The following is an 859,119-nucleotide window of genomic DNA, read 5'->3' on the forward strand; positions in this document are numbered from 1 at the left end:
CCCCCCATTAACGCGATGATCCCAGCGCGAATGCGTCTCTGATTTTGACGTCTATCAATCCATACTCGTTAGGGATATTCCTTCGGCGGTACGGGCTGGCCTCCTATGCATATGTCATGTTTTTCATCTAGCGTACCAGAGCCATTAGGGAATTACCTCCGGCGCTATGCTTTTTTTGGTCTGGCGGACTTGCCCGTTAGTAAGATCGGCGAAATTGCTGGATCGATACTGGTTTCGGGAAATCGTCCATCCCGCTGACCAGTTTCTTTCCCTTCCTCGCATTTACTTTATCTCGGCTGTGCTGATAGTTTCAGATATTGAACCCTGCGTCGCGTACCTGCCATCTGCATTCGCAGTGGCGTATCCGTCGCTGCTGCGGATGCAGTTTGGAAAGAGAGCAGCTCTGACATACTACGGATCGCGTTGGAAAACGTTTGCTTCATGCAACGTAGGATTAAGTACATTTATTTTCTAGGCAGCCTTCAAGCTGTTCTTGCAGACCTTTTGCCTGCGATAGCGTAAAGCGCTATACCATTCCTCTACCGCAATCTAGGTGACTCTTTAGCGTAATATACCCGCTCCTGGTTCAGGATCTCTTCTTTTGCCGAGGAGATGCTAAGGTGCGTTTTATCACTCGCTACTGTATTGTCTCTCTTATCAGAGGTTGGTAGAGTCTCGCTGCTTGCCGACCCTCCGCCTAAATGTCACTGCTTGATTATACGCAAAGACTTCTTCCTTTTACTGTCTACAGTAGGTGGCATTAGTACTTGCTATCCCGTTTGTGTATATTATTTTTTTGTACTTTCTATATCGTGCGCCCTGCTTACGCATTGCGAACTCTGTCCGCTACTTCACTCTACGTTCGTGTTGCCGATCATGAGAAACGCGGTATTGACCTGTTCTGGAGCGACTGCTCTTTCGGGGCCGCCTGCATTTGCGATCGAATTTTATCAAAGTATTGCTTTGGATTCAATGGCGTTTCTAACTTCCAGTATGTGTATTGTACTGATGTTTGCGTTCAAGGCAGAAGCGTCCGATATGTTGTTCACTTAAAAAATGTCAGAGTTTTGTAATTTGAGGTTGTGGGTTGTGGATGTCCTGGGTTGCCTAGTTTAGGAACAAACGAGACATAGTAGCTATTGCTGAGGACTAGGAAAAGAAGAGGAAGCAAAATGGGGAGGCGCTACGACGAAGGCTGCAATAGTGACATCTGTACGACTATATGGTTTTGTGATCCTGTTGTCTCCAACTTATCAATGATCCGTACAACTGAATGTTCCGAGATGCTTTCAGAAACCGCGTGGATTCGCACTCCAGGAATGTTTGTAGCTCTTGTTTAGGAGTGACGCATTTGCAGATCGAGCAGCATCGCGACGTAACGCACATCGCAAAAGTGGTATTTCCGGAATAGTTTTTCAAAGAGAATTCTATCAACCACATGATTTCTCCGAAAAGGTAAGCATCAATGAGAAGAGAGCGGGCGGATGCCTACCTCAAAATTTACGAGAAATTCCGCGACAACGGTGCTGGACACAGGGGTGACGCAGATATGTACGAATACAGGGCAATGGGTTTCCTCACGAACGCGAGGAACCAAAAAATCTTAACCGTCGTCTTTTCCATGAATGGCGCCCCCTTTGCCCTCTACGCGGGCCTTCTTCGCGAAGGGATGCGGGCAATCATCGATGTTATCAGGAACGATCGCAAGCATGAACAGGAGACCATATCCGTCGACAAGGTCACATCATGCTGGTTAACAAATGACGCTTCTGTTATCCGCGCCACTAGTCTAAAGCATCGTTCGGTCTTGGGGCTTGTCAACGCATGAGAAATATTCTCAGATATGAGTAAAGACGAAGAGATATATTACCCTATCCTCATGTCCTACTCCATGCTTTTGGACCGAGAACTCGAACGCAAGGCCGAAATGGAGCTGAGTATGGATATAATGAATTGCTGGAGAAATGGCACTGAAGACCTTCTCCCGTTGCGGTTTATTTTTCGTCCGGTTATGCGAGTTCAAGTCACATTTTGTGAATATCGACTCTAGATTTCTTTAGGCCTTCAAGAAAGAGATTTATCCAGTGCTCGATAGAGGCACCAAAGAGGTCACTGGCGAAGACCGGGACACCTACTGGAAGAATATCTTCGATTGCAAGCGTCCGATACCGGCCAAAAGAAGGTATTCACGGGGGCCATCGATGACGATGGGGTATACATATTGGTTCACTTTCAGCGGTTGCAGGCACTTCGTCCTATCCCGTCTCCGTTACCGCCCTTGCCGAAGCACGAAAACAAGACGAAAGGCCACGGGACGTATCATCTACACGAGAACGACTTCGTCGTCGGCCTTTACTCCTGGAATACTGACGTCATTACCATCGCTGTACCCAAGCGTTCCTAAGATTTTACTGAATGTTGCTTACGTCAGAAAGGCATGCGTCTTTTTCAGGTTCTCGAGATCGAGGTACTACCGAGAAGCGGGAATCATGAATCCGGGGAAGAAAATTGAGACCCTAAATGCAGGAGTGAAAGAGTATCTGAAAGTAATTAGCGAGGTGACGAGCCGACGAGCGGACTCTCAGGCCTGTCGAGAATTCATGGAGGTTCGTTTTGTCCATTGGGATTCGCTGTAGAAGAAGTATAAAAGGCCCCGGTGGGTAGTCTACCTATGAGTCCTTACTGTGGTAGGCAGCGTTCATTCGCGAAGTTTTTCAATGCGTTGAACGCCTCCAGGAGAATGAGAGTCAGTGGCTCATAGTGGCCTATGGAGCAGGGAGCAGGGCTCCGAAAAATGGGGACTACGCCAGCTTCGTCGACGAGGACATACAATGTGTGTGCACGGCGTTTTCTTACAATCCCTGTAGATGGGTTCCGAACATTGTGTACACACCATGCGCTGGGCTGTATACTTCAGAGAGTGGAGATGGAAAAGTGTCATCGCAGCCCTGGGGAATTAGCAAAGTACGGACCGCTGACGGAACTGCTAATGGAAAGAAGGGCGAAAGTTCCTGGACTACTTGCAATAGCAAGTATAACGAATGAGGGCAAGAAACGGATGGGGTTTGTAAATCGTGCCTTTGATGCCGCATTCAATTTCAGAAGAAGTGCGGTGCTGGAGAAAATACCTCCAGAGTCGACATGAGAGAACTTTGTTTGACAACCTCTCAAAGTCGAACTATATGAGACAAGATTGGACGCAGGAGTAGGTGGCCGGTCCAAAAAGACGGGGGGCGTCTGCATAGCAATGGGAGACTTCTTGCTAGGGCGGGCTTCTCGCCAATACTGTACACCGCTGGCGCCGTTCGAGTGTAAAAGGCGGTGGTGGCCTGGACGCTCGGACTCGTCGTCGGTGAGCACCAGACGTTTCCGAACAGTAGCCGAACAGTAGCCGAACAGTAGCCGAGCGGTTCCAAAGCACTGCACCAGTTGCCACAGGAGCGACGCCCAGGCACACGACCGGGTCTCGGGAAACGCTGCAGTTGCTGGTGTACGAGCCGGTGCGTACCCGCCGAGAACGAGCTGGTCATCTTCGTCCGTGATCCCGGCACTCAAAGTGCACTCAGGCCCAGGCAGCTATTACCTCCTGTCCCTGGACGCGCAGGATCGCCGTCGGAGCGTACGCACTGTAAAGCACGTCAAACGTTCAAAGAGCTAGCTACTCGGCGAGTAGTTTACGTTCTTCAATCAAGCGCGGAGCAGCAGCAGCAGCGTCGAGCGCCTGCCTTTGACAGCGGCCTGTCCGCAGACGACTGCACACGCCTAACCGCTGCCCCTGGTGACCCCCGAGGCGGGACACTTTGGTGATTCCTGCGCCGGCCGTACTCCCACGGACCTAAAATGGCGCCTGCTGTCAAGCGAAGAGCCGCGGACGCCACCGCCGCTTCGCTACCCGCCTCGTCGCCGTCAGCTGAGCGTGTGCAGGCGGCAGACTTGGACGTCATGCATCAGGGCCGCACCAAAGAGGACACACCACAGCATGAGCACCCGGGCGCTGACCCGCAGAAACAACAGGCATCACCACTCGAACGACTAGTGCTGCGCTCGACTGCGCACGTACGCGCGAACCCGGACGCCTGGCTCACGGGTGCGCTCGTGCTGCTTGGACTGTGGACGCGCCTCTACCGGATCCGCTGGCCACCCGAATGCGTCTTCGATGAGGTTCACTTTGCGTCGTTCGCACACCACTACCTCAATCGCACCTACTTCTTTGATATCCACCCGCCTCTGGCGAAGCTCACGCTGGCCGCAGTCGCGAAACTCGCTGGTGACGTCCCGAATCGCGACTGGTACGTCGACAAGGTCTACCCACCAGACAGCCGGTACTATGCAATGCGCGCGTGCGCTGGCGTCTTCGGGGCGCTCCTGCCTCCGCTAGGCTTCCGCATCGCCCGCGGGATGGGTATGTCGCGGATCGCAGCCACTAGTGTGGGCGTGTTTCTGCTCTTCGACATGCTGAACCTGATCGAGGCGCGCCATATCCTCACGGACTCGCAGCTCATCTTCTACGCTGCGCTATGCATCGATGCGTTCGTGCGGCTGTGGCGCACGCCTCCAGCGAGCCGCGCTCGACGCTGGGCTGCTGTGCGCGCCGGCCTCGCGAGCGGTGCAGCGCTCTCAGTGAAGTGGACCACGCTCGTGGTGCCCGGCCTCTTCGGCCTCGAGTCGGTTGCCGGCGCTGCGCTCGCCGCCGAGCCGCTCGAGTGGAGCACCTGCGCGATCGTCGCCGCAACAGCCCTGCTCTTGTACGTGGCGCTCTGGTACCCGCACTTTCGGATTCTGATCTATAATGGACCAGGCGGTGACTTTATGAGCGCCGAGTTCCAGCGGACCCTCATTGGTCGCGACGGCTACGACCCGCAGGCCCGAAAGCCGCCTTTCCTCAAGCTCGTCTGGCAGCTCAACAAGGAGATGCTGCTGGCGAACGCGCGCATCCTCGATGAGCACCAGTGGCAAGCGCGCTGGCACACATGGCCATACGTAGGCCGTGGCCTCCTTTACTGGAATCGCTGGCAGGAGGGTACGTTGGATGCTGACGGGCGACCGCTGCGCCCGCATCACGCCATGCAGATCTATCTGATCGGGAATCCGCTGCTGTTCTGGATGTGCTTGGCAGCGGTGCTTGGTACAGTGGCGGCAATGCCGTTCTTGCTGCGCCTGATTCGCCAGCGGAAAAAGCGTGGAACGAGCACGGACGCATGGGAGCGCTACCTGCGGCTGGCAACATTCCTTCTGCTTGGCTATGCGCTCGGCATTCTCCCGTACATGCCGATCCAGCGAAGTACGTTTATCTACCACTACCTGCCGTCGCTGTTGTTCGCGGAGCTGCTTTTTGCGCACGCGGTCCTCGATCTGCCGGCGCTACCGTCGGTGCTGCAGCTGCCGCTCGCCGGTATCGTCTGGATCGTTGTCTTCTGGTGCTTCTGGTACTTCCGCGCCTGGGTCTATGGACACATCGCGCTCACCGCCGACGACCATGAGGCCATGCGCTGGATCAAGTACACGTCCAGCGTAGGCGACAACAAGGGATGGCACTGAAAACGACGTTATGGGAATATGCAGGCGACACAGCTCAGCAGCGTGCCCTCGAAGGAGCGCCTCGAGTGCGCAGCGGCGTTGCCAGCGGGAAATTAACCGAGGCGCACGCATCGCGCGCGCCCATGCGTGTCACGGGCACGCACCTCGATGCGTGCATCGATACCCTTGACGCCTCCATGTGATCGAATCCGCTGGGGATGCGCATGTGTGCATGCTCCAAGTGTATTTGTGACATGCGTGCCTCGAACGATCCTTGTTTGTGACGCCTGCTTGTGCGTGTAACCGCTGGGAACGCATACCTGTTGTTCTTCCAAAGACACGCACTAGACGCAGGCCTGGAAAACGCATCCTCTAGGACTTGTAGGCAGCAAAGTGGCGCACTGTCGAGCACGTCGGCACTGGGAGCGTGCTCAGCGCACGCAATAGAGCGCACAGTCTCGACTGAGGTGAAGAGGCTTGCGTCATAGATTAGTTTGTGAACTCGAATCTCTCGGCGACTGGATGCGTGGACTTTACTGACTGGCAGCTGTCGCCCGTATGGGGGGCCACAGCAGGGTGCAAGCGTGACGCTACAGTCGCTCTCTGAGAATGGACGCTACTGTGTGCTCATCAGCAGGGCTCAGTGCGCCACGACTGGTGTGCAACGCCACCGAACGCGTTTTTCGTCATAAAGGGGCGGTGTCCGTGCATTGGTGTCTCGGATATAGCACCATCCGCAAGATGCATCGCGCGCGCTCCTCCGCATTCGGATGAGCAATCGCTTCTAGCCATGCTGCAGCAGCTGATGCGCTCGGTGAATGCACGGGAGTGCCGTCCATGCCAGCGCCATCTAGGTGTCCGCGCACGTCGGGGCCGATTCGCACTGCGATACCAGGTGGCTCCGTGGCTTCGCGTCCATCGGCCCGCCATCCAAACCACTGCACCTATAGACGACTCGGCATCGCCCCGCTTCTAGCACACCGCCACCTGCTCGTGCACCCACGTTCTTGGCTGATTCGATATGACCGCGCCACCTCCGGCTATGCTGTCCAGTACGCGCAATCTGATTCCGTTACAGCGCCGTGCGCTCAAGGGTAACGCACATAGACTCCGCCCGGACCCGGCATTGACATCGACGATGCCCTCACTCCGGAGCTGGATGGCGTCTGCGGCCAGGGCCGACACGCCATGGGTGCCGGCACCTGGAGGCGGCAGCCGTGTTCCCCGTTGAGCGTCACCTGCAATGCGTGCGGCCGTGCGGCATACGTATTCGAATGATGCAACAATCCCGCAGTCGGCAATTCCCGTCTAGTGGAAAGCATTCTAAATCCTATCAATTCCAGAGATGCGCAGGCGCCGAGTGCGCCCAGAATCCATACGCAAACGCATACAAAGCGTGATGCACGGCAATAGACGCCAAACGAATGTTCTAAGCCCTCTGCCGTTCAAACGTATGCTGCGCGGATCGCACAGACCGCAGCGGGCAGCGCCAGCAGTGCAGCCGCAGTGCAGCGACATCACTGCCGAGAGATAATGAACGCGATCAAGAGTCCTACGAGAACACCGCCAACCGTCGCTACACCCGTCAGCAACATAGTGACGTCAACCTGGTGCAGTGGGCCCACGTCCAGGAGGACCGGCTCACGTGCGCCTATCACGAGGAAGCCCGCTTGAGCCAAGGACATACCTGCCAGTGCGCTGCGGTCAAGCGACGCTCGCAGCTGCACAATCGCAGCCTGCGGGCGCCCAACACGGGACCCTTGCAGAGCACTCGAGCTCCGGTGTCTCTGCAGGACTTGCCCGAGCACCCACGCTTGTTTGCGATCTTGCAGGCTCGCCGGGTGCAGCGGTGTCCAGCGCCGAGGCAGCACCTGCGACAGCGGCGTTCGTTCGGCACCCGAAGCGAGCCTCTCGCCAACTACAGAGAAAGCATGCAGTTGCACAAAGGCCACGTCCACGGGCAGTACCTCGAGGCAACAGGACGCACTCGCTTCCCGACCCTTGCCGGCCGAGCAGCTCGTTGGCGCTGCCATAGCAGAGGCCTCAGCACGGTATCGGTATCGGTATCGGTATCGGCACTGGCACTGGCACCGGCACCGGCACCGCTGCACACGCTTCACGGCAGTGTCCTATTCTGTGCCTGTTGTCGATCTGCGGGCGTAGCGCAGCACGCGTTGGCGACGCGCTGCACGCAGCGCATGCATGCACGCACGCACGCACGCATGCATGCATGCATGCATACAGCGATCCATGCACTTGGGTGATGTTTCCAAGTTCAGCGCCCGTACCCGTAGTCTACGGGGTGTATCCATAGATAGATGCATGCGCAGGCATAGGCGCGTGCGTGTTCGTATGCGGATGGGCAACGGCTGTGTAAAGCACAGATCAGTGTCTAGCGCTGATTCGCATCTGTTCGCATGTGCGGAACGCAATCGTTGGTGCCGCAGTCAACATCAACGCCGTCGCCGTGGATGCTTCGGTTACAGGTGCGTCGATCGCAGCGAGCCTTTATAAGGGCTGCCTTGCATCTCCGCGAAACGCAATTCACATGCCGCAGTAGTGTCATGGGAGCACGCATCGCGCGTGTGTGTGGATACAGTGACGTGTGGCGCTGCTAGAGGCTGCCTAGCCAACTGCCGCCAAATCCAATGGAATGCTGCATCATTGGGCAATGTCGCGTACACCATTCTGTCATTCCAGCAACAAGGTGCCTCATAGAATCTGCGGAACGTTCTGCCTTCTGAATCCTGCTGCGCACACAGATGCACCGGTAGATACCCTGCACACTGCACACGCATCGTGCATGCACTTCTACCAGCGGATACGAGCAGCGTCGGCATTCACCGCCGAACCGGAGCATATTCTATGTGAATAAAGCGCCCACACCCTGATCACGAATCAGAGGCTGCAGCGCCACCCAGGTCGGCCGGGTCCAGCGTGACGCATTCGCTAGCCGATACGCGACTCGTGCTGCTCAGTTGCAGCTGCTCGTTGTGCAGCCCGCCTGCGCAAGTGCAAGTGCTGCACACTGTTGCGCTCACCGCCAGCACAGAGCGTCGCATCCGAGGGCGTCCGCGCAAGGCACACGACCCGTAGCGGCCGCCTGTCCCGACAAGGACAGTCGCAAACCGCACGCTCGCCGATACTGATCTGTGAGCAATCACACAAGTGCAGGCTGTACAGTCTCGCAACGATCAGTCGATTGATGCGTGCCTCCACGAGTCAGCGCAGAAGATTCTATCCACTTTCAGCAGTTTTATAGAGGATAGCACGATGCTCCAGATGCGAGTCTATGGGATATCCGCATTATTATAGGCAATGGCACGTATCTATACAGTTTACTCTGCATAAAACTTGAGTTTCTATTCCAGGTAACCCGAGCTCGCCCACTCGAGTTTATCTACCACCACCATGCCGTGATTCTGGCGCTGGGCCCTCAGAACGACTGCGCGCAGACTCCTCAGCGCGAAGGCGCAGCGCCTCTAGCAGCGCCTCCAGATCGTGCCGCCAGTCGCCCGCTGGTGGTGGCTCGATGCCAAACGCTGCGAACAGGGGACCAGCATCGCCGCGGCTGCGTCTCAGCGCAGTCGAAAGCGCCTCCAGCTGCTGCCGAAACGCGGCAGATTGCAGCACGCTCTCCAGGTCGATGCTGGATGGCAGGTACTCGCGGCACAGGGCAGCGGATGCAGGTCCGAGGCCCGGCTCGCGGAGAAGCCGCTCCAGCGCGGGGCCCCAGCGCAGAAGCGCCCCGAGGTCAGGCGTATCATCGGCGCGCGCCTGCGGCTGTCGACTTGCGTCATCCGCAGCATGCACAGCATCGGAAGCAGCGCTGGCCCCCAGACGCTGCAGCGCGTCTACGAGCGACTGCCCAAGCGCGGCGGACGACGGACGCGTCGCGCCGTCAGGTACCTGCGAGCTGAGGCCTGGCCCAGGTCGGGACTCTGCGTCGCTGAGCCGCACCTCATCTGCGTGATCCAAGCCAGCAGGGTCGTCCAGGGGACGACACTCGAGCGCGTTGCGCAGCCGCTGTGCCAGCCGCACGTCCGCGTCGCAGCGAGGCTCTTGCAGCCAAAAGAACAGCTGTAGATCCGACGACGCAAAGCCCAAGACGAACATTCTACCAGTCCGGCAGGCGTGCACGCGCCGCCAGTTCGCGTCGCCGGGGAACACGATCAGGTCCTCCTCGATTGCACGGGTTGCGCGGTCGAGCCACTGGAAGTGCACGAGGCCGTCCGCGGCTCGCACGACACGGACGCAGCCCTTGCGGCCGTCCGAGTGCACCAAACCACTGTCCAGGTACGCGCGACCTGCGCGGAACTCCACCAGTACCTGCTCTGGAAGTTCGTCCATCTGGCGTTCCAAGCTTGAAACACGGCCGTCCCGCACACCAAAGTCACACTCGCTCCGAGCAGCAAGGCTCGACAGTCAGCCACGCGAAAGCCGGTGTAGCGCTCACGGGCTGTCCGGTCATGGACGCCGCACTAAAACGGCGGCAGTGGCACCAAGACCGAAACTGATAATAAAAGCTACTCCACCGACAATGCAGTACACGCTAGACGGTGCAGCAGCTTGCACCGATACGAAACGTTCAGAAGTACTACGAGAGGCGACACACGCCGCGCACGAACGAGGTCAGGCGCTCTGAATGCCGCTCCGGGCATCGAGCTGGGAGGCGCCGGCGCGGCGCCGCCTCTGGTGACTGCAACCCACGAAGGGCGCAGCTCACTCATGGGGCGCGTCTCGGGCCCTCCTGTGTGCCGTTACACTGATGCCCGCACGTTGCAGCGCATGACTTGGCGAAGATGTATGACGAGCCGTGCATGACACCTGACGGCGAGCATAGCGCAGCGGTCAAGCGACTGCAGATTCCCGATACCAGAGCGCTCCGTCCAAGTCCCTGGTGTGTATCACAGCGACATGCTGCCCCCGAGGCTCTCGTAGACGCAGCGTGTGCGTGTCCGGTGCCTCTCGCATCCATGCGCATCACAGAGAAGCGCGAGTGATTGCCAGCGCACGCACATAGTACACGTGTCCAGTGCGTTGCTTCCGTATGCACGCATCCCGAAAGCACCCCGAAAGGAAATCCAATTGCACCACGTGAACCGGTCTCGTTCACCGTTACGCTCTGTTCGATACGAGAATGTATGAGCAGTACAGCGAGCAACCACGAAATCAATGTGCTGTTACCAGCGATGTGGCATAAAAGCATCAGCGAGCACATTGACCCCTGTGGAATCGCTCCGTGGGAATATTGCCCTGCACGGCTTGGCAGGATCGTCCATCACAGGAATCGCACCGTGCATGACGCTGGCGTTCCGTCGCCATCGAACGCACCTGGTGTACTACGAAACCACCTGCCCGGCATGTCTCTGTCGTATCAAGCAGCGCATCCATCAATGAGTGCGCAGCTATTCATCTGAAACTCGCTGCCAGCAGGCCGGCATTCACGCCGCGTACCGATCCCGTGCCGATCCCGTGCCGATCCCGTGCCGATCCCGTGCCGATCCCGTGCCGATCCCGTGCCGATTGGCGGCTGGCGTGCAGCATGCGCGTGCGCCATCAATATCGGAGGAAGCAGCACGAGCAGCAGCAGCAGTAGCGGTAGTCGTAGCGTCGTGGGAATCCGCCAACTTGTTCTCCCGCTCATTCTTGCCCCGTTGCAGAGGCACGTAGGCGTAGAGACTCACTTTTAGGTCGTTTTCTGCAAAAGAACGCACTCGGTGTTCTTAAAGTACTCTCACGGGCTTTTGCATACCATCCCCGACCGTGCTAGTCCTTGCTTTATCATGGTACAGCTCTTCTCACTGGCAGGCTTTATCATTACGTTTCGCGAGATCCTCGAGGCCTGCATCGTGGTTTCGATCTGTCTGGCATACCTGCGGCGCACCAAGAATGAGCGCTACCTCAGAGACGTCTGGCTGGGCGTTGCAGCCGGCGTCGGTGTGCTCATCGTCATTGGAATCGCATTCGGCATCGTTTTCTGGACGCGCGGCCAGAAGCTGTATACGGGTCTCACTGAGCTGCTCTTCGAGGCCATTGTCCGACTGGTGGCGGTAGTGCTCATCACGTGGATGATCTTCTGGATGCTCAGCACGGCCGCGCACATGCGCCGCGACCTCGAGGGCGGGATAGCGCGGGCGCTGTCGAGGCGCGGCCGATGGGGCGTTGCGCTGCTCGTCTTCACGTCCGTGCTGCGTGAGGGCGTCGAGCTCATCGTATTCCTGTTCGGAATCACGGGCGGTGTCTCGTGGAGCTCGATTCCCATCGCCGCAGCCGTCGGCGTGGCCGTTGCGCTGGTCGTTGCCTGGGCAATCTACCGCGGGGCGCTCGCCTTCGATCTGCGCCTCTTCTTCGCGCTGTCGTCGCTGCTGCTGATCGCATTCGCTGCGGGCTTCCTGTCGACGGCCTTCCTGGACCTCCAGAAAGCGAACCTGTTCGGGGCATTCACGCGCAACGGCAACGAGGACGAGTCGATTCCATCCACGGAGCGGCCGTGGTGGAATGCCGCGCTCTGGTCCACCGAGGCCTGCTGCGCGGACGACGGGAACGAGTTCTTCAACCTGCTGCACGAGCTCTTCGGATACGTGGATGCGCCGACCTTCGTCTCCACTGTCGTCTACTTCGGTTACTGGACCCTGGCTGGCGTGCTCTGGATCATCGTTGAGCGACGAACCCTGGAGCGCAAACTCTGCCAAATGCACACCGGGTACCTCGTATCGACTGCGTTCCTGGCGGTAGCTGCCATGGTGGGGCTCGTCGTCGCCGCTCGCAGCCCGACATGGAACGGCATCCTGGTGACGTGCCTGACTCAGGTGCTGGCGATCATCGGTGTAGGTGCCGCCAGCGCGCCCCATGCAGCGCTACCGCCGCGTGCGCGTTTCGCCCTCCAGGGCTCCTGCTGGATAGGCCTCGTGCTGGTAGCGTGCCTGGCGCTGGCGCTGCAGGTTGCACAGGCGATCTGCTCGCCGCAGATTGGCGCGTCTCAGTACTGCTCTATCCCCGATTTCTACTATTGGTTCGTCATCTTCTCCCCGGACTGGATCGCAAAGACACGGGACGATAACAGCTTCCACGCGCTCGCGGTGCTTACCGTGTCGATATGCTTCACGATGCTGTTCTGCCTCGGACAGGGCCTGGTCGGCTTCTACGAGTGGAAGCGTTCGGCGCTGGCGATGCAGCGTGCTGGACAAGCGCCAGCGGCTCTCGCCAAAGAGGCGAATACATCGTCGGATCTGGAAGGCGGGAAATCCACGCCGCTCGATGACTCCTCGATCGATGAGCTTACCTGGGAAGCGCTCGATTCGACGCAGCCTCCGCAGCACGCGTCGCAGATCGAGATCTCGGCGAGACGGATGCTGGCGGATTGAATCAGGGCGCAGCGCGGCACCAGGTCACCGCCGACGACTAGGCGGTACTCATAACAGCGAGCGCAATCCATGTGCAACGCGACGTATCGCACTTGCCGATTCAAAGAGAATGACAGCGCCTGTGGTTACCCGTCGCGGAGCCGTTCGCATGGTGATAGCGTCGGCATCACCTGACACCCACTCCGTGGCGCTATGGTGCTTTGCCAAGAACGCGCCCCTGGTTGCCACAGCGTTGCGTACCAGCGAATGGATCATGCGTCGAGCGCTGCTCTGGTGCGATCATAGACAAGTTCACGTCGAATACTTTGCGCACCGCTGTACCGCATACCGATGACTCGTCTAGCATGCACTGCTACCGTACAGTAAAGAACGCTCGTGCAATGCGTATCCCGTTTCTCGCTATCCTGAAAGACAACGGCTCCTCGAGCACACAATATCTCAGCATGCAGGAGTCGAGACGCTCTCATCAAGCAGCGCAGCGGCTCCAGCGCCCTGCACGATTGCCCGACGAAACGCCTGGGGCGCGCCCCGATCAAATACCCGAGACACGCCATGCGCGGGAAACCTGGGGCAGTACTGTTTCGCCTGCAAGTAGGAGGGTGCACTCAAGTGATATCCAGAACTTCCCGCAGCCTGGACACGAGTGCCAACAGGTCGCTTCAAGTATGCCAGACGAGAGCGCTCAAGTTCGTTTTCTGATAGTCGGACGCACCGGTTGGATCGCCAACATGGTTGCAGAGCTACTTGAGCAGCGCGGTGAGCGGTACGCGTTTGCGAGCTTCCGTCTCGAGCAGCGCGAGGCCTGTGAGCGCGAACTGGACGCGCTGTGCCCACAGCGGGTCCTGAACTGTGCTGGGGTCACTGGGCGTCCGAACGTCGACTGGTGCGAGGACCACCGGCGCGAGACCGTCCGCAGTAACGTACTGGGCGTGCTGAACCTGGCGGACTGCTGCGCGTCGCGCGGGATCCACCTCACCAACTTTGCTACCGGCTGTCTATACCACTACGACGACGGCGAGCACCGGCCGACGGCTGAGGGCGGCAGGCCCTTCACGGAGGACGATCCGCCGAACTTTTTCGGTAGCTACTACAGTCGCACCAAGGCCATGGTGGAGGAGCTGCTGCGCAGCGCTTTTGACAATGTGCTCATCCTGCGACTGCGCATGCCCGTGAGCGACGACCTGTCGCCGCGCAGCTTTGTCACGAAAATCGCACGCTACGAAAAGGTTGTGAATATCCCCAACAGCATGACGGTTTTGACGGAGCTGCTGCCAGTGGCACTGGATATGAGCGAGCGCGGCCTTACGGGCGTGTACAACTTTACCAATCCGGGTAGCATCTCGCATAACGAGGTCCTGGAGCTTTACAGAAAATATATCGATCCAAAGTTCCAATGGAAGAACTTTACGCTCGAGGAGCAGGCAAAAATCCTCAAGGCCGGCCGCTCCAACTGCGAGCTCGACGTCCGCAAACTGCTGCGGGACAATCCCGGTGCCCAGATCCGCGAGGTCCACGCCGCCATGGAGGAGGTCTTTCGGCGCATGCAGGCGAAGGGTGTCAAGCCGCTGGTGGCGCCCTAGTATAGCACCGCAGGTGGCGTACTTTGCGGCAAAACGGTTACGCACCGAGTGACGGGTCGATGGCGTGCGCTCCCAGGGACGACTCGCTTTGCGTGCAGGGAAGCGACTGCGACTGCAGGCGCGCTAGCACAATCCTGTACTGGGCGAAAGGAACGGAAGCGTCATTGGCACCAGGGCACTTACTGCCGTGTAAGGCACCTTTCGACGCGGACCTCAAGGCTGACTGCGAGGCGTTCTGGAAAGACTTGCTCCGATAGGCTAGCTCCGCTGTGGCATCCGCTACAGGCGAAATCGGATACCGGGATGATCCAACTGCAGCGCCCTTCTAATAGTGATCCGTGTAAATGACGCAAGCCTCTGAAGAGAGTGCATCAAAGTGGCGCAGGCATTTGTTCCTGGCGTTCATGTGTGCCTTCGAATGCAGCATCCAGGGGCCTGCAGGCATTGGCTGGACGACTGCCTGCTAGCAGCGGTCAGGATTACAGGGATCCAAGGGACTCGATACGTGCATACGTGCATTACTGCATTCGTGCATGCTTCCATACGTAAAAACGTGTGAATGCTGGTGAGCACTGCGCGAATATGTGCACGCGCGCACGCTGCAGCATGGGAACACAGCGTTCTCGCCACGCTCTGGCTGGGATGTCTGAGCGACGGGAACGTGCTGTCGATGCTGCCACATAAGCAGAGTCCGTCAAGGCCGACACGCTCGAGACAGCGCTCATGAATTGCATAGTGGAGCGGATTCACGTGCGCGAACACAGGAACGAACACACAAACAAGTCCTAGTGGCAAGGCGAGTTTCAACAGATCCCCGAAAGCGCCCACACTCCGTACCTGCCAGCAACATCACTGTCGGTCGCTATCGCGCTGCTGCCCACAGCGCGAATGATGCACACATATCTCCTTGGATTCATGCCGCCAGCCTCTGTGTTGATCCTTCTGCCCTACACCATGATGGAAGCGCGCGATCCACAGAGTGCGCGCGCAATCGCCGCCCGTCGCATCAGCGATGCGTGCGCGGTGGCGACGCTGCTGCCGCCATCATCGGTCGCATACCTGGGACACGTGTCTCGCTAGAGATGGATCCTGTTGAAACAGAAACGCGCGCTACGATCGTGGCGTTTACCGTCTGTGCAGGCAGAGCTCGGAAGTAGCCGGTGCGTGTGGTTGTGTGCGTCCGAGTCGAAAGGCGCACGTTGGCAAGATAAATGTCCTCGCAGAGCACGGCGCTTTCGAACGGTGCCAAGTCGGTAACCGGTGGACAGCCCGACGGGAACTCGGACGCGCGGGTCGTCTACGGCGACCGTCTGCGCTTCGTGCCGCGGAATATCCTTGTGACTGGCGGTGCCGGCTTTATTGCCTCGCACGTTGTCGAACGGCTCGTGAGTCGATATCCCCATTACCGCGTGACGGTACTGGACAAGCTCGACTACTGCTCGTCGCTGAGCAACCTCGCGCAGGTGGCAAACCGACCAAACTTCAAGTTTATTCGCGGCGATATCCGCTCGCATGACCTGGTGCTCTACGTGCTCCAGGAGGAGTGCATCGATACAGTGCTCCACTTTGCGGCGTGCACGCACGTCGATAACTCGTTCACGTCCTCGATCCTGTTTACGGAGAACAACGTGCTGGGAACGCACGTTCTCCTGGAGTGCGCACGCCAGTACGGCAAAGTGCGGCGCTTCATTCACGTCAGCACCGATGAGGTGTACGGCGGCGAGAGCAACATGGAGACAGAGTCATCGATCCTGGCACCCACGAACCCGTACGCATGTAGCAAGGCCGCCGCCGAATTCATTTGCCGCGGCTACGTCAAGTCGTTCGGATTGCCGGTGATCATCACACGCGGCAACAACGTGTACGGGCCGCACCAGTTCCCCGACAAGCTCATTCCCAAGAGTATCTGTCTGCTGGCGCAACGCCGGCCCTGCTTTGTACACGGCTCTGGTGAGCATGCACGCAACTTTTTGTACGTCGAGGACGCGGCGAGCGCCTTTGACACCATCCTGCATTGTGGCGAGACCGATGAGGTCTACAATGTAGGCTCTGAGATCGAGAAACGCAACATTGACGTTGTGCACGACATTATCGATCTCTTCGGCCTGTCTGCCGAGGCGAACCGCCACATCGAGTTTGTCAAAGATCGCACCCTCAACGATATGCGCTACAGGATCGACTCGTCGAAGCTGCATGCGCTTGGCTGGAGGCCGCAGGTGTCCTGGGAAGAGGGCCTGCGCCGAACCAAGACCTGGTACTGCGATCCGAATAACCTGAAGCGCTGGCCGAATTATCTCAGTGGCCTCGTACCGCATCCGAGTCTCACCGAGGAGAAGCACTAGGACGGCATTCATCGCGTACGCACTGTGCATGCGGCAGGCGAGATTTCGAGCGACACTGCCGCTGGTCTGTGCATCACAGACGGCGATCCGCAGAGCAGCGTGGCATAGGATCGCCAGCGGATGCGCCTTTTGTACATGTATGACGGTTACAAGCGTGTCTCAGGTGCGCCTTTCTCGACAAGTCTGTAATACGAGGCGCTTTCGTGTCGCCTGCAACACAGGACGCATCTGAAGCGATGCGCACCGACGAAAGCGCGCATACTCTATCGACCGAGGGTCGTGGGCTTGCGACCTCATGATCTTGTGCCGGTTGCAGAGCGTATGTTACAACACACGACAGCAGCAGGGCAGTTGACGCAGCACAGGTTCGCGCGCGGCAGGTACAGCGAGCTCTGGGCGGCCTCGGTTGCACCGATACGCTCTGCGCTTGACGCGCTTCTGTTGCATAAACGTGTACTGAGGCTGTGCTCCAATAACCTGCAAGACGCCTATGTCCCATGCCACGCGGTTTGCAGAGGTATGCTTTCGTCGAGTTTGCGTCTGGAAGCGCGTTGTTACGGGTGCGGCGGGTGAAGCGTTCCGCGTCAAGAACTAGCCGCACACCGGCACGCTGTGCTGTGTCAGAGCCGTCACCAGCGTCACCGTCCAGTGGCGACCAGCCGACCCAGACAGTGCGTGTACGACCTGATGAGCGGCCGCTGCGGCTGAATGCGCTACAGCGCTGGATGCTCGGCCGACTGAGGCGAAGCCTCGAGCGTCTCTCCCCCGGCAACGTGCCCAACCTGCTTAGGAGCGCCGTCGCGCGGGCGCGTGGTGCCCCCGCGGATCCACCGCCCTTGGACGATGACTACCTCGCTCGGACCATGAGATTTTATTTGAACGCTCAGTCACGTTGCTTGCCCTTCAACGCTGAGAACGAAAGGCAGGAATTCCGAGTTTCAGCTCCGTTCTCGTCTTTTGCATGACCCGCTAATTATCACACCAAGAAATCGACTCCCTCGCGAAAAGAATGCGGCTAAACTGCGACTTCACAACCGCCATGACACCGGCAAAAAGAGCATTCATGGGTTTGGCATACTACCACATCTTCATGCATTATACACGACGGAAATGAAGAATTCAGAAATAAAGCCTTCGAGGCAGCATTTTATGAATCGTTTACAAATCTCGAGATACTGAACGTGCATCAAGCATTCTCTGCAAAACACGTCACTCCTCTGAGTGGCTATTTTCCCAAGTGCATTCTCTGTTCATAAGTATACCACAAGCTTTGAAAACATGTGCATCTGATAGTGATGCCGCTCACCTATTTCAGAGAAAAATTACACACAACCATATTACCAACAATACCCCTTATCAGAACATGCAGTTCGCTTTCGATCCTTCACGAAGCATGTGCACTTGATGCACCTTTCAGCTCGTCGACGACAAATATCAAAGTCTGCTGCATTCGAAAACCTCTCTGAAAGGATTTTTCATAACCCATTCGAGGGCTGCGGTGGCTTGGGGTCCTCAGATGCGTTTGTGGCTGCTGCGGCGGCAGCGGTCAGGTCGTCGAGAAACGCCTCGGGCGAGAGCATCTCGGTTGTTCCGTAGATAATCTGGCGATCGTCGTGGATGCGAGTGGTGAGATTCTCCCACTCAATAAAATTGCCACCTCCGACCATAAAAACGATCGCTTCGGTAAACGATCCACGCGGCAGGGATGAGGCTTTGTTTGTGCAGTGCCCGTCTCGTGCAGCAAGTGGATCCAGCAGTAATGAGGCTGCACGTTCTGCAGCTGCACCTGGGTGCTCATGTTCCGCGCCCCGCGAGGCCGAATCCAAGTCATCGTCGGGCGAGGCGTTCCGCATCCACGAGTCGACAATACTGGCAACGATTCCGCTCCGCGTCGTGGGAATCAGGCCCTTCACGGTGCTCGCCAGCTGCGTCAGGCCTTTGTGGCCGTGCTCATAGATTCGAGTGACCAGCGACTCGAAGATTTCCCTGCCTCCACCTGTCGCTGTCGTGAGGCGATCGATCATGCGGCTGCTGCTTTTGCGTGCCGGCGACGGACTGTTGCCGTCCCTGTGCGTTGCAGCGGGGTCGAGCTGGCGCGGTGTCGCTGCGCGCTGGCGCATCACGTAGCTCAGAGCGCTCGTCTGACAGCCACAGATATCGAGTACATGACGGTATTCTGCGAGCTTGGTCTGCGGAATTCCTGACGGCGAGAGGATCTGGTACATAAGCAGCAGCCGCAGGCAGTCGCGGGCTCGCTGACTCAACGACGAGGCGTCCGCGGAGGCCGTACTGGAATGCGGTTTCGCTAGAAGATCGGCTTCCCCAATGAATCGGTCTAGCGAGTTCGATTGCACACTCGAAGGCCTTTCCAGCAGTGAATCCTCGAGCTGAAACAACAGGTCCAACTTCCGTGCCTTGATCTGCTCCAACAGTGCGGATGCGATGTTCGTATGCATATCGAGCTGCCGCTTCCATCGAGTTAGTCGCGGAAGCTCGGCGACGGCGTCAGCAATCTCCCGAGTGCTTGTGCCGGTTGCCTGCATATAGGCCTCGAGCTGCGTCTCGTCTGCCGTCTCCGCGAGCAGCTTCTGGACATTGCTGCCTCCGCCAGTCCGTGCATTGATCTCCTGAACCTGCGCACGGTACGCTGTCAACGCTGTTTCGATATGCTCCGCCACTTGCGGGAACGGCAACGAAGCATTTTCGGCCCAGAACGGATCGGCCTCGTCATCGAGGTCGTACTGCGTCCGCTCTGTGCCGGGCTTGGTTGCCGGCATGCTGACTCGGCTCAGCTCGAATGGCAAGAGCTCGTGGATTAGCGCCTCATAGGTCCATCCGTGGTGCAGCATGATGGCCAGGTCGACGTCACGGTCGAGCAGCGCCAGCAGCGGCCTTCGCAGTGGCGGCAGGCCGGCTTCACTGTGTTCGCGGAACAACGCCGCCCCGCCTGGCGTATGCATATACTCCCAGATTTTGGCGCACAGTTGCAGTGCGACTCGCTCCGATGCGCCGCGTCGCAGGCAACGTATATACGGCACACATCTTAGGGTCACGCAAACAGCAAATAAACTATCCACAATAGTCGCGATCGTTTCCTGAATCGCCTGCTCATCGGCCTGTGCACTGAACAGACGCTGGAAAGAGCGCCGCGCTATGCTTGGCGGCATGCTGAAGAGGTTGCGCTTCAGACAAACAAAGCCGCAGTACAGGTCCACGACGCGAGTAACGGACTCGATGCGCCGAGCTCGAGCCAGCGCCTCGGCCAGACGCTCAAGCTCGTCGCGGCTGATAGCCGAAAGAAAATATATACTGCAGTGTGCGTATCGATCCGCAGCACAGTCTCGGACAATCGTCTGAATATTCTCGTGATTCGGCTGGATCAGGTAGACAGCTGGGACCTCGGGTATGACTTGGCGCGAGCTCTCTAAGTTCAGGTGTAACGTAACGCCGCACGTTCGTAGTGTTGGCACCTTCAGCACAGGAGCAAGCACCTCGCGCGCCGTTTGGTCGATGACGAGCACCTTCCAAAAGTCTCTGTACACGTCTTCCGCGTCCAAGTCGTCTACGGTCGCCGCGGCAGCATCGTAACCGGGGTTCAGTTGTCCATGCAGTGCACCGTTGGCAGCGCTGTGTCCGGTAGCGGCCTCAGCGCCGCGGAGCGGGTTACTGAGCGCCTCGCAGAGAACAGCTTTCTGCCGATCCCGCAACGAGAACCACGTTTTCGCCAATGATTTGAGCTGCGTGGCGAGGTCCGAGTGACGACTCGGCTCTGCTCGCGTTAGCATCGTGGCCTTTTGAGGTTGACTACCAGCAGGTAGCAGGCAAGGAGGCAGCCGCCTGCCGTCAACGCCTCCATGAGTCTGTGCGTACGCTGGGATTGCTGCGGCGGCGATCCCGCCACAGTCGAGAGCACCTGCTGCTCTCGGGAGCGACTCGACGTTCACGAGCAACAGGAAAGAAGCAGTCATCAGCGATATGATATATAGGACCTTGACAGCAGAGGAGCAATAAATATGAGCAGGCTTCTCGGTCTGTCTGGTCCCTGTCATCCATATATGGTGCTCCCGTAATGAATGAAGAGCGAGCAATCTGAACCGACTTTTTAGCATGTTCAATCTCTTTCAATCATATAATGTGCTCCTATGGCGGATAGAGACCGTCCAATCTCATGAAACTTCTTTCGACGATCCGCTCCTGTCTGCAATGCAACGTGCTTGCCAAGGATCCGTTCTCGGGTGGTGCTTGTCGATCATTTGCACCGTATCGCGTACGAGACTCCATCCATCGAGGCCTGGACTTGCAGCACAGCTACATGAGCACATAGATACACGTCCATTGTCGAGGCTCAACTGCGGTTCGGTTCCGTCTCTGAGTGCGAAGTGCGTCGCCCGCACCGCAGCATCCGCCATGCTGCATCCATGACACGCATGTGTGCTCGGATGCGTGCTGCACGGGACACGTGTCGCTCTTGACACACGTCTCTGGGATTCAGCACGGCAAACATACTCTTCTGGGCTGGAATACGCTCAAGTCGAGGTATATGCGAACTGGACCGCAGATTAGCGCGGCAGCAGTCACGAAGTGGACCTGCTGGCAACGCCAGCGCCAGCTGGAGCGCATGGCCGTGTGGATTGTAGCGAGTCTTGCCGCACCTGGAGCGAAACAGGTACGTGAGGCTCGGTATGAGCACCGGCTGCGCTTCTCGACCGAAGCGGTGCCGCTTTGGAAACTCACCATGTTGTTGGTGCGCCTTTATCACAGCAGCTGGCACGCGGGATCGCGTGAAAGCACTTACTTGCGAGAGCTCTTCTATCGGCTCGTTCCTGTTTTCGATAGCCAGCAGGAATTGACGCAATACCTGGATCGTTTACTTGCCGCTGCACGAATCTCTCGTTTCTCATTGGGTATCATTGCCGAGTCACGCGGATGGGTGTTTTTCGGTAGCGGGATCCAGCTGCAAAAACGGTCTATCGAAAACGAGCGACCTCGATATGTTCAATCAGAAGCCGCCAATGCAAGGCTGTGCACGCCCCATCGCGGTCTCATGCCGATTCCAGATGACATCGTGCTGGACCCTGGGGCGTATCAGCTGGTGGTGGAGCCCCGCCAAGATCTAGTTGTCGTCATCCTCATCGTGGAAAAGTTCGGCGTATTCCGCTGTCTCGTGGATGAAGGATTTGCCTCGATCCTGCCGGTACTCACGATCCTTGTCACTGGCGGGGGCCAGCCGTCGCTGGCAACGCGTGCACTGGTGGCCCAGATAGCGCGATGCTTGGAAGCGCACCATGCTGCTTTTAGGAGCACGAACGCCCCGCATACGTATCCCCGGTTCGACATCTACGTCATCACAGACTACGATCCATACGGCCTCTGCATTGCTCGCCAGTATCGCCGATCTCTGGCTGCAGCGCTGCCGCAGTTCACTGCTGATTCGAAGTTCACCCGTCTGCCACGCTGGATAGGCCCACGCGCCTGCCACCTATTCCGAGCCCGATCAAGTCGTGCGAACTGCGAGTTACTCCGCGCCAAGTCCGAGGCAGACCAATCTCCACTCATGCGCGGTCCGATGCCATCCCAGCGGGCACTGGTACTCGCACGAAACATCTTTGCCGAGGCAGTCCTTCAGGGCGATTCGCTCGTTGCCGAGGAGCTGCACAACATGATTGGCTCGCAGCTGTATACCGATCCATCGATGCTGAAACTGGCCAGGAACCTGCCCTGGATTGACGGTTGCCCCGGTGCCGCTGGGGATGGTATCGGTACCCATGACTTGCATACCCTGGTGCTGCTCCTGGGACCAGGGGGTTTCGCGCGTGATTTTTTGCCGCGCTTGATCCTGGAAACGAGGCAGGAAGAGCTTAGAAAATCACTTGGGCTATGATGTGTGCGCTGCGCGTACCGCTGCGACTACTCCTTTCAGTACGAGCGCCTCTATTTCGAAGCCAAGAGGTCCGAGGCTTCCGCTGGTGTCCTCGTTTCCAGTTGTAGTGCGTGCACCGATTCAGCAAGCTCCTGGTCCAAAATCTGGTAGACACGTCGGTGACGCTCGCGCAGAGAGAGGCCCACAAACTGTGCGGAAACAATAGCAACGCGAAAGTGCGTCTCCCCGTGCGCCGGCTTGCTGGCGTGGCCCTCGTGCAGGTCCGACTCGTCGACCACCCGAAGTACCTGGGGCTGCAGGGCACTCCGAAGCTTCGATTCAATTCGTTCACGAACAGGTGCCAGTGTTCGCATGACGGCCCGCATTCGCTAACGCTGTGCGTCTCGAAGGGTGAGTGCTCTGCTTACGCATCCACCTGCCCAGTTGGACGCTGCCGCACCGGTTTTTTTTTGCATTCCCCAGGCGCCTACAAGAACGTGCCCGACGGGACCCAGCAATGCGTCCGGTGCGATCACAATCGGATAGCGTCAGGACTAGCCGAGGCCATCAATACTTGATCAACGCGAACACTGAGCGCTAGGCGCTGCCCTGCCGAGCCTTCGGTCGGGTTGTGCAGAGACTGACCGGATTTCAACAGATATCAGCGGCTCTTGATCATTGCATGTCGATGGACATTGCAGGGCGCGACGTCGACAAGACGCCTACGGCAAGACCTTTCAGGTTCAGGTACGCACGATGCAGCGGCATACGAGCACATATGAAGAGCTGTTGAACTGGATTCGCCGCTATTAGTACGGAAGTCTGCGCACTTACGAGTAGTCATGCACATGCATCAGCTTAGAATGCACAGACAAGCGACATGCGGAACGAGACGCGCATGCGTTCCTGGGAACCTATCCCTTGACACTCGTATGCCATACGAACATCCAAGCGTATTCACTACATTGCATACGTGCAGCCACATGCATAGATATCTATATATGCAAGATTACACACAGACTTATATCCAGAAAGATGAATGCCTCGATAGCTCCACATACGGAAGCAACGCTTTGCTCGATCCTAATCTAAAATTCGAGTGCAATCAGAAAAACACAGGAGCTTTTCGTGCGGTCAAGGAACCAGTGGCGCTGCGATATTTCATGGACACGAAAGCGCAGCAACTCGATTCGGATCAGGAACCTGAACTCACAAAGCTTGCTGAACTTCAAGTACACGAGCAAGTCCGAAAGGCAGCGTTTGCCAAGTGTGACGATCAAGTCCGGGCATACGTTGCCTGCAGCCGTGAACGCACGGTTTCCGTTGTTTGGGCGTGCCGAACACTGCTGAAGTCGTTGAACGAGTGCGTCCAACAATACACGGGTGCAGAACAATATCGATTGCAAAGAATCGAGTACGCCAAAGCACACCCGAACGCGGTCAAATCGTGGAACCGTTCGAGTAAAGTCGAGACACCCTAGACAAGCACGCGGATACTGGGCACAACGAGTAGGACGCTGTGACATGACGGGCCTAGAAGACGTTCGCGTAGCGACCGGAGCGTCGCTTCGGTAGCGTTCACTGGTGACGTGGTCGTTTTATGCGTCTCTATCGTCTGGTGGCGGGGGAGGTCTGCGCTGCTCCACATGAGCAGCACGGAGCGCATGGTATCAGTCCAGGCAAGTGCCGCTCAGGAGCCGCTTACACACATTTCGAGGCATTCGTGGGCGATGTTCAGTAGACAATGAGCCAGCGACCGTGGTAGCGACGACGCCTACCGAAACGTCGCCTCCAACGAAGGCGCCACGGAGCATACGCGCTAGCACGGAACTGGTGGTGTAGCACCAACGTGATCGAAGTTCCAGGAGACTTGCCACATGCGAAAGCGCTCTCTTGGCGGAGGCCGTTCATTTTCCGCACACGCTTCGATCGAGAACGCTGTGTACTGTCCGCGATGCCGGACTTGAGTGGCGATACAGACGGCGGGCAGACATGCGTAAACTCGCTAACGTTTGGAGAATTACAGGCACCACCGTTAACGGAAATCCGCCCCGCGCTTATTTTGGTCTTATTCTGTTGTGGTGATCCCTGGCGCTGGTGGCGAGCATCGGGCTCTCTTGCCTCAGATCTTGAGGGTTCGTTTTCCTGAGCAGGCCTCGCAAGAGCCGCATCATCTTCGAAGGCGTCGTGCGAAGATACGCTGCGAGCCGGCTGCACTGAATGCGTCTCCTCGGTCGCCTCGTGACTTTCTTGCGCATTCATCGCAACTACCACGCTCGATGCACCGATTCGAGGCTTTTCCAGCTTCTCGATATCGTCAGATGGGCACCCTGCATACCGAGTACACAGCGGAGAGCGTTGTTCGTCGTTCCGTTTCGCTGCTTGCCAAAGTTTCCTTTCCAGTTCCGTGATTCTCTCTGATGCAGCCCCAGTACACGCCGCACTTGTACCTGCGTTCTCCGAACTTCGCTCTGCGCAAAGCGAGCGAGCGCTGTCAGGTGTGTCCAAGGTAACAGCCGGCATCGCGGTGGCTATCGGCTTCTGGAGTGAAGCCGGTGTCAGCTCCGAGTCCATGTGGCACGCCTTCGTTGCACGAACATGTGGCGTGCCTTTTGATGTTCGAGACGGAAGCGGGCTCGGCACATCAAATCCTAGTCGACGGAGCTCGCGTGCCGCCCGCGCCGTCAAGGGCACCGACTCAACGCCGCCGGCACAGGTCGGACCCGAATGAACACCCAGTCCGAACTCTACAGACGGGAGTCCAGGCGATTCCAGCGCAAGAACTTTTATTGTTTGCTGCGGAGTGACACAAGCGGACGACGTTCCTGTAGGGTCGCCCCGGCTGTGTGCTCCACGCCGTTCACGCTGGCCTCTCCCGGGTGTTTGTATTTCCACGGTTAGTCTGTCAGCTGACCCCAACTCCAGGGTATCCTGGCTCGATACTGGACACCCGTCCTCGGTCTGGTATCTTTTGCTCCTGGAGCGTGTGATCATCTTCTACACTGAAGGGAAACGAAGCACTGCTGGCCCCTGCTACACTCGCGAGGCACCCAAGGCATCCCGGTTCTGCAGGTAGCCGGCGGCTCGGATGCCTCTGTTGGCCGCGCTGGATCGCTAACCGCCAGAGCGGAAATGTAACGGCGCGAGGTTCGATTTGTCTCTGGGCGCTTTGAAAGCGCCTTTCGCACAGCGGCGCTCCCTCCGCAGGTCACAACACGCCAGACCTAAGCGGTGACTTAGTCTATGGAACATTGTGCGATTTGGCCTGCAGGTATGCTTCCGACTGAAGACTCGGAGGAAGCGAAGTGTACAGATCCGTCAGCGGAGGAATAAGGTATTTCAAGGTGCAGCTTCGAAGCATCTGGAATGCCGTGCTCGTATCTATGGGCATTGGGAGGCACGTGGCGGATAGGTTTTGTACCGGTAGACGGCAGCAAGGCCACATATTTTTATACGGGGACAAGATATTCCGGGATCGGCACGAACATGCTCATGTATTAGCGCTGGCGCATGCTTTGCACCAATGGAAAGTCCAAGGATAGTGCTTTCGCCTTGATCCGCTCTTCCGATATTCGAGGCCCTGATACGGGTACCACAGAGCGAGAATCCCTACCCGTAGAAAGTTATGTTTCCAATGCTGTGAAGATAAACTATTGAAAGGAGAACCTTGCCGCGCCGACGGTTACCAGAAGTTCCTCTGGTCTGGCGCACTTGGCGTCGAGATTGGATTCTCTCTATCGTCGGTTGTCGCAAGCGCACAGTCGGGATACTTTCATGAGATTCACCGCTCGTACACCATGAGAAAATGCAACCTGAACAGTTAGTATGCACGCCGGGATCTCCCACTATACTCGACTGATGCGTGCAACGCTTGCTCTCCGTTGGTCTAGGGCGTGCACGCTGCGCCCTAGCATACGAACCGCTACAATTTCCGATTCAGGACTTGTCTCTTGGTACGAGCCTTCGGCTATGCCATACCGAACTTAGCAGCCTCGCGTAAGCTTTCCACAAAACCGTCCTTGTCTTACTCCTGAGTAAATTTCGTTACATTGACACAGCGGAAACGTGGCGCACCTACCCAAACCTCGCCTGCATATCTGCGAAAACGCCTCGTAGCCGTTCGTGCGCCATTGTCCTCGAACTTATTCGCCAACCTGGTACTTGCCGGCTTGCGATGCCGTTTGCGTGTTATGCGCAGCAAATGCATCCTACGAACACTACAGGCGGCGACAGTGCAGGCAGTACCAAAGTATGGGCTGCGGGAGTGCTGGTTCTATGACTTTGGCGATCGACTCCTTCCGTACGAGCCGGTGCACCGGTGGCAACAGCAGCTGCGTGCGATCCGACTGGGGCGGAGCGGCGAAGCACCGGCAACGACGTTGCGGTTTCCGGACGCTTTCATGTTGCTCACGCACACGCCAGTGTACACGCTAGGGACGGCTGCAAGCCCGGGTGACCTCGGTTCTGCGCTGCAGGAAGCAAGCTGCGCAGTTGTTCGTACGGAGCGCGGCGGCAAAGTTACTTACCACGGACCGGGTCAGGTCACTGGTTACGCTATTATGAACCTGAGACGATATCGCTGTGACCTGCGGTGGTACGTTTCCTTGCTCGAGGAGGTTGTGATTCGGTGTCTGCGCGACTTTGGAATACCCGGCGAGCGACGCAGTGATCATCATGGGGTCTGGGTTGCCGGGGGAACCCGCAAAATTGCCTTTATTGGCGTGAGCGTTAGCCGTTGGGTCACCTGCCATGGGTTTGCCCTGAATGTCAACCGGGAGGTGCTCCCACCGTTCCGACGTATCGTTGCATGCGGTCTCGATGGCAACACCGTGACTTGCATGCAGGATCTGCTGCCGCATCCGAACACCTGTTCCACAGAGCAGGTGCGCAACTCACTTGCCACGCACTTTAGTGAACTGTTCGATGTTGCACTGAAACCTTACGCACCTTCGGCGGCGTCGGGAACAGATTCGCGATCAGGGACTTGATAACAGCGATGAACGCTATCCTGTTTCGAACGCTGCCGCCATCTTAGGAACTCGACTGTCGATAGCGATGCCCAGTCGCTTGTTCTGTAGATGCAAAAACACGACACGATTTGGGTTCATGCCAGGTGCAATTGCGGCAGAGAAGACGATGACGCGAGTACACCTGCGCCAGCGTTAGGAAGCTAATCAGGCACTTGTCTGGCAATCTCGTTGTCGCTGGAGCGTGGCACCCCGAAGAAACGTGGTTTATGTGCTGCAAAAAAAAGCCCGGCTTTGCAACGCTGCTGATTTGTTGGCGCTTATGGCCGCAGTAAGCGCCAGGCCTCTGGGTAGACTTGGCAGATCAAGTCGTAGGGTCGGATCGATGCATCCAGAACCATTTGTGACATGCATCCGGCTTTGGCGCTACAGCGTTGACAGCGACGTCGGATCACATCTACAGCGCTAGCCACCGAAAGCATTCACAGAATTCCGAGCTTTTCTGAACCAACATACGCATGGGCGCCTGCGCAGCTGAAACATGTTGGCATCGATGGAGGTACGCCAGCCGGTGATCCGCCGGGCGTACGCGAGTGATCTGCAGCTGTGATCCTTCATATGTACATGAAAGAGACTAAATGTTCAACTATGTACTGTTGGCTCTCTAGCGTAAGAACTAGAGCGCGAGGCCTTCTTTGCAACAAAACCGTTTACCTGGGAATCCGCCTAACGAAACACCAAGGTATTTCGAGCTGTGTTCTGGGCACTCTTTTGCTGGACAGGTCCCCGCCCGCTGGTACAAGCACCAATATCAACAACTTCGTCGTTCCCAATAGGTCAGTGAGTGGCGTAACCACGGCGGACTCGGCACAACTTGTTCTGCCAGGATGAAACGAACTGCGTTCGCACCTGGTTTGCCGCTGAACCGAAGAAGACTTGTGAGGACAGCGCCGCGTGCAACGGGAGCTGGTACGGCGCGTAAACCTGCACAGCGACCACTCGTGGCAGGCACTACTGCGTCCAACGGCGCGGCACCAGTCAGGGGTATCGCAACGCGCAAGAGACGTGGAGGTGCGCTGCCCGGTGACCCCGCTGCACCCAAACACAACGTCACGATTCTAAACTACCGCGATGATGAGTCTCTGACGCTCGCTGTTCCCGAGGACCGCTACATATGGTGGTATTTCCGGGAAAATGGTTATGAGCTGCCGTCATCGTGCCTGAACGGGTGCTGCACCACGTGCGCCGCCAAGATCGTTCGCGGCAGTCTAGAGCAGCCCGAGGCGCTCGGACTCACACGAGAGTTCCGTGACAAGGGCTATTGTCTACTGTGTGTAAGCTATCCGCGTTCCGCACTCGTGCTGGTCCTTCAGAGCGAGGACGAGGTCTACGAGCAGCAGTGGGCAACAACTTTCGAGAGCGGCGGCAAACGCTGGGGCGGCCTCATCCCAGAGGAAGACTAGGCGCTGCGAAAATCGCTGGTGAATGCGGCAAGGGTTCCACGGGAGCTCGCTTTGTTCTCTGACGCACCACGTGTGTGAAATAGATATCGAGGAAACACGAGAAGCCGCATTTGTTTCGGACGTATCACCGAAAATACGCCACGGTCTGCAGAGCGCCAGCGCCGCGTTCCAAGGAACCGGCCCCCTTCTTCTTTACCAAAAGGTTGCAGGAGCTTCTGTAGCCTACCGCGAACGGCTGCCATTCAGACCGTGCGAAAAAGCAGTACGACTGGACAATGATCTGACAGTCGCCGCACCTCTTCGCGCTTTACTTGCGTTTGCTGAAACGCTGCGCCGTAGATCTCTATATCAAAGCGAATATAGCTGTCGACGATGTGTGCGGCAGCACTGGCGCTACAACAGAAGTAGTCTAAGCGCCATCCTCGATTCTGGAAGTAGTTCTGGACATGCCGATACCCGATGTAGGAGTAGGCGCGGACAGATGGATGCAGCCAGCGGAACGTGTCCAGGAGTGCGCATTCCTGCAGGGTTTGCGAAAAACTCGCCCGCTCCTCATCAGTAAAGCCCGCGCTGCGACGATTGCCCTCCGGGTTCCAGATATCGATTTCCTGGTGGGCGCAGTTCAGGTCACCGCACCAGATGATGGGTTTCCCAGTGCCTTGTCCAAGGCGTTTCAGCTGTGCCCGAACTGCTTCGTCCCATACGCGAATGCGATAATCAAGGCGCTTGAGGCCCTCGCCGCTATTCGGTACGTACATGCTACACACCACACAGCTTGAAAACTCGACAATGATGACCCGCCCCTCAGAATCTTCTACGCCGAGCTCGGGATCGAACCCGTATTGGACTCGAACGGGCTCGCCAAGGCAAGAGCCTTTTCGCAGAAAGAGTGCCGTCCCAGAGTACCCACGCTTGCTTCGACACGGATGGAAAAGGCAAGTCTCATAGTGCTCTTGGAGCGCGGACTTGATCGCTTCAGGAATAGGTTCTGACACTTTTATCTCCTGAACAGTGAGCAGGTCCGGGCACTCGTGCACAATGAACGCGTCGAAAAGGTGTTTCGATCTTGAGAGCGCACTTCGCAGTGAAGCAATGTTGTAGGAGGCGAGCTTTGCGACTTTCGGGTCTTGCGGCGCACCCCAGGGGCGTCCGCTCGAACTGATCGGTACATCTGCAGGACTTTCCTTCCCGGTGTCTCTCAATTCGCCGCGACCAGCGTTTTGAACAGCGTTTCCTTTTTCAGCTTTTTTTTCATCTTTCGGAGAGCGCTGCACTGTTTTGCGTCGTTTCCTTTCACCCTCGCCAGCCATCGCTAGTGGTACAAGTGGAAACGAAGCTTGCTTCTGTCTGCGCGCGCTCACCAGGAGGCGTGCGGTATCCGGGTTGACTGCCGCTCGGGTACTAGAGGCCATGCCTCGTATGAGTGGCTCGATACCCACCGCCGTTCTAAGTCGAACGACAGCGGTGTACAATAGTGGCGGCAAACGCGCCCTAGACATAGCGTCTCCAGCCGAGGGGCAGACGCCTCCCAGTTTTTTTTCGACAGGCCACCTACTGCTGCTTCCAATCATGTCTCAAATAGCTCGACTTTGAGAGATTGTCCAATAAAGTTCATTCTTGTCAGCTCTGGAGGTCTCGTCTCCAGCGCTGCACATCTCCTAATATTGATCGCGGCATTAAAGTCACGATTCACGAATTCCATGCGTTTCGTGTCATCATTGGTTGTACTTACCAATGCAAGGGGTCTACGAACTTTCGCCCTCCTCTCCATTTGCTCCTCCGTCAGTGGTCCGTACTTTTTTATATCTTCAGGGCTCCGCTGACACTTTTCCATCTCCACTGTCTGAAGTGTACATCCCAACTCGTGGTGTGTATAGGACGTTCGGAACTCATCTATCGGTATCGTAACGAAACGCCGTGCACACTCTTTGTACGTTCTTGTCGTTGGAGCTGGTGTACACCCTTTTTGGGTCTTCCATCGCCCTGCTCCGTACGCGACTACGAGCCTTTGATTTCATTCTCCTTCAGGGCACTCAACCCAATGAAAAAGTTGGCAAACGCCCGCTACCTCCCACCGTATAGATTCATACGCAAACGAGCCCACCGGGGCTTGGTATACTCCTCCCATAGCGCCTCCCAGTGAGCAACACGAACTTCTATGAATTTCCGAAAAGCTTTAAAGTCCGCTCCTCGGCTCGTCACCTCGCTCGAAGCTTCCAGGGGATCTTTCATTCCTGAATTCCACGTACAAATTTTCTACCTCGCATTCATTATACCGGATCCTCGATAGTATCTTGCTCTCGAGAACCTCAAAAAGACGCATATCTTTCTGACGTAAGTTACCATCAGTCCCATCTTCCGCACACTTTGGTACAGCGATGGTTATGATGTTCGTATTCCCAGGGTCCACGCCAACGACAAAGTCGTGATCCTGCATCTCCTGCATCGCAAGATCCGCACCCTTCTCATCTACATGCTTCGCCACGTCAACGACAAGGTCGTCATCCTCCACTTCCTTCGTCGCAGGATCCGCATCCTTCTCATCTATATTCTTCGCCACGGGCGAAGCCGAGGACGGACCAGGAGGCGAGCCCGACGGCGCTGGAGGTGCAGAAGAACGAGGTTGTCGTTGGCGTGGACTCTGCGAACACGAACATCGTTACCATCGCAGCACCCAAGCGTGAGGAAGATGGCTCTGACGGCAACTTACGTCAGAAAGACATAAGTCTATTGAAGCTCTCATGAGCGAGATATTACCAAGAATCCGGTATAATGAATGCGACGAAGAAAAGTGAGACATCGAACTCAAGAGTGAAGGGAATTTGGAAGCGATCAGCCGGGTGACGAGCCGCGGAGCCGATATTGAAGCGTTTCGAGAGGCTATGAGCATTCACGCAGCTCATGACGAAAGCCTTTGGAAAGAATGCACAAAGTTCAGGTGGGCTCGTTTGCGTATGAACCTGTACTGTTGGAAGCAGCGAGCATACGCCGGCTTTTTCAATCAGTTGAGCGCCCTCAAGGAGGACGGGAGCCAAAGGCTCGTAGTAGCATACGGGGCAGGTCGATGGATGACCCACAAAGGGTGTATACCAGCTCCAACGACAAGAACGTACAAGGAGTGCGCACACCGTTATGTAAAAATACCTTTAGATGAGTTTCGAACATCTTCTACACACCACGAGCTGTGTTGTACACTTCAGAGGGTCGCGATGGAGAAAAGCCAGCGGCTCGCTGACGGAAATGCAAATGGCAAGGAGGGCGAACCTTCGAGGACTACTCGCTTTGGTTAGTAAAACTAATGATGGCAAGAAACGAATAGAGTTCGTGAATTGAGATTTTAACGCCGCCATCAGTGTAAGGAGGTGTGCAGTACTGGAAAGAAGACCCTCGGAGTTGGCGAGAGCCAACTTTGCGGGGCAACCTCCCAAAATGGAGTTATACGAGATGAAGTTGAAACCAGTAGCAGGTGGCCAGTTGCGGAACGCCGGCACAGGCGTCTGCACATCGATGGGTAGACAATCGGTCTACGGCAGACGGTGTGCCAAGTGCCACCATTGTACACTGGCTTTCCAGCGTTTCTCTTTTGCAAGGCGTTTGGTGGTGTTTCCAGAGACGAATTGTTTACCAAAAACGTCTTCTATCGATCTTCGAAACCAACGTGCTGCTTCCTCTGTGCGGCACGGGGCGTACGCTATGCGCTTTTCTGCTGATTGACAGCGGAAGCGACGAGTCCGGTTACTGCCTTGAAGACTTAGACGCTTTAGAGAGACCATCATATCGATGGTTTCAGTTTTCTGACCTCCTCCTAACCACCACGCTCGGATCTCTGTTGCAACGGCACGCGCAGCAGCTCTCATGGCAGCCAAAGCTGAACCCGGGCATCGAGAGAGTGGAAAGCTGCATCAAAGGTGGCGCAAAGCCAAGGGAGCCGGTCATCTGAGCAAGCTTGCATCACCTGCAGAGCTGCGAGCACTCGTCCAAGCGAAACTGACACCCGAGGAGCAAGTGCGTTTTGGGATGCAGTGTGCAGGGCTGGCAGCCAAGGCACTTGAGGTACTCGACAAGTCGCTTACATCTTTAGAGCAAGACATAGAGAACGAGTCGTGTGACTGGGAAATAAGATCGGACGCTGCTGTGGACCGTGTTGCGAGACGATTCCTTGCCGATCTCGAACAGCTAAAGCAAACTGGCAGCACGCGTCGACTCACCCAACTCAGTATTTGGCGTCGCATCAGTCGCTATGTCTTACTGGCGGAAATGCGAGCATGAACTGCAGGCTGAAGGCAGTCCTTTTGTGAGGCAAGTCGCGAAGATCGCGGACCAGGCATCCAAGACTCCGGGATACCGCCAGGTCGTTGCCTGGGAGCATCTGGAAGAGCTTGCAGACGCGGCGACTGCAGATGGTGTATTCGGTTCGCAGTCGCGGTCGATGTCACGTATCTTGCGTCGCCCAGAAAGTCGGTTTGGACTCTTGCTCACGAAACTAGAGCTTGGTGAGGAGCTCTGCACACCCGAGGAGCGGCGTTTGATGCTAGCATTGGATACCTCTGATGCGAGACTTGAACCCGAACGCATGCGCTCGAGGAAGAGGGCACCTGGTGGAGCGCAGGATGGCGCCTCTGCAAAGCGCGACCACGGGAGGTCTGCATCCGTTTCGTCGTCGTCGTCGTCGTTAGATCCAGAGCACGGGGACGACGTGCACCCAGCGGCCAAGAACGCGTCGTCCGTGAGGAAGAAAAGACGACATCATCGGCGACGATCATCCAACAAAAACGAAACCGGGGAGAATCCTCAGTGAGCCAGCATTTGAGCGAGAGTGCCGCCGAATCATCGCCGTGCCCTGGCCCAGTGGATATCGCATGATGCCTCGTTTACAGCGGTTCACCCATGATCCTGGGTGGTGATTATCGCCGCCGGAATACCTCAGGACTAGATCGCGGATCGTTGGAAGCTACGCTCGCGTCCATCGCGTGTACCATGTGCTGCAAAAGTGGTGCTTGTCTGCAGCTCCACAAAGAGCACATGATCGCGTGCTGTGCTGCGAGCACCACGGCGCCGGCCTCTGTCGGCAAACGCGCTCAAAGGCGTACTCGCGACAAGCATGAATTCAGCAGGAATATTGGCGCTGGTTGAGGCACTACGACTGACTATCGAGAGACCAGTCTCAGCAACCGCAGCACTCGCCGATCACTGGGGCGCAGCTTAAACTCCAGCATCGATGCGGCCGCGTCAGAGCCAGACCTGCAGACTAGTGGACAGAGCGCAGCATGCCTCATTCTGGATCTCGCAGAAGTACCCGCCAGAGACGCTTTTCAGGGTAGCCAGTGGCGGATCGCGTCTATTTCGCTACCGGGAATTCGGACGGATTCCGCGTCCAGTCGACCGGGGACGGTTCACGCTCTCCACTCGGACGTCAACGCGTTTCACTTTGGTGATGAAGGTGCTGCATCCATCCACCGACCAGTCTGCATGACGATTCGAAGAACATCGGGCGGAACCTTTGATGCATACCTCTGGAGCATGATTCGCAGAGGTGTACTTTTTTGCAGGTCGTCGAGGTAGAGCGTGTGGCGAGAGCCACATATTTGAGCGACCTCGCACCGGGCGTGATCCAAGACACCATTCGGCTGATGCTCAAGCGTGCCTCGCGTACCCGACATGTCGCTGCTCACCTTCGTGATGCTGGTGTGCTTCTATGGGTAGCGCACTTGCGCCCGTTTGCGAAGCGTAGCGGACCTTGAGGACAAATGGCACGCTCCAGCAGCCATGCGCTTGCATAGGTCATGCATTCATCATGTGCTGCTTTCCAAAGCAGCACCCAGGGCGTGGTCATCAAACACGTCGTGGAAATCCCAGAACTGCACATTCCAGCGGGGTTGGTAGCGCCGACACCAGCGCTCAAACCCCTGGATATATGCGGGTCGCAGGTGCGCATCCAAAGCGTTCCGGAACGCCACCATGGACTCCTCGATGATCGAGGGATCCATGAGAATGCTCCCCGACAACGGATCCAGCATCACCTTGACCGGAACATGCTCATAACCCCAGAAAGGCAGTTTCGTCCCGATATCGCCGACCGCTGCCCATCGGAATGAAAACGGCACATGTCGCTGGAACGCTGCGGCGAAAGCGCGATTCCCGACTCGAGGCGACCCAAAAGTCACACACATCACCAGATCCGATGACAGACGCAACGACTGTGAATTCTCAAAACACGTCATATCGAGGGCAGCGATGCTTGCCAGAGCCCCGCCGAGAGAGTGACCTCAAAAGATCACCGGTTTGTGGTTGCAAGATGCACTATCCAAGGAGTTCATCGCACTACACGGTTGCGCTTCGCTCGCATCTGCTGCTGCTGCTGCTGCTGCTGCTGTTACAAAGGCCCACCTAGTTCCTCGTCGGTCCCACTGTCATGAACTCTGAACTGGATCAACGGGACACCGCCTTCTCCAGAGACGAATTCTCTTTACTTTTGGCGGAACCCGCGCTGAAGAGCCTAGAGCAGCGCTGCACCGACTCTGAGCTGCGAGAGTGGCTCTCGCTTCTTGTCGCACACTACCGAACTACTGAGTACCCCGAGCCAAGGTTTCTCGATGATACGCTGGAAACGCTACGACGATGTATAGCAAATGCCGTTGAAGAGAATAGAGAGGCGCAACTGCCAGAGGGTGATATTTACGATAGCGCTGGGGAAACGGCTGGGCCGCTCGCTCTAGAGTTGCTGCTATCAAGCCTCGATCTCATTGCCAAGTCGGTTCTGAAAAATGCAGCTCTCGAAATGCCAAGAGACCACGGAACAAGCGAGGCGTCGGATCGATCAGCCGCGTCAAAAGCTGCTGGAAAACACGCTAGTGCCGTTCGTTCAACGGCATCCACTGCGCTGAGGCTCTTGAGCGGCCTCTTCTCTGCAGACGATTCCCGCGTGGGGCCTGCCACCAGTGACGCGCCCAGCGAAAGCGCGTTGCATGTCCTTCTACACAAGTTGCCGTGCTTGTTACAGCTCGTTGCCGACGGCTACCGTGCAAATCCCGCGCTCTACCGCCGCTGCAAGTCCTTTGTGAATAGTTTTCTAGCGGAACACCTCACCGCGTATAGTTGTGCTTTATGTATCGCTAGTGCGGATATTTCGGAAGGAAATGTTCTTCCAACGTCAGCTTCGCTCGGTTTTCTCGAAAGCATCATCAAGCTGAGCACCGGATCCGATACTGTGCCTCCAGCTGTTCTCTGCGCTTGTATCAGTAAGCTGACGACTGCGATTGCGCTTGAGCAAGCGCAACAGGGACAAGCATCGTCCCGGAACGCTGGAGCGAGCCAGTCAATACTTACGGATCCTTCGCTATCAACGTTGCCTCGTGCTGGACTAGCGCTATCTGAGGTGGCGAGCGGGAAGGCATCGAACGCTCCCATGGCTAATTCGAAGGCGCTAGCAGCTGAGCACAGGCAAAGTGCGCTCCAGAGTCGCGAGCAGCGTCGTGTGCTCGCTGTGTTTCTCGCTGGCGTTAGCGCCGAAAATTTGAAACGCCTACAGAACCTCCATGGACATGCGCTCATCGTGCTGCAGTTGTGGATTGATCACATCAAGCCCAGTGACTTGGCCGCGGATGAAATGCTCTCAGCATTCTCCATGCTCATGGATGCTACGATTCGGTACTATCGAGAGCCAGTGTGCCCGCTGCTGCTTCTGCAAGCAGTGCAAAGTTTCGTGTATCGCTGTTCTTCAGAGAGGGCCAAGTATCCTCTAACTTTTCTTGATCGTATTCGCGCGGCAATTGAGACGGTCATCGGAATTGCCGGTGAGGACTGGCAACCGCTGGGCGCCCGCGATCCACAGCAGACGCAACATGAGCGCAGCGTGCGATTCGCGTTTTCCAGCCTCGGGTTGGAGTTCCTGACTGCGTATGCGATTCCTCTCGTCGAGGCCGTCTTTCGCGAGGACAAGACAATGCGGAGGAAGCTCATCAGTGCAATAAGCGTAGTAGCATTGCGCATTCTCAAGGCTCCATCGCCGGAAGACCCCGAAAACACGCCGCCGGCAATCGTCAGGGAGCTGACGGCGGCATTGGACCCGAGGCTGCACAGCTTAGGTCGGGGACTTGACGCTATGGCCTACGACTGTGACATTCAAATTTATGCGGATGTAGCAGCGGGCTGGAGACCTTGTTTCGAGGGAGACCTGCAGGTCGCGTACAAAACCAGGGCCGCTCTGCTCATCTACAAACTTTTAGAACCGTCCATGTTGGATGATTTCGGAAATGAAGTCACTGAATCCAGTGAATCTGGTGGGCGCTCCCAATGGCGAGTGAAGGACTTGCAGGAGCGACTCGTTTCCGCGTTTGAAGACATCGCCTTTTTTCGCTTTAAGAATCGAATGATGCTGCTTCTGCTTGGTCAAAGCCTGGGGGCAATTTTTCGACATAGTGACTCGCTCCAGATCGCTCTCATCGGTGAAAGCAGCACCCGCAACCAAAGCCAGTCGGTAACCACAGCGGCACTGTTCCAGGCGCGAGACGTATCCGCCGATGAAGCGCGCTCCCTGCGGCGCATCGCTTTCATGCTCTTTCATAGTCGCGTGGGTGAATTTACGTCCCAAAGCCGGTCTCTACTGCGCAGAATTGAATCCGACTGGCGCAAAAATGACGCGAAGGTGTCCGCGGCCTGTTTCCTGCTCCTTCGTGTCATGCTTCTGCGCTTTCCGCCCGAGCATCTGCTTGGCTCGCGGGCGACACTCTTGTCAGAAACCTTACGCATATTACGTGGTGCAACGGGAGAACCCATTGCTGCTCTTGGCGCTATCAAATTCGTGGATCAGCTCCTTTTGCTGAATATGCCCGAATTCAGCTATGTGCTACCCATGTTCTTGGCAATCGAACCTTATGCCGACGGATTCGCGCCCGAGCCTTTGCTTTCCAGGGGCATATTTGCGGAAAACGAGCCATTCAGGAAGCCTGCGCAGAGCATCGGCACGCTCTTGCCTCCGTACGCTGTTGGCCAGAGCGCGAAGCGTCAGGGAAAGCCGATTCTCGTCGAACTGGCCGCAGGCGTCGAGGACTTTGGTGATGCACTGCCCCCCGAGGCCGGTAGACCTATCCGAATAGATCCTCAGCGGTTTCTAAGATCGAGGCAAAATCACTTATCAGTCAGTGCAAAGGAGACTCCCCAGTCCTCGAGGAGTGTATCGCCCACTGAGGCGCTACGAGCTCTTCGTAGTTATGCGCTGCACCTGGAGTCTTCCAACGAGCAACGTCGTTGCGTCTATATCTTAGCCCTTTGCTATGTGCGTGCTACCAGGAACCAGAGAAGAGAACTCGATTCTGATATGAATTCTACCGCTTTCCAGGTGCTCTTGGAGGGAATCGTCTAGTGGAGTCGTTTGTTTTTTGGCATTACATGTGCAGTTGCACAAGTGACAACGCACATGTTACACCCGTGGCAGAATAAAGTGGAGCAGGTCGTTTCATCCAACACAAAGGAACAAGCTTGAGTTTGGAATTCCGTCCACGATCATCAACTCCAGCCTATATGGGGTTTGTTCTGTAATTAGATTCTCCACCGTTCTCTTACGAGCGGATTGCAATACCTTGGACGTCTCTTGTCCTCTAAAATCGTTTACAGCAGTCAAAGGGTGATGACGGCAGCGCTCAAGTCCAGAGTTCACAGCATCCTGCAGTTTTTCACGTATTGCATGCATAGACGCAAGTCACAGTTCCCATGTCTTCTTCGTACACATCTGAGTGCGTCCTTCACACCAGTGACACTCGGCTGTGGTCAGCAGGCGATCGAATACGTGCTCGACAACGCCGCCCCCACGAGCTGTCCTGCAGCGCGTGAACGCTCGGGGCATCACTCGGTGGATGCCCTTGACGCATACTGAAAGCACCCAGCGAGGCGCTCGCTTCCGTTCCCGAGCCCCGTACCCTACACTGGGATCATCCGCTTCAGCTGAGCGATATCCTCAGCGAGTGTTGTATCGGCTGTGGGCGCAAGCGCACGCTGTTCCATTCGGCGGAGGAGTTATGGAATGCAATCTAGTCCGCCATGAAACGTGTACAGAAACGTACGTTCAAACCGGAGAACAAGCCGATAGACTCCGATCCGTCGACGCTTGTCTCGTACGTAGCGGTGGCGCATGCCCTACTGGTACCGAGTGCTGCGATGACCCCAGTCCGCTTCAGTCCACTTTTCCATGCGAGAACAGGAGAGACGAGCGCTTCTGGCAGCAGCACCAGCAGCACCATAGTGCCCTGAGAAGCATCACGCTGGTACTGAATGTCGATTCTTCACTGGTCATCACGAAAGGAGGATTTGTTTTCCGAAATGAATCGATCATTTGACGTGACAAGGCCAGTGGACGTTCAGCAAGCGCTCGTGAACAATGCGTCAGAGGACGACACGTCGGGGTTTCTCGCGTTGCGAGCCCCGCTGAACGACTCGCAGTGCGCACACGAGTTGCCTTGAGCCCCAAAAGATAAGATCGATCATGTAGAGACTTCGTGATTTGAACATACTGCATGTCAGAAATGGAGAAGCGTCGAGATACGTGCGAATGAAGTATATCATGGTGTCACTGTATCGGTTGGTTGACGAACGCACGTACGAAAGCGTCGTGAAGCATCGTGATATCGGTGACGCCAGGAAATCCAGCAGCCGGGCGTCGAAGAGACCCCCGCGACCAGACCACCGATCATCCTAGAAGTACGAATGAATCCGTGATCCCCCATTGCTGTACCTGGGCTCTCGATGCTGGGCATCTAGAAACGTTCGGAACTACGTCGCCAGGCATGCATGGAGCGTGCAGCTCAGCACTCCATTCTATACTGACACATCTGTAGCAGCGCTGCATGCTGTCCGTTGACGTGTACGTTTGCCCATCGCATGCACCACCACTACGGCTGCTACTTCAGTTACCACCACCAACCCCAAAGTCTTGAATCGGAAACGCAGACAGGCGTCTTCACATCGGAGCAGCGCATATTGTAGTGGGACGCCCTCCGAATAGACGTTGTTTAGAGGCACGACGCCCTGTTCGTAGAAGCAAGGATGTATCCATTTGTCCACTTGTGATTCGTAGACTGGCACGAGTTGCAAGCTGCTGTCCTCCAGATATCCGTACTGCCGCCGAGCGGTGTTCATCATTTCTACAAGTAGCCGCGCCTCGGTCTTAGAAGCATTGTCCAGTGGCAAGGTTGACTTTGCCTCGGAAACGATGCAGGCTAGCAATCCCGGTTGCGTGCTGTTGTCTAGAGAACGTCACCTGGGTTCCTGGTTCCACCACGAATCTCGTGCTTTGGGACATACTGCTTTGGAGACCCTGGAACGTTATAGCATCCACGGAAGCACTGCAATCTTTTTCCGAGATATCTGTTTTGATCAGTGCCCTATCAGGGAGATGCTTGCCCGATGCATCCAACTTCGCTTAGGGACAAGCTGCTCCGAATTCCATGTACTGGAGCCGATCTTCCGAAAGACAGTATCCAGCTCGATGCATTCGTCGTGATCAGAGGAAACTACTCCCCGCCGAACTGCAACAAGTGTGTACAAACACCTGCCCAGAGGCACGGTTGTGGAGCGTATCGGACCTCGGCACGAAAGCCGCGGAGAGCTCTACAGCCGCACGGTGGTCTCTTGATCCGGCTTCCCACTCGTACAGAAGCACGGGTCTGTCTGAAACTTCTAGAACACAGCAGCACCTGCGGGGGAACTGTGGTCACGTCTCTGGTTACCGTTCGTATTCGTGGATTGTAGACACCACTGGTTTGACGCAGCGTTCCGTCAACAGGTACAGTAGCGCTAGTGCGGAAGCGTCAAGCGTACCGGACGTTGGTGCGCGGCACTGGCCTTTCGGGTCTGGACCTCTTTATGGGCAACTGTTTTGGAACAGAGCAGCGGACAAAGCACCGCGTGCACCCAGAAAGCAGCTACCGGACGGAGTCCACGTCGTCAACCGTTCGACGAACGCCTCAGTCTGGCCGCGTCCTCGGTAGTGCAGCAGCGGGTGCAGACGCGCCAGCGCCCACCGAGCGACGAGAGGTGCTCGCGAAAGCCGCCGAATCGCGGACCCAGAAGTATCATAAGACAAGAGACAAGTCTGCGGGAGTTGAGCGGAAGCAGATGCGCGGACCTCGGGAACCATTGTCACCGGCCGAGCAGCGCCATCAAGAGGAGCTCGTTCGAGGTTGGCAGTCGTGAACGAGCTGGTGCCCCTCCATAAGCTTTGCTCGCGCGTCGCCAGGCACCGACTCGACAAAACCAAGCCCCGGAACAAGTAAATGCGATCAAAGTGAGGTCAGGGCTTGTTGTCTCTGGAAGCAGCTTGCGGCCTTGCGCTAGACTCGACCGACCTGGAGCAGCGGACGTATCGCCCAGCGGGAGGAACCAGTGCACGTACTTCCACAACTTCCAAGGTCACCAGCAAGGCATCCAAAGCAACGGACCATGGCATTGGATTGCGTCGCGTAGATGCTCGTACGGGCATCACCAAGCCGCCATTTCGGTGGACGATGTCCACGATTCGCACCGCTTTCCGATGTGCATAGGATCTTGCCTCGAAGTCCGATGCGAACGCTGGTATAGCGCTGATGGAACACGAATGCAGCTTTCGAAGACGCCAGACCCATGCCTTGGTGATGAACGACACCATTCGTGTATCCGGACAAGTCTGGTTCAATCCACGGACGCTTGACCAGGAAACAAACATTGCATGGCGCTTGCATAGCTCCGACACGGTATGTGCAAACAGGTATGGTTTACGTCATCAGCCCTGGGTCGCATTCGCGGTACGCACACTCCGTTCCATCCACCTTCCACGCCTTTTTTCAGCTATAGAGATCATCGTCCGGTGCATTGTTGTTGTTGTTACCAGTGCCCGCGAGGCCACCGCTACCACCACCACCACCAGCGCCTGGTGCCGAGCCCGGAGCGCCACCGCCACCGCTACCAAACCGTGCTGCTGTCTCCGACGATAGACCTGGACCGGACCCGGTTCCAGAAGCATCGCTGAACTTGAACTCACCGAAACCTCGACTCTGTTGGATTTGTTGCGCGAACATCTCGTATTTGCGGATATCGGCATCGTTCACCGAGCGCCGTGCATGGCGCATCGCCTCCTCGAAATGTGCCCGAGTCAGCAAGGCATCGACGGGCTCCTCGTCGAGCACCGGGACGGCAGTCGGGCCGCTGTCAGTTTCCATGGCCTGAATGTCGGCATCTGCACGCTTTTTCTCGATCTGCTTACTGATAGTCTCGCGAATCGCGAGTTTGCAGGCGCGTTGACAGATTTCGGTGATGTCGGCGCCGGAGAAGCCCTGAGTCGCGGTGGCCAGCTCATCAAAGTCCACGTTTTCGGCGACAGGTGATCGCCGCAGATTCGCCTTGAAGATAGCCACTCTAGATTTGTGGTCGGGTAACGGCACGTAAACGAGCTGATCCAAACGACCCGGCCGCATGATTGCGGAATCCAAGGTATCCGGGCGGTTGGTGGCGCCGATTACGAAAACGTTCTTTCGCGCGCCAACACCGTCCATTTCTGTCAAGAGCTGGTTGATGACGCGATCACCGGCACCTCCAGCGTCGCCCAGGCTGCCACCCCGGGAGCGAGCAATGGCGTCCAGCTCGTCGAAGAAGAGCACGCAGGGTGCTGCCTGTCGTGCTTTGTCGAAGACGTCGCGAACGTTGCTCTCACTCTCACCGAACCACATGGTCAGCAGTTCGGGTCCTTTCACTGAAATGAAATTAGCCTGGCACTCGTTCGCAATCGCCTTTGCTAGCAGCGTCTTACCACAACCTGGTGGTCCGTAAAGAAGGACCCCGCGGCTCGGAGACAGACCATATGCCTCGAACAAATGCGGATACTCAATCGGGAACTGCACAGTCTCCTGTAGCTCCCGCTTGACATTCTCCAGTCCACCGATATCCTCCCAGGTCACATTGGGCACCTCAACTGCAGTCTCGCGTAAAGCGCTCGGATTCGTGGTGCCCAGAGCAAAATTGAAGTGCTCCTGCGTCACTGCAAGCGAGTCGAGCACTTCAGCATCAATCTTCTCATCTTCCAGGTCGATTATGTCCATCTTCTCTCGGATGCATTGCATGGCGGCCTCTGTGCACAACTGCGCGATATCCGCGCCCACAAAGCCTTGAGTCTCGTGTGCGATGCGTTCTAAATCAACATCCGGGTCCAGTTTCATGTTCTTCGTGTGGATACGCAGAATCTCCAGCCGTCCGTTCTCATCGGGAACACCAATGTCGATCTCGCGGTCAAAACGTCCGAAACGCCTCAGTGCAGGATCCACTGAATTCGGCCGGTTCGTAGCTGCGATGACGATCACATGGGAGCGGCTTTTCAAGCCGTCCATCAGCGTCAAGAGCTGTGATACGATGCGCCGTTCCACCTCGCCGTGCGACTTTTCCCTTTTCGGTGCAATAGAATCGATTTCGTCGATAAAGATGATGGAGGGGGCGTTCTTCTCGGCCTCTTCGAATGCCTTGCGTAAATTCGATTCCGACTCACCAGCCAGTTTGCTCATGATTTCTGGCCCGTTGATGAGAAAAAAGAATGCTCCTGTCTCATTGGCGACTGCGCGGGCAATGAGCGTTTTTCCGCAGCCAGGCGGCCCGTACATTAGCACTCCCCGCGGTGGCTTGATCCCAACGCTCTTGAACAACTGCGGATGGCGCAGCGGCAGCTCCACTAGCTCTCTGATCTGCGCAAGTTGCTTGCGAACACCTCCGATATCATCGTACCCGACGTCGTCCAGACGCTCCTCGTCCTCTCGGTTAATGGGTTCACCCTCACAGTGGATCACTGTATCTGGAGCTACTATGCAGTATTCATCAGGATCCGTCTCCACGACCTTGAACTCGACCGAGCGAAATCCTCGCACGAGGAACGTGTCGCCCTTACGAACAGGGCGGTACGCATCCAAGAAATAAGGTTTCAGGTAGACGTCGAAGAGGTTTCCAGTCACCCCTTCGACGGTGTCCGCAAACGGAAGCACGTGGATACGCCGCCCGTACTTCACGTCAGGCAGCGTATGCACGCTTACCAGGTCGCCAAGGCGCACGCGCAGGTTGTTGCGCACCACCCGATTCATACGAATCTTGGCGTCTTCGCACTCCTCGTCGGCCAGGACGATGCATACAGTATCACGACGCTTTTTCCCTTTCAGTAGCACCGTATCCCCACGAAACAGCTGCAGTTCTTCCATTTTCGCCGGCGACAGACACACGATTGAGTTGTCATCTTGCGTAGCCTCGTCGACAATCAGCCGGTTCGGAGCCTTCTTCCGGTCCAGAATCGCCGTAAGGTAGTCACCAGGCTTTTTCTTTTCCGTAGATGGACCAGCAGCATCAGTTCCCAAAGCGGGATCCTTGCCTGTATCGTGCTCAGACGGCGTCATACCTTTGCCCAGTTACCGTTACAAGCGGTCGAGCGCTTCACAACGCGAATGCTGCCCGCACGCGATTCAGCAGGCGTGCGTGTGTGCGTGTGTGCGTGCGTGTGTGCGTGCGCTTTGTATGGATACATGCATGAAGCAGGTATGCTCCGGCAACTTTGCGTGCGGCTCGAGTCGGTACTCTGTACAACGAGTGCATCACATGAATACGGAGTCCTCGTACATCGACAGGAAAAGTATATGATCGCACGCGTAGGTATAAAAAGTATATCAGTGATCAGCGCAGCTTGTCTTGCAAAAATGCCGATCAGGCTCATTCGGCATGTCTTTCATATCAATTCTGTGACACCCCTGGTGCGGTGCATCGCAGGGGACCGAACAGACGATGGAATGTAGCACAGAGATCGTAGGCAAGTCGTCTGCAGGATACGTATTCCGTAATGAACAGTGCGACGAGGACAAAATTCATCCTCCCGGTCAGTCGTACCACAGTATTCAAGTGGTTGAGGAACTTTGAAAGAGCGACGCATATACGGACCGCACCAAAAACCGATAGTTTTAAAGATTGCTTGTGGTCAATGGTGGCGAACCACCCGTTGATCACGTTAAGGAAAGCAAAAGCGACGATCGTAGCCACCACGCACATCTCTGATCCTAACAGCTTGTTCGTATGGTCCTGAATACAATGGGACGCAGCTGCAAAAAATGTTCTAGTTCACATACGGCCATCTTCCACCGAAATCGCAACGGCAGCGTTCATGGATCGTCGCGATCAGTATGAAGCACAGTAACGTCGGTTGTTTCTTTCATCCGATGAGACTTTCTTCGAACGAAACCGTCGGAGTGTGTATGGGCATTCGCGGAACACGGAGACCGTTGTATGTAGAATCGAACTCGAAAAGCAAGATGACATCACCATCTATTCTTGATGTGGTGGATTCATTTGGCGGCCTCAGTTTTGCTCCCAGTGAGGGCTCGTGCAAAGGCACCAACCACTTTGTCGAATCATTGAATACTTTTCGCTGAGGTCTGGCGACGACCTTCTATTCGACAACGTGGATTTTCTCCAATTTCCTCGAATTCGATTTTTGCCGATGGTATCGGAGGTAGAACTGCTTTTGATTCCTCCGTACGCTCCGTGGTTGAACGCCATCGAAGGTGCGTTTTGTATCGTGAAACATTATGATAGCTTCACTAGGCGAATCGCGGAAGCGTTCAGCGCACGGTGACACGGGGGAACGTATCGTCGCTCGTGAGCAAGTGCTTATGCTTGCGGGAGGCTGCTCATCTTAGAGCCTAAGGAAAACCCCTCAGAAATATATTATGGGATGAGCTGGGGTCTACATGTCAGAAGGTTGAAATGGAGAGAAGCCAGCGGGAGCGCTCTAGTGACCGGAAAAGACGTTGAGCTGACACAGCACCAAATGGTACTGAGGGCACGAGGCCGCAGCATCCTTGAAATGATTAGTTCAGTCAGAGACAACGCACGCCAGGAGTTCGTGAACCGAGACTTCAACGCCGCCATCAATATCAGACGATGTGTGGTGTTGGAGACGGGACTCGAGGAGCTGAGAAGATCCAAATTTGTGGGGCAGCCTCTTAAGTTCGAAATCTACAGGGAGAAAATGAACCCGATCGGAGTCGGCCGGTCGAAAACGGCTGGAAGGCGTCTCTGCATCGATTCATTTATGCACGCTATGGTCGCGGGACGTGTTCTTTCCACTGAACACATAAGCATTTGCGATCTTTCCGTAGCAACGGAAAACCATCCGAGAAAATGTTTATATATCGCATCGTTTAGTAACGATCAAGCCCGACGCTCACTCCGGACGGCTGTAGAACGCATGCCGTCCTCTGTTTCTACTGTTCTCAGCGGTGCTGTTCAGCAACGATGCAGCTGCATGGGCGACTCGTGCTCATCGCTCGCCCAGGGCGCGTCGGTTCCCAATGGATTCGCCTCAGTGAAGACCCGTCGTGAAACAATGGCACTCGGGTTAAACGCCACGAAACACACCGGGGGCTTAAGAGATGGAACTTGGCCATACGTGCATCCATCGGATTGCTGCACTTCCCAAGCGTATGGTGCATGGAAGCCTCCTGTGTCACATGGTGATCGCTTTCCTGGTTACCGACCGCGCTCGCGCACTGAGAGGCATCTGATTAGATCTACTGATTCCACAACATCAAGAGATTAGCAGGGTGCATTCAGGATCTTGCGACGGGGCGCTGTCCGGCGTCTGCCTTGCGACAAGCAGACCCGTACCTCGTGTCGCATGTCGCTGCGGACAGAACATGCCTTCGTCTCAAGGCAGGATCGATGCGGTTCCCAGAGCCGCTCCATCGCCCACGCAATCCGCACGAGCGTGTGATTCGAGTCGACGAGTCGCTGCGGCTCATCGGGTCTTTCCTCGACGTCCAAATAAAAAATTGGCTTTAGTCTGGTGCGAATAAGGCACGTCTCGAGATGTACGCAGCTGCATCCGCAGGCCCGAGAATCACGATCGCGCATCCAAGCGATGTTGTATAGATACAGCGACTTTTTGTGCCATAATATCCATAAATGGGTCATTCCAGTCATGATGGATCAGCGCTCCTTGCGCGCTCGAGCGGACCTCGGCGCCTGACACGTTCGGGGCGGTAGGCGTTGCGCGCGACCCAGGCGACTCTGTTCATGCTGAAATAGATGTATATTTATAATCTAATATGTATATAAAGGACACATGATGCAGTGCACAAACCGGGCGCCGGCATCGCACCGTACCGTAACTGTGGATGCTAAGCTTACGCTATTACGGGGCGTCCAAGTCGGTACTTGGAACCTGCACGTTGGCGTCCTACGACTGGTCACAGGAACCCGCAAATGGGCCAGCAGCAAAGTCGTACGCTGCGGAACCCGTCAGGGCACCTTCAGGATGCCAGTAGAGACGAGGAAACGGGAGCCGTTACCGACAGTCCCAAGACTAATTGTTGTCCGCGTTTGAGCCAAACGCTGGATTCCGGTGAGGCTCAAGGAGCCGAGACCTTGCGCGACGCTGCAGGACCGAGCGAAGGCTCTGGTGGAGCGACGGTGGGGAGAAGTCACCACACCACCCCGTTGCTCCGGGCTACGAGTGCTGCTGCTGCGTTGGCGACGGGGAACCCTCGCGGGGGCGCAAGCGAGCCCGGAGGCCCTGGTGAGGGTGTCCAGGGAACCATAGGGTCACCAGGGCTCACATATAGCCGTTTTCATTTGATGCAGATCGCAGCAGGTCGACCACTTGATGCCGTGACCATAGTGGAAACAGTCTACGGCAGAATGGTCGGGCTCGGAGCACCAGCGCCGCCCGAGCTTTCGGAAGCAAGGACTGCGTCCAGTTTAACTGTAGGTGAAGCGAACATGAACCTTTCCACTTTGCAGCCGACTTCGTATCCAAACACGTTCAACGCTGCGCTGCCGGCTGTGGAGCCTCCCGTACTCGTGCTCGATGAGTCGTCAGAGCCGGTCGCTGGCTTCCAGCCCTTGCACGGGAGGGTTGTTTCCAACTCGGCCACCACTGTTCATGAGTCTGTACCAGTTCAGTACGCTGAGTCAGATGCCAAGGCTGGAATAGCGCAGAGCGCGGGGGTTCAGATTGCCCGGCTACGTGCTCACGCCCGCCAGGAAGCAGCAGACGACTCGAGATCGAGCGCTTCACCAGAGTCGTCGGAAGAGGCGGGGGCACTCTCGGTTTCGCTTCCTAGCTCGCCTCAACTATCACGCATTAGTAGCTGGCGCAAATCGCAGCCGCGAGATCACCGCTTCATGAAAGACGGAGTGCGCTACTCCAGATCAATGAGGCACCAGTCATCGAGTCTGAGTCTTCGATCCCTCGGAAGGGCGGATACGATGGATGATGAAGCAGCACGGGAGCCGTCGCTTCTAGAAACCGGAACACCTAGCCAGTCACAGACTTGCTTTCAGGTCAGATCCGAGGAGGAAAGTTTCGCCGGTCCTCGGACCGTATCCGAGAAAGGTATGCGTGCGGCTCTTTCCAATAACGCAACTGGGATGGCAACTATTTTGGAAGCGAAGACGAGCATGGATCCCAGTATCCAAGCAGAGCAAAGCGCCGCGATTTCAGCGCAGCTAGAATCTGCGCCTCCCAAAACGAGCCTAGGGTCACCGCCGCGTTCAGCGCCTTGGCGTCCAGCGGACACTGCAACGGAATCAAAAGAGCTTCGTGTTGGTGCGTCTGGTGATGGATATGCCCCCGAGGTTCACACTGCGCAAGATCACGCGCTGTTCGGGAATTATGCCGCATACGCACCTGATGCGACCTTCAGCTTCGCCACGGCAATTCCGGTATCGGTGGCGACCTTGTATTTTGCAGACCCCGACAAGAGAGGAATTTTCTATGAAAAGAGCCTGGCATCGATTCTCCACAAGTGGCAGCGGTTCCGCGAAGAGTGCCGACGAGATTTAACGCTTCGCAGCCGAACGCGTCTACGAGCATTGAAAGCGGCCGCTCTGTTCTCAACTTCCGTCGTGAAAAGCCGTGGCATCCTCACGCTGAAGAGTGTTCGACGTTGCGTGGAACATGTCGACGTGCGCCGCATTTATCTGGGGCAAACGAACAACAGAGCACAGATCGGGCCAGAGGCGGCCACATCGCTCGATTTTGACACATGGAACGACACCGAGGGGGATCCGGACGCAGATTCTGCAAGCAGCGACAATCAGGCGAACGCCGAAGATGAAACAGCGGAGGATGATGATGAGGAGAATCCACCGCAGCAGCAACAGCAACAGCAGCAGCAGTCCAGCGAAAACGCTGCAGCGTATGCTGCTGGGCGTGTTATGCAGGATCTGCCAGGCTCAATGCAGCACGCCAGCGCATCGAGCAGCGCGGTACCTGCCGCGGATCGTGTGGGCGCCTGCGATAGTCATCAGGATGACCAGGATACGAGAATGAGTGATGATGAAAGTGACGAGGACGAAGACTTTGACGAGAGCGATGATGAACGTAGCTCCTTCGAGGATTCGGACTCGACCTCGAACGACTCGAGCGTTGTGCTACGGCGGACGCCCGCGAATCACGCCTCTCATGGTGTAGCAGCTCGTGATCAGCGCTCTGCGCCAGCTTCTGAGGCACCCATCGCCCAAGCAGCGGACTCAGCGTCCGCCCCGAACAACCTGCTCGCCGAACGGACACCGCAAGCGAGCAGCAGCGAAGCGTACCGACAGATGCAGACGAGCGCGAGCGCCCAAACGAGCACCACGTCTGCCACGACGACAGCGTCGTCGACCACTGCTAGAGCGCAACGGTCCTCTGCAACCGGACGCTCGCGGGAATTAGCCCAAAGCGATTGGATACAGGCTCAAGTCAAAGAGGTCGAGCGACTCGAGCGCCGCGCAAACCGCTGGCAACTCTACACCATCCACAAGCTGCTGCCCTGGGGCGAAGATCGAATCTGTGACAAATTTGATCAATTCGATCTAGGGGCCATCCGCCGCACGCGCTCGTGGCCAACGATGGACCCGCACGACGCCTCCGCACACGTGGATCATACGGCGTTGATGGCGGGAACCTTCATTGAACGTCAAACAGCAGCTGGATTTGAGCATTTCGACCTGACCGAGGCGGCGATCAGTCTCGAAGCAGCTGCGCGCATGCTTCGCCACGACATTGTGAAACTCGCAGAGATCATGGAGGACAACGACGAAGAGCGCAAGAACTTTAGCGTATGGCTCTTGCGCTTGGCGACTGGTGGTCGGATTCGGAATGAGCTCCAGACGCCTGAGACGCTTCAGGGGCTGCGATGTGCGAATCCCTCGGTATCGAGTGCGGAGCAGTGTACGCTTCACACGCACACACAGAATGGGCGTGCGCCTACCTCGACGCCTATGGCTAGCGCTAGCCTTGTGGGTGCGAGCACGCGGCAGCTTATGCCCGCTGCCGTGCCCCCAGGTGCATGTCTCGACGAGCGTAGCACGATGCGTTCCGCAGAAGATGAAATCCAGAGCGGCAACATCGTGGACATGCACGGCATAGCGGCGGTTTTGCGAATGCTCTGGGAGGACTGCATCGACGTCTTCGAGGCAGATTTCGCGAACCGGCGCCACGATGATCTCGCTTTCCCGAACGATGAAACTACGGAAGCGTTTCGACGCCTCTTGGATAACATTGTGGACTCGTTCTCGCCGGCAGCGAGCCTGTCGGTATCGCATCGGGATAGTCGCCACTTTTTGACGACGGAGGAATTCATGAGCCTCGCTGATCTCCTAACCCGTATGTATGTTCGCCAAAAGAATCGAATGGAATGCGTTGGACGCTACGAGATTGGTCGGCTACTAGGACGAGGCTCCGAGGGGCGCGTTCACGTCGCTCGTGATATCTACACCGGGCGCCGGTACGCCATCAAAATGATCCGTCGAGGCAAGTTTGTGGAGTTTGCGCGTATCGATCGTGAGGTGCAAGCAATGCAGGTCGTTGCCCGCCATCCCAACGTGATCCATCTGCACGAGGTACTCGAATCCCGCCGCAACGTCTACCTCGTCATGGAGCTGTGCGGAGGTGGCAGCGTGTACGAGTTCGCTTACGCCCGCCTGTGTCGTACGTCGGAGCAGCTGGATCGCAACAAACCAGAACCGCTACTAGATGAGGCGGAAGTGCGCTTCCTCGTGCGTCGACTTGTTGAAACGGTGGCATTCTGTCATGCACATGGGGTCAGTCATCGGGATCTGCGGTTGAACAACCTCATGCTCCTGGATAGTGGTGAATTGAAAATTGCTGATTTCGGACAAGTTGGACTGTTCAGTGCCGGTTGGGATATGTTCGAGACGAACCTAGTTGGCTCGCTTTATAACCTCGCCCCAGAACTGGTACAAGGACAAGTCTATCAGAGCACCAAGGTCGACGTCTGGTCCTGTGGTGTGATCCTCTACTGGTTACTCGAGGGTCATCCGCCGTTCCCCGAGGAGGATCTCAACCGACTCATTCCGGCGATTGTGCAGTGTCGATATGCGCCGATGCGCCTGGCGTCGCCCTTGGCCCAGGACCTTATTCGCAGGATTCTGGTACCGCCAGCTGAGCGTCCTGAAGCGGCAGCGCTGCTCGCGCATCCCTTTTTCACTGGTGTCGAAGCCGACTCGCCGGCCGCTGCGGACACAACGCCCAAGCCAACGACAGCGTCTGCTGCTGCTGCTGGGGGAATGTCTGCCGCGGCTCCAGACGGTACTGTCGCCGGTACAAGTACTGCAAATGCGGCGAATGCGCTAGGCTATTCCAGAGTCCGTGGGAGCGATCCAGCATGGGAGCGGCCTCTCCAGATGGATGTCCGCGATTTCGCCCTCTGTGACGCCTCCATTCTCCAAAGCATCGAAGCGGACGGGGGTTCGCTGGCCCTACAGACCATGTCCAGTGTGCTGAGCGATGGCGACATCCATTTTCATCCGGGTCTCTGTGTAGAACTGCATCGCCGGTATCGGTGGACGCTGCGCTGTTACTGGCCCGAACATGACATCAAGTTCAGTGTTGCACTGGTAGCGGGGCCACCACGTGACGATGATGGCTACCTCTGTTGCTGTGGCGGCGAGTTCCAGTATCATCGACGTGCGTTTGCGAGTCGCGCACAACGACCACCGCTGGTTTATACGCTCTCTTTTCGCCGGCGCGGTGGCGGTAGCCTCCTCTTTATGCGTGCAGTTTGCAAAATCGCGGATCGTTTCTATCAGCGATACCGACGTTTGCTGCAGACACCAAACCGCTGGAAGCTTGACACCTCGGACCAGAAAACGCTACCAGTTGGCGTGGAGGTATCGCCGGAGACCAACGAGGCACCTGCTGGTGCTGCAGTCGGTATTGCCGGTGGACGGGGCTCGCTCGAGTCCCGCTTGAATCCGTCGCGCTTCTCGCGTCCAGTTCGACGACTTTTGTATCGTTTGCATCTGTCGAGTGCCGCGAGTCGACGTGGTACCCCGAGTCAAGCGCAGTCGCCGACGACGAATAGTGGAGCGCAGCGTATTCCCTCAGAAAACGACGATGCTGTCTAAAAGGCAGGCGAGAGGAAACGAAATTATGTCGTGGCGATGCGTTTTCATTGGTATGGAGCGTGGTACTGCAAGTACCTTTACCTGGATCGAGGGCGCGCAAACCACGCACGCCATGAACGGAGCAGGCATCCGCGATACCCTGTACAAACAGTGGGAAACCTCAGCACATCCTTGATCGTTTGTGTGAGTGCGTGTGATTCATTCGTTCGTTCGTTCGTTCATTCATTCATAACTGGCCTGGAGAAGCGATGTGCGTTCGCCGCCTGCAACTGGTTGCATATCTGGTGCGGTACCCGATTCCGTATCCCCGGTAGGTGCGAGTATCGCAACTTGCTCGTTCGTGGCGTCGATGGGCAACGACGCTGGTCCAGTGACGAAAGCTAAAGCCTCCGCCACGGAGACGGGCTCAACACACGATACACGTCCACGAATCGTAACGCCGTAGCAGCGATCCGCAACACGAACGAGTTCCGGGCGAAATGTGGTGAGAATCAACTGTGGACGCGAGACGGATGAACGTGCTGCAGACGCTTCGGTTCCATGACCAGCATCAGGGCCTGGTTGTCGTTGCTGCAAAAGCGCTGCGATGCGTTCGCGCGAGGCAGCGTCGAGACTGGCGTCTATTTCATCGAAGAGATAAAAAGGGGCAGGGTCCAGACGTTGAATGGCCAGGATCAAAGCCAGGGCTACCAGGGTTTTCTGGCCACCGCTCAGCGCCGCCATCAAGCTGAAGTGATCCTCCGATGGAAAGCGCACACGAATAGCGACCCCGGCAAAGTCCACGTTCGTGTCGGTGGTATCGGACGCAGTCGGATGCGGACCTCGTTGCATGACGAGCTGGGCCGTACCACCGGGGACCAGCTCAGCGAATACAGCAGAGAAGAGTCTGGCGATTCCTTTGAAAGTGCGTTGCAAGTCGTTGGCTCGTCGATGGTCCAGGGTATGGATGAGCGTTCGGATCGAGTCGTCGCCACGATCGAGTTCCTCAAGGCGGGTGCGCAGCTCCTCGCGTTGGTTCGCAAACACCAGATATTGTTCGAGCGCTTTCTGGTTAACCTGGCCCAACTGGCTGAGGCGGGTATTTGTCGCCTCCAGACGTTGCATGAGCGTTGTCAGCGGCACATGGGCGAGCTCGTGATGTTGGGCGGGAGCAGGTCCGAGTTCCCGCAGTTTGCGCTCGGTCTCCGCTTTGCGTTGCTGGAGATGCGTATGACGTGCGACGTGGATTTGTAGGCGCTGGCTTTCGGTGGCGAGGGCCTCCTTGGCTACGGGAAGTTGTGCCTCCAGTGAGTCACGCTTTCGAGCGAGGGCGTCAAGTTCGGTGGCTGTGCGCTGAAGCGCCTCAGCGATGCGATCCTGCGAGACTCGCTGGGCCTGGAGCACGCTGCCAAGCGTCTCGAGCTCTCTACGCAAGCTCGTCTGACGTGTTTGTAGCTCCGCTATAGACGGAGGCGCTTCATCCGGATCGCTCTGCAACGCGACTGGCACAGAGATGCCGGACGCTGAATCGAAGAGCTCCGGTGCATCCTCGAAAGTCTCGCGAAGAAAACGTTTCTCCAGCTCCCGCAACTGACGCTCGATGCACGTTTCCAACTCGCTTTCAATCTCGACGAGACGCTGCTCGAGGGTAGCACGTGCTGCAGCGACTGATTCTAGCTCTTTTTCGAGTGCAGCAAGCCGGGCAACGAAGGCATCTGCAGAAATCGCTGTCTGCGGTGTAGGTGATGACGATGAGGATGAGAGTGCTGCGGTCCGTTCCGAAAACTCATCGCGCAAGCTGCTGAGCACCAGTTCATATTCGTGAACATGTCGCTGCAGGGTTTGCATGCGCTGCCGTTCAGTCTCGAGCGCAGCCTCAATGGAGAGCTTCTCACGATCCAGTTGGGTGAGCGCACGTTGATGGTCGCGCAACTGATTGAATAGGTTGCGCTTTTCAGCTTCGGATTTCTGGAGTTCGTTCATCGTCCGCTGAATCTGCGATTCCAGTGCGGCAAGTTGTGCTCGGATTTGCTCACGCTCGGACTCAATCTGTTGAATTTGGATGCGGATCTTGTCGTAACGCAGCAGCGAGGCAAGTCGAGACTGGCGCCGATCCGTGTATCCACCGTGCATTGCCCCGCGTTTGTTCACAAGGTCGCCCTCTAGGGTCACGCAAGGCACATTGTACCCGCGAGCCAGTTTCGATGCGATTAATATGGAGCGAGCAATGAGCGTTCCAGCCACCACGCGCTCAAATACAGGGCTGAAGCGCTCATCGCGTAGGCGCAGCCGCGAAACCAACGGAACAGCCTCTTCGGTGGGTGGCGGGCTCATAGAGTTGCGCTTCGCGGCGTCTGATGCATCGTCTCGTACCCGGTTCAGAGGAATGAAGGTTAACCGGCCTGCATTGGCTTCGCGTAGCCTTTGAATGAGATATGCCGCGGTTTCATCGGTATCTACAACGATGTAGCAGAGCGCCGACCCCATTGCAGCCTCGACGGCGACGTAAAACTTTTCATCCGTCTCGAAGAGCGTATAGAGTGGGCCGTAGATCGTACCGCTGTACTGCAGGTTGCAGATATACTGATACGCGTTGAGAAACTTGCTTCCGACCGACATGCGTTTGCGGCGCTCGCTCTCCGTGAGTTCGGATAGCAACGTAGCACGCGAGCTCTCGAGTTCTGCTTCTCGACGCCATAGTTCCTGACGTGCTCGATGCGCTTCGTTGCGCTCACGTTTTAACTCGGCTAGACGCGCATTCAACGCGTTCAACTGTTCACGATCCGAGGCAAATTGGGTTTCATTAGTTTTGCGACGCTCGGCTATACTCGATAGCTCAAATTCAAGACGATGAATTTCTCGTTCCGTTTCCTGCAACTGGGATCGCGTTTCATGTCGCAGCTCTTCGTTCCGTGCAATCTCGTTATGGAACCATGCGTTACATTCATCGACTGTTCTAAATTGGACGTCTCGTGTTTCTCGTGCCTGGAGCTGCACAAGCTCCTGTTGCGTCATAGCCATCGCGGTCCGCAGATGCTGTTCCTGTTCTCGAAGACGTTCATACTCTGGAAGAATGCGATCACGTTCAGCGCGGCGCTGCTGTGCTGCTTGCCGCAGTGTCTGGATTTTTTGCTCCACTCGATCCAGCTCGATCGTCTCATTTTCTAGCTGCTGCGTTACGAGCGCCAATTCAGTTTCCAGCGCACTGCGCTGCTCTGCCGCTTTGACTAACTCCAGCTTCACCGAGCTTTGGTCCACCTCGAGACGCGCTCGTTCCCTTTCTATCTCGGCTATACGCTGCTCAATTTCCTCAAGCTCTACCTCAAGACGCCGGCACTCCTGATGCATCTTACCGAGTTGAACGCCTTCATGCTGTCGCTCATGCTCCAAAGACTCCAGCTGGGTTTTCAGTTCGGTGAGCTCGCGCTCGTATATAGCTCTCTCCAGCGAGCGCCTTTCGCGGTCAACTTGCTGATAAGCAACCAATTGCTCCTTCTCATTTTCAAGTTCCTGCAGCCGTTTCTCAATATACTCCAGAATCTCGCGGATCTTTGCTCGCTTTCCGATGCTCTCTTCAAGGATGCGGAGGGATTCGGCACGCTTCTCCTCATAGGTGCGTGTGCCAGCGATTTCCTTCAGGAGCTCAAGTCGCTGATCGTCCTTCATCGTACAGAGAGCAGCGACCTTTCCCTGTTGCACGATATAGTACGGATTTGAACGAGAGAATCCGGCACTCTCAAAGAGAGCCGTAACCTCAGCTCGGGAGACACTCCGACGATCAAGCAGATACTCGTCTTTTTGCAACCCAAACATTCGCCTGAGCACAACCCGGGAACGTTCGATTGGCAGACGCCCGTCACTGTTATCGAAAGTGACTTCTATGAACGCAGATAGCACACGCCCAGATGGGCCTTCATGTAGAAGAGCAGACCGCTGCTCGGCGTTGAGACCGGGTCCCGCGTCCCCAAGTAGCAGACGCACGGCTTCGAGCAGGTTCGATTTTCCTGAACCATTGCGCCCGACAACGACGTTTAACCCTTCGTGAAACGGACCGATAAACGTTTCGTCCTTATATGACTTCCATCCACAGATTCGGATCGAGTGGATGTGCATGAGCCTTGTCCTCTGCCGGGCAGTTGTGAAAGGGCCCGCGATAGCGCCTCTGGAACTAACGAGGACTCGGTGCAGGGCACACCCGAGTGCTCCGCGCCAATATCGTACCCGCGCGCGCGAATGGCGCCGCGCATTTCGATTCGCCATGGAGGTCGACATGGACGCCCGTTATCAAGTTGGTACAATTGTATAAAATATGGAATATATGGATTAGGTACTTTTCAGAATGGAAATGGACGGTGCTCTGACCGTACTAGGTTGCACGCACTCGGGGTTTATGTATCTTGACACGATCATCAACTCCAGCCTATATGGGGTTTGTTCTGTAATTAGATTCTCCACCGTTCTCTTACGAGCGGATTGCAATACCTTGGACGTCTCTTGTCCTCTAAAATCGTTTACAGCAGTCAAAGGGTGATGACGGCAGCGCTCAAGTCCAGAGTTCACAGCATCCTGCAGTTTTTCACGTATTGCATGCATAGACGCAAGTCACAGTTCCCATGTCTTCTTCGTACACATCTGAGTGCGTCCTTCACACCAGTGACACTCGGCTGTGGTCAGCAGGCGATCGAATACGTCCTCGACAACGCCGCCCCCACGAGCTGTCCTGCAGCGCGTGAACGCTCGCGGCATCACTCGATGGATGCCCTTGACGCATACTGAAAGCACCCAGCGAGGCGCTCGCTTCCGTTCCCGAGCCCCGTACCCTACACTGGGATCATCCGCTTCAGCTGAGCGATATCCTCAGCGAGTGTTGTATCGGCTGTGGGCGCAAGCGCACGCTGTTCGATTCGGCGGAGGAGTTATGGAATGCAATCTAGTCCGCCATGAAACGTGTACAGAAACGTACGTTCAAACCGGAGAACAAGCCGATAGACTCCGATCCGTCGACGCTTGTCTCGTACGTAGCGGTGGCGCATGCCCTACTGGTACCGAGTGCTGCGATGACCCCAGTCCGCTTCAGTCCACTTTTCCATGCGAGAACAGGAGAGACGAGCGCTTCTGGCACCAGCAGCAGCAGCAGCAGCAGCAGCACCAACGCGCCCTGAGAGGCATCACGCTGGTACTGAATGTCGATTCTTCACTGGTCATCACGAAAGGAGGATTTGTTTTCCGAAATGAATCGATCATTTGACGTGACAAGGCCAGTGGACGTTCAGCAAGCGCTCGTGAACAATGCGTCAGAGGACGACACGTCGGGGTTTCTCGCGTTGCGAGCCCCGCTGAACGTCTCGCAGTGCGCACACGAGTTGCCTTGAGCCCCAAAATATAAGATCGATCATGTAGAGACTTCGTGATTTAAACATACTGCATGTCAGAAATGGAGAAGAGTCGAGATACGTGCGAATGAAGTGTATCATGGTGTCACTGTATCGGTTGGTTGACGAACGCACGTACGAAAGCGTCGTGAAGCATCTTGATATCGGTGACGCCAGGAAATCCAGCAGCCGGGCGTCGAAGAGACCCCCGCGACCAGACCAGCGATCATCCTAGAAGTACGAATGAATCCGTGATCCCCCATTGCTGTACCTGGGCTCTCGATGCTGGGCATCTAGAAACGTTCGGAACTACATCGCCAGGCATGCATGGAGCATGCAGCTCAGCACTCCATTCTATACTGACACGGGTACAGGAAAGCGCATCAAGACAGCGTTCTCGATTTACATCGGCACTGAGCTTTAGGTGATTGCGAGATTGCAATCGGGGCTCCCAACGGTGATTAATATGCAAACCGTTAAGCTGATGTCCGCTTCGAATAACTCACCGCCGACAAGACATGGAACCACTCATCGTCCGGGAACCATGTTCGGTTCGGGACCCGGGAATGAATCCATACTCTTGGATCTGACGGTAACGCAAAGAGTCTCGGTTGCAGGAGTCTCGCCAACAAAGGGCATCTATGATTTTTTGTCTGAGAAAGACTTTTGTCAGTGCGAGCAATCAGATTCTCCGTATGCTACGGTATGTGCTCTGGTATTTGAAGCGAAAGGATGGGTGTCGGGAACAGAGCAGATTACCTTGGAGTAGATGCTCCCACATCTTCCGAATATTGCTCCATTGGTTCTCGATTTTCGCCTTTGCAATGCAAGATACCAATGGCGACACACCTAGTGAAGAGAATCTCGTTGTTCAGTGCACCCATGGGGGGATTGAGCCTTCTATGGAGGGAAACTGGCGCTCGACAACCCTTCTCGACGCTCAGTGGTCGATCGCTGGTCACGTATTTCCAAGAGCATCCTGAAGCGGACTGTTTCATTTACCAGCTCGTTTTGAGGAGCACCAAAGATACTCCGCCATCTTTATTCATCCTTATATATGGACAGCCAGCACATGTAGAATCCGAGCGGAGAATCGTGCTCTGGCACGAACTATTGGGAAAGCGAACGCACCCGGCGGCACCCGGGTCGGAAACAGCCTTCAGAAAGTCGACTAGACTGCCACGGTACAATACAACGTCCTATTGATCGATCACCTCATTGGGGTAGGTTTTGCTTCCATTTGTTGCCGTAGTCGTTCGACGAAGCGATGCTCCGAGAGACGCTTTCCCAAAAGTTCGTGAAAGCATTTCCAGGCAACGGCGCCAAGCAGGCGCGCAAGACTCGCATCTCTCGCAGCGCTAGCTCGACTTGTGTCGCGCAGCTTGCCTGCCTCGATGAACAACGAATCCTGTTACCAATTTGAGCGATCAGGGTAAATGAGTAGACGCTCAGCTTGTATCTTTTCCAGAGGAACGAACGGATCCTCGGTTAGCACTTAGTCTCTGGCGCGCACATGTTGCAAGGGTAATGGACACTCGAGAATCCACGAATTCGGTCTCTGGACAGCTCACAACGATTCAGCGTGACAGGTACTACTTCAACTCTGAAACGTTTCCTTTTGTTGAGTGAGGCGAGCACTCATCGCTCCCGTAATAAGCCTCTGCGTTTCGATCCAAAACCAATCATGTACGATGCAATGCATGACGGTCTCGTACAGAATCGCGCTTCTTTCTGCGTCCATCCGTGGCTCTTCATCACCGCCCATATCAACACTACGGAAAATTCATACCCAATCGCTTCTTCGGCAGTGTTTCTTAGACAGTCTACAGATTGGAGTGGATTGACAAGGAGACAGCCGCGTAAATGGAGTCTGATAATGTCTGATATAGGTGCACATCGTTCAAGACAACGCCTACGCGATGAGTGGTTCATTAAGCTGCTGAGAGCAGAATTCTTAACTTGTAGAGACAGGTCCATTTTCTCGTAATGTCGGTGACAGCATAAAGTCATTCCGCAACCTTTCGACAACCTGCAGGAAACATTCTTTTTGTTGAACACCTGCGACAAAAAGAATCAAAAACAAAATATACATGCTGGTATGAATAGTGCAGAACTCAGCATTCCGCGTACAGCGATATCCGGCAGGCAAAACCTCTTTCGTGATCTTTTCATGCGGTTCAGCCTGCACATATCGGCGCAACGCCCGCCGTCGTGCATGAATTCAAAATACCTGTCGTTGTAGCATACTCTATTAGCCGCAAATTTGCAGCCAGATTGCATGCCGCAAGCGGTTCACGAGTACAGACTCAGACGCTTGTTGGCGATTTGATAATGATGTCGCCTGGGCTCTGCCAGGTCCACGCACTTGTTACAACAGCGCTGCCGCGTTGTCCGCCATATTGCAGCTCGCGATAACGAGGCACTTCTTCTAGGCACCGCAAGACACAGCCAGGTGATCCGCCTTGATCGGAGGCATCTCGCCAGTGCGACTTGAACACGGACATGACGAGATGTTCGAGTTCTGCAGCGGTGCAGTTGCAACTCGTTATCACGAGCATCGACTTGTTTTTAATTGGGTTCAGCCATTCGAATATGCATCGACCAATGTACGCATGTACTTTCGCCATGTCGCCGCTGAGAAGGATGGCGTCCAGAGTGCCCTTGTCGTGCACGATTTCCACATGGCCGTCGCTCGTCGGCGGCGAATACGTAAGCACGTCACTAACCTGGAGGTCCAGCTGAACCTCTTTTCGGACTGACTCATCCCAGAGCTGGACAAAACTTCGTTTCGCGACCCGAACGCCGTAGATGGAAGCGTCAAAGCCATAGAGGCGTCGAAAACCGTACTTGTGCGCAAGTTCGCGTAGAAACTCACCGTTACCACAGCCGACGTCGAGCAGCCGCAACCGCTCGACGTCACACCCAGCTGTCTGTTGAAGCCAACGACCGAGATGCGGTCGTGTCCAGCGTTGGAACCAATCCTCGAGAACCTCAGGGTTCTCTTCGAACTGCTCCAGTTCGTTCGCGTAGAACGCTTCCCAGTATTGCACATCGCCGAGTTCGCAAACACGCGTAGCTTCCTTAGTGGACGCACTTGCCTGCAACTGGGACGCTGCGCTCACATCGTGATCTCCTAACTGGTCCATTCGTGAACGCAGTACCTGTGCAAGAACCCAGCGACGACTGCACACCCGTGCGGAGCCACAGCTTTCAGGGAACGTTCCAATGCCTTACAGCTCACTGACGCAGATGCACGCCCGGCGACAAGCAAATGACGATTTGATCCATGGAACAGTGCGATGCATGCTACCGGAGAGCACGAGCAACCACGACAGAATCTACCCCGATGCAACGCTCTCCAGGAAAAACCTCATGTCACTTTGCATGTCGACTCCCGTGCCAGCGTCGGGTAGAGCGTGATCCCGGGTCGAACGGCACGATACCGGCTGGAGCACCTGACAGAAACCCCAGCGCCCCGATCTCAAGGAGCGTGAATCATTATGGATGGGGCTCAGCTGCTGTCGGTAACAGAGAGCGGACTGCAGATGTCATTCCCCGGATAAGTGTGCATATCTGGGACTGTTCCTGGTTGACACGTGGGAGCCGTGTGCATGCAACCAGGACGCACACCCGATCCACAGGATCGCCAGCTCGTACGCATGCATAGCCGTCTGGGCCGGTGTTACTCGACGCGGCCTGCAGAGTCGAGGCCTCTGTACTTGCAGGATTCTATATATCGACGTGCATGCATAGACAAAGCCAGATTATCTTGTGGTATAAATTCGAACCGGTTGCGTGATGCGCAATCCAATAGAGACTTCAAGGGTGCACGAATCGGTTGGCGCTCTGCAAGCGATACACACAGCAATTGCACGATCCCATTCAGCTTGTCTTTCTTTGTCTGATCTCTGTGGATGAGAATTTTGCTCGCTTTTTGTCTCTGCGATGACAACGCGATCGCAAAGGATCGAAAAAATCTCCAGCTGAACCTGCTTTCCTCGTGCTGTCTTTCGAGTAATGAAGGCGAGCAACCACAAAATTGACGCGTTGTTCTCCTGTTCAATTCTCTCAGAACGAGGTCCCCTGGTTATTGTTTGAGACAACCTCACGAGGACGGAAACTCTGGCTCTTGTTAAGAGACTTGAACGCCGACGCGCGATCCTGGCTAGACGCTCGCGTCACAGTGTTATCTATGTGATCCAACGATTCTCAAAGATCCGCTCCGTCATTGAACCGCGCGAGAACGTTCGCCGCCCTTTCAAGGAAAAAATCCTTATTCGGTACGCTCGCTTAGCTAGTGACCGTATCGCGATTCTTCATACCATAACATGGGCGTGCCTGCAGCCGCCGATGCATATCCGGTTTCTACAGATGGACAGCAGTCTATGATTTTTGACCCGTACACGCGGAGTGCGAGTCGCAACAGATGAGACGCATCGTGGGCGCGCATGTGCACAACGGCCTCGAGCCTCTTCCCACGCACGTGCGTCGTTGCGCAGCCGTACAATTACTGCACCTTGAGAACGATGGCGTACGCAGCGTCAAAACAACTGGCAGCGCTGGGCACGGCGCCAGCGCGACCCCTGTTGCTGCGTCAATCTTTCCTCCGTACCTCATGGGCACATTCGCATGAGACTTGTCGAGCCTCGTGACGTCTGGAGAGGAACACCAATCCCAGCGTCTGGTGCCGGTAGGAATCGCATAGCCGGTGTATTCTGTTTCGAACGACGCATCTGATACGGTAAAAGACAGGCATCATTTCTGCCTCGGCTGCATGCCGATGGCATGGACCGACCAAGTACGGTAGACGAGGTGCGGAACGACTGCACCCTTCTTGGATTCCAATGGAACAATGCATTCCTTACTCTCTCCCTGCGTTGAGATTTCTTGCCCAACTTTTTTTAGATACATAGAATTGCCACTCAGAGTGAAGCAAAAAGGACTTGCGTTTTCACAGGTAGCTTGAGCATTCTTAGTCTTTGATTTCTTCGATGCATCTTGTTCAACGCTATATTAAGGGAAATCGTTACGTTACCGAAATCAAGATGTTTCGAGACAGAATCGTACAAGGATTTATGAAAGAAGCGACCTCATAAACCAATGCAAATGTACAGGTCTAAACTCTTCTCCCTTCCCTTATGTGCACTATGCTCAAATCACGCATTCTTCAAATTATCGATCTCGCAGTTCCACGGCAGCTCGTGGGCGAAGCGAATCGCGCCCCTGGATTGACGACAAACAAGAATCGACGTCACCCTTTGACGACTTGTTCACAAGCTCATGCCGAATGTTCACTAAACTTTTTACGTCAAACAATTCATTCCGTTAGAAAAAAGCCCTCATCTCTTTTTGGCCATCAACGACCCGATACTCAGTTCCAGCATGATGCCTTTCAGAGTCCACGCTCTCAGCGGATCCTTGCTCTTCTGTTCGCTTGGAAACGGATCTTTGACTCGGATTTGAGCCATCGCAGCGACCGCTCCCAGTGGAGCGAGCGTCATCGCTCTGTTCCATGAAAGCGTCGACACAACGGCATGTATCGACTCGTTCTCCAGCCTGGACCCTGCTTCCGATACCTGTTTCATCATGCACAAGAATGCGTTCCCAAAATCCTCTACCAAACGGGACAGTGTGCGCTTGCGTGCGCAGCGGACAGTTTACCCACAGACTGGGCGCCCGGAAACAAGCCCATCATCGTATTGCACGGCACTGCACAGGAATGGAGGTGCGAATCGACTTGAGCCTGCTCTACTAGTCATGGACATGTAGCGAGCGATGACGGAAGCGTTCAGGCGCCACAGGGCAGCCTGCGAAGGACGCCGTATAATGGACATACGGGAACACCTGACCAAAGCAGCGCGTCACCGCTGCGAAGCGTCCACTGAAGCTATCGACATAGACGATGAAACTGGCAAGCGAAACGTCGATGCCAAAGTCCACTTGTGCATAAAATACGGCGGGAACGTGCTTCGACTGCTGGAAACGAAGCTGGACGGGAGGACAGACCGGTGGATTCAAAACCGGATACAAAAAAGCGAAAAGAGGAAGCAGTCGACCATGAAGCCTGCCAAATCTGAGGTTGAATTTCCTTGTGAGGAGCTTTCCAATCATGAACATATACACCTGCTTTCGGTCAGTGAACCTGTCCCATTCCAATCTCACATAGGTGCATGCTGTCTGTATCTGTCTTTCATCCTATGTATACATATGATGATGTCCACATGCATGCAGTGCGCCACTGGTACTGCACGGATCATGGCCAGATCGACTGCGGCGTGTGCGCTTGCGCGGATGCAGGTATTTTTTAGTGGACAAAACGTTTACATAGGCCAGCGTTCTCCGATTATGTGCTTTTTCCTCTCTTTTTGTGGGGGTTCAGTGCACGGTGAAGTATCCATCAAACGCCCTACCTCCAAGTTACACTACCCATACTTCTTCTCGGATTTTCAGGTCGTTTCATACGTTCTGTTTTGTGCCTAGTACCTGCCCTAATCATCCGCCTTTGCGCTTGAACCGCTGGGGCGGATAGTTCATAGAGACAGAACGGCGTTGCCGTACCACACAGAGGACGTCAGCTCGAGGCGCGCGGATGCAGGTGCCTGCGCGATCGCTCGGCAGCGCGGCGCGAATGCCGTCCGGATTGGCGCATTGCTCCGTGTGGGCTGCGGCACGCACGCACGCACGCACGCACGCTTGATTCCTGTATATCAGGCACGCATACAGGGCACGTCCTCGGGTGCAGCGTCTCGACTCGTGTTGATTGTCGAGCAAACGCTGGCTGCAGCTCTTTGGCAGAAACTTCAGTATTTCACTCAGTTCAGAGTGCTTTTGCTTCGCTCTAGACGCTGCAGGATGCAGGGTGTCCGCGCGGTCGGCCTCAGCAGCGTGCGACGTGTGTACGCAGCGGCGCGTGCACACGTGCAGTCGAGCACACCTGGTGGTGGTGGTGGTGGTGGTGGTGGTGTTGGAAACTTCCTGTCCTCAAGCAATGAAAAGGCGCTCGGAGGTGTGCGCTTTGCAAGTTTAAAAGCCGTGAGGAACCGCATGCGTTCCATAGCATCGATCGGCAAGATCACAAAAGCCATGAAAATGGTGGCTGCTGCGAAGCTTCGCGGTACACAGGCCCGTCAGGATCTAAGCAGACCTTTCGCGGCAAGCGTGCGTCAGTTCTTTGACTTGCTACCACTTGAGAAGCTCGGTTCTGAGACAAAGGCCGGTGTGGCGGAGCCGAAACGACGTCTCTTGGTCGTTATTACTTCGGATCGCGGCTTGTGTGGTTCAGTCAACACCAACGTCTGCCGTCTGGCGCGCCAAATGCTCCCGCATGGCGCAGCAAGCCCCGTCTCCGATGGTGTCGAGACCAACATCATGGTGATAGGCGACAAGGGCCGGGACGCGCTCCAACGCACGAGTGCAGCTTTCTTCACGACCACGTTCCGGGACGTTTTCAAAGCTCCAGTATCTTTCCCACAAGCCGTGATCATTGCCGAGGAAATTCTAGCGCAAAGTCCTGATGAGGTCGTCATTTTCTACAACCGTTTCAAGTCCGCGATTAGCCAGGTGCCAACGCAGCAGCCCTTACTGGGCCTGCAACTGCTCATGGACAACGCCAGCGTCTTTGATGGCTACGAGTTCGACTCAGACATGGATTCGTCGCAGGTAATGGTGGATCTTTTCGAGTTCGAAGTAGCCACACAGCTTTACGGGGCTTTACTTGAGAACGCGACCAGCGAGCAAGCAGCGCGAATGTCGGCGATGGACAACGCCTCGACGAATGCTGCGGAAATGCTCGACAAATTAACCCTTCAGTACAACCGCGAACGTCAAGCTGTCATTACGACAGAGCTTGTTGAAATTGTTGCCGGGGCCTCTGCGCTTCAAAAGTAACGGATTACGATGCATGCTAGGCAGATATTTAAAAATGACGTTCACGCGACAGGTCTTTTGCACTCGGTGGGAGCGTACGAAACCTGTCACCAGTACGAGCGAAAAAGCGACAAAAATCCACAGGATTTCGTGCAGTGCACGGGTTTCTCGCTGCTAGCATGGTGCGCGATAAGCACACCCCGGCAGCGTCATTCTATTTTGCATGTGACGACTGATCATCGGCCTTTCACCAGTTGTTTCAACGGTGCCTGCAGGGGAGCGTGGCGTCGTGTATCCGCGCGCAAATTTGGTTCAGTCCATTGGAAATGTACAAACGCAGATCATTGCTGCGCACAGCTCACTCGCTGGGCACCACCGGGGATCCCATTCGCGCCATGATCATCGTCGGTTTCGTAAATGTCACGAGGGCCTTCATCCATACCTGCTCGCAGTTGCGATTCATCAAAGTCGATGAGCTCAACGTCTTCCTTTTCGCTGCCGTCGACGCCATCGAGCTCCGGTTCTGCGCACCGTTGGCCGAGTGCCTCTTCAAGTGCTGGTCGATACTTCAGTTCGATAGTACGCGGAAATTCAATCTTGAATTTGACTACAAGGACGCCATGCTGGGTTGGTCTCCGATAAATTGGCATACCTTCTCCGGCAATGGTTTTGAGCGGCATCGATCCATCAATGACCTCACCGGGACGCGACCGCACCACAAGCGTGCGATCATCGAGCGTCCGTATCGTAAAACAGACACCGCATAGTGCCTCGACCAGCTTGATGGGTTGTTCCATCAGCAGCGTGGAGCCTTGGCGCTGAAACACCGGGTGAGATTTCTGCTGCAGAACGACAACGATATCACCAGGCTCCACACCGGGTTCCTCGTCGGCCTCGCCTCTGAGAACAATCTTTTGTCCATGCGACATGCCTTTGTCGATATGAACTTCAATCACGGCGCGGTCTTCAATAACGCGCTCACCCTTGCAGGTTGGGCACTGGTACTTGCGTGGTACGGAACGTCCAGAGCCACTACATTCAGAGCAAACGGACTGAATTTGCTGCACCATTCCCGGAGCAAGCTGCCGTATTCTAACCTCCATTCCGGTGCCCCGGCATCCACTGCAGGTAAATGACACGTTGCGCGGGGCATCTGGACTGGCACCCGAGCCTTTGCACGCAGTGCACACGCGTTTGCGCTGAATCGCGAGTTTTGTCGTTTTGCCGTTATACAAGTCTTCCAGGCTTACACGCAGCGGATGGACAACGTCTTCAGCCTTGCGTGGTCCGCGCGAGCGACCTGCGAGACCACCACCGAATAATGCTTCGAATATGTCCATGGGGTCACGGAAGCCGGGCATACCGCCGCCTTCTTTGAGGCCTTCTTCACCGAGCTCATCGTAAATTCTGCGCTTTTCAGGATCCGAAAGCACCTCATATGCGACTGTTAGCTCTTTAAACTTCTCTTGAGTATCGGCATCAGGATTCTTGTCCGGGTGCAGTCGCAGGGCCATCCGCTTGTACGCTTTCTTGATTTCCTCTGTGGTAGCGTCACGGCTTACCCCGAGCAGTTCGTAGTAAGCGGTGTTATTCACTTGCCCCCTACCGGACAAACGACCAAACATTTTTTAAAGTTTCTTTTCTGTTTCGTTCTTAAGGGCTTGCCACGAAAGTAGCAGCTTTTCTTCAACGAAACGCACTCGAGGGTGTCCGTACGGTAGAAGCCCACAGAACCCAGCAATGTTCGAGCAACTGCTGCTGCCGCCGCCACGAATATGACCGCCGCCGCCGCCGCCGCTGCTGGCGCCACTGCCACTGAGCGCCCACCGGCGCATTCTGGAATCGTCGACGTTTGATGCGCGATGCGACGATCGCAAAGCATTTCAGTGGACTATGGATCATCTTCGAAAGCGGGATACACACTGACTTACGGAAAAGCGTCCATCATGCTGCTGCACCCTATCTCCGATATCCGTTACCTGTTCCCGGGTGTACTGGTTATTCTCGCAGGTTCCACTGTGCGCCTAAGCTGTCTTGAGCACCCGCAATAGCGCCTGTGCCGTTGAAGCAAATGCATCACGGGGACAGAACGGCTTTGACCTACAACTGAGGGCGTCGGCTCAAGGCGTGGTTTGCGCGATACGGGTCCGGAGTACATAATCATGCTGGGGGCCAGCAACCTGCGCAGACTGACCTGCTGCCCGCGGCAGCGCGAAGCGATAGACTAGGAGTCCACTAGAATCAGAGCGACGCTAAGACGCAGCCTAACTGCCCCTAATCCCGGAATAAACTGCGTTCCGGACGAGTTGTTCAGATCTCGGCACGGCACCCGCGAATGGGTGGAACATGAAGCAAGCGCCTGGCGGACTCGTCCGGCCCGCGGGACCTTCCGCCTAGGAGGCAAACTTTCGACAATATGGAAACCTTTTCCCCTGTTTTAAAGTTTACCGTAGAGGGGGAAAGAAATATGTATATACATGCTGGTGCATCGAGAGTCTCTGTTCCTTATTCTTAATAGGGCGCTCGATACGCGCACCTGGGAGATCTGGCTGTAACGAGACACGACGCGCATCTCGCCTTTGAAGCGAAACGCGATGCTCATAGTTAGCGTGCTAGTCTATCGTACAAGATGTATTTGCGTTACAGTCGTAGCCAAGTATAGTGTCTCATCTCAGTTTTGTTTCAGCCTTCAAGTGGCTATGTTCAAGTGATCATTACGAGTTTATAACATACGCGTTCAAAGTGGGTTCTTCATCAAAACTAAAGATAGAAAGTTCTGGAAAAGGAAGTAGAGGATCCTGGAGGGTGGCTGTAGCCGGCCGCCGAAAAACAAAACGAAAAACAGTGCCGAGCAAAGAGCAACAGGTGATGACGAAGAAGCAGGAGGGTGAGCCAGACATCAGAAGCTGCCCGAGAGACGACAGTACGACGAGATGGATATGAAAGCGTTTCCTCTACGCCTAATCAAGGATTCCTACGAGCAAAAGTAGCAAGAGGCTATCAGAAACCGTGCCGAGTCGTACTCCAGCAATGTTTGTAACGCATCTTTTCGGACTAATGCATTTGGTTAATGGGATGGAAGAGGACGTGACGGATATCATAGCAGTCGATATTCCGGGTGAAATTTTCAACAAGACCTTTATTCGTCACATGATGCTTGGCACCGGGGAAACGTCGAGGAGAAATGAACGAGTACACGCCTTACACGAAAATCACGCCGAATACCGCTTCAACGGTACTAGATACAGGGGCGACGCAGATATTTACCGCCACGGGACAATGAAGTACCTCACGAATTTGAAGAACCAATTCACCATGAACATGAAAGGCTTCATGATACGCTCCATCTTTGCGCTGTACCCGGGCCTGTCTCGCAGAGGGACACAGGCCATCATCGACGGCATCGCGAACGATAGTAAGAATGAACAGAAGATCGAATTCGTCGACGATAAGACATCACACAGGAGAAAGAACGAGGCTTCTGTAATCCGTGCGGCAATTAAAGAGCACCGTGCAGTCTTGGGCCTTGTCAACCCAGCAGAGAAGCTAAGAAATATGAAAAAAGATGATGAAAGATGTTATCCCCTAATCCTGCGCTATTTCGTGTTTCTGGAGCGAGAACTCGAACGCATGCTGGAGATGACGCTGAATGAGGAAGAAAATGAAGAGTCGCAGAAATGGAAGGCTGTCCTAATGGAGAACCGCTTCAATGTCGTTCCGTTATGCAACATCAAGTCACAATTTGTGGCTATAGACTCCAGCGTCCTTCATGGCATGATCAGGGAGATCTGTCCGGAGTTCGATGTTAGCAGGAAGGAGAACTCCGGTGAAAACCGGGAGACGTACTGGAAGAATATCCTCGATTTCAAACGTCTCAAAACGAGTAAGCAAAAGGTATTCACTGGGTTGATCGAAACCGATGGGGTAACCATTTGTGGACACTATCGGATGTTGATGGCAGATCGTCCTGGTCCGTCTTCGATATCGCCCGTGACGAAGCATGAAATAAAGAAGAAGGTGGATCCTTCGACGCAGCAGATGCAGGAGAACGACTTTCGTTGTCGGCCTTGACCCCGGGAACACGAATATCGTTACAATCGCAGGACCCACGCGAGAGGAAGATGGTATCAAAGGCAAGTTGCGTCAGAAAGACATACGGCTTTGGAAGTTCTCAAGAGCTGGGTACTGCCGAGAGTTTGGGTTAATGAATCCAAGGATATAGAATGAGAAGCGGAACGCAGGAGTGAAGAAGCACCTAGAAGCGATCGGTAGCATAGCGAGCCGCGAAGCAAACTGTCAAGCTTTTCGGGATTTGATAGAAACTCAAGCTGCTCATCAGGAGAAGCAGTGGAAAGAGTATACAAAGCCCCGGTGGGTTCGTCAGCGTATGAACTTGTACGGAGGGAGACAGCGTACATTCACCAACTCCTTCAATGATTGTACGCCCTCAAGAAGGACACGAGTCAAAGGCTCGTAGTGGCTAGCGGAGCAGGGCGCTGGGCGTCCAGAAAATGGAAGCATACCGGCTCCATCGACAAGAGCGTACAAGGAGTGCGCAGAGCGTTTTGTCACTGAATTGGTGGATGAGTTCCGAACGGCCTACGTGCATCATGAACGGGGGTTTACACTCCTGCCAGTCGAGATGGATGGTGCCAACCGAACGCTGAGGATACAGAAAAGTACGGAGAGCGGACAGAGCACAAAATGACACAGTGAGCGCGAGTTCGAGGACTCCTTGCACTGGTGAGTACAAGCGGTGGCATGGAACGCATGCAGTTTGTGGACCTGGACTTCAACGCTGGTATTGATATCAGGGGATATGAGGTGCTGGCGCGGAGACCCGAGGAGCTGACACGAGCGAACTTTGTGGGCAGCTTCTCAGGGTCGAAGCGCACAAGGAGAAACTGAAGCTTACAGCAATCGGCCGGTCGAAAAAGGCTGGGAGGCGTCTGCAGGTCGGTGTATATAAATACACGCGACAGACGTACGGTACGAAAACACGTCGATTAATGCCTGTACGCCCGGTGTACGCATTGAGGGGGCTCTTCGTTCGTTTGACGGAACGTTCGCATTGAAAGGAATTCCCGCTTGTGCGCTTGCTATCGGCGCTCGGAGAGTTCAGCCGGGAATGCGTGCTGCAGAAGCGCGCGCAAAAAGTTCATAATGCATATAGGAACAAAACTGCCCACAATGTGTGTTGATAAGAGGTAAACATAATAACATGGGTCATGCTGGTGAGTTCGAGACGCTTTCTCTGGGACACGGGATAGGTGATTCGCAGCGTTGCAGAGTATGGTTGTCTTGTAAGTAACAGAGTTCTTCAGTGGCTGTTGGAGCGCTGCATCCACTGCAGACTGCAATCTCACCCGATCGCCTGCTTGGGAAAGGCCGACTTGTTTCCATGTTGTTCAAATTTTCCAAAAGACTTGTGAAACGTTGTCATGTCGATTCGTCATAAAACCGGTAAAAATCAAACAGTAAGTTGGAGGTACAGGTCGCGAACCCAACGAGCTGGCACGACGTTGCAACGATGTGTAAGCACGCGTTGAGCGGTTACCTCTTGCCTCTACGGTTTTTTGGCAATGATTTCCGGTGCAATGGTCAACGAGTGCTCGTTCCATGTAAACATTGCTTATCCTGCCTGGTGGATAGCAACATCATGAAGCCAGCATATTCTAGGTGCAGGCGCGGGTACCTGCCGAAAAATGACGCTAGAGTCAGATGAGTGTCCCTAGGTGTCAATGCAGCAGGCCGCTAAAGCATTTCGTTTCGCTTGGTCTTCGAGAAAGAGACGCAGGGCATGTCCATCTGCATGACCAGCGGTTGCAATTGCATGCACCGGAGGTTGCATCCACAGGTCAATACTCAAATCCAGGAGCAGCAGCTTCCGAATGGTGGATGAAAAACGCCAAAGTCAATGCCAGAGACGCGCTGAAAACCGTGTTGATGGACGGGATGTGTACACGTGATCTCAGATCTCGATCAGGTTCCACGAAATGCTCCGTTCCTGTTTTTGTGTCGATTTCGCCCCAAAACCTGCATCCGAACCATGTATACAGTGCACAGAATGAGGGCAATCATGTTTAGCTGCTGCGCGTAACGTCCAAACCGCTGCCCAAGATGCCTGTGAAAACTGCTTCACGCTAGTTTTTCGTTCCCTGGCGCCGCAGTTAACGAGCCAGACGGTAGAATACTCGAGTTCCACGAGTGGTTGAACCAATGCGCCTGCCCTGGCGTTTGCGATCGACCAGTATCCCTCGGGAATGCGCTTCAGGCGGCTTAAGTTCGCTCCTTTTCACTTGCACATCCTCGCATTTCGTTGCGATCGGTTGCGTCGAGTTGTGAGCACATTTGCCGAATATAATCCGTACTGCGTCTGCAGCTTGTGCATTTGCTACCTGCTCGTCCAATGTCACCACAGTAGCCAGGTTCCGTGCGGTCGCGTCGGAGAATCTCCAGCTCGCTGGACGGACAGAAAGCCCGGCGCCGCTCTCTCTCGTAGTTTGTTCCTCATCTCGCCATCTTTTCAATACGTTTCAGCGGCAAATGTACGGCATAGATGAGGCATCACACGACAACAGTCTCAAAGTTTGAATCAACGGTACGCTTTAAAGATGTAGAGCACGATGTGTTCAAGATTTATCAGCTTTCGTCGACCGCATTTGTTTCAATTCATGTATCACATTGCGGAAAACAAGTCGTTTTCGTTTTTAAAAGAATTCAGAGCGGCAAGCAGCCTCGAAAGTGCCAGGGTCTGGCGCCGCCTTCTCCGCTGCTGAGTAAGCAAGAGCGTTTGCACCTGTCATCACGCTCCAGAACGAACACTTACGTGTCAGGCGTGCCTTTCGGTCTCGCGACGGCATCTTGACCTTTCTCGCGTACTTTGATCATCAAGCGCTTCGGAGGCGGTCAGCGCGCTTTCATAGGGCACGGCCGTACGCAGGTTCATGAGTCGGGCGACGTGGAGACCAACCCGCATCTCATTTAAACAGTTTGCGTCTAAGGAGGGTGCGGTCGAACCTCGTGGTGCGCTTCACCGGTATATACCGCCACAGCACTGCCATCGAGCTGCCCATAAGCGCCATCCACACCACGCTCACCGCTGAGGGCACCCGAACAGCAAATTCTTTGAAATGGAGTTTCGCGAGCAGAAACCCAAAGGCAGAGCTCTTCATCGCAGTTTCGATAGCAATTGTTCGACAAACGACTTCATTGTACCCGAGAAAACGGGGGATAAAGTAACCAAGGCCACCGCCGAGTAAGTGCAGTAGAAATACAGGGATCTGGAGCGAGAGGCCCGCTGCGAGAATAGGTTGAGCCACCTGTGCAACTGCACTGCCTACCAGAAGACACGTTGAAATCACGCCTATCAAGGGAGAGAAAGGTAAAATCCGCTGTACAATGCGATTCGCATAGCGATTCAATAGCATGCCCGTAGCGATCGGAGCAAGCACCACCTGCAGCGTAGAGAGGGCGATCCCCAGGGCATCCACGGAAACGACGGCACCGATGAGGACCTTGCAAAGGAACGGTGTCATGAAGATGGCACCTATCGTGGAGCACGTTGTCATCATCACGCTAAGCGCGACATTTCCATTAGCAATATAGGTGCAGAGATTGCTCGCTTGGCCACCATTGATGGAACCGACGAGCACAAGGCCGGCGATTAGCTCCGGGGAGAGCCCCATCAAGTGCCCTAGCAGCAGCGCCAGTAAAGGCATAAGGGCGTAGCATCCAAGGAAGCCGACGCCGATCGCACCAGGGCGTCGGAGGACTCGAGCAAAGTCACGCGGCGTCAACGTAATGCCCATGGAAAGCATGAGTATGGCGAGGCCTAGCGTAAAATACGAAGTAGACACCCAGAGGAAAGTCTCTGGGCGCCGCAGAGCAATGACAGCTGAAATGAGCGTCCAGAGAGGAAAAAGATTTGTCGCCAGCGTCGAGTACCGAACAAAGCGCTCCCATAGCGACGCGCGCACCGGACTGGAGCTTTCCAGTGTTGTTGAGGGCGCGAGTGCGCTACCACCGGCAGCCGATCCGAGCGGTGACCCCGCCGCACCAGACCCTGATAGAGAGGATTTCGCCTGGAGCTTTTGCATGTCGTCTCGATCACTGCTACCAAACTGACATCCACGCAGTCGCAGAGGAGCCGGCAGCGCTGCGACTGGTTGCTGCCGCGGGACGCCCTGCCGCAGCGACTTGCCCACTGGGTTGGTGCGGCCTGACCATCGAGTCGCGGGTGACCAAATCCTAGAGTAGCCAGCACAAGTTGTTAAGAAACTTAACTCACCTAAATGTAAGCTGTAGCGTGGCATCGCTACCAAACCGAACCAACGTCAAGGTAGTGTACCTTTCGTACCTGCGTCAGGCGTTCCGGGCACTTGAAGCGATGCCGCCGGCGCAGGCGCAGCACCGCTTGTGTCCATTTTTGTATCCAAACACCGTTGTTCGGTACGGCAGTTGCGTACTCGCTGAAGCTACGTATGGAGTCAGGTGCACCGAACCAGACTCCCTAGTACAAGGGATTTCTATAGAAGATCAGGAAAGAGACCCCGGAACTTGTAGAGATCAGCTCAGATTCAAATGGCCTCGGAGGAAAGTTGTCGTCGACGACAGAGGTCAGAGCGCTGTGGCGACAGAGGCACTGCGGGCGCTTGACCTACAGTGGGCGCCTCCTGCGGCGCAACCAGCGTTGGCGCTGCTGTTGCCCTCCAGATAAAGACCGGTTTTGGATTGCCATTGCGGGCGTTGGCTTGGCGCAAAGTTTATCCGACGCGGACCGAAGTCTCGTCGTCGGTTTGGGCTCTAAAATGGATGCGCAGGCGAGCCTGCTGCCGGGAGCGGTGCTGGATGGCACGCTGAAGGAGCTCGGCAGCCAAAGCGAAGCCTCGACGTAGGCCGCGCTAGCCTGCATCGTTCCAAAAGAACGGTGCCGTGGTCGACCTGCACCTGCCTCGCCTCAGCATCTACCGTCACTGAGACGGTGCGTCTGGCGCGAATGCCTCCATTAGGGCGCGGACGCGTTCAGCATCGACACCGACCGCACGGCGTTCCTCCACGGAGTAGTGGCGATGGAGGACAGCAACAAATTCGCTTAGCACTTCTTGTACGTTTTCCCGCAAGATCTCGGTCAGGACTCGACTTCCATGTGGTCCAAAGAGACGTTGCCAAAAATCCAGGATTTGCCGTAAAGCAACAGGTTGCGTTTCGAGGTTCGGATCGATGGGGACGCGGTCAAAACGCAGCAGAACGGTAGCCCAGATCTCTCGAACGCAATCGACCGTTGCAGTAGTGCCAGCTTCCCCCTTCAGAGCGGCAACATTGCTGGATGCCGCCACCTCAGCGAGAAAAACAAGTAGAGGCTGTAAAAGTTCTCGAAGTGCACGAAATACCACAGCTTCGTATGCAGCTCGGAGCTCGTCTCTTAAAGTTTCCTTCGAGTTGAGGTCCATACGTTTTGGAATGAGGTCTCGCACAGAGCCGAACAGATGACGAAGACTCACCTGACCTCGAATGATACGGGAAACCCCTGCGCGGAATTCGTCAAACGATAAATATCGGAGTTGTCGCTCTTGATCCACGATATCGAGTTGCTCAAAGAGCATAAGATTTTGGTGCAAAATCAGCAGCTGCTTGAGATAGAAAAGCTCCGCACTGTCACTGGTGGCGGCATGCGGATCCAGACGAGGCGAACTCAGCGGGCTGCGTTGGACACTGCCCTGTGTTTGACCAGGCGCCGAGGCTTTTCGCAAACTCGCTAGCGCTAACACGGAACTCTTGTCGGGTTCAAGGCTCTCTCTAGAAGCCGGCGGCTCTAGCAATGCAAGCCTCCTAGCTGCCGTTTGCAGATTTCGAATACAAGCTTCGATGGCCTCTCGGGCGAGACCCGCGAACACCAGGGCGTCAATGCGACCATGGAGAAGTGCCAAAACCTGAAGCGTAAGCAGTGTTGCTCGATAGACCGCCGACGACGGTGTACTAGTCACTGGCTGCGTGTTAGGGCCCTCCAGTGACAACTGCTGTGGCCCATGTCCCCGATTAGGACGTTGGAAATGAGCGTAGAGAGCCTGCAGGTCTCCGTCTGATGGCTGAAAACGGAGAATTTGATCACGAATGAATAACTGCGCTCGATAGATTGTGCGCTCACGGGTGTCCGCCAATAACGAAGTAACCGGCTCTGTAAAGCATGACGCAACCAGATCTGAAGTCGAACGCGAAAGCTCAGTTTCCATCGCTTCTTTCTGCAGAAAATCAATGCATCGAACGAGCGCGTCAAGATCACTTTCCTGCAGCACTCGCGGCAGAATGTAGATCGAGATAAGGTCAGCGATTGATCGCAGCCACTGACGGAGCGCAGATAAGGGTTGCGCTTTTGCCCCAAGAGATACACGAAGCAGCATATCCTGGGTAGTCTCGGATGAGGGCAGCATCAGAGCCTGAAAGAGCTGGAGCTCCATGGTACAAACTTTAAGCAGCATCGTCGTTGTCGAACGTGCTGCGAGATCCAGCTCTTCAGCGCTTGCAGCAAGTCGTGCCTGCTCTTGGGCCAGCGGAAGCACGAGTCGTCGTCGTTGCTCCACAAAAAGCATCTCGCATTTTGCGAAGAACTGCATGGTCTCAGGAGAATCGGCGGGTGCCAGGTTACAGATGGCATCCATGAACTGGCGAGTCTGCTTGCTTAGCTGCCGGAAGCGAAGGTTGACGATTGCATCTTCGCGATCAGGAGCTTGTAGCCGTCGCTGGTCGGCAGGTAATCGGGAAAGCTCCATAGCAAGGCCTGACGTTAGGTGTCTCACCAGGACTCCAAGATGCGAACAAGTGAGCTCTCGCGCTCGCTGCAGGATTTTTTCGAGCCGGTCATGTTCCGTGGCGCTCCAAACGCTGTTGCTGCTGTTGCTGCTCCCGTGTGCTGCAGCCAGTTCCGCTGAGTGTGCGAGAGCACCGCTGTGCTGCATACGCTCCTGGCACATACCCAACGCAACGAGCACGTCGTGAATATCGTTACCTACACCGTCCGCATCCAACGAAGAGGTTCGAAGCGAGGCCATCTCGACCGTATCCAGCTTCTGACTTAAGCGCTCCAATTCTTCCCATAACTCCAAGCGCTCACGCATGCTTTGTGCTTTTCGTTCCAGCACCGTCTTCTTTGTGTACGCGTCCTTGAGTGTAGCTCGAAACATCGAGAGATCTTTTTGTGCTTGCGTGCAGCGAGTCTCCATTTCCTCAAGAGTGGTTAGGAAACTTTGTACTTGCTCGAGGGCGTTCCGCACTCTCTCCAGATCCACTTCTATGTCGTGCTGAATGCGTTCGAGAGCGCTGCGTCGTACGTCCTCTAGCTGTAGATCAATCACGTCGAGTTCGGTGCCGAGAGCCGATTCTTGTTCAGGCGTAAAGTCTCCGGATGTATCCGCTCGGAAAACGCTTGATTCCTGATCATCTTCTGCGACTGTTTCGAAGAAATCGGCCCTGCTGAAGAGCTCACGCGCCCTCAGGAACAGTTGCTCTTGAGTCTCGCGTAGTGCGGGGTCCCCGTCGTAGACGGCATCAAGAGACTCCCACCGCGCGAAGGTATCCTCTGCAACTTTCATACAAGCAGCAAGCGGTGGAAAAGTTTCTCCTAACCTTGAAACGCGAAGGAACTGAAATATTGGCAACGAAGCACAGGCTCACCGTGAAAGAAGCACCGGGTTTCGCACGAGCGACGTGGTCCTTACTCGCGTCGGATTGAAATGCATCACTAAACTGCTCGTTCCGTTCCAGATTTGCGTTTTTTCTCCGAATTTTTTTTATAGATCTATAGCATATACACTCGAAGTGCAGCAATTGGGACTTGCGAACTTCCACGTCGATTTAGAATTCGCGGTCGTCTTTGCATGGTGGCAGCTTCGATTCTTTGCCTTTGGAATTCGGTACGTCCCAGGAATCAAGATGATTTGCGACTCCCTCAAGGAAGGATGCGTGAAATAACCGATATCATCATCAATGCATGCGTGAACGTCTCCGCTAATCTCCTTTCTTTACGCGTAGCACGCCCAAATCCTGAATTCTAAAGCTTATGCATTTTTCTGTTTCAGGGCAAATAATGAGTGCTGCAATTCGTGCCGCTCCATGTGCAAAGAAAAACGCCCAAAGTCCTCACTTGATTACTTGTTCATAATCACATACTAAAAGTTAACTGAGCTTATTAAGTCAAAGAGTCGATACCATTCAAAAGACAAATCCTCTTCTCTTCGCGCCCATTAAAGAAACGGTATTCGGTATCAGCGTGATATCCCTCATCGGATAGGCCCCAGAGGATCCCGCCCTGTCTGTTTCCATGGAAAAAAATCATGAACTCGGTCTCCAGTCATCCCAGCGTTCGCCTTCAGTGGCGACCGCGTCACTACTTCGGAAGACGGGAGCTTAGATGGACCGAAACTTCGCGACATGATCTCCAGCCTGGATTTTCATTCCGGTACATGTTTCAGTATGGACAGCATCGCGCTCCATGAATCCTCTGTCGAATGGGGCAGCGTGCGCCTCCACCTGCAGCAGACAAAGCAGCCGCCGGGGCCAACTTCCAGACGATGCCCGTAATCGTAGGGTACGGCACTGGGCGCGGAAGCGGAGCAGCATATCCTGGGAAGCCTTCTGTGCCTGTCAGGGGCATGCACCGATCCATGAAGCAGGCGTTCGCATACCACAGGCCGGAGCCCTGATGAGGAGGTATGGTGGGCGTACGGGCGCACCTGATTACGCTCAAGTGTCATCGCTGCGATGGACGCACCGAGGCTATATGGAAAGAAGATGGAAACTTCAAGAGCAGCTTGCATCGCAACTACCGTCTGTGTATGCACCGTTTCGACTCCAGTCTGAAGCGGCAAAATCGGGGCTTAACTTTGCCAAAAACATCCTTCCGTTGCTGACAAGAGAGCTGTAGTGAAAGGAGAGATCAGCGTGTTTGAAGCCAAAGATAAAAGGAGCAGGATGCAGTCGCAGAAAAGTCCTGCAACGGCTGGTGTTGATGACAATTGGACGAGGCCCAAACTCTAACATGTACATCTGAGTTAGAGAACTTCCATTCCATTCTGACACGATTCTATGAACGGTACGCGCTCTGTGGTATTTCGGTTTGCTCAGCGCTGTGGACCTCCGGAAATACCCACGCATGGGGTCTAAATTGGCAAACATTGTATTTCTAGGATTCATGCACCGTCCGGACCCGTGTCCGACGACTGCTGCGGAGGCCGGCAAAATGTCGCTCTCTACTGGAAGCGGTTTCCCCCAGATCGACGGACACACGATGAACATGACGATGCCAGGTTACAGTGAATGCGCGTGCGTTTCCGAAGCGGCTAAGAAATGTGCTCGAAAAGCGCGCATTCCGAGATGTTCAGTCATCTATACATTCAGAGATCAAATACTTCAAAAGGCGGAGACTCCCAAACCTCAAATGGTCGTACATACGGTGCTGCAACAAGCAGCCGATTCATATCGAGTGCCATGAGGGTCTTATTCACTGCTTTTTCGGAAGCAGCTACGTTCAGAAGCAGATGCGCCAAAGTGCTTCGATGTATGGTTCCAAAACCGACCTTGCTTTCACTGACAATAGCACGGCTGTCGGCGTCACCATGCTCGAGCGCGCCGGGGCGCACAATCGTATACGGCAGACCACTCTCACGGACATACTGTTCGACTCGAGATAGTTCCAGGAGAAGCGGCCTTAGTACATCAAATGCCTGCGACGGTATAGCGTCTTCAGAGTCACCGCAACCGAGTAAAGTCACGAGAACCAGTCGCGTTTTCGATCGGGGCTCGTTCGTCTCCCCTTGCGCTCGTAGAAGGTCGATCACGACCTGGTTTTCGCGAAAGATGCTTCGTCTCCTCAGTCCTAGATCGTCATCGTTTATCGAAAAGAGCGTTCTCGGGTTGTAGTGTTCCAGATCTGTTGCAGCGCACTCCAGAAAATCTACACCTGGACCCGGAAAGTGCAAACCAGCTCCAGCGCTGTGGCTCTCTATCGGGTCACGCGCACCGATAACACCGATAGCATCTGGCCGAAGAGATGGATCAGGTGTACGGGTCAATGCACCGACGAGCTCTTGACCAAGCGGCGAATTCGCGCCTGTGACGCAAACTCGTCCGAGTTTGCTGCGCGACTGTTGCATAGACAAACGTTGCTGGCGAGCCCGTAGCTCTCTTCGAATGCCTAGCGAATCTCGCTCTTCCAAAGCCCTAGAGATACACGGCAAAAACGCATAATGCTCTGTTCTCAACATAGGTAACGAACAAGCACAGGAACGGGAGTTGCACTTCAATGAGCTCCGCAGCGCTTGCGCGTGAGATTCTCACGCGTAGCGACTTCCAGGCGGTGCGCGCTGAGAAAGACCCGCTGATCGGCACCGGCAATGCAGACACAGAAGGCAGCGTTCTCGCTGCGAGACTCGTTCGAACAGCTTCAACGTGTTGGACCAGGTTTTCCTTATGAACAGCTTTTGTCCAGGTTCTGGTGCAAACCATGGATAGCTATGATACGTAATCTGCGGGCCGTGACATATGGGAATCATCGAAAGTACGGTTCGTAGTAAACGATAGCAAGAATCAGCCGGTGTGATATGCGAGGGACACCCTCGGCACAAAATTACGGCCTTCGACCACAAAATTGTTCCACCTTCAGGTGAGTTTCATCAAGTGCGTTTTCGCGGTGTATAGCAGACGCGTTCGAGGTGGGTTCACTCTAAGAAATAAAAAATCCATAGGAGAGATATGGGCGAAGAAGTCGGGGATCTGCTAGGGTCGGCATCGCCGGCTGCAGGAAAACACGAAGAAATCCTCTTTTCGCTGACCATGGGGCGAAAAAGAACAGCAACAAGAGCGACGATACTCGAGGGAAGGTGTTTGCCCAACGAGATGATGACGAGATTGTAGTGGCATATATGGCACGAGTATTAGGAATTTTTGCACCTGTGAATTCAGTCAGCGTCAATGCACGCATGGAGTTTGTGACCCGACACTTCAACGATGCTATTGGTATCAGACGATGTATGGTGCTAAAGACGAGACCCTAGGACCTGCCACGATCCATCTTTGTGGGGCAGCCTCTCAGGCTCGTAGTGTGTGAGCAGAAACTGAAACGGATTGCAGGCGGTCTGTCATAAAAAGGCTGGGTGGCGTCTGTGAGTGGGTATGTTTATTCACTTTGTGTTCGTGGAAATGTTTCCGTTTCACTGACTGTCTTGGACCAGACATCATCCTGGGTGCTCGCATTGCGCTTCGAAAGGCCATATGACGTGATGGGGTCACGGCACCGCGGAGCACTGGCACGTCCACTTGACGACCGCCACTTCGGACGGTGCGCCCTGACTCGGCCTCCACAGAGAGGCACCCCGGTGCTGCCGCATCGCCCTGCATCCACAACGGCGGCATGCAGATCGCCCCAGCCAGCGTCGCTGTGTGTGGATCGTCGCGCATGCTCGGATCGCGCGATCCGCTCGCCTTCAATGCGACAGGTGCTCCAACGCTTTGCCACGTGTCCGTTGCTGAATGCGTGCAGTCGCGATCGCCGTCACGCACGCACGCATGCACACACGCGGGCGTATGGCGGTATTGAGGCGTTTGCATTGGCGGGCGCTCTTTCTGGCACTGCAGCCGGGTCCAGCGACAGGCACGTGGCTCAGGGAGCAAGTAGTAACGCCTCACCAGCATCGAGCTTGCGACGTGCAGGAGTGTACGCGGTGCATCGATGGAGACACGCCTACGGACACGTGTGCGACATTGGACTCTGGCAGTGAGCTGGCCTAGTCAGAATGCACTGACGGAGAGATGCAAATGCACACCTATAAAGCATGGATTTCGGCGAGCAACCAGGAGCATTTACAGTACACCACCCGAAAGATCCATGCAAGCAAACATTTCGCAGATACTCTGGGCGGCAACCAGGAAAACTGGACGTACACACATCCAGATCATACACACAGACCTGCGTCCCGCCCAAGGCCCTAGCTCGAGACCCCCGCCGAGTCGCCACCGCTGAGCCAGCGCGTGTGCCACCGCCGCCCCGGATCGTCCAGACGCTCGTAGCCGTGCGAGCCGAAGCAATCCCGCTGGGCCTGAACCAGCTGGCTTGAGCGCAGCACCGCCTGTCGATACGTGTCGTAGTACGAAAGGCTCGCGGTCAGCGCCGGCGCCGGCACACCCAGCGATGCCGCCAGCCCGACAACACGCCTCCAGCTCTCGTGGCGACGTCCAATCTCCGCAGCCAGGTCAGCGTCCAGCAGCAGATTCGGCAGGCTGGGGTCTCGTCGAAAAGCGCCCTCGATCCGCTCAAGCAGCTGTGCCCGAATAATGCAGCCGCCCTTCCAGATGCGCGCAAGCTCCCCGAGATCCAGCGACCAGCCCTGCTCGCAGCTCGCTCGATGCAGCAGACTGAGACCCTGCGCGTAGCTACAGAGCTTGCTGCAGAAGAGTGCGTCCTCAATAGCAGCGATCAACGCTCGCTCCGCCGATGCATCCGAACGCGACGTCGACGCCGACGCTCGTACAGAGCCAGACGCTAGGGCGGCGACACGCTCGGGAGCTGTGTCCGGTCCAGTTTCAGCTACAGCGCCAGCGGCTCCGGGTGAGGCACCGGCGGCCGCCAACTCGGAGGCGTGCCCCGTACCCGAGAGCCGCTCGGGTCCGCGGAGCACCCGCGACGCACGCTCGCGCTCGTCCTTCCGCGCTGAGAGGAAGCGCCCGTCGAGCGCGGCAGCGATGGTCGGCACCGCCACGCCCCGCCGCAGTGCCTCCGTCATCGTCCACAGGCCAGTGCCCTTGCTCTCACTCCGGTCGAGGATTTGGTCTACGAGCGCTGGCGCCGACGCTGCCGACGAAGACGTGTCAGGCACGCGTAGAATGCGCGCGGTAATCTCCACGAGGAAGCTTTGCAGGGCGCCCGCGTTCCACGAGGCAAATACTTCCGCAGCCGCCATCGCATCCAAGCCAACGGCACCCCGAAGCAGGTCGTATGCCTCGCCGATCAGCTGCATATCGCCGTACTCGATCCCGTTGTGCACCATCTTCACATAGTTCCCCGAGCCGCCCGGCCCAATGTAGGTAACGCACGGCCCAGAGCCGGGTACCTGCGCCGCAACCTGCTCCAGCAGCGGCGCAAGCTGCTGGTACGCCTCCCGTGAACCGCCCGGCATCAGGGAAGGCCCGTAGCGCGCACCCTCCTCGCCACCGCTTACAGCCCATGCCTACGTACAGGAGGCCGCGTGCCGCGACAGACGCAGCACGTCGCTCCGTATTCTCGTACCACTCGTTGCCGCCGTCCACGATGATGTCGCCCGGCTCCAGAACCTCAGCCAGCGCCTCGACGGTTGCGTCGACTGCGCTCCCCGCCTTCACCAGCAGGAATACCCGCCGCGGACGCTTCAGCGAAAGCGCAAACGACCGCAGGTCCGCAAAGCCGGTAACGCTCCCGCTGGCTGTCGTGTCATCTGCCGCGAGCTCCCGCTGCGCCCGCTCAACAGTCTCCGCCGTCCGCGCATACGTTCGATTGTACACAGAGACTCGCCAGCCGTGCGACGCTAGGTTCAGTGCAAAGTTCTGACCCATGACCGCAAGGCCAATGACACCCGCGTCCGATATTGCGCGACCTGCAGGATGTGACGACGCGCTTTCCCGGACAGCACTCGACGGAGACGAGCCCTCCGTCGCAGACATGACGGCAGCACCACATGCTTGTGCGCGGCGGCCTCGGAGCAGGCACCAGCGAGCGCTTCGGACCAAGCTCAGGCTCCATGTCGGGTACGTACGTCTGGGTGTCCAGGAGTGCGCACGCGGAGGCGCCCAGCGTCCGAAGCGCACCGCAGCGACAGGTGCAGCGGCCCAGCACAGCGCACCGCCACTGGGACTCCGGCGAGTGCCCGCTGTCGTCGCCATCCTTGAGACGATCCACAGGTGGTTTGCGTGACCGAGGGCGGCCGGCCTGTTCACCGGGTGCGCCTCCTCGGTCTGCCGCGCTCTAGACGGGGCAGCGCGCAGCGACTGGCCGTCTGGTGCTGCTTCCGGGACTCCTCAGCTGCCGATCCTGTGCCCCGGCGCGAGCACTCGGCAACTTGACGTCTGGTGCTCGCTCAAGTCTCTCACGGTCACTACGACAACACGCACGCTCAAAAGCTGAGCACAGCGAAAAACAAAACCGATCCGCGATGCACGGGGGTGCTGCAGATCGATGCAGTCCGCGTCACGAGTTCTCGCAGTAGCACGAATACCACCGACAATAACAGCAGCAGCAGCAGCAGCAGCAGCAGCAGCAGCAGCAAGCAACGCAACGTACTCGGTCCACAAACAGCCGCAGTCAGCGACGAATGAGCGGCTCGCTCAGTAGCTCGCAACTGCAGCTCCAGCACGAGTACGCAACGGATCGCAGACAGCCGCCACGAGGCCGCAGCGCTACGCACAGCGCGCGACGCACCGTCAAGCGCTATCCTGCGCTGGCGGCCGTCGCCGCAGCAACGCAGGCGGATCGAATGCGCACGGGTATATATATGAATATGGAACCTCAATCATCACTTGCGTTCAAACCATAGCTGGAAACACCGCGTCCCATCTCGAATCGCGAAGTTAAGCAGCATTGGGCTCTCTGAGTACTGTGATGAGGGATCGCACGGGAAACGGGAGTGACGCTAGTTCGCTTTTGCCACCACGTCGCGCTGACCTGTTCTAAAGCGCGCAGCAGCAGACGCGAGCCGGGTAGTCTGGCGGGGAAGCACTGTGAGGCCGGCTTGCTCCGGAATACACTTGCAACCGGTGGTCCAGATCGACGACGATAACGAGTGGGTAACTGCGGAGGCCTGGTTGCATAGAGCGATCTTGCAGCGCTACGGACCGCAACACCTGCCGATATTCTGGAGGAGGTGCGATCGCCCCCGCACGACGAACCCCGTAGCACCCAGAGGGAGTACGCACCCGCGCTACACCATGAATGCTAAAAAGGGCGGCAGGGCAGGGGCTGTCGCCCCGAACGCGTATTGCAGACAAACTAGCGCGTCACGTTCCGGTGCGTCACATGCACGCAAACTCGGGTGCCGTACGTATTCATGGTGCTCGACACGCATTCTTCCCTATGGTAGTGTCAGATTGGAATGAAACACTGAATTGGTCGTTCGGTTTCTGCCTTTCCACTTTTGGATTCGATATATAGCTTCGACATTCCAAGCGCAGGAATGCTTGCGTACTGATTTACACGGCTTTCCTGGAGTCTGGGTCGTCTTTTCAAAACGACTTGTTCGATCCCTCTCTCTATTGTTCGTTACGGAAGCTATATCAAGATGCTTCGCCACGCTACGGACAAAGGGCTCCTAAAATAATCGTTTTCATTATCCATTCCGTGCGTCCATGGCTCCGCTGCTCTCCATGCTTTACTTGTAGCAAGCCCAAATCCCGAACTCTTTTACGTTGCGATCTTTCCGTATCTCGTCAACTTGTGCGCGTAGCAATTCTTACCGTTGGATCGATGAGAAAGGGCCATAAAAGTAATACCCCGACACATTGTTCACGAAATCATGTCGAAACCTCACGGAACCTCACACGTCAATAGTTGATTTCGTTCGGGCGAGGAATCGTCCTTTCTTTCCGGTCATCGATGAAATTGTATACAACAACCGTGTGATACCTCTCAAGGGATACGCTTCCGGTGACTTCTGTTTCTTATTTTTGCATGGAAATGGGTATTGGCCTCGGGCTCTTGTCCTTGCAACGATCGCTTCCAACGGCGAGACGTCTCTGCTTTGCGCGGAAGGAGTGTCGACGAATCGAAATTTCCCGGTCTCCTATCCGGCCTAGATCCTCCATCTGGTACTTGTTTCATCATGAACAGAATCGAGTTCCACAAACCCTCTGTAGAATCGAATAGCGTGCGTTTGGTCGTACAGCGAATATAACAATCGTCTTGGAGGATCGCTCAGAAGAAGCCGATGATCTTCGGGTACGAGACCTGGCCTGGAAACAGAGAATCGCATGGTGCAGAGCCTCTGGTGCCCGTCGAAGGCATCTACCGAGCGGTAAAGCAAGCGTTCACCCGCCACAGGGCAGCGTCCTGAGGCGAAGGATCGGTAGACAGATGGGAACACTCGACAACAGCCACGAATCACTCTTCCACAGGACACATCGAGTCTGGATTAAAAGAGCGTGTAAACGCCAAGTGATCCGTAGATCGCACCTTTTGCGTGCACATGAAATGCCTTGACAAAGACCTTAAACAGCGAAAACGGGACCCCAAAGCTGCCATCAACAACCCTCGGCCGCTGACAACAGAGCTGGCGGAAGAGGAGAGACCAGCGTATTAAAAGCCGAGGCCAAGAGGGAGGAAAAGGAAGCAGCTGCATGAAAAGCTCGCAATGGCTGGCATTGATGAAAGCGGGAAAGGACCCAAACCTGCCAGTGTACACCCGAGTTAGGTTTTTGAACCCGTTCTATTGTGGTCTGAGATGGGTGTATAAACGGACCCAGAGAGTGCGAAACCTCCACTTTAAGATTTCATACAATTCATTAACATGTCCCTGGGGAATTAGGGCTTTTACAAAAAATGACTCGGCCTGTGCAGCGCAGTCTGCAGAGTATAAAGTAACATCCTCCGCTCTTTCAGAATCGTAGTTGACCAGGCTAGCTCGCAATGAGCAACGTTTTTGCTACAACCTACTCCATAACGTGAGCAAGAACGCGCACTTCCTGGTTGGCTCCATCAATTCCCGGGAAACATCGCTATAAGGTGCGGGTACCTGTTGGCGAAAGCAAAATCTCTTGCCCTTGCACCCCAAGCAGCTCTGAAGCTTCAGGATCGCACTAGAGTTGGCGGATCTCGTCTGCGCGCAAGCCGCGGCCGAAAAGATTTGCCCAACACCGTAACACAGAGCTAAACTATCCAGCAAACAATGTTTCTGTGGGCTTCGAGCCCGTGCTTGGTAATCGGACGTGGAGCGTTCCCTCTGGGGAAGAGTCGCTCGCTGACCTGTGGAGCAAACAGGAGGAGAGTTTCGTCCCTTGGAAGCATAGATTCTTTGGGAGCAACGCTGGGTATTGCGCTCACTAGGGAACGAGGGAAGAACTCTAAACTTGCGACGCTTGTGCGGCGCCGGCTCCCAGAAGCTCGCATATACGAGCTGCCGTGCATCGCTCATAAGGTTCGGACAGATGCAGACCGCATCGTTCAGCTGCTGGCATCCGACGCCGATTCCATAGACTGGATTCTCATAACGTCACCGACCGCGGCTGAAGTTTTCGCCCAGGTCGTCCGGTCTGCACAGGAGCGTGGACTTCAACGGCTGCCACCGATAGCGTCTGTGGGTGCAGCTACGAATACGGCGCTTTTGAAATATTCCTTGCAAGCGAACTTCATACCATCGCGTGCGATTGGTGCATGTTTAGGCGACGAGTTACCCGTTGAGAAGTTGCCCAAGGTGCGTATTCTGTATCCGACCTCTGCGAGCGCGAGCGATGAAATTGAGAAACGTCTCCGCTCGCGAGTTCCCGCGGTAGAATTCATTCGCATAGATATGTACGATACCATCGAGGCGAAATGGACAACAGAGGACATTGACACTGCACGAAACAGTGTCGACCTTGTCACATTGGCTTCGCCTTCAGCTGTAAAGGTTTGGGCCCAGCGGGTTGGAACCAAGCAGCCAGCTGTGTGCATCGGAAAGACCTCAGCAGATGCAGCGAAAGAGGTCGGATTCAGCGAGGTGTACGCACCGTCTGATCCGGGTTTAGAGGCCTGGGTGGATACGCTCGTGCGAGTATTTGAACAGAAGCGCACTGAGACTCGAGGATAAAGTTCCGCGTAGTGCGCCACGACGCCGGTCGGACTGCGAGCATCAACCGTTGGATAGCGTGCAACCTTGGCACATGAAAAGTCATGCAAGGTACGATGGATGGCGCGCACACTGACCGGTTGGCGTGTATGGTTTTCCGACGCAAGCAGATGATCTGGATGCGCGTTATTCTCAGAGCAGCGCATTCTAGAATACGTGTATAGGCACGGCCTTTTTATTTTTTTGTTCTCTACCGCGTATTCAGCAAAAGGGATGTGTTCTGCAGATTGGAGAAAGGTTGTGGAATATGTTTTTGAAGTCACTGCGAGATTGCGAAGAAAGACCTGACTCGTACGCGTGGACAATGCTATTTTTTAGCAGGGGGATGGACGAACTTTGTCTTTGTGTTTATGCGGAACATCATGCGCCCAAAACAGTACGGATCAAACTATGTCGACGACAAGACGATCCTCTAGTCAATCCATCCCACTCCATGCGTTCCCTTGGAAACACTTCGAAAGAATCCATAGCTTCCGAAGTTTCCCTATCATTGATATGTGCTTTGATGACGAGACACCGGTGGACAAAGAAAATGCACACTTGTTTAGGAGACCTTTGCGCGTTAAACAACACACATCGATTTCGCGCTGAAATGCGAGCACTTAGATCAAGAGGGAAGGGTGTTCGTCGCACTCGATGAGATTTCACTCGTGGAAAACTGTAGACCAGTATATGGGTACGCTAAGCGAGGCGAACGGCTGTTCGTAAAGAAGAGACAGGCGAGCAGAACAACAACATCCCGCCTAGCGGCGATTCAGTCATATGATCGCCTGCGAATCGCTGAACAGATAGGATCCTTCAGCAGCGCATACTTCGTGGACGCACGATGTGGCTCCTCCGTTCCGCATTCCTCTGCCTTGCTTGTAAACCACGTCGCATTCGATTGCTCAAATACAGCTGTGGAGTACGAAGCTGAAAGGAATATTGAGATGCTCTCCGTGTCGGCCAGTTTTCCCTGCCCAGCTCTCTTTGAGCGTATCGTCTCTGTTGCCAAAAGTCATTCGACGCGTATTGATAAATAGCAGAGTCCTTCGCGCTTCTGACACGGAATTTCTTCGATAAGTCGGTCTCTACGTTCATCAGCCCTGAATCCATCCGCTCCTCCTCAGCTCGTGCACGGATGAGAGCGGAAAGATGAGATTCAGGCCATGGGGGTCGCGCAATGGAGACGGTAACGAAAAGGTACTCAATGAGTAGTAGACAGACATACTGAAAAGGAATCTCGGTCAAATCATCAGTATGATGCGTCAGAATCCTGAGGGAAAATGGAATGGCGTATAGCGGCCATCTTCATGCAATCCTAGACCGTACACGAGAAGGAGAAGAGACCGCCGGACGTAGAAAAGAAAGATCCTTCCAAAGGAAACGTGCATGTACAGTAAGTAGAACGAGTCGGAGCAGAAATACCAGTCTGGAAACTTGTCAAAGCGCTCCTAGTAAAACACGTCAACGGGGCCAAGGTCTCAGAAACGCAACATGCAGGGCGTCATTGGGGATTGCGTCGATCCGTACTCGAGAAAGCCTCGCCTAGCTTACCTCGCCTTTAAACAGCTCGTTAAGAAACTGTTCGCACGAGTTCTGGACACAGGGCTGCCAGCTGTCCATATTACTATAAGATTTTTCAATCGAACCTTTCGCGCGACAACATAACTGTGTCCCCGGGCATAAGATGCAGTAAGACGAGAGTGTATACTCAGTGAAGAGCACGAACGCTTTCCAATAGATTTTGACACGTCGCCGCACGACGTCGACGACGGGAACATCGAGACAGCGCCGGCGCCAGGGAGTATCAAACGAACCGCCAAAACGAAAACCGTATGCGGGTCGCTGTCGAGCGCCTCATGATGCGCAACCTGTGAATGAAGTACCCATACCTCACTGAACCAGAAAGATGGTGACTGATCCAACGCATTCTTCGGGCGTCTATGGAGGCAAATGACGAATAGGGCTTCGCGGGAGTGCATGCGTTGTTACCGAGTTCAGAAGCAACAGTTCCACGAAAACGAGGCTCTCTTCATATGGTCCAAGCTCAGGATGTTACCCTCGGCCTCGGAGCAATGCACGTCGTATTCAACGGATGGACGATACACGATGTCTTCTTTGCATGTATACTTCGCTACATGGTTTTCATGAACGCAGCCCTGCAGTGCAAAGCAGACTTCCTCATGGAACCCGAATGCCCCGCCCGTCTCGAGCTGCTTTTCGACATGGTCCCTGTACGTGGCATCAGGACCATTAGATAACCGTGGGCGCTTCTGTTCGGTACCAAATGGCGTCCTCAGTGAGCCGTGGCTGGTGCCTGTGAGCAAATACGAGCACTCAGCCGGTGTCAAGAAGAGCACACAGGGTGCTCGTTCAATTTTTCTGGTTTACAGGAAGGGAACACAGAGAGGTTTACAGGTTCTATGGAGACCGATGGAATATCGATCTGCATGCAATTTTGTAGAACTATGCCCGAATCGAGCAACGAGATGCATTCTTATCCGTTTACAGTAGTTGAAAAGAGAGGCATGTAACGGGCGGAAATCTCGAATAGAAGAAATCCATGGCCGTCGTCAAAGCTTTGAATCACAAGGCTAGTGCCTGCTGCCTAAGCATAAAGCTGATGAAGCTGCTCAACTTTCCCCGAGCTGGATAGCAACAAGAACCAGGCATGATGGACTTCAGAAGGGATATCAGCGAATGAAATGTCTGGGCCAGGACGCAGCTCGACTTTCGGAGCACCGCATCAGTCGGGGAGAGATACTTTGTACGCTTCGTTCAGAGAGAAAATGAGCGCCTGACTGGCACACAGAAACGATCTTTGATGGGCGTGCATGAGACTGCGCTGAGGTTGCAAACGGTCTCGGATGTACAAATGCAATAAGCGTGCATTCGACAACTTGTTTGGTCAGTTGGAGACGGAAATGACCGATAAGCTGCGTCGTTTGATGGTAGCCTATGGCGCTAGACGTGCTGTAGCGTGCGGTCGCTGTATTCCGGCGACCCCGCGACGGAAGCATACAGCGAGTGCAGGAATCGATGCTGTAGGATTCCCATCAATGCGTTGACGGCGACATTCATGCACCACGAGCACAGGTGCACGTCGGAAAATGCCAGAGAAAAGGAAACTGCAATACAGAGCGACGCGCTAGATGGTTTCCAGAAAGCTAAGCAAAAGTCATATGGCAAGGAATAGGAAAGCGAATGGCTTGCTATGTTGTAAATCAACCTGTAACCATGCGCGCAAGAACTTTTTGCAACCAGACTCGCATGCCCTGATCAGCAACCGGTAATGTATCGTGCTTCCCAAGCGTCCAGCGGCTTTGAGTCAAGCGATTTCTCGAGAAAATGGTTTCGTACTCAGCGTACGCATTGTGCTGAAACACTGAAGGTATCTAACCAAAAAAACCAGTTGCCAGGAGAGGAACGGAGAAAGACTTGCCTCGGGTAGTGCAGTGGTAGCGCACGGCCGGGCGATCCACCAATGCTAGAGCACCTTCTATACACAACAGCAACGATTTCTCTGGGCAATTCCTGAGCAATAATGGTGTTCCATCATTCAATACCACTGAACGTCAACTCCTGCCACAGGCAGACCTTACTTCGAGCCATCGTGCGCCAGGTTCTATGTCGGACGAGTGCCACCTGCCCGTTTTCCAAACATTAGATGTCACACAGAGCTGGTGCCTTGAAACCTTTTGCCAATATCCTAGGACCAAGACTTACAGGCATACGCTCGCGTCTTCCGCCAGCGACGACTGAAGGACGCGTTGCTGCATTGTGCTGCGGCAACTCGGGTTACTCCGTGAAACCAACGGTTACTCATCGAATCCCTGTCAAGTAGGTTCCACAAAAGCGATCAGCTGACGAGCCTAGCAAACGTGACCGCCACGGAGCGCCAGAACCAGATGAAGGACCGAGCCTCCCTCTATGTTATACTCTCTTGCGGAACGATCGTCGGCGAGCTGTTTTCCTCCAAAGATCAATCGTTGCTGCTGCGGCGGTATGCCTTCCTTTTCCTCTATGCGCTCCTTGATCCTCTGTATAGGGTCATGCGGTTCAATATCTAACTCGACCTCCTTGCCTGTTAAAGTCTTGACTTTAACCAGCATCGTTTCGCTGGGTTCGCTTCGTAGCTGGAAACAGAACAGTTTTCCAGGATATTGATGCGGTGGCCTGCACGCTGTCCCAGCCAGCATGGGGTGGTGGGGGCGTCGTCCACAGCGCGCGCCTTTTCCGCGCCATACTTCGCAACTTCATTTGGAGCTGCAAAGGTGAAAGGAGTCGCGGATTCACGCTGTACACCTTGTCACGGGTCCTTGTTTGATTGTGTCTGTTTACTGGAAGCAGAAAGAGGTCTGACGTGCGACAGCACTCTGGAGCTGATAAAATGAATTAGCAATGCGAAAGGAATTGTCAAGTTCAGCATCCTCTGACCTTGTGATGGAGGCGGCCTGCAAGTGCCACGAACCGAGTCACCACCAAGTTCGTGGCCTCGAAAGCTCCTTTATTACTGTACCATCGCAAGCATTATTCCGTTTATTGTCGAAGAAAGAGCTAGGCAACGAACGACGACAAACGACGATAAACGTGAAGTCTCGCTGTTACACCTTCAGCATCTTGTACGGACAGGGAGTTCGGTACGCGCATAGTGACGTACGCCAGAGACTTTCTGTTTCTGAACGAGCGTTTCTAACTTTCAGTAACGTAACTGATAATAGATTGTTTTTAGAAGTGACTCAGCTGCATGCTAAAACGTTGCGAGCGTGTTCAGAGCATGGGATATCTCACAGGGGCAGGGTGTCGAAGCTCGCGGAATCCGATGCCCCAGTGGCGCCTGTGGAGGGGGCCGCCACCCTGGGCGATCCCGATACACACGCAGTCAGCTACGAAGACGCTTTGGTCGAATTCCGTGAAACGGGCGACTACAAGCGTCTTTGGAGAGATATTCGTGCGCTGCGAGAGGCGCAAACTCCGATTGAGAACGGCCAGCTGAATACCCTAATGATGGCATGCATTAGGCGGAAGAAGCCGGATGTTGCAATTCGCATTTTCCATGAACTGGAGCCTTTGGTTTTGGGCTCTCCGAATATCGAATGCTACACGACGCTGATTGTGGCATACGGTCGCCTTCGTCAGGCCGACAAGGCTGTCGAAATACTCAACGAGCTGCAAGCTCGGTGCCGAACATTAAACAACGAGGAGCAGAGCGACAACCTGGCATTGTGCCCGTCGCTACGCACCTATAATGCGGTAATGAATGCATGCGTGGCCGCTGGGGACGTTGACAAAGCTCATCAAGTGTTCGGGGAGATGGTTGATGCTCAGGGCATTGCACCGAATGAAGTCAGCTATAACATCCTCCTCAAGTCTCATGCGAGGCGCGGTCGCGTGGAGGCAATGCAGCTGGTACTTGACCAGATGCGTGCAGCGGGCTGCGCGCCGTCGCTTGTGACCTATACCACTTTAGTCAAAGGCTACGTGACCGCTAACAAGCTCGAAAAAGCAGAGGAAGTTTTGAACGATATATTGTACAAGAAACGCCTGGAGCCGGACAGTCACCTCTTCAACTGTCTTCTCGAAGGCTATGTGCGAGCAAATGATTGGAAAAAGGCGCTTAAGCTCGCGGATACAATGCGACAGCATGGTACCATGCCGGATGGCTACACCAATACGCAGCTTGTGAAGGTTTGCATACAAGCCGGCCGCTTTGATCTGGCAGAGAAAATCGTAGAACGCATGCCACGGCCGTTGCCTTTGCAAATCTATTCGATGATGATCAGCGGTTACGGTGATAGTGGTCGCCTCTGGAGTGCCCTGCGCCTCGCGAAGGAAATGCGTAATGATGGGGTTCATGAGAACGTTCGAACCGTTTCAGCGCAGATGAGCGCTTGTCTGCAGGCACGAGAGCCGGCGCTTGCGCTCAGCGTCTTTCTTCGAGTGATGCGCGAGGATCCGTCTTTTGTGCCCGATCAGGTCATATACACGCTGCTTATTCGAGCGAATGGTCTGCGAGCAGATGTTGACAGCGCTTATCAGATTTTTTCACTGGTGAAGACCAAGTATTACACTGTTCGAACCGAGGTCTATAACGCGCTCATAGAAGCAGCGATGCTTAGTGGTCGAGACGATCTCGCGCTATCGGCACTCGATGAACTTATCGAGAAGAGTCCAGGCGTGAACGAGCAGACTTTTCAAGATTTGACTTGTGTCTGTCTCGTCGACCAGCAAAAGCAGTTTCGATTCCTGTCTCAAGTATGGAATCGTTTGCGGCCTCTAGGGGCACCAATAGATGGCCGCTTCTACGCTCGCTTTCTAGAGGTTACGAGTCATGTGGGCGACCTGGAGCTGGCACGAACCCTAATCCGTGATCGTTGGGCCGGCCACTTTTTAATTAATGGTGCAACAGCACAAGAAGTGCGTTCTCTGGAAGCATATGTAGCCGGACGGGAGGCTGCTTGAAAACCAGGAAGCCGGGCTTTGGGGGCGTTGTTGGTACCAGCACTCGAGACTAGTCTGCCTGTGCGCGCGCGTGAAGTGTCTTGCGAAAGTGTCTGTAAAGTGCCGAGGGTATTGCTGAAGCGTCGACGCGATCGCAGTTTGTGCCCTAGCTTGGGACAATGCGTGGCTCCAACGGGCGAATGACGACCCCGCACGGCATTTCGTTACGTAGGCCCAGCAGCAAACGTTCGAGACGACTCGTTTTAAGCTTGCTGAATGTCGCTGTCTTGAAGCTTCATGCGCGAATGGATGCCCGTACTTGTCAAGATTGGCTGCAGACAAATCGCTATTCGAAGGCGCTCGCACCGCAGGTTCTGCATACGCACCCGACATTGCTGGTGACCAAGCACAGAAGAGGACGATTGCGCGCTTATCGTGCGGAGAAGGCAAGTGATCTGCTTGGCGTTGCGTATCCTGCACGTCCCCAGAAAGCACCTCGGTTGGGGCTACAATTCTAGCGCCGCTCATGACTTGGTCATGAGCCTCTGAAACGGTTTATTTGGAGAATAGTGATCGGTCCTGTTGGAGTCTGAGACACTCGAGGGAGCCAGCGTGGTGTGCGCTAACTTATGCCGATTCCAGTCGGTGTGCGTGCCGTCTGGAGGTGGCGATGGCCGTCTTAACGCACACAGACGAGTAAGCTTTCGCTCGGAATGAGCGTGCATCGCACGTCGTCTCATGAGCGAGCAGGTCGGGTATCTGTGGCGCGGTTCGCAACCCCGCGCTCTGGGCTCGAATGCAGAAGGGATTCAGTGCTCTTCGAGCACGGGTGTTCATGTGATTCTAAATGGTATATCGGCAGTTACTGGGGCAGCATGCAAGCAGATATACTGGAGAGACAGCTTGCGCACGAGTGATAGAGCATCGCATTCGGCGTCTGTACCCAGAGAAGACCGTCCAGCTTTTAACAGCCTCCGCAATTGACAGGATACCATCGAGGATCATTCCGCCTCTGACGGAAAAGTCCGTAGCATGCGGTGCTACTCCATGAGCGCACGAAACACGGATGCACCCCGTGGACAGCCTGGCCAATGAAAAGCGCTATCCAAACAGACGCATGCGTAGACCTTAGGTCAAGGATTGCCGATGGTAACCTCCATTGTTTTCGCCACATCAGCGCAACTTTGGGCACGTCGTTAGACACCGACGATTCCATATTTGCTTTTTTTCTCACAGGAACGACAAAGTTCCGCCGCAACCAGCGAAAATCATCGTTGATTCATACTCGTCTCTGTGCTCAGGAATTCATTGTTTTGGGGGGAGGGCTTCTACCATCAATGCTTTTGGCTGGCATTTTCAGCGCCTGCTGCAACGGAAACGCGACAGTCTTCTCGAGTAAACGTGGAGCCACTGGGGCGCTTGCGCCTCTGGTAGTTTTGAAAGCTGCCTAGAGCGTTTACGCTTCTAGGGATTCGCTCGCGGGCGTCTAGGGCTGCCCGACCGCCGGTCAGCGGAAGCAGGCCTCGGCAAGGCGAGGCGTTGGCTCCAGAGCTGACTCTATGCACGCCTCAGACGTGCGAACTGTGCTGAGGGATGTAGATGGGCTGCTCTTTCAGCGGCCGCCGTGGAGAGTGCTCGCGAAAATTCTTCGTCTAGAGCCCCGAAATCATCTCGTTGCCCAGAGCGTTGCCCCAATTCCGGGGGATTTTCCTGTTGCGTCGGTCGGTGCTTTTATTCTCGAGGCCATGGGGCAAAGTGGGCTCGCTCTGCTCCACGCGAGCTCGCAGCGCGTCTCCGGAACGAGCGTCGTGGCTCGAATCAGTGGCTTCAAGTGGCCGCGAGACCTCCCCGCAGCTGTAGTCGATCACGGAGTTGTGGTAGAGGTGAAGTTGGTGCGAGTGAGGGAGAGCGGGTTCGGACTTGTTCGCGCCACCATAGCAAGCAACGCTGGACACTCGCTGCATATTGGACCAACCGAGATACTGTACAAGATGCTTTAAAACAAAAGCTCCTGCTCAAGACGAATGCGACCTGTTCTGGAACAATATCTTTCTTGCACATTTGACGTCGTGTACGTAAGCCGCTTCAGACGGAGCGTCTGTGCTCACGATGGACTTGTATCCGCGTCGGGTATCCGCTGAAACCGATACGCTTTGATTTTTTCCCCAGAGAGCCATGAAGAGCTCGAATCGTATTTCATGGAATGCTGAAAATGATATGGGGCAGGACTCTTTGATCGCTCGGAATGTACGCAGACATTCCAAAGCGGACGTCCTGATGAAATCTGCGGAGACTCAAATACTGCTTTGGAATTTACAGATGCCATGTTTATCTGCGAGTCCAGCGTCTCACGCAGCGATTCGTGCCCTAGTGAAACGCGACATTAGAGGCGGTTTCTCCGTAGGCCGTGTCAGCAAGTATCATGTCACTAGTACAACTCGAAGCGAGGTCGCAGAGGAAACGCGTTCATTGCAACATGTGAGCGCTTCGCAGACCTGCAGGCGAGTGTGCTCAACACGATATAGTGCCCCGCCTCTCCACCTGGGCCTCTGCGAACGTAACGCGATTTCACAAGTTCCCCGAGAAGGCCAGGGGCAGTCCAGGATCGATATCCCCGACGCATGCGTTCCATACGGGTTGAAGGCGCCATGTCCCAAAGTTCTTGTCCCAAATCGTGGCGCATTCTGCTAAGCTAAGGCGAAAATGCTCACGAAATCCCTGTTGGAAGCTATTCCGCTTCACCACGACTCTGCCGACTGCAATGAACCGGAGAGTCGCATGCCACGAAAACGTATTCGCTCGGGGTTACGTTTGCGCATTACACCCGCGGGGCCATAAACGCATCCGGCATTCGTTCCACGGTGTACTTGTGCTGCGCGATGTACATAATAGGCACACCGGGAATTTTCCGCAACCGTCGCCGCAAATCCCGATCGCAGGTGGCGACGATGAATACACGATGGGCCATAACCCGCTCAACTATGCAATCATCTGCATAAGTCCCTTTGTGTGTGCACTTGAGGCGCTGCACCAGCGAAGCGTCTCTGACAATACGCAGTGCTACGCGGTACTTGCGTCCGAGCTTCTCGAGTTCTGCAACAACACAGTCCGTCACACAAGCTTTCGCGGGGGCAAACAGGCAATCCATTAGACCCTTTTGAAGATCGATTCGGTTCTGAATAGAAAAATTGATGAAGTTTGTGTCGATAAGCACTCGAAAGGGTGGCCCGAGCGCCGTGTTGTACTGAAAGAACAGCTCTGGAGGCACTGCGCCCAGGCGCTCCTCATCGCGAGGTCGCTGAACAAGTGGTGCCAGCTTTTCTTTAGATTTTTCCTTCTGAATAATCCGCTCATCCTTTGGATTCAAAACTCTCGTAAAGCCGCTCTCGAGACGCCGCTTTCTGCCCATGGAAGCGAACAGCGGACACAGGTCCAAACCAAGGTTCGCTCGCTTGGAGCGCTCACCGGCGCGCTTGCAGCCTGTGGATCGCACATCGCACGCGTGTGTCGAGGCTGTGCATCCTTGTCGACGTGCGCGAGACCGAGCGGAGCACTTGTATGTCTATCGGTGGCGATTGAGGTGACCGCGAATCGGGTATCTTATGCCCATGTCAGAAGAGAGTCGAACGTCTCCACTAGACTATCTCCGCGCAAGCGCTAAAGTTTGGGTATCTTCCGATTGACATGAACCGTAGCCCTTGCAGCGCATGCGTGCAAGGGCTACGGTTCATGTCAATCGGAAGATACCCAAACTTTAGCACGTGGATGCCCGATTTCAGGGAAAGCGCTACATCTGTCTCATTCCGATATCGGCGTAGATGGCAACTGCAATCCCGCATCGAATGGAATCTAGTCATTCGCATCGATGCAGGTGCATCGAGAACGGCATACCGCCTGCGGCATGCGATACATCCGCTGAGGCCGGAACGTTGTCCACTGCCCAGGTGGCGCCGATGCCGGCGTGCCGAGCCGTCGCCATGAACGCTCGTCGCGTGCCAACGCAATATTGCGGATTCCAGGTTTGCAGCTCAGGTGCTGTGAGCCGTGCATCGTTTGCTTGAACAAACAGGTTCGAGGAAACCTGAGCTTGAAAAGAGACTTTTTGTAGAAACTTAGCACCGAGTGATACGCAAACTTGACATGGCTTTCGCAATTTCGATCGGCTTCTCCGGCACCAAGATGCAGCGCAGCTCGGTGGCTAATTCACGGGCGAGCTCGCTGCGAACCCGGCGCTTGCACGCGTTCGCCGGGTTTCCGCTTGTTGGAGCTCGTGCATCTGAGTTCTCGGGGGCACATCCACTTGGTCGACGGCAAGCGCTGAGGAGCATGGGGCAGCGTCATGGAATCCAGGGCCTCCAGTGCCGGAGCGCAGCGATAATCGTGAATCCTCCGTCGGGTGGACACGCCTCCATCGGTCTCTACCTCGCGCGGCAGCTGTTATCTCTTGATTTAGAAGTGTATCTGCTTGTGGCGGGCCAAGAAGACAAATACCGCTCCAAGCAGCCGAACAGCGCCCTCTTGGGTCTTCGCGAAGCGGAACCCCACGCAGCGTCTTTCCATATCTCGTTCGGTGACGCCGACGATCCCTCGATACTCATGAATATGGTCCAGACACGCCGCCCATCGGCGGGACCAATCGCAGCCTTCATAGATAATCGATCGCAGACGTTGGATGAGGCCCTTCTGCTGCATAAATTTGCCATGGGACTCAACGCGGAACGGTATCTCTACGTGAGCTCCTGCGGCATCTACGAGCCGGGTGACTACGCGCCATTCATCGAGACAGACCAGGTGAGGCAAAGCGCGGGTCAGGCGCAGGTGGAATCACGTTTTTTGCGGGACAGTGTGATCCCATTTGCAGCCTTTCGTCCGATGTATATCATTGGCAAACACGCGGCGAAACTTGACTATACAAATTTCTTCCTCGACCGAATCACGAGGAAACGACCCATACCTTTACCCGGAAAAGGCAATGCATTTGTCAGTCTGACGCATGCTGAGGATGTTGCCAGCATGCTTGCTTGTGCTGTACTAGCGCGACCGGACGAGGTGTCTGGCCAAGTATTCAACGCAGTGTCGCCGCGGTATGTGACGCTCAAGGGACTCGCAGAGATGTGTCACCGCGTCGTTCACGGCGACAAGTCGAAACCGGAGATCATCTATTACGATCCGGTGAAGCTTGGCATTGACCCCAAGGAGGCAACAGGTCTACCGTTCCGGGTTTCGTATCCATTTATCGCAGATCCTGGCAAAGCGATGCGTTTGCTCGCTTGGCAGCCGCGTCACGACCGCACGCTGCAAAATGATCTGCAGGAAATGTACGAGGAGTATCTTGAACTCGGACTGCACGAGCGTCGCGTCGATTTAACCAACGATGATCGAATCGCGCGCAGTGTGGGAGCAGCTGCGAAAGCGGCCGCAGCGAAGTAAGGGCGAAGACCCTAATGGGGTTTTAGAAAAGGAATTCTAAGCGAAGCGGCATGATTCCGGGCAGACGAGGATTTCGTGCGAGGCGGCTGCCGTATCCAAATATCTATGACATGTAATTCACCGGGGTCACCGAGCCGTATGAGATCCGCGAATCCGGCGGCACACGCGAAAGGATGCGTTGCACCGATCTATGCGAGGCTTGTAGTCGACACAGCAATCTCATGATGGAAACAACGAGCACCGCGCTTACTCATGCATCGTATGCACGCTCCCAAACCGGCAAGATTATCTTTCCAATGAAGGACGCCGAAGACTGCGTATTCTACGGAGGCAACGTTGTTCGTGGACTCATTGCATTCTTAGCGACGACCGAGAATGCAGGTGTGATCCACATCGTGTGTGTGTGTGTGTGTGTGTGTCTCGGCAAGCCCCAAAGCCGCACGCATCAAGGGCTCCAACTGGAACTGCCAACGCTGGCTGGAGTTCGGGACCGTTCGCGCATCTGCTTTGTTCGCCATGCGTACGATTCGCTCTGTGTTCCATCGGATCCGTCGAGGTGCATGCACATTGCACAAGTTTGTGCGAACCACAAGGCATGCTGGTGCGAATGACCAGATGGCGCGAAACGCTGAAGATGAGAATTAGACACGCAAGAGGGAGATTATGGTGCTTTTAAATAAAGCGGTCTTCGGGTCTGGAAAGTACTCGATTCCGTGAGCTCTGGCTGGTACGATGCCGCCACCGAGGCGGTGTGCGCACATTTGGAAACGACGACGCGGGTGTGCTCCTGCCAGCGACGCACGAGATCGAAACTAGTTGGTAGATAGTGTTCACAGACGTAAAGATATGCTCAGTAGTTTCGAACAATGGAATACTGTTATTGTTCATGAAATCTTCAGGAAAATCTTCTAGGCATTTGCATAGGGCGTTGCAGCCTTGCTGGATCGCTGCGCCGCAATCGTGCATAGACGCAACCAAGGATACACGACCTCTTCTCATGGCTAGCAGTTTGTACTCATCGGAAATCCTCGGGATTTCAGCGCAGAGCCCAACTTGACTATGGAACGATTTCCTCGAAAGCTCGATCGACGGAAAGCCGCTGGATTCTCCATGTACAAAAAACATTGCCAGATGTTGATCGAAGCATTCACGCACTTTAACAGTTGTCGGCTACAACCAAACAACGCAGCTTATCGGTCATTTCCCACATATTCCAACTCACTGAGCTAGTTCGTGAATGCACGATTTTGCGTCCGTGGAATCGAAACTGTTGGCGAGTCAGGTGCGGAGTCATGCACGCCTATCGACGATCATTCCCGTCAGCTATTTGGAGGTTCATATTCTCTCTCCGTGGGACCTCAAAAGTATCCCACGCCGCTCGATACATTGCACACAGCGTCGCAATGCATCATGATGCCGTCACTCCATTTGCCTGTGTGCCGCCTGGCGTCCATCGTACCCGATTCTCAATGATACTGAGCCTTTGAGAAACTGGGTAACCTCATGTATTTCCCATTCAGGTCATTGACTCTGTCTTCTTGACTCGCATATGCGGGCACAGAAGTGAGATTCTTCAAACGTGGATCCACGCGCACCACATAGCCCTTCGCCTCACGAAACTTGAACTGTTGAAAATGGAAATCGATGCGCGACTCAGCCCTGGGTGTCAGAAAGTGCATGCATATTGATATCTCGACACTCTTCATGGTATCTGTTCACTTCTGTTCATTGCTTCGCTTCAAATGTGGAACATTGAACGAGCTCCGCCAGTGATGCTGGCGAATTCGTACGAATGTTTCGTGGTTGCTCGCAACGACTGCCCGCAGACCACTGAGTAGGTGGTAACACAGAGTAAACAGGTAGCTACGATTACGGAATATGGCTTGACACACAGGGGTCACATCCAGTAGGAGCTTTTGGAAGCAGAGGGCGTGCTCAGATCCGAGGAGAAATTCTGCTTTGCATTGGAGAGTTCTGGTCAGGGAAACCACGTAGCGTAAACTGAAAGCGAGGAACTCATCACGTTCCGTCCATGCATTGGATGTGACGTCCATTGCTCCCAGGCCGAGAGCAACTCCATGAGCTTGGACGCTCTACAGCCCGTCTCGTTCTCGGTGCGACATCGCTTCTGGACTCGCTACCGACACAAGCGCATCCGCCTCAAGCTCTCCATTTGCCATCATGGACACACCACGAATATTTTAATACAGTCCCCAATTTTCGGGGCAAGCGAGGCTAGAACAGCCTCAAGGTATTTCTCGCGGAGCGCTTGATACTGACTCGCATTTGATGTTTGCGGTTGGTCTGATACCTTTCGGCACCTGCGATGAAGGTGCTCCGGTCGCCGGCGTGTCAGAGAAGTCGGGGACGCGGATGTACAAGTCCCGAATCCTGCGCTCAGGCTGTAATGCATCTGCTGGACGGAGTATCACTTGTGCTGTCGAATGAATTTTTATTCGAAAAGTATCGGGAGAATCTGGACATTGCCCGCCCTGTGTACACAGCGCTTTCGAACAGTTGCTTTCCTGGATACGTCAGGGCGAAGGAAGCTATGTGATCCGTTATAGAATGAGAATTTACTCGATTCCGAATGGTCGCCTCCATTGTATACTGTCGAATATGCTCCCCGTTGATGAATTTTTTCAGATGACCATTAAAGTGTATTCAAACTAGTCTCTCGTGGACGAAGATTACTCTCTTCTGTCCCAGTCCGGGCTATTTGCAGGACGATGCTTCTCTCTATTTTGTGGTGATTCCTTCTCCTTCCCTTTGGTTCGCTTTCTTGTTTACCCTTGGCGTCGCATTCTTTTTGTCGCTAGGCTCTATATCAGTTTTTTCCAGGGGATGCACAGGCACTGGGTAGACGGTAAGATTAGAGGTCGCCTTTGCTGCGTATGGAACAGTCATCTATTGCGAAAGTACTTTTCGTCTCCTCCTCCGTGGCGAGCACGCCCACGGATGGAATGCGCTTTTCTGCTCGATCCTGCGCACGAGCAGAGGAGCAGCGCAACTATCATTGTCTAGTGAAGTTAGAGAACTACTTGTTGAGAACCGATCTGTCAAATAGCTTCGGCGCAAATGATTTGAACCAGCTATCTATTGATCAGCCCGCGAAAAAGTCGCTTTTGACGACAACGAAGGCGTCTTGCGCACGACTTGACCATGCACCATAGGTTGGTTCGAAGCGCAGCTTAACACCAATCACAGCGGCGAACCCCTTGACCGCTTATCAATGATGGGCAGTAACCTTGTGCTGCAAGAGGATAGAGAAACATGGGAAGGGGAAGTCATCAATCATTTCCGCAAAGGATGAATCGTCGAGCGACCTCGTCCGTCTCGCGATTTTTCCGGGCCGCCGCACAGCTGAATCATTTCCTGGTCTGATCTTGTCATCCTTTTCGATTACTCCTACCTTCGACTTATGGTTAACCATGCATGAAAGCATACATGCAGGTTTACGATTCACCCAAAAGAAGTCTTATTGAGTGGGACGGAAACTCATTCCTCCTACGATGCACGTTCCTGGTTCACAACAAAACTGATGGGATGTTCGTGAACATCGACGGCCTCCAAGAGAATCGTGGGTTCTTTGTCTATCCGCCGCTCCTCATTACCATTCGTATCAAAGGTGCAGAATTTTCACAACCTGTGATTTTTTGCTAGCGTTTCTAATAGAATATATGCAATGGAATTCATGGGCAAGAAGAAATTCTTGTTGATATAGATAGATACGTTCTGTTTCCGATGCAAGACGCTCAAGATGTAGTATTCGACAGGCGTGGTTCATCCACCTGCTTCCGGTAGCAGAACTGACTTGTACACTTTAGACCGTATTGTTCAAGCTCCCAGTGGCAGCTGAAAGCCTCTCCTCCACGGCTGTCCAATACAACGCACACATTTCTGATACTGGATACCTGCGAGACAAACAAAACGAAAACAAAAAGGTCTTCCTGATACAGGTATTCCGAAATTCGCTTTCCTTTATACAGTAGACTGGAAGCGTTTCCCTGAGCATCGCCGAACGATGTGGTCCATCGTGACCGGAAACCGTTTGTTTGGGGTGCTGTCTACAACGGGTACCAGGTTTCCGGCCGGGGCATACCTCGCCAAGTCGAGCGCTGCAGCGCCGCAGATCTCTCGCGAAGGTTCACGCGGTACAATTCGTCGCTTTAGTAGTGATACTGACAAAGAAACGGGAGTCAAACAACCAAGTGACGACGAAACATCGCTAGAGTTTCCGCACGCCCTCAACGTACACTATGACGCGTTGAACGCGCCGCCGTCTCCAACGAAACAGCCGCTGTCGGTAGCGAACGACCCGCCGGCTTCGGCAGCGAAAGCAGCCGCCGCTGCTCTGGATGCACTGCTGAGCGAGACAGCGGCGGCTCCACTGCCAAAGACACCGACGCGCGAGTTGACTTTTCTGGAGTCTGTGGACTTGTTTTTCGATGAAGCCGCGAAGCTTACCACGGTATCGCCGGCCCTCTTGGGACATATCAAGGAATGCAACAACCTGCTTGAGTTCACGTTTCCTATTCTACGCACAAACGGACAGATTGAACTGATCAGAGGGTATCGAGCCCAGCACTCGCATCATCGTTTGCCTACAAAAGGCGGAATTCGGTATGACGTGCGCGTGTCGGAAGATGAGGTGAAGGCGCTGGCTGCGTTAATGACTTTCAAGTGCGCAACGGTAGATGTTCCGTTCGGTGGCGCCAAAGGCGGCGTCGTCATCGATCGAACCAAATACGATGACATGGAACTGGAGCGCATCACGCGTCGCTTCACAGTGGAACTTATCAAGCGCAACGCAATTGGGCCCGCGGTCGACGTTCCAGCGCCCGACTATGGAACCGGGCCGAGGGAAATGGGCTGGATGAAGGACACCTACGAGGCATTCAATCCGAATGATATTGATCGTATTGCCTGCGTCACCGGGAAGCCAATAAACTTGGGCGGAATCCGCGGCCGCGATAACGCCACGGGCCTCGGTGTTTTCTTCGGAATCCGTGAGTTCCTCGCCCGCACAGATGTGGTCGAACGATACGGTATCCGGAAAGGACCAGGAATTGAGGGAAAAGATGTCGTGGTCCAGGGTCTGGGAAACGTCGGGTACTGGAGCTCGCGTTTCATGTGCGAGCTAGGCCGTGCCCGAATCGTGGCGATCGCAGAGCGTGACGGATTCCTCGTCTCCCGATCGCCGAATGGCCTCGATCCGACTGACGTGAAGCGACATTTCGCGATGCACGGCCACTTGCGCGGCTACGAGGGTCCTCTGAACGTTGGCCAGGGCCAGGTGGAGTACGTTCCGGGGGATCCTTGCCAGGCGCTTGAACTCGAATGCGATATTCTCATTCCCGCGGCATTGGAAAGCGTCATCCATGGCGGAAATGCATCGCGGATCCAGGCGGCCGTCATTGCGGAAGCGGCCAACGGTCCTGTCACCTATGCAGCAGATCGCTATTTCAAAACGAGTCGCAAACTGGGTGTCGACTGCCCGCTCATCATTCCCGATTTGCTTCTGAACGCCGGAGGCGTAACAGTCTCCTACTTTGAGTGGGTGAAAAATCTTGGTCATCTTCGTTTCGGGAGAATGACGCGCCGCGTAGAGGAAAAATCCATGCGAGCGATCGCGAACGTGTTGGAACGGCATGGCATGAAGCTGGAAGAGCGCGACCTCAAGGAGCTCGAGGCTGGTGCCGACGAGGCTACACTTGTTCGAAGTGGGCTCGAAGACACCATATGTGCTGCTGTCGAAGAGACTTGGAATACGGCAAGAGAAATGAACTGCGATCTGCGACTCGCAGCGTACTGCAATGCCATACGCAAGATCGCTTTAGATGTAAGTTGGTGGAGAACGCGGCTCCTCTGCTGTGCCCCGCAGATGTTTCAAAGCGATCGGCAGCTTAGGAGCTGGTGGCAGTCAAGCCAAGTGCACAGAACAAAACTAACCAATGTGGGAACGGATGATTGCAACCCGGAATCAGTATGCTACCTCTGGAATTTTCCCGTAAATTTCTTAGTAATCGTAAAAACGTGGCTCAAACCGAGAATTTGTTTACGGCGAAATTAGTTTCAATCCAGAAAACGTACGCTACGGATGAAATTTTCCTCAAATATTTCGAAGAAGTCTTAAACAAGGCTCTGTTCTGGATATGGAGATAGACGTATTTTCAGCACACGGTGCATACGCAATCTTCTCGTATGGGGGCAACACACGCTCATGTTCATCGATGTGCTGCGTGCATCCGCGAGTGGCCTGGCTAACCCGCGCGCGAGAGAGAAAGCAACGCTGCGAATTCGAATCAGAGCACCATGCGAGCCGCATTCGCCTATTCAAGAGACAGAGCGCGTTCATTGCAAGGTTGCCTATCATGTGTGCTGCTGTGCTACGGCGCAGGGATATGGGCCTACCCTATGGACCGGCTCTCCGGTGCTCGTAACAGTTGCGACGTGTTCGGTAAAATCCCGGGAGACGAGCATTTTCAGCGCATCGCAGCCTGGATTCCGTGCGACGCTCGCGACCCGCGGTGCGCTGCAGCGCTGCCCAGCGTGTCCCGGAAGAAAGTTTCTCGCTCTCCATAAGTCGATGCTTAAAAGCGCTGTCGAAACACCGTGAAGCTTGTGCTGACCAGGCAGAACCAGCTATGCTGCGCATCTGGAGGATTCCCGGATCGATCGACCTTCTTTCCCTTTCCGAAACTCAATACCAAATGTGTGTGCTCATGACAGTATATTTAGAACAGTCGAGGTTCAACTTTGTTTGTTTGCAACATTCGCGCAGCCTGGTTGATTCTGGTTCGAATGACCAATCCTTCTCCGTGAAAACAGGTGCACGAAATTGTATCGAACATCTCGGGTAGCGCAGCGATGGTGTAGACGCAGACTGACGCCACGATACTTACCAGCCGCTCGTGGCTGCACTATCCCTTGAACCGTCGGCATCCAAAGCGTAGCCGCGGTGCATGCATACTGTCCTCAGGTTCGGGCTGTCCTGAACGAAATCTGTACCTTCACAAGAAGCTCGCCCATCGTGACCCTGGGAAGGCGATTCGAACCGGATGCTGCAGGATGCACGACCACCGCCCGCTGCGGCGGCGTGAACCGATACAGCGATGCTTTCTTTATTCTGTAGAGGCAGATATGCTATCCACGTATCCCCGAGAGTGTGGTTGCCATTGGCATCTGGGCAAGCAGCCAAATTTCCACATCAGGTCCCGCCTCGACGCAAGCGTGCTTCGGGTTGGAACTCCAGATACCCCGCTCATCCACGCTTTCCGCGTCACGTCGTTCAGCACATGCTGCGCAGCGATGGGCACCGGCGCCAACAGGTGTCGACAGCGGCCTGCGCCTCAAATCGATCATGGAGATGGAGGCGACAAATGGGACAATCCGAACCGGAAGTCGAGCGAGATGCGAGTCTGCAGCGGCATGGCGCGCGCGCGCAGATGCGATCAGGAATTCGAAAGACGATGTCTGCGGCTTTTTCTTGGCGCTTTCCGCAGCGTGATCGAGAATTGACGTCCATGAACTCACAAGTAATGCACGGTACGAAAAGAGTTGGAGCTCCTCACGAAAATGGGTTCGAAGATATTGCATTCGGAGAAACTTTCTCTCCTGAAATCAAAGAGAAAGGCGGCACGAGCGCAGTGATCGTCGGGCTTGACGGCAGCGAGCGTGGCGACACTAGGGTGCGTTCTCACGTACCTGCTATTTTTAAAGCGGAGGAAGCTGACCGTTATACGCTCTTCCCCATCAAGCATCCGAAGATTTTCGAATTTTATAAGAGGCACGTGGCATCGTTTTGGACAGCAGAAGAGATTGATCTAGCGGCGGATATGGATCACTGGCGGAACCGTCTCACGGAGGCTGAGCGCTATTTCGTTTCACACGTGCTGGCGTTCTTTGCAGCTTCAGATGGAATCGTCCTTGAAAACCTCGCGGAGCGTTTCATGCGCGATGTTGAAATTCCTGAAGCTCGCTGCTTTTATGGATTTCAAATCGCTATGGAAAACATCCACTCGGAGACGTATAGTCTGCTCATCGATGCCTACGTGAAGGACCCAGAGGAGCGAACGCACCTCTTTCGTGCGATGGAGACGATGCCTTGCGTACGGCGCAAAGCATACTGGGCAATTCGGTGGATCGGCAGCGATGCTAGCTTCCAGGAGCGCCTGGTCGCCTTCGCGGCGGTGGAGGGTATCTTCTTCAGCGGTTCGTTCTGCGCCATCTTTTGGTTGAAGAAACGTGGACTGATGCCGGGTCTTACTTTTAGTAACGAACTCATCAGTCGCGACGAGGGTCTGCACTGTGATTTTGCTTGCCACCTCTACAGTATGCTGCCTGCAGAAGAGCGCGTCCCAGCGGAGCGTATCCACTCTATGATTCGAGACGCGGTCGAATGCGAGAAGGAATTCGTCTGCGACGCACTGCCAGTGAGCCTAATCGGCATGAATCAGCAACTGATGAGCGCATACATTGAGTTTGTCGCAGACCGCCTGCTGGTAGAGCTCGGATACGATCGTTTGTGGAACACACCCAACCCATTCGACTGGATGGAGCTTATCTCGCTCCAGGGAAAGACCAACTTTTTCGAAAAGAGAGTCGGTGAGTACCAGAAGGCCAACGTTACCACCAGCGCAACAGACAACGTCTTCGCGCTCGACATAGAATTTTGAGCCCCACTGGTACCACATTCTAGAGGAAGCGCCCGTGAACCGATCTATCGAGCATTGACTCACCTACGAGCCTGCGATCGAGGCTTCGAACGGTACGACACTCGAGGGCGAACCATTCGACTTTGGTCTGGTTCTATACTCGACGTTCGTTGTTGTAGAAACGGGCGGCGAACGCTCCTTCGCACCCAGAGCCCTTCTGAATGGTGCGTATCATGTACGAGATTTCGGATTTATGCGTCCATCTGCAAACATCTGCATCTTCTGTGCTACTCAGATAGAATCGACATCCAAGCGACACGCTTGTACCCCATGATAGGTGCAGTTCTCGAGCTAGCGACTGTTTCCAAAAATGAGTTCCGCTCCTCTGCCCAGCTTCTCGAGCTGTTGCCTCGTCCGTAAAACGCAGAATGAGTCAATGTTGCGTGTCCCCGAACGCATGTCACAATCGGCGTACGTCTGCGGAAACCAAGCACCCATGCAAGTCGGCAAGTTCCAAATATCGCTGCCGCCGCTGCGCGCACCCGTTCGGGTGAGACTCGAAAAGCACGGAAACTCGTGTGCGGCTGAGAGGTTCGTTCCCTCGGTCAGCAGCGTCGTTTCTCCGCTGTGATGAGCGACGAAGCCGTCCCCCGATGAAGCGCTCTCAGAGAACCGCATGCCGCATATAGCGCCACATAGACGCGAAACCCACGGGAACGCCCCACGCTGGGCCCTGCGCAGTCGGCACTGTCGCGTGCGCAGCGCCGTTGCAGGCGCGAACGGAAGACTCGGCACGCACCGGGTCGCGTGAACGTACCGGTCGTGTTGAAGAAAAGTTCGGTATATGGGTAATAGATTAGCGCTCTGGAACGGAGTGGTGGTCGCTTCCCTGACTGCTGATCAATATCGCACGCCCGCAAGCTCCTTACCTATACTCTTCATGCATTCCGCTGTTGAAATAATCGGCCTGTGGGATCAGCGGTGCGTCAAGCATCCAGCGCTGTAGTGAGCACGCACTCGCTATTGCCTGTTCATTCGTGCGCAGATCGGCAGCTTCGTGTTGCACTTGAAGGCTTCGGCGACTCGATGCGCTGCAACGCTGGATCGGAGGAACGCGTGCATGAATGTCGCTGCAGGAATCATGCATACTGGACACTCCGGACATGCGGCAGTGTGTGCACGCGATCTTCCGATGCGCCAGCCAGCTACTGATCGCGCCTATAGCACGCGGACACGTATGCGCTAGCGTTCCGTGCAGAGCCATCCGTCCAGGCGCGCACGATCGCTATGCACCAATGAATGAGCGCTTTCTAACATTTCCGCACGCTCTGAACGTTTTTGTACAAGCGTTGGCGCGGGGACGGCTTATGCACTCGTTGAAGACCGGTCGCAATAGCACTGCGTTTCAAGAGGCGTGTCCACGGCCTGCGCAGCGAGAAGCTGCAGTTTGTTTGGTCAACAACTAGCACTCGCAGCGTGAGCCATTCAACGTGTACTGGCACCGAGCGAAAACGTCCACAACGATTGCAAAAGCTGCGTTATATTTCACCCCTTGTCGAATGAGCGCAGTGTCGCAGTTTACGCTCCGTTTTCTATGAGTGACACAATCCACCGGATAAAACACTTTTCTCGTGGCAGCCGTCGATGTTGCGTCGTGCTCCAGGATAAGAACGGGCCGTGTCCGCTGGTAGCACTGACGAACACCCTCCTTTTACGGGGAAGCCTGGCCCCTTTTCCTGCGGACATGGAGTACGTTTCGAGCGACTGGCTCTGCAACGTTCTCGCTGAATACCTTTTCGAAAAGCAAATACCGGCTTTGAGCGCGAACGCTGACCGGGTCGCTGACCTTGAATATGGCGTTGCGGACGTTGTCCAGCTTCTCCCGGTGCTTCAGCACGGCATGGATGTGAATGTCGGGTTCAGGGACTGCACGGATTACGAGCTAACTGCAGAGACGACCCTTTTTGACGTTTTTGGGGTCCTTCTGCTTCACGGATGGCTCGCTGACCCCTCGGACCAAGACGCCTACGAAGCGGTGTCAAGACGGCGCTATAACGCAGCGCTGGAAGTGCTCTTGCAGCACCCGACAGACGCGTTATCGCAGATGTGCTCGGAATCGGAGCCGGGAGCATCGGCAAACCTGGATGTGCTTCGCTCGTCGCCAGAAATTGCTTCGGCGCAAGTGCGAACCGAGATCTTCGCGAAAACTGCTCGCGCCGCAATATCCACAGATCGTGCCGCGGGAACACGTTCAACGGTCGAGAGCAATCCCTCTTGCCAGACGAGGCGCACTGCCGCAACGATGTCTCCAACTAAGGAGGCTCAAGAAGCTGAAGAATCCGAACGAGGAGCGGAAGCAGCTCATATACGCCGCTTCATAGAGAACTCGCCGACGCAGCTTACGTATCGGGGGTTGATTCGCCTGCATGAAATTCTGCGCGAGGGCGAGTATGCAGTGTTCTTCCGAAACAATCACTTTTCCACCATAACGAAGCACGACGGTGTCCTCTACGTGCTCGTGACCGACGAGGGCCTGGCCATGACTCGAGGGGTGTTTTGGGAACGATTCGATGACCTGGATGGGGATACGGTGTTTGTCGATGAGAACTGGGAGCCGGCGAATGCAGCACGATGCATGCCAGACGCTCTCGAAAGCGCCTCAGCAGCGAACCGCTCTGCAGCGCATCGGACTCAGACCGGCCCTGTCGCAGGCGAGCGGTATGCAAAAGACCCAGCGATGCGTGCTTTTTCGCCGCCACGCCAGAAACCGGACGCCTCAGCGGGAACTTGGACGCCAAAAGCGCTAAAACCAACCTCACAGAAAAAGACAGCAGCTACAACGTGTGCGGGTCAGTCGCCAAGGCACTCTCGGTGCAGCGTGCAATGATTGTGCTGCAGAAAGGAGGGCATGCATACAAGTTTATGCTTTGCGCTGAGTCGATGCAAGGTTGCTGGTTAGGCGCGTCGTGCCAGCATCCAGATACATTTGTTATCGAGAGCAGATGCTCTGGCGCAAGCCATGCACTGAAACGAAATCGTTGCCAAACCGTGATCTCCCGTGTGCGTCACCTGTTGTGGTGACACCGTCGGAAATGAGTGCAATCGCGTGAAACTCGTTTCTCTTTCAAGAACGGAATCGCGTGCCGTTTACGCAGCGCCCACGCGCCTCGCATGCAGCAGTTTCGTCGTCTCCAAAGCGATGGTGAGTCATGCATCACGCTTCACGCGGAATGCAACACAGCCTGAGCATAACTTGTACCCCGCTGTGGTGTGTCGTGCGCGAAACTGCCTTCACTCACTGACGTCGCGACGAGCAGTCCGTGGTGTGCGTACACGGATCATGAGCAAGCCCCAGCTCAGAGTAAAATGGAACAGGTCCACTGAGCTAACTCGTGTATAGACGCTCAAGTTTGTGTCTATTTTCACTGCCATGAACACCAGCATCTGGAAACTATGTCCGCGACTGCTTCCTGTTCCTGTATTGCGCATCACCGGCTTTGACGACGCCGGTCGCGCCAGTCCGCCCGCCTCTATTCTCAACAGTCGAAGGATGCTGAAAACAGCGTCCGCGTTCCGATTTCGCCGTTCACCGCTGCTTCCGGCACATCGCATACACACACAAATACGGAGATCTACGCTAGCCGTGTCATTTCCATCTTGGTTGCATACAGCCTCGGTACGCGCTTCACAGCGCCGACACCGCGCTGTGGTTACCTGCACTCATTCGTTCTCTGCACGTCGACCTGCGTCGAAGACCACCCTGTGGCGCGTGAACGCTCGCTTCATCGCTCGGCACACGCCGCTCACGAGTGTAGAACGCTCAGCTCGATACACACCTCGATAGCAGCGCCCAGAGCTGCACACACTACAAGTACAGGCCTCCTCTGGGCGATCTGCTACGTGCGTACTCTATCCGCTACAGGTGCAAGCGCACGGTGTTCGATTCGATAGACAATTCGTGTACTGCGATATTGTCCATGATCAAAGAGGTGATCGGAAATCCAGTCCAGACTGGAGAACAAGTCGACACGTTTCGATCGGTCTATAGTCCTTCTGTGGATCACGGTGACGGACGTTTCACTGGAATGAGTCGCAAGGATGGCTCACGTCCGAGCCCAGGGCCCTTTTTCCGCGCAAACGCACGCGACGGGATCCTCGAGGGGGCAGCGTATCCCCCGGGAGCTACGAAGCTGCCGCTGCTGCTGCTGCTGCTGCTTCCGCTTGCCGTTTCGTTGATGGTCACATCAATCGGAGGATATGTCATTCGAGTGGACTCGATAATTTGGCGAGACGAGCATAGAGACCGTTCAGCATGAGCTTGTGAACGAGGCGCCAACGGACGACGTCGATTTTTTGTTTCTGTCGTCCATCCAGCGGAACGATTTGCTGCACCCACAAGTTGCCTTGAAACCGAAATATCGAGAACCTGAAAAATGCGCCATTTCAGCATGCCACATGCCAGCAAAGGGCGAAGCGTCTGTACTGGTACGTATGCATTTGATAATGATATCGTTTAGGTTACGAAGCGCTGTTCGAGTGCGTTGCGAAATCATCTCGATTCTGATGAAGTCGGGAATTCCAGTGGCAGAGACAAAACACAGTCATTTCGACGAGACGACCGAGACTCCTTCTAACACCTATGAATCTATACGCCCTTAGCATTGCGTGTTGAATGCCGATGCCGAATGCCTCCAAAAAAAACACAGGTTCGGAAAAAGCGAAATCCAGAAAGAGCCTAACCATTGCACTCTCCCATATCATCTGATGCTGGTGAAGACGCACTGGTGCGACGCCCAGCGCTCCCGCTCATCTCCATGACCGGTCATCCGCTGTGAAGTCAATCTCGAATGCGGGTCCATTGCTGTCACCATATCCATTGTTTACAAACGATTATCAGAACCTTAAGACGAGATCGGTTCTTTGACATCTCGACTCGCGGCCGGTGCAACGCGACGCAGTTTATTGGCAGCACGTTCCATGCCTCGACGGATTTGCTCCGAGATCTCCTTGTACTTGGGATGGTACTCTTGGAGGGATTTCACTTCCAGCGTCTGACTCTGCATGGTGCGAATTGCCGCAGCTGCCGCTCGTGCCGCTGCGATGGTTGTGATGATGGGTACCTTGGTCATCAGCGCCGCGCGACGAACGTTCCGAGCAGAGTCCGCAGGCACCGACGGCGTGATGATGAACAGATCGATATCGCCGTTCTTGATGGCGTCGAGAACATCGGGACGCCCTTCGCCGGCCTTGTGAATCATCTCTACTCGAGCGTCATCGATACCAGCAGCGACTAGCGCAGCGTGTGTGCCTCGGGTGGCCAGAACTCGAAAGCCCATATCCAGCAAGTCGCGAACGAGCGCCGGAGCTGCTGCTTTGTCTGCGTCCTTCAACGATAGCAGCACCGTGCCAGACTTGGGTAGCGGCGTTCCGGCAGCAGCCTGGGACTTTGCATAAGCCGCTCCAAAAGAGTAGTCGGTGCCCATGACTTCACCAGTCGAGCGCATCTCTGGACTCAGAAGGGTATCGGCGCCAGCAAATTTGTCGAATGGTAGCACGCTCTCTTTCACAGATATCGCTCGCGGGAGAATCTCCGTCGTGTACCCGAGTTCGTCGAGGTTCGCACCCGCCATCAGCATACTGGCGATCTTGGCAATCGGTACGCCGATCGCTTTGCTCACGAAGGGTACGGTGCGCGAGGCCCGGGGATTCGCCTCCAAAATATAGACGTCGCTGCCCTGGACTGCCCACTGGATATTGATCAAACCCACGACCTGGAGGCGACGAGCGAGCGCTGCAGTCCACTGACGAATCTGCACCAGCACCTCATACGGCAGGGACACGGTGGGTATGCTGCACGCGCTGTCCCCACTGTGGATTCCCGCCTGCTCAATGTGCTCCATGATACCGCCGATAACCACGCGTCCGGTGGAGTCTGCGAGCGCATCGACATCCACCTCTGTCGCATTAAGGAGGAATTTGTCGATCAGGACAGGATGCTCGGATTCCACGACGACCTCTTCGGCCATGTACCGTTCGAGCTCACTTGCGGAATAAACGATCTCCATTCCTCGACCGCCGAGAACATAGGAAGGCCGCACCACAACCGGGTACCCGATTTCCTCAGCAACGCGCTTGGCATCCTGGTAGCTGCGGGCAATGCCATTCTCTGGCTGGCGAATGCGCAGCTCGCGCAGTATCGCCTGGAACCGATCCCGATCCTCGGCTGCGTCGATCGAGTCCGGACTGGTGCCCAGAACCCGCGTGTACACACCTGCAGCTTTCGCTTCGTCGCTGTTCAGGTATTCTTGCAGAGGAACAGCGAGCCTCAGTGGAGTCTGCCCGCCGAACGTAAGAATGATGCCATCCGGCTTCTCCGCTTCAAGGATCGAGATAACATCCTCCAGTGTGAGCGGCTCAAAGTAGAGGCGATCGCTGGTATCGTAGTCGGTCGATACGGTCTCGGGATTCGAGTTCACCATAATGGTTTCAAAACCTGCATCGCGGAGCGCAAAGCAAGCCTGACAACACACATAATCGAACTCGATGCCTTGCCCGATGCGATTCGGACCACCTCCGAGGATTATGATTTTCGGCTTGCTCGGGTCCGAGGGTGGAACCTCGGATTCCATCCCAGCAGCGATAAAACTTCCATGGAAGCTGGATCCATCGCCTGTGGTGCCGTCGCTGCGCAGATCGAGGACACTGCCCCCGGTGGTACTGCCATCGCCATTGCCCCCGACAGCGTCATCGTCCCAGGCGTTGCAGGACTCGTACGTTGAGTACAGGTACGGCGTGTAGGCCTCAAACTCTGCACTGCAGGTATCGACCCGTTTGTAGACAGGGCGGATACCCAGAGATTTGCGATAGCGACGGACCTCAGTCTCTGTAACGCCCAGCTTGCGAAGTGCAAAGGCTATTTGTCGATCACTGAAGCCGTTCCGCTTCAACGTGAACATGGTGAGCCGATCGATATCTTGAAGCGATTTTTTGCTGCGCAGCGATTCGCCCAAATCAAAGAGTTCCTTCATGTTCTGCAGGAACCAGTGATCGTAGCTGGAAAGCGCGTTGATCTCGTCTACGGTCATGCCAGCCTGGAAGGCCTGCCGAACTCGAAAGATGCGATTCGGCCGCGGTATGCGCAGCGCTGCCTCGAGCTCAGTTCGAGATAGAACCTCTTCGTCTTTGGCGTCAAGGCCCCAGCCGTGTCGCCCAATCTCGAGGGAGCGAAGACCTTTCTGAAATGACTCCTTAAAGCTACGCCCGATCGACATGGCTTCCCCAACGGATTTCATCTGCGTTGTCAGGACGTCGCTCGTTCCGGGGAACTTTTCGAACGCAAAGCGCGGAAATTTGCACACTATATAATCCAGAGCTGGTTCAAAAGCTGCAACGGTGTCTCGCGTTATGTCATTTTTGATTTCCGGTAAAGAGAGGCCAGTTGCCAACTTTGCAGCGACCTTCGCAATCGGATACCCGGTTGCTTTGGATGCTAGGGCCGAGGAGCGGCTCACTCGAGGATTCATTTCGATCACGATTACATTCGTGGTACGCGGACAGACCGCAAACTGGATGTTGCTGCCGCCGGTCTCGACACCAATCTCGCGAATGATTGCGATTGACATGTCGCGCAGGCGCTGATACTCCTTGTCGGTGAGCGTCATCGTTGGCGCCACCGTGAAGCTATCCCCCGTGTGAATACCCATGGGATCGACGTTCTCAATGCTGCAGATTATAACGACGTTATCCATCTTATCCCGAACAACTTCAAGCTCGAATTCTTTCCAACCCAAGAGAGACTGTTCGACTAATATCTGCGAGACGGGAGAGGCCTCGAGACCGCCAGCGGCAATTTCCTCGAACTCCTCGCGATTGTAGGCGATGCCACCGCCAGTGCCGCCCAGTGTGTACGCTGGTCGGATGATAAGCGGGAAACGACCTATCTGTGCAGCAACAGCCCTGGCCTCCTCCATGTTGTTTGCGATGCCACTGGGGCAGCACGGTACATCGATCCGTTCCATGGCTTCACGAAATGCTAAGCGATCTTCGCCTTTCCGGATCGCCTCCAGATTCGCACCGATTAGACGCACATTGTACTTCTCGAGGATGCCTTTTTTGGCAAGTTGCATCGCCATATTGAGGCCGGTTTGGCCACCCATGGTTGGGAGAAGCACCTGCGGGCGCTCTCGCTCGATGATCATTTCCAAAGCCTCCACCGTGATCGGCTCGATGTAAGTTCGGTCAGCGGTTTCCGGATCAGTCATAATCGACGCCGGATTGCTGTTCACGAGCACAACTTCGTATCCAAGAGAACGCAGCGCCTTGCATGCTTGCGTCCCTGAGTAATCAAACTCGCATGCTTGCCCTATACGGATCGCTCCAGAACCAATGACAAGCACTTTGTCAAAGTCCCGTTCTCTGTCTTTCGGAGGGAGGACGTCCAACCACGGCGGTGTTGGAGGTCCGACGTTCATCCAGCGTTTGTGACCATCGACACCCTCCATGCGCAACCCGTATGAACCAGTGGGACCGGCTCGTGAGCGTTTTTTGAATTGCGGCACCGGTGCAAACGTAGAGGCTCCGAAGAACAAGTTCTCGCCGCTGAAACTTGTAGCGCCCGGTGCTGCGACATAGAGGCGCCTTCCCCTTTGACCCGTGGGCCTCGCTTTTCTGGAAGCTGACCCGCATCGCCCGTGAGCCGTTGCGGCCCTTCTGTCTATGGATACGACACCGGTTTGGTGTTGCACAAAGGCCACCGACCGTTGCGAGGGAGACGCCCGCTTTCCATCCGCTTCTCCCGGAACAACGAACAAGAAGCGGTTCTTACGGGCACTGCTGCAGTTGATCGTTTGCATCAGACCACAGATCGGAAACCAAACTCCTGAAGTACCGCTTCAGTCTGTCAGCGGCGAGTCTGAACGAACTGTTCTCAACAGAAGGTTTTCCATGACCAACGGTTGGCTGCGCGATGAGGCCACTGGCGTCTACCACAGCAGCGAGTCTCATTTGTCGCAATTGCGCCGTTGTGTTGCGAATGAAGTGCCGGACGATCTAGGGCGACGGCGGCGTTTCGGCAGCGTCGATACGCCCGTGGATGCCCAGCGCGCGCTCCAATGAGCTTTCGGATCTGCATGCGCTGTTTCTCGTTTTTCAATTCCATTGCGTTCCACCCGCCGGTGTGTGTTATCAGATGCTCTTTCGCTGTTTATAGCAAACGTGTTCGATGTTCGTTCATGTGAAGACCTAAAAAATCCAAGGGAAAACGATGGACATGAAAATCGGAGATCCTGGGACCCGGTCACGCCGGCTGCAGGAAAAACACGCAAAAATTCCTACGCTCGCCGACTATCGAGCGATGCAACGGAAGAACAAGCAGAACGGAGATATGAGAGAAAAAGAGTTTGCCCGACGAGACGATTTGGAGGCAGTAGTGACAATGTGGGCACGAGCTCTAGGAATCCTCGCGTTGGTGAGTGCAACCAGAGGCAATAGACGCATAGAGTTGGAAAGCGAGACCACAACCCCGCCATCAACACCGGACGACGCGTGGTGCGGAAGAAAAGACCCGAGGAGCTGACGCGATCGAACCTCGTGGACAGCCTTTCAGGATCGAAGTATATAGGCCGAAACTGAAGCTTATAGCAGGCAGCCAGTCCGAAAAGTTAGGGAGGCGTCCACGAGAGGATGTACATATTTACCCTCTACGATCGTGAAACGTGATTCGTTTTAATGATCACATCTGTTGCTTGGGGTCAAGAATCCATTTTTTAGCGAAGACTTGTATCGTGTAAGCTATGCAGGAATACGTTTTCATAGAATTGTATGGAGCACGTTGACGACAACCGTTGTGCTGACCTGAGAGGGACGGAATTCGCGGAAAATGGCTTGGATTTTTATCCAGGTGTACTTACGATCCCCCGTCTGAGCGGATGGAACGTAGTTGAACTGCTCAGCATTTGCGGGCGTACTTGCGCCGAGGGGGAGCTCCAATCCTACGCATCAATTCCATGTTAGACGAGTTGCAATATGCCGGCGGGTGAAGTTCTGACCCAGGACCATGAAATAAGCAAAGACTTGACAACAAGTGTCCATTCAAGCGATGACCAGGGAAGAGATCCGATTTCCTCCGTGGGCGCCAGTTCGATCGAGGTTGTCGGAAACGTGCTTACCTGAACGAGGCCATGCGTCGGCCCCGTAACCAGGGCCAAAGCACGTCGTTTCAAGGCCTGCAGTGGAGAGCGCGCTCCGACCCCCGGTCTTCGGGACCGTCAGTCGTCGAAGCCGCCCCCGTCTTTTTCATGCAATGCTCCTGCATGGCTTTGATAGTGATGCAAGCTTGAAGCTCAGTGCGACGTCGAATGCCCCGACACGTCTGCTTTGCGCGAACCCCCGGTCTGCGGGAGCGGCAGTCGTCGAAGCCGCCCCCGTCTTTTTCATGCAATGCTCCTGCATGGCGTTGATAGTGATGCAAGCTTGAAGCTCAGTGCGACGTCGAATGCCCCGACACATCTACTTTGCACGATCGAAAGTGCTGCGCTTCCCCGCAGCCGCTGCGCAGCGATGCGAAGCGGCACGTTGCATGCCTGGGTGCCGCCCGCGAGCCCCTTTCGGACCCATGGATCATTGGGCAGACTTGGATGCCCCCACATGCCGGATGCTTTCCGTCAGAACCCCGTACTCATACTGCAAGCGCGCCCGTGAGCCCGAACCTCGTGCAGCAGACGCTGTCGCCCATGTGCACCTATTGGTGATGTGTCCGCGACAACAGCTAGGCTCGATGTCACCGCGGATGCAAGCTCGATGCTCGTCCGAATGCATTTCTGTTCCTGTGCGTATAGGGCTGGATCACGTTCCGAATACATGGACGGGTGCCACAGACTGGAAAGCGTACTCTATTCAGGGCGATCTGTGCGCTATATTTTGAGTATGACGCACATCAGTCCCGGAGTCGTATGAAAAGCTCTAATGCGTTCGAAAACAGGCGGAAAAGGCTGATGGAAATCCGCCCGCGGACGCGATGCGCTCGGGCATTCGCCACAGAACAATGCTTTCGCAACGGCGCCAACGTTTCACTGAGCACGACTCGAACGCAGAGCGTATATCGTAAAATTTCTTTGTCGCAAGCGCTGGCTTCGAGTAACGGACCCTTGTCGACATCGAATACTCAGCTTTACGCTTCACGCTCTGTGCGATAGCAACTGAATGAATGTCCACCATTCGAAAACAAGCATGTCCAAACAGGCGTTTCCCGCACTCGTACATGAATGTGCAGCAACACAACAATGCAATCAGGTTCATGGAAGATATTCGCATCTACGCAAAAAGAATCATGTCTCGATCTGCACCGCTGATCAGGTGCGACGATCGATACAAAGTGCGATCCGAGTACCCGGAATGCGTTCCGCGAGCCGGCGACCTTTGCAGCAATCCGGAAAAGCAACGATCCTTGTCGGTCTGATGCTACGATCGATACAGAACGCGATTCGTGTATCAGAATCGCCATCTATGCATATGGCCCTGCGTGCGATCGAAAAACAAAGCAACGATCAGCTTACGAGTCGCAGCCGGTATCACCTGAAACTCTGAGGCGCCGCCAGAGCTTGGCCACAGAACGTCGATTGCCCAATGCTGGAGATGCCGTCGATGCTCGATCCCCAGAGGGCCGCACGCAACCGCTTTCAGCCAAGTCGTTCGACGAGCTCTGCCACAAGCAATCCGCCTCATGCGCTAGCGCGGCGCAGAAACCCTGTCTTGTTCGATCCCAAAGATGGCTCGAATGCCTCGCAGCGTAGCGCGTTCCATCAGATTCGTGACAATGTCCATGAGCAAGCGCTTGCCCTCTCGTTTGGATCCAATCAATTGCAGAATGGGAAGGAATTTGCGACTGTCTACTGCATAGGGCAGGAGGAGCGATTGGATGCTCGGGGTCTCTGAGACACCGCGAATGCTGCGTGCCAGAGCCGAATTCGCAAGCGCCAGCGAAAGCGCCTTTTGAAAATATATCATCGACTTGGTCGGTACCGGTCGTTTGCCTTGCAGTAACTGCGTGTTGTAGCTGACGGTGTCTAAAATAAGCTGATCAAACTCGTTGACCAGGTCTTCGGCCAAATGTCGACGGATAATATCACCGCGCGGACTCAGGATGAATTCGAGAAGTTGGCTTGCAACAACGCTGAAGTCGTATTCAGAGGTCAGCGATGCTGAATCCAGCAGGCTCTCGAGGCGACTCCATCGAATACGGCCGTCCTTGAAAAGAAGCACGGACAGAGCGTTCTGAAGCTCTGGTGCGGGATCCGTCAGCAATCGCGATGCAATATACGGATACGCATTGTTGATGATCTTGAAATCTCGGCGGACTTGGATAGCGAGTCCCTCCAAAACGCCGAGGCAACGAATAATTGCTGTGTAATACGGAGGAAGGCGGAATGGAAACTTGTACATCACTGAACCAAGCTTGTTGATTACCGACTTGAAGTTCAATTCGGATACCGAGGCATCCAGTACGTCCGGTAGAGCCCGATTCAGGGCAGCTACCAGTGGTGCAAGATCAGTATCAGGTGGAATGAAGCCTAATCTCACGTACAATCGGGCGAGTGATTCGAAATCTCGATTCACCATATGCATCACGGCCTCAATGATGCCATAGCGTTGCGCTGGTTCTACTTCACTGACCATGCCAAAGTCAAGCCAGCACAGCTTGCCATCTCTCGTGGCGAGTAAATTACCCCCGTGCGGATCGGCGTGAAAGAAACCGTTCTCAAGCATCTGGCGCAGAGAACACTGAACCATGATCTCTACGAGTTTCTGCGCTTGGGCGTCGCTCAAACAGGGCGAGTTCAGGCGAACTCCGTCCACCCAAGACAGGGTTACGACGCGGCGACGGGTGTACTGCCAGTAGATCTTGGGCACGACAACATCCGGGAGCGAGCCGTATAATTCCCGGAAACGTTCCGCATTCCGTGCTTCGTTCAGGTAATCGATCTCTTCGAAAATCAACTTGCCCAGTTCGTCGATGATGGAGACGAGATTGATATCTCGCCGCAGGAATGTCAGCATACGACTTAGGATGCCGCTCAATTCGCGGAGAATGTAGATATCCAGCGATATGATTTTCTCACAATCCGGTCTCTGGACTTTCACCGCAACCGGCGTATCCTTTCCATCTCGTAGATATGCCTTGTACACCTGTCCTATGGATGCCGCAGCAACCGGTTCAGGTTCGATTCGAGAAAATATCTCATGAACAGGTGCCTGCAACTCTTCCTCTATGATTCGATATGCATCCTCATTCTTGAAAGGTGGCAGGCGATCTTGCAACTTTTGCATCTCATCGAGATATTCGGGAGGCAGGAGATCGGGGCGGGACGCCAGCGCTTGTCCGGCCTTGATGAACGCAGGTCCCAAGTTTGAAAAAATCTGCAAAAATTCCGCAGCACGAATCTTTCTTCTCTCCTGCTCTTTTCCCATCTGGATGTCTAGAACCACTCGACCTATGAACACGAAAAGTGGTGCCGCGATTCGCGCCTGCCTTGTGCGGACAAGCAACGTCTGCCGAGCATACTTCTCGCGCAACCGCTCTGGGTCGTATCGAACCGCAGGCGCCGCTGACTTGACGATGGTCTCGTAGTTCCAGGCGCTTGCGTCGTTCCCACGAGCGTCCATATGCATGCTGGCCCGCTCTTCGACACGTTTTATGATAGACCGTTCAAAATCCGCCGTCTGAAGAGGAGCCGCAACAGACGCCCTGCCTGTCAAGGCGGTGCTCGACTGTCTCGCGGTTTCACGCACGAGCTGGAGGGCACGCTGCGCCTCCAACAGGCGCCAGGAGCCAGTAGGCACCGTGTCTGCGTTGTGCTCGGGCACGTGGTTGGAGCTCGAACTGCCTGCACCTGGGGATGTGGGCCCTGCTACGCTCGCGCGTTCCGTTGCAATCATATACAGTCGACGCGAATTGTAGACTCTTCGGTGACAGTTGCCTAGACCTGACTGACTGTACGGTCGCTCTTGATAAAGTCGACGTCCAAGCTCGCAATGCGCCCCAGGCGACGTTCCTGTCGGCAAAAATAGCCGCTGGATGCCGCTGAACTGGACGAAAAGCAGATAAAACCGACGCGAGTGACTACTCAGTGAACGAGTTGCATGCGCCATAGCACTGTCTTCACTGTTGAAACAAGGAAGCAACCGCTCGTGAGCCGAGTCAATCAACATATTGATCGACCTAGGCACTTACAAAGAGGCACAACCTGTCCGGTTTTAGCCAGGGTCTAGACCCCCCCAGCGCGAGTTCCTATTGTGCTCGAAGTGCGCTCCACAGCAGATATGCCACAAGCAGGTACGCTTTCTGAATACGGTCGCTGCGATGCCCTGCCGCGCGCTGCCCGCATGGATCACCTTTAGGAAACATCCGGATTCGCAGGTAGAGGCCTTGGGAAGCGTACCAGAATATGTAGCTTACTTTCCGATCTCGCTTTCATTTCATTTTGAATGTAGAATTGCAAGTACAGATTGCGGCCTTGATCTTTCCTAGTCTGCTGACATGACGTGGCCAAGGACGCATTAGAGAGAAGCTGGCAGAGGAAAATACAGAAAAGGCCTGGCGATCCAGGCTCGTGCAATATACTGATCTCTTGGTCGCACCGTACCGACTCCACGAGCGCCGTACTCATCGAAGAAAGCGCTGCAGTCCCCAATGGGTACATTTCGGGTTGGTACAGGCCAGATGTTTCAGTGCTTCCGCAATCTTTCCACCCGCTGCATGCAATTGATATGGCAGAGACGCAGCTTCCGCTTCGATGTCGTGCGATTCCAGCATCCCGGAATAGACCTATACGAATGCAACGTTTACGCATCAGACAAGGTTCCGTCAATGTATATTGAATACTTGCAACGACCAGAAATGCGTTCAACCTGCCATTGCACTGAGAAAGATCTGTGGAAACACAGCATCCCCATTTTTTGACTGGATGCGGCAGCGGTCGTGCCTACAAGTTGGCGGCAGAAATCTCCTGAAACGTCTCCATGTAGCCAATGATGCGCCCATGGCTGGTTCTCCACGAACATCCGCAGTTCCCTGCACTCTGCTCATCATAGACTGCCATTCGGCCGAGTGACCCTTACAGAACCCATCTCGAAGCACCGCAGCTGCTCATGTAAAATAGGGAGTCTCATAGGCTGCCCGCTGTTTTACTGCATTTCCAAGACGACTCCCTAAACTGTGTAGCTCGTCGCCGTATCACTCCTGGTGCAGCATTGTCGCCAACGCGTGCACATTTTCTGGCACGAACTGCGTTGGCGTCGCTCCAGCGCTTACTGGAGATTCCGTTGCACCCATGTCCGACTAGAAAGAGACCGTTCCGAGCAGTATTCTCTGATGTAGACTCTAGACTTCAATTTTCTACTCACTGCCATGAACACCAGCATCTGGAAACTATGTCCGCGACTGCTTCCTGTTCCTGTATTGCGCATCACCGGCTTTGACGACGCCGGTCGCGCCAGTCCGCCCGCCTCTATTCTCAACAGTCGAAGGATGCTGAAAACAGCGTCCGCGCTCCGATTTCGCCGTTCACCGCTGCTTCCGGCACATCGCATACACACACAAATACGGAGATCTACGCTAGCCGTGTCATTTCCAGCTTGGTTGCATACAGCCTCGGTACGCGCTTCACAGCGCCGACACCGCGCTGTGGTTCCCTGCACTCATTCGTTCTCTGCACGTCGACCTGCGTCGAAGACCACCCTGTGGCGCGTGAACGCTCGCTTCGTCGCTCGGCACACGCCGTTCACGAGTGTAGAATGCTCAGCTCGATACACACCTCGATATCAGCGCCCAGAGCTGCACACACTACAAGTACAGGCCTCCTCTGGGCGATCTGCTACGTGCGTACTCTATCCGCTACAGGTGCAAGCGCACGGTGTTCGATTCGATAGACAATTCGTGTACTGCGATATTGTCCATGATCAAAGAGGTGATCGGAAATCCAGTCCAGACTGGAGAACAAGTCGACACGTCTTGATCGGTCTATAGTCCTTTTCTCCCCTACCTCGCCTCTGACTCTTCTTCTTCTTCATTTGCTCCTCTTCGCTCGATGCTCGACGAGAGGAGGAATCTCTCGTCTTATTCCTGCCGCCGGCGATGGAGGCCCTCCAGGATGCTTGAGTTTTAGATCCATGCCTTTCACTTGGGTTTTCCATTTCTTCAAACGAACGCACTTCGAATGCATCTGCAATGAACCGCGAAAAGCCTGTCACACCGGTGTCGGGTACGCGCGAGATTCACCGCATCGCTAACCGAATCCGGCAAGCGAGCGCATCTTCATTTCGAGCACCGCTGAGGCCAGGCCTTGTAGAGCTCGAGTTCTGGGGCTGCGAACGCGTCGCTGGTGGGAAAGTCGCCACCAAGCAGGGCTGGTTGTGGCTATGACCTTCTGTAGACATTACGTCTACTTTATAGCGCCGTTTCATACGCGGCGTGAAACGCGTGCGTTCCTCAGGCCGCACCTCGTGAAAAAAGCGAGCCAGCAGCTGTGTCCGCAGCAGCAGCTACCGCAAAGTACCTACAAAAGCCGTGCGTTTCAGGCGTCGGGGACAACGCCCGGCCCACAGGTCCCGAGTTTACCGGAAAAAGGTGAAACTGGGGCAAGTTCGGATCGCTGGCAGCGACTGCGGCCGCAAATACTTGCGCTGCCTCGTTCGTGCGGTGTCTACTTTTTTCGGGACCGCAAAGGTCGTCTCCTGTACGTTGGCAAGTCGCTATGCATTCAGGAGCGTGTGGCCTCATATTTCCGAACCTCTTCCGTCGAACAACGAGGTAGACAAGTAATCGCTGCTCTAGACAGCGTTGATCGAGTGGAATACTTCGTGACTGGGAACGAAGTGGAGGCGCTCGCCGTCGAGTCCAACTTCATCCGTGAGCACCAGCCCCCCTACAATACACTACGCAAAGATGACAAACGTTTTCCTTTTGTGCGCGTCACTTGGAGCGAAATGTATCCGCGCTTGGTGGTGACTCGCCAGAGGCCCCGCGTCAATCAGAACACTCGCGGTCGAGATCGCGTATATGGGCCTTTCGTCGATTCAAAGCTCCTCAACCATGTGCTTCGCTTTATTCAGCGCACTTTTCCGATGCGACAGCGGGCGCAGCCTCTTTTTCGGGATCGACCTTGTCTGAATTATGACATTGGTGTATGTCCGGGAGTCTGCCAGAAACAGGTAGACACAACGACATATCGAGAGGCTGTTCGCAGGGCCGAGCTCTGTTTGCAAGGCCGCGTAACACAGGTCTTGAGCGAATTACAAGCAGATATGCAGCACGCAGTTAAGAAAGAGGATTACGAACGCGCTGCAAGTCTACGCGACGCGATGCGGGCGCTGCAGCGGATAGCCGTCGAGTCAACGGTCGGCGTCGTTTCGAACCTGACACAACGGGTTCTGCTCATGAATGCCGATTTTTCTGCCGATGTCGCCGCAGCGGCCATCACGCAAGATGGAAAGATTGTATCGATTGAACTTATCCAAATGCGGGATGGTATGGTGATGAATCGATTACACTTCAGCCTTCGCGTTTCACCTCTGGTACGGGACACCGAAATGACCCACGCGCAGGGTTCGCGGGAGCAGTTGGATCACATCGCAGCTGCCGTATTACAGCAAACGCTGATTGAGCATTATGCAAACCTTACGGATGCTAATGAGAATCCGGATGGGATTCTGGTTTATCCTGCTTTACAGGATCATTCGATCTTGGAAAAGTTATTTCAGGAGCGGTGGCGCTCCCGTCGAGTGCGTGTCGAAACACCTCGAACAGGATTACGGGCAGAGCTCGTACAACTGGCGAAAGAGAACGCGGAGGCGCATCTAAAGGATGCCTACAACCAGATCACGAACGCGGTGGGTCCGCTCGAAGATCTGGCCATGCGCCTTGGCCTTGCGCAACGTCCATTTCGAATCGAATGCTTCGATATCAGTCATCTCAGTGGGACGTGCGTAGTCGCTTCGCAGTCCGTCTTTTTAGATGGTGTACCTGCACCGCATGCCTATCGTCGCTATCGCCTGAATCAAAACGATTCTGACCCTGCGAAGGGCGCGAACGATCTCCTGAATATGCAACAGGTTCTGCGACGTCGTTTTCGACGTGCCGCAGAATCGGCGCCTGTCGACTTGCCGGATCTCGTGCTGATCGATGGTGGCATTGAGCAACTGAAAGCCGCATGCAGCGCCCTCGAAGCATGCGGACTCAGTCCACGGACAGGAGCGCCTAATCTCATCGCCCTGGCGAAGCGAGATGAAGAGGTCTTCACCCTGCATTCAACGAGCCCTCTACAGCATTTTCGGGATGGATCCGTGGACTCGATGGCGTTGCGCCTGCTTCGCCATATTCGTGACGAGGCGCACAACTTTGCCCTGCAATACCACCGCCAACTGCGAAACAGGGGCACTATGGCTTCCGTCCTGGAACGCATTCCTGGTTTAGGACCTGTGCGTATTCAAATCTTACTGAATCATTTTGGTTCGTTCGAGGGAATTTTCGGAGCTGGTTACCAGCAATTGGCAGCGATTCCTCGGATCGGAGAGAAGTTGGCTCAGCGCATTCATGAGTATCTGCATGAAACGACTGGAAACTAGGAACGCATGCTGCGTGAATTCGAGCTCAAGTGTCTTAAATACTTTCTTCAGATATTTGAAGAAATGCATCGCCACGAACATTGTGTTCGCCAATCGATCTGCCACCAGCGATTTCCGAATCCCTGACCGATCCACGGCACCGCGGAGCGCTGGCACGTCCACTCGACGACAGCCACTTCGGACGGTGCGCCCTGACTCGGCCTCCACAGAGAGGCACCCCGGTGCTGCCGCATCGCCCTGCATCCACAACGGCGGCATGCAGATCGCCCCAGCCAGCGTCGCTGTGTGTGGATCGTCGCGCATGCTCGGATCGCGCGATCCGCTCGCCTTCAATGCGACAGGTGCTCCAACGCTTTGCCACGTGTCCGTTGCTGAATGCGTGCAGTCGCTATCGCCGTCACGCACGCACGCATGCACGCATGCGGACGTATGGCGGTATTGAGGCGTGTGCATTGGCGGGCGCTCTTTCTGGCACTGCAGCCGGGTCCAGCGACAGGCACGTGGCTCAGGGAGCAAGTAGTAACGCCTCACCAGCATCGAGCTTGCGACGTGCAGGAGTGTACGCGGTGCATCGATGGAGACACGCCTACGGACACGTGTGCGACATTGGACTCTGGCAGTGGGCTGGCCTAGTCAGAATGCACTGACGGAGAGATGCAAATGCACACCTATAAAGCATGGATTTCGGCGAGCAACCAGGAGCATTTACAGTACACCACCCGAAAGATCCATGCAAGCAAACATTTCGCAGATACTCTGGGCGGCAACCAGGAAAACTGGACGTACACACATCCAGATCATACACACAGACCTGCGTCCCGCCCAAGGCCCTAGCTCGAGACCTCCGCCGAGTCGCCACCGCTGAGCCAGCGCGTGTGCCACCGCCGCCCCGGATCGTCCAGACGCTCGTAGCCGTGCGAGCCGAAGCAATCCCGCTGGGCCTGAACCAGCTGGCTTGAGCGCAGCACCGCCTGTCGATACGTGTCGTAGTACGAAAGGCTCGCGGTCAGCGCCGGCGCCGGCACACCCAGCGATGCCGCCAGCCCGACAACACGCCTCCAGCTCTCGTGGCGACGTCCAATCTCCGCAGCCAGGTCAGCGTCCAGCAGCAGATTCGGCAGGCTGGGGTCTCGTCGAAAAGCGCCCTCGATCCGCTCAAGCAGCTGTGCCCGAATAATGCAGCCGCCCTTCCAGATGCGCGCAAGCTCCCCGAGATCCAGCGACCAGCCCTGCTCGCCGCTCGCTCGCTGCAGCAGACTGAGACCCTGCGCGTAGCTACAGAGCTTGCTGCAGAAGAGTGCGTCCTCAATAGCAGCGATCAACGCTCGCTCCGCCGATGCATCCGAACGCGACGTCGACGCCGACGCTCGTACAGAGCCAGACGCTAGGGCGGCGACACGCTCGGGAGCTGTGTCCGGTCCAGTTTCAGCTACACCGCCAGCGGCTCCGGGTGAGGCACCGGCGGCCGCCAACTCGGAGGCGTGCCCCGTACCCGAGAGCCGCTCGGGTCCGCGGAGCACCCGCGACGCACGCTCGCGCTCGTCCTTCCGCGCTGAGAGGAAGCGCCCGTCGAGCGCGGCAGCGATGGTCGGCACCGCCACGCCCCGCCGCAGTGCCTCCGTCATCGTCCACAGGCCAGTGCCCTTGCTCTCACTCCGGTCGAGGATTTGGTCTACGAGCGCTGGCGCCGACGCTGCCGACGAAGACGTGTCAGGCACGCGTAGAATGCGCGCGGTAATCTCCACGAGGAAGCTTTGCAGGGCGCCCGCGTTCCACGAGGCAAATACTTCCGCAGCCGCCATCGCATCCAAGCCAACGGCACCCCGAAGCAGGTCGTATGCCTCGCCGATCAGCTGCATATCGCCGTACTCGATCCCGTTGTGCACCATCTTCACATAGTTCCCCGAGCCGCCCGGCCCAATGTAGGTAACGCACGGCCCAGAGCCGGGCACCTGCGCCGCAACCTGCTCCAGCAGCGGCGCAAGCTGCTGGTACGCCTCCCGTGAACCGCCCGGCATCAGGGAAGGCCCGTAGCGCGCACCCTCCTCGCCACCGCTTACGCCCATGCCTACGTACAGGAGGCCGCGTGCCGCGACAGACGCAGCACGTCGCTCCGTATTCTCGTACCACTCGTTGCCGCCGTCCACGATGATGTCGCCCGGCTCCAGAACCTCAGCCAGCGCCTCGACGGTTGCGTCGACTGCGCTCCCCGCCTTCACCAGCAGGAATACCCGCCGCGGACGCTTCAGCGAAACCACAAACGACCGCAGGTCCGCAAAGCCGGTAACGCTCCCGCTGGCTGTCGTGTCATCTGCCGCGAGCTCCCGCTGCGCCCGCTCAACAGTCTCCGCCGTCCGCGCATACGTTCGATTGTACACAGAGACTCGCCAGCCGTGCGACGCTAGGTTCAGTGCAAAGTTCTGACCCATGACCGCAAGGCCAATGACACCCGCGTCCGATATTGCGCGACCTGCAGGATGTGACGACGCGCTTTCCCGGACAGCACTCGACGGAGACGAGCCCTCCGCCGCAGACATGACGGCAGCACCACATGCTTGTGCGCGGCGGCCTCGGAGCAGGCACCAGCGAGCGCTTCGGACCAAGCTCAGGCTCCATGTCGGGTACGTACGCCTGGGTGTCCAGGAGTGCGCACGCGGAGGCGCCCAGCGTCCGAAGCGCACCGCAGCGACAGGTGCGGCGGCCCAGCACAGCGCACCGCCACTGGGACTCCGGCGAGTGCCCGCTGTCGTCGCCATCCTTGAGGCGATCCACAGGTGGTTTGCGTGACCGAGGGCGGCCGGCCTGTTCACCGGGTGCGCCTCCTCGGTCTGCCGCGCTCTAGACGGGACAGCGCGCAGCGACTGGCCGTCTGGTGCTGCTTCCGGGACTCCTCAGCTGCCGATCCTGTGCCCCGGCGCGAGCACTCGGCGACTTGACGTCTGGTGCTCGCTCAAGTCTCTCACGGTCACTACGACAACACGCACGCTCAAAAGCTGAGCACAGCGGAAAACAAAACCGATCCGCGATGCACGGGGGTGCTGCAGATCGATGCAGTCCGCGTCACGAGTTCTCGCAGTAGCACGAATACCACCGACAATAACAGCAGCAGCAGCAGCAGCAAGCAACGCAACGTACTCGGTCCACAAACAGCCGCAGTCAGCGACGAATGAGCGGCTCGCTCAGTAGCTCGCAACTGCAGCTCCAGCACGAGTACGGAACGGATCGCAGACAGCCGCCACGAGGCCGCAGCGCTACGCACAGCGCGCGACGCACCGTCAAGCGCTATCCTGCGCTGACGGCCGCCGCAGCAACGCAGGCGGATCGAATGCGCACGGGTATATATATGAATATGGAACCTTAATCATCACTTGCGTTCAAACCATAGCTGGAAACACCGCGTCCCATCTCGAATCGCGAAGTTAAGCAGCATTGGGCTCTCTGAGTACTGTGATGAGGGATCGCACGGGAAACGGGAGTGACGCAAGTTCGCTTTTGCCACCACGTCGCGCTGACCTGTTCTAAAGCGCGCATCAGCAGACGCGAGCCGGGTAGTCTGGCGGGGAAGCACTGTGAGGCCGGCTTGCTCCGGAATACACTTGCAACCGGTGGTCCAGATCGACGACGATAACGAGTGGGTAACTGCGGAGGCCTGGTTGCACAGAGCGATCTTGCAGCGCTACGAACCGCAACACCTGCCGATATTCTGGAGGAGGTGCGATCGCCCCCGCACGACGAACCCCGTAGCACCCAGAGGGAGTACGCACCCGCGCTACACCATGAATGCTAAAAAGGGCGGCAGGGCAGGGGCTGTCGCCCCGAACGCGTATTGCAGACAAACTAGCGCGTCACGTTCATGTGCGTCGCGTTCTAGTCCGTCGCACAGCAACAGGAGCACTGGAAAAGATCATAAGCCAGCATGCTACCGTGCAGCGCACTGTACCGCCTTCGCTTTACGTCATACGGAACTAGACAGGAAAGTTGCCACCACGCCAGCCACGACTCCATCGATGCGAGCATCGCGCGTGCGCACGCGTGCCCGTCGCATCGACCCCTAAGCCGCCGTGTACCGAACACAACTGCCTCCGTTCGTCGCGAATGCGCAGCAACCTTCCCTCTGACACAGAAAAACACATCGTGTCCATCACAGACGCCGGTGACAAGGCCGCGTATAGCACCAACGAACTCGCCACGAATCCGCATCAGCATTGTTTGCGAGTATCTCGCGCCACGGTCCATTCCGGGATCGAGGCATTCAACGCCGTCGCCGGGGATGCGCCCAGAGTCGCCGTGCTCGAGAGCGCCTCGCGTCGTGCAACTAAATTCAAGCGCTCTGCGAAAAGCTCCTTCCGGTAAATCTCTACCTGCTCCCGCTCCCGAAGGAACTCCTCTTCGAGCTGCTCAAGTACTTTCATCTTTTCTTCGAGTTTCCTCACCTGAGTCTCGATCGCCTGTTCAGTAGCCCGGTGCAGCTCTAGATGCTCAATGGCGGCGAGCTCCGCGGCCCGAGTGGCCGCAGCGCCAAGCGCCGTTGCCGCAACGGCCTGGATTGCATTCGCATCCGCAAGCGCTTCCGGTGGTGCGTCGCTTTTCATGATCGCTGCCAACGCGGCCCGGGCAGCAGCAGCAGCGACATCCGGCGAGACGCTGTTCGCGAGAAACGCAATATGCGCCATCAAGGGGTTTCCGGCGTCGGCGAAGAGCGGCGGCTCGTTTCGTTCGGTCTGCGCCGTCTCGCCAGCTACAGCGGGTACCGCTAAACGACTCAAATCATCCTCGAGAAACGGATCTTCAATGGGTAGACGAATGAATTTGGTGATGCACGCATCGCGGGAACGAGTGCCAACGTGCTGAGCAACCGCATCCCAGTCATCACCGTATGCCTCGATTCCTTCGAGAAGCTGCAGCACCTCAACATCAGTCCAGTCGTCCGTGCTCGGAGCTGTGAGGGTTCCAGTGGCGCTAGCCGCCGACCCCAGCGATAGAACAGGTCTTAATTCGATGAAATCTTTTCCATTGAAGTCCTCGGGAAACTTGCCCTGATGGTAGCATTCGGGGCACAGGTCCATATCGGCCTTGAGCAAACAGTGGTACCGGCGTTGGGAGCAGTCTCTCCCGCACACGTCACACTGGTACTCAATGGCTGCCGCTGCGGCATATAATTCACGGCGCGTTGCCATGGGCGCCAGATGCATGCGCGATTTCGGAATACGCGACCCGTCGTCAAACAAGAATATGCGAGGAAGTCCGCCCTCAAGACCAGCTGAGCTTGCTGCCAGGCTTCCCGAGCTGGTGGAGATAAGCGTCGCACCGGAACCCGAAAACCCGCCGCTAACAGTCTGTGGGCGCGTCTCGGGTGCCACTCCGTAGTTAATCAGGCCCCACTGCTCCAGAAAGGCGTGCACACGCATGACGGCACCCACATCGCCAGCGAGATGCCTCCGAACAGCTGTGCCTGTTAGGTAGCGGGTCGGATCCTGCCGCCACGTGTCAATCATAAAATTTCGGTAAAGCATGTATACTTCGGGCGTTTTCGAAGCAAATTTCCCAGAGAAAAACTCCGGCAACGCGCGTCGCTCAATGTCGTGAATCGCATCGATGCGAAACCATCGGCTGTGCGCGGGAACACGAATCGGCGACTTTTCACCAATCGCCGTGGCAGCAGCCGCAGCCGGAAGCGTTTCCCGCTCCGCGAGGCCACCGAGTGCCTCGGCGACGCGACGCGGTGCAAGCGATTCTCGATCACGTGGCGCGTGTGCTGCCGGCCCCGGAAGCGCATCCTCTTCGGCTGCCGCAGCGTCATTCCGCTCTTTTCGTCGTTCGCGTAATGCTTCTCGCTGCTGTGCTAACCTCTTCTGTAGCTGCTCATCCCGCGAAGATGCAGTTACATTGCGCATGCGCAGTGTCGCGTCATCTGGAACTAGCGGACGCACCGCTGGGCGTGAAATGCGCGGTGCAGCGCCGGCCGCAGCGCTTGGCTGCTCCGCATCGACCGCAGCGCCAGTCTCCGTTGTGAACGTGATCGGGCCAGCAATATTCGGTGCCGGAACTTGCTCCGCGGGTGCATTGCTCGAGCTTCCCGCGTCCTGGCTCGCTATCGGCGGTGCCAAGCGAACCTTGATCTTCATCGGCTCTGCGGATTCCTCTCGGACGGCGCGCACCGTCACCCGTTCTGGCGTGCCGTCTGGCTCCGGCTTCACGGGACTCGGTTCAGCGGATTTTCGTTTCGACGGCGTCGGTGCTGCGGTCTTCGACTCGGATCCTCGCAGGTGGCCATCGATGCGCGAGGCCGATGGCGGTTTCCACTCATCGACATTGAGCTTCTCCTCTTCGGGTATTACCTCATAGTCGTTTTCATTGCACCACTCATTGAACTTTTCGCAATCCTCGAGAAATCTTTTCTGCACATGCCATATTTTGCCCTCAATCACTCCGGAGAGATTCTCCTCCTCTCCGTGCAGTTCGCCGTCGGGATCTTCTACCTCCTGAGCGGGAATCCATGAATCGTACGAATCGGGAAAGTACCACCAGTGCGTCAGTACTTGATTCCCTTTCCTTTTCAGACTCACGCAGTAGTCCTCTGCCTCGGTCTCAGCCTCTGTCGTGCCGGGTGGATCGGGGTACACAATATGTGTTGCCTCGCGAGGCGACGAAACGACGGACGCACCATGCTTCCTTGCAATGGCGCTGAGGCGGTCAATCTCCGCCGAACCCAATGCCGGTGCGAAAAACAACCGCGGCATCTGGAGCTGTTTCCGTTTTATCAGTTCCCGCTCAACTTCTTGGAGCATCTCTAAAAAAACTCCAGTCATATCGGGTTTGTGGAGATCAAAACGCCGTATTCCACGAGCAACCCTGAACCGAAAACAGCACTCGAGAATCGTACGCAATGAGCCGTGTGCCGAATAGTCGTGAAAGAGACGATTCGGCAGTTTCGTCATGAAACCCCGAATTTCTGGCGGCTCGACGGAGTTCCGTCCGAGAACCCGCTCTTGAAACTGAAGCAGGTTACCGGTCAGGAGGCTCAGCGCGCGCGGGGAGACGTCCACAGAGTCGCCGGGTCGAAACCCCAGTTGTTCCGGCGGTTCAGCGTTTAGCTGTGCCGAGATTGCCTCGAACTTCGCAATTTGATGAGGATCCTCGTAGTCTTTCATGGATATATTACAGGACTTTACCCGCTTCCGCCGCGAATCCGCAGGTCTCTGACCTTCAGCTGACGGAAAAGCAGTGTCTTCCCGCGCATCCGCTGCAGCTCCTGTGCGCACTTCTTCAGACGGGGTAGACGTCGACTTGTTCCCGTCCGGGATGTGTGTTCCGTTGCCTTGCTGCTCTCGCGCGGTGCGGGAGCGTCTCTTCCGCGGGGGAACCATGAAAAACACGTCACAGAGTTACTAGCTCCACCGAAAGACTTTCAATAGTCGATAGCTTGAATATCAGTATACAGTAGTGGCGAGCTGCGCGCCCTAGATCATACGTCTCCAACTGATGCGCAGATGCCTCCCTGTCTTTTTTGGACCGGCCATCTACTACTGGTTTCAACTTGTTTCCGTAAAATTCCACCTGGAGAGGTTCCCCCACAAAGTTGGCTCTTGTCAACTCTGGAGGCCTTCTTTCCATCACCGCACATCTCCTGATATTGATAGCGACATTAAAGTCTCGGTTCACAAACTCCATACGTTTCTTGCCATCATTGGTTGTACTATCCGATGTGATTAGTCCACGATCTTTCGCCATCCCTTCCGGTGACTGCTTCGTCAGCGCTCCGTACTTTGATATATCCACAGGGCTCCTCTGGCACTTTTCGATCTGCACGCTCTGGAGTGTGCAACCCAGCTCATGGTGTGTATACGATGTTCGGAACTCATCTACAGGTATCGTAACGAGACGCCTTGCGCACTCCTTGTACGCTCTTGTCGTCGGAGCTGGTGGACATCCTTTTTGGGTCATCCAGCGCCCTGTTCCGCACGCTACTACGAGCCTCTGACTTTCATCCTCTTTGAAGGCACTCAACTCATTGAAAAAATTCGCGAATGCACGCGGTTTCCCACAATACAAGTTCATACGCAAACGAGCCCACCGGGGCTTTGCATACTCATTCCACAGTGCATCCCAATGAGCAACGCGAACTTCCATGAATTCCTGACAAGCTTGAAAGTCTGCTCCGCGGCTCGTCATCTGGTTCATAGCTTCAAGGTGCTCTTGCATTCCTGCATTTCACGTCTCATTTTTCCCTCGCATTCAGTATTCCCGACTCTCGGTGATATCCCGCTCGTGAGAGGTTTAACTGATGCATGTCTTTCTGGCATAAATTGCCTTCAATACCATCCTCCGCAAGCTTGGGTACTGCGATGGTTATGATATTCGTATTCCCAGGGTCCGCGCCATCGACAATGTCGTTCTCATGCACTTCCTGCGTCGTAGGATACACCTGCTTCTTTTCTTCATGCTTCGTCATGGGCGATATCGAAGACGGACCAGTACGATCTGTCTCCAAGCGCCGATTGTGTACATATATGGCTACTCCATCGCGTTCGATCATCCCCGTGAGTACATTTCGCTTGTCCTTTTTGTGACGTTTGAAATCGAAGATATTCTTCCAAGTACGTCTCCTGCTTTGTACCGGTGAACTCTGTCTTCCTTACATCGAACTCCGGACAGATCTCCTTCATGATGCCGTACAGGATTCTGGAGTCGATCGTCACAACGCGTGACTTGATGTTGCACAACGGCAGGACGTTGAAGTGCTTTCCCAGAAGCGCAGCCTTCCGTTTCTCCGACTCTTCATTTTTTCCCGCGCCTACGTCCTTTCCAGTCTTGCGTTCGAGGTCTCGGTCCAAAAACACGAGATAGTGCAGGATTAGGGTATAGGATCCTTTACCATATTTTTCCATATTTGATATTTTTTCTTGTGAATTCGCCAACCCCAGTACCGCAAGGTGCTTTCGAATAGCCGCGCGGATCACAGAAGCTTCATTCCTTCTCCTGCGTGACATCTTCCCGTCGACGAGTTCGATCTCTTGTGCATTCTTACTCTCGTTCGCGACGCCATTGATCATGGCTCATCTCCCTTTCCGAGCGAGACCCGGGTACAGCGCAAAGACGGCGCGTACCATGAAGCGTTTGGCGTTCATGGTCATCTGCTTCCTCAGGTTCGTGAGGTACTTCATTGCCCCGTAGGCGTAGACCTACGCGAGTCACCTCTGTATCTAGAACCGCTGCAGCGGTATTTGGGGTAATTCTCGTTGAGGGCATGCACTCGCTCATTTTCGCCGACGTTTCCCCTCTACCAACGATCAAGTGGCAAATAAAGGTCCTGCTGAAAAAAATCCTCCGGAACCGCGACTGTTTTGATGTCTGTCAGGTCGCGATACATCTATTTCACCAAATGCATTAGTCCTGAAAGAGCCTTTACATTACTCACGGAGTATGACACGACACGGTTTCTGATGGCCTCTCGCATCTTTGCCTTGTACGCATTCTTGGTATGTCCAAGAGGACAGACTCTCACCACCGACTCTTCGTACTGTCGCCTTTCTTGCAGCCTTTGATGTCGGGCTTCCTTCTTTTGCTCCTTCTTCTCGTCCTGTTCTTCTTTGCTTAGCACTATTTTTCATTCTCTCCGTAAGTCGGCGACACTGTGCCTCCGGGATCCTCCACTTGCTTTTCCATACCTTTCCTTTTTAATTTTTTATGAAAAATAACGCTCGTTAAACGCGTCTGGTAGAAACCGCGAAAAATCACTTTCGTTCACTGACATTAGGATTAGAACACAATTGAATTGAAAAACTATACGTTTCCACAACTTTAATGCAAATACAACTTGACCGGTAGAGCAACAAGACAACGAATGGTCACGAATGCATTTCCCTTCAAAGGCGACATGCGCGTCGTGTCTCGAGGCTGCCAGGTTTGGAGATGCGCGTATCGAGCGCGCTATATAGAACAAAGAACAGAGACTCACTTGTAACTAGCAACGAGATAACGAGTTCTTTCCCTGTCTACGATCAACGTCAAAAATGGGGAAAAGATTTCCATATTGTCCAAAATATTCCTCATAGGCGGACGGTCCCGCGAGCCGGACAAGTCTACCAGGCTGGTGCTTCCTGCTCCCCCAGCGGCAGGCGCTTTCGTGAACTCCGAGCAGCGCGTCCGCAACGCCATTCATTGTGGAATTACAAGTCGGCAGAATGCTTCTGGGCGTGTCGCCCTGGTCGCAGAGGGCTCCTAATACGCTGCTTCACGCTGCCGCAGGCAGAGGGTCTGTCTGCCCAGGTATCAGCCTCTCAAAATGATATTTAGCCCTGATTCCGTAGCAGATGGAGCACGCCTCGAGCCGATGCCCTCTGTGGTATAAAAAAGCCGTTCTGGCTCTAAGAACTATCTGCTCCAGCTGTTCAGGCGCAAAGGCGGATACGGAAAGGCAGGCACTAGGCACACGATAGGACATAGGAAACGACCAGAATATCCGAGAAGAAATGTAGGTAATGTAACTTGGATGTAGGGGGTTTGATGGATACTTCACCGTGCACTGAAAAAAAAACACACGAAAAAGTAAGAAAAGAAAAATGCGCTCCATCGGGGAACGCTGGCCTGCGTTTTGTCATCGCATCGCGCCGGCCGCCAGGCAGGCTCCTGCCCAGCAATCGCGTCCCTGCGCTACTGGCCGCAGCGTTTCGATGCATCGCATCTGTTTCACCTCCGTGCACTGCTGCGGATCTGATGCGCTCCGCGAGATCGCAGCGCGCAGCCGCCACCGGCGTGCTGGAGCGCGTTATCAAAATTCAAATAGCAGCAGCGGAGGCTCTGCGTACGCTGCTGGCCGTCGTCGTGCATCAGCGCTGCGCCGTCGCAAACGCTGCCTACGAACCTTGAAGTTGGCTTGTTGTGTGCTTGGTTTCGTCGAGTGGTTTCGTAGGAGTCTCGACATTGTTAGGCCCGATATCCGCTCAAGTTTGTACTCGCAAAACGTCAGTTTGTGAAAAAGTTCTTGCTGCATAGCTTCGTATACGAAAAGATATTTGAGAGAGTTCTGCACCATGAAAACTCAGCAGCGGCCTGTGCTTGCTTATGCGCACTATATCTCGGACGACTTGAAAACCGGCAAGAAAGGGTCGGTGACGCTAGAAAAACCAGCCTCTGGGTCACCCATTCTCACGCTGGTTTATAAACTGAGCAATGATTTGAAGGTTTTCGCAACGGCGTCTGTGAAGAACTTCCAAGCGTCGAAAGTAGGTGGGGCGGTCTCGCTCCGTAACGTGAAGAAAGTGCGAAGCGGTGTGCTTGATATGGTTGTCGACGTTAAAGATGAGGACCGCCGAACAACTTACACGTACCAGACGGTTGTTGACGACAAGAACAAGTACTCTCTGGCTGTTTCTGCAAATGGTGGCCCGCTCGGCGTCTTTAAAAAGGAAGAGGAACGCAGGGCCCATATCAAATGGGACGCAACCCTTGACGATATCGATGCGCTACAAATCAAGTACTCTTTCGCTTCGGACAACGATGTCGATGTCAAGTTGACTCATCGTGTGGATGACAAATGGAGCTGGGATGCCACGTATCACTACAAGAACGAGTCGTTCAGCGCGAATCTCATTCGCCGGATCTCGGACGACAAGAGCCTGAAAATCGGAGGCAACTTTCGGAGCAAGGCCTATCAGGTGGAATACAAAATCGGGGCGGAGGATGGCGGGCCCTATATCTTCACCCTTAAGGGAATGGTGGATGAGAACTCAAAACTGCGTGACACGCTCAACCAGTCAGAGTTTGGTCTGAAGAAACGTTTCGATTTTTAACGTAAGTTTTCAAATCCCTGGCCGGAGGCTGTACTGGGAGTACACGGCTAACTGAAATAAAGATACGTGAGACCGTCGAGTCGACCTCTTGACCATTCCAGCAATGCCAAATTTGTTGTACCATGCGATGCGTTGAAGCGCCACGCGGGATGTTGCATCTCCAGCGCGGACGCATCCGCTTTGCCCCAGGTGCTGCAACTTCAGAGGTTACCAGTCAAACCGAAACAACGCGACATTAAGAAATGCACTCCCGTCGTCGCTGTCATTCACCTGCTAAAGATGCCGCCTGCCCGCTATCATGCTCTTGCAGCGCTTCTAACAGGCGGTGCATACGCTCCTCGTACCTCTCGAGCGCAAGCGCGAGCGCTTCGCCCTCAGCCATCGTTAGGTCGGCTAGTTCCGCTGCGTCGCGGAATGCGGTGATCTCCTCGCTCCATAAGCGAAACTGCTGCTCTCGTCCAGAGGCATATGCACTCCAGCCAGAATCACCGCCGCTGTTGCGATGATGATCCGAAACTGTAGGCACATCTGGTGCGTCCGTAGGCCTCGAGGCAGCACCAGGCTGATACGACGGGAACGGCTCATGGCCGCTGCACGGACGCAAGGTCTCGTGCTCTGGCGTTGCTTCCGACGGGTCCATCATTGGCCCCGCTCCTCTCAACAACAGCATCGTGTCGTCGACCCCAGCACCACTTTCCGAGTCGTCAGCCGACGGCCGCGGCGGCGGCACGTACATACTGGCAATTCGAACGGCATCCCCAAGGATGTTCGTACAGCAGTGACGCACGGCCCGTGAGCTCGCGGGCTCTCGCATGATGTTATCCGAGTCCAAAAGAACCTTAATGGCGTGTTCGAGCTGAGCCTCTGTTGGCACGTCTGGCCCATGGAGCTCGTAGTCTGTCTCATTCGCCTCGGTATCCGAAACTGTGTCGCCTGCGCGACTTTCAGTCGACGCTCTGTCGGAAGGTGTACTTGAAGATGACCCAACGCTCTCAAAGTTATCCTCAGTAAGCGAGCTCGAATCAGAGCTACTAAACCGACACGAGAGGCGGTTGCCGTGCGCGTCGACGGTCTCCCAGGAAGGCTTCAGATACCAGCGCAAAACGCGACGCCAACGACGCTCCTCGCACGACGTGGCGGCCTCGACTGCCCGAACCCACTCTCGATAGTCGAAGCGGTCGTCACCATATTCCATGGATTCGCTCCAACAACCATTACAGAGCAGACCGTGTGCCCTAGTGCACGCAAAGTTCCGTCACCCGAACCGCGTCTATGCCAGCGAAACGCATCTAAAGCCCTAGCCCTCAGCGACCTGACACGGCTTCCTTGCTGACTGCACCTCTACGAAGCGAGCAGTACTCAGTGGTGCGAAGCGCAGTCGACGAGTCAGAGAAGGGACAGCAATGCTGGAACTGGATCCTATTTGAAGCCACGGTGAATACAACCGTTCTGTAAGCGTTGTTGCGCGCACGCGTTCTAGTCTTTCAACTCGGTTCTGTGACACCCCAGGGAGATGGAACCGAATGCTATTCCGCATTGTATGGCAGGAGATCGAAACCACGATGCACAATGCTGTATAGGTCGAAGACGAATTGCCTGTAGCATCTATTCGTTACTGAACAGTGCAAGGGGGACTACATTCCTTCTTCAGGTCAGTCATACAACAGCACTCAGATGGACGAGGAATACTGAAAGGGAGAAGTGCATGCGCTTCGTACCAAAACCGTTGTTCTCAAAGAGTGCTTATGGTCAGTGGTATAAAACAAACCATTGAACACCTGACGGAAAGCAAAATCAACGATAGCAGCCACCTCGGATGTCTCTGTCTCTCAACAGCTTGTTCGTGTAGTCCTGCAAACACTGGAATAACGTCGCAAAAAAAGTCCTAGTTCGATCAAGATCAACTTTCACTGAAATCGCGCCTACAGCAACCCTGGAACGTTGTGATCGGTATGAAGCAGAGCAACGTCGGTTTATTTTAGTCGATTAGACTTTCCTCGGGTGAAATGGTTAGAGCGTATACGGGTATTCGCGAAGCAGATATCCCATTCTATATACGATTGACCTCGAAGAGAACGAGGATTTCATCTGTTCTAACTGTGGTGGATTCATTCGCCTGCCTCGATTTCGCTCGTAACGAAGGCTCATACAACAGTACCAAACACTCTGTCGAATCGTTGAAGACTTGCCCCTGTCATCTAGTGACGTCCTTCAATTAGGCAACATGGTATATGGCCTCTAGCCTTGGGTTCGGACTTTTGCCGTTTCTGTTGAGGCCGAGCTGCTTTCCATTCGTCCGTACGCTCCGAGGTTCAACTCCATCGAAAGAGCGTTTTCTATTGTGAAGCGTAATAATCGCTACATCCTGCGAATCGCTGAAGCGTTTCGCAAATTGTGACAACAAGGCATATGTCATCTTTCTTCCGCAAGTCCTTTTTCCTCCGGGAACCTCCGCACCTCTTGGCATAAACGAGAGCATTCATTTTCAAAAGTAAAAACTCAAGGAAAATGTATAGAAATGTAAGCCGGGGATCCTGGCTGTCTGGGGTGCCTGACTGCTGGAAACAAAAGGAACCCATTTCCATGCTCACAGGAACAGGAGAGAACCACGAAAGCACGAGCAGGAGACCAGACCTCAAAACTTGCCCAAAAGGGGAGACTACGACGAGCCTGTAGTGAACGTCTGCCTTCCTGGTCATACAAAACATCCGTACAAACAAAGGTAGCCTGTTACGCGAGGAACGCTCGCTCCGCTTCCCGCGCCTTGACACATCTCGTCACGCAACGATTCGTACGAGCTGTGGACGAAGGGATGCCAGCTGCTCATGTTTCTCTTCAGCGTCTCGATCAAACCTGCACGCGACAGCACAAGTGATGCTCGTTGCAGCAGATGCGATGAGCCCTGGTCGTGGAACCTGAGGGTTGCACAGTCGCCTCCCAGCGTCTGCTGACGAGTGGACGCGTTGGCTAGTTGCTGCGTCGCATCGCTGCTTCAGGAATCCATACGTCTGCAACGCACATGCCAAAACGTATCGAGCCTAGCCCAGCAATCGTGTGCAGATCGCTGCGGGGCGCTTCATGAGGCGCACCCTGCCGCCGATGTCCTCGTTGCACCCGGGCCTCACTGGCCCGAAACAATGCGGAAAGCTAAAAGGGACGCTACACTCTAGATCGTAAAGAAGCGTCGAAATAGCGCTCGCGGATGATCTCGTGGCAGGTGCACACGATACCGCGCTGCTGTCGCCTCTGACTTTGACTCGACGGAGGCTAGAAGCGAGCAGTCGCCAACTTGCTCGATAAGCTGGAGAAGCGAACGACCGAGGAGTCGCGTCGATTGTTGCTTGCCTACGCAAACGGACGTGCTGGTGCGTCCGCGTGTCGCACACCAGCGCCCTCGACGGGAGCGTCCAGCGAGTACACAGGGATCGCAGCTGGGCGATTTCCCTGCAAGCGTTCGCGACGATACGGAAGCATCACGAGCGGGTGTGCGCAGCGATGCTCGCCGAGAAGCCAATCGTGAAACAGAGCCAGCTGCACGAGATGGTGCACGGTACGCTGGGCGGGCGCCAGACTGCGAGGGAATCAAAGGCGGGCCTCCCTGTACAGTGCGAGTCGACGAGCAACAACGCAGACAGGCGCTCGCTGCACCGAGACCCGAACGCCTCGATCAGCATATGGACGAGTCACGTGCTTCCTGCGCGTCCAGCGGCGTTGTGTGGAACCATTCTTTGAGGTGATCGTTCCGTACACAGTCTAGACATTGTGCTGAAACGCTCAAGTCTATCGATGAGGAGAAATCGATTGCCAACAGAGAGAGCACGGAATGACCCATCGGGGGCAGGGCGCTGGTACGGTACGCGTCGACCATGCATCAAACCTGGACCAACATGGACATATACATACCTGGAACAATATCCTACCCTATCCGTGAACGATCATCGTGTCCCAGTATTCGACATTCATGCATATACCGTAAAACTGCACGCTTGGATAGTGCCTTTGGCCTTCAATCCATGCAAGCATCGGAACGGCATCCAGCGAGAGCTCAAGATGGCGCCTCACGTGCAAAGCACGAAGGACTGCAATGCGGACAGCAGGCTGGGCGCTGTCCACCGCGCGTTCCTGCCAGCTGCGCAAGCGCCGCCATCGGCTCGAGCTGCAATCTCCACACACGTGCGCGTACCGTAGCGCTGGAAAATGTTCGGTCAGTGTTCTGGGCGCCGCTATGTCGAGTGTCCTGGAAGACTTTGGTAACGTTCTTGATTCAAGTCGTTGTGGGTATTGTGGTGACAATGAGCAATGTACAGATAATACTGAAGGAGAGCGCTGCGGGAGTCTCGCAGCGCATACCGAGCGTCGAAGGCGGCGTCTCCGGGGAGCGCTGTGGGCGCATCGCCTTCGCCTCGAGGACTACCGCGTGCTCATGGACCATGGTTGGCGCCGTTCTGGTTGCTTCTTGTATTATCCAGATAACGATCATGGGTGCTGTCCACAGTACGCTGTTCGAGTGCCGCTATGGGATTTTGAACTGACTCGCTCTCAACGACGCGTGCTGCGACGCTGGCAAAACTTTGTCTCGGTGCAAGGCGACCTCGCAGAACGTTGTTTCATTTTCTACGGTTTGACCATTAGCTCCAATTTGGAGAGCGCGAAACCATTACCTAGCGCAAAGCTGAACAAGACCGAACTGCAGCCTGTGGCCCCAAAACCCGTTGATGACCGTCTGGAGCAGTTGCGAATACACCTGGAACCGTCTCTGCAGCGAGTCCCGGTGAAAAGACGGCAAGTGAGTGGAGGCGCCCATTTCACCACCGCCATCGCCTGGAAACTCGCTTACGAGCATCGAACTTTTGTGACGCAAGAAGCAGAGCAACTCGCAGCCCGTCTCTGGGATCGAGGTGCAGCTCAGTTGGGGATCACCAGGATGGAGGTCTCCAACGGACACGTGAACCTTTACGATAGTCTGACGCAGAGCGCTACAGAGACGGAATGCCGAAGCTCCAGGAATCCATGCGCTCGTGCGGAACTGCCCGATAAACCCATTCGCTCGAAACCGGTACTCCGGATGGAGTTGCTCCCAGCAGCGTATCGCGAGGATGCTTTTCATTTATATTGCAAATATCAACGGCGGGTCCACGGCGACACAGACGAAGAGCTCAAGCCAGATCGATATAGTCGTTTTCTCGTCGAGCATCCTTTTCACGACGACGGAAAAGGTCGGCGACTCGGTGTCTCCCATCTCCATTTTTACATCGATGATGTGCTTGTCATTGTGAGCGTTCTCGACATGCTACCGGGTTATTTATCGAGCAAGTACTGTTTCTACGATCCTGACCTTCCGTCTCGTTTATCGCCTGGCATATTTGCCGCGTTATGTGAAATCCAACTGGCATGGACACACCTGGGCGCCAGTCATTATTACCTTGGGTACTACATCCATAGCTGTAGCAAAATGCGGTACAAGGTCTCCTTTCGCAAGGCGCAACTTCTTTGTGGTCACTGCTTTCGATGGCAACCGTTCGCGAATGTTGCTCGTGACGCTCTCGATCGGGACGAGCATTGCGTTGGCTTCTGCAATAGATCCAGAGCAGCTACGGCTACGGATGATGCGAACGGTGCTCCTGGTGTTGGCGTTCGTGGTGTGGAGGAGCGTCATTCACGAGCCGCCGACGCCCGACTCGAGAAAGTCTTGGTTTGGCTGCTGGACGCTTCGGGTTGCTCCGCGGCATTGGCACCACAGCCGTTGTCGAGCGTGGAAACCGTCGAGCTCAGGGAGCGAATCCGTGCGGCTCTGCAGCGCTTGGCCGCAATGGTTCCTCCCAGCTTCTTGGAACGAATCATATACCTTCCGCCAAGGCAGGTGTTTTCCTAGAGCAGCTCGCTTGCCAATTTGCTGAGCTCGCTACGTTCGCCTTTTTCTAATGTTACGTGTGCATAAAGTGATTGTCCCTTCATTCGTTCGATCAAATAAGAGAGACCATTGCTATGTCCATCAACATAGGGGTTGTCGATCTGATGAAGATCGCCGCAGAGAACCACTTTGGTCCCTTCGCCAGCTCGGGTTATGATCGTTTTGACCTCATGTGGGGTTAGGTTTTGGCTCTCGTCCACGATCAGAAACGTACGACTGAGCGATCGTCCTCGGATGTACGCCAGGGCCGCGATTTTGATCCGCTCGCTTGCCATCATATCATCGATCTCGCGGCTGCGCGCGGTGGGCACAACTTTGCCATTATCTTTGGTGTGCAAATGCGCAGCTTTGATGACGCCGAGATTGTCGTAGAGTGGCTGCATGTAGGGCGCGAGTTTTTCGTCCAAGTCGCCTGGGAGGAAGCCGACATCGCGGTTGCCCAATGGGACAATAGGTCGCGAGACGAATATCTGCTCGTAAAAGCCGCGACTCGTCATTTCCAGAGCGGCAGCCAGACAGAGCAGGGTTTTCCCGGTGCCAGCGACGCCGCATATGGTGACCAGCGGTATCGATGGGTCTAATAGGACGCGCAGCGCGAAGGTTTGCTCCGCGTTACGCGGCATGATTCCGTATGCTGAGACTCGATCAACTCGCTGAAATGTGAAATCACCGCAATCCTTGGACATCGCGAATGTAGCAAGCACCGAGCTCGACGCATTTCGAAGGATGAAATGCTCGTTCGGAAGGGGCTTCATTGCGAACGAATCTTCAGCAGTAGCAGCAGGAGCAGCAGCACTTGCTGCTTGCGGTGCGCAAGTTCCGTCGGGTGCGACATCATTCTCTTTTGACGCTGCTGGGTTCGCGAGGCTCCGCTTGTGCATGATTTGTTGTCCGAGCCAATGTATAGCGCTCCGCGCGGTCTCTGATGGAACAAATCCGACATCGTTGGTGGATTTCTCAGCACAACATGCACTGGCGTGTGATCGCATGAGCGAAGTGAACTCCGCTGCGGTCAGTCCTTCTGCTCGCCCAACTAGCGCTTCGATCAGTTCGTTCGGTACGTTTTCGATAAGTCGCTGGCCTAAATATAGCTTGCTAATGCTCTCAACCCGATCCTGTTCGTAGTCTTCGGCATGGAGGCCCAACGCACGAGCCTTCATGCGCAGGTTCACATCCTTGGTGACTAGGACCACACGCTCGTAAAGCAACCGCTGGCCCGCATGGTTTGTTTGCAACACCGATCCATACACGGAATCGGTGAGCTCGCCTTCCTCCGGAGGCGGCGTCCACGTTGGTGGCTCAGCCGACTCTGCAACAGCAAGCGCGTGGACAGAAGCCAGTATCCGCATGTCGGGGCTGTCGTAGAAAAAAAGGCGCTCCATGCGAGCATCTCTGCAATGGAGCGAAATACGCACCGATCCGTGCTCGGCATTCTCCTTGTTCAGCGGGACGCCCTGAACTAACCAGTCTCGAGAAGACGGTGAAGCGGCCGTAAGATTCCAGTCTCCAGTCCCGGAACCATCTCGCGCGGAAAATTTGCTCCCCCGCAGGTGCGCGCTTGCGCAGTCTTTCGATTCTGCGGCAGGCTGGTCGTTCCGCGCAGCACGGCTGTGAAGTATAGTCATTTCGTCGAGCATCCGCAGAAACTCTCGAGCGTGAAAATGAATCTCCTCGTTCCCACGCTTAAACTTATCCAGCTCTTCTAGAACGGTGATTGGCAAACAAATATCGTGATGACCAAACCGCCACAGGCATGAAGAGTCGTGCAGAATAACGTTCGTATCCAGGACGTAGAGCCGGCGCCCGAGGAGAATCGGCGGTGTTCGATGCATCCCTTGCTCCCCGTTTGCGCTAGCGGAGGCGACATCTTCTGCTGCTTCTGGTCCGCGTTTTCGTGCCGAACGTTCACGGTACTGCTGTACAATGCCACCGAACCCGACCCCAGAGCCAACCGGAACCACGCCGTGCAGCGCAACTGCACGACCGATGTAGCGCATATCGCGGGGACCACCGCCTCGACCAGACGAGGCGTACACGTGTCCAGGACGCGTGAATGTGCGACAGGAGTGCCGGGTTCGGCTGCGGAGGCCCCGACCTGGAAGCGGGCTTGTACTTCGGAACGGCACCGCTTGACCTCCGTGTACGCTCGTGCAGCTGTACGCAATCAGCGGTCGAGCCATCGTTGTGCCTTCGCACGAGCACGCTTTTCAATTCCGCAGTTACTGAGGCTCACTGCCAAAAGACAAAGCTTCTAAAGTGCTTCTATACTGCAAGAAGAAGTCTGCGTGCCCGCAGCGGGCAGGCGTGCAACGTGCGTACCCTACTTCAAGAGGAGCACACACACACACACAAGCCTCGGCAACGAATCGCTGAAGCGCGCGCATGGACCACTGTCGGGTGACGAGCTTCGCATCTTCGCGCCTGGATTATGAACCTGTACATCAAGGACATTCGCATGACGTTGCGCGCTCGCCAGCCACAACACGCTGCAAGTCCGTTGCGTGCGCTCCCGGCGTTGTGCATAGCGTGATGTACGAGGGCGCTTCACCACGAGGAACGCGCGGTGAGTGAAATACGATGCCCCTAGGCAGTGCTATGTATTGGTGGTGTTTTGCGGATCTTGGGTGTCCGGTGCGGCACGATGGCTGTTTCTGGCGACGTCGATAACCAGTGCGCACCCTGTGATTGACGACTCTGCGCAAAGAAACCTCCATCGAATACGTCATGCATCTTGTTCCTGAAGACGCGGCCCTTTCGAGTACCAAAGGCTAGGGCGGACCCCGTATCTAGCATGGTGTGTTCGGAGTCTGGCCAGCGCACCTCATTGATTCATATGCTCGCTGAATTCCGACGTGGTGATCATTCTGGACCTCATAGAGCTCGCAGACCTTTTGAACAGAATCATATTTTAGGCCATTGAAGGCGGCTGCGAGCGTCAATACCGTGGTAACTTGCAACGTTCACCGACGCGCACCATGACGCATACCGGGGAGCGGCGCACGTTGTCGCCGCGCGCAGTATGGAAAGCTGTGACCGTTTGTACCAGATATATACAGAATCGAATGACCCGTTCACTGCGCCTGCGCCTCAATCCGCATCATTGACATCACGCGCTCTTGCAGTAACGATGATGAGACTTGAGGCTCGGTCCATGAAACCCTGCACGCTAGACGGAGCGAGTGATCCAGACCTACAACGAGCCAATGAAGCTTTCGTGTGGTCGACCGCACCCGGTGGTGAACGAGCAACTGGCGCTGTCCAGCGCAGAGAGTCGTACACTAGGCAGCGCCACTGGCCGCGTCCGTGGCGTCCCGCATTGAGCGCGGACAACTGGCGCAAGTGTCGTTTCAGTGCCGCAAGGGGAAGCCCGTTTCTATCTGGGAGTGCACGTGCACTCGAGACTTCGTTGCACAGCCGCTACCCTGCGTTGAACAGTGCTGTTCCAGGTGGCCACGTGTCTATGCAGTATGGGCAGGCTGCGACTGCACGAGACGCGAACGAGGCCCGTACCGGCGTCTACCAACCTAGCATAGAAGCAAAGCTTAAAACACTAACTGAAAAGGTTAAACTTGCGTGTGTGCAGTGCAGAGCGCCGCTGGAACTAGATAGCGCTAATCGTTTGCGCTGCCCGAACGGTCACGGCGAGGCGAGCTGGATTCAGGTCAGCGAAAAGAGCAGAGGTGGCGGCTTTTGGGACCTGACACCGCAAAGGTTCCGCTACAACGTAGATGAACGTCCTCGAGGACCTTCTGTGGAACTTCGTCGAGACCTCTTCCAGAGCCCTTTCGTCGCCTTTTTGTACGAGCGTGGGTGGCGAGACCAGTTCCGATCTTCGGGATTTCCCGGCCCCGATGCTGAGTTTCGCATCGTTCAGAGCTTTTTCAAGGGCGCAAACTGCGTTATGGATCTAAGCTGTGGTTCCGGACTTTTTACTCGTCGCCTTGCGGCTAGCGGGGATTTTGACCACGTCATCGCTGTGGACTACTCAGAGGCAATGCTGCGCGAGTTGGTCGAACGAGCGGAGCGCGAGCCGCTACCTGAACGCATCGGTGGCGGCTTTGTGTCTGATCGTATCACTGGCATCATTCGCGCTGACGTGGAGCGTTTACCTTTCGCCAATGAGTCTATCGACTGTATTCACGCTGGTGCTGCGTTGCACTGCTGGCCCTGCGTCCAGGACGGACTCCATGAAGTGTATCGGATTTTGCGGCCCAGCAAGGGGCCAGGCTCCGGTCGTTTTCTGGCAACGACATTCCTGTGGTCGACGTCGCCGTTTGGACTCGCGGTCCGTGAAGGTCGTCTGCTTAGCCCGAGCGCCGGGTATCGCTTCTTCGATGCAAAAGAACTTGAGTGGCTTGTGAAGAGCGCTGGTTTCGAGCGGGTAGAAATTGAGGTGATTCGTCAATGTGCGATCATTCGTGCCTGGAAAGAACCGAGGGCACGGCACGGATAGCGGTGCACCACTACAAATAGATCTGTGAGGCGTATTCATGTAGCGTTCTCGCGCTTGAAGAGCGAAGTGCCATGCGGTGCGAGACTAGGGCGAGAAACCGTTTACATGAGCGGTATTCCGGATGACACCCAGTGGGTTTTACAGTGAGTCTCCGATCAACATGATCTGAAGCACGCAATGCTGAAATAGCCAGCAATACTGCGAATTAGAGGCGGGATCCTTGAAGGATGCTCTTCCAAGCGCGACCTGTATGTGATTGGGTGCGTTCGTAGCTGCTCGTTGTATCCTCGTGTATAAATGTATATATCGGGAGTTTATCTGTGCGCACATAATGGAGCGACACAGGGCGGGCTTTAAGCCGTTCATGCCTTCGGGAGAGAACGACAGCCTGAACTGGTCGACTGCCAGCTGCGAATGGCACGGAACTTTCCGCGCTAACGACGGGGAGGGCGCAGGAACCACGTCTCCTAGGCACGCAGGCCGGGATCGAAGAGTAGGACTGGGATCGCGGATCGGTGCCCTACGGTTTCGATGACGTCCCAGATTTGGAAATCGTGAAACATGCTCTGAGAATCAACTTGGAACGCTCGTGTCGCCTTGCTTACCGCGAATTTCTCGACATGAAAGACGACGCTAGTGTCGTGGCGGGCGCATGAACCTGGGCGCCGATCATGAAGGGCGTGTAATGAGCAACCAGGCGGTATATCAGCTAGACGAGCAGGCCTCGGCAAGTCAGGGAACGCGTTCAAGACAAAGTACTCTGAACATTTGCCGGCTATCACCGTGTAAGCGGATAGAACGCTGCTGTGCGTCGCTGGGGATTCTGACGAGTGGCAAGCTTGTGTGTGGTTTATCATCGATGCCGCAGTCGGATGTATACTCAGCCCGGCGAATTCTGGAATGCCCGCACAAATACGCATTCATCAGAATTTGTTTCTTTTCAAGCCGGTATTCGACGAACGGGATATCCCGAGCATTGGAGGCAGATTGCAGAACGGCTTCATGCAGTCACTGCTACCTTCGGAAAACGTCCATACTTCTACAAGGGAATCATTCCACGCTCAGCAGGTGGATAACAGACCCGTCTCGTAGTCCCTATGATGAACGCCGGGCTCTAAATCCAGCAAGTATCGAACACTATGTACGCGATATTCTCCTCGTTAGTCGACTCCATTCCGTTCTGAAGGATCTCTAGGAAACGCTATCAGCGAAGCGACAGGATGTGGACGATTCTTCCCGTTGATATGTCCGATAATGAAGCGACACGGATGGACAATGAAAAAGCCCGCTTCTATGGAAGACCATCGCGCCTTGAACGATGCACTATGGACCTTGCATTGAAGTGCGAACGCTTGTGATATGAGGGAGCTTGGTTCGTCTCACTCGAAGAGACGTCATTCGGGGCCAATGGTATACCTGCACATCGGTATTCGAAGAGCTGCATACGGTTGTTCTCGTTGAGGACATGGGCGAGTATTTCGAAAACATGCGGCGATGCAATTGTGTGATCTCCGAAAATATCCTGTAAATCGCCAGACGTTCGGGTTTATTCAACAACTTATCCTTTGTTGAGGCATTCTTCGTGGCTACTTCTTCCCGCTTTCTTTTCTTCTGCGCTTCGCCGACAACGTCGATTTTCATCCCTTGCGAGCGGCCAAGGAGTACGCAGCTGGACCTCGTGGCAAACTGCTCTTCCTGGCAGCCGCTTCCCATCGTTCCCGCCAGTCAAAGTTGCCTACTCTGTTGCCAAACGCAGTTTCTGCTCTCATGAACCCATGGATGAGTTGTTCGTATCCGTCACGTCTGTCTTCGACCAGTCGCTCTGTACCTCCCGTAACCCTGAAATGCTCTGTTGCTGTTCTGCTTGTGCCCGGGAGGGAATGTTCGAAAGCGCAAGCATCGCTCTTACCGCCCAGCAGATGCATCTGAATCCCTGGGGGAAAACGGAGATATAAAATAGCTACCAATACTATTACATCGCAGCAGGAAAAAAGCGGGCAAGAATGGAACACTATACAACTGCACTGGACAAGGACGAAAAAACGCTTCCGGAAAGAGGACGCTAAAGAACAACCAGGGAAAACTGCTGGAGCGGAATGACCAGTCTGAAACTGTTGTTATTGCCGCACTACAAAACCGCATCAACGGGAGTATCCTCCAGGACACGAAATGCGGGACGTCATGACGGAACGTGCAGCCTGTTACGCGAGGAACGCTCGCTCCGCTTCCCGTGCCCTGACACATCTCGTCACGCAACGATTCGTACGAGCTGTGGACGCAGGGATGCCAGCTGTTCATGTTTCTCTTCAGCGTCTCGATCAAACCTGCACGCGACAGCACAAGTGATGCTCGTTGCAGCAGATGCGATGAGCCCTGGTCGTGGAACCTGAGGGTTGCACAGTCGCCTCCCAGCGTCTGCTGACGAGTGGACGCGTTGGCTAGTTGCTGCGTCGCATCGCTGCTTCAGGAATCCATACGTCTGCAACGCACATGCCAAAACGTATCGAGCCTAGCCCAGCAATCGTGTGCAGATCGCTGCGGGGCGCTTCATGAGGCGCACCCTGCCGCCGATGTCCTCGTTGCACCCGGGCCTCACTGGCCCGAAACAATGCGGAAAGCTAAAAGGGACGCTACACTCTAGATCGTAAAGAAGCGTCGAAATAGCGCTCGCGGATGATCTCGTGGCAGGTGCACACGATACCGCGCTGCTGTCGCCTCTGACTTTGACTCGACGGAGGCTAGAAGCGAGCAGTCGCCAACTTGCTCGATAAGCTGGAGAAGCGATTGACCGAGGAGTCGCGTCGATTGGTGCTTGCCTACGCAAACGGACGTGCTGGTGCGTCCGCGTGTCGCACACCAGCGCCCTCGACGGGAGCGTCCAGCGAGTACACAGGGATCGCAGCTGGGCGATTTCCCTGCACGCGTTCGCGACGATACGGAAGCATCACGAGCGGGTGTGCGCAGCGATGCTCGCCGAGAAGCCAATCGTGAAACAGAGCCAGCTGCACGAGATGGTGCACGGTACGCTGGGCGGGCGCCAGACTGCGAGGGAATCAAAGGCGGGCCTCCCTGTACAGTGCGAGTCGACGAGCAACAACGCAGGCAGGCGCTCGCTGCACCGAGACCCGAACGCCTCGATCAGCATATGGACGAGTCACGTGCTTCCTGCGCGTCCAGCGGCGATGTGTGGAACCATTCTTTGAGGTGATCGTTCCGTACACAGTCTAGACATTGTGCTGAAACGCTCAAGTCTATCGATGAGGAGAAATCGATTGCCAACAGAGAGAGCACGGAATGACCCATCGGGAGCAGGGCGCTGGTACGGGCCGAGTCAGCAATCCACCAAGTCTAAAGCATCTTATATACACTCCAGGACCCATTCTTTTAGGGCATTGCCGAACGATAATTATCTTGCTCGATTATGGAACCACACCGACTATACTCGAGGCACCCGCGGTGCATCATTGTGCTCTACCACTAGGTGCCGCGTTGATTGCACATGCTGCATCGCGATGCTCGTGATTCCATGAACGAGGCCCCGCTCCAAAGCGACCTTCGCAGCGTCGCCTCAGAGAGCCGCTACCGCGCGCTAAAGCATGCCGACACCTATCGTTCAACGCGGGCTCCCTGACCACCACCATGTCAACGTTCCGTCCAAGAACACTCGTACGCTGAACAAGTCTCGGGCATTGGCGCACGATCTATGTCCTTCTTGTACTGGTTTGTACAGATAGCGGACGTTGATTGCTTGCGCACTGACGCGTTTGCGTCACCGAGATTCCACTATCATCGTTTTTAGTCTACGATGCGGTGTTCTCTGGCTTCACGGGTGTTGCAGGTCTAGGGCTATGCGCTCGCATGAAATACCCGGCGCTCGTGCGCAAAAACTGAGTTCTCCTAGCGCGACACCGGATGAGTTCGCCCGAGCCGCGTTGCGTCTTTCTTGCGCCGCCATCGTGGGCGTACGTGCACGCGCGCTAACCCAGCCCCGACTGCGCCGGAAAGCGCTCTTCTATATAACCAGAGAGAGCTGCGAAGTCATCGTTGACGTCTGTGAGTCATTTATTCAACGCATCGGATATATTGCCGCAAGGCTGGCCGAGCACAGCGGACGATCGCAGGTTACTATTCTGGACGTGCTCCAAACACTGGACGACTGGATCGCACCGTGCGGAGGTGACAGCTTTCGCGTGTCGAGCCTCGTACAGTACGCCGCAATCGAAGAACTGCTACCACCTCGTGATTTAGAACCGTTCCCGCGACGGCGTTTGCCGCGGAATGTGGAGCGCAAGACCCAGGAGCCCAGTGCTCTCGAAGCAGCATGGAGCGCGGACGCGGACGCTCGTGAAGATGAGCTCGCTACCGACGACTGTCTTCTGGATCTCAACAGACTGATGTGGGACAAACGCCTTGCAGGTGACGGTGAAGAGAGAGGTGATTCTGAGGCGATAAAATTCAAGCCAGAGAGTGCCAACGAGCCCGGCAGCGGCGTCGTGAAGGAATCCGGAACCGTCACAGCGTCAGACGCTTCATCAGACGAGAGAAGCCGAATCGCAGATGCGACGCTACCCTCCAAGAGTGCTGGAGATAATGCTGATGCACAACAGAACCCTGAACAGGCTCGAGTACATGGTGCATGCATCGAACGATGGATGCCGCCGTTCCCACCGCTGCACACCTATATGGATACGCCAGTCTACGCCGCTCCGGAAAACGAATCGGAAGTGGACAAGTTGCGCAGGCTCAATGAACAGCGATTACAAGTGGAGAACGCATTAGCGCGTGCTCGGGCTACCGGGTACCGACCTATCGAGAATCCATACCTTCAGTTACCCACGGTTGGGCGCGATGTCACCAAAGCCATAGATATGCGGCCTGAAAGCCGACAGCAAGTACATGCAGCAGTAGGATCGCGGACGTTATCAGCGCGAGAGCCACTGGAAAGCGAAATTGTCACAGCCCGTATTCGACCTTCGAATCAAGAAGTTTCCGACAAGGCTGAGCGCATTCTTGCGGAAAGCGGCGGGGTCACCGAATCCGCACTACCGTCGTCTGAGTACAGCACATGAAGCGGCTTGATACGGCACCGCTTGGGAGCGAATGCGTTTTGTACGTGTATTTTTTCTCAGGCGTCGTACCAGACCTCCAGAATCTACTCGTGTCCAGTACGTGTACGTTGCGTTGAAGAGAAGGGCTCGTTCGTGCGATACTCCGGGAGCCGAGTGCCTGTAGACGCGCCCAAAGCGCAGCTGCGGACGACCGCTGAGCCAGAACGGCTTTGGCATCTCCTTGCGGGCGCCGGTGTGAAGGGCTCCTATTCAGGACCGAGGTTGCTTGTACGGTTTTGGAGCGAGCGCCCCAGTCACAGTAGCGTTCGATATGCGCGATTGCTCCTCAGATGCATTGAAAAAAAGGGGTCCAGCAATCGCAGCTATGCCCTGCGGGTGAGCGGCATAGGAAAATGCTCGGAGCAGGCTGCTCCCGAGCGCGCCCTCATCTAGTACTGAAGACGCAGCTGTGCTGGGATTTCTTACGAACGCGTCCGACAATCTGCATGATAGGTCACTTCAACGAGCTGCTCGGTGACCGAGTCTTGGTTCCGCACCAAGCGGGCGACTGGGCGATCTCCGAGAGACGGCGACTTGTAGCCCGACTTGATCTACGGCGCTACGGCGAACACATTGGCATTGCCGTGCCTTCGAGCATCGCGCCTAAACTACTCCATTCGGAGTTGTATCAGATCCGACGCATTTCGTTTATTACTAGGTCCGTGTTCCCTGGGTACGAAGGCGAATGCCCTGACGATGCCCATCATCACCAAATGTGAGTGACTATTGTGCAGCTTTATGTGCCTGGGATCCGATCCGCAGGCTGCGAGCAACGACGCATCATTGCGTCTCCAGGGGCTCGAGGAAACGAAATCTCATGCAAACCGCACCAGGACGGCTCCGTACATACAACGTGACCCAAGCAAGTCGAGCTGCAGAGTGTCCTTACGCAAAATCAGACGCGACCTGGATCCCAGCGCTTCCTTGAACCCAGCAATCGGACAGTTGACTTGTACTTAGGAAACGCGGGAACGATCGTTGCGCTGTCGTGCGTACACCTTGTTCGTGAGAAATGCATCAATATCCAGATCCTGGAGCTTGCGCAGTTTGTCCTTGCTGAATCCCGTTTCGAAACGTGTTGCGGGGAGTTCCGGTCTTGTTCGCGTTTCGGACTGCTGATCGTCCGCAAGCGCCGAGCTCCCAGCGCGCTCACGAGACGTCGTGGCACCTTGCAGCACCGGAGTGACAGGTGAGGGACGCGTTCCGGACCCGTTTCTTGCGGGCGGTGTCACAATCGCTGGGGTATCGCGCCCGCGTCTGGTATTGTCGGGCGGAACTACAGAAGCTTGCAGTGTCGACGCGGTAGCACGTGCGTCTGAGCACGGACTCGCCCGCAGACGTCCGGGCGGCGGCTCGGTCGGCGTAGCTTCAGCTGAGCTTGTACTCGACATATCGCTGTGTCGCATGAAGTGTAATGTACCGGGACCCGGCCACAAACGCGTCTGTGCGACGCTTGCATCCCCGATAGCTTTTCCAGCGTTGCTCTCGTTATCTTGTGTCGTTAGGGTTGCTGGGATGGTGCTGGTGCTGGTGGTGGTTGCATTCGGCGGCCTTCTGGCGGCTTCTGCCGCAACGGACTCGTTCTGCTGCAAGCGCACAGCAGCAACGGGATGATCGACCACAGCCGCAGCGGCAACGGTGGTGTCCGAGGTCGCCCTTGGCGATGCATGTGCTGCCCTTGTCGTCACTGCAACGCTTTCGACTGCCGCATGGTGCGCTTCATTTACCGCGCTTTGCGGCGTTTCAGACGATTGAGCCCCGTCTGCATTCGAGCAGACGCATCGGGGCGATGTTTCATGCATCCCTCCACAATCCGGTCGTTCACGAGTGAAGGATTGCCTTCGTTCAGCGAGCTGCCGCAATGATGCCGTGGCGCCCGCGGGCTCGCATGGTGCCTCACCAAGTTGACAGGTTTCGGAAACACGGAATGTCGAGCGCCTATCCTCTGAGTTGCTATGGAGATTTGAGGCTGGTACGGCCATTTGGGGCTTTCCTCGCCTCCCGTCGTTCTCCAGTCGACCGGTACAACCGCGCTGCGACGTACGCTCTTGATGCGGTTGCGCGGGGTCCGCATGCACTCTTCCTGATTCGGGTGAGGCGCAAGCGCCAGATCCGACTTCATATCGAACTTCATCAGAAGATGTAGCTTCGGCAACTTGCAAGTTTGCAGCCAACAAAGAGCCCCGTGACTCCAGTGCCGCTTCTCGTGCACTCCCAAGGGACCCAGGAGCTCTCGCTAGCGCCGCATGAACTGCACAGCAAGCTGGGCGCATGTGTTCGTCCCGGGCGTGGTCAACAGCAGCAGTGCTCGTGCTTACCTCGCTCGTAAAGAAGCGACGCCTTCGTTTGCGCACCGCGCTGGCTTCATCTAGCGCCTGTAAGAGACGCTCAGCGGAGAGCTCGAGCGCCAGCGCCTCCTCCACCCCGTAGAGAACCGCGCTCCCGACAAGAAATGGATCAAGTTCCAACGGCTCAGGACTGTTCGCAGTACCCGCTGCGAATCGCAACGTACTTCGACCAGAAACACCTTCCAAAGCGGTTCCGCCACCACCTTCATCCTGACTGGGAAGTGACCGGGAACCCGCAACTGCTGCCGCAACACCACCCGACCTGCTGCCTGTTAGCTTGTCGGTACTTGGTGCAGTTACCTGGCAAGCTTCAAATCGCAAAAGATTTGCGCTTGCAGGTAACCTTTCTCTCTGAAGGAATGAAACAATAGCATTGAATACTTGCTCTCTAAGAAGCTCCTCCATCCTTTATGAACGCCAAGGCAGTTTCGGCACAGCGACTTGCTTGAGGGCGCGTGCGCGCGCAGTGCACCACGGAGACGCTGCGTTGACGTTTGCGCTAGACGAATGCATCTCTGAAGGCTCAACGGGGCTTCAATTTGTTCTGGAGCTTACGAAAGGTGGGAGATTATCGCGGATTATAACGTACGTTGACGCAGATCCAGGTGTTAGCGCTACTGGAAGCTTGTACCACGGATCAAGGGACATACAGACTGGTGTTCGAGGTGCTGTGATCGTTTCCCTATTCTTCAGTTGCTTTGCGCTATACCCGTGGAATCGCGGTTCGTTTCAGCGATCTGACGTCCGGAAAAGTCTGGTACTAGCGGTTGGGGAACAACGTCTGAGGGTCAGGAGCGTCTGGCAGCACCGGCAGAGAACCATTGAGCTCTTCCGGTGTTACGGGTTGCTTTTGCGTGTTTTGGAAGGCTGTATAGGCTTGCGGACCCTCTCACCCACACCCAGACGAGGTCAGGTTAGAGGTGCTGGGCAGCGTTGTCGTGGCGAATACCAAAGTGTATGAACAGGTTCAGTCGGCTGTGCGCCGCACGATACCGAAGCGGATCGGAACGAGCGTGTTTGCAGCTACTGGCGCCCGAGCGCTTGGAATGAAGCAGCACTTGGAGCACAGTTCGTGACCTTGAACGACGCATCTGGCACCCTTTTGAGCTGCGAAGGCCAACTGGGGCTTGCAAAGATGGATCGGGACGAGATATCATGGGTCGAGTACTTCAGCATGTCGAGCAACAAGACACCTATTGTTTCAGTATGCGATCGGGGCACGGGTGATAGAAGCGAAGCTTTCGCGGGACAAGTGTCATTGCGGAGCAACGCTTCTTTCTGCGCATTGCGGCCATTGCCCAGGTGTGCACGGCGCCCAGGTCAGTGCTGTCCACGCGCAGCTTTTTTTGCTGGTACGTCTGCACTTCCAGTGCGCTCTTCGGGCTTTTCTCTTGTGGAATGCGGTTCCTTTCTGGTATCGTGGCTGGGCAGGCGCCCATGGAAGGCAAACAGATGCCGGTTTGCTTTATTTGCGAAACACGAGCGAAACTTTCCAGACGCATTCCAGAGCGGGGAGCGCCGAAGCCTCAACCGCCAAAAAACGCCAGCCGCTGGATTGAAAGGTGCACTGTCGGACCTGTTGCATCGGGTTCCGAACCTGCTGCCTGCCAGGGACCGGGATCTGCGGTCCGATCTGGTGTCATGTCTCCAGCGTCTAGGCCGTGTAAGTCTGCTTTCATTCTTGCTTCTCTTTATAGACGCGTATTTGTCGCTCGTCGTGTTCAGTATAGGCTTGACGAGCACTGCGCTCTTCATCGTATTCCCGGGCACGGAGGAACGGCTTCGTACTCGCACCAGAAAGGCACTTGCACAAGTCGGCTCAAAGATATGCGCATCTGCCGGGTCGCTTGGGCGGCGGTGTCGTACTGCTCTTCTAGATCAACTGCGCAAGTTACTCTAGCGCTACCGGGCAAGCAAGTCACGGTTTATGCCAAATGGCGCCCTGCGGTGATCGCTCATGCGCAATTCAGGCGGTTCGGCAACCAGGCGTAAAATCAGCAGCGGGATTGCATGCCTTGCCGCATATATTCATCTGGTAGCGCTTTATGTGAGCAGAGCGGCACCGGCTTCCAAGCAAGTCATCCAGACAGATGTTCTCTTATATTCAGGATCTTTCGCGCTATCCAAGGAATCCCCGATAGCGCAACGGCCATCAACATCCGGCAGAGTGTTCATCGTTTCGCGCCATAACTTCAAGCATCCATCACCGATACTTCTCGTTGGAGACCGTCGTCCGTTTGTCCGACAATGCGGATGGCGCATGTCGGCCGCCAGCGCCAACTGCGGTGCCCAGAGTTCCGGAGCGGTCGGACGGAAAACGCTTTTGAGCACGAAGCGTGCCCTGGCAATGTCGCCTGTTTCTCAACCCGCCTGCATCAGCGCTGTTCGTACCGTTCACTGAAAGCGTAGCCATCCATTCTATGTTTACAGCGGATGGATGTACATTGCCCGCGATTTGAGAGGAAACGCAAACCCACTGAACGCGACATCTTTTGCGCGTATTTCCCCTACCTGATTCAAAGTGCTTGCAGGACGATGCCCATATCCGAATAAAATGCAACGGATCCTCCAGCTGGGGCGCGCACGTTATAGTTTGTGACTCTTCCCATTTTCATCAGCACCAGCTTTTGCAGGCTTTTTCTACGACTGCTTCCTTATCTTCTCTGTTATCTCCGCCTGCAAATAAGCGGGTGTCTACTCAATTTCCAACTCCGTTGTCAGCAGTCGCAGGATGTTGATGTCAGCGATCATCGACAGATTACGCCGATTCGGACTGCTGTCTACGCATTTGATGCACAGAGGCTGATTTTGATCTACGGTTCGCTTGCAATTTTCATCTTTTTCATACACAGCCGCGATCCACCATTTCCAATTGGTGAACCTCGGCTGCGCTCAGGCGTTCTCAAATGTTTACGATACGCCCGCCTCCGAGAGCCGCACAGTGACGCACAAATGCTTACTCGATCGCTCCGTTATGCCCGTGACGGGTACCGTAGGCTTCATTCGATGCCTTCTTCCACGTTCACGCCCAATGCCGTCCCCTTCGATAACGTCATTCTTCTGGGCAATGCTTCTTCGAGTATGCTGTCCGCTGCACGAGCAAGCGCACGCTGTCTCATTCGAAACTCGGTATGCGATTTGCACAACTATCGGAAACTGTACTGCAGTGTCTCCTTCAGCAAGATGTCACATGATTCTTTTGGACAAAAGGCCCTCGCTGCGCATGAAGCGCTTGCGTGCTAGCTTTTCTCTTCCGACAAGCATGCACTGATTCGAAAAATAAGATTCTTTAAAATTACTGCACAATCGACAGCTCCACGGGGCGACGTTTTACGTACGCACCCTGGCGTTCCACGATCGCTCTCCAAGCGTCGTCCTCCGAGCGGAAAACAACACACGCTAGAGGCCGAGCTTTGCGTACAGGTACGGCATCTGCAACCTCGGTTCCTTCAGCGGCCAGTTGCGCCGCGGCATCCGTCTGCTCCGCGGTGCTCCCTGAAGTGTCCTCTGTGTGCGTATCCGCATCCGCTTCGACCTCAGCTGCGCTATCATGAAGGCGCACCTCCTCAACGTCGTAAGCGTTTACAAACAAGCGCCAAACGTCAGCAGCTTCTACCCCTCTTGCGAGGTTCGAGCAAACAACTGCTCGGCCAACGTCGGACACTCGAGACAGCGCCGGTCGGTGGAGTTCCCTCTCCAGAAAAGACTCGGGCGCCAGCGAGACCGCAGAAAACACAGAGCGAGCTCGTCGACCACGACCGAACGGTTGAGCACCCTGCTCGCCCGCAGCGCCGCCACCGTTGCTGGAACGCGAGCCGCGGCCTCGCTGCTGGTAGTCCAGAAGGCGCTGTGCAACTCGTGCAGCCTCTTCAGGATCCCGGAACTGTACCAGCCAACGAGCGCGATCCGAGTTACGCCGATTTGATCCTCGAAAGATCTGCGCTACTGCAGCCTTTTGCCAAACGTCCCCATAGCGCTTGAGGACGTACTCCACGTCAGATCGAAGCGCGTACTTTGCCAGTTCCAGTAGAAGCACGGGGCGGGCGCCGACTGTCGTCATCTTATGCTCACAACCGACAGTTTTAAAGTTGACGACGAGCTAGGTGAAGCCGTTCGAGAAGCGTCCGCGAAGGCTCGGAGGCAGCAAGCTCGAGTACTCGAGGTTTAGGTCCCGCGGCCTGAATATTTTTCAGGTAGTAACACGACGTCGATCACAGTGCGGACGGCATGCGACGACGGACCTCGGTTATGAACGTTGAGTTCTAAAATATGCATTAAAGTTCGATAGGTACATTTTAATATCATATCCATCCACTCTTGCCGCGCATAGGCACCTCTGCGCGCCCTGTAACCCTCATCGAAAGGTGTAGACGGCCCGCGGAGCTTCGGCTCCGTCTTTCTCATGACCGAGGACGGCAGACCAGTTGTGATCGATTCCGGAGCACTTTACACACGTGTAGATTTCGCTGGTAATGATGTGCCAAGTGTAACAGTGCGAACGGCGTCTGAAACGCCTGTAAACGGCGTCAGCGTGGAGACCGATCCCGGTCGCAGCGCCGGTGCGATTCCGGACTGGGAGAGGCTCGCTGGTTTCTGGGACTCGGTTCTGACGGAGAGTCTTGGGACCAGGGCAGAGAATCAGCCACTCTTGGTCGTTGATTGGGCAGAGTCAACGAAGTTCTCCAGGGAGCTTCTGGCACAAGTCGCTTTCGAAACACTGGGCGTGCCGGCGCTTTACCTCGCAGCACCTGCAGTTCTCGCACTATACGCTGTCAACCGAACAACGGGCTTATCTATTGACGTAGGGCATACGAGTTTGCGGATCGCGCCTGTGTACGAGGGTTTCCAGTTTGGATACGCGACGACCACGCTGCCGATCGGTGGAATCGATATCGAAGCAAGGCTCAGAACGCTCGTTCTTGAAACGCACATCGGGGATGCGACCACGACACGAGCGTTAGACACGCTTGACTGGCGCGTACTAAAAGAGGCCGTTTCAGAAGTCCGGCCGAAGCAAGGCGTAGACGGCGAAACGTCAACGTTCACTGCCAAGCAATATGCAGTGGTCGAGGGGCGCAGCATCCTCGTCACCCCGGACCAGTACCTCGGCTGCACCGAGATGCTTTTCACGCCGGCGACCTCTCCCGATGGGAAAAACAGGAGCACATTCACGGAGAGGGTTCATCTAGCGCTTATGCAATGCGAGCCGGATATTCGGCGAGAACTTGCCGCGAATATAATGTTATATGGAGGTGGCGCTGCGCTCAAAGGACTCGCAGAACGTCTTCGTAGTGAGCTCGTTGACGTATTGCCGTCGTCTATGCATCCGAATGTCGCTGTTGCGCATGACCCTTCGACCGTCGCTTGGCGTGGGGGATCGATTCTTGCCTCCATAACGATGTTTCAGCAGTTGTGGGTCACGAAGCAAGATTATAACGAACATGGGCCGCTCTGCATTCTGCGAAAAGATACGATGCGATGAGTTCGAGTACGTGGCAGCTACAGAGAAACGCACCCACGTGACGTAGAGGATCTGCACGTGATCCATGAAAGCTCTTTCATGGGTCCACAGTTTTCTTGTTGTAGTGGATCATGGGTGACGTGAGCTGTGCCTTGAATAAGGACGACGAAAATTTGAACGCGCTGCATGATGATTCCATCCATGGAATAGGAGATCGCTTCCGGTCCTAGTTCCTGAAACGGGGAAGTCAACGCGGCAATTCAGAAAGAGGTATCTCGGTATATAAGGAGGCGACGTTTCCTCAAGGTGGAAACGCGGGCCGCGAGCGCTCTGGTCTAGAATTTTTATGCAACCCATGAGCATGGGCAATTTTTTAAACCTGCCTAGAAGAATGAAGCGGATCTCGCCGCTTCCACGTGCGCCATTGCAGAGTTTGAGCAGACGAAACCACGAGCCGAGAACGAATACGTGTGAATTTTTTGCTTTCTCCAAAACATACGCATTTCACAAACTCCTTAGCTGTTTCTGGTACGAGCCAGTCCACTGTACAGGTGCACGCTAGTTCCTGCGTTCTGCCTTGTAATCCAGACACGATGAAAGTCACTCGCGGGCAGGTGCGATGTGCACTACACACGTATTAGATTAAAACGGAACACCGAACGAGTCGCGCTGCTCCTGCCTTGCGATCCTTTTTCCGAATTTGTTGCGATGAACTGCCTTGACATTCGACATGCAGTAATGAGAATTCGTGGATGCGTATGTAGACTTTGGATGCTAGGTCGTCGTTTTGGAGTGACTCGAATGACGCTATGCCGCTGGAATGCGCGCCGTCACCAGCATCCCGATGATTCCCGACGCAAGCGAACAAAAGCGCTTAGAAGAACTGGTGTCGTTTTCCAGCGCTTACGTGCAAGCCTCCAGTGCTCCCCTTTTCGTATACGTAGCATGTTCGAATCCCGCATTGTACCAGTTTTCGATCGTTCTGCTTCAAGGCAATGCTTGGACGCAGCGATTCGTGCCACTGGATCGGGGACGAAAACTTCTGGAAGTCGATGCTGGACAGCTTCTTCATAGGCTCATGAGGAATGTTCACTAGATATCTTACTTGCAATGATCGGTTCCGTTCGGATCCTAAATCATCCTCACTTGGAAGCTATTCACGGAACTACATTCGACAGCACCCTGATCCGTATCACCGTGAATACTCCAAGATACTCACGTCTCGTTTGTTGGCATGGAAGATGATCTTGGACTCGGGCCGCAGTCATCGCAGGGATCGCGAACAAGAAAGCGTGCGTCACCGCTTAGCACGAAGGGAGCATATACGGGCCTAAATTTCCCGGCTTGCACTCTAGCCGAGACTTTCCATCCGGTATTTTTTCCATCCCAGACATCATAGCGTTCCACAAAACCTGTATTAAATGAAACAGCGTGCGTTTGCGTCTGCTGCGGACAGAGCACTCGCCGTGGGGATTGTGTCGAAGAAGCCCGCGATCCTAGGTCGCCACACTGGGCCCAGAAACCGAGGTAGGCGTCGCCTTGAGCATTCGTTACTCGTTACAGGTATAATTCGTGAGCAATAAGGCATGTGTTTGGATAACAAAGGGAGGTCTCGGAGGGCGGTGTCTGTGGGTGTGTGTGTGTGTGTTTGGTAGACATATGGGAAAACCCGCCCACTGCCAAGTGTCTCACAGCCGCGACAAACGCCCCAAGGCCATGTACAATAAACATGGAAAAGGCAAGTGAAGGGTAGATCGGAATTTCCAAAATTGCATGAAATGCGAAGAGCTAATCCGAAGAGAGCGAAATCGGAACTTGAACGCTGCCATCGACATCCCTCGACACCTGAAGACTGAGCTGGAGGAACAGGAACAACCGGCATATATAGAGCCGGGGATATGCGAGAGGAAAAGGAACCATTCGCAGAAGAAGCCCGCTAATGCTGGTACTGATAGTGACGGGGAGGAATCCAAAGGTTTGCACGAATGTCCGGTTTCGATAAGTGGACCCATTCCATCGTATACTGGCATTTGTGTATCCGGCACCAAATGTATGTTCAGTTGAGCAGAAACGCTCTGCGAACATAGGGTAAATGAATACCCACTCGCGCATGCCTCCCAACCTTTTTCGACTGGCCCCTTGCAATCTGTTTCAGCTTCTCCTTGCTCACCACGACACTGAGAGTTTGCCCCAGAAATTTGGATCGCGTCAGCTCCTCGGATATCGTCTTCAGCACCGCACATCTCCTGATATTAATGGCGGCATTAGAGTCTCGGTTCACGAACTCCTTACGTGACCTGCCGCTTGTCGAACTTGCCGATGCAAGGCGTCCCCGAACTCGTGCCCTCAGTTCTACTTGGTGCTCTGTCAATTCTCAGCGCTTTTCTTTCGACGAAGTGCTCCGCTGCCTTCTCTCCATCTCAACCTTCCGAACTGTACATTCCAACTCTTTTCTTATATTTTGGAAAAACGAACGCACTTGCTTATGCGCTTACGAGAGGACCTTCCCAGCGGGAAAAAACTTGCCCGAGAACGATGACATGTGCGCCGGTGTGTCATCTTGCTGAATACTCCAGCGATCCGCTCAATGGAGCGATCATTGCGTATCACGATAGAAAACATTCCCCCGATGCGGTTGAGCCACGGAGTATGCGGAGGAATGAAAAACAGCTCTACTCCCCGACAGAATCTGCACAAACTCGGACATATCGGGAACGGTGAAATACCACGTTTCCCAATAGAAGGACATCGCCAGAGGTCTGGGCAAAGTCGTCCACGCTTCGACAAAGTGATTGGTCCTTTTGAATGTAAATTCTCTACTTGCGAAACTGAGACCGCGAGATGAATCCACTGCAGCTGGAAACGATGATGATGATGTCTTAGTTTTCTTCGTGTTCAATTGTACATACAATGGGCCCCCTCTGCGCGAATATCCATTTACGCTCTGAAAATTTCGTCCGAAGCAAGTCTCATCGACTGAGAAAAACAAATCGACGCCACTCTGCTTCATACCGATCGCAACGGTCCAGTAACTTTGTTGCAGTCGCGATTTCTGTCGCGGATGGCCGTGCCTGCATTAGGACTCTGCTGCGATTGGTCCCCAGTGTTTCCAGGGCCATACGAACAAGCTGGTGATAAACAGAAACGCCCGTGGCGTGTCTTATCGGCGCTATTGCTTCCCATACGGTGATCCATGGATCACATTCTACAGTTGACCGCGAGCACACGCTGTGAGAGTACCAGTTTTTGATGCGGAGCGCCTGTGCTTGTTCTTTAATCTTCCTCAGCCATCTGCGTTCTATGGTATGACCGACCGGAAGGAGGCATGCAGCCCTACTTGCACTGTTCAGTAAAGAATGCATATCCCACGAGCAATTCGTCTACAGTCTGTACTGTGCACTCCAGCATGATTTCGATCAGCTGCTGTACACCGCAGCAGGCGTGTAAAAAAATCGAGTTGAAAGACTGGAACACGGGCGTAAGTGCACCTGCAGCGGATCGCTTCGAAACGCGCACATACGCGGCAGGTATCCGAGGTTCTGCTCGGTGAAGCGTCTTCGTTCATTCGCGAACGCCTCACTGGACACTATTAACACAGATCTTGGGAGGTAATGGATCCACCTCCCGAGTCACTGCGTTCTGTGTGGTGTGCGATTCTCTTCCGAGCGCTAAAGGCACTCGAGCAGGCCAACTCGAACAGGAGTTCTTTTACTGCGAGGGAAATCATCGACTACGTCGACGCACACTGGGATCAAGTTGCACAGGGTGCAGAGTTCCGTCGCAAGTTCAGTGTGGAACTCACAAGAAGACTTCAACCAGACAGTGCTCTCGTCGAGTTGGACAGGAACCCAAGTGCGCTTGACGCTGAGCAGACGCACGAGGCATATTGGAAGCTTCGGCTGGGTGTGGACTCCTATGACTGGAGCCTGATAACCGAGGAACATGCAAGCCGCCTCGCCGATGATCTGGACCTAGAGCCTGCGCCCAAGCGGGCTCGCTCTACGTCCGCGGAAACGAAGAGCACCGCTTCACTGCTGTTAGCGCCAGCACCTGGAACAACTGCATCGGGGTCGCCAGAAACCCCAACTGAACCACAACGCGTCGCGACTTTGGCAGACATCGAATCATCCACTGGTCGCACTTCTGCTGTGTCGAATCGAGCAGAAGAGAGGTCTGCGTCTGGTCCGGCGGGCGTGCCGCGCACCGAAGGAAACACCAGAACACGACACGGGGGGCATTCGGCCCGCTCCGCTGCAACCGATGGTGGACAACGTACCATTCGACGAGGTGGACTTGTCGCCCAGTTCAGTGAATCTGTGCTGGCTCGTTTAAAAGCCGGTGTGCCCGTAGAGGAAATCGATCCCTTAGAGCTCATCGATGATGCCGCAATTCTGGAATGGAGGAAACCGCCGCGTGGGGTGCCCTACACCCTAAGCGAGCACCAGCGAGATCCAAAGCTTCAGTTATCGTCGGACCTCTTAACGGTGACTGGAGAGCGCGGCTTCCGCAGTATACGCGGTATTCATGGCGTTGCGACTGGTGACTGGTTCTTTGAGATCCAGGTGCTGGCAGGGGAACCGCCACCGCTGCCCTGCCACGAGAGCGTCGTCGATCGCGATGGAGTCCAGCCTCATATAAGAGTCGGGTTCGGCTCCTGCCGGGCTGAGGTATCCTTCCCGGTCGGTTGGGAAGTTCACGGCTATGCGTATCGGGATAAGACTGGCGACAAGGTTCACGACTGCATCCCGGAGGCATACGGTTCCTGTTGGGGCCAGCTCGGTGACGTGATCGGTTGTCGAATCTGCCTGCCACCGAGTCTTGACGCTCGCGAAGAGGCTCTTATTCGACGACTCGATGATGCCTGGTTTGATTTCAAAGGCATGAACATGGGTCTCGGGAGCAAACCGAAAATGCCACCGCCAACAGAGCTCCTCTATACCACGGACAGAGAGTCAAGCCATGTCGCCACTGGTACCTATATTGAATTTTTCAAGAACGGTGTCTCGCAGGGTATCGCATTCCGGAACCTAATACCTGCTGTATACTATCCGATGATTTCTCTGTACATGGGAGCCAGATGTCGAGCCAACTTTGGAGCGGAACCTTTCCGCACGAGCATTCCCCCAGGCTGTCGAGGTTTTTGCGAGTCAACGCCGCCACCGTGGACGTTGACCCCGGAAGCAAACGCGGACTCTGCGACATTTAGGTCTGACGACGGTCACACTGGTCCGTATGTCCCGGGAATCAGCACAATAGAGACACTAGAAGCGTAGCAGGGAGGCACAGCGCATTGGCAGCTTAGACTGGACGTTTTCTGGGCCAAGACCTCTCACAGCGAGTACCCTACTTTACGTTCTAGGATACATGGCTGTAGCGCTGTGCAGCGAACAGAAAAGAACAAACTATACACGACCAGAAGACGAGAGCAATCCCGCTTCTTCGTCCAGATACGATCTACAGGATGTTGTGCGCACGATGGCCATGGAAATCATCGAAAACGTGACCTCCCACGACAGGTCGCAGCTTTGCTTGCAATGTGCTTCTGGTACGAATAGCTAGTCTCTACTCTGTGAAAGTAACGCAACGATTCATGTCGAGAACAGGACATCGAGCTTTGATTCTGTCTGGAACGGTGAGCTCTGTTCGTTTAGTATGATTCGAGCTCTGCGTTGAAGGCATGCAGCGTCCTCAGCACTGCGGCAAAAGAAAGCGCAATTGGCGCGCTTTATTGAGGTAGATCTTTATGAAGCAGCGTCTGAGGAAGCACTGCGCTGCGCGAACTCTATTGAGCAACGCTCTTGTTACTGAAGCGCCAGTCACAACACAATGCCCCTGTCTGTGAACCGCATCAACCGGAATGGAGTGCTGTTGTCAACAATGCGCCAGACATGAAACGATACTAACAGTCGGAAAGCATGTCAAACGAAAGAGGAGAGCTTTCATCACTGAGACGCCAGAAACGAAACAATACTGATAATCGAAAACCGAGTCAAGCGGGAATGGATACCCTATTGATTGTCGTTGTTGCTCAGGGTCTGATTTCAGACCCTGAGCAACAACGAAATGGACTGTCTCATACAGTGCACGCGTGTTGGATTTTCTCGCAGAGCAGACCAGAACAGAACAAGTGCATGCGTCAATGCACCATGCCTGCAAGTGGCGCACCAACCCGTCAAATAGACTCGGACGAGGCTTGTGCTCGGCAACATTCGAGAGCATCTGATTCCTGGAGGGCGCCGATCCAAAGGTCCATGGTAGGTGCTCTGGAAGCGGTTGCTTCGGCAGCGGCCCCGGAGGCGCTAGACGCACGACACCAGATCCCAGACAGCAGTCTATCCGGTGTCTTTCCGTTTGAATGATGTTGCTCTCTGAATAGCAACATATCCAATACACCAGTCGTCTAAGAAGTCTCTTTTTCAACGAAAGTAGCTGCTTTGCGGGCAACGTACGGACGGCACGTGTTTCATTTCGACAGCGAAACGCGCTCTTGAGTATCCATCGAGCATGCGAAATACAAGATCCGCTTCAGTCTCTTTGCGCGAGGATTCGAATCCCATCGGAAATGCCGACTCTCAGCGCCGTCATCGATCTGATACAATTTGCGCTGCAACTTTTTACCGCATTTAAACTAACTTGACTGTATGATGGGTTTCTCCGGCGAATTCCGACGAGCGACGTGGATGACCTGTGAACAGCACCGACCTCGCACCAGGCAAGTTTGCGTCAGGCGCAATCACCAGGCGATCGTTACGCGACGCGTCGAGTATCCTCACAATCCTGGATGCTCGTGCCGGAATGTCCCCACAGCTGCCGCGAATACCGGTGTGCACTGCGCTCCAGGCATCACTTTGGGGAGCAGTCGCAAGGACTCGCCGGCTCGGCACCTCGTTCGTGCTCCAGACGGGCCCTGCGTTCCCGCAGTTCCTCCTCTAGGCTCGCCCGCTTCGCTACAAGCTCCGCGAGTTCAACATGAGGTGGCCGATACCCCGGTCTCACCGGTTGAATAGGTAGCCACTCGGGCCACTGGAAGCTTTCAGTCTCGTTACGCACAGCTGCTGAACTTGACGCGGGCGTTCGCTGCCGCCAGTGCCCCACCGTGGACAAGGACCAGTGCACAGCACCGCAGAGTGCAGCCAAAGTGAGCGCACTCTGAGGACATCGCCCTGGACCACTAATACCGAGGCCAACGAACCACCCAACAAAAGCTCCAGCGAGCACCGAGTTCCACGGATCTTGAACGCCCTGCCGCCGTTCCTGGAACACGCGTTGCAAGGCAAAAAACGGCACTCCCGCTAGTACAAATCCAGCACTGCCGATGACGGCAGCTGTTGATACACGGTACCCTCGAACCGCTGCAGTTACGAGTCCAGAGACGGCACCCGCACCCGCACAGAGGGCTCCGCGCTCTGCGAGCTCCTCTTGAACACCCGGTTGTTGCAGGGTACGAATAACAAAGAGCTTGTCCATACGCTGCGTGCTTAACAGTATCCCTCTCCCTATTATAGACGAAATCTTTCTTACATTACAGCAACAGGCACGACATACTCGAACGGACCTAGGTCTCCGGAAACCGCTTGCCCGGCACAGCGAGCAGCAAAGCGCATGCTGCCGTGTTATGCGGAGCAGAGGGTGGCGTCTTGCGGGTCACCGGAGCTCCGCACCCGAAGGTTGCACGTTTTTTGGAATAGGTGGAACGTGTGCGCCTCTTTGGCAAGCTACGTATTTGCACTTGCGGACCCGTAGCACGTTCAGAGCCGGAGGCTTCTTTCTACCAGCTTCAACCCTGACTCACAAGAACACTTGCCCGCGTTGGGAAGCTGCAGCGCTGCCGACCTTGACGTCCCAGGCGCAGCGCCACCGCCAACAAAAGCAGCAACCTTCTGAACCCATAGACGCCTTTGGTGCCACCATATACTGACACGTCTAGTCTCAATGGACACAACGATGCGCAGGGTGTGCTCGCGGTGGCAGCTGCTGGAGCACTGGCGGTACCTGCGAGGTCTCGGCGAGCGCGCTGCTGCGCCTCGTGACTGGCAACCGGGCCGAAACCAGTTCAGGTACCTCATTCGGGGACAGTCGCCTAATCATTTTAGTCCAAATCGGGTATACTGCACAAAACAAGCGGGAAACTCGGAGAATCATCTGCGACGGATAACCATACGCGACATTCAGAGAATGCATGAGGAGCGCGTCCCTATCTGCATGGTGACGGCATACAGCTATCCACAGGCACTGCATGCGGATCTCGCGGCGGTGGACATCGTTCTGGTCGGTGACTCTTTAGCCATGGTCGAACTGGGACATGATACGACTCAGTTTGTGACCCTGGACGACATGCTGCACCACTGTCGAGCGGTTGCGCGAGGATGCCGACGGGCGCTTCTCCTCGCGGATATGCCTTTTGGAACCTGTGAGACGTCCACTGCGGATGCACTCCGCAACGTTACCAGAATGATTCAAGAAGGACACGCGCACGGGGTAAAAATAGAAGGAGGTAAGCGCATGGCACCCGTCATTGAGGCCTGTGTGCATTCACTAGGTGTTGCGGTAATGGGTCACGTTGGGCTGCGGCCGCAGAGCTACAGCGCTCGGGGTGGATTTCGAGCCTTTGGTACGAACGCTAGCGAAGCAGCGGAGCTTCTGGAAGATGCACTGGCATTGCAGGAAGCAGGCGCTTTTGCCCTGGTGCTGGAGTGCGTGCCTGCGCGTCTCGCGACTGCAGTAACAACGGCGTTGCGTATTCCAACCATTGGCATTGGCGCAGGTGGCGGTACCAGTGGCCAAGTTTTGGTGTATCATGATTTATGTGGGATGATGACCCACCCACATCATGCCAAAGTAACGCCCAAGTTTTGCAAACGCTTCGCGGAAGCTGGTGCGGAGATTCATCGTGGGTTAGTCGACTATCGAACAGCGGTGAAGCAGCGTCGTTTTCCAACTGCTTCGTACGCGCCTTATCAGCTTCCTGATGCAGAATGGGAGCGTTTCGGACGATTATTTGAGCAACTCACAGGGCAGGGTCTGCAGTCGATAAGTGCGCCGGAAGATGCACAGACGGAGCGGCTTGACCCGAAGCATCCGTTAAGCAAAGATACCTCCACAGACGAAACAGAATATCTCTATCGTAGCTGAAAAATGGTTGAAAGCACTCGAGGCGCCGCCTTCGTCAGTGCAAACGGATCATCTCGATGAGCAGTTGGCGCAAACCATTCCCGCATGGATTGAATTCACGTTTAGGCCTCATCTGGACCGGGCTGTAGCGACATGTCCATGGATCCTCGCTATTCCGTCCCAGAGGCTGCAGTATGCGGCCATGGACCGTGTCCTTCCCGAAACGAAGACACGCACTGTGTGTTTCCCACACGAGCAGAGAAATCCCTGGCGATGGCGGGTCCCGGCTTGGAATCGTACACGAACGTTGACGTGAATGATATCAGTGAAGGAAATCGTGTGACGTCAGAGGCCATGTGACCGCTGCATCGTTCGTATTTGCCGACGTTCGACGCTTGCTGCGGCTCCGGTCAAGGCATACTGAGAGCAATGAAACCAACCGCTATCTCGGCGACGCCCGAGCAACTGCAGCCTGCAGTTCATCCTGGGCGATACCCTAGTCGCGCACCAGGCATCACCGTTTACCTGGTTCCTTCCCGACAACAGCTCATGGTGTGCAGCTTCTAGAAATACGGTATTTCGGATGGGCTGCCTCGATAACGTCAAGATGAACAGAATCTGTGTGCTGTAAAGTTCGTAGATTCACGTCAGTCTTTTGGACGGAACACTATGATGGATATTTCCCTGATGGATGGTTCCTGACTCCCATTCGCAGCTACAGCAGCAGCAGATGCACGGAGAAGAGTGCTCGCTTGGGGGATACTTTGGATGTTGACAGCCAGCCAGTCAGCGTTCCGTGCCTCTGGACACAACCAAACGCTATGGATATTGTTAACTGTGACTCTGAGGTACTGCTTGCATGACCAGGTTTCAGGCACGCACGAGGCACCTATTGCATCCTTTCGGTTGCGAGAAGCACGCCGAGAAGAAGCGAACGCTCTTCGACGACCTGCCGAAGGCCGCTGCCTCATATCCGAAGCTCGCCTCGTCGCTGTGCGCTTGAAAAACGGCGTATGGACTTTTGACGCAGCAGTTTACGCGGCCGCTCGTTCCGAAACAAAGACTTTTGTTCGTTTGCGTGCTTTATCTGAGGGTAAGCTGGAGCAAGTACAGACGCGAGAGCAACTCCAAGCAGAACGACTGTTCAGGGTCGGAAGCCCACAAGTCGGCTAGACGCCGACTCGCCCCAAGTCAGTTGGCGAGTTCGAGGCTCTTGCCCAAAGCACTAGCAGCACGTCGCCCAATTGTCTAGAGAATGTCTGCACCGACGATGGAACGCGATGTGCCTGACGTGTGCGGAGAGTGCGGAAGTACGGATCTCGTCGAGGACACCAAGAACGGGGACCTCGTCTGCGCCCAGTGCGGTGTTGTCGCTGCCGAGCTGCTCATCGACCTGGGCCACGAGTGGCGAACTTTCGAAAACGACGATTCGGCATACGATCCGAATCGAGTCGGTGGGAGCATAAATCCCCTGCTAGACAGTGGCCTCGCCACCTCAATCTCACAAGGACCGGCCGGTGCCAATGCCCTGAACGAGCGTCTAGCTCGAGCGCAGTCACGAAACGTGCTTGATGCGAACGACCGCTATGTCACGGAGTGTTATAACCGAATCTCTTACCTGTGCGAGCGCTCTGGCCTACCGCAGCTCGTGAAGGATCGTGCTTGCGAGCTCCTCAGACTCTACTACGATCACCTGACGTTAGGTGCAGACGGGGTGCGAGCTCGTGCTCGTTTTCGTGAGGACGAAACCGCCTCAATTATCTCTGCAGCACTGTTTATCGCCTGTCGCAATGAAGGCTTTCCACGCACCTTCAATGAAATCTCGGTCATCGTATCTGTCGCCAAGTCTCGCGTTGCGGCATACGTGAAGGCAATGGAGATGTCGATTGGCGAGGCAGCCAAAATCAGTCGGATTCGCACCACAGACGACTTTGTCTCCCGTTTCTGCTCCTATTTAGAGATCCCGAACATCGTGCGCTCCCTCGTGAATCAGGTCGCACGGGCAGCAGCTGAAAAAGATGGCATTCATGGTCGAACACTGGTATCGATTGCGGCTGGTGCCATCTATTTCGTCCTGTTGTTATGGCGGGAGACGTGCCCACAGAGCATTCCAGCAACGTTGCGAGTGAGCGATGAAGCGCTCGTGAACCGAATCGCTGAAGTTTCAGGTATAACAGAGGGTGTTGTGAAGACGGTTGCGAGTCGAATTCGGCAGTACCGGGATCGGGGTCTGCTGCCCCCGGACTGGGTCCGTCGCTTCCCGTCGAGGCTTGAGCCAGAGCTTCCGACGTCTTCGTCTGAGCGACAAGATCCCACGGGGAACGAGCTAATTCATGAACAGTCGGCACCAACGGTGTCATCGAAACGTCCACGTCAGGGAAGCCACTGATTCTGTGCGGAAACGCACCAGGTCATCGGAGGTCCGTCGAGCATCTCACGATCGACTGCGTTGCTTCGTGGTACTGGATGCAACCCCGATTCAGCGCGAAGCGTGCTTTTCTGCGAGTCTATGGCACTATGAACTGGTCTTTGTTCGCGCCTGACTCGAATGGTTTTATGTGCCGAGCGTTGCGTGATTCGAAGGAATCCACGGATGCGGAGACTGTCTGCTTGGACCCGGTGATCGAGGCGGATCAGCCTCGCACGCTCGGAACAAAACCTATGCAGCTGCAAAAGGTCGCGATTCCGTTTCCAAACCTATTTGGGACCAGTGAATCTTTTGGGAACAGGAACTTGGAGCCAAACCGCTCCGACCACGAAGCAATTGGTCCGCATGTATCCGTATGGAATACAACGGAAACATTGATTCGAAATTCACGTGGATTTTCCTCGCGCGGCTACGGCGGCGAGCACAAGGTACCAGCGCTGGCGATGACACAATCGAGTTTTGAATCGAGATCTGCCTCGATCATATAGAGCGTATGTTCCTGGGACTAGAACTACAGCTTGAGACCAAGCGGGGCTTTTTTCTGCGTTGCTGATGCGCCCTTCAACGTTTGTTTTCGATTGACAAGAGCGGTGGTGGAGGGATTGATGCAGGGCAGCCTCGGGCACGACCATGAAGCTCAGATTTTGCAACCGCCAAAATATGCGATGGTTTCCCTCTCTATGCATTGAGGTCGTCTGCAACGCCGCTTAGTACCTGATGCTATGGAGGATGTGGATAATGAAGCGATGATCAGTAGCAGCTACTGCTTTGGAATCATTTCCCTGAGTGGGCGAAACAATGTAGCTGCTTTGAACATCAAGCAGCAGATATAGAGAGCATTTTTTGTTCTCTGCAACTATACGTCCTAAACGACGTGCATACCGAATGCGCACAACGATGTCTTGCCAAGCGAGGTAAGCTTTGCTGCGTGCATCTCGAAAGACGATCTGACATTGCTCCGTCCGGAAAGTTCACCGGAGCGTTCGCGCGAGTCGCTCCCGTCCTCCAGCATGCTATTGTGCGCATCCAACTCTCGCAATAAAAACGATCCAACACAAACTGCTGAATAAGCAGGCATCCGTTTTCATCCTGAGCATGGCCGAGAAACAACACGGATCTGTAGTCACGCCGCGGAGGCCGAGCATGCCACGAGTTCGTCTCCAGCGAGGAGCAAACACACAATGCTCGGCGATATCAACGCTTCGCATGTGACAATTCCTTCAAACAAAATTGCCATATAACAGCACCATCCCCTGTAGAGCAGACCGCTGTACTCCGTATTTCGCCACGTCAGCCGACAAAGCTGTCTACCCCAAAGAGCAGGGCAAGAGTTCCGTACTGGTGCGAGCCATATGTTCCGACACACAGAGCCGACCTTGGTCAGGGGAGCGCAGCGTCCGAACACGTACGTTATCTGGTCCAGTTTTGAACAAGCTGGGAAGCGAGGTTCTTGGCTGCTCAGGAGCAACTATGTCGCTCTGACTTGTTTACACCCAGAGACGCGTTCGCCCCTATGACGGGCAGCCTAGGTGGCGTCAACACTCATGAGCGTCCCGACGTCAAGGCAGACGAGGCCAGCAACCGCAACACGACCCCGACTCGAAGTCTGCAAAAGATCTTGGATTGTATCCCCGGATGATATACCCCCGAAGCTCGTTTTCTGGTCACTAGCATGTCCGGCAATACCCGGAGCTGTGAGTCCCGAACAAGTGCACCAACACGCCTTTTTTGCTTTCCGTATATTTCTCTCGTCAGTACTCGATAACAGGAATGTTTTCTGTAGACTGGAGAAAGCTTGGGGAAAGGCTTTGTGCCGGCACTTGTATCTGGCGAAATGAACTATCTTCCAAGTACAGCGCAATCTCATTCGACAGTGAGCGAGCGGGGATGAACTAGCGTTCTCCCAGTCCGTCTGACGACCGTCGTGCACTAAGAACTGAACTTCATCAAACGCCATCCGCTCAACCGTCTGCTTGTCAATGCATTGCACTGCATATTATCTCGAAGAAATGCTGTCGTGGGATGCATAGGATGAAAAGTCTTCGTACTGTTGATATCAGCGGCAGTGAAGCGAGACGCACGGACAAAGAAACCGGTATGCACGTATGGAGAACCGACTCGGATTGAACTCCTTACAATCGATTTCGTACAGAAACGCGAACGCCTACTTCAAAAGCGACGGGTGTTCTTCGCACTCGATGAGACCGAATTCGGGCGGCATGGTCGACCTGAATACTGGTCATCAAGAGTAGGCAAGATTCTGTCTAGAAAGAAGAGAAACATGCCCGAATCACGAGTACATCAGCGCTGGCGGCGACGCAATCTCGTGGTCGCCCAAACATCGCCAAAACAGTACGGGATCCTTCAACAACCCATGCTTCATCAAACCACTTCAAGTGACCTCCTTCTCCTACTCCTGTCTCCTGCTCTTACATAACATCACTTTCCATCGCTCGACAGAGGTCAAGGAGCACGAAGCTGCGACTGAAGCTGAGCAGCTCTTCGGACGAACCCATTCTGCCATGTTCATTCCAGTCTCAGGCGTCTTCTCTGTTGTCAAACACCATGTTTACGCTCACAAATCCATAGACGAGTCATTCGCATCCGTGCCACCGAAACATGCGAAACACCATGAGGGATCATGAAGCTTCTCTCTGGAAACAAAAGTCTCGACCAGCCTCTCCCGCGATGTCGCACCTCGTCCAGCAACTGTTCGTAAGACGTCCATAGGAACGCTGTCAGCTGTCAAGATTTTTCATGAATTTTTATCAAGCAAACGGTCATACGATAACACAGCCGATGCTCGGGACAGAAGATGCGATACGACCGGATTACTGGATCCGAGACTTGCACATACGCTTCCCAGCGTATTTTGACACGTCGCCTCGCCACTTCAGCGATCGGATGATATCCAGCACAGGTGCCAGAACGCATGAAACGAACCGCAGAACCCGAGTTCCTGTGCAGGTCAATGTCGAACACGTCAATGAATGCACGCTGTTGGCGTTGCGCCCTAATCTCACTGGCCCAGAAAAGTGCGGTCCGCTCGTGGTGATTCTCGGGGCGTCCATGGAGGTAAACGACGACGACCTGTCTGCAGAAGACATCGAGGCGGCAGCGAGTTCGGAGGCGCGTTAGCCGCCACGAAAGCAGGACGGCACTTCAGATCATCCGAGCACAGGGTGTTGCCGGCAACCGAGGAACTCTGAGCACTGCATCCAGAGGATGGTGGAAATCTGATGCCTGCCTTGCTTGCATGTTGTATCCATGCGGTTACCCAGAACAGTGCCTTCCAGGGCAAAGCAGACACCCTCGTTGAATCTGAGCGCCGCGAGCCTCGTCAGCGGCCTAGGCAATGTGATCTCCATATCATGCCTCAAGGCCTGGTTTATCACGATAGACACGTCTGTACTGCACTGAACCGCTTCCTAAATGATACACGGCTGGTCTCTGCGAGCAATTGTGGACCATTCGAAGAACTCTGCACAGAGCATTGGCGGCGCTTTTTCAAGCTTTCTCGCTTCCAGAGGAAAATTGAAAGCAGGTTAGAGCATTCATGGAGACGGGCGCTATATCCATCGGCATACACCTCGTGAAACCTCGCTCTGAGTCGAGCAATGAGACTCATTGTGAACCGTGCAAGGTAGATGACGAAAAGGACAGCGTGGCGGTCCGTCGATCCTGGGCTGAAGAATATCGCGACCGTCGCCGTGCCCCGAGAGCAAGTGGACTCTATCAAAAGGCCTGAACCGAACGCGGATGAAGATGTTCAGCTTTTCCCAGCGCTCGAGTATCATGGATAGACGAGCGTGATAAACGCCCGGAGGCATGCTAGCAACGAAAATTCTGGTGTCATGACCCATTTCGACGCTCTGAGAAACGTATCGACCAGAGGGAATGCAATGTACGCTTCATTCCGAGCGCACATGTGCGTCCAAATGGCTCATGCAGACGATCCTTGGCACAAGTACATGAGACAGCGCTGGCGCTGCCGATGCTTTCCACTGCACCGAAGCAAGAAGCATGCTTTCGCCATCTTCAATGCGTTTTGGAAAGAAATGACTGACAAGCGGCGTTATTTGGCGGCGGTCCGTGGTGCTGACCGATATTTAGGGCGCCGAGGCCGCATTTCTGCTTCCTAGACGAGAGCGTGGAACGACTGCGGGAATCGATTCTGCCAGATTCCTATCGATGCGTTCAGCACGACATGAACGCAACACCAGCACGGGTGCACACTGAAACTGGTAGAGGAGAAGCCGGTGAAACCGACCTGCATGCACAAGATGGTGTACAAGAAGCTGAATGAACGTACGATCGCGAGGCAATGAAACCTGGGATTCTCCGCACGGTGCGATGCCACCTGCAATACCGCGAGCAAGCACTTCCTACAAAAGAGACCTGAACACCTTGACGAATATTTGGAAGTAGCTCGTACTTCAGAAGCATCCAGTGGTTTTCTACCGAGCGAAATTTCGAAGGAATGTCTTGTACTAAGTGTGAGCACTGTGGTGAAATGCTGAAGACTTTCGCTGAAAGAAACGCCGTGGCCTGGAGACGTGGGATCGGATTCTCGACTCGAGCAAGGAACTCATATGGTGCAGTGCAGCAACCATGAAAAGCTGGATTGCCGTGAATATCCCCCGGGAACGTTTCTTCTGCGCAATACGTGGACAATCACTATGTTCGATTATTCCATCATTCCGAGTATGCATTGGAAGCGTTTCTGACAAGTAGAGGCGGCGCTGCAGCGCAGCAGATCGCTGCATGTGTTGCGCTCAGTGCAATGCGATGCTACAACACCGCAGCGTATCCGGCACCCGTGAAACGCGGTGGTGCATAGACGGGATCACTTGCTTAAATTCACTCACGAACGAAAGCAAAGTCTTTTTTGTTTGTAGAGAAGGCTTCCCTGCACATAACGATGCCGGGCTCCGATTCAGTGTCAGCCACTTTGTACGGCTTGGGCGGCAGCTCGACGATCCAGCTGTCGAAAGGTCACCCGAACCCGCGCCTTTTGCCACTGAGCGCTGTATACGAGGCGTTTGGTCAGTCTCGCGTACGGCCAGACGCTGAAGTGAGCCATCTTCAGTACGGTGCCCCGCAGGGTCCGCTCGCACTGCGTGAGCAGATCGCTCTCCTGCTGCACAGCGAGACAGGCTCGAGCACCGCTACCCCGGAGAACCTGATGATCACCAACGGCAGCGGACAGGCTCTCGATATGGTCTGCTCCGTGCTTTTATCACCGGGAGATTTGGTCGTTGTCGAAGACCCGTCCTACTTTTTGGCGTTCTATACGTTCCGGGACTACCGTCTGAACGTTGTCGGCATTCCGGTGGATGCATTCGGCATGCAAGTCGCTTTACTGGAGCAGCGACTGTCGGAAGATCCCACGTTTCGACCAGCGCTCGTATACACGATACCTATCTGTCAGAATCCCACCGGCATGACCATGTCCAGAGACCGAATGCGGCGCCTGGTGGAGCTCTCGCGTCAGTATTGCTTCAAGATCGCTAGCGATGAAGTGTATCTGCTCCTCAGCTTTAATAGCGACGAACAGCCGCTATCTCTGCGCGCTTTTGACGATGCAAACCAACCCACTGTGATCGCCATGAACTCGTTCAGCAAAATACTGGGACCTGGCGTGCGCCTTGGATGGATCGACGCTCATCCACGGTATATAGAGCGGTTTCTGCAAACCGGTCTGTTGCTGAGCGGTGGTGGACTCAACCCCTTCATGTCTGCGATCGCCACGGAGTTGTTACGATCGGGGTTCCAACGAGAGCACATCCATCGTCTGCGAGCAGCTTATGCTGCAGCGTGCAAACAGCTCTGCGACAGTCTTGATGATCATCTGGCAAAGCATCCGAAGTTGAGAATCAAGTACCAGCGACCCAGGGGTGGTTTCTTTGTCTGGATAGAGCTGCCATCCGAAATTGACGCAGCTGCGTTCCTCGAGTATTGTGTTCATGAGCACGGCGTGAGTTTCTTTGAGGGCATACGTTTCACCACGGACACGAGCCATCATCGCAGTGCCTTACGCCTGAGCTTCTCCTGGCTGGAGCCACATGAGTTGGCCGAGGGTGCAAAACGCCTCGTAGAGGCACTCGCTGCGTATTCGCAAAGACGCCACGGTCCAGCGATCTGAACAGTAATGCGTCAAGCAACAGAGTCGTTGGCATGTGCGGCGCCAGGGCAACTTTTCAGGAAGACTGGAGTTTGCTCGAGGCGTCTGATGCTTTGGTCATGGGTCATCGGCATGGATGTAGGGGACTTGCGGAGTTGATGTATGCTCCAGTATGTCACAGAGATATCGTGCCTGAGCTGCTGTATCGAGGCGTTTTGTTTGGGGGCCTGGCGGACGCCATCACCGAATCTCGTCGATCAGGCGCTGCTCTGACGGGGAGTCCTTGAGCAAAAGACGCTGGGGTTCCCCGCAAAGCCCCGATCCAAATCCATGTGGTTCCGCTTGGATTGGCGCACGGACTGGAGCTTCACGCTTGCATCGGAAAAGGACACTAGCTGAGGTATCGGATACACTGGCCTTGGTTCCGGCTGATGACCAATATGTGAATGCGTTTGATGGATCCAGTCGTTGCTGTGCGTGATCGTCGCACCGGACTGGGTGCTGGACGGCTCAAATTTGGAACAGTGGACGCGGTAACGCCGAGCGCCCTCAGTGGCGGCTTGTACCAGGTGCATCGTACGCAAAAGAACGGTCACAGTCGCACATGGGTACATTGCCGACGGCAGCGTCGTGAGATGGACACTGGGTCGGACGCTGCACCGACAACCGAGCGTCGAGTGCTTGCGACTAGCGTCGCGAACAAGCCACTAGGGCCGAACCATAGACGAATGAAAGTACAGCACTTGTCCCGCAAGCGACGCATCTTGTTCGGAGTGTAGAAATGCTGGACCAAGGAGGACTGGCAGGACTGAACGGGTATCCGTTCTGGGCCATAGATATCGCGCCGTCGCGCACTAGCTTGGATGCGGGGAACAATAAAGATGTCGTTGTTCTAATACTCTACGCATTGAGCGGGACTTGAGTGCATGTGCGGATTTGATTTTTTGCCATAGTATCAAATTGCATACAATGGTACTCTCGGAGGCAACACCAAGTCGTCAGACAATCGCGTCCGATGCAAGAAACACATGAGCTTGTTTGCATCCGCGTTCAGGATTGAGCAAGAATCCTTCGGAAATGCCAGCGATGCGGTGTTTTCTCTGCCGGTTCTTGCCCATGCGTCGGAGAGCAAAGCATGCGTCGTATCCGTCAATGCCGATGGGTATCCTCACTGAAGCTCGGTTCTGACCAAGCGCACACCTTGAGCATTCGTCCGCGTGCATCGAAGAGACCTCATCCCTGACATGGTTCTACGATACTCGTTTCTATGCCCGTGTGTGGGCTCGTTCACGTTACGGTATACTTGATATGCACAACGCGCAATCGTAACGCGAGTTGCATCCTCAGACCAGCACAGAGACCATGCGTTTTCTCCAGTTTGCGTTTTTCTGCGAAGAATGCAGACAGAGCGTAGGCTTAGCTTCCCGCAATCGAACGTACCGTGTCAGACGCAGCCATTATGGGTATATATCCGAGTACCTGCGAGCTGGCACACATCCCATCCCGCATTCCAGAGCACGTGGTCAACGCTGTGGCGGGCGTTTTTTTTTCAAACGCTAATCTCGCAATGGAGCCTTGCTGAAGCGTCGCCCTGGACGCACCGCACCCCAGGGGTTGCGTGATGTCGCCATAGGGCCTGCGAATGGACCATGAACTCCGTGGAAGGGGTGGGCGTTGTTGGTTTGCTCGGAACTGAACGTGATCATGCAATACGACGGATGCTCGCTTCAGTGCCGATCTGCATCACGCAACCGGGTATCGCTGGTCAGTGCTGATGATCCGTCGATCGGAAAAACGGCTGGATAACTTTTTGCACACGCACCTGCGCTTTAGCACCGCGCTGCGACTGACGTGAACCAGGTCGTTATATACGCTGGCTACAGAGTGTACGTTTCTGCGCGTTTGCCCGGCACCATGACTTGCCGGGAAAATCCTCAACTGCTCTCGAGGACGCATCGCATGCGCCCTTACGGTTTCGCACTCACTTCGACATGCCGCGCAGAACTGCATCTTCTGGAGCAAGTCAAGCTCGAGTAGATACCTCACATGCGCATTCGTATCATCGGGAAAGCGCGATGCTCGCACCGCCTCCCTGACTAGCGAAGGCGCACGAGCACCGACTCCCTGCGACATCGTCCGCCGTACCACAGACGTGATGCGAACGATGAAGCGAAGCATATATCCAGCAGTCAGCTATTGCTCGAGCCGACGCCCTCCGCTGTATCGCAAAGCTCATGCGTCTCGGAACTGCGTCAGCACCAACGCAACAGGTGCTATCGCAGACGCTCACAGCAGGTACAGTGCACGACAGAGCACGGGCAATGGCCTGTATCTCCGATGGAAAATATGGATAGTGGAACTTGGACGTAACGCCTGCAACGATGGACGCTTTCCCGAATGCCGATATCCATCGCACAAAAAACAAGAGTATGCCTATCAGGCGAAACGTTCTGTCAAGCGAAAAAAGAAACAGCCAGCTGTGGCGCGCAATCTCGCGACCTGCGTGCGCGTGCGCGACTCCGAGATGTGCACGGGAGGGTGCAGTGTATGCTTCAGCGCACCCGCCTCCGGTCAACGTTTCCGGGCGACGCACTGGATGAGCTGCTTCACTACGAATCGGCAGCTCTCAAGCTGAACGGAATAGCACACCGTCGATACAGCAGCGCGTGCTGGTCAAGCGACGTATACGGCTGCCTGAGAGCGGTGCTTGGAGTTTTGCACGCCTGCATCCTCCTCTAGCACAATAGACTTGAACCTTGAGCGTATCCAGCACCAGTCCGGCACTAGACACGGCCGTTGCCAGCTATGCTTCGGGTATTTAGACTGAGACTTTTCGGGTGGGGGCATTTTCAGCGGAGACTGGACCGAAGCGTGCCGCGTTACTCTGTGGAAGTCTACGGGCAAACTCGCTCGCTTGCGACGCCTGCCGGAGTCGCGGGGGCTCAAACCGCGGCGCACTTGTCTGTGCTCCAGGCGACAGTCGCGCGGTTTGCCCGAGAGCAAATCGCACCGGCGATTTTCTCTCGAGAGCAGCAGGGGTGCATTGAACCTAGTCTTTGGCGAGCTCTTTTTGAGCAAGGGCTCATGGGCATGGAAATTCCGTCCGACTTTGGCGGTAGTGGACTCAGCTTTGTCGAAACCTGCGCCTCCATCGAGCAGCTATCGAAGGTCGATCCCGCTGTTGCGCTCGTTGTCGATATCCAGAACACGTTGCTGAATCGTGCCGTGCTGCACTTTGGCACCCGCGAACAGCAGGCACTGTGGTTGCCGCGTCTCGCACGAGATACAGTGGGTTCGTTCGCACTGAGTGAACCAGAAGCAGGCTCCGACGCGTTTTCTTTGCGCACACATGCCGACCTAGAGCAAGCTACATCAACAACATCCAGACGGTACGTTATCAGCGGCTCAAAATTGTGGATCAGCAGCGCAGCAGAAGCACAATGGATGCTGGTTTTCGCCACAGTAGATCCAGCTCAGAAGCACCGAGGCATCACTGCGTTTGTGATCGACAACGTAGACGAAGCCAAGGCTCTGGGCCAGCTCCAGATCGGCCCCAAAGAAGACAAACTCGGTATCCGCGCGACCTCCTGTTGTCCGGTGCACTTTCACCGGTGCGTCATCGATGCCGATCGCCAAGTCCTCGGTGGACTAGGCCAAGGCTATCGGGTCGCAATGCGAGCGCTCAACGAAGGACGCATCGGCATCGCGGCCCAGATGATCGGCCTCGCCCAAGGTGCTCTGGACGCTACGCTTCCGTATCTGGAGACACGTTGCCAGTTTGGCCGTCCGCTGATCGATAATCAGGGCCTGCAGTTCCAGATCGCACAGGCGGCAGCAGAGCTTGAAGCCGTTCGCGCCCTAACATTTCAGGCTGCTCGACTCGTTGATGAGCACCAGGGTACATCGGCAGCTGCACATCTCGCTGAGATAGCTCGTCAGGCGGCATCGGCAAAACTCCTGGCTGCGCAGACTGCCTGCCGGTTGACGCGGCGTTGTATCGAGTGGATGGGCGGCATGGGTTTTATTCGGCAAACGCTTCCTGAAAAGTTCTATCGGGATGCAGTCATCGGCAAAATTTACGAAGGAACGGAAAACATGCAATTAGCAACGATTTTCCGATTCCTTTCCGCAACGCACCACACCCGTCATGATTCATAGCAATCGACGATGCAAGAGACCTCGAGCGTCTGCGACCAAAGTTGCATGGCCGCAGTTCTTCTACGATGAACGAACTTCTGCAGATCATGCCGGAGGCACACGAGGTTTGCATCGAGAAAATACGCATACGAGGGAACCATTTCATCAAGAACTACGCGCACGACGGTCTAGTTATGCCGCTTGGGCCAATCGAAACATCGGTTGTGCGCTGGTCAAAGCGTCCGATGTTGACCAGTTCCTCTGGTCAATGCTAACGCAAACACAACGTCCTCGTCCGGCAGTCGCACAGCAACCGTGAGTAAACCTGTTTATAGCTTTTCTCTGCAAAATAACCAAAGTCGACTTCTTTCGATGCTTCGCCAGAGTCGCGCAGCGAGTCGCCAGCCCGGTGTGCCTTTTCAGCGAGAGCCGCCAACAGCGTCTGCGTGGGTACCTCGACGAGCACCTAAGCGCTCACTCGCCGTCTCGTGGCTCGGATTCCACATACTCCAAATCAAAACGATTGGACTATGAACAACGGGAACCTCGCCACTGGGAGCGATATCCGCTTCCGTTGAGGCAACCGGCACTGCAACGCCTTCGTGCAACGCGCGCTCTTTCGAACGCGCGCTTCTGTAGCCACCGTTTCCAGGCAAGCGTTTCTCCAACGTTTTCGCTAGGGTGGTATTTTACGTTGCGTTTTCCGCTCCGCTGGTGACGTCACTTGCAAGTGCGCGCATCCACGACCAGCAGTGGTCACTCACGGGGTAGTGCAAAGTCGCAGACGCTCCTGGGCAGGCAAGGTGTCGTTTCGCGTCACGAGCACCCTGCCGTTGGACGTGCAGCGCGGAAACGGAACCTTCAGGGTCTGGCGGCTTCGAGCGCGACACAGGCACACCGCTAGTGTTGCTTGTGCGCCTGACTCGAGTCCGAGCGGTGGATGCACCAGGAGACTCTTCCGAGCTGGCCAACTTGAATGAGCGCGTTCGCGAGTGAGCCCAGGTGCACGTCACCGTCGCAGACACTTCCAGAAGTTGCGCTCTACGCTGATGGGCAAGGCTCAGCTCCGCTCTCGGAACAGGAACTCGTCCACGGAGCAGAAGACTGGGCGCATATTGCTGCTTTTTATAGGCTTTTAGAAGAGAGACGACGTCGCAACAAGTACCTTTTGCAGCGCTCTGTACACGCGGGTCTGCACCGCTGGGCACGACACCTGGTGGCTCCTCAAGAGCGGTCCCGAAAACGGACGCAAAAACGACGGGATGAACCTGGTCATCCAGGTCGCCTGCTAGAGCGGATTCTGCGCGGAAAATTACTATGCTCCTTGGGATTGTGGAGACCGGATTCTACTCGAGACCGACAACTCACCGGAGCAGATCGTACCTGTTGGCCGAACCTCACCGAGGATGCGTTCATTGAGCGTCTGAAACTGGCTTTTCGAAGTGAGTCTGAGGAGCTCGTACTCCACCTAGGGCCAGTATTCGTTGATCCCAGTGCGAACAAGTTCTCAGCGCTGACAACGAACGGCATCGCAGCGCGTATGCCCAGAAGCGCCCTGATGCGAGTTACCGTGGGTATGGGCATGATCGCACTCAATCAGGAAACTATGCTCGATTTTGAAACTTCGGTTCCTCCAGCGGACTTGAAATCACACAAGGGTATCACAACCGAGATGGCTCGGATGCGAACGATCGTGCAGCGATCGTTTCGTGTGCCCGTGGAGCCCAGAGCTCCGCTGCATCCGGAACACTGGCCCGCTGCAATTAGCATACCGGAGTGCTCGTTTGTAACACTCTGTTTCGACTTACGGAGCGAGCTTCTAGGCCTTTTGGGAGCGATAACTCCCACGGAATATCCGATTTTAGAAATACGGGCGGAATTGCCGCTTCTAATTCCGGAGCGAGATGCTTATTCAACGAATGGGTTACCCGACGGGTTGGCAGCTACGTCGTCGGATGTGCCCTGTGGGCAGGTGTGGCGAAAAGCACTAAAACTGTGTGATCCTGCAACAGGGCATTGGATGCCGAACCAAATATACTTGCTGGAGCTCCAGGCCGATGCCTCTGGTGCAGTATGGGTTCCAGGGCACGCGCCTCAACTCGCGTTGGGAATCGAGTGGCGGCCCCATCGAGAACAGCATCCCGGGTATGGAGCGGCGTGGAGCACGGGCACGAACCAGCGCCTTAAGATACCAAAACGCGCCGAGATGCTGCAAGCACCCGCCGTTCGCGAGCTCCCCATGCGTCCCTGGGAATCCGACAAGGTCCAGGCGAAGTACAATGGATGGCAGTCGAACTCCGCTGACACGAACGGGCTCGTGGAGCCAGCAAAGGCGGCTCCTCTGCTGCGCTACCGTATTTGGCGCTCGCCACCCGCGCACTGTACAGGAGTCTCGATGCGGAACGGCTACAAAGGCGCACGATCCCATCAGGCATTGATCACAGTTGACCGCTCCACCCTGACGTGCATTTGGTGCGGGATTCGAGTCCGGCACCTGCTGGCACTTATGCTACACACCTGGAAGCGTCACATGACTTGGCGATATACTGGCCATCGTTTGAAGATCTGGTACCCCCGCTCTCAGCAGAGAATGACGAGGCATCAGAATCCCGTCACCCAGGGATCAATCTAACGCTATTCACGGGTGGCTCAGAATCGAGCGATACCCAGTATCCCGCATCCATCATCCATGTGGCTCCAGCGCCTGCTCCAGATCGCCAAACGCAGCACGCAATGCGCTGCCTCGCAGACGCCGTGCAAACAATGGCGCGCAGGTGCCCGCGACGCGCGCCCACGCACGTATGGATGCGTGCGATGCGCGTGCACTGCGCATCAGACGCGCTGCGAGTCGAGGACAGCAGCGCTGCCGTCGCCGTACGGCATCCAGGGGTAGATCGCGCACACCGCAAGGTGCGCGGTGGTCGCGTCTGCAAGCGCACGGATGCCGCGGATGCACTGGCATGGACGCCGCCGGAGCGAGCACCCGCCGTAGGTTGTGCGTGCGCGGGAAAGCGGGGCGCGTGCACGCATCGCGATCCGCACCGGCACGCCGCTGCACGGACCAGCGATGATGCCCATGCCTCCGCCCGGCCAGCGCTGCAGAGCGATCTGCGCGAAGGTGCGCAGCAGTTGCCCGGCGACGGTGGACGGCGCTGCTACCTGCGCGCACTCTCTACGTTATGGGATCGGGATGATTCATCGGATGTGCGTCGCCAGTGCTGGCTGTTTCTCAGCGAACAACTCACTCGCGCGAGCGGAAACCTGCTGCGTAGAGACCAGCCGGTGCGGGCGGCTCGCGGACAGCGCAGCACGAGTGGTCGCTTGACGGCGTCGGAGGAGCACGTGGCGAGCTCGGGGGGATTCGATGCAGGCGGGACAAACTTGGACAAGCATCAAACGGACGTTCCTGCAGGCCCTGCAACGAGGAAACGGCGTGCGGCAAGAGCAGCACCTGAAACGAAAGCGAATCCAGAGACGCTTCGGACGACGCGCATCCTGGCCTCCACGGATCGCTATGCTGGCAGTGTAAGCGTTCAACGTCAGCAACGCCCGCTCCTGGACACGTATGGAACGAAGCGCGAACGACCGATGAGGGGCTCTTCACGAGCATCCAGAGCTAGCGGACGTTCTGCGCATGATTTCGCTGGGGCGACAACCACCGCCGCTGGCACCGGCGCAAAGCTTATTTCCAGGTCGAGAATATCCGTTGTGGCTGCTTCGCCTGGCCAAGGCGCCGTATATGCGAACCTGCCGGACGTGCAGCCATGTGATCGATCGACGCGAGGCCGGCGTCAAGGCAACGCGACAGACAGGCGCCAGAAGAGAACGCGGTCGGCGCCAGCTCTGCGCCAAGCGCGAACGCTCCACTCCGGACGCCTGCGACAACGATGCGCCTGGAGAACGTCTACAAGCGAGACAGTACCGATGACCGCCGCTGCGAACGGTGCCACAGCGCCTGCTTCCAGAGAAACGCCAAGAGAGCGGCCCGGAAAAGCTGCAGCAAGTAGCGATTCGCGTCTGTTTGATCGTACGTACTACCATTCGTTCACGTTTGCGCCAATGAGTCCGGATGAGGTGCTCGCCGCCTACGACTCTGAGCTGGAAGAAGTCGACGACGCGTGGCTTGTTCAGCTCTCGGATCACCGCATTGACCAGTTTCTTGATGTGCTACCCGTCGAAAAGGTGTTGATGAAAGCCTGGAATGCATTTTTGAAAGAGGTATACCCAATCTTAGGTGACCGTTCCGTGCGGGACGCTGTCAGGCGTTTCGCACCGTGGTTTGTAGCGCGGCTGCGGGTGAACGCCTCCAGCTCGGCTTGTCATCCGTACGAGGCGCTTCGCACCGCGTTTCTCATGCATTTACGCGCTCTCTGGCAATTTCATTTACTCGGTTCTGAACAGGTTGCGGAAGCGATGATTGCGTTCGATCGTGCGTGGCTGAACGGTCAAGGGCCGGTCTTCGCAGCTGCGGCTGATTTGCAGCCGCGCCTTGGTGAAGGCTCCACCAATCACACCCATGCAGGCCTATCTCCAAACTCCCTGCCCAGGTCTGATCACGCAAACGGAATAGATGGTGATGCGGAGCTGGATCCAGAGAATCCTTTATGCGCTTGTGCGTCCGTGCAGGCTTGTTAGCATCCGTTCGGAACCAGGGTCGATTTGTCCCAGGTTTCAGACCGGAATGCACGAGCGAGACAAGATGCGGATGATACTTAGTTGCGTCGCCAACGATGTTATTAGCGGAAATGACCTTCAGGCACCATAGCCAGTGCGCCAGCTAACCCGTTGCCATTTCTTGTTCCACGCAGTGATGAACGAGCCCCTGAAAGCGCACAGAACCTCGGTCTCTGGCAAGGTATGATGAGCGCTGTGGTAACGCTGCTGCTCCATCGCGTGCGTCCTGTCGCTGCTGCCTGCTGCTTTTCTTAACGTTGTCGGGGAACAGGAATGGACGGCGGTACAGGGAACGGGTTGTGCAAAGCCCCGGAACGCTCGTGGCGTTTCGTACACGCCTCTCGTGCCGACTCGAGCGCTAGACTCGTAGCAGTAAACAAGATAACGTAACATTTTGTGAACATGTTGGCAGATGTCACGCAGGTTGGGAGCAGTCACGTTTGTTATCTCTGCGCGTTTCGAGATAACGCGCCCGTGGACGACCCTGTGCTCAGCACGGGGCGTGCTACTTGACACCATCTATACTTGCATCCACAGGTCGAGAACGTCGCACGCAGTCACTGCGTCTACATCAGTCGGTTTCCAGTCAGCGTACCCGAATCCGGCCCATGTGCTCCGTTTCGGAAGCGTGGCATTCCCATAAACGCTGCACGGTGCGCTGCACTGGGCAGAACGCTGAACAAGCGTGCACGCAAAAAGACGATCACGATGACTTGTTCCTCGTCAGTGCAGTCTGCGTACCTGCATTCCCGTCAACAAACCGCCACAAACGGAACAGGGTGCCTCAGGTGCAGAGGCTGGAGCGTCGCGGCAGTACGCATCCGTCTCCCCGACTAGTCGCATGCAGGTACTGGAGCGCATCGCCCATGACGCATCCATTCCGAATGCTAGGATCTATGGTCAATCTACACGTTTCGTCCTCTGAAAAAGAATCGCCCATGACGCATCCATTCCGAATGCTAGGATCTATGGTCAATCTACACGTTTCGTGCTCTGAAAAAGAATCGCCCATGACGCATACATTCCGAATGCTAGGATCTATGGTCTATCTACACGTCTCGTGCTCTGAAAAAGAATCGCCCATGACGCTGCGGCGAGCCAGCAGCGGTTTTTTACGAGGCATTTTTGCTGTTTGGGGTTTGCGCTGCTTAGAGACTTTTTGAAGTTTTCGGCTACAGTGTCCGCAGCTGGTTTCCATGGACTTTCGTAGTGACGCTCTACAGGGAAAAGTGGCAGTGATAACTGGTGCGAGCCGCGGCATCGGTGCCGCCATCGCCGAGTGCTTCCTCGAGGCCGGTGTCCAGGGTTTGGCGCTCATTAGTCGTACGCCAAGCGAGTTTGTGACTCAGTTGCGGAAACGAGCGGAATCTCGCGGCACAAAAGTGGGTTTCTATTCACTGAACCTGGCCGACACGGAAGCCGTGGAGCGAACAGCGCGACAGATCGTACAGGACTGGGAACACGTTGACATTCTTGTGAACAACGCGGGGATAGCGCTCCTGAACCCCTTGACAGAGCTGAGCACCGTGGACTGGGATCTCACCATGACCGTGAATGTGCGTGCGCCTTTTCTGCTCTCGCGGATATTCGTTCGGGAGTCAATGATCCCGCGAGGCGCAGGAGGCAAGATCATCCATATCAGTTCGGTAGCGGCATTCGGCGGTGTACCAGAGCACGCGGCCTATTGTGCATCCAAGGCAGCGCTCAACTCGCTGACAAAGACCATGGCCGTAGAATGGGGTCCATACGGAATTCAATGCAATGTCGTATGCCCGTCAATCATTATGACGGACATGGGACGCCAAGTTTGGGAAGATCCCGAGAAACACGGCCCGGTACTGGCGCGGGTACCGATCGGACGTTTTGCCAACCCGCCAGAAATTGCTCGGGTGGTGCTCTTTCTCGCCAGTCCTGAAAACTGTGTGGTGAACGGGCAGTGTATTGCTCCGGATGGTGGGTACACCGCTGGCCTCTGAGTCGTGGAAACTGCATACCAGCGGAGAGGCTGTGGCTTTCGCTCGGGCGCACTGCATGACACAGTTATTTGATTCCAAAACCGCGTCTCGATCTGGGCAGTACTCCGTGCTGTACGGGTCGTGACCGTTGGGAGTATGCCCCACGGATATTGCGTATTATCCGCAGCCGACGACCGTCTGCACCGCCATGACCCACACGGACAGCGGTTTCCAAAACTCGCCTCCATACGCTGTACGGTACTGGATACGCTGATAGCGTTACCGGTGAGCGCGGGCGATGCGTCTGCTCACGGAGACAAGGAATGACTGCGGATAAGCGCGAGCGAACTCCGAGGCGCCACTGGGCACACCAGGGCGCAGGTCGCGGCTCCAGAGCCATGAATCTCGACAAGGCCGACACCGAGTCGTCGCCGGCACCCAGGCTGCCCAGCGATGCCGTTCCCACTCATGGTGGTGCTCTTGTTCCGAACTTGAGTGGGATGGCGTTACGTGCGCAACGATGCCCTCAGGGTGGCAGTATCGCTCATGGTGGAGCGTGTGCCCACACCAGTTGTGGAACAATGCAATGCAGAGACGCATGTTGGCCAAGGCGCTCAGCATGCGCACCTGGATCATCCAGATTGGCATATCCACCCGAAAGCACTGAAAAAGCATTTTGGATCAAGTCGGCGCAGATCTGGTTCAAGAGGTTCCTTGGTGCCGCTACACACCAAGTGTTCTCCAGGAACGGGCACGGCTTCGGACACCTCCAAAGCGTAGTTCAGGAGAAAGCGTCGACTGGTCACCGAAGCAACCGTCGAGTGTCCACGTTAGCTCGTCACCATGTAGGGAATGCAACCTATCATTCACATTCGAATACTAGTGGGAGATTGTAAGGTCCCCGGCGTTCACGTGCGGCACCCGCTGGCACGGTAAAGCGCTTGTTCGCGAACTGCGGTGAAAACCTGACCCTGGTTCGTATCAGAACACGAGCTGCTCACTGTGAATCACACTGCAGTCATTGTGGCGACGCAGTTCCCGGAATCCCGATACACCTACTCTCTCAGCGTCCAAGTGGAGAACAGGTCTGTGGCTGCCTCTTTGCGGTAGAGCAGCTGCCTGAGGAACTGGAGTTGATGGGAGGCGATCGCTCGCATGGAGCACAGCGCTGGCGCCTGGTGACCCTGTATCTGTGCAACATCCCAGGCTCGTGGTCACCAGACGCACATGCTAGCGTGTAGGCGAAAGGCCCAGCGAACCGAAGGAGCCGTCTAACACACCGAATCCTGTACCTGCCCGCTGGTGAATGCCGAGCAAATGCCCGTGTCGATGACCCGCGGCGCGTTCCACACACAAGTGTGAAGCAGAAACTCGTTACCCGGGATTCATTCTACCGGCCAGTTTTCTTCAACGCGTCGTGCTGCAGACACAGGCAGGCCTGCATACGCAGACTATCCGAGCCCAACGTGTAGACGAGACCACCCGACACGCTCTGGCGACGCGTGCAACACGCCTCGAAGCGACGACCGTCGCTCTATGGCAAAGTTGTTCTGCCTGCGTACTGCGTCTGCACCGTCGCTAGCGACGCTACTGCGGACGCGCTCAACAGACTCGACGCACGATGGAGCATATGACATGATCAGCATGCTCCAGGGAATGTCCCAACAGTGGCTAATCGTCAATGCACGCAGGGCATGGAATGGTGGACGCTTCCCCGATTGCTGGGACCGATCGTGTAACCAAGGATCCCTGGTTTACGTCAACGTTGTATCAAACATAAAGTAACTGTTGCTGTGCGCAGACTTGCCGATCCGAACGAACAGCCGCTTTTGTAGAGGCGCCTTGCGGCACGCGTTACCATATCGGGAGCAAACTGGAAAGTTCCGACGAAAACGCAACACTGAACTGCTCGCGCACTTGCTACAATGATCTATTTCTTCCAAAACTATTTAGATGTACAGCGTCAACATTTGAAGTGCAGCCGTAGGTGCTTTCGGATGCATAGGTGGTTGTGGGATGCTCGGCTGGCGTGCCTTATGTCGCCGGGATCAAGATGATTCGCGACGCCCCCTGAACAAGGATTCGACAAACAGCCCGTATGATGATCCAGTTCAGACGTACAAGCTTGCACGCTGCCCTTTTCGGTACGTGAAGCACATTCGATTCACACATACTTCAAGTTTTCGATCATTGTGTTTCAACGTAAGTAGCGGGCGCAGCAAGTCGCGCCACAGGCCAACCGCGAACAACAACTCGACGTCGCACCTCGCCGACTCGTTCACAAGTTCATGCCCAAACTGCACTGAAATCGTCATGTACAGTGATCGATTCCGTGTGGAAGAGAACTCCTCATCGCTGTGTGACTAGCAACGAAGCGAAATGCCACACCAGCGTGACACGTCTTCCGGGGTATGCTCCCCGATGTCCTTGCCTCTTCTGTTCGAAGGGAGAGGTCACGGGCTCGGACTTGAGTCCTCACAACGATCGCTTCCAATGCGAGCGAACGCAGACGGATCAGAATCTCTCGACTCGATCTCCAGCCTAGAGCTCTCGTACGGTACATGTTGCACCGAGCGTCAGCGTCGTGTTCCACACATCCCTTGTCGAGTGGAACAGCATGCGCTCGCACGTGCAGCGGACAGCGTACTCGCACATTGCATCCCCTGCGATGATGCCCCTTAGCATAGAGTAGCGGAAACGGAGGAAGGCATCGACGGGAGCATTCTGGACTCGTCACGAGCATGTACCGAGCAATGAAACAAGCGCTCACGCACTACAGAACACCACTCAGAATACGAGTCGTAGAGTGTACATGGAGTCTTTCATCTTAAAGGTGTCTCAATTCCAGGTGCGCGTATTCGGTTACGCTTCTCGCGTTTAGTAGCACATCCATTCGGAGTGCGTTCATTTCCAAACATGCTCAGTCCAGGGGAAAACTGTGAACATGGAAGTAGGGGATCCTGGAGGCCCGTCACCGCCGGGTGCCGAGTCAACGGAAGCAATCCTCTTCTCGCCGACCTTTTAGCGAAGAAAAACACCGGAATAGACGGGAAGAGGTGTTTACCCGACCGAACGATGACGATAGTGCAGTCGTACTCAGGGCACGAGTTCGAGGCCAAGTTGAATTGCTGAGTTCAATCAGAGGCAATAAACACAAGGCGCTTGTCATCCGACACTTGAACGCTGCTCTCTATACCAGACGATATACGCTGATCAAGACGAGACCTACAGCGTTGAGGCGATCTACCGCAATAGGGCAGCCTCTAACGCTCCAACACCAGAAGCAGAAGCCAAAACCTTCACCCTAACACGTCGACATACAAACCAGACAAGCGTTTATCTATCTATCTATCTATCTATCTATCGGTGTACACATTCGCACCCGCACTCGCACCCGCACTCGCACCCGCACACCCTCTACCGTGATCATCGATCGACGTCGATCGGGCATCCGTTGCGTTCGCGTCCAGTGCCGAAGCCGATCACTCGATTCGTCGCCCGATCTGGAGGCAAAGCCACATCGCGGTGTCGCGCGGTCGAGACACGCGCACACCTACCGCTACAACGCGAAACGTCCGCGATCCGTTATCGTGCAAACGCGCCGCTCCAGGGCGCCTCCATCAATGCAAGGCGCTGCTAGAGACCTGGAGAATGTTTCTTCAACGATTTGGGGTGTAGTGAGCGCTGCTCTATCCCTGCAAGGGCAGCATCTTCGGAAGGCTACCATTTTAGGTTTCCTTTTACGCGTGCTGCTGACAACTGAACTCGTGAGAGGTGGTCTCTCGCACGCGGTAACAGGCTGGGCAAACGCCAAAGGTAGACAATTGCGTAGTGCGTTCCGGAGGGAGCACTGGCGTCGGAAAATGCTCAACGTACCCGCACCTCCCGCTACTACCGCTGTGTACTCAGTGCGTCTTGCGACTTGCGTTGTAGGAATTATTAGTTCGCTTCTGGTGTACGCGTACTTGCAAGAACGCATCATGGCGTTGCCGTTGACCACGGACGCCGCCGGCCAGCCGGTGTTCTTTAGGGACTCGTTGTTCTTGGTACTGCAGAACCGTCTCTACGCTGCACTAGCAGCGGTCTTTGTGCTTTTGTGGCAGGGCGACCGCAGTGGCATGCGGCCGCAAGCGCCCCTCTACAAATACGCCTCTGTCTCGTTGAGCAACGTGGTTGCGACCTGGGCCCAGTACTCTGCGCTGGCTTGGGTGTCGATGCCTACACAGACGCTGGGCAAGTGCGCGAAAATGATTCCAGTACTCGTTTGGGGCTCTATAATGAGCGGGAAACGGTATACGCTGAGCGACTACGGGGTCGCAGCAGCAGTCGCTGCGGGATGCACGCTTTTTCTACTGGCTGGAAACATTCAAGCGAAATACAGTGCAGAGCAGAACTCGCTCTATGGGCTAGTGCTTATGGTTGTGTACTTGGCGTTTGACGGGTTCACGTCGACGTTTCAGGAGAAACTTTTCAGGGGGTACCCTATGTCGACGTATAACCAGATGCTGTTCGTCAACTTAACCTCTGCCTGCATTAGTTTTTTGGGTGTTGCAAGCAGTGGCCGACTCGCTGCGGACCTGCAGCTCTGCTGGCAGTATCCACGACTGTTCATCGATGCAAGCGTTTTGAGTGCAGCAGCAGTCATTGCTCAGTTTTTCATCACCTACACGATCAAAGAATTCGGTGCCCTGGTCTACGCGACCGTCATGACGACCCGACAAATCTTGACCATCCTCCTAAGCAACCTATTTTTTGCGCACGGACTTACTGTTCAGCAGTGGTGCGGAGCTGCGATCGTGTTCAGTGCTCTATACCTGAAGAGTTACACACAGCAGATGTCGCGACGAGCGACGAAACCTGCTGCAGCACCCCTCGATAACGATAACGGACCCGCGAGCGAGGAAAGTAAGGCCTTCCACGTTGCCGCGGTTGCTCTACCCCAGACTGCGCAAGAGTGCAGAGCACTAGCACATTAGTCCAACGAATGCGCATTTCGAGTCGTCGCAGGCGGTGGCGGTGGCGATGGCGGTGGATCAGCAGCTGAGGAACGTCGGGGATCGAGTAACCCGCTGTGCCACCAGAGGCGTTGTCGACAACGTGAATGTGCTCTTCGATATCTGGACTCGATCTAGGCGCCCAAACAGTTCAAGTTGATGTGTTTAAAATGGATAACCAGTGCTTTCGCTGCACCGGGCACTGGATCCGCACTGCAATGCACAGGCGCTTGCTCGTGAATCGCGCTCCAGTCGATGCAACGCCGAGAGCGCACTGCACATTCGCCTTCAAACGTTCAGGTCCCTGAGGTGACCATCTCGTTATGAGCCGTGTTTGGTGCTTCCATGGGCGTTGTGATCGTTGCGTATGTGCAACAAAGTGCGCATCGTGCATCATTTTCGACCCGACAGCAGCGCTGCGTCATTGTTTTACGGGTGGTGTATGCACGAATGCGCAGACGCACTGCGCGACAGGCTGTGCCTCGAAGAGGGCTCGCGACCTGCGCTGCGGTTGTCGATCATGAAACGCAGTCTCTACACGATATCGCAAGCTCGCAGCCTCTCTATCCCGTATAGGAGCGCGCATTTCCGGTACCAGCAGTCGCACGAATCCGGCAGCAGAGGTGCCCGCGAGCACCGCTGCGCCCGGCAAGGTAATCGGATGGAGTACGTCGACCCGGTTCGTTGAACGGACCTGGCGATCCAGGTGGCTGCAGCGGGCGTTCGCATCCCAGCACTCGCACCAGCAGCATCGAGCGTGAAATACCTCATGATGCTGGTCCGAGCGCGCGGGGCACGGTGTCGTTTAGCGCCCAAAGAGACGATTCAGGAGGCCGCGGCGAGCATCTCGCCGCTCGGGAAGCTCTGGATACTTAATCTGCTGGAACGCCAAGTCCAGCACAAATGGTTTGCATACCATCGCTCGGAACGCTGGCGGCATTCTGGCGATCTCATCTGGCGTTAGCAAGTCGATCGGGTGTTCCTCCAGGTAGCATCGCGATGATAACGGTTTTTCCGCTATCGTTGTGCGCTCGAGACGCTCTGCGATGCCTGCCTCCGCCAGCGAATAGAACACACTCGCCCGGACTTTGAGCGCCCGAGCCTTCGTATCCGTCTCGGTAAGCGCGTTATCATCGAGAGCGACCGCGCTCAACAGCTCGCGTCGCTCACGTGATGGCGCTGGTGCAGTCACTGCAACACGCGCCCGCAGCTCGGCTACCAGGCCCAGTAGCTGCACAGCGAGACCGTAAACTTGAACCAGGCCTTGTTGTGCGCCTGTATCGCCTTGCAGCTGACTTGAACTTGCTTCCCATTCGCTCCAGCAGCGTTCCATTTGGTGCTGCTTCTGGGCTAGTTGCAGGAAAGCGGCAGCAACCTGCGTCGCCTCAAGCAATTGCTCATCGATCCCAAAGAGATCGCTGATTTCCTGAACCCAGACGAGCGCCTTGTCATATTGCTGTCGTCGATAGCATCTCTTCAGCAGCAAGAGCGCCTTTCGGTATCGCCAGAATGCGGTCACGAGTCGCAGTTCGTCATCTGTTGGACGCTCCGCCACCAGCGACTCGAGGTGCCGTTGCACACTTTCGAGCAGGCGCACCGCCTTTTGTGTCCGTTTCGCTTCGTAATGCTCCGCCTTGGCCAACAGCTCCAGAAGCGAGACTGCCTGCTGCTTCGATGTCGAAGTAGGTATCGCCCCGGTCGTGGCAACGGACGCGGACCCGGAGGTGCCGTCCCCGGTCAAGGTGCGCTGCGCTGGTCGGCCGCTTTCGAGCCACGCCAGGGTGAGGTGCGGAACGCGTACCTGGTGCCCGCACCAGTCGACTGTTTGCGTCGGCATCGGCAGTAGTGTTGTCGTCTCTCCTGCCGACAGCGTCGATATCGAATACCTTTCGTGGACGAGTTCCGGCGGCATGTTTTCCAGTTTCGTTCTCGTAGACAGGAGCTGTGCCTGGAGCCGCTGAACCAGCGCGATATCAGGCCAGGCGTGTGGGTGCGGCACGTTTTCGCTGTCCACTCTGGTTTCGCAGGCTCGTGCGGTCCTTTCCAGTTCCTGGGCGCGTTGTCGGTACACCTGCTGGATCCGTTGGGTCAACGGCGCCGAAAGCGTCGCCTCGATACCAGCCATGCAATCGTAAAGCGTCCGATACAGTTGCGCTGCAGTCCCGATCCGGTGGAGTGCCCCCGGCCCCAGACGATGCCGCTCACCATAGAAGAGACTCCATAACCAGCAAGCATATGCAACGAGCTCCGTCAGTGTCCAGCTCGAGAGCTGACTTCGCGCAGCAACAGCAGCATAGGCAAGACGTTCAGCCAACAGCGCTGCTCGTCGAAGGCGACGTCGATAGTAGCGCCGAAGTCGCTGTGCTCGACGCTGCTTGGTATCCACCAAGGACGGCAGCTCCGTTGCAATAGGGCGATTGGTGTCAGCAGCGGTATCTAAACGCGACACCATGGCAAGCAGCTGCTCTTTCGCATCCATGGCTTGTGCCCAGGCACGTTCCGCTTCCAAAACGCCTATCTCTATGAACCGCCGATCGTTACCCGCATAGTCGCGAATGATGTTTACGTCGATACGCGCTTGTGCGTACTGTGACGAACGACGAGAGAGTGAGCAGGTATATGCCAAGCGTACGCGGAGGCTTCGCAGTCGCCTCGTGCAGTACTGGGCGTAACCGCAATAGTCGCTCAGCTCGCCGCCGTGCCGTTCTTGTACCCGGTGCAGGTACCACAGGATCGCCCAGGCGCCTTGCAGACCTCTCCCGTGCTCTGGCTGCTGACTCGCTCCCACGAGATCTTTGTTTTTCCGCAGCGCGGGCACTGGAGCAACTCGCTTGACACCACTCCGCGCGGTCTGCTGACGTTTCCGCTCCGAGCTGCCGCTCCCGCGTAGACGACGAGACTTGGTCTCCGGTAGTGGTCCAGTCTCGGACTGCATGATCGTTTTCCCTTCAGTACGAGAAGGTGCACTTGTTGCCTGCTGAGGAGCAACGCATACACAGCAGCAGTAGCAGCAGCGTTCTCCGCAGAGGCGCTCCGGTCGCAACGCCGCGGCCATGGAGACGAGTTGCCAGGTCGCAGCGCCTGCGATCATCGCGCTCTGCAACCTGAACGTATGCTTTCGAATGAATACCAGTACAATTTGGAGTTTTTCCAGTATAAGCTACATGCAACTGGCGTACAGGCCATATGCCGTGACGTTTACGGTGGCCAGGACTATCTCCCTACGCTTCTAGCGGAAAGATATGGCTCGGAAGGCTCGTCTGTCGCAAGCAACGACCCATGTGTGGAGCGGTACTACGTGTTGTGCAGGTCGAAACCGAGCGCCGTCCACAGAGAGGCTGTTGCCGACGCTGAAGACACCATTGATCGAGTCGATGCACCTCTTGTTGCAGCGGTAGGTGGGTACTTTCTGCTCTCTCCTGGACACTACTGGATCCAAGGCGTTCGCGTTGCAGCGGCGCAGCGGGGCAAGGGACTCGGTCTGGGGATCACGTCGGCTGTGGTGCGAGCACTGGAACAACTTGGCAAGAACTCGCAACAGACGCTACACCTCTGGTCCTGTACGATAACGGACAACAAGCCGATGCGTCGCATCTTTCGAAAACTTGGTTTTGTCGAGTTCCAGAGGTGTTGGCTGTGGCCGAGTCCCACGTTCATGCAAATCCTCCGGAGGATCGATGAACGCATCGCCTCAGCACCGAACCATGTTCGTGAGACGTTTGCAACAATGCTGAAGGCTACCCGCTGGGAAACGCCTGCAGAGGAATCCTCTGAACCCTGCATCATCGACGCATCCACAGATCAGAGGGTCTCTATGCAACCCGAGTCGTTCTGGGAAACGGTACCCAGTCCGGCCAGTGCCTTTGAGGCGCTCACCCGACACCGGCTCTGTGTTCCACTTTACTACTGGTGCTTACCGCCCGAAGCACTCGAGAAGGGTGCGATCTCTGTGGACTGGCTCTGGATAGGCCAATACAAAGGCGAGGACCGTGCTCTCGGTTGGATCTTTGTGTATCGGGAGCCGCTGATCCAAACGAGCGATCCAACAGTGGCGGGAGTGATTGCCTCTTCTTGCAAGGTACTGCTGTCAGCTGTACAACATCTGAACCGCATGTTTCCTCGGTTCCGAACGGTCATGGATACGAGCTTGTTCCCGTCTAATGAGTGCCGTATACCTGAAGGCTTTCGTCGCTGGTCAGCGGCATCCCAAATGGTAAATGTGTATCGAAAACTAGAGCTGAAAAACGCGGAATCGGAAGCGAGGAGCGATTGCGTCGGGCAACGCCCTGGGGCGTTCGCATGCCTGACACCTCAGTGTGCCGCAGAGTGACGCTGCGGAGCGTACGAGCGTCAAGGTACGCGTCGCCTCGAAGGGTATCGAATCGTTACCGACTGGTTCCTGCCGGATATCAAAACCGCTCTAGTATGCAGATTCGATCAAGGGTATCGAATCGTTACCGACTGGTTCCTGTCGGATATCAAACCGCTCTAGTATGCAGATTCGATCAAGGGTATCGAATCGTTACCGACTGGTTCCTGTCGGATATCAAAACCCTCTAGTATGCAGATTCGATCAAGGGTATCGAATCGTTACCGACTGGTTCCTGTCGGATATCAAAACCCTCTAGTATGCAGATTCGATCAAGGGTATCGAATCGTTACCGACTGGTTCCTGTCGGCTATCAAAACCCTCTAGTATGAAGATTCGATCAAGGGTATCGAATCGTTACCGAATGGTTCCTGCCGGATATCAAACCGCTCTAGTATGAAGATTCGATCAAGGGTATCGAATCGTTACCGAATGGTTCCTGCCGGATATCAAACCGCTCTAGTATGCAGATTCGATCAAGGGTATCGAATCGTTACCGACTGGTTCATGGCGGATATCAAACCGCTCTAGTATGCAGATTCGATCCGGGGTGCGCAGCGAGGCATCCATCGCCAGGACAAGTATGCAATCGCTCCGAATTCGTACCAGCTGGGTACCAATTGCTCTAGTGAGAGGATTTTTGAAGCTCTAGAACGGAATCGGAGACGAAGACTCGACGCAAGCAACACGACTTTTACCAAGTGGCGTTGATGCGTTTCTGCTTTCAATATCGGAATCGAATGGTGCCCGTGCGAATGCCGGTGGCTTTGCTGATTCGAGGAAGCATGCCGCCAGTTTTCCTTAGCTCTCAGGCGAGTTCATCAGGTAAAACCCTCGACAGCTGGACGTCCAACAAATACCATCCCCGGAGACGCCCTTGAGAAAGCGTCGCGGAATCCTCGACAAACACAGGATTGCATACGAGCGCAGGCTCACCAGTTTTCGGCACAACATGCAGGCCGAGTCGTTCGAGCTGGAACCAAGTTGCTGGTGCCCGTAGAGTACCCCTTTTCCGCGACGCAGTCCAACGTTTGCGCTGCTTTCCGCGAGCCCTATCGAACAGAATTTCCTGCGCGCATTGCCGGTTAACGCAGGAGTTTGCAGCAACCTCGAACGATCATGAATGACGGACAGCGGTCGACGCAAGCGCAGCCGCTTGATGAAAAGTGATGCTCTCCCGAACCAACACGCTGTTTTGAAAGCTCAACGTCAGAATGCCCAATGTCGTACAATGGATTGCATCAGTTCACGGTGTACCTTTTCACAATCGTTTAGTGTGCTCATTAGACATCGACGAGCGACAAGTGATGATCCGTTTGTTGCGCAAACTGCCCAAATCGTAAACGCCAGCAACGCTTCCTACGTCGACGGCGATACATTTTTCACGACACCGACTTCGGCAGGCCGAAGCACCCGATCATGAATGCGATAGCCGGCTTTGAGCACATGCAAAATGGCCCCGTCGGGTAGCGACGGTGACGGTTTCGCCGCTCCAGACTGCTCTGAGGTAGCGGAATCAGCTACCGGGGCAGGTGCCTCGAACACCGCTTGGTGAACCTCGGGATTGAAGGGCTCACCAATTTCACCGTACCGCTCAATACCAAATTTTTGCAGGGTTCTCTGCAATTCCCGTTCTGTCGCCGATACTCCCTCATACAAAGCTGTAAGAAGACTCGCTAATTTCGCTGATTCTGCTGCCGAAACCGCACCGCCTGCGCCAGTGCTATTCGATGATGAACTCACTTCCAACTGCTGCCGCGGGACCGCTGCCAATGCTCGATTCAAGTTATCCGCAACATCCAGTAGCTCTTTCGCAAACGAAGAGATACTGTATTTCCGGGCTGCTTCGACGTCCCGCCGAGCAATCATACGCACGTTCTCCATCTCGGCGAGCAGCCGAATCGCACGATCCCGTAGTGTCGCAATCTCCTGTTCCTTCTCCTGTAACAGACCTTCGAGTCTCTGCACTCGTTCTTGTGCATCGGGAGTTCCAGTGCTTTGTTGCGTGTTTTGATCTCCGGAAGCGCCAGGGGTCGGCTTTGCCGTCGCCGGGCCCTGCGACCCGGTGTCAGCACCGTTCGTGCCGGCTGCTGATCCGCCTTTTGCCGTTTCATCGTAACCGAAAACTTGATCCGCAGTGGATTTACGAGAATCCGAACAAATCCTCCGCCAATGAACAGTACCAGAACGGTGCTCGAACCCTAGTGCCGAGCCACGCCGCGTTCGCACGCTGCCGAGGCGCCCGATGAGCGCCACAGCGAACCTCGAACGCTGTCCAAGCATCCTCCGCGAAACGCACCAAACTCCGAAAGCCACGAGTCAAGCCGCACAGTTTAGACTTCCAGTTCTCTGGTATGCTCTTCGAGGTCAGTTTTCAGCACACCGTAGCAGAGGATCACCTGGCTTTACGAGACGCTTTCGATGCGCTTCGACTATAAAGGAGGCGATCCGGACGCCGCGGCCGCTCCTCGCGACGGTCACCAGCGCTGCTGCTGCTGTTGCTGCTGCTGTTGCTGCTGCTGTTGCTGCTGCTGCTGCTGCTGTCGAGGCGTCTCGCTGGTATCCGGTCAGAGCAGGGAGGTGAGCGCTACTCGGACGGGCATATCATGCCGTATATGGCAGTTTAGACCTTAGCGCTGCTGAAGAAACACTGCAGTGCGGAGCAGTAAGCGGACAAGGACATGAGCGACGTTCTATGACTTTTTTCGCCGCGGCTCCGATGACGACGACTGCAGCGGTGCGTCCCGGATGAAGCGGCAGGCATAGAGGGCGATTGCTGAAAAATGTGCGTCACAAAGAGTTCTCCAGTTGGAATCGTTGTGATATGTACAGATCGCGGGCAGTGGTGCCAGGAGTAACGATGGATCGCGTTGGAAGCATTTTGGAGTCGAAGAGGCGATGGCAGATTTGGATCAACGTTACGAGAAATTTGGAGTTTTGTCGCAAGGCAAAGTTTGACACCATGCAGGTTGTTTGTGGCATCTAGAGTTGCCACATATATAGATGAAAGACGCATGCTTTAGCCAGAGTGCTTGAAAGCACTTGAAACTGTTCCACTGGCACGCACGACGATGAAGGTTCACTGTTGTTCTGTTGGTTGGTGTCCGTCGCTCAAGAGCTGCGTGCAATGGACTCACTTGTAAACACATCCGTTCAGGAGCAAGCATCTATTGTGTGAATAGGTGCATCACGATGCTATCTGCCGGGTTGCACTGTACTTGCGCCTCTGAGGGCTCTGCGACCGTTTGCGCTGTTCAGGCGCTTTCATGTTGACGCAGTTTCACTTCGCCGAGACGCCTGAATGGTTTTGTATGCTACGTGCACCATTCATCAAACTACATGGTCCAAATATGCGTATACCGTACGATTTGTCGAGTCGTAGACAAGCACCAGTCTTGCTGGGCAACCCGATATGTGCTTATGCGCTCGCGGATATGGCGGGCGTCCGCTTTCTCTCTCGCTCTCGCTCAGTCATGCGGTTGTCGTACAGGGATTGATACGACAAGTGCGTGGAGCACGCTTTGACATCGATGATCCGACAGTTGTATCGCAGGAAATCAGCCTTCAAGCTCATGAATCGCCCTGACGCCTGCAGTCGTGGCCGATGTGACCAGTACCTGCGAGCGTACATGGCCCGCTGCATGAATCCATGAAAGGTGCGCTTCGAGTCACTGACGAATACAGGAGCAGCGTACCCGGCAGTCGCTGACTCCTGCGTACATCGCGCATTGTCTTGTAGAGCACTTCGTCTACTGGGAACGCGATGTCACTGTGCCGGGACGCAGAAAGTCCAGCCTGCAAAAGTTGGTACCTGGACACGGTCGAGGCCTCCGCCGAAATCTCCCATATCTTCAAGATTTTGCGGGGCACAAGCTCGCGAGTCCAGTCTCTACGCCAGGCTGCCCACGAGCAGGAGAAACCGAAACAAAGCATCCCCAGCGCTTCGTCACATTGTGCATTAAACGGAGGCTGGCAGGTTATCGCTCACCAGCGGATGCCCGCGAGTGACGGTCCCGTGCACCCGGTGGCAGATCCCGGAGCAATACTCCTCAGAGCGTCGAGCGAAACCGGTATCCGAATCAAATAGAACGCGTCTTCGAACTCGGTGTACAAGTTGCTGTTCTTGTCGATAGAGAATTTGCGGAACCCGATGTTGCCTCTGATAAAACGAGTAACCGATAAAAAATCCAGTCAGGACAGCAACGCAAGATAATTGATTCGTCTACGCTCCCTTCGTGCTAAGCGGTGACGCACGCTTTCTTGTTCGCGATCCCTGCGATGACTGCGGCCCGAGTCCAAATTCATCTTCCATGTCAACGAATGAGACGTGAGTATCTTGGAGTATTCACGGTGATACGGATCAGGGTGCTGTCGAATGTAGTTCCGTGAATAGCTTCCAAGTGAGGATGATTTAGGATCCGAACGGAACCGATCATTGCAAGTAAGATATCTAGTGAACATTCCTCATGAGCCTATGAAGAAGCTGTCCAGCATCGACTTCCAGAAGTTTTCGTCCCCGATCCAGTGGCACGAATCGCTGCGTCCAAGCATTGCCTTGAAGCAGAACGATCGAAAACTGGTACAATGCGGGATTCGAACATGCTACGTATACGAAAAGGGGAGCACTGGAGGCTTGCACGTAAGCGCTGGAAAACGACACCAGTTCTTCTAAGCGCTTTTGTTCGCTTGCGTCGGGAATCATCTGGATGCCGGTGACGGCGCGCATTCCAGCGGCATAGCGTCATTCGAGTCACTCCAAAACGACGACCTAGCATCCAAAGTCTACATACGCATCCACGAATTCTCATTACTGCATGTCGAATGTCAAGGCAGTTCATCGCAACAAATTCGGAAAAAGGATCGCAAGGCAGGAGCAGCGCGACTCGTTCGGTGTTCCGTTCTAATCTGACGCAGGCATTATAGTGCGCTTGGGGTTCAAGAGCTCCTGGTGTGCAGCGCTCACGACGCTTTCGCTGGGACTGGAGCGTTCCATTCACAGTCTGCACGTTTCGTGCACGCGGAGCAAGACGGAGTTCAGTTCACTGTAGACGCTACTTTGGCGATTGGGACGGTGTGAAACTGCCTGCACCCGTGTTTCTGCCTCCGAAGCTTCCCACTGGTGAAAATGCAAGCAGCGGCCGCTCTGAGCTCCAGCCAGAACGGTCCCACGGAAGCGCAAGGGGTTCTCGTCGGGCACCCTGTGCTCCAGGAGGCGCCCATTGAGGCGTCTGTGGAGAGTCAGCTGGAGCAGCTAGCAAAACGGGAAGATGTCACTGCAAGCCGCGTCTACTACGCTGCGAGAAGCGCAGTGGTGCACATCAGTTCCATGGAGTCGTTGCGAGCAGCGGCTCGTCGAGGATTCCGGAAACTATGGCCACCGTTTCCCTACGGCCCCGAGTCACCGGACGACGAGGACGATACCGAGGACGAGGATGCGTCGGCAGCACGTGCTGCCGAACCCTCTGAACCTGAGCCAAAGCGTGGACTCCCAGAGCCGCCTCTCGCTAGTCCACACGAACGTCCGGAGGAGGAATGGATCCTTCGGGGAACTGGAACAGGGTTCTGTTTCGACGCTGACCTCCACATCGTCACCAATGCGCACGTCGTTGCGGGCGCCTCACGGTACTGGGTACGGTTCATCAGCGGTGATCAGGTTCCAGCACAGGTGCTGGGCCTCGACTCAGAGCATGATATTGCGGTTTTGCAACCGCGCTGGGAGGGCGCATCCAGCGACCAGAGTGCCCCACTCCGTGAGCTAGCGGCGCTACCATCCGATGCACCACGAACGCTTTCCAACGCGGTGGCTAGCCGCTGGTCGCAGGGTGCGAACCTTACAGTGCGCAAGCGCCTCCTCGAAACCATTCAACCGCTCCGTTTCGGTGACTCTACCAAGTTACTCGTGGGTCAGCGCGTATTCGCGATCGGAAACCCGTTTTCCCTAGAACACACGCTGACTGCCGGCATCTTGTCGGGTGTCGGTCGTGAGGTTGCCTCCCGCCGATCTGGAGGTATTCCCATGTTTGGACTCTTGCAGACCGATGCTGCGCTCAATGCCGGTAACTCGGGTGGTCCACTGCTCGACTCAAATGGCTGTGTCATTGGGATGAACTGTGCGATTGCGAGTCCTAGTGGAGCCTTTGCGGGTGTCGGGTTCGCGATACCGATTCATACCGTTCGACGAGTTGCAGAGGAGATCCTGACGCGTGGCCGCGCTTCTCGCCCGGGTCTGGGCGTCACTTTCGCGCCGACTGCACTCACGCGTCGACTGGGTATTCGTCGCGGTGTGCTCATTTTAAACGTGCTCCCAGATGGACCAGCTGCAAGGGCGGGGCTGCGGCCCACCAGGCGGCTAGAGCGACTCTATCTCGGTGATGTGATTCTCAGCGTCGATAACCATCCGGTGAACGACGCCGTTGATGTGATGCGCATCCTGCAACAGAAACGCGTTGGTGACACAGTGAAACTCGCTGTGGCGAATGCATCTGAGATACTCGCGCTGCAGGGCGGTACCCAAGCATGGTCAGACAAGTTGCCACCGGCAATGAACCGAGCGCATCCATCGCCTTCGGAGGAAGAGGCCATTCGGGAAAAGTGGAAAGGGCTTCGGGTTCGTGAGGTTACCGTCCAGCTCGCAGACATTCCGAGAAGAGCGTGGCGTATCGCTTCGAAACTCTGAAATGTCCGTGAGTCGCCGCTTGTACGGCATGCCTCCATGGGGTCCAGCGGCACCAGTTGCGGGCCCTGGTTACGTGAACGTACCGAGAGGCTTTTTTGTCAGACACGGGAGGGTCACTATGCGAACGATACGTTACTCATGAATATGTTCATAAACCCCTGGTCCAGTTGTATGCGATTGCAGGGTACGTTCGTATTCGGATGAGGCCAACGAGCGACTCCAGCAGGCGACATCGTGCGCTGCGCACCCGGTGTTGTCGTCGACTCGGTCGGTGAGGATTCGCTGCTGAGGCCCCGCGGTATCGCGCTCTCAACAACCAGCACAAGCTTCGCACGCTGAGCGACAAAAGCGCAGTGCCTCAGCTCTAGAACCTAGATCCTATGTGCTCTGTTTCAGTACTGCGTTTCGTGAAAGATGCGTTGAAGAGACGTACCTGAAGGCTCCACCTGGTTTCCACAAAAAAAAAGCGACGCTGGTCCCGGAAACGCCCTGAATACTGCTGCTGTACGATTCCATCGAACAGGTGCTGGTTGCTCGCCTTGAGCATCGAATGCAGAGGACGCAGGAACACTCGAGGAGTCGCTCGTGAAAGCGTTCTCTAGGGAGAGCGCTCCGACGCCACGACCAAAATAGACGTTACAGTCAGTGCACCGAATAAAACAGGAAACCGTATTCGTTGAACCGAAGGCTGCCACTTGCACGCAAGATGCCTCGTGGTGTCGATAAGGAACACTTACCCACCAAAGTCTGCGAGGTGTGTGGACGTCCGTTTACGTGGCGAAAAAAGTGGGCTCGATGCTGGAACCAGGTTTCGGTGTGCTCCAAGCGTTGTCAACAAGAGCGACGACACCAGAAACGACAAGAAAAAGCGTCAGACGCGGATGGAAGCGTTTCCACGTTTTCGAGTGTCGCTTCGCAGGGTGCACGAGCACTGGCGCTTGCTGCACTGCGGTTTGCGATCGTGGTGGGGTGTCGACAAGGGTCCAGCGCTGGGCGAACACTTGGCTGGTGTCCTTGGCGACTGGGCATTCATTGAGAAGGTGCAGGGGAGACACACACGTTGTGACGGAAAACGTTTTGCGTCTGCTAAAAAGTTTTAGCGTTCGGGAAACCGGGCGCATCGTGATCGAGTGCAGCGAGAACACCGAACAACCCGCAAACCCTTGCATATGCGAATCTGTCTTAGCGTTCAGGAACTGGTCTCCGCATCCGTCGGTTCGGTATCCGTCGAGTCGGGCGTTGGCTGTCGTTGGACAAGCGCAACTTTCGTGGTGGAACCTGCCGATTCAGGTGCCAGGTTCTGGTCGCCACTCGGGGGGTTTGTAGCCTCCTCGTGCGAAATTGTGCGACTCTTTTTCTCCGAGAGAATGATCAAGCGCTTATTGCGCTCAATGGTGTTCTCGATCGGACATTTTTCCAAACTGATTTTGGGAAGCGATCGATTCGTCTCCACAGGTTCGTTCGATGCTGTTACAGTTACCTGAACGGCTGGTGTGCCTCGTGGCTGACCGGTCTCCAGGCGGTAAGCACCTGCTATAGCTTGTGGCCCTGTTGATGGCTGCTGCACCGTCGCTGCAACCGACAGCGACGGTGCCCATGAAGCATCAGCAGCAGTTGTAGCAGCAGCCAAGGTGTCCGCATCGGCAATGCCCTCTCGACGGTCCAGCCCGGCTGCGGATCGCAGCAGAGGATTCACCTGGTTCGGAGGCCCGGGATCTTTGGTCATTAGTTTCGAGGCTACGCTTGGCAACTGATGAGCCCGTGACATTCCTGCACTGATCTGCTCAGTGCCGGGGACTGCTGCTTCCGCAGATCCTCCTCCTCCTCCTCCTCCAGCATCTAATCGGTGCAATGTTTCTGCCCACGGTTCAGGTTGCGTCGGCACCATGCCCATTACGCCCGGAGCCTGCCCCGAAAAGGCACGCTCACCAAGAGTACGTGTTTCAGGGTAGGCTGCGTCTCGTCGCGACGTCACCTGCGCAGGTATCTGAGCATGAGCCGGATACGTGCGATGCAGCGGCGGGAAAGTATCCTGACGGCGGCTATCCGGTGGATAAGACAGGCCTTGCGCAGCCGGCGCTGACGGCAGTATCGCCTGGCCGGTTGTTTTGGGAGCGCTCCGCCCGGGGGCACTGGTGACTGCCTCACCAGCCTGAAGCGTTGAACACATAGCCCGATATCGTTCCAGGTAGCTGATATTATGGGGATTCAGACTCATGGCGCGATGGTAAGCACTGCACGCATCAGCAAATTGTCCATAGTTCTCGTAGAGGATGCCGAGGTCAAACCAGACCTCCGCAAGTCCAGGATTCAAGCGAATAGCCCGCATATACGCATCAGCAGCATCCGAATACTGTTGAGCCTGGTAGTAGAGCACACCAATTGAGCACCAGTAACTTGCGTTATTCGGCTCCCGTAATACTGCTTGCTGGTACGCGTTGCAGGCCTCTAAATGCTGCTCACTGAGGGCATAGGCGCGACCCAACAAATACCAACTATGTGCCCGATTCGGATCGAGTTGAACGCAGCGCCGAAGATGCTCAAGCGCAATGGGTACCTCATTCAGCAAGATGAGCGTCCAAGAGAGCTGCTGCAGTGCATCGACATCTCCGGGGTCTGCGATGAGCGCATTTTCGAAGGCCTTACGCGCTTCTGCTAAATTTTGGCAAAGCATGTATACGTGGCCAATCTCGCACCAGGTTCGCCCATCTGATAACGCGGATAGTTCTTCGTCGAGAACCAGGTCGAGGAGCGCGCGGCGAGCGCGGAAGAGGCGCTGTCTCTCCAGGGTTTCGTACTCTTTCTGAGCCATTCCGAGCACCATTTTTGTGGCAGCAGATTCACGCTGTCGCCCATTGTTTGACCCTGATGGTAGCAGCGGTCCATTGCCACGAGCTGCGCTCGTATCCGTAGTGAAGGAAGTTGCTCGTCGATTGGCAGTGCTCAGTGGTGCGGTCTCGTTGCCGATACGCAGTGTACTCGGTTGATCATTTTCGACAGCGTTGCCACTGTGCCGAGTTTTCTTCGTCATAAGAAGCGCTGCGCTACGTTCTTCGACGCGGTATTCAAGAGCCTGTGTGAACAGGGCCAAGGCTGCATCATAATCTCGAGCCGCACATTTCAAGGTCGCCAGGTAGAATAAAGCAACATCTCGGAATTCGTCATTAACGGGCAAAAGTCTTTGGGTGACTTTGTATGCCTCAGCGGCTTCTTCGAGCTGCCCGTATAGCTGATACAGAATGCCTATGCCAGTCCACACGAGGGGATCCTTGGCGCTTTCGGGATCAAGCTCCATGCAGCGTTGGTAGGCCGCAAATGCACCCGGAATCTTGTGGCGCAGAAGGAGCGCTTTTGCGAGAGCCAACCAGCCCAGACGAAAGCGTGGGCAGGTTTCCAGGAGGAGCTCTAGTCGTTGCTGGGTTTCCTCCAGATGACCGCGCCGGTAATCAATGAGACAGAGACGAACCAGGGCAAGCTGGGCCCCAATGTCGGTTTCCAGCATTCTCAGTCGTTCTGGAGACGTGCCCGAAAGGATCGGCTTCGCGATCTGACTGTACATTACTCGAGCTTTCTCAAAATCACCAAGGCATTCGAAAAGCAACCCTGTATCCAAGAAAACAAACTGGTTGTTTTCAAGCCGCGACGGATAACAGGACCTGTTCCAGAAATTCCGGCCTGTGGCAGCGGTACCAGTGCTCGTGGGCTCCCGTTCACTCGCGCTCCCCAGTTCCGGAGATACCCTGTTCAGAGACGGAATCGTATTCGACCACTCTCCCGGCTTAGGTGCGTCCATGTTCAGTCGCTGGAATGCTGGAATCGTTCCGCACCAAAAGCACCTCTACGAAACCCGATGGAACCCTCCGAAACACCGAGCGCTGTCGCTACAACGGCCCTGCAGCCAAGCTGATGCAACAAAGCTCCCACAATATGCGCTCTGGCAGCGCACGCAACCCAGAAGTGACAAAAGTATACAGCTCCTTCGAGTCGAGTCGCCAGATAAAGTCTCCAACTTCGAGTCGCGAAAACTTCACAGATTCTTTTTCAGAGACAAGGAACAGTCAAGTCTATGAGCATAAAACCGTCTTCGCAACTTTTTGTGAAGAATTTCAAAAGCGGTATAATCACAGCGCTTCAACAGAGTGCTGCGAGTGCAAACACGTTGCAGCACGCAAGCAACCTGCACCGGTGCTCCCAGTCCGCAAACGCTCCCAGGCGAAGATGACCTCCTGCTCCCCTCAGCTGTCGATTTCCTACCAAAACAAAGAGAGCAAACACGCTCTGCGTGCTGCCGTCCCCAAAACCTGGCGCACACGCTCGCAAACTTCCGGGTACGCACCGCGCGCAAAACAGTGCACGCCAGCGTCCGCTTCAAGAACGCTCCGTTTCCACACCTCTACTGTACGAATAGAAGTTAAGCCACTGCTCCAGTGTAAAGTCAAACCTCAGCACCACTGTCGGTATCAATATAGATGATACAGAACAACAAGCGCTTTTCGTTGTACGTCCCAAAAAGGACCTTTCCCAAAAGTCTCCAGTGAGCAACGCTTCAACTGTTACATGCGAGCTGGATACACATGGAACGCAGCGCTCGATTCACCGCGAGGCGAACGCTGCCGCGCGGCGCGCAATCTTCGCACCCGCGATGCCTTGACGCGCGCCATCTTACGAGAGCGTCGAAATCGCCCTTCAAAAACGTGACCATTTGGATGAGACGTGACATCTACGGTGATCCCGCGGATACATCGATCTGTAACGATGCACACGGCGGCAGCGTCGATGACGGCAACGTCGATAACGACGGCGATGACGGCAACGTCGATGTTGGATGCCAGCGGCGTACGCGTTCTCGACATTCACGCTAAAATATGGGAAGTAGGCGCCACAAAGCAAATTTTTCTGGTTGCGCATAGGCTACTGGAATCAGCGGAGAGCACTGTGTTTATGTTCGGGCGCTTCCAGATTCTCTCATACTTAGAGAATCGATAACCTTTGGAACAGAGGAACTTGTGGATCGAGAGAGAGCATCCCTGCTGCAGAGCGCAGTGTGCACAACGCGGACGTGTCGAGAGAGACCGCCGCATCGGTAGTCCCCGCAGCCGCAACTGAGTATAGACGTGTGAGTCCTGTGGCAGGTGATCGCGCCCGTTCGTAATGCTTACCATTGTGATACCCTTCTGGAGACTGTGGCGAGCGTCGGATGACCGCTTGGTTCCCAGGCTTGGCGCAGTGCGGCGACATGGAGTTTCGCTCTGGGATCATTCGGGGCATAGTCCATCTTCTCGGTAAGCGCTACGTGAGACCGAAATAGGATGCAACGTTTGGACAGGCGAGGGAGCTTCGAGGTTCTTGATCATGAACCTTTGACGCGAGCATGAACGCAGTGTTTCTGGTCTGGCCGTCGTGCGTTCACGTGCACAATATGGCCGGTTCGCTATTTTGTTCATTATATGCGCTGTTCCCCGCCGATTTACCTAGTGGACGTAACGCGCGACTTGTTCATTATCTTTTTTATTTTACCGCCGGTCCTCTGCGCGCTTTCGACTGTGCAGATTGAGCACCGTCCCGAATGGCGACGACTGCGTTCATCCTGCGCCTTTCCAAACTAGCTACCATACGCGATGCGGCATTGCTCGCTAGACACAGCTCTCCCTGCAGCTGAATGCCCCGATACCACGTGATTCGTATTTTGTCTTCCAGTCTACATCAAATAGACTCTTTTCGAGCTTGGAGCGACCGCCGTCCTCCTTGAGCACCAACGATATACCCATTGGCGAATATGCAGCACCGGCAGCGGGTGCCGGGCACTGCCGAGCACCCAGCTGCGGCACAACGCGACTCTGCAACCAATCAGTACAGAGATGCCTCGCTGATTTCACATGCCTCCGCTTCTACTTCGAGACACTGCACTTGTGTATGAATGCCCGGTGCTTCCAGGCATTCGAGATTCTTCTAGATTCCAGGGCACCAATCTGCATCTTGATGAATCTGAATGGACACTTTCATCCGGTGCTGCACGCATGCACGAATGGACACGTGTCCATGCGTGCACAGACAGCACGCATGGACAGCACGCATCCGCATGCTGCAGTGCCGCTTATGAACTGCGTTGAGCTTGTAGCACCTGGGTATGCTCTTTTACGTTAGGAGCTGCTCGCTTAGAGAAACTCTACCAAGGTAACCATTCTGGGCATCTGGGTTTTTTTATGTCGCTTCGAGAGACGGTTTTATGCTCTGGCCAAGTACGACATGACGAATGCTTGGTGTTCCATCGAGTGGGAAGCGCGCTTTGTGCAGCGTGTACAGCAACGGCGCGCTTCTTCGTCGTAGTTTCGGCGCTCGTCAAGCATGACGAACGTCCGCACACTCTAACGTACCGTTTGCGCGCATCTGCCGCGTATAGCTATAAACCGTGTGCTGACGACGAAATAGTCCCGCTGGTGGCAGCGACTCGGCAGCGACCTCTGCAGCGTGCGCCGCACTGCCCGTGCGGAGCCTGCGTTCGCGCCCCGCCGCTGGGATTGCTGTTCAGTGCGTAGTCAGCAAGCAAGAAATAGACGGCCTCGCACGTCCACACTTGCCGGACGTTTGCGAGCTACTGGGCCTGCAGCTTGCTAAAAACACTCTGATGGTCGGTTTGAGTGACTTTTGATCTCGTACCAAAGGCACATCCATTGCCTAGAGCTTTGGGGTGCGTTCCGGCCCCGATAAGCGCCAAGGCGTTTACAGCGAGCGGGACGCGGCAAGCGGGTGTGCTCAATGACCTCTGCAGGTTCCCGAGCTAGCACCGATGAGGATGTAGGTTTGGAGCGACTCCTGGGACCGGTGCAACGTACCTGTTACGACGCATGGCTGTCCAAATGCCTTGCTGCGCGGTGCGGCTTCTTCGAGGACGCCTACATCGCGCTACTGGATCCGATCCAGAGGCTGGCAGCTGATTCGGCAACATCGTGCCCGCAACGGCGTGGAGAGCGGCAGCGGTTGCCGTGTCAGCACGGCGGTTTGTCAGCAGCGATTTCGGACGGCAGCCAGCGGCACGCATCGATACCCACTGTCGACCGAGGTGGCAAGCCAAGCGGAAGCAGCGCGCCGCACCCAGGCCGTGGCAAGGCGTTCCGAGAAGCTGCTGGCCCAGATTTCGCGTCATCGTCATATTCAGCGTGCGGCGATGTAGACGACGGCGAGGGCACGCATTTGAATGCCGCGGGGCATCAAACGCTGGTAGGAGGCCAGCGAAACGGGCATAACGGCGCTGGGACTGCGCAACTGCTGAGCCTAGGCCAACGAGTACCGCGGTCGTTGCGTGTAAATAGCAGTGGCTTGGACGCGGTGCTCCTGCACGGCACGTACGCTCGGGTCATGGCGCTGCGTCACATCATGGACACAGTCCTCGAGCGCCTGCGGTTGAAAGCGGGCGCGAGCCACCAGCCACCGATGCTGCAGTTGCTCTCGCTCGGCGCTGGACTCGATAGTATGCCATTCTGGTTACTAGAGCGGTCGCGTCAGGCAAGCGTGGCGGCGTCTTCATCACACCGAGAAGTGCCGCTGCCGCAGGTTCGCTACCATGAACTGGATACCGAGCAGGTGGCGTCGCTCAAGGCGTTGTGCATTCGACGGCAGGCAGCGCTCGCTCGCGCCATCCAAGCACCTGTCGCCGACGTGCAGGCACGCGGTGCGGGAAGCGCGGACGCATACGCGGGAGTCGCCGTCGCTGGCGCGCAGGCACCCGATGTTGCATCCAAGGTGCAGGTGGTGCTCGAAACCCCGGTGTATGCGCTGATCGCGGCGGACCTCTGCAGCGGCCGCTCCGTTCTCGGTGCTGCTCTCGAGCGCCTGCAGCGACATGGAGGCATGCGGCGCGAACCGAGCTTCACGCTCATTCTCCTGGAGTGCGTTCTGGCGTACCTGTCGCCGGCGGATACCGTGAATGTCCTAGAGGCATTGCGCGAGCAGTTCGCGAACCACCCGGCACTGCTGGTGTGCTACGATCCGATCGGCCTGGACGACGCGTTCGGTCGCCACATGCAACAACGCCTAGAAGAACGCGGTGCTCCGCTGCAAGGTCTGAATTGCCGCGCGACCCTGGATGAGGCTGTTCGCAACCTTGAGTCGTTGTTTGCACCTGGAGCGGCATCGAAGCATCCGGGCCGCGGCATGGATATGATGGAGGTCTACCAGCGACTCCGGGACGACGCTTGCGAACGGAGCAGGATCGAGCGCATCGTTGCACTCGATGAAGTCGAAGAGCTGCGCCTCTTGATGCGTCACTATGGACTGATTTGGGTGAGTAATGAGCATGCAGAAGTATTTGACTTTTTCAAACCTAGCAGATTCCAAGGCTCAGCGGTCGACGCCTAGCCGGCAACAGCGGTATTCACAAGCGGCAGCTGCGGCTCGACACCGTGGACTACGCGCAAGCGGCCTTGTGCGGGCAATGCTCTACCCACAGCAGTAGCAGCAGCAGTAGCAGCAGCAGCAGCAGTAGCAGCAGCAGCAGCAGCAGCAGCAGCAGCAGCAGCAGCAGCAGCAGCGTCCGATCGTAGACGACATGTCTAGCGATCTCAAGCCGTCCTCCGTGGTGAGGCGGAAGCAGCGATGCAGGCCTGCGCCTCGCAAAGACTCCGGTAATGACCATGCTGCACAGCATCCTGGATACCTGGTGACGCAGAGGCGGTCGCTGCTGCTCCGGGAATGCACCATAGCGAACACGCGCACAGCCGTTCGCAGCGGCGCTGGTCGAATACAACGCCCACCTGCACGGAAATAACACGCTGGAGAAGCACCAGATGGAGTTACCAACAGGCTGCGAATTCGCGGTATCCGTTGTCGTCGTCGCACCTGAGACGTGTTCTGCTCATTGGCATGCCCGAACGGAAGCATCCGGACTCGATTTCGTTTCTCCAGTGCACACCGCAGCTGTGAGATCGTTCCCAGCAGTCCATGAAGCTCGTCAGTCTTCGCATCCGCAGCAGTGCTTTAGGCTAGCAGGTCTCAGCGCAAAAGGCGCTGCGCGTTATGCTCCACTCGGCGTCGTTCTAGGCTGCGCGTTGGCGTCAACTGTCGTCGATGTCGGTGCATCGTGCGGCGTCGCGATGTCAGCCTGTGGCACCCGCCTTGCACCCGTTAGCTTCATTCGAATTCACGCGTGTCTGGGACACAGCTTTGTAGGCAGCGGCGACGAGTCCGGTGGCGCTTCGGCACTGCCAGCAGCAAGCTGCGGTGCCGATGCCATTCCTCCCCATGGCGCCAGACGCATCGCTCGTGAGTGCGAGCTTGCACCAGACCGGGTTGGGGACTGCTTTTCCTTCTGCCTGCTGTTTTGCTCTATGCATTTTCCGCGTTATTCACTGAGCAAGACTAGAAACCTCAAGCTCAGCACTCAACGTCGCGGGCATAAACTTTCGCGTCCAGAGCCCATGGAACTATGCTTGTTGCGGGGAGCGCGCATTGGCCTTCCGCGCGGCGCTCACGTCCTCCAAAACCAGAACCTCTTTCCGTAACTCGCTTCTTCGCAAGAAAGGTTGCAAGCATGGTGAACTTTCAAGTACAAGTCAAACAGGCCCGTACTGCTCCATGGAATTCGTGCGATTCCACAATCTCAACGTGTCGGCAGCTGCGGTTCACCCCAGGTGCTCTCACGGTAACTTGGAAAGACCCAGCGCTGTGCAACGTTGAGCTTCACTTCGACGCTAGACGCAAGGCCAGCAAGAACTCGCGTTCCGCGAACTCACTTGTCTACCTAGCTGCGTGTCGCTGGTTCCGCGAGGCTAGAAACACTTTCTCATTCTCGAACTTGAGCTGCGAACGTTTTGCGTTACCCAGTTTAGCGCTTGTCCGCGCGGAGCTCAACGCGGTTACACAAGAGCCCCGTGACGCCCAAGTCCTTTCAAAGTGTGCTCCGATTGAGGCTTCCTAGCGATCCGAGAAATGACACATAATCTTCCAGCGCATATCTGCAGAAACGGTGCAGCAGTTGCAGACGGTGGGTGTCGCCACGAGTGCAGCGCTGTTGTAACTAGACATTATGAGACAGAAAGACATATCCACCTCGTACGCCACTTCACACAGGCCTCTGCGCTTTTCACCAAGTTTTCGTAGATCCGTTTAACCCAGTTCGAACTTCGATTTACCATGACCAGCGGTCAGGGCGGGGGCGGTTCAGCTACACCGGAAGAGTCTTCGGTTGTCGGAACGCTGCAAACCGCATCGAACGATGCGGTTCAGAGAACGCTGGATCGAGCAACAAAGCGAACTCGTAGGACGGACGCCGCAAACGCCGCTGCAGCACCGCAAGCACCCACTCGCATAGTGCGGGAAGCTCGTCGTGCAGCACTGGAAGCTCTGAAGCGATTGAACGTGGCGGATGTTGAGGTCGCTGAAGAAAGCCCAGACACGAAGCCTCCGCGTCGCACTGTTCCAACCACAGCCCTGCAGGAGAATCCGCGCGCACTCTCGCCCGCAGCGGACCTCGAGAAGGATATAGAGTGGGAGTCTGCTTGGACAGAGGGTGCGGCAGAGCAGCCATCTCCTGTGCAAACAAAAGACCAGCTAGAAGTTGTTCTCGAGCTCGACGAAGAGGGTACAGATAGCGCGAGCGGGGTGTCCCGTTCGCAAGCTGACTCCACTGGCTCAGACGCTGATCATAGGGCTGCGAAGCGCCGGCGAGGATCACTTGCAACCAAGCGAAAAATGACCAAGACATTTTCCGCTGCAGAGCGTGCCAATGCTTTACGCATACATCGCATACATCTTCTATGTATGCTGGCGTCGTCGCTCACTTTCGATCGACTTTCCAGTGCGGCAACTATCCAGGCCCGCGCACTCTCCCTAGTTCCATGCGAGGTAATCGAGCGTTTTGACCGAATCCCTGAAGATGCCCTTAGGGAGACTTCGTCTAGTCTTGCAGAGGCTTTGACGTATTTTGTGGTCTGGTTTGCGTCGAACTACCGGCAGTCATCGTTCCCCTGTGAGGTATGCTGCCCCGACGAATCAGGATATTCAGTGCCAGTTCCACGCACACCACATACCCGTCTAGAGCACGCTATGCTGCATGGCTTGGGTGGTGAACAAGAGCTGGTTGCTCTTGCATGCGCCATGCTACGAGCGTTGCTCGGTCGTTTGAACTTTCAGTCGCAAGCGCGGCCTGAGGGCAAGCGCGTGCAGTCCGCCCCAGTTCCCGATGGCAGCACTGTGCTGCTGAAGAGATACGGACTCGTGCGATTCGTTGCAGGCCCAAATATAATTGGCCGCAAACCCGAGCACTTGGAACTTGTCGATCAGGGATCTGGTTTACCGACTTGGCAAGCACGACTTTCGGCCATCCTGGAGCATTGGTTTCCTCCAGCTCCAGCCGATGTGCCTCCATCGAAAAAGCAATGTCCATTGGAACCACCACTCAATCGGAAACGACCCGGTAAGCCACTGCGGAACTCTCGATCGTCGCACGGTCTACAGCAGAAGCATGCGATGCAGGCACATGGAGTCGAAGCGCAGCCGCCCGCGGTACACTCGAAGGCGTCGACTTTGGATGCAGACACTGGAGAAGCCTCGTTGCCGCGACGCGCCCTTGAATCGCCGCAAGTGCGGCAACGTGACGTTCATCATCAGCAGCAGCAAGCTGGACGCGGCCTCTCGACAAGCAAAACCCAAAGAACGCGCCAGAACTGGCTTACGCGCGACAGCAAACGTACCGCAAGTGCGCTCGAGTCCGCTGAGCGCTACTCCAATCCAAGAGGCAATACGCGTTCGACATACTTATGGGCGTATCAGATTCAATCGGCTTTTCTCGCGCCGTGGAGAGTGGGCGTGAACATATCTCCGCAGGTTGCCCATCGTCGCACAGCCGAGTCGAGCGATCGGAGCTCGCAGGCCAGAAAGACGGGTAGATTATGGTCCTTGTCTGTTCCTGGTCGATGGAATCTCACGAACGCGGATCCTTACCGAGTGCCGCAATACTGGCTGGAGGTATGGGATCCGACTCAACAGCACTGGATCCATCTCGATCCGATGCGATGCTTGGTCGACGACCCGCTAGCCGTCACGGTGCTGCCTTGGTGGACCCGTACGACGCGGCCTCTGCCCCGGTCCGCGGCAACTGGCCAGCGGGATCGGCACCTGAATCCGTCTAAGACAAGATCCCTGAAAGGAGACGTTTCCAACGAACCACGGGAAGAAGACGACGGTGACGGTAATCGTATCCAACGACCGAAGCGACGCTCATCAAGGCTGCGTCCCGATGCAACATACAATGAGATGGATGGGCGCAGTGGAGATCGCTCACAGAGCGAGAGCGACACGGCGTCGAGCGAGCTCGAGACTCCCGAGCTCCCCACGAATCGATGGAAACGGGAGCGTGCCGAACGAGTTGTCCCGTATATCTTCGCGCTGGAGCATGGATTTGGACGTGACGTCACCCGCCGCTACACAACCCGGTTCCAACCTGTACTCGAGGCTCGCAGTCTTGACGGTCATCGCTACTGGACCGAGGAGGTGCTCCCAATGCTGAGCCCCTTTCAGCCACGCACACACCTGATTGAAACAGAGCACGACGCTATCGACGACGACGCGTTCAGGGAACGCAGCACGCTCTGGAATGCACTGGACAATTTGGAGCAAAATGAATTTTGGGGATTACATGAAGCGGAACCCATTCCTCGATCCATTTCTGCGCTGAAAAATCACCCCGCTTTTGTGCTTGAGGAACATTTGAAAAAGTATGAGGCGATTCATCCGAAGCTTGCCATCGGAAACATCCAACGCATCCAGCCAAACGGACGGATTCAAACTATACCTGTCTACCGTCGACGAGATGTTCACCTGTTGCATACCCGGGAGCGCTGGTTTCGTGAATGCCGAATCGTTCGGGAGAGCGAGCTGCCCTACAAAATCGTGCAATCGTTCATGTCCCGTTTTCGACAACGTCGTGAAGAACGACGTAGAGAACGGCGCCAGCAAGCACCTGAAGAGCTCGAGGATTCGTCGACTGCCACCGCAGGTCCGACGGAACTATTCGGTATTTGGCAGACGGACCCCATGCCGCGACCTCGAGCTGAAAATGGTATTGTCCCTCGATGTGGCCTGCGGGGCAATATCGAGCTCTGGACGCCGAATCACCTGCCTCTGGGAACAACGCATGTCGACTTGCCTTTCGCTGCCATGTTTGCGCGCCGTCTCGGCTTTGACTTCGTACCAGCGATGGTCGGTTTTGAGGTACGAGCATGCGGCTTCGTTCCAGCTATTCGCGGTGTCGTCGTCTGCACCGAAAACGCTGCAGCGCTTACGGATGCATGTGAAGCAGAGATCAAGCGGCGACGAGAACGAGCCGAAAAAAGGATGCGAGAGGACGCGCTGCGACGCTGGCGACAACTCATTCGGACTATTGTAGCGAAAGAGCGTTTGAGGAAACGATATGGCGGATTTCAGGTCCAGGACACGAATGCAACGTTCTCCAGTCGCAAAGCGGGCAAGCAGACGTCTTCATCGTCTGCCGCGGAACCCGCGAAACGAGAACGCGTGCCTGCCGCAACCGCTGCAGGAGCAGACGACGACGCTGATCAGCGTGCCGCCCATGAACACGAGTGGGTCTTTGTGGGCGCTTCGAATTCCCAGGATGCTCTCGGGCGCAAGCAGTGTGCACTCTGTGGTCTCTGCGTCACCTACGAGTCTCTGTTGTGATCATTGGGATCGTTCGAAACGGAGCGGCGTTTGCGGAACGCACGGTTTGTCGAGCGTCCGGTTCACGACAGATGCCAGGAACGCGTGCGTCGCAAGGCGTACGCGAGAAACGTGCTTTCCGGCCAGAAGGGTTCGAGTTTTTTATGCTGTACGATGGATGCATTGAGCGTAAGAGTTTCTGTACCATGGGTTTTGTGAATGGCCCTGGCCCAAGTTAGTCAGCATCAAATAGAACGTGAACGCTCATTTTGGTGCACATGCTATTGTTCCCAGTGCCAGCAAAAGCATCCTCTGCAGGCTGATTTTTTTGCGTATGCTTCCGTTCTCTTCTCGATAGTCTTCGGATTTGAATACGTGAGTCTCTCCTTTGTTTCAAGCTGCTTTGCAAACAGAAATTGGATGTGCATAGCAATGTAAATGATCCGATTCCACAATTAAGCTATTCTCGAGGCATTTCATGGAGATGCAAAACTTGCGATCGACGCCTCGTTTGCCATAGTCATCAGGTGTGTAGAGAACCTCGGTGCGACCTCCGCACCAGCAGTGACACTTGATTGTGGTCAGGCGTTTGCATCTATGTAGTCCGAGCCTCCTGTTCCGAGCGCTGCTCTGCGGCACGCGAGCGTTTGCTTCAACGCTTGGTACATGCCCTCGACGGGTGCAGCGAGCTCCCGTCCATGCCCTAGCTCAACGCCGCGCCCACTACCGTTTTATAAAGATGTCGGGCATGTTATGGACGTTCCACGTGACACATACGCGGACGAAAGCACACGCAAGCGAAAGCAGTCCCGTTCGCCAGCGGATTTGTGAACCGCCAGAGCATCGATGGAGTATTCAGGCTCGAGATCAAGTCGAGACAAATTTCGATCAGCCAACGCTCTTTTCCTATAAAGTTTTGACGCAAGCTACCCTCATAGCAGTTGCCACGACAAGTGAATTCCGAGTCCAAAACGCTCTTCCATCCAAACAGAAGAGACGGACGCTCGTGATACCATATCGTATGAAGGGGTCTCATGCTGGTCCTATCGAATGCTGCTTCGTCGACGGATACAAACTGAGGACGACTTGCGTTTCGAATGTCACTGATTCCTTGAATTTACATATTCAGGGAACATTCGGCGTGCGCTTGTTAACAGGTCATCCGGAGACGACGATCAACTTTTCTTCGTCGTCAGTCCGGCGGTGCAAATCGGGAAGCCCACTTGTCACCCTGAAATACACAGATCAAAAACATGACGAATGCGTGATGTGCGCACGCTGCATGTGAGGAAACGAGAGGCGTGGGTGCTTGTCATCGACTGTCGCGGCTGGGCATCCCGGGAAACGTTGCAAGAACTGAAAATCAGGACCAAATCGCGTATTTCCGTATTCCATTTTCGTCGGATACTCGTGTAGGCGGATGCAATGTTCCTTGCGAATTCACAATGCAAGCACATAACCACGTAAGCAAACCGCCACACTTGTATGCATAAAGGCCCGTATGCTAGCATGCAAAGGTGACGCTAAGTTCGGCACAACTGCCGGTCAGTGCGCCTGCAGCGTACCCCCGGAGGATGTCCACGAAGCGCGTTGACGAGTGCTGTTCACTACGCGCATGCTTCGCAACCTCACAGATATGAATATTTACCGTTCGCGGCTTGGTTTCGCGCAAAACAGCTTTAGGCAGACGAACATTGCGGTTTACTGACAGAGACATATCGATTGGAAAGCGTCTAGTGAGTCCTGATGATCGCGCTCACCATCGGTCTGGAGCCGCTGAATCAGAGCACGTGCTCTCATCAACGGGAATCCGTTGCTTTTCCTGGTGCTTGCGCGCCATGCGTCCACCGTTCAGTAGCGCGTCTGGCCGGGCGTGTTGCCTGCCGGCTTTCGTAGACGAAAACGCATACTGGGCGTGCACCAAAATCCACAGCAGGTACGGACATACGAATCCATACAAGAGACCTGGGCGCCTGTCCTCGCGAGCGTATGGTGCATGCCATTTTACGTCACTTGTTTAAGCGTAAATACCTGTTCGCAAAGTGGGCAAACTGCGGGTTGATCTTTCCGCACTTCGAGCCAGTAGAGGTCGTGATCATTGGGTGCAGCGGGACCCGTGCAACCCACGATACGGCTGTTGTAGGCGCTCTCGACCATAACCGGAGCATCCATGGTCCCGAAAGGCCCGCGGATAACTTCGTTGTGTTTGAAAAGGTCGGGGTACTCCAGCTCCAAACGCTCCAGTCCGGTTGCTTGATCCTCCGCGGTGGGCATCGCTCCAGGCGGCGCTCCCCGAACCGGCGGCTGCAAGTCCGTGGCTTCATCATTTGATGTGTCCATAGCTGCCGAGGCACGCGGCGGCGACAGCGAGGCACTCGAACCGCTGGCTTTGGTCGCGATGCTCGCGCAGCAGGGCACGCTCGGCTGTAGCGCTGACCGCCTCGTACGCCCACCAGGAACTAAAAGTCCACTGCTACGCCACCAGAACCAATACCCTTGCGGAAATGTCTTATCCTTATGTACGGGTACGTCAAGGATCTCAAGGTTGCGCCAACGCGTGCTCGTGCTCGTTGCGCGCGCTAATGTGCGCCTTAAGAGCGCATCCAAGCCACCGCACACCAAGAACCGTTGCATGCTGGCGTGTCCTCTATTCGAAACAGCTTACCACTGCGAACAGCACCGTTGAAAGCCCACGACGTCGGAACAGCTTACAAGGTTTCGTCGCAGTCCGTGCTGGTCTACCAAAGTCTCAGGGGGTGCTCTGTGTATCTATGTGGAATGCTCACGACTGACGTTCGAGCGAACATTGCCCTGCCGTCGCGATGGCGATCGGGCGGAGGAACGGCACGGCGGCGGCGCAGCATGCGACGCGTCTATGCACGTATGCGATGCATCTATGCACGTATGTGTGTGCGTCTATGCATGCGTGCTGTGCATCTATGCACGTATGCGATGCATCTATGCACGTATGTGTGTGCTTCTATGCACGTATGCGGCGCGTCTATGCATGCGTGCGATGCATCTATGCACGTGCGTGCTGTGCATCTATGCACGTATGCGATGCATCTAGGCACGTATGCGACGCGTCTATGCACGTATGTGTGTACATCTATGCGTGCGTGCTGTGCGTGTGCGTGTGTGGGCGTTCCAGACTATGCGGTGCGTTTGCTGGTCGATATCGCGAGTGAATGGGGCGCTCGTGATCGCCCCTGTGCTGTGTGCAGTCGTGGAGGTTGTGCAGAGAGCGACGTAAGCGCAACAACTGGGAGCAGGTAGTCAACGGTGATGATAAACAAGATGAACAAGAAGAAGATAATGATGACGACCATCATCATCTACGACCGCGTGCTTTCTTTTGCATCATTTCTCGTCAGCGTCGATGCTGGCTGCTTGGCTTTTCTCGCGAACTATTGTGTGTTACGATGAGGCAAAGTCGTGCTGTCCTGGTGCGGCGCTAGCAGCATCGTTGCGTCGATCAGGCCTCGATACCTCTGTGGAGCGCATTGTTCTGCGTTTGGTGGAATCTGGACATGTATGCGTGTGCGCAGGGAGGCTCTGGACTTTGGATGAAAAACTCCGTGACCACGAGAGGCGGAATGAGATTCTCGCCTGGAGCACCGTACTAGTACTGAACGGTTCAGCATTGCTGCAAAGCTGGTGCGCCACATATTGATGTATATTGGAAACGGTCATCGTGGCCGCTCAGTGGCTGATAACCATGTACCATTATTCGATAGTACTGCGTTTAAAAGAAACGTTTAGTAAATGAGTCTTTTTTTCGATAAACGGTGTCCCTCAAAAGTCGATTGCGTTCCCGAGAGCGTCCAGCTTGAATCCCTGGACAAGGCCAGCGATCGTCTCCGCGGTATCCAGGTTCACGAGGTACGCGCTGTGCGCCTGCATCATCAGGAGACCACGTTGGGCCTCCTTGGTTCATCTACATGCCCATATAGCGCTTCAAGAATCCCATCTCCATACGACATCATTGTGTTCGTTTCAAACCTTGTACTTGGGGTAGTTGGCAGCTGCGCGCGCAAATCGTTCATAGTAACGAGCTGTTCTCCCGAGGCGATCAGCACTTGAACGAGTACTTGTTAACGTCTGTGCTTTTGATGCGGTGCGGTGATTTCGTCGAGTTTTGCAAGTTGCACTGCGCGTACCGTGCAACGTGTTGTTGGTAACGACCAACAACGTGCTCCGCATCGACGTTGCCCGCAGCTTCTGTTCGCAAGCGATGCTGACCTGGTACTATCCCTTACTAGGCACACGCACGACCAAGATACTGTTGAAGCCAGACCTCTGCGAGGCGAGCTCGGTGCTGTGCACAAGGCGGTCGTATCTCGCTGCGGATGGAGCTGTGCAAGAGGAAAAGGCTTAAGCGCCCTTTATCGTTCTTATGAACTCGCAGCGGGCGCTTGGACACCGCTCACCGGAAGCAGCTCGAGACCAGTTTGGGCCCTGAACGGATACAGGCTCGGTGCATTACACTCGTGACCTTAGCCCGTACTCTTAGGACTGGTGCTGCTCCTGGGTCACGAACGGTATTCGTTGACAGGCTCGACGCGAGTAGTGCAGCGTTCGCAGACGCTGCGTCCAAGACACAACGAACCCGCTACACCGAGCAGCAGCAAACGCACACCTGTAACTTGCGTCAGGGGGCACCGAGGCGCCTGGCACCGAGTGCTGGCATTCGCACAGTCACGTTTCTTGGCACTCCATTGCATTCATAGGCGAGGGATCCATACGCCATCATGAGCTGTAGAGTGCGTTTACAACTTCAGTATCCATGCACAGCGCCACACCTGCACCGGCCAGAGAGATATAGAGCCATACCGCCAAGTAGGCTCTACATAGTTGCAAACCATGGTGACTCGATAGCAAACACGTGGACGTGGCTCCTAGCCAGGCTTTGATTCAACAATGAGCGATCACAGCGATATCGTTGAGGTTACGCGCCTCCAGTGACGACCCCGAGTGGTGCACCCGATCTACACGCCGTATCGCTGCCGCTCACGAACAGGATGCCTCTCGAAAGCTGAGTTCCAACTCATTTGGATGCCGCGCACAAGTCATGATGCCCTTCTTCACGTTTCGATACGTTCAAAGGCTGCATGATACGCGATCTGAACAAAACGACTCGATCTTAGCGTGGCTGCGAGCGTCTATTCGTTCTGGACTCGATTGCCTCCCAGCGGACGCGTTCGTTGCTAAAAATGCCAAGTGCAAGCACGGCTGCGGAGGGTATGCGTAAGCGCCGGACGCTGCGCATGTCACTACATGCGGAGGTCGGTAATAGCGACGGTGCCATTGCTCAATGCAGCTGCGACTTTTGATCCGGTTGCATTCCATGCCACCTCGAAGATACCGCCTTGGCAGCGCAGGACTCGAATGAGCTTGCCGCCCTCTCGCAGGCTCCATATCAGCATGTTGCGATCGGAGGAACCGGACGCGAGGTACTGGCCACACGGTGAGAATGCAATGGAGAACACGGGCCCAAAGTGACGTGCCAAAGTAAGCGTCGCTTTGGCAGCTCCGTGCGCAGGCTCCCAGATACGCACTGTGCTGTCGAAAGACGCAGATGCGAGGTAGTGATTGGTGCCCGGGCTCCATCGCACGGTGTAGACCTCTTTGGTATGGTCAGTGTAGTCCTGAACGAGGTAATCACTACTTGAACTGACATTCTGGCCGTTGGATGTTCTCGACGCAAGCGATACGCTTGTTCCGCTCTGACGAATAGGTCGCCAGATTTTGACGGTGCAGTCGTCAGAGGCGCTTGCGAGCAGGGTACCCGTCGGGTCCCATTTGATACTATTGACTTCGTCTTGGTGCCCGCAGAAGACTCGAAGCGGCTTTGGCTCGCCAACGCGCCACACATAAATCATTTTGTCGCTGCCGGATGACGCGAGCGTGTCCTCGCTCTGCCAGTCCACGTCGAGAACTGGTGCTCGATGAAGCTGTACCTGTTGTTCCATTCGACCAGAGAAAGTGTCCCAAATGGCGACGCTGTGATCCACGCTAGATGTCGCCAGTCGCTTCCCTGTGGAGTTCCACTTCAACGAAAGGACCGGGCCAACATGAACCGTAAACATTCGTTCCAGTGCGCCCGTGCTGCTCCAGACGCGGGCGGCTCCGTCGTACGACGCGGTCGCCAGGTGATGACCATCGGACGACCAGTCCAGAGCGGTAACGTCACGGGATGGAGCGCGACGTTGACGCGCATTGCCCGGAGCGAGCGGCGCTCCACTCGTGCTGTTGACAGTGACCTCATCTGTTCCACTGGACAACGTGGGACTACCCCGTGGTTGACGTTCCTCCGAACTCTGATGACGAAGCTCGAGCGGCGGCGCGACAGCGGTTCGTCCCGAAGGCCCAGCAGGAACTGCCCAGATACGAGCAGTCGCATCGCCGCTCCCACTTGCGAGCAGGTACTCGTGGACGGGGTTCCAGGCTATGGCGAAAACTTCCGCAGTGTGCCCGTAAAGAACGGTGACTTCGCTGTCGTGAACGGTGTAAAGTGTCTCGGGCGCTGCTGCGGTATCGGGACCGGTCGCGCTGCGCCGAGCCGGAGCCTCCACTGCAACCACGTTTCGACGTCGTTTGGGCCTGTTGACCAGCGCCCGATGTACGTCAGCAAGGTTGACAACTACCGGAGTCCTTGCATCTTTTTTATCCGCAGAACTGACGGTCTCGGGGGCAAGCGCACCGTTTTCCTCGCAGCTTGTGCTACGTTTGACGCGCTCTGCGTGCAAGCGCGCAACGTGCGCTTCAATCTCAGCGTAGCTGACGCCTCGCTGCAGAAAACCCAAAAGAGCCCCTGGTGGAACTCCAGTAGCATCAAAGTCGTTTTCCAGCACAAGCGCCTCGTGACCAAAAGTAAAGGCCGAGTGGGTGTAACCACTCTCCAATAGGTAGCGAAAGACTAGGTAGTTGACCTCCTCGGACGTGATAGTGTTCGACATGCCGAGGTGTGCAACCCGGCGTCGGGCGTCCCTGTCCGAGCCCCTCTGCGGATATGAAGCTTGTGCCCCAAAGAAAGTAGAGTTTTCCACGAAAGTGTTCGAAAGCTTCCCAACAGCAGCTCACAAACGAACGCAGTTGCCTAGCAACAGCAGAGACAGCGGCAGGTGCGCGCCAGCGAGCAGTTGGGTGCGGGATATATCTGTACAATAAGGACATATCAAATGCAATCATCTGCGGCGCATCCACTGCGACGGATACCGGCTTTCGCCCTGCAGTTTGGGTTGCGGTGAAGGTATGGACCCAGGCAAGTCCACGGGGGCAACAAGTGGGACGCTTTCAGCCGTGCTTGTTTTGAAGGACGGTACCGACAAGGTGTTTAACCTGCACGGGTTCCGAGTGTGTGGAGCGCGCAACTGTAAGCAGCTTTTTTGTGGTCGTCTGGGGCGTTGTCCTTTCCACGCTGCGCAGTTTCTTGCTGCAGACGACTGGCAACGTGACCAGCTGGACTTGAGCGAGCCGCGGGCGGCACAAGGACCAGAAGCTGTTGATGCGGTTGCTGTTGCGCCACGTGAGCAGCTGGTGTGCCGTTCTGGCGCAACAGCGAGTACAGCGGTCGGAACTCTACGTCAAAGCGACAAAGGCGAGCTCGCCGGTGCCCCCGGGTCCCGGGGCAGCGCTGCGGAAACATCTGCGCGGCCGACAGTCGGCGAATATAGCTTATCGCAAGGGCGAGGTGCCGACTACTTGTCAGAGGACGCACGTAGGTGCGCGCTGAAGAGCGGGGCAGCAGTCATTTTGATCGCAGGTGGCAGAGAAGGACGCGAGGAGGAGCTCTGCGGACCGGCGGCGCTGCGCTTCTGGGAAGCGTGGCGGGCAACGAGCCACGCTGAACCGTCTCTAAAGCGGGCTCGTTTTAAACGAGCATGGAGCTTGCAAGAGCACGCTCGGTTTCTCGAGGCTCTACGCATCTATGGTAAGGGGAAATGGAAGGATATCGCCGCGTACGTGGGTACCCGCAGCGCAGCCCAGTGTCAGAGCCACGCGCAAAAGTTTTATGATCGTGCGTTCGTGCAGCTGGGGTCTCAAACAGATAGCGGTGCTTCGTGCCTCGGAACGACGCTGTGCGCTCCGTCGAGGACCTCTCGCAAACGAAGCATTCACGACATGCGCGATCCGCACGCGATCCACCTGGAGCTGGCCCGTCAGCGGCAGGCTCAGCAGCATCGAGCAGAGCGGGATGCTCGGCGGACAGCAGCGCAGCGGAGGAAACTGCTGGACGCCGAGGCAACCCGCATGGAGGCGCAGCTGCGTTCGCACCTGGACGCATTCGTTAGGGAGCACGCCGAGCAGCTGCCCACGAAAAGAATCGCATCAAACATGCGTCGCAGTGTCCAAAAATGTATACAGGACTGGAAACATAAGCATCTAGAGGAGGCATCGGAGACTGCAACCGCCAGAGAGGAGTCGTCTGTTGTGGATGCTGCCTCTGACGATGAACTCGTTCCGCTCGTTTTCATGGTACCCGAGGAGGCGATGCCAGCAGGTTCTCATGTGGTACTGCTGCGAAAACCGATTGTTTTGAAACAAAGCTCCCCGTCTACAAACGTTGCAGCCGAGTCATCGTCGCTGCCGTTTCCCTGATTCCGACCATTCGATGTCAGACGGCAAGCGGCGACAGCCGCGACGCCTATCAGGTCTCGAGCAGGGCGTTGCGGTACCGTGTTCTTGGCGTTGCTGGACAGGATTCGGGGACTCTGGTACCAGCGACGACCAGCTTGCCCTGGTACGCCCGTGCATCGGCGCGCCAGCGGCAGAGGCGAGATCGCGGGGTGGTGACCGTTCTGTGCCTTGATGTGCTGATTTGTACGTTTTTGTTGATTAATATTCATAAACGTTACGTCTTGTTCCATGTCGACACCAGCAGAAGCACTCGCCAGCACCGGCACCAGCACTAGCCCTGCGTCCTCGTGCGCTTTCGAACTTGCACGCGTAACTGTCGCTTCGAACGTGTTCATTTGAAAAACCCGACCCCTGCACCGGTATGACGCCATGCCTCTAGGGCGCACTCGCTCGGAATCGAGTCCAAACTCGTTGGTCACAGAGAACGAAACCGTTGGAAACCAGCCAGAGGGAAACCGAGGCGGCGTAGCCAGGGTCACGAGGCGAGCGCTGCGTCGTAGTGCAACGGCCGGCGTTGCGACCAACTCGACCGGGACTGCCGAGTCTGCAAACGCACTCAGCGAGTGCAGCATACCAGGCGAAACGAGCTTCGAGCACGGGACGCTGCGTGAACCTGGTCAGCGGTCAAGCGACTCCAGCCTGGAGCGTGCGACGCCCACCGCAGCCAGTGACCTTGAGCTCGCCTCGGATACGTCTGACGAGAGCGCACTTCGCCGAGAGCGCTCCGAACGACATCGGATACAACGAAGTCATGCCGTTTCTTCTTCTCTAGTGGCTACTGAATACGACGCAGTGGGTGGCAAGGCCGGAAACACACCACGTTCAACCCTGTCGCCTCAGGCGAGTGCGTCGAGCGTCAGCGACGAGGCTCTGGACGCCGACCTGAGTAAGCACGTGGACCTGGGTCGAATTCCGCTGCCGCGAAACTTGCAGCTCATAGCGCAGTCACAAATACTGCATGAGCCGCACCTGGGCTCCATCGTCGACGTGCGCTATAATGATGAACTTCAGCAGCATGAATACTACATCCATTTCGATGGATGGAATAAACGGCTGGATGAATGGCTAACGATCGAGCATTTCGACCTTTCGGATTTGTCAGAGCGTCTCAGGGAGCATTATCGTCGCGAGCGAGCATCCCAGGCGAGGCGCCGCTCGCGTTCTAGCGCTACGGCGAGCAGTGGCAAACGTTTGCGCAAAGCGGAGCATGCCACCGCCGCCGACGTTGCTTCTTCCACTGCTGCTGCTGCTGCTGCTGCCGCTTTGGGTAACGAGTCTCGTGCAGATCAACAACAAAAGGCTGCTTCAGGCACTAGTGCTGGCGCAGACCTGCCTGCGGATGTGGTCACTCGGGTGAAAAACCTCCACAGCATCGTCATCGGACGCTGGGAGATGGAGACCTGGTACTATTCGCCTCTTCCACCAGAATACCGCAATTTGCGAACACTCTACGTGTGCGAATTCACACTCAAATTCTTCCGTACCCGAGATGGGCTTGAGCGACATCTCGCACGAAACACGCGATGGTGCCCACCTGGACGGGAGATCTATCGCAAGGACCATCTCGCGGTCTTCGAGGTCGATGGCGCCCGGAATCATTTCTACTGCCAGAACATCTGCTACATATCCAAGCTGTTCCTGGACCACAAGACCCTCTACTACGACGTGGATCCGTTCCTGTTCTACGTACTATGTGAGATTGATGATTGGGGATACCACTTTGTCGGCTATTTCTCCAAAGAAAAGGCCAGCGAGGAGAACTACAACGTTGCCTGCATTCTCACGTTGCCACCCTACCAGCGCAAAGGGTACGGCAAATTCCTCATTGCGCTCAGCTATGAACTGAGTCGACGCGAGGGTATCCGTGGTTCGCCCGAGAAACCGCTCAGCGACCTCGGATTGCTCGGCTACCGCAGCTACTGGAGTCAGATCCTCATTGATCTACTGATGAAAGCGACTGGTCCGCTGAGCATAGAGGATATTGCCGATCGCACAATGATGAAAACCGAAGATATCATTGGCACACTCCGAGCACTGGATCTCGTGCACTACCACGAGGGCCAACACGTCATCGATTTGAGGCGTGTCGAGCACATGGATCTCGGTAACCGTGGTATGCCCTTCGATCCTCAGTATCTTCGTTGGTCGCCACCAGTCGAGCGCAAGCGGCGCAAATCATGAGTCCTTTCCGATTGGTATTCGGCAACGCAGACAGACGGTGTATCGATGATGAGACGGGCGTTTATCGGAAAGTGCGCGGAAGAAGCGCAACACACATACCAGCGACGTGGCAAGATGATGCCTCGCTGCTGCGCGGGTGTATCGATACCGTTTGGTATGCACCATAGATACCCGCGTGCACTGCACGGCGCCTTTGTTCCGCGAATAAGGCTCCAGTCTAGACACCGTTCCAAAACGTAAAAAGCTCTGAGCGCCGCATGCTGGTATCACCGCGAATATGCCGGTATCTAGGAGCGTCGCTGCGGTATCGGCTCGTGTGCAACAATGCCGCAGTGCGGTGGTGTGTTGCCGAGTATCCCCCACTATGAACTGCTCGCATACGACACCTGAAAGCGAAGACCACCAATCCGCCACAACAGGAAAGCGGGTTCATAGCACAATATACCGAGCTCGGGAGCGGGTCTCAGGCTTGTTCGGTGGCGCCCGCGGTGGTGCGCTTCAGCGTCTCCATACATTCGGAGACAGGGCGACGAACCAGCGACCCCTGGAACCAGCAACAGTCCGCAGATGCACCAAGCGACTGCCCGTTGTTTCCACCCTATGCCTGCGTATGTCGCTCGAGCTGGCGAAGTCGCCGTCGTCTGGTTTTCAGTAGTGGTGCATACTCTGGTTGCTGGCGCTCCTCGAGCCACGCCGGTTGCCAAACCGCAAGACTAGCCAGCTCCGTCGTGTCACTGCCAGTGCTGGGCTTATCTGCACCGGAGAGGGAACCTTCTGGCAGCAACTCGCTCAGACGGATCGACTGCAGTAGCTGCGGATCGAAGGCGGCAAGCGGTACACCAGCGTGTGCCTCCAGCTGCAGCGCAACTTCCAGAAGTGAGCCGGCTCGACAGTGCGGACGGAACGGCAGTGCCAACACCTCCGTGAGATCTGCAACGTGCCCGAGACACGAACTCGGTAGACGAGCGCGCCTTAGCGTCTCAAATGTCTCCCAGAGTCCGTTCTCTTCGAGGACACGTGAGCGATCGTCGGTAACGGACCCCGCCATGCTGCTCGACTCGACGTCCGACGCCTTCTCCCGCAAGAGTGTTTCCAGCCAAAACTCAGTTTAGCTCGATTTCTCTATTTTACCGCACAGTCTGGACGGTTCCGAGCTACTCTACTCGAGTTGTGTAGCGTGAAGAGACGGAAGCGCCGCTTCGGGCCCTGCCGCCCCAGCCCCGTCAACGCGCTTTCGCACTGGCGTCGATGGAGGCGACGTTGCGCGAGCCGCAGGCACCTTCGACAACGCAGTGCCGCTTCTCCAGCGGTTGGTTGCAGCGACGACCCCTCTCCTGGTACCGGAACAGCGTCAATCGGGAGCAACTTGCGGACAACGAGGCCAGCTCCTGGCCCTAGTCCATTCAAGGCGTGCTGCACGCGCTTCTGTCTCGTGCATCTCGTGTGTTGTATAGGACGCTGAGGTGCCATGGCGGAGCCGCTGGCTCTGTTTGCGCTGGATCTGCAGCAGCCAAGCGCCTTGGTAGCCGCAACCTCAGGTTATTTCACGCAAGAGGAACCAACTGGTACGCGGGACTTGGTGCTGGTCCGCCAGAGTGGGAGCTACGGTGCGACAATTGAGTGCTGGGCTTATAACGCGGAACTGGGAAAACTACAGCGAGTTCAGGCGACGAGTGCCGCTTTCGCCGAGGCTTCCAACGGGGTCACGTTCGCGCATATTTGGCACGTTGCTCCGGTACGCAGCTGGAGTGGACCTGATCACTTGCTTGTGGTTTCAGACTCTGGCACGCTGAGCTTGCTGAAATGGTGCGGCTCGGAGGCCGTATCCGCGGGTAGCATTCGTGCTTCATTGAGGCCGTGGTGCGTCGAGCAGGCTGCTGCCGCTGATGCCGATGTCACATACGACATTGGCTGGAAATGCGTCAGCAGCGCTGTCTTCAGCAAACCGGGAGCACGAGCGAGTCGCCCCGGTGCTTTCCTAGCAATCGATGAACAAAGTCAAGCCTGTGCACTGGCTTCGTTGGACGGATCGATCTGTGCATTTGCGCTTCCGCAGCACACCTCGGAAGCCTCGACTGCATCAAAGGCTGGTCATCGATACTCGGGCAAGAAACGGAATCCAGCGGGAACCGTACTTTCTCGATCAGCGACGTCTGTGCAGACGAGTCGCGAGAATCCTGTCCGTCGTTCATCTCGACGCCGTAAACGCCCACTCGGTGCGGACGCAGCCTCCAGCGTATCGAGTGTGGAAGCTGGGGCGATGCACCCCGGCAGTCAGCGTGCGGCTAGCGACAGGCGTGCCTCGCGTCGAGACAAGCTGACGGAAGGTACCAGCACCCATTTCACTGATGATAACGACGACGACGACGACGACGACGACGACGATGACGATGATAGTGATGATGATGATGATGATGATGATCATGACGATGATACGAATGCCCGGCTCGGAGACGGTGCTCCATCTGGTGACGCAGACGAAGACGGCCATGAGGATCCCGGTCGAACGACGAGAGGCTTCTCCGCCCCCATCGAGTGGTCGACCGAAGATCGAATGGCGCTCGGTGTAGGCACATGCTTCGGACTTGTCGCGCTACCGTGGTCTCGTGCAGAGAACGAGTCGCTGTTTGTCATGCTCATGGATCGCTCACTATCGACAGCAACAGTGGCGCCCGGACCTGATCGTCGCTTGCTGCTCCTGCTGGTCGACCGTAACGCTCAAACCGTACACGCCAAGGCGATGAGCAGCCCGCTGGACCCCAGTGCATATGGCATCTATGCGCTCTCTGACGGAATGCTTCTCATTGTATCGCGCTCCACCGTTGAAGTCTGGTGCTTTCGCGGTACCCCGGAAGCGAACGCGAATGAAGAGCCATCGTCAGGGTTTTCGGCAAATGCGGGGACGTTCTCCTGCCTCGCGAAGCTTCCACACCGAGCGCTGCTTACCAGGAGGTCCTCGACGAGAGACGGCGCTCATGATATCACGGTGCGTAACGCCTTGTTCGACAGCGCACACCTCCAGGCAAACGGGGAACCTTCGGGGAGCGTTCTCATAACAGCAGCCGCGCTCTGGGAGGCAGCTTGCTCAAGGGAACAGCTTTGCGTGCTCCTTGGCGACGAAGATGGCTATCTATTCCGGTTGACGATTGTGCTCAGGCCCGTCGAGGACGGCATCCAAAGCGAAGCACTTTCCGTGCGGATGTTGGGACGCTTCCACGCACCCGTTAGCGCTCTCTGTTTCCTGGGCGGTGATGACATTGCAGCAGCCGCGGTCTTTGTGACCCTGGAGCAAGGGGATCATGCCGTTGTGCTCCTCGATAGGCCGCAGCTGCAAGCTGGGAAGCGCGACTCGCTTCCGGTCGCATCCGCGCTGCCGGATACGAGCAGCGACGGCACCTCTGCGTCCAGAACGGAGCACCTGGCGGGCCTTGACGACGCCATGAGCAACAGCAACAACACGCTGAGCATTGTCGATACGATACCTGGTCACCATCCGGTGATCATGAGTTTGCTGTTGCGGACGGATCGCTGCTGCCAAGCTGAAGCAGCACAAACTGGCTGCCTGCCGACCTGGCAGTTACTGGGAGCGTCAGCTACCGCTGATCCCAATGAAACCCCCCTCCGTATCTTCGTACCAATGCGGGATACAGTAGCACTGGCACAGTCACCGGTGGACGGTCGAGCACAGCGGGTCTTCGCCCTGCCGCCGCTGCTCCAGCGTTCTACCACGGAACCGGCTGCAACGTTGCCGCCTGAATCAGTCTCCGATACCGCAACTGTTGCTCTCCTGGTGCTCTCGTTTACCCAGCAGACGCGAGTGTTTCGCTTCCAGTCCCTGGCGCTTCACGAGGAACACACGCTCGGTTTCGAGCACAACACGAGCACCGTTCATGCAGCACTGCTCTGCAGTGACTGGTCGCGTAGCGCTTGCTGCTGGGTTCAGGTTCACAGCCATGGGGTGCGCTTGATCGGTGCGGCGTCCTCGGACTCAAGAAGCGCCTCTGTGGTCGACGTGTACACCGCCAGCACGCAGCAGCCCATTGTAGCGGCCGATAGCACTCTATCCCAAGTGCTGCTGCTCCTCGCCGACGGTCAACTGGTCTACCTGGTAGCTTCCGACACCGATTCGGATTCTGACAAGCAATCCAAAGTCAGAGGTAACGCTTCTCCGCCGGCCATGGAGCTCGGATTCGGGCCCCGGAGTGCTTTACAAAGCGCTGCGGCGGCTAATGCGCCCACCGAAGCTCCTCCACGAATACCACCGTCGCCAACGAGTCGTGCTGTGGCCTGCTGCCTGGTGCCGCTGGATAATCCATCATGGTCCTCGTATTTGGTTTACGTCGAAGCGGGTGCATCTCCAGTGCTGCGCATCTGTCAGGTGCCGGAGCGAGCGACGCACGCTCCCGTGCAGTGCCTGTACAGCGTGCTTCTGCCGCAGCTGCCAACCGGGATAGCTGCAGTGCACACCGCAGGCACAGCGTCGCTTGTCGACCTCTGGGCAGGCCTCGAAGACGGTACCTTGCTGCGCGTTGAGGCGGTAGATGTGGCCGAGCTCCAGATGACAACAGAGCGAGGCACACCACGTCTGCACAGGTATCACCTCGGAGCGGCAGCCGGTCTGCGCCTGCGTCGCGTGCTGGTGCCACCAGCGCTCGGCACAGAAGCGTTGCTGGTGTTGGGCTCGAGTTCCTGGTTGATACCACTCTCGTCGTCGTCGTCGTCGTCGTTATGGACGCATCCGTACCCCATTCACGCTGGGCAGCTACTCGATGCCGCCAGTTTTCCCCTGCCGCAGATGTGCTCCACCGTGGATCCCGAGACGCACTCAGAGGCTGTTGCGGTGTTTCCAGCGGCAACAGCGATCGCAGCGCTCAGCGAACAGGGTCGCACGCTCGAGTTTCTCAGCTTTGCCGCCGACGACTCGAGCTCTAACCTGCTCACCATTCGCCCAGTGTCGAAGCCGCAGCCAGCAGATGCTGCTGCATCAGGAACCACTGTGTCACGGAAGGTTGTCCGCAAACTCTGCTGGATCTTTCCCAATGAACTTGCCGCCATTGCGATAAGTACAGAAGGCGAACGCGGACCCCAGGTTCAGTTGCAGCTGGTACAGGTCCCCGGATCAGAACGGGTAGCGTCGCAGCACTTGTCATCGAGCGACATGGAGTCGCATGCTTTCTGGCAGCATTTGCGGCTTGACGGAGGTGTGCGTATCGCCGGTGCACCCGCCTGGGGCGGTATACGCGTCACCAGTATGATCAGCGTCGATTTACCGTCATTATCATTACCATCGTCAGATACAAAGAACGAACAGCAGCTTCACGCTGCCGGTCGAATGCCTGTTGCCCTGCTGGTTGCCGTTGCACCCCCAGCTGCTGAAGCGGAAACCGCGCCGGAAAGCGGCGATGTAGCGCGGGCGTTCCTCCTGACGTATCTGGTGGAGCGGCAGGCAGCGAGCGATGCGCCCTGGAAACTCGTCCTGACTGAGCGCTTATCGTTTCCCGAATCCATTGGTGACCTATCTAGGGTTGGGCGGCACCTCGTGGTTGCCCACGGCAATCGTCTGGCACTCTATACGCACACGCGTTGCGGCTGGCGCCCGTTGACCGTGAGTAAGCGCGCACTTGCCTCTCCTATCGTCGCACTGACCGCTCACGAAGCACTGTGTCGTATTTTCGTCGCTAGTTTACATCACGGCATTAGTTTATTCAAGTACTATGTACAAGAGAATCGACTTGTTCTAGTGGCTGAGGACATGCAGCGGCGCTGGATCCATCGGCTCCAGCTACTCGATGCAGATACCGTTGTTGCCGCTGACAAGTTCGGCTCCATCGCGGTGCTGCGTCTGCCGGTTGAGTCCAGTGCAGCGATTGAGGGTGATCCCAGTTACGGGCGTCTGGCTGAGCGGTACGGAGCCAGTCCCGAGTCAGCGCGTTCTTTTGTGGCGCGTCTCATGCCCGAATGCTCGGTCCATGTCGGTAGCGTGGTGACGAGTCTCCATGTTTTCGGCTACGGAGCCGCCACCGATCCAGATGCAACCCCAGCATCCGCACCCCGATCATGGACAGAAGCGGAAGCAATCCTCTACGGTACCGTGAGTGGAGGATTCGGGATGTTGATTCCTTTTCGAACGCGAGCCGAATGGGATATTGTGCAGCGCCTCGAACGAGAGCTGCACTTGTTCTGGGCGAAATGCTGTGCACCCGGGCACACAATGGATGCAACGCATACCCGGAACCTGCTGCACGCGTCCGTGCTGCGCTTTCAAGGAAGGATCGAACCGACACGCCATGTTGTCAACGGGCACTTGTGTGGATTATTTGCCCTCTTGGATCCTGAGACACAGCGGAGCATTGCGGCACGTGTGTTGGGTCTCCAGGAACCGTCGACACCAAGCGAAGAACAGCGAGCGCTGACGCTCCTGCTCAGCACGTTGCATCGACTGTATGCACGGGTGCTGTGGCCGCTTGGACACGAGGTTCAGGCGGCTCCGTTGCATGCGACGTAATGCCGGTTTCCTAGCGATTTGCATGGACGCGGTCATGCTGGTACCGCGTCAGGCACCTGGTGCACGTCCAGTGCCCAGCATGGATGACGGGATCGCGGCAGTGAATCCGACGAAAGCTCTTGGACGGATTTCGATGCAGCCATTCGTCTACGTCGATGGTCCGGCTACTGTCGGAGAATCGCTGGTGGAAATGTTTTGCATTTGCGCCCGGACGAACCCAGAACAGATCCCTGAACTCTTCTGATAGGCATGGAATCAACGTAATGAATACGCATTCGCTGGGAGCGACTCAAGCATCCTTGCGAAGCGCTCGGCGTCGAAGCGGGTCCTATCGATTCACGTCCGGAAATGATGCAGCAGCTGCGGTTGGGTATTCTGCGAATTACGATATTAGGCAGCGTGCTGGCTTGACAGATCCGTGTCCATGGGAACGCGTACCTCAGGTAAATCCAGCCCGCTGCGAACATCAGATACACATAAACTGGACGTGCCGCAAATCGCACAATCCGCAAGATCACCTATTCACCCTGAGCGCCTCTAGCATACGGAAAGCACTCGTATCGTCTGGAGCTTGTAACCAACAAGCACTCCAGCAATGAGGTCCAGCGTACTGCGTCGCGATCGGATTTCGACCGGAGGCTCATTCGCAGAACTTGTCACAGAAACGTCGTCACCACTGATGCACCAGTCGATGTCTCTCGGAGACAGTGACCTGGGACTTTATGTCGCCGTCCTGCTGTCGGTAAGTCGCCTCTTGTTGCTGGCGATCATTGAATCCACAGAACTCGAATCGCAGCGACTGAGGCTCTGCTTCTCGTAGAGTAGCCCATAGTTCTCGCAACTGCGGCAGCTCGTCTACGTGATAACAAGGCAGACGTTGTAGCGAGCGTTCCATTTCCTGGATTCGCTCCTGACGGGTGCGCTGGGCGAATACGCGGTTAGCAACTGGTGCCACGCTCTCCGCCGACACCGGTGTCGATGTTGGTGTATCCTGAACGACCCAAAGGCCGTTACCGTTGCCACAACCACCCGGACACGCCATGACTTCCACAAAATTCCAGTTACACCGGCCGGTATGCTTATATTGGCGAACGATGTTCTGGATGTTTCGAAAGCCGTACGCAGTTGCTACCGAGTACCTCAATTGCAGGTCGTCGTCTGCGATGACTGGCCGGAAATTCACGACGAAATCTCCCGAGCTCCGATGCTGGTAGAGCAGCAGCTGCCGTAGGTCGGGGTTTCTTTCGCGGACAGCGGCTGGTTCGAGCACGGCGTCGCTCACCCTGTGCTTGAACACGTACTGCGCAACATAGCGAAATACTTCGACGGCGTAACCCCCGGAGAGGCCTCCAAAAGTAGCCCACCACGCGCCTCGAAACTTTGTCAAAGCCGACACCTGTTGCGATATACGAAGCTGGCGTCGAGCATCGTTCGGCATATGCGGCGGGGCGCGCTCCGCCAGCTCGAGCACCTCTGTCGCCGTCAGCACGAAAACGTGCTCCGAGTCCTTTGCATCTCGCTGACTCTCCAGCTTCTTGTCATAACATGGTGCGATGCTTACAGTCCAGGCATGCTCCCCGAGTTCATGACGGACCAAGAGCTGCATCATCGCTTGTGGTGACTTTGCGGTCGCCAAACACGATACCAAATGGGGTTGTGTTTTCTCTACATAGAATGTCCATCCTGGACAAGCACTTGCAAAAAGCGGTTGCTGTGCTCCTGAACCATCGTTCTGGTCAGGTTGCAGCCGCTCGACAGCTTGAGCGCAGGTCTCCAGAACCGAGAGGCAACGCCCAACGCTATTCAGAACGACGGCGAAGGCGCCGAACTTGTCAAAGATAGTTTGGATCCTCTCAAGTACAGACTCGATTTCGGCTAGCTTCCACACCGATGCCAGCGAAGCCACAACTGCCGGTGCGACAACGACAGCACCAAACGCGTCCGCGCTCTGGCTGCAGGCCGTCACAAAGTTGTCCACCGAGTGCGTTGCCAAGAGAACGGTTTCTGCGGAGGTAATGCAACCGCTGCAGGACAGACAGTCGGATAGCGTCACTCGAGCAACCGGTGTGTTCGTCTCGCCGTTCGCATCGTGAGCGTTGTGCGAGTAAACTGGTGCGGCAACAGAGCCGGGAGGTGGTAGCCCACCCTGGAGCGGCAGGACGCACGCCGTAGAGCTCGGGAGAAAATCGTCAAGGTCTGTAACGCGCAAGCCCGTCGAGAAGCGTGATTGTTGTGTGTCCCTGGGCATCAAAGCATCTGTCTGGTGCACTCTGGTTCAGGTCTCCGGGCAAAGCGCGGTTGAGTTTCCTGTTCCAAGAAAGCGCTGCAGCACCTCGCAAGCGAAACGTGTCGATAAGAGACGGGTACGTTTCTATGCGCGCGGGCGCGGGTGCCTCTCGGAAACCGCGACAGTGCGAGGCCCCCGGACAAGCCTACCCAGCAAAGAGGACAATCATGGTAGTTGTACTCGGGAATACTGAAGCGTGAAACAGTTTATGGAAGCATTTGCACAGGGCAAGGTCGCAGCGTGAAACAGGCAATGGAGACACGCGAATAAGGTGGTCTTTCCACTCTGACAACCTCTCTGGTGTTGCACTCCCGCTGCACAGTGTAATCGAGGATCGAAATCGCTATGCAAAGAACCACGTAGATCGTAGTCGCATTGCCTGTAGGATAGGTGTATATTCTTTGCTGAAGAATCTAAGCAAGAATGCATATTTCCCCCTGAGGTCAGAAGTACCGCATTACTGAGGTGGTCGAGGAATACTGAAAGAGAGCGCTATATGCGTTGCGCGCCAAAAACCGATATTTTCAAAGTGAGCTTGCGGTCCATGGTAGAAATCGACCCCTTCGTTACCTTGGGGGAAGCAAACACGATTATACTAGACGGGACGGGCGTCTCGGCTTCCGAAAGGCTTGCTCCTGTGGCCCTGAGAACACTGGGATACAATCGCAAAGTCCTAGTACACTCACGGCCATCTTCTACCGAAATTGCAACGACAGCGTCCGTGGAACTCAGCGATCCGTATAGAGCACAGGGACGTCGATCCATTTTTTCAGTCGATGAGACTTGCTGCTTCCCCTGATGTCTGGCGACATCCTTCTTTTCGACAACGTGGCATTTCACCATTCCTGTTGCGTTCAAGGCCTTCCCGATTCCATCGGAGTAGAGCCGCTTTTGGCTCCTCCGCACGCTGCGAGGTTCATCGTCATCGAGGGAGCGTTTCTGCTATCGGGAAACGCAACGATCCCGCCACTGGGTGAATCGCTGAGACCTTCGGCACACGGCGACACGCCGGGGCATATCGCGTCTTTCTTGCGCAGGTCTTTCTCGATCCCAGAAGGTCCTCACCTAAGGGCATAAAGAAGCGCGTTCTTTTTAAAAAACTTTTTAAGAGATGAGCTGGAGTGCACGCCTCAGAGTGTGGAGATGGAGACAAACTAGCAGGGTGCCTCGGCGATGGAAAAGCGCGGAAACCTGACATAGTAGGAGATAGCGCACAAGGCACGAGTTCGAGGAATCCTTGCATTCATGAGTTGAACCAGAGCCGATCATCGCATAGAGTTCGTGACGTCTGTGTCCCTGGGGTCTCGGCACCGTCCCGTCGGGTAAAACACCTTTTCCCGCTTATACGCCCTCCTATTCTTCTTCTAATTCTTCTCTTACTGGTTGGCGAGAAGTGCATTTTTTCCGTTTTTTCCACCAGCCAGCGACACCGCGCCTCCAGGATCCCCGACTTGCACACCGATACATTTCCCTTGGATTTTTCTTTCTTCAAATGCACCCGATCTGAACAAATCCCGTATAACCCTCGGAAAAAAAGCATGTAATGCCATGCACCTAAAAGTGGAACACAATTGATGTGACTGGCTGGAACGCGTCCACCGCCGTAAGGCGTGTCACGCATGCAGGCGTCACGTGACACGGAGCGGCGGCGGCGTCGCGGCGCACTCGCTCGCTACCACAGCGTCTTCGTCGGGATGGATACTCCTCAGCGCTGGTGCCTTGGTTGCTGTGGAACATGTCTCTTGTGTCGGAAGGGGTCGCTGTTGGCAAACAGAAGGGGCACCAAGTGACGAAACGGGTGCTCCCAGTGCGGCCTGCACAGCGAAAGGGTCAACTGTCAAAGAGGACGCAGTTTGTGCGGGCGCTCATCAGGGAGGTTGTTGGGTTCGCGCCCTACGAGCGACGAATCATGGAGCTATTACGGATCGGCAAAGACAAAAGGGCACTCAAGTTTGCGAAGAGACGCCTTGGTACCCAGACCAGGGCCAAGAGGAAGATCTCGGAGCTCGCAGACGCGTTACGGAGGCGCTGAACGTTCACCACGGGTCGGTGCACGTCAAAGGCGCGTCGGCGACTCTTCCGAGGAGCTGAACTCGATCTGACGCCAGAACTTGGGCGTGGGCGGTGTGCGCGGACCTTTCGTCGTTGTTATCTTGCGTGCCCGTCTGGAGCAGCGCTGAATCTCTCTCTGCATATCTGGGGGATAACTCCCAGCAAGTGTCGTAAAGAACGCTTTGCACGACGGGCATCGACAAGTGGAATCTTCGTCAGCGGACTTGCGGGCGTTCGGTGACGTGGTAGGTGCAGCTTCGGCGCGTTGGTAAGTTGTTTGCTGCTGAGCAAGTTCACGCTTCGTGAGCTGTGCGTCCGGTCTGCCAACGTCAGCAGGCTGCGGCTGGTCCTCTGCTGGAATCGCCCTGGGCACGCGCTCCCCGCCCAGTTCAGTGAAATGCATTTGGGGTTGACGAATTCCGATTGCTCTCGTATTCGCAGTCCCTAATCTAGCTGGCGTCTGATAAGCAGTAGCGCAGAGCTGGCGCTCAGCTTGTGCAACATGCTCCAAGCATGATCTGGAGCCTGCAGACGCAGATGGAGGATCAGGAGTCGCTCTCGGCGAACTATCTGCCATCGGAGCCACCGTAAACCATGTACTGCTTGGCGCTGCGGCTCGGAGCGATGGAAGGGGCGTGTGCTTCGAGACGTCATCACCGTGTGCGGTAAATTCTCGTAGACATTCTCCATTCATCTCGCCGAATTGCACAGAATCTATTTTGTCGCAGCACAAAGCGTCCGCATCTGGCAGGGAGCATGCCGTCACCCCGGGTACTCGATACTCACTTTCATACGTTGCCTTCAAGGGATGCACACGTCGCCGGTAACGGCCGGTGCATCCGAACGGCCGTGCTGCGCACTCCAGAGTCAAACGTTCCTCTTCCTCTTCAGTGCTGTGGCGTACTGGGTCCGCCTCAGACCGACGACATTGTGGCACCGCTGCATCCGTCGCTGCCGCAGCGGAGTCGCCACGCGTACCACTGCCAGGTGAGTCCGTGCAGGTTATCGAGTGCTGTTCTGAGCAGGCGACTGAACGACGATACTGCCGCTGGCATCCGCGAGACGCTGCGCTGTAGAGCGGATCTTCGCGCTGCTCCCTCAAAAAGAGCGTCTTTAGGGACTGCACAATAGCATATACACGCTCCAGCTTCGCTTCGATGCACCTCAACTTGGTCGCAACCTTCCCGGACGCAATAGTCCGCATCCGTCGAGGGATACCAATCTGCCCGCACTTCCGACGATGCCTAGTAGCTCGCCCGCGCCGGCATTCGCGTCCGCAGCATAAACGCTCAGCGTGTCTGGTGCACGTCGAGCCTCGGGCGAACGCAGTGCCCTCAGACAGGGCGTTGGGCTCCCCCGGGGCACTTTCTCGAGCAAAACCTCTCCCAGTAACCATAGCGTCTTGCATGAAGCCCCCGTTACTCCTTGTTTCCAGTCTGAGCTCCTGGTTTGCACCACAAAACAGAGCGTCTCGAGCACGTCTTTCACCGAGGGAAAGAAAGCGGTACTTGCGTGGACGCTTTGCCGAAATGGCGCGAACGACGCAGCGGCAACGGCGTGACGCGGCGCGCTGTACGCCTCGCCACTCGGGGGTGTTTTCAGCGTCTATTCAGTCGATGAAACCGGAAATGTCCAAGTCTATCGTGCGTTTGGTGTCCGATCTAGAACGGAACTGTAGAGCACTCGATGCTGCACAGGTGACGCAAACGCTACGGCGAAAGCGTGCACGTTCCCTCTGCCGATATGTCGCTGGCAGCGGCTACCTGCTACCTACACAGGGACTCGAGCTCGCTGAACTGGACGCTACTGCTCACACGTGGCCTGATCGGGACGAGGCGTACGAAGCACGGCGACCGTGGAGGCATCAGCTGCAACGGCAGGGGTCGGTCCTCTTTGCTGACTACATGGAGCAAGTCGGGTGGGCTCGCCTGCTCGACCAGTGTCTCTGTGGACGCAGTGCCGCCACAAGCGAGCCACTGGATGCTGAAGCGCGTGCTGTGCGGGAGCGGCGTAGAGTTCGCTGGCTCCGGAATTTGCCGCTGCAGAGCGCTGCTGAGCGGGCTGTCAGCAGTGACAGCGCGCAGCAGGCAACTGATGCAACGCTGGCGTACGCGCTTGCCTATCACCCGGGCACCGAGGTTGTTGCCGTTGGCGACCAGGGCGGTCGCGTGCGGCTGATCGACGTAGACCGTACCGTGCAGATCGCATCGGAAGAAAACGGTCCTATTGGAGTGTCCCGAGAGCGAGCTCTGTACGTGGAATCTGAGAACCTGGTTGCTTTCTGGAATAGTTGCGAGAGCAACCGGGCAGTGTTTGACGTCGCTTGGCTACCGGGGGCGACGACCAACGCATCCGGACTGGCTGCAGCTTACGCCTCAGGAGTTGTCGATATCGTGGACGTCTCCACGTGCAGCGCATTAGGTCATAAGAATCGTCAGCGAGGCTGGAATCGAGACTGGCGTTATTTTCAGGATTACGGAGGAAGCGAGGCGCCTTCGCCACCGGTACGCGTTGCACGGCTGTGCGGACACCATGGCGCAGTGCGAAGCATTGCTCCGCTCCCGGAGGATGGAGGTCGCATCATCAGCACCTGTGGACGAGACGGGAACATCTTCGTCTACGATCTGCGCAGCTGCAGGCGACTTGCGTCGAGCTCCAGTACGGCGCTTTCCGGAGATAATAAGACACGTAACGCGCTCCTTCCTGTGCGCGCTGTGCAGCTGGGGCATTTTCGGAACCCTGCGGCTCGTCGACTCGTGGAGCGGGGCGTAGCTTCCCGGGCTGATCTCCTGGCACCCTCACCTGATCGAGCGATCGCAAGCGTTGTCTGGCTTGGACCTGATCCCAGTGCGCTGTTATCGGCAGGTGCAACGGATGGATTGCTGAAGGTGTGGGATTTGCGTCAAACATGGTCGACTTGTCCGTTGCTCAGCCCTGAATTCGAAGGTGGCTCGCTCAGAGCACACAGACGCCTCGCCAAACCGGTGACAACGGTGCAGCTTGCCCCAGGTAACGGCATCGCACATGCGCACCTGCAGCACAGCTGTCGGCGCCTTGCGGTGGCCACACTGCGTCCAGGTGCACCCGAACGTGGCACAGTCTTCATTCTGGACCCGTTGCAGCTCGGAAATGCTCGTCTCTCGAATGGAGTTGTACAGAGCATTCAGGCACCGCTGTGGTCTCATTATACTCGGGTGCGCCCAAGTCCCGATGGTGCGTACGTTGCCTTTGGGTCCGGTTGCGACCTTATTGTTGCGGATCTGGGGAACCTGCCCGCAGCACACTGGGAACTTCCAGCGCAAGTCGCTGGCAGCGATGCGTCGCCCGATCGAGACGATAGGTTCGTTCGCATAGCCTGCACCGGGGAGGTGACCGCCCTGGACTGGAGCTCACGCTGCGACGGACGCATCGCCAGCGTTGCCGACCTGGAGCCCGTGAAGATTACCCAGTGGACCATGGCCGCCGCCGCCGCCGCCGCCCTGCACGAGCAACGCTCCCCAAGCGTCATGTCGTACGCATCGCGAGGCGAACGTCGGTATCGAAGCCACGCTGATCGTCATGCCTCAGGCGATGCAGAACCGAGTCGATCAGGGCGAGGAGCACACGACCAAGCGTCTGAACGCGTTCGCCGTCCGATACCCTGCCAGTGTTGCGAGCAAATCGATGTGGAGCCTGAGCGATTGGTAACCAGGCTTCCATGTCCACGATGCATGCATGAACGCTTCTGCCCAGTACCAAGGGTAAGACGCTCTCGTTAGCGACCAGCGCATGTTGGCGTCTTGTCCTCATGAAACGGAGGCATACTCCGAGGCATGCAGACCGGCAGTGGTGCGGGTCGGCGCTCTGGACCCGGGAACCGGCAACGTCGTCCTGAGCATTGAGCCTCCGTCTACAGACTGATGTCATGAACTGAAGCGGGCACGGTCGGTACTCGTTCGAAACGAGATACTGCAGGATCTGCCACGAGCACGTGTGAAGCGCTTTTTTCTGGCGCCATCCGAACGATACTCGTTGAGCACATAAGCCGGTGAGTAGTACGCGCCCTAGTTATCTGGAACATGCGTCGTTCAGCTTGACGAGCTTACGCTGAGGCGCAAGGGCCTGCTTTCGGCGTTGCACTGGTGCGCATCATAAAATGAAGCGCATGCTGCGTTCTTCATCTTTTCGCACGACGCTTCATCGGAAGCGTGTTGTTGTCATGCGATAACGCATTGCGTAGGTCGAGCGGACGACACTACGCGCGGAGAATGTGGATGATGTCCCGGTGCTTCGTTGTTTGCGCCTGGAATGCACCACCGGACATCGCTGCTCCGCTGGCACCAGGAGCTCTCGTACAGCACAATGGACACGCTCCCGGGAACCGATTATAATCGAGCTATCGGGGATGCTTTGGCAAGTGCAAAACCATGCAGCAATCCATGAAAATCTGTCGCTCGCAGTGATGGAGCCGGGGTCTGCATTCTCAAGCCAAGACCAGCCTGATCTCTCGTCGTCTTCGTATGCAGATTAGTGCACGGTGTCGCCCGCAAGTGGCTTGGTGACGAGCAGGCCCATTCCTGGACGCCAGTGCATCAAGGAGTGAAGGATCGGCAGGATCGCGGATCCGTTTGCATTCGATGGCGAAAATGCCTCTCTTTTCGTTTCTTGGTCATCAGAGCAACTTGCCTGAGCACTGGCGTGTCGGGGATAAACACACAGGAACAACGAATGATGTCATTTCGTAATTGCCTAGCAATTATCCACCACATCCGTACTTGGTGCGATTTATAGTGGAATCTAGGCCTGCTGCATTGCTGACTGGTACGCCATTCGTGTCGTACCCTATGCTAGGCTTCTCGTGGCATGTGCGTTTGCCAATGATGTCTTCATCAAAAGTCTGTAGCGTTTCAGCCGAATGCCTCCGCGGAGTACGAGACGATTCGTTCGAAACCTGGCTCGATGCATCTTCGCTGAACGCTCCGGAAACACGAAACATATCCGGATATTGATGCAGGTGTTCAAGTCTCGGTTCAGATAGCGCTTGCCCGCATTTTCACTGGTACACGAACATCATAGCGAGACTGTGACTTTGCACTGCACTGATGGCAGCTGTTCCGTTACCCCACTCGAGACCGTCTCGAGCATGCGTCTCTGTTTCACGCTCTTCTTCCTTACCAGTCAAAGCGCGCACACTCGTACCCGTGGTGTGTTGTGGTCTTTTTATCGAGTCGTCGAAGGGTGTCACGCAGCATCGACCCCTGCACTTGTCGTCATCGCTCGCGTCGATGGGCCAGGAGTGCTGCGACTGCGCGCTGAATCATGTCACGTTGCACAGACTGACACAATACAACGCGACTTGTTGATCATTTCTATCTAGAGTTCCTTGAAAAAGTTGGAGAATGCACGTATCTTGCCTCCAGAGAATCGATGCACTCGTCGACCGGAACGCAGCCACACAGACTCGTGTCAACAATCGTCCGCATCAGCCGTTTCAACGCTCGTGTCATCTACGGATGAAGCGTTCGAGGAAACTTCCTCTATTCGATACGGTATTCAGAGCGTCGATGAAGGTGTTGACCTGAGTCCATGTTAGCCGGGTCCGCTGGTAATATCCAGCCTTCGATCATGCTGACTCCCTCGTCGTGACCCAGATGGACGATGACGGCAATGACGTCTCGGGAGCTTGGATCCATGCCCATGACGAACGCTGTCTCTTCATAGACCTTGAACAGGTGAAAATGAGTCGTATTGGTCGACTCTGGCATAGGTTTTATCAAGCCCACGAAGACTGATATTGTATCGATCGAGATGGTCCCTGGAAACTTTTCCATTACCTCTAGGTAAACTGAGATATCCCTTGGACACGTTCAGGGGATGCTCTTCGGAAAAGTTTGTCGAATGCGTTACAGCTGCTCGTAGAGACATTTGTGGCTCGCTGTGGTGCCCATACAGTCCAGTCCATATGTATCTACGGTGATATAATCGACCATGTCATGAATTTGAGGGATCAAACACACGAAGCGCTCGTGGAGGCTGAATCCGCTTGGATACGGTGCGGACGTCTGCTTCGCACTCGAGGGCTTTGTTCAGGAACACAGATTCATAGTGCAGGATGCAAGGAAGATACGCATCACCAGGTTTCAACCAGCGATGACGTACAACGGTCGTCGGTCTCAGCCCGATGGGAACTCAATCCGCTTGGACGACGTGCAGCGACACTTGCTCTCGTTCGGAAATCGATTTGGTGCTTGCAACCACATCGCGCTCTTCTGTACTCATAGTCACACAAAGGATGTCGTCCATCAGTCCCTTGCTTTCAGGGGTCCGTAACGTCTGGGCACGACGACCGCATACTGTGCCTCTTGAAGCGATCGATATTGACCCGCGCATGCCTTTGAGGTTTATTCGGTACGTTCGGCAACTGCACAGTAGCTGTTCCGATCGCCGGTATGAAGCAGCGAAGCGGCAAGGTATTCTGAAAAGGCGTGTGTGCAGACCTCTGACGCTTGGATGAAACCACGTTCCATCTCCTGCACCGAGCATCAACTGGATCGTCGCTAGAGCAATGGATTGGAAACATTGCAGAGGAATGTGGACAGTCAGTGGCCCTGCTTCCGGAACCCGTACCAACCGCTTGCTTGACGAGATGCGCCAGTACCGCTATAGGCAATGTCTCGTCGAACTACGCTCTTTTCGCTTCGGTGTCATGGAAGCGAACGACTCGTCTATTGATCTGTAAGCGTAACAATACCATTCCACAACAGAGGAGCCGCCTTCCACGGGAGACAATAAGGAAGAATACGCTGGTACGAAGAGCAGCTCGATACCAGATTCGGTTGCGCACACCTCGACTGCTTTTGCGCGATCAAAAGCGACAGTGTCCGAAACCCGCCCAGAAGCATACCGGAAACAGAAGCCATCCAAGATGACTCCGACGAAGCATGGAGTGTTCAACCACGCTGTCGATTTCGCGATTCCCGGAAAACGACACAAAATTATATCGCCGCTAGCGCTGGTGTTTTCGGAATGCACGCTTGTTTTCTCTCGCTACGATCATAGTTTTGGAGCGCCCCGGATACCCATATCCAGGTCTACCGTCCCTGCCGAATCAAGTCTCATCGATTGAGACGAGATCGCGTTCATCCATCCTATCATGCGCGTTCACGTTTCAGAGCGAAATCGATCCAACTGCTCTTCAGTGCACGAGGTTTTCCTCTAGAGACGTACGTTTTTCGTTGCCTATGCGCATTGCTTCATCACCAGTCAGATGAACAGCACAGAGACATTACATCCCGTAGCGTCTTTGGTACTGCAGCTTAGAGAACATATGGATTGTCACACATTGAAGAAAACACAGGCGTCTAGCGAGAGCTTGATACCTCGTATGCCAGGTGCTCTACGTCCAGCATAGGACCGACGAGGAGCGCTCTTCGTCCGCCAGTTGACCGGAGAATGACTGACCTTTAGAAACAAGGCCGTTCTTCGTAAGCTACCAATGACTGCATCAAGTTTCTCAGCGAGCGTTCTCCAATCAAAATGGTGCATTCCTTCTGTTTTGTGTCTGCGAGAAAAACAGACGTGAACGAGCCTCACGTTCTCGTACTTGCACGCCAGCAGGCTCTGCACAGAGTCCAGCGCTTCTGCAGGCTACCGAACGTGCATGCGTACAGCATCCGAGGCGCTACTCTGCGGCCACACCAGGCATACGCCGTTCCATCGCCCGTGAACGATCCTGTGGACCAGTCTTGTGCGCGGACACAAGCGGGCGCTGCAGCAGCCCCTGATAGATCAAGTCCCGCAACCCCACAGCGGGGCACTCGATACTCCAGTTGATAGCGACTGCAACACGTCAGCGCACTCAAGTCCGCATCGTATCGCGTGCCCCAGCAGGCAGCGCTGCTTCAAGGTACCAGGGTATTTGGCTCAGGCTGCATTCTCAGGAAAGTCGTCCATCGTCGCTGTGCAGGTGCTGAGCGCCTGCACGGCGATGCGACGCCTCCATAGACCGTCGAGCACGCCGCCCAGACTTTCAAGTCTGTGTGTGTGTGTGTCTGTGTTTTGGATTCGTGCTGTTTCTACCCATGGAGGAGACGACTTTCATCATGATCAAGCCAGATGGCGTACAACGACGTTTGGTGGCACCCATCATAGCGCGTTTTGAGAACCGTGGACTAACGCTTGTTGCGATCAAAATGGTGAACACCAGCGAGGCCCTGATCGATCAACACTACGCGGAACTGGTGAATAAACCATTTTATCCAGGGCTGAAGCAGTACATGCTCAGCGGTCCGGTTATTGCAATGGTTTGGAAAGGTAAAGCTGCTGCGGCGCTGGGTAGGGCGATCGTCGGTGCAACCAACCCGAAGGAGTCTGCACCTGGGACGATCCGTGGCGACTTTTGCAACGACGTAGGGCGAAACGTCATTCACGCCTCAGATAGCGTGGAGAGTGCGAAAAGGGAGATCGCACTCTGGTTCAAACCTGAAGAACTGGTGCACTATGTGCCGTGTGACCTGGGCTGGGTCTACGAGAACGTTTCTTAGACGTGGCTCGGTCTGGGAGCAGCGGCTGCCAGGCTTTTTCGCTGGCGCTTGTTGCCCGGGCAGGTAAAGGATTAGGTGCGAACCGCTCAAATCCTAGGACAGCACCTGTAGGCTAGTAGAACGTCCACGAATAGCTCGACAAGATGGATGTCACGGTTTACGGCACCAGCGTGCGCCAGTCAAAGGAACGGCTGCTTTATGCTGGATACCTGCGTTTGCCCGCAAGAGTGCTGGCGCTCTGAACTTCATTAGCGTACGTAAACTTGGCGTTTGACAATGCCCATGACGCGTCCGTGAGACCGTGTGCATTGCGTAGGCTCCGCGGACCCCTTGAAACGAACAGTATGCAAACTGAACCTGCTCAAAGGAGATCACTCCCTCTCGCCTGGTGCCGGTATCGAATGTGCCGAGGCGCTGCGGCGGTACAAGCGCAGGATACGCTCACACCAGCCATTCTAGGCGTCGACCCGACGCGCTTCGAGGTGTCGCAAAGTCGTATGGTATTCGTACAAGGGCGACGATGTGCTCCATAGTCTGTGGCTCCTCGAATCGATAAAGCTTGTGCGCTATGAAGGACCTTGAGTCCAGGGCTCGTCCATGGTGCTTGCGTCTAACGAAGACCCAAAGTCGCTTGCATGGTGCAGCGCTAGCATGCGCGTACCGGAGAAACGCAGTTCGATGCATCGATTCTGAACCATAAAGCACAACGGACAAGCCAGCGTGTGCGTCTGGGACCCAAACTGGGCGCTCGTTAAGCCCGTGCGATACCATGCAACTTCACGCGCAGGTATCCCGAAGAAAAGCCGGCCCCGAGTTCGAGATTGCAGGACGCGCTCTACGCCCTTGGCATAGGGGGGCTCGTCATCAGCGCACCATGGAAGGCGGTACCCAGACGACAGACGAGGCTCATTCGCAACGGACGTTCGTATTCGCCGCCACTCGGCTGCAGCTGTCGTGGTCATTGGCCAGCAAACTAAGGAGTCGCTCACTTTCCTGACCCAGAGGTGTACGGCTCCACCGAAGGCATGGTGCGCTGGTAACCGTCGCTCGGTTGGCAGCGCACGCTTTTGTGCGAGGCCGCGGTCCCCGGACAAGATGTAGACGCGGAGTTGTGCGGCGACCCGGACGACCCCATAGGAAAAGCGTGCATACGATGCCCATAGTTTGCGTGCAACAAGTCAAGGCAAAATGTGCTTTTCTTATGCGTGCATCCGAGCGCTGCAGAACGTAAGCGGAGCTCGCACTCCGCTTGCCTCGCTTCAACCACCAGTCGCCAAGCGCGCTCCGTGCCATAGTGAACTTCCGGGAAAGCAGTGCCCCCGCGTCTGAAGCAGCGCTCGACTCAAGTAAAACAGTTTCTTGTGCTTGACGCTCCCGCACGCGTTCCTTGCGACGCAGAATCGCCAGATGACGCCCGTCTAAAACGGAGCTGGACCGAGGCCGGCAGCCCAGCGCGCTTCCCCCACGGTGTAGGGTGCCTCGAGTTCCAGAAGCTTCTCTCTTCGTTTGTGTGGTTTCGAGACCGAGTGCTCATCAAGAGCATTCCTGCTAATAAAGTAACGACTACAGACGACGCAGCGAAACTGACCGAGCCCGGGTAGGTCCCAGTCTGCTTCCGTCTCTGCGGCAAACGGGCCCCGTTCGCGGAGTTCTTTGTGGATCACGTCCAACTCCGGACCGCGTTCACGTCTTTTCCGAGCTCTTTTATTCGATCTCTGCCGACTCATTCCCCAGATAAAAACGCAGTCAAGTTGAAAGGATATCGAGTTGCAGCAGGTGCAGACGCCCGGTGAGACAACCCCGCAATCATGGACGCCTCCCGTTGACGTTCGACGACGGCGCGAACCGGACCTCTCTTCCTGGGTATATTCCAGGCACGTTCCAGAGGTGGAAAGGTAGGAACACTTGCTTCAGGAGTAGCAAGCGCGTACTCGTGGAAAGCTTTACAGACCGCATCCTTCGACGCAGATACGTCCACCATGAGTTCTACCGTGGTTCGGCCCCAGGCTAGCCTCGGAACCCGCGGGGAGACACGTCGCCTCATGCGGGAAGTTGAGCGAGCAGCTCGTTACGGTGAGCTTCGTCGTTGGCGGAAAGAGTGGGTGACAATCGGTAACGTGCGCTGTTACGCCTGGGTGCACATAACTGAGGAGGAAACGACGAAACCCGAAGAAAACGGCTCTGAGCGCGAGACAGCCGACGAACAAGCGTCATCGGAAGCAACACCCATGGACGATAACCCGCAGGCACGTGCAGCAGAAAGCGTTATGACTGCGAATGTTGCGTATACATCACAAAAACGACACCGAGATATGCTGGAACAGTCCAGTGGCGTCGGTGGCCCTGCAAGACGCGAGCAGAGTCTCTCGTCGTCGGTGTCGTCTACCGTTGGTGGCGACGTTGATATAGCTGAAACTGGCGAAACCTCTGCCCAGCTGTCCGAAAGAACTACCACAGGCAACGCTCGGATCGCTGCAGGTGTAGAGGAGCTCAACATTGCTTCAGCACCGGATGCACTGGGATTCGGTTTACGATCCGAGACTGCAGTTTCCGGCTTCGACGATGCCCACCGGCAGCTGCCCGAACACGTCGCCGCGTCAGTGTCCAGCAGTGGACGCTGCCCACGAGTTTCGAGTCAAAGCGAGGTGCCGAGTCCTAACTCGCCTGAGATGCACCCAATCGCGGAGATCAAATTCGGAGGTAGTTCTGAATCAGGTGCAAAGGACACTGCGAATGACGAGCCCATGCTGCTTGATGGCGAATGAGAACGCATCGGGTGTAGCGTTTCCCGCTGCGACTGCAATGCAAACCGATACAGCCTGGAGCAAAAGAAGCGACCAGCGATAAGCGCCGTGCCTGTGAAGCTGGCGAAGCAATACGAGCATTCAACGAGCCGCGGGCAGTTTCAGCGCATCCTAGAGACGGATACCGCAGAGCACAAGCGGCAGCAGTGCGAGAACCCTATCGAATGTTGCACCACCTGATGCCCTGGTGCTGGATCCAGAATCCAGCGTGAATCCTGGCGATCACTGGACACTCCATTCAACTGTCTGGGCAATGCGCAACCTTCGTAGTGAATCGCAGGGCGCTGTCGACGACAGACCCTACGTGACACTGTGCGGTTCATCTGTGTGTCGGCTCGATGGAAGGCCAAGGTCACTGGATGCACGACAAGATCCATACGGGCATCTTGTTTTAGATGAGGTCTCTGAAACAACAAATGCTGAAGCATGCTTCTCCGTTCTCGGAGCGCAAAAGAGGTGGTGATGGTGGTGATGGTGGATCGACCCCTGGGTGATGCTGCATGCGACGTTGGTTTCTTGCTACGCTCTAGCAACGTTCTCAACGGTGTGTGATGCTGAATCCAGCGGCGAGCTCTCGGAACAGACAAGCATGGACCCGAGTAAGTCTCCAGCCGATAACCCGTCTCGCGGACTCGTGATGCCACTGTCAAGCGCGAAACGTTCGCCAAGTGATCACGAATCAAGCTCGGAGACGCGCAGCCTGTCAGCCTACCTGGTATACGCAGACAGGTAACTTGATCCGATCGCTCAGCTTGGAGGAACGAGACAGGCCCGAAACGCCTCTTGAATGGCTTGCCGATCCAAATTGCGTCCAATGAAGACCAATCGATTGATTCGAGGATCGGTTCCCCAGGGTTCCGAGGCCATACTCTCGAAGAGCATGTGGACGCCCTGGAATATGAACCGCCGATCCGTTCCAGCGATGCTTAAAATCCCTTTCATTCGAAAGATATCCTCGCCGCGCTCGCTGAGAAACCCACCGAGCCATTCGTTCAAACGGTCCACGTCGAGGTCGCCAGGTTCACAGATACCAACGGAGCGAATTGTATGGTCGTGGACATGCGAAGCATGACCGTTCACTGGTGCTGCCTCTCCGTGATCATCATGGTGATCATGGTGATCATGGTGATCATGGTGATCATGGTCGTCCTCAGAAGAGGTCTTTTCCATTGCCAGGAAAAAGGGATCTCGCTCGGTAATTCTTTCCAGATCAAAGGCTCGCATGTTAAGGAGTTCGTCAATGGGTACCTCTGCGCGGACGCAGCGGATGATTGGGGCCGTCCTATTCAGTGCGCGCAGCGTTTCTTCGGCTTCTCGGAGTTGAGCCGGCGTCACCAGGTCGATTTTGTTCAAGAGCAAACGATCCGCAAAGGCGATTTGCTCGACAGTTTCCCGTCGTACCCCATGTCTTGGATCCAGATGCATTGCCAGATGCTTGCCGTCCACGACGGTGATGACGCCGTCCAGGCGCAGAAAGTCGGCAAGCGTTTCGTCCAGAAAGAACGTCTGGACGACGGGCGTGGGGTCCGCCATTCCCGTCGTCTCGATGAGAATTCCATCGTACTTTGTACTCCGGGTCAACAAACGACGCAGAATCCGAACAAGGTCGCTCCGAACTGTGCAGCAGAGACAACCGTTATTCATTTCGAAGATTTCATCTCCGCCCTCTAAGAGGATATGGCTTTTCACGAGCTCATCGTCGATACCGACCTCACCAAACTCGTTTTCAATAACCGCGTATCGTTTGCCTTGCTGGTTTGCCAGGATGCGGTTGAGAAGCGTCGACTTCCCGGATCCCAGAAAACCAGTCAGGATGCTGACTGGAATTCTCTGGTCGACAAACGCGGTCGAATCAGGACGCTCCTGGTTATCCTGGCTCGCATCCGGTGCTGGAGACGGAGCTGGACTCGACGGCGCTGCAGCACTAGCCCGAATACGTAAGAGATCGGGGCGTAGCTGCTGGCTAGCCAGCCGTAAAGGTGCTGTCGTGAAAACGCAGTTCCGGGTCCAAAGGAAGCTCCCGTGAAAACCCGTAGGAAGTGGTTGATACGTCCTACGATGAGCGCTTGTTGTTGCGAAGACAAACATGCTGTTCACGGTGTCTGAGCACTGCAGCAGGAAAACGCCGTTGCTCAAGTGCGAGACAAAGAACGTATCTGTCGATTCGGGGCGAAGCGCCGGCGGCGGTGTCGTCATCGTCGGAGCGACATCTTCGCAGCGCAACAACGGCAGCGTTTGACGTCGATCTCGATATCCTTAACCCGGGGACGGGTTTCTCTCGTCGTACACCACAAGTTCAAGAATATTCTGTGTATAGGTTCGAGTACTCGACAGTGGGGGCGTTATCGCAGATGATCCTGGCAGTCTCGACAGAGATTCATGCTGGTAGATATATTCATATTCGAATAAACCGGAACAGGTCCTCGAACATAGGCATACACGCAACTGTTCTTTTTTTCAACTGTTATGATCACCGACCATTGCTGGATATTTCTGCGACTGCTTCCTTATTTTCTCTCTTTTTTTCGCTTCCAATACACTTGTCTCTTATTTCCCTCTGGCTCATTGGTCGGTAAACGAATGATGTTGACGGAAACGGTACATTCTTGATGACGCTGTTTGCAGCGCTTGTCGATGCAGGTCAGGCACAGATCGTAGTTGCGACTGACGCATCGCTCGCCAGGTTCATCGTTTTTATGTAAAGATTCAGTGTGCGCTTTGCAGCCGTGCCATTTGAATGTGGTCAGGTATTTCGGTTTGTTCACCGCACTTCCTCATCCAGAGGCTGCACTGTGGTACGTGAGCGCCTGCACCATCGCTCGGCACATGCGCTTGACGGGCACTGAAAGACCCACCGTCATGCGCTCCTCCTTTTCCGCGCCATGTACCGCATCCCACGCTCACGGGCTTCTTCTGGGCGATGCGCTTGGCTCGTTTCCAGTCTGCTGCACACGCAAGCGAACGATGCACTATTCGATGAAGGATTTGCAGAACGCGATGTCGTCCATGATGAAACAAGTGCCGGTAGACAAATCCAAGCTGAAGAAAAAAGAGACAAATTTCGATTCGTCTACGGTCCCTTCAAGCAAATCGCTGCAACACCGTCTCATGGAACCGATCGTTACGACGGCTCAAGTCCGAGTCCAAAACCATGCACCATTCTAACAGGCGAGATGCGAGCCTCTAGGATCATATCAGTGAGACGCATCATGCTGCTGCCGTTAAAAGGCGTTGCGTCGATAGCCACACAGAGAAAAAGATTCGCCTTTCAAAGGGAAATTATTCATGGGCATGAACGAGTCCTTGAACTTTCGACATGAGCACGTGAATCAATCGTCAAGAGACGACGCTCAGTTTTCCATTGGTCCATCCAGAGAATCCAATTGCTGCACACACGAGTTGACTTGGCAAAGAGATATCGAGAACTTGAGGAATGCATGATCTTAGCATGGTAGACGTAAGAAACGTAGAAGCTCGAATGCTTGTACGTATGAATTGGATGATCATATCGGTTATTTTACGATGCCTTGTTCGACGACGTCGTGAATCATCTTGAGCACGGTGACTTGATAAATTCCAGCGGCTCCGAGACGAAGGAGCTTCTCCGAAAACTCCACTGAGCATCCCAAGACTCCGTATGAAAACCATGGCGCTCACAGCTGCGCTTCGAATGTCGAGTCCGCACGTCTTAAACTAGGCCAGAACAAACTCGAAACGCTGGCGCAGAGCGAGCACTTCAGAGGGCCATTTTATTCTGATAAGTGTGTGTGTGTGTTTGTAGCGTATGCACCAATTGCTCTGAGACAGACGGCTCTCCGAGGTTGTCGTGGAAAGCGCGGGTGGCGACTCCAGTCCGCTTCTCCAGGGGGCATCGCTGCGACCGCGAGCAGCACTGCGAAGCGAGGGTCGCAGCCGGTGTTTGCATCGACAAACGCGAAAGCTGCGACTCGGCAGCCGCACGCCATGCAACTTGAGTGCTCGCTGATGTGGTGGTGGCGGCGGCGGCGGCAGTCGCTGTCTTGGTGTCGAAGCTAGAACATCGTTGCCCGCAAACACCAATTTCAATACCAGAAAGATGGACCTGCGTCAGATCAATTGTTTGCAGCTCACCCATGTGGACCAGGCTGATTGGAAACCTCGCTACCCGAGTCACGTCGACGTGCAGCCTGGATCATCGCAAGTATCTGCTAATGCTGCCTCGACAAGCTTACCAAGTCTTTTCTGTTCCCTTTTCAGTAGTTTCTTCTGCTCTTTCTCGCGCGCTCTAGCTTGCTCCTCTTCATAATCGGCAAGAGCCTTTCGAGCGGTTCGTAGCATGTCCAAGAGCTCTGGCCGTTTGCCCCTTGTTGCTTCAAGTTGCCGCTCTGCGTCCGCAAACGAGAACCAACGCCTCGGCCGTTCCCTGGACTCTTGCCACAGGGGATCACCGGGTCTGCGTTCCAGTTCCACGAGCATCAGAAACATAGTATGTTGTTCCCCGCTCCAAGGTCGCCATGTGCCAAGTTTAGCGAGTACTGTACCCTCGACACCGGCTTCCTCGCGCGTTTCGCGAACCGCAGCTTCTTTGGGGCTCTCTTTTCGCTTCACTCCTCCTTTCGGAAACAGCCACACTCGCGGGTCGTACTTGGAGCGAACCAGCAAAACCTCATACCGGTCACAGGGTCGCGCACTGGCTCCGGCAACTGGCTCGGCAACAGCGCTCGAAGCCACGGGCCTCGTGGGGACACAGCCCGCGACTTTTCGCCCTGAGCCGCCCATGTACTAAAAACATTCACTGTTTCGCTTCGAGATTATATGTAAGAAGTACAAACTTCCATGAACGACCAGGGTTTGCAAAGAAAGCCCTTGCCGAGTGAAGAAGAGTCCCTGGAGTACTCAACAGCGGTGCATACGCATACCAGGGATCGTGTCTGAGCAACGAAACGCTGAGGCGTAGCGGTGTCGGGATCCCCGACGATTAGCTGGTGGACCTCGCACCGCGCGATGCAATGCCCTCTGGAATGCTCGGTACCCTAAACGCATGGACATGATGGGTATCGCATTGCTCCGGATACTCCGCGATCCTTTGATACTCTCGATCACTTTCGAGGCATGGACATGATGGGTATCGCATTGCTCCGGATACTCCGCGATCCTTTGATACCCCCCGATCACTTTCGAAGCATGGACATGATGGGTATCGCATTGCTCCGGATACTCCGCGATCCTTTGATACCCCCCGATCACTTTCGAAGCATGGACATGATGGGTATCGCATTGCTCCGGATACTCCGCGATCCTTTGATACTCTCGATCACTTTCGAAGCATGGACATGATGGGTATCGCATTGCTCCGGATACTCCGCGATCCTTTGATACTCTCGATCAATTTCGAAGCATGGACATGATGGGTATCGCATTGCTCCGGATACTCCGCGATCCTTTGATACTCTCGATCACTTTAGAAGCAGAGACATCATGGGTGTTACGCTTTCGTTCAGCTTGCGCTCGGGCAGCGACGGCTACGATGCGACGCTCGCGGGCGCTGACGAGATCTGGGCGATGTGCTGTGGCCTGCAGCACAGAGGAGTTGCTTGCTAGCACTGAAAACGTGGTTGTTGAACTGTGGTCTCGAACGTTGCGCCAAACAAATGCAGTCATTCACTGTTGACGGACTTGAGTCTGTATTGAATGATGGATCGAAGTTTGCATTCGTACTTAGCAACCCGCGATGCTCGCTGGTGAGCCAGAGCGTTCAGCTGGAGCGAGCGCAGCTCACGCGCCGTCCTATTCGAAGACGCCGGTGCGTGCTCAAAATCAACAGCCTAGCGCAGCTTCTCTTCGCATCGTCTTGGGCAGCTTACGGGTTCCGCGAGCTTGAGCGCCGTTTAGAAGGGCGCCTCGTAACAGCGGGTGCCAGAAGACCCGTGCACGCGGGCGGCGTCGGGGTACCACCCTCGTTTGCCGGTTCGCAGTACCAGACTGTGGTCGTGTGGCTTCGAGAAGGTGAAAATCTAAGGCTCCACGACAATCCAGTCATAGAAAAGGCACTAGCACTCTCCAGAGAGGGAGCCAGTACCCCCGATGCGGGCAGATCGTCAGGTCCCGACCAGTCTTCGTGGTTGCCGACACGTTTGTTGCCCATATTTATCGAAACGCCCTGGGACAAGCATGGACGACTGCGCACCTGGCGACAGCAGAAACAAGTTAGGGAATGCGTTCAGTTCCTTGGGGAGGCGCTCCACCAAACCGGCAGTGGACTTGTGTGGGTTCGCGTCTCTGACACACACCTGACGCGTCTCGAGGATATGGCCAATTTGAGGACTGCTGCGCTCGTGGAGACCCTTGCATCCCTTGAGCTTCACTCTCTGACTGCGGTGACGTATCCTTGCGGCGGGACCCGATTACAGGGTCTCGAAGAGGAGATACTCGTTCAGCGCCTTGGCTCCAGCACAGATGCTGACGCAGCAGCGAATGCTCTGCAACGCCGTGCTATGTGTCGCGCGATTCGGCTCGTCAGCGTTCAGGATACTGCGAATACGCTGTTCGCGTTGGCGCGGCTCCCGTTCTCGATTGCAAAGATGCCCGATGATTGCGATGCGTTTGCGCAGGCCCTGGACACACTGGGAGAGCCCGAGCCAAGCCAGCATGCACCGGTCTCATTACCGCCTCTGCCCCGCGAAGCACTGGATTCTCCTTTTTACTACAATCCCGAAATCGTATCCGGAAAACCCCCGATGGTCGATTCCCCTGATGCACACCAACCCTTTCATGAGCAATTCGTTCTCGAAGCGCTTGAAGCGTATGCCAAATCCGAGACGCCGCTCGTCATGATTGCTGATGATACGATTCAAACACGGAGCCAGGGCATCCTTGGGGTCGCCATGGAGCTGGGTTGCCTCTCGCCGCGGCGCTTCTGGCACGCTATTCGAGAGCATCTTCCGACAACATCCATTCGTCGCCAGTGTGCGTGGTTTGATATCATCCTTCACGATTTCGTACGTTTATTGACATGGAAACGTGGTATTCACCCAGCATGAATCTTTCTGATACGCTCCGTGTCGCTCAGGAGCGTCGCCTGATTGCATGCGTACGCAGTGGATTGTGCTAGTGCATCTGAACAACATGTTGCCTCATCTAACTGGTTTCTAAAGCAATTACCGGGACGCATTCGTCGCTCGTGAAGAGCGCCATCGAAATCGAGTGCTAAGCGTCACTACTGGTGCCTCTGGTCCATTGCGTGCTCGCGGAGGAGCGCAAGCGACACCACACGCAACGCGTTCTCGTGACAAGCCTCGAGGATGACCGGCGGTGCGACCCCTGCGTCATACGCTTCCTTCCATCGCGATGCGCATAGACACCACTTGTCCCCTGGTCGAAGTCCGGGAAAGCCAAATTGCAGGGCAGGCGTCGACAAGTCGTTCCCGCGCGACGCAGTGAAAGCCAGAAACTCCGCCGTAACGCGAGCGCACACCGTGTGGGACCCGATGTCCTCTGGACCTGTTGCACAGTAACCGTCGCGATAGAACCCTGTCCGAGGCTGGAAGCAGCAGGGCGCGAGCGGCCCCCCTAAAACGTTGCGAGGCCGGTCTGTGTTGCCGTTCGGGGCAACCATGCGCACTGGCTGGAACGCGAGCGCCCGCCACGATGAAGCTGCCCAGTCAGCCGAGCTCAGTGTCTGCCGAGCTGGCGGGAAAGAAAGCGAGTTAGCGAACGGTAGCGCGTTACTTCTCATAGAACTGGTTTCTTAGGCCAATGAAACCCAGAAAGTCCCACGAAAGCGATTTTATGGAGCCCACGACTGTTATTGCACCCGAGGTTCGTTCGTCGAGCTCGTCGGCCAGCGTTGCATCCGGTGAAACGATGCGGCTCCCGGTGCCGGTATCCTGTCAGGCAGGCAGGCGCGCGTGGGTGCAAAGCCTCGACCCGGGATTCCTGGGGCAGGTCCCGCTCGCTGGGATGTTCGAAGCTCATGACGTTTGCTGGTATGTTTGGCTGTATCTTGATCCAATGAGAAACGAGCGCCCATTTCAGGTACCTGGCGAATATTCCGCAGCAACACGAGATGTGCTCGTTTCGGATGCCTGCTGGTGCGCAGTATTGCTCGTTCTCCACAAATTTCGATGCAGTCTGGGGGCACCACTGTCGGAGCAATTGCAAGGCTGCGCATGATGCTCGCACAACGGATGCTTCCATGCTCTGCGACGCCGAGCCGGTGCTCCGCGGAGTCCTGATATATACATACGCTGGAAACCAGTGCTCATGGAAGCATTGCATCCGAGCTTCGCATTGCGAGCGACGCACAGGCCTGTGCACCGACCTGGGAGCGGTTGCCGCGTCATCTGGAGATACACGCAGTAGAGCATCTCGAATCAGCTGTATGTATCCATCGAAAAAGCAGCAAATATGGTGGAAAATCCGCATAGTCACGTCGATGGCAAGCAGGGCGCTCGTTCGCACACGCCAAAAGCATTTCGTACGACCTGAAACATCGTCGCCGAGGGCATTCGAATCATAAGCATCAACACTTCCCGAAATAGCCATAAGTGTTGCGCATTCGCGAGATCACCGGCTCAACGCACCATGCCTACACTGCCAGCGACTGGTGCCTCGATTCCGAGCGGCGTGATGCGATCGATGGGTAGTGCTGGTCGCCTGTTCGTTACTTACGTGCAGAGCGTTGCGGGAAACGCGGATTACGCGTCGACGTGTACTGCTGACAGGATCATGAACGCCAGAGAAAACAAACATAGATGATTGCCACCAGGAATACGGCATGATTGAGTGGCATTCATCGGGTCTGTTTTTCTGGCTTTGAATGCCCTCGCTGCCGTACCTGTCGGGTCTGCTGCTGATGGGCATGTTTGATTTCCGGAAGCAGAAGCCCGCTGAACAAGCAGTGAAGCATGTAGGGGAATCCATACGCACGGATGTCAAGTCTTCCTAGTCGTTATGATCTGAATGGGAATATCTCGAGTGCAAACGGCCGGACACGGTAGCGCCCTGAGTGCAGGTCAACAGCAAGATGCAGGATCTCGCGATGCAACCTGGTTCAAGGTCGATGCACATCCGCGGTTCTTCTGTCACTAGTCAAACACATTCGCACCCATTGATTGCAGGAATGAAGATTCATGGATGTAGACGCTGAATCTACCTGCATCGTTGCGATAGCGGAGCGCTTTCAATCGATGCAGTCAGCACACGTGTGTGGCTGGAGTATCTCGGGGAAAACACTGCGACGTTGCGTGCGCAGATGGAGCCTCTCTTCCCAGGGGCGAAATACGTATGGTGATTCTGCACGGTCGAGTAGAGGATCATGGCAATATTCTGGGAAACGCAAGCGTTCATGGCTTCGTGCGCTGCGTACGTGTCCCAGCGTGGATGGATACGCACACGTGTGACTCCAGACACTTCAAAGTAGCCCTGTTTCTGAACCTAATCGCTCTGGAATGGAATCACAACCCAAACCATGGCAATCGCGTACCGAGACGATCGATCAATCCCTGAACATACGGCTGTGCCGAATCCATCTGTCCCTTGATTCATAAAACGAATACGGAACCACTAACGATTGTAGCATTTTGCAACAACAATAGTCCTCATCGAAGATACTCGCACCTCGATTCATGATACGTATGCCTGGCGAACAACAATTGCGGTACTGGGCAACAAAAGTCCTCATCGAAGATACTCGCACCTCGATTCATGATACGTATGCTCGACAACTGACAATTGCAGCATCACGCATCATCTGTTTGAGATATCGTGCATTAGGAGGCAGCATCAATGTACGCAGTACGAACAGCAGGCGGATCACCCGTACGTGGACACTCCAGCGGGGCGTGGCGGCTCAAGCGCGGGATTCTCGGCAGCGGTTGCGCGCTCCAACGCCACCCGGGTTCGTGCGTGGCTGGGGCCTCCTCACGGGTCTTACAAAGGGTTCTCGGCACTTTTGTTCTTGTTTATGAATCACGATCCTAGAAAAAATTCTTTGCATAGTATAAGACGGCATGGAGGAGAAGTTTCACCCGTGAGGCTTGATACTCGGCAGCAATCACGTACGAGGTTTCTGCGTCCTGTGCGCAGGTGGTACGTTTGGCTGGGACTGCCTCTTCTGGGACTGGCCCTACTCTGTGTGCGGTGGTGTCCCTCCTATAAAATTGGAAACCTTTTGGATGATCATCAGGACTTGAGGATCATTTCGTACGCGTACCGAGAAAGCTCGCCACATGAACTTCGGAACCTGGAGTTCTTCCTTCGACATGGAGTCTATGCTGACCCGAAGAGTCTCTTTTTCATCATAGTAAACGGTGGGACTTGCACACCCTGTGAGTCCGCTGACGCCAAGCGGCCAAACGTGCACGTACTAAGAAGAGAAAACTACGGCTATGATTTTGGTGCACACGGACACCTACTGAACCAGCTTGAGATTCAGGGACAGCTGCAACGTCTGAAGCGCCTCTACTGCATCAACGCTTCTGTGCGGGGTCCGTTCCTGCCCAAATTCTTTCGTGATCGGCCATGGACTGCTGCGTTTGACAGCCTCATGCGAGGAAATGTAGCAGCTGTTGGAGCCTCGCTCGTCTGTCTGCCAAAACAGGATGCTGGTGGCCCAGGGGCGCGGCTTGAAGGTTTTGCTTTCGCGTTGAGCGCAGAGGGCATGCTGGCCGCTCGACGAGCAGGTGTCTTCCGATCGTACCCTAGCAAAAGGGACGCTATACTATACGGTGAATTTGGCTTGACGCGAGCCCTTTTCCAAGCCGGTCTCTCTGTGGACACGCTCATGACCAAATACCAGCGAATATGGAACGCATCCAATGAGCTGGTAACCTGCAACCGTAACGTGTTCCCTAGTCGCCACGGAGCGGTCGATGGCGTCGATCTTCACCCCTATGAGACACTATTCATGAAAACACAATGGATGATGAGCTACCCGTACGTGCTACTGTACTCAGAGTGGATGGATCATCCGGATGCACCGGAGCTTCCAGATATTCATAGGTACTACCACTTTCAGCATGATGATCAGGTGCATCCAATTGAACCTCCACGAGTCGCCTCGCCCCTGATCGGCGATAAGAAGCTCGTTCTGGTGATCTGGGATACGCCCAATTCGTCGGTTGAGTGGGAAAATATCGAGCACTTGCTTGCAAGTATACGGCTCTCGGACAGCATAGACTACCTGTTGGTTATTCGCGATGGCCAGGTCGCTGCACGCGTTCGAGAAAAACGTGTGGATAGGCTTCCGAACGTGCGTATCGTCTCCGAAATCCGTAGTTCGTTGAACAGTCTTTGCATGCAAGGCCTCACGATTTTGCGCACGAACAGCCGATATTTAGCATACAATTTTTTTGTCTTCATCACACAACATGCGCGCGGACCTGTAGGTGTCTGGAGCAGCAACGACCAGTGGATAGTTTCTTTGGAAGAACACCTTCGCACGAAACAAGTTGGGCTGCTGTTCTCATTCATTCATCTTTCGGGTGAAATGCTCCAGCCGGATCCGAGTTTTTTCTGCATGGACCATCGCGGCCTGCATCTTTTGCTTCGAGGTAGCGTTTGTGACCGCACCGACGTGGCAGGCACGCTACTTGGTATGAAACGAGTGGCTTCTGATGTATTGGGTCGCTCGATCGGGTTCAGTTCGTTGCAGCCCGGAACGCCTGTCCTGCAGAATACGGCGAGCCTGATGGAACCGAATTTGAGACAGATCTTCAGTCGTCCTTTAACCGAGCTATCATCAGAAGAACTTTCAGATCTGATCTTTGTTCCCGTTGCGACCATCAACAAGCAGGATTCGGATTCTGAGCGGATCATTGCGGAACGACTTCGAGAGCTTCCCGGTCCCTTTTCGACGAAGCTGTCCACACAAGTCGCCACGAACACAACGTCCATGATTTCATGACAACCCAGTCGGCGTCTTGCCGAAACACAAGCAGCGCTTGAGCGTTGTTGATGGCACTGCGTCGGCCTACGGGTGCGGAGCGTACATCCATCGCCGTCGCCGATCTGTTCATGTTCGCTTTGAGAGTCGCCTATGAGACAGGAGCAGCGATTGCCATCGCTCGGATTCTCGTCCATGTTGTACCCTGCAAGAATGGAGCGCAGCTTTTTGTACAGGAGATGTGATAAAAACCTCCTATATCTGTTACGAAGCATGCGTCACGTGCAGCACGCAACATTGGTGGTGTCTTCCATCTCCGCGGACGGATCCCGTCGCTTTTCTCTGTTCAGCAACCTGAACCCGATTCCACGGAATGCGGCTTGTTTCAGCATCGTTCAGGACAGCATCACGATCGTCATCAGCATCACGATCATCATCAGCAGCAGCAGCAACGGTGGTAGCTGTCGTGTCCCCGTGGAGACCATACCTCCGGCAACGCGTAGCCGACACACCCGCTGGTGTACAGTTTGTCTGTAATTTCAAGAGCGCTCACCGAAACGCACTGGCAGCAAATCAGACAGCGATGCAGGAGATGCAGCGAGGGTGTCCATCTGTTCTCGCCAACCGCAAAGATCCACGAGGCGCTCCACTGAATGTTGCGCATCATCGGCGATCCACAAATCCAGTGGACGTCTTCCGATAGATCCCGAAGGCGAGCGGTTCAACAATATACGCGGTGTTCGCTTCGGGAGCTGTTCCGGGATCCATCGAACAGGTGCGACCGTGAGAGATGTTCCCATAATTAGGCACAGGTTGCAGCGCCACAGGTCTGTCATGAGCGATCGAAATACACGCCACGGCAGCTTCTCCCCGAAGAAAATAATGGCCAGTTTGACATAACCAGCCTGGCAACGCGAGCAACGCGGAGGAGCTGCTACAGCCTCTCCCGAAACAACCTGGCGTAGAAGCAGCTTCGCATCATAAGCGGCACCACAACCGGGAGCTGTGCAGTGTGCCCGTTGCATCGTGCCGTGCGCCTCAACAAGCAACGATTCTGGGATGCCAGCCAAACGCTCGAGGCCATCAACGTTCTGCGTATAACATCGCACCAGATAACCACGTTCTGCGAGGCATCGCACGAACCAGTGTGCTCGAGTGGGCTGTAAACAGCCGCCGGTCTCCCGCAAGAGCTCGTGTGCTAGTGAATAAAACGCCTGCGGCTGTGTCCGAAAATAGTCAATATCGAAAACACGAGAAGCGTCCAGCTGTCCCTTTGTTTCCAAACGAGCGTATAGACCCGTGGTCGGTGAGCGGAAATCCGGGATTCCCGCTGCAGTCGATACGCCAGCTCCAAGGATAACCAGCACCCGCGGTGTCCGGTCACGTCGCGTAAGCGCTGTCGCCACGTCTTCGAGCTGGGTGAACGATTGCCGCCTACCGTCTGCTCTGGGTGCTGACTGGCACACCCACTGCCAGAAGTTCGCGACCCACATTTTCAAAGCAACGCAACACACGTTGTCTCGTCGAAAGGAGCGCTCCCAGGCGAGCGACACCCAGATCGCGAACGCAAGGGTTTCCACTCGACAGAACGTTGACGCAGATCAGCGTTCTCTGATTTCCTATTCAACAGAGCGTTTACGTGGACCGTGGATCCCAGATTGCGTGATGCATATTGGTCATCGAAATAGCGTCCGTCATGCTGTACGCTACGTCCAAGTCCCATTAGCCATATTTAACCTTGAATGTGCTCGTCGTTTCGTACGTTCTGTTACGCGTCGAGTCTGAGGCGATGGTCCGCCATGGCGCCCACAGCGCTGGTGTGGATGCGCCACAGAGACAGAGCGGCATTGCCACATCACTGGAAGCGACAGCTCGTGAGCATCTCGACCGATACGAAGCTGGAGATGCCGGAGCAATCACCCGATGGCGCTGCTGCAATCACGCCCGCAGACAGTTCTCGCACGGGATACGCACCGCGTATACAGTGGATCGCCGAGTCCAGCCCATCTCGTGATAGAACGCACCAGTGAGCGCGCAGTTAAACCAGCATAACCGACGTTGCCTGGATGAATCCTGTGCCTCTTCTGGACTCGTATGGAGTGCGCATGAAAACGGCACAACAGGTGTTACCTCAGAGATACGGATTCGTGATATCGCCATGTACCAGCTTAGAACCGCATGTAGTTCCGCAAAGCATACCATCACAGATGCACTGCTTCGGCAGTATCCACACGGAAGCCTCACGTGCCGCTGCGGAAAAAACGCGGGAAATTGCGCGCGATCCATTTTCCCTTCGATGATTCGAATCGCGTCCATCGCTGCGACACGCCCCCGAGGCCTACAACGCGTTGCCGAATATCTCATTCTAAACGATTCGTTAGCGAATAGTTTGTCCGTGTCAGCTCATTCGTTGACGAGTACTGGATCATGGGTGAGGCGGTCGCACGGAGCACGAATGCTGCTCAGCAGGATCTATTGCCCTCCGACGGTACGACGAGAGCCCGGGTGCTTCAGTCAGAGAGTGCGCAGACAAGGTCATCAATCTCGGAGAAGCTGCTGCATATGACTCTTAGAAAAGGTGTGCGTTGGTATCCGAAGGCTCTTTTGCACAAGACAGACGAGCCACCGTCTCAGCCAGAGGGCGAACTCGCTCCGAAGCGAACCACAAAACTGTCGCTGTTCGAGCGTTTTCGTGACTTATGGAGCAAATGCAGCCTCAAAGAGCAACAAGTTGGTATGTGCATTCTCTACAAGGTACGTGTATTGCGTCTTGAACCACTTGAGGGACGCAGTGTGCCACCGCCCCTGTTCCAGGCGCTCCGCGTTGGCTCCAAGGACGTCGACGGCGGAGACGCCGGATCGCACGTACAAAGGTCGCTATGGCCGTCGACTTTGTGGAGAATCTGCCTTGTAGCCATCTGGGACACCTCTCTTTTGGTCATGGAGGGTGTAGATTCCATCATTCTAGCGATGCCTGTGGTTGCCCCGGCTCTTGACTGGGGCCAGTTCGATTCCGGCCGCGACGCCGATGGCCGCCTTCGCACGCTGCCGCTGAGCGTCTGTCAGCTCATTTCGGACCAAGCTGGGCCAGGGAGCCTGCACGAGGACTTTATCGGGGCCAGCACTGAATTAGAAGATGAAAAAAAGGCATCCGGGTCACCGATTCTGGTTCTCGAGACTCCGTTCCTCGGTTTGGTGCTACAGTTTTCCTGTGAAGCAGAGCGCTCGCGATTTGCCGCGGAATTCGATGCAAAGAAGCGGGCCGCCATGCGATGCGTCCAACTCTATCACAGCGCTGTTCGCTTCGTGGAGTGCCTGTGGCTTCGGTATCGCTGGCGAACGCTCGTGGATGCTTCTGCAGTTCGCTTCGAGAGATTCCGGGGTCGTAGGGATCGTTCGTTCGCCACGTCGACCAAACCGATGCCCGCTGTGGTAGTGGCGGAGCGTTTCCAAGCGCTCTATCGCGCGGTCCAGGCGAGAAAGCTCAGAGCGCGTCTGGCAGTGGCATGGCAGGTTGCTCGCCAGAAGGGCATGAATGTTCGCATTGAAGGACAATGTCACGTTGGCGCTTCGCTGGTTACGAAAGCCTGGCTCAAAGCGGGGCGCGCTCAAGTCCAGTGGCTCCGCGCTGGACATTGCGATTCAGGCCCAGACTCATCTAATCGTGCGGATCCCATACCCGGCGCCAACGGCAGGGTCTACACATGCAGCGGGGAGGACCTCTCGCACGCCCTCATTGCACGGTGGATCGTGTGCAGCCCCCGAACTGGGGAAACCATAGACCAATTTGAGGTGCAGACAAGGCCGGTGACGATCTCCGCTTCGAGCAAAGAGGGGCTCCTGCTCCAGCGCTTGTTCCAACTGCCACAATGCCGAGTGCGCTGCGTCTACCATCAGCTCGGCGACCAGCAATCGACAACGTTGAAGGACAACGAGACATATCTAATGGTTCTCCGCTCGGATGATATCTGTCTGTATCCTCAGGAACCCGAGCGTGAATCACGAGATTCTGCGGAGAACAGCTGCCAGCGACCATTATCGGTGTCCACTGGAGCGGACGTGGCCGGACCTTGCCTGTTGCGTTTCCCCTATCGAGCGCTGTATACCAGCTCTGATGTGTTCGTGCCTGCATCAGGACCACTTCTGCTCGTTGCGGACCTCACGCATCATATATATTTGGTGCTGGCAGCGCGCTCCTTTGCTGAGCGCAACGTGTTGATTTGCATCATCCAGCAACTGGTGCGAACCGCTGCGCCTTCGGTGCACGTCATGATGCCACCAGCAGGAATCGCCCGTTTTGCTTTACAGGCAGCAGAAGCTGCTCAACGCCTTACAGCGAGTAGCCCTATGCGACGTCAACACCAGCCACAACAACCACAAAAACAAGCGCCGCAAGTTATTCGGCAGAGCGATGCCGAGGACTCCGACTCGGAACCCTGCCCCAGTTTTGAGTCGAGTGGCCTCTGGGATGCGCCCATGCTGCGAATCAGCCGAGACGACCCAGAGATGCGTCGAGAAGGTCGTTCCATGGAACTGGCCCGTGCCGGTTGGCAAGCCTTGGGTCGCGGCTTCGCAGGACTCATGCACACAGGCAAGACCATTGCGTCGCGAACATCCTCGGAGCAATTCCGAAGTCTCGCGTCCAGAACGCGCGCCAACGATACGAGTCAGCGCGTTCGTGCCGCGATCCGGAAGCTGTATCAGGAGCATGTACGTGGCCCGCAAACCCGAGTCTCCTAGGCGAACGCAAGCACTCCTCAGCTTTTTTTCTGTTATTGGCGGTACATATGGAGCTCACGAGAGGCCTTTCGAAATGATGTAGCATCGAAGGAGAGCTCGCCCTTGGCACCTCTGGTGCACTGCAAGTATGACACGGATTGCTTTGGCGGGAGCTTCCTATCCCTACTCGATCTCTGTACGAAGAGGAGCACTGCATGACTGGGCGTATTTCCTGTGTGTCTGCGCGTACCTGAATCATTCAGGAACGAACGCTCTGATCAAGATCCATGTTTCTACTCGACATCTAATCGAAGAGGCTTCGTGCATGACTTGCCAGAGATCTCGTACTTGCCTGAACGCGAGCCATTCTGGAACGAATACCCCGTTTTCGAAAAGCAGTTGCGGGCACAATATTGAATGGGATACCAACTTCTTTACTCGCGCTATTCGTCTCGGAACATCAAGATTTGATCCAGCAGGATACGCTCTTGGAATGCACGCGAGGCTTCGTCTAGCTGAAGAAGCGATACTGAGCGCCGAGCCCCCGAGCCTTCTTCCGTTTCGTGCATTGAGGCCTCTGGTCGCTCTCACGCCTCGACGTGTTGGTGCTGCGCGAGTACGCGCGCACGGTGCTCTATGCGAGGCCTGCTCCGACCCCGATCCTGGGTTGCATCCAACCGCCGTATGTGTGGACGGACCCGGTGCATCTTGAGTACTGCGCCCTAAAAAACGGAACACTGTGCGGCACAGTTCATCCTCACAAGCGAACTGCTCGCGAAACGTGCTCGCATTTCGGCGTGATTTGCATGCACCCACTGCGCATATTGCTGGGGTGCAGACGCCCTGCCCTGGCGCTCCGCTGCGCTGCAGGTGCCAGACTCGCTTGTTGCGAAAGCAGTTCCTCGAGTTGCCTTGCGCGGACGGACGCCAACAGTCCGAGCAGCTTTGCGCTGGCCTCCCGTCCAACCAGATAACAGTATCATCGGCAAGCGATACCAAAGCAATCGCAGGCCTCGTGGGCGTTTCCGAGGACTCGCGTTCGAGCCCTGTCTCTGGCGTGGGACAGGGGCGCCACGCGTGCATGGCCATCATGACCCATAACTGCCCAATTGTTCACATCATTGTTCGGTGAGCCTCGTTGCCGCACACACGTTTCCGAATCAAGCGACTCGACCGGGTCCATGCCAATCCTGCCGCGTATACCCCGTCCCTGTTCCTGTTACGAGCGAGATGCAAATGTCGATCTCCTTCACAGAAGCGCCGTTGCATGGGTGGCGTCCAGTGCGGACTCCTGCCGATTCGTGCTGCTGCCGCCACGCGGCTCGACGTCGCAGCGATAGGCGGCGAGCCGATGTCGATGAGGCGCACGATGCTGGCGAGCATGGTGAGATATATCCATTTATAATCCTAAAAGTTCTGAATATACCGTTTCATACTGTTTTTCGATTTGATCGAAAGGCGTCATCACCCGTTTCTGTCATCCTCCGATTTGGACGACAGGCATCTTATGGCAGCCTGCAAACTCGAAACCTTTGAACCCGACTGGGATGGTCATGGACTCTGGTGTATTTTTGCAGACGGCAGTCTCTCTCTGGCGTTAGTCCAGAAGGACTCTGGTCTACCAGTGCCTCGGCTTCATTTAGACGCAAAGCTTGTGACCCAGGGTTGCCGTTTAGCGGCGTTCCCCAACGGCTGCTTTGTTGCTGAGCGCTCTGGTAGAGTTGCAGCCTATGTATTGGACGTTGCCGATGCAATCAAGGCCAAAAAACTGGTAAAGGCATGCTGTATGGTTGTCGAGAACGGTCGGACGCCCCAGGTTCTCAGCGTTGCAGTTTGCCCACAGCAGCCTCGTACTGGGAACCTTCGCCTAGCACTTCTCTATGTGAGTGGTGCCCCTGATCCAGTCATCTACGCCGCCCATTGGGACGTTCCGACTGCGCGTGGCAGGCCGCAGACGCAAGTGTGGCAACGTTGGCGAGAGGCACCCATACTCGACGGATTTCTGGGCGTCGACGACGGATACACCTGGCTGCTGTGCGCAGACGGTTATCTGCTTGTCCTAGACCAGCAGCTGCGAATTTGCAAACGCTTCGAACTGCCGAGTGCAGCGCCCTGGGATCGCATGCGCCCTGACACACCGTCTCAGCGACTTGTTCTGGGCTCTGCCACAGGCTCGATACTCTGTTGTTCGGTAATGTTGACCCGCAGCAACAGCCTCGATGCGCATAACGTATCCGATTCAATGAACGGCCTTGAACTGGCATCTAGGGTGATTTGTAACAGGGAAAGCGGTGCAGGTACTCTGGCCGATACATCGACCAGGCTGCTGAGCGATTTCTGTGGCGCACGAGGATTCGTCCTCGCTGGTTTCAGCGACGGTACGTGCGAATTGCGGAGCGAGGCATTCGATGTCGAGTTACAAGGCGAGCGTGCTGGAGCCTACTGGTCCTGGCGCCAAGAACCGGTCCAGATGCTGCGCGTGGATCGCCAGCAAACCAGAATCTGGGCCTGGTGTCCGGGCGCTGCCATTCTACTCTGCTGGAACGCCAGCTGTCTGCCGGTTGTGGCTTCGCATGGTGCTCGGGACGGTTCTTCAGTGGCCGCTAGCCGAGAAACGACGACGATGAGTGCGTTCGAGTCGCAGCGTCAGCGAATGCCGACCGATTTCGTTGTATCTGCATCCAAGGTCGTGACTGCTTCGGACTGGCGTCGCACGAGCATGCACCATACGCACGAGACTGGATCCGGTGCCGATGAAAGAAGCACGCCACCAATGCACACCGGATCGGAACGCGAACGCCATGACACACGCCAGCTGGCGAGTGCTGCGGAGGCCAGCCCGCGAAGCGGCTGCACCCTCTCGCCGGAGCCTTTCCAATGCCTTCAGGAGCTCGCAACAATTCTGGATACCCAGCGGGCAGCCATCAGCACATCGCTCGCAACATTGGACCGGCGCCTTCAGCAACTGGAGGGCGCGCCCCGTCTACAACGTCATCCAAGAGCAAGTACCGCTGCGGACGCCGCCGCGTCTGCACAGCAGTCCGAGCAACTTCCCGGAGCGTGCTGCGGTCCAAGTGACGAATACTCGCTGTCGTGGAACGCCATGGCGCTGGTAATCCGTGATTTGCGCCTAACGCTCACGGAACTGCGCATCCAATACGAAGCCCAGTGTCAAACGGTGTATCGATCTATCGATGCGCTCAGATCGGGCAATAGCATCGCCGGCCCGAACTCGGTGCCTGTGAGTGGTGCTCGTTCCCCAACAGAGGCGTTGGGTCAAAGCGAATCGACCGTATTGCAACTTGAGCGTAGCCTGCTTTTGCCGTTACAGCAGAGCCGTCATTTGCAGCATGAACATGATGAACTCTTCCAGGAATTACTCCTGGAGAACGAAGCACTCCGAAATCGGATGCGGGAACTCAACGAGGCCCTGGAGACAGTTGCTGCAGCCAATCAGGCGCTGCGTCGGGAGCATGCCCAGCAAGCGCGGCAACTCGCTGACATCCAAGCAGAGCGCTGTCGCCTCGTGCAGCAGCTCCGAAGCGCTGTCCGTGCTGCACGATTCTTCTCTGAAACGCGTCCGGAGCGCGCTGAATCCGAGCTGCGTGAACCCATCTGCGTTGTCCATGGATCCACAAAGACGGCAACGAGTCGAGAGGACTCGTTTCCCTGACAGGCATGCGGTACGAGCGTTCGTTTCGTGCAATGGAGTGATCGGTCGGTGTTCCGAGTAAGCTTCGCTTGTACTGATTCTGATCTGCAGCGTTTTGTAGTATGTGAAGCATGAACACGAACTGAGCGATCACGCACCTACTCGTGACGAATATGAACGACGCAACAACTTGTGCCGAGTCCATACCGTGCACGCTGTTGTTGTTGTTGTTGTTGTTGTTGTTGTTGAGATCATACGCTAAGCTCGAACCGGCTGGCGCACTTGGCGATCGATCAGTCTATCGCATGGTGATAGCGTTCAGCTTGACAAGTGCTTGCGCTGCCTCGGAATGGTCAACGTGCACATAGAGACACCGTCGGTGTTTAGAAATCATGCGCTACAATAGATAGAGAGCTAGATGGATAGGATGCGTCACGAGCAGTGCACTGCTGCTCGCATGCCATCAACAGTACGGTGTCAAAGTCATGGTGCTGGGTGAGCTTCACTAGGATCACCTCAAAAGGCGCCTTTCCCAAGGAGCGACTCACCACCAGGCTTGATCGCTGCACTGGACCAGCGCTGGGTGCAAATGCTCAGCGCCAGTCAAATCGCATCGAGGTCTTCTGGATCCATTTCTACGAAATGTCGGTGTTTGTCGTTGAATATATAGATGCCAGTCAAGGGGTCGAGCTCAAAAAATTGAGGTTGCCACGTCTCTCCGGTCTGTTCGCGAAGGCTTCGAAGCTCACGCTCACACGCCTCAACTCGACGTTTCTCGACCGTCGCTCGTTCAAAGTCATTTCGTAGAAGCGCATCGGCTGTGGCCCGCCATACCGTTCGCGCAAACTTGGGAGGTTGCTGGGGTTCCGGTGGTATCCAGACCTGGATGCGACACCGTTCATAAACATCACCTGCATTGTAGAGCAATCGAGTCTCACCATTGGTAAGATCCTTCAAATAAATACAATCGTCCCAACGTCCGTAGAAGCGGTAGCGTTTTTGCTCATGGACGTACAACTTGCCTTCTACAGCGTGTTCGCTGCCACGGAGTCCAGCAAGAGACACTCCGCTGAAATCGAATTTGGCGAGAAAACCGAGCTTGGGGCAATGAAAGATGCACTTTCCGATGCACTCTAGCTGCTGTTTGCCTACACCCAGAATGCCCGAGAATACCATCGCCGGGCGCGTCAGAATGTATTGTTCAACGTCTTGGGCGTGGGTGAGCTCCATGAGCGCGTGCCCAGCCATTTCAATCTTGAGAGAGTTTCCGCCGAAACTCGGGCGCGGCTCCATAACCGTATGGATACGAACGCCAAGTCGACTATTCCGCATGTGCATGGCGGTTCGCGGTGGATGGTGCGATACCTGTTCGCAAAACAATGACGTAATGCCATGCGACGCCTCTCGGTGGGGAAACGCACACATGAACGTCTCGCCGAGGACGGGGTTAAATGGTTTCCGCAGCGAGCACTGGTTCGGAAGCCCGGATAGAAAGTACTGCATGCCCTTCAGAAAACGCTCGAAAGGATCGGGCTCGGTGGCCCAGGCTGCGAGCAGCTCTCCGTAGCGCATCGCGAGTGCTACCTTCTCTGTCGCTGAGAGCGGCTCCAGCAACCATGCCGGTAATGAGATGCTTGGCAAGAGTTCGCCAGCTTTGAGGTTCCGGAGAACCTGTTTGGCTATCTGGACAATGGAGATAGGCGTTTGTTCGACGGTTGCGCTAAGGCTCGTCGTGATGCGCTCGTCTCGTCGAAAGCCCCGTTCGTAGAGCGCTCGCTCGGTGGCGCTCCACGACTCCGAAACCTCTGCAGGCGTCTCTGGTGTCTGGGTCACAAGCGGCAGTCTATCGGCATCAGAAACACTGGCATCGGCATCGGCATCGGGGGAACACGAGCCAGGTCTCGGGAACGGACTTGCTATGAAGGCACCCGCACCCGAAAGATTCGCCAAATCACTGTCTGACAGCGGTTCGTCGGCTGCATCCAGAAACTCCGTCAGTGTCTGAGACAAATCTTCGGTTTCTAGTGTCTCGGCAGTCAGCTCCTCGCCACTGTCGCTGCTGTCGAGTAGGTTGCCGTCCGCCTCCAAGGCGGCCAAGACTTCGCGCCAGTCGCTCGCAGTCAAGAAACGCTCAAGACTCCGACTATGTCCCCGAGTCCTGACGTCATCGACCGGGACTCTGACTGTGGAGTCCATAGCACCAAACCGGCGCCCACCGCGACTAAGCACCTGGGAGCCCACTGCGGTTGCCGCTCACAGGCTGTATTGGCAAGTTGCGTGAAGAATCCCGGGTACGGTTTTGAGCGCTTGGCGGCGTTGGGTGGCGTCGTTTCGACATCCCTGCTGCCTAGCTGCAACCAGCGAGGATTATGGGTTTGTTTAGGGACTTTCAGCTCAAGTTTGTTCCATTCTCGTCGCGTATCATCGAGCGCTTTTTCGTAGTGCATGGCAGGAGATCGTAATCACCATGCAACGTGTTGTATAGAGAGAAGGGAAATTGAATGAAGGACATTGATTCTTGACTGAACTGAGCAAGGAGGACTGCGTTCTTCACTCAGGTCAGTCATACTGCAGTACTCTTACGGTTGAGGAACACTGCAAGAAAGACGTGTATAGGCTTCAGAGCAAAAACCGATAGTATGAAAGACTGCTCGTGGTCAACGGCAGAAAACGACCCGTTGATTGTCTTTTTCGGAAAGCAAAAGCGACAATAGGAGACGCCACGGGGTCTCTATTCCTCACCAGCTTCTTCGAGTTGTTCGAAAACACTGGGATACAGTCGCGAAAAGTCGAGTCCTAGTTTACGCATGACTATCTTCCATTAATCAGAAAGTCAACGTTCCTGGGACGTCATTGTCGGTATGCAGCACCGGGACGTCGCTTTGTTTGTTTCAGTGGATGAGACGTCATTCGGACCAGAGGGTCGGTAATCACACGAGTACTCGCGGAGAGGGAGCCTGTGTTGTGTTCAAGGGAACTGTTAGAGAACGATGACGTCAGGTATTCTAGGGATGTTGGATTCTTTTGGATGTCTCAGTTTCATTTGTAGAGAAGGCTCATACGATCGCTGTCTCGAATCATTGAGGTCTTTTCCCAGGCACCTGGTGACGTCCCTCTATTGGAAAAAATGGTATTTCACCGTTCCCGTGCGTACGAACTGTTGCTGATTCTATCGGGGGTAGAGCTGCTTTTCATTCCAAGGTGCTCTCCGTAGTTCAGCCCCATCGATAGAGTGTTTTCCATTGTGGACCAAAATTGATCGCTCCACTCGGCGAAACGCAGAAGCGTTCAGCATACGGTAACGCATCGGGAGTACACGTTTTCTTTCTTCTGGAAGCCCTTCCCCATCCGGAAAACTCCTTACCTAAGGGCATAAAGAAGTTCGCTCATTTGAAAAATGAAAAAATTTACGTGAATGCTATGCATCTGGAAGTCGAGGGTGCTGAAAGTTACTCATCGCCGGTTTTGGCGAAAATTAGGAAAAAAATCCTCTTCACGCCAACCACCAAGCGAGCAAGAGCAAGTGATGAAGAGCAAGAAGAAAAGAACAAGAGCGGATATGAGCGAGAAAAGGTGTTTGTCCGACGGGACAATGACGCGAATGTAGTGGCACAGAGGGTGCGAGTTCTAGCAATTCTCGCTTTGGTGCGTTCAACCAGCGGCAATGCACGCGAGGAGTCCATGAATCGTGACTTCAACGCCGCCATCAATACCAGATGATACGCGGTGTTAAAGTCAAGACCCGAGGAGCTGACGAAATCGAACTTTGTATGGCAGCCTCTCAAGGCCACAGTGAGCAAGTAGAAACTGAGGCCGATAGCAGGCGCCGGTCAGAAACCACAGGGAAGCGCCTGTGAGTAGGTTTCAGTTTACCCTACGGTGGTGGCATGTTTTCGCTCCGTTAAACTTTTGGAAATGCTCAGTAATATCGAACTACAGATCACTATGAGATATCATGAATTCCCTGAAAAAAATCGTCTGCGTGTATGTGCACGGCATTCAAGTCTTGCTGGAAGGCTGAAACGCGTACCTGACCGGTGCCTTGCTCCCAGCAGGCACCGAATACACGCTCTCCTGGCCACTGATTTTCTGTATCACAAGCCTTCCAAATTTCAGCACAATCCCCGAAATGAGTACTGAACGAATCTTTCTCAAGTTCGGTCGCCCCAAAGTCGCTGGGCGCTTTGCAAGCACGAGGCGTTCTCGATGCCGACCGAGGCGTTCAGGTTCCAATGACGAAAGCGCTCGAGCGTACCGTTGTCAGTGCAAGCACACCATACCAAGCGTCTAAGCGCTTCGATTGTCTCGCAATATGAATTTCAGTCTTCGAACAGGATACCATATCAGGTATATTGCTCCATTCTGTTCTCTTGTTCTCTATCTGTTTCAGTGAGCACCCGTGCTCACTGATGCTTTTATGTTATCCTGAACGCCTCGAAGGGAATCAGACAGAATCGAATCCAGGACCTGTTCTACGACCTCGTCGACGGTACCGCATTCCAGCCTTTTCGCACTGCAACACGTCCAGCCCTGTGGGCTACCATCAAACGGAACGATTCGTCGGTCACTTGGTTTTCCAACGCATCATGCTCGTTGGCGAATGCATGCTTTCTGTCTCCATATAACAGATAGCGTTGGCGACCCCAGCGCTCTCCCAGGTATTCCAGCCAAAGATCGTCTCCGAGCGTCCTCTGGACGCACAAGTACTCTCTAGACGAAGCGTACATAGCAATTCGCTCTGCGCAGTAGGGTCCACGGAGCGTCGGCAAGACTCTGTTCAAAGTCATTCCCCTTGCTTGTATGCCTCCTGGCGCCGATTATGTGCGAATGTCGTAAATATCGAGCCCAGGAAAAGTTGAGCAGCTTCATCTGCTTCTCGTTTACATCGTTGCCTGCCTCCGTGCCCCAGCCCTGGCGATATGGCGACAGCTGTGATGCCCGTCAACCCGAGATCTACACCCTCGTCGAAGTCTCTCTTGTCGTCTACCTTTAGCGGTTGATCATGACTTTCGTTGCTCGACTCAGACCTGATTTTTTAGAGACTGAATGCAGTATGACGTTCCGTCAGTCTCCATCGTTTCTGCGAGCCTCTTTTCATTTCTGCCATGTAATCGAGCAGCGTTGAACGAGCGCCGTCAAAGCTCCTCGTAAAGTTTTTCGGATGCTTCACGCTTTGTCGCAGAGGGACGATCTTGCTTCGCAGTGTGCTTTACTCGGCGAGGTGGCAGGGTTGTGGTCACTCTACTCCATAATCGATCTTTGTCTCCTGGAAAAATACGCACTGAGTGGAACGTTGGATTGGAACCTGGCTCGTCTATCTGTGTATTCACGTATATGGACAAATCCTCAAATCCTTGTTCGTAACCTTCCCCGTCGTGAACACGCCCAAGGATCGAAGCGCCTTATTCGGTACCCTCCCGCGCACCATGAGCAGTAGCGCAACACAGCATATTAAGGCTAATCGATGAAGAGAACGAAATGTCGAAGAAATTCCGTGTCATGGTTGCGAACGGCTCGTGAATTCAACTGTGAGCTCTAAAACAGAGTTCGGCAACAGAGCGCATACCTTCGACTGGATGCAAACTGGGCGAATGTGTCTGCGCGAAGAGCAGCTCACTGCCAGTATGCGCTGCATACGCCATGAGCGCTTTTAGTCATGGAACGCCACGTTGTCCAGAATAAGGGCGGAGGAGTGTGCGAAGCGGAAGTCACAAAGTGTGCCTCGACGAAACATGCGGTTTTGAACGATCCTATCTATTTGGCGACTGGCAGATGATCACAGACTGGCATCGCCGCTGGCGCGGATGTTGTCGGATACTCGCTTGTTGCTTCTTCACGATCAGCAGCCTTCCCTTCTTTCAATACACATATTGAGGTCTGCTTTTTCCCCAGAATGAATTCTCATTGAATGAGACCATCATTCGTCTTATGAGTTATAAGCGGTCGCAGATCAGTGTGTGAAATCTGTAGTGCATTTGCCAGCGCACGACCGTGTCGCAATAGAGGCGAGCATTTTTCTTCGTCCGTCGATGTCTCTTCTTCACCGCTCGAGTTAACGGTACGGACACTGCATATTCTGCGGCTGCTCTGGTTGTAATTGTTCGAGAACACATGCATTGGAATGGATAGAGGACAAGGCAGTAATGTTCATGGAGTTTAACTTGTTCTTTCGCGGATACACGACGTTTGGAACGAGAACCATCAGAGGGGCGCTTCAACCACTTGCTGACCGCACAATGACTGGCCGCAACGAGTAATACCGTTTTTCGCGTGCCTGCAACGACAGGATCAGGTCTTTCCGCTGACTTTCTCCAATCCATTGGATATTTTTTCTGCTGAATATTTGCCAGGAAACCAAACCAAAACAAAAAGCACATTCTTATTCACGTGTTCGAGAATGCACTCCTCTAAGCATACTGCTTTAGCGAACAGTGGTTCAAGCACTGCTGCTGAGCTTGGTACTTGCAGCAGCGAAAAGGCGTTATTTACCTGTAAAGTGCGTTCGATTCGAAGGAGGCACGAGGCTTGCACAAGCGCGTCCAGTGCGGATTCAGCGAGTCTGTTCAGATTCGGTGCATCGGTCACTAATCGAAACCATAGCTTTGTCCTTCGGTCAGGCTCGCGTGAGCGCAGAGCGCGAGGACCGCTTCGGCCTGAAAGGCTGGATCTAGCGGCCCTCTACGAGCGTCCACAACAACGACTCAGTTCCTCGAGGGGTCCGACTTCGATCCAGAAGTTTTCTCTTATTCGCCCCAGTGCAGTAACGGGAGACAGAGAGGAAGCGCGGCGACACGAAGATCGCACCACTGTTGGCGACTTGGTTAGACCCTTGAATCTGGGACGCTTTCTACTTGCAATAACTTTGCTTCAAGAACTTTGGAAACGGGTCTGAGTGTTTTTCGCGCGCTGCGTGCGGTGACGGGTCTTGCGAGACAGCTCGCAAACCAGCCGAAGCTGGTGAACACGGTGGAGGGCATTTGCTGCCCAGACACGCACTAACTGCTTCTGCACCTGCAGCTGTTCAAGCTGACTCCGGTTTTGAGGAACACATATCGACTGGGGCGTGTTACCGTGCTCGCTCCCCAGCAGGGGAAGAACGGTCCCAGAGCCCGCCCCTCATCTGCAGTACCAACGAGGCCTGTACACCCTATGGGTCTGTACTACTGCAAACGCTGCGGTGAAGTGCTCTTCAGCGCCAAGGACCTCGTGGGGCACAGCAACGGTCGTGACCAGCAGAGCGGAACGTGCACATCGCTTTTTACAGAGCCCTTGGACTGGGTCGATGCGGTCGGAAGAAATCAAGGTCGCATCTACTGTCAGCGGTGTACGTTTTGCGTTGGCCGTTTCTGCTGGAGCGGCATGCCCTGCTCGTGTGGTGAATGGGTTCGGCCGGCTTTCCAGTTCCATTCTGCTCGCATCGAAGTACGTGGTGTGGTCAAGCTGGTTCCGAAGCAGCACTAACGCGTTCTACTGCCCACTTTTCGAGCTCATCGAGCACTTGTTCCTCTGAAAGGTGCGATTCAGGTCCGAGCACCTCCTCAACAATGCTGCGCACACAATCGGCAAACTCCGCAAGCCAAATGGCGTTCTCTGCTTCTCGCTGCAATTGGCGTATGCGTTCCGGGAGTAAACGGTAATCAGGTACTTGAAGCATGATTTGCAAGTCGGTGACGAGTTGTCGGAGCTCCTGGTGCCAGTCAATCTGCGAATCAATAGTGCCTTCTCGTTGGGGCGCCCGAGCTTGCGGCTGTAATGATCCACCGACTCGCTGCTCCTGTTGCGACTGCCGTTCGGGCTGTTCTCGCTGCCGCTGCTGCTGCTGCTGCTGCTGCTCTTGTTGTTGTTGTTGTTGTTCTCGGCGTTCTCTTCGCTTACGTTCGATATATGCACGATATTTGAGCAGTTTAGACTTGAGCCAGGCAACCTGTCGATTGCTTTTCAGAAGGGCTTGCTCCATTTCCATTAGTGCAGCCTCAGCAACTCGAGTTCGGCTGTCTGCAGGCGGCGACTCGCTGAGCAGACTCTGAAGCAGCATTCCTCGCCGCTCGTACTCAGCAAGCACTTGAGCGAAAGCAGCACGCACGGCAGCATCTGATGGCGCGTCCTGCAGACCTCCGCTTAAAGGCAAAGCTTGGAACCCCGCTTGACCTAACAGTCGATTGATGATGCGCCAGGAAGGTTGCTGCTGCTGCTGCTGCTGCTGCTCCTGCTGTGCGTTGTTGTACGTGGTGCTGCGACCGGCACCCGGGAGGTCTAGCCCAGCGCGAGCAGCGTCTCGAGGTGGACCCAAACCCCCAAATCCTGTGCGACTTTGGAAAGCGCCGCCACCGCTACTGATTCCAGTCGTCTCGCGGGGCAAGGGAACGGCTGGCGCAAGCATGAAACTATGCCAACAGCCTGTACGCAAGAAGGCGGTGCTGGGAACTGCGTAACGGCATTGGCGTTGGAGGGCGCGAAATCTTCCATCGCATTTGCGTCTTGCGGCAGCGGCGACGCTACCTCGTTACGCGAATGGCGCGCGCGAAGCGTGCGGGTGCGCGGCGGTCCCGCCCGCCCCCGTGAGCAGCACCAGAAAGCGATATATCGGCGGTAGAGAAACAGAGGAGTTCGGGTCTTTACGCGGATACAGGGGAAAGATAAAGCGTTCATGGAGGCATTGGGGTACCTTTTTCTACTATATGTTGAAGACGGGCGACTGGGGAGGTCTCGTCAGTGTCATCGACGTTGTGTCCATGGAAAGCGTGTAAAGGTTACAGGATAAACGTAGGAGCATATACAGAGTAACTGGGGCTTCTTCCTTGCTGTCCGTAGAAGAGGGGAATTTCGGGAGGCCTGGGTGGTTCTCACCATCTATTATTACGGAAAATGCGAATACGTTGCTGCGCAAACAACTCGAATGGTGCAGCGCCGGATTTCATCGATAAACTGCACAGTTCAAACTTTATCACTCGTATTCTGGATATCGTTCTCTAACCGGAGCAAGAACACAGCACGCGCGACAATGCACATGTATGAACGTCCTGTGTGCTCTTTTATTGATGGAATGAGCTCCTTGCGTATCATCAGACGCTCGTGGGTGCACATGTGCAGCCGCATCTCTCGCTGCAGGTAGCGCAAGCGATGTACAAGCGTCAGGGCTCGCGAGAGACGTGAGCACGCGCTACCAAGGCGCCTCGCAGTGCCGCGTATCGCTGGTGTGGATGCGTCGTGCCATGCAGACGCTGCGGATGCGCTTCGGAACAGAATCTGGACCTTGGTTCGTATGTTTTTTTTCGGCCCTGAAAGTCCTACAGCATCAAGTACCAGCACAATCGATAGTTCGTGTGCTCTCCAGCTCGATTGACTGCCCCGGGTATGTATCAACAGCGAGGGCGAAGGGTATGGTGAGGATTCGGGCCCGCCACAACGCGTCGAAGCCAGAGCAATCACCCAAGCACGTCCTTCGTATGCGGCGGAGAAAGGCGCAGCCTGATACGCAACGATGTTCTTGTGCGCTGAGCATTTGGAATCTCAACTAGAATATTTCCTTCCACTCTTAGGCAGAAAGAAAAAGGATTTATTGCAGGACGCTCTGTATACAGCTTGGGCACTAGAATGTGCATCGAGACAAGATTGAGACGCTTTGAACCCTAGCAATATGAGCAACCATGTATGTGCCGAGTCCCTGTAGAGCCGGTCTAGATCAGGGCGCTTGCATTGTGTTTGCAAGGGTGCCGCGCGATCCCGGAAATGTTCGCTGATATCGCAATCCTGCTGCTGGATATGATTTCGCCCTGAGAACATTTCTCCCATTTGAGGTGATCGATGGAAAGTCTCTTGGTTCCCGCTAGAGAGACATTGAAAATTTGGAAGAGCCGCGCTAAATGCCGAGGAGAATGAATCATACACAGCAAGCATGAGCCAAGGCGCCGAGAGATAGCACGTCCGCACACAGAGACATTGACCTTGATGCAATGGTTATGAATCTGATTGTATGGATTTTTCGGAACCGGCACAAGGAGTCCATTGCAAGTCCAGCTCGCTGGGCCAGGTCGCCATCAAGACGCGCTTACAGGCATCGAATACCAAGAAGCCAGTGACGCGGACTTGTAACCGAGATACCTATTCAGTAAACGCGAGTTTCCGAATGGCGACTACTGCAGAACGCAGACTGAATCGTGAAGACATGCGCACACACACACACACACACACACTCCGAGACACTGTCCAATGTGAGGACGCATCGAGCTGCGGCCTCGACTGGAATACATTGCATCGCGTATCTGCGACGACGCTCTCGTCGAAAACCCGGCAGGCACACGTGCCACACACACATACACCCGCACATCAGTAACCGCTCGCATGGAACAATGTACCCGGCACCATCACACATGGAACGAGTGAATGGAAATGCCCATCATCTCGCTTACTGTCAACGTGCCTTATTCGCAACAGATATGGGCATGTGATCGAATTCCCAGCGCTTCAGAGCGCATCGAATCTTTACAGATCCGCAACGAGGAGCGAGTGCAGGACACTGGCGAGCGCTTCCACATCGCCTCTTGCGATCGAAGCCATGAGCTTGCCACCGATAACGATGCCGTCGGCGCCAACGTCACGTAACTGTTCAACTTGTTCAAGCGTCTCAATGCGTCCACTGCCGAGGCACACTGCTCCAGCGTTGCGCAAATCTACCCGGTACTTGTCCATCAAGTCAACAGCGCGACCCTTAACAACTCGTCGACGAGCGCGATCCACATCCGTAAACACGTAGATACCGGCTCCTGCCTCGAAAGCGTACTGCAGCTCCTCTTCCGTATGGACCTCTACGAGCACCTCCATCCCGAGAATGTATGCCGCGTTCAGGAGTTTCTCGAGGTCCGGCAGGCATGCACCGGCGACCAAACAGGCGGCCTTGGCACCGGCCTCTGCGGCCTCCGCCAGCTGCAGTTCGTGGACGATAATGTCCTTGTAGATGATAGGGGGTGCTGTGCTCGGGTCCTCTCGGTGAAAATACCTCCAGTGGCGCGCAAAGTCTGATAGACTTGCACAGTCTTGATCGTAGAGTTCCGAATCGACGCTAACCATAATCCCGTCGAGTCCAAATTTGCTTCCAAGTGGTATTTCCGCTCTTAGATCCGAAAGTATCTCGGCAGCGGCGTACATATTCAAGGCGTGAAACTCTCGCGCAGGTTCAGAGGTTGCTGAACGTCGCTTGAGGTCGACCACCACGGAGAGACGACCGCGACGTCTTCGCAACTTGGCACGGATATCTCGCGACGGTGCCTCTGACATGTAGCTTAATCGAAACGACAGGGGCTCTCTATTGCTCAGTTCATCGCGCACGTACTCGAACTTGCGCATGACGTCCTTTTCGAGCGCACCAGCAGGCAGCCAGTCCACTAGCTCCTCCTGTTGCGCCGCAAGGGGCTCTGTCATCATGAGGGTGCCTCGCTCTTGTCCAGCTCGCAAAGAACAAGTTCGCTTATGGAATCGTATCCGAAAACACGCTCCGACACCTTTGGGGTCTGTTGGACACAGCGTTACGCAGTGTCGGTGTGCTTTCCGGGCAGGCCGAGCTCCGACCAGACCAGCGCTGGTAACCGCAAAAGCAGGTGAGGCTCGGTGTTGTAAGGTGTTCATGAGGCTGCGTGCACAGTCATACGCTCTTGAGCGACATAAAATACCCGTTACAATGTAGCAAGGAAGCGCGTTCGCTTGTCAGGTCCCACACAAGCGTGCGACCGGGTCGTTTCGTTCTGCAATGAAACGCGTCAAGCCAGGCGCCTCGTGGCGAGCATGACGCCCACAGCTGGAGCGAGGAGAGCGTCTGTCGCGTTTCCAGTGCGCTTTTCAGGAGCCGTGGATCCCGCTTTCCGTCTCGCTTGTAGAACGTTCACAGAACCTCTGAAAACAGGAGAGTTTGTATCTGTACGTCTGGTAGGCTGGTGGCCTATGCGGTAGATGCCGTACTTTGTGCAAGGGAGTGCGCGAACGTACGTCGCGGTAGCCACCAGCGGGACCGGAACACCGGCCTCTACTGCTGGCTCTCCGGTAAGTCTTGACTTGGGACCACGTTCGTGGCATGCGTATCGGGGACAGAACGGGGAAGACAACTGCCCCGTCCACCGACGAAATGAAGCAGGTGCAGTTTGTTCAGAGCAGTCAGCGCCAACGCATGCAACGGACGCGGTTCCTGATTCTATTTGGAGTCGTCTGCTATGGAAAGCGCCAACCACAGCGACAAGACGTCGCACAGGCGAGGAAACTAGCGGAAGCGTATTCGGAGCGTTCCTCGCAAGCGGAAGCGACCAGCGAACACCGTGGCAGTCCGCAGCGGCACTGGCACTATTTTCTGAAACGTTGCTGCTGGTTGCCAGCACCGATGCAATGTCCATCTGGCTCGCTGAGCGCATACTTCAGCCGGTTAGCCACTTTACGGATCAAGAATTACAACTTTCACGATATGGTCGAATTCGACAGGCTCTGTGGGGCCCATCGTGCCCATCTCGGCTCTCTGGAATCGGCCTTAGTGCCAGTGTTGCACTGCTCACGGAGAAGGGCATTGTGCTGCTGCTGACCCTGTCGGCGAAGGACGCCCCAGCGAGCCCCGAGGAAGCACTGCGCCCATGGTGGAAACTCGCTGACGACGACGCAGCTGTAGAGGTAGACGATTGGCGTCCAGATAAAGCTGACGGGGGTGCTATCAGCGGCATCCAGCCAAGTGCCGAGGCGCGGAACACGTCACAGGCGCAGCCTCTGGACGAGTCCCTGCACACTGATCATATTCGGTGCACTTGGACGCTTGCTTTGGAACATGTCGCATCGGTGGCATTGTCGGTTGCCAAGGAGGACGCCTCTTTGACGTCACATGCACTAGCGATGACAGCATGTCCAGCGGGGGTGATCGTAGCCAGCGCAAGCGGCTGGGTCGAGTGCATCAGCTGGAACGCGAGCACCATATGGAAGGTCGAAATCTTTGGGGAGACCCTCACAGACGAGCAGCTACTCCTCGAGGATATTTCCATTTCCTCCAGAGAGGTACACGTGCACTACGATCAACAGCTGCGTTTAGGAGTCCTGTGTTTCCAGCAACAATGGTTGGTGCTCCTCCAGCTCGATTGTGGAGGATACTGTCGACCACATTGTGCAGCCCCGAGCGTTCGTTTCTATCGATATCCTGGTTTATGTTGCGTCGCCTTGGAGCCGCGGCACGGACTCGTTGGCTTAGGCATGGCAGACGGCAGTGTTCGTGTGCACCACCTGGAGTCCATGGCGCTCGAGTCGGTTTGCTCGGGCGCTCCGGGGCAGCAGCACGCTGCCCAAGTCACTCGACGCGTCAGGTCACTTTCCTGGGCCCCAGACGGTGAGGCTTTCGCACTCGCCTGGGATGAGCGAGGCCTGGCGATATGGAGTCGCCACGGCTGTCGACTGTTCAGCTCCAGCAGCTGGATAGGACCGCAGTCGCAGTCGCAGTCGCAGAAACGCCTGTCTGCAGTTGCGGTTCCCGCTACTCCCGAGCAGGACCCGCTACGTGTCCGTTCAGTGCACTGGCATCCTACAGGATTATCGATTTTTGTACAGTTTGCAGGAGAGGCTCCGAACGCGAACGCAGCGCTCTTTGGCGTACTTCCTCTGCTGCGCCTGACGGGAGAGTTTGGAGGCTCCAGTGTCTGGGAAGGTAACCGCATCTATCCAACCGCATGTGCTGTCACGGACGATGCGGTGGGTATCGTCTCTATCCAGCGGGAGTGTGCAGATTACCGAACCTTAGGTGCACAGGTCGCACAACTATTGCTCCAACAGTGCGCTGAAGGTGTTGTGCATGGGCGTCGCTCCACGGCTACCGGGTGGCACTGGATGACGCTTGACGAAGCGTATTTGCGACGAGCCTGGCCGATTCGCCATGTTGCCTGGCAGGCTGCGTCATCGTTTCTCGCGGTTTCTGGAACAAGTGGGGTAGCGCTCTGGAACCCTCAGCGTCGACGCTGGCGCTGGACGGAGCCAACTGTACGCGGTGCAGCGGGCATCTGCATCGGCCTCGCTTGGCTGGGGCCGTTCCTGCTAACAATTTGGCGAGAAGATGCACCCTATGAGCTTCTCAAAGAAGAACGTTTCAGGTACTATGCACCTACTAACGTGCTTGCGCAAATCGATGATGCCGACTCGAGAATGTCGGCACGGAAGACGAGTTCTTATACGCTTCGTGTTTTCCATCGCAGTAAGCTAGGTGAAGAGCGGTTATCGAAACCGCTGCGTTTCCGCCACCGTCCTTTGAAGATTGATGTCCTAGAGTCCGGAATCGTATGGGTATACAATAGCGACTCTGTGATGCGAGTCTACAGGTTCAGCTGGGAGCAGCGGCGGCCTTGGAGCAGTTCCGTAGACTGGCGCTTTGTCCATTCTCTGCCTCTTCGTGTGGACTACGGCATCCAGCAGACCAGTGTTGACGGAGAGTGGCTCGAATCCTTTCGAGTGCTACCTTCACGGGTCCTGTCGCAGGGCGGAGAAACAGAGCACGCTTTTCTGCTTCCATTCGGTGCATGGCCTGGCTCGATTCTGCTGAGTAAGCCTCACAGAGCGGCTACAGAAACCGCAGAATCGCTGGCGAGCTCGCGAGCTGACCAGCCGTTTTCGACGCAGCATTCGCCACCGTCTGCTGACTCGGGCAGCATGACGAGTCCTTTGGACGCGAGTCGCGAACACAGCGCACTGTCTCAGGCTCCGGACGGCATTCCCCGAAGCATGCTCCTAGTCCTAGGCAGTCGTGGGACACTGTTTATTGTGGATCCCCTGACCCAAGCAGAGGACGTGCTTGCGAGCGCGGTCATCCGTTACTGGTTCACCGCTGACTTGCGGAAACGACACTCGGTGCCTCAGCCTGCGCTTTGGGTCAGCACAGCAAACGGAGTCTATGCCATGAGCAGCGCACGTTTCACACTGCGACATTGCATCGAGTTTGATGCGGAAACCTTTCTATGTGGTATGATGAGCTCCATCGATGCCCTGGTCGGGGTCACGGCAACTCGTGTGCGCTACTGGGACCTTGCCGACCTTGACGGGCAACCGTTTCTCTACGAGGCATCCCTGAAAGCGTGGCCCGTACTCCCGATGATCCTGAAATTGCTGTTAGAAGATGGTGCTGACGATCTCGGCGTCACACACGTTGCTTTGCGAAACGCCCAGCAGCCGCAGTTCATGGATGCGCTGGAATGGCTCCTGTATCGCACAGCAGTAGCGGAGTCGAAACCAAAAGGGGACGACCAAGAACAGCTTTCCCTGCGTGTCGTGCGTATGCTTCGCAAGTTCGGTGAATACGAGGACATTGTGGTGCACTGCGCTCGCAAAACCGAGGCATACAAGTGGCCGTCGCTTTTTGCGCTGGTTGGCGAACCCACTGCCCTTCTTGAACAGTGCTTCCTTAGTGGCCGCCTGCGTACGGCAGCTTGTCTGCTCATTGTGCTTCAGGAGCTTCACGGATTGCAAGCGAGTGCCTTTCAAGCGCTGCGACTGTTCCAGGCTGCATTGAGTTGTGAGGATGACGCACTCGCCAGGGAACTGATGGGTTACCTGGCTAGGATATCCGCTGATGAAGTCATGTCATCCGGGAGTTGTTCCGCTCGCGAACATGCCTCAGCACACATTCCGCAAGGCGGAGCTGCCCGTTCCGAGAAACGAGACCACACCGCAGGGCAGAGCGCCTCGCGTGCTGGGAAAGTCTCCGGTCAACTCGTAGAATCGGGAGTGGATCACCAGTTTTTCCGAATGGCGGAAACGTCGTTGTTTACGTACGCAACGGAACTGCTCTGGCGATTCGAGCTCTATCGGCTGTGTGTGCTTGCTGAGCGGTTGGGTTTCTCGCTGACCGAGTGGTTGCGTCGCAACTCCACCAGTCACCGGGAGTTTCGCGACTTGTACCTGGGTATCACTTCAGCACGGCAACAGTTCCGGGTTGGTACGCCATCATCAGCAGCCGTCCAGCGCGCCATACTGGATATCCAGCATGCACGAGAAAAGCAACATGTCCTGTTATCGGAACTCGAGGCGACCCGGCGAAGACTGCAAGCTCTCAACCCGAGTCTGGAACATGCAGCCAAGAACGTGCAGAAAACTGCCGCTGCTGTTGATCATTGTAGGAATGATCGCGATGACCATGGAAATGATGTTGGCACTGGCACTGATCACACCACTGGTATGCGTTGTCGCCATGACTTTGCCGCTGACGCAGCAACTGCCTTGGCGATAAGCATTCCATCGCTGATCTACCTGAAACGACTCGCGCAGGCCGCGTACGACGTGGACTATCCCAGTCTCGGGCTCATTCTTGATACTCTTTTGCTGCATGGGCAGCGAATTTACCTGGTACTCCAAAGCCATCCTCATTACCAGGAGCCATACCTGCTTGCACTGCGCAAGTTTGATGAACCAAGTATGAGCGCATTGCTAGGGGCGCTTCAGCAAGCGCTCTAGTTTTGCGGTGTCTTGGAGATACCAGGTTGCGCGTATCTTGGCACCGTTCGCGCACTGGCATACCATGACTGTCTAAAGCTTGCACTGGTACGAGCAGAGCACATCGACGGTCAGGTTCAGTTGCATCAGACACGGGTCCTTCTGGGAACAGCACGCGCTCGGCAAACGAATCGGATTACCCGAGACTGCTCCAAAGGCTGGGGATACGGTCTCTGAACCCAGTCTGGGACGTTGTTTGCATAGTGGTGTGCGGCTCGAGCGCAAACCTGCACTCGCTCGAGCGAAACCTAGCGCAGCCACCGAGCCTGTAAAGAATACCTCAAGGCCGCAGGTTCTCCATCCAGAAAAAAAACGTCGAGACGAAAGCCATCGAAGAGGTGCACTTCGCGGGCTGCTTGCCTAAGTGAGTTCGTTTGTTCTTGCGTTCTGCGTATGAGCTACCCTCGTCCATCCTTGTCGCGAGATGCAGTGCCTTCTTGGATACCCTGCGCGGGACAACGACTCGGATACGGGATACCGAGTCCTGTGCACCGACCTCGATGGGTGCAGGTCCACCGACGGTTGTATGAGCACCGGGTGTGCCCATTTCGAGACGAACGACCACAAGTTTAACGTTCGGTCATTGTTGTTGTCCTCGGGTGACGCGAGCTGACGTTCCGAACTTGTGTCCACCGGCGCTTGAGTGCCTCATGAGTATTCCGCCTCGAATCCAGGTATCTTCCTGGGCGCTGGGATTCCGGCGAGGTACGAATGACAAGGAGTGCTGCACAGATAGTGCAGGCAGGTCTCTCTTAGAAGAACCTGTGGCACCACATTCGCGAAGCAGCGTTGTTCATTGTGGCTCTTCAAAGGCACACGTCCGTTGCGGGCGATAACGAAACGAGACTCGTTTCACTATCGTACGCATCGTTCGACACCTGTGACGTCAGTTGTGCTCCATTGCAGCTCGCCAGGCGCAAGACATCACCGCGGGTAGAAAGCACGCTGATATTAAGAAAAAAGTGGCAAGCTTCCAGAAGCGCTCTCGTGACTGCAGCACGCTGCGACGCTACAACACGATGCGCCCTGCTCTCTGCGAAACGATCCATGAAGAAAATAACTCAAGCCTCACCAATTGCTTTTCTGGCAACAGACACATAGATACTCCGGAGCAAGAGTGCCGCTTTGCTATGTTGAGAGCATCATCCTGCTGAGGTGTTTTCTATAACCAACACCAATCACGTCGCGTTCTTTTCCCTTATACGCTTCAGCGTGCAGCCGACGACGAATATGTATCCGAGAACATTCACGTTCTAGTCCACTTTTTTCCCCTAAATACTGGAAAGCGCTGCTGACGAAAAATCTCTATCCTAGCATATCAAGATTAAGTCTGTTCTTCTCCCTGTATGCTGTACAATGCTCCGGAACCGGACACTGTGTCCGAAAACACTCAATTCCGCTTGTTTTCCCTGTATGCTTGATAGCGCTTCTGAAGAAGCGATGCACATTCCGTTGGCGTCAGTGCCGGATTTGCTAGCTGCTCCTCGATCTGGAATTCCATGATTTCCCCAAGCAGAGGTCCGACGGGCAGTCCAGGAAGTAAACGACGTACTGCGTGACCATCAAGAAGTGGTTGCAGCTCGCAAGCTCGATCCAAGCCGGTCTCCTTGATCTTGTCACGAAACACGAGATACTGCTGCACGATGGGTGTCTCTGAAGCGGTGGACTCTGTCGAAGCAGCTGCGCTAGCCATTGATGCGCCAGAATCGAGCCGCTCGTCCAAAGCCAGCTGAAGGAGCAGCGCTGCTTGCCACCAGGAACCAAGCGATCGAATCAGGAGTCCTACTTCAACCCGACAGGATCGCTCATTCCAAGCGAGCGGCTGCAGCACGAGTGTCCTAATCTTGCTGCACGCGGATAGCATGCTGAGAATCGCTTTCTTCTTCTGTTGTTGTACGCGCAGCGCATCATGCAGTATGTAAAACACAACAGAGCAGCGTTGATCCCTTTTGATTACATAGGAGATATCGAACAAGGGACTGAGGCAGGCTCCCAGAAGTAGCATCTGTCGAGTTCCGTCCTGCTGCCAAAGTTCAATACCCTCCTTGAGCCAAACGCTACCGAAGCGCTCCAGTCGCTGCACTCGCGTGAGTGCAAGCTCTGTCCAACGGTCGGGATAGGCGGATTCAGGAATCGACGGCGGCAGCGGAAAGAGGCACTTTGCCAGGCCCATGTCAAACAACAGCGAAAGTGCCATCACGGGTTGCGGGCCTCCCAACATCAGTTCCAGCTCCGTTGCGATACGCTCGCGACTCACCTTGCTGAGGAGCGCCTCTCGAACCCGGGGGCTAGAGGCCGCCTCCAGAACCTCCGGTACGACGGTGAAGCCGAATCGACTTGCAAAGCGAACTGCTCGCAAGGCTCGCAAAGGGTCCTCCAAGAAAGTCGTCAACGGTGGCAGGGGTGTACGGATCAGCCCGGCAGCCAGATCCGTAAGCCCCATCCGAGTCCAGTCTTCCACCTGCTTCGTGTTGATGTTGTAGAAGAGGGTATTGATCGTGAGGTCCCTGCGAAAGGCGTCCTCCTCGGGGGTGCCGATCGCCATCGAGGGAATACGCGAGTCGGCAGCATACGATTCCTTCCGCAGGTTCACAAAGTCGATCCAGTGATCAAAGAGACGCATACGGGCAGTCTCTAGGTGCTTGCTTTGCGCAGGGTTCACGCGGATCACGTGAACGGACCCTTGCTTCTGACCGCGCTCAGCGAGGAAAGCGTCTACGCGCTCTGCAAACTCCCTTCCGAGCATGTTGTCGAGTGCGATATCAAGGTCTATCTGGTCTGCGCAGATACCGAGCAACTTGTCGCGAACCCAGCCTCCGGCGACTCGCAGCGTGCAGCCAAGGCGATAGGATGTATTCACTTCGAGCAGCAGAGAGAAGATTTGTTGTTCAATAGAACTGAGCTCGATCTGCACGAGCAACGGACGGTTCAAGTTCCGTTCAGTTCCTGAAACACGTTGCATTGGGCGGGTTTGGTTTTCGAACGCAGCGAGACACCGCAGTTGCAACCAGGTCTTCCGGAACCGATGAGCGCTTCTGGTTGCTATGGAACTACACAGGAGACGCTTTCGTGGAAGATTGTGGAGAGACAAGTTGCGGAACCCCGGTATGAGGAAGCAGCACTGCGTCGTATGCGTCTCGCGATGAACTGGTATGCTAAAAGCGGTATCACGGAAGACCCACGCCACGACTCGTGGCGTTTGCTTCGGTAGCGACAGCACCTGCCGCTGCTGATGCTGCTGCTGGTGCTGGCGGTGGTGCTGGTGCTGTGCGTTTCGTAGTGAAACGCTTGAAATGAACGGAACGACTCGGGTGGGTAAGCCACGCAGCACACGAGTCGTAGCCACTGCGTGTGTCTCCTCAGAGCGGTACTCGCTATGTTTGGTTCTCGGCCAAGAGATGTTTCCGCTCACCTGCTGAGGATTCAAAGGTGTTTCAGGTCGCCGGGGGACCAACTGAGAGGTCAGCGTTTCCGTGAACCGAGACACGCCTCTCTTGGGGCTCGTCCAAACGCTGTTTCCACTGGCCTGCTGCAGAGCCAGAGGTGTTTGTGCTCGTTGAATAATCGCTCGGGCCAGTCTCCCTCTGGAACCGCTGCTATCTGTGCCGCTTTCCAAACGTTGCAACGCTCTACCCAGAGCAGAGTGCATTCAAATTGCTCACGAACTAGCCCGACTGCCGGCCCAAACAAGCCCAGAGAACAGCAGAGCACAGGGAACTCTTGACGGCATTCGAGCCGTTGGCCTTGACCCGTTTCCAGCCGCGACATCCACCGTTGGCTTTCAACGCCTGGACAAACGGACGTTTTGAGCACTGGACGTTTCAGGCACCCTTGGGATCGTTCACGAGCACGTAGACCTTTTGACACGAATAAAAGGCTTCTTAAGCGCGGAACTTGTCAAGCACATTCGTACTCGGTCACGAGGAAACACAACCTCTCTCTGAACACAGAGTTTTAGAAAGAAAGGAGCTTTGCGACCGTTTTGCTTCATTCCCCCGGACTTTACACCGAAGTGTACTGCAGACCAAGCTCCAAATAAGTTTCCCGTCAGGCAGTGCGCTTGCAGCCTCCGAGTTACGCTTGCTATTGGGCGTATTACTCGCACAACGCTTTCACGAACGACTCGGTTGCGCAGCAGCAGATACTTTTGAGGTCTGCTCGCTCGTACGCACTGGGTACGTTGAACGAGCCGCTCGGTTGGGGATAACATCTGCGTTAGCGCGCTGCGACTAGTTCGTACCTGTCACTGTCCTCTGTTGCACATTATTTTCTGGTCCTGTTGGGCCACCCGTAACGCGACGCTACCAGATGCGTCTGTATGCCCTAACGATACTGCGAAGACGCAGTGATGAAACCGAGCCGACGCTTCTGAGCGCTGCCTACGAACTAAGCGACTTTAACTACTTCCAGCGGAGTAGCGTACGCGAGTTTGCTGCCTTCTTTGCAAAACTGATTGCGAAGCGAGTCACACTCGGAGAGCGCCTATCTGTGGATCACGAGAACTACGTATGTTACGCTTACGCTCGTGTGAATGGCGTGATCGCAGTTGCGCTATGCGATGCGGAATATCCACAACGCGTTGCATTTAGTCTCCTGGGGCAGGTCCTGGATGAGTTTCGCCGAACCTTTCCCGAGTCGCAGTATCTCCAGGTACCTGCAGAAGCGATCCAAGTACGAGAGTTTCCGTACCTCGCGGATCGTCTCCAGAGGTACCAAAATCCCGTGGAAGCGGATCCTCTAATGCGGATCGAGAAAGATCTCGATGAGACGAAATCCACCCTGCATCAAACTATCGACAGTATACTGGAGCGCGGCGTCAAGCTCGATCAGTTGGTGGACAAGAGTAACGATCTTTCATTGCAGAGCAAGATGTTTTATCGCACGGCACGGAAACAGAATAGCTGTTGCAACCTGTCGTAGGTGCAGCTGGTTTCGAAGAATGAGCAGAATACGCATCATGGTTTGCTGAAGGTGAGCGCCGTATGAACCTCACCTAGAATAGACCGGCAATGATGCTTGCAGGTCACTGGCCTTCTTCTCCGAGGAATGCCGTTGAGCGGCATGCTCTTTCCGAAACCGCAAAATCTGCACAGGATCGACGCTTGCCCGTTTCTCGCGTTGATTCCTGCTAGAAGCTGTGTTTTCTTCCAAGTATGCGCTGTCGGCCCATTACGCGCACGAGCGCAACAGCGCTGTGGCAGTGGACTGCAAAAGCGCCCGAATTGTTTGACACGTCGAGACTCGAGAGCTGCTCGGAAGGATTGGCCTCGTCGCTTTGTGGAAGTATATACGCGCATGGCGCTGCCGTGCCTGTGTACTCGGTCCTTATGATGCCGTGGTGCAAAACGCAAACTGTAGCTGCATCCCCGGTATGAGATGCATGTGTGCGAGCCCTGCATAGGGAATCTGTTGCCGGAGAATGAGCGGCACTCGCAGCGCGAGCAGCAGCACTTGTATTTCAATCGTTTCCAATATAGATGAGCATGCGTCTTTTGAAGTATGCTCTTTACCAGGGACGTCTGTTCGCTATCGAGGTGCGCGCTGCGAAGCATCTTATGACCAGTTTCGTGCAGAAGGAGCATGTCCCTTGTCGGAGCGCATGCGGGCATCCCATGACGACGCAAGCGGGCGAGCTTGCGTCTGTAAGAATCTACTCCTGGGAGGTGTCCACTGACTTGCCCAGCGATGAACACCTCGGAACGACCATGTTGTTATGGCGTATCCAAATCCGCTACAGCTGCAAGAATGGAACGTGCTCAGGAAAGTCGTATCTCGCAACTGTCCGAAAGCGTCAACAGCCGAGTTGAGAACTGCATCCGGATGCGCGCTGTGCACAAATAAAAGTATGAGTTGTTTCGTGCGAAAAAGCTTCAATCACAGCTCTTTCGTAGCAAGTCTCTGGTAGCGTCTACAATGACGTCAGGGACGCAATCCCCCCCTCAGAGACGCTACGCAGTAGCCAGCCGGCTCCGCGACTGCAGCTGAAGATTCCACACACTTCATATGCGTTTCTCACGGCGTAGTGGACCAGTCTCCCTCTGTTGCACCAGAGGCGACGCAGCGGCTTTCCGGCGGTTGCACCTGAGCCGGGCCATAATTCCCGTAGATCGGCAGTACGAACTGCTACTCGCCAATTCACGATAAAAGTTTTGGGTCGTCCGAACGCTACAAGGGTTTCCGGCGAAGCAGCACGTGAGGCATCGTGAACTGGATCATCCGATCTGAACGCATGATCGATCACTGCGAAAGCCTCGAATAGTACAGCGTCCAGGTCACTCGACAGGCATCAGCTTCACGCTCGAATTCAAACCGGATCAGGTGTGTTACATAGACTGGTATCGTGCCGAAGCATTCTTTCAAAAAACCATCATCAGTCTCTGGGATATCAGGAACAGCGCTTTGCTATGTACAGTGCGCAAGATCATCATGGAAACGAGCCGTTGTACTGGATACGCTACGCAGGTCATGCTCAGAGTTTCGTTCGTGAAGTTCATGCCTCGATGATCGGTTGCGCTGACGCACCGCTGCGAGGCTAGGCAGAATCAGCAATCCCGCCACCGGCGAAACGCTGCTTGCTCCTCAACGGCGGCTTAATGGGTAGCCATCGCAAGCGCGATGAGGTCGGTACCTCGGTGATCGGTGGTGTCCATGCTCCCCGGGCGAGGCTCTGCAGATGCAGCGACGCCGCCGCTTGCTCATTGGACTGTGCTCTGTAGAACGCACACCTTTGCTCCTTCAACAGGAATTCCAAGAGAGCCCAAAGACTGCATTTCACAGCGCGTACGCTTCACCGATCGGAACGACAACCAGTCAGGATTGCGTCCTGGAGATGAGCGCCAACCTCGGTGCTCCCTGCAGGCACGCACCAAAAGCTGCATCAAGATGACGGTTCATAGTCTCGCGAGAGGTCTATGCCCGTACCCTCCAGATGCACATTCGTCAAGCGTATTCGTCTCGTGGATGATGACCCAGATGACCTCGCACCGGGTCGAGCGCGCCGTTTCAGCTGGGGTGGTCGCTGTGCACCGGTCGGTGCCAGAGCAGCTCGCACAGCCTCATGATTGCTTCCTTGCTTCAGACCGCGCTGGAGCAAGTAATCGTACACAACGCTGGAATCTGGGATTGGAATACTTTGCCAGAGTTTGCGCACTTGTTCACTTATGCGGACGTACAGCGTCGGATCATTTGGGAACAGAATCACTTCCTTCGTGTGTTCGCTGGGACGAAACGCGAGTATCAGCGGCGGGTTCCGCTCATATGCCAGTTCTCGAATATCTCGCAAGGCGTCCCGGTATGAGTCCTGCAGTTCCGAAACTGGAATACCTTCTACCGAAGTTTTGAGCAAGTTCAGCAGATCATCGCGGTTACGCAAATAGTATTTCGAGCGCCAGCGCCAGCGCCCGTCCGACTCCAGTAAGACGCGGGGGTTCCCGACCAAGTTCACCCACAGCTCCGAGTCTCGTTGCAAGCGTATCTGCAGGGCTTCCTCTATCTCTTCAGGTGAAACTGGTCTGAGCTCTTTTTTTAGATACCGTAAAACCTTGTGGAGCTGCGCACCGAGCGGTTCACTTGAAAAGGGACCCGCAACGACTTCGCCCGCAGCAGGCGGGTTGATATCGCCGTCTCCGGGTAGTGGGGTGCGGGTCAACTGCGTCATCGGCGTCAGCCGCTTAATCTACAGCGATCAGTATACAGCTGATGAGATTGACGGCCCAAGTAGGGTTCTGTGGAGTGCGGTTCCTTCCTGAAGCCCCGGAAGCTCGAGAGACGCCTCGCCACACCCGCGCTCGGCGGTACTCGAGTGCCCTGAGTGATACCAACCACCACCACAGTCAGTGTGTGCGTGTGTGTGCAGCGTCCAAGTCAACGTCAACTGCACTGTGGATCGCTCCACTTGATCCACAGCCAGAGTTCTTGAACGCTGGCACGTGTCGGCACCCGAACCGCCTCAAAGGTCCAGCGAACGCTGCTATGGCTTGACGGAGCCGGCGCTCGGCGAAACGGAGCGCTGCCCGCCAGCGTACCAGGCGAACGGCCATTTTCAACGGTATCTGCTGCTGAACATACGTTGTCTATTCTTTACGCTTCGCTGTTGCGTGCCTTGAGCTGCATTCTGACGATGCGGTGGTTGTCGTCAGGTTGGCAGCGGCTAGTCCATAGCGCATTCTCGAGGAGGTTCGGAAGTGTTTCGGGTAAAACCGGTAAAGTTGCCGCTTCTCGCTTGCCGGTGCTGGCTGCAACCGTAACCACGCTGAGCCTGTCCTACTACTGGGTGCAGCGGGAACGTCTCGTGAGTCGTCAGTGGTTCCTTACAAACCTCGTTGATGTTCCAAGTGCAAAAATTGGGTACCCCGTGCGAGCTAGTTGGAGTGAGGGTCCCGACACAAACGCAGCCGCAGTGCACTCTTGGCGTCTGCTCGAAGAAAAACTGCGACGTGAGGAGCAGCGACTTCATGGACCTTCTCCAACGTTTCAGATATACACTGCTGCTGATGGTAAGAGGAGCGTCACGTTCACATTGCGCCTTGACGACCCGAAACCGCAACAACCGCATGTTCGCCGTGCTGCTCCCGGTGATGACTTGCTTGCGGCGTTTGCTACCGTGCTAGAAGCTCTACAGGAACTCCAAAAGTCAACGACAGACAAACAGCCAGGTAAGGATGAGACACCTGCCTATGCGGTCTCTGTGAGTGCTCAGAGCTCTGCAACGTCGACGACCGTAACCGCACGATGTCCAGAGGGTCAGATGCTGCATGTCTTTCTGCCGCACGTGGGCAGCTTTGCCGCAGAGCTTTGCTACTCGAAACCAGCGGATCAGGGCGCACTCAGTGATCAGGAGATTACCGCACTGGTCGAGGCGTATCGCATCGTCGCACGAGGACTCAGCAGTGCTGGACTCGAGTTCGCTACCGGTAATGGAGACAGGGCATCATCGGCAGCCTCTGGAGGCGCGCCTCCATCAAAACGACCCTGGAGACGCTCACGGGATGACGTTAGTGTGCGGATTGTACAGGAAAAATTGGAAGCGATGGGCGTGGATGTTTACTTACCGAGCGCATTCCGGCCCAGAGAAGGTGCCGATGAGGAGCCGCCCGCCGCAATCGACTGGACGACACTTGCCGGCTACGATGACATCAAACAGCACATCGAGGCATCGCTGGTGCTCCCGCTGCGACACCACGAGGTCTATGACGCAGTCGCCAAGGGTACGCGGCGGATATTCAGCCCGAATCGGCCTCGTGCAGTGCTTTTTGCTGGGCCTCCGGGCTGTGGGAAGACCTCCACAGCGCGAATCATTGCGGAGCAAGCAGGAGTCCCTTTTATCCATGTGACCCTCGAAGCCGTTGTATCGCGCTATTACGGTGCCTCGGAGAAGCAGCTTTCAAGCATTTTCGACCTGGCCCTCGAGCTCGGTGGTGGCGCCATCCTTTTCATAGACGAAGTCGACGCTCTGGGTACTTCTCGAGATCGCAGCGACATGCACGAAGCGACGCGTCGAACGCTGTCCGTCCTCTTGCGACGACTAGACGGTCTGCATCAAGATACTGGGAAGCGTTTGCGCATGCGCAGTTCTTTGTATGATGAGCAGCCGTTCGGTCCGCCGACGTCGTTGGCTCCACCGCCACTGGGCTCAACCGAGTACGCAGCCACAGATGCTGACGGCTGGTTTGTCGTTGTCGCAGCCACAAATCGTATGCAGGATCTTGACCCTGCGCTCTTGAGCCGATTCGATGTGGTGCTGGAGTTCCCTCTTCCTGACTTTGAGACCCGCCTGTCCATCTATGAAATGTACGCCAAGCAGCTGAAACCTGATGATGTTCGAAAATTAGCGGCCGCCACGGAGGGCTTTTCGCCGCGCGCGATCCACGACAGTTGTTTGGCTGCAGAGCGCCTTTGGGCAGCGGGGATTATTCGCGGCGAACATGCTCGCAACAGCCTTCCCGACGTTAACGCGTACCTGGCAGCACTAGAACTCCGCAGCGAGCGTTCGTATCCAGGAGCGAGCTCTGGTCGCGCACCTCGCCCAGGACTCTGTGATGGTCCAAGTTCTGATGCGGCACAGTACATTCATATGCCGAACTGTCGGTACACTCCACAGGCAGTGGATCAGGTCTGAGACGTTTTCGGTCCGGCAGTACGCATCGCGCCTGAGCACTTGTCGAGCTGGTGGTGGTGGTCGTCGTCGTCGTCGTCGTGGTGTATCCCGTCGGCTGCGGATCAGTTCTGGGCATTCTCGCGCATCGACTCATGTCGGATTCATATAGAACGGATCCATTAACTCTGTCGCACACTCTAGCGTTTGGGCCTCGTTCCCTGGTCATGAATACCAGCACTTGCGGGTATTTTATGCAACTGCTCCCGCTTTCCTATCCCTATCTCTGACTTTAAATACGCTGGTGTCTCCTTTCCTTACAGCTTCGTTGTACGAAGACGAAGGATGTTGATCGTGAGATTGGAGCCCCAACTTCGCAGCCCCGATCTGTTGTGCAACTATGCCATGCACACCCGGGAGTTGCGATCTACGGTTCGCATGCCACTTGCATCTCCCTAGTATACGGAAACAGTGCGCCCTTCACGGCTGCGAAACTTGAATATGGTCAGGGGTATCCCATGGTTCCCCGCTGGCCCTCCGAGCACCACTACATGGCGCGTGAACGCCCGTTTCATCGCTCGGTACATGCCCTTGACGGATGTAGGAGGATTGTATGGAAGCGTCGCTTAGCGTCTGCACCCGGTGGCCGTTCCAAGCGATCACGGGCTGCCTCTGGGTGATACGTGCTCCACTTACGTCCTCGGTGCACTGCATATGCAAACACGTGTAGTCGCATTTTTATGACGTGACTTGTGGAACGCATCGTTGTCCATCATGCAACAGGTATCGGGAGGAGAATCCAGGTTCGGGATCCAGTCCAGCACTACCGATTCGTCTGGACTCCACTCCTGCAATGCAGAGTCAGACGCTGCACCGGCGGCGGTCGCTGTGATGACTCACGTCCGAGTCCGAGGCCACATCGACGCAAAATGAGGACTTGAGAGCGTCCGGGAGCATCGCCGCTGCGTCGAGTCATGCTGCCGCCACACGTCATTTTGTCGATGCGCGCCACGAGAAAACGACGCGTGTTTCCAAAGCAAGCGATTGGTTGGAGTGAAAGGTTCAATAAATTAGCTGAATGAGGTTGTGAGCAATTCGTCAACCGCCAATGTCGAGAATTTTTTGTCGTTCATCCAACGGAGCGAATCGCAGCGTCCTCGAGTTGCCCCGGAATACAATGATCAAAATCGTGGGGTGAACGTGATTCGAGCATGCCACAAGTAAGGGGAGAAGTCGAGTGGAGGCTCTTGTATAAAAATTCTATTGTGATCTCCGTTATCTTACGAACTCTTACCCGAGAGGCGTCGCGAATCATCTCAGTTCCTGTCACCAAACGCGTCCCAGCAACACGGAGTCGGACACGACACTTCAAATCGACGACAGAGCGTCCTAAAACTCGTATAAATCAGTAAACACCAACTGGTCGCACATCGGATCATGAGAATGCACATGTAAGAGTGAGCGAAAAGAACGAAGTGCAGAAACAGAGCGCCCAGTACAATGGACAATTTTCATTTGAAATAGCTCGTCGATGAAACAAAAGTTCATGTAAGATAAATGAATTCCGGCAGGGAGATGCTTCTCAGCCTTTTCGGTAGGCCCGCTGCTATTGGTTTGCGCTTCTCCTGGTAATCATCGAGCCTGAGAGGCTGCCCTACGATGTTGGCTCGCGTCAGCTCTGCGGGCTCGTCTCCAGCACCGCACACCGTCTGATATTGAAGGCCGCGTCAAAGTCCCGGTTCACAAACTCAACGCGTTTCTTTCTGTTGGTGTAACACACCAATTCAATGAGTCCTCGAACTCGTGCCCTCATTGCCATTTGTTCTCCTGTCAGATCTCTGTACTCTTGTAAATCCTCCGGGCTCCGCTGGCACTTTTCCATCTAGACCTCCTGATGTGTACACCCCAGCTCATGGTGCATATAGAACGTTCGGAAATTCATCAATGGGTATTGTGACAAAACCGTGTGCGCACTTCTTATACGTTCTTGTCGTTGGAGCTGGTGTACACCCTTTTTTCGACATCCAGCGCCCTACTCCGTATGCTACTTCGAGCCTTTGATCCTTGTCCGCCTTGAGGGCGCTAAACTCACTGAAAAATTTCGTGAATGCACCCTCTTTCCTCCGTACAGTTTCATGCGCAGACGAGTCCACCGGGGCTTTGCGTACTCTTGCCACAACTCCTCGTCATGAGCAGCTTGAGTTTCTATGAATTCTAGAAAAGCTTCAAAGTCCGCTCCTCTGCTCGCCACCTGGCTGATCACTTCCAGGTGCTCCTTCACTGCTGAACTCAACGTCTCACTTTCCATCGTCGCATTCATTACTCCCTAGTCTCTATCGTATCTCGCTCTTTCGGACTTTAAGGAAACGTACGTCTTTTGGGGTAAGCTGCCGTCGATACGATATTCCCCATGCTTGGATGCTGCGATGGTCATGATAGTCGTGTTCCCGGGGTACGGGCCGATTACGACAAAGGCGTTCTTGTCTATCTCCTGCGTCACAGGACCCGCCTGCTTTTTTTCATCGTGCTTTGCCGAGGGCGATATCGAAAACACAACAGGACGATCCGCCTTCAACAGCCGATCGTGTACACATATGGCTGTTCCATCGGTTTCGATCATCCCAGTAAATACCTTTTTCTTGCTCGTATTGAGACGTTTGAAATCGAAGATATTCTTCCAGTCCGTCTCTCGGTTTCCGCCGGTAACTCTGTTTTCCTTACATCGAACTCCGGACAGATCTCCTTCATGATGCTGTAAATGGCGCTGGAGTCGATGGTCACAAAATGTGACTTGATGTTGCATAACGGAACGACAGTGAAGCGCTTCTCCATTAGGAAAGATATCCGTTCCAATGAACCTGCTTTTTTCTCAAACCCAGCTGCATCCCCGCCTTGCGTTCAAGTTCTCGCTCCGAAGAAAAAAGAAATAGCACAGGATGAGGGGATAGCATCTTTTTCCATCTTTCTTCATATCTGATGCCTTTTCTGCAGGGTTGACACGCCCCAAGATTGCACCGTGCTCTTTCATAGCCGCACGGATTACAGAAGCTTCATTCTTGCTTCTGCGTGATATCCTCTTGTCAACTAATTCGATCTCCTATTCATGCTGGCAATCGTTCGTGATGCCATCGATGATGGCCCGTATCCATTTGCAAGAGAGGCCCGGGTAGCGTGTCAAGACGCAGCGTATCATGAAGCGTTTGAGATTCACAATCATATGGCTATTCCGGTTCGTGAGGTCCTTCATCGCCCCGTATTCGTAAATAGGCGAGTCAGCTTTGTATCGAGTGTCGTTGACGCGGTATTCGGCGTAATTTTCGCGCAGGGCATGCACTCGCTCATCTCTCCACAACAGGTCCCTTGTACCAAGCATCAGGTGGCTGAGAAAGCTCTTGTTGAAAAATTGTTTCGGATTCTCGACTGTTTTTATGTCCGTTACATCCTCTTCCAGCTCCTTCACCAAATACATTGATCCAGTAGACGCTTTCCAAGTTCAAATCGAGTAAGACGTCACATGTTTATGATCCACTCTTGCATCTTTTGCTTATAGGGATCCTTGATGTAACCTCCACGAAAAGCTTTGACCACCACCTCGTCGTATTGTCGTCTGCCGTCTAGCTTTCGAAGGCCGGCCTCCTGCCTCCGATCCTTCGTCTTCTCCTGTTCCGCTTTCCTCGGCACTGTTTTTTCGTCTCCGGCAACTGGTGACATCAGACTACCTGGATCCTCAGCTTCCATGTCCTTAACTTTCCTTTAATTATTTCTGAAAACGAACGCTCTTTGAATGCTTCTGCTATAAATCGCGAAAATCACTTTGATGCCCTAATCTGAGAATGGAACACAACTGCATTGAAAAACGATACTTTGCTATGGGTGTAACGCAAATATATGTTGTACGCCAGAGCAACATACTGATAATATGGATCGGGTTTCTCTTCAACGGGGAAATGCGCTTCGTCTCTCATGCCGGCCAGGTATGAAGGTGCGAGTATATACCGCGCTTTATCGAAAAAAGAACAGAAACTGACTACCAACTAGAAACTCGATAAAAACTTCGTTCCAGCACTGAGATACCCATTATAATTGGGAGCATTTTCTGTATTTTCGAAAGTCTTCCTTCTAGACGAGGGTCCCGCGAGTTGGACGATTCTGCCGGGCTAGTGCATCATGATCCCCAGTGGCGGATGCTGTAGTTAGACCTGGGCAGCTCATCCGAAACGCAATTCATTCTGGGGCTATGAGCGGTTATGCCGTGTCTGGGCATCGTTCAGGTCTCAGTGGTCTCCTATCACATGGCTTTGCACCGCTGCATAGAGTACGTCTATTTGCACAAATTGGAGGCTCTCATCTTGATGATGGATCACGATTCTGTGACTAATGAACCACATCTTGAGCCGAGGCCTTCAGTGGTACAGCAATGCCGATCTGTATCCGTGCAGCACCGCAGCACCGGAATAAGCGCTATAGCGGGTGCAGGAAAGCGGGTATTCGGTGCACGATAGATCATACAAAACAACCAGTATATCCGAGAGGAACTACGGATGATAGAACCTCGAGGTGGGACGCAGCTTTATGGACGCTCCCGAATGCCAGTATCCATCCCGCACGCTGGGCTCCGTAGTCTACGGAAACGAATCGCCAAACCAAAAATTCAGCAAAAAATCCTCAGGACAAGTCAGTACAAATTTATCAATAAAGATACTAAATGGAACCTGCCGCTGGATCGCTCCTGTCTGAAGCGCTGACGAAGCACTTGATTCGCAGCGTTGCGTAGCCTCCCCGCTGAGACGCAGTGCAGCGAAGCAGGTCCGTGGCTCCTACCTACCCGAAATAGGGTTCCTGTTCCGGTTAGGAAAGAGTGAAGGTTGGGTAAGCAGAATTCATGAACGTTTTCGAGGAGGAAATTGCGAGAGCGGTGGCTCTTACCGAACGGGCAGTGCTGACGCGGGAGCCGCGCCTCATCGCCCGTGTCCTGCGCTCGCTGGGGAAGCTAAGACGGTGCTGGAACGGAAGACTCTTTGAGCATCGTACCAAGAAACTTGAGGCCCTTGTTGCATCTGAAATCATTGCGGTTGATCTCTTTCCAGAGGACGCCGAGGCGCTGAAAGAGGAGCAAAGAAAGAAGCAGCGGGCACGTCAAACGTCCAGTACCGGCGCTGAGCAGACCGGCACCGACTCGACGAAGACGGGTCAGAAAACAGGAACGCCCGACGAAGCATCAGAGACACCAGTCGAAGAGACTAACGGTAAATCCGAACGAGAGCTTGGCGCTGTTCAGCGTTTCGAGTACGCGGTGAAGGACCCGGTGCTCGCTGCACAGCACGCGCATGCCGCACTTCGCCGGCTACTGGAGCGGTTGGAGCAAGGCGACCCGAGCGCACACAACGCAGTCTTGCTCGAAGATGTAGATGCGGCACTAGAACCGCTCTTGTCACGTAACCAACGCGCCGCCGCTGCGGCGAAGGGCCTTGGCGTGGTGCAGCCTTTGGCTGCTACGCGGTCCGAGGCTAGTATGATCTTGTCGAACGGGGTTTCGACGGATTCGCAGCCAAACGAAACAGCTGCTGCTGGACTAACGAAGCAAAATGCAAACGCTCGCCAAATGTCTGGAGTATCGTGGCATGCGCTTCAACCGGAGAGCCTCGTGCTTTTGCATCTGCTTGTCGTCTACTACCTGCTCGACGCACATGGTGACCATAAGCTGCAGCTCCGTGCCGTGGACTGCGCGGATCGCCTGATTTCGCTCTTGGATCGAAGTCCTCGGCGACATACCATGGACGAAATCGCAGCACGCTGCTACTATGCTTTTACGCTGGCCTACGAATGCGTTGGACGTCTTTCGGAATGCCAACCGCGCTTGCTGAAGGCTTATCGCACTGCTTGCGTTCGTCGCGATCACGCTGGTCAAGCCGTGCTCTTGAATCAGCTGCTTCGCTCCTATGTTCTGGAACGGCGCTACGCGCAAGCGGATCAATTGTACAATCGCGCTCCATTTCCCGACATTCGGAGCAACAGTCAGCTGGCTCGCTATTTCTACTACATCGGACGAGTGAAAGCTATACAACTGGATTACACAGAGGCATTTCGTTGCTTGAATAACGCGCTGCGCAAAGCGCCTCAGCACATGGCGACTGCGTTCCGGATAACGATTCTGCGATTGCTGGTACTGGTCCAGTTGCTCATGGGCGAAATTCCAGAGCTCCAAGTATTTCTTGGAGAGCGCTACGCTCCTGATGCTGCTGTATTTCGGCGAGCCATGTACCCTTACTTGCAGATTGCAAACGCAGTACGTCGCGGTGATCTCCAACGTTTTCAGCAAGTACTTGAGGAGAATGCCACCTGCTATGAACAGGACGGCAATGGCTATCTCGTTCGGCGACTTCGCCACAATGTCATCAAGACTGGACTTGCTCGCATCGTGGCTGCCTACGCCCGCATTCCTCTGAAGGAAGTTCAGGAGATTCTGGGCCTGGATGATAGCTCCAGCACCGAGAATGTGGTGGCGAAGGCCATTCGTGATCGGGTCATTCGGGCAAATATTGATCGGGATCAACAGTGTCTCGTGTCGGCGAGCCAAACTGACCAGTACCAAGGTCGCGAGCCGGCACGTATGTTCCATGAACGGATTCAGTTTTGTATGGACCTCCATGAAGAGGTACTTCGCGCGATGCGCTTCCCAGACGACAAAAGAAACGAAGCCAACCTCGAGATCTTGCGCGAGATGCAACGCGATGAGGCCAAGATCGAGCAGGCGCTCGCTGAAGGAGCAGAACCCGGCGACGAGGACGATACCGATGATATCCTCTAATAGTGCTCAGCTATGACGTATAAATGATTTCGCATGGTATTCGAGAAGCACACCAGAGGGTCCTGCATCCATGCCGTGCGAAATGCATGGTGACTTCGGCGTTGACCGCACGCCTATATTCAGAGCAATGCGGTCTGGAGCACAGCTGCAGTCGCGCGTTTTTGTTGGCTTGGTTTTTTGACGGGCTTTCGGAAGAGAAATCTATCTTTTAGAGTGGAGAAAACTGGCGGAAAGCTTTTAGGGTGTCATTGCTAGCTGGCGAGAAATGGCCTGACTTGCTCAAGCCAGACATTTTACGGTCAGCAACTGGATGAACCAATGTGCTCTTGGTGCCTATTCTGAACGTTGCGTGCCGAAAACGGGGCAAACGGAACCCAGTAAACACATGGTTATCTGCTGATCAATCCATTCCATTGCATACGTAATCTGGGAAACACCACAACAGAACGCATAGTTTGTGATACTTCCGTGCCGTTGGTCCCAAACGATGATGAAATGGTGTGGACGGACAAGAAAGAAAGTACTTTTCTCTTGATGATCGACGAGATCTGAACAACATATGACCGATTTCGTAGTAAGAACGGAACCGCGTACCACAGGAGGCACTAGTCTTTGTCTTACGTGGCGAGAGTTTATCCGGGAAAAGTGGTAGACCTGCATATGTGTACTGAACTAAAGACAAATCCGATGTTCGCAAAGAAGAGGCAAACGAGCATTCCGAAACCATCAGCACCAGTGGCGATGCTATCCTATGGTCGTCAACAAGTCGCCAAAAGGATACGATCGTTCTATAGCGCATGCTTCATCGACGCTTTGTGCGACATTATCTTCGCATACTCCGCTAGTCTGCTCTCAGAGTGCGTATCATTCCGCAACCCAGAAGTATTTGAGGACTATGCTGGTTAGATTGGTGCTCAGCTGATCTCTGTGCCAGGCTATTCGCGATGGAGCACACCGGTCGAAGGCGAGTCCTCCTATGCCGAACGTCCTTTCTATGCTGAAGAATCAATAGACGGGTATTTCGCATTTTATCGAAAGCGAAAGCTACGGGACGCTAGGAATGATCGAGCAGCTTCGTACTCGAGGGAGGCTCATCTGGCATTCCTCGCCTCGACGTAGCTCGCTCAGCAAATATCCGCAGGAGCTCTGGACGCAGCTCTGCAAGCTGTCCAGATTCTTACGGAATTTATCCATCAAACTTTCGTGCTTGAACACAACGCATGTTCGAGACAGAAGATGCAGCACGGCCTGACCGTTGGACCAGAGATTTGCACATGCGCTTCGCGGAAAATTCTCGACGCTCCGCAGTGCGACGTTGCCGGTCGAAGCGTCTCCAGCACAGGTGTCAAAAAGGTTCAAACACGCCTGAAAATCCTAAACTGTATATTGTTCAATGTCGAGGGCGTCGTGAATTTCGCCTCGTGGGCGTTGCACCCGCAGCACACTGACCCAGACATATGGGCTCTGGAGGAAGGAACTCTTGGCGTGACAACGGGCGCGAATGACGAGCTGTTGCCAAAAGAGATCAAAGAGGTAGCGAGCATCGACGAGATGTTGCAGCCAGAGCGAGCGTCGCTTCAGATCATCGGATCTTATCGTGTTGCTCTTGATCTCGGAACGATGGGCGTCGTATGCAAAGGACGCTTCAAACATGAGGTCTGCCTTCCATTGACAAGCCGTACTATGACGTTTTCCTGAACAAAGCCCTCGAGAGCAAACAGGATGTTCGCCCCGATGCCGAGCGCTCGGATCTTGCTCAGGCGTTTATTTAATCTGGTATCTATGTGGCACTTCAAGACCCTGCGGATCAGTGTAGACACTTCTGTATTGTACGGAATGACCTGTTCAATGCGGCACGGCTACTCTCTTGAAGCAAATATAAAGCTTTCGAACAAATTCGCAAGCAGCATTGGCGGAGACGATCCAAGTTCCTCGTTTACGAGGGGGGATTCGGAACCGAGTCTCTTTCCAGGAGGTGCGCACTCGCCAACTTGTTCAATATTCTCGAAATGGAAATGACCGATAAGCCGCGTCGCTCTTATTGGCAGCGAATGGCGCTGCCCGTGCTGTATTCCACGAAAGCCGCACCCCGACTCTACCGACGACAGCGACAAACGTTTGCAGGAATCGATTCTGTACGATCTCTGTCGATAAGTACAGGGCGCCGGATACCTCCCATGACCGGAGCATATGACCACGCTGAAACTGGTACAGAAGCAGAGTCGAAACCGAACCGCAGTCACGAAACGGTCGACTCTCATTTGAGCTAACTCCAGGTATCGAGACAATTTGAGTTTACTGCCCTGTTAAAATGTGATTGCGCAAGCAACCAAGCGCACAAGCATATGCTGCATCGAGACCTGAACGCCTCGATCAACATTGCGAAATGTGTCGTGCTGCAGGAGCCTCAAACGGCACTGTGTCGATAAAACTTTCGATGGAATCTTCTCGGGCTCCTTACAGGCGTTCTGTTGAAATGGGTAAGACTTTCAATGAGAAACAAAAGTATCAGCCATTAGAGGGGCGATTCCTTGCCCGACTGTATCCGGGCACTGGTATGAACCTGGTCAGCAATCCAGCAAGGCCTGGACGCCGTCTCTCTATATTCGGGGAACGAGTTTCCCGAGCGACTGGTGAACGACAATCCGAATCCGTTCTGCCATACTACTTAGCGTGCAAGGACCGAGCGTCCACGAAACTGGTCGTCGAGTGGAACCCATCGCTTTGAGTACATACGCTCATGGATGGCGTGCGGAAAGCACTCGTGCGCTGCCGGCCCTGTGCAGCATTCATGAGCGACGCATCGCTTCTAATGCTCTCGCCTCCACGAACCAGATTGGAAGCACTCGTGCTCTGCGGGTATCGTCTTACACCCACGAGAACCCGACCCTGACAGAATGGTGGAAGCAGCAGCGTCCACCGCAGAACGATAAACGCACATGGTGTCGCACGAAAGACGCAAATGATCGTTTCGAACGACGTTTGTGTGCTCAGGATCGTCTTGCGAACATCTGTTGCGAAACCCTTCCCATATACCCACCCGGTTCCATATCCAGAGCATGCCTCTAAGCAGTGCAGAGCTGTAACTGCAAGCGCGCCCTACACAAACACCCGTGGTATCTTGCAACGATCAACAGTCGCTGCCGCCTTCGGATGCTTCTTGATGGCACGAATCGAGCAGCCGAAGCGAGCTTCACTGCTCATCCGCGCTTAGTGAGGTCTCTGCATACACGTGATCCGCTAAACGTTGTTTTCATAGATGCATGTAAAGCGCGTCCACCAGGACCTGGACATGCCCCGCGCCAAAAAGTCTCCGCGGATTGCGGAGCGCTTTCTGTGAGCTCGCCAGCGACAAGCGCTTCTTGTTGCAGAGTCATGCTGTACTAGGTCTCTTTATTCGTGTGGCGTTGAGCGTGAGTACGCTTAAAACAGTACCGAACTCGCCATGAGGTTCGCTTGTACACAACGCGCTCCGGTTTCGCGTGGAAAGCTTTATCGCCGGATCTGCATCGAACGCAGCTGGGCGCCGGTAGAGGGCGCTCATCTCCATTGCCGCCAGCGTCTATGATCCATTGCACATGCAAACTGGCACGCTGTCCAGTCCAGGTAGGTTCCGACGCTGTACGCGGCAGGCAGGCAGTTTGGACACTACGAAGGCAACGACCGTCCGAAGCGTGCATCGAAACCACGATAGGTTCGCGTTCACACAACGGGTAGCTCATCCTCTAGATCGGCGTACGAGAACAAAAAGTCTTGCCTCACTCTTTGACACCACATTTGGTGATCAAAGTAGACATATGACCCTGATTCATAGTCATCGGTCGTGAACCGGGGCTCTTCATGGCGCTGGAACCACGTCAAGTATCGTTTGTGGAAACGCCAAGCATGGCGTTTCAACTCAAGAGCAGCGAACAACTGATGCCGTGGATTCTGTGGGAAGAAGAATATGAAGAACAGTGTGTCTGGATCGAGACGCTCGTACAGCTCTGGACTGTCCAAAGCTGCCAGAGGTGACTGCGGAAACGACCCGTGAACCGGAAACGGATTTCTAGGCTCATACCGAACTTGTTCTCGTTGCAGGGGCGCTGCAGCAGATTTGTTCTGGCGGGATGCTCCTATTCCCGGGTTGGTACCGTTGGCTGAAGGCGCTGTTAGATAGAGTGCACCTTCTTCTAGTTGGCGCAGTGCTGTCAGCAGGGTTCGCGAGGCGATAGGGTCCGAGTCCACCAGTGCGGCATCGCCTGCGAGAAGCGCTGCTTCAAGTCCGCTACGTTCAGATGCATCCCGACCGGGGTCTTCGGGCGCCATCGATGCTGTAGCCGCTGTTGCAAATGCGTCACCACGGGAGCCCTGCAGATGGCCAAACTGCTGTGCCAATGGGACGCTTGCTCCGAGTCCAGCTGCCAGGGAAGACACATTCATAGACACTGCGGATCCCTCGGGTGCACAGGTTCGCGAGTTCATCTGGTCTCCAGATTTCGATGGGTACGGGGACCGGAAAGGCGTTGCGGCGGTTGCCACCGTAGCTCCTGCACTCGTCCGAGAGTTCGACTCCAAGGACCCGCGATCAGCGTTGTCGACCTTAGAGACCATCACCGCCGCTAGAGCGTTAGCATGTGTGTCTCTTCCAGGTGGCAATCGTTGAACACTCGTTGGCATCTGGGGAGTGCTCTGCAACCCGAAAGAACCAAGCAAAGTGCTTGGATCCGTGGGTGTTGGCGTCTGGGGTGCAGCGCTCTGCTTCGATAACAGTACCGTAACAGGCTGTTGCTGGTTTGCCCAGGCCGAAGTCACTGGTCCGGCGGTGCTGCGCGGTCGACCAGGACCTCCGGATGCGCCACCATCCGAGCCCAAAGCTCCGCCAATGGAAAGGTCTTCTTTGGATGCTGCCGCTTTGTTGTTCTCCTGTTCCGATGGAGGTCGTTTCGACTCGGATACGTCGCTGTTTTTTCGTCGCGAATCCTCTACGGGTGTCTGCGCTACACCTGCGGCTCCTGGTGTCGATGAATCTCGAGGTCGCCGTCCATCGTCCTCAGATTTGCGCTTCGCCTCACTTTCTTTTCTTTCAGCGTTTTCTGCTTCACTGGGCTTGCTCTCCGGCGCATGCTCCGTATCCTCCTTTGGCTTTGGAATATGAGAAACCTGAATCTCAACCGGGACCTCGAGCGTAAGCGCGTCGTATATACCCTCATCCTCCAGAAATCCATCTTCCGTATTCGCCTCGACATAGTACTCAACACTGTCTCTGATTTCATTCACGTCGTCACAATCGGCCGCATCGTTATCGAGCGCCCTAAGAATTCGCTCGAGCATCTCTATATGATACTGGTGTCGCGCGATTTTCGCTCGCAGAGCATCCACAGCCATATGATCAATCTTCTTCTTCTTCGCGCTACTGACGGAAGCCTCAATATCCGCTTCGCGTTCTTCGATTTGAACTTTGAGCTTCTCGATGCAGTCTCTGACCCATTCGCGAACCTCGTTCTTCGACTTTTCAAGGGGGTCTGCCCGGTCCTGTGCCAGACCTTCCTTGCTGAACGCCTTCGTTTTCGTTTCTCTCTCACAGACTTTAAAAGCTTCCATTTTCTCTTCAATCTTCTTCCGGGCAACATCGATTTTGCTTTTGTCTTTGATTGAGGGGTCCGCTTGCCACACTTTGATTTGATCGCGAAGACGTTGCAGTTTTTTGATCTGCGACTTCAAGTCCGCTTCAAACTTATCCCTTTGTGCAAGGTTTTGCGCAGCGTACACCTTATCCCAGATCTCGTTGAACAGGTCCAGACCTTCTTCGACTTTCTTGAGCGTGCGGTCGATTTCCGCTTGAAGTTTTCTGTTTGTTGCCATAGCACGGACCTCCTTGAAGACGAAGAACTCCACCGATATTCATATAAAACTAGCGAGAGCCGAGGCACCAGCTCCTACCACAGCGCCACTCTCTAGTCCGTTGCGTCCAGTGCAAAAGCTGCAACCGCGACTTGCAGACCGAAAAGTCCAGTGCCTCGACACGGTACGATGTTAGCGAGCGCGTATGGGCGGCAAGCATCCGTTTGAAGACTATGGCACTTAAATGGACAAAGCAGTCGATTCTGCAGTTTTGTTTCGCGCATGGTTGCGCTGGATCGTCGAGATTGCGCGAGCGGGGCACTTGTCGACGAAACGCGTCCAGCGTAGTCAGCGCTTCGCAGGACATGAAGCATCACTGGACGGCATGGAATGTTTTTCGCCATGTGGACGGAGTGCGCGAAACGCGGGTGTTTCCATCGCAGCAATGATGACCTCGCTTCAATGAAATGACGCGGCATTTGAAAACTTTTGTCCAGAGGTTTACACATCGACCGTGCGTGTAATCGTTCGAGGAGCAGCGACGTCACTTGTGACTTTTGTGCAACCGATGCGCCGTTGAATTCGAATGACGCGACGCTGTTTCGTTCAGAGGATATTCGGGTTGCTCTCTGGAGAGAGCGTAGGGCGTCGCAGGTTCGAAAACGTCGCATCAAGTCTTGAGCATGGCTTGACATGGTACGGATACGGCTGCATCATCAAGCATGAGATGAGCTGCTGTGTGTTCGCGATGCAGGATACATGTGGTTTGGAAAATATTTTAGGTCGGCCGCAGCTGGTGAAATTCTGGACCGTGACCCAATGAGTCTGTGTTGGGAGAAGTGCAACGAGCATGTTTCTGCAAATCCGTATGGGAGGAAATCGCCCGATACGGAAGAAACCGGAGGATAAAGACTGACGAAAGTATTCAAGCCCTTGGTCAATACCAAATCGGTGTGTTAGAAAAAGGTCAGCACCGTCCCGAATGGCGACGACTGCGTTCATCCTGCGCCTTTCCAAACTAGCTACCATACGCGATGCGGCATTGCTCGCTAGACACAGCTCTCCCTGCAGCTGAATGCCCCGATACCACGTAATTCGTATCTCGTCTTCCAGTCTACATCAAATGGACTCTTTTCGAGCTTGGAGCGCCCGCCGTCCTCCTTGTGCACCAACGATATACCCATTGGCGAATATGCAGCACCGGCAGCGGGTGCCGGGCACTGCCGAGCACCCAGCTGCGGCACAACGCGACTCTGCAACCAATCAGTACAGAGATGCCTCGCTGATTTCACATGCCTCCGCTTCTACTTCGAGACACTGCACTCGTGTATGAATGCCCGGTGCTTCCACGCATTCGAGATTCTTCCAGATTCCAGGGCACCAATCTGCATCTTGATGAATCTGCATGGACACTTTCATCCGGTGCTGCACGCATGCACGGATGGATACGTTTCCATGCGTGCACAGACAGCACGCATGGACAGCACGCATCCGCATGCTGCAGTGCCGCTTATGAACTGCGTTGAGCTTGTAGCACCTGGGTATGCTCTTTTACGTTAGGAGCTGCTCGCTTAGAGAAACTCTACCAAGGTAACCATTCTGGGCATCTGGGTTTTTCTATGTCGCTTCGAGAGACGGTTTTATGCTCTGGCCAAGTACGACATAACGAATGCTTGGTGTTCCATCGAGTCGGAAGCGCGCTTTGTGCAGCGTGTACAGCAACGGCGCGCTTCTTCGTCGTAGTTTCGGCGCTCGTCAAGCATGACGAACGTCCGCACACTCTAACGTACCGTTTGTGCGCACCTGCCGCGTATAGCTATAAACCGTGTGCTGACGACGAAATAGTCACGCTGGTGGCAGCGACTCGGCAGCGACCTCTGCAGCGTGCGCCGCACTGCCCGTGCGGAGCCTGCGTTCGCGCCCCGCCGCTGGGATTGCTGTTCAGTGCGTAGTCAGCAAGCGAGAAATAGACGGCCTCGCACGTCCACACTTGCCGGACGTTTGCGAGCTACTGGGCCTGCAGCTTGCTAAAAACACTCTGATGGTCGGTTTGAGTGACTTTTGATCTCGTATCAAAGGCACATCCATTGCCTAGAGCTTCGGGGTGCGTTCCGGTCCCGATAAGCGCCAAGGCGTTTATAGCGAGCGGGACGCGGCAAGCGGGTGTGCTCAATGACCTCTGCAGGTTCCCGAGCTAGCACCGATGAGGATGTAGGTTTGGAACGACTCCTGGGACCGGTGCAACGTACCTGTTACGACGCATGGCTGTCCAAATGCCTTGCTGCGCGGTGCGGCTTCTTCGAGGACGCCTACATCGCGCTACTGGATCCGATCCAGAGGCTGGCAGCTGATTCGGCAACATCGTGCCCGCAAGGGCGTGGAGAGCGGCAGCGGTTGCCGTGTCAGCACGGCGGTTTGTCAGCAGCGATTTCGGACGGCAGCCAGCGGCACGCATCGATACCCACTGTCGACCGAGGTGGCAAGCCAAGCGGAAGCAGCGCGCCGCACCCAGGCCGTGGCAAGGCGTTCCGAGAAGCTGCTGGCCCAGATTTCGCGTCATCGCCATATTCAGCGTGCGGCGATGTAGACGACGGCGAGGGCACGTGTTTGAATGCCGCGGGGCATCAAACGCTGGTAGGAGGCCAGCGAAACGGGCATAACGGCGCTGGGACTGCGCAACTGCTGAGCCTAGGCCAACGAGTACCGCGGTCGTTGCGTGTAAATAGCAGTGGCTTGGACGCGGTGCTCCTGCACGGCACGTACGCTCGGGTCATGGCGCTGCGTCACATCATGGACACAGTCCTCGAGCGCCTGCGGTTGAAAGCGGGCGCGAGCCACCAGCCACCGATGCTGCAGTTGCTCTCGCTCGGCGCTGGACTCGATAGTATGCCATTCTGGTTACTAGAGCGGTCGCGTCAGGCAAGCGTGGCGGCGTCTTCATCACACCGAGAAGTGCCGCTGCCGCAGGTTCGCTACCATGAACTGGATACCGAGCAGGTGGCGTCGCTCAAGGCGTTGTGCATTCGACGGCAGGCAGCGCTCGCTCGCGCCATCCAAGCACCTGTCGCCGACGTGCAGGCACGCGGTGCGGGAAGCGCGGACGCATACGCGGGAGTCGCCGTCGCTGGCGCGCAGGCACCCGATGTTGCAGCCAACGTGCAGGTGGTGCTGGAAACCCCGGTGTATGCGCTGATCGCAGCGGACCTCTGCAGCGGCCGCTCCGTTCTCGGTGCTGCTCTGGAGCGCCTGCGGCGACATGGAGGCATGCGGCGCGAACCGAGCTTCACGCTCATTCTCCTGGAGTGCGTTCTGGCGTACCTGTCGCCGGCGGATACCGTGAATGTCCTAGAGGCATTGCGCGAGCAGTTCGCGAACCACCCGGCACTGCTGGTGTGCTACGATCCGATCGGCCTGGACGACGCGTTCGGTCGCCACATGCAACAACGCCTAGAAGAACGCGGTGCTCCGCTGCAAGGTCTGAATTGCCGCGCGACCCTGGATGAGGCTGTTCGCAACCTTGAGTCGTTGTTTGCACCTGGAGCGGCATCGAAGCATCCGGGCCGCGGCATGGATATGATGGAGGTCTACCAGCGACTCCGGGACGACGCTTGCGAACGGAGCAGGCTCGAGCGCATCGTCGCACTCGATGAAGTCGAAGAGCTGCGCCTCTTGATGCGTCACTATGGACTGATTTGGGTGAGTAATGAGCATGCAGAAGTATTTGACTTTTTCAAACCTAGCAGATTCCAAGGCTCAGCGGTCGACGCCTAGCCGGCAACAGCGGTATTCACAAGCGGCAGCTGCGGCTCGACACCGTGGACTACGCGCAAGCGGCCTTGTGCGGGCAATGCTCTACCCACAGCAGTAGCAGCAGCAGTAGCAGCAGCAGTAGCAGCAGCAGTAGCAGCAGCAGCAGCAGCAGCAGCGTCCGATCGTAGACGACATGTCTAGCGATCTCAAGCCGTCCTCCGTGGTGAGGCGGAAGCAGCGATGCAGGCCTGCGCCTCGCAAAGACTCCGGTAATGACCATGCTGCACAGCATCCTGGATACCTGGTGACGCAGAGGCGGTCGCTGCTGCTCCGGGAATGCACCATAGCGAACACGCGCACAGCCGTTCGCAGCGGCGCTGGTCGAATACAACGCCCACCTGCACGGAAATAACACGCTGGAGAAGCACCAGATGGAGTTACCAACAGGCTGCGAATTCGCGGTATCCGTTGTCGTCGTCGCACCTGAGACGTGTTCTGCTCATTGACATGCCCGAACGGAAGCATCCGGACTCGATTTCGTTTCTCCAGTGCACACCGCAGCTGTGAGATCGTTCCCAGCAGGCCATGAAGCTCGTCAGTCTTCGCATCCGCAGCAGTGCTTTAGGCTAGCAGGTCTCAGCGCAAACGGCGCTGCGCGTTATGCTCCACTCGACGTCGTTCTAGGCTGCGCGTTGGCGTCAACTGTCGTCGATGTCGGTGCATCGTGCGGCGTCGCGATGTCAGCCTGTGGCACCCGCCTTGCACCCGTTAGCTTCATTCGAATTCACGCGTGTCTGGGACACAGCTTTGTAGGCAGCGGCGACGAGTCCGGTGGCGCTTCGGCACTGCCAGCAGCAAGCTGCGGTGCCGATGCCATTCCTCCCCATGGCGCCAGACGCATCGCTCGTGAGTGCGAGCTTGCACCAGACCGGGTTGGGGACTGCTTTTCCTTCTGCCTGCTGTTTTGCTCTATGCATTTTCCGCGTTATTCACTATTTCCAATTTCTGTATCTGGAAACAGTGCAGTACCTCGCGGGCATGACGGACGCCGCAGCAGTTTTTTCTGCTCGGTGTTTCGCAGGTTCAAGACGCAAAAGCCTTCGGTTTGCTCTGGTCTGCGCCCCAGTTCAGTCTGCGTAAACCTCATAGGCTCTGCTTTCGTTGACACCCGTTAGGGCACAAGGTAATACCTTTCAAGTTTCGGAAACTTGTTGCGCATAGCGGAACGCTTTTCCTGTCGCTGTGGCAAAGCAGTGTCAGGGATTTCGCCGAAGATCAAAACCTTACCAACCAGCTCCTGTTTCCATCGCCCGAAACAGATCCGAACCGGGATCCGGTACGAAGCACGTTCGCAACCTGGATAAGAACGCAAGGCCTAGTTAGATGCAGTGCGAAGCCAAAAAACGTTGTTTCTGTTCGCTCCTAACGTATTCCAGCAGTCTCAGACGATAACGGAACAGGTCTTCTAGCTCTGTCGCACACTCTAGCGTGCGGGCCTCGTTCCCTGGTCATGAATACCAGCACTTGCGGGTATTTTATGCAACTGCTCCCGCTTTCCTATCCCTATCTCTGACTTTAAATACGCTGGTGTCTCCTTTCCTTACAGCTTCGTTGTACGAAGACGAAGGATGTTGATCGTGAGATTGGAGCCCCAACTTCGCAGCCCCGATCTGTTGTGCAACTATGCCATGCACACCCGGGAGTTGCGATCCACGGTTCGCATGCCACTTGCATCTCCCTAGTATACGGAAACAGTGCGCCCTTCACGGCTGCGAAACTTGAATATGGTCAGGGGTATCCCATGGTTCCCCGCTGGCCCTCCGAGCACCACTACATGGCGCGTGAACGCCCGTTTCATCGCTCGGTACATGCCTTTGACGGATGTAGGAGGATTGTATGGAAGCGTCGCTTAGCGTCTGCACCCGGTGGCCGTTCCAAGCGATCACGGGCTGCCTCTGGGTGATTTGTGCTCCACTTACGTCCTCGGTGCACTGCATATGCAAACACGTGTAGTCGCATTTTTATGACGTGACTTGTGGAACGCATCGTTGTCCATCATGCAACAGGTATCGGGAGGAGAAACCAGGTTCGGGATCCAGTCCAGCACTACCGATTCGTCTGGACTCCACTCCTGCAATGCAGAGTCAGACGCTGCACCGGCGGCGGTCGCTGTGATGACTCACGTCCGAATCCGAGGCCACATCGACGCAAAATGAGGACTTGAGAGCGTCCGGGAGCATCGCCGCTGCGTCGAGTCATGCTGCCGCCACACGTCATTTTGTCGATGCGCGCCACGAGAAAACGACGCGTGTTTCCAAAGCAAGCGATTGTTTGGAGTGAAAGGTTCAATAAATTAGCTGAATGAGGTTGTGAGCAATTGGTCAACCGCCAATGTTGAGAATTTTTTGTCGTTCATCCAACGGAGCGAATCGCAGCGTCCTCGAGTTGCCCCCGAATACAATGATCGAAATCGTGGGGTGAACGTGATTCGAGCATGCCACAAGTAAGGGAAGCTGAACTTTGGAGGTTCGCACACAAGTACTGTACAGTGATATATATTACTTTACAAATCCTTCGCTACAGGGCGTCACATTTCGTTTCGATTCCCATGACGTAAAGCATGTCAGCAACACCGCGTCCAAAACGTCAATCCGAACACAACACCGAGTATTGTTCACCTACAAATGAATCCGTAAGCCTTTCTTCCTGTCCTTGGCATGTCAAGTCCGTACATCTAGAAAAACGTCGGATTTTATTCTCAAGGCATGAACAGAGCCAGCAGTTTAGCGTTTCGTTTTCATCCGAAACGAGTACTGCAGTGCGATCAAGTGCAGCACCAGCATGTCAGGCGTCCATAGCAGACCCCTTTCTAGCCATACTCCTCGAAAGGATGTTGCTGCATACGCAACGCTGTCGATTCCGACACCTTCATGGGTGCCGCATGTACCAGCTGAGCAAAAGTGCAACCCCACAGGAAACCAGGTGCACGCCATGGCGCCTTCTGTACAAGGACGCGCGATTCATCGAAAAGCCAACATATAAGAAAAGAAAAATGCGCATAATCGGAGAACGCTGGCCTAAGTAAACGTTTTGTCAATGGAAAATCGAAAAGCCAACGGGCGCCCCTGGATTACCATGCATCGTCGTCGTTGTGAAAGTTTCGCACTGTGGCGTTTCCTTGGATACTGCTCGGCGACGATTCATAACTTTAGTGTATGTCATGTGTAGCGGTGCCACCTCAGAAGAGAATGACGGTCACATCATGGAACAGGATAGCTCAGCTGCGGTTGGTGGTAACGAGTCAGCGACGTCCGCTCAGTTGCACGGCATACCTGTGGTTTACCTCGCAACGGATGATCAGGCTCGCTTCGCAACCGCGGACTTACGCATTCAAAGTGTTCCTGGAGTGCCCCAAGAACTTGCTGACACCTTGGAGCGCGATTACGCCATCACGCACCTCTTTCCATTTCAGAAAGAGGTGCTTGCGTATATCCGAAGCACCGCGCTGACGCACTCGGGGGACGTGCTGCTTGGCGCTCCCACTGGCAGTGGCAAGACACTTATCTACGCACTCGCAGTTCTTCTGGACTTGTATAGCTCTGCATCGCTGTTCTGCGTGCGGGCACTGGTGGTCTTACCTACGCGGGAACTCGCCCGCCAAGTTGAAGGCATCTTTAGGACTTTGACGGCTTCTGCAAAACTGTCCGCTCGCGTGGCCGTTTTATCACTTCTGAGGGAGCGTGTCCCTCGGAGCGATCTCTTGAACAGGCAAGCAGTATGCATTACAACACCAGGGCGGCTTGTGGAAGCGTTGGATCGGCATGAGCTCCTTCTTGCCGACTTGCGATGGCTGGTCATCGACGAGGCTGATCGGCTATTTCGTCAGTCGTACCAAAACTGGTTAGAGCGGCTACTCCAACGAATAGACTGTGCACGGCGGGTGCTAGATCCACCGTTAAGGCGTCTCAGAAAGCTGCTTTTCTCCGCCACGCAAACGAGGGATGCAACCCATTTGGCTGCGCTGCGCCTTCATCACCCGGTTTACCTCCTGTGTCACGCGTCGACCGAAGGCGCTCGCCAACCATCGAAGTTGCGCAGGGGGCTCATGGACCAAGTACCTGCAGGACTGACCCTGTGCTCGCTGCGGTTTCTCTCCGAGGAGGATAAGCTGCGCTTCCTCCTTCGTCTCATTGTGTGTGGCCCGGACATCCTCGCCACGCTGAGGGATCCGTCTGACCAATCGAGTCGCCCAGATCATAACCGTATGTTGATTTTTGTGAAATCTGTTGAAACGACCCATCGACTTTGTCGATTCGTACAGCTCGCCTCGAACTGGTTATGGCTGAGGCATTACCCGAGTCCAGTATCTACTCGGGACCGGGGTCCGCGGCTGCTCGCAGAAGAGATAAGCAAACAGGTCTCCGAATCAGCACGTGCGGCGACGTTGGAGCGCTTCCAACGCGGCACGACGCAGTGGTTGATCTGTTCCGATGTCATGGCTCGGGGCATGGACATTGCGGAGGCATCGCATGTCGTGAATTTCGATGTACCAGCACATCCAACAACTTATCTTCATCGAGTTGGACGCGTCGCACGGGCAGGTCGACCCGGAACTGCCTTAACGTTTCTTTTGCGAAACCAAGTGGGGTATTTTCAGTCTGAAATCATTGCACGGGTGCGCAACGATACCCAGAAGGACCTCGGAATCATTCGTGCAGAGCATATTGTCCCTGATTTGAGACGCGAACCTTTTGGTTTCGGTGTCGAGCATATCCTTCGTGGTACCGCATTGATACTTGAGCTTGAGCAACAGGCCCTGGTGGCACCACATCAACCATTGAGTCTTGTGATTAGTGCGTATGTTCGCGAGCAGGTTGTTGATGAGCCTGTGAATGAGGTGACGGAGATGCGCGCGGGAAAATCCGTGAAGCGAATGAAGCGCGCGCTGAGCATCATCGCACTTCAGAATTGGTGCGACAAGTCCGAAACCTTCGCATAGGGCACACGTACTCGGCAGCGTCGTCGAATGCACAGGCTACTGCTGTGATGTCATATGGTTGGTGGTTGTTTTCTTTTTGGGGGGGAGCGTGCTCTACCGCAACTGTGGTATGTTTCCCCATGCTGCATCAATGTTGAAGCATTATTAGGTGTCTAGCTCGAGCCACGCGATGATTATCGTTTGGCGAAGCGGCGGCATCTGCTGAGTGCAATGCACATATCAGCTTTGACGTATCCATTGCAATATTACTTTGGAATGTGAACGCATATGCAATTCGAGAAGAACTCGGCCCGGTTTCGCGACGCCTGCAGTGAAATGGCATCCGCAAGCACGTGGGCGGAGGTATGCATCGATCCGCGCTCAGCCGTCATTCCTATGCATTGAAAGCCAACACTAGGATCGGGATCACGCAGGCACGTGAACAAGAACCCGATTCAGCCGTACCCATTATCGCTTGCCACCGGTTCGTGCGAAGAAGTGCAAGCTACAAGTCGCTTTGCGTCGGTCTGGTAATTTGCCAGCCCAAACGACCACGAAATTCCTGGAGGAATGACTCCAGGGGCACGCAGCACATCCAGTACCTTGATGAGCGCAGCATCTCAGTTCGTGCATGTTCACGACTCGCAAGGCATGATGGGAAAAGTTCGGCCAATCGGAAATTTACTCCTAGTCCAGTATCCGTGATCGTTCATATGCTTGCGTCTAAAAGTCATCGATCTAGATGTATTTTCAATGTGTATGTAAAATCACTGAGCATCCGCTATCATGATGCATGCTTGAGGCCTCTGCGCCTGCTTTGAGTCTTCGTGCAAAGTCCGGCGGCGTCAGGTTGCCTCATGGTACACAAACAGAATCCAGTCGGCGAACAATCGTGCGTCCCGCTGCCTGCCGATTATCGGCTCCTCTGCTAAAGCGCACGTCATGCCCAGGGATCAGCTGGGCGACTCGAGGCATCCGCGACTTTTGTGCAGGCATATCCTTGAGCGGGCGCTTCGTCCACGTCTGCGACTGCTGCTTACCTCGTACCTTGAGAATACCCGCACGTGTTCGCGAATAACGCTCTCGGGATCGATGCTTGCTTTCGGGGAATCCCCGGGCGGAACGGATTCCGGCGCATACCTGGGCACGACGTGAGCGCAATCGTCTGTTTTGTCGAGAGCCACAAAGCGAGGAGGATTCTTCTTTCGAACAGAATCGATCACTGGACATGGCAAGTTTAGTGAAAGCTCGACTTGAGCGTACGAGCATACCGTCACGGGAACAAGTCGCGTATATTTCTCGTCCATTCAGCGGCGCTAATGACACCGCGCAGTAGTCGCCCTGAAAATGATAGATTCTTGAAGAATGCGTGATGTGAGCATACTATATGGAACAAAAGTACGCGATTAGCGACTTGTGCATGTGAATTGGCTAAGGATATCGGTTCATAGTCGAACTCTTCTTCAGGTACTTTCGAATCATCTTCATTACGGTGACGTAACGGATTCCAGCAGCTAGAGCTGATACGAGTCATCTCGAAAAAAAACCCCCACTGAAAATCTTGAATTACCCATGAATACGCATGCTCGTATTGCGGCACGTCGACCCTCGAACCTGAATATCTAACACTGGTTCGCGAGAAATCTCAAGACAGGAACAGAACGTACAGACCAGCGTTCCATGTTCATGATCAACGGGTACAAGGAGCGTATCCAGCGACCTTTCCAGTGTTCAGCGAACGTTTGCCCGCACACCAGCTATACGGTATTGTCAGTCGCTACGGAGCGTCTGCTCGGAACGGGCCGTGCGACGCCTGCTTCTGCTGCGTCAATGAAAGACCCCGCCCTGGTACGCAGACGCGTCAAGTCGTGCTTTTTCGGGGTGAACGAGCTGCCCGCGACTTGCGTTTCGAACTGAGTGGATCGGCTTGTCCGGCTTTTCTCATGCGGCTGCGATGCCTGCGCGTCTAGTCTGCGCAAGCTCCATACGTTCCCGAGGCTGGCTCACTGAGCCGCTGGGGAGGCTCGCTCAGCTCGTTTTCGTCGTGTCTGGCTTCTACGTAGGATATGCTCTCGTTCTAAACCTGTTGGACTGGTTTGTACTGGGTAACGCAGGAGACCAAGGTTCTGTATTCGAGCGCATCTTCAACGCTGCGAGTCTGGGTTTGGAGAGCGTTCCGGCTATCGCGCACGCGTTGGCACTCAGCCTGGCTTTACTTTGGAGCGGCGTTCTCACTTACTATGTTGTGGATCGAGCTCGACAGTGCGTGGACTACACGACATCGCTCCTCGCATTTCATGTCATAGCGTGTTGGGCTAGCTTCGGTTTACCAGCTGGGCTCCTATGGTGGTGTTGGGTTTTCATGATTGGAGGTGGTGCCGGCCTAGTCGCAACGATTCTCCGACAGCGCAAGGACCTAGCACCGATTGCCATTGTTACCGCTGAGAACGGACACAACAACATGGCGCTTCCGTAACGAAGGCGGGTACGTGGTGCTTTTGGTACCATTTTTGGAGTCCGCCATAGCGCGGGAAACCAGTCGGTCTATTGTACATGCTTGAGCATGCATTTCCGCATCTATTGAAATTGTTGCCACCACCTCTGCGCAGCGTCTTTCGTAGAAACACTGTGATCCATGGAATAGCTTGGAGCGCTTAACGCTCGGGCATCAGCACCCGTGCGCACCTATGCAACGCGAAACCTCCAGTGCAGTCCAATCCGAAGATGTTGCGACGCCTTGGTGTCAGGCGGTGCGCATCCGTCGCTAGCGTGTATGCGAACGCAGGAGCTGGTAGGTCCACTCTTGGCGGGACGCTCTCGTAGCATATATTGGCAACTGTCAGGGTGTCGAATATGCACTTTGCGCATCGTCTCTGGAAAGCATGCCCGAAAGCGTGGTACATGAGAGTAGTCAGCAGCGCTTATGCCTGCCGAAGGCGTCACTCAAAGCAGTGAACGGGGTCATCCGTGTGAGCGCCGACGTCTCTGTTCATAAGTCGACAGGAAGCGGCATCATGGCAGGTATATCTCCCGCATGCGGCGCGTACCTGCGCGTGGGGTTGTGTGCCACGGTGCCGAGCTGCATCCCTGCCATGACGCATACAGGAACAACGTCATCGAGCCGCTGATCTGACCAATGTTTTCTGCAAGCACCAAGGATAAACATGCCCGATACCTTGCGTGCCGTCATCGAAGCGCGCCTTTGATCCGAACACGGAGCGGTTGATCCAAGCTGTCGTCCGTAAAAGCGCGGAAAGGTCCCCAGATCGACGACCTGCTCTGGGGCATTCCACGCAACACCCAAAACCATGCACATGTCACTTTCAAATGTTGTGCAATTGCGACATTGTCGTCTCGGTCTGCAGGTTCACAGAGGAAACGCTTTTGCCAGTAAGTGCTCGTCTCTATCGTGAAGCACTGCAATGCACTGCACCATCGGCTGCAGGTTCATAAGAGGCGATTTTGCGCTACGAATCTCTTGTTGGCTTCAGCACGATGCTGCATCCATCCAGTGGACGTTGAAGCAGGATGGCTATCCGATGGTGTTCTCGGCGCTCCTATTTTCCTTCGAGCAGTTCATTTGTCCAGGACTCTGCATGCAACGGATTCAACGCATGCGCTGATGTTCGTGGAGCACGTCCAACGCCTCTATCCATGCCACTACGCTCTGGTCACTCGTGACCAGCAGCAGTTCTCGTTCAAGAAAACGTTCGGAAGCAAGCGGTTGCCGTTCAGCGTCGCGCCCGCGGTCATTGGAATGTAACCAGTTTTGCTTGTACCTACCGGGATGCTCGCGCGAGCAAAACGCGCAAACGTCCTTCACATCAAGTCGAAGCGCGCAAGACGTCTAAAGATGCGCATCATCCGCACCGTTCCGGAAAGCTAGCTGAAGCACACTTTTCAGCGAGACACGCCCTGCAGGCGCTAACGTAATCTGCTGCCGGTTGGCAGCGAACGCGCTCAACGAGATCTTCAGCGAATGCATCTCGCTCTAAATGAAAACATCCCCGTCGACGCAGTTCCGTGAGCACCGCCCAGCGGTGCTGCCAAGCCGAGTTGTTCAGCGGGTCACGTTCGAGTTCGCGAACAGTGGTGCTGTTCCACTCTCGCCAGAGCAGATCTTCGTTTATAAGTTGCGGATTTCGAATCAACCACTGCCGATGACTGTACAAGTGATAGTTTTTCGCGTTTTCCGGGTCCGTGAGCAGCGCATCGAGCCGATCCAGCTCCTCTGCGCCGAGCGCTGACAGGGCTGAGGCCTCAAGCGCTTCACACTCGGTGAGACGCCTGATCAAAAGCACACGCCGGTGGTGCCAAACCTGGTAGTTCTTGGGAAACCTGCGGCACCACTGATCCGCTTTGGCCAAATCGTCCTCGCCGAGCTCCCGTGCGATCTCCCAGGCAGTATAGTCCGCGGGGTTCAGTTGGAGGACCGGTTCCAGGCCAGCGTCAGCGATCCGATCCCGAGCGCGCTGGACACGTTCCACGCCACGTATCCTCATGACAGCGCTTCTAGCGCTGCTTGATGGAAGCGTTTCAACCCAAGTGTGCGAGCCTGAAAACGAACGAACACCGCTCTGCAGCAGATTGTCAAACTGACTATGAACCGCGGACGCTGCGGCATCGGTTTGCCTTTGTGGCCGCGCTCGCCGCCGCCAAGACTTTGTTGCAACACACGTCGTGTTACCGCTGCGACCCGCTTCGTATTCGAGCGATACTTGGCTTGGGTACGATCATCATCGACCCTGAGCTCTATGTGTTCGTGGAAATCATGGTCAGAGAAGCGAGTGTTCTGAGTTATATTGAACAGCGGAACGCGACTATCGATCCTCAGTTGCCCATGGATAGTGTTCTCGACGTATACAGATGAAGCTCGATCCTTTCTGGGGTGCACAGCGGCACCGTGCCTGTTTCCTGCTCCAGCCGAGAATCTAATCCTCTTTTCCAGGTCAATGACTTTTTTACATCGGGTGTCTGCAGCGTCTCACAACCAGGCGCGTACTGAGGCCGAAATGATTCCCTGCAAAGTTCATTTGACATGAATGTATTGGGGGCTCCAGAGGCACGACATGTTGCCGGAAGTCGATTTTAGGCGGTGAATTCGAGGTGCGAAACTAGCTTTTGTGCGTTTTTGCTCATGCCATCTCAACATAGCACGTCTGTCATCTCCGATGGCTACGTCGTCTGATATTTGCTCACCCTGCCGCACACTATGCCCTGCGTTCCGATGTGTTCCGCGCATCTCTCCCGAGCCTGTACCAGCGTGAATATAAGCCCATGAAGCGTTTGTGCTGTCCTGAGCACACTGATGGGGATCGATTCCCGCAGTTGTTGTATGCTCTCGTCGGCGGTGTACGAGTACAGCCCTTGTGCACTGCGGCGCGTCCAGCGCTATGGACTTGTACACAACGACTCGACGAATTCTGCCATATGCGTTGCGAAATCACTAAAGAACCTGGCGAATGCATGATTCATGGGTCCGTACAACCGAAACCGGTCGCTCTCCCAGCGCTGTCTCATGTACTCAAGCAAAGAATCGTCGGCCTGAGCCATCTGGATACTCTGGTGTTCTCCCAATCGAGCGTTTACAGTACATCCAATGCTCGACACGGTACTCAGAGCGTTTAAACGAACCCTGGGGACGTCATCCCTGTTGCTCGTACGCCTCCTGGCGTCTAAAACGACCGGCGCCTGTTGGTACCGAGCCCTCGAAAAGTTCAGCAGGTTCATTCGCTTTCCCGTTTATCGGATCTGTGAAACGATAAACGTTTCACGACCGTATCGTGCACACATACACCCATTCGCAGCCGCCTTTCAGCCTTTTATGAAAGAATGACTGCTATAGGCTTTCAGTTTCTCCTTGCACACGTCGAGTCGGAGAGGCTGCAGCAAAAATTTGTATCTCGTCAGCTCTGCAGGTCTCTTCTGCGGCACCGCATATCTGCTGAAATTGATGGCGGCGTTGACGTCCCGGTTCACGAACTCCATGCGTTTATTGCGTCTGGTAGATCTCATTAGTGCAATGGGGTCTCGGATTCGTGCCCGACCCCCATGAGCGACTACAGTCTCGTCAACTTCCCGCCGTGCAACCAGATTTTCTCGCCAATCAGCATTCTTCTCCTTCTTCTTTGACACTTGCGCTTCTTCGCTGGATGTTCGGCAAGCAGAGGTTTTTTCCTTTGCGTCGAACGCAGACACAGCGGGCTTCCGGGATCCTCTACTTGCATTTCGGTACCTATTCCCTGGATTTTTCCTTCTACATGAACGCACTCCTATATGCTCTTGATTGAGGACCTTCCCGGATGGAGGTGGACTCGATGCAGACACACGAAATCTGTCCCGGTATCAAGGTGAGTTGAATGCTTCAGCGATTCGCCCAGTGGAGCAAGCATTCGTATTCTCGACACTAGAAACTCCTTCGATGACGTTGAAACTCGCAGAGCTTACGTAGGAAACAAAAGCAGCTCTAGTCCTCGACAGATTCAGCAAAAGCTCGAACGCGAGTGGATTGGTAAAATACCGTGTTGTCTAATGGAAGTACGTCGCCAGACGTCAGGGAAAAGTCTTCTGTGATGCGACATAGTGGTTGGTGCTGGTATATGAGACTTCGGTACAGAGGAAACTGGAGCTGCCGAATGAATCCACTGCAGCTAGGAGAGCTGCTGATGTCATCGTTCTCTTCGAATTTGATCGTACATAAAATTGGCTCTTTCACCTCGAGTATCCAGATACGCTCCGACCGTTTCATCCGAAGCAAGTCTCATCGACTGAAGAAACAAATCGACGTCGGTCTATTTCATACCGATCGAGACGTTCCAGGAATTCTTTCGTTGCGATACGAGTAAAAGATGGCCGTGATTGAAACTGAACTCTACGTGCGATGGTGTTCCGGTTTTTTCCGGACCATAGGCACAAGCTGTAGAGAAACAGAGACCCACATGGCGTCTCCTGTTGTCGCTTTTGGTTTCCGTTAAATTAGATCAACGGGTCATTTTCAAACATTGAACGCAAGCAGTCTCTGGAACTATCGGTTACTGGCGCGGAGCGCAAATACTGCTTCTGTTCAGTGCTCCTCAACCATCTGCCTACTGTCGTGTGACTGACCTGAACGAGGGATGCAAACTTCGCAGCACTTTTCATGAAGGACTATATATATCCTACAGACGATTTATCCACGGTCCATACGGTATACTGCATGGTGATTTCGATCTCCGGATATACACTGCTGCGGAGGAATCAAACACATTTGATTTGAAAGAATATAATGGGCCTTGATGTTCGAAACAGGGACCGAATCGAATACAAGCTTGCAGCGTCTTGGGCGATAGGATCCTCCGAGGGATTCCTTTCCGGTCTTAAAGGTACTGTCCAGCAAAGCGCAATGGCACGAGATGTTCCTAAGGCAGACCTCATGTTTGAAGCGTCCTTTGCATACGACGTCCATCGTTCCGAGATCAAGAGCAACACAATAAGATCCGATGATCTGAAGCGACGCTCGCTCTGGCTGCAACATCTCGTCGATGCTCGCTACCTCTTTGATCTCTTTTGGCAACAGCTCGTCATTCGCGTCCGTTGTCACGCCAAGAGTTCCTTCCTCCAGAGCCCATATATCTGGGTCAGTGTGCTGCGGGTGCAACGCCCACGAGGCGAAATTCATGATGCCCTCGACATTGAACAATATACAGTTTAGGATTTTCAGGCGTGTTTGAACCTTTTTGACACCTGTGCTGGAGACGCTTCGACCGGCAACGTCGCACTGCGGAGCGTCAAGAATTTTCCGCGAAGCGCATATGCAAATCTCTGGTCCAACGGTCAGGCCGTGCTGCATCTTCTGTCTCGAACATGAGTTGTGTTCAAGCACGAAAGTTTGATGGATAAATTCCGTAAGAATCTGGACAGCTTGCAGAGCTGCGTCCAGAGCTCCTGCGGATATTTGCTGAGCGATCTACGTCGAGGCGAGGAATGCCAGATGAGCCTCCCTCGAGTACGAAGCTGCTCGATCATTCCTAGCGTTCTGCATATCGCCTCTTGCGAGATTCTCCCGTTGGTTTGTTTCAATCGAGAATCCTTGACAACGTTTGAAGACTGATATTCGCCCCACAGAAATTTTTCTATCCGGCCCCTCGTCGTCTTCTTTTCGCGAGGATGATTCCCTTCTTTGCTGAGCGGTACCTTCGCCTTGCCCGTTACTTTTGCGGGACGGAAAGGGTTCGGGTGCGATGCACCAGGTACGTTTTCCCAGTGACTCAGACGAACTGGATGGACGATGGGAATCAAGTCCGCGTTTCCCATCTATGCATCTATCTACTATTCCGCGTGCATCTTTTCGTCGCCTTGCCCGACGCGCGCATGTGCATGAACCCAAACGCACCATTCAGTGCTGTCCAACGCCCGAGCGGAGCAGCAAACAGTAGTTCTGGGCTGGTGAGGGGAGAGCGCGCGGCGTCGCAGGGAACGATTCGTCGAATGACGTCATCAATGATTCGAACGACTCGAATGTGCGTTGTTGAGCGTAATCATGACGTTTGACAGCAGAGAAGACGCCTTCGACTCGACTGAAACGGAGACCATAGGCTAGCATGAAGGGTAGCTCAGCTCTACTCTGAGTTACGTGCAGCATGCCCTTGTTCAGGTGATGGAAAGCGACGTTGTCGAACATTGAGACGGAGGAATCCTCTTCGGATACAATACGAAGTGTCCTTTGTCGAAGGATGATGAGCTGGTGAGTGGCCCTGTCGGGTTCCGGATTTTTGTCCGCGACCGTACGGCTGAGGTGCCGCAGGAGCCCCCACATCGAAATGCCCGCTTGACTCTTTCGTGCGAACAGCGGTTTTTCTTACCTTGAGTGCCCATACGCGGCTCTCGCACTCGTTCCGGAGGCAGTTTCATCGAACTTGACGAGCACCCGCACCAAGTGTCATCAGCATTTGCGTTCCTCCAGGAAACCGATATTGCGTTGTGCACCGCATACAGGTCTCGAATAGAGGCCCGATTTTTCTTCGTAAATGCGTTTCTCTTCGACATGGCTCGTACCAACGGTATGAAAAATTCACATCTGGTACATGCTTCGTATTTCTTCGACAGCGTACAGAGTGGAATGGGTGGACCACCATCCAGTCCTGTAGATAGCGTTTGAAACGTTCTGTTCAGCGTACACGATATTCTGGATAAGAACTGGAACACTGGTGGTTTATCCGCCTGCTGACATCTGAATGACTCGACTATAGAAATAAAATCGTTTTTCGCAATCTACCTATGACAGTATAAAGTCTGTCCACGAGACCGCTCTCCGGTTCACAGCGTACGTACCTTTTGAGGCATACCTCGGGAAAATGCACGAAAACAAAACAGGGCGTATTGTTAGTTGCACCAGAATTTACGATTCTCTGTGTAAATCTTGCAGGTGTGCTCGTGTCACGGGAACTCCCCAACAAGGGAATGCTCGTTCCGAATGTCGCCCAGACTCGCTGCCAGAGCCCAAGCGTGCATGGCATGAGATTCGGAACGAATGTTGGTGTGGAGGCTCGCCGTTTTCCACGGTGGCCGCAGCTGGTGGCCAGTCTTTTTTTGGGGTGCTGCCTTTCGCACTCGCGATATACGTGTTGCGTTTCTGCACATTTTGGCGCTTAGGAACGCAAGGGCGCTCACGGAAGCGAGTTCCCGCGCAAGGGACTGGTGCCTGAACACACGGGTTGCGTCCGCGTAAATCGATGCTGACGCTCTTGCCTAACTTACAACTATATCAGAATGAAACAGAACCGGTCTATGGACTGTGTCGCACATGCAAACCTTGCGGCCTGTTTCCATTTCCAATACCACCAGCCTGTATGAGATTGTTATACATCTGCTGCTTTTCCTGTCTCTGTTATCTCACGCTTTGCATACTGGGGTTTAGTTTAGCTCGAGCTCCGTTGTCAGGTGTCGAAAGATATTGGCTGTTGCGTTCAATGCCCGATTTCCTTGCAACCGACTGTTGTGGACATATTTGCTTCACAGGCGGAAGTTGCGATCTGGGCGTCACTCGCATTTTTACGCTGCTCTGCAGGTAGGCACGGTGCATCCCTCGCAGCGGTGACACCTGCGAGCGGTTTGATGTTCCCGTGTATCCACCACATATCCCACTGCTCCGAATGCTACTCTGTGGTGCGTGGACGCTTCCATCATCGCTCTGTGCAAGCGCTTGACGGGTACAGAAGGCTCGCGTCTACGCCCAGTTCCGTTTCTGCGCTCGATGCCGTACCCTGCGAGCACGGGCTTCTTCCAGACGATTTCGTCGACGAGTACGCTGCCGTCCGAACACGAGGGCGCGAGCGCTTCCATTCCGTAGAGGATTTGTCGATTGTGATCGTGCGCTTGATGAATCAAGTACCGGAAAGAAAATCCATGCTAGCGATGATGCCGCAAACGACGGATCCGTCTAAGCTAGCATCGTGCCAGTCAGTGACGCACGCTTCACAGGAAGCGATCGCTGCGATGATTCAGGTACGAGTCCATGACCTCTTCCATGCAACATGAAGAGTCGGAAACCGCCAGGAGCATATCCCGTCAGATATTTATCATACTGCTGTCGAATCCCGCTTGATCGATGACCACAAAGAGATGAGAATTCATATTTCGAACAGAATCTGCAATTTGAAGCAGCAAGTTCAGTGAACCTTCGGCATAAACAAGTGAAGATACTGTCAAGCGGCGACGGCCAGTTTCTTCCTCGTCAATCGAGCCGCGTGAATTACTGTGGCAACGAGTTGCCTCGAAACCGGCGGATCGAAAAGATATACAATACGGCATTTCAGCATGCGACATGTAAGGAAAGCAAGCGACTGGAAGCTCATTGGTAAGCATTGGCTGGCGATCTCTGGAACAATACGAACTATGTTTCGAGTGCATCGGGAATCACGTTGATTCCGATGAAGTCATGAATTCCATCGGGAAAGCGTCCTCGGATCCACCCAGAATACTCAGCAGAACATCCTAAAACTACCAGTGAATACGTAAGCCCATACTGCTGGACTTGGAAAGCAGAGTCTGTGCAATGAAACCTACTTCCGAATAAAATCCATGAACCGAGCGAGCAGTTCAGAATTGGATCTGACTCTGGCACGGATGTAGCACGTCAGACGTATCGAAGTAGTCTTTGCCCCCGTAACCCTTTTTTGCGGCTTTTTTCCGAGTATCCGCATAAAACCTGAGGGCGTGCTGCCGGTGCTGTAGTGCGCAAGCTGTTCCAACGATAAAAGGTTTTCGGCTACGGCAACGCCGTCTACTTTCCGTGGCACCAAGCGCTCGGCACTGTCACCCAATAGGCTCCGGGTCTTCGAACGCGCACTCGCAGCGAGACGAGCGGCTTTTCCCGCCAGGTGCTTCACTATTCTCGGTGTTATGCGGGTAATGCACTCGACGGGCCTGGTCGAAACACATCTGGGACTCTATTGATGAGGACGGTCTTGTTTCTTAGAGGCCAGGCTGTGCGAACTTGGAGTCACGCATCTCAAAGCAGGGTCCTGAACTGGTGGAATCTCCGCATGCCAACCGACGGAAATCCAACCCTAACCACGGACGCCTGTGTGCCTGAACGCACGTCCCCCGACCATACCCGCAGTTGTGCACGTCGCTTCCCGTGCTTCATCTACGCTTGACAGGGACTTGAAGGTGCGATCGTCCGGTCTGTTTTTGCAGAGCACAGTGGCTCAAATTTTTACATTTTTTGGTTTGGTTTTGGTTTTTGGTTTGTCGCTCAGCCTAGGCTCACGCACAGTACAAAGACTCATCAACTGCAGGTGGGATCGGAGCGATCTTGGTCCCCAGCTCGTGTTCGATTCGGTACAGGTTCAAGCGATCGTCTTGCGTTACGAGACTGATCGCCAGACCGCGGTGTCCGTACCGTCCAGAGCGCCCGACTCGGTGCAGGTATGTTTCTGCGTTCTTCGGGAAGTCGAAGTTCACGACCACGTTCACCGCTTGTACGTCGATGCCGCGTGTGAAGAGGTCACTCGAAACGAGGTTTCGGCAGGCGCCGTTGCGAAAGTCATGAAAAACACGAGCTCGTTGATACTGCGGCATCTTGGCGTGGATATAATAACAGGAATAGCCCAGTTCGGTTATTTTCTTGGCGAGAAGTTCCACCCGCGAAACCGAGTTGCAGAATATGATGCTTTGGTTGATTCGCAGTTTGCTGAAAAGCGTGTTCAAACAGTGAATTTTGCGACCCTCATCCACGAATGCGTAATATTGCGTGATTCCCCGCAACGTCAATTCTTCCATGAGATTCAGTTCGTAGGGTTTCCGAAGGTGTCTGTCTCGGAAGCCCTTCACGGAAATCGGAAACGTTGCTGAAAACAGCATTAACTGCCGATCGGGAGGCAGTTGCTTGGTCACGATCTGTTCGATGACGGGCGTGAACTCCGGCGAGAGCAGCTTGTCGCCCTCGTCCAAAGCACACATCTTGCACTCATTTAATTTGGCTATGCCTTTCTCGGCTAGATCCAGGACTCTACCAGGCGTGCCGATCAGAATATGTACGATTTGCTCTAGCCGCAGGATGTCATCCCGCAGGGAGGTGCCCCCGGTTGTCGTCATGACCTGCAGGCCATCGAGACGTTTGCCGAGCGCTTTCGCAACTGCAGCCGTCTGAAGGGCGAGCTCACGCGTCGGCACCAAAACAAGTGCTTGTATCGCGTTCTTTTTCGTGTCCAGTCGCTCTAGGATCGGGATAAGAAAAGCTCCTGTTTTACCAGTGCCGTTTTTGGCGCGGGCGAGTACATCGCGCCCGGCCAACGCTACCGGCACCGCCGCTTCTTGGACCGGAGAAGGCCGCTCCCAGCCCATTTCAAAAAGCCCCATCAGCAACTCTCGACGTAAATAATAGTCCTCGAAACTGTTTCCTCTCGTAGCCGTCACATCCTCCGTGCGATAACGCGTGTCCTTGGGCGGAGCCTGGAGGTTACGGCGCCAGTCCTCGACCTGCGAAGGCGCCGCTGCGGGGCCAACACCACCACCAAGTCCCACAAACTGCCGAGTTTGGGGATGCATAATGCGTTGTTCACCGGGCGGGACGACCCCAACGGGAGCAGCCGCCCCGCTCGGTAGTTGCTGGGACCCCGCGCGCGTCTCAGGTCCTCTGAGTTGCTCAACTACCCAGCCTGGTGCTGCCGTACGCTGCATGAATCGTGACTGTAAATAGTTTGTGAAACGTGCTGGCGTATCTTTTCCCAAAACTAAGACAAAAGAACGAGGCAGTAGTCCTCTATGAAGCTAGCTTTCTCAGAGGCAACTGTCCGTAAAAATGCCAAAGCGTTTCACAGAATAGCTGGACTTTGGCGAAGGCTGCGACGCGAGTGCCGGCCATTCGCCTGGTACTGCCCTGGTGCGTATGCCGGAGGAACCGGTCTCCTTGACCGCAACTTTGAAACTGGGGTACGTGTGACCAAGACAGAGTGTTTCCGGCTAGAGTCGCGTTTATAAACGAATGATTGCGTCCGTTGGAGCGTTTTAGTGCGTGTAGCTTCCCAAATCTGCTTGAAAGTACTAGGGCTCGGTTGCAGGTCACGTGGCGCAGAGCACCGGAAACTTCAAATGTTCACGTCCAGCACACAGAGATCATTGATTTTGCAAGGCGTGACGCAAGATACGCAGCGTTCAGGGTTTGGAATGAAAACTGACGAAGTTTTATACGGGTGTTTAAGAACGGTGAAAGCGTCGAAACAGGCGCGAGTTCGGAGCACGAGACTGCCTGGAACTTGAAGCGCTTCCTTCACTCGACGTGGGAGGAGGACTGCGGGGTCTCTGTGCAGAGACCTTTTCTCGTTTTACCTGTATTGGTAGTCTTTGAGCTACTGCGCTTTTAATGCGAGCGCGTTTTTGCCTTGATGCAATGGGAGCAACGTAGTGCGGCTCTGGAGGAGCCTTCTGTTATCGTGTCCGAAACGATCGTTTTTTAACACACACATATCTACATGGAACGTGTTTCCGGATTGTTGCATTTCCTACCCTAGTAACAGAAATCATCGGACCTTTCTGCAGAGGCCTTTTCTCATCTTCTTTGTACGAGTGCTTGATCACTGAACACCTATCCAGTTTGAGCGCGATACCCGATTGGCGTAAAGTTCCGGAACCTGTTACCACTTCCGAGCAAAAATAAATGCAGGGGTTCGCGGCTCACGCGCTCTCTTTAGGGTTCCGCTACGCAACTGCCATGCTTGCGACTAGACTTTATTGGACGGTACTTCGGCTTCAAGTACCGGGGCAACGCTTGCAAATTCGAGCTGCACGGAGGCAAAACTCCTATGGTTGCGATGAAACTTTATTCGATGAAACGTCGGCATCGAGTGCCAGGATGCTGTCTGCATCCTCAAGTTGCTGGCACACATTTTGCACGTTCGAATATGAAACCCCGAGGTACGAACCAAACTAGGCGCCGACGCGAGGAGTTCTCAACGGAAAGAGCGGGCTGGGGTACTGCTCAAGTCTATATTGTGCAGTAGCTGCTGTGCCACGATTACCATGAGCAATACCACAACCGTGGCTGGCACTGGGAAGGATGCAAACTCGGAACGCCTGCCCGGCACTCGGTGGGCGCCTATCGCGGCCTCGCACTCTAGCCGATGTAGGAACAATAGAGTCACCAGTTCGTTCCGGGCGTCCTCGAGAGCGCATCGCAACATGCTAGCCACATGAGATTTGTGGGGAAGATGCGACATTCCGGGTGAGCCTGGCTGTGCAAGCGCGCTTTTACTCGCCTGGAACGAAGCGCGATGCTTGCCCTGCCAAGTAAACCCTTGGTGTATTTCCGGACCACCTTAGCCACGAATACTACGTCATGTGGATTTTGCGTTTCAGGCTGGGTATCTCTCGGGCTCGCAACAAGCGACCCAAACGCAGTCAGTCTGCCGAATTCTCTGCTCACCGGCTCATGAGCGGAAACCGCACGTCCTTTTGGATTATGAGGAATCGACGCTCGCTGCTGCAGCGAGCCTGAAGCATCCATATTTCCGTATCTTCAAAATAAAGTTCGCCGCTTGTTTTTTTCTACGACAAGCGGAACCGGAATCGATGGGTGCTTAGGTCCCAGCGTCGCAGCACATCAGCAGCAGCACCGAACGCTCTGTGATCGTCCACGTCCATAATATGTTCCCAAGTTGGATGCTATTCGGCCCGTACATTGTGCCGGATTCCATCATGATCCATCAACGCTGTATGTAACCAAAGCGTGCACCACAATTCCTGTTCGAGCGCTAGTTCGTACCAGATAGTCTAGACTGGTCGACCTGCTCCGAGCTCGATCCACAAACACGCCGTCTGCGACACCCCTTGCAAATAGCGCACCCAGATGGAGCAGCTTCGCGATACCCCGTCAAAGCGCCAACTCCACCGCCATCACGAATGAAAACGCATCCACGCCCGCCTGCAAGTTCTAATCTTCGAAACTGTTGAACATTAATGCATGTTCTGAAAGACGCTGTGTGAGTTCGCTGTAGCAGTGAGATGTTTATATCGCTCACCAGAACGTTTCCTGTGATCATGCATCCCAGAATGTACCATGAAGACTGGCATTCGGCAGAGCGTCCATCATGTTGTACCCTACCTACAAGGTTCCATGACTCCGACATGCTCCCCGAAATACCAAGAGACTGCCGCTTGCGCTCAGCAGAACGTTTCCTGTGATCATGCACCCCAGAATGTACCACGAATACTGGCATTCGTGAACACTGAGCTGCATTGTCGCGCTTCCGCCAACGGTCGATGCGTACGAACGATACTGACGCGCGCAGCGCCGCCTCGGCGATGCCAACGATGCGCGCTGTTCTGGGCGGCGCGCGCCACCGGCGATCGCCACTCGTAACCAGATACGGCATACACGAACGCGACGATTGAGGTGTGTTGGCTCAGAGGTGAGGCATACCACCGGGTTATAACGTTTGATGCTGGCTCACTTTGTAGCCGAGCTTCTATCTGGAACGCTGGGTCAGTATGTAAAGATCGATGAACGCCAAATCTCTGTGGGTATATGGTCCGGTCAGCTGGAGCTTCACGAGCTCCAGCTGGTACCTGAAGCTGTACAGGTGCTCTTCGAACGGGCTTGTGGGAGCGCTCCCTTCCATGTCCGTTCTGGTTATATTGGTCGAGTATGCGTTGAAGTGCCTTGGAAAACCCTGAGTTGGTCGCAACCCCTGCGCATTCAAATTGAAGACGTGTGCGTTCAGCTTGCGGCGCTACCGCCGGATTCCTGCTCGACCGAAGCAGCTACTCGGAGCCAACGGATGCAGTTGGCAGAGCTAGCAACAGACGCATCCTTGCGGGAAGCGCAGCTCCGAGCTTGGCTCATGGTATTGCGCGAGGCAGCTTCAGAGGCTGAGAACGAAATAGCCGCTAGGTTAGCCTCGGCTGCGCGAGCGCTCGCGGTTGATCCGAAATCGAATAACACCAACATCTCCGGTTGGCGGAAAAGACTCCTTCGTCAAGTCGTTGCAAACATGCAGGTGCAAGTTGGGAATATATGGGTTATTTTCGGTATGGACGCGTCTGAGAGCGGCTCGTGCACCTCGCGAGGCGTGCAGCGTTCTGCAACCGGTGACGCCGACAACCGCTGCACGAACGGCAGCGGTGCCTCTGCGGCAGCGGCCAGCGAGGACCCAGCGCGTTCACGATTGGGAACGGTGCTGGAACCCAGAGAGGTGGATGCAGGGACTCGGGGGGTGAACGCACCAGCACCAGAGTCGAAACAATCGAACGCTGCCGCAGAGACGGACGCACCATTTTCCGTACAGTGTAACGAATGTGCACCAGAAATTACCCATGAGGCATCGGAAGACTCGTTCACGAACGTCCTGGATATCGAAGCCAAGGCGGGAAGCACGCCAATAGGCGGACAACGCTCTGAAAACATCCATGTTGACAGAACAGACGGCAAGAGCGTCCGTGGTGCCGCGCGAAGACCAGACCAGCGTAGCGACGAGCTGCTGGAGCTTGCCAGCGCGCTTCTCGATGTAGAATACTCGCCAGACGCTACGACGAGAGCGGTGACTCCCGAAGCGCACAGTTCTAGCACTGAACAGGGACGGTGCGATGCCTTGCATCCTGTAGCGCGGAACCTGTCTTACGCGGTACCTCCGGAGCCGGACGCTCGTCCAGACGACTTCTTGGACGCGTTCTCAGCTGTCGCTCAGGATGCGCGAACAACACCGGCAAGTTGCCGAGCAGCTGCCGGCGCCCAGGCGGTGCACCCGCACCAGTCCCAAGAACATATCATCGCACTGCACCTGTACCTCAAAGCATTCGAAATAGCTCCGATCGTAGATGCGTCGGGAGCCCCAGACACGTCGACCGTAGACTCGGACGTTCTCGCGAAACGCGTTGCATTTTCTGGTCTTATGCTGTTGGCTGCGTGTGGTCTGAACGAGCTGAATCGGCCGCTCTTGAGTCACGAACCGCCGACGTCATCGCAACTCTCTGACGTCTGGGGCCTCTTCGAACAGGTTCGGACGCAGTCGCAATCGGCGGAAGCGTCTGCAATGCTGTCGCTGGTTCTGGCGCCCCTGGAGATAACCATGCACTTGCGTCTCACTGGCGGGTTGCTCTCGCTCACCAATAGCGATCCCAGATCGGTATCGCAGCTGAACATCCACATTTCCGCCGTCAAGTGGCATCTGGAGCGCGAGCTCCTTGAGCAGCTTAGCCAAGTGATCCACCGGTGGACTCGCTGCGCCCCCCTGAACAGATCCCGAGGAGCATCGAGCCCTCGTACTCGCTGGTACGATACCCTCGAAGCAATTCGACCCGGTTTTTGGCTCCGTCAGCGATCATCTAAGATGAGAAGGCCCGAAATCGTCCGTCGACGAAGAAAAGAACGCGAACAGTACGTCACCACTCGGTATCAGTCGCTCCTGAATCGCCTTCTGAGTCCTTCAGATCCACTATGGGCACACATCGAGCGCAAAGAGACCAACCCGGAGCTGTTGACGCTCCTCGAGCACAAACTCAATCTCGAAACGATTCTATTTTACCGCCATCTGGCTGATCTGCAGGTGCTATGGCGACTGCGCAGCGCATGGCCTGCGAGCACCGCCCCGGCGGCGGCGGCGTATCCGGGAGCGCCCCCCGATACGAGCACGCACCCGATGCGTGATCGCCGCGGAGAGGCGCTCACCCAGGTGACGTGTCCCGTTGACTCGACACGCATGCTGGGCGACGCGCTGCATCACGTACCAGCTGCGATCGCTGCTGCGGATGCGCGCGCACAAGGCACGCGCAACGCCGCCGCCGCCGCCGCCGCCGCCGCCGCCGCCGCACCAGCAGGCCTTTCAACGGTGGCCGGCTCTGGGAGCGATGGTGCAGCTGGGGTTCATCCCAGAAGCGCGGCTAGTGATCGGCCCGATGAATCGTCTCGCTGGCCGCTTCGGCTGATGAAGCGTCTGCGCTTAGCCTGGGCTTCGACTGCACGTCCACCGGCTTCAGGGACGGTCGTCCGCGATACAATCCATTCGAGAATCTCCGATGTCGAGGCCAGCACTGATGCAGAGCATCGTTCGGGAGGGAATGCGGATTGCACAGCGCACTTTTCCTCGGCGACGGCAGCAAAGGCTACAGGCGCGCTGCCCAGCGATGTTGCTACGCGGGCGTGTGTCGGCATGGTGGCTGTGAATCGAAGCACCTCGACGCTCTGGATGCCGTCTGTGAGTCCGTGGCATGTTGCGCGCTGGGCGGAGCTCTGTGGATACGACTACCCGCCAGTGACGAGTGCGGACGTTTTGACGTTTGCGTGCAGCACGGCAATGTGGCCGTTGAGCGGTTCGCATGGGATGTGCACGGACCGGAGCGACATGCCAGGGGCTTTAGCAGCAGCTCGACGCGCGTCAAACGAGTACTCGTTGCCACCGGCGACTGCAGAGGAGGGCGCCGAGCCGTCCGCAACGGAAACGGCATCGACGACTGGTCGCCTTTGGGAGCTAACCATTCGTCTAGAAATGTTTCAGGGCGAGCTCTGGGAGGCCGCTGCGAACGGAACAGGCCTCATTTTGACAGCACAGGGCCTGGAGGGCACCTTCCGGGCACCGGATACCGGCAATCTTAGACTGCAAACCTGTCACCTGGACTTTATCCAGGGCAAGGAGCGCTGGGTGCTGCTTCAATGGCAGCAATCGACTTGCAGCACGCTGGAGAGTTTGTATTCGAATCGATCACATGCGGCGGTAGAACCTGCTCCAAGAGGAGTCAAAGCGGCAGCGACAACAAGTGCAGCACCAGTAGGCTCACTAGGTCCAGAGCCCGAAGCTGAAACAGCATCTTCTGCAGCAGCGGAAGCGGAAGCGTTAAGCACTGCTCGCACCGACGCTGGACCGGTTCTGCAGGTGCGGATGCAACGACGCCGGTTGCCGCCTCTGGACGCATTTCGAGAGTCAGGGGTTCTTGGTGGCTCATCTGTACAGGACGGAGGTGAAAACTTCAGCTCTTCGTCGTCGTCGTCGTCTTCTGCCGAGACACCAAACGATGCAACGCCAACAACTAACGAGTCTTGGAAACGCGCTTTGCAGGTCTCACGGGGTATCTTCGCAGCGGAGCTGCTCGAGGAGCCCGACCTACGTGTCGCAGGCGGCTGGGCCGAGTCCGCGATGTTGACTCCAAAAAGTAGCTGGTTGTTCCAGGTGGTGCTCCAAGCCCCAGAACTCCGTCTCTATGGACAGGCACCGCTCGTCGAATGGATACAACGTTGGCGACTTTTGGGCAGGTCCTTGGTGTCGCTCGAGGAGACGTCCAGACGTCGTTTTAGGTGCAGGCGTGCAAGTCGAGTGCAGCCTCATGTGGAAATGAAGCCTTGGATTGACGTTACCTGCCGGATAGAGAGGCCATCGCTCTCGGTTTGGGAAGCGAAACCGCGGGCGGCGCTGCCGGAGAAACCACTGCTGCGCCTCAGCATCGAGAGCGTGACGCTTGAGAGCGGTGCATCGGCACAAGCTACATCGAAGATTGCGGCAAAGTCCATGGAAAATAGCTCTGCAGCACCACTGAATTGCCAGGAAGCAGCACTGTCCTCTGCAGCGACTGGACTGGGATCGCGGCGGCAAGAATGGCGTTGCGTTTTCGAAGCGCTTCTGTTGCAACATCGACACCAGCATCCAGACCAGTCGCTGTTGACGCTGACTCGCGTCGCAGTCAGTTGGCTTAACCGAGGTGCGCACACCGCGGCAACGCGCACGACTCACCCGTTCGGCTCGTTTTCACTGCCGATGTTTTCGTCGTCACCGTCGTCTTGGAGAGTCTCCGGTCGATCCGGTACCGACGTCGACGGTGGCATTGTCGATACCTGCTTCCTGGTGCTGGAAACGTGGCAGATTCACTTGACACCAGCCGCTCTGGAGGCACTCGAGACCACTGCTCTGTCGCTACGTTGCGCTCAGTCAGTATCCACAAGTGGATGCGCCATGACAACGATCTCGCAAACGCCCACGAGCACTGCAGCCCGGCACGCTGCTGAGCATCCGGAGAAGCAGGCCGAGTCGCAGACGTCCCGTTCCATTCACAGCCGAGGATGGCGCGCTTCAGCACAACGGACTGGGCTCTCGTTGAACGCGCTCAGCGGCACGCAACGGAGACGTCGCCGGACGCATATAAATGCGCAGCTCGCTCGGGGCAAAGTGTACCTGCATCTTTTGGACAACCAAGCGACGACGATATCCGCGTATGAGTGTATTCTGGAACCGGTGCGGCTTCGAGCTGACTTGGACGTTGCCATTCCCGAGTCGACCTGGCTCAGTGGCCAGCATACCGGTGCACTGAACCGGGTAGCCAGGGTCCGTGAGAGCGACCACAAGCTTCATGTGTATTGGGAACTCGACACTGCAGGATTGTGCTTCCTGGGTCCAGTTCGGAGCGGTTATTTGCGGCTCGAGGGCATGCACTGTTCAGGCGCATGGCGAGACTCGCGTGAGCATCCCGGATCGGGAGTCTTGGAGGTCGGCATCCAGCTGCGGACGCTTGCAACCAATATGAACGGCGAAGATGGGTATCGCCTCGCGGGTGCTTTCCGGCGTCGTTGCGGACTGGAGCGTTCGGATACCGTGGAAGCTTTCCCAACGGAAGCAAACTGGAGTCAGCAGCAGCAGCAGCAGCAGCAGCAAGACCTGCAACGATCAGCGTCTGGGCAGGTGTTGGCGAACAAGCGCGCTCCGCGTCGCCAACTGGAGCGTCAGCCGATGCATGGATCCGAGGCGTCACTGACAAGTGCATCGGTTGCAGCTCTAGGTGCTACTCGTGAACTTTATTCCAGTCCACAGAAGGTGTCGATGGCCGCTCGTGGTGCCAGCAGCGGAGCGGCTGCCTCGATCGGTAGTTCATCGACGACACCGGGCGCGTATGCCGACACCATCCCAAGAGAAGATGAAGTAGAAGATGGAGAATATCAAGACACGGACGTTGCGGGTTCCTCTCTCTTTCGCTTTATCCAGATACGTTGTGACGTCACAGATATGGTGCGTGTTCACGGAAGCAAACAAGAGGCTCCGGTCGTGCGACTCGAGGCTCGTGGCTTCACGCGAATGCAAATGAACCTTGCGCTAGCTCCTTCAATGCCGGCACTTGTGCGCGTAGCCGGTTGTCTACAGGGCGCAGACCTTATTTATATGGGCAAAGATGCGAACCAGACACTTGTTCTGGGGCGTTTTCAGCCCAAGGCATCATCCGATTCATCTTGGGATGATCGCTGGCAAGCACAGGAGCTGTGGCTGGCGAACGCGCCTCTCCCGTGCGATGATGATCCCGAGGACGCAGCGGGAACGCCACCACATCCAAATGCTCCGGAAGCTGCAGCTGCTGGGGCAAGTCGCGACTTGAAAATCCCGAATTCGCCAGCTGACCGGGACTCCACCGCTCTATGGACTAGAGCGCGCAGTATGCCGGCTCGTGACGCCGAACCCGGTTCTGCAGCTGCTTTCGCGACGGCACCTTCGCCCTGCAGCGCGACAGATGCCGAGGCCGAATCTGTGCATCGCCTGGAGCAGACTGACCTACACCAGGGCAATGCACCTGCAACGAGCACCGGCATGCTCACAATTGCCGCTGACTTGGAGCATCAGTTCATGGAGACGGAGCACCTGGTACCTTCCTTGTCTTGGCGCTTTGTCCAGCAGACCGGTGCTCGGACGGCATTAGTCCATTTGGGTAAGTTGGACGGTGTCTATCTCCACGGCTATTGGAAGCGACTCATCCCCGAAGTGGATGCTTTTCTGCAATCTTTTGTACCGGACGGGCCACCGAGCATGCCCTCGATCATTGAGGTTCGCCTCCATCGACCACTGTTGCGCTTTCCTGCAGGTCTTGCGTGCAGCGCTGACGAAGCGAATGCCCTTCATCTCCGCTGCGGTGGTACGTTGACCTTCCGCCGACGCACTTGTCCGAAAGAGACGCAAGGGAACCGAGCACCAGCTGCGACCGAGGCTACTTGTTCAGCTGGCGTCGTCGAGGTTGAGCAACCGCTTGTGCACTCGTCGTCGTCGTCGTCGTCGTCTATGTTGGTCGACACTGTACAACAGCCGCTAGCGCAGCAGGAGCCGAATCAACGCGGCGCTGACGCGGGCGCTTTGGTAGCATCCGACAATATCGACAACGACGACGACAACGACGATGACAGCGTTCCGTGGCACCTGGAGTCCTTCACGGACCTGGAACTGGTCACCGTGCACCTGGGCGGAGACCTGCACCAGATCGGATCGGTGGAGCACTGCCGGCTGTGGATCACGGAAGACGAGGACACGGGCTGTTCGCGCTTCGCACTCCAGTGCACAGGCGATGTGGAAACTTGTATCTGCGAAGCAGACTATGGCCCGTTTTGGTACATCGTCTGGAATAACCTGAACAGCGACGTTCCCTGTCAGGAATGGGGCATGCGGAATCCAGCAGGAGCGGGTTTTGTTCCATCAGGCACAGCCGAACGCGGTGAGCCCTCATTATCGTCGTCGCCTGCGTCGCAGCTACCGCATTCCACAACATCGAATGGCAACGCATTTGAGAGCACCTGGACAAACGCCGCCGAGCTTCTCGATCCGTTGCTGTATCGTTTGGAGGTTTTCCTCCCTTGTTGGCAGGGATTCTGCAGTCACGGCGATAACCCGAGTGACGAATCGACGCGTCTGGTGTGGTTCCAGCTGAATGAGGTGCACCTCAGTGCCGATCTGTGGGGCTCTGGCGCCTATGCGACGTTTTTCTCCGCAACGTCGCTACGCATCGAAGACGCGCGATCTTTGATGAAGGCTGTTTCCCCGTTGTGGCCTTTGGTACGTGATGCACCCGGTTTGATCGAAGCATCCAGAACGAGCGACAAGCACCGCCAGAGCGCCAGGCAGAGTTCGCTATCCCCGGTACCCGACATGAGCGAGGAGGCGCGTGCGCGCTGTTCGCGACTGCTCCTGCGCTATCGACGCCAGGCACCAGACCAGAGGGGTGACCAGCTCACACATATCGCCATGGATCTACGATACCTCGAGATGCTACCGGTTGCGCAGGTATTGCGATCGCTTTCGTTCCTGGCGACACCCTTCGGGAAATTCGAAGCGATGAGCAGCCCAGTGCCGACACTTGCGTCTTGTCGTCGGCGAGTCGAACGAACCCAGGCCGTCGTCACCTGTTCGGACTGTAGCGTCGTGTTTCCGGCAACACTGGCGGCACTTACCAGTCAAGAACAGGATGTCATGGAAGCACAAGGTGATGTGATGTTGACCTGCACCTGGCAAACGAATCCCTCGCAGTTTCATTACGAAATGTTTCTGGATCACTTTCGACTCTGCATGAAGCGATACGACCCGTGTCAAAGCCGAATTCCGCCACACGACAACCGCCTCGTCTCTGGTGTCCGCACGACATCGACTCCAGGCGCTTCAGACTCGGAGACGAACGCGGACGGTTGCGTGCTGCAGGCTGCTACACTCACCAGTACCAGTGCCAACAGCAATACAAGTGCAGTGCCGGACGCTGTCGGTGCCGAAACTGGTACTGGTGTTGGTGGCGGAACGCTTGCGCCCTCAGTGGAGCTCGTCTACCCGTGCGCCATTCGGATGATGTACATCGATACGGGTGATCCGGAAATTCCACCCCAGTTCGACCTCTCGGCGGCGATGTTGCTGATGCGCTTCAGTCAACAGGATCTCGTGCTGATTGCCCAGATTGTGGAGGCATATCGCCAGCACCCGCACGAGGTTACCGACTGGGAACGCCTTCTCTGGCACGATGAAGCGGCCGGGGCTGCAGGGGCGCGCCCTCCGAGAACAGGGAGCGCTCACGCTGCTGTCGAGCCAGGGGCTATCGAGCATGCGACGCCACTTCAAACTCGACTCGCGTCTAGTATGTCGCATACGGAGGGCCGGGTATTGTCGGCACTAGCGCTGGAGTCGACACCAGGTCCTGCGGTTGGAAATGAGGCCGCATCGCAGCCGCTGACTGCGCTGAATGTTGCTGCTTCTGGCACTGGCCGGCATCCAGGGCGCAACGACGACGACGACGACGACGACGACGAACATGGATCGACACCTGGTACGAGCAGGCGATCCACAGAAGCAACCGAGAATCCCTCCAAGGTGCCAGCTTCGACGTTGCCAGAGGCGACGAATCTCGAAACGGCATCTGCATGGCATCGCTGGGTCAGTGGACGGACGCGTTCATTGCCTACCATATCCCCAGAGGTGATCGAGGCCGCACTGCGTTCCGCCGAAGCACCCAGCGGCACGGATGCTGCTAGCACCTTGCAAGCGACTTGGCGACGTCGTGCTGGACGCATGCACCGACGACTGGAGACGATAAGCGGCGCGATGCCTGCAGCAGCAGCAACAGCAACAACAACAACAACAACAACGACCACCACTGGTGCGACTTCAGCAATACACCCTGAATCGGCTACCAAGCATACAAGCAACACCACTGACAAGTCTTCGTCGACGACGAAGACAAAGACGCGGATCGAGGCCCGCTCGTCTGCCGAACGGCTTGGCGAGGCAGCGCAGGCGTCGAGCACGCCTCGTGCCGCTGCTGGTGCTACTTCATCATCAACATCAGCACCAGCAACCAGAGTGCGTTCGCTGCGGATTACCATTCAGGTTGATACCCTGGTTTGTATGCTGCTACACGAGGACGCTTGGAGCCAGCCACCGAGTGCATCGATGAGGCCCGGGGGCCGCTCCTGGTATCAGGCAGTGATAGCGAATGAGGTCAACGCAAGCGAGTCGCCTATGGTCAGCTACCTACCCACGGTCGTGCTCTATGGCGCATTCTCGGTACAGAGTCGGGAGCCGGCAGTTAGCGATGCACAAGGCGCTCTCTGTATCGATATCTTCAATGACTATTTGGGAGCGTGGGAGCCTCTCGTGGAACACTGTGCTGGCTGTCTGCAATGGAATGAGCAGGAGCTGCCGCTCACCGGGGAAGTGTCAGAGCTCGGCGCTGCAGTGCGCTCGACAGGTGCCAGCGCGGACACCGGCACTGCTGCACCAAGTGCCGGTCTGCGTCCTCGACATCGACTATGGCATCTGGTTGTCGCTGACGCCCTCGAGATGAATATCAGTGAGGCCTTTCTACCGGCGCTCGATAGACTGGCAAAGGCAGTGGAACAGATCGTACACGACTGGCGTGCATTGGCGACGCAACCGAAAGCAGGTCCCGAGACGCCAACCAGCACGGTGCACTCGCCATCGATGGCACTGCTACCAGTATCCGAAGCAGCGCTGGTGACAAGGTGCGTATCCAGCGAGATGGATCATCAGGAAGCACCTGAAGACGTTGGAATAGCAGCAGCAGCAGCAACAACAACAACAACGTCAGCAGCAGCGCCAAGGAAAATCGATGTACAGGAAGCCGGTGAATACGCTGCAGCATCCGGAAGAAACAAAACATCACGCGACAACGGCGATGCCCCTGACAGAACGGAAGCGGCTGCCGAATCCTCATCTCACAGCGTCTGGCTGCCGGAGACCAGGCAGCAGCCGAATGCCGGACCTGGTGTGCGTCGTCACCCGCGTCCAACGTTGGCAGCCCTGGTGATTCACAACTGTACCGGTCTACCTTTGCTGATAGAATCGAAAGCGTTGCGAACACGTAAGCTTGCACTGAGCTCTATGGCTGTCGAGGTGCGGCTCACCGATCTCTACACGGATACGAATCTCGAGTCGTCGGAGCACTTCCAGGCCTGGCGCTCGCATTTGACAAAAATGCTCGATACATTGCGCGCTTCCGCAGCAAAGAACGTTTTGTTTCCCGGCAGCGCCAGCTCTGACGAACTAGCAAAGAGCACCGCTTCGGGCGACGGAGCACGCGCAACACGAAAGCGTTCCCCCGACATGCGCGTGAACCGGAACGCCGCTCCCGAGCCGATGGGCACTGGCCTATTTCGACCGCTTGCTGCGGGTCTTGCGGATTGTGTACTGCGGATCGCTGGCTTTCATCCGGTTCGCGTGAACACTTGTCATTTCGGCACACAGACCTACACGCTGGAACCGGACACGAGTGCATCGGGCCTCGAGTTGACCGCTGCCTCCGCAGAGTGCTTGCGCTCATGTACCCTGATATGGGAACTTGGTGTCCTGAATGGAGCCATCACGGGGGTGGCACGTTCCCTGCTTCGTTTCACGAACCAGCTTCAGGTCCCGCTACAGATTCGCTACGAAATGGCCACGCCAGCGGCAGCGCTTATCGATTGGTCGCGGAGCCTGCATCCGGGAGCAGTTGCGGATAGTCCACGGGTGGCGCTTTTGGCACCCGGCGAGTCGTGGTCACCACCGCTGCTGGCGCGCCTGGATCGGCTGCAGGTGCGGCCCTGGTGTCGCCGGTGGTGCTTGCCGGTACCCGCGACGCAGTCGAGCGCTTCCCAGGGGGCAGCTGACGACCCCAGAATCGAGACCAGTGGCCACCTGTCAGCTGATCAGTCGCTCGATACCTCCATCACAAGTTCCTTTGGTGACTCGGAAGCGACCTGGTCGGCACCGTTGCCAGACGTGAGCACGCTCCGGATGCTGGTTGCCGAGTCCTACCAGCGACGCAAGCGCATGCGTACCGTCGGTGCCGCTGCCTCAGCTTCGACCGCTGGAGGTGCGGCGGAAGTGCTCATGGCGCAGCAACGCTCGAGTTTGTTGACGTTACAGGGCGCGCGGCTCGGTTCACTGCCGTTTCATGTGGACTTGATTCCCCGTATCAGCTCGTATGCACGCTTCTCGCCAATGCAGCACGACTGGGTGGATTTGTGCTTTCGAGCGCCGCTGGTGCTTGCCAATCTGTTGCCAATAGCGGTCGTGATTCGGCTGCATCGTGCTGGAAGCAGTACACCACTGTGGACGAGCGGGATACTCGCGGCCGGTCAGTCCGCTGCCGTCCATATAACCCGTAGTCTGAACGGACTATTTTTCTCGGTAGCTCTGGTGCATCTCATCAACACGAATAGTGCCTTGGCATCTGATTTGGCCGTACAGCGGAATGCGCCCATTTCCCGAGAATGCGACGACGCTCCGGACGAGACAGCGGACTCACGCTATTCCACGGACTCGGAGCGAGTCGACGCTGAATGCATCTGGTCGGAGCCTATACGTTTGCCACCGAAATGGCCCTGCGAGGGCTCTTTTCTCTGCCCGCGCGTGTTCGACTGGACCATGCTAACGTTCGAGGGTACCTGGGAGACACCAGCTCTGGATCCGCATGCGGTTACGGTGCCGGTGGCGAGCCAGCGCCTCCAGCTCTCCGCGAGCTGCTGGTTACAAAATCGCTCTGACTGTGCGCTCTGCATTGATCCGGGGTTTGTCGGGGATCGTCTGCCCACTAGAGGTCTCACTCAGCGGCGAAAAGCAAGCGCCCTGCGTCAGCACGCCCGGGAGCGCAGTTCTGGCGCCGACTCGATCATGTCCGCCAAGGCGAGCATCGACAGCGAATCCACAGCGGCAGCGTGCGCCCCGGACGAGCGCTTCATCCTCCTCAATGCCTGGATCGAAGGCCAGGTGCCGGAGCCGTATCTTCCGCTCGCTGTGCAGAGCTTTCGTCTTGCCGTCATTGAGCAGCAGCTGGGAACTTGGTCAGATCCGATCTTCGTTCGAGACCTGGATCAGGTACAGGTGCTGAACCTGCCGGAACGAGTTCTCGTCCTGAGTAGCCGCCCGGTGAGTGATCCTTTTGGGAACAGCCTTGTTCTGAGCATTCATAATGTGGCGCGGATTGTGAATCGCACGCCACTTCCCTTTGAATACGTCCAGACGCTGCAGCATTTGCACGTAGAGACGCTTCTGGAAGGTCGCCCGTCCGCCACCGTTGGCCAGGTACACTCGCTAGATCCTGGTGCAAGTGCCGCACTACACTGGGAACTGGCGGATATGGAGCGGCATGGCGTATTACGCATCCGACCCGCTGGCGATGCGCTGCCTGCAGTGGCGAAGGCTGGCACGCGAGTCAGCGCTGGTGACGCAGCTGGCGGCCTGCTCCAGCGGACAAGCGCGCGCGTGAAGGCGCACACGCCGAGCGCATCTGCCGCTGCCGACGCAGCAACCTGTTCACAGCAGCAGCAGCAGCAGCAGCGTCGACGTCGCCATTCTCCAGCAGCAGCGCGCGTCCCTGAGGATGCCGACTCGCCAGCAGCGGCATCTGGACGAGCACCCTCGCCGTGGCTATGGAGCTGCGGGATTCCCATCGGCATGACAGGGCATTACGCACTGAAACTGTACCGTCCCGATACGCTGCACCAGTACATCGCGAAGCTGAGTTTGCAACCCAGTCCTGACGGTGTTTGGATGGTGATTTTGGATCCCGAGGATCCCGAGCACCCGCCGATGCGTCTCCAGAATATCTGCACCCGCTACGCTGTTGCATACCGTCAACTGGACGCGAGTCGGCGCTTTTGGCTGCTGCGTCCTGGTTACGCAGCACGCTACGCCTGGGATAATCCCTTCACGTTTCCCAAGTCCCGTCGACTATTACTGGAAGTCGAAGAGACGCGATTCGCCTTGGCTCTAGATGGACTCGGGGAATGCGTCGCTGTCCTACCCCTTGGGCCGCACTGTCCGTCGTTGCAGGTTGCCATATCCTTGGATGGTCCGACCAAGGTCATTACACTGTACGATGATCGCGAGATTTTTCATCTCTTTCGTCAAGGTATCGTAGCGGATGCACTTTTGGTAGCACGCGCAGCGGCCCAAGCGACTGGACGTGCACAAGCGGCAACAGCGCCGGTACCGGTCGCGCTGTCGCACCGCCGCCCTTGGCTGATGCGGCAACAGAGGCGCAGCTCTTTGCGTTGGTTTCGCCGCTACGGCTTTGTGCGACCCAGTTGGCCCGAAGAGAATGAGGTTGACTCAGATGCCTTCCAGCACTTGGATTTCTTCTTTGAGCTTGAGCGGATCGGGGTGTCGTTTCTGACCATGGAACCGGCCGAATTAGCGTATTTGACCTGTCATCGCTTACGTGGCGGCTATACTACGGATTACAAAGGATGTGCGCTGGAAGTCGGCATCGAACGCATCGAATTGGATGATCAGCGCAGCAGCTGTGTACATCCCAAGGTTTTGCGTGTGCAGCCACAGCGCCTGAGACCCTCACATGCCGCTGAATCGACAACCAGCGCGAAGGACGATAGCGCAGCGGCATCAACGAGACCAGCAGCAGCAGCAGCAGCAGCAGCAGCAGCAGCAGCAGCAGGGACAAGAACTGCAGTGCCTAGGGAACCAGCAGACGCGCGTCCATCGCTCTCGCGTGGCCGCGTGTCTGCTGCAGAGGAAGCTCTCTACCCAGCGCTCTATCTATCCTTCGAGCTTGGAGCGCCCTACAGCGGCGACGTATGGAATGTTCGCTTCGGTTATGTGGCGCTTCAGACCATCGAATTATGCCTCGAGGAGGGTTTCATTCGTGCAGCCTGGCCCTTTCTCCAGTTGCTTGTCGCCAATGACGTCGACGAGCCCGAGCACGCTGTCACTAGAGACATCTCGACGGTGCCGCCAGCGTCCGCATCCGAGCCCGGCCGTCAGATCTATTTCGAATACCTGTTGGTGAACCCGCTGACGCTGCGTGTGAGCTTCTTCATCAGCCCTATCGCATCGCAATCTGCTGAACAAGACGTCCCTCCATATGCACGCTCCGTGCCGAGTGTGCAGTTGACGCCCTTGAACGAAATCCATGGATCACGCTTCCGCGCCGGTAACGCAACGACAGGCGCTGGGCTGGAATTCGATACCCCTGACGCAAACTCTCCAAGCACGAGAGACGCAACGCAGCAGCAGCAGCAGCAGCAGCAGCAGCAGCAGCAGCAGCAGCAGCAGCGCGCACAACCGGCCCCGTCACATCCGGCGAGCGATGGTGCATTGGTACTGGCACCTGAGCGAAGCTCCGTAGAGACGGCTCCTGCTGGAAACCGACAGGCGTCGCCAGAGCGTTCCAGACAGCACAGTCGTGCACTCGACCGAGGACGGGACGCCAGTGACACGTTTTCGGCATCTGCCTCGGCAGCGGTGCAGCACTCGCTGAGTCGTCGAATTGGCTCTGGAACAGGTGCGCTCGCTGGGGGCCATGTCTTGCACACAGGCTCGGAGCAGAGCGTTCGCCTGGGTGGCGGCGGAAATCGTAGCGTTCGCGGGTACCGCACCATTCTACGTCCATTACTTGCAGCACTGGGAACCGTCGAAGATGCATCGCTCAGTGCGCGTGCGCTCCTCCTGGAACATTATCTGGATTCGGTGGGTCACTGGCTAGAGTTCATCCAGGAATTCTATCTGCTGCAGTTCAGGGCGTCGCAATTGCAACTGCTAGCATCCAGTGATCTGCTGGGCAATCCGACGCGTTTGCTTGATTCGGTAGCAGAGGGAGTTAGCGAGATCTTCGAGACACCGCGCCAAGCAACCTCCAGTTACGACCTGTTGCTGCGCCTCAGTCGCGCGAACATGGGCCTCTTCACCAACTCGGTGCGGGGTCTCTTTCGGACTGTGTCGGCGGTCTCTGCGTCGTTGTCACGCGGCCTCACTGCCATGACCGGTGACTCGCAATATATTCAGAAACGCGAGGAACGCCGACGGGATGCGCCGAGTTCTGTAGCCGGTGGTCTGCGCAAAGGACTCGTCTCTTTCGGCTATGAAATGCGAACCGCGGTAACCGGGCTGGTACGCGAGCCGTACCGTGGCGCACAGGCGGGCTCGGTTTCGCGAGGCATTCGCCGCGCTCTCGTGCAGGCAGTAATCCGCCCTGCGAATGGTTTCCTGGACCTCATCATGCATCCAGCAGCGAGCCTTGGTGCTCGTCCACATTACCAGCGTCTGCCGGCCGGGAGACGGGTCCGGCCGCCGCGCTGCTTTGGACCTGGCCTTCGACTTGTGCCCTACTGCTTCGAGGATGCACAAGGCAACGATCTATTGTGGCGTCTGTTGGTGCGCAAAGCGACCTCATCGGCGAGCGACCCGTACCCGAACCTCGAGTTCTACGTGGGTATGGTCCGCGTAAGCGCGTCAGCGATCTACGAAGCAGCACCTCCGCAGAGCTCGACTGCAGCAGCCACTCGCGCCTTTGCACTGGAGCGGCTCCCATTGGGGCCGCGTTACGGTGTGGTGCTCGTATCCACCGAGTCCATTTACGGTCTCGTGGTTCATTCCGAGCGTCCGAGCAAATTTCAGTCCATCTGGCAGGTTCCCTGGTCGGAAGTGGTGCAGGTTGTCGAGAGCCTGCCCGCGAGTCCCGCCGTGGTCAAGGTACTTCATTCAGCAGCACCATCATACCATCGTTTTTGGCAGCGCATTCGCAATCGTTATGCGATGGAGCGGGTTCAGCGGCTCAGCGAAGAGCTCGAAAAACGCCAGGAACGCGTCAAAGCTACAAAAGCTGCCGCGACGCCAGCCACTCCACGGACAGCGGCTCTGGCGCGCAGTCAGCGCAGTGCAGCGGTGCAGCAACTGCGCATCGAGTGCGCGTCCATTGCTCAGCGGGATGAATTGCTTCAGATGTTGCGGCAAGTGTTCTGTACGGTTGCCCGTGGCCGACTGTTGACGAGTCAGGCGTCAATGGCGCCACCGTCGCCCGGTTGCACGTTCCGTCTGGACGCTGCCGGAAAGCGCGAAACCGAATCGCGTCCTTCTACGGACGCTCTATCGATAGCAACCGTAGCTGATCAGCATGAACGGAGCACGCTCTACTCCAGCGGATCGGCAAAGCCTCGTGCCGCGAATACGAATGTATCCAATTTTAAGAGCGGGCTGCCGCCGGTGGCCAGTACATCGGCACCGCCACTGGTGCGCTCAGGCCGGGTAGAGTCAGAGCCAGATGCACCGGAACCGGGCTCGATTTCTGCCGGCATTGCCGACGTTATGAGCTCGGAAAACGCCCACGGACTGTCCGCGAGCAGTGGCAGGTCGGATGGTGAGAGCCTCAGTCCAGTGGTGCGCGTGTCAGCGTGCGCTACTGCTTCCGTTGCGGGGCCAGAGCGGGGCGTTGCAGCCGAATGCTCCGCACAGCCGCCAATTGAGACACCAACCTGGTACGCGCTGGACAGCTCCCAGCCGCCGCTTCCATTAGCGGAATCGACTGGCGGGACGGGGGTCGCTTCTGGTGTTGTTGGAGTCCCCGTCGCGAACACAATGGGATGCGTGATTGAGAACCGGTCCGACACAACCTTTGTTCTGGTTTGGCAGTATCTTGATGGAGGATTCTTCCTGCAGGAAGCGCCGCCAACGATCTATGCGCAATCACGAGCGAAATTTGTGATCTACCGCGCGGCACAACCGCCCAAAAGACGGTCACCGTTGCGGCGGCAGCGGCAACGTCAGCTGGAGCAACATCTGCCAGCAACGTCGTTCGAGTCCGCTGCCATTGCCACTGGAGCGTTCGCAGCGCCCGGTGCAGTGCGCGGTTCCAGCGACGTAGCGCCGGACATGCCTCGAAGCTCAGATACGGCGCTCGTTCCTGAGCAGCATTTGCGTGCTCGTCAGGTGCAGCGGCAGCGGCGTCGCGACCAGCTGGGCCTGCGAAAGCTCTCTGGCATTATCCTGTACGCATTGGCAGATCCCGATGACCAGCAAGCGATCTACGATGAGCGTCGCTGGATAACGCTCGAGTTTGGCGTTTCGCGTCGTGCGGTGCCGCGCGCGCATGTGCGCTGTCCACCGCCCATGGTCTCGACGCTGCTATTCCAGCGAGCGGCGAGTGCGCTGCAAATGCTGTGCGTGCTTGAGGCAATGGAGACGCCAACGAAAACGGATCGCTCGACAGCGTCATTGCCGACGTCAGGGGCGCTGAGCTCATCAGCTGCTGACGCCGCAGGACGTGCTTCAACGAGCTCGGAACGGAGTCTCCGTTGGCGAAAACGCAGCCCTGCGGCTCGGAGAGAGAGGCTGCAAAATGCCCGAATAGTTGCATCGGAGGCGGCGGTTCAGAGCCATCACGACGCTGCTTCAGTCTTGTCGTCGACTTCGTCTGATTCCGACGACATTGATGTGGAGAGGAGTGTCCTCGAGAGCTATGAACCCAGCACGATTATGGGGCCGCCCGAGTCGCACAGCATGGCCACTCGAGTGGCCGCGTCTGACGACCCGGTGTTGCCCGCGCCTGCAAGTCGCGAGCCCGAGGCGTCAAGGCCGCGTTCGCGCAGCCACTCGCGCCCCGGAGAGCGCCTCCGATCATGGCTGAGACGGCGCGGCGCTGCTGGAGCCTCAGCCACTGTCCCTAGCCGGTTGGATAAGCTCGCAAATACCCAATCGGCTCGTGAGGGGACTGCGACCGCCGGCCTTTCGCTGACGGCGTCACAGGCGTTGACCACAGCAGCATCCCCGGACTGCACGGCACTGAATTACGAAAAGGGTGTCGGCGAGCGTGAGCCAGACCTCCAGCGACAGTGTGACCGCGCACTACAAGCGACAGCAGCTGTAGAAGAAACAGAAGCAGATGAAGCAAACGCGCGGGCTCCGGAGGGTTGCACCATCCGCGTTGCTGCCGAGGTTCACAGTGACTCTGAGGACGGCTATTTAGACGCACCACTGGCACTCGAAGATGCCGACCCCATGTAAGGAATCCTGTATATGTTCGATAAACGCATCACTGGTGTGAATTTTTTTCATTGGCGATTGCGAATGACATGAAAAACAGGAAAGCTGTTTACCAAGTAACAAGCTCGGACGCTGATATTATTGCGTAGAGACACGCATGCAATGATGCTGTGCTGTCCCGAATGCATGCAGCTACACGCATGCAATGATGCTGTGCTGTCCCGAATGCATGCAGCTACACGCATGTGATGATGCTGTGCTGTCCCGAATGCATGCAGCAACACGCATGTGATGATGCTGTGCTGTCCCGAATGCATGCAGCAACACGCATGCAATGATGCTGTGCTGTCTCTCGATCCATTGTTGCCTTAAACTGAACGTGCACGTGCAGACGAAATGACGCTGAAGTGGCGGGGCTCGGCACGGGATGTTCGCTACCGCTGCCGTTGCCACTGTTGCTGGGCTTGGAGCCTCTCCCCGGAGGCATGCCGAATAGCATCGCTGACATGAACAGCGCCGTCCTTCGATTTCGGGTCGTGCATCGTGATGTCGATGGGTCCCACTTCATTGTTCTCGATGCCACACTCGATCACATGGCGGACGCCCACCGCACCAAAAGCCGGTATAAAATCATCTTCTGGAATCATCAGCTCATGAATTGAGTGCGGCAGACAAGAGCATCGATCCGCAGCGTCGAAGACATCGAACGGCTATGCAGACCCAATCGTCGACGGCCTCGTTGCCCGCCTTGTAGTCGCCAGCGCATGCTTTCCGCGAATCATGCAGCAACGATGCTCGGCAACCATCATGACAACAGCAGAGCAAGCAAGCTCACACAAAATCGCCTCCAGAGTCCACTCGAGCGCAATTCGCATGCATACCGAAACTTTTGTGAATACGCACCATATCCGCTGCGCGGTTCAATTTGTGAAACGAGATCATAGAGTCGCGCTGTTGTGGTGGAGCTGTCTCCGGCGGGCCGTACCAAAAACCCGCCACATTCAGTATTTCCGCGTCAGGGCAAGCCCGCACACACGCAGCCAAGTCCTTGTCCTCACCATTATACAGACGACATGACTGGAATCGGGATACGAGCGTGGCTACGAGCGCCCGGCTGAGCACGTAACCAGCACCGCCCATGGCATACTCAAGGATGCTCGGTGCAGCGCGGCGATCTTGCGAGGCATTCGCCGCTTCAGCGTGGACAGGATCGAGCGCTCCCCAGAACGTTCGTACACTTCCCAAATAGAGCGGCCGCGCTGGATCCAAGTGCTGAAGCAGTGGAAAGATCCGATGAGGCCGCAAGTACGCATCATCGTCGATTTTCAAGAAGAACTGTATAGTCGACGGCAGTTCCTTCCAGGCATAGCCGAGCACCTGTCGCGTGCGATTCGACTCGGGTCGAAAGACACCCTCACGTGGTCGACCCCGTTCGAATCCAAGCCGAAGACAGCTGGGTTTCGGCACCGAAAACCATTGGTAGTCCACACTGGCTGGGAGCGGCGTCGCCCATGCTGGCCACGGTGCGTCGCTAGCGATGAGAACGTTCGCTCCAAAGCGAAGCGCGTCCGCCGCCCACGTGCGAAGTTGACTTTCAACGAGCGCGACGTGGCGCTTAGGATCATCGCAATAGTGACGATTGTCTGAAGTACAGGTCACGATGCAGATTGCCAAGTTTGCAAAAGCGTAAGGCTCCAGTAAGACCGACGGCCTGTGATGACAAAGCGCGTCCCAGTGCTCGGCTTTGGGCCAGGGCCAAAGTAACCTACCGCACAGACCAGCACATGCGACAGCCAGAAGCAGCAGCAGACCACGAAAGCGTCGCGTACGTGAGCTATGCTTGCCTAGACGCGGCTTTTGAGGCATCCGAGCGCCACGCTGAGGCGAAGCGGTGCAGACGCGAAGCACGACCCTGCCCCTAGGCGCACCGTGGAGCGGATCGCGGGGCGCCGCCGCTACGATGCGCCAGTTTCGCGTGCACCTGTTCTGCGCTCCTCATTAAGAGGTTTCGAAACATCCAGCGGATTGTCTGTGTTTCCAGGTCCACGAGAAGCCACCTGTGATAGACAACGCTGCCCGGTAGACGAGCAAACGACGGCATCCGTGAGGATGATAGCGCAACGTATCTACTCCGTCTGGATACTGCAACCTTACTCGGCTGAAGAATTCACTCGCGGTGCCATGCAACTATCGTCGCCTGGAGCAGAGCAGCTATCTGAAAAATCGTCCTCGCTTTCAGATCCTGATACCCAGCATCGACTGACCAGTGCTACTCGTTTAGCAGCATCGAATATCAATGAGTTGACCTCGGGGGTGTCGAGCTCACGGCGGGTATCCATCGCAGCGCCAGGCATGCCACCGCATGCCCCATCTGCTGGCAGGACATCTTTCCGCTGTTTTGAGACAGTTCCCCAGTGTTTTCAGGCCCAGACGGAAAAACTGGTGCGTAACAGAGACGCCTGTGGTGGCTATTATCGTCGCTTTTGCTCTTGGTGCGGTGATCAAAGACCTGCTTTTGCACCATCGAGCGCAAGCAGTCTTCGAGAATCCCAGAGTATGGCGCGCGGGGCACATGTATTGCTTTGTTTTGGTGCTCCCGAACCATCAGAGTATCGTGGTATGAGTGACTTGAGTGTCGAACGCAGTGCTCCTTGCACTGTTCAGTAAAGCATATATATCCTACAGGCAGTTCGTCTTCGATCTAGATGGTATATTGCATCGTGATGGCGATCTCCTGCTATACACTGCAAAGAAGCATTCAATTCCACAAAGCAGAGAGTGAAACGAAATGGAGTTGAAAGGCTTCAATCTGAGGCTGTTGCGAGAACGATTTCGTCCAGAAGCCCGCAGATGTGCGGTCGCGAGCGCGTCTGATCATCGTGTGATTTTCGCGGGCTCGGTTCACGAGGGCTTCGCAGCGTCCAACCCATACGTAATCGGTTTCGCTTGTCATCTTATTTTATACTTGCATTCAGAAAGGTACGAAACCATGTTTGTAGCACTCTCTGCGAGTATTTTTTCTGCTCGAACAAGAGAAAATTGTCGTTCGTTTGCTACGCATCAATATCGCTACCGTCTTCGCCGTTTCTCTACCAGCCATTCGTCACTTGGAGTCGTCTGTGCGCGACTGGCGACTGACTGGGAGCGTGCGTTGCCACCGCGTCGTCTTGTTGGCGACTGGGAGCTTAAGCGGGAGCTGGGGCGCCCAGATATGGACTTACGTGTACTGGTCGGTCTGCGTCAAGAGTCGCGAAACGAATCGATTTTCGGTGTGCTCATTGGCGTCGTTACTCTCGCTGCATTTGCCCCGGCTCTGGCACAAGCCAGTTCCGTGCAGGGCGCCCAACAGCTCCAGAACGTCGCCGCTGTGGTTTCTCTAGGCGGTATGGGTGCCTGGGCATTCGACACGCTCGCGCTCCAAGGGCGAGTTGCCGCCTGGCTGCAGAAGCGCTGGCTCACTGACCCAAAACGAATCGCCGTGCACGAGGCTGGACACGTGCTATTGTCACACGTTCTCGGATACGAGTTAGAAAACTATTCACTGGGGCAAGACCGCACGAATCTGCTGGCTGGAAAGACGGGTGTTGTACTTACCGAAGGCCTACGAGCGCCGACGTCAGGCCCGGTGTCAGCGAGTGAGTCGTTTGCGCTTCTGTCAGTAGCAGGCATTGCTGCTGAGGCAATTTTCTTCGGGGATGCCGAGGGTGGCATGGAAGATCTGGCCACCTTGTCTCGATATTTTCGTCGTACAGAGCCCTTTTTGAACGCAGATACGCAAGCGTCTGTGCGATGGGCCATGTTGGCCGCACTTCGTATCTGTAACATGCATCGCGCGGAGTTAGAGCAGATCGCCGAGGCGCTACTCCTGGGCAAATCAGTGAAGGAATGTGCAGAAATAATTTTTAGGGAATGCCCGAAGCCACTCGCGGAGCTTGCGCAGTAGTGCCGCAAGTAGCAGCAACAAAATCCTGCAGTAAATCCCTGTCGAATTTCTCGTTGACGATGATAGCATTCGTATCAAACCCGCGCTCCAAGGCTGGAACGCGCGCTTGCAGATCCCTCTCCGGAATACGACAGTGCAAAACAGTGAAACTGAATATTTTGACGGATGCAGTTGAAGCGACATCTTTCACAATCCCCAAGTCCTTGTCCGGATGCTGCTGGGTGTTCGAGCTTAACGGCACGCGCTGAATGCCACCTGAAACCTCAGTGGAATCGAGCTCCGAGGAATACCGGCATTTTACTCAAGTTTATATACGAGGCCCTATATAGAGCGCATCATCGCAGAGTTCTCTCTATGTCGCGCGGTCCCCTGGGCGGCAAAACCAGATACAGCTGAGTGCATTGCTGGGTACCTTCGCCGTGGAAAGCGCTTGCATCACGCATGAACCTGCGAGCCGTAACACCAGGCCCCCAATGACAAGCGCCGCTCCGCAGTCGCACTTGTTGGCATAGAAGCGCATCAGTGGATACTAAACTGTATTCTCGCACCGCCAAAAGAACACGGCTAGGAGGAAAACTGGGGAAGATTTTTCACAAATGCGTTTGCATGACCGCGAGGCTGATTTGAACGACACGACTGGCGCTCGGAGGCGTGCTCGAAGCACAGCGCACCTACGCAGTCGCTATCGCAACGTCTTGAAGGCGAGATCCGTACAGTGGGCCAGACATCAGCAGCAAAACGCACTGGTTGTTCAGCTGCGACAACAGCGATGTAGCCGCTCCGTGTGCACAGTATTCCGGTGCCAATAGAACCCAGTCGTGTTGTGCATAAGCACTTTGCAATCAAAGTCCTGCTGTTCACGGAAATCACCGACCAAAAGCGCTGCCAGCGGAGCGATATCGCATTCGCAGCGGAACTTACGCCACAAAGTCACTTGATTCGCCTCGCTTTTTGATGCTCGCGTGAAAGCCGATGACAGAGGCGTCCCGAGGCACATTCCATCAACTATTTGAACCGAGTCACGCCTCTGAGCAAAACCGCATACCTCCAACAGCATCACAGTGCACGATGATGCATGATCCTCACGATGAGGTTTTCAAGAGCCCGCCAGGAATGCTCTCGGAAAAACGAACGCACACCACATCGCAGCAGCGATACGCAGCGAGTAACCGATCCAGCCTATGATTCACAGGTCTCAGTCGAGGGTCGCTATCACCTTGGGCGATTCATGTACGCGGCGTTTCCACCGAAACAGCCCCTGACTGAAGAGGCTCTCAGCAGCCCATATGTTTCAAAACAGCAAGTGCCTGTGTAGCTGAAAACCGCATTGACGAGTACATCCGTGGCATCGCCGCCCACGCGTCGAAGAAAAAGAGCTGGGGATCGATACACGTGAAACCTCACAGCAGTCACATCACGATGCGAGGTTCCAAAATATGTTCCGTAACGGATTTGTGAGGAAGGATAACACCTCCGTTCACACAAACCTCATCCTTCACAGCGACGTCTTCCCCCAGGACACTCGTGTTCTCTATCCTGACCCAGGAACCAATCGTTGATCCCCAACCAATAATAGAATTCGCTATCCAGGTGTGTGACTTGACCCGCGAACCCGGTAAGAGAGTGCTCGACTTGATGCGAACGCCCTCCTCGATGATGCAGCCAGCGCCGATCACTACATCCGGTCCGATACGACAATCCTTTCCTATTTGCGCTGTGGTATCTACCAGCACATTTCCGATGAACATGGGGCCCGCGGCAAGCTCCGGTGAGCCTCGCAAACGAAGTGACTGCAGATGCAACGACATGCCTCGGAGATAGTCTTTCGGCTGACCGATATCGGCCCAGTAGCCGGATAGCTCGTGCGCGTACAGAGCGCCATCCGCTGCCAAAGCCGGAAATACCTCCCGTTCAATGCTCATTGGCCGCAGCTCTATATATTCGAGAACAGATGGCGATAGGAGGTAAACGCCGGCATTTGCCATATTGCCGACCCATTCCGTCGGTTTTTCCCGAAACGCTTTAACCTGCATCGTTTCTGCGTCGTACAGTACGATGCCGAACTTACTGGGCTCGTCTACTTTGGTCAACAAAATAGTGGCTTTTCCACCGTGTCTTTGATGTGCAGCAATCATCGCGGCAAGCGGGTAGTCACACGTTACGTCAGAGTTGAACACAAAGAACGGCTCGCTATCGCCGAGCAGCGGTTGTGCGAGCTTGAGTGGACCAGCGGTGCCCATAGGCTCCGTTTCCCGCGATACAGTTATTTTTATGCCAAGCTTCTTTTGTTCTCTTTGTAGAAAATCGTCCATCACGTGTGGCTGGTAGCTCACTGCGAGTATAACTTCCGTTACGGAGACCTTGGCAAGTGCCTCAATTTGGTGCATCACCATCGCTTTATTACAGAACTCTACGAGCGGCTTGGGATGCGAAAGCGTTAGCGGGCGCAGCCTTGTGCCATAACCCCCTACCAGTATGAGTGCTTTCATATGGGTCGCCAGAAACTTTGAAAAACTTCCTGTCTGGCGTGGCTGGCTTCCAAAGCCTCAAAGGCGATTTCGCAGGCGAGTCGAATGCGCACTGCGCTGCAGGGGGTCTGCGTGGATGAGGGGCTCTAGTGGCAACCCCGGAAGGTTTCCAAATCGAACCTCGTTGTCCGACGGTAAGAGTGATCAAGAACTCAAGGCATACGTAAATATCTGTGGAATAGTGGTGGTCAGCTTCGTGAATAACGACACCGCCCAGGCATCCTAGGAAAGCTGGGTAGCTTCATCCATTCGATCCTGTCATATAAAAAGCTACTGCGAAAGTCGCTTCTGCGTTACAGCGTCAGATGAGCAGCCGATTTTCTAGCTGAGCATGCACCACATTATGCGTCGTGCATGCCGCCTCGAAGCAGCAGCTGCAGCAGCGGCAAGCTTGACGTCTACAGTCGGCTCGCGAACCGACAGGGGTGCCATGAGGCCAGGCAAACGCCGCTTCCTTGGTCTCTTCGGGGGTTTGCATCGATCACGTCGCTAGCGATACTTAGCAGCTGTATGCCGACAGGAAAACTCATTCGCGTGCATGACGACATAGCTGATACGATGATCGCTTGGCATCCAAGTTCTTCGACACATTTGCGCACAGGGAAATGGAGCTCAGCCCGAATATCTCTCCAGACCCGTCGCACTCGACGCTGTCGCATCAGCAGCTGTTCATTTGTACTGCTATGCGACGCCACTGTTTTGGCGACATGCCTCGCGCGAAAATGGTTCGTACCTCAAAAGCTCGACGGATCGCGAAACGTTCACTGGAACAGCCCAGATGTCTGTTTATGTCGCAAAATATTGAAGACCCTGTTTCCGTTAGAAACCATGGCATATTCCTCACCATTAGTAGACACGAATCATGCTCTGCACTTCCATGCCAATCATCGCCGATATGCACCCAAACAAGTCTTCACGGTCAGCGACTTGCTCGATTTCTTTGGCTGGTATCGGGTCCAGCCACAACTGTCCCAGACATCCGCAATATGCGCCCCAACACGCCTTCGCGATCAGCAGTGTCTTCGTTCCAGAGGAATAGCATCGAGTGCAGCGCATCCGTCCACGAATACAGTAGCCTCTAGGCGGCAGGTGACATGCTTGATATGACACCGCAGTGACGTCATCGGGACTCTTGTTGACAACTGCAAGCATATTAGACACCAGAACAACGAACAGACACAGGCTGCACGAACTGAACGCGATCTCTGGTCCAATGTCCCGCACGCTCCGTCCTGTGCTAACTGCGGGCGACAGGCCCGAGCAGCTGGAGCACTCTCCCTCTGTAGTCGTGCGTCTACTACGCAGCGAGATGCCCTGTGCCCCAGCTTCGCTACAGCTGCTCAGTTCCGCAAGTGCAACATTCTACGTTCTCTACTTCTTGTTCACGCAAAAGAGTGGGGTACTCTGCGTCCTGGCTTAGCCCGAGTCGCTCAGTTGCTCGAGCGCTTCGTTCCACAGCGGCTGCAGGCCTACCCGCATTGCCTGCCGGAACACAGACCGACGACGACGACGACGACGACGACGACGAGTCTTGGGTTTAAGTGCATATTCCCCCAAAGCAATGCGAAACGTATGGTCATGGCCAGGCGGCCGTAAATGACACGATACCGTTCGAGTTGCTGGCTGAGTGAACCCTCCATTTCCTCGAAGAATCCTAGAATTAAGTTGTCAGAAATGGGAGCTTCCCGTCAACTCGCAGCTTCTATACTCTAGTTACAAGCAGCGTTCACACATTCGTCAAGAAAGGGGCGTGTCAACTACACCGTGTACTCGACGGTAAAGTACTTCAAGCAAGCGTAGGCTGCGCTCCGCCTGCCCGCCGGGCGGTCAGAACGCAGCAGCAATCTCCCGGCCGTGCTTTCGCGCCTTTACGAAAGCATTCTCGTGGAAACGCCCTCCGATATCCGTAACAGACAACGGAACCGACTGCTCACTGGCAATGACGACGTTCTGGCGCTGCGGAACGTTCAGAAGACCTGTGAATGCGTTGTGGAACGTATCCGTGCGTGCAAAGTCGCCCCGCCAGCGTCAGCTGTTCCCAGTAGACGAACTGCAGGGCGCGCTCCGAGGACGCAGCGTCGCACCACGGGCACTCGAACCCGCTTACCTAGCCGCTCTGAGGGTATTCAGAAGTATGGGCCCGCTCCCAGTGTCGATCTTATTGCCTTCATCCGTGGCTACCACTCCAAAGTCAGTACTCGACAAAGATAGGATTCTTTCCCGATACTGTTCGTGTCCTGCTGGAGAGCGAGATAGAGGAGTTTCCATAGACCCCAGATGGACACCTTTCGTGCTCACAGATATCGGTGAAGGGATCGTCGAAGTCGAGATTCTACGTTGGCACGTCCAAGAGGGCGACTACGTGCGACCATTCGACGCCCTTGTCGACGTTCAGTCCGATAAAGCGACCGTTGAAATTACCAGCAGATTCCAAGGCGTCGTGCGTCATATTCCTCATCGAGTAGGTGAACTGGCCAAAGTTGGGGAAGCGTTGTGCTTCATCGAAGTTTCGGACGATGCACCGTCGGCAGAGACGCTCACACAGGCGCCCGACAAGCTGGCCAACACTGGCGTTGAAAGTGTGACTACTGCTGGCACCAATGCTGGCGCGTCTGCGGAGCCTGCTGTCCGTACACCTGGCGAGCTGAATCACGATGAGGTCTCTAGCTCACAAACACCATATCGAAAGCGAGTTCGGACCACACCGGCGCTACGAGGCCTCGCACGCGAGCGCGGCATTGACCTCGCGAAGGTTACCCCGTCAGGCCCCGGGCGACGAATCCTACCAAGTGACATAGAGTTGTTTCTCGGGGCTCAGCAGGAACGAGGCGCTCCGGCGCTCTCCGAACAAAATACTCCGGCAGCGCTAGGCCTCTCGAATGCAACCACGAAACCTGAGGTTGGCGGTACAGCGGTCGGTTCTGGGTCAGCGGGGTGGCGAAAGGCCCTCATGCAGCGGGATCGACCTACCCTGGGTGAACATGTTACTGCAGTGCCTATTCGCGGACTGCGTAGAGCAATGGCAAAGTCCTTGGCCGCTGCGGCTGTCGTTCCGCATCTCGTGTACGGCGAGGAGGCCACGGTGGATCGACTCATTGATCTACGACGAGAGTTAACATCATTCGGAGAGCATCGACTTGGAGGCAAACTCACGTACATGCCATTCTTTATCAAGGCAACGTCGGTGGCCCTGGAGGGCTTCCCCATCCTCAACGCAACCTTGGATAATGTTCAAGACCCAAAGAACATCCTCTACCAACGTGACCATAATATCAGTATTGCGATTGATACGCCCGATGGTCTGATTGTTCCGAATATCAAGAAAGTGCAGCAGTTGAGTGTCTTTGATATCGCTCAAGAGCTGCGCCGTCTGCAGGAACTCGCCCACGCAGGCAAACTCAACCAAGACGACCTCTCGGGGGGCACATTCGCCCTCAGCAACATCGGAAGTATCGGTGGTATACATGCCAGTCCCGTCATTATGGTTCCCCAGGTGGCCATCAGCGCCCTTGGACGGATTCGACGGGTTCCTCGTTTTGCGAGCGACCAGCCAACGGCAATGAATGAGCGCTACACCCCTGGGTCTTTGGTGGTCTACCCGGCTCATGTAATGACCATCGTCGTTGCGGCTGATCACCGTATCATCGACGGTGCGACTGTGGCCAATTTTTGCGCTCGCTGGAAGCTGGCAATCGAGTCGCCCACAGCTTTACTTCTCGGAAACGGCCCATAATCGTATTCGGAGATATGCGGGCTCAGCAGCCGCGACGGGGTCCAGCTGCCGTCCCAGGCCGCGCACACGGAAGCGCTGCGACACGAAAGCGGTAAACCGAAGAAAGCCACAAATCCTCGGGCTACTTCATGAAAACGAATACGGAGCGTCTCCTTGACCGTTAGAGTCCGTTATCGCCTTCGATGGTGGACCTGCCTGAGCAGCGGTATCCGTAGAGGCCTGTGGGGAGCGTGCTGGTTCCACGGGCTCCTCAAAGCTGCTAGTTTCGGCTAGTACGCGTTCCACTACAGCTGGTTGCGAATGAGCTCCTGTGATCGCTGCAAGCTCTCCCTCTAACCGGATGATATCTCTGCGAACACGATCAATCTCTTGTTGGTACCAGGCGTGACTCCACTTGAACTTGAGAATACCACCACCAAGAATGGTTAGCCAGAAAAGGGCCAGGCCGCGGCGACTCTGGAAAGCCTCTACAAGTCGTAGCGACCATCTTCGACCCCACTGCATATGCTCGCAGCGCTGCTGCAACTTGCTCGCCACAGCAATACCAGAAACAAACTTGCAACCCCGTTACTGTACGCGGAGAAACTGTGACCAAGTCGTTGAGGCGTGCGGGCCTTGTCTAGAACCGGTACCTACTTAGTGCACATGTGTCCGCGTAATTGCTGAACGAGTCCCGTTCCACCCAGAACACAGGGTACTCCAGACGCTCGGGATTCGGGATGCATACTTATGTATCGAGATCGACTGCACCAGGATACCAGCTTTCATGTGTTCGATTGTCGGACTCCTTCCAGTGGAAAAACAACTGAAATGCACATTCCTCCTGTACTGGCTATCTCGTAAAGCCATTCTCCTTCGGACGTGAATGCAACCTTCACAAGTGCAGACGGATTACACGTGGAGGAGTACATCGTGGAATTTCTGCGATAGCTCATCCTTTATATTTCTGTTCATTTTTCTCGCAGATATCCAACGAAAGGAATGCATCCCACAATGACAGGAAAAGTTGCGGGCAGACCTCATGCTGTCACAGGTAGCTGGCGAAGAACGACTGTAATAGTCCAAGACAGTCATTCTGCGGACAGCAAGTGAATGACACAGTCTTCTGGGGGATCATGTCTCGAACATCATGCATACAGAACAGATCTTCTCAAATTATATCTACATGACGGTCTCTTCGTCAATCACTTCAACTCCATACAATAGCTAAAAATTACGGCCAAAGAAGGTACCTGATATGAGGTTTTCGCGCTACTAATACGAGCGCTGAGAACGGGACACATCTGGGTAAAAAAGGAACGATGCTATGGGAGAGCGTCGCGCTTTGAACAACATACTTTCGATTTAGCACTGGAACACGAACGCTCTTTACAGGAAACCCGAGTCTTCGTCTCACTCGGTACAGCTTTTTATGGAGAAATTGGCAGATCTGTCTGCGGGTGCGCAATCAGAGGCAAACCGCTGTTCGTAGAGAATCGGCAAGGGTACATCCTCACAACACCCGTCCTAGCGATAATCTAACCGACTGAGCGCCCACAGACAATCAAGCGGAGGGGATCCTTGAACACACCATGCTTCGTAGAAGCCCTGCGCGTGGCTTCTCTTCTCACATTCTTCGGTCATGCTTGTGGACGATGTCGTTTTCCATCACTCAAAACCGGTCGAAGAGAATGCTGTTGAGATTGGTGCAGAGCTGCAGCTCATGCCTGCGTATTCTACCGAGTTGGACCGTGTCAATGCGTCCGCTCTGCTGTCGAACGGCATTCCTACGCTAACGAATCCTTAGACGGATCGTTGGTAGCCATGTCGCTGTTCTGAAACAGCTATTCTCTGACTTTACCAGCGCTCGACAGCTCCGCTGGTTTAATGCTCGTGCGTTGGAGCGAGTGGAAAAGCGTACCTTCGCCCGTGGCCGTTCTCGCAACGGAGACGGTGACGAAAAGCATTTGGAAAATAGTAGAAGCATTCATAGATAAGGCGGGTATCCGTCCAGCGTTCACGCAGGGCGCATGAATCCCGACGAAGATGTACGGATACGGAGTAGGGCAACAACATCAATGCCGTTCCTCTTGGTGAAGCTGAAGGCGAAGGGGCTGGTCATCGCGAGCAAGTTCGAATCATTTGAACAAGTTCGCGAAGAGCAATGACGGAGCGCGTCCAAGACTTGTGTTCTCCAGTAAGGGTACGGGACGCATTTTTCGCGGACGATGAAAACCGAAGGATTATCGATATATGTGCACTTCATAAAGCCTATGGCTTACTCGTGCAGAGAGACTTATTTTCATCCGATCAAGCTAGTTGGAGAAAAAACAGTCCGAGGTTATCGAGGGCCCTGGGTTCATGGCTTCACGGAGTTCGCTGTACCTCCAAATCTAGAAGAGAGAAGAATAGGGAGCTGTCGCTGAAAAATCCCCGAAAGGCTGGAGCTGATTCCACTAGGCAAAATACCAAACTTTATTAGGTACGTCCGAGTTAGCGGACCCTCTTGATTCCACTCTGACACAGGCGTAAGCATTGACTATAGCTAAGCTTCTTGGCACGGCGCCGTGAGGTAGCCCCCAGCGGTCTCGCAGACCTGGACGAGGAGTGCGACGATTCAGCGTCCGCCTTATTTAGGTTTCACTTATATATTCCGATAGGTTCATATCAAACTTGCGGGCAACGTGTTCCGCGAGTTCGCGGCTCACGTAGCATCGGAGTCGCTGGCGCTCCGCTGAACGTGCCTGCGTTACGGAAGAAAAGAAACCCTGACCAATAAGACCCGCGAGTACAGCACCGGTCGGCGGTGTTGTACTCCATCGAATAAGGCTGTCGGATTCTCTGAGCTCGGCATCCATGCTGCGTTCTGATATGGCCTCCAGGAGGCGTTGCAGACGCTCTAATGAGAATGACCTGGTCTTGCGGCCGGTTTCCTCATGGACGCGTGGGCCGCGCCGCCTTTTACGCCCCGCAACGCCACCTGCTGCTTTTTCAAACAGTTTTCGATCATGACTTGGCGGGATATGAGCAGCAAGGTATCCGGCGAGCACTAAAGCATTCGAGAGGCGGGACTCTGTAGCAAGCATTTCCCGCCAAGTACGCTGTCCATGAAGAGCGTTCATCTTCTCGATACATTCTTTCGATTGCTTTGTCGAACGTGCATAGACTCCTGCGACCGCTTGTCGAAAATATGGTAAGCAAGCCGAGTACGCACCTGCGAGCGAAGCGGCGTGTCCGGGACGTGGGCGCCAGGCTTTTGCGTATTTTGGATACAAGACATCGCTCCAGTAGGACAACTCATTCAAATCGTTTGTGAGGTCGTGACAAACATCCAGTAGTGTATCCACGAAAGCATCTGCACACAAATCTCGACCAGAGCTCTCGGGTGTCTGCGGCCGTTCCGCTTCACGAGGCTGGACGGCATTTGCAAAGGCACAATGTTGCAGCAAGATATCCCGCAATGCCGCTCGATCATAGGGCGGGAAGTAAAGCGTCCAATCTGGTGCATAGGAAGACTCAACAGGATCGAATAGACGTGAGGGTGGAAGGCGAGACTCTACGAGCACGCTCCAGCGTAACAATGCGCCAGTGGTTGTGGCACCACGGCACCGATCCGCGAAAAATGACAAGCGTCTGAGTGATGCCAGAATGCGGGAAAAGTCGTCCAAACCACGAAGCCACTCTATACCTTCCAGGTGCAAAACGAGGAAAACATCTCGCTCTTCGAGCCGCTCCAGCAGTTCTAATAAAGTATGCATGAAAAGTGGCAGGTTCCACCTCGCTGGTGGCTCCGGAACAGACAGCTCCCGGGCACCTGCGATCGCGTAAACCTCACGAGCAACTGCAGCCATGAACTGCTCGCCGCTCACAAGTGTTCGGCAGTCTACGTGAAGCCAGCCTACGGACGGCTCAGAACGCTCTAGCATCGCACGCACAGCGGCCAAAGTCTTGGTCTTCCCGGTGCACGCCCTACCGTGCAGGTGGATCCAGGTACACGTGGGGAAGAGCTGGACCGTGGGGCACTCCGGCCCCTCATGGTTCGCAATAACCAGCCCCAGGGCAGCACAGATGTTTTGAAACTGCTCAGCACGGTGCTTTGGAACCTGCTCCCAGCAGTCCCATTCCATCAGCACCTGGTAAAGATTTCAAATTGTCTACCAGTCCCGGAAACAGCCTTGAATCGCTCGGTCAACCGTGAAACGCTTACGTTGCCGATCGCCAGCAACGCAACGTTCTCAAGTGCCTGCGATTAGAAACCGGATATGCCGGTGTACGAGCGTTGAGCAACCAGGCAGCCGTGTTAGAGCAGGTTTGTAATGTGTAATATAGTATAGGACAAAGGCGTCAACACGCAGACCTTTCCGGGCGCGCGGGAGCCCAACACGTGTTCGGCCCAGCGTCCTTCGTGCCCCGAGCAGACACTTATATATTTGCACTCGACGATCGATACGCCTTAACAGAACCTTCGAGTCGTGTAGAAGCTCCACAGGTATCCCGTAGAGAGCCCTGGGTGCACCTTGTAAAAAGCGACAGCACGCAGTCAACCCAGCACAGCAGAAAAGTTTGCCGCTCATTTCCCGCCAGCATCGACGCGCAACATCGCCGCACTTTCGATACGAGAGCGCTTCGCTGAAGGCGTTCAGGCAAGTCACGAAACACCTGCAGAAGCGCTCCTTTTATTTCACTGCTGCAACCGAATCCGGAGCAAGATTGCGAGAAAGTTGATTTGGACTGCGCTAACCGTCGCGAGCAGCTGTTGTAGGTTCGTACTGTACCAGAATTCTGAAGCTCTCGTCGCCTACGCAACTGCGGGCTGAAGAACACCGCGAGAAAGTTGCATCACCGTCGGACTTCACGTGAAACATAGGGGACACGTACCACTGCATCTTTGAGTTGTTTGCCTAGGTTTTAAGTTAGGTTCAAAGGGATTTCGGGGCTCGATTCTGCACAGTGAGTACTTGCTGGGATTTCACCTGCGTCTAGAGTGCAGGCGTGCTGCATCCGAAACTCAACCGTAGTTACTTGCGCGCGTCGCTCCTTTTAGAATTGAGGTAACGCACCGCATATTTCGTTGAACGCGAAAATTTGGTGTCTCTGTGGATACCCGGCGGCGGGAAGCTACCTGCGCAAGAGCGCATATACTAGCCCGGAACGCGGTGCGGCTTGCTGCCCTTCGATCGTCGCGGTATTCGCGGGTTGATTGCGCTCCTGGGCACTCGACAGGAACCCGTACATCACTAGAACGGCCTTCGTTTGGAGTACTTCGTGGCCTTCGTGAAAAACCTTTTATTCTCAGAGGATTTCATGCGCAGTCTACCTGATACGAAGCTGCTCGTAACGTTGCGTAGGTCGCTGCGAGGCGTCCCAGAGCGACAACGTCGTATTTTGGAGGCGCTCGGTCTTCGACGAATCAACCAGACGGTATTGCATGAGGACGGCCCCGTTACATGGGGAGCGGTTCGCAAACTCATCCATTTGGTGGAACTCGAACGCGTCGCCGCTGCGGAGGCAGCTCAACGCCGTCGTCAGAAAAATGGCGTTCCGCCGTCGCCTCATCTCTAGAACACACGGCTCGGTTGTGGTGTTTAATTTTCGAGCAGGAAGCAGCTTGGCATGCCGAAACGCTCTTTACGTGCTCACTATGATTTACGTCGGATACGCGTTGTTCCATATCGACGTTAGTCGCGCGCGAGATTCAGCGTCGTACCAGTTGGGGACCTCACAAAACGCCAAACATTTTCTTCAGTTTCAAGACGAGCTGCCAGTCATCTTTCGTAAGCTCGTCTCTGTAGAGCTCTTTCAGCAAATCAATCGCTTTCCGTGTGATTCGGCTATATAGTTTGAAGGTGTGATCGAATTGTCGGCCGTACATCACATGGCTTGTTTGGCGACTGCTTACTTTGATGGCCACCAGATCTCCCCGGCGAGCTTGCGTAACGGATTTCTTGTTGGATTCGATGCTCAGCACCCGTCCAATGTCAACCATGCGACTCGTTTCCTCGTGCACAGCAACGAGACTCGAGCCACAGCGAAGGATGCCCTCGTCGATGCGCACACCCAGAATCAGTGGATCCCGTTTGTTGAATATGCTGTCTGGCAGGATCGTTGCACAAACGGGAAAGACAATATCCACCTCTGCATCTCGTTTCTTCCGCTCTTTCACTTGCTCCATATACTTTCGGAAGTGATCGAACAAGTGATAGATGATGTCCGCGGTGAAAATCTGGACTCCGAGGTTCTCCGCCTCCTCGCGCGCTTCCCGTTCCACTTTCACATCAAAAGCTAAAATAACGGCATACTCAGGTCTGTGTTCCAGCATGGTTGAGGCTCGAACTACATCACGTTTGTGGACTGGACCGATATTCACACCGCTGACAGGAATCTTTGCATCCTTGCGGAGAAACTCCAGTAGTGCCTCTAGCGAACCGAGCGTGCTCGCCTGCACATACACGCCCACGCCCGAGGTGTCCACGGCAGCAAGGGTTGTGCTCAAATCAGCCATTACTTCTTCTTTGAGATACTCAATTTCATCAGGGTTCCGAGCCACAAACATCTGCGTCCCAGCGACGGCTTTCTCGAGGCCCTCGGCACTGATCTTGACGCCCTGTGCTGCCTCAATGCGCTTATGGTGGATATATTGCCCCTTGACTCGCAATTCCTTCATTGGATGCGGCGTCAGTAAAGCTCGAATGGTTGTGACGATGGGTCCATCCAGCCCGCACACCACAATCGTGTCGGCCTCGTGGAGAGCGCCCCCAGTGAGCACCACATCGATTGTCGTTCCGAGGCCGTCAATGACTTTCACCTCCAGAACCGTGCAGTACACAAAGTCTATGAACTTGAGACGCTCTACAAGCAGCCGCTGTGGAAGCTGAACAAGCAGCATCAGCAAATCGGGAATGCCCTCGCCGCTGATTGCCGAAGTGGGCACCAGGGATAAATTCCGCCGATAGTCAGTGTTCTCCCAGTATAGCTCCGCATTAAAGCCGATTTCCGCGAAGGCGGTCTTCGTTTCCCTTACCCGGCGCTCAAACTCAGCAGCAGTCGACGGATTCTCTTCCAAAGCCTGCCGAATGGGGGCCATCGGGCAAGGCTTCCAACCGTATAAGCGATCCACCTTGTTCAATGCCACGATAAAAGGAGTCTTCCGCATCTTCAAGAGCTCAATCGATTCAAGCGTCTGCTGTTCGAGCCCATGCATGATGTCCACAACGAGGATGGCGATATCGCACAACGACGAGCCCCGAGAGCGCAAATTCGTGAACGACTCATGCCCGGGGGTGTCGATGATCAGCAACGACGGAATTCGGTACGTCAGCTCGGGGTTCACTTTCGCTGCTTCCTGACGAACCGCTTCAATAGGGAAATAGGTAGCACCAATTTGCTGCGTAATGCCGCCAGCCTCACCCTCTTGAACATGGGTGTGCCTTATTTTGTCCAGTAACTTGGTTTTCCCAGTATCCACGTGTCCCAGGATGCAAATAATTGGTGAGCGCAGTCGATCAGCGGACGCAGCTGTCCGTGCAGCAGCCTCATCAGCAAGGCGTTGACGCACAGCGAGCTGTCGGCGCTCTTCTGCGCTAAGGGCAGGGCCTGAGGGCTGCACCCGAGCTGGCTCACTGAAGCGCACCTTGCCCGAAATGGCTTCTTTCTGCTCAGCGTCGTCGTCGACACCGCTTTCTGAAGCAAGCGATAGCACGTGCTCGTCTTCTCCAGAACCCGAATCACTGAATGCATCCGTCAAGTGCGCTTCGAAGCTATCAGGCACAGCCGCCACTCGGGCATCGCTGGCAGCTGCGACTGTTTTAGTCGAGTCGGAGGCCGTTGCAGCAACCTGCGCTGCCGCCTTGACACCTGTAGAGGTCGTCTGCTCCGAGTCCGTGCCAGTCGGGTCCTTGGGCCTGGGTTTCTTCTTGCGGTCGTCATAGACTCTTTTTGATCGTTTGGTCGCTTCTTGCGGGAGCGTCGCTGCAGCGATTGCACCGCTTGCCATGCTCAGTTGAATGAATGCTTCTACGCGTTGCTTTCGTTGACGTTCACTCTTCGACAAGAGCTTACCCTCGCGACGGAGCTGCTCGCGACGGGCTCGTTCGGCCTCCTTCTTCTGACGTCGTTCCTCTTCTCGTTGTCGCGCCTCTTCCTCTTCCCGTTGCTGACGCTCGCGCTCGCGGGCCAGGCGGTCCTCCTCTTCTTGACGGCGCCGTTCCTCTTCCTCTGCTCGTCGCTGCTGCTCTGCCAAGATACGACGAACGATCGCCTTACTCGCATTGGAAGGAGCACTGGATGGCAGCTCACTGGATTCGGCTACTGCCTCAGCTTTTTTTGAAGCTTCCTTCTGCTTCTTCTTCAGCCGCTTCTTTTGTGCAGCCGTCAGTTGCTGACTCTGTGCCTCTCCGACATGATTCCGGTCCTCTATCTGCGCTTCCGCAATACGCTCCTCAGCTGCTGATTGATCCGACAAAGACTGAGTTTGATCTACAACTGTGCCAGCTTGCGACGTATGCCGATTTTTCGGATCCGAGACGGGAGACGCCCCGGGTGATTCTTGCGCAGCAGGTCTCTCTTGCACCCGAGGTGCATCGCCACCTGCAGATACCACCTGCTCCCCGTGCTGGGCTTCATCAGCCTGGCGACTGGCAAGGTCTGACGCATCGTGCCTTTCTGCAGCTTCTGCTGCAAGCAGCTCTTCGAACGATGCGTCTTGATCGTCGATTTCCTTCTGAGTAGCTTTTTTGGCCTTCCGTTTCTGTTTCTTGCTCGATTTCGTCTTTGTGGATTCCTCCTCAACTGCTTCGAGCTCCGCGAGAATGGCCTCAATTTCGGCATCTTCCTCGTGCGACACCCCCGTATTCCCTTTCTTAGCGGAGGAGGAACGTTTGGTTGTCGTGTTGCGGAGAGCATCTGTGGGTGTCCAGGTACTGGGCACCGCACCGGCCCGCGCATAATTCTTCTCTTTCGAAGTTGTCCCTGAAATCTCTGTTCCCGAACTAGTGCCGATCGCGTTACGAAAATCTTGCGGAACCGCAAGTGCCCCCGAGGCAGGGCTTCGTGAACCGTTCAACGAGGTATTATCACCGGTCCTACCACTTCGCCTGTGACTCGACCGGGTCGAATCGCTGCTCTGGGCGTCATCAGCGTCGGAGTTACCCTCGTCCGAGAGGCCAAGTGCTGAGAAAGCTGCAAATATGGAATTTCCTGGAGCGCTTTCGCCTATCCCAAGGTCTTCGTCGACGTCGGCGGGTCTCGGAAGCTCCCGCGAGACCCCGCGTCGACCGCGTTCCGGACGGTGAACTGTCTCCGTCTTAAGGTCTGACAAGCTTTCCTTATTTCGTTTCCCCCTAGAGGCGTCAAGAGAAAGAGTAGTGACTCCCTCGTTCCCTAAAGATTGTCGGTGATCAGTTACGTTAAAAGTGGAGTCCTCTCCGTCTAGTGCTGGTAAAGCGGGCGCTCCAGACTTCTTCTTCTTCGCCTTTTTACCGCCCTTGACGGCCACAGGCATCTCTATATCCGGTTCCATGACAGTATCTACGTGCGCTTTACGTACACTGCACCGCCGCGGACACCATCAACGCCGTTCTAGGTCGAGCGACGCCAACCGTGCACAGTAGTGGCGAGAAAGCCGTCCCAGACGGGGCGTCGCCAACCGACGTGCAGACGCCCCCCAGTATTTTTGGACCGGCCACCTACGGCTGCTTCCAACTTCTTCTCATATAGTTCCACTTTGAGAGGTTGTCCAATAAAGTTCGCTCTTGGCAAGTACGGAGGTCTGTTCTCCAGCATCGCACATCTCCTTATATTGATAGCGGCGTTTAAGTCACGGTTCACAACTCCATCCGTTTCTTGCCATCATTAGTTGTGCTAATCAATGCGAGTAGTCCACGAACTTTCGCCCTCCTTTCCATTTGCTCCTCCGTCAGCGGTCCGTACTTTTTTATATCCTCAGGGCTCCTCTGGCACTTTTCCATCTCCACTCCCTGAAGTGTACGACCCAGCTCATGGTGTGTATAGGACGTTCGGAACTCATCTACAGGTATCGTAACGAAACGCCGTGCACACTCTTTGTACGTTCTTGTCGTTGGAGCTGGCGTTGTTCCTTTTTGGGTCTTCCAGCGCCCTGCTCCATAAGCCACTACGAGCCTCTGATTTTCATCCTCCTTGAGGGCACTCAACTGATTGAAAAAATTCGCGAACGCGCGCTGCCTCCCACCGTGTAGATTCATTCGCAGACGAGCCCACCGGGGCTTTGTATACTCCTCCCACAGAGCATCCCAATGCGCAACACGAACTTCCATGAATTTCCGAAAAACTTCAAAGTCCGCTCCGCGGCTCGTCACCTCGCTCATAGCTTCCAGGTGATCCTTCATTCCTGAATTCCAAGTCTCGATTTTCTTCCTCGCATTCATTATACCAGATTCTCGATAGCATCTCGCTCTCGAGAACCTCAAAAGACGCATGTCTTTCTGACGTACGTTACCATCAGTACCATCTTCCGCAAGCTTGGGTATTGCGATGGTGATGATATTCGTGTTCCCAGGGTCCGCGCCAACGACAAAGTCGTCATCGTGCACTTTCTGCATCGCAGGATCCGCCTCCTTCTTTTCTTCGTGCTTCACCGCGCCAACGACAAGGTCGTCATCCTCCACCTCCTGAATCGCAGGTTCGGCCTCATTCTCATCTTCATGGTTCGCCGCGCCAACGACAAGGTCGTTATCCTCCACCTCCTGCGTCGCAGGACCCGCCTCCTTCTCATCTTCATCCTTCGTCACGTCAACGACAAAGTCGTTATCCTCCACCTCCTGCGTCGCAAGATCCGCCTCCTTCTCATCTTCATGGTTCGCCGAGGGCGGAACTGGCCGATCTTTCTTCAACCGCCGATAGTGTACACACAAGGCTACTCCATCGATTTCGATCATCCCAGTGAACAACTTTTGCTTGTTCACTCTCAGACGTTTGAAATTGGAGACGTTCTTCAAGTACGTCTCCCGGTTTTCGCCGGTGAAGTTCTCCCTGCTGACACTGAACTCCGGACTGATGTCCCTCATGATGCCGTAGAGGACGCCGGAGTCGATAGTCACAAAACGTGACTTGATGTTGCACATTGGAACCACGTCGAAGCGCTTCCCCATTAGGAAAGCCTTCCGTCTCTCCCACTCTTCATTTTTTTTCTCACTCACCTTCGTTTCTGCCTTGCGTTCGAGCTCTCGGTCCAGAAACACGAAATATCGCAGGATGAGGCGATAGTATCTTTCCTTATCTTTTTCAACGCTGATATCTTGTCTGTTGGATACGCCAGCCCCAGTACCGCACGATGCTCTTTTATAGCCGCACGGATCGCAGAAGCTGCATCCGTGTTCTCGTTTGGCGCCTTCTTGTCGACAAATTCGACCTCATCTTCATGCTTGCGATCGCTCGTGATGCCGTTGATCATCGCCCATTTTCCATTGCGAGAGATGTCCGGAGACAACGCAAACACGGCGCGTACCATGAAACGTTCGAAGTTCTCTGTCAAATGGTTCTTCAGGTTCGTGGGGTACTTCATCGCCCCGTACGTGTAAATATCCCGGTCACCCTTGTATCGAGTACCATTGAAGCTGTAAAGGGGATATTTTTCGTGGAGGGCGCGCACCCGCTCATTTTCCCTCCGCACTTCCCCTGTGCCGAGCATCAGCTGACGAATAAAGGTTTGTCGAAAAACTTGTCTGGAATCTCGACCGTTTCCATGTTCGCGACGTCTTCGTACATCTCCCTTGCTAAATGCATCAGTCCTGACGACGCCTTTATAATATTCTTGGAGTATGACGCAACACGTTTTTCGATAGCGTCTCGCAACTTTTCCCTGTACGGATCCTTGATATGTCCAAGAAGAAAGGTTTTCACCACCACCTCGTCGCACAGTTGTCTCTCGTGCCGCCTTCGACGTAGGAGCTCCGCCTTTCGGTCCTTCTTCTCTTCCTTTTCTTCTGGACTCGGCACTATTTTTTTCTGGCAGCCGGCGAACCTGGGCCTCCAGGATCGTGCAATTGCTTTTTCATAGCGTTCCTTTTTTCGTTTTTTTATTTTTGTATTTCTTGAACGCTCTTTAAACCCTTCTGTTATATACTGCGAAAAAACATTTGACTAGACTTGTTAAAAGTTTGAAACAAAAACGAACTGAAAACTATATTTTTGTTCGACTCCAACGCGAATACAACTTTTACAGCTGAACAACACACCAGAGATCAGGATCGCGTTTCCCTTCAGCGGCGGCACGCGCGTCGTGTCGTATGCCTGCCTGATCTCCCAGGAACGCTCACTTAGCGCACTGCGTGCACCGCGCGAGACGCCTCACCGATCGATGAAGGACACGTGTCCGACACCCCGCCTTGGCACGTGCGTGTTCGCATCGCGCTGGAGCGAAAATCAGGTGTCGTAGCTCGGAAACTCACGTAGAGTAATCTCTTGCTATAGGCTCTGTCGCTGGTGCGCGTCGCGGTGCCGCCCTTGACATACAAGGTAATATTGGGGCCTGGCACGATACCTCGCGATGATTCCAGCTGGCACGCTCCGCCATGATCGATCATCTGGAGCACGGCGAGGCGCCCGGGCGAACGCAGGCGCAACCCAGCAAGAGGAAGACGTCATGGTAGAGCATTGTTGAATCTAACGAAGAATCCCCGAGTGTCGGATGGTTACCAAGTGCTCAGGACCGCGAGTGTGATTCCTAATGGTGTAGGATTTTGGAATCTAACCTCTGATCCCCAATGATGTGATGGTTATCGGCATCCGGGAAGCAAGCCTACATGGCGCACCGAATCCTCCCAGTCCTCTTTACCGTTATCCAAGCATTGATTCGGGGATAGCGGTCCGTCCACACGATCCTCCGTTCCAGCGACAGCATGGCGTCGCAGTGTCGCTGCGGATTCCCAGGCCGAACGTTGGCGAACGCAGCGGCTGGTCCGAGACTGCGATTCGCCTCTTGTAGTGAACACTCTCGAACTGGGCCAACCGAGCCCTACGAACGGATACGTTGATTCGCCAGCGCACGACGGCGTCAAGGCGCTCGCACGCTCCATGACACGCGCTTTGTCCATGGACTGTATGTACGGACAAAATTGTACCCGCAGGTTCAGCACCGCGCAGTCCGACTGTCGATTCCAGTAGGGATGCTGCACCAGGTTCTCCGTCTGCGAGCAGTGATTCGCATGCGAACAATAGACACACTGCTCTGGTCGAAGGTTGGGCGCAGTAGCAGGCGAATGGCGTGCGGCTGTGTATCGATTCCGCGCGGAGCGCTGCTGCAGGAACATTTGCCGGGTTCAGCGCGCTGGTCAGTACTCTATGCAAAGTTTTAGATGCTGTGCCTGCAGGAAGCAACTTGGCACTTTGTAGCCGACCGCAACGTTCAAGCTATTTTTCATCCTTGCAGAGCAGCAGAAACTGAGGCTTGATCGCAGCGATCAAGCCCCAGTTTCGCCATGTTCGGTTGGTAGGAATGCATCGCTTGCGCGGACGGAAGCTGAGATCTGCGATCCTTTTCCCATCGCCTTCTTCTTTGCATGGTACCCTCGGTGTGTCCTGCGCAGCAGTGACACTCGGTGGAGGTCAAGTGCCCAAATGTATCCGCAATACTTTCTCTACCAACGGCCGTTCTCTGGCACATGAGCGCATGTTTCACTGCACGGTACGTGCCCTGGACGGGTAGAGAAGGTTTCCCTACATGCTTTACTCCGTTTCCGCGCTCGGTGCTGTACCCCAGGATCACAAGCTCTATCTGCGAGATACCCTCGGCGAGTCTTCCGTCAGCTGCGCACGCAAGCGCACGCTGTTCCATTCCATGGAGGATTGTCGGAACGCGATGTTGTTCATGATGAAACAATGAACGGGACGAAAATTCGGGATGGAAATCAAGTCGAGAAACTCCGATCCGACAGCGCTGCCTTCACGCAAAGCGCTGACGCATTCTCCGCCAGAAGCGATCGCCCCGATGACGCAAGCGCGAGTCCAGGGCGCTTTTTCGTGCAAAGAGAAGTGACAGAAGCCGCTGCGAGCAGATCCCGCGACTGGTATCCTACTGCTATAGAATGCAGTTTCGTGGGTATTCAGAAAGACTGGAGAATTTGTTTTTCGACAGCATCGATTATTCGACCCGCCAAGTTCCATCAACTTTCGGGATAGGCTTGAACAGCGGTCGTCAATGCAAGACTGTACGATTTGATCCGCGGTAATCCGGAGCGACGCGCGAGCAGCTGCACCCGCGAGTTGCCGTCGACCAGGAAGACCGTAAAAAACTTGAAGAATGCGTGATTTGAACATGCTACACGTACGAAGGAAAGCCTCATAGAGACCCTTATTGATGAATCCATTAATTTTGTCGCTCATTTTACGAACCATTCTTTGCGAGCTTCCGCGAATCACCACGATTCGCATGACGTAACCGATTCCAGTGATCGAGGGTCATCTGTGCCATTCTGGAAAACAAATGCAACCACGAATCCTAGAACGACGTATGCATCCCTAACCTCTCATTGCCACGCTTTGAATGCCAAGGCTGTACAACTAAAACAAGAGCTGAAAAATACAAAATCGGAAACAGAACGAACAGTTCAATGATCTCCTCGAATCTGAGACACATGGAGGAGCTGGATTTTGGCTTCATTCCATGGCAGTGGCGCCAAACGTGGCTACGCTCCGCCACGCCCCGACCCGCTAAGGCGTACGTCGGCCTCGCGGGAATCCCTTCTATCCTTGGCTTTTCGAATATCGACTCGGCAGATCCCTGCGGTGCCTTTGCAGCGTCCTGATCAACGAGACGCTCTCCAGAGTAGCGGTTTGTGTATACGTATTCGTGGGTTGCTTCATGCTCGGGGGCCCACCTGATGCTGGGGCGCAAAACGTCAACCCCGACTGACGCTGCCGTAGCGCTTCCAGTTTGGCTGAAGCGAGGTCGCTGCGTCGAGGTACGCACCGCAGAAGGACTCTGGGAGAGCGGCACCGTCCAATCCATTCGAGAACGTGACGGTGAGACCTGGATTAAGCTGCGGCTTTTTGGGAAAGAAGCAAGTTATCCGCTTCGTAACGTTCACTTGCGCTGTGGTTCCCAGGAGTTTCCCACACCTATCGAGGACGAACGGAAAAAGACTGAAACCCTAGGGTGCAAAAACGGCACGGTTTCGGTAACCAATGCTCACGCTCCAGAGTGTACGGGCTCGGTGTCGAGTTCGCCACAGAAACCGACACGTCCTTGTTTTGCAGCTGAACTTTTGTCCCAGAGGCGCTCTCCTGGCCCTAACGCTGAAAGCATCCCCGTGCTGGCACCGAATACCCAAAGCCTCGACGAGGTGCTGCTGCAGCGCTCGGACTGGCAAGAAGCTGCAAAAAAACTAGTGGAGTTGTTCGCGCTCAATGACTTCACGCTCTATGCCTCACTGCTGAAGATCGACTTGACAACAGATGCGGTCTGCTTTCAAGTATCACCGTGTCTCGACCGCGTTGACGTGCTGGAACTCATTGTCCACGAGTGTCGGGCGCAGCGCTCACAGCGCCTCAACGCGATATCATTGCCGTCCGCTGGGGTAACTGTGCAACAGCCCGCATTGCCAGAAGCTGTATTCGCAGAGCTGCTCTCGACAGTCACTTTTCTCTGTGATGGCGAGCACCCAGAGACAAAGCACTTGCTTGCCTGCCTGCAGAGGCGCGGAGAACTGCTTGCGACGCTGCAGGCATACATCTGCGAGCGCTTGCATGACTTGGTTGGTGCTGACCGAAAAGCCGCACGCGCACCGCAAGAGGAACGGATGACGAGCCCAGAGAAATCGTCGAGGCTGGTAACCGATGCATCCAGTGGCGCTGCGGAGCATCTGAAAGTACCGCAGACCCTGGGCGATCCCTCTTTCATCGCTTTGAATTTGTTCATTACTGCATCAAATCTTCTCGATACTGCAATCCGTGACCTGGCGAAGGAGCAACGAGCGCTTCCACCTGCGACCTCTGGGCAAGAGCGGAACGCGTCCCTGGCTCGTGGCGTTCTGGAGGCGCTCCTCCCGTCGCCTGCGTTCATGCAAAAGCATCTCGTGACCGTACTCGATTGGGTTGACCTGCTCCAGCAGGAGTCCTCCACGAGTCCGAAAAGCGTCATGGGAGAGCGACTCGCGGAGGAACTCGACGAGCATCTGCGGCTATTGCTGGGTGGCTGGATGCTCATGACCGACTCCGACCTGGCGGCGCTTTCGGTTGTGGTCTCGGATCTGCGGATTGCGCAACACTTCTTCCGTCTCTACTCAGTGGAGAGATTACTTGACTCGCTGAGCCGCAGCGATCAAGAACGACTCCGAGGTGAGACAGATGAGGTCGATCCGGCGCTCTGGGCGATGGTGCGCATCTGGCCTGATCTTGTAGCTGCCCAGGAGCTGTGTTGGTTGCCAAACAGCGGGTACACGCTGCTTCTGCACTGCCAGAAGATCTGCAAGGAGGCCTGGGGCACCAGTTCGGCCCGGCAGCTGGAGCGCTACGGCGCAAGCACCCTCAGGCATCAACTTTTGGAGACCTTCACCCGTCTGTGTTGTGCGGATTCCAAGCTCGTGCTTCGAGCGCTCAGCGAAGCGAGTGCAGTATCGACCTGGGCAGACCTGCTGAGGCGTCTCTGGGAACTGCTGACAGAGGGCCTGCGCGAAGACGACATCGAGGATTCGTCCAGCGACGAGACTCTCACCGAAGACGCCCTTGCACAACAGACGATGCGCGTTGTTCGAGATGCCTTCTTCCCAGCGGTGATGCGCTTTCTGGCCAGCTGCCACATAGCCTGTTTGCGCGAATCGTCCGAGCTGTTTCTGCAACGAGTCTGCAATGCCTTGGGCTTCTCCAGTCGCCGCGGACTCGATCGACTACTGGCGGTTCTCCGGCGACTGCCGCTTGTCGCTGGACGCCTGACCAATACCGACGATCGCGCTGCCTACATGGTGCTCCTCCACGGATTGGAGAATCGGCGACGGGAGGCGTCGGTTGCAGCGGGCTTGCACCCTCTCCACACCAGTGTAGAAGCAGTGGACGTGTCGCAGGAAAGGCCGTCGACAGCACCTGACGCCGCTGAGCCTTCCACTTGTCTCCGACTGCCAGACTGGGACTGGTCCCGTTTGTCCGCTGGAGACTTTGGCGAGCGTAGCTGGTATACGCTGCTCTCCTACCGACTGGCCATTCTCGAGGACAGGAAGCAGCGGATGCTGGATACGGATAACGGGAAACCGTCACCGTTTATCCATTTAACGGCGAACGAGTATCTGGTTCCACCGTCGGTTGCACCAGCACATGCCGATGTGTGTCAGTGCATTGGAGCATGTGTACCCGGTGTCTGCCTGAACAGCACTGTGTGCGTGGAATGCAATCCGGCGACATGCCCAGTTGCTCGGTCGCGGAGCAGTACGGATCCGCAATGTGGCAACATGCGATTCCAGCGACAAGCCTATGCTCCTGTGGAGCTCTTCTTCAGTCCAAACGGCCGAGGTTGTGGTATCCGCAGCCGAGCGCCGCTCAAGAAAGTGACTTTATCGTGGAGTACATGGGTGAAGTGATTGGCCCGACGGAACTTGCTCGCCGGAAGCGCGATCACGCCCTCGAACGACATGTCTATTTCATGACGCTTGACCAGAGCACGTTTCTCGATGCAAGTCGCAAAGGAACCTGGGGTCGGTTTCTGAACCACTCGTGCGAGCCGAACTGCCACACGCAGAAATGGCTCGTGCTTGGCAAAGTTCGCGTCGGTATCTTTGCCAGTCGTGATATCGCGGCTGGCGAGGAGCTCACCTTCGACTACCGAATGGAGAGACGCGCTGCTGCTGCTGCCGCCCCCGAGGAGACGTCGCTGCTGCAGCGGGTATCACCGCGTCGCGACCTGGATCTTAATGAGAGCGACGCTTCTGTTCCGATTCGGTGCCTCTGTCAAGCAGCCTCGTGCAGCGGTTGGATCAGCGGGGGACCCTACGCCAGCGCGCTCGACGAACAACAGGCGATGGATGCGGTTGAGCATCGCCGTGCTGCCTCGTTGCAACGCATTACCGAGCAGATTGCGGGGATCAGAAAAGCCCTAGGGCCTCGGCAGGCAGCACAGACGGCCAAGTGGGTTACCGCGAGTGCTGCAGACAGAATTCACACACTGGCGGTGGCAACGCTCAGTCGAGCACAGGAGACTGCCAAGTGCTTCGACACGTTTGCAGCGAAACGGAGGAACTGGACACGTTGGGACGCCGAACTGCTCTGGGAGGTTTCCGTGCCCTGGCAGAGTCAACAGCAGGGCGACATTGACGACAAATACGCTGAAGCGTATCGTACTCATCGCAAGGAGCCCGAGAACTGTCCACATTTTGCGGAGCTCTATGCAAGGGCCCAAAAGTTCTGGGAAGCTCGAGACTCGGCAAGTGTATCCGCAGCGTCGCCCGCGAACCACTGGGTCGTGATCGCGCTTCAACAGAGTATTCGCGCTTTGTTGAACACTGCTATTGGCCAGCCAGGTTCGTACCATCGCATATGGAGGATCGTGAACGCGGGTTTCACGCTCTTAGATCAGCAGAGGCGTGTACACGTCGTGAACGGACCCGCGAGCATTGCACACGTTCCCGATGATCGCTTCCTGGAACTCTATTGCGAGTCGGAGCAGACACTGCGTGTGGAGCGTGGTGAGAGAGGTCAGCTCCAGGTGTATGGTCCAGTAGCCACGTTGCAGGAGTATCTCGCGAAAAATGTCCCAGAAATACAAGCGCAAAGGTTTTTATGGCATCCAGGCGGTCGGAGCTGTTTCCGGATTTCCGCTGGAATGCAATCTCAAGCTTCTGGTGCGGTCTGGTATCATAACATTGAACCAGTCGATGTGGATTGGTCACTTGCTCAGTATCTGGAGGAATGCGAGCGAATGGCTGCCGCTCAGGTTTAGGAGAGCGCGATCTGGCTTGCTAGGAAATGATACGTACCGGCACTGGACGCTAGTACGCGAAGCTACCCAGGCAATACTTAGGGAAAGCGTGCTCCCCTGGCAAGCGATACTTGTTCGGAAACGAGCCGTCCAGTGCGCTAGATGCCGAGACCTTTACTTTGCTGCAACGCACGCTGGCTAGGTTCCAGATGATAGCGATGCCGCCGAGCGTTGTGGTATCGCGTTAGCATTATTTTGGCGCTATGCAGTTACAATCTGGGCATCGTCTGCTTCGGACTGACCACAACGCCAAAGCGCTTGTCGAGCAGCGTTGAACGGCTGTGGCTGGCAGTAACCCGCGAGAATCCGCGAGCGAAGCAGCGGCCGCTGCTATTGCGGTACCAGGAAACTCGCCAGCGGCGGCGGGTGCTCCTTGGAAGCTGCACTAGTCCTGCTCCCCGTCAGCGGGTCCAGAAGCAAGCCTTCCAAGCGAGAGATGATCACTGGACTCTGGTGCAGCTGGACCGGCTAGTCGATTGAAGAGGCGCCCACCTGCAGATCGTAACCGAGGCCTGGAGCAATGATCCCGTTTGAGGGATGCTTGGTAGAATCCAGTGCACCCGCTACAGGCAGTTAGACGGCTGAAGTACGGCACCAGAGCGGGTCGACGGGACTGTGGAACTCTTGCACCAGAGCAGCCATTGCGCAAACCGGCAGGACTTGCTTCGTTCTACTCTCAGGTCAGACTGAAACGGAACAAGTGCACGAACGCGGGCGTGCACTCTAAATTATGGGTCTCCTCCATTATTGTCGACGCTTGTCTCTAGAGGATTCTTCTGCGACTGCCTCTTTTTCCTCCCTCATAGCTGATGATTTACATACACAGGTTTCTCCTTTGACTCCTATTATGGAATATGCGGTTGAAGCATTTTGACAACAGTGCTTCAGTACTGATTACGCTGCTTCCGGCTGTTTCTTTCGTCTGTCATGCACAAGCGAAATTGCCGTCTCCGCTTCGCTTGCCATTTTCGCCTTCATTGGATGCAGCCAATGTGCGCCCTTAACAACGTTAATATGTGATGATGCTCATATGTTCCCAAATGTCCACCATATCTTGTATTCAAAGCCCTGCTCTGTAGCGAATGAATGCTTGCCTCACAGCTCGGTACTTGCCCTTAACGGGCACAGAAGGTACCCCTCGATGTATCCTACAGTTACTTCGCCCGGTGCCGCACCATAAGATCATGGACTTTGTCGTCACAATGATTTCGGTTAGTACTCTGTCCGTTAGCATCGAAAGTGGACGCTGTTCAATTCGATAGAATATTCGTATAATATGAAATTGTCCATGATGAGAAAAGCACAAGAAGGAGAATATAGACTCGAGATCAAGCCGAGCAATTTCCATGGGTCTACGCTCCCTTCCTGCAGAGTGGTGACGTGCTTTCTTCCAGAAGCGATCGTTTTAGGGACGAAAGTCAGCGTCCAAGACACTTTGCCACCCAAATAGAAGTCAAAAGAGCCTGTGCGAGCGATTCCTGTTGCATGTACCAGCTCCTGTCGCATGCCGAGTCGTCTACGGCTACAAGGAGAATCGGATTTGTCATTCGTGCGGCATCGATTATTTGACGTGAGCAGTTCAGTGAAGTTTCGGCAGGAGGTTTTGAACAAGTATGAAAGACTCGTCGTGCATTTTCTTCCTTCGCCAAGCCAGAGGCGCGAATTACTGCGCCCACAAGTTGCCTTGAAACAGAAAGATCGAGTACATGGACAATGCGTGATTTTAGCGTGCTAAACGTAAAAAGAAAAGGAGAGTGGACGCTCGCGCAAATGAAATGGATAATGATGGCGGTTATTTTACTTACACCTGCTCGACGGTACAGCGAACCATATTCATTCCGATGATGATCCGATTTCAGCAGCCAAGAGTCGAAGAATTTATTCCGCACAGACGACCGAGAATCCTCAACCTACACATGAATTTGTAATCCCTTATTGCCGTTCTCTGAACGGCGACGCTGTACACCTAAAAAGGTACCGGCAAAAACTCGAAAGATCCGAGCAGTCCGAGCAGTTGAGGAATCCATTCTAATCGGGCCTGAGAGCGGAGTGCTATGTGGAAAGGCTTTTCCAGCGTGCGCGACATTGCATTCTAGGAGATTCACAGATGATGGTGCATCAATATCCTCTGAGACTCTTTAGAGTGGTGTTTAGCATTCCGCGCGGGGACGTATACGCGATATAGCCAGCAGAGAGGCGCCAACTGCTCGCTCCGGACTCAGTGGAACCAAACCGTTTCACGAGCATGATGGGCGAATTGATATCCACCCGCAGACGCCTCCTAGCCCTTTCGACCCGCCCACTGATATCGGCTCCAGCTCTTTCCTGGACGATTCGGGTCAAACAAGCTGCTCCACGAAGTTGGATCGCTTCAGCACCTCGCCTCTCGCCTTCAGCACAACATATCGTCTGGTATAGACAGCAGCGCTATACTTTCGGTTCACAAATTCCATGCCTTTATTTCCTCTGGATGGACTCACGTATGCAAGGAGTCCTCGCTCTCGTGCCCTCAGTGCCATTCGTCGTTCTGTCAGCTCTCGGTACTTTTCTGTCGCCGAAGCGCTCCGCCGCCTTATTTCCAGCTCGACTGTCTGAAATGGACGTCCCAGCTCATTCCTGACCTTTTCAAAATGAGCACACCTCTTCGTGTCCCTCGGTGACAACCCTCCCAGAGGAACACGTACTTGCGGGCGAAAGACGACATGCGCCCCGATGTGTCACTGTGTGCTGAACGCTGCACCGATTCGCCCAGTGGAGCGATCGTTACGTTTCGCGATAGAAATCACTCCTTGGATGAGGTTGAACCACGGGCGCTACGGATGAATGGGAAGCAGGCCTAGACCTACAGAATCGGCAACGGCTCGAACGCAAACGGAATGGTGAAATACCACATCGTCCACTCTGAGAACGTTGCAAGACGTGAAGGAATAGCCTTCGATGGTTTGACAAGGTGGTTGGTGCTGTTGTATGCAACCTCTCTACGAGCGAAAGCGAGGCAGCCTGTTGAGTCCGCGGCAGCAAGATTAGATGATGATGATGACGTCGCTCTCCTCGAGCTCGATCAAACATACTGCAGGACCCCGCCGCGAATATCCATGTCGGCTCCGACGGTTTCGTCTCAAGGAGGTCACATCGACTGAAAGAACAAACCGCGGTGTCCCTGTACTTTTTTTTACCGATCGCAGCGTTCCAGGAACTTTATCGTTGCGATTTCAGTGGAACATGTCCGTGACTAGACCAGCACTCTGTTTTGGCGATTGTTTCCCGGTCTTTTCAGAATCACACGAACCAGCTGTTGAGAAACGGAGACGCCCCTGGTGTCTACTGTCTTCGCTTTTGCTCTCCGTACGCTGATCAACGGGTCGATTTTCTACCTGTGACCGCTAATTGCCTTTGAGAAAATCGGTGATTGGCGCGGAGCACACGTACTTGTTTCTTTCAGTGTGCCGCAACCGTCTGAGCACTGTGGTATGACTGATCTGAACGATGAATGCAGTCCTCCTTGCACTGTTCAGTAAAGAACATATCCGAGAGGAAATCCGTCCACGATCCATGCAGTACAATGCATCGTGATTTCGATGTCCTGCTATACAGTCCTAACAAGCATTCGATTCCACGCAGCGGGGGGTTGGAACAGAACTGAGTTGAGAAGTAGAAACAGTCCGCCACTGCGCAGACAGAGGCTTCTGTCAATTCGCAATAGTACTACTATAAGTTGTATTCGCGATGGCAGCGAATTCTTCTTCCGACACGCGCGGAACACGAACTGCGGCTTGTCGTCGAGCATTAGATGGGTAACCGGGCTTCTGCCCTGTCGCTTAGAAACACTTGTTAAGATTTCTAGGAATATCGCGGACGCGCTCGTCATGTACGACCCGAGAGGCCTCGCAAAGCCACGCGACAGAGCGAGATTTGCCGCTCGCCACGATGCCTCGTTCCATTATTCGCACCAGAGATAGCTTTACGTTCGATGTTTTGCCCGGTTTAGAAGACTTTGACAAGGTCGGAGACAAACGTGTGGCAGAACTGAATACTCGTGACGAGCGAAGGCTTTGCCACTGTAAAAGATACCCCTTGTTTGGTATGCGTGTCCTTTAACCATCGCTTTCCAACAATATCGACGCACGATTGGCCCTTGCCCCGGAGACTGAAGCTCATTGGCGATCAGCTGGCGGGGGATACGCTTGGGAATTCGCTCGAGAGTGGAAAATGTTGAATAGAAACTGCGCGATTCGGAATCATGATCTCGAGATCTTCAATGACTGCCATCAGCGATCTATCTCTTTGCTTTGAAGAAAGCCCTGTAAAAAGATAGGGCGGCAGAGATGAGGTACTTGTAGACAATGAATCCCCGATTCATCACGTATTGGCTGCGACATAAATTGACACAGGTCATTCAGTCTGTTGATCTACAAGCCCGTCAAAGGAGGATGCCGACATGTGAAAGCGTTTTCGTAAATTCTAATGGGCCAAGGCAAATTTTGCGCAAAGGCATGAGCGCATCTCATGAATGAGCATATAAGCTAGTGCATTCGCACATAGAGCTATTGAATACCTGCAGCGTCGCATTTAGACCGCCATGCTGCGTCTCAGGGAAGCAAGTTCATCCTCGTTTGCTTGAGGTGCATGAGACCGTCCGGAAGCTGCTTCCCCAGCTACTGTGGAACGCGGTAGCGGATCACGTGGTACAGGTGGCGCGCGTGTTGCCAGTTCCATTTCAGGAGACCACTTCGATTCACCAAGCCAAGGCGCATTCCTAGAGGATTCCTCCACAGGTTCTTCATGATCCTGGAGATACACGGGAACGGAACCTTTTTCTGTACGCATCATTTGGTCCTGTGCCATTTCCGACTCGAGGGAGTCAAGCTCAGCTAAAAGCTCCACATCGTCAAATTCGGCGTCAACGTGGTAGGAACGTCCGAGAACCTCTTGCACCTCGTCTGTATCCTGAAGCACGTCTGCAAGCTCATATGCAGCGTCCTCAAGACGGTCCACGTTCGTATGTTTGAGCTGCTTTGCAAGCTGCTTCCGCGAGACTCGCATTTGCTGCTCAGACTCTCGCGCCATACGGAGGTTTTCGTTCGCAAACTGTACCTGATCCATTGTTAGCGTTTGGTTTGTGTAGACCCCCATTTGGTTTTCGAGCATTTTCCGATGTTTCAAGCAGAGCAGGGCGCGTGCTTCGGCCGTGCGGTAGGCAGCGCTTCCCTTTGGTGCCGTCCGCATCTGCTGCCGACAACGAAAGAGCTCCTTCTCTATCGTCTCCAGCTTGCCTCGAACCAGCTCGCTGCGGCTATTCAGACGACTCTGGTATTCCTCTTGTGTTATAGGAGGTGCCTTCTTTTTCCAGAACATATCGAACAATGTTTGTTACCGCCGAGAGTATAAGCGACAAGTGCTACTGCTGTCGAGCTGAAGGCAGAAGTGCGCGCACGCGTGCGTGTCTCGGCTATGCGGCCAAAACAGACAGCACCTGAGATCTGTAACGTGCCGTGCGCAATCCGCATAAATCACTCGTGAGGCAGTTTCCTGTTCACTATCACGGGTGTGATCCATTTTTTCGGTACAGTTGGAGTGCATCTTGCTTCACGATACCATGCAGCAGTGACAGTGATGATGATGATCATGATGATGATGATGATGATGATGAATTCCCATGAACCTCCGGTGATGATTCTCGGTAAAAATGCTCGACGTCTTCCTAGCAATGCAAGCTGTGTTCATGTATATCCTTTCACCTGAATTGTGTGCCAGCTCTAAGCTCATGTCATTAAATGCTTGCTCGCACTTTTTAGCAGATGCGTTCGATATACGTTCATTTCTACGAAAAGAAACTGTAACGGAAAGATAAGAATACGGATCTCAGGGATTTCAATTGGTCGCTATTGCCGATTGCCTGAGAAAACAAAAAAATCCTGTCCTTGCCGACCATCGAGCGACGGGGAGCATTTTACGACGACTACGGAGAAGAAAAGGGGGCATATGCCAGATGAGATGTTCGTCCCACGGGATGATGACGAGCCTGTCGTTGCACAGAGGCTGCGAGCTCGGAGAATCCCTGCATTGATGAGCACCATCAGCGTCAATACAGGCAACAAGCTCATGAACGGAAACCTCAATGCCCCCATCAGTATCAAAAGATATGCGGTGCCGAAGACGAGACCATCGGAGCTGACTCGCGCAAACTTTGTAAGGCAGCATCCCAGGCTCGAAGTGTGCAGGGGGAGGCTGAAACCGACGATAGGGAACCGGTCGCAAAAAGGCTGGGAGGCGTATGCGAGCGGTCGTATAAATGTTTACCCTTCCTTGTCGACGAACGTTTTCGTTTTGAGATCATACTCATATTGACTATTTCGACACCAGTATCACTCATGAATCGCTCAGCAAAATCATACGCGTTTTCTACAGATATGGCGCATCAACCGTCCGGGAGTGCTGAACAGCACCACGCCTGTCCCGCCTCTGGATGAGAATCATTCAATCACGCCACGCATGACAGCCGATTCTTCCCAAGTCTGATTCGCCAGCGCTCGGGGACAACGCTCACACGGTATGCTGAACGATTTTCACATAGTTTCGCGCGACCCAAGCCTGCTGGACGCTTCGGCAGCTCGGCACATCTCCGGATGCTGATAAAGGCGTTGATGTCTCAGAGCAGCAAAAAAGGATCGCACGCATCGCTCCCGGCAGAAGAATCAATCCGTCACAGTCCGATCGCCTCGCACTGCGGCGTCTGCCATAGTCTGGTAAACTCGGCTTGCCCCGTTTCGGGCACCCAGCTCACTTCTATGCTCGTCTTTACTCCCTGTTCCAGCGTGCACCAGTGCTCGTGGTGCGCGTGCGTCATCCTAAACGCGTCGATGGATACCGCACAGAACCGAGACATGCACTCACACTGCGCTCTCGTCCACAGGGCACGAGTGCGGCCTCTGCACACAACAGCACATCCAGCGCTATAGGAAGCACCGAAGTGACGCGCATGATCGGTCGCTTCCATTTCGAGCGCACTGCACGAGCAGCTGAATACACGCTGCGTGCCGCCGTACAAAAGCGTCGTGGACGACGCGAGCGCGGTCCCAGGTACGCCCGCCACCGGTCTCCCGCATGTGGGACTCGGGCCTGCACTGGCTCTCCGAATGAAGCCTACAAAGCGTGACCCCCGCCTTGATACGGTGCGGGGCGCATCGAGACGCGCGCTGGCGCCTTCGTGACGCTGGCTCGTAGGCCCTCTGGCACACGTATTGCCCAGCCGCACATAGCACCGAGCACTGGAATCGCTGCGCAGCTTGATATGCGTTCTGTGCAGGTCTTTGGATACGTCCCGTCGATGTGGAAGCACCGCGACGGCCACGAGTGCCTTCGGTGTGAGACCCATGCGCATGCCAAAGGCTCTCTCTCCAACCACGATGAACGCTTCGCCGCGAGTCTCGCTGCTCGATTCAGGGCTCAGACTGGCAATATGCACGTAGACTGGTATTCCGTCGGTCTCCATGGTACCAGGAACCTGCTTTCCGTTTCCTCACTGTGAGCAGGCAACCCTGAACATGCTTCGTTCGTGCTCTTAGCAGCGTTGTCCACAGAGACCAGCGGTCGCTCTCTGCGCAGACTATGCAGTACACTGCAAGATTGTCGACCGCGACGCAGAGGAACTCTCGGCGACGCATATGGTGGCTGTCCCAGGTGGTCGCTAGAGGAGGCTGGGGCGCTCGCATTCGGAGAGCAAGGGCGCTTTTCTCTCGCGGAACCTGTTCATGCTGAGGCTGTAGCACAAGGTGCGAGGAGGGCACGTACCACGTTTCAACCAACCCGTGGGTACGATGTCCGTCGGTATCAGGCTGCCAGCAATACGATGAGCTTTGAGGATCGGGATCGACTTGTGCGCTCTCAGTGACGTTTCCTCGGAACTCGCGACCACCTCGATCGCTTTCGGCACCAGAAGCTCCTCATTGACCTTCTTCGATATGCGAAGCATTCTCTCCATGTGTCCCGACTTTTCTCAACCAGGAACCTGAGGGTTTATCGCGCCGGCTGCGCGTTGCTTCTATTGCATATTTGCTCGATGGACACGCTGCTGGTGTCTTTTTGCGGCAATACCAAGGTGAAACAGTCATATAATTCAGCGCGGGATCCAACACAAAATTCTTCTACTTTTTACGCCGGTCTGATCGCACCGTGTGCTACAGGCAAGAGCGGAACGCTCTAACAGACGAAAGCTTATGGATGATTCCGGGTCCTCTACATACATACGCCTGCTTTATGTCGCGCAAAACCAGTGCCCAACCATTGAATGGGCTACAAACTCACGCAAGTCGCTGCTGTGAGCGCTTCCGTGTTAGAGTTTCACCATTGAATTCCGAGGCTTCTCTCTATCGCATACAATGTCACGAAGAACAGATCGTTTAATTTGCCTTTGCCAAACCTGCTCGTGTTCTTCCATACCAAGTCATTCTGCGGGATCGACATCAGGGCCATGCCTCCAAAGCAGCAGTTCTTTGACGATCTGGCAGAGCACAGTCCCAAAAGCCACCTTCGCGGGGACTGCATGCGCAACTATAGCATCCACTGGGCGCCAAGCGTTGCACCATTCGCAGAACACGCCAACAAAACCCCGCGCGAGCTGTCCAGTACCCGGCGTGACTGATCTGATGACAATCTCCTGCTTGCTTCCCGTGAAACGAAGGGATCCGCACTGTCGGCCGCTCATCTACTGTGCCTTACCTTCGATGACGCGATCAATCAGACCATACTCGACGGCCTCCTGCGCTGACATGAAATTGTCTCTGCTCATATCCCGGATCAGTTTTTCGTACGGTTGTCCAGTCATCTTCGAGTATTCGTACGTAAGTGCATCTCGAATGCGCAAAATCTGCTCTGCCTCAACTTTGAGGTCTGACGCCTGCCCTTGCGCTCCGCCGAGCGGTTGGTGAATCATGACCCGAGAGTGCGGCAGGGCAAAACGCTTGCCCTTCTCCCCGGCAGCAAGCAGAAAGCTCGACATAGACGCAGCAAGGCCAACGTTTATTGTCACGACCTCGGACTTGATATGTCGCATCGTGTCGTACACTGCAAGACCCGCTACTACGGAGCCTCCGGGTGAGTTGATGTAGAGATAGATAGGCTTTGTATTGTCCTCGGAGTCAAGATAGAGCATCACGGCGATAATTTGGTTCGCAAGCTCGTCGTCTAACTCGCTCCCTAGAAAAATGATACGTTCTCGGTACATACGGTTGTAAATATCCACCCACTCAGCCTGAGTTCCTCCCGGAACACGAAAAGCGACTTTCGGCACTCCGACTGGCATCATGTAGATCCGGGCGCTGGAACTGCGACTTTCCCGAACACGGAAAGTCCGCTTCGCACAACTCCGTTCACCTCCGTGCAAGAAGCTCCGATTATGCCAGCCTTCATAACCGCTTTGACGACCACCATACTTCCCCACGAACGGCGGGGTCGCGAAACCTAGAGAAGTCATTCCGTGTGCGTGCTTCCGTGAACAACCCACACGAACAAACGCTGCCAAATGCTTTATCCCCACAGCTCGTGGATCTTTCACACCCTCCTCGCCAGCAGCATGATATGACATTCGGGGAGTGCATCAACGTGCGGCGGCGGCGGTAGCGGCGGCAGCGGCGGTGTCATTACAGAGCGCAGCGCCCATCACTGCGATTGCGTGTGAGCGATGGTGCCCTAAAGAGATCGCTGTGCACTGTTTCGGTCATCATCCCTGATGCCTCTGTGTCGATGTTTTCTCGTAGATGTCAGCAAAACGATAGACGCTTGACAGCCATAGAGGGTATATGTATCTACTCGCATGCAGACGCCTCCTAGCCCTTTCGACCCGCCCACTGATATCGGCTCCAGCTCTTTCCTGGACGATTCGGGTCAAACAAGCTGCTCCACGAAGTTGGATCGCTTCAGCACCTCGCCTCTCGCCTTCAGCACAACATATCGTCTGGTATAGACAGCAGCGCTATACTTTCGGTTCACAAATTCCATGCCTTTATTTCCTCTGGATGGACTCACGTATGCAAGGAGTCCTCGCTCTCGTGCCCTCAGTGCCATTCGTCGTTCTGTCAGCTCTCGGTACTTTTCTGTCGCCGAAGCGCTCCGCCGCCTTATTTCCAGCTCGACTGTCTGAAATGGACGTCCCAGCTCATTCCTGACCTTTTCAAAATGAGCACACCTCTTCGTGTCCCTCGGTGACAACCCTCCCAGAGGAACACGTACTTGCGGGCGAAAGACGACATGCGCCCCGATGTGTCACTGTGTGCTGAACGCTGCACCGATTCGCCCAGTGGAGCGATCGTTACGTTTCGCGATAGAAATCACTCCTTGGATGAGGTTGAACCACGGGCGCTACGGATGAATGGGAAGCAGGCCTAGACCTACAGAATCGGCAACGGCTCGAACGCAAACGGAATGGTGAAATACCACATCGTCCACTCTGAGAACGTTGCAAGACGTGAAGGAATAGCCTTCGATGGTTTGACAAGGTGGTTGGTGCTGTTGTATGCAACCTCTCTACGAGCGAAAGCGAGGCTGCCGGTTGAGTCCGCGGCAGCAAGATTAGATGATGATGATGACGTCGCTCTCCTCGAGCTCGATCAAACATACTGCAGGACCCCGCCGCGAATATCCATGTCGGCTCCGACGGTTTCGTCTCAAGGAGGTCACATCGACTGAAAGAACAAACCGCGGTGTCCCTGTACCTTTTACCGATCGCAGCGTCCCAGGAACTTTATCGTTGCGATTTCAGTGGAACATGTCCGTGACTAGACCAGCACTCTGTTTTGGCGATTGTTTCCCGGTCTTTTCAGAATCACACGAACCAGCTGTTGAGAAACGGAGACGCCCCTGGTGTCTACTGTCTTCGCTTTTGCTCTCCGTACGCTGATCAACGGGTCGATTTTCTACCTGTGACCGCTAATTGCCTTTGAGAAAATCGGTGATTGGCGCGGAGCACACGTACTTGTTTCTTTCAGTGTGCCGCAACCGTCTGAGCACTGTGGTATGACTGATCTGAACGATGAATGCAGTCCTCCTTGCACTGTTCAGTAAAGAACATATCCGAGAGGAAATCCGTCCACGATCCATGCAGTACAATGCATCGTGATTTCGATGTCCTGCTATACAGTCCTAACAAGCATTCGATTCCACGCAGCGGCGGGCTGGAACAGAACTGAGTTGAAAGACTATAACCGCGGATCGGGTCGCGCGGTCTGTACTTCGGCCTGAACTGCAAAGTTCTGGAGGCACGACTAACAATATTGCTGTTCTACATACTTTGATCAGCAAGTTCCTCGTTTTACTTGGAAAGGCCATCGATTGGCAACCACAGCGGGCAGGACGACAGCCAAACGAACATTTCAACAAACGATATAGTACAGAACTCCGTCCAGCTCTGGCTCACGTTACCTGGTCAACGAACACTACGGCCGTAACCAGGAAAGGTACGGTCTGAACTTGTGAAGCAAGCGACGCAGTGTTCGGCGGGCGCTTTGAGCTTATTGGGAGCTTGGGCACAGCACCTGCATTGTGTACCAGAGCCGTGATAACTCTGGACTGCCAACCGTGCGCCGCAGCCTAGATACGCGCTCCCAGAGAAGTAGGTGCCAAATCATGACTTGGGCTTTTCTCGGTTTCCTGGCACCCCTGCCGGCTTGGAGGTGCGATCATCATAAGACGATAGGTGCTGGCAGCTGCAATTCGTTGCATACGGGGGGCGCTCACTGTTCCAGGCTGCGCCGTGCGGCCCTTGTGCGGGTACCAGGTCTCATAAATCCTGCTCCGTCTCTGTGGTATGCTAAGCGGCGCAGCTGCCGGCGCAGTGAGAGGTCAGCGCCTCTGAATCTGACATCCTCATTCGCCTCCCTGGGTGTTTTCCCGGAACTCGTTACAGCACTCGATGCGGTGGGCATCCAGACCCCAACTGCCATTCAGACCCGCGCCGTTCCTGCGATTCTCGGAGGAGCCAGCGTTATCATCGGATCTGCGACAGGTTCAGGCAAGACCCTTGCCTACTTGCTCCCAATAGTACAAAGACTCAAAAGCGAAGAACAGCAGGTCGTCTCGGAAATGCAGACAGAGGAAGCGGCTGAAATGATGCGGCGTGGGCGGCATCCCCTGCGCAGACCAGGTGCACCGCGAGCGTTAGTCATTACGCCGACTCGAGAGCTTGCAGAGCAAGTGCTTGGAGTCTGCAAGCACCTATCGCACTATATCAAAATTCGTGCGGCTTCGGGTCTGGGCGTCCGTCGCATAGTTCGCGCGCAGTTGGAAGAGCAGCCTGTCGACATCCTGATCACGACAAGTGGACGTCTACTGCAGCTCCTGGACGAGCAACTCATTCGACTGCGATCTGTGCAAACTGTCGTTCTCGACGAAGTAGATACACTGCTGCTGGATGAGGGAGGATTCCACGACGATATTCGACAAATCATGGGAAAAGCCCGCAATACGCAGCAGTTCATCGCCGTCGGAGCGACGCACCCCACTGCAGCGCAGAAGCTCTACAGAGAGTTCTGTCCAGGTGCAAAACCCATCACTGTGGATCTCCACCAGACACCATCGAACCTGCGTCAGAGGTTTATTCGTGTGAGCGGTGCGAACGGCAAGACCGATGAAATCCTCGCGCTTCTCAAGGAGGAGACTCATAAGAAAACCCGTTTGCTCTCCGGAGGACGAGTTATGGTGTTCTGCAATACGGTCGACAGTTGTAGATTTCTGGACTATTTTCTGCAGGAGCACGGCTTCACTACAGCGAATTACCATGGTGACATCCCGAAAGACAGGCGCGAAGAAGAATTTCAAGCTTTTGTACGAGGCGAACGGCAGATTCTCGTTTGCACTGACATTGCGGCACGGGGACTCGACTACGACCACAAGATAGATCAAGTGATACTCTTCGATTTTCCGCGCACTGCCATAGACTACTTGCATCGGGCCGGGCGCACCGCTCGGGGTCCCTCGGGAACCGGCACCGTTACCTCTCTCGTAACAAAAAAAGATTTGCCACTAGCGAGCTTCATTGAGGACGCAACTCGCATCGTAGGTGTAGACCTCGTGCAGTACTGCGAGACCAAAATGCGTGAAGCCGTGAAACGAGACGAAAAACCCACGAACGTGAACGCGTCCAACGCGCCCCGCTCCGGTACTCGCCCTGGATCACGTACACGTCCTGGACCTGGTGCACGTCCTGGACCTGGTGCACGTCCTGGGCCTGGTGCACGTCCTGGACCTGGTGCACGTTCTGGACCTGGTGCACGTCCTGGACCTGGTGCACGTCCTGGGCCTGGTGCACGTTCTGGGCCGCCAAAGTGAACTCGTGGACCGCTAACTGCCGTTTACCTCTACTAGACTCGACCCCCAGGTGCGTGTCATCAAATGCATTTTCGCCATTTACAGCAGATGTGTTCGAAGTGCGTTCATTTTGTAGAAAGAAAAGGCCATGAGATAGGTATGGACGTTGTAGTCGGGAATCCTGGAGGACCGTCATCGCCCGGTTCGACATAAATGCGAAAATATCCCCTTTTCGCCAACCATCAAGCGAAGAAGCGCAAATGAAGAAGCTGAAGAGGGGCAATATGCCAGAAAAGATGTTTGTCCCACGGGACGATGACGAGCCTGTCGTTGCACAGAGGCTGCGAGCTCGGAGAATCCCTGCATTGATGAGCACCACCAGCGTCAATACAGGCAACAAGCTCATGAACGGAAACCTCAACGCCCCCATCAAAATCAGAAGATACGCGGTGCTGAAGACGAGACCAGCGGAGCTGACTCGCGCAAACTTTGCAGGGCAGCATCCCAGGCTCGAAGTGTGCAAGGGGAGGCTGAAACCGACGGTAGGGGGCCGGTCGCAAAAAGGCTGGGAGGCGGCGTCTGCGGATAGATATTAATTTGCACTCCATGGTCGTGCAGCTCTTTTGCATCACTGACTTGTGGTGTGTCTTAGGGTACAGTGATTCCCGCTTCTTCATGGGCACCACCGGCGTCAACAGTCGATGTTTGCTGCGCGAGCGTCAGGCACGATGCGTGGTTAGAATAAAATGGAACTCTGAACAGAGCGCTCTGTTCCGTCGTTGACCTTTTTTCCTAAACGTTTTTAGTTGCGCAGCCTCGGCATTCAAAGTGCAGCAATAGGAAATCGGGGATTCATACGTAGCTTTAAGATGCTCCGACGTCTCGGTGGAACGGCTTTTTCTCCTCTGTTAAACTGTCATTTCTTCGGTCGTTGGAATCAAGATGATCCACGACGCCTGTTAAGAAGGGTCCGCAAATTGCCCGATATCATTATCGACTTCATTCCAAAAAGCTTCCGGTGCTCTCCTTTCCGCACGTATACTATGCTCAAATCCGGAAATCTTCTATTTATCTATGTTTCTGTTTCAGGGCAGGTCATATGCGTGGCAATTTGCGCCGCTAGATAGACGACGAAAGAGTCAAAGTCGCTTCTCGATGAGTATTTTGACAAGCTTATGCCGAAGGTTTTCTGAACGTCTCACGACAAATAAACGATCTCAGCCGGATGAGGACTCGTCCTCTTTATGTGGACATAGAACAAACTGCATTCCGTAACAACGTGATATCTTTCACGAGATATGTTCCTGGGGGCTCTCGTATTTTCTCTCTGCATCAGAAAGGGTCAAGGACTCGGATTTGCATCCTCGCGGCAACCGCTTTTCGTGGAAATTCCGTCACCTGTTTGTACGGAGGGAGCGTAGACGAATCGAAATCTCTCGACTTGTTCTCCAGCTTATATCTGCCTTCCGTTGCGTGTTTCGTAATGGAGGAAATCGCGTTCCGAGACGCTTATTTCGAATGGAGCAATGCACTATTCCGTGCGTAGCGGACAGAGGACTCGTCGAGGGGATCACCTTCAAGAAGCCCGTTATCATTGGGTACGACATCGGGCGCGGAAACCGAGAAGGTCCTGGCAAGTAGCGCTTCATAGCTGCCATTGGCATACACCGAGCATTGAAGTGGGCCTTCTGGCATGAAAGGGCAACGCTCAAAACAGGAGAAGCGATGGATGTCCGGGAATGCCTGACCAGAGTCATATCCTGCCGTTGGAAAGGGCACGTCAAGGCAGCGCACAAAGATGATGGAAATATGAGGTGTAGGGTAAATCACATCTGCCGTCTGCGCATGAAATACGTCGACAACAGCTGGAAGCAGCTAACTCGGGACTGCAACGCAGCCATCAACATCATTCGGCTGTCGATAACCCAGCTGGAGGGAAACGAGAGACCGACGTATTGAACGCCGGATATAACAAAGAGGAAATGAAGCAGTCTCTGATAAAAGCTGAAAAGGCTGATGTTGGTGACAGTGGGTATGGACTCAAACTTGAGATTGCACGCACGAGTTAGGAAAGTGGACCCGTTCCATTTTATTCTGGCAAGGATGTAGACAGCTTCGCGCATTATACTTCCAGCGAGATACTGACAAGGCAATGCGGACTACAGGCGACCAGAGCCGCAACCACGCGCGTCGCGAATACCGCGGGGACTCACTGGCATATAACAAATAGGACAAGGACGCATTTACACATGAGAGAGTGTGCTTCGTTCTGTGCTTGCCGCTTTTAAGCCTTGAAACGACGGCGAGCAAGCGGTCGAATGGGATCCATACCGCGCGTCTGATCAAAGCGTCGTAGCTCGAGGGCACGTTTCGCGTAGGTGTCGGCACGTTCCTGATTACAGCGACGTCGTTCGAATGCAGCCCATGAATTCCAGATGGCTGGATCCTTGGGAGAAGCGTTCACCGCTCGCGCGTAGTAGTGTTGAGCGAGGTCGTCGTTACCGAGATCGGCCTCAAACCGCGCGTATGAAGCCCAAAGCCACCCAGCTGAGCGGTCAACTTTGAGGCCACGCTCAAAAAGATTGCGCGCACTTGTAACGTCACCGCATTTCCATTCCATCAAGGCCCAGCTGTGATACAGAGAAGCAGTGTCTATTGGGTATCGACTCTCACTGTTGGCTGCACTGCAGCGTTCGATCCCCCTCGAGTAGATGTTGCGAGCAGCGTCTATGCGCATGTCGGCCTGCTCTACCAAACCCAGATACTGGTAGGCGTAGGGGTATCCATCGTCCACCTCGATAGCCCGGGACAGCAGATTCCGTGCAGTCTTCAGATTTCCCAGACGAAGTTCGAGTTTTGCATATTCGCAATGAAGACGAACATCGCTCGGGAAGCGTGCCACTGCCTCTGCGTAAACGCGTCTCGCGCTGCGTAAGTTCTTGCACTTTTCTTCGAGGCGTGCATAGGCCTGCCACAGCGCAACGGGGCCACCGACGCCGTCAAGCTGGATGTTACTGGGCTGCGGTCGAGCTCGTGCCTCAGCGAGGCCCTTGATGTAGGCTTGTCTCGCCGCACTAATATTACCGAGGTATTCCTCCATTTGTGCGAGCGAGAGATACGCCTGCATAAACGAGGGATCTGCCGAGATTGCCTTGAGGAACGAAGCCCTTGCCTTGGCCGGATTTCCCTGCTTAAACTCGAGAACACCTACTGCGTGTAGCAGATGTACATTCTCGTGCTCATTTTCCAGGGCTTTGTCTAAGAGGTTGCGCGCGAACTTGCTCCGTCCATATTTGTCTTCAAGGACAGCGAGCGATCTCAGGAGGCGAGTGGAGCTCGGGTCGAGGCGAAGTCCCCGAACGAGCAATTCGTATGCCCGTTGGACGTTGCCCAGTTCATCCTCCATCATCGCCCAGGAGTTGTATGCAGAGAGAAATTTCGGTTCAACCTCCAGGGTCTGTGCGAAAAGCTTTCGAGCGCGTTCCCAGTTCCGTAACAACTTTTCGAGGTCTGCTAGGGCCTGGATCAGAAAAGGGTTACCAGGATTGGACTGAATACCTCTGCGAAGCGTATTTCGAGCCTGATCAAAGTGACGCTGACGCTCCCAGCCACGTGCGAGAAGCATCCAAACCTTCCCTTCTGACGGGCACAGAACAAGCGCTTGTTCATAGCGTGCTACAGCGACCTGCCAGTGACCAGATCGTTCCGCTGCCAGAGCCTCGCTGACGAGCCGACTCGATTCCAGCTTCCTCGCGACGGTTATACTTTCCCTTGATGGCGCAACAGGCTGCAGCGTTAACTCCGCTCGCACGAGTGGCTGAGAGCTGGCCGCGGGTCCCGCTTCACCGCTAGCGTCCAAGTCGGGGTGCGCCGCGTCGTTCACCGCTGTGACGGGACCAGCGGCAAGCAACAGGGAACTGCGCCGGCAGAAACGCCCCAAAATAGGGAAACTAATCTTTCGCCGACACGTTCGAGGAACACAGGAAGCAGGTGTGAAACCGTTTTCCCCGCCCAGCCCCAGTGCCTTCGACTGCCAGTGTGGACAGCTCCCCTGCCCCGCATCTCGACGTACTAGAGCGTTTATAAAGCCAAGAGACGAGCTGCTTCGAGAAAAATTCGCATTATCTAGACTACTTGACCGCCCCAAGAATTGGTGCTCGGCAAGAGACATAACGCGTCGCTTCCTCTGCCTGAAGAGCGAGTTTCGTACCCTGACCTCCAACGACAATAGACGCTTACAGTCAATCCGCTTGGACGCGATTCTACGTTTGTCCACCATATTGTCCATTTCATGCCTATTTATCCATCATTTTTCTGGTGATCGGCTAGCGCGCGCCCCCTATGGCATAGCGATCAGAGCAGGTCGCCGCCACTGCCGCCTCCAGCGTGATGCAGGCAGCCGCATCACAGCTGCGACTGGAGCATCACCTAAGAATATCAGCAGTGCTGCATTCCCAACTGCGTACACGGAAACGAAGCGACGGTCACCAATAGTATGCTTGTACACACGATTCGAAGAGGACCACTGCTACAGTCCAATCCAGAGATTGTTCGAGAAGCTGAGAAACAGGCTTTTAAGAAACGTCATAGGATATTGTGCACCGCTGACGCCCTTAGTGCCCCATTGTAGGTGAGAGCGCCGGTCATGAGCCAGAAAGGATCGTATGCTCTCTAATATTGACTATTTCGACACCAGTATCACTCATGAATCGCTCAGCAAAATCATACGCGTTTTCTACAGATATGGCGCATCAACCGTCCGGGAGTGCTGAACAGCACCACGCCTGTCCCGCCTCTGGATGAGAATCATTCAATCACGCCACGCATGACAGCCGATTCTTCCCAAGTCTGATTCGCCAGCGCTCGGGGACAACGCTCACACGGTATGCTGAACGATTTTCACATAGTTTCGCGCGACCCAAGCCTGCTGGACGCTTCGGCAGCTCGGCACATCTCCGGATGCTGATAAAGGCGTTGATGTCTCAGAGCAGCAAAAAAGGATCGCACGCATCGCTCCCGGCAGAAGAATCAATCCGTCACAGTCCGATCGCCTCGCACTGCGGCGTCTGCCATAGTCTGGTAAACTCGGCTTGCCCCGTTTCGGGCACCCAGCTCACTTCTATGCTCGTCTTTACTCCCTGTTCCAGCGTGCACCAGTGCTCGTGGTGCGCGTGCGTCATCCTAAACGCGTCGATGGATACCGCACAGAACCGAGACATGCACTCACACTGCGCTCTCGTCCACAGGGCACGAGTGCGGCCTCTGCACACAACAGCACATCCAGCGCTATAGGAAGCACCGAAGTGACGCGCATGATCGGTCGCTTCCATTTCGAGCGCACTGCACGAGCAGCTGAATACACGCTGCGTGCCGCCGTACAAAAGCGTCGTGGACGACGCGAGCGCGGTCCCAGGTACGCCCGCCACCGGTCTCCCGCATGTGGGACTCGGGCCTGCACTGGCTCTCCGAATGAAGCCTACAAAGCGTGACCCCCGCCTTGATACGGTGCGGGGCGCATCGAGACGCGCGCTGGCGCCTTCGTGATGCTGGCTCGTAGGCCCTCTGGCACACGTATTGCCCCGCCGCACATAGCACCGAGCACTGGAATCGCTGCGCAGCTTGATATGCGTTCTGTGCAGGTCTTTGGATACGTCCCGTCGATGTGGAAGCACCGCGACGGCCACGAGTGCCTTCGGTGTGAGACCCATGCGCATGCCAAAGGCTCTCTCTCCAACCACGATGAACGCTTCGCCGCGAGTCTCGCTGCTCGATTCAGGGCTCAGACTGGCAATATGCACGTAGACTGGTATTCCGTCGGTCTCCATGGTACCAGGAACCTGCTTTCCGTTTCCTCACTGTGAGCAGGCAACCCTGAACATGCTTCGTTCGTGCTCTTAGCAGCGTTGTCCACAGAGACCAGCGGTCGCTCTCTGCGCAGACTATGCAGTACACTGCAAGATTGTCGACCGCGACGCAGAGGAACTCTCGGCGACGCATATGGTGGCTGTCCCAGGTGGTCGCTAGAGGAGGCTGGGGCGCTCGCATTCGGAGAGCAAGGGCGCTTTTCTCTCGCGGAACCTGTTCATGCTGAGGCTGTAGCACAAGGTGCGAGGAGGGCACGTACCACGTTTCGACCAACCCGTGGGTACGATGTCCGTCGGTATCAGGCTGCCAGCAATACGATGAGCTTTGAGGATCGGGATCGACTTGTGCGCTCTCAGTGACGTTTCCTCGGAACTCGCGACCACCTCGATCGCTTTCGGCACCAGAAGCTCCTCATTGACCTTCTTCGATATGCGAAGCATTCTCTCCATGTGTCCCGACTTTTCTCAACCAGGAACCTGAGGGTCCAACGTCCACGGAGCGCTCCATTTTGACCTTGTCCCGCGCACGGTTTCGGTTTTCGAGGTTGGTCTGATATTTCTGGGCACGTGCGCTGTAGGTTTTTTTCGATCGCCGACGAGGCATGGCGACGCATGAACATCGACCGGACAACATGTATGAACAAATCGCGGGTTTGACAGTCAGGCCGTGTTGCATCTTCAGCCACACGCGCCAGTTGCGATGTCGCATGAGAGTTTGACTGAAAAGCTCTAGTGGAATGTGGATTTCCAGCAGCAGTGCTTCTGGAGCTCCCCAAAAGACACTTGATTTGCGAATTTTGTTCACGCGGGGGAGGCCAGGTAAGCCTTCTTCGAATGCGAAGCATTTCGAGCCCCGATGGCGCCCTGAATTTTATACTTTGGAAGATTCTCGCAGTTGAAGTTTTATCGTGGGGAGACGCAGAGCACGATTTCAGATTTATGTTTCTCCCCCGAACGCTTCCCCTTCACGCTGCTCGTTCTCCTCTGTTCAAGCGGATCTTCCTCTTCTTGCAAGTCGGTATCGTTTCCCATATTTGACCCTGGGGATACCATGCATAAGGTCGCTATGATCTTCAGCCGTTCCTGTCTTCGGGATTCAGACGCACCTGATGGACGGTGGCACAGTGGCGCGTCTCTTCTATACATGTATCTGCTATTCCTTACGTACCTTTCCGTCACTGTCTCGGTTGCAGGCGCACCAGCGCAGCGATGCACGCCTCCCTACTCCATCCCGCGCACAAACAGTGGAGAACCATGGCAGATCAGCGCTGGCGAAGTTAGGGCATGTCTTAGCGAAGAGCGGTGCCATGAATGTCAACCGCTGGTCCATTGCTCCATGAGCGAAAACGCGGCGTATAACAGCAGCGAACAGAAATTTTTCTGGATTGAGCGCGGGACCACAGACTGATATGAAGCGGTACTCAACTCGAAGCTCAGTCGCGTGCTCTTTTGACGCCTTAGAGCAACGAAAAGCGACGGTGTCTAAAACGAGTATATGCTGCTGGACCATTCTGTCTGTTTGCATACCTGTAGGCAACGAGACGCCTGGATCGCAACCAGGGCTGATGTTTTCTTGATGATCACTAGCGTCTTCTTCACGAACACCGGATTTCCCGCCTTCGAGTTCCCAAATTCGGGTCTTCCATTTCTCCCGAATGAAGTTTCATCGAGTGAGACGATCGCAGTTCGTTCCTGTGGTCCAAGTTCGCGTTTCTTTACGAAACACACAGTGCGTTATTGAACACGCGAAGATCTCCCACAGATACATGCTGTTTTCTTTGTCCAGCTGTTTCTTTCCATCAACATTCTTATCAATGGTACCGAAAATGTCCAACCTGTGGTTGCAGTGGCAGCATTTCCTAGCATACCTATGGAGTGGCGCAAATTTTCTAAGCGACATCCACGTAGGTAGAGCCTGCGAATATCTGGTTTGGCTGCACGACGTTAATAACAAATACTTGAAGACGAGCTGTTCATCAATATTTTAACCGTAGAATGACGATCGTATAGTAGCAAGGCCGTATTTTGAAAGCTAGACGTGACAAGCCTCCCTCTTTCCATGGCCTTTTTCCAGTGCGCAGGCTACAAACTTCGTCGCGCCGCTTGCACCCGGGCGCAACTAGCGAGCGGCAGGAACGCGCTCTACACATATTCCCAATCTCGTGGAGCACTGGTGTTCGTTCGTCTGAAAAACCTGCAGTTTCTGTGTACGCACGTGCGCCATTGTGCCCACTCGCTCGATAGACATAAGTGGTCTTTTCCTGTCTTCATCCTCAGCCAGAAATTAGGTTCTTGTTTCACTACCGTCGAAAGCTTCTTTTAAGCAAAACAGGTAACGCGCGGATGCCACTAGATAACGCGGCGCCGACCGTTCATCAAGTGGATCGCTCCACACGGAAATGGCCACCTGCACCAGGGACTCCCTTTACAGCACAAGTTTTTGAAGCGATTCGTGACATTCGAGACCCAGAGCACCCAAACACGCTCGAGGAGCTCGCTGTAGTGACTCCCGAGTCCGTTTCGGAGAGCTCTCGGCGACGGTTTCTTCTGGTATCGTTTACACCAACGGTCCCGCACTGCAGTCTAGCTGCCCTTATTGGTCTTTGCATACGCCAGCGGCTTGTTGACCTCGGACTTTCGCCGACCTGCGTCTCTGCACTGCCCGAAGTGGGAAAATCGCCGTATGCCCTGCGACTAAAAGTGCTCGTAACGCCCGATACCCATGTGCATTGGCAAGAAATCACAAAACAGTTGAATGATAAGGAGAGAGTGCTTGCCGCACTCGAAAATGCGCAGCTTAGCTCTATGGTCAGGGGTTGTATGCCGCTCCCATGAACCGCATTGTCGAAGCCTTTTCCAGGATCCAACGGCCTACTATCGCCGATGCCCGCAAGGGTACAGCAAAGCCGCTCTGCCTCCGTGCGAATTCTGCCTCAGTGCTTTCGACGCTGCAGCAGAAGCTGACGATAGGCTCGGATCCCGCAGGATCGTTTGAACGAACGAACGAACGAACGAACGAACATTTTCAGAGGGAAGTCCGGGTTGTGGCCAGAGGACTTGAGGGAGTTTGGAATATAGTGCCGGTCGTTTCCCTGGTTGCTGTCACCGTCGTGGACTCAGAGATCCTTGATTAGATACAGCGATCCTGCACCTGTAAAGACTCCAGAGGTCTATGCTTGGGCGCGGAGCGCTCTCGAGTGCAGCCATGGTAGGCAGGCATGCGCTTGCGCGTTTCTGCGTTGCTCCATTGAAGCGGTACAGATTCCGTTTATGTGTAAGGCAATAGAGATCCACATCTGCAGGCAGCTATAAAGAGTATATGTGGAATGGTGTCTCTGGGAATAGCAATGGAAACGATTCAGATCCCCGCGCAACGCATACCAAGTTTGCCGACTTGAGCTCTGTTCAAATGTAAAGCATACGCTGGCATGCGTGCATCATATACAGACTCATCTGCATACGATACACCATGTCTTTCGGTACTCTAGTACAGCAGTTTCGCGAGATCCAAACCTCGGCGTAGGAATCAGGTACTTTTCGCAACGCAGTGGATCCAGTGACATATCCAGCGATTCAAGAGCTTATTGGAGGCCGCGCTTTGCGTTCATACCATATGAGGCAGTTTGCGGTATTTGGTCCCAATCAGGGTATACAACGTGTGACTTGTTTATCATTGCCAGTCCTCGCTGGTGCTGCATCCCCCAAGCGCGATTCTCCGCGATATTGGCAGGAATGTGAGATTCTTTTCCGTCGAACAATCGCAGCTAGTGCTCGAGTGGATCTCAAAGCGCTATCGGGTGCATTCGGGTTCAGTGCCGTTGCTCGACTTGCTAAGAAAAGAAGACGTTGCTTGCTCGAGCTCCATGTAAAAGCACTCTTCTAAGAATTTTCCTTCATTCGAGAAGAAGCGCGTGATATCGCTTGTCCATACCGTTTCCCTAGGTGCTCGTCCCGAGACGATCATCCTAAATCGAACTCGAAACTCTGTCGCGTACTGTGGCACTCGATCGAAACGAAAAAACAGGCTCATACGGTCAGAGCGTGGTGGCCGGGACGTCTTGCAACCCCGGAACGACCAGCGTTCAATCCGGAACAGGACGACGAGCCACGCAAATACTGTACATCCGGTCACCAGCGTCAGAAACAGAATCGATTTACCTTGTTCTGCAAGAAAAGTTTTGTTCGGCGTGATCAAGCCAAGAGCGGTGCCAAGGAGCGCACCACAGCTTGCAACGGCCACGAGCCACTCTGCAGCTGTGCAAGGCGTAAAACGGTGTTGCGCAACCAGATAGCAGATGATTTCGCGTTCCACGTGTCGACAGAGACTGATAAGATCGTCAGGGAAACCAGGAACAGGAGCCATCGACCGGAGGAATCAAATGAGGCGTAACGTAACGCTGCACCAAGAACGGTGCGCGTAGACACACAGTGTTTAGTAGAACGATGAACATGCTACGACCACGCAGGGTAAATTGATGTTCAGACGCAGACGCCTCCCCATCTTTTACGACCGGCCACTGGTATCAGCTTCTGCTTCTCCTTGCGCAATTCGAGCCTAAGAGGTTTCCCCATAAAGTTCGCTCTTTCCAGCTCCGCGGGTCTCATATTCAGTACTGTACATCGTCTGACAATGACGGCGGCGTTGAGGTTTCGGTTCAGGAACTTTATGTGTTTCTTACATCTATTAGAGCTCTTCATTGCAAGGAGTTCTCGAACTCGTGCCCTCTGTGCCAGCAAAGTCTCGTCATCATCCTGGCCGGGAAACACCTTTTTTCTCGCCTATCTCCCATCTTCGTCTCCTTCTTCGTCGTAACATACGCTTCTTCGCTCTATGGTCGGCGAGAGGAGGATACTATTCGTTTGTTTTCCGGCAGCCGGCGATGATGATCCTCTAGGATCCCCGGCTTTCATGTCCAAACCTTTCCTTTAGATTTTTTATTCTTTAAAAAGAGACATACATCGAACACGTCAGCCATGAACCCCGAAAAGCACCTGACGATATTCACTTGGGAGTGGGACATAGTTATCAAAAATATATAGTTTCAGGCGATTCTGTCCGGTTTCTCTGAAAATCGAAGCGCTCTCGAGATTGCGCACGCGGGGCCAATGCTTCGCCGCGCCTGCAGTGCATGCTCCTGCTGAACGGTCGCTGCAGGGGTCACGAATGCGCCAGCGCAGCCTAATTGGGACACCAAGCCCTAGAGCTCGTTACGTGCATATACAGTTCTGTCCATAAATGAACAGGAGCTCGCTCGCCGAGCAATAGTCACGCCAAGCGTGACGCGGCGGATACTGTTCTCGAATGCCGGTTAGTGCGCATGATAGATTTTGTCGCTGGCGGTGTTTGAACCGTCAACGCATTCAGCGAGGCAGCAGTGCGGCTCTGAACCTTGCACTTTTCATTTACACGGCAACAAACATGCGAGCTGGCACTGTGACTTTCGTGGCCTCCCTTGGTAGCCTGCGGAATTTCGGGACTTTCGCGGTGGCGGGACCGAAGCAAGCTGCACCGCGGCGGAACTCGAGCGAGGCCCGTGTGTGGTTGCGACGCTCGCCCTCAGAACGTCGAGTACCCAAGTTTCTCGTACGAGCATCTTCGCAGGAGGATAAAGATACAGGTAAAGCGGGGGACCGTGGCTCTTTTGGCTCCAACGAGGAGGCAGCGTCTGGTGTCGGGAAACCGCAAGGAAGAAACAACTTGCAGCCGTCACTGGACCTGGGCTTCAGTTCGGAGTACTTGACCTTCTTGGATAGCGTTGAGCTTCCGGAATCGTTTCCGAGTTATTCACACTGGTTAAACCTGCCGAAGGGGAGACCGGAATGCGAGCAATGCCGCGGAGCAGGCGAAATTTTATGCCCGGTGTGTGAGGGCAAGGGTTACTACGCTCTTGAGATTCTCGGCACCGTAAGTGCTGGACAGTGCGGCATGTGCCGCGGTACGAAGAAATGTCCGTGTCCGACATGTAAGGAGCATATCTATCTCGCGATGAGCGACCACGGGGCATTTTCGCGCAAAGGCAGTGAGACAAGCACTGACGAACAGGTCAGCCGTTTCGGTGTCTCCTGATATTCGCAACTAGCCACAACGGGAACCAATGCTGCTTTACGATGCTAAGGAACGTGGGTGACGAGATGAACAGCAGTTTAGTCCCTATACAATGGAAGTCGAGCCTGCTCAGCGCTACTGAATGGCACAGTATCTTTAGACGGAGACAGCTCGGAGTTCAGGAGGCTCACTTACTCAGCTGCCACCTGGTGCCCCCCCCCCGTGATGGTTGCTCGAATGCTTTTACAAGTCCTGTGGATCGTCGTCGTCTTCAATCTGGTCTGTGTTGGACTTGATGCCATCCAAACCGACTTTCAATGCAAATATGCCTGTAGTAGCTGCCAGCAAGGATACTAGAACGATTACGAAAATCGGAATACTGACCATCAACAAAAGAGCAATCCAAACAAATGCCGCAGTTATCGCGCCTGCACACGAAACGAGTACAGTAAGGGCTGCACAAAGGACAGCGTACAGAATGCTAATAGTTATCGTTAGCAAGTATACCAGCAAGGTACACACGAGGACAGTCGTCACCCATGCGCTGTATTCGTTAACCAACGAACCCGAGCGGAGCTCTTCCGCAATGAACTTTGACCAGCGACCGAGAGCTTTGGAGGCATGCACACGAACTCTATTCATGTTCGGGAAGCGTGTGCGATATAGCCCCACTCTTGTAGTCTCTGCACTGGACAGTTTTGGTTGCGACGAACTTGAATGCAAATAAAGAGGGGTTTCAACGTTTTCATGTCCTGCCATTTTTACGCATAAAACCGGCGACTGCTCAACTGTTCGCCTTATCAGCGCGGGCTTTTCGTCGACCTCGCTAGTCGGGGCTTCCACGGAAACCCAACTGTCCACGGGCGCCTCCCCGTCCAGGTTGCCTGAACTAGTTTCAGTTCCAGCGAACGCTTTCGTGCAACGAGGTGCTTCCTGCCTGTCTGCGTTCGGGCTTTTTTGGTTTTCAGCAGTCGCGATGCTGTTCGAGTGTCCTCCTGTCTGTGGCTCGGTGCGGGGCCGTTCTGTTCTGGACTCTGGCAGTTCGCACTGTCCCCCCGGTTCCGCAAGGTGCGCGGATACGTCCATCGAAGTAAGTAGCGCTTCGAATGCGGAGCCTCCAGTTCACGACACTGTTACACAACAGCAAACGAAAAACCGAAGCAGAGTCTGCGTCTCCAGAGAGCTACACAACCCATTTGGAAACGTTTGCAAATGAACGCGGAAGACGATGGTTGTTCGCGTGCGCGCAGCAACGCGGATTCTTCTGCTTGAGAGAACGTTCGTGCTGATCAGGGATATGCAACTACACGAGAATTATCGTCAACCGGGAAAGCGTCTATGATTCTTCATCCTGGACCAAGTTCCAGCTGCTACAAACCGTAATCCCCTTTCGATGTAGTGAGTCGTTCGTGAGTTCATCGAAGGCCGGGGGCCTGCCGTGAGCGCCCGGAATAGCTGCTCGGAGATATCCGCCTGGGCCGTTGTCCGAGCGCGCGATATATCGCTGGTCCCCGAAATAAGAATCTTTCTAGCCTGCACAGTGTTTCCAAATGTACATTGTTTGGAATCAATTACTAGGCCAGAAAACACCACATCAGGGGCTAAGATTCGTCGAAAAGTCACATATACACCGGGTGCGATCGCAACTCACATGACTGCACGTTCGCAACAAGAGCGAAGGAATATTATGTAGCCACATAAGTTAACCCTGCGAGTTGCAAATCGCAGTTGAAAACATAAGAAAAAGAGCCCAACGCGGCTAAGGATCATGACCAAGAAAGGTTTTCTGTCTTCCACTTCATTTCCTCGACTTTATGCTTGAGTGTCGACTCCGCAGGCATCGCGACCTGTCCGTGTAAGGGCGTGACTAGATGATACATTCGTCCTGGCGTCTACCGAAACCTTCATCGAAGCACCGCGACCGTCACTCCAGATCCCCCATCTGAAGGGCTCGCTTCCTGGAAACTGTCCACATGCGGATGGCCACGCAGGTACTCTCGCACAACGCTCTTCAGCCGTCCAGAACCGTGTCCATGAATGATCCAGAGCGATCCCATCTGCACACTGCGATCTATCGCAGAATCCAGAGCAGATTCTACTTCGTGTGCCCGCATACCCCTGAGGTCCACGGTGTTTCGGTCAGTGCGCACCAGCACTGGCGAGGAGAGCCCGCTGGCCGGCTTCTCAGCTTCGACACGACGCCGTGGCGATCGTTCCGTGGCCATTGTGGTCGATGCTTCAGTCGGGCGCTGAACAGACACGACTTCCTGGACAGCAATTGTTGCTGTCAGGTTCCCCAGTGCAACACGTATACGTCCATCGGGAAGTTTCTGGGTCACCCGCAAGGGAGATGATCCGAGCTTCGGTACCATGACATAATCATTCGTGTCCACCGTTTCCGGGTTGATTTCCCGATCATCGTCTCGTTCCAATCCCGCTAGGGCCATTGTTGCTTCCGCGACTTTTGCTTCCAGGGTATTTGCAAGGGTGTTACCTTCCGACGATGCCATTTCATTGCGTCGAAGGCGCTGCAGTGCTTCCCGAAGCTCCTGACGCACTTGTTCTAATTCCGCTTCTAATGCCCGCTTAACTTCTTCGATTGCCTCCTTGCGATGTCGCTCTAGTCCTGCAAGTCGCTTCTCGTGCTCCTGTCGCATTCGCTCCATTTCCCGTGCTTCTTGGCGTGCTCGTTCCAGGTTCTGAAGCTGCTCCACGCGAATCTTTTCAACCTGCTCCATGAGGCGGCTCATATTCTGCGGAGAGCTCGATCCGCTCCCAGGACTCAGTGGCAAAGAGTCCGGGCTCGAGCCTACACCGACCGATCGTTCGAGTAGGTTTTCCGCTTCTTGCAAAATGTCGTGATCGAGCCCGAGTCTGCGGGCAACCAGCAGCGCATACGACCTCCCCGCTACACCCCAGAGAAGTCGGTACGTAGGTTCCAACCGGTCCGTGTCAAATTCAACGGAGACGTTTTCGTATCTAGAGGGTTCCATAAAAAAGAGAGTCTTCAGTTCACTATGATGCGTTGTCACAAAGACGAAGCGAACGTTTTTCTTCTCGACCAGGTAGCGAACAAGGGCGATGCCAAGCGCAGCTCCCTCAGCCGGATCCGTTCCAGCACCAAGCTCATCCAGAAGCACCAGCGAGTCCGCAGTCGCACACTGAAGAATCTCACCTATTCGTCTTATATGGCCGCTGAATGTTGACAAATTTTGCTCTAACGACTGTTCATCTCCAATGTCTGCAAGTACTCTGTCAAAGTACGGCACAGTGACATCTTCATCGAGTAGCGTGGTCGGCGACATATTCGGATCAGCGTGTCGCCGAGGAATCGGAATGCCGCTCTTTGCCATGAGCACTATGAGACCGAGGGTCTTCGCCGCTAGGGTTTTTCCTCCGGCATTCGCTCCAGTCAGGATGGCGGCGGAAGCAATTCCCCGTAAATGAAAGTCAATCGGTACCACGCTCTCCATCGATTTGAGCGAGCGCCACAAAAGTAGCGGATGGCATGCACCGCGAATGTCCACTGGCATCTCACTATCTGCAGCGAAGCGCACCAACGAAGCGCCGATATGCCGTGCGTAACGGGCTCGGGCCACCGAGAAATCAATGTCAATCAGGGCCTCAAATGTGCTACTGAGCCGGACGCTCGCAGCATGCAGTCGCTTACTCAGCTGATTCCAAATGTCGCGTTCGATTGCGGATTCCCTGCGACTGAGGCGACGTAATTCGCTATTCAACTCCACAATCGCATGCGGCTCAACGAAAACAGTGCTCCCAGTGTTACTGTAATCGTGCACGATTCCTGGTATTCTCCGCTTGTGGGTCGCCTTCACTGCAAGCACCTGGCGATCGTAGCGCGTCGTTGGCGTCCGATCCTGTAGAGCATCTCCTTTGCTCTGAATGATTCGCTGTAGTTCGTCTTTTATTCGCTCTTTAATTCGCTGCAACTGCGTTCGAACTACTCGAAGTTCATCGGATGCAGTTTCGCGCGGACGACCAGTTTCGTCGAGTGTCGCAAATATCTCTGATGCTGCCGCACTGACGGGCTGAACCCGATCTAGAATACTTTGCAATTCTGCTGAGCACTTCTGCACAGCAAGAGGTTCTGTGTGCATCTGATTCGTACAGCTAGTGCTGTCAAATGCTGGTGAAGACATGTATGCGTCCGGGGAGGCCGAACTCGAATCCATGAGGCATTCCGCGGAAGCCTTTTTCAAGTTCGCCGCTACCTGCACGAAATTGGCAATGCGAAGCAGCTCTTCTCCTTCGAGATTACCTTTTTTGTGGAGCCTTTGAATAAGTCCCTCGACATCCGGGAGCCGTTTCAGAACCTCAAACGGCGAGGTTGGCGTCCGCCTCTCAATAGTCACAACTTCAGCTGTTAGTTGCATAAGTCTTTCGCTTTGCTGTTTCGTTAATGATAGAAGATGAATCATTAGCCCTCTACTCAGGAGACGTTGCCTGCCCGTTTGCGTAAGCGCTAAACTCGACAAGCACTCAAGCACTCGGCCAAACTCCAAAAGTTCGGCTGTACTCTCCATAACTAGGGAAACCTGCTCGACCTGCTCCATCCCGAGAGAAGCAGTATTTGACTCTCGTGAAACCACCGTCTGGCCCAGGTTTTCTCCAGTTACACCCATAGCAGCGCCAGCTGTTGTTGCTGCTGCCGGAACGCTATCTACGTCCGCCAAGAAGGCAGCATTCGGCCGCGCGTGCACTCGCTCTTGAGAAACACCGTGCTCTCCAGAGTCAACTGAACTGCACCGGACATGAAGCTTGCTGAAGCTGTAGATCGAGCCGGCCACATAACCGCGTATACGGGCACTAGCGCAGAACCTTGTTTTCAGAAGCGTAAACGAAGCACGGAGCTTCGCACGTCTGTTCTCGACTGCATCCAGCGCCTGGCAGCTTTGGCAGTAAGAGACCCCAGTGCTGGACGTTTGGTTCCAATTCCGAGCGCTGATTACACTAGAGCTCTCAACTATGTACATGACTCGAAAAAATCAGAAACAAAATCTCAGTAGACGAGGATTCACCATATCACGCTGCAGAAGTGCTGCTCCACAGAAGTAATTCAATCGCAGCGCGTTGAGAAGATTGATCAGTCCCGCCGAGGCGCTAGCGACGCCATCGAAAAACACACTTTTCAGACACTGTTGACGAATTCTGTTATGTCTGTTTGTACCAGAAAAGCTCTGAAATAACAGCAACGAAGAGCGGTCGCTACAAAATACCGCGGAACTCCACAAGACGCACTGCACCTCCAGGTTGAGCTTACAACGCCTCGTTTGCGATGGGCTCTCGAACGCCTGCCACAGGCACAGCGTTGTTCGACTCCGTACTACGCTTGGCTCGTGAGAAGAGTTTGGCAAAATGGCCGGACACGGAAATCCGTAAAGCGGTTTCCTGGGCGCTGCTTGCAGCGAATGAGGCAGGGCGGACTGGCAGTGAGCACGGGTACCCTGAGTTGGACGCACTGTTGCGCGCCTGGTTAGAGGAGAACCCTTCTTGGCAATCAGAGTTCTTGGAAAGGTTGCATACAGTGCTTTGTGACCCGAACGTTTCCCACGCTTGCGCCCAACCGCCACGTTCGAGGCAAACGAGTAACTCGTTCGAGGAATATGCATCAAACCTTTGTGTGACGTTGCTCGCAACCAGACTGAGCAAAAACGTTCTCAACAATCAGGTTTCACTTGTGCTAGACCCGTCTCACATCAAGTGATTCGGATGTGCGCTTTCCGATGTTTTGCGGTGCTCAGAAGCTTTTCTTAGTCGAACAATTTAGTGAGTTTTCCACGATGCGAGAGAAGAATTTTGCAGTCACGTTCGTAGGGCTTTACGAAACTGGGACAGCCAGGGGCGATAGGTGAGCGATCCAGTGCAAGAGCAATGTCAGAGGGGGCGACTTTTTCGAAGCACGCGTTTTGCGCAGAAATCTTGGAAATGAGGTCGAATAGTCGAGCGCGCTCTCTGTGGAAGCATTACGAGCTCAAGACGGGCCAGGCCTCCACCCGTGCTTCACATGGACGTCATCGCCTGGCCAGGAGCTTTCTTTCGTATGTTCAGTGGCAGGCATATCGAAAGACAGTGCAGCAGCAGCAACTGGTCTCGTTTCCGCTCCCGCTACTTTCGAGACCTCGCTCATGGTCGTTAAGCTAAGCTCCAAATAAAACCAAAGATGTCATAAATGGTAGCGCACCTGCTTTAAATTATTCTGTATTTCACAGGTCATGAAAAACGCCTTGCCTTTATCACGGAGAGTCGGTTCTCTGCTCGCAATGCGATGGCCTATCCCGGTTGTGTACCCTGGGCAGCACGATAGAACCGCTGATTATGCGGGTCCATTTCTCGGGGGGCAAAGTCGGATGTTCCAGGTTACTGTTCATGCGTTCCGCATCATGAGAAGATAGATACAGGGTTAATGAGTCTTGTCCATATAGTCTTTCAACTCAATTTGGTTTCATCGCTGTTGCGGTGTATAGCAGGGGATCGAAAATCTCTATTCGACGCACTCTCTAGATCGTAGACGAATTGCCTTAAGGATATATGCTTCACTGCAGTGTGCATGGATGGCTGCGTACCTCCTTCAGGGCAGTCACATCGCAGTGCTCAGATGCCTGAGGAATACTGAAAGGAAGAAGTGTATGGGCTCCGCGCCAAAAATCGATATTCTTAAAGACTGATTGGGTTCAATGGTAGAAAATGACCCGTTGATCACCTTTTACGAAAAGCGAAGGCGACTATAGTAACCACTATGACCGTCCCTGTTCTCAAAAGCTTGTTCGTGTTATCCTGAATCACTGGGATACAGTCGCAAAATAACTTAGTTCACACACAACTATCTTTTATCGAAGTTGCGACGAAAGAGTTCCTGGAACGTTGCGATCGTTATGAAGAACAGGGACACCGACCAGTTTTCCGAGTCGATGAGACTTCCTTCCGAAAACACGGTCGAAGCATATGTAGGTCTTCGCAGAGAACGGGCTCGTTGTATGTATGATCGAACTCGAAGAGAACGTAGATATTATCTGTTCAAGCTACTGTGGATTCATATGGCGGCGTCAACTTCAACGCTGCAGAGCGGGCCGTACTACCTAGTGGCGCTTGTGCGTTTTTGAAACCATGAGTTTCCAGAGCTCTGTTTTGCAAAACTCCCGAGAAGATATTTCAGAGAATGCCGTAAGAGCTAGGAGCTCGTCCGTTGGTAGTGAAGGGGGTCGTACGAGCCAAACCGTTCTCGGAGTTGCCCGTCTGAGGAAGGTTGCCGTACAGCAAGTCAGCCGCATTTGGCACGCTGGAAGATGGCAGAATCTTCCAGATTTCACTCGTTTACTTCTCATTGCTCTTGTTTCCACCTATTGTCTGAGTTGGTACCCGCCGTTCACGCAGTTTTTCTCGTTTACGCCGGCTGAGACACTAGCAGGGCTGCGGATCTGGAACGTGGTCACGTACGGATTCGTTGAGGTTCACGCGCTACACCTCTTTTTGACGCTCTTGGTACTCGTCACCGTAGGACGATCTTTAGAAGAAGTTTGGCGAGGATCGGAGTCTCCCGGCGGCTCAACGGAGCGCTTGTTGGAGCTTGCTATGTACGTGCTTTTCATCACAGCTTTCGCGAGCGTGCTGTCGTTCGTTATCACTTTTGGCGCGTTTTTGTGGTGGAAACTCCGTCCTGAGTACTTGTTTGCAAGTAGCGCTGGTTTCTATGCAGGAAATGTAGCTTTACTTGTCGCGTATGCTCGATACCGACCGGAGCAGACGTTTCCGAGCCTGGGCACTCTCGCTCGTTTCGTTCCAGTCCGTACGTTTCCTCTGATGTATGTGAACACGATCGTATCCCTCGTTCCGTTGGTACCGACCCTATGGCTCTCGGGATTGGTGACCATTTGCGCCTTTGTCGGTAGCTGGGGATACTTCCGATTCGCGAAAAAGTTTCAGTTGCCAACCCCGGAGGTCGCCGGGGCTCCCGCCGAATTCCCACTGTACATGTTGCTGCCAGAATTCGTCATGCACATCCTCCAGCGTGTTGGAATCATGCGAGGCGCATGCGGGGACCCCGGGACAACCTCTTTAGAAGATGGATCCACTGAACAACGGGATGATTCCGCCCGAAGACGCGCAACTGCTGCGAGCCTTCTAGATCAGCACCTATATCGTTCCGCCACCAATCAAGACGCAGTATCCCCGACGAATGTGTGAAGGTCTGTTGAACCCGCTGCATAACGTTGGTGCATCAATCGATATCTCTTTGAACGGCGGCTTCTGTGGCTGACCGTCGCTCTGCCAGCGCGCGCTGTACTCGAACTTAAGAGCGCACAAAGCTTTGCTCTCCCTGGATCAAACTCGATCAAGAGGAAAAATCGAACGCGCACTTAGTCGTTCGCTCCGGAGGGACCATCTTGCGGGGTTGAGCGTGGAGGCTTGCAGCAGAACTTGGGATGACCGAGAACCTTGCCGACTTTCCGTCCGCCGCAACCGAGCAGCTCTTCATCCTACATGGTGTCTGAAGCTATTGACGCGACATCGATGGAGACGAATGCCGGTCTGGGAGATGCTCCAGCACGTATGCTTGAACTGATCAGGAAAGTACGGATCTTGGGCTGGAGTGCAACGATCCCAGAAGCTCGCTTGTCCGGGCGCGCCTGCAACTTATCAGAGGATATCATCGCCTTGCGGACCGAGCCGACGAAACTAGTGGCTCTCCTGCGCATGCCACTCTGCGCTTGAGGATGCATGTGCCTCGCTGGGAAAGGCACTCATCGCATGCTTTCAATTTCCGGTACAGAGGCGAAAGGCGCTCCACATATGCGTACATTTGCCGATTAAGGATCGTGCGGCTCCCGTCGCATGCGCGTTATCACCGTTCGAAAAGTGCGCAGGTGCTGCAAGTTCGGGACTTGTGATCATATGGTGGAGTTTTATCGTCATCGTTCTTCTGGTGATGGCCTTGTCATGATTCGTGTCACCCGACAAGAAAGGTAGAGTGTAGGTGATGGATGCGCACGGGCTTTTTCGTGAAAATCAACCAGTCGGGCAACGCTGATTTGGCCTACAGGGGACCAATGTCGACCAGAAATGGAATCGGTTGCGTTCACTCCCATTCTATTGTTCCGGGCGGCTTACTCGTGACGTCATAAACAATGCGATTCACGCCACTGACCTCGTTCACAATTCGCAGTGAAATTCGCCGCAGCACCTCGAAAGGAAGAGGATACCAGTCGGCAGTCATGTAATCCGAGGTAGCAACCGCTCTCAGCGCAATGACCTCTTCGTATGTCCGAAAATCTCCCATGACTCCTACAGCTTTGCTGGAAAGGAGCACAGCGAATGCTTGTCCAATCTGTTCATACAGCCCTGCACGGCGCAATTCATGCAGAAAAATAGCATCTGCTTCGCGCAGTTTGTTCAAACGTTCGGAAGTAATCTCACCGAGAACACGTATGGCCAATCCCGGTCCAGGGAAGGGGTGACGATAGACAACCTCCGCCGGTAAGCCGAGCACTAAGCCAAGCTTACGAACCTCATCCTTAAACAGATATCGAAGCGGTTCAATGAGTTTGAGCCGCATTCGTTGTGGCAGACCCCCGACGTTGTGATGCGTTTTGATCGTGGCACTCGGGCCCTTGTGCGATATGGATTCGATCACATCCGGATACAACGTGCCTTGGAGCAAAAAATCGGCTGAGATTTTTCGCGCCTGCTCCTCGAAGACCTTGATGAACTGATTGCCGATGGTCTTGCGTTTCTCTTCCGGATCGGTAACCCCTGCTAGCGCATCCAAAAAGTGCGTAGATGCATTAATACAATCAACCTGAACATGCATTTGGTCTCTCAGCATCGCCATCACGTCAGTCGCTTCATTTTTGCGCAAAAGCCCGTTGTCCACAAAGATTCCGCGAAATCGATCTCCAATCGCCCTGGACACGAGCAGCGCTGCGACCGTGGAGTCGACGCCACCGCTCAGCGCACCGACAACGAGCGCATGCTCTCCTGTTTGCTCGCGGATTGTCCGAATCGCTTCTTCGAGAAACGCTTCCATGTACCAGTCACCTCTGCAGCCGCATACTGCCCGGCAAAAATTAGCCAGCACTTCCGTACCGTGCTCAGAATGACTCACCTCCGGATGAAACTGTAGTCCATATATAGGTGCAAGCACCGATGCATGCGCGTTCGGCTGCCCGTACACGGCAGCGTAGTTGCAGTTTTCCGTGCGGGCAATGGGGTAAAAGCCCTCGGGCAGCGAAATCACCCGGTCACCATGACTCATCCAGACCGAGCAGGAAGTCTTGAGGCCGTGAAATAGCGCGCCACCGTCAGCAGGATCTTCGACTACCTGGAGAGTGGCATGTCCGTATTCTCTCTTATCGCCGCACTCCACCTTCCCTCCGAGCTGGTACGCAATCTCCTGCATACCGTAGCAAATTCCCAGTATAGGAATACCAAGGGAGAATATGCGCGCGTCGAGGTGCGGTGAATCAGACTCGTAAACAGACGCAGGGCCACCAGACAGAATCAAACCCTTCGGTTTCAGTTCCATCAGGCGCTCTGGTCCAACATCGTAAGGGTGAAGCTCCGAGTAAAACCCGATGTCCCGAAGGCGCCTCACAATCAGATGCGCGTACTGGCTCCCAAAGTCGAGGACCACGAGTAGATCGTGCCCCGCGTGGATCGAGTTCTCCAACGGCTCTGTCATACGAATGTTCAGAAGTGTGGGTGTTCAAGCTGCACCCGCGGTACAGTTGTCGTTGCGTTCCTGCGTTTCTCGGCGTCTGCGTGGTGCACCCACATCGGATTAAGGTGGAACGATGTATTTCGCATCCTGGTCCAGCCTTTCGATTCCCTCCGAACTTTCTTTCTCGGTGTACTGCCTCGGTATCCAAATTGCACCATCAAGCGATTACGGATTCTTATGTAACTTTTGGATTCGCTGTCACCCTTTTTCGGAACTGTCTCTTCGATACGTTGCCGCCGGAGTTCATTACGTCACCGGTATCAAGTTGCTCCATGACACACACGAGGAGAAGTTCGTACACTTCTCCACAGCATTACCTACTTCTCAGGCACAGGAATCCATTCTTCCGTTTTCCTTGCAAACGGCAAGCTCAAATCACGCTTTCCTCAAGTTTTCGGTGTTTCTGTCTCGGAATATCTCGCAGGTGCAGCAATCGGTGCCGCAAGACTGACGGGAGCAAGAAATCGATGTCGACCCTTGACGACTTGTTCAATAGCTGAGGCCGGAAGTGCACTGAACTACTCACGCCGAAGAGTCGATTCCGTTCGAAAGGAAAATCTCCCTCTCTTTGTGGACATCCTCGAAGCGGCACTCGGCAGCAGCATGACGTGGCTCAATGGAACTGCACCCCAGGGCTCTTGTGTATTCTGGTTCCATGCCAAAGGGTCTTGGACTCGGACGATGGTCATTGCAGCGATCGCTTCTTCAAGAACGCGCATCACGGATTCGCAGGAAGAGAGCGAAGACGAATCGTCCTTGCTCGAATTGATCTCCTGTCTGACTATTCCTCCCGGTTCTTTTTCACCATAGACAACATCGCTTTCCACGAATCCCGTATCAAACGGGACGGCGCGGACCTGCGCATGCCGCGGACAGAGAACTCGCCGATGGCACCTCCTTGAACAGGCTCGTAAGTCTTGGGTACTGCAGTCGGCGCGGAAACGGCGCTCGATATCGAGGTGACCATGCTGCTCCCGTGATGGGCATTGACTGAGCGCTGAATCAAGAGCTCATATGCGACAGGGCGGCGCTCGGAAGCTGACGTGTGGAGGAGAGATCGGAGCACCTGCGCACCGTCAAGCGTGATCGCTGCAAATGGCGCTCGTGGGCTCAGTGCAAAGAATGTGACAACGGCAAGTGAGGCACTGATCGCGGTCTCCGCATGAACATGAAAAGCGTTCACTTAAGCTGGAAGTAGCGAAATCGAGGCAATAGCGCTGCAATCAATTTTCCTCCGCTGTTTAGAAGGAGCTGGAGGAAATAGAGAGACCTGCGTATTTCACGCCCAAACCAAGAGAGGCGAAAAGGAAGCATTAGCAGAGAGAGCTCGCCAGGCAGGTGTTGATGGCATTGGAAAGAGACTCAAACTTTAGAGTGTGCGCCCGCAGAGGAGGATCGCTCCCAATTTATTCCAAAATCGCTGGTGGACTCAGAGGATTCTGCGTAGCGATGTTTCCTTCGCAAATGCAGACAGCGGTCCATCCGATGGCTGTTATCGGAAATCTTTCGTCCTCCTCGAGCCGACCACCATCGGGACATATGCAAGGTGTCCTTTCTAGATTATGTCTTGAGGCGTTCTGGATCAGGCCCCTGTTCTATCAGTGAACACTGTTCGCTGTTTGGAAGAACACGGAAGTGTCCAAGTCGGCAATGGGGCCGCCTCCTGCTGCAAGATAGGATCTATGCATCCAAAAGACTTTAGTAAACTGTGATGATCCTCTAACTTAAAGAAAGCTTCTAGGCTAGCGTTCGTGCTTGCACTTGGGTCTCTTTGTGCTGTCAGGGAGAGCGCAGACGTCCGAAGGACTCGAGTCTCCTGCATCGTCCACTCTCATGAAATTCGCGGCAATCGCGACATCGCGCGAGTTCCGATCTCCCTGCAAGCATCCTATACCCACCAGGCTACCTGATTGAGGGTTTGCTATTGCTCTTTCTGCACGGGGAACGGGTTGAAATATACACCAAAAACGCTGCTTGACTACTGCCAGTATTGTTGAACCAGCGTTTCATGCTGCGATACCTTCGGGTGTTGTGTCTCCGCGATTGGCTACTCGACCACACTGTTGCGTGGAGACAGTATGCTCGAGTTCGACGCAGCTTGCCGCTTACGGTTACTTTCACACCTCTCCAAATTGGTCTTCCATGCGCGTCATTTGCAACCCGTGGAGACCGAGTGTGGAGCTCGACTATCCGCAAGCGCACGTTTTCAACGGAGAACGAGAGCTCGCCGAGCACGACTGACGTTGCTCCGGGGCCTGCAGTTGGAGACCGAGCACAACGCAGCACGACGCCCTCGCTCTATCCTGGAGGTGGAGACAAGCTCTCAGGGAGCGTCTCCAATTCTGCAGGCGTCGTGAAAGCCACTGAGGAAACCCTGCGGCAGATGAACCTGTTTACTGCGATTAACTCGGCGCTGTCGTGTGCACTTGAGAGTAACCCCAAAGTTCTCGTATTTGGAGAAGATGTTGCTTTTGGTGGTGTATTTCGTTGTACAAGTCAGCTTCAGAAGCGATTCGGCAGACAGAGAGTCTTCAATACGCCTCTGACAGAGCAGGGCATCGTAGGTTTTGCGGCCGGACTGGCAGCGATGGGTTATCGCCCGGTAGCGGAGATCCAGTTCGCAGACTATATATATCCCGCTTTCGATCAGATAGTGAATGAGATCGCGAAATATCGCTACCGATCTGGAGGACAGTTTAATTGTGGTGGAGTGGTTATCAGAGCGCCTTACGGCGCGGTCGGCCATGGAGGGCACTACCATTCGCAATCTCCTGAGGCTTATTTTTTGCACACGGCCGGTATCAAGGTCGTTATACCCCGCGATCCGTTCACCGCAAAAGGCCTTTTGTTGCAGTCGATCGCTGAGGATGATCCGGTCATCTTCTTCGAGCCCAAGGCACTTTATCGAGCAGCCCAGGCAGAGGTACCTCTCAGCAAGTATGTGTTGCCACTTGGCCGGGCTGAGATCGTTCGCCCCGGGACGGACATCACCTTGGTGGCATACGGAGCGCAAGTCCGCGTGCTTCTCGAAGCAGCCCAAGTCGTCGCCAGAGAAGACAAGATCGAGGCAGAGGTCATAGATATTCAAACGATTCTGCCGTGGGATGAAGCGACAGTGTGCGAATCCGTTGCGCGCACCGGGCGATGCATCGTCAGCCATGAGGCGCCGCTTACTGGTGGAGTCGGTGCCGAAGTTGCCGCTCGAATCCAGGAGGAATGTTTCCTCGACCTGGAGAGTCCGGTCATGCGCGTATGTGGCTATGATATGCCTTTCCCTCTTGTCCACGAGAAGAACTATTTGCCATCCGCAGAAAAAGTTGTGCAGTGCATTCGAGATTGCCTGAATTACTGAAAGCTGCATAGATCTCCATCGAACGGCGCTAACGACGAATTAGACCTCATTGTTTCATCCTCGCTAAGGATTTGCACGGAAAAAACTCTTTCACGAAGAGCAAACCAAAGCGCGCCTTGGAGAACAACTTCATTCCGAACCAGTGCCCTGCGATATCGCCGTCAGCAAAGTAATGCAGTCTCCAAATGCGAAGCAATCACCGAGCAACAAGCGCCCGCGAGAAACTCAAAAGGCTACAGTTTATGCGCGTTCGGCAAGGTCTTTGAAATGCTGCGCACTAGCCCCCAAGAGGCGAGGATGCATCGCGAAATGCTGCCGCATGGACGACAGACCTGGTCATGGCGGACTCTCTTCATTTCTTGCTCTGTATGTCATACGTGCGAGGTATCCGACTCGATCGCTGGATCCATGTCACTCGCACCATTTGTTGGCTTGTGCGCTGTAGCAAACGCGTCTCGCAGTACTCGAGCTGCAGCCTCTGCAAAGTCGCCTTGCCGAGGTTCGAGCCCTGGCAGGAGCCCCGAGCTCAGCTGGGATCAGCCTACTTCCCAGACTTTTTGCCTCCACGTTTGCCACTGCCTTTACGTGGAGGGCCCCGCCCCTGCGCTCGCCAGACTTGCAGTTTCCGCCACCAGCGCTCCTGTTTCTCTGAAAGCTTAATCTCACAGTAAGGATTTTTCTCGAGACGCTCCGGGTACCACGAGAGCAACAGTGGTCCACGATACTGCTTTTTGAGTACGGGCACACCCGATCGTCCAGGAGAAGCGCCCGAGAACCTGGACTCGTGGAATACCTGGGCACGAAGGACCTCTACTGGCTCCCCTGTAGCAGGAATAATACCCTTCTCCAACGCTCTAATTTTCGCCTCATCTTCCACGGAAAGCTCTAGGACTGACGGCCTCTTGCATAGCGTGCGAATGATTCTCCTCGTGAGACACTGCATACTCTCGGCGCTTTAAAAGCGCTCGCGCTTCACCCTGAAGCAAATACCTTAACTTGCTCGTTAAGCGATCAGCGTACCAGAATCCAAAACGCTTGAGGGGCAGCTATGGCTTAGCGCAAACTAGATGCGCTCGCACACATCGTTGCATGTGATTGTTCCGAAAAGCGCTGCGGTGTTCGCTGCAGTAAACGGCACTGCCCAACGGGGACTTTACTAGACCCTGAGAATTTTGAATAGAGCAACTAATACAAAGTTCTTTTCGTGGGGTTCTCAGTATTCGCTTTGCTGGAGCTACGCCAAACAATAGCAAACTGAGTCTCCGAGGCAGCTGCGGACAAGGTAATCCCCGAGCTTGCGCTACGAACGATAAATAGCACGAGAAGCTGCAATTGCGCAGTTCATGTGGGCGTTTTGGAGTGGAGCAGAGCTTCTTGCGGTGAAAAAACGAGCGAGGGAAGCTGCTAGGCCACTCCAATGCTGTGTTCGCGGGTCCGCTCTTCAGGAGGGCATTAAAGCAGTGGCGATCGGTAAACACGGCGCCAAACCGGTGCCGGAATCGATTCTGGAACCATTAAAAGTAGAGCTGGAACGTGTTGAGCATCAATTGCAGGTCTTTAAGCGGCAGGGACCCAATATGGCAGCGGATGACCCCGCAAGCTCTCTGAATATTGAGCAAGTCGCGCGACGAGCCTCCTTCCTGGCATCGTTATTTTTGAAATACGAGTTGCTGCCAGCGGAGGCGCAACTACTGCAGCATTGTATACCGAAAAGCACGGCGTCCTTGCGTTTGGGCCGAGAGCGCTGTGACTGCTTTGCAAGTGACGTGCTTCAAACGCTGTGCACGAACCTGCTCCCCGAGTCCAAAGCGTTTCGCCTTGGCGTCAAGTTACTGAGCGCTCAAGTCTTGTCGCGTGAAGAAGCTATGGAGCTCGCATCCATCGTTTTGTCCTGTAATGCAAACACGATGGAGTCTCCGGCAGTCGATATAACGGATGTGGTTTCGTTTCGCGCGCTCACGATGCATACCATGCGGGTACGCCATGAAACCTCGGACGAACTACTCGGAATGGCGGAGGCAGCGAACAGCGCGATGAGCCCTTCGTTTCGCCCTCACCAGAGCAGCACACAAAGTCGACCTCCTCAACGCTATGTGCAACTGGCCGAACCCTTCGATGGCTTCGAACGTCCGGGATGCCTGTTAACTACACCTATTATTGCCTGGCACTTGCAAGAGCGCTGGGGAATCGCGAACGTTGTAGGCGCTATGGGCGACTCGCCTGGGCCAAAATATGGTCCGAACCTCAAGTCGGTGGCACTGGAGCTTTCCCGAGCGCTCGGGCCGCATTCCACTGCGGTGAATTTTGCCCAGAATCTCGATGATATCTTCAAGGGGAGCAGAGCAGGCAGCAGATGCTTCAACCTCGTTGACCAAGCAGTTATTTGTCCAGCACTGTACGATCTTCTGCCGTTACGACGCAGCATCGTCAAACGCCCGGGCTGGTCAACGGTTGAGAAATTTGTAGGCTGCGCTCCCGAGCAGTGCAGTGTACTTATCGCCTCCGCTTTCCATCCGCCATACACCAAGCGCATGATCGAGGTTTCCATGGGACTTGGGCTCTCCGGTGCAATCATCATTCGCAAGGGCATCGAAGGGACGCTCTCAATCGCCCCGGACTCGAACTTTATCGAGCTTGCCTGTTGTGCTCGTCGGGCGGATCACACTTATGAGCAAATCGAGTTGAAAGTACAGCCTTCAGTCGAGCGAGTGAAGACGTCGTCGCCGGCGAACGCAACCGTTTCCGCAACACTGACTGCAGCGGAAAACGCCCGGCTGCTGCGGAACTACTACCAATCGCGTACATCATGCGGCGACGAGCAGTTCGACCGGATAATTCAAGCAACACTTGCATGCGTGGATGCCGGTATGCAGTGGCTCATGGAGCACATACACGAACAAGGCCTTGCTGGTGAAGCATCGAGCAGCGTGCCCCCGTGCGCGGGGGGATGAGCGGTGCTCACGTGCATGGGCTGTTCGTTGGAACGAGCCCGTGTGCGCTTTTTTACTGTTGAGCCTATGCCTCAATATCCGGTACTTCCAATGGAATATAACCATTCATAAACTTCCGATTGTGGTAAGAACTTTCCCTGGACGAGTTGGCGCTCGAGAAACACTTCGCTACGCCGACACGGCGAGTGCTGGATATTTGAATGCTTCTGCCTTCGCTGCCGCCAGTCTGCGGCACCCACGGACTCGTTTCGTTTCAAGTTTCACGATTCTGCAGTGTTGCTTTGCTGACGTTCGCAAATCTGGGGTGCTCGTGCGATTATTGGGGTCAAATTGTTGGGACAGCTCGTGAACGCTCTCTTTGCAGCGTTCGCCGAAAGATGCTCCAGAAGACTTGCGCGCTTTCCTGAACGAAACCGCTGTCACCGACACTCTTCGATTGCTGGGGCCGAATTCCAGCGAGCCGGTTGTCAAGTTGCGTAGGTTTCGTTCCCGATTTCCTGCTGCAGGCACGTCATTATCTGTCCTAATAGGTGGTCTTCAACACGTTTGCCGCCCGAGATGGGGAGCACCGTTTCGGACTCGGAACCGGCGCCGCAGGCAATCCTTCGGGGTCACACGAGCCCAGTGACAGCGCTCTGTCTGCTGGGGCATAGCGAACGCGCTCTCAAGTCAGCTAAGCCACGCTCCGGTGTATGGGAAGACGCTCCCACAATAAACTGGCCCCGTATTGTCGTCTCAGGAGACTCGCGAGGTAACCTGCTGGTTTGGGATCTAGACCTCGAGCAGGTCATCGCTAACCAGAAACAGAGCACTGAGGCGCCACTGCTCTCCATTGAGGCAGCAACCGATGAGCCGAACCTTCTCATAACCCACAGTCGCGATGGTTGCGTCAGAGTCATCCAGATGGACCAGTTATCGAGTTCCGTGGCGGACATGAGGCATGCGGCTGGTGAGATGCTGGAGCCTTTTCCGATGTCCAGAGGACGAGTGCTATTTCGGGGCGAACCGCACGGCTTCTGCCGCCCAGGGATCATCGAGTTCGCAGCATCCGATCGCATCCTTATAGCCACCAGTGGCGGTAAAAATCATGAATCCATCTACCTGTGGGATGCGCGGGTCAGCAGCGAGAAACCCGTTGGTAAGCTCTGTCGTGAAGGGACTCTGGAAGCGAGGCGATCATCTTCGACCACAGCTGGTGGCGATGGGATTTCCGCGCTTTGTTTATGTATGAAAGCCTTGCCTGCAGAGCGCACACTTCTCGCAGGCTACGAAGATAATCACATGTGTGCCTGGGACTATCGCGGACGTTCCGATTTACCGGTTGCGGAGGTTCCCGTGTTCCGGCACGCTCAACCGCTCCTAGCGCTGGACAGCATCCGTCCGCTCGCCGTAGACGGCTCGGAGCGGTTCTATACTCTCGCGACGAGCGGTTTTCATGGACAAGTTGCTATGATGCGCTATGCACCAGCGACAGCCTGCTTTGAGACCACTGCACAGCTCACTGTGGCCAACGCGGCGATCTCCGAACTCGCCTATCGTCCGAGTGATACCCGCATACTCGTTGGAGGATGCTCAGATCACGGTGTTCGGGTACTTTCGGCCAAGTCGCCGTACAGAAAACTCGCACTGTTGCGAAAACACCGCGGTGCCGTTCGATGCTTACGGTTTGCTGACTTTGGTTCAGTCTTCGCGACCGGTGCTGACGACTCCGCTATCGCCATCTGGACTATCTATGATACCTCATTTATTTCCAATGCTTAAGGAGGCGTGTCGTTGCATCAGGCGGTGCAGATGCGCGAGGCGGCTCAGTGCATTGCTTGATAGAGCCGAAAAAGGAGCACCCACAGGGGATACGATCGATGCAAGTACTCCAAAAGCTCCATGAAGGGAAAGCAGGTTGTGCAAGTGAACCAGCAACGCAGTCACACTGGTTACGGCGATTGCCAACCCTGACGCACGGCGCGATAATATTGGCACTTTGTTTGGTGGTCGCCCAATGATTCCTTCCATTCTCCACAACAAAAGGAGGTAGTTGAGCGTTAGCATCAACATCAGCGCGGCCGCCTGAATGCCGTACAACCAGAAGAGGTCAGCGTTCGGGCCAATCCGGCCATGTCGTGGCAAATAAACTGTCCAGAGAAAGACGATTCCTCCAAAGTTGTCCGTCATTCGATTGCTCAAAATCCATGGCCCTAGGAAGAACCAAAATAGGGCAAGCGTCAGTGAGATGGCAAGTTGTTTTGCGCAAAGCTTCATCCGCCGGAGGGTCTCACCGTGACGCACCTGGGAAGGATGCTGATGCACAGCACCATAGCTTGGCTCTGGGTGCAGTCCGCACTTTCTCATGAGAACGAGGGCCGCGGATAAAACCACAAGCGCTGCACAGCCGATCAACAACGTCATTACTCGAAAAAAGTGAGGCATATTGAGGAAAAGAATCAAGCGGCACAGATTCGAGGCACGGCCCTCTTGGGGGACGTTCACTATGCTCTGGGCATCGTCTAGAAACGAAAGGATCTCCGTCACTGTGTCCGGTCCACAAAGCAGTTCATCAGGACTGTTATTGATTCGCTGCAGGCTAACTCGTACGTCTCTGCCGGCTACCTCACGCATCAGATTCTTTCCTATAGTGTACAGGCAAAAACGTCGAGACGGCGGGCAATACCGACTTGCTCTTCCGACAGGAACTCCATCCACTGTGACCTCAAAATCCGGAGAAGAACACGCTCTAGACCGGAACCAAATCACAAAATAAAGCTCGGAATTAGCATAGTCGTGAGGTTTTCTGCTAATCTCTGAATCCGCAAAGAACACTGGAGCCCGCATCCACACTAGGAGCCACGGTGGTACCTCGTTTCGCTCAGGCTTTGTGCCAGTTCGTAAGGAGAAATCCCGGAACCCCAGGGCTCCCATGGTGGAGCTCGCGATGATAACTCGGAAACGGCGCTCGTATCGCAAGTCGGCAAGCTCCAGATCAAGGAGACGTTTTCTTGGAACAACAGAATAGAGTCGCGGACAGAGGCCCATGAGCGTATGCAGGTGCCCTGACAGGTACACGAGCGGCCGGTTTTTTGCTGCCTTCCCCAGCGTTGAATGCAGGTCTAACTCAGTGTTAATAAATGATGATGGATAGTGAGCAGCAACGAACACAAAAGCGGAATCAATACCTTGATTCAACGCGCCCAACTCCAGATCTTCTCGTTGATCTCCACGTAGACGAGAAAGATCCCCGAAAAAGTTTAGAGGTCGGTGCAGGCTTGGTTCTGGCACTGCATCTACCCGCATAACAGCGTAGCTGCCGTTATGGAAGCTAAACCAACTGAATCGCGGCTGAAGGCACGAGACATTCGCTAGTGAATGGTACAACTGGCAATGTTGGCCGTAGTAGCGGTTTGTTCCCGCGAGTCGCGATGGCACACCAAACATGTCGTGGTTTCCCGGTAGATCAATCCAAGCGGTTTCCGCTGGAATGATCCCTTCCACCCGAGCTCTTTGGACGATTTCGGAGTACTGCGACCATTCGTCTACGCGCTGCTCGGAGAAGTGGCCAAGGCCTCTCCGCCGCTTCGCATTCGTGATATCACCGGTAACGATAACAACATCCGGCGCTACGAACGGTATCGCATCAAACACAATTGTCTTGAAATTATCCAGCGCGTCCACGTTCTGGTAATCGAGGTGAATATCGCTTATCTGCAGAACGGTGAAGAAACTGTCTCGAACTTGCGCTGGCAGCGATGCGGCGGAGCTTCGAGACGCATTCTCCGTGAAGCGATGCTCTGCTGCAGTCTTTTGCTGATCATGCGCAAGCGCGAGGTGTTTCTCGAAAATATTTCCCAAAAATCCATAAAGCTGGAGGAGTAAAATCAATCCAAGGAAGAGTCGGAGCGAACCCAGGCGAAAACCAAGCATTCGAGTTCAGCTCCGTCGAACGCTGTCCTCCGGGGCAGCGCTGACTCGTGCTTCACGTGCTTAAAGCTACAACGCAGACCACAGTTTTACAGTTCAAACTTGTTTACTGCACAGGCCTTTTATCCAGGCTGCGCGAGTCACTCTAAGGATCTCAGCTTCTGTTGCGATGCAGCTGTCCTTAACTGTCAACCTTTGTTCCCGTTCAAACGGTCTCGGCGTGGGTGCGTAGCAGGATAACAGCTTGCTTTCACACCGGCCACGGCAATAGTCTCTAGAGATACGTCAAGAACTTCCGCTGCAGTTCAAAACAGATGCCCGCTGATCCCAGTCACCACTGAAGCAGCAAATCTTTGCTCTGCATAGAAACGCGCTCGCGGAGACAAGGGCTTTTAGTTACGCCATTTGCACTCTACCCCCAGGTGCGTGTCATCAAATGCTTTTTCGCTGTTTAGAGCAGACGCGTTCAAACTGCATTCTTTTGAAGAAATAAAAACCCAAGTGAACGGAATTGATATAGAAGTCGGGGATCCTGGAGTGCCTTCTTTGTCAGTTTCGACAAGAAAATGGCAAAAATTCCTCTTCCCGCCAGCCATCGAGGAAATAAGAGCAAGTGACGAAGGAAAAAAGAAGAAACAAAGGTGAGCCAGACGAGAAAAAGTGTTCGCCCGACGGGACGATGACGAGACTAATGGCACAGAGGGCGCGAGTTCCAGCAATCCTTGCGATGATGAGTTCCACCAGCCGCGATAAATGCAAGCAGTTCGTGGATTGATACTTCAACACTGTTATTAGTATCAAACGTTGCGCGGTTCTGAAGAAGAGACCCGCGGAGCTGAACCGATCGAACTCTGTGAGGCATCCTCTAAAGCTCGAAGTGTGCAAGGAGAAACTGAAAACGATAGCATAGGATCAGTCACAAAAGTATGGGAGGCGTCCGCGCGTGGATATTTATTTATCCTAGGTGAGGTTGGAACATTTTTCTGTGTCACTGACATGCGTAGTATGCCGAAGCTGTAAACGTAAAAGTATTTCGGAAAAATCTCAAGGCAGGAACAGTGCAAGCAGTTTGGTGTTACATTTTAATATTGCGCCTCTATCGTGGCGCGCTCAATTTCCAGAATACATTTACGCAACTCAACCGCTGTTTCCAGGTGGAAACCTATTTGGCGTGGAGCACCCGCAGTAACCAACTTGAACTTGCGCGGTCTAGTTTCCGGGGGTGCTTTGCGTTCCCTCAGTTTGCTTCGCTGCCTTCGAAGCTCGTGCACTGGGTCTTAAATGCGCGTCACCGGGGAGCTGCAGCCTGCACCGCTCGACTCGCAAACAAAGGATGACACACCTTCAGCGGTGAGCCCGCAAACGCCAGCTCAGTCTGCATTCGGAGCTCACGAGCAACGAGAGGCTCCTCCAATCAAGAGAAAGCGTTTTCGCAACTCGAGCGTGCGGTCCTCGAGCAAGGGTGAGCAAGGAGCACCACTGAGCGAGCTACATATGCTCGAGAAGGGCAAACGGGAGCTAGAGGAGAAGCTTGCGCGAATTGAGCGTCAGATTTATGATATGGAAACCTCCTACTTGGAGGATACTTGGATACATGGAAACGTTGCCCGCGGCTGGGAAACACTTATGCGCAAAGGATCGCGTTTGCGAGATGGAGCTGATGCAAGCGCACGAGGTTCCGCAGCTTCGCATCCGCGAACCCGGAAGATCCTGGACAACGATCGAATCTTTTCGCGCTCTTCGGCAACCTCTCCTGTTGGCAGAGCTCACGGAGTTCGTCATCCGAATGCGGTAGGCCTTGCTGGAGACGGACTCTCAAGGGATAACCGCAGAGGCGTTCCTAGTCGACAAAAGAAGAGACGACCAACAGTATTAGGCGTGCCAAGCATTCGCATCCCCTTGAATATCGCTGAGAACTCTCCAGCATCTTCATGAATACTTTTCTTGGCTTCGCGAGCGTACTACGTACTGTTCATAGCGGCTTCTTGCGGGATCATGGGCCCGGAAAAGGACCGTCAAAGATTCATTTATATGCTCCAGCTCCTTTGATGGTGCAAGATCGGTGCTTTGAACCAGAGTCACCCCGGATGTGCGATTGCTGCCGCAACCCTGAACTAGGCCAATGCCCTTCCTCAAACTTTAATGTGTGCCATTAACCTTGGGCAAGTGTTTTCTCTATGGCGTAAGGGATAGATCTGTTCCAGAGTGTGTCGCTGTGACATACTCCGTTCACTTCGATCCTTTACTGCTGTGCTCAGATGGTCGCGAGGCATCATATCTTGCGCTGAATTCACTGCATGTCTAGTGCGATGGCTCGTGCCCGATATAAGTGGTCGTCCTTTTTTTGGATGTGCAATCACAGGATTAGTTATGTGTGCGGTTGCAGATCTGTTGCTTTCCGCCAGTATAAAAAATCTGCGCGCTTTCCATTTTCATTCTAAGAGCTGAATACCGATGTTGTCAAGCCTCTCGCAGATTCGACGTAAAGGTTGACAGATGTTTTCGCGTAGCGCTAGCTATATTCGTCTGCTTCGCATTTGCTGTCCAGGAACTCAATCTGGTACAGTAAAAGAGCGCAGGTACAGTCCCCGTCAAGACGTATGCAACTATCAATTGTATGCCAGATGGTAGGTGGGTTCTCCGCGTGCGTTTCTGTCTCGAATCGTCTAAGCTATATGACTCATAGGTGGATGCACGCATTCGGTACGAGCGCATGCACCTTGTTTTAGTCTTTCACCTCAATTGCGTTCCATCCCCAGCCGTGTGTCATCAAATGCTTTTTAGCGATTTGTACCAGATGCATTCAAAGTGCGTTCATCTAAAAAGAATATAAAACCATGGAAGAGGTATGCACACGGAAATCAGGAATCCTAGAGATTTGTCATCACCGGCTGCCGGCAAACAATGAAAAAATCCTCTCCTCGATGTTACTCGAGCAAAGACAAGCGAATGAAGAAGAAGATGGTGATGAGGGGATATAGGCGAGAAATCGTGCCTGGACGACGGGATGATGACAAGACTTCGGTTGAACGGAGGGCACGACTTCGAGGACTCCTTGCAGTGGTGAGTACAATCAGCGGCACAGCAGGCATGGACTTCGTGAAACGAGATTCCAACGCTGCCATCAGTATCCGACGATATGCTGTTCTGAAGACGAGACCCGAGCAGTTGACGTGATCCGACTTTGTTAGGAGCCTCTTACGCTCGAAGTGTGCAGGGAGAAGCTGAAGCCCGGAGCACAGTCCTGTCCAAAAAGGCTGGGAAGCGTCCGTGGGTGGATAGTAACGTTCCCGAATCGCTCTCCAGCTTGGATCTTCCTTCCGATACGTGTTTCCTTGGAGACGATATAATGTACCAGAAATCCTCCATCGAACGGATAGGCGCCCTCTTCATAGTGCAGCGAACAGCGCCTTCGACGAGGTATCGCTCAGAAGACGCCCGTGATCTTTTTTGGACCGCACCGGGCGCGGAAACGGTGACGGGCACTGCGGAGGGCGTCCTTTGCTCTCCGAGGGCGCGTGCCGAGCGCTGGTGCGAGCGTTCACGTGACGCATGGCAGGCCTCGGAGGACAATTTGAGATGGAGCTATATGAACACGAGGCCACAGCGAATTGTCATCGATGCGCAAGGCGCAGCGTGGATAGGCACGAAGAAGATGAAAGAGCCAAGCGAAGCGTGGATCGCGAATAGCGCCGGTGCACGCGATGCGTTGACAACACCCGGAAGGAGCGGGATTGGGACGTGAGCGCGGCCACATGCATCCTTCGACTGCTGAAAGTGAGGCTGGCACCATATGAGGGACCGGCGCTTCAAATGCTGGAGGTAAGATATAGGAGAATGATGCAGTCGCGGAAAAATCCCACAAAGGCTGGTGTTGATGCCAGTTGGAAGAGGCCAAAATTTTAGAGCGTGCATCTGAGTTAGAGGGCCAGTTGTATGTCATTCTGACGTGGGTCTAGAGGTCGAGGTCATGAAAAATATGTCTCGCCTGACAAAGACGAGGTCACAGAGCCAGGCTGGCCTCATGCAGAGCCGCTCCCGAATTCGCCATACTCCCCTTCGATACCAAGTGCTCGTGCGAGGCGGCTACGAGACGCGCCCCATACGTGAGGCGCTCATCGGGGTGCTGCGTCAGGTAGGCGTGGGGTAGCGCACTCCCCGGCGCCGTCATCAGGGTCGTTCTGATGCCGGATGCGGCTGGGGGTGCGCTGCTTTGAAGGAGTCTTCGCGCTATTCTGCGCAGCAACGACGAGACATTCCTCGAATATTTCAGCGAAACGCTTGCGAGAGAACCGCACCTGACGCACTTCTGCAAATATGGAAGTAGCAGTTACAGTTTCTGGAAGATGCGACAGAGTGTACGCACAGTCCTCAAAATTGCCGCGCAAAAGACAATCCTGCAGCACTCTAAGGATAGCAAGGGCGGCCTTGAACAGAAAAGCATCACCGAGAAGAAAAAACGCATCCCATATGCGAAGAGCATCATCCAAGGGAAGCACTCGACAGTAGAGGGACATGATCCAGCTGATGATATACATGTCGGACTCAATTCCTATGGCATCAAAGTGAGCTGCCAGTACGGGATTCTCCGAAAAAACTAGTCTCTGTTGCAGCAAAAGATAAGCCTGCACTTCGGGATTCTGCATTTTGTAAAATGAGGACAGGCAGCGGGACTTGGAGAGAATGTTCGCAAAGCAACAAAACGCAGTCGGAGCATCTAGATACAGCAATAGCGCAGCAGCCAGGTAGGACATGCCCTGCGAATACCCGAATTCTGGACGAAAATGGGCGTATGCCTCTAAAAGGCGCCGAAGCTCGCTCTGAAACGGCGAGCCTTCCGCGTGGAAAAACCCCAGCTGTGGGAAAGTGCGAGGCAGATCGAGAACGATCGCTTTCTGGGCAGCTGGACAAATGCCTCCGTCCATTCGCTCCTTTTGGTGTGTAAGTAATGTCTCTGCCTCACCACCAGCGCCGCCCAAATCCCCATCTGCTTGGCCGATTGTAGCGTCCTGGTGATGCAACGCACGTCGAGTCCTTTTCGCTTGTTCGCAAAGGACATCGAACAGACCCGGAGCGATTTGCATAGCATTTCCAATCAACCGAGGCCAGGCTTGTCCGCGGACGTTCGAAGGTATTCCTTCAAAGATCAGGCTCCGAATGCGTTTCGATTTCAATCGCTTTTCCCAGTTGGGGATGATATCTTGTTCCCATTCTTGTGCTAGTTTTCCCTGGTACTCTTCCCAGTCCAGTAGCTCTCCGGAAGACTTGAAGGTCCTCAAAACATGCCAGCGTGAGTGATGTGCACTGTTCTGCGACTGCTTTGCACTACCGGGAGTCGCTGTCCGCTCCGCAAGGGGCTCGGCAGGCTCGCCTCCCCTGAACTGCAACTCGCCGTCCTCGCTTTGCCATAGGCGATTGCGCAGGCGCCTCCAAACGGAACCTGAGCGAGAGCGCAGCCGTCTAGACGCACTGATCCACCCCACTTCCTCAGTTTCAACGTTTGAGCAGGCGTCATTTCGGAAAAAGTCTGTGGCGTTCACCACCGTGAAGCCCGAACTCCGCGAGCACTCAGGATCCAACGCTTGTTCCGGGACAGGAATCGGCTCCTCGCCGAGGTCAACCTCGCTCCAAAAAACAGGTCCCTGCACCTCATTGCGTTGAGCTTCCTTCCCTGAGCCCATATTTCTTTCCGCATCCAGGAGTACCTCCGTAAACAACACTCATAGGGCACCCCTGCAGGATATCTGCGAAACCCATGTAAATTAAAATGTAGTATGGAATTGCGCGCTCTGCTCCCGTCTTTCAATTTATTCCAAACACTCTTTACATACGCAACCTCAACACCACAAGTGCAGCAATAAGGGACCAAGATTCATATGCGCTTTAGGATTCTCGGTTGTCATTTCGTTGCGGATCCTTCGACTCCTTCCCGCCGGAACTCTTGATGTTAGCGGAATCGTGATGGTTCGTGAAGCCTTCAATCAAGGCTTCGTAAATTAATCGACGTCATGACCCAAATCATAACTAAACGCCTCCTCGCTTGGCCTTTCCTTACGTATAGCATGCTCACATCGCGCACACTCCAGGCTTTCTATGCCTCTGTTTCAAGGTCAATGGTGCGCGCAGCAATTCGCACCGCTGGGTTGACGACGGAAAATACCTGACGATGACTGCTGCAGACTTGTTTACGAGCTCGAGCCAAAAGTTCACTGATCGTCTCATGTCATATAATCGATTACTTCCGCAACACGACTCCTCCTCTTTTCGTTTCCATCAACGAAACGGCATCCGGCTGTGTCGAGATATCTCCAATGGGTATGCCCCCGGAAACTCTCGTATCCTCTGTTTGCATCGGGAAGAGCCGTGGAATCCAACTTCGGTCACTGCAGCGGTCGCTGCCAGTGGAGACAGCGCCACGCTTTGCACGAAGGGAGCGTAGATGGGTTCAAATTTCTCGACTGGCTCTCCAGCTTGGATCTTCCTTCCGATACGTGTTTCCTTGGAGACGATATAATGTACCAGAAATCCTCCATCGAACGGATAGGCGCCCTCTTCATAGTGCAGCGGACAGCGCCTTCGACGAGGTATCGCTCAGAAGACGCCCGTGATCTTTTTCGGACCGCACCGGGCGCGGAAACGGTGACGGGCACTGCGGAGGGCGTCCTTTGCTCTCCGAGGGCGCGTGCCGAGCGCTGGTGCGAGCGTTCACGTGACGCATGGCAGGCCTCGGAGGACAATTTGAGATGGAGCTATATGAACACGAGGCCACAGCGAATTGTCATCGATGCGCAAGGCGCAGCGTGGATAGGCACGAAGAAGATGAAAGAGCCAAGCGATGCGTCGATCGCGAATAGCGCCGGTGCACGCGATGTGTTGACACCACCCGGAAGGAGCGGGATTGGGACGTGAGCGCGGCCACATGCATCCTTCGACTGCTGAAAGTGAGGCTGGCAGCATATGAGGGACCGGCGCTTCAAATGCTGGAGGTAAGATATAGGAGAATGATGCAGTCGCGGAAAAATCCCACAAAGGCTGGTGTTGATGCCAGTTGGAAGAGGCCAAAATTTTAGAGTGTATGCCAGCTTTAGTGGACCTGTTCCATTGTATTTTTACATGAGTGTACTGTACAAGAATATCGCATCGGGGTGAGCCGGCGCAACGAAGCTGCATGACGATGTGGCCCGCTTAGCGGATGGAATCCGATAGATGACAACAGAGGGGCCCTCTTCCATCGAAAGTGCGCTGCTATGTTGGTTAAATACGATATTCTCTGTTGATTCCGCGACGTACAGCGAAGCGCGCTCAGTATTTTGGAACAAACCCTCAAAGTCGAACGGGGCTTGTCCACGACCCAGTGCCCGAGACGCGGCTGGGAAGGATTCTGTTGTTTTGGAGAGATTTACATGCTCGCTGCCCGTTCTCTGCAATTGTCGAGGTTCGAAGACAAGCCGCTTGACTCTTCGCGGCTGAACCTGAAGTTGAGAAATGCCCCTGCGTGCGATGGTCCATTATTTGAATAAATTCCTGCAAACAACGCCGAGTCTCCCCATAAAAGTGGAAAAGCAGTTCGGGGTCGAATCACTGGTGCTGTGGCATACGAAATGGACTACGTTGGATAATCTCTTAGGAAGCTTTTTGGATCCTACTCTAGGCATTCTCAAGTCACTGCGCTCGTGAAAGAAGCGCCAGATTTGTGAACACCAGGCCTAAAACGCAATGCCTGGGAACGCGATAACAGTAGAAGCGCGGTTTCTGGTGGCGGATCGTGGGTCACTAAGATGAATCATATTTATCCCTACTTGTACAGATTGTTCAGGTGGATTCGTGGCAGCCGCCAGCACGACGATCTCGAACCGCCAAAACCTGCCAACCTACGACGCTGTCGCACAAGAGACTGGGCACCTTCTCCAACTGCTGGATGGGAAACGTCGGGAGCTCTGCCAGGCAACGCAGGAGAACAGCCGCCGGTATTCTTGCTGGCAGCCACGAGTCCCAGGCTACTGTTTGTGGTTCGCTGTTCGCGGCTTGCCTCGGACTCGAGACACGTAGTTCGTTGGGCCACTCGCCTGGACAAGAATGCGGGGCCGGCTCCTCTACACCCAGATTTGCAGACGGCACAAAGATTGAGCGGCGTCTTGTTGGCAAGTTCACCTCGCCTACGGGCCTTTACTCTCGGGAGCTATGGGACGAGCGGAAGGTCCGGCGGCTGATCTTGCACAATCGCTTAGCACCACGTTTCCCGGGTGCAGAGTTCCCTGTTCGAGTGGTCGTAGAAGACGGAGTCAAGCGCATCAATATGGAGGGTAAGGGTCTATGTCCTGAATATATTCAACACGAAATGGTTAGTGCGCTGGAAGAGTGCCCGATATGCTTCTTGTACTACCCGTGCTTGAACACAACACTCTGCTGCCACAGGGGAATATGTACGGAATGTTTCCTTCAGCTTCGCCCACAGCGAGTCGTTGCCCACACGACAACGTCGTCGTGTCCGTTCTGCAAGCACGAGCTGATGGAGATCGTTTTCCATGGTGCACGATCGGAGAAGGAAATGGATCAGCTTTACGAAGAAGAGAGTCGCGTAAGAGAAGCAATGGAACAGGCACGGGCTCGCCAGGAAGCCGAAGCAGCGGAACGGAGGCTGGAGCTCAGGAGAATGCGAGTAGAGCACTGTATATCAACGCTGCGGGCCGTTGTGGCTGCCGCAGTCCATGAACGATTCGCACAATGGCTCAATTTCGGTGGCGATTCTTTGCATGAAGCGAGCCGTCCGCAATCAGACGCAGATTGGAGAGCGTCTCTTCCAGAACCACCGGAAGACTTGCAAGACTTTATGAACATATCGACTGCGCGGAAAAAAATATGTACATCTTTGCGTCGAACAAAATCCAGCCCGGTTATAACGAGTCGGACGGGTATTTCGGATCATATAGAACACTCCTATGAGCGCCATCTAGCACTTGCGCAAGCTCACGGATGGCGAGGAAAGGACCCCCTGCACAATCGGACTGGAACGTTCAAATCTGAACAGCCGCGAGGTGAACCTAATAGCGAGACCCAACCAGCTACATGCAACCATTCTGAACTGCAAATTCTTCCCCTGGAAACGGTACCGAACCAGTACACGAGTTCGCGACGACCTTCGCTGTCTTCTCCAGGGGTCTACGCTTCCTCTTCTCTTAATACGGTACCTGATTCGTCTCGTGCCCAAGATTCCGACGTGCTTACGCAGCAGATGAGGCGTTTCGCTCCGGATGCTTCACCTGGGCAAGTCGCGATCAGCACTGATCCAGAAAGATGGAACTACAAACGTCGAAGATCAGCACGTTGCGTGAGCGTCTCCTCGAGCGCGGAACTTCTTTTGACTGTGAATTTGATGTGCCACAATACCTCCGAATCCGGTGCAACAGGAAGGAATCGCAGAAATGAACAGAGCGATACGTGCGAGCTTCCCGCCAGTGCGTTTTTGCGTCGATGGACTGGATCCAGCCGAGACCTCTACTTTGCCTGGGAACAAGAGGAACTTGCTCTTCTGCATGATATGGAGGCCAGAGGGCTCTTGGACTGGGCCGAGGAAACTGACATTACTTATGAGGAGCTGCTGCTAATTGAAGCAATCCGTAGAAGTCTCCTGGGGAACACGTAAACGCGAGACCAGGATGACCGAAGTGGCCGTCATCCGCTGCAGAATCTATGTACGCTTACCGACCGATTTGTGTGCAATACCCCAGTTATCAGCGAATTTTGCCAGAATGCGTTTTGACAGAGCGAGAATCGCTCCATGTTCGCGAGCAGTCACTTTGTCAAGATCGCAAATGCCCGCACTCCTTAGAGTCGAGGCTCCCGTTTCTGATGCAGTCGCGAGAACGGCAGAACTATGGGTTGTTTGGATTCCACGCAACAAAGATCACGAACACAAATGACTTTCCAATACTTTTAGCAGGATAAAGGTCGATTATAGGCCTCTAATACGTTGTCAGTTGCTGGACACCTTGTTGATCATGCACCAGCTCAAGCACGTTGGACAGACTCGTCGAACCAGTTTGCGCGCTACGCTGACTAGCCTCGAAACTGGGAAGTGTGCAGATAAATGTTGCATCATTTCACACATATGTCTAACACAGCAGCTCTTTTGTCAGCTTGTGCACCTCATGAATATATTCAAGCATACATGTCAGATGGCGTTTGAGAAACGGGTCCGATCGGCGAAGACGAGGGCCCGCATGCACGCAACCTGCATGGATTGTCGGCGGCCTCGCAGCGCGTCATGGAGGCGAATACTGTGCTTGTTTACCTCTGATAACGACTGGTCGTGTTGGGATATACATGGGCAAAAAGGAAGAAACTCTGCGTGGTGCTCCCACATCGGATTAAGGTGGAACGATGTATTTCGCATCCTGGTCCAGCCTTTCGATTCCCTCCGAACTTTCTTTCTCGGTGTACTGCCTCGGTATCCAAATTGCACCATCAAGCGATTACGGATTCTTATGTAACTTTTGGATTCGCTGTCACCCTTTTTCGGAACTGTCTCTTCGATACGTTGCCGCCGGAGTTCATTACGTCACCGGTATCAAGTTGCTCCATGACACACACGAGGAGAAGTTCGTACACTTCTCCACAGCATTACCTACTTCTCAGGCACAGGAATCCATTCTTCCGTTTTCCTTGCAAACGGCAAGCTCAAATCACGCTTTCCTCAAGTTTTCGGTGTTTCTGTCTCGGAATATCTCGCAGGTGCAGCAATCGGTGCCGCAAGACTGACGGGGGCAAGAAATCGATGTCGACCCTTGACGACTTGTTCAATAGCTGAGGCCGGAAGTGCACTGAACTACTCACGCCGAAGAGTCGATTCCGTTCGAAAGGAAAATCTCCCTCTCTTTGTGGACATCCTCGAAGCGGCACTCGGCAGCAGCATGACGTGGCTCAATGGAACTGCACCCCAGGGCTCTTGTGTATTCTGGTTCCATGCCAAAGGGTCTTGGACTCGGACGATGGTCATTGCAGCGATCGCTTCTTCAAGAACGCGCATCACGGATTCGCAGGAAGAGAGCGAAGACGAATCGTCCTTGCTCGAATTGATCTCCTGTCTGACTATTCCTCCCGGTTCTTTTTCACCATAGACAACATCGCTTTCCACGAATCCCGTATCAAACGGGACGGGCGGACCTGCCATGCCGCGGACAGAGAACTCGCCGATGGCACCTCCTTGAACAGGCTCGTAAGTCTTGGGTACTGCAGTCGGCGCGAAAACGGCGCTCGATATCGAGGTGACCATGCTGCTCCCGTGATGGGCATTGACTGAGCGCTGAATCAAGAGCTCATATGCGACAGGGCGGCGCTCGGAAGCTGACGTGTGGAGGAGAGATCGGAGCACCTGCGCACCGTCAAGCGTGATCGCTGCAAATGGCGCTCGTGGGCTCAGTGCAAAGAATGTGACAACGGCAAGTGAGGCACTGATCGCGGTCTCCGCATGAACATGAAAAGCGTTCACTTAAGCTGGAAGTAGCGAAATCGAGGCAATAGCGCTGCAATCAATTTTCCTCCGCTGTTTAGAAGGAGCTGGAGGAAATAGAGAGACCTGCGTATTTCACGCCCAAACCAAGAGAGGCGAAAAGGAAGCATTAGCAGAGAGAGCTCGCCAGGCAGGTGTTGATGGCATTGGAAAGAGACTCAAACTTTAGAGGGTGCGCCTGACATAGGTGAGTTCGTCAGTTCCACTTCATTCCAACACACGTGTACCGATGTTTTGCTCAGAGCAGTTTTTTAGAACATGCATACCAGTAAACGTTCTTTATTATTGTTTTTCCTCGGAGGCAACCGATGAAAAGAATGTACTCTCTAGATTGGAGGGCGCTCGCTCGAAGAATTTGTACCACCACGCAGGCTACTAGTGGACGACCTCACTTATACAAGCTAGTCACTCTGTGTTCAGCATGTGCACAAAACATGTTATTCGCAGTCCTTATCCTATAAGATGTGCACCCAAGATAGAGCTCAGCAAGCTCCTTATATATGGCCTCCTACAGATCAATCTAGTCCATTCTACATGTTCTCTAAGAATATTGGTAGAGTAGCCAAAGGATATGAAATTTGAACACTACTGGTACTAAGGATGATTAAGAGATACGGATGCGTAAAGAGACAGGATCGCTTTTCAGGAACATCTTCTCGCGTTTAATATCTTTGTACTGGTGTCATTCTGAAACGATAATGTTTATTGCAGCAGACTCTGTTGCTCGACTCATTGACGAATACTTTGTTCGGGAGAGTCAGTAGAAATGTGAATTGGTAATCCTGAGGGCAACCCGCCTTTAATTATGAAGAGACAATCGATTAAGGTGACATCATCAGTCGAAATGGCGATTCAGTTGTGTAGTCGCGAAAAAAAAAGCTCGTAATTGTTATGATCGACCAACTCATCCTCCTTTTTCGAAGCACATGTCATGGGTTCTCCATTCCAGATTGTTCTCCCACATTCTTAGGTAATATCCCTGTCTATAACTTACCACCGGCCAAGAAGTAAGCAGCCACTATTGGTGTTAAGCTGCTCCTTGTGCCAGCCTATTTTTCTATTTTCAGTCTGGCCGTTGGTGCCTTCTTAGTTGTCGCGTGCTAATACATCGCCCATGATTGAATGCACAAGTCTAACTCATCCGTGACAGTTCGCTTCGACGAATCGTTCTTCGAGAGGTTAGTCTCTGCCTAAACCAGCCATGAGCTTCCGGGTTGCTTCTCTGCTCCTGAGCGGGACTGAGCGAAAGGTGCGCTCTGGTAGTTAGGCCCGCTCGCGATGCAAAAAGTGTCGAAATCTTACGTCAAGACTTGGAGATGTAAATATGGAAAAGGCGAGTTTCGATCCCACTGTCTGCTCAGTTCTTCTGAATCCCAGAGCAAAACAAACAGATACTGGGCGAAGCGACCAAAACCATGCCACACCGCAAAATAAATTGGAACGCTAAGAAAGAGTTGGTCCCTGAGAGCAATTATGAAGCATCCATTCAACTACTCGAAGAGCAGCGGCGGAGCTCCTTCATGGTTTCTCCGTTGCACCGAGGAGATGGAAAGCGAATTACAGGCACAGAGAAGACCGACGAAAACGTAGTCTGCATTCACTTCATGGAACCGAGGTCTGAGTCGAGTAATGAGACTCAGCTGCAACCGTTCAAGGCAGACGAAGAGAAACACTCCAAGGTGAGCGTGGATTCCGAGTTGAAGGGCGTCATGGCCGTCGCCGTGCCTCAAAATAAAGAGGACGGGACCAAAGACCGTACCGGAATGCAGATGACGCTACTTCATTTCCCAGGGCTCGGTACGATCGACATTCGGGAATCATTCACTCCAGAATGGAGAGCGGTGGGTTAAATGATGGCGTCGGGAATGATCTCGACGCTCTGAGCATTGTATGGAGGAGAAGAGGGTGCTTAGCGCAGTTCATTCCGAGCGTGGATGAGCGGTCAATATACCATGCGGGTGCGTCTTGACAGGAAAAAAATGAGACCAAGCTGGTGACGCCTACGCGTTCAGATGTACCGAGGCCAGAACGGTATATTCGTCTCCCAGTGCAGTCAGCTGGAGAAGGAAATGATCGATAAGTCGCGTCGACTCGTACAAGCCTATACCGCTAGATATGCAGTACCGCGCTTGGACTGCACTCCTGCTACTTCAGAGGGAGCGTAGAGCGAGTGCCTAAATCGATTTTGTACGCTTCTCGTCGACAGGTTCAGGACGAGCTACACGGATCCTGAGCATGTGTGCTCGATGACACAGATAGAATTGCACAGCGTGAATCAGAGATGGTTCCATTATATGTCGCATGGTAGGTCGAACAAATGTAAGACGAAGAGCAAATAAAAGGTCGGAGGCATTCGCTGCTGTAGTTCCACCAGCAGCAATGCGCTCAAGCGCGTTTTGCGCAGAGACATCAACGACTCGATCACGATCCGAAAATGTTTCGTGCTTCTGGAGCGTCCAGTAGCTTTATGTTGAGCGAACTGCCGATGGAATCTTCTAGTGCTCGGTGCGGACACTGAGCAGGGACGTTGTAGACTAGCGATGGGAAAGTGTATGGCCAAGAGAGAGCATTCGATTCTCGACTCGACGAAGGCACTAGTGTGGTACGGGTCAGCAATCCGGCATGGCTCGAGCGCCTTATACACATACATCAGGAGCCCTTTTCATGGGCAATTGGCGATTGATAATGGCGCACCGTAATCCGATAGTGCAGAGTATTCGAATGCCGCCAGGAAATGGAGTTTCGATCAAAGCCCCCGCCTATGTTGTTATGGATCTGGACGTCAAGCAGAAACCTTATGAGCTTGCTGACCGTCAGTATTGAATCGCCCGCTACCAAGCTGCTTAACTAGAGAGCGTATCCATCGGCGGAACCTAGTGCCTTCTTTTTCAGCGTACGAACAGATCTACGTTGCTTTCTACATTGCTTCGGCTACCCGCGGAGCGCAAAAGCGCTTGAGCCCATATGCAGCGCTCCAGGATTTCAGCGGGTGAAAACGCCGCGTTCGTTAGGTACCGAAATAAAATCTAGTGGCTGAAGTTTCCTCTTCCGTGCGTAACCTCTTCGACCGCAAAACTCAAAAACTCCTTCATTGAAGGCAGGCTACCGCATCCAGCTTGTTCACGTTTTTCGTTCTCGTGCGATCAATGGAAGTTCAAAATATCTCATCGTTGAAAAAGCTTGTCGTGCGCGTAGCGCTAATGACTTTTTCATTACTGCCGAGGAGCGCTCGAGTCCGGTAGCTCAAACTTCACGTCCGACAATACTTGCTAAGCGCTCGGCCCAGTTGCTACCGGCCATGTGGGTTACAATCTGTAGCGCATTCTGCAGCTTCTCCGTTTCACCCAAACCACCGAGAACAGCACACACGGAGCTAAACTTTTTCAGTAAAAATGCAAGCGCTTTCTTCTCCGAAAAATAGTACAATTTAGGTAGTCGTTTGCCGTCGCTATCCTCGCGTTGATTCGTCGCCCCATTGTCGAGGAGCAGCCGCGCGACGACGTCTTCGTGTAGATATTCGAAGAGCCAGCTCGAATGCTGTAGCGCGTCGACAAATTGAGACCAGGGCTGAGGCGTATCCTCACTAAAGAAGTCCTCTATCGAAGAAAACAGTAACAGGACCGGATCTTGTGGAACCAAGAGTTGTAAGGAGCCATCTAGAACGGTATACCCAGCGGCAGCGTTGAGTCCGGCCTTGCCATCAAGAGCATTCGAGGACTCTATTCGCTCTGCCTGACGACTGCAAACAAGCAACCAGCTGCCTTTCCCCAGCTCAGCTCGATAAAGTCCGAAAAGCCTCCACGGCTTGTCGACTTTATCGTCTAGCCGAACCTCCCACAGACATACTCGGAATCGCGCTCCTTGTGCAGCTTTCCGTGCTGACGGCAACTGGAGGCAGCGCTCACGAACGATCAAGTTTTGTCCTTCCAACTCTTTGGGCGTCAGGTATACGCCATATGCCTGGCAGTTCATGAAACAGCCAACAACTCTTGGTGGGTTATCATGCCAGCACACAACAATCCTACAGAGTAGTGCCACAGATTCGCTGCTCCGTGGGACAGCTACTACTGAGCGGCATTCAATTCGAGACAAAAATGCCCCTGGAATGATGCGGTGAAGGACGTGCGGCGCAGACATGTCCCGCCACCGCCCGCGGACGGCGGTCGATGCAGTCGAAGCGCCACATCGTTCAAGATTCGCAGAGTGCGGCTTCCTCAAGAGCGAAAGCGCTTCGCTGTTCAAGTTTGGCCTTGCTCCAGCCGAATACTTTCTTCTACATGGTTCAAGAAGAATACTATTCGGTTGCTAGAGCGTTGCGCTCCGTACTCGCGAGCGGCACGCTTGACGGAGCGCGCGACTTTCGTTTTCGCTATGGCGAGAGCGCGCTCAGCGTTTGGTACGTGCCGATCCTGACTTGCGTTCTATACTATGTTTTTCAGAGAGGAATACAACAATATATGAAAGAAAGGACTGCTCCAAAGCTGAAACAGCTTTTGTTTGTCTATAATATGACGATGAGTTTCGGCTCGGCTGCTCTTTTTGCGGCTCTTACCAAACTGCTGTGGTCTCGTTGGCAGTCGCTCTCCTTCCACGATATGATATGCTCGAAGCAGATGCACGAGGACGGTAGAGTGCAGCTTCTGTACTGGATGAACTACTTCTTTAAGTATATTGAGCTAGCTGATACGCTTTTTCTCGCAATTAGAAAGCGCAAAATAATATTCCTGCACTCGTACCATCATGCTGCGACGCTGGTGCTGTGCTGGTCTCAGCTAGTGGAGCACTCCGCTGTTCAGTGGGTCGTCATTGATCTGAATTTATTTGTGCACATCATCATGTACTACTACTATGCGGTATCTGCGCTTGGAATCAAGCCCTGGTGGCGACGTTATCTGACCAAACTGCAAATATCTCAGTTCGTGATCGACTTGACTGCCTGCGGCTACGCATACGGCTACTATGTGGTCTACGGTTGGGGGTCCTGTTACGGAACCGTCACGGGGGCTTACATGGGGATCGGAATTCTCTTTTCGTATCTCCTGCTTTTCATCAAATTCTATATTGAGACATACAAAGGATCGAAGTCAGCCACGAAACTGAAGGTTTGAGATGATCGCGTTGCGATAGGCTGAGGTGCTCGTTCAAGAGCTACGGCCCGAGACCCCGTGCCCCGCGAACGAATGCTCTCTCGTAGAGTTCTCATGAGAACCGCGGCTGAACTTTGAGCAATAGTAGCCTAGGCTGTCACCAAAGAAACAATAAACATCGGTAGTTTTCGAATCGTACCCACATACAGCACCTACGTGGCCCAATATGAGAAGTCGGCGCTGCTGTAGACGCTATCACCGAATACCTGGCTATGAGCCAGTCTAGCAAATCTCACTGTCTGCAACGCAGGCGGCCTGCGCTTTCGTCTTCCCTGATTGCAGACGGCTCTCGCGCATTCAGGGTTGGTTTGCTTGAAATTGTAGATCTAAGCCCTAGAATATGTTCTTTTACCGCATGCGCGTATGAAGTGGAGTGGTCCATCTAGACCGTTCTGGATGCGTGCCGTTCGCCTTCGAACAGGGATCAGTAGGCACGCTCGCTCAGATGCGAAAACGTTTACGCTAGTTCGAAAAGAAGAAGCAGTCTACACCACGTCAGAATGACATACACCTGGCCCTCTAACTCAGACGCACGCTCTAAAATTTTGGCCTCTTCCGACTGGCATCAACACCAGCCTTTGTGGGATTTTTCCGCGACTGCATCATTCTCCTATATCTTACCTCCAGCATTTGAAGCGCCGGTCCCTCATATGCTGCCAGCCTCACTTTCAGCAGTCGAAGGATGCATGTGGCCGCGCTCACGTCCCAATCCCGCTCCTTCCGGGTGGTGTCAACACATCGCGTGCACCGGCGCTATTCGCGATCGACGCTTCGCTTGGCTCTTTCATCTTCTTCGTGCCTATCCACGCTGCGCCTTGCGCATCGATGACAATTCGCTGTGGCCTCGTGTTCATATAGCTCCATCTCAAATTGTTCTCCGAGGCCTGCCATGCGTCACGTGAACGCTCGCACCAGCGCTCGGCACGCGCCCTCGGAGAGCAAAGGACGCCCTCCGCAGTGCCCGTCACCGTTTCCGCGCCCGGTGCGGTCCGAAAAAGATCACGGGCGTCTTCTGAGCGATAACTCGTCGAAGGCGCTGTCCGCTGCACTATGAAGAGGGCGCCTATCCGTTCGATGGAGGATTTCTGGTACATTATATCGTCTCCAAGGAAACACGTATCGGAAGGAAGATCCAAGCTGGAGAGCCAGTCGAGAAATTTGAACCCATCTACGCTCCCTTCGTGCAAAGCGTGGCGCTGTCTCCACTGGCAGCGACCGCTGCAGTGACCGAAGTTGGATTCCACGGCTCTTCCCGATGCAAACAGAGGATACGAGAGTTTCCGGGGGCATACCCATTGGAGATATCTCGACACAGCCGGATGCCGTTTCGTTGATGGAAACGAAAAGAGGAGGAGTCGTGTTGCGGAAGTAATCGATTATATGACATGAGACGATCAGTGAACTTTTGGCTCGAGCTCGTAAACAAGTCTGCAGCAGTCATCGTCAGGTATTTTCCGTCGTCAACCCAGCGGTGCAAATTGCTGCGCGCACCATTGACCTTGAAACAGAGGCATAGAAAGCCTGGAGTGTGCGCGATGTGAGCATGCTATACGTAAGGAAAGGCCAAGCGAGGAGGCGTTTAGTTATGATTTGGGTCATGACGTCGATTAATTTACGAAGCCTTGATTGAAGGCTTCACGAACCATCACGATTCCGCTAACATCAAGAGTTCCGGCGGGAAGGAGTCGAAGGATCCGCAACGAAATGACAACCGAGAATCCTAAAGCGCATATGAATCTTGGTCCCTTATTGCTGCACTTGTGGTGTTGAGGTTGCGTATGTAAAGAGTGTTTGGAATAAATTGAAAGACGGGAGCAGAGCGCGCAATTCCATATCAAATTTTAATGCTATGCCAGTAAAGTGTGCGCTGGAACTGCACGCGGGCGCATTGCGCAACCTCGAGAGCCTCGCAGGATGGCGATGACCGAAGTTGAAAATTGCTCGCTGACAATCAAAGAAAGAGAGTCCGTGACGTCCACCGGTACAGGTGTCGAACACTTGTTCTGTTTCTGGGGCTTAATATTCGGTGCAATGCATCGATCTGGGGCTCTGTGAAATTCGATAGCATGAATTGCGGGAAATAGCGGTCTCGGATACAATTTTTTCCGTACCCCCAAGCGAGGACGCCTCTAGGCTGATGTGCGTCTCCTATCGCCTCTTAATGGACCGACGAAGCCTTAATAGTTGTGCAAGGGCCGTGCAACGCGGGTTCTCCCGCAGAGCACAGCGCAGGCGACGAGACGCAGCAATCGCTCCGAACAGAACCCGCAGCGGTGCCTCCAGTTTCGCAAAGAACGATTGAGCCAGGCTCTACACCATGGGCATGGATGAAACGATCAAACGCTTTCACTTCACGGGGTGGCTGCTCCGCAAGCACTCGAAGCTGGGGACATGCAAAGCGGAGCCGAAATCTCCGCCCTGGTTGTAGAGAGCTGCGGCACGGCGGGAGGATGCCTCCGGTGAGCTCCATCGCTCTCGCCGAGCAGACAACATCACCGATTGTTTTGATAGGAGGACCTTTGGTTCCAATTACATAACTGCGAACTGGCGAATAATGTCGGCAATCGGGAGAATGTTCTCGATGGCGAACCGGTGCTGCCGCAAAGCTCACCGGTAGGTTAGTAGCCTCGGGCGGTGATTGCTGTTTCAATCGGAGCGATTGAGGACGCGCTTCCCGTGCTATCATTGCTACTAGAAGACCTTGTGTAGTTCCGCACGCGCTGTGCTGATTGCATAGCGTCATCAATCATGGCTGTGGGAACCAGATGGTTCATTCTGAGCAGGAAACTTTCAGGACTGCCTCCGCAGCGTCCTCGCCTCGAGGCGCTGCGAGCGCTGCTCCAGTCTGAAACCCCGGCTTTTGAGTTAGCTACCGATGTGCCTGCTCAAGCAAGCGACCAGCTCGAGTGCTCCAAGCCTCACCGCGTCGACGCATACGCAGTGCAGAAAAAGCCTGAATGGCTGCAGGTGCGTCCTGCTGGTGACCACAAGTCCGTGGCTGAGTACAGGCGGCTCTACCGTGCAGTGCGTGACTTGAACTTGCACACCGTATGTGAGGAGGCCCGGTGTCCTAACATTGGCGAGTGTTGGGGCGGTGGAACTGCGACAATAATGCTTATGGGAGACACTTGTACCCGAGGTTGTCGATTTTGCAGCATTAAAACTTCTCGAAGCCCGCCACCACTCGACCCAGCCGAACCGGAGAATGTGAGCTCTACTATTTCTCGATGGGGTCTCCGCTACGTTGTTCTCACGAGCGTCGATAGAGACGACCTTACTGACGGGGGCGCTGCGCACATTGCCTCAACCGTGAAGCTTTTGAAACAGAGAGTGCCTTCTATTTTGGTGGAGACGCTTACTCCGGATTTCGGCGGGTCTACGTCGGCTGTTCACACGGTCGTTGAGTCCGGAGTCGATGTTTTCGCGCATAACATTGAGACTGTTGAGCGACTTCAACATGTTGTTCGTGACCGGAGAGCCGGTTACAAGCAGAGCCTGTATGTTCTGGAACAAGCCAAGGCGCATCCACAGCGTGGCAAGGAGATAGTGACCAAGTCCAGCATCATGCTGGGCGTCGGAGAGACCCGAGCAGAAGTCAAGCAGAGTATGATGGATCTTTTAAATGCTGGGGTCCAGATTCTTACATTGGGACAATATCTGCGACCGTCTCGAAAAAATATGAAAGTTGAAGAATGGATTCATCCTGATGAATTCGAGGAATGGAAACACGAAGGTGAGAAACTCGGCTTTCTTTACGTAGCATCGGGCCCACTTGTCCGTTCTTCGTATAGAGCAGGTGAATTTTTCATAGAGTCTTTGTTCCGGAAAGAGCACAAACAAAGCGCCTCCAGGGGAAGCACCTCCTGGGAGAAAAATATTGGGTCAGGCACAGTTGCTGAGGCGGAACGACAGTATCAAGAGAATTTATCGCAGAGACCCTCACCTGTCGCCTAGCTGGATCTCGAATCTTTGGAGTTGGCTCGGTAAGCCTAATAATGGCACCCGCACGCTCGAAGGCTTAGTACTCTTGTTCATAGCAATCTCTGCTTTTATCTTAAATTAGGTCTCTCGGAGCGGCCCGCGAGATTAAGCTCCCAGAATCGACCTGAAGGAACGATTCCCTTTCTTCATGCCTTAAACTACCTGAATATGAACGAGATTTCCCGAAAATATGCACGCTACTGGCGAGCTAACGACGGTGTGAACCACATCACATTTGCTGTACGCTCTTCTGTTTCCAAAGCGGTGGGCATTGGGTTTGATTGAAAAGTGCTACAAAATGAAGAAATACATAACAATAAGTTATGGATTTTTTGAATTCATCTAGTATTTATCTTCGATCCTAGCCTAAAACAAACGTGAATGAGCGCTCAGGAGAGGTTAACTTGTCGGAACCATGAAACGATACAATCGCATCTCGGTACTCGTATCGCCTTGCGCAAAGCGCGTGGCTTCACAGTGCTCTGCAAGACTCAGTATAGCAGCGCTTACATGTCACATCGGAGTGCGTTCTTTGTGCTCCCCGGTGAGGTGACTGGAAACGCCGAAGAACTTGCTTATAATGCTTCTGGCGTGTTCTACAAGTGGGACTTGGAGCTGCGTTCGCTCTACGCTGGAGTCTTAACCTGCTCCGAGCAGTGCGCAACTTCTGCAAAGGCTGCGCAACGACTAGCAACAGTGCAGTGTGACCTCGAAAACCCCAGGGGTGACCAAAAAGCTAGCGCACTTATACCGAGACCAGGAAAACGCGTCATTGCTGTTGTTTTGAGGGTCAACAGACGCCAGGCGACTGCACTGATTCTTCATGTGGGGACAGTTCCAGCGAAAAGCGAATTTATAGGTGTTGTCCGTCAACAGGATATTCAGGAGGATAACTGGGACTCGGTGCGCGTCTACGACCATTTGCAACCGGGCGACCTTATTGCAGCGGTCGTGCTCTCAGATCTAGAGCAGAAGCACTATTACCTTCGCGTGGCATCGATGCCTTTTTTAATTCGGCGATAACGTCCCGGGGTCTGGCAACTTTTACGCTGTCGTGGAAGAGAAAAACTCTAGTCTTATATCCGCTTGCTGTTGCAGTGAGCAGGAGGATCGGGCTCGTGAGAGGAGTTCCAACGGTCCTCGTCACTATGAAAGCGACCTTTTCCAATGGAATGGAGTGACTGAAACGACGGAAACGATCTTCGCTCACAGCGTTGGGCGCGGAGGCTGCGAGTGCCAGTACATTTTGGCAGCATCGAAGGCACACTTGTCGACGAGATCGACGCGTTAGCGGCCAGTTGTTTGCTAAGTTACAGGCAAAGCGAACAACGTTTGGAATCGAATCTAGATTTTCGAAAACCCCCAGCCTCTTTTCAAAAAAGTTTCTTGTTTTACTGTTTACATCAGAATCGAAGCAAGTCATACCCATTACCAGGTTTTGCAAAGGCATGACGCTCACACGGAGGCAGTGCGCAAGGAGATGTTCCGCGCTGCTGATTCCCGTGATATGCGAAGCATCTGGTTGGTTGAATATGGGCCTCTCTCATGCAATTTCAGGAGCGTCACGGAATCGCCATCACTGAACACAGAGAATGGCTCGCTCATCCCTAGTGTCAATGAGGAGCGAGTTTCGTTCGTCTCTAGCCCGATGTTCGCCTTAACGCCTGTACGAAGCACCACAAATGGGTACTGAACCCGAATGCCGTCCGTCCCCTTTGAAACGGATGCATCTTCTGGAACCATGCGATTCTCAGAAAGGCGCAAGGCTCTTACGCGTTTCGTGCCACTCGTATTGGAATTTTCGTCCCATAGTGTATATCCAGCATGTAATTCAGATTCCATGAGCTCGTGCTGTGCCTCGTGATTTTGGTCCAAACTCGTGGTCTCCTCTTGTCCAAACGCTGAGGCACCATTGCCGGCGGGAAATCTCTTGTGCGACGGAAGGCCATCAGGGCATATGTCTTTGTCGAGCGTCTCGCAAGACTTTTCTTGGCTGTTTCGTGTGATGAGATTCATAAATGCAGCCTGCTGCTCTGCCAAATCTCTGGCGATTTCCTGTTTTGTTTGAATGGAGGCCCTCAGTTCCTCGACGCGGAGTCGCAAACGCCGTATTTCGGTGTACCGAGGGTCGATGCGCTCGCCTGGAATCCCACGCCAGTGCACGCTACCATTTTCACCTTTTTCTATAGTTCCAGTGGCAAGAAGTACGTTGAATATATCATATATGCGGCGCCTAAGAGTCCGTTCAGCACAATTTCGCTCATCAGTGTAACCGTCTTCGCCGTACCTGGGGCTTGCAATGGTGCGTCCATTCCGCAATGGTGAGGCCTCGTGGGCCACTACGCACGCTAACCTATCTTTGCGCGCGGGCGACACCTCATGGAGTATGCCTTCCAGGTTTGCAGCGCTAGTTCGCTCTAATGTTTGCCCTTGCACAACGTCAGAACCAAGAAATTCTTCCACGAGCTCGTCAGCGATCCTAGCGTACGTCGCGAAACCAAGCAAACGAAGCTTCCGGCAGAAAGAAACGCTCAGTAACCGAAGTCCCTTGGAGGAGCGAGAAGGTGTCGGCTTTTCAGCCAAACAACCCCGCTGACGCACAAGAGGTGTGCTTTGAGTGGCACGAACCGTTCGATTATCCATGGCGTTCCTGAGCGAGGCACTGTAACCTCTACAGGTAACGATTACGGATGCTGCGTCTCGTTGGCTACGGTGTCTGAAAAGCGATAAAGACACCTTTTCAAGGGGCGGATGCTTCCGCAACCGTACCTTGGCGACAGCAGTCCAATAAGAAGCTGCGCTGGCTGGTCTTGCGGCACTGCAAACTACCCTCAGAGCACATTGGCAGGTAGAGCGCGCCCCTGCGACGTCCGAGAATCACCCGCCTCTGTACGCGCGCGAAAACAGAGCGCTGCGACCGGAGTTGCGATTTCGATGCCGCGCAGCGCCTCGACGGCAACGCGGGTTATCAGCGTAATCGTGCGCGGCAACTGTTCATGTGCGTAGTTCAACGCGATTCCTCATCGCTCAGGCGGGTGCGTCTACGCGGAGCGGTGTTTATTCGTTGCTCGATCATGCAGGGGAGTGCGAGCGGTGGCTTCCGAGTACGAGATGGAGCACAATTACGTTTTGCTTCTTGTGTGGGGCCCTTCGCACGGAAGATTTTGAAAGTTCACCGTTGAGAGCGGCCTACCGTTCGGATGTTGCCCTCAGAGTGTAGATGGTCATCGCTAGCGATAAATGTGGATGCTCCTCGCGTGTAGAGCTTGCTGGCATGGACGGAAACCTGAGTGTTTATCACGGTTTTCACATTCACGCTTCAACCTTGACTGTCGATCTTAGGGCGGGATTTGAAGAGATTGCAGCGCCGATTCGCGATAAGCGCTCAAGCGTCGTGTAATCCAATCTACCAAATAATTTGCAGCATTTCGGGACTGATGTTTCCTGCCAGGACACCTTGACAGGTGCTCGTCTAGAAACGTGCATGATGATTGGCTTCATTGCTGTTGCCACTGAGCAAACTTCGGGATAATAGTGCCCTCATGGTTTCTCTTCTGAGTCCAAACCGAAAAGGGATCCCGAAGCGGACAGCGTGCATCAATTGGTGCACTTTTTGGTTAGTAACGGATCTGGCGCGGGGCGTGGAACTCGAAACTTTCTGGCGCTCGTCTGGTTAACCACAATCGCAGCCGATCCCGATATGGGTACAGCAAAGCAGCTCAGTCTCCGCGAGGCGATCAAAGCAGGATGCGTCCGGCATAGCCGCACGTGCCCTCCTTTGTCTCGATGCCCAGAGAATCCTCGAATAAATCTATCCTTTTTTCTTAGGCAAATAATTACCTGGCGTCGTTGGAATGCACACGAGCTTGGATTGCAGCGGCAGTCGTTTTCCCAATTTTCTTGCGAACCGCGCATCCTGGAATATGGTTACATGTACCGATTTCGCCTCAGGAAGAAAGCCGTCCGCTTTGACGAAATCATGCTCGTTATTTTGACCACAATGGCGGCTTTGAAGGGCCTCACTTTTTCCGATTAACGCACCACACTTTGTCAGACAAGATTTTTACGGGTCCATCGATTTTCCTCCAGCGCCCGCTTCCGAGTTGGGGTTTCTTCGCACAATCATCGATACCTGCTGTTGGCGGCTTGTTCCGAGACTGCCTACCTTTCCCTTATCTTGTCTCTGGCTATGAGTACACCGGTCTCTCGTGCCTCATCAACTCCCAGATCTGATGTCGATGGATGCTGATGGCAGTGCAAGTCCCGATTACACCGCACGGGGATATTGTCGACGCATTTCGTGCATTGGCAAATGTTGCAATGTATGCTTCATTTGCCATATTCACCTTCTTTGTATACAGCCCCTGTGCTCGCTTCGTAACGGCAACACAAGGCTATGCGTAGATGAGACCTTATCCTCACCACAACTCATCCTCCAAGCGCCACCGCGTGGCGCGTGAGCACTTGATTCAGCGCTCGATACATGCCCCCGAAGGGCACAGAGTCCTCCCTGGATGCTCTTCGCGACATCTGCAACCAGTGCTGCACCGCACGACGACGGGTTTCTTCTAGGCGACAAACTCGGCGAGTACGCTGTCCAACGGGCGCGTAGGCGCACATTGTCCCATTCGATAGCGGATTTGTGGAGAGCGATGTCGTCTAGTGTGAAACAAGGACCAGAAGAAATATCGACGCTGGAGATCGAGTCCAGAATATTCTCTCCATCCGCGCTCCCTTCGTGCAATAGAGTTGCATAGTACCCATTGGAAGCGATCATTAGATAGCAAAGGCGAGTCCGAGACCATTTTGGATGCAAAGCGAAGCGACGGGAGCCTCCAGGAGCATATACCATGAAAGGTATCAGGCTGTGTGGAATCCCGCGACATCGATGGACACAAGGCAACATGGTTTGTCTTTCTGACGGACATTATCATCGGATATGACACAATCTGTGAACTTTTGGCATGAGCTCCTGATCAAGTCGTCAAGGAACCTGGTCGAGTACTTATCATCGTCAATGCAGCGGAGCGCGTCCCTGTGCCCGCGAGCTGCCTTGAAACAGTCAGACCGAAAGCTTGGGGAACTCATGATTTGGATATGCTTGATGCAGGAAAAGCGGAGGAATGGAGGCCTTTGGATAAGAACTGCATAATGGTATCGGTTATTTTACTGACGTGGGGTTGAGGGCGTCGCGAATCATCGTGGTTTCGACGAATTAACGGATTCTAGCGACAGGAAGGGACTGCTCCGAAAAGATGACCAGTATCGTAAACCAAGGAAAGAGTGCGTAAGTCCGCATTGATGTGCTTCGAAGGTCAAGGCTGTTCATCTAGAAAAAGCTGGGGAAAGAACGGAAATACAGGAGGAGAGCGAAGAATTCCGTGTTCTGTTTTGATCTGACATGAGAAGGAAGCGTAGCTTGGTTTTTGATTTGCGCGCTCATTTCTCTCCCCAGTTTCCTGCAGCTACACGTTTGGGAACAAACATGGCTCACCCTGTGAGTCTTCACTGGTTAAGACGGACGGATGACGTAGCACTTCACCGGGACGCTATCAATTCCGTGGTTTCAGTGCAATCGAGTGAATCGCAGCCTCAAGACGAGCTGTTGCTGTCAGAGAGTCGCGCTGGTGCTACGGCTTCGACGTTGGGAACGTCATCAAAGCCTTCGTTAGCTGAAGTTTCAACCGGAATTAAGCCGCAAACCAATATACAACGTGACTCACTTCGCTTACCTGAAACAGAGCGAGAGTATGAAAAGAGATCGCGTTCGAGCCAGTGGGCGAATGGAGACCTGAGTTTTCCCGAGAGAGAATGCCCGACTGTGGAAGTGAAACCTCGTTTCAGGCGAAGAATCATTTTTGGTGAGAGAAGGCAGTACGCGTTCTTTCAGGATGCTTTGTTTCCAGCTCTGTCTGACGCACCAGAGACGAGAGGTGCTATGGCCGATTCGCCCTCCGCGGACACTCCAAAACCCGCCTCCCTTGAAAGCTGTTCAGAAAGGGGAAACGGAGCCGCTTTGCACAAGACGAGAGACTCGTGCGACGTCGTTCCTGCGTTTCGGGAAAGCATTTGTTTGGGAGCTGATGCGAACAGACTGAGCGCCGTATCCGGAGACTCTCTCAAGCTCGAAGATGATTCGAACCAGAAGCATTTTTCACTGGATAGCTCCCTAGGCCCGAACTCAAGGGCTGCCTTATCTGATGAAATTAGCTTCCCAGGGGCACGGACGCATAGCTCAGAAGCGCTGCAGTTGGAGCTGAACAAAAGCGCCGAGAATGCGGAGTGCTCAACGATCTACGTCTATCTTTACCCCGATGGTTATTCATTTTCAGAAACAGGGTACCCTAGGTTCAGTTTCGATGGAAACTCTGATCGAATACTCTTTTGCTTAGATCAGGGTGTCCTGCCCTCTAGTTTTGAATTTCGCGCTCCGAAACGGGCTGACAGCATCAATAACGTTCGTGACGCGGTCATACTGGATTATACGCGGCCGAAGCCAAAGAAATTCCACATTACTTTGAGGCCTGACTATTTGAATATATGCCTCGCAATTGCAGAAAGTCCATACGCTCGGGAACTAAGACAAGCAGATAGAGTGCTGCAGTTGGAAGCAGAGCTACTTAAGCTTTTGCACGTTTTGGATGACTTGGAGCCTCGACTTGACCATCAAACGCTGTCGTCTCATACAGAATCCGCGCAGGTTCTTAACTTTGCTAGAACTGCAAGGCAGCATGTGGAGGTTACATTCACTAGATCACTTCCGCTTTTGCGGCTGTTTCTGACGAAACGTATGAACAGAAATCGTCGATCCAGAGGAAAAGCAAACATCGATCTTGCATCACAGATGCTGCTTCTCGTGGCTGGCAACGAAAACCTTAACCGTTATCGTCGTACGCGAATGCGCAGCGTCACCGGTCTTCCAAGGCAGACTTCTTCCCTAGAGCTGAAGACGCCGGCAGACATTGCGGGCGCCCAACCTCTTCGAAGACCTAGTTTCTCAAACGTCATCGGGCGTTTGCTTCGGCAGCTTCGTTTCGTGTTGCATCGAGCGAGTGCAACCACGATCCAGCCAAAGTCCAACGAAGCCCCAGCTGTGACGAATGCGGACGAACCCTCTGGACAGTTGGATACCCCTACTGCGTCTGATCGAAACGCCCGACCTGCATCGAGATCGGGCGAACCAAGAATTGTATGTCTACTCGATATCATCGTCCGACCGCAACGCGGATGCGAATGTGTCATCCGCAGAGGTCAGGAAAAGAATCGAGATTTGGACATTCTACGCATCCCCGTTGGATCGGAAAGAAACGCTCACATTTTTGCGAACCAGTTTCGGCGCCTCATGCGTGGGGAAGGTTTCGTATGCGAGCAGGACTTGACGCTTCCGAGCGAGAACAGGGTCACAGGGGAAGATAACGCTTCGGAGACGCCAGCGGCGGACGCTAGTGCTTTGCGGTTAACGAACGAGTAAGACGGACCGTCATATTCCAAACCCAAAGATGGAAAATTCATGTTCCGATAGAATTTCTCATAGAGCATAGTGCATGTTGCTGCGCGAGGCGGCCGCATGTATAGGACTGGGGAGGCGTTCGACTGTTCCAGGCTGCATACAGGAGGTGAAGCAGCACGGCTGCTGAAATGACGCTTCTCTAAGCGCTTCGAACGGGCAATTTCCATGACGCGGCGATTTCATCGAGCGCAGGCTGAATTTCTTGATACTGAAACTTAAGACCGCTTTGCAACAGACGCTTTGGGAGCACGCGTTGGCCCTGGAGCACAAGTTCCGCCGCTTCGCCAAGAATCAGTTGAAGTGTGAAACTGGGTACCGGTAGCCAGTTCGGGCGTTTGAGCGCTCTTGCAAGTGAATCGCAAAACTTTTGAAACTGAACTGGGGTTGGCGCCGTGACGTTGTACACACCTTGAAAATCGGGTGATTCCAGCTCGTGCATGATAATGTTCACCAGATCTTGAATGTGTATCCACGATATCCACTGGCGTCCAGATCCAATCGTTCCACCTATGAACAAGTTAAAGAGCGGAAGCATTCGGCTCAAAGCCCCCCCATCCGGGCCGAGTACTATGCCAAATCGATTGATGACTGTCCGGATTCCCGCATCTTGAGCAGCTGCTTCCCACTTCTTTGCGACTGATGCTAAAAAGTCCGTCCCTATCGAAGGCGAATCCTCGTCGAACGTTTCTACTTCAGATGTACCGTAGTAGCCAACAGCAGATGTGGAGATGAGAACCTTTGGTTTCCTATCAGCATGATGAACAGCTCGGACGAGCTGAAGGGTCCCGTTCACGCGGCTCTCCAGAATGCGCCTCTTGCGCTCTGCCGTCCACCTACCTTCTGAAATGGGTTCGCCAGCTAGATTAATTATAGCATCACTTCCAGCCACTGCCTCCACGACCTCCTTTGCCGGCGCATCGGCAGCAGTCGCTTCAAAGTATATTGCTTCCACCTTATAGTTAAAGGTTTTGCGGGCTTTCTCAGTATCACGCGCCAAAAGCGTCACCGCCTTCCCCGAACCGAGAAGTTTGCGCACAAGCGCCCGGCCAACAAAGCCTGAGCCGCCACTCACAAGCACGGTTTTCGCCCTAGTATCGGATGCCTCAATGCGTAGACTATTTTTGAAAGCCCGTCGAGCACAGCGATTTGACGATTGAAGACAGTTTCTAGGCTCTTGTTTGCACCAGTCACCTACGAAGCTCGAGACACGAGGACATGCTCCAGCAAAAGCAGGCGCGTGCAAAAGCGGTCGCTGCTGATTTGGCAGAGCCAACAAGCAAAAGAAAGACAACATTCTTTATCCAGTCCAACAAATCGGACGTGGCTATGCGCTCTGTTCACACACGAAAGATAAAGTGTACACCTGTGCAGGGTTAAGAAAAATTTGACGTTTGTTCACGCGCTTCAGGGAAGCTACTTCCATGTCAGATCAAAACAGAACACGGAATTCTTCGCTCTCCTCCTGTATTTCCGTTCTTTCCCCAGCTTTTTCTAGATGAACAGCCTTGACCTTCGAAGCACATCAATGCGGACTTACGCACTCTTTCCTTGGTTTACGATACTGGTCATCTTTTCGGAGCAGTCCCTTCCTGTCGCTAGAATCCGTTAATTCGTCGAAACCACGATGATTCGCGACGCCCTCAACCCCACGTCAGTAAAATAACCGATACCATTATGCAGTTCTTATCCAAAGGCCTCCATTCCTCCGCTTTTCCTGCATCAAGCATATCCAAATCATGAGTTCCCCAAGCTTTCGGTCTGACTGTTTCAAGGCAGCTCGCGGGCACAGGGACGCGCTCCGCTGCATTGACGATGATAAGTACTCGACCAGGTTCCTTGACGACTTGATCAGGAGCTCATGCCAAAAGTTCACAGATTGTGTCATATCCGATGATAATGTCCGTCAGAAAGACAAACCATGTTGCCTTGTGTCCATCGATGTCGCGGGATTCCACAACAGCCTGATACCTTTCATGGGATATGCTCCTGGAGGCTCCCGTCGCTTCGCTTTGCATCCAAAATGGTCTCGGACTCGGACTTTGCTCATCTCAATGATCGCTTCCAATGGGTACTATGCAACTCTATTGCACGAAGGGAGCGCGGATGGAGAGAATATTCTGGACTCGATCTCCAGCGTCGATATTTCTTCTGGTCCTTGTTTCACACTAGACGACATCGCTCTCCACAAATCCGCTATCGAATGGGACAATGTGCGCCTACGCGCCCGTTGGACAGCGTACTCGCCGAGTTTGTCGCCTAGAAGAAACCCGTCGTCGTGCGGTGCAGCACTGGTTGCAGATGTCGCGAAGAGCATCCAGGGAGGACTCTGTGCCCTTCGGGGGCATGTATCGAGCGCTGAATCAAGTGCTCACGCGCCACGCGGTGGCGCTTGGAGGATGAGTTGTGGTGAGGATAAGGTCTCATCTACGCATAGCCTTGTGTTGCCGTTACGAAGCGAGCACAGGGGCTGTATACAAAGAAGGTGAATATGGCAAATGAAGCATACATTGCAACATTTGCCAATGCACGAAATGCGTCGACAATATCCCCGTGCGGTGTAATCGGGACTTGCACTGCCATCAGCATCCATCGACATCAGATCTGGGAGTTGATGAGGCACGAGAGACCGGTGTACTCATAGCCAGAGACAAGATAAGGGAAAGGTAGGCAGTCTCGGAACAAGCCGCCAACAGCAGGTATCGATGATTGTGCGAAGAAACCCCAACTCGGAAGCGGGCGCTGGAGGAAAATCGATGGACCCGTAAAAATCTTGTCTGACAGAGTGTGGTGCGTTAATCGAGAAGAGTGAAATCCAAATTGCGCGCCAGTTTTCATGGCGCCCCTGCGCATGATTTCTGACACGCGTTCTGTATTTTCAATTCAGAGCTACAGATCCCCGATCTCCACGCACGCTCGGTCTTGGCTCTCTTCCAATGGTTTGTAGGCGCAAATGTTCGGCGACATCGACGTCCGCCGTTTGTGGGCTCTTGGGTGCTTACTTCGCAGACAGATTTGGTTCTCCGTTACATGCTAATTATTGTTAGCACAACGAAAAACGATCTACCACATTAGGGTGCATGAGAACGCACATGTCCAGACGCCTCCCAACCATTTTTGACAGGGTGCTTGCTATCAGTTCCAGCTGCTCCTTGTACACCTCTGGAATGGTAGGCTGACCCGCAAAGTCGGATCTTGTCAGCTCTTCAGGTCTCGTCCTCATAACCAAACATCGTCTGAAATTGTTGGCGGCGATGATGGCCCGGTTCAGGAACTCCAAGCGTTTATTGCCACTGGTGGAACGGACTTGTGCAAGGAGTCCTCGAACTCGCGCCCTCTGTGCCATTCGCTGCTCTTTCAGCTCGCCGTGCTTTCCTATCGTCCAAGTGCTCCGCTGGCTTCTCTCGATCTCGAACTCGTGAAGTGTATAACCCATTGCATTCCTTATTTTCGAAAATGAACGCACTCGTTTATGCCGTTGGGTAGGGACCTTCTCGGATGGATAAGGACTTATGGAAGAAAGACAAATACGCCCCGGTATCACCGTGATGAACGCGTCAGCGATTCACCCAGTAGAGCGATCGTAAAGATTAAGATAGGAGACACTGCTCGAGGAGATGAAGCATAGAGCGTACGGAGGAATGCAAAGCAGGCCAAGACCTATAGAACTGGCAAGAGCTCGAACGTAAAGGATATGGTGTAACATCACAGTTTCCAATAGAGGGAAGTCCCAAGATGTCAGGGAAGAGTCATCTATGATTCGACGAATTGGGTGCTGCTGTATGGGCCTTGTCTACGAGCGAGACTGACGCCGCAAAATATACCCACTGCAGCTAGAATAGATAATGACTTCGTTCTCATCGAGTTCGATCGTACATACAACGGGCCTGCTCCCAGAATACCCATCTGCGCTCCGACCGTTTCTCCCGAAGAGAGTCTCATGGGCTGGAAAAAGAAACCGAAATCCATGCGCATTATACGAATAGGGACGTTCGCGGAATTCAGTAGTTGGCATATCTGTGGAGATCACCGTCATTGAAATTGGACTTTTTATGCGACTGTGTCCGAATGTTCTCAGGACCACACGAAAAGGCCTTTTGAGAAACAGAGGTGTTTGCGTTGGATACGGTCTTCGCTTTTGCCTTCTCTAAGGTGATCAACGAGCCGTTTTCTACAGTTGACCCCCAGCACGATTTGAGCACGTCGTTTTCTGGCGCAGAGCGTGTATACTTCTTTCTTACAGTGTTTGACAATCACTCGAGTCCTGCAGTGTGACTGCCCTGAAGGATGAATGTAGTCCTCCTTGCACTTCTCAGTAAAGAGTATATCCTATGGGCAACTCGTCAACGATCTATGCTGTACACTGCATCATGATTTCGATCATCTGCTTTACACTGGGAAAAAGCATAGATTACGCATAGCGGGGGTGAAATATATTTGATTTGAAAGACTAATAAGATCGTTGTCTGGTGCCGATTGCAATTAAATTTGAGTAATATTTCCACCCAACACTGGGTTCGCGTGAAGGTTGCGAGAAGGGCTACAAGAGTTAAGCTCTTTCGAACTGGAGATATTCACCGTGGATCTTTCAGGTCCAAAAGGATATAAAAGAGCGCTTGAAGACATCTCTTCGTGCTTGCTATATTTGAAAGAGTCAAATATGAGAACTAGTATTTAGTTTACATTCAGAGTACTAAATTCTTGAACAAGTCTACCGGCAGGTTATTTTTGTGTTTGGTTGTTTTTCCCACAGGTATTGAACAATAAGGTTGTCCGTTGGTGAGAGAATGGCGGTGGATAGAGTTCATGCCATCGCCGCTAGCATACCGACACGGATCTTACTTGTACAAGTCAGTCATTTTACATTCAGCAGGTGCACCAGCGACCCTTGTGGCAGTGCTTGTTCTGAACATTGCGTACCCAAAATACAACGTACTACAATGTATATATTCGACAATCTTCTGATTCGCTCATTGTATCACATAGATCCTCTGAGAAATACCATCTGCGAAGCCACATGATGTGGGGCTTTCACATCTTTCATACTAGCGGTGATAAACAGACACCGATGAACAGAAAAGTGCGCTGCGATGCACGACGATTGCGTGTTGCCAGCAGATTGTCGAATTCGCAGCGCAAGGCGAAGGCCCGCTGCAGGACTGACTGGCGTTCGTGTCAGTCGGTGATGCTCCATTTTGCAGAAACGATCAACTCGTATATATGTCCTCACATAGGGGCGACACGAAGTTCTTAAAGAGGCGACAAGCGACATTGAAGGCGGCATGAGCCCTAGCGGTGATTTCTTCTGGTGATCTCTTACAAATCGCCGAACGAAAGGACATTCCAATACCTCATCCTCCGGCGAGGCACCTCCTGGATTCCTTCACCCACATTCCTTGGTAATGCCCTTAGACAGTATTGCTTTCCCTCGCTAAACAGCGCTCAGGCAGTATGCAGCTGTATCTGTCGTTGAGCTGCCCTACTTTTCCAGAGATCGGCAGTGTCGGGAGTCGGGCCCCAGAGACGCCAAGAGGCGTACCGACCAATGAAATGACAGCGTCCGGACCCGTCACGACGCTCTGAGACTCGTGTCGAACGGAGTGGATGCTGTGTGAGATCCATTCATAGACACGTGCGCGTCCACGTGGCTCGTGGGGACGCTCCCTCGCAGATGCACTTGAGACGTCGCTGTGGTCATCAACAGCTTGGCTCTCCGGAGGCAGGAAGCGTGCATTCTCCAGCATATTCAATGAGTTAGCAACGTATCGGACCGATAACTCGCAACGCGTGGAGGTAGCGAATGGCGCTGGACGTGCACTCGCGAGCAACGGCTGCACTCATGCTCGGTCGGCGAGAGCGTGCAACCACAGCAGGAATCGATTCTTCACGGCTCCCGTGGATGCGTTCAGAGCGACAAACACGCGTGACCAGCGCGAGTGCGCACAGTGACCGGTAGAGAAGAAGAGTGTGAAACAGAGCTGCATGCACGTGGTGGTGTACGGTGAGCTGATTGAGCGCCGGATGGCGAGAGAATCGAGCGAGACGTGCTTGCTGTGATGCGCTTCAACAATCCAAAATGCGCTCAGGCACGTCCTGCACCGAGACTCGAACGCCCAATCGGTATCTGGAAATGTTTCGTGCGTTCGGAGCGTCCAGCGGTTTGTGTCATACGTACATTCGAGGCAACTGTTTCATACTGAGTGTGGGGATTGTGCTGGAATGCTGGAGACTTGCGCTGAGAAAATCAGAGGCTGGCAGCAATAGGAGCGGATTCCGGCATGTAGCAGGGCAATAGTATGGTACGGTTAGGAATCCAGACAGGATGTGGCACAGCGTATATAGAGAGGAACCTGTTTCCCATGGTAGTTGGTAGACGATGCTAGTGTTTCTCTCTTTAAGATGCTATTGATTATAGAACAGTTTACAAAGCTTGGGTTCTGAAATTCTCACGTTGATTTGTTCATTAATTGTCTTGTCGACTCCAACGAGCTCTTCGAGTGCTGTGCTAAATGAATCGATACTTCTTCAAGACGAAACATAGCATAGTGCTTTCAAGATGCGAGGTCTAGTACACTATTCATGTACTTCTGCATACAATGGAACTCCAAGACCGTGGGCACTTTTGGAGGTATCTGATTTCATTTTCGAAGTACCCCTGGCGGCGAGGGTTGGTGTGATCCGATTCAATACCCGTTCTAAAACGTCATTCAGGAGAAAGTCTCGCGAGAGTATTTCAGGTGTTTGATCGGCTAGTTGCTCATGGGTGTTATTGGGTATGCAGCTGTCCCAGTGAAATCGTCTGTGAGCTCTCGAAACAACTAAAGAAGCGGAGTACTTCGTAGAGTCCCATGACGAAAAGCATGCCTTGTCAAGCTGTGTCCGATGCTTCCCTTCTTCTTTGCTCGGTAACCGGTGCTTTATACACAAGAAGTTCATGTTTTCTAATTCAGTCAACGATGCCCATTAAAAACCAGGGAAGCATACTGAAAACTAGCGCATTCTAGCATGGATAAACAATTATTGTTTGGAGCGAAACGACTTGAGAAAAAGTCTACCCCCTTCGATACCGATTGCCTTCCCCGCGGCGATGGTCGTCTTTGAAAAGATCCCATTTCCGCTTTGCAGCTATAATCTGGTCCTCAAGCTGCGTATCCCGGGCGCCATGTGTATCATTCAAATCCGTCTCCAGTGGCTTCTTTTGCGGCTCAGGTTGCGAATTATGCTCATCACGATGTATGTGAGCAAGGCAGCAGTCACCGAAAGGAAGCTTTGTAGGTGGCTCCTCTGAAGTAATCGTGCGCCCCTGCAGAAATCGTCGAAACGCATGCGCGTTCTCAAAGTACCTCGTTCGCGAGCAATGGTTGTCTATATATACAATTTTCGGCTTTCTTCGACCTAGCGTCTCCGCATCACAAGCATGCTTTTCGTCTGCCCTTACCTCTTTGACGGATTGCTCGTACTGAGAAGCCAGGGCCTCGAGAGCTGACATCTCGCGACCGAGTTCATACCCGCGGATAAAAGCCCACTCAGCTGCAACCGCTATAAAGCGCAGAACAAGGTTTCGCTGTTCCTCTTCAGTATCCGAATGCACGTCCGTAGGCAGTAAAGGGAACGGAAGCGCTTCAAAAGCTGTTTTTTCGTGCATGCTACCTTTCATACATATCCGTTTCGAAAAATTGCGAACAAGATCGCACAGTCTCCGCAGATTCCTCGTGAAGTTGATTTTTGCTTCCCGCACGCCCATTGGCAATTCCGCCCCGAGTTCTTCTGAAGTTAAATTACGGATTGACTCCAGAAATGGGCTATCCAGACCAAACGGCCCTAGCCACAGGCAGCCCTGCACCAGCTTCAGGTATTGCTGGTACAGCTGCCGAACTTCGGCGCAGGCGCCTCTTCTCTCTGCATAAGTGTTTCGTTCTGAAAGCTCACCGAAACCTTTTCTTTCAAGCAACTTATCCGCAAGAATTGCGATGTAAAAGGGAAAAAGAATAAAACTCTGTAGTCTCCAAGTCGGAACATCCTCCAAAGCGGAGTATTCACCATGACAACCAAGTTGAGTCCGAGCTACTCGGAGCGTTTCGAGTGCGGAACTCAGCTCGGAATCATTCACAAAAACCTCTCTCGCCGAAAAAGCTGCGTCGTCTAACGCTAGCCTTATTGCCAGGTAAACACTTTCGATAAGCTTATGACCGTTTGCGTTTGAGGCTCGTTCCTCTGTGTTCATTGTGGAAGGTTTTTACCACACCGATAACGAGCATGCTTAAAAGAATCTTCAGGTTGCGCAGCAGCGTCGCTCTGTGGCATCGCGAGCGCTCAGTGTAGTGGTATTGGTGTTCCCCGGAGGGATGCGTTCCCGAAACGCTACTCCACCTTGTTTCGTGCAGAAACTGTTTCGGTTTTCGCGTAAGTGCACTTCTTTTCAGCAATGCGCTAGTGTTCAAATTGTGAAACGGGAGGCGCCTGGTTCAAGAGTGGTGGTGGCGCTTGCGTTCAACTACCACAACTGCCAAGCTGCACCACACGTTGGTAGCGAATTCCGGCAGGGCGAGGTTGCTCAAAGGATCGTTAAGTACAGGACTTCAGACGGTGGGGAACGGGCGGTCTCTGTTAGAATATTTGGGAAAGCGAAAGAGAATAAACAACAACACGTGGAGCCGCCGTCGCAGCAACCACTGCAAAAGCTGCCCACGCAGCAGCAGGAACAGAAACCTGAGGCCACCGCCAGTGACTTTACAGCTCAGAACCGACGTCTCAGCAGCTCTTTCGTTACCAAGGCTGTCAAACTCGTAGGTCCCGCAGTGGTTCGAATAGATACGGAACGGGTCGTGCAGCTACCTGCAGATCCAGTGCTGGAAGATCCGCTTTTCCGATACTTCTTTGGCGATGAGTTTCAGCGACAGTTGCCGAAGGAGCGCACGGAGCGAGGCCAGGGGTCTGGGTTCTTCATTTCCTCCGATGGTCTGCTTCTAACGAATGCCCATGTTGTTGCAAAAGCATCGAAGGTAACCGTCACCTTAATCGACGGGCGCTCGTATCCAGGAAAAGTCGTGGGCACCGATGATCTACTCGACTTGGCTGTCATCCGGATCGATACACATTCGGAGAAGGTCCCAACTGCTCCCTTGGGCTCATCCGGAGAGCTCCAGGTGGGAGACTGGGTCATTGCACTGGGCAATCCAGTCGGTCTTGACAATACAGTCACGTTGGGCATCGTGAGTAGCCTTAATAGGTCGAGCGCGGAAGTTGGCATTCCGGATAAGAAAATCAACTTTATTCAGACTGACGCTGCAATAAACCCTGGTAACAGTGGTGGTCCGCTCGTCAATGAATTCGGTGAAGTCGTCGGGATCAGCACAGCGATTAGGCCAAACGCGGAGGGCATCGGTTTCGCGATACCAATTGACACAGCGAAAGCTGTCCTCGACATGCTCGCGAAGGGCGAAAAAGTTCAACACCCATTCATTGGGATTCAGATGGTAACGCTCACGCCGGAACTTGCCAAACAGAACAACCAAGACCCTAATGCGCTCGCTCTTATTCCGGAGGTTTCGGGTGTACTTGTCCTGAAAGTCTTGCCCAAAACCCCCGCTGCAGAATCGGGACTTCGCCGATTCGATGTCATTCTCGCGGTGAACGGCAATGCGATATCAAATGCGAGAGATATTCAAAAAATCGTCGACAGCTCGAGGGTCGGTCAGGAGTTGAAAATACGGGTCCTTCGCGGCGTCGATGGAAAGACGATCGATATCAGTATCCGGACGGCAGACATGACGCAGTTTAGGTTAGAAGAAGAGAAGAAACTGTCACCGGAGGAGGGGCAGGAGGCACCTCCCGGCATAGTGCCCATGCCCCGCCATCGAAGATTCTCAATTCCCTAAAGCAAAAGCGTCATAGGTGTTTTGCCAATCACGGCTTTCACTAATACGTGCAGATGAAACTGATTGGATATCGCGCCTCGGCACTTAGGCTCCCGTATATTACTTCGCTCGTGTGAGAGCGTTTGGAGGAGCCTCAACAATGTTCATCCTTGCGGATCGTAAAATTTTCTACACCATTCTCTCGTGCAAAACGTTCGGATCCACTTCGCGTTCATAGGCTGCTCTGGTCCATCCGAGCAATCCGCTGCTCTTCAGCCAGGATGCTTTCTGTCAAGAGATCTGGAGTAGGACACTGACGTATCCAAAAGCCTTCATGATCCATAAAACTGAAAAGGTCTGGAGCAGAACGTCCCGACTGGGCCTGCCGCAGCAAAGGAACGTATAGATCACAAAACTCATACAGGCTCTCGGAGAATCTTGCAGGTAATCCATCAGTATATGCAACCGTTTCCACTAGAGCGACTTTTTGATCCCTGCTTGCAAAACATAGCATGACTGGAAGAGCGTGCGCAGCGAGCAGTTCGTGAAGTTGACTGCATTGCTTGGCACTTCGCACACCAACTAACCACAACAGGAGCCGTTCACTGAAGAGAGCCGTAAGTTCAGAGAAAGAGGCAAGTTCCTGGCAAAGTGCGCAACTCCGTTCAAGATGTGATTCATGCTCGTCCACGCAAAGCAGTAGAGCTACTAGTGGCATACCTCGTTCCTCGCTCACGCCTAAGGCACTCACGAGGTCGCTGGCAGCCCTCCCAAGGTCTAAGACCTTCAGTTTGGCCAAATTATGTTCAAGATCATTTCGTTTCCGAGTGCACTGCTCTTCCAGGAACTCGTGCAACTTCGCACCGCACATAGCTTCCTGTGAACGGAGGACGGTACTGAGCTCCTCGACTGTGGTGAAGCGTCCACCTGCACCGGTTCCACCATTTAGCGACGACATGGCTGCTCGTGGTGCCTCTGCTCGCCGTAAAGCATCCAAACATACTTGTGTGCTTGTCGCGGAAGCTTTTGAGTGGCCGAGCGCTTCCCCACTATAGCGCATCCGAGAAAGAGCTGCTGTAACCCGTCGCAGAGCAACAAATGCTATCCTTGTGTCGCAGACTTCTCGAACACCAGCATGGGCTGTTCGAGCCGCCCTGGGTTGCTGCTCGCCCTGTGCGTCACAGAGTTCATCAGGTGTTCCGCCACGTGAGGTATAATGTGCTCTTCACAACCAATATTCGGCCCGATCTATTCCCATGTTGTCCCTGCTGTACACTTCGTGCACATATGTGCACACAGGTTTTGTTCAACCAGCGCCCTCATTTTGAGACGGACCTCCTTTTTCTGTAAGATGTTGACTTTCACGAACATGATCTGGAAGAATTCCTCTCAAAGACTGTGTATGTTAGCGTATTTCGAAGCGCCCCGGGAGAGAGGCTGACGGTTGTTTTGTTGCAGTACGCGGTGCCCAGTGAAAGCTTCTGCTTTGACTCGACTGGTGCCACGATACGCACGTGGACACGTACTCCGAAAACAGTCGTTTCGTTTGGAGAAATATTGGAATTGTGATAGCTCTTCGCTATAGTGAGACAGGACTTTTGTTTGTGCTTGGAACAACCTACTTGCTCTGGGACACGTATGACTCTGATGTGAAGGCCGTTCACGCAGCAGATTGCGTGACACGGTCGGTGGAGTTTGCGCCGTGTACGGAAAGATCGTTTGTAACTTTATCCGGAGATCTCAACTCAACGCCCGAATTGCATGAGATAGAGCTGCCTCTGAATGGTTCAACGATTCTGCCGAGCCTTGGAGCCAGTGCACCTTGCAGTGATTCGAGGACCACGGAAGCCTCCCTATCCTCGCCAACAACTCCGAGCCCTGGAACGGCTTACTCGAAAGCAAGATTCGCTCGCTATCCCCGACTTCCAGAGGAACGTATTGTGCAGCTTCCAGAAAATCAAACTTTGTGCCATACGTACGATGCGATGGTAACGGATGTGCTCGAGCCTCTGTGAGCGACTCGGAGGAAGAAGTTTTGTATAAGTTATTGACTCTATTCTCACTCAACCATCGCATGCCGCTGCGGAACAAATCCTTTGCTCTTCAGAGGGTTTCGAGGAAGAATCTTTTAGTCCAATGATGTATCCCCTTCGGGTCACTTCCCCGCTGTGGCACACACAAGCTTTATGTCGGATCTGAGTCAGTGCGATTTCTCGAACGTCATTGCTTGGTTTTATAAGAAAACAAAGGGGCACCACTTGCCCAGGGTTTGGTTCATCGCGAACACTTGATCGTGAACATCGGAACATCGCTCTATTGCGAAGCTGGTTGCACCGAGCCACAGAAGAGCGGTATTTCTAGCAAGAGGCTCGACCCGAAACTCTGAAGAACACCATCGGATGAAGTGAGAGCATTATCACACTGTCCGACGTGGCCTGTGAGCGCCGACACTCATCCAATATATTCGTGTTCACGAGCTGCTGTTGCATAGAAAAACCGCAACAGCAGCAGCTGCTACAACGAGCGTTCCTCTGGTGTGCGACACCGGCAGGATTTACATCGGGCGCAGAGCCTCTCAACAGCGTGAGGCGGTTTTATGTCTCAAATGCCGGTGCGAGCCGTTCAAAGCAAACATTTTGCATTGAGGAATACTACACTGCCAGCATCTTGTTCATAATAGATTCATGACACCGAGGAGGTTTCGTAGAGAATACGTGATAAGAGTCTGAGCACATTCCTGAGGAGTTTGCGCTACATCGGTGTGCCGTATGGAGCATTTTATGGACGGAAAAGTATGAGGGCACGAAACTTCAGAACCTCGAATCAAACTGCAACATATCTACAAACTGTCAAATAGGACGTCCACTTGCCTTGTCTCTATTCTTCTACAGGTAACAGGGACTGATGCAATGAATTTTTAGTGGCGTATTGGAATCCGGGCCGAATATCCAAAGAGGCGCTGGATGCTCGATTTCCAATCTGTAGCCGCGCATCCGGGCAAGGTTGCTCGGAAAACCGGTCTATTTCGGCAGCAGTCCGCAGTTCGCGACCTCAGACATTGCGCGCGGACTACACACTAGAGCAGAGCATGCGGCTGGCCGCCCTGCATCCTGATGCAACCACAGACGCAGTAGGTAGCCTCGACAACAATAGACCGAAGCGTTGCGCATCAAGGCACTTTTGGTGGTTGCTCGCGGACGAAAAATTTTATCCCAGTTTTTCCACTTAAGATCGTATGAACACGAGATTCCCAACCAACATGCCTAATAACAACAAGAGATAGAGCAAATCTATCACAGAATTTGAATTATGAAGGTCTTCATTCGATGTGAAGCTTTTACAAGCGTTATAAACACCTGCGGATTCGAACGCATATACTGTTGCTATCAAAAGCGTCTGATACATATCCTACACTCAATAGCATCTTAAAGAGAGAAACACTAGCATCGTCTACCAACTACCATGGGAAACAGGTTCCTCTCTATATACGCTGTGCCACATCCTGTCTGGATTCCTAACCGTACCATACTATTGCCCTGCTACATGCCGGAATCCGCTCCTATTGCTGCCAGCCTCTGATTTTCTCAGCGCAAGTCTCCAGCATTCCAGCACAATCCCCACACTCAGTATGAAACAGTTGCCTCGAATGTACGTATGACACAAACCGCTGGACGCTCCGAACGCACGAAACATTTCCAGATACCGATTGGGCGTTCGAGTCTCGGTGCAGGACGTGCCTGAGCGCATTTTGGATTGTTGAAGCGCATCACAGCAAGCACGTCTCGCTCGATTCTCTCGCCATCCGGCGCTCAATCAGCTCACCGTACACCACCACGTGCATGCAGCTCTGTTTCACACTCTTCTTCTCTACCGGTCACTGTGCGCACTCGCGCTGGTCACGCGTGTTTGTCGCTCTGAACGCATCCACGGGAGCCGTGAAGAATCGATTCCTGCTGTGGTTGCACGCTCTCGCCGACCGAGCATGAGTGCAGCCGTTGCTCGCGAGTGCACGTCCAGCGCCATTCGCTACCTCCACGCGTTGCGAGTTATCGGTCCGATACGTTGCTAACTCATTGAATATGCTGGAGAATGCACGCTTCCTGCCTCCGGAGAGCCAAGCTGTTGATGACCACAGCGACGTCTCAAGTGCATCTGCGAGGGAGCGTCCCCACGAGCCACGTGGACGCGCACGTGTCTATGAATGGATCTCACACAGCATCCACTCCGTTCGACACGAGTCTCAGAGCGTCGTGACGGGTCCGGACGCTGTCATTTCATTGGTCGGTACGCCTCTTGGCGTCTCTGGGGCCCGACTCCCGACACTGCCGATCTCTGGAAAAGTAGGGCAGCTCAACGACAGATACAGCTGCATACTGCCTGAGCGCTGTTTAGCGAGGGAAAGCAATACTGTCTAAGGGCATTACCAAGGAATGTGGGTGAAGGAATCCAGGAGGTGCCTCGCCGGAGGATGAGGTATTGGAATGTCCTTTCGTTCGGCGATTTGTAAGAGATCACCAGAAGAAATCACCGCTAGGGCTCATGCCGCCTTCAATGTCGCTTGTCGCCTCTTTAAGAACTTCGTGTCGCCCCTATGTGAGGACATATATACGAGTTGATCGTTTCTGCAAAATGGAGCATCACCGACTGACACGAACGCCAGTCAGTCCTGCAGGGGGCCTTCGCCTTGCGCTACGAATTCGACAATCTGCTGGCAACACGCAATCGTCGTGCATCGCAGCGCACTTTTCTGTTCATCGGTGTCTGTTTATCACCGCTAGTATGAAAGATGTGAAAGCCCCACATCATGTGGCTTCGCAGATGGTATTTCTCAGAGGATCTATGTGATACAATGAGCGAATCAGAAGATTGTCGAATATATACATTGTAGTACGTTGTATTTTGGGTACGCAATGTTCAGAACAAGCACTGCCACAAGGGTCGCTGGTGCACCTGCTGAATGTAAAATGACTGACTTGTACAAGTAAGATCCGTGTCGGTATGCTAGCGGCGATGGCATGAACTCTATCCACCGCCATTCTCTCACCAACGGACAACCTTATTGTTCAATACCTGTGGGAAAAACAACCAAACACAAAAATAACCTGCCGGTAGACTTGTTCAAGAATTTAGTACTCTGAGTATAACGCTGAGCACCTCCCTAACTATACTGGGAGCGAGCTGTTTTTCGAGACATGGTTGATTCACGTGAAAGCGAAGATGCTGGTGAGAGTCCACTGGAGAACTACACTCCAAACAGACCAACTCTAGACAAGTTCAAGAAGAACCCCTTGGTGCCCGCCGGCGCCCTCCTTACTGCTATAGTGCTTGCCGGTGGAATTACTGCTTTCCAGAGGGGAAACGTTATCTGGAGTCAAAGGATGATGCGGGCACGTGTTGCAGCGCAAGGCGCGACGTTGCTCATTTTGGCTGCTTCAGTGGGCGCGTTCAGAGGGGGGCCCTCCCCGCAGTCGACGAAGTGAGTGCTGCGTCGTGAGCAGCACTAGGAAGCCAAGGCTCCCTTTCGTCTGCTGTATTCCTGTGCGAATGAGTACTCGTCGGACGTGATTAAGCGCTTCGCGACTGGTTGTCTTTGGGTGTGCTTGCTTGTGTACGTGTCTGTCTGCCTGTCAGCCTGTCTGCCTGTTTGGTTTCTTGTCCAATGCCATGCTGAACTACAGCGACATACTGACTCGCAGCTTTGATGGTCTTTTACATTAAATGTACAGGCAGTGTGCGTGACGGGTATAGGCTGGTGGCATGTGCCGAATAAGCTCCGGGTCTATCGCGCAGGGGCGTTTCTATTCATGGGAAACACCACAGAGTCGCCAAGAGGTATTGATCTGGTGCTGATGGAGGCATATTCCCAGACGTCTCTGTCGATTTTCAGCGGACAGCCAGCGAGAAATGCAAAAACCGCACCGTCGCTGCCTCTCATCCGCACAAACCAGGGCTGTCTCTGTGAGCTACGCAGCTCAAGACACACGTATGCACGGAGCTGCTCAGGGTTCCTTCGCGATACGGGCGCGAGAACCACCTGGAGTATGTCGCTTTGAAGCCGTTGACGAATTAAGTCCAGAAACAGCGCGTGAGCGCCCTGCAGCCTTTTGGATCGGATGGCATTCAGCAGGGCAGAAAAGAGCAAGTTCGACTCTCGTATTTCTGAGCTCTCTCGAGCCTGCATAAGCTTGTAAATGCTCTTCACTTCGGTGAATACGTCTCTACTTCTCCACAGATATTGTAAGAGCTTGAGCCGCATCTGAATGGAGAAGGATCCCGCAGACATTCGACTTCGAGGCTCTCGCTCAGCGAAAGCAGCAGGTGGCTCAGTGTGCACTATGCTCAGGACAATCATATCCCGCTCCAGCTTGTCCTCAAGGAATAAAGGGAGAAGCCTTTCCGTGGCCGGCGCCGAGAACTCATCCGCCCGACCCGTGGCCCGGCGTGATTCTGTAGAAATCAAGTCCTTATCGAAGTTATGGTCTTGTCGCTTATTCCAGCCCTGAAAGCGCTTGCCTGAGGTGGCCTGTTTCGAATCTAGCAGGGCGAGGTACAGTACGTAGACCTCAGGTGTCCCTGGAAGCGTAAGTGTCTCTGACCGCTCAAGCACAAGTTCTATGCCGTTGCTTTCATCAAACTGAAAAGTACTTAGCTTAGGCAAATCGAAGCTACTACGCAGATAGAAGGAGCGCTTGTGCTGCGCTGCAGACCGCACAATGGCAGGGCCTTTCCCCCGGACGGCTTCGAAACCGTGGGCCTTTCGCTTGCGAACGAGGAACAGTTCGCGCGTCGCTTCCGTAACAGTTGCGTGTGAGGCCAGCTTTCTTCGCTCAGCAAGACGTGAATTGCTTGCTAACGGGACAGGAAGACTCCACATTCGATATTTGAGTCACTATACAGTCCAAGAAGAGAGATATAACGAACGGTGTTTGGAGAAATCAGCCGACCACACCGTGTAAGGCGACACCACGATCGAATTTGCTATCTATATATATTCAGTGGTTCAACCGTTTCCCGGTCTTGCGTGTCAATTTTCCGAAATTGTTTAGATGTAGTCTCGACATTCGATGTGCGACAACATTTGCATATGTGATTATACGCATTTTTCGAGCTCTCGGCGTTGTTTTCGTTGTGGCTCCTTCGTCTCTTTGCAGATGGTAACTTTACGTCACCAGAATAAAAATGAGTCGTGATGTGTTCGAACAAGAGTTCGTAAAACAATATATATCATGAACCGAGTCGAACGCACACTGCATCACTCTTCGCTTTTTTCATGTACAGCAATCTCAAATCACACATTCTTCAAGTATTAGGTCGTTCTGTTTGAGGCCAACTGGTATGTGCAGTGGTTCGCGCTGCCAGATCCACTACTGAAAAAACTTGACGTCGCCCCTTGACACGCTCCTCACGCGCTCATGCCAGGAGTTTTACTGAATTTGTCACATTAAACAATCGATTCTGTTCGCAATGCAAATCCGCCTCTCTATTTGGTCGTCGACGAAACCGGATTCCCCATCAGGTTGATAGGTCTGACGGGATATGCTCCCGGAGGCTCTCATCCGTTCCGCTTGCATGGAATAGAGCCTCAGACTCGCTCTTCAATCATCGCGAGGATCGCTTCCAGAGGAGCGTGCGCCACTGCTTTCCACGAAGAGAGCTTAGACAGATCGAATTTTCTCGAATTGTTTTGCAACCTGGATATTCCTTCTGTTCCATGTTTCATCATGGACGACATTGCGTTCCACAAATCCTCGATCGACTGGTACAGTGTGCACATGCGCATGCTGCTGATAGAGTACTCGTCGATGTCATTGTATGCAAGAAGCTCTTGATCATAGTGTACTGCGCCGTGCTTAGATACGAAGGAGCGTATTCGAAGAAGCCTTCTATACCCGTCAAGCGTATGCGCCGAGCGATGAAGCACGTGTTGATCCACCATAGTGCTGTGCTCGGAGGAAGAGAGGCGGTGCATGTATGATTACGCCTGCCAACAGCCGAGTGTCACCGTTGCGAAAGACGCGTAGAAGCACCATACAGGGAAGATGAAATCGGCGAGCGAAGCTTAAATTGCAACTTCCGCCTGTAAAAGAAGTGCGTCACAAAAAGACGGAGGCGCAGAAGATGAGACTCTAACGCAGCCATCAACATACTTCGACAGCTGACAACGGTGCCGGAGGGAGAAGAGAGACTGCCATATTTGAAGACCGGGGATGAGATAGGGTAAAAGGAAGCAATGGGAAAAAGCCTAAAAAGGATGAAGATGTTAACGCTGGGAAGAAACCTAAAGTTTAGAGTGTGCGTCCGAGTTTGCAGATCTGTTCCAGTTCATTCTGACATGGGTGTAATGATATATAGCTATTCCGCGATAATCGACTGCTGCTCCAGCGAATGCAGCTGTAGGACTCCTGCAATCGTTGCGGCATCTGCAGATTCCTTACGCTCAGTGCATCTTTAAAATTTCGTCCCCTGTACTCGACGTGTCCGCGCATGGCTCGCTCTTGTAACCAAAAGACGCGCTACAGGGGCCGAGTCACAAGCCTCTGCAGAGTTGCTCCAAGCAAAGGTCGAGTCTGCGTACAAAGCGCACTACATCTGCGCGAGAAGACGCACCTACTTGGTGCCCAGATAGAGCGTTTCTTCCAACGGATGAAAGGCGCTCACAATCCTGAATCTCGAAAAGCGCGGCAGATATTAATCCAGTTGCCCAGCTTCGAAATTTGCCAAGCTTTATTGGTCCTCGTCGTGATGGCAAGAGCTCGCGGAATAGAGACAGCCCGATGAAAATAGACTGACTCTTCGTGCATTGTGATGCACCCTCTAGTGAACTTGTGCACCGGGGCAGCAACCCGAGCCCGAGCCCGAACTCCTGCAGCACTAGTCCCGCAGCATCAATGCAAGGATGAAGCGCTGAACTAGCCAAATCCCATCAGAGAATGGACGCTACCATCAGAGTGCAGGGTCGGAGGCATCACATGCTAATTTTCGCATCGTCTCCCGCTTTTCAGCGCTTTCAACGGCCGTCATGTACTCGAGATACTCGTTCGCAAGTTTGAGCTCACCTCGCTGCCTCAGATAGGTCATCATACGGACAACGACGTCGGCCTCGTCGGTGTCAATTGTCGCATGTGGCGCTCTAAGCGCCCTGCGGATCTCCAGGTACGTTGCGTAATGTTTTGCTGCCGAGTCGTATTGTCCAGTTTCCCAGAACAGATCTCCAGCTCTCTTTGCATAGCTCCAATTATCAGGATTCCAGGTCAATGCTTTTTCTAGACAGCGAACGGCGTCATCAAGCCGACCAATGTCTTGGAGTGCCTGGGAGACTGCCGCCCACATGCGATCGTCACATGGTCGCAGAGTTGCCGCTTTCTCAAAGTAATAGAGTGCATAGTGAGGCATGTGGAGCAGTTCGTAGGTCTGCCCCAAACCATAATAAGGACGAAAGTCCGCTGGGTCGAGATCGATAGCGCGTCGATAGGCCTCCACAGCTGCGGATGTGTTGCGCATCTCGAGGAACTCGTGACCCATCAGGATCCAAGCGGTGGTGTACGAACGGTTAAGGGTCAGCGCTCTTCGAAAGTACTGCACCGCTTTTTCATGGTTTTGACGTAAAGCAAAATAATTGCCCACAACGCAGCATGTTTCCGCCCGATACTTGTCGATCTGCACGCAATCACGAGCAAGGGTGCTTAATGTTGCCTGATCCTCCTGCACGAAGAGGATGTTCGAATAAAGGTCAACAGCGTCGAGAAAGTACGGGTCTAACTCGCGAAGGCGCCTGCACAGTTCTGCTGCAGTTTCAAAATCATGCGCACTGAAGTGAGCATGGGCCAACAGATGCAGTAAAGTTACCGAGTCGGGAAACTCAGATGATAACGCCTGCAGCACTGGAATGATCGAAGTTTCCCCCGAAAAGGTTCCGGACTGCATGACGAGGAAGAATGCAAACATCCAGGCCTTACCGGTCTCCAGTAACGTACGCAGCGCCGAAATGATAGAGCTGTAGTCCTCTCCGAGTTCATGCAACGCCGTCCATGCTGCCCAGAGATGTGGTTTCCGCTGCAGCGCTTCGATAAAAGCACAAAGTGCCTCTTTTCGACAACCACAGGCCTTCAACGCAGTCCCGCGTAACCAGCAAATATAAGCGTCCTCGGGAAGGCTCGCATCGGACTGCACAGCTTTATCCATCTCCTGGACGATAGAGGCCGCCAGCGTGTTCTGTGGCTTGCAGGGGGCAGCACACCCCGCAGGAGACACTTCTAAAAGCATTTCCTCCTTGCGCTTTTCTCCATGGAGGAATAGCGAGTACCAACGCAGGAAACGACCGAGCTTCGAAGTGCAAGCCTCAAGGATAGAGGCTGCTCGCAGGTATTCGCGAGCATCGAACAGCGCTTTTCCATAAAAAAACAGATCGCTTTCTCCACGCTTCGTTCCAACGGTTTCCGCATCGTTATCTAACAGCTGCGGTTCGAGCTTCCGGCCCAAGCTTGCAACCAACTCCCCTAGCCACCGCGCTGAAAGCACGAGGCCTCGATCGAGGCTCTCCCGCAGCGCTTCTTTGAGCTCCCTATATTTCTGCTCAGTGTGGACCTGGCGGAGCACAGCAAGCGCAACATCGACCTCCGATGTCATAAAGGCCGTCACACTCGGTCCAGCGGTTGCAAATGTTCTGTGCGTAGTGACTAGTTTGCGTCAACGCTGGGTCAGAGCACTTGCACCGCCCTACGGCGCAAGCGTACTTGTCCCGCCAAATGTCAGGCCACGACGCTTATTACGTTTGTGCATTTCGTGGCTCGCACTGCTACATAACTTGCCACGAAGTTCCTTTGAAGGTGAGAGTAGTTTTCCATGGAAGATATGGGAAGTTTTTTGACGGTAGACGAGGCCTGTAGAGCAGTCTCTGGGCCGCGGTCGTTCTTGAAACGGCTCCGCACCATTCTCAGTGCTGAAGTGGCTCTGCTGAAGGCGCTCGTCAAGTCTCCTTTCGAAAAGCGGCTTGTGTCTCTACGGGACGGCGCTTTCATCAACACGCTGGTGCTAAACGAGCACCAGACTGAGAAACCAGTACTTGTTCTTGCGCACGGCTGGGGCTCTGGCTTGGGTTTCTTCGCCAAGAACCTTGACGCGCTCGCTGGTGCATACCGCATTTACTGTTTTGATTGGATTGGAAGCGGAGGTTCGTCACGTCCCAAGTTCGACACAAGCATGAACGTGGCCGAGTCCGAGGATTTCTTCTTGCGACGCTTTGATGAGTGGACGAAGCGAGTCGGTCTGGAGAACGAAAAGTTCATTCTCGCGGGTCACTCGCTTGGCGGCTACCTCGCCGCCGTCTACGCGCTCCAGCACCCAGAGCGTCTGCGTGGCTTGGCGCTCATCAGTCCGTTCGGAGTTCCGGATGGGAAAGAGTCACAGAAGCGATCAACGACAACTGTTAGCTCCCATCCGACGGGAGCACAGGCCCCTCGTCTGACGATGATCGCCACAGCGTCTGAGGCGACACCGAATAACTTGCAAAGCGAACCTGCGAACGATAGCCACCCTACTGCCTCGGCGGATCGCTTGCCAACGAAATACCGAGTCTTGCGAGGCGTGCTTCGCACGTTTTGGAAATTGAATGTAACGCCTCAGAGAATTCTGCGATGGACGTCCACTGCTTCGACCTCCTGGAGCCATGACCTGATATCCAAGTACATCTCGCGTCGATTCGCATCTTCGATCACCAGTGTACGAGAGCGCCAACTCCTTGCCGATTATTTGTACGCGATTTCAGTTGCCCCAGGCTCTGCGGAGTATGCGATCAAGACGCTGATGCATCCCGGAGCCTGGGCCCGTGCACCCTTGATGGATCGCTTGACAGCGCTCTCACCGACGGTACCAGTGGTCTTTCTCTACGGAGCAAACGATTGGATGGATCCGGATGCTGCCAGGACCCTGATTGACAAGGCGCGGGAACTTGGAAACGGAAATATGTGCCTTCAAATCGTACCGAATGCGGGTCATTATCTATTTATAGATAATCCGCAAAAGTTCAATGAGATATTTCTGCAGGCGCTGAGCCGTCAGATACTCGGATCCGCGGTCGTTTGTGCAGATGTTACCAACACGCAGCGCTCCATTTCCTCGTCCGTGCTGAACTCGTCGAAAGCATGAACGGAGAGTTTTGTTGGCTTGCATGCGGCGACCTCGGGGATCTTCAAGCAAAATCTTTGCAGTCCAAATCGATAGAAAACGCGGTTCGCGTAGACAACCGTATCGGAGCCGGCATCACGGACGACGAGCCAAGCATGTCGCTTCCTGTACATATGCTCATCCACGGGTTTCTCGGTTCGCTGCCCCAATGCTATGTCAATACAGTGAACGTCTATGACGCGTTTCCGTCTTGTCCCTTGCTGTATTGCTTGCTGGACCCGAAGGGAACCTCCTTGCCGAGGATGAAGATGAAAGCAAGCATCGTTTCTGGATTGAATGCTCCCGCCAGAATCCACCATCCCCGCCGCTGCCGCCAGTTTTGCTTGCAGGTGACGTCCACGTGCGCGACGTTCTATCCGGTGCGGCTCGTTTCCGAGATCCGCTTGGCGCTCATGCTGCTCATGCTGCTCATGCTGCTCATGCTGCTCGTGATCCATCTGATGCAGGTAACTCGTACAGCGCTCCCGGTATTCGGCACCCATGTGATGCTCAATCTGTGCTATGCGGCCATCGGGCTCCTCGCCAACAGCATCATCCAAATCGTCTGCAGGCTTAGTGAGGTGGCTCTGCTCTCGTGATCGCAACGGCGAGCCACTAACCATAAGCTCGAACGAAAGCGTTCGAGTGATCTTGTGGAACTGGCGGAAAGCGCTCCAACAAAGACGGGCGAGACCCGTAAACACCAGTGCCGGTAGTAGTCGCTCCCAAGCGCCACTGAGCTCCTCCAAAAGCCTCCGCCAGCAAAACTGTGACGTCGGTGGCGATCTCAGCAACCATATCAGCAGTGTGCGTACAAAGAGAACGGGCTGCACTTTCTTAGGACGCGCTTTTGGTCCTCGAATGGGCCACAGCGAATGAGGGCGTCCAGCTTCATCGCTCGATGCGAGGTCGCGCGGCAACCAACCAGGACCGAGTTCGCTAACCAGTGTTTCAGCGAACATGTCCAAAAGCGCACTCCTGGTTATCACCCTACCTGAAAACCGATCTAAAATCGTACGCGCTGTCTGCACTTCGATACCGAAACAGAATGCCAGCCGGGGAGCGACGACATCGCGACAATCAAAGCGCCCGTCATTGCGAATTCGGAGCAAGTTGCATTCGCTGATAAGTTTTTCTGTGACGAGTCTGGTCATTAGAGCTATTCTGTCGAGCTCGCTGCCCAGCGATATCACTTCGCACAGCGGCCTCGCAGCCGTATGCTGCAGGTAACGGTAGCGGTAGAGAGTGCGGCTCATGAGCTCAGCAACCTGCTCGGCAGTCTGCAGTGTGCCCCGTGCTACCTGATGAACAATAAATAACTCCCAGAATAGATCAGCGACAGAGTCTATGACTGGAGGCCAATTCGCCGGCAGCTGCATCAGTCCCTCAAGATGCGGTGGCACTAGGACCGAAACCGGACCTCTGCATATCCTGGCAAAGTAGCGACAACTCCAACGGAACAGGTTCTCCCGTGGGCGCGACGATGCCTGCGCAAAGCCGTTGCCCACCATGAATGCGAAGGCGTATTCATTGCCATCGCTCGGGAGCAGGAGTAATTCTCCGATCTCGATGACTACGACGCGGACATTGGTGTGCCCCGGGGGTGCACCTGTCTCGTAGCTGGTACTCCTCGTGGGTAACCAGATGCCACGCTCGAGGAGCGCTCGCTCCGCGGCGGTTAACGACGCTGCCAAACGTGCAGGGCACTCACTGCGGTACGGACTCTGTCGCGCTAGCTCTGCCCCAAGTAAGAGCGCATCGCGCATGACCGCGCAAACAGCGACGAATTGTGGTCCTCGAGGAGGCGCTATCCGACGAAATGCACGCCAGAAGCGCTTCGCCACCAGCCGAGGCCGGTTCAGAAGTGCCTCGTCCGCAGTGGTAATGAGCGGCGAAGCCTCACCCGGAGGTTGCCACTCAAACTGGAGCATTCGAGACGGATCCAGTCCAAGCCAGCGCAATACTTGGTCGACATTCTGGAAATGCTCCGAAAAAAGAACCTGCTCAGCTCTTGCCAGATTCATGAGCAAAAACTCGTAGCTTGGATCCCATGATACAGACTCGAGGTCGTCCAGAAGCCACAGTGGTGCTTGCACACGGAGCTGTTCCGACTGCATGCTATGCACGAGCGAGGCAAAGTGTTTGGGGTCACCGATCAGGAAGCGCGCTTCGTGCTCATCGTCGTCAGCGCATGAAAGTTTTCTATGCCACTGCGGATCAATGCTTAGCTCCGCACAGCGCAACTTGCAGCTTTGTACGAGTTGGCGAAAAACTTCACGATGCGAGCGATGTGGAGACACATAGCACACGAGGCGTTTTTCACGCGCTACCGTGAGGCAAGCCGCGAGGCACCGGATCCGTTCGGGCCGGAACGGTATCGCAAACAATACCCCAGGTCGCTGTCCCGGAGCGCAGTCCATCACCATTTTGAGATAGCCTGGAATCAGGGTCTCACAGGCCGCCGCTAGACGACTAAAGTCGTGAAATACAAAGCGGCCGATCTCGGGGGCAATTCGGTTATCGTCAACTGGCCACGGGAGGTCGCGCAAACACTCAGCTTGCAGAAAGTCGTCAACCAGATGCTCTTCGGCGGCAATTCTCCAGAAAGCGACTGAGGTTCGCTGCCACGGTGGAACCGAACAGCATCCGACAAGGTGATATTTCGCTTCACGGAGGACCAGGCGAGCAGCGAAAAAGGCTCTTTCACCAGTGGCATCCTCGAGGGATACCCAGAGCGCTTCCGTACTGTCGATACAGGAGCTATCCTGCAGCGCGATGCGACATTCGAAACGCAACGTGTCTGCTGAAACGGGTAGAAGCGCGCTCTCGAAGGCTATCCAGGAACGAACGGCACACTGCTGACGCCCCAGAGCGCTGCATAACACCGCGGGAGGCATCCAGTCGCCGACTGAAGGCGAAAAGCAACGCAGCGCCTCGGTTTCGCTGTGTTGCTCTGGCTGGCCTTTGCTGTTGTGCGTCTTACGGGGTTGCATGCCGGAGCTTGTGCTACCGCTCTGATCGTTGCTGCTTCCGCCCCTGAGGGCGCCTTGCAGAATACGCGTTTGTTGATGCTCAAGTTTCTTGGCGAGTAGCAAGCTCAAACGCATGGGTACAGCCATTCCCAAGGTTGCAGAAAGCGCATGCACCGCACGCAGCATCCGCTGAGACTCTTCCAGTATCGAAGAGCAGTCCTGCGATAATGCGGGCGAAGAGCTTAGGCCCGTTGGCAGGACTGCGGCCTGCAACAATGCCGAGATTTTGAGGTCTCTGTCAGGATCCCAAAGCGGTATCAGTAGGCGCCAAGAGAACCTGCGCAACTCTCGGCTTTCGCTTTCCCGTGGTAGACTGAGGTTCCGAAGTGCAGGTGAGGCAACTGCGAGCAGATGGATCAACTCTGGGAGAGCGCCTGTTGGGTGAAGGTATGCCTCTATTGTCCGCAGCGTGTCGTAGGGAAGCATAAACGCAGAAGCCACGTTACCGCGAGCTGTTACAGTCATCTCTAGATTTTCGCCGTAGCGCAACAGCTCATTCCGGGCGAGCTCTTTCGCCACCGAATGGCAAAGTCGGAGCCGAACGCCCCAGAGGGAAACATCTTCTCCATCGGCAGGCCGCTTGCTCGCGAAATGCGGCATCCACTCGAGAGATGGATTCCGCAGCATTCGAACGAAGAGGAATGTGTATTTGAGCCACTCTGCTGCCTCTTCGACGGTGCTGAGGGAGCCGCCCGCAACTTCGGCCAACAAGCTATCTGCCAACTGCGGTATGAGATGCGATTCTATGGGGGCCTTGTGCGCTACGACAGCAGCATACAGCGGCGCTTCCGGTTCGGTTGTGATGATCACGCCTACACCACGCTGGTGGAAGGGGTAGCGGCCCGCTCTGCCGAGCATCTGCAGGACGTGCAGCGGGGCGAGTTGGACAGTCTGACCCTCCTCACTGTCGTAGTACTGCGTGCCTTTGATGACGACCACGTTCGCCGGCAGATTGACTCCCCATGCTAGCGTTGCGGTAGATATCATAATACGGAGGCTGCCCTGCAGAAACAATTGCTCCATGAGATGGCGGATTTCTCGCGGTAAACCGGCGTGATGGACTCCAATGCCTTTCTTCACCGTGGCGAGAATCTCACCAAAGTTTTTGAAATGCTCACGGATTGAAGGCGAAAGCCATTCCGTTTCCCGCCTTTGTAGGATGGGAGCGTTTTCGCCGTCTGCAGCGTTAAGCAACCAGTGCGCGGTCTTCAGCGTATCTGCTCGCTCGTGAACGAAAACCAAAACCTGCTCCATCTGCTGTACGGCAAATTTTTTGACCTGGAACCACAAAGCATGGTTCATAAGTTGATCGAACCGGGTCTTACTTAGAAGGCCAACGCGATGGCGAAGTGCCACCAGGCGCAGCTCCAGGGGGCATGGACGTTCTCTCTCAGAGAAGACGAACACGCCCTCGTGAAGCCTGGCGCGAATGAAGACCGCCACGTCATCGTAGTTTGGAAGCGTTGCGCTCAGGCCAACAAGCCGTACTCGATAGCCGAATAACGCTGTTTCATGGTGTAGACGAGCTACGCATCTCTCAAGGACGGGCCCTCTCTTTGGATCATCGAGAACGTGGATCTCATCAATGATGACAATCTTCAGAAAACGTAGCAAAGGACGTTCGTTGGCTCTTCTAGTGAGAACATCCCATTTTTCAGGAGTTGTCACCAGGATATGGGAGCGCCACAAGTCGCGATGACTCAGACGCTGCTCCCCGGTACACTCCGTTACCAAGATTCCATAGGTTCGCAGGCGAGCGCTCAGCGAACGCTGAAGCTCCCCCACGAGCGCCCGCATTGGAGCAATATAAACACATTTGAACTCTTGCAGCTCGCCACCGCATTCCTCGAATAGGGTGCGAAGAATCAGGGCAACGGCAATATCCGTCTTGCCGGACCCTGTTGGTGCGCAGACCAGAACGTTTCCATGCATCCGTAACGCCCGAGCAAGAACGCTGGACTGGACAGGATTCAGGCTTGCTATATGCTGAAAGGCAGGTTTCATGTAACCCGCTAGATCATCGACAGCAAATGAACGATCATTCAATAGCGCACTTTCAGTTGTCTCCGGCCTTTGAATGATCATTTCGCTCCACTCGGAAGCGTCACCGACCTGACCAAGAGCGCTCCGCGCCGCAGACTGTTCAGAGCATGTACCGCTGAACAAGTCGGCGCTAACAACAGGCAAAGCCGCCTTTCGTCGCACGGCTGCAGCACATATAACGCGGTATTCTGGAGTGTCTTGGAGTATAGCCTCCATGAAATGTGAGCTTTCGCCGGGAGTCGGGGGCGACACCTCGATACTTGCTAGTTCAGGTTCCTGAGGCATTCTGTTCGCCTCCAGCAAAGTTTCCACAAGGGAGCGTTTGGCAAGAGTCGAATAACAGCTGAAGCTTGCCGGCTTGTGCAGGCTGTCTGGAGCGTTTGCGCCGGGGTCCCGAATATGTGAACCGCTACGCCTCTGCGTTCGCAGAAAGCGGGCACTAGATCGCAGTCCCCGAGCAAGCTAAACGAGTTCCAATGATGTCTTTGAGAACGAATCACGAAGACTTTGTGTAAGTTGACTTCTAATCACGCCCCAACTTGAGCTGCAGGCGTGCCGCGCAGCGGCGAGTTTGTCCGAAACTGCGTACAGGCCCTAGCGTGCGTGCCAGTAAGCGCCGAACCCACAGTAGGACATGGAGCGTCCTCGCCGCATGTCCAAGGTTCACACACCGGACGTCGAACGCTTAAATTTTGCTATTTGCGTCCAGAACGTCGAATTTTCGTGCGAAGCGGCTCGTTTCAGTCACGGTAGCGTAAGACTGTTCTACGCACTTGAAGAGTACGTAGTTCTGCTGTGGGGGGCACTGCGCAAGAAAGCGCTCCAAAACTTGTGGGCTATTTAAGCCCATATAAGCTAATTTTAATCCCTAGAGTATATTATTGTCATAGAACGAGGATGCCCAGTAGCTGTTTGCCGGCATTTGCCGGCCGCTGATGATGACGTGCGTCGACAGCCGATTTCTTTCGATGCGCGGTGAGACAGCGTCATTGGGCAGTCGCGATTCATATTTTTCGAAGCAGTGTGTGGAGGTCACAGCGGCCCAGTGAGGCTGCCTCACGTCCCTAGGGTGACGCTTACTGCGAGCCTCGTAAGTACTTGAAGCGTGCGGCTGCTTTTTCAGGCGGGATACATACTGATTCTTGCAATTAGAGGACCTTCGCAAGTCGCTGTGGGCAATGGTTCACGTCAGTGACCAAGTTGTTTACCTTATGGAGACGACGGGGTTACCTCTTTCGGTCATCTGCTTCCTGGGGCACCTTTTTGTTTTTCATCTGGGGTGTTTCCTGTTCGAAGTAATGGATCAAAGTGGCTGGCTCCTTGATTATAAGGAGTTTCGAGGAGACCAACGGCGGTACTGGGCACTTTTGCCCCAGGTGTGTTTTAACCAATTTTTTATTCTGCTCCCGTCGATGTACCTATGCGAGAAACTTGGAGTTGCGTTCGACAGCATTGACTCGAGACAGCAGCAACTCCGTCAGACTATCTGGCACTACCTCTTTTACGCGGTCTGGATGACCATAGGACACGATATATTCTTTTACCTCGGACACCGATTCTTGCTCCATTCCAGCTGGGGTTACCAGCTTCTGCAGCACGATCTGCATCATTCTACCAAAGCAAGTATCGCTCTCAGTAGCATGTACATGGCCCCGAGCGACTATGTCCTGGAAATTTGCGTGCCGTATCTGGTGCCTTTGTGCATGCTCAAGGCAGATGCTGCTTTCCATTTCGTTGCCATTGCTCTGGGTAGCCTCGGGGGTATGTACGAGCATTCGGGCTACAATTTTTGCCCCTATTTTCCTGGACTCAGCACAATGGCGCATGGCATGCACCATACGCGATACAACTGCAGCTTTAGCGACGGCGTCGGTAGCTCAAATCTCATGGATGGGCTATTTAGAACAAGCTATGAGTGTGTGTATCCGAAATGGTCTGGCAAGAAAAGCATCAGGGAGTCTAAGGATGCTCAATGCACGTATGGGCTCAACTGAGTCCCTGGCTTGAATCTTTTCTCCGTTCTTGTGGATGGTGAAGTAGTTGTAAAACAGTGAGAAATTGAATCGCCCGAGATGGCGCATTTCTGCGCTTTGACGGAATCGCGTATAGCAGCGAGCCCATACACAAGCGATGAAACTGGTTCTCACGGAGCCTACGCCCGAGATGATCCATTACCTAGTCGCGGCGCTGTGATCTTTCCGTCCCTCTGAGCTCCGATTAATGTGTTTTCTGCGGGGAATTTACGGGTACCTATTGCTGCGCCTTCGCAGAAGATGATCCAGTAACCACCCGCGACGCTGTGATCTTCTTGTCCCTCTAGACTCCAATTCAGGTGTTTTTAATGTATAGTTTTCGTGACTCGGAGCGCTTGCTGCTTCCGGTGCTCCTCGAGCTCTTTTCTCAGGTCGATGGTGAGACTTTTCATCGGAAAATTCTGTAGTATCTTGGTTCTCCGGTTGACCACCGTACTCTCCGATCATTAGAAGCTTACTCAATCGCGCTTGCAGGATGTCCTTTGCAACTTCACTATGTCGTACATGACGAAACCCGGTGCTCTCCGCCGCACCAGTGCCGCCGTTTGGATACCGGACGCCGTACAAAGAGGGCACGCGTGCGTCGTCCAACTGCACGTTCCTTGGCAGCGCCGCGAAACTTTCCTCAGCATCCAGCAACTTCCGGACAACCTCAACGGAACGTTCGTGGACTCGGTGCAGGAAGCGTTCTGCACAAGAACCAGCCTGTTCCTCCGGGGGCAGACTTTGAGGTGACGGTCCCGCCAGTTTTCGGGGCGTTACCGGTCGCTCACCGTTCTCAGTTGCAGCTGCGGGACGTCGCTGGTCTATCAGCTCCAAGGCCACAATGTTCCCGGAAGCTGCTTCCATACACAGCCGGCAGAGCTGCACTGCACAAGTACTTACGCACACACGCCCCCGACAATCGCTGGACGCAGCAAGTGCTGTCTGCTGCAAACAGGTGTACATGAAAATACGGGTTTTAGCGGTGCCCTCGTGGGTGCCCCGTTTGAACTAGAACAATCGATCTTTTTGATACAATCGTATACAGGGGTCTTACAATTTTTCAACTCGATCCTGTTTCACCTCCGTAGTGTTTTGCAGCAGGAGATCGAAATCTCTGTGCAATGTACCCTATAGGTCTTATACGAATCGCTTGTAGGATATATGCTTTACCATATGGTGCAAGGAGGCTTGGATTCCTCCAGCGGCTCAGTCATACCACAGTACTCTGATGCTCGAGGAAAACTGAAAGTAGCAAGTATATGCGCTCTGTGCGAACTCCGATATTCTCAAAGACTGCTTGCGATCAACGGCACGGAAACAACCCGCTGATCACCTTAAGGAATGCAAGTATGATGACAGTAGCCGCCCTAGGTGTCTATGTTTCTCAACAGCATGTTCGTGTAGTCTGTAAAACACTGGGACAGAATCACAAAAAGTCTTGCTAAACGCACTGCCATCTTCCACCGGAATCGCAACGACAGTGTTCCTGGAACGTCGCTATCCGTTTAAAGCGTAGGGATTTCGGTTTTGGTTTTACAGTCGACGAGACTTTTTTCGGGCGAAATGGACAGTACATATTTGAGTATTCGCGGAGAAGCGAGCCCGTTGTATACCCGACGGAACCCGAAGAGAACTCGGATATCATTATCTGTTCTAACTGCAGTGCATATACTTGGCGGCCTCAGTCCCGCCCTTAGACAAGGCTCAAATAATAGCACGCAATACGCCGAATCATAGAAGACTCTTCCCTGACATCTTGCGACGTTATTGTATTGGAAAACGTGGCATTGCGCCATTCCACTTGCGTTCGAGCTTTTGCAGAATCTATCGGGGTGGAGCTGTTTTTCATTCCGCCATTTACCCCGTGGCTCATCTCCATCGGAGGAGTGTTTTCTATCGTGAAACGGAATGACCGTTTCGCTGGGTGGATCGCTGAAGTGTTCAGCACACGGTAACACCGCGGCTATTTGTCTTTCTTCCACAAGTCCTTTTCCCTCCGGAAAGGTCTTCACGCCAGGACATCAACAAGTGCATTCATTCGAAGAAGTAAAAAATCCAAGAGAAAGCTATGGACATGGAAGGCGAGGATCCTGGAAGCCGTGTGTCGCCGGCTTCGACCAAAAACGAAAAAATCCTCTCCTCGCCGACCATTGAGCGAAGAAGAGCAAATAACGAAGATGGAAAAGGGAGATATGCGAGAAATGGTGTTTGCCCAGCGGGACGATGACGAGGCTGTAGGCACACAAAGGGCATGAGTTTGAGGAGTCCTCGCAAAGATGCGTTCAACCAGCGGCTAGAACCGCATGGAGTTCATGAACCGAGACTCGAAAGCTGCTACGAATATCAGGAGATATGCGGTGCTGAAGACGAGACCCGCGGGGCTGACAAGAGCGAGCCAACTTTCTGGGACAGCCTCTCAGACTCGAAGTGTGCAAGGAAAAGCTGAAGCCGATAGCAGGGACCCGGTCAAAGAAGGCCGGAACGCGTCTGTGAGTAAATATATACATTTATCCTCATTGTTCTTGGGACATTTTTGAACATTTTGATCCCTTACCTGCCGCCGCGGTGCAATTTCGCAGCTCGAAGCTTATCGGAGTCGCCTAAATTCGCGTGCGACGTTTTTTGCGCGAGGTGCAAGTAAACTTCAGAAAAGCCACGAGTAATGCGTCATGATGCAGGACTTGCTCTTCCCTTCGTGACCACTGTCAACCATCTTTTCGCTGCAGACCATACCGCGCCAAAGTTGCGTTCGGGCTTAGCTTGCGCGCGGCTCAGCGGGCCTGCAGACCACCGGCGGCGGCGTTGCTCGCTGTCGCCTCGCGCGGCACGGACGCGTGCACCCAGCTTTGGACGGCATGCCAGCATGGACTTGGGGCAACCCTCAGACACGAAGACCGAGGACTCATTAGGGAAAGATAAGGCGGAGAAAGGACTACAAAAGATCCGTAGGGCTTTAGTTTCTGTATCGGACAAGGCATCTTTGCGAGAGTTTGCGCAGTTTCTGGTTGGCCACAATGTTGAAATCATATCCACGGGCGGTACGGCAGAGAAACTCCGCGGCTATGATGTGCCCGTAATAGATGTCAGTGAGTATACTAGCTTTCCAGAGATTCTTGACGGGCGCGTGAAGACCCTGGTTCCTAAAATTCACGGAGGTATCCTGGGTGTTCGCGGTAACGCCTCACACGAAGAAGCGATGAAGCTCCACAGCATCGAGTACATTGATCTTGTTGTGGTGAATCTGTACCCTTTCGAAGAGACGGTGCGAAACGACGGGAGCTATGAAGCATGCATCGAGAATATTGACATTGGGGGACCAACGCTCATCCGAGCTGCTGCGAAGAACCACGCGAGCGTAACCGTCGTCACTGACGTCCACCAGTACTCAGACGTTATGGCTGATATGAATGATCATGATGGGTGTACAACTTTGTCCCTTCGGAAACGCCTTGCGGCTGTTGCGTTCTCTCTCTGTGCGTCGTATGACAGCTCGATTGCGGCGTGGTTCATGGAGGGTCTCGGGAAGCCGTTTCCGGACCGAATTACGATAAGCGGACGTTTGAAGCAGCGACTGCGTTATGGAGAGAATCCTCATCAGCCAGCTGCGTTTTATATGGACATGAGAGGAACGATCTGTCCAGGCGTTGCAACGGCCGAACAGGTTCAGGGCAAAGAGCTTAGCTACAATAACATCCTGGATACGGATGCGGCGTTCCGTCTCGTGAGCGAGTTTACAGAGCCCGCATGTGCGATTATTAAGCATTCTAATCCCTGCGGTTGCGCCACTGGTGTCTCGACCGAAGATGCCTACCTGAGGGCTCTTGCCTGTGACCCGATTTCTGCTTTTGGCGGTATCGTTGCGTTGAACAGAAAGATTGATAAAGCAGTTGCAGAGCAGATCACCAAGGCGTTCACTGAGGTGGTGATCGCGCCAGATGCATCCGCGGAAGCTTTGGAGGTTCTTTCTGAGAAGAAGGCGACCAGAGTTCTTCTCACGGGAGCTATGCCGGATCCGCGGGCGCAACTGCAGAGTTTTCGATCAGTCATGGGAGGCTTTCTTGTCCAGGCTCTGGATACGAAGATGGTTACAACGGAGGAGCTCAAGATTGTTACCAAACGCACCCCCACGGAAAACGAAATGCGCGATTTGCTTTTTGCCTGGAAAGTTTGCAAGCACGTCAAATCGAACGCAATTGTTTATGCTAGAGATGGAGCCACTGTCGGCATTGGCGCGGGACAAATGAGTCGCGTAGATGCATCGAGAATTGCAGCCTGGAAAGCGCAGGAAGCCTCGCGCCAGGCCGAGGAGGATACTAGTCGCACGGCTGGATCTGTCGTCGCCTCTGATGCCTTCTTTCCTTTCGTGGATGGGCTTGTTGCCGCGGCGGATGCCGGCGCAACCGCCGTGATTCAACCAGGCGGGTCCAAGCGTGATGCGGAGGTTATCGCTGCTGCCGATGAACGAGGGATTGCGATGGTCTTTACCGGTATTCGACACTTTTTACACTGAGATGCATTTCAAGGACTTGGTCCTCACCATTCCGTGAGGGCGTCATCTTCCGCATGGCTGCGCGCTTCCGTCGAGACGCTCGGAGGCTCGATACTCATACGCGCTGCGCGCAGTACGCGCAAAAGCGCCACTCGGGTCTGCAAGCATAAACGCTCTAGGTCATTTGTGTTGACGGCAACTGTTGTATCGTCCAATGGTATGTTTTGGATGTTGTCTGCCTCTCTGAGTCCATTCTCAAGGTCGTGCACAAGTCGCGCGTACGCAGATTCCAGCTTTCTGTAGCTCGCTTGGAAGTTTCGCCATACTTTGGGAACGGTGGTTACTGCATTGTCTTCAGGCTCAGGCGCTTGAAAACTGGTCTCTCTAAAATCCCGAATCGAGCCGCAATTCTGAATCTCGCGTTGTAAGAGCGTGTGCATGTTTCGATAGAAGCCCACCTGGAACGCTAGATTGCGGCCTAGTTGATGCCCATCTTGCCAGGCGCTTTCGAAAGCCAGTTCCCGTAGTTTTGCGTGCACGTTCCTAACACCTTGGACGATGGCATCCTGTTCCAAGCATCTTAGAGAGTCAAAGAACTCAAGCGACGCTTGCTGTTCGACAGCGTCGCTTCGGTTCATGGTTCCACGGGTTTAGCGTCCAGGCACTCTTGGAACTCAAAGAGGCCAAGGTATTACCAGGACTGGTAATTCTTTCGGGAGATAGTTTCAGCAACTTGCACCACGCCTACGAACAGCAAGTTCTTCCGAGCCGGTGGGTTACCGGACAGGACTGGCAAGTCCAGCCAGACACGCCTGTCTGCGCCAACGCTCACAGTAGCCGGCGACTGGACCTCGGCTCCTCCACAGACGCTTTCTTGCGAGAGAAACTGTCGAACAGGGTCCGGCTCCAAGTTATTTTGTGGTGTATAAATTTAGTGTACCTAGCCAGACTTTTCAGTTTGCTTGAACGCCAACAGTAACCAGGATAGAGAATCTAGCGCAATTGAAAAGGACCCTTGCACCTGAAACGCTGCAGCACGTTCGTAAACATGATATTATGAGCGATTCATCAACGGCCTCACGCTGAGCCTACGAGTCTAGAGTCCCTTTTATGAGCCGGATGCACAGACACTCGCACAAGTTGCAGCATCGTAAAACCGCTTATGTGCTCGATGGCATGCAAAACTCATGAACATAGTGTCGACGGCGTGCAGTCTCAAACAGCGGCATTCGAAGAGCAGATTTTCGACTCTATCTTCTATACGATGCAGATACAAACGGCGTTTCCAGAAGGTTTTTTTGTAATGAGCCCGAATCGTGGTCGCTGGGTAGCGCTGGAAACGGCATTAAGCTCTGTCGATCATCCTGGTATCGTTTTAAGTACGTTGCTAAAGCTGTCGCCAGAATCCGCGGCACGTTCGAGCAGCGCATCATCTTGGATAACGTCCCTGGGACTGTTTGCACAAGCCCAGCACACGTTGCAGAAGCGAGTGGCATTGCGCAGAGCCGTGCAGCGTGTCGACTCCTCTGGATGCATTCAAGCAGGGGGGCTGTTGTAGGCCCTTGCCTTGAACTGATTGGAACACGAAGCGAAGGGTCGCAAGGCCGACGCTCGAGCATCTGGTTGACGGACAGGTAGCCCTGCTCCTGGCAGGGAAGCATTGGCGTCAATAAGCGCACTCGCTGAACAAGGAAAGGCATAGCTTTCACGCGTGCGCCCTGTGTGCGATTTTTGACAGTCAGCATCTCAGCCGTATGCATCGAAGGCCAGAACACGAAGCGACGATCCATCCGTGGACGTGCTTCCAGCGTTGCATGAGACAAGGGCTGTGCGCTCGCGTAGGTCGATCCAGATAAGGCCGAGTTTAAAAGGGATTACATGCTGCTGACGCTTTTATCGGAAAAATATCGCAATTCGAGCTCCTACCGAAAATAAGATGACCGGCGCTCTGAAGTTCATTGCTCGCGGAAGCTCCATAGTGGGTCGCTCGGGCGCAGCGATGTGCGATGCCCATCCAAAGACCACAACACGGACGCGAACCTTGAAGCCCGCCTCAAACCAAAGCACATGTAGTAGCTAAAGGTGTAACATAACTTCGCGTCTATTCGCGCTCGTAACGTTGGCGATCAGCGATGAACGATCCCATCGTACTGGGCCTGGAAGAAACGGATGGCGTCTTCCTTTGATACCCGCTGGAGCGGCCCGACCGTCGAGCGGCAGCGCCTTCGGCGAGCAACACGTGCCCCCCGTCGCTTCAACACAACAACAAAGTCCATCCCAAAGATACCAGTGGCTGGATCATATTTCAAACCGAGGTCGATGTGTTCTTGGATGCCAAACCCAAAGCAACCTGTATCCGAGAAGTTTGATTCGTGCAACTCATACTCTCGCACCCGAAGACCACGTTCCAACAGATCTAAAGCCTTCTGCCCTCGAATTGTAACGTGCGCAGAAATGCGCTCGCCGCGACGGATCCCAAACTGCCTTATAGTCAGGCGTGCTCGAGAGGTGACCACAGCCTGGCCGTCAGGGTTCTCCTCAGTTGCGGTCAGTTGCTGGAGCACTCTGCAGGCTTTGGTCAGAGGATCACCACTTGAGCCGACGCAGCAGTTGATAACAAGCTTATCCACTCTCAACTCCCGCATCGGGTTCTCCAGCTTCTTTGGGTTTACCATCTTGATAACAGTAGGAGCGGTATGCTAAAGCGTACGCTTACAACACAGGAGTATACTAACGCCGCACGAGTCCGGGTAGCGACGATTCCCCGCCGATTGACTTTGGTACATATCTTGACATTATGGTTTCATGGATCGGCACATGGCGCACAACGGAGGCGGCCGTAGCCGATCCGGCAGGTGCCTGATAGGAAGCGTCGACCTCAAAATTGCTGGTACACTGGCAGGCACCCGAAGTAGCTTCTGGATCCATGCGTTCTTTATCTGCCTTAACAGAAGGAACTTTATCGGGGTCGTTACCAGCGCATTCGCCCAATAGCTTGTACACATGTCCTGACGCTGTGATCACCAAGGTCTCGAAACGGAGCACGCGCGCCATTCCTGTTTATTCGTGCTCGTGCGTCCGAAAGCATACGCCAGAGCGCCCTCGGCGGTCATCGACTGGGTCGGAAACATCGTGCCCCATTTGTGGGTTTTGTTGCATTCGTTTTCGCACTTTTTGAGCGTCGTGCCGAAGCTACTCTGAAGACTGTCCCGCGATGCAGTCTTGCTTTGCACGCCAAGGCACACCGGATTCCGGCATCCAGCGGTTGCTGGCTCGACAAATGGTGCTAGCTAGTGCTTTTTCCGAACAAATTTTCGATCGGGGGCTTCTGCACCATCTCGTTTTGTAATGCGCGTCCGTCACCATGATTTGCAAAGGCATATCGTTTGGGATGCTGCGCTAGAAGCCCTTTTTCATCCGAGTACGAATAAACGGAACAACATGAACTACTCGCATTATTCCTACCTTGAGATACGTTTTCGACCCCTCTCGTTAAATTTACGGCCTCGATATTCGATATACAGCTGTGGCGGCTTACGGATTCAAGATGTGGGTTTACGATCCTAGGTCGTTATTACGGAACGGCTTGTTTGCCTCTTCGCCGCTGGAAACCTTGATGTCACAGGAATCGACAAGAAATAGCAACGCTCGAACAAGATTTCCTTAAATAACCGGTATCCTTATAAAATCCATACTGGAAGCTTCCACTCTTCTAATTTCCTTACGTATACCATATGCAAAACGTGCATTATTCAGGATTTCGATCCTTCTGTTTCAAAGCAGCTCATTGGTGTACGAATGCTCGCCACTGGATTGACAAAGAGAAAACTCGACGTCGATCCTCGATGCCTTGTTCACAAGCTCATGCCGAAAGCTCTCTGGACTTGTCTTGCAAAGTAATCCTTTCTACTTGAAAAATGAATCCTCCAATTTTTGCGGCATGCGACGAAACAGCGTTCTACAAGAGCATGTGGTCCTTCACAAAAACTGCCCTCGGACGCTCTCGTCTCATCTGTTTGCGTCGAAAGCGCTCTGGGACTCGTACTTGAGTTATAGCAGCGATCGCTTCCAATGGAGAGTGCATCACAGTTTTGTAAGTAGCGAGTGCAGACAGATGATTATATCCGAGTTGGTCTCCAGCCTTGATTTTGTCTGCGGTACTTTTTTTCATCGTGAACAGTATCGGGTAGAAAAAGCTTCTATCGAATGGGACATCGTACGCTTTTGAGTGCAGCGGATAATGCACTCTTGGAACGCATCGTCCAGAGGAAGTCGGTGATCAGACCTTATGCCTCTGGGCACGGAAACGGAGGAGGATATCGAGGTGAACCTTCCGTGCCGTTCAAGGGCATACATTGACCTCTGAAGCGAGTCTTGACGTGGCATGGGGAGCTCTCGGAGGAGAAGCACGTATTGCGGGCCTATTGGAACACCTGAATACAGTCAAGTGTCCCCGTTGTGAAAGGCATTCCGACGCTGTATACAAAGAAGAGGGAAATAGCAAGTGAAAAGGCAGTAACAACTTTCGTCTGTGCAGGTGAAGCGTAAACAGCAGTCGGATGCGGCGAGATCGAGACTCTGAGGCAGGTGCGAACAACCGTGGACTACTGACAATAGAGCTTCAGCAAAACAGGCGTCTAGCGCGTTCAGAGCCGAAGATATGAGAGAGGGAGTTGGGGCAGCCGCCGACAAAGCCGCCAGGGGCTGGTGTTGACAATTGTGAGAAGAGGCCCAAAGTTTGGCGTGTATGCCCGAGTAACTGGATATATTCAATCTTATTCTGCTACGGGTGTCGTTTGGTGCATGTATTCTGAACAGCGAAATGTCATAGACGCTTCCATATGCATATGCATTCATGATTCAGTCGATTTGCCCATGACGACAGGAACGTGTCAGTGCCCTTGCGAACGCACGCTCTGCACGAAAAGCTTCTACCTTATTCCTTTATGGTGCCACTCGAAGGGCGTTCCCGGATGCTTTAGCGGTTGCCCTCTCACCTGAGACGTACATTTCATCGATGACATGGGCGTACTTTTCTTGTACGACACGGCGCTTAACTTTCAGGGTTGGGGTGAGCTCGCCGCCTTCCACGGTAAGCTCGGTGGGAAGGATTCGAAAGTACTTGATCGTTGCATACGACGGCAGTGTCGCGTTCACTTCATCGATGTAATGCTGAATCACATCAATGATTCGCTTATCTCTGGAGAGTATATCGGGGCGAGACTCCGTAGATTCTATGCCAATCTTAGAGGTCAACGCCGGGAGCGCACCCTCATCTAGCGTAATCAGTGCAGTGCAGTACGGTTTTCCGTCGCCAATAACCACTACTTGGGCTATGCCGTCGAACGTTTTAAGCCGCGCTTCTGTTGGCTGAGGCGCGATGAATTTCCCGCCTGATGTTTTAATCAGATCTTTCAGGCGATCGGTGACAACAAGATAGCCGTCCTCATCGAAACTCCCAACATCACCGGTGTGCAAGAACCCAGCATTGTCAATAACTTGGGCAGTACCTCGTGCATCATTGTAGTAACCAGCGAAGACGTTATCGCCTTTCGCGAGGATTTCTCCATCCGCACCAAGAACTACTTGAATCCCACGGAGGGGCAGGCCCGCGGTCCCCGGCTTGATGGCGCCTTTTGGCGTCAGCGCGATGACACCCGTGCTCTCGCTCTGGCCATACAGCTCCGCGATGTCGATACCTATGCTCCGGAAGAAGCGTGAGATCTCTGGATTCAGCGGCGCTGCTCCCGAGGCGAACGTATGACATCGATCGAGCCCAAGCAGCGTCAGGATTTTGCCAATGATGTGCTTCTGGTAGAGGCGCCACTGGACGGTGGTCCAGATGGCTGGCCGTTGTCCGCGTATGCTGTTGCGACACTCACCAATGGATGCGCCGTTTCGGAGTGCCTGGCTGATGACGGCGCGTCGAAGGAGCGCCTCCGAGGCGAAGCGTTGCTTGAGCGCGGACGCAAACTTTTCCCATACCCTTGGCACGCACAGGAACAGGGTCGGACGCACCTCCGCCAGGTTGTTCTTCACTGTAGCAAAGCTCTCCGCAAAATAGACGGCATTCGCATCATAGATAGCAAGCAATTCACCTTGAATGCGCTCCGCGATATGGCAGAGTGGGAGAAACGACAGTGTAATATCGCCGCCGTTTGAACCTACACAACGGGATATTTCCTCTGCAATGAAATAAAGGTTGCGATGTCGATAGCATGCTCCCTTGGGTTTTCCCGTTGTCCCCGAAGTGTATACGGTCATGCAGATTGCCGACGGCAAAATGGCTCTCGCTTGGCGTTCAATGTTCGTTGCTGCGCTCTCAAAGTGCCGTCGGCCTTTTTTCAATAGTTCGCTCCACGAAATATTTTTCCAGTGTGGTTTCCGACCGCATCGAGGCGAAACTTCTCGTGTGGTATCATTCATGAGCACGACGAGCTGAAGCTCCCCAAGCATTTCCGCAGTATCTAGCAGCTTTGCGTACTGCATTTCAGAGTCCACGAAAACAACTTTCGCTCGAAAATTCTCACAGACAAACGCAACTTGCTCCGCTAGATCGTTCGGATATAGACCGGTGGTACAGCCTGCAAGACACATGACCGCCAGGTCCGCGATAAGCCATCTGGGTGAGTTCGAACCCAAGATGGCAGCGTGGTCGCCGGCCTCGAACCCGCATTGCCTCAGGCCGTTAGCGATTTGACAAACCAGTCTACCGTACTCCTTCCACGAGATGGATACCCATCCGTCGCCTTCTTTCGATGCCAGGGCAGCAGAATCCGCACAGTTTCTCCGAATCCCATGAGCATTATCGAAAAAAAGGTTCAATAAGGTTTTCGTTCTAGTCTCCTCTTGAGTAAGCGCGAGTTGTGGGGGCTGCTCTCCCTGTAAACCGGGAGAAAGGAACGAGTCGCTTGGAGACCCTTCAGGATTCTGCGTGAAGATTCCTGCAAGGAATGGAGCTGCATTATTCGGCTTCTTCGAATCTTCAACCTTGCCTAACGTTCGCTCACGAGTTACCCGATGCGCCATGTTGTACGACCTAGACGCTGAGCCCTGAGGCGTCTGGAACGTGTTCTGTGCCCTGGGCTGCAACCACAGCGACGCAAGCGTGTCATTGCCGTGCTGTTCGCAATTTCCCTGCACGCCCAGGTGAAGGTTGCTGCTGAGCGATCGCATAGGCGCCGGCCCCGGTGTCGGGCTTGCTGCAGGGGTAACAAAAGCATAACCAGAGTCACTTGGCACGTCACTGGTACGAAAATGTTTCATAACCATCGAGTATATATATACCTACCCGCAGACGCCTCCCAGCCTTTTTACCTCTCGACTGTTATATCGGCTTCAGCCTGGCCTCGTAGATCCTGAGCCTGAGTCGCTGCCTCACAGCATCGGATCGCGTCAGCGCCGTAGGTCTCGTCTTCATCGGCTGAAATCGATGGTGGCGTTGAGGTCTCGGTTCACGAACTCTGTGCACTCATGGCCTCTGGTGGAACTCATCAGTGCAAGGAGTCCTCGAACGCATGCCCTCTGTGCGACTAGGGTCTCGTCATCGACCCGTCGGGCAAACGCTTTTTCTCGCCTATCTACTGCCTTCCTCTCCTTCGTGCTTTTCGTCACTTGCTACTTTTTGCCTTCGATGGGTGATGAGAAGAGGATTTTTCCGTTTGTTTTCGGCAGCGGGCGATACCGGCCCTCCAGGGTCCTCGAATTCCATATCCATTCCTTTCCCTTGCATTTTTTCTTACTGCAAATGAATGCAATTCCCTACGCCTTTAGGTGGGGACATTTCTGGAGGGGGGTGGCTTTTGCGGAAGAAAGATGAATTATAGCCCGCTGTCGCCGTGTGCTGAAAGCTTCAGCGATTCGCACAGTTGAGCGATCTTTACCTTTCTCGATATGAAAGACTTATCTGATGAGGTTTAATCACGTAGAGTACGGAGAAATGAAAAGCAGCTCTACCCCAACACATTCGTCGAAAGCTCGAACGCAAGAGGAATGGTGAAATGCTGCGTCTGACCGTAGAGGGACGCCGCCAAAGGTCAGAGGAAAGTCTTCTATGATTCGACAAAGTGGGTGCTGTTGTACGTGCCTGCTCTACGGGTGAAGCTGAAGGAGCCAAATCAATCCACCGCAGCTCGAACAGAGGATGATGTTGTCGTTCTCATCGTGCTCGATCGGACCTAGAACGATCTCCCTCTCCGCGAATGCCCAAACATGCACCGGCCGTTCCGTCCGACGCACGTCTCATCGACTAAAACGCACGAACTGACGTCTCTCTGCTTTATACGGATAGCGACGTTTCAGGAACGCTGTCGATGCAATCACGATGGACGATGCCCTTGGGTGAGTTAGGACTCTTCTGCGACAGTGTCCCAGGGTTTCCAGGACCATAGGAACAAGCTGTTGAGAAAACGGAGACACCTGTGACGGCTATGACCATATCCTTTGCTTTTCTTAAGATGATCAACGTGTCGTTTTCTACCATTGACGGCAAGCAGTCTCTAAAAATATCTGTATTTGCCACAGAGCGCACATACTTGTTTCTTCCATTGTTCCTCAATCATCAGAGTCCTGTGGTATGACGGACCTGAAGGAGGAATGCTGTCCTCCATGGACACTTCAGTAACGAACATACCCCACAGGCAATTCGTCTAGAATCTGCAGAGTATATTACATAGGGATCCCGATCTGCTGCGATGCAACGCACCAGGAGTGAAACAGAATCGAGTTGACAGTCTCCAGTTCTGGGACGGGGATAACCAGCGGCTATGGTCTAAGCTGTTGCAGCTGCGACTGCGTTCCAAATACCTATAAGCTCGGAGGCCGCCCTGGAACGTGCTACTGAATGAGCGCTTTAGAGGTAAGCTGAATGATTTGTTACGAGTCTGTTCCCTGTTGCGCTCTGTAGCGCCTCATGCGCGTTGTGTTACACCAAGCTGGGCGCACCAAGGTAAACGTGCACAGCGCCGCAAGGCACTGGAAACGAAGTTACCGATCACGCCCTGGTGCAGGTCACTGGGGAAACTCAATCGATCGTAAAAAGTTGTTTTCCGAACAGAATAGACGCTCCTCGAACCAGTGTATGAGCCTGGCTGGCGACTTACCACGTGTGCAAGCGTACACTTCGTCGAAGCTCTGGCGAGCCACGTACACCGTTGTCCTCAGCGCTGAGCGCGATGCAAGCGCGTCAGCAGCCAAGCTTGCTGCCTTTTCCAACGCCTGCAGCGATTCGACTTTATTGAAACTCGACTGTCTAGACGCATCGGAAACCTATCTTGCTGACGAACCCGAGCTCCGCAGGGCGGTCGAGGTCGAGCGCGGCCAAAGGGCCACTACCCTGGAGTCGTACTACACGAAACACTGGGAATGGAGCGGTGCGAAACATCTGCATGTGGCTGAAGGGCCGGAGTTCTCAACGCAGCGGGACGGATTGCCTTGCGCCCATGCAGCCAGTCTGCCCGCAGACTGGCAAGTACAACCACCGCGAAAGTTGTTTGAGGACGATGAATTTATCGCGTACTCTAAACCCGCTGGGGTCCTGTCATCGACAGTTCTGTACATGGCCATGATGTCTGAGTCGCCAGAGCACCGACAAAGTGCACAGGCCTGGCGCCTAGCGAACCGACTCGACCGGGATACGAGCGGCATCTTACTCTTTGGAAAAACGCCTTTGGCGAATCAAGTCTGTAATGCCCTGACCACAAGACGCTCAGGCAGCCTAGAGAAGCTCTATATCGCAAACTTGCACCAAGTGCAATGGAAACATATGCAGCATGATGATCAAATGCCACCCATGTTTCAAGTTGGGTGTGTGCTACGGGTCATAAGTGGGCACGGCACCACAAGGCGGGGACTGCACCGTCTCTACCCTCTTGAATGCGTCGGGCAACGTCTGCACGATCGAATGCGCCGTCCAGTTCGTATTGCAGAGACTTGGTTTCGCATCGAAAACAGGACGCCGCTTAAATCCGAGAATAGTCTTGTCGGTGACTTGGAAGCACATCCAGCGATGTTGTACCGTGTTCTGTGTGCACCTGTCACGGGGCGGACACACCAGATCCGTCTCCATGCACATGCTCTGGGTATGCCTGTTCACGGCGACGTTCGTTACGGCTCTCTGAGTGATTTACAGGGAACAAACTGTCACCATTTGCATGCAGTCGCGCTCGCATTCACCACTTCAGAAGGCAGGAAAATTTATATCGAGGCGGAAAGCCCTGCGTGGTTAGATTTTTCGGGTGAGGTAGAGCATCCTTAAATGCCTTGCCTACGATGCGCGATGCTACGTGTAGACTGGAACGAGAGACGCTCTACGCGCTCAGCGTCCAGAGTGGCATTCGGGGTACGATCTGCTTCGAACTCGATCAGTGGGAATGGATTGGGGTCAAGCGGCAAGCGACATCGTGCATGCAAGCCGCTTCCCTGGAAGCAGATAAACTTCGCGCATGCCCGGGATTCCTGGTAAGACTCATCGATCTCATGTGGTAAATATCGTGAACACAAGGTCTATCGCTGGCCGACCGCCTTTGACGCATACGAGACGTGGATGTGTCTCATAGATTGGAGACGTGGACGAAAAACTTCACTCGTAAGTGTTTTGTGCAGCAGGCTCAACATCGAGCTGCCTCATATTTAGTAAGTTTGTCTGGTATGCAGACAGGTGCGAACCGCTTCAAAAATTCCAGCAATTGTCGCGTCGGACCTCGAGGCGTTTTGATGCGAACTGCACGAAGCTCTGATCAGCTTGTCGCAGCGTTGAATGGGCGTCATTGAACAGGGATTTCCAAAACGCGTCATTGCTGTTGGCAACCAGAGCAGTGATCACCTCTCGCCCATAGATTCCCCCATGCTCTACCGACTCCAAACCAGTCTCTGCATTGGATAGAGGCCAGATCGACCTAGCAATGTCCCGAGCGCGACGCTCAAGTCGAACGCTTGCGGGTACGCTCCATGCGCCGCTGTTGGCGCTGCTGCCCTCGTGCAGACACAGAACAGCTTTGGATTGCCTTGAGAGGCATCGGCTCGTGGCACACCGGTCAGGGTGCGCATCCGGGATCCATGCGAGTGCTCTGTCTGACAGAAGTGCGCACGTTTAGCCTGTGAACGTTTGACTGGCTCAGTGTTCTGGAACGGCTCGCCAGTGCGCCGCAGTGTTTCCTGTTCACGACCACGTATGGCTCATTGAGACTGAAAGCGCATGTAATTAAATGTTCTGAGCTCACCCGCACGAGTGAATAGCTGATACTTGGTGGCAAATGAGAGCCACGGCACAAGCCGGCGGCCGTGAGCGCGCCTGGACCGAACCCCGTCCTCGCGCCAAACCAGTCGCAATCATATTCTAAGCTTGTGTAAAGGCGGTTTTGTGACAAGTTGCACCTTAATGTGTATTTTCAAGCGGGAACGCTCGAAAATGCGCGTGGGAACAGCGAAAGATTTTGCGGCTGAATCGAGCACACTTCTCGCGTAGCACGAAGTAAGTGTCCACGATTCGCGTTCTGCCGGTGGAATGTTTTGACGCGGCAGTTTTTCATATCGAATTCAAACTGGAATACAGACGATGCTCCAGCGTCATTCTACCCATTTTAGATTAAAATGGGACGCGCTCCTTACTCGGGTGTCCAGGAGAAACGTTCGCTTTCATTCAATTATCGCAAGCCAGACATTTTGGGACAGTTTTGGAAGCAGATATCTTTTTCTCTCGCTCATATCCGAGTTTCCATCGCCGCTCTCTCCTCTCGCCGCGGCATCGTTATCGGCATTCAAAGGATGTCGGTGGTGAGTTTGAAGTTTCAACTTGGTTCTTTCCTGCTGTTTTTCACAGGTTTGATGCGCAGATGGTGGTCGCCATCTACGCTTCGCTTGCCCGTTTGATCGCCTTGTTATATAGCATACGTTTGCCTTTCGCAGCGGGTACACTTGGCTCAGTTCAGACGTTCCCGTACTTCCACCCCATTTCCTACACCCCGGGGGCTTCCTTGTGGTGCATAAACGCTCACCTCATCGCTCAGCAAAAGTAGTTGACTGGTGCAATGGGCTTCCTGTGATGCGCTCCTCTGTTTCATGCCCAGTATTGTACGCTCCAATCACCGGCTTCTTCGCGCGAGCCATTTGGCGAGTACTCTGTCGGAGGCACCGTAAAGAGCATGGTTTCGCATTTGATACGGAATTTGTGGAACTCGATGTTGCCCAAAATGAAAAAGCACCGGAAGGAAGCCATAGGCTGGAGATCAAGTCGACATATCTCGATCCGTCTGCGCCCGTATCAGACAAAACGGTTGCGCATTATCCACAGGAAGCCAGCGCTGCGATAACTCAACTCCGAGCGCGGGACCTGTTTGCTTTCAAACAGAGGAGGCGGATGCCTTTGGAAGCGTATCTCAAGACAGGCATCGTGCTGCCGTTGAATGCCGTCTCCTTGGTGGCCAAAAATAAACAAATCTTGGTCCTTCTGAGCAGAATCGATTATTTGACGCGATAGTTTTAGAGAACTTTCAGTAAGAGTTCTTGAATATGTCCCCAATGGAGCAGGTCGAAGTTTTTCCTCGTCAATCCAGTGACGTGCATTGCTGCGTCCGTGGATCACATTGAAAGAGAAAGATCCAAAACTTGAAACGTATTTGATTTAAGCATGCCAAACCTGAGAAAAGGAGAAGCGTGGAGACTTGTACGTAAGCATTGAATGCTCGATTTCGGTCATTCGACGAGCCCTCCTTTGGGGGCATCGCAAATCATCTCGGATCCCGCAAATGAAAGAGTTCCGGCGGCTACAAGTCCAGGGAGCCACCCAAAAACGCCTCCGAGAATCCCAAAACTATTATTGAATTCGTAAGCACGCATGGCTTCACTTCGAATGCCGAGGCCTTACATCCGAACAGAGTTCGAGAAATCGAAAACCATGAAGAGAGCGAGCAGTGCTCTCTTCCATTTTGATAGAACCCGGGTCATCGATGCCAAAAACTCGGTGCAGCACTTTCGGATTGTATGCAGCTATGCACCCAGTTGCTTTCGAGAAAGCGTCCATTATGCTGCACTCTACCCTAAGGTTCCATTACCCATATTTTCTCTCGGAGGTAATGGTCGTTTTGTACGTTCTATGTGCGCCAAGTGCATGCCGTGAACATCCGCTGTATGGCCTAAACCGCTAGTGCGGATGCAGCATCGGGACAGTACGGCTTTGCCTTACAACTGAGGTCGTCGGCTCGAGGCGTGCTGCTCTTGACACAAGGTCGGGATTCATAATCATTCTGGGAGCCTGCAATCTGCGCTGATAGACGTCCTGCCTGCGACAGCGCGAAGCGATATACTAGGAGATGACTGCATCGTGGGCGACGCCCAGACGCAGCACATCCGCTCCTTGCCCCAGTATAAACGGCTTCGCAGACGAGCTGCTCAGGTCTCACTATAGCGCAAGCCACTGCCGAGTCTCACTGTAGCGCGAGCCAGGCAGCCTCGTCCGGGTTGCGGGATCTCCCTACTGGAAGGTATACTTTCGCGAATGCGGCAAACTTTTTCCTCTTCTCACTTTTACCGAAGAGGTGGGGATTGTTATCTCGTCGCTAGTTTGTGCCTAGTTTCTGTTCTTTTTTCTATAATGCGCTCGATACGTGCACATCCATATCTCGCAGGCATTAGACACGACGCATATCTCACCGCTGATGGGAAACGCGACCCCTCTCAGATGTAGACTCGCACCGGAAACACGCGAAGCAGCATGTGGAGCATGCACTGTTGCTGGGGACGAGGTCCATGTACGACAACATCATGGTCTACCGATATTAAGCGTGTTGCTCTAACGCATGCTTTCTATTTGCGTTCAAGTCCTAGCAAAATATAGTGTTTGTTCGGAATTCTGCTTCAGCCCACATGCGAGCGTGTCCAAGAGTTTTTTCGTTTTTTTAGCATACGCGTTCGAAGTGCGCTCACTTTCAAAAATCAAAATTCAAGGAAAAGTTACGGACATACAAGTCCAGGATCCTGGAGGCCCAGTGTCGCCAGGTTCGACACGAAATGAAAAACAATGCTGAGTCCAGAGGAACAGGAGAAGACGAAGAAGCAGATGCAGGAGGCCAGGCGTCAAAAGCTGCATGAGAAGCGACAGTATGACGAGATGGCAATGGAAGCCTTTCTTCTACGTCAAATAAATGATCCGTACGAACAAAAGTTGCGAGAGGCTATCAGAAACCGTGTCGAGTCGTACTCCATGAGTATTATCAAGGCTTCGTCTTGGCTAATGCGTAAGGTGAGTAAGATGTACCATGACGTTACGGGCATCAAAATAGTCGAGGTTCCGGAGGAATTTTTCAACAAGACATTTGCTCGCCACCCCATGTTTGGCACAGAGTAGGCGTCGACGAGAAATGAGCGAGTGCATGCCCTCTACGAAAACCACGCTGAGTACCGCTTCAACGGTATTCGATACAGGGGTGATTCGCGTATTCACGAATAGGGAGCAATGCAGTGCGCTACGAACCTGAGGCACCAAATGATTATGAACCTCGAACGTTTCGTGATTCGCTCCATCTTTGCGCTGTACCCGGGCCTCCCTCGTAACGGGATATGGAACACTACCAATGCCATCACAAACGGTTGCCAGCATGAAGATGAGATCGAATTCTTCAGCAAGCAGACATTGCACATTATCAGGAATGAAGATTCTGTTATCCGTGGGGCTGTTCAAGAGCACCGTGCGGTTCTTTGGCTGGTCAACCAAATAGAAAAGGTATCAGATATGAGAAAAGATGGAGAAGGATGTCGTCCCCTCATCCTCTGCTTTTTCGTGTTTTTGGACCGAGAAATCGAACGCAAGGCGGAGATGGAGCTGGGTGTGGGTAAAAAGGAAGAAGCAGAGAAACGGAAGGTTGCGCTTCTGAGGAAGCGCCTCAGTGTCGTTCCGTTGTTCAACATCAAGTCACATTTTGTGACAATCGACTCCGCAGCCCTTTACGTCACCATGAAGGAGATCAGTCCGGAGTTCGATGTGAGGAAGATAGAATTCACCGGTGAAAACCGGGAGACGTACTGTAAGAATATCTTTGATTTCAAACGTCTGAAAAAAATACGAAAAAGATATTCACAGGGACGATCGACAGCGATGGAGTATCCATATGCGTACCCTTTCGGCGCTTGAAGACAGATTGTCCTATTCCACCCTCGATATCGCCCGTGACGAAGCATGAGGATAGGAAGGAGGCGAATCTGGCGACGCAGGAGGTGCAGGAGAACGACTTTGTTGGAGGCGCGGGCCCTAGGAACATGAATATCATAACCACCGCTGCACCCAAGTGTGCGGAAGATGGAATCGACGGCAACATACGTTAGAAAGACATGCGTCTGTTAAAGCTCTCAAGAGCGAGATATTACCGAGATTCGGGAATAATGAATACGAGGAAAAAGACTGAGACGTGAAATGCAGGAGGGAATGAGCACTTGGAGGCGCTCAGCCCGGTACCTCTCAACGGAGCGGACTTTCAAGCTTTTCTAGAGTTCATGGAAACTCGTGCTGCTCATGACGAGGAGCTGTGGAAAGAGTGTACAGAGCACCGGCGGGCTCGTCAGCGTATGAACCTGTATAGAGGGGGCAGCATGCATTCGCCAAGATCATGAGTCAGTTGAGCGCCCTCAAGGAAGACGAGAGTCAAAAGCTCGTAGTAGCATATCTAGCAGGGCGCTGGGCACCCAACAAAGGTAGCATACCCACTTCGTCGACGCGTGCCTACGTGAAGTGCGCACGCCGTTTTTTCCCAGTACCGATGGATGACTTTCGAAAATCCGACCCACACTACGAGTTGGGGGTGCATACTTCAGAGCTTAGGGATGGAGCGCAAGCAGCAGTGCACGAGAGCGATAGAAAAGTACGAAGAGCTGACGGAGCAGGAAACTGCACCGAGGACCCGAGTTCGAGGTCTCCTTCCAACGGCGCGTTCAACCAGCAGCAATTAAATCAAGGAGTTCGTGAACCGTGACTTTCATGCTGCTATCAATTTAAGACGATGTTCGGTGTTAAAGACGAGACCCGTAGGGCTGACACGCGCGATCCAACTCTGTGGGGCACCCTCTTAGTCTCAAGATGGTACAAGGAGAAGCAGGAACCGATCGCAAGCGCCTTGTCAAAAATGGCCGGAAATCGTCTTTGAGTGGGCGTGTCTAAATATACTCCATGATTGTAGAACGTTTATCGTTTTGCAGAACAAGCTGAACAAACCTCACGGGATGCCGTCCCCGCTCCACGACTACGGACATACGTCAAGGCCGCAGCGGTTTGCGCGTTACCACTGCGCGTACTGCAAGTGCGTGCGCGACGGAGTCTGCACGACGCTTTGCGAACACGTTGGAGCTCTCTGCGTTCTATTGCTTCTCTCTGAAGGTGTTCACCTCACTATCGTTCTTTCCGAAAGTTTTCGCAGCAGCCTCTTGTTGCCTTTGAGAATGAGTCGGGATAACCAAGGTTTGCAACCACAAAGTCACAGCACGGCGTTCTGTGTGTTTGCGCCGTGGCCTCGAAACCGGAGTGCGGCCGGGACGCAGCGCGACCTGCGAGTCGGATGTCAGCGCTGGCCCCGTTTTTCCGCAGGTGGTGTCTCCATCTCCGCAGAACACGCCCAAAGGGAGAGGACGCTGAGGTCTCTGAAAATGGCTGACATTGGCCGTAAAGGACCCGGCAAGATTGGAGGCAAGCCAGCAGAGTTCGCCCCGGGCACGGGAGCAGGTGCTCCCGGCGGTGACGAGTCCGGGGAACGAGAACGAGAAGGTGGGGGCGTTGCTGTCATCACAAAGACGAAGCCAGCCGTTCGAGAAAAAGAAAAGACGGCAAAAGAGCCGATGTGGCGTGTTTTACTGCACAACGATAATATTCACACGTTCGACTATGTTACACATACGCTCGTCAAAGTGGTGAAGACGTTGACCCGCTACAAGGCCCACCGTATTACAGTGCATGCTCACAAAGCCGGCGTCGCAACGGTTACAACGACCTGGAAACAACTCGCAGAAGAGTACTGCCAGGGACTACAACGCGAGGGCCTCACAAGCAGCATCATGCCGGACCACTCAGGTACACAGTGAAAGTGTCCCTTGGCTAGTTTGAACTGAGCGACTGCCGTTTCTGTAGTTCACGCTGTTTTTGAACTAAAAGCTCCTGTGTTTTTCGAAGGGCCTCCCGGCCGTTGACAAGCAACTCCAGGATTCTATCCGGTTGCGTTTCAAGACGACCCGCTTCAAACTCCTTACGGAGCGTCTCCGCAAGGATCTCTCGCCACGCCTTGCCCGATGGATGTTGCCAGGTGAAAGCTTTACAAGTGCGGAGGCTTTCTCTGTACAAGCTTAGTGCTTCGTGCCGAAGTAGGCGCATACCGCTTGCTGCGCAACGCGAACGCAGATGGCATTGCGCGCCCTTTCGTTACGTGACGACGAGCGGGCCCGAGCAGCGCCATACGGATTCGCGACACTTAGACATAGCTGCCCCACGTAATTACATGCGCGTTGGGGCGGCGGCATGTTTGCGCGGCGGCAGGAAATCGGTTATGGCCGCAAAATGCCTCTGCCGGGAGCTCGAGGGTAGAAATCGCGCATGCCTGAGCCGCACGCTCGCTGCTGCCGAGACGCGATTGAATGCCCGGCGAGACGCGCGGCGGCCTCGGTGCCAACCCAGGTTCAGAATTCAGAGTGCAAGCGCACGAGCGCGAAAAGCAATATACACTTTTCTTTGGCAGTTTGACGCGCGGCTCCAGCGAGTTTGGGCGACTCTCTTGAAAGATTCACCCTCTTTGCACTAGCAGCCTTGGCACGTAGAGGTGTCAACAGTCGACTAAAGAGTAGTGCTGGCCGCTTGCACTAGAGTTCGTCGCGCCGCGAACGCACTCGGAGGAGTTCTATTGGCTTGGGCAGCCCGTTCGGTGTTGTTGGGGTTTTCGCGTTTCTCAGCGTGGAACTAGGGCCGTAAGCCTTCAAAATCATCGACTTTTGTTCGCGAGTTTACGGCTATGAGTGGTAACGAGGCACTTTCGTCAGCTCCACCGAGCTCGACAGGCGACGGTGCCCACGGGGGAGACTCCCTCAGCCACACTGCAAAGGATTCCCCGAGCGGAGCGACCTTAATAGGAGAAACGACAGAGCAGGGCGCCGCGAAACCCAAATCAAGTAGGCCGTTCCCGAATAGACCGAGCGAAAGTGAGCTGCAAAACTCCGTAGGCCTCATGGTGCGAAATATTCCCTTTGGAACGAGACAGGAGGACTTACTCGAGCTCTTTCGCCCATATGGTGATGTCATAGACATATTCATTCCCTGGGATCGACAGCTTAGGCGGATCCGCGGTTTCGCTTTCGTTCGGTTGCAAACGCTCGAACAAGCGGAGGCAGCGATCGCGGCGTTAGACGGATCCACCATGCGTGAGCGCATCATTGCGGTGAAACGAGCCGAGTACGAGCGCGGTGAGGGCCCGGTCTCACAACACGCTGGGGCCAGTGACGGTCGAAGGGGACAAAGTAGACGCCCCAGGAGAAGTGACGGAAGAAGCACCCGTCGGCGTAGACCGAGGTCACGTAGTTTTGAAGGCGGGAATACGTAAGCAACGAATGCCGCGCGCAGTCCAGGACAAGCGGGTGATATTGCCACCGCTTCGTAGAAAAATGATTAGAAACTTCGTATGGGTTTGCTGAGGAAAATCCGTCACAAGCAGTTTAGGAAAGCCACCATGGGTGAAAACGTCATGGTTCGGGCGTTTTGCATGCACTTTCAAAACTAGACAAGTGGATACATGTTGAAGCCGTTTCATAAAGAGCAATGGTCGACGTTTGGAGAATTTTCACTCGAGCCGCAGGAGATAACCTCCTCATGGGGGGTTGGGGTAATTCTGTTGAGTTTGCAGGGTGTATCGCAAGCGACAGCTTACAGGAGTGCCAGGACACGCGCATGTATGATGGGCATCACCCTCACCGCACATGTTGCTCCATCAAGGTGCAGTTTCTGTTTGAGGGAAACGAACACGTCGAGCGAACAACTAATGGAGGTGTATTTCATGATCGTGCTTTCGTCAAGGGCAAATGTTGCTGCCATTTGCAGCTCGTTCATGCGCTTTTGCACGTTCTAGAGTATGCGCCGTCCTTTAAGCGGTATTTGTACTGTGCAGAGAGGATACACTGAAGAGTGCGCGCCCCTGTTTTTCAATGCGAGGCGTGCTCGTTTGCTGCACTTGAACAGTTCAGTGTAACGGGAAGACATTTGGAATCCATCTCAAGGGGATGCTAAACGCGTCCGTCCAGCACTCGCTTTTTGACCTGCTGACAAGGTCGCCGATGCATCGAAAATCGCATAGATAGAGCTCGGCAAAGCGTTCACCGATTCTCTGTTAGCCGCCTAGTGGAATCCTCTTCCTCGCGTTTCCGTGACCAGTCGAGCGACCCCTGCATATGATGCTCAAAATCTGCACGTGTCTGCTGGTTCACGGTAGTGCATCTGGGCTGCACAGAAACGGTCTCCATGACAGATGGAGCGAATTTTTCCGACGATGCCTGAGATTCGTTCGTGTCCGCTGCTTCAAGATTGTACATTTGCGTTCTCCGGAATCTGGCTCAGGGAAATTCGCTCTGCGGGGCTACAGAGAAGAAACGGAGCTGGCAAACGCCAGCGCTCCCGCGTCGCGAACGCCTCTCGTGCGATCCCAACACACGCTTGTGACTCGAAACTTCTCGGGCACCCTGGTTTCGTGCCCGCTCGGCAGGGAGCCTTTATGGCTCAAGAACCTGTCTCCTCTGCAGAGCATGCTTCGTTCGTTGCTCGCCATCAAAAATGTTCCAACTGATGCGCTTTGCAGATCTATGCATAATGCACTGTTATAACTGCTTCGACTGTGCTGACATCGACGAAGAAAACATACCTGCGGAGGTACGTGCTGTATTGTGGCTTCCCCAGCATTCTGCTTCCTCGTGTGACCTCGCAGTGCGAACCCTGGAATTGCACGCTTTGTGGCGAGCGACCTCGAGGGCAATGGTGCATCTGCAACCACGATACATGGTTTCGCACCGAAGCCGAAGCGCATACGCTCCGCCTCGCCACCGTACCTGCAATATTCTATCGCCCTACCATCGTGGCATTTTGGCGCACCTTCCCGTACATTTGGGCACGCTCTAGTAAGTGCGACAGCGATGAACACCAACACATTAGCCGCATTGTCGCTCAAATCATGAGAAGGCTTCCGTATGCATCATATAACGCATTTGCCCTGGGCGAAAGAACGTTACCCACATTATTTCTAGTCAGAGTGCAGAGCCGAACGAAATTTTCATGATCAGAGATGGAAAACTGGAGGACTCGATCCGAGCTTGCGACCTAGCCCACAACGCTTTATATGCCGCTGCAATGATCTTTGTATTTACAAAACATGGAAGAGCAGCGGGTACAACTTCCCATGCACGATTGGTGAAGGAAAGGCCTCGAGCGATCGCGTAAATGTACTAATCCATGTAAGTGCAATGGCGTAAATACCCGTTTCCTTAAAAATTACGCCGGAGACGAAACTCGCGAGTCAGCTATGTGCCTATCGCGCTGGTGCCGAGGCCAGATCTGGTGTCCATCGAGGAGATACTTGTTCTGCTCGCTCAGCATCGCGAAAGACCTTCTCGCGCAACATATCCAGCAACAAGTTGGGTACATGGTCAGCCCCATCTCCAATGACTTGCTTCTGTTTGGCCAGGAGCTGCTCTAACATGTGGCGCAGTGCAGTCTCCAGCTCCGCTGGTGCCTGTGGAGCCGACACGGCCGCTCCTTGTGACTCTCCATGCTCAGAGTCTGTATGACGTGTCGCTTCAGTGACTGCGGATGCTTGAACAGCTCGCCGTCGGCTACTCAGCGAGGTTGTTCCAGGTGCCGCAATACGCAGCGCACGTGCGGCTCGCGAGCTCTGCTTCGCATGTTTCCGCGTGCCACTAGACGAAGACTGGGAAGCCGTGGGCTGCGTAACACAAGTTTCGACAGTACTCCCTCGATCGGTCCCCTCTAGGACGTAGCCTATCGTCTGTAGCTCCTCAGCGGTGAAAAGAGCACATAATCGCGTCGCTCTCAGTTTGCGAGGCATTCGAATCAACTGCGAGTGGAAGCTGTTCCTAACGAGTAGTACAGCATCTTCAACCGCTTTCTGAATCTCTGAACAACAAAGTTCGACTTCCCGTTCAATATTCTTGATTTCCAACGCTTTCTTCGAATAGTCCATGGCTTCGTTCACCGCGAAAGCACAGAGCGGACCAATACCTCGAGAGACGCAGAGCGCTGCGTTCGCAACGGTCGTTTCCAGCGCCGCGCGCCCCGCAGCCTGCCCGTACGGCTGCACGCACGATTCGCTGCGTGCGCGATCTGCGGGCTCTGCGCCGTACGCCACCGTGCACGCGCCGCCGGGCGCTGCACGCTGTGCACTGGACGCCTCCAGGTGCAGTTTCTCTTGGCCTGCGTGCGAAACTGTGCCTGGAACTGCCGTATCGGTAAGACTTAATGATTGAACTTGTCGTTCACTCGGATGGAGTGTCTTCACCGGACTGGAACGCTGGAGAGGTTCCGCTCCGCGTTGCATATCAGGGCGAGCCTGGGGCGTACTCGGAATCAGCTGCAATCGAGTACTTTGGGGAAAATCTCCAGCTGGTGCCCTGTGAGACGTTCGAAAAGGTTTTTGAGCTTGTTGAGAAAGACGGCGCTGATCGAGCTGTTCTTCCGATTGAGAACTCATTGGCCGGAACGATCCACCGCAACTATGACTTGTTGCTCCAGCATCAACTCCATATTGTCGGTGAGGTCGACTTTTGCGTGCGACACTACTTGCTGGCACTTGAGGGCGTCGAGTTGAAAGATGTGCGCGTTGTCCAGAGTCATCCGATGGCGCTTGCGCAGTGTGAAAAGTTCCTGTCCGAAAACGGACTTACCCGCGAAGTAGCGCTGGATACTGCAGGCAGTGCACGTCTCCTGCGCGATAAGGGCTATCGGGATCGTGCGGCTATCGCAGGGGCTCGTGCCGCGCAAATCTACGCTCTGAATATCTTGCGTGAAGATATAGAGGATGAACCTGAGAACTTCACGCGTTTCCTGATTCTGGCGCGAACGCCTTGCGCAGCGCCACCGCTTGGGGTACCGGCCAAGACATCGATCGCCTTCTCGCTGATCAACACGCCGGGAGCCCTATTCAAGGCGCTCTCGGTCTTTGCTCTCCGAGATATTGATCTTACCAAAATTGAGTCCCGCCATTTGAGGTCCCTTCGACATCTGCGTTCCCGGGAGAGCGCGCAGCTCCGTGCAAGTTCGACGAACGGTAGGTCGGATACGCTTGCGTCCATTGCCAGCAGGGGAGTATCGGACAACGCCGACGTGGAGAACGTTCCAGATCGGCGTCGATGGGAGTACCTTTTTTACCTGGACATATCTGCCAGCCTCGCGGATACCAAAACGAATAACGCGCTTAACCACCTCGCAGAGATTACGACTTTCATCAGGGTACTGGGGAGTTACCGGCGTCATTTGGCCGAGTAATGCATCGCCTAGTTCTCGGCGAAGGACTCGCATTGAACTTGTGGAACGCAGCGGATGCACGCAAAAGCCATGCGTCTTCTCCGCTACAGCGTCCTGATCCGGTGCAGCGTTCGCGATATCGATTCTTGGCCGAAAACTTGCACAGCTTCAGACACGCTTCATCGCTCAAACGCGAATGAGCAAGAGCGGCCACGTCCGCTGCTCCTCGGTTTGATCGCTGGCCCCGATGACCAGGGGTTCCCTCCGCCCCAACCGCCCGTGTCCAGTTGCACTGCACGTAGGGACGTCCTTACGCTAATACGCGGGCCCTTGGCACAGAATCCATGGCGATTCTCAGCGTCCAGCGCGACCTCTTACGTTGTTGCCGACAGCGCGGCCGTATATAAGCACTGTGTCGCGCTCACAACAACAGCAACACCAACGCGTCCATGCTCATGTAGATGCCTTTTCGGCGGAGAAATTCGTCTACGGCCACCGATACATTTTGCGTAAAAGCATATCACAGAAAGCCCATCGCAAGTCTCGAACCTGAAAAGCCATCCAAGGTCCTCCATAGCCTCCGACGTAAAGCATGCCACAAGCACATTGCGTGCTGTCGATTGGAGCACCTCGACAAGCAGCACGCATCCAGCTTTCGTGCGACCTCTAGGCGCCGCAAGCAAGGCCACGTTGCTGTGAAACTGCACTGAATTCATGCAATGCCCGCGATAGACGCTGCACCTGTTGGGTTATCGGACAAAGGAAGCCTCAGCCTATCAAAAGGAGACTCATCTGGTGCTAGTTGAACGTAGAACGCGCTGTGGAGAAACTGCAATACCTGTTGGGACGCCGTATTCGCGCCACCTCGGGTGCCGGGTTCAGTCGACGCACGACACGCACATTCGACGCCTTCCGAGAATCGCGTACCGCTGCGCACCGCCGCGACGCTTCACGCCAGTCGCTGGACGCTGGGGCGGCGGCTTCCATGGACTCTCTGTCCGCTTTGCTGGGAAGCGGACACCGCGGCGGCGGCGGCGTCGATCAAAATCCTTGGGGTGGTACCCGGGTTTGTCGGCGGCGTCCGGAGCAGAAGCAAAGTCAATTCTGACGTTGTGCTTTACGCGTGAACACTGCGTATGTTGCGTTTCCTGCTACGTGCAGGCGCTCGTGCCCTGCACAGGGCGCCGGCGTTGGCTACGCTGAAGGTTCCCGAACCGGTGGTGGAACTCCGTCAGCCGTCGCTCCTTCCGCAGCGACGCCTTCGCTCAACAGGCGCTGTACAAGGCGATGTCGTTGGAATCGACCTCGGCACAACCAACTCGTGCGTTGCGATCATGGAGGGTAAGGCGCCACGAGTCATCGAGAATGCCGAAGGACAGCGCACGACACCATCGGTGGTGGCGTTCACGTCCAGCGGTGAGAGGCTCGTAGGCATTGCAGCGAAACGCCAGGCAGTAACGAACCCAGAGAATACGATATTTGCCGCCAAGCGTTTGATCGGCCGGCGCTACGAAGACCCGGAGGTTCAACGCGATGTGAAAATCATGCCCTATAAAATCGTTCGTGCCGACAACGGGGACGCCTGGGTGGAGGCCCAAGGCAATCGGTATTCGCCAGCACAGATCGGTGCATTCGTACTGCAAAAAATGAAGGAAACAGCGGAGTCCTTCCTGGGCCGCACAGTGAATAATGCAGTGATCACTGTGCCAGCCTACTTCAATGACGCACAACGGCAAGCGACGAAGGATGCTGGTCGTATTGCAGGGCTCAATGTTTTGCGCATTATAAACGAACCAACAGCGGCGGCGTTGGCGTACGGTTTGGACAAAGCGGATGAAGGCAGAGTTGTAGCAGTGTACGACCTCGGTGGTGGCACATTTGATGTATCGATCCTAGAAATCTCGGGCGGTGTCTTTGAGGTGAAAGCGACGAACGGTGATACGCACCTCGGTGGCGAGGATTTTGATAACGTGCTGCTGAACCATCTGGTGAGCGAGTTCAAGAAGGATCAGGGCATCGATTTGTCGCGAGACCGGCTGGCCCTGCAACGCTTGCGCGAAGCGGCGGAGAAGGCCAAGGTCGAGTTGAGCAGTACCATGCAGACTGAGATCAACTTGCCTTTCATAACAGCGGACGCCAGTGGACCGAAACATATGAACATGAAGCTCACCAGAGCGAAGTTTGAGTCTTTAGTGGACCATCTTGTGCAGCGCACACTGGAGCCCATGAAGCTCTGCCTGAAAGATGCGGGAATGTCTGCGAAAGATATTTCTGATGTGCTACTCGTTGGCGGTATGACTCGCGTGCCTGCTGTGCAACGGCTGGTTCAAGACTTTTTCGGTAGAGCTCCGAACAAGAGCGTCAATCCCGACGAGGTCGTGGCGATGGGTGCGGCAATCCAGGGAGGCGTTCTGCGCGGTGACGTCAAAGATATCTTGCTCTTGGATGTAACTCCACTCTCGCTGGGCATCGAGACTCTTGGTGGGGTTTTCACGAAGCTGATTCCGAGAAACTCGACGATTCCAACGAAGAAAAGTCAAGTGTTCAGCACCGCAGCTGATAACCAGACTCAGGTTGGTATCAAGGTTCTCCAGGGCGAGCGACCTATGGCCGCCGAGAACAAACTCCTGGGACAGTTCGATTTGGTCGGCATTCCCCCGGCGCCGCGTGGTGTTCCCCAGATTGAAGTGATTTTCGATATCGATGCGAATGGTATCCTCCATGTCAGCGCTGTTGATAAGGGTACTGGAAAACGGAATGAGGTGGTAATCACGAGCTCCGGCGGCTTGTCGAATGAAGAGATTGAGAAGATGATTAAGGACGCTGAAATGCACGCTGAAGAGGATCGGCGGCGCCAAGCAGCTGTGGAGGCGAAGAACGAGGCAGATTCACTTTTGTACACTACAGAACGAACGCTGAGCGAGCACCGGGCCAAACTCAGTGCTACTGACGTGGAGACCGTCGAAAAGGCTGCACAAGACCTGCGTGCAGTCCTCGAGAAAGACGCTACCGCTGCAGATACGATACGCGAAAAGACGAAGGTATTGCAGCAAGCGGCCATGCGCATCGGCGAGGCAATCTACCGAGCCTCGCAGGCCTCGCAATCTACTCAGCAGGCGCAACAGTCTCAAAGCGAGACCCCCGAGGCAGAATTCAAGGATGTGAACCAGGACAGTGACGAGAAGAAGCAGCAAGGCAAGGGAGGTTCGTAAAACCGTGCGGCAAACGCGTGTACGTTCATTTTATCCCAGATCTCAGCACTGGGTACAGCGCTACTGTTCGGCATGCGGCGGCGTTCCTGGCCCAGAGCCTGGAGGCAGTCCATTTGCACGACGTTGCGGCGATACCGCAGTGCACGCTCGGTTCTTTTCGACTAGTTTCGAGCGTAAGCGGTCCTCAAGACTTGAAACATAAACAGGAGCGTTATTGAACTCGAGACACGACGCGCAGTGCCACTGCTGGCGAGCACAACGACGCTGTGCCAAGAGCACCGCCACGTCCCGCGGCGTGCGGTGCCATGCTAGGCAGCCGCCTCTGCGACCGCCCACTCTCCAGACAGTGCAGTGGCCACGCACAGCACTTGTTGCGATCGTCCTATGCTTTGTTCGTTCTCCTGTAGCGTATTGGCTCGATGATCCTAACCAGAGTGTCCAGATCTGCGAAAATCACTTGCTTCGGAGCTATAATAGCGCCGGCTCCCAAAATTTCGCCCGCGTTCCCGCTCCTGAACAGTGCCATACTTTTAGCGACTGCAACACACCGCCATGCACATCACAACGTCTCCGCAGACAGTAGTCGTCATCCGGATCCCGTTGCACACGGATGCAGTGCAGAGGAACGATGCGCGCACCAGCAAACGCCTTTCAGAAAGCGAACGACGCCAGCGGTGTAGAGTAGTGGCGGCAACCGCGCCCTGGACAATACGTCTCCAGCTTAGGTGCAGACGCCTCCTCGTCTTTCTCGACCGGCCACCTACTACTGCCTCCAACTTTTTCTCATATAGTTCCACTTTGAGTGATTGTCCGACAAAATTCTCTCTGGTCAGCTCCGCAGGTCTTGTATCCATCATTGCACCAAGCCCGGAGACTAACCAACAAGTCACTTGCGGCCTTCCGAGAAAAGATAACGAATTAACGGTACATTAACGAAGAAGCAACACCAATAGAGGACTCTACAATAGGAAAAGAGACCCAACCAGATACGGAGAGGGAGGCACAAAGGCCTCATGATCCACCTAGATGCAAAATAACCAGAGAAAGCAGCTCAGGAAAGAGCCCGAAGAAGAAGAAGGCCAACGAGAAAAAATAGATGAATAGAAAAAAGAACTCCCGAACGAGCCCATCACAACTTGTTCCCCGAAAGAGCACCCCAGCAGGAACTCAAGAAAGCTGCCGCCAAACCAAGTCACCTACTCACAGCGCTGAAGATGCGAAAAGCCGTGCATACAAATCTTTAGACCAATTGGCACGCGAGTATGTAGATGGGAATCAGAAGATTGCCAGAGAGCTGGGACTGCTTGCACCAGAACGTAACAGTTGCAAACCTCAGTACCTGAAACGACGTACCAAAACTCGGATTGATGAATGCCACCGACTCTATAAAATCGTCAACCGCACCGCCATACGCGCCAACGCCGGAGACAAGGAAGCGAAGGCAGCGCTACCGGTGCCACAGGCGCAACATGAAGAAGCTATCAAAAGAAAGAAGAAACTTTCCAGAGAAGACAAACGAGAGGATCGAAACCGCAGAATCGCCTCCCTGGCGAAATCTATGTTGGAGAGCACCAACGAAGATGAGACCTGGCGCTACATTCGATCGAGACTGGACCCACCAAAAAGTGCTTGGGGCTCACACCAATCGTTTATAAGAAAGCGCTGAGGACGGAGAGTGCCTCAGTGAATGAGGCCTGGACGGACCACGGCACAGAATTACATGAAGACGCAACTGGGCACTGCCAAGACAGAATCTATTGGCACCAATGTGCTGCCAAACTACAGCGCCTCGAACCGGTACCGGAATGGAACGACCCAATCTTCTGGCCTGAATCTGTTCGGACCCTGCTATGCTCAAGCAACCGCAAAACACCTGGCATCGACGGTATCTCTGCGGAGTGGATGATACTGGTGACCCCAGAAGACGGGACAACAGGGACACCATCGATACCAGATGAACTTGACACAAGCTTAGGCAAACGCCTTTTGGAGCTCATTCAACGCATGTTTGAAGAGGCGTACATCCCGGATGTATGGAGGACTGCCGAGGTCGTACCGATCCTCAAAAAGGACTCCCACACATACACAGACATGAACATCTACCGGACTATGCGCCTCATCCCGTCAATCATGAAGCTACTTTGCGCCATGCTCACGAACCGGATCCAGAGGCGCCTCGAGGAACGCAAGTTCTTCGCCCCAGAACAGGCTGGATTCCGGAGCCGCGAGGAGTGCATGAGCCATGCCCTGACCCTCATTGAAGTGGCGCAACGTCGCTTCATTAGCGACCAACAACCAGCTTACGTATGCTTCATCGACTTCCAAAAGGCCTTGGACCCGGTCCCGCATGAGGCTCTATTTCTGAAGATGCAACGAGCCGGAGTCTCCGGAAAGTGCTTAGCGTTCTTCCGTGCGCTCTATGCAGACTCGTGGATGCGCATCCAACTGGGCGACTGCTCAAGAACCCCTTCCATAAGAATCCACCGTGGACTGCGACGGGGCGACCCCACATCCCCGCTCCTTTTCAAAATCTTCATCAACGATCTGCTGAACATCTGCAGACAATACGGGCTTGAGGTGCCGTGGATAGACTGTGGAGATGCCCGATGAGGAGCCCTCACATAGGAACCGCCTCGCAGGCCGTCTATTTGCGGACGATGTCGTGCTGTTGGCACCCGCCCCGGGAACGCTTGCGGCTAGCATGGAACAAGTCAGCGCCTGGGCCGATCGCTGGGAGATGAGCATAGGAGCATCGAAGTGCGGCGTCATGGTCATCCATGGAGACTCGCAGAGCATTCGCAATCGCTCGTGGCGGTTGCAGAATCAGGAAATTCCGATCGGGGAAAAATATCGCTACCTGGGGGTCTGTCTCACGCCGACGCTCGACGAAAAGGCACACGTTGACGAGATGATCGCCAAGATGCATAGACGTACAGCGATCGCACGCCCAGTCCTATCCGACCTATCCCCTTAGCAATCCGTACCAGGGCACTAAGGATGTGTATCATCCAGCCTGCGACCTGGGGTGCTGAATGGTGCGGCATGAAGCACCCAAATGCCTCGCGTCTGCAGACAGCCGCCAACAGGGCAATGCGACTCGTTGTAGTTGGATGCTCAATGCAGAGCAGAGCAACCAACCCGCTGGCACTCGGACTTGAACTCCAAATAGCCTCGATAGAAGCGATAGCGGCAGGCTGCCGGGCACGCATATGGGCCAAAAGGGCCCACCATGTACACCTGGTTCAGTCGGAGTTTCATGCAGACCCCAACGCACCGCAAAAACACTTGGATGAAATCAACGCAGATTTGGCTGAAGCGCCTCTTAGGAGACAACACGCTCCAATCGTTCCCCAGAAATATAGAATTCTCCCGTCTCCTGAAGCGAACGGTCCAAACAACAGTACGGGAATGTAGACATGCAGTCAGTCGCGCGAGTGACGCCGGCTTGACTCTATACTGGAACTACAACCTAGCATACACATGCAAGTACTGGTGGGAGGCGCTGGGGTTCCCGGGACTTGCTCGCGGCAGCCAGTGGCTCGCCAAAATCCGCGTTGGTGGCTTCTGGCTGGCACCGGCTCTAAGCCGTATAGGAACACCGGAATCGCACTGGGAATCACACTGTCCCTGCTGTGGAGACGAGATCCCCGAGACGATGACATATTTAGGCTTACAGTGCCCGCGCTGGAAACAGGAGCTGGACGTCACCGTGATATTCAAAGGCCGGACACTCACTTTGAGTGTAGCACTGGCAACTGATGGTCTGTTAACGGAGCCTCAGCGCTCATTAGTTGCGAACAAACTCACACTCTACCTTCTAGGCGGAAGGTCCAGCGAATCGGATGCGCACACGGGCCCAGTGCTCTCTGCGCCTACCTACTGGTGGGTGTCAAGCAGAAACCCGCATTGCCAACCGACAACAACGCATTCCATGCATGATCACGAAGGAGAGAGGCGGCTCCCAGGATTCATTCTAACAGTCAAGTTTCTCCAGCGTGTCGTGCGGCGAAGACAAGCCTGCATCCGCAGACTATCCAAGCACAAACTGACGATGAGACCGGATTCTACGTCGGGTGAACCATGCCTCGAGCCGACGCCCTCTGTGGTATGGAAAAGCCGTTCTGTCTCCGTGCAGCGACCGCACCGGCGCTTTAGGCGCCATTGCTGTCGCTTTCGGCAGGCTCGGCACACGATAGGACGTATGAAACGACCAGAATATCCAAAACGAAGTACAGGTAATGTAACTTGAGTGTAAGGGGTTGATGGATACCTCACCGCGCACTGAAAAAACACAAAAAGAGAGAAAGAAAAGAAAAATGCGCACAATCGGAGAACGCTGGCACAAGGAAACGTTTTGTTCATTCTAAAAATCGCACTCGTTAAGCGCACCTGGGAGATCAGGCGGTCACCTGACACGACGTGCATGTCGCCATTGAAGGGAAACGCGATCCTGATCAGGAGCGTACTGCTCTACTGTACAAAATTTTATTTGCGTTAAAGTCGTAGCAAAATACAGTTTTTCAATTCATTTGTGTTTCAACCCTCAAACAAGTCTAGTCAAGTGTTTGTTCGCAGTATATTATATAAGGGTTCAAAGAGCGTTCTTTTTCAAAAAACTAAAAAAAAGGAAACCTATGAAAAAGCAAGTCGACGATCCTGGAGGTCCAGGGCCGCAGGCTGCTAGAAAAAAACAAAAACACTGCCGAGTCCAGAAGAAAATGAAGAGAAGGAGGACTGAAAGGGGAGGCTCTACGTCGAAGGCGGCAAGAAAGACAACTGTACGACGAGATGGTGGTGAAAGCCGGTCTTCTTGAACATATCAAGGATCCGTACAGGGAAAAGTTGCGAGACGCTATCAAAAAACGTCTCGATTCGTACTCCAAGAGTATTGTCAAGGCGTCGTCAGGACTGATGCATGTGACGAGGGAGATGTATGAAGACGTGACGCACATCGGAACGGTCGAGATTCCGGACGAGTTTTTCGACAAGACCTTTATTCGTCATGTGATGCTTGGTACAGAGGAAGCACGGAAGGAAAATGAGCTAGTGCATGCCCTCCACGAAAACTTCGCGGAATTCCGCTTCGAGGGCACTCGGTACAAGGGTGACTCGGATATGTACACATATGGGGCAATGAAGTACATTACGAACCTGAAGAACCATTTGACAGAGAACCTCGAACGTTTCATGAAACGCGTCGTGTTTGCACTCTACCCAGGCATCTCTTGCAATGGAAAATGGGCGATTATCAATGGCATCACGAACGATCGAAAGTATGAAGATGAGATCGAATTTGTCGACAGGAAGGCGCCGAGAGTGAGCGCGAAAGAAGCTTCTGCGATCCGCGCGGTTTTACAAGAGCATCGTGCGCTACTGGGGCTGGCGAATCCAACAGACAAGATATCAGAGTTGAAAAAAGATAAGGAAAGATACTATCGCCTCGTCCTGCGGTATTTCGTGTTTCTGGATCGTTAACTCGAACGCTAAGCGGAGATGAAGCTGAGTGAAGAGACAAATGAAGAGTGGGAGAGACGGAAGGCTTTCCTAATGGGGAAGCGCTTCAACGGCGTTCCAATGTGCAAGATCAAGTCACATTTTGTGACTATCGACTCCGCAGTCCTTCATGGCATCATGAAGGAGATCAGTCCGGAGTTCAGTGTCAGCAGGGAGGAATTCTCCGGTGAAAACCGGGAGACGCACTGGAAGAATATCTTCGATTTCAAACGCCTCTAAGTAAGCAAACAAAGGGTATTTACAGGGTTGATCGAAACAGATGGAGTAGCCTTGTGTGTACACTATCGGCGCTTGAAGACAGATCGTCCAGCACCGCCCGTTACGAAGGATGGAGAAAAGGAGGAGGCTGGTCCTGCGACACAGGAGGTGGAGGATAATGTCCTTGTCGTTGACGCGGCGAAGGATGAGGATCAGAAGGAAGCGGGTCTTGCGATGCAGGAAGTGCATGAGAAGGACCTTGTCGTTGACGTCACGAAGTATGAAGATGAGAAGGAGGCGGAACCTGCGATGCAGAATGTGGAGGATAACGACCTTATCGTTGATGCGGCGGAGCATGAGGAAAACAAAGAGGAGGATTCTGCGACGCAGGAAGTAGAGGATAACGACCTTGTCGTTAACGCGGAGAAGCATGAAGAAACCAAGAAGGCAGGTCCTGTGACACAGAAAGTGCAGGGTAACGACTTTGTCGTTGGCGCGGACCCTGGGAATACGAATATTATAGCCGTCGCTGTACCCAAGCGTGCGGAAGATGGTGCTGACGGTAACTTGCGTCAGAAAGACATGCGTCTGTTGAGGTTCTCGAGAGCAAGATACTATCGAGAATCCTGTATAATGAATGCGAGGAAGAAAATCGTCAAATGGAATTCAGGAATGAAAGATCACCTGGAAGCTTTGAGCGAGGTGACGAGTCGAGGAGCGGACTTTAAAGCTTTTCGGGAGTTCATGAAAGTTCGCGTTGCCCATTGGGATGCACTGGGGGAGGAGTATACCAAGCCCCCGGTGGGCTCGTTTGCGTATGAATTTGTATTTTGGGAAGCAGCGGGCGTTCGCGAATTTTTTCAATCAATTGAGTGCCCTGAAGGATGATGAAAGTCAGAGGCTCGTAGTAGCGTACGGGGCAGGGCAATGGAAGACCCAAAAAGGAACTACGCCAGCTCCAACGACGAGGGTGTACAAGGAGTGCGCAAGGCGTTTTGTTACAATACCTGTAGATGAGTTCCGAACATCGTATACACACCACGACTTGGGGTGTACACTTCAGAGCGTGGAGTTAGAAAAGTGCCCGCGGAGCCTTGAGGATATAAAAAAGTATGGACCGCTGACGGTAGAGCAAAATGGAAAGGATGTCGAAAGTTCGTGGACTACTTGCATTAATAAGTAGAACCAGTGATGGTAAGAAACGTATGGAGTTTGTGAACCGAGATTTTAATGCCGCTATCAATATAAGGAAATGTGCGGTGCTGGAGAATAGACCTCCAGAGTGGACAAGAGAGAACTTTATTGGACAACCTCTCAAAGTGGAACTATATGCGAAAAAGTTTGAAGAAGTGGTGTGTGGCCGGTCGAGAAAAACGAGGAGGCGTCTGCACGTCAGTTGGCGACGATTTGTCTATGGCGCCGGCCGCTACTACTGCACGCCGTTGGCGTCTTTCGACTTTCGAACGGCGTTGATGATGCCCTGCGTTCGTATGAGGCGTTCGTTTTCGAAAATAGCGCTGTGTTCCGCTGCGGCTTTTGTTTCGTCTGCAACGGTGCTGTTGCTTGGCGGGTATGACTCGCGATGGTACACCCCTTTGGTTGCGAGAGCGCACTCGGCTAGCGTGGCGTCTGTGGACCACGGGCCGTTGCCGGTGCTCGAGACGCCACCGCGTCGTCACGCGCAGCTGCGAGTGTTAAAAGAGAGCGGCATGCGTTATGAATCTGTCCAAAAACGGAAAGCCGAAGCTGGAGGCGACGGCTCATCAAAAGAGGCTATGAGTGCAGTGGTACCGAGCGCTTTGCCGGAAGACGGCCTCTTCGATATTCTCGTCGTTGGTGGCGGCGCGACCGGCTCCGGCGTTGCACTCGACGCAACGCTCCGTGGACTCCGAGTTGCTCTAGTAGAGCGGAACGATTTCGCGTCTGGCACGTCGTCTCGTTCGACGAAACTCATTCATGGTGGTGTCCGGTACTTGGAAAAGGCGTTCTTTCGTGCTGACCCTGCGCAACTAAAGCTCGTCTTCGAAGCTTTGCATGAGCGAGCGATCATGCTCCGTCAAGCGCCTCACTTGACACAACCGCTGCCGACGATCCTGCCGTGTTACAAATGGTGGGAGATCCCATTCTATTGGGCTGGGCTCAAGGCCTACGACTTTCTGGCCATCGCAGGCAATGGCGCGCTCTATATGAGCAAGTTCCTCTCGGCGGCGGAAGCGCGGCGTCAGTTTCCGACCCTTTCAGCGCGCCGTGGCCGGGACGGCGCCACCCTCAAAGGCAGTATTGTGTACTACGATGGCCAGATGGATGACGCGCGATTCAATGTGACGCTTGCAGTGACGGCGGCGCTACACGGGGCAGTGATTGCAAATCACACTGAAGTTTCGGGCTTGATCAAGGATGCCTCAACTGGAAAGGTCATTGGCGCAACAGTTCGTGATCGTTTCACCGGAGAAGAATTTCCGGTCTACGCGCGAGTGATTGTGAACGCAACCGGCCCGTTTGCGGATCGGATACGAGCGATGGACGAGGGACCTGAGGCGCTCGGTCCCCAACGCATGATAGTTCCGTCATCTGGGGTGCACGTTACTCTGCCCAGTTACTATTCTCCGGAAGGCATGGGTTTGATTGTACCAAAAACGCGCGACGGTCGGGTTGTCTTCATGTTGCCATGGTTGGGATCGACAATTGCCGGCACCACGGATTCAAGCACGGAGATTACGGACATGCCACGTCCGCATGAGGCGGAGATTGAGTTTATCTTAGACGCGCTTCGTGATTATCTGAACGTGGAAGTGCGTCGAAAGGATGTTCAGAGCGCATGGAGTGGTATTCGACCGCTTGCAATAGACCCCAAAGCGAAGGACACACAGAATATCCTTCGTGAGCACACAGTCCACGTCTCTGGCTCGGGTCTGCTGACCATCGCGGGTGGCAAATGGACGACTTACCGAAAAATGGCACAGGACACTGTGGATACTGCTATCAAAGTTGCAATGTTGGAGTCTCGCGTGAAGCACAAGTGCTTGACAGAGAAGGTCATCCTCACCGGAGGTCATACTTATGACCCGTCGTATTTCGCTTTTCTCACGCAGCACTATGAAAGAGTGAAATACTCTGTCAGTAAGGGTGCCAAACTCCAGACCACGACGCTGGACGTAGACATAGCGCAACATCTTGCTCGAGCCTACGGAGATCAAGCTTACAAGATCTGCGATATTGCGAGCAGGGAAGATGCTGGTTACGGCAAACGCATTGCGCATGGCTACCCGTATATTGAAGCAGAGGTCGTGTACGCAGCTGAAAACGAATACTGTGAGACAGCCCAGGACTTTTTGGCGAGACGCTCGCGTCTTGCGTTTCTGAACGCCCGGGCGGCGAAAGAGGCGCTTCCCCGCATCGCTGAGATTCTCGCTGAGATCCACGGCTGGAGTCGCACCCGCTTGCAGACGGAAATGAAGGAGGCAATGGAGTTTCTCGAGACGTTTGAGTCCGGTCGTACGACTGGTGAGGTCGGTGAACAGGTTGAAGCAGTGGCCGCATAATGACGTGAGCGCAGAGCGTATGTATTTCAAAAGTATCATCTTCTTGATCGACGAGACTGGCAAGTCACCTTGGTAACTAGGAGCGAGCGCGTGCCCTTTTACCCAGTCCCTGGTTCCAAACTGGAAACGATCGGGCGTACGGATGGATTTCGTATGCGTTGAACAGCGTCGCTGGTGCTTAGGCTTGGAGCGTTCGTCCTCATGAGCTGCTGAATGCTCTGCGATCAAGATATCTGTAAACATATCGTGCATGAGTGGCTGATCATGCGTGGCACCGAGAGCGCGCTGCAGCTGGATGAACCTGGAATCGACAAGCTGCGGTCTAGCTTGCACGCGGTGCCGCGCTAGAGTATCCTGGGTTCTTGGCAGCTCTCGAAACTGAGTTTGTACTGGACGGGAGACTCCCGAAGGCGGACACGTTAAGAAAAAGTAGCTCGCTGGCTGTACCGGACATTGACACTGCTTTTCCTGTTTCTCAGTGCCAAGAAACGAGTAATAGACAATAACGCGCATTTCCCTGAGTTGCTATCGTGGTTTTCGGCACCAGGCTGAGCCGACGGCTGAACACACGAGCACGACAGTTGACCCTGCTCCCAGAATCCTGTGCATCGATGCATCACCGCTGCGCTGCGCACTTGTTCGCCATCATTTCTTCTCGGGATCGAGCGCATTCCCAGGCGCATCTTTCGCTTGAACATGCCAGTCGCAGTGCAGTAACGAAACTGCATGAAATGGACGCGCATGGGAAGCGCGATGTTCACGAGAGCGTCGTCACGCGCTGCGCCTTGTCAAAGGCAGATGCGATCAGTAACGCGACAAACGTTTTACGATCGTGGAGTATGTCTATATATGTGTAGACCCGCCCCTAGACGCCCCCCGGCCTTTTGCGACCGGTCTCCTGTTATCCGCTTCAGTCTATGCAGACACACTTCGCGCCTGAGAGGCTACACCATGGAGTTGGATGGACCCAGCTCCTTGGGTCTCGTCTACAGAATCACACATCCTCTGATACCGATTGCGGCGTTGACTGCTCTACGTTCACGAAGTCCTTGCGTGCAGTTCTGTTAGTTGAACTCACTATTGCAAGGGTTGCGAGGACATGTGCCCTCTGTGCCACTACAGTCTCCTGTACCTCCACTGTTCTTCTTCTTGTTTGTCACTTGCTCTCCTTGGCTCTATGGTCGGCGAGTAGAGGATTTTTCGGTTTTTTAATCGAACCCGGCGCCACCGGGCCTCCATGATCTTTGACTTTTATATTTGTAACTTTCACTTAGATTATTTATTCTTTTTAAATGAACGCACTTCGAGAGCATCTGTTATAAACCGCGACAAAGAACTTGGTGACGCGCATCTGAGGGATGGAACACAATTCAGATGAAAGACCGCAAGTGTGCACAACGAGTGCAGTTCGTTTGTGCGCGGGGCCCTTTGGAGGTAACTGGTACAATATGTATTCTTTTCTTGCGTATTTCAGAGCAAACGATATGTCTGTTCGCACCATCGCATCCGCGCATGCGCCTTCGCGGAATACCGGGTTCAGAAGCTCTTCTCCTTTATCTTTTGGGACGAAATAGACAACTCTTCTAGTCTTTTAACTCAGTTTTGGTCCGCGCACGCTGAATGGAATAGAATGCTATTTGGTAGTGGATAGCACGAGATCGACGTCAAGATGCAATGCACCCTATAGATCGCAGACGAATTCAGTATAGGATATGTATTCTATGCTGACCAGTACACGGAGCACTGGATTCCTCTTTAAGATCAGTGATACTACAGTACTCTGATGGTTGAGGAACACTGAACGAAAGAAGTGCATGCGCTCTGGGACAAGAACCAATATGCCCACGGCGTGCTTGCGATCAATGCTAGGAAACGACCCGTTGATCACTTTAGGGAACGTAAAAGTGCCGATCGTAGTCGCCACGGGCGTCTCTGTTTCTCAAAGGCTTGTTTGCGTGCTCCTGGAAACACCGGGATACAGTCGCCTAGAAGAATCCCAGCTCACTCACTACCACCATCCACCGAAAGCTGAACGACAGCGTTACGGGAGCGTTGCGATCTGTGTAGAGTACAGGGACGTCGATGGGTCCCAGTCGATGAGACATCCCTCGGAAGATACCATCGAAGCGTATAAGGATATTCGTGGAGCAGGGCACCTATTGTGCGCACCATCAAACTCGAAGAGACTAACGACATCATCGACTTTTCTAGCAGCAGTGGACTCATTTGGCAGCCTCACTTTCGCTGCTAGAGAAGCTCCATCTAACAGCACCAAACTCTTTGCCGAATCATTGAAGACTTTTCCCTGACGTCCGGCGACGTCATTCTATTAAACAACATGGAATTTTACCATTCCACTTGCGTCCGAGTATTTGCCCGTACTCTCGAAGTGTAGAGCTGGTTTTCACACCCGAGTACGCTCCATGCTTCAACCCATCGAAGGAGTGTTTTCTGCTGTGAAACGTAATGATCGCTCCATCGGGCGAATTGCTGACGCGTTCTCAGCGCACGGCGACGCGGGGACACATGTGGCCTCTCTTGCACAAGTCCTACCTCCTCCGGTGATGTCCTCACCGACGAGCATAGACAAGTGCGTTCATTTGAAGAAATAAAAAATCCAAGGGAAAGTCATGTAAATGGAAATCGAAGATCCTAGAGAGGCATCATCGCCGAGTTCGACAAAAAAATCCTCTTCTCGCCAAACATCAAGCGAAGAAGAACGACTGAGAAAGGAGAAAAAGAAGAAGAAGGCAGGAGATAGACCAGAGAAATGCTTGCCTAACCAGGCGATGACGAGATTGTGGCGCCACAGCGAGCACGACTTCTAGCAATCCTTGCATTGGTGAGTTCAACCGGCGTCAATGCACGCAAAGAGCTCGTGAACCGAGAATTCAACGTCGCCATCAGTATCAGACGATTTTTGGTGCTGAAAACGAGACCCACGGAGCTAATGCGATCCAACTTCGTGGGCAGCCCCTCAACTTCGAAGAAATACCTGAATAAACTGAAACCGATTGCAGGCGGGCGGGGGGTCAGAAAATGCCCGGAGGCGTCTACATGCGGGTATCTATATTTACTCTCTGTGGTCTTGAAACGTTTACCGTTTCAATGCTCACACATATTGCAACAGCCATATCGCGTCATCGCACAGGCGATGTGTCCATCGGCAACGCCTAGCTGTTGATCAAACGATCCGGCGGGCGCGATATGCCACCCTCGGAGTGCGATCAAACATCCAGGCTCACAGGCGGACGCTGCGAGTGTACTTCCCTCGCAAGCCGCTGAGGTGTGCCTAGCGCTCGCTTTGAAGCAGTATGCAGCCCAAAGGATTATTGCGAATATATCGCAAGTTCTGCACAACCGTGACGTCACCGGTGGGGTCTACAGCTAGCACCGTGCCAAACTGGGAAAAAGTTGTTACGGACGCCCTGGATCCTCATGTTCAGGTTCGCTCAGACTGGAGTAGAAGAGACGTAGAGGAAACCTATTGGCAGCCGTTGCACCAATTGATCTTCCAGGCAGCCGCAGTTCATCGTGTTGCTTTCAAGGCTAACCAGGTGCAAAAGTGCACACTGCTGTCCATCAAGACCGGAGGATGCCCGGAAACCTGCAAGTACTGCTCCCAGTCTGCGGCGTACAAAACGGACGTGAAGGCAGAGCCGCTTATGCAGGTCGAAGAGGTGCTTCGCGAGGCGCGCCTTGCGAAGGAGCGAGGCTCGACGCGTTTCTGTATGGGAGCAGCGTGGCGAGGCCCAGCACAGGTGGGTCCCCGTCAGTTCCAGCGGGTGCTCGACATGGTCCAGGGCGTGCGGGCGCTGGGCCTTGAAGTATGCGCCACACTCGGGTTGCTGAACGCTGAGCAAGCAAAGGCGCTGAAAGAGGCAGGCTTGACGGCTTACAATCATAACCTGGACACAAGCCGAGAATTCTACAGCACCATCATCTCCTCACGGTCGTTTGAGGACAGGCTTGCAACTATTAGGCATGTTCGAGCCGCTGGCATTCAGGTCTGCTGCGGCGGAATTCTTGGCCTCGGTGAATCCCACGCCGATCGCATCTCGCTCCTGCAAACGCTGGCGACGATGCAACCCCATCCCGAGTCTGTTCCGGTGAATATGCTTGTGCCGAGCAAGGGCACGCCACTGGAAAGTTCGCAACCGATTCCGTTCTGGGACTTGTGTCGTATGATCGCTACAGCTCGTATCCTTATGCCAGCGAGCATGGTACGCCTCAGTGCGGGTCGTATTTCGCTATCAGAAGCGGAGCAAATGATTTGCTTCATGGCGGGTGCGAATAGCATTTTCACGGGCGAGAAACTGCTCACCACCCCGAACAATGATCTTACAGAGGATGACGCTATGTTCAGACGCCTCGGTTTTGAGGGAAAACCACCGTTCGTTGAAACACGACGAATACCGTCCTCTGCGAAGCCGCAGATTTCCCTAAGCCAGTAGGTGCACTTAAAGATGCTCTGAATACAACAACCGCTATCCTGTTGGGCAAGAACGGCTCGCAGGAGCGAAGCGGTCGCGCGAAAAGCACTGGTTCTGTAGACCTTGTGGGATCCCCGGCAATACAGAACCCGGAGTGCGTCGCCCGCTGGTGTCGTAAACAACGCGGCCCTCGAGATGTTCCAGAGGTTTACGGCGAGAGCTGCTTGCCGGTCGTTTTCCGTAGGCCGACCCGGCAATGCTGCTCAATGCAATGAACAGAGATTCAATTCTAGTTTGAGGGTTATACAAGGTGTACGTCGCTGCAGCACAGCTGGAACGAGTCCATGCAGTGGCAGCGTCCGCGAGGCGTCCGCGAGGCGTCCGCGAGGCGTTCGCGATGGGCGGCAGGCAGGCCGCTTCCATTACTGATGCGATGCCATTCTTTGACGGAGTGCTGATTCCTCAAACGTCGTCGAGTCCAAATCGTTGATAAAGCTCTCTATCGGAGGTGACGTGGAACGATTGACGCTGATATCGGGCAGACGTAACGGATTGGCGGTGTCGCCCACCGAGGCATGCGGGCTCTCCGTTGTTGAGGCGCTTGTGACGTTGCCGGATGGATCTGGGGAGCTCGACCAGGTGCGATTTTCACTAGAATGCACGGATTCGCCGTCGTTGACTTCCTGTCGCACGGTGGATTCCGCATTCGCAGGCAACCTGCTTTCTGAGGTTTCAGATGCCGCTGCTATCATCTTTGAGCTGTTGTTGGCTTCTTGCTTTTCGATGAATGTGCGTAATGCGATCAGCGTATCTTCGGTGAAGATTCGCCCGCCACTTTGAGACATGACATCGTCAATACTGACGAGTTCAACGAACTCGACCTCTTCAGCTTGCGGCCTGATTCGCTGTCGCGGCTCTTCGAAAGGATCAAAAATGGCCACGTAGACCTGGCCAAACACTCGCGTCAGGTCCGACTCATATCGGATTGGTCCGACCGGCTCGAGCGCCAAATCAAGGCCGAGCTCCTCGGCGAGCTCTCGTCGGGCTGACTCTTCGTAGCTCTCACCTGCCTGAACAACACCGCCTGCTGCTGCATCATACATGCCGGGATGAATGTCTTTGGTTGGTGTGCGCTTCTGAATGTAGATTCTATCTCTCTCCGGATTCAACACCAGGACGTAGGTGGCACGATGCCATAGATTCTCTCGCCGCATTTCAGCCCTGGTCACGACCCGAAGCGGTTCATTGAACTCGTTCGTTACAATGACGCGCTCGCGACTAGCCTCTAACGCAGCATCCCTTCCAGCCGAGACGTTCGCTGCAGGGGGTTCTTGCCAAGCGGAGCTACTAAACAAAGAAGCTGACAGAAGATTCGATGCCCTGGTACTTTCATCAAGACTGTCGCTTGTGCCATGTTTGGTCCATTCCAGGGCCATGGAGCGCTGCTCTACCTCCGTCAGCGTTACGCTGGCATCGCCATCGCCCTGCCTCAGGAGAGAAATAGACTGCTGCTCTGACTCTATAACTGAAACAAGTCGACTTTTTGACGTCGACTCCCAAGTTTCCTCTTTTCCTTGGGATCCAAATCCAGTATCCTGTGACTCGTTCTCAACAGCTGCGCTATGCCGAAGCGCTGAACCTGATGCGTCAACCTGAAGGCCCGTAGAACGCTCTGGAAATGTCTCAGGAACGAGCTCCTTTCCTGCGGTGGAAGCATCCGACTCTGGCACCGAAGGTCGTCTCTCACCAACAAGAGCATCACTTTGAAGTGCTATTGTTTCCCTCCAGGAAGGACGAGGCTGACCTGCAGAGCCCGAAAGCGACTCAGATGAGGTCGCCAGCAGCTCGCTCGAATCACTCGGATACGCAGCAGAAACGTCCTGGCTCGCTGAGCTAACGTTAGCCGAGGCCTGGTCGTCAGAAACGGCTTCGCTGCGCCGACGCTCGCGGCGGTTACGGTCCCACCGTCTGGCCTCCCGGAGTAACCAGACAACAGCGAGAAACCCCACTACACTCGTGAAGCTTCCGCGTTGTCTTTGGCGGCTGGGCCCCGTCGACTGTCCCCGCTCTGAACTTTCCTGACCTCCGCGCCGTTGTTTCCGTTTCCTTGCCCTATGTGTACTTGTCCCAGCGGCAGCAGCAGCAGCAGCGTTGTCTGGCTCTTTCTGTGCTTGCGAGCGGTTATCGTTCTCCATAAGGCTCACGAGTTCAACAGATATGCGCAGCTCGTGCGCCCGATTTCGAATTGAAACGCTCCGAGATTCCGTTCTGCGGTGCTGTGCCCGGCGCCGCCCGGTACCCCTTTACGTGTGTCGACCCGGCGGCCGTTCAGGCGCTGCAAAGCGGGTGCATCTCTCCAGGGCACCGGATTTCCCTGTTTCGCAGTTTGTTGACACCCAGAAGGGATGTTTCCGTTTGGTCGCTTGATATCAGCGCTCGGAGTAGCATCCATCGTTCCTCGCCCTACTTCCAAATTCCACTACCGACAGTCGCCCTCAGAGGTGCTGGTGATTTTCCACCTTATATCGTGCGTCAAGTGCCCGTCGTGAGCGGCCTCGATAGCCTGTATAGCGCAAGCGCGAATACAGTACGTAAACGGAACGGCTTTGTCATACTGCTGAAGGCGTGGGCTCGAAGTACAGGGAGCGGGATGCACCACCGAGGCAGGCGTCTGCCGTGGGCTCAGTATCCGCAGGAACGCTGAACAAATTGAAGCCCCGTTTCCGCAGGCAAATACTGTGCTGAAGGCTTAGGCTCAGCATCCGCAGGAACGCTGAACAAATTGAAGCCCCGTTTCCATGGAGAAACACCGCGGTCAATCCAGATATACGAATTAGGCAACCCCGAGTGACGGCGGGCGCTTCTGTCGTGTCCGGTGGCCTGGTGAACCTCCGAAGAAACCTGGGTGGATGACTCAGTATTGCGCCACGAAACGCGGCAGCAACGTGTTGGCAGCGGCGGTACTCGTTGGAGGCAACTCTTGAGAGCAGCGTTGCCGGTTTTCTATCCATGCGCGTCGTGAAACCATCGAGCTGTGCAGTTCACCAGGAAACGGCAAGAATATACGAAATCGAAAAGTTTATGCAGGCGTGCTTTCTGTACTAGTCTTTCGGATGTAGTGCGGGCAGCGCGATGACCGTCGCTCTCTCTGCTGGGCAGCTGCCGCGGCGCATCTGCACTGAACTGCTTGCTCACACGCTGGGTGACGCCTCGACGAAGGATGCAGCTGCGCTTCCGTGACTGAAAGGCCACCGACTGCAGCGATCGAGTCGTGCGCTAGTGCATTTGCGTGACGCCCCAAGCTCAGCGCTGAATACATCATTAGGTTTCTTGGCAGACATGGTCAGCCATTTGTGCACAGGCTCATTGAGATCGAAATCGCAGGTGTCAACCGCGCGCTCATTTGCCGCCAAATACAGGCGCGTGGTGCGGTCGCCAGACGAGTGCTGGAGCAAGCAGCAGCTCGCAGGGGGAGCTCACGGATCAGGCGCTTCTCCAGTCGCCACTTTGCTGGTGTCAGTATAACAGCAGGATCAAAGGAAAATGGTCAAGTTGCCGACTTTGAGACGAAGCATTCGAGACCAAGTTCGACGGCTGCGTAGTCTACAGAGGTCGGAAAGTGTTTGCGACGCTAACCGCCTGAAGGCACTGGAGAGCTTTATGGACGCCGTGGAGGCGGCGGATGTTGAGATGCTCTTTCGTAAAGGCGACTGGGACATGGTAATTTTCGCTTTAAATGACATTATTTGGAACGCTCCGTTAGAGGTAGCTGCACGGGGCGCGAGTGTGCTCAGTCGCACGAATCGCCGGTTGCTCGCAGTGCACGGCGCTCTCCACGAGCAGCCTCCTGGACGAGCTTTGACCACACCCATTCTCGTCGCAGAACGAAGCGAGCGTCTCACAAGGCTTGCAGCATTTGCGCGCACCCGCGTTCTTACCTTGCCGGTGCTCATACGCCGCCTTTTTCGAGCTGTGCTCGACGCTCCAGCTGCAAACTCGGAAGCATGCACGCTGCTCCAGAATGCCGTTTTCTCCTGTCTCAGTACGAATTGCGGCACACAAGATGCGCAGCATTCGCAGATTTCCCTAAGCTCTCGACTCAGTCAACTGATATATTCCCTGGTATGCTTTGCGTATGAGGTGGATCAGGCATCTCTGGATGTCCTGTTGGATCACGTCTGTGCGATTTGGAGGTCTGTTGCTACAGAGCCTTCCGGCTGGAATGCCCCGCTTCCGTGGATGCTGGAAGCACCCTCATCGATAACAGATGCCTTTTGGGCGTCATCGGCTCCGTGCTTGGAGCGGCAGTGCGACATGGCTACGGCCTCTGTACATGCTGTTCTCGCCGCTCTGTTGAGCGATATGAAACTGGCGGCGGATGCGCAGCGACGACTCCTGTACCGAATTCACTCGATGATACAGGAGCTGCGTGCGGCCAGAGATAGCTTTCACGTCGCCCCAGTCTCTTCGATACCATACGCATCCGAATGGTTCTTCGAAGCGCTGACCACGCGGCTTGTCGATGAGCCCCAGCTGGTCTGCTTAATCCTGTCGAAATTATGTGGCTTCGAGGACGACAATCCGGATACAAGCGCGATGCTTTTGGTCAGTCAGACGCAGATGAGATGCCTGGTACGCACGATCACGTTACGACATTTGCTGCGGCAGGCAGAAGCCTGCGAAGCAGCCGCACGCATTCTCCTTCTGCTACTAAGCTCCAGCGTCGTCGTGAAGAATTTAGAAGCTTGCGACTTTGCGTTGTGTATATTCGTGGCATGCCTTATGCTGAGCGACGCCAGAAATTACCCCGGAGTGCACCAAAGCCGGTCTGTCGCGGCAACGAATGGGCTCGAAGATAGAACAACGGTTCAAGGCGAGAACTGGAGACATCAGTACGGCGATTTGTTGCTGAGCGCTCTTGTTTCGGTGTTCGGCGATACGCAGCTGCGACCCGTACTGCTTTTCAACATGCTACACTACAGGTGCTCGAAAGCGATGATCAGATTTCTCGGAACTGGCGGTGAAATCAATATCCGCGACGCTTTCGCGGTGTCTGTTCTGCGAGATGAACAGCATATCGCCGCTCAGGTGCAAGCAGCGCTCGGCCAGACTCGAGAGCGACTCGAATCGCTCTTCGCTGAGGAGCCTGTACCAGAATACAATGAAGCCTTTCCACAGATTCGAAGCGCCCTGCACGCTGCTGCTTCTGCTGTGGAGCAAGGAGTCCGCAGTGCCTGCACCGCGAGCGCGATCATGAAGCAAGGCGAAGCGGGTGCCGGATGCGTCTCCATCTCGTCGGTCTCGGAGGCGACGCGCCCATCCATGGCATCGTGGGCGTGGACGGCAGCTTTGAGCGTGTATGCTCGGGAATATCAAGACGCTGCACCGCATTTCGCCGATGCCTCGCACGCTTCTGACTTTTCATGTTCGCCGGCAGACGTTTACGCTGCGCTCAATACGTTGCACGGCCTATTGGCCGAAGAGATCGTTATCGAGGCCCGCAAGGCAACAGATGCTGCATGGCGATACGAGCGCTTGCGAATACAGAAAGCAGCGGAGCTGGAAATTCTACGCAAATTGCTTGACGAAGCTGATGCCGCGAAACGTGAACTCGAACAAAGCACTCAGTGTCCGGTCTGTTTCGAACGCCTACACGCCCCGTCGGCGCTGGTTCCATGTGGGCACGTGCTCTGCAAAAGCTGCTTCGTCACCTTAACGACAACACTTGAGGAGCACCTCTGCCCTACATGTCGTCAAGTCTTCGATCCGATTTCGGCACTACGCATCCACTTGAACTAGAATTCGCAGCCCAAGGGACGGCATTGGTACGCCCTGTCTGGGCCGCCTCATCACCAATTTCCAAAGTCGAACGTTCGACAGAAGCCGAGCGATCCCGAACCCTAGTACACGGAGCGTGTGCATGGCGCATCACTCATTTTTAATCTAGTCCAGAATCAAAACTTGCCCCTAGACCACACCAAGACACCTGAGCATAATAGCATTCTGTGCGTGCATTCGATTTTCTGCCTGCTGGAAGACAACGGACTGTGCGCACTCCATGACTTGATCGGTTACTTCACGGCCTCGCTCGGCTGGTAGGCAGTGCATGAAAATCGTATCGCTTACGCCAGTGGCCTCCAGGAGCTCCATCGAAATTTGATAACCAGCAAACGCCCGCTCACGCTCAGCGATCTGATCCTTTTGGCCCATGCTCGCCCAGACATCCGTGTAAATCACATTCGCTCCTAACACCGCAATCTGCGGATCGTGTATGATCTCTACCCGACTGCGTCCGGCTGCTCGCGCGCGGCGCACCAGGTCCGCGTTGGGCTCAAAGCCCGGCGGGCAACAACAAATGAATTCAAACGGAATGCAGCAGGCCATTTCTAGCCAACTATGGACAATATTGTTCCCGTCGCCAATATACACAACGCGCTGGTTCTCCAGCGACCCGCGACACTCCATGATTGTCAAAGCGTCCGCCATGATCTGGCACGGATGGTTCCAGTCAGTGAGTCCATTGATGACTGGCACTGATGCGTAGGCTGCCAGCTCAAGCAAGTCCTCATGCGCATACAGCCGCGCCATGATAATGTCATTAAACCTGGAGACAACTCGTGCGATGTCTTTGGTTGCTTCCCTTTTGCCGATACCGATCTCATCGCCCAGCAGCAAAGCGTGGCCTCCCAACCGGTAGAAACCGGTCTCGAAAGAGATGCGTGTGCGTGCGGAGGGTTTCGCAAAGATCATAGCAAGCGTCAAACCGGCGAGCGGTTTCGCACCAGAGAAAACCTTGCCTTCCTTGAGATCGCGCGCAAGTTGAAGAGTGCTCATGATTTCTTCTGGAATCCAGTCAGTGATGGCGAGAAAGTGGCGTTTTCCGCCCGGAAGTGCGTGCACAGTGCCCTTTGTATCCCTGCAAGCCAGCGACAGGGAGGAAGCACGTGACACTCGCTGTGCCCCGCGCGGAGTTAGGATCTGCCTTCTGGTGCGGTAACCCACTGGGACCACAAGACATTTATGCGGAAAACTCTGAGTTGAGAGAAGTGCAGACGTCGTTATAAAACCCAGTACAGTCATAGAGAGCGTGTCGCAGATCCCCTGCAGTTGGAGCCGGTAGCGCAACGCGCACAGCAGTGGCGAGCGCCGCATCGGCAGCTATATTGATCGACTGGCGCTGTGAAGCAGCAGCGCTTTGCTTTTGCTCCGTTGCTGATTCTGCTGCGGAAACGTTGACGGACGCGTCTCAATGCTTGTTCATCGAATGGGCGCATTAGTCGCTGCTCTGACATACAACACAGATTCCCCATGTTGTTCAACGTTGACGATGCATTCGATAGGGCAAGTGGCGGCACCCCGGAGACCCGCCTCCGCGCAATGGCGTGCATGGACCGCGTTCTTGATCTTGCCAATCAATGAGCTTCAGCGTGTGTCGCAGTTCATGGATGAGTGCCGATCGACAAGAAAAAGTTCAAGCCATACTCATTGACGTATCCGTAAATGTCACCGCATTCGGAATCTCTCGAAGCACAAGAAAGCAAAATCGCATCCGGGAGATGCTGGTTCGATCCATCGAGCTCAAGTCACTTTACTTGCAACGCCAATACGGACACCGTCTGGCATAGCAGAGTCCCGTCGACGGCAGACAGGCTGTATTCTATGCACCAAATCATGCCACCAGCGCCGAAGAGACCCATTCCAGCGTCTGGTGTACGACGTCTCGAAAACCGAGGTCATCCGTGATGCGGCAAAGCCGTTCCGCTTCCGTCTGCGCCCGCAGCAGGTACTCACGGCAACTTCAGCACCTGGAGGATCATAGGAATGAACCATGATCCTTAAAGGAAAGTATGGGTGGTTGCTGGTGAAGAGCTTTACGATCAAGTGAGCCATAACTGACGTTCTCCTGGACGTCGATGGCCATGGAGCACAATCGAGGATGCCCAGGTTCCCGTGAACGATGCGACATCTGCATTTGCACACATGTCAGTGAAACAAGAAATGTCCCACGACCACTTATTGTAAATGAGTACCACAAGCGCACACGCCTCACAGCTTTTTCTGACCGGCCGCCTGCAATTAGTTTCAGTTTCTGCTTGTACACATCGAGCGTGAGAGGCTGCCCCACAGGTTTGCCTCGTGTCAGCTCTGCGGCTCTTTTCTGCAACACCACAAATCGTTTGATATTGATGACGGTGGTAAAGTCTCAGTTCACGAACTCCATGCGGGTATTTTCTCTGGGAGAACCTATCAGTGGAAAGAGTCCTCGAACTCGTGCCATTTTGTGCGGTGGCAGCTATACGCGCTTTTCTATCGCGAAAGCGCTCCGCTGCCCTCTCTCGAACTCGAACTTCTATAGCATACATATCAGCTCATTCCCTGTTTTTTTGCATGAACTACTTCTTCATGCCCTTCGGTGAGGACGTTCCCGAAGGAAGCAGGACTTGCGGAAGAGAGACCGCATGTGTCTCGGTGTAATCGCGTGTCTCCGTGTGTTGAACGCTTCAGCGATTCGCCCAGTGGAGCGATCGTCACGTTTCATAAAGACAATGCTCATTAGATGCGGTTGAACCACGGAGTGTATAGACGAACGTAAAGCAGCTCTATTCTCGGATAGATTCGGCAAAAGCTCGAACGCGATTGGAACGGTTAGATGCGACGTCGCCCAATAGAATGACGTCGTCACGGTTCTCGAGACAAGTGTTCAATGATTCGACAAAGTGGTTGGTGCTGTTGTATGGCCTTTCTCTACGGGCGAAACTGAGTCCGCCAAATGAGTCCACTAAAGCTAGAACAGATGATGATGCCGTTGGTCTCTTCGCGTTCGATGGTAGGCACAACGGGCGCCCTGCCCCGCGAATACCCATGTACGCTCCGAGCGCTTTATCCGAAGCAAGTCTCATCGACTGGCAAAACAAATCGACGTCCATGTGCTTCATTCGGATCGCAACGTTCCAGGAACTTTGCTGTGGGTGTGATTTCGGTGGAAGATGGCCGTACATGACATTGGTCGTCTTTTTTGTTACTGTATCCCAGTGTTTTCAGGATCACACGAACTAGCCGCCGAGAATCAGAGATGCACGTGACGACTATAATCCTCTGCTTTGCTTTCCGTGAGGTAATCAAGGAGTTAATTTTTTGTACAATTCATCGCAAGCAGTCTTCAAGATTGTCGGTTTTCGGCACGGAGCACATATACTTGTTTCTTTCAGTGTTCATCAAGCATCAGCGTGCTGGAGCGTGACGAATCTGAAGGAGGCAAAGCAGCACTCCCAGCGCTCTACAGTAAAGAGTATATATCCTACCGGAAATTCGTCTACGATCTATCGAATACATTGCATCATGATGTCGACCGCCTGATGTATATTGTGAAAAAGCATCCGATTCCATACAGCGGGATGAAAGTAATAGAGTTGAAACACTGGAGAAGAGAATGAGCGGTGGCACTCATAAACGCTGCACTGCGCTCGATGCGCGACGCAACAGCGCGGCGTCGACGTCATCTGCAGTGCACGATGCTGGCGAGCCACGGAGCTGCGGAGACGTCTGCTTGCTCTACGCTTACCGACCAGCCGACCGACCTACATACCGGGACACCGGTGTCGTCATCGTGTCGACGAAACGTAGCGGGCGTCGTGCGTGCAGCATCAGAGCGCACGTTCTACCGGAAAGATCACGGAGCATATGAAGCTGCTGGGCGTTTGGTGTGCGCAAATAGCTGTGTGAGTGCTCTTTGCTCTTTTGTGGACAGCTTGAAGGTGGAGCAGCCTCCTGGTGCTTTCAGATGTGCGTGGAACAAGACGAATCTATGACAGCTGCTCACCATGCAGGCGAGGAAAATTATGGGTTGAATAGTTCTAGGGAGCTTGGAGACGCTCTCGGGGCGACAGAGGATGAGGCGGCGCGCGTGCGGCTCTTACTGGCTGCGACAGTGCAGGAGCCTGTGACGTGTCCGCCGGCAGCGCACACCGCGGATGCCGGCTCTGCTGGTTCGCAGCCAGCACGTCGATCCTGGCGCTACCGTTTATCGGTTTGGTGGTATCGCTACAAGGTATTTACCTTGTGGGTGGTTCTCGAACCGAGCGAAGTTGCAGTCACGCAGACGATTTTGTGGTCGACGATACTCGTCATTGGGTATCGAGTTCTGATGCGTATTTGGCGTTTTCTCCGATGACGGTTCACGTGTTGGCGCCGTTTCCATCTGGCGGCTGTTGTGGGAATCCAGCAGCAGACAAGTCCGTGACGGTATTGTTGGCAGAGCTTGCATCGCATGCTAACCCATGATCTCGGTTGACAAAGGTGGGCGCAGTTTTGCAGTAGTCTCATCGCGACATGGAGTACAGATTGAAATTGAATGAATGGGCATGAATCAGGATTACATGTGCTAAACCGTGCCTGATGACTCTCATGCGAAACCGTTTGTGCGGGGCTTCCCATCGAGCGCACCAAACAAATGGCAAGCCGCTTCTCGAAAATGCCCAGCTCGAGGTTTTAGTGCGGACACTGAGTCGCTCAGAGGCTGCTCGTGTGCTTTCAGGGCACTGATTCGGTGCAAGGAGCGAGCGTTCGGAGTCGTCGACCGCCGGCTGCGGGACGGTTCGTTCCGAGCGCCGTACCGGGCGCGTGCAGGCTCTATGGTGCCGAAAATAGCGGCAAAAATGCGAAACACGGACTTGTGCAGCGCTCTGGTTGGATACGAGCGAGATCGCCGGGATCGACGCTGGACGCCACCGATACTGGTGTTGCAGGTTGCGTTTTCGAGCGCCGTGCGTTGTGCACCAAGCAGTGAGTTGCAGAAAAACCGTGCCATTGCACCCTTTTTGTTGATGTTTGCTTCTCTCGCATCTATTCAACAAAAGCGGTTCATCCTGTAGGTTGGATAAAGATCGCGGGAGGACTTGATGCCATCACTGGCACGTTACGGAAAACGACGTTACTTGTGCAGATCAGTGATTCTATGGTCAACAGATGGACGAGCCACCCTTCTCGTCGTTCTTATCGTGTACGCGGTGCTCCAGAGAACAGCGCTTACCAAACGCTATCTACCCGGCTGTGCCCTCGTCAACTCAATCGACTCTGTACGCACTCAGACGTATAGAATCAATGACCCCACCGGATGAGAAGATTCTATTCGATTGATACGAACGGTGATAATGCTTCGCTGATGGACCCACAAGAAAGCACGTTTCTCTTGGAGGCCGTCACATGTCCAACAACACAGCATCGATTTCGTAGTAAGACGTGGACGCGTCTTCCAGTCGAGATGGGCGTTCGTCTCACTCGTTGAGACTTCGTTCGGGATAAACAGCAGACCCGTGTATGGGTACGCAAAGAGGCGCAAACCTCTGTTCGTAAAGAAGAGACAGTCGGGTATTCCGAGAGCGTGAGCCCTCGCGGCGTTTCAATTGTTTGTTCGGCTAAAAAGTATCTAACGGACAGGATCGTTCGGCAGTTCATCCTTCCAGGCAGCACCTCCTGGCTCGTCCCCCGCAGCTTATTCCGTCTTGATCTTAGACAACGTCGCTCTCCGTCACGAAAAGAAAAGCCGCCCAGGAGAACGCGGCAGAGGCTAACGTTGAGAGACTCTTCATGCAAGCTTATCCTCTAGGGTTTCAACCAATCGAAGGTGTCGCGTATCTCATCAGACCCCATTTCTATGATCACGAATAAATACACGAGTCGTTTGCATCCGCGATTGTGAAGCGCGTACGGCCGTTCTTGATCAACAGGTCTCTCTCTATACGCTACTAGCTACAAAGTGCTGTGATGCTCGTCTTCTCGAGCGCGTGAGGACGCTGAAACGCTCGCTTGAGTCGGTGGACGCGCTCGCGATGGACACGGTGATAAAAAGGTACTTGGGGAGTCGAAGAAACAGAAACAGAAGGGACGGGCTTCGGCGCCACAGTGCACACTTTTCGTCCGTATCACGCGATAAACAACGGATCTAGAAGCTACCGAACTCAGCAGCGTAAAGAAGAAGGCTGAAGATAAGAAGGAGAAGCAATCAACGGACATAGATGTCGAAGATCTTGCCCCGAAAGAGGTTAACGATGGACTGGAGAAAAACTGACCGAGCTTATAGATCAGTCTGGAACCGTTTTCCACGCCGCCCTTGGAAAACAAATCAACAGGGGGGGTCTTCCAAATAGTAATAAGTAGGACCTGCTAGGGATCGCATGGCTGCTTCTCACTTGAGTAAGTCTCATCTTGCCGCTCCCACGATGACACGGCTCTTCAGGCAACTGATCGTTAGAGTCCCCGACTCTGGGCTGTCAGTTGCCTACGTACTACTTGAATTATTCGTTCAAAGCTTCCTACGACGGCAGAGCTGAGGCTCAGGACAAAAGCTGTAATTGCGCCTGATCTTTGGATTCGGGGTTCAGTGTATGTGCTTCTCGGAATACCTTGACGCATCGCAGCGCCACCTTGGCGTGCGGAACGTCGACCGGGCAGTCGGCAGATTCGATCCTATCGAGCATCGAGGCTCATTTCCGACCAGTCAAGGTAGACGAAGAGAAAGACTTCATGTTGAGCATGGATACCAGGTTCAAGGGCATCGCAGCCGTTACCATTCCACTTATTCAAGAGGACGGAGCCAAAGACGTGAAGAGAAAGCAGAGGAAGCCGCTGAAGTTTTCTGGGGCTTGGTATTATCGGGTGTCGATCATAATGGACTCCAGGAAGCATAGCAATAGGTGGAATGTCGGCATACGGATCCACCTGCATGTTCTGAGAATCATGTTGCGTTGAAGCAGGGGCGTTGCTTTGTGTGTTTCAGTTGGAGAGTCGTTGAGCGTGCAGATAGCACGTAAGGACCCCCTTTGGCTGGTTAGCATGCGATTGCGCCAGACTCGCCAGCGGTTTCGGTTGTGCATAAGTACAAAGCGTGAATTCGCCAACTTGTGCAGTGAGTCGGAAAAGCAAAAGACAGAGAAGGCGCGTCGTTTAATCGGAGCCTATGACGCTGGACATACTGTAACGCACGGGGGCTGGTTTCCTGCGCCTTCGACATGACGCGGCAACGCGTGAAAGAATCGATTCTGCACGATTCGCATCCATGAATTAGGGACGATTTACGCGGATCTTGGATACATATCCAAGCTGAAACTCGTCGAGAAGAAGAACGTGAAACAGAGCAAGGTGCACGAGATGGTATTTGGTTAGCTGACTGAACATCAGATTGCGAGCCAGTTGAAGGTGACATGCTTCCTTGCGCTCGATTCCGCTGGGAACAATGCGCGCAAGCACTTTCTGCACTGGGACTTGAACCCCTCGATCAGCCTACGGAAAGCACTGGCGCCTATGGAGCACTCAGCGGTTTTTTGTCCAGCGAGTTTTCGCGGCAGTCTTTTCGTACTCAGGGTAAGCACGGGGCAGAAATGCCGTAGACGTGCAGAGAAAAAAACGAGTGGCCAGGAGAGCGCATTGGATTACCGCCTGAAGTAATGCACTGGTATGGTACGATGTAGCAATGCAAAAAGCATACAGGACCGGATGTATACGCAGAGAACGCCTCTTCTGGGCAATTGCTGGACACTCATGGTAATCCATTATTCGATAGGACAGCGTTTGCGTCTCCCATAGGAATGAGACGCTGCGCGATCCCAGCGCACAGTGGAGACCGATTACTGTTTCCTGCTAGATGATGAATGCTACTGCCCCATTGGTCCGTGTTGTTGATTCGGAAGCGGCAAACGCTCCGATGAAAAGGACCTGCAGAATCGCTATCTGAAGCGGAAAGGTTCTCGCGTGTTGCCGCTGTGCGGTGCAACGCAGGAGCTCTTCGGCGCGGCTGCTGCGACGGCCAAGTTTTTCCATTTGTTTCGCCGTTTCCGTGAATCGAGCACCTGCTGCACAAAAATTCCACACACCGGAATCGGACCTGGTGCGGATTATGAAGAGACCCTCAATAACGAGGCGCGAATTGCTGGCGCTGCAAGCATTGCCGATCATTCCGTGGATTCGCTCTGAGCGGGAGTAAGCCGCTGGCGAGTCACATGGCCACTGTACCGCATACGACCTGCGACATCGAGTGACAAACGAGGTGCTTTACGTTTTCCACGGGAACCCGAGATCCATTCGATGCATACAGCCTGGCGCTGGGACAGCTTCAAACCCGCGCAATGGACCGGGTGCATCGACTAGGCAGTGGCCGCAGTTCTGCGTACGATTCGATGCGCTTTGCTGAACACCAATGTCGTATAAAGCGCCGATGGATAGCTGAGGTTTTCCGAGCAATCCGTTAGCGAGGGTCTTCGGTTTGCAGGCACGGGATATCCTAGTCCGTGGTGCATACTCCTGGCGAGTCTCTAGGCCGTTCGCGTGCTCGGCAGCCGCGGAGGTACCGCGCGAGGCACCGGTCGCTTTTCCCGCCAACCGTACGCATCACCACCACCACCACCAGCACCACCACGAGGAGCGCGCATAGAATTATTTCACGGAACATGTCCAGCGAAGTGGTTGCTTCGTTGCCGCTCAAGCTATGCAGGCGAAAAACAGCATGCTTACAGGCGGTGCGCGCCTTGTGCGCTGTTTTCACGATATCTGCTTCGTGCCGCACGACAGGGTAGAGCTGTTTCAGGTAGCGTCCGATTCATCGGTGTTGGTGTTGCGAAAGCGGGACGCATGCCGTGGCTGCTCGAACTGCCTATCTCGTGCGGGGAGAAGGCGCTCCAAAAGGGGGTCTCGTGCTGTCATTTCCAGCTCCAGACGAGTCTCGGGTGCGCTAGAGGCTGCTCTGCGCACTCTCGATGCTTCGATATCGCTCTCTCCCGACGCATCTATTTCATCCGCACTGCTACCAGAGTTGGCAGAATCCTCCTCCTCGTCCTCCTCCTCCTCCTCCTCGGAGAGAGAATGGACGGAACCCGCCTGCTCTGCTGGATCATTTGGTCTGGTTTGCGGTGCGACGCCTACAATAGGTTCCAAATTGATGTAAAAGAGTTCGTACATGTCGAGCCAAGCACCGCGCAGCTCGTTCCGCGGTCTTCCCTCCTGCCGGTGATACGTGCTCGCTTCGTGTACAATACGACTCAAGTCGCGGATACGGCGCGGCATGGGCGCTTCTGGTCGCCACAGCTTGATCGTGGCATCAATGCCGCAAGTCACCAGGTACGGCTCGTAGGGATGTTTCTCGACGCAGTTGACAACGTCGCGATCTGCGAGGAAAACCTGGATCAAATCGCCGGTGTAGCGATCCCATATGTACACGCGACCATCATCGCTACCCGAGATGACGTACTCGTCGTTTGGACCGTAAAAGTTCACCTCCTTGATGGTGATGGCGTTGCGATGCCCCAGAAAGCAACGCACATAGGAACCGTCTGGCGAGCAGCGCGTCGTCAGCCAGCGAGGTACTCGCGTCCAATCACCGGGCGGCTCCAGCTCCTCGTCGGCAGGCGAGGTTGCGCCATCCACCGCCAAAGTGCTCCGCATCTGGCCCCGGACCTGCATCGATTCAGCCGCTTCGTATTCCTGCGGCTCAGATGACCCCCTTCGCAACACCCTCGGACGATTTGCGCTCGATACGTCGACGCTGGTGCGCACCGAAGGATGCGATGCCATTGCTGCTGGAGGCGCACTGAGGCGGCTCACGAGCGAATGCGTCTCCGGACGAGAGCCCGCGGGCTCATCAGCGGTACCAGCAAAGCTCTGCATGTTTCGCTCTGCGACTTGGAGTACTGCATCGCGTCCAGGCGGACCCACTCCGAGGTCTGTGGCGCCATCCAAACGAGATAGACTGCTTTCCGCTTGTTCGCCCGAGGTAGCAGTTGCGCGAATGCAGTCAGGAGGTAGGCTTCGCGATCCCGTCACACTACCCGTTGGCCGAATCGCATGCGAAATGCTCACCTCCGAGTGTTCGGATAGCGTTGTGGACGTCATTGGTTGAGGTTGTGATGCTGTGTGCGCCTGTGCGCTCATGGAATCCGCCTGGATTACTCGATCACTGTGACTAGCCTGCGTCTGGATGCGCAGCGAGTGGGCCCTTCTCCGCGTGATTGGCCTTGAAACGCCCTCACTCTGCAGATCATGAGGTATCGAAGTCCGCTCGCTGCTATCATCTGCGAACAGGGGTGCATTGCTTGCGACAATAGGCTGTTGCTGCTGCTGTTGATGCAGCTCTACCCTGCTGCTCCGCTGATCCATAGCATCGACGATTGTTTCCGCGGGCCTTTCAGAGGGCGCTTCATAATCACCACCACTACCACCGCCACCGCCACCACCACCACAGAGAAAAGAGCCTTTCTTCGGCTCGGTATCGAAGAGATAGATGGCATCGTGTGCGTAGCTTGCCAGAAGCTGAGAACCGTCCCGAGAGAACGCCACACCGGTAATCGAAACGCTCTCATACATCTCTTGGAGAAGCATACGACCGAGCCGACCGAGGATCGGTTCCGTATCAACCAGACCGCCACCCGCATCGTCGGGGTCAGTATCTTCGTAGACATGCCCAGCTGGATTGACAAGTCGACGCAAGTTGCGCCGGCGGACCCGGGCGGCACGACGTTCTCTCTCAAGGAGCACCTGGCGATACGCCTCACGTTCTTGACGATGTTGCTCCGCGACCGTGCGCCTCTCTAGTGGGGCATACACTCGAACAGGCCCTCGCAACTGACTCAACATTCGTCGATCATAGAGCTGAACAAATTCATTGGTTCCAGCGACAACAAACCGATTCGAATCCAACGGATGTAGTTTGAGGCTGTAAAGTTCAATGGAAGGTTCCGTGATGAGCAGATTTCTCTGCGGCGAGAGTTGCCGCAGGCGATAGGTCCGCTCGTGCTCGCTATCGAACGCCTGTTCCTGAAAGGAGGCATGAATACGACGCCAATCGATCTCATTCACATCGAGGAGGATGTTCTGACAACGGCGGGTGTCACGGCTATGTCTCAGTGTCGGACGACATCGGTGTCGATGCGCTTCACGCAAATCAAACTGTCTCACAGTGCCGTCCTCGGAGCAGCTTAATATCACCTGCGGGTTCTGCGGGTCCACAGCGAGCTTCTTGACGCGCCCCGTGTGGCAGCAGACAGTGCGAATACATCGCCTCTCGAGGTCGCAGACACGGATCTCGTGGTCACCCGCACAGCTGACAATCACCCGATCGCCGGTGAACGGAACGAAGCGAACGTCGAAGATATTTGCCGAGTGTCCAGTTTGAAAGGTGAGGAGCGGGCGCTGACGCCAACGCTCCGGCGACACACCAGGAGCCGCTCTGGGCTCATCCTCCGCCGCCAGGTACCGCTCGTAGTCATTTGGCTCTAAAGGTCCCCTACGTGTCGTACTCCGAGCGTTTGGCAGCCACAACTCCCCGTCCTCGTTGAGGTGCTGGTAGTTCAGGTTCCAGAGCGCGATGCGAGTGTCATCCGAGCCAGACAGGCACAGGGTTCCGCTATCGTTCCAGCAGAGCGCGTTCACACAGCCGGTGTGCCCGTCCCAGACAGAGCAAAGCGCTAACCGATAGAGGAACGCTCGACTCGCACCGACGGCAGCCTCGGTTGTTCCCGGGTGCGTCGCTCGAACTGGCCACAGGGGCTCGCAGTACCGGCCCGAGGGTGACGGTTCAAAGTGGGCTCGAATGCCAAGCTCGCGTGCTCGCAAGAGCGTCGCAGTCGAGCCCAGCCCACGTTGCATCGAAGCAGGAGTGCTCGCAAACGAGGCCCCGAGGCGTGCCGCTCGCTTTCGGGTCGAGCGGTGCGGCTTCGGCGAACACCAGCAACGCCGACTATGGAGCCAAAAGCCGTGTCCAACGGTGCACGAACGACGAACGCTCTACCTGTTCGTATGCTGGTTGTTTCTAAACAACCAGAGTCACGGTTACAGGTAGGAGTTCCACCAGGTCGACGGCGTCTTCGAACGACACCCCCAGGTTTACGAAAGTGCCCCGAGGTCGAAGCCATTTCGTCATAGAACGCGTTGCTCCTGGGTCGACGCACTAGCACACGCTGCCGCTGCTCCTTTACCAGAGACTGGTGTCGCTTATGACAACACTTCGCAAGTTCGTCGCCACAGACCTTTTCAATTTCAACTTGATCAATCTGGACCGGTTCACAGAGACCTATAATCTTGGTTTTTATGGGTACTACTTTACGCGCTGGCCTTGGTTGCAGCGGGTCGTGGTGGCCCCCGACGGCACGCTGGCCGCCTACATCCTTGGCAAAGTGGAAGGAAGTGGCCGCATGCTGCACGGACACATTTCCGCGGTCACAGTCGCACCGGAGTACCGCCGCCTCGGTGTGGCACGGGCACTGTTGCAGTTTCTCGAACAGGTCTCGGAGCAGCACGCGGGGGCTTTCTTTATCGACTTGTTCGTACGGGTGAGCAACCGTACCGCCGTGGACATGTACCAGAGACTCGGATACGCGATTTATCGTACTGTAGTTGGCTACTACGCTGACTCCGAAGACGCCTACGACATGAGGAAACCGTGTCCCAGTCGTGACCCTACCGGAAGCTGTCTGGTTTGCGCTCGCAACCGCCGTCGCGTCCGTCCGCATGAATTGGAGTTCGACTAGTTCTGGTGGCCTGGTGATGAGCTTGGAGCCCTCAGATAACAAGGCCCAGTATCCGAGCACATGCGTTCGAGTTCGATGAGGTCTGGTGGCGGGGCGACAAGAGCGAGCGCTGAAATAGCAAGGCCATATTTTGTTCACGGGTGCAGAGGCAGCTGGCGATTCGCCTTGACACCGGCACGCCAACATCTCGACACTACCATAGGGGGTGCGAGGTTTTTACGAAGCGCTGAAGGAGGCGTCACGGGCCTTGGTTCACGATCCTTGTCATCTACAACGCGTCATCCAGTTCCTCCGAGCACATGACATCAACTTCTTCAGGTACAAGGGCCGACGACGATGACGATAATCCGAGGCCTGACGTCTCATGATCACCATCGCCACCTCCACGAAACGGAACAACTGGTGGCGGCATGCAGAGACGTGGACGCTTCTTCGGGGCCCCAGAAGGATAGAAAGTGCGATCAAAGAACAAGCTTTCAGATGAGAGCAAATACGAGTCTTCATGTGCGTCTCCAGAGATGTTCTCCTGGGATGCGGCAGTCCTTTCGAGGTACGCCGCAAGCTCCATGACAGAACGAGGCGACTGGGACGATTTCACTGAGGACAGGATAGGGCGTCGCGAAACCTGGTGTTGACACAAATCCTCGATCCCTGCCAGGCATGCCTGCACATCACTCGCTGCATCGGATAGAAACTGACCCAAACGGAGGCCCGCCTCGATCGAACCGGGCAGTTGATGGCTCGCACACAGAATGCTCGCTGCTGCGACGACTGATGGCCGATACGAAAGCGCGATAGAGGAAGCTCGCAAGGCGATATCCGCGAAACGCAACGACTCGGCAAGGAGGGCGTACGCGAGCGGACTGCGACCCTGACGCCGATCCGCCTGTGTGGATACGCCTTTGCTTCTCGCTGGCTCACTGCCTTGCTTCCCCGACAAGCAAACCCACCCATCATGCATCGGAGTATCCATTGTGGACGTCATGTCGATTTCCATAAAATAATAGATAAATGGAATTGCAGACACTCGGACGACGTCCCATTCGAGTATACGCAACAGCTCCTGCTCCATGCGCACGATAGCTGACTTGGAGTAGAAGCCCGCATTCAATGCATGTAACTTGTGCAAGACCGCCGGGTCGCTCTCCGTCTCTTCACACTTTGCCGCCACTAGGATACACGCGCTCGCCAGCAGTTGCCACACGTTGCACGACACGCCCTTGTTTCGCGCGAAATACTCGTCGAAACAACTGACGGCGCTATGCACGGTACTTCTCTCGAGGCGCAGCACCTCGCCGGCATCCAACATCCACTCGACCACTTGCCCGCGATAGAACGCGTACTGCTGCGGAAAACAGAAGCGTTCAGCGACATTGGCATAGAGAAAACGAACGCGGCGCTCTCGCTCGAAAAACACAAGCCCAGCGTCGTCCCATTCAGATCCCTTCGTTTCAACCAGCATGACCACTCGATCCACGACAGAACGCTTTCCTGTAGCCCAAAGCAGAAAACTTGGCCCTGTCGCTGCTGCTGCTGCCGTCGTCGTCGTCGCTGTTCAGGAGACTGCACAGCTCGCTTAGGTACCCGAGCAGTGGCGGACGCTTCCTCGAGCGCCGGTGTCGCCAAGTCGCCTCCTGCAATTGAGTTCCCCGCTATGCTTGGTATGTCAGACCCCCAGCTGATCTGACTGCAGGAGGAAAGCGACGTTGCCACACAGCGTGGCAGCCTGGGCACCTGTTTCCAAGCGATACCGCCGAGGGGCGTCACTACTGCAAGGTAGAGAGCGAGAAATATCTGGGGATGGGCGGGAGGCGGCTGGCGGCGACGTCTCCCGCCGCAGCTGCCGCTGCTGCTGTTGTAACGTGTGACCGTTGCGTTGGATGATCGACGCGCGCGCGCGCTGCGATCTGGGATTTTTTCTCAGATGACGAAAAGTGCCCAGTGATCAGGGATCCCAGATTGCGGGATGGGTAGGTATTCGTTATCGAAAAAGCGTCCATGATGCTTCACGATACCTCCAAGTTCCATTACTTGTGCCTCCGTTAGGATGCACTGGTCGTTTCGTACGTTCTATCGAGCGCTGAGTGTCTGCTTTGCTGCACCCTGCTGAAGCGTCTACACCGACAGAGCAGATGCTGCGCGGAGACAGCGCGGCGTTACTGTACCACTGATGACTTCGGCTCGAGGCGCGGTCCATCTGATAAGGGATCAGGATTCATGATCATTCTGGGATCCAGCGATCTGCGTAGGCGTTGCTGTGCCACTGATGACTTCGGCTCGAGGCGCGGTCCATCTGATAAGGGATCAGGATTCATGATCATTCTGGGATCCAGCGATCTGCGTAGGCGTTGCTGTGCCACTGATGACTTCGGCTCGAGGCGCGGTCCATCTGATAAGGGATCAGGATTCATGATCATTCTGGGATCCAGCGATCTGCGTAGACAGACGCACTGGCTGCGGCAGCGCGAAGCGATATGCTACGAGATAATCGTCATATTGGCGACGCCCAGACGCAGTCTAAGTGTACCTGGTCTCGGAATAAACCGCGTTGCCGACGAGTTACTCAGATCTCAATAGAGTACTAGGCACTGGGTGCAGCATGGAGCACCAGCCTGGCAGACTTGTCCGGCTCGCAGGACATTCCGCCTGGAAGGTAAACGTTCGAAAATATGGAAACATTTTCCCCCTTTGAACGTTTACCGTAGAGGGGAAAGAACATTTTATCCACTTGGTAGTTAGTCCTTGGTTTATGATCTTTTTTGTACATGGTGCGCTCGATATGCGCACACCCATATCTGGCAGGCATGCGACCTAGCATGTGCATCTCGCCGCTGAGGGGAAACGCGAACCTGATCATGAGCGTGTTGCTCTGACTTACAAGATGTATTTGCGTTCAAGGCACAAGAGAGTATGTTTTTCTCAGTTCAATTGTGTGTCAGCTCTCAAGTGAGTGTATTCGAGCGATTTTTCGCGGGTTGTAGCAGAAGCTTTCAAAGTGCGTTGTTTTGAAAAATAGTCGAGATAAATCGGGAAAAATATGGTTGTAGAAGTGGAGGATCCTGGAGGGCCCCGTATCGCCGGCTGCCGCAAAAAAAAAACCGAAGAACAGTGCCAACCAAAGAGGAACAACACAGGACCAGGAAGCAAGGCGGCGAGGGCCGACACCAAAACCTGCAGGGAAAACGACAGTACGACGAGATGGAAGTGAAAGCCTGTCTTTTACGCTGCGTCAAGGATCCGTGCAGGGAAAAGTTGCAAGAGGGCATCAGAAACCGTGTCGATTCGTACTCCAGGAGTATTGTAAAGGCCTGTTCAGGAATGATGCATGTGGTGAAGGTGATGTGTCGCGACGTGACGGACATCCAAACCGTCGAGGTTCCGGACGAGATTTTCGGCAAGACCTTCATTCGTCACCTGATGGTTGGAACAGGGGAAACGTCGAGGAGAAATGAGCGAGTTCGTGCCCTCCACGAAAATTACATCAAATACCGCTCCAACGGTACTCGATACACGGGAGACTCGCGTATTTACGAATACGGGGCGATCAAGTACCTCACGAACCTGAAGAACCACGTGACCATGAACCTCAAAGGCTTCATGATACGCTCCGTCTTTGCCCTCGACCTGGAGCTGTCTCGCATAGGGATACGGGCCATCATCGACGGCATCAAGAACGATAGTCGGAATGAACAGGAGATCGAATTTGCCGACAAGAAGACATCAAGCAGAGGAAAGAATGAACCTTCTGGAATCCCTGCGGCTATTCAGGAGCACCGTGCAGACTTGGGGCTTGTCAACCCCGCGGATAAAGTATCAGAGATGAAAAAGATGACGAAAGATTTTATCCCCGCGTCCAGCGCTATTCCGTGTTTTTGGAGCGAGAACTCGAACGCCAGGCGGAGATGGAGCTCACTAGGGGAATACGTGAAGATTCGGAGAAGCGGAAGGCTTTCGTAATGGGTAAGCGCTTCAACGTCATTCCATTATGCAACAGCAAGTAGCACTTTGTGCGAATCGACGCTAGCGTCCTTCATGGCATCACGGGGGAGATGTGTCCGGAGTTCAGTTTTTTCAGGAAGGAGTTCGCCGGCGAAAACCCGGAATCGTACTGGAAGAGTATCTTCGATTTCAAATGTCAGAATACAAGCAAAGAAAGATGTATACGGGGAATATCGAAAGAGATGGGATTCTGATGAATGTGCACTACGGGTGCTTGATGGCGGATCTTCCTATTCTGTCTTTGTCGGTGCCTTTGACGGAGCATGAGAAGGACAAGGAGGTCGGTCCACGACGCAGGAGGTGCAGGAGAACGACTTTGTCGTCGGCGTGTGATACCGGGAACACGAATATCGTGACCATCGCTGCACCCAATTTTGCGGAAGATGGCATCGACGGTAACTTACGTCAGAGAGACATGCGTCTTTTAAAGCTCTCGAGAGCGAGATATTACCGAGACTCGGGAAAAATGAATGCAAGGAAACAAATTGTGACGTGGAATGCTGGAGTGAAAGAGCACCTGGAAGCGGTCAGCCAGGTGACTAGTCGTCGAGCGGACCGCTGAGCATTTCTGGAATTCATGAAAAGTTGCGTTGCTCATCAAGAGGAGCTGTGGAAAGAGTACACCAAGCCCCGGTGGGTTCGTCAGCATATAACTTTTGTACTGTGGAAAACAACCTGCATTCGCGAACTTTCTTAATCAGTTGAGCGCCCTCATAGAGGACAAGAGTCGAAGGCTTGTAGTAGCATACGTTGCAGGTCGCTGAGCCTCCAAAACCAGGGAGCATATCTGCTCCATCGACAAGAGCGTACACGTAGTGCGCACATCGTTCCGTTACAGTACCGACAGATGAGTTCTGAGCGTCCTACATACACCATGAGCTGGGATGTACACTTCAGAGGGTCGAGATGGCGAAAAGCCAGCGGAGTCTTGAGGATATAGAAAGGTACGGAGAGCTTGCAGAACAGGAAATTGCACAGAGGGCACGAGCACGAGGACTTGTCGCACTGCTTCGTACCACTTGTGGCAAGAAACGCATGAAGTTCGTGAACCGTGACTTTAACGCCGTTATCAAGATCCGATGATTTGCGGCGCTGGAGAGGAGACCCGAGCAGCTGACGCCATCTAACTTTGTCGGGAAACCGCTCCGGGTCGAGATGAATAAGGAGAAAGTGAAGCCAGTAGTTGGCGACCGGTCGACAAAGACTGGGAGCTGTCTCCTTATCGATGGATTGACATCCAGTCTATGGCGGGCGGCGCGCCGCTCGCCACTATTGGACCCCGCTTATGTAGCGTACGCCGCTCGGAAGGCATGTCGTTGTTACCGGTGCGACGGATGCGTTGATGCTGGCTCTGCTGGGGCAATGCAGCTGGTGCTTGAAGCACTGCGGGTGCGCTCGTTGATGCGCTGCTGCTTTGATCCTCGGGCGACTCGTCTCGACGGCTGCGTACGACCGGACGACGCTGATGCTGATGCTGATGCTGATGGCGTACGATCGCGAGCGAAACTGTTTCTATGTGCATAGTGAGGGCGTATTCGATGTCAGAAACAGACTGGGTCACGTTTCCGGTACACTGGTCATGCGGATCATCAGAATGCTGTTACCAGTGGCATTGGAAATGCGATGATGCGCTTGCATCCGCGTCTGAACACAATGTGGGCTTTCGCGAGCTCCCCCGGACTGCATGCGACGCGTGAGCACGCATCGCGCACCGATCGCCACAGCTGTTTGCGCGTTTGTGGAACAGCAGCTGCCTTGGCGCTCCGACTTGTCGCTGAAGCACCTCATTGCGATTCGGTGGCAACGCAGATCCATTGCAGGCGTCAGCATCCGTCCCTGGGCAATGTCCAGGTTGCAGGTACGCGATCCATGCTTCAGCAATATGCACAAAACATAATGATAGCCTCGTGACGCTTGCAGAGCAAACGTCGTCCGAGTCCCTTGTTTGGGCTGATGCACATGAACCAGAGATCCCGGGTTGCGCGATGGACGCTGTTTTCTTGCACTGACGGCAACTTTCGGGAAATCGCCCTAGATCCGGGTACTCCCCAGTCCAGTAGGGCGCCGCAGCGTATCGAGCAGCGCACGCTCTAGGTGGACACCATGGCAATGTCCAAAATAATCCATTTTATACTGATTTACCTCCGGATCACTCGTGGACGGTACGTAGCGCCTGCCGCGATCCGGCCCGCAGCGCTTTGTCCATCCTGAACTGTTTCGTCCGCGAGTGCTTCTATTTTTGTTGACGAAGACGCAGAATGCCCCGTGCTCGATGGGTTTGATTTTCCATGTAGTGGTCCTCATCGCTGAGGGTATCTCGTTGGCGTTTCTAGGTTTTTCTCTTTTGGTAGGTATTCAGGCGCTCACTGGTCTCGCGGAGGAGTTCCCAACTTCGTCCAAGCGACTGTTACGGGCGCTGGCACTGCTCGTGTTGCTTCTGCAAGTGCTACTCCTTGCGATCGACGGCCTTCCTCCTGTGCCAGTGGCGGTTGGCTGCCTCGCGCACTACACCTACTATTTATGGACTTGGAAGGACAACTTTGTTCGTGTGCGCGTGCGGCAGCTCCTGTTGATCAGCACTGTTGTACTGTTTCTCGTGTCCAACGTAGTGTGGGCGCAAACGTTATGGCACTTTTACGACCCGTGGATATACAGCCATCGTATGACAAGCGATGTGGCAAGTTGGCGCGAGGGTTTGCTGGCGCGGAACACGTTTACTGCCGCACACATCATGTTTATTTGCGTCTGGCTCTTGCCACTAAGTCTGCTCCTGGTCTTTGGAAGCAGAGAGCGCGATGCAGAAAATAGTTTTGCACGCGACCAATCATGAATGGCTAGTCTCCTGGCTCCATAGACGCATCGTGCGTGTTGTCAGCGATGCTGCGGGGCGTCTGGACGGGAGCGGGCTGCTTGCGTGGTTGCGCGTGGGCGCTGGCGACCCGCCGCAAGACCTGCATGATGCCAGGCACTGGTCTGGATGTTGTGAGCTGCAGGCACCGAAGCGAGTGTACGCAGACGGGTAATCGTCAAAGACGCAGCGCCGGGGCGGTTGCCCAGAGCGGATGTGTTGCCGTCTGCTGCAGCCGCTGGGGTATGCGCATCTCTTCTGGCAAGTTTCGATGATGCACATTGACTACGGATATTTATTCGGATTGCGGGACGGTTTCGATGCATACAGAACGACCGAATCCTAGCTAGTCACATAATAAAGACCTTGCGGCATATATCGCGACTAAACTCGTGACCCGTTGCAGGGTCGCGCACAAAGCGTCCATCAGGTCGTTGTTCGGTAAGCAGGTCCACAGCTTCGGCACTGTACACGTTGCCGTTTGGTAAGACAATTGGCGGATTATGCTCATCCATCAGTTTTCCGGTAACGCGGCATAGCAGAATGGAGTGCGTATGCGAGCTGTATGGGAGGTCCTTGGCAAGCGCGTTAAAGGGATAAGCGCAGGTCGGACACAGTCGAGCGCGATCGCCCAGCGCACTGACATGCTCGTCGAAAGCCGAGGAAGCGAGCTGGCCTCGCTCAGCGTCGCCTGTCGACATGCTGACTTCTTGGTGTCGCGCATGCCCGACGGGGCCCTCTATTGACGTTGGGCCTTGGCTCGCTCTCCCTGCACGTGTCGCAGGGTTCGTTTCCAAGGTGTACGGCTTGCACTTGCGGGTCTTCAGGGCGGCGAGGCCCGGCTCAATGAGCAGATCGAGCAACGGCACGGATGGTAGCATATTCAATTCAAAATGGGTGGATAGGAACTTTTCGATCAGAGTATCCCACCGTTTCGGATCATAGAGCCGCCTGTAGGGTTCGCATGATGTTTCCGGCGGATATGCCAGCAGCGTGACGCATCGTTTCACCAGAGCGTACTCCTCCAGCGCGCGTGGATCGGCGTCAGCGTCAGGCTTGCTCGCAAGGAGTCCATTGAAATGTTTCCGAGCATAGAGCACTGCCGCATTCACCTCACGTGCCCGACATAGTTCTATAAACTCTTGAACTCTGAGGTTCAGCTCTAGACTGGAGCCCAGTCGAGACAAGCGACGGCGATTTTCCGCACAGTACTGAAGCGCCTCGGTAGCGCGATTCGCTCGCAGCCCAACCACCACTGGAACTATGGCTTCAAATACGCCCATGTCAACAAAGGGTGCCAGTCCCCAGCGCTCAATAGCGCGTCGCGCAGTTTCGAGATACCCCTGTCTGAGCATGAAATCGACCAGGAAACGAAGCAGGCGATGCTGGGTGGCGTCCGTGGATACCTCCCTTTGGCTCAGGTCGCATTGTCCGCTGTCCATCGCCGGCTCCCTAGCACGCTCGGTTGTATCTTTTGCATCAGAATCCGTGACCTGGTATCTCGCAAACGCCGGGGTTTGGGCGCTCTCTTGCGCCAAGTCAAGCATTTGGGTATCGAGGCCAGCCTCCGTCAGCAAAATCCTCAAACGCTGCCTCAAGTTACTGATCTGCTCCTGGTCTTTTCGATCCCAGCTCTCCAATGCAGTACGGAACTCGTCAATTTCTTTTGAAAGCTCTTCAAGGACGCTCGCCACAGTGGCACTGTCACCAGCGTCACCAAGCTGGCTGAGAAGCGTTCGCAGCTGCTCCGCCTTGCGATCGCAGAGCCGTTTGTGATTACGCAGGTTCACTTGAAAGGCCTCAGCTGGCAAGACCAGCATGGCTCTTTCGAGCTCCATGGTTTTACGCACCCCGCTATAGGACGAAAGGAAAACCCCTGCACACTCGTATGGAACGCGTGCTAAGCAAACCTAGCTGCGACGAGTACCCGAGGCTGCGGCTGCAACCTGCCTGTTGGCGAGGCGATCTGCGTCCGTTACGATGGGCGTCACGCGCTGCAGCGGCGCGACGCTGGGGTCGTCACCCGGCCCTGTGGGGGCACACGCGCTTCCACGGCAGTAGAGGTCGTCTAACGCCGATGCGAAGCCCTGAACACGGGTATACATGGTGGAGCGCTTCAGCACCCAAGAGCCGCTATCTGTGTTCCTGATTAGTAGTGGTAGCAGATGTTGTTGCTGTAGCTGTAGATGCAGCACGAATTGGAGATGCTCTCAGCAATTTCCCATCTGTGGGCCAGAGCGTCCGAGGAACATCTCATCGACACAAGGGTCCTTGCTCGTTCTGTCCACAACTAGTTTCGCGAGGAACCTGTAACAGAGCTGACGCGCTCGCTATCCCGTCCGAATCGGTAGCGTTCCAGAGGCTCACTTTGCCAGCAACCTGCCTGTCGCTTGACGCACCTTCAGCAATGCTATTGGAGCGGTCGTTGGCGCTGCAGGCCACCAGGGCCTCAGCGCAAACTGCCCGTTCGAAGCTGGTCTCGTGAACGCTGACGGGACAAGTTTTGAACTTGGATGGTATGCCGTCCAGAACGATCCCCGTATCGGTGCTGCGTGAAATGGTGCTTGCAAGTTAGAAAGGGTTACTGCATCGCCTGCTGAACGCGCGATGGATCATGCCTTTTCTATGAACGTGACTCCTGCTCTTTTTATTTGCGGGTTCTGGGTTTGTGTGTGTGTGTATAAAATCATATACGCTATACGGGGCTTCTCGATTGCGTGATGCTCATCGGCTACCGGGAAGACGTCCAGCGTTCCGCACCAGAGCAGCGCGTTTTCCCTGCCATCAACGCGAAACCCCGGACATTCCCCTTCATGAGATCCCTCGTCAACGAGCGTATGGTGCAGTCCAGAGGGGACTGAGTGATGCGGAAATTCCTTCGTTATATAGGGTCGAATTCTGGTGCAATTTCAGGGAGACACGGTGGCGTCGTCATCACGAGCTCACCTGTGCAGATGGCCTCCATTCGGTGAGCTGGTGTGGCGGACGCCCCCGTCCCGCCCTCAAGTCTCTATCGCCGGAGGCATTACCTGAGCACGCAGCGGCTCGCAAATGCGAGTTGCATGCCCCAGTCTGGGTCAGTACGCACCGGCACCCTGTCGATACGAGGCAGCGGTACTGGCAACGGGATCCAAACCCCTGCCAGATGCAGTGCTGGGGAATTTTAACGGGTACTCGGGGCGCTGCCCTGGGCCGCTCCCGAGGATCGCCCCCCCCCCCCCCCAGCACCGAATCCCCTGGTACGGCACGATTCAGGGATTAAATTTTTGAGTTTTGAGCGAGTTGCAAGAGCGATCTCCCGCGACCAGCACGATTAACAGCAGCTAATACCTCTGTCCGAGTATCGAAAAGATCTGGAACCTTTAAAAGCGTTTCTTTTGTGTGCGTGTGTCGCAGAGCAGAGGACTGTATACTGCCCACTACTGCCTGCTCCTGCGCACTGTAGGGACTCCGTCCGGAACCGGTAGCTGGCGTGCCCGGAGCGCGACGCAGCGTGCCTGTACGCAGGCTGCATAGAGCAGTGCGCTCGCTTGCTTCAGAAATAGAGCAGCGAATGACCTCTGGATCGAATCCTGCAGAGGCTGTAGAGAGCAGCGTGCTTGCTGACGGCACGTACGACGTGGTGATTACTGGAACCGGCCTCACCGAGTGCATCCTTTCAGGGCTGCTCTCCAAGCGAGGTTTCAAAGTGTTGCATATCGATCGCAATCCATACTATGGCGGTGCGTGCGCCTCGTTGGATCTCCAGCAGATGTGGAAAAAGTTCTGTTTGTCGGGTTCGATTCCCGAGGAACTGGGGAGTGCTCGTGAGTACAACATCGACCTGATTCCCAAGTTTATCCTTGCGACTGGGAAGCTGGTGCGGATTCTCGTTTATACGGGAGCGACGCGTTACCTGGATTTCAAGCTGGTTGACGGATCCTTTGTTCACACAGGTGACCGACCGCACCGCGTACCGTCGACACCCATGGACGCCCTGCGATCCAGCCTGTTTAGCCTTCTGGAAAAGAACCGTTGCCGTCAGTTTTTTGGGTTCGTCCAATCGTACGATCCGGAGCAGGTCACCCAGCGGGGGCCCGATCCCAGAACGATGACCATGCGAGCGCTCTATGACTATTTCGGTCTCCAGGAGACAACGCGAACACTCATCGGACATGCGATAGCGCTCTACACGAACGACGCCTATCTGGAATGGCCAGCGCTGCCAACCATCGAGCGAATCAAAGTTTACGCACAGAGTGTTGCCCGATACGGCAGTTCCCCTTATATCTATCCGATGTACGGTCTGGGCGAATTACCCCAGGCATTCGCTCGACTCAGCGCTGTTCACGGGGGCGTCTATATGCTCCGAACCGACGTTGAAACGATTCTAACCGACACCGAAACTGGACGTGTATGTGGAATTCGGACCCCAGATGGCCGCGAAGCGCGTTGTCGCTTTGTTGTGGGCGATCCGAGCTACTTTCCAGATTTGGTGCATCGAGTGGGGCGTATCATCCGATGCTACTGTATCCTGCGGGCGGCACCGGCACACATCCGTGAAGCATCATCCTGCCAAGTCATTGTACTGCACCGAGCAGTAGCCGCTGAGCGCCGCAACGACATCTACGTACTGGTACTCAACAGCGCACACCGCGTCGCTGCGCCGGATCGCTATATCGCCTTGGTGAGTACCGTCATGGAAACCGCGGACGCGGAGCAGGAGATTGAGGCAGGTCTAGCAATTCTCGGTGGTGAAGCCAATATTCTCGCCCGTTTCCTCACGGTCGACGACGTTTTCGAACCGATACACGACGGTCGAGAATGCGGTATCTTTGTGAGCAGAAGCTACGACGCAACGACGCATTTTGAATCGACAACTGAGGACGTGCTCGATCTCTACAGGCGCATCGTCGGTGAAGAGTTGATGTTTGATGACAAGCCCGTTTGAACCTGGCGTAAATGCGTTGATTTGTGCGCAGCAGCGTTTTACCTTTCCCAGGGAGCGGGGTCAAGGCGAATGAGTGCCATTGATGGAATCCAAGGCACGAGTCAACATGCTCACCGTAGGCTTGTCACCGATTTGCATGCACTGGTTGTCGCTCATTGCATCACAGGATGACAAGGCGAGCGCTCCTGCAGAACAGAGTGCCCAATCCCAGCGAATTGCACCCACCGCCAAGTACACTGCGTGCGCGGCGGCAACGAAATGCACCCAGTGATCCATATTCGAATGAGCACCGAAGGCTTCTCTGTGCGCTGCAAATCCTGTCCGATTCTCTGCGCAGGAAGCGCACGAACAGCGCGCAGTCCGTCCGGGGGACAGCGAATGCTCGGCACAATCGCTGGGCCTCGGCAGGAACAGAGCGCCTGCTTGTGTTCCCTTCGACGAAAGAGGGCGACTTGTGAGCAATTGGTATCGATAAAGATGAGGTTCCATCGGGTTCTGAGCCGCACACGATGGCGCTTGCCCCCGCGCCTCCATAGACTCGCAATTTCCCTGGGGTAGAGATTTCAACCAAATGAAGCCGTGAGCGGCTCTGAGACAAAGTCTAGCGCCTTAAACCCTCTTGTTTGATACAGTACAAGAGTCGGCACAACCAGGTGATGCAAAAACAAGGTCCATAGCTTTGATTCATGCATCGCGGCGCTTTAGAGCGGATCGCCTAGGTGCATACTCTCGATCGATCTATCATTCATGCACCAGTGCGTAAATCCTCTTACGCACAAATCCTTGCATTTGCTGATACAGGAAGCACGCAGTCAGATACCCTACCACAGCGTTCTTGCAACGATCCCACGGATGCAAACGGGTATCCGTTTGCATCATGGCTTTCAGTATGGCACATGCTTCTCGATCCCGGGACGGCGTCACAAGAGACGCTGCAACTGATGCAGCGCTCGGGACAGCTGCATGTTCACGCTCATCTTGCGGGCATTTTGTACAAGTCAGCGCCTTTCCAGAAACCGTTCGATATGCTTGCGGCAGCGTTTCGGGCAAGCTGCAAGCGACACACGTGACGAAGCTCCCGCCGTCACGTGTACGGGGCGTCCACGCGCATCCACCAGCGCCTGTGTATGTGTATGTGTTTTTCAAACACAAGACGAAGCGTCTCGCTGCATTGCGTCCGATGGTGATGATGATGATGCCTGAACGCCGAGCCACTCGACCAGCGTCCTCACGCCGTGCTTCCCGCCAAGCGCCCTACGAACACGAGCAGGCAGAGGTTTTTCCATGAATTCACAACCCTCAACATCCAAACGCCGCAAGGACGGAGCGATGACCTGGATCCCGAGTGGCAGCTGTCGCAGACGAGCATTGCCACGGAGGTCGAGGCTCCACAACCGGTGCCAGAGACGAATGGAGTCGGGCAGCTCCTCCAGATCGCAGTACTCCAGTTTAACTACCCTGATGTTGCTCGTATGCATTGAGCAGAGCCCAATTATCCGCTTTAAACCCGTATAGCTGAGGTCTATAACACGGATTGGATGGGTGCACGCCAAACCGGTGATCAGCGTTTGAGGAAGCGCTTGGACTTGGGGATTGTGTGCCAGCGACAAGACTTCCAACTCAGGTAAGCGAGCAAGCTCAAGACCATCCAGCGGCGACGCTAGATGATTATTTGACAAGTCTAGTACGCGAAGTGTTTCGCCGACTTCCTCAATCAGCCAGCTGGGAAAGTGTTGCAGCCGGTTGTGGGCAAGGTTCAGGTACCAAACGGGACACGGAGGCGTGTCAGGGCAGACTTCATTTTCTAAACACCGAAACTCTCTCCAAACCTCAAGTAACTCGACGTCTACAAGGCAAAGTCCACTCAGGTCGACAATACCGAGTTTGTCACCGACACTCCGCTCCAGTTTCCGCCGCGTCTCCGCAGCGAGGCAACGTCGGTCGTCGACGACATCCTTCGTGCAGCCTGCTCGCTGTAACTCGATTGCATGGTTCATCCAGTGCTAACCTGCCAACCTTTCTATTCTGAATATGACAGAGACAGGGAGTTTTCCGTGTCACCAGTACCAGCAGCCGTGGCTAGGGACCCGCGTGTACCCCGGGCGGGCAACAGTTCTCGCAAGCTTCGCCACAGCGCATGCTCGCTCGACAGCGGCATGCGGTTTTGTTGGGACACAGCAAGCACCGGGTTGCTGTTGCAGGTTGCAGGGCTAGAACGCCCGATGCTATCCGGAGCGCGTTTTCCGCACGGGTTAAGATGAGATGACCAGGCAGAAGCTTTTGGAGGAGCTCGAGCTGCGGCTACAGGAACGCAAACGGCGGGGGCTCTGGAGAGCGCTTCGCTCACCGGGTGAGGCCGGTGCTCAAGATCCGGCCTACGAGTTTGCATCAAACGACTATCTTAGCTTTGCACGAAGCCCTGAGCTGGAAGAACTCACAGCAAAGCTGGTTGAGGAGGCGCGATGGAGCGGGAGTCTCAGGAACGGCTCTGGTGGCTCGCGGTTACTCACAGGTGACTCGGGGTTCGCGCACGCCGTCGAGAAGCAGATTGCGCACTTCCACGAGGCAGAGGCTTGTCTGCTTTTCAACTCTGGTTACGACTGCAATCTCGGTGTTTTCAGTTGTATTGCAGCTGCCGGCCGGGACGTCGTGCTCGTTGACGAGCGCGTGCACGCGAGTATTCACGACGGATGTCGTTTGAGTCGAGCCCGCACTGTTCGACGCTTTCGACACAACGACCTCACTGATCTGAGGGAAAGTCTATCGACACTCCGCAAGGCGCTGGGCGACGAGTGCTGGATCTTCGTGGGCGTGGAATCCTGTTATTCAATGGATGGCGACCTACTAGCTCGCCCAGGAGAGCTACTCGACATGTGTGGTGCTTTTGGAGCGCTCCTTATCGTCGATGAGGCGCATTCCGTTGGTGTTCACGGACCGGATGGCCGCGGTCTCCTGCACCCATATAGAGCGCACCCAGCGCTGTTGGCGCGCGTGGTGACGTTTGGTAAGGCATTTGGTCTGCATGGGGCTGCGGTCCTGGGCGCACAACCACTCCTGCAGTATCTGCTGAACTATGCGCGACCGCTCATTTATAGCACCTCGCTACCACTGCACAGCTTGTGTGCTGTGAGCGCGGCGTACCGGCTCATGGCGACAGAGACCGCGGCACATCGGCGGAAGCTGCTCTGGGAGGCGGTTCGAATGTTCCATTCCCTCACGAGGGATCTGCGTTCGCGTTGCCCCCAGTTGCCACCGCCTTTAGTGAATCGGGAGAGTCCCATTCAGGCGATCATTATTCCCGGCAATGAAAACTGTGTCTTCGTGGCCAATGAACTTCGTCAGCGCGGTTTCGACGCCCGTCCAATTCGGTATCCAACCGTAGAGCGCGGAGCAGAGCGCATTCGAGTGGTGCTACACGCGCACAACACACCTGAGGCGATCAACGCCTTCGTACAGGCTCTGATCGATATCGTCGGGCAGCTTCCTAGTGCCATGTGTGACGCTAGGGGCACTCACCAGTCGGGTGCGCCGTTGCGTCCGGCGCTGTTGAACGCACGACTCTAAGGCGTCAATGAATGCCCTTTGGCTGTATTATCCATAGCGCTCCAGGCATGACCCTGCGTCGAGGTATCGGCTATGGAAATTGTAATGCGTATTGGTGCTCGTTGCTGGATCCTGGAAACACGGGCGCTGGACAGGCTTCGTGCGAAAGAGTGGTGCAATGTGACAGCGATCCGCTAGGCGCCCTCATGACAGTCACAGCCTAGCTGGAGGTGATTCTCGGGATTTTCGAATTGTGTCTCTGTTGATCGTTGCATCGCTGCTGTCGGCGCCCATCCGATTATGCCTTGCGTATCCTGATTCGTATGATGTATTCGTGTGGACGCCTGTGCTCGTCGCGAGCTGAGCAATAGCACCTACCCTGGTTTTTTTTTGAATCTGAGCAGGCAACTGAACCGCTTCATCGTGTTCAATGGAGGTCCCAGCAGTGCAGCTCTATTCGAGATGCACCGCAGAGAATGGGCAACGCTCGCCGCATTCCGGTTTACACCACGTAGTTGCTGCAAATGGAAACCCAGGAATGTCTAGCGCTCTCGAATTCCAAACAACAAACACCCTGGTGGAGCGCAGGGCATCGCTACCCAGTATGCGTTCGAATCCTTGGGATTGATGCTCGATGCATCCTCTGTTTGATGAACGCGCCACTGAACGTGACGTATACCTGATTAGATGCCCATGCTCGTATGCGTTTGGTTGGCCTTGGAAGAAACGAATCCAGATTGCAAGCCCGCGAACGAGATTACCAGATGCTGTTGAGACTCGTCGTGTACAGTACGCAATGGAGCCTGAGCGAAACGGAACTGGCGAAACTGCCGCCCAGGCGGTGCGGAGACTTGTAGCGCCTTCGCCTTGCGCGACATTCTGGCGCCGGGCTCTGTGCATCTTTACGTAGGATAGCAGTGACGAGCCAGCCTGGATGGTCGAAGCGGTTACCCTTGTCTATGCAGCAACGCTAGTCAGTAAGCAACCAGCCTCCGAACAGCACGTTGAAGCAAATGCTGGTGCAAACCGAGCACGCTACTCGCTATTCGCTGGACACGATGCATGTATCAATCCAGAGGCAGCTTGACATCAGTAGGAACCCTCTAGGACAGGGCATAACAGTGGCCCTGGTATTCGGTGCTCGCGAGCAATAGCACTGCCCTGCAAAGCGACGTATATGATGAATACGTTATCTTCTTGGCGTCCGTAGACGCGTGCACCGTCTGCTGTCCCGTCAGCGGGTTAGCATACGCAGTGCACCTGCGCAGTGCTCCCTGATCCAAGGACTCGTTTTCTTGGGGAAAGCTCTCCACAGACCTCGACCTCGTCTCGAATAAGCTCGTTGAAGAAGAGTCTGTACTCCTGGCCGAGTGCACCAGCGTGTAGAGCAAATTCCACGCGGGCGTCGTTCGCCACTCCAGGTCGCAGAGTGAGAGAAGGGATCAAAGCTCTTTGATCTTAATGTGGTGCGGCAGAACTTGAACATCCGGGTCTTTATTAAAGGTAGCGTTCGCAGCTGCTGCCGCTGTTTCTTGAAAATGCCGAGTCCGGTGATGCTGGAAGCGAGCCTGCTCTTCGCAGTACAGCGGTATCAGACGAACACGTACCTTTGAATTGGTCGCTCTGCTTCTTATTTCGGGGTTTTCCGAAATTTTTTAGACTCACAGCCTCAACGTTAGAACTGCAGAAATAAAAATGGTTTGCGTTCTCATCCGTACTGGTTTTGGATTCTCGATCGTCTTTTAGGAGTGCCGCCTTGGACTCTTTCCCGCTAGATTTCGTTCTGTTATCGAAGTCTAACTTATTCGCTAGGCAGTTGAACAACAATTTTTTTCAAAATGAGAGATATCAATCGTAAATTCATACGTAGAAAACTCCACTCTTCTCCTCTCTTGACATCTACTATGTTCAAATAAGGCAGCCTTCAACCTTTCTATCAACGCAAGTTGCAGGCGCAGCAATGCACGCCGCATCTTAGACGACGTCGTCCCTTTAGGACGCGATCGCAAGCTCAGGTCGAAATTTCACTGAACTTGCTACGTAAAATAACCGATTTCGGTAGAGAAACAACTCCTCATTTCGTAGTGGCCACTGACAAGAAAAGATTCGACAGCACCACGATATCGCTCATGGGATATGCTTAGGGGGGATCCCGTCACTTCGATTCTGGTTTGCGTGAGAACGGGTCTCAGACTTGAACTACAATCATCGCAGCGATCGCGCCTAGTGGAGCGTGCGTGATCGCTTTGCAGGAAGGGAGCGTAGACTTAGCGAACTTGCTCTGCGTCTTTGTCAGCGAGAATTTTCCTGTAGGTACTTGGTCCATTACGGACAACATCGCGTTCCAACAATGATTTATCGAGTGAAACAGCAAGCGCTTGCGTTTGCCGCGCACAGCATACTTGCCCAGAAGACCGCCTCAAAGATGTCTGGAGTTGTCGGGCACGGCACTGGGTGCGATAGCGGAGCGAGGCATCAAGGAGCGCCTCCTTCATTCATGAAGGACATGTACCCAGCGTTGTAGGAAACCGTCCGGGGCCATAAGGCGAAGCTTGAAGCATTGCGAAGTTCGGTGGATATATGGAAACACCTGAATACAGCCATATATCATCGCTACAAAGGCACACTGAGGCTAGATACAAAGAGGAAGATACTGGCAAGCAGAGCCTAGACCGCAACTCCCGCCTGTACACGAAATGCGTAAACAACTACCGGAAATAGCGGAATCTGTATACTAATGCTGCCATCTACATCCTCCGACTACGACCAACGGAGCTCGAGTCAAGGAAGCGACCGGCTCATTTAAAGCCCCCGATAAGGGAGAGAAAGTGGACCCTGCTGCGGAGAACACCCGAAAAAGTCAGAGACTGATGGCGCATGACGCATGTAACTGGGACAAATCGCACCTGCGTTGTGATGCGCACACAACGCACCTCGCGCTCCGCACAGCATGCCGTATTCTGTATCGTATCTGTGTTGCGGAAAGGACGGGTGAGCGTTGTTTGTTTGTTTGGTTGTTCGTTCGCGGTACTCAGCGGGTGTACGGCAACGCTTGTCGACAACACTTCAACTAGTCCTGTTTGTCGAGTGTATAAGAAAAAGTTAGTGCCCGACAAGGTGCGCTGCTCGTGTGAAGAAGTGCTGTCAGTGGGGAGACCTGGTGGCTGCCCACACCACCACCACCACCACCACCACCACCACGCAGGTTAACGGTGGCGCGACGTTCACGGGGAGCGAGTCCCTTTCAGGTACCGGTGTTGGTTCTAACGTGGTCACTGCACGACGAGAAGCATACAGATACAGTAATCGATAGTTGTTCACTCAGGATACAAGGGTCTGTTCCGAGCGCATGTTCGGGCGTCAGCGGCTCCTGCTGTGGGCGTATGCTCATTCGCCGTCTAACGGAAAGCACGCGCGCGGACGTTCCGAGTCCCAGCTCTGTCCGTCCAGTTCTCCAGAGGTTCGGGCTATCCGTAGTCGGTTTTTGGGTTGCTCACGAAGTGCGCACAGCTGGCTATCAACGAAACTAGTTAGGCAGCGGCAGCGGTGGCGTCCAGGCCTCACTGAACTTTCAGCCTCGTCGACCGCGGATGCAAGCGATAACTCCAGACGACCTCGTGGATCCGGACGCCTGATACGTAGACTAGCACTCATATCAGATGTGCATATCTTCGATCCTGAGGGTATCGGACAGGAATCGGTCACGAACTTTATGAACTTACGCTTACTGGGCCTGCTGAACATTTGGCTGCTGCGTGGACCTGAGCGCTTCTCCGAGCGCATTCTGCGCGCAGCACTGCGGGATATGCAAGAACATATGCATGTAGACCATTTAATCCTAGCGGGCGATATCACGAATCTCTCGCTGGAGTGTGAGTTCTCTCGCGCTGCCGGCGCTTTTGCGCACTTCGCCGCTAACGATCCGCAGCGAATAACTGCAGTGCCGGGAAATCACGACCTCTACAACAATTTCGAGGCACTGCGACGCCCGACACTCTTCTCGAAATACTTTGGGCAGTATGCGCGGAGCGATGTTCCCCGACCATCGTACGCGTGGAATCTGGTAAACGGGATGAGCGGTCGTTCACAAGGCCTTCTGCGGCGGCTCTATGGCGAGCGCAAGATGATGAAACAACGCGCTCGCTTGGCGAGGCTCGGAGAGCCACTGTGGGACGGCGGACGCCTGTCTACGGCGGTCCTGGAGGAACCCACGGATGTAGATGTTCCTCAGCAAACGACCAGGTTTACGCCAAGTGATACAACACCATCGTCTACGACTGAGCAAAATGCAGATAACAAGGGGGGCGAGTTCCCATTCATCCAGCTTCGAGGCGATGTTCTTTTCATTGGGTTGAACACCGCGCTTCCGGGTACTGCACAAGGTGAAGTAGGTGCGTCACAATGGAAGCTGTTGCGCACCATGATGGATTCACCTCTAGGCAGAAAGCTGCGTGACCGGGCACAACTACGGGTGATGGTTCTGCACCATCCGGCACAGGACCCAGATGTTCGTGGGTTGCCCCTCATTCGTGACATCGGTCATGATTTGAAGGATTGGGCGGAAATCCCGCCAATAGCGAAAGCGTACAATATTGATCTCGTGGTCCATGGTCATAACCACGTGCCGTACATCGGATGGCTGAAGGATGCACCGAACACCCTCGTGCTGGAGGGCGGCTCTGGCACCCTCATTGACCTGAAGCATCCCGAACGCATGGCTCGTTACACGGTTTTCGAGCTGGACGAGACGGGACGCATCGCACGAATTGTGGCGCGGGTCTGGAACCACGCCTACTATGATAGCATATGCAGTCTGCTGGGTCGCCCTGAGCCGCTACCATGCGATGTTTTCCGCACCGTGGAGATCGCGATCCCGAGTCACTGGAACCTCGAACGCTGGGACACGTCGCGACCACAGCCTCGAAAACGCACCCTATTCCGCGGCTTGCCGCTCTAGTCCATTACGATGGAAACTCGTGCAGGGAGGGAGCTTTTTGGTGAACGATGCAATAGCGAGGCACTTGCTTGGCTTGCCGCCCTGGTCCATTTCGAAGCAAACGAGCGCGCGTAAGGAGCGTCTCTTGAACGGTGCAATGGCAAAGACCTTTTTTGCTGGTTTGAAGAGTTATCCGAAACCGTGCTGCGCACCTGGAGAGAATCCCAGGACAACCATACGCATTGCTGTCGAGGCACAGTGAACTTGTTCACGAGTGTTTCTATGGCGAACGCGATGACGCGCAACCCGATTAATCAGCAGCACGGCATTCGGAGTGGGGTCCCAGAAGATTCAATGGAAGCGTCTGGGCTCCTTTGGAGAAACGATGTACCCGTGGCACCTTTGAGAACTTTGTGCATCCGTGGTCGGAAAACGCAGGCGCGAAATCCTGTTATGTACATTTGTGAATCGATAAAGTGGGAGGGATACGGCATTGTAACGCCAAGTTCATGTTCTGGGATCGCAGCGATACACCAAATCGCTTTTGTTGACGTATTCTGTCTAGAGCACCGTCGGCTTCCAGTGTCCACTACAGAAAGGCGCATGCGCACCTGTTGATGGCACCTTGTCCAGACTATCGTTATCGACTTGGCATCCGCCGGGTATGCTACTGGATTCTGTGCCATGCGCTTCGGAAAGGTCCGCGTTTTCCCGTCATCCACGCTCTAGGCGGCATTTTTCGGAAATGTTCAGAGCACCGCACAGCAGTGCAACCGCACGCATCCCTGGAACGAATTCATGAGGTCAATTTGCATCCATGGGTATCCTACATTCCCGTGCGAATCCAGCTGAGCGCACTCGGTTGCACTAGCCCAAAGAGGGCTCTCCTCGAGGCCCTAGTTCGAAAGACCTCTTCCGGATACCAGACTCCACTCTCGTATGGTACATCAACACCGAGTCTATCGGGAAAGAGCCGCGCTAACGAGAACGCTGCAGTGCACTCACCAACAGCGTCCGTCAGACGGTCATGTACGTAGAGAAAATGGGTACGCGACGCCGGCCCCGATACGACATCCTGGTACCAACAGTCGACGCGTACAGCAGTGCGTGCCCCGACCAGCATATCTACCAGGCGTACGAGCGGCAGGCTTGCCACAGTGATTCCAGTCATTCGCTTCCGGAGAATTTCCGGTCGCAGGTAACGAGCCATGCACCACATGAGTCCGTTCCACAATGCGGGAGCGGTCCCGAATCGAGCCTCCACGTGCCCAACTCCGTGCACTATATGCGCAGAGCGCACCTCCGGCAAGTTCAACAGGTAGGCTGTGCGATGACCTCCGCATGCCGGGCCAAAGTCAATGCGCTGGGGATCGCTGAATGCGGGTCTCCAGCGAATCTCACCGTTTTCAACAGTGTACACCGGCTCTGCCAGCAACAGGTAGGTCGCACTGAGAATCGTGGCACCGGCACCACCAGAGCCAGCAGTGAAGTACGAGAATGCTATGCCGAATTTACTTGGAGCGGCTCGTTCTCCCAGTAGGTCGGTCATTTGGTCGAGCAAGTCTGCTGCCATGAGATTGCTCACACCCGGATAGATACCCGTACTTATCCAAGCACTGATCTTCGACTGCTTCGCCGCAGACGCGTAGCGCTTGCGGCACCATTCGGCATGATGCATATCGTCCGCCACATCCTGGTAGGCGACTCCAGCCCGGATACACGCGTCTAGGAGACGGCCAGCCTTTTCCTCGCGATTCTGGAACGGGCCTGCTGTGTGGATAACCAGGTCGTATGGACGGAGTATCTCTACCAGGGTCTCAGGGCGATATTCGGACCAGTCAAGCTGGACGTGGTCCTGGACCGCGGAGCGCTCCACATCCGATGCGAGACGCTGCCGAAGACGCTGGGCAGCCGCCTGTCCACGCTCGCGGTCACGGCTGCCGAGGTCGATGCGCACGCTCGGTGCTACACCGAGCTGGTACGCTTTCTTCACAAGGTGCTCGGTAACAGCGCTGCCAACACGCCCACTGCCACCAACTACAAGAATTCGATGAGAAGCGGCTGACGAAAGCACGGTTAGGACTGCCGGTCGTGATTGCCGTTCCCGACGAAGGCGTCCACTGCGTGCTCGGCGCTGGACTCCCTGAGTGCGTTGCAGGCACGCCATCCGAAAACCTGGGGCTTTCTGGGCAAGGAACATAGCGTGCTGCTATACAGAAATCTTTCCTACTGAATCCAGCCCTGCTGCCTGGTACCTCCTTGATCAGGCACCTTGCTTGTCCAGACCAGAGCCAGTATTGCACGTGGAGAAGCGCCGCTGCCTGCGCATGAGCGGCAGCGTGTCACCGGGATCAAGAGTCGCATTGGGGAAGTTGTCGTATTTCACTTTTGTACCAGCCCCGCTGCTGGGGTGTATAGAACGAGATCGAAATCACGATGCAAAGTATCGTAGAGATCGTGGATGAACTGCGTGTGGAGTACATGATCTTTACTGAACAGTACATGGAGGGCTGCATTCTTCCTCCAGATCAGTCATAGTACAGTACGCACGTAGTTTGGGAACAATGAAAAAAAAGTAGATGCGCTCTGCGCCAAAACCGATATGCTCAAAGCGCCCATGCGGTCAATGGTAGAAAATGACGTGTTGGTCATCTTACGGAAAGCAAAATGAGAAGATCATAGCCACCACGGGCGTCTCTGTTTCTCAATAGCTTGTTGATGTGCTCCTGAAATCACTGGGGTACAGTCACAAACAAATTCTAGGTCACGGACGGTTACGTTCCACCGATATTGCCCCTGGGGAGTTCCTGGAACGTCGCGGTCGCTATGAAGCAGAGGGACGTTGGTTTTATTTTCCAGTAGATGAGACTTTCTTTGGACGAAACGGTCCGAGCGTATCTAAGCATTCGAGGTGAGAGGAGCCAACGGTACCGACCATGGAACTCGTAGAGAACGACGACATCGTCATCTATCCTAACTGGAGTGGATTCATTTTTGGTGGTCTTATTTCCGCTCGTAGAGAAGACGCATACAACAGCATTCACTTCTGCGAACCATTACAGACATTTCTGCTAAGGTCTGGTGACTTCCCTCTATAGGACAATGTAGTATTTCACCGTTTAGCATATGTTCAAGCGTATGCGGATTCTATCGGGATAGAGCGACTTTTCACTCTTCCGTATTCGCCATGGTTCAACCGCACCAAAGCATGGTCGAGATGGTGCGAAGCCTGCGGAGTGCTTCGGCGATACAAAAGCACGGAGAGCTGACACACCAGCATATGGCAGAGAGAGTTCGAGGAATCCTCGATATGATGAGTTCATTCAGAGGCAATAAACGCATGGAATCGGTGAACCGAGACTCCGGTGCTGGTATTCATACCAGACCATGTGCGGTGCTCCAGAAAAGACCTGAGGAGCTGACGCAAGTCCGCTTGTGCGGCAGCCTCTCAGACCCGAAACACCCAAGGAGAAGCTGAGACCGGTGGCGCGGGGCCGGATAAAAAACGTCCGGAGGCACCTCTGGGTGGATATTAATGTACCCGACATGGTAGGCAGACATTTTTTGTTTCATTCACGACGTATGCGTGTGTACGATCGGATTCATCGACCTGTCCGTTTCTCTAACTTCAACCTATTCGGCGCAGCGTTTCAGCTCGTGCGAAACAAGCACTCCAACAATGACCGTATACATATTCTTCGCTATGCTTCTTATCCCTAAATCCATTTTGTCATCAGCATATGCAACAGTTGCATTGAAAAATAGGTTTCCTGGAAACAAATCGTCGATGAACGACGCGCTCACCAGTCGCTGCACATGGGGTTCCGCCTGCGTGCCTGCCGCACCAGGGCGATCTCGCCGCCCGCGGGATCTCGGAAGCATGCGTGCGCGGATCGCATGCGTGCGCGGATCGCATCCATGCAGCGCATGTTCGCCGCCGTTCATTCGATCGCCAGCGGTGTCGAGAAGCCCTCATGCGTGTGCGTGCGCGCATGCATGCATGCGCTTCTGGAAGCTCGTCTGCGTGAAGCGTTCGTTATCTTCTACAGCGAGGACTGGGGCTGCTCGAGTTTGCTTTGATGGCTAGTGCGGCTGGAAAGAATCAACGAGCCCCTCATTCTTTAGGTAGAGCAGAGGTAGTTCCTGTAACTGGCACGGCCGGTCGTGTTCCCGTGCCGCAACCTGGACAGGATGCGAGACCGCCTGTAGAGCACCGTGACTCCCCGGCGCGTTACCCCTGGGTCGGGCCTGCATCGCGTCCCGCTGCTGGGGGTCGTATGGCGCAAGCGGCACAACCACCAAAGCCTAATATGGACCTCTGCCGCGAGGCACTTCAGCTTCGTATTCTGCGGTCGCACGTGGCGCTCTGCAGTGGCTGGGTCGAGGCTAAGAAAAGTTCGGAGCCTGTTCCGGTGCCTACACGCCCGTTACCGCGGGATTCATCGGGTTCGCTTTCAGTGACTTCGGCGGTGAGTGAGCGAACTCCCTCACAGGGAGACGACGAGAAGGTAGATAGACACAAGTTACGACGCGAGTTTTCATCTCCAGATCTGGGTGAGTTCAATAACCTCTCAGTTGAACAGCGGAGTGTGCCTCATCGACCACTGCTTCCCGAGTTTGCACACGCGGGGAGCAGAAAGCTGCAAAGCGCGCGACAGCAAGGAGACTCCGGCGGGGTAGCGATAGCGTCCGTACAATCGTCAACGTCGGACGGCTCGCAGGCGAGCGTCGATGCAGCGAGCCACTCGGAGCAGGAAGCATCCCCGAGCCCAGCAGAGCGTCGACCGCATGAATTCGACCATACGCAGCGGGACCAAGCCATAACAAAAACATCAAAAAATGAGACTTCTCGGCAAGCGGTTTCCAAAATGGGCACCAAGCCCGCTGCGTCAACGGGTCGCGGGGGGACCCCGCCAGCACCCTCGCACAGGGAGAAGGGTGCCGAACGGGACAAAGGCCGCGTAGCAAAGACGTTTTCCAAACTGCTGATCCCGCGGAAATTGTCGCTGGAATCACTTGCGAAGAAGATGACCTTTGGTCTGGTACGAAAGAAACCTCAGCGTGAGCCGTGGCAACTGCTTTGGGCTGAGGTTCGTGCCGGTTTGCTCATCTTCTACCAGTGCGATAAGGCAAAATCACGAGGAATGCCCTGTCCATATGCCATTGTTCCTCTGCTTGGATGTACAGTTTACAGTCGAACGGTGGATCTGTGCCGCTCAGAAAAGGAGCAGGGTGCCTGTGCGATTACATATCAGGCCGGTGCAGGCGTTTCGAGTTCCTCTGGTACAGATTCGTCTGTGGCGAGTGAATGCCCATGCAGATCCGCATATGATGCGGTCTCCCAGTACTATGCTCGAGCCGGAAAATCCGGCCAATCTGGTAATGATACGAACGACGATGGGCCGCTCGTTCTCCAGTTGGAGCCGAATTCCGAATTTCTCCATCGATCGAACGAAACCTCGCACAATCCCCAATTCCGTTCCATTCGAATGCGATTCCAGACCGTGGAGGAGCTCTTCCACTGGCATCATGTGCTCTCTCTATATTCGTCACATCGCGTGGTCACACGTGCAGACTTTGATCTCATTTGCCTGTTAGGACGGGGTGCGTTCGGACGGGTCGCCCTCGCTCGAGACCTTCACGGCTCGGGAGCGTTAGTCAGCATTAAGTTTATCGACAAACGCATGATTTTTAGCAGCCGCGACAAACTGCGGCGTATGGTGGATGAGCGCCTCATCCTCCAAGCTGTCACAGGGAAACCGTATTTTGTCCGACTTTTGTACGCTTTTGAAACTGGCGACTCGCTTTGCATGGTCAATGATTTTTGCGAGGGAGGTGACCTGTTCCACTTCCTTTCAGCGTTTGCAGTGTATCGCGAACGGCAGTACCGCGCGCGGGAAGAGGCGGGCGAAAAAATCGACTGGGATCGCTTTCGTCGCATTCGGCGATCGTTGCCATTGCCGGTAGCGCGCTTTATCGCAGCTGAGATCCTTGCCGCGCTGGAATTCCTGCATCGCGCGGATATCGTGTACAGAGACTTGAAACCGGAGAACGTTCTAATCGACAATCAAGGGCACATTTGTTTAACGGATTTCGGTCTGGCGCGCGTTCTTGAAGCCGTTCCAGCACATGCTGGCTCTGCTGCTACATTGAGCGGCGACGGTGACCTGGACGCCGCCCACCATATCAAGCCGGGTCGCCACGCAATATCCGACGTCTCGTCTCCATCGTCTTCGTCTTCATCGACGTCGTCGTCGACAACAGCAAGCCCGGACAATTCTTTCGCAGCAGCCCTGGATGGCACCGCCAACGACGACGACGACGACAATGCTGCACCCGAAGGTAAGCACCCCAGCAGCGGCAACGGCAACGAGACGGCATATGTGCGTCAACGAGCGTCGTCGTTCTGTGGAACCAAATCGTATATCTCACCGGAAATGCTCAAGACACGGGCTCGTCTGCTGCATGGATACGGCTTCTCCGTCGACATCTGGGCGTATGGAGTGCTCCTCTATGACATGCTGGTTGGCAGACCACCGTTTTATTCCAGCGATCGGGAGCGCAGCTTTGCGCTTACGATGACGGCGCGTCTGAGTATCCCAGACTTTGTGGATGAGACGAGCGCGGACTTCCTCATGCGTTTGCTGGAGAAGAACGAACGAAAGCGAATCGGTTGCCGTTCTGCGTTTGCGACCGATTTCGACGAGATCAAACGGCACCCGTTCTTTGCGGGAATCGACTGGAACCTGGTGGAACAGCGCAGATTGCCAGTTCCCCAGGAGATTATGGATGTGCTCCAACTGGGCCCCGACGCGGCACAGAAGGCGAACGTCGACCCGTCCAGCGTCGAATGGATTGTGCGTAACTTTGATCGCCGCTTCACTGAAAGTGATATGGACTCGCTCATCGCCGCCCTGAACCGCTCATTCGATGAGTCCTCGCACCCGCTCGGTGTTGGTAGTGCAGTACAGGTGAGTACCAAACAGAGCGATCCAAGTGCCGCACGGCGTAACCGAGCCGGCAGCATTCCCGGCTTTATGTTTACGTATGAGGTTGCCGCAACCGGTGGAGCGCCCCTGAGCCGAGTGCGCACCGCTGACTCGAAAGCAGCTGCGTGATCGACTTGTGCAGCGCTCTCGATCCAAACTTGTTTCTATGTTTTTAGCCCCGTGATGTAAACACACCTGGTAGCCCGTGACGCCATCTAAAACCGCTAGTAGAACACAGCGCAAGCTTTCGTTCTAGGGGGAATTCCAGGCACGCTGGTTTGTCGCAAGCGCTTGATGCGGCTTCGCTTTGTACGCAGCCGCCGGCTCAGAGCGTCTGCGTTACCGGAATGGAGAAGAGAACGCTATCGATGCCCAGAGGGAAGAGACTTTACTGTTTCCGTCGATGCTTCCGTTTTTACCAGCTCCGTGCCAAAAACTTCCCCAGAACAATAAAGGTGTGATCACTCTGACGACTTGCTGAGAACCGCGCCCCTTGCAGGCGCTCGGCGATGCTTCCGTTTTTACCAGCTCCGTGCCAAAAACTTCCCCAGAACCATAAAGGTGTGATCACTCTGACGACTTGCTGAGAACCGCGCCCCTTGCAGGCGCTCGGCGCTGCGCTAGCTGTGCAGTCGCCGTCGACATACCGTAAGAGGAAGGCGTGGCCATGCCTACACGGGCTGCGCTTCCAGTCTCATCGCCGCGGTACCAGCATGACCTCGTCAACGGCACCGTTGCTACCGAGCGCGCTCAACGTCATCTCAGCGCTTTCTATGAGTGCACCAAGACAGAGCGGCAGCGATAGGCAATGAGACGGACCTTTCCATGAGGTACAGCACACGGTGCTGTGCTGCGCGTGGCCTGCATGCTCCCCAAAGACATAACTGGACAGAGGGTTTTTAGCGGCGCCAAGGTACAGCAAAGCACAGCAAAACGAGGCAAGGTACGGCTCTGTTGCAATGATGCCGAGCGAGCCGCGAAACGCGCTGGGAACGGTACAGTAGGCAAGCGGCGCGCGTGCTCCCCTATGCCCTAGTTATCGTAAAGTAGAACACTGAAGTACTCGCTGTGTTCCCGCTTTTCAATTTTTCCAGAGTTGGTCTAGAAATACGGCATAGAAACTCGAAGTTCAGGAATGAATTCGAATGGACGACTATGCAAATGTAGAATTCTTGAATGTTTTCTCGGAGTATTGTGTACGATGCTTTGCCACCGGAATTTGTTACGTAATCGTCATGATTCGCGTCGCACTCGAACCCGGATTCGTAAAGTAACCGATATCGTTATGCGATGCTTGCGTACTAGCGTCGACTCATGTCCTGGCTGTAGGTGCAGCATGCCCAAATCAAGCATTGTATGGAATTCGATCCTTCTGTTGCAAGGCCACTCGAGGCTGAAGCATCTTGCGCCGCCTAGTAGACGAGAAAAGCGAAAATGCTCGACTTCTTCTGTGAGCGACTTTATGACCTACTCATGCTGATAGCGTACTGAACGTCTCATGCCGAATACTCGATTCTGCTCGAAATACAAACGCTTTACACTGTCTGGTTATTGATGAAATCGGAAATGAGCGCAGTATAACCATGCCTCTCACAGGGTATGTCGGTTGGGATCGTCTGTCTTCGGTTTGCACGGAAAATGGTCTTCGAATTGCAGTTCAGTGAGCCTAGCGGTCAGTGGCTGTAGAGCGTGCATGTCGCTTCGCCTGAAACGAGCCTAAACGAATCGGAACTCCTCGACTTGATGTCTAACCTGAATTTTCCTTACGATATGTGTTTAATCATGGATAACATCGTGTTCCATAAATCCTCTATCGAACGGAAATGCGCACACTTTCGCATATGCAGCGGACCGGGCACCTGCCTTGGGGATCGCCTCGAAGAAGTCCTTGATCGTAGGACGCGGCACTCTGTGCGGATACAGAGGAAAACAGCGCTGGGAGCCTTGCGTTCACGTCAACCGCATGTACCGAGCGATGAAGCGCGCTGTCGTGCGACTCTGGGCGGCGCTCGGAGCCGCAGAAGGTCTAGTGCATCCCTGGGAGCACTTGATCGCAGTCACTTGTCACCGCTGGAAAGCGCGCATGGAGACCGTCTGCATAGTAGGCGAAACAGGTGAACGAAACCTGGATCAGAACTTTTGCCTGTGCGAGGAACCCCCAGAGAACAACCGGAAGCGGCGGAAACGGGCTTTCATGCTGCGATCAGTATCCACGACTGATTCCAACAGAATTTGCGGGATAGGTAGGACCGGCGTATTCGAAGCGCGAGACAAGGGAGAGGAAAATGAACCGGTCGCAGAAAAAGCTTGCCATGGCTGGTGTTGATGACAATGCTGAGCGAGCCATACGTCAGTGTGTGTGTGTGTGCGCTCGTGCTATGTGAGAGCGCCCGTCCCACGGTATTCCGACATGAGTGTACGGCATGCAGGACGATACCGGAATGTTTTTTTCTGCGGTGAGAGGTCGACGCATCGATCCAGGGATCTGTAGCGAGTGCGATGCTCCTGCGTATCGATCGATGCAAACAGTGCGCGGGCCCAGTGCCCCCAGTGCTCTACGAACCATAGACCAGACTTCACTTTGTGAATAATGGTTTGTTCGCACGACCTTCCCAAGTATAGGTCCTACTGTGAGTGTCTAGAATGGCGCTAGTCGTAGCAGCAGCACTGCGGGCCGCTGAATGCAGACAGATCGGTTTCACGAGTCCCCGTCTGGCGCCCGCTCGAACGTCGATTCTCATCAGGGAAACGGATCACTACGGGCGCTATGAGATCGGCCTCAGAAGTTTTTGTCTTTCAACTCAGTTTCGTGGCAAGTCTGCTGCGGTGTGCAGTAGGCGGTTGAAATCTCCATGGAATGTACTGTACCGATCGTAGACGAATCGCCAATAGAATATGTTGTTTGCTGAACAGTGCACGGAGGGTTTCATTTCTCCATCGGATCAGTGATACCACAATACCCATATGGTTGAGGAACACTGAACGAAGCAAGTACACGTGGTCTGCATTAAAACAACCGATATTCTCGAAGACTGCGACCTGTTAGTGGTATAAACCAACCCACCGGACACGTTCCGGAAAGCGAAATGAACAATAGTAGGCAGCACGGGCGCCGCTTTTCTCAATTGCCTGTTCGCGTGATCCTGAAAACACTGGGATGCAGTCGGAATAAACTTCTGGTTCACGAACGGACATCTTCCACCAAAATCGGAACGAGAGCGTTCTCAGAATGTCGCGGTCGGTATGAAGCAGAGCATCATCGGTTTGTTTTACCGGTCGATGAGACTCGCTTCGGAAAAAGACGGTCCGAGCGTATATGGGTATTCGTGGCGGGGGCGCCCCCTTCTATGTACAATCAAATTCGATGAGGACGATGACATCAACTGTCCTAGATGTAGTGGATTCTAGTGGCGGCCGCAGTTTCGCTCGTAGGCAAGGCTCACACAACAGCATCTACATGCTTAAATCATTGAAGACATTTGCCTCTGACGTTTGATCACGTTCGTCCATTGGATATCGAGGCATCTCACTCTTCGCTTTACGTAACTGCATTTGCTGCGCGTGCCGGAGGTAGAGCCGGTCTTTTCTTCCCTGTACGCCTAGTGCCTTAACTCCATCGACGGAGCGTTTCCATCGTGAAACGTAATGATCGCTCTAGTAGGCGAATCGTTGAAGCGTACATCACACGGTGACACGTTGACACATACCGTCTTTTACCAGCAAGTGCTTCTCCCTTTAGGATGGTTCTCACCCAGGCACATAAATAAGTGCGTTCATTTTAGAAAAATAAGGGATGAGCTCGGACGTACATTTCAAAAGGTCGAGTTTGAGCAGAGGCAGTGGAGCGCTTCGGCTATAGAAAACTACGAAGCGCTGACCGAAGAGCAAATGGAAAGGAGGGCGAAAGCTCGTGGATTGCTTGCACCAGTGAGTACAACGAATGATGGCAAGAAACGTATGGAGTTCGTGAACCGAGACTTTAACGCCGCCATCAATATCAGGAGATGTGCCGTGGTGGAGCATAGACCTCCAGAGTGGACAAGAAGGTGTTTTGTTGGACAACCTCCCAAAGTCGAACTATATGAGAAAAAATTTGAAGCAGTAGAAGGTGGCCTGTCCCAAAAGACTGCAAGGCATCTGCACGTCAGTTGGCTACGTTTCCTCCAAGGCGCGTTGCCGCTACTACTGTGCACCGCTGGCGACGTTCGACTTTTGAATGGCTATTGGCTGCATGGAGCAAACTCGAAAACGACGGCGGACGGGATGTTTTCATACCCTCGGCTTTGACTGGAGACAAGCGCTCGCGACTGCCTTTATGCCACCAGAACCACGAGGCTTTTCCGCAGCCGCGTGCCAACGCGCAACACGTTGGCAGACGGTACAGCCTCGAGCTCGTCGACGGACGCTTTCAGAGCGTCGGCTACAAATGCTATACGTCAGCCGTCGAGAGTTTCTGTGGCAACTCGCAGCGGGCGCGGCAACGCTGGGCTTTCACAGTGTGAAAAAACCTGTGGCGCCAGCGGCTTCAAACTCGGCACCACCGGCGCCCGTGAATGGGCGCTTGGCACCACTGGGTGCTATCTTCGACACGATGATCGGCTCTTTTCTACCACCGCGACCTGAGCGACTCTTATCGAGGCGAATTCGGCATAAAGGAGCACGCTCTGTTCTCTTGGTCGGGGAGACACACACGGACCGACAACACCATCGGGTGCAACTGGCGTTGCTGGACTCGTTTGTGAAGCATGTTCGAGGTCAGCGGAATGAGTCGATTGCAGGAGCTCCAATTGCGATCGGCATGGAGCATTTCTATCGGCAGCATCAAGTGCATCTGGATCGGTACATTGCGGGCAAGATTGAGCTACGACAGTTACTCGCTATTACTCGTTTCGAACTTACCTTTGGGTATAGCGCGCAACTTTGGCAGGATATTTTGGAGTATGCACGGGAAAACCGTATTCAGGTTGTTGGTCTCAATACTCCGTTCGAATTGGTGCAGCTGGTTGCCCACTACGGCCTGGATCACTTACCAGAACGTTTGTATGAAGTGCTTCCTCGCGATATGGATGTGCATGGTAATGCTGCACACCGTGAGCGTTTTATTCAGAGGATGAAAGCGTTGGGGGTGGAAGCGCATGGTCCACTCATTAACGACGAGGCAGCACTGCAGCGAATGTATGAATCGCAGGTGCTCTGGGACGAATACATGAGCGAATCGGCGGCCTTGTGGCTAGAGCGGAACCCCCGCGGTCACTTGTGTATTTTTGCGGGTAATGGTCACGTCGAAGGCCGTGTTGGGATTCCAGACCGCCTGACTCGTCGTTCTGGGAGGCCGACCTTCACCGTCGTGCCGTATACGGTGCCGTTCCAATCAGACGGCTGGCCCGATATACCGCATCCCGGCAACAGAGATGTCGGAGATTGGCTCTGGTACCTGCCTGTAGGATCTGGGGGTGCCGAATCTGACGAATCGGACCCCAAGTCGCAGCGACAGCAACGGTTCGGGGAGCGTTTCGGCTATCGAATCGCACGCAGTACCGAGTCCGACATGAGACTGATGGGGCGAGGCGCAGCCAGAACCATTCAGAGAGGTACGCAGACGAAATCTGTGGACGAGCCGGACTGGGTATGAACGCGCGCGACTCGAGCTTTCGATAAGCGAAACAAGAGCAGCGCCACCAGACAGACTTGAGCAACTCGTCCTACCGGTTGTCAGCGTGGCACGGAGGACATGTTTATGGAGCCTTTCACGGTGCATGCTAAGGAATCTAGCGAAACGTGACTAGCCTCTGGTAACTGCGGAGCGCTGGAGCGCCCAAGCGGTGTTGCGGCAGCGCAACAGCGCGCGCTTCGCACTGGATGAAACAGCTACGCGGGCGGCTGGATCGGTTCACCAGTCATACACACGCAAGACGATTGGAATCTTGGCTAGAAGCACGACGCTAGCGCACACATTGCAACGGATCAGGAGCTGTGCTTCATGACCCGTGATGGGTATGATTGATGACTCGAGCGGCCTGTGTAGACAGACATCCGACATAAGAGGGAACAAACGGGATACGAGGAAATCAAGTTCCAATGATTTGCAACTCCTATCCTGTGGAATCAGCTTTTCGCGCTCCTGCGTATACAGCCTGTCGATGCCCGCTCGGCGAAAAGGACCTGCAGAAAAGCAGCAGTGCGAAAGCGCGGGCGTGAAGCGTCACGACCTGGACATGACGCGCACGAATGACGACTTTGCTGGCAAGCCAGGCATGCTGGGTCCATCGCCTCTGATCCAGATCAGTCATCCATCGCGTTAAATATTTTTTTGTTGTTGTACGGGTAAATACATGATGCACAGTTACATGATAATGCCGGCTTGCGTTCTTCTACATTCTGTGAAACAAACTGCACGGATTCCAGACGAGCGCAAGCGATGTCCATCCAGAGCCCAGCGGAGCGGATTGCATCCTCCGGTGACGCGGACCAGTCTACGACGCAGTGGCGCTTGACGTGGCTCCATCGGCCTATCGAACATCTCCTGTAAGCAATTCAGACTGGGAAGCCTAGCAGCGTCGCGACCTGAACTGCTAAATCACTGAACATGGTTTGCACGGCAGTGTCCTGCGCCATGCGACCTTGGTCGGCGGCCTCACAAAGTGTCTTGTTCAAAGGCAAGTGAGCGAGGACTTGTACGGAAGCGGCTTGTGCGAGCGCTGCGGCACGCTGTTCCGGCGCGCCGAAAACCTCCTCTTTATGCTGACACCGCGAGCACTCCACATATGCCATGTTCTCGACGATGCCGAGTACCGGTATCGAGAGGCGAGCAAGCGCCTCCAAGCCCCTGCGAACCTGAACCTCTACCAGCTGTGGCGGTGTGGTGACCAGAATCGCTCCCTGCACCTTGAGCTGTTGCGCCAAGGTCAGGAGAACGTCGCCGGTCCCCGGCGGGGTATCCACCACCAGAATATCAAGAGGCGCCCAGTCCACGTCGAAGAGCAGTTGCTGGACCGCTCTGGTGGCCACAGGTCCTCGCCATACCAACGCTTCGGTTGCTCGTTTCTGCAAAGCGGCCAGCCCGAATACTTTGAGCCCAGACTCGGTGACAAGAGGAACGAGTGGTCGACTCGTCTTGGGGTTGCGATCGCGGCTTGCTTGTGTGACGCTCGCCCGCAACAAGTGTAGAACCGATGGACCGTAAATGTCCGCGTCTAGGATCCCGCAACGTAGTCCAAGTCCCTGCTGCAACGCGCTTGCAAGACCCACTGCTACCGTAGACTTTCCCACACCGCCTTTGACGGCGCTCGAGAGCACAACCGCAGTCACGCCGGCAAGCACGCGTTTCTGGAACGGCCCGCTGACTGCAGCTCCCTGAGTCAAGTCTCGAAGCTGGAGAGGGGCGTGCCCGATCAAGCGTGAAAACACCGTGGTAGCTGGTGGCAGCCGCAGATATCGTGACAGCCAAGCCCGCTGCGTTGAGCAACCCCCGTACAAGTTCATGGGCTGGAGCGCTGGTACCCAGCAGGTGTTGCACGGGATACTGCGGACCCTGCTGGGCGCCCTGCTCGCGCCCTCAACCGCGCATAACCAGGCAGGGACGTGCAACGGACTGCCAGCACTAGCGATTACGTCCGTTTCATGAGCAGGACTGGAGTGGATCAGTTGTATGTTGCGATGGCTTTCGTGAAGCGACGAGCACTGTCGTACTCGCTTTCGTCAGATCTGGCTTTCTTGTTGCGAGACGAGAACCTCTGGGCCAGGCACGAAATAAGCGGGAAGGAATTTACGTTTTCCGCCTATGTGTGGACGTTACCCAGCAGCATCTTGACCGGCGAGCGCATACAGAGCGGCGAAAGGGCAACTACGCACGTGCGTCCGCGGGTGCACATAGGAGCTTGCGCGCGACGCTGTTAGCAGGTAGTGCACCCTCATGACGACGTTCGCATTGTCAAGGCGTCATCAGACTCGATTCGTACACGCACACGAGAAACTGTATGGATATGAGCAGCGCTTTTCTGGGAACGCCACGCTGAACGAGCGGGGATATCGTTCGGTGTACCTCGGTGCTGGCCGCATCAACGCGCACGCTGCAAGGAACGGTTGCGTCCGGTGGTATTCATCATATGCAGATATCTACAGAATGAACATCTCGCACAGATGTTGAACCCTTTGGATCGCTTCTCCCTAGGTGAACCGGTCGCGTCGAGGCGCGGGTGTACACAAGCCGCACATCGAAACGTCAGCGTGCTAGAAGGGATGAACTGTTTTACCTCAAAACTGATGCCCACGACTGCAGCACGCTGCCCAGTCTAAATACTCGACATGAAAAAGATCCATACGTCCAAGTGCCGTACCAGTAAACCTAGACGAGACTCGAAGAACAGCGCTGGTACACCATGCAACAAACGCTTGCGTCAAGGAAACCGAGTCGCAGCCTCTGCTCTGCTGCACATAGGTGGCGACGTCCATTGTCGATACTCAAATCGTCCACGCTTTAAAAGAGCGCCTTCATGGAAGCTGATTGAACGGTGAAGCGCTTTGAGTGTTCGTGAACGTCCTACAGTCCAGAACGCGACGTCTGTGACGCACTGTCCGAGCTCGACGCCACCGGGTGACGCCTGCTGGGGACGCTACTGCTCCGACCGCTGGTGGCGCTTCGTGCTCGACTAACTCGAGCCATGTCGAGGTTCATCGCCTCGAGACTGTCCAGATTACGAAAGGAGAAATCGGAAAAAGCGGGATCTGCCAAGGTAAGCACGCATTGCGATTCACTCGATGAGGGTCTGTTTGCCTTGTAGCGTGCTCGTCGGCCAGATTTGGCAAGGTTCACATTCGGATCGCTATAACTCGCTTCTGGTGGCCTTTCCGAAGACGAAACCCCAGCGCTCGCCTGAACTGGTGCGCTGCCCTCGCGTCCTATATTGGAACGCGCTAGCGTAGCTCGTCGAAAAGGATCCACGGCGTTGTTGTTGTTGTTGTTGAAATCGTCGTCGTCGTCGTCGTCGTCGTCGTTCTCGATATCGCCCTCACTACACAGGTTCGAGTCGCTACTTGAATCTTCGAATAAAAGCATACCGTCGCTGGTATTCCAAACATTGCGCGTGGGTGTTGTTGCCGCAACAACTGCTACGCTCGTCGCGTCGCTACCACGCAAACGCACATTGGATGAACGTAGAACGCTTGGACTGGTGCATACCGATGCCGATCGTTCTCGATTCTGTTCATCGGCGGACGTGCTGACCGACGGATCCCGTTCTGTTTCCGAAAGCCAGCCGCGTGTAGGCGCTCGTCGACGCAAACAATGCTGCAAGAGCTGCTCCCGGGAGCGTTGCCGTCGATTGCGTAGGGTCCGCATGTCGACGCGTCGCCACCCTGTTTCCGTCGAGCAAGTCGCAGACGATGACCAGCTCGGTACTTCCGTCTGTTTCCAGTCCATTTCCGGATGCGAAGTTTCCGACTGAGTTCCAGCTGGCTCCGAAGGCATCGCCGAAGCCGCTGCACCAGTGTTCCCCGAGACTCCCACGGCATGAGGCGAATCCGGTACCGCGACGATTTGCGTCGCTCTACCCAAAGCGCCGTCGGAGTCAGTGCTTACGTCGCCTGTTCCTGCTATCGACGTCGCCTCTGAGAGCGTCTCCTGCCCCTGAGTGCGCGTCGTGTGAGCGATGGAGCAATCGGCGGATATCCGTTGCGTCTTGTCTGCATCGAGCTCATGCTCGGGTACCGTGTACGAGAGAGACCATCCCGGGCGGTGCCGATAGAGCCCGTCAGCGCATGGCGCATCTCGGACCTGATCCTCAATGCCTTCTGCCGAATCTGTTGCCTGGCTCGATGTTGTGATGCCGCTCACCACGATCTGGTCGCTTAGGGACGAGTTCTCCGCGTTCACTGCATGCAGCAACCGCTGCGGCATAGTTTCCGCTCCCGAACGGGACAAAGGCTCCATGGATACCCCTGCAAGCGCCGTACCATCGCTCCAGCGACACGCTCGCTCTGCAACCAATACCGACTCGTTGTGTTCGCATGTCGTATCTATAGCACTTTGCTCTCGGACAGACGATGAAGATAATACAGGGCGCTCGGCATCATGTGAAACGGCAGGCAAAGCCGGGATCCCCAGATCGAGCGCTCCCGATGCAGCACACGGCGACGAGCGCGGTGCCGGCTCTCGTATGCCGCCAGGCGCCGCTGGTGCTCTGGAGACACCGTAGCAGCACGCGCTGCTCGAGGTCGCAAGTGGCTCTGTGGAACAAACTTTCCCATATGTAGAACAGTGCATGCCGCACGCCGCAGTGCCCTCATCGGCGCTACGCCAGTCGCCATCCGTGGGATTTTCCCGCGGCCAGCAATCCGCCGTAGCGCACCAGCGCATCATGACCTTCTGTCCACCCTGTCGCATTTCAAGATGCGCTGCTACGTCACTCCAGCGAGGCTCCGAAGCGTGCACAGACTGTCCACCCTGTCGCATTTCAGGATGCGCTGCTACGTCACTCCAGCGAGGCTCCGAAGCGTGCAGAGCCTCGGATGACGCGATCGCTGCGGTGCGTGTCTCGGGGACACGCATCCGTGACGACGACGACAACGACAACGGCACGGACGCAACATGCGACTTCGAGGCCGTCACCAGCAACGGCAATGCTTCTGCTCGTTCTACGTCGCCCAGGCCGTGCTCGCTAAGCGTTCTCATTAGTTTCTGGGTGCTCTCGTCGTCAGGAGAGAGCGATCCGACCGCTTTGCGCGACGAAAAGTAGCTGGTGTCATCGGCGGCAGCAAACTGGGGTACGAAAGCCGGTGGCTGATTCCTTACATGCTCAAAATCAACATCGCGGAAAAAGGGATGGGCTTTCACCTCTGCTGCACCACGAGCACCCAGTCTTTTGGAGGGATCCGGCTCCAAAAGACGCTGAATGAGGTCACGTGCCTCGGCACTCATGGCCTCATCGACATCGTCAGGCCACTGGATTCGACCCGACAATATGTTCGAGAAGATGCCACGCACAGAGCTCGCGTGAAAGGCAGGGATGCCCACGAGGAGCTCAAAGAGGACAACACCGAGAGCCCACCAGTCCACAGCGAAACCGTGACCCGTTCCCAGCAGCAGCTCGGGAGCCAAATAGTCGGGAGTGCCCAGCGGCGGCTCCACAGGTGCGACCACCGTGGTGCCGCCAACCGGGCTACCCGATTGACTCTCGGTTGCCAACGTCTGAGGTGACGGAGAACGGACACCTCTGACTCCATTCGCCCACAAGTGCCCTGTGTGGCTCTCAAACGGACCGGCATACCCAGATCCGCCAGTGCTCGCAGCAGCCGAAAACTGACCGCGTGCATCCGACGCTGTTAGGGTGTTTTGTCGCCCGGCTGTGCGTGTGCCAGCTTGTACGGAACTCGTGGTCGTGTCCACAAGACGCATATCCACGTCACGCTGCAGGGGTACTGTGGACGAGCCTCGCTGGGTCCTGACCTCGGAACCCGATCCAGACATCACGCTGACGCTCATGGAATCCATGCACAACTGACTGGAGGGTACTCCCGATGCTCCATGCATCTGTTGAGGACCAGTACCGGCACCAGCAATCGCTCCCGCACCAACCGATGTATCATACCGCGGCTTAGTTGCACCGGAGATGGCGCTCAAACCACTGACCGGTGCCTTGGCGGAGCGAGCAACGAACCCCGCCGGTGATAGTGCCCGTTGCCACAGGGTGTCGGTGCCCGGCGACAGGCTCGCTCTCGTGCTCGCAGGACTGCTGTGCGGAAGATCCAATGCCCCCTGTTTGCTTAGACCAAAGTCGGTCAATTTGATATGTCCATCCCGATCGATGAGAATGTTATCCGGCTTGAGATCACGGTGAACGATACCCGCTTGATGCAGATATTCCAAAGCGAGTACGATTTCGGCTACGTATTGTCGAGCAACATCTTCATCGAGATAGCCGAGATTGCTCAAGAGCGAGAAAAGGTCACCCCCGGGCAGAAACTCCATCACCAGAAACAATTTGCGTGCCGACTCGAACGACCAAATAAAGCGGACTACAAACGGGTTCTGGATGGTTGCCAGAATATCCCTTTCTGCACGCACGCGTCGAACGAGGTTTTTGCGCACGAGTTCGGACTTTTGAAACACCTTGATTGCGTAGAGATCACCAGTGGTTTTCTTGGACGCCAAATACACTCTTCCGAATGCCCCGCGAGAGATTGGCTTAAGAATGTCAAAGTCGCGAATACTGGGTACCGCCGGATGCAGATGCGGACTCGCACCCACTCGTAGCGACTGCCGGGACGGGGACACTTCAGCGCCCCCGGAAGACCGCAAGCGACTCGAAGACGAATCCGAGCGATGCTGACCCTGCTTCCGACTTTGACTCGCGCCGTGCGCTTCACAAAGTGCATCCTGGAGATGATGACGACGACGACGACGGCGACTCGAACCGGTATCGGAGGAGTGCGCTGCTTCCGCAAACGCGACACCAGTGTCGGTCTTCGCCGCGTTGCCGAAGCGGATGTCGCCACCGCGATGTACATCCTCAGAGACGAGGCCACGCTCAGCATCGCATGGAGAGGCGGAATCGGCTGCATCACGTGTTTTCCAGTGAACGTGATCACAAGGCTCAACCGTAGCAGCAGCAGCAGCAGCAGCAGCGATATCGCAATTACGAGCGCTATCATCATCAACAACAGCACCGGCACTGGCACCGGCACCGGCATGATCATCATCCGCGGCAGCGTCTTCGCTTGTGCGGCAGGAGACATCCTCCGCTGGGCGGGCTCTGCGAAGATCACTGGTCAATGCTCCCGACTCGAGGCTGCCGTCGTCAGCGGCGACAATGGCAGGTTCAAACACTGCCGGTATCATGGAAAGCGCTTCAAGCTTTTGGCTCACCAGGCAGTGTGCTCGTTCGACCAGTGCCAGACACCAGCGAGAAATCGTCGAACTAGTCGTATTGGCAGTCGCTGCCTGGCAGGCTTGCAGGGCGTGTTCCAACCGAGAACGAACGGCTTCCAGTTTCGCGCGTGCAACATTCTCCTCTAGATTCGGACGAAAGCTTGCCATATCTGAATCCGTTCGCAGACGTAAACAAGAGCGAACTTGCTCATAGCTCTGATTCTCGAGATCATCCAGGTCAGCGGGGACAAAGCTGCTGATTCTCGTGCAACTCTCCGACGGCTCAACTGCTGCGGCGTAGAGGCAGAGTTTTGCCACGCGCGATAGCAGCGCCTGCTGCGCACTGTCCACAGAAGCAGTAGACACGTCGCCCGCGGGTGCTTCGGTGAACGCTGAAGAGGTCGCTGCGCGAGCCCCGTGTCGTCCCAGTTTCTCGAGCTGCTTATCGCAGGCAGCAATGAGCACCGCTGCACGCGCTCGCGCTGCACAGCATTTGGTGTGCTCCTCGAAGATCTCACACGGGTAGACTTCCTCACAGATGCGGCAAATGAGATAGGCATACGGATCCGTGACTTCTTCGTTTTCTTCCACGGCGTCCGCGTCCTTCTCGATTGCCTCTTCGTCTTCGTTGGAAATGAATTCCGCTCCAGAACACGGGGATGGCGGCATCGCGGTTTGTAGTGAAACTGGGGTTTGTGAGCGAGCCGCAGGTAGCTGGATCAGTTTCGCGGTGGTGTTCTCTGGTCGGTGCAAGCCGCCAGCGTCGGCTTCTGTTGTTCGCACTTTCGCTAGCTCATTGGTTTCGTTGTTGTTGTTGTTGTTGTTGGTGTTGTTTTCTGCTGCGGGCGCTCCTTTTTCAGATAGGTTAGAGACGTCGAATGGCCCATGGACTCGGAGCGAAAGGTTTCCCTCACGACCAGTGGTTTGCAGCGCTCTCATCGCTCGGACTGGATGCACATGAATCGCCTCATTCCGGGCAGCTAGCGCGACCGTATCAGAGCTGTAGCCTCGCTGAGCTTGTGTCTTACCAGTCAGCAGGGTCGCAAGTACCCCAGCAGGCAGCGATGGACGCTCGGCGGGCGTGGAACGCTGCGTCGCCTCCGAAGCTGCTGCTTGCAACCCGGGGGCGTTGCTGCTCCCCGAGTGTACCAGAGTCTGCGAAGAACTCGGTTCTGTCAAGCGTTGCGTGTGACGCGACTTGTCGTCGTCGTCGTCGTCGTCGGGTTCAGCGCGCAGTTGCGTCGTGTCTGCTTCCGACTTTTCTAGATGCGTCGCAGGCGCCAGCACTGCGATTCTATTGGGGTCTCGTTCGACTCCCAGACGCATCGTAGTCGCTTGAGCAACGCCTTGTGCTCCTGTCTCGCGTGCATGTTGTCGTGGACGTATGCTCGTAAATAAATGCACATCTGAATTCGCCAAGTTCGGTGGCGAGCGCGGCCTCGTTTCCATGGATGACAGGCATACCGAGGAAACACAACGACGCGGCGGAAACGTCCAAGCATCTCGTGCAACCGCTATCGAAGGCTGCGGTTTGGCCCAAGGCGCCGGTTCATGAACACGTGCTGCAGCATTCGAGTCTTCCAGTGCGCGCTGCGCTTCCGATGTAGGTTCCGTTCGCTCGTAATACGCTGCAGCATACGAGTCTTCCACTGCGCGCTGTGCTCCTGCTGCAGGTTCAGCGACATGGTTGCTCAGGCTCGACTTGAGCGATATCCGGCCTGCCGCTACTGTAGCAGTTGACAGCTGCGTGCCCGGCTCTATAAAACGCTCATCCGCGGTTCCCGATGACCACGACGAGGCATGAGCAGCGTCAGCCGGATCTATGTGCTCCGAACCGAAACCCTTCCCAGTCGACTGAGACATTCGCGTTCGGCGGGTGCCGCTCCCGCGCTGGCTGTTGCTCTCCGCCCGAAATTCAATGCGCTCAGCGGCTGCTTCGAGGAAACGCGTCAGCCTCGATAGCGTGAAGAGGAGGTGAATCACCGGCGAGGAGCGATGCGTCCACGAGACAAAGCTTACATGCATCCGCATTCGTTGCAGTTCATTCACGTACTCATGCAGATTGCCGCTGAATGCTATTACGGTTGAATGGCCCCGTGATACAAACGTTTCCGCCAATAACGCATCAGCGGACGTTGCCAACACGGCGGATGCAATATCCATCATACGGCGAACAGCTTTGCTGAGCTCGGGTGTCTCCTGCCCCTGCTGAAGTTCTGCTTCGCATTGTGCCATAAACTGCGCCAGCTCGTGATCAGTCTCCTTCTTGATCGCCTGTAACCGTCCACGGATAGTTGACACGTTACCAGAGACAGCAAAATAACCCAAAGCACCCGCTAATAAGGCAGAATACGCATTGCCCCCCGAGGCGGCCGCAGTTGCAGGTGCCGCACCGGTGCCGATCGGGCTCGCCCATGACGCTGTGCGGTGTAGGCGTCTTGTAGTGCGTCGTCCCGCTTGTGTATGGCCCTCCATAAGACGCACCTGGTGCCACTGGAGCGTCGGCGTTGTAGCCTGGTCCGATGGACCGAGCCATCCGGTGCCGGCAGTGGACCACGATGTTGCCGCAACGCCGCCAGCGCCGATCATTCGCCTCCAAGCGGATGCCACTGGGATTTCCCATCGATTTTGCGGCACTTTTTCATGCTCTTGCCGATGATGATAATGGTACTGATGGTGCTGATGAGCATCATGCTCGCTCTCACGATATTGTCGTCGGTGCGAATACCGATAGCGTAGGCGATGCGGGTCGCATCCCGCCAGTGACGTTGACTCGGGTGGCTCCATCCGAAGGAGCATCACGTCTTGGTTGCTGCGCAGTTCGGTCGGAAGCGATGCACTCACGATGTGAGCGTCAGCGGGCTCAGAGTCGCTACTGGGCGCTTCGCAGCGTGCATCACTCACCAGTAATCGCTGTGACTTGGCAAACGCCTCCGATCGACGTCTTTCCCCAGAGGCTTTGCGTCGTTCGATCCGGGTAGTCTGATCGCTCATCCGTGCCCTTCCAGTAGACTCCGCTTCGTCATCATCATCATCATCATCATCACCGTCACCATCGTGATCAGCCAGTTGTTGCAGCCGAGCGAAAACGGGAACGTCTCCGGTCGCCGCTGGGAACCCATCCGCTTCAACCGCTGCCTGCAGTGCTGCCACGTTGTCAACGCTTACAGGAGTCGAGCTCGCGTGCTTTATTGTCTCGTTAGAGAGCATCCAACTATCTTCGCGGCTTTCGGCGCCAGCGAGATAACCTTCCAAGCCGCTCGAGTCTGAGCTCCAGCCCGAGTTCCGTCTGAGGTCGAGCGCGTAGCGCTCCGCCAAGAGCTGCGCTGTTGTCTGTGGTCGTTCAACTGGAACGCTTACACCGACAGCGGTCAGCGCGCTCTGTAGCGACTGAACCTGGCGCTCGGTGGCGGCATCGCTTACCGGGTCAGCGACAGGCACGTCGCTTGCCTGCGCACCTGTGTCTACGCAAGCGCACTCACTACCTGGGACGTGCACCGGCTCATCAACGTGCGCACGCTCGCTCTCGTTCGCACCTGCTCGCATCCAAAGACGCGATGACGTCCACGATCGCAGGTTCCACACAAAATAGTGACAGCAAGCACCTGCTCACGGCTTTTCGTACGGTGTGGCCGCCGCAGAAGCCCCGCTCGCCGGCGATGGCAACACACCGGAAACGACACTGGCCCCCGTGTTTCTCTGGAGTGCTGCTGCTGAGACCCCAATGGGTTCACAGCCAATACCAGCTGTTACAGCGTCCGCGTATTCGGTGTTCGCTGTCTCGAGCTGGCAGCGCAGTGCGCGAGGAGTACCAGATGGGCCCGTTTCAAGCTGCCCTGCGAGTGCCACGACGGTATTGTCCAGGTTGTCGTGAGGCACTGGGATGGACAGATTGGGAAATGGGACAGATTTGCCATCTGAGTGACTGCGGCGGCGGCGGCGGCGGCGGCGGGATCTCGACTTTGCGCATCGATCTGCGATCTGGGATTTTTTCTCAGATGTCAAAAAGTGCCCAGTGATCAGGGATCCCAGATTGCGGGATGGGTAGGTATTCGTTATCGAAAAAGCGTCCATGATGCTTCACGATACCTCCAAGTTCCATTACTTGTGCTTCCGCTAGGATGCACTGGTCGTTTCGTACGTTCTATCGAGCGCTAAGTGTCTGCTTTGCTGCACCCTGCTGAAGCGTCTACACCGACAGAGCAGATGCTGCGCGGAGACAGCGCGGCGTTGCTGTACCACTGATGACTTCGGCTCGAGGCGCGGTCCATCTGATAAGGGATCAGGATTCATGATCATTCTGGGATCCAGCGATCTGCGTAGACAGACGCACTGGCTGCGGCAGCGCGAAGCGATATGCTACGAGATAATCGTCATATTGGCGACGCCCAGACGCAGTCTAAGTGTACCTGGTCTCGGAATAAACCGCGTTGCCGACGAGTTACTCAGATCTCAATAGAGTACTAGGCACTGGGTGCAGCATGGAGCACCAGCCTGGCAGACTTGTCCGGCTCGCAGGACATTCCGCCTGGAAGGTAAACGTTCGAAATATGGAAACATTTCCCCCCTTTGAACGTTTACCGTAGAGGGGAAAGAACATTTTATCCAGTTGGTAGTTAGTCCTTGGTTTATGATCCGTTTTGTACATGGTGCGCTCGAGATGCGCACACCCATATCTGGCAGGCATGCGACCTAGCATGTGCATCTCGCCGCTGAGGGGAAACGCGAACCTGATCATGAGCGTATTGCTCTGACTAACAAGATGTATTTGCGTTCAAGGCACAAGAGAGTATGTTTTTCTCAGTTCAATTGTGTGTCAGCTCTCAAGTGAGTGTATTCGAGCGATTTTTCGCGGGTTGTAGCAGAAGCTTTCAAAGTGCGTTGTTTTGAAAAATAGTCGAGATAAATCGGGAAAAATATGGTTGTAGAAGTGGAGGATCCTGGAGGGCCCCGTATCGCCGGCTGCCGCAAAAAAAAACCGAAGAACAGTGCCAACCAAAGAGGAACAACACAGGACCAGGAAGCAAGGCGGCGAGGGCCGACACCAAAACCTGCAGGGAAAACGACAGTACGACGAGATGGAAGTGAAAGCCTGTCTTTTACGCTGCGTCAAGGATCCGTGCAGGGCAAAGTTGCAAGAGGGCATCAGAAACCGTGTCGATTCGTACTCCAGGAGTATTGGAAAGGCCTGTTCAGGAATGATGCATGTGGTGAAGGTGATGTGTCGCGACGTGACGGACATCCAAACCGTCGAGGTTCCGGACGAGATTTTCGGCAAGACCTTCATTCGTCACCTGATGGTTGGAACAGGGGAAACGTCGAGGAGAAATGAGCGAGTTCGTGCCCTCCACGAAAATTACACCAAATACCGCTCCAACGATACTCGATACACGGGAGACTCGCGTATTTACGAATACGGGGCGATCAAGTACCTCACGAACCTGAAGAACCACGTGACCATGAACCTCAAAGGCTTCATGATACGCTCCGTCTTTGCCCTCGACCCGGAGCTGTCTCGCATAGGGATACGGGCCATCATCGACGGCATCAAGAACGATAGTCGGAATGAACAGGAGATCGAATTTGCCGACAAGAAGACATCACGCAGAGGAAAGAATGAACCTTCTGGAATCCCTGCGGCTATTCAGGAGCACCGTGCAGACTCGGGGCTTGTCAACCCAGCGGATAAAGTATCAGAGATGAAAAAGATGACGAAAGATTTTATCCCCGCGTCCAGCGCTATTCCGTGTTTTTGGAGCGAGAACTCGAACGCCAGGCGGAGATGGAGCTCACTAGGGGAATACGTGAAGATTCGGAGAAGCGGAAGGCTTTCGTAATGGGTAAGCGCTTCAACGTCATTCCATTATGCAACAGCAAGTAGCACTTTGTGCGAATCGACGCTAGCGTCCTTGAATGCACAAAACGACCAGTGCATCCGAGAACAGGTAATGGAACATGGAGGTAGGGCGCATCATGATGGACGCTTTCCCAAATGCTTGTACCCAGCTCGCAATCCTGGGTCCCTGGTCAACGTAAACGTTTTTTGAACAAAAATGCCTGAAGCAGCTGCATCGGGACTGCAATGCTGCCAGTATCGACCTTCGACAGTTGATAACGGAACTGGAGGGAAATGAGCACTCACATGAAATACACGCGAAATCTGGTATGGATGATCCCGAAGAGCGTGTCAAACTTTGAGGTTTCCAGTCGAATTTGAGAATATGTCATACTTTATGCTACCCTGGATGTATCATCGTGTACGGCACGTTCGTGGTCGACACCCCGTGTAACGCCGCACGTCGATACAACATAGCCCTTATTCTCCTCTAGACCAGTCACTGGCGGTGTACCTGTTTTGACACACGACCAAATCGAGTGTCTTACGCCTTAGTTCAAGCTCCACGGCACCAAGCGTAGTTCGTAGGCGGCCAAGTAGACAGACATGAACTGGACGCTGGCTCGCCGCGCTTGACATGCCTCAGCTCGATTCCTTTACAGGCCGGCGTTTGGTGTTCCGGGCCCCTTTGCTGACGATTACGGCACTCTACAAGGAGCACTCTACTCGGAAAGCGCTCCAAGGCGTTGCTGTTGCAGGCGGTGGCGGTAGTCAGACTCGCTCTGGCGTGCCAAACGGACTCTGGTTCGTATCCTTGCACCAGCTCGGGTGCGACTCGGAAACCGAAAACCTGCTCTACCTCGCGCTGGAAGAGACACCATGCTATGTACACGCTGTGCCCGGACCTGGATATTGGCTTGTGATTATCGTTGCGGCTGCCTGTGTAGAGTTCGTAACCATATCAACGGACACCACAGCGCACACGCAGCAGCGCGGTCGAATTGCTGCCCCCGCAAGAAACCGTATTTCGCCTTCTGAAACCCGTAATGTGTCAACAGGACTCGTGTGGCGATGGATCGGTGCCGCAGGCCCCTGGTTAGCTGGCATCGACGAGGACGACGAGGCCCGCGTCTGGTTGCTGCACTGGCCCAGTGCACGACGCTTTGCAGAGCAGAAGCACCTGAATGACTCGCCCAATGCACCGTCGCTTCAGGCCTTGTACCAAAGCATTCGACTTCCCGCTGGTTTCCAGTTTGATACGAGCAACGCTGATGCTCCGCTCTGGGCATACTTTCGAATCGACGGTATGGACCGTCTCTCGAGTGGCGCCTTGTCAAGCGACGGATCGTGGCTTGCGATCACAGGCCTTGCAGCGGATACCGAAGATGCTGCTGCTGCTGCTGCTGCTGCCGTCCTTCAGCACGGAACCAAGAGCGACCAGAGGACGCATCGTATCTCGGGACAAGCGCCTCGAGATGCCCGTTCGAGCGCCCGGCTCGCACTGGTCATTTTACCGCTGTACGGTGCCGAGTGCACTGACGCCCTGGGTGCAAGCGCACCGAAACCAGTGCGGGAGCATCCACCCGCACCTCGTGGCAACATGCTGATCCTCGCGAGCAAGGCACGTTACCGTCACCACCACCGGTGCTACGAAGCATGCCGTTCGCAACTGCAACGCGGGCGTCGACATCGTCCTCGTGCACGTCTAGCGCCTCCGTCATCACCTGGACCATGTGTGTTTCTGGATGCGCACACCTTGATCACGACATTCTGGGACGGCGACGACGCTTCGACGACATTCGCACTATGGCAATGCGGTTCCTCGTCCCGAGACGCACGCCACCGGGAAGACTGGAACCTGCGCCGCACTTGGAAGTTGCCGCAAGCACAGCCAGTTACGGCAATGGACTGGTTTGCACCCAATCCATCGTCCACGACACCAGCCCAGATCGGTGTGCTCGCCGTGGCGCTGGTGAACGGACACGTTCAAGCGTGGATTGTGGAGGTGCCCTTTGGATGCACGACACGAGCACCGCTGATGTGTTCGAGTTGGATCCACGATAGCGGACGCATGACAGGACAAGTGCAGCGCTTCTCGCGGCGCTGGTTGCGAGCGGGAGCAGCGCCCCGCCTGGTGCACGGCCTGCCCGCGAGCGCGCTGCTGGTGCTACCTGTCGCCGAACACCGAAGCAGCGCTGTGGATGACCTCGTCGCTTCAGAACAGTCGCGCTCGTGGCTCCTCTTCTCAACCAGCACAGACGGAACGTTGCTCTGTATCGAATTGCGACAAGCATTCGCGAGAACACTACAGCGACGTGCGTTACGATCCCTGATGTTTTACGTTTTCGTGCTAGGTATTGTGCGCCTGCTGATGAGCCCATGGGCCAGGCAAGACGTCATACGCCACGTCTCTGCTATCGAGTGAGCGGTATGCTCATGGACTCGTGGAGCGACGGAAGCGCCACCAGTGACCGCAACGTCTCGAGGGCGGTTTCGTTGGCTGCTTTCGCTGCGCTCGCCATTCTCCAGGACTCGACAACGACGACGACGACGACGACGACGACGGGGAGAGCGGCTCGGTATTCACAACGGTTATAGTGATGGATCCGAGCTCTACGTCGTCGTCATCGAATATCTTCAGGTCGTCGGAAAGCAGCGAATCACTGCGCAGTGCGGGCAGCGGCTTTGGCTCAGGGATCAGCGGTCGTGGCGGCATTGCCTGAACGAGAGAGTTCCTCGTTGGCGTTGGAGGCAGCGCCAGCCGTGCTTCTTCAGGGCCGCTTTACGCTAGCTGTGTTTCCGTAGTTGGAGGTCCCGCTTCGTGAGCTGACCTGCCTGTGCGCTCTAGTACCATTGCTTTGGGCGCAACATTGCTGGTGGCGGTGCTGTGCGCGAATGCAGTACGAGCAGCGGAGGTGCCGCTCCCCGTTCCGCCTGCAATGGGAGCGCTCGCGTCTACACCTGCAGACGATAACAACAACGATGACGACGACAAGGACGAGTCTGGCGGTGCGAGGGAAAGCGGCGAGCCCGGCGCGGACAGGGCTTCGCGTCGTGCCTGCTCTGCCGCTAGGTCGCTAGTCTCGGAAGTGGTATCTGGAGGTATCTCGGGGCTTGCGTTCGTGACGACTACTGGACCACGTTCGGCGTTATCCTTTTGCGAGGCGCTCTGGCGAGTCGCCTCTGTAGGATGTCGCACAGATGCGGGCAGAGCGGTCCGTTCCTGGTCCAGGTCACTTCCCAGGTCGCTACGGGAACATGTGGATCGAGGTGCCGGGCTCAGATGTGCGCCCTGCGACGTATCCGCGTCGCCTTCGGGGTAAAATACACGACGTTCCGTAGGTGTCGTCAGCGGAGCGGTGAATGCAGGTGCTCGAGCCGCATGCACTGCCGCCGCCGACCCAGTCGGGGTACCGTTCCTCATCGCTGGTGTCGATGGATCGACGGCAGCGCTAAGGCTACCAGCACCAGCATCAGCATCAGCATCGGCATCAGCATCGGCTTCAGCGTCGGTGTCACCTTTGGATGTGCCACCAGTACTGGCACTCGTGTGAGCAATGCTATCACTCGATTCCACCAGGATTTCCACAGACGGAGCTACGACGAACGGCTCCGTCAGCGCCACCATGACAGCCTCTGCAACCTGAACGTCCTCCAGCGTAGCAGCAACATCGAGCAACGTGCGCCCGTGCACATCATTCCAGGCGGTTGGATCAAATGCTTCGGCGAAAACGGATCCGCGAAGCTTTTGCAGTGCAGCACGATCACCCGTAGCTACAGCGGCAAAGAGGAACTGCCACTGCTCTCGCACGGACATGTGCAAGAGAAGCGTTTCCTCGTACATGACGAGAAAGCGTGCAACAGCGTAGGCAGCATCTTCGTGACGCGCTGCATGATCCAATGAAGCATCGCTATGCAGCGGGACACGACGACGGGCGTTGCCCCGAATACCTCGGATATCCGGTTCTCTCTGGAACTTGGACCGGTCGCTTCGGGGCTGCTCATGCGTTCCACTGCGAGCACTGAACGTAGGCGACATGCCCGTCACGACCGGTTGCAGCATAGAGATCGACTCGCGCAGGATGCGCACCCCTAATGGACTCTGAACGAAACGCCGGAGGCAACCGGGCTCATGATCATGATCATCATGATCATCATCAGGGAACTCCGTGATTCGCATCAGGGCGGCCACAACCGAGTCCTGTGCATGAGCCAGTGCTCGAAGCACCAGAAACAGGTCGAATTCGTCGAGCAGCTGGAGTTTGGCACCCCGTTCAATGAGCTCGATTACCGTCTGGATGCGCTGGAGCGACGCCATCGGCACTTGTTCGCCAATAGCGCTTGTATCGAGCGGCAATAATCGCTCGGGATGCAGCGGACGCAGTGCCAGCTGGAGCGCACTGAAGCCGTCCTTATCGGTAGCGTTCACGTCCACGTCCAGATCCCGAATGCAGAGCTTCACGAGTTCAGCCTTGCCCTCAGCGGCTGCCAACAGAAGCAGTTGAGTTCGCTCTTTCATCGCCAGTTTTCGGCGGTAGACGCTGATCGAGCGGTTCAAACGGAGCAAACGTAGGGCCATTTCCGTGTTCCCCAGGACGAGTGCTCGCACGAGGATATCAGCTGTCGGGTCCAAAACAACCGGATGAACGCTCTCGTTCCGCTGACTACGGGTAACCGCTTCGAGGAATGCATCCATGGTGTTGAGATCGTTTCCTTCGACCGCACAAAGAAGGAGTTCGTTGAGATTCGCTTGGGATATAGCGAGGCCGAGCTGGAGCAACAGTTGCAACAAGATCGCGTAGCGCTCGCGGACAGACCAGTTCAGCATCTGTACCAGCAGCGGTTGCCGGATAGAGCCCAGACCTCTGAGGAGATACGCCGGTGTCGCTTCGTTGGAGGCGTTGCCAGCCGACTGCCTCTGCAGCGAGGCATGCTGTATTCGCGCACTGGACGCTGCACCAGCGCTATTCACTGAGACAGAACATGCCTCCTGTTGATGGGGTTCAGTGCCGAACATACGAGCCGGGGACTGCTGGTGCTGGTGCTGGTGCTGGTGCTGGTGCTGCGGCGTCGTGATGGTGATCCGTACAAAGGACGCGTCATCGCTGGGAGCTCCAGCTGGGCTGCGCTCGTCGAATGCTCTGATGCGCTCCCCTGGAAAGAAGGTCGCTGGGCTTGGCAAACCGTCGCTAATCCGCTTCGATGCCCGACTCGAGTCGTCATCCATGGATGAAACGCTGGAGGCGTCAAGGCCGTACCGTCCTCGACTGACCTGGGATGCACGACGACTGCCATGCTTCTGTTCATGGCCAGCAACTGCATCGGTAGCACTGCCTGCATTAGGTGCTACGGTCCCTGCATGCTCCCTGGTGCTGTTCGCGACCGGAGCACGCACGTTCAGTAGCTCAGTAAGCAAGGCAGCGGCCTTGTCGCGGGTGATTCCTTCCTCCATCCGGTTATGGTAGATCAAGACCGTATTTTGTCCAATGCATGCCTCCGGTGCTCGATGAAGAACCGATGGATACCTCGCGCCAAGGAACCCAACGAGCTGAACGTGGCCGTACTGAACAGCGAGCCGCAAAAGCTCGATGAGCAGCTCATCACGACTCGAAGTATCCGTTGCAAACTCTCGAAAGAATAGCCGGATAGCGTCATGGAGCACTGCTAGATCGCCGTGCATCGCCGCTATGCGAGCGAGCTCACGCAGGTCAACGTCGCTGAGTTGCTGGAACAGCTCCATACAGGTGTGAGCTAGATCAGTCGTCTCTAGTCCGGTACCATATTTGTCGTCATAAAGTGCTTCGCACACCAGGCGATGCACTGAAAACAGCAAGGGAAACTGTCCTAGGCGGGCGGCTTTGGCCAGATTGACACTGAGCTCGGTGATATTTCTTAGTCGTCGCTGCTTGACGAGCAGCAGTTGACGCGCGAGCTCCTCATCGCCTTGCTCAGCGCAAGCATCGACTAGGCGAAATGCATCGGCGTCCGAGAGTACTGCAAGTATCTGGGCAGCGCTCTGATCTTTGCGACTCGTATCGATGGTGGCGTGTTCCAGGAGCAAGCGTACGCAGCTCAAGTTGGCACTGGGAATGACTCGACACAGCGCCTCCTGCAGTGTCCAGTCCCAGAGTTGCGGATACTTGCGGTACGGCTCCTGGTTGCGTTCCTGGGCCAGGAGGATACGGAGCAGCGTTGGCTCGCCGCGCTCGGCGCTCTGGAACAAGGCATGCTGCTCGTTGCGCAAGAGCAACTGCCCTAAACGGATAACATGATGATGCGCAGCCCATTGAAGGAGGTTTGCGGATTGGAGCGCACACTCCTGAAACACTTTCTGGAGTGCGCTGTCGAAGGATGCATCCGCGGGCAGGCTGACACCGTCTTCCCGCTCGCCGCTGCTGGTAACGACCTGCTCATGGAGGCATGTTGAAGGCGTCGCTAAGAGTTGCTGCACAAGCTGCACGATTAGGTTTTGATCTAGCGCATCTGGTTTCAAGGGCATTGCACTGAACTCCAGCTTCTTTTCTGTTTTCAAAAGCTCACAGCAGAGCATGCCCAGTAGATGTGCATTGTGCGCAGCCGCAAACGGGAAAGTGCGCAGCACGTGAAGCAATGAAGGTGCAGGATGCTGGACTGCCCAGCGCATGCACTGAGCGCACACAGTATCGAACTGGGACGGATCGATTTGCAAGGCCCCTTGTCGCCCTCTGAAACGCTCCAGGATCTCTGCACACACATTTCGAACAGATTCTGAAGCACCGGTTTTCCAGCTGGACTCGAATAGACAGAACAGCGTCTGATCCGCGAGTTGAGATTCCATCGAGCGTTGAATTGCTGGATCCATCTTTTGAACTGTTTCGTACAGAACAAGGAGCGAGGAGACATATCCCGCGTTTGCAAGCAGGTCCGCAACCAAATGCAAATCAGCGCGATGCTGCAACTGCAGCAACAGCGCATAGAGGCCATTGGCTGCTTCTGGACGAACCTGTTTCTCGTCGTGCGTACAAGCACGAATGATACCATCGAACATCACTGGGGAGCGTGCAGCTGCTGCTCTGTTCCAGAGCCAAACTCGCGTCGATAGGGTAAACTGTGTGTACGGCAAGCTCTGGATATCGAAGTGGTAGTGCGTGAACAACCAGTCGGCGGCATGCTCATGGTGGACCTCGACGAACCATTCGAGCATCAGCGGCGGAACCGGGCACAGAACGCATGTCAGAGCATCCAGTACACGTTCTTGGAAACCTTTATCATGCGCCTGGTCATCCAAAGCAGAGGTATCGAGATCCGTTGCAGTTGCTGGCGAGTCGCTAGGCACCGACGGTGTTGCCGGAGCGAGCAGTGCACGCACCATGTCCTCATCGGTGACGCGGGCGCTGGGAGCTTCAGATGCCACGAAATTTCCCGTATCTTTGTACCGCATCGTCCGATGATAGGCTCGAAGGAGCATCTCCGCCAGGAACAGCGGCTCGTGGAGCCGCTTTACTGGCGCGTTTCGCAGGATCCGTACTACGCCCGGCTCTTCCATATCGATTGCCTGCGTCATACAGGTAGTCCATGTGTCGCGGGGAATCTCAGAGGGGGCTAGGGCACGCTCCGACGCTGTCGCTACCACTTGCGTCAACACATCCATACGCTGTGCCGCTGGCTGGTTGGCCTCAGCGGATCCAGTGCAGTACCGTAATAAGACAGGCATCGTCCGTGAGAGAGATACTTCCTTCAAAACATGAGGATACTGGTAGCAAAGTTGGAAAAGGGCGTCATACCGCTTTTTCTCAGCTAACAGGTCAGCAACCTTGGCGAGGCGCTCGTATTCGAGGCCCTTGCGCCGGATATAGACCAGACGCTCCAACGCTGCAACATTGCCAGCTCGAAACGCGCTTGCCCAGACCTGACGCAACTCTTGGTTACTTGCAGATTCTGGGTCTTCGATGATACGAAGCGCTTCCGCGTCAAAGGTTCCGGTCATGGCGCTTGGACGGGGTCAGGTGTCGACGCCTTCCGAGAACAGGAGTATCATCCGCCCTCAACGGATGCGCCTCGGGGATTCCGTTTGAAATCAGGATTGCGGCGGGAGGTACAAAAGAACCTCTACATTTAGGGATATGATGGTATTTTGTTGGAAGCACGCGCTCGCTGTGATCTCGGCATCGCTGGTCGTCCAGCGATTCGGACTCTGGGCACGGGCGTAGTACACACACACACACATATATATATATACCCTGATGCGTCGACACGCATGCGAAGATGCCTCACGAGTGCTGGGAAGCAACGCAGGACTCAGTGGTTGGCATCGTTCGGGTTGATGCTCGAGGTTGCGGGAGCGTGGCATGCCCTGCGCCTAATGGAGGTTTACGCCCCGCTCGACTCGGGCGAGCGCGTTTTTGGATTGTGCTTTCCAGGCTGTAAGGATTGGGTCTCTGGTACCTTGCGGACGCGGTAAGAAGACGTATGCTGGGTGCCATGATCGAGGAAAGTGATGCACTTTACTCGGCTGTGATTGTGATTGTGGTTGTGTGTGTAGCGGCGCCATGCAGATGCGTTCCCTGGCAAACTTGAATAGCACTCAGGGCGAAGCAGAGCATGCGACTGCTGGCAGATGCCGAGCCCCGACAACTAGTGCTACAGCAAATCGAGGCACAAGGCTGTTCGTATCTTTTGGGAGCAGAGAGTCGCCAATGATCCCGTGCACGGTGTCAGGGCGAATGCGCCGTGAAGTCCGCACCACCGGGCAGGTTGCGTAGGCAGCCTCTGCCTCAGTATCTCCCTCATATCCGAGAAAACGTGCGTCTGTTTTGCGATCGCCGTCAATGTATTGTAAAGCGATTTCAGAGAACGCCAGCGGTGCATCCCTCTTCGAGCCGCACATACAAACGTTTGCCTGGTTATGGCACCCTGCATCCTGCAAGTGACGACGACGACATGCTCGCTCCAACCGGTCGCCGTTGAAGTCTGTACACGAAACGGGCTGCGGTGCAGTGCCGGGTCTGTGCGCAGCCCGGCACGAAGTCACAAGTTTTCAGTATGAGCGCCCGGTGCGGGTGGCGCCTCGCTGCTGGCATCTGGGCAGAGGCGCTCGACCCGCGCCTTTCCAACGCTCGCGGACGCTTGGGTAAACACGCACCACCACAGCGCTGCTTCTACGCCTGCTTGCAGCACAAGGCGGCCTGAGGCGAGTTCGCTCGCGAAGCTCAACGCCAACTCGTTGTCAAAGACGTGTCTCGCTCACGATTCCTCCAAGTTGATTGCACTCCCAAACTTCCCGTATAGTCGCTTCTTGAGTTCAGACATGGTTCTAATGACCGACGCCCGCTGCTCCCGATGTTTTTCTAGGGAATCGTTTAATCGACTCCTCCGAATCGTTAGCTGGTGCTCCACAAACGTTTGCGGGACTCGAAAGAACGCACTACCGACACGCAGCTCTGCGGTCGCAAGCGAATCGCTTGGCGTGTCCTCAGTGCCCCTTTCCTCTGAAGCGTCTGTTTCTGGGTTCTCCATATCGTCGCCGAGACCGAGCATGAGCTCCTCTTCGGCGTCGTCCAGACCCTGGAGCTCACTCTCCTCGACTGCGATCCGTGCGCTAAGCTCGTTGCGTTCGTGGAGCAAACGATTGAACGTGCAGATTTCTTGGAGATCATCGGAAGTGACATCCACTTTTGCCATGTTCTCTTAAAGACTCGGTATAGGCACAGTGGGTGCGTCGTCCTTCGCCCCAGGAACCGGCTCGGTACGCACGCTGTCGCCCGTTGCGAGCACAAGTGCAAACCCAGCTGCACAACGCGTATCACTGCGTTCTGCGTTTGCGCACACCGGGGATGCAGCGCAGCCGCTCGAGCACTCGGACGTACCACTGTGAGAGTCGTCTGCCTGGACGCAGTCGAAAGCGTCCCGTCGGATGAATATATGTTCTTGCTTGTCTCCCATCTTCTTCTTCGTGGTCGTATGCTCTTCTTTGCTCCATAATCGGAGACAAGAGGATTTTCCGGTTTTTCGGGCATCTGGGGGTGACGGCGCGCCAGGATCCTCTGCTTGCATGTCCATACCTATTACTTGGATTTTGTATTTCTTCAAAATAAACGCACTTGTTAATGCCCTTAGATAAGGACCTTTTCGGAGGCAGGAGGACCTGCGGAAGAAAGACGACTTGTGCTCGCGGTTTGTCCCCGCGGGCTGCACGCTTCAGCGATTCCTCCAGTGAAGCGATCATTATGTGTCACAACAGAGAACAAGCCTTCGATGGGGATGAACCACGGAGCGTACGGAGGAACCACAAGGAGGTCTAGCACCCAACAGAATCCTCAAAAGCTCGAATGCAAGGGAAACAGTGAGATGCCACGCTGTCCAATAGAGGAACGTCGCCAGACGTCAGGGGTAAAGTCGTCAATCCTTTGATAAACTGGGTGCTATTATGTGAGCCTTCTCCACTGGGGAAACTGATGTCGCCACTTGAATCCACTGCAGCTAGAGCAGATGATGATGTCGTCGTTCTCATCGGGTTCGACTGTGCATACGACGGGCTCCCTCTCCACGAATACCCATATACGCTCCCACGTTTCGTCCGAAGAAAGTCCTATCAACAGAAAAAAGAAACCGACGATCCTGTGCTTCTCACAGATCGCGACGCTCGATAAACCCTCTCGTTGGGATTTCGGCAGCAGATAGCCGAGTGTGAACTAGGACTCTCTTCTTGCGACTGTGCCCCTGTGCGTTTCGTAGGACATGAACTAGCCGTAGAGAAACAGAGATTCCGGTGGTGGCTGCAATCATCGCTTTTATTTTCCGCAAGGTGAACAAAGAGTCGGTTTTGTACCACTGGCCGCAAACAGTGTTTAAGAATATCGGATTCTAACGCGGACCGCATACACTCCTCTCTTTCAGCGTTCCGCAACCATTTGAAGACTGTGGTATGACTGACCTGAAGGAGGAATGCAGTATTCCTTGCACTGTTCAGTAAACAATAGTTCTTATAGACGATTCGTCTACGATCTATACAATACATTGCATTGTGATTTCGACCGCCTACGATACACCGCTACGAGGAGGGCACGGTCGAGTGAAACAAACCTGAGTCAAAAGAATATATAGGTTCACACATCAAGATTGATCAACACCGCACTGGGCCGAATGCGCGTCATTGCTCAGCCATTCAGCAGAGCCCCACATACCATAGTGCTCGGATACCCAAGCACCCTACATACACCAGCGCTCTGTGTTCGATACCACGCTATATGCTGCTGCTCGGGATGCCGCTGGCGCCTGTGGCAGCGTCGCACCACAGCAGTGCATGCGCGCGCGCGCGCCATCGCGTTCATGATCAAAAGTCTAGGGATGCGGTTTCCGCTGTCATCACTACGACTCGAGGCAAGCGTTATTTTTACCGCGTGCCGCTCTCGAGTGTTTGCTACGAGAACGAAACTGGTGCTACGGAAAGCCTCCGCTCAATATAGCTAAAATATGTTGAATTTCACGACGAGTGCCGTGCTGGTCACGCGCACCTGGCGAAGGCGTTGCACGGGCTGCCAGCAGGCGCCAAGCGTCGCCTACCGAAAAAGCACCTGCTTTGGTGTTGCTGGTGTGCGACTCTGTGCAGAGTCGAGTCCACCGACACCGGCAGGTGCGGCGTCTTTGGAGAGATCTGCGGGCGCTGGAACCGAGACTGCTGATGGCGGTGTCTCTGGCAGCGGACAAGGTTTCACACCTTCCATTACGGCCGATAACGAGTCGCAGTACTATGCGACGCGTCTCGTTGTGACTTGTCGCGACCGAAAAGGGTTGCTGAGTGACCTCACCGATGCGCTGAAGTCGATTGGTTTGCAGATTCGGCGGGCGGTTGCGCGTACAAAGGACGGCATCGCGAGCGATGAGTTCTTTGTTACCCGGGACGGATCGCAGCTTTCGGACACCGACCTCGATGCAGTGGAGCAAGCACTACAGCCGGTTATGGGTACTTCGGGTCCGACGTGCCCTGTTCCGCAGAACACTGAACGGCGCCTTCCGGCTCCGCAGTCCCCGGTGCGTTTCGTCGACCACAACCGAGGCGTCCACGTCTACGTGGATAATCACGCATCGCAACATTATACGACCATAACGGTGAATGCCCCCGACCGGCCGAATCTTCTCAACGAAATCATAGATGTCTTGCACGAGCTAGAGCTTAATATTACGTTCGCCTGCTTATCAACCTACGCGGATGAAAACAAGTATCGGCATGACATTTTTCACGTTACGACGATGAGTGGCGAGCAAGTTGACGCAGTACTGCGGGATGAGATCATGAATACGCTGTATTTTCTGCTAACTTCCCGAGAGTCGGATGAGCAATCCTTCTGAATCTTTTGCTCCGCGGTGCGAGGCAATCTTCTGTTCCGGTAGGTTCGGTGTTGGTCTGGTATTCGATCTAGTGCAGGGCCGGTGCAGCACTGTGCTCTAGTGGTCGCGTGGACTGCCACAGAACCGGGGCCAAAAGCCTTTGGGTTGTGTGCTAGCTCAGGGATCTGCGGATGAGCGGCGTGACGACCATGCGCGTTCGTCATTCACCGATGCTGGACAGCAATGGTCACAGTCGACCTCCACGGCTGTGTCGAAGTCGGAATTCGCCTGCCTGGCAAATATAGCACTTTCCTCTGTAAACTGCGTGGAACGATCATGTCTAGTTTTCCATCGTCAGCTGAATCCATGCAGGCGCCCCAACGGCGACGCCAAATCCCCAGTTTACGACCGGATTGTATCGTCCGACTCGGTGAATGCGACGACTGGACTAGTACTGGTCAAAGCACATCGCTGTCGTTGTTGCTGTTGCTGCAGCAGCGGCAGCAGCGGCGGTTATGCTTGACCAGCGTGCCGCCTTTCTGCAGCGCCACAGCCGCGGTCAAAGCGTCCGTGCGCAAAGAACGCGCTGAAATATCCAACACCGTACGCATCTCCACCAGGCAAGAGTTAGGGACCAGCATGCATCAACATCTGACTTTCACAGACCGCTACAGTTTTCATGCTCGGACGCTCCATTTGCGGATCTTCAACATTAGCCAAGCGTTGCTGCATCCTTTTTCTCGCCGCATGAGCCAGCAGAGGCGAGCTCCAGAGCGCCGTGGGTGACTGCCGTTTCGGCTATGAATCCTCGCGCCACACCAAGGCATTGTTCAGCGGAAGCGTATCGCGTGCTATCCACCGACTGCTCGTGCCCGCATGCGGACCGATATCACGTCGGGGCACCGCTTGTTGTAACAAGCAGCGAGCACGCTCGGTCAATGAACCAATCATGTGCAGCGTTTCCATGCCGCTCGAAGCTTGCTCGCTATCCCGAAAAGTGTACGTTCGCTCGCAAACCCTCCTCGCTAGTCAACGGATCGTCATGATGAACCTCCAGGGAAATGAATCCCGCGTTATCGTCGCTACCCGTGGTCGGGACTCTGCTCGTATTCGATTCCAAAGCTGCGAGCTTCAAATCCGACTTTTACTGCTCTGGACGGACGCGCTCTAGAAGCAGCTGCGCTTCAGAATAAAGAGGGCGCTGCAGGGTCCGGACCCAGCCACAATGTTGCGGAAAGGGTTCGCGCGGTTCCCAGTGATACAACCGCGCCCAGATCCGTAGATACATATCCTCAAGAGGTGCGGGTGTCATCAAAGTCTCTGGAGACTGATGCGCTCGCACGGGACGTTCTTGGCGAGACTGTGACGCCGTCGACGTCGACGACGATGACGTCGCGTCCGATGCGTGCAACGCCAAGACAGCGGGATCCAATAAAAGCCACTGCAGAAGCTCTGGAGTCTTCATGTGACTTGCGAGGAATCGAAGCGTGATGCGCGGCTCAAGACCGAGATCTTCAGCAATTTGCAAAATAATGGCGACTTGCATTTGGTCTGTGTATGGAAGCAGGACTTTTCGAATCCTGGACTGGGTCTCGGATGTGAGAGGCGACGTGCTGGACTCTGTCATCGCAGCCTGCAAGCAGGCGAATGGCTGCGGTAGCATGTGCACCTGAATGCTGTGCAGGAGCGTACGCGTGTCCATGCTGGAAGCCGCTGGCACGTACAAGCTCTCGACGAGATCCCGGAATGCTGCCAGATGATGTTCATCACCAGGTTTTGGGGTCGATGGGTATCCCCGCATCCAGGGAACTGGTGTCCGTTGCTCAAAAATTGCATGCCTGGGGCAAGAGACACGCAAACGACCGCGGGAAACGAATCGCGGCTCTGGACGCCACCAGCCTGCCAGCAGTGCACACATGGGATGAAACACAACCGGGCAAGGAACGTGGTGATCATCGTCTGGTTCGGAGTTTTTCTGCAACGGTACCCAGCAGCAGAACCGAAGTCCTCCCGCTGTTTCACAAAGCGTACATTGCTTGCTCAAGCACGAGTCGTGGTTAGGTGTCTCGTCCAGCACTTGCCGCGACACATGCTGCGGTGTGTGCGCGGATAGCGCAATCCCCTCGGCCGTTGAGGTCTCCTTCCCGAGTGAGGCTCTGTCTTCGCTCTTGACTGCGTCCTGGCAGCACCGAAATGCATCGAGGCATTCCCACGGCTCCGTAGGCTCTAATCGCGGATCCGCCAAGGCACAGATAACGTGAACGTAGCGCTCAACATGCGGTAGCTCGCTTGCAGCGTTCAGAGCGTTTGCTTCGATGATAGGTTTCATCGCTAGTCTATAGTCACGTATCGGACACAATACACACTCAAATGGAGGCTCAGCGAGACACCGGGGCGATTCGCCGTGCGTACCGACGCCTGGACCAACAGCAGTCGACGGGTCCCTTTTCTTTCGTGAATCAACGGGGCTACTGGAAAATTCCAGATCGCAGTTATTTTCCGTGCGTGCATCCTGGTAGTTGTCCGGAAACACTGCATCAACCGATGACGGTTCCGCTGTAGAACGTCGAGTGTCCCAGCAGACCGCGCAGTTCCACGCGAGTCCGAGCCAAGCCGGTTTCGTGCAGCTTCCCCCCGTTATCGGTGTCTGGTCTACGAGAGGGCTACGATGGACCTTCCGGTGCCGTTTCTGTGGGTTTTCGTTGGTTGGATGCACGTGTTGAGAAACGCTTGGTACTGATCTCCCTGGGAAGGGGAACGCCGGATAGCCGTAGCATGGCGCGTGTACCACGAGGCCACAGGCTTCGCAAGTCAGCGGCGGGTCTGACGGGGTAAACGGCTCGAGACAGACCCCACACAGTACCTTTTGCATCCTTTGGAGAAGTTTGTTGCCTAACCGACCCTACCAAACCAGCTTCAGAAGTCGCGGTTTTGGTCAACTCAAACGTGGACTTTGCGTCGTGCTGCGGACAAACCCAGACAGCGCTGGTTGTCGCTTGGCGGTGGCGTCTCGCGGGCGCAGCACGCCGGCGTTGCCGCTGCGGATGCTACACTCGAGTCGGATAAAAATCGAGCACAGAATAGCTTTCCATCTCTTCCCAACACTTCATTTATTTCATAGATTTTTCTTAAATGTACAACCTGAGCGATCGAAGTGCAGCAATGAGAGATGAAGAGATCATGCGTAAATGAAGGATTCTTGGTCGTTTTTTGGAGTGGCTCTTTCGACGCTTTTCCGCTGGACCTCGTTACGTCATCACGATGAAGGTGCGTCACCACCGACGTCACCACGCGTGCCCGAAATAACCGATATTATTATCCAGCTCACACGTTCAAGGTTTTAGCCTTCTCCGATCCTTACGTGCAGTATGCTCTAATTCACGTACCCGTCGAGGTTTCGAGCTTTCTATTTGAAGTCATCTGCTGGGCGCACTCGTTGGCGCCTATGGATTGACGGGACATATACTCGACGGCGTGCCTCGATGATGTTTCCGCAGGCTCATGCAGAATATGTTATGAGTTTCTCATGTCAACGGATCGATTCCGTTCCAAACGCGAATCCTCCTCTCTTCGTGGCCATAACTACAACAAAACGCGACAGCAGCATGATTCCTGTAACGGGAGACGCGCCAACAGGCTCCCGCCTCTTCTGTCTGCACGGAAACGGGTGCCGGATTCGCACCTGAGCCATCACAACGATCGCTTGGAGTGGAACGTGCGCCAATGCTTCGCGTGAAAGGAGTATCGACGGATCGAAACTTCTCGACTTGTTTTGCATACCGAGCCTCGCTCCTGATCCTGTTTCCGTAGCGGACAATGTCGCATTCCACAAATCCTCTATCGAATAAGACAGCGTGCCGTTGCGCGTGCAGCGCACAGAGTGCTCATCGACGGGATCGCGAAGAAGAAGCTCTTCTTCGTAGGGTATTGCACAGGGCGCGTAAACGGAGGAAAGCATCGAGGCGCGCCGCTCTCAACCCGTCCAGGGCAAGTACCGGGCAATGACGCAAGCGTTCACGCGCCACAGATCTACGCTCGAGGAAGGACGGGGTTTCGTGGACTTCCTGAAACATCTAAGCACATTCAAACGTCATCGTTGCAAAAGACGCACTGTGGCTGTATAAAACGAATAGAAACAACGCAAACGAAGCGTACATCGTACCTACTGCTTCTGCGTAAACAACGTCGACAACACCCAGAAGCCCCCACTCGCGACATGCACGTCACCATCAACATCCCGCAACTGCTTCCAACGGAGCTGGGGGCAACGGCGAAACCGACGTATTGAACGCCAGCGATAAAAGAGCATATACAAGAGCAATCATCAAAAAACCCGCAAAGACTTGTGTTGTTGATGAAGATAGAAACCTAGAACTTAGTGTTTACGTCCGAGTTCACGAAATGGACCCATCCCATGGTTCATACGAACATCGCTGCCTAGCGCAGGCGCTCCGCGAGGATGCGATCATTGCGTGCAGATCGCCTCAGCGAGAGAGCGCCCCATCGAGATGCTCGCCCCAGGGTATATTCTAACAGCCAAGTTTCTCCAGCGTGTCGTGCAACGAAGACAAGCCTGCATCCGCAGACTGTCCGAGCACAAACTGACGACGAGACCCGATTCTACGTCGGGTGAACCACGCCTCGAGCCGACGCCCTTTGTGGTATAGCAAAGCCGTTCGAGCTCTATGAACTATCTGCTCCAGCGGTTCAAGCGCAAAGGTGGATGATTAGGGTAGGTACGAGGCACACACGATAGGACGTATGAAACGACCAAAATATCCGAGAAGAAGTCTAGGTAATGTAACTTGGAGGTAGGTGCTTCATCACGGACGCTTTCCCGAAAGCCGTTATCCGTTCCGAATTCTAGGATCCATGGTGAATGAAAACGTCTTGTCAATAAAAAAATCGCGCTCAATGGGCGCACCCCGGAGATCGGGCAGTCAACTGACGCGATGCGCGTGCCGTTGTTGAAGGGAAACTCAATTGGGATCAGTAACGTGTTGTTCAGCTGTGAACGTCGGATATCGGTTCAGGCCATAGCAAAGTACAGTCTTTCGGTTCATTTTTGTTTCAAACTTCAAACAAGTCCAGTCAAGTGTTTTTTTGCAGTATATAACAGCAGGGTTCAAAGAGCGTTCTTGTTCAAAAAAAACTAATAAAAGGAAAACTATGCAAAAGTAAGTCGACGATCCTGGAGGCTCAGTGTCGCCGGCTACCAGAAGAAAACAAAAAACAGTGCCGAGTCCAGAAGAAAATGAAGAGAAGGAGGACTGAAAGGGGAGGCTCTACGTCGAAGGCGGCAAGAAAGACGACTGTACGACGAGATGGTTGTGAAAACCTTTCTTCTTGGACATATGAAGGATCCCTACAAGGAAAAGTTGCGAGACGCTATCGAAACACGTGTCGACTCGTACTCGAAGAGTATTGTCAAGGCGTCGTCAGGACTGATGCATTTAGCGAGGGACATGTACGAATACGTCGCGCACATGGAAACAGTCGAGATTCCAGACGAGTTTTTCGACAAGACGTTTATTGGTCGCCTGATGCTTGGTACAGAGGAAGCGCGGAAGGAAAATGAGCTAGTGCATGCCCTCCACGAAAATTTTGCGGAATTCCGCTTCGAGGGTATTCGAATCAAGGGTGACTGGGGTATTTAAGACTCTGGGGCAATGAAGTACATTACGAACCTGAAGAACCATTTGACAAAGAACCTGGAACGCTTCATGAAACGCGCCGTGTTTGCACCCTACCCAGGCATCTCTTGCAATGGAAAATGGGCGATTATCCATGGCATCACGAATGATCGAAAGTATGAAGATGAGATCGAATTTGTCGACAAGAAGGCGTCAAAAGAGAGCACGAAAGAAGCTTCTGCGATCCGCGCGGTTTTACAAGAGCATCGTGCGCGACTGGGGCTGGCGAATCCAACAGGCAAGGTATCAGAGCTCAAAAAAGATAAGGAGAGATACTATCGCCTCATCCTGCGCTATTTTGTGTTGTTGGACCGTGAACTCGAACGCGAAGCGGAGATGAAGCTGAGTGAAGAGACAAATGAAGAGTGGGAGAGACGGAAGGCTTTCCTAACGGGGAAGCGCGTCAATGTGGTTCCGTTGGGCAACATCAAGTCACATTTTGTGACTATCGACTCCGCAGTCCTTCATGGCATCATGAGGGAGATCAGTCCCGAGTTCGATGTTAGCAGGGAGGAATTCTCCGGTGAAAACCGGGAGACGTACTGGATGAGCATCTTCGATTTCAAACGTCCCAAAGTGAGCAAGAAAAAGGTATTCACAGGGTCGATCGAAACAGATGGAGTAGCCTTGTGTGTACACTATCGGCGGTTGAAGAAAGTTCGTCCAACTCCGCCTTCGGCTGCGCCCGTCATGAAGGATGAAGAAAACAAAGAGGAGGTTCCTGTGACGCAGGAGGAGCAGGATGACGACCTTGTCGTTGGCGTGACGAAGGATGAAGAAAACAAAGAGGAGGATCCTGTGACGCAGGAGGAGCAGGATAACGATTTTGTCGTTGGCGTGACGAAGGATGAAGATGAGAAGGAGGCGAGTCCTGCGACGCAGGAGGTGGAGAATAACGACTTTATGGTTGACGCGACGAAGCATGAAGAAAAGAAGGAGGCGGATCCTGCGACCCACAAAGTGCAGGATAACGACTTTGTCGTTGGCGCGGACCCTGGGAATACGAGTATCATAAACATCGCTGCTCCCAAGCGTGCGGAAGATGGTACTGATGGTAACTTACGTCAGAAAGACATGCGTCTGTTGAGGTTCTCGAGAGCCAGATACTATCGAGAATCGGGAATCATAAATGCAAGGAAGAAAATCGAGACTTGGAATTCAGGAATGAAAGAGCACCTGGAAGCTTCGAGCGAGGTGACGAGCCGAGGAGCGGACTTTGAAGCTTTTCGGAAATTCACGGAAGTTCGCGTTGCTCATTGGGAGGCGCCGTGGGAGGAGTATACCAAGCCCCGGTGGGCTCGTTGGCGTATGAATTTGTATTGTGGGAAGCAGCGGGCATTCGCGAATTTTTTCAATCAACTGAGTGCCCTGAAGGAGAATCAAAGTGAGAGGTTGGTAGTGACGTACGGAGCAGGGCGCTGGATGACCCAAAAAGGAACTACGCCAGCTCCAACGACGAGAACGTACAAGGAGTGTGCACGGCGTTTTGTTACGATACCTGTAGATGAGTTCCGAACCTCGTATACACACCATGAGCTGGTGTGTACACTTCAGAGAGTTCGAGATGGAAAAGTGCCAGACGAACCCTGAGGATATGAAAAAGTACGGACCGCTGACGGAGGAGCAAATGGAAAGGAGAGCGAAATTTCGAGGGCTACTTGCATTAGTAAGTACAACCAGTGATGGCACGAAACGTATGGAGTTTGTGAACCGTGACTTTCATGCCGCTGTGAATATACGGAGATGCACGGTGCTGGAGAAGAGACCTCCAGAGTGGACAAGAGAGAACTTTGTTGGACAACCTCTCAAAGTCGAACTATATGAGAAAAAGTTGGAAGCAATAATAGGTGGCCGGTCCAGAAAGGCTGGGACGCATCTGCACGTCAGTTGATGACGATTTGTATAGCGCGCGTTCGCCGCCACTACTGTACACTGCCAGCGACGTCGTTCGACTTTCGAAGGGCGGTGACACAAGACCGTGTACATAAACATGTCTCAGTTGGATGACACACACGATCTACTAAACATGGGGGATGCGGGTTCCGGATCGAAAGAATCAGACTCTGCCTTGAGGCGTGGTGGTGACGTTTCGGGCGGCAAAGCAGCGCCAGTGAACGGTGCCGTGGCTGCTTCCGAAAGCGACAACGCAAGCAGCAGTAGCGCCGCATTACGTAATAGCAGCGCGTCGTTCCGGGAAGGTCCACCTGGAAGGCCACCTCTATTGAGCCAGAGGTTTACGGTGGCCCGTCAGCATCTACCGGGTCAGCTGCATGAGATCCTTATGTGGCGGAACAAGTACCGCTCGGGGCTCGCTTTCGCCTTGGGTAACTTGTTCTTCTATTTCACCACGTTCGGGGAACTGAGCATCATCACCGTATTCTCTATGATCGTGTTTTGGATCGTGCTACTGGGTTCGTGTCTCGTTCTCCTGAGCCGCGCACTGGCGTACCTGACGTCAGCGAGCCCCGTACCTGGCGCATCACCCGTTGGTACGACGGCACCGACGCGTCGCTTGCTGAACCGAGAAACTGCGGAGCGGCTCACGGAGAGCACCATGAAAACGGTTAACGGGTTGGAGAACCTTTTGCGCGACGCAGCGCATTGTCGTGATTGGCAGCTCACCGTGAAGGTGCTCCTTGGCTCCTATCTGATCGGCAAACTGGGACCGCTGTTTCTGAATATGTACATGGGATGGCTCATCTTTCTCAGCGTAATGACGTTACCCAAGGTTTACGAATGGAAGCAGCGTGACATTGACGATCTCATTCGGGAAATTCAACCCGTTCTCCAGAGCAAGCTCTATGAAGCCGAGGCGCTCATCAAGAATCATATCAGCAGCGTGCTCTCCCAGATACCGCCCAAGGTCCACGAGTACTCCGAGATGCTTCGAGCGCAGCTGCGCGCGCTGACGGGCGCATCCGACCGTGCACGAAGCAGCAGCAGCCGCCCGCCGTTTTCAGCCGGAACCAGTGCCGCAACATCGTCGTCCATGACAACCAGCGCTGAAACAAAGGAAGACTAAGAGGCATCAGCAGGAGCGGTTATGGGCATAAAGCTTAGTCTGCGATCTTCACAACAGATGAAACTGGTGTATTTTAAACGCGAGGTGAGGGGATGGAGATCCATTGTATTTGGACTGGTATAAAGTGCTTGAACTCGTTCGCCCTGGGCAGCATGCAGACGCTCACCATCCTTCCTGGCGAGGAACGCGTTTCGGACCGTGTATGTCTGCTGTTGACGGCTACAGCAACTGACAGACGCCTGCTGCGCGTGCCTGTGCGCCGCGTGAATGAAGCAGGAGCAGCATGCCCTGCGCTCACTTGGACAACTTGCTCATAACCCGGAGACTGCACCGTACGTGGCGACCAAGTTGTATCTGCGTTGCCGAGAGCATGCCTCACGCAGACGCGCCCTTCGAGTAACGAATGGGATACCGCCGCTACGGAGGATACCCGGGGGGAATCGTCATCGCCACCATCCCCGAGGAAAGACGCGCACCTCGATGGCTGCGCCTCTCGAGCGGGGCGAGGCGGCCGCCGTCGGCTCCATGTCATAAATGTCTAGTTTGATCTCATTCGAGGCGGAAGTGCTGACAGCGCTGTGCGCCTCGATAGACGGCTTCACTGGCGCGTTCCAGGTGTGCCATTGTGTGCCCTGCTACGAAGCGCACTCGATCCTACTGGGGGTTACAGGGTGCCCGCTCGTGCTTTCCAATCGACGAGGACATGGGGGATTTCTTGTTAAACGGGAACCCAAAGTCGCCAGTGGAACGCAAGCTTGCGTCTTCGCCCGTGCAGAAAGCAAAGCCGCTGCCTCCGTGTCCTTTTAACGAGCAGGAGCTTTTTTACTGCAGCGACGGTGCCTCCGCTGCGGAAGTTTTCGAGAACTCCACCGTAGGCTACGCTTACAACGACATCATACTCCTGCCTGGGCATATCTACTTCTCTTCGGATGATGTGAGCTTAGAAACGCGTATATCGCGTCGCATCGCGCTGAAAACCCCGCTTGTCTCGTCGCCGATGGATACGGTGACCGAGTCCGCGATGGCGATTCACATGGCGCTGCACGGGGGTCTCGGAGTCATCCACTACAACAACACGATACGTGAACAGAAGAAAGAGGTTGATCGGGTGAAGCGGTTCGAAAACGGCTTTATTACGGACCCCAAAACGCTCTCTCCGGAACACACAATCGCCGACGCGAGAGCGATCAAAGCGCGCTACGGCTTTATGGGTATACCGATCACGGAGAACGGCGCCATGTATAGCCGGCTGCTGGGGATTGTCACGAATCGTGACATCGAGTTCATCCGCGACCCCAATACCAAGCTCGGCGACGTCATGACCCGAGACCTGGTGACTGCCCCCGAAGGCATCGGCCTCGATGAAGCGTACGCGATCGTGAAGGAGAGCAAGAAGGGCAAGTTGCCGATTGTGAATGAGCGCCACGAACTCGTAGGACTTGTTGCACGCACGGACATCTTGAAAAACCGGGATTTTCCGAACGCGACAAAGGATCGGGTGGGAAAGAAACTTCTCTGTGGCGCAGCGATCGGTACACGCCTGGAGGATCGCGAACGCCTGGATGCACTCGTGGAGGTCGGGGTTGACCTCATTGTCCTTGATTCGTCCCAGGGCGACTCGGTATTTCAATTGGAGATGCTTCGGTATATTAAGAACAAGTACAGCCACCTCGAGGTCGTCTGTGGGAACGTTGTGACCACGACCCAGGCGTACCATTTGCTCAAAGCAGGCGCTGACGGGTTACGCATCGGTATGGGGTGCGGCAGCATCTGCACAACCCAGGAGGTCATGGCGTGTGGTCGACCACAAGCCACTGCAGTGTATCAGGTAAGCAAGTTTGCGCGCGAGCACGGGGTCCCGACCATTGCCGACGGCGGTGTGAGCAGCATCGGCCATATTATCAAGGGTCTCGCATGTGGCGCCAGCTGTGTCATGATGGGCAGCATGCTGGCTGGTACCGAGGAGGCACCCGGCGAGTATTTCTACAAGGACGGTGTTCGCCTGAAAAAGTACCGCGGAATGGGTAGCGCTGAAGCAATGCAAAAAGGCAGCGCTGTGCGCTATTTTAGCGAAGATGATCGGATTTTTGTGGCGCAGGGGGTCAGCGGCGCCGTCGTCGACAAGGGTTCACTACGACGATACCTCCCGTATTTGATCAATGGTATCAAACACGGTTTTCAAGATCTGGGCGTACCCAGTTTGGAAGAGTTGCATAACCGGCTGTACAACGGAAGATTACGGTTTCAAGTGCGCACGCTCGCGGGCCAACTCGAAGGTGCCGTGCACTCTCTCTACACTTATGAACGTAGCGCAGTTTAGCTGGCCGAAGCAGGTACTGCGACCTGGATCAGTCGAGTCTCCGTCTATACCTATGTACACAGCGTGGTGTTGATTTTCCCTGGAGGTCTTGGAGCATGTCGACGTCGAGCCAAGGCGCCAAGCGCACCCATCTACCAGGCATGTATCCGCTTTCCCGGACACGACAGACAACGCCGCCCGAGAAACCCATAGCCACGCGAGCACGCGCCCTGGCATACAGGCCCGGTGCCGTTGTGTCCCCCGTTTCCCGAGACAGGTCATAAACAAACCTCAGAAAAGCAGACTCCCACGACTAACGGTTACCGCTTGCACGCCTCATACGCTGTGCATGCTGCGTACGATCGACGGCATCGAATAAGCGCGTCATGAGGTTGCCGTTTGAGAGCGCCGGCCCAGAACGCCAAGCTATGAAAAGCGCGCAGGTACCGGAAAAGCAGCTTGGTTTGTTACTGGAGCGAGGTTGTGTGCAGCTTTAGGAGGCGAGACATGCTGGAGACCGCGTTTCTTCAGTTGTTCCCGGTTGAAAAACCAGGAACAAGCAACCATTCGTCAACTGTGGTGGCACCGTGCGAAATGTTTGCATGCAGCATCTCGTCCACTGGCCTGGGAACGTGCACGAACCGCTGGACGGTGCACGGAAGCCTTGCACCCGTCGTTTGGAATCCAGGCGGACACGAACAGTCCAGTCGCGATATCATGCAGGCATGCCGCTGACAACGCTGAAGGCACTGCTCCAGCGCTCTAGTCGTGTTGGATTAGAATGAAGCACTGAACTGCTTTCTGTATTTCTGGGCTGGGATTTTTCTCCGACTTTTTTCTCTGAGACATACGGCCTCGGCGCTGGGAACGCAGCTACAAGGGTTTACGGATGCGTACGCAGTTTGAGAATTCTCGGACGTCTTTTCGGTGTGGCCTGTTCGACTTTCTGCCGCTGGCTTTCGGTACATTACCGGACTGAAGATGGCTGGTGACGCTCTCGGAAACGGAGTCGTAAACTATCCGACATCATGATCGAACGCTCACGTACAAATATTCATTCCTCAGTTTTCCTTACGTGTGGCATAGTTAAATCGTGCATGCTTTCTGTTTCTCTATCTTTCTATTTGACGCAACTCCCGGGGGCTGCAGTTCGTTGTCATGGACCTACGATCTTGTGAATTAGTCACCAAGCGCTACCATCGAGTTTTTTCCCTCGTCAATCCAGCTGCACAAATTGCTATGTGCACAAGTTTCGCTGAAACAGAAAAAAGATAGACAGACGGCCAGCGTACGAAATCTGAGCATGCCAAACGTAAGGAAAACTGAGGAATGAATACTTGTACGTGAGCGTTCGATCATGATGTCGGATAGTTTACGACTCCGTTTCCGAGAGCGTCACCAGCCATCTTCCGTCCGGTAATGTACCGAATGCCAGCGGCAGAAAGTCGAACAGGCCGCACCGAAAAGACGTCCGAGAATTCTCAAACTGCGTACGCATCCGTAAACCCTTGGTGGTGCTCGCTGAATGTCCGGAATGTACATCTGAAAAGAGTATCGAACAAGTCGCAAGGCAGGAGCACAGCGAGTAGTTCTGTGTTCGATTGTAATCTGACACGGGTGTTCGGTACACGCATCAAAGTACATGCGTATCGTCGCGAAACTGCACGGTTCCCATGCTTGCCGCCTACCACGCAGCACACCCGTGATAAATCGGATATCGTCAAACCTGCTTTTTCGATTCGCTACTATTTCCCTGCTCGAGATGCTTCTGCTCTACGTTGCCGTTCCCATCGGATACATCTGCTTTGCCGCTTGCGTCCGGAAGAGCTCTAGTCCAGCCGATCTCGGTGACGAGCAGGGCAACTCGCTGTTTGAAGCCGGCTTCAGCGAGCGTCATCGCGCTGTGGCTCGCTGGCGAATACGCTCGCTTGGGAAAGTTCGTGGTGAGCTCGAAGCGATCAAAGTCGATATCGGCAGAGGTCTCGGCCCAGTCGAAAAGATCGCGGAAGCTCCGTGATAACTCGAAGCGACGCTGAGTACTCTTTCCGTCTGGTAAGCGTAGTAGCACTGTGACGACATGCTCACCCGGTTCTGGCTCAGGGCCTAGGGCAGCCCGCTTACGATCCAGCATCGCCATCCGTTCGCGCCTTCGTTGATCCTGCTCCGCTGCTTCCTCACGAGCGCGTTGCTCGAATTCTCGACGGGCACGTTCCGCTGCTTGATCCGCCGCCAGCGCCTCTTGAAACTCTCTATCTTGCTCCTCACGCAGTCGCTGCGCTGATCGGCGTCGCTCACGCATGGTATGAGCAGTTCGAAGCGCATCCCCGTACTCCAGAAGCACATTCTGGAGCCATAACAGCACATCAGTGGCAGTGATTGGCGCGTCTCTGCCACCACGCATCGAACGATCCAAATCACTTAGTACTCGAAGATCGATCAGCTGCCCGAGCGGCCATCGACGTGAAGCGAAGACCACCGCCAGGTACGGGTATCCGGCAGGTGTGAAGTAGGAGGCCAGCTCTACTGCTTCAGGAGAACGGTTCACCGAGGCTGCATAGAAAACAAAGTTCTCATTCACAAACTGAATGAAGCTCTCATCCGAAAGTATCTCACGGACGAAACGATCTGTCGCGTGGTGAATTTCTGAATGCAAGTAGAGCAGCACCAATTTGCACCTCTGCGTTGAGTGCTCCAGGGCTTCCTTGAATGTTCCATGGTAAATCGTTGGATAGCGGATTGTCATACCGTATCTAGTGCGCAAGTTCTCCTCTAGCTCGGCGACTGCGGCTGCGCCCACAGCTCGCGAGCGACCAGCGTATCGGTAATAACGATCTATGCCCATAATACGAGTCACCAGAGATGCGCACCATGCTAATACCATGCGTAATGCTTGGAAGGGGAGCGCCAGGAGCCGACGCAGATGCCCCAGCACACCTGAAGGTGTTGCTTGTGCCAGTGCCGGCTGCAGCGCCCGCTCCGGTGTCGACGTTTCCGCGAGTGCGGGTGTCAGCGGCTGCGACTCACTGAGCCTAGACGCGTGCAGCTGCCCAGAGACCGGGGCACTCGACAGCTCGGACGCATCTGGTGTAGTGCCCGAGGTGTCAGATGTTGACGCGAATTCCAAACTTCCAGTTCGATTAGGCGGCTGCAGTGCGCCCTCGACACCGCGAGTCAGGAAAGCATCAACGGCTCTTTCAATGTTCCAGTTGTGCGCAGACAAAATGGCTCTCGCAACTTCGTTATCATCCAGAGCGGCGATATTCTTGAAAAGTGCGAGGGTTTCGTTCTGAGAATCCTCCGTAGCAGCCATTCAACAAACGTAGAGGAAAATGAATAGAATCTTGACAAGTTCCTCAAGGTAAAAGAGCTGCGGCTACACAGAACGAACGCGATCGGAAGCGTCAACGTGTGCGCAAACAGAGTCCCAAGTGAGCCCGCAGCCGTGAAACTGCCCTGAAACAGTCGAAACACTTGTCACAACCGTCAAATCTTTAATCAGTTCTCTCAAACCGAGCGATGTAAGTGACTGCACTTCTCTCTGTTGATCGTTGCACGAAGCCTGTCGTCGGTGACACGCGTAGAAGTACCGCGCGAGACGAGAGATGCTGCTGCTGCTGCTGCTGAATGCACACCATGTCACGAGCGTTCCTGTCACAGGCGTTGCGGCATTAACGATCGCCATCGAGTGCAGGCGCGGAGGCCGGCGTGCGTCGGCGTCCGTTCGACGGTGCCAACGGCACAGCGCCGACCACGCAAGCGCCGCGCAACGAGCGGTGCGTCTGGATATGCCCAACGCTGACTACCGCTGATGCTTGCATTGTCAAGAGCCAATGATTTTAGGCAATATAGTACAAGCATTTCAAGTTGTAAGCGATGTTTGTGACGTAAAGAATCAAGGCTTTTAACTAGTAGAGTATACGGTGATTACAAGCAACGAGCGAGTCTTTTAGCATAGACAGTCAGCGTTTTCAACCGGTGTAGCATGGGGATTGCATGCAACAGGAGATGCCTCTAACGTGAAGAATCAAGGTTTCTGAACAGTGTCGCACTGGCATTACAGGCTGCAGGCGATGCTTCCGCTGTACAGAATGAACGCTATTGTTATTTAAACTCGGGAAAATCTCGGTGTCGGGTAGCATTGAGCAGCACACAGCCAGCAGTTGAAGCCAATTTTACGGGGAGCAATGCCTTTATACCCGTAGGCTGACCGGGGAAGCCCCATGCTCCGTTTGCTGCCCACGAGGTCGCAACATCAGACTCAGCGGCAGTGTCCTGCGGAGAGAAAACACTTTTAACGCATCCTATAAGTTCCATGTGACGGACGCTTAGAGCGTCCAGAGCACTCGAGCACAGGTGCACCCGTCGGTCTGAATATTCCCCGCCGAAGCAACACCTCTAACGATCGCAGACGCCGCCACGCGCCACGTCCGTACGGAGAGCAAGCGGTCGTCATTGCCTGCGCATGGGCGCTTCGCTGTGATTCCCGCTACTGAACGCCGGCGAACGCGCTTTTGAAGGGATCCCGAATACAACCAGTATACCGATAATCGCGGGTGTCATGATAACACGAGCAGGTTCTCCGTGCCATGCCTGACGCACGCATGCGCCTCCAACGACGCCGTCCGTTGCGCCACGTATCTGTTGGCGATCACGCGATGCCCCGCGTGAACCTTGTTGCAGTCACGTGACATTGCTTCCGGCAATGCGCACCGATGGAGATGATGGCGCTGCGCGTGCGCGTAGCTGCATCTGCGCCGTCGCAAATGAAGTTTCGACGTCTTAGCGCGTGCACTTGCCAGGGAATCGACGCCCGGGAATGAGGGTTTAGTGTGGTATATTTTTGACGAGGAGCGGACCGGACTGCTGCGCAAAGGCAAAATCTTCCAAAACAACTTTACTGTACTTATATATAGGGAATTGAGTCCGTCAGTATGCAGATTCCTGAGAACACCGACCATGTTCAGCTGGAACTTGAGGCACGTCGGCGGCCTGGTCGGCCTCCGGTGCACGTTTGGGTTGACCTCCCCGACGAGCTTCTCTCTCCAGAACAGAAGCGAAAGAAAAGAGCGATACTCCTGCGCAGGGCGAGACAACAACGTCTGTATGAGCGCCGGAAACTGTTGAGGGCGGGTATAGTCTCGACACCGTCGGAGAAAGCGGTGATACCGCCGTCCTGCGAGCACGCAGCTGGTGCGCCTCCCGCCAGCCGTAGTCAGGCACAAGCCGAGCGCATCGACGGCGAACCGCGTTCTATGTCTGCTGATTCGGGACAATTTTCAGGTCGGGCAAACGTTGAATCCGGCGTTGAAGACACCTGGACTGCAGAGCTGTCCTATACAAATGCACCGAGTGGGGCTCGCAAAAACCTTGAGGGGCAGAAAATTTTTGCAGGGCGGCCACAACTGCTGCCGACCCCGGGACACATGGGATTCCGTACCACAGATACACAGAAAAGAAACTGGGAAGGGGCCTTTCCAGATGGGAATAAGCCCAGTGGCATTCGTCTCGAGCCGATGCGGGGAGCACTGGCTTGCAGCAAGCCCTCGCTCAACGCACCGCATGACACAGACGGAGCGCATATCGACTCGCGATATCCGGACGCATCCTTGATGAAGCATGCCAAGGATGGGGTATTCGTCGCACAACCGACGCCTCTTGAAGGGGGATCTTATCCGTGCTACCGCGGCGCTTGGGAAGGGCCATCCCGGGAGGCACTTCGGATCCACCCCGTGACATCATGTGCACTGACGTCGGCCGGTGCCCCGGGCTATGTTTCGGCCTATGGTGAGATCACGGCTGCCCAGCTGGTGCCATCATACGTGATGCCGGCTGCAGCGCTCATGGGAATCAAGCAAGGCGCTCCAGCGATCGCGGGCAAGGCATCCGTCCATATTGGGAAAGCTGCACTTCCTTCTGTGGTGCCGGCATCTCCGGGAACCTATGGTGAAAGCCGAGGAATCCGTGAGCCCCAACAGACTCCAGGGATGACGGGCTCAGTCCTGGTCATGTCGCCGGTAACGCCTCCCGACCTGGATGTGAAGCATTTGGAGATGTCTAGTTCCCAGGCATGGATAACAAAAGGGAGCAACGAGCGGCACGGGCAGAGCTATCTTACGAGACCCACTGTCCAGGGTTTGCGCACCGATCAAATTTCTGTTGAAGGCCAAGGTCGGGGAACGAATATATGCGACGCGAATGGGATGCTATTGAAGGCTGGGCATCAGGGCGCACACCAGGAGACACTCCACAGAACTAAAGCAGAGGCAGAGGTTTGGGGAGATGTGAGCACGCCTCGGCTGCTGGAATCGCGAGTGCGCACGGCGGGAACCTTACGGAATATCTCCACCGCAGACATGCGTGTTTTCCAACCTGATGCATTGTTGAAGCTTTACCATTCCGTATCGGACTTTGAGCAACGTCTTTTCGTGCGCCTTACGCTGCCTCCTGCGTGTATAGACGAAGAATTGGTTGCAGTATTGGTTTCGGATGAGGAAAATCCATCCGTATTGAAGGAATCGGATGAAAGCGCTTCGGGATCAGGGGGACGGCATCTCGAAGAGAACGCCACCGGCCAGGAACAGAGCCACAAGCATGAAGCCGGAAAACGAAGGGCCATAGCATCGGCATTGAGTGTGTTCGTCGATCACGGATTGTTGCGTCGCGCTAGTTCCTGCTATATTGCAAACGCTTCCTGGCGAGAATTTGTTCAAAGCGTCGTAGCAAACGATCCAGAGCAAGTTGCGCATGTCTCGCGAGAAGTTCGTGAACGATTCTGCGCCGAATCTTGCGATGCACAGCGCCGTTTTGTGGTATGGATACTCGATCGCTTCATTCGCGACGCGCCTGCACTTCCGAATGGCCTGCATTTTGATGATCAAGTAGGCAGCTGTATTCAAGCATGGTTTGCGGAATCGAAGAATCTGTTGGCAGCGCTTGCGTTTGCATCTGCACAGCGAAGTCGAGCGCTTTCGCAGCTTCTGATTCGAGGCTATTCGGTGATGCGCATGTGCATTTCTCCAGAAGTGCGCGTGAACTATTTGAGACAAGCGCTGGCGCTGCTTCACCGAACACCGGACTCGGAATCGATTTATGAGTCGAGCGATGCGGCTTCGAGCGGATTGGCGTCGGAGCGCCAGCAATGCATGCTGGTCAAGTACATGCCACAGAGCGAAGAGGAGGCTCTCTTGCTGCAACTCTTAGGGGCGTCCCTAGTCGACATGCTTCACGTGGAGGAAGCAGAGCAGCCACTCTGCCAGGCGCTGCGTTATTTCATCGGAGCTCTGGCGCGTCAATTGGGCGTGTCCGATGCAACCATTGAAAAAATTGATGATTTATGCCTCGATGAAGAGATCGCCCTCATTCAGAGCGGCTTCTGCGCCGGCGGTAACGCGCCATCAAAGAAACCCGCGCCCCAGGCAACCGAGCTAACGCGCAAGTGCCAAGCGCGTATGGCGCTTTTACGGTTGGATATGCTGCTGGAGTTGTATCAGCGAAAAGCTGCGGATCAAACGAGCGACGTGTCGTATGTAACATCAGAGCCGCGATCCGTGAGTGCCTCACAATCACCAAGTGCTGCATCCGAAGCAAGCCCTCGTTGGAAGGAGGATACAGCGTGTGCGGTACACCAGCAAAACGCCAGTAATCCGCGAGAGCTACTCCAGTGCTGCGTTGTGTCGCTTCTGCTGCTGAGTCTTCGAATCGGTCTCGAGGGCTCTCGTTCCGAGGCCTGCGATCTTCTCTACATGTGCCTGCACATTCTCCACGCGCTGGGCTTTTCACGAAGCACGCATGCGGCTGCGACGCTGCTATCGCTCGCTGGAACCTACCTGACAAGCGGGCAGTTGATGCGCGCCCGTGACGTGTGCCATCGAGCGCTGGACGTGCTGCGCGAGGGCAGCTTTACCCACACGCCCGTCTATGCCGACGCGCTCGGTATGGTCGGTGCAATCGAGCTCATCGAAGGACTGCACCCAGCAGCTGCGGAGCACTTTAGCGCTGCACTCAAAGTGCTAGACTCGTGGCTCGATACCTATGGAGGTCTACCGCACGAGCACTGTCTCAATAGTCCAGACGATGTCCAGTACTTGCCGCTTCAACACTGCCAAGAGTTGCATCTCTGGCTCTCCATTGGGCTAGCCCGCACCTGCCGAGCACAGCAGCAACATGAAGCAGCGGAGCGGATCGCGAGCGCTGCGATGACGTGCTGGCGGCGTATCGTTGCGGTCGCCGCAGTGGACGCAGCGCCGACACCAAAGCCGTGTGTGAGTCTCGGGGCGGCAAACGCTTCCATCCCATCACCGTCATCATCAGCGTATATGGAGGCAGTCTCGTTGTTGCCTCCTGTTTTTCAAGATTTTGGGAACCTGCGCCACATTTATTAAGTAGGGGTTTATGTGTGTGTTCTCATGATTCTGTTTTAGGGGAATTCATGAACGCGGGCATCATCATCATCGTCGTCGACTAGCTGGTCTTGCGGGGAAGGTGCGGCGTGAGCGCGGGCAGCGGCGCGCCTGGCGTTGATCGTGATGCGTATCCGCGGTGTCGCTAGTTAAAAGGTATTTTGAATGAGTATCAGATCTTGAAGAGGGATTAGAGCGTCTTCTGGTGCATGGAACACCTGCCCAAGAAAACAGAGTGCTGCCGCGGTTGTCGGTCCAGTGTCTCGCGTGTTCACGAGTGCAGTGAGCGAGTGCACTGCTCCTGGTTAGGTGCCTGCGGCTCTGTGCTCAGTGGCATGATCGCCGCGTGATCGTTCGTGAAGGAGCTACCTGTTCCGCATCGGGTTGGCGGCCTCTCTGATACGGTAGATCGCGTTTGTGGTAGGTTGCTCCTGACGCTGAACGCAGCTCCTATCGCTGGCGGAATCACTTTGAGCGATGGACCACGGTGACATGGGACGTGTCCAGCAACTTGCTGCTCCGCTGTGACCGGTGGGACAATCCTTCAGTATATGCGTCGCTGCATTCATGCGCGAGGTCAGCTCCGTGTCGTTCCCAGGAGACTTGTTGGCCTGCGTCCATAGACAGGTGTCTATGGATTCTCGTTTACCGATGCAGTAGAGCATGCTTTGCGATCCCTGCGTGAAACGGAGCCAGGTAAGCCGATTGCAGATCGTGCCGCGTCACTAGACCAGACGTTGGTTGCTTCGGAGCGTATCGGATGCTCGTGCATGTTGCTTTTTTCTTCGGAAGGTGCAAAGCGCATACGAAACAAAGCCCTATCACCGACATAGGTTGTAAAGTTGCCGCAGCGCAAGCCACGTAGCACCGCTGTTGGCGATGCTGGTGATAAGCGAACCGGGATGCTTGGCGGATCCGCTGGCATCTGCAGCTTCCCCGCGTCAAAACTGGGACTGGAAGCGTCTTCACTCTACTGCGAAGAAACAGTTCCGAGAAAACTGGTACGACACTGTTATATGGGGCACGTGCCGCTCATTCAACAGCGCTACCCGTAGCATTTCGGTAAAGCGGGCGCGCCGCATCTCTCGCGGACGCCGCAGAACGCCCTGCAAGGCCGCCGAGTGTCCGTCGACCGTTCCCGAGTTCTCACGAAACGAATGATGGGTATTCACAGGGTGCTCCGCCGAGGCATTTTGCCTCGATAAGTAAACCGGGCGAGGAAACTAGAACGCTGCTTCTGTAACTGGTGACCTGAGCCAGTCTAGCTGTCCACGGATTCCATCATCGGTTTTTTATGTTTTAAAATGCATGAAACAAGCCAGATGACCCCAGGTGTGCGAGTGATGCTAGGCGGTACCGATACCCGCGGCAGTGGCGTCAGCGTCGCTGTACCTGCCGCCATATCCGCTTCACAGCCATTCCATGCGGCATGTGCGTAGCGACAGACCCCGCGAACATCGCGTCCGTTTTATACCATTGAGTATAAATAAATTCAGTTGCTGGAAGCTTTCCGTTGACGTCCTGCGCGCATCACCATCCACGATCTCAGGGAGCGGCGCTCGCTACGTGCAGAAACGCCGCCGCCCCAGTGATCGAAGGCGGTCCAGATAGCAGCGCCCGCACCTGGAAACAGTGCAGCGCCAGTGCACGCATAACGCCCTGCACGCGCGAGGCTCGTTGCGCGTCGGAAAGCGGCGTCGATCAGCGCACGCGTGCAAGGACACGTGTCCATCCGCCGCCAGGTGATGGAGGCGACACTGCGGCGGCTCCGGAATCGGGGTGCCGCCGACATCGCTCACCCGTCGCAGGCGGGAACGGAAAATCACCCGACACCCGCTGCTTTGCGTGTGAGGCGCGTAATTATCCGTTGGTCTTCCGGAGCGCGCCTCGCTATGGGAAGTGACGCTTGTTATGGGCGTTGGGAGCTCCATATTAAGAGGAATAGACGTATACTTTTGCAGGGAAGTGGTGTTGATAAGTGTTCTTCGGAGAAGGCTTCTCAGGTGAAGTCTTCACCAGGTTCAATGGCCAGCAGAGCAACTGAAGCGCCGCGCGAGCAGCCAAGCACTGCCGCAGACGCAAGGAACCCAAGGAACCCAGTGGAGACTAGCGGTGTTTCTTGGGCAGCTGTGCAAGATGCTGACGTAGGAACCCATAAGAAAGAGTCGAAGACAGCTGGCACCGCAGCTGAGACTGGGGGAAGCTGTGAACCGCTTACGCCTCCAAAAACGGTTGGATCAAAGCGCCACCACAGTCCCATGGTGGCGGTGAAGGCGCGAATACCACCGAGCGGAGCAGGGGAGGCCGAGCTTTCGGCACCAGAAATACCGCAGGCACCAGTGGACAGGGCTAGTGGCGACGGGCGCAACTTTCCCGACGGTGTAACCTGGTCTGCGCTCTACACGCGCCTGTTACAGGCTATGCAGCGCACGCGCGAGTTCGAGGTGCAGCTCTCCCTCGCAAAGTCTGACCTGATGCGCCTCCAGACAGAATGGTTACAAGCTGTCTGGACTCGACGTCATGCGGCCAGTTTAGAGCTGGTGACGGGTGTTTCCGAGACCGGCGTCAGCTGGGAAGTTCCAGCGCGAACATCAGTGCCAGCCGGGGCAGGGCCTGCACAGTTGTTCTCTACGACGGGAATGCATGCGAATGCGTCAATAGGTACGATTCCAGACACACGAACAGCAAGTCATGGTGTCTGGTTGACCATTCCGGACGCACCTGCGGTGCCTCTCCAGTCCGCAGCACCAACGAGTTCGCTGACGCGCACATTGCCCTGTGGATCAAACCTGCAAAGTGACAGCATAGATTCGAGCTCGTGCTTGTACCAAGGAAGCGAAGCCAAACCAGGGGTGCATGCCTGCAACTGCTCAACTGCGAGCAGTCGAACATTTGGTGAGCACGACACCCCGTCCGCTTCAGAATCGGAGAAGTTCTATCCACAGCATCCAACTGCGGATGCACATTCGACGGAGCAAATATCGCTGCCGCCCGCTGCATCAACGACACCGAAGACGAGTGGCTCGAACCAAAGTCGTCGTCGTCGTTGTCGTCGTCGTCATCGACAGTCAAGTCCTGTCCCGGGTACGTCAAGATACTGGACGGAGGCTGAGCACAAGCTCTTCCTGGAAGCGCTCAAGATCTACGGCCACCGCAATCTCAAAGCGATCAGTGCTCATGTTGGCACGCGGAATCCGACACAGGTACGAACTCATGTTCAGAAGTACTTTATGCGCCTCACTCGAGAAGCCCTGCGGCTCGAAGACACTCGCAGGACCTCAGTGCAACCCTCGATGCAGTCGGCGACATCCGCTACGTCCTCCCGCGGCGACGGCGCGTCTGCGCCTTTTGGCAGCACAGAGCAGCTGCCAGCGCCGGGCATCGAGCTTCGCTGCAGCGGAGCGTGCGCGCAGCCGCACGCGTTAATGCCGTGCGAGCCTGCCCAAGCGCCTGCCTCTGCAGCATCGACCAGTTACACTGAGGAGACACCATCAGACTACCGAGCACGCAACCAGGAGCACGGCTCCAGTGTCCCTGGAGAGATCGAGGAGCATCCTCGCGAGACGCGTAGGCAGCCGTTCAACTCGGTACCAGATACTTGTGGCGTTCATTTGTTGTCACTTGTTGCACAGGAGAATATGCTATAGATGCATGCGTATGGCATAGAGGACGATTAGAAGCGTTGAACGCGGCACCATGAATACAAAACGAGTCCGCATTCACTGCAATGTATGTATAGCGAAGCGGCGGTCTGTAGCCAAGTACGAACGGCTGTTACTGGGACAAGTCGCGAAAAGCGCACTGTTGTATCATCGTTGGGGTTTGGATCCTGCGTTCATATGCAGGGTGGTTTTTTATGTTTTGTGTGGGAAGCATTGTCGTCACGGAGACAGTGCCGCATTCTGGGGCACGTGCATCCCGGACGGTGACGGCACTGCTTCCGAGACGTTCGCCTTTCACGGGCATATTTACGGGTAAAGGGGAACTTTCACTGGGCAAGCTCGCGCAGCATCTATTGCAACTCTGAGGCGCTGGTGCCGCCCATGCAAACGAGTCCAGCGGTTACCGACGAAGACAACCACGGCTGCCATGCTACTTGGATCATCGGTTTGCGATTGCTCGCTCACAGCCACTCCCAATGTACGTACGAATCGAAACGGCTGATGGACGCGCAAGGTGCTTTTCGTTCCTGTACATACCCAGATCAGGCTCGAGAAGTAGCAACTGCGAGGTATCTGCTGGATCGTGGATCGCTGCTGGCGACACCGTCCAGTCCAAAGCGTTGGCCGTACCACCGCCAGCACCCTCTTCTGCATCCGCGTCATCCAATGTCGTCCTGCTCGTTTGAACTCGTTGAGCTATCCGGGCGAGGTTCTGTTGGACTTGGCGAACGCGGTTCAGAGCGGCCACAAAGACGGGTACGAACTGTGCAAACCGACCCTGTGCAAACTCCAAGCGCAGCCGAAAACTCCGTGGTAGCGCCACCTGATCAGCAAAGGCGTTCACCAACAGCTCCAGACGACAAGCACCAAAAAGCGGCTGCTGAAAACGCTCGTTCCAAATGCCGTGCAAAGGCACCTCGAGACTGTACAGGGGCTGAGGTGCGCCCCAGTTTACCTCCCCTGGGGCACGCGCTGGCGCCAGCAGCACCATGCGTACGTTCGTGAGCACTGCAGTCGCTCGGTACAAGTAGCCGAATTGTGACGGGTCCCTGAGTACGTGAGACAAACGAGCTTGCCAACGAACCGGTGTTTCCAGTGAGAACAGAAAGCAGTCCAGTCCAGACTGCCGCCCGAGGTAACGCTCATCCAAGTACGCAATCGGTAGGCGCTGTTCCGGGTCGAGTTCAACGTTCGTCGCCATAAACCAATGAATACTAGCCTCCGCCAATGCTTGCAACTGCCACACCGATGAACATGTTCCCAACGAAGGAGCGCTTCTCGAGAGCAAGCGACCACGCAAGACTCGTAGCCTGTATTACTACGCTTTCACGAGCTGTTCACGCGTTCACCTGCCCGCGGGGAAACTTTCTCGCTTCAGGAGCGCAGGGTGCGCTGGCCTCGGCGACTGCCACGCACAGGCGTGTCCCGAGGCGCTACGCTGCGCTCTATCAGGAGACGCTCGCGCGAGTGCGCGACACTTGCCAGAAACAGTGAGGATAATGATCAAAGACGCACCGCCACGCGTACCACTGACCCTAGAACCGGCTTGCTACTTGGCATAGCGTCCAGATCCGTTGTCGAACTGGGGGTCCTGCAATAGACGCTGACGCTGCGCCTCCTCTAACCCTCGCTACTGCGTTGGATGCTTGCTGCCGTCACCTGCGTGCCGTAACGACACACCGCAAGACTGGGCGGTGCACGAACCAATAGCTCTGGAGACAAGTCTGGGTCGCTATAATCGCACCATCCCCAGGACTTGGTGATGCAATGAACAATGAATCCGAAGGCAAGCATTGGTGATTGCTAGCTAGTTAGCTAGCGGATCCTGAAAGTAGGTGCGGCAGCATAATGGACGCTTTTTCAACTACCAATATCCATGCATTCCGCAATCTGGGATCCATGATCAATGGAAACGTGTTGTCATCGAAAAAGAATCAGCACTAGTGCTGCGGACGTGGCACTGCGATCCCGTGAACGCATCCAAGAGCGGACGCACCGAGAACGGAACTCTTGGCTTTGGCTGCCGTTGCCGACCGCTGTGGCATACGTTGAAGCGACTGTTTCGGCACTTGCAAGGTATATTACAGAAAAGTGCGTTGTACTAAATGCATTGCGTTCAGAAGTTGGGGTTTGTTCCACATTTGTTTGATGTGCACCGAGCAGGGGCCACTGGACGGAAACAGAGCGCTGCAGCTTGTACAGCGATCAGGAAGCGTACCCGAAAACAAGTCCAGGCGCTCTTTACCGGGCTTGTTGAGGAGCTTGGCACCATCGTGCAGCGCACGGAGACACAACGTGAGCCTCCCGCAGTGGAGCTCAGCATCCGTGCGCCGGGTATCTTTCCAAGTCTGAAGCTTGGCGATAGCGTGGCGGTGAACGGTGCATGTCTGACGGTCGCGTCGCTTTTGCCGCAACCGGCTTTCCAGGTGACCCTCGCCCCGGAGACACTGAGACGCACGAGTCTCGGGCAGCTCGGCCTCGGGGATCAAGTGAACCTGGAACGTTCCATGGCCGCTGACGGTAGGTTCGGAGGTCACATCGTGCAAGGACACGTGGACACCACCGGTGAGGTGCTCGACGTGCGCCTCGAAGGCGATGCGCTGTGGTATACGGTTCGGGTGCCGCGTTCAGCAGCGTCCATGGGGTCAGCGCTACAGCCGGACTGCTTTCTGTATGTTGTGCCCAAGGGGTTCATCGCTGTGGACGGGGTCAGCTTGACAGTGTGTGACGTGAACGATCGAGAGCGAACGTTCACGTTCATGCTTGTTCCATACACTCAGGAACATGTGACGTTACCGGGACGACGCCCTGGTGACCTCGTGAATCTGGAGATGGATATCATCGGCAAGTACGTTCAGCGACTTGTTGAATCACGACTATCCGCGGTGCGCTGAATGCTCGAGAGAGATGACGCACCGGCGCCTGCACACGTGACGTCAGCGGTTGCAGCAGCGGCAGCACTGCTGGTGGCAAAGGCTAGGCTTTCGAGTGCAAAGCACAGCGGGCAAGCAACCCACGAGCACTCCCTGCCAGTGCTGAGAACCAGTGTCGATATTTGTACTTGCATGCATCTTTTTATGGTTGATAGTCTGTGAAACACAACGTGGCATGGTCGGATGACCGTGTCGAATGTGGTGTAGCGTCTGACGTTATTTTGCCTCGGTTGGCAGCTGACCTCGGTAGCCAAGCGTGAGTGACTATCTAGGCGGGGTCCACTTGACTCGAGACGCCGTGACCCGCCGCAGGAGCCTACACAATGTCTTCCTCGCAGCCTCGATAACTGCATGCGCAGAAGCCGCTGATCCGGTGACATACATTGGTATGCACGGTTCATGCATGCGGTGTTGTGTTGTGTTGTGTGTCTTTTTCTATCACTCTCTCTCACTCAGAAGCCACTGATGCGGTACCGTATATTGGCATTCGCGGCGCGTGGATTCTGTGTTGTGTCCGTCCACTGGTGGCAGATGTGTACGGGATTTGCGTATGAGCGCGACACGCTGAACCGCAGACAATACCTGCATATGCCCCGTCCAGAGGTTGCTGTGTGCTGCATATGCTGCAGAAAACGATTTCGGAACTCGTTGAGAGGGTGCTAAAACGTTGCACTCTAGTGTCCTTCTCTGCCGATTCCCCAAGTTGGTGTGCTCTTCAACGAAGCCGCGAGACGCGGGAAGCGTGCCGGCGTTTGGCAAGCGCTTCCACCACCAGACGAGCATTGTCTGATTCACGAACACCAGCATTGAGGAGCAGGCGCTTACCACACCGGCAGGCATGCCTTTCGGACGTTCTCTCGCGTTGCTGAAGCCTTCTACGAATGGAGAGAAAAGATGATCCATGAATATGAGAGCGCAGCAGGAAGCCACGAGCTCAGCACCCTCACGATACAAGTTCCAACCGAATCAGGCAGACTTGTTCCGGTCTCGTTGAAAAAGCGCTCCGCAACCGAGGCAGAACACAGACCCGTCTCATGCATAGCACGCAACGTGAGTCGCGGCGTGCAGTTCTCGCGGAACATAGCGGCACCGGTGATTTCTTTGAAAATATCGATAAAAAACCGAGATTCTTTCGCGTTGCACCACAAGACCCTTCGAGTTAACGAGTCGAGAACGTGCGCGGCAACCTCGCATTGTTCTGGGTAGCCAAGCGGACGCTCGCAGAAACCGCTTGCTCGAACGTTCCTATACCGAACCGAGGACTCGGCCGGAGAGCGACCAGCGTCAGACGGTATGGAGGCAGCGGTTCGGTGCGGAAGCGCGATCTTGGCCAAACACCCGCTAAACTGAAGCGATGCGCATTTTACAGGCCTCTTTTGTTGTCTGGCACATCTCTAGTGTCTATCATGGTTGGCACTGTATCGGATACGCAGCGTGCTTTCGAAGAAGCTTTCGCGTATCTGCAGTCGAAGCGGTACCGAGCGCTGTTGCAGGTGCGTGCACAGCAGCGCTTCGTTACCCTAACCTATCCTTACGTGCTTCGCCTCACCAGGTAGTGCATTACCGTCGTGCTGTTCCGTGCTGGACGTTGTCGATAAGCACGTCAGCGAAGCGGAGCCACGCACAGCTCCGAACAGCTGGGGCTACTTCTGGGTAACCTTACGAACAAAGCGCGGACTTGCTGCTTCTTTTATTCTTAAAAGCCAATACCTTTTCAGGTTTAGGGCTGAAGCGCACACCCCGCAGCGCAAACCGTTCGTGGGCTACCGCAGCGCTGGTGCGCACCCTCGGCAACTACAAGCGTTACGTCGTCAGCGTGCACAGCTTTGCGAAGTAACAACAGCCGCTTGCACCCACAAGAACCTCCAACGTTACCTGAAGCACGCGCTGCAATCCGACTCTTTTACGCGTGCCCAGAAAAGGTGCCCATTAGCCTGTGGAGTCGGTGCCCCCATTACCACCGTAGCCGCCAGGCTGCGTCAAGCGCTCCGGGGCGAAGTATTTTCCCGCAGGCGGCGTTTCCCGCTTCAGTCATTGCGGAGATTGCATGGGCTCCACTTGTCGCCGCCATGACCCGCAAACGAGTCGAAGCCACTGTGGGGTTCGCAACCACCATAATCAGTGCGAGTGTAGTGCGCTCTGAAAGTAAGCTTAGAGCGAAGCGACGCCTTAGCAAGATTGCCCTCGCACTACGGGGCAGCGTCGCTAGCCTGGGCGAGGCCGGGCCTCCGCACAAGACCTGTTTCTCGCCGTGGTACGCGATCGCCGTACCTGTGGAGGAGCTGGATCTTCCTTTATGTCTAGAAGCCGGACAGACTTTTCGCTGGAAACAACGCGAGAATGGTCTTTGGTGCGGCGTACATGCTGAACTCGCTTGGAACCTCTACCGACCCGATGCCACCACGCTGCGCTACTGCTACGCGCCGGCTACCGTTGATCCAGTTCGCGCCCGCCTCGTGCTACAGGATTTTTTGCGGCTATCCGATGATGCACCATCTCTAGTCAGTTTATATGAGGATTGGAGCAGCAGTGATCCGCATTTTCGTAGCGTTGCACCTTTCTTCCAGGGAACGCGAGTTCTTCGCCAGGACCCGGTCGAATGTCTGTTCTCGTTCCTATGTTCGAGTAATAACCATATTCGACGCATCTCGGGCATGGTCGAGTTTCTCGCTCGACGCTACGGGCGGGCGATCGGCTCTGTACCCGCGGGTTTGGCCGATGATGAATATTACGCATTCCCGAGCGTTGCCGAGCTCGCAGCTCAAGCGAGTGTTGCAGAACTGCGGGCGAACGGTTTCGGGTATCGTGCGGAATTTGTGGTGAATACTGCGAAGGAGCTGGAGTCGCGCGGCGGCAACTCGTATCTGCGAGGTTTGCGGTCTCGGGAAAACAAGGATGAGGTTATTCGGGAACTTGTAACATTGCCAGGTGTCGGGCGCAAGGTCGCTTCGTGCATCGCGCTGCTGTCGTTGGACTGCGCGCACGAGGTGCCCGTCGACACGCATGTGTGGCAACTGACGCTGCGCCACTACGCGCCGGACTGGCGAACGAAATCCCTGACTGAGAAGCGGCACGAGGAGATCGGTGCGCTGTTCCGAGAGCGTTTCGGACCGCTTTGCGGCTGGGCACACCAGGTGCTCTTCATTGCAGACTTAGACGCCTTCCAGGATCGATTGCCGGAAGCTCTACGAGCAGAGCGTACGCTTGCCCGGAAGCGGACGCGGGCAGCAATATCTGCTCGAAAACCTGCAACTCCGCCAGCACAGCGGTCCGAATAGTTGGCGCGCTGTTTAACTCAGTGAAGGACCGGAGTTACAGACGAAGCGCTACTCGAAACTGGTTTCTTTGCAGGATGCTTTCTGCAACGCATCACATGATTCCATGTAGAAAAAAATGCGGCTGTTTCAGTCGCGCGGGTCAGCAGTCGGGCGCAATTTGCGCACGCACGCGCGCCCTGGATGTATCTGGATTCTCTTGTACTTTCAGGGTACATACTAAACATATATGAATCATCATGGACAGGATGTTTACGAACGTCGACGCTCGGCCGGCGGCGTGTCACGCATGCGTGATGTCACGCGTCCCCTCAGTCACGCCGACCTATTTGTGACCAGCGCTTTTGTTTCTTTCAACCGATTTGAAGTTTTCGTTGAACGGGCGTTGAAGGCGTTGTTCACACGGTGTGTGTGTGTGTGTGTTCACAGTAGCACTCCGTCAAACTATTCATCTATCTCACAAGCGGATCAGCGGTTAAAGATTGAGGCGTAAAGCTTGCCAGCGCTGTTGTGTCTCAGTCCACGCGGTCCGGCCTGGTGGGAAACCGAGGGTGCACGTACGTCACGCAAGGGCCTCTCGAGGGACACGGTTTCACTGCCGGTACCCTGGGGTCCCGTACGCGGGCGCTTGATGCCGTCAGCTCTCGATGCGCTCGCTGAGGCTGCAGTACTACAATCTATAGAGAGCAACAACGCGTCAGTTTCGTCGGATGTCAAGAAGCCGGTAGTCTGGGTGGACCCCCAGCGAACAAGCGATGTGACTCGTGAGTGCACGACGTCGAACGCAGCGTCCACCGGGGGTTCAGGGCTTGCCTCCAGCGACGGCACTGCGACCGCTGTGAACTCGGACTTGAATCAGCGGGAGACGTCGCGCGTACCCGAGCGAACAGTCGTGGACGCAGAGCAGCAACAACACCAGCAAATCATTGGAACATTGTGCCAGTTGCGGAACGAGTCCATACAGAAGTTTGATTCAGACAGTTACGCGCGTCAGAAGCACTCGTATTCGGAAAAACAATGTACGACAGATGCTGATAGTACGGGGCAGAGTTTCCTCGCGCAGGTGAAGCAAGAGCCACCGAGGGACGCGAACGCCGCAGTATGTATGCAGAGCAACCGTGAGCGGGCACTGCAAGCTGCACTAGCGTTCGGCTTTCGTGACAAAGACGGCGAAATCACCCGCTGTCCCTGCGGAAGCAGCGCTTACCAGGGCTTTATGCTGGCCTGCGAGTCTTGCGGTGTCTGGCAGCACGGAAAATGCATGGGTATTCGCCGCGCGGCAGATGCGCCTGATCAGTATTTCTGCGAATTGTGTCGCCCGGATCTTGTTCGTCAGCAATGCGTTATTTACGTAAGCAGTGCGACCGAACCGTCAAAGAAGAAGAAAAGCTCTCGGGGAAAGCGACCGGCGACAGAGAAAGCAAACAGTACGGACAGCAAGAGCACAAGTGGTCGTAGCGGGGCTAGTGCCGCCACAGCGCCAGCCGGTTCATTCGCTGCGAATGATCACGACAAGCCGGAAACGAACACCAGCGCTGCATCGGTTATGCAACGCACGTCAGAGAGCACTGACGTGTCGTCGATGACAAACCATTGCGCGGATGATGGAAGACCAGCAGTATGGTCCTCCGTCGACGGCAAGAAACCCGATGATATCGACAGCGGCAGTGGAAAAACAGAGACGAGTGCGCTGCTGGAAACGGAGCACAACTCCCCGAGACGCTCGCGCCACACAGCGCCGAAGACGACCACACCGGCGTTGAGCCCTCCGGTGCAGTCACGGACAGACCCGCAGACACCATCTTTGTTGTTTCCACAGTCGCCTGGCGGAAGTCTTAGCCGGGAGGAGCGGAAACTGCAGCATATCTTACAGCAATTCCAGCGCATGGAGGCGGAGGAAGAACGTCGGCGCCGTCGCGAGGCCGAGCAACACAACGTCCATGTGGAGCGGAGCCCCGGTGAAGGCAACCGCGGCACTAGCGGTTGCGGTAGCGCAACCGACTCAAGCACCGCCATGACAACAGCAACGACTGGCGTCCATGTGGAGCGTGCCCCAGTGAGTCCCAGGAAGTCAGCGCGTTCTGAACACGAAGCGAAGCGTGCACGTGGACCAGCGCGCGTGGGACGTAACCCAGGAGCGCCTTCCCCAGGTCAGGGTCTCGTGACGCATCACTGGGAAGAAACGGAGACTACATCGAGCAATGAGAGAATCGAGTCGCACGAGCGCCCGTCGTCGCCAACGCGTCAGTCGGAGCGCTCGCCTACGGTCGCATCTGCGGGTTCCGCAGCGGCAGCACCGGAGCATCCGAATAGTGCTTCCGTCGAGCTACCTGGCAGTAAGCGCGGAGCTACCCGTGGACATTTAGCATCGGCATCGGAGAGTGATTCGAACGCTGGGAATCCGGTCCACCTGAGAATCCCCTTGCCCGCGAGCTTGTCGGCTTCTTTGCTGGGCAATATCTATGTCACCTGCGCACCGACAGATGCGACACCCGGAGATACCTACTCCAGTTCATCGTCGATGCAAATCGCTGCACCGCGAGCGTCCCCACTAGCCAGGGGAAGCTGGCTCTCGTTCCAGCCGAAGCAAAGCTCTCCCGAGGGCGGCGGATTCCTGCCGAGCGACCCGGCTGCCGAGACTCCGCACAGTGCGCGCTTTGGAAAGAAGCTATGGCTACTGCACCAACACTATCGCGAGCAGCTGGCATGTCTGGTCGATCACTCAGCCAGCAGCAGCAGCAGCAGCATCAGCAGCAGCACCAGCACCGGCAGTAGTGCCGGCCCCAGCGTTGCACCGACACTCGACTCGCTTCCCGATCATCTGGAACATTTGCGCATTCGAGTGCAACAGGCCTCTCGTTATCCGGACGATATCCTCTACGCCTTTTTACCCGTCAAAAAGAAGACTGCGGCAGCGTTCCGGCTCGCAGACCACCCGGTCACGGTACCAGCACCCGACTCGCTATCGTAGTTGACGGGTATGGGGCTACTTGGGCATCCTGAACGATAGCAACTTTTGCGTACCCTTAAACTTGGTTCAGCTTTGCGTCGCTGTCACTCGCTGTGCAGTATAGTGCGCATGCTTCCCCAGACGCGTTAAATAAGCAAGCAAGCGAGCAAGCAACACTCGAATAGTCACGATCGCACGTGTGCAAGCGGTTGCGTCAACATTCAGAAACCCCAGCTCGGGTTTTTATATGATGTTCGTGCTCGCGTTGAAAGCGCTCGTTTCACGTCAACCGACCTCGGCAGCGAAGCGCGCTTCAGTCCCCAAGCCCACTCGTACTCAGCCATTCATCCAACTCATCGTGTTTGCTAAGGACTACCGACGTAGAAACGACACTGATTCCATAGCGATCCGCATCTTCTGGTCACGAATCGTGGCACTGAGTCAAAGAAAGCACACTCGAGCTGCTGGAAGCGAAACGTACCGGGTGCTGTTGTCCTCAGAGGCTTGGGCGCGTGCGTAGCGACCGCTCAACAACCCCTGTTTCTTCTCCTTCTTCTTGGATGCTGCTGGACAGCCGTTCCACTCAATTCACAATCCGAACTCGTTTGTTCGTTTGTTGGAGTGCATGAATGACGCGCTTTATTTTCTCTACCAGCATACGAGTAGCTTTGAAAAGTTAACGGACTATGAACCAGCGGTGCTGGTCGAGGCGTCACCACTGGAGCCGTACCAGACCCTGGCTCCAGCGGACGTCGAGCTGGACTTTGCTGTACTGGTTCCCGAGGCTTGTGCTCGGCTCTGGGGCTGGCCACGAAACACCCTTGTCTCGGTAAACGGTAAACACTGGGCGTATGTGGAACTCGTAGAAAGCGAGGTGCAGCATTCGACGCAACCGGCACAGGTCTGGTTGACGCAACCGCTCTGGTGGACGCTGCACCACAGCGACGACGACGATGAGGTACCGTGTCCAACGACTCGTCGTTGCTGGTTGAGTCTCCGTCAAGCAGCGCGTTATGAACCGATCCGCTGGCGACTAGGAAGCGTGCCGGCGACTCGGGTCGTTGCGGAAGCAGTTCCTCGCGCAAAGCGTGTACGCGTGGCGGTCATCAACGACGGTAGGATCAGGGACCTCGACGCTGAGGTCGCATCAGCGCTCGTACAAGCGGCATTTCGTCGATTCATAACCGAACGAGCACCTCATAGACCGCTCTTGCTCAAGGTCGGGGATGTGCTGGCGGTGCCGTTGCCCGCCTTTGCTGAGCCCGAACGGCAAGCGCAGACTCGCGCGGACTCCAGTGAGGTGCCCTGTCGAGCCGCTGCACCAGGCACGGAATTCGTGCAGCACTCGCTTACCAGCTGGTTCGAGTCCATTCATCGCCCGGTATTCTATACACGGGTTATGGCGGTGGATGCTGACGATGACGCTGCTGCCTCGGTATCGACGTCGTCACTGCAGAAGATCGTCAGCGACCTCGGTGCAGCTGTCGATGCCGATCGAACTCGACTGCTGCAGGAGGCGCACCTTCCCGGACAGACTGTCTATCCGCTGCGGAATCGTTGGCATCTCCGAGCTCGAGCCTGGGAGAGAATGCTCTTCGAGCAGGCACTGGAGCCGCTGAACAAGTTGAAACAGGTGCTGGACGCGAGCCTCGCATGGATGCGTTCACCGGGTAGCGAGTCGAGCAGCAAGCGGGGTGCCCCAGGCCCACCGCTCTCCGTTTTGGCGGTGCTCGTGTATGGAAATCGGCCACTTCAGACGTTGTGGACGTGTTTGCAGGAACTGAATGCCTGGGGTATGCATTTATGTGAAATCGATTGCGCACTGCTAATGCCGGCAGGTGTCGCAGACCGGACACCCGCGAGCGCTTCCAACTCGAGGGCGACGGCAACGCTGGACCCGTGGCAAACGCTGTTAGCTCATTTGCGACTGGCAGAGGAGCGGTGGCGAGACGCCTGGCCTGCTGTCCTGTTTCTGTCTCGCTTTGACGTTCTGGTGCGACTTGTATCACCGGGCGCTTTGGAGCAGGGCGTCAACGTGGAGGTGCAACGCGCACTGCTGGCAACGCTGCGGCGTCTGCTGGGCGATCGCACCTGGTACATAGACACGGCAAGCGTAGGTAGCAGCTCGACGAAGCCACCGCTGACCCGTTCGGTGTCCGGAGTGGTGCATCACGGAATGCGCTCAGAGACGGTAAGTGGACAGGTTAGGCGCTGGTTGGTGTTTGTGGATGTTTCAGCGACGACGTTGACGCCGGCGGATTTGCCTGCATCCTTGCGGGGTTTACTGACCGCTGCTTTGGAGACGCCTCCAGTGACGCGGTTGGAAGTTGTACGGGCGCTTGAGCGTACGCTGGTGCATGAATTGGGCACCAGCATTCCGTTTGGCGACGCTTTCCGCCGCAGACTGGGGGCAGCGCTTGCCGATATCCAGACCTGGAGAGAGTCGGAAGCGTTGGCCTTGCTTCGGCGTTTGGCGGGTCGTTTGCAGGTGGCCTCTGTGAACGGCACCCCGGCGCCAGGCGATATCGAGCAGTACATTACGTTGGTTGCTGATAGTGCGCGCTTCTTCCAGCGGATGCGAATGGCGGTTACTGTGGGGATTCCCAGTGTACCACAGGTCCGCTGGACCGATATCGGTGGACTCGAGGCCGCCAAGGAGGAAGTCCGCACCCTCTTGGGATCAGGTCCGGGATTCTCGTCGTCGTCGTCGTCAGCAGCAGCAGCAGCAGCGGGGAGACGGCTACCTCGTCGATCAGGGATTCTGTTTTACGGACCTCCGGGGACGGGTAAAACGCTGTTGGCCAAGGCGATAGCAAGCGCGTGCGGATGTGCATTTATTAGTGTCAAGGGACCCGAACTCATGAATATGTATATTGGCGAAAGCGAGCGGAATATTCGGGAGATTTTCACGAGAGCCCGACAAAGCGCGCCTTGTGTCATTTTCTTTGACGAACTCGATAGCATTGCGCCTCGACGGGGTGCTGGCAGTGACTCGGGAGGCGTCTCTGATCGCATGGTTGCCCAGCTGCTCGCGGAAATCGATGCTTGTCAGATGAGCAGTCGTCCAGGTCGACTTGCATCCGTGGCAACGGTGCTTGGGGCAGCCGTCGATGATGCAGCAGCAGCAGCAGCAGCAGTGGATACGTCGGCTTCGCGGCCCACAGCGGCGGTATTTGTCCTTGGTGCTACCAATCGACCCGATTTGTTGGATCCAGCGCTCTTACGACCTGGTCGCTTCGAGCGCTTGGTATATATCGGTGCCCCGTCGACGATGGCGGAGAAGCTTCAGGTCTTGGAAGCGCTCACCTCGAAGTTTCAGCTCGCACCGGATGTGGATCTCCAGCAGGTTCTTGCTTCTGCACCTCCCGTGCTCACTGGAGCAGACCTGTACGGGCTTGCGGCGCAGGCGTGGGTACGTGCTGCAAAACGAACCCTTGCTGAAAGCACGCTCGGAAATGCGTACAGGGACCTCATGAAACGACTTGTTGGTGACAGCGACCAGCGCGGTAGTTCAGAGGCCGCATCGAATGGTGCTACCACTGCCACTGCTGCTGCTGCTGAAACTACTGGAGATGCTGCGACATCGACCAGGTTGTCTACGACGTCCGCAAACGGTAGCGAGCCGGTATCTAGCGTCGCAGACGCCTCCTCGGAGACCGTAACACCGCTGGTGATCGTACGGCAGGAGGATTTGCTGGAAGCAGCGCTTCAAGCGACCAGCTCAGTGAGTTCCACGGACCTGCAGCGCTACCGGGAGCTGTTTGAGCGCTTTACCACCTCGAATCGAAACGATGTTGCCTCATGGGATGGGAACCTGGATGCCGTCACCGCCACCGCGACGCAACCCTGAATATGCGTCCAGCTGAGAGTCCGGAGCGTTCTGGGCGAACACTCCGGATGACTCAATGCACGGCGATGGACGTGGTGCGCTCGCTGCTGACTTGTCGCTCACGCAGCAGCGACAAGTCACGAGAAAACCCTCCATGAACGCACTGCATGATACTCGCGGAATCGAGGCCAGCAACTGCGGTCTGGTATCGTTTGGCTAGTGCGCGCTGCTGCCCGCTCTTGCGTCTTCTCCCGTGGGTTACACTCGTATCCGATGAACATGGGAGAATAAACAGCCCGCCCGGTACCTGCCTAGCCACGGGGTTTTGGGCTTGTGTCGATGTACAGATTGCCTAGTCGAGGTGCAGCGATAATGTATCACGGATTCACGTGTTTTTCTAGGATTCTGAATCGACTCTGCATGGTTCCATTGACGTTTTTCTCCATATCTTCGATCGTTCCGTTCGAGAGCAACGCTTAGGCGCAGTCACAAGCGCTGCTGGATCGTCGAGTATCCATGATCGACGTCATTTTCTGAGGCTTGCTTCATACGATCATGTCAGCGGATCACTGAACATGTTACGATGAATCATTGATCCGCCTCGAAAGGCCAATGAATCGGTATTCGTGGCCATGCAGCAGGAGCAGCAGTGGGATACTTTGCATACACCATGCATCCGGAGGCTCCCGTCTCTTCTGGTTGCATAGAAATGGGCCTTGGAGTTTCATCTTCGCAGCAACGGTGTTTCGTGGAGCGTTCGTCAACGCTCTGGATGACGGGGCATAGACGGATCGAATTCGTCGATTGCTTCTCCAATCTGGATTTTACGTGCGGTACTCGTTTCATCGTGGACAACATCGCGTTTCGTGATTGCTTTGTCGAATGGAACAGCGTGCACATGCGTCTCCGGTAGACAGCGTACTCGCACTGGGAATCGTCAAGCACGAGCTTGTGATCCCCCGGTGTCTGGCATTGTGTGCAGCAGCAACGGAAACCAGCATCAAATTGTATCACCTGTATGTGTCAAGGGCATGTACCGAGCGATGAAGCAAGCATGGACGCGCCGCAGTGCTCCAACCGGACCAAGAGGTGTGATATTCATTCGGGGAACCGGTAACCGCTGTGAAATGTCACCGCTTTGAGACGCGCGCTAAACCTGCATACAAAGACAGCGTGATCCCCGGGGAAGCGAAGCGTAGATCGACATGACGCGCTGCGCGTGAAACGCTCGAACAACATCCCAAAGTGGCGACACACGAAGCTGGAGCGCCAAGAGCAACCAGCACATATAAAGCCGCAGAAACGAGTGAGGACAAGGACGCAGTCTCAGATCAAGCATGCCAACACTGGTGTACACCACGATAATGAACGACGAGACGCAATCTTAAGCGTCGACGCTCGAGTCAGAGGAGCATCTCCACGCAACGCGGACACGGGGTGCAGGACTAGGAATCCGATCTACAGTAGAGATCGAGCCAGCGAACTGTACCTCGGTAGCGTACCCATATCACCTGATGCTTTCGAGTTGGTACAGCTTACCGAATCACGAGCAATCTCTTAGGATGGTATGCTGCAGCTATGCGGTGCGTCGACGCCGCGCCCCCGAACGCAGTACCCCGACAGACGGCCAAGCACAGGCGCGTGTTTCTCTCCGGGTAGGTTTGCGTCTTGGCATATAAGACGCGATCAGGGCCAAGTCTAGGTAACGGAGCGTACATCCGTTTTCGATGCTATCGAGTACAACGTGTCCAAATGGACACATGATTCCCGCAGATGACGCGCAACTGGGACACTGATGAATACGAGCGGCCGGCCTGATGCTCCCGCAAGGCGCCACGCTTCCGACAACTCGCTTTCGTATGCGCAAGCACGCGCGCATGCACCCTTTCAACACCCTGGAGCGCCATACCCGCCTCCATACGCCCGAGTGATGCTCCAAAGCGCCGCCTTGCCTCATCTCTACTGCACGCTTCGTCATCCGGTGCAGTGCGCCTCCAATATCGTGCGACGGTAGGCGCAGAGAAAGCGCCAGTGATCGCTGGCAAACACCAGCGCGCCGTTCCCTGTGGACGCACCACACACTGCCGCTCGACAACGTTACCTCCATAATGCTGAGCTGCAGCCGCATCGATGGAGGCATCTCGAATCCCGGTGTGCATCCGCGCCTGTACAACGGATCATTTGCGTCGCTCAGCATCGCGTATGACGTGGAGCGGCGATTCGACGAGAGCGGCAACATGCCAGAGTAACCGATGCGAGACGGTGCTCGCGAGCTCCTGCTTTGTCCATCCATCGCCGGTACCCGCGCTTGCAGCGGATTCGTCTCCAGGGGATGTTGTGAGCAGGCGCAGGCTCGTGGCACTAGCACGCTGCATAGCGTCGAGGTTCGCGTCTCGTCCGGTGCCGGACTCGAGAACCTGAACCAGTGCCGCCGACAATACGCCGATAAGGGCCAAAAATTCCGCAGCCCAGGGAATCGCTTCCTCTGTCGACTGCGACGACTCGGAGTCAGCATCGCGAACGTGCATCATTGCGGCTTCGCGTTCAGTGTACAGCCAGCAGCCCAAACCGTGGAGCAACACAAGATCTTGAGCGTTCTCCACTGACAGGACGCGCCAGCGAAGGAAAATATACAGGATCCAAAGCGCCAGCAGTTGCACGCGACTGAACGGCGGTGCGTTCCAGAGGATTCGCAGCCAGAAACACCACGGCGATGCGGCGGGCTCGCCGCCAGCCACCGCACCCGTCACGACTCGCAGCGCGTGGAGCGTGGACGCACGTCGGACGGTGCTCGCAGCGCCAATGATCGCTACGAAACCCAGGCAACCGACAAGCACGAGTTCCTGGCACGGCGAGCGAGCATCGTGATCCTGTCCGCTGACCTGCTGCAGCCAGGATGCGACACTGCGTCCCATGTGACCTAGATACGCACTGGCGCGTTCTGCAGCATCGCCAGCATCAGCGTCGGTCTGCACCAGCGTCAACGCCAACGCCTGCATCGCGGAGAGCGCGGATAGCAGGTCTGCAGGTCCGAGTGCGTACTCGCTGGCAGCAAGTTCGCACAGATGCGCAGCAAGATCGCTTCGAGACGATACCAGTTGAGAAGTGCCCGCCGGGTGTGCAGCGCGGCGAACGCGCTGCCGCAGCTCATCCCAGAGCAGTGCACCAGCAACCCGAACCAGTGCCATACGCCTCGCGTAATCCTGTCGATGCAGGGTGTCGGGTACCTGCAGCGGTCTCGCGTCCGGTGCTCCCGGTCTATCCAGTGACGCGTGCAACCCACTGAGAAGCCAAGGTAGTACTTGGCTTCGATGGATTGCATCCATGAGCGCTTGTGTTTCGGAGGCGTTCGGGCACTGGCCTGGCAGCGACCTGAACCACGCATCGGCGAACTGAACGAAGCGAGCGCGATCGTTGGTACGCAGCGTCAGCAACAGCACCTGGCGCCAGTGCCGCCATGGCGCCGCTCGCTGACGAATCGCAGCAGCGATCGCGTGAACGCGCCAGCTTTCCGAGACCGCTTCCGTGGCCTCGGATGACGTTGCCATCATCCATTCGTGCAGCGGCACCTGCTCGAGCAGCCACGACACAAGGTTCACCGGCAAGCGACTACCTGCCCAATGCATCCACAGAAAAATGACGTTGTCTTTCCAGGTCGTTTGCGCGGACTGTCCGCGCACCTCTGTACCTGGAAACAGATCTGCGCTGGTCTCTGGCATTCGCGATACGCTGAGCGCATCCAGCCAGTCGAAGAGTTCCGGTTGCCGACCAGCGAAGCATTTGTGGAAGCGCTGGCTACCTGTTGGCTGCGCGAGGACGGAACGCACAGCTTGGCGAGCGCGCTTCTCCAGAAGCGTCCGCTGAACCTGCGCATACCAGGCAAGTGGTGTGCACGGAACCGATGGACTCGACGCCGCAGTGTATCCCAGCAAGGTCCGCATCGCTGCCAACGACTCGACCAGCGCCTCGCCGGTCACGAATGACGAGGCAGCGTCGCCCGTGGACGCGTCGTCGTCGTCGTCGTCGTGTAGCAGTACACGCCTTGGCGTCCTTGCTTCGTCTTCCGAGCACACCACCGGTAGCACTGCTTCGTAACGAATGCACGGCAGATTGCAAAGGCATCGCATCAAGGAATGCAGCACGGAAGCAATGGCCGGCAGCAGCTCTGTTCTGGACGGCTCCGTGTGCAGCGCCAGGAACGAGATGCGCCACAGCAGTATTGGATGCTGGGCAGCGCGAATCAGACGATGGCATTCTTCGAGATTCTTTCCGAGCGGTTGCAGGATTGGCCAGATCCGGATGAGCCACCAGCACCAGAGCCGCGGCGCGACGCTCGTCTGTGCGCATGAAAATACGTGGTTGTTGTTGTTGTCGTCGTCGTCGCCGCCGACATCACCACCAGCACCACCATCACCATCATCATCAACAATGTCGTCATGCTGGTCGTCGTCGTCGTCGTCGACTGCTGGCATCCGACCGGTGGCGTGGCGTTCACGGACTCGACGCTGGTGCTCGCGGTGTCGCGTGCTGGCTGCCGGAGACGGGCCCTGCTCGCCGCTAGCGTCGAGCGCAGTCACGGTACCAGTGTCCGCGAATCCACTCGCTTCGACGGCTGCGCGATGGAGCACGCAAGTCGGCAGCGTCTCAACGATAAACGAGCGAGCAAGCGCAGCGCTCCCGGAAGCAGCGGACGCAACTTGTGCTGCGCTCTCAACCAGGTCGCGGAACTTGTCGCATGCGTACAAGGTCTCCAACAAAGATCTCCCCTGATCAGCACCGATACCACGTTGCAGTTGCTGGAGCAGGCACGACGCAAAAACCCTTTCCTGGTCGGCTGCCGGGCACCTGGTGCATTCGGCGATGCGCAGGCGCTGGGCCAAGGCTCCGAACATCCCGCGCAGCGCGTGCCTGATGGGCGCCGAGCATCCGATGCCGGCGCGCTGCCGCTGTTGGGACAAGTCGCTCACCAGTGCCGCAAACTGGCGAATGACCTGTTCGTGACAGGGTATGCCTGTAGTCTTGACCAGTTTTCGGAGCACGGTCAGCAGTTCGAGCAGAAATCGCGATTGCTGTTGGTGCACGCCCCTGGAAATGCTCCAGCCTGGAGCTCGACAGCCATGCTCGTCAAGAAGTTTGCTCGCATGATGGCAGCACAGTGTGAACAGGAGCGTTGATCGACTAGAGAGTTCTTCCGACGGGAGTACCGCGCAAACCTGGAAGCAGGCGCGGAGTCGCAACTGACTTGAATCGCTCGTCACGAGACGCCCCGGCTGGGGTGCGTCTTGCGTCCAGCGTCGCGATGACAGCGGCGATGCCCAGGTTTGCCCGGCGGGTCCGCGCGCTGCGTCACCGTACGCGAGCGAGGCGCCCGGTTGGACCGCGATCCCGGCATCCGCTGGTAACTGACGGTCACCGGATTTCTTTTCCAGGACTGCACCGTCACAGCAAATGCATTCTACCACATAGTCCGCGAAGCCGGAAATGCGCAACGCCTCTGCGTCTTCCCAAAGGACGGCGTTCTCGTCGGCAGAGCGCACTGCGGCTGCGAGGACGCGCCCCAGCACCTGCAGCATGCCACGCAAGGAGCGCAACGCGAGGAGATTCAGCTCGAGGAAGTACGGCTGTGCGATGCATCGTTTCAAAAAATCCGACCATGGCGCCGACAAGGCGACCCGTCGCCACCCGACGAATAGGTTCTCGGAATGCATTCGAGGTTGCACCTTAGCTATGCGCTGACACATGACGCTCGACATGGAGAGCACATTGGCGGCGTCGGCTGAGCAGGCACACCGCAGCGCTCGATGTGACACGAGTTGCATCAGTCGAGTGCAACATGAAAGCGCCGTCTCGGGGCTCATATACGCTCCCAGAGCTTGCATGAGCAGGCGCATGGTGTATAAGACACGCGTCGTCGCATTCGCCGCCTCGATGGCGGTTTCCCGATCTTGGCTACACTGAAGAAGCAGCTCGTGATCGAGGAAGGCGAGCAGCGCCTCAAACGCATCACGGCAAACGGTTCCGAGACGCTCGCGCCAACTAGCTGAATCAGAGACGGGCCCGGTGACGGCCGCTCGATAACCAAAACGGCACTGCTGCATTGCGACTAGCGGCTGACCAGCCTTCTCCCGGCACTGGGCGACTGCCACAAAGAATTGCAGAAAAGCACGCATCTCATGCCATACGCCGTCCAGGCTGGCACAATGATGAGCAACCCCAACGAGGTATACGGTTTCCAGGGTGGAGGCGTCACCTTCAGGCCGCGCTCTCGAAATCTGCTGTGTGCATTTGGACGTGACGCAGCATCCGCTCATGGCGTTGTGAAGGTCAAACGCCCGGCTCGTGATCTGACAGAGCACCTGCAGAAGCGACGTGGTCAGGGCCCTCTGGCGACTGCTCGGTTTCAACGCTCGCTGCGTGGCCTGCTCCATTGGCGGCGGATTTGGTGCAAGCTCGGCACTGCCAGCAGCTACCGCAGTTGCGATGCCATGAATCAGATACGCCAGCGCCTCGCCAAGCGCCGTGGCAGTAGCAGCAGCAGCAGCAGCAGCAGCCATGGAACCCTGCGACATCCCCAACGTGCCATCCAAACCAGCAGGCGACTCGAGGAGCTCTAACCAGTCCAGGGCATACTGCAGCCTTGTCGCTGCACCCCGGTGATGCTCATCGGCGAGCACACGCACGAAGCACACAACACAGGGCTGTGCAGGCGCCAACGATCTTGAGCGCGAACGTGCAGCTCTTTCCAAGATCAGCCAACGACTTGGCTCTCCTGGATGCAACTTTTCGCACTCGTTCGAGTGGCTTTCCATCGAAGAAACCCCAGCGAAGTTTGATGTGTTTGTGAAAGCAACCCGACACAAAGACCTGCAATGACACGAGCGCGTACACACTCCAGAAATGCGTGCATGGAATACAAAACAAAGTCTGCAGCGCAGCACGCATTATAGACGCTGATGCGTGCGCTGATGGAGACACGTCATTTAGCGCACGCATGAACGCACGCATGAACGCACGCATGAACGCACGTCATTCAGCGCACGCATGCGTAAACTGCGATCGCATGGAATGCGCAACGTGCTCAGGTGCCAGCCGGATTCACCTTCTGTGTGTGTGTGATCAGCAAAACGACAAACGTTCTACGACCATGACGGGTAAATATAAATACCCTTTCACAGACGCATCCTAGGCTTATTTGACCCGCCGACTGCTATCGAGTTCAGTTTTTCCTTCTAAACTTCGAGCCTGAGAGGCTGTACCACCAAGTTGGCTCGCGTCAACTCCGCGGGTCTCTTGTCTTTGGCACCGCGCATCGACTTGTATATTAATCGAGGCGTTGACGTCTCGGCTCACGAACTCTTTCCGTGGATTGACGCAGGTTGAATCCATCAGTGCAAGAAATGTTAGAACTCGTGCGCTCTCTGCCACTGCAGTCTCATCGTTATCCTGTCGGGCAAACATCTTTCCTCGCCTATCTATCCTCTACTTCTTCTATGTCAATTGCTCTTCTTCGCTCGATAGTCGACGACGCGAACATGTTTCGTTCTTCTCTGGCATCCGGCAATGACGGCCGTTCAGGATCCTCGACGTGCATCTCCAGACCTGTCTCTTAGATTCTTAATATCTTCAAATGAACGCGCTCGGAGCGCAGCTGCTGTAAACCGCGGAAAAGTATTTGATGACACGCACCTAAGCTTGGAACATACTTGAGATGATTGACTAGAAAAGCGCACTGAGCGACTGAGACGCTTCTGCTTGCGGGCTGCTCAGTTGCATGGTGGCATGTGTGTGCGGGCTTCTCATGCTCGAACAGGGCGCACGTGCGCATCTATACTTCATGGGAGCGACACACGCGCGACGCTGAATCAAGCGAGTCCCGCGGGGCGCTGCTATGGAAGGGCTGGCGAAGCCGCTCGGCGATAGCTCACTCGTGGCGTTTTAGCAGCGACACCAGCGGCAGCTGCGACAGATACAAGTGCATGTAATTGATGCGGGTGGCCATGTGCTCACTCGGACGCCTCTCGAGGCAGGTGTTGCGCGTTGGGACGTCCGGTCCACGGTGCCGCAGGTACCACGAGGGTATCGTTGCATAGCGTCTGAAAGCACGCGCACTCTTGGAACAAGTCACTGGTGTTGCAGAAGTATTTGCTGCGTGTAAACGCGAACTCTTTTGAAGTCTCGTGTGCGTGTAAATACCACGGTACTTCTGTAGAGCGGGCAGCGCGACCTCCACGTGACGTCTTTCTCACAGCGCCTGACCTGAACGGCACTGTCCAGGCGGACGAAAGCTGGAATACCCGTGTGCGGCTTTGCTTCCTTGCGTTAGTCGGGTCTGCTCGAGCTCACGGTTGCACAGGTCCCGTCAATACTGCTCAGTCGTTTCCCAGCGACCGCGGTATCACCAAGGTCGCAACACGTCGCCCCAGGCGTCAGCATTGTGTGCACGATTGGTCAAATCGACAGATCGATCAGGCACCTCGTCCGGTGTCCGATGAACGTGGCGTACTGGACTGCTCGCTGAGTTCCTGCTGTTCGATCTCTTTTCTGAACATTTATGAATGCACGTTCGCAGCACTCCATGTACAGAAGACAGGAATTACGGATTCATACGTGGTTTTAGGATTCGTGATCATCCTTTGGGTATGCCTATCGACGAAACCGCACGCTATACCCTCTTGATATCTCGCGCGGGAAACGTACGCAGAGGTGTACATCTCGTCTATTTGCATGAAAACAGGGGTTCTTGGACCCGGAGTTTATTAATCGCAGCGATTGTGTCTAGCGAGGAACGCATCACGATTGTGCTTAAAGCGAGTTTAGAAAGATCGAGATTTTCGCACTGGTTCTTTAGGTTGGATGCCCTTCCAGTACTTGTCATATCATGGACATGCTATTGTTCCACGATTTCTCTATGTGATGTACCAGTGTGCGCGTGGGTTTCCACAGGATACAGTACTCGTCGACGGGCCACTCAGAGCAATTTGGTTACTGTGGAATACGACACTAGACGCGGGCGCACACGAGGCCATCGCGGGCAGCCTCTCTCCTTGTCACCGGAATGTACCGAGCGATCATGCAAACGTTCACGCGTTACAGCGCGACGAGTACCAGGAGGACGAGGACCGGTGATCATGGACATATGGGATGCTGATTACATTCAAGTGTCACTACTGCGAGTGGCGCACCGAGAATCTATCGAAAAAAAGACGAAAATGGCAAGCAGAGTGTAGATAACAACTGCCGTCTGTGCATGAAACGCGTTGTCAATAACCGGAAACAGGACAAAATGTACCTTAACAATGCCATCGACGTTCTTCCACTGCTTCTAGTGAAGCTTGGTACCAGAAGAGACCTGTTTATTTCAAGCCTGACGATATGTAAGAGAAACGGAAACTGTCGAAGAACAATCCCACAAATCCTAATAGTTATGACAACGAGAAGAACTGAGTTTGAAACGCGTACACCCGAGTTCGATTCCCCGTTCCATTTTCTCCTGAAGCAGCTGTCGTGGAACGTGGCAGAGGTCTGGAACGCGACCGCGGGCGCTGCATCATTGATCAGAAGCCTCACTGATAACCAACGCGTACTTGGAAATCCCTGGTCAATGTAAAACGCTCTCCAAAACGATGGAAAATGGATCTGGTGCTAGAAGCAAACCTTTCCTGAAACAGTGCAGGCATCGACATCTCGTACGCGCTGTACTGTGGAGGTTGCCAGAAGAAAGAAGCGCGCCCCAGTTCGGCGCGACGCAGCGCCAAGCAATGTGAGCGGGCGTTGCGCTCAGCGTCCAGCATTCTACTTGCCCATGTTAGCGAGGCAGCCAACACGTTTACGTCTAGAGCCATTGGATCTGGAAACCCTCGATAGGGTGATTCAGAGACGGCACGAGGAGCGGGCTATTCCGGAGCGAGCGACGCGGGACTTGGCGCCGGCCGAGCAGGACAGGACACTAGCTTCTGGCAGGGCGAGCGTCTCCGCCGGTCCACCGGGCGTTGGCGGTAAGCTGCTGCCGCGTGGTGCAGGTCTGACGACGCGTCAGCGCATCGGTCTTGAATAGCGCGCTCTGCAAGCTTTCGGTAGCTCGCACTCCGCTCGACGCTTGAAAGGAAACCGCGCGACCTTGTGCAGTGTTGGAGCTCCGCGGAAGCGCCTCCGAAACGGCGCGTCGGGGTGCTCCGGCACAGCACCGTTTATGCTCAGGTGCCGCTGAACAAGGCAAGACTAGACTGAACGCACGTGCTTCACGCCGGGATATGATATCTGGGCAGCGCGCTACACCTTTATACTAGGTCTATCGATGATGCTTGTGACGAGCTTCGGTAGCGACGCTGCGGCCGGCTTGTCCCGGGCCCACGACTAGGGGTCAGTGGCCGCGCAGTGAACGGCCAAGGTGCCTCGCTCGGTAACCAGCCGCGTCGACTTGCATACGTCGATGCCTGCGGCATTTCCAGCGGTTGGTACGCTCCTTCAGCAGGTGCGTCCGAGTAGAGCGCCTTGTCAGGGACGGATTCCGACTCAGTGTCCGCTAACCGACCAGCTATGGCATACACCACTTCCACGTAGAGTGCGCCTCCGATGAGGTCCAACAAGTAGTGGTGCTGGAGGTAGAGTGCTGCCCACCAAACCCAGAGGGTATAGGCCCAGAGGAACCGGCCTTGCTGGGGCTCGAAACTCGCCATCAGGTACGGCCATGCTGCATGGAGACTGGGAAAGGTTCCGAACACAACTTTGCCAGCGGTCGCATACATGGTCCTGTAAAAATGAATCCCAAACGCATCATCAATCCGATCGAGTAAAGCAGGATCCCCTTTCATCGTATAGTCTGGTGGCCGAAATCCGAACTTTTCATAGTACCATGGCGGAGCAGTTGGCACGAAGAGATGCGTCAAGACACCAAGTAAGGACACCAGCCCTAGAAGGCGTCCAAACTGCAGAATGCGTCGCGCTGGCGTTCGCCGCAAGATCAACAATGCGATGAATGCGAACGGGAGCCCAGCGTGGACGGTATAGGGGAAAGCGGCAAGAAAGTCTAAGAAACTCGCTCCGCGACCGTGATCGTAGCCGAAAAAGAACCATCGATGAGGGTACAGCAGATATGATTCGAGTATCGGAATCCAGCGTACGTGGATGTACTTTGGTTTCCATGCACTCGGTATCACATCAAAGAAGTTGAACACGGAGAGCCAGGCGATCACCGGCCATAAGTACCATAGAACGGTGCGTAGCAGAAAAACCGCTTTTGCGGAAAGAGATGAACGCATGGCGAGCTCCTCTCTGAGCGGTGGCTGTGTACTCACCCCTCTAAATACCGTCTGTAGAAGCCTTGTGCAGTGATCTGCCGCTCGTCCTACCGCTGTCGTACAGCTGTTCCAAGCGCGGTACAGCCGCGTCTCTCCAGAGGGCGAAAATCGCTCCTCATTGGCATCATAGACACAGAAGCGCGCATTCGATTGCACTGACTCCAAGTCAGGGTTGCCTTCCGTCGCCGCCGGAAGAAACCTCATTTCCAGCTCTGAATGTCGCGCAGACGAGTGCTCGTTCGCTTCCGCATCCGATGAGCTCGACGCATCATACACAGCTTCAGGAGTCGAGGATGCGCTGCCCTCGACAAAACTGCTCATCGAGAGCATGCTATCTGCTTTGGACAAGACTAGCGTCCCAGACTGCAACTCTGTTTTTGAGTGCAACGCCTTGCCGTCATCATCGAAGGAAAACGAACGCCCCGAATGCCCTGAACGTCGCTTACGAGAGCCTCGTTTTCTACTCGGACGTGGCTCGCTATCGCTACCACTTCCACCGCTAGTCGATGATGTATAAGAAACGCTGCATGGGGAGCGTTCCGGAGGAAAGAATACAAACCTCGCAAGTCGATAACCTAAGAGGCGGAAGTTGTTCCACACGGAGGACTCGCGGCCTCGCTCCGTGGCGCGGATGCGGCTCTCCGAGCCGTGAACGAAACGCTCGCTCCAGAGCGATTGTGAACGGCGGCGACCAGTATACAACTCCTGCTCTTTCTCAGGCGCAGTACGCGACGAAAATGACTCGCTGAACGGTTCACCACCAGAAGCCAACAAGTTACCCGTTTGGACACTCGAGAGTGTGCCAAGCGACGGGTACCTTGTGCGGCCTACCAGCTGTTGTCTCGCTTCAGCGTTTGAGGGATTCCTGTTCCTGCTTGGCGGTCTCCAGTCCGTCGAAAGGTCAACTATTGTCGAGGGTAGAGATGCGGAGCGGGCGTGTCGGGGTGCCGCCGCCGCCGCCGCCACCGCCACCTCAATGTGTCGGAACGAGCCCGTTGCTTCGTTTGCAGCTGCGCTCTGCGCTGTTCCGAAAGGCTGCGCGCGCTCGCTGTCATCCAACTGCGTTACTACATAATCATTTTGTGCTTCCTGAGCGTCCATTGGGCACCTGACCAGCTCTCAAATGCAAGCGTAGTTCAGCAACACAAACACACACACGTCGTCCTTGTTGACGTCGCTGCACTGAAGCCTACGCAGCGTCCCCTGTGCGGCCACCTGAGCACCGCTCTGTTTGCACCCTATTGCCCACCTTCAACGCTTAAGTGCGACAAAATCCACAAGAGCAACCTTCGCTCCGTAATGGGACAAGGTGCAGTGACAAGGAGGTGGAATACCTCCTGGTACTTGTTTCACCTCCAGTTCGTGCTCGTCAGCAATCGATATCGAGCAGTGTCAGAGTGGATTTCATCGCGATACCCGTCGAGGCTTCTGTTTGCGGGCTGGCTCGAGTGCGCACGCGCCTTGTGGCTGCAGCGTACTGTGATTCGAAGCAGCGGCGGCGGCAGGCGGCGGCAGGCGATGCGTAACGCGAACGTTTGAACAACGGCCGCCGATGCACGCTGAGACGGCGGCGCGATCCGGGGGGAATGCCCGCGCTAGCACGCATGCCTGTGCAGCTGCTGCGCTGGCGCGATGCTACCATGGAATCGCATGCATCCAGCGAGGATGGACCTCTGCTTGTGTCTATGTGGATTTGATATCGATGATTGGGATAGCGTCTATCAAGCCGCGTCCAATGTTCAAGTTCCAGACGCGTAGGCTTGGGAGCGTGCGCACCGGCCTTGTTATTTTCTCTCATCCCGGTTTTGGTTCGCACTCGGTGCAATAGATAGCAGGTGATCGACATCACAGTGCAATGTACCGTATAGATCGTAGATGAATTGCCTGTAGGCTATATATGCTTTCGTGAACAGTGCAAGGCGGACTGCATTCCTCCTGCGGGTAAGTCGTACCACAGTAGTCAGATGGTTGAAGAACGCTGAAAGAAACAAGTAGATGCGCTCAGCGCCGCATACTGGTATTGTAAAAGACCACTTGCGGTCAGCGGCAGAAGAGCGTCTTTTTGATCACCTTACGGCAAGCGAAAAGCGACGATCGTATCAACCAACGGCGTCTCTGTTTCTAAGTAGCTTGTTCGTGTAGCTCTAAAAACAATGCGATACGATCGCGGAAAAGAGTTCAGTTTCATACACGGCCATCTTCCACGCAAAACGCAACTATACGAATAGTTCCTGGAACTCAACGATCGGTATGATGCACAGCAAGAACGAAAATAGGCATTCACGAAGCTCATCGGATGCACTAGAACAAACTTGCACCATTGTCTTCGCGGACGAACATATGCGTATTCTGATATGCGAGTGCACGAGCAGCGCGTCTCTCTTGTTGGCTACATGCATACATTCATACATGCATGCAAGTAGTAGTTCTCTAGTGGCATCGACCATGTGCGTATGTTCACCAGTCAGGCATTTTTAGGGAACGCAAACCCGTATCGCAACTCCGCCAGGATCACCTGTCTACCGCTACCTTACCGCGCGATGCAGTATACCACGGTGCTTGGGCCACTTGCAGTGCGTTCGTCCACACAGTATGGGCCAAGTCTGGGCATACACGCCATCAGGATATCCGTCCGGCGATATGGAGGGAAAGTTTCAGCGTGCGCGCTTCTACCGCCCAGTCGAAAGGCACGGGGAACCAGAGTCGCTCGCTGCCCGGATCCCGAGGCCCTGGCGTATTGAAAGACTGCTTAAACTTCGGCACTGAGAACATAGCAGTTGGACTTTGGCATGGATACGCCAAATTTTAACCGCGATGTTCATAGGGAGCAGGGAAGGCGCCTTGCGAAGAGCCTCACTGGCGAAGCGGCAACATATCCGGCTTGGTACGAGCACGGGCTACAAGCGCAGCTGGTCGGTTCATCAGGCCCCAAATACAGCGAGGGTAGTCTGCATATCGCCATAAAATCGTTCTCGCCTTGCTCTTGAAAAAATACCCCTGAAGCTGATCCATTCACTACGTCACATGCATGATATGAGGAGGAACAAATGCGCTTCCCGTTAAACTGCGTGGGCGCGTGCTTGAACGGCTTACTGCCTGGGTATCTGCTCGAGTTTCCGCGTGTATGCTTGCGTAGCGGCAATTTGATCAACATTCATGCACCTTGTATTCGGTATTGCGGTGCCTTGAACGCATTTTCGCTTCTCGAGAAGAATCATTTGGAATCGGTCAGGCGTTTCGCAAGTACTCCTGTTTTGACGCACGACAAAACATGAACGTGGTTCAACACGCCTCTTCACCAAAGCTCCCAGGCAAGCTCCAGATTTCAGCTGGGTTTCCAGTTTCAACCCAGGCGCCTTGACGATCGTGAACATGCGGCCTGCATCGATAAACAGCAGGAAAAAGGCATAGCGCTCAGATCATCGGCGCGTTCTCGATCGTATCGTTTTTGTGTAGTTCGACGCTCAGTGCTCATGAATGCAACTTTAGCAAGAGATAGAGATGGGGCTGTTTCAAAGCAGACACGCTTGCGCCATTTTCGTCACCATAACATCCAAAGCGTATCGCCATGGGTAGCGCTCTGAAATCACCGCTCGGTCCCTACACACGAACAACAGCTTGCGCCCTTGTTGTAAAACGAGCCATACGAGCCCCGCTGCGTGTCGTTAGTGCGTTCGTACGCGCCCAGAACCGCTATTCTGTCGGTGCGCTCGTCGACCTGTCGCTTGAGCAAGAACACCAGCAACTGTGCATACCGCGCCACTGCAGTTGTGCTCTCAATCCTGACCTGTGCACTGTTCATCCCCGAGATGGAGCCTCAGACTCTGTGTAGTTCAAGATGAGAATGCGAGCTGTCGCTGATCGCCACAGTTTGAACTGGCGGTACAGAAAACGCACATCAACGGCGAGAAAAATGAGATAATGTGCGATGAGCGCCGTACGCAGCGCTACCAACGCGTTCGCTTCGACCACAGAGCGAACCGCATGACTCCCGCGATACAACGCTCGCGATAAGGGTTCCAAGGCGGCAGTTTGCTTCACCAAATGCGCCAGTTCCTGACCCTGACGAAAAATGTGCCGCGAGAACAGTCCAATGTAGATAATGTGGAGCCAATGAAGCCATCGACTGGCAATTGCTGGATCTTGGCGCTGTGCTTGGGTCAGCGCCTGCCAGCCCCGCAGAATCCACACCATAAATGAGGGCGTCTGATTTTCCTGGTTTGCTGCCAGGTACTCCCAGTCTGCATTGTTTGCAGATGCCTGCAGAGAGGGAGCATCCCAGTCGGATGATGCCACGAACCAGTCGTCCTCGGCGGCATCATCGAGGTCGCTTCCGGCGCTCTTATCTCGGCGCAGCGGCCACTGAAACAGGAACTCATATGCCGGACGGAACTGTACCTGCGATGCGTACCGAAGGCCACAGATTTCACAACGCCAGCAGTTCGGGTCTGGCTGACGACGCAACCACTTTCGCAGGCACCCCTGGTGGACGTACTTGAGGGTTCCTGTGCACCGACACGGAGCTATGAGCGTCTTGGGATCACTCAAAGACTCCATATCGACTTGAGGACTGTTCTCAACGGTGCCGCGTACGTCGTCGAGCGCCTCCTTCTCGTAGGGCCGTAACTCGTCCTTGGTCTCGACCTCGCCGCAGGTAGCACCGAACCCCAGCTTGCGACGCAACCGACGCAGTTGGCGAACGAGCTTCAGAAGCAAACGCAAAGCACCACAGTGAACACGCCTGGTAAACTGGACGAAACCTCGAACGAGAATAAAGCTCCACGTCCTGAGAAGCTGCTGCTTCGTTTCCTCTGCTTTGCTCGCAAGGGGTGCAGCGTCGCCTCCGGGGAGGACCTGCTCCTCATGACAGATGCGACAGAAGCGCAAGTTCGTCGAGACTGCGCTCTCAACCCCCGCCATAAACTCCGAACCTAGTCCAGTATAGGCGCTATCCAGTTTCCTCGGGGAGCTCTGAACAAACAGTCTTCCACGGAATGGAGATGAAGAATTTGCCGGCGGTACGGATGCTGCGACGCTACCGCGATGGCCTCTGGCTGGCGCAGTGGCCGTAAACTGCTCTGCTGTGCTCTGCTCTGCATCTGGTTTGCGTTATCTTTGTATCATACTGGAGACAAGGAGCGCTTGTGGGCACCGTGAACACGTCTGAGAGACGGTGTTTTCATTGTGGGATAGCCCGAGCCGAACCGGGTACTATTTTGCGATCTCTTGGGAAACATCGCTTCAAACTTCTCATCTTTTAAAAGAGCAAGCTCGAAACAGTCCTTATACTGAAACGCTTTGCGCACTCGACCTGGTTGTGGGGCAGTTGCCGAACTCAAGCGTTCTGTGGAGTTGAAGTCGCACTTCCGGGAGGAAACTGTTGCATGCCTTGCACAGCTTCTGTTTCCTGGTAACGGACACGACGTTCGGCGTCAGCATCGTCAGAGTCGTTCGCGCTGCGCGTGCGCAACATCCGAAATGTCGTTCAGACCGGACCAGCTGAACCCAAACGACGAGTGGGTTCAGGCCCTGCAAGCACTGCTGCTTCGTAGTCACCGTGGCGTGGTTGTCCGCTTCCATGACGCTGACCAAGAGCAGCGTCGCTTGTTCGTGCACATCGAGTCCGGCAGGGCATGGCTCGCTGAAAACGCCGCTGCGGTCACCGGGGAACTAGACGCAACAGCAAACGAATCGGAAACCTTTCTGCGTGATCAGTTCCACCTGATATGCACTTCAGTTGCCGAAGAAGACTCCTTGGATTTACTCGTACATGTGCGAACCGCAGACCATCTGGCGACGCTGGGTATCGCCTGCCAGCATGAAAACGCAACCCCGTTCGTGGTTGCACCGCCGCGACAGAAACTGGAGCAGTTCGCCGAGAACGCAGCGGTGCGGCTTCGGGTTCGTCGGGAGCAGAAGTCCCAGCCGCAAATCCTGTTTTCATTGACGAGTCTCGATGGGAGATACGCTCTCGCAAAGGCACCGTCGAAAGCAGATCCAACGCGGAGCAAAGGTTGCATTGGCCTCGAGCGCGTCTCGCTCGGCGGCGTCGTTATCGATGCTGCGGGCAGCCAAGCGCGCACAAGTGAAGCACGCTCGATGGCCCTGGGTTTTACCGTGAAAATGGACACGTATTGGATAGAGCGCGAGTGCTATCGCACGGTTTGGAAACGCTCCCAATTGGTGTGGCTCAGCAAGCATGCGGCGCACTGCCTCTCAGCTGACGCCGCAAAGACAAGCTGGGTGGACGTCGCACCGGCCCAAGTTGCCTGGATACGCGTTGCGGTAATGCTGCGGTACTGGCCTCAGCGGGTGCCGATCATGCTCCGCAATGGAGCCGTTGGAGGAAAGCCACTCGAGGGCGCCTGGTATGGCGTCGGCACGAACCATTCATTAAGCCTCTGGCTGGACGCGAGTCCCGTAGTTTGCCTCAGAGACGAGTCGAGCGCATCGAAACCTCACTCGTGCTGGCAGGTTGGCGTCGGTCACGAAACAGTGTCCGCACCCGCCGTTTTTCGCATCGTATGGCGAGAGCGTCAGCAACGAGGATCGTGCTTTTTCGAACTTTGTTGCGTATCCGATGGAGCGCGCCCTGCAAACGACGGCATCGCATTGTACTTGGGAATCGACAAGCGCACCAAGCGGCTAGTGCTGAAACATCGTCCCCGGCAATGGGAAGCTTTTGAACTAGATACCGTCCAACGCGAGGAGCCGCAAGCAGGATCTGATGCGGATACCACGATAACACCAGGCGCTGCACCAGCATCTGGCGCTCGAGGCCTCGAGGAGGCATACTTTGCCGGCGCGCGACGCACGCTGCAGCGCGAGCGCACGCAGCACGCATCGTCTCCCGCGGATGCCGTGCAACGGCGGGAAAAGGCGCGCACGCTGGCGCAGCGGCGCGCGCGCATTATGGACAGCGTTGCGCAGGCGCTCGCAGCGCGCGAAGCAGCGCGTTCAGTCGCTGCGCCCGCAGATCATACCGCAGCTGGCGCTCGCCGCAGAGGCGTCGTAGCCGATGATCGTTCCGCTGCAGCAGCGCCAGCGATGCCATCCGAGGAAACGAGCATCGAGGCACCGCATGAATCAGGTGCGCAGCCTCAAACAGTGCAGGGCGCTATGTCATCGGGTCCAGCTCCATCACAGGTACGTTGTGCAGCGTGCCACGGGGCCATTGTTGGGCAGTACGTGCGCGCCTTATCGCAGAGCTATCATCCAGGATGCTTCGCGTGCAGCATCTGTCGACGGGCGTTGGCGCCAGAAACCAAATTCCGTACCAGCATCGGTAATCCGCTGTGTGAGGCATGCTACGCGGAGCATGTTGCTCCGCGCTGTGCCCGTTGCAAGGCACCGATTACCGATGTCGTGGTGACTGCCCTGGAACGCAAATGGCATCGCGGCTGTTTGTGGTGTGTGCGCTGCGGGCAACCGCTGTGTCACGAAGGCTCATCTGGCTCCAATACCTTCTACTTGTATCCCGGGCAACCGGATCAGCCGCACTGCGAGTCATGTGTCCGCGGGAAAGATCGCGAACAGAGCGGTCGTCGCACGTTGCCGAGCCTTGGAGGCGGCATGCCCTCCGGTACGGGCAGCTTCCGACTTGGCTGAGAGCGCTTGCGGCCGTATGCTTTCTGTAGACGAGAGCACGTCGGCGGATCGTAGAGATCGGTTCCTGCCGAAAACCCGGTTTATGTGCAAGCCTGTACGAGGAAAAGTAGTTTGCGCAGCGGCGGCTTTGCTACTTGCGCAGCCTCTGCGTACGGTGCGCGCCCCCCGCAGGCTTTGATGGCGGAGACCGGGCGATGACCGGGCCGCTCAGGGACCACCGCCCGCCCGCCCGCCCGTGCAAGGGAGCACCTGTTCTGTCCCGTGTCCACTGGTGCTGTGCAGAGAACACCCCATCACTGGATGCCTTCACGACGGTACTCACAACCTTTCCCGCATAGATTGTACATACAGGGTTGGCCACGTCCCGAGTCCCGCATCGGGTGGCGGTTACTCTGCAGGGCGATGTGCATCGATGCGGTGCTTCCAGTTTGGAAATCCTTCGCGCGTCTCCATAGGCACCATTGTTGGCGGAGTGAGGCGGGCGCGGGTCGTGTCCCAACACAACACGCATCACCAGCCGTAGCTGCTGACAGTTAGCGGAAAGCAGTGCGCGATCACTGGTGCCCAGCGCATGCAACAGAGCGTACCGGAGATGGCAAAGCAACGAGGTTCAGGTCAGCGGATCGAGACTCGCGCGTCGAACGAAGCAGCAGTATAACGGGAACGCGCGCGGCTGCTCATGAACAGCGAAGATGGCGACGTCACTCACGCAAATGTTCGGAGCCGCAAGCAGGACAGCACTGCCTGGCACAGCGTTGTCGTGGTCAGTGCGATGCTGCACCCTCGCGAATGACAACGGTGATGTTGCCGGTACTTGCGACTAGTCCAATACCCGCCGCATCGATAGAAACTAGTGCCTTGTGCCGGCATCAGACAAGCCCGCAGTGCTTCCGGAAGCGTGTCCGCTGCTTCTGCTCAGACGCTGCGGAATCTACTGTTATCATCCGAGGTGGTTTTGGAATCATTCTGTTCCCCGGTGTTAGTCTCGAGGTTTCGCAGCGTTCACGAGCCTATTCTCGTTTTGAGCCGGAGTAAAGCAGAGCGGACTGGTTTCCTGCGAATAAGTCATGATTTTCTGCGACTCCGATGACGTGTCCCCCCGAGCCCAGCGGCTCGTGCCAGCGCTTTCGCTCTCCGTTCTCGCTCTTTCTGTTTGGCTCTCAGGCCGCAAAGAATCTTCCGAGGGATCATCGGTCCACGATACGCAAACCAATCGATTCGTTTACGGCTGTGACGGCCATGCTTCACCAGTTCACCAATGTCTTTTCGAGTCTCAGCGAGCAGCTCGGCGATAGAGTCGTAGGTTCGTGCGGTCTCCTGCCGAGACGCAGCGCGGTGCGTTCCAGCGCGCGCTGCTCGCCGCCCAGGTACTCCATATGACTCTTGCTCGCATTTTATCGTTTGACTGGTGCTCCAAATGCTGATTTCAGGTGAACACTTTGGCGAGCTCGCGGATCTGTCCTTGGCGGCGCGTTTGTCGAATCTTCCCTGCGTGGAAAGCGCTCCGCGATTACAAACCGCTGGCTTGGGCAGCCCCGCTCGAGTGTGTTTGTCGGACCCTAGACCCATTGCCGTAGCGTTCCCTGATGGTGAACTCGAGTGCTTTGGTTCGCGTCCAGTGCGCGCGTGCGGTTGCAGCTCGTTGGCCCTGGTGGGGCTTCCGACGGTTGCTTTCGTACGAAGGCGTTTAGCTTCACGCTGAGGTGCTTCCGCGACCACCAGACTTTCAAGCTGATCGCTGTGTCTCCAGTCATCGAGACGAGCAGCGACTGCATCCTCGATGTCAAACGCCATGGAAACTCGCTGTCCCTTGCAGAAGAGAGCAACGTCGACTCTGGGCAATGTGGAACGCACCGGCGCGGGGGTCACGCTGCCGCTGGGTCGATGCCAACGGCAGCAGCGGGCGGAATGCCGGTGTTGGACGCAGTTGGAGCAGCGGGATCCGCGACCGTGGGTTACCTGGATTGACCAACGCTGTATTATCAAGAAAACAAGCTGCCCTGGGGCCTGCGGAACCTAGATGCGTCAGCGGCGGTGCTAGAGCTCGTTTGCTGGTTACTAGCAGGAGTTGCGCCCCTTTGCGGGGGTCTGGTAGGATGCAGCGGTACAACTCATGAAATTGGCTACAGGCATGAGCTTGCCCAAAGGCAACACCCTCGATCAGCTAGGAACATTAGGTTGGGATTGTCAGGAACTATGACGACCCAGTAACTGTTCGGGTATACAGAGCACGGTTTCCAGCGACGGCAGCCGTGCTGGGAATCGCGCACTGAGCGTGGGAAAGCTTCAGCGCTCGCTTTGAGGCGGCGCCACTTGCGTGAAGGGCGCGTCGCTCTCGCACATATCTGTATCCGATCAAATACGCAGAGCAAACTTTTCTCTCGCGACTTTCAGAGAAAGACAAGCCGTGCAGCGAGCAAGTGCTTGCACTGGGTCCTGCTGTGGCGTTGGATCCATACTGGGTCTTGTGCTGCTCAGAAAAGCCGTGAGGAAAGGGAACAGCGCCGTTCGCGATAGACGACCTGCACGAAGAACGCCGGAGACTCGAGACCTCCGTTGAACGACCGAAGTGGATGGGAGGCATTCACCAAAAGAGTTCTTCGAGAGTCGTCTACTTGCGGACCTGCATAGACGCACAGTGCCCACTGTGAAGCTCAGCGTCTTGTCCATGCGCCATGCAAGTTGTTCATGTGGGGGCGCTTGAAACCCATAAAAGTACAGCTTTCAAGCGGTTGGGTCGGTTCTGCAACTTTCGATGGTTATGGTCCTGCAATATCGCTGAATCGAGTCCAGTACCCGAATGCCAACCGACATGTGAAAATAGAGAGAATACGCGAGTCATCGCGGTAGCAGAGTGCATAGACCACGGATCTCCTGGGTCATGATCATGAGACCCTACACCTAGTTCATTGGGTCGCAAAGTTCCAGCGGATGCGTCCAGCTAACCGCGCCCGCAAAGTCAACCACGCTGTACTCGCCTAGCCGCGAACCCTTCATGAAAGCTCTCGTTGTCTATTCGCTTTGAATGAGGGCGTGCTGCTTCAAACAGTATCCGGTTTCTCTACGAGTCGGTCACTTGACCGAATCACTGAACGTGTGCTATGCTCAGGCCGCTGTGTCCGCTCTTGGACACTATGCAGGATGCAGCGTACTTGTGAGTATGTGTTCATAGGAGCGATAAACATTTCACAACCATGGGGTGTACATCTACATCCACTCTCAGACGCCTCCCAGGCTTTATTGAGCGGCGGCCTGCAAGCGGTCCCAGTGTACCCCGGCACACACTCCGCGCCTGAGAGGCTATCCGACAATGTTGGCGAGCATCAGCGTCGCGGGTCTGGTCTTCAGCATCACACGTTTTCTGAGCTCGATGCCGGCGTTGTAGTCTCGGTTCAAGAACTCATTTGCTTATTGCATCAGGTGGAACATGTCAATGCAAGGGTTCCTCGAACTCGTCCTCTCTGTGCCTCAATAGTCTCGTCATCGTTCCGTATGGCAGACGCGTTTTCTCGACCAATTGCCCGATTCTCCTTGTTCTTCGCAACTTGCTCTTCTTCTCTCGATGGTAGACGAGAAGCAGAGATTTTCGTTGTTTTTCGGCAGCTGGCGGCACCAGGTGTCCATGATCCTCGACTTGAATGTCCACACACATTCCTCTTGGATTTTTTATTTCCTTAAATAAAGGCACCTCTTTATGACCGTAGGTAGCGACCTTCCCGGACAGGGAAGAACTTGCGCAAGCACCACGAAATGTGCCCCAGTGCCACCATGTACTATACGCTTCAGCGATTCGCCCACTGGGGCACTCGTTCCGTTTCCCGATGAAGAACACTCCTTCAATGAGATTGAGCCACGGGGCGTACAGAGTACTGAAATGCAGCTCTAGCCCCGATACAACCCGCAAAACCTCGAACGAAACGTGAATGGCGAAATGCCATGCTGATCAATACAAGGACGTTGCCATACATCAGGGAAAAGTCTTCAGCGATTCGACAAAGTGCTTGGTGCTGTTGTATGAGGCTTCCCTACAAGCCAAACTGAGGCCGCAGACTGAACCCACTGCAGTTCGAAAAGAAGACGCCGTCGTTGTCTTCGAGTTCAATCGGACCTACAACGAACGCCCGCTTCGCAAATACCCACGTGGGATACGACCGCATCATCCGATGAATGCCTCATCGTCTGGAGAAAGAAACCGACGACCCCGTGCTTCACACCGATAACGGCCTTCTAGGAATGAAGTGCTTGCAATTTCAGGGGAAGATGGCCGTGTGTGAAACTGGATTCTTTTTTATGATTGTAGCCCAGTGGTTTGGGGACCACACGAACGAGCTGCTGAGAAACAGAGACACCTGTTGTGGCTGCTATGGTCTCTTTTGCCGTAGGTAATGTGCTGAACGTGTTGTTTTCAACCCTGGGCCGCTGACAGTCTTGGAGAATAGCAGTTTTTGAATCGCATACTGCATATACTTGTTTCTTTCGGTGGTCCTCAACCATCTGAGTACTGTGACACGACTGACCTGGAGTAGGAATACAGTCCCGCTTGCACTGTTCAGGAAATAAAATATATCCTGCATTCATAATGTCGACAATCTATAGGCAACATTGCATAGTCATGTCGTTTTCCTTCTACTCATCGAAGCTGCGGTGGTGGAACAGAATTGAGTCTACAGACAAGCAGCGGCTACATCTGTTGCTGGAAGCGTACCCGAACGGCCTTCGGCGGCGACTGCCTTCGGCCAACGACGACGCCCTGGGGTTTTCCAAGTCTTGGACTTGTTAGCGCTTCGCGCTGCTACGGAAACGACGACTTCTGTGGTACTCGAAGCGCAGGACTGGCTGCTTGGTTTTCATACGAAGGTTCTCGCGAGGCCTCCAGAACTCCAGCGATAGGTTGACGCTCGCGTCACTCTTTGCGTGTTCGTTTGAGGCAGCACCTGCGGACAGTGCTTTTGCGTTCAAACCCGTACTACACGTCGCATTTGTAGCTCTCTAAAACACTCTTCTATTTACAATAGACGAAAATTCCGTGCTTAGAAGTTTAAGCATTCCTCGCCTCGCGTCGTGCCCGGACACTCTTCCGTGCAGCGAAGGAAGAGAACGTGGTCGGACCACAGAGCAGCGCTCGTACGGATAGCGCTCGGGAATCTCATTTTGACTGTTCGACTAGAGCATCTTTGTTCAAAGGCACTATCTATGGCAGCGTCTCAAGTTGCGGAGCGTGTGCAGGAGCTGCACCTCGACGACAACGGCAGAGGACCAGGATCCGAGTCACCAGAACGGGTCCGAAACTTGAACATTGTGTTCATCGGACACGTAGACGCCGGCAAGTCGACACTGTGCGGCCACCTGCTCTACCTGACTGGCAACCTCGACGAGCGCACGTTGGAGAAATACGAAAAGGAGGCGAAGAGCAAAGGTCGCGAGTCATGGAAGTTCGCTTGGGCGCTCGATCTCACCGAACAGGAACGAAGCAAGGGAAAAACCACGGATTATGGCGTAGCTTCATTCCGAACCGCAACGAAACATATCACGATTATTGATGCGCCTGGCCACAAGGCCTATGTGCCGGCGATGATCTCAGGCACCGGACAAGCTGATGTGGCTATACTGGTGATTTCGGCCCGCAAGGGAGAGTTCGAGGCCGGCTTCGAACGAGGCGGACAGACCCGCGAGCACGCTATGCTCGCAAAAACGGCTGGTGTGCGACAACTCATCGTCGTCATCAACAAGATGGATGAACCTACCGTGCAGTGGAGCGAGGAGCGCTTTCGGGAGATCTGCGACAAACTGGCACCCTTCCTGAAGCAGATTGGATATCGGCCGCAGGAGGTCAGCTGGGTACCTGTCAGTGGCTTCACAGGTGAGAATTTGCGCGAACCGGTTCATCCAAGCACGTGTGCATGGTACAAAGGCGGATCGCTGCTCCAAGTGCTCGATGCACTGAAACTACCACCGCGGCCGCTGGATATGCCGGTGCGCATGACTGTCGTGGACAGATTTCGAGATATGGGCGTTTGTATCCTAGGCCGAGTCGAAGCCGGTACGATTCGCAGCGGTGATCGGCTACTGCTCATGCCACCGCGACTTGTCGTGCATGTCACGAGCATCACAATGGATGCCGAGGAGGTGCCGCTCGCTGAGCCCGGAGACAACGTCAAGCTGCTTGTGAAAGGCGTCGAGGAAGACGATATTCATTCGGGTCAGGTGCTCTGTGCAGAGAACGATCCCGTTGAAGCGACAACGACCTTCGATGGCCAAGTGATGCTGGTCGAGCACAAGTCCATTCTGACTGCGGGGTACCGCTGTATTGCGCATATTCAAGCAGCGGCCGTTGAGGTTGTTTTCGAGCGTCTCCTCGCTGAGGTTGATCGCCGCACAAACCAGATCGTCAAGAAACATCCCAAGTTTGTGCGACCCGGAAGTACCTTTATTGCGCGGTTAAGCGTCGCGCAGCCGGTCTGCGTTACCGCGTTCAAAGAGTTTGCGCCTCTGGGTCGTTTCATGCTGCGGGATGAGGGCACCACCATAGGAGCCGGGGTGGTGCTACGCATTCCCAGTCAACGAGCGAAATCGGAAACAAATGCCGTTGTTTACCCTGATACGAACAAAACCGGAGCCGATGGACCCTAAAATCCCTCGCACAGACCCGGGTGCAGACAACCTAGTCACTAGTGGGTGTACCATCCGAGATCGCAGCATGTGCGGCATCGCTGCGCCGTCTGACGCGGGGCTTGATCCATGGATCATCGCCGGTGACACCGTTCCCGGGAACACGCACGCGCAGGACACGTTGCGGCGTCGTGTCAAGTGCAATCGAATGGCGGGATTCGAGCTGCGCAGGCCCGGCGTCCGAGTGTCGCATGCGTGCGGATCCGAATGGACACACCCCAGGCAGCTGTGGATGCCTGACCTGCGGGGTCACGGTGCGCACACGAGGGCCGAGAGGCGCGGTGTGCGGCGCGCGCGAGCCGAGGTCACTCCTGGCTTCCAGGGCATGCGACATCGAAGGAGGAATCCCGACTCCAGCAAGCCCAGGTGTCTCTGTGTGTCACTTTCTTGCACTTGGGGATATCTGCAGGGCGTGCTATGCCCCGTATTTGAACTCTTCACTGGTATTCATGGGGAATGGTGTGTGCGTTAGCGCCAAAGGCGGACGGTATCCGGTATATCGCATGCAGGCTGCGGCCTGATGCGTCATCACCCGCAGCACGATCTCGATGCGTATACGCGTTGTTTGCTTTTCAGGCGGCACAGAATCGTTTCCAGGAACGAGAGATACGTCACTGCTTGATGGTTATCGGCATCCGGGAGAGGCGTACTCGCAATGCGGATACGAATCCCGCCCCCTGTGTGTGCTCGGTAGCGCGGGGCTGCCCAGTTCCATCCCAGAGCCGAAAATCGCCATCCCATGTGCGTCGTCCGGGCGCCATCGGTGGCTCGCAGCGGCAGCGAAGTGCAGGGCGACAGGCACCTTTGTTCCGTGCATGCAAGCTCGATAGGCGTACCGGTTGACCGCATACCTCCGACGACGCCTACCTGCTGCAGTTTTGCGAGTCCCGTCAGCGCTCCGGCACCTGTTTCGAACACGTAACAGATCCGAATACCAGCAGAAGATTGGATTGCAGCGCTTGGTGGAGGCCGCTGGAAGCACCCGGCGCTCCGTGCTTCACTTGGAAGTTACCCAGCGCTCTGCTGTAAAGAACACACGACGCACCACACTCGAGTTATCGAGGACAGCACCCGAAATATGAAATCAGCAGGATCACGTCTGCTTATTGCGTCTCTTACCATGAAACAGCGCGCCTGTCAAATTACCCGCTACGGTACGGTTATACCAGCTGCAGACGAGCCAGTAAAGCCTACCTCACGGAATCGACGCGACAGCGACTGCAGCTGCGTGACTGGCGGCCTCATCGAGCGTAAGTGGCGACATCGCGCACGGCCCTGAACTGCCGTCGAGTTCGGAGAGCGCCTGGGTATCGTGCTTCAGAAGAGCGGAAAGGTGGTTGCTGCTCTTTGCTCAGACGTTTTTTGTTCGTGTCATTGCTCCCTGTTTGGGGCATACACTTCCTCTCTGATCTCCTGAATGCTTAGTAGATTAGGAACGAGTCGGGGAGGATCATCTGGGGCCGGGGCGAGAACGCTGCCTAAGCTGTCGCCGTCGCCACAAGCGCTGCCGCGTCACTCGGTGCAGCGCTGCGGCTGCAGCTGCTGCGGTGAACAGCACTACTCCCCGGAACTCATGCTGGTGGACGTGAATGTCGCCGCGTTAGGTTCTCGGGAACGTTCCCAAGGGTGGCTCCCCAAGGAGCACAGTAGCGCTTGCCTCGGTGGCTTCGTTGGACCCTGTTGGAACGTCAAGGGGGCGCCTCGGGGCGCCAGCAACTCCACCGGCGCTCAGTACACCTGCACGGGGCAACTGCGGAGTAGCTTGTGCGCACATGCATTGCACGCTTCCCGAGAGCAATGCATGGGTGGCAGAGGGCGCGCGAGCCTCTCTTGTGCGTCTCTAGTTGGCGGACGATCACGACGTGCGGAGCTCTTCACTCGATGCCCTGGAGCTGCAGGCAGGCTGAGGTCAACCGGCCGTTTTCCGCCCCGACTGTTGCCTGCTGGACAACTCATGGACAGTGGAGCGCGCAGCATGTATGCACAGGCCACAGGCGGTGCAAAAGGTCATCCCATGAATGGCGATGTTCCGCGAGAACCAGCGAGCCCCAACGACAAACGAATAGAAAGCGAGGGTGAGTTGAACACGGACGCGATTGCCAAAGCAGATGCCGCAAATGAGCACAAACGCGGACGACCAGCGACGCCTCAGCGGAGTCCAAAGGCTCCCGAGAACGCCACTGGTAAAGGCGGAAAGCGCAAAGATCGGGAGGTCTTCACCGCGCTTGAGGCTTTCGGGCTAGTTCCGAGCAGGCGTCGTGATGATCAGCCTCAGATGCGTAGAGGACGCAAAACTAAGAGCGGGTGGATTTTTACGATCATCTCAGAAGCGCTTCTGGGTTCTAAGGGCGCACCCTTGAAACGAGAAGAGAAACAGCAGCTCGTCGCGCTCGAGAGCAGACTCGTGAGCATGGTTCGCGAACTCTCGGCCTCGCCTCCGCTATCGCAACCAGCGGAAGATATTCGACAGGCATGGTTGATTCTGGATCGCATTCGGAGCCTCGTTTTCTATGCGGATGTGCTGAACGATACGTACGTGGCCAGCTTTATTCTTGCGCTGAAAGGCGTCGTCAGCTCAGCGCTGCTTCTTGGAATGGGCACAGATTTTCTGGAGCAGTCGGCCTCAGAGCATCACGGAATGAATGCAGAACGAGACGCTCCGGGAGGACGTCTGCTTTCGTCGGTTGCGACGCGGGCACGAAACACACGCAAGCGCCGCAGCCAGCGAAACGATGACCCACGGCGACCGGAGCTTGTCTCGCGTATGAATGATCAGCTCGTTGAAGAGATCTTGGCTTCTGGAGATACTATCGACAATCATTGGCTAGCTCCATTAGACAGCAAATGGGCCTCGGCTCCGTGGAAGACGCCCTTCATGCAGTTCTATCGGAATCTAACGGAGCTGCGCGTTAAGCAGGGACAGACCTGGGAGGGTCACATTCTGGACCTGACGCTTCACCCCACGAACATATTTGCCCAGAGTTTGCAGCGTTCGCGTGGCCTCAATAATGCTGCAAGTAGCACCGATCCGAATATGGATGCTGAGAATGCTTCGTTGAACGATCAAGAAATGATTCCTGGGCTGCAGGTCGTACCCAGCGGCGATGCTGTGTCTGAGGCGGAGCTCACGGAACAAAGTACGGCTTCGGAAGCCAGTTGGTACGATCTGGACGGGCGCACGATAGCGGCCATGGTGCGTCAAGACCTGGATATCTTGCAGAGTCTCTGTGCTTGGTCGCTTCATCGCCTCGCGAGATGTATTGCCTTGAGTCTCATGGGACTTACTGAAGACGAACTCGAGCATTTGTACCAGCAACTGACTTTCAATAGCAAACAGTCGGCACAAGGTGAATCCAGCGAGCATACTGCCTTCGACGCAGCTGAGTCGCTGGTCGTTCTCCTGGCCAGGGAGGCGCCCTCTACCATTTCCCTGCTGGAAAATGGCCTCGTTGCACATCATCCTGTTCCGCGAGCGGTCGTTGCGGATGCGCTGGAACAGAGCCTCCGGTCGCTGCTCTTCAAGAGCGCGCTCTCCGCTGTGGGCGCTGCTGGAATACCGCAGCACCGCTGGAGCCAATTCTATCCACTGATCGCGAAAAGAATCCGTCTTCGAGGAGACGGTATACTTGGGCAATACTTCATGCTCTATTACTCGAATCGCGAACAATGTTTCAGACCCGTGGAGTCTGCCGACACGGTGCGTCTCGACGATTTAGTCGGGTACGATGAAATCAAGCAAGCATTTATCCAGAATATCAAGTACTTTATCGCCGGTCATTATGCGCACCATACGCTTTTGATTGGTGCTCACGGCACCGGCAAGTCGGCGCTCGTCAAAGCTGCGGCAGCCGAATTCTATCGAATGGGTCTGCGTCTCGTGCAGTTGGATAGTGGATACTTTGGAGCTGCCCAGGGCCTGGGAACCCTCCCCATTGTGCGAATTCAGAAGAGCAGAGCCAAGAGCCGCCTAACCGAGCAGGACATTCCGTTCGGGACATTGGGCCTTATGCACGACATGCAGGGCATCGCCAAGGAGGCCGTCAATCACCCACATTTGCGCTTTCTGCTATTCATTGACGATGTGCCCTTGGATGAGAGAGATCCTCGGCTCGTTGCTTTGCGAGGTATCATGAGCGGTGGCCTGCTCACGCTGCCGAAGAATCTGATTATTGTGGCCACATGCAGCTCCAGCGTCTCTGGTCCTGATCTGTTCGCCCTGAGCGTCACGTCCACAGAGGAGGACTTTATTCAGTCGGGAAAATATCGTTTCCGGCGACGCCTGCGGGTCGTGCCCTATGTGGATCTCTACGAATTCTTCTCAGGTCTATCGGATGAAACCATTATTTTTTTGGATCGGTTTGGAATGGTGCTGACCTTCAATTCGCCGAGCAAGTCAAAGTACTTGGACTTTGTCCGAAGTGCGTTGGAGCGATACGGGAGCACGGCGCGACGCATTCCCTGGCAAACGCTGCGTCGCCGTGCGCTAGTCTATGCCCGAATGCGTTGTTCGTTTTCGGCGAGAACTGCTCGTCACTTTATTGCCGCGGTCGAGGACGAGCAGCGGTTTATGCATGCGAGCGCGCCAATGATGCCGTCTGCGGACTCGCTTGCTACCATGAGAATATCTGATCCAGATAACGATGATGACGATGAAGAAGAGGAAGATGACGACGAAGACGAGGAAGAGGAGGAGGATTTTGAGGATGAAGCGCTGTACGATGATGACGACGATGATGATGATGACGATGATGATGATGACGACGATGATGATGACGACGATGATGACGATGATGATGATGACGGCAAGCGCGGTGCCTAACGTGCATGCGTCTTCGTTGGTGGTTCCGCCTTACGAGCAGCTTGCCTCAGTAAGCGCTTACAATCGCCTCGCACTCGAGCGACTGCACGTTCAACGACAGCTTCTGGTTTCGGACCATCTCGATGATCATCGATGGAGGTCGAATACGGTATCCGTAGCAATCGGAAATCGTTCAACTAAAGGTACAGAATCTCTGTGAAGGCAACTCGTTGCGTACGCTGTATGTGCGGCGTGCACTTGTTCACTTATGCTGCGGCGGGGTCAAGCGGCAAACCGCGAATGTAGGTGTCCATGAGCGCTGTGCGTTTCCCATGCAGCGGCGCATGGTCTGTTCGAAACCTCTCGCCAGTGTCGGCAAGGCGACGCATCCAACGAAGATACCACATCAGTCGCCTCGAGCGCTCATCCTGACTCGTGGATGGGTTGCATTGCTCCGCTGTGGCGGTGTTACGTGAGGACGACTTTAATGCGCTCGTTTCGAGCCGGAGCTACCAACGGTATACGTCGTGCGATGGCCGGTTTTCCATCGAGAAGCCGCACGCGTGGCTGGTTCGTGATGCTCATGGAGGCGAAGAGTCGGCTTTGGAAGCTTTAGGAGTTTTCGATACACCTCTTGCTACGTATCTAAGAGTGCTCTTTTCGTTGCTGCAGGGGAAATGGAGAATGTGTCCGGCGGGAACGGTGCCTAGCGTCTTACGCCAGCGTTCGAGGTTGGATGGCGAACCGAATAATTGCTGCTTGCGCGATTCATTCATCATGCGAAACGCAATCGAATGAGCAGCATGAGAAAACCCCCGATTGAAAGTGGTACACTTACACGAGAATTAGAATGGAGCGCGTTGACAGAGCCAGGTCATAAGTGGACGCTCATAATTCAAGTTATTTCGCTTGTCGTGACCAGTAGACTTTTTGGGGATATGGATGTGACGGCATGCTTTTCCGCTCCTGTATCTCCAGTTTTCACACGCTGATCTCGGATTTCAATCGCGTTGTCTTGTCATGAGTCGAAGGATGCTGATAGCAGCGTGCAAGTCGCGATTTCGCAGATTCCAGCTGTTGCCGACAAGTTTCATGCCTGACGACCGTTGCATCTGTAGATCGTGTTCCATTTTCATCCTGATTGTATACGACCCTGGTGCGCGCTTGCCAGCTGTAAAGCACCTGGTTGTCGTCGGGTGTGCTCGGATGTCGCGCACATTTCCTCCGTTAAGCGCTGCCCAATGGAGCGTAGACGCGTGCATCATCTTTCGGTACATTCCCTCGAATAGCACAGAAGGCTCTGCTCAATATCCCTCTCCGTTTTCCATGCTCCGTAATGTACCATATGATGACGGACTTGTTTCAGGGCGATGCCCACAGCGAGTACGGTGTCCGCTGCATGCAAAATCGCACGCTGCTCTATTCGAAAGCGGATTCCTGGAACGCGACGCTGTCCATGATGAATGCGGACGGAAAGGAAATATCCAGATTAGAGAAGAGATAAAGATGATTGGGTCCCTTCGTGCGAAGCGGTGACGCGCTCACCACTCGACGCGATCGCTGCGATGACTATCATCGAAGCCCACGACGCTCTTGCATGCAAACACAAGCGACCGCAGCCTCTGGGAGCGCATACCCTTATAAGTACGATGACAGAGTCGAACGCCGTTTCTTCAATAGCCATAAACAGGGTGCGATTTGTTTCTCGAACGAAATCAATGATTTGACGTGAGGGTTTCTGTGAACGTTGGGCACGGACCTGCCCACAAGTCATCATCATCGGAGAATGTCGAGTTCTCTCTGGTCCATATAGTGATACGACTTTCTGCATCCACGCGTTGCCTTGGAACAGCAACATCGAAACCCTGAAAACCCGTGATTCTAGTATGCTCCACGTAAGGAAATCAATAGACTGGAGGCTTGCACGTACGCGTTGCATCCTGGCATTGGTTATTGTACGAGCCCTTTCCCGAGCGCGTCGCGAAACACGTCGATTCCGGTAACCTGACGCACTCCAGCAGCGTAGCGCCGAGTGCGCTATGTCGCAAACACAACCGAGAAACCTATAACGACATACGTATCCATAACCCCTGATTCCTACTTTTCAAACGTCGAGAGCGTCCCTCTAGGAAACGCTCGGAAGGAAATCCCACAACGCGGGAACAGTGCACGCATACGCGTACCCAATCTGCGCTCGACGCGGGTGTCTCGCAATTCGCAGCCCGCAGCGGATCGCGAGATCGAGCGCGCGGGGCGCGGGTGATCAGCGCACGGCCGCCGCCGTTTCGAGCAGAAACACCAGGCGCTGCGGCTGCGCGATGCAGCAATCCGCGCGGCTGCAGCTGCAGATCCGTGAGCGAATTTGCCGATGAGGCGGCATGCGTCTGGCGCGTGTCCGACGCGTGCACGCGGAGCGGCACGTGTCAGGCAGCAGCGCCCCGAGGTGTACCGGGTACAACTCGCAGTGGGCGCATGTCGAGCAGCGGAGTTGCGTCACCAGGCGCGTGTCGACTGGCGTTGGGTCTTAGGAGGCTCTGCTCGACGCCAGCAGGTGCTCCCCAGGAGTTGATTTACACGCTTCTAGGCTTTAGGGCTGACGTCAGTTGCGGGTAGGTGTATGGCGCGTGTGTCAAAGTGTGCAGTGTTGACTGTGGCTTGAACGCGTTCAGGCTGCGTGACTCTCGGACCCAGTATGTCGGGTGAAACGATCGAGTGTATGCCGAGTGCAGAGCTTCAACAGTTGCCTGGGTCGGTGACTTGCTCTGATAGTCCAGTCAAGGCTCCCGACAGTGATGATTCGGAGATCGGCCAGACACCAGCTGATATGGTGCCGAAATCGAAGCCTCTCGCGAAAGCAGACCCTAGCCCGGTGCAGCACAGCTTCCGAGCGCGCTGCAAAGCGTGGCTGAAAGAGCTCCTTCGTTTTGCTGGTCCAGGATGGCTGATATGTATTGCACTTATTGACCCCGGTAACTACGAGGGTGACATTCAAGCCGGAGCCGGGTACCAATACGCGCTCATTTGGATCATCTGGTGGGCGACCATCGCCGAGATCTGCATTCAGGCGCTCACCATTCGACTTGGGCTGTATGCACGCCGCGATCTCGGGCAAGCGTGCCGGGAAACCTACCCACGCTGGGTTACGATCGCGCTGTGGATCCTGTCGGAGATCGGGATGATGGCCACGGATCTGCTGCAGGTCATCGGCTTTGGGGTCGCAACAGAGATTTTGTTTGGAATTCCGCTCTATGCAGGTGTCCTGCTCTCGTTTGCGACGACGTTGTTGCTCTTGTCCACACAGTATGTTTCGTTTCGGCTGCTCGAGATAATTGTCATCGTGTTGGTGTTCATCATGTCGATTACTTTTTTCATTCAGTGGGGCATGGTCGACACCGACGGTGCGGCGCTTTTGCGCGGATGGGTTGTGCCCAGCATCCCCAGCGGCTCCGCGTTGATCTTACTATCGCAAATCGGTGCATCCGTGAGCCCGCACAATGTTTTCCTGCAGTCGGCCCTGGTCCAGACTCGGACAGTGGACCGCACCAAAAAGGCGCTCCGATCAGCGACGATGTTCAACATCATCGAAATGACGATTCCGATGATGTTGGCTTTCGTGGTGAATCTGGCAGTCATAGCGCTCGCTGCTCAAGGCTTCTACAATAGTCCAGCTGTCGACGTGAATCCGAATGACATTACCCTGCGCGACACATGCAAACTCATTCACCGAGTATACGCCAACTCAGGCGCTGGATGCATCTTGTTTGGCATCTCATTGCTCGCGTCTGCGCAGAGTGCGACGATCTCTGCCACGTACGCGGGTCAGATTGTGATGGAGGGCTTTCTGAATATCAGGCTCCCGTTGTGGTTGAGGAACCTGACAACGCGCACAATCACCATTGTACCCGGTTTGTTTATCGCAATATTTGCGGGAAACAATGGCTCGGGGCTCGCGCTTCTGATTTCATCATCGATACTGTCGGGGGTGATCCCTTTTCTCATAGTGCCGCTGCTCAAGTTCACGAACAGTGCTGCCTGCATGGGTCCGTATCGCAACTCGTGGTACGTGCGATGGCCCATGTGGACGCTTACGCTCGCGATTATCGCAGCAAACTTATACCTGATCGCGGGTGCTGGTGGTAATCGAACGTTGCGCCAAGCGCTTTCCAGTGGTGGCCCCGGAAGCACCGCGGGTATTGTGTTCACGGTGATTATCGGGCTACTGTACGTTGGGTTTCTGGTCTACTTGATGCTCAGGCCCGTTGGCATCGTCGGCGACGCGTACGACATCGACGACGGGGTTATGGGGCTTGTCGAGTCGGGTTTCGAGACGCACGTTCGCATGGAACCGAAACCTGTACCGAATGAACCGACTCGGCCCGAGCCCGCATTTTTGCCTCCCGATGCGCACAGTGCAGAGGATGCTCCACTGGGGAAGAATTTTTCGGAGCAATCTTTGAGTGAGGACGCCAGTTCTTGACGTGGACCCCTGCTTCAGAGGGTAAGCATTCATGGGAGCTTGGTGACGAGTCCAATGCGCGTACCTCCAATGAGTAGGTTGCGATGCAGTGACCGAGTTGCCGCGTATGCTTTTGAAGGGCTGGATAGGACCTGGTTTAGCTATCGGCGTTTCAGGCCGGCCAGCGTCATCGATGTTCCTTCTTAGACCCCCTCGATACCTTTGAGAGAGACAGTCAGGGCTTTGAAGCGCGCGCGAAGCGGTGAGCTCTAATGCGAGGTTTCCTGACGATAGCTCTGGGCATTTGTTGATGGAGCATGGAAACGTTTTGCTGAGATGCCAGGGTCGCTTTCCCGGCGCCTGGTAGCGTTCCTATATCCAGATGCATCTGATAAGATGCATCTGTTCGGCGCCGTGCTTCGCTTTTTTGAATGCGTTTGCGTATACATAGCGCACAGTTGGCGGTTTAGTGCTTCATGGCTCGGATTTAGTGTTATAATCAGCTGCTGTGCTGCGAGAGAGGGGCCTGTTGCGCTCTGGAGACTCCATAGGCTCTGATGGAGCATGCTGTCAGTTTTCCAGTATCCAAACGCAACCGATCGTGTGCATCCGAATCCATTCCGCAGAACGCTGCAGTTTGACTGCCTCCGCTGCATACGCTGGAGTGGCCGAAGTTGCCACTCTCTTCCGTTCGGGCACTGTGTGAGACATTCCAAGAGGAGGCTTCACATAGTGTGGGCGCGGTGGCCCCGCGTGTACACCTCAGGTTTTCCAGATGGAAGAGATGACTCGGACGCATCACGTTCTTGAGATGACCTCCCCTGACCTTGATCCTCTTTGTGAAGCGATTATGGTGCCGAGAATCGCGGTGAAATCTGCACACTCTACCGCTTTGTGGGATGCTCTTTCAATTCGTCTTAGATAGGATGCTAGGCAACTGCTCTCATCAAGATAAACAGGGCTCTGGATTTACCCAAGCTGAGCAGATTGTACGTATGCGTCGACACCAACGGCGTGAGACGCACTGCTGACTATTTCTTGGACGGAAAGCGCTGTTCGACAATGCGCAGCAACCACCAACTGCGCGATGCGCTCAGACGCCTACCCGTTTGCCACGACGCTCTGGAATTGAGACCTGTCGCTTTCAGACGAGGCAGCGAAGTGTCGTGTTGGATACACGGCACATTCTTTGCCGTGCTTCGTGCGATAGACTTTGGGACCTCAATGCCCGCCATTCGCCTGTCTGGTAGCGTCCAGGGAGGCTGACTCTCGGACTTTGCCATGATTGCTGGTCTGTGGTGGCATCATTGCGTGTCAGGTTGAGGCCTGCTCGCGTCCTCCAGGACGCGAGCATATAGAATACCCGTGATCCGGATACTGCGTGGTACAACGGCATCCAATGCTTGAGATTGCCTACCGTGCGGTGCGCATGCTCCGCTGCTGCGTACGGAAACGGCAAGCATCACCGTGACCCTGAGGCGCTTTCTCATTCCAGGAATCCTCGATCATCAAGAATATATGAATATCGTGTATGGAGCCGCCGCTTACCAGCAAATGGCAACACTGCCTCCGCTCCGTTCGGTGTCGGCAGCTAGGTCAGCGTCCGCAACGTCGGCAAAGCGATCCAGCAACGATACCTGTAGGGCGTCGTTTCCTCTAGTCGGCAGCGTGTGCAAGCGTTCATAGAAGAGTTGTTTCTCTGTGGCCCCATATAAACAGCAGTGTTCGTGCATCCAGGAAGCCTGTATTCCAGGCAGCGATCCTAAGTAGGATGAGGCAGCTGGTGTGCGGGCTTCAGGTTTGACGATGTCACGACTCAGCGACGTCCGAGTACTTTGCGACGCTGCCCCTGCTTGCCCGCGATCGAAGAAAACGCGTTGTGCCAGTGTCAATCTGCGTCAAAACATCAGTCTCTTGACGACACCTGGCGAGGCCGAGCGCTGCCCATCCGAATGCAATGCTGTGCAAGGCCTCTTGAAGGTAGCGGGGCAATCGAGGACGCTCGGTAATTCCGTAGCTCTCTGGGGAACGCTCGGATGCGAAATGACTTGCGACCCTGGTGACGCTGCAGGGCACAGGCACGAAGCATCGACAGCGCTCGCAGCGATTCATTGCTGGTCACATGAAAATAGAACACGCAAGTGCATGCTCTGTTCCCGCACTTGGATTTTTTTGAACTTTTTTTCCGATATATAGCCTTGGTATTCAACGTGAATGGACGTATGCTTAGGGATTTATACGTGGTTTTGGGATTCGCGGGCGGGTTTTCGGAGTGTCTTCTTCGACGCTATGTCGACGCCATTCGATACGTCACCGGAATCTGGATGATTCACGATGACCTCGAACGCGGGTATGTTAATCAGTCGATAGTATCATCCAAGTCTAATGCGGAAGCCTTCACTGTTCTCCTTTTCTTACGTATCGCATGCTCAAATCACGCACGCTTCGAGTGTTCGACGTTTCTGTGCCAACGCAATTTGTGGGCACAGAAGCTCCTGCCACTCAGTTCACTGTGAAAAACAACTCGACGTCGATCCTTGACGTTTTCTCCACCAGATCACGCCAGTATAGTTCACTGAACTTGTCACGTCAAATCATCGAATTCGTTCGAAAGCCGAATCCTCCTTACATCATGATCATCGACACGATGACATTCCACAGCAACATGATACCTGTCACAGGATATGCCCCAAGGAGCCCCCGTTTCTTCTTTTTTTACATGGGAAAAGGTCTTGGACCCGAGCTTGAGTTATCGCAGCGAGCACTCTCTGTGGAGCGCGCATCACCGCTTTGCACGAAGCGAGCGTAAACGGATCGAAATTCCACGACTTGTGATCCAGACTGCATGTTCCTTCCGGTGCATTTTTGATCATGAAGACCAACGTATTCCGCGAATCTTTTATCTAGTAGAATAGTGTGCGCATGCAGCGGACTCCGTACTCGCCTAGAGCATCGTCCAGAACGAAATGCCAGTAATCGTGGAGCACGTCATCGGGCGCGAAAATAAAGGAGAGCGCCCACGCGATCCGTCTGTATCCGGATTTGCGGACACTCAATGATAGTACAAGCCTTGTTGGGCCACAAGGTGTCACTTTAATGAGGAAAAGTGATGGAAAGAGGCTGAAACCTCACCACAGCCACGTGTGTCATATTGGGAAATGCGTACTGCGGCTGTGCGCAAAGGACACGATGAAAGTGGCGCTCATTGCGTAGATTTCAACGATCGCCGGTGCATGAAATGTGTATAGAATAGCCGAAAGGTGGAAGTCGGGACTTGAACCTCGCCATTTATATCCTTGAACAGCTGACAACGAAGCACCTGGGAACGCAATGATCTGCGCACTTAAAACCGGAGATAAAGCAGATGTAAAGGAAGCAGTCGCAGGAACAGCCCGCAAAGGCTAGTTTTCATGAAACCAGGCGCGCATCCAACCCTAAGCATGTGCGAACAAGTTAGAGGAACAGCTCCATTTTTTCTGTGATCAGCGGAAACGAACGTTCCCGAGAGCACCCGAGGCACCCGCTCAGCCGACGCGGGACATGCCCGTCGTGCAGATGCGTACAGTGCCGCCGATCGCGGGCATCGATGCATATGTGCCCCTTTTATCTATTAAATACATAAAAGTATCACTTTTGTGTCCACGTACAGGTCGACCGCCCCGCACGTGCAGCGATCTGCGATCCGCGCCTGCCGGCTGGCGCCAAAAGGGTACAGCGCTGCGGCTCCGACTGTTTCTGCCGCTCGGGAGCGTCTGGCGGGCACCTCCAACGCCATGGACGACGCCCAGCGAACCGAATATGCCAGACGCATGCGTCGCTTGTTGAGTCCACCCGAGATCCTCATGCCGGACGGAGAAATTGATCAGGAATTTTTCCTTCCAGCGCGTTTCCGACCAAGCAAGGAGCGGTACTTTGCGCACGAGGACCGAGAGGCGCTGGCGCAGGCGCTTGTGTGTCACGGTTTTGGCAACTGGGAGGCGATGCGCGTTGATTCTAGACCCTTTGGACTACGGTTGCGCCAGTGGACTGTTGAGGATCTGGAGAACGCGGCAAAGCAACTCGTTGGCTGTGCAGACATAGGGCGCTATCTTGGATGGCAACCAGCGAACGCCGCTGCAATCGTCCAGGAACTGGAGCAGAACCGGGCGAACGGCCTCGCGAGAGGCACTTGGGATTCAGTTCGCCACTGGCTGAACCCCGCACTGGCTGCTTCAAACGCGGAACAGCCGTCCTAACGTGACCGGTTGCGAGAAACGCAGCTCTAGCACAATCTGGGTACGAGCGTGGACGGCGCACATGCTCCTGTTCTGTGCCAGTGCGTTTTGCTGAGCGGCTCTCGTTGCGAATACCGATTGATACGAGCTTGTGAGCTTTACGCGCAGCATCCTGATTATCCAGCGTGAAAGCATAGATGCGGTTGCCGGATCACAGAGGCAGTCTGCGGAACGCAGCAACTGCGGTCTGCCACGAGCGCAGGCCGAACACCAAACGCGCATTCAATGTTCATCTTGGGCTATGCATGAGTGGCGCGACGTCGCGGTCCCTAGCGAATGCCGATACGGATTTTGCATTGAATCGTGCAGCAAGTGGTACGGGACAGCCTTCAGAGCGTAAGCAAGCTTGCCACGAAGCGGAGCGATCCACCAGCAACGCCGCCGCACTAGAACGCCAACCATCAACTCGTAACCAGCTCCAGCGGCTTGCACATGAGCAAGTGTTCCCGTTCCCCAGTTCGCTTCTTCCACAGTTGAGCGATCTCTCGTTCTTGAACGGGTCGGAAGCCAAAGGTTTCGTAAAGTCTCACCCCTGCAACATTATGACGTTCGACATGGAGATACATGGCTTCGCAATATCTCCTCTGCGTCCATCGTTCGATTTCCCAGAGAACGAAGCGCCCGAGTCCGCGACGTCGGAACCCCGGCGCAATCGCCAGACCCGAGATGTAAACCGAGCCGGGCTTCCTGGTCTCCTCCAGAGCCTCTCCAGCCGTGCTCTCTTTGGCGACACGTCGTGTCTTCGTCCGATCCGCCGAGAGCAAAAACGGGAACAGGTAGCCGGGGCCAAACCAGAGTCCATCATCCTCGCATGGGTTTGGATACTCGGTCACATCCGCAGTACCGATGATTCCCTTCGCTGGCAGATCTGCGCCTGCATCCGTCCAGGCGTTAGGATCCCGAGGTACCAGGACAAATGTGTGGTTGCGGCCGGGGTTGATCTCCAGCCGACTGCGCATACAGTTGTAGAGTTCTTCCTTGCGCCGAGCGAAAAACCATGGATCTGCAGCATACGGTGAAAAAACAAGCGTTCGTAACTCAGCAACCGCGGCAAGCTCCTTCCAGCCGTCATGGCGAAGCACTTGCCGGAAGAGCACCGACTGGGGCGGTACCCCGCGAGCGCATTTGCTGTTATTCGCGGACTCGGTTGCCGTTGCGCCACCATGCTCGCCGGTGCCGGCCCCAGTGCCGGCACCTTGGCGCTCCGAGGATAGCGACACCACAAGCGCACCGCGTTCGCCACTGTCTGGGTCCAGGTGCCACAAGAGGGCGTTCCGTTGCAGACCCCGTCGTGGAGGACACGAAATATTCCGGTTCTGTGGACACGAGCGTCGAATCGTTTGCACCGACTGACACACCCCGGAAGCAGACAGGCGCTGGTGACTCGTGATGAAGAGCCTCGTAGCTTGCTGCACGAAAGACAACGATAAATGCAGTGCCATTGATACAGGGGCTGCCACCATCTCCCGAGAACTCGACATCAACCGCGCGCACAAGAGAAGGAATTGAAGTGTCTATTGCTTTTCTACTTGGAGAATTGGTTGCTGGTCAAACCGTGTACAGGTGCAAATCCACACGCGCAGCAGGGACTGGTTGGGCAGTGCGCTGCACGCGCTCAGTGCCGGCAGCGTAGGCTGCGTGTCGCGCTCCGCCCTGGTTGCGAGCGCCGGTTTCCCCGAAATCTCGCTCACGTGGCGCTGTTCCTCACCGAGCACAACAGCTGCACCTGACTTGTCAATCGTCTGAGACGTGAATGAGACCCCTGGTCCGGTCTCTTGGAACCGTACGGCTCCCGTCTGGATACCAGGGACAGGTACCCGCGCCCGCACCACTGCACAACGGATTGCGTAAGACGGCTTGTGCACGAAATCACGCTGCGGGTGCGTGCGGCGGCGATCGCCTCGCACGCAGATCGCAGCGTTCATGTGCGCGTGGGATCGCGTGCAGGTCGACTTTGCGAACTTGGATATCGGTGCTCAGGTTGTGATTGTTTGCTAATGTTATGAGGAGCTGGATATCAAGGGGTATATGTATGCGATTGATTTGCTGTACGCTCTCTCTTCTCCGTTTGCAAGTAGGTTGATCGTTACGTATTCCTGGGGCTTCGTGCCACTGGTAGCAGATGCCTCGGTTTTCATCGCTTCCCTATTTTTATGAACTAGAGGATATCACGGATACGTATGCCACTGATGTGTTTCCTTCTGTTTTTCTTCTCCGTTTTTCAATACGTTAGTGTTTCCTGATGCCTCGAGTGCCATCTGCAGGCGTCGGGGGATCTTGATGGAAGCGGCCAAGTTGCGACTTTGCGGTTTCCGGCCGGCCTCGACGCATATCATGCATAGACGATCGGTGGAATCGACGCATGGAATGCGATTTTGATCCTTTTTTCGTATACCGCCTGAGTGCGCTTTTCACAGCGGTGACACGCGGCTGCGGTCAGGTGGACCTATGTACGCACCGCACCTCCGCTTATGCATACCATCGATCGGGCGTTAGCGCTTGGTTTGCCGCGCTCTACGCATTATGGACGGATGCGGAAGGCTCGTCTCGATGCTCGCTTCCGTTTTCGCACCCGGTGTTGTACCCGACGATCACGGGCTTTCTCGGGGCGGTTTCCTCGGTGAGTACGTAATCTGCTGCATACGATGCTTGAGCTGTTCGATGCTGGGAAGGATTTGTCGAAGGCGATGTTTTCTATGATGAGAAAAGATTCGGAAGAAAACCCGTAATGCTGAGCAAGTCGAGAGATTTCGATCCGTTCGCGCTCGCTCCGCATAAAAAGCGGAGACCTGCGCTCCTCTGCTAGCGACCTCTGGCGTGACTCGGGCACGAGTCCAAGTGTCGCTTCCATGCGAACAGAAGAGACAGGAGCCAACCGGAGCACGCCCCATGAGACGTGTCATGGTGGTGCCGTTGAATGACATTTCGTCGATCGCCACAAAAGAGAGAAGGATTTGTATTTCGCACGCACAGGAGTGTTTGCATTGACATTTTCAGGGAACGTTTGGTATGAGCCAGCGAAGAAATCCTCAAGGATCGACATCGACGTTTTTCTCTCTTCAATGCTGCGGCGCGTATTCCAGTACCCATGAGGTGCCCTGAGGCAGCAACACCGAGAACTTGAAGAATGCATGATTTTCGTACGCTGAAGATGAGGAACGGAGAAGCGTGGCGTCTTGTGCGTGTGGGCGTTGCATCATGATATCGCATAGTTTACGAGCCCGTGTTCGAAAGCTTCGAGGATCATCGTGATTCCGGTGACGTAATGAATTCCTTCGACAAAGCTTCGAATTCGCTAAGTCAACAGGACAAACGAGATGCTAAAAATAATTCGTATGAATTCGAAAGCCATTATTGCTGCCTATCGAACTTCATGGCTCTCCATCAAAAAACGTTTGAAGAGAGAATCTCACATCAGCAGCAGGGCGCGCAGCGCACGATTCCGTTCATCGGAGACCAGCATACAGAATCGCAAGTTCTAGCCAGCTGGTCGCGTCCTCGCTCCAGCGGCTGCAACGGCCGCTGCCCTACATTTCGGTGAGGACTTCTCGTAAATACGCTGTCGCTGGCTGGGATGCTGAGCGGCGGCACCGAGACGCGCGTAGACCTGGTGCCGCAGACGCCGCAGCTCATCGCTCTGTACACGGTAATAAGGGATCGCCGCACCAGTCGTGGTGAGTTTGTGTTCTACGCGGATCGAATCATTCGACTCCTGCTCGAGCACGCTTTGAACCACATCCCGCTGGTACCGCGTTCCGTTGTGACCCGTCTGGGTGTCAAGTTCGACGGACTCGCATACCACGAGAAGATCTGCGGAGTATCTATCGTGAGAGCGGGAGAGGCGTTCGAGAACGGGCTGCGGCAGATAGCGCGAGCCGTTCGGGTCGGTAAGATCCTGATTCAGAAGCGTGAATCGGGGCAAGCACGTCTCATTTCCGTTCGCTTGCCACGAGATGTGTCGCAGCGATGGATCCTGGTCATGGATCCGATGCTGGCGACCGGAGACACAGCGAAAACAGCCATTCAAGTTTTAGTTAAAGCCGGGGTTCCACTGGAGCGTATACTATTCGTGAGCATGTTCGCCTGTCCGGAAGGCATCCAAGCAGTTCTGGATGCCTTTCCGCGAGTCACGCTGGTGACCGGTGCTATCGATGCTGGTCTCACGGCGGACAAATTTATAACGCCGGGTCTCGGCGACTTTGGCGATCTCTATTTCGGAACATGTGAGGATGATCGTGAACCGAGTTTTACGGACTCAGAGCGAGGAAGTTTTGACTGGCTGGCGCATGCAGAGGTGTGAACGGACCGCACGGGGCGCGATACCCACCGCGACTGCAGTCCATGGCAGCAGCGCCGCTTCAGGCAGCTTCCCGGATCATGTTGGCAGAATGGCTTGCAATATTGGGCAAAAGCGCTGCTCATGAGTACGGGCTCGTTTCTGTTACGGATGGTGTGAAAGAAGATTTCCCTGGTACTGTTGATGATCATCAGTTGGTGCCAAAAAAGGCGCAGACGCATGGTTGAAAGGGCAAAAAGCTTCAAATTTGTTGACCCAGGCAGAAAGCGCATCTCTTCGAATGCGTCCATGGATGCATGAGGCGTGCCTGCCATTTTTTGGCTGCACAACAAAGCGATTGAGGTGTGACATATTTGGGTATAGAGATCGTTGGCGTTGATTGCGGAAGCACCTCTTGCATGATTTCGTGGCTAGGAGAGACGCGTATACAGAATGCAGCCGCCAATGTTCTTTCTGCATGGGCTGGGACCGTTTACACGAATATCGCAATCCCCGAATGTACATGGATTATCGGCTTTGGGGAGTGGGTCGACCGCTCCGCTCCAGATCCCCAACGTCCCAATGGCTACCGCCTAGTCTAGCCTCCATGAGTTATGGTTGGTTCATCGAGTTCTAGGGGTATCGAGCATTCTGTGACTGTCTCTAAAGCGAGCACGAACGCAGCACGGTATCGCCTCGTGCCTGTGGGCGCCGGCTCGAGGCGTCGTTCGCCCGAAGCAGGATCGATTCTCGTCATCAGTTTGTGCTCCGATTGGTTGCGTATGCAGACCTGCCTTCGCTGCTGGTCACCCTGGAGAAACTCCGCAGAACAGACGAATCCTGGGGTACCGAGTCTCCCGGCTGCGTGCGTGTACAGAATGTGTCGTCATTTCGTGACTTCGGCCTTGGCTCGAAATCCACCAGTTTGGAGGCGCGCGAAACGTTGCAGTTGCGTGCTCTTGCGGACGCCCCGGCCTGGAAAGCAGCCTCCAAAGTACTGCTTGACATGGGCGTCGGCGCGAACGACAACTTGTGCGGTTTATCGCGCCAGCATGCAACGTGCCCCTAGCAGATACATCCCTACAGATCTCTTGATTGCCATCTCTAGGCTAAGAAAGACGTGCCTCACGAATGCGCTCACATTATGAGCATAGAATGCGCGGGAAGATGCGAGCAGATACGCGTGTATCGAGTGCACTGCTCGCCAAGCATGCGACTTGCACGACGTGCATAGCCGCCTCTGCACTGAGCACCTACGTGTTTGCGACGCTGGATATATGCACGAGATGCTTGACCCTGACAGAGATCAACGTTCACTTTACTTGCCGCCACAGCGATCCCGTGAACCTATTCGATGTTGCAGCGCGTATTGAGCTGACGTTCACCGTAGTTCAATGAAGGATATATGCTCTGCACCAATATCTGCTTTTGAAACGGATCGTATGGTCGCACTTTGAATGAACACTTTGAACGATCTACCAGTTGACCCAGAAATAACATCTAGCGGTACTTGCTTGACGAGGTGCATCAAAGCGAGGGAAGCGAGGCGAGCCTTCCGCGATAAATATGCTACGCGATCCGCTTTGGCGTCCTGCATCTTTCGATGCTACGGATGACAGCAATGCGTCTATTGATCGGTGAGCGTAAAACGACGTTTGACAATCGCAAAGACGCCTTCGTCTGGATTTAATCATCGCAAATAGGCCAGCGCCGAGAGCAGCTCGACACCAAGCCCAGAGGCGCACTCCTCGCCCGGATTTGAGTCATCGAAAACGACGTTGTCATCGCGCAGGACCGGAGAGGCATTCGAGAACGAGAAGCCGTGAAGTTCCTCAAAAAGGACGAGGTGTCGAGCAATCCAGTCCGTTTCGCAGCTTGTACTCGACATCAAGACGGAATCGCCATTTGGCAGATGTCGTCGGAATGCTCGTGCGTCTGCACAGTGTGAACATGGGTGATAAGCAGTACCTCTTCGAGTACCCATGTATATGTCGATCATTGTTTCCGCATAAAGTCCCATCGAGTGAGATGAACGTCCGCATCTCGCGTAACGAGCGATCACATCTGCGTCGTCGTTGTGCAGTGCATTGTTCAAGGCGGGAGCGTTCCCCATACAGGAGCGCTGATTTCTCTGTCCATAGGTGTCTCTTCCATACCGATTGTGTCAAAAGTACGGAACCTTGTCATTTTGTGGCATCCTGGCCGGTATTTCTGATAGAATGTATAGAGTGGGCTTGATTGATGAGGCGGGAGTGGCGTAGAAAAAGTCTTACAGGTTCTGATTCACTTGCAGAATGTCTCGTGTAGGCTTCAAGAGACGGTTGGCTCATGCGGATCCTGCTTCTGCAAGGACATTGGTGCAGAAGCAGGATCGTTTCTCGCATACTTGCATTGATGGCATAAAGTGTGTACGCGACCTTTTCCCAATCCACGGGACACATTCTTTTTCCTGAATACTTTCGAGAGAAGCGCGCAAGAACGAAGCGACAAGCTGGTGCAGGTGCTCAAGAATTCCCTGTTGCCATGATGACGCTCATTGCTGGGGGTGCAAGGACCACTGCGCGGCTAGCTCTTGTCCACAGGCGGTGTTCTATTCCCAGGAGATACCTTTCCTGGCTGCAAATGGCCCTGTTCAAAACACAGCTGTTATGAACTAAACAAACACGAGGTTGTCACTGGCGATGTCTGACTGCGCGACGCGCGGCTCCCTGAACGCGTAGCCCGCCGAGGTACCTCTGGTCGAACGTGGCATAGCGACAGTACTCAGGGCTGCGGGTGCCGATCAAACTCCGTACATCGGAGTGGCGACTGAAGACCCTCTGAAGAGTACGACTACGCGGCGTTGCGCACGAGATTCGCGAGCTTTTTCAGCTGCCGTTCTTCGGTGGAAACCCCCGTGAGCGACACCCGCTTGTGCAGCAAACGGAACCACAAAGTTGCCTGGCCTTGTGCGTCTTTGACACCAAGCCCGCTGCTCAGACTCTGCAGTGGATGCCCGAGCTATCGCCAGCTTCCATAATCAATTCAGTGGAGCGTGTGCCACTGTGTCCTCCCGGCCTAACGCTGGTTCCAGAGTACCTGTCACCGTCCGTGGAGAGTCGTTTGGCGACCTATTTTCGAGAGGAGGCGAGTCAGCATTGGATACGCTTATCCAATCGGCGTGTTATTCTGTACGGTCTGCATTTCGTCTCCAATGGGTCGGGTCATCGTTGTTATACGCGCGTGATTCCGGACCTCATCAGGCAGCTCGCGGAACAACTAGTGGCTGACGGTTACCAGAACCAGGTTGCGAACCACATTCTCGTGAACGAATACCGTGTTGGTCAGGGTATCATGCCCCATGAGGATGGACCTGCATTTCTGCCGAACGCCGCTATTATTAGTCTTCTATCTGGCACAGTGCTGGACTTTTACTCGAAAGAGCTCACAGCTCGAAGCAAACCAGTGGCGAGCGTTTACCTACCACCTCGTTCACTCTGCATGATAACCGAGGAGGCCTATACTTCGTATCTGCACGGCATAGCCGAAAGGAATGCCGATGAGGGTGTCCCTCGGAGTGATCGTATCTCGCTGACATTTCGCTACACAGCCCAGCTGCCGGAGGCTACCAGAGAGGCCGCAGCGAACCAGGCGCCCCAGGCTGAGGCTCTCTCGCACTCGTCCAAGGAAAAACGTATCCTTCAATTTCTGCAGCGTCGCAAATAGGCAGGAATGGTTACGCAAGCGCTTGGACGGTTTTGAACTCATGCCCAACGAAAGACATATTGTTCGTGTTCTGCAGCGCTGCAAACTGGTTCGAATGGATTCGCAAGAGCTTGCGAGGTCGAGGTCTCCCGCTCGTACGGGTGCAAGTATGCACTGCAAGCATGGCGATCCAGTTGGATTTACAGGCTTCATAGGTCCTCTGCGTGGTCGGTTTGACCGCTCAATGCCGCCACCGCTTTAGAACGGAGCCCGGCGCTCTGCCTGCAGCGGTGCCAGCAGTGCACTCCTGGTCATTACAGGGCGTCTCGCGCAGCGACTGGGTTGGTACGGTGCATCTCGTAAAGCATCCGCGACGAAGTTTATCGTTGTGTGACGTTTTCTAGAGCGAAATGCGCAGAGCGCTGATGTATTTTCTGCTTCGGAAGCATGCACCATATGCATCCTTTTTAATCGGTGGGCGCTGCCACTGGCACGCGGCCGATGGCCTCAGCAACTCAGGTCAGAGGCTCTGGCATTGTAGGTTGTTATTCAACGACCGCCATCACGAACCAAACCATCACTGTTGCAACCCAAGTCGGCATCGTAACGAGTGCTACCTTCAGGGAACCGGGTTCGTCCCTTGAACACGCACGAAAACAGCACCAAGGCACGGTAGGGTGCAAGGTGTCGGGTTAGCGTTCCATTCCGAGTACACCCGGATACGTGATCGTTGTCGACAACCAGAGAAGGGACCTTCACCCTTCCCTCTACAGATGTTTCTGGATTCCATTCGTTCCCGACTAGCCTTCTCGTTGAGCGTAGAGCTCAGATCGATCTGGCGACCGTGCAGATATTGGACTACGCTCCACTGCTTACTCATCATTGAAGCGCACCTTGGACAACGTTTCGAGTTTCGAGGCGCTGGAGCCCCCGAACATCTAGAATCGTGATGCTTGCATGCAACTCGGGTTATATTCAGGCCAGGTTTGTGCATTTTGGACCCAGATTTGTCCACCTGCGCCAATCGTGTGCATGCAGGTCCAGCCAGCGTCGACTCAGATTGATACGTGAAGCGACGAACGAACCAAATGCGATCCCGTCACCAAGTACCCATAGCTTGTAGCTACGCATTCAAGAGTCGTACTAGATTTGCATCGGGCTAGAGGTGTCCGCATACGGTATGATATGCTCGTTCCACTCGTGGACTGCAGCACAGCAATGTCGAGCATCGACGCTGCGACCATTCATGGCCGGTTGGAGCAGATAGATCCAATTTCACTACCAGTGCCATCATCCTACGTGTCCGAGATTTACAGATCTATTCCGTTTCATCGAAGACATGAACACCGCAACTGACCAGTTTAGAAAGATATATCCAATTTCACCGGCAACACCATCGGGCACACTGGATCACACACCATCCCTATCCCGCTTGCCGACAACGGTGTTGCAGCGACAAGTCTTTGCGCGGAGCTTGCAAACGTCTGCCTGTTCGCTTGCCAGCTGCTTGAGGCGAGCGCTGCGGGGCACTCGCAGTACGGCAAAGCGGCAGCGTTTGTCGTCGTTCGCTGAGGCACCGTCCAGGGCACAGCGACGCCGCCGGTGATGCATGCTGCCTCCGGTGGCGTTTCTGCCCCAGCCGGTACGGCCTGGGACCCGTTCCAAACGCAAGCCAGAAGCCAGAGTCAAACGGCAGAAACGCGCACTTCGCCGTCGAGTGCCTTGCCAGAGTTCCTTGACGCCCAGCCGCAGTCAGGCCCCGAAAGCACTGTTTCCGGGTGACGTCGAGGCGTGGTTACGCGCTGCCGCCAAACGCCGTCAAAGGCTACAGTCTCCAGACAGCGGTGTTTTGCTGGTGCTCGCGGCGCTCGTCGGCGCAGGTACTGGCCTTGGTGTGACACTCTTCAAGACCGCGATTCGTGGCGTCTCGGATTTTGGGTACGGTGACACGGTGGCCGGCGCACTGCTACCGTTCGTCGGGTCCTTGAACTTGATCGCGGTGCCTACCATGGGTGGTGCTTGTGTCAGCTTCCTGAAACTAAGATTCGGAGCGCTAGACGGAGGTATTGAGGCCATGCTTCGATCCATGGAGAAGAATGAACGGTTCCAGAGCGCCGGTGCAATTGTTAAAGCCATAGCAGCTGTGTTCACGCTCGGGAGCGGATGTTCGCTGGGTCCAGAAGGCCCCTCTGTGGAAATCGGGGCATCAGTGGCGCGTCTCATTCCGCAATGGGCGAGTGAAAGACTACAATGGCGGCTCTCTAGTGAGCGACTGCGTCAGCTTTTCGCTTGTGGATGTGCAGCGGGCGTTGCGGCAGGTTTCAACGCTCCGTTCGCCGGGGTACTCTTCGCGAACGAAATCGCGCAGCGAGCGGGCGGGAATCACACTGAATCTGGCACTGGGGCAAGTACAACGCCGGCTTTGCTCGTGGCGTCGGCGTTGAGCTCGCTCGTTGCGAGACTGGGTCTCGGCGAGCGCCCGGCTTTCTCGATACCGAACTATGACCTGCGGAATCCGTTGCTCGAGCTTCCACTTTATCTGGGATTGGGATTCTTGGCGGGGCTGGCGAGCCTCGGGTTTCGGAAAGCGCTCCTGCTGGGTCAAAACCTTTACCAATGCACAGGATTGCGACGGATTCCCGTTGCCTGGCGACCGCTTTGTGGTGGTCTCCTCAACGGCATGGTTGGCTTCGTCTTTCCGCAGATTCTCTTTTTTGGCTACGACATGCTGGACGCTCTGTTAGCGGATACGAATTTCAGCATTCCGCTCCTGGCTGGCTTGCTGTTCCTGAAGCCCCTCATGACTGCCGCGAGTCTCGGCAGTGGCCTTGTGGGCGGGACTTTTGCGCCCGCTCTCTTCGTTGGTGCGAATCTGGGGGCCCTCTACTGCAAATCCATCGAATGCGCGGGCAACGCGCTCCTTGCGATTGTCTTCAAGACTTTGGGTGCAACAACGGCCACTGCACTGTCCGGTTCGATCCCGATTGCGGGGCCTCCAGCGTATGCCATGGTTGGCATGGCGGCAGTCCTAGCGGGAATGTTTCGTGCACCACTCACCGGGTGCTTGCTGCTGTTCGAGATGACCCGAGACTATCGTATCATTCTGCCTTTAATGGCGGGTGTCGGCGTCAGCACCTGGATCGCGGATGACACCAGGCAACAGGTCCGAGCTTCTCCATCCGCCTATGCAACGAAGCGAAACGAAGGCCCTTCGCCGCTCTACCTGGGGCTGCGTCCAGATGCCGAGTTTCGCTCCGTGGCAGCTTGCCTCAGCGTGCGCGATGGACTCTCACCGCTCAAACCGGTCTTCCTCGATGCGCAATGCAGCGTGTCGGTTGCACTGGAACGCTTCCGACCGCTGGAGCACGGGTGCATTCTAGTGACGACCACAATGCCGGTGGAACAGATTCAGGGGCTCGTTACCGTTCGGGATTTACTTCGGGCCAAGAGCGAGTTCGGCGCTCTGCAGGGCATCACTCTGGGTGAGATTTGCTCGACTGATTTCGAAAGCATCTCGCTAGAGGAACCACTTGTGCGGGCTCTGGAAATTCTTGAATCCAATTCAGCGCCGCTTCTGCCAGTTGTGGTCGGCACGACTACCGAGGAACGCGGGAGAAGCGAGCAACCTAATGGCGCCTATGAAAGTCCAAGTCGAATGAAGATTTCACCCTCGATGGTTTGTGGTTTTGTAGATCTGACCAGCATTGAGCGAGCGGTGCAGTTTTCTCGTCTGCAGATGGCGGCTCGCGAACCCGATGGACCAAGTTAATTACTTAGAGGCAATGCACAGGCAAACCGCGCTAGTTCGCTTGCTGGGGTAGCAAGCGATGAAGCGCTCCCGCCCCGCGACTGCCGCGTGCTGTACGCTATCGATAGCTGACTTTGGCACCAGGGGTGTCCGCCGCGCCTCTCGAGGCGGACGCTACCGCTACTGCGATAAGAACACAGATTACCGTGATGATGCACTCTGTCGTGCGGTGGTTTGATCGGTATCGCATATTGGCGGAAACCAGCAGTCGTGGCTGCAGTGCTCGTTCCCGCGCATACATAGGCATGAGGCTGGATCTTGCGGCACAAACAGAGCGGCGGAAACTGAGCGTTCCGTGCCGAATACACCATGCCAGGATCCCTGTATCGATGACGGTTGCTCCATGAAGGCAATTTGTCATGATGGAATCACAAACACTAGGATCGATTTCTTGCGCCAACTATGAATTCCGTGACTGGATAGACTGGGGCAAACCCGGATCGATCGCGTAGGACACCCGATTCGTTCGTTGTTGTGACGTTGTCATGCTTTCTTCCTGGATTTGCGTGTGTGAGAGAGAGAGGGCACTCACCCATGAGCACGCTCTTGCTCTGCACTGAGCACGAGTACGGACCAGTGTTTGCGATGATTTAGGCTATGCCAACATTCGCATCTATATCGACGGCAGCATCAGTTGGTCCCAGTTGCGCCTATCTACCCAGGGCATGCCGAAGAAAAGCCGCTATGGAGTGCGAAACGCCCTGATGACGTCACCAGTGAGGCGGATGGTCTACGCGAATCCGCCGCACGGGTAGGTGATCGTGTTCACGAGCATCACATTGACCTCTGTGATCAAGTCAATCCATTTGTTGGCGGTTCCTGGAAAAACTTTTGCATGATTCAAAATCTCCAGATGCAAAAGAGCTTGGAAAGCGCACGCTCGTGATGCGAGCAGCATGTGCAGAGCACGCCTCGACGAAGAGCATCCACGGGCGCTAACCTGAAATCGCGCAGTAAACTCTCTGGGGAACGTTCACAAACAGACACGTACACACAGGTGTCAGTAGAAGCTCGCATACCCATTGCTTCACGAAGACTGCAGTGCACCGTGCAAACGTGCTGCCCGTTCGTTCGTGTTCACGAGTTCGGCAAGCTGCGATGCATGTGCTTTCAAGGGCGGAAATATCTGCTCGGGAAACAGTTTCGAGAGCACCAGTACCTGGTGCAGAAACTCGTGTCGTTGCCGCTGGGTATGGGCATCGCTCGCGTGCCACGGAGCCTCGCGTAGTATATGCTGGAACCATTCTCGAATCCGTTCCGTTTCACCGTGCTGTTGCCAATGCTTGCACACTTCTATACACAGCGCGCCCATGCGGGGTGAGTTCCTATAGTCACAGAGCAGACTCAAGCCGTGCGTGTGAACCAGTTGGAATAGCGCCGGGGCGATGACCGCCAACATCTCTTCTCGTCGGGTTTGCGGGTCCTTCTTTGGGCGGTGTACCTCTTGATCGCTTCTATATGGATTCCAAACCATCCTATAGAATACGGGATGGAAATAGCGAGTGGTTTCACCGGCTAAAAGAAAAAGCAAAGCTACATGTGCGTAAATCAAAGCCGGAGTGCCGCTGTTTTGCGCGGCAGCAAAAAGCGCATCGAAATAGGGTATCATTGGGCGAACGAGTGTCTTGCTCAACATGACCGTATCATCTGTCCAGGCCAAGAGCGTCAGAATAACCCTATGGCCGTACTTGTTGGTCCAGACCTCGGATAGAACTTCGCGAAATGATTTCGCACACTCTTTCCGCAACTTCGCGTCGCCCAGTTGAACCATTTGCATGAGCGCAAGACTCCCGTTATTGGTGTGATATAGATAGAGCGCCCGTGTGGCGAGTTCCTGGCCCAGCTCCTGTTTCTCCGAAAATGGCACTCGCGACGAAGAGAGCATCGTCCATATTAAATCATGGACGAGGGCATTGGATAGTGCCCGTGGCTTGTCCAGTATTTGTTCCACCTGCCGACGACAGCACGCCACAAGTCTCTGATGGAACGGCTCTTCCACGAACCCAAGAAGTTGATCAAGGGCGTTATCCCCGCTGCGCACTTCTTGATCGCGGGATCCGACCAAAAGTTGGTGCAATCCCCGGTCCCGTTCAAGCAGCATGTGCATGAGCATAGAGGTTCTTTCGCGTCCATTGGCTATGGTTTGGTAGACGTGGTCCACCCAGTCTGCGCCGTCCTGCGTCATGGCCAGCCGAACAAGTGTCTCGCGCAGGGCAGCGATCAACGCTCGTCGCTGCTCCCCAGTCGCATACTGGAACAGCGCCTGGACAACGTGCCGACCGTATCGTGTTTCGGGTAGGCGTTGCAGGCTGGGCTCTAGTGCGTTCCAGATGCGACTCCGCTGCTCGCTCGATCCGTGCTTGAGGGCAATCTCCACCACTCGGGAGATATCGTGTCGACGTGCATACAGGCCCAGTTTCGGCTCAAGCTGAGCAAGCACTTGGTCGATCAGGTGCTGCTTCCGTTCCAGCGGCGTTGCCTTTTGCCGAAGCTCCTCGAACAGCAGCATGACGTTGGCGCTGGGGTCATCCAACGCGTCCCTCTGCACTTTCGCTGAGCTCTGCACAGCTTGAGCCTGCTTTAATTTGCTCATAGCAGCGCCAAGCTTGCGCTTCTGCGATTTTTTCAGGACAGTTGCAGCATCCTGCTGCCTAACATGTCGTGTCGGACTGGCGACTCTCGTCATTGACCTGGATGAGCACTGAACAGACTCCAGATGCAGCGCCAAGCTCTGGGTACTCTAGAGCCGCGCTCCGCTACGTTCAGAGTGAGTCTGAGACCACTGAAACTGACCAGACCACTACGCGTGTACGACTGATCTCAGAAACAAGGGAAGAGATAGCGGATCCTCACGAAATATAACGCTGCCCCAACGCTGGAGTTTACGCCTTTCCTACGTAGTCCTGGAATAGCACGCTCGCACGTCTACCCAAGCCTGGACTCGATACGCTGCGACAGCGTCATGCGACGCCGAATGTGCCGCACGCTGCTGCGCACCGCAGCGTCAAAGCCCGAAGGGTTCCCCGGCAAACACCAGTGGCAGGGCAATGATAGGTTATGTATTTCAATCAAGTGCTGCAGGTTGCGCTTTGATGCGATAGAGCAGCGTCTGAAGCTGCAGTATATGGAAGAGTCCTCGTCTTGGGTGTGACGCAAGTTTGGGATTGTACGGCAGGTCAGGGTACGGGAAACTGTACCTTCCACGTGACGCATGCACTGCGTGACGACCTCATGACCACTTGACACTCAAGGTCTGCCTCGAATGCGTGGCGAGCGCTGTGAACCTGCTTCCAGGCTTGCACCTTGTCTAGCAGGCTGTTCGTCGAGGAGCTGTTGCGCTGAGCAGTACCAGCGGGCACAGTTGCAGCGTTTTCGGTGCTATCTGGTCTGTGAGCGAGCGCAGGCCTTGGAAGAATAGCCGCTAGCCGCAAAAGAGTAACGTGATGGGTTTGTCGAAGCCTCACTGGCACGTGGATGCTATTCGGGCGGTAACGTGCACCCGAGTATCTTTTTTCGCGTTTTACAACAACGCATGATAGTGCGTGTGCTGGTGTCATGTGCAGACTTCCCAGAGGTCTACGCATCCAGCAACCTCGGTGGCATCGGGCGCTTGTATTCTTCAGCGGAGCACGAGATTCGTTTGCCTATTCATGAGCGCGACGCTGCGTCGAAGACAGCTTCGGTCGCTGAAAACGCATATGGAGAACGCGTTCTCTATCGCTCCACACACTGCCGCTGTCGGGGGACACCCAGAGAGAGAGAGAGAGAGCGTCGGCCAACGCGCCTTGTGCACTCGATATTCCGCGCAGGTTTGCTACCGAGCACGAGTCACCCGAGAGCGACATCTCGCCAAGGAAAACGGATCTGTCGCATGTTCGCATCCAGACGAAAGCGTTTTGCGCCGACGATCCTCACACTAGGGTGCTTGTTGGTAGCAGCATCCTAAGCACTTGCTCTAGCTCACCGAGCGGCACCCTGAAGCTGGAGTCATCAGAGCTTGTTCCTGTACGCTGCGTCCAGGTATCGGAGACGTGCCGCCAGTGCGGTAACGGGGCAACAGGCGCTGCGCCTGAGCTTCGGGCGGCCTGCGCTCCAACATCGGTGATCCGAACAAGGCCGTTGCCCTCTTTTGCGTCGAGCTCTAACACATAATGGGCCGTTGACGCTGGCCGACTCGAAGCGTTACCAGCAACAAAGGCCACCCGGAGTCGCAAGGCCGACAGAAACCGATAGCGTGCCGCGAGTCCGTGAAAAGCTGCCGCTGCCGCCAGCGCTAGCGGCAGGGTTCGCTCCAACAGCCCATAGAGCACGGTATAGCAAGGCTGCGCGTTCAACACCTGCTCCACAATGCGAATCGCAAACTCTGGTGCACTGCGCGAGTGACGAAACGCTACCATGTAACCGTGTGGTTGGGTATCACAGCGGTACGTTATGACAAGTTGCACCTCAGTGCCGAGCCGAACCAAAAACCGTGCCGGACATAAGCGCTCCAGACGGGAGAAGCTCCCAGTTCGGCGGATCGGCATGCGCTGGAGACTCGAGTCTCGCAACAGCATCGCCATCTTTGCGGCTCGAGTTAGGTCCCAGCGTGAGCGCTGCACATATGCTGCAGTTGCCTGTGGATACTGCAAGATCAGGTGACGTCTTCGTTCTGGATCTGCCACTGCTGCCGAGCGCTGTGCCTGTGCAGGCACCTGAGCGGAGGACCCAGCACCAGGCGAGCTGACCGGCGACTCCGTCACGATCATCCGCACATCGAGGTATTCGCCGTCAACGGCCGAGGTATCAAGACAACAATCAAACAAATCGGGGGCAATATCGACCTCCAGACTCCAGGGAGATCGTTTCAGGGAAGCTACCTCGAGATGTAACCAGCTCGCTTGGATTTCCAGGACATCCAATGACTTGAGCGAAACCGGTACGGAGAGACGGTCAACGTGACCTCGAACCAAGGCCAACGCCCCAGACCAGGTCGTGCTGTCTATAGCGACGGTATTGGCTAGTACTCCTTGCTCTAGCAGCGTTGTGGTTAGGAACTCTAAGCGTCGAAGCGTATCGACAACGTAAGCCATTATTCGGATGCTTTTCGCACGCACCGTTTCTGCAGTGTCGTGCTCGAGCAGCGCTGCAAGCACCCTATGGACCGGGACAAAATAGGATCCGGAAGTGAGTTTGAGAGCCAGTTGTGAACGAGTCGCCTCGGGCAAGAGATACACGAGAAATGGCACCTGCTTATGTAGCTGCGCGACAACCCACACCTGATCGTGCAGCGCAGCATGATACAGGGCCTCGAGTCGACTGTGCACTCGACGACGCTGTTCGGGGATCGGCAACCACACGGGCCAGGTTTCCGGACGTAACCAGGCCGGCATCGCCGGCTCCATAAAACTTCTCAGATTGCGAATCTGTTCCAGAACAGATCCACCGTCTATGCTCAGCGCCACGAGACCGTCCGGCTCATGGACTTGTAACCGGAGGGCAATCCCGCTGTCTCCACGAGGAACAAGGCGCACGACAGTGGGATGCAGGTGATGCACGACTCCAAAGATGGATCGTTCGGAAACAAGCGCCTGCAAAAGTGCCGTTGAACGCGCTCGACGCGCCGCAGCCACAAGCGCAACACCATCGCCTTCGGAGCATACCTCGTGAGGTATGCATTTGTGCACTGGCAACGGCGGTTGATGTTCGACGCGCACATAGCCATAGAGCGGTACCTGGAGACGGAGGCTTGGATCCCAGAGCCACTCCGGCGTCGGCGGTACCGTCAGGTGCGTACATTGCAGGGTGATTCCGTACCACCAGCGATTCTCCGCCATAACGAAAGCATCCGCATTCGGCGGTTTGACGGCGCTAGGCCAGTACAGGATTCGAAAGCGGCCCGGTGAAGCGTCCAGTCTCTGGACCCTAATCGTCGCAGATGTCGACGAGGTTGCTGTACCCCCCAATGGTGACGCTTTCTGTCTCGAGTTCGTGTTAGAAAGCACCTCTACAGACTTTGCCAATGATGCGATGCGCAACGGTTCATACAGTTCAACTGAGATGCACGAAACCAAGCACCCGATAAAGTAGCGCGTCTTTGATAGCATATCTGAAAGTTGCTGCTTCCGGCACAACAGCTGATAGCGTTCTTCCAGAATACGTGCTGCCAGAGCAGCATACGCTGTACCTTGATCCAGGGTTAGCTTCCAGATGAACCAGTCCCAGTCCGTTGACTGCGGAGCGTTGGCGCTCCAGGTCGGCAACGCCACCGTCATACGCTGGGGTCGAAGCCCGACCAGCGCCTCCCACCCCGGCATGGATTGATCCGAAATCCGTACCAGTGCTTGACGATTATTCCGTTCAAAGTCACGATGGAAACGTAAACGCACATGCATGGTTGCGGATGCCGTTCGGAGCAGCAGGTACGTCCGGTAGCCTAGGACTTGAATGGCAGGCGCAGCTAGTGCTTGCACATTGCCCGTCCGTAGCCTATGGAGCACCAACGGCAGACGATCATAGCTGCTTGTCGTCGAAACTGTAGCTGCTGCGTGTATGTCCAGAGCAGAGGCGAAAAGCGGCTCCGAGCGGGTTTGTTGATAGAGTGACCAGAGTACGTCGGCACCGGCACGTTCGTAGCGGTTAGCGAGCCACTCCGCTGTTATCACACAACGCTGTGCAGTACGCATCGTTGCAAAGTTGTGGTGAAGCCAGCGGCAAAGCGTCAGGAGGCGAAGAAGACGGTGTCGCTCGCGTTGGGACGTCTCTATAACGAGCACGTTGTTCGCAGCGGCGTCTGTTTCGTTCGGACGCCTTTCTGTGAGGAACTCCACCAGATCTCGCAACGCAACATAGCCAAACTCTGCCACGGACTCACAGAGGGCGAGGAAAGAGACGCTCGGAAAAGCGCCGTCCACCGCTTCGTCAGAGCCGGCAGGCCCAGCCGAGCTACTCATGGTCCAGTGATTCCGCAGTGTACTGTAGCGCTCGCTCGTGGTACGTTAGGGGTCCCAGAATGGACTCTGAGACCATTGATCAGAGAGTATCCAAGAGATTAATTGAGCACAGAGCGAGCGAGAGCGTTGTGAGCGTGCTGCAGCCCAAACGGCCTCTGATCAGTGCAGTCAGCGACGCTCTGTTTCGGACTGAAATGGAGCGCTGAACAGCTCGGCCAGTTCGTGGCTGTCGACTTGTTTTCCGAACTTTTTTTATCTAGATAGCTTGGAAATTCAATGGATAGCCATGAGTACTTACGCTTTCAGAAGCACATGTCTCTACGCTTCTCGTTTCTGTACATAAAGCATACTAGAATCGGGTATTCTTCAAGGTTCCTCTCTATCCGTTTCGAGGCAAGTCTTGGTCGCCACATGTCGTAAAGCGGAATGGACTGCGAAACATACTCGATAGCGCTCATTGGCTTCTTGTTCAAGATGTCATACCGAGAGTTTGCTGAACCTGTCACGTCATCCTATCGATTCCGTTAGAAAGAAAGAACCCCCCCTTTTCTGTCGCGATCGACGAAACGGCGTTGCACTGGAGCATCACACTTGTCACTGGAAATGCTCCCAGAAGCTACCGTATCTTCTGTTTGCATGACAAATTCTCCTGAACTAGGACTTGAGTGATCGCATCGATCGACCAAAGTGGCGCGTGTGGCTCTGTTTTGCACAAACGGAGCATCAATGGATCCAAAGTTCTCGACTTGTTCTCCGGTCTGCGGATTTCCTCCCGGTTCATTTCTCATTATGAACAATTTGACGTTTTACAAACCCTCTGTCGAATCGCTGGACGTGCGCTTGCACCTTCATCAGCAGCTCGTGATCATAGCGTACGGTACTAGGCACGACAATGAAGCATGGCATCTACGGGAGACTTGTGTGGCAGTCACTGGCATACCCTACGCAATGAAGCATGCGTTCACGCGCCTCTGGGCTGCGCTTGGAAACGGATATATGGTGGAGATACGCAAAGACCTGACTCCAGTCAAGGCTCGCTGCTACGGAGCGCGCTCCGTGACCGCATACAAAAACGGTGGAAATGGCACATGAAGCGTCGGTAGAGGCTTCAGCATCTGCATGCAATGCGTAGGAAACAGCGGGATGCAGCGAGCTCGGGACGCGAAGGACATTGTTGATATCCTTCCACTGCCGCCAACTGACTTGGAGGGACAGCAGAGCCCGCCCACATTCATAGCCGGATCCACGAGAAGCAAAAGAAAACGTTCACGGGTACGGGCCGCGCAGTTTGCTGTTCATGATGCTGTGAAGCGACGATGTGTTTAGCGTGTAGGTCCAAGTTAGCGGACTCGTTCTATTTTATTCTTATACGGGTATAGGGTCCGTATCTTGGCTGTAGAAGCAGCTGCCCGTCTGCAGCAGAACGAAAGCGACTTGTCCACGCGCGCCCAAGACACACAACACGTCTGGAGTATCGTCGTTGCAGTCGCAAACGGTGTCGTGCCCTGTACACAGTATGCAGGGTGCGCATAAGACGAACTATGGACAAGTGGGACTCAGACCTGCGTGGTTTGCTTCTTCAGTAGAAAGTGTTGCAGGACTTGGGATCTGCCTGCGTCGAGATTGCAAACGTTTGCACAGAGGCGTCCGGTAGATGCCCTGTTCATACCCAGAAAGGGTGCCCCTGTACGAGTATACAATGCTTTCGAAAAAATATTTTTATGGACTTGTATGATCTGAGTGCCTCAGATCTAGTTCCGACAGCAGCATTGGAAAAGCTACCGCATGTTCCACTGACGCTTGCGTCTTGCAAAGTGGCGTTTGCGGGCGACTCCAGGAGAAACCGCTGGAGCAGCCGCATTCCAGGAACGCCTATCCGTAACGCTACCGCGCCAGCTGCTGTACTCTCTGGTGAAGATGCAGCGCTGACTGCCTCGTGCAATTTCGAATGAGGGCGCTGCATCGAATACAGTGCCTCAGAAGCGTAGAAGGCTATGGAGAAGAAGAAGCCCCTGTTGCTTTCGACGTCGCCGTTGACACCATCCCGCACCGTTTTTCGTATACCCGAATTCCATTGGGCTCGCTCATTTGTTTTCGCAGTGATGGTCTCGGGGTACAGAGGACATCGGCCAGGCGCAGAGATATACGCGATGGCTGCTTGCGCTCCAGCAGCTCCCATGCTGTCTGGCATCCGAACAAGAACGCAAGGTAGCAGTCTTTGGCTCGCTCCAGCCGGATGGTTCCATCGTCATGGCGTTGGTGCTCCCGGTCCTCTGGTGCCTGCCGACGCTACCCAGCGTCAGTGTCCAACAACAATCCCGACTCTCTCGGTCCACAGTGAATGGTTGAGACGCTTCGGTGATTGCTGGCATGTCCAGGCAGCGCTTCAGCGGCGCGAATACACCGCGCTGTTTTCGAGAGCATTCTCGCTGCCCTCAGTTCACGATACTGAAGGCAGCATCACGCGGCATGGTACGCGGAAGGACTATACGCCTTTCACAGAGCAATCAGCGATGACGCTTCGGATAGGTCCAGGGTTCGCTTCTTGTGAACCTGGGCGGATGACCGCTCGGCGCTCTTCATTGGGTACTTTGCAACGGTGCGATGCGTTAGTCGCACCTGAGAATGCCACTCGGATCACGAGTGTGGACGCCAAACAGGCCGGGGTGCGGGAGCCCTCCACACCGGACAGCGTATGATCGAATGGGGTGCAGAGAACGCACCAGCATATGATTCCTGTTCGCGCACATACTGATCGAACTGAGCTTGCAATGATCACGTGCTATCCCACGGGGTACGGACAACGCCTTTATGCCCTTTTTGGAGACAGAAGCAATCGCGTTCGCATCATGCTCAGTCTACAGTGATGTCGTCTTCGGTGCCAGGAAACTCTTCCAAGCCGCTCTGATTCGAGATCGCCTGAGCCTGCGGATGTCCCAGTCCAGGCCTGTCGAGTCGTTCACGGTGATGGTCGAGGTCATCAGCAACGTAAGTTGTGTCCCATGTGCGGGGCTCTGTCGCTGAATCCTTACGTCCAGCATCCGCCACATGTATTCGCTGGGTACCAGAGACGACAAAACGCGGGCCATGACCATAGCAAATGCTTTTTCGAGGATTGAAAAGCCCCCGCCCAGACCATGACACTATCTAATCGCGGAGCATGATCATCATCAGCAGCAGCGCTCTCTTGATTCAGCTCCCGAATTCACCGATGCTTGCCTCACAGTGCAAACACTCGTTTCCCGGTATTGACGACGCGGCTCCGACGCCAGGAAAACGCGACTCTTGATCGATCAATTGGATAGCGAACAGAGAGAAGCTTCAGCGTAAAGCGTGGGCCTAGTTCCTGAGTGCGCACACGAACCCGCTCGGCAGCTTCTGGATCCCGCGACGCCTCAAAGATGTAACGGTAGAAGCGGAGAAAGATATAGTCACGTTGATTACGAACGAGCACAACCTGGCGACTTTGCGGTGTTCCCTCGTGCGGAAACAGTGCGCTCAAGCTGCGCTCAATGTGTCGTCCGAGATTCGTCTGAAAGTTACATGTCACCACTTCCACAGGTAAAGGTGTCGGCGTGCCTCGATGCGGAATCGATTCACTGCAAACCACCGAGGACAACCGATACAGATATACTGGGCCATCCGGTAGGCGCACATGTTGCAGATACCGCAACGATAAACCCTTTCCCTGAACGATAACCCACAAATCCGTAAACCCTTGGTCGATACCGGCTTTACAGAGCTCTTCTAGCGTTCGCTGGTCCCTCTCTCGGTACACGGAACCTGGGAAGAGAAACAAGAGGTCACCGATCAAGTCGTAGATCTGCCTTCCCGTCGGCTGCACGCTCGTTGTGAGCAGCACACGAGGTCTCCGCTCACCCCGCAAAACAGCTCGAATGTCCTCTTCACCAAACGGCGGCTCCTGTTCCCAGTCCAGCTCAGGCCTGTACACCCTGGTGGACTCGAGTGTTCGCGGGCGTTGCAGCGGCTCCTCGCCCTGCAAAGCGCGCTGTTTTCGGCGAGCTTTCGCTTCACGACGTCGTTTTCGCCGCTCAGCGAGCAGGAGCGCCCGACGCTCTACCCGTGCTAAACGTCGAGCTCGGTCTCGTGGCATGTGCAGTAACTGCTTATTCCCTGCTGAAGCGTCCTCGTCGACCTGTTATACGACAGCGCTACCACGCTGACGTTCACGAGTCGCAGCCGGCAACGCGGGCTCGGGCAAGCCACGCCAGCGGCGGTACCGGCCGCAGCTGCGAATAGGACAGCGCCGGTGCGAGGTGCTCTACGCAGCTACACCGGAGTTCAGCAGGATGGCAGACTCTGCGTCGTCGTTTTCTCTGACGGTCTTTTCATCGTCGGGGAAGTTGAATCAACTTGAGTATGCACTAAAAGCGGTGCAAGCGGGTGCTACTGCGCTTGGTATTCGCGCAAAAAACGGTTGCGTTATCGCCACGGAGAAGCGACTGCCTTCGGCGCTCGCGGATGCGCGAACCATTCGAAAGGTAGAGGCAATCACTGCCGAGATTGGAGCGGTATATGCTGGAATGGGACCAGATTATCGGATCATGGTCAAGAAAGCTCGCAACGCTGCACAGAAATATTATCAAGTGTACCGCGAGTCGATACCGGTTCACCAACTGGTTCGCGAGGTGGCCACTGTGATGCAGGAGTTCACGCAGTCGGGCGGGGTGCGTCCCTTCGGCATGAGCATGCTGATCGCCGGTCACGACGAGGAAGGCCCACAACTAGCTCAAGTGGATCCTAGTGGTAGCTTCTTTTTCTGGAAAGCAACGGCGATCGGCAAAAACATGGTGAACGCGAAAACTTTTTTGGAAAAGCGCTATCAGGACGACGTAGAGCTGGAGGATGCGATACACATGGCGATTCTCACTTTGAAAGAAGGATTCGATGGAAAAATGATGGAGCATAACATTGAGATCGGCGTCGTTGGCGCTGAACGTCGTTTCCGGGCATTGACACCCGCCGAGATTCGTGACTACCTGGGCGAGGTCGAGTGAGGCGCGACCTCCTGCCATCATCGTTCTCTGTTGCTGTTGGTGCTCATGTTTGGTGCGCGCAGAGCATTTTGGTTTTGTGGGCAGAACGCGACGCCAGACTGCCCTTGATGTGCAACTGATGCGCCTCCAACGGACGAAAATCAGCAAAGAACGCTTCGCTACCTCGAGTTGAAAGCGGTTAGCTGGTCTATGGCAAGAGGCATGCCTCCGAACAGCTAGAGTTTTGTTCGCGCGATGCCCATATCCGCTCGGAACAAAAATCTCCGGATAGCTTTAGTGGCTTGCTGCCGTCGAGGCGGCACTGCACGTCGGCCGCTGGCGTGATGTACTGGCTGTGCGGATAGCCGCCGACGCCACCGCCGCCGTCGTTGTCGTCGTTGCCGCTGCAGACGCAGCTGTCAAGCTGAAAGCTGCCCCCGGCACAACTGGGAACAGATGCAAGTGCTTTTGCGCAGCGACTGCATCGCTCGGGTCGTCATGTGCAATTGCGAGCGCGGCAAGCAACTATCCAGACGGAAGCGTATGTAGAGCTCGTTCGGATCGGGCGAATTCTCGGTTGCAATGAAACGCGTACGCCAGGATGCTGTTCGTGATGCGCAGCGGCACAAGTACGGTTGCTATTCCTAGCACAAGGCGTTTTGCAGTGGATACCGACGTGACATCGGCAACGTGAATTGCCTGCCGACCGTTGCACTGCAGCCGACGTGGCAACTCCTGCGAAGACCGCGCTACCCGCTGATGCCCGAGAATGCCCATAAGAAGAGTGACTTGCAGGCCGTCCATGTACCGGAGGATGACAGACGATGCTCAGAGCGTGATGGTGCGCTCTAGTGCAGTGCTGTGTCGAGCGATGCGATGCAATGCAGCACGAAACGAGCGCAGGCATCGAAGGCGCCCTAGCTATTGAACGCCCTCGCGACGACCAGACTATGCGAATGCTGTCGCTGAGGAGCGGCAATTTACTGCCCCGTGCGCATCGCATATGCTTGTGACGATGTTCGCGACTAGTGCTCGATGCCTGCTGCCCCGGAAGCACGCGTTATCGAAGTTGCACATCGAAACCCTGAAAGCATGAAATCCCGAAGCGCGAGAGCGCGTCCCCAGATACTATCTTCCATGTAGATGACGCGCATCAAGGCGTCGATCACGTCTACTGCTGCGTGATGTACGGGATACTGCAGCGGCTTTGGAATACGAGTGCGCAGCATCCAGAACCGATCCTGTGTAACACTTTTCATAAGACAGCAGGCGCGCAGCCCCTCAATACCAGCAAATCGATCGGAACCACTATCTTTCGTACCTCCGAAGGGCAGCGACTGGCATAAATAATTCACGCCAAAATCATTCTCATTCACCATTCCGACGAGCAGCTTATTTCGAATCATCGCTGCACGCTTGCGATCAGCAGAGAAGACGCTGCTCCCGAGGCCGTACGCTGAACCGTTCACGATCCGAATTGCCTCCGCATCACCGTCGAAGGGGGTGATGATCATGACAGGACCGAACACTTCGTTTTGCATGATTCGGCTGTGTAGGGGCACGTCAGTCAAGAGCGTTGGCTCCCAGTACGAGCGCCCTGCGCGCTTGCCGCCACATAGGAGTCGCGCGCCGTCTTTCACTGCGTCGTTGATCAGTGACTCGAGTTCCCGCAGGGAGGCCTCGCCCATGGTCATTGCACCGAGATCGACGCCGATACGGAGTGACTGCACGCGCACCTGCATCTCGGCAACGAAACGCTCGTAGCTAGGGCGCTGCACCAGGATGCGCTCGATCCCGACACAATTCTGGCCGCTGTTTTGAAAAACACCGCGCATCGCAATATCAAGTGCCTGCTCGAGATCCGCGTCATCACAGACAATAAAAGCGTCCTTACCGCCGAGCTCCAGGACACAGGGTTTCAGTTGCTCGGCTGCTGCCATGGCCACCTGACGCCCGACTCTCGTCGAACCCGTGAAGAATACTTTGGCAACACCCTTGTCGACAACGAGCGCCTCGCCGGCGCTGGCGCCGCCAGTGACCAACTGCACCAGTTCCGATGGATGCTTGCAAGCACGAAGCACATGCCGCACAAGCTCGACATAGTAGACAGAGCACCAGGAGCTATACTCGCTGCTCTTAACGACGATTGCATTGCCCGCAAACAGGGCCGCTAATATCGGATTCATGAGGTTGTGGAATGGATAGTTCCACGGCGCAATCGCCGCAATGACACCCAGTGGCTCGAACTGCACCCAGGCGCGTTTATGCATGGTGAGCGGTCCGACCGAGCGATACTCGGGAGCCAATGCCCGCTCGCCTTCGCGTAAAAGCCAGCGGATCTTCTCGAGCGTCGTGAGTAGCTCGCCCAGATATGCATCGACGAACGTTTTCCCGGTTTCCAGCACGCTAGCCTGCAGGATAGACTCGCGATTCGCCAGAATTGCTTTGCGGAGCGCACGTAGAACTCGGCGCCGCTCAGCAAACGACGTCTCTCTCCAGAGTTGCTGGGCATCGGACGCCACTTGAACGCGAGCGCGTACATCTGCCGCACTCTGGTCCAGTACCCATCCTAGCAGTCGACCAGTTGCTGCCGCCGCGCACCGGTGACAGCGATCGGCTTCGGTTTTCTTTCGACAACAGATGGGTTTTCCGGGTTGATCATCGGCGGTAACAGGAATAAGGAAAAGGCCGTCCTCCGTGAGGTCCGGCAGGCCCAGTGTCACGCACGGGACGTGCTCTCCGCGTTTGCAGAGCCATCTTGTCAGAATCAAACCAAGCAGCGCAGACACCAGTGCCGCGATAACGCTCCCACTCGTTAAGGGCAGAGCATGTATGGGTTGGTCAAGGTGCATCACCTTGACACTACAGTAGTGGCGAGAAGCCCGCCCTAGACAAGGCGCCGCCAACTAACGTGCAGACGCCTCGCAGTTTTTTTGGACCGGCCATCGACTACTGCTTCCACCTTTTTCTCATATGGTTCGACTTTAAGTGATTGTCCAACAAAGTTCCCTCTTGTCAGCTCTGGAGGTCTCGTCTCCAGCACCGCACATTTCCTTATATTGATCGCGGCGATAAAGTCTCGATTCAAAAACTCCATACGTTTCTTGCCATCAATGGTTGTGCTAACCAATACGAGTAGCCCTCGAACTTTCGCCATCCTTTCCATTTCCTCTTCCGTCAGCGGTCCGTGCTTTGCTATATCTTCAGGGCTCCTCTAGCGCCTTTCCATCTCGACCCTTTGAAGTGTACACCCCAGTTCATGGTGTGTAAACGTCGTTCGGAACTCATCTACAGGTATCGTAACAAAACGCCTTGTGCACTCCTTGTGCACCCTCGTCGTTGGAGCTGGTGTACACCCTTTTTGTGTCTTCCAGCGCCCTGCTCCGTACGCTACTACGAGCCTTTGAATTTCATTCTCCTGCAAGGCGCTCAACTGATTGCGAAAATTCGCGAACGCGCGCTGCCTCCCACCGTATAGATTCATTCGCAGACGAGCCCACCGGGGCTTGGTATACTCCTCCCACAGCGCATCCCGATGCGCAATGCGAAATTCCATGAACTCCCGAAAAGCTTCAAAGTCCGCTCCGCGGCTCGTCACCTCGCTCAAAGCTTCCAGGTGCTCTTTCACTCCTGCGTTCCACGTCTCGATTTTCTTCCTCGCATTCCTTATACCGGATTCTCGATCGTATCACGCTCTCGAGAATCTCAACAGACGCATGTCTTTCTGACGCAAGTTACCGTCAGCGCCATCTTCCGCACGCTTGGGAGCAGCGATGGCTATGATATTCGTATTCCCAGGGTCCGCGCCAACGACAAAGTCGTTATCCTGGACTTTCTGCGTCTCAATACCCGCCTCCTTCTTTTCTTCATGCTTCGTCGCGTCAACCGTAAAGTCGTTATCCTGTACTTCCTGCGTCGCAGCACCAGCCTCCTCCTTTTCTTCATCCTTCGTGACGGGTGCAGCCGGGGACGGAACTGGACGATCTGTCTTCAAGCGCCGATAGTGTACACATATATATGGATACTCCATCGGTTTCGATCACACCAGTGAATACCTTTTGTTTGCTGACTTTGAGACGTTTGAAATTGAAGATGTTCTTCCAATACGTCTCCCGGTTTTCGCCGGTAAACTCCTCCCTGCTAACATTGAACTCTGGACTGATCTCCCTCATGATGCCACGAAGGATTCTGGAATCGATAGTCACGAAATGTGACGTGATGTTGCACATTGGAACCACGCTGATGCGCTTACCAATTAGGACAGCCTTCCGTCTCTCCCACTCTCCATTTGTCTCTTCACTCAGCATCACCTCTGCCTTGCACTCGAGTTCTCGGTCCAGAAACACAAAATAGCGCAGGATGAGGCGATAGTATCTTTCCTGATCTTTTTCAGCTCTGATATCTTGTCTGTTGGATTCGCCAGCCCCAGTACAGCACGATGTTCTTGTATCACCGCACGGATTACAGAGGCTTCATTCGTGCTCCTGCGCGACTTCTTCTTGTCGACGGATTCGATCTCATGTTCACGCTTGCGATGCTTCGTGATGCCATTGATAATCGACCATATCCCCTTGCGAGAGATGCCAGGGTACAGCGCAGACACGGCGCGTATCATGAATCGTTCGAGATTCATTATCGAATGGTTCCTCAGGTTCGTGAGGTACTTCATCGCCCCATAGTCTTAAATACCCCAGTCACCCTTGATTCGAATACCCTCGAAGCTGTAAAAGGGATGTTTTTCGTGGAGGGCATCTACTAGCTCATTTTTCCTCCGCGCTTCCTCTGTACCAAGCATCAGGCGACTAAGAAACGTCTTGTCGCAAAACTCGTCTGGAATCTCGACCGTTTCCATGTGCGTCACGTCTTCGTACATCTCCCTCACCAAATGCATCAGTCCTAGCGACGCATTGACAATACTCTTCGAGTACGAGTCGACACGTGTTTCGATAGCGTCTCGCAACTTTTCCTTGTAGGGATCCTTGATATGTCCAAGAAGAAAGGTTTGCACAACCATCTCGTCGGACAGTTGTCTTTCCCGCAGCCTTCGACGTAGGGCCTCCCCCTTTCGGTCCTTCTTCTCTTCCTTTTCTTCTGGACTCGGCACTGTTTTTTGTTTTTTTCTGGCAGCCGGCGACCCTGGGCCTCCAGGATCGTCAACTTGCATTTTCATGACTTTCCTTTTTTGTTTTTTGAAAAAGGACGCCCTTTGAACGCTTCTGTTATATACTGCTAATAATCAATTGAATATTTTTACTTGAGGTTTGAAACAAAATGAACTGAAAAACTGTACTTGTCTATAAAGTTAAAGAAAATACAACTTTTACATTAGATCTACATGCTAGAGATCAGGATCACGTTCCCCTTCAACGGCGACATGTGCGTCGTGTCTCATGCCTGCCTGATCTCCCAGGCGTGCTCACCGAGCGCGATGCAAACTAGTCGCAAACTATTTATCAAAGAACAACTATCTTAAAGCCCCACACATTACGTCCGCCTAAGAGGTCTAGTTTTTCCGGAGAAGCTCTGAAAGTGGGTCAACGCGGGGTGTTCGAGCGACGGCGAAGGAAGCCCACGCCAGGGACCTTTACCGCAACGAACGGAGGGGCAGAGGCAGTAGCAGCAGAGAATGATGACGAGAGTTCTGAGTAGTCATCCGCCCCTCCGGAAACAACGCTGCAGGTTCGGGCGCAATTCCTGGATCAATCCTCGGACTCGGGCTCAGTATTACCTCCTACCATGGGTGCCAACCTCAACTTTGGAAACAATCTCGGCGGATGCTTTGGAAGACGGCTGGCAGTATGTTCACTGCCGAAGCTGGAACAAACGACTTGCCCGCCCATGTGTTTTGGGAGCGGATACGTAGCCGCTGAAAGGGTGGTTCACAGAGTATCCCCAGTGGTTGAAGGTTGCTCCACGCGTTCGGCAGCGTAACGGTTGCATTCGAATCGACCTTGACTAGAGTACTTCTGATTCTACGCTAGCGCTGCGCCAAGCACTCAGTGAACGACTGGAATGCACGAGGCGCTTGTGGCATGTGCACTCACACACCCCGTGGAGGGTGCATCTAAATCGACGACGTATCTCTCGAGTACCGCAGCACTATTCCCATTCCCGTACGCGCTACGACTCGATAGGTTTCGCATCATGGAATATTTGCGGGATAGCCTCGGAATTGAACTACGAGATATCGAATTACCAGTACAGTAAAGAGGAACTGATACAAATCGAGGACTCTGCAATAGGAAAAGAGACCCAGCGGGATACGGAGAAGGAGACACAAAGGCCTCATGATCCACCTAGATGCAAAATAACCAGAGAAAGCAGCTCAGGAAAGAGCCCGAAGAAGACGAAGAAGACCAACAAGAAGAAACAGAAGAATAGAAAGAAGAGCTCCCGAACGAGCCCATCATGAGTGATCCCCTGAAAGAGCACCCCAGCGGGAACTCAAGAAAGCTGCCGCCAAACTCAATCACCTACTCACAGCGCTGAAGATCCGAAAAGCCATGCATGCAAGCCTTTAGACCAATTGGCACGCGAGTATGTATATGGGAATCAGAAGATTGCCAGAGAACTGGGACTGCTTGCACCAGAACGCAACAGTTGCAAACCTCGGTACCTGAAACGACGTACCAAAACTCGGAATGATGAATGCCACCGACTCTATAAGATCGTCAACCGCACCGCCATACGTGCCAACGCTGGAGACAAGGAAGCGAAAGCAGCGCTACCGGCGCTACAGGCGCAACATGAGGAAGCTATCAAAAGAAAGAAGAAACGTTCCAGAGAAGACAAACGAGAGGATCGAAACCGCAAAATCGCCTCCCTGACGGAATCTATGCTAGAGAGCACCAACGAAGATGAGACCTGACGCTCCATTCGATCGAGACTGGACGCACCAGAAAAGTGCTTGGGGCTCACACCAATCGTTCATAAGGAATCGCTGAGGACGGAGAGTGCCTCAGTGAATGAGACCGGGATAGACCACGGGACAGAGCTGCATGAAGAAGCAACTGGGCACTGCCAAGACCCAGTCCATTGGTACCAATATGCTGCAGAACTACCGCGCCTCGAACATTACCAGCACATGAATCGTTCCAGTGCAAACTACAGATATGATGCGAAAAATATCAATCGTGAAATGAGACAGTGTCGAGCGTCAGCGCACGCAGCACTGCCGCATAGACCCACAGCGTCTAGCGACGAGCATCGCCCCAGTCTATCGCACGCGCCGCCGCGAAGATCCGGCACCGCAGGCCGCCGACGTGGGCGTGTCTGCGGCATCGGCTAGCTTCCAAGCGCCTTCAGCAAGCGCGGCCTCTGCTCCTGTTGCCGCTGCCGCTCGTGGTAAACGTACGTTACCGCACTTTGTGGGGCATGTCGCTCGTTTTTGATGAGTATGGTAGACCGTTTATTATTTTCAAGGATCAAGACAGAAAGGTCCGGACGAAGGGCTTAGAGGCGATTCGGGCGAACGTTGCCGCAGCGACGGCCGTATCGCGCACCCTGCGAAGCTCGCTGGGTCCGAACGGCATGGATAAGCTGCTGGTTTCCGCCGACGGTGACGTTACCGTTACAAACGACGGTGCAACAATTCTGAAAGAAATGAACGTGAGCAATGAAGTTGCGAAACTTATGGTTGATCTGGCAAGCGCACAAGACGATGAGATCGGTGACGGCACCACTGGCGTCGTCGTGCTAGCAGGGGCCCTGCTCGAGCAAGCGCAACAGCTCCTGGACCGAGGCATGCACCCGTCAAGAATAAGTGACGGCTTCGATCGTGCGTGCGCGATTGCTGTGGATCATCTGGAAAAGATCGCCCAAGTTATGGAGCACACCAAGGCGGACACGTCACAACTGGTGCGGGCGGCAGTAACTGCGCTCAACTCCAAGGTCGTCAAGCGTCATAGTGAGGCACTGGCACACGTGTGTGTGAAAGCGGTGCTTGCAGTTGCGGATCTCGAGCGACGTGACGTGAACTTGGACTTGATCAAAATCGAAGGCAAAGTGGGCGGGCGCCTCGAGGACACGATTTTTGTCGACGGCATTGTCATCGACAAGGACATGTCGCACCCGCAGATGCCCAAACAAATAACCGATGCCAAAATCTGCATCCTGACGACTCCCTTTGAACCTCCCAAGCCGAAGACGAAGCACCGCCTCGAGATAAGCAGCGTCGAGCAGTATCGCGAGCTGCAGCATGCTGAACAAGAATACTTCACGAACATGGTTAAACGAGTCAAAGACAGCGGTGCAAACCTGGTTATATGTCAGTGGGGTTTCGACGATGAAGCCAATTCGCTCTTGTACCAGAATGGTATCTGTGCAGTTCGCTGGGTCGGCGGTGTCGAGATCGAGCTCATCGCGATGGCCACAGGCGGCCGCATCATTCCGCGCTTCGAGGAGATCACTCCTGAGAAGCTCGGCCACGCTGCATCCGTCCGTGAGTTACATTTCGGGACGACACATGACAAGGTCATTGTCATCGAAGGGTGCCGTAGCACCCGCGCAGTCACCATTTTGGTGCGCGGTGGCAATAAAATGGTGCTCGAGGAGACCAAGCGCAGCCTGCATGATGCGCTCTGCGTTGTACGCAACCTCATTCGGGATCAGCGGGTTGTGTGCGGCGGTGGTGCGTCTGAGATTGCTGGCGCTATCGCCGTAGCCGAGGCGGCGGATTGTTGCCTCGGACCCGAGCAGTACGCGATGCGAGCCTTTGCCGAGGCACTGGACTCGATCCCTATTGCCCTCGCTGAGAACAGCGGTCTGTCGCCCATTGAGACTCTGTCGAGTGTTCGCGCCCGTCAAATCGCTGAGCGCAAACCGTATTACGGCATCGATTGTCTCGGAATCGGCACGATGGATATGCGTGAGCAGAACGTTTACGAAACACTGGAGAGCAAGAAGCAACAATTCCAGCTTGCGACGCAGCTATGTAAGATGATTTTGAAAATTGACGATATGCTCCAGCCGAATTCGTTGAGCTAAAGAAATCAATTCCCTCGTCTCTGCGCTCACTGTACATGCGATTTGGCTCATACGCTGAGACCGCTGCACAAAACCCCAAGATCGCTAGCATCCGCGCTCCCTTGGCCATGCAACGCTTTCGAGCGCTGCAGCGGTGTTGCCAGGTCACGAAGGTCACGTAACGCTTCTGACCGCGTTTTCGTTATGCGCAACCGATCGTACCTGTTATCTCACCAGATTCGGCAACTTAGTCTTGCTCTGGTGTATCTTCAAGTAGACGTCGAACCTCTTCGGCGAGCATGTCAGCATCTTGGCCGGGAGGCAGTGTCATGGACTCGGTACCTGCCACGTCGAGAAGATCTTCCACATTAACGTACTGCGAGAGGTCGAAGTCTTCCTCGGGAGCACCCGCTCCTGGATGCATGCTTTCTGTTGCCGCCTCTGTATCCATGCCTGGATTGGGCTCGTTCTCATCATCGAGTAAAAGGATGGAGGGGCCTTTCGGACGCGAGTCGGCAATGTCCGTCGGCATCGCTGGCGGTCCATCAGGTTGAAGCTGCCGATTGACTGCGGTGTTGCTCGACTCATCCCAAGCCGGTGCTTCGCCGCTCGGCAGGCCGGTGTCACGCTCCGCGTCGCTTGAGGTGGAGACCACTGCAACCGTCGGGTTCGCGGTGTTCCTCAGGGCCATATTGGCCATCTGGAGCTGCGCCATGAGGTTGCGAATGAGCTCAATCGATTCGGGGTGAGCGTTCCGTAGCACCAGCGACTGGGACGTGGGCGTCAGCGATTGCGGTTGCTGGCCCTGCAGCGGCGGCGAGGACGGCGGGTACGACTCCACCACGCTGTCGGTCATGAGCTCCCCGGTATCCCCCTTATACTCAATGCTGCCTATTGAGCGACCCGCTGTGCCTGCCACCGGCTCGGTGGGCACGTTCATCAACCGCTTGCGTTTCCGTTCATCCAATTTGATCCCGTGTTGTTGCAGCAGCAACTGGAACGACTGGTAAATGAATTGCTTCATCTGTTCGACGCTGCTCTCTAGCTGTTGAATGCGTTGCTCACTGTATCGGAGTTTGCGCTCGAGTTCTATTTGGCGATGCCGCGAAGCCAGCAGCTCCTGCAGAAGCAGCTTCTTGTCGCGGCGGAGCAGCTCTACGTCCGGAGCACTGACGGAGCTATCCGGCCCGAACCCGTAGTTGCCGATCTCAAGTGCTGCGGTGTGTGGCGGGCTCGACTCTTTCCGCACCAGCGTTCTTGATGGTCGTCGACGCGTCACTTTGGAGAGCCACTCTGGATGATCTCGCACAAAGTACCGGTTCCCAAACACAAAGTGATCGCTGTCCAGCTTGCGAAAGCCGTATTGGTTCAGTTGTCGAGCGAAACTGGTAAAGTTACTGTGCTTGAAGTAACGCGGCAGAACCGTCCGGGCGAACTCACTGGGTAAATGAACTTGAAACGAAAGTCCATCGTCCCTCCAGGAGATGAGGTCGTCGGTAGCCGGATCATCGACCATAGCCCGCAACTTGGTGACAAACGGAGGCATCAGCGCTTTCTCCCACGCCGCCTCGATGGAGGACAACTCACTCGAATCTCGAGGAGGTCGGGAGGCAGCCTCTCCATGTACACTGTTGGTTACACTCTCTGTCATGGTTTGTGTTCAAGAAAGAAAAGTTTCCCCGGAAACCCAAAACAATCAACGAGTAAGAGGGTATCGAATAACGTCAAGATGTTCGCCGCTCGGGAGCTTTCAACTGGATTCTGTTCCGAGCGTGCTGCGTGCAATCCACTGTTTTTTCTCAGGGTAGCGCAAGAGATCGAAATCACGATGCAAAGTATCTTATGGAGCTGGGATGGGTTGCCTGTAGGATGTATATTCTTTAGTGAAGTGCCCATGGAGGACTGCATTCATCGTTCAGGTCAGTCATAGCTCAGTACGCATATGGTTGAGGAACACTGAAAGAATGTAGCGTATGCGGTCCGCGTAAAAACTGATATTCCTTAAAGACAGTTTGCGGTCAGTGGTAGAAAACGAACAGTTCATCATCTTATGGAAAGCAAAAAGCGATGACAGTAGCCACGACGGGCATCCCTGTTTCTCAACAGCTTGTGCGTCTGGTCATGAAAACACTGAGAGACAGTCGGAAAGACAGAGTCATCGTTCAAGCATGGCCATCTGCCACTGAAATTGCAATGATAGCGTTCCTGGAAGCTCGCGATTGGCATAAAGCACAGAAACGTCGGTTTATTTTCTCAGTTGATGGTGCTTGCTTCGGACGAAAAGGTCGGAGCGTATATGGATATTCGCATAGCAGGTAGCCTATTGAATGTACGATCGAACTCAAAAAGAACGATGACATCATCTGTTCTGGCGGGACGGATTCATCGGCGGCCTCAGTTTCGATCGTAGAGAAGGCTCATCGAACAGCACCCATTTCGTCGAACCATTGTCGACGTTTCCCTGGCGTCTGGCGACGTTTTGCTAATGGACAACGCGGTATTTCATCAGTCCCCTTGCGTTCGCGGTTTTGCCGATGCTTTCGGGGAAGAGAGCTGATTTACATTCGCCCTTATTCCCCGTGGTTAAACCGCATCGAAGGAGCGTTTTCTATCGTAGAAAGGAATGATCTCTGCATTGGGTGAATCGCTGATGCGTTCAGCACACGGTGACACACCGGGGCACATGTCGTCTCTCTTCCGCAAGTGATTCACCCTGAGGGAAGCTTCTTACCTGGGGGCATGAAGAAGTGTGTTCTATTTCAAAAATAAACAAGCCAATGGAAAGCTATCGACATGCAGGTCGGGGATCCTGGAGGGCCATCTTCGCCGGGTTCGGCGAAGAAAACGGAAAACAATACCGATCCCAGGGGAACAAGAGAAGGCGAAGAAGCACAAGCAGGAAGCCAGGCGTCAAAAGCAACTAGAAAGACGACAACACCGCGAGATTTGAGTGAAAGCTTGTCTTCTGAGACATACCAAGGATTCGTACAAGCAAAATTCACAAGAGGCTGTCAGAATCCTTGTCGCGTCGTACTCCAGGAGGGAACATTAGGCTTCTTTAGGACTCATGCATTTGCTGAAGGAGATGTACGACAACGTGCCGCATATGGAAACAGTCGATATTCCAGAGGAATTTTTCAACAAGACCTTTATTCGTCACCTGACGCTTGGCACAGGGGAAGCGCCGAGGAGAAATGAACTGGTGCATGCCCTCCATGAAAATCATTCCGAGTACCGCTTCAACGGTGTTCGATGCAAGGGTGACTAGGGTATGTACACCTACGAAGCGATGAAGTACCTCACGAATCTGAAGAACAGTACGACCATGAACCTCCAACGTTTCATGATACGCGCCATCTCTGCGCTGTACCAGGGCCTCTCTCGCAGAGGGATACGGGCCATCATCGACGGCATCACGAACGATAGTACGAGTGAACAGGAGACCGAATTCGTCAAAGAGAAGACATCACGCAGGGGAAAGAATGAAGCTTTTGTGATCGGTGCAGCTATTCAAGAGCATCGTGAAGTCTTGGGGCTTGTCAACCCAGCAGAAATGGTATCAGATGTGAAAAAAGATGAGGAATGATGCTCTCCCCTCAACCTGTGCTATTTCGTATTCCTGAACCGAGAACTCGAACGCAAGGCGGAGACGGAGCAAAGTGAAAAAAAAGAAGAGACAGACAGACAGACGGACAGACGGAAGGCTGTGCTGCTGGAGAAGCGCTTCAACGTCGATCCGTTGTCCAACATCAAGTCATATTTTGTGACAATCGACTCCAAAATCCTTTACGGCATCATGAGGAAGATCAGTCCAGAGTTCAATGTTAGCAGGGAGGAGTTTACCGGCGAAAACCGGGAGACGTATTGGAAGAACATCTTCAATTTCAAACGTCTCAAAGTCAGCAAACAAAAGGTATTCACTGGTGTGATCGAAACCGATGGAGTATCCATATATATGTGTACACTATCGGCGCTTGAAGACAGATCGTCCAGTTCCGTCCCCGGCTGCACCCGTCACGAAGGATGAAGAAAAGGAGGAGGCTGGTGCTGCGACGCAGGAAGTACAGGATAACGACTTTACGGTTGACGCGACGAAGCATGAAGAAAACAAAGGAGCGGATCCTGCGATGCAGAAAGTCCAGGATAACGACTTTGTCGTTGGCGCGGACCCTGGGAATACGAATATCATAGCCATCGCTGCTCCCAAGCGTGCGGAAGATGGCGCTGACGGTAACTTGCGTCAGAAAGACATGCGTCTGTTGAGATTCTCGAGAGCGTGATACGATCGAGAATCCGGTATAATGAATGCGAGGAAGAAAATCGAGACGTGGAACGCAGGAGTGAAAGAGCACCTGGAAGCTTTGAGCGAGGTGACGAGCCGCGGAGCGGACTTTGAAGCTTTTCGGGAGTTCATGGAATTTCGCATTGCGCATCGGGATGCGCTGTGGGAGGAGCATACCAAGCCCCGGTGGGCTCGTCTGCGAATGAATCTATACGGTGGGAGGCAGCGCGCGTTCGCGAATTTTCGCAATCAGTTGAGCGCCTTGCAGGAGAATGAAATTCAGAGGCTCGTAGTAGCGTACGGAGCAGGGCGCTGGAAGACACAAAAAGGGTGTACACCAGCTCCAACGACGAGGGTGCACAAGGAGTGCACAAGGCGTTTTGTTACGATACCTGTAGATGAGTTCCGAACGACGTTTACACACCATGAACTGGGGTGTACACTTCAAAGGGTCGAGATGGAAAGGCGCTAGAGGAGCCCTGAAGATATAGCAAAGCACGGACCGCAGACGGAAGAGGAAATGGAAAGGATGGCGAAAGTTCGAGGGCTACTCGCATTGGTTAGCACAACCATTGATGGCAAGAAACGTATGGAGTTTTTGAATCGAGACTTTATCGCCGCGATCAATATAAGGAAATGTGCGGTGCTGGAGACGAGACCTCCAGAGCTGACAAGAGGGAACTTTGTTGGACAATCACTTAAAGTCGAACCATATGAGAAAAAGGTGGAAGCAGTAGTCGATGGCCGGTCCAAAAAAACTGCGAGGCGTCTGCACGTTAGTTGGCGACGCCTTGTATAGGGCGGGCTTCTCGCCACTACTATACACCGCTGCCGTCGTTCGACTTAGAACGGCTTTTGGTATTGGCGGTGGTACAGCGGCCTTGCCTCGTGTTTATGGCAACGAGCGTTTCGGAAAGCGAGTTGCAACTGCTTCCGCACTGGCTTTCGTGTATCCATGCGAAGCGGTCAACCTGGACGTGTTCCCAAGACTATGCGCGGTTCGTTCGGCTCTTGCGGGATATCTCCTTGGAGCTCTATGTGGCGCGCAACCAGCCCAACGTGCTCGTTCAACTCGCACGTTACGGTTCAGCGTGCACACGGGTTGTGAACGATCTTATCACGGTCTGGAGTGTTCCGCTTCTACACGAGAGCGTTTCCAGGGCGGTGATTCGGTTTCTAGTGGTTTGTCAGACCGGCAGCGGACCAGAGCAAGTCAAGAGGCGGGCTCTGGCCTGGGCGCGACACCTGCTGCGACTCGCTGTCTCTCCAGCGATCAACGCAACCTTTATCGATGAGGGCTTAGGTTCAGCTCGAGTTGTGGATGAACTTTGCACTGTTATCGGGGCCATGGGTTGCCAGGCGCGCATACCAGCTGAACTTGGCGTTCTGATTCCATCGCTCATTCAGGGTGCATGCTGTGCAGACCTTGTTGCTGCTCTCGTGCCGACGATTGCGGCAATGCTCGAGTCGCAAGCGACCAGTCCCGCATGGCGTCATGCCGTTCGCTGCGCATTCACCTGGGAAGATGCGGAAACGAAGTACTGTGCTTTTCGCGACGGGTTGTCGGCGACTCTGCAAAATATGCTCCTCGCGGCAGACGCGCAGCTCTTGTGCCAGTGCCTCCAGTCCCCGGAGGCACTACTCAAAACACCGCTGGATCATCTCAGCGAGCGATTCGATCACATTCGCCTCTTCTTGCGTTTACAACATGGAGCGGATCCGGATACCAAGGCATCTGCTGACGACGTCAATACAGTCTCGACGCAGAACCAGAGCGGACCGGATCTCGCAACGACGCCTCGAGCAGGAACGATGACCTGAGGCGTATTCGCATTTTGGTGCTGGTGATGCGGTGCAGCAACGTGATCCATCGGTTGCACGAAGGAGCACTCGCTGGTATTTTCGACGAAATGCGACGAATTTGCGGTCAGCGCGCAGGCATCTCGGGTCGAGCACCCAGTCTGATGTGCGAGCGATCGCAGCCTCCGAGCCATTCCTGCACTGAACCAGATCCAATTTACATTTTGCAAATCTCCGAGGGATTCGAACGGCCTTGGCGGGCGGGCCCGGAATGCTTCATCGTGGGACTGCGGCAGAGTGCAGGTGTTCCACACGCCGGACTGTTCACGTCGCCCATGGATGCCCGCCAGGAGGCATGGGCGAGCAGCTCGTCTCTAACTGCTGGCGCTCCTGCATGCGGACGCTATACGCACCCACACATACAGAGGGAAAGAGAGAGACTGCCACCGGTTTCGTTTCGTATGAAGCTACGCCCATTCATGAAACTGATAGGCGCGCGAACGGGTTCGAATACGTGGCGCGCGGGATGCGTCATTCTACTGGATTCGCGATATACGGTTTCATCAGTTTCATGAAGTGGATATCGAATAGCTTGCATCGAATAGGCATGTCCTGTACATAAAAAGGGTTTTTTAACGCATAGTCGGCGTAGAGGAGATGAAGTCGCCGCAAAATTCCCAGTAAGATTTCATCCGTGACTTCCGGGGTTGCAATCGCCACGAACTGTATACCCGTTAGCGGCTGATAAAGCCGCAGACGAAACGTTTTCGCTTCTAACGATGTTAGTCCAATATCGTCTAAAATATCAACTGGTGAAACCTGTCGTGAGATCTGCTGAACGCTGTGCAGTGTCGAGGCCAGTCGAAGGCACTCGTTCAAAGGATGCACCTGTGAGCCTTGAAACTGGGCGCTGTAGATTAAGCCTCCGGACCTGTTTATGATAAACACGGTGTAAATCGGCATATCAGTATCCAGTCGGCACAGTGACTGTGCCTCTTCACCAGTGACGGGCTCTTGACGAAAACCGAAGCACCAGGTACAGTGCTCGACCGCGCCGCTGCAGCACGCAGCGGGCCAACACTGTCAGAGAGTTTCGACGTTGACGTTCGCGCCGAGGCTCGCCAGCGCGCATGATGCACGCTCGTCATCTGTTCATTCGTGTTTTGTATGTTTATTCATGAACATATGAAGGCAGTATCTGGTCCAGACGCGCATGGCCTACCCATGTCCGATCGAGGTCGCGAAACCTTGTTCAATGAATGAGATCGAGTGGACGAAGCCTTTAAAGCCCCAGATGCGTCGATGCTGACAGCTAGCTGGGCAGAGGCCGTCGTTCACCTACAGATGCTTCTCCGCTCGATAAGCGAGCGATCAGTCCTCCCGTCAGACTCAGAAAATAGAGGCAGCCACTGTTGGGGTACAACGCGAACCGTGAGCTCCGTTCCGCAACGCTGGATGCACTGCCGCCGCTGACGCCATGCGGCAGGAGAACGGCTCTTCGTTGCGTTTAGAGGCGGCGCCTGAAGAGTTCGCGGTATCTGCGTAGCGCACCGATCAAGCAGGGATCCCTTGCGTAGATCCACAGAATACAGATGTTTGATGGTGTCGGAACGGTGGATCTTAGCCAGTGCCGCCCGGAGATGTGAAGAAGGTACCTGCTCGGAGAGCGCTTCCACGATGTACTGCAGTCAGATGGATGCCTGGAATGCAAGGTTCGGAAAAATGATCGGTTTTATGAACGCAACAAAGACTCGCCAATATGAAAAATGCAATTGACTACGAATTTTCCGGTGATTTCGTGAACGCGTCCGTGTGGAATACATCCTATTCATGCTCGAGTTTGGGATGCAAACAGCAGCGGTTGGTGCATATCCAGAACGTCCACCAAGGGAATCCATCTGATCTTCCTCACTTACAGGATATACATACGGCCAGCGATGAGGTCCATCGGATTCATACGTCTGGCTGCTTTCATCTATGCGGTGTAGACACGCTGGACAATGAAGCTTCTACTCCAAGGTGTCGCTTATGAGCCCTAGAGCCACTGCAACGAAGCTGCTCTTGTCCGGACTTGCAACCCAGCGCAACCCAATGGTCAGCGTCCACTAGAATCCGACACAGCAGCCCGTTACCCGCAGACATCAGAATGGAAGCGTCTCGCTGCAGGACGATGGGCATGCGCCGCAGTCTTGCCAATGAGCCGGATCAATCGCCGCATCCGTAGAACAAAGAACAGAGACCAACTACCAACTAGCAACGAGATAACGATTTCTTTCGCCATCTACGATAAACGTTAAAATGAGGAAAAGTTTCCTCGTTGGCGAAAGTTTACCTTACAGGCGGAAGGTCCCGCGAGCTGAACGAGTGTGCCCGGCGAGTGCTTCATGCGACTCTACAGAGGCAGATGCCAAAGTAAGATATGAGCAGCAGCTCATCGTAACGCAATGCTTTCTGGGAATAGGAGCAGGACGCTGCGTCTGGGCGTCGCCCTTGTCGCAGCGGACTCCTCGTATATCGCTTCGCAGTGCCGCAGACAGTACGTCTGTCTGCGCAGCTCGCAGGCTCCCAGAATGATCATGAATCCAGACCCGGTATCGGGTGAAGCATTCCTCGAGCCGAGGCCCTCAGTGGTATAGCAAAGCCGTTCGAGCTCCATGAACTATCTGCTCCAGCGGTTCAAGCGCAAAGGTGGATGATTAGGGTAGGTACGAGGCACACACGATAGGACGTATGAAACGACCAAAATATCCGAGAAGAAGTATAGGTAATGTAAATTGGAGGTAGGTGCTTCATCACGGACGCTTTCCAGAAAGCCGTTATCCTTTCCGAATTCTAGGATCCATGGTCAATGGAAACGTCTTGTCAATAAAAAAATCGCGCTCAATGGGCGCACCCCGGAGATCGGGCAGTCAACTGACGCGATGCGCGTGCCGTTGTTGAAGGGAAACTCAATTGGGATCAGTAACGTGTTGTTCAGCTGTGAACGTCGGATATCGGTCCAGGCCATAGCAAAGTACAGTCTTTCAGTTCGTTTTTGTTTCAAACTTCAAACAAGTCCAGTCAAGTGTTTTTTTGCAGTATATAACAGCAGGGTTCAAAGAGCGTTCTTGTTCAAAAAAAAAGAAAGCTATCAAAATGCAAGTCCACGATGCTGGAGGCTCAGTGTCGCCGGCTGCTAGAAGAAAACAAAAAACAGTGCCGAGTCCAGAAGAAAATGAAGAGAAGGAGGACTGAAAGGGGAGGCTCTACGTCGAAGGCGGCAAGAAAGACAACTGTACGACGAGATGGTGGTGAAAGCTGGTCTTCCTAAACATATCAAGAATCCGTACAGGGAAAAGTTGCGAGACGCTATCGAAACACGTGTCGACTCGTACTCGAAGAGTATTGTCAATGCGTCGCTAGGACTGATGCATTTGGTGAGGGAGATGTACGAAGACGTGACGCACATGGAAACGGTCGAGATTCCAGACGAGTTTTTCGACAAGACGTTTCTTAGTCGCCTGATGCTTGGTACAGAGGAAGCGCGGAGGGAAAATGAGCTAGTAGATGCCCTCCACGAAAAACATCCCTTTTACAGCTTCGAGGGTATTCGAATCAAGGGTGACTGGGGTATTTACAGCTATGGGGCGATGAAGTACCTCACGAACCTGAGGAACCATTCGATAATGAATCTCGAACGATTCATGATACGCGCCGTGTCTGCGCTGTACCCTGGCATCTCTCGCAAGGGGATATGGTCGATTATCAATGGCATCACGAAGCATCGCAAGCGTGAACATGAGATCGAATCCGTCGACAAGAAGAAGTCGCGCAGGAGCACGAATGAAGCCTCTGTAATCCGTGCGGTTATACAAGAACATCGTGCTGTACTGGGGCTGGCGAATCCAACAGACATGATATCAGAGCTGAAAAAGATCAGGAAAGATACTATCGCCTCATCCTGCGCTATTTTGTGTTTCTGGACCGAGAACTCGAGTGCAAGGCAGAGGTGATGCTGAGTGAAGAGACAAATGGAGAGTGGGAGAGACGGAAGGCTGTCCTAATTGGTAAGCGCATCAGCGTGGTTCCAATGTGCAACATCACGTCACATTTCGTGACTATCGATTCCAGAATCCTTCGTGGCATCATGAGGGAGATCAGTCCAGAGTTCAATGTTAGCAGGGAGGAGTTTACCGGCGAAAATCGGGAGACGTATTGGAAGAACATCTTCAATTTCAAACGTCTCAAAGTCAGCAAACAAAAGGTATTCACTGGTGTGATCGAAACCGATGGAGTATCCATATATATGTGTACACTATCGGCGCTTGAAGACAGATCGTCCAGTTCCGTCCCCGGCTGCACCCGTCACGAAGGATGAAGAAAAGGAGGAGGCTGGTGCTGCGACGCAGGAAGTACAGGATAACGACTTTACGGTTGACGCGACGAAGCATGAAGAAAAGAAGGAGGCGGGTATTGAGACGCAGAAAGTCCAGGATAACGACTTTGTCGTTGGCGCGGACCCTGGGAATACGAATATCATAGCCATCGCTGCTCCCAAGCGTGCGGAAGATGGCGCTGACGGTAACTTGCGTCAGAAAGACATGCGTCTGTTGAGATTCTCGAGAGCGTGATACGATCGAGAATCCGGTATAATGAGTGCGAGGAAGAAAATCGAGACGTGGAACGCAGGAGTGAAAGAGCACCTGGAAGCTTTGAGCGAGGTGACGAGCCGCGGAGCGGACTTTGAAGCTTTTCGAAAATTCATGAAAGTTCGCATTGCGCATTGGGATGCGCTGTGGGAGGAGTATACCAAGCCCCGGTGGGCTCGTCTGCGAATGAACCTATACGGTGGGAGGCAGCGCGCGTTCGCGAATTTTCGCAATCAGTTGAGCGCCTTGCAGGAGAATGAAATTCAGAGGCTCGTAGTAGCGTACGGAGCAGGGCGCTGGAAGACACAAAAAGGGTGTATACCAGCTCCAACGACGAGGGTGCACAAGGAGTGCACAAGGCGTTTTGTTACGATACCTGTAGATGAGTTCCGAACGACGTTTACACACCATGAACTGGGGTGTACACTTCAAAGGGTCGAGATGGAAAGGCGCTAGAGGAGCCCTGAAGATATAGCAAAGTACAGACCGCTGACGGAAGAGGAAATGGAAAGGATGGCGAAAGTTCGAGGGCTACTCGTATTGGTTAGCACAAGCATTGATGGCAAGAAACGTATGGAGTTTTTGAATCGAGACTTTATCGCCGCGATCAATATAAGGAAATGTGCGGTGCTGGAGACGAGACCTCCAGAGCTGACAAGAGGGAACTTTGTTGGACAATCACTTAAAGTCGAACCATATGAGAAAAAGGTGGAAGCAGTAGTCGATGGCCGGTCCAAAAAACTGCGAGGCGTTTGGACAACAGATGGAGACGTTTCGCCTGGGGCGCGTTCGCCGCCTCTACTGTACCGCTGGTGACACCAACGTTTTTCTTTTGAAAGACGTTCGTTGTCAGCGGTGTGCTCGCTGCGCTTTCGCAGCCGATTTTGTGACCCGAACGGCTTTATCGCCACTGGGGTGCGGCACCGTGCCCGGTAGCGCTTGTGGGCACTGTTCGAAGCTGTCCGGTGTGTCCAGTGCGGCTTTTATTCTATGAGAATACGCGTACGCATAGGAGAGTGATGGAAGGAGACCTGCACGCTGCTTCCCAGGAGGTATCTGTGACCGGGGCTAGACCTCCAACGTCGAGGCGCCAGCGCGCGCCTACAGCCTCTGAGCCCGGGTCCACGCCGCCGGAGCACCACACGGCGAGTCAGTCGAATGTGCGGGCGTATCGTGAGACACTCACGCCCTTGCCTTTGGGGCAACTCAACAGTAGTAGCTTCCAACCGGGGTCTGGTATGGGCGCAGCCAAGCACGCTGCGAGTGCAGCAGGGTTTTCCGCTCCGAACGTCGGGCGCTCGCCGCATGGCGTCGGGACCGTGAACGGCACCATAGACCGCGGGCTCTACGCGGGAGCAACGCCGACGCTCAACATGTACGGAGGGGGTTATGTCGGCAGTGGCGGCATGCTGCTAAGTCCGACGCTGCTTGTAGCGGCGGCTGCGGCCGCGGCACGCTCCACGAGTTCAAGTCCACACCGTTCGATGGTGGACAGCTCGAGCCCCACGTTGATTCTTGCAGCGAACCATAAGAATAACATGAACAGGATCTCAACCGGGATATCCCCGCACACAAACGCGTACCACTTGGGGGCAAATATACCACCGCAATCCGGTGATGGATCCGCCGTCGCCGGGAGTGCGCCCGTTCCAGAATCGTCGAACAGTACCCCGTTCTGGATCGATGACACCAACTTTGATGCAAACGGCTATATATACGCGAGCATGTCGAACCCGTATGGGTACGGCGGTGGCGACTCGGCCACAGTCCCAGGAGCTGGCCCGTATTCGGGCGTTTCGATTTCGCCTCTGCCCGGTTTCTCCATCGGATCCCCATATCGCTCCTTGGTGCCGGGCACGCCGCACGCGACGATGATGTGGCCGGCACAGCATCCTACGGGAACGTCTGTCATACAAACAAGTGCCGATCTCGAGAGGGATCCACGGGATACAGGCACCAAACAACGCATGGACCGGGGATTGTTACCACCGTGTCCATCCCCGGATCGGAAGCTCATATCAGCGTGGAACCGAGCTCAGCGGCGAGAGAAAATGGAACGCGAGCGAGCGCAGAAACGCTCTTTGGAGCAAATGAGAGCCCGCAAGGGTTCAGCCTCTTCAACCTCGCAGCGTGAGTATGAGCGCGTTTCGGATACGTCCCCGAAGACGGCGTGTGCCTTTCCAAGCGAGCCTTTCGAAGACTCGTCCGGAGACACCTGTGAGCAGCCTAGTGTACGAATCGCTTCGGAGCACAGTCGTGAAGATCACAGCTCCGCGGCGACCAGTTCAGCGATCCAGAGGCACCAGTCGAGCTGGGTGCCGAGTCAGCCCTCGATCCGTGCGGACCAAAGCAACAGTCATGAGACTAGCGGCAGGGCACCGAGTACGCGAGAGACACGGGCGCAGCGCAATCGAGAAGCAGCAAGGCGCAGTCGGTTGAAAGTGAAGCGTCTCATAGCTGACCTGGAGGAACGAAATGCGGCGTACGCTCACCTCTTACGAGAACGCGAGAATGAGATCGAGCGATTACGTCGGGAAAACGCCACGTTACAGGAACAAGTGGCGCAGTGCACGGCGATCAGGGATGTGGCAGGAGAGGCATCCGCTGAGGCGCCTCCATCGATTCCGAAGCACGTTTTGGATCCGCCAGTCATCACAAGAGGTACGTCAAAAGCGACGACCAGGTCAGACGACTCGCCATCACGTTTAGTGTCGTCGGAGCATGAGCATCTCTCCGCACTAGCATCGGTTGCACGTGATGCACAGGGCGCGCCACCCGGCACCGTCAACCGATCAACATCGAGTGGTGACGTTTCGGCATTCGCCCAACTGCAGGAGCCTGCGTCCGTGCTCTGATCGCTGCAGCGCATGAATCCACAGTCGAGGTCTCGTGGCTCGCGGAGCGTGCCCTCGAAGCCGCGCACTGACGGCCGGGTCTGTCCCGTGACGCCCATCTGCGAGCGACGCAACAAGCGGACACATGTCGACGCGCAATAGCCGCAGATGCACCTGGCAATGATCCGGACACCGAATATCGCGCCCAAGCTGAACGCATCACCTGAAGCGAACTTGTTCGATGCGAAAGATGTAGCAGCCAGTTGTATGCCGGTGCTTGCGCATCCAACCATCCAGCCATCCAACCATCCAGCACAGATGCCCATTGCTGCGCTGCGATCGGCAATGCTAGGCGAAAAGCGCGTGCTCCGCCGAGCCTCCACGTGCGATGGCGCCTGCTGGTGGGATCTCTGGAGCAGCGCCCTGCTGCGGTGCCCTGTCGTTGCCTGCTGGTTTTTTCAGATGACAAAACGTTTCCATTGACCATGGATCCCTGAAGTCGGAATGGATAATGGCTTTCGTGAAAGCGTCCATGATGAAGCGCCTTCCCTCAAGTTCCGTTACCCGTACTTCCTCTCGTCTGCACTGGTCGTTTCGTATGTTCTATCGTACGCCGAGTGCCTGTTTTGAGCACCCACCGTAGCGCTCACACCACTGAAGCAGATGCTGCACAGAGACAGAACGGCCTTGTCATGCCACTGAGAACGTCGCCTCGACGCGTAGTTCTCCGACACGGAATCGGGATTCATCTTCAATCTGGGAGACAGCAAGCTCCACAGTCAGACCTAATGCCTGTGGCAGCGCGAAACGATAGCTAGGAGACAACCGCAACCATGACGACACCTGGATGCATTCTAACCAATTCTAGTCTCAGAATAAACAGCGTTGCGGGCGAGTTGCTCAGGTCGCGCCACTGCACGCGCCACTGGCAGGAGCATGAAGCACGATCCTGGGAGACTCGTCTGGCCCGCGGGACCTTCCGCCTATAAGGTAAACGTTCGACAGTACGGAAAGCTTTTCTCCCTTGTAACATGTATCTTAGGGGGGAAATAAATATTGATATACTTGCCGGTGAGTCGTGAGTCTCGTACCTTTTTTCGATATCGCGCATTCAACACGCGCACCTGGGAGGTCAGGCCGTCGCGAGACACGACACGCATGTCGCCGCTGGGGAGAAACCCGATCGTGACCAATCGTTTACTGTTTGTTCTACAGTACAAGTTGTGTTTGCGTTGACGTCGTAGCCGAGTATGGTGTTTCAATTCGATTATGTTTCAACGCTCATGTGAGCGTATCCAAGCGATTTTTCCCAGTTTGTATCAGAAGCGTTCAAAGGGCGTTGTTTTTCAAAAAAATAAAAAGGAAAGATATGGAGAAGCCAGTCGAGGATCCTGGGGGCGCAGCGTCGCCGGCAACCGGAAAAACAACAAACAAAAAACAGTGCCGAGTCCAGAGGAACGGAGAAGGACGTAGAAGCAAAACGGTGCGGCCCTACGTGAAATGCTGCAAGAAAGACGACATTACGACGACATGACGGTGAAAGCGTGTCTTCTAAACTGCGATCGACAATTCTACGCGAATCGCGCGTGATCCGCGGAGCCTCCAGGTGCGATGGCGCGCGCTGGTGGTATCTCTCGAGCAGCCTACATGGCAATGCGACTCGTTGTTGTCGTTGGATGCTCAATGCAGAGCAGAGCAACCACCGCGCTGACACTCGGACTCGAACTCCAAATACCATCGATAGAGGCGATAGCAGCAGGCTGCCGGGCACGTATATGGGCCAAGGGGTCCACTATGCGCACCTCTTTGAGTCGGGTTTTGGTGCAGACCCCCAACGCAGCGCAAGAAAACTTGGATGAAATCAGCGCAGATTTGGCTGAAGCGCCTATTAGACGAAAACACGCTACCCAATCGTTCCCCGGAAATATAGAATTCTCCCGTCGCCTGAAGCGAACGGGCCAAACGCCAATATGGGAACGTAGACACGGGACCAGTCGCCCCAGTAACGCCGGCTTGACTCTATCGGGAACTACAACCTAGCATACACATGCAAGTACTGGTGGCAGGCGCTGGAATTCCCGCGACTTGCTCGAGGTACCCAATGGCTCGCCAAAATGCGCGTTGGTGGCTTCCGGCTGGCAGCACCGGCGCTAAGCCGTATGGGAACACTGGAATCGCACTGGGAATCGCACTATCCCTGCTGCGGAGACGAAATCCCCGAGACGCTGACGTATTTAGGCTGACAGTGCCCGCGCTGGAAACAGGAGCGCAGCGATCTCCTTGAAGGACAGCAGCAGCTGGGCATCATCGTGATAGCCGAAGGTCGGACACTCACTTTGAGTGTAGCACTGGCAACTGATGGTCCGCTAACCGAGCCTCAGCGCTCATTAATGGCGAACAAACTCACATGCTACCTTCTGGGCAAAAGGTCCTGCGAATGGGATGCGCACACGGGTTTAGTGCTCTTTGTGCCTACCCACTGTGGTGGGTCTCAAGCACAAAACCGCATTGCCAACCAAGAACGCATTCCATGCATGATCACGAAGGAGAGAGGCGGCTCCCAGGATATATCCTAATAGCCAAGTTTCTCCAGCGTGTCGTGCAGCGAAGACAGGCCTGCATCCGCAGACTGTCCAAGCACAAACTGACGATGAGACCCGATTCTACGTCGGGTGAAGCACCCCTCGAGCCGACGCCCTCTGGGGTATAGAAAAGCTGCTCTAGCTCGATGACCTATCTGCTCCAGCGGTTAAGTTCCCAAGGCGGATGATTAGGTTAGGTACTAGGCACACACGATAGGACGTATGAAACGACCAGAATATCCGAGAATCAGTATAGGTAATGTAATTTGGAGGTAGGGTGTTTGATGGATACTTTAGTGTGCACTGAAGAAAAACACAGAAAAAGAGAAAGAAAAGAAAACTGCGCATAATCGGCGAACGCTGCCCCATGTAATCATTTCGTCAAATGAGATAATAACCGGTTCCGTACGAGTTCCGAGTATCGACGTCGCGATGCGGCGCGTCGATGCGTTCTGGGACGTGCGTCTGCAAACCTCCAATGCCATCATCTGGTCATCATGCTTCCCGTGTCCCAAGCATGCGCTGGGCCATCACACAACGGTTTGATCGAAAATTTCCAGAGGAGCTCGGACCCCTCGATGCGCAGTCAGCGGAGCTCCGTCGAACACGTGCCTGGCAACGTGCCTCGAGACGAGGCGAGGCGTGACCTCATCGAGTAGGAAGCCACGCGATCCTTGATGGCGTGCTGCATCTCAGCTTTGTTTCAAAGATGCTCCTCATCCATACATGGTAGCAGATACGTCTAAACGACGACCCTAGGTTTTGCTTGACGCTGCGAAAGTTTTCCTTCTTATCCCACTGCATCATCTCTAAGCGGATTTGGTTACGTTCTTTCTCCGGTGGGTTCTGTGATTTCTCGTTTACTAGGCGAGATGGCATCGATCTGGTCCCTGTACCACATATATTTTTCTCCTCGAGATTCGGACGGATTCGGTCGACGATGGTAATGAAACTCTCCTTTTCTGTCTATTTCTTCTACGATTCCCATATACGTTTTTGGGACGGTATCCGTCCGCAGCACGCTAGGAGACCGACGTTCGTTGCATCACTCCGCCTCGCTCACGAGCAGAGCAGCAACCGAGCAATTCTGAGCTGGTGGAGCCAGCGCATGACTTGTGGAATATCGTTGTCACATACGCGACCGACATAACTATTGAACCGTGCGCGAAGCAAGAACATGAGAGAACAGAGCAGACGGCTTCGACTGGATTGAACCAAGGGAAACGGGCAGCGACGACGAACAGCTCTTCGCCGATTTCAGCTGCGCAATCCTCGACCGATTCCGAGTGATGGTAACCAACGTTATCCAGGAGCAGGACAGGAGGATGTGCGACGCACAAGCCGCGACTGCTGCATCGAAAAAGCATGACGCGTTGAACGATCACGTCCGTTTGACGATTTGCAGGCGACCACATGATGACAACGCCGCTGGTGCTGACGTTGTCGGATTGCTCGCGTGTCTGTCCTTTACGAGAAGCGCTTTGCTGTTCTTTGAGTACCCAGGTAGATATCTGCGATTTCTCTCGAATAAAATCTCATCACACGAGCCGTGCCCCCGTTCCTCGTGCAGCATGCGTTCGCGTTTCAGCACGAGCTCGATGGTGTGTGTCGATGAACGCGTACCGCACTCCCACAGAAGCGTGCCTTTCACTTTGTACATCCGAGTCGCATCATCGCAGATCGACGCAACCGTACAAAAACGTCCCCTTTTGTGGCCTTTTCTCATCGTATTCCGTAGAGAACACTTGGAATGGAATCGATGGACCTGGAGACCGACGTGTAGATAGTTTTTGAAAAGTTGTGTTTCGAGTGCATGACGCTCAAGGTAAGGAATAAGAGAAGGATGGTTAATCAACCTGCAGACGGCAGAATCACTGAATTGTAGAGGTAATGCCCTTTTTCGCACGCTAGCAGTTACAGCATAAAGTCTTTCCGCAACCTTTCTCGAATCTACTGCAGCCATTTCTCTTGTTGAGTAGCTGCGAGAGAACCAACAACAACAACAACAACAACAACAAAATAAGTTCCGGTACAGATGTTCCGTTCTTCACTGCTCTGAGAGTAACGCCGAGGGTTGCACGCTCTTGTCCGGGGGCCAGACGGATACCTTCGACTGAGTCGACCACCAACATCACCATCATTGGCGACGTGCTACCTCATTTCAAAGAGCGGCGAATCTCGGCGTCGATTCAGACTGAGGACGCCTGTGGTTGCCTGCTCGCTGTTGCCGGTTTTGACGATCCGTCGTGCTTCGGTTCGGTGCTTGCATTCGGTGATGCAGGTGGATCCACCCATACGCCGTCTTCCTTCATTAACTTGATGAGCTCGGCAACGCCTTGGTTTTCGGGAACCGTTCGGATCTCCTCACGGCCGCGGTACAGACTGATCTTTCCGGGGGTCTTTCCGACATAGCCATAATCCGCATCGGCCATCTCGCCGGGGCCGTTCACAATGCACCCCATGACGGCTATGCTGAGTCCCGGCATGTGTTTGGTAGCATCGCGAACTTTGTGAAGAACCTCCTCGATATTAAATAGCGTGCGTCCACACGAAGGACACGCGACATACTCAACCATGGTGCGCCGAAGGCCCAGGGCCTGAAGGATTCCATAACAGACCGGAATTTCCTTGACTGGATCCTCGGTTAACGAGACTCGGATTGTATCGCCGATACCCTCGGCCAGTAGGCCACCAATGCCAATGCTGGACTTGATGCGGCCGTATTCCCCGTCGCCGGCTTCGGTTACACCTAAATGGATAGGATAGTCCATACTCTCCTGATCTAGACGCTTCGCGAGCAAACGATATGCAGCCATCATCACGGGCACTTTGCTCGCCTTCATGCTGATCACCAGGTTATGAAAGTCGAGCTCGCGGCATACACGAATGCACTCGAGCGCGCTCTCGACCATACCCTCGGGTGTGTCGCCGTACGTGAAAAGCATCCGTTCTGATAGGCTGCCATGATTCACGCCGATGCGCATTGCTTTGTCTTGCTCTCTCAGCGAGAGAATGAGTGGCTTCAGCGTCTCCTTCAGTTTCTGTGCTGCTGCCTCGAAGTCAGCACGGCTGTACTCGGTTCGATTGGGGTCAGGCTTTTCGAATACATACAAGCCAGGGTTAATGCGCACCTTATCCACGTGTTTCGCCACCTCTAATGCGATGTTCATGCCGTTATGGTGCACGTCGGCAACCAGGGGTACATCGCGGTACGTTTCACGCAAACGTTGCTTTATGAAACCGACAGCATGCGCGTGCGCCATGGACGGAACCGTAAGCCGAACGACCTCACAGCCCGCCTCGTGCAAGCGCCTGATGGAGGCCACGCATCCCTCAATATCCAAAGTGTCCTCATTGATCATGCTCTGAACCACAACCGGGTTGCCACCGCCGATGTACACGTCGCCGACGCGTACGGCTCGAGTCTTGCGGCGGGGAATCGAACCGGTCAAGTCAAGGTTTACGAGGCCTGACTGATCACTCAGCGCATCTTTGGGTTTCGGTATTGGCGCCGTGGGACGTGCCGGACCCACAACCTTCGCGCAGAGTGGCAAGCGCGCGCCGCGGACGCGACGTTGCTGGGCGTGTAGCGCCGCTGCTGCGCTGCGTTTCCGCGCTGCACCTGCTTCCAGCAGTGGCAAAAAACTCCCGGTTCGGCAGCTCGCACCAGACAAGAGCACCGTCGATACAAACGCGCTTTGCGGAGCACTCATCGAACTTGAGGTTGTACAGACGAGCGTTCTACGCGGTGAATAGCGTGCGTTACACGTACGATGATCGGTAACCGTGCGCGCAAGAGTGCAGCTGGCGACGAGTGGGAAGCGCGCGCGATCCATTCGCTTGGCCAGCACCGGCAGACGTCCATATCCTTTACTTTTGTCTTATAAAGTACAGTTTCATTTCGAGCGCCGCAGCATGCACAGACACTTCCCTCTTCGCATATGACACGTCTTTGACAAGTACAGAAGGCCACCCTTGACACCCTTCTCCGTTTTCGCTCCCAGTATCTGGAACCGCGACTACGGCTCTTCTGCTGATCAATCCCGGGCGATGTGAGCATCGCCCGCTGTGCACGAAACCGCATGCTGTTCCATTCGATGGAGGATGAAAGAACAGAAACTAACCACTGACTAGCAACTCGATAACAGTTTCTTTAGACCTTGACAGTACGCGTTGAAATGGGGAAAAGCTTCCATATCTTCCAAATTTTACCTTCTAGGCGGAAGGTCCCGCGAGCCGGACGAGTCTGCGGTGCTAGCTAGTGCTTCATGCTTCCTCCAGTGGCAGGTGCAGTGGCGAGACCTGCACAAGTCGTCCGCAACGCATTTCATCTAGGACTAGACGCAGCAAAGCTACATCTGGGCGTCGCCCTGGTCGCAGTGGACTCCCAGTATATCGCTTCGCGCTGCTGCAGACTCCTAGAATGCTGATGTTCGGGGACCCCGCGTCCGATGAACCACGCCTCGAGCCGACGCCCTCAGTGGTATGCCACAGCTATTCTGTCGCCATGCAGCACCTGCTTCAGCGGTGGAAGCGCTACGGCGGGTGCTCACGGCAGACTAGGTGCACGATAGAACATACAAAACGACCAGCACATCCGAAAGGAATTACAAATCATGAAACTCGGTGGCAGGTGTAGCAGTGCAATGAACGCTCGCCCGAAAGCCAATACCCACCATCAATCCGTGATCCATGGTCAATGCAGACGTGTTGCCATCGGCAAAAATCGCCTGCATGATGCGCAAAGCGCCACCCGCTCTGGGGGCATTCAAGCGCATCCATCTTTGTCGCAAATTAAGGATCCCACTGCCCGCACGGCGGCGCCAGCAACTGCGCCATCGCGGATCGACGGCGCGAACGCGCGGCGCCGAGTCGGCCATTCGCCAAGAACAGCAGCGATCTTGGAACGCTTGCTAGGGCGCGCGCCCTGCACCAGGGCGGCCCAAAGTGCGCGGGCACGATGGCGTGCCTCGCAGCCGAGGCAAACACTGCGCACGGCGGGTCGGGGCACTCTGACCCAGTCGCTGCTGTTGTTGATCACAGGACCGAGGCTAGATGCACGACCTCCAACCGAAGCGGTATACGCTCAACGGATGGCTATGGTTTGTCGTTGTGCATAGCGTGACGCAGCTACTCGACTCTGCGTACTTACTACGGATTGCCATTCATTCTTCACGTTTGATACCGCATTTAAATCATGAAGAAAGCGCTGGCATTACTTCTTGTTGGTATGATGGCCACTGCTGGTGTGGCACAGGCATCTGAGGTCATGGAAAACGAAGGTGCTGTCTTCGAGGAAGCTCCACTGGAAACGACGGAGCATATGTACTATCAGGATAATAAGAAGCCCTTCTACGTCAACAACCAGCCGTCATATAAGCCGAAATACAAGAACTACTACCAGAAGAAGAACTTTTATCAGAAGCAGACCTACATCTACACGAAGCAGCCTATCTACACCAAGCAGCCTATCTACACGAAGCAGCCTATTGAGACGAAGCAGCCCATCTACAAGAAGCAACCTATCTACACGAAGCAGCCCATCTACACGAAGCAGCCGCAATATGAAAAGTCGTACCAGCCGCAGTACAAGCAGAAAGAAGTGAAGACGTACATTCCTCTGAAAGAACAGAAGCAACAGCAAGTATACCAAAAGCAAAACAACTACCAAGCAGAGAAAGAGTACTATGCGCTGAAGAAGCAGTACAAGGGCGAGCAACAGAAAAAATATCAGAATGAGAAGAAAAAGCCGTACCTTTCGAAGAAAAAGTTCTACGGCGAGGAGAATAACAATCAGTACTACTGGTAAGCTAGCTAGCTAGCTGCTGACGGGACGCCGATGGAATCGCGTGCGGGCGGGTGTTCGGCTTCCTGCACAACCGAAGCACCGCATCGTTCCAGACTACAGCGGGCGCAGGTCCACTACTGGCGAAGGGTTCACAGCTGGAAATCCGATTGCATTGTGGTCCGCGGGCGCGACTAGGCAGCATTCTCTGAGGAGGCTCGTTGTAAAATGGACAGGAACCTGTTACGAATCCACTCACATACCAGGCAACACTGAGTTCAGCATTCAGTGGAACAGGTCGTCGAATTCGGGCGGGAACGCTCGAGCTCCGGTCGCTTCTCTGTGGCATCATCAGCGCCAGCCTCTGCGGGACTGCTCAGTGACTGCTTCCGTTTCCCCTCTCTGATGTCCGGCTTGCAATACGCCAGTCTCTCTTGTCTCCAAAGCTCCGATATTAGTAGTCGTTGAGGAATTTTGATGGCAGCGTTCCAGTCCCGATTTCACCGCTTGTGGATGTTTTCAACGCATTTCATTCACAGGCGGAAGATGCGATCTGCGATTCGCAACCCATTGTCATCGTCTTTGAACGCAGCGTCGGTGCACCGTTCGCGGTGGTTATACACGCGCATGGTTAGTTGTTCCCATATGCTCACCACAGAGACTCGAGCACTTTCGAGCGCCGCCCTGTGGTCCGTGAACACCTGCTTCACCGCTCGGCAGCTACCCGAGATGGGCACGGAAGGCTGCACCCGATGCCAAACCTTCGGTTCGGGGGCTTCTCTGGTCGATGCCCTCGGCGAGTACGCCGTCCGCTGCAAACGCTAGCGCACGCAGTTCCTTTCGATGGAAGATTTCTGGAACGCTGTGTTGCATATGATAAAACACGTACCGGAAGCACAACCCAGGGCGGAGAACACGTCGAGAAACTTCGGTCCGTCTGCGCTGCCTTGGTGCGCAGCTGTGACGGACACTCCACTGGGAGCGATCGCTGCGATGATTCCGGTTCAATTCCAAGACCCTTAGCCAGGAGTCCAGAGCACACAGGACCGTGTTTTACGCATATCCGGTGAGACGTTTCGTGCTGGTGTAGAATACCAGGACGTCGATGGCCACAGAAAGATGAGGATTTGTCTGTTGAACGGATTCGATCATTGGCCGTGATCAGTTCAGTGGGCGTGCAGCCTGGTCTAATGAGCAAGTCGTCGAGTATGTTTCGTCATCAATCCAGTGCAGCGAATCGTTGCGCCCATGATTCGCTTTGGAGCAGAGAGATCGAAGCATTGGAAGATGTATGATTTTAGCATGCCGTGCGTATGGAAAGGAGAACAGTGGTGGCTTCTTCGTACGCATTGAAAGATGATATTGGTTATTCAACGAACTCATTTCCAAGAGTGTCGCGAATCATCTTCATTCCGGTAATGTCATGAGTTTCGGTGGCAACGCGTCAACGGAGCTACCTCTGATGCACGATCAAGCATCCCAAAGCGACGTATGGATCTGTATGCCCTTATTGCTGCTCTTGGAATGATGACGCTGTACATCTAGGTAAAAGCCCCGAGAAAGATTCGAAAGGCAGGAATAGAGCAATCCGTTCAGTATTCCATTTACATCTGACACGAGCGGAGCCATCAGCACCGATTACCTGCCAGCAGGCTCGAACATGCTGCGCAGATCGGCGAGCGTCAGAGCATGTGTATCGAGCATGTCGGCTGGGGGACGTGCTCGACACTGCCCTGTAGACTGGTGCTGCTGCTGCTGCTGCTGCTGCTGCCAGACATGACTCGCGCTGATCGCCTGTACCTGCTCCTCGACGGTACCCTGCACCACATAGCGATGAACATACGTGCAACACGTCTGACCGATACGATGAACACGACCTATTGCTTGCAGCTCGGCCGCAGGGTCCAACAGCGGCTCCAGTAAAAACACATGCCGTGCTTCGACGAGGTTCAAACCATTGGCTCCGATGCGAATCGGCAAGAGCAGCGCGCACATTGGCTCACGACGCCCGCGAAAAGCCTCAACATCACCGATAACGTGCGGGATATTGTTGCGCTCGAGCGCCGCACTCAAGATCTGTAACAGCTCTGACCACAGCGAAAACACGACGCATCGATGGGTTGCATCGGGAACAGGCCCTCGCTCCGCAACCTGTCTTGTCGCGTATTCTTGGATGAACAGCAGATCGCGCACGACTGCTTCGATTTTGGCGCCAAAGCTTCCTTTAATGGGTGCCATCGCGCTCTGCGAACTCGCTGCTCCCGTCTGAATGAACGAGACCTCTCGTGTGTTGCAGACCTCACGGCAAAGTGGACACGGCAGCGAGCGGCTGTGTTGTCGATAGACGCGCGCCTCGAGGTAGCTCGACGTGCATTCGATACAGAAACAGTGGCCACACGGCAGGAGGACAAGCTCGGAACCCAGCTGTCGATAGCAAATCGGACAGGGCTCCTGACGCTTCGCTGCGAGATCCTCTACACAGGAGCTTTTCAGGCGTTGCAAGTAGACCAGCTGGCCTTTCTTGCGATCTGACTGTTCTTCAGCGAGGCGGCGATCTAACTCTAGCGCAAGCGCTGTAGACTCGATTTCCGCCTCTAGGATTCGATAGCGGCGCTCTGACTCGCTGACTTGCTCGCCAGGTGCTCGGAGCGTGATGCGTGTTGCCGCCATAATGAGTTCATCCAGGGCGCCCAGATAGTCTTTCTGAGCGCGGAAATAGACATGTGCATGCGTAAATTCCTTTTTCAGCAGGGCGAAGCGCTCCCACTCTTTCGCCGCTGATTCTCCGAGAACCCCAGTATCTGCATCTGCGTCCAAGCGTCTTAGTGCAGCTGCAATGAAGCGCAGGGCACGTTCCAGCTCGCTGGCCAGACGGACACCACCGTCGCCCTCGGTGATCACCGCCGCTGCACGACGCAGACGATCCCCAGTGGTTGCGTCGGGGGCTTTGCTCGCGTTCACCAGCCTGGTGCGCACGGCAAAGAGGCATCGCTCGTAGGCATCAAAGAGGTCCTCTGATTCGCAGTGTCGACAGGGCTCTCCCAGCATGTCCTCCCGGCACTGTCTACAGGTCCCGGAAGCACGCACCTCGGCTTCGCTCGGTTCTGCATCGCCATTGCCTGGCAGTGACAGGAGCCGATCCAGCAGGGTGCGTCGACTCTGCTCAAGGGCATCGAAGCTTCGTACCAGAGCGTAACGGAGCGCCTTCAGCGAGAGCGTCTGCGTTCCGCCGAGCAGCTGTCGAACGATGCCGTCCTCCTCGAGTCGATCCAGAAGCCACTGTCCACAATCGGCTCGTTCGATGGCGTCCAGCGCCGTCATCCACCAGAGACGCACGGGCGCTGCATGCGCACAGCGTTCCAGTTCGGAACTGAGACGCTGCAACTGCCGTCTCGCGTTTTGCACCTGCTCGCGTCGCTCCCGTAAATACGCCTCGCGTAAAGCGTCGGCATCCGAGCGCAGACAATCGTCTCGGAGCGTTACCCCAAAATCTAAGCGTTCAGCGGGGTGCTTCTCCAGCACTTGTGCCAAATTAACCAGTACATGGTATCGCTGTAGCGGATCGATTTCGACAAAATTGGCTTGTTTCGGCTCCTGTGCACGCTGCAGCACTGCGCGGTACAGGCGAACTGCATCGGCTGGTTGACCACGCAACCACGCGATGGCAGCGAGTCCATTCAAAGATGCCACCAGCGAGCGTTGTGCCTCCTCGCATTCGAGTCGTGCTCGTTGAATGAGGACATCCAGTACCTGATCCATGGTCATCATGTTCGCCTCGAGCCCAGTCCCTGTGGAGCTACCACCGAAACCTCCCGGGGCCAGACGTGGATGACAACACGCCTGCCTTAGCACTTTCAGATGATGCAGCACCGAGCGAACCAGGCCGTATCCGCGTCGAGACGCAGACTTGAGCAGCGAACCCGGTTCCTCCAGGTATTTCGCAACCCGTGCGTTTAATAGATGCTGCACAAAACTGACACAGGTCTCGTGCTGGCGGTTGTAATAGTGTCGCTCGACGGGGCCGAGGCTGAGGTTCTGCATGATTTCAAACTGCGGCGGAAGGTTGAGCTCCATCCAGACGTCGGCTTTCTGGGAGCGCCAGGCAAGCGCTCGTATCAGCTGCGCTAGTCGCAAGCTCGCACCGCTGCCGTTCCGCTCGCAGGGTCGTATCAACCATTTGCGCCAGATTTCCGGTTCGCAGAAGGGTTCAAACCTCAGGAAACGCACAAGGCTTTCCAGGTCGTCCACAGATCGGCGTACTGGGGTACCGGTGATGCACCAACGCTTGTGCGCGTGCAGCTGCAGCGCCATCGCTGCTGCCGCGGCAACACCACCACGGATCATTTGCGCTTCATCGAGACATACCCGCTCCCACTCTATGCGAGTCAAAGGGGTTGGTGCAACTCGATAGCGCTTCTCGTATCGAAGACTTCTCGGCCGAAGAATGTTCTCGTGTGCCCGGTTGACGTCTGCGCGCAGGGCATCGTACGTGGTGAGCACCACATCCGCTCGCCTCAGGCGTCTCAGACGCTGATAGGTCTCGCGGTGCAGGCCCTGGTACACGACAACATCCAGGGAGGCATCCTCGACGTGCTTTCGTATCTCGCTTTCCCATTGACGAAGGATAATGCTCGGACAAACGATGAGCGTCGACTTGCTTGGTAGGGGCGTATCAGAATGAAGCAGCTCGGCGCAATCCTCGCAGAAATAGCGTTTGCGAGCGCGGCCCACGATGAGCGCGTGAACAAGTGGCTTGTTTTGAAACCGACCGCACTCGCAGCATACTCTCTTGCTTTGACGAACGCACCCATCTTCCGGAATATGATCATCGGATTGTCCAGAGGCATTTCCGGCGACTGGTCGCTGCGCACGCTCCAGAAGGATGCAAGCCAGCAGCTCGACGGTCTTGCCGAGGCCCATCTCGTCACAAAGCATGCCACCGTATACGAGGTGCTCGGGTATGGTATCGATTCCCGATGTCGAGGCCGCGGTTGCAACCGACTCGAGCGCATGGAAAAGCAGCGGCGCGTACTCGCCACCACCTCGCGTATCCGGGATGCAAACCGGTGCCAGTGACTCCCAAGCAATCCCGTGACGTTCCCTTTCGAGCATCCAGGTGACGGCGCGGCACTGATAGGGGCGCAGCCGCGGCCGCAAACCAGGAACCTCCGGCGACACCAGAGGCCTGCTCGCGGCACCATGGGGTGCTCCGGGCGACGCTTCAGGTACAGCGTCGACATCCGACGGCAAGCGGCGCATGGCCTCATAGACCCAGGGCGCTTCGCCCCATAACGATCGCTCATCGGCAGCTCGAGGGGCGACTTGTACGTTCACCACGCCGCGAGCCGAGCGGAAGCACCAGCCCACATTCGCTGGTGCGTAAGCTGCAGTTGGCTGCAGCCGGGCTTCAGCTAGCGCCACCTGGGGATGCCACCAGCTGAGTACCTGGTGCAGGTCCCGCCGCAGCACCTCCTGTCGTAAAGACGCCGCGAGGCATCGCTCCCGATGCACAAGGACAAGGAAGCTCGGGATCGGCTCCGGAATAGGTGCAAGCGTCAGGATCTTCCTCTGGCACAGCCGCGTAACGCTTTCAACCAGCGCCGCTGGCACTGGGCCCAGGCTCACTGCTTCCGGTTGTTCGGCGTCGTCGGGCGCTTTCCGCTTCCTTGCCCTCATTGGTGGCTTGCAGTCCGCGCCCGCACACCCCGTTGAGACGAAGCGGAGTGACCAGCACGTTTGTGATCCGGACAATGCAGGAACGTTTTCCGAGGCACGCAAGTGCAGCACGGCGCTGTCCGTAAACGTTTCCACCTGGTGTTGCCCGAGCCCGTCCAGCATACCCACAGCGAACCAGTTCGAGTCTGCGGCTGCTGCAGGCTCGATGTCCAACCAGGTTTCAGTGCAGGCTTGAGCGGGTGCCAAGGAGCGTGGGCGCTTCGCTTCAAGCCTTCTTGGAGCTACCTGCGTTGTCTCAGTTTGCACGACGCCTTCATTTGTGTATGGTCGGCGACGAGGTCGTGCTTGTTTAGTGCGCATTCGCTTCCGCGAGCGTCACGCGGTGTCCAGGCAGGAGCACGAGGCGCTCTGTGAGTGGCAAAACACCCCGCGCTTTCTTCGAAAGCCGTGAAACTCGAACACCGCACCTCTATCGGTGCTTGTTTCTCAAAGAAATTTAGGTTTAAGCCAAACACGGAGTTTTTCAGCGTGTGGTCAGGTTAGCGCGCCACCCACCGGCAAGCCAAGGCAACCAGTAACGAGTACAGTTCGTCTCGTTGCTCCGGGTAACACACGAGGGCTACTCTGGGCAGGGCACCTCGCGCTATACACTTGGACTTGATACTGCCTTCGTTTACTGGAATTTTCAACGAAATATCTCGAGCATGCCCAGGAGACCATACATACTTCTTTCGAAACTCGCTGGCTATGTGGAGCGCAGATTCCTGCGGCAGACCAGCTAACCGTCCAACAAACGCGCTAGAGAGAGGCGCCTCGGTAGCCGCTGAGGCGTGCTCGAGTCCTCATGGACGCTTCTCGAGACACCGTCGCGCCTTGTATGGGGTCTTCTCCACGACTTCATCCCGTCGCACGCTTCCTTGACGTCTCTGTGAAGCGTATAAACCGCTGCTGGTTGTATGCAGGGACATGTACGCTAAACAGCGCGACGAAGCGACCGGTAGCGGCTCGGAAAGCTCGCCCTCGAGTTGCAAGCAAGAATGCTGCACTCCGGCTCTTCAGGCTTCAAGCATTCGCTGCCGAGAACCATCCGACATTGTTTTCCATACGCCTCCGTGACTCACTACACCAGTACGTGTTCGAATCGAACGCTGAACTAGTTGCTTCGTTTCAGCCTTGATTTTTTTCCCCGGACTTTTCTTTTTTCCAAATGTGCAGCCCGGACATTCGAAATGCGTCATCGAAGGCCTACGGATTCATGGATGGCGATAGGATTCTGGGTCGAATGTTCGGAGCGGCTCCTTCGACGCTCTTCCGATGGAACTCGTAACGTCACCGGAAACGTTATGATTCACCAAGTCATGGAACAGTGGTTCGTTCAATATCTGATATTGTCATCCAATTCATACGGACAAGCCTCTGTTTTTCTCCGTTCCTTACGTGTCGCATGCGCAAATCACGCAGTCCTCAAGTTTTCGATCTTGCTGTTTCAAGGCAACTCGTGGGCGCTGGAATTTGTCCCGCTGGATTGGCGATGTAAACAAATAACGACGACAACGTTGTAGGACTTGCTCAAAGAGCTCATGTCGAAACGTCACAGAACCGCACATGACAAATCATCGATTCCGTTCGAATGTGGAATCCTGCTCCCTTTGTGTCTATCGAAGAAACGCCATTCCACAGCGGGACGAGAGTGCTCCTGGGCCTTGATCCCAGAGACTCCCGTGGCATCTGTTTGCATGGGAACAGGTCTTGGACTGGGACCTCGGTCCTGGCAACCGTCGCTTCCGGTGGAGCGTGCACCACCGCTTTGCACGAAGAGAGCGTTGATGGATCCAAGTTACTCGACTTGTTTCATCACGAACAACGCCGCGCACAACAAATCCTCTACCGAAATGAACAGCATGCGCTTGCATATGTCTCGGACAGAGCAATCGCCAATGGGATCTTCAAGAGGATGCCCCTGATCGTAGGATATTTTGTCGGGCGCGGAAACGAAGCAGGGCATCGAGGAACGCCCTCTGTACCCGTCAAGGGCATCCGTCGAGCGACGTGGTCAGCAGTCGTGTGGTACAGGGCCGGCCCCCGAAGCACGATACGATGCGATAGACGTATGAGCAAACCTGCCAACATTCAAGCGTCACCGTTGTGAATGACGCATCGAAGCTGCATACAATCATGAGGAAATCGGCAAGCGATGCGTAGATCGCGACTTGAACGCTACCATCAACAGTCTTCGACGACAGACCAGTGAGCTGGGCGGAAACGGAGTGACCAGCGTATTCGAAGCTACAGATAAGCGAGAAGAAAAGGAAGCAGTCACAGAAATACTTGCAAAGGCTGGTGTTGACAATTGTGTGACGAGTCCCCATTTTAGTTTGCGCACCCCGAGTTCAGGAACCTGTTTCATGTTATGCTGACACGGGTCCAGACACCGCTACGCTCTACTGATCCCGGACTAGCATTCCTATCAGAGACAGAGACTTGGTCCAGTCAGGGATCTTCAGGTAATCACGGCCTCTCTCGGACGCATACTGCGATACCGGATGTGTACCGAGGTTGCCGCAGACGCGGAACTCGCCCTGTGCAGTCGCCGAAAAACGTGCGGCACGTCTTCTGCAGGCGACGCTTCATTCCGCTACACAAGGCGTATTCCCGCCGCCCGGCGACGAGTCGACAACTGCGAGAGCTGCAGAACATGCGAAGCTTCTCCTGAACTCTGTGCAGAATGTTGGGCTTTCAAGTTGGATTCGGGAGCGGGATCAGTCTTTTTGAACGCCGCAGAGTACTGGCTGGGCAAGTGCACCGACTCTGGCGCGGTTCCCGGTCGCTTGCGGTTACCGCATCTCGAAGGCCTTCGGTGTCGGTTAGCTGCAGGCTACGCAATCCTGGCGGGTTTCATTTGCCTCCACGAGTACCGAACGAAGAGCATGAGCTCCGTAGAGCGATCGAGCTTCTGGGTAATCGAACGCAGCGGCGACTGCGACCGGAGATGAGGGAAGCGCTCGCCGCACTTTTGGGCGAGTACCCGCCTACCAAGGAGATCGCCCAACAGTGGAAGTACCGGCTTACGCGAATAGCCCAGGAGGAACAAGTGAGACGAAAGCAAAGCACAAGTGCTCCGCAAGGTGCAGATCCTGGCCCAGTTACGCGACGACAGGCACTTCTTCGGGAGATCGAGCAGAACCTTCTCATACCCGAGAGCGACGAGCAGGTGCAGCGGGCGTTTTCGATCCTAGGCCGAATTATCGAACGTAAGGACAAACCTACTGAAAGCGAAGAAGCAGAACTCCAGCGCCTATTGGGTGTGGTGCCTGGCGGGGTGCTGACCGCCAAGCGCGCGGTACGGGTGTTGCGGGAGCAGGTTGCGAGTCGTCGGCGTTTTGAACGCTGGCCACCGTTTGTACCGCTGGCCTTGGAGCGCGTTCGTGAAGCCCGCGTCATCCTTCGCCAGATCGCTATCCAACGCTCGGCTGGTGCGAAAGCTGCTGCTCGCTTGAAAGAACTGCTGGCTGGTGGCTATCCGCGTAATCAACGGGTCGCCCGCTCGTGGTGGAAACGCTTTTGCCTCGTGGAGCGCTTGTATGAGAAAAAGGCTTACAAAGCGATGCGTAAGGAACTTGTGGAACGTATACGGGCGGAGCGACGAGCACGTGCTGAAAAGCGCCGTCTCCAAGGCGATGCACCACCCGCATGAGCGATTGCTGCAGTTGCGCATTTTGTGATCAGAAGCCAAAAAGCGCTTTTTCTCCAGCGATGGAATGCAAGCTGCCTGTTTTTGCGGTATACGAGCATGGGTGTTTTGGCTGCACAAGGCGTTCGAGAATAGATCTATGACCCTATTCGTTCTTTTCATCACGAGCGGGAAGTCGTGGATCGACTGTATCTGGTTCATCAGCGCTTCTGCTTCGGTGTTTGATAGGGCATGACGCATGACGCAGCAATGTGCGTGCCCTATGCTGCACTGTTTTTACAGCTCGTGGTTGGTGAATTCGCATCAAGCGAAAACGCTCAACCTCGCTGCCTACATGCGAAGCTGAACTAGCAACCGGGAATCGCAAGGCCGTATGTACGGGCATCGCACTGCGGCACCAGAAGCATCAGCTTCGAGTTGCCGCTACGGGGTTGGATTCTTCGAAAAACGCCACCGTCTGTGGCGACTTGGTAAGCGCTGCGCGCTACACCGAGCGCTGCTGCTCGCAGATACGTTACCGACATGCGGCGAGCGCCGCAGAGGGACTCTACCCGTGCCAGCCACATCGCGCGAGACACGAGTGCTCGTTTCCGTTAACGCTCTGTACATCGCCAGCGACGAGTAACACCATTCTACTGGCGCTGATCCTTACACTGTGGCGACGCGTTCCTACGCGCTTGAGTTCTGTGGGGACGAGGTGCGCCTCTAGCGTCGTCGTGTGCTGTGTTGTTTACAGCAGGGCAGCGGCGTCGTCGCAACGGCGCACACGTTGACTGCTTGGAGGCTATTGCATCGCGAAAGGCTATCATGCCACGCGAACAAGCTAGCGCAGCTCCTGGTGAATTACGACGGCAACAAGCCGTGCTGCCTTTTTCTAGTAGACACCAGACGACAAGACTCCAAATCGCGAGCGATTGACGAAGTCCGACAATCATGGTACGGCGCTCTACCTCGGAGAGCAACAGAAGCACATCGATCGATGATTTGAGATGCACTTGCCTAAACTGTATGCTCCAGGCGTTTCTAGTAGGAGCCAGGCTTGCACGTGCACTCTTGAACGATGCTCGTCTCGATCATGTTCCGCTGGGTGCCTGCGGACTATCTTTTTTCAGGTTACAGAATCGATGCATCGAAGTAGAATCCCCCCGATCCATGTTTGTGGACTGCACCACGAACAGAGGCAACTGCTCAGCCCTGTACACCACTACGTGGCATGGAGAGCAATGAATTCTAGAACACTTGTGCCAGCATTCCTTGTTTCTGTTGTTGTTTGTTTTTCTCACAGGCATTCAGCGAAGGGATTGTTCCCTATAGAATTGAGACAAGTCGTGGAAAGACTTGGTGCTTTCGTTGCCAGCATGCGAGAAACGTTCTGTTTTGCACAAGCCGATGATTCTCCGGTCAGCCGATGGATGACCTACGCTGCTCGTAGTTTGTCCTTCTGAACGTGGTGTACCCACGACAGAACTCTGCTCCCTCTATGAGAGTGTATGGAGAGTGCAGGGTCCGGTTTTGTACAGTTCCCTTTTTTATTAGTTCAGGACGACATATACGAAACACGATGACGAGAGCTCGTTGAAAAAAGCAGAGAACAGGAGCGTGAAACAGAGACCAATACACTAGATGATGGATGGTAATCTGACTGAACGTGACATGGCGAGGCATGCAATGCTGAGAAGCTTCCCATGGCGTGATTACACGACCAGCCATGCACACAGGCACTTTCCCGAGGGTGACTCGAACGCATCGATCAAGACCTGGGAATAGCTTGTGCTTCAGAAGCATCGAAAAGCTATATGCCGAGCGTTGCTATGAGGGCATTTTTTAGTACGCAATGTGCTCATTGTGCGGAAACGCGAAAGACTTGCGATGAAAACGAATCAGTAGCCAGGCGAAGCGAGAATGGATGTCGTCCGCAGCATGGCACTGGTACGGTGCGGTTCGGCAATGCAGCTAGCCTGGAGTGCCTCATAGATGCTCAGGGAACGTTTTCCCGGGCGATTCATCAAAGACAATGGTTTCTTTTTCGTTTTGCGGCATTGCTGAGGATGGACAATTCTCGGATCTGACTTGCCTTGGTGACGCAGGGCTTGATCCATCCAGCCATGTGGAGGGCGCTAAACCTACAGCAGATACCTGCTTCTGCCGTCCATCACTGCAGCAATCAGCATTTTCTCTATGATGAGGGATCACTGAGATACACCTCAGTCCGCTGAGTGCGCGATACTCATTGACATGCAGTGAAGCAATGACCACTACACTGCACTGCACTGCACTGCACTGCACTGCACTGCACTGCACACGCCCTTCAGGTTCACGATACACCAACCCAGATTTGTTTCGGAGATAAACGTTCATGGATGCGATCCTCTGATACTGGAACCTATGTTGTTCGCCTGCCATGTCATCGAAAGCGCCAATACAAACCACATATAGAGAAAGGACGGCTTTACCTTCCAGCACAGCGTGCTCCGGTTCGAGGTCTTGTTGCCGCGATCTGCTGGCGCCAGTTCTGCTGGCGACGCGACAAGTTCAGAAACGCTGCGTTCGCTGGCTATCCACAAAGGAGCCGTTTGCACGAGCGTGCTAAGCTCTACGCTGAGGCTTACTACGCATGACAAGTACCGAACTCAAAACGCCAGTCCAGCCAAGGCGAGTAGAGTTTGCGAAGCAGCCTCTATCAAACGGAACTGAACTCGACCGACTGCCGCTGGTGGAAGCGCCCGATAGCGCCGAGCGAGCGCCTTTCGCGACAGCCGTGGGTCCTGCTTCAACAGCGCGAACGTCGCTCGGTGTTGGTATGCAACATGGACATGATGCGAGCACTTTAGGGCTGAGCAGCTCGCGGACGCCCGCTCGTAACACATCGAATACGAGCGCAGCGGACTGGAGCGTCGAGGGAACACCCTCTGCTCCCGAAACGCGTTCGTGGCACCGGAACTGGGGCGGTTATGGGCGCTTTCAGCGACAACGACTGTCTCCGCTAGATAGCGGATACTCCACAGGACCAAGTGTGCGCTCCGCAGGAGGACGCGCCCCGCCGAATACGTCCTGGCTGGACACAGAGACTCCGGTATCGAGTCGGCTGGGCGCAGGTGCAGAGACCACGGGACCAGCGCTAGCGCGTGGGTTGTTTACGCCCGGCCTGAGGACAACGCTGGATGCCGATCGCTCCTCGCCTTTGCAAGAGAGTGAGCTGGCGTGTTGGGTGACTGTTTTCGGATTTGCACCCGGACAACAGTCCCAAGTTTTACGAGAACTGAGGTCTTTTGGACCGGTGCTCGAGCATCGGCTTCGCAAGGGGAACTGGATGCATGTGCGGTATGAGAGCCCGCTGCAGGCACAGGCTGCATGTAGTCGTTCGAGTCGATTACTGAACGACGTCACCATGATCGGCATCGTACCGTGTACAGAACCCGAGACCATTCTGCATGAGTATGCTCACAAGGCGTTATCGGATAGGGTGCAAAGCGCGCAGCGAGCGCCAGCGACGACCCTGCTCTCTCAAACGGCTTCTAGTATGGAATCTGGGCAAAAGTCGTGGATCTCGGCACCAAATCGCTCGCAGTATCCAGAGACAGAACTTGGTACTGGAGACAAGCCAGCGCTGCCGCCCGCGCCCAAACGAAGTCTACTAGGTCGCCTTGTGGACACGATGCTCAACTGGTGAGCAGACGATTCCAGTGCACCTTCGAATCCATGATGCTTTTTGGCATGGATCCGGCGGCATTTTTCTGGAATCCAGTGCGCCCTCGAGAAATACTCGCCTAGAAAGCCGTGCCGGCTCTACAGCGTCCGAACGGTGCGCGCCCGCTGAGGAACGCTTCTCCGTCGGGACGCATTACATGCCGACGTCATCTGTTACGGAATGTCTATCGCGAGCAGCATGCGCAGACGATTACCGAGGCGCTCGACGCTGGCCATCATCAGAACTACCGTAGCAGGCCTGTGCTGCAACCGTATCTGCACCGGTGGCGCTCTGAGTCCATGCATCGTTCGCGACGTGCACGCCCGAAAGGTTATGTACGCTATATGCTTGGTGAACGAGTCGTTTAGAAACAGCTTGGCTTGCTGGTGGGCGCTCCCGCAGTTCGCCGCTCACGTAGATTGCTCGTACCAGGCAGCCCAGGGGTTTAGCGCCATGGAATTGGCTCGCTGATGACGGGCTGCTGCTGCGTCAGACAGTGGATATTACCTCCTCCTAGAAGTATTTCCCTCGCAACAGGGACCTGTACGACTTGTATCTGAGGCAGCGCTTTCTGCAAGGCAGCGCGTGCGGCTTCATCGGACTCTGGTAAACCAAAGCCGGGCATGATAATGCCTCCATTCGCTCGATAAAAGTTGACGTAACTCGCGGCAAGGCGCTCCCCGGCTCTGCGTTGGTAACTATCGCTATCGCTGGCGCCTGGTTCTGATGTATCGGCATGCTCCGGATGCGGCTGATGAGGCTGTACCTGGGGTACTTCATCTGGCTGCCGGTACAACGCCGGTGGTGCCGGCACCAAGACAACCTCGAGTGACCGTCCCAAGGCGTCCACGCTCTGCGCCAAAACTCGATGTGCAGCCTGGCAACGGTGGTCTGCAGGGTCCCAGTGGAGCGCCACTTTCGCAGGGGCAATAAATACGGCCATATTGTCTACATGGCCGCTGGTGTCTACGTCACCCTCGATGCCATATGGCAGCCAGATTACCTTGGTGATGCCCAAGTACGCACGCAACTGTTTTTCTATATCGTTCTGAGAATACGTCGGGTTACGATTCGGATTCAGCAAGCACTCTGCAGTGGTGAGGGCCGTTCCCTCACCGTCCACGCTGATGCTACCGCCCTCGAGTACCATAGGGCACCAGAAGCGCGGCAAACGTTCCAGAAGGAGCATTTTCTTCGCCACCAACTGATCGAGGCTGCAGGCCGCATAACAGTTACCCTGTGCACCACCCCAAGCGTTAAAATCAAAGTGGACACCAGCTCCTTGCGCAGCATTCTCCGGCTCTGCACCGCACACGAAAACGGCTCCTGTGTCGCGTAGCCAGCAGTCGTCCGTGCTCAGCTCGACAACGCGAACGGGGTACTGTGCGCATTGACCTGGACTGCTCGGATGGTCCACAAGTAGCGCGCAGGCTTGTATGAAGGCGGATGCGGAGCACACCACGGTGACTGGCTCCAACTCGGCGATGGCGGCAACGACTTGCGCCACTGCACGCTGCGCCGGAGCAGCGCCCAGACGCCAGTTATCGGGGCGCTCGGGCCATCCGATCCAGCAGTTTGCGTGGCTGGCCCACTCACCAGGTTGCCGTAGACCGAGATCAAACGGACAGACACCTTCAATCATATACTGATGGCGAAAACTCCCGGTGCTGCAGTGCTATTGAACAGCTACGGTACCGCGTTTCGCTGGTACCGCCAGCACGTTCGCGAGATTCGCTGCGCAGCGACCTGGGCACGGTGGCGGCGCTGCAGCAGCGTCGCCTAGCAGCCGTTGCTACGCGTCTTCGGCTGAGAAGGGGCCGCAACGAGGGCAGGACGCTCGTTCGGATCACTGACATCGTCGCTATCCATGTCAGCACAACATAGGACAGGTCCATCTAGCGAACTCGGGTATACACGCTGGAGGCTGGGTATCTGCCCGCGGTCGTTATGATCACCAGGCCTGACGGGTTTTCAGTGAATGCTTCACTTTATTGTCTAATACCTCACGCCTTGAATATGCCGGACTCGTTCTTTGCTCCAGGTCCATTGTTTATCGTTGGAGAATGTTGGTGGCAGCGTCGATGCACAGAAGTCGCAGCTTCCAGCTGTCATCGACGCATGTCGTGAACAGGAGGGAGTCGGTATCAACGCTTCGCGTACCATGGATATCTGCTTTGTGGACAGCGTCGGTGCGCCTGTTGCAGCGGTAGCTCTTGACTTTGGTCAGTGGTTGCCGTATGTCCACCATACGCTCTCTTCTGAGCGCCACTCTGTGGTACGAAAAGGTTTGCTTCGTCACTCGATACATGCCGTCGACCGGTACAGAGGGCTGCGCTCGGTGCACCCCCGCGTTTGGATACCACCAGGTCGTAGCGCATCTTTTGCGCTCCATTCTGCGCGCGACCAGAGAAGCACCAGAACAGTTCAGGGCTGGTGATAGCTGGGAAGGATATGGCGAAAAAGAATGAACGGAAGATGGGTGCCAAGGTTGCGACCAACTCGTACTTGGATCCACGAGCGCCAAATTCGCAACGGACAACAGACTATGTGCTAGGGGCTGAATCTAGCCAAGGTGCAGCTCAACCCCAGTCTGAGTTGCGTACTCCGTGGTCACTCTTGGATGATCGAAATTGACATTGTTTAGGGTCCGCACTGAAGCTTGTGGAAGTAGACAACAGGAAGAGTGCGTCCACGCGGCACCGGCTTTTGAACGACCCCGCCTGTTTGGCGACTCGCAGGCCAGCACACGACAGCAATCCCGCTGGAGCTCGTCTCATCATTCTGTTTGTTTATCGTTTCTTTAAGAACACTGGTTTGCTCTGCTTTGGGTACCCGGACACAAGTCCAACTGTTCTCCCGAATAAAGACTCATCGAGTGAGATGCAAATTCGTCGCTGCTGATACAAGATCTCGCGTCTGAGAACAAAACCGATCGTGTGTGTATCAACACTCTATGGTTCTCCGTACAAGCGAGCATACTTATTCGTTCACCCATATCTTCTCATCACAGCGCGTATCAGAAAGACGGAAAATTCGTATCCTATGGCCTTGTAAACACTACTCGTAACAGAACGTATGCAATGGAGTGGATTGACGAGCAGACAGTCGCGTGGACGGAGTTCGACACGTTCGACCGGGGCTGCACCACGTTCAGGAGAACGACTGCCATGAGGGCAGATCATCCACCTGCTGACCTCAGAATAGCTGACTAGAAGATGTAAAGCTGTCTTTCACACGCTCGCAGTAATCGCATCGAGTCTTTCCGCGGTCTCTCTGCCACCTACAAGATACGTGGCCTTCGTTGAATCCCCGCAAAACAACACTCAAAACCAACACAGACGTGTTCATACGGATGTTCCGGAACTCACTACCTTAAATGGAACAGGGCGCACGCTGCCTTCTCCTACGCTGATCTCAGATCTGCCAACGTTAAATCACTGCCGCAGATCCAAGTTTCAAAAACTGGACCAAGCAACCCCCTGCGAAAGGAATAAGATAGAAGCGTGTGCAGGCTCGCTGACTGCCTAATCAGTCGCGGAGCGGGTGCGCTCCGGGTGCGCCCTGGACGGCATCCGGAGAGCGCAACGCGCAGCCGCTAGTTCCCTCATCGTTTGTTGCCAGCCACGTGCCGTATCATCAGTCTTATCGACGCAAGCAATATCGTATCGTTCATGCAACTGTGAAAGCTCGTCCACCGCTGACTGCCAGCGAAGCACTTCATCGGCAATAGCGGGGGAAGGCGTCGGCATCGACGACGGAACGGCTCGCTCACTCAAACTCTCGAAACGCGCTGAGCAATCCTTGAAACATGCTCGCAGCGCCTGCTGACGCACACTGCGGAGTTCACAGTCCCTAGTTACTTGACGAAGTCGACGGCTCAGCGTGCGGTACAGCTGAGGAAGCATGCTTTCGCCCTCGAGCCGTCAACGCCGAAGCACACCAGGGGTGCGCCAATGAAAACTTCTGCTTTTATGAGGCTCGAGTATGTACTGCACAGCCAGATAGCCGTCGCGCTTCAAATCAGTGCCCCAGCTAGGGCCAGCAAATGTACCGAGCGTTGCCCAGGCGTTTTCGCAACAAATAACCAGTCAGTATAGCGTAACCGATGAGGAATCGACGTCGCTGCTCCGCTCACGCGATGGCTGCGTCCGGCTGCCGCGCTGCGTTTCCGGTGCCCTCAGAGACGTCGGTGGTGAGCGTGCTCCTCAGGGTTCTGCGAAGAGCGCAGTGGAGTGTAAAAGCAGTCGTCGAGGGGTGCGGGAACCGCTTGCGGCGTGTGTGGACGTGTTGGTTTTGGGCGCGGATCAGAGTTTCCAAAGCGGCCCTCTGGTAGTGGGTCGTCGCTTGGCGCTTCGTCGCCTGTGCTGCAGTGGCTTTGCTCCTTAGCATGCAGCGACTTGGGCTACGGCTCACCGAAACGCTAGCGAAACAAATCCGCCGCTCCTTTCATTTCAGTCCAGAGCTGCAATGTTTGAGACAAGTAAGGACGAGTCCGTCGTCGGGCGTTCTACCGTTGGATGCGGTACCAGCTCGGCCCAACGCGGTATGGTCGGCACCAGTTGGCACCTTACAGTCGCTGCAGAGATGCGCTTGCCAGGGGCGAACGCACACACGAAGCCTCAGTGTCGTGTCAACCTCAGCAGCGGGATCTACGGCGGTGGCGGCGGCTCCTCGGGACCCCTACGAGGTGCTCGGCGTACCGCGAAACGCAACGCTTGCCGAAATAAAGAAAGCGTACTATCGATTGGCTAAAGAACATCACCCTGACTCTGGTGGTGATAAATCCAAATTTGCCGAAATCAACGCAGCATACGAGCTCCTCAGTGACGAAAAGAAGCGCAAACAGTACGATCGGTACGGTTTCCGCGAGGATGGTGAGGGAGCCTCTGCAAGCGGGTTTGAGTACGCCCCCGGCAGCGGTGCTGAGGACATTCTCCGTCAATTTCGCGAGTTCTTCGGCAGCATGGCCGATGAGACAGCTTCTGGTGCAGGTCCAATGGGCAGCGGTTTTGGCTTTTTTGCACGCGGCGCGGATGTGGAGGTACCCCTGGTCCTGTCCTTCATGGAGGCGGCCCGCGGTACCGAGAAAACCGTGCAGGTCTCAGCGGCGGTGGAGTGTCGCGCATGTCGAGGTACTGGTTCCAGCGGTGGTCGCACGGAATGGAGCCCTTGTGCCCAATGTGGCGGCACAGGACAGGAGAGTTATCAGCGCGGCTTTTTTGCTTTCCAAAGCACCTGCAGACGCTGCGGTGGTAGCGGCAGGCGCCTGCGGAACCCCTGTTCTACGTGTACCGGCTCTGGCGTGACACCTGGTCTGCGTCGCGTCGCAGTGCGGGTGCCCGCAGGTGTCGACAGCGGTTACAGTTTGCGAGTCAGCGGCAAAGGTGAGGCAGCGCCGCACGGCGGCACACCGGGCGATCTATACGTTCGCATCCAGGTCGAAGATGATCCCTATTTTCACCGCGAGGGACCTCACTTGCACGTTGTTGCGCCCATTAGCTTCGCGGATGCAGCGCTTGGTGGTGCGGTGCGCGTCCGAACCCTCGACGGCGAGGCCGAAGTCAAGATTCCTCCGGGTACCCAGCCGGACGATGTGCGTGTAATGCGAGCGAAAGGTCTACCTCGCCCTGGTATTGGGACTGCCGAGCGCGGCAACCAATACGTCCATTTCCGACTGCGTGTCCCTACGAGCTTAACGAGCAGAGAACGGGAACTCATTGAAGAATTGCGACAAATCGAACAACAGCGACGTGGCAATCGGCCTTCGGAGGCCGCCTACGACAGCGACGCAAACGAGGAAGCAGGATCTAAGAATTTTTTCCGTCGACTCAAGTCGCTGTTCGCTACCGGTGGTGCATAGGGCGTCGTTTGAGGGAACCTATCAGACAGCTACGTCCGCATCAGTCGCGCGCACTGTTCCATGTTCAGGGACGTTCGCTCGTGTGCACAGGCATGCTTGCCTTGAGTAGCTAGAGCCGCTGTAGCGGCAGCGACGGTAGTCCTGGAGTCTGCCGCGGACTTGCGAGCACATGCACGAGCAGGCGTGCGTTCAGCAGCTAGAGCTTTCGTAGCGGCAGAGACTGCGGTGTCGTAAACCGCTATTTCGTCGTCTGCGTTTCGCGAAGCATCTCCTCGGTAATATTGAACGATGGAACATCATGATCGTTCACCACTTTCCCAGGAAAATCGTTCCCGATGTAGATATACACCGGTTCAACTTGCTGGATTGCCGAAACGTTTCGTACGAGTGCCTTGCTCCAAGACGGTTCGAATGCCCTGTTTCCTGGCCATTGATTTGTTTTCTTGGAAACTGGTCAGCGTTTCATCACCGAGGCCACACTGCGTATGAAAGGATTCTCTCGAAAAATCGCTTGACACAGAGCCGATGGATGCCCACGAAGCACAAGATATTTCTGGAGTCACTATCTTTTTCTTTCGTACATTCAGCGAGCATCCGTGCCAATGTTGCGTATGTGTCGTACTGAACTCATCGATGCGAATCGTGCAGGGCGATTCCTGCACTCGTTGGGCGCTCTCGTCGAAGGAGCAGAACTGCGGCCCATGCGCACTACAGCGGGCACAGCGAGATGGGCTACCTCCAGACGACGCAACTTGTCGATCATATCCTTTTCCAGCTCAGTGTACAAGTTGGTGAATATACGCTTCGGGCCGCGGTCCAACCGAATCCGTTCGCGACTCGTGCAGCGTCTCATGTACGCATGCTAGATATCGTCCTCATGAGCTGTTTGGACGCTCTTGTAATGTTTCTGAGCAAAGCGTACTAAGCATCCGCTTCTGCTTGATGCCGTGCTCAGCGCAACAGAATCGGTGCTGACGCTGTCATTCGAATTGCTGGAACGCCTCCTGGTGTTCATCATGCCAGGCTCCTGATAATCGTGCTCTGGAAACGTTGAGCAGCTTCAACTGCTCAACTGCTCGGGTCTTTCGCTCCGTCCTCTTGATTCAGAGGCCCGGCGAAAGCCGTCATGTGCTTCAATGACGGATGCATGCCCGCAACTTTGTCTTCCTCTCCATCTATCTTGAAGGCTTGAAAATGAGTCTCATTGCTCCGTTCAGATCTACGTTTCGCAAAGTTCATGCAGATTCATATCCGGTGGCCTCTATCATCCCGATGAAGTGCTTTCAATTTTTGATGATTGTAAACGAGAAACCTTGAACAAGCCTCGCCAATGGTCTCCGCAAGATTGTTCGAGTGCTTTATAATTGGTCGTACGGACCAGCGGTAGCACACTGAGGAAGCCACACTGTATAGTGCAGCATTGTTTACAATGGGTTCGTTGGCCTTGATCTAATCTATGAGGACCACATCGAATAGACGCATGATGAGGCGCGAGCGCTCCGATTCAGGGAGCGATTCCACTGTGCTCTAGGTGCTCTGTTGAGGAAAACGCAGGATCGTAAGATGCAAGCAGAGCAGCAGTCACGCTTCACCCATCTTTTGGATACCAGCGCCCTAGATGTGAGGCCCAGAGCGATACCACCTTCTTGGACGATCTGAAGCGCATCCCGCTCTCGTTGCGACATCTCTTCCAAACTCGTTACAATCTCGATCTTTTCTGCCACCACGAGTTCGCCATATGCCTCCAACGATACTCCAAGACTATGTTCCATGAGTCGCATCTTCTCTTGGCTGGTGAGGTGAGGGCACAACGCTCACAGCATGCGTCTCGCAAACTGCTCGACATTGATCCGCATTCGTTGATGTGCAGCCGAAAAATAGTTCACGCATGTCAAGCACGATAGTATCTGGATGCTACGGAATGCTTCGAGCAGAATCCGGGTAGTGTTTGCTGAGATACACCTGCTGCTGCATGGCGTGGAGCCTCACGCAAGCTGAAAGCAGCTTCCGTTCGCAATGTCATATCATTGGTGCTCCATCGACGTTGCGTTCTCTGGACATGAACATGACCGGCTACTCGAACAGCTCTTTACAGTTCACAGCTTCGCAGCCGCAGATTCTGGTTCATTTTCTGATGCAGAAAAGTCTGCGAGCGTATATCATGGGCATTTCATGGACCAAAACACGGTCTGAATCACGCGCGAGCGCCACAGGGTCGCGGAGCGCTAAGCTCACTTTTTCACTATTCTGTCATCTGCGCACCCATGTCAGAGTGGAATGGAAGCGGTACAGGTACCTCACTCGGGCGCATATTCGGGAATACGTGTCTCCTCGAACGGTAATCAACATCTGCATTTGCGGGCTTTCTCTGCGACTTCTTCACTTTATTGTCTAATACCTCACGCCTTGAATATGCCGGACTCGTTCTTTGCTCCAGGTCCATTGTTTATCGTTGGAGAATGTTGATGGCAGCGTCGATGCACAGAATTCGCAGCTTCCAGCTGTCATCGACGCTTGTCGTGAACAGGAGGGAGCCGGTATCAACGCTTCGCGTACCAGGGATATCTGCTTTGTGGACAGCGTCGGTGCGCCAGTTGCAGCGGTAGCTCTTGACTTTGGTCAGTGGTTGCCGTATGTCCACCATACGCTCTCTTCTGAGCGCCACTCTGTGGTACGAAAAGGTTTGCTTCGTCACTCGATACATGCCGTCGACCGGTACAGAGGGCTGCGCTCAGTGCACCCCCGCGTTTGCGCACCAGCTGCTGCACCACATGATCGTGAGCTTGTTCTCTGTGATCCCTGTGGAGGGTACCCAGTCCGCTGCAGCGCAAGTGCACGCTGCTCCATTTTACAGAGGATTTGCGGACCGAAATCGTGCGTATAATGAAACAAGTGCTGGTCGGGGAACCCAGAATGGCAACCAACTCGAAATCTTCCGATCCGTCCACGCTCCGTTCGCGCAAAGCCGAAACGCACGTCCCATTGGAAGCGATCCTTCCGATGACTGAATTCTGAGTCCATGATCCTCTCCCATGCAAACAGAGGTGACGGGCGCAGCTGGGAGCATACCTCGTGCGATGTATCATGCCGCTGCTGTCGAATTGCGGTTTCATCAATGGCCACAAATACTGGACGATATCTCTTTGGAACATCATCAATTATTTGATGTGATACGTCCAGTGAACTTTCGGCATGAGCTTGCAAACAAGCCGTCCATTGCCGTCGTCGGGTTCTTTTCCTCGTCAATGCAGCAGCGCGAGTTGCCGTGTCAGCGAATTGCCTGGAGACCGAAGGATCTATCACTTGAAGCTCGCGTGTGATTTGAGCATGTTTTATGGTAGCAACGGAGAAAAATAGAGGATCATACACACCTGTCACATCTATGCTGGTATCGCTTCTTTGACGAACATTTGTTCGATTGCGTCGCGATTCATCCTCATTCCGAAGACGTAACGAATTCCAGCGGCAGAGCGTCGAAAGAGCCGCACGGAAACTACGACCGAGCATCCCGGAACTAGGTATGAGTCCGTAAGCTCGAACAATTGCATTTTGAATACTGAGGCTGCCATTTAAAACAAGTTCTAAAAACTCAAAAGCAGGAACAGAGCGGGTTGTTCCGTGTTCCGCTGTCTTCTGACACTTGCGTTGAGCAGGCGTCCATTCCGTTCAGCGAATCGCTGATACGGCGCTTTGCCGTGAATTGTGCATTGGCGAGGTAGCTGAGGCATTCGCTCACAGTGACAACTAGCGTTTGCGTGCCTCCAGGAGACTGGTTCAACGCTTTGGGCTGGCACCGGCAACATCCTTGACGGGCTCAGCGGTGTTGGCTCATTAAAGAGAGCACGAGGTTGCGCGCTCAGGTAGAGCGCTCTCTATGGTACTGCACCAACTGCGTAAGCTTTCCTGGGAGCACGGGTTTGGAAACTTCCACCAATATCAAGTACTGCTGCACAGACGGACCTGCACAGCGCCTCGGCGAGCGGCTTTCCTGGCGAGCTGTCCACGCTGCCCGGAGAACCTTTCCGCAAGCGAACGAGGTTGCCTGCTAGCGTCCAGGGGCGACGGCTCAACGTGCAACCCGCTTGCGCTGGAACGCAGGCATTGGTTTAGAACCTGCAAAACACGCTTGCGCGCGTTATCTATGCACCAGGAGCGCGGTGAAGCGGATTCAAGGGCAAGACGGTCACAGGGCCAAAACCGAAGACGATCTCAAAGATCTACACCAGCAGCGCTACCGGCTCAAGGGACGCGAGTCGCACGGCATGCGGCTGCGACGCTTCGACCAGATCAAGCGCGCCTCTTTGTCGCTTTCGAGGCGCCAGTGGCCTTCACAGAAGCTGCCAGTAGTGCGCAACAGTTCCTCCTGGACAACTGGAGCATAAACACGGGCGTCGCAAGCGAAACGGACGGCTCGAAGGTGCCAGCGCTGCCGCCCGTGCGCTGGACAAGCCCCGACTCATGGCACATCACGCTGCACTTTATAGGAACAACAGCACGGGAACGAATTCCCGAGGTGCTTGATCGGCTGAACGCATTGGCGAAACAGCATCACCAGGTGACGCTGATGATCACGACCGTTGCTGCGCTTCCGCCGCTGACAAGTCAGAAACCCCTTCGAGTGCTCTGCCTTGAACTAGAAGAAGTGGTGGATCGCGACGAGATGCGAACGCTATCCAGTTTCGTCGCGGGACTTGCGGATCAGCTTGCACCGTTCCACTTGGATACGGCGGCGGTAGACCTGCAGGGTATCCCCAGACAAACACAGTACCGCCCATCGAATGCGTCTCCCAAACCCTATATGCCGCATCTGACGCTGGGCCGAGTGAAAGACTGGGCAAGTTCAGCAAGTAGAGCGCGGCTTCGACAACTCGTACAGCACGCATCCGCTGGAGCTTGGAAACCTTCCGAAGGCTCAACGGTTCGTTTTACGCAGTTCAAGCTTTACGAATCGGTTTGGGACCAAACCAACGGTCCGCCAAGCTACAAACCGATAGCGACGTTCGAACTCGGCTGAAAGCCAGCGAGCCAGCGCCCCCGTCCAACAACACCTAGTTACCACTGGGTCGTTCGCGAGAGCCGCCACTGCCGCCGACTGCGTCAGCCAAGTGGACACCGCGCTGGTTCGTTCCCGGTTCGTGTCAGAGAACGGACTGGGAAGCGCAACCCTGGGTAACGAGCGCAACCTGGTGTGCGTTCCGTGCATCGCGTAGCAGACCCGCTGATCCAGCGACGCGAACGTTATTGCTCTGGGAGACGCCCAGTCGTCGTGTTCAAGCACAAGCAACTCCTCCCCGACCTTTTTCAAGTAAACAGAGTCGTTCCCAACGGCCTCGAAACGCTCCACCAAAGGAACCGTCGCTGCCTTGCAACATGCAAGCAGTTCTCCAGCGCCTACCGCTCTCGAGGTGCGGCTGCGAAGCCACTTAGCAGCATCTAATGCCTCCCTGTACACTGGCGTTTCGCAGAAGTTCAGACATCTTCGCTGCTTCGAGTTTGAGTTCGAGTCCGAGTTCACGCCTTAGCGTCAGCCGTAGCTTCCACTCGAGTTCGCACGCGAAAGTCATCGCGTCCACTCGGCAGCTGCCTCCGTATCGATTGTAGCTCACTGCTCGAGCACCAGCAGTTCCCAAACTCATGTCTGTGGTTATTCTCCACGTCTACGATCTTAGTGGCGGACTAGCAGCTACATGGAGTCCAGTGTTGCTTGGAGTGCAGATTGAGGCTATCTATCATACGGGTGTTGTCGTTCACCAGCGGGAGTACTACTTTGGCGGTGGCATTCAGCAGGGAGCACCAGGGCAGACCCCGTACGGACGACCGTGGCGAGCGCTGCCTCTCGGTGAGACCTTTGTGGACGTCGAAACGCTGCACGACTTTCTCGTAGGGATATCTGGTCGCTATCGCATTGAAACGTATGATTTATTGACCAATAACTGTAACCATTTTGCGGATGAGCTCTGTCGTTTCCTCGTGGGGAAAGGCATTCCGTCCGACATACTACAGCTGCCTCGACGAGTTCTGGATACGCCGCTGGGTCCACTGCTGCGTCAACTGATGCGTCCAGTTGAGTTTGAACCTGCATCGAGCAACCTATCGCTACCGGGGGGTTCTGGGCTGCCCCCAGCTACATCGCAACCGGAGTCGGGTCAGCCTCGAACTAGGGATGCGTCACGACCGCTGGAAACGACAGATGCTCGCGCGTTTCCAGCACGGTCGTCCGAGACTGCACTCCTCGCAGCTGATGCACGTCCGCACGAACATGCATCTGTGATCGGGAACGATGCGGTAAGCTCGTCGTCAACCGCCTTCATGGCTGGACCAGAAGCTTCCGGTCACGAGCAGCAACAGCCCGGGTTGGTGCGAGACTTGTCCAGCGGCGAAGCGACCGCAGGTGGTGGTGCCTCCCACGTGCTGCCTCTGCGTGGATCTCTGGGGACGTCTTTGCCATTCTCTCGGACACCATGTTGTTGTCGTCAAGCGGTACGGCAAATGCAGGTTGATGTGTTGAGCCAGGGGCAGGCACAAATGACTCTCGCTCGTGAGATTGCAAAAGTCGCTGAACAGGGTACCACGGAGCTTTTGCAATGGCTGTGTAGTTGCTGCAGCCAATGTGCGGGTTGCCGAGCATGGATGGTCGCGGATCACGCCCTCTTCTGGCAGATTATCGCAAAAAGTTGGCATACAGATGGACGCAGTACGGAGCTACGACTGCTTTTGGACATTCTTGCAACGCTGTTGCAGGATGAAACGAGTGCGCGCCTTTTGCTCGCAACGGATACGGATCCCGAATGGATCCGATGGCTCGTCCACGCTCTGGATCCGATCCCGCACACCGAGCGACAGGTTTGGGTGCAGGCAGGTCAGACACTGCAGACTCTCGGACGCGCTATCCACCAACTTGTTGCACCCTCTGAGCAAGAGCATCTCACCGCGTTGTTGCTGTGGGAGTTTATGGAGGATCTTGAAGTATGGGGCCCAGCGCTGCAGTCAGAAGACGAAATCGGCGTGATTCTGATGCAATTCCTCGAAGACCTGTTCCGTGAATCCCCCATCTCTGTGGAGCTTGGTCGTTCGATGGGTCTTCTTCAAGCTCTGAATGGCTTCCTGCCTGCATCGTCATGCATGAGGCTCCGTCACCTCCTCGACGAAAGTGCCACTGTAGGTAATTATGAGAATGAGCATCAAATTTCATAGGGAGGAGCATCTGTTCCAAGTGCCGGCACTTGCTTTGCAGACGTTTATCCTCAAAGCCCAGCATGATGTAGATCACAAATGCGGAAAGAAGCGTCTTCGTCGCATTCTGCTCGGAGAAGGAGTCGGGCTGGGAGAGCGGTATCCCACTTGTAGATATATCAGAAGAGTTTTGCTCCATAAATGTACAGCATGCAATTCGGGGCAGATCTAGATCGAACGGCGTATTCCGGCTGGAAGGCACTGTCGCTGGCTCTATCGTAACCGAAGATCTCGCGAGACGGCTACCGCCACGAACGAAAGCAAGACACACATCCTAGTTGGTGCGATCATTTTCGGAGACGTAACAGGTACAGAGCGGACGTCGGCAAGTCTCTCCTGGTCAGCACTGGAGTGACCGGGCGCTTGCTGGGACCTTTCATGCCGCAGCATACGCCGCGCATATAGTCGTTTCACAGACGGTATGCGCTCCGACCGACATCCACGATGGATCGGGGGAGCGGGGCGTGCAGCCAACGCCAGACACGTGCACGAGCGACCTCCAAGTCGCGGTACGCTGTGACTGGTAACGTCACTGGGGATGCAGTCATTCGCGCAGACCTTGCGTGATTCGTATTCGGAGAATATGATGGTTTTCAGACCGATGGATGACTGGCACCGGGATGGTCATCGATGGCTCGGGCCCTGCCCAGACCGTTGAATGAAGGGTGAAGTCTACCGTATACATCTACGATGACTTGCTTCCATGCATCTAAATCATGTTCATGTTGATACGCAAAGCTTGATCAGCGGCCCCTTGCATCATACCAGTGCATGGACGGGTGCGCACGGAAACCAATCCCTAATGCATACTTCCATATGTATCAGATGGTCCATGAATCCGTCGCAGAAGTAAAGCCCGCGAAGAAATGAATTGGTGTTGTTAAGGCTGCACGTCCGCATATCTCAGCGTCTTTTGTAATCGATCAGAATGAAGAGCGGTTTCAAAACCTCATTCGGACCGGAGATCGTCCCCGGACGTGCTTTTGACGCTGCGGTGCTGGAAGCGATGCGTTGCAGCGCACCAACCGGGCCATGGCCCTAATCCGTGTGCTGCCAGGCGATGAGCTCTCCTCAAAAGCGTCCGCAGAAAAGGTGACGTCCGTGTTCCGTGGTAACGAGCAGCATTCGCATCTCCAGTACATTCAGGTACGATTCATCGATACTAGGCAACGAAAAACAACTCCCTGGGCATGCTAGGTTAGGCGTAGCGCACCGAACCCTGCACTTGGTGCGTGTCCTCGTCATTGCGGGGACTCGCCTGTGCAGCGGCCGAGTCGTTTAGGAAGAAAGAGCTCCTGGCCCCGTCTTCATCTTGCAGCAGGTTCCATACAGGCATTCGTAGGTGGACTGGCAACCACTGGAGGCTCGCATTCAGCGTTTTTCAATCGCGCATCCAGACTTGCATGACAGAGACTGTCATCGTGGACGCTTACTCGGAGCACCGAACCGTGGGCTGGCACGAACGGCCAGCAAACCATTGCCCGGCCACAGTTTACCATACCGGTAGCGCGAGTCGGCGCAACGAGTCTGGACCTGAGGCAGTAAGACGCATTGGCAGCGGGCGCGGCAATGGCCGTCCGTATGCGTTTCGCGTCACGATTTCTCCATCCATTGCAAGGCGATGTTGTTGATCCGCAGCATCGCGACGCGCTCGAACGGCGGATGCGATCTCTTCTTCCCAATCGATTCATATGCATGGATGCAGGCACATACGTGTTAAGACATGAACGTGTCTATTCATGCATACAGACACGCATGGTGGTATTCATGGATGCAGACACATACGTGTCCATTCATGCATGCAGATGCCCCTATGATCGCACACACGCACTGTCCGATGATCAAGCAGATGATCACAGCACTGCACGCGTGCTAACGCTTCCATATTGTCCAGATCATGGGCACATCCGTTAAGCATCCCACGAATAATGCCATGCAATATCAAAGATTGCTTATCCGCAATCGAGCCTCTCTCTACGCCTACAGGCAGTCACCTGTCTGAGGGGAATGGCAGCGTCACTGGATTCGGATTCTGCGTTTCCGTCACTCAGAAGCGTCGCTTCAGCTCGGCCGAGTATTGGGCCATGTACTGCGGATTGACGTCAAATCGCCAGGCGCCTCTGAATGTTGTGGCGCTCATCTCATGACCCACGTACCGATACGTATAGTCGATGGAGGACGGGTGATCAGTACCGAAAAAGAGACGCAGTCGGAAGGGTGCTCTTCGAATCGTCAGTCGCCATGCTTGTTCCGGCTTACGAAACGACATAGTGTCTTGTCGATAGCGCACCTGGACATCGGTTTGCCACCGACTCACCGGTATATCGATACTCGCTTCCCAAAAGTTCTCCGTCAGCGGAAGAAGACGGACTTTGACGATACGTTTCAGTTTCACATCGAGCCGTAAGCTCCACCGAGGCTCGTCCCATGGTTGGTTATGTAGCGGCCGGAAGAAAACTGCTGGCTTTAATGCGAGCCACGAATAAACCGCAAGCGTTTTCTTGAGCTCTACACGGCAACGTTGTTTGCTCTCCGCCACGCGAATATAAAAGTCCAGGTGATGGTGTGCGGTGCGGGGTCGTTGGCGTTGCCTCTCGAGTCGCGACATGAGTCTCTCGAGGAAGTCCGGCCGCTCTGAGTCCCGTAACCTGTTCCCTGGAAGCGTCGGGAGCGGGGCCCGTCCCAGGCCCGGTGACTTGCCCGGAGGCACCGCCCGCGTCCCTGGCTGTGTGGTGCCCTCGGGGAACCTGGTGTCCGGTTCCGCCCTCGGGGACGGGTACGGTTGCGCCTGCTCCAGACGTAAGCGTTCCGCCATGAGGCAGAACCTTCGCAAGCACAAGCGCTAGTCACCGGTCCGAGCTCAGAACGCGAGCGACAATCCAAACTTGAAAAAGCACATGTAGAAGGGATGGCGCGCGTCGAAGCCACGACCGAAACAAGGGCGATCTCGCACACCCATGGGCATCATGAAGAGGTCTTTGCGTTGACTGCAAGAGCGCAGCTCCGTTGCATGCACCTATGCACCAGACTTTGGAAAGTTACGCCTTGAATCTTGTGCGCAAGGAAAGTGAAGCGAGTCAACGGCCTGCATGGCATGAGAGAGCTGGGACCCGTTGGGAAAACGGATTCGCATCAAATAGTCCAGGATCATCGCGGTTCTAAAGTGTTCCGCTGTTGATGAGCTGCTGCAGCGCTTGGCTTGCAGTCCTTGAAAATGGCATCGCTCGATAACGCCTGTTCTGTGCATGTCTGTGACGCGCTTTTTGCCACGCGGAATTACATTCCGAAACACGTGGTCGGTACCCGTATCGCAAAAGAGGAACCAGGATCGGATTGCATGGACATGGCTGCGTACCGATAAGTCGCTTCTCGATTTCGGTTTCGCATACACCGCAAGACATATTTACGCGGAATTTTATCGAACCTGAAGTCCTCCATGGCAAGCGCGCCCAGAAAAATATGCTTGTTATCACCTCGAAGATTTCAGTCGGCTTGCACAGAAGCAGAACGTGCCTCTCCTGTGAAACATGGTAGTCGTGCATCGGTCCTTCGCCCCCAGATCGGCGCTGATTTGCCAGCAGCCTCGGAACTGAACAATTTACGCCAGCCTGAAGCCTGCCCCGCCCGTTGTGTTATTCAGCCTCTGGTACCAAAACGGTAAAGTGGAAGCCCGTGCCGAGCCAACGATTGAAGACAGTGTGTGACAGTCCGTAACCCCGCCAGACGTCCTATTGGCAATGACGGACGACTTTTGTGCCATTCTAAACCTGTGCGCCTAGCTATTGAAAAGGCATGTGCACGATACCTCCGTCGAAAGCGACAGCTACGGTACTGCCCGTGTCAGCCGTTTTGCGCAGGTGCAGCGTGTTGAACGCTCCGAAGCATAGATAGAAAAGCGATGAACGCTTCGTCCTAGGCTGACTATCGAAGAGAGGTGCAGTACGTGGAATGCACAGAGAAAGTTCACGCGTCCAACAGCTATACCAGCAAAATGCTCTCCGTCCATCTTCTGAAAAGCGTGGGATAACCTCACCAGAAAAGGGTTGCAACTGCCGAAAAAATACAGAGAACACGTTGGGAAGTGAGCACTGTATCCGCAGCTCAAGATATCAGCGTAACCATGGCAACTGATCCGATGTGTTTCTTCGCGCGTTCTGCACTGTGACTGCTCGGGAAGCCGGTTTCAACGAGCACGGAGCCAGCGATGATGAGACGCGTAACCGCCTGGAGCGCGTACGATAGCGAAGCATCTGAGCGTATGCTCTACTTTTAGTTTTAAAATATGCCATACTGTACATCCAGCGCATCGACGCCTCATCGAGCCTGTGTTTGCCTGTGCGCATCAAAGGAACCGTTCTGTTGATCGATTCGCAATACAATCGTGTTTCTGCTATTACTGCCCTTGGATTCCTTAGCTTTACGTTGCACGTGGATAGCGTTCGCTGGAGACTGGAGTTTCGCCCGCGAATGCCACAAGAATCCATGCGACTCAATATTGGTCTTCGCGGTCACCGCTGCGCATAATTGGTTGAAGTGCACACGCCCGACGCTACCGGGAGCCGAGGAGTTCTCGACTCTCGAAAGCACAAACCGGAACTCCTGGGGTAACTGCTAGTTCCGCCTGAGGTTTATCCGACCGGCACACGAAGGCACCGCTTGGGACTCGGACACAGTGCTCGGAGCGCTGCTGCGGCGCTCGTGGCCTGTGCGGCACCGGTCACCGCGAGTCGCGCGACGTCTTCCGCTACAGCAGATGATCGGCAACGCACTTTCGCAGGGACGAAAGCTCTGGATCTTCGGCGGAACGCGCCGTGAACGACATGAAGCCGTTCGTCGCGCAGCTGCGGAGCTTGGCGTCCGCCTATGCTGGCTTTCCGCACCGCAGTGCGTCGAGAAGGGGTTGCAAACCTGTTTACGCCGCATAGCAGCGGAGCTTGCGCAGCAGCCCGGAGCGCTCGTTATCATGGACTGGGAACGCATTGCTGCATGGTATCGTCTCTATGGGGAGCGCTTCCATATCGACAGCTTCCCTGACGAGTTCGGGACATCGTCACCCGGTACAGCAACCGAAGAGGTCCTGATTATGCGGCTCGGTGCTTTCGTAGGTGTTGTCTCGAGCGCGGTAATCGTTACCTGTGCGACGCTTGTTCCGATAGCGCTGCGCTGGTTCGAACCTGCTGCCTTGCTTCCGCTGAACGTCTACGGAGCATCCTGGTCCGATCAGGGAAACCAGGACACGGTAAACTCGCATGCGTTGCAGAACGCTGCTGGTGGCGAATTACGATACTCGGGACTGTGGCTTCGCATGTACAGGGATAACAACGGTGCTCTGGCGCGTATTCGCAGAATGTTGCTTCCAACAACGACAGAGTTGGCAACTTGGCGTCGATTCGGAGTTGCTATGCCTCGTTGTGTTTTGGTGCATGGTCCCCCAGCGAGCGGCAAGACTGCACTTGTCTACGCGTTTGCCGACCTCGCAGCGGAGCGTGGTATTCCCTGTCATCTCATTACCAGAAGCAATCTCTATTCTGGTTATTTAGGGGAGACCGAACGGGAGCTTCGTCAGTTATTTCGGCCGGTTTCTGCGGAGGTCGGAGCGAGACGCCCAATCCTCTGCTTCGACGATATTGATTTGTTCTTCTCTTGCGGACGGAGCCAGGGCGCCCAGCAAACAACCGATGACGCTCTCGCGACTACCGATCGTTTCACCAGTCGTCTGCTGGGCACGTTGCTTTCCGAAATAGATGGCGCGTTGGAATCAAATACGAAAGACAACTTGAGCGCGAAGCTTCTGCTAACTGCAACGGAGCTGGATGCGCTCGATGCGGCGCTCCTGCGTCCTGGTCGTTGTGATGCGTGCATCGCATTAGCGTCAACTGGTGCTCCAGAGCCGAGAAGCATCCGACCAAGCCGCCTTGAAACACGAACTTGCCAAGCTAGCGGTACTGCGGAGCGCGCACCAGGTGCCGACACATCGCCGAGAACGACGCTGTGGCGTGTTCGCGCACAGCGACTTGCGAGCTGGGAACGGTTGCTGGGGTCCACTGGCCAAGCACATGATGTGCCAGACGAGAAGGTCGGCGCGGAAAATGTGCTGTAAAGGCACGAGAATGTCTGCCTTGAAAGTATCGGACGTATTTGGAATGATGCTGGTTACCCATTTCGACGATGTTTATGTGCGCCCGCTAGGCTGTACCGCTACGCTGCACCGGGGCCAGATTAAAATCGACATCGGAACTGCTCGCTCTGGTCCTGCCTTTCGAATCATCATCCGAGCTTTTTATTGGATGCACTACCTATGTATTACAAGTCCAGAGATATGCGCTTACGGATTCATACACTGGTTCAGGATGCTCCGTTGTCTTTTCGTAATGGCTCCATTGAGTCTATGCCACTTGAAATCGCCACTTCAACGGAATCAAGGTGATTTGCGACGCCCTTGAAGGAGAATTCGCAAAGCATCGAACATCTTTATCCGATTGATACGTACAGGGTTCCAATACGCTCCTTACCTGACGTGCAGAACGCTCGAGCCATATATTCTTCAAGTTTTCGATCTTGCTGTTTCAGAGCAACGCTTGGGCGCAGCAATTCGCCACGCTGGATTGACGAAGACAAACACTCGACGTTGTCAGGTGACAACTGCTTCACGAGCTCACGTCGAACGTTCCCTGCGCTTGTCACGTCAAACAATCAATCCTGCTCGAAAGATAAATCCGATTCTTCGTACTCGTCGACCACCGAGGGCGTGACACCTGCATGTTACCCCCCTAGGGTACACTTCCTGAAATTCCGATTGCTTTTGTTCCCATCGAAGAGGACTTTGAAGTCGGACTTTAGTCATCGGAGCGATCGCTCCCATGGAAGCGTGCGTAACCGCTTTCAACGGATCAAGCATAGATGGATTGAACTTTCTCAGCTTGATCTCCAGGCTGGATTCTCCTTCGTGTCCTTGGGTCATCTTGCACAACATTGCGTTCCACAAATCCCTATCGCATGGAACAGTGTGCGTTTGGGCGTACAGCGGACAGCATACCCGCTGAAGGTAGCGTCCCGGAGAAGCCCATGATCATGGTGCACGGCACCGAGCGCAGAAACCGTGGATGGCATCAACGCAAACCTTCTGTACGCGTCGCGGGCATGCACCGAGAGATGCAGCAAGCGTTCATGCGCCGCTGACGACCGTTGAAGCAGGAGGATGTGTGGCGGATACACAGCAACACCTGGCCACAGTCAAGCACCGTTGCTGCAAAGCGTACTCAGAGGCTCTACGAAAAGGGAATGAAAATGGCACGCGAAGCGTCGGTCGCAACTTTTGCCGGTCCATGAGCTGCTTTGACAACAGCCGGAATCCGCGATATCGGGACTTGGACGATGCCATCAACATCCTTCGATTCACGAGGATCGGAGCTTTGAAGCCAAGAGACACCTGCGAATTTAAAGCCCGAGATAAGGCAGAGGAAAAGGAAGCACTCGCATAAAATGTCCGCACAGTTCTGTGTTGATGACAGTTGGACGATAGCGAGCCTCGGGTGCGCACACTGGACTTGCGGGATCTTCACGATCGTTTGCTGCGATGAGGGTATTCTGCGCTGTACGACTTGCTCCTCGCGACTGCTGTACTGCTCCGTCGGCAAAGGGGCGAGTGTGTTCAACTCTTGCCACTGATGCAGCTGGACGTGAACTCGGTTGTATAGGTTTTCGTTTAGACACGTTTTTGTAGCTTCAGAGGGCGCGCCTGCTGCGTAGGTCGCTCGGGAGAAGCGCGTTCCTCGTCACGCTCCCGTTGCCGCTGCCAACAGCAAGTTAGGGTGCGCGCTGCTCGCGTCGTTGTGCAGGCGAACAGCCACACCTTTCGACGCACAGGTTATGTCCCTGGATGGTACAACCGGAGAGTTGTCCTCCGGCGGACAGGCGCACGGCACAGCGCAAGTTCAACCAGTGCACCTGGAGCTGAGTGCCTACTACGGGCTAGCGCCTCCAGCAACCGGAACCGACACGAGCCAAGCAACGACGCCCGGGGCTGGGCACTCTCCTGGTGGCACTAGGCGCGCTACTGCTGCGCTGACGACAACCGACGCAAGCCAGCCCTCGAGGCAGCTCGTACAGGAGGTGCTGGCACGCGCTTCTATCGGTGAGCTCCTGTCAGAAGCGCAAGCGTTTCAGGTGCAGGCGCTCGACGCGGAGACGGCGTTACAGCGAGCGGCTCTGCGTCTCTTCGAGGACTATGATGAAGCGGCTCGCTGGTGTTTTGCGCAGGGCCAAGTGCTGGCTGAGCTGCGGCGTTCGCTGCAAGAGTCTCAGCGAGGCCTCGAAGTGGTCAGCGACCTATGCAACAAGTTTAGCGACCACTCGGAGGACCTCCAGGATGCGTTAGATACACTAGAAAAGAAGCTGCGCTTGCTCCAGCTCATTCGGGTGACCGGCTTCGCCGTGCCCATGTTCCAAGCGCAGCTAGCGCAAGGCGACATCGAGGCTGTCGCAGAGCGCTACGCCCTGCTTCAGGAAGCGTTGCTTTCGCTGGGCGCTCTGCATAGAGCTTTTGATCGGCTATATTCGCGGCTGAAGCTGCAGATTGGCTTGCAACTCGAACGAGCATTAAGGGAAGGACTGGAAAAATACGTGCAGCTGCGTTGGACGCAGGTCTGGCAGCGCGCATCGACCGCTGAGCTGTCAGCGGTTGCAGAAGCCTCCAGCGATGCGACGCTCCTCAGCTGCACGAGGATCGAGGCTGCGCTGCAACGAGCGCACGGACAGCAGCGAAACAGTCTGGTAGATCAAGTACGAACTCTTCTGTCTCAGGTACTAGGTTTGGAGCGAACTGTACCCGCTTCGCTCTGGGAGCCGGTGATTACCAGCATGCTGAACCCGCTGTACGCACTGGTTGAAGAGGCGGACCCAGTCGCTGCACCCGGCCTGGTGTCGGACTGGTTGCCCCGTTGGCTGGAGCGCTTCAGGGAGACGATAGCACTCGATCCGAGCCCAGCCGCGTTGGAAGCACTCTGCAAGGCGGTAGCCGCGATGCCCTCGGTTTGGAGACGGACGTTGGCGTCGGCACTGCCTGCGCTTCTGGAGCAAAGCTTGAATGAACGGTTGGCGGCCGAGGTTGTACCGCTCTGGAGAGAGATGCTTTTACTGCTGGCCGAGGTACCCTGGTCACCGCCGCTGTATCATCGCATCCAGTCGCAGGGTGAACAGCTCGTGACTTTACTGGAACAGCACCTGGAGCAGGCCCCTGCAAGCTTTCAAGTCTTGTTTGAGCACTTTGGCGAGGATCCAAGCGAGTCCGCCGCGTCACACCCGCTTGCTGGAGCGACAGCGGAGACTGTGCCTCTCGTTCACCGTTCCGCTGCACCAGCGGTAGACGCTCTAGCCCAGGCTCTCTACGGGCGCCTTGTTTCGGAGGTATGGCTGAGCGTACAAGGGGGTTCTCCGCTGGCGGTGGCGTTCCTGCTTTTAGCTGTGCTCGGAGGGCGCTTTCTCGCAGATCCTGCTATCGAGCAGGCCCACATGAACCGGTATATGCGGCTGCGAGCACTTCAGGCGACACATGAGCTCCTGGAGCATGGCCTTGAATCAACGAAAGTATCTGCGTTGGGGGAGCAACTGGCGAGAGAGTCGGCTGTGGCAAGCGCTCTCGTCACCACTGGTCGGAAGCGGACTCGCGCACGACGAACGCCGAGCGACCTCCAGCCCAGGTCACTGGATTTGGCTGTGCCTCCTGAACAGATACGCAAAAGAGTGGAGGCCTGCGTTCGCTACTGGCAGCGCTATGCCGTCGTAGCCACGAAGCCGTTCTCGAACGGTTCAGCGGCAGCGGGCTAATCAAAGGCAGCAGCTGAGCCAGGATGCTTTGCCCGCGAACCAGGCTATGCCTGTAAACGGCCTCATCATCTGCGGATCTCAATGGGTATCTGCGAGTGAATGTTCTCGGGATCGATCAAGTCGCAGGTTGCGCTTTCGTATCCGCTCCGCAGGCTATCATGGGAGCGGCACGTGCCCGCACTCGCTGGGACGTTGACATGTGGACCACATACGATGTACGATGGAATACAGCGGTCGTGTGGTGCTCTTTACGAAAGGAAACGCGAAGAAAATCATGCGCTTTCCGAGCGGAAAGTCATTGTGGACACTGACTTTCTTATAGTGTCCCCATTGCGTTTACACGTCGAAGAGCGAGAAGAACAGTGTGGACGTTCTGGATGTAAAAGCAATCGAGTACCACTGGTTGTTCTACACACCGAAGAGCAAGCGTTTTCGCACAGGAATGAGCAACATGCCTCAGTTACACGCTGTACTGCCGCATCACGGAGCATCCTCGCTGTTCGCCAGCTGCAACGGATAACCGATCCCGGTGTGTACAGAGGGCGCTCCCGCCTCGCTGGATGTCTGTTCATCTCATGCCAGTGCGGTGCTCCAGGCGAGAATCTTTGTCTGTCTGTCTGTCTGTCTGTCTGTCTGTCCTGGGCAATAATCCTTCTCATCGACAGTCTTTAGCGTTTCAGCACAATACCCCCACTGGGTTCTAAACGATTTGCTAAGAAAAAGTTCGCTCGACATAAATCCGACAGACGCTCCGGAATCACGATACATTTCCGAATGTTTATCGATGTGTTCCAGTCTCGGTGCAGAATGCGCTGGTCCGCCCGGTTGCCGGGCGTTTCACACCATGAAAAGCCTCTCAGCTCCGATTATCTCGCGATTTCACGTCTGGTCAGCTTGGTGTTCACCGCCTCGTGCGTTAGACTCCGTTTCATTCTCTTCTCTTCCACTAGTTTTGAGCGTGTACCCGTACTTTTGATGCATCTACGTCGTCCTGGAAGCATCGATATGTATCGTACAGAGAATCGATTCCTGCCTTCCTTGTACGCTGGTTTTGATGGAACAGGACTGCAGCCTTTTCGCGCTACAGCACGTCCAGTGTCAGACGCCAGCACCAAACGACCTCCCGTTTCGGTCACTTTCTTTTCCAACGCATTGAAAAAATGGCGAAAGCACGGCGCTTGCCTCCCTGCAGCGGATACCGTTGACGACCCCGGCACAAGCCCATGAAAAACGCCCGCCAGAGATCATCCGTTTGAGTCCTTTGGACGCTAATGTGCGCTCTGAATGGAGTATACACTGCATCGCCCAGCTTGCTACGGTGCTGAGAGCGTGGAGATGTGTCCGGACGCCGTCACTCCACTTGTTGGTATGCCCTCGGGCGCCCATTCAGGCCGAGCCTCGGGCGTTGCAAGCCCTGCCAGATTCGAGCAGCCTCATTCGCTCTTCATTCAGCTCTTTGGATTCGTCGTCTTGAATGGGAATTACGCTGACGGCCATAATGTTCATCAACCCGAGATCAACGCCCACTCTGATGTTGATTCCCCTCATCTACATGGACCTGTTGAGAATTTGTCTCGTGGCGCGACTCAGGCCCAGGTTTCACAAATGATCTGAAGATGGATATGCTGTGGATCTCCGCCCTCCTCCCAGTCACAAATATTTCCACATCCTCTCTGTAAACGACAAGATCTTGAACGAGATCCGCTGGTTCTCAGCATGATGATATTCGCATGTTTCATCCTTGGTCGCTGTGGCCAGCTCTTTCTTCTTCGTATCCTTGCACTTGGCAGAGTGGCATCCGTGTGGCCTCCATACTCTATATCCGTTTGTTTCCCCGTGGTGTTCAGAAGCCCTGGTTGCACGGCGGGGCTGGAACCCAGCTTTTCGATCCGTACGTTTATTGTCTCTGGAGTACCTTTTCGTCGCCTCCTCCGTCGCGAGAACGCACACGGGCCGAAGACCGTCTTTGCGCTCCCTAGAGCGCACGAGCAGAGAAACTAGAAAACAGCAGTCAAGTGATGATTAAGTTTTCGAGAGATTTTTCGCAGGCCAGTGTGACGAATGCGAACGACCCGCTTACGTACCCTTGAGCACTAAAATGGCACTGGAAAACAGAAACGTCGTCTTCAACTGGACTGAATCAGAGTGCATAGGCTGGCGCGAGGCGCAGCTCAACGCCATGCTCAACTGCGTACTCCTTGGCCGCTTTTGCATGATGGAAAGCGATGTCGTCGAATACCCAGACAGAAGCATGTGGGAAGGAGATCCCATCAAGGCTGCTTCGACGAAGGATGAGGTATTGAACGATCCTGTCCGTTGCGCGATGTCTGGGCGACCAGTCCACTGGAACGCCGCTGAGGCTGATGTTGTAGGAATGCTCGCGCGTCACCGCTTTGCGAAGAGCAGTTTACCCTCTTTGCGTAACCACGGACACGTGTACCGTTTCTCTCGAACGCGTTTTCCCCGATCGAGACGAACATCCATGCCGTCCGTCATATACGTTGGCGTCTCGCAACGATTTCCATCATATGCTGCTCAAAAGCACGATGGTCTCTGTTGGCAGCGTGCTTGTCCCGTTGCCCATCCATGCGCCTTCTTCACCGTACGTATGAACCGTGCTTTAACTTCCTATCCTGTAGCTTCTTTGTAAGGATTTCTCGGAGAGCGCATGGAGTGGAATGGATCGATGATGAGACAGTTAAGTGGACAGATTTTGAAAGGCGCTGTTTTCGATGCTCGACGTCCAGGAAACGGACTAGAAAGATGATGCTTCAACCATCTGGTGATTCTAGAATGTCTGACGTAGTCATGTACGGCATTTCTCGCAATCTACAAGTCCCAGGATATCGTCCTCCCGTGGCCATCTCTCATCAACATGATACGCTGCTTTTTTTTTGAGTATCTGCCAGAGAACAAACAAGGAAAAAACGGTTTCATGGTGCAGGCCTTCCTGGATGCACTTCCCCAGTCATCAGACGCACGTTGGTGCCCGCGGGGTCTCGGGGCTGTCCGCCAGAGACACCCCGGCCCCCTTCCAGCACAGTACGAAACATATCCAAGTGGCGTACCAGTTGGTGCTCTGCACAGACAGAGGCGCGTTTCTAAAGTTTTTCTAAACGCTGCAGTAGAGCCTGCTACAGGTTATTGGTCTCTGACGCTATTCGAGGACGCAGAGTGACGCCTGCTGGTGCGTACCCGGCAACGCTGTGCACTCGACAGCGCTGGAACGAGGACCAGGCGCCGGGGTCAGCCGCAGCGGTTTCCCTAGCGACAGCGTTCGTTTTTTGCGGGCACTGCTCACGAAACGGTGCCTCACGGATACACGGGACGCTTCCTCTTGGAGGAAATCCGGGTTCATGTCGCACTTTCCGAGCGCCACAACGGACGGGAGTCCGCAGCAGCGACCTCGGAGCGGAACTCGCGTCGGGGAGCAGCCTCCTGCGAACATTTTCCTCTATGCGCCCAGGATGCGAACGGAGTTGCCGGATCCGCCCATGGACCTGAAACTGTTGCCAGTGCTCCGGTCTGAGCGGGTTCTAGGGACTGCTTCTGCGACAGAGTCGAGCGCTGAATCGATCGGTGCCTCGTCAGAGCCGAGCTCCGCAGCAGCAGCAGCAGCAGCAGCACTGGCGAGTAAAGCGGTAGAGCTATGGGAAGAGGAGCGAAGCGCCCTGGAGCGACTAGCAGTTTGCGTTGAGGGCATGCGTCCAGCCGGGGGCATGTGGCTCCTGGAACTGGCAGCCGCGTTTGCGGACACGCTCGACGTAGCAACAGCGCCTGGCGTGAACCCGCAGACAACGGCGCTTCCGTGGACCTATCGTCCGCTGCAAGGAGCGGCTGCTGAGCTGGTGCGGAATGAGAGCGCTCTTGCAGCAGTTTACGCACCAGTTGCGTCTGAAAGCAACGAGAACCGCGTTGATCAGTCTTCGCTGGCTCGATCACTGGAACATGTGGCACTTGGGGCCAACGCTATGGAAGCGGCCCTTCCGGGTCTGAGCGCCAGGAATGCGCAATGGATGCGACCTCCGCAGTACGACGAATTCCTTTCCTTGAAAGCCGGTGGCGCTCCCGAGGTCAGCGGTGTCTTGCGGCCAGAGGCCATGGCGCACTCGACAGCAGAGGGCGATGCGAAGGTTCATGATTCCCTGAATGCCGCAGCGCTTGCGGCAGACGCCCTAGCTATCGAAGCGGAATTTGAAGCAGCCACCCAACTCGATGAAAATTTGGCTGCGCTCAAGTACCCACACCCAAGTCCAGAAAAACGCGCCAGTGGCGGCGAGCGCCTACGAGCTATCAAAAGCTTTCCGATCGTGCCGGATGAGCAGCTCTGGGAGGAGCCCTGTGGGTTGCTCAGTTTCCTCGAGGTGCCGATGACCTGGCAAACACACCCCATGACGTACGGTGTTGCGCAAGTCGACAGCACCGTCCCGACCTTGGTATTCTTCGGGGAGAATCTGACGGATGCAACGGAGGCGCAAACTCCAGTCGATCGATTTGCGTACCAATTAGATACCCCGGAGAGTGCTCGAGAACTGGCAGGCTTCGTTTGTTTACACTTTTCTGGGAACAGTGCTTGTCTAGCACCCGTTTCCTTCCGCGTTCGGCCACAGTTGCATGCATGAAATGAACGTGTATTCGGTCGGCGATGATGCTTCCGGGATACTGTCAGGGCAGGTCTCGCGAATGCCCAGCGCGCTTCCCCAAGTACCCCGATATCTGGTAGTACACACGGTATTTTGGAGCAGCATGCATCAATGGCTCTCCATGAAGCGCTCGTCACAGCTTGCAGTGCCCCATGAGGAAAACTCGAGAAGCGTTGTCCTGACCGCCCGATCATGCAGCGTTCATACGCTGGCGTTCGACCTGAAGTGCAAACAGCTGGCCGGTAAAGCGACACACCGCCCACACACGCCCGTACAGACGAGTGCTTTACGCGCCGCCGCGGCACAAGGTTCCCAGTTCGGCAGACAAAACGTTCCCATGCCCGTCCCGTGAGCTCCACTCGCGTCCTAGTGTTGCTCCACTTTCTCGCCGCGAACAGATAACGTCTGCAGACTACACTCGACTGGGGTAGAGCATGACGCGCACAGCCTTGCCGATAGCGCTCGGGGGGAGGTTTGTTGCGAACTTGGCCCGCACACAACCACTGCTACCGTGTGGCGCGATGATCCGGCCCCAGATGCAACGGTACCGGGTAACTCGCCCTCGCGTCGTCGTCCGCGCTCGTTTCGCCTTGTAGACGTAGGCCACGCGTTTGCCCGCATAGAACGTCGTCTCGTCGCGCGTGCGCACGCCTTCAATCTGGATCCGCGTTTGATTCGGGTATTGTCGTCTCTGTGACCGACGGTAGCCTAATATGACGCCCTTGCAGTACACACGCACGGGTTGTTGTCCCATGGTAGATCGAAGGTCACGCAGGTGGCGTCTTCCTCGACGCTCCACGACTCGGACAAAGGAACGCTAGCGTGTTCTGCAAGTGCGAAGCATGCGGAGGAAGGAACAGGCGCACGGGCGCCGATGATCGTCGACGCGCCCAGGGCCTTCCTATGACAATTAGGGATCAAATGGTCTCCGTCTGCTGCGAGTGACCCGGCTGTGGCGACAATGCGGATGGCATGATTATTCAAACTATGATCAAAAAGTTTCCTAAAATTTGAATAAAAGGATATTATATCCAGTTTGCCGTCTTTGGCGTCTCGGCCTGGGCGCGATCCGCGCACACGCTGCTTTTGTAAGGCGACTCTGTGGACACACTCTACTTTCGCTGCCCGCTCCGGTGCACTGGTACACGCCACCACCATGGTCAAGTTCATCAAGCCGGGCAAGGCCGTGATCGTTACCTCGGGAAGACAAGCAGGTCATAAGGCCATAATCGTTCGTTGCTATGATGAGGGCGGTAGCACCCGCAAGTTTAACCACGCCCTCGTTGTCGGCGTCGAGCGGTACCCCCTGAGAGTCACACGTGAGATGAGCGAGAAGCGTATCGCGAAGCGGTGTCGAATTCGACCTTTTGTGAAGTTTGTGAACTACGTGCACATGCTGCCGACGCGGTATAATGTGGACTTTTACGACGAGCTCCGTCAGGTGCTACCGGAAACGCTCGGACTGGGCACGGCGGACGACCCCTGGACCACCCTGGAGAGTCGACGGAGCTGTCGCATCGCGGTGAAGAAGATCCTAGAACAGAAATACCTGACGGGAAAGTATCGATGGTTTTTCACTAAACTCCGGTTCTAAGCTTGCTTGTTTGGACAAGCCGCATCGACGAGTGAACCGACTTGCCTCCGAAGAGCTGGCCGTGCGCTGAGCCTGCCGGTTTGGAGTGGTCAGTACGCTGCGCTGGACACCGAATAGAAGAAACTTATCCGATTTTGATGATGATGATGATGATGATACACGGGGAGGTATCGTGTTCAGGAGCACCTCGACGAGCGCGAGATTCCTGTCTAAACGTGAACGCGAGTATTTTTGGACACGAGGATGTTTGCAGGAAAACTTGATTCCTATGGTTGCAGGACCTATATCCAGCTTCAGGGAATCGTACCTTGTCCTTCCTTAAAAGTCATGGTGTCTGAGGCGCTCGCGTATGTCTCAGGAAGCAGTTCGAATACGCGGAGAGTGCCCTGTTGCCTAACCCAGAAACCCGGGACGCTGCCTTTACCGGTCATTGAGTGCCAGTGAGCGCTGCCTTGAATGCGAGATGACGCTAGCCACGGGGCCGTGCGAGTCGATGCGAACTTGCCGAAGCGTCGCTTCTGATATGCGACTTGCGCCAAATGCCGCTGGTACTGCATTCGACAGCCGGTCTTTCGTGGTACCGTGAATGCAATCCGGTTCACAGATGCTAATCGCCGACGTAAACAAATAGAGTTATCAGCCGGAAGCTCTTGTTTCCAATGCGCAGAATAGGATGTGGGCATTGCGTCCCCGATAACATGCGTGAGCGATGCGATTGGTGATCGATCCTGTACGGGAACCTCCCTGGAGAAGACACATCGCTCCATTCGGGATCGGTCCAGCGCGTCAGGTGCACGCTTCGCGCTTGAAACAGGAGCTGCAGTGTTCTGGTCGCTCCGCTGCAGACAGACGAGCGCACGCTGGCAAGCACCCTGGGGAACGCGCACCGCCGCCCCGACGCCATGCCAGCGATGCAACCGGCATCCGAACTTGTCTGCGGTTTACCGGACAAGGACAGGCAAGCGATTGCTAGTGCGTCACTGCTGGAGTATCTGGCGTCTATGTTCATGGTGTGCTTGCCGCGTTATTCCTCGAGCTCTCCCTGCATCTACGTCGAGATGCTGCCCGTGTCTGTTGAGAGCGAGCGATCTGCGGTCGATTGCCTTCCTCTCTGATTCTAAGGGATCAGTGATTGTATCCGGAGGTCGCTCAGCGCACGACTTCGACCCATGTACGGGGAAGCAGTCTTCGCTCAGTTCGAGAGTCGCTATGTTTCTGGAAATGTGGGCGAGACTTGCCTGCGGGGTCATGGTTCGTTCGAGTGACATTCCTTGCAGTATTGTGGTAGAGACCGAACGCCTTTGCCGTTTCCTCACATGCCTCAGCATAAGGGCTGAATAGAGACCGTCCCGCTGGTCTCCGAACCGCACCCAAGGGACCGGTGTGCTGCATGACCAGCCAACCCGCTGACACGTGCCTTGCTACGACGTAGAATCCGTACATCTGGGCAAAAAATCCTGAATGCAAAGTAGCAGTTCTGACTCCCTGCTCAGGTACGGATGAAGCGAATCAGCAGCGCGCAGTCAGGATGCCAGCGGCTCCAAGGCACTATGGTGAGAACGCCCGTGCGTCCGGAACAACCACGGGGTGTGCTCGCCCAAAGCGCTCCAGCCTCAGGGAATCAGCGGCGAGGAACAAACTCTCTCTCTCTCTCCGATGCGACTGCTTCCAAAAGACCGCGAACATTCGCAATACAAACACACCAGAAACGAACCTGACAAGTGCTCACCCAGTAGAACACGAGCCGGGAGCGCAACGATGCCAGCGCTCGCTCCATGCGCTGCGTTTCTGGCGCTCTCCCAACAGTGCCTGGCTCCCGGAATCCTCGTTCGAGGTGCCACAGATGCGGCTCTATCCATGCCCCTTGTCCCGTGTTGGAGCGATCTCTGGTCAGCGTCAGGAGCTCAGAATGCCCCTGGTATGCCACTCTGATCTCATTCATCGACATGAATCATCATTCATGGCATTGCTGCATGGAACTGCAGGCGTATCGAGGCCCGTCACCCTGCAGCCGCTGCAAGGCCGATTCATGAGCTGTCACGTCCTCGAGCCGACGCCCTCTGTGCTACAGAGAAAAGCCGTTCTGTCACCGTGATGCATCCGTACCAACGGTATAAGCGCTTTTGCGGATGATTAGGGCAGGCACTCGGCACACGATAGAACGTATGAAACGACCAGAATACCCGAGAAGAAGTATAGGCAATGGAACTTGGAAGCACGGGTTTTGACAGATACTTTACCGCACCCTGAAAAACAGACAAACAAACAAAGAGAAAGAAGAGAAAAAACGCACAATCCAAGAGCGCCGGCCTTCGGAAAAATTGCGTCAAATTGGATAAAAACCAGCTGGCACCAGCGAGCGCGCATCTCATGTTGCCGCGCACTGACCTGCCCTGGAGCAACGCCCTGGGCAAGCGACAGAGCGTACGCTGCACCTTGACATGGCTCGGGGCGACGACCACGCCACTCAGCCGTGGGTAGAAAAGTATCGACCAAGGCGACTGGACGACGTTACACAGCAGCACGAGACCATTCGCGCTTTGAAGCAACTTCTGTATGGATCCGGAGGCTCCAGCTTGACGGAAAAAGTCGCCAGTCTGCCGCACCTGCTCTTCTATGGACCGCCTGGAACCGGTAAGACCACCACCGCGCTTGCGCTGTGTCGCGAGCTCTTCCAAAACATCACGAATAGGGAAACACTGCAAAATCGCGTTCTAGAACTCAACGCGAGCGATGAGCGCGGTATTCGCGTTGTGCGGGAGAAAATCAAGCGCTTCGCGCAGTCATCCATCGAGGAGAGCGTCGACGCACAGGTGCCTGGGTTCAAAATCGTTATTCTGGATGAAGCGGATGCTATTACCGCAGACGCCCAGACAGCTCTTCGTCGCACTATTGAAGTGCACTCGCGGACGACGCGTTTCGTATTGATCTGCAACTATCTGAGTCGCGTGATACCGCCGCTCGCGAGCCGTTGTGCCAAGTTTCGTTTCAAAGCACTCGAGGATGGTGCAGTGATAGCACGATTAGAGCACATTGCTAGGACCGAGGGCATGGGGCCGCTACCCCCGGAGGCATCGCGTCTCCTGGCCAAGGCTGCAGCCGGAGACCTCCGGCGCGCCGTGAACCTGCTCCAGAGCTGCGCCGACTGGGCACGCAGTGCAGACGGCTCCCAGCGCGTTCTTGAACCGGAAATGGTAAGCGAGGCCGCTTGTATGGTCCCTGCTTCTGTAGTAGAACGATTCTACGATATTTGCGTCTCCCGAAACGAGCCAGTAACGGCGTGCTTTGAAGTCTTGCGCGGCGGATACCCAGTCGATGAATTGCTTCGTCAAACCCTAGAGCTTTTACTGCTGGACAGTGGTACTCCTCCCGCTCAAGTTCAGATGAACGATTTACAGCGCTCTGCTATCGCCTTGCACATGGCATGCGCTGAGAAGTATCTCTGCGATGGTGCGACTGAGGCTGTCCAGCTACTGGCATTCGTTGCCAACTGCCGAAGCGTCTTGCAAGCATCTTCGTGAGCGTGTCGCTTCGACACTCCTCCGCGCATGCGCCATGGAATCTCGCGGGGGTCTCCACATTTCGGACATGTTGTTGTGGCGTCGGTTAGCGATTCCAGAGCAAGAATCCGTTCCGCGCGACAACTTGCAACAGGGTCTTGCCCACAGCGCGGCTTCGCGTGCGCTCCATTTCAGGAACACGGCCTGCAGACCATTGACCTGGAGCACAGCGCTTACACATGGCCATAACATGGGAGGGTAGCGTATCTGACACGACAATAGCGATCTCGACACAGCGCCAGCATACGAGTTCTCGCTGAACATGCTGCGATGAATCTTTGAACTGCTATGACATCCTTGCAGCAATGCTTGCATCAGTCTCGCCTGCAGCGTGCTCCACCGGTCCACGCAATTGTCTCGTGTAGCGTGCCACTTTGTTGCGTAGATATCGCAGCGCCATGCAGCGTGGTATGCAAGCCAGCTGTCGCCGTGCCCGAAACCTGTCTCAGCTCCAGCCTGTACCAGACAGGGATTACGTCATCGCCATCGGACTGCCTCAATGGCCAGTGCTGCAGCAACCGCTACCGCTGCATACAGAGCATCAGTTAGCCACAGCAGCTGCTGCGGCATATCGTGTGCTTTTCAGCGGACTATGTTCATGTGTTTGCCGCTTTCAAGGCTTACGTCGCGGGCGCTCAGTGTGCGCATCGTCTTTCGTGCTGTCCAGATCGTCGAGGCGTTCCCGGCTGCGTGCCCGCCAGAAAGCATCGATCGTGTTCAGCAAGTTTCTTTGAGCCTCGTCCCAGCCGAGGAGGGAACCCCTGCGGCCCGCGTCCCACGAGGCACTCATGATTCCATAGGTTAAACCGAATAGCGATACTCCGAAGAGGCCCAGGGTCGCGTACCCAACCACAGGTGGAATCACGACAACATCGTAACGGTACTTGAGAAAGAAAAAGACTCCGAAAGCGCTCAATCCGAGTAAGAAGGGAACACCCGCAAACACCACCATTCTGCGCTGCATTCGCTCTGCAACAACCAGAGGCAGCGCTGAGCTTGTGTGCTCCAGTGCCTCCGGCGGGCTGGTCCATTGCGGTGCGCCGTCCGCCTCGGTACCGTCCTTCACACGCCCGGCAGGTGCCGACCGCCTGCGTGCCTTCGTCTTCGGCTTCTTTTGCATGTATAGTCTCCGTATAGCGAAATGACAGTGCGTCCCGTTCTGTCGGTTGCGACGCCGTGCCCCGAGTGCACGCGTGTCAAGCGGCTGCACCCTGGCGCGCGTCACTCCGTCACCGGAGCACTGCACCCACCGCGACAAAAGTTGCGCTTGCAAGACGAAGGCCGACCCAACGCGCTCACGTGCTTCCCGAAGAAGCATGCTTTTGACGTGACGCTTATGCTCTGACATTGCCCAAACGTCGCACCAGTGCACTAGCAGCGTTCGTAGGCTACCGTCCACCAACCGTTACCCTGGGTATCTACGCGGATCAGGGGCGCACGCGATGAGAGACGCCTGAAACGAGTTTCCATGCTTGTTCCACATTGATCCATATATGTTTCAAAACATGTCGTAAATAGCATTTTATACCGTTTATGTCTATTTAGATCCAGTTTCGATCACGCGTAGCTTCTGCGTCCCAGGGGACGGCGCAGTGCGCGCTCGACGACCGTCCGCTTTGACTGGGCACTAGTCTGACGACGTTTGACCTCTGCAACGACGTCCGCCAGGGTACGGTCGGGGAGTTTCAGCACCTCGACCTCTTCGCTTGTGTTTGCGTAGCGTGTGCAGACCGCAGAATGAGTGGTGGTGGTGGTGGCGGTGGCGGCGGCGATGCGCCAGATGCTATCGCGGTCGGCAACGAGGCGGCCACCGTGAACCGGGAACGCCTGCTGCGTCTGCAGCGGCTCTCCGAGCAAGTGCGCATGGGCGGTAAGGGCAGCATGCGAAGGAAAAAGAAGGCAACAGGTGTTCGGCCGGGAGCGACCGACGATAAAAAGCTACAAGCAGTGATCAAAAGACTGGCGCTTTCACAGATACCCCAGATCGACGAGATCAACATGTTCAAGGATGACGGCACCGTGCTGACGTTTGCTCTCCCGAAACTGCAGGCAAACATCTCAGCGAACACGTATGTGTTGAGTGGATCAGCACCGCAGCAGCGCCGTCTGGAGGAACTCCTGGATGACGTTGGGGTCTTATCACAACTGGGACCGGAGAACCTCGCGCATATTCAGCAGCTGATGCAGCAGCTATCTACGCAAGAGAAACAGAGCGATGATGTACCTCAAGTGCCGGATGCGGACTTTGAGGCAGTTGCGACGCAGGCAGCGGACACTACCGCATCCTCGGCTTGAGAACGGGTGCCATTGCGGTTTGCAGCTGCCTCGCGCACGTCCTCGAGGCCTCCTGTGGTGGCGGAACCGCTCCAGTTCATTGTCAGCGTTGTTTCAGCGGGGGCCCCATGTACGAGTCTTTGTGCTGTATATGCTGTGCATCGACCAGAGTGATGTCAGTGCGCAGCAGTTTCAGGGGACGGCGAGGAGGTTTTGCAGTGGTAGGGCGGCGGCGGCGGCGGCGGCGGCGGCTGTCGACCTGCGCCACAGGCGTCGTGTTTTTCCCGTCATCGACAGGGGATTTATGGCGACCAGGGACCTTCGATAGCGCGCTTGATGTCAGCGACTGGGAAAGCGTCTACGCTTCCATGCCCGAGGCCTGCAATTTCCGTGACCCATCGTTGTCCATGCAGATGCTGGACAGTTCGCATGTGCCAGCGGGCGTCGAGCCTAGCCCGGGCGTTTGCAATTGCGCATCAAGTGCCTGTGTGCCGATGCAGTTCATAGACAGAACAACTTTGCGATACCACTGAGGGCGTCGGCTCGCACGGCACTGTTCATCTGACTCGTCGTCAGTTTATGCTCCGACAGTCTCTGTGCGTACCGAGACTTGCCGGCGCGGCACGACGCGTTGGAGAAGCGCACAGTGGTTCGCGAATCCTGGACACTGGGTCTGTCCTCCGCTATGATGTATGGAAGACGTCGCCTGTTCATGACGCGGGTCGCTGTTCGGCACCTATCCCTGAGGCGCAGCACGAACTACTGGGCCCGCGTGCTCATCCGCTCCACGAGATGCACCATGGGCATCTGCTTTGCAGTGTCGTTCGTGCCAGATGTATCTTAGCGCGCCCTGGGTGCAGCCAAATGCTCCAGGAAGCCTGATACAGCTTCACGCATGCAAATAGCAAGAATGCGTATGGTTTCCGGCCCCGTGTATGCCTAAACTCGATCGCTTGATTCATCGCGCGTTGCAGTTTCTCCGCACCGATCACACAACGCCCGATGATGGTGACGTGCTCGTATCCCATCGGTTCCAAGAGGCTTCGGGTTCCGTCTCTGGATGTTGCGTTGGTTCCTTCAAACGCCCGACAAACCGTTGCTCGACACGATACGGCACCACGCTCGTAACGCTGCGCACCACCGAGACGTCACACTTGAAGCGACACCGCACGCGGCGGCTGTTCGACAGGGACACGCTGGCGAGCGAAAGCCGGTATCAGTGCGAGATGCCGCACTGGACGGTCGTTGTTCCTGACGACGCACCACAGCGGATAGGAAGCAACGTCCACACGAGCGCCCTGCGCGGTGGTACACCCCTAAAGCGATGCTTGCTCAGAATGAAGATCCAGGTGGAGCACCACCGACGCTATCCTGTCAGTGTTGCTTGCTGCAATGCCGAGGCAGACGCGTGTACGCTGCGTTCCCCGCAGCGTTCGCGGTATACGGCCCAGGTTTAGATCCGAATTCGCGAATTCCCTCTACCACAAGGACGAAGTGATTGTATCCGAGCGTTCACTGAACACCAAGCACCAGTGTAGATGCACCAGTCACCGCATTGTTGGTCGCGATCAGCGGGATGCATCCGATGCGCCCAAATGGAGCGGATCATGTGTGCATCCAGGAATGCCGCCGACCCGCACTTGTTAGTCACCTGGAGCAGTACATTGTGTTTTTACCAGTTTGGGTATTCTCGGTGCAGGCCAGTGTTGATGCCGGTAAGCGTTCGCGATTTTTTGCAAAGCATCAAACCATGACACGAATCTCGATATCATCGTACGGTGCGGCCTGCTGAACAACGATGCGCTGTTGTGTGGCGAGCACGAGGAGTTCCAGCATAGAGCGGGCAATCACGCGGCGAGATGCAGCTTCAGCATGCCAGAGTTTCTGGATGCTGAGGGCTTCATTTTGTGGTTGCTCGCGACATTTGGCCACCAAATAGTCCAGCAATCGCTCGGTACGATGCGTCACTATCGACGGTGAAGCTGCGGCAGAAGAATGAGCACCCGGTGTCGACCAGCTGGACAGCAGCTTCGCGGGCGAGGCCATGGCTCGCTCCAGGCGCAGCGGGCCAACCTCGGCCGCGTCGCCCGGCACGGGAGATGCACCTGCTGACAAAGCCGATAGTCGCGAGATCTCCGTAGTCGGTAGTCCAAACGAAAAGTTACTGTCGTCGAGCGTTCCCAGGACAGGGCTTGCGGCTGCTGGCTCCAACGCCGAGGAACGCTGCTCCTCATGTGCATGTGCGAGGGTCGCTGTATCGTTACCATCCCTAGGTTCCGCGGTTGCAGCTTGCGATAGATCGGTCCAATATTTCTGGATATGGCTGTGAACCTGTGCACCCTGGCTGGGTACGATTCGTTGCAGCAGGTCTGTGAGTTTGGAAATGCCATCCAGCTCTGTAGCGGAATCGTCGATGATCGGACGACGGAGGGTATCGGTTGTATCGGCGAGCGCTCGCCGAATCACAGCAGTCGCAAGTTCCAGCTGCGAATCCACATGATACTGGGGAGCCAGCGGCCGGCGGCCTGTCGACTTGCGCCGCTTCTGCCGATGCAGCGTGCTCGTGTTCATGATGCTACCCGTTTCGTCCAAAAACTTCGAGGAGGGCTCTGCGGAATCACGACGTAGCGAAGACGTCGGCACTGCAGTCTCCGCCGCCAAGCTCCAGTCAAGGGCTGCTGCCGCGTACGTTGCGCCTTCCGGTTGGACGGTCGGAAGTGACAGGTCAAGCGGCGGCGGCTCGGGCAGCGTTAACGGTACCGAGCGGAATTGTTCCGGTGTCAAGGCTTGATCCTCCGTGGAGGATTTGGGGTATCCTCCGATACCGGCTGCGGGTGGCGAACCCGCGACAGGCGTCGGCGCGCGCAAGTGTTCGGCCTCTTCATCGCGTCGGACAACTTCTACAGGCCGAGCGCTTGACTGGAACGATTCGTTTCCGAATAGCGGATCGATGGTGATCTGTTGCGCATCAACGTGAAACGGCGACGGGTTGAGGTCAGCTCCCGCCTCGCTCGCAAACGGCTGTCCAGCAAATGCATCGTTTGCGAGCGTCCCTGCCGAAGCCGGATAACCGAAACCAAGCAAGCCGTTCCAGTAGTCGCCCAGTAACAGGAGTGCTGAAGCGCTATGCTGTTCACCGGCATCAGCGGAAGCAACCGTGCGAGTCGCCTCAGCGGCACCGACCACGTGCTCTGAGAAAGTGATGCTTCCGTACGCTGCCGTGGCCGAAGCGCTCGTCAGCGCGGCGCCTACGCCCTGTGAACCCGACACAGTGCCACCGGCAACGCGGCCGTCTGTCATCTGATAGGTCAGCTGAAGCTTCGTCAACGCATCCGATGCCTCCTCGAGCACGTACCCCGTCTGCTTCTGGTGGATACGGCTCACACCGAGAAGCAAACATGCACTGAGCCGCAACGCCATAGGGATTTCTGGGGCCGCTATCTGCTGACACGCGTTCACAATGTCCGTCGTGAAGACCTGAGCCTTTGTGAGTTTGCTTTGAAACGTTGCCGCAAGCCATATTTTCGCGAGGGGCCCTTTACGAGTCAGCACTTGTTGCGCGTAGAACATCGCGATTACACCTCCGGTGAACGGACCACTTCAGCCAATTACGACAACTGGTTCGGCGTTGCCAGAGCCCGGGGTGCGCCTCGCGGGAGCAGCCTAGCGAAGAGACGTCCTGTGCAGTAAGCGTCTCGTTGGGTAAAGCGCGTTGGGTGATTTGGCTTTTCGCCAGCGCAGGGCGCTGCCACGCAACACGTTTTGGCGCGCTCGATCGCCCGATGGCTTCGTGACGCATCGCGCGTTTCGCTTCGCGTGACGCGCTCGATCGCCCTATGGTTTCGTGACGCATCGCGCGTGACGCGATCTAGCGGCGCTGGTGGCGTTTGCCCTGGCATTCGGCCGATCGCTGTGCTCTGCTGTGCTGGGTGTTCGTTGCCATTATAGCTGTCAGAGGCGTTCGCTTCACTGGATGCTGGGCGAATGCATCGACGTGGTCGAGTGTTGATCAATGTTTCGAATTCACATGCCAAAGCGGAATCGTCATCGGGTCGTTGGTGGTCTGCAAAGAATCGGGCAGTCCGCCGTATCGCATCGGGGGATCCTGACTACGACGAACAGACGCGTTCGCGGTACGCTGGTGTCTTGACGCTCCTCGTGAGAAGCCTAGGGCGGTTCAGTGCATCTATCTAGGTTACATGAGCAGAAAGACTCCCGGAAAAAGTGACAATTGATTAGCGAATGTAGCAGCGGAGACCGGTGCCCCTGCCCGTGATCATCAGGTCTGTACGGCAGTGTTGGCAGGGAATCTCGACGTATTGGATACACAAAGATGGAAACACCGGTCTCACAGGATCCTTCGTTCCCGTTGCAGGTATTTGGTATCCTTTGCGGCGTACGGGCTAAACGAAGAAACAAGTGCGCTTTCCATGCCGCTGTGAGCGCCTCGTTGGATGCCACGTCGCCGTACCTACACGCCGTGGTACGCCCGCAGCCGCCATGCGCCTCGATCATGCACCGCAATGCAGTGCTGCGCCGAGGCGCTCGCCTCGAGTGCCTCGAACGCATCCATGCCATCATGAATGCGACGGATCCTACGCGCATCCAGTCCGGTTGCTTCTGGGGTTTGGCATGGAGCATCCGACCAGTCGTATCTGAAACGCAACCCTCAACGATATCCAGGGGATCGGTCTCATCTCGACTGCGACTCTACGAGAGACTCGGTGCATCTTGGTTCTAGACGGTCTCCAAACGATGCATCCAAGCGAACCGCTGGGACCTGCAAACGTCGGCGGTATCCAGGATGCCATGCCGTACACTGAGCCAATGATCAGCGATAGGTGCCTACTGCATCCGCCTCCCGGTTGCAGCAGCGAGGCAGGCCTCCAGCGACTCCGCCTCTGCCCAGAAGCGGAAGCGAAAGGCGCCCTGACAGCGATTGCGTTTTGGCGCCTCGATCGATTGCATGATGGTGCTTCACAGTACATTTATGGAACATTAGGTATTAAAATGGTCATAAATATACAAGCGTCTTGCGCATCGAACTCCAAAGCAGGTGTTTGGCGACGCACCCAGGTGGCTCCAGCGTTGCTTGTGCATAGCGGCTCAGCGGGAACGCTTGCACGGAAAGCCCTCTAATAAACCAGTCTTTTCGCATACTTTGGTGGAAAGCTTCGGTCGTCCTGAATATCAAGTGCGAGACTGGCTGCCAAAAGAGTCTAGAACTTGGACGAACAGGTTTTTCGCTGAACTGCAGTTCGCCCTGTACGTGCCGGTGGGAGCGCGCGGGCCTCCCCTGTGCCTGCACGACTGCGGAGGCGCACCTGCCGCTGGTATTGCGGCACTGACTTGGAACTGCGTCCGTGCGGAGTGCACGTACACTCGGCGGAAGTGAGAAGTGTTCGTGTTATTGCCGGTGCTGGTGCTATTGCTGCAACGCGCTCGCACAGTGTGGTGACAAGCGGCACAGCGTCGACGAGCGCTGCCGCTCCTCAACGAGAACACGCCACGCAGAAAACGCTCACCGCGGATCGCTATCTACGTGAGCGCGTGTTCCTGAAGCTTATCCGCGCGCCGGGTTCACGCGCTCGCTGACAAATCGGCAACCAGGTTTTGTCCTGGAAGCAGTAGGTCCCACGCGAGCGTGCTGTCGCTACCGCGCTTAGCACAAACCTTTCCAAGACGGGGTTTACGCGACTTGGGCCCGAACAGTGCTTTTGCCTGCATTTCATTGTAACACGAAGCACATGCTAGATACGGGACCCCCAGCGCCACCTCAATCCATTTTACATAACTTTTCGGCCTCAGGATACACCGCTGCCGATGATTGCCCCGATGAGCTCTTGCTAGCTGCTCTCGAAAAGAGCGGTAACCAAGCGTCCACCGCGGTGGGCGTCCCGCAAGCACCGTTCAACAATGAGCGTATCAACGAGACAGCGCTCGAGTTTCCGCTTTGCGCACGGGACGAGCGTCCCGCAGCCGTCCCGCAAGCACCGTTCAACAATGAGCGTATCAACGAGACAGCGCTCGAGTTTCCGCTTTGCGCACGGGACGAGCGTCCCGCAGCCGTCCCGCAAGCACCGTTCAACAATGAGCGTATCAACGAGACAGCGCTCGAGTTTCCGCTTTGCGCACGGGACGAGCGTCCCGCAGCCGTCCCGCAAGCACCGTTCAACAATGAGCGTATCAACGAGACAGCGCTCGAGTTTCCGCTTTGCGCACGAGACGAGCGTCCCGCAGCCGTCACGCTCGACGAGGAGGCTGCAAATTCATGGACCTTTCCGGGTGCGTTGCACATTCGGGAGTACCAGTTCAACATTGTCCGCCGAGCGCTCACGCGCAATACCCTGGTCTGCCTCCCAACAGGATTGGGTAAGACCCTGATCGCGGCCGTCGTGATGCTGAACTACATGCGCTGGTACCCTGACGGCATCGTCGTTTTTGTAGCGCCAACAAGACCACTCGTTCACCAGCAAATGAAGGCATGCTATCAGAGCGCAGGTATTGCACCCCAGCTCACAGCTGAGTTGACGGGCCATACGCGTTTGGCTGCCCGTCGAGCGCTCTGGCATTCCCGCCGGGTCTTCTTCTCAACCCCGCAGGTGATGTTGAACGATGTCCTGCGACACATCTGTCCCGTCCAGCGCATTGTCTGCGTCGTCTTTGATGAAGCGCACCGGGCAACTGGTCGATACGCTTACTGTGGACTGGTCTCCGAAATAGAACGGAGCACGGGGGGCTGTTTCCGCGTGCTTGCCCTGACGGCAACGCCAGGAAGCAGCGCGAACGCCATCCAGCAGGTTATCCACAACCTCCGAATAGCACATCTCGAGTTTCGGCAGGAAAGCGACCCGGACGTACTCCCGTACACGTACGAGCGCCAGGTGCGGGTAGAGCGAGTTCCTCTGGACGCGGCAATCGCTCAAGTCCTCGGTGCTTTTCAGCGGAGCCTTGCGAGCACGCTACAGAAGCTCTGTGCACACGGTGCTTTTTATCAGCGCAACCCGGAAAAAGTGCAACACTACCAGCTAGTCATTGCACAGCGGCGTTGGATTGAGGCTTCTCGACGACAACAGACATCGAACGTCAATGCCAGCAGAACACTTCCCGTGGCGCTCTTTCGTGACTTTGCGCACGCGCTCCTACTCAGTCGATCAGTTGAGCTTTTGCGCTCTCAGGGACTAGGAACATGTGTTCGGTACCTCGAGCAGGAACGCACCGCTCAAGCAAAAGGCAACCCGCGTTCTCCGAATGAGCTCACCCGTCGAAGTGAGCTCCAGGAGCTCCACCTCCGAGTCAAACAGCTTCTCGAGCACGGTACGCGCCATCCGAAGATTGAACGATGCAAGGAGCTCGTTGTCCAGCACTTTCTGCGGCACGGCTCGTCGGCGTCAACACGAGTAATGATTTTCGTCCAGTACCGCGATGTCGTAGCAGAGCTGGAGGCAGCACTTTCCCAAGCGGCACCGACGGTTCGACCCGCCTCCTTCATCGGCCAAGCAAACAGTGGTATGACACAAGCCGACCAACATCGTATCATGCGCTTATTTCGACAGGGTGCGCTGAATTGCCTGGTGAGCACCAGTATCGGTGAAGAGGGCCTCGATATCGGGCACGTTGACCTCATCATCAGTTTCGACGCACTCGGATCGCCGATTCGCATGCTGCAACGGATGGGCAGGACTGCCAGGGCTCGTGCAGGCCAAGTCATTGTCCTTGTTTCGGAGTCGGCGGAATCACAGCGTTTCGAGGAGATGAATCGTCGAGCGAATGGTATCGCCGAAACGCTCCGCGATAAGTATAGCAAGTTTAAGTTTTTCAAGGAGTCACCGCTCATGCTGCCGGCTGAAGGCCAGCCGATTCGATGCCAGGTGCTGCCGCTCACAGCGATGCCCGCGCTAGAGTCGCAGTCCCAGGAGCCTGAACGTCCCCGAGGGGAAGCGGGTTCGACGCAAGCCCCGCCGCTGTCGCCACGACTCGAGCGTTTGCTGGTGCTCTGCGTCAACTCAAATCGATCTATGGACTGGATGAAACGCCGTCCGTTGCTGGCGCTGAGCGCATCGCGGGATACATCGACTGAGGCGGCTCAGATTGTCCTCAACGAAAGCAGGTCCATCGAAGCGCAGTATCGGGTACGCTGCACTTCAACCACGTCGATGCTCTGGATCCGACTTCACCGACTTGTGCAGCACTTCCTTACCGGAATGCAGGCATCAGAGGTACCAATTTGCTTTGAACGGAGGCAGGGCATCGTCGGGCCTGGCCGCTGCTGTACGGATTGGAGACGCTCCCGCGAGCTCGCGCTCGACGTCCAGCCTGTTCCCTGCAGGGCGTCCGCGGAGCGCGCTCGGGCTCTGCTGGAGACAGGGCCTGCTGAGGCCGCTCGGGCGCCTTTGAGCGATTTCCAGCTCACCTCGGATGCGTCGCAAACGGGTCCCCCGCATTCGGAGAGTGCTCATGGAGAACCGATCATACCAATGTGTTCAACGAGCGTCCGGATCGACGCGACTGCAAGCGCTCCAGCCGCTGGTACAGGTGCTGTCGCCTCAGCCAGCGCAGTCTATTCGTGTTCAGAAAGCGCTCGGTGCGATGCACATTCGGACCCCACATTGGATACAGCGCGTTATGCATCATCGCCCTGGAATGCACTTTTTCCTGAACCATTGTCGACTCCAGCAGATGCCTCTGATCGCGTCGGTGCCCCGCGTGGCTCTCTGGACGCGGCCAGCAACACATCGAGCACCTCTTCGGTGGTGGAGATACCCACACCCCCGGAGCTGGTGTCGCGAGCACAGCAGGAGTGTCCAGCAGCGATTCCATCTTCAGATTCAAGGTCATCATCATCATCATCATCTGCGTCGTATTCACTGTGTATTGCGGGGAGCTGTTCGCCGCACGGCACTCGGGGCGGTCACGAGTCGGTGCGGTCTACGCGAAGCAGCACACCTGCTTGCCGTATTGATGAATTTATCTCAAATACGGGTTTGTGGCATTCGTCGTCGGTTGCTGTTCAATCATTACAACGCGAAGCGAATGCAACGTTTCGGCCGACTGAGCATCCGGATATTCCGAGTGATCACGGTGCATTCAGTGAAGCGCTGCAAGGTGCTGCACACAATGCTAACACTGGCAGCGTGGCGTGTCATGTGTCAGCTGCGCGGGAATGCGCTACTCCAGACGTGCCAGAGGAGGTCGCTTCTTCAGATATCTATTGGGATGAGGTACTCTACCGCACTGCCGCTCTCGCGGAAGAGACCATTCATGGCCAGTCATGTAGATGTCGAGCGTCACCGCAGCAACTGAACGCGCACTCGCCAAAAACGGCACATTTAGGCTCACCTGCTCATGCGAGCGTCCAGCATCGTGGAGGCGGCACCCAGTCGGCAAGTCCCCAGACGTACGCCCAGCATTGCCCCGGTTACCCCGGTGAGGCGGTGACTCCAGGGGCGCCACCGTCCTTCCTGGACGACAACGGTAGCCTGAACTCGGTCGGAGCACCAGCTCGGATACCTACCAAGCGACAACGCGCTCACCTACGGCGAGCACAGGCGAGCGATACGGGAACACCGGTGCAGTCGCCGAGCGGCGGCAGCCAGTGTGTCTGTACCCGTTCGAGTGCACGCTCGCACCGCGTTGCTGCGTTAGAGCACTCTCCGGCTATTTTGACGCCATTCTTGCACCACCGCGCCGCAAGAAGGCCACGGCTGGTCCGAATCAGCGACGCTGCCAGTCAGGTTGCACAGGGCACTGCTCTGAGCGACGCGCTGCCTAGCGGTAGCGCCAGTCGCTGTCTTGAGGTTGCGGAGGCGTCGCCACGAATATCCGCGAGGCTCGGCTCGGTTGCGCAGCGTCCACGCGCGGCTGGTACCCGAAGCGCACCCAACAAAAGGATCCGACGCAAGCGTCGGCGTGAACTCGTAGCCGCTTTCATCGACGATCAAGCGGAGGTCTCCAGTTCCGAAGGCAATGCCTCCGTTGATCCAGACGTTGCCGAAGCGCTTCGCGGCACCGACGGCGACTCCACTAGTCCTGATACCGATACGCCGGGCTCCCTGCGAGCATTCCTCACGAGCCAGGCGACGAGCCAGTCCACCGGTGAACAACGTCGACAGCGGGCGATGTACTGGCGCTCGTTGCGCTCGCCACAGCTCCACTCACCATTATCAGCACAAGTGGAGCACAGTTTGACGACAACGACAACGGATCATCGTGCCTCTATCGTCCAGAGTGGAGCCTCTTCAGAAACCACATCACGACACGGTATGCTGGCCGGTCTGAATGAGCCCAGCGAAGGCACTGCAACGGAGCCGGTTGCATCGTCTCCAGACACACCGTGTTATCGCTGTGGGCGGAGTCAGGACCCGGAGCGTACGCTCCTGTGTGACCGCTGCGACATCGAGTGCCATACGTATTGCTGTGATCCACCGTATGCATCTGTTCCCAGTGGATCCTGGTACTGTCCCCGGTGTGAGGCGTATCAGCGGAATGTACGCATCCTGGTACATTCGCGCAACCTGAACCATCCCCTACTGACCGCAGTTCGGGAGCAACTCGCGCGCTCGTATCCATTGTCGGGTCTGGTACCGTGTGCGGGCCTCGAAGCAGACTATGTCGTGTCGCCGCGAGTTGCAGTGTTCTTTCTCGGACCCGAAAGTGGTCGCACACCGAATAGAGAACAGTGGTTCGAGCGACTCGAACGAGCAGCTTCCCGTTACACGCGCATCTTCGTGTGTTGGGTATGGACGAGTCCAATTCAGTTGAGTCCACGAGGTCTCCCGGCCGTGCTCAACACAAATGCAACGCTCCTTCGCTGCAGCGGAATCGCTCAGGCAGCGGAACGCATCACTGACCTTGCGCTTCTCGAGCACAGAAGCGGTTACGGACTCGCCTGGGTTCCTTTGTCGTGGCCGGATCGCTTTCAAATGGCCTTAGGATTTCTTCAAAAAGCCGCCGATATGTCCTTCCTACATGCTATGCTGCTTCTGCTTCGCCACGGCAACGGGATGGACGCTCTACGGGACTGGTATCGCCACGAGGGCGCAGCAATGGCGACAACGTGAGCCTTTAGCGCAGCCGCTGCGAATGCTTGGCTGTCGAGTGCCAGCACCGTGGCGAAATCGTCGACACGAACCTGATCTAAAAGCGATAGGAAACGCCGTCTATCAACAGCATTCTTTCGAAACAGCGCCTCGCTATAGACGACCGGTGATCACGACCTGGCAGGTAAGACCAAGCGCATGAGTGACCCCTGGGGACGCGTGAATGCACGTGTTCTTCAGTTTAGCGGGCGTTCGCGCGCAAATTCCGAATATGCAAAAGTGAATCTACAGGTGAACGACAGATGGGGCAACGATCGCTACGCACGCGCAACAACTGTGCACAGTCTACACAGAGACACAGGTGGCGACACGGCAGCACCGTGGTATCCCGCGGGTCCGTCATGCAAATGATACAGAGATCATCGTGTTCTGCTTCAGCGGCTGCAGCGTCGGAATCGTCTGCAGAGGCCATGCGCTCCTCGATGCCGTAGATCTCCTGCAACTCGTAAATGGTGCCGTCTACCAGGATTTTCTGTTGGACGACCTTGACCGGGATCTCGTCAGCGAGCTCGAGTCCTTTCGGTGGCATGCACAGCGTCACGTATGTGGCCTGGAAACGCACGAGGCTGCCTCCATTGGGGTCTGTGTCCGTCGAGCGCCCCGCAGACTGTTGTACCTGCCTGTGGCCGCTCTTGGCGAGATCTTCGGCGCTCTCAAGGCGCTGCAGCAGAATCACAATCGGGTATCGATGCTTGGCGAGTTTGGCCGGGTTCTGTTCGAAAAGAAACGACTCGCGATATCGACTGGGCACGAAACCGCGGTGGCTATTCTGGCGGTACCGCTGGCCCATACCGGCCTCGAATGGGGTAGGTACTGGGGGCACCGGCTCCAGCGGCTCGACATGGAACTGCTCAACGCGCGTTGTGCGGTTCGTGAGGTCCTTCGCCATGAAGAAGACTGTGCAGAGGCCCGAGCACGTTGCGTCAAAAACAAACTCCAACAAAAACTGCTGTGGATTTTCGGGATCTCTAACAAGGCGTACACTCTTCTTCCGAACATTCAAGTCGTTCTTTATGGTGTACGCGTGAACCATGGTCGGAACCGGCTGTGTGGAACGCTCCGCACCACCCTGCAGCCAGCGGAGTCCGGAACTCGAGCCCTGATTCACATCGCCGCCAGGTCGTTGCCAGGAAACCGTGCCGGTCGGAGGCAACCCGTCAACGGCACCGGGCTGGGGCACGAGGTTGCCGGGGCTCGTTTCCACAGCTGGTACCGGACGAGGCCCCAGCACCCGTGCCTCCGGTGCATCGTTTCCCGGTCCGTCTCCGAATCGCTGTGCAACGTGTACATCAGCCTGCGAGTTCACGTTTCCCATGAAATGAGCAACGAGTCGGGTGTGCTTCGAGGGCCCGTCTGTACACGGCTTTTATAGCGAACGCGCTGCGTAACTGCTAGGTCGCTAGGTCGCTAGGTTGCTAGGTCGCTAGGTCGCTAGGTCGCTAGGTCGCTAGGTCGCTAGGTCGCTAGGTCGCTAGATCGCTTGGTCGTTAGGTCGCTAGGTCGCTAGGTCGCTAGGTCGCTAGGTCGCTAGGTCGCTAGGTCGCTAGGTCGCTAGGTCGCTAGGTCGCTAGGTCGCTAGGTCGCTAGGTCGCTAGGTCGCTACCGTTTCTCCGACCTGAGACGTTACCAGAGGCCTGCGGCACGGGCCCGGCGCAGGCAGGCCCTTGCGCTGCGATGATCGAGCGCGCTGCGCACTGGATACCTCATGAGCAGCTAGCGTTCACGGTTGCATGGAGCGCGGGCTGCTTGGTATCGTGTCCGGTTTTGCCAAAGGCAAGACGGGTTTGAATCTCGAGGAATGTGGTCGTGCTTTTCGAGTGAGGTATGGTGGTCTGTTTTCTGAAAGTTTAGAGCACGTACGCTTTCAGTGGAGTCTAGATCGATGCACCTAACGCACCAGGTAGAAGGAAGGCCTGCTTGCGTTGCTTCTCGTGAGGATCGGAAGCGCTTTGCGCACGTGTTTCAGCACTTGCAGGTATGCATGGGGAACGGTTCGTGGGAACGCGAAACTATTGAAGCCGCGAAAGACTGTGCACACTTTAGTTGTAGCGGTCGATGGTCAGGTGCGGAAACCTTGGGGTGCGTAGAAGGCGAGCGTTGCGCTCGCCGTTCTGCAGCGCAGAGGCTCGATCAGAAACGATCCGGTATCATAGTTGGGCACGTGCTTGCAGGGACATTGCTTACCCAGACACGCTTTTCTAAAAATACGGTCTTGTCGTTACGTTTCCTGGTTCGAGCGGGCGCGTCACCAGGTGAGGTCCACAAAGCACCTCGCTAGCGCGCGCGTTGCGGACGAATCCCAGAGAAATCACAGCGGCAGTCCAGGACTTGTACGACGAATGCAGTATAAGGGCATCATTACGTGCGGGTTGGAAGCAGTTTACGGAGGGATTTGTTGACTTTCGTCGGATCGGCGTTTGTGCCGGCCTTTGTGCCTCCCAATGAATCTTGCATATGGATTCGCTCTGGGTAGCGGCGAGGCGCCATTTTGCGCGTCAGCAGCTCTCTCTGTTGCGCTGATGTCGAGTCCGGTCTGGTGACTTTATTTGCTGGCGCATCAGGCATGGCGCTCGAGGCATCAGCGCATCGTTACGGGCATTGGCATCCACGCGTACGCTTCCCAGCGCTTGGGTGACAGATTCGATCGCGTGCGCTTCCACTAGTCAAGCACGTAAACGGTTCCCGCCTTCAAGCGATGAGACGACGGCATACAAAGCAGAGCCTGGAACGCCTACAACGCAGATCGCGGTGCTGCTTCGGATGCCGACGCTCGCTGCAGCGCGCACGATGGATCGTCGAACGCAGCCGACGTTGCCGCCGGTGAAGTAGAACTGGATGCGTGTGTGGATGCATGCATGCATGCATGCATACGTGCGTCCCTGTTGATATGCGTGTCTAGATCGAAGCGCTCAGCGACAGCATCAGCTGCGATCGCGTGTTGCTCGAAGCGGCACTTTGGCTGGCAACGTGTCGCAGACACGCAGACACGCAGACACGCAGACACGCATGGATTGCAATGATGGCCCATGTCGCAACGGTGCGCAGTACGGATGCGGCAGCGTCGGCGGCCTGTAACGATCACGAATGAGGCATCGGCATCCGCACAGCAGCAGGCGATGCCTCGATCCCGCTGCGCTGGGGTCATAGCGGAGGCTCGCTGGCTGCTGCTGTCGCCGATGCCGATGTTGATGCCGATGCCTCATTCGAACCCAAGGCACAGTTGGTAGTCGCGGGCACCGACGCGCTATCCTGTCTGGCACCCGAGTTGCAGATCATCGCGTCCAGCTCCAGTAAGACGCCGTCCGCGTCATACACCTGGAACGGGCGATTGAAGGTGAAGCTGCAGCGATCTGAACCTGGTTCGTCTCCGTCGATATCGACTGCTGCATCCGGATCGGTGGCGATCAGCAGGAACGGCAGCCGAACAGCCGAATCGCCTTGTAGCGACGCGGAGCGCGGGCGCCCGCTGCTCGCCACCGCCGCACCGCGCATATTGCGTTGGACAAGGCGCTCGAGCGCTCGTACAATTGTGCGGTATCGCTGGATCCGGCCGTCCTTGTCCCGCACACTCGAACTCAGACGGCTCAGTTCGTTCTCGAGGAGAGACTGCTCTCGTACGCTGGCGCGAGGTAGACCATGCCAGCGGACAGCGCGACGATCTTTGTGCACCACGCCGATAGCACACAGCACATTCAGCGCATCGTAGACTCGACGGCGCACATTCTTCTCTTCACTCGCCGGATCACGCAACGCTACGCCATTGTTTCCCTGCAGCAGTTCGGCGACCAGCTCATCCGCGACCTCATTGTAGGTGGTCTCGCCTTTCTGCTCGACTTTGTGGCAAATACGAACGGCAAAGTGACGGAGGCCTTTTTCCTCACGGGGCCGCCCGGACCTCATCCAAGAGCTGAACTCGGGAGCGCAGTATTCAGCGCGCCCGGAAAAAAATTGGTCGACACACAGACCACGAACGCTGCCTTGACACCGGGAGCGTTGTGCACTCGTTTGTCGTCCCGTCACCCGCGTGATGTGCGGGTTCACGTTCGCTAGTGTCGACTCAAAGACCCGAGCTGGATACTGGATCCTGAAGTCTGGACAGCGTGTTGCGTCTGGTGCGGGGTCCTCGGTAGGTGCAACCTTGCGCGAGGTCACCGGTGACCACGTGCGCTGTCCTCGTCAGTTGCAGCAGGCCGATAGTCCTCGACTCTCCAGGTCCAGCTGGAATGGCGCAAACTACCGATGCTGGGAACTACGGAGTTCTCGTTCCACAAACTTGATGCCGAGTGTCTGCAAATTCCGGTACGTTGTCAGGCGGTACTCGAAGTCGTGCTCACTTCCGTGACGAGACTGCTGCACACAGGCGGCGTCACCAAGGTGCACGCCTGATGGAATTGTCTCGCGCGCTGCAGCACACTCACCTCAATAAACGTCTTGTTCCCCGTTCTGTGCTCAGCAGTTGATCAACGGAACGCCAGGTGTCGCCGACCCTTCCCTTGCCCGTAGATGGAAACACCCGCTACAAGCGCCATCACAGGCGCGTGTTCGCAGATATTCCCTGATCATCGCTGAGAGCGCGCATCGGCACGCGACGCCTCGGACTGGATTGCGCTTCCCGCGCAGTCGTCGAAAGCGGCGGCGGATGAGACGTGTGCCCGAATGGGTGCCGCGTGTGCCCGGCACCAGGGATGCGCAACGCGCGCCTGCACGGACTGGATCAGAGGCGGCTGGGGCACGGACGTGGACATCGGCCCTAACTGTACATTGTGGATCAAAAAGGTCAGCGTGCGTGCATGAGCATGGTGCGCGCTGTCCGAAAAGCGAGTCGCCCACAGGCGGATCAGAGAAGCGACAATGGCATCAAAGATCCAAACCGAACATAACTGTATGTTGTAGGGCGAAACAGTCAGAGACCCTGATCGCTGTAGACACGACGATCTCACAGCAGCGATGGACGTCACGCGGCTGGTGCCAAGCGCCCGGACTGCCGATGCAGATGCGATCGCAGTCCGTCACGTGACAAACGCCCCGCATTCGGCCGCGCGTCGACGCTGACCCTTCTGGCATCGCTACACCTCAGAAGGGACAGGTATTCCGCTCGAGTGCCGCTGTACGCTAGGTCCGAGTGTATTGCGAAGCGGATATCCGTTGAGCTTTAGGCGACCTGCACCACGACTCGCGTAACGATTGCGTGACGTCCTGACCCAGTAAAGAGCAGGCGCGCTCGTCATGACAGAGAAAGCGTCGAAGAGGCAGAGCATCGCCGAAGCGCTGTTCGAACGGCGCCCGAAAAACTTTGGGATTGGTCAGAGTATCCAACCAAAGCGCGATCTTTCACGTTTTGTGCGCTGGCCGCGTTATGTTCGCCTCCAGCGACAGCGGAAAATCCTTCTTCAGAGGCTGAAGGTACCGCCGGCGATTGCCCAGTTCCAGAAAACTGCGGACAAGAACTTGACGGACTCGCTGTTCCGTCTACTAGAACGTTACCGGCCTGAGGAGAAAGTCGCCAAGCGACAACGCTTACAACAAGCCGCGGAGCGTGGTGAGACGAAACCTGACACCCCCAAGCCTATTTTCGTGAAGCACGGCGTCAACCATGTAACCGACTTGATCGAACAGAAAAAAGCCAAGCTCGTGATCATCGCGCACGACGTCGATCCAATCGAATTGGTCATGTGGATGCCAGCACTCTGCCGCAAACTCGACATCCCCTACGTCATCGTGAAGGGCAAGGCGCGTCTGGGCGCACTGGTGCACTTGAAAACGGCGACGTGTCTGGCCGTCACCGGTGTCCACGACAGAGACCGCGCGGAGCTCTCGAAAATCATCGAAGTGTGCAAAATGCGCTTTAATGACCGATACGAAGAGATTCGAAGGCAATGGGGTGGTGGTGTGCTCGGAATCAAAAGTACCCACAAGTTAGAGAAACGACGGCGGGCGCTAGCCATCGAGGAAGCGAAACGCGCCCAGGCGTGAACGCTTAGGAGGTCAGCGTTCCCGCGTGAACTCGATCGAAAAAGGATCCCAGATCCTCTGCCTGAATGCCGTCCGCATACAACACCAAATCCATGGTTAGTGAAGATGCTATCGACGCTGGTGCGTGCGACTCTATGCGCATATAAACACCATCCAGTGTAAGGAGGAGGGGGCTAGGCGCATTAGCGGGACGCATGATGCCGACAGCGTAAAGCGTTTCTGTGAAAGGTTCTAAAGCCCGCAAAAGATCCATGAAAGCTGCCACATCGATTGGCATTGTTCGCTGGAGGTGGAGGCGGCGGAATAGCCTGCCTCTGTTCGCAGCCGCTGGACGGTGTGCATCGCCAGCAGGTGCAGCGTCCTGCATCGCCTGTGCGGTGAGGCGCGGCAGTACACGCGAATCGGCATCATGAGTGGGAGCTGTTGTTGTTGTTGTTGTCGTCGTCGTCGTCGCTTCTGCTTCACGCAGCCAAGGTCGATTGCGCCTGCGTACCCAGATTGCTGCAGGCTGCAGCCGGCCGTAGGGTGCACATATCACCCTGGCGTGCGGATTCCATCCACAGACGTGTTCCAGGATTTGCTGCAAACGCTCCGCAGGTACAACGTCCGACTTGGTAAATACGACTGTGTCCGCACTGGCGACAAGCTGCTGCTGGATATGGTCTTGCGACCGGAAACGGAGGCAATCCACCGCACACACAACAGCATCGACGCCGTCAAGCGGCTCGTCCGTCTCTAGGGCTAAGCGGAACGGACGCGGGTGCGATTCGAGACGGCTAGCGAGCGCTGCCTCGCTGACAGCTTCCAGCCGCTGGCGTTGCAGCAGAGTGCTCGGGCCTGGTGGCTCAAGTCGCCACGCCAGCAGGTCCTCGTGGGCGTTCAGCGCTCCAACCAGCGAGGTTTTGCCCGCCCCTGGCAAGCCGCAGACTGCCAGAATACCCTCATTCGCGGGTAGTGGTTCAACATCTCCCGGAACAAGTATACGCTCGTTCTGTTCGCTGTTTGCTTCTGAACGCTTTGCTTCACCCGTGATGAGTATCCACGGCGGTGCGACTCGCGATGAAAGGCGCTCGACAAAAGAGGGCGGTTGAGCGGCTGGCGGGGTCTTTCCGCCGGCCCGTGTGCTGTCCGTGTTCGGTACTAGCGACTCGAAGGGGTCTTCAAACTCGCTCCAGGCTTCCGTAAAGACGAGCTCTTCGTCGCGTAGGAGACATTCATCCAACACTATCTGAATCCGCATCGCATCCAGATCTTCCCCGAGAAACACGATTTCACTGCAGCGATCGCCAAAGCGCTCATCCCATTGCAGCGGTCGCATTCTATCTTGCGAGTTCGGGGCGCTTGGCCACTGTTCCAGCGGTAGGGTAACGAGAAATCTTTGCCCACGTTTCAGGGTTATATTGTTTCCGACCTGGCTCCATTCGAGAAAACTGTCCATCCGATTTGCTAACCATAGTTTTCCGACAGAGCGCAAGACACCGTGGAAGGTGCTAATGTCACTGATCTTGTCAAATAGGCGACGCGGATGAAAAGGACGGTTCGCTCTGTAAAGAAAACTCGTCTCGGGTCGCACGGTTTCCGTGCTGAAGCCTCGCTCCCATGGTCGCGTTCCACTGTACAGCGTCGCGAGGAATTGCTCGTTGCTGAACCGCGAGTCCCAAATAGGTCGCGCGGTACCTGCTGCTGACGACACCGCAGGAGCAGCGGGGTGCGTGGCACTGCCTCCGGTCGCTGCTCCGGGGCCCTTGGGTGCCGCTGCCTTTCCCGGATCATAACCTGCATCGGGTGCGGAGGCAGCGCCCCAGGATGCGGTGGCAGCTGTCGTCTCCTGTGACGCTGACGCCGCTGACGTCTCGGGTACCGTCGCTCTGGTGGCTGGCGTTGCAGCCGCTGTTGACGTGCCTACAGATGGTCCAGCCTTTGCTGAACTTTTTCCCGTACTCTGTGCTCTGTTCTCTGGCAATGCGGAACCGTATTTCTGGGAAGTTTTCGTCAGTTCCGTCGCAGCGAAAGAAGCAAGAACCCGGCGCCAGGTCGGCATCCAGAGCATCCGCTCCGGATCAAACGGTCGCTCGAGAATGCGCTCCAGGAGTGTTTGTGGCCATTCAGTATTCGCGTGCATGAGAATCACCTGAGCCTCGCAGTTCAAGAGTCGAAGATAACGAAGTAGGTTCTGGAAAGAGGGCGTCGGGGCTGTACGGACCTCGGGATCAGGACTTGCGTCCTGCGACTTGCGCATCGGCCGCACGTCCGCATCTGTCTCCCGACCAGGCATTTGTTGTTGGTTGTACACGACGACAAGGTTCGCATACTCTATTTGATCCACCAGGAGCTGCACCAAATTATCAGCCTGTGCGTTACTTGCTGATCCCCGTTCCCGCTCCATAGCGGGTGGCCGTCGTGCTGACGCTCCATCGTTGTCGCCTGCACCTACATCTCCAGCTTCCACGCGCGATGCAGTTTTCTTCTCGTGCAGCAGCGTACCTCGGGATGGACTTGAGCCGTCCCGCGAAGTCTCCACGGTATCGCTCGTCGCGAGCGCTTGGTCAGCGTCGTTGTGGCTGATTTCCAGTCCAGTCCCGCCAGTTATACCCGTCGCTGTCGTTGGGATGCGTTCCGAAGCCGGCGACGTCTGCGCTGTATTCTCAGGGCTATACGCGACAGACGCCGTTTCTTGTTGTCGCAGCGTCGGTGCGAATACCTCCGCAGCCGCCGCTGCATCGATGACGCTCACGAGCGCAAGAAGCTGCAGCGGCCACTCAACATGCGCAAGACTGTCGGCGATGGCATATGGCTCCTCTTTTTCAGGGCTGCAGACGATGAGGTAGTCCACACCGTACGCTGCCTGGACCTGAAACAGATTCACAGGGCTGGGTGCAGCTTCCACTGTTTGATCCGCAGCGCTCTGTACCGCGGACCCGCTTTGCGCCTGACTAGCTCTTGGCGTGCGAGCTCGTCGTCTCATCAACTGGTCAATTTTGGGTCCGAGCTCATCCTGGTTCACACAGTTGTCGAGAACTTCAAAGTAGATATGGGTACCGATTAACGCGGAGCACAACGATGAAGGCAGAGATTCCGTGCACAGCGATGCATTAACCAGCCAGCCAGCTTCATCCTCATCCCAGACGAGTCCCAGCCGAGTTGCGAGTGTTGCCGGCAAAAGCACGCCCACGCGCGGCGGGCGCTCCTCCGGCTGCGGCGATCGTTGCAGCAACTGCTCCAGCAACGTTCCTAAAAGTCGCAAACGCGCGATATCATCTAGCCCGCTGAGCACCACGGTGGGCACCGGTGTACTTCGCAGCGTTCTCCGCTGTGTATCACTCTCCGCGGCCTGTGTGGGCTGACTTGTCTGTTGTGGTGGCCGTTGAGCAGCGCCCATGGCAGCTGCCTCTGCGCTCGCGTCTGGCGGGTCCGAACCCCCGCCGTCTGTAACATCAGCGCTCCACTGGAATGCAGGCAAAACGACCGCGAAGATCGTGCTAGTATTCCTCTGTAGAGCAACGTGGTGCAGAGAGCGACGCAGTGAGCGCTGGTTGAAAGCTACTGGTGCCGCTGCGAAAGAAGAGCGTGTTAGTGGGCGATGCTGAATGGGCCGCACCTCCCAGGCACGCCCTCGAGCATGCCTTGGGGTAAGCGTCCTCGGAACGCGACTGCTCCACTGCAATACCGTTCTTTTCTGTACTATCCTTTCCTGTGGGAATAGATATCCCGCATAAATGACTTGCCCCTGTAAAACAGGGGCGAACATGGGCAACATCAATGTACTCTTAGGGTCCTCTTCGTTTGCTGCGAACCGGCGAGCGCTGGTGAAGCCAACCTTCATGCGCGCTCCGCGAAGCGCACTGCCGCGCACCGGTCGACGCGATCCGATGCTTTGTGTAACCGCAGGTGCTTCGAGGTGCTTTCTTACGAGGTGCTCCATTTGCTAGAGCACATGTGATGCGGTGTATTTCCTTCATACGGTATGGAGGAAGCGGGTATTGAAAATGTTGTTGCGAAATGATTGCAACCGCAGGTGCTTCGAGGTGCTTTCTTACGAGGTGCTCCATTTGCTAGAGCACATGTGATGCGGTGTATTTCCTTCATACGGTACGGAGGAAGCGGGTACTGAAAATGTTGTTGCGAAATGATTGCAACCGCAGGTGCTTCGAGGTGCTTTCTTACGAGTTGCTCCATTTGCTAGAGCACATGTGATGCGGTGTATTTCCTTCATACGGTACGGAGGAAGCGGGTACTGAAAATGTTGTTGCGAAATGATTGCAACCGCAGGTGCTTCGAGGTGCTTTCTTACGAGTTGCTCCATTTGCTAGAGCACATGTGATGCGGTGTATTTCCTTCATACGGTACGGAGGAAGCGGGTACTGAAAATGTTGTTGCGAAATGATTGCAACCGCAGGTGCTTCGAGGTGCTTTCTTACGAGTTGCTCCATTTGCTAGAGCACGTGTGATGCGGTGTATTTCCTTCATAGGATATGGAGGGAGCAGGTATTGAAAATACTGTTTCTAAATAAATAACATTTCGATCGCTCTTGGGTTCACGGAGACATCCTTGGACAGGGATACTTTTCGCGATTGATCGCAGTGTTTACAGACGTCTTTCAAAATACATGACTTCCAATATCGACCGACTATCGCGTCAGCCACAAAGCACCGGAAAGTGTCACTGTGTGCATGTAGTGCATGGACCCCACGTCTCGCGTTAAGGACCCTGCTTATCCACTGGGCATTGAGTCGAGCACTCGCCCATTCGGAGGCCCAGTATACGCAGAGCAATGGCACATTCACTGCGAACGCCGATGTTCGTAGCGCTCTGAGCACAGTGTCGGAGGCCCTTTCTGCCGATGCTCGGTGCCTCGACGACCTCCACAAGCACACAGGGCAATTGTGGAATCCCGCCTCGTCGGTGGAATATACGAGTCATTGCCATCTACAATCTGTTGCTGCATTCGCGAGCATATGAGAAGCCTATGCAAGCGGCATCTGTCTACGAGCAGAGGGCACTGGGCCCTGGACACTCGCTGGTGCAAGTTCTTCGACACGATGGCAACTTGTGCTTCGATGCGTCGTCTCCGGATCTCAGAACGCGCTCGCTGCGGACGCTTCGGGCAGCACTCCACACGTACTTAGCTGAGAATACGGCTTCAATGGTATGCGGGGTCGCTATATCGCCTTCATAGAACTCCGGGCTTCAAGTCACCGTGTTTATAAGCCCTAAAGAAATTGCTACAATGTTTTCGTTCGCACACCTCAGAGTATGCCAGTCTTTGCGGTGCGTCGTGTCCCGCACTGAGCGACGAATAGACCAACAACATGGAGATCTTGTACTCGTGTGTGTATGTACTTGGTACGTGCTTCTGAGGATCTAGTCCGAGTCACTGGCAGGAACGATATCGATAGAAGGCCAACACCATTTCGACTAAGCCAAGTAGAGTGTCACGAAAGAGAATCCTTCTGAACTGGAGACTCCTAGCCTGGCTACAGCCAATGTTGGGCGTTTCGTTCTTGGACGCAGCGCGCCTTATATGCCGGTAACGCATTCCCAACTGCATTACCGACTCTGAACCCGGAGCGTTTTATACTCCATAATGCAAAACGCAAACGACAGCGCCACTCCAAACGGATGCAGCTCCGAAAAAGCGTGAGTTCCACGTACCGATTCTCATCTGGTATACAGCGACGCGCTCTGAACATCTCGCGGCGTACCCGAGTGGGTCCTTCGAATGACGATGACGATGCACTAGTCTTTAGACAGTCACAGGGACCTGTAGTAGAGCATCGCGCAAAACAGGAAGCGCTTTCCGAGCAGCACAAGAGTCGGCGATCCAGCCTGATCGAACGGGCCTCGGTAGCAAACGCCGGTTATGTCGATGACGATAGCCATCGCACCCGTAATCATGGAAATCGTGGAAATCTCCTCTTCCGGACACTGTTTGCATTGCTCCATCAAAGCGAAACACCAGCTGATATGAATTGCTCTCGTGATGCGTGACGTGAACGCTCCTCTCGAGAGGCAGCACACATCCGGTGCAACCTCGAAAGCGTTCCGGCCGCTCTCAAGGCGGTGTTGTTAAGCAACCACCCGATCGTTGCGATAGCGCGTATCCGCATACCGGTGTGCTTCTGTGGCCCGTCGAGAATCAATTCATGTGGACTGACGGTAGCTTCGGCGCGCAAGCTGTCGGGAAATCGGACGCAAAGTTCGCGTTACCAAATCGATCACCGCTCTACGCAATAGAGTTCGACTTGTAGGCTGCTCGCAACGTCTCAAAAACACGTTCCCGCAAGAGTCGCTCGGCAGGGCGGCGGATGTCGTTCGCCGCCCCGCGGTCGGGGTGTGTCAAGAGCAGCGCTCGCCGATACGCGACCTTCACTTGCTGTTCATCCAGCAAAGCCTGCACAGTGAGACGCTCCCAGCCAGAGTCCTCACCTAGAATCTCGTGCAAAGTGCTCAGAAGCGCTCGAATGTTATGTGCTCGCGATCCGTTTCGCGTCCATTCACTGATGCGTTGCTCGACGACAAAGATGACTTCTGGGGTAGCGGTGCCATCTTGCGGCTCCAAAGTTTCCCGTGTCCCAGAGGTGACCTCACGGTAACCAGTGGAGGTTTCTGTTTCGATCGTGACCGAACTACTGTCCGCCGTGTATCGTTCACGAGCTTCATGTGCAGTGGGGGTCGAGCGTATCGCATGCTTACGCCGCTCAGCGGTTGTGCTGCTGCTGCTGCTGCTGCCTGTACTGTTGCCGTTGCTCCTGCGAGTCGCCTGGAGAAATTGTTCGGGTGTGGCAGCATTGGAAGCCCGGACACGCTGTGGATCGTCGACGACTTCATTAACCTCATCCCAGGGGCTTGCCTCCTGTGCACCGCTATCCATCGCGGTAGCAGCCGCTACTGACACAGCGTTTGAGCTGGAGGCAGGATGCAGCGCAGGTGCTTCCGCTGGTGTTCCAGCCGGGGCGTGATGCGCCGTTGCCTGAGCAGGGGCGCTTTGTGACACGTCTTCAGACTCTTCCTCAATATCCACAAGCTGATCTTCGAGTGGTCCCTTGGGAGCGTTAGGCCTTGCTGTGCACGTCTGATCCTCTGCGCAATGGCCAGCAGGCCAAGTCGATGTCGACGGCGGCGACGATAATGACCCTGCCCGGGCGTTTCCTCGAGAGCTCACGACGTCAGCCACTGGTGCGGCGGCTGTGCTTGCTCCAGCGTCCGTCATTACGGCCAGTCCTCGTTCAAAAGCAGTATCCAAGGAACTTGCATCCAATTCGGATGCGCCAGTTGTCGGCGTAGGGCGCCATTTCTCGTGTAATGTTTGCCATAACGTTTCCGGCTTGGTCGCCGTGGATCGTTCCATCTGCTTCCGAGTCGAAAGGCGCTGCAGAGCAGACCGACCGAGAGCGGCCTCATTGGATGGAGCGCCCCCGTCAGCTCCAGTCCCAGCTCCAGTTCCAGCACCAGCGGGATTCCCGCACGAATCAAGCCTCCTGTTCGGCCTGTTCCGCGTCGCAGCCTTCTTCGAAGAATCATCGCCATGAAGGCGGTGCTGCTCCGTCACCACAAAAGAGGCCGCTGCATAAAATTGTCGTTGAATTTCGAGCAGCTCTGTGAGGCAACTCGGTAGTAGCTCCGAGCGGGCCAGAATCCACGCTTCGAGGTGCACACAGGTTTCCTCGCACTTGCCCAAGAGAGGTCCCATCACACTATTATAGACTTCTTCCACAGAACCAACGTACCCATATGCACCACTCTGCATACTTAGCTGCCGCAAACTTGCCTGTGCTTGTTGAATCTCTTCGACCAAGCCAAGGACGCCCTCGAGGAGCGCCTGACCTTCATTGAGTGCCATCGCTAGCGGCTGCTGAACCCGCAGCCGGAGACGTTTCTCAGTCACGCGCAGCACTCGTTCTTCAAGGTCCAGCTGACACTCGTTCCATTGCGCCCAGAGCGCCCGTCGTGTAGCGTCCGGTTCCATGTTCGATGCGCTGGTACCGGGCTCTGTGACAAACGGCGATGAGGGTACTGCGTCGCGCCAGTTTGCCATAAACTCCTGCATGCTCCTCAAAATACGCTCTATCGACGTTTCGAATCCAACCCAATCATGCAACATCTGGTATAGCGTGGCTCCAGCAAAGCTAAGTCGCTGAAAGCGCTCACCGAATGTAGCTAGCCGTTGCCCGACGTGCTCCCACCGGCTCAGTACGTTCCGAACGTTCACCGGGCCGGTGCTATTCGCTTTGGCCTCAGAAACACTCCATTGTGCTGCACGCTTCGCCTCCTGCCCCAGTTCCCGCAGTCTATTCCGCCAGGAGCGGAACATGACCGCGTCACCAACCCAGTCTGAGAACTGAGCGCTCTCGAGAAAAAGTCGCGTAGCGCCGCGCCGAGGGCGCTGGTGCAAGGCGCGCTTCGTTCTCGGACTGGGTAGGCACAGGTGCGGTGTTCCCTAGACGCGTTGCCAGGTTAGAGAGCGTTTGACCTTTCGATCTGTGAACGTTCAGAGTATTCGTGTTTCTGCAACGTCCTGGTTGTGTATCAAGAGAGCATTAAGTTCGACGGTTTTCTTTCCGAGGGCTTGTGAATGCAGCGGAAGCGCCCCGAGCGCTGTCAACGCTGTGGGAAGCGCTTGCATCAAGAGCATGTGTGTGCAGCCAAGGTTTGTAGTTGGATCCGATGCTTCTCTGCTACGAAGTTTCTTCTTATGTGCTTACTATTACTGCTCTTCGTCCTGCCGGTACACGCAAAGCGAACCAAAGCAGAAACAACGACTCCAGCGTTTGAGCCCGGCTTTGAATACATAACGTACGCCTCAGTGGTGAAGCTGGAGCACCCGCTGACGGGCCTTCGACTGCACTCCCAGGAGGTTGCGTACGGGACAGGTTCGAAGCAGCAAACCGTAACTGCAGTCGAACGACACCTCGATGATGATCGTGCGCTATGGTTGATCAAAGCTCCCCAGCAAAGCGGCGGGCGTTTTTTCGCGGAGTCGAAAGGCATGCGGCGTGTTCGTTGTGGTGACCTCATTCGACTGGAGCATGTGGTAACGCGGACGCATTTACACAGCCATCGTTTGGCATCACCGTTGACTGGCTCCCAGGAGGTCAGCGCATTTTCGCTGTCCGCTGAGGGCAGTGGTGACTCGGGGGATCACTGGCAAGTTGAATGTATCTCGAAAGGGGCGGTCTTCTGGGCTCGCAACGAGACCGTTTACCTACGTCATGTTGATACAGAGACCATGTATCTTTCGGTTCTGGGGGAGCAGCGTTATCATGATCCTCTAGAGAATCACGCTGAAGTGGTTTGTTTAGAGCGCAAATCCATTCGACAACCTGAGCTGCGAGCACAGTGGGTAGCATCGGAGGGTTTCTTCCACGCGTCTGCCGCAGTTGAATCATGACGAGACTGCTATGGCTGAGCGCACTCGGTGGTAAACCGCGAGCGCTGCGACAGTACTGACACAGCGATCATAGTGCCCCGCAGTTGCGGAACATGAGAGGCGTGTCGCTGTAGACCCGTCGAAAACTTTTGTTGCCTTGCAGCTCACGCGGTTAGCGCGGGTCGCAGCTTGCGAGCACATTCCCTTGGCAGGAGGTGCACGGCGAACGAAGTGCATCCCTGTAGCGAGGCGACGAGGCGTCCCAGGAGCCACACGCGGGCATCTCTTGCACACGCTGCGGCTGGTCTAGGCAGCCTTCATCGAACCTAAAGAGTCGCTATATATAGCGCCCGTGCAAACGTTTCGACGCGAGTCAGCGTCACAGTTCGAGGAGTGCAACCGCGCCCGCCTCCGGAAGCCTTGGCTACTGTTGCGAGCGTAAGGCAACGCCTGCAGGAGAGCGAGGTACCGCCTGGACCGCGGTGTCTCGCAAGGACACTTCAACGCTGACCATATTCTACGCCGTCGACTTTTGCAGCGCTTCACGATGACTGGTGTATCCTAGTGCACGAGCAAGACTCTGGCTTTGCTCTAGGTCGCCCAACGTAACAGAGCTGCAACTGTGTTTCAACGCTGACCATATTCTACGCCGTCGAGTCTTGCAGCGCTTCACGTTGACTGGTTTATCCTAGTGTACGAACAAGACTCTGGCTTTGCTCTAGGTCGCCCAACGTAACAGAGCTGCAACTGTGTTTCAACGCTGACCATATTCTACGCCGTCGAGTCTTGCAGCGCTTCACGTTGACTGGTTTATCCTAGTGTACGAACAAGACTCTGGCTTTGCTCTAGGTCGCCCAACGTAACAGAGCTGCAACTGTGTTTCAACGCTGACCATATTCTACGCCGTCGAGTCTTGCAGCGCTTCACGTTGACTGGTTTATCCTAGTGTACGAACAAGACTCTGGCTTTGCTCTAGGTCGCCCAACGTAACAGAGCTGCAACTGTGTTTCAACGCTGACCATATTCTACGCCGTCGAGTCTTGCAGCGCTTCACGTTGACTGGTTTATCCTAGTGTACGAACAAGACTCTGGCTTTGCTCTAGGTCGCCCAACGTAACAGAGCTGCAACTGTCCTCCTGCGCGCACGCCTCCAATGCCAGTACCAGTGCCGGGAAGAGCAAGTCCTTGAGTAAACGCGAAACGCTGTTCGTTCTCCTCGATAGACGGTGTTCATCCAGGCCTGGCTCTCGGAACAACCCGATTTCTCCTGCGGGCAAACAGAACGTGCCCTGGGGTGCGTTATTCTCAACGTATCCCGCACGAAATCGAACGCAAAAGCACCAGGGAAACGAAGCAGAAACGGTGTTTTCGTGGTGGCGGTCGCCTGGCGTTTCAAGAGACAGTGACATCGTTTCTGTCACTTGGGTGCCAGTTACAGACCAGGAAACGTATTCGTTTCCGTCACCGCCACTGTGGTACGCACCAGAGCTGTTCCTGGTGTGCGTTGAGTGCCACTTTCAGCTACAGTCTCACAATGAACGGGACCCGGGGAACGCTTATTGCGTTCGAAGGCGGCGATCGAGCTGGAAAGAGCACACAGGCGAAGCAAGCTCTTCAATGGATACGAGAAACTCTTCGTGAACCAGCAGTGCTGTGGCACTTTCCGAACCGGCACTCAGCCACGGGTCGGCTGCTCGACACCTACCTAAGCGGCAGTACAGAGCTCACTGGCCAAGTAGCACACCTGTTGTTCGCAGCAAACCGCTGGGAGCGCGTTGAGGAACTCTGGCAGCTCCTAGATAGCGGATCCCATGTCATTCTCGATCGTTATGCGTACTCTGGAGTAGCATTCTCCGTAGCAGCACGGGGACTCGATCCCGAATGGTGCCTGGCAGCGGATCGCGGCCTACCGTCACCAGACTTGGTCTTGTTTCTGGACCTGGACCCGCAGCTCGCTTCGAAGCGCGGGAACTTTGGTGAAGAACGCTACGAGCAACTTGTGATTCAACAGCGAGTTCGCCAGTTCTTTCTGGACCGTCTATTTCAAAGCGAGAACTGGGTGCGCATCTCTGCGGAGCAACCTCCGGATCAAGTGCAACTACAGTGCCGACGCGCCATTACGGAGATGCTGCCTCGAGTGCGAAGCCTTCCGCTCAAACTCCTTTGGTAAACGATTGTTCATGGAGTTGTCTAGCGCGCTGGTAAAGCGACGTTCGCGGCATGCCAAGTCGAGCGCGTTGCGACCTGCTACCGATGCGATGGACGGGTGTATCCGGGTTGGAAGGCGTCGCCAGCGAAGCACATGCGCATGCATATGATCCCTGCACTTTTATCGAACAAGTGCATTTTCTTGGAACAAATCATTGTCTCAGAGAAGGCGTTCGGCGTTTATCAGTTTCCTCATTGGATCGGACGATCCTAGACACCAGGGGCACGGAAGCGCTTGGCACGGGTTGTCATTACTGGCACCGCCAGACGCAGCATCTCAAACGATTGTGTGTCCAGCGAGTGTCCGTAATGTGGAGCGTCTACATGAGCGCTGCACACCAAAGCCTCTTCATGTGAAAATGACGGTACGGATTCACAGTCGATATCTCCGTTGATCGATAGTTCAAGTGCTACCAAGCCGTTTTCGAGGGCGTTTCCACGTAATGCCTAGCACATGCGGGTGTACTCGTGACTTGAGACGCCCTTACAGCTTGTTCCGTGCGCTGACTTGGTACAGTCGGCGCATGCCGACGCATGGTGGCGTCTGGGCTCGAGAGCCTATTTCAGCGCTCGCACCAGCTCGGTACCAAGCGGTGAAACGGACTCGCGAAACGACCACCGTGGATGTTGCCTGAAGTTGCACCGATCACATTCGGTGAAACGCATGCTGAAGTTGCTCTTTGCTGTTCTAGAGCGCTTTGATTGTCGTGCGCAGAATCTCCAAACATCGCATGAGCTCTGCTTCCTCAATAACAAGTGGAGGCGCGAATCGAATACGATCTCCATGGGTCGGCTTGCACAACATCCCGTTTTCCATCAGATGCAGACAGAGCTTGGTTGCGTTCAAACCGGGTCGCCAGTTCTCAGCTATGCTGAGTGCGCAAAGAAGACCACGGCCCCGCACGTTCGTGATCAAACCCGCGGACTCCTGTTTGATCTCCGAAAGTCCGCGCAGGAACATGTTTCCCAAATGAGCCGCCCGCTCGATCAGACCTTCATTGTGCAGCACCTCCAGTGCTGTCATAGCCACCCGACACCCCAGTGGATTACCTCCATACGTCGATCCATGCTGTCCAGGTTTGATCGTGAGCATGATTTCGGAGCTCGCCAAAACTGCGGATACCGGATACATGCCACCCGAGAGCGCCTTGCCGAGAACGAGAATATCCGGACGGATGCCGTCGTGGTCGCAGCACAGCAACTTGCCGGTACGCCCGAGGCCCGTCTGCACCTCGTCGGCAATCAGCAGCACACCGTACTGGTCGCAGAGTTCACGCACTCGACGCATATATCCCGGGCGGGGAACGATGACGCCAGCCTCTCCCTGGATGGGCTCCACCATAAACGCCGCGATATTTTGATCCCTATCAAGAAGCTGTTCGAGCGCTTCAGGGTTGTCGTATGGGATGATTTCGAAACCCGGCATGAAAGGTCCGTAGCCACCGCGCGATTCGGGGTCCGTCGAGGACGAAACTGCAGCTAAAGTGCGACCCCAAAAGTTATTCTCTGCAAAAACAACTTTTGCTCCATAGCGAGGGATGCCTTTGACGTCGTAGGCCCAACGCCGCGCGAGCTTCACCGCAGTCTCGCCGGCCTCGACGCCGGTATTCATCGGTAGAACGCGTTCATAGCCAAAATATTCGCATATGAAGCGTTCGAACTCGCCCAGGACGTTGTTGTAGAAGGCCCTCGACGTCAGCGTGAGCGTTGCGGCTTGCTCCACCAGTGTTGCCACCAGCCGCGGGTGGCAGTGGCCCTGGTTCAGCGCAGAGTACGCGGCTAAACAGTCTATGTATGATTTTCCATCAACGTCCCAGACACGTGCACCCTTGCCGCGAGCGATCACCACTGGCAGTGGTGCATAGTTCGTTGCACCGTAACGGGCCTCTAGGTCTAGGAGGCGCTGCGCCGCCGCAGACGGCACCCGCTCCGACGGTGCCGTCGCTGCAGCGCGCCCGCTGTAGCCTCGAGTCCACGGGACGCTCGACGTTGCCGGGATCAGTCGACATGGAGCAGTTCTCAAAAGGAAGCGCAGAAGCGTACGCGTTGTGGCTCCAGGCTTTGGCATGCGCACACACTGACCGCAAAATCTCGCAGTACGTCTAGCGGGCATTGGTGTCGCAGCTCAACATCTGCACTGGCAGATGCATCCATCCAACTTCTGAACAAAATGGTATATTGAGGAGATTTAGTGAAAAGCCTGTACCGTTTAGATATAGATCAAACGAGCCGCGCGTCGCTTCGTCCGCGTCGAGCGGTACCCCCCAGCGGTGCGCAGTGCTCGAAACGCCCACCAGGAGGCTGCATCAACGCCTCGAAAATGGCGCATAGAAACTTTGCGGAACGCTACGATCACATGGAAATACGCACAAACGATGCAGATTGGGTTGCGCTCGGCAACTTGCGTGCGTGGTCTGGAACGGTGCCGCGATCCGCTCCGTTGCCTGGCTTCGCGAGAAATCTGACCGAATGCAACGTAGTCGTGAAGGGCACTTCAAGGCCGCGCCGACGCGCCTCTGCTACCATTCGAGCTCGCGCCCTGTAAAGCGCGCATTCAAGTCGAGCGTCTTGCGATCGCTGCCGACCCGTCGACAAGGCAGGCATCCGGCGGCATAGAGTATGAACTTGTATATACTTGTATCTTTATGAACCTAGCGCCGGTGGCATCAGCAATCGTATCGATCGACGAGCGCCCAGCGCGCGCAGATTGTATGTTCTCTTGCGTGCGTGCGTGCGTGCGTGCGTGCGTGCGTGCGTGCGTGCGTGCGTGCGTGCGTGCGTGCGTGCGTGCGTGCGTGCGTGCGTGCGTGCGTGCAGCTGCCTCAACTGTAGGGCGCTTACCGCGCTCGGTACTTGAGCGGAACGTGTCGAATGCCCTGGACTTTATGGTCAGCCATTTCCAGAGTGCTAGGTGATTGGGTATGGCGCCCTGAGGAGGCGCAGGCGTGCAACGCCACGACTCTGGGGACGGCAGAAACGAGCGCTAACACCCGCGACGTGCAACCGGCACGCCGAGAGGCGGCTGTGTTCCCGCAGCTCCGTGTTCGTGAAGCGCCAGCGTCGACTTGTGTGGTTGAAAACGCCTGGCGGTCACTAGACACAGAGTACGTACCAAACACGTGTCTATTTGGAGCGTTGAGCGCAAGTGGTGCCGAAGATGCGCGGTTTTCGGCGGTCGGACGGTCAGAGGCCGCAGCGCTATTATGTACAGGTTCGGCATATGGGGATAATCGAGTGCTCAAGCCAGATGAAACGAAAGATTCAATAGAGGGCGATAATCATGAGAGTTCGAAAAGGTTTGCAGTGCCTGCGCGGATCCCGGTCTCTAGCGTGTTCGCTGTGCACTCTCGGCGGCCAGGTCTTGGTGCAAATTCGACGGACGACGTTGGCTATCGAGATATGAGCGCCGAAACTCTTGTTCATGAGAACTTGTCCCGATCGAGGCGGAGAGAGTCTGCGGCAGAGCGCGAGCGCTTGTTGCGACGACTTGCAAGACTTGAGTCCAGCGTGCCGCCCGCCGTGTCGTATGCTCGTGAACCGGCGTTCCGGACCGAAACTACTACCGCGGCATCCAGGACGAGCTCGCCAGCGGTGCTCCGACAAGAATACCCCGATGCTCGTTCCCGAGACGTAGACAGAGTCTCTCCAGACACTAGCCTCGTTCGACTGCGCGCTAGTGCAGCGCTGCTCAGTTCCTACCTGGACTACACCAGGCGCCTGGGGACGCAAAAGCATGATGAGCGGAGCCGAAGCGAGGCGCAGGCGCACACGCAGTCACCGGAGAGCGAGGCGCAAGTGGTGGAAATTATCGACATCTCCGACGATGAATCCACGGTTGATGAACGTGATCTCGCTGCTGCTGCTGCTACTGCTGCTGCTGCGCATGAGCGCTGGAATACCTCAGCGGATCCGTCGCGACGAATGCACGTTATGATTCCTGATAAGGGCAACAAAGCGCTCCATCGAACTGAATCCGAAAATCTCATAGCAGGGCCAGTTCGTGCGGAAATCATCTCCACCTTGCAAAAGTGCTCGAGTTTGACGAGCCCGGTAACTGACGTGGCCCATCGGGTTCTGGAGATCGCCTGGAACTCGGGGCTCGATGTGCGCGAGCCTCTTGTGTCTCATGAGGGCTTCAAACTGACTCGAAGTGATCTCCTCCGCTTACGCCCTGGAGGATGGCTGAACGACGCGATTCTGAACGCATATTGTCAGGGTTTGCTCATGGAGCGCCAGACCCGAGAAGGCACGCGTCGCCAGTGGCCTCGCTGTGCCATATTCTCGACTTTCTTCTACACTCGTCTGTGCAACAGCGATCGCCTCGGCGATGCATATGATTACAATGGCGTTCGTCGGTGGACTCGAAGTGTGAACGTTTTCGAACTTGATCGCGTTTTGGTGCCGATTAACTTGAGCAATACACATTGGACACTCGCGCTCATTGAGCCACATAGCCGCAAGCTGACCTACTATGACAGCATGGGCGGTACCGGTAAGGGTGTCCTACAGACGCTTCGCCGGTGGCTCTGCGACGAGGCCATGGACAAGCTGCAGCTACGCATTGACGAGCAGGCTTGGACGCTCACTGTGCCTAAATCGGTGCCGTTGCAGACGAATGGAAATGACTGTGGCGTATTCGTGGCTGCATTTGCAGAACATCTAACGCGCACTGCACCAGTGGCTTTCTCGGCGTCAATGATCCCCCATTTCCGCATGCGGATGTGCGTTGAGATTTTATGTGGTTACGTACCACCATAGGACACTGGCACGCGACACGGTCACGATTCCGAACGGCAGTATGCTCCCGTACGAGGCCTCGTATCCGTATACGAGCGCATTGCTCTGGACGCAGCTCGATGTTATTGCCGCGAGATGGTCCAGCAAAGCGGACCGCATCGACTACCCTGCAAGCCGTGCGAGTCTGCCAGGCATTCTGATTCTGGATGACGCTTCCATGGCCCAGCAAAGTTTTTCAGATCCGATCCGAGCATGGATCGCGTTTGCAAGCGAGTCTTCTGTTCCACCATGACGACGCAATCGTCTGCCCTACATCCACATGATAACGGGTAGGCTGCGCTCCGACTGGCACGCGAGGCAGGCCTGACACGCGAGGCACCTGTGTATAACCATTCTTCTGGATTCCGAGCAGCATCGCTGCGCTGCAGCTGCGATAGCTTTTGTTTTTCAGGCAACTGAGTCAGAAGCGGCATCAGTATCGTTCATTTGAAGCATATTCGGATGAAATCGTCGAAGGAAAGTGCGCAGCGCAGTGACGCCCTCAGCAGTTAGCAGCGGAAACCTAAATACCACCAAAAACACGACGCCGTCCTCGCGCTTCCCAACACCGAACCCTTCCCCTTGAATGGCAGTGCCACGCCGCCCATAGACAAGGGCAATGCGCGGCTCCTGCCGGTCGCTCGTCATCGGGTACCAACAGTGAACGTCGTAGTGGCGAGCGCCGAGCCCTAGGCCGGCGCGCATAGCACTCTCTCTCGACCGGAATAGTGTCTGGTACGATTCACAAACCGTTTTTATCCACTCGCTCTCAAAGTTGTGCTGTAGTAAAACGCTTCCATCCGCGGCTGTAAGCAGCAGTCGGTGCCACTCGTAGCGGCGCGCCAGAGACGCTGCCAGCGGGGTGCTCGCACCGGCTAGCGTGCCCGTTTCACTCGTAGCCGTTGAGAGCGAAGGCGAACGTTCCGACCACGCCCAACTTGGTCTTGAGCTGCTCACGTCCTCGAAATATTCATCCCAGGTTGATTCCGAAGATATACTGGGGTTTCGGTGACCAATCACCACGAACTCTGGACCCGTGGCCATACCAGGAATATACGGCTAGCAGGGGAATCGTGATGGAGCGTGTTTCGCGTGACCAGTGCGGATCTGGTTCCTGTTCAAAAGGCATGTTGGACAAAATTGATCCTATATATCTATCTTCGTGCAAAATGGGCGATTTTAACTAGATATTTTATATATGTACATTTTCATGCTAAACGGGCGATTGCAACTAGATATTCCATATATGTTCGTGTTCGCGCAGCACTGCTGTTCCGGTGACGCAACCGCGCAATCCATGCATCTGCGGTATCGTGCAGGAGCCTCCTGCAACTCCACCGCGTCGCCATGCGTTCCTGTGCACACGGGTGCCGTACAAGACGGATATCGCAAAGAGCGATCTTCGCGTGGACGTCATGAAAACGGCGATTGATCTGTGCGCTTAAATCTGTGTCCAGATGAACTGGAAATCGTCTCCATAACGAACATAGGTATCCACACCACAGCCTCTGGGTATGTTCCCGGTATGATCAACACTCGACTTGGCCGGCGTTTTATGCTACTACTTCCTTTTTCTCTCACTTGTTTTGGGGACCATGCAAGTTTGTCTCTCCTTTTCCTTCGGCTATGCTTTCGGCATGCGAAGCGTGTTCATGGCAGCGTCCAAGTCACGATTTCGTCGCTTGCGGCTAGTTTCAGCACGATGCATGCCCGGTCGCAAGTTATGAACTACGCATCGAATGCAATATACATCTCGTTTGTATACAGAGCCAATGCGAACTGCGCAGCGGTGACACTTGTTCGTGTTCAGGTGTTCGCATACGCCCAACGCATTGCATCCCCTTTCGAGCGCTACCCCACGGCACGTGACTGCTTGCTTCAATGCCTAATACACGCCCTCGATTGGTACACGGGACTCGCCTCGATGCCCTCATCCGTTGGCGCCTTCGCTGCCGCTCACGACCATCAGATCCTTCTTCCCCGCGATTTTCTCGCTGAGTTCTCGATCTGGTGCACACGCTTGCGCATGCTGTCTCATTCGATGGAGGATTTGGAGAACACTTTGTCGTCCGTGATGAAACAAGTACCAGAAAGGAATTCGAGTCAAGTTATCTCGATCTGTCTACGCTTACCTCGTACAAAGCTGTGACGCACACTCCACAGCGAGCAATCGTTTTTATGACCAATGTCCGAATCCAAGACCCTTTTCCATGCTAACAGAAACAACGCGAGCCTTTGAATGCATCGCACTTGAAGGATATCATGCCGCCGCCGAATGCCATCTAATCGATACCCGCAAGTACATGGCGATATACATTTCGTTTGGAATCGATTTTTCGACATTTTCAGTGAACACTCCAAATGAGATTGAGAAAAAGACGTCTAGCGACGTCTTCTCGTATTACCCGTCCATACAGTGAAACGAAATGCTCTGCCAAGGTGCTTTTCCAATCGAATCCTCGACGAATGCGCGACTTGCGCTTGCTACAATTAAAGAAAAGAGAGACATGAAGGCTTGAGCTTATGAATAGGGCCATGATATCGGTTGTTTTACGAACTCTTGTTCTAGAGCATCGATAACCACCTTGATGCCAATGCTGGAACCAAGTCCGGCTGCAAATGGAATAAAGAGCCACTCCGGAAACATGACATGGGATCCTTTACCCATCTACGAATCCGTATGCCCCTAGTGCAACATTTCAAACGTCCATGCTGTATATCTGAAAACCTCTCGGGGAATAACTCTCAGGACAGGAAAACGGCATGCACTTCAGTATCCCATTTGCATCCGGCAAGAACGTAGCGGCAACAGGGAGTTTAGAAGAAGCTCAAGGCGGCGACCGACGCTGCCGGCGCCTTTATCGCTCGGGTATCCTAGACGCGAACGGCTCGCCCGGGTCGTTCGCCAATAAGAAACAATGCCTTTACCGGTGGGGGAAAGGCTCCGCGCTCCGCCGTCCAACTCGTTCCATTTGGGTCCGACGCCAGCTCGCCACCAAGCTCGACAGCAGCAGCGTTGCGACAGAGTGCGTCCAAAATCACAACGTTTGCCTGCTCGTCTCGCAGCTGCAAACGAAGCGTACCACGCGCACCGTCTCTTACCACAAACTGCATGCCGTGACGGGTCGGACCCAGTACATACGCCCCTGGTTCAGCGGTCTCAGCGGAGACCTTTACGCTATAGCGCGTGCCGTGCGCTTCCATCTGCCAGTTGCCCCACTGGACACTCCAGGATATGCGGCGGCAGTTCCAAGCAGCGAACTCCCACAAATATCCCTTCCAGTGGAACGCGATGATACCAATGGTTTCCCGAGCTACAACCTTATTCGGTCGCTGGGGCCAGCAGAGCTCTCGACGCGCTCCCACACAGGTCAAAGTCAACGGTGCATCGATGTCTGCGGACGACAGCTCCAGCGATGATGCGTCCTCTCGGAGCACGTCAAAGACGTGACACTGCAGCCAGAACCATCGCGATGGGAACGCACTGCCCCAGTTCTTCTCGATATACGTGGGTGCACGCTCGAAGCGAAAAACGCGACCATGCCAGTCCCGAAATATACCAGTGGATCGAGCGAAAGCAGAGAGTATCTGCCAGCCTGGTTCAAAGACTTGAAAACGCGTGAGCCAGGTTCCAGTCGAGCGCGCACCATCCGAACCCCACGATAAGAGCGGCTCGATTCGCATATCGAAAGCGCAACTTATGTCTGGGCTCAGGTGCGCTACCATGGAACGCTCTCGATCCACATCGTCTGCTTGGATCGAGCCCTGATGCCACTGAGCAGAGAGCTGATATCCCGTATGCACGTGTTCTCGGAAAAGACTAGGGGCCAGGGAGCGCGCGTGCTCTGCTCGTTCGTCGCTGAGGAGGTCACTCGTTCGACCCCACTGACCAATGCGTAACGTCGACGTTGGCAGGTGCCGCAGCGCCGGAAAAAAGCCATCCATCATTTCTCGCGAAACAAGCAGCTCGTCCTGCACTCCAGAGCTCAAAACCTGTATTCGACCCCTGCGACCGTCTTCCAAGCTGTACATGAACGCCAGCGAAGTCGCCTCTGTGGGCAGCACGATTCGGACGTACCAGCCCTCGAAGAATCCACGATCTACGCTCGGCATATGAACACCGGCGTGGGGAAGTTCCAGGGGATCTGCGGTCTCCTTGGTCGCCTCATGATGACAACAACGTTCGTCTCTGCGTCGCCTCGCACCTGAGACCCGCTTCAGGGTACGCAGACTGCCACGAGAACCCCCAGATAGCACATGCTGTCGAACGGGGCTCGCATCCAGCGACGAAGCGCTCCGCCGGCGTCCCGTGAGAACTGCACGCGGCCCCGTTCCTGGGTGATCGTTGTACCAGCTTGAAACGAGCAGCGACCGAGCCCGGTGCCTATGCTTTCTCCATGGTGGCTCTGGGAGTGCCCTGCAACGACCAGCGTGCTCCTGGTACGCGTACACAACAACAGAGGACAGCGGAGACGACGGCGACACCCACGCTGCCGCTGCGTTTACGGCAACCTTGCCGCTTCGGAGCTCCCGTTGGACCTCGAACCCCGAACCTCTACACTGGAGCTTTTCTCGCATATTCTCAAACTCGTGCCCGACCTAAAAATACCCCCGAATATTCCGTACTAGCATAAGTATCGGATCGATCCGGTCGATAGCGCCCTGTACTGGCAGCCGCTGGTGTACTGGGACGGCTCTCCAGGTGCCCAGCTATAACGACAACACCAACAACAACAACAACAACAACTGCTGCTGCTGCTGCTGCTGCTGCTGCTGCTGCTCCGCCAGACCGTTAGGCCCACCTCGCTCGGACAATAGACCAGCCCTTGATGCGTACTGGACTTGCCAGCGTCAAGGTAGTGCGGAAATCGACTCGTTCAAGCGTGTCTAGCGATACCTCGGAACAGGCTGCTGACGTTGCATACACAGTGAGCGGCCAGCAGAAGCCACCTGTCGCGTGGAGATTGTTCGTGGCGCGTTTATCTTCTGGAAAACGAAGCTCCTCGAAGCCCGAAGCGTTTATCGTCTGGAAAGCGAAGTTCAACAAGGATTGAATCGTGTATCTTCTGCATAGAAGGTCCTAAAAGCAGAAATCATTCGTTTGGTGGGAAACGAAGATCCCCCAAACTTCATCCGTATACCTTCTAGTCTACGAATACTCGTACGCGCCAAGGAAACGGACACGCTCGCTTCCCAGCCGTCATGACCTTTAGCAAGTACACGTCGCTACTTACTTGTTTGAGCCCGTTGCTGGTGGGAGCGCTGGTGTCGCTACGGCCCTGTGTCGGTTCACTGCTGCACCTGTTGTTGTCGTGGCTATGGATGCCTGGACAAGTTCGGGGACGTTCTCGGGCTATTCGACGCCTTCATAGTTTCGCCACGAGTCTCAGCTTAGGATATGCCTTGGTGTGGATTCTGGTATATTTGGGGCTGCGGTTCAGTGGACTTACTCGAATGGACAACGTGTGGACACTCGATCGGAGCCAGACTCATGCGACGCGCGTAACAGCGTCTGCACTGGGCATTCCGCCTTGGTCACCCGCTTCGGATGTGTTTCTTCATCTATTGTGTGGAATCCTTGCCTGGTTTGCGTACCGCTATGGTGAAGACGAGGCCGTCTCTGCAACACTAGAGCGCGGGAGGCTGCTCTGGAGTCAGGTGGCCAAGGTTTCCTGGCTTGTACTCGTCGCTTCGCTGCCGCCAAGCATCCCATCGGCGCTGCTCTACACGCTGCTGGTGCTTGCCACACTACTTTCAGACTCTGGACAGCGTCGCCCGATAGCCAGTCGTGGAGGCGCAACGAAAGAGACCTCGGGACGCGTGCCGCGTGGTGTCGCTAGGCGTCGCCTGCAGGCTGTGGTGCTCACAACAGCCCTTGTTCTTTGTGCGCTCCATACGGTGGCGAGTTTCGTGTTTCAGTGGGCGTGGATTCGGAGCACACCGGCGTCCGAGTCAGTATGCGGCCAGCTTTTTGGTCTGCAGGTCCTACAACGTGAGCGCTTCGTAACCGCTCGCGGTGCGGCGCTGGTGCTGCTCGCTTCGTGGCGCCTGCTCAGTCTGAGGGAACCCATGCTGGTGACCTGGAAAGCATCAGGAATGGGTACTCCTCGCGCTGCTGCAGTGCTTTCATTCATGGTTACAATGATGCTGTGCTCGCATTGGCCAGGAATTTTCGCCTTGGTGTTAGCAGGTCTGGCTGAACTCGCGGTGCTGCTGACCGGGGTCTCGGTTTGGCAGACAGTGATGCGCATTCTTGCTGCGGTTGCCACGATCCTTATCGGACTTGTCGCTTTCATTTTGGGAATCATTGCGACGGTGGCAAAGCGTACTGTGCCGACGTTCTGGGGGTTGCCTCTCGTGGGCCGGTCCCTCTTGTGGAATGCCTGGCTCGTGTTGTGTCCGCTCCTGTGGACACAGCAGCGGCTGCCCACGGAGCAGAAATCGAATCCACTGGGACGCCTGCTACCCAGCGAGTACGTGCCCCAGTACGTTGCTTGGTTGCTTCTGGTTGGCGCACTTGCAGCCTTGGTGCAAGACTGGCTGCTCGGTGTGCTGGTGGCAGTACTCGCCATCGGCGTACGAACTGGAAAGGTAAGGCACCTGGAGGCATGGGTGTGGCTGCCGCTGCACGGCTGGGCTGCTCTGATTTGGAGCCTGCGTTGCGGACTTTGCGGTTTCCAGTCCGGTATCCTCGCCGAGTCGTGTATCCGGTCACCCCAGCAGTGTTATGTATGGGTTGCGCTTGCGGCAACAACTGCCGCTGGATGGGTGTTCCGCGTGCAGCCGCAGGTCTCGGCGGATCCCGAAAGAAACGATTAATCGCCGTCTAGAGCGGACCCTGCCAGCTGGTACATCCGGGGATGGAGCAAGATAACAGCACGCCTTTTCCGTATCAGCCGGTTCTGTATAAGCAGCGTTGCGAGCTATGTTCCCGTACGTCCTGAAGCGAAAGGCGGCAGACGCTGTACATGCCGCGTTTTCGTTGATTCCATATGACGTTGTCTGCACGAGAGCGGCTTCATCCAGGAATCGATTGATTCTTGCGATGCGGTTGCAGGGGAGCTGGGGCGCGGGCATCGCGCCCCAGCGATATCGACCTGATGCTGGCGCCTGCCTCGGCTCTATGGTTAGCTTCAGCGTCCCGCGCTGGTCTCTTCACGGATAACGTTACCGCTACCCGAGCCGGATCGGTTCGACGGATTCAGGCGCTAATCAGAGCAGCGGCTACATTGAAGAGCGCAGCAGCAGAAGCTGCCTGCCGCAGATGAGAACTGCACACCGGCCGCTGTACGGTTCCGGTCAGGTACGCTTTCCGCTCGAAGGAGACCGAAAACTGGCCTAGCCGGCCAGTCGCGCCGCTTGTTGCGTTTACTTGCTTCAGCGTGCTTCTTTTCATCAAAGTCTGGATTCGCACCAGGCGCTGAGACGTCTCTGCTTTCGTGCAGTATTGCAAAACGGCGACACAAGCTGAGATACCTTCCGCTTCTTGCTCGTATTTCATAAGGAAATGCTTGGAATACGACCCGCTCTCGAGTGTATGTGCGCGAAACGAGCACCCGCTGCGTCCGGGCATTGTTGTTGCATATCTGCAGCTTCGGTTGCAAGGAAAACGAAAGCAACGGATGCGGACGCTGTTTGTGCTTACTACGATGCGGATCCTGCACCAGCTTGTGCTCAAGCTTTGGACTGGACGCATCCATTTGCTCTGCGAGAACGCGCTGAAGGTTTTGCTGCACGTGAGCGTTCATTCGCAGGTGGAAGCTCGGGCTTCTGATCGGTATCAGGAACGCAGTCTCAGGGAGACACGGCTCACACGTTGACATTGGACTGTACGTGGCGTTCCGCGTACCGCCAGACAGATGCGTTATCATGTAGTAGCGGGTGTGTGTGTGTATGTGTGCGTCCAACAAAAACGATCACCGAGTCAAGCGTCGTGGTATTCACGTGTCGAAGCCGTGTTACGGCCGCTTCTAGTCAGCCGGATGCATGGCAAGCATCACGTTACAGGCTTGCTATATACAGCATTCTGAGCCGATTCAGTTTGAACCTTTCATATCGAAACGATCGAATTTGTGTCGGGATATAAGACACAACGGTCATGAAAAATCATATGTGTTTCCGCTTCAGCACCTCGCTTGAAAGTAAAAAATCAGTGTCCATAAAATCCTGCGATCGTCTCGATGATGATACTGAGGATGGTGTCACAGCGACCGCAACGCAGTCGGAGACAATGCAACTAGACGACTGTGCTGGGAGCATGCCAGCTGCAGTTTCGAGATGCGCACATGCAGTCGTCAGTTTCGCTTATGCTTGTATCAAACGAGTCTTTCTGCAAAAATGACGATGCATACACTCGTGTGACCAGAAATGCATCTATTGCCGAGCGTGGCTTCAAGAATCATCCTGTGTGCAGGCGTTGCTCGGCATTCGAGGCAAGTCATCGATGCAGAATCCGCTGGTAGTTTGCGGAGTCAGTTAGACTAGGACGTCCCTCTTACAGAGCACTGATTTTCGTGCTTGCAATGGAGTGAATAGTGTGCTGTTCCATCCAAGTGTGTGGTACAGTAGAGCACTGAATCCGAGAAAAGCTCACGAAGAACTTTCTTGGACTCGCCGACACCTCCCCGAGTGCGTCTCTCAAACGCCAAGTGGTCGTGTTTCTACCTGCTTCTCTGTGTGTGTGTGTATGTGTGTGTGCGTTCGTGCGTGACTGCTGACTCTTGTACCTACACCACGACTTGTTGAGCTCCGTGCTTCCTGAACTACGTTCTCTTCTGGATCAGATTGCGGTGACTGTGGGAAAATAGGTGTCAGGAACTGGAACTAGGACCTATTCTTTTCCAGCGTTATTCTTTAGTGCCAGTCTCTAACGACGGGATTGTTCGGCGACCTGGAATTCTCTCTAATGGGTCACTTTGGACATAAGTAGGTCCCTGTTTAGCTTTGCTGCGTACTAGACGTCACAGGGTGTGAAAGACGCTCGCAATCACTGAATCCAAGGGAGTTGTCTCTCATATAACAACGAACAAATCGCAAACGACTTGGGGTGCGTTACCCAGACCCGGAATCCACCGGTCAGCGACCTGAAGAACACACACACACACCTACGTCACCTGATCACCAGAGCCCTGCGCTGACCTTTCGGCTTGACGGACACGACTCGCAGTCACCGTTTCCTCTGTCCGTCATCGGGGCTAGCGGGATGTCGCACGAACTTGTCCACGCTGGACGCCGGGTTGTCGTGACCGGTATCGGCATGGTGTCGCCATTGGGCCTGTGTACCCGCATGTGCTGGGACGCACTTTTCCGCGGCCAAAGTGGCGTCCAACGGATCAGTGTTTTTGACCCCACCGGGCTGCCGGTGCAAATCGCAGCCCAAGTCGATCGTGCCGGCGTACTCGAACGACTTGAGTCGCAGGTATTCGCATCGAAAACAACGAGCACAGCGATAGCAACTGGTCTGCATGAGCGCAAACTGACCCCCGCGGATATTTTACGAGCACCGCTCAGTATCCAGTACGCCGTTCTCGCAGCACATGAGGCGATCCAAGATGCTGCGCTTTCGCCAGCGACGCTGAACGCAACCGACTCGGGCGTCGTTATCGGTGCAGGTATGGTATCCCTGAGCGATCTGGTTGAGAGCGTGAACCGTCACCAGTCGGGTCGACACCTGTCACCGCATTTCGTGCCTCGCATCCTGCTGAACGCAGCCGCCGGTTACGTGGCGTTATGGTTTGGTCTGAAGGGTCCCAGTCTATCACCGAGCACTGCTTGTGCTGCGGGTGCACATGCTATCGGTGACGCGTACCGACTCATTCAACGAGGCGATGCGACAGTGTGTATCGCCGGCGGAACAGAGGCATGTATTCACGAGTTGGCATTGTTGGGGTTTTCCAGGGCCCGGGCACTTACCACCCAGTTTGCAGATGAGCCCGAGCAGTCCAGTCGTCCATTTGATCGTCGACGTTCGGGTTTCGTGCTCGGCGAAGGCGCCTGTGTACTTGTTCTGGAGGATCTGGAACACGCTCGTACACGAAGACAAGCCCAGCCGCACACGACCTATGGCGAACTCGTTGGATACGGCCTGAGCAGCGACGCGTACCATGTGACAGCACCTCATCCGGAAGGCATTGGCGCCCAGCGATGTATGGAAATGGCCCTCCGGGGTATTCCTCGGTCAGCCGTCGGGTACGTGAACGCGCATGCAACGTCGACGCCGTTGGGTGACGCCGTCGAAGCCAAAGCGATTGGGCGAGTTTTCGGCGCAGAGGAGCCGGCTCCAGTCGTGACGTCGACAAAAGGCGCCACTGGGCATTTACTCGGAGCAGCGGGCGCTCTCGAGGCTGCCTTCACGTTACTGGCGGTGCATCACCAGTGCGTACCCGGAACGTTGAACCTGCACGACATTGACGTGGGCCTGGAGATGTCGGCCACCACGGACACCACCACCGCTGGCTTGCGCTTCATTGGGCATCATGCGCATTATTACTGGCCCGAGAGCAGTCCGCTTCGAATCGCACTAAGCAACTCGTTCGGATTCTACGGGACAAATACCTGCCTCGCCTTTCAGCGGTTGCCGTCCGATGAGTCGAGATCGGGAAATGGATCATTCCAGGGGGATGGCGTATCGACCTAGTGCGCAGATACACAAACACACACACACACATACATACACAGTAAGAGAGAGAGAGATAGAGCGAGACGATATGAACATGGCGACATCGCGGTCCACGGGGTTCGTCCACGAGACCCAGTGCGTCCACGGGCACCTCGAGCAGGTGTTTCACGCTCACTTGCAGGCAGCGAGTCGTCAGACGATATCGTGTTTGTCTAGCGCATGGCGACGCTGGTCACCTGGTGCTTGCACCATTTTCACAGCATGTGTAGGCACGTGCCCGGCACGTGATTGACGACCTTCCCATCAGGCAGCACGCCGCGGATAGGACAAGGTCGGGATCGCCGGCGATGCCCAGTGCCCAAGTACTTCTTGATGATGGCGCCTGCTGGACCTCTGGGCCGCAAACGACACACCGTATGGAATCCATGGTCCATTTAGTTGTTTGTTCGTATGATCCGTTGCCGAGACGTCTTTAGCCAACTGCCGCTCGAGCGCAAACAGCTTCGAATCTCTGCAGCGCCTTTCCATGAACCAGCTCTGAATGGACGCAAAAAGCGATGCCGAGTGACGTTGCGGTGCCCGTTGCCACCGGGAAGACGCACTCGCCCCAGATAAACGCTAGCGCTGGTGAGCGTGCTTCCACCGCACCAGGCTCTGATCCAGGCGCTTCATCTCGCAGAAAACTCGTGGCAGCGGCTTGGCTAGCGCACGCGTGCACGTGAGTCAGCCGCAGTACCCGAATGCGGGCGTGGAAAGACGTCCGAGCAGACGCGAGCGCATCGACAAGCGGGCATATCGCTAGCTCTCAGCGCTGTGCTCGCTCACATGCGACCTGTCAGCACCGGAGCTGGCCTTGTCGTTTGCGAGCATACTCCTGACGGTTCGTTCAAGTTCGGCGAGCTCCGCCTGCCATACACTGCGTGGCGTTGCCGCGCGCGACGCCTCCCAACGCGCTCGCCAGTGACGTGTCTCGTCGCGTGTCCGCTGGGCCTCCTCTCGAGTCAGGAGGCGGACTGGTGTGGCGAGAAGCGCCTCCAGAGAGCCCGTAGCCTCGTCGGGTGATATGCCCAACGAGATCATATCTCGCTGGACTTGGTTTAGCGAGCGGCCAAACAGCTCCAGCTTGCCGCTCACCACCAGTTCCACGAATGCGAGCCTTTTCTGTGCACTGGCGAATTTTCGCTCCAGTTCCTGGCATTCGCGTTCGAGTCTCTTCTGGTATAAACGCTCTCGCTCTATCATGAAATCTTCCAAGATTGACAGTGGGGTTTCATACTTACGAATGCGGCCTCTGGCATCAAACAGATGCATATTGGTGCAGGATATGGTGCTCTCGAGGCGCAAGTGTCGCCAGAGACCCTCACCGCGTTCTTCGAGGCGCTGGGCGTTCGCACGCGTCATGACCAACTCGAAACATATGTTCTCGTCGGTGTGGTACTCGCGGAATCCTTTGAGAACACCCGCTTCCGTGAGTTCATGGAGAAACGCCTTGTACGATTCAGTCCAGCGTCCTATTGGGAGCTCACGAACACGGAAGGTCGTGCTGGACAAACGTTCGACGCACCCACGGCTCACGAATACGAGCTCACTCTGGGCAATGATTTGGCCACGGAAACGTCGATACCACGGTTTCAGCGGCTTTGGTGATCTCCCTTGCAGCAGACACCGAACATTGTGGATGATATCCAGCGGGTGAAAGGGGGGTAGCGTCGTCGACCAGCCGGTACCGACCCCGTCGATGCCGTTCACGAGTGCCATTGGAATGATTGGCACAAAGTACTCGGGCTCGATCTGCTGGCCGTCGTCTTCGCAGTATGTCAAGAGCGGATCGTCCGAAGCGGGAAAAATCTTGCGTGTCACTGGCGACAAGCAAGTGTAGATATATCGGGCGGAGGCGGCATCCTTGCCACCGAGCAGACGAGTGCCAAACTGCCCGAGCGGCTGCAGCAGGGGAAGGTTGTTCGCTCCGCAGAAATCCTGAGCCATACGCACAATGGTGCTGTGCAGCGACTCTTCACCATGGTGGTAGGCAGTCTGCTCGGCTACGTAGCCCGCAAGTTGGGCAACTTTCATGTCACGCACGAGGCCCCTTTTCAAGCACGCGTAGAGTACCTTGCGCTGCGCCGGCTTCAAGCCATCGATCGCTGACGGAATGCTACGCACGTTATTGGCATAGGAATAGAGCGCCAGTTCCCGGTTGACAAAAGTCGCCAGCGATACGCCTGCGTCTGATGATGCGTTCGTCTCAAGGGGTGCGTCTCCAGCGTCACGTGGCGTTGCCGTGTCGAGCTCGGCAAGCCAGCGCTTGCGTTCTTCCGCCCGTGATCGGTTGAATGCCAAGTCGAGTTGATGGCGGTCACCGGGAGCAACTGGAGCGAAGCGGATGCGATGACGCTCGAGATCCCGGAAATAGGCCTTGCCCTCGGCACTGGTCGACGTGCCCAAACCCTTGTAGTATTTGATCAGCCAATGGTGATGCCGTTGCGAGGCGGGAAGCTGCTCCCACCACTCACGAAATGCGGTGATCGTGAAAAAACTCTGGACTGCGCCACCGTGTTTGGCAGCGGCCTTGACGATCGGTGTCATGAATGCCTCTAAAAAATCGCCGCCTTCGAGTAGACTGGGCCAAAAAAAGTCGAACAAGTTCATAATGAGACCCTTGATATGGCTTCCGTCGTGGTCTTGGTCGGTCATGAGCATCACGTGTCCGTAGCGTAGGGCCTTGCGGGATTCAGGGGTCGAGTAGTCTCGATCAAACTCCAATCCTAGAATGATGCGCAAGTTATTAACTTCCTCATTTTGAGCTAGTTGTCTCGGATGACAGTCCCGCACATTCAGGAGCTTACCCCTCAACGGGAAGACACCATAGTAGTCTCGTCCAACGACGCTGAGACCGGCCATAGCGAGCGCCTTCGCCGAGTCGCCTTCCGTAAGGATCAGGGTACAGCGTGAGGAGTCGGGACCACCCGCGGCGTTCGCGTCTTCCAGTTTCGGAATGGCAAGGCGACGGAGTGCTCCGGTGCCTCGTGATGCCGAAGCAACCAGTGCTGATACTGGGCGGGAGCCACGTACCTCTGCAGCTAGCCGTTCCTCAGCAGCGGCGAGGATGCGCTCCATAAGTTTCGTCTGTTCAAGCGCGTCGTTCAATTCGTTTTCCGTTGGAAACTGCTCCGGCAGTGTGGCAAGTAGGTCTCGTTGGCGGCTCGTGAGCATTTCCTTACTTTGCGATTCAAAAGCTGGTCGGTTCACGAGGCAGTTCACGAAGAGCAAGAGCTGGGATCGAACCAGAGACGGAGTCAGCACACAGCGAAGCGACTTGTAACGAGCAGCTATCCGGTCTGCGATGCGACGGCAGAGCAGCTCCTGAATACACTGCACGTGACTGCCGCCTTGGAACGTGGCGATTCCGTTCACGAAGGACACCATCGGTGCTGCCTGCTCCGCCTGAGTGAGTGCCCGCAGACCGATTTCCCAGTGAGCGTTTGGTTGGAGAATGATCGACGGCTCTGCATCCGTCCCGTGCCGCTGTACGTACTCAGCGAATCCATTCAGGGCAAGTGGAGTACCATTCAAGCGAACCCGAACGTTAGGCAGGATGCCAGCAGCATCGAAGGCCCGTCTCGCCATGAGCATGAGCGTGTCTCGATCGCCACAGCGGTCGAGACCGAAGCGTTCCAGGTCGGGTTCGAACTCGATCTCAGTATACGGATGCTGGGCAATCGCTGGTGAAACAGCTTCGATTTCTGGTGCGGAACACGTGCTCATATTGTTTTGCCAAACCTGGCGGTATCGCAGACACCGCTGCTCGTCGATGGTCTCTACAGCGAATCGCTTGGACATGATGTTGGTCAGCTTGGCTCCGTAGCCGTGACGACCTCCCGTCAGACGCACCGAAGCATCCGTGTCATCAAAGTTCGAGCCGGTGAGCAGGTGTCCAAAGATCAGCTCTGGTACGTACAAGTGTTCCCGTGGGTGCATGGCAACCGGAATACCTCGTCCCGTATTCCGGATACGCAGTGTTCGCTTCGAAGTCGATGCGGAGTCTTCTAGAGGCAGCCAAATATCGATGGCATCGGTGTGGGGATCACGGCGGGCGTTGTCTATGGCGTTCACAAGAATCTCGTCGAAGATTTTGTACAGTGCAGGCGAATAATGCACTTGGCGGAGGGTGATGCGTCCTTCATGGATGACTTGCTCGACAGTTGCAGAAGTTGCAGGAATGCTCCACAGGCGGCGCTCGATTCTCTCGACCGGTCCAAGGTAGACCTCTGGCCGTTTAAGCACATGCTCACGCGGGGTTAAGCGTTGGTATGTTGCTTCGATGAGTGTAGAAAAGCGCTGCTTTCGCAGATGCGGCTGCACAAGGCGCTCTACGAGCCGAATATCGCCTAGTGAGCGCATAGCGTTCGCTGAGGTACCCACAGCAGCGCGTGGATGTTCGCGCTGAGCTGCAACACTTGTGTCGAACGAGCTGCAAACCAGGTTCAGTGAGCTCTGCTTGTAGATTGGTCTTAGAGCGCAACCCCAGTTGTACGTGTAATGCACCAGATGGAAACAGGGTGCAGTTGTGTAAAGAGCTTGTCCGCAAAGCCTCAAATAAACGAAAGAGATCAACTGAATGAACTGCAAGAAAGGCACGTGGAGAGCGTCCAAGGTACTAGGAGCGTAGATCGCGCGAGTGAGCTCCAGCTGCTCTCTTAGCACTGCCCCAAGTCCGATGGCCAAAGTAGATCAACTAAATAAACAACTAGAAGGGCACACGGGAAGCGTCCAAGGTACTCGGATCGTAGATCTTATGAGCGAGCTCCAGCTGCTTCCGCGGACAACCATGCGTTGCGGAGGGCCCCACAGCCAAGACGGATCACCTAAAATAGCAGATACCACCTACTCTACGTCACGTGTGGCTTTTCGAGGGTCACTCCAGCTACGGCTTTTCGACAGCGAGCTTACTAAACGGACCAAGTAAAAAACCCATTTGAGGAGCTACATGGTTCCGCATGAGCGACTGCATTCGCGACCGGGGCCCTTGCTGGTTATGTGCTCCATCTGCATAGACCGGCGTTCTGCTTAGGCGCCGTTCAACTAGTAGAAAGCGCTACAGGGCGTGTATGGCTTCCAAAACGAACGCTTGTTTGCGTCGCGGAAGCCGTGTAACTCACCCCGGTTTGTTTTTCGTGAGCATCAGGTGGCGGCCTGGTGCCTAGCAAGCAGCGTTGGTACCACGAACGCTTGTTTGCGTCGCGGAAGCCGTGTAACTCACCCCGGTTTGTTTTTCGTGAGCATCAGGTGGCGGCCTGGTGCCTAGCAAGCAGCGTTGGTACCACGAACGCTTGTTTGCGTCACGGAAGCCGTGTAACTCACCCCGGTTTGTTTTTCGTGAGCATCAGGTGGCGGCCTGGTGCCTAGCAAGCAGCGTTGGTACCGACGATGCATATCGTAGCGCGTTTTACACGTGCTGTGCTCTGATAGCACTCGCGAAAACATGCTGTCGACGAGAACTCGGCAAACCAAGGCCTCCCGGTGGATACCGCGTGCGTCACAGAAACATGTCGCAAAAGAATATGTGCTACAGAGGCATCGTCGGAGCAAGCTAACATCCATTCGTGGACACGACGTTGTGATGTCCTCAAAGACAATGGATACTTCGATCAGGGAGTACCTGGAGGCGCTACGATGCGGTATATACCTCGCTGCATGCGTCACTGGGGGGCGCCTTGGAACGTCACAGCACTGCTGGCGACTGGTGCAAACACGACCGCCTCCTGTGTGCGTGTTTGTTTGTGGTGGCTTCCATATCATCTAGCTTCGTTTCGTGCTTGAGCCGGAGAGCCCAGACGAAAGCGTTTGCTCCTGGATGTGGCCCCAGACTAAGAGGCAGACGCGAATCTCGGCAGACGCTGGCCCCTGCATCTCCATTTGGAGCGCCTGCTGGTACCAGCGTAGGAGCAAGTCCTTGCACCATGTTGCGGGCACAATTGCTCAACGTCGGTATCGGAGCATGCCGCACAGCTACCTCGTGCCGATACCTTTCAGGTCAATAAAGCGAAGCCTTCCACCTCGGTGGGGCAGCTGAGGAAGCCAGTCGGAGGTCGTCGCAAGCGGCGATGACGACGACAACTGTGCCGCCAGTCACTTGGCATCCACCTTGCTACTGAATTCAGCATCTATTCCCTCCAGGACGTTGACTCTGGGACTCCCTGAAATATAGCAGTATCGATGGGAGAACGATGGCCTGTTCGCTGCATACACGCAGCAATGACGAACGCGGAAGTATCGGATTAATGAGAAGGATCTCCAGTCATGGAGGAATAGACACGGCGGGAATCGTACGACGCTCGGAAGCAGGCTTATGAGCCGCTGTGGGTCCAGAGCGTCGCTACCCTCTTGAGAACGTAAAATGGAGCACTGAATCGTTTGCTATGTACCTGAATGTCGAATGCTTTCCGAGCTCGTTTTATATATACGGCCTCGACACTTGATACGCAGGAGGAAGAAGCGCTTACGCATTCAAACACAGATATAGGATCTTCTTCCGTGTTTTCGTGGTGACTCCATTGACTCGTGGACGCTGGGATTCCTTAAGTTACTGGAATCAAGATCATGCATGACGCAATAGAGCAACGACACATAGAGTAAACGATGTCATTATCCAATTTATACTTTGAATCCTTTAGGCTTCAATCTTTCGTCACGAACAGCATGTTCAAATCACGCATAATGCAACTGCTCTATTTTTTGGTTCAAGATAAGTTGTGAGCGCGGCAATCCGCTTCGGTGGACTGATGAGAAAAAAGCACGACGTTGTCGCTTTCCTAGATGTTTACAAGCTCGCTCCAATAGCTCACTGAAATCTTTACGCCCAACGATAACCCATGGCGTTCCAAAGACCAATCCTCCGCTTTTTGTTGCCATCGAAGAAACAGCATTCGGTAGCGGCATGGTGCCGCTTACGGCATATGCCTCCAGAGGCTCCCATCGCTTCTATAGGCATTGAAAAACTGTCTTGGTTATGGGCTCACCCTTTTACTCACCAAAGTGGTTGCTTGCATTTGAGTCGACGTCGCCGCTTTGCACGGAGCATTCGTAGACGGATCTGGACTTTTCGATTTGTACCGCAGACTGGATTATCCTCTTGATACTTGCTACATCAAGGACAGCCTCTTTTCCACACACACTTTACTAAATAAAAAGCCTTTCCTTGCGCGTGCAGCAGACAGCGTCTTCGCCTAGTTCATCGTTCAGAAGAAAAACCCCGGATCGTGGGGTACTGCACCAAGCGTGGAAACGGAGAAGGGTATCCAACGGAGCCGTCTGTCCGGCCAAGGGCATATACAGCGAAGTGAAATAAGCATTCAGGCGCTTTAGGGCGTCTCTCGGAGAACGGCTGGTGATGGATCTATATGGTTACCCCTTACCAGCGTCAAGTTTCACCGCTTCACAGCGCACACGCGGGCTGTTTATAAAGAAGATGAAAAGCGAAGTGAAATGCGTCGATCACTGTAGTCGCCTGTGCACAAAACACTTGAACAACAACAGCAGGCAGCGAGATCGGCTCTTGAACGCTGTTATCAGCATCCTTCGTCTGCTAACACAAGAATAGACCAGAAAACAGAGATCGACCTATGGATAGCCAGAGATATGAGAGAAGCAACCCCCAGCAATCTCGTAAAAGCACGCAAAGACTCACTTCGGTAAAATCAGCAAAAGACACAAGCCTTGTCCTCTGAACATCAGCGTTCATTTGCTGCACCAGGTGCAGCCGCTACCCAAGTAGCTCATGAACATTACCATCATCATGATCATCACCATGGAATAGGCACCCGATTCCCAGGTAGAGCATAGGCATCATGATCATCACTATGGAATAGACACCCGCTTCCCAGGTAGAGCATAGGCATCCTAATCATCATCATAGGATAGACACCCGCTTCCCAGGTAGAGCATAGGCATCGTAATCATCATCATAGGATAGACACCCGCTTCCCAGGTAGAGCATAGGCATCATCATCATCATCATCAGCATCATCATCATCATCATCATCATCATCATCATCATCATCATCAGCAGCAGCATCATCATCATCATCATCATCATCATCATCATCATCATCATCATCAGCAGCAGCAGCAGCAGCAGCAGCAGCAGCAGCAGCAGCAGCAGCAGCAGCAGCAGCAGCAGCAGCAGCACCGCCGTAGAGCGCGCCTGGCGATCGACCGCCGCGCTGTTCGCGCGCCGCCAGCCACGTCGTGCGGCGTACATAAGCCGCTCAACAGCTGCTGGTCTGGAAGCGCGCTACACGCCTGAAGTTGCAGCGCTCGTGGGCACATTCGCCACCATGTCGTTAGCACACGTGGAACCCATGAGTGAAGTTGTTACTTCTAAAGAGCCAGGACCTATTGGCCTTGTCCCGAGCTCGGAGGCGAGTCACACATACGATTTGGACGCTTGGATATCGCAGTTGCTTTCGGAGAACTCGCGGCCCCTGAGTGAGGAACAAGTCAAGTGGTTGTGCGACCGAGCGCGAGAGATTTTTGTCGAAGAATCGAATGTTCAGCTGGTAACCTGCCCAGTCACTGTTTGTGGGGATATTCATGGACAGTTTCACGACCTGCTGGAGCTGTTCAAAATCGGGGGCAAGTGCCCCGACACCAACTACTTGTTCATGGGCGACTACGTTGACCGCGGCTATTACTCAGTCGAGACCGTAACAGCGCTCATATGTCTCAAATTGCGGTACCCGCAGAGGGTGACTATACTGCGCGGAAACCATGAGTCGCGACAGATCACGCAGGTTTACGGCTTCTACGACGAGTGTCTGCGAAAGTACGGGAACGCAAACGTCTGGAAATACTTCACGGACTTGTTCGATTACATGCCGCTCACCGCTATTATTGAAAATCAAATATTCTGCTTGCATGGTGGTCTATCGCCGTCGATTGACACACTCGATCAGATTCGGAGTCTCGATCGTATGCAGGAGGTTCCGCACGAGGGCCCCATGTGTGACCTGTTGTGGTCGGATCCCGACGATCGCTGTGGTTGGGGCATCAGCCCCCGCGGCGCCGGTTATACCTTTGGCCAAGATATTTCCGAGCAATTTAACAGAACGAATGGGTTGAGCCTCATTGCGCGGGCGCACCAGCTGGTCATGGAAGGCTACAACTGGTGCCACGATCGCAATGTCGTCACGATATTTAGTGCACCCAACTACTGCTATCGGTGCGGAAATCAGGCCGCCATCATGGAGCTTGACGAAAATGAGAAGTATACGTTCTTGCAATTCGATCCAGCACCGCGACGTGGCGAGCCGCACGTAACCCGGCGTACTCCCGACTACTTTCTGTGAGCGTCTCTGTGTGTGGTGATCTGTGCTCCTCTTGTTCTAGGCAGCTCTACTTGGCATGTATGTCGGATCCGCTCTCGTCGTTGAGTGAAGAGGGTTTTGCATTTGCTTTCGGATGCTAACAGTGATTTTTGTAGAGAGACAGAGCATTCGTTTCGAATGCGCATAACAAGACCCAAGCCCTTTTTCCACAATGATTCGTTCCGGTACGCTGGTGAAGACGAAGACAATGCCTCATTGTGGCGCGCGGCTACGCCGTATCGCTGCCGGTATGTGGATTCTCTTCTCGTCAATGGCTGCTCCCGCATCTGTCCAAGACACCAGGTCATGCTGCGGGATTCCTCTGCTGTTCTGACGGATTCATTTCAAGCGGCAAATGGAATCAGCTCGGAAAGGAAATTTATGCCTGGTGTATATGGTGCAAAATTGTACTCATGACGACACTGAACGTCGCTGGTCACGACAGGTGCCGAGGTGATCAATCCAAATTGTAGAGGCTTATGCTTGCGTTCTAAAACTGCCTCGTCAGGGCGGCACCCGAAGGAATCTGGTGCCTTGCGAGACAGCCACCGCGACTGGTGCTGTTCCCTGCCATCACCACAGCCGCTGGGTGCTGGATAATGTTCGAGCGATGCATGTTGCTGCGCACTTGTGTCTGCATACCTACGTGCGTCAAAGCTCACGTGCTTTGGTGTATAGATGCATTCGTACGTGCATACCTGTACACTTGCTCGCTTTGGGCGAAAAGGTAGCGCGCGTCATCCTCGACACGATTCCATGGTGAATTGTCGTGTACATGCATGTTGTTTTCATGTACAGCGACAGCATGACGAGTGAGACCACCCGGGTATCTGGACAGGAAGGCAAGCCCGATACGACCCTGATCGCTGTCGAGCAGGATCAGTGATTACAGACGCTTCTAGCTTTACTGGAGTCATTCCATGGCATCGCATCGTCAGGCACAAAGCGACGGGCAACTTTATGGTGAAGTACTGGAGCACATACTCCAACGTTGTATACGGTCTGCGTACATATAGCACGGGTAGCACGCACGGCACTCGTCTTCATCACAGAGCGCTCCTAGAGCGAATATCGATATGGATTTGCGATCAGAAGCTTCGCATGCGGCATTCGTCCATTCGCATCGATGATGCAGCGTCGAAATCATGGATGCATAGGCTTGGGCGTATCGTACCGTGTGCTGTCGAAGGTACCACTTTGAAGCGAATGAAGAGGGAGAACCGCTGTTCCGTAAAAGAGGCTCTTACCACCCATGTGTCAGCCTATTGGTTTGATGGAGTTAGATCGATGCATCTAACTAGACTCTTTCGGTTAGGAGAAGCTGCCTGTTACCGGGGGAATAAACTTCACTGCTTTTGCGAATGTGTCGTCTATGAACTGGACAGGAAAATTGCACTGCGCGCTTATGCAGCAACAAAAAAACTTCCATGTGTATGAATCTCTACCACTTTCTACGTTTACGCCGCGTTGTTGCCTCAACAGTATATTGGAGCGCTTCCAGGAGGCCAGTTCGCGCTTCGGCAACCTGGCGAGTGCAGTACTTGGGGCCATATATGCGCCGGTGCAATCACATCGTGCGGTTTCGCATGGCCGACGAAGAGCACCCGTCAAAGAATCTCCAGTGGTACGCGCGGACAGCGTCACCGGGGCGCGTTTTCAATAGAGCAGTCGTCTCTGCATTTCCCAGGAGGCGATTCGGAACTTGAGCGTCTTTCGAGACAGGCTCCGAGAGATAGAACGTGGAGCACATGGCTTTTGTTCCTGATGCCCCGAATATTCCGGGATTTGTGGTATGTACGGAACCTATGCTGGTTGTGTCTGTGCTAAATCTACGCCGTGTAGCACAGGGTATGTTGCGATCACACGCTGCTGGACAACACCTCTGTAGTCCGCTTCTCTTGGAAGAACGCAAGAGCTGCACTTCTGGAGATTGTCGCCAGCGTTTCTCGCGAACCCGTTGTTCTTTCAGGCCATGGATCGTTACACAAGCACACACATGCTCGTAACCTTCCTTAGAGTCACAATGCGGTGCGTCGCCGACAACCTCGAACCGCCAATACCGAATCCATAGCAAGAGCTAGTCCAAGCGTATGCAGGGATTGTTGCAACAGAAGCGAGTTACAGGCAGAGGCCCTGAATCTATAAACGTAATCGTCCAGGAATCGCGTACAGATTCGATGAGCCGACAATGCCTCGGCTCACACTCGCACGAATCATAGCGTTCTGACTCGCAGACAAAGAGCGGGCGATAGTGCAAAACACCAGAGGTTCCATAAAGCTCGCCATTACTCGGAGGTTGTGCCAAAGCTGGGCAGTTTCCAGTGACTTCGAGAACCGGTTCGTTGCGCCCGTGCAGCAACTGGTTTCTATCTGCTAAGCTATGAGGCAGCTCCAGTCCAGGGTTGAAGAAGCTCCGCCGCCGTGGTCACGTCGAAAGCTGAATGCAACAGGTATTCGGTAGGATGACGGCAAATACGCTCCTTCCGATGCGGTCAGGTCGCTGGTCACTGGCCTGTCGTATAGTCATAAACTAGAGGAAAGCCTTGCTCATGAAAGGTGAAGCAAGGCAGCAACACGCAAACCAGCACCCACTTTCACCAATGCGAGCGTGTTATCGTCTTAGGAAGAACTACTAGTTAGGAGTCCACTGTCAAAGCCGCGCCCCCAGAATCCACGACAAGGTAGCTGCGTTCCGGCGGACGCAGAGTCAACTACACACACCACCGTCATAGGACTGGGCCAAAAACGGACACCCCCGCTACCCTTTCTGCTTCCGATGCTGAACACCGAGAGGCTACTCCCTCCAGGAGGCAGTGCGGGTTCTCGTTATGGTGTCATGCGGGACGCCTTGAACGTCTGACCCCAGCGGCTCTCGATGGGCATCAAAACGTTGTGCGCTTCGCTGAACTGCTCTGGGTTACTGAACGGGAGTGTGTGCTGTAGCACTTTTACTGTGCAAAGTAATTGGTGCTGTTTTTCGGTATTTTCATCCCTTAATGATTCAACAGCAGCAACAACAGTACTACCTTAAGCTGTAGGTTTTGCAGGGTGTATAACGAGTGCCGGGCGCTACCGCTACGCACCCTTAGCAGCGCACACTTCCCATGGGCACTGGCGGTGGGAACTGGTCAAAAAGTCTCCGTCACTTGGCCACAGGTGAAAGCGAGCTAGCGCGAATTTGCAGTCGAGAGGATCATTCTGCAGCAATGAGCGTTCAGGTCTACCGTTGTCTGCAGAACTCCAAAGAAGCATCGGATGCGTGGCAGCGCTTTAAGACGGAGCTTGCCGGAGGGCCTCCTATGGACTTGGGCGCCTGGGCGCGAATCCTCCTGGCAGCAAAAAAGGTACCCACTCGCTACCGTAACTGGCGGAGGGTTCAAGAGAACCTCAGGCTGAGTTTAGAGGACTTGTATCAGTGGGAGCGTGCCAAGCAAATCGTTCACGAGCGGGTGAACACCAGCTTTCAGAGCGCAGATAAAAGTCATCAGGAGCTGCTGCAGAAGCTGCGGCAACTGGTCGAACCCATGCTCCCAGCCGGAGCAAGGGCACCGAACCGCGACTGGCGGTATGTCGGTTTCCAGGGTGATGATCCAGGCACAGACTTTCGCGGAATGGGCATCTTCGCGCTTCATCAACTTATATACTTTGCAGAAACCCGACCCCGCACTGTCCAGCGTATCCTCAGTGAGGCAAACGAGGAACGCTGGAGTGATGTTTCGGAGCACACAACCAGCACAGGATCATCGATGCCGCAACTAAAGCGCTACTACCCGTTCGCGGTCACTGGGATTCACGTCAGTGCCTTTGTAGCTCGACTTGTGCAACACGGTGCGCTCATGACAGCGTGGATTGGTGAAAGCTCAGATACTATCCTCCGTAAGATTAATGACCTGTACTGTGACACTTTCATTTTGTTTCATGAGCTTTGGCGCAAAGGGCCTGAACGTAGCATCATGGAGTTTCAGCAGGTATTCCGCGAATGCTGTGCTCAAGTCGAGCGACAGATCCAGCTTGGCGTGTTTCTTCCGCATGCACCATAGCGGACCAGCGTTCAAAGTTTCGGGTGCACTTTGGATCGAAGATGTCACGGTCGCCTTTGTTGATTGCGCCGGAGGCACAGAGTTGAAGCCGCTCCAGCAACGCCAAGACGAGTCCGCAGCACATGCAGCCCGCGGTGAGCACCTGGTACGATAGTACGACAAGGCAGTAAAACCACAGAGCCAGCAAGAGGCTGGACGCGAGGAGCACTACCAGAGCGTCTCGACACGTGCAGAGGTCCCAGTGTCGACTGGGCTGTAGTAGTGAACGGCTGAGGCCTTGGCACAAGTGTCGCCAACGCGCCCATAGGAAAGCAAAGCGTTTCCGCAGCGTTGCGCTGCGACGCTCGGGGGCTTCCGCTGCTTCCTCATCACGCTGCATGCCGTCCGCAAGGTCAACTGTTTCCAACTGTTTCCACACTACAAACGTTGTCCTGGTTGAACAGTCCGCACCTGATACTGCCCGTGCACCGTCTGCGGCGAGTGCGACGGGAGCGCACGCGCTGAGCCTTCCAGAGGCGACTCGTGCGTCTTTATACTAGTAAAGTCTTGAAGTCCACAAGAGGAGAACGGCCGCAGTGGCTGTTTCTGCGGCCTTGCTTTCCTGTCCGGTTCGTCGTGGCGAACGCACCAAACGTCCGCAGAGCGGATAGCAGAGTGCTGGCAAATGAGCGACGTAGTGGCTAACCTGCGAAGATGTGTCGTTTTGGCTAGCGCCTGGTTGCCACGCGGGATATCCATCCATGACAGAATCGGGTGCAACAGGTCCACATGACGAAGACGAGCGTATAAGCTCAGGTTTGGACCTTTTCCTATTGTCGTGGACACTGGCATTTGCGGGTTTTTTACGGCTGCTTCCTTTACCTCCCTCTTATCACCTGCTATCCGTACTCTGGTCTATCCTGTCTACTCCATACTGTAGTCAGCAGTTGAAGGATGTAGATGGCAGCATTGAAGTCTCGATTTCACTGTTTCCTGTTATTGTCGATGGTTTCCTCGTAAAAACGGTCGTTGAAAAATATACATCGAATGCAACTTTCATCTTCTTGATAGACAGACTCAGTGCACACTGCGCAGCGGTGACACCTGACTGTTTTGCGGTGTTCATGGCTGTCCAGGACGCCAAATCCTCCGAGTGCCGCGTTGAAGTCTCTGACTGTTTGCTTCATCGATGGGTGCATATGCCGTGAGGGAACCATAAGCCCAGCCTCAAGGCTCTCCTCCGTTTTCGCCCCAGGAGCGGTACTCAGCGATCACGAGCTTGCTCTGGGTGATGCCGTCTGCGAGTACGCGGTACACTGCAAGCGCAAGCGCATGCTGTTCCATTCGAACGAGGGTTTGTCGAGCAAGAAGTTTTCTATGATGCATGAAGTATCGGAAGGAAGACCCGGACTGGAGAACAGGTCGGGAAATTTCGATCCGTCTACGCGTCCTTGTGCAAAGCGGTGACGCACACTGCAGCGGAGATAATCGCAGCGATGACTCCGGTCCGAGTCCGAGACGCTTTACCACAGAAACAGAAGAGACGGAATTCTTTTGGAGCATATCCCGTGGGAGACATCATAGGGCTGTCGAATACGGGTCAGTTGGTACTCATATAGAGGGAATGATTTGACTTTCGGACGGAGTCGATTATTTGACAAGTTCAGTGAACTTTTGGCATGAGCTCGTGATGAAATCGTGTAAGTCGGATTCTGCGTGGTCAGCGCTGTTCCGCGAATTGCTCCGCTCACGACTTGTTTCGAAACAGCGAGCTCGATATGCTAAAGAATGCGCGATTTCAAGATCTATACGTGAGGTGTGGGGATGCACACAGGCTCGCACCTGAAAATGGATCAAGATATCGGTTACGCTGCGGACACATGAGCGAAGGCATCGCAAATGATCGTGATTTCGATGACGTAACAAATTCAAGCGGCAAAGTGTCGAACCTGCGACTCCGAAAAGACGTGCCAGCGCCTGGAAACTACGTACGAGCCCGTCATCGTCTCGTGCTGGACCTCGGGTGCCGGCGCTGGGTATCCACTGAACATTCTGGAAAATGTCTAGACAGGAACAGAGCGAGTGGTACAGGGTTCCCTTGTCATGTTTGACGGGTGTGGCGCGATACGAATAATGATGCCTATTGTGCGTTCTAGATTTTCCAATAGATTCTTTTTTGCCCTTGCAGGGATCGCAAACCCACCTGGCCCCAGGCGATCACTCGACGAGGTATGCTTGCCAGCGCCCAAGTTCCGAACAGGCACTCCGGACTCCAAGAGAAATCCAAAACGACTCGTCAAAATAGCAAGAAACGCTGGTGAGTTACGTGGGCCTCGGCATATCCTTTGCGCAGCAGCCCAGGTGTAGACATCTGCGTACCAGAAGAACCATGCGGTTGAGGGATCCAGTGCTCTCCATCCGCCGAGGTCGCTTTCCGCTGTTCCATTCCGATGAATTGCATCATACGAGAGTGCACAAACTGCATTCGAGATGCGAGGCCTCGATTCAGCATTAGACGCAGTGATGCAGACTCGACAGAAACTCTCTGCTTCGTGACCCAGCCCGTTTAAAATTTGAGGCATCCCCTGTCACAGACGCAGTCTCTTTAGGGGTTCCGCGCGCTTCCGCGGTCCACTGCGGAAATTCCTGGCGATACGCTTCCGCTTGGGACGCTTTTCGACTGGCTTATTCAACTCTTCTGGACCTGCTGGTCTCAGGTCATCCGTCGCGGACTGAGCATTCGCCATTTCGGGAGCCAGCACCTGCCATAATCCATCATCTTTCAGCATATAATCGGGAATGTGCCCCAGATGTGCCGCCAGCCGCTTCCGCACCAGCGGACGATCATGGCTGAGCACTTCCAAATCCACCCGATCGCCTTGGCGGGCAGCCAGCAGAGCATCCCGGAAAGCCCGCGAGCGAAGCATCTCATCGCGAAGAGCCTGGACGCGTGCTTCCCGTACAGCCAGGTCTGTGCAGGCACAGAGTGCATCTTCGACTCGGTAACGAAATGTTTCCATCGTTTCCTTTCGAACTGCCAAAAGGCGGGGCTGCCCTTGCATCGACAACCGGGCATGCTCCGTAAAAAATCGTTCTATTCGCTGAGATTCATCGTCGTTGGTTACGAGCGTGACCACTTTGCCCGCACGGCCCGCTCTTCCGGTTCGTCCAGAGCGATGCAAGAAAACTTCGATATTCTTGGGCGCGGTAAAGTGGATCACCACATCCACCGATCGAAAATCAAGACCACGCGACGCTGAGTAGCCAGTCGATTTCAACGTTGTCGCTTCATCCGATGTTACGAGAATGTCGAATATACCAGCGTCGAACTGCTGAAGGCAATGCTGGCGCGACGTGACCGGCAAGTCTGCATTCAGCACCGCGCATCGGATCCCAAAGCGATCCAGAAAGAGCTTCACGCGATAGGCCTCAAGCACGCTGTCTACGAACACGAGAATGCGATCCCGCAGAATGCGTAATCGAAGAACCACGTAGAGCCATGCGAAGCGTTCATCCAGACCAGATAATCGACTGACCCAGTACTGTACATTGCTTTTGTTGCCAGAGGGGTCTGCATCCCAGCTGGCCTCTATGCGACAGGCTTCTGGTTGATGCAGTGCCAAAGCACGCAGCGCTTCTACCTCCTCGTCCAGTGTGGCGCTTAGCAACACACCTTGAGCATTTGTCGGTATTTTTCTTACAACGTCGTGGACTTGAGTGGCGCTCGACGCAAACGACAAGACGAGGTCAGCTTCATCGATTACCAGCAGCACGACATTCCTTGCCCGCTCTGTGGTTAGGGATTGCGCAAGTCCAGCTGGCGTTCCTACGCAGACACTCGCATCCGTCCAGGTATCGATTAGGGCCTTGTTGCTGAAGGCTCCGGTTACCACACAGCAGTGCAGCGGCAGGTTTTCCGTTAGTGACACAAAAGTTCGACCAAGTTGCAGCGCCAGATCTTGGCTGGGCACCAGCACGATCGCGCGAGTGCTTTCGCACCAGGCGCCTCTCGCGTTCTCCTCGTCGTAGATCTGCAACAGTAGGTGAACCAATGGCAGTGCATAGGCCCCAGTTTTACCCGATCCAGTGGGAGCATTCACTAGAACGTCTTTCCCGGAAAGCACGGCGGGAATCACGGCTTCCTGTACGGGTGCTGGTGTACGCCAGCGCAGTTTGCGTAGAACGGCTTCCACCACACGCGCGTCGAGCCCCAGCTGTGGGAACGTGCGGGTCCGGGAACAACCCATAATCGCCGACACCGAACACTTTCCAAAAGTCGAACGACGCCAGCGGTGTACAGTAGTGGCGAGAAGCCCGCTCTGGACAAGAAGTCTTCAGCTGAGGTGCAGACGCCTCCCCGTCTTTACGGACCGGCCACCCACCACTGATTCCAATGTTTTCTCATATAGTTCCATTTTGAGTGATTGTCCAATAAAGTTCACTCTTGTCTACTCTGGAGGTCTCGTCTCCAGCACCGCACATTTCCTTATATTGATAGCGGCATTAAAGTCTCTGTTCACAAACTCCATATGTTTCGTGCCATCACTGGTTGTACTCACTAGTGCAAGTAGCCATCGAACTTTCGCTCTCCCTTCCATTTGCTCTTCCGTCAGCGCTCCGTACTTTTGTATATCTTCAGGACTCGTCTGGCACTTTTCCATCTCCAGTCTCTCTGAAGTGTACAACCCAGTTCATGGTGTGTATAGGACGTTCGAAACTCATCTGTCGGTATCGTAACAAAACGCCTTGCGCACGCCTTGTACGTTCTTGTCGTTGGAGCTGGCGTAGTCCCTTTTTAGGTCATCCATCGCCCTGGTCCGTACGCTACTACGAGCCTCTGACCCTCATCCCTATTCGCGGCGCTCAGCTGATTGAAAAAATTGGCGAATGCACGCTGCTTCCCACAACAAAGATTCATTCGCAAATGAGCCCACCGAGGCTTTGTATACTCCTCCCACGGCGCATTCCAATGGGCAACACGAACTTCCATGAATTTCCGAAAAGCTTCAAAGTCGGCTCCTCGGCTGGTCACCTCGCTCAAAGCCCCAAGGTGATCCTTCATTCCTGAATTCCAAGACTCGATTTTCTTCCTCGCATTCATTATACAGGACTCTCGATAGTGTCTCGCTCCCGAGAGCCTCAACAGACGCATGTCTTTCTGACGCAAGTTACCATCAGTACCATTTTCCGCACGCTTCGGTGCTGCGATGGTAATGATATTCGTATTCCCAGGGTCCGCGCCAACGACAAAGTCGTTATCCTGCACTTTCTGCATCGCAGGATCCGCCTCCTTCTTTTCTTCCTTTTTCACCGCGTCAAAGACAAGGTCGTCATCCTGCACTTTCTGTGTGGCAGGATCCGCCACCTTGTTTTCTTCATGCTTCGCCGAGGGCAATATCGAAGACGGACCAGGACAATCTGTCTTCAACCGCCAGTAGTGTACACACTTGGATACCCCATCGGTTTTGATCAACCCAGTGGATATCTTTTGTTTGCTCACTTTGAGACGTTTGAAATCGAAGACGTTCTTCCAGTACGTCTCCCGCTTGTCACCGGTGAACTCTGTCTTCCATACATCAAACTCCGGACAGATCTCCTTCAAGATGCCGTAAAGGACGCCGGAATCGATGCTCACAAAATGTGACCGGATGTTGCAGATTGGAACCACGTTGAAGCGCTTCCCCATTAGGACAGCCTTCCGACTCTCCCATTCATCACTTTTTCCTCACTCGGCTATATCTCCGCTTTGCATTCGAGTTCTCGGTCCAGGAACACGAAATAGCGCAGAATGAGGCGGTAGTGTCTTTCCTTACCTTTTTCAACTCTGATACCTTGTCTATTGGATTCGCCAGCCCCAAGACTGCAAGATGCTCTTTAATAGCCGCACGGATGACGGAATCCTCATTTGTGCTCCTGCGTGACGCCTTCTTGTCGACAAAGTCGATCTCATCTTCATGCTTGCGATCGTTCGTGATGCCATTGAAAATCGCCCATATCCCTTTGCCAGAGATACCAGGGTGAGTGCAAACACGGGGCGTATCATGAAACGTTCACGGTTCATAGTCGAATGGTTCTTCGGATTTGTGAGGCATTTCATGGCCCCATAGAAGCAAATACCCCAGTCACCCATGTATCGAGTACCGTCAAAGCGGAATTCGCGTAATTCCAGTGGAGGGCGTTCATGTGCTCATTTCTCCTTGACTTCTCCCCTGCGCCCAGCACCAGGTGGCGGATAAAGCTCCTGTTGAAAAACTCGTCCGCGACCTCGACTGTTTTGATGTCCGTCACGTCGCGATACATCTCTCTCGCTGAATGCATCAATCCTGACGACGACTTGACAATAATCTTGGAGTACGAGCCAACACGTTTTTGATAGCGTCTCGCAACTTTTCCCCGTAGGGATCCTTGATATGTCCAAGAAGGAAGGTTTTCACCACCATCTCGTTGTACAGGCGTCTTTCTTGCCGCCTTCGACGTAGGGCCTCCCCCTTTCGGTTCTTCTTCTCTTCCTTTTCTTCTGGACTCGGCACTGTTTTTTGTTTTTTTCTAGCAGCCGGCGACAGTGGGCCTCCAGGATCGTCGACTTGTTTTTTCATAACTTTTCTTTTATTAGTTTTTTCGAAAAAGAACGCTCTTTGAACGCTTCTGTTATATACTGCGAACAAACACATGAATACACTTGTTTGAGGTTTAAAAACACAAATGAACTGAGTAACTGTACTTTGCTACGACCCGAACGGAAATCCAACCTTTATAGCTAAACAGCACGCTATTCATCAGGATCACGTTTCGCTTCAACAAAGGCACCGAGCGCGCCGTGACCCATGCCTGGCAGACCTCCCCGGTTCGCTCACCGAGCACGACGCGCTTTTGAGGCCTGGAGTGTGCTGGTGGCTACTGCCTGGCACTCCCGCTTTTGCACATTGGATGAATGATGCGGAAGGACGCGTATATGGTGCCGATGCAACGCGGTTACCGTTCGTCAAGTCGCGGAGGACGTGCGACGTACTCGGCGGCTGCAGCCAAACGAGGCTACCAGTTACTTTCTCCTTTCCATCAACAGGATGTCTACATTCGGGTACGTACTCTGGGGGAAAGACGATTACGCGCTCAAAATGTGGTATAAAGTTTCTAGAGTGCCCTAGTGAACTCCATTTGGGAGCCTACCACGTGGGGATGTTTGTTCGCGGGCAACGCTCTTGGAAAGTGCACGCTCCGCAACAGCAACGGGAGCAGAGCGTTATAGCTGCTTTCGTGCAGGGTGCCAGAACGTCGGCTGAGCATGCTTCCTCTGCAGAAAGCACATGTTTGCGTGTCCGACAAGGAAGACGGCTCGCGCACAGCGTCGAGAGGAGCAGCGATAGCGTCGACAGCAGGCTAGTCGTAGACCAGTCGCCGCTGTGGCGTGCAAGTGAGCTCCAGAGCGGCTCTAAGCCGCCGCCGCGACGGCCCGGCAGCTGCTGGACCTGCCTGGCTGAGCCTCCACCAGAGCCGGACTTCGGAGGTTGGGGGCATTTATCGCGCAGTCTAGCCCAAGTGCGCGTTTATGTCAGCGGACTAGAGTCACTACGCGCTCTCGTGAGCAGAGCCGACCCATCAGGTCTCCCGCTGAGAGCACGACGCAATGCTCTGAGGCGCTCTCAATACCCTGGTCGACCGTATCGTCTGCACGAACATCCGAAGGTTACCGACTGGCTCGCTGCAATCACGATTCTGTCCTTTCTTCTGCAGCTGTGGGCCGGTCCCGCATATGTCATGGCTGGCGCCAAAGTGAATGCTGCGATTCGCACCGGAGAATGGTATCGCCTCTTTACACCACTCTTTCTGCACGGAAACACCTTGCACCTCATCGTGAACCTGTCTTCACTCAAAAGTCTCGGACCGCAAATCGAGGCAACTTATGGGCACAGACGTTATGCAGCGCTGTACTTGCTCAGCGGGCTCACAGGCAACTTGTTCTCGTTTTTCTTCAACACAGCACCATCTGTTGGCGCAAGCAGTGCCATATTCGGCTTAATAGGTGCGATGGCAGCCTTCTATGTATCGAATACGGACTGGTTTGGACGAGAGCACAGCCATCGCGTCCTGCGCAACATTGCGTGGGTGACATTGTTGAACCTTGGACAGGGCCTTGCTCCAGCGAGTCGTATCGACAATTTTGGTCACCTGGGGGGCCTTCTCGGCGGAGCAGTCTTTGGCGTGCTCTTTGGACCTCGACTCTATCTGGATCCGAAGGGACGGCTTGTCGATATTCCCCTCGCGCAAGGATGGTTGCAGCGATTGCGCCGCAGGCGTTATCGATAAAGAGCTTAAAAGGGCCACCGCCAAGAATTCTGCTGAGAGCTGTGTCCATCACAGTATACGAGAGCGCGACAGCGGATTCCGGTTTGATGTATCGCCAATTAGGTCCATTGAGACTGAATTTCTGGTAGTCAGATGCTGGTGCCAGTGGTGTCAGAAGGAGCAAACACACGCTGCAGCGTCGCAGATGATCTCTCTGTGTACGATGCTGGGGCCGTGCGGTAGCGCACCTCGGCGAAGAGGCGGTCTTCATTGCCAGGAGAAGTTGGCAAGCCTGGACCAAAACATGCCGCTAGATTCCAGAGCTCTTTGCTGATGAGCAAGGATCTCTGCATGGTGGGCAAGGATTCTGAGCTCCAGCGCGCTTGTGCACCACGGAATGGGGTAGGCTGCCATCCATGCGGACGCACGAGGCCGTGCACATTACTCAATGGTATCGTGTGGAGTGCATAGGTCGATCGTCGTTCTGTAGAATCGTAGATACCGGCTTATCGCTGATTGGCATGGAGGAAATGCGTACGCTACCTGGTATGTGAAGCCCGAACGAAGGCTAGGGCGACGCCGTGTACATAGGGAACCAGGCAACTGGATTAAACCGCACCTCATTACCGGTACTACGTAGTTCGCGCGCTCGAGGTTCACCCGCTCTTCCCGTTCGGAAGTCGCGATCCGGGCTCTCTTAAACGAGAGCTTCTTTATGGAATGTTCGTGTTACCCTAGAAACGTACAGAAAACACTGAAACGCTATCGCCGGCATTCCAGATTTTGACTTTTCACAGGATACGCTCTGTAAGCGAAAGCAGGAAGCATCTCCGAGCCAGAAAAGTTTTGCATGAAAATGGATTATCGAACGGGTTGCTATGTGCGTACTTTGCTATTTTCCGATCTTTCTTGGATGCGTAGCCTTGGCACTCGAAGTGCTGCAACAAGTACTTTAGCGGCCAGCCGTGCATTTAGGATTCTTGCTCGTCGATTCGGAGTTGCTCCATTAGCTCGATACTGCTCGAATTCGTTCCCTCACAAAATCCAGATGATTTGCGACACCTTCGAAATATGGCTCGGAAAATCACCGGTATCATTCTTTTATTCAGAAGTGCATTCCTCCATGCCTCTCCTTTTCGCATCTGCAACATACTGCTGTTATACGTCCTTCAATTTTTCAATCTTTCTCTTCAAAGGAGATTTCTGGGCGCAGCAATACGCGCCGGTGGATGGACGACGAATAGTGCCTCATGATGGACCTTGCCGATTTCCCTACGAGCTCACACTGAAGATCATTGAAACTGTCATGTCAAAAAAAGATTTCGGTTGAAAGACCAATCCTGCTCTTTTTAATGATATCGATTAAAACGGCACTCATCAGTGGCTGCAAGTTGCCTCTCGCAGAGTTCTCCCCGAGAGACTCCAGTATCTTCAGGCTGTATGGGAAAGAGTCGTCGGTCCTGCGGTGAGTTAATGTAGCTATCGCATACAATGGAGCGATCACCACTTTGGCACACCAAGGGAGCGTACAAAATCGAAACATATCGACTTGTTCACAAGCACGTGTTCTCCTTCCGGTACTTGTTTCATCGCGGCCAATATCGCGTCCCATGAATTCTCTGTGTAATGGGACCGCGAGCTTTTTTTGTGCATCGGACAGCGTACAAGCGAATGGGATCATTCAAAAGAAGACCACGATCGTAGGATGCAGCACCGGCCGCGGAAACAAAATTCCTTTTGGAGCACCGATTTCTGTACCTGTCAATAGTATGTACTGAGCGATAAAGTGAGCATTCACGCGCGAAAGGGCGTCGCTTGGAAGAGCAGTAGGAGAAGGAAGTTTTGGAAGATGTATAAAAAACCTGACTACAGTCAAGAGCTACCGCTACGAACGGCACATAGAGGCTGTACACAACAAGAATAAAAGTTGTATTCAGTGCCTTGATTTAAACCTCGGTATGTGTGTGAAATAGCGGGGAAAAAGCCGGGTGCCGCCAAATCGAGACTTGAGCATTGCCATCAACATCCACTGACCGCTTCCAACAGAGTCACAGTGATGCGCGTGGCCGGCATACGTAAAGCCAGGAATAAGAGCGAGGAAAGAGAACAAGCCAAATAACACACCCGCAATGGCTGGCTTCGATGACAAGTGCGAAGGCAGTCAAAAATGAGCGTGTGAGCTCTAGTTGAAAAATTTGCTCCAATTTATGTTGGCATGAGTATAGTTAGCATCCCATACGGTCCAGTCATTCAGTGCGAACGTACGTTTGCATCCCAGAGACCGTTTTCACGATAGCGTGCCCAGAGAACATCGAGTCCCATGTATGCATCCACCGCGCTAGGCTACAGCGAAGCCTTCGTACCCACCAGCTGCAACTTCTGCACATTTCTGGCGATACTTTCCGACACCACCTGTGTAGGAGAGCATTCGACGAGGCTTGCCTTCAACGTTGGTGCCGGTGTACCACGAGTTCGTCTTCGAGAAGAGCGTGCTGTTTGCCAGGTCATCGTGGTGCCGCACCCAGGCCTCCTGGAATGAGGCTGTCGGCTCAATAACGTTATGCCCCTTCGCCTGTATATACTGGATACAGTCAGTGATCCACTCGACCTGCTGCTGTAAACACGTTGTCATGTTGCACAAAGCTGCCGAAGGCGAGAGCGGCGCTCCTGTTAGGAACATGTTCGGATAGCCGTGCACCATCAAACCAAGCGCACTGCAGATATCCCGACTCCATTCCTCCTTGAGGCTGCGGCCGTCTCGTCCGCGAATATCGATGCGTATAAAGGCTCCGGAGCTCGCATCGAAACCAGTTGCGAGAATGATGATATCGAGTTCATGTACGGTTCCATCAGCGAGGCGGATCCCTTCAGGAACAACCTCCACAATCGGATTGTTTCGCACACAGATCGCTTCGACGTTGTCGCGGTGATAGACCTCGAGGTAACCAGATTCCAGAGGGACTCGGCGCGACCCGAACCCGTAATCTGTTGGCACCAAAATCTCGATAAGTTTTGGGTCCTTAAGTCTTGCACGCATCTTTTCGCGTACAAACTCCGACACCTCTTCACTGATCTGCGGGTCCGTGAAAATCTCGTCGAAACCACCGAGCCACGCACGTAGTGAACCGTCGTTGTAGGTCTCCTCGAGCACCGCAAGTCGCTGCTCGGGTGTCAGATCCGCCCAGCGATGCTTGATCACGTATTCGAATCCACTGGCTGTCGTTGGCAAGAGTTCGCGCAGCTCCTCGAAGCGTTTCTTGTACGAATTGACGTCATCAGGATTGTACTTGGGATTCTTCATCGGCACAACGTACTGCGGCGTTCTCACAAAAACCTTCAGCTGACCGACCTTGTCTGCAATAGTCTGGATAACTTGGATTCCAGTCGCACCGACACCGACAACGCCAACGCGTTTGCCATTGAGGTCAATTGGCTCACGGGGCCAACGAGCGGTGTGGAAGATGCGTCCACGGAATCGTTCCTGACCAGGGAATCGGTTCTCTAACGGGGCCGATAGCATACCACAACAGCCAATTAAGAACCGTGCATCGTAGGTTTGTCCTCGATCCGTCTTGATGATCCATCGCCCACGCTTTTCATCGTATTCGGCCGCAGTGACTGTCGTGCAGAAGCGCAAGTAGGGTCGCAGCCCTAGGCGGTCGGTAACGTAGTGCAGCCAACGCTCAATTTCGGGCTGGCCCGGGAAACGCTCACTCCAGGACCAGTCTTTGTACAATTTCTCATCAAACAAGTATTGATATACATAGCATTCAGAATCAAACTTGGCGCCGGGGTAGCAGTTCCAGTACCAGGTACCCCCAACGTCTTCCGCAGTGTCCACAGCAAGCGCATTCAATCCAGCCGACCGAAGCTTGTGTAGCTGGTACAGGCCTGCGACACCAGCGCCAATAATCAGTGCGTCGAGTTCAACAACGCTTTTGTTTTGAACGTGGTTGGTGAATTGGTTGAGCTCCGCTCCCATAACCGGTCAAAATCAACACGCTTGTCCTTGAATTCACGAGCAAGTTGCAAACTTGAATTCACAATAACAGCTGCACGCAACTTTAAAGACAAAACAGAAACGCTAAGCACCAAGGAGATTATCCTGAACGCTCCAAAAAATATCGTGAGCTCGAGTCCCACGGTGCGATTTTCCGAACACCTTAAAAGTTAAACGAGGCTGCAGTCGGCAGTACAGAAGTGGCTAAAGCCACCGAAACAAATTGTTCGCTGGCGAGGTGCAGACACCTCCCGGTCTTTTTTGGCCAGCGACCCACTCTAGCTTCCAATTTCGTTCCATATATGCTAGCCTTGACTCATTATGGGAAAAAAATCCTTCTTGTCCACTCTGCATTTCTGTTCTCCAGCACCGCACATCTCCTTATATTGATAGCGGCGTAAAATCTCTGTTCACAAACTCCATCCGTTTCTTGTCATCATTCATTGAACAAACTAATGCAAGTAGGCCTCGGACTTTCGCCCTCTTTTCCATTTGCTCTTCCGTCAGCGGTCCATACTTTGCTATATCTTCCGGAATCCGCAGGCAGTGTCCTATCTCGACCCGCAGGAGTCGAGATGGAAAACTCGTGGGGTGTATGGACCTTCGAGACACACGTAAAGGTATCGTCACGAAACGCCGTGCACACTCATTGTACGTTCTTGTCGTTGGGGCTGGCGTAGTCCCTTTTTTTTTCGGAACCCATCTCCATGCTCCGTATGCTACTACGGGCCTCTGACAGTCGTTCTTCTTCTAGGTGCTGAACTCTTCGAGAAAATTCGTGAACGCCCACTGCCTACCACAGTACAGCCTCACACGCAAACGAGCCCACCGGGGATTTGGATACATTTCCACAGTTCCACCTAATGAGCAACGCGAACATACCATAAATTTCCGAATAGCTTCAAACCCGGCTCTGCGGCTCGTCACCTCGATCGTAGCTTTCCGATGCTATTTCATCCTGCACTCCATGTCTCGAATTCATCATCGTATTCAAGATTCCCGCTTCTCCGTAGTATCTCGCTTTCGAGAACGTAAAAAGATGCATGCCTTTCTGACGTAAGTTGCCGTCAGTGTCAACATCCCCATGCTTGGGTACTACGATGGTTATGATATTCGTGTTCCAGGCATTAAGGCCGACGAAAAAGTCGTTTTCGTGGATATTATAAGTCCCATGGCCCGCCTTCTCCTTCTCGTGCTTCGACAAGGGGATACCGAAAACGGGATAGGACGACCTGCCTGCAAACGCGGATGGTGTACACATATGTCGCCATCATTGTAACCGATTGTCCAAGTGAGAACCATGTTTTGGCCAGTTTGAGACGCTTAAAATCGAAGATATTCTTCCATTAGGTGTCCCGGTCGTCGTCGGTGACATCTTTGTTGCTTACATCGAGCTCTGGCGAGATCTCTTTCATGAAGGCGTTAAGGACTCTGGAGTCGATACTCACAAAATATGACTTGAACTCGCATCACCAAACGGCAATAAAGCGCATCAAGAGAAGCAATTCAACGTCGTTTCTCCGACGGTCATTTTTTCCTCAGCTCCATTTCGGCCATGCCTTCGAGTTCTCTGCGCAAAATCATGAAGTAGTGCAGAATGGGGTGATAAAATCTCTCTTCGTTTTCTCTGACATCTGAGAATTTTTCACTTGGGTTGACGAGCCCCAAGCGTTAGCGATGCTTCTGAATAGTCGCGCGGAATACTGAAGCCTCATCATATCTGCAGCGTGATTTCGTCTTTTCTACAAATCTGATCTGCTGTTCATGCTGGCGACATTTCTAGTCCGCATAGATGATTGCCGAAATCCCTTCAGGAAACAGGCCCGGGTACAGCGCAAAGACGGCCCGTATTACACAACATCCGAGGTATGCGTTCTTATGGTTCCTCGGATTCGGGAGGCACCTCATGGCCCTGTATTCGTAAATATTAGCGTCATCCCTGTGTCCAGCACCATTGGTGCGGTATTTGACGTAATTATTGAGAAAGGCATGCATTCGGTCATTTCTCCTCGATGTTTCCCATCGCAAACAATCAGGTGGTAAATGAAAGTCGTTTTGAAAAATTCATCAAGGAAACATCATTTTTGCCATGTGCGTTACGCCGCGATGCAGCTCGTTCTCAAAAGGCGTCGGTCCTAAAGAAAAGTAGCAAACATACGTGGCGCACGAATCGACACTGTTTCTGTTAGCGCCACGCAACATTCAGTCGTACGGACCATTGATATGTTGGAAAAGAGGGGATTCCGCCACCATCCCGTCGTACACACGCCATTCGTGCAGCCATCGACGAAAGGCCTCCCCGATTAGCTTGTACTTCTTTTCTTGATCGTCTTCGCTAGGCACTGTTTGTTGTTTTCTTCCAACAATTGGCAGCACCGTTAATCCTCAACCCTTTATTTCCACATGAAAATGTCTACTTTTTTTTTGGGGAAACCACATTGAACGCCTCTGCGTTGAGCGGCGAACATCAGTTGAATACCCCTACTTGAGGTTTGAATCACGACAGAAGCCAAAACTATACATTGCGACGATTTGATTGCAAGTATAGCTGGCCCCGATAGAGCAATAGCTCCAGAAGAAGTCATTATGGCGTTTCCCTTCACCGCCAAGATGCACGTCGAGTTACGTGACAGCTAGCTTCTGCAATGCGTTACCGGTGCGCACGATACAAAAGAAAACAAAATAACAAAAAAATATCGGATAGCAAGTTTTTCCCCATCTACTGTGAACGTTAAAATGAGGAAGCTTTTGCGTATGGTCCGACATTTATATTTTAGGAGCGAGGCATGCAAGTAGCGAGAATCCTACGGCTTAATCTCCGTAGGACGCTGCAGTTGCGGATGATGTGACGCACATGAGCACCTCGTCGGAAACGCATTTGATTCTGTGACTATGACAGCGTATTCCGCGTCTGGGCGTCACCTGGGCCGTGGTGGGCTCCTAGTATACCGCTCCCCGCTACCGCAGGCGGAAGGTCAGCCGTTCAGAATTTGACGATCCCAGAAATATAATAGCTCCGATTCCGTATCGCATAAACAAAGCGCCTTCCGACACGCTCAAATGTAGACAACACCAGGCCTAACTCACAGTGCATCCGCAACAGAGGTAGAGACACAACCGCGGGTGCACACGGCAGGAAGCGGAATACAGCAGGGATTAGAGAACAACGTGAACAGCGGAAAATAAGCAAAAGCGATGAAACGAACCGAACTTGTCAAGCATGATGGACGCTTTCTTGAAAGACAATACAGATCAGGGAATCAAGAATACATTGTCAGCGACAAGTCCAGCCGAACAAAAAAAAGCAAGAAGGGATATGCCTAACGGCTCTGGTATGCTGCATGTCACTATGACAGGTGGGTATGGGCCCAGATCGTTCCGCCGCAAAGGATTCCCTAATGACAATGAAAAGCGCGACGTCGCTATAAAAGATGCAAATCCACTGAGATCATCCCACGCAAAGGAGATGGGGGG

The 859,119-nt window shown here is 55.0% G+C and overlaps 259 protein-coding genes and 30 non-coding genes across 289 annotated transcripts, besides 58 other annotated features; 157 read left to right on the plus strand and 132 right to left on the minus strand.

The window, feature by feature from the left end:
• The first annotated feature begins 659 nt into the window (after positions 1–659).
• Positions 660–3,242: a sequence feature (repetitive element).
• A 598-nt stretch (positions 3,243–3,840) lies between these two features.
• CYME_CML001C (similar to dolichyl-phosphate-mannose:protein mannosyltransferase) lies at positions 3,841–5,538 on the plus strand (the record flags this gene model as incomplete). The annotated part of the gene is made up of 1 exon (XM_005536623.1): positions 3,841–5,538. One exon carries the CDS (start codon positions 3,841–3,843, stop codon positions 5,536–5,538), a length of 1,698 nt encoding a protein of 565 aa, XP_005536680.1.
• A 1,496-nt stretch (positions 5,539–7,034) lies between these two features.
• Positions 7,035–7,550, minus strand: CYME_CML002C (hypothetical protein; the record flags this gene model as incomplete). Its single annotated transcript, XM_005536624.1, has 1 exon — positions 7,035–7,550. One exon carries the CDS (start codon positions 7,548–7,550, stop codon positions 7,035–7,037), a length of 516 nt encoding a protein of 171 aa, XP_005536681.1.
• A 1,363-nt stretch (positions 7,551–8,913) lies between these two features.
• CYME_CML003C (hypothetical protein) lies at positions 8,914–9,867 on the minus strand (the record flags this gene model as incomplete). The annotated part of the gene is made up of 1 exon (XM_005536625.1): positions 8,914–9,867. The coding sequence occupies one exon, from the start codon at positions 9,865–9,867 to the stop codon at positions 8,914–8,916; it is 954 nt and encodes a 317-aa protein (XP_005536682.1).
• A 1,436-nt stretch (positions 9,868–11,303) lies between these two features.
• CYME_CML004C (similar to high-affinity iron permease) lies at positions 11,304–12,884 on the plus strand (the record flags this gene model as incomplete). Its single annotated transcript, XM_005536626.1, has 1 exon — positions 11,304–12,884. One exon carries the CDS (start codon positions 11,304–11,306, stop codon positions 12,882–12,884), a length of 1,581 nt encoding a protein of 526 aa, XP_005536683.1.
• Positions 12,885–13,228: 344 nt separating this feature from the next.
• Positions 13,229–14,464, plus strand: CYME_CML005C (similar to dTDP-4-dehydrorhamnose reductase; the record flags this gene model as incomplete). The annotated part of the gene is made up of 1 exon (XM_005536627.1): positions 13,229–14,464. The coding sequence occupies one exon, from the start codon at positions 13,229–13,231 to the stop codon at positions 14,462–14,464; it is 1,236 nt and encodes a 411-aa protein (XP_005536684.1).
• Positions 14,295–15,966: a sequence feature (possible transcribed region).
• CYME_CML008T lies at positions 15,578–17,590 on the minus strand. The gene has a single exon (XR_002461402.1). It is a non-coding gene; the product is annotated as a hypothetical transcript (transcript).
• On the plus strand, positions 15,676–16,806 carry CYME_CML007C (dTDP-glucose 4,6-dehydratase; the record flags this gene model as incomplete). Its single annotated transcript, XM_005536628.1, has 1 exon — positions 15,676–16,806. One exon carries the CDS (start codon positions 15,676–15,678, stop codon positions 16,804–16,806), a length of 1,131 nt encoding a protein of 376 aa, XP_005536685.1.
• A 691-nt stretch (positions 17,591–18,281) lies between the features above and the next one.
• Positions 18,282–20,915, minus strand: CYME_CML009C (probable vesicle transport related protein SLY1; the record flags this gene model as incomplete). Its single annotated transcript, XM_005536629.1, has 1 exon — positions 18,282–20,915. One exon carries the CDS (start codon positions 20,913–20,915, stop codon positions 18,282–18,284), a length of 2,634 nt encoding a protein of 877 aa, XP_005536686.1.
• Positions 20,916–21,346: 431 nt separating this feature from the next.
• Positions 21,347–22,687, plus strand: CYME_CML010C (similar to DNA topoisomerase VI subunit A; the record flags this gene model as incomplete). Its single annotated transcript, XM_005536630.1, has 1 exon — positions 21,347–22,687. One exon carries the CDS (start codon positions 21,347–21,349, stop codon positions 22,685–22,687), a length of 1,341 nt encoding a protein of 446 aa, XP_005536687.1.
• Positions 22,688–22,737: 50 nt separating this feature from the next.
• CYME_CML011C (transcriptional regulator bolA) lies at positions 22,738–23,052 on the minus strand (the record flags this gene model as incomplete). The annotated part of the gene is made up of 1 exon (XM_005536631.1): positions 22,738–23,052. One exon carries the CDS (start codon positions 23,050–23,052, stop codon positions 22,738–22,740), a length of 315 nt encoding a protein of 104 aa, XP_005536688.1.
• Positions 23,053–23,794: 742 nt separating this feature from the next.
• Positions 23,795–26,320: a sequence feature (possible transcribed region).
• On the minus strand, positions 24,401–25,660 carry CYME_CML012C (hypothetical protein; the record flags this gene model as incomplete). The annotated part of the gene is made up of 1 exon (XM_005536632.1): positions 24,401–25,660. The coding sequence occupies one exon, from the start codon at positions 25,658–25,660 to the stop codon at positions 24,401–24,403; it is 1,260 nt and encodes a 419-aa protein (XP_005536689.1).
• A 536-nt stretch (positions 26,321–26,856) lies between the features above and the next one.
• On the plus strand, positions 26,857–27,654 carry CYME_CML014C (lipoate-protein ligase B; the record flags this gene model as incomplete). Its single annotated transcript, XM_005536633.1, has 1 exon — positions 26,857–27,654. One exon carries the CDS (start codon positions 26,857–26,859, stop codon positions 27,652–27,654), a length of 798 nt encoding a protein of 265 aa, XP_005536690.1.
• An 866-nt stretch (positions 27,655–28,520) lies between these two features.
• CYME_CML015C (similar to ferredoxin) lies at positions 28,521–29,096 on the plus strand (the record flags this gene model as incomplete). Its single annotated transcript, XM_005536634.1, has 1 exon — positions 28,521–29,096. The coding sequence occupies one exon, from the start codon at positions 28,521–28,523 to the stop codon at positions 29,094–29,096; it is 576 nt and encodes a 191-aa protein (XP_005536691.1).
• A 242-nt stretch (positions 29,097–29,338) lies between these two features.
• Positions 29,339–30,595, minus strand: CYME_CML016C (probable DNA-(apurinic or apyrimidinic site) lyase; the record flags this gene model as incomplete). The annotated part of the gene is made up of 1 exon (XM_005536635.1): positions 29,339–30,595. The coding sequence occupies one exon, from the start codon at positions 30,593–30,595 to the stop codon at positions 29,339–29,341; it is 1,257 nt and encodes a 418-aa protein (XP_005536692.1).
• A 101-nt stretch (positions 30,596–30,696) lies between these two features.
• Positions 30,697–31,656: a sequence feature (repetitive element).
• Positions 31,530–32,513: a sequence feature (repetitive element).
• Positions 32,514–33,160: 647 nt separating this feature from the next.
• Positions 33,161–36,063: a sequence feature (pseudo-gene of triacylglycerol lipase).
• CYME_CML020C (hypothetical protein) lies at positions 35,509–38,457 on the plus strand (the record flags this gene model as incomplete). Its single annotated transcript, XM_005536636.1, has 1 exon — positions 35,509–38,457. One exon carries the CDS (start codon positions 35,509–35,511, stop codon positions 38,455–38,457), a length of 2,949 nt encoding a protein of 982 aa, XP_005536693.1.
• Positions 38,458–38,698: 241 nt separating this feature from the next.
• Positions 38,699–41,013: a sequence feature (possible transcribed region).
• Positions 40,706–42,564: a sequence feature (possible transcribed region).
• On the minus strand, positions 41,909–44,488 carry CYME_CML023C (transitional endoplasmic reticulum ATPase; the record flags this gene model as incomplete). Its single annotated transcript, XM_005536637.1, has 1 exon — positions 41,909–44,488. One exon carries the CDS (start codon positions 44,486–44,488, stop codon positions 41,909–41,911), a length of 2,580 nt encoding a protein of 859 aa, XP_005536694.1.
• Positions 44,489–47,345: 2,857 nt separating this feature from the next.
• Positions 47,346–52,496, plus strand: CYME_CML025C (similar to CBL-interacting protein kinase; the record flags this gene model as incomplete). Its single annotated transcript, XM_005536638.1, has 1 exon — positions 47,346–52,496. The coding sequence occupies one exon, from the start codon at positions 47,346–47,348 to the stop codon at positions 52,494–52,496; it is 5,151 nt and encodes a 1,716-aa protein (XP_005536695.1).
• Positions 47,831–49,832: a sequence feature (possible transcribed region).
• Positions 52,497–52,718: 222 nt separating the features above from the next.
• On the minus strand, positions 52,719–56,747 carry CYME_CML027C (sister-chromatide cohesion complex Cohesin, subunit SMC3; the record flags this gene model as incomplete). The annotated part of the gene is made up of 1 exon (XM_005536639.1): positions 52,719–56,747. The coding sequence occupies one exon, from the start codon at positions 56,745–56,747 to the stop codon at positions 52,719–52,721; it is 4,029 nt and encodes a 1,342-aa protein (XP_005536696.1).
• On the plus strand, positions 53,524–55,401 carry CYME_CML026T. The gene has a single exon (XR_002461403.1). It is a non-coding gene; the product is annotated as a hypothetical transcript (transcript).
• A 3,406-nt stretch (positions 56,748–60,153) lies between the features above and the next one.
• Positions 60,154–60,993, minus strand: CYME_CML028C (hypothetical protein, conserved; the record flags this gene model as incomplete). Its single annotated transcript, XM_005536640.1, has 1 exon — positions 60,154–60,993. The coding sequence occupies one exon, from the start codon at positions 60,991–60,993 to the stop codon at positions 60,154–60,156; it is 840 nt and encodes a 279-aa protein (XP_005536697.1).
• Positions 60,994–64,699: 3,706 nt separating this feature from the next.
• Positions 64,700–65,734, plus strand: CYME_CML029C (mitochondrial F-type ATPase F1 subunit gamma, precursor; the record flags this gene model as incomplete). The annotated part of the gene is made up of 1 exon (XM_005536641.1): positions 64,700–65,734. The coding sequence occupies one exon, from the start codon at positions 64,700–64,702 to the stop codon at positions 65,732–65,734; it is 1,035 nt and encodes a 344-aa protein (XP_005536698.1).
• A 320-nt stretch (positions 65,735–66,054) lies between these two features.
• CYME_CML030C (DnaJ homolog, subfamily A) lies at positions 66,055–67,338 on the minus strand (the record flags this gene model as incomplete). Its single annotated transcript, XM_005536642.1, has 1 exon — positions 66,055–67,338. The coding sequence occupies one exon, from the start codon at positions 67,336–67,338 to the stop codon at positions 66,055–66,057; it is 1,284 nt and encodes a 427-aa protein (XP_005536699.1).
• A 304-nt stretch (positions 67,339–67,642) lies between these two features.
• Positions 67,643–70,585: a sequence feature (repetitive element).
• A 2,108-nt stretch (positions 70,586–72,693) lies between these two features.
• On the minus strand, positions 72,694–74,028 carry CYME_CML032C (sodium-dependent transporter; the record flags this gene model as incomplete). Its single annotated transcript, XM_005536643.1, has 1 exon — positions 72,694–74,028. One exon carries the CDS (start codon positions 74,026–74,028, stop codon positions 72,694–72,696), a length of 1,335 nt encoding a protein of 444 aa, XP_005536700.1.
• A 149-nt stretch (positions 74,029–74,177) lies between these two features.
• Positions 74,178–74,913: a sequence feature (possible transcribed region).
• Positions 74,686–77,301, minus strand: CYME_CML034C (similar to vesicle docking protein SEC34; the record flags this gene model as incomplete). Its single annotated transcript, XM_005536644.1, has 1 exon — positions 74,686–77,301. The coding sequence occupies one exon, from the start codon at positions 77,299–77,301 to the stop codon at positions 74,686–74,688; it is 2,616 nt and encodes an 871-aa protein (XP_005536701.1).
• A 1,800-nt stretch (positions 77,302–79,101) lies between these two features.
• On the minus strand, positions 79,102–79,971 carry CYME_CML035C (hypothetical protein, conserved; the record flags this gene model as incomplete). Its single annotated transcript, XM_005536645.1, has 1 exon — positions 79,102–79,971. The coding sequence occupies one exon, from the start codon at positions 79,969–79,971 to the stop codon at positions 79,102–79,104; it is 870 nt and encodes a 289-aa protein (XP_005536702.1).
• Positions 79,972–81,690: 1,719 nt separating this feature from the next.
• On the minus strand, positions 81,691–82,878 carry CYME_CML036C (6-phosphogluconate dehydrogenase; the record flags this gene model as incomplete). Its single annotated transcript, XM_005536646.1, has 1 exon — positions 81,691–82,878. One exon carries the CDS (start codon positions 82,876–82,878, stop codon positions 81,691–81,693), a length of 1,188 nt encoding a protein of 395 aa, XP_005536703.1.
• On the minus strand, positions 82,571–83,398 carry CYME_CML037C (6-phosphogluconate dehydrogenase; the record flags this gene model as incomplete). The annotated part of the gene is made up of 1 exon (XM_005536647.1): positions 82,571–83,398. The coding sequence occupies one exon, from the start codon at positions 83,396–83,398 to the stop codon at positions 82,571–82,573; it is 828 nt and encodes a 275-aa protein (XP_005536704.1).
• An 843-nt stretch (positions 83,399–84,241) lies between these two features.
• CYME_CML038R lies at positions 84,242–84,371 on the plus strand. The gene has a single exon (XR_002461404.1). It is a non-coding gene; the product is annotated as a 5S ribosomal RNA (ribosomal RNA).
• Positions 84,358–86,308: a sequence feature (possible transcribed region).
• Positions 86,309–86,610: 302 nt separating this feature from the next.
• Positions 86,611–87,510, plus strand: CYME_CML040C (uroporphyrinogen III synthase; the record flags this gene model as incomplete). Its single annotated transcript, XM_005536648.1, has 1 exon — positions 86,611–87,510. One exon carries the CDS (start codon positions 86,611–86,613, stop codon positions 87,508–87,510), a length of 900 nt encoding a protein of 299 aa, XP_005536705.1.
• Positions 87,511–87,883: 373 nt separating this feature from the next.
• Positions 87,884–89,256: a sequence feature (possible transcribed region).
• Positions 89,257–91,403: 2,147 nt separating this feature from the next.
• CYME_CML042C (ubiquitin-like protein Rub1) lies at positions 91,404–91,730 on the minus strand (the record flags this gene model as incomplete). The annotated part of the gene is made up of 1 exon (XM_005536649.1): positions 91,404–91,730. One exon carries the CDS (start codon positions 91,728–91,730, stop codon positions 91,404–91,406), a length of 327 nt encoding a protein of 108 aa, XP_005536706.1.
• A 202-nt stretch (positions 91,731–91,932) lies between these two features.
• On the plus strand, positions 91,933–93,993 carry CYME_CML043C (hypothetical protein, conserved; the record flags this gene model as incomplete). Its single annotated transcript, XM_005536650.1, has 1 exon — positions 91,933–93,993. The coding sequence occupies one exon, from the start codon at positions 91,933–91,935 to the stop codon at positions 93,991–93,993; it is 2,061 nt and encodes a 686-aa protein (XP_005536707.1).
• A 496-nt stretch (positions 93,994–94,489) lies between these two features.
• Positions 94,490–96,258: a sequence feature (possible transcribed region).
• Positions 95,272–97,347, plus strand: CYME_CML045T. The gene has a single exon (XR_002461405.1). It is a non-coding gene; the product is annotated as a hypothetical transcript (transcript).
• CYME_CML046C (hypothetical protein, conserved) lies at positions 96,791–97,381 on the minus strand (the record flags this gene model as incomplete). Its single annotated transcript, XM_005536651.1, has 1 exon — positions 96,791–97,381. The coding sequence occupies one exon, from the start codon at positions 97,379–97,381 to the stop codon at positions 96,791–96,793; it is 591 nt and encodes a 196-aa protein (XP_005536708.1).
• A 731-nt stretch (positions 97,382–98,112) lies between these two features.
• Positions 98,113–99,402, plus strand: CYME_CML047C (similar to mRNA-binding protein; the record flags this gene model as incomplete). Its single annotated transcript, XM_005536652.1, has 1 exon — positions 98,113–99,402. The coding sequence occupies one exon, from the start codon at positions 98,113–98,115 to the stop codon at positions 99,400–99,402; it is 1,290 nt and encodes a 429-aa protein (XP_005536709.1).
• Positions 99,403–101,975: 2,573 nt separating this feature from the next.
• Positions 101,976–103,689: a sequence feature (possible transcribed region).
• On the plus strand, positions 103,427–105,475 carry CYME_CML049C (glutamate dehydrogenase; the record flags this gene model as incomplete). The annotated part of the gene is made up of 1 exon (XM_005536653.1): positions 103,427–105,475. The coding sequence occupies one exon, from the start codon at positions 103,427–103,429 to the stop codon at positions 105,473–105,475; it is 2,049 nt and encodes a 682-aa protein (XP_005536710.1).
• A 1,453-nt stretch (positions 105,476–106,928) lies between these two features.
• Positions 106,929–108,080, plus strand: CYME_CML050C (ribonucleoside-diphosphate reductase beta chain; the record flags this gene model as incomplete). Its single annotated transcript, XM_005536654.1, has 1 exon — positions 106,929–108,080. The coding sequence occupies one exon, from the start codon at positions 106,929–106,931 to the stop codon at positions 108,078–108,080; it is 1,152 nt and encodes a 383-aa protein (XP_005536711.1).
• Positions 107,659–109,136: a sequence feature (possible transcribed region).
• A 517-nt stretch (positions 109,137–109,653) lies between these two features.
• Positions 109,654–110,946, plus strand: CYME_CML052C (hypothetical protein, conserved; the record flags this gene model as incomplete). The annotated part of the gene is made up of 1 exon (XM_005536655.1): positions 109,654–110,946. The coding sequence occupies one exon, from the start codon at positions 109,654–109,656 to the stop codon at positions 110,944–110,946; it is 1,293 nt and encodes a 430-aa protein (XP_005536712.1).
• Positions 110,947–110,963: 17 nt separating this feature from the next.
• On the minus strand, positions 110,964–112,465 carry CYME_CML053T. The gene has a single exon (XR_002461406.1). It is a non-coding gene; the product is annotated as a hypothetical transcript (transcript).
• Positions 112,037–112,375, plus strand: CYME_CML054C (hypothetical protein; the record flags this gene model as incomplete). Its single annotated transcript, XM_005536656.1, has 1 exon — positions 112,037–112,375. One exon carries the CDS (start codon positions 112,037–112,039, stop codon positions 112,373–112,375), a length of 339 nt encoding a protein of 112 aa, XP_005536713.1.
• A 495-nt stretch (positions 112,466–112,960) lies between the features above and the next one.
• CYME_CML055C (carbamoyl-phosphate synthase, pyrimidine-specific, large chain) lies at positions 112,961–116,911 on the minus strand (the record flags this gene model as incomplete). The annotated part of the gene is made up of 1 exon (XM_005536657.1): positions 112,961–116,911. One exon carries the CDS (start codon positions 116,909–116,911, stop codon positions 112,961–112,963), a length of 3,951 nt encoding a protein of 1,316 aa, XP_005536714.1.
• A 410-nt stretch (positions 116,912–117,321) lies between these two features.
• Positions 117,322–117,633, plus strand: CYME_CML056C (hypothetical protein; the record flags this gene model as incomplete). The annotated part of the gene is made up of 1 exon (XM_005536658.1): positions 117,322–117,633. One exon carries the CDS (start codon positions 117,322–117,324, stop codon positions 117,631–117,633), a length of 312 nt encoding a protein of 103 aa, XP_005536715.1.
• Positions 117,634–119,783: 2,150 nt separating this feature from the next.
• On the minus strand, positions 119,784–122,264 carry CYME_CML057C (unknown kinase with aarF domain; the record flags this gene model as incomplete). Its single annotated transcript, XM_005536659.1, has 1 exon — positions 119,784–122,264. The coding sequence occupies one exon, from the start codon at positions 122,262–122,264 to the stop codon at positions 119,784–119,786; it is 2,481 nt and encodes an 826-aa protein (XP_005536716.1).
• Positions 122,265–124,472: 2,208 nt separating this feature from the next.
• Positions 124,473–126,677, plus strand: CYME_CML058C (excinuclease ABC subunit C; the record flags this gene model as incomplete). Its single annotated transcript, XM_005536660.1, has 1 exon — positions 124,473–126,677. One exon carries the CDS (start codon positions 124,473–124,475, stop codon positions 126,675–126,677), a length of 2,205 nt encoding a protein of 734 aa, XP_005536717.1.
• An 830-nt stretch (positions 126,678–127,507) lies between these two features.
• On the minus strand, positions 127,508–129,433 carry CYME_CML059C (6-phosphogluconate dehydrogenase; the record flags this gene model as incomplete). The annotated part of the gene is made up of 1 exon (XM_005536661.1): positions 127,508–129,433. The coding sequence occupies one exon, from the start codon at positions 129,431–129,433 to the stop codon at positions 127,508–127,510; it is 1,926 nt and encodes a 641-aa protein (XP_005536718.1).
• Positions 129,434–130,036: 603 nt separating this feature from the next.
• On the plus strand, positions 130,037–130,166 carry CYME_CML060R. The gene has a single exon (XR_002461407.1). It is a non-coding gene; the product is annotated as a 5S ribosomal RNA (ribosomal RNA).
• A 710-nt stretch (positions 130,167–130,876) lies between these two features.
• Positions 130,877–134,044, minus strand: CYME_CML061C (SWI/SNF related, matrix associated, actin dependent regulator of chromatin, subfamily c; the record flags this gene model as incomplete). Its single annotated transcript, XM_005536662.1, has 1 exon — positions 130,877–134,044. The coding sequence occupies one exon, from the start codon at positions 134,042–134,044 to the stop codon at positions 130,877–130,879; it is 3,168 nt and encodes a 1,055-aa protein (XP_005536719.1).
• Positions 134,045–134,108: 64 nt separating this feature from the next.
• Positions 134,109–137,267: a sequence feature (repetitive element).
• A 443-nt stretch (positions 137,268–137,710) lies between these two features.
• Positions 137,711–138,469, plus strand: CYME_CML063C (hypothetical protein; the record flags this gene model as incomplete). The annotated part of the gene is made up of 1 exon (XM_005536663.1): positions 137,711–138,469. One exon carries the CDS (start codon positions 137,711–137,713, stop codon positions 138,467–138,469), a length of 759 nt encoding a protein of 252 aa, XP_005536720.1.
• Positions 138,470–138,731: 262 nt separating this feature from the next.
• CYME_CML064C (hypothetical protein) lies at positions 138,732–139,664 on the minus strand (the record flags this gene model as incomplete). The annotated part of the gene is made up of 1 exon (XM_005536664.1): positions 138,732–139,664. The coding sequence occupies one exon, from the start codon at positions 139,662–139,664 to the stop codon at positions 138,732–138,734; it is 933 nt and encodes a 310-aa protein (XP_005536721.1).
• Positions 139,665–142,694: 3,030 nt separating this feature from the next.
• On the plus strand, positions 142,695–144,341 carry CYME_CML065C (probable arginine-tRNA-protein transferase; the record flags this gene model as incomplete). Its single annotated transcript, XM_005536665.1, has 1 exon — positions 142,695–144,341. The coding sequence occupies one exon, from the start codon at positions 142,695–142,697 to the stop codon at positions 144,339–144,341; it is 1,647 nt and encodes a 548-aa protein (XP_005536722.1).
• CYME_CML066C (similar to phosphate starvation-inducible ATPase PhoH) lies at positions 144,338–146,560 on the minus strand (the record flags this gene model as incomplete). Its single annotated transcript, XM_005536666.1, has 1 exon — positions 144,338–146,560. One exon carries the CDS (start codon positions 146,558–146,560, stop codon positions 144,338–144,340), a length of 2,223 nt encoding a protein of 740 aa, XP_005536723.1.
• A 947-nt stretch (positions 146,561–147,507) lies between these two features.
• On the plus strand, positions 147,508–148,833 carry CYME_CML067C (hypothetical protein, conserved; the record flags this gene model as incomplete). The annotated part of the gene is made up of 1 exon (XM_005536667.1): positions 147,508–148,833. The coding sequence occupies one exon, from the start codon at positions 147,508–147,510 to the stop codon at positions 148,831–148,833; it is 1,326 nt and encodes a 441-aa protein (XP_005536724.1).
• A 2,341-nt stretch (positions 148,834–151,174) lies between these two features.
• Positions 151,175–152,103: a sequence feature (possible transcribed region).
• Positions 152,104–152,681: 578 nt separating this feature from the next.
• CYME_CML068C (hypothetical protein) lies at positions 152,682–153,902 on the plus strand (the record flags this gene model as incomplete). The annotated part of the gene is made up of 1 exon (XM_005536668.1): positions 152,682–153,902. One exon carries the CDS (start codon positions 152,682–152,684, stop codon positions 153,900–153,902), a length of 1,221 nt encoding a protein of 406 aa, XP_005536725.1.
• Positions 153,903–154,897: 995 nt separating this feature from the next.
• On the minus strand, positions 154,898–156,694 carry CYME_CML069C (hypothetical protein; the record flags this gene model as incomplete). Its single annotated transcript, XM_005536669.1, has 1 exon — positions 154,898–156,694. One exon carries the CDS (start codon positions 156,692–156,694, stop codon positions 154,898–154,900), a length of 1,797 nt encoding a protein of 598 aa, XP_005536726.1.
• Positions 154,958–158,309: a sequence feature (possible transcribed region).
• Positions 156,786–158,853, plus strand: CYME_CML071T. The gene has a single exon (XR_002461408.1). It is a non-coding gene; the product is annotated as a hypothetical transcript (transcript).
• Positions 158,854–159,584: 731 nt separating this feature from the next.
• Positions 159,585–160,349, minus strand: CYME_CML072C (hypothetical protein; the record flags this gene model as incomplete). Its single annotated transcript, XM_005536670.1, has 1 exon — positions 159,585–160,349. The coding sequence occupies one exon, from the start codon at positions 160,347–160,349 to the stop codon at positions 159,585–159,587; it is 765 nt and encodes a 254-aa protein (XP_005536727.1).
• A 342-nt stretch (positions 160,350–160,691) lies between these two features.
• CYME_CML073C (similar to actin-related protein) lies at positions 160,692–161,771 on the plus strand (the record flags this gene model as incomplete). Its single annotated transcript, XM_005536671.1, has 1 exon — positions 160,692–161,771. The coding sequence occupies one exon, from the start codon at positions 160,692–160,694 to the stop codon at positions 161,769–161,771; it is 1,080 nt and encodes a 359-aa protein (XP_005536728.1).
• Positions 161,772–165,361: 3,590 nt separating this feature from the next.
• Positions 165,362–167,023, plus strand: CYME_CML074C (similar to trithorax protein ash2; the record flags this gene model as incomplete). Its single annotated transcript, XM_005536672.1, has 1 exon — positions 165,362–167,023. The coding sequence occupies one exon, from the start codon at positions 165,362–165,364 to the stop codon at positions 167,021–167,023; it is 1,662 nt and encodes a 553-aa protein (XP_005536729.1).
• A 1,570-nt stretch (positions 167,024–168,593) lies between these two features.
• CYME_CML075C (hypothetical protein) lies at positions 168,594–169,217 on the minus strand (the record flags this gene model as incomplete). The annotated part of the gene is made up of 1 exon (XM_005536673.1): positions 168,594–169,217. The coding sequence occupies one exon, from the start codon at positions 169,215–169,217 to the stop codon at positions 168,594–168,596; it is 624 nt and encodes a 207-aa protein (XP_005536730.1).
• A 465-nt stretch (positions 169,218–169,682) lies between these two features.
• On the plus strand, positions 169,683–170,882 carry CYME_CML076C (3-methyl-2-oxobutanoate hydroxymethyltransferase; the record flags this gene model as incomplete). The annotated part of the gene is made up of 1 exon (XM_005536674.1): positions 169,683–170,882. The coding sequence occupies one exon, from the start codon at positions 169,683–169,685 to the stop codon at positions 170,880–170,882; it is 1,200 nt and encodes a 399-aa protein (XP_005536731.1).
• A 1,234-nt stretch (positions 170,883–172,116) lies between these two features.
• On the plus strand, positions 172,117–173,250 carry CYME_CML077C (transcription initiation factor IIB; the record flags this gene model as incomplete). Its single annotated transcript, XM_005536675.1, has 1 exon — positions 172,117–173,250. One exon carries the CDS (start codon positions 172,117–172,119, stop codon positions 173,248–173,250), a length of 1,134 nt encoding a protein of 377 aa, XP_005536732.1.
• Positions 172,625–175,129: a sequence feature (possible transcribed region).
• Positions 175,130–178,210: 3,081 nt separating this feature from the next.
• CYME_CML079C (valine-pyruvate transaminase) lies at positions 178,211–179,434 on the plus strand (the record flags this gene model as incomplete). The annotated part of the gene is made up of 1 exon (XM_005536676.1): positions 178,211–179,434. One exon carries the CDS (start codon positions 178,211–178,213, stop codon positions 179,432–179,434), a length of 1,224 nt encoding a protein of 407 aa, XP_005536733.1.
• A 2,784-nt stretch (positions 179,435–182,218) lies between these two features.
• On the plus strand, positions 182,219–183,571 carry CYME_CML080C (acyl-CoA dehydrogenase, mitochondrial precursor; the record flags this gene model as incomplete). The annotated part of the gene is made up of 1 exon (XM_005536677.1): positions 182,219–183,571. One exon carries the CDS (start codon positions 182,219–182,221, stop codon positions 183,569–183,571), a length of 1,353 nt encoding a protein of 450 aa, XP_005536734.1.
• Positions 183,572–184,526: 955 nt separating this feature from the next.
• On the plus strand, positions 184,527–186,182 carry CYME_CML081C (hypothetical protein; the record flags this gene model as incomplete). Its single annotated transcript, XM_005536678.1, has 1 exon — positions 184,527–186,182. One exon carries the CDS (start codon positions 184,527–184,529, stop codon positions 186,180–186,182), a length of 1,656 nt encoding a protein of 551 aa, XP_005536735.1.
• Positions 186,183–187,138: 956 nt separating this feature from the next.
• On the plus strand, positions 187,139–188,185 carry CYME_CML082C (hypothetical protein; the record flags this gene model as incomplete). The annotated part of the gene is made up of 1 exon (XM_005536679.1): positions 187,139–188,185. One exon carries the CDS (start codon positions 187,139–187,141, stop codon positions 188,183–188,185), a length of 1,047 nt encoding a protein of 348 aa, XP_005536736.1.
• A 1,235-nt stretch (positions 188,186–189,420) lies between these two features.
• On the plus strand, positions 189,421–190,200 carry CYME_CML083C (short chain dehydrogenase/reductase family protein; the record flags this gene model as incomplete). The annotated part of the gene is made up of 1 exon (XM_005536680.1): positions 189,421–190,200. The coding sequence occupies one exon, from the start codon at positions 189,421–189,423 to the stop codon at positions 190,198–190,200; it is 780 nt and encodes a 259-aa protein (XP_005536737.1).
• A 1,725-nt stretch (positions 190,201–191,925) lies between these two features.
• Positions 191,926–193,591: a sequence feature (possible transcribed region).
• A 451-nt stretch (positions 193,592–194,042) lies between these two features.
• CYME_CML085C (similar to UDP-galactose transporter) lies at positions 194,043–195,155 on the plus strand (the record flags this gene model as incomplete). The annotated part of the gene is made up of 1 exon (XM_005536681.1): positions 194,043–195,155. The coding sequence occupies one exon, from the start codon at positions 194,043–194,045 to the stop codon at positions 195,153–195,155; it is 1,113 nt and encodes a 370-aa protein (XP_005536738.1).
• Positions 195,156–195,978: 823 nt separating this feature from the next.
• Positions 195,979–198,108, minus strand: CYME_CML086C (probable signal recognition particle targeting component SRP68; the record flags this gene model as incomplete). The annotated part of the gene is made up of 1 exon (XM_005536682.1): positions 195,979–198,108. One exon carries the CDS (start codon positions 198,106–198,108, stop codon positions 195,979–195,981), a length of 2,130 nt encoding a protein of 709 aa, XP_005536739.1.
• Positions 198,109–198,285: 177 nt separating this feature from the next.
• CYME_CML087C (hypothetical protein) lies at positions 198,286–199,503 on the plus strand (the record flags this gene model as incomplete). The annotated part of the gene is made up of 1 exon (XM_005536683.1): positions 198,286–199,503. The coding sequence occupies one exon, from the start codon at positions 198,286–198,288 to the stop codon at positions 199,501–199,503; it is 1,218 nt and encodes a 405-aa protein (XP_005536740.1).
• Positions 199,504–200,901: 1,398 nt separating this feature from the next.
• On the minus strand, positions 200,902–201,825 carry CYME_CML088C (similar to chaperone grpE; the record flags this gene model as incomplete). The annotated part of the gene is made up of 1 exon (XM_005536684.1): positions 200,902–201,825. The coding sequence occupies one exon, from the start codon at positions 201,823–201,825 to the stop codon at positions 200,902–200,904; it is 924 nt and encodes a 307-aa protein (XP_005536741.1).
• Positions 201,826–202,057: 232 nt separating this feature from the next.
• Positions 202,058–203,728, plus strand: CYME_CML089T. The gene has a single exon (XR_002461409.1). It is a non-coding gene; the product is annotated as a hypothetical transcript (transcript).
• A 939-nt stretch (positions 203,729–204,667) lies between these two features.
• Positions 204,668–206,218, plus strand: CYME_CML090C (probable DegP protease precursor; the record flags this gene model as incomplete). The annotated part of the gene is made up of 1 exon (XM_005536685.1): positions 204,668–206,218. One exon carries the CDS (start codon positions 204,668–204,670, stop codon positions 206,216–206,218), a length of 1,551 nt encoding a protein of 516 aa, XP_005536742.1.
• Positions 205,711–207,402: a sequence feature (possible transcribed region).
• CYME_CML092C (hypothetical protein, conserved) lies at positions 206,925–207,254 on the plus strand (the record flags this gene model as incomplete). The annotated part of the gene is made up of 1 exon (XM_005536686.1): positions 206,925–207,254. One exon carries the CDS (start codon positions 206,925–206,927, stop codon positions 207,252–207,254), a length of 330 nt encoding a protein of 109 aa, XP_005536743.1.
• Positions 207,403–207,407: 5 nt separating the features above from the next.
• Positions 207,408–210,011, minus strand: CYME_CML093C (hypothetical protein, conserved; the record flags this gene model as incomplete). The annotated part of the gene is made up of 1 exon (XM_005536687.1): positions 207,408–210,011. The coding sequence occupies one exon, from the start codon at positions 210,009–210,011 to the stop codon at positions 207,408–207,410; it is 2,604 nt and encodes an 867-aa protein (XP_005536744.1).
• A 1,058-nt stretch (positions 210,012–211,069) lies between these two features.
• Positions 211,070–212,633, plus strand: CYME_CML094T. Its single transcript, XR_002461410.1, has one exon. It is a non-coding gene; the product is annotated as a hypothetical transcript (transcript).
• A 341-nt stretch (positions 212,634–212,974) lies between these two features.
• Positions 212,975–214,573, plus strand: CYME_CML095C (similar to leucine carboxyl methyltransferase; the record flags this gene model as incomplete). The annotated part of the gene is made up of 1 exon (XM_005536688.1): positions 212,975–214,573. The coding sequence occupies one exon, from the start codon at positions 212,975–212,977 to the stop codon at positions 214,571–214,573; it is 1,599 nt and encodes a 532-aa protein (XP_005536745.1).
• Positions 214,521–216,166, minus strand: CYME_CML096T. The gene has a single exon (XR_002461411.1). It is a non-coding gene; the product is annotated as a hypothetical transcript (transcript).
• A 180-nt stretch (positions 216,167–216,346) lies between these two features.
• CYME_CML097C (similar to nucleotide excision repair complex subunit XPC) lies at positions 216,347–219,889 on the plus strand (the record flags this gene model as incomplete). The annotated part of the gene is made up of 1 exon (XM_005536689.1): positions 216,347–219,889. The coding sequence occupies one exon, from the start codon at positions 216,347–216,349 to the stop codon at positions 219,887–219,889; it is 3,543 nt and encodes a 1,180-aa protein (XP_005536746.1).
• A 1,983-nt stretch (positions 219,890–221,872) lies between these two features.
• On the minus strand, positions 221,873–222,502 carry CYME_CML098C (cytochrome c oxidase subunit Vb; the record flags this gene model as incomplete). The annotated part of the gene is made up of 1 exon (XM_005536690.1): positions 221,873–222,502. One exon carries the CDS (start codon positions 222,500–222,502, stop codon positions 221,873–221,875), a length of 630 nt encoding a protein of 209 aa, XP_005536747.1.
• Positions 222,503–223,933: 1,431 nt separating this feature from the next.
• On the plus strand, positions 223,934–225,943 carry CYME_CML099T. The gene has a single exon (XR_002461412.1). It is a non-coding gene; the product is annotated as a hypothetical transcript (transcript).
• On the minus strand, positions 225,142–226,827 carry CYME_CML100C (nuclear receptor co-repressor/HDAC3 complex subunit; the record flags this gene model as incomplete). The annotated part of the gene is made up of 1 exon (XM_005536691.1): positions 225,142–226,827. One exon carries the CDS (start codon positions 226,825–226,827, stop codon positions 225,142–225,144), a length of 1,686 nt encoding a protein of 561 aa, XP_005536748.1.
• A 295-nt stretch (positions 226,828–227,122) lies between these two features.
• Positions 227,123–228,469, plus strand: CYME_CML101C (MYB-related protein; the record flags this gene model as incomplete). Its single annotated transcript, XM_005536692.1, has 1 exon — positions 227,123–228,469. The coding sequence occupies one exon, from the start codon at positions 227,123–227,125 to the stop codon at positions 228,467–228,469; it is 1,347 nt and encodes a 448-aa protein (XP_005536749.1).
• Positions 228,470–228,877: 408 nt separating this feature from the next.
• On the plus strand, positions 228,878–230,689 carry CYME_CML102C (histone acetyltransferase HAC108/MYST; the record flags this gene model as incomplete). The annotated part of the gene is made up of 1 exon (XM_005536693.1): positions 228,878–230,689. One exon carries the CDS (start codon positions 228,878–228,880, stop codon positions 230,687–230,689), a length of 1,812 nt encoding a protein of 603 aa, XP_005536750.1.
• A 598-nt stretch (positions 230,690–231,287) lies between these two features.
• CYME_CML343C (hypothetical protein) lies at positions 231,288–231,737 on the minus strand (the record flags this gene model as incomplete). Its single annotated transcript, XM_005536694.1, has 1 exon — positions 231,288–231,737. The coding sequence occupies one exon, from the start codon at positions 231,735–231,737 to the stop codon at positions 231,288–231,290; it is 450 nt and encodes a 149-aa protein (XP_005536751.1).
• Positions 231,738–232,157: 420 nt separating this feature from the next.
• On the plus strand, positions 232,158–237,194 carry CYME_CML103C (similar to splicing factor 3b subunit 3; the record flags this gene model as incomplete). Its single annotated transcript, XM_005536695.1, has 1 exon — positions 232,158–237,194. The coding sequence occupies one exon, from the start codon at positions 232,158–232,160 to the stop codon at positions 237,192–237,194; it is 5,037 nt and encodes a 1,678-aa protein (XP_005536752.1).
• A 670-nt stretch (positions 237,195–237,864) lies between these two features.
• On the minus strand, positions 237,865–239,442 carry CYME_CML104C (similar to nuclear prelamin A recognition factor; the record flags this gene model as incomplete). Its single annotated transcript, XM_005536696.1, has 1 exon — positions 237,865–239,442. The coding sequence occupies one exon, from the start codon at positions 239,440–239,442 to the stop codon at positions 237,865–237,867; it is 1,578 nt and encodes a 525-aa protein (XP_005536753.1).
• Positions 239,411–240,814: a sequence feature (possible transcribed region).
• Positions 240,815–241,216: 402 nt separating this feature from the next.
• On the plus strand, positions 241,217–241,513 carry CYME_CML106C (60S ribosomal protein L36; the record flags this gene model as incomplete). The annotated part of the gene is made up of 1 exon (XM_005536697.1): positions 241,217–241,513. One exon carries the CDS (start codon positions 241,217–241,219, stop codon positions 241,511–241,513), a length of 297 nt encoding a protein of 98 aa, XP_005536754.1.
• Positions 241,514–241,537: 24 nt separating this feature from the next.
• On the minus strand, positions 241,538–242,941 carry CYME_CML107C (hypothetical protein; the record flags this gene model as incomplete). The annotated part of the gene is made up of 1 exon (XM_005536698.1): positions 241,538–242,941. One exon carries the CDS (start codon positions 242,939–242,941, stop codon positions 241,538–241,540), a length of 1,404 nt encoding a protein of 467 aa, XP_005536755.1.
• CYME_CML109T lies at positions 242,673–249,465 on the minus strand. Its single transcript, XR_002461413.1, has one exon. It is a non-coding gene; the product is annotated as a hypothetical transcript (transcript).
• CYME_CML108C (hypothetical protein, conserved) lies at positions 243,150–245,291 on the plus strand (the record flags this gene model as incomplete). The annotated part of the gene is made up of 1 exon (XM_005536699.1): positions 243,150–245,291. One exon carries the CDS (start codon positions 243,150–243,152, stop codon positions 245,289–245,291), a length of 2,142 nt encoding a protein of 713 aa, XP_005536756.1.
• A 128-nt stretch (positions 249,466–249,593) lies between the features above and the next one.
• CYME_CML110C (nucleoside-diphosphate kinase) lies at positions 249,594–250,055 on the plus strand (the record flags this gene model as incomplete). Its single annotated transcript, XM_005536700.1, has 1 exon — positions 249,594–250,055. The coding sequence occupies one exon, from the start codon at positions 249,594–249,596 to the stop codon at positions 250,053–250,055; it is 462 nt and encodes a 153-aa protein (XP_005536757.1).
• Positions 250,056–251,473: 1,418 nt separating this feature from the next.
• On the minus strand, positions 251,474–251,782 carry CYME_CML111C (hypothetical protein, conserved; the record flags this gene model as incomplete). Its single annotated transcript, XM_005536701.1, has 1 exon — positions 251,474–251,782. One exon carries the CDS (start codon positions 251,780–251,782, stop codon positions 251,474–251,476), a length of 309 nt encoding a protein of 102 aa, XP_005536758.1.
• A 252-nt stretch (positions 251,783–252,034) lies between these two features.
• Positions 252,035–252,820, plus strand: CYME_CML112C (hypothetical protein; the record flags this gene model as incomplete). Its single annotated transcript, XM_005536702.1, has 1 exon — positions 252,035–252,820. The coding sequence occupies one exon, from the start codon at positions 252,035–252,037 to the stop codon at positions 252,818–252,820; it is 786 nt and encodes a 261-aa protein (XP_005536759.1).
• A 786-nt stretch (positions 252,821–253,606) lies between these two features.
• On the minus strand, positions 253,607–254,947 carry CYME_CML113C (hypothetical protein, conserved; the record flags this gene model as incomplete). Its single annotated transcript, XM_005536703.1, has 1 exon — positions 253,607–254,947. One exon carries the CDS (start codon positions 254,945–254,947, stop codon positions 253,607–253,609), a length of 1,341 nt encoding a protein of 446 aa, XP_005536760.1.
• Positions 254,803–255,316: a sequence feature (possible transcribed region).
• A 1,692-nt stretch (positions 255,317–257,008) lies between these two features.
• On the minus strand, positions 257,009–257,617 carry CYME_CML115C (similar to diphosphoinositol polyphosphate phosphohydrolase; the record flags this gene model as incomplete). The annotated part of the gene is made up of 1 exon (XM_005536704.1): positions 257,009–257,617. One exon carries the CDS (start codon positions 257,615–257,617, stop codon positions 257,009–257,011), a length of 609 nt encoding a protein of 202 aa, XP_005536761.1.
• Positions 257,618–258,489: 872 nt separating this feature from the next.
• On the plus strand, positions 258,490–259,878 carry CYME_CML116C (hypothetical protein; the record flags this gene model as incomplete). The annotated part of the gene is made up of 1 exon (XM_005536705.1): positions 258,490–259,878. The coding sequence occupies one exon, from the start codon at positions 258,490–258,492 to the stop codon at positions 259,876–259,878; it is 1,389 nt and encodes a 462-aa protein (XP_005536762.1).
• A 176-nt stretch (positions 259,879–260,054) lies between these two features.
• On the minus strand, positions 260,055–260,573 carry CYME_CML117C (hypothetical protein, conserved; the record flags this gene model as incomplete). Its single annotated transcript, XM_005536706.1, has 1 exon — positions 260,055–260,573. The coding sequence occupies one exon, from the start codon at positions 260,571–260,573 to the stop codon at positions 260,055–260,057; it is 519 nt and encodes a 172-aa protein (XP_005536763.1).
• A 2,229-nt stretch (positions 260,574–262,802) lies between these two features.
• CYME_CML118C (hypothetical protein) lies at positions 262,803–264,743 on the plus strand (the record flags this gene model as incomplete). The annotated part of the gene is made up of 1 exon (XM_005536707.1): positions 262,803–264,743. One exon carries the CDS (start codon positions 262,803–262,805, stop codon positions 264,741–264,743), a length of 1,941 nt encoding a protein of 646 aa, XP_005536764.1.
• Positions 264,744–265,261: 518 nt separating this feature from the next.
• CYME_CML119C (NAD-dependent deacetylase sirtuin 2) lies at positions 265,262–266,215 on the minus strand (the record flags this gene model as incomplete). The annotated part of the gene is made up of 1 exon (XM_005536708.1): positions 265,262–266,215. The coding sequence occupies one exon, from the start codon at positions 266,213–266,215 to the stop codon at positions 265,262–265,264; it is 954 nt and encodes a 317-aa protein (XP_005536765.1).
• Positions 266,216–267,149: 934 nt separating this feature from the next.
• CYME_CML120C (hypothetical protein) lies at positions 267,150–269,462 on the plus strand (the record flags this gene model as incomplete). Its single annotated transcript, XM_005536709.1, has 1 exon — positions 267,150–269,462. One exon carries the CDS (start codon positions 267,150–267,152, stop codon positions 269,460–269,462), a length of 2,313 nt encoding a protein of 770 aa, XP_005536766.1.
• Positions 268,765–270,458: a sequence feature (possible transcribed region).
• A 490-nt stretch (positions 270,459–270,948) lies between these two features.
• On the plus strand, positions 270,949–273,114 carry CYME_CML121C (hypothetical protein; the record flags this gene model as incomplete). Its single annotated transcript, XM_005536710.1, has 1 exon — positions 270,949–273,114. One exon carries the CDS (start codon positions 270,949–270,951, stop codon positions 273,112–273,114), a length of 2,166 nt encoding a protein of 721 aa, XP_005536767.1.
• A 582-nt stretch (positions 273,115–273,696) lies between these two features.
• On the minus strand, positions 273,697–275,289 carry CYME_CML122C (similar to oxysterol binding protein; the record flags this gene model as incomplete). The annotated part of the gene is made up of 1 exon (XM_005536711.1): positions 273,697–275,289. The coding sequence occupies one exon, from the start codon at positions 275,287–275,289 to the stop codon at positions 273,697–273,699; it is 1,593 nt and encodes a 530-aa protein (XP_005536768.1).
• A 181-nt stretch (positions 275,290–275,470) lies between these two features.
• Positions 275,471–278,245: a sequence feature (possible transcribed region).
• Positions 278,246–280,242: 1,997 nt separating this feature from the next.
• CYME_CML124C (similar to dual-specificity protein phosphatase) lies at positions 280,243–280,554 on the plus strand (the record flags this gene model as incomplete). The annotated part of the gene is made up of 1 exon (XM_005536712.1): positions 280,243–280,554. The coding sequence occupies one exon, from the start codon at positions 280,243–280,245 to the stop codon at positions 280,552–280,554; it is 312 nt and encodes a 103-aa protein (XP_005536769.1).
• Positions 280,529–281,473, minus strand: CYME_CML125C (hypothetical protein; the record flags this gene model as incomplete). The annotated part of the gene is made up of 1 exon (XM_005536713.1): positions 280,529–281,473. The coding sequence occupies one exon, from the start codon at positions 281,471–281,473 to the stop codon at positions 280,529–280,531; it is 945 nt and encodes a 314-aa protein (XP_005536770.1).
• A 2,102-nt stretch (positions 281,474–283,575) lies between these two features.
• CYME_CML126C (similar to indole-3-glycerol phosphate synthase) lies at positions 283,576–284,715 on the minus strand (the record flags this gene model as incomplete). The annotated part of the gene is made up of 1 exon (XM_005536714.1): positions 283,576–284,715. One exon carries the CDS (start codon positions 284,713–284,715, stop codon positions 283,576–283,578), a length of 1,140 nt encoding a protein of 379 aa, XP_005536771.1.
• A 321-nt stretch (positions 284,716–285,036) lies between these two features.
• CYME_CML127C (hypothetical protein, conserved) lies at positions 285,037–289,542 on the plus strand (the record flags this gene model as incomplete). Its single annotated transcript, XM_005536715.1, has 1 exon — positions 285,037–289,542. One exon carries the CDS (start codon positions 285,037–285,039, stop codon positions 289,540–289,542), a length of 4,506 nt encoding a protein of 1,501 aa, XP_005536772.1.
• Positions 289,543–290,971: 1,429 nt separating this feature from the next.
• On the minus strand, positions 290,972–293,230 carry CYME_CML128C (tRNA nucleotidyltransferase; the record flags this gene model as incomplete). The annotated part of the gene is made up of 1 exon (XM_005536716.1): positions 290,972–293,230. One exon carries the CDS (start codon positions 293,228–293,230, stop codon positions 290,972–290,974), a length of 2,259 nt encoding a protein of 752 aa, XP_005536773.1.
• A 659-nt stretch (positions 293,231–293,889) lies between these two features.
• Positions 293,890–294,501, plus strand: CYME_CML129C (similar to v-SNARE protein of ER-Golgi docking complex; the record flags this gene model as incomplete). Its single annotated transcript, XM_005536717.1, has 1 exon — positions 293,890–294,501. The coding sequence occupies one exon, from the start codon at positions 293,890–293,892 to the stop codon at positions 294,499–294,501; it is 612 nt and encodes a 203-aa protein (XP_005536774.1).
• A 1,957-nt stretch (positions 294,502–296,458) lies between these two features.
• CYME_CML130C (similar to transcription initiation factor TFIIE beta subunit) lies at positions 296,459–297,238 on the minus strand (the record flags this gene model as incomplete). Its single annotated transcript, XM_005536718.1, has 1 exon — positions 296,459–297,238. The coding sequence occupies one exon, from the start codon at positions 297,236–297,238 to the stop codon at positions 296,459–296,461; it is 780 nt and encodes a 259-aa protein (XP_005536775.1).
• A 462-nt stretch (positions 297,239–297,700) lies between these two features.
• Positions 297,701–299,698, plus strand: CYME_CML131C (ATPases of the AAA+ class; the record flags this gene model as incomplete). The annotated part of the gene is made up of 1 exon (XM_005536719.1): positions 297,701–299,698. One exon carries the CDS (start codon positions 297,701–297,703, stop codon positions 299,696–299,698), a length of 1,998 nt encoding a protein of 665 aa, XP_005536776.1.
• A 1,766-nt stretch (positions 299,699–301,464) lies between these two features.
• Positions 301,465–303,053: a sequence feature (repetitive element).
• A 1,503-nt stretch (positions 303,054–304,556) lies between these two features.
• Positions 304,557–306,482, plus strand: CYME_CML133C (26S proteasome regulatory subunit RPN3; the record flags this gene model as incomplete). Its single annotated transcript, XM_005536720.1, has 1 exon — positions 304,557–306,482. The coding sequence occupies one exon, from the start codon at positions 304,557–304,559 to the stop codon at positions 306,480–306,482; it is 1,926 nt and encodes a 641-aa protein (XP_005536777.1).
• Positions 306,483–307,788: 1,306 nt separating this feature from the next.
• CYME_CML134T lies at positions 307,789–309,757 on the plus strand. Its single transcript, XR_002461414.1, has one exon. It is a non-coding gene; the product is annotated as a hypothetical transcript (transcript).
• A 427-nt stretch (positions 309,758–310,184) lies between these two features.
• CYME_CML135C (probable CCR4-NOT transcription complex, subunit 3) lies at positions 310,185–312,326 on the minus strand (the record flags this gene model as incomplete). Its single annotated transcript, XM_005536721.1, has 1 exon — positions 310,185–312,326. The coding sequence occupies one exon, from the start codon at positions 312,324–312,326 to the stop codon at positions 310,185–310,187; it is 2,142 nt and encodes a 713-aa protein (XP_005536778.1).
• A 2,151-nt stretch (positions 312,327–314,477) lies between these two features.
• CYME_CML136C (similar to leucine carboxyl methyltransferase) lies at positions 314,478–316,076 on the plus strand (the record flags this gene model as incomplete). Its single annotated transcript, XM_005536722.1, has 1 exon — positions 314,478–316,076. One exon carries the CDS (start codon positions 314,478–314,480, stop codon positions 316,074–316,076), a length of 1,599 nt encoding a protein of 532 aa, XP_005536779.1.
• A 3,199-nt stretch (positions 316,077–319,275) lies between these two features.
• On the plus strand, positions 319,276–321,054 carry CYME_CML137C (ATP-dependent RNA helicase; the record flags this gene model as incomplete). The annotated part of the gene is made up of 1 exon (XM_005536723.1): positions 319,276–321,054. One exon carries the CDS (start codon positions 319,276–319,278, stop codon positions 321,052–321,054), a length of 1,779 nt encoding a protein of 592 aa, XP_005536780.1.
• A 3,839-nt stretch (positions 321,055–324,893) lies between these two features.
• Positions 324,894–325,535, minus strand: CYME_CML138C (similar to farnesyltransferase alpha subunit; the record flags this gene model as incomplete). Its single annotated transcript, XM_005536724.1, has 1 exon — positions 324,894–325,535. One exon carries the CDS (start codon positions 325,533–325,535, stop codon positions 324,894–324,896), a length of 642 nt encoding a protein of 213 aa, XP_005536781.1.
• Positions 325,536–325,706: 171 nt separating this feature from the next.
• Positions 325,707–327,028: a sequence feature (possible transcribed region).
• Positions 327,029–332,465: 5,437 nt separating this feature from the next.
• Positions 332,466–332,669, plus strand: CYME_CML139C (hypothetical protein; the record flags this gene model as incomplete). The annotated part of the gene is made up of 1 exon (XM_005536725.1): positions 332,466–332,669. One exon carries the CDS (start codon positions 332,466–332,468, stop codon positions 332,667–332,669), a length of 204 nt encoding a protein of 67 aa, XP_005536782.1.
• Positions 332,670–332,778: 109 nt separating this feature from the next.
• On the minus strand, positions 332,779–334,194 carry CYME_CML140C (RNA helicase; the record flags this gene model as incomplete). The annotated part of the gene is made up of 1 exon (XM_005536726.1): positions 332,779–334,194. The coding sequence occupies one exon, from the start codon at positions 334,192–334,194 to the stop codon at positions 332,779–332,781; it is 1,416 nt and encodes a 471-aa protein (XP_005536783.1).
• Positions 334,195–334,412: 218 nt separating this feature from the next.
• Positions 334,413–336,077: a sequence feature (possible transcribed region).
• Positions 336,078–336,950: 873 nt separating this feature from the next.
• On the plus strand, positions 336,951–355,013 carry CYME_CML142C (similar to vacuolar protein sorting 13; the record flags this gene model as incomplete). The annotated part of the gene is made up of 1 exon (XM_005536727.1): positions 336,951–355,013. One exon carries the CDS (start codon positions 336,951–336,953, stop codon positions 355,011–355,013), a length of 18,063 nt encoding a protein of 6,020 aa, XP_005536784.1.
• An 810-nt stretch (positions 355,014–355,823) lies between these two features.
• Positions 355,824–356,858, minus strand: CYME_CML143C (hypothetical protein; the record flags this gene model as incomplete). Its single annotated transcript, XM_005536728.1, has 1 exon — positions 355,824–356,858. The coding sequence occupies one exon, from the start codon at positions 356,856–356,858 to the stop codon at positions 355,824–355,826; it is 1,035 nt and encodes a 344-aa protein (XP_005536785.1).
• Positions 356,859–357,780: 922 nt separating this feature from the next.
• Positions 357,781–358,935, plus strand: CYME_CML144C (hypothetical protein, conserved; the record flags this gene model as incomplete). The annotated part of the gene is made up of 1 exon (XM_005536729.1): positions 357,781–358,935. The coding sequence occupies one exon, from the start codon at positions 357,781–357,783 to the stop codon at positions 358,933–358,935; it is 1,155 nt and encodes a 384-aa protein (XP_005536786.1).
• A 1,409-nt stretch (positions 358,936–360,344) lies between these two features.
• Positions 360,345–361,424, minus strand: CYME_CML145C (mannose-1-phosphate guanylyltransferase; the record flags this gene model as incomplete). Its single annotated transcript, XM_005536730.1, has 1 exon — positions 360,345–361,424. One exon carries the CDS (start codon positions 361,422–361,424, stop codon positions 360,345–360,347), a length of 1,080 nt encoding a protein of 359 aa, XP_005536787.1.
• A 1,978-nt stretch (positions 361,425–363,402) lies between these two features.
• On the plus strand, positions 363,403–365,196 carry CYME_CML146C (branched-chain alpha-keto acid dihydrolipoyl acyltransferase, E2 subunit:; the record flags this gene model as incomplete). Its single annotated transcript, XM_005536731.1, has 1 exon — positions 363,403–365,196. The coding sequence occupies one exon, from the start codon at positions 363,403–363,405 to the stop codon at positions 365,194–365,196; it is 1,794 nt and encodes a 597-aa protein (XP_005536788.1).
• A 126-nt stretch (positions 365,197–365,322) lies between these two features.
• CYME_CML147C (hypothetical protein) lies at positions 365,323–365,700 on the minus strand (the record flags this gene model as incomplete). The annotated part of the gene is made up of 1 exon (XM_005536732.1): positions 365,323–365,700. One exon carries the CDS (start codon positions 365,698–365,700, stop codon positions 365,323–365,325), a length of 378 nt encoding a protein of 125 aa, XP_005536789.1.
• Positions 365,701–367,808: 2,108 nt separating this feature from the next.
• Positions 367,809–369,302, minus strand: CYME_CML148C (hypothetical protein; the record flags this gene model as incomplete). Its single annotated transcript, XM_005536733.1, has 1 exon — positions 367,809–369,302. One exon carries the CDS (start codon positions 369,300–369,302, stop codon positions 367,809–367,811), a length of 1,494 nt encoding a protein of 497 aa, XP_005536790.1.
• Positions 369,303–370,479: 1,177 nt separating this feature from the next.
• CYME_CML149C (mitochondrial ribosomal protein L30 precursor) lies at positions 370,480–370,737 on the plus strand (the record flags this gene model as incomplete). Its single annotated transcript, XM_005536734.1, has 1 exon — positions 370,480–370,737. The coding sequence occupies one exon, from the start codon at positions 370,480–370,482 to the stop codon at positions 370,735–370,737; it is 258 nt and encodes an 85-aa protein (XP_005536791.1).
• A 157-nt stretch (positions 370,738–370,894) lies between these two features.
• CYME_CML150C (probable eukaryotic translation initiation factor eIF-5B) lies at positions 370,895–374,692 on the minus strand (the record flags this gene model as incomplete). Its single annotated transcript, XM_005536735.1, has 1 exon — positions 370,895–374,692. One exon carries the CDS (start codon positions 374,690–374,692, stop codon positions 370,895–370,897), a length of 3,798 nt encoding a protein of 1,265 aa, XP_005536792.1.
• A 4-nt stretch (positions 374,693–374,696) lies between these two features.
• Positions 374,697–377,701: a sequence feature (repetitive element).
• A 4,782-nt stretch (positions 377,702–382,483) lies between these two features.
• On the plus strand, positions 382,484–384,073 carry CYME_CML152C (hypothetical protein, conserved; the record flags this gene model as incomplete). The annotated part of the gene is made up of 1 exon (XM_005536736.1): positions 382,484–384,073. The coding sequence occupies one exon, from the start codon at positions 382,484–382,486 to the stop codon at positions 384,071–384,073; it is 1,590 nt and encodes a 529-aa protein (XP_005536793.1).
• A 4,608-nt stretch (positions 384,074–388,681) lies between these two features.
• CYME_CML153C (hypothetical protein) lies at positions 388,682–389,467 on the minus strand (the record flags this gene model as incomplete). Its single annotated transcript, XM_005536737.1, has 1 exon — positions 388,682–389,467. One exon carries the CDS (start codon positions 389,465–389,467, stop codon positions 388,682–388,684), a length of 786 nt encoding a protein of 261 aa, XP_005536794.1.
• Positions 389,468–390,401: 934 nt separating this feature from the next.
• Positions 390,402–392,196, minus strand: CYME_CML154T. Its single transcript, XR_002461415.1, has one exon. It is a non-coding gene; the product is annotated as a hypothetical transcript (transcript).
• A 620-nt stretch (positions 392,197–392,816) lies between these two features.
• CYME_CML155C (ATP-dependent Clp protease proteolytic subunit) lies at positions 392,817–393,584 on the minus strand (the record flags this gene model as incomplete). Its single annotated transcript, XM_005536738.1, has 1 exon — positions 392,817–393,584. The coding sequence occupies one exon, from the start codon at positions 393,582–393,584 to the stop codon at positions 392,817–392,819; it is 768 nt and encodes a 255-aa protein (XP_005536795.1).
• Positions 393,585–395,731: 2,147 nt separating this feature from the next.
• CYME_CML156C (similar to ATP-dependent RNA helicase) lies at positions 395,732–397,432 on the plus strand (the record flags this gene model as incomplete). Its single annotated transcript, XM_005536739.1, has 1 exon — positions 395,732–397,432. One exon carries the CDS (start codon positions 395,732–395,734, stop codon positions 397,430–397,432), a length of 1,701 nt encoding a protein of 566 aa, XP_005536796.1.
• Positions 397,433–399,695: 2,263 nt separating this feature from the next.
• On the minus strand, positions 399,696–401,582 carry CYME_CML157C (similar to psbB mRNA maturation factor Mbb1; the record flags this gene model as incomplete). Its single annotated transcript, XM_005536740.1, has 1 exon — positions 399,696–401,582. One exon carries the CDS (start codon positions 401,580–401,582, stop codon positions 399,696–399,698), a length of 1,887 nt encoding a protein of 628 aa, XP_005536797.1.
• An 869-nt stretch (positions 401,583–402,451) lies between these two features.
• Positions 402,452–403,760: a sequence feature (possible transcribed region).
• On the plus strand, positions 403,034–404,777 carry CYME_CML159T. Its single transcript, XR_002461416.1, has one exon. It is a non-coding gene; the product is annotated as a hypothetical transcript (transcript).
• An 841-nt stretch (positions 404,778–405,618) lies between these two features.
• On the plus strand, positions 405,619–406,110 carry CYME_CML160C (hypothetical protein, conserved; the record flags this gene model as incomplete). The annotated part of the gene is made up of 1 exon (XM_005536741.1): positions 405,619–406,110. The coding sequence occupies one exon, from the start codon at positions 405,619–405,621 to the stop codon at positions 406,108–406,110; it is 492 nt and encodes a 163-aa protein (XP_005536798.1).
• A 955-nt stretch (positions 406,111–407,065) lies between these two features.
• CYME_CML161C (hypothetical protein) lies at positions 407,066–407,638 on the minus strand (the record flags this gene model as incomplete). The annotated part of the gene is made up of 1 exon (XM_005536742.1): positions 407,066–407,638. The coding sequence occupies one exon, from the start codon at positions 407,636–407,638 to the stop codon at positions 407,066–407,068; it is 573 nt and encodes a 190-aa protein (XP_005536799.1).
• Positions 407,639–408,694: 1,056 nt separating this feature from the next.
• On the plus strand, positions 408,695–409,342 carry CYME_CML162C (hypothetical protein; the record flags this gene model as incomplete). The annotated part of the gene is made up of 1 exon (XM_005536743.1): positions 408,695–409,342. One exon carries the CDS (start codon positions 408,695–408,697, stop codon positions 409,340–409,342), a length of 648 nt encoding a protein of 215 aa, XP_005536800.1.
• Positions 409,343–409,564: 222 nt separating this feature from the next.
• CYME_CML163C (hypothetical protein) lies at positions 409,565–410,407 on the minus strand (the record flags this gene model as incomplete). Its single annotated transcript, XM_005536744.1, has 1 exon — positions 409,565–410,407. The coding sequence occupies one exon, from the start codon at positions 410,405–410,407 to the stop codon at positions 409,565–409,567; it is 843 nt and encodes a 280-aa protein (XP_005536801.1).
• An 818-nt stretch (positions 410,408–411,225) lies between these two features.
• CYME_CML164C (DNA mismatch repair protein MutS, chloroplast precursor) lies at positions 411,226–414,315 on the minus strand (the record flags this gene model as incomplete). Its single annotated transcript, XM_005536745.1, has 1 exon — positions 411,226–414,315. One exon carries the CDS (start codon positions 414,313–414,315, stop codon positions 411,226–411,228), a length of 3,090 nt encoding a protein of 1,029 aa, XP_005536802.1.
• A 302-nt stretch (positions 414,316–414,617) lies between these two features.
• CYME_CML165C (hypothetical protein) lies at positions 414,618–415,046 on the plus strand (the record flags this gene model as incomplete). The annotated part of the gene is made up of 1 exon (XM_005536746.1): positions 414,618–415,046. The coding sequence occupies one exon, from the start codon at positions 414,618–414,620 to the stop codon at positions 415,044–415,046; it is 429 nt and encodes a 142-aa protein (XP_005536803.1).
• Positions 415,047–416,446: 1,400 nt separating this feature from the next.
• Positions 416,447–417,523, plus strand: CYME_CML166C (hypothetical protein, conserved; the record flags this gene model as incomplete). Its single annotated transcript, XM_005536747.1, has 1 exon — positions 416,447–417,523. One exon carries the CDS (start codon positions 416,447–416,449, stop codon positions 417,521–417,523), a length of 1,077 nt encoding a protein of 358 aa, XP_005536804.1.
• An 892-nt stretch (positions 417,524–418,415) lies between these two features.
• On the minus strand, positions 418,416–420,017 carry CYME_CML167C (GMP synthase, glutamine-hydrolysing; the record flags this gene model as incomplete). Its single annotated transcript, XM_005536748.1, has 1 exon — positions 418,416–420,017. One exon carries the CDS (start codon positions 420,015–420,017, stop codon positions 418,416–418,418), a length of 1,602 nt encoding a protein of 533 aa, XP_005536805.1.
• A 2,047-nt stretch (positions 420,018–422,064) lies between these two features.
• CYME_CML168C (branched-chain alpha-keto acid decarboxylase E1 beta subunit) lies at positions 422,065–423,408 on the plus strand (the record flags this gene model as incomplete). The annotated part of the gene is made up of 1 exon (XM_005536749.1): positions 422,065–423,408. One exon carries the CDS (start codon positions 422,065–422,067, stop codon positions 423,406–423,408), a length of 1,344 nt encoding a protein of 447 aa, XP_005536806.1.
• Positions 422,720–424,458, minus strand: CYME_CML169T. The gene has a single exon (XR_002461417.1). It is a non-coding gene; the product is annotated as a hypothetical transcript (transcript).
• A 293-nt stretch (positions 424,459–424,751) lies between these two features.
• Positions 424,752–426,359, plus strand: CYME_CML170C (similar to phosphoribosylanthranilate transferase; the record flags this gene model as incomplete). The annotated part of the gene is made up of 1 exon (XM_005536750.1): positions 424,752–426,359. One exon carries the CDS (start codon positions 424,752–424,754, stop codon positions 426,357–426,359), a length of 1,608 nt encoding a protein of 535 aa, XP_005536807.1.
• A 558-nt stretch (positions 426,360–426,917) lies between these two features.
• Positions 426,918–428,120, plus strand: CYME_CML171C (hypothetical protein, conserved; the record flags this gene model as incomplete). The annotated part of the gene is made up of 1 exon (XM_005536751.1): positions 426,918–428,120. The coding sequence occupies one exon, from the start codon at positions 426,918–426,920 to the stop codon at positions 428,118–428,120; it is 1,203 nt and encodes a 400-aa protein (XP_005536808.1).
• CYME_CML172C (hypothetical protein, conserved) lies at positions 428,100–430,271 on the minus strand (the record flags this gene model as incomplete). Its single annotated transcript, XM_005536752.1, has 1 exon — positions 428,100–430,271. The coding sequence occupies one exon, from the start codon at positions 430,269–430,271 to the stop codon at positions 428,100–428,102; it is 2,172 nt and encodes a 723-aa protein (XP_005536809.1).
• Positions 430,272–431,549: 1,278 nt separating this feature from the next.
• On the plus strand, positions 431,550–432,203 carry CYME_CML173C (hypothetical protein, conserved; the record flags this gene model as incomplete). Its single annotated transcript, XM_005536753.1, has 1 exon — positions 431,550–432,203. The coding sequence occupies one exon, from the start codon at positions 431,550–431,552 to the stop codon at positions 432,201–432,203; it is 654 nt and encodes a 217-aa protein (XP_005536810.1).
• Positions 431,820–433,844, minus strand: CYME_CML174T. The gene has a single exon (XR_002461418.1). It is a non-coding gene; the product is annotated as a hypothetical transcript (transcript).
• Positions 433,845–434,383: 539 nt separating this feature from the next.
• On the minus strand, positions 434,384–435,949 carry CYME_CML175C (hypothetical protein, conserved; the record flags this gene model as incomplete). The annotated part of the gene is made up of 1 exon (XM_005536754.1): positions 434,384–435,949. The coding sequence occupies one exon, from the start codon at positions 435,947–435,949 to the stop codon at positions 434,384–434,386; it is 1,566 nt and encodes a 521-aa protein (XP_005536811.1).
• A 2,237-nt stretch (positions 435,950–438,186) lies between these two features.
• CYME_CML176C (hypothetical protein, conserved) lies at positions 438,187–439,911 on the plus strand (the record flags this gene model as incomplete). Its single annotated transcript, XM_005536755.1, has 1 exon — positions 438,187–439,911. One exon carries the CDS (start codon positions 438,187–438,189, stop codon positions 439,909–439,911), a length of 1,725 nt encoding a protein of 574 aa, XP_005536812.1.
• Positions 439,912–445,020: 5,109 nt separating this feature from the next.
• Positions 445,021–445,749, minus strand: CYME_CML177C (hypothetical protein; the record flags this gene model as incomplete). The annotated part of the gene is made up of 1 exon (XM_005536756.1): positions 445,021–445,749. One exon carries the CDS (start codon positions 445,747–445,749, stop codon positions 445,021–445,023), a length of 729 nt encoding a protein of 242 aa, XP_005536813.1.
• A 194-nt stretch (positions 445,750–445,943) lies between these two features.
• On the plus strand, positions 445,944–446,885 carry CYME_CML178C (probable long chain fatty acid elongation enzyme Elo1p; the record flags this gene model as incomplete). The annotated part of the gene is made up of 1 exon (XM_005536757.1): positions 445,944–446,885. One exon carries the CDS (start codon positions 445,944–445,946, stop codon positions 446,883–446,885), a length of 942 nt encoding a protein of 313 aa, XP_005536814.1.
• A 2,787-nt stretch (positions 446,886–449,672) lies between these two features.
• On the plus strand, positions 449,673–450,878 carry CYME_CML179C (lipoic acid synthetase; the record flags this gene model as incomplete). The annotated part of the gene is made up of 1 exon (XM_005536758.1): positions 449,673–450,878. One exon carries the CDS (start codon positions 449,673–449,675, stop codon positions 450,876–450,878), a length of 1,206 nt encoding a protein of 401 aa, XP_005536815.1.
• A 408-nt stretch (positions 450,879–451,286) lies between these two features.
• On the plus strand, positions 451,287–451,928 carry CYME_CML180C (similar to 3'-5' exoribonuclease CSL4; the record flags this gene model as incomplete). Its single annotated transcript, XM_005536759.1, has 1 exon — positions 451,287–451,928. One exon carries the CDS (start codon positions 451,287–451,289, stop codon positions 451,926–451,928), a length of 642 nt encoding a protein of 213 aa, XP_005536816.1.
• A 432-nt stretch (positions 451,929–452,360) lies between these two features.
• Positions 452,361–453,548, minus strand: CYME_CML181C (hypothetical protein; the record flags this gene model as incomplete). Its single annotated transcript, XM_005536760.1, has 1 exon — positions 452,361–453,548. One exon carries the CDS (start codon positions 453,546–453,548, stop codon positions 452,361–452,363), a length of 1,188 nt encoding a protein of 395 aa, XP_005536817.1.
• A 2,842-nt stretch (positions 453,549–456,390) lies between these two features.
• Positions 456,391–458,376, plus strand: CYME_CML182C (hypothetical protein; the record flags this gene model as incomplete). The annotated part of the gene is made up of 1 exon (XM_005536761.1): positions 456,391–458,376. The coding sequence occupies one exon, from the start codon at positions 456,391–456,393 to the stop codon at positions 458,374–458,376; it is 1,986 nt and encodes a 661-aa protein (XP_005536818.1).
• Positions 458,377–458,554: 178 nt separating this feature from the next.
• Positions 458,555–459,709, minus strand: CYME_CML183C (hypothetical protein, conserved; the record flags this gene model as incomplete). Its single annotated transcript, XM_005536762.1, has 1 exon — positions 458,555–459,709. One exon carries the CDS (start codon positions 459,707–459,709, stop codon positions 458,555–458,557), a length of 1,155 nt encoding a protein of 384 aa, XP_005536819.1.
• Positions 459,710–465,463: 5,754 nt separating this feature from the next.
• CYME_CML184C (hypothetical protein) lies at positions 465,464–466,636 on the minus strand (the record flags this gene model as incomplete). Its single annotated transcript, XM_005536763.1, has 1 exon — positions 465,464–466,636. The coding sequence occupies one exon, from the start codon at positions 466,634–466,636 to the stop codon at positions 465,464–465,466; it is 1,173 nt and encodes a 390-aa protein (XP_005536820.1).
• Positions 466,637–466,757: 121 nt separating this feature from the next.
• Positions 466,758–468,290, plus strand: CYME_CML185C (serine protease; the record flags this gene model as incomplete). Its single annotated transcript, XM_005536764.1, has 1 exon — positions 466,758–468,290. The coding sequence occupies one exon, from the start codon at positions 466,758–466,760 to the stop codon at positions 468,288–468,290; it is 1,533 nt and encodes a 510-aa protein (XP_005536821.1).
• Positions 468,291–468,501: 211 nt separating this feature from the next.
• Positions 468,502–469,329, minus strand: CYME_CML186C (hypothetical protein; the record flags this gene model as incomplete). The annotated part of the gene is made up of 1 exon (XM_005536765.1): positions 468,502–469,329. One exon carries the CDS (start codon positions 469,327–469,329, stop codon positions 468,502–468,504), a length of 828 nt encoding a protein of 275 aa, XP_005536822.1.
• Positions 469,330–469,404: 75 nt separating this feature from the next.
• CYME_CML187T lies at positions 469,405–471,642 on the plus strand. The gene has a single exon (XR_002461419.1). It is a non-coding gene; the product is annotated as a hypothetical transcript (transcript).
• Positions 471,643–473,461: 1,819 nt separating this feature from the next.
• CYME_CML188C (hypothetical protein, conserved) lies at positions 473,462–473,749 on the plus strand (the record flags this gene model as incomplete). The annotated part of the gene is made up of 1 exon (XM_005536766.1): positions 473,462–473,749. One exon carries the CDS (start codon positions 473,462–473,464, stop codon positions 473,747–473,749), a length of 288 nt encoding a protein of 95 aa, XP_005536823.1.
• Positions 473,750–474,048: 299 nt separating this feature from the next.
• On the minus strand, positions 474,049–475,143 carry CYME_CML189C (hypothetical protein; the record flags this gene model as incomplete). Its single annotated transcript, XM_005536767.1, has 1 exon — positions 474,049–475,143. One exon carries the CDS (start codon positions 475,141–475,143, stop codon positions 474,049–474,051), a length of 1,095 nt encoding a protein of 364 aa, XP_005536824.1.
• A 2,069-nt stretch (positions 475,144–477,212) lies between these two features.
• On the minus strand, positions 477,213–478,895 carry CYME_CML190C (cell division cycle protein cdc23; the record flags this gene model as incomplete). The annotated part of the gene is made up of 1 exon (XM_005536768.1): positions 477,213–478,895. The coding sequence occupies one exon, from the start codon at positions 478,893–478,895 to the stop codon at positions 477,213–477,215; it is 1,683 nt and encodes a 560-aa protein (XP_005536825.1).
• Positions 478,896–479,111: 216 nt separating this feature from the next.
• Positions 479,112–480,413, plus strand: CYME_CML191C (hypothetical protein, conserved; the record flags this gene model as incomplete). The annotated part of the gene is made up of 1 exon (XM_005536769.1): positions 479,112–480,413. One exon carries the CDS (start codon positions 479,112–479,114, stop codon positions 480,411–480,413), a length of 1,302 nt encoding a protein of 433 aa, XP_005536826.1.
• On the minus strand, positions 480,323–485,791 carry CYME_CML192C (U5 small nuclear ribonucleoprotein 200 kDa helicase; the record flags this gene model as incomplete). The annotated part of the gene is made up of 1 exon (XM_005536770.1): positions 480,323–485,791. The coding sequence occupies one exon, from the start codon at positions 485,789–485,791 to the stop codon at positions 480,323–480,325; it is 5,469 nt and encodes a 1,822-aa protein (XP_005536827.1).
• Positions 485,792–486,684: 893 nt separating this feature from the next.
• On the plus strand, positions 486,685–487,500 carry CYME_CML193C (hypothetical protein, conserved; the record flags this gene model as incomplete). Its single annotated transcript, XM_005536771.1, has 1 exon — positions 486,685–487,500. The coding sequence occupies one exon, from the start codon at positions 486,685–486,687 to the stop codon at positions 487,498–487,500; it is 816 nt and encodes a 271-aa protein (XP_005536828.1).
• Positions 487,501–490,186: 2,686 nt separating this feature from the next.
• On the plus strand, positions 490,187–492,034 carry CYME_CML194C (phosphoribosylaminoimidazolecarboxamide formyltransferase / IMP cyclohydrolase; the record flags this gene model as incomplete). Its single annotated transcript, XM_005536772.1, has 1 exon — positions 490,187–492,034. The coding sequence occupies one exon, from the start codon at positions 490,187–490,189 to the stop codon at positions 492,032–492,034; it is 1,848 nt and encodes a 615-aa protein (XP_005536829.1).
• A 1,229-nt stretch (positions 492,035–493,263) lies between these two features.
• On the minus strand, positions 493,264–493,803 carry CYME_CML195C (hypothetical protein; the record flags this gene model as incomplete). The annotated part of the gene is made up of 1 exon (XM_005536773.1): positions 493,264–493,803. One exon carries the CDS (start codon positions 493,801–493,803, stop codon positions 493,264–493,266), a length of 540 nt encoding a protein of 179 aa, XP_005536830.1.
• A 336-nt stretch (positions 493,804–494,139) lies between these two features.
• CYME_CML196C (60S ribosomal protein L11) lies at positions 494,140–494,688 on the minus strand (the record flags this gene model as incomplete). Its single annotated transcript, XM_005536774.1, has 1 exon — positions 494,140–494,688. One exon carries the CDS (start codon positions 494,686–494,688, stop codon positions 494,140–494,142), a length of 549 nt encoding a protein of 182 aa, XP_005536831.1.
• Positions 494,689–496,957: 2,269 nt separating this feature from the next.
• CYME_CML197C (probable long-chain fatty acid coenzyme A ligase) lies at positions 496,958–499,285 on the minus strand (the record flags this gene model as incomplete). Its single annotated transcript, XM_005536775.1, has 1 exon — positions 496,958–499,285. One exon carries the CDS (start codon positions 499,283–499,285, stop codon positions 496,958–496,960), a length of 2,328 nt encoding a protein of 775 aa, XP_005536832.1.
• A 1,639-nt stretch (positions 499,286–500,924) lies between these two features.
• Positions 500,925–502,268, plus strand: CYME_CML198C (ribosomal large subunit pseudouridine synthase C; the record flags this gene model as incomplete). The annotated part of the gene is made up of 1 exon (XM_005536776.1): positions 500,925–502,268. One exon carries the CDS (start codon positions 500,925–500,927, stop codon positions 502,266–502,268), a length of 1,344 nt encoding a protein of 447 aa, XP_005536833.1.
• A 2,879-nt stretch (positions 502,269–505,147) lies between these two features.
• Positions 505,148–507,697: a sequence feature (repetitive element).
• Positions 507,698–508,435: 738 nt separating this feature from the next.
• On the plus strand, positions 508,436–509,071 carry CYME_CML200C (hypothetical protein, conserved; the record flags this gene model as incomplete). Its single annotated transcript, XM_005536777.1, has 1 exon — positions 508,436–509,071. The coding sequence occupies one exon, from the start codon at positions 508,436–508,438 to the stop codon at positions 509,069–509,071; it is 636 nt and encodes a 211-aa protein (XP_005536834.1).
• Positions 509,072–509,084: 13 nt separating this feature from the next.
• On the minus strand, positions 509,085–509,357 carry CYME_CML201C (hypothetical protein, conserved; the record flags this gene model as incomplete). Its single annotated transcript, XM_005536778.1, has 1 exon — positions 509,085–509,357. One exon carries the CDS (start codon positions 509,355–509,357, stop codon positions 509,085–509,087), a length of 273 nt encoding a protein of 90 aa, XP_005536835.1.
• A 631-nt stretch (positions 509,358–509,988) lies between these two features.
• Positions 509,989–510,573, plus strand: CYME_CML202C (similar to SR family splicing factor SC35; the record flags this gene model as incomplete). Its single annotated transcript, XM_005536779.1, has 1 exon — positions 509,989–510,573. One exon carries the CDS (start codon positions 509,989–509,991, stop codon positions 510,571–510,573), a length of 585 nt encoding a protein of 194 aa, XP_005536836.1.
• Positions 510,574–512,541: 1,968 nt separating this feature from the next.
• Positions 512,542–513,720, minus strand: CYME_CML203C (hypothetical protein; the record flags this gene model as incomplete). The annotated part of the gene is made up of 1 exon (XM_005536780.1): positions 512,542–513,720. The coding sequence occupies one exon, from the start codon at positions 513,718–513,720 to the stop codon at positions 512,542–512,544; it is 1,179 nt and encodes a 392-aa protein (XP_005536837.1).
• Positions 513,489–514,514, plus strand: CYME_CML204C (prephenate dehydratase PDT; the record flags this gene model as incomplete). The annotated part of the gene is made up of 1 exon (XM_005536781.1): positions 513,489–514,514. One exon carries the CDS (start codon positions 513,489–513,491, stop codon positions 514,512–514,514), a length of 1,026 nt encoding a protein of 341 aa, XP_005536838.1.
• A 1,115-nt stretch (positions 514,515–515,629) lies between these two features.
• On the plus strand, positions 515,630–517,705 carry CYME_CML205C (dnaK-type molecular chaperone, mitochondrial precursor; the record flags this gene model as incomplete). The annotated part of the gene is made up of 1 exon (XM_005536782.1): positions 515,630–517,705. The coding sequence occupies one exon, from the start codon at positions 515,630–515,632 to the stop codon at positions 517,703–517,705; it is 2,076 nt and encodes a 691-aa protein (XP_005536839.1).
• Positions 515,759–518,343: a sequence feature (pseudo-gene of NAD-specific glutamate dehydrogenase).
• A 1,264-nt stretch (positions 518,344–519,607) lies between these two features.
• CYME_CML207C (retroelement) lies at positions 519,608–520,315 on the plus strand (the record flags this gene model as incomplete). The annotated part of the gene is made up of 1 exon (XM_005536783.1): positions 519,608–520,315. The coding sequence occupies one exon, from the start codon at positions 519,608–519,610 to the stop codon at positions 520,313–520,315; it is 708 nt and encodes a 235-aa protein (XP_005536840.1).
• Positions 520,316–522,388: 2,073 nt separating this feature from the next.
• Positions 522,389–524,215: a sequence feature (repetitive element).
• Positions 524,216–524,889: 674 nt separating this feature from the next.
• CYME_CML209C (glycerol-3-phosphate dehydrogenase) lies at positions 524,890–526,959 on the plus strand (the record flags this gene model as incomplete). The annotated part of the gene is made up of 1 exon (XM_005536784.1): positions 524,890–526,959. One exon carries the CDS (start codon positions 524,890–524,892, stop codon positions 526,957–526,959), a length of 2,070 nt encoding a protein of 689 aa, XP_005536841.1.
• A 3,314-nt stretch (positions 526,960–530,273) lies between these two features.
• On the plus strand, positions 530,274–531,413 carry CYME_CML210C (biotin synthetase; the record flags this gene model as incomplete). Its single annotated transcript, XM_005536785.1, has 1 exon — positions 530,274–531,413. The coding sequence occupies one exon, from the start codon at positions 530,274–530,276 to the stop codon at positions 531,411–531,413; it is 1,140 nt and encodes a 379-aa protein (XP_005536842.1).
• Positions 531,414–531,814: 401 nt separating this feature from the next.
• Positions 531,815–533,587, minus strand: CYME_CML211C (hypothetical protein, conserved; the record flags this gene model as incomplete). Its single annotated transcript, XM_005536786.1, has 1 exon — positions 531,815–533,587. The coding sequence occupies one exon, from the start codon at positions 533,585–533,587 to the stop codon at positions 531,815–531,817; it is 1,773 nt and encodes a 590-aa protein (XP_005536843.1).
• A 144-nt stretch (positions 533,588–533,731) lies between these two features.
• Positions 533,732–535,101: a sequence feature (possible transcribed region).
• CYME_CML213C (hypothetical protein, conserved) lies at positions 534,936–537,191 on the plus strand (the record flags this gene model as incomplete). The annotated part of the gene is made up of 1 exon (XM_005536787.1): positions 534,936–537,191. The coding sequence occupies one exon, from the start codon at positions 534,936–534,938 to the stop codon at positions 537,189–537,191; it is 2,256 nt and encodes a 751-aa protein (XP_005536844.1).
• Positions 537,192–537,359: 168 nt separating this feature from the next.
• Positions 537,360–538,472, minus strand: CYME_CML214C (ornithine carbamoyltransferase; the record flags this gene model as incomplete). The annotated part of the gene is made up of 1 exon (XM_005536788.1): positions 537,360–538,472. One exon carries the CDS (start codon positions 538,470–538,472, stop codon positions 537,360–537,362), a length of 1,113 nt encoding a protein of 370 aa, XP_005536845.1.
• A 2,445-nt stretch (positions 538,473–540,917) lies between these two features.
• On the plus strand, positions 540,918–542,789 carry CYME_CML215T. The gene has a single exon (XR_002461420.1). It is a non-coding gene; the product is annotated as a hypothetical transcript (transcript).
• Positions 542,790–543,109: 320 nt separating this feature from the next.
• Positions 543,110–546,340, plus strand: CYME_CML216T. The gene has a single exon (XR_002461421.1). It is a non-coding gene; the product is annotated as a hypothetical transcript (transcript).
• On the minus strand, positions 545,967–549,023 carry CYME_CML217C (hypothetical protein, conserved; the record flags this gene model as incomplete). The annotated part of the gene is made up of 1 exon (XM_005536789.1): positions 545,967–549,023. The coding sequence occupies one exon, from the start codon at positions 549,021–549,023 to the stop codon at positions 545,967–545,969; it is 3,057 nt and encodes a 1,018-aa protein (XP_005536846.1).
• A 347-nt stretch (positions 549,024–549,370) lies between these two features.
• CYME_CML218C (similar to N-terminal acetyltransferase complex ARD1 subunit) lies at positions 549,371–549,904 on the plus strand (the record flags this gene model as incomplete). Its single annotated transcript, XM_005536790.1, has 1 exon — positions 549,371–549,904. One exon carries the CDS (start codon positions 549,371–549,373, stop codon positions 549,902–549,904), a length of 534 nt encoding a protein of 177 aa, XP_005536847.1.
• A 268-nt stretch (positions 549,905–550,172) lies between these two features.
• On the minus strand, positions 550,173–551,366 carry CYME_CML219C (similar to cyclin E2; the record flags this gene model as incomplete). Its single annotated transcript, XM_005536791.1, has 1 exon — positions 550,173–551,366. One exon carries the CDS (start codon positions 551,364–551,366, stop codon positions 550,173–550,175), a length of 1,194 nt encoding a protein of 397 aa, XP_005536848.1.
• A 1,720-nt stretch (positions 551,367–553,086) lies between these two features.
• Positions 553,087–554,874: a sequence feature (repetitive element).
• Positions 554,875–556,175: 1,301 nt separating this feature from the next.
• On the plus strand, positions 556,176–556,733 carry CYME_CML221C (hypothetical protein; the record flags this gene model as incomplete). The annotated part of the gene is made up of 1 exon (XM_005536792.1): positions 556,176–556,733. One exon carries the CDS (start codon positions 556,176–556,178, stop codon positions 556,731–556,733), a length of 558 nt encoding a protein of 185 aa, XP_005536849.1.
• A 368-nt stretch (positions 556,734–557,101) lies between these two features.
• Positions 557,102–558,589, minus strand: CYME_CML222C (hypothetical protein, conserved; the record flags this gene model as incomplete). The annotated part of the gene is made up of 1 exon (XM_005536793.1): positions 557,102–558,589. One exon carries the CDS (start codon positions 558,587–558,589, stop codon positions 557,102–557,104), a length of 1,488 nt encoding a protein of 495 aa, XP_005536850.1.
• Positions 558,590–560,304: 1,715 nt separating this feature from the next.
• CYME_CML223C (GDP dissociation inhibitor) lies at positions 560,305–561,681 on the plus strand (the record flags this gene model as incomplete). Its single annotated transcript, XM_005536794.1, has 1 exon — positions 560,305–561,681. One exon carries the CDS (start codon positions 560,305–560,307, stop codon positions 561,679–561,681), a length of 1,377 nt encoding a protein of 458 aa, XP_005536851.1.
• Positions 561,682–562,823: 1,142 nt separating this feature from the next.
• Positions 562,824–563,678, minus strand: CYME_CML224C (similar to flightless-I protein; the record flags this gene model as incomplete). The annotated part of the gene is made up of 1 exon (XM_005536795.1): positions 562,824–563,678. The coding sequence occupies one exon, from the start codon at positions 563,676–563,678 to the stop codon at positions 562,824–562,826; it is 855 nt and encodes a 284-aa protein (XP_005536852.1).
• Positions 563,679–563,943: 265 nt separating this feature from the next.
• CYME_CML225C (probable 8-amino-7-oxononanoate synthase) lies at positions 563,944–565,245 on the plus strand (the record flags this gene model as incomplete). The annotated part of the gene is made up of 1 exon (XM_005536796.1): positions 563,944–565,245. The coding sequence occupies one exon, from the start codon at positions 563,944–563,946 to the stop codon at positions 565,243–565,245; it is 1,302 nt and encodes a 433-aa protein (XP_005536853.1).
• A 1,667-nt stretch (positions 565,246–566,912) lies between these two features.
• Positions 566,913–568,040: a sequence feature (possible transcribed region).
• Positions 568,041–568,573: 533 nt separating this feature from the next.
• On the plus strand, positions 568,574–570,181 carry CYME_CML226C (hypothetical protein, conserved; the record flags this gene model as incomplete). Its single annotated transcript, XM_005536797.1, has 1 exon — positions 568,574–570,181. One exon carries the CDS (start codon positions 568,574–568,576, stop codon positions 570,179–570,181), a length of 1,608 nt encoding a protein of 535 aa, XP_005536854.1.
• An 805-nt stretch (positions 570,182–570,986) lies between these two features.
• On the minus strand, positions 570,987–572,360 carry CYME_CML227C (hypothetical protein, conserved; the record flags this gene model as incomplete). The annotated part of the gene is made up of 1 exon (XM_005536798.1): positions 570,987–572,360. The coding sequence occupies one exon, from the start codon at positions 572,358–572,360 to the stop codon at positions 570,987–570,989; it is 1,374 nt and encodes a 457-aa protein (XP_005536855.1).
• A 1,879-nt stretch (positions 572,361–574,239) lies between these two features.
• On the plus strand, positions 574,240–577,278 carry CYME_CML228C (similar to serine/threonine kinase KIN82; the record flags this gene model as incomplete). Its single annotated transcript, XM_005536799.1, has 1 exon — positions 574,240–577,278. One exon carries the CDS (start codon positions 574,240–574,242, stop codon positions 577,276–577,278), a length of 3,039 nt encoding a protein of 1,012 aa, XP_005536856.1.
• A 1,409-nt stretch (positions 577,279–578,687) lies between these two features.
• CYME_CML229T lies at positions 578,688–580,236 on the minus strand. Its single transcript, XR_002461422.1, has one exon. It is a non-coding gene; the product is annotated as a hypothetical transcript (transcript).
• A 1,129-nt stretch (positions 580,237–581,365) lies between these two features.
• Positions 581,366–582,781, plus strand: CYME_CML230C (hypothetical protein, conserved; the record flags this gene model as incomplete). Its single annotated transcript, XM_005536800.1, has 1 exon — positions 581,366–582,781. The coding sequence occupies one exon, from the start codon at positions 581,366–581,368 to the stop codon at positions 582,779–582,781; it is 1,416 nt and encodes a 471-aa protein (XP_005536857.1).
• Positions 582,782–583,683: 902 nt separating this feature from the next.
• CYME_CML231C (similar to multidrug resistance protein) lies at positions 583,684–584,631 on the minus strand (the record flags this gene model as incomplete). The annotated part of the gene is made up of 1 exon (XM_005536801.1): positions 583,684–584,631. The coding sequence occupies one exon, from the start codon at positions 584,629–584,631 to the stop codon at positions 583,684–583,686; it is 948 nt and encodes a 315-aa protein (XP_005536858.1).
• Positions 584,632–585,688: 1,057 nt separating this feature from the next.
• CYME_CML232C (RIM15-like serine/threonine kinase) lies at positions 585,689–593,560 on the minus strand (the record flags this gene model as incomplete). The annotated part of the gene is made up of 1 exon (XM_005536802.1): positions 585,689–593,560. The coding sequence occupies one exon, from the start codon at positions 593,558–593,560 to the stop codon at positions 585,689–585,691; it is 7,872 nt and encodes a 2,623-aa protein (XP_005536859.1).
• Positions 593,561–594,969: 1,409 nt separating this feature from the next.
• Positions 594,970–595,952: a sequence feature (repetitive element).
• Positions 595,953–596,487: 535 nt separating this feature from the next.
• CYME_CML234C (hypothetical protein) lies at positions 596,488–598,275 on the plus strand (the record flags this gene model as incomplete). The annotated part of the gene is made up of 1 exon (XM_005536803.1): positions 596,488–598,275. One exon carries the CDS (start codon positions 596,488–596,490, stop codon positions 598,273–598,275), a length of 1,788 nt encoding a protein of 595 aa, XP_005536860.1.
• A 233-nt stretch (positions 598,276–598,508) lies between these two features.
• Positions 598,509–600,422: a sequence feature (possible transcribed region).
• CYME_CML236C (hypothetical protein) lies at positions 598,633–603,816 on the minus strand (the record flags this gene model as incomplete). The annotated part of the gene is made up of 1 exon (XM_005536804.1): positions 598,633–603,816. The coding sequence occupies one exon, from the start codon at positions 603,814–603,816 to the stop codon at positions 598,633–598,635; it is 5,184 nt and encodes a 1,727-aa protein (XP_005536861.1).
• A 1,256-nt stretch (positions 603,817–605,072) lies between these two features.
• On the minus strand, positions 605,073–605,510 carry CYME_CML237C (similar to ABI3-interacting protein 3; the record flags this gene model as incomplete). Its single annotated transcript, XM_005536805.1, has 1 exon — positions 605,073–605,510. One exon carries the CDS (start codon positions 605,508–605,510, stop codon positions 605,073–605,075), a length of 438 nt encoding a protein of 145 aa, XP_005536862.1.
• A 1,135-nt stretch (positions 605,511–606,645) lies between these two features.
• Positions 606,646–607,337: a sequence feature (possible transcribed region).
• CYME_CML239C (hypothetical protein, conserved) lies at positions 607,302–608,177 on the plus strand (the record flags this gene model as incomplete). Its single annotated transcript, XM_005536806.1, has 1 exon — positions 607,302–608,177. One exon carries the CDS (start codon positions 607,302–607,304, stop codon positions 608,175–608,177), a length of 876 nt encoding a protein of 291 aa, XP_005536863.1.
• A 1,123-nt stretch (positions 608,178–609,300) lies between these two features.
• CYME_CML240C (hypothetical protein) lies at positions 609,301–611,028 on the minus strand (the record flags this gene model as incomplete). The annotated part of the gene is made up of 1 exon (XM_005536807.1): positions 609,301–611,028. One exon carries the CDS (start codon positions 611,026–611,028, stop codon positions 609,301–609,303), a length of 1,728 nt encoding a protein of 575 aa, XP_005536864.1.
• Positions 611,029–612,672: 1,644 nt separating this feature from the next.
• Positions 612,673–615,817: a sequence feature (repetitive element).
• A 22-nt stretch (positions 615,818–615,839) lies between these two features.
• CYME_CML242C (hypothetical protein, conserved) lies at positions 615,840–616,871 on the plus strand (the record flags this gene model as incomplete). The annotated part of the gene is made up of 1 exon (XM_005536808.1): positions 615,840–616,871. One exon carries the CDS (start codon positions 615,840–615,842, stop codon positions 616,869–616,871), a length of 1,032 nt encoding a protein of 343 aa, XP_005536865.1.
• A 703-nt stretch (positions 616,872–617,574) lies between these two features.
• Positions 617,575–619,191, plus strand: CYME_CML243C (IMP dehydrogenase; the record flags this gene model as incomplete). The annotated part of the gene is made up of 1 exon (XM_005536809.1): positions 617,575–619,191. One exon carries the CDS (start codon positions 617,575–617,577, stop codon positions 619,189–619,191), a length of 1,617 nt encoding a protein of 538 aa, XP_005536866.1.
• Positions 619,192–620,890: 1,699 nt separating this feature from the next.
• On the minus strand, positions 620,891–622,480 carry CYME_CML244C (hypothetical protein, conserved; the record flags this gene model as incomplete). The annotated part of the gene is made up of 1 exon (XM_005536810.1): positions 620,891–622,480. One exon carries the CDS (start codon positions 622,478–622,480, stop codon positions 620,891–620,893), a length of 1,590 nt encoding a protein of 529 aa, XP_005536867.1.
• A 1,621-nt stretch (positions 622,481–624,101) lies between these two features.
• On the plus strand, positions 624,102–627,551 carry CYME_CML245C (hypothetical protein; the record flags this gene model as incomplete). Its single annotated transcript, XM_005536811.1, has 1 exon — positions 624,102–627,551. The coding sequence occupies one exon, from the start codon at positions 624,102–624,104 to the stop codon at positions 627,549–627,551; it is 3,450 nt and encodes a 1,149-aa protein (XP_005536868.1).
• A 1,763-nt stretch (positions 627,552–629,314) lies between these two features.
• CYME_CML246C (MYB-related protein) lies at positions 629,315–631,216 on the plus strand (the record flags this gene model as incomplete). Its single annotated transcript, XM_005536812.1, has 1 exon — positions 629,315–631,216. One exon carries the CDS (start codon positions 629,315–629,317, stop codon positions 631,214–631,216), a length of 1,902 nt encoding a protein of 633 aa, XP_005536869.1.
• Positions 631,217–633,336: 2,120 nt separating this feature from the next.
• Positions 633,337–634,125, plus strand: CYME_CML247C (riboflavin synthase alpha chain; the record flags this gene model as incomplete). The annotated part of the gene is made up of 1 exon (XM_005536813.1): positions 633,337–634,125. The coding sequence occupies one exon, from the start codon at positions 633,337–633,339 to the stop codon at positions 634,123–634,125; it is 789 nt and encodes a 262-aa protein (XP_005536870.1).
• Positions 634,126–634,292: 167 nt separating this feature from the next.
• Positions 634,293–637,547, minus strand: CYME_CML248T. Its single transcript, XR_002461423.1, has one exon. It is a non-coding gene; the product is annotated as a hypothetical transcript (transcript).
• On the plus strand, positions 636,234–637,442 carry CYME_CML249C (probable 8-oxoguanine-DNA-glycosylase; the record flags this gene model as incomplete). The annotated part of the gene is made up of 1 exon (XM_005536814.1): positions 636,234–637,442. One exon carries the CDS (start codon positions 636,234–636,236, stop codon positions 637,440–637,442), a length of 1,209 nt encoding a protein of 402 aa, XP_005536871.1.
• A 523-nt stretch (positions 637,548–638,070) lies between the features above and the next one.
• On the plus strand, positions 638,071–640,410 carry CYME_CML250C (hypothetical protein, conserved; the record flags this gene model as incomplete). Its single annotated transcript, XM_005536815.1, has 1 exon — positions 638,071–640,410. One exon carries the CDS (start codon positions 638,071–638,073, stop codon positions 640,408–640,410), a length of 2,340 nt encoding a protein of 779 aa, XP_005536872.1.
• Positions 638,653–641,059, minus strand: CYME_CML251T. Its single transcript, XR_002461424.1, has one exon. It is a non-coding gene; the product is annotated as a hypothetical transcript (transcript).
• CYME_CML252C (probable peroxisomal biogenesis factor 6) lies at positions 641,015–644,239 on the plus strand (the record flags this gene model as incomplete). Its single annotated transcript, XM_005536816.1, has 1 exon — positions 641,015–644,239. The coding sequence occupies one exon, from the start codon at positions 641,015–641,017 to the stop codon at positions 644,237–644,239; it is 3,225 nt and encodes a 1,074-aa protein (XP_005536873.1).
• A 2,156-nt stretch (positions 644,240–646,395) lies between these two features.
• Positions 646,396–651,027, minus strand: CYME_CML253C (hypothetical protein; the record flags this gene model as incomplete). Its single annotated transcript, XM_005536817.1, has 1 exon — positions 646,396–651,027. The coding sequence occupies one exon, from the start codon at positions 651,025–651,027 to the stop codon at positions 646,396–646,398; it is 4,632 nt and encodes a 1,543-aa protein (XP_005536874.1).
• A 2,993-nt stretch (positions 651,028–654,020) lies between these two features.
• On the plus strand, positions 654,021–654,272 carry CYME_CML254C (hypothetical protein; the record flags this gene model as incomplete). Its single annotated transcript, XM_005536818.1, has 1 exon — positions 654,021–654,272. The coding sequence occupies one exon, from the start codon at positions 654,021–654,023 to the stop codon at positions 654,270–654,272; it is 252 nt and encodes an 83-aa protein (XP_005536875.1).
• A 223-nt stretch (positions 654,273–654,495) lies between these two features.
• Positions 654,496–656,616, minus strand: CYME_CML255C (similar to inositolphosphorylceramide synthase; the record flags this gene model as incomplete). The annotated part of the gene is made up of 1 exon (XM_005536819.1): positions 654,496–656,616. The coding sequence occupies one exon, from the start codon at positions 656,614–656,616 to the stop codon at positions 654,496–654,498; it is 2,121 nt and encodes a 706-aa protein (XP_005536876.1).
• A 2,697-nt stretch (positions 656,617–659,313) lies between these two features.
• CYME_CML256C (hypothetical protein, conserved) lies at positions 659,314–660,435 on the minus strand (the record flags this gene model as incomplete). The annotated part of the gene is made up of 1 exon (XM_005536820.1): positions 659,314–660,435. One exon carries the CDS (start codon positions 660,433–660,435, stop codon positions 659,314–659,316), a length of 1,122 nt encoding a protein of 373 aa, XP_005536877.1.
• A 558-nt stretch (positions 660,436–660,993) lies between these two features.
• On the plus strand, positions 660,994–663,123 carry CYME_CML257C (hypothetical protein; the record flags this gene model as incomplete). Its single annotated transcript, XM_005536821.1, has 1 exon — positions 660,994–663,123. One exon carries the CDS (start codon positions 660,994–660,996, stop codon positions 663,121–663,123), a length of 2,130 nt encoding a protein of 709 aa, XP_005536878.1.
• Positions 663,124–664,188: 1,065 nt separating this feature from the next.
• Positions 664,189–664,917, minus strand: CYME_CML258C (hypothetical protein; the record flags this gene model as incomplete). Its single annotated transcript, XM_005536822.1, has 1 exon — positions 664,189–664,917. One exon carries the CDS (start codon positions 664,915–664,917, stop codon positions 664,189–664,191), a length of 729 nt encoding a protein of 242 aa, XP_005536879.1.
• A 90-nt stretch (positions 664,918–665,007) lies between these two features.
• Positions 665,008–665,466: a sequence feature (possible transcribed region).
• A 2,850-nt stretch (positions 665,467–668,316) lies between these two features.
• Positions 668,317–669,753, plus strand: CYME_CML259C (eukaryotic polypeptide chain release factor 3; the record flags this gene model as incomplete). Its single annotated transcript, XM_005536823.1, has 1 exon — positions 668,317–669,753. The coding sequence occupies one exon, from the start codon at positions 668,317–668,319 to the stop codon at positions 669,751–669,753; it is 1,437 nt and encodes a 478-aa protein (XP_005536880.1).
• A 1,456-nt stretch (positions 669,754–671,209) lies between these two features.
• CYME_CML260C (similar to ATPase with chaperone activity) lies at positions 671,210–674,611 on the plus strand (the record flags this gene model as incomplete). Its single annotated transcript, XM_005536824.1, has 1 exon — positions 671,210–674,611. The coding sequence occupies one exon, from the start codon at positions 671,210–671,212 to the stop codon at positions 674,609–674,611; it is 3,402 nt and encodes a 1,133-aa protein (XP_005536881.1).
• A 1,468-nt stretch (positions 674,612–676,079) lies between these two features.
• Positions 676,080–676,529, minus strand: CYME_CML261C (hypothetical protein; the record flags this gene model as incomplete). The annotated part of the gene is made up of 1 exon (XM_005536825.1): positions 676,080–676,529. One exon carries the CDS (start codon positions 676,527–676,529, stop codon positions 676,080–676,082), a length of 450 nt encoding a protein of 149 aa, XP_005536882.1.
• A 753-nt stretch (positions 676,530–677,282) lies between these two features.
• On the plus strand, positions 677,283–679,067 carry CYME_CML262C (probable metal ion transporter; the record flags this gene model as incomplete). Its single annotated transcript, XM_005536826.1, has 1 exon — positions 677,283–679,067. One exon carries the CDS (start codon positions 677,283–677,285, stop codon positions 679,065–679,067), a length of 1,785 nt encoding a protein of 594 aa, XP_005536883.1.
• A 3,752-nt stretch (positions 679,068–682,819) lies between these two features.
• Positions 682,820–683,281, plus strand: CYME_CML263C (hypothetical protein; the record flags this gene model as incomplete). Its single annotated transcript, XM_005536827.1, has 1 exon — positions 682,820–683,281. The coding sequence occupies one exon, from the start codon at positions 682,820–682,822 to the stop codon at positions 683,279–683,281; it is 462 nt and encodes a 153-aa protein (XP_005536884.1).
• A 440-nt stretch (positions 683,282–683,721) lies between these two features.
• Positions 683,722–684,801, minus strand: CYME_CML264C (hypothetical protein, conserved; the record flags this gene model as incomplete). The annotated part of the gene is made up of 1 exon (XM_005536828.1): positions 683,722–684,801. The coding sequence occupies one exon, from the start codon at positions 684,799–684,801 to the stop codon at positions 683,722–683,724; it is 1,080 nt and encodes a 359-aa protein (XP_005536885.1).
• Positions 684,802–686,894: 2,093 nt separating this feature from the next.
• CYME_CML265C (uracil phosphoribosyltransferase) lies at positions 686,895–687,620 on the plus strand (the record flags this gene model as incomplete). The annotated part of the gene is made up of 1 exon (XM_005536829.1): positions 686,895–687,620. One exon carries the CDS (start codon positions 686,895–686,897, stop codon positions 687,618–687,620), a length of 726 nt encoding a protein of 241 aa, XP_005536886.1.
• Positions 687,621–690,587: 2,967 nt separating this feature from the next.
• On the plus strand, positions 690,588–691,301 carry CYME_CML266C (hypothetical protein, conserved; the record flags this gene model as incomplete). The annotated part of the gene is made up of 1 exon (XM_005536830.1): positions 690,588–691,301. The coding sequence occupies one exon, from the start codon at positions 690,588–690,590 to the stop codon at positions 691,299–691,301; it is 714 nt and encodes a 237-aa protein (XP_005536887.1).
• A 1,588-nt stretch (positions 691,302–692,889) lies between these two features.
• Positions 692,890–695,049, plus strand: CYME_CML267C (probable CLC-type chloride channel; the record flags this gene model as incomplete). The annotated part of the gene is made up of 1 exon (XM_005536831.1): positions 692,890–695,049. One exon carries the CDS (start codon positions 692,890–692,892, stop codon positions 695,047–695,049), a length of 2,160 nt encoding a protein of 719 aa, XP_005536888.1.
• Positions 695,050–696,115: 1,066 nt separating this feature from the next.
• Positions 696,116–697,774, minus strand: CYME_CML268C (hypothetical protein, conserved; the record flags this gene model as incomplete). Its single annotated transcript, XM_005536832.1, has 1 exon — positions 696,116–697,774. One exon carries the CDS (start codon positions 697,772–697,774, stop codon positions 696,116–696,118), a length of 1,659 nt encoding a protein of 552 aa, XP_005536889.1.
• Positions 697,775–698,116: 342 nt separating this feature from the next.
• Positions 698,117–700,478: a sequence feature (possible transcribed region).
• Positions 699,000–702,020, minus strand: CYME_CML270C (hypothetical protein; the record flags this gene model as incomplete). Its single annotated transcript, XM_005536833.1, has 1 exon — positions 699,000–702,020. One exon carries the CDS (start codon positions 702,018–702,020, stop codon positions 699,000–699,002), a length of 3,021 nt encoding a protein of 1,006 aa, XP_005536890.1.
• Positions 702,021–703,310: 1,290 nt separating this feature from the next.
• On the plus strand, positions 703,311–705,596 carry CYME_CML271T. The gene has a single exon (XR_002461425.1). It is a non-coding gene; the product is annotated as a hypothetical transcript (transcript).
• CYME_CML272C (hypothetical protein, conserved) lies at positions 705,241–706,134 on the minus strand (the record flags this gene model as incomplete). Its single annotated transcript, XM_005536834.1, has 1 exon — positions 705,241–706,134. One exon carries the CDS (start codon positions 706,132–706,134, stop codon positions 705,241–705,243), a length of 894 nt encoding a protein of 297 aa, XP_005536891.1.
• Positions 706,135–706,330: 196 nt separating this feature from the next.
• Positions 706,331–707,038, plus strand: CYME_CML273C (20S core proteasome subunit alpha 2; the record flags this gene model as incomplete). The annotated part of the gene is made up of 1 exon (XM_005536835.1): positions 706,331–707,038. One exon carries the CDS (start codon positions 706,331–706,333, stop codon positions 707,036–707,038), a length of 708 nt encoding a protein of 235 aa, XP_005536892.1.
• A 1,004-nt stretch (positions 707,039–708,042) lies between these two features.
• On the minus strand, positions 708,043–709,869 carry CYME_CML274C (betaine aldehyde dehydrogenase; the record flags this gene model as incomplete). The annotated part of the gene is made up of 1 exon (XM_005536836.1): positions 708,043–709,869. One exon carries the CDS (start codon positions 709,867–709,869, stop codon positions 708,043–708,045), a length of 1,827 nt encoding a protein of 608 aa, XP_005536893.1.
• A 6-nt stretch (positions 709,870–709,875) lies between these two features.
• Positions 709,876–713,105: a sequence feature (repetitive element).
• A 1,286-nt stretch (positions 713,106–714,391) lies between these two features.
• On the plus strand, positions 714,392–716,002 carry CYME_CML276C (chaperonin containing TCP1, subunit 5; the record flags this gene model as incomplete). Its single annotated transcript, XM_005536837.1, has 1 exon — positions 714,392–716,002. The coding sequence occupies one exon, from the start codon at positions 714,392–714,394 to the stop codon at positions 716,000–716,002; it is 1,611 nt and encodes a 536-aa protein (XP_005536894.1).
• Positions 716,003–716,228: 226 nt separating this feature from the next.
• CYME_CML277C (similar to heat shock transcription factor) lies at positions 716,229–717,632 on the minus strand (the record flags this gene model as incomplete). The annotated part of the gene is made up of 1 exon (XM_005536838.1): positions 716,229–717,632. One exon carries the CDS (start codon positions 717,630–717,632, stop codon positions 716,229–716,231), a length of 1,404 nt encoding a protein of 467 aa, XP_005536895.1.
• Positions 717,633–718,556: 924 nt separating this feature from the next.
• Positions 718,557–721,124: a sequence feature (repetitive element).
• Positions 721,125–721,157: 33 nt separating this feature from the next.
• On the plus strand, positions 721,158–722,084 carry CYME_CML279C (hypothetical protein; the record flags this gene model as incomplete). The annotated part of the gene is made up of 1 exon (XM_005536839.1): positions 721,158–722,084. One exon carries the CDS (start codon positions 721,158–721,160, stop codon positions 722,082–722,084), a length of 927 nt encoding a protein of 308 aa, XP_005536896.1.
• Positions 722,085–722,594: 510 nt separating this feature from the next.
• On the minus strand, positions 722,595–723,026 carry CYME_CML280C (hypothetical protein, conserved; the record flags this gene model as incomplete). Its single annotated transcript, XM_005536840.1, has 1 exon — positions 722,595–723,026. One exon carries the CDS (start codon positions 723,024–723,026, stop codon positions 722,595–722,597), a length of 432 nt encoding a protein of 143 aa, XP_005536897.1.
• Positions 723,027–724,503: 1,477 nt separating this feature from the next.
• Positions 724,504–727,535: a sequence feature (repetitive element).
• Positions 727,536–727,710: 175 nt separating this feature from the next.
• On the plus strand, positions 727,711–729,546 carry CYME_CML282C (hypothetical protein; the record flags this gene model as incomplete). Its single annotated transcript, XM_005536841.1, has 1 exon — positions 727,711–729,546. The coding sequence occupies one exon, from the start codon at positions 727,711–727,713 to the stop codon at positions 729,544–729,546; it is 1,836 nt and encodes a 611-aa protein (XP_005536898.1).
• A 430-nt stretch (positions 729,547–729,976) lies between these two features.
• Positions 729,977–732,492: a sequence feature (repetitive element).
• Positions 732,493–734,296: 1,804 nt separating this feature from the next.
• Positions 734,297–735,820, minus strand: CYME_CML284C (4-hydroxy-3-methylbut-2-en-1-yl diphosphate synthase; the record flags this gene model as incomplete). The annotated part of the gene is made up of 1 exon (XM_005536842.1): positions 734,297–735,820. The coding sequence occupies one exon, from the start codon at positions 735,818–735,820 to the stop codon at positions 734,297–734,299; it is 1,524 nt and encodes a 507-aa protein (XP_005536899.1).
• A 1,484-nt stretch (positions 735,821–737,304) lies between these two features.
• Positions 737,305–737,916, plus strand: CYME_CML285C (hypothetical protein; the record flags this gene model as incomplete). Its single annotated transcript, XM_005536843.1, has 1 exon — positions 737,305–737,916. One exon carries the CDS (start codon positions 737,305–737,307, stop codon positions 737,914–737,916), a length of 612 nt encoding a protein of 203 aa, XP_005536900.1.
• Positions 737,917–738,477: 561 nt separating this feature from the next.
• On the plus strand, positions 738,478–740,614 carry CYME_CML286T. Its single transcript, XR_002461426.1, has one exon. It is a non-coding gene; the product is annotated as a hypothetical transcript (transcript).
• On the minus strand, positions 739,531–743,928 carry CYME_CML287C (helicase-like protein; the record flags this gene model as incomplete). The annotated part of the gene is made up of 1 exon (XM_005536844.1): positions 739,531–743,928. The coding sequence occupies one exon, from the start codon at positions 743,926–743,928 to the stop codon at positions 739,531–739,533; it is 4,398 nt and encodes a 1,465-aa protein (XP_005536901.1).
• Positions 743,929–744,008: 80 nt separating this feature from the next.
• Positions 744,009–748,239: a sequence feature (possible transcribed region).
• A 1,634-nt stretch (positions 748,240–749,873) lies between these two features.
• CYME_CML289C (hypothetical protein, conserved) lies at positions 749,874–750,929 on the plus strand (the record flags this gene model as incomplete). Its single annotated transcript, XM_005536845.1, has 1 exon — positions 749,874–750,929. One exon carries the CDS (start codon positions 749,874–749,876, stop codon positions 750,927–750,929), a length of 1,056 nt encoding a protein of 351 aa, XP_005536902.1.
• Positions 750,930–751,392: 463 nt separating this feature from the next.
• On the minus strand, positions 751,393–752,589 carry CYME_CML290C (hypothetical protein, conserved; the record flags this gene model as incomplete). The annotated part of the gene is made up of 1 exon (XM_005536846.1): positions 751,393–752,589. One exon carries the CDS (start codon positions 752,587–752,589, stop codon positions 751,393–751,395), a length of 1,197 nt encoding a protein of 398 aa, XP_005536903.1.
• A 408-nt stretch (positions 752,590–752,997) lies between these two features.
• Positions 752,998–753,836: a sequence feature (possible transcribed region).
• A 635-nt stretch (positions 753,837–754,471) lies between these two features.
• Positions 754,472–754,852, minus strand: CYME_CML292C (hypothetical protein; the record flags this gene model as incomplete). Its single annotated transcript, XM_005536847.1, has 1 exon — positions 754,472–754,852. The coding sequence occupies one exon, from the start codon at positions 754,850–754,852 to the stop codon at positions 754,472–754,474; it is 381 nt and encodes a 126-aa protein (XP_005536904.1).
• Positions 754,853–755,334: 482 nt separating this feature from the next.
• On the plus strand, positions 755,335–756,807 carry CYME_CML293C (probable chaperone protein DnaJ; the record flags this gene model as incomplete). The annotated part of the gene is made up of 1 exon (XM_005536848.1): positions 755,335–756,807. The coding sequence occupies one exon, from the start codon at positions 755,335–755,337 to the stop codon at positions 756,805–756,807; it is 1,473 nt and encodes a 490-aa protein (XP_005536905.1).
• A 3,874-nt stretch (positions 756,808–760,681) lies between these two features.
• Positions 760,682–761,821, plus strand: CYME_CML294C (hypothetical protein; the record flags this gene model as incomplete). Its single annotated transcript, XM_005536849.1, has 1 exon — positions 760,682–761,821. The coding sequence occupies one exon, from the start codon at positions 760,682–760,684 to the stop codon at positions 761,819–761,821; it is 1,140 nt and encodes a 379-aa protein (XP_005536906.1).
• Positions 760,844–762,327: a sequence feature (possible transcribed region).
• A 114-nt stretch (positions 762,328–762,441) lies between these two features.
• On the plus strand, positions 762,442–764,001 carry CYME_CML296C (hypothetical protein, conserved; the record flags this gene model as incomplete). Its single annotated transcript, XM_005536850.1, has 1 exon — positions 762,442–764,001. The coding sequence occupies one exon, from the start codon at positions 762,442–762,444 to the stop codon at positions 763,999–764,001; it is 1,560 nt and encodes a 519-aa protein (XP_005536907.1).
• A 2,086-nt stretch (positions 764,002–766,087) lies between these two features.
• On the minus strand, positions 766,088–766,855 carry CYME_CML297C (hypothetical protein; the record flags this gene model as incomplete). The annotated part of the gene is made up of 1 exon (XM_005536851.1): positions 766,088–766,855. The coding sequence occupies one exon, from the start codon at positions 766,853–766,855 to the stop codon at positions 766,088–766,090; it is 768 nt and encodes a 255-aa protein (XP_005536908.1).
• Positions 766,526–768,210: a sequence feature (possible transcribed region).
• Positions 768,211–768,793: 583 nt separating this feature from the next.
• Positions 768,794–770,140, plus strand: CYME_CML299C (hypothetical protein, conserved; the record flags this gene model as incomplete). The annotated part of the gene is made up of 1 exon (XM_005536852.1): positions 768,794–770,140. One exon carries the CDS (start codon positions 768,794–768,796, stop codon positions 770,138–770,140), a length of 1,347 nt encoding a protein of 448 aa, XP_005536909.1.
• A 1,769-nt stretch (positions 770,141–771,909) lies between these two features.
• Positions 771,910–773,865, plus strand: CYME_CML300C (hypothetical protein; the record flags this gene model as incomplete). The annotated part of the gene is made up of 1 exon (XM_005536853.1): positions 771,910–773,865. One exon carries the CDS (start codon positions 771,910–771,912, stop codon positions 773,863–773,865), a length of 1,956 nt encoding a protein of 651 aa, XP_005536910.1.
• A 228-nt stretch (positions 773,866–774,093) lies between these two features.
• On the minus strand, positions 774,094–776,148 carry CYME_CML301T. The gene has a single exon (XR_002461427.1). It is a non-coding gene; the product is annotated as a hypothetical transcript (transcript).
• Positions 776,149–777,221: 1,073 nt separating this feature from the next.
• On the plus strand, positions 777,222–778,487 carry CYME_CML302C (hypothetical protein; the record flags this gene model as incomplete). The annotated part of the gene is made up of 1 exon (XM_005536854.1): positions 777,222–778,487. One exon carries the CDS (start codon positions 777,222–777,224, stop codon positions 778,485–778,487), a length of 1,266 nt encoding a protein of 421 aa, XP_005536911.1.
• Positions 777,726–778,388: a sequence feature (possible transcribed region).
• Positions 778,488–778,920: 433 nt separating the features above from the next.
• Positions 778,921–779,262, minus strand: CYME_CML304C (60S ribosomal protein L35A; the record flags this gene model as incomplete). Its single annotated transcript, XM_005536855.1, has 1 exon — positions 778,921–779,262. The coding sequence occupies one exon, from the start codon at positions 779,260–779,262 to the stop codon at positions 778,921–778,923; it is 342 nt and encodes a 113-aa protein (XP_005536912.1).
• Positions 779,263–779,664: 402 nt separating this feature from the next.
• On the plus strand, positions 779,665–780,102 carry CYME_CML305C (60S ribosomal protein L27; the record flags this gene model as incomplete). The annotated part of the gene is made up of 1 exon (XM_005536856.1): positions 779,665–780,102. The coding sequence occupies one exon, from the start codon at positions 779,665–779,667 to the stop codon at positions 780,100–780,102; it is 438 nt and encodes a 145-aa protein (XP_005536913.1).
• On the minus strand, positions 779,919–781,848 carry CYME_CML306T. The gene has a single exon (XR_002461428.1). It is a non-coding gene; the product is annotated as a hypothetical transcript (transcript).
• A 695-nt stretch (positions 781,849–782,543) lies between these two features.
• On the plus strand, positions 782,544–783,623 carry CYME_CML307C (replication factor C subunit 4; the record flags this gene model as incomplete). Its single annotated transcript, XM_005536857.1, has 1 exon — positions 782,544–783,623. The coding sequence occupies one exon, from the start codon at positions 782,544–782,546 to the stop codon at positions 783,621–783,623; it is 1,080 nt and encodes a 359-aa protein (XP_005536914.1).
• CYME_CML308C (hypothetical protein) lies at positions 783,573–783,977 on the minus strand (the record flags this gene model as incomplete). Its single annotated transcript, XM_005536858.1, has 1 exon — positions 783,573–783,977. One exon carries the CDS (start codon positions 783,975–783,977, stop codon positions 783,573–783,575), a length of 405 nt encoding a protein of 134 aa, XP_005536915.1.
• Positions 783,978–784,275: 298 nt separating this feature from the next.
• Positions 784,276–785,010, minus strand: CYME_CML309C (hypothetical protein, conserved; the record flags this gene model as incomplete). The annotated part of the gene is made up of 1 exon (XM_005536859.1): positions 784,276–785,010. One exon carries the CDS (start codon positions 785,008–785,010, stop codon positions 784,276–784,278), a length of 735 nt encoding a protein of 244 aa, XP_005536916.1.
• A 389-nt stretch (positions 785,011–785,399) lies between these two features.
• On the plus strand, positions 785,400–785,957 carry CYME_CML310C (BTF3-like transcription factor; the record flags this gene model as incomplete). The annotated part of the gene is made up of 1 exon (XM_005536860.1): positions 785,400–785,957. The coding sequence occupies one exon, from the start codon at positions 785,400–785,402 to the stop codon at positions 785,955–785,957; it is 558 nt and encodes a 185-aa protein (XP_005536917.1).
• A 1,722-nt stretch (positions 785,958–787,679) lies between these two features.
• On the minus strand, positions 787,680–789,506 carry CYME_CML311C (hypothetical protein, conserved; the record flags this gene model as incomplete). Its single annotated transcript, XM_005536861.1, has 1 exon — positions 787,680–789,506. One exon carries the CDS (start codon positions 789,504–789,506, stop codon positions 787,680–787,682), a length of 1,827 nt encoding a protein of 608 aa, XP_005536918.1.
• A 2,114-nt stretch (positions 789,507–791,620) lies between these two features.
• Positions 791,621–793,334: a sequence feature (possible transcribed region).
• CYME_CML313C (similar to ATP-dependent RNA helicase) lies at positions 791,684–796,996 on the plus strand (the record flags this gene model as incomplete). The annotated part of the gene is made up of 1 exon (XM_005536862.1): positions 791,684–796,996. One exon carries the CDS (start codon positions 791,684–791,686, stop codon positions 796,994–796,996), a length of 5,313 nt encoding a protein of 1,770 aa, XP_005536919.1.
• Positions 796,997–797,216: 220 nt separating this feature from the next.
• Positions 797,217–798,350, minus strand: CYME_CML314C (similar to RING zinc finger protein; the record flags this gene model as incomplete). Its single annotated transcript, XM_005536863.1, has 1 exon — positions 797,217–798,350. The coding sequence occupies one exon, from the start codon at positions 798,348–798,350 to the stop codon at positions 797,217–797,219; it is 1,134 nt and encodes a 377-aa protein (XP_005536920.1).
• Positions 798,351–798,757: 407 nt separating this feature from the next.
• Positions 798,758–801,407: a sequence feature (possible transcribed region).
• Positions 800,177–800,935, minus strand: CYME_CML315C (similar to transcription factor DP-1; the record flags this gene model as incomplete). Its single annotated transcript, XM_005536864.1, has 1 exon — positions 800,177–800,935. One exon carries the CDS (start codon positions 800,933–800,935, stop codon positions 800,177–800,179), a length of 759 nt encoding a protein of 252 aa, XP_005536921.1.
• An 854-nt stretch (positions 801,408–802,261) lies between the features above and the next one.
• On the plus strand, positions 802,262–803,008 carry CYME_CML317C (60S ribosomal protein L7A; the record flags this gene model as incomplete). Its single annotated transcript, XM_005536865.1, has 1 exon — positions 802,262–803,008. One exon carries the CDS (start codon positions 802,262–802,264, stop codon positions 803,006–803,008), a length of 747 nt encoding a protein of 248 aa, XP_005536922.1.
• A 4-nt stretch (positions 803,009–803,012) lies between these two features.
• On the minus strand, positions 803,013–806,930 carry CYME_CML318C (hypothetical protein, conserved; the record flags this gene model as incomplete). The annotated part of the gene is made up of 1 exon (XM_005536866.1): positions 803,013–806,930. The coding sequence occupies one exon, from the start codon at positions 806,928–806,930 to the stop codon at positions 803,013–803,015; it is 3,918 nt and encodes a 1,305-aa protein (XP_005536923.1).
• A 2,302-nt stretch (positions 806,931–809,232) lies between these two features.
• Positions 809,233–811,320, minus strand: CYME_CML319C (hypothetical protein, conserved; the record flags this gene model as incomplete). The annotated part of the gene is made up of 1 exon (XM_005536867.1): positions 809,233–811,320. The coding sequence occupies one exon, from the start codon at positions 811,318–811,320 to the stop codon at positions 809,233–809,235; it is 2,088 nt and encodes a 695-aa protein (XP_005536924.1).
• A 261-nt stretch (positions 811,321–811,581) lies between these two features.
• Positions 811,582–812,397, plus strand: CYME_CML320C (similar to stromal cell derived factor 2 SDF2; the record flags this gene model as incomplete). Its single annotated transcript, XM_005536868.1, has 1 exon — positions 811,582–812,397. One exon carries the CDS (start codon positions 811,582–811,584, stop codon positions 812,395–812,397), a length of 816 nt encoding a protein of 271 aa, XP_005536925.1.
• Positions 812,206–813,472: a sequence feature (possible transcribed region).
• Positions 813,473–813,910: 438 nt separating this feature from the next.
• Positions 813,911–814,546, plus strand: CYME_CML322C (dTMP kinase; the record flags this gene model as incomplete). Its single annotated transcript, XM_005536869.1, has 1 exon — positions 813,911–814,546. The coding sequence occupies one exon, from the start codon at positions 813,911–813,913 to the stop codon at positions 814,544–814,546; it is 636 nt and encodes a 211-aa protein (XP_005536926.1).
• A 726-nt stretch (positions 814,547–815,272) lies between these two features.
• Positions 815,273–816,697, minus strand: CYME_CML323C (ornithine aminotransferase; the record flags this gene model as incomplete). The annotated part of the gene is made up of 1 exon (XM_005536870.1): positions 815,273–816,697. The coding sequence occupies one exon, from the start codon at positions 816,695–816,697 to the stop codon at positions 815,273–815,275; it is 1,425 nt and encodes a 474-aa protein (XP_005536927.1).
• Positions 816,698–817,455: 758 nt separating this feature from the next.
• CYME_CML324C (similar to SUMO-1-specific protease) lies at positions 817,456–819,342 on the plus strand (the record flags this gene model as incomplete). Its single annotated transcript, XM_005536871.1, has 1 exon — positions 817,456–819,342. One exon carries the CDS (start codon positions 817,456–817,458, stop codon positions 819,340–819,342), a length of 1,887 nt encoding a protein of 628 aa, XP_005536928.1.
• A 426-nt stretch (positions 819,343–819,768) lies between these two features.
• Positions 819,769–820,404, minus strand: CYME_CML325C (hypothetical protein; the record flags this gene model as incomplete). Its single annotated transcript, XM_005536872.1, has 1 exon — positions 819,769–820,404. One exon carries the CDS (start codon positions 820,402–820,404, stop codon positions 819,769–819,771), a length of 636 nt encoding a protein of 211 aa, XP_005536929.1.
• Positions 820,405–822,234: 1,830 nt separating this feature from the next.
• Positions 822,235–823,938, minus strand: CYME_CML326C (hypothetical protein, conserved; the record flags this gene model as incomplete). Its single annotated transcript, XM_005536873.1, has 1 exon — positions 822,235–823,938. One exon carries the CDS (start codon positions 823,936–823,938, stop codon positions 822,235–822,237), a length of 1,704 nt encoding a protein of 567 aa, XP_005536930.1.
• A 624-nt stretch (positions 823,939–824,562) lies between these two features.
• Positions 824,563–826,179, plus strand: CYME_CML327C (hypothetical protein; the record flags this gene model as incomplete). The annotated part of the gene is made up of 1 exon (XM_005536874.1): positions 824,563–826,179. The coding sequence occupies one exon, from the start codon at positions 824,563–824,565 to the stop codon at positions 826,177–826,179; it is 1,617 nt and encodes a 538-aa protein (XP_005536931.1).
• Positions 826,180–828,205: 2,026 nt separating this feature from the next.
• CYME_CML328T lies at positions 828,206–830,155 on the minus strand. The gene has a single exon (XR_002461429.1). It is a non-coding gene; the product is annotated as a hypothetical transcript (transcript).
• On the plus strand, positions 828,563–829,996 carry CYME_CML329C (3-oxoacyl-[acyl-carrier-protein] synthase II; the record flags this gene model as incomplete). The annotated part of the gene is made up of 1 exon (XM_005536875.1): positions 828,563–829,996. The coding sequence occupies one exon, from the start codon at positions 828,563–828,565 to the stop codon at positions 829,994–829,996; it is 1,434 nt and encodes a 477-aa protein (XP_005536932.1).
• Positions 830,156–830,776: 621 nt separating the features above from the next.
• CYME_CML330C (DNA topoisomerase II) lies at positions 830,777–834,379 on the minus strand (the record flags this gene model as incomplete). Its single annotated transcript, XM_005536876.1, has 1 exon — positions 830,777–834,379. The coding sequence occupies one exon, from the start codon at positions 834,377–834,379 to the stop codon at positions 830,777–830,779; it is 3,603 nt and encodes a 1,200-aa protein (XP_005536933.1).
• A 58-nt stretch (positions 834,380–834,437) lies between these two features.
• Positions 834,438–836,611, plus strand: CYME_CML331T. Its single transcript, XR_002461430.1, has one exon. It is a non-coding gene; the product is annotated as a hypothetical transcript (transcript).
• A 1,703-nt stretch (positions 836,612–838,314) lies between these two features.
• On the plus strand, positions 838,315–839,325 carry CYME_CML332C (protein phosphatase 2a; the record flags this gene model as incomplete). The annotated part of the gene is made up of 1 exon (XM_005536877.1): positions 838,315–839,325. One exon carries the CDS (start codon positions 838,315–838,317, stop codon positions 839,323–839,325), a length of 1,011 nt encoding a protein of 336 aa, XP_005536934.1.
• Positions 839,326–840,775: 1,450 nt separating this feature from the next.
• Positions 840,776–842,173: a sequence feature (possible transcribed region).
• A 100-nt stretch (positions 842,174–842,273) lies between these two features.
• On the minus strand, positions 842,274–844,065 carry CYME_CML335T. Its single transcript, XR_002461431.1, has one exon. It is a non-coding gene; the product is annotated as a hypothetical transcript (transcript).
• CYME_CML334C (hypothetical protein, conserved) lies at positions 842,448–843,383 on the plus strand (the record flags this gene model as incomplete). The annotated part of the gene is made up of 1 exon (XM_005536878.1): positions 842,448–843,383. The coding sequence occupies one exon, from the start codon at positions 842,448–842,450 to the stop codon at positions 843,381–843,383; it is 936 nt and encodes a 311-aa protein (XP_005536935.1).
• Positions 844,066–845,950: 1,885 nt separating the features above from the next.
• Positions 845,951–847,609, minus strand: CYME_CML336C (similar to RNA helicase; the record flags this gene model as incomplete). Its single annotated transcript, XM_005536879.1, has 1 exon — positions 845,951–847,609. One exon carries the CDS (start codon positions 847,607–847,609, stop codon positions 845,951–845,953), a length of 1,659 nt encoding a protein of 552 aa, XP_005536936.1.
• A 1-nt stretch (position 847,610) lies between these two features.
• Positions 847,611–850,216: a sequence feature (repetitive element).
• Positions 850,217–850,289: 73 nt separating this feature from the next.
• On the plus strand, positions 850,290–851,666 carry CYME_CML338C (unknown rhomboid family protein; the record flags this gene model as incomplete). The annotated part of the gene is made up of 1 exon (XM_005536880.1): positions 850,290–851,666. The coding sequence occupies one exon, from the start codon at positions 850,290–850,292 to the stop codon at positions 851,664–851,666; it is 1,377 nt and encodes a 458-aa protein (XP_005536937.1).
• Positions 851,667–853,983: 2,317 nt separating this feature from the next.
• Positions 853,984–855,627, minus strand: CYME_CML339C (steroid monooxygenase; the record flags this gene model as incomplete). Its single annotated transcript, XM_005536881.1, has 1 exon — positions 853,984–855,627. One exon carries the CDS (start codon positions 855,625–855,627, stop codon positions 853,984–853,986), a length of 1,644 nt encoding a protein of 547 aa, XP_005536938.1.
• A 346-nt stretch (positions 855,628–855,973) lies between these two features.
• Positions 855,974–858,704: a sequence feature (repetitive element).
• Positions 858,705–859,119: the final 415 nt, after the last annotated feature.

The sequence above is a fragment of the Cyanidioschyzon merolae genome, chromosome 12 (genome assembly GCF_000091205.1).
Source record: "Cyanidioschyzon merolae strain 10D DNA, chromosome 12, complete genome".
Taxonomy (NCBI): domain Eukaryota; phylum Rhodophyta; class Bangiophyceae; order Cyanidiales; family Cyanidiaceae; genus Cyanidioschyzon; species Cyanidioschyzon merolae.